General features: G+C 42.6%; 5 protein-coding genes, 3 non-coding genes and 2 pseudogenes across 8 annotated transcripts; 4 read left to right on the top strand and 6 right to left on the bottom strand.

Moving 5' to 3' along the window:
- Positions 1–42,275: 42,275 nt before the first annotated feature.
- Positions 42,276–56,934, bottom strand: LOC126415877 (ubiquitin-conjugating enzyme E2-17 kDa). The gene is made up of 6 exons (XM_050083463.1): positions 56,595–56,934; positions 55,945–56,008; positions 55,060–55,091; positions 51,396–51,473; positions 43,641–43,746; positions 42,276–43,541 (listed from the first exon to the last, which is right to left on the bottom strand). Exons 1-6 carry the CDS (start codon positions 56,616–56,618, stop codon positions 43,402–43,404), a joined length of 444 nt encoding a protein of 147 aa, XP_049939420.1. The 5' UTR covers positions 56,619–56,934; the 3' UTR covers positions 42,276–43,401.
- An 83,805-nt stretch (positions 56,935–140,739) lies between these two features.
- On the bottom strand, positions 140,740–140,857 carry LOC126426825 (5S ribosomal RNA; annotated as a pseudogene).
- Positions 140,858–153,586: 12,729 nt separating this feature from the next.
- LOC126455489 (L-lactate dehydrogenase-like) lies at positions 153,587–154,513 on the bottom strand (annotated as a pseudogene).
- Positions 154,514–167,606: 13,093 nt separating this feature from the next.
- On the bottom strand, positions 167,607–205,140 carry LOC126455479 (serine/arginine repetitive matrix protein 1-like). Its single transcript, XM_050091234.1, has 2 exons — positions 205,044–205,140; positions 167,607–168,160 (listed from the first exon to the last, which is right to left on the bottom strand). The coding sequence occupies exons 1-2, from the start codon at positions 205,138–205,140 to the stop codon at positions 167,607–167,609; spliced, it is 651 nt and encodes a 216-aa protein (XP_049947191.1).
- A 504-nt stretch (positions 205,141–205,644) lies between these two features.
- Trnas-cga (transfer RNA serine (anticodon CGA)) lies at positions 205,645–205,718 on the bottom strand. Its single transcript has one exon. It is a non-coding gene; the product is annotated as a tRNA-Ser (tRNA).
- Positions 205,719–278,694: 72,976 nt separating this feature from the next.
- LOC126455468 (uncharacterized) lies at positions 278,695–827,745 on the top strand. Its single transcript, XM_050091224.1, has 8 exons — positions 278,695–279,169; positions 737,598–737,723; positions 757,148–757,475; positions 774,878–775,056; positions 789,240–789,617; positions 817,281–817,379; positions 817,612–818,457; positions 825,599–827,745. Exons 1-8 carry the CDS (start codon positions 279,125–279,127, stop codon positions 826,112–826,114), a joined length of 2,517 nt encoding a protein of 838 aa, XP_049947181.1. The 5' UTR covers positions 278,695–279,124; the 3' UTR covers positions 826,115–827,745.
- On the top strand, positions 421,125–421,199 carry Trnap-cgg (transfer RNA proline (anticodon CGG)). Its single transcript has one exon. It is a non-coding gene; the product is annotated as a tRNA-Pro (tRNA).
- Positions 827,746–900,740: 72,995 nt separating the features above from the next.
- On the bottom strand, positions 900,741–995,668 carry LOC126455459 (polycystic kidney disease 2-like 1 protein). Its single transcript, XM_050091212.1, has 12 exons — positions 995,552–995,668; positions 955,687–955,811; positions 955,336–955,560; positions 955,022–955,250; positions 933,089–933,319; positions 932,905–932,994; positions 929,905–929,958; positions 906,208–906,633; positions 901,906–902,058; positions 901,611–901,819; positions 901,392–901,522; positions 900,741–900,793 (listed from the first exon to the last, which is right to left on the bottom strand). The coding sequence occupies exons 1-12, from the start codon at positions 995,666–995,668 to the stop codon at positions 900,741–900,743; spliced, it is 2,043 nt and encodes a 680-aa protein (XP_049947169.1).
- Positions 995,669–1,076,966: 81,298 nt separating this feature from the next.
- LOC126415861 (uncharacterized) lies at positions 1,076,967–1,153,222 on the top strand. Its single transcript, XM_050083462.1, has 9 exons — positions 1,076,967–1,077,093; positions 1,099,847–1,099,941; positions 1,101,578–1,101,717; positions 1,101,803–1,101,878; positions 1,111,401–1,111,556; positions 1,129,991–1,130,197; positions 1,130,276–1,131,047; positions 1,146,660–1,146,879; positions 1,146,999–1,153,222. Exons 1-9 carry the CDS (start codon positions 1,077,054–1,077,056, stop codon positions 1,147,057–1,147,059), a joined length of 1,767 nt encoding a protein of 588 aa, XP_049939419.1. The 5' UTR covers positions 1,076,967–1,077,053; the 3' UTR covers positions 1,147,060–1,153,222.
- Positions 1,114,180–1,114,253, top strand: Trnat-ugu (transfer RNA threonine (anticodon UGU)). The gene has a single exon. It is a non-coding gene; the product is annotated as a tRNA-Thr (tRNA).
- Positions 1,153,223–1,153,433: the final 211 nt, after the last annotated feature.

Below are 1,153,433 nucleotides of genomic sequence, written 5' to 3'. Positions count from 1 at the left end.
AACACGATTAAAAAGTGCCGAGAAATAGGCTGTTCTTAACGTTTTTCATAAATTTACGGAGACAATCGGCTTTTGGTTTTCCCAGCCATATACAGGGAGTTCCATTGATAGTGACCGGGCCAAACATCTCACGAAATAAGCAACAAACGAAAAAATTATAAAGAACGAAACTCGTCTAGCTTGAAGGAGGAAGCCGGCCGAAGTGGCCGTGCGGTTAAAGGCGCTGCAGTCTGGAACCGCAAGACTGCTACGGTCGCAGGTTCGAATCCTGCCTCGGGCATGGATGTTTGTGATGTCCTTAGGTTAGTTAGGTTTAACTAGTTCTACGTTCTAGGGGACTAATGACCTCAGCAGTTGAGTCCCATAGTGCTCAGAGCCATTTTTTGAAGGGGGAAACCAGATGGCGCTATGGTTGGCCCGCTAGATGGCGCTGCCATAGGTCAAACGGATAAAAAAAATGGTTCAAATGGCTCTGAGCACTATGGGACTTAACATCTGTGGTCATCAGTCCCCTAGAACTTAGAACTACTTAAACCTAACTAACCTCTGGACATCACACACATCCATGCCCGAGGCAGGATTCGAACCTGCGACCGTAGCGGTCACGCGGTTCCGGACTGAAGCGCCTAGAACCGCACGGCCACACCGGCCGGCTGAAACGGATAGCAACTGCATTTTTTTTAATAGGAACCCCAGTTTTTATTACATATTTGTGTAGTACGTAAAGAAATATGAATGTTTTAGTTGGACCACTTTTTCGCTTTATGATAGATGGCGCTGTAATAGTCACAAACGCATAAGTACGTGGTATCACGTAACATTCCGCCAGTGCGGACGGTATTTCCTTCGTGATACATTACCCGTGTTAAAATGGACCATTTAACAATTACGGAAAATGTCAATATTGTGTTGATGTATGGCTATTGTGATCAAAATGCACAACAAGCGTGTGCTGTGTATGCTGCTCGGTGTCCTGGACGACATCATCCAAGTGTCCGGACCGTTCGCCGGATAGTTACGTTATTTAAGGAAACAGGAAGTGTTCAGCCACATGTTAAACGTTAACCACGACCTCAACAATTGATGATGTCGAAGTAGGTGTTTCAGCTGCTGTCGCGGCTAATCCGCACATCAGTAGCAGACAAACTGCGCGAGAATCGGAAATCTCAAAAACGTCGGTGCTGAGAATGCTACATCAACATCGATTGCACCCGTACCATATTTCTATGTACCAGGAATTGCAAGGCGACGACTTTGAACGTCGTGTACAGTTCTGCCATTGGGCACAAGAGAAATTACGGGACGATGACAGTTTTTTTGCACGCGTTCTATTTAGCGATGAAGCGTCATTCACCAACAGCGGTAACGTAAACCGGCATAATATGCACTATTGGGCAACGGAAAATCCACGATGGCTGCGACAAGTGGTTGATCAGCGACCTTGGCGGGTTAATGTATGGTGGGGCATTATAGGAGGAAGGATAATTGGCCCCCATTTTATCGATGGCAATCTAAATGGTGCAATGTATGCTGATTTCCTACGTAATGTTCTACCGATGTTACTACAAGATGTTTCACTGCATGACAGAATGGCGATGTACTTCCATCATGATGGATGCCCGGCACATAACTCGCGTGCGGTTGAAGCGCTATTGAATAGCATATTTCATGACAGGTGGATTGGTCGTCGAAGCACCATACCATGGCCCGCACGTTCACCGGATATGACGTCCCCGGATTTCTTTCTGTGGGGATAGTTGAAGGATATGTGCTATCGAGATCCACTAACAACGTTTGAAAACATGCGTCACCGTATTGTCAATGCATGTACGAACATTACAGAAGGCGAACTACGCGCTGTTGAGAGGAATGTTGTTACACGTATTGCCAATGCAGTGAGGTTGACGGACATCATTTTGAGCATTTATTGCATTAATGTGGTATTTACAGGTAATCACGCAGTAACAGCATGCGTTCAGAAATGATAAGTTCACAAAGGTACATGAATCTTATTGGAACAACCGAAATAAAATGTTCAAACGTACCTACGTTCTGACTTTTAATTTAAAAAACCTACCTGTTACCAACTGTTCGTCTAAAATTGCGAGCCATATGTTTGTGACTATTACAGCGCCATCTATCACAAAGCGAAAAATGTGGTCCAACTAAAACAGTCATATTTCTTTACATACTACACGAATATGTAATAAAAAATGGGGGTTCCTGTTTAAAAACACGCAGTTGATATCCGTTTGACCTATGGCAGCGCCATCTAGAGGGCCAACCATAGCGCCATCTGGTTTCCCCCTTCAAGCTAGACAAGTTTCGTTCATTGTAGTTTTTCGTTTGACGCTTATTTCGTGAGATATTTGGTCCGCTCACGATCAATGGATCACCCTGTATATACTGCAGTTGCTGCAGTTGTATAAGAAACCTAGATTGAAGGTGTAGCTCAGTAGATAGCATGTTGTTGTTGTGGTCTTCAGTTCAGAGACTGCTTTGATGCAGCTCTCCATGCTACCCTATCCTGTGCAAGCTTCTTCATCTCCCAGTATCTACTGCAACCTCCATCCTACTGAATCTGCTTAGTGTATTCATCTCTTGGTCTCCCTCTACGATTTTTACTCTCCACGCTGCCCTCCAATACTAAATCGGTGATCCCTTGATGCCTCAGAATATGTACTACCAACCGATCCTTTCTTCTAGTCTAGTTGTGCCACAAATTTCTCTTCTCCCCAGTTCTGTTCAATACTTCCTCATTAGTTATGTGGTCTACCCATCTAATCTTCAGCATTCTTCTGTAGCACCACATTTCGAAAGCTTCTAATGGATGTATAAGTCAATCGCAGTTATTCGTGTGTTGCTTCGAATCTCAAAAAATCATTTTTTTCTCGTTCAATTTGAAATACCTTTATCTCTTAATTTTAAAACTCATCACCATTTTTTATGAATGAACGTCTTCTTGTTTCTAATTAGATATTGGACGCGAAATTCTTGTTTCCTTTTCAAATACAAATTCTTAATTATCGATGTTTTATCAAAGACTGTTCATAAAAGTTGTTTAAATTAAGAAAACATAACAATTTAATTTTTAAGGCAAAAATGAAAAACCAGATCCTCTTTATTGGGACTATGTCCATCGTTTTATACCACAGAGGTAGATAAGGATCGTAGAAAAATGAAAAAAAAATCATTTTCACAGCGTCGAGCACATCATACAAATGCTGCATTTTTACATTTGCTACTGTACCATTACAATAAAAGCCCAACAGAAATGGTCTGGAGCGAAGGTGCGGGATTTGGGCCGAGAAGTAACAAGACTGTTAAGCTGCCAGACGTACTGGAACTAACGCACGCGCCTTGGGCTTCTTTGATTCTGTTGTTGATAGGCTCGTTATCAACGTAGCAGGTGACACTTCCAGAACTGAAATGTATTTCTCGGATTCGGGTAAGGAAGGAGCTAAGAGATTACCAGACGACTGATTGTAAGTAAAACCTTCACTAGTTTCAATATTCAACTATACTGTGAAATCCTTCAATAATTTCTTACGTTAAACTCACTTATGCAGAAAAATTACCCTTTGGTTAAGTCAGGAATTTTCATCATTCTTGATTTTAATTACAGTAGTACGTTAGCCAAAAATAACAACGTGCTGCGATTTTCGTCTAGTCGTGTGAGATTTGCAGTGTATTATTTATTAGTAATTTAATTTGTGGAAAGGAATCGTATGTTGATTTCATTAAATTTTATCTGGTTTCGGAATTATGAGATTTCTAGTATAAGTTACGCGTGGTAATGACATTAGAAATACAGCGAGTATAGAAGTGCTCGAGATGATCTGATTGGCTGTTTAACATACTGGCCAATAGGAATTCAGCATTTCCCACGCATTTGAGTAGGGCTTTGTGCCTCTGATCTGAGTCAAGATAGTCGATCGGGAGCCGTCTTTTGGTTAACGCCTATGTTAAATCGCGTAGATCAAATTTGCGCCAAAAGCAAGAAATCCGAGCGCTTTATTGGTTCTCGTATAGTTGATGAAAATCAACTACAGTATTGAGTATTTTGAGAAAGTACGAGTTTTGTGATTTATTTTAGGAGGTACCGTGTGTGAGCACTTTAAGTCGTAAATAAACTCTGCGTGGCGTGTTTCGTACAAATTACGAGGGATTATGGCGAACACTTCTGTACAGGAAGACTACTGAACGACTGACTGTGTTAAATCCCAAATAGTCATGGGCCGGTGACTGTTTAGGACGTTTAAAATATAGGGCGGGACTAAATACGAGGGTTGTCCAGAAAGTAAGTTCCGATCGGTCGCGAAATGGAAACCACAGTGAAAACCAGAAAGATTAATTTGCAACAGTTAGGCACATCTTCCACCTACTTCTCTACATAGTCGCCGCTCCAATTTCGAGTTTGTCATAGTGTTGTATCATCTTTCCAATATCCTCGTCATAGCCGGCCGCGGTGGTCTAGCGGTTCTAGGCGCTCAGTCCGGAACCGCGCGACTGCTACGGTCGCAGGTTCGAATCCTGCCTCGGGCATGGATGTGTGTGATATCCTTAGGTTAGTTAAGTTTAAGTAGTCCTAAGTTCTAGGGGACTGATGACCACCGATGTTAAGTCCCATAGTGCTCAGAGCCATTTGAACTATTTTCCTCGTCATAGAAAGCAGCCGGCTGTGCTTTCGGCCAGTTATCTGCTCTGGTCTGCAGCTCGTTGTCTGTGAAAAAATTTTGTCTTCATTGCCAGCGGTTCTTGCGAGCAGAGACGAGACTCAGGGGGGGGCCAATTACGGACTGTATTGTGGGTGATCAAACACTTCTCATCGGAAACGCTGCAGGAGCGTCTTCATTGCCCCTGCAGGGTGCAGCCGAGAATTGGCATGAAGAAGGAACTGCTCGACAGTTGTGTTATGTAGGATGCATGACACAGGCGAAATCTCTAACCAGGCCCTCATACTTGGTGGGAGGCGCTATTCCCTATGCATCGCCGGCCGGGGTGACCGAGCGGTTCTAGGCGCTACAGTCTGGAACCGCGCGACCGCTACGGTCGCAGGTTCGAATTCTGCCTCGGGCATGGATATGTGTGATCTCCTTAGGTTAGTTAGGTTTAAGTAGTTCTAAGTTTTAGGGGACTAATGACCTCAGAAGTTAAGTCCCATAGTGAACAGAGCCATTTGAACTCTGTGCATCTTTACGTGCTCACTGTTCACTCAAAACTGAAAAGAGAGCGACGCCACACGATCGACGGGCATATTACAGATACTGCCCAACACATCTGCGCAAAGCTTTACCGGATTTTCCCAGTGGTTTCCATTTCGCGACCGATCGGAACTTACTTTCTGAACAACTCTCGTATCTTTTGGCTGCTTTTGGGTGTGAACTTTTTACAGAGACAGTCAGTGACATTGCATAAATATTGTCGGGATATTACATACAGTCCAAGAAGCTACTCCAGGCGGATGTAAAAATAAATGTGCGCAGCGGAAAATAATAAACGCTCAAATGAAGATTTGGCCCTGGCTGACTACCCGCCTGAAGCAGATCTTAGGATCTCTTAATGGACTTCAACATATAAATTACAACCTAAACACAAATGAATGATTAAGGCAACTAGTACTACTAAATGATAAACGTTGTTCCTGCTTATATATTTATTGTAGATTAAAAAACCTTTATATTACAAAGTTTACATTTCCTAAGTAAAATTACTAGTCAAATGGTTCAAATGGCTCTGAGCACTATGAGACTTAACATCTGAGGTCATCAGTCCCCTAGAACCTAACTAACCTAAAGACATCACACACATCCATGCCCGAGGCAGGATTCGAACCTGCGACTGTAGCGGTCACGCGGTTCCAGACTGAAGCGCCTAGAACCGCACGGCCACACCGGCCGGCTTACTAGTCAAGTGCCCAACTCTGCCCCTTATTATGACTGCGCGATTTAATATCAATAACGCGAAATGACTGACGTCATCTACATACCAAACACTACTAGAAGACACTACTTTCAAAGATGATCTATGGTGGTGTGGAACCTCAGTATAAATAAACTAAAGTGATCACAGCTGTTTAGCTTTCATAGCACTAATAAGCCGAAGCAGTTTGCGATATCACCATATGTACTGCGTCCGGTGCGTCGAAGTTATGGTTCTTGTACTCGTCTGGGACCATGGAAGAACTCCAGCCACAAATAAACCCTTTCAAACACTAGGACGGCAGAAGGTGGTCCTCTGACTAATTTACTCTAATACTGTTTTCTCCTCTCTGTGTTCTACAGACGAGAAACACGAACTCCCAGCCACAAGGACGGAATTCAAATAACGTCTCAACGTAAGTACAAGCAGAGGAAGTGCTCTCAGTTACTGAACGCTGCATACTCAACGACGACTTCCAACCCGGAGGTGAAGTCCAGAATCGTATAGGTTCGCAATAGCGCAACGGCTAACTGTTCTAACTATAAACTCCCCTGAGAGCAAGGACAGCAAGTCCGTCTGTAGCAACAAAGCTGATACCGAGCGACCGTCACACACGGACGCTCACAACGGAAGACCTCGTCTCTCCACCGCTGGCTTTCCAGCGAGGCTCGGCTCCCCACCCTCGTAATTCCGAAAACGAATCGTATTCCCGAAACCACGGAATATTCTCCCTCTCTACAGATTCTTTCGAACGCCGACCAACCATATTTTAGTCTTTTGTCGTCCAGCGCGGAAAGTTTGAGAGGAAAAATCTATACTCGTACAATGGTACGCTTCTGAGTAAAAATCCTTGGAAATAACCCAGCCTGCGTGATTTCCGAGGTGCCGTTTCTTCGTTCCTCTCACCTGCGTCCAAGCTTTTCAGAATTCGGAAGTATAATCCCTCCCGTCCGGCTACAAAATCCCGACCAGTGACGACTCTATTGTGCCCCAGGGCTCAGGTGTCCCAACGTCCGTCTTGCTGCTTCCTGTGTTTAAGCAGGACCAACACACCTGTGTGGGCCTTCCACCCAGGGCTTGAGTACCGCCTGCCGTTTCATTTCCACTGTCGCTCCAACCTCTACTAATATGATAATAAAGACACTCCGTTCAAAACGGTTCAAATGGCTCTAAGCACAATGGGACTGAGGTCATCAGTCCCCTAGACTTAGAACTACTAAAATCTAACTAACCTAAGGACATCACACACATCCATGCCCGAGGCAGGATTCGAACCTGCGACCGTAGCACCAGCGCGGTTCCGTACTGAAGCGCCTAGCACCGCTCGGCCACAGCAGCCGGCACAGACACTCCGTCGCCCTTCATGCAATAAGCGTTAACAATTATTTACAAGGTATACGTGATAATGTCAGTCTTCTTTATATATTCATGTATACAATGCACAACCTATAACATGATACCTAATTGTATTTGTAGATCACGGCAAAGTATGAGGATGGGTGCTTGTAAGATGCGAAATTATAGCCACCTTACAGCGGATATGTGAGCCTTGTTCCTTGTTTTAGAGACAGTAAACAACTAAAACAAAATTTCATACATTTTTTTCAAACGAGTCACGCAAGAATCCCGAACACTAGGTATAACTAACTTTTAGCTCCTACCCAGCTTGTGTGACCTTCGGAGGTAGGTATTTAGTCGAATTTTTGTCATCGCTGCTTTTGTGGGCTAAACCAGTATCTACCATCGGGGAGTGAAGGTGCAGATACCCTGAAACCTATCTAGGTATGGTAACGGATTGTTTAGTGGATAGTGAGAGAGCAACCCACCCCGCCGTAAGATCACATTCAGTTAGGATGCAGCCCCATAGTGTCCTTAGAGAAGGGCTGAAACGTAGAGGGGTGTCAGCAGTGTCCAACGTCGTCAAGAACGTAGTTGTGTTGCACACCACACCGTGAAATGTGAACCAGGCCTGGCGAAGCGTGGCACGCGAGCCATTCCCCTCCAGTGGGCGCTTCTCCCTCCAACTCCTCTCGCACTGAGTGGCCACGGCCACGCACCAGCATACGACGCGCTTATTTATCTGCCGTCTAGACTTCTAGAGGGTCAGCTTCTTCCTTCGACCGCATTCTGGAAGCATGTGCTCCCGCACCTCGGCAGGTGCACGTTGCACTCGGCGATTTATTCCGATTCACTGTCCTTAATATTTCTCTACCGTTCAGGTTGTAATTTGGGTGGCTGCTGTGGCTATTACTCTGGTTTCGATTCTGCTTATTACTGTGTCTGTTATAGTTTTTGATAATGTCGAAAAGAAAGAACACTGCAAACCGTTTTTTCCTCTAGGAGAGGGGAATTACGTTTTTTTTGTAGACAATTCTGATAAAAAATCCGAACGTTTAATACGTAAAAAGATCTAATGTTGCTCAACATTCCTCTTCGCTTCACGACAGAACACACAGGTTTTCTCTCATGACAAACGATGAGATTTGGTGGATAAGTTAAAAACAGAGATACAAAAGTTGCCTGAACCATCAAGTGTTATGCATTATGCTCAGTATTCGGAAAAGACCAGAAATGCTTCGGTAATGGCATAATCGTGAAAAAATGTGCAGTAGATACGGCAAAAGCATTTGGTTACGACGACGTTGACATTTAGAATAGCTGCTTTGTAACAAAGTGCTGTGAAAGGTCTGCCGGCCGCTGTGGACGAGCAGTTCTAGGCTCTTCAGTCCGGAACCGCGCTGCTGGTACGGTCGCAGGTTCGAATCCTGCCTCGGGCATGGATGAGTGTGATGTCCTTAGGTTAGTTAGGTTTAAGTAGTTCTAAGTCTAGGGGACTGATGACCTTAGATATTAAGTCCCATAGTGCTTAGAGCCATTTTAACCATTTTTATCGCTGCCTTGGTGTGCATGTTCCCCATATCTTTCACGTAATGGAGAATGTTTGGTCGTGGCTTGGCGAGAGATTTACATGCCTCCACTTGTCAGTTACCTGGACTGATGAACGTCCACATAGAGGTTGTGCAGAGTTGAATGACATAGACATTTCTGTCATCAAGGTTCAGATGAAGTCAACCTGCACACCAAGGCAACGATGAAAATGGTTCAAATGGCTCTGAGCACTATTGGACTTAACATCTGAGGTCATCAGTCCCCTAGACTTAGAACTACTTGAACCTAACTAACCTAAGGACATCACACACATCCATGCCCGAGGCAGGATTCGAACCTGCGATCATAGCAGCAGCGTGGTTTCGGACTAAGGGGCCTAGAACCGCTCGGCCACAGCGGCTGGCTGACCTCAGATGTTAAGTCCCACAGTGCTTAGAGCCATTTGAACCATTTGTAAAAGGTCTACTTCTTGCTATGAGTCACAGCAGGAAACTAAACAACTTAATTGTAAACTGTCGGTCTAGAGTACTGATCTAACAGATCTCAGTCAACAATTAATTTTTATTCACATAATAATAGACTACTTTTCTGTGCTCGAAGAGCTATTTGCTTTAGCTCCGTAGCTAGGAACAACGGCTTTGGAAATTTTTAACGCTCTTAAAAAGTACCCTGTATAATTGGTGGTTTTCAAAAATACTGTGCAATTTGCACTGGAAGTGTACCAGCTACGATCGGTAGCGCAAATAGCTTCGTTGGTCAATTATGAAAAGAGCGGAGTACATTATTTAACTTGTCATCAGAAAATACTGCGTGAGAAAATGTCAGGATGCTGTCCGCGATGAAAAATGTAACGAAAATTACGAAAATAATACGCTGAGGAAATGCACCACTGTTTCATCGGAAGTTTAAGTAATTTTTGGTAGAATATGATGCACTATATGGAGAGAGAGTTCTTCAGTCCGAAAATCGCTTGTTGAGTGCAAAAAACAGGGTTCTCTTTTTTCAGAATTAGCATTTGTAGCAAATGTTACAGATCACTTAAATAATTTGAATTTACGTTTGCTTGTAGGGAGTAAGTAGGGTTCGTAATTCAGGACGACTGACTGTTGTCGCTGGCGATGCCGTGACGGCAGTGCACGTCTAAGTTGAAGGGGGGGGGGGGGGATGGGGCACTAGCTGGAGGGGAATGATTCGCGAGCCACGATTTGCCAGCCCTCCTGTAAACCGTCGTATTTGCCTGCGATATGTGTGTAAATGAACGCCCCATGGGAAGGGGTGGTTTCTTTGGCACCCTTTAAGACACCTCCTGAGGGCTTTCCGTGTCGATTCTGAGCCATGGTATGTTTTCCTCTGTCTCCCATAAGAAATCCGCGATTTCAACACCGGACATCGCAGTGCTAACTGAACTGCAGGGGCCTCAAGAGGATGGTTGAGATGTGGGTAAGTGGGGTGTGACGTCCTTCCCATGATGTGACACATCAACGGTGGCACTGCGCTTAATTGAGGTGAAATTTGGTGCCCATGTGACATCGTTAACCCATCATACACCTCGCATGAACTTCTGAGCTCTGGCCCCTCTTCCACATTTGTAAATACCTGTTTGAAGTGTCGGCGAGCCTCAAAGTGACTTTGCAAGACGTCACGCTTTTGCAGCATTATCGAGGAAGGTTGTTTACGCCTGATTTCACACTTCCGCATCGCAATGGCTGAAAATGACGGGCTTTCAAAAAGTGACCCTTTAATTCTTTCTCAAACTATAGAAGGTCAGAAAAAGAGCACCATTTTCGTTATAGGTTCATTTAATAAGCGCAAAAGCGTCACGGAGATACTCATTCAACTTCTGTGGTAGATTCCGCGAGACAGGCGTTGTGTATCAAAGTGTGTTTCACTATTGAAATTCCTAGAACGTACTGTAGCGTTTATGCCACATCACTTCACAAATTTATTACATTTTGTTGCTGTATTTTAATGCACAATATAGGGAGATTTTGCTACGGAAGGCTAGCGACTAGGTAGGGTCACAAGGCAGACTCATCGAACGCCGCGTCAGCTGGTCACATAGCATGAGAACTGCCGGGTCAGCAACAGTCGTATCGTACTGGAGGAGAGGGAGACAGCAGGGATTCATCTACGACGTTGTGTGCTAAGAAGCTGATCTTGTATTATTTATATTTTCTGTTCACATATTAATATACAGCTCCAAACGTGCTGATGACATTACTTGCACTGAGAATTGGTTAACAACGATTTCAACACTCAATTCATCAGGAAATGATAATTACAAGATTCAGTTACTGTCACCGCTTATTGACGGAAAAGATGGACCAATCACAAGGGCGCTCTGAGAGGGCAGGCGCCAAACTGCTAAGATACCGGTTGCTCACGACTAGTCTATGGCCGTTTTCGGAGGAGGCAGTACGCGTGTAAAATGTGACCTCGCGCTAACACGGAATAATTTATTAGAGTTGCCTCGAATGACGTTCTTGTGCCATCTGGTGGAGACTTTTACTATGTCTTTTGCGATGTTCTAGAAATGATTGCCATCCAGAAACTTTGCCATGAATATTGATAGACTAGCTTTCAGAATCTTTTTCTTGATTTTTTCCCAGAACTCTGTAATTTCAATTTTAATAGCACTGAAATCTTCCTCATCTGTGACTTCGTTATGTATTGTTTACTGCATGCACGTCACAGCCAACGGCCAGCGGAGAAGAAACGTATTTGGGAGAAGAGCTATATCTTTACAAGAGGTAAGCAGTTTGCCCTCAGTTATGCTAGGGATAGTGAGCACGGACATTACTTACTGAAATCCGCCGCGTTTGTTAATCACGGCACATGTTTTTCGTGGAAAGCGTTACTTTCAGGAACCCATTCGGTAGTACTTAAAGGTAACAGTTTGCATCTTCCGGAAATTATACCTGATGTACTCTCATGAATACTTTACAGTACGTTCTTAGAAGAATCGGCCAATACATTGTTTTCCCCTACGGATATCCCTCGGAAAGACAATGAAGGTAAAACTCAAGAGATCTGAACTCACACGGTAGCTTACCAATAACCGTTCATCCTGCAGATTATTCACAACTGGAACAGGAAAGGATGAGGGACAGAGTACATAAAGGTCTAATCACGTACGGTACCGAGCGAGGTTGCGCAGTGGTTAGCACACTGGACTCGCTTTCGGGAGGACGATGGTTCAAACCCGCGTCCGGCCATCCTGATCAAGTTATTCCGTGATCTTCCTAAAACGCTTCAGGCAAATACCGGGATAATTGCATTGAAAGGACACGGCCGATTTCCTTCCCCATCCTTCCCTAATCCGAGCTTGTGTTCCCTCTCTGATGATCTAGTTGTCGACGGGACAAACAATAAACTCACATAGGCTGGTTTGTAGAGCATTATCGTAGATGAAGAAGAGCAGTCTGGGAAGCTCGCGGATTTACCGCCGGAAGTCAGTGCTGATGCAAGTAGGTTTCCCGATAATGCTTTGTCATCCTTTATGAGTGAACAGGTAAAGCATCAGTGCAGTAGGTAGAGATCTGTGATGCAGATGTCTCTCTGTAGTTGTTCCCACGTAGTGTTTAGTGAAGATGGAAAAATATCGAGATTTAAACAGTGATTGAATACTTCGTAAAGACAGGTATGAAAGCAAAGTAAATCCGTGCCGATTTTCAGAACACACTGGGAGACTCTGCTCCGTCAAACGGTTCAAATGGATCTGAGCACTGTGGGACTTAACTGCTTTGATCATCAGTCCCCTAGAACTTAGAACTATTTAAACCTAAATAACCTAAGGACATCACACACATCCATGCCCGAGGCAGGATTCGAACCTGCGACCGTAGCGGTCGCGCGTTTGCAGACTGTAGCGCCTAGAACCGCTCGGCCACACAGACCGGCTCTGGTCCATCATAACCAACTGTTGACAAGTGGACAAACGAATTTAAACTTGGTGGGAACATCCTAGATGATGCTCCGCCCAGTGGTCGGCAAAGATGGGCCACTACCACAGAAATTATTGCAGAAGTGCATAAAAAATCATGTAGGATCGTCGACTGAAAGTACGGGAAATTGCTGAAGCTACAGGGACAACTGAATGAGCATATCACGTTTTAACAGTGGGAGTGTAGATGAGAAAATTATCTACTAATTATCTTAACACAGCAACAGAAATACATCAAATTGGAAATGTCTAAACAAATCACTACTACACCCCAGAGACAAAACGATCAAAGCAGTGGAAACGTGGCGATTCACCACAACAAAAGAAAGCAAGGGCAATGTGTTCCGCCAGAAAGGTCATGGTGTCAGTTTTCTGTAGTGAGAAACAGATTCTGCTGATCGATTCTCTTCCCACTGGTCAAACAATTACAAGCGAGAACTGTGCTACATTCCTGGATCGAATAACGTATTTTACAGATTATAAGACGCGATTATTTCTTCGAAAAATTGCCTTCAAAATTCAGGAGCATCTTATACTCGAAATCAATATAAAAATGGCCAGTGTCTGATTTAAAAGTCCCGCAAGTCTTAAAAATGGCCATATATTTGATGCCGTGAGAAACCTATCTCTATCTGGCAACACTGGATTCAACTGGCTGCAACAGAGTACACCGATGCGACGAACAAGAGTTGGGGGATTCACAAGCTTGCTAACACTGTCTCCCACCTGCCCCACCATCACAAACCCAGAACACTGTACAGCCTATGATGCGTCATTGCAATCCACAGTGCCAGTGAACTTGAATTAAAAGTGATTTGTGTTACCGGTAACTGTACAATATTTTTGATCGTAGCTCGATTTGTATTTGAAAAATTACAGGTATTCATACGATGGGGGCTGTAAATTGAAAGTGATAACATGCAGACGAACATGGAAACCGAGCAGCTGAAATGATAAAATATTCATAAAGTCCTCGAATTTCAAAAACGGTCCGAGATATCGAAACACGATTTTGGCGAATGATAGCGCGCAAACACGAAAGTATATTGCCATATGATTAATACATGTAACTTTCGTTTCTACTCCGGTTTTCAAGTAACTACAATTTTTTTCAATGAAATAATGTAATTGAGGGCCATCGATAGCTAGTGAAACGAGAACTGCTGTGAGTTTTGTAACAATGTAAATGAAGAAGTTACTCGTTTATTTTTATACTGAGAATGGGACATTTCATAAACTATTGACCTGAATCGCACTCAGTTGTTAGTTTAATAATACACTGTTTCACAATTCTGTCGCAATTTCAACTGCATCAGAATGTTAAAGAGATGAATTCTTCTAAGATCTAATGCGTTTCGACAAAAGAAGCAGGTTTTAACATGATAACAATAGAAGCTACGTATTTCTCAAAACTAGTTACAGTCCTTCATGAATCAGTGTCTCCTCAACTATCTTCTTGGTCTGGCTAACAATTCAAAATCAATCCTGTCGTGTAAAATTTTCAGTGGCTTCTTTTGTCAGCATTCCAACCGCAGTGAGCGTAAAATTCTTGCTGTTTATTTGTGACACTACTTTTCACCTAGACCCATATATTCTCAGTCAGATTTAAAGGAGCATAATATGGAGGAAGCCTGATTTTTTGGCCCTGTTTACGGTGTCCTTGAATCCATTTCGATATGTCATCTTCTAGTTTTGGCCATTTTGCATTGAGTCCTGTATTTGCACATTTAGTGTTCCTCATGTTTTTCAGTTCTTCTTTAGTAACCCGCAAATCATGAATGGTCTTTCATGACAGAAATCTGCCAAGGACAGTACTTCTACTTATGGCTTGTATCGGTTAGAAAAATGCACCGATGATGACTGATATCAGTCGAAATCGATTTGCAACAAGATAAATAAATTATGTTTCCGCGACTGGTTGCTACATTCTTTATAATTTTATATTCCACAGTCGCTGCACAGAAAGGAAATCTTGTGGAGCCAAACATTCAGAAATATTCCATTCTAGTTTTTTTTTACTGACGCACAATTTCTTGACAGAACGCTTTACGTAGATTCCATTTTCTCGAGATTGGAAACAGACAGGGTATCCACACACAACTGTCGTTGCCCTGGCAAAACTCCATTAACTAAAATAGTAATTGTTGCCACACCAGACTTATTCGCCTGATTGAGCTCCATCACACTTCCATCTCTTTCTCAATCTCCAAATATTCCGTAAACGAAGAACTAACAGTCGGAGTTGACAAATATCTTGCAGCCTTAGGGGAATCTAATTTTAGAGTGGAATCAAGGCGTTGGAACATCGCTGGACCAAGTGCAATACGGTACATTGAAAACTAAAAATGTCACTGGCGTAAGTCATTTCCATTCCATTCCGAGAATTTTTCAAACTATCCTCATAGATTTGTTTGATGAAATGTTTAGTTCATCACATCGTGACTGAAATGAGCAGTTCCATTCATATTTCTATTAATTTTTCTCGTGTTTCTAGACTGCCAACTGTCAACGAAATTATATCTATACTAATAATAAATCTCTAAAACCGTCTTGTCGATCTGTCTTTGAACACGCTAATCTCGAAAACTACTACACGAATTTTCATGGGGTTTACGCAGGTAATTTGACCATAGTTTGCGGCACCGTACGGGGTCAGTTAATCAAAATCCGATTACGAAAAATCGATATTGTGACCTAAGGTTTTACTAAAACTTTCCTGTCTTGCCTGTCTGCACACGCTAATTTCAAAACCTACTGGAGGGATTTTATGGAGTTTTCACTGGTAACTAAGCGTAGCTAGGGGCACCGTATAAGCTGTATTTCATCAAAATCGGAACACACACACACACACACACACACACATATATATATATATATATATATATATATATATATACGTTCCACTCTTCCGAAATCCCTGTACAGATTTCAACCAAACTTAGTGCACATACCACTTACCGTTTGGAAAAAATCGCTGTCTGGGTAACAACGCCGTGGGGATAAGAAACACCTACTTGTCAGTGGGTAGGTTGGGGGGGGGGGGGGGGGAGGGGTGAAAAAGAAGTGTAGACCATAGTGCGTGAATATTCAGATTTTACTCATCCAGTATCTGAGGACGAGAGCACTTACCGGCTTGCAACAAACTTTACACATAATTTAAAACTTTACGAAGCTTCTTGCTGCTGTCACCCAGCACATAATGACAAAAGGAAAAACGTTTATCGCTTACTACATTTTCACTGTTCATTTTCGCATAATGCATGGCGTTTTGATTTATTACTTCGTTACTACTAACTGTACTTGCGACACATTTTACAGAGAATATTCGCATATACCACTGAATGTATCTGCGAACTTTATCATTATACAACACATAGTTCAGGATATACGACGTCAACAGCACTAAGATGCGTAAAAAACAACCGCACCATGCATAAGGCTTAAATTTATTATTAATAACCCACTGGACCGATCTCGATGAAGGAGATAGTTTGAACCCTGAAGAAGAACATAGGCAACTTTACAAAGTGTGTGGTACAAGATACTTCTTGATTTGAAGAGTACTGCGCGAATTAGGGAAAAATATTTACTGTTTGGAACAGCTATTTACTCCTGACTTTTGGGCTTTATCATAATTGTGAAAATGGTTTTCTTGATTGATATGTGCCACGTGATACGATTCAAAGTAATAAATAAAATGCTTAGTTTCAAACTTTTTCGAAGATTGTTTCGCTTCCAACTCGCACAAAATGACGAAAGGAAAGAAGTTTATCATTTCCTACATTTCCTCTGTTCATGCAGTAAAACTGTTACATCAGCCGCCGGCCGCGGTGGTCTCGCGGTTCTAGGCGCGCAGTCCGGAACCGTGTGACTGCTACGGTCGCAGGTTCGAATCCTGCCTCGGGCATGGATGTGTGTGATGTCCTTAGGTTAGTTAGGTTTAAGTAGTTCTAAGTTCTAGGGGACTGATGACCACAGCTGTTAAATCCCATAGTGCTCAGAGCCATTTGAACCATTTGTTACATCAGCCATGATGTTTAATTTATTACTTCTTTACTGCTAACTGTTTTCACGACTCATTTTGTGGACAGTGTTCTCATACAGTACTGAATATAAGTATTGGACAAAGCTCGTTCTATGCCACTCTGCTTTGTAGCCAGATGTATCCAAGATGGCAGCGATGGCATCATCCAAGATGGCGGCAATAGCGTCAGCTGATGACACAACTATCATTATCCACGCTGGCGGCTTTTGGCGGGAAAGTGACACGCCCCCATCCCCTCCCCCCCCCCCTCCTCCAGAAAAATGGCGAAAAGTTCATATTCCAGCAGGATAATGCATCACACCACAGTTATCTCTACTAACCTAAGAAAATCGCAGTGAAGATAGGTCACTTGAGCTACCTCCATTAACCTTAGTCATCCGACTGCTACTTCTTCCTATGAACTGGAGCCAAGTTTGAATTTTGGCTGTAAATAAAGGTCAATTCGCGAATCGCTACTAAGCTAAGAAAATGACGTGAAAGAAAGGACACTTGGACTAACCTCAGTCAGCCGACCACCACCACTTCCTCCTAAGGATTCGTGGGGAAAGGACTCGACCAGTGCTGGGTACAAGTCTTTATTTCCCATGTACCAGTCTTTATTTAAACAATTTCATGCAACACAGCCATCCAGAGTGTTCACCATGAGTGCCGGACTCCAACTGATTTAGGACACAGTACCACCACCAGAGGGCACTCTCATCTGTGACATAATCCAAGATGGCAGGAAACAGTGTGTTCGCCACGAGGTCCAGACTCAAACTGACCTAGTACACAGAGCCACCACCAGAGGGCGCTGTCGTCCAAGATGGCGGTCATGACGTCAGGTGATGACGCAAGTACCATTAGACCTGTGACATCACAGACACACTGATAGGGTTCCCACCACAAATCAAAGATGGCGGTGGCGGCAAATTCAAAAAGGGCCATGCCCCCTCCCAGGCAGGAAATTCAAATTTTGTCAAATTTTCGTGAGTACAACGCCCACCTCGACTTGGAAGGAAATGGTTAAAGTCTCCACCCCTCCACCATGATCCTCAACCGACTGCCACATTCCCTTACCAACCCATGTTGGCAGGCTAACATGCACTAACATGTACTAATGTGCACAGTGCATGACATCATCCAAGATGACAGCTATGACATCAGTTGATGACGCAAGTGCCACCCCCCGCCCCTGACAATAAGTTTGAATTTTGGAGGGAAATAGGTCAATTGGGTTACCCCCACTAACCTAATTCCCATCCCCTCCCCTAGAAAAACGGTGGGAAGTTCAAATTCCAGCAGAATAATGCATCACACCATGGTTATCTCTACTAACCTAAGAAAATCGAGGGAAAATATGTCACTTGAGCTACCCCCACTAACCTAAGCCATCCAACCGCTACCTCTTCCCAGGAACTGTCGCCAAATTTGAATTTTGTTGGCAGAGAAAGGTCGATTCACGTATCTCTAATAAACTAAGAAAATGGCGTGAGAGAAAGTGCACTTGGACTACTTCCACTAACCTAAGTCTTCCGACCACCACCTCATCCTAGGAACTGGCGCCAAGTTTGAATTTTGGCGAGAAATAGGTCAACTGGGCTACCTCTGCTACACTAAGAAAATGGTGCAAAAGAAAGGAAACTTGGACTACCTCCACTAACCTAAGTCACCTGACCGCCACCTCCTAGGGATTTGTGGGAGAAGGACTCAGCCTGCACTGGGCTGGTGGAGAGAGGAAGGAGTGTACCTTATTTATTTTGGAACAATTTATTTAGGGAGGGAGTGTATTTATTACACTGATACAAAACACACTCTCTGACATGCATGTGGTCACGTCACTCAGCCTACAGACATGTGAACCACTAAAACACTCTGCAAACATGCTTGCTAATCATCTACTGTCGAAATCATACACCAGTCTTTGTTTAAACAATTTGAGCCACTACCACCATCCGGTGTGTTCACCACGAGGTTCAGAGCCCAACTGATCTAGTACACAGCACCACCACCAGAGCACGCTATCATCCCTCTCATCTGTTCGACCACTTTCTCTCTATCGCCATTCTAACGGGACACCTCTGACGCGCGGATACTGACGTCACAGATCGTGCTGTTCCTCTTCTCGTGACATGTGTGTGTGTGTGTGTGTGTGTGTGTGTGTGTGTGTGTGTGTGTGTGCGTGCGTGCGTGTGTGTGTGTGTGTGTGACACATATACGGACGTCACAGATCGTGCTATACAAAAACTGTTCCACCTCTTCTAAATAATTCAGTACACTGATGTGCGGACACGAAATCAACTCTTTAACTCTCCAAATAATTTTCCCCTGAAATTCTAGTAATTTGTCTGTCTGCACAAAGTTGTGGGCAATGCTTCTACATCGGGCTCCGCTGCAGACAATCCCTATGTGTTCCAAAGTCGATCCTCCGCTGCAGACAATCCCTATGTGTTCCAAAGTCGATCCAACGACATCAACAATTACGAATGCAGTGGGCACGGGATAGTCAGGACTGAACCGTACATCAATGGAAACATGTCGCCTTGTCGGCTGTATCACGTTTCTTGTTATACTGTGTATCGTAAGAATAAACCTGATACAAACATTCCACCATGTATTCTTCTGCGTTTGCTGGAATCTCATTGGATTTTGGTTCATATTGAGCGGAAACCAAGCTGTCTTGAATACAGTCCAGTACGATGATCGAGACAGGTTTTAAACAAAGCGTTACGCGCATATCAACTGACAGATAATACGGGACAACAGCTTTACTGGCGCATTTAACTTGTACAACACAGACGAGCCAGCTGGCCCAAGTAAAGATACTACTTCGCTGGGACTGTCAGCCTTAACTGCCAACCATCATTGTCTGTGATTTCGTTGAAACTGCTCGCCGCAGCTGTCGCGCCACTCATTGTGAGTAAAAGGAACACGCACATGAGTACGCAACATGGATGCTAATACCATTCTAGATTTTTTGGTGGACGAGGAAGAAGAGGAGGAGCAAATTATAGTAATGGTTACAACATCTTGCCCTCACAGCATTTTCCGAACACATAAATATGAAGGAATTTATGCTAACTTAGTAACCTGCCACTTGCGAAATGATGAAGAGAGGTTCACTATTTTTTATGCTTAATCTATCTCAGTTCGATTTTGTTTTAAGCCTCGCGAAAGAAGATATAGCAGGAACAGCTTGTAGCCTACCCATGCCTCCTTTATTGTCGCTACTGGCTGCCATGATAAAGTCTTTCCATAAGATTCGAGAGGAGTTGGATTTACAATAAACTTTTTACTTATCTTTTCTCTCGTAGCTGGCTCAGATTCTTCATGTCTAGGGGTCTGATTGTTGAAGCTGAAATTTTCACATTTTAGGTTCTCATGGTCCATTGATCTAAATAAATTTGAAGAATATCTGTGCAGACTGTTTTTTCGATGTTTATTTGCGTCACGTTTTAATATATCACACTGTCTTTAGAATTTTCACATTAACAAAGCCAAAATTACATTGTTTGTCCAAAATACAAAAACATGTCCCATCACATCAGAGGCATGCTTACTACAACTTCACTCGGCAGTAATACCAACATTCCAAATGGTCTGCAAGTTTTCTTGACAAGTGAAATTCTATTAGATCAGATTATTATTTTATAAATGAATCCAGAAATAACATAATAAACAGTACTTGTTTGTGTAATTAATAATAGAAATTTTAAGTATGACAAATATTTTGTAATTTCAAATGTTTCTAAAAAAAATAATTTTCAGAGCTAGTACATACCGATGGTAATAACGAAAATAATGTAATTCCTTTTCATAAATTTTAGCTTGAAATATAACATATTGTGTATAAAATTATATGATTCTTTTCAGAAAAGCAGCTGAAATAATACTGACCTATCAAAGACTCCAAAAATATTTCTGGTATCGACTGCTTCTGTCGAGGAAGAGTAATGCTAGAGGAGGATGTCCCTTTACAAGCTACCAGTGCAGTGCAAACTTCAACAAAAGCTGGTGAAAAAATGGCAGTGGTTTCACGGTAAATAGCGGTATAAACACAAAAATTCATCAACATCAGTTTCAAAAGGTGATTTCCCATTTCTGTGAGCTAAGATAAAATTCTACGAAATTTATATGGAAATAACTCAGTGCTTGTACAGTTTGTTGTTTATTTTTACATTATCTTTGCGTTGTGTTTATATTAATAATTATTTTCCAAAGTGATAACAGTATCACCTACCTGCGGTTCGACGGTTATTAACAGGGTGAAAGTGTACCCATCGTCTCCAACCTATGAAATATCTCATGGTTGTAAAGTTCGTTCCAGCGCAGATGGAAGGGAACAAAAGCTGGAAGGACTGATGGTGGCAGCCTGTGGCACAAGAGATGATTCTGAAGAATATAGAAGTCCCGTAACATAGCTTAACGTTTCTCGCTTTATTAATGAGTTGATGTGGCAGTTCCCTAATATGCGCTGCCTCTCATGAATATCCCCACATCATCTTGGGACTCCTGCTTATCAACGAAGCACTGCAGTAGTTCCTACCATTGTTGGCACTGGTTGTTGACTGAAATCCAATAGGTTTTCCTCGAACAGCGAAATAGGGATTGGCAGTGTGTGTGCCACTAGAGGACAAGGAAGAAATGGCTTGTGGAGTGTTGCTTCCAGTTTCATCAGTATTTTGTCCGTCTCCATCAGATGACAGTCCTTCAATATTTGTTGGGTATTCTAGCGGAACGCTACAAAAAGAGGATCACTTCCTTTCTACATCGCTCAAGAAATTTAATCTGTCCAACAAACGTCATTTTTGGATGAACTTCATGCTGCAGAACCTGTTTGCAAATTTTTCTTTTCGAAATGTTTTCCAGTAGTTTTCTTTTATGTCTTTCCACCTCTTCTTACAATGGTTACCTAAAACAGAAAGATAATTATTTAGTTGTTTAATTATTAGAATATACATTATTTATGTTTCATATATTAACAGTAATTATGGTTTGTGTTACAGGTTTATAGCTACAGGGGAGAGTTTCGTGTCCCTTTAGTATGGTTTTCGGATATCACCAAACTACGTAAGCATCATAGTTCGTGAAACGTATTTGCTATGTGCAGATACTTTGCATCTGGCTTCCTCCTTCCTCCGTCTCGAGACTTCGAGAATCTTTCCCGAAAAGTGCAAAAAAATTGTACACTCTTTGGGGTTTTCCTAACTGTTGTGCTGCTGTTGATGGGAGGTATAAGGATACGATGTTCTGGAAAAAGTGGTTCTCTTTTCTGGAATTATAAAGGCTACTTCTCCGTAGTACTTTTGGTATTGGTTGACGCGAACTGTAATTTCGTTGGGATTGACGTCTGTTCATATACGAAGGAAGAAAACATGGCATATTTAATAAGTCGTCAGTGCGAAAAATGATCATGAACGGTGACGTATTTCCAGCAGCTAAAGAGCTTCCATTAAAATCAAGTTGCCACTTGTTATTGTTGGCAACTAGGCATTCCGTTCGCGAAAACATATTCTCAACCATTACACTCGTTCGGCTGCCCAGCAAGATAAATCAAAAGCTGCCTTCAACTATAAACTGCCACGAGTGCACGCTGAGCTTCTGGAAATACTTTTGGACTTAAGTGTCAGGTATTTCGGGTGTTTTACGCAAATGTGAATCCTCAACTAACTCGTTAATCAATCTCCATAGGGATGCCTATTCAGAAAAAAGAGGACGACTCTTTTAAGAACTTAACCATGACGTGATTTTATCACAAAACATTAATCCTTTGCATCGAACAGGGGGATCCTACCAAGCTGAAGGGTTTTAGGTCCTAGAAAAATTCAAAAATTACTTCTGTGCACCTACAAACCAATGATTACAACCAAGAAAAGAACTAAAGCTCAAATAAAGGAAATAAGTAATTGTTGCTACTCATAATTGCTATTGTTGCAATAATTTGGCGACAGGAAGAAGGAAGGTATTGTTCTAACGTCATTGTTGTGAAATTACGTGTCACAGCAAGAAAAAGACATAAATAAATAAATGTGTATATGCAAAAAGAACTTACCATTTTTTTTTGCACTGCTTCTCCAATCTTCATCCACACCTGATCCTTTGCCCACCACATTTCTGAAATCTGTATAGTTATGAACATACGGCATGTGCCTGCTCTCATACCTTCCTTCGACATTGCGCGTCTTTGCTTATTGCAGTTGTTAAAGACCCGGCACTCGCGGCCCAACTGTCAGACAGCCTCTGCAACAATGGAGCCGCGGCAGTCGCGATAGCGTTACGACCGTTGACTGGGGGCCAACGAGATACACAGGCCCTACAACAAACTTGTGACGTTACGCTAGTCAGCTTGTACGCCACACTTCGTGAACGCTTGGCCCGTGCAGGGCCCACGGGAAATCAATATTTAATTGAAAAGGTGCCCAATAAAGATTTTAATTTTGTCGTATACTTTCGAGACCTTCCCAGAATTTAAACACCCAGTCAAGAATAACTAAACTCGTCTCAAGTAGTTACTCGCTCCCCGTCGGAGACGGTTGCTGGTACTCGTAGGACCTGTAGCGTCACGAGCTTTCTCGTGGACCTCGCATTGACTGCCGAGCAGTTACATCGACATAATTATGGTCCTTTGCTTTGCCTACGAACAGCATTCAACTGCCCACAGTCACTACGGCCAGCACTCACAGCGAAATAATAAGTTAACCTGCAGTTTTGTGAGCAACTGCAGTTTAGGTGTAAAAAGAGACTTGCAGTGGAACAATATGGCTTCGAATGTCATTTAATTTTTAAGCAGAATGAAGTAATATACGACAAAACTCCAGCAATACTGCAAGCTTCTTAGGGCACCAGACGCAAAGCGTAACAGGATCTCGTTCTTAGCCGACATAGTACTGTAACTAAAAACAAGAGTGATGAAAATTCCTAATTTAAACACAGGGCATTTTTTCTGCCCGAGCTGTGTGTGACTCAAAAGCGTATTGCAATGATTTCTCTCTATAGTTACATATTGAAGCCATTGAACGTATTACAGTCATTCGTCTGATAATCTCTGAACTCCTTACATATCCGAATCCGAGAAATACACTTCAGTACGATAACTGTCATCTGCGACGTTGATAACGAGTCGATCAACAAACATAATTCACGAAGCCATCCAAGTGCCACATTTTCTCCTCTTCTTTCATAACATGCTGTTCTGCCACCTGCCAGAGATCGGCAGTGATGTGTGACAACGCTTCGTGCATTAGTTCCTGTCACGTGTGGCAGCTTAAATGTCTTGTTACTTCTCCCGACAAATCCTTTAACTTGGCTCCAGATCAGTTCTGCTGGGTTCGTATAGCAGTGGTACGGTGGCAACTGTAAAAATGCAGCATTTATTGTTTTCTATGTTTCTACGGCACTTATCATGCTGGCTCGTGCAAGACATCTATGGTGCAAAACAATGGACAGTCCGAGAAAAGATTATTTGAGTTTTCATTTTCATCCTAAAATTTGTTCTCTTAATTGAAATGCTCTTTCCACAATTTTTTTTATAAAATATCAATAATTCTTCTTTTTCTTGTGTCTTCACAACCCTGTGTGGGTCTTTGCTTTATTAACATTTTCCTTCCATTCTGCCTTCTCGTTTACTTTCCTTTTCCATCCTCTAATTCCTAGGGCTTTGATGTTTTATTCCACACTGTACAGCCATCACTTACGTCGTCTTCCTTTTAAACTTCTTCCTGTCAGTTTCCACTGGAAGACCTTCTTTGTAGTTCCTATGTCCTTCATCCTTAGGACATGTCCCAGCCGGGCTATTGTTTTACTTTTAATTAGCCTTACAATATCAGCTCCTTGTATGAGATGACCCAACTCATAACTGGTCCTTGATCTTCAGACAACATCATTATTTTGAACCTCTCCATAAATTTTCCGTAATATTCTTCATTCAAATGCTCGGAGTTGTTGTTCATCAGTGCTGGTTAACGTCCATGCTTCACATCCAATGTAACCATTAGCCTAATCAGAACCTTGCATACAGCCATTCTGAGCTGTCAGTTTAACATCCTAGATGTCATTAGAGTTATTTAAATGTATGATAACATCTACTACTACCCAAAATTCGCGCTTTTATTGCAGTGGACATGGATTTTACTTTATTACTATTAACTCTTAGATATTCAAAACCCTCTACATGCTGAAAATTAAAACTTGGCGCTGGCAAGTCATCCTTATTGTTGTCCCCTGTTCTATGGAATTTTATATATTTAGTTTTGGATTCGTTGCGCGGCTTCTTTCAGTTCCACTACTACTCTCTCCAGTGACATCTCGTCTACTAACAACTGCAGCATCCATCAGCATATGTAGACAATTGTGTGTTTCCTATATCTATGTGTTCAAATATTTGTAGTTGATGTATAACTCCTTTATTGATACTGAAACAGTTGCTTAATTCCCCATCCACTCTCACAATTGCCTTATAAACTGCCAAGGTTGCATTAATAACCGAAATAAGGATACATCAAAAAAAGTTTTGCATCACCTCAGTTCCGAGATTTCCGGAACGTGTACAGAAAATTGGAATAAAGATCGACATAAACACAATTTCCGCCCTTTTTATTGCTCATTAAAGCCACACATTGCATGTTTTACAACCATACAGCGAGACCTTCAGAGGTGGTGGTCCAGATTGCCGTACACACTACTACCTCTAATACCCAGTAGCACGTCGTCTTGCATTAATGCTTGCCCGTACTCGTCGTAGCATACTATCCAGAAGTTCATCACGGCACTGATTGTCCAGATTGTCCCACTCCTCAAAGGCGATTCTGCATAGATCCCTCAGAGTGGTCGGTGGGTCACGTCGTCCATAAACAGCCCTTTTCAATCTATCCCAGGCATGTTCGATAGTGTTAATGTCTGGAGAACATGCTGGCCATTCTAGTCGAGTGACGTCGTTATCCTGAAGGAAGTCTTTCACAAGATGTGCACGATGGGGGCGCGAATTGACGTCCATGAAGACAAGTGCCTCGGCAATATGCTGCCAATATGGTCGCACTATCTGTCAGAGGATGGCATTTACGTATCGTATAGTAGTTACGGCGCCTTCCATGACCACCAGCGGCATAAATCAGCCCCACATAATGCCACCCCAAAACAGCAGGGAACCTCCACCTTGCTGCACTCGCTGGACAGTGTGTCTAAGGCGTTCAGCCTGACCGGGTTGCCTCCACACACGTCTCCGACGAGTGTCTGGTTGAAGGCATATGAGACACTCATCGGTAAAGAGAATATGATGCCAATCCTGAGTGGTCCATTCAACATGTTGTTGGGCCCATCCGTATCGCACTGCATGGTATCGTGGTTGCAAAGATGAACCTTGCCATGGACGTCGGGTGTGAAGTTGCGCATCATGCAGCCCATAGTGCACAGTTTGAGTCATATCACGACGTCCTGTGGCTACACTAACAGCATCATTGAACATAGTGGCATTGCTGTCAGGGTTCCTCCGAGCCATAATGGGTAGGTATCGGTCATCCACTGCAGTAACACCCTTTGGGCGGCCTGAGCGAGGCATGTCATCGACAGTTCCTCTCTCTCTCTATATCTCCTCCACATCCGAACAACATCGCTTTGTTTCACTCCGAGATGCCTGGACACTTCCCCAGTTGAGAGCCCTTCCTGGCACAAAGTAACAATTCGCACGCGATCGAACCGCAGTATTGACCATCTAGACATGGTTGTACTATGGACAACACGAGTCGTGTACTTCTTTCCTGGTGGAATGACTGGAACTGATCGGCTGTCGGACCCCCTCCATCTAATAGGCGCTGCTCAAGCATGGTTGTTTGGGCGGGTTGAGTGACATTTCTGAACAGCCAAAAGGACTGTGTCTATGATACAATATGCACAGTCAACGTCTATCTTCAGGAGTTTTGGGAACTAGGGTGATGCAAAACTTTTTTTGATGTGTGTAATTGGATGGTATGTCAAACAGTTTTATATCTTATAACACCTCTTCCCTATTTAGACTATCGAAGACCTGCTTGAAATCCACATAGATATTGTTGAATTCTATATTATATTGACATGCTTTTTCCTGTATGTGTCCCTGTACAAATATTTTGTCCACAGTTGATCTTTCAGGTCAAAAACCACACTGGTTATCACCCAGTATATCTTCCACATATGGGACTGATCTACTGCATAGGATTCTGGAAAAAATCTTACAGGCCACATTCAATAGAGTGATTTCTCAGTAGATAGAGCTACATGCCTTTGTCACCTTTCTTATGTATGGGCTGGATTACACCTATGGTCATCTCTTCTGCAATTGCTTCCCCCAGCATTCTTCATGAATATTGTTCACGTATCCTTTCACAGGCTTTGTGCAGCTGATAGTAAAAGCTGTCCACCAAGTCCTCATCTGATCCTTCTGCTGAGGTGTATATGTTTACAAAAGTCTTATGATGGAGTCTTCCTTTTATTCTCAAGGTACATATTCTGTCATTATATGGCATAAAGGCAAGGATAAATTTGCACATATTTTTGCTACAATGAACCGAACAACATGATCTACTTGACTATCAGCTTTACCACAGTAATACAAAGTAAATTCTGCTTCTGTACCTCTCCTTGCCTTTCCCTCTGATCTATTTGAGGGAAATTAATTTCAGTCCATAATTCAACAATCTTTGGTTACACTTTTCACTACTCCTGACTGCAGCATGGCACATACACTATGTGATCAAAAGTATCCGAGCACCCACAGAACATACGTTTTTCATATTAGGTGCATTGTACTGCCACCTACTCCGTATCAGCGACCTCTGTAGTCATTAGACATCATGAGAGACTAGAATGGTGTGCTCCACAGAACTCACGGACTTCAAACGTGGTCAGGTGATTGGGTGTCACTTGTGTCATACGTCTGTACACGAGATTTCCACACTCCTAAACATCACTAGGTCCACTGTTTACAATGTGATAGTGAAGTGGTAACGTGAAGGGACACGTACAGCACAAAATCGTACATGCTGACCTCATCTGTTAACTGATAGAGACCGTCAACAGTTGAAGAGGGTCGTAGCGTGTAATAGGCAGACATCTATCCAGACCATCACACAGAAAATCCAATCTGCGTCAGGATCCACTGCCAGTACTATGACAGTTTGGCAGGTGGTGAGAAAACTTGGATTTCATAATCGAGCGGCTGTTCATAAGCCACACATCACGTTGGTAAATGTCAAATGACGCCTCACTTGGTGGAAGGAGCATAAATACTGGACGATTGAACACAGGAAATACGTTGTGTGGAGTGACGGATCACGGTACACAATGTGGCATCCGATGGCACGGTGTGGGTATGGCGAATGCCCGGTGAACGTCATCTGCCAGTGTGTGTAGTGCCAACAGTAAAATTCGGAAGCGATGGTGTTACGGTATGGTCGTGTTTTTCGTTGAGGGGGCTTGCATCCCTTGTTGTTTTGCGTGGCACTATCACAGCAAAGGCCTACACTGATTTTTTAAGCACCTTTTTGCTTCTCACTGCTGAAGAGTAATTCGGGGATGGCGACTGCATCTTTCAACACGATAAAGCACCTGTTCATAATGCACGGCCTGCAGCGGAGTGCTTACACGATAATAACATCCCTGCAATGGACTGACCTACCCAGAGTCCTGACCTGAATCCTATAGAACATCTTTGGGATGTTTTGGAAAGCCGACTTTCTGACAGGCCTCACCGGCCGAAATCGATACCTCTCCTCAGGGGAGCACTCCATGAAGTATGGGCTGCCATTCCCCAAGAAACCTGCCAGCACCTGATTGTACGTATGCCTGCGAGAGTGGAAGCTGTCATCAAGTCTCAGGGTGGACCAACACCATATTGAATTACAGCATTACCGATGGAGGGCGCAACGAACTTGTTAGTCTTTTCAGCCAGGTGTCTGCATACTTTCGGCCACGTAGTATACACGGTGGTCCATTGATAGCGACCGGGCCAAATATCTCACGAAGTAAGCATCAAACAAAAAAACTACAAACAACGAAACTCGTCTAGCTTGAAGGGGGAAACCAGATGGCGCTATGGTTAGCCAACTAGATAGCGCTGCCATAGGTCAAACGGATATCAACTGCGTTTTTTTAAAATAGGAACCCCCATTTTTATTACATATTCGTGTAGTACGTAAAGAAATATGAATGTTTTAGTTGGACCACTTTTTTCACTTCGTTACAGATGGCGCTGTAATAGTCACAAACGTATAGGCACGTGGTATCACGTTACATTCCCCCAGTGCGGACAATATTTGCTTCGTGATACATTACTCGTGTTAAAATGGACCGTTTACCAATTACGGAAGAGGTCTATATCGTGTTGATGTATGGCTATTGTGATCAAAATGGCCAACGGGCGTGTGCTATGTATGCTGCTCGGTATTCTGGACGACATCATCCAAGTGTCCGGGCCGTTCGCCGGATAGTTACGTTATTTAAGGAAACAGGAAGTGTTCAGCCACATGTTAAACGTCAACCACGACCTCAACAATTGATGATATCCAAGTAGGTGTTTTAGGTGCTGTCGCGGCAAATCCGCACATCAGTAGCAGACAAATTGCGCGAGAATCGGGAATCTCAAAAACGTCGGTGCTGAGAAGCTACATCAACACCGACTGCACCCGTACCATATGTCTATGCACCAGGAATTGCATGGCGACGACTTTGAACGTCGTGTATAGTTTTGCCACTGGGCACAAGGGAAATTACGGGACGATGACAGATTTTTTGCACGCTTTCTATTTAGCGACGAAGCGTCATTCACCAACAGCGGTAACGTAAACCGGCATAATATGCACTACGTTCTGAATTTTAATTTAAAAAACCTACCTGTAACCAACTGTTCGTCTAAAATTGTGAACCATGTGTTTGTGACTACTACAGCGCCATCTATCACAAAGCGAAAAAAGTGGTCCAACTAAAACATTCATATTTCTTTACGTACTACACGAATATGTAATAAAAAATGGGGGATCCTATTTTTAAAAAAGCAGTTGACATCAGTTTGACCTATGGCAGCGCCATCTAGCGGGCCAACCATAGCGCCATCTGCCTTCCCCCTTCAAGCTAGACAAGTTTCGTTCTTTGTAGTTTTTCGTTTGACGCTTATTTCGTGAGATATTTGGCCCGGTCACGATCAATGGACCACCCTGTATATTCCATGTTTCAAATTTAAGAGTCCTATTCATATCCTTGTTCCTTAGCTTATTTCGTTTTCAGAACAGCAGTTCGTCTTTCTCTGTTAGGTTATTCGCAACAGTCGAATTAAGTCGAGTGATGTCGAGGGAACTAGATTAGGAAATGAGACACTTAAAGTAGTAAAGGAGTTTTGCTATTTGGGGAGCAAAATAACTGATGATGGTCGAAGTAGAGAGGACATAAAATGTAGACTGGCAATGGCAAGGAAAGCGTTTCTGAAGAAGAGAAATTTGTTAACATCGAGTATAGATTAAGTGTCAGGAAGTCATTTCTGAAAGTATTCGTATGGAGTGTAGCCATGTATGGAAGTAAAACATGGACGATAAATAGTTTGGACAAGAAGAGAATAGAAGCTTTCGAAATGTGGTGCTACAGAAGAATGCTGAAGATTAGATGGGTAGATCATGTAACTAATGAGGAAGTATTGAATAGGATTGGGGAGAAGAGAAGTTTGTGGCACAACTTGACCAGAAGACGGGATCGGTTGGTAGGACATGTTCTGAGGCATCAAGGGATCACCAATTTAGTATTGGAGGGCAGAGTGGAGGGTAAACATCTTAGAGGGAGACCAAGAGATGACTACACTAAGCAGATTCAGAAGGATGTAGGTTGCAGTAGGTACTGGGAGATGAAGAAGCCTGCACAGGATAGATTAGCATGGAGAGCTGCATCGAACCAGTCTCAAGACTGAAGACCATAACAACAACAACAAGTTTCTTTGAAGGCAGGGGTGTTAAGACATGTGCTCAATCTCCTATTCTTAGGAGGACTATTTCTCCCAGTCTCGTCTGCCCTGCCCTGTTTCCTAATGGAGATGGGCAAGCAATCTTCCACAGGGTTGTTCATGATCCCGGGGTTCGCCAACTAGGAGATGAGAAACAGGATTGAATGGGAGAGGCTATGTGACTTTATCTTGCCTGAAGTCGTGTTTTACGCTTCACTACCCCATTTGAACCCCAAAAATCGATAGTCAGGAATTTATATTTGCAATGAAAGCTTGAAAAGTGCATGCAACATATAATTAGAAACAAGATGTGCATTTCTCATAAAAAAAGTATGGTTTGTTAGGTGTTAGTAAGCAAGCATTTGATGAATTTTATATTTAAAATATGTAGGTATTCCAATCTGAAAGAAAGAAAGAATACCAATGCGATGCTTGAACTGTGGTGTATATGTTATCGGAAAACTTCAAAGCCGATTTTTTCTGTGAACTCGTGAGGAACACAGATAACGCTTTGTTGCTCTCCACAGGAATTCCACCTGCGTGTTTCACTAAGGAACAGGAAGCAGTTAGCGATTTTCACACAACAGTACTTATTAACAGCGCGACTATCAGAACACAACAGTACCGAGGCTGTGACTGTACACGACTCTTTTAAATAAAAACGTAGCTGGCTGTTGACACATTCGAGTACGAAATCTCATTTGCCGTAACATAATAACAAGATATTTAATACTTACGTAGGACCTTCTCCGAAGATCGTACCAACATCAACGTACATCTCTTCGGCAGCTGACCAATCATCGCGTTTGTGTTTGCTTACATCAGGTTTATTCATGGGATGAACAAGGCACACACCGGGTGCAGTATGACGTCATCCAGGCGAACGACTGTCCGAAACTTGCACCACGCCACGGATGTAGGACATTCGCCAGTGTCTCCATGGGACCTGTGGCAAAAATCGAAGGCACCACAACAGCAGTGGATTACGTGTGAACATTATTGTGGAACACCCGCACCCCTTCATGCTCGATGTCTTTTCCGATGGCGTTTGAACATTACTGCCAGAGTCACAGCGCCAAAATCGTGCGTTAGCTGTTTGTGGAGTGTAATAGTGAATTCACATTTGTGTTTTGGCCATCCAGTTCGCCTGTTCTGGACCCGAAGGAAAACATCTTGGACGCCACCTCCAGCTCTGCGCACGCAAATAACCAGTTCGTAATTTAAGGGTATTGTGTGACCTGTGCATAGGCATTTGATGCCACGTACCTCCAGATACCTACTAACAAGGGAAACTCCCCATCGGACCCCCTCAGATTTAGTGGTAAGATTGCCCAGTGGATAGCCCGTCAGAAGCTGAACACAGATGAAGCTGGAAAACAGGAAGAAAGTGTACTTAACTGTGAAAAAAGCAGCAAAATAGAAACGGTGACCGGTCCAAGTTGAGCGCCGAGCCAACATGAGTGGCAGTGGTACCAAGGTTATATGGTCATGGTGTTGGACTGCGAAAGAGGAGATCCGTGTTCTTTTTTTTACGAAATTACGAACTATCCGCCCGGTCATTGACGTGTCTGTTCGCTGTATTCAGATTTGTCTCTGTCGTGGTTAGTTGGTTGACTGATTTGACAAAAGGGGACCAAACAACGAGGTCATCGGTCCCATCGTATTAAGGAACGATGGCGAGGGAAGCCGGCCGTGCACTTTCAAAGGAACCGTTTGCCTGAACCGATTTAGGGCAATAACGGGAAACCTAAATCAAGATGGTCGGACGCGGGTTTGAACCGTCGTCCTCCCGAATGTGAGTCCAGTGTGCTAACCAAAGCGCCACCTCGCTCGGTGTGTTGTGGTCTAACGTCCGTTTGCAACAGTGAGGTGTAAGGAAGGAGCATACCCGTTTATTTGTTGTCATTTTTGAGAGAGGTCTCTGCAGCATCTCGTCTACTCTCACTATTACTCACATTTAGTAGCGACGGTAATATAATCTTACGGTATAACTCATATTCTATAATCAATGTATAGCTTGACAACTGTCATTGACTCGCACGTCGCCAAAGTGGCGTCAAAGAAAAAGGACTTGCAATACGGCGACCGAACTTCCCCGCAAGGGGCCTCCCGGCCAACAATGCCATACGATCATTTCATTTCACCGTGACATAAAAGGGCACGAGGGAGATTTGAACACGGATTTCCCACTTTATTGTCCAGCCCCGTTACCACACAACCACGACGCTGTGGCTCTTGCAATTTGCTCGATGTTGCCCATCTTTAACTTGGACTGTTTCTATTTTTTCACGGCTCAGTAAACCTTCTTTCTGTTTTCATGCTTAATGTGTGTTCAGTTTTTGACGAGTTATCCGCTGTGTCATTTTGCCACTAAATCTGAGGGGATGGGAGTGTGCGATGGAGAGTTTCTCCTGTAAGGGTGTGTCTGTCGAACCCACGCCACGAAGATTCACTGCTGTATTGCGTTAGAAAGGTGGACCAAGAAGTTACTAATCAGGTAGTCATAATGTTTTGGCTCGTCCGTGTACATACTTCTAACTTGGCGTCTAGTCTCGTGCCGTGACTGTTTGCTGATGCATTAATCCCCTGACCAGCGGAGGGCACTCGCACGGACGGCTCCGTACTCAGCGAGGCCACACCTATTGAGCGTTAAGGCTATCGCCGGCGGAAAAAGCATTTATGGATGTGTAGCACTATTTCCGACTCATCCCACTTTTAAGTTTCGATGTCACAATAAATGTTGAAATATTGTTTGTTAAAAGCTACATCTTCTGTGTAGGCTTAAAATATGTCTACATGCGAGAGGTAAACCTTAAAAATCACACTGAAATTGACCGAAAAAATAATAAACGATCTACGAGTGGTCCAAGACAGTCCCCGCATCTCAAGTTTGACACCCGAGAGACGGGTAACGAGAAAATCTCGGATTGATTTCGCGCACTGGAAAGGTTTTCGGCAACTCAGTAATGGCACGCACAAGCAATTGAAAGTAGAAAAGTGTAAGACTCAATTTTGGGACTGCTCTGTAAAGGGTCGCATCCGTCTTCGTGGTATCATTACGCCATGAGCACCTCAGGCTAGAGAGAATGGCTTCATTCTACAGAAAACCGTATGACAGACAAACAAACCAACCTAAAAGATACACCAGTTGAGAGGGTCAACGGTAATTTGATCTTGCTCAGTACCGTGACGGCCAAAGCAGTCTGAACTTCACGGTTAAGTAGATTCACGGGTAATCGTTTGTAACAAACTAAGCATTAGAATTCTGAAATGAATAGAATGTTATATGCCTGGATGGGAGGGGCTGGGCGCAATTTTCATTTAGTGCTCTTTATTCTAAATCTCCATTTTATCAACTTCAACTTTTAAAAGACGCTAGTTGACAATGTAAAGAGCCTTATCAGATTATTCGAGCGAATAATCTTTCTTTTCTAACAAAACGTTAAGGTATAATGTTTGTTCTTGGGACAAAATCGCGACGTGCAATGTCCAAAGCTACTTCACTCACGCTTCCTAGCAAAATTAGCACGTACAGTGAGTCCAAAAAGTATTCGTCTAGCTGCATATCTTTTAAAAAACAAAGTCTGTGTAACATGAAAAGAAATGTATACAAAATCTAAAGAGCCAGTCATGTAAGAAGTACCCTGGCAAGTCATTTTTGTTGAAAAGTAAGGAAAGAAATACATCCAAATCGACAGTAAGGTCAAGAAAATAGAAAATAAAATACAAGAGCTCTTTCATAAAGTATTCGTCCACCATCTCAACATGCCGAAATTCTGCGCGCAGTGATGAAACTATAATGCTGACTCATGGCGCACACGAGTCAATCGTGCGCGGCCCCACACTATCGCCTGTTGTGGTTCTGAACGGCGCCTATGATAAGAGTACAATTAGAGCCATGGGCCATAAGGGTGGTGAGACGACGCTGTTCGAAAGGAAACTTATTCTGCGCTTACATAATGAGTGCAAATCTTCTTACGAGATTGTTAAAGTAGCCTGTAGACTTAGATCGACAGTTCAGTCGATAATAGATCGATATTGCGCAACAAAATCATTAAGACACCAACCACATACCGGACACCCTCACACTTTGACTGATGCAGACGTGAGATTTATCATGAGGGAAATGAAGAGGAAACCTAAAACGAGCGCTCCTAAGTTTGCTGGGGAGTTAAGAGTCTAGGGGAAAGAAGGAATGTGCCAACACAATCAGAAATACTTTCTAAACGTATGGGTATCACGGCCGGGTAGCGCGCAAGAAATTTTGGGTCAGTGAACACAATCGAAAGAAACGTCATTTTGCGAAGGAACATAAATTCAAAAAGGAAGACTTCCGGAATTGAGTAACATTTTCTGATGAGAGTAAATATAACGTATTCGGGTCGGATGGCAGGCGAATGGTGAGGCGTAAGAAGAATGCGGAGATGTTGCCACGCCATCTTGGGTCAACGGTTAAACACAGTGGCGGCTCCCTGATGGTGTGGTGCTGTGTAAGTGCTGCAGGTGTTGGAAAATTACATTTCATAGAAGGTACAATGGGTCACCATATGTATATCAACATTTTAAAGGACAAGCTGAATCTTAGAGCCGAAAAATTAGGTCTGCAAGGAAATTACGTTTTTCAACAAGATAACGACTAGACTTGGCCACTGTTTCTATGTTTCGATACAGTGTATCGATACGTGGAACTGTTTCAGTGTTTCGGAACGACTACGGTTCACTGTTTCAAAACAGTGGTGTTTCATTCCACCCCTGTCTCCGATAACTGGACCAGATTCGGTCTCGAGCCAGACACAGAAACTGTATCATTGTTTCAAAATAAGGCTGTTTCAGTCCACCAGTGCTTGGAACGGACTAATTCTATTGAAACAGTGATGTTTCATTCCCCCGTGTCGGACGAGATTCCGGCTCGGCACAGGTACTGAAACACATTTAACATACCACTTCATGAAACACTTTCAAGAGTGTCAAAATCTTTTTGACAAGCAATAGCATGAAGCTTAAGATATCCGAAAATAAAGCTTCGTTTCTAGCTGACTGTCATATTCCGAAATGGCGTAACATCTGCTTTATAAACACTAACCAAGCAATAAAACAACGCATACTATTCACATTCAAAATAATAAATATGTGAAATACGTGGGCAATACATACCCACATGTTTCTCATCTACGTACCCGATACAGTAGGGAAGCTAATTTCTTCCAAAAGCCGCCTCCGATTGGATTGACGTCATCTACGTGTAACTCATTGTTACAGCCAGAGGTTTCTCTGAATATTTCGGACTTGAGTGCTAGCTACCTGTGAAGAATATACTGAAATGTCTCTCTGGTTACAATGTAGCAATCCATTTTTTCCCATTCCTCTTCAGTCTTTGTTGGAGGTGATGAAATTCTCCAAGCTGCGCACATTTAATCCAGTACTCGCTTAGTTTTCGTTTGTTTCTTCGTCTCATGAGGTATTAGTTTTCCAAAACAATAAAACTGACCAGCAGCTGCCAAAGAATCGATGTTATTTGATGCGAGGGGGTTGGATTCGTTGATCAGCCATATTCCTGCTATGTTTGCAGCAGCAGTCTGACGAATACTTTTCTGGAGGATTGCCAAACTCAAGTGTATGTGTCTTCTGATCAGTGCAATTCAACAAACTGTGGATTATACGAATATCTTTCATTCGGTACAACGACGAGCACACAAGGGAATTCAACACATCGGTAACCCACACTGGAAGACCGAAACTGTTTTGTCTCGTCTTGCCGCATTGCATGGAGAGCTCATGTAAAATTACTCCCTGCAAAATGAATTGCCATCGTTTGAAGTTTCCTCTGGTTACAAGACAAGTTGTCCCTTTCAGTGCGACGGATTCACTGCACATTCTTTTACATCACTTCAAGTATCTGCTAAATCTACACTTTCTTACTGACGGCTCAACCTCACCAGTCAAGATCGTTTGGCATCTGTCGTCCGTGAGGATATGATACAAAGCAAAGTACAAGAGAAAACATACTAGTTACTGGCTCACATCTCTGTACAGTGTGACCCTCGAAACTTGCACCATGACTTCAACGCCGCGAAATGTACGTAATCAATAAAGGAAGTTTTTAATACCAGAACGCATCTTTTCATTGCGTCATTATTGGCTCTATCTGATTTCTTGCGACATCATAACTGTTGGTAAATTCAAGCATTCAACAAGTTCATCTATAGTCATTGTTTGTATTAACATGCCATGTGGTACTTTCGCATTTAGTTGGGCAACTTATATGAATTACCAGAGAGCCTATTAACACGAGATAACTCTGGCGACAACAACGATGCAAGTTTACCAACATCTGACACAACAGGGTATCTGAGAAACATTTAATCAACCTTATATACAAGCACTGCAACAACCGGTCGAAAGTAGCGTGCTCCTAAAATGGCATAAAACATCTTTCTATGTGCCTAAAATGGAGGCTTAGGTGCAACAACATACAAGGCATAATTTACTACTAAATATCATCCATAAAATACTTGGAAATGGCCTAAGACCAAAATTGTATAATCATTCGTGAAATAAAGAGAATAGCAGCCGATGCCATAGCGTAATCAGTCAAAAAATTTCATCAGAGCTGCTGATCCTATCACACTGAAAATTTCTATGGATAAAATTTTACATTCGAATTCCAAAACTATTCGCACTTTTATACTGTAGGCCTATTACTTGCATGTTGATGGTATTCAATAACATTGCATAAATAGCAAATGACTTTCAACATTGTTTAGCTTTTCATCATTGTTTCCTAAAATATTTTCTATTCTTTCCGCTACATCCTACAAAATGAGTGGCAAAATTGGCCTCCACTTTCCCACCTCAAACAGAGCACAAAACAGTCATGAAAAATGAAACAGTAAGATACGTCAACAGACTCAAGTTCATGATTTGTACATGAGCCTTGGCCAGAGGTGTTTACGTAGAGTTGTTTGGTTAAATTCACTAAACTCTTGCCATTCAACTGTTACTTGCTGAATAACTATCCACCTTCCAAGGTGAAGTATGTAGCAGTTCAGTTAAGGGTGGGCATACTTTTCTGATCCAATAGCCAAATAATTGACACCTAAAAAGGTTGTATTTAGATTAATTCCAAAATTAATGTGTAAAAGATATATCTACAGCAACACTTTTCACTCTAGGTTGACATTTTCCATTTCACATTGTGGAATGTAACACTGAATAAAATGTATATATAAATTTCTACAAGACATCTCTTCTAAATTGAACTATCACCACAAATTGTTGCAAGTGTTTCTCCAAACCAACATTTGGCCTACAAAATCTGTAGGATATTTCACTGTCCCTGAAAAGGACGTACTAATCCAAAAAACTACAAACAAAATAGTTTGTAAGCATTTTAGTAGAAAAGTGCCATTGCATTGTAAAAATATTTGCCTGCTGCCAAAATATATCTTGCATGTCCCTGACAAGGAAATTAATTTTCAAAACATGGACTGAGCCTCAAACGTACAAGTAATCCCTATTTTGCACCTGAATGGGAGCCTATACACAAAAACAGTTCAGTTACAAAAAACAAACGCTATTCTCAGCCCCCTGACCTCAACGGAATTGGTGTAGAATGATTTACAATATGTAAGAAAAATGCAGTTATCGGACGAGGAACTGCCAACATGTTTCACTATCTAATATTCTTTTATAACAAATTCTTACATAAATATGTATTTCAGTATTGGAGGTTTAAGACAAGTGTTAAAGAAGCATCAGCATGTATTATACAATTTAATCAGAACACAGCATACCAGAAAGTATTGTGATTAGAGTGCCAATACCAAAATACTATGGGATCCAGTATTACAGCCAAGAGTTTTGATGGGTCGATGAGGTATTGCATGTTCAGCAAGGCACAACCAATAGGTAACATTCCTACTGAATTTCTTAAGTCGATAAGTGACAGTCTTACAATTATTGAAATTAATGAGTAAATTCTATGAGTCCAGACACTGTCTACACGTTTTCAGAAGAATATTATCCACACAATCCCGAACAATACAAGGATATGCAGAATCATTTTGAAAGCTGAAGCATCCAATTTACTAATTAGAGTATACAGAAGATTAGAAAACTGAGAATCTACAAAATAACGAAACAAGGATATAGTGAGAATACTTTGGTAAGCACAATCATTCCTCACCAAAAGGAGACTACTGGAATCCAACATGGACCATTAACTTAAGAAATTTGAGAATTAACATCTGTTCACCGTTCTATGGAAGTGATTCACTGCCTGTCAGAAAACTGAACACAGTATTATTACGACAAACATAAATCCACCATCTATCCAGATGAATGTGTTGCTAGCTACCTGCCTTCTTTACTTTGAAGTTGACTAGCCATTAAATTCAAAAGTTTAATATTAATCCCATAGGTTTCTTTCTTTCATTTTGAAATGTTCTCAGTTCTCTCGTCTTGTGTCTTTTGCAAAATATACACAGAAAAATTACGAAATCTGAAGACTAGAAGGGTATCACTCCATTTACCAACAATACTACAGACTCAACAATGACTATCAAACTCTGTGGTCATTACACTAAACACCCAGCAATACTTTCAAATAAAAAGTGACAAATATGCAGAAGAGTGTAACTGCAGCTGTGCTCAAAAGTTTGATGTGCACATTACAACAGGATTTAACAGAATGGACTCTTAAGATTCACATTCACACACAAGAATGAGAAACTGTCAAACCTGCCTTACCACAATTACAGAAAATGTTACTGGACTCAATGTAAATTCAGAAGACATGCAACACAAGTGAGATCTATATCTAGCAGTAAAATAATCTAATTTGCGTGGGGAGCGGGGGTGCATCATTACTTGTATTTTTAATCTCTAAGCAATCAGCATGGTTAGAAACATTCTTGAAAGACCACCATCTTTGCCTTCAGTAGCTAGTGAAACTGCAATTTCAGACAGTCATCAAAAGGGCACCCGGATTTGAAGTCTAGCAGATACACCCACAATCCTGAAATAATCTCCTTAATCTGCACAATTGTACTGAACATACTCATGGTGAACGATGTCAAATTAATCCCAAATATAAACTGCCCTTACACAACATCCATGCACAAGTTACGATGAGCAATCAAAACTTTCCTAGTGTGTTGTGAGAAAGACTACTCAGAAACAAACTTCTGTAACACTGTTGACACCTCCCTCTTCATAATCTTTCCAAGATATTTAGACTAAAATTGATACCTGCCAAACATATCCATGGGCAAAGACAAATGGAAAACAAGCGCACAATGAAAATCATAATGGACAACACTCAATACATAGTATGCTGAAGTGAAGACCACAGTATACTATTAACTGGATATCTAATATTTTAGTGGAAGAAAAATTAAAATGACTTGCAAATAGCAGTTTCATTAAGACATAGCACTACCTCAGATCATGGAAAGACAAGGAAAGAAATTAGTCACCCTTTTCTAAGAGAAGGTCACAGTATATACCTGGAGTGATATAAGGAAACCATGTAAAACCTAAATATGTGTGGTTTAAGAGGGATTTGAACAATCCTCCTCACAAATGCAAGTCCAGTGGAAAATTGTTGGAGGATTCAGCTAAATTCAGTGAACACACTGGACACTCAAGTGAATAATACATGCTGGAATATCGGCTGCATGCATTGCATGTACTTAACCAAAAAAATGTATGCATCAATATTTCACAATAAGCTATGCATATTTAAATTCTAATGAGGAGCAAAGTTTAGATTCAGCTGATTTAGTAGTCTGCTGAACCTTTATAATCATTTTTAATGTGTTAAGGCAATCCTAGCAGTGTGCACTCTTCCATAGAAGAAATTCACTTAAAAAAATATCTGCCTGGACTAATTGCTTAATAGATATTTGGCAAATTTTTGCCCAATTAGAACTACTGCTGCATCAAGTCATCATCATGGAAAATAACTGATTTTCTCCCCCCCCCCAGTCTCATTTGAATACATAGTAAGGAACATAATCTTCCCTCCCCCCCCCCCCCCCCCCCGATAATTTTATTTTACTACAGTGCACAAAGTAAACAACTGCCATTATGCACCATTCGGAGGAAAAATCTACGTCAATGCAGGCTGAGTACCACATAACTACCTACATTGTCATATTTTTAAGTAACATGTAAGCAAGGTCAAGCAAAGCTGAGAACATATTACCAGTCAATTCAGCTTTAACCACATCAATTTATTTTGTACAAATTTTGATCATGACAGCATAATACTACAAAGGAAAGTGTTGAGAAATAGGATTTATCTACAAGAAATATTTAACTGCAGACAAAAATTTACCTTGATTTCAAGTAGTCTTACAACTGTGTAATAGATTATACTGAACTACATCTGTTACAGTCCCGAGTCTGATATTAAAAAGTAAGTCAAAATATTGTGCAGGTTGGAATTGTTCTGACAAAAACATGATGTCTTGAACCCTTTCAATTAGATCTCACCCACACTATAACAGTGGGAATTTGAAGCTTAAGCTCAAAACACCTACGTCAACTTTACACAAGGTGTTATGAGCAGAACTACTATTGCCTGGCATATTTTCACTAGCAGGCAGTACAACACACAAATGAGTTTCTTTTCTTGAGACTGCAAACACCTAGATGTATCTTTCTTATCAAAGAAGTGTCAGTAATAGTCTACAGCAATAAATACTCTGAAGACTTAGCCAATGACGGTCCTTTAATTTCATGTGTAAAAATTGCTGCTCAAGGTAGTTTGCTCGCTGAGAAGCAACTTTCAGTGTTCTAGTGGAGAGTTTCACACTTGGTATGTCCTATCTGTTCTCCAGTCGATTGTCAGTATCACGTGAAAGCTTAAAATAACTTTAGGTCTAAAGTTTCACTCATTTTATTGTGTTTCCTTGTGTGTAATTTTTGCACTGTACAATGCCAAGCAAAAATATATAACTAACTGAAAAGAATGCATTTGCATTTGTTATTGTACAATGAATGGATCACACCCACTTTCAAAACATCAGGAACCAATAAATATTAAAATGCAATTTTCTTTAGCTTCAGGCTTTTTCAGTCAAGTTTACCACTATCACCTCTGAAGACAACATGCAACAACATATCTCAGCACTTCACACATGAACACTACCAATAAAAATGAATAGGGGACAGGATGAAAAACTCAATCCTTTGAACATTGTACTATTACAATAAGCTCTGTTAAATTAATTTACCATAAGCCACAGCCTATGATGCATTATGCATCATTTGCCTACTCCAGGGTATGCCCCAAGTTCCAGTCCACTGAGGTTTGATAAATACAGAAATTTCATTATCTAGTTACAAATAGTTAGCTATTGTCAACAACAGCCAGTTACTGAACAAAATTTACTTGATGCCGACACGTAAAAGCCTATATTCTAAATGAAATTTCTGCAAAATGTTAATCATGCTACTCTTACAGCAACGCACCTCTCATTTCGATCAATGCAAAGTGGAGGGTGCTGAGGTCTTCTGGTATGCAATTTAATACTAGGTTTACAAATGAACAATCTTTACTGATATATACATACAAAACTTGCCGAATTAATTACAGTTTCATTTCGAAATCACAATTTACATCAGAACATCAATATAAACAAAACTTATTTATTAAAAGTGGTGCACTATCTAGTAGCATCCACTGCAGAGCTCACATGTATCTGAAAGTTATTTTAAAAGAATACTATGGAGCAAGGAAAAATAAGTGACTAAAAACCAATACTAAGCAGGATGCATCATCAAAACATATCAGAAAAAAAGGTTTTAAAGTGTAATAAATAGTAATGTTCTCAAAATCTATCCCTGATAAATAATTTAACTAATTAATGTTCAATGTTTATTAACAAGATCATAAGTTTCATACATGTCCACTTTAGATGGAGTATGGAGAAAATGTACAATGAGAAAAATTAATATGGGCTCCACATTTGATGTTAAAAGTAATCAAAACCTGGTGCCTTCTTCGCATTCTGCACCACACATTGTTATTTTTCTTGTTCTTTGAAGATCACAGCACTAGTAGCTCCCACCTTAAGTTAGGATTAGAATGGGAGGGCAATGCTATGATAAGTAAATTAAGATGGAACCATGAGACAGCAATGATCAAGTAAACTGGATACAAGATAATGGCAGCAAAATATTTTTACTAACTATATCTGACTTGCATACACAATAAGGGCATACCAAAAGGTGACAGAAGGACAGAGGAACTTCCTGTGACCGGGCATAAAGTAAGTTCCAACATACAATTCCCAAGCCTTTCCTGCCTTGACTGATCAAGTCTCTCGAAATATTTCAACAACATATCACATTTTAAAAAGAAGTAAATCATAGCTAAGTCTAACACCACAAAATAAATCAGGCATTCTTCTTCATTAAAACCACAGAAGTTTAAGTGAAAATTATTCAGTAGGACCAATTGCATTTCCCTTTCTTATTTCTCAAAAAGTAAAAGCTGTGGAGCTTTCTGCTGAAATGCTAGCAACGGTCAGAATCAAAACACCAGTGTCAGGAAGTCCCTTAAGTTGCTTGAAATCTTTTGTTGTTTCATGTTCTATTGTTTTTTGGAAATTAACCGACAGCTGATTTTGGTGAGCCGGGCCGCTGCTGGTGTTGAGAGCATCACATAGCATATTTCCGCGTCCACTCTCTTGCCAGTTCATTATATTTTTCCCTATCTGTTTTGTATATCCTAGCTATCTCTGGCACTAGTGGATCATCTGGATTAGGATCACACAAAAGAGAGCATATGGACAGTAAAACTGAAAAAGAAAGGACATACAGAATCAGAAAAAAATCACTATGTCTAGCCTTCTAATTAATTTTAATACAAATAATTCATATATATTAAGCAAGCTTACCTTTTGATATAGTAAGCGCTGGGGACCACTGCGATCTCAAAATGTCCAAACAGATACTGCCATTGCTATTTATATTAGGGTGATATATTCTTGTCGTAAATGCAACCTACAACAGACAATTATTTATGTAAAAGCTTATTTTCCTGCATTCACAAAATTTAGCTTCCATTTCAGTACTGAAAAGATTCACATCTTTCTGGGATACATAGATTTACGATTAATCAAAATCTGGAATCTACTTTTTGTTAACTGACAGCCTGATTAACAAAGTAGTGAGACATCACTAAAGATGCACATGGAAATTGACTAAACCGATGTAAATGTCAAGCCTACTTACATTTCACAAAAAGCTTGTTTAAACAGTATCAAACAAATATCTAAAAAGTCTAAAAATTCAAATTAATATGTTCACTAATGTACAGCCGTACATTATGTTACTGCTCACCACCTACAAAATTTTATGTACAGTCTGCAATCAAGAAGAATGCACTTGCAGGAATGAGACTGGGAGTAATGTGGTCCAAACATGTATATGCTGTTCGAAAAACCATTTTCATGAATGTGGTGATGGCGACGTAGTTAACACTGACGAAGAGGTTCTAGCAATGTAATCATATTAAATTTGCAAACTTTTTCAGTACTAAGTTGGCATGGTGGTCTAGTGCTCAAGTGTGAGCCTGGAGTCTTTACAGCCACAGAAGTGAATCTCACTCAAGATGAATTTTTCAGTCTGCATTTACAGTGGTCTTCATCTACATGATGTGATGATACGACACGAACAACGTGTGGTTCAGATTCCACATGAAACTGTAGGTCTTTTCCCTGGTATCATTACTACAGTATGTTATGAGCACCAAAGTCGTAAAAGTGGCATCCAATTATGATAACTTGGAAACATGTGCCTTAACATTTCTTTCAGGCTCCTTGTCAGCCAAGGAATATTAATTTGCTTTCTTCAGTGCAATGATACTATCCAAAATATTATTTGTCAAACTGTTCATGTGTCCATTGGATTAATACTGCTATTGGGCATCCAATTACTGAAATGTTTCTCATGACACATGTTTCACTTAAGTCAATTAAAGCATCACCAACACTAATTTTTTCTTAAATTAATGGCTTGTAATGTGGATGTGACTCATGCATTGTTTCCTCACTGTCCAACTCCCCAAAACCATTCTTTTTAACAGCCTACTATAATTACTACATGACAAGTTACACAGCCCAATTTTTATACACACAAGAGTATTTCAACTAACAGCATATTCTAACATCTAACAGTACAAAGCCCCCCCCCCCCCCCATGTTATTTTTGGACTTACTGTGAACACAAAACGATCATTTCAACAGCAAGCACCAGGAACAAATGCTAGTTATTTTTTAACACTTTCTCAAACCTGTTGCACCTAACAGAAAACTGTTCTTTTTAATGCAGCATCTTAATAATGCCCAACATAAACACCACCTGCTAACAATTGCCTCATTAATTGTACAATATGAATGTACCGACTCACAATTATTTCAAGAAGAATAACAATTTTAATCCAATTTCAAAAAATTGCAAAATGATTTTAAGCAAGACAACTCTGAAAACTCTGAGGTATTTCAATAACAGTTCCATAACACTTCAAAATTATATAGCATGGTGCACATTGTCTGGAGAAATGAAAATCAAGACTTCACGGAACACACACTAAAAGTTTACATAATAAACACCATATTGTGAAAAATACTGCACGAATGCAATACAGAATTACTCAAAATTTTAAGTGTCTGGTTTCAGAGACATTAACCTGCAGTTTAAAAGAAATTTATATGGAGCTTTGCAGGGCCAATTTGTATGTACAACGAATTCCAAAGCTACACTTCGTCAACAGTTTGGACCGTTATCCATACACTTGGGATGCAGGAAAGTGAAGGTCATCTCATACTTTCAATATGACAGTTTAGTAGTTCAGATAGCCTTACATCAGCAAAAACTTCCGACTTCGAAGGACATTACTAAATGGTGGAGATGCAGCAGTGGTTTTAGTATAATCATGATCAATTCTCTTTACAAGAACTTTGTGGAAGAAAGGGTGAAAGCAGAAAGGGACAAACTTCAAAACTACTTAACTTTGCATCAAGCAGACGTTTGCATTATTGTGAAAAGAAAAGTCGCTACTCGCCATATAGCGGAGATGCTGAGTCGCACAGGCACAATAAGAAGACCGTCACAAATATAGGTTTTGGCCAGTAAGGCCTTCATCAAAATTAAACACACACACACACACACACACACACACACACACACACACACACACACACACACACACACACACACACACTTAAATGAAGGCCTTACTGGCCAAAAGCTATATTTGTGACAGTTTTTATTGTGCTATCTTCAACTCAGCATATCTGTCTGCTATATGGCGAGGAGCAACTTTCCTTTTCACAATACTGTTACATTCTATCCTGTATTTTCCTTGTTTAACCATTTGCATTACTAATGATATAGAACAGGCAAAATAGTTTCAGGGAACCAGACACTTTACAGGCACTGGCACAAGTCTATGAAAAAAAAATAAAAAAAAAAAAAATCAAGTAACTGGTGCTTATTTTCTACAGAACCATAAACCTCAATCAAAAGCTTTTTTTTCTTCACAGCAACAAAGGCTTGTGCTGTATTTACATTTTATGTCTTTCACTGGCCCAATTCACTCATTTTGTAATGAGACTTAGGTTTGAATCTGGTTCAGTAGTTCAGTCTCTCAGGTCTCAGCTTTCTTTCAACTGAAACCACACTTCCTCCTGTGTTTACCTTTGTCAATTTCTCTGAATTTATAATGTCTTTTTTAAAATTATCTACACTTTTCTTTGTGATTGCTGTCGTTACTGATCCCATTACATTGCCAATTCTAATTAGAATCTAGTCTCCCGCATCTCCTTGGTACATATTTGTTGAATCATGTTTTGATTACATCTCAAACACTTCTAAGAACTGCCTTTGGGATAGTTTTTCACTCCCTCAACTACGTGTGTTAGCTTATGAAACAGTAACCTATTAAAGTTTTAAATGGAAAACCACATAATGCCATTCATGGCAAATACACATGCTGAAGCATTATTACATACTGTTTCTGATCAAAAATCAATGAACAAGCATCATCGCGTGATTATGTGGATTACTGTGAAGCAAAAATCATGAACTGTATTGTCAAACAACTGAGCAGGTTCTTTCGGGTTACCTCAGGCAAATGGTGTTGAAACTTGCATTATTACTCATTTGACTTTGTGGTAGGAGGCGGTAGTGCACGATGTCTAAAAATCAATGAGTGAGCATTACACCCCCCCCCCCACGCGTGCACACACACACACACACACACACACACACACACACACACACACACACACACACACACCCTTTTCAGTCTTGGGAACCCCAAACACGTTTATTGTGATGACACCCTCAGTTTCAGCAGTGTATTTGTACATGCCCATTACATTATGACATTTCAAAGTTGTGCTTCATTGTCGATTTCATTACAGACTGCTGGGCAACTTTCCTTCCCCTCTTTCTTCAAAAGTCAATGGTCTTGCAAACTAATTTTGCGATCATACATTTCATACCTAAAACACCTGTAGAAATCTAATAGCAAGAGCCAACTGAAACGTCAATATCACGAAATTTTGCAACTGATTAGGGGATTGTTCATAAACTTACGTTCCGACACTGGCAAGGATTTGAGCCTTCCAAAGGTTACATCCAGATGATTGTGGCCGACTGATATAGTATTACCACTACATATCTCACCGACACCTTTTCATGATACACCACATTCATCACAGGAGACACGTCCCTATCTTAATAACTGCCCCCTATCACTGCAATGCATCCACCAAACTGTGTTTGGTCAACGTGTCTCCCCCACAATCACACCACTAATCCACCTGTGAACGTAGTCATGAATTACATGCTGTCAGATGCATCACAGAGGGTGTGGTGGGGGGGGGGGGGGGAGGGGGAGGATTGGGGCTGTTACCACACACGATGGAGCAGTTCCATGACAGCTTAGTACATCATGAGCAACTAGTACACTAACAAATTGCTTTGCAACCCCACACAACCATACGGCTGAATACCCATGGAGAATAAAATTAAATATCTTTCACTTTTTCTACTTCAGTGGCTCGTGCTCGAGTACCCAGGGCACACATCTTCATGACTGTTTTGTAACACTTATACCACTCTTAAATCCAAGTTTTACTCCTACTTGTCTCATGAATAGCAATTTGACATTTCTAAAACTTTGCTGCATTTTGTTCTGGTCTTGTACGAAAAATTCTCTTAGCAACTTTTAAAGAAACTACATAATTGCAGATACTACCAAAACACATGCAACTTCTATGAGCTGACAACATAATATCCCACAGGGCTGAACCTCCATAACTACTGCAGACATAAATAATAGATTTCAGCTTCATCCACAGTGTGGATGAAGTCCAACAGGCATTACATTCACTGATCAAAAATGATAGTGCACTGAGAATGGCTAATTTCTAGTTGAAATCTAGATCTGCCAATAAAATTTAAAAAGGACAACCAATAGCTCAAATCTATTATTTACAAGTCAATATAACAGTAACCGAGTGCAACAGCTTTCTGAATGGAAGGTAACCTGACTTCAGATGTTACACCACGAAGAAGAACATCACAATCTACAACACATGAAATTACAGCATTCCCATTACATTCTGCATTTGCAACATGTTTCCGTTACGTTATTTGTTCAGAAAATGGTTTTACACGAGTGTTTTGGCTCTAGCCGTGTAAACATTTGTATACATGTATCAAATGAAAGAGGCTTTATTTTGTATAAACTGTTCCCACATCTCAACAGAGATAAAAGTGTTAATTTCTTATTAACACACACTGATGCTTTTACAAGTGACATCACTGGCCCTATTTTTATTAATCTTAAGTTTGTAGCGAATGTATAGGTTATACTTCATACAGAAAAAAAGGTCCTGGCAGTTGGAACCACTTGCCAATTTTCAACTTAAGCACGAAAGGCTACTGGCATTACCAAAGCTGTACGAACACCAAGATGCTGCCATCATGGCATAAAAAAAAAATTTGTTCTGCACGACTGGCTTTGGTAACCATACAAAGCAGCTGGGCCAGGTTCACTTTTACTCTCATGCATGCGAACTGTAGGGTGGAAGGTTACACAAGTCTTTCGAAGTTGTTGAAGTCACTGAATGTGTAACAGAAATAGGCTATTTTTAATGAAAGTTGTGGTAACCAACTTTTAGCACAGTTCGAGCTCTAGGTTACAATGGGAGGTCATAATTGGATTTTGAGTACATGCTTTTAAACGCTGCACTCCACTATGTATCACTGACAAAAAGCAAACTGAAGTGGAAGAGAGATTTTCAAATTTGTGATAGGGCTGAAAGCATTTGTGCTTGAATGTTCTGTAGGGGACCAAACTTTTTGTTTTTTTAAGTTAAAGTGTTTGACAGACATTAAAAGGGCAAATACAAACTCAGTGTGTCCGTATGTCAACTCAAGATGAGAGACCTACCTTTAAACTTAGACCAGTCATGAAGGAAACTGGGCACATTCAATTAAAATGTAAAAATTTTAAGCATAATCTGGTGGATCTTCCTGATGTAGACATGCCTTATACAGTCAGGACAAGATCATTTTTACTTTTTCCAACCAATAGGTCATTATGCTGAATTAATTTACAAGTTAGTGCTGGAGTGTCCTACATGCCACTTCTGCTACAACTTGTCATTTTCCTAGATTTCAATGTGTATTGCTAAACAACAAAATTACACATGCTTAACTTTGATTGTAACAGGGGAAGTCTACAGTGTTTCGGGACATTTAACTCACTGTCAGTGGGAACATTTATTCAAGTATATGAAAGTGGTGAGGAAATTTGGGCAGATTTTATCTTTCTGTATTTCATTAGAATTGTATTGAACTATTTCACGTTTATCATAATTACAACATATTTTCTTTCTCTTCAATCTCCACATTTAAAGATACTAACAGATAAAATTTAAATTTAGGGTTTGTTTCAATGTGTCTTTCAGAACAGCACAATTACCCGAGACAATCCTTACATTCAGTCGTACACTTTACTTTCCTACCTTACATTCGCAATTCACAATTCACTATCCAGCAGTGCTTCATTCAACAAAACTTAACATACACAGATATGAAGTTGATCATTGCATCAGGGACTGTGTGACGATGCAATGAAGTGTGGTTACACTGTGTCAGAAGGGTGCAGAATTTCATGGAATATGACTGCTTTATTGTGTCCGTAACTTGAGGGGGAATATGGGATTCTTTAATTTTTTGTTTTAAATCTGACCTTGTACCTTTCTGAACCTAAGAAACTTCAATGTCTAATTCTTCTGGCACAAATTATCAAATTTAACCATTTTATGAACAGCAGGAAAGGGAACTAAAACTCACAACAGAGACTAAAAACAATGTTACCGGAAGGACTTGCCTAACAAATGTCAAACCATTGGTACTGCACATGGTTACTGGGTTCTAGATGAAGCAGAAAATATACATAGCAAGAAAAAATTAATGTAGTAGATAGCAGCTTATGTCTGTTCATACAGATCTCTGTTACCAGTATGTGGTTTATTTGTCAACATAGCTGATAATGTGATCAAACTAATCCCTATTAAAATGAGGCTTAGCACTTTCTTCCACTGATCCATCAAGCTGTGACAGATGCAACAGCTTACATTCCTACAGAATTTTTTATCAGATGGTGTATTTCAAAATATTTATGACGTACAAACACATACCATGCACTACTGCTTGAAGAGTAATTTTCGTCCCTTCCCACGGTTTGCTTTATCCCATTAATTTGCTGAAGTTTGGGAAATGCGAATCAGTGGTAGAACATGTGGCAGAACTAAATTTTTTTTACGATGCCCACTACTTACAACTGTACCTGTAAACTATGTCCATTTGGTACCTTATACAATCAGTCCAAGCCTATTACAGTACCTTCATACTACTCTGAAAAATGTCGAGTTCAAAAGGATCAAACGCTAAAACTATAAAACCCATTTACATAAATCCATCCTATATTACTGCATTTTCCACGTATCTTGACAAGTGCACACTTTTCAGTGTATGTAACAACCAAAACCCTTAAGGTATTTGCATTAAATTAAGAGCCTGAACTGGTATTCTCAAATTACAGATCTAAATCCAAAAGCCCTGCAACTATTGTGATATAGTAACATTTTTTAGATAAAAATGTCCAAAAGTTGACTTTTTGTTCAAAAATTATGTGGCAAGTAGTACACAGAAGTCTAAGGATAATAAGTGTTTTCCACTGAATCCCATTGCAGACAAACAGTTGAGCACATTGACAATGGCCTCACAGTACTTTTGCTACCTTAGTAAGCTTGTTGTCAACTATAGTAACTTTCATAAGAAGCCCAAGTGACTTACATCAACCTTCATGTGGCACAAAAAGGCGTGAGATGTTTAGCCATAAGAATCTTTAAGCTTCTACTCCTTCATTTCAGGCATTTCTGAGATAATACAAGCAACTTCAAGCACAAACAAATCTTGTGTGACAACTAGCCCATAGAACAATTTTTGAATGTATAATGTATATATGTGTTTTTCAATTGTCTATCGGACGCAGAAATAACTAGCTATGGTTATTAGCAAGTTTAACTACAAAATTATGACGGGTTTATGTAAAACCCATCTCTTACCTTCGGAGGTTTAAATGGATAATCTGTAGGAAAATGAATTGTTAGGAAGAATACACCTCCCTGGTACGGGCTGTCTGGCTGTAACAAATATAAAAATTTGAGTGTACACAATTTTACCCAGAAGAGATGGATTAAACATAGTTAACATTCCATAATTTAATTCTTCGCTAGTACATTAACAAAACTGAAAATCTTAACTAGAACATTATTCTGTACAGTGAAACCTCTGTATAACGTTCCTCCATATAACATTTTCCTCTTTGTTACATCTGTTTTTTTCGGTCCCGGCTAAAAGCCCATATAAACAATGTTAAATTTTCCTCTTTACTGTGTTTCCTCTATATTACAATTTCCTCCATGTAACGCTCATATTTTTGGAACCCTGGTCAATTATTTACCTCTTTATAACGTTTAAATGACTGGATGTAGACACATCGTTTTCCGTTCTGTGGATTCACAGTTTGCACCGGCTCGGAAAGCCCACACTCAGCGTATTTCATATGTCAGTGGCAGAACCTGGCCACATGACATGTGACGCACATTCTGCTTGCAATCTTTTTGGCACAATTTACTTTCACCCATCCACCTACTGGGCCCCATGTTTTAATTACAAAAAACAAATCATTTGATACATTGATCATTTGCAATGAATATCACATTACAGTGTTGTGAAAATTTAAAATGTCACCTATGGCACCATTTGTCAAAGCTGATTAATGGTATCCAAATCTTCAGTAACGCCCTATAATTATTATTTGGAAGCCTTCCTCTTTATAGTGTTTTCCTTTATACAGTGTTCAGAGTTTGTGGTCCCTTGAAAAACGTTATATAGAGGTTTCACTGTATATCAAAAGGAAAATTACAGAATTTTCAGGTAGTAACACTGGCCAGTACTTGCCTTCACACAGATGTCAGAGGGCCATGAAAGTACACATTATCCCATCTTCAGGCACATTACTCCTTTCACTTACACTTGAAGGAGGAGTAAATATCCTTGCAATGAGATGGGAGACTGATGCTGAATGCCATGAAACCCTTGTGACGTTTGTGTAGATAATAACAGGGTAACCTTACCATGGGTCCCTGGTCACCCAGGAATTAATGTTAAACATAGGTTGTCAGAATGAAATTTTCACTCTGCATCAGCACGTGCACTGATATGTAAGATAGAGCACTACACCACAAAAGGCAAAGGTCCCGAGATTAAGTCTCTGTCCGGTACCAGTTTTAATCTGCCACGAAGCTGCAAGCATATGTTGGCTAGGGCTGGGGCAATGACCATTTGCTGGACTGGAATGTGATTAACTATAACAAACTGTAACAGGAGGTAGATTGAAATCATAGATCTAATGACAGCTCATGGTAAATATCATGGGTATAAGCAGAAAAATAGCCCTTACACGCAGACTATGTGACCTGGGTAAGAAATTGCACGACACTTAATGTTCTAATACTAAACACTGAAAACCAACAGAAAAAAACATTGTGTCAGTGACTCCAGCAGAAACTGTGCCTACCAGATCTACCAAAGCAACTTACTACCCTTCAAAGGTACCAGTTGGCTCTTTTAGAATAAGAAGGGGGGGAGAGGGAGGGAGGGAGCGCACCCAACCACAAATTGTTTCAGTGTGGGCATCAGGAGAGCTGGGATTACCGTTCAGTCTATCAATGGGATGCATACACTACCAGTAAATATGTACTATATGCGCAAACTAAGTTGACACTCGGTGCAGTGGCTGATGAGAGCAACTGTAAATGAGGAATGGCGTATCAAGTTAGTGTGTGTATTATCCTAAACTGTATCAGGTACCAGTAATTCAAAGCAAATCCCTGTCCATTCAATAATAAAATTATCTCTTTGGCTACTAGAAAAAAGTGACAGCAGGGATAAAACAAAAGTGATGTAAGTTCGAGATGTAAATCTAAGGTTTTTCTTAGTAGCATTTGTTTTGGAAACTGGAAAAGAATCTTGATTGGAACACTGCATTAGTATCTGACTATAAATTGAAAGGCCTGTCACAAGATATTCTCCTGAACTCATCTTACTGATCATCATGATACTATTAAACCATTTTATTACTGCTGTACTTTGGGGTTTGCAAATTTGTGGCCTCTAGAAAACAGTCAAGGACGGGATTTGACTCCCCCAAAATAGGTCATACACAAGTTAATAAATTTCGTAACAACACAGCTGCTTGTCAAGCAAGATTACTTATCAAATCAGACATTATAGCTGAGTTGATCCGTTTCCGTGTTATAATCTGCAACAGTTTTTTATGCCACTTCCATCCACCAATGGAAATGATTCGTAAATATGAAAACTGTTTCATATTCTGATTCTACACTGAACTAGTTTGCAGTCATTTCAAATGAAATGAAGGCAGGGACATTTCTCATATTAAGACCATGACGAAGCATTGCTGTGTTTAAACCAACATATCACAAGGTCCTTAAACACCATTTAACCACATCTTTAGTAATATGAAATGACACCAAATTTATGATCTACAAACAAAATGCGTAGTAAAACTTAATGTTTGCGAACAGTTCCACCAGTTTTGGTTCAGTCACTGATGCAAAGCTGTTCACATGTAACAGCCCTAGAATGGCTTGCCAACTGCCAGATTGGAACTAGCAGCTTCTTTCACATTGCTGTTTTACATCTATTCCATTATGAAAATTAATTACTGGTGGCAAATGCCAGTGAACCCAACAAAACCTGGGACTAAAGAAAAGTTTCAAGATATCAGCATTTATTTCTTCTCAACTGAAGAGAACTCTCCCTCCCTACCCCCTTTTCTGATTTATATTCCAGTGAAATTACTTTGAAAAGGCTATTGCACAGAGTTTCAAATTCTAAGTCTTATTCTGAAAAGAATATCTACAAAATAATGTTCTAACCATGTTTTCTTTTCCCACTTCAAACCAGTTCAAGTGATAAATGGGTCTTCGTATGGAAGGAAAATTTAGTATTGTGAGAAACACACTTTACTAGTAAATCACAAAAACTAAATGAATTTTTACTGTATCTGGCACAGACTTGTTGGTACATAGACAAGAGAAAATTTTTATCATAATTGTACACAACTGGAAGTTTAAATTGAAGTTTTGCACCACTGATTTTGGAACAGCACCCACAGTAAACTGATATGAGCAGGGTAAAAATTACAGTCACTAACAGGTGACTAGTGTGCATTTGCAAACGGGTGTACTAGCACCAAATCATGCTTCAATATCAATGTATTTTCAATTATACTACAATAACCACCACAGATAATTTTTTCACTCTTACTCCTGCATCACTTGACAATATTTTCTATGAAATATTTTGATGAAAGTGTTCAATGATTTCCAGAATAACGAATGCTTCATTACATCTTGGCACACCATTCTGATAAACAGCCTCGTGTGGCAGCTCACAACAGGAAGTATTACACGAGAAGTTTTCAGCTTTAAAAAGTTACACAGTTACAAACTGAAAGTAGTAATTTTTGGTACCTAGATTCTTACAAGATTAATTGTTGCATCCATTCAGAGAGAGGAAATCTACTAGCTCCCTCCTCATTCATATTTCACTACTCTTAAACCCATGTCACAATGGATGCTTTGGTCAAACATTTACTTGCAGAACAGTCAGTAGAAAGAACATAGATGATGTACTTACTGGTCCCATTATTGTGGCCTGCCAGTGGAACACTGCAAAAGAAACGATCAACATAAGAATCAGAAACTAAGAATTTAATCAGTAAACCACAGGCTATGTAAGTTCATGCATGAAAAACTCTACTAAGGTTCCTCAATGTTTAACATCTATTCAAATGTGAGCAGAACATTACTTCTGTCTGCTTTTTCCAAATGTTACACAAAATAATAATACCAACTAATCTGAAGAATTAGGCCTACACATTGCTAGGGAAAGTAACCCTCACAAAATTAACTTTGAATGCCTTTACAACTGTGTTGTAACTTAAAATGCAGGTATTGTAATGTCACTGTCTAAGGGAGTAGCAAATAATTTAAATTCAGAAGGAGTGAACTTTTTTTTTCTCCGGGTCCTTAGTTCAGAGAACAAGACACTAAAGTGGTTCATATTTATCCAGTTATTTCAAATAATCATTACACTTAAGCTGTGTATTATCAAAAAGTACTAACTGTCCCATTTGTAAAGACGAATTTTGTGGTACGTCATTTTAGAAAGAAAAAACTCAAAATATAAAAGCTATTTAATTAGCTCTTTCCACAACACTTAAAATTTCGGTATTTTCAAGTGATTATCAGAGTAAGCAACTGTCACTGCACGATATGTCAACTTCTCTGATAGATTTGAGAGTATCACTGCTACAACAAAGACATACAGAATTGGGGGATGTTTGACATTACTTGCGAAAATTAATTTTCAACGCTATCGTTCACCCGCCTACACATTTTAGATACCGCACATTTTGTAAGACAGCTTTTGATTTCTTTCATCACATTTAAATTAGCCAATTTTTAAGTAAATACTGTAATCAAGTAATAAATTATGTCTAATATACAGACAAAAACTTACAATCATCGCCCACAGGTCCTGCTGAGCATTGTGCTGGAGGATCTCTACCCAGGTCTTGCAGTTCCTGAAACAAGGGCAAGGGCCGTGCATGTCAAATTATGAAGCCCATGTATAGTTAAAAATAACTAACTGCATGTTATTTGTCACAGTTTATTCTGAATGGCAGGTGCCCAAATTCACAATACTACACGAAGACATACTAAACCAAGTCTCGTATCAGATCACAGCAGCGTATACTGTAAAACCCTGGAACACCAAACCTTCAAATCACCTCCCACGTTGTTCAATCGTCCAGCTCTACAACCAAGTACTGTCTTACTTTACTGTACGACCTACCGAAAAGTACACTTCCTGGTTGGTCAAGAAGCACTTGCAAGGCACGCCGATTTCTACTATGATCTTAATCAGAAACTTCGTATAATATCAACTTCAGGCACTCACATGAGTGCACAATCTACGCTGTTCACAATGATAACTGCACCACTTTTGTCACCTGCCATCACTACCACAACGTGCTTTACGAATTTCGAAGTATATGAGGTTCACATTGTAGGCACAAAATCGTTACTGTAGTAACACACGTCCGCAGCGCGTAAACTAGTTGTTTATAACTTATGAACAGTACACATGTGCATACATAGATTATTTACCTTATTAATTCGTTTTAACGCCATTTGACGGGCTGTGTATTATATATTTCTGGTTTGAAACCAGACAATGAAACCGCTAGCCAAAGACCTTTGATTGGGTAAGTAAGATGGCTGCTTTCTAATTCTAACGCGATGATACACAGCTAGTCAAGCTGAATCCTGCACTTTCACAGAAGTGACACAAAATCACCGATTAACCACTGAAAACAACGCACACCAACAACGTCAATTAATATGATTTATATATTGATAACCACTGCTCCGAAACGATAAGACATTTCTCCTCTTTCATATGTTCAACAACTCAGCAATGATAGTGCTTCCTTTCCGCTTGAGACTTCACGTCTGTCCGGCACCACATTCGAAGCTTCACTACAAGAGGGCAGTGATGTTTATACCGACCAGATAGTTCTGCTGCCGCCCGACAGAGTACACTTTATAAAGAGTGTCTTTGACAGAAGACTAGTTACGATTTAGGAAGCACTTCAGAACTTTTAGTTAGTTAGGTTCTTAGATAATTCTTAAATTATGTTGAGTTCACATTGCACTATGCATTTTATAACAGTGCAAGCAATTTTAATGTCAATTTATGAGGAGTGGAATCTCTCTCTACCTCACACGCACATTCGTTTCAAGCAATATTCTCTTCCTCCTTCCAAATACCTGTAAATTCTATGAATCCACATTAATTTAATGAAGTTAATTTCTTAGAAAATTTCACCTGGTTACACACAGGATCAGCGGTAACGATATAAGTCCACAAAAAGTAACTTCGAAGCTCCTACAATTGATTGAAATTCCTTATGAACAATACTTTCAGTACCCACAAATGTATTATTATATTAATATATACTATATTCTTTCTTTACCCCTGCATTCTTTCAACGTATGCCGTGCATTATCGTACGATTTGCCAAACTACTTTTGTCCGTCTCGCATTTCGACGACTAAAAATGAGGAAGCTATACACTGGATTTGTTACTGTAATATAATGAACGTTAGACATTTTTATCTGATAGCACATGCGTTTTCTATAGTGCTGTAAAGAGAACAAAATTTTTTACAGTTATATTTTGTTATATATTTAACGAAGATCACCGAAATGAGAGCAGGTCGGTGCGAAATCTATAGATCTCATGTAGTACCGCATGTCATTCTAGAAAATACAATGCTTAGCTTTTGCATTCGCTTGACCGGAAGGAACAGATCAACGAAGAAATCATTGTCACTGCCACTTCCCATAGTCAATTACGTCCATCTCTCATTTGTTATTTGAGACCAAAATGTATCACTTCTGAGGTGTAATTTACGTAGTTCGTGGGACGGAAAATTTACCTTTGCTAACCTAAGTCACACAGTTACCTAAAGTAATCATTGTACTGTACAGCATTAACAATATTTTTTTCTACAGTTATGTCCTTTCACTTTTCCTTTGTCTAAAACTGAAGTGGTGGATTGCCCCATAACTCTTTTACCGTCTACCTCCTTCACCCGCTCGTCAGTCTTCCAAAAAGGCACTTCACCTGAAAAACAATTAGCACTCGTTCATTGTCTCCAGATTATCGGGCATTTAACATCCCACTGAAACAAAGATTGAGTTCTCCCATCTTCCTGTTGTCGCTGTAGCAATGTTACATATTACTGTCCAGCATCACGACCACCTGCTTCCATTTAAAAGGTGTGCATTAGGCACAGGATGTTGCTAAGGTCTGCGGCTCGAAGAATTGGTCTGATGCAGGTCTCCACGCTAGGCTATGCTGTGCAAGCCTACAGCGTAATATCATTTTCGTAAAGGTCCTGTGTCTCGTTTTGATTTTAATTGAATGCGCTGTTAGACGTATTTAATGAGAGAGAGTTTGGGGCATGTGTTGAATATATTCGTCTATGCCAGGAATTCTCGAACTTTTATCCTGACGGAACATTTTAACAATACTTTGACAGAACACCGCTTTTATTTTGAAGGATAATAAAATTTTTAAAAATGACAGAAACTTGGTTTATTCAGTGAATTCCTCAATCTTAAAACGTAATTAATAACACGGAAATCACAAAAACATTAAAAAAATAATTAGTTTCGACAAAAAGTCGCGGAACACAGTTTGGGAAACCCTGCTCTATACAAGATAGTTATTATTCTGTCTTTAACTACTTGTTCAGGTGTGGTGTTTGTTATTCACAAGTATGCTACTCTTTCTGTTTTATGTCATGTCCTTGCTTTTAACTGTAGACTTTTCTTAAGTGTCTCTTGCATTATTGAAAGAGCAAGTCTGCAAAGAAGGTAGTCGGAGATTCTACCCTACCGTCAACAGGGGCAACTTTGTCACTTCAATCAATTACTGCGATATCTGACTTGTACAGAAATGCTTCAAAAGCATCATAAACCATTAATCTCGATTTCTAATTTCACAGTTTTCACTGCATGACAAATTATTTAAAAAACGAGATATACGTTAAAATAATTGCAAACAGCAATGACAAAGTTCCCTCAGAAACGGGACAAATTTGTCAACTGTGTTAAAACAATGTAAATCACCAACAAATGCCGGAGAAAATAATATTTAAAGTATGAAAACTCTTTATTGGAAAGATATGTACATCTAGATGCTCACAACATTAAAACAGGCAACTTTAAATCTATATGCTTTAGACAACAAAGAAAATTTTGAAATTTTCATCAAAAAAGTCAATTTTGTTTTCAAATTTCATCGTAGGGAAGGTCAATAACACACATTGCCTTCTTCCTCATCACTGCCCAATACTGTCTGGAGCCTTGATGTTGCCCGCATCTCGTGGTCGTGCGGTAGCGTTCTCGCTTCCCACGCACGGGTTCCCGGGTTCGATTCCCGGCGGGGTCAGGGATTTTCTCTGCTTCGTGATGGCTGGGTGTTGTGTGCTGTCCTTCGAGGGGATTGATGACCATAGATGTTAAGTCCCATAGTGCTCAGAGCCATTCGAACCATAGCCTTGATGTCTTTGAATACAGACACTTTCTTTTCATGTTTCAAAGAGGAGTATTATACCTTTCAACTGATTTTCCATTGGCTATTTTGTTATTAACCACTTGAGAGACAGCAAGTTGCACAGTAATATCGTTATATTTCTGATACTTGCGACCTCTCAGCATGGTCTCAAAACATATTGATATGAAAATCTGAAAGATTCATTTTCTTTAGATAAGTATGGACAATGACGAGAACAGTACAAAATTCCAGGCTGACGAAGTTGTCCCGTTTTCACTGAAATTCGTGGTGCAACCAAGGAGCACTAGAGTTCAACGTGCCGTCGACAGCGCGGCCATTAGAGACAGAGCACAAACTCGGATTGCGAAAGGATAGGGAAGGAAATCGGCCGTGTAATTTTCAAAGTAACCATCCAGGCATTTGGTTGGAACGGTTTAGCAAACTACCGGAAAACATGAATACCGATAGCCGGACAGGGATTTGAACCGTAGTCCCGAATGTGAGTCCAGCGAGCTAAGTAACTGCTACTCCACCTCGCTCGCTGGGTACAACCATAGTGAAAAGAAACCATGTGCTGTAAAGTTGCTAGGCGTTATTACATTGACCGGTCAAAAGTCGTGGGAAGGCACAGGATGTGGTGTTGATGGGTCGACTGTTGAAGCCTTTGAGGTGCGTTTGTTCCCTTGCAATCCAAATAGAAATGGATTCCTGACCTCCCAAATTCAAATCGACGACAGTCTGACTAGCAGCTGACCGACGATCGCCCTGGTATGGCTCTGCGGAGGTGACATGACCTCTGCTCGTTAAACACTTGTGATCGTCTTATGTGGAAGTTTACGCGAATGGAAGTATTGTCTCTGCGATTCTGAGGATCCACTCTAAAAGCCTTGATATCGAAATTACAAATTCTTGTGTAATTTCCGATCTCCAACGCATGACCGTGGGTCTTGCGCCGATTATCGTCTCACGTTCCAAATCTGCTAACGGGCGGTGTCCTGCCACGTTCACAGCTGTGTGTGACGTTCTTCTTCAGGTCCCAACATACGCCGCATCTGACCGCAACATTCGGATGTCATACACGACATAACTTACAATGGAACAAGCTTTCCGCGTCTTTTGGCCACCTAAATGCAACATAGCCTATTTACTTCTAAAAGTGATTTTGAAAGACAGTTTTGTGTGTGCTATAAAGCAAAACAAGTAGTTTTTACTCAGTTGAATGAGCAGGGCGAGATACTTTCGTAGACTAAAACAAAAAAAAACTCTTCCAAGACGAAAGCATCCACACCCACGTCACAATCCCAGAAACGTCCAAAATGATCATTGTTAAATGTATGCGTGCGATGTGGCTCTACTGGTTAGTTCAGAATCTTGGTAGAGCACCAATTAGTTTCATGTCCATGGATCATTTGCACGATAAGTCGTAATGATGTGTAACGAGTAATTTTACATTGAAATAAATTTGTTACATGCTGATAATTTGCAATTTTTTATGTACATAAATACACAGATGTGAGTTAATGTTTCCTACCTACAACCTTTTACACATTACAATAGTAGAAACTCCTATAGGGAGTATAGGGGGTCGCCGAGGGGAAATTTATTTCGCTTTGTTTTCAAATTTTACTTTGCATCGTATCACAGAGTAAGTAATCAAAAATTTTTGGTTGCAGCATTGTGCGTTTGTGCACCCCTATCTGTGCTAAAGACAACCTTAACGTGGATTAATGAATGCCATTTTTAATGATATTGTACTTATGTACATCATCCTTCGTTTTGAACTGCAGTGAATTATTTACAACAAACTTCACGAGGAAATAAATGTACTGATAAGCAGTAGTCAAAATGCCTAACTCCTTAAACAAATAACTATAAGAAGATCTTGAGCGAGCACCACGTCTTATTCTTACAGGATGTTTTTTCAGCAACGAAGACTTCCTTTCATTAAAATGAGTTACTCCAAAACATTGTTTCATTGGACATTCGACATTATAGTACGAAAACATGAAAAGTACGTCAACTTAATGATATGTCTCTCCTTAAGATTTGCAGTGATTTGAGGTGCCGGCCGAAGTGGCCGCGCGGTTAAAGGCGCTGCAGTCTGGAACCGCAAGACCGCTACGGTCGCAGGTTCGAATCCTGCCTCGGGCATGGATGTTTGTGATGTCCTTAGGTTAGTTAGGTTTAACTAGTTCTGAGTTCTAGGGGACTAATGACCTCAGCAGTTGAGTCCCATAGTGCTCAGAGCCATTTTTTTGATTTGAGGTGCAAATGTGACTGAACTATATTGTTTTAGGAGTTCTAAAACGTGCTTTTTCCAATTTAAATCGTAATCAATATGGGCACCAAGAAATTTTGAAGTTTGCACCCTATTTATTATTTCCGCATCATATGCTACACTTATCATTGCTGTGGTATCTCTAAATGTGCAGAACTGAATATGTTGTGTCTTCTTCAAATTGAGGGTGAGCCTATTAGCAGAAATCCCGTCAATGGTACTTTTAAGAATATTGTTTACCATTTCTTCTGTTGCTGTATGTATGCTAGTATTGATTCAATACTAGTGTCACCCGCAAAAAGAACTAATTCTGCTTTTTGTCTATTAGTAGGAACCGTTTATCTGTATTGTGAAGAGCAATAGCGGACAAATATAACCGTTTTCAAAAACCGGGAAAATAGTCTCATGCGGCAAAGTCGTCCCAGTTGACGGTAATTTGTCACTTATACGTTTTGTTTGATTGGAGACGCTGATTTTTATTATACGCAGAAGAAAGATTCTGTGACTCTGAAGACTGCTGCATTTGACGAGTGGTCCTGAGGAAGAAGGCCTAGCATTCCTTGCATAGTTCTTTCAACAAATGACACGACCACAGCGTAGGTTAACATATACCCTCTACAGCAACGTACGGCAGGGATATAATAACTTAGAAAAATTAATTGGATTATGAAAAAAGAAACAAACAGCTCTGTGACTGGTGTCCTGGCGAAACCTGAAAGTTGTTGGATGTAAGGGGCTGTGATGATGCAAGTGGACTGGAGTGTTAAGTCTGCGTAGAAAATGATTTGAAGTGCTGATGACGAAAGGTGGTGAAACGTGGTGTCTGGCGGGTCACAGTCTGCTCCGTTCGAATGGCAAGAAGGAGGCCACCACACTTAACGTCCCCATCTGACTGACTCGTCACTATCAACATGCCACACACTATTGGAGCCTGCGGAAGGGTTGTCTCGTGATTTGGAATTGGCGCCAACACCTCTCCTAACTGTTCTCGACAAACTGCGGCGGCGAAAATCTTTACCAAATTCGGAATTGGAAGCAGCTAACTCCGGGACTGACAAGAGTTCCAAAGCACCTACGTGGATTACTGACCTCAGCGACGGAAGCGGGTTTCATATTGTGAAATGTGCCCGACGTAACAGAACAGGGCGGATTCCAGGATGCAGAATGAATATGCAGACAAGATGAGAAATCGTACATCTGTAATGAACAAATGGTGTCAAGTAGTTTGCTAGGGGACTTGACCTCTATTCCTGACAGTACTGTAGCCAACGTTAAACGCTTCTTCGGTTTTTTTTAGGGAACTAGTGTTACACTTTAACCCTTAGGAAAGTAGTTAGAGCTGACTTAAACTACTTTAGCATCAGTGCTAAGATCAGAGTTGCATCGAGATGACTCTATGCCCCTGGTAGAACTCCCATCCCTCTGCCATCTATCCCACACTTTCTCTATACACAGGTTTATCAAATTTTATAATTTTGTGCCTCGGTTTAATAAAAACGAAGTATTACTGAAAAATATTGCTTAAAAGAATTATACTGGTGAAAAATAATGCATACAAAAAATTAAAAGCATCATTGTAGTAAATAAGTTACAAACTGAATAAACTATCTAAAAATGGAAAGTAAAACAAAATCTATATTTTATTGTCTATAGTAGTTGCTCTACATTGATGTATGATAACAAACAGCTTTTATTTGTCCCTCATACATTGTTAATAGTGCCTAAATTATTAGTGAAAAATAAAAGAAAAAGACCGTAATTAATAACTGAGAAAATGACCTTTCTAGGAATTGTTTTCCTATGTGACTGAAGTCAAATTTAGCAGCTATGCCAAATTCTGTCGACAAGGTAGCTAAATCCGACGGTCTGCTTTCACTCATACTCGACCTTAAGTAGTTTCTTATAACAGTTAATTTGCTGAAACTACATTCGCAAGATGCTGCAGTCACTGGGACTGTCATAAATATCCTCAACTCTAGTTTGGTGTCTCCATAAGCATATCTTAAGCTCTTCCTCGAAGAAACCTTCAAAATATACAAATGGGAAGCCGTGTAAATGCTCTTCATCATCTCTTTCACCTGGAACTTGAATGCAGCTATATTGTTAACTAGCTCCGCTGACCATTATCCCTGCTATACACTGACAGGAAAAAAGTCGCAGCACCAAAAAAAAGAAATGATGTAGAGTAATGAAAATTCGACGGCACATCTGGCTAGGTAACATATTTCAGTAGTGATTAACATTGCAAGATCAGAGGTTAATACAAGCATGCGGAATATCAATTTGTGTGATGGAGTTCCATACCTGCTACGCGTCACTGGTCACTACAAGGGAGGTTAATGCTGCTCGTGGATGACGCTAGAGTTGTCGTCCCATGATGTCCTATATGTGATCGTTTGGAGACAGATATGGTAATCGAGCAGGCCAAGACAACATGTCGACACCCTGTATAGCATGTAGGATTACAACAGCGTTACGTGGTCGAGGGTTATCCTGTTGGAAAACACCCCCTGAAATGGTGTTCATGAATGGCAACGCAGCATGTCGAATCACCAGATGAACGTACACATTTTCAGTTATGGAGCGTGGGATAACAACGAGAGTACTCCTGTTGTCATGTGAAATCGCACCCCTGATCATAACTCCAGCTGTAGAACTAGTGTGTCTAGCAAACACACGGGTTGGTTGTAAGTCCTCAATGGCGGCCTTCTAACCAAGAGACGGCCATCACTGGCACCATATTTCAACAGAAATCACAACAGATCTTCACCCTTCCCTCCAATGAGCTCTCACTCGACACCACTGAAGTCGCAAATGACGGTGGTTAGTGGTCAGTAGAATGCAAACTATAGGGCATCGGGCTCGGAGCTGTCCTTGAAGTAACCGATTTGTCGTTATGTCACTGTGGTGCGAACTGTTGCTAAAATTGCTGCTGCAGATGCTGTGTGTTGCACCAGAGTCATACGCCAAACACATCTACATCTACATCTACATGAATACTCTGCAATTCACATTTAAGTGCTTGGCAGAGGGTTCATCGAACCACAATCATACTATCTCTCTACCATTCCACTCCCTAACACCTAAACCTTTCTGTTCGAGATCTGATTTCTCTTTTTTATTTTGATTATCATTCCTACCTATGTAGGTTGGGCTCAACAAAATATTTTCGCATTCGGAAGAGAAAATTGGTGACTGAAATTTCGTAAATAGATCTCGCCGCGACGAAAAACGTCTTTGCTTTAATGACTTCCATCTCAACTCGCGTATCATATCTGCCACACTCTCCCCCCTATTACGTGATAATACAAAACGAGCTGCACTTTTTTGCACCCTTTCGATGTACTCCGTCAATCCCACCCGGTAAGAATCCCACACCGCGCAGCAATGTTCTAACAGAGGACGAACGAGTGTAGTGTAAGCTGTCTCTTTAGTGGACTTGCTGCATCATCTAAATGTCCTGCCAATGAAACGCAACCTTTGGCTCGCCTTCCGCACAATATTATCTATGTGGTCTTTCCAACTGAAGTTGTTCGTAATTTTTACACCCAGGTACTTAGTTGAATTGACAGGCTTGAGAATTGTACTATTTATCGAGTAATCGAATTCCAACGGATTTCTTTTGGAACTCATGTGGACCACCTCACACTTTTCGTTATTTAGCGTCAACTGCCACCTGCCACACCATACAGCAATCTTTTCTAAATCGCTTTGCAACTGATACTGATCCTCGGACGACCTTACTAGACGGTAAATTACAGCATCATCTGCGAACAACCTAAGAGAACTGCTCAGATTGTCACCCAGGTCATTTATACAGATCAGGAACAGCAGAGGTCCCAGGACGCTTCCCTGGGGAACGCTGATATCACTTCAGTTTTACTCGATGATTTTCCGTCTATTACTACGAACTGCGACCTTCCTGACAGGAAATCACGAATCCAGTCGCACAACTGAGACGACACCCCACAGGCCCGCAGCTTGATTAGAAGTCGCTTGTGAGGAACGGTGTCAAAAGCTTTCCGGAAATCAAGAAATACGGAATCAACTTGAGATCCCCTGTCGATAGCGGCCATTACTTCGTGCGAATAAAGAGCTAGCTGCGTTGCAGAAGAACGATGTTTTCTGAAACCATGCTGATTACGTATCAATAGATCGTTCCCTTCGAGGTGATTCATAATGTTTGAATACAGTATATGCTCTTACTGATCGATAGTGCCATGTGGTGCCGTCTGGAGCCCATTCTTTTTGTGACAGTACATTCCCATGACCACGGCTGCCAGAAGTCATGTGTAGTGGCTATATTCCTGCCAAGTCTTTCAGTAATATCGCAGAAGGAACATCTAGCTTCTCGTAGCCCTGTTACCCGACCTTTTTCATACTCAGTTTGGTGTTGATAATGGCGTCTTTGTCGCCTTAAAGACAGTCTTGACTAACATCAACTCACCACGTTCAGTCTGAAAGGTAACTGACATTCACGATCGTTACAAAGTGTATTTGAAGCAAACGTGATTTGCATCCTCATAGTGGCGCTGTAGCACCACTCTTATGCGACTGGAGCGAAATTTGAAGAGACAGCTTTCAGATCTACTAACACACCTTCCAACTTTCGTTTATGTCTTGGTGTTGCGATTTTTTTCCCAACATGCTATTGGCCCCAAAAATCTGTTGCAAAGTTTACATGATACGGTAAAAAGGTTTTATTTAAAGCGTTTCCTAACTGGAAATAGTGTGTTATGTGTGAGACTTGTTCTCCACTTTATTTATTGTTCTATAAAATATTTTGGAGCACTGTAGTTCAAACAGTTTCTCAGCACAGATAAAGGGTGCCGCTAATTCAGTCATCTTTCCAGCCATCTTCCTCACCCCTCTCAATCTTTTAACAAGAGAACTGTATTGGATGGATGTAGAATCGTAAATTTCTTTCTCTCTGTATTTTTGCACTCCTTTTTCGCTTAGGTATTAAATATTCTTCAGCAGACCAGAGATCAAACTCGATGCTACATCAAGCAAAGCAATCGCTCCTTGCAGCAATTCAATCTTATTAGAACATCAGACCTTACCTTTGAGAATCATAAAGATTCATAATCAATTTCTCTGAGATGGATTGTAGCACGTGTTCAAGTTTGAGTGGTGCATTTGTCTCTATTGGTAACACCTTACGTGTCTTCTGAAGAGTTGTCACGCTGGACACCTACGAGACTATCTTGTATTGCAGGGTGGTTCAAAAATGGCTCTGAGCACTATGGGACTTAGCATCTGTGGTCATCAGTCCCCTAGAACTTAGAACTACTTAAACCTAACTAACCTAAGGACATCACACACATCCACGCCCGAGGCAGGATTCGAACCTGCGACCGTAGCGGTCACGCGGTTCCAGACTGAAGCGCCTAGAACCGCATGGCCACACCGTCCGGCGTATTGCAGGGTGTCTTGAGATTCCTTTTAATACAATCGATAAAGCGGAGCACTTCAAAGTAGAGCTGTTGATGTACTTAATAAACTTATATAGTTTTCCAAAATAGTGACCTTAAGAACCGAGTTTTCCAAAATAGTGACCTTAAGAACCGACACTTAACGCGGGATATGCGCCAACTAGATTTAGGCCGGGTGCTGCTGCACAAGACACAAATTCAACAAGGTTTTTTTTTATATATATGTGACTGAACGCTTTCTTATTTTCCTGCCATTATTGAAACCTTGACCACGATAGCTCTGAATGATCAAACCATCATTTCTCAGCTTCTGCATTTTTAATCTTTCAGATAAGCCCCTTCCAGCTCTCTGATGACTTATGATTAAATCAACAAAAATTTCTTCCACTGAACATTCTCCATTGTCAAAGTAGACATACTTAATGATTTCACTCTCCTGTTATCAGTGCACTGTGTCTGTAGTGTTATCAAACTTAATACCAAATTTCTTAGCACTTTTTATGTTTCTCATTATTTCAGGTCGAACTCTATTTCCCAAGCTTTCTCTAACCTCGTACTGAATTTTACGAAAAAAATGACGTGAAACATGATTTCGACTTCCAACATTTTCTAGGCGATCAAACTCACAATTACACCGCAGTTGTTCTCATTGATACAGAATCGGAATCTCCTCTTAGAAGTAATTTGTTCCTGGCGCTATGGAGAACGATGTTTATATAGATAAAGAACAGCAGACGGCCTATAACACTACCTCGAGGAACGCTAGAAATCACTTCTGTTTTACTCGATGACTTTCCGTCGACTACTACGAACTGCGGCCTCTCTGACAGGAAATCATGAATCCAGTTGCACAACTGAGACGATACTCCATATATACGCAGTCTGATTGTAAGCTATTTTTGAGGAATGATGACAAAAGCCTTCTGGACATCTAAAAATATAGAATCAGTTTCAATACTCTGTCGATGGCAATAACTGTTTAGTGTGAATGAGAACTGCTTTTGTTTCACGAGAACGATATTTTCTGGGTGAGATGCTTCATTTTATATTGAATGAAGAGTTATCGAAGTCACTTCTTGCGTCCCCCGAGTAATGTGTTAGGGCTCTTGCCGTTCATGTATTATATCAGTGAACTAGCAGACAATGTTAGTTGTAACCTCACGCATTTCGCAGATATGCAGTTATGTATAATGTAGTACTCCTCCAAGAAAACGATTTATTCACAAACAGTCAATAAATCGTTTTCTTGGAGGTAATTCACAATGTTTGAAAACAGTATATGTTCCAAAATCCTACTACAAATCGACGTTAGTGGTCTGTAATGCAACTGATCGCTCCTATTTCCTTTCCTGAATGCTGGTGCGATCTGTGCAAGTTTTCATTATTTAAGTAGGGATCTTTCGTCGGGCGAGCGGTTGTCCTTGATTGCTAAGAATGGAGCCACTGTATCAGCACATTCTGAAAGGAACCTGCTTGGTATAAAATCCAGATCGAAGGTCTTGCCTTTATTAAGTGATTTAAGATACGTCACTGCACTGAATGTGTCTAAAATACCTTTGAGAATATTACGTCACTTTTTTGTTTTAGCTAGTTTGTTCCTTTGGAGGTCGGCATCAATACGGGGTGCCTCAAACATTTTGGTCAAATTGAAATTGGTGGTAATGGGTCCACAACCGATTATACTGAGATAGGGGACCAGTGGTCGGAAACGGTAATTTATTGTGTTTTGGACATACATGGCGTACACTGCATGACAACAACGAAGCTCCTAGTAATTGTTTAAAGTGACAACCACCAGTCTCAGCGCATGTATTGCACTGGCGGATGCAGTTCTGCCGCACTCTCGCAAACATCCAGGATGTTTGTTGCACACTGGAACAGCCAGCAGGTGAGAAACAGCGTACACTACTGACCACCAAACAGTCAAACAGTACTGTACAGAACTTAGCTCATAGCTCGTGTTTCGTAGGACGACCCGCGTAGTAGCGTGTGCCGTACGCATACCGCTATCCCTGGCGTCAGTTGTCCGTTGCATCAGAGAGCTTGTGACGTGTCCATGGTGACGTGTAGTACTGTGTGCAGTGCATGGCACTTAGCAAAGACGGAACGGTACTCGTCACGAGAGTTGGCAAACAGGTAGTACGAATTTACAGAGAACACTGACCCAACAGGCGACATCCTAAATGGAAGAAGTTTATCTCTGTGGATACCAGCTTACGAGAGACTGGGTCGTTCACGCCACAAAGAGTCGATCACGGTTCCCTGCAAAGACAAGTACGAACACCAGACTTTGTGGAGATGGTGTTGCATCGTGTGGCCGACTACCTGGCAGTAAGCACCCATCAACTTCCCCGTGAAACGCACACTTCGAAGGATACAGTGTGGAGAGCACTGTTGGAACAGGTATTACATCCCTATCACAAAGAATATCTGCAAGCACTGGGACCAACGAATTCTGAGCTGCGCTTTCACTTCTGTCAATGGATTACTCACTGCAATGTTGTAGTGCCGAACCTCGTACAGTTTGTTTTGATCACGGATGAGACTTCATTCATCCGTGATGGTGTTTTCAAAAGCCGCAACAGTCATGTCTGGAGTTAGGACAATCCCCATACCACCAACACCGGTAGCCATGAGCAACGATTCTCTGTCAACGTATGGGTGGGCATTGTCCAAGGTCATCTAACAGGACACTCTTTTCCACCTCCGCGTTTGACTGGTCAGTGTTAACTGGTGTCCCTGCGATATGTGCTGCCACAGTTCTTGGGGACTGTACCCCTTGTTCATCGCGAAAAGATGTGGTTTCAACGCTACCGTGCATCAGCGCACTCCGATGTTAATGTCCGCGAGCGCCTGAACAACATGTACAATCATCGTTGGGTTGGAAGGAGAGGTCCTGTCCCATGGCCAGCGTGATTGCCGGATCTAACACCTTTGGACCTTTTCCTCTGGGATTACTTCAAGGCGTTGGTGCATGAAACCCCGTAGAAATGGATGACGACCTGCCTGCTAGGATCCAGGCTGACTGTCTCCTGGTACAAAAGACATCAGGAAGCTTGGAGAGAGTGCGGCAGAACTGCATGCGACGCTGCCATGCATGCACTGAGACTGGCGGTCGTCACTTTGAACAGTTGCTATGAGGTACGCTGTTGTTATGCGGTGTAGCTGTGTTTGTCCATAGCACAATATGAGTATGCATTTCCGACCATTGGTTCCCTATCTCAATACAATCGGCTGTGGATCTACTGTCACCTGCTTAAGTTTGACCCAAACGGTTTGAGACGCCTGTAGAAGTACCAAGGCTCGACTGTCAGTCACAGCGGAAACGACTGTCCGATGAGATTTGATACAAGAACTACATAAGTTTATCGTTTAGAACAGTGGTTAGCAAAGAAACTTGAGACTTTCGGTGCTTTAGCATATGTCAGCGTTTTATTCACGCTATAATAACAACAGAATGTCTAATACAAACGTAAGACCGACTTACAGTGGTTTTACGACACCAGATGCTTGAGCAATGCAGCCGATGATCAATCGCAGAGTAAGTGTTTGTTAAACAGAACATTAATATAGACACCACGACTAAGATCTTCCGTCAAGTCGTTAATCAGCCGCAAAAGGCTACTTTTTGAATCATTTTTATTTACACAGCAGATCGTACCAAACGAACCTTGGGAGAACCAGAAATACTATCTTGAAGGACAAGTAAATTAATGTCTCCTCTACTGTTTTCGCTTCCTTCTTCCACCGTTCTGTCTCACTTCAGTCGAGATTCAGCAGAAATGGACAAAAATCTGAAGCCTTCCGGCTAATAGCATATTAGTTTCGGCACCTACTCGATGGCATTTGAGATCTCTAATAGCCTAACGAAGTAGCAGTGAGAACTCCACAGTTGAACGTAAGTTAGATGTGCCAGCAGCTGTGTGAACGAAGCACAGTGTTGCCACACGGGTCATGTTTGCAATAGACCATAGACGTCTATTCATCCGCTGACGCTCAGTGGAACGCAATAACAAACCACACAACGCAAAATAAACTAACATCAGCTTCGTTATGTTGGATTAATTGGTTGTAAAAACAGTGGTCTCACCTAGCAGCCCAAAAAAGTATGATAGTGGTCGTTCACTGCCTATTATCAGTAGCACTCGTCACAACAGGCAGGTCTGCTTCCTTCCAGAAAGAACACCCAAGTGCCAGAATCGCTCTCTTGAGCTCTTCACTCAAAAAGTCCCAGTCTCCAGTTAACTCCTGTAGTGTTTTGCTACTGTCTGCTTTTCCATTGGCTGAAGGCCATCCTCACCAAAAATTCATCATTCTTATATTCTACAGACATCATTTGAGTCAATTTGATCACTCCCCTGACTAAACTAAAGCATTATAACAATATTTAAATAAAGAAATATCATACATATTCGGTCACACTCAAATCATACACAATAATTGCAAATAAAGGGTTTTCCATAAATAAACAAGCTAGTGTTATTGTGCAAGTACACTCACATTAAATGACAGAGATTTGTTGTTAAATATTATTTAAATAATTATTCATGCCTTCTTGACAGAAGCGTCTTTTGGTTCTCTTTTCAACTGTAGTGACCGCTAACACATGCGACTGTCCAGTTTTAAATTAGCACAATTTTTAATAGCACTTGCAATCAACATTTAAATAAAGTTACTGACAAAATAGTAAACTGTTCATTATATAACTATACAAATATAACAATATGTAGAGTATTCATATTTTAACCATTTGCTGTGTTAGTGTACAGAATATGATGTTCTAACAAACCATTTGCATAGTAAAAGAGATATAAAAGACGTCATAAGTCAATAAATAAAATAGATACAGATGAATGGCTTTGTGAGATAATAGCTATCATGCAGTGCTATCATCTGAGATACCGTTTGTTGAAATCATGAAGCGTTTAAAAGTTGTTAATTCAGAGGTTCATTGTGAAAATGTTTATTCGCTGTGAAATATCAACTTCTGTAGATTTAAAGATATTGAAACATTGTTGTGTCATTGAATGTATCTCATTTTTTTTCTGAGATCGCAGATGTATTCAGATTTGCTTTAATACTTGACTGTGAGTTATTATAAATGCTGTAAGAAGCCATTTTTCAGCTTCTTTGACAACCCGCCAGTTCTTGGAGTATCGTTTGTCCTCTTACGCGTCAAAATTTAGTGAGGTGATAATTAAATCGACACCCTAGCTTCAAACAGGCTTTGATGTACATCATTGGGGACATGTTGAGAATGTGTGCTCCGACCGGGACTCGAACCCGCGATATCCTGCTTACATGGCAGACGCTTTATTCATCTGATTGTGAGCCACCGAGGGCACAGAGGATAGTGCTCCTGCACGAAATTATCCCTTGCACGCTCCCCGTGAGACACACATTCCCAACATGTCCACACCACTACATTCGTAGTGCGCCTAGTAGATGTTTGCCCATCACACTCATTACTCGTGGCAGATCAATCTACCAAGTCCCGTACGAGTTGGGGCATAGCACGTGCATTCGCATAAGAAGGTCAATGGCTGGGTGGCCATATTTTAACTATATATGAAGGTAGTATCTGTTCCCCTGCAGACACACTATCCTCTGTGCCCTCGGTGGCTCAGATGGATAGAGCGTCTGCCATGTAAGCAGGCGATCCCGGGTTCGAGTCCCGGTAGGGGGCACACATTTGCAACATGTCCACAATGGTGTATATCAACGCCTGTTTGCAGCTAGGGTGTCGATTTAATTATGATTTCATTCTAGAGAAGCTGCACGGTCATCAATGGTATCTGTTCTTTCGGGAACAGATACTACCTTCATATATAGTCAAAATTTCCACACTGGTATTTCTCCCATTTCTGGCAAAGCCTTTATACCCGTACCCCGGCTCGTCAGCGACGGTCGCTGCCTCTGGACCTACCGAGCCCTGATATGCTAGTGTTCAGTCGTACAACAATTTCATCTTACGTCGTGTCAATACTAGGAGGCCGATTAGCTCACCTACATATGCCTACATATAGTGTATGTTACTTCTGACTCTGTAGCTGAGCGGACAGCAAGTGTGAATGTCATGTGGAGGACCCAGGTGCTAGAACAGAAACTGAAGCGCTGGATGTTTGTATACCTATAACCTGTATGGTGAAGTGACATGCAAAAGTAAAAAAAGAAGAAAATAAACAAATTTTATGTAGTTTGACAGAAAAGAGATGTGCAGCATGTTTTCTATCTCGACAAATATTATCTACTAATTTACATCTGGTATTAAACTTTGGCTACCTGGTGAACTGTACCCTGATGTTCACCATCTAGACAGTTAAAAACACTGTGGTGGACTGAACTGTAAAAGATTTCGAGTGCAGCTTGACCATAAAGCCACATGAAAAAATGTGGTAAAGAACTATCCAGTATCATTTTCAGAGAGGGAAGTGGTACAAAAAGAAATAACTCAAATGTTGGAGTATGGAGGGACAGAATGGACTAGAAATGAGTAAATCAACTGTAACGTCCCTTAGCAAAAGACATATTTTGTAGTAAAGAGAAAATATTGTGCATCGTATTCTGTTATTGTATGGAATTATGTATTTTTTTTATTATTATTTATTTTAGATAATATCTGTGCCGGCGAGTACTGAAACCGCACAGACGATAAATATCATACACAGATGAAAAACATCACTAGTATGAATAATACAGCATGAACATTAATTTCTTTGTCTTCCTCTTGGAGTTACGGGAGTAAGATAGCCTGTGTCGCAGTTGTACATGCTAACGTAGTCTTCTTTTGTCATGGTTAATCGATGTACGCCATTACGTACTCATTTTTAAAAAAGGTGTGTATTGTAGATAAGTTAACATATTTGAATGTTTTGAATAGAGTTATTTAATGAAACCTTGCATTATTATTTGTAGTAGCTTGCTTAAATTATTATCCCATCCTTTTAAAACATTTTCAGTTATTTAAATATTATCCGTGGTGCAGAGCTGCGCTACGAACGAACAAGCCGCTGCCGCGGCGCATTCAAACTGCATTAAAAGAAATCGATCATACCGCAAAGAAGCGGGAAGGTAATAGTGAAATAAAATCATCTCTTTCAGCTTCCGGACTTGCAGAGCAGAGCAGCAGATTTTATGATGTGTTTTGCAGGTTGACGCGGGCTGCTGATAATATATTGCTAACAGTACAAAAGAGATAATTTACCTTCGTAACATAATAGGAATTTTGTTGTGCTTAGTTCTGGTCTGGCAAACCTTATAGTGAAAACGTATTTTTCTCCGACAATAGTCTCATGTTCTTGTGCTAGTCGTGGTAATTATTGGTGTTTTACGCTTAACAAAAATCCACTGCAAAATGTTGAACAATCTTTGCGAACTGTAACATCAGTATTTCATAACAAAGTAATTTTCATTTTCAATAACTATAAAGTAGGGAAGATATGTTGATTTTTTATAGTGAGTTACAGTAACCAAAAATATTCCTTTAATAGAAAGCCAGATACAGAACAATAAGAACCCAATATATTCTGTTTTGTTAAAAATTAATAATTATAAAGAAATTCTTGGCACAGCATTACTAAAAGGTATTTCACGGCTCTTTTCGTATATGCGTTATTACGCGAGCAATGACAAAAACAAAACCAAAATAAATAGAAAAGAGTATATATATATTTACGACAAAAACGCGAAACAACCTTTTATTTGTAGTTCCGAAAAAGGATGGTAGTGTACATCTGGTTCTAGATCCCCATAAGCTGAACAAAATAGTACAGAGGGAGAGTGACAAAACAGTTTGGATCGATGAGCTTTCGCAAAGATATCATGGAGCGAAACTTTTGTCGTCACTGAATATTACACGTGGTTACTGGAACCTGCAGTTAGCACTGGAATCATTGAAGTACTCCACGTTCTTGCGAAGAGGGTTGTACTACCAGTTCTGTGTAGCGCTTTTTGGTTTAAATATCTCCGTACTTTCTTGAGGGCGTTGCATAAGGTACTGGGCCCTGAAATCATACAATCACTATCAATTTATGATGATGTCTTACTGTAGGCTGCATCAACTTGGGGGCAGCTTGCTAGTGTCTATGCAGGATGCTGGGATAAAGTTAACACTCAGTGAGACTGAAGGCGTGAAATTAAATTTCTGTGCCATAGCAATAGTAGAAGTATAGTCGCGGAAAAAGGTAAATTAAGTGCTATAAAGATCCCAAGCATAAAAAGTAGTCGTGGACCATGTTTAGGATGTTTAGCTTCTATAGGAACTCCGTATGTTCACAAGCATTTAACTATCCGCTTTTAAACCAACTTCTTGAGAGAAATGGCATATGGGCCAAGATGACAGAATGTACCCCCCCCCCCCCCTCCGCCCACCCTGAATACAATGGAACAGCCCCATAAAGCAACAGAAGTTATCCACAAGGTCATTTGTGTATGTCTGTCAAGAACTTCAACAAATTACTGCAGTAGCTCAATCGCATATTGCTGTCCAAAAACCTGAGACGGTTGATAGAGATTATTTGTCTTTCTTGCTTTTTCTCAGAAGTCTTTAAACTATGTCTAGACTTTATCATACATTATATCAAATAATAATCCATGTTTGTAGACTACCATTAGAAGTTGCCTACGCAACATGAGGAAGAATTAGCAAGCACATGATGAACTTTGATTTCAGAACTGGTGTTAGACAAGTGGGTGGTCTATCCCTAATTCTCTTCAGCTGCCAGCTGGAGAAAGTTATTCATGCATAGATGAAGATGACTCTGGACTAAGAGTCCGCGACAAAAAGGACAAGTTAGTAGTCAACTGCCTAAGCTTTCCAGGTGATCTCATACTTTTAGAACACATAGTAGAAGACGCCACTTGCCACTCTCACCCCCTGAGCCATATAGGAGCTGAAACTGTTACTTAGTCTCCTTGTGAAAATTTGTATTTATTTTCCAAGATCGCTATGTTAACACATTAGTGGATTACTAATTTTGGAAATATAAATCGCCATATTGAGAACTATAAGAGAAAAGATGCTGAGTTTTCAGGACTAAGGCAATAAAAAATTTCTGTAAATACACTCCTGGAAATTGAAATAAGAACACCGTGAATTCATTGTCCCAGGAAGGGGAAACTTTATTGACACATTCCTGGGGTCAGATACATCACATGATCACACTGACAGAACCACAGGCACATAGACACAGGCAACAGAGCATGCACAATGTCGGCACTAGTACAGTGTATATCCACCTTTCGCAGCCATGCAGGCTGCTATTCTCCCATGGAGACGATCGTAGAGATGCTGGATGTAGTCCTGTGGAACGGCTTGCCATGCCATTTCCACCTGGCGCCTCAGTTGGACCAGCGTTCGTGCTGGACGTGCAGACCGCGTGAGACGACGCTTCATCCAGTCCCAAACATGCTCAATGGGGGACAGATCCGGAGATCTTGCTGGCCAGGGTAGTTGACTTACACCTTCTAGAGCACGTTGGGTGGCACGGGATACATGCGGACGTGCATTGTCCTGTTGGAACAGCAAGTTCCCTTGCCGGTCTAGGAATGGTAGAACGATGGGTTCGATGACGGTTTGGATGTACCGTGCACTATTCAGTGTCCCCTCGACGATCACCAGTGGTGTACGGCCAGTGTAGGAGATCGCTCCCCACACCATGATGCCGGGTGTTGGCCCTGTGTGCCTCGGTCGTATGCAGTCCTGATTGTGGCGCTCACCTGCACGGCGCCAAACACGCATACGACCATCCTTGGCACCAAGGCAGAAGCGACTCTCATCGCTGAAGACGACACGTCTCCATTCGTCCCTCCATTCACGCCTGGCGCGACACCACTGGAGGCGGGCTGCACGATGTTGGGGCGTGAGCGGAAGACGGCCTAACGGTGTGCGGGACCGTAGCCCAGCTTCATGGAGACGGTTGCGAATGGTCCTCGCCGATACCCCAGGAGCAACAGTGTCCCTAATTTGCTGGGAAGTGGCGGTGCGGTCCCCTACGGCACTGCGTAGGATCCTACGGTCTTGGCGTGCATCCGTTCGTCGCTGCGGTCCGGTCCCAGGTCGACGGGCACGTGCACCTTCCGCCGACCACTGGCGACAACATCGATGTACTGTGGAGACCTCACACCCCACGTGTTGAGCAATTCGGCGGTACGTCCACCCGGCCTCCCGCATGCCCACTATACGCCCTCGCTCAAAGTCCGTCAACTGCACATACGGTTCACGTCCACGCTGTCGCGGCATGCTACCAGTGTTAAAGACTGCGATGGAGCTCCGTATGCCACGGCAAACTGGCTGACACTGACGGCGGCGGTGCACAAATGCTGCGCAGCTAGCGCCATTCGACGGCCAACACGGCGGTTCCTGGTGTGTCCGCTGTGCCGTGCGTGTGATCATTGCTTGTACAGCCCTCTCGCAGTGTCCGGAGCAAGTATGGTGGGTCTGACACACCGGTGTCAATGTGTTCTTTTTTCCATTTCCAGGAGTGTAGTTCAGACATGAGAATATGAGAAACTTTTACGTCATCCTTGGCTAAAGGAAATGGTGGGTGTGGTCAGGGTGGAGGCTACAATATACAACGACAGAATGGATCGTCTGTTTGATCCTGTAAAAGACTATTTAAGTGTTTGAAACTCTCACACAAACACATTTTGCAATGTGCTTCACTGTACTCTGTGCTAGTCACATCCGTATGTTGTCAGGTAACAAATAACTCGCACAACATGCGATGTGTGGTGTTTAACAACGTTCTGCAGTTTGTCTCACAGAGTACTAGGAATATCCCAAAAATTGACTGGTGCACAAATAACCTTTCCTAGCACTCAAAAGGGAGAACAACTGATAAACTATGTATTGTCTGCATATATCTTTAATTATCTACCTGTAAACTACGTGCAGATTCCTAACACTGACTCCAACAAAGACGAGCAGAGAAGCGCTGTATTAAAGCGGGAGAAACATGTTTTTCCCAATCCAGGACATCGTTCTCCACAATACTGTCAGATAAGTACATCGCCGAATTAGGACTGGTATCCACAAAACAATGTTATCTCACAAGTTTTAAGAGAAAGATTAAACGTATTGCACGGACTTAAGTCATTCCTCATTAAAGCACTAATGCCTTTAAGCGGAGTTAATGTGTTGTGTGTATGAAACAGATAATTGGAAATGCACGAAATCGAAAACAAAACACCAAAACTGGAGTATGGGCAAAGACACCTGCCTCAAAGGATGAATATAAACTGAATTTGTAAAAAGAAGACGCTGTCGCAGTTGTGCAAGAGAGGTTTACATGTTGCTTTAAACGCAGTGTATGGCGAAATCTGGCTGTGACAGGGGAGTATAAAATATCTGCATTTACAGTGTACAGCAATGGAAATTGGTCACATTTCAGAGTACTATAAATCTCTGTTATCATTTGGATCTGCTTAAACAGAATGGTTATGTTCTGTCAAATTGTAGCGGTCTGGATGTTGGGTTTCTGGCAACAGAAAAGCCATTTGTAGAGTTTAAAACCGCCTAATAACATCGTTTAATGGACACTCATTTGCAAAAATTTTTAACGTTAAGTTATAAACAGAAATTCAGCGATAATGTGTATCAAAAGAGTTGCCAATGTACACACAGGTAGGTGTGGAGAGTTTTAAGAAGAGTGTTACGCTGGACGGAAAAGGCAAAATTAAACTCCCCGAATGCTCTCGCCTAGAAGAACTGCTGGAAGGAACAGCCATAAAATACGTATTTTACTAGAAGAAAATTAGATATATGCTAGAATTCGTGAATATTCCTCCTTTGTATTTGTCAGATTACTGGCTGGAGAAGATGTAGATGCAAATTATAAATTAAAAATTAAGCTGGATGCTACTGAAACTTCTCCAAAAAAAAAAGAACTATTTTCTGTGCCTAAAGTACGTGCATGAAATAATAAAGTTTTTGGACGAGAATATATTACGGTTTCTAATTTGCTGCCCTACCAAAAATCCAAAAAAGTCTCATATGATGATATACATATGTGGGATGTGGGTAGTTACATGATTTTGGAAAGTACTTGAAACTAGATAGCTGAAAGCGTAGTGACCCCTGATATTACTTAGAGATCGCATATTTCCGATTTTCTTTTATTTTTCGTATATATGGCACATTAACTGTGCTTGGGGGCTTATGACTCCAGTATGAAAACTGCAGAACGCCACGCCTAGATAGAGATTTTTTCTGTATGCAGAGGCTCCCTATTGGAATATAACGGCAGACTGCTAAGGAGCGCTTTCGAATTACCGTTACAAGCTGTTTTTCCATTAGTTTTAAGCTCTGCAAACGGTTACTCTGTTGTTATCGCAAGAACTTTACTTGCAGCTGGTATCTATAGGGATAGAATTCCACAGCATTTAGAATATGGTTTAAAGGGTACAAGAGAATCTCATAACTGGGAACAGAATGGATCGTGTGTTTTGACCCTGTGCAAGACTCCTTAAGTGTATTAAACACCATCGAACAGTACTGAGGATGTTGTCGATTCTACTCTGTGCCAACTGCTTCCAAATCGTGTCACTGAACGAATAACTTACAGAACAATCACTGTGTGGTGTTTAGCAACGTTTCTGTTGTTTGTCTGCTAGCGTACAGGTAGACCGTTAACTGTATTCTGTCTGCATACGGGTTTAATGAACTACTCTGACTCCTACAAATACGACACAGAAACGGTGTATTAATACAGGGGGAGACACTGTTCTCCACAGTACTGCCAGAGGCACAGTCTCTCCGTCATGATTCGGTATTCCTGTCACACACAGATCGCGGAATTTATCTTTAAATTATTCCGTTACGTTATTATTCGTCGCCGTTTTGCGTAATATGCTATGACATCATTAATTTATATGTCACACGTGGAGTTCACATCCTATCCTGCCTCACGAAACTACATTATATATCTACATTAACGGTTTGAAACGGTCTCTATGGTTCTTCACCGCCATTACAGCAGTCATAGGAATCATAGGAACCAGCCTGCTTCGGTAGTTCTATAAAGTTTCTTAGGTGGACCGTAATGTTCGCTCGGAGATGACATCTCACATGGAACTGAAGATTGAAGTTTATATTGCCGAAACTAGTAATTCACTTTTGTGCTGACATAGCTATCTTGACAAATAAATAAACATTTTCATAGGAAGACTACCGTACAAATTCTAGATTGCCTCCTGCACAACTAAAGGTAAGCTGAAGGTCGTCATGAATAAAACAGAGTTCACCACAAACATCAGGGATGCGCATAATATGATACCATTGGCGTCAACCCATTAATGCAGAGGACTAACTACTTTAAATAGTTTTGAGAATACAGAACCCCGAAAATCAATGGAAATCTAGTCATGAACAGTAGGCACACCAAAGTGGAGAAAGCCTACTAACTCTTTAAGAGCATTTATAGATCTGAATCTTTTTCCTTCAAACCTAAAGCTCCGAAACTACATCACCTTTGTGAGACGTTCAGTGCTGTACGCTTTACAATGCCTGAAAGTGGTCACAAACTGGTAACTCAGGAAGCTAGAACTAAACGATAGAAAGATTCTTATAAATGTCATAGACGTTGTATCCACAGGCTGAGACAAAATTTGCACTCTATCAACAGGAATGAAAAAGAGGAAAATCATCTACTACATTCAGAATGGACAAATGGATACTTAATTCAAGGATCTTTAGTACTATCTCTAGAGGGTACGCGACTAAAGCCAAATGGACAAGACTAATTAAGAAAGTGAACCAGAAATTGGCCATAACAGCATTCAGGACAGAGTTCAGTACAGAATGCTCTTGGGATCATCAATTTCTCTCCAGCCACCAACAGCAGTAAAAGTGTGCCCAGGATATGGAGTGAAACGGACTGACAGAACAGAAAGCACCCATAGCGCCAGGATGAGGGAGTACTGCAACGAGAGTTAAGCTCACCAGCATTAGAACCCTCCGTGGTCTATTGCAGGCCTAAATGGGCTATAATATGGTAATAAACTTAAAATCTCCAAGATCTCTGTTGATTTGACTGTGGTACATTGTAAAACATCATTAAAAACTTAAGGTATGATGTTATGATTTGCTGAACAAATGATAAGAAGAAACAGCACAGGAATTTAAAAAATATCTCAGGAAATACAGGAAAGATGATAGGGACATTTTACTGTAGACAATCTACCTACAGGTTGGTCCATTGAAGTCGAATCACCATTCTAAAATAAAATAAGTTTGATAAATAGAAATTCAAAGTCAAAAAGTATTTTGTAGGAGATGGGGACAGTGGCAGTCATTTTGAAAGTCACCATCTTGGATACAACTCGTACGTTTCAGATCAGAAGGGAGTCATCTGATATATCAAACAAATATCTGTTTACAGGTTTGTGTTTACAAATGCACTGCCAAATGGAAAGTGTGTTTATGTAGTCTGTGTAAACATCTTTACTCATAATGTGCTTCAAAACCGTGTATCCACTACTGTAAAGAGTAAGTTATTTTTCGATTTGTCTTAATTTCGTAACTTTATACTCACAATGTGCCACTTTTTGATATACCGTGTAATCTTACCAAGAGTATAATTAAACTAAATACGAAAAAAATTAACGTAGGCTGTCAGAACTCCTGGAAACGAGCCCCCCAGAACTCGAAATGCATCTTGCATTGAAATAAAGTCACAATTGTGACTGAAGACGATTGTTCTTTATTTTGTGAAATCAATACATTCACGGAAGAAACACTGAAAACAGTGAATAAAATTAATCTATATTTGCCTAAGCAGACACTGAGGACAGTGTATGCACTTAAAAATACGAAACTTAACATAACCAAACTGTCTCACAACATCAAATTGAACAAAGAATATGTATTCTAAAGGTTTAATTACACACCATGTCGACATCACGAAAAAATATCATTAACAAGCAGCCAAAATAGTTACAAGGAAATCTGAGAAAGCCTGGTATGGACAGGAATTAAGCTACAGCACAAGGAGTAAGAAGAACTTAATTGTCACTTTTACGACCTGCATCTTGAGTTAACCAACGTGCTACATCCATTAGAAATAAATTATGTAGCTGAAAATACAACAATCTTATGTACCAAAGTTAGAGCTGCTGTAGCTGATAAACATACAAAAAATAACTTGAAACCCTTAAAAACAAGTATCACAGTGCTAATAATAATGTAACTTCTAAAACACAGAATTTATGTGAATTTTTGTGAAACATTAGTTTCACAAACACAAAACAAACCATGTTGAACAAAGGTCTTAAGTACTATAACACATCAATGTTCTACATCTACATCTACATCCATACTCCGCAAGTCACCTGACGGTGTGTGGCGGAGGGTACCTCGAGTACCTCTATCTGTTCTCCCTTCTATTCCAGTCTCGTACTGTTCGTGGAAAGGATTGTCGGTATGCCTCTGTGCGTGCTCTAATCTCTCTGATTTTATCCTCATGGTCTCTTCGCGAGATATACGTAGGAGGGAGCAATATACTGCTTGAATCCTCGGTGAAGGTATGTTCTAGAAACTTCAACAAAAGCCCGTACCAAGCTACTGAGTGTCTCTCTTGCAAGTCTTCCACTGGAGTTTATCTATCATCTCCGTAACGCTTTCGTGATTACTAAATGATCCTGTAACGAAGCGCGCTGCTCCCCGTTGGATCTTCTCTATCTCTTCTATCAACCCTATCTGGTACGGATTCCACACTGGTGAGCAGTATTCAAGCAGTGGGCGAACAAGTCTACTGCAACCTACTTCCTTTGTTTTCGGATTGCATTTCCTTAGGATTCTTCCAATGAATCTCAGTCTGGCATCTGCTTTACCGATTATCAACTTTATATGATCGTTCCATTTTGAATCACTCCTAATGCCTACTCCCAGATAATTTATGGAATTAACTGTTTCCAGTTGCTAACCTGATACATTGTAGCTAAATGATAAGGAATCTTTCGTTCTACGTTTTCGCAGCGCATTACACTTGTGTACATTGAGATTCAATTGCCATTCCCTGCACCATGCGTCAATTCGCTACATATCCTCCTGCATTTCAGTACAATTTTCCATTGTTGCAACCTGTCGATATACCACAGCATCATCCGCAAAAAGCCTCAGTGAACTTCCGATGTTATCCACCAGGTCATTTATGTATGTATACTGTGAACAGCAACGGTCCTACGACACTCCCCTGCGGCACGCCTGAAATCGCTCTTACCTCGGAAGACTTCTCTCCATTGAGAATGACATGCTGCGTTCTGTTATCTAGGAACTCTTCAATCCAATCACACAATTGGTCTGATAGTCCATATGCTCTTACTTTGTACATTAAATGACTGTGGGTAACTGTATCGAACGCCTTGCGGAAGTCAAGAAACACGGCATCTACCTGGGAACCCGTGTCTATGGCCCTCTGTTCAATCACTGTTACTTAAGAAACCTTGCAATAAATACAAAGAAAGTTGCAAATATGGCCAGCTTGAATAATAATGAGCTAGTTGTCTTAGCAAATAACATTAATGAAGTTATTCAGCAAGAACAGAAAAAAGTAAATTAGTGTTCCAGTAACTCCAATACAGTCTTTGAAGAAAACAAAATGTAAAAACAGTTTAAAAATAAACAAAATGAACATCATGCTATCGCTGTTAAGGTGGATAAAGGAAACTCCACTGTTGTCCTTTACAGGAATGGTTATATTGGTAAAACTCTTAATTTTTTCCCAGGAAACAAAATTACTTCATTCAACAATGACCCAACCATAAAATTCCAGAAAAAACAAAGAAAATACTTACCCTACTCATTGTACCATGACAGAACCACAAAATTCCAAAAAAATTAAAGGAAATGCTTGCCCTATCTGACTTCCTCGTATCTGATTAGCAAGTGAAAAGCTGCACATTAATGAACCCCACTGCCTCCAAACTCAGTGCACAATCAAAGATCCACTAACCTAAATCTCTAATTAGACCAACTGTTAACTCCAAGAATACACCAGCATATAAACTTCCCCACTATTAAATAACATCCTCAGAGAATTTTACGCTTTTAAATCACATGCTCAATATAAAAATACGCATGAGTTAACTGCAATCATTAAATATTTTAAAACCCCAGAGAAGCTAGATTTGCTTCATCTGACATTGTTAATATAGTCACAAGTGTATATGTCAAAGAGACAATCGAAATTCATGAAAACTTAATGAAAAACTAAAAACTGACCGTACCAGAAATTTCTGAGTTGATCGATCTGCTTGTACTGGTACTATCCCATAACTACTTTTCATTTAATAATAAAACATACCAATAGAAATACAGCTTACCTGTATGTAACAACAAGCCAAGCCTCCCAGCTGACATACACATCAACCACCTAGAAAACAAATTTTTAAAGAAAAAATATACTTGGTGAAAATATTGTTTATTGTAGAAGACATGCAGATGACACACTATTCCTGCTTGACAGTACAAAAGAAGAACTTCTTACATTATTCAGTTCATTCCATAATAAAATTAAATTCACAGCTGAACATGAAACAATTAAATCCATAAATTTCTTAGACCACACAACTGTTCATGAACAGCAAGAACACTTACAGGAACCAACCTACACTGATGTCTCACTACACAAATCAACAGACCATTCAGCCACACACAAGGATGTGGCATTTAGATCCATGTTGAACAGGACACACACATTACCTTTGAAACCCAAAGAATTAACACAAGACATTGCTATGATTAAAGCAAATGCAATAAATAATGAGTATTCAGAAAAACCAATTGTCAAACTATCCATCAAAATATAGGCCAAGATCAGTAATAGAAGCACTACAAGAATAACAACTGACACATACATACCTTCACAAGCGTTCCCTATTTAGGCATAGCCCTATAAAATGTTGTTAACTTGTTTAGAAAAACCAGTATTAGAAAAACCAGTATTCCTTCTCCACAAACAACAAAGTTGGACACCATTTACCACATACAATAAACAAAAACACCCCACCATCAAAGCATAGTGGACTATATAAATTGCAGTGTAACAGTCGCTCTGCATTCTACATTGGTAAAAGAGGAAGAACCTTCCACTCATGGTACAAGGAGCACACTGATGCTTTTAGGCTTAACCATTTTGACAAGTCCATAATAGCTAATCGCATATATGTTAAGAGACACTGAGTAAGTGACATCCACAACAGCCTAACTTCACCCCAGACAGAAAACTGTAGTAAAAAACTTGATCTATCGGAACAAGTAGAAATAATTTTACAGAAAGACAAATCTTCTGAAAACATATTGAATGAACAGAGTTCAGCAACCACAGTTCTATCAGTAATTTTCAAAGTTTATTTTTTCCAAAAGAAACAAATATATATACAGTCACATTAAACATATTAACAAATATTTGTTTTGTGAATAACATCTCCATATAATTAATAGTATAATAGCTTTTTATCTTCCTCGAAATAATAATACCTGTGTATTTGTAGAAATGCAGCTTTTTTACTTTTGAAATTCTTTGAATTGTTTTAACTTGTGTTTACAATTGTGCTGAAGAATGTAAAGTATGTATACTCGAATGTACATAAACATTTTTCTCACAGTGCGCTTCAAAACCACGTACCACTACTGGAAACAGAAAGCAATTTTTCGACTTGTCTTAGTTTTGTAAATTTATATTGACAATGTGCTGTTTTATAATATACCACTGTAATCTTATCAGGACCAGAATTAACCTAAATCTGCAAAAAAAACTATATAGACTGTCAAAGCACCTGAAGATGAGCCCCCAGGGCTCGAAATAGATCCTGCATTGAAATAAAATAACTATTGTGACTGAAGGAGGTTATTCTTTAATTTATCAAAGTAATACAATTACGAAGAAATACTGACAACAACAGATAAATTTAAGACACAAAGAAAACGATATTTCCCGTCATTTGATGGCAGTTTATTCATTCTGACTGAAGTTTCTTCGTTACAGGTGACGTGAAGGCTGATGGTGTTAACACAGTCCGATCATCCCGATATTAGAAGAGAGGATCAGCCGCGTTATCGCATAGGATTTCGTTAAAAATCGCTCAGACTTACCAACAATCACACACAATGTGGTGATGAAAACTCTTGAGAAATTCTATGAAACTAGTCGCAGAAAAACTTAAAGCCGAACGACTGAAAATGGCTACGGATGAAACAACATCAACAGCTGTGCTGGCATCGTTCAGTAAGAGTACATGTCGCAGTACTCACCACATCACGCAGGAAATTGGGGTCGTCAATAGTGAGAAATGGCATCTTTACTAAAATGCAAATGGTACAACATCCCACTTACGACGATCCATACCGACGAGTTCAGTTTCCCGAATGGCTGATACGCTAGCTGAACTAAAACCGTTGTTTCCTATGTGACGTACATTTTACGGATGAAGCTATTTTATGTGTGTACGGAAACGTAAATAAACAGAATCACAAACACAGGTCAGAAGTCAACCTTCTCTAAATAGATCCATCAAAGATACTCGGTGCATCAAAACTGATGGATTGATGTATTTTTGGGTCCTTCTTCATTAACAACTTTCTTTCAACACGATGGTGCTCCATCTCATTAGAGGCTAGCAGTACATGAATGAATATCAAGTTTTCCCGGATGTGGATATGTCGCAGTAGTCCAGTGAAATGGTTGCGAAGGTTCCCGGATTTAATTCCATTACATTTCTTTCTGTTAGCCATGTGAAAGCAATTTCGTTTGCGGTGAAAGTCAGAAATCTTACAAACTTCGGGAAACTGATTGTTGATGCCTGTGCTTCCATTCTCTTGCCTCCGCTGGTTCAAGTCCATGAGCGACAAGTGAAGCGGCTAAAAACAATCGTACAAAGTGGCTGGACAACAGGGCGAGCATATCCAGTAGCTTCACTGTACATCGTCTTTATTTGCCTTTTCTGTACAGTATGACATAGCTCAAGAATGAATAAAACTATGTACACTCAAAAAGACACCATTATTTTTCTCGTGTAATTCTCTGATTCGTACGTCATATGCACACCTTCCCCATTTCAAAATTACGAATTACACCCAAGATGGCCGTCATGGTGGTAACAGTGTCAAAGGTTTTCCCCCCTCTGTCGTCTCATAATACTTGATTTTAAATTTTCTTTTTATCCATCTCCTTTTGTTTTAGAAAGATACTTCCACATCTATGAGCCAGGCCATATACCCTGACTGACAGAAAATGTGAAGCATCGGGAAGAAAAGGAGGAAGCGAAATGAACCTTCACGGGTTGGGAGCGTATGTGATGTTATTTCAAAGATTACAAAACCGAGTCAAATTTACAAGGAACTTTGCAGTATGAACATACTTATCAGCATGACGTTGCTCACCTTCTGGCCTGGATGGATCACTGATTCGTTCGGGAAAGGTGTCATAAAAGCGTTGAATTCTGTCCTGAGGTAAGCTGGCCCACAGCTGTCGTATCTACGATTTTGCAGTGCCTGTGCTATTGCAAGTTATTAGGTAATGATCCTTAGGAACAGGCACTGTGGGGACTGCAGCGGTTATGAAATACATGTAATGTATTCGCAGTTGCGAATATGGACCACCAGCTGTGTAATGGAATGATAACAGTGAAAGTTTGTGCTGGAGCGGGAGTCGAACTTGAATTTTCCGCTTATCGCGAGCGGCAGCCTTACCATTAGGCTAACCTAGCACGATTCACGGCCGGACTCAAACTTCCATATGTCATCGTTCTTGCGTCACAGCTTGTATTGGTACTCACATTATGTACGGAGTGATTCAGGAGGAACGTCACATAATTCGTGAGGTGATTCTACATACGAAAATAAATCGAAAGGGTCCTATGAAAATGTGTCCGATTTTCGATCTTTACGGAATTGGAGTAGGTTGAAGACTACAAACCTGCATGAACAAATATGAAGATAAGTGTGAATGTTACTTAGCGAAATGCGATGTAGGTGCTGTGGTGGACAAAATAAGGTCGGGACGGATGACTGATTCATCCTACAAGAGGTCTGGGTTTTCTCCAGCGGATAGCAGCAGTGTGACGTCGCACCGAGGCAACAGCTGCAAGTATATCCAGTGTACAATCGCGGGTTGGACCAGTGAGTAGTCGTGAGGTCATCTGTGTGTGTCCAGCTTGAGTGTTGTTTAACTGAGCAAGTCCATTGTGTCTGTAAATACCAGCATGTCGCATACATTCTCTCACGCAAAATACGCACACATGTTTGTTTAAGGGTACTGTACAGACAGTACCCGTTGTGCTGTGGCAGAATACTAGAGACGTTTCCCTGATTGACAAACCCCCTACAGCCAGGGCAAATCTGGAACACTACCCAGTGTACACATAACATCAGAACGTGAGGCCGTCTAGTCAGCTGAGGAAAGGGAAGACACTGTACAACCTCCACCACTACACGGTGCAGTAGCCGTCAGCTCGTTATTCCACAAACTCGAGAGTGGTGTACGTTACATTCCGAGGGCTTGTACTCATTCCATGTGCAGCCCGTGCAACATCTCCATCAAGGTGACTCAGCAAGCAGACAACACTTTTATAAATGGTTAGTTGTATGCAGAGACGTCACTTCATTTACAGACGAGATAACGTTACAGTGGTATCATGAACACCCACAATTTTCACACATGAGCGATGATGGTGATGTTTGGTCTGTGGGGTGCTCAACCGTCATCAGCGCCCATACACATTCCCAATCTGTACACAGTCCAAGCGAGCCACTTTCATGAATGATGATGGAATGATGACAACACAAACACCCAGTCCCTGGGCAGATAAAATCCCCAACACGGCCGAAATCGAGCCCGGGACCACGTGATCCAGAGGCAGCAACGCTAGCCACTAGACCAGGAGCTGCGGACTGCGTGAGCGTTGAAGAACCTCCCTGACATGAGGGAAACAGGATTCCAAGTAAGGTTCTCTGTGAACGTTGGGTGTGATATTATTGATGAGCTGGTGATAGTGCATGTATGTTTTCCTGTCAAATCGCATGATAACCTCAGCATACACACATTGCCTGATAGAAGACGTACCTGCACTTTTGGAAGACTTAACATTAGAGCAACGACGGCAAATGTACTTGCAACATGATGGATCACCGATTCACTGTTCCAGACAACTATCCCAGTTTCTGAATAACACGTTCCTTCAGGGGTGGATTGGCTCTGGCGGACTCATTAACCTGTCTGTCAGGTTACCCGACCTAAACCCGTTAGTCTTCTGTTTATGGGGCTAGTTAAACGGGGGTGCGTACCCTACGAAAGTGGATACACGTGAAGAGCTTGTTGCTACCGTCACCGACGATGTTGCCCGCGCTAAAGCCCGCCGATATGATGTTCGATGTGCAACGCAAAACACCCTCCAATACGTTGACAAGTGTACTGAGATGGGTGGGGGACTTTTTAAACACCACTTGTAGGAGAGATCAGTGACCTGTCCTAGCATTATTCTATCACAGCGCCTACATAGGCATGTTGGCAAGTCATATTCACACTTGTTGTCATAATCGTTCATGGATGTGTGTAGTCTTCAAACCGCTCCAGTTCCGTAACGATAGAAAGTCGGACACATGTCCATTCGACTTTTTCGTTTTATTTTCACATGTAGAATCGCTTCACAACTTATGCGACGTTCTTCCTGAATCACCTTGTATATTCCTGTAATGGGGAGACATAATAACTGAAAGTCGCTTGTCCAGCGTCGGTGGTTAAACGCATGTCCGAATGAGTTTTGCATCCTACTTCTGAACAACACAGGTACTGCAATATCGTATCGCATCACAACTGAAACAGTTGAAAACAAATAAGCAGCCAGCCACGGAATTTCTGGAAAGCGTTCGATACACTGCGCCACTGTAGTCTGTCAACGAAGGTCCGCTCATACGGAATAGGTTCCCAGATGTATAACTGGCTCGAAGACTTTTTAAATAATAGAACTCAGTACGATGTCCTCGATGGCGAGTGCCCACCAGAGACAAGGGTATCGTCAGGTATGTCCCAGGGAAGTGTGATAGGACCTCTCTTATTCTTTACATACATAAATGATCTGACGGACAGGGGGAGCAGCAACCTGCGACTTTTTGCTGATGATGCTGCGGTGTACGTAAGGGTATCATCGTTGAGTGACTGTAGGAGGATATAAGATACCTTAGAGAAAATTTCTGGTTGGTGTGATGAATGGCAGCTTGCTCTAAATGTAGAAAACTCTAAGTTAACCTATATGAATAGAAAATACAATCTCGTGATCTTCAAATACAGCATTAGTAATTTACTGCTGCACACAGTGATATCGATTAAACATCGAAGCGTAACGTTGCAAAGCGATATGAACTGGAACGAGCAGGGAAGGCGAATGGTCGATTCTGGTTTATTGGGAGGATTTTAGGAAAGTGCTGTTCATCTTTAAAAGAGATTGGGTTAGAACACTAATGTGATTCATTCTTGAGTACTCGTCGAGTGTTTGGGATCGCCTACGATTTCGAATTAAAAGAAGACATTGAATTAGTTGAGAGGCGGGACGCCAGATTTGTTTCCGGTAGGTTCCTTCTACACGCTAGTCTTACGGAGATGCTTTGCGAACCCAAATGGAAATCCTTGGAAGGAAGGTGACGTTCGTTTCGTGGAACACTACCGAGAAAATTTAGAGAACCAGCATCTGAGGTGTTTGTAGAACGATTCTATTGCCACCAGTGTACATTCGCTTAAGGACCACTAAGAAAAGATAAGAGAATTTAGGGGTCGTGCGGGGGCATATAACAGTTGTATTTCCCTCGCTCTGTTTGCGAGTGGAGCAGGAAAAGAAACGACTACTAGTGGTACAAGTTAGAAGGCACCATCTGCTATACACCATACGGTAACTTGCGGAGTACGCATGTAGACTGTAGATGTAGATGTAGGCGTAGAATATTCACTTAAAGACTCCTAGGAAGTTATTAGTATACGAGGCGCAAGGCCTTTAATTTAGTGAGAGAATATAATTATGTTTTTAATTCAGTTAACAACAGTTTAAATCTACTGAGTGAACTTATCTGAAAGTGCGCCCTTTTATCTTCGGTGGCTTTGCATAGAGTGCAGTTTTCAAATCACATCGTGAAGCTGAGGCAAATATTTATATTTTGTTTCAACATTTGGTGTTTTTGGGTTTTGCTTAACGGTGCCAGCAGCAGCAGAACAGTTTTTCATGCAGTTTGATGCTAAATCTGGGGCGCCAGCTACGATCTTTATACCGGTAACTTAAATTTTCCAGCGGTTTTTATTTTCGGTCCTTTATTGGGGTGGTGCACCCGAGGCAGACTGTTATGAGCTATGTTATTACCGACCTCAGTGCTAAATTCAAGTACCATTCTTAAGTAACGGAGCTACCACAGTATTTAGTTAGAGGTGGCCGTTATCCTCCATAGACCTACATGGTCCGGATAGCAGAAACAAGTATTTCAAGAATTATCCCGTAAGTATGCAGGGCTATAATACATGTTCGATGATTTTAAGGAGGTTCCTGTAAAATAGTGGCATTTCAAACTGTTAATAATTGGCAACCAATGTTGTACAATCGCAATAAAGTCATGAGATGCTCAACTGACTCTTTTATTAGAACATGTTACGCGTTTCAGGATTTCACCCATCTTCAGACATCACAAACTTCAAATCCTTCCTAACCAACAAAGTGTGCAGCCTTGACAACTCAAAGAAAGTGTCGAATAATATTTGACTATAACTGCGACACAAGTAGTCTTGAAGTAGAGCTGCACGGCTGGTTGGTTACGAAAGAGTTGAAGTTTGTGATGTCTGAAGATGGGTGTAACCCCGAAACGCGTAACATGTTCTAATAAAAGAGTCAATTGAACATCTCATGATTTCACTGCGATTGTACAGCATTGGTTGCCAATTATAAACATGAAAATGATCGCAGGCCTCAGGCGGGATTTTATGTCCCGTATATCATTTCAAAATGTTGCATATCGCCGGCCGGAGTGGCCGAGCGGTTACAGGCGCTACAGTCTGGAACCGCACGACCGCTACGGTCACAGATTCGAATCCTGCCTCGGGCATGGACGTGTGTGATGTCCTTAGGTTAGTTGGGTTTAAGTAGTTCTAAGTTCTAGGGGACTTATGACAACAGCAGTTGAGTCCCATAGTGCTCAGAGCCATTTGAACCATTTTTTGTTGCATATCACATGCGAACCCTGTATACATTGTAAACAATAACGGCCCCATACGCCTTGCTCAGGGCCTCCCCGAAGGTCCTTTTACATCTGACGATTTCACCCTGGACGATTCTAAAATGCTGCGAAGATTTATTATACAGGGTAAAGGGTGGTGACACGAGGAAACTTCCGGTGCTGTGCGATCCTGCGTTTATGTTGTTCCGTATGACTATGGAAACTGAAGATAATGAAGTCCTCTACCGGTTCATAATCTACTCCAGTCATGTGGCACCAAGCTTAGCCGCGGAACATAACCTTTCCATTTAACGGATCGGCATCGATAGTGTCACATGACTTGACTCTGTGAGACCCATATAGGAGGTGCGACATTGATAAAGCAATGTGAGTCCCCCACCCCCTTCCACTACCACCTCCTTCTCCTTTCTGGAAAATGCTGATGATGCAAACTTCTTCTAACACCCTACTGCAACCAGTTGCCTTTGCGGTGAGAACCATCAAAGAAACGTGTGTTGCCTACCTCGACTATGGAGGTGTGTTTTATCATGGGCGAGGCAAATGTCGTCAGACGGCATTCCAAGACGTTTCATCTCCTTCGCGCGCCTCTATTTGTGCTGTGTGTCACCACAAGAGTGACATACGAGACAAGAATGCGTCCCTGTCATCAATGTAGGTCTGTGCGTGATCCAGAGGAACAGCTATCGCCGGAAACTCTCGCAACACGTTGCGGATTGCATGCACGTTGTGTTCTAAGCGGTACTCTGTTAAGAACATGCAAAACCGTTGCACTTGAATTACCCAAATTAGAAATAAACTCGTAGATCACAAATAATGAAAATACGTGTTGTTTTGTTTTGTTGAGTAGCTTATTATAATTTTTAGCAGTCATATTAGCAGTATTAGCTTCGTGGAGTGTGGATAATACTGCTACTTTGTCAATCTGATAGTGATACCTAAGAGTTGTGGGTCCATTTTCCAACGGGGCGATTGTAGTGATGAAATGAAAAATAAACTCAGCAAGACTCTAGCAAGCAAGTGTAGACTAGACGAAAAGACAACAAATAAGGGACGGAAAGATAACATTGATGAAAAGCCATTAGAGCTGTTAATAGACAATAAATTTAGCTTGTTACGAAGAAGGGTAGAGTCTTGTGATTTACGACCATAGAAACATAACGTGATAGTTAGATGAGACATGTCATCCTAATTGAAAAAGAAAATAAGTCTTAAAAAGCAAGTAACTCATAGATACAGTAATTTCAGCTAACTCAATAGCTACAGTAACTTTATTTCATGTGGTCTAGATAAATACATTGTGTTGTTAATTTTGGTACGTTGGATACAGTGCTTTCATATATCGTTACAACGCGGAAGCACTGTAACAATTATGTACGAAAAGGCGGAAGTACTGTAACAAACTTGTATGAAAAGGACGCGTTCAGAATCACGGTTTGAGGAGGGCGTCGAGGTGCCCGGTTCTTAATTGAGCTAAAAATATGGGGTAAGAAGTGTTTTTGGTTTAGCCCTGACCAGCGGCCATTTGCATAGCCATTCGAACATGTCTTACTGGACCTATGTTACAACGTATTAAGCAACGTTTGAACGACAAATCGGAGCTGGTGCTCAGACAAACTGTACGATCTGAGTAATTCCTTTCGCAAAAGATTTTATTTGGGCTCAAATTAACGCTCAGCTAACGGCACCATGTGTATGTGCACCGTTCGCATTTTATGTGCAAATAAAGTCCCCCTCATTCGGATATAACATGCGAAAACAGTCACCCTTAAATAACTCCAGACTGGAGAGAGACTGATGGTTCAGATTTGGTCTACCAGTGTATCAGACCTTGGTGTAACGTAAGGTTTAACCGTTTGAAAAAATCTGTCTTCGTTTAGATGTTCCGTGCAAAAAAAAAAAAAAAAAAAAAAAAGTTCTTCTTGGATGTCTTTTAAGCTTGCCACGTTTATACTTTTAACTAGTACGAGTCGATCTAAGCTTTGAACTAAGTTAAATAAGTGTACAAAGTCAAAGCGAATTTTTTTTTTATTCAGTAATCTTTAACCGTTGTCGAGATACGATGGTTTAAAATCGAACTAAATGTAGCACGTTAAATTCATTCAGACGTCATCTGAATGCGCGAAAACGGGTTAAAATGAATCAAATTAAAAAAATGGATTCTTGCAATAAAAGTGAAAACTGTCCTTCAAAAAAATCTAGCTTCATACGGATTTTACTTGCAAAAAACACGTTTTTTGTCAGATTTTTACGCGCGCCACTTCTATGTCTCAAAACTGTGCAAATCGGGTCAAATTTTGTAAGAAGGTAGACAAATAAATGTGATTAATGGTCGTGCTGTTGTTTTGTGACATCATTATAGCTTACCACGATGTAACGGTCTGAAGTTGCACATAAAATGCTCGAAAAATTCGGTTTTACGGAATCGCATGTGCTGAGACGGTTTAAAGTGATACAGATGATAATAAAAAACTATATTCTTACGGTAACCATAAACAGTGTTTGCGAAAATCTTTCATCGTTCGGATTTTACGTGCGAAAAATTACACGTTTGCATGTGCAACTGTGTTTTGTAGAAAAGAGTTGCGTTTTAAGTGCTGCATCTGGATACAGCAAAAAACTGGTTATTACAGTTGATTTTCGTTTCGTTGTTTATATGTTACAGATTTTATTCACCAATCATCGAAAAATCTTTGGACGTGCAAAACAATAAATATGCACAGCGCTGTACATAATGATTTACTGTCTGACCGATCAATTAAAGCTTTATCGATGATCACGCAGGATATTAAACTAATCCGAAAATTGCTATAAAAAATTGTCAGGAAAAAAGTGGCGTTATTTCTAACCAGTAGAAAGTATTCTAGTGCGTTCTTCAAAAACCACTATGCTATCTTGTAGAAAATTTACTTTCAGACAAACCAAGCTTAAGTTCGTCAATTTTCGTGAAGGAGTGAAAATTTGATACTATGCTGTCGTGCATAAATAGTTTCGCAGTTGTTCTTCTAATTCCAGCTAATCACACTCATACTTAATTCCGATTTATTGCGACATTTCGTGCCAAAATTATTCACATGAGTTGTCCCAGTGGCGGTTTGTTAATTTCCAATTTTTATTATTGCAAACTTTAAAACGAACAACGATAAGAATTTTAAGATAAGAGATAACAACAAGATGTATGCTTTTCATTTGTTGCGCAGATCGTCCAGCTTGCGATATAGTAACCTTTTAAGTAAATTTATCTACATAATATAAATTATTTACATACATTATTGTCATAAACTTCGAACAGTATTTCATATTTCGTTGGGTATTGTAACTATGTTTGCTGTTATTTTGTGCACTGTATTAAGTATTTATGCTTGTTTTCCATAAATCTACGTATACGGTGCCATGTGTACATGAATAAAATGTGTGTAACAACAAAGCAAGAAATTAAAAAACAATAAAAAACAAAACTTTTAAAAAATTTAAAAATTTAAAAAATCGAAAACTAAAAAATAAAAAAAATTCCACGGGCATGTGAAAAAAATAAAACTATACAAGATTAGTCGTCGCCGGCGTCAACAAAAGTCTAAATACACTCCTGGAAATGGAAAAAAGAACACATTGACACCGGCGTGTCAGACCCACCATACTTGCTCCGGACACTGCGAGAGGGCTGTACAAGCAATGATCACACGCACGGCACAGCGGACACACCAGGAACCGCGGTGTTGGCCGTCGAATGGCGATAGCTGCGCAGCATTTGTGCACCGCCGCCGTCAGTGTCAGCCAGTTTGCCGTGACATACGGAGCTCCATCGCAGTCTTTAACACTGGTAGCATGCCACGACAGCGTGGACGTGAACCGTATGTGCATTTGACGGACTTTGAGCGAGGGCGTATAGTGGGCATGCGGGAGGCGGGGTGGACGTACCGCCGAATTGCTCAACACGTGGGGCGTGAGGTCTCCACAGTACATCGATGTTGTCGCCAGTGGTCGGCGGAAGGTGCACGTGCCCGTCGACCTGGGACCGGACCGCAGCGACGCGCGGATGCACGCCAAGACCGTAGGATCCTACGCAGTGCCGTAGGGGACCGCACCGCCACTTCCCAGCAAATTAGGGACACTGTTGCTCCTGGGGTATCGGCGAGGACCATTCGCAACCGTCTCCATGAAGCTGGGCTACGGTCCCGCACACCGTTAGGCCGTCTTCCGCTCACGCCCCAACATCGTGCAGCCCGCCTCCAGTGGTATCGCGACAGGCGTGAATGGAGGGACGAATGGAGACTGTCGTCTTCAGCGATGAGAGTCGCTTCTGCCTTGGTGCCAATGATGGTCGTATGCGTGTTTGGCGCCGTGCAGGTGAGCGCCACAATCAGGACTGCATACGACCGAGGCACACAGGGCCAACACCCGGCATCATGGTGTGGGGAGCGATCTCCTACACTGGCCGTACACCACTGGTGATCGTCGAGGGGACACTGAATAGTGCACGGTACATCCAAACCGTCATCGAACCCATCGTTCTACCATTCCTAGACCGGTCAGGGAACTTGCTGTTCCAACAGGTCAATGCACGTCCCGTGCCACCCAACGTGCTCTAGAAAGTGTAAGTCAACTACCCTGGCCAGCAAGATCTCCGGATCTGTCCCCCATTGAGCATGTTTGGGACTGGATGAAGCGTCGTCTCACGCGGTCTGCACGTCCAGCACGAATGCTGGTCCAACTGAGGCGCCAGGTGGAAATGGCATGGCAAGCCGTTCCACAGGACTACATCCAGCATCTCTACGATCGTCTCCATGGGAGAATAGCAGCCTGCATTGCTGCGAAAGGTGGATATACACTGTACTAGTGCCGACATTGTGCATGCTCTGTTGCCTGTGTCTATGTGCCTGTGGTTCTGTCAGTGTGATCATGTGATGTATCTGACCCCAGGAATGTGTCAATAAAGTTTCCCCTTCCTGGGACAATGAATTCACGGTGTTCTTATTTCAATTTCCAGGAGTGTAGGTTGCCAAACTGTGGTGGTCTGATTTTAAAATTATGGCAACCACCTCCACTAGGACCTTGCCTAGTACGGCGGTGTGGGTCTCCCGCATCGTTCCCCTACGCTCTGTCACGGAATATGGGACTCCATCGTCATCATCATCATCATCAGAGTAAAAGTTGAGAACCAGAATAAAAAATTCTCCTAACACAGCACAAAAAAGGTGAATATATGCTGAGCAGAGTTAGGGATGTGAAAGAAGGAAACTACCTTTTCCACTCATCTGACAGCTTCAAAGATATTTAAATCAAAACGTCTTGACATACTCACGCTTTTTTAGAAGTTACGCTAATTCCCGAGCGCAGTCAGCTTTCTTAACTGCAAGGTGTCTGCATATCTGCATCTTGCAATTTATCGGATAAAGTCGCTCATCATGTACTCAGAATCCAGAAAATTTTTCAGCCGTAGTAAATAATGTATAATGTCACATGGCTGAAGAGCATACCTGGTTTGGAACTTAAATAGTGGCAACTATTTATTCACAATCGATACAAAAGATTTACATATTTGCACCTGTTACTGTCCTTCAAAGTAGTCACCAGCGTTGTGTAGAACCTGTTGCCAGAGATGCAGAAGGCGTAGTATACCGTTAACAGAGCCTGTTCTGTTGATGATGCGAATGGAGCGGTCTACTGCCTATCGAATCTCTGGAACAGTTCTGAAGCGAATGTCACGAAGTGGTTCCTTCATCTTCGTAATCAAACCAAAGTCACAAGTACTTAAGTCCGGGGAGTATGGTGGATGGTGCAGTATGTCCCAGTCCCATCGACCGAACAGAGCAGCCACAGCTTGCGCTGTATGCGCCCGCGCATTGTCGTGCAAATTGCACAGAAAGTGTCGCCGCTCCTTTCGGAAAGCTCGTCGTAGATGATGCTCCAGAGCCGCAATTTGCACGATAATGCGCGGGCGCATACAGCGCAAGCTGTGGCTGCTCTGTTCGGTCGATTGGACTGGGACGTACTGTACCATCCACCATACTCCCCGGACTTAAGTCCTTGTGACTTTGATTTGATTCCGAAGATGAAGGAACCGCTTCGTGGCATTCGCTTCAGAACTGTTCCAGAGAATCGATGGGCGGTAGACCGCTCCATTCGCACCATCAACAGAACAGCCTCTGCTAACGGTATACTACGCCTTTCACATCGCTGGCAACGGGTTCTACACAACGCTGGTGACTACTTTGAAGGACAGTAACAGGTGCAAATATGTACCTCTTTTGTATCGGCTGTGAATAAATAGTTGCCACTACTTAAGTTCCAACCCTCGTACGTACAATACTACAAAACGTTTTTCTGCGATGTTAAAAAGCTAAAACAATCTTTTTGTTTCTGTGTGTGTGGGGGGGGGGGGGGGGGGGGAGTTGATTTTTCCCACGAGGTGACCATTTATTCCCCAAACCTACCCTCTTAGATGTACGGTAAGGGGTGCAAGAATGGGCTTCTAGGGAGAGGGTTGCATATACAGTAGGGAGTATCCCAGAGTGAGGGCGTATCTACAATAAGAACTGTCGCGGAGTAGGTGTTGCATTCACCCTAAACTCTAATGACACGTTCTCTCATATTGCACGACATGACAAATTCCATGTTGGATGACGTGGTGGCATGTCACATCATGTATCATGTTACTTTACTTGATACGATGCGTTATATTACGTGATATGGGTACTAATTTTAACAAGTAAAAAAGCGCGAATATTTCAAGATATTTTGATTTAAATGTCATTGAAGTTGCCAGGTAAGTCGAAAAGTTAGTTCCCCTAATTTAAATCCCTAACTGCGCTCAGGACATACTCGCCTTTTGTTGTGCTATAGTAGCAGCATTTTTCAGTCCGGTATTTGAAAAAAATTTACAATTAATCTAAAAGTTTAAAAAATAAAAAACTACTTTTACACTCAATTTTTCCGTTTTCGTCGTTCCTTAGTTGCTTTAAATCATCTGGTTGTTATATATTCCGTCTATGCAACAAAATGAAAGGCAGCTCGTTTTTTGCTACACGCGTTTCACTTTTTTATTTATGAAGCATCTTTAGTAACCTGTATACGTGTTTCTTTTCACATCTATAATAAACGTATTTTGCGGTAGTTACTATATGTTACTATGTGACATTTTGTCATATTTTCTCGTGTTTTACAGATTAGAAACAATTTTTGTGGCACAAATTTCGCGAGATTGAATTATTGTTTGGTGTTACGATTTTTAGTGTTGGTTCTGGAGTTGTGTTCACTCGGTCCCCATGCTCCAGCTGGCCAATTTCCACCGATTTTACACCCAAATTTATTACATCACTTGCACTTTTCATTTTGTATTTAACATGTATGTGTTCTCAGTGTGTAGTGTTGCCAACTGATGCTGTGTGTTTCTCTCTCGATTTTTATTTGTGTTGTGTGTGTGCTTCCAAAACTAGGTATAAAGAACAAATAAAAAGCTGGAAGTATGAAAACAGGCATTCTATCTTTGCGGAATACCTGATAAAACATGATCGTCAATCATCCAACAAGACATGAAAAGTATTAGAGTGAACACTCACAACAAAAAACTCCTGAAATTACAAGAACACTTGTAAGTAGGCTGTTTATGTTTTCTCTATGTAAGTAGGCTGTTTATGTTTTCTTGTTGGCAACGTTACGTAGCGCTCAATATGAAAATCACTGGCTGTGCTGTGTGCAGTCTGTGGCTGCTTTGCATTGTTGTAATACTCGCCATTGTAGTGTTAGGCAGCTGGCTGTGAACAACGCGTAGCGTTGCGCAGTTGGAGGTGAGCCGCCAGCAGTGGTGGATGTGGGGAGAGAGATGGCGAAGATTTGTAATTTGTCATGAACTGCTATATTTATATATGATGATATCAAGGTAAATACATTGTTTGTTCTCTATTAATATCTTTCATTTGCTAACTATCCCTATCAGTAGTTAGTGCCTTCCATAGTTTGAATCTTTTATTTAGCTGGCAGTAGTGGCGCTCGCTGTATTGCAGTAGCTTGAGCAGCGAAGATTTTTGTGAGGTAAGTGATTTGTGAAAGGTATAGTTTAATGTTAGTCAGGGCCATTCTTTTGCAGGGAATTTTGAAAGTCAGATTGCGTTGCGCTAACAAAATATTGTGTGTCAGGTTAAGCACAGCCATATATAAATTGTTCAAAGGGGACGTTTCATATGTCGACCCTTAGCCGAGGATACCTCACTGGAATCTTCTGATTTTTTTTCTTGTAGTTTGTGTAATTGGTGTAGCTATTGTTTATTGGTAGCGCGTAATCATAGAGAGAATTTCCTTTGTAGTTGTAGCCTTTCATTGTTGTACAGTAAAACAGTTGTGGCATGCATGTAGATTTGCACCAAGTATTTCGCAGCTGCGCTGGCAATTAAGTAGACATTATTTCCATTGCTATGTTATTTTATTTTGCTCTTCAAATTGTGCTTTTCTGTGTTATCGTGTGAAATATTGTGACAATTATGGCGTGTGAAAAACGTAATACTAGGCTCCAAAGTAAACTGAGAAATGACAGTGAAGACGAAGGCAGTGTGTTAGCGCCGCAGAGTAATGAATTAACTAATGTTCAAAGTAGTAATTTGGTAATTGCGCATAGGGAAATGGAGCGGGCGGCAAACAATGGTGTAGACAGTGAAACAGGTAGTGAACAGGGAAGCGTTATCGATCGATTGGTCGGCAACAGCTCGCCTCAGGAATCGGGAATGACAGAACACAATATCGCAAATACTGTAGACTCAGGTTTTGGGTCATCACCGTTTTTTCAAATAAGTCAAGACACATTTTCTGCTTGTCAAAATGTGAATGTTGCCGGTGCAAATGCACTGCCGAAAAGCGTAGAGAAACAGATTCCAGACACTAATACATTATTATTGCAATTAATGCAACAAATGGAACAAAATCAGAGACAAATGGGACAAAATCTTAAAAAGTTAGACACAGTGGAACAAAATCTTAAAAAGTTAGACACAATGGAACAACACCAGAGACAAACACAGCAACAGTTAGACGCAATGGAACAAAATCTTCACACCACGCTTGAACAAACACGTGAAGATTTAACTACTGAGTTACATAACATTGAATCGAAATGTCAAAAAGTCTGTAATGACGTAAAAACACAAATTTGTGAGCATTTTCAACCTATTTTTTCGCGGCATGAAAATGCATTACAGAATCACGAAGCAGCCATAAAAGAACTGCAAACCATTGTTCATGAAAATCATGAGACCTTGTGGGCTAAAATTGACTCAGTTGCATCTACCGATTCGGTTACGCAGCTTGCAAAAACTCAGGAAAACTTTAAGGACACAGTAGATATTCTGAAACTTGGTTCAGAAAAACACACTGAAGAAATAAGTACACTATCGGAGAAAGTAGCCGAACTTTCGGATCAGGTCACTAACTTATCTACAAAGGTAGATGATGATCTGAATGACACAAGACCCGTAGCCTTCACTGACACAGAAGAGTATGAACAAATCAGAAAATTCAAACAAAATCAGAATCAAATTAATACACAACACCAAAGAGAAATCCGGGAAGTACAAGATCAGCTGACACAGTTAATACAAGAATTACGTATTTCAGAGGATACTCGCGCCCCAATACGGGAAGAGGGACACAGAAATACGGAACAGCCACAAAATAATAACACAGGGCATTTCGGAAGTTATGAAAGAAATTGGCAATGTGCACCGAATTTTGAGGTGGAACGGCCGACACGACCTAACAATGACCGATATGCGACTCGCCGACATGATGATTTTGACTATAAGCTGTTCATTACTACACGTAAATTCAAAACATTTAAGAATTCTGGCAACGACATTCATCCACAAGCATGGCTCCATCAATTCTCGCATTGTTTTCCTCCCAACTGGTCGTTAGAACACAGATTAGAATTTATGTGTGGCTACTTGGAGAATGAACCAGCTGTAAGAATGCGATCGGTAATTCACGATTGCCACAGTGAAGGAGAGTTTTACCATGCCTTCCTCTCAGCATATTTGTCTCAAGCCACACAAGACCGTGTAAAACATAGCATCATAATGATGAAACGTTTCGAACAATCTGAATTTTCCAGTCTTATGAAATATTTTGAAGACATGTTGCATAAGAATCAATATCTTTCAAACCCATACAGCCCCTCAGAACTCATCCGCATTTGCTTAATCAAATTGCCTGAACATTTACGACACATTATTTTAGCAGGACGTTGCAAAGACGACATTGAAGCATTTCAGGGACTGTTACAAGAACTGGAAATTGACACATACCGTCGCGGGATGCGAAAACAGGAAAACAATCACTACAGGTCACATCCGTCACAATTCTGTGACGACAGAAATGATAACTGGACGCGACAAGGCTATTATCACAACACAAATCGTGACCAAAACAGACACCACCCGTATGACAACCGTTGGCAGAGTAGTAATAGTTACAGAGAAAGATCGCATTTCCGTAGTAATGACTATCACAGAGACAATCAGAGAAACAGACAATATGGGAACCAAAACAAGTATTATCAAGGGAGGCAGAATAACTTCAGACGCAACAGTTCGGCGCAGAGTTACGATTCAGGGAGAAATTCTCCACCACATGACCGACAAACAAGAAACTATGTAAACTACCGACAAAACGACAGACGTGGATTTCGTCAGAACTGGCGGGATTCTAACAGAGCTGGGCCCTCTCGGCAAGGCGAATTTGTAGAAGTTAGGTCTCCTAATCCCAATAACAACGCGCGCCAACAAAGAGACAGACAATGACTCGCGCCGCAGGCACCCACGTGCGCCAGCTGGCTCAGAGAAAAATAATATAGACACTAACCTTGAGAAAAATTCCAGTATTCTTTGCCGACGTATACCGCATGACAATTGCATTCAAGTTCAAACTCTGAGTACTATGAAGAGTAAAGGTTTACACCAGGTTTCACATATAAAACCGTTTATTGAAAGATAATCTGCTTTTTAACTTTGTCTTTGCCATAAAACTTTTCAATTGACGCTACTAGTACGCTTTGTCAGACTTAGAATCTGTTAACATACAACAATGTTTGAAGTTAAATATCCAATCAAGAACCAAGAGAACTTATTTCAACAGAAATTATGAATGCATTGTTATAGTGAACAGACGACACAATGTTGTTATTTGTACATTCTTGCCTGTTAGTTGCACGATTATGTAACGTCTATAAGGCTCACATACTTAAAACATATACTGGTACTGCTAATGAGATTCTAATGCAACATTTTGGTTTACTTGAAAATACATTCTGGGTTTAAAGTACTTTCTGTGAGATACCAGACGACACAGTGGTTAGTTTATGTGACAACTACACGGTTTTATCACGACGCTACTAATGAGTGAAAATTTACAATGTTGCTTTTGCAGTGTTTCTGTTTTATATCTGCACAGTTTTCTGTTTTATTCTGGAAAGTAAAACAGGTTTTAGTAGTAACTTTTGTAGTATAGCTACAATGAGACTGCCTTTTCCATAGCACAACAATACGTTACTGTACAGTACTTTCTTCATCACGGCAATAAGCGTAATAACTAAGACATTTATACGCAAAGCATTTCACTTTTGTGTATCATGAGGCAAGTACATTGACTTCTGCAGAACTTAGCTTTCGGAGGACGATAACTACGACACTTCCACAGAGATTATGTTGCAACAAGACGCACATTTAGCGCTACAGTACACGTATTTGAGTGATTAATTTTGTACTTAAAACATTTATTTTTAAAGATTTTTTGAATTACAAAGAAAGTTTTCCGTGATACATTTCATTCCATTGCTGTAATCTGTAACACCTGAGGGTATAATTACATTAATCCTCAGGGGGGTACACGCTTACTTTGTGTACCATGTGTGGGGCAACCACAAGGAACCCTAGCTAATATGGTATTTGCTTATACAACTTTACACATCGGTACCATATTTCTCAAACACACAAATTACACAGCTATCTGATCGTTTAACTGAGAGAGACAAACATTTATTTTACTACATCAGTGACACATGTTTACGCAATTACACAGTTGGATAACTTCACACTTATGAAACTGTATTTTGTCTGTACTTTGTAAACTGTTCATATTTTTTCGGAACCATTCTGATACTATGAGAGCTTTGAATGATGTATTTGGTATGAGATCATGATTTTTAAAGTACGTTTGAGGTAGATGACACTATTGAAATGAGCAGAGAATTTTCTTTAGGTTTTGAAATTATTGGAGGAAGCTACGACGATTTTGAGATTTGACTGAGGTGTTATGATGTTATTTTTACGACGACGATGTGTATTATGCTGCTGAGGTATGTTTATGATAAATAAGCTGATGCTATATGAGGAATCTGATTATGCTATGCAGTTATTATGATGAAATATTGAAGACGTGTTGATGAATATGAATATGTATATGTGTAATAAGGTAAGGAATAAGGAGTAGGGGTTAGGGACTCTGATTTATGAAAAGGTTGTTGGAAACCAAGAATCGTACTTTAAGAGTTACGAAATGTGTGTGTATATGCGTGAATGTATTACAATGCAGACGAAAATTTTCTGGACTCTGTTATATTTACAGGATTTTGTTTCTACACATTTGCAACGCTAATTCTTGACCTGTGAAATATTTTTATGTGAGACTGTCACTGTAGCGGAAACTGCTGTCGTAAACATTTCCGTAAGAAAGTTAAGTGGCCACCTGCACGTAATGCGTCGCGGGCACCCACCTGGGCGACAGCCGCCCGAAAAAAAGCCATTAGCCTTACAGCGGCACAGGTAAAAAAAAAAAAAAAAAAAAACATAAGGGGGGGCCATTATACTCGCTATTGACATTTCCTTCTCGAAAGCATACTGTGGAGCTCGTAATTTATGATATTTACTGAAATGCTTATAAACTGATGGGAAATATTCTTACATCTGCAAACCTGATTATGACAAGTGTCTTTCTATGAGAGTTGAGAGAATTTCTACTAACTTATGAAATGTCACATGACTACTGAATGATATTTTTATGCTTTGCTTTTCATAGTTGCTTATTTCATTTGATATCTGGTTTCCAGCTGTGTTGCAGCATTGCTTTTATAAAATGAAATGCATTTGCTAATGTGAACACTTTCTGTCAACAGCTCTATTAAATAATTATTTTATGATCCACATTCTTTAAAAAAGGAGCACTTGGAAAGGAAAGAACAATAAGAAGGAACTAGTAACAGTAACACATAATTTTCTTTTCAAGTACATGGTAGTATTTTTTTTACAATAAGTTGTTGTGGTGCACCACTTTAATTACTTAGACATTAAGATGTGATTATACATTTGCCTTATCTGCATTGTTATCTTTAGTGTACTATTTTTTCTGCTTGAGCTATGTCATGTTTAGATATAAGCTGCTGTTTGCCAGGCATAGTGCTACTGAACTTTAATTTGTGTTACTCTGCTAAGCCATATTTATTTTTTGTTTGCTGCATTGCCTCATATTAGTTGTAATGTTGAATTGCTTGGTAATTTAGATTTACTGTAGCTTGCTTTGCGATTTTCCATTTTTTTTATTGCTGTTTATATTAATTGTTTTATGTGCTGCTGCATTGCCTCATTCCTTAGTTTAGTATCTGAGCTCAGTAGATTTAAGTTAGCTTCAGAGGGGGTAGACTATATAAGAACCTAACTATGGAGAATAGGGAAAGAATGCTTTGAAAGTTATATGAAAACGATTTGGGCCTAAATGAGTATTGCACAATGAGCCATATTTCTTTTGAAAGAAATATGGTTAGAATACAGAAAACAGGTTTAGGTAGGATTTTCTTGGAAATAAATGTTGAGGTGAGAAATGTGTGAACATATAAATACAGAAAGCATGCTTAGATAGAATTTTTTTGGTGGAAACAAAGGATGAAATAAGAGGAAAGATATATGAAGTTTTGGGTTGGACTGCAGTACCAAATGTTACACTGAAAACGAACCCTGTCCTTTCCTATTGGTGTTATCCCATTACGTGTTTGTGTACCCTTGTGTATTTGTTTTCTTCCTGTCTCTGTGTAGTTTCATAGAATTTTTTCTTCTTTTAATATTAAGCTACATTCACTATGATGAGGAATACTGTTATCCTCGAATATAATTGGCATTAATAATATGTTATTTACTTTGTAAAGATGTTAGACATTATTAATTCTGTTCTGTTCAATGCTCATGTGTGAAGTTGATGTTTCAAAAGTTATTGTGATCCTTTATGTATGTACTCATGTCATAATTCCACTGATGTATATGTTTATTTCTATTCTTTTGTAAAGCCTGTGTTACTACAAATGTTATCTGTATTGTTATGTTCTTTAATGATGTATTTTGTACCTTTGTTATTGTATTCTCATGTTATAATATTGTAATTGAGACCACTTCATCAAATTAAGTAACTTGTAAGTTACATTTCACTGCACACGTTTCTGTTGGTCATAGTATATGGACAATATGCGAGAAGTAGGGACTGTTAGTGTTTGCACGTGTGTTAATAATTCAGCAAGGGACTGGATAACAGCATTGCTGGTTCTAAGGACAATTCCAAAAACTTTGTGAGTGCACAAGTGGTGGTTTATGGACTTGCTATATTCTCCGCAAGACTCTTTGATGGTGAGTGTGCACCTGCACAATCGCAACAGATGGCTGCTGGCCATCTCTACAAGGACTACAGTGGGTCTGCACCTCTGGTGGCCCACCAATACCACAGTCTCTACCAGGACTACAGTGGGTCTGCTCTGTGATGACCTACCTACCAATATTCTTCAAAACTTCGAATGACTCTGCTGTGGGTTTGCTCTGTTGTGACCCATTACTTGTCTGCATGTCGAGAGTCAGCACTGTCTTTCCGTTGGAAGGACAACACTACTTCTTCAAGACTGCATGGAAATCCACTACTTCCGTGTGCATTTTCTTCTACTGCTCAGACTTTGAGAAAAACACTATATTTTACCGTAATGAATGATCAGGAATTTTAGCTTTTGACCAACATTGTATCAATAAGTGTGTGCATTTGATTTCTTTGTTATTGTAATTATGAAAAATTTTATCAAATCATTATTGGCCACTGCCCAAAAAAAAATTTGTAAAATTTTTTTGTGGGGAGCATGGGGGCTATGTAAGTAGGCTGTTTATGTTTTCTCTATGTAAGTAGGCTGTTTATGTTTTCTTATTGGCAACGTTACGTAGCGCTCAATATGAAAATCACTGGCTGTGCTGTGTGCAGTCTGTGGCTGCTTTGCATTGTTGTAATACTCGCCATTGTAGTGTTAGGCAGCTGGCTGTGAACAACGCGTAGCGTTGCGCAGTTGGAGGTGAGCCGCCAGCAGTGGTGGATGTGGGGAGAGAGATGGCGAAGATTTGTAATTTGTCATGAACTGCTATATTTATATATGATGATATCAAGGTAAATACATTGTTTGTTCTCTATTAATATCTTTCATTTGCTAACTATCCCTATCAGTAGTTAGTGCCTTCCATAGTTTGAATCTTTTATTTAGCTGGCAGTAGTGGCGCTCGCTGTATTGCAGTAGCTTGAGCAGCGAAGATTTTTGTGAGGTAAGTGATTTGTGAAAGGTATAGTTTAATGTTAGTCAGGGCCATTCTTTTGCAGGGAATTTTGAAAGTCAGATTGTGTTGCGCTAACAAAATATTGTGTGTCAGGTTAAGCACAGCCATATATAAATTGTTCAAAGGGGACGTTTCATAACTTTAAAATACAGAGAGCCTTTGCAATGAAAAAGAAAGTGATTAAGGAGAAAATCAATATAAGTGATAGCACACTGATCATGTTAACCACTAAAACAATAACAAATAGAAACCTGGAACATAACCAGAGCAAATAATTAATGAATCTTACTCTCTTCCCCCCCCCCCCCTCTATCTCTATCACACCCACACACTTTTTCGAATAGTATCAGGTATTTGACAGCACTTTTGCTATTCTATTGAATTGTTTATTTTGTTCGTGTGGTCTTCAGAAAAAAGCTGAGTCAGCACCTCGATGAGCTCAGTAAACCGAAAAGTCTTTTGAATTATCCATCACAGATCCTGTCATAATATTGTACAGTAAGATTCGTTAGACTAAAATAGTTTACTACACAATGACAGTTGTTCGTTACTAAATTTTATACCATTCCCTCCTGGGTAATCAATATATATTTCTTGACTTCGTATTATAAATTATTTAAGTGGTGTGAGTTGACTGATTTTTTAAATCTTTGGATTTTAGTTGTCTGTTTAATCTCATTCGACAATTGATTGTACTAGCTACAGACACTATAGTCATAGAAAAGAAGAAATTACACCTACAGATCCCCTTAAACGTGCAAGCTGAGGAACTTTTACCCCACACATAAACAGCGAACTTTGGAGATGAGAATGTAATAAGTTTGTTTACTTTACTTACTTTTACAGACCAATGCTTTTGGTCGTTATATTCTGGAGCAACTCTTCACTGAGATAAGACGTGTTAACGGTACGAAAGTAATGTGGATGATAAGTGGTTTCCACTCTATGACCTCTAGTAGACAGCTCTCTAAATCAGTTGGATATACTGACATCTAGGGTTGCCAGATTAAACTGACAAAATTACCCAACATTTCGTGGTGAAAAGATTTGCTGAGTTGGGGGTTGACGCTGAACGCAATAAAATACCGAGTACACATTAAAAAATTATGTTTATTAGTGCTATTTACAGCTTTCAACACATTTTTGTTACGTTTAATACTTTGGCAAAAGTCGTCGCATGTAGCGGAATTCAAATTACAACTAACGCGTAATTCTGCTTTCGCCATATCGACACTCAATTTGTTTCTAGCGTCAGACCACAGACGATTTATCTGACTGAAGACTCTTGCATTGCTACAGGAAACCACCATTATGCTTTAGATATTTTTTATGTTAGACGTTCCTTCTCCATTTAAAAGTGTTTTCCAGAAAAGCTATTTTGTGGATGTAGAAGCACGATTTTGTAAATGTTGCAAAGATTCGTTTAGAATTCGGATCTCTTCGTATAAACTGTTTAAATGAGTGATAAAAGCAACTGTAAAATTATGACTCATATGTCGGGACCGAACACTGAACACGTGTCCGAAATACGCAACAGTTCGGTAAAAACCGACACCTGGCGTTCCAGCTCACAACAGCTTCACAGTACATTTACTCCATCATGAAGTTTGTTGTCAACAACCACTCATGTTGGAAAAGAACACTAACATGCATAAATGTTGTGTTAGAGAGAGAAATGACGTACACAACCCATCACTCTGTCTTAATGTAGAGCAGACAGGGGTGACGTCTCAGCCATATCTTTGATCTCTTACGTATTTATAGTGATGTCAAGCACGTAGGTTGGTGGTTATGTGATTGGGCCATTGTGTGAATGTAGATAGTGTTAACCATGAATCATACAAGAAATATTTATCTAAAAGATATCCATGTAAATGTTCAGCTTGTTATCATATAACCATCTGAGGAAGTTTATAACATGAACAATGAAACATTTGACGATAGTAAAAGAAGCGAGTAAAGAACAGATCATTAAAAAAAAAACAAAAAAAAAACAGATGTTAGAAAGTCTTACACATGGAAGTGTGAGTAAAGTAATTAGTTATACGTAAGAGTATGAGAGGAAAGGTAGTGGAATATATTATGCAAAAAAATGTGCTCATTGGTGGAACATCGGTTCTGTCTAATATGTCGTGACAGTTGTAAGTGGGACGACGACGAGCGTCAGAATCACATGCTAATGAATGTGGACCGCAACCGCTGACGTGTCGTCGGCGAGCTTCGGAGAACAGCCACAAGAGTGCTCTCCTAGCATCAGACAAAGCTTACACACGGGTGGATGTTTGATACTACTTCCAGGAAGACGGACCGGAGGTATTTCCTTTGTGTTTCACTTTCATATTTCCATTTCACGCTTTTCATATAAAAACTCTTTGACATAGAAGAAAAAATAATATTTATAACTTTTCATATCGTGCAAATATTAAAAACCTTGCGCACAATATGTCTAAGCCCGACAAAGCGATATTAACGAAACAAACGTGACGTGACTTAACCTGACCCTGTCCCTGCCATTTCGCAGTTATATTCTCGTCATCAAAGATTCACAATGGACCAAAATCAATAACACAGTGACCCCTATCTCAGCAAACATGACTTGTATATCACGTGAAACTTCTCTGGTTGACGTCTTCTATTTCCATCGGAAATCACATTAATAGCATTTCCCCAAACGGTTAAAAACTTTGCAATATTTCTTTCATTTACTTTGGTGATTTCTGCGGGCGATTCTCGCCCATCAGCCCGCTACAATTGACAAAGCGACATTAACGGAATAACACAAAGTGACTTAACCTAATCCTGTTCCTGCCATTCCGCAGTAATTTACAATCCTTAAATAATGTTCGTAACTGAAATATATTTCCCGCGAGGCAGTGTTAGCAAAATTTTTCAAGGTAGTGACTTTTAACTTGCAATTACTCGTTCTACTGCAGGAAATCGCAGGTCTGCTATTCTGATCGTGTTTTACTAAGCACAGCCACGTTTCTATAGGGGTAATATCAACATTTCTAAATTTACCACTTACGCAAACGTTATGAAATGCGAGAGTCACGGTTACCAGGGAAACACTAGCCCCAACTGAAACCGTAAAGTTAATCCCTTACCTCTGTAATCCATTGTCAAATCTGTTATCTCATCCTTCTAACCGTTATTGATTTTCAGATGCTCTTGCGCGCTGCTAGTCGAGCGTCTTTCTTGTTCGGGATATAACACGATCTCACAAACAGCCACGTGAAACCCTCAGTTTCTTTCCTCATACAGGGTGAACCAGGGCTCTACCGACCAACTTTCAGAAGTGGTAGTATGAAAAAAAAAAAAAAAAAAAAAACAAGCTAATGTTTACTGAACATTTTTTCCTTGTTCTGCTTCATATTACCTTGTCACAAAATATGGAAAGCAAAGAGCTTGCAGTAAAATAGATTTGTTTCAGAGAACAGAAGATGGTTCAAATGGCTCTGAGCACTATGGGACTTAACATCTGAGGTCATCAGTCCCCTAGAACTTAAACTACTGGCCATTAAAATTGCTACACCACGAAGATGACGTGCCACAGACGCGAAATTTAACCGACAGGAAGAAGATGCTGTGATATACAAAATGATTAGCTTTTCAGAGCATTCACACAAGATTGGCGCCGGTGACGACACCTACAACGTGCTGACATCAGGAAAGTTTCCAACCGATTTCTCATATACAAACAGCAGTTGACCGGCGTTCCCTGGTGAAAGGTTGTTGTGATGCCTCGTGTAAGGAGGAGAAATGCGTACCATCACGTTTCCGACTTTGATCAAGGTCGGATTGTAGCCTGTCGCGATTGCGGTTTATCGTATCGCGATATTGCTGCTCGCGTTGGTCGAGATCCAATGACTGTTAGAAGAATATGGAATCGGTGGGTTCAAGAGGGTAATACGGAACGGCGTGCTGGATCCCAACGGCCTCGTATCACTAGCAGTCGAGATGACAGGCATCTTATCCGCATGGCTGTAACAGATCGTGCAGCCACGTCTCGATCCCTGAGTCAACAGATGGGGACGTTTGCAAGACGACAACCATCTGCACGAACAGTTCGACGACGTTTGCAGCAGCATGGACTATCAGCTCGGAGACCATGGCTGCGGTTACCCTCGACGCTGCATCACAGACAGGAGCGCCTGCGATGGTGTGCTCAAAGACGAACCTGGGTGCACGAATGGCAATATGTCATTTTTTCGAATGAATCCAGGTTCTGTTTACAGCACCATGATGGTCGCATCCGTGTTTGGCGACATCGCGGTGAACGCACATTGGAAGCGTGTATTCGTCATCGCCATACTGGCGTATCACCCGCCGTGATGGTATGGGGTGCCATTGGTTACACGTCTCGGTCACCTCTTGTTCGCATTGACGGCACTCTGAACAGTGGACATTACATTTCAGATGTGTTACGACCCGTGGGTCTACACTTCATTCGATCCCTGCGAAACCCTACATTTGAGCAGGATAATGCACGATCGCATGTTGCAGGTCCTGTACGGGCCTTTCTGGATACAGAAAATGTTCGACTGCTGCCCTGGTCAGCACATTCTCCAGATCTCTCACCAATTGAAAACGTGTGGCCAATGGTGACCGAGCAACTGGCTCGTCTCAATACGACAGTTACTACTCTTGATGAACTGTGGTATCGTGTTGAAGCTGCATGGGCAGCTGTACCTCTACACGCCATCCAAGCTCTGTTTGACTCAATTCCCAGGCGTATCAAGGCCGTTATTACGGCCAGTGGTGGTTGTTCTGGGTACTTATTTCTTTGCGTGAAAATGTAATCACATGTCAGTTCTAGTATAATGTGTTTGTCCAATGAATACCCGTTTATCATTTGCATTTCTTCTTGGTGTAGCAATTTTAATGGCCAGTAATGTAGAACTACTTCAACCTGACTAACGTAAGGACATCACACACATCCATGCGCGAGGCAGGACTCGAACCTGCGACGGTAGCGGTCGCGCGGTTCCAGACTGAAGTGCCTAGAACTGCTCGGTCAACCGGCCGGCGAACAGAAGATGAACAAATGCTCGTAGCTCTTAAGCTACGTATTTTCGATGCCACGTTTACTATGAATTTTATTCTTGTTGTGGTCAATGCTGCCATCTCTGAAAGTTTGTCGGTGGAGTTCTGGTTCACCCTGTATAAGGAAAGACGCTGCGTGTTTCGCATTCAGAAATCTTATTTGGATGCTGGTTGTTTGTGAGAAGATAGTGTTACATTTTGTTCAAGAAGAGGATCGACCACCACCGTATTAGGTCATCTGAAAATCTATGACGGTTAGAAGCAGCACATAACAGACTTGACAATGGACCGGAAAGATAAGGAATTAACATTACAACTTCAGGTGGGAATAGTGATTCCCTGGTAAGCGTTATTCTCGAACTATAATTATACAGGTTGTGGAAAAATGAAAGTGGCCCGGAGAACAGAGTTACAGGAAACAAACACAGCAGATGAAAGGAAATACAGCACTAACATGACTGTAGCAGATGTTGGAAGTGACCATCATTCATCTCTTAACACTTTTGGGCCCTAGTCAGAAAGTGGCTGAAGGCGGATCGAAGCTTGATTGCTTGAATTGCTGCAATTTCAGCCGAAAGGTTCTGCTGTAATTCCTGAAGACCATGCGGGTTGTTGCGATACACCTTAAATTTGAGATCTCCCCACACAAAGTAATCACACACTGACAGAACAGGTGACCTGGATGGCAAGCTAGGGCCGCGACCAGGTTGGCCTCAGCTAACAACCCTGTCAAGCGTGTAGACTGTGTAAATGTGCTCAAGGTTCGGCTGGCTGTATGGGCAGTTGCTCCATCCTGTTCTCGCTTCCCACGCCCGGGTTCCCGGGTTCGATTCCCGGCGGGGTCAGGGATTTTCTCTGCCTCGTGATGACTGGGTGTTGTGTGATGTCCTTAGGTTAGTTAGGTTTAAGTAGTTCTAAGTTCTAGGGGACTGATGACCATAGATGTTAAGTACCATAGTGCTCAGAGCCATTTGAACCATCCATCCTGTTGGAAGTAACTGTAGGTTCTTTCCTCCTCCGTTAATGCTGCCACAAATGGTTTCCATTCGTCCGGGCCACATTTATTTGCATCTCACTGTAGTTCTGTATCTCCAATGTTTTACTGTTTAAACAGCAATGATCTGCGCTGATTTCCAGTAGCACGGCACTACTTTCCGTAAGTATGAGCTAGGAAAGAAGCTAATGCCGCAGCGTACTCAGTATAAAACCTAACTAGAATTTCATCCGGCCTGGTGCGATGTGCGCCTTAAGTAGTCTCAGTTGTTTTTAAGTTCGTAGGGATGATAATCCGATTCAGATTTTCAATGTGGCGGTTTTTTTCCCCCTTTCGAGCCTGACGCGAAAAACTGCCGCACCATGGGAGCGGTATCTTGGGTGTCAGCGATGCTTAGAGCTGGCGTCCGGAAGTATTTCCGTTTGTTGTTCTACTGCACTGAATGCTGTTTTTTCCCGTCTGCTAGGCTTACTTAGCGGTTAGAAACTTTCCCATAGCGTCGAGTATTTTCCCTGTACGATTTTCGTTGGAAGCACGCTAAAGCATCAATATCTGAATACCGATCAACCGAAACAGGTCTTAACCGAAAATGTTCATGTCGGCAAATTTAAATGCTATTCTGCTGCCGCTGTGCTGGCCATTTAGAGGGACTCCCTCCTCCATGTCAACCGTCATTGTTATTGATTTTCCTTTATGGCAGGCCATGCTGTTCTTACGCTATTCCTATTGACGACTAAACGTAAAATCATTCTTCTTATTGTTTCGAATAAAGATAAAATAATAGATTAGTTGAAGAAAGGCGCTATTGGGTCGAGTTTAGCCCGTGGATATGGGGCTGCAAAACAAAATTATACGACATTGAAGAGTCCAGTAGCACCATTAGAGACAATACGAGTGTGGTTGACACTGAAGATGGAAGCTAGCACAGCAAACCGATGAAAATTGCAGAAAAAACAGGATTTAGACACTGCACAAAGCTCGGATTAAGAGCTTTCCTTCGGTCGAGTCTATCGTTGTGCCTGAAGAGCCACCAAAGGACCATCCAGTGAGGCTGAGGAAGCGTTTCGCTGCTCTGTGGCGACAGTGAAGTGTTCAAAACACCAAGAAGAATGTGATGCTGTCGTATTGTTGTCTCTTAAAACGTTTTCCTGATTTAGAGGCCAGAAAAATAGTGTGAGCTCTGATGGAAAAATAAATTTCACGCGTCTTTTCTTAAAATGGAGGCCTAATTTACTGAAAATTTTGAACTTTTCAAACTAAACTATGAAGTGATCCGTGTGTTATTTGTAAGATGTCTGCTACAAAACACACTGTCTGAGCCGGCCGGTGTGGCCGAGCGGTTCTAGGCGCTTCAGTCTGGAACCGGGCGACCGCTACGGTGGCAGGTTCGAATCCTGCCTCGGGCATGGATGTGTGTGATGTCCTCAGGTTAGTTATGTTTAAGTAGTTCCAAGTTCTAGGTGACTGATGGCCTCAGATGTTAAGTCCCATAGTGCTCAGAGCCATTTGAACCATTTGAACACTGTCTGACAGAAGAATGAAGCACCCGGAAGACATGGTCGGATTTCATTGTAACTTCGTACAAGTACACATTATCGACGGGTATGTAAATGATTCGAATTGCAATTCTGGGTGACGGGCACCAGTGTGCATTAATACTGCTTGTGTTTAGTGTCGATACCAGGCCCGGTATATTGCATAAAGAGCGTGAACGGGGGAATGGGGTCAGATGTTTAACGTTGACTATATGAAGGAAACAGACATGCCGATTCACGTGAGTCAGCGTTATCAACACGTGACAGAGTTCGAAAAGGGGCTCATTGTGGATCTGCATTTGACAGTCATGTGAAGTTGGCACCCGACTTTCGAGAAATATACATTTTTTTCAGAGTTCTTGATAGGTCTCTGTACGAAATTTGAATAGTTCTGCAGAGTTTCGCGAAGAAAACATTAGTAATCGGGGAAATTTTAATACTGTATAAAAAAATTAATTGCTAAATTTGCGAAAAAACAGTAATCACAACTTTGAATATCTCCCCAAGACCTGTACAGAAAATCCTAATGACATTTTTGAGCAAATAATAGTTTATGAGATAATTGCGATAATGCGGGACGCATTTTCAGTCGTGTGAAGCCGGCACCCGGTTTTCGAGAAATATACTTTTTTTTTTTCAGTGTTCTTGATAGGTATGCCGTAGTTCTACAGTTCTCTGTACAAAATGTGAATAGTTGTGCGGAATTCCGCGAAGAAAACATTAGTAATTGGGAAAGTTTTAACTAACATTGCATAAAAAATTAATTGCTAAATTTGTGAAAAAAATTAGTAATCACAATTTTGAATAGCTCCCCAAGACTTGTACAGAAAATCCCAATGACTTTTTTGTGCAGATGATAGTTTATGAGATAACTGCGATAATGAGGGACGCATTTTCACAGTCATGTGAAGCTGACAGCCGGTTTTCGAGAAGTATACGTTTTTTCTAGAGTTCTCTGTGCAAATTTTGAATAGTTATGGAGAACTTCGCGAAAAAAATACACTTCTGAATAGCAGACTAGTTGTGAAGTTGGCACCCGACTTCCGAGAAGTAGACTTTTTTTCAGCGTTCTTGTGAATATGCTACAGTTATAGAGTTTTCTGTACCGAGTTTCGCGAAGAAAACTCTCGTAGAGGTGTGTTGTCCAAGGCGCGACAGTGACTTGCGGCGGCGACGGACCCCCCGCTGTGAAATGGGTCGCCTGCTCACTCAGGTATACGGCGACGCGACAGAATTTCGTCCGCAGTCGCCGGTGTTTCCCTAGGCGCTGCCCAGGCATAGCTACGACACCAGCGGCAACGGGATGGCGAGAAGCGCTATCGGATTGAATCTGACTCTCAGCTACTTACAAGGGAACCTCCCCATCGCACACCCCTCATATTTAGTTATAAGTTGGCACAGTGGATAGGCCTTGAAAAACTGAACACAGATCAATCGAGAAAACAGGAAGAAATTGTGTGGAACTATGAAAAAATAAGCAAAATATACAAACAGAGTACAAGATAAGCAACATAAAGGGTTCTGTGAGGACAGGAGCGCCGTGGTCCCGTGGTGAGCGTGAGCCCCTGTGGAACGAGGGGCCCTTGACTTGGTTCAAGTCTTACCTCGAGTGAAAAGTTTACTTTCTTTATTTTCGCAAAGTTATGATCTGTCCGTTCGTTCATTGACGTCTCTGTTCACTGTAATAAGATTAGTGTCTGTGTTTTGCGACCGCACCGCAAAATCGTGCGATTCCTAGACAGGAAAACACGTCTGATATATTCTATACGACACTGGTGACGGCATGACAGGAATATGTTGTCGACCCACCTCATTTGTACACTTGGCGAATTTGTAAAAAGATTCTTTTACCTTGCCCGATTTAGGTTTTCTTGTGGATGTGATAATCACTCCCAAAAAAGTGATGAAAACATAAGAGTTTGTCACATAAACTGCAACAAATGAAAGCAACAGTTTCACACTCGCACAGTTTTCCCTGTGCTCTGTCAAAACATATGTTTTAACGTTTTCAAATTTTTCCGTGTGTAGACCGTCAAATCCTGTATATGTCCAAGCAAATCTGAACATGTCCTGGAATTTTGGAGAGCGAAGTTGATTATGCGTGAGTGCCTGAACTCTGGTAATTTACACACGATCACGTAAACAATACTGCTCTGTGTACTTGTGCAGCTTCGCAAAATAATTGTCAGAAAATAAAAAAATTGACATCTCACTCGAGGGAAGACTTGAACCAACGACCTCTCGTTCCGCAGTTGCTCACGCTAACCACGAGACCTCGGCGCTCTTGAGCTGATATTAACCTTGATGTTTCCTATCTTCGGCATGGACTACTCAGTTTGTATATTTTTCTTGTTTTTTTCATAGTTCCACACAACTTCTTCCTGTTTTCTCGATTGATCTGTGTTCAGTTTTTCAAGGCCTATCCACTGAGCCAACTTATAACTAAATCTGAGGGGGGTGCGATGGGGAGGTTCCATTGTTAGATATTTTACTACAAGATGAAAATGACACGGTAAAATTATCGTGGCGCTTCAATTGAATGAAGGAGAAGAAGAAGATTAATAGTATTTTTGCGGCACATGGCAGTGAATGTTGTCGTAACATCTTGAATAACAGGCATCTTGTAAACGACGACACCAAAAATTCAGAATTTAGTTTAGGTTAGTTCGCGTGTATTTTGCAGTTTGCAGAAAAAAGTGCAACCCGTTGAAGTAACCCATCAGCGCAGCTGAAAAACACGCAGTTACGCTCATTTTCTTCTGTAATACACAAATTTTTGGCGTAACATTATTAAAATAATTTTTCTCTTTGTCATAGTTCTAATAATTTAACAACTCGCAACGATTTAACACATCATTTATTATTAAGAACGGACGTTTTCATGTGGTAATTGAACCCCTTCCTGCTACATTACGTCACATTTATCCTTTAAGATAAAAACAGTGAAACGTTTGGAAAATAGCCACTTATTCACACTCATTTAAGTAATAGCTTCTGCATTGTACTGAATCACTGCGACAAAAGCCCTTATTTACTCCCCCACCATCGACAGCTTTACAGCAAGGAAGAGAGAGAGAACTTAATATATACTGTATGCATTAAAATTGCAAGCTGCTTTTAAGAAACTTACAAGATGCAGTAAAAAATTAAAGAACACTTCAATTTTATTTTAAAAGGAAATACATCACGCCCATAAGATCATCGTTCTCAAATAGTATCAGCCTGTTCTGACACTTTTAAACTTCTTATTTTTGACTCTCATATCCACCAGTTAAATCCTAAATTCCATATGCTTTTGTGACTCAACTAAAATAGTGTGGTGGGATGTTCTCATAGCCATACCCATGCGCAGTAGAAATAAATCTATATATCCCTTCGTAGACGCCTCTAGGTATTTTATTTTCAATTTTGCGGATGCTTTCTCCTTTTGAGCCTGTCTTTTTCTTCGAGCAGGAGATACATCTTGTCCTCAACGCACATTTTCTTGCTGTTATACTACCTACCGTTTTAAGTTTACTTTAGTGTTGTTTTATTTCATATCACTATGAACACTAGTGCAACATGTTTTCATAACTGATAGGTTCTCCGAACACCAGCTATCGTCAGCCACTTCATTTACATATACATGGATACTCTGCAAATCATATTTAAGTGCCTGGCAGAGGGTTCATCGAACCACCTTCGCAATTCTCTATTATTCCAGTCTCGTATAGCGCGCGGAAAGAATCAGCACCTATATCTTTCCGTATGAGCTCTGATTTCCCTTATTTTATCGTGGTGATTGTTCCTCCCTATGTAGGTCGGTGTCAACAAAATATTTTCAAAATCGAAGGAGAAAGTTGATGATTGGAATTTCGTGAGAAGATTCCGTCGCAACGAAAAACGCCTTTCTTTTAATGATTTCCAGCCAAAATCCTGTATTATTTCTGTGACACTCTCTTCCATATTTCGCGATGATAAAAAACGTGCTGCCTTTATTTTAATTTTTCGATGTATTCCGTTAGTCCTATCTGGTAAAGATCGCACATCGCGCAGCAGTATTCTAAAAGAGGACGGACAACCGTAGTGTAGGTAGTCTCCCTAGTAGGTCTGTTACATTTTGTAAGTGTCCTGCCAATAAAACGCAGTTGAAGTCGCCGCCGACAATATAATTCTCCTGACGTCCTCGAAATGGCGGTGACACATCCTCTGTGTCAAAGGCTGTGCGTTTGTGTCTCTTTGTTCAGCCAGATGGTGCGTAAACATTCGTCAAACGGACATTCCCTACAGTCAGGACAACACCACGAGTCGATGGTAAGTTTTCCATATCTTCCGCCACTATTCCTTCTCGTGCCACCGCTGGCGTCGTAATCTGTTAAACGATAGACGTCATAGCCATAAAACTCAACTGGGTCATCGTTTCGTACCTCCTGCAGAAAATCTATGTCGACGTCCGCTGCCCGCAGCATATCTTGTAGCAATCGGATCTTCTCTGGGGTGCAAATACCATTGATGTTAACTGTACCAATACGGTAGACGCATGACATCTTATCGGTTGTGCACTGCCCTACGAATCGGCTGTCTACGGAGCTTTCTTCCTGGACAGGGACCACACAAAGTGGCCTTATTGGCTACCAAGGCCGAAGTTGCCTCCCGACTCGTTGTCGGTGGGAGTCAATAACTGAACGTCGACCCCCTGCGTATCATCAGTTTGTGTCCATTTCTTGTGCCCAATCTCCTAAAGCATTGGTGAGGACTCTCGCTGTTCACAGGCATTCATCTCTGTGGACAGCCGTCTCTTCTTTCGCTTCTTCGACCGCTGTTTCCGTGGTGGAGCCTCCACGTCTGCTGAGGGATGCTGTTCAGTGGGATCCTCTTGCGGATCCGCTTCCATACCTGAATATGGGATCGACTGGAGCGTGGTAGCACCTCGGCTGCGCAGCTGCTGCGGGGCGTCTGTCTGATGGTGTGACGAGGTCATTTGCGCCGTCAGTGACGTGGGATCGGGAGCGATACTCGCAGACTCTACGGGCAACGGCCTCTCATGCGCGTCGCTCACGTCGCTCCCTAACGCTTCCACATACGTAACAGACAGCGATGTCATCTGCTGTGGCGGGTGCTGGGTGTCCTGAGGAAGCTGTACGAGACGTCGCTGAATACAGTCAGTTCGGACATGGCCTTCCTGCCCGCAGCCAGAGCAGGTTTTCGGTTGACCATCCTATGTAACGGTTGCTCGACAGCCACCTATTGTCACAGAAGATGGTATGTGCTTCCGGAGTTCAATTCTTATTTGGCGCACTCCGTTGAGTATGGGATACGTCTCGAAGCTGATCCATTCTCCGCACCACGATTAAGGACCGTGCCATGGACACGAAGTGCTGCGATAACCATGTCCGCAGGAACTTCAAGCGGAAGTTCGAATACACGTACCGTTCTCATTCCGAGACCGGCATGATCAACAGAAACCACGTCCACGTTCCAGTCGGTGTGGCAAAACCGATAACCGTCGACGAATGAGTCTGTCGCACGGTGCCTCGTCTACGAGTTTTACGTACACGATGCTGGCCGCTACTGATAGGCGAATTCCTATCAGCTCCCGGGGATCTAGTTTCACCACTTCGAGCGTGAAACGTTCGATTTCGTTTGCTTTTGGTCACGCGTATTGTACGTCGAACGTGAACTTGATAGTCGCCTTCCGGTAAGAATGAGCCATCGCGATCTGTAGTAATCAAATGGCTCAAATGGCTCTGAGCACCATGGGACTTAACATCTATGGTCATCAGTCCCCTAGAACTTAGAACTACTTAAACCTAACTAACCTAAGGACAGCACACAACACCCAGCCATCACGAGGCAGAGAAAATCCCTGACCCCGCCGGGAATCGAACCCGGGAACCCGGGCGTGCTGTAGTAATCAATGCACCGCTATGCGAAGCCTCACGGATGTAAACAAAGCTCGCGCTAAACGGGGCGCGGCCGGTGCGCTAGGCACGTCCGAGCCACTTCAACGTGGAAGGCGGACTGACCACTGAATCACGACGCGTCACTCTTCGAGCTTCTTCTATATTGCACTCCTTGTCCTTGCACCGTTTAGTGTTTCTATTTTGCTTTTTTTTCGCAGTTCAGTACACTTTCTTCCTGTTTTCATACTTGATCTGTGTTCAGTTTTTGACGGGCTGCCCACTTTGAATCCTCTTACCACTTAATCTCAGCGGGGAGCGATGGGTAGTTTCCCTTGTTGGTACAAATGAAAGCAGTCACCGGTCGTAACGCAGAAGAGGAATGAAAGAGAGCAATTTTCAAGGGAAGGGGTTTCTCATATACACCTACATATCCCCCTCTCTCCCTCACTTCTTCCACTTGCCATATATGGCATCCTTGGTGGGAATGATCTCTGAAGTCGAAGTGCTTTGTAATTATGAGACTAGAGTTTATTCGGGAGAACTGTAAACTGTAACCGATCAGCACATATGTAAGTACTGTGATTCGTGTGAACTGTAAATGATCAGAGAACTGTGTAAGAACTGTGGTACTTAGACTTGGAATTGTATTTGAACTGTTTTTTGAAATGCAACTGAACTATGGAATTTTTTTGGAAATTTGTGGTAAAGTCTTATGGGACCAAACTGCTGAGGTCATCGGTCCCTTAGCTTACACACTACTTTATCTAACTTAAACTAACTTACGCTAAAGACAACACACACCATGCCCGATGGAGGACCCGAACCTCCGACTTGGAGGAGTCGCGCGGACCGTGAGAAGGCGCCTCTGACCGCGCGGCTACCCCGCGCGGCGAACTATGATAATAGATGCCACAAAATCAACTTTTCCTTTAGATGAAAGTAGAATCGGTGTAAATCAGGAATAGGAAGTGCTGAAGTGCTACGAGAATAAAAGTTAACGCTATGTGCGCGGTCCATGGGATTACGTTATAAATCATCACTTCAAGATTCTTAGTGCTACGAGAAGGCGCAGCATGCAGAGCAGCGTGAAGCAACCACAGACAACAGGTGCGGCGCAGCAAGCAGCGGTCGGCGGAGTTAACAGCGCAGGGAGCGTCCGACCTGCCAGCTTCAGCGCGGACCTGCAGCCAGCTGTGCAGCCAATAGCTACGAGAATCAGCGGCAGTACGTCGAGGAAGGAAAGTAGTGTTAAGTGTTGCGCCTGCATAGGGCAGTCTATGATTTGTAACTGGAACATTACTATTAGCAAAATGTCTGGGGAAAGGAAGTAAGATACACTCTCAGAGGTAGAGAAGGAGTATTAGTGACGATCCGGTGGGTCAGATACAAATAACTTTAGGGAATTCAGATATGGGTTTAATCATCCGTCAAATTTAGCCACAAATAATCCAAGCGAAAATGTAAATTCAAAGTTTGGCGATGAATCTTAAATAGTAAATTCAACAACCAATAATCTCATTGAGAATTCTGAAGTAGCCATGAATGATTTCACTGGGAACGTAGAGTTACCTAACAATGAAGACAGTGAAAATATAGATTTAGTGGGAAACAATGATAACGTAAACCCAGAATGTTTGGTACCCAGTCAAAATGAAATCATAAATTGGAATGACGATGCCAGAGTGGCGTCGACTTTACTAATGAGCCAACAGATAAGTTACTCACATTAAGTCATGGTACAGCATCAGCTGAGATTTTGCCAACTCAGATTGATAATGAAGATATAAGATCTATGTTAAAATTAATTTTGCAAGAACAAAAAGAGGCACAAAAAGAAAATAAGAAGGAATTAAGAATACCTCTAAATAGAGTAGATAAGAGGTTAAAAGAAGTCAACGTAGAAATAGCTCAAATTAACGCTATATTCGATGCTTTGGAACAAAATGTTACAAATCTTGAAGCTAAAACTGAGTGATGTAGTAAAGAAATAGATTATGAAACAAAATAATGAGGTAAGAAATTAGAACTGTGTAGGACAGGAATGAATCAAAAGGTTGACCATGAAATCAACAATTAAATAAGGATCTGCAGGATCAAAATGGGGCAATAAATCAATAATTAATGACTTTAGTTATGTAACACAAGAGCGAAGCAAAGCTAGCAAAGCATGTAATGATAATCATAAAATACTACTGAATAATTTACAGTCCATCAAAACTGACTTTGAAATACCTAATTGTAACATTTCACATGTAGAATCCTCTTGTAAAGGCAACACAAGTGCGATTCAGGTTACATTGAGACAAACAGAGCAAAAAATACTTCCCGGAATGCAAGACAAAATAGAAAATGAAGTTAAAAAAATAGAAATTTGGTGCGAACAAGAAAGAAAGGAAGGTGTTGCTCATGTAAGTGAGATAGCAAATGTCGCTAAGTCGTGTAAATTCTGTCAGTTCTCTAATAAGGGAGCTATTCATTCGGTAACCTTCTTTAGGTAGTTTGCTGGCATCATTCCTGAAAACATGACAGAACAACAAAAAACAAAATTCTTGGTCAGTGGGTTAGAAGGGGAACCAGTATCATGGGGAACGAAGGTCAGTAACATATGCACGGGTAAAACATAAAGAATTCGTTCAAGCATTTTTGAATCAATACTGACCTTGCAGCACACAAAACAGAGTGAGATATTGCAAATTTGTGGTAAGATCCTATGGGACCAAACTGCTGAGATCATCGGCCCCTAAGCTTACACACTAATTAATCTAACTTAAACTATGATAATTAATTGAAACTCTCAGCTGTCGACAGGTGTTGTTGCTATGCCTCCATGGGGACAGCTGAAAATGTGTGCCCGACAGGAACTCGAACCCGGAATCTCCTGCTTACATGGCAGACGCTCTATCCATCTGAGCCACCGAGGAAACTGATCAATAGCACGACTGCAGGGACTTATCCCTTGCACCTGTCGGCAGCTGAGGATTTCGATTAATTGTCATTTGTTCTAGAGAAGCTGCACGGTCATCAATAATACCTGTTCTTTCGAGAACAGTTACTATCTTCATATATAACTTAAACTATCTTACGCTAAGGACAACACACTCACCCATGCCCCAGGGAGGACTCGAACCTTCGACGGGGAAGAGCCGCGTGAACCGTGACAAGGCGCCCAAGACCGCGCGGCTACCTCGCGCGGCACAGAGCGAGAGGTGAAGTACTTTTGCAAAAATGTTTGATTGTGAAAAAGTCATTATACCACAAATGAATATGAGTAAAGTACTAGAAGGTCCCTGCCAGCGTTCAGTGGCGTCAAGATATCAATAAACACAGACTTTACAGCCAGTTTCTGTTATAGGCTGCTAACAAAAAATGGTGAAATGTATACTGCATTCGTCTATGGGAGACAAAATTATAAGATCAGTTCTAAGAAGCATCATATGGTGTTAAATTACATGGTTCAATTTGAGAAAGTTGTGAATGAAGAGCCTCATTCTGCGACAGTAATACCGCAACAACGATCATTATATTAAATTTCAATCAGCGACATGAAAACATATTATGATTGCTAAAACCCCAGGGGGCAATAACTTTCTTTGTATCGCTAGGTAATTGACGATTACCAGGTCCCTGAGTTAACTGGTACTATATACTGGTACTATAAGCATGCTTCATTTTCTTTTCCTGCTGTTAGCTCTTCCTCTTCAGAATAAACATCTGCATAGTATGAGTGAAAACAGACATTTGACGGAATATATGTCAACAGGCTAGACTATACGAAGTATAGAATTACAGATACACCGGCAAGAGAACACAGTATATGGTTCCAACAGGACACTAGTACCATATTAATCCACATAACAGAAAACATATTATGAAGAACATAGTGGAACAAGTTTTGAATATTTACTACAACAATAAACAAACCATGCCTGAAAATATTTTAAGAATAGGAAAGCAAGACGATGGCTATTATATATAACACAGGTGAAATAACGCTTAAGAATAAGCTGAATGCTGCAGAAGATGAGGACGATGCTAAATCAAGTAAGTGAATATGACTAAGTTCATAGAAGCAATTCTTGTGTCAAAAAGTAATGGAAATAACTAATATTGTTTTTAAATGATTTACAGATTGTGTCCAATGGACATATCGTTATTCTATAGTAGGAACTGAGACGGGGAAGTGGTTCACGTAGTAATTAATGATGATACACTGATAGACTAGGAACAGTCCTGCCAAAGAGGTTTTGTGGTAAATGGAGAGTTATGTTTATTACGCGACAGAAAAATCGAAAAGTCGGCCAATTATGTACATAGAGAAAGTAGAAGAATGGTTACTAGGCGACAGGAGAGTGGGCCAATTATTTATTAAGAGTAAGAGAGGAGAGGCAAATGGTGACGTGTAAATCGGCCATTAAGTAGTATTTATGTGCAAAGTTGTTTCCCCAATTATTTTATGAAGTACAAGGGAGAAGACATATTGTCGACGTACGACACAACACTGACAAGGATTGAATAGAAGGTCACGTAGTATGAAGCACAGAGAGTAATGACACACGCTGGTTTCAGATATGAAAGGAAGGTAAAATAAAGGTCTAGTTAAGAATAAGGTAATTAGCGCCTATATATTATATAGTGACATAAAGCTCTCATATGAAAGTCAGTATAAAATATACAGTACGGTTTGCAGTAACAGTGACACTCAAATGTAGAAGGAATGATACCTCATACTGTGGACGAAGCAACGATTTGGTAAACGAACGAATGTGCAGTACGCTTCAAGCAAGACTCTAAAAGGTTCTGTCAGTGTTATCTGTGAATCGCAATTATAAGCCACCATATGCCCATCTGCAAGATTTTAAGAAAACGGCGCGAGTCATTACGAAGCGGGCCAGTAGTAACAGATGTTGTGAGCAAGCACCGATCTCTTATAAAGAGTGCGAAGGGCAATGCCCCAGCTGTATGTAAACAGTGGATACAGCTGTGACCAAAACAAAAACGATGATAAACCACTCTCGTCGGATTAAACAGTGTCGTTGTTTACATAAACACAAAACATTACGTGTTATATATTTATATTGTGATAGTGCATGAAAATATGTTTACTTAAAATTTGTTTCAACTTATAAAGAAACTAATTTAAGTAATTTTGAATTGTTCCATGGTATCGTACAGGGGCTGTACGCTGAGTTTGGAGATGGGAGAATTGACTGACAGTTGTTGAACTTGTAAGTAGCCTGTTTGTATGTTGGCAGCGCTATAGACTGTTTTAATATGGCTGACAGCGACGGACTAGCAGTTAGCGAGTGGATAGGGAAGTGTATGGACATGATTTTCTTAATGGAGACTCTATGTTGGTAGGACATGCCATGTAAAGTGAGATGAAATGATATGTTTATAAGAAAATATGCAAGGAAATGTAAGATAATGGATGTATGATTGATAACGTTTGGGCGGTGGAATTATTGGCAACTATATAATTTTTGGAACTGGATGTCACATGAATAAGGTAAAATTTTCTAAATACATTGTTTGCTCTTCAACAAAATCTTTGTTTTACTAACCTATGCCATCTAGTTGTTAATCTATAGCAGTTAGAATCTTTTTATCTAGCTGGCTTTAGCTACTGTTTGCTGCAATTGCTGTAGTTCGTGTTATGAACATATTCTGTGAGGTAAGTGACTTATTGAAAAGAATGGGGTTTGAACTATCGGGATTCGTGATTGAAATGAGTTTAGGCAATTAACAGAGTTGGAGGTAGTTTCATATTTCTTTAATCTCATGTTTTTTTTGGATTTGTATATTGTTAGAATTTCTTGCAATTCGGGGCCATTATTTTGTGTTACATATTGGAAGTCATATTAAGTCGGGTGATGCTGAGGGAATTAGATTAGGAAATGAGACACTTAAAGTAGTAAAGGAGTTTTGCTATTTGGGGAGCAAAATAACTGATGATGGTCGAAGTAGAGAGGATATAAAATGTAGACTTGCAATGGCGAGGAAAGCGTTTCTGAAGAAGAGAAATTTGTTAACATCGAGTATAGATTTAAGTGTGAGGGAGTCATTTCTGAAAGTATTTGTATGGAGTGTAGCCATGTATGGAAGTGGAACATCGACAATAAATAGTTTGGACAAGAAGAGAATAGAAGCTTTGGAAATGTGGTGCTACAGAAGAATGCTGAAGATTAGATGGGTAGATCACATAACTGATGAGGAAGTATTGAATAGGATTGGGGAGAAGAGAAGTTTGTGGCACAACTTGACTAGAAGAAGGGATCGGTTGGTAGGACATGTTCTGAGGCATCAAGGGATCACCAATTTAGTATTGGAGGGCAGCGTGGAGGGTAAAAATCGTAGAGGGAGACCAAGAGATGAATACACTAAGCAGATTCAGAAGGATGTAGGTTGCGGTAGGTACTGGGAGATGAAGAGGCTTGTACAGGATAGAATAGCATGGAGAGCTGCATCAAACCAGTCTCAGGACTGAAGATCACAACAACAACATTGGAAGTCATGTTATCAGTGTGTAGCAGTCTGATTGCGTTGGGCTTTCATATCGTTGGTAATAAATTAATAGGTTAAGCTTAAGTTGTCTTTGTCAGGGAAAATTCTGTAGGTCAGTGATTAATAAAAAAGAATAATTAAAGAGGTAGTTTCAAACTTAACACCAGTTGGCAACTCTGGAGTTTCTCAACGCAAGACCACACTAAAGACAACAGAATCATCAATATAGGTTGCTGTTGGTGACTGCTCGCGTATGTTCTGTTAAAAGGTGTGAGTGTAATGTTCTTCCCCCTTGACGTATTTCAGAAATATGTCGATGTTGTGGTTGTTTCAATTGTAACCATGTGAATTGGACGTCTTTATGACGCATTCGACTCTAAATACGTGCGGAAAGGGCATGGCGCCGACGTAATAGGTGTAAAGAATGTTTCATCACATTGAAAGGACGGCAATGCGTCGATAGTAGTTGTGTAGTAGTGTAACTTTTTATGACAGGCAGTTGGTCAATTTAAAGAACGGTTGTTTGTCAAAAGTTAGTAACAAAGTAAATTTACTCACGAGAAATAATTTGTTTAATTTAATGGACGGCAATGCGCCGATAATTACTTAATAGCTGTATAAAATTTTGTGATTGAAACTTGGCTAGAAGATAGTGGACTGTTGTAGAGTATTATAGCAGAAATGATAGATTGTAAGTTAACAAATCACTACTAACCACATAAAGGTGCAGAATAATCATACTTTGAAAAACGTTGCTACTAAAAGAATAATGTAATTAGTACAGAAAGTGTAACTAAAGATTACTGATTTTGGGATATAAGGTGAATTGGACGTCTTTAAGACGCATTCAACTCCAAATACGCGCGGAAAGGCATGGTGCCGACGTAATTGTGAGGAAAAGTGTAAAGTGTAAAGAATGTTTCATCGCATTGAAAGGACGGCAATGCGTCGATAGTAGTTGTGTAGTAGTGCAACTTTTTATGACAGACAGTTGGTCAATTTAAAGAAAGAAAAAAATATTAATATTAGGAAAACTAAACATGATTGGCTGAGGGTAACAATTAGTTTTCTCTAGCCACAAAATACTTCAGTACATGATTGAATAAGTTAATTAATAATACGAGAATGAAAAAATACAAAATAGAATCAGTTTTTGAAAAACGATAACAAATTACAAGTATAGTAGAATGGCATGGCTCTTGAGAGATGATAGATGAAACATTTATAGAAATTTGAGTAAAAGTTTGCTTGTATCCAAAATTGATAGCTGCCTGCGAGAACATCCAAATTTTTGGAAATCTCAGAAGGACGGCGATGTGTAATATTTCTGACTTTACGGTCATCTCATTCAGCTACAGGAAGATCTTCTTACAGCAGTTGAGAAGGCTGCAGTGGGGAAATGTCGTAATGTGGCGTAAGGTACAAGTGACAGACGGCTTATTCGGTACGGCAATCGTAAGAAAGGCCGCGTAAATTATGATCCTTCTCCGTGATTGGCTGCTGCGTTCGGAAGTAGCGCCCCAGGACGATAAACATGTTATTAATATTATTGAATATCATTGCCTTCCATATAAAAGCACCCCTCAATAGAGGTTATCATTGCATTATTTCAAAAATGTTAGTTACCAGCAGAATAATAAACAATTGCCAAACGAAAAGGCATACACTTCGGAATTTGCGAGCTTCTTCAAAAAATTAAAGCGACTCACCTGATTATCGTCTTTGTAAGGATTGTGAAGGACAAACGCGTTCATCACACTTACGTCCAACATGCGGAATAATGACGTCCTTCGTTGGAAGAGGCTTCGACGACCAGCGATATTTTATTTCAACTATATATATTTGTAGCAGAATTCTGCCTTCATCACTTTAATCACTTGTTTCATTGAAGGATTTTATAGGTGGCAAAAAAATCGTCTTCCCTTTCGCACCGATCCTATTCTGAAGTATATTCGCCTTCAGTTTCGTTGTCACTATCTAGTCCAACATCACTTCCTAAACTGTCCTCAAACCATTTTAAAACAGTATGCTCAAAGTCAAGGTCCGTAACATGAACAGGAGATGAAGACTAGGCTATTGAATCCATAACTCAAAATCCCCAGTGCGGTCTCAGAGACCGCTAGCACGAAAGAAGCAATAATAACCTAGACTCACTTCACATTAAAGTGGCTACTGACAAAGGAAACCACTGCAGCTTCGGAAAAGAACAACTAAATAACGTTGTAATCTATTGACACACCCCAAACCGTTAGCAACAGAGTAACGATAAACGCTGGCGGTCTGTGAGACCGCACCTGGGACGTTAATGGTTGAGGTGCTTCTTACTTTTTGAATGGCTTTTAGTGTTTTGAACACCAGAAACCGTACCTCCATTACAGCATCTGCACCGCACCCTGTACGAATCGCTATAACGCACCAGCCAATTACGGATCTCTGGTATATTTTGTCTTTTTCGTCGAAATTGTTGCAATCTATGCACAGGACGTTCGGTTTTACAGGTTTCGCCTCTCTTTAGACGCTTTTTTTTCAAATTCACTTGGGTTTAATCCAAATTCACCATCACTTCCCAACCGCCGAGCCGAACGCGCAGCAGAGCAGCAGCAGCACTTGTCTGATAGACAGTAAATTAATTTAGTCTTTGTTTTTTTGTTCACGTGCTTCTGCAAAGCAGTGAACTGTACATGTGTATTTTACTGTGTATACTAGTGATTAGAAAATTAAACGTAGTTTTTGTTTTTGCGTAAATCTTGTGACTATCCTTGTGTAGAGCGGCTTCCTAGTACACATTTTCAGGGTAGAGAAATTTATTTCTGTTTTATAGCTTGCCGTCTCAGAGTTCAGTGAGAAATCTGCACACCAACTTGTGTATTTTCAAACTCAGTAGCGCCATTTGAGACCACATATCTATTTTATACACCATACGATATGGCTAGGGACTGTGCTTACTGTAAGCGGACACAATGAGAGTTGGCTGCTGTTCGTAAACAGCTGGAAGCCGCCTTGGCTACCGTCGACAAGCTTCTAGCTAATGCTATACGTTGCGGTGACGTCGGGGCGCCAGTGACGAGACCTACGACACCTTTGGTGCCTCTGGAATCTCCTGGTGGCCCGGACGTCGCTGCGGCAACACCTGACCGGTCCGTCCTCACTCAGAGTGGGTGGCAGACAATGGTGGGTTCGCGTGTCACTGGGCGGAAGGCTAAAGTGGGAGTAGGCCGTGCGGCTGGCTCCCTACGTCTTAGCATCAGGTACGAGGTGCTTCCCAGTGTTAATGATAAATCTGAGCCAGCAAGGGATGCCTCTCCTGTTGGGCTAGCGGTCGATTTTCCTGCCCAGTCCGGACAAGTACAGAGGGTGGGTATGCTAGTCATTGGGAGCTCTAATGTTAGGCGGGCGATGGAGCCCCTCAGGAAGATAGCAGGCAAGGCAGGAAAGAATTCCAAAGTGCATTTAATATCCAGAATGAGATTTTCACTCTGCAGCGGAGTGTGCGCTGATATGAAACTTCCTGGCAGATTAAAACTGTGTGCCCGACCGAGACTCGAACTCGGTTCTGCAAGGTTCGCAGGAGAGCTTCTGTAAAGTTTGGAAGGTAGGAGACGAGATACTGGCAGAAGTAAAGCTGTGAGTACCGGGCGTGAGTCGTGCTTCGGCAGCTCAGATGGTAGAGCACTTGCCCGCGAAAGGCAAAGGTCCCGAGTTCGAGTCTCGGTCGGGCACACAGTTTTAATCTGCCAGGAAGTTTCATATCAGCGCACACTCCGCTGCAGAGTGAAAATCTCATTCTGGAAACATCCCCCAGGCTGTGGCTAAGCCATGTCTCCGCTATATCCTTTCTTTCAGGAGTGCTAGTTCTGCAAGGTTCGCAGGAGAGCTTCTGTAAAGTTTGGAAGGTAGGAGACGAGATACTGGCAGAAGTAAAGCTGTGAGTACCGGGCGTGAGTCGTGCTTCGGTGGCTCAGATGGTAGAGCACTTGCCCGCGAAAGGCAAAGGTCCCGAGTTCGAGTCTCGGTCGGGCACACAGTTTTAATCTGCCAGGAAGTTTCTGCATTTAGTATGTTTGCCGGGAGGTCGCATCCGTGATGTGGAGGAGGCCCTGCCGGCGGCTATCGAGCGCACTGGGTGCAGCCGGCTGCATGTACTGGCACTTGCTGACACGAATGACGCGTGCCGCTTGGGTTCTGAGGCCATCTTCGGATCCTTTCGGCGGTTGGCTAATTTGGTGAAGGCAACTAGCAAAGCACGCGGAGTGCAGGCTAAGCTGTCTATTTGTAGCATCGTACCCAGAGGTGATCGCGGTCCTCTGGTTTGGAGCAGAGTGGAAGGTCTTAACCAGAGGCTCAGACGACTCTGCGATGGTATCGGATGCGAATTTCTCGATCTCCGCTATCGGATGCAAAATTGTAGGTTTTTCCCTTAATAGGTCTGGCGTGCACTACACGCAGGAAGCGGCTACTAGGGTAGCAGAGTACGTGTGGCGTGCACGTGGAGCATTTTTTTGGGTTAGAGTGCCCGATTTGTCTGTTAAATCAGCCACAGCGACCTCAGAGAATCTGGGTCCTGAAAAGATTAATATGATTTAGTATGCTGCAGGAGCATCCAAGGAAAGGTCTCAGAATTAATATCGCTTATTGAAGTTTATAATGTACAGATAGTATCGGGAACAGAAAGCTGGTTGAAGCCAGACGTCAATGACCATGAAACCCTAAGTTCAGACTGGAACGTTTATCTTAAGCATAGGTTAGTCGTCGCCAATGGTGGCGGCGTGTTTATTTCGGTAAAAAAATCGATAAAATCTAGCGAGATTATCACGGATTCCGAATGTGAATTAATCTGGGTGAAACTGAGTATCAAAGAACGGTCAAAACTGGTGATAGGATGTTTTTGTAGACCACCTGGGTCAGGATCTGTAGTTGTAGAGCGCTTCAGACAGAGCTTGCAGAATATCATTAGTAATTTTCCTGATCATGCCGTTGTAATCGGGGGTGACTTCAACTTGCCAGGTATAGATTGCGAGTGTTATGCCATCAAAACTGGTGCCATAGATAGAGAATCGTGTGGCATTGTTCTGGATGTCTTGTCCGAAAATTACTTTGAGCAGACACAGAACCAACTCGTGATGGAAACGGCTTAGACCTCCTGGCAACAAACAGACCTGAACTTATCGAATCAGTTAACGTAAAGGAAGGTATCAGTGATCATAAGGCTGTGACAGCATCTATGACGACAGGTCCTACAAGGAATGTTAAAAAAGGTAGGAAGATATATTTGTTCAGCAAGGGTGACATGATACAAATTTTAGAATATCTCAGCAGTCAGCATCATATGTTCAGTGATGAGGACGAAGATGTGGAGAACAAATGGAAAAAATTCCAAAGCATCGTTCAATATGGCCTAGACCAGGGGTTCCCAACAAAATTTTCTCGAGGATCCCCTCATCGAGCATGATTGGTACCTTGTCATATCACAGTATCAAGTGCCTAAAAAAGCAAGAATCTTTTTATACGTTTTCTATTTTTGGTACTTAGAAAAAACATTGACATATTCATTATTGAAAAAACATTGAGCTTAAAACTTTTTCAATTTAGCCATAATTGTTACTGTTAAATTTTTGATTCTTGCTCAAAACCTTTGTCTTCAAATCTGGGTGTGTAGTATAACAAATTCCTTTAAAAAATAAAAATTGAGTATGAACTGAAAATGACAGGAAAAAATTAAAACTGGGTGTATTGGTCTTTCAAGTGTACTACACTTGAGATTGCACTGAGCAAAATAAGAAAACACTAATTTTATACAAGGTATTACTTATTTGAAAAAATACAGTTACAATAGAGTGCTCCATCAGTGTACAGTTATTTTTAATTTTCAGGTCTTAATGAGATGAGATCAATCTGACCTTTGAGTCCATTATTTCTGAAATATTAGGTTCCAAACTTGAAAATTTCATCCTGAAATCCGACCGCAAAAATGGCTCTGAGCAGTATGCGACTTAACTTCTGAGGTCATCAGTCACCTAGAACTTAGAACTAATTAAACCTAACTAACCTAAGGACATCACACACATCCATGCCCGAGGCAGGATTCGAACCTGCGACCGTAGCGGTCGCTCGGTTCCAGACTGTAGCGCCTAGAACCGCACTGCCACTCCGGCCGGCTAAATCCGACCGCATGTCGAGCCGATTCCTATATTTGTTTTTTATGAAACACATGGAAGAAAATGCTTGCTCACACCAATATGTGGTTGCAAATGGAAGGATCTTTTTCATTGCCTTATCTCCAAGTTTCTTGTAGTCCTTGCATGCTGATGCCCAGAAGTCTGTAATTTTATCACCGATTAAAATGTTTATCATCGTACCACAGCTGGACAGACCCACAAGTTAATCTTGCTCTTCTTCAGCGAGGCCTTGGATTTAGTCTATTTCTTCACAGCTGAAGGGATTTCGAATCCATTTGTCGTCAGGTTCAGGGAAATACTCTCTAAAAGTGGTGGCTAGGCTGCGTAGATGCTCGGCTACATTTATCTTGATCTGGTCAGGCAAACTCTCCTCTGATGACTCCAAGAATTCTTTTAAAGTAGAAAAGTTAGTTAGTGACTCGTTTTCTACCCTTGACGCCTAGATCTGACACTTTTTGACCGTAGCACTAATCTTATCCTCAACTTTGAACATGTCTTATAAACTCAAGTTTAACACATTCAAGTGTTCAAACACATCAGCTAAGTACGCAAAGCAAAGCCAAGAGAAGTTAGTGAGAAAATCCACGTACTTTGTGTCAAGAAGAAGACACGAACCTCGTCTCTATGTTCAAAAAATCTTGACAAGATCCTACCTCGAGAAAGCCATCTTACTTCCGTATGAACAAGAAGTTGCTCATGCTTACTGCCGATCTCTTTACACAACAAAGAAAATTATCTGGGTTGCAGATGTCGAGTTTTAATGTAGTTGATGATTTGAACTACTTCGTTAAGTATCTTTTACAAAGGTTCAGGCAATATTTTGGTTACTAAGGTTTCACGATGTTTCGAGTTTTAATGTAGTTGATGATTTGAACTACTTCGTTAAATATCTTTTACAAAGGTTCAGGAAATCTTTTGGCTGCTAAGGCTTCACGATGGATACAACAGTGAATCCATTTCACCTCAGGGGCTACAGCTTTGATACGAGCTAGAAGTCCTGTTTTTTTGCCAGCCATTGACTTTGCTCCATCCGTCGACAAGTGTCTGTGCTTTCATCCAATTGTAGAGCGTACATGTCACTCATGCAAAGTCTAGCCAGCAATATGTCTTCGATGTTAACTGCCGTATCAGTAATTCGTCTTTGAACAGTATTATTTTAGAGTGGGACACGCAAAGTACTCGTACTATTGCTGATGGCACTATAAGTTCCTCAGCAATTGTGTGGTTTCTCCCACATTTGGCAACAAGCTGAGCCACCTCGTAAGACGCAAGGGTTGCATTTTCCTTTACATTTCCACCACAGTGTTTTGCAATTGTTTTACGAGATGTTTTCAACTCTCCTAATTTACTTTTGAAAAAATCTGATGACTTACTTTTGTACTCTGGGTACTTTGTTTCAAGATGGCGCCGGAGTTTTGCTGGTTTCATACATTCATTCACAAGGCTTTCATAGCAAATTACCAAATTACACATTGAGGTTTAGGCTGTTGGTCATTTGCTCCAGTGAACGTAAAAACGATTTCCAAGTAATCAGAGTTATATTTTCTAATTTTTCCAGTAAGCTTAACACTGATCTTAGAAGGTTTAGGTTCAAGGGACGCCGACGATTTAGGTTCATTGACACTGACAACTTCGGTTCGAGAGGCAGTGACTTACTTGCTTGAACATCAAATGCATTATCTTCCTCTTCATCTGTAGGCCTTTCTCGTTTTAATGAACCACTTTTTAACCAACGGTCCATTTTTAACTACGCGAATTGTAGCTTCCGCGAAAAACAACGCTTTACAAACACTACTGTTTTAATACAGAATATTGAATATGTAAACAACAAGGTCTGTGAAAGCACTGGCAATAAATTAACAATGGCCGACTGTCGCCTGAAATGCGAGTTTCTGTGTAAAGTGACTGTCAGTTGTCAGCTGCAAAGAGGCAGCACGCGCAGTCTAGCGGCATACAGCAGAACTATTTGTCTCTATCTAATTCTAGTTTTGCGCTAGAGTGTGCTAGTGTCAGTTGGCTCTAGGAAGACGCTAGACGCAGAAGTTAGCGTTTGCTAAAGCTCTGCTCATACAGGAAGCGGCCAAAACAAAAAATCTGTTATCGTACTAAATATATTTAATATATATTTTATTCTAATAGCATCTTGCGGATTCCTCTGGCATAGCTCACGGACCCCTGGGGGTCCGCGGACCACCTGTTGGGAACCACTAGCCTAGACAAATATGTTCCGAGTAAGGTTTTAAGGGATGGGAAAGATCCACCATGGTTTAATAGCCGTGTTAGAAAAGCGTTACGTAAACAAAGTGCACTTCATCTCAGACTCAAGAGAAGTAACAACATACTAACAAACAAAAGCAGAACGATGCGAAAATGAGCGTAAGGAGAGCAATGAGAGAAGCGTTAAATGATTTTGAAAGTAAGACGTTGTCAACCGACCTGAGTAAAAACCGTCAGAGATTTTGGTCGTATGTAAAATCAGTAAGTGGGTCAAAATCATCTATTCATTCTCTCAGCGACCACACCGGCTCCGAAACGGAAGATAACAGAGAGAAGGTCAAAATACTGAATTCGGTCTTCCCAAGTTGTTTCACCGCGGAAGATCGTAACACTGTCCCTCCTTTCAATGGCAGATATTGAGATAACCGATCGAGGAATTGAAAATCAGCTACAATCGCTTAGTAGTGGAAAGGCTTCATGACCAGACGAGATACCTACAAGATTCTATAACGATTATGCGAAAGAACTTGCTCCCCTTCTAACAGCAATTTCTCGTAGATCGCTTGAGCAACGAAAGGTGCCTAATGACTGGAACAAGGAACAGGTCATTTCAGTTTTTAAGAAAGGCCGTCAGACAGATCGACTCATTTATAGACCTATATCGTTGGCGTCAATCTGTTGCAGAATTATGGAACATGTTTTATGTTCAAGAATTATGACGTTCTTGGAAAATGAACAGCTCCTCTATAAAAATAAACATGGATTCGGCAAACAGAGATGCTGCGAAACTCAGCTCGCTCTGTTCCTCCATGAGATCCACAGCGCAATGGACAACGGCGCTCAGGTTGATGCCGTGTTCCTTGATTTCAGTAAGGCATTTGACACCTTTCCACATTGCCGTTCAATGAACAAAATACGAGCTAACGGAGTATCGGAGCAGACCTGCGATTGGATTCAAGACTTTCTTGCAGATAGATCTCAACACGTCGCCCTTAACGGAACTAAATCGACAGATGTAAAGGTAATATTCGAAGTACCACAGGGAATTGTGATAGGACCGTTGCTGTTCACGATATATATAAATGATGTAGTAGAAAGCGTCGGATGCTCTTTAAGGCTATTCGCAGATGATGCAGTTGTTCATACCAAAGTAGCAACGCCAGAAGATAGTAAGAATTTGCAGAACGACCTGCAGAGAATTGATGAATGGTGCAGACTCTGGTAGTTGACCCTGAACGTAAATAAATGTAACATATTGCACATACATAGGAAAAGAAATCCACTACTGTACAGCTACACTATTGATGACAAACAGCTGGAGACAGCGTCTGTCGTAAAATATCTAGGCGTAATTATCCAGAGCGACCTTAAGTGGAATGACTATATAAAATAGATAGTGGGAAAAGCAGACTCCAGACTCAGATTCATGGGAAGAATCTTAAGGAAATGTAACTCATTCACGAAAGAAGTGGCTTATAAGGTGCTTGTTCGCCCGATTCTTGAGTATTGTTCATCTATCTGGGATCCCTATCTGGTAGGACTGATAGAGGAGATAGAGAAGATCCAACGAAGAGCGGCGTGTTTCGTCACGGGATCGTTTAGCTGGCGAGACAGCGTTACGGAGATGCTAAGCGAACTCCACTGGTAGACGTTATAAGAGAGACATTGTGCATCACAGAAAGATTTACTATTGAAATTTCGGGACAGCGCTTTTCAGGAGAAGTCAGACAACATATTACTTTCCCCCATATACATCTCGCGTATTGACAACGAGGAGAAAATTCGAGAAATTGGAGCCAATACAGAGGTTTACCGACAATCATTCTTCCCACGCACTATTCGCGAGTGGTATAGGGTTGGAGGGATCAGATAGCGGTACCGAAAGTACAATTCACCACACACCATTAGTTGGCTTGTGGAGTATGATGTAGATGTAGATGTTTGTATACACTCACAGCAACACGCAGTAACATGAAACACAGAAACTGAATAGTAAGTGAATGCAGCAGAACGTACTGCGGCTGTGAATCACTTATTGTTGAGAGTATCGTTTGTTGAAGCCGTAACCATGCCGCCTCTTACAGTGTCATTCTAAAGCCGTGGTTCGCAACCTGGGTGTTGCTACCCCCAAGGAGTAGAATGAAATTTTCTGAGGTGTAAAAAACAATTCACGAAATTAAATTTTTTTTAAATGATCATTACTATTACCACAATTTTCTAATACTCTAAAGCTGAGTTATCAATAATTAATTTTTTCCAATTAGTAATATTAGTGCGGTGGAGGTTATAGGTTCCTCACATAGACCACCCACTACACACACATGTTGCGCATTGTCTAGTGAGACATACTCGTATACATAACAAAAGCTGAAGATCTCAAGAAAAAGTCTTCTCCAAGCTGCAGATAGTAACTGCAGTAGTCAACAAATTGCTTGATTACTCGCTTCGAGACATAAAAGAATTAATAAACAGCACGACACAGCAGTAACTACATAAGTGGTGCTGTAGTGCTGTACACATAGTTATTATTATTATTATTAGAATGGTTAGACACAAAGCATTAACAGGCAGCAATCAAGTGATTTACAAACAGTAAGTAAAGTGACGTGTCTGATCCTGTCCGATTTTAAATGGGGTTGCGGTGTGCAGGTCAAGCAACTGCCGCAATGGAGAGGAGTAATGCAGGGGAAGTATGTTTTGCAACCTACCCTCAATTTGGATAGTTGTGGGTAGCACTTGCGATGCACCACGAATTCCTTCGTCATTCATTCTAATACACACACACACACACACACACACACACACACACACACACACACACACACACACATGCACAAACTAAATATCATTCATCTTTCGATCGTTTTAAAAATAAAATTGTTCCAAGAAGGGACCGGGGAGGGGAGAGGGGAGGAAGGAGGGAGAGAGTACTAATGTCTGACTGTCTGACTGCACTTATCACTGTTCTGAAGTTATTATTACTAAGACAGTTGTTTGTATTTAATAATTCCACTAGGGATTCCAGAATATTGTAGGATTAATTGTTTTATGATTGTATGAAAATATTCTTTGAAATGATGTTTATCTGTCTATTTCTGAATCTTAAAAATCCGAACTGAGTGCAAAACGCTATACAAAACAAGGTGACTCGTTATTGTTAGCTTTTTCATTTTTTCCCCAAGGTCAAGTTTTCAATCCTCATTCTCGACTTCAGTTGTTAAGCCATAGTCTACGACTCAGCGCCAAGCCTTTCTGGCTGAAGTTGTTGATTGACAGAGACGGCATAGTCGTTAATCGTGATGATGATGTTGGGTTGTGGAGCATTCAACATCGTGGTCATCAGCGCCAGTACAAGTTCCAAATCTTTCCATTTCCAATATTGGCACTTCCTGAATGATGATAAGGACAACACAAACACTCACTCGGCTTGGAACCGAACCTGGGACTCCGTTATGTAGAGGCAGCAACGCTATCCACTGCTAGCTGCGGACATTGTCCTTAATCATGAATCCGTAACACCTGAGGCGCATTTAATTAAATATGCAAGATGAATTAATTATTTCACCAGCAAATGTGTATGTGTTGCTAAAAACTTAGGCCTTAGGCAAAATTCTCGTGTGTTTGCGTACGATATTTGCTTTTGCCTCATACCTCGTACAAACGTGAAATTCTCGTATGCGTACGAGAATTCTCGTACATATCACAACCCTGCTCTGAGATGAGGACATTGGCGTAGGTGTGGAATTCGTGGCCTGCCGCATCAAACCAACATTTCCGCTGCTACCGAGTAAGAATTACCGCACGATACTCCGCTTCGCCAGGGGACTTCACTGGCTTGTTTTTGCCCCTCCAGCGGCGTGCTACACTACTGTGGCGCGGGAAATTCAGCATGCGCCAGGACAGTAAACATGTATCTGCAAGCAAACAAAAATTAATTTGTTAATTTCGTTTTGTCGAGATATAATTAAAACTGTGCCTTGAAAGGATAATAGAAGATGAACATCAATGAAAGCAATACGTGGATAATCGAATGTAGTCGAATTAAAGCAGGTGATGCTGAGAAATTTGATTAGGAAACGAGATGCTCAAAGTACTAGATGAGTTTTGCTATTTGCACTCTGTCTTCAGGTCACAAGTGGCCGATCGGAACCATCGGACCGCCGTGTCATCCTCAATGGAGGATTCGGATAGGAGGGGCGTGTGGTCAGCACACCGCTCCCTCGGTCGTTATGATGGTTTTCTTTGACCGGGGCCGCTACTATTCGATCGAGTAGCTCCTCAATTGACATCACGAGGCTGAGTGCACCCCGAAAAAAGGCAACAGCGCATGGCGGCCCGGACGGTCACCCATCCAAGTGCCGGCCACGCCCGACAGCGCTTAACTTCGGTGATCTGACGTGAACCGGTGTTTCCACTGCGGCAAAGCCGTTGCCGTTTGTTATGTGGGCAGCAAAATAACTTAATGATGGTCGAGGTAGGGAGAATATAAGTGTAGACTGGCAATGGCAAGAAAAGGATTTCTGGAGAAGAAAAATTTGTTAACATCAAGTACAGATTTAAGTGCCAGGAAGTCTTTTTTGAAAGTATTTGCATGGAATGTAGCCATGAATGGAAATGAAACGTGGACGCTAAACAGTTTAGACAAGAAGAGAATAGCAGTTTTTGAAATGTGATGCTACAGAAGAATGCTGAAGATTAGCTGGGTAGATCACGTAACAAATAATGAGCTACCTAACAGAATTGGGGTGAAGAGAAATTTGTGGCACAACCTGACTAGAAGAAGGAATCTGTTGGTAGGACAGATTCCGCGGCATCAATTTAGTATTGGAGGGAAAAAGCGTGGGCCGTAAAAATCGTAGAGGGGCACCAAGAGATGAATACAGTAAGTAGATTCAGAAGGATTTTCGGAGATGAAGAGGCTTGCACAGGATAGGGTAGCATGGAGAGCTGCATCAAACCAGTCTTTGAACTGAAGACCACAACAACAATTAAAACTTTATGAGTACCTTCATATACAAACCTTCAGCCGTGAGGTAATATGCGGCAGACCTTTTGAGGAGAATCTCAGACAGCAAACTCCTACCCTTATCAGACAGCGGCGCGATGATTAGCGGGGTAGTCTTGTGAGGCAGTGCATTGCGAGACCCAGAACTGCTGTCTCATCCTTCCGCGTCACGCCTTCGTTAGTTTCCTTTAATTTGTCTCGGTCAGGTGAGCGTGGAAACGGCGTTCGCGGTACTCGGTTGGCTAACGCAACATGTTGCAGCTCGCGAAATTCTCTCGCTCAAGGCGGAGGCTTCCGAAATTAAACATTACATCATACAATCATAAATATTCCTGTCGATTACTAGATTATAAGCTCACCGGTCGAAGTATTAGTGTCCACCCAATTACAAGAGCACACTGTTCGCTTTGGAGCGCTTTAATAGTTATATTGTAGTCTGATTAAAATTACTTGATAGTTGACTTCTGTCACCTGCAGCTACAGTGTTGCCACATCGGCTGCTGGCTACCGCTCGGTTATAAATGGCGACATAAGAAACACGACCGCTCACTTCAAAAATGAACTGACAATGCGGCAGACGGCGGGTTTTCAAGCCCTAACCACAAGCTCGTGATATGCAACGTATCCGAGAAAAGAGTGATCGACAGTCTGCGGCAGAACTAAAATCACGGTCTCTTTGCTCACGGCCTTTTAAGGCTAATCTCTACGAGCAAACCCAAGAAAGAAAAATTTCATAATGTGTTTGTTTGTTCAGCCACATTTCGCAGCAAAACTTCAGTTTCAGCAGTAAAACGAGCAGTAATTTCTCGCTATCATTGTTTACCAGAAATTATCCTCACACTGGCGACACGGGATACCACGTTACCGACCGATGAGCAGTCCAGCTTGGCATTTGGTTGTAGATTACTGGCGACACAAGCAGATAATCAAGAAAGAAAAATAAGATCTTATGAAAAAGTCGATACGATGATGGAAATGACGCGTCAAAGTAATGGAAATAAAAGATTGCATTTAAACAAATTATTGGTATAAAATTATAATGGAAGTCTTTTGATTAGGTTTAGAAAAATAAAAAAAATTGACTGTATTTGGTAAGATTCAAACTTTCGACCTTCTACACATCAACTTAATACGCTCAGCATTACGCTATGCCTTTACATTGCAGCAGTCTCTTGCATTTATAACTCACGTGTTCCAGTCGCGACGATTAATTAACAGTCCTTAAAAATTCGGCCTCACGCAGTGTCGTGCGAAACTTATCTAATGTAAGCCGATGCCTGCCTCTGTGATCGTAAATGACGCTGAATCGCGCCATGTGCGGAAGTATCGAGTAGTGTTTGTTTAGTGCGTGTGTGAAACGTGTGTATTTCGTTGGCATCGTTTTGCGTGTGTCTGTGTGTGTGTGTGTGTGTGTGTGTGTGTGTGTGTGTTTGGTGTGTTTATCATATGTAATGAAATACGAAATAAAAGGGCCAGGCACAGCATTCGGGATCCAAACATATCAAGAAAAAAAGAGTGACAAGGTACTGAAAGTAAACTAATTGTTGTGGTAGTTTGACAACGGCGAACGGTTCCGGCGTAACGTTGAGCGTTCCGACTGGAGAAAACCAGCTACAGCTACAGCTACAGCTATCAAGTAATCTTAATCGGACTATAGTACTAGACGGCCATGTGATTAAAAACCGTCTGCTAGAAACGTCTTACACATTATGTATCAATACACAAGCTGCGGGTCACTCGTGTGGCTGAAATACTATTTACGGGTGGTGGGCAACAATATGGAAGCACTACAAACAACACAACAGTTTAGAAAAATCATTGACATAAAAAACAGCTTATAGTCGTCCAGAAACGTATAAATACAGGTCCAGTAATGTTATTGAGGGAATCTAATACGTCCTGCAAACTAGTAGCAAGTTCAGGTAACGATGGTGGAGGTATTTAGCTGTCATGAACACTTCTTTCCAAAATATACCACGAATGCTCAATAATCCTGAGATCTGGTGATTGTTATGGCCAGGGAAGATACGACAATTTACCCCGGACCACAGGAAACCAATCCGGGACGATGTGAACTGTGTAAACAGAGACACTGTCATCTTGGAACACAGCATAACCATTGGCGATCAAACATTGTGTCATGGGATGGATCTGATCATCCAATATGCTCACATAATCTGTGACAGTAATGCGACTTTGCTGAATAACCGTGGGACCCAAAGAAAACTACGTACGATATGGCTGCCCAAATCATCGTCAATATCCCTCTATGTTTCACGCTTGGCAGTACTGTCTGCATCGTAGGCATGGGGCCGTGTGCGCCAAATGTAGACTTGGCCAGAAGTTGCAAATAGTGTGAAACAAAACTCATCTGCCCAAATGACTTTCTTCTATTGTTCCGTGGTCCAGGTTTTATGGCTTCGGCACCACATTTCCTTTGTATGGGCATTTGGATCACAGATATGTGGTTCTGGAATTCTAGCAATTCCTTAGTTATGGAGCTACCTCAGTGTTGTTCCAGTGCTGAAGGGTTTGGTGAGTGCGATATTGAGTTGGGTGCATTGGCTGTTCAAGCCGTCGCCCTCTTAAATGGTCCAAATGGCTCTGAGCACTATGGGACTTCACTGACTGAGGTCATCAGTCCCCAAGAACTTAGAACTACTTGAACCTAACTAACCTAAGAGCATCACACACATCCATGCCCGAGGCAGGATTCGAACCTGCGACCGTAACAGTCACGCGGTTCCGGACTGAAGCGCCCAGAACCGCTCGGCCACTCCGGCCGGCCGTCGCCCTCTTATTTTTTGTCACAATTCTCTTCAGTGATCGTCTGTCACGATCACTCAACCAACACTTTTCTGCGCTTTGTGACTTAGTAGATGATGTTTTACCGCTTTTCCTGTAAATCCGCCATAAGGTGACTCTTGAAGCACCAAACATTTCGGTTCCATTGGTTACGGAAGCAGCAACTATAAGAGCACCAACAGTTTTACCACGTGCGAATTCACTTAACTCTCACATGATCCACTCACAACAACACAGAACACTGTTCTGACCACGGCTGACACTTGCAATGTATTGAGGACATTTCACAGGTGCCGTTCGTGGCCAAACAGAACAGCGCCACCTGTAGGTTTGGCCGTCATCCGCATTTATTTTCAAGCATGCATTACTCGCGGTTTTCCCATATTTTTGTCCAATCTCTGTTTTCCATGCTCTCATCTGTTAGAGAAGCCTTATCTTTGGTCGAGTAGTGAGAACGCAAGTCTTCTAGCTGTCTTTGAGCGCGGAGCCTCGTCAGGCAATCAGGTTGCTTGGTGCAGAGTTTGAAGTTCGAATAGGTCATGAGGAGACACGCATGCCTTGGAACGCCTAGAGATTTTAACATTGTTCTGTCTACTGTTGCCGGCCGCGGTGGTCTAGCGGTTCTAGGCGCGCAGTCTGGAACCGCGCGACTGCTACGGTCGCAGGTTCGAATCCTGCCTCGGGCATCGATGTGTGTGATGTCCTTAGGTTAGTTAGGTTTAAGTAGTTCTAAGTTCTAGGGGACTGATGACCACAGTAGTTAAGTCCCATAGTGCTCAGAGCCATTTGAACCATTCTTTTGTCTACTGTTCAGAAATTTTGTCTTGTGTGCAGTGTTACTAAGAAGGACATTTCTAAGCTGCAGCGTTCAGGATTTTTCGGGAGAGCGTTGCTTGATGGCATTGCATCAGCGAAATTCTGTATTTGATGATTTTCAGGTTTCCGAATGTGTTTTCAAGTGAGCGAAGTCTGCCCTTTGTTCGGTACACGTCTTTGTCTGAGTTAGTGAGGATTAATCCTTCTTTCTCTTCAGTTATCTGCATTTATCAATAGCTTTTCATTTGAATTTCCCCCTATGTTCTGAAATCATACAGGGTTAATTTTCTGCTTTTGTGTATGTGTGGTATTGTTCCCTGGAGAACATTAGTTAAACATGTGACACCTACCCCATACTCAGTTTACTTGCACTGCACTTCCTGGAAAGTCTATTACGGTAGCTGGGCTCCTAAAAGCCGTTTCTCTGTGTTTTCATAAGATGCTTGCAAGTTTTTGTCGAAATTGCGTAATTTTTTATTTCGTCAGTCTTAGTTGCTTTGATGTACAGTTTTTGCTGCAGACGTTACTGGTTTTGGGCTGACACACACCTTGTTATTAACAGTAACTAGTCGCACAATATGGTACCAAAAGGCCGCGAATAGTTTATGTACAGAAAGTGAAACTGTGGCCGGCCGAAGTGGCCGTGCGGTTAAAGGCGCTACAGTCTGGAACCGCAAGACCGCTACGGTCGCAGGTTCGAATCCTGCCTCGGGCATGGATGTTTGTGATGTCCTTAGGTTAGTTAGGTTTAACTAGTTCTAAGTTCTAGGGGACTAATGACCTCAGCAGTTGAGTCCCATAGTGCTCAGAGCCATTTGAACCATTTTGAAACTGTGGGCAACAAGTACTCTCACTGATATAAGCCTATGTGTCTAGAATTGCACCCGTTGGTAGTGTCAGTCAGGTGCAACAGTAGTCACATGGGCTAATATCAATGAGAGTACACATCTAGCCTAGTCAAATATAGCATGTTAATTCTCAACCAGTTCACGTTTGCTACAAAGTTCTGAAGTACAAATGTCGCCTATTCAAGCATTTAAGTCACAGTGGAACGGGATGCACAATTAGTTATAATATATTTTTCTAAATGTTCTGTTGCCAAGCACAGTCTGTCTCACAATATGTTTTTATAAACAGAGAACGATCGCAAGTCAACGGTGCACATTTATATAGAGGGACTGTGTTAGGCGGTTCTACAGTTTCACCATTAAATAAGCAAGACAAAATAACAAGATTTGAGTATCCAGGGTTCTTATTCAGTACTGGAAACTAAATTACCCACTTCACTTGGTATAACAGTGGACTGCCGAACTGCATCTTCTATTACTCCCACAGCCTCTTGGACAGGTACACTTAAAGCATCCAGCATCATAATACAGTCAGGAATCCAACTGAAGTGATTCACGTTGTATGAAACTGAACTGAGCACTGCAAAACTGTTCTGTGCTGACAAGGATTCACTCACGATCACTGCAGGATCAGAAGAAAGGGCCTCCATCACTGACTTACTGTAAAAAATCGCAACTTCAGTCCACATTGCCCACCTTGTTGTCATTGGATCCGGAGGCAGAGGTACATCAGTAAGCTGCTTCTTGTAGCGTTGTACACGATAAGGACATTTCAAGAAAACCTGTTTCGTTGCTGATATCAGTGTATTTACTTCGGGGAACTGATGTCTAACTGCCTCTGCCACTCATTGCAATGCATGAGCCGTGCATGTAACATGCGCAAAGTTTGGATAAAATAAATTTAACTATTTCCCCGCTTTCAACATCTATGGAGCCGTGTACATCAATCTGACTCTCTCTTCTTTTACGCCATGTTGCCATAGTACTCTAAGTCCATCATTAATGACTCAGGCCGTTGTTCACTATTTATTGCATCCAGAGGTTTACTATAAATTAAATAGGGTTTAGAAGCAGCCTCAGAGTCCAACTTGCCCATGGTTAGATTAGCTATGAAATGACTTAAGCATCTGTTGTCCCATCAGCAGAGATCCACATCGCACATTTTTCAGTGTCAGCCCTTACTTTCTCTAATATGTCAACCTGCTAAGAATCCAGATGATTCCTCCTGAGAGTGGACTCGACAGGAATGTTGCGGTTGCAGTACTTCAGCAAGGAAATGGTTACATTGAGATACCTGAAGTTTGTTCCAGGATTGTGTTTCCTGCAAGCAATGCAGAACACAGTTCATGTAAAATTCACTATTAGATTATGTAAGCTGTTCCTGCAACTGTATAAGTAGAACCTGTTTCTTTGAAAAAATCCGTTGTTTGTTTCTAATATGTAGACTGCTTCGTAAATGTTGTTCACCTCAAGATTTCATCGTACATCTTATATGGTTCGCATGTTTGGCGGTGGACTATCTTACCATCAGTGGTTAAAGCACTGCCAATAGAAATCCGTGTTTTCAGCTTTGGTGAGAATGAAAGCGCAACCGGTGCCTTGGTTAACTTAAAGGCAACTGACAGTTGCATAGTATGCAGCATTTGAGAACAAGAAAGGAAAGTGTTTAAAACGAGTCACTGCTGTTCGCAACGAACTTATGCAGTGTGGTTTTTAGTGCATTGGCGCTGGCGACAGTATGAGAAACAGAACAACAAAACTAATTTCTTTTCCTTTCTTGCCGGCCGGAGTGGACAAGCGGTTCTAGGCGCTACAGTCTGGAACCGCGCGACCGCTACGGTCGCAGGTTCGAATCCTGCCTCGGCCATGGATGTGTGTGATGTCCTTAGGTTAGTTAGGTTTAAGTAGTTCTAACTTCTATAGGACTGATGACCTCAGAAGTAAAGTCCCAAAGTGCTCAGAGCCATTTGAACCATTTTTCCTTTCTTGCTAAGTAACGAAAATACATGGGACTCACGAAAATGTATGATAATTCTGCAATAATATTAAAATTTTTAAGAAATTATGTAGTACAGTGGGAAATACGTATTATACCTCAAAATTTGTAATTTAAAACTTTGAAATAAGTGTCCTTTCAGTGTGATTCGTTGACATTTTAGTTTTTCTTTTAACTACATGTAATGGAGAAGAATACCGGGATGTAATTACAAAAAATCCGGGATCTAATCAGGACATAAATGGTCAGCTTGCTTTAGGGATAGACCAACTGCAACATTACCTACGCCCAGCAACTAGACCATTTATGTCATGACTTAAGCACAAATCGGCAACCTGCAGGTGTTCAGTTAGTTAGTTAGTTAGTTTCATGTTCCATGTATCATTTTCAGCGAAAATTCGTAATGACGTGGAACTTCTTATTTTTCAACAAAAGAAACCGGGTGTAACACAATAAATGTGTAATAATACAGCGAAGGTGGCTTTTATTAATCATGAACATTGTCAGCAGTGGTGTTCAACATGATCAACATTATCTTGACGGAGTCGTGCGCAGAACGCAGCGCGACATGCGGAATCAGATTAAAATGAATTCGAATACAAGAAGGAAGAATGTTTCTATGAACTACATGAATAACAAAAACGTAGAAAAAAGTTGAACTTTGTGAAAAAATGTCTTACGTTTCTTTTGGAATGACATTCGTCGTAATCCATACACGAGGAGTGTTCAAAAAGTAAATGAATTTGTGGAATTTTCTATGGAATTTTATTTATACTTCATTGTTGTGGTTTCAAAATAGTTTCCTTTAGATATTATACATGTTCGACAGCACTTTCGTAATCCTCAAAACACTTCTTGAACTCGACCTTTGTGATAACTTTCAGGTCTCTTAGCGATCCGTTTGTAATCTCTGTGTGCTTGCAAAGTGCTGGTCCTTTACGGTTTTCTTTCTTTCTGAGAACAGAAATAGTCACGTGAGACCATTTCTGGCGAATATGGAGGCTGTTGCTTCATTACAGTATTGTTTTTGGCCAAATACCTACACCTTAGTGTGACCAATATTGTGATGCAAAAGCCATGAATTGCTTCGCCAAAAATCCACCATTTTTCTTCGTATTGCTTCACCCGAAACGGCGTTGAAATAGTAAGTAGTACTCCTTGTGACTGACCTTGCGGCAAGAACTCATGGTACACTGTGCTATTAAAACTGAAGAACACAGCACTTGCCGAGCGTTTTCCGGTCTTGGCGATCCAGAATTCTTCTACTGCGACTTTTGAGCCTAAGTTTCGGCGTCATATCCGTAAAATCGTGTTTCACCACCTGTTATGACACGTTTCAACTGTTCCGCAACGTTGTTAACTTCATCTACAGACTCCTCAGTAACTTCCATTGCTGCAGTTTTAGTTCGAAGTAAACAATTTTGAAACAAATTTTGCTATCACACGTTTCATAGTCAAAAAATAAAAAAAGTCATGGCGTGAAACAGTTGATAAGGCAACATCATCAGCGATTTCTCTGACTGCGATCTGGCGATTGTTTATAATCATTTCTTTCACTTTTTCCACGATTTCGTCTGTGGACGCTATTCTGGGGCATCTACGTCTTCGCGGACTTCTCGCAAACGTCTATAACACTCGCAAATTCGTGTTTTCCTCATATCAGACGCACGAAATGCAATATTTAACATTTGTAAAATTTTGCTCCGCTTTATTCCGTCCTTACAAGAAAACTGAATACTTATCTTCTGATCAACTCTAATACAAAATAAATAATTGCCGACACTATCAAAACAAATGTAGCCTTTTAGACAGCTGACAACAGACTAAATATCTGGTATGTCTAACACCGTGTAGATATTTCTCACGCATTCCTACCAATCCAACAACGCAGAAATTGCGGGAATCGATCGTATTTGACCCGAGAAATAACATAATTTTCGTTGCTTTTTGAACACACCTCGTATGTACTAACTTTGTTTGAAAATTTTGTAGGTGTTCCGCAGTTACGTTTAGAAGTCACGTCATTCCATCGTCCTACCTCCTCACCTGTAACTAAGACTGTAAGGAGCGTCCTACTCGCATAGAACTTTTATTTATTTTTTCAAGCTGAAAGTCACGAGTGCACAAGATACACGAAGGATATGAGCGTGTAGTGATAACTGAAAATTGACTTACGCATACACGTCACCAGATTTATGCTTACCTGTCACCACTTTTATGACCTCTCGCAAACAGTAGTGCCAATTTTGTTACGCCCCTGCCCCCAGAGAATCCCATTCTTTGCTAGTAACGAGTATGGTCTGAAGCTAGGCAAAAATTTCTCCATGCGAAAGGAGCCATTAAAGTTTGTATCACTGACAGTGCTGTTATTATACCTAGGTCAGAAGAACAAAGTGGCTGACAGCTATTTCTCAGTCATCAGTCTTCTGACTGGTTTGGTTCTGTGCAACACAGATTCCTCTCTTACACCAAACTCTTCATCTCAGGAGTACCAGTTGTGCTATAATTCCTCAATTATTTGTTGGGTGTATTTCAGTCTCTGTCTTCCCCTGCAGCTTTTATCTTCTACAGTTCCATTTACACTCCGCAACAAAATTAAAGTATCGCTTTTTGGAAACCCTGTAATTCCCATCGTTTGCGACACTTACGTTTGAAATTTATCTCAAATGTGCGTACAACTTTTCTGTGCAAAGGTGCAAAAGGTTGGTGCCCTGCGACGTCACCCTCGGGTTTGACAACGCTTCAAACAGGAAGATGTCGATTCTTGCGAAAAAAGGCCACAACTCAGAAGTTCATGTGACGTGTAAGGTGCGTTAATTATGTCACATAGGCACCAAATATCACCGCAGTTCTGTTCAATGCCACGTTTTTGTCACACGATCGGAAGGCCGCTACATCTCCTCTTACCCATATTTAACTTGTTCTTTTGACGCCTCTGCAATGGAGGTCAGAACCGTGACGCCCAGCTTTGAAATCGCACGGTTTTCTGATGAGGTGGCGAGGACACCATTACAGACACAGTCACGAAAAGGCCGCAGGGGTGGCATACAGGGCGTCAATGAAACCACCCCCTTCCTTGGGTCATTGATTCCCACACATTTCGTGGTTGAAAACGACAATTTGCAGAGTGATGAGCAACTGGAGGATATTCTTGACAACCTCAGACGTTTTCACCCTTCTCGCAGCACGTTGTGGAGTTGCATCCACATCGAGTGTGATTGCAGCCATTTGGTGTGCAGCACCACCGCAATTTTTGCTCTCGTGTACAGGCGGTACCTCTAGGGACCATTCAAAACCATTCGACGAAACCAGCTAAGGGTGCTTACGATCTTCCAGCACTCCTTTTTTGTGCCCCCCTGTGTTGTGATCACGGTGGGATGCGACACTGACACATGCGAGCATAAAACAGCAAGACCCACCCCCACCCTACCTCCCAGTTCGGCAGAAGTCACGGTAGTAACCGCTCATCGTTATTGGGAATTTTAAAAAAGCATCTGCACAGATAGAACGCGTGACGAGAGTACTAGGCGGCTTCAGGCAGGCTACACTACTGCTCTTTCGCGGCTACAATGCCGCTCTTGCGCCTGATAGTAGGCCATCCGGAATGGGGAGTGTAAAAGGGGTTGCCGGCCTGCAGGCGCCTAGGACGGCGTCATGGGTTCTGGCTGTACAGAAGTGATCCTTTAATTCTGTTTCGCAGTGTAGTACCATGGAAGTTATTCGTTGGTGTCTTAACACATGTCCTATCACCCTGACCCTTCTTCCTGCCAGTGTTTTCACGTTCCTTTGAATGGTGATTCTGTAGCGAACATTTCTATTCCTCATCTTTTTAGTCTACTTAATTTTCAACACCCCTCTACAGCATCGCTTCTCAAACTCTTCGACTTTTTTCTTTCCGGTTTTCTCACAGCTAGTAGTTTACAAAAGAGATAGTGTAGCAACAACCTACCAGAGTACGAACTTGGTCGCGCTTCTACTAAGTTCGCCATTGTCAAATCGCTGTACGGGTGGCAAGTACGGCCGTTAACATGACAGTCGTGATTCGTTTTCACCGTACCTTTTTGCTTCCATGTGCTTTTTTTCTTCGGAATATGGACAAGAACATCTGCAGCTAATTGCAAAAATGAGCAGCAAAGAAAAAGTAAGGCTATTAATTTCTTACTCTGTGCTAAAAAGCAGACTCTACTCAGAGGAATATGCGAAAGCGAGCAGATGCAGTAACACTGCACCGCCGTCTTATACAAGAGCCCAGTGGAGTTGGTTTGCCGTTGCTTTCCGCCGATCTGTCGTAAACTATCACTGGTGTAACTGCATCGTGTGGATGGCTTTGATGGGTGCTTGTACAGAGTAATGCTGGATACATGTTGTCACGTACGAATGGACGGGAGAGGGTGAAACTCGCTACTCCTCTCGAAAATCGTTAAGAGTTTCGTATACCCTCATTTCATGAGAGGCTGTAGAGAGGTTGGGACTAAATCCAGGAAACTGGCATAACCACTGGTGATGAGGAATTTCACGCCGCCACCTCTCCTCCCCTAGTCAGCCAAATAGGGGCAATGAAAATTTAATCACCACCTGGATTCGAACCAGCTTACCTCCGAGTCGAGCACGACCGCACAGGCGCGCGTTACCGACAGCTGCTACATTTTTTTCTTTTTTTTTTTTTTGCTTGGCAAGAGGTTTTCTAGTATTCTTTATTTATCATTAATTTATAACTATCCATTTTCTTACAATGTACTTTATATTTTTTACAGTAAATAATCTTTGTAACATATTTTTGTAAACACTTAAAACCTGAGACATTACTTGATAATTTTGCAATTTTGCCTCATTGATATCTCAGGTGCGGCTTAATGAAATGCCGTGGTACAAAAATTATCAAACAGCGTTTCAAATTAAAGGAAAAAGTGCAGAAATTGGTATTCTTCTGAAAGGATTATGTTGTATCTAGTCACACGTTAACTAAATATGAGAGTCTAAGACAAAAGCCTGTGCGACACTTTCACAAGAGAATAAAAATACAACAAAATTCAGAGTACTGCGTTGGGAGCACGCCCGCATGAGCAGACCCCCGCTTGTACACACATTAGTAGCACATTATTAAAAACATAATCTGAAGTACACACACACACGCATATATGATACAAATGGACTATTCTTACATATATTTACATATATAAAAATTCTGCAATAGTAAAGTGTAGAATGATGATAAACAGGTGCAGATAACAGTTATCATTCAACATCTGAGTTTTAAAATTCTCTCGAGAAAAGGACATAGGTCAATAATTGTAACAATAAAAATTTACAAATCAAATATTTTTCAAACGAAATATGGCGAAGGAAGAAGATTTGGCAAATTTTGTTTAGTAGTTACTATCTTCTCAGTATAAACGATGTAACAGTTCATACTGACAGATCGTGCGATAAATACTTTGATGTTGCGTGTTTGTCGGCAGTCATCAACCTTACCACAAATATTTAAGAGCATTTTTGTCGATCCGTTTATCTCTGAATTTCAGATCGTCTTGCAGGCCTCATGTATATATGTTCATGTACTTATAATAATGCTTCATTAGCTTGAAAAGTGTGTCGGCATATATCCTGTTGGATTACTTTTAAAAAAAAATTAGTGTCTAATGCAAAGATTACCGTTATGCCAGTTTGATCTTCACAAATTAAATCAGCATATTTATTTAACATTGAGGAGTTCTTTTACTACGTGTGTAGCTCCATTTTCTCCCAACATAGATGGCCATGAGAGAAACAGGCCCTTTTTAACACTGTGATAACAACTGACCACTGTTGACACAATGTGAATAACATGGATATTGGGAAAATGCTTTGTGCTAAAGCTAAAACACTCAACCCAGTCGCCCACGATGTATGGCCCTTTAATTTTCTGACCTCTGAACTACTTGTTGGTGAAGTTATTCGCGGTCTTCTTTATCAGCTACTGCCCCCCACATCTAGATTTCTATCTAGCTACCTGGCTCCTACCACATTCACGCCGGACGTGACAGCCAAACTGGTGTCACCATGCTCTCCAATCATCCACCCATGACAGCTTGTGGGAGCAACATTTAATTTCTGTGGCACCGGGAACCGGAAACGAGATGACTCTAAGCTTGTACGAGAGCCATTGTCACGATTCTTTGGAGGGCTATTCAGATTCCAAGCAACATAAGTTAGGATATCAACTGATTTAGTAACAATGAGCAAAATGGTATTTGGACTGTGCTTCACCAAGTTCTGAATCATTCCTTTGAACCTAGTAGTGTTTCTATGAACCAAGTCCAACCATAATTCTCCTTCCTTCTGAGAGGTCGCAGAATTCACTATGTACAGCCTTGACCCTGCAACTATAGCACAATCAATGCTAGTAACAATCTTCCCTGTCTTCATAAACGTAAAGTTCGTGTTGAAAATCCACCGTTTCACTCTTCAGTTCGACAGCAACCACATGTGGTAGTGGAACTTCACTTGCATCATGCTGTGTCAGTATAATGAAGGCACACAGCATTCCAACCTGGCCGGTTCCCACCACCACGACCTTGTTGCCGGATGTTCCCTGTGGCTCCGCAGCTTCGCTCAAGAGAGCACTTGCAATTTCAGCCATTCCGAAAACTTCCTGTCCTCTGTTTTCGCTGCTACAGTCTCCAATGCTATGCACCCGTTCACAATTCCTCTTCATATTCGAACCATGTCTGTAACGGAGTTCGTTGTCCTGTACGAGACGCGATCTATGGCCAGTCGTACAAAGCTACGGAAGCGAGTATTCAGTAACACAAGTTAACGGAAAATCTACGACAGTATTTAGTACTAAATTACGCAGCTGTCGCTGCCGCGGCAGAAATCAACTCTACGCATCTCTGACTGTAAATCACGTTATAAAATTGACTGGATTTTCTATCGATGCTTGGCAGAACATGATAATAATAATAATAATAATAATACGAGTACAGTATTAAATAGTGTAATACCTCCTAATGTTTTGCAAAATTATATTTATATAGTCATGAACCGTCTTTGGGCTTCTTAGGCCATCTTCAGGTGACAACTAAGTGCTGTTACACAGGTAAAAATGATGTGCGATTTACATAGACGTTATCTGTGCCGAAGATAAAAATGTGACGTAAAGCGTAATTCTTCACTTTCTCGGCGATCTATTCACGTCCTGAGGTGCTGGGTATTCTGCCGGATATCAGTGTTGTTCATGCACGATATTTCGGCAACGTGACTCGTTGTCTTTATGGGGTGATATCTTAAAGTCGTGCATGCACGACGCTGATATCCGGCAGAATACCCGACACTTCAAGACGTCACGATGCACAGTGTTTACCTATGTAAACATTAAATATTTGTCACACAGAAATAATTACATTAACAAAAAAGGGGGGAGGACAAATTTTTATATGAGATACATTTAATAACTGATGAGAAATGAGATGAATTTACTGTTTGAATCTAGTATTTGTGATCAAAACTTAGTTTAATAAAAGAGAAAACAGAAACTGAACTGTTTAAATTACTGAGTGCTTTAATTCTCAGATGACATTCTGTCTCCAGTGTTTCCAGTAGTATCACCTTTGTGCTTTCTCAACAGAACGTAAAACTTCGCTTTCTACATCCTATAAACGATTTTCTGTTAAAAAATGATCAGCAAAGATTGAACACTTCTTCCTTAATTTCCAGCTTCTCTCTTGTTCAGGTAACTTAATTTTACATTCTGTTAAGAAAAGCAGAACAATGACCCTACCGGAAATATTGGAAATCAACGAACACATGACACAGAATGCCAGCTTAGTATTAAATGGTGAGACTAAATTTCCTCTTTCTCCTTTGTTACATTAAACTGTTGTCACAAATACTATATTCAGGTTGCAGATTCCTAATTCATCTTATTTCTCATCAAATATTAAGCGTATCACCACACACAAAAATTGTTCTCCCTTTTTTATAGTTAAAATTTAATGTCTCCTTTCTCAAATACTCCACGTCATATTTGTATCTTCTGTGCAAGTAATATCTGTGTAAGTCGAACATCATTTTAGTCTATGTTTGCGACATTCAGTTGTTACCTGAATATGGCTTAAGAAACCGAATGTGGGTCAGTGAGCAAATAAACAATTACTCAGATAATTAGGAAGTGCTTCTTATTTAATATTATTAATAATTTGTCTTGATAGATAGGTACAGCTGGACAGATGTATTAATGTGTCATTAATGTAATGTATAGACTGCAGTTTTAATTTATAATCAGTTACATCCAATGTATATTTCACTCGTAGCCCGAGGTCTAACGTCTTAAGCAGTTAGTAGCTTAGATCTTAGTTTTGAGCCATCTGTAACCTGAAGTTTACTTTTGTCATATGCGCGGTTCAGTACAGACAAGCACATGGATTAATTTTTACACAATTTTTACACAATACTTTGTTTGTATGATTAGCTCACGTAGTTGACACAATGGTGTACAAATGATATTCCTGTATACATTGACACTTATAGCTAACTGTTTAGTATTATTAGGGAAATGTAAATAGTGCGGTTTTATTTCATAATCAGTCACACCCAATTTATGTTTCAGCCATAGCCCGAGGTCTAAGTTTTCTGTTATTGGCAGCATGTCGTCTGTAGCCCAAGGTCTACATCGTGATACACGCATATCTTATTGATCTGTAATGTAGGTCTATTCTCTAATATAATTCCCAACATCCCTTGTTTCTACAAACATTTTGTGTTATACAGGGCGTCTCTCGTACGAGTCGTCAGACGTATATTCTCTGGTTTTTCGGCAGTCCTGTTTCCGCAACATGTAGCTGGTGTCAGCCAAACAAATGCTGCTCATCAAGTCTTTCATGCGACCCCAGCGCCGACAGAAAGCGTACTTAGGTTGGTTTCCGGTTACAAACAAAATGACTCTTAAATCAGAATTTTACGTGCCATTCGATAGAGCGCTCCAAGGTTACTCTAACGCATTATTCATTTTGTCGATACGTATTAACAGGAGCAGCGAAACACGAGGAATAATCAGTACTCCAGCAGCAACCGATCAGCGCAGTCATCACGAGCCAGGGCAGTGCTATCGCAGCTGGAGTACTCGTTATTCCTCTTGTTTTGCTGTTCCTCTTAATACGTATCGATAAAACGACGCTTTCCATAGACGCTGGGCGTCACACGAAAGACGTGATGAGGAATATTTGTTCACTTGAGTTGAATTACACGATGCAAAAACAAAACTCCAAATAGCTGCCGAAACGCCAGAGAAAATGCGCCTTATTACCCTTCGGAGAGACACCCTGCGTATGCAATAGTTTGACCTCATTGTTTTGGAGCAATCCATTACTAACGTACAACAAAAATGTTTTATTGTGATTATTACATAAATGCTCATTTATGCATCCAATGAGATTATATATTATGTTTGCTGACTTGCATTTTATTGGTGGTAAAGATGCCAGTTTTTATTGTAGCGTAAATACACTACTGGCCATTAAAATTGCTACACCACGAAGATGACGTGCTACAGACGCGAAATTTAACCGACAGGAAGACGATGCTGTAATACGCGAATGATTAGCTTTTCAGAGCATTCACTCAAGGTTGGCGCCGGTGGCGACACCTACAAAGTGCTGACATGAGGAAAGTTTCCAACCGATTTCTCATACACAAACAGCAGTTGACCGGCGTTGCCTGGTGAAACGTTGTTGTGATGCCTCGTGTAAGGAGGAGAAACGCGTACTATCAAGTTTCCGGATTGTAGCCTATCGCGATTGCGGTTTATCGTATCGCGACATTGCTGCTCGCGTTGGTCGAGATCCAATGACTGTTAGCAGAATATGGAATCGGTGGGTTCAGGAGGGTAATACGGAACGCCTTGCTGGATCCCAACGGCCTCGTATCACTAGCAGTCGAGATGACAGGCATCCTATCCGCATGGCTGTAGTGGATCGTGCAGCCACGTCTCGATCCCTGACTCAACAGATGGGGACGTTTGCAAGACAACAACCATCTGCACCAACAGTTCGACGACGTTTGCAGCAGCATGAACTATCAGCTCGGAGACCATGGCTGCGGTTACCCTTGACACTGTATCACAGACAGGAGCGCCTGCGATGGTGTACTCAAAGACGAACCTGGGTGCACGAATGGCTAAACGTCATTTCTTCGGATGAATCCAGGTCTGTTTACAGCATCATGATGGTCGCATCCGTGTTTGGCGACATCGCGGTGAACGCACATTGGAAGCGTGTATTCGTCATCGCCATACGAGCGTATCACCCGGCGTGATGGTATGGGATGCCATTGGTTACACGTCTCGATCATCTCTTGTTCACATTGACGGCACTTTGAACAGTGGACGTTACATTTCAGATGTGTTACGACCCGTGGCTCTACCCTTCATTCGATCCCTGCGAAACCCTACATTTCAGCAAGATAATGCAGGACCACATGTTGCAGGTCCTGTACGGGCCTTTCTGGATGCAGAAAATGTTTTACTGCTGCCGTGGCCAGCACATTCTACAGATCTCTCACCAGCTGAAATCGTCTGGTCAATGGTGGCCGAGCAACTGGCTGGTCACAATACGCCAGTCACTACTCTTGATGAACTGTGGTATCGTGTTGAAGCTGCATGGGCAGCTGTACCTGTACACGGCATCCAAGCTCTGTTTGACTCAGTGCCCAAGCGTATCAAGGCTGTTATTACGGCCAGAGGTGGTTGTTCTGGGTACTGATTTCTCAGGATCTAAGCACCCAAATTGCGTGAAAATGTAATCACATTTCAGTTCTAGTGTAATATATTTGTCCAATGAATGCCCGTTTATCATCTGCATTTCTTCTTGGTGTAGCAATTTTAATGGCCATTAGTGTATGTAATCTGGACTTTATCTTCACTGAATGATAAGCTCATTTATCGTAATTACTATTCACAAATGTTTTACAGAGCTTCTTATGTTTTTACTAAAAATGGTTCAAATGGCTCTGAGCACTATGGGACTCAACTGCTGTGGTCATCAGTCCCCTAGAACCTAGAACTACTTGAACCTAACTAACCTAAGGACAGCACACACATCCATGCCCGAGGCAGGATTCGAACCTGCGACCGCAGCAGTCGCACGGTTCCGGACTGCGCGCCTAGAACCGCGAGTATGTTTTTACTCTGTGATACTAAACTCTTCAGACATCTGAGGTTATATAGCCCTGAGATGCCAGTTGCAGGCTTTCACAAAAATAAATGAAGTGTTGTGATGGCCCTCAACTACTTACCCTCAGACTCAGAGTTAAAATATTAAAAGTTTTGGCTGGTTTCGTTGTCTAGGGGCTGGGATACGTAGTTGCCGCATTACAGGCCTAACACTGCTGAGTCTACAGTATACAATATGAATATAGACATGAATCGAATGGTCGAAGGTTCCTATCACTCAGAAATTCCAAATTATTGAATGAAATATTGCAATCACATAAAATCTGCAGATGCTATTCTTAACGACTTTAAATGATGAGTAAGATAGTAGACGTACCTATAATAATGCCGTTTATTACTGCAAAACACTTATTGGTGTCGATGGTCCAGCAAGTAAATAAAATATAAGTTGAATAACAGGGAAACAAAAGATTCCTACTTCACGTAATTAGTTATGAACAACAACATAGCTCGCGAGATATTCACTTCTAAACGCATATCACGTCTTCACTGCAGAAGCCACTGAAATCTCACAAGTGCACAAGTCGGCACTACGAAATATTTCTATCTCCCGCGAACACGCGCAAACCGCTCCACAGTCTCCAAGTCTCTCCTGCGACCGTGCGTTTGTCGCGCCGTCCTCTCCAGACTCTCCCGTGTCCTCTCCCGTACCATCCCTCGCGGCGCACTGTTCAGAACTCTTTCACCATGTCCCGTGCGACTGCTTTTGGAACGATCGCTGTGATTGGCTAGAGCGCTCCCGCCCTGTCTCCAAGCCAACGCACACTCACAAACATAATGAAACACATTCGAAATACTGGATTTACATTTAAATAACTCGAAATTAAATAAATATTCCTAAGTCTGGACGATAAACACGCTCTAAAACACGTTATTAAATACATAAACAAATTAAGTAAACATATATCAAAGGAATAGTGTAATCCCTGACACAGTACTCGTTAAAGCCTGTGCTATGGTAAGTGAGCGGGATTCACCTTATGAGAAAGGATTTTCGCATAGATATCTACCGTGTGTACCTGAATGGTGGCAAATCAGACTTACATCCACTCTCTAATAACAATGATCCGTCAAGTAAGTACGGAATGCAATTACACGTCAGGATGGATCAAAAGCAAACAAGAAGATGCTACCAATTAGACAATAATACGGTCGCCAGCCTAATTAGGCATTAACTGAGTTTCTTCCCTGTACAAGTTGGTATATATTCATGCAAAACAACAGGCTGTAGCACTGCATAATATAGTAGAATTTTAGAACCAGAAAATCTATTGAACTGATAGTTTCACGTTCTGTACTGATATGGAAATTCATGAATACATAACACTACTAAAAAACTTTTTACTGTCTATTAATCTGATTAAAATCGGGCATAGGTTACCCTAGAAATTGTACTTTCATGCCACACACACAAAATTTCAATTTTGATAAAGATAAAACACTGATAAATTTTGACTTTTGTATGGCGAGGCACAGAGCACACATACCATCACAGCTATGGCTCTTGACGTATCGGCACTTTAATTCTTCTTAGCGTAGCAATACTTTTCCATTTAGTGCCTATGGAATTTTGCCATGCTGTGTGGGCGTTGGAACGGCATACCCGAGGCTCAGTGAAGCTATGTCTTCCAGGAGAGCCCCCTCGCTCCAGAAGGTGTTGCTCAAACCAATGCCAAAATCCAACTACAACTGCTGAGCCCGTTGTGCCGCGCAGTGCCCGCGCGCATTTTCCCGCGCTCGCCTGCCATCCACCTTTTACCGCTCCCTGACAGACAGGGTATTCACCCGAGGTTTTGCATTCTACATATCCTAACACATTGCCTACGTGTGGACCAGACGCACAGTTACAATTTTAAACATCTTACAACAGTTTCAACATTTGTTACATTTCAATTCTATTAGAATATTACATGACATTTGACATAAACATTAATATTCACATTGAAACTTATTTACAGTTTTCTTAACATAATGGCATGAAACAAAAAGAAATGAAATCAGAACCACTATTACACAAGTTAATCGTAAAATCAGATGAAAAGAATTACTTACATGTACAAAAGTACAGAGTCATTGTTGTTACAATAGGAATAAAAGGTAGGATAGTAGCCTAATGTCTCTGTGCTTTCTAAAACACAGTAAATATTTAACCAATTTCTTCATGAATAGTATATACCGGATATAAACGAAGACATAATTGAATAAATATATTTATAAGCATGCTGCTACCGTTTTCCGTGTAACTGTGGAGTACTTAAGGCCTTACGCGACCGATAGTAATAGGCCACTTTGACCCGCAGTATCTCATTTACTATTCAAGTTACTGCCTGAAATTTATACGAATTTAGATTTACACTAATAGCTTTGTAAAGACACGTCGATCAAAAAAATCGGATGAACCGTTTAGATTTTGGAAATTCGTTGCTGAGTGTTACTTGTGTAATTTGTCATCAGATACTAAACTTTAAACTAATAAAGATATTGAAAATCTGATTACACCTTCAGAATTGTCGTGCAAATTATGGTAATATACATGTTTCTTTTTGAGGTATCGTGATTCATCTGGCTACTAGTCATTTCTATGCAAAATGTGAAATGGCTGCATTAAGGTTTCACAAAGTCCACCATATTTGGCACTACCGGCATGTCTCCTTCATCGACACAGCGTCACCATGGAATTCCCAGCCATGCGGTGCCTGGACCCTGGCTAATGTTCAGCACCATGTGGCTGCCAACGAGCCGTGGACCACCGAGCGTGGCCACGCCAACTCCAAACTTAGAATATTTTCAGGGCGCCATAACTCGCCCGTTACCTCACACAGTCGACTGTTAACTGTCAGTAGCATGTATACAATTTGCCAGTGTTTTTCCAGATATTACCAAATTAAAGTTATTTTACATTCCCAAGTTTGTCACCATTTCATTTACTATGCTGATGTGTCGCTATGAGTAATATGCATTTTTGATCCATCAGATGTATAATTTTGTTAAGTACTGTATATGACGTTGATATTCAGAGGTGGTTCTTATGTTTCGATCTTTTCATCTCTGTATGCTACAGCTATTTTTTCTGTTTGTTCAATCTTGTGATGATGGTTGAAGTAACCAGAACTGGTCCAGAATAAATTTAAGTATCCGGGTGTTCCACAGTCCATGTAGCACTCCTCTAGAGATTGTAGAAGGGGCTTAGCAGATCAACTTTTTTACATAGGAGCCCATGTCTGCAAACGTCATCCAACGTCGCTACTGTACGTCAAATTTATAGGCGCCAGCGCCAGTAAATGTACATGCATACAGGGTGATTCTCATGTTAAAAGCTTTCTAGGATGATAGGGGAGAATAAAGGTATCAATTTGAGGTAAGGGTTCCTTTGCCGGAAGCGAAAGAGTCGAAAGTTATAAGCCAAAACCGTTCTGATACCTCAGACAGTGGAATACATGTACTGAAACTGTAGTTGCTAAGATTGTAAGGTAGGAAACTTTCGAAGGTGGTAGTATGAACTAAAACAAGGAAGAAATGTCCAGTAAACATGGGTTCTAAAATGTATACCTGAGGGGCTTATGAGCACTTTTCCATCTTCTATGTTGTCAAACACATCTTCTCTATTGAACAAGCGCTCACAGTTCTTACGATAAGCGCTTTAGAGCCCATGTTTACTGGACTTTTTCCCTTGTTTTGGTGTATAGTACTCTATGATCTTAGCGACAACATCACCAGTACATGTATTCCACTATCAGAGGTATCAGAACGGTTTTCGCTTATAACTTTCGACGCGTTTGTTTCCGGTACAGGGGCCCTTGCCTTAAAGTGATATATTTATCCTTTTACATCACCCTAGAAAGTTTTTAACATAATCACGGAATCACTCTGTATGTACTTATATTTACTGGGCCGGCGCCTATAACTTTGATGTTCTGTAGCGTCGTTGGATGACGTTTCTGGAAATGTCTCTGTAAGTCCTTCTTCATACAGATGGTTGTGGGACCTAGGCTGTTCAGTATAAAATATCGAAGCGAAACACCTAAAATTACAACTGTTGTTTTATTTGAGAAACCAGTTTCAGCGCTAAATTTTGCTATATTCAGGTCCCATCACCGACGTGTAGGAAGAACCTCATCTCTGGTCCAGTCAAAACAGGCACCAGCATTCAATGACTTGTATCCGTAGATTTCTACTTAACACACCAATCCCTTCGATCGTCACTTGCCGGACATGCGTTACAATGTAAAACGTGATCCACCAAGTTCCTTCTGCAACCTCTAGGGGTATGTAAAATGATTTATGAAACACCTTGTATACAGCTGGCGGCAAAAAATGTTTTTCTTTGAATACTTATTAGTAGTAAATCACCTTGTTGTTGTGATAAGGAATAAATCGCGGATAGGACTCCCTCACGCCTGATCCTGCCCGGAGCATGTGGATTGCTGCCGAGGACTCATCCTTGGCGACCACATGGAAGATCAGAGATTAAATTAGATTCATTTTTCGTTCCATAGACCAAAAAAATGAGATGATTCTCGTGGGTGTGGAACATATCAGAAAGTATAAGGTAAAAAGCATAAAACCTTTGAATATAATACTTGCTACACTGGTCATTTGTCAGGAGATTGTCAAAACAGGTGAATACATTACAGTAAACTGGAACCGCTAATATTTACAGAACTAATACGTTGTCAGAATGAAACACTGTTATGCACTTTTAATAAATTTATCATACACAGAATACCTAATCATGTCTGTTGTGACAAAGTGCTGTCAGAACTGAAATCTAACATACTTTTACATAAGCTGATTTAACAGTCCCTGTTAAGGATTCATCTATAGAGTAGGAGTTGCCTATTAAGAAGTCTTTCAGACTCTGCTTAAACCGTGTTTTATCTAAAACCAAGTTTTTTAATGGTTGCTAGAAATTCATTGAAAATGTATGTTCCTGGATATTGGACCTCTTTTTCGACCAAGGTAAGTGATTTTAGGTCTTTATGTATATTGTGCTTATTCCTAGTATTGATACTATGTATTAAGCTATTGGTTGGAAATAGAGATATATTACTTGCAACAAATTTCGTTGAGGAATAAATATACTGAGAAACAGTGGTTAGAATACAAAGTTTCTTGAAAAGGTTTCTACATGATGTTCCTGAATTTACACCACAAATGATTACTATTATACGCCTTTGCACGTTAAAAACTTTTGCTCGGTTTGATGAATTACCCCAGAATATGATCCCGTATGGCATAATAGAATGAAAGTAAGCAAAATATGCAAGTTTTTTTTATATTTATATCTCCTACATCTGACATCATTCTCACTGCGAATACATCCTTGTTTGTGTGCTTAAGTAATTCTGTGACATGCCCATCCCAACTGAACCAATTATTGAGTTGCAATCCCAGAAATTTAACGCTGTCGAACTCATCGATCTGCATTTCTCCATATGTTATACACATGAAGGAAGGAAAGCTCTTACAGGTTCTGAACTGCATATAGTGGGTCTTATCAAAGTGTAATGACAGATAATTAGCTTTAAACCATTTATTAATGTCAGTGAAATTTTGATTAGCAGCTATTTCTAAATTTGTACTTGACTTGCTACTTACTGCAATGTTTGTATCTGCAAACAAAACAAACTAAGCATCTGGCAATATAACAGCCAAGAGGTTATTAATATACCACAAGAAATAGTAACGGACCCAAGATGGAACCTTCAGGAACACCACATGTAGTTATTTCCCAGTCAGATGAAACTGCTTAGTGGCCAGGTATTTCGCAACAACACCCTTTGTTTCCTGTTAGTTAGATAAGACTCAAACCTTTTCGCAGCATTGCGGGTAACACCATAATATTCTAATTTACTTAAGAGAATACTGTGGTTCACACAGTCAAAGGCATTTGACAGGTCACAGAAACTGGCAGTAGCCTATAATTTATTATCTAATGAATTAAGTACATTCTCACTGTAAGTGTAAATACCTTTCTCTATAACAGGACCCATAAGAAAACTGATCTATGAATTGAACCATATATTATTTGGGGTCAGTTACTTAAGGAGACGCTTGGGCATAAACTTTTCAAACATTTTGAGAAAGCTGGGAAAAGTGAAATTGGTCGAGAATTTGATGGCATCTCTTTATTCCTCTTCTTGTAAAGAGGCTTACCTTCACCGTATTTTAGCCTATCTGGAAATGTTCTGCTCATAAGAGATTGATTACACAAATAACTTAAGGTAGAACTCAACTCGCTTGAGAACTCTCTGATTAACTTCGTTGATCTAATAAGTTCTCTCTTCAGTTTGTAGAAGTGTACGTAACATGAATTGTCAAATACCTTGTATACAGCTGGTGTCACAAAGCATTTCCTCTACTACACTACTGGCCATTAAAACTGCTACACCAAGAAGAAATGCAGATGATAAACTGGTATTCATTGGACAAATATATTATTCTAGAACTGACATGTGATTACATTTTCACGCAATTTGGGTGCGTAGATCCTGAGAAATCAGTACCCAGAACAACCACCTCTGGCCGTAATAACGGCCTTGATACTCCTGGGCATTGAGTCAGACGGAGCTTGGATGGCGTGTACAGCTACAGCTGTCCCATGCAGCTTCAACACGATACCACAGTTCATCGAGAGTAGTGACTGGCGTATTGTGACGAGCCAGTTACTCGGCCACCATTGATCAGACGTTTTCAGTTGGTGAAAGATGGAGAATGTGCTGGCCAGGGCAGCAGTCGAACATTTTCTGTATCCAGAAAGGCCCGTACAGGACCTGCAACATGCGGTTGTGCATTATCCTGCTGAAATATAGGCTTTCGCGGGGACCGAATGAAGGGTAGAGCCACGGGTCGTAACACATCTGAAATGTAACGTCCACTGTTCAAAGTGCCGTCAATGTGAACAAGAGGTGACCGAGATGTGTAACCAATGGCATCCCATACCATCACGCCGGGTGATACGCCAGTATGGCGATGACGAATACACGCTTCCAATGTGTGTTCAGCGCGATGTCGCCAAACACGGATGCGACCATCATGATGCTGTAAACAGAACCTGGATTCATCCGAAAAAATGACGTTTTGCCATTCGTGCACCCAGATTCGTCGTTGAGTACCCCATCGCAGGCATTCATGTCTGTGACGCAGCGTCAAGGGTAAACGCAGCCATGGTCGCCGAGCTGTTTAGTACATGCTGCTGCAAACGTCGTCGAACTGTTCGTGCAGATGGTTGTTGTCTTGCAGACGTCCCCATTTGTTCACTCAGGGATCGAGACGTGGCTGCACGATCCGTTACAGCCATGCGGATAAGATGCCTGTCATCTCGACTGCTAGTGATACGAGGCCGTTGGAATCCAGCACGGCGTTCCGTATTACCGTCCTGAACCCACCGATTCCATATTCTGCTAATAGTCATTGGATCTCGACCAACGCGAGCAGCAATGTCGCGATACGATAAACTGCAATCGCGATAGGCTACAATCCGACCTTTATCAAAGTCGGGAACGTGATGGTACGCATTTCTCCTCCTTACACGAGGCATCACAACAACGTTTCACCAGGCAACGCCGGTCAGCTGCTGTTTGTGTATGAGAAATCGGTTGGAAACGTTCCTCATGTCAGCACGTTGTAGGTGTCGCCACCGGCGCCAACCTTGTGTGAATGCTCTGAAAAGCTAATCATTTGCATATCACAGCATCTTCTTCCTGTCGGTTAAATTTCGCGCCTGTAGCACGTCATCTTCGTGGCGTAGAAATTTTAATGGCCAGTAGTGCCAGTTTCAAGTACTTAGGATGCATATTCTCACACGATGGCAACATAGTGAAAGAACTGGAAGCGAGGTGTCGCAAAGCTAATGCAGTGAGCGCTCAGCTACGATCTACTCTCTTTTGCAAGAAGGAAGTCAGTACGAAGACTAAGTTATCTGTGCACCGTTCAATCTTTCGACCAACTTTGTTGTATGGGAGCGAAAGCTGGGTGGATTCAGGTTACCTTATCAATAAGGTTGAGGTTACGGATACGAAAGTAGCTAGGATGGTTGCAGGTACTAGTAGATGGGAACTATGGCAGGAGGGTGTCCACAATGAGGAAATCAAAGAAAAACTAAGAATGAACTCTATAGATGTAGCAGTCAGGGCGAAGAGGCTTAGATGGTGGGGTCATGTTACACGCATGGGGAAGCAAGGTTATCCAAGAGTGTCATAGGTGCAGCAGTAGAGGGTAGAGGAGTCGGGGTAGACCAAGAGAAGGTACCTGGATTCGGTTTAGAATGATTTTGAAGTAATAGGCTTAACATCAGAAGAGGCACCAATGTTAGCACTGAATAAGGGATCTTGGAGGAATTTTATAAGGGGGCTATGCTCTAGATTGAACGATAAAGGCATAATCAGTCTTAAATGATGATGATGAGTAGTGTAGTAAATCACTTTGTTCTTGTGATCAGGAGTAAATCGCGGAGCGAACTCTTACGCCTCATCTTGCCTGGAGCACGTGGATTGCGGCCGAGGACTCATCCTTGGCGACCACGTGGAACAGACGAACGTTCGTCGGTTAGCGTAGTGGCCTGTGCGAAGTCTCTCGAGTGCTTCGGATAGAGTCCTGTCGACTTGGGTCGCACCCTTGACTGACTGGCTTGTAGAAGGAAATGTTTCTTCCTCTCGGGCGCGAAGGTCGGCGGCCGTCGAGGGGTAGGTGGCGGCGCACCGGCACCACCCGTCGGTCTGCGGGGTGGCGGTGAGGGGCGGGGGAATCGACCCACGGGGGGCGCGGCGTAGCGTAGCGCCGAGCGCCAAGCCCGGACGTCAGTGTTTTTGGGTCGCGCGGCGCGGCGCGGCAGTGTGCGGCCTGGCGTGGCGTCTCGGTCGGCTTCGCAGCAGCGGCCGCGGCGCAGCACGGCGAGCCGCGCTAGAGGTAGGCCAGCAGGCGCGCCGGCTCGCCCGCTCAGTGGTTCGCGGACGCTCGGCGCCGAAGCACGCCGCCGACACCCACGCTGCGCGGCGTCGCCTCCGACTCTCCGTGGAGCAGCCGCGATGTACCCCGTCGGCGACGCAGCGCGTCTCGTCGCTGTCAGTGCTACGTTTAAACTCCTTCACCGTCTTCTTGTGCTACAAGACACGACTTCACTGCTTCCTTCTGCGATTTAGGTAATGGTTGTGCCGGTGTCGAAGGTAACAGTGCTGCTCCGTTGTCATTAAACGCTAATACACAATTCGATGCACCACGCTTCCGAGGTACCACCCCACCACGATATTAATGCACTTCGCTTCCTGTGTCAGTTACTGGAAAGACACTGTGACCGTACAGTAAGCAAGTACAGTGGTGACTAAAGAAAACGCAGGGCACTGTGAAGATTTCCAGACAGGCATGGACATATTATCAAGCGTTCCAGCGTGTTCTCGTGAAACATCATGACAAGCACTTAATCCTACCTTATCGCCCCTACTCCCAGGTGCAGTAATATCATGGTAGACTAATAATTTCGTTGCAACGTCAACTCAATATTATCTCTTCATTCAATGTATACAAACATTCGCTATTTTTAGCAGATAAAAAATTCTCCCTGAGTACTTTGGTGAGCCGATCACGCTGTTTCAATCCATGATAGCTGTGCATCACGAGCACAGTAATGATACCTCAGAAATTACGTGGTGGTGTCTGATCCATCTTTATGATATAAATTGAAGCTTATGAATCTTGTACGTGGCGTGTCAGGCCTGGTGTAACTTTCCCAAGCGCGCTGAGAGCTGATGTTACAGAGTGTCCATTGTAAACTTTTACTCGCATGGATTACGATTTTACTAGCGTGGATTACGACCAGACAGTGGTTTTTGGAGGTAGTGGCTCCTCAGTCGCACGCTCTTTAGGATTAAATCATATATTAGGATTTACGTAATAGTATCCTATAACCGACGTCGTGTGTCAAACGTGTTAACGTCCTCGTTATCGGGTCTATCAACAATGGAAGCGGATGGGTGTCATTGATACAATACCAGCTGTGCTACCAGAAATGTTGATACTTCGTATAAGTTAACAGTTACCATGGAAACCTTGGTCGTCCAAGGATTTTTAATGGTATCAAAGTATCTGATTCCTCTTTACACTTGAGAGTGACAGATCCTCCGCCAGCAATCAGAGTGACGTGTGAAAAAACTCGGCGACGTCTGGGTGTAGTCTGATGCTACTCTCAGTCTGACGAGCTGAGGTGTTCCATCAGCGTGTGACGATTACAGCAGAGCGATATTCGTTGAATCGGCCCTGCACGTGGCGGCTGTAGTGCGGTGGCGGTCAGTGAGGACGATAGTGCTGGTGAGACTCTGGTTGCCTCCAGTCGCCTTCCAGCCGCTCCAGTGCCGCCGGGCAGGTGTTCTGCGGAACGCCGAGGGTCTGATGAGCTACCTCAGCGCGCTCTGCGGCGGATGCCGGTCCTGGGTGAGTACACGCTGTCCCTGCCTGCCGCTGTCCCAACACAGCGGCGCTACGCTACAGACGTGTGAATGTTCTTAGACTCAAGTAGGACTCTTGCAAAAAAAAGGCCTTTCATTGAATGTTTATGGCTAATTAAATGTGATTCTTTGCTGTGTACAGATGTGCCACACGTATTAAAAATTTTAATAGAAAAAATATTACACTACTGGTCATTAAAATTGCTACACCACGAAGTTGACGTGCTACAGACGCGAAATTTAACCGACAGGAAGAAGATGCTGTGATATGCAAATGATTAGCTTGTCAGAGCATTCACTCAAGGTTGGCGCCGGTGGCAACACCTACAACGTGCTGACATGAGGAAAGTTTCCAACCGATTTCTCATACACAAACAGCGGTTGAGCTGCGTTTCCTGGTGAAAGGTTGTTGTGATGCCTCGTGTAAGGAGGAGAAACGCGTACCATCATGTTTCCGACTTCTACTATCAAGTTTCCGGATTGTAGCCTATCGCGATTGCGGTTTATTGTATCGCGACACTGCTGCTCGCGTTGGTCGAGATCCAATGACTGTTAGCAGAACATCGAATCGGTGGGTTCAGGAGGGTAATACGGAACGCCGTTCTGGATCCCAACGGCCTCGTATCACTAGCAGTCGAGATGACAAGCATCATATCCGCATGGCTGTAACGGATCGTGCAGCCACGTCTTGATCCCTGAGTCAACAGATGGGGACGTCTGCAAGACAACAACCATCTGCACGAACAGTTCGACGACGTTTGTAGCAGCGTGGACTATCAGTCCGGAGACCATGGCTGCGGCTACCCTTGGCGCTGCCTCACAGACAGGAGTGCCTGCGATGGTGTACTCAACGCGCGAAACTGGGTGTACGAATGGCAAAACGTCATTTTTTCGGATGAATCCAGGTTCTGCTTACAGCGTCATGATGGTCGCATCCGTGTTTGGCGACATCGCGGTGAACGCACATTGGAAGCGTGTATTCGTCATCGCCATACTGGCGTATCACCCGGCGTGATGGTATGGGTTACACGTCTCGGTCACCTCTTGTTCACATTGACGGCACTTTGAACAGTGGACGTTACATTTCAGATGTGTTACGACCCGTGGCTCTACCCTTCATTCGATCCCTGCGAAACCCTACATTTCAGCAGGATAATGCACGACCGCATGTTGCAGGTCCTGTACGGGCCTTTCTGGATACAGAAAATGTTCGACTGCTGCCCTGGCCAGCACGTTCTCCAGATCTCTCACCAATTGAAAACGTCTGGTCAAGGGTGGCCGAGCAACTGGCTCGTCACAATACGCCATTCACTACTCTTGATGAACTGTGGTATCGTGTTGAAGCTGCATGGGCAGCTGTAGCTGTACACGCCATCCAAGCTCCGTTTGACTCAATGCCCAGGAGTATCAAGGCCGTTATTACGGCCAGATGTGGTTGTTCTGGGTACTGATTTCTCAGGATCTACGCACCCAAATTGCGTGAAAATGTAATCACATGTCAGTTCTAGAATAATTTATTTGTCCAATGAATACCCGTTTATCATCTGCATTTCTTTTTGGTGTAGCAATTTTAATGGCCAGAGTGTATATTTTACTTACCTTTTGTTCGACTCCACTGCAGACCAGTTGATTTCAATATTCATGCTGGTTCCAAGTTGTTCGTAATACCCGCAACTGGAACTGATGACTTTTAGTTTTTCTATTAATTATTTTCTTCTCTTTTCGTCTGGCACAGTGTTTTTTGGCTTTTAATTATACAGGCTGAATGTGAATAAGAAACATAATCCATGGATAACAAACTACACGAAATAGTTCTCCAAATGTAAGCTTCACAAAATTTTTACCTATGGGTATAGGTCAGCCCAACGACATAAAAACAGGTTTGACACACAAAAATAAACTTGTCACAGCTCAGGACTGGCCAAATACAATACTGGTAAGACCAAAAATGGGCACATGTCACGATTTTTACCTGAACGTGCTTTTTAAGGATTAGATCATTAATAAAAATTCAACGCAGACGATACTCTAACATCCCTCATGTTTGCAGATGACATGGTGTACTAATTTACATCTGTGGCTGATTTCGGTTGACAGTCACAGGACACACAATGTAAAATGAAAGTTAAATTGCAAATATAATTTAAATAACAATAAAATCGATATTTTCTAATCTAAACATAATCTGTATGTATTATTTCTGGAAAATAAAGTTAAAAAAGCTCATTACGGATGCCATTGCTGTGGTGAAACGTTTTTTGGTGTTAAAATAATAATTATGTGTACAAGAATTGCTTTGTGGGTTGAAGAAACGTACAGGGTAAATAACCTAAAACTTGCACCTCAGATATTGCGGAAATGGGAAGTGCTATTGGTGCATGGGTACTCAGGGGCTCGTATTGTTAGCCAATAAACAGATTATAATAATAATTAGAAAATCTAGTTTTTGTGCAAGCATACACATTTTCAAACGGAACAAGGCCTACTGACGTTAAAAAACTAAAAATCAGAACGTCCGTGGTGTTTATTGCAGGAGTGTATTGCGATTCTTTTACGAAATATCGTATTTTGAAGAGTCTCCACACCGACACTTGTTTGTGCTATTCATCCTGCGTTGATGCTAGGTACAATGTTGTGGCGTTTGCTTACAGTGTGCATGTGTTGTTCTTGAGTGCAGTGCGACTGGCTAGTCAGTGTGTGGCAGTTCAAGCAGTAGGTCTTGACTGGACGATGGATTTACCAGCGTAGAACAAGCCGATATGCTCATGGTGTATGGAGAGTGAAGTAACAATGCAGTTCGTTCTTGTACGGTGTATGCGGCAAGATATCGCAATAGATTTCAACCGCCTCTGCACTTATTTATCAACCTCTTCAAGCATTTACGCGAAAGTGGTGATGTAAACACCTAGACAGCATAATAGAAGGAAACGGGAGACGACAGAAGAAGGGGAAATTAAAGTTCTTGCTGCTGTTGCAGTTGATCCGCACGTTAGAACACGCACCAACTAATGAGAAAGTGGCATGAGACCTATGCATTCTCCATGGACATCGATTCCAGTCCAATCATATCTGTATCCATGACGAGCTGCATGGAAACGATTATGATAATCGTGTTAATTTCTGTGCATGGGCATTAAGACAGGATACTCCAGATCTATCACCTATCTTCGATAATGATCGAAGCAGTCGAAATGAATTAAAATTTGTGCTGCGGCCGGGACACGAACCCGGGTCTTCTTGCTTGCTAGGTAGGACTGCTAACCATTACACCAGCGCAGTACAATGGTCAATATTGCTGCACTAACTACTTAAGCCGAGGGCCCTCCTCAACACAAACTTCAATTCATTTTTCCATTACATATTGTCATTACTGCCAGGGCTCTCCGATATTGGCAAGCACCCCAGCATTGGACGTAATGGGACGTCCTTGTACCATTGGTGATCTTATAGGCCTTATAATTAAATGTTTCCCAGTGACATTTAAGTCTCTTTTTATTATCTACGATAATGATCGAAGCAGACGAAATGAATTAAATTTACGAGTCCCGGCCGCAGCACAAATTTTAATTCATTTCATCTGCTTCGACCGTTATCGTAGATAATAAAAAGAGACTTAAATGTACCAGGGAAACATTTAATTATAACATCACGTATCTTGTTTAGATATGAAGCCGCATTTACCAATCATGACTAGGTAAACCACCAGACATGCACAATTGGACTGTTGACAATTCTAATTTGTTTCGTCAGGTGGAACGTCAGCATCCATGGAGTGTAAACGTGTGGTGTGGGATAGTGAACCATAAGCTCATTGGCCTGTTTTTCGTAGATCGAACACTGGTGCGCACAAGTATTGCAGCCTCCTAACAGACCATTTCCACTGATGCTAGAAGAAGTTCCTCTGCAGACTAGAAGGAACCTGTGGTACCAACATGACGGCTGTCCAGCCCATAGTACACGAAGTACTACAGCATGTTTTCGCGAATTGTTTCGGAATCGTTGGATTGGACGCAGAGGACCTGAACCTTGGTCGGCTCATTCCCCGGATTTGACACCTGAAGACTTTTTTATGCAGGGAAAACTGAAACAATCTGTCTACAAGGACATGCCAACTACACCCGATGACGTGCAACGGAGTTTTACTGCAACCTGCTCCGACATCTCTGCTCAAATGCTAGCACCCTGTGCAGCATTCGTTCCATACTAGACTGGAAGCGTTTACTGCCGCTGCCGGTGGTCGTTTTGAACCCAACCTGTGATGGTCAATTCTCTCGTTACTGGTTAGAATCCACATAATTAGAATATGCAGTTGTGCTGTTCTTTAGTGTGTGCTGTCGCGGGTATTGCACAAGTGTCGGCGTGGAACTTTTCAAAATACGGTATCCTGTAAACGACTCACACTAGATCCTACAACGTATACCACTGACATTCTAATTTATCCTACCTTGGGTTTGTTAATATCAATAGACACTACTCCATTTAAAACGCAGTATGTCTGTACAAAAATGTACTTTCTAAGTTTCATTACGATACGTTTCTTGGCTACCAATAGAAGCTCCTGACCGCCAATCTATTCTGTGAAAACCTTACATCAATAGCATTTTCCATTTCCACAATATTTGCGCTAAAAATTTTAGGTTATTTACCCTGTACGTTTCAATTATTGTTTTATTTTAACACCCAAACGCGTTTCACCACAGTAATGGCATCCGCTATGAGCTTTTTTTTACTTTATTTTCCAGAAATAATACATACAGATTATGTTTAGATTAGAAAATATGGACTTTATTGTTATTTAAATTACATTTGCAATTTAACTTTCATTTTAGATTGCCTGTCCTGCGGCTGTCAACCGAAATCAACCACAGATCTAAATTATTACATCATGTCAGCTGCAAACATGAGGGATGTTAAGAGTATCGTATGCGTTAAATTTTTATTAATGATCTAATCCTTAAAAGGTATGTTCAGGTACAAATCGTGGTATGTGCCCATTTTTGGTCTTACCATTGTTGTATTTGGCCAGTCCTGAGCTGTGACAAGTTTGTGTTTGTGTGCCAAACCTGTTTTTATGTCGTTGGGCTGAACTATACACATAGGTAAAAATTTTGCGAAGCTTACATATGGAGAACTATTTCGTGTAGTTTGTTATTCGTGGATTATGTTTCTTATTTTGACAGTGTTTATTCACATTTTCTCCTGCTCATCTGTAAATAATGCGTTTTGCTATGTTTTTATGGCTTGGACAAACGTTTCACTTCACAAATTTACGTTTGCCACGCGCTTCCGACTGTCGTTTGTTTACTGTTTTGTTTTGGTTTGACGTCCCCGAACTTTGAGTCTGCTCCTTTTGTTTTCGTTCTGCGTGTTTGTGTGTGTGTGTGTGTGTGTGTTCGTGTGCATGTGTTTATTTTGTGTCGTCCGATATTTCATTTAGTGTGTTCAAAAGTGTTTTGCTGCATAGAACTGTTTGATCATTGATAACTTTTTCGCCCTGTGTAATTGCTTTTTGAATGTGGTAATTTTCTTCTATTGTTGAAAACTGGAACATATGATTACAGTGTTTTAGGATTTGGAGGTGTGTTACAATGCCACTGGCGTGGTGGTTAATTTTGATGAGGTGGTATGCAAGTATTTTACCCTGAGATTTCTGCATATTTGTCCGATGTATACTAAAACACAGTCTTTGTAGGTTAGCTGGTATATATATATATATATATATATATATATATATATATATATATATATATATATATATATATATATGCTTTTTTGAATTTATCTGTGGTGGTGCTGGGTATTTTTGATCTTTTCTGCATAATGTTGTTCCTTTTATACACAACATGTATGCCGCAACTAATCTTCACAACTAATACAGTCTAACTCCAGAGTTCAGCAATGTCTTCCTCACGATACAGCTAACGCCAAAGATGATGTACCAATCATAGAGATATATCTAAGGAGTGAGCATTCTCCACTACACATGTTACCAACATCAAACTGGGCTAATCACTTGATTTTGGGATGATGCTGCTTGTCTAAAATTTGCGGTAATAGAGAAACTTGAATATTACATGTATTTGCCTTGTTTTGCCTTGTTTCACTTTCAGTAAGAGTTATAGTAGAATATTGATGTTGCTACGGATGTAAAGATAAGTATTTGAAACAAGGACTAGTTACTTTTTATAAGTGTGTACAATGAATGTATAATTTAAATGTCATACTGATATGAGGCACTTCATATATGGAAAAATGTCGAGACGTGGTATTATAATGTCTTGTACTGGAGAGATAATTTTTGCCTTTTTTTGGCTGTGTGCTTACGAGACAGATGCTAGATAAAATTGAAAGTATGTTACAGTACATAAACTGCCTGTCAGTGCATACATATTGATACTACGTTCAAATGCAGATAAAATTGACATTTGGCAGTCTGATTAATTTCCTTCAATTTATGCATCTTCTCAGACCCTTGCGTGTATTTCAATATTTCTACATAAGACAGTTTCCTATACAGTGACATTGTAACGTAATTTATTAGAACAGATATGACAACCTGAATCAGTGCAATAGAAAACATAAAAAGTATTGTTGGTTACGACTTCTTTTATTACTCCAAAATTCGAGCACTGATCTGGTACGTTTTATTTTTTTTGTGCTTATCGTATGGTTTTACTTTTCTGATGAGATGGCGAAAAAATATTATAGATTTTTTATTTGTATATAAAAATCAGAAGGGTAAACAAAGAAAAACAGAAAATTATAATAGGTGGTGCAAATCGCTTTCCATATCTGCTGTAACAGTTTCACAGTTCCAGAGGCGTTGTTTTTTCGTGACGCTTCGGCTCCGTCTACCTTGTCATTGTAACGTAAATAATTAGAGCAGAGATTCGAAAATATGAATAAGTGCTATAGAAAACGTAAAAAAATATTGTTGATTGTCATTTCTTATCCCGATGTCGAAAAAACGTAAATAATGTGGACTCTGAGCTATGATACTGTGGCGAAAAAGCACAATACCACTGCTCTTCACATCTTCAAGCCAATTCGGTATCTGATGTCAAACTGTTAAGATGTCTCTGAAACGCATACACGAGGTTTCATTGCAATTCTGAAGATAATTTATCCGCAGAAGCGATGTAACAACACTAAAAATACGCTAAGCGCTATACAGGCTAATATGCGCCGTCCCAAAACCACGTGACTTGAGCTGCAGGAGATTTTGCGGACAGAATTCTCGTTCTCCAAATCCGAATGCTCAGTCCTTAGCTGTTTATACTTTATGGTACCAATCAGCGATAACTGTACAATGCAAAGATTTGACATTGAGTGTTTGTAAAAATTAAACTTTTTAAATAACTGATTTAGAATTTTTCGTATGTTAACAATATGTATTCAGATTTACATAAATAAAATTTAAATAACGTTCTAAGACATTGTCTTTTTATATTGTGATCAGAAAAACTGAAAAAACATTAGTAGCACCAGATTTAGAAGTGACAGAAACACACGTACAAGTGCCCTTACACAAATACTATCTCAAAAAAAGATAAAAAAAGAAAAAAAATGAATACTGGTAAAACTGGGCCTCATCTTACGAAAATGATAAAATGAGTTGATCGATTAGCCGCCTGATTTCGATATACATCTCACGAATCTAGCGTAGGCTTGCCCATTCCAATTTTGCAAACGTTGTCTGCGTCTGTAGTTTACTAAAGGGCAGATGAATTTCTCCAAACAAAGTAACAAATCTTTGAGTGGCGAGGGGAGGGACGAATCACTGTCTGCTTCCATCATATTACGAGGTTCCCATTGGATCTTGCACGAGATGAACGGTTATTTGCGTTGTCTTTCGCAGATATCAAGAATCCCCATCTGCAAACAAATTACACATCACAAGAAGCAATATTCTGGTTCTTCCGGTTATGCAGTTTTCTTAGAGCCTTTGTACAATCGTCTACAGTGTCTTACTAAAATAGATATCACCTCGAAATGTGTCATAATATATCCAGTTTCTGCCAGTTGAGAAATTCATCCTGTGTCTTGTTAGAATAAACATTATTTTTGTTTTTTCTTCCCCGACTTTATCAAATTTTCACCCCTTTAGGTATACTTTCAAAGCGTGAGGAGATGCAGTGGTTAAGATACTGGATGAAAATCTCTGAAGAATGAAGTTCATACTTCCATCGATCATTCAGACTAAAGTTTTCACAGGTTTTTCAGTAGCACTTTAGTTCACGTAGGGGTAGGGGTGGGGGGAAGGTCTTCAGACAACAGTTTGATTTTCGCGTTTTGGAGGAGAAACTGTTACATGTAATTAAGTTGGGGAGGGGGGGGGGGGCTACTGCAGAAGAGGAAATACTCTCATCCTGTTTCGAGCAACATATTTCTAGCAAAATACTCTTGCACTATGCACCCACAATCAACGCAGTTATGAGCTGTCATGATGGCGTACCTGACTGCTATGGAAGATCCTCCTCGTCTTCGCTCGAATACTTTAAAACATTGCGATAAAACTCCTTCCCAAGTAGCTGACGAGATTGGACAGTCCCTTATTTAGTACCAGAGTAGGACTTCTTAGTTACGAAGTTGTAGCCAGCAGCAAGATTTGGTCATCAGTAGCCTTTCAGGAAGTATGGATCTTACTGAACTTGCCGCCAAGCTTACGAGCGGAGCTGATTTTTCCATAGTACAGTACTCGTAGCGTAAACTTCGCCAGTGTCAACTGCGTGTTTAATTTCTATTTCTATTTCTATTTCTATTTCTTGGAAAGGCCTTGAGAAAACCAGGAGCGATTTCTTACCATGTCCCCCGTACAATCTGAGGCGTGCGGTTTGTCTCTAATTACCTCGGCGTCGACGGGACGTTAAACCGCAATTTTCTTCCTTCCTAGCTAAAAATGGAACTTCAGATACACAAGGCATTTTACAAGGCCAGCCACAATAAAACATCTGACTTTCGGAGGCATAGCAGTGAGGCCACGTTCGCCGAAAACCGACCCATTCGAAGAGATTGGTGTCGCTTGACGTACAGCTCTAAGAGGAGTACACGGCTGATCTACGAGCAGTAGTACGTGTTAGGCGCACTCACACCTACTCTCACCTTATTGGAACTTGTGGACAGTGTAACGTCGTAACTGGAGAGCACATGTGTGACATATAAGTGGATCCGCTGTTCTTCGTGTCTTCTACAAATTTGTGTTAGTTCTATTTTGTCAGATAACGACATTATTTGAAAACCACGTCTGTTATGTGACACAGAATGTTGATGTTACACAGAGCAACCAGTCGTAATTTGGTTTTATTGTACTTTATTAAAAAGGCGTTGTGAGCTGCTAAAGAAAAACTCTCTCAACAAGAAACACGGAAAACAACATGAAGATATTACACTTAGCAGATAAGGCAGCCACTATGAGTGTGTTAGATCAAATTGAGATAAACACACACAAAAGCAATTTCCGTTTCCACGTCACCAGCGAGAACATTGAGTTGGCAGCCCTCCTTTTCTAAAAGGTTTCCAGAAGTTACTTCCCACACTCGACTATAAATAACGATTCTCCACCAACCCGCAGGGCAAACTACTTACGATGTATCTATCTTTGGTATAGTAAATAAGTTTTATGGTACTAAATATTAAAAAACTAGTAATGTATTTGACAGCGATATTCAGACAGCACATGTGGTTTCACACTTTTACTTCACAGCACTTATTTCTGTGCTATTTTGTAAAGTAGATTGTTAATGCGGTAAATCCCCAAATGCTATTTTTTTCTCTGTTAAGTACGTTATGTCTAGTCTGAAATACTATCTCAATCCAACTTAGCTGCAATATATGCCTCCTTATCTTGAGGTGCCAGGTATTTTGTGCATTATCACTACATCACAGCAATTCTGGCGCTTATGTACCTTGTAGCTATCCTGTATGGGTTTTCATCTGATGCGAGTCAAGATCTCTTGTGTCGTTGCTTTATGAACTAGAATACTAATGAAAATCGCACTATGTGTATGTGAAAACACGAAGAACAACATATTTGTTATTCATTCGGGAAAGGCGATAAAAACAAAATTTTCTGGGTTCACTTCAGGTAAGTTTCATTCCAACACGGGCTTATAGCTAAACCAACATTGTTATGCTCTTGAAACTATAAATTTTTGTTTTTTCCAAGGCAACTTTTCTTTAAACAAATGTCCACGTACTTTGATAAAAGTATGCAACCACCTGAAGATGAATGTACAGGGTGTCACAAAAAGGTACGGCCAAACTTTCATGAAACATTCCTCACACACAAATAAAGAAAAGATTTTATGTGGACATGTGTCCGGAAACGCTTAATTTCCATGTTAGAGCTCATTTTAGTTTCGCCAGTACGTACTGTACTTCCTCGATTCACCGCCGGTTGGCCCAATTGAAGGAAGGTAATGTTGCCTTCGGTGCTTGTATTGACATGCGACTCATTGCTCTACAATACTAGCATCAAGCACATCAGTACGTAGCATCAACTGGTTAGTGTTCATCACGAACGTGGTTTTGCAGTCAGTGCAATGTTTACAAATGCGGAGTTGGCAGATGCCCATTTGATGTATGGATTAGCACGGGGCAATAGCCGTGGCGCGGTACGTTTGTATGGAGACAGATTTCCAGAACGAAGGTGTCCCGACAGGAAGACGTTCGAAGAAATTGATCGGCGTCTTAGGGAGCACGGAACATTCCAGCCTAAGACTCGCGACTGGGGAAGACCTAGAACAACGAGGACACCTGCAATGGACGAGGCAATTCTTCGTGCAGTTGACGATAACCCTAATGTCAGCGTCAGAGAAGTTGCTGCTGTACAAGTTAACGTTGACCACGTCACTGTATGGAGAGTGCTACGGGAGAACCAGTTGTTTCCGTACCATGTACAGCGTGTGCAGGCACTATCAGCAGCTGATTGGCCACCACGGGTACACTTCTGCGAATGGTTCATCCAGCAATGTGTCAATCCTAATTCCAGTGCATATGTTCTCTTTCCGGACGAGGCTTCATTCCAACGTGATCAAAATGTAAATTTTCACAGTCAACATGTGTGGGCTGACGAGAAACCGCACGCAATTGTGCAATCACGTCATCAACACAGTTTTTCTGTGAACGTTTGGGCAGGCATTGTTGGTGATGTTTTGATTGGGCCCCATGTTCTTCCACCTACGCTCAATGGAGCACGTTATCATGATTTCATACGGGATACTCTACCTGTGCTGCTAGAACATGTGCCTTTACAAGTACGACACAACATGTGGTTCATGCACGATGGAGCTCCTGCACATTTCAGTCGAAGTGTTCGTACGCTTCTCAACAACAGATTCGGTGACCGATGGATTGGTAGAGGCGGACCAATTCCATGGCCTCCACGCTCTCCTGACCTCAACCCTCTTGACTTTCATTTATGTGGGCATTTGAAAGCTCTTGTCTACGCAACCCCGGTACCAAATGTAGAGACTCTTCGTGCTCGTATTGTGGACGGCTGTGATACAATACGCCATTCTCGAGGGCTGCATCAGCGCATCAGGGATTCCATGCGACGGAGGGTGGATGCATGTAACCTCGCTAACGGAGGACACTTTGAATATTTCCTGTAACAAAGTGTTTGAAGTCACGCTGGTATGTTCTGTTGCTGTGTGTTTCCATTCCATGATTAATGTGATTTGAAGAGAAGTAATAAAATGAGCTCTAACATGGAAAGTAAGCGTTTCCGGACACATGTCCACATAACATCTTTTCTTTCTTTGTGTGTGAGGAATGTTTCCTGAAAGTTTTGCCGTACCTTTTTGTAACACCCTGTATAATTAGAAACCAGTAATGATGCTTTTTGAATAAAGTACTACAAAACCAAATTGCGCTTTGTTGCTCTTATATATTATCAACATTATGCTTTTTGTTAGTTGTTGAGCGAAAGGATAGGCAGTTAATATGCCTACCACCCGAATGAATACCGCAACTGTCTGTAAATTAGTCTGCAGCTGCCGGTATTGACGGGCCGCGGCTCGTTAATTCTACTTGTGGATCCGAAATGGAATTGGTTCACCACGGTCCCACGCCCTTCCGTTCTCTCCTTCGTTCGCTACACCACCCTCTCCTCCTCTACCCTCACCACACTGTAAACTGTGTACTTGGTCATTCCACAATTACAACTTGACACGTTAATCTCCATTATTCCTATCAGTGACTGTGTAGAGGCTTACTTGTCGAAGACGGTAAGATTGCATCGTGCGAATTACTAGTTGAATAATCGGCTACATGTCCTCGCGTCAATATGTGCACAAACGCTTCAGACCAAATATTCGTCACATGATACAATAAGTCTCGTTGTTGTATTTATCATGGAACATGGCACTCACAAACGACAAAAAATTCATCTGCAATATAACGTGAAGTGCAATAATTTTAAGTAAATATACAAGCAGGATATGGTAATGTGGATGAAAGCTTTCCTCTAAGTAAATGTGTTGCATCTTGCCTATGTATGACATATACAGGGTGGTCGAAAATTCCCGTTACAGACTTCTAGGACTTGTAGCGGGGAGTGAGTACATCGTATTTTGAATAGGAACCCGTGTCCGGAAACGTCATCCAACGAGACTACAGAGCGTCAAAGTTATAGGTACGTGCGTCTGTAAATGTACGTATACACGGGGTGATTCCGTGATGATGTCACAGACTTTCTAGGATGATGGAGACCGATAAATACATTAATTTGAAGACAGGATCCCTGTACCGGAAACGAACGAGTGGAAAGTTATAAACGAGAAAACTTCTGATAGCTCTGACAGTTGAATACATGTACCGGTTCTTGCGTTGCGAAGAGTGTAGGGCTGGTAACTTTCAGTGGTGGTAGTGTGGACAAAAACGGGAAAAAATGTCCAATAAACGTGGGCACTAAAGTGCGTACCTTAACACCTATGAACACTTGCACAATAGAGGAGATGTGTTTCACATTAGCGAAGATGAACGAACGGTCATAGCTCCTCAGGTATTCAATTTTGAGCCCACGTTTATTGGACATTTTTCTCGTTTTTTTCCACACTACCACCACTGAAAGTTACCAGCTCTACACTCTTCGCAACGCAAGAACCGGTACATGTATTCAACTGTCTGAGGTATCACTACGGTTTTCGTTTATAACTTTCGACTCTTTCGTTTCCGGTACAGGGATCCATACTTCAAATTAATACATTCATTGTTCTCCATCATCCTAGAAAGTCTGTAACATCATCATGGAATCATCCCACGTCTACGTACATTTACAGAGCGCCCAGGCGTATAACTTTGACGCTCTATACTCTCGTTGGATGACGTTTCCGGACATGGGTTCCTATTCAAAATACGATGTACTCACTTCCCTCTACAAGTCCTAGAAGTCTGTAACGGGAATTACCGACCACCCTGTATACGAAGTACAATATACACTTTAAGGAAGAAGAATCCGACCCACCACGAAGGAATGATCCGAATGGAACGGAAGTCGGTAGATATGACGTACATGTATTGGCAAACAAATAGTTACAATTTCAGGAATACTGGACGATTTAATCAAGACAAAAAGCTTCTCAAATTGAGCAAGTCAATAAAGCGTTGATCCACCTTTGCCCCTCGTGAAAGCAGTTATTCGGCTGGGCACTGATTGTTAGAGTTGTTGGATGTTATCCTTGAGGATATCGTGCCAAATTCTGTCCAAGTGGCGCATTAGATCGCCAGAATCTTGAGATGGTCGGAGGACCTGCCCATAATGTTCTAAACGTTCTCGATTTCGGAAAGGATCCGGCGACCTTGCTGGCCATGAAAGGCAAGTGAATGAGGCGTAGAATATCGTCGATGTACCGCAGTGCTGTGAGGATGCCACGGATGATAAACCAAAGGCGTCCTGCTATGAAAAGAAGTGACACCCCAGACCATCACTACTGGTTGTCGGATCATATGGCGGGCGACAGTCAGGCTGGTATCCCACCGCTGCCTGAGGCATACATGTCTTCGGACTGGAATCTCATTGATTGGGAGTAGAATTGTCTTCAGTGATGTAGCCCTCTTCGAATTGAAACCCAGTCGTAATATGACACTAAAGAAATAATTAAAAACTAATTTCATCTACATCTCCATTAATACTCCGCAAGCCACCCAACGGTGTGTGGCGGAGGGCACTTCCTTTCCTGTTCCAGTCGCGTATGGTTCGCGGGAAGAACGACTGCCGGAAAGCCTCCGTGCGCGCTCGAATCTCTCTAATTTTGCATTCGTGATCTCCTCGGGAGGTATAAGTAGGGGGAAGCGATATATTCGATACCTCATCCAGAAAACGCACTCTCTCGAAACCTGGACAGCAAGCTACACCTCGATGCAGAGCGCCTCTCTTGCAGAGTCTGCCACTTCAGTTTGCTAAACATCTCCGTAACGCTATCACGCTTTCCAAATAACCCTGTGACGAAACGCGCCGCTCTTCTTTGGATCTTCTCTATCTCCTCTGTCAACCCGACCTGGTACGGATCCCACACTGATGAGCAATACTCAAGTAGTAGTACCGAGCGGGGTGGCGCAGTGATTAGACACTGGACTCGCATTCGGGAGGACGACGGTTCAATCCCACGTCCGGCCATCCTGATTTAGGTTTTCCGTGATTTCCCTAAATCACTGTAGGCAAATGCCGGGATGGTTCCTCTGAAAGGGCACGGCCGACTTCCTTCCCTAATCCGATGAGACCGATGACCACGCTGTCTGGTCTCCTTCCCCAAACCAACCAACCAACCAATACTCAAGTATAGGTCGAACGAGTGTTTTGTAAGCCACCTCCTTTGCTGATGGACTACATTTCCTAAGGACTCTCCCAATGAATCTCAACCTGGTACCCGCCTTACCAACAATTAACTTTATATGATCATTCCACTTCAAATCGTTCCGCACGCACACTCCCAGATATTTTACAGAAGTAACTGCTACCAGTGTTTGTTCCGCTACCATATAATCATACAATAAAGGATCCTTCTTTCTATGTATTCGCAATACATCACATTTGTCTATGTTAAGGGTCAGTTGCCACTCCCTGTACCAAGTGCCTATCCGCTGCAGATCTACCTGCATTTCGCTGCAATTTTCTAATGCTGTAACTTCTCTGTATACTGCTGCACCATCCGCGAAAAGCCGCTTGGAACTTCCGACACTATCTACTAGGTCATTTATATATATTGTGAAAAGCAATGGTCCCATAACACTCCCCTGTGGCACGCCAGATGCTACTTTAACGTCTGTAGACGTCTCTCCATTGAGAACAGCATGCTGTGTTCTGTTTGCTAAAAACTCTTCAATCCAGCCACATAGCTGGTCTGATATTCCCTAGGCTCTTACTTTGTTTATCAGGCGACAGTGCGGAACTGTATCGAACGCCTTCCGGGAGTCAAGGAACAAGAGTCTTGTTACACACTGAATCAAAGGCGCTCTAAATGAGTTTGTACATTCATCCAGCCTTTGATACTAGAAACGAGGCTTAGATGCAGGCGAACAGATTTCCTTGAACTTGCTAAATTTTGTCTCTTGCTGGAATATGATAAAAACTGATTCAGATGGCCTGAAGAGCATCGCCGACCAGTTCCACGCCCTCAAAAGTCTGAAAATGCGTTTACTTTATAACAGTTCCATTAAGATTTTCTAACGGTGCAAAAAGGTGCCTATCTATTTCTCTCTCCCTCTCTGTCCTTGTAGTTGTGTGTGTGTGTGTGTGTGAGTGTGTGTGTGTGTGTGTGAGTGAGTGAGTGAGTGCAGTTTTATGTACGCATGTGTTTACACTCTGCCTCGCCTAATTAATGTCACAAAGATAACAGTAAACCACGCAAATAGCTGTTCGCTGGAGCGTTTATTTGACGTGAGATCACGGGAGACAGTGAAACAGCACGCTTAGCACTTAGCAAGGCGGCGTTCCGGTATAGCGCAAAACATGTTGTCTGAAGGAACAGCGATCAAATCTCGCTTGGGACATCCCCGCGAATAATGTTTTCTCGGTTCACGTACTCCCGCTAAGGAGAACGTAGGAAAATTCTAATTTTCATCGTGGGCGTAAGTAACTTAGTGCTAACTGTTTTGTTTAAGATTATTATGAGCCGTAAGGACATCCCACAAATGTAGAAGTGTACGATAATTACGCAGCAACTCTAGATGCAATTTTATTTACTGCAATGCACCGCTTCAACTCATAGATATTATCGGGTTTCTGCGAATAATTATACGGTTAATGACTGGAGGTTTTGTGGCCACATACAGCAGTACGATTTTTGCGGTGGCTATGTTGTTCAGAACTACGATGCTATATTCCTTCGGAAATGCAGGCATATATGTCCGAGGGAACACTTCTGAACGACATAGGCACTGCAGTATCGTATTTATTCGCCAACAACCGGTAACTGACTTTCAAGCAAAATGTCTCCCCTGTACGGGAGTCCATATAATGAATGTAGAGTAGAGTTTGTAGACGCATGGTTGATGACACATGGAAGTTACGGTCTAGCCGTGAGCCATATTCAGACAGCCTAATGGTAAGGCGACCACTCGAGATAAACGAGAAACCCGGGTTGGAGGCCAAGCCCGGCACAAATTTTCATTGTTGTCATTCCGCATAGTTTCATATTGGCAACTGCGAACACATGTCATCTACATACAGGAGTTGTTACTGACGTATGTAATAACCAACATATTTGCTAGGAAATGATGTTAAATCTGCAACAAACACGATGAACCAACGGCCGTATGTCATTACACACCTCAAAAATAATTATTCAAGCGCCGGCCGAAGTGCCCGCGCGGTTCTGGCGCTGCAGTCTGGAACCGCGAGACCGCTACGGTCGCAGGTTCGAATCCTGCCTCGGGCATGGATGTGTGTGATGTCCTTAGGTTAGTTAGGTTTAATTAGTTCTAAGTTCTAGGGGACTAATGACCTCAGCAGTTGAGTCCCATAGTGCTCAGAGCCAATTATTCAAGAGGGTAACTGGTTCTTGGACTGGACATCATTAAAAGAGAGGCGTTTTTCGTTGCGATGTAATCGTCTCACGAAATTCCTATCACCAACTTTCTCCTCTGAATGCGAAAATATTTTGTTGACACCGACCTTCATAGGGAGAAACGATCACCACGATAAAATAAGGGAAATCAGAACTCGTACGGAAAGATGTAGGTGTTCGTTCTTTCCTCGCGCTGTACGAGATTGGAATAATAGAGAATTGTGAAGGTGGTTCGATGAACCCTCTGCCAGAAACTTAAATGTGATTTCAGTGTCCGTGTAGATGTAAATAGATGACGTAAGTTCAAATTTCGCGCCAGTCGCATAAGAGTGGCGCTAGTAGCGCCACTATGAGGATGGGAATCAGGTTTGCTTTAAATACCCGCTGTAAGGGTCGTGAGCGTTGGTTACCTTTGAAAGGCAACGAAGGCGCCATTATCAACACCTCACTGAGTTTGAAAGAGGTCGTGTAGTAGTGCTACGAGAAGCTGGATGATCCTTCTGCGATACTGCAGGAAGACTTGGCCGGAATGTAACCACTGTACATGATTGCTGGCAGCGGTGGTCACGAGAATATACGGTCGCAAGAAGATCGGACTCTGGACGGCCACGTGGCACTAACGAGAGGGAAGTCCATCGTGTTCGGCGTACGACTCTGGCGCATCGTGCTGCGTATGACGGAGCAGTCTGAACAGCACGAACTATTACAAATCGGTCACCTCAAGGACAACTCCGAGCCAGACGCCCTGTAGCGTGCGTTCCACTGACCCCAAACCATTGCCATTTGCGCCTTCAGTAGTGTGAAGCGAGAGCTCATTGGAGGATGGGGTGGAGATTTGCTGCGTTTTCTGATGAAAGCTGGTTCTGCATCGGTTCCAGCGATCGACGTGTGCTGAGCGCCAGCAACCAAACCGTCTGCGTGTTAGTGACACTGGACCTTCATCTGGAGTTCTGGTCTGCGGTGCGTTTTCTATGACATCAGGAGCACTCTCACGGTTATCCTGCGCCCCTCCACTGCAAATTGTTTCGACCTGTTGTGCTGCCATTCATGAACAGCGTTCCAGGGGCTGTTTTCCCTCTCGATAACGCTCATCCACATACCGTCCGCCCCCACTAGCTGAGTGGTAGGCGGCACGGTAGCTCAGCGTGTTCGGTCAGAGGGTTAGCTGCCCTCTGTAATAAAAAAATCTGAGTGAATGGATCAATAACGAACTTCAACGTGCGTCAGGGGACGTCCGCCACGAACAATTTGAACGAACCGTAAAGAACAAAATGAGATTTAAAAAAAAAAGTGGTCAGCGCGACAGGATGTCAATCCTAAGAGCCTGGGTTCGGTTCCTGGGTGGGTCGCAGATTTTTCTCCGCTCAGGGAGTGGCTGTTATGTTGTCCTAATCATCATCATTTCATCTCCATCGACGCGCAAGTCGCCGAAGTGGCGTCAAATCTAAAGACGCCCTAGTAAAACGACATTTTTTTTTACTAATGATAATTAAAGACGCAAAAAAATCATTTAAGGAGGCAAATAACAAAACAAGATGGGAACGGGTCCCAGATTGCTGTGCTACATAGTCTTGTAAAAGGGACCCATGTTCTCCGGTGGCTTGTTGCAAAATAATAATGCAATTGTGATTTATTTGGTTTGTTGCCACCATTACATTTGTTCCTGTGAAAATTCTTCTAAAGCATTGAAAAGGCCTGAAAACTGCAGTTACTAAAATGGTCAATATAAAACACAGAGTAATGCAACAGCCCTCAGATACAAAGGTACTGTGGTGTTTTTGACGTCGCTACGGGAACAGCTCAGTATCGCGTCGTTGCGTCCCTATTCCACTGAATCCAATAAACTCATGCATGAAGTACATATCGGCCATTTCTTCATCAGTAAACTTATCGGTATTGCGATGTCTCATTGTTAACGTACAATTAACACTGCAGTAAAAGTAAACGCGAGACGTGAGTGGAGCTTTGTTGAATGCAAGCTCAGAGACGAAGAATAAAGCTGCCATTAGTGTTGTCAGCAACAAGTAGGCGTACAGCGAGTGGACAGAACAAGTTTGTTAAACAAGACACACAACGCATATCGTCTACACTTGCCCTGTTGTGTATTTTAAGGTCAGTACCGTTCTGAGTTAAATGGAGGATAAGAAATCTCAGGAAACGCGGTTACGCTGTCGTGAGCCAACTGAGAACGCAGATACTATACACGAAAATGCTCGGGAAATATTTCCGAACAATCTCAAAAGTTTTGTCGATGCAGTTCGGGTTCACCCTGAAGTCATCGTTGCTCGGCTGCAAGAACTATAAAAATCTAGTATCAGAGATTGATAAATAATAATAACGATGGCATTTCAGAAGAACGAACAGACAAGAATATTGCCCGTAAATGTATTCTTCTGACGGGTTCCTGTGCTGGACAAATCTCGGTGATTCCAACGGCAACCAATCAGTGTCAAGTTATTGGCAACAGTGTTTTCCGCTGCACGCCGTACCGTAGTCTGTCCTTCACGGTTGAAACTTTAGCTTTGTGTCCGCATAAAAGGAGGACAGCTGACGGCTGCTTGTGGTTTCCATTTTGTGTCAGCGTAACAAAAGGACAAAGACAAATGAAGGTTCAGACGGATTCGTAATCGAAGACCGGAACACTTCTCGATTCAGGGACACTGAAATTTGAAAGTGCCGTTGGGCTCACCAATTGAGAATAACCAACGGAACACTTAAATATATGGGTAACGTAAGACGGCGCATTACCACAATTATGACGCAACAGACGTGAATGTGTTTTAAAATCATAGCTTTGAAAAATATAATCTTGAGGAATCCGCCTTGAACAAAATACAACTGTTTTTTCCGCTCTGTTTAGCTATGCATGTTTCAGTGATGCGACACTATCATCATTGGGTTTCATTTTTTTCTTAATAATATGTTTGGTAGTTCATGACGCTTTTTGTACAGGGGAGATAGTATTTGTACATGGTTTCATCTGCAACTTTGTTATTGGCGCTAGCGATTTTCACAGTTCTACGGACTGTGACAAAATGTGGAAACACTAAAAACATGACACATTACCACCCCTACTACGATGTAAAAAAATCGTTGGAGTTCAAAACAACTTCCAGTCGTTCTGGAATGGATAAATACAGGTCCTGTATAGTTTTCAAGGGAATCTTATGCCATTCTTCCTGTGAAGTAAAGGCAAGTCGAGGTAACGATAGTGAAGATGGGTAGCGTTTACATAACCTGCTCTCCAAAGTAGACCGCAAATGCTTAATACACACCTACAAAAAAAAAAAAAAAAAAAAAAAAAAGGTTTGCATCACCTCGGTTCCTACAAATCTCAAAAAAAGTTTTGCATCACCTCGGTTCCGAGAGTACAGAATACTGGAATAGAAATCAACATAAAAATCATTTCCTCCCTTATCCACACATGTCGTTATCCTGAAGGAAGTCATTCACAAGAGGTGCATGATGGGGGGCACAAATTGTCGTCCATGAAGACGAATGCCTCACCAATATGCTGCCGATATGGTTGCACTATCGGTCGGAGGATGGCATTCGCGTATCATACAGCCGTTACGACGCCTTCCATGACCACCAACAGCGTATGTCGGCCCCACGTAATGCCACGCCAAAAAAGCAGGGAATCTCCACCGTGCTGCACTCGCTGGGCAGTGTGTCTAAGGCGTTCAGCCTGATCGGGTTGCCTCCAAACACGTCTCCGACGACTGTCTGGTTGAAGGCATATGCGACACTCATCGGTGAAGAGAACGTGATGTCAATTCTGAGCGGTCCATTCGGCATGTTGTTGGGCCGATCTGTGCCGCGCTGCGTGGTGTCGTGGTTGCAAAGATGGACCTCGCCATGAACGTCAGGAGTGAAGCTGTGCATCATGCAGCTTATTGCGAGCAGTTTGAGCCGTAACACGACGTCCAGTGGCTGCACGAAAAGCATTATTCAACATGGTCATGGTTCCTCCGAGCCATAATCCGTAGGTAGTGGTCATCCACTGCAGTAGTAGCCCTTGGGCGGCCTGAGTGAGGCATGTCATCGACAGTTCCTGTCTCTCTGTATCTCCTCCATGTCCGAACAACATCGTTTTGTTTCACTCCAAGACGCCTGGACACTTCTCTTGTTGAGAGCCCTTCCTGGCACAAAGTAACAACGCGGACGCGATCGAACCGCGGTATTGACCGTCCAGGCATGGTTGAACTACAGACAACACAAGCCGTGTACCTCCTTCCTGGTGGGATGACTGGAACTGATCGGCTGTCGGACCTCGTCCGTCTAATAGGCGCTGCTCATGCATGGGAACTGGGGTGATGCAAAGCTTTTTTTGTTACGTGTAATATTGAGGTCTGGTGACTAGAGACCACGGGCGATGCGAAAATTCATCCTCGTGCTCACAAAACTTGTCCTGGACGATGAGATCTGTGTGAACAGGCTCTCTGTCGTCTTGAAACACATCACAAATTAGGAACACACATTGTAGCATGAGATGGACCTGGTCAGCCACAATGTACACATAATCCCTGGCAGGAATGCGACGCTGCAAAGTAACCATAGTGCTCATGGAATACCACTCATCCGACCAAATGACATTCTTTCATTGTTCCATACACCACGTTTTATGACTTCGGCGGTACGTTTTCCTGTTGCGGGTATTTTCCTGCTTTTCCTGTATGCTGTATAAATCTTCATCATGGTGCCTCTTGGTTCAAATTGCTCTAAGAACTATGGGACTGAACACCTGAGTTCATCAATCCCCTAGACTTAGAACTACTTAAACCTACCTAACCTAAGGACATCGCACGCATCTATGCCCGAGGCAGGATTCGAACCTGCGACCGTAGCAGCAGCGCGGTTCCGGAACAAATGTAATGGTGGCAACAAACCAAATAAGTCGCAACTACATTATTACTCTGCAAGAAGCCACCGGAGACCACAGTACCTTTTACTAGTGTATATAGCACAACATTCTGGGACCTGTTCCCATACTGTTTTGTTATTTGCCCGCTTAAATGATTTTTTGAGTCTTTAATTATCATTAGTGTTAGTGACAGATGTGCAAAAGATAAAGCTGTCATTCTGTGATTCCAAGTATAATACCAGGCCCAATTTTGCTAAATTACATTAGTCAGAATAATTTCCTAATTAATTTGAAGCATTTCAAGTAACAAGTTCTTCTAAAGCTCAGTTCAGGAAACTAACAGTAATTATTTCATATCCCAGTTACATTGTTGACATGTAAACGGTTGCAGTTACTATAGTACTGATAAAGTTTGGAAAACAACCAATAAAAACCCTTAAAGTATTCATGAAGCTAATTTAAAGAAAATGGTAGGAACATCAGCACTGCTTTAGTTTCCAGGTAACTAACACGTTTATTTATGGTATTGTTTATTTAGCTATTTTTGCAGTTTTAATCATCCAGAAGGCTTATTTCAGTCGAGACTCTCATTGTAACACAAAGTTTAGACCAAAACCAACTTTTGTGCACTATTCAATTAATTTCAGATGTAAAATTCTAATTGTATATTATCGAAATTATTTATTTCATAATGCAAAACTTTAGTAACCATTTTTGCAAAGCTGTATGAGCACTGAGCCTAAAGCCAGTTTAAGTCAGTCTGTTCCGAGATTTCGAGCTTGGAACCCGTCCCACGCGGGATTAGCCGTGTGGTCTGAGGCGCTGCAATCATGGACTGTGCGGCTGGTCCCGGCGGAGGTTCGAGTCCTCCCTCGGGCATGAGTGTGTTTGTCCTTGGGATCATTTAGGTTAAGTAGTGTGTAAGCTTAGGGACTGATGACCTTAACAGTCAAGTTCCATAAGATTTCACACACATTTGAACATTTTTTGGAACCCGTGTCAGTCAAAACAGCTATAATGTACTTGTACATTAATGCGTTTAACTTAATATGGAATCGGACTGTGAATTCGAACTATTAATAACATATGCGGATTAACTTGAATATGAAAGAGAGTTAGTGTTTAGATTCCGAGTGTGGAACCCATGTCAACTTGAACCGTAATAATGTAATGGTGCAATGGTGTGTTGTCGGGAATAAGAAGGCGGGTAGTGATGTAGAACCTTAACAATGACTGCTGATTAACTTTAATATAAAAGTGCCACGTATATTGTTCATCTGAGTGAGACTGTTATTGGTTGGTTAGGTTATACTGCACGTTGACTATTGTCATAAAATTAAAAGGTCCACTCAATGCATGCCTGATAAATGAGACTTAACTGCGTAATTAAGACTCGGACTGGCCATAACTAATACAGTGAAGGGCGTGGGGTCTGACGTTTATGGAAGAGCCTAGAACCGCTCGGCCACAGCGGTCGGCGATGCCTCTTGAAACACCAAATATTTAAGCTCACTTGGTTACGAGAAAAGCCACTGTACGAGCACCAACAATTGGCCCACGTTCGACTTCACTTGGCTCCAACGTAATGCACCCACGACTATGCAGAACACTGTTCCCACCACGAATAATAATACTTGCAACGTATTGAGACCATTGCACAAGTGCCGATTGTTGTCAGATACAACAGCGCCACCAGCAGGCTTGGCAAGAATATGCATTTATATTCAAGTATGCATTTCTCGTGGTGTTTTGTATTTTTGTCCAACCCTGTATTTCCAGCATGCACTATTTCACTATTCAAGATACGTTCATGTGCTGTTAAGAATGAAGTGCAAGGCACTGTGGTGGCGTAAGATCACCGAAGCATATACGAGTACATTTGTTGAAATAATCAGCAAGCAGTTGAACAAAAGAAATTTTATTTCCGTTACCGGATTCAGGCACTTAGTGCTCTTCTTCAGACGGTTATAATTACGGCATTGTTTTCGAGTGACAAAAATATGATGTCATGCGGCCTTCAGAAATCTTTTCGCATGAATCACCAGAGTACAAATGACAGCTCCGCCAACGCACTGTCCTTTTACGATACCCTGTCTACGTGATACTACCGCCATCTGTAAACGTGCACATCGCTATACCGTGACTTTCGTCACCGCAGTGTACGATGCCACTACCTCCGGAAACCTGACAACGACCTGTCGAATCCATGCCACGAAGACCGATCGCTATTGTACTGCGTTCCAAAGGCGGACCAATGCGTTCTTAAATCAGTAGTCACAAGTTTTGCTCTCATCAGTGTACCTAGATCTACTGTTGCTGACTATTCTCTCACTGAGACCAGAGAATGTGACTCTTTAGTTTCTCCCAGCACATTTGTTGACAGAACAGGTCGTGGGGGTAAGTACACGAGTGAACTGTTTTGTCAATTCTGAGTATGTTTCGACAGTCATAATTCGACACTCACCTCACATGTTTTCTTTGTTGTTTTGTTGTTGTGGTCTTCAGTCCAGAGACTGGTTTGATGCAGCTCTCCAAGCTACTCTATCCTGTGCATGTTTCTTCATCTCCAAGTAACTACTGCAGCCTGCATCCTTCTGAACGTGATTAGTGTATTCATCTCTTGGTCTCCCTTTACGATTTCTACCCTCCACGCCGCCCTCCAATACTAAACTGGTGATCCCTTGATGCCTCAGAACATGTCCCACCAACCGATCCCTTCTTCTAGTCAAGTTGTGCCACAAACTCCTCTTCTCTCCAATTCTGTTCAGTACCTCCTCATTAGCTACGTCATGTACCATCTCATCTTCAGCATTCTTCTGCAGCACAACATTTAGAAAGCTTCTATTCTCTTCCTGACACTTAAATCTATACTCGAAGTTAACAAATTTCTCTTCCTTGCCATTGCCAGTCTACATTTTATATCCTCTCTACCTCGACGATCATCAGTTATTTTCCTCCCCAAATAGCAAAGCTCATCTACTACTTTAAGTGTCTCGTTTCCTAATCTAATTCGATCAGTATCGCCTGATTTAATTCGACAGCATTCCATTATCGTCGTTTTGCTTTTGTTGATGCTCATCTTATATCCTCCTTTCAAGACACTGTCCTTTCCGTTCAACTGCCCTTCCAGGTCCTTTGCTGTCTCCAACAGAATTACAATGCCATCGGCAAACCTCAAAGTTTTTATTTCTTCTCCATGGATTCTAATTCTTACTCGAAACTTTTCTTTTGTTTCCTTTACTGCTTACTCAGTATACAGACTGAATAACGTCGGGGATAGGCTACAACCCTGTCTCCCCAACCACTGCTTCCCTTCCATGCCTCTCGACTCTTGTAACTGCCATCTGGTTTCTGTACAAATTGTAAATAGCCTTTCGCTCCCTGTTCAAAATGACTCGGAGCACTATAGGATTTAACATCTAAGGTCATCAGTCCCCTAGGCATAGAACTACTTAAACCTAATTAACATAAGGACATCACACACATCCATGCCTGACGCAGGATTCGAACCTGCGACCGTAGCAGGAGCGCGGTTCCGGACTGAAGCGCCTAGAACCGCTCGGCCACAACAGCCGGGTTCGCTCCCTGTGTTTTACCCCTGCCAACCTCAGAATTTGAAAGAGAGTATTCCAGTCAACATTATCAAAAGCTTTCTCTAAATCTACAAACGCTAGAAACGTAAGTTTTCTTTTCCTTAATCTATCTTCTAATACAAGTCGTAGGGTGAGTATTGCCTCACGTGTTCCAACATTTCTACGGAATCCAAACTGTTCTTCCCCGAGGTCGGCTTCTACCAGACTTATTAACTGATAGTTCAGTAATTTTCACATGTGTCAGCACCTGCTTTTGTTTATAACTTGGAAAACCTGCAGTAAACAGGAAGTGGTTAGTATAAACTCCATATATAGGGAGAAGGAGAAGATTTGATGCCAAAATTGCGGCTTTGAGATGGTTCAAACGGCTCTGATTACTATGGGACTTCTGAGGTCATCAGTCCCCTAGATCTTAGAACTACTTAAACCTAACTAACCTAAGGACATCACACACATCCATTCTCGAGGCAGGATTCGAACCTGCGACCGTAGCGGTAGCGCAGTTCCAGACTGTAGCGCCTAGAACCGCTCGACCACTCCGGCCGGCGCGGCTTTAAGAGCAGAGAAATTACGTAACATGTAAACCGGCTAAGAAATTTCCTGTGATGCATCATTTTACATCACACAATAATGAGACGACTTAGCAACTTTTATTAACTACACACATTCATTATAATCCCACTTCTGTAAAGAATTGCACTCACGCCACCTTCTGTCGCAATATGAATGAAACTGATACGGAATATAAAAACCAGCTGCTGTTTTTTTACCAAGTAGTGTTAAAGAAATGTTAATAATAATCACTGTCTTTGCTGATATTTAAACCCATTGAAACAAGCGTTAGACAGAATCTTTCTATTCCTCTCTGTCGTTAATGTTCTTTTGTCACTCTAGTCAAGTAGTGATAGCTGATACATATGGACACTTAACTTACATCTACGTTATTTCCTTTTCTAATTGTGTGCTTTTAAATTAAGGTTTACAGTAGGGAACTTCTGACGTAATATTTCAGGATTACTTCTCGACTAAACTCGCTAATGAAACGCAACTTTTCCCGAAGTCTCTAATTTTTTTCTTCTTCACTTGAAGCAAGTAAGTCAGGAACTTCGAAATTTTCGACCCGTCTGCAAGTTTACTTGATGGACAGCTCAAAGAGATAACTTGGCATTAACTCGCCGAAAAAGGTCTACGTTCTCATATACGCCGGATACAATTTATTCCGTGTATCATGGCACATAGTTTCCTGGAATGCTGCTTTTCAAAGGTCTTCATTCACTATTAAATAAAACGACAGACGGTAAAGATAAAGTGGATGTGTTCCTCGTGTCTCTTCGAGTCACCTCTCGGTTGCGCTACACTCTCTTAAACAAGAAGCCTATTTTTTAATCTCTATTGATATTATTATATCATCTATACTACTTTTCTTTTACAGTCTTTCAACAGTCGCTGTAAAGATGCAGTGGTGCGCTGCCTAAGTAATATCAGGGAAACTTAATTGGCCGTGGCATGTCACTGAACTAATTTATACTATTTCGAGATTTAAGACTAAAGCACATGCTGTGTAATGAGTTTTTAGTTTTCAAGGGTTGTGTTCAAACCAACAACTTGTTATCATTTCACTGCACACACCAAATACGTTCTGGAATCAGGAGAGACGTTTACATTGCTAACTTTATACATTCTCACACTCCGATGTGGTTACAAATAATCTGTGCAACCTAATAATTTTAGCTCCCACCTATGGGAACTCTCTATTGTAAAATCGAGGTTTGTCCGACAGCTCGTGATGGTAGGACAAGTACCTGTGATATAAAGTTCATGCTCAACTGTCTGTAAATGGTTAAGAAACGTACCTATTTTTACGGATACTACGTGCTTACCTGTTGTGTAAATGTTGTTTTAGACTGTGTTGTCAGTGTCAATGAATGTAACAAGTAAATTTTTAAAATTATAACAGCAGTTTATGTACTGAATTCTCGTTCTTCCGTGATATATACGTCTGTTACTGGAGTGACGACATCAGCTCGGATTTTTACAGTATTCCTCAGTGCTTGGTGTTAAATGAAATGAAGAGTCTCGGCTCCAACAGAGCTTGCGTATAATTTTTACTTCTGATATTTTTGAACTGTGGCCGAAAAGAAAGGCCGTCAGGCTTGTCTTAAAATTGTTAAACACTCTAGTTTCGAGCATGAGTTACAACACTCTCTTGGTTTTAATTACAGGGCTTTTCGTTATTTGTAGAAATGTTCTGAAACAGTGTTCGTTTCCATTTCCATCTCCTTTTTTCGGAAAATATGCATACTGTTTTTCTATGCGTATATTTTACTTCACTCAATATAACACTGAAGAGCCAAAGAAAGTGGTACACGTTCGTAATATCGTGTAGGGCCCCCGCGAGCACGAAGAAGTGCCGTAACACGGCGTGGCATTGGCTCGACTAATTTCTGAAGTAGTGCTGGAGGGAATTGCCACTATGAATCCCGCAGGACTGTCCATAAACCCGTAAGAGTACGAGGGGGTGGAGATCTCTTCTGAACAGCACGCTGCAAGGCATCCCAGAGGTGTTCAATAATGTTCATGTCTACGGAGTTTGGCGGCCGGCGGAAGGGTTTAAACTCAGAAGAGTGTTCCTGGAGCCACTCTGTAACAATTCTGAACGTGCGGGGTGTCGCACCGTCCTGTTGGAATTGTACAAGTCTGTCGGAATGTTTGGACATGAATGGATGCGGGTCATCAGGCAAGATGCTTACGTACGTGTCACCTGTCAGAGTCGTATTTAGACGTATAAGGGGTCCCATATCACTCCAACTGCACACGCCCCACAGCATTACGGTGCCTCCACCAGCTTGAACAGTCCTGTGCTGACATGCATGGTCCATGGATTCATGAGGTTGTCTCCATGTCCGTACACTCCCATCCGCTCGATACAATTTGAAACGAGACTCTTCCGACCAGGCAACTTGTTTCCAGTCATCAACAGTCCAATTTCGGTATCGACCGGTCTAGGCGAGGAGTAAAGCTTTGTGTCGTACAATCATCAAGGGTACACGAGTGGGCCTTCAGCTCCGAAACCCCATATCGATGAAGTTTCGCTGAATGGTTCGCACAATGACACTTGTTGATACCCAACACTGAAATGTGCAGCAATTTGCGGAAGGGTTGCACTTTTGTCACGTTGAACGATTCTCTTCAGTCGTCGTTGGTCCCATTCTTGCAGGATCTTTTTCCGGCAGTAACGATGTCGAAGATTTGATATTTTACCGGATTCCTGATATTCAAGATACACTCGTAAAATGGTCATACTGGAAAATCCCCCAATTCATCGTTACCTCTGAGACGGTGTGTCCCATCGCTCATGCGCTGACTATAACATCACGTTCAAACTCAGTTAAATCTTGATAACCTGCCATTGTAGCAGCAGTAACTGATGTAACAACTGCGCCAGACACTTGTGGTCTTATATAGGCGTTGGCAACCGCAGTACCGTATTCTACCTGTTTACATACCTCTGTATTTGAATTCGCATGTCTATATGAGTTTCTTTGGCGCTTCAGTTTATATTAAATTTAAAATCAAAATGGGATGAAAAATTCAACTGAGTTAACGTATGACTGCTACTAGTATCTCATAACCCTCCCGGCTAGCCGCGCGGTCTAACGCGCTGCTTCCCAAGCGAGAAGGCGTGCCGATCCCCGGCACGAATCAGCCCGGCGGATTTGTGCCGAGGTCCGGTGTGCCGGCCAGCCTGTGGATGGTTTTTAAGACGGTTTTCCATCTGCCTCGGCGAATGCGGGCTGGTTCACCTTATTCCGCCTCAGTTATACTGTGTCGGCTATTGCTGCGCAAACACTGTCTCCACGTACGCGTACACCACGCAAACATTGGGGTTACAATCGTCTGGTATGAGACGTTCCCCGGGCTGGAAGGGGGGGGGGGGGGGTCCATTGGGGGACGATCCGGAGAATAACCCTGGCGGATTCGGCCTGTTGTAGGGTTGTGAACCACTGAGGGACGAAGCCTCTCCGTCGTTTGTAAGTCTCCGGTTCAATACACAATACGCACACAATACACAAGTATCTCCCATCGTTGCCCAGCATTATGTATTGTTTCTGTAGCAGCAATTCGGTATTCAAGCCATCGACGAGTCCAGTATCTGCTTCGCCATTTTCTCCGCTCTTCTTCGACAATCGCTAACAGAGTTAATGCAGCTATTTTACGGGCGGATATTTTCGTAAAGAAACTTTGTGGTTTGCGAGCTAAATAAAGCTGACAACGGCCGCTCGAGAGAGCTGAGAGCGTAAATCACATTAACCCTTTCAGTTTCGAAATACTGAAACTTATCTTTTTTGAATTATTTTCGTCTGTTATTAGGTTATTAGGCATACATTGAAACAGGACAATGTGAAAATGAAGTGTTACTTACATTAATTGAATAGATACGGGATGGTTACAAACGGAGCGACTGCGCAGACCACACTTCCATCTGAGTCTGTGAGGTTCCTTCTTTCTGCTACAGTGTACACAGTGCCTTGAGGTGTCATGTATTGGTAGAGGCTGTTGTTCGTTTTACAACTGGAACAAGAGTTTTACATTTTTTTGCTAATGGTTCGGATGATATTCTTGGGCGTCCAGGACTTTCTGATTACTCTGGAAAACTATTTGTTGTAGCAGGTAATGGTACTTGAATTACGCAACCATTACGGCAACTCACCTGAACCTCTCGATACCAGTAATATTCTACTGTGTTTCTGTAAAGTAGCTGACATATTTCTGAGACAACATTCAGATTTGATTTCATTAATGTAGAAGTACTTTGATTCATCGATATGTTTATATTGCAATGATATTATTCTTGTGTGTATTCTTTCTTTTGTCACTATGATCTTTGACGTACTTGTAACTCCGATTTTTGGGCGCGTAAGCGATTGTTAGTTAGTTAGAGAGTTAGTGTCGGACCTTGAAAGAGACAAGTCTTGGACATCATGTTGGAAAGACGCACATTGTAGTTAGCTTATAAAATGTGAGGAAGATGTTTTCAAGTATGTTTTGTATTGTGAAGTGATGTTTTGTGTGTTTCGTGATATTGCAACAAAAGCAATAAAAAGGAAATGTAACTTAAATTCGGAGTGCTGGTTATTTTTTTACATCACCATTGTGCTAACTTTCAAAGGTTTAATCTTCAAGAATGGTTTGTGAAACACATCTATAAAACTTTTGAATATGGCAGAATAAAACCTAGGCCTCTTTGCATCCGAGTTTGGAATCATCACCACCTAGATTTTCGACGATTGAGCCATTGTTTTACAACGAGACCAGCGTGCGAAACACGAAAAGATGAGTGCCTAGTTTAATCATTATTACATGAAATGACTTTATTAACTGTGCTCTAATGACACCTGCCACATGATAACCTTGTTGTTGCCCGAAAATGCAGTATTTAGCAGCGTGAGCAACACCACAGTCATTATTAAATTTTGACCTTTGTTGTGGTAGGGTTGTTAGAAGCATACTATCCCCATATCAAGATCACTGCCTTCAGATAACACATCACGTCTCCTTTCACTGCTGTTATGAATCTCTGAATCGGCATTAGGAGAAATCCCTTCCAAAAGGCACGTCAGAATTTCCTCTTTCTTTTTATCTGCGAGAGTAAGGTTCAAATGGCTCTGAGCACTATGGGACTCAACTGCTGAGGTCATTAGTCCCCTAGAACTTAGAACTAGTTAAATCTAACTAACCTAAGGACATCACAAACATCCATGCCCGAGGCAGGATTCGAACCTGCGACCGTAGCGGTCTTGCGATTCCAGGCCTCAGCGCCTTTAACCGCACGGCCACTTCGGCCGGCTCTGAAAGAGTACGTCGTGTGAAACTAAGAATACAACAACCTGGTACAGCCAGTCATGTTGCCCGTAGAACTGCAGTGGTTTCAGAAAGAACCACCACAATAATTACGAAAACAACTGCATAAATTTAATTATTGTCGCAATGTACAGGGTGTAAATTTGAACATGACAGTTTTTTATACCTAATCCATGCGTAAAACATGCCTTATAGAGTAATTCAATCACAATTTGCAAAACAGACAGTTATACATTCAATATAGAAATGGCTCCTACGTTTGTTCGGCTAACTGCTAGCAAGGGAAATTCCCCACCGCATCCCTCCCCCCCCCCCCCTCAGATTTAATGGTAAGATGGTCCAGTGGATAGTCTGCCAAAAACTGAACACACATCAAGCATGAAAACAGGAACAAGGTGTACTGAACTGTGAAAAAGAAGCAAAATCGAAACAGTGAACGGTCCAAGCTGAAAATGTGCAACATCGAGCGAATACGAATAACCAATTCGTCGTGGTTATGTGATCACGATATTAGACTATGAAGGGGGAGATCCGTGTTCAACTCTCCCCTGTGCCCCATTTATTTGAATTTTTTTCGCAAACTTATGAATTGACCGTCCAGTCACTGATGTGTCTGTTCGTTGCAATCAAATTTGTGTCTGTATCGTGGTGTAACGTACGCCTGCAACAGCGAGGTGCAAGAAAGGAACCTCCAGGCGTACGTTTCTCCTACTATTCTACACAAGTGTCACACGTTATGAGTCTTGCGTTCCGTTTTGGAAGTTTTGACTCTTGAATTCCTTTGTTGTAACGTAGTTCACACCCATTTATTTGTTATGTTCATTTTTGTGAGAGGTTTATACAGCATCTCGCCTACTCTCTCTATTCATCATATTTAGTACTAATATGTTCTTACTACATGACTCATATGCTGTGACCAATTAGTATGACAGCTGCCAAGACTACAGAAAGAGAACAAACATTTCAGTGCCCAGACGAACTGTTGATAATTTTGTGAAAAAAAATAAATTAAAAAAATTGCACTAGAGAGTTTCGAATACTCTATCTAAATCTGAGGAGGCTGCGACGGGGGGGGGGGGGGGGGGGGGGGGGGGAGGGGGAGGTGGGCTTCCCTTGTAAGAATTGAAACATATGAAGTAGTTCAAGCTGCAGCTACTAGATGGCAGCACTTGGATTTGTCAAGTGTGGCTACAGATGTAGCATAGTGTGCTTATGCCACGAAATGAAAAAATCCTATGTGACTTTAACAAAACAACATCATTTGAAAGCGTTAACCAGCTCATCCCGTGTGCCGACGACGCTCTCTACCCCGAAACCGGATGCCCCGTCTGCGTCCACGTCAAGGTTAGCTGCCTCGCCCCGTGGGAGGATGCGTTTAAAGCCGTGTTAGTGAAACTAGTAGAAGCCGAGCTCAGGGAAGATCAGTTTGGATTCCGTAGAAATACTGGAACACGTGAGGCAATACTGACCTTACGACTTATCTTAGAAGAAAGATTAAGGAAAGGAAAACCTACATTTCTAGCATTTGTAGACTTAGAGAAAGCTTTTGGCAATGTTGACTGGAATACTCTCTTTCAAACTCTAAAGGTGGCAGGGAGTGAAAGGCTATTTATAATTTGTATAGAAACCAGATGGCAGTTATAAGAGTCGAGGGACATGAAAGGGAAGCAGTTGTTGGGAAGGGAGTAAGACAGGGTTGTAGCCTCTCCCCGATGTTATTCAATCTGTATATTGAGCAAGCAGTAAAGGAAACAAAAGAAAAGTTCGGAGTAGGTATTAAAATCCATGGAGAAGAAATAAAAACTTTGAGGTTCGCCGATGACATTGTAATTCTGTCAGAGACAGCAAAGGACTTGGAAGAACAGTTGAATGGAATGGATAGCGTCTTGAAAGGAGGATATAAGATGAACATCAACGAAAGCAAAACAAGGATAATGGAATGTAGTCGAATTAAGTCGGGTGATGCTGAGGGAATTAGATTAGGAAATGAGACACTTAAAGTAGTAGATGAGTTTTGCTATTTGGGGAGCAAAATAACTGATGATGGTCGAAGTAGAGAGGATATAAAATGTAGACTGGCGATGGCAAGGAAAGCATTTCTGAAGAAGAGAAATTTGTTAACATCGAGTATAGATTTAAGTGTCAGGAAGTCGTTTCTGAAAGTATTTGTATGGAGTGTGGCCATGTATGGAAGTGAAACATGGACGATAAATAGTTCGGACAGGAAGAGAATAGAAGCTTTCGAAATGTGGTGCTACAGAAGAATGCTGAAGATTAGATGGGTAGATCACATAACTAATGAGGAGGTATTGAATAGGATTGGGGAGAAGAGAAGTTTGTGGCACAACTTGACCAGAAGAAGGGATCGGTTGGTAGGACATGTTCTGAGGCATCAAGGGATCACCAATTTAGTACTGGAGGGCAGCGTGGAGGGTAAAAATCGTAGAGGGAGACCAAGAGATGAATACACTAAGCAGATTCAGAAGGATGTAAGTTGCAGTAGGTACTGGGAGATGAAGAAGCGTGCACAGGATAGAGTAGCGCGGAGAGCTGCATCAAACCAGTCTCAGGACTGAAGACCACAACAACAACAACATAGTGAAACATCTACACTCATGCTCATAAATTAAGGATAATGTTGCTACATGGTGAAACAACGCTCTGGTGGGCGGTTATCGGGTTTAAATCACCTGCGGTCGTCGCAAGGTGGCGCTGGCGGCAGTCCACATACGCAGAGGTGTGTTGGTGCATATCAGAGTACGGTGCAGCGAATAATTGTGCAGACGTTTTCAGGCGTGACTGTGTGTTGAAAATGGCTCAAAGAACACATACTGATGACGTTTTGAGGGTTAGAATACCAGGGCGACTGGAGGCTGGTCAGACACAGCAGGTCGTAGCACTGGCCCTCCGCCTGCCACAAAGTGTGATCTCAGTATTATGGCAACGATTCCAGCAGACAGGAAACGTGTCCAGGCTCTACAGTACGGGACGTCCACAGTGTACAACACCACAAGAAGACCGATATCTGACCATCAGTGCCCGCAGACGGCCACGGAGTGCTGCAGGTAGCCTTGCTCGGGACGTTACCGCAGCCACTGGAACAGTTGTCGCCAGACACACAGTCTACAGGCGACTGAACAGACATAGTTTATTCACCCAGAGACCTACAAGGTGCATTCCACTGACCCCTAGTCACAAGAGAGCCTGTAAAGCCTGGTGTCAAGAACACAGTACATGGTCATTGGAACAGTGGTCCCAGGATATGTTCACGGGCGAGTCCAGGTACAGTCTGAACAGTGGTTCTCGCCGGGTTTTCATCTGGCGTGAACCAGGAACTAGATACCAACCCCTTAATGTCCTTGAAAGGGACCTGTATGGAGGTCGTGGTTTGATGGTGTGCGGTGGGATTATGATTGGTGCACGTACACCCCTGCATGTCTTTGACAGAGGAACTATAACAGGTCAGGTGTATCGGGACGTCATTTTGCACCAGTATGTCCGCCTTTTCAGGGGTGCAGTTGGTCTCACCTTCCTCCTGATGGATTACAACGCACGTCCCCACCGCGCTGTGATCGTGGAGGAGCGAATGGAGTGCCTGCTTGTTCTCCAGACCTAAATCCCATCGATCACGTCTGGGATGCTCTCGGTCGACGTATCGCTACACGTCTCCAAACCCATAGGACACTTCAGGAGCTCCGACAGGCACTGGTCAAAGAATGGGAGGCTATACCCCAGCAGCTGCTCGACCAGCTGATCCAAAGTATGCCAACCCGTCGTGCGGCATGTGTACGTGTGCATGGTGATCATATGCCATATTGATGTAGGGGTACATGCGCAGGAAACAGAGGCGTTTTGTAGCACATGTTTTTCGGGACGGTTTTCTCAACTTATCACCAACACCGTGGATTTACAGATCTGTGTCGTGTGTGTTCCTTATTTTCCTATGCTATTAGCACCAGTTTCGTGTAGTACCACATTGTGTGGTACCACTTTCTGCAATTACCCTTATTTTATGAGCAAGAGTGATGGAAAAGTCTTACTTTATAACATCATTTATCACAATTACGCACTACTTAATAGAAATGTGCCAGACTTATCACTCCATCCCCATACTGCGTTGCGCGAATCAAGAAGTCGTGTTCTGCCTGTCAAAAAACTGAAGTGGCGTCACACTCAAACGCTGGATGCCGCGCCGTTCCAGAAGGGACGAGACCGGCGCGCCACAGGGCGGCAGCCGGTGTGCCGCCGCCGCCTGCCGTGTCCGGCGTTCCGTCATTGTGCCGGCAGCGGACAATGCGGCTTCCGGCCCGCGGCGCGGACTTTTAGAATAAAACTCGGCTTGCGCAAGAGGCTGTGCCGCAACCGCCACGTGAGAACTCGCGGCTAAAAAGCGGCCCGCCGGCTGGCGCTAATTTCTCCCGCGCGGAAGCGCGCCTGCGACCGCTCCTGCAGTTGCGTCAGCCGCCCCGTCCACTGCTGCTCCCGAGGCCGGCTTCCCGCATCCTGCGCGCGTACCTCTCGCCTCCCGTTTGCGCTGTTACGACTTCCCCCAGCGCTGCGCACGACGCGCGCTCGCGGGGCGTGGGTGGCGGAACAGGAAAACGCGGCGTAAAAATAGTTCCACATTCGCTGCATCCTGAAACCGTAACGGAGCTCTTACCCTGGCGGAAATGGGGAGTGCTCTTCTTCCTCTTCTTCTTCGGCTCGTCCCCTATCTCCGCGAGATCAGCATGCTATTTCGGTTTCGGCAATGTTGAAACTTCCTGGCAGATTAAAACAGTGTGTCGGACCGAGACTCGAACTCGGAACCTTTGCCTTTCGCGGGCAAGTGCTCTACCACTGAGCTACCCAACCAAGCACGACTCACGCCCGTCCTCACAGCTTTACTTTGGCAATGTTACTGGTAGTTGGCAGGGATGGGAAAAACCCACCGGTAAAAACCGATACCGGTATTTCAGTTCTCCATAAGCGGTTTCTTCGGTATTTATTTGGTCTCTGTTTTAACAAATTATTGGTTTTACTGATAACTGGATAGAAAGCGGCATACCAATTTGCCACAGCTCTAGAGCTCAAATTTTTGGTTTTTAATAAAACATTTTTTACCAATGAGTAATGCATATTTTTAAATTTCCATTGCTTTAAAATATTGGGCTATTACACAAAACGGAAGAAATGATCAGTGCTATTTTAATAAAAATGCCAACAGTTGGGAACTACCAACAAAAACGTAAGAGTCGGTACAGAATTTCTGAGACAATAATGAACCTGTTGCCGTATGGCGTGGCCTATCAGATCAGTGGTAGTCATCCTGCTCCCTAGCGCCATTAATGACCATTCCAGCTTTCGTGGAAGGCAGTAGGCGGTAGAGAATTTAAAAAACATTTTCATTACATTTACCTAAAATTTTGACAAAGTCATATGTTTCTGAGTGGGGTCCACCTTTAGCAAAACACTGCAGTTGCAGCATCATCAGTGTGTTTTTTTATTGTTATGGCTGTTAAACATAAGGAATGTTCTTTACTGTTTAAATACATACAAATATTGGTTTCTAAATCGTAATTACCTGTAAACCCACTGCTGATGCTGCAACTGCAGTGAAACATGTCTGGGACAAAACAAAATAGTGTTTTGCTAAAGGCGGACCCCACTTAAAGACATATGTTACTGTTAAAGCAAACACAGACAAAAGAGCTTCAACATCAAGATGATGATTTTGACAAACTATTTGGCATATAATTATTGTTATTATAATTATTATTATATGCTTTAACTTCCTGAAACTCTGCTTTCTAAATTTAATACACGGGCGGACTGTTAGATAATTTTACTGCTAACAGAGATACAGAAATGGGTGATAGGTAATGAAGGTGTACTATCCCTGTATTAGACGATACACGTGTACGTCCTGAGCGCAAGACTTGCCCCCACCTGGTCTATACGTTAGTTTCTCACCGTCGCCCTCCGACATCGGTTGTATTGCAAAATGGCATGAATCCCTAGTCTGGAAGTATTTTACGAAGTGCGGTAACAGTCAATTACAATGCTCCATTAGCTTTAAAAGATAAAAAAACGGAAGGAGGCAACATAAGGAGAATGCATACACAGTGACCTTTGGGTGGGAAGGTGAATTTGACTGATATACATATACACTACTGGCCATTAAAATTGCTACACCAAGAAGAAATGTAGATGATAAACGGGTATTCATTCACCAAATGTATTATACTAGAACTGACATGTGATCACATTTGGAAGCAATTTGGGTGCATAGATCCTGCGAAATCAGTGCCCAGAACAACCACCTCTGGCCGTAATAACGGCCTTGATACGCCTGGGCATTGAGTCAAACAGAGTTTGGATGGCGTGTACAGGTACAGCTGCCCATGCAGCTTCAACACGATACCACAGTTCATCAAGAGTAGTGACTGGCGTATTGTGACGAGCCAGTTGCTCGGCCATCCTTGATCAGACGTTTTCAATTGGTGAGAGATTTGGAGAATGTGCTGGTCAGGGCAGCAGTCGAACATTTTCTGTATCCAGAAAGGCCCGTACAGGACCTGCAACATGCGGTCGTGCATTATCCTGCTGAAATGTAGGGTTTCGCAGGGATCGAATGAAGGGTAGAGCCACGGGTCGTAACACATCTGAAATGTAACGTCCACTGTTCAAAGTGCCGTCAATGCGAACAAGAGGTGACCGAGACGGGTGATACGCCAGTATGGCGATGACGAATACACGCTTCCAATGTGCGTCCACCGCGATGTACCCAAACATGGATGCGACCATCATGATGCTGTAAAGAGAACCTGGATTCATCCGAAAAAATGACGTTTCGCCATTCGTGCACCCAGGTTCGTCGTTGAGTACACCATCGCAGGCGCTCCTGTCTGTGGTGCAGCGTTAAAGGTAACCGCAGCCATGGTCTCCGAGCTGGTATTCCATGCTGCTGCAAACGTCGTCGAACTGTTCGTGCAGATGGTTGTTGTCTTGCAAACGTCCCCATCTGTTGAGTCAGGAATCGAGGCGTGGCTGCACGATCCGTTACAGCCATGCGGATAAGATGCCTGTCATCTCGACTGCTAGTGATACGAGGCCGTTGGGATTCAGCACGGCGTTCCGTATTACCCTCCTGAACCAACCGATTCCATATTCTGTTAACAGTCTTTGGATCTCGACCAACGTGAGCAGCAATGTCGCGATACGATAAACCGCAATCGCGATAGGTTACAATCCGACCTCTATCAAAGTCGGAAACGTGATGGTACGCATTTCTCCTCCTTATACGAGGCATCACAACAACGTTTCACCAGGCAACGCCGGTCAACTGCTGTTCGTGTATGAGAAATCGGTTGGAAACTTTCCTCATGTCAGCACGTTGTAGGTGTCGCCACCGCCGCCAAGCTTTTGTGAATGCTCTGAAAAGCTAATCATTTGCATATCACAGCATCTTATTCCTGTCGGTTAAATTGCGCGTCTGTAGCACGTCATCTTCATGGTGTAGCAATTTTAATGGCCAGTAGTGTAATTTTATTGACGTGATATAAACTTGGAACCCTAAATTTTGTGTCTGCTTCTGGATGAAAACTTGTATCATAAAAATAGAGACGCAGAAAAGTCATCGACTTGTGATATTTTGTTCTCTCTATCGCTCTCGTCTGCTTCAACTTCGCGTCTTTCCCGGCGACAGTGAAACCTCATATGATCGAGATCTCCTACTCCTTCACTTTCATTAGAATTGTTCAGTCTTTGTTCGAATTCCAAAAAATAGCAGCAATAAAAAATCGGAAACCGGTCACTTCAGAAACCGATTATATTGATAGATTTTAACAGTCAGGTTGAACTGAATACTGAAAAAACGTTATAACCGAAAATCGGTTATTTCAAGTTTAACCACTATCCCTAGCCCGGAGAGGGGGGAGGGGGAGAGGGGGGGAGGGGGGGTTATATAGACAGACAGGCAGTCTTACGAAGTACTTTCGAACACATTTTCTGAAAATTGTCTTGAGCAGGTAGTTCGGCAGCCCACCTGCAATGGAAATATCTCACTCCCTGTAGCTACAAATTCAGTCAAGATGGCTCGGAGGGTATTTCTGCTAGGAAGAGCAGATAGGCAGTTGTAGGTACCTCACTTGGACATCACTTAGTTCCAGTAAGAGGAATTATTGGCAAAGCTTAAGCAGATTGTAAATCGTGTTCTGGAGAGTTTTGAGCCTAGTAAGTGGATTAAGGATGGAAAGGTCCCACCATGGCTTGAAAACGATATTCGGAAAATGCTGAGGAAGCAGAGGCTGTTGTACTCTCGGTTCAAAAGAGAACGCACAAATGATAAAAAGAAAAGGTTAGTAGAGATTAGTGCGTCTGTGAAAAGATCTATGCGTGAAGCACAGAATTACCTCCGTCATAGCAAAAGATCTGGCGGGGAACCCGAGTAAATCCTGGACGTATGTAAAGCGCGTCTAAGGCTTCCGTCCAGTATTCTGTCGACCACTCTGACGTGGCAGTTGAAGAGAGCAAAACAAAATCCGAAGTTTTAAATTTCTAGTTCAAGAAATCGGCCATGCATGTGAATCGTATAAACATGGCCATCGGACAGACTCCCGTATGGATGACATAGTAATAAGCATCCCTGGCGTAGAGAAACAACTGAGAGATTTGAAAGCAAATAATCACCTGGTCCGGATGGAGTCCCAGTTCGGTTTTACAAAGAGTACTCTTCGACATTAGTCCCTTACCAGCTTGCACTTATTGCGAATCTCTTGCCCGGCGCAAGGCTTATGTCCAAGAACCAGCATGGTTTTAGAAAGCATTGCTCGTGCGAAACTCAGCTTGCCCTTTTCTCACGTGATACAATGCGAACTATGGATGAAGGGCAACAGCACATTCCATACTTCTAGATTTCTGGAAAGCATTTGACACGGTGCCTCATTGCACGCTGCAAAGGAGCATATGGAATAGGTTCCCAGATATGAGAGTGTTTCGAATACTTCTTAAGTGTTAGAACACAGTATGTTGTCCCCGACGGCAGTATTAGTGTTCATCGCAGGCAAGAGAATCGTCAGGAGTACCCCAGGGAAGTGTAATGGGACAGCTGTTGTTCTCTATATACATAAATTATTTGTCGGGAAGGGCAGGTAGCAATCTGCTGACGATGTTGTGTTATACGGCAAGGTGTTGAAGTTGAGTAACTGTAGGAGGATACAAAATTACTTAGACACAGTTTCTAGTTGGTGCGGTGGATGTCAGCTAGCTCTAAAAGTCGAAAGATGTAAGTTAATGCGGATGAGTAGTTGTATCGAAAATGGTTCAAATGTCTCTGAGTACTATGGGATTTAACATCTGAGGTCATCAGTCCCCTAGAACTTAGAATTACTTAAACCTAACTAACCTAAGGACATCACACACATCCATGCCCGAGGCAGGATTCGAACCTGCGACCGTAGCCGTCTCGCGGTTCCAGACTGAAGGGCCTAGAACCGCTCGGCCACACCGGCCGGCCAGTTATGCTGAATTAGGGCTCATACGCGGACATATAGAGAGTCGTTTCTCCCTCGCTCTGTTTGCGAGTGGAACAGGAAAGGAAATGACTACTAGTGGTGCAAGGTACCCTCCGCCAAGCGCCTACGGTGACTTGCGGAGTACTGATGTAAATGTAAGTGCAGAGGTAATAGATGGTGGGCAGATGCCGTTCATGACGCTACCACTTCCTCCTGGGGTGTAACTTGTACATCTCTACGGCCTGCGTATAGAGCGAATTTAGTGTTCAAGACTGAGAGGGAGAGCCGACTAAGGATTTCCCGTCCCATGCATAGCTTGTCGTAAACACCATAACACAAAAGGCTGCGTCTGGAGTGGTGGCGTGACCGAGAAGCTTGGACTGCTGTTAAATGGCGTCGAACTGTGATCAGCGACGAATCGCGATTCTGCACTACCCCGAATGTCCATCGTTGCCGAGTAAGGCGGCGACCTGGAGAGACGTCACATTCTTCCAATGTTTTCGAGAGGCACAGAGGTGTTACTTCTGGCGTCATTGTATGGGGAGGCATCGGGTATGACTTCAGCTCACGGCTAGTGGAGACTGAGGGAAATCTGACGGCACAAAGATACGCCTCGGACGTCCTACGTCCTCATGTTTTTCCTCTCATGCGACAGTATGGCGAAGCCTGTTTTCAACAGGAAAATGCTCGTCCGCGAATGCTTATGTGTCTATAAAGTTTCTTCGTGATGTTGAAGTACTCCTGCCGCCAGCAAGATCCCTAGATTTGTCCCCAAAGGGATCAGATCGGACGTCCACTACGTCCCAGTGCCAGAATACAGGATATCAAAGACCAGTTACGTAACTTACGAACCAGCTCGTCTCAGGAGAGGGTACAAAGGCTTTACGACACTCTTCCCAACGGAATCAGTGCATTCATCCGGTTCAAATGGTTCAAATGGCTCTAAGCACTAAGGGACTTAACATCTGAGGTCATCAGTCCCTAGATTTAGAACTACTTAAACTTAACTAACCTAAGGATATCACACACATTCATGCCCCAGGCAGCATTGGAACCTGCGACTGGAGCAGCAGCGCGGTTCCGGACTGAAGCGCCTAGAACCGCTCGGCTCATCCGGTTCAAAGAGGGTGCATTGTCACACTGATAAGTGGCCTCATTCTGCCAAGTTCATTGTAAATTTGAATCAATTTGATATTCACTGAAATAATATCACATACCCTCTCAGCCCATGATGTGTAATTCTCACCTTCTCTTCTGGACGCACCACTTTATTTGACTGGCAATGTATATCTGTAACATGTAAAAATTTTTAGAATCTTTTCAACTCTTTTCAGCAAAAATGTTATGGCAGCCCCTGCCCCTGCTGTTTGAATGTTTGTGTGTAAATCACGCGGAGGGTAGCAAAGAAGTAGTTTTTGAGTCATAGGCTGACATAAACTAGCCAGGCCACTGCCGCGAACTACTCAACGACGCCGAAATCATAGTAGTAACATGTGCCCAGAATACTACCCACGCCGGCTGGAGTGGCCGTGCGGTTCTAGGCGCTACAGTTGGAACCGAGCGACCGCTACGGTCGCAGGTTCGAATCCTGCCTCAGGCGTGGATGTGTGTGATGTCCTTAGGTTAGTTAGATTTAAGTAGTTCTAAGTTCTAGGCGACTGATGACCTCAGAAGTTAAGCCGCATAGTGCTCAGAGACATTTGAACCAATACTACCCATGAACAAAGACGAAATCGTGTCAAATAACAACAGGAACAGAGATCCAGAATCCAAGTCTAGGGTGAGAACGCGAGATAGCCTGTTGTAATTGAGGATCTGCCTTCAGAGGCTTCAACATCAAGATACCAACGGACAACCAACAGCCGCGCCCGTCATTTGTTTCCTGTAGCGGACCAGCTGGCGCCTGCATGTGAGTGCAACTAAAGTCATCCTCTTACCCGCCGCCGTCTATAGTTCGTGATTGGCTGAAATCGAGCCACGTGATATTTTGCGCCATATTGGGCCTTTAAGTTGTTTTTGTAATATAGGAAGTATTGTGTATTTCCGCAAGCTGCGTGATAATTAATGCCACATTACTGTGCTTTCAGATGTAGTTTCCAAGCTCAGAAGGGAGCTCCTCCTGAAAGGAGAGCTGTAGCAAGAAAAAGAATCTGGATGATTAAAATCGGCGTAACTAACTGGCAGCGCCGGCCGTTGTGGCCGATCGGTTCTAGGCGCTGCGCCGGCCGAAGTGGTCGTGCGGTTAAAGGCGCTGCAGTCTGGAACCGCAAGACCGCTACGGTCGCAGGTTCGAATCCTGCCTCGGGCATGGATGTTTGTGATGTCCTTAGGTTAGTTAGGTTTAACTAGTTCTAAGTTCTAGGGGACTAATGACCTCAGCAGTTGAGTCCCATAGTGCTCAGAGCCATTTTTCTAGGCGCTGCAGTCTGGAACCGCGCGACCGCTACGGTCGCAGGTTCGAATCCTGCCTCGGGCATGGATGTGTGTGTTAGTTAGGTTTAAGTAGTTCTAAGTTATATGGGACTGATGACCTAAGTCCCATAGTGCTCAGAGCCATTTTTGAACTGGCAGCCTACAAGGAAAGCTCAGCTGTGTGCAGCAAGTACAATTTTTATGCATCAACGAAAATTATCTGATCTGAGATTCAACAACAAGTATATCACGTACCAAAGACCTGCCGCGTCTTTACCCGAACAAATTCATGATGAACATTGCTGCATAATGTTGTTAGATTAAATTCTTGACACATTGATGATTTTCCTAAGGAGCAGTTGTTTGAAGCGTACAAAAAACAAGACATGTAACTGAGCCAACAAAACTTGTTCTCATCTCGATTTGTAGTTAATGTGAAATTCTTAACCCACACTTTTTCATTTTTTTTATTTCCGTGTAGTCTATCATTACAGGAAAAACAAATGAATTGTAATAGGACAATAAAAGCATAAGAGTCATATAAATCTGATCGGAATGATCTAGCCGATTGTTTAATTTATCGCTCTTTTATAGCTGTTTCTATATTACAGTAAACAACCTCAGACGAAAATCCTATGCACGCTACGTGTGTTTAAAACCATTGTCATGCATGAAACGAACTAACTTTTACACCACCCACACACACACACACACACACACACACACACACACACACACACACACACACCTCATATACGGTATATACAAAGCTAAACTGCTTTCGAGCAGTTTGACAGATGGAAAAATGTATTACTGAAGCAAGTTGTACACATTCAGCGTTATCAATGATGTGCGCAAATTTTTGTTGTTCCACAGATGAACATATTTCTTTACTTGTAAAGATAACTCTAACGGGCAATATACCTGAGCCTGCTTCTTCAACAGACACAGATAAGTATGCTATAGCAGTTCATCTGTATGCAGCAGCCGGATAGGGGCAATATGGTGGGCACCGGGAAGTTGCCCATACTAGAGCTTTATACTGAGGTGACAAAAGTCATAGGATACTTCCTCACATTGTATCGAACCTCCTTTTTCCCGGCGTACTGCAGTAACTTTACGTGGGATGGCCTCAACAAGTCGTTCGAACTCCTCTGCAGAAATATTGAGCCATACTGAATGTGTACCCCTCTGTAATTGCGAAAGTGTTGCCGGTGCAGGGTTTTGTTATGAACGGACCTCTCGATTATCTCCCGTAAATGTTCTACGGGATTCATGTAGGGTATGTGAATGGCCAAAGCATTCTACCGAAATGTCAAGAATGTTCTTCAAACCAGTCGCGAAAACTGCGGCCTGGTGACATGTTTGGGAGCATGAAGTCCATGAGTCGCAGTAAATAGGCTCCAAGTAGCCGAACACAGCCACGGCCAGCCAATGATCGTTTCAGTTGGACCAGAATGTAAACACGGCTCACACCATTATGGAGCCACCACCAACTTACACAGTGGCTTTATGGAGTCTGTGTCACACTCGAACCTTGCCAAAAGCTTTTACCAACAGAAATCGGGACTCATCTGACCTGGCAACGGTTTTCCAGTCGTCTAGGGTTCAACTGGCATAGTCACGAGCCCAGGAGAGGCGCTGCGGCGATGCCGTGCTGTTACTAAATGATATGGCCTCGGTCGTCTACTGCCGCAGCCAATTAACGCCAAATTTCGCAGCACTGTCCTAACGGATGCGTTTGTTGTACATCCCACATTGAGTTCTGTGGTTATTTTACGCAGTATTGCTTGTCTGTTAACAACTCTTGTGTTGTCCGTGGTGAGAGGTAATGCTTGAAATCTAGGACTCTCAGCACACTCTTGACACTGTGGATCTCGGAATATTAAATTCCCCAAATGGAGTGTCCCTTGCCTCTAGTTCCATCTAGTCTTCCGCTTTCAAAGACTGTTAATTCACGTCGTGCGGCCATAATCACGTCGGACACCTGTCCACATGAACCACCTGAATAGAAATTACGGCTCCGCCATTGCACTGCCCTATTATAGCTTGCGTACGCGATACTATCCCCATCTGTAAATGTGCTTATCGCTATCCTGTGGCTTCTGTCACCTCAGTGTGTGTGACAGATGGGAACGTATATTACTGAAGCTAGTTGTGCACGTTAGTGTTAAGTTATCGATTATATGTGCAACGTTCTGTTGTTATGCAGCTGGATATTTTTTTTATTTTTGAAGATAATTCCAATAGACAATATGTGAGGTACCTGAGCCTACTTCTTTAATGAAAATGGCTAAATATACTGTTGTGGTCAATCTGTAGGCAGCAGCGCGATAGGCCCAATATGGCGGCCGACGGCAAATTGACCATACTAGAGCTTTGTATGTAACTTGCTTGGCGCGACGTCTGGAAAGGCGGGATGTTAGAGCAGTTGCAGGGAGATGTAGCGAATTCATTCGCACAGTTCCGTGAGCGCGAAACGACGAAGGCTGATGATCTAAGCGACTTTGACAGAGGGCAGATTGTAATCGCACGGTGGCTGGGAACTTTGACGGGAAGTGTGACGATTACAGCGAAGCTCGTTACATGTGCACGTCATTACGATATCTGAGAAGTGCACTGATATATAGTGGGAGGAGGGGTGGAAGGGGTAAAGGGGAGGGGAAAGGGGAAAGCGTTCTTCACCCAAGAGCTTCGCCTGTGTAAGCACGTAGAGCAGAGCAGGGAGTAATCTGTGGCGCAGCTGATATCGGAGTAATCTTTCAAGAATTGACATATTGCCATATTTTCTGTTTCCCGTCTTTCCTTAGTTGCTTTAAATTCGAGGAGGTATGTTCCGTCTATGCAACTGATTAAAGGCAGTTTGTTTATTGCCATACGCGTTTTGCTTCTTTTATGTGTGAACCATTCGGATCGCCTCCCCACGCCACTCACGCACATACACACACACACACACACACACACACACACACACACAAATATATATTAAAAAACGAATCGCCCTCTCAGAAAGTATGGTATAGTTACACACAGCAAAATACATACACACACAAATATCCACATATACAAAAAAAAATGATATATTTACACACAGCAAAATACAGACACAATAGCACACAGAAACATCCACTTAAAAAAATTACCCCCTCAAGAAAGAATGACTCAATTACGCACAGGAAATGCACACACACACACACACACACACACACACACACACACGTACACACACGCAACAAATGAAAAATATCAAACCATACACACACAACACAAACAAAAAGCGACGGATAAATACACAAAAACAGCTGGCAACACTACACACCGAAAACACTCATGTTGTTCAAAAAATGAAAAACTGCGAGCGATATATGCGATGTGACAAATGTGGGTGAAAGAATGCCAGAAATCGGCCAGCTGGAGCATGCAAACTAACGAATACATCTCTAGGACCACACGCAAGAGTTAATAGAACTGGAAATCGTAAGAAACATCGAACTATAATTACACACTACGAAATTTGTGTTGTTTCTAACCCAAAAAACAAGAGAAAAACACGACAAAATGTAATGTAGCAACATACTGTATCTACCACATAGTACGTTTATTGTATGCATAAAGAGATACATGTATTACAGGCCACTGAAGATGCTTCACAAATAAAAGAAACGAAACGCGTATGGCAATAAACTAATTGCCTTCAGTTAGTTGCATAGACGGAACATACCTCCACGGAACCACACAACCTTATAAACTTTATGTATTACGAGGGTCACTCCAAAAGAAATGCACACTACTTTTTTTAAATCCATCTTTTATTCTACATGTTTGATAGTTTTACAGTGTGTAGATACATCCTTTAGGAACAATGTTTTCATTTCTCCACATAATTTCCATCCTTCTCAACTGCCTTACGCCATCTTGGAACCAGCGCCTGTATACTCGCACGGTAAAATTCTGAACCAACTTGTTGGAGCCACTGTTTGGCAGCGTGCACAAGGGAGTCATCATCTTCAAACCTTGTTCCCAACATAGCGTGAAAATTCGTTCACTGTGATGCGTCTGTCAGCAGTCACCAATTCGTTAACTCTCTGCACATTGTCTGGAGTGTGTGCAGTACGAGGCCTGCCGCTGCGAGGACAATCCTCAATATTGCCGTGCCCGCTTTCATCACGTAACCTGCTTGCCCACCGACAACTGTACTGCGATCGACAGCAGCATCTCCACACACCTTTTTCAACCTCTTGTGGATGTTTCCCACCGTCTCGTTTTCACAGCACAGGAATTCTATGACAGTACGTTGCTTCTGACGAACGTCAAGTGTAGCAGCCATCTTGAAGACATGCTGTGACGGCGCCACTCATGGGAACAGGTTGAACTAAGTTTGAAAACAAGCGGGAGGGATGTATATACACACTGTAAGACTTTCACACATGCAGTATGAAAACTGTATTTTTACAAAAATAGTGATCATTTCTTTTGGAGTGACGCTCGTATTTTACTAAGTCAAACTCGCTTAAAAATTACAATGTTCATATTACAGGATTTGACAGATGATTGCCATCTTCAGATACGATTAATCCAGTAACAGCTTCGTAATATTATAACTGGATTGTTAGACATGGTGGTTGTAATTAAACTTTCACTACTTGACCCGCTGCAAACAGAAAACTGTTTACTGTATAAGTACCCAACTTACAGGGATGTCGAGACTGTGCATTGTAAGATTTGCGTTATTAGTAGTCTTTGTGTCATGACATTCCGTAAGGTGCCGGTACTGCTACGGCGACGTAGGGCTGGAACACAACCATCAGTGTGCATGGGTCTGGAACGGACGAGCAGGGTTTTACTCGCAAAACTGTTTCATCAAAACAACAGCAGCAGTGCTGCTGCTCTTCAAGAGTATTGACACTTTAAAGAAATATCTACATCTAAATCCATACTCCGCAAGCCACCTGACGGTGTGTGGTGGAGGGTTCCTTGAGTATGGAGAGGTCCTCTTTTCGCACCGAGGTTGAAGAGCATGATTCGTAAGTTCGGATTAACTGTCGATTTGGAAATTGCTCCTCGGAGGGGCAGACGGCCAACTGGATCCAAAAATTTTGAATAAGTTACTGTTGCCGTGGCTGAGAATGTGCTGTCTCCAAGCTGTGCACAAGATATGTCACGACAGTTGAACTTTTCATGGTCCACCGTTCGAAAAGCGCTACGAACAGTTGTGAAATGCTATCCATGCAAACTTCCAGGCTGCCGTGCATGCAGATGGTCGTCACATTGTGCAACGTTTGTCACCTGGAACGTAAACATTGTACGCGGTTAACGTGTGTTATGCCCACATGTGGAAATTAAAATGTTTTTCTTTAAATGGTTTACTCATTATTTCTCTTCTGCATGTTAAAAATGCTCCCACAAAGTTTCATTATGCTACAATCAGCCGATTTTCATGGGGGCCCTCTCGAGTAGCGAAATTTTAATATCACGACGAAGCTGTCAGTGGATTAATCACATCTAAAGATGGTAATTTATTGCCGAAACCGATAGTGTGAACATTGTAATTATTAAGCGATTCTGACTTAATGAATTATTATATAAATAAGCATCAGAGTAAAACAACAGAGAAAGAACAAGTGTCTTGGACAACAAAACGTCTCATAGTTTATTGTAAGTCGTGCTCGGAAGCGGAAACCCATGTATGTGTGTATGTAGGTGAGTAATAGTTCACCTAACGACATCATCTATTACTATTTCAACGGTCACGGGAGTAATTTTAGTGGACTGTAGAAAAGCGTAAATGAGTCCTCTGGTCTGACGAATAACACTTCCTGTTGCATCACTTCGGTGTTTGTGTAACATAGGTCGAGTTCCGGGAATAAGTCCGCTGGACACTTTCACTGCGAAATGTACACGTGCGGGTGACAACAGCACAATGAGGTCGTGGAGTGATTGGAGCATTGAAGCTGTGGGGCTTGTCATTGACACGACTATTCACTTTATGGTTGTTTTCTTACCTACGAAACAGGCACAATTTCCAACTTGATAATTAGCTTTGTGAAATGCTCGGTCCCTGAAAAAAGTATGACTACCTATTTAATAAGGTAGTGGGCTTCACTTGGCATCAAAAACAACTTGAATCTTCTCGCGTATCTACACACATAGATCACAAAAACTGGTCTCTTACATTATTCACTGACAAAAGGCAAGGAATACTCCTAATATCGCGTCGGACCTCCTTTTGCCCTGAAAAGTGCAGCAATTCGACATGGCATAGACTCAACGAATTCGTTGGAAGTCCCCTTCAGAAACATTGAGCTATGCTGCCTGTATAACCGTCCATAATTGCGAAAGAATTGCCAGTGCAGGATGTTGTGCACGAACTGACCTTTCGATTATGTCCCATAGATGTTCGATGGGATTTTTGTCGAGTGATCTGGATGGCCAAATCGTTCACTCGGATTGGAGGAATGTTCTTCAAACCAGTCACGAACGGTTGTAGCCTGTAGACAAGGCGCACTGTCATCCATAAAAATTCTCTCGTTGTTTAGAAACACGAAGTCCACGAATGGCTGCAAATGGTCTCCAAGAAGCCTATCGTAACTATTTCCCGTCAATGATCCGTTCAGTTGGTCCAGAGAACCAAGACCATTCCATGTAAATACAGCTCGCACGATTATGGAGCCACCACCAGCTTGTACAGCCCGCACATGGCGAGAGTTTCTACGGCTTGTCTTTGGTCTTGCCAAATCCTATCTTGGCCAGCAAAGTCACAGGATCTTTCTTCAATTGAGAACGTTTGGAGCGTCCAAGCAGCTCAGGATTTTGATCGTCACACCCCCGACCATCATTCCTGGATGTCGGGGCGTGTGACGGGAGGCAGTAGGTTGATACCCCACCGCTGTCTGAGCCGTCTACAGATGTATCTCCTCTGGTCGTCTGGGCCCAGTTCATGCAGAACTCATCACTGAAGATAATTCTACTCCAGTCAATGAGATTCCAGGCCAAAGACGTTGACTGGAGACGACCCGGATACCGATGAGATGCTAACCTGTCTGTCGCCCGCCATATGGACTGACAAACAAGAGTGATGGTCTGCGGTGTCATTTCTTTTCGTAGCAAGACCCCTGTGTTTGCCATCTGCGGTATACTTACAACACCACGGTAGGTGGACGGTATTTTACGCTCCGTTTTGTTGCCCTTCATTGGAAGCCATCCTAGACTTACAGTTCAGCAAGATAATTCCCACCCGCACAAAGTGAGACCTTCTACTGCTTGCCTTCTTGCTTGTCAAGCCCTACTTTGGCCAGCAAGGTCGCCGGAACTCTCCCCAATTGAGAACGTTTGGGGCATTATAGGTAGGGCCTTCCAAACAGCTCAGGATTTTGACGATCTAACGCTCCAATTGGACATAATTTGGCACGATATCCGTCAGGAGGAAATCTAACGACTGTGTCAATCAACGCCAAGCCGAATATCTGCTTGCATAAACGCCAAAGGTGAACCAATGTGTTACTGAATTGCTCAGTTTATGAAGCTCTTTCTCTTGAATGAATCATCCAATTTTCTGAAATTGTATTCATTGGTTTTTTTGTACATGTACATCACATCTACCGAGTTCCATCCCATTCGGATCATCCTCAAGGTATTCAACAAAAGAATTTTCCAAAAAATGCAGGTAATCCTGTCCCATCATTTGGTCTTCTAAAATGACTGGGCTAATCAACAAGTTATCGATTATGCCGCAGAAAGAATTAATCCAAAAATGAACTTGAAAATTGGTTTCCACAGTAGCGTGTGGATTTTCATGCGATCATCAATGATTATTACGTGTGTTGTTGATTCCATTCCTTGAAAAAGTGGCTTCATCAGTTAATAGCATTAATCGAAGCAAATGACAATTGTCTTTTAACCAGTGACAGAACTGAAGTCGTGGGGCATTGTTGCCAATGTGAAGATTGTGGACACGCCGGATGTGAAATGGGTACAAGTTTTTCACATGTTATGTTCCCCATACATGTGTTCGTACGGAAAGTCGGCTTGTGTTGTTTGACACATGCAGAAAGTCGTCGTGTGCTGGTAGGAGCACTACGCTGCACCATTTCAACAATGTGTCGCTGTTCCTGCACAGGCGATTGAACTACACTTCAGAAGGAAAATAGGAACTTGGAAGAATACCTGTTTCACACGATGTGCTATAAACTTTGGTGCACACTCTACGATCAGGAATTCGACGCGTCGATAAGCGCCGACGGTATTCTTAGACAGCAGCAGGGGCATTACCATCACAGAAGCAGCAAACATACACCGTATCTGCATATTCTTCATTAGTGTAGATGAGTGGAATTTTTTGCCAGCGCGTGCACAAACACAGTTCATCGATGCTTCTCGTTGATATACTCTCAATACCTTGCACTACCTCATTCAATTGTGCATTTAACGGGCTATTTTAATAGAAGAATGGCATCCGTAGCAAAGAGGTTGAAAGCAGCAAGGTAGGCTTGGCTCTGGTGAAACGTCAAACAGGTTGAGTGGGTAAGATGCATATGTGCGCGCCACTAGCACAAAAACAAATGTACATTAAATGTGTTCTATCTAGGAAACCATTCGGAATAGGGCATACGTCCTCGTGAAGCTTCCTGCTTCAAATAATCGGTCCTGTCATATCCCAGAATACTGACCATTCCTTCTGGGACACACTGCATACTCACACCATCAGGAGAAAAGTAATTAGGTTGATGTTGAAGTGGTCATCCTCAGATCTGACGTCAGGTGACAACTGTACTCATAACTCTGACGCCTTTGTGTCTGGGACAACACGAAGAAGACCCTGAAGACGATAGTTAGCCATCGTGCACAATTATCAAATGACCATAGATAAAGAGGGATATTTATCAATCACATGTAGCCACAGGTAAAGGTAAATAGTTTCTAGGAGTTCCTGTGCATCATAAGGGCAGGACTACGATCTTCGCTTGTAGCGTAACGCGCAGCGCGCCACCTTGCAAGACCGGAAAGTGAGCGACCACCGGATCGAATCCCTGTGACGGACCGACGACCGTGACTGAGTGAGCTTTTTAGAGGGTTTCCCACGCTCGTTTAGGCAAATGCAGCTCTCCACTTTCCGCCTCAGAGAATACGACACACAAACAGCTAAAATACGACCACGCCGAGAACAAAGTTTACAGAGAGGCGGCCCACATTTCTGCCCCTCCGTGGGTAACTGACGACTATCACGACACAAAGGCATCCGGTCGCGAAGTAATATTAATAAAATAAATTTGCCGAAACTTGAGTACAGAGGATCCCGAAATTAGACGAGGTAAAAGCTAACGAAAATAAGAAGATAAAGGCGATAAACATTCAGATATTTCTGTAAATGTACTTGCCTTTTACTTGAAATATAGCCCACCTCTGCAGTATTGGCACATTAGAATCCTGATACTGGAAGAATTTTTCAACTCCAGTGTTTCGCCGGTAAAGGAATGAAGTTCATGATCACCAGCCTTCGTTTCGATGCCCTTTATTAAATTGTAAACTTCTCCACAGCGCCTCAAAGAGTGAGCACAGATGAGGCTATTGATGGTCATCCGTCTATTGAATGTGTAACACCTCCGTTTTTATCCTGACCTGATCTGATCGAATAGCAGCCCAATATTTATTATTAACATGACCGTGAACCTAATGGGGCTGGTAATCGGAACTGACTGCTATGGAATTGTTACTTTCCATTTCGTCCTGTTCAATACTATAATACTGAATGTATGGTAATAAGGAACACCAACACAGTTTTACTATATACGAACTTATATTCTTCTCAAAACACAAAAAAAGGAGACAGCCACTGCCTTTGTCATACATATCTAATTACGGCTAATATCAGCACAGGCTTTCTTCATTTGCCATTATCGTCACATGCTAATACATCACTGCATCCAACACTGCAATTCAAGGTTAGGCCGGCGCGGTAGACGAGAAATTAAATATCGGCACTAGTAACGTCACTGATCACTTTCATAATGATACTTCATCACTTACCCGATATTTATTTATTATTTGGGGGTCTAACTACGGCGATGGTGACACCCTCCTCGGTTAAAAACCCTGTATTCCAATAATGGCCTCCACACTCACACCATTCCCGCCAACCACTCTGGCGCATCTCGACACTCGCTCTCACAACACGTCACAATCGATTGTTCGCCCTATCGACCTGTGCCGAGTGCCGAAGGACCCCTTACAAATGGGAAGGTCGAGCCCGGAGGACATCTTCGTACTATTTGAGAGCAATAAGTTATATTCCACCATCGTTTTACCCGCTCCCTTCTCTCATCATCATATTTTTTTCTTTTACAGCCTCGTGATGACTGGGTGTTGTGTGATGTCCTTAGGTTAGTTAGGTTTAAGTAGTTCTAAGTTCTAGGGGACTGATGACCACAGATGTTAAGTCCCATAGTGCTCAGAGCCATTTTCTTTTACAGCACATGTGTGGCCAATCAGTTGCCCTTACACTCTACAGATACACTTGGACACGCAACTCTCGTCCGCAGCTCGTGGTCGTGTGGTAGCGTTCTCGCTTCCCACGCCCGGGTTCCCGGGTTCGATTCCCGGCGGGGTCAGGGATTTGCTCTGCCTCGTGATGACTGGGTGTTGTGTGATGTCCTTAGGTTAGTTAGGTTTAAGCAGTTCTAAGTTCTAGGGGACTGATGACCATTGATGTTAAGTCCCATAGTGCTCAGAGCCATTTGAACGCAACTCTCATATACCGAGGGCAAACGGGTCATTGTGCGCGAGGGAGGAAAATCCTCTCCCATTGGGCGGCTAAAGCTACCACACGGAATCTCTCAGCCAAAATTACTGTAAGCCTCTGTCCTCTCCTTACGCGAAATAACTGCATATCTACATCCACAGCTGCATCTACACTCAGGAACGTTGAAAACAGCGCAGCGAGAGAGACGAAAGCAAAAACGCGAAACTTAGCAAATAGGTACACTGAGATCCGATATTTGTTTTATTTTTTTATTTATTTGTTGCAAAATTAAAGACCTGTTACGTGGTGTTTTAAAACAAGTCGTACATCTCACAGTTTTCGTTTGTCGTCTTTTTCGTAGATTTTTTGATTTGTTTTTATCTACAACATCTGACAAAGAATAATACTTTTTTTAAAATAACAATAATTTAAGATTGAAATATAAGTAAAATTTTATTGTTTTAAGAAAAATGCAAAAAAATGATGCGACAGGGGAGAGATTTATTAGTGCCATCGCCGATTGTGACTGGCGGTGAATGCCTTGGAACGGTTTCTTCTCGCTGTTGATCACCAGTCGCAACAAAAAGTATAGTTAGTAGTAGAGCAGTAACGCTAATCCTGTGCATTAACATTAGGTGCTCATCTGTGTACAAAATTGGAAGCTTTCTTGGCTAGATCACAGCACCTGCCGTCTTCCTATGCCTCTTCTTCTCCCTCTTCGTGTCACTATTTTCGCTGCCACTGCGGGTGTCATTGTCCACTATCTGGAGATTGTTGTTACGTTCATATAGACATGTGTGTTATGTCGTGTCCGCAGGTATTCTTCGTGTGTTGCTTTTAAAATACTGTTTGTCAATGTATTTGTTCAAATGTGTGTGAAATCTTATGGGACTTAACTGTTATGGTCATCAGTCCCTAAGCTTACACACTACTTAACCTAAATTATCCTAAGGACAAACACACACAGCCATGCCCGAGGGAGTCTCGAACCTCCGCCGGGACCAGCTGCACAGTCCATGACTGCAGCGCCTAAGACCGCTCGGCTAATCCCGCGCGGCGTCAATGCATTTAGTTGTGCCCATTGTCCTCCGACTCTTATTACTGCTTATGTGTGTATGTCTGTTTCTGTATAGGCTAAGTGCAGTACGTGTTTATTGTTCGCGTACTGCCCGCAGACGAAGACAGTGTCTTCCGGGGAACCTTCCTCCCCGCATGTGCATGTGGGTGTGTGTCTCAGACTCGTGCGGTTTAAGTGCGTGGGTTAAGGTCCGTGTCCAGTTAAGAAATGTACCATACCGCGGCTGAGATCAACATGTTTCATTCTCAACCGCTCCCTTAGGTTAGGGAGTAAGTCGTGCGTTCTACGTCCCTTATCACTTACATCCCACTCACCTTGCCATGAATAAAAACTCAACCTTTTAAGGTGACATGTCGTCTGTATCGGTACACCCTGTCCAGCCTCCTCATCTTTAACCAATACCTCCCAGCTCTGTATTTGATCGTGATAACTATGGGACGTATTCCGAGCATCACACATAGTGCATCCCCTGACGTGTTTGCCGAAGACTCCAGACAGCCGAAGTAGGACGCTTCTCTACCCTTGTCTGATTGATGCATTGCTGATGACCAGATTCAGTCTATGCCAAGTTCTAGCTGCGAACAGAGCACTGATCTGAAGAGCGTACAGTGGTATCTGCTTATGACTGGCAGAGGTAATCTATATTGTTTCGAATTTAGTCTCACCAGGCTATGTAGTATTTCTTCCGCTTTATCTGTTGGTAGCGTGAAAATTCAATTTCTCATCTGTGTGTACCCCTAGATAGAGGGTAACATGTGCTCGTTTTATGTTTGTGTTCTCTGTTTTAACTGAAGTTTTTTTTTTTTTTTTTTTTTTTTTTTTTTTGAGGGATCCTTTCAATAATATGTGTGTTGTTTTGTTTTCGGTTATTTTGAGTTTGTTGTTATGACGTCATCGTGTAACTGTTTGTAGTATTCCATAAGCTTCTTCTTCTAGCTGGGACCTATTGTTTGCAGTGACTGCAACTAATAGGTCATCTGCGAAGGCGGCAATTTCGTCTGACCTGATATCCCCTTCTGGAAGTTGTAGGAGGAGTTCGATTGTTGTATCCCAGAAGATGGGGCCGCAGATCGACTCTTGAGGACAGCCTTTGGTAATTTTTTAAAATTACTTTCTACTGTCCATCTGCCATTCGACTACTTTGTCTGTACAGTAGTCTAGGAAACAATTGTACAGTGAGGCAGTACCTCCGGATGCCTTAACCTCTGAAACACTGCGGGCCACCAGAGGTTACCGAATGCCCAGTCAGTGTCTGTCATTATTGCCATGGCGTTATTTCTGTGTTGTAGTATTAACTACGTGTAGAGCATGGTTGATGGCGTCATATATGGTTCTGAAGCCGAATTGGTGGAGGCTCATGCCCCTGAGAGCTCTGTGGGTTTGCAAGCGCTTACACAGTAGCTTCTCCTGAGTCTTTGCTAAGGTATTTATTAGGCATATTGGCTTGTAAGTCTTTGGATCTGAAGGACACCGTCTGCTGATTTCTTAATAATGAGTGCTTTGCAGATTTTCCATACTGCAGGTACCCTGTCCAGCCGTAAGGCACCGTTCAGTGACGTGACGTTTTTTCATGTTGAGGGCCTGTCTCATAATCAGCACGCCTGTATTCTGTTCGTTAGACAACAATGCGGAACTATACCGAAAGCGTTCCGGAAGTTAAAGAAGATGCCATCAACGTGGGGCCCGGTATGTGCCGCTTCCTGTGCCTCGTGAACAGCCAGACAGATCTGGCTATCACACGAGTCCACGTCAACTCCTACAGAGGGGATTTTGTGTCCACAGGAACGTCATAACACGCGAGGATAATACGTGTTCTAAAATTTTACAACAGACTGTCGTGTAGGCCTATAGTAGTGGGTGTCTGCTGGATAACCTTTCTTTAAAACGAGAATGACATGTCCATTTTACAAACACTAGGAAAGCTTCACTTCTTACTAATTTTGCCTCGGTAGAAACATCTTAGCAATTGCTGAATTTATAAAAGGTCCTACTTGCTACTATACAGCATACTGTTCTTTAAATCAGTAAGTTGGTAAGCGTGCTACAAACAGCGTGCAGAATGACCTGTAGATGGCAGCATAGTGCAGATGCACACATACCGCCGCAGTATCACTATAAAGATGGCCGCCCCACTTGCGACTTGCACCAGGGAAGAACAGCGTTCTGTTATTTAGTTTTTGCGTAGTGAACGTGTGAAACGTATTGAAATTCATCGACGAATGAAGGTTCAGTACGGTGATGCATGTTTGTCACAGCAGCAAGTCTACGAATGGATTAGAAAGTTCACCAATGGTGTGACTTCAGTGGAATATGCTCCTCGTTCAGGTCAGGCACAACGAGTTCTGACTCCACAGAACATTGCAGTAGTTGAAGACATAGTGAAGGAAAACCGCCGAGTGACACTGAATGACATTGCAGCATGTTTACAGATTATTCATGGGTCAGCACACCACATTGTGCATGATGTGCTCCAGTTTCACAAACTGTCTGCAAGATGGGTGCCACGACAGCTGACTCCTGAAATGAGAGAACGACGTGTTGATGCTTGTGAAGAACTTCTTCGTCGCTTTGAACGAGAAGGTGATGGCTTCCTTGCAAGAATCGTTACTGGGGACGAAACCTGGGTTCACTTCCACCAACCCGAAACGAAGTGAGCGAGGAACGAATGGCGCCATTCCTCATCACCAAAACCAAAGAAGTTTCGAACAGAACCATCAGCAGGGAAGGTTATGCTAAGTCTCTTTTGGGGCGAAAAAGGCGTCATTTTGGAGCATTACATGCCTAGAGGGACCACTGTCACCAGTGCATCATACACATATCTCCTAAAAACTCCTCTGCGGCCTGCAGTCAAATCAAAGCGACGTGGATTGCTGTCAGCAGGTGTCCTTTTGCAACATGACAATGCAAGGCCCCACACTGCCCGTACAACAGTTGCAACAATCACAGACATGCATTTTGAGTGTCTTCCTCATCCACCATTCTCACCAGACCTTGCCTCAAGTGATTTTCATATGTTTGGACCACTCGAAGACGCAATGGGAGGAAAGAAGTTCCGTTCTGATGAAGAGGTACGCCACGCGGTGCATGAGTGGTTGCGCCGACTACCAGAAGAATTTTTTTCTAATGGAATTTATGCACTTTGTAAGCGCTGGAGGACTTGCATTGAGCATGGGGGAGATTACGTTGAAAAGTGATACAGCTTTGTACCACTTCTGCACAATAAATGATATTTAAAAAAATATTTAAGGTTTTCATTTGACTCACCCTCGTACAAAATAACTTTTACACATAACTTTTAAGATCATATGCACCAAACCCATCTGTAATTCTGTAAGTTGCATTAGTAATGCGTCATTAAATATAGAAGCAATATCCTGTACATATGTTAATGGAAGATAATAACAGAACTCTAACTAGTACTTCTTTTACAGAACACTAAGCATTTCATCTCCTTCGCTCCACTTCACAATTTTTTTAATGTTCCTCTAGCTTCGTTCCCGTTACTCTGTTTTATTTACTGTCGAAGCTCCGAGAAATTCAGTGGCGTTTTGGGTTAAAAATTCTCCAACGATACTTTGGCCACTGTGGAAACTTGTGCGATCACACAAGCTGACATGTGCCCGGTCTTGCTACGGCTCTTGAATACCGGTTTGCCATTTTATTTTTTTGCGTGCGCCCTGTCGTGTCAGGCGATCCACAAGCTGCAACCTGCGCCTGTCGCCCATACGCGAAGCGGCTGCGGATCGTTTACGTCCTTGTGCGGTCGTGCCGCCCACCTGACAGCGGGTCGCCAGCGTAGCCGTCACCTGTCTCTCGCGAACAACGTGACTGAAGTTGCTGTGGGCCCCGCGCTGCTCATGCGCTGGAAAGGAGAGCAGGCTGGGATTTAATACCCAGTTGTGAACAAGGTCACAAAATGAAGAAGAAGAAGGTACAATGAAATATGTGAAAAATTTATAGTCGAACTACGAAAGCTCACCGGACATCCTTAAAAAACGGACTGATCTCCTTGGAGGGCTGCAGATCACGGGTGTCTAACCCGTGACCCAAAGCAGCTATCAGTGTTGCCAAAGAAGTGAGCATCAATTACACGCTCAGTAAAAAAAAAAAAAAAAAAAGTTATGTTAAATTTGATATCTGCAAATTTAAACTTACTCCACAAGATAGTGTGGTGTGCGGCACAAAAGTAATAGTCTTCTTCCAGTGAGTGGTACGTAAGCTAAAGGGCTGGACACGCCTGCTGTAGGTGGTACAGAATTGGTACCAGGTGATCATGTCAACCCTTGCCTCAAACATAGGCATTCGACAGAATGACAGAAAGGAGCTATCGGGTTTGGACGTTTTAAATTATGGGGTTTTCCGGTCTGGTTTGAGAATATCAGACAACAGACAAATAATAGTAGAAAAAAATGGTTCAAATGGCTCTGAGCACTATAGCACTCAACTGCTGAGGTCATTAGTCCCCTAGAACTTACAACTAGTTAAACCTAACTAACCTAAGGACATCACAAACATCCATGCCCGAGGCAGGATTCGAACCCGCGACCGTAGCGGTCTTGCGGTTCCAGACTGCAGCGCCTTTAACCGCACGGCCACTTCGGCCGGCAATAATAGTAGATAATGATAATAGTATGTGATGAGGGTATAAATTTCTAATGGTGCTTAATACAAACTGCTGCGCTTGTGTCAGTCCTAGTTGAGGAAAAGGGAAATTTTATCAAAATTCAATGAAGGTGCAGTTGGGCGATGAAATCTGGGGCCGCTGGCAGTGTGTGGTAACAGACGACAGACAGCAGGCCAGGCAAGGTAAACATGGCACTCGCGGGCGAGGAGCTGCGACGGCGGTATTGCACGCACAATTTGTTTTGTATGGAGCAACTATGAGGCAGGAAACTGCAGCGTTGATTTAAGTTATTGCGATGTATGAGGAGGGGCACTAGGCCAGAGCCAGGAGGGCAATTTGTAGGTGGCTGACGGGTGGGAATTTATCCCTGCCATAGTTTCTGTCTCTCTCTGACACTACTTCAGAAGCGAGGGGAAAACCAGCGTACATAGATGGGCAATTTTAGCTAGAGACAGAGTGTGCCAGGACAGTCGAGCGTCGGGACAGACCTCTGCTGGTCTACGCTTATAGGGCCAGTCTGGCAGCAATGTCATAAGTATTTGGCATGAACTTGTACTTTGAAACTTCCTGGCAGATTAAAACTGTGTGCCCGACCGAGACTCGAACTCGAGACCTTTGCCTTTCGCGGGTAAGTGCTCTACCATCTGAGCTACCGAAGCACGACTCACGCCCGGTACTCACAGCTTTACTTCTGCCAGTATCTCGTCTCCTACCTTCCAAACTTTACAGAAGCTCTCCTGCGAACCTTGCAGAACTAGCACTCCTGAAAGAAAGGATATAGCGGAGACATGGCTTAGCCACAGCCTGGGGGATGTTTCCAGAATGAGATTTTCACTCTGCAGCGGAGTGTGCGCTGATATGAAACTTCGTGGCAGATTAAAATTGTGTGCCCGACCGAGACTCGAACTCGGGACCTTTGCCTTTCGCGGGCAAGTACTCTACCATCTGAGCTACCGAAGCACGACTAACGCCCGGTCGGTCGGGCACACAGTTTTAATCTGCCAGGAAGTTTCATATCAGCGCACACTCCGCTGCAGAGTGAAAATCTCATTCTGGAAACATCCCCCAGGCTGTGGCTAAGCCATGTCTCCGCAATAGCCTTTCTTTCAGGAGTGCTAGTTCTGCAAGGTTCGCAGGAGAGCTTCTGTAAAGTTTGGAAGGTAGGAGACGAGACACTGGCAGAAGTAAAGCTGTGAGGACCGGGCGTGAGTCGTGCTTCGGTAGCTCAGATGGTTGAGCACTTGCCCGCGAAAGGCAAAGGTCCCGAGTTCGAGTCTCGGTCGGGCACACAGTTTTAATCCGCCAGGAAGTTTCATATCAGCGCACACTCCGCTGCAGAATGAAAATCTCATTCTGGAAACTTGTACTTTGTTTCTATGTACTTGTTTGGGCTATGTTCCACCCCCAGGGACACAACACTGGGAGGGATGGAACGGCAGCCTGGAACTTGGAGATCGCATGGTCTGCCTGAAAGAGAGCAGTGACAGCTTTCTGTAGTGGGTCCACGAGGGGCTCGGTTCAAATCCAGTCTACGGGCCACGTTTACTTCCCACCTATCGTACCGGTGCCTGGGCGAAGTGTACGCTGCGTGAGTCGCAGCAGCGCTGCAGCAGCGCCAGAGACGGTGGCGGGTGTTGCCATCCGGCAAGCACCACTAGCGGCAAGTTGTGGTACAGCGTCCAGGAGGGTGCGGGTTCGAGTTCGGTCCTGTCCTGAGGGCAGAGGTTGCCTGAGGGCTATGGGTGACCAGTACATCCACCTTCGTCCCATGGTCAGACAGAGCAGGGCAAACGGGGCGGAGGGTGGCGAGGACCAGGGACTGTAGCAGTCTCCAGAATCGTGGACAGCTACATGGCGCAAGACGGTATGCATCGGCGGGAGGTGACCAGGGAGCACTAGGCCGATTTCCAGCTGAGCGGCCTTGATGGCAGCAGCAGCAGCGTCGGCATACCAGGAGTTGCCGAGCCGGCTGGACTCGTGGGACGGCGCTGCGGGCGGCATGCCGACACCACACTGCACCTATTGAATACTGTAAATTAGCTTAATAAAGAAATGCTACCGAATACCACTGTATCACTCTGCACTGCCCCTTGACGCTCTTGAACTTGCTCGACCTCCTGACGAATTACGGTGCGGTGGGTTCCGGCTTCAGCTCGGCCATCTGGAGTCCTGGGTTCGACCCCCCGACCCCGCAGCAAAACTTTGGGTGCTTGACAATGGCTTTTTGCATAAGGTCTGTTCATTGTAAGTTTGACGATGAGTGACTCTTCTGAAAATATTCCTTTATCGGACTTTGTAGATTGAATAATTCCAAATCATTGGCTCATGCTATACCATTCATAAGATTTGTAACATGGAACGTTTAGCCATGCCAAGATGCTGTTTAATTGGAGCAATAGCTTGCAACATAAATGAAACACAAGATTAAATACGAGGGTTGGAAATTTAATAGTGGCAACTATTTATTTACAGTTCGTACAAAATAAATACGTGTTTCAAAGTTTTAATTACCTTCGCAGTAGTCACCAGCATTGTGTATAACCCGTTGCCAGCGATGTGGAAGTCGTAGGATACTCTTAGCAGTGCCACTTGTGTTGACAGTTCGAGCTGCGCAGTCTATTGTTCGACGAATTTGTAGTAGTTCTGAAGCGAATGTCGTGAAGCGTTTCCTTCAGTTTTGAAATCGAATTGAACTCATGAGGACTTAAGTTAGGGGAGTGCAGTAGGTGGTATAGCACTTAGCAGCCCCATCAGTCAAACAAATCAGTAACAGCTTGCACTGTACGTGTTTGACCATTGTCCTGCAAAATGATGGTCAGGTCCTGCAGAAAGTATCATCACTTCTATCTCTATGCTGTTCATTTTTGGGAAACAACCTACAACCAACTTAGAGACAGAAGTGATGATACTTTCTGCAGGACCTGACCATCATTTTGCAGGACAATGGTCAAACACGTACAGTGCAAGCTGTTACTGATTTGTTTGACTGATGGGGCTGCTAAGTGCTATACCACCTAATGCACTCCCATCACTTAAGCCCTCGTAAGTTCAACTGGATTTCTAAACTGAAGGAAACACTTCACGACATTCGCTTCGGAACTGCTACAAATTCGTCGGGCAATAGACGGCACCGCTAGAACTGTAAACACTACTGGCACTGCTAAGAGTATCCTACGACTTCCACGTCGCTGGCAACGGGTTATACACAATGATGGTGACTACTTTAAAGGTCAGTAAAACTTTGAAACAAATATCTATTTCGTACGACCTGTAAATAAATAGTTGCCACTATTAAAGTTCCAACCCTCGTAGTATCACTGTATTCCCAAAACATTACACTAAATTAAATTACATACGCTTACATTAACTCTGTTGCTGTGTGTAACTAGGAGTACACCTAGTGAGATTGCGTCTCAATAAAACAATAATAGTAATAATGGCGGTGTGCCAAATAATTATCTGCAGCGATGGCAAATATGCGTCCGATCTGGACCGGTACAAGAACAAAAAAGGTGCCGTCTTCTCGGAAAGACAACTGAACTGCGTAATTATTCTAATGTTTCAGCGATTGCACGCCGCAATCGATACAACCGCTTATACTAATTAATATCTAAAGTAATTCTTCATTTATACTCTCAACTTATATCTACGTTTTTGCAATGTATCAACGATCATACTGCAAATGTGCCTTTAAAACTTGAGCATAAGCAAACCGTGAATGAAGTTAACAAATTTGTTGTTGTATCAACAGGAGCTGTTCAACGTGTTTACAAGGACTGGTAGAGCGTAAGAGCACTGGTTGGAAAAAGATCCTATCCCACAAGAACCAGAGACGTTGTCATGCCTTGTGAAAGACAATCGGCTTCAAACGCGACAAAAATTGCTAATGTCAGCGAATTCATGTCCATCTCAACCAGTTATCGAGCGAACATTGGGAAGTGAACTGGTCGCAGTGGACGCTTGAAGCCGGGTACCTCATGAAACACCGTTGCTCACAGTAGCACAAAAAATTACACGCCTTCAGTGGGCCAAAAATAGAAACTGGGCGGTCGCTGACTGAGGCGTATAGTGTGGTATGACGAGTCGCTAGTTTCCTTCTTTTCCAATATCTCAAGGCGTCGAGAGCACAAACGATGCAATGAAGCGTTTAACCTGCTGTGTGTGCGGTAGGTAAAGCAGGAGGCGATAGTGTGAAGTTTCTGGTGTGTTTTTCGTACCATGTTGTGGGCCAATTCATTTAGGTTACCGCGAACGATAATGTTTATTCCAACGTTCTCGGTGAACAAGTATTATTCTTTCTTTTACATCTTCATAATGAGTATGCTGTGGACACTTCCGTCTTCCAAGCCTGTTCGCACGGCTGCACGCAAACGGTCCGTGTTTGATGAAGGCTCAGTAACCCTATTGCATCCAAAATTTCAAGGGCTACTTGGAACCTTGGTTGCAACGTTGCAGTCATTACCTCTCCAATTTCGTAACTTTCCCTGATGTAATGATCAATGAATGGCTTCGTCTGAAGCAAAAAAAAAAAGCGACGTACCACGAAGGAATTATCCGAATTGGACGGATATTGGCAGATGTGATGTACATGTACAGACAAACAAAGATTACAATTTCAGGAAAAAAATTGTTGATTTACTCAAGAGAAAAAGCTTCACAAACTAAACAATTTAATAACGTGTTGGTCCACCTCTGGCCCTTATGCAAGCAGTTATTCGACTTCGCATTGCCGGCCGGGGTGGCCGAGCGGTTAAAGGCGCTACAGTCTGGAACAGCGCGACCGCTACGGTCGCAGGTTCGAATCCTGCCTCGGGCATGGATGTGTGTGATGTCCTTAGGTTAGTTAGGTTTAAGTAGTTATAAGTTCTAGGGGACTTATGACCACAGAAGTTGAGTCCCATAGTGCTCAGAGCCATTCTTTTTTTTTTTTTTTTTTTTTTTTTGACTTCGCTTTGATTGACAGAGTTGTTGGATGGCATCCTGAGGTATACCGTGACAAACTCTGTCCAATTGGAGAGTTAGGTCGTCAAAATCCCGAGACGGTTGGAGGGCCCTGCCTATAATGCTCCAAACGTTCTCAATTGAGGAGAGATCCCGCGATCTTGCTGTCCAATGTACGGTTTGACAAGCAGTAGAAACCCTCGCCTTGTGCAGGCGGACATCATCTGGCTCAAATGTAAGCCCAGAATGGCTTGTCGTGAAGGGCAACAAAAAAGGGAGGGGGAGTAGAATGTCGACGACCTACTACTGTGCTGCACGGATGGCGTGGATGAGAACGAAAGTTGTCCTCCAATGAAGTAAAATGGTGCCCGAAACCACCATTCCTAGTTGTGGGGTCGCATGGCGGGCTATATTCAGGTTGGTATCCCACCACTGTCCGGAATGTCTCCACTCACGTCTTCGCTGGTCACCTGTGCTCAGTTAGAAGCGGGACTCATCACTAAAGACAGTTCTACTCAAGTTTTCACTGAGAATATGGCAGTTCCATGTGAGCCCAAATCATCAATCACAAGTCCAACGAGGGAGTTAATGAACTGGTGTACAGAATCGGAACGATGAGACGCTTTAACAGCGGCCTACAGAAATTTCGTGAGGTGACACCTAAGGTCGTTTTGAATGCTCTTTTCTGGGCTGAGAATACTTCTTGTGATAGCCGAGCGGTCTAAGGCGCTGCAGTCATGGACTCTGCGGATGGTCCCGGCGGAGGTTCGAGTCCTCCCTCGGGCATGGGTATGTGTGTTTGTCCTTAGGATAATTTAGGTTAAGTAGTGTGTAAGCTTAGGGACTGATGACCTTAGCAGTTAAGTCCCATAAGATTTGACACACACACACACTTCTTGTGAATGCACCAAGTTTCCCCAAAACGTAATGGCATAAGATGTAATAAAATGTCAGCACTGAAAGTAAACACGTTTTCGTTTTGCAGTGTCAGAGACAGTGAAGATTTTTCTCATGGTGAAGACAGCAACAGTTAGTTGCTGCACAAGACAGTCAATGTGATGTTTACAAGAAAGCTTTCTATTTATCTTCGGACCCAAGAATTTAAAGTGTTCAATCTCACTGTTAATTCGATCACCTCGTGACAACAAGATTTCGCTTCTGCGAGAGTCCAGTACCAGAAACTGAATTTACTCTGTTCAGTTGCCACTAAGCATGAATCAGTTTTCTGCATGCCACGAGCTAATATCCTGCACAAGCGTAACTGCTAAATTATTTACAGAGGATTCCACGTCTTTCAGCTACAGACAGAAATTTTTTTCTGAATTGCCTGTCATTTTTAGTAGAAGATCGTTGGTACGTTCAATGCTGGTCGTTAAGGTCGTAACACCAGGAAGGGTAAAAAAAAACGAAATTTTACTTATTGTGCGTACAATGTAGCGTACAAAAACTACTTGATTAAGTTTGTAGGTAATTTAGAGGCACACAGGGTACGAAAGTTAGTATAGAGGACTACCAAGTTTGCCGGAGTGGCCGAGCGGTTAAAGTCGCTACAGTCTGGAACCGCACAGCCGTTACGGTCGCAGGTTCGAATCCTGCCTCGGGCATGGATGTGTGTGATGTCCTTAGGTTAGTTAGGTTCAAGTAGTTCTAAGTTCTAGGGGACTTATGACCGCAGCAGTTGAGTCCCATAGTGCTCAGAGCCATTTGAACCATTTTTGAACTACCAAGTTTGTCAGCAACACTGGCTGGCCGTTGACTCCATCTGAACCTTGATTACAGAAATGTCTATGTCATTCAACGCTGCACCACCTCTACGCGAACGTTCATCAGTCCGGGTAGCTGACAAGTGGTGGCGTGCCAGCCTCTCAGCAAGCCATGACCAGACGTTCTCATTACGCGAAAGATATGGGGAACCTGCACACCAAGGCAACGATAGAACGATATCAAGGCAGGCCAGGACAGGATGGGCATCACGCGGTCTTGCGTTATCATGTTGACATAAAATGTCACGGACATCTCGAAGATAAGACACATCATTGATCCTTATATATCAGAACTGTAACGGCTGCTGTCCGAATTAACGACTATGCGAGCAAGAGGTCATCGCACTGAATATTCAGTGGCATCTCACGTCACTGTGCAATGTGCTGGGCGCGTATGACAATAGCAAATGCAACCTGGCAATCTCCTTTATCATCTGGGCCTCCACACACGGAAACGTCCATCACGATGCTGTATGCTGAACTAGGACTCGTCTGAAAAGACGAGGTGGTGCCATATCTACATCCAGTGTTGTTGGGACCTCGACTATCGGCGGGCTTCCCGCTACTGGAGCGGCAAGGGAAGCTGCTACATTAGTCGCCGTGCCGACAGTCCGTGATGCCCCAGGTATTGTCCATGTGGATACTTGTCTTGCTGCAGACAGGCCTGTTTCGAGACTCAGAGTACGTGTCAAGGCCGTAGGATCCTGTACAGTCGAGTGAACAATGTCTGTCCTCGGCGGGTTCTAGTCATGTGTAACTATTGTGATCCTTCATGGCATTGAATACGGCCTTCTCAATCCATTGATTCCATATTTGCAGGACAATCGTAGGGTCGTGGAATAACTATAGACATTATGAGTAGGCCGCAATTTAACCACTGTCGAATACCGACACGTTATAGTAGAAATTTCTCCTTCTTAAGTGAGACATAACCTATTACTTCACAAAATACCAACATTCATTATATTACGAGAACACAGGACTTGAGACATCTATAGGCATTACATACAACAAATAAATGGTAAAGGCTGAAAATTTATGCCGGACTGGGACTTGGACCCGGATGTTCCGCTTTTCAAGAACGGTTGCCTTAGCCGCTTCGGCCATCCGGGCACACTTCCCGTCCAACCAATTCTCGACGTGTCACGCGCAAGTAGCGCCCCCACCCGTTAGTTCCACTACTCGTAGCAGTAGAGCCACCACCCCTTAGTTCCACTACTGGTAGCATTCGCTAAGCAGCGCAGCTGTTCGGAAGACATGGTGCAACTGCTTTGAAAGTACTTACAGCCGTCCTTACTCACAAATATACGAGCGAGGACGTTCTAGTTATTATCACTCGGGATGCACCCCATCTCGTGAACCCCTGCAGGGCTTAACGAATGCTACTAGCAATGGGACTAATGAATGAGGGCGCCAATTGTGCGTGACAGGTTGAGAATTTGGGTTGGACACGTCTCACAGAACAGACCCCCCCCCCCTCCACGCACACACACACACTTACATACATACATACACATAAATACAAACACACACTGAAGCGCCAAAGAAACTGTAATACGCGTGCCTATTCAATTACAGACTTACGTAAGGAGGCAGAATACGGCGCTGCGGTTGGCAACGCCTATGTAAGACAGCAAGTGTCTGGCGCAGTAGTTAGATCGGATACTGCTGCTACAATGGCAAGTTATCAAGATTTAAGTGAGTTTGAATGTGATGTTATAGCCGGCGCATGAGCGAAGGGACACAGCGTCTCCGACGTAGCGATGAAGTGGGGATTTTACAGTACGACCATTTCACGAGTGTATCTTGAATATCAGGAATCCGGCAAAATATCAAATCTCCGACATCGCTAGGGCCGGAGAAGGATCCTGCAAAAATGGGACCAACGACGACTGAAGAGAATCGTTCAACGTGACAAAAGTGCAACCCTTCCGCAAATTGCAGCAGATTTCAATGCTGGGCCATCAACAAGTGTCAGTGTGCGAACCATTCAGCGAAATTTCATCGATATGGGCTTTCGGAGCTGAAGCCCCACTCGTGTATCCTCGATGATGGCACGGCCCAAAGCTTTACTCCTTGCTTAGGCCCGTCAATACCGACTGTTGATGACTGGAAACAAGTTGCCTGGTTGAACGAGTCTCGTTTCAAACTGTATCGAGCGGATGGGTGTGTATGGGTATGGAAACAATCTCATGAATCCATGGACCCTGCATGTCAGCAAAGGACTGTTCAAGCTGGTGGAGGCTCCGTAATGGTGTGGGGCGTGTGCTGTTGGAGTGATATGTGACCCCTGATACGTCTAGGTACGATTCTGACAGGTGACACGTACTTAAGCATCCTGTCTGATCACCTGCACCCATTCATGTCCATTGTGCATTCCGACGGACTTCGGCATTTCCAGCAGGACAATGCGACATCCCACATGTCAAGAATTGCTACGTAGTGGCTCCAGGAACACTCTTCTGAGTTTAGATACTTCCGCTGGCCAGCAAACTCCCCACACAAGAACATTATTAAGCATATCTGGGATGCCTTGCAACGTGCTGTTCAGAAGAGTTCTCCATCCCCTCGTACTTTTACGTATTTATGGGCAGCCCGGCGGGATTCAGTGTGTAAATTCCCTCCAGCACTATTTCAGACACTTGTCGAGTCCATGCCACGTCGTGTTGCTGCACTTCTGCGTGTTCGCAGGAGCCCTACACGATATTAGGCAGCTGTAACAAATTCTTTGCCTCGCCAGTGATGGGCGATAGCGCCCCTAGGTATTTTCAGGGCAGATGCACAATGTCTTCTGAACCCCTGCGGGACTTAAGTGAATGAATGCTCCGAGCAGTGGGGCTAATGGATGGGGGCGCTACTTGAGCGTGACAGCTTGAGAATTTGGGTTGGACGGGAATTGGGTCCAGATGGCCGACGTCATCGCCGGCACGGTAACTCAGCCTGTTTGGTCAGAGGGCTGGCTACCCTCTGTAATAAAGAAAAACTCTGAGTGAGATGTTCAACGATCAACTTGAACAGGTGTCACCTGATGCCTGCCCACACCATATGCCGAGAACAATAACGGTCAAAATGGGGGGAAAAAAAGTTTTGAAGGCTAGTGTTCTAGAGAAGTGGAGCACCTGGGATCGAATACCAGTCTGGCACAATTTTTCAACGTTCACCATCGATTTTTACAATGCCTGTGGGGAGCTGAAGTCCTAATTTCTCATAATATAAATTATTTACGGCCGCTGCTACTTTACACTGTCTTTCGGAGATCATGTCCCAATTTGAAGGTCGTCGTGAACTAGTATTTGTTCCTCCAGCTTCATTATGGAAATCCTATTTTATTATTTATTTCCGTATAATCCAATCATTGCCAACATTGTTTATTCAACATTAAAAGCCAGTCATTCGTACGTAAATGTGTTCCTAGAGCAAAGAAACTAGAGAAAGAGCGTCATTAAAATTCGTTCTGGCGCAAATAACATGGTCACATGTGTCGTTATTTTCGCTCTTTTACACATGTGTGAGACAGTCCAAGATAAAAGGTCGATATTTTCTTTTTGCCACTCGTTCGAATGCTTCATTCTCAAAAATGTGTTCTTGCTGCGCAGAACAAGGAATAAAATAGAGGTAAATGATTTTTTTCATGAAACAAATCCAGCTCTCTGCTCAGAAGTCCAGTAGAACCTAAAACTGACGGTCTAGCAGTCGGAAAAATCTTACAGCAACAACAAACGGATTATTCTTTATTTGTTGTCATCACATAATATTGTCTAAGAATTGTAAATTCCTGTACTTTCTAGATCATTGTGTGTATAAATGCGATTATGTCGCAGCCTTTAAAAATAAAGATAACCGAGAGCTGAAGGATAAACTCCTCATGAAAAGATAGTATTCGTTACAAAGGAATAAGGGGCAGTCAAATGAAACCGTGACAGATACAAAAAATTAAGTAAACTGTTTATTATTTAAAGTGTAATCGCCATAACAGTTAATGTATTTATCCTAACGTGATGAAAGACGAACAATGCCTTCATGGAAAAGTGTTTCTGGTTGCCCATGGAACCACGATTGCACACAGGCGTGGACCAGTTCGTCCTAAGCAAAAACCAACGGCCACGAAAGACGATCTACAGGGCTCCAAAAATATGAAAATTACGTGGGGATTGATTCGGGCTACATGTAGGATGTGTAAAGGTTTTCCAACAAAACTTCTGCAGCTTAGTCGAAACAACCTTGGCAACATAAGCGCTGGCATTTTTTTAGCAGGTTGTTTCAACTGCGCAGCAGAAGTTTCGCTTGGAAGCCCTTACTCATCCTCCACAGAGTCCCAATCCATCTCATTGCGATTTCCATTATTTTTGACCCCTGAAAAAAAATTCGTGGCCGTCGATTTGCTTTGGACGAAGAGTTGCACGCCAGGGGACAATCATGGTCTCACAGGCAACCGCAAACATTTTTACGTGAAGGCATTGACCGTTTGTGCCTGAGTGGGATAAATGTGTTGACAGTTATGGTGATTACTTTTGAAATTATAAACAGTTTTATTACTTTTCCCCAACTGTCACGTTTTCATATGAATGCAGCTTATAGTATTATAAACATGATGAGTTGTACTTACCAGCAGAATGAAGCACAACGCTGCCTTAGCATGCCTCCCAGCGAACACTTCGTCATGCAAGGTTGCATAAGTCGTAGGCGTCTCGTTGGCGCTGGCTCGATATTGTTGCTTGATATCCAATGTTCTATACCCTTCCGTTGTCCAAACAGAAAACTTAACTGTGTCGTATAATTTCGCTTTTATGCATAGCATAGGTGTTATGCAGAAACATCTAAGCTTAATTTCTAGTCGACAAGACGGTCATTAAAAACATAGCACCAATTCCTTTTGAGGTGTATTTATTTATTAGTTGTTTCTTTATTCTAACCAGGTTAAGGCCTTAAAACCTCCTCTTACATCGGAGCTGGAGCAATGCCAACCAAAAAGTTTACAAAAACATTCTCAATTTCTATGCATACTTATAGTTCAGTCATATACATCTGAGAAATTGTTATGTGGAAATTATAATTACCAATACAAATAAGAGCAGTAAATAATAATTATAATAATTGGAATAAGTAGAAATAATAATAAAGGATATTAAGAATAACAATAGTATTAATTAGTGCAGCACATTTGAAACCATGTTTAGTATTATCAGAAACGAAAGGATTAATGAAAGAGGGAAAAATCGAAAGGACAGTGATAATGGGTACTAAGAAAGAACTGATTTTCAATAGAGGACTCGGTGCCAAGGGGGTGGGGGGCAGGAAAGTGGTGGGGCAGGGGGGGTTCACAAGAGTGAGCCTGCAAGCAAGTATATGGAAGAGACAGCTGTTATGATAGAAGGTGGACCGGCCGGTGTGGCAGAGAGGTTCTAGGCGCTTCGGTCTGCAACCGCGCGACCGCTACGGTCGCAGGTTCGAATCCTGTCTCGGGCATGGATGTGTGTGATGTTCTTTGGTTAGTTAGGTTAAAGTAGTTCTAAGTTCTAGGGGACTGATGACCTCAGATGTTAAGTCCCATAGTGCTCAGAGCCATTTGAACCATTTGATAGAAGGCGGACCATTGGATATCTTTTGAAATGTGAAAGGAATTTAATTTCTCTGATATTTTGTGGTACATCGTTCCGAAGTTGGGTTCACGATACAGAAAATAATTTAGAGAACATGTCAGCTTTATACATTAGTGTGGGGAGGACTTTCTTGAGTGTGAGTATTTATGCTGTGCTGTTCAAATAGTAGCGTAAGAGCTGAAAGATGCATAAAAGCGAGTGCAAGGATTGAGGAGACGAAACATAGGGTATGATATCTCTACACGTATCGGCACGTACCCACAATAATTGTTCCCGGGCAGGAGTGACATGGTGGAAATATGGAATTACAAATGTACCGCACACAAAGATTCGTCGGCAGTTCAAACGGGCGTGAGCTCCCATATAAAGTCCTTGGAGAATCTTGTATGGGAACTATTAGTGATACTACGAGTTTATTTTCAAGCTCAAGACGAAATACCTTTATTCTTTAGTGAATGAAGTGGCGATGACGTCTTATAGATTGCAGTTGTTTGTTCAGTTCAGTCTAATTAATAGTCCAGAATTATCCCCAAGTTCTTTTCAAAAGAAGGAAAAGAGTTTTTGCAGTTTAGGTCTTGGGTTGGAAAGGATTATCAGAACTCAGGGGTGACAAGTCTTTTGGGAGCGACTAAGTTTGCTTGCGTATTAGATGGGTTAAGTTTCAAACCGATGTTCTGCGCTCGCTCTGATAAGAAGAAAAATAGGGGAAATAAGCGGCTACGGATTGTTTACGGAACATGGAGAGATTTAACAGAACAGAAGAATCAAGATGTCAGGCGGGGCTTTGAACCTCAAACTACAGAATACGAGAGCAGCGTCCCAACCGCTGCGTTATACTGCACAGTAATGGAAATGAAATTTTTGTCTTTTTCACCCTTGACTTAATCAGCCGCTACTACCGTTAATGGCATTTCTAGGCATTTTCTGATGAAATGCTTGTCGGGCAAACTTTTAAGTGCAAATTAATTGTTGAATTTCAAACTGTGTGCGAACTGCAGCAGACTGGGAGAAACGAGGTCAACTATAGAATTTCAGACAGGGAAATTCTAACAAAATTAGGCTAATAACGATGAGCAGAGCACATTTTTCTGGTATTTTGCGTCGATACCATGGTATCATAAAAATACCTTGCTGGCGCAATCACTTGATGAAAGAAACAGAAATTTTGTAGTTCAGTGTACGACCTCAAAAGATATCTTGTAATGTAGTAAGGGAAAAACTTTTTCTTGCAATTCCTGTTAAAAGAAAAGTATTTTCGCTATTTCAACATAAAACTACAAATAACTTTCCTGTTCAGAAATTGTCTCAAAGAACACATTTGTCTATGTTAAGATTCCTGTAATTGATGAATTCTTGGTTTTCTTGCGGCACCAATTTAGAGTAAAATTTCAAGCTTTCTGTTCTAACCTCCACTCGATGTTCGCAATGCTAGCCGTGCCCAGTGGAATGACTTTTTACAAAGCTTCCTGTCGCAGATTCTTTGACACTAATCGTAAAGTTTCAGGCAGATATCACTGCTTTGTTTCGGCACGCTCTATCCTCAACCTATTTCATGTTCAACCAACAATATTTTGAACAGACTCACTGCGTCGTCACTGACAGCCTTTGTCTTCCTTAGTGATCAACCTTTCTGTGGAGGATTTCGAGGAGAGAAGACTTGGATTTGCTGCCCTTAAACCAACTGTATTTTGGAGGCATGTGACCGATATTTTCATAGTGTAGCGTCATGAAGGAAATAAATTGACAGAGTTTCTTCACCACCTCGGTACACTATGAAAATAGAGAAAGATGATTGTCTGCCTTTCTTGGATGTCTTGGTTAGACGAAACAGTGATGGCTTACTAGGGCATTCAGTTTGTAGTAAGCCCACTCATACTGATTTGTATTTGCAAGCCTCAAGTTGTCATCATCCGTCGTAAACAATGAGCGTGCTGAAAACACTCGTACTCAGAGTTCACACTGTCTCAGGCCTAGATAGTTAGCCTAAAAAGCTGGCACATCTAAAGACAGCGTTCAGAAGAAATGGATATTCCACCCGGCAGATTAACAGGGCACAGTCGGTTAAAACTAAGGATCAGGAAGTGGATAAAGAGGAGAACATGCCAGCTTAATCCTTAGCTTCTCTTCCTTTTGTGGGAAGAATTTAGTTTAAAATGGAAAAATCCTCCGTAAATTTCAGAGGAAACTGATTTTTTGTCCAACATCTAAGGTTGCAGACCTTTTGAGAGCAGTGAAGGACGACTTGTTACTTCGGAAGGCCAGAATTTGCAAAATATCTTGTAAATTCGGCATGTCTTACACAGGACAGACCCCATCTATTGTGAAAGAACGTTGCACTGAAATCAACATTGCACTCGCCTTTTGCAACCAAGCAAGCCTGCTATTGCCGAACACCGCATTTCTATTGGGCATTCAATGGAGTATGACAGAACTATGACTCCGACCACAGAACATGTTTTTGGGACTCCCTTTATTAAAGAATTCGTGGAAATACACCTGGTGGAAAAGTTGCTGAACTGTGATAGCGGCTACCAGTTGGACAGAGCATGGAACCCAGTCATGTCCACTATTTGTACTAATCGAAGACGGCTGAGTGCACCAACAGCCGAGACGAGTGGTAATGCGGAAGAGTTCCGCCATTCCACCACCGAGCGCGATGTCGCTGGGAAGTTTTGGTCGTCTGTCAGTTTGATTTTGATGCATGCATTGAATACTCGCAGCGCGCTATATATTGCGGAACGGAGCAAGTCTTTGTCATTCTTCGATGGTTCACCTGAAGATTATTGGCATGCGTCCAGTTGGAATATCGTGGTATGTATTAGGTGACGAACGGCTGAAAGCCCGAAATTTGTTTGGACTGCAAATAACTCGGCGACTTTTTCTGCTGTCTGTATAGCGTCTTTACAAGAAACAACGGTTTCGTACTCCTCTAACAAATGCCCAAAATAATTTGCTCCTCTTCCCTGTAGCGTTTTCGTGGACTTAGGATAACACGAAATATCTCTGCAGTCGGCATCAGGTGACATGCTTCTTACCTATGATTTCTCATTCCACTTCTTGTTAAATGGCGCTATTGGTACTCTTATTTCTCTTTTGCAAAAAGTATCAAGGGAATATTAGTTTTGTCAGTGTTTTGCCCAATTTGTCGCCAAGGAAATATTTATTTGCAGCACATCAAGCCAACATGACAAAATGAGAGTGGCATAAACTGGAGATCACACTCAATTTGTTCTATAATTTTTAAACACAAATATTATTATTACTATTCCAAAAATTACACATGTAAAAAATTAAACTGTAAAAATATGTTTATTTAAATAATAAATTGTAAGTTAAAGTTTTTCTTTAGTACAACATTAAAAACATATACTTGACCACACCTATCAGCCAACAAAATATTGGTTGCTTCTTTCAACGATCGTTCTGCTGATCACCGCGATGCATATTCTTTGTGCTACCATCGACTCGTCACAACGAAGTAAATAATTTGTTCGACAAAAATGTTCAGTTAGGAAAATTATATTTAACAATACTAATTTCATATCGTCTCACTATTTGAAATTTTGAAGATGATGTCGTCCGGTATCCATAAAATCCCAGGTGATATGAAGTTAACCACTTAATTCGTCCCTGAAAGTTTTCTCAAGATGCACATTCAGAGAAAGTACACTAGTACACCCGATATGTTGCCACTTGTTGTTGACAGCGAAATTTATTGATTGTAGAGTATGAAAAACATCAGATCTAAAATTCAAAAGCAGCCATGCTTCACCAAATTATTATAAAGGAAAAGGACGACAAACATTCTGTAGTGATTATGAATATAAGCACCACAAAAATATTAAATGTATTCAGTATTTTTTTATTTAGTCGGAATTGCTAATTATTACAAAAATGGCCACCATTGCCGGTCATTTCCATCGTAATATGTGATACGAATATTCGCAACATGTCGGGTCCGAACCGCATTTAATAAAACACGAAAAAATTGTAACTGACGGCAATTTTATTCACACTTCCTACGTACAAAACGTTTCGTTCGAGACTATAGGAAATATCTGTACAAGCTCGAATAACAGCTACGATCATTAACACAAATTTACCAAAATACAAGGACATTCCAATTCACTATATAAATGCACCTTCACTTTCGGTTTATGATATTCTGCACTAAAACGTATTTTTATTTTGGTAAACCTGAGTTCGTCACTGGGAGAACTATACTCTTTAGTTTTGAACGAAACTTTTTGCGAGTACCCATACTCTATCCGTCGATGTCTGTATCTTGGTAAAACCGGTACTGTGAGCATTTTTGCAATTGTTGTTGATGTTAACTAAATAAAAAAAGGATCGTGTGCCTTCAATTGACATTATGTCAGACCATATTAAATGCATTACAAAAATAGTTTGTTGTTTTTAGTCCTTCACGGATAAAACAGAAAATCGGTATTATTTGTGCCTTATCTAATCAATTGCAATCCTCGGAAAACAGTCCCGTATGAACTCAGCATTTAATAAAAGTGTACTATAAAAAGATTCTCGAAAGATAAGACTGAGCCAGCAGATATGGTTTGTATATAATACTGAAAACTTTCACTGGCTTCAAAAGACCTGTGTATAAATTATCTGATCCAGTGTATTTCGGATTCATCTTTAACGCGAAAAGAATATGCAAAAAAGAGTTATATCACAGGGAAGTGAACGTAGACATTAGACTCACGTTATCGGGAAAGTTACTGAAGATCATGAAAATTTGGTGGGAGACATTTGCCACACAGGACTTCAAATTTTTTCCTCGAAAAACCCGTTACTTTTAATATCTGGCACAAAAATAATGTCCATTTTTCTTCCTCAGTGACAAGACAATACAGCATATGCACATATTCAAAGCTGATTACCTTCAACAGAAATAGGGATAACATTTGTATTACGCGATATGTGCACTCAAAATGACGTATGTTGCCAACATAACAGACTTAAATGCCGGGTGTTTCATAATTACTGTTACATGATTCTAGGGGTTCTGGAGGGAACTTAGTAGATAAGGTTTTAACAAGGAAGCAATGTCAGGAAACTCACCTATTGGGTGTAAAATTAGTTTTAAGAATGGATAACTTTCAAATCTTCGATGTCACGCTGCGCTCACTGCGGAGACAACGAGGTCTGACCTATGTGCTCCACAGGAGCCTATGGCATGGGCAGTGTTTCGAGTACTCGTCGTCGGCTCTTGTACGAGCGGAAGGTCGTCTTCTATAACGGTTAGAATGTGATGCGCCCGTGGAGCGCCACAGTCAATTCTCCTAGTTGCGAACATACCAGTTTCTCGCAGCCGTTGTTGTAGTGGAAAGAAAATAGTATGTGACGTCATAATTACAACATGAACGAAGCCCTCTTCTCTGAGTGCTAACCGTGAAGCGGAAGATTTGAAAGTGATCTGATCTTCAAACTTATTTTATATCCCAACTGTACATTTGCGGACATGGGTTCCTTATCAAAACTTTATCTAGCAAGTCCTCTCTACAACTCCTACAAGCCTTTAACAGGAACTGTTAAACACTCTGCACAAACAAAAAAGAAACAAAGTATATTTCTCCTCAGTGGTGATCGAAATATTCCGTGGTGCTTATATCACAAATCTAATTTTTTGCCTTCAGCGTCATGAAACCTGGCTGTACTTTGCTTCGCTTCAAATTATAGTCCCTGGTGAAGCCTGTCTTGTTCAGTAATTTAGTTTCCTTGCTAACATTTTCTGACTTAATCCGTGCTTGCCTCCATGAATCACGCAGTCTGCTATGGCTCGAAGCAGCAATTTTAGCATAATGGCCCTCAGCCAAGAATCAGCCCACGTTGTAGTTGCTATCGTAATACTTGTCTCTCGCTCTAAGTCTAGTGACACTGGACAGTTATGAATCATGCTTTTCCATCGACACAAAGAAAGAAATGTCTTCTGATTCAGCGGTTACCTAGACTTGTATGAAGTATATTGTGTCAGATCGTTTACCTCGGTCGCTCGGCGCTCTCATGACCATAATTCCACACATCAGGAGCCGCCTCATGCGATAAAATTCCTTGCCTTCATGTGATTTGCTGCGTCCTCGCATAGGCAACTACACCAGTGCACTGTATGACGAAACTAAACGTTGTGCATCTCAGTCCACCAAAAACAGCAAAGATATTTCAGAAGACTCTCAACCAATGTGTCAAGAAGGCAATCGTTATTTAGTATGAAAACTGCATTGCATAGTTAACACGCTACTATATGTTCTGATTGTTCACAATACCACTAAGAACATGCAAAATGACTTTCAAATCGTTAGTCTTTCCACGTGTTTCATTTTATGTACCATATCTTCTCTTCTGTTAGGATTTTCACCTCCACGCCCTCCCTCCTTCTCCCCCCCCCCACCCCCCCCCCCCCCCCCACCGTTCCGCATCAACCGTAATCTGTTTTGCATAGCCTATTCAGTGACTACCACTATTGCTTTTCTCCTACGCTACTGCATCGAATATGCAGTGCGGAAGTCAATGCGAGATGATTTTAATAGTTTCCACAATGAAACATTGTCTCAAAATATGGTAGAAAACCCTAAGAGATTCTGATCGTATGTAAAGTACACCAGTGGCAAAAAACAGTCAATACCGTCACTGCGCGATAGTGATGGAAATGTTACCGATGATGGTACCACAAAAGCGGAGTTACTAAATACAGTTTTCCGTAATTCCTTCACGAAAGAGGACGAAGAAAATATTCCAGAATTCGAAACCAGAACAGCTGTTAGCATGAGTGACATAAAATTAGATATCACTTAAGAAAGGCAAAGTCTTCCGGTCCAGATGGTATACCAGTCAGGTTCTTTTCAGAGTATGCAGACACAATAGCGCATTTCTTAGCAATCATATACAACCGCTCACTTGACGAAAGGTCTTTTCCTAAAGACTGGAGAGTAGCACAGGTCACACCAATACACCAGAAAGGAAATAGGAGTAACCTATTGAATTACAGACCCATATCACTAACCTCAATTTGCAGTAGGATTTTGGAGCATATACTGTACTGGAACATTATGAATCACCTTGAAGAAAATTACTTATTGATACATAACCAACACGGATTCAGAAAATATCGTTCTTGTGTAACGCAGCTAGTTCTTTATTCCCATGAAGTAATGAGTGCTTTCGACAAGGGATCTCAGATCGATTCCATATTCCTAGATTTCCAGAAGGCTTTTGATACCGTTCCTCACAAGCGACTATTAATCAAATTGCGTGCATATGGAGTATCGTCTCAGTTGCTTGACTGGATTCGTGATTTCCTTTCAGAGAGGTCACAGTTAGTAGTGATAGACGGTAAATCATCGAGTAGAACAGAAGTGATATCTGGCGTTTCGCAAGGTAGTGTCATAGGCCCTCTGCTGTTCCTGGTTTACGTAAATGATCTAGGTGATACTCTGAGCAGCCCCCTTAGATTGTTTGCAGATGACGCTGTAATTTACCGTCTAGTAAAATCATCAGATGAGCAATTCCAATTACAAAATGATCTAGAGAGGATTTCTGTTTGGTGCGAAAAGTGGCAATTGGCACTAAACAAAGAAAAGTGCGAGGTCATCCACTTGGGTACTGAAAGAAATCCGATAAATTTTGGGTATATGATAAATCGCACAAATCTAAGGGCTGTCAATTCGACTCAGTACCTAGGAATTACTATTACGAGCAACTTAAATTAGAAAGACCACATAGGCAATATTGTGGGGAAGGCGAAACAAAGACTGCGCTTTGTTGGCAGAACACTTAAAAGGTGCGACAAACCCACTAAAGAGACAGCCTACATTACACTTGTCCGTCCTCTGCTGGAATATTGCTGCGCGGTGTGGGATCCTTACCAGGTAGGATTGACGGAGGACATCGAAAAAGTGCAAAGCAGGGCAGCTTATTTCGTGTTATCGCGCAATAGGGGTGAGAGTGTCACTGATTTGATACGCGATTTGGGGTGGCAGTCACTGAAACAAAGGCGATTTTCTTTGCGGCGAGATCTGTTTACGAAATTTCAAGCACCAACTTTCTCTTCCTAATGTGAAAATATTTTGTTGACTGCCACCTCCGTAGGGAGAAATGATCATCATAATAAAACAAAAGAAATCAGAGCTCGAACGGAAAGATTTAGATGTTCCTTTTTCCCACGGGCCATTCGAGAGTGGAATGATAGAGAAGTATTATAAAAATTGTTCGTTGAACCCTCTGCCAGGCACTTAAGTGTGAATTGTAGAGTAACCATGTAGATGTAGATGTAGATCGACTTCATTCCTTCCCCCGACCGGTCTTCTATTTTGATGTGTTCCCAAGACTTCTTTTCTGTCCTATTTCTTTTGTACCCCTCCATTTCATGCCTTACCTAGTTTGTAATTTTTAACAATTCAATTACAACTGCGCTACTGTAACTGGTCATAGTCTATTTTATTTTCATCTCCACTACATTTTTCGCAAGTATAAACCTATATTATCTGGTAAATTTATGTCAGTTAATAAAAGGCGGACAGGGATGGACAAAAATATGGGAACACAAAAAACACAACACTTTACCATGCCTAATACGGTGCAGCAAAACCGTCGGCAGTCACAACAGCTTCCAATCGCCTCGAAATGGATAGAAACACGTCCTCTATGGTTTTAAAGGGAATCTTAGACCGTTCTTGCTGCAAAGTAGTGGCAAATTGAGGTAGCGATGATGAAGGTGGATAGCGGTCACGCACGCTTCTCTCCAAACTAGACCACAAAGGCTCAATAATATTGAGATCTGGTGACCGTGGTGGCCAGGAGAGGGTGACAGTTCATCCTCGTGCTCACAAAACCAGTCCTGGACGATGCGAGCTGTGTGAAAGACAGCATCACCACTGGTGAACAAATACAGTACTGAAGTTTTGACCCGATCAGCCAAAATGATCACAGAATCATCGGCAGTAATGCCACAGTGCAGAGTACCCATGGGGCCCATGGACTACCACGACATGGCTGCCCAAATCATCACCTAACCCCTGCCATGTTTCACTCTTGGGACGTAAAATGGGCCAGATCTTGCCATGTTTGGGTTGTAAAATGGGTCAGGTCTTGGAAACTGTTTGAAACAAGACTCATCCGACCAAATTACTTTTTTCCATTGTTCCACAGTCCACGTTTTGTGGCTTCGGTACCACGTTTTCTACTACGTACATTAGCACCACTAAAATGTAGTTTTGGAATTCAAGCTCGCCCTGCAATTTCCTGTTTCTGGAGCTTCCTTTCGTGTTGTTTTGGTGCTGCAAGTGTTCGCGAGTGCGGCACTCAGTTCTGCGGGGACTGTCGTAGCTGTCGTCCTTCTACTTCTCGTCAAAGCCCTGTTCAAAGATCGCCTGCCAGGATCATTCAACACAAACTTTCGTCCGCGCTGTGACTCAGCCGATTATCTTTAAACTGCTCCATAAGCACACACCTAAATATGTTATTGATGTGGCTCTTTACAGCGATTGTTCTCAACTTGTATAGTCGTATAGTAATGGATCTTTCTACCTATTTATGTGTAATACATTAGATTTCTTTATGTTGACGCCAAACTGCCGATCCCCGCACCAAGTGCCCAAGTGCGTATCCTCTGCAATTATATATATATATATATATATATATATATATATATATATATATATATCCATCTTGGTAGAACCAAAGACAACGTGGAGATATCTTGTTTAGCATTCGCGGACGACTTGGCCATACTTGCAGATGATGAAGAAATCGCCACCAAACAAATAGAGATCCTTAAGGAATGCGCGGATAAAGTAGGTTTACAAATTTCGTTTCGAAAGACAGAATTTTTCTGTACGAAATTCCATATACACAGTTTGAACACAAAATATGGAAAAATAAATAGAGTAAAACATTTTAAATACCTAGGTGAAATTTTGGAGCCAACCGGAGGAGAGAAAGTTGCACAGAAGATCAGACAACAGAAAATGAAGAGAGCATATGGTATGACACATGAAATATACAATAAAAAATGCATCTCCTCGAACACAAAAATCAGACACTACTGCGCAGTAGTTAAGCCAGCAGCACTATATGCTAGTGAAACGCTCACACTCCACACAAAATGTGATTTAGAAAAAATACTAAAAGAAGAACGCAAAATTATGAGAAAGATTTTAGGTCCAAAATTAACAGAAGAAGGTTACCGGATACAATCAAGAAGAACCACAGAAACTATATCAAACCTGGCAGCAGACATAAGAAGGCGAAGATTAAAATTTTATGGACATGTCACTAGACTTCCCCCCACACGACTCACCAACAGAATTCTCACTTACATAGAAAAAGTCAAATCAACAACACCATGGATTAGCCAAGTAAAATTAGATTTACAAAAAGCAAATATTGAACTTAAAGATGTCAAAGATAGAAAAACTTTTAGAAATAAGGTGGAAAAGTGGATTGTATTGTCGGAGAAGGAAGCACTAAAGAGACCAGGAACAAAATGGACAGAAGAAAGAAAAAGAAAACATGGAGAACGAATGAAAGAAGTATGGAAGAAACGACGTCAGAAAGCTTTGCGTGATCCTTCTGGGTCCATTCGCGATAAATAAATAAATAAATATATATATATATATATATATATATATATATATATATATATATATAGGGTGTTTCAAAAATGACCGGTATATATGAAACGGCAATACAAACTAAACGAGCAGCGATAGAAATACACCGTTTGTTGCAATATGCTTGGGACAACAGTACATTTTCAGGCAGACAAACTTTCGAAATTACAGTAGTTACAATTGTCAACAACAGATGGCGCTGCGGTCAGGGAAACTCTATAGTACGATATTTTCCACATATTCACCATGCGTAGCAATAATATGGCGTAGTCTCTGAATGAAATTACCCGAAACCTTTGACAACGTGTCTGGCGGAATGACTTCACATGCAGATGAGATGTACTGCTTCAGCTGTTCAATTGTTTCTGGATTCTGGCGGTACACCTGGTCTTTCAAGTGTCCCCACAGAAAGAAGTCACAGGGGTTCATGTCTGGCGAATAGGGAGGCCAATCCACGCCGCCTCCTGTATGTTTCGGATAGCCCAAAGCAATCACACGATCATCGAAATATTCATTCAGGAAATTAAAGACGTCGGCCGTGCGATGTGGCCGGGCACCATCTTGCATAAACCACGAGGTGTTCGCAGTGTCGTCTAAGGCAGTTTGTACCGCCACAAATTCACGAAGAATGTCCAGATAGCGTGATGCAGTAATCGTTTCGGATCTGAAAAATGGGCCAATGATTCCTTTGGAAGAAATGGCGGCCCAGACCAGTACTTTTTGAGGATGCAGGGACGATGGGACTGCAACATGGGGCTTTTCGGTTCCCCATATGCGCCAGTTCTGTTTATTGACGAAGCCGTCCAGGTAAAAATAAGCTTCGTCAGTAAACCAAATGCTGCCCACATGCATATCACCGTCATCAATCCTGTGCACTATATCGTTAGCGAATGTCTCTCTTGCAGCAATTGTAGCGGCGCTGAGGGGTTGCCGCGTTTGAATTTTGTATGGATAGAGGTGTAAACTCTGGCGCATGAGACGATACGTGGACGTTGGCGTCATTTGGACCGCAGCTGCAACACGGCGAACGGAAACCCGAGGCCGCTGTTGGATCACCTGCTGCACTAGCTGCGCGTTGCCCTCTGTGGTTGCCGTACGCGGTCGCCCTACCTTTCCAGCACGTTCATCCGTCACGTTTCCAGTCCGTTGAAATTTTTCAAACAGATCCTTTATTGTATCGCTTTTCGGTCCTTTGGTTACATTAAACCTCCGTTGAAAACTTCGTCTTGTTGCAACAACACTGTGTTCTAGGCGGTGGAATTCCAACACCAGAAAAATCCTCTGTTCTAAGGAATAAACCATGTTGTCCACAGCACACTTGCACGTTGTGAACAGCACACGCTTACAGCAGAAAGACGACGTACAGAATGGCGCACCCACAGACTGCGTTGTCGTCTATATCTTTCACATCACTTGCAGCGCCATCTGTTGTTGAAAATTGTAGCTACTGTAATTTCGAAAGTTTGTCCGCCTGAAAATGTACTGTTGTCCCAAGCATATTGCAACAAACGGTGTATTTCTATCGCTGCTCGTTTAGTTTTTATTGCCGTTTCAAATATACCGGTCATTTTTGAAACACCCTGTATATATATATATATATATATATATATATAGAGAGAGAGAGAGAGAGAGAGAGAGAGAGAGAGAGAGAGAGAGAGAGAGAGAGAGAAAGAGAGAGAGAGATAGATACTGTGAAAAGTATTGATGCTATAACACTCCCTTGCGATTCGATTGCGGTAGCGTTCTCGCTTCCCACGCCCGGGTTCCCGGGTTCGATTCCCGGCGGGGTCAGGGATTTTCTCTGCCTCGTGATGGCTGGGTGTTGTGTGCTGTTCTTAGGTTAGTTAGGTTTAAGTAGTTCTAAGTTCTGGGGGACTGATGACCATAGATGTTGAGTCCCATAGTGCTCAGAGCCATTTTTTTGCGATTCGACCGAAGTTACTTTTGCCTCTGAACGGTTCTCCCCGCTTCTGCCACTCTGAGATATGACTTAGAGTGTTCGGCGCGCAACCTACCTAATAAGTACAGCGACAAAGCTGTCTGACATCGTCATTGATTCAGTATTAAGCTGGCGCGAACGAGGTGTTGCCTGACGCGAGCGAAATTCGGTGGACGGGATGTCACACACAATTTAGTGCTACCTGCGCTGCGGGTAGCCTACCACACAGGCGACTCTGGGTACGAAACTGTCACGTGTGTGTCACCCGGCGAATGCAGCTATGATATCGGATACTTATCGATGCTGCTCGTGCAGTATCTCATTACAATGCCTTTGCTCGATTGCACTGTCATTTTAGTTCCTTAACATAACAATTTAGCCCACACTCGTCTGGACAGTGTAGGCTACAAACTTTTTTTGACAAAACTGGACGTGTTTGACAGAAATTGTTACCCGCAATGCCTATTTTTACAAAAATATTTATTTCTAAACGACCGGTTTCGGTTAGTGTCGCCCATGTTCAGATCGTACGACGTACGTATGGGGTAACCTGTGCTAATGCAACTATCAGTTCATTGTCACATACAAGAAATATGACAGTGAAATAATAGTTCCAATCAGACAGATTGCTCTAACTACGACATATGATCTGAGGAAGCGAAACATTACCCAAAATCGGTAGTTCTTAAATTATAAACAGTCCTCGACAAACAGAAGACAAGCTTTTTTTATGTCATATCTTGACTGGTTCTATGCAATTCACCATCTTTCCCTACCTTGTGTTTAACTTTTCAACTCTAACTAACGTCTACAACCGATAACCTACTCAATCCTTATTGTTTATTGTAGTTTTCGTGAGCCCTTGCTGTTTTTCCTCTATGCTGCTCCTACCATTGCCAAGTTAACTGTTGCGGTCTAAAGCGTCCTTAATCGATATAAAAAGTTGCTGAAGAATATACACTCATGCTCATAAATTAAGTATAATGCTGATACATGGTGAAACAATGCTCTGGTGGCCGGTTTGCGGGTTTAAATCATCTCGGGGTGGTATGACCATGAGGTGCATTTGACCTGTGGTCGTCGCACGGTGCATGTCAGAGGACGGTGCAGCGAGTAAGTGTGCAGACGTTTTCAGGCGTGCTAATGGTGACTACTGTGTGTTGAAAATGGCTCAAACAACACATATTGATGATGTTATGATGGGTAGAATACTAGGGCGACTGGAGGCTGGTCAAACACAGCAGGTCGTAGCACGGGCCCTCCGTGTGCCACAAAGTATCATCTCACGATTCTGGCAACGATTCCAGCAGACAGGAAACGTGACCAGGCGCTACATTACGGGATGTCCACAGTGTACAACACCACAAGAAGACCCATATCTGACCATCAGAGCCCACAGACGGCCACGGAGTACTGCAGGTGGCCTTCCTTGGGACCTTACCGCAGCCACTGGAACAGTTGTCTCCAGACAAACAGTCTACAGACGATTGAACAGACATGGTTTATTCGCCCGAAGACCTTGAAGATGCATTCCATTGACCCTGGTCACAGGAGAGCCCGTAAAGGCTTGTGTCAAGAACACAGTACATGGTCTTTGGAACAGTGGTCCCAGATTATGTTCACGGACGAGTCCAGGTATAGTCTGAACAGTGTTTCTCGCCGGGTTTTCATCTGGCCTGAACCAGGAACCAGATACCAAGCCCTTAATGTCCTTGAAACAGACCTGTATGGAGGTCGTGCTTTGATGGTGTGGGGTGGGATTATGATTGGTTCAAAATGGCTCTGAGCACTATGGGACTTAACTTCTGAGGTCATCAGTCCCCTAGAACCTAGAACTACTTAAACCTATCTAACCTATGGACATCACACATATCCATGGCCGAGGCAGGATTCGAACCTGCGACCGTAGCGGTCTCGCAGTTCCAGACTGTAGTGCCTAGAACAGCTCGGGCACTCCGGCCGGCATTATGATTGCCGCACGTACACTCCTGCATGTCTTTGAGGAACTGTAACAGGTCAGGTGTATCGGGACTTCATTTTGCACCAGTATGCCCGCCTTTTCAGGGGTGCAGTGGGTCCCACCTTCCTCCTTATGGATGAGAACGCACGGCCCCACCGAGCTGCCATCGTGGAAGAGTACCTTGAAACAGAAGATATCAGGCGAATGGAGTGGACTGCCTATTCTCCAGACCTAAACCCCACCGAGCATGTCTGTAATGTTCTCGGTCGACGTATCGCTGCACGTCTTCAGACCCCTACGACACTTCAGGAGCTCCGACAGGCACTGGCTGTACCCCAGCAGCTGCTCGACCACCTGATCCAGAGTATGCCAACCCGTTGCGCGGCCTGTGTACGTGTGCATGGTAATCATATGCCATATTGATGTTGGGGTACATGAGCAGGAAACAGTGGCGTTTGTAGCACATGTGTTTCGGGACTGTTTTCTCTATTTGTCACCAATACCGTGGACTTACAGATCTGTGTCGTGTGTTTTCCCTATATGCCTATGCTATTAGCACCAGTTTTGTGTAGTGCCACGTTGTGTGGCACCACATTCTGCAATTATCTTTAATTTATGAGCATGAGTGTATTTTGCGATATCCCTATAGTATGCTATTCCCTAACTACCACAAGTGCATCTGATACTACGCGGTCCAGTCACTAGCAATTGCGGTTACATAAAGCGTGTCGGAGGGTGGGGGGGGGGGGGGGCGGCGGACGCGTGGAACAGTGAAGTCGTTGTCATATTGATGGAACGATTTATCTGACGTCCAAAACGGCATCATCATTGGCTTTCAGGCCAAGGGTGGAAGCATTTACGAAACAGCTATGTTTGTAAACTTTCCGCGTGGCGCCATCGGTGAAGTATACTGAACACGGCAAAATGGCGCTCTCCAAAACCGGCGCCGAGGCATCTGTGATGCACCACGGGTCGTAGATGACAGAGGTGAACGACGGCTGCTGAGATGGGCACCGACGAATAGATGTGCAACTGTCTAGTACCTGAATGCCTAGATGAACCAAGAGGCCACCAACAGCATCTCCTCAGCAACTCTATCCTTGGGGACCACGTCTACCCCTACATGCAGTTTGTTTTTCCTCGTCATGGTGGTATCTACCAGCAGAACAATGCAACGTCCCACACAGCTCGCTGTGTACGTGCGTGGTTCAATGACAACAGGGTGATTTTACCGTACTCCTCTGGCCACCAAACTCCCCGGATTTAAACCCAGTGGAGAATCAGTCGGACTATCTTGATCGGGCTGTACGCGCTATGGATCCTCAACCGATAAACCTAGTGCAGCTGGCCACTGCACTGCAGTCGGCATGGCTCCACATCCCTGTCGATGCCTTCCAGAACCTCACTAACTCTCTTCCCGCACGCATCGCAACTGTCCACGCTGCAAAATGTGGTTATTCAGGTTTTTGACAGGTTGTCAAATGGTTCAGATGGCTCTGAGCACTATGGGACTTAACTGCTGAGGTCATCAGTCCCCTAGAACTTAGAACTATTTAAACCTAACTGACCTAAGGACATCATACACATCCATGCCCGAGGCAGGATTCGAACCTGCAACCGTAGCGGTCTCGCGGTTCCAGACTGTAGCGCCTAGAACCGCTCTGCCACCCGAACCGGCTGACAGGTTGTCACATTAATGTTACTGGACAGTGTAAAACTTCACTGTCTCCTCCAAGTTAGTAAATTTTTAACTCTTAAGTACGGGGTGTTCAAAAAGTCTCTCCGCAGTGCCGTATGAATGTTAGCCGCGGGTGCCGTATGATTGTTCGCCTGCATGGGTTACTTCCCTTCAAGTGGACTCTCCCAACATTCCAATGTTTCGTTTATCTCAGTCAGCGCCATTAGTATCGTTGCTGTACGTCGTTACGTGTTGACGTAAACATTTATGTTTAGTTCCTTTGTTCGTTTCTTTCGTTTTTGTCACTGTTAAAATGCTAACCATTGAAGAACGTGTGTTTTTAGTCGAACAAGTGTTCAAATCTGGCAGTAAATACACAGTTTCAGTTAGTCAAACATTTAATTCAGTTTTCCCGGAGAGACCACTCCCACATCGCGATACTGTGCGAGATTTGATTAACAAATTTCGAAGTACGGGTTCAGTGACAGATGCACCGAGAAGTGGTCGTCCTAGCGTTTTTTCTGAGGATAAACTACTCGACATTTCCGATAAAATGTCCATGAGTCCGAACAAGTCAGTAAGAAAATTTGCCCAGGAAATCGATTTTAGTGTCGTAACGGCCCACACGGCTGTAAGGAAATAATTAGAACTTTTCCCATAGTGACAGTCGTGCAAGAACTGAATAATACTTCTCATGGCAAGAGACTGCATTAGTGTCAATGGTTCAAAAATTTCGTTCAACAAAATGGAAAGGATGTGAAAATTTCTAAGTAAAAATGAATATGCAATAAGTTAATGATTTGTATTTCACTGAGTTTCATTTCGGTATATTCACTGCGGCATACGGCACGGGCGGCTAACAATCATACGGCAGTGGGGAGACTTTTTGAACACCCCGTATATTGGACTTTTACGTCAGAGCCCACATCGTTATCATAAATCTGCAACATTTCTGTATACAATAAATAATTCCGTTGACTGTTAGTCGTCCGTTTCTTCTACTGAGTCTTTTCGACGATGCTGTTTAAACAGACGCTCAATAAAATCAGTGAATCGTTGTGTTCTGTACTAGCACCTACACTTGGAAATAATATGTTTCAACATTTATTTTCCATAAGATTAATTTTCAGATAATTGGACTGTGTACTTTTGATTAACACGTTGTTTGTAGCTTTTTCTTCTGCTGAAGCACCAATATATTCTTTCGTAAATATTTTCCGTCAAATATTGTACTCGTGAGATCAAAGCTGTACTTCCGACCTTTAGTGCTCCTCAGAATTAAACACCTTCTTCATACTCATTTAACCAATTAATTATTTATTTATTTAGTGTATAGCATTACATAAAAATGCATCCAGAGGACACTACACGACGTCGGTGAAAGGTCTTCGAGGAGTCCGAGGGCGGTTGATGGGAGCTCTGAACGCCAGATACAGATAATACGTTAAAAAACATTTGCTACGTGCTACGTGCTAATGTCCAGTCTCTTGGCCACGTCAAGTCTTTATGTTGTAGCCACGAAAAAGTCGTTTCGGTCATCAAGGTAGGCTCCTCAACAATGTGCCGGACGGTTTGGTTCACTGTTTCACAATCACAGTTTGGGCTGGACTGCTTAACCCATTTGTGCTGGTTGTATGCTCTACCGAAACTATCTTCCTCTTAGTAAATAAAATAGTTAAGTATCAGTCAAAGAATATTCGTTAGTCTTCATAAAACAATTCAACTTCATTTATTCATATCACAGATGTAGACTGATTGGTCACGTAATGAAATGCATTAACTCATGCCATGAAGTGAGCCGGCCGAAGTGGCCGTGCGGTTAAAGGCGCTGCAGTCTGGAACCGCAAGACCGCTACGGTCGCAGGTTCGAATCCTGCCTCGGGCATGGATGTTTGTGATGTCCTTAGGTTAGCTAGGTTTAACTAGTTCTAAGTTCTAGGGGACTAATGACCTCAGCAGTTGAGTCCCATAGTGCTCAGAGCCATTTGAACCATAAAGTGAGGTTTCTGTCGAGGGAGGCCAAGAGGAAACTAACTACATTTATTAAAGACATAGCGGGGGTCGAAGGAAGCAAGCCCGGACCCCACATAGACAGCGATGGGGTGAGTTGCTTGAGAGTTGCCTGTGAGTGGCGTAGAGCCAAGTTCGAGTCCCTGGTTGAGAATAGAAGAGAAATCTAAGCTCCAGATGAAAGATTGTTTTTTACAAAGGCTGACAACTTAGAAATAAAGTAGAGGGCGATTAAAGTCTTAAGCCTTGTACACACCTAGTGACAAAATCCCGCGAAATTATATACAAACTATTCGATACACTCTACCGCGACTGTGCTTATACAAAGACGCGCTTCCACATCTTCAAAATCAGTTACACTACATTAAAGGCCAAATGTTAAAAGAAATGGGTTAATAACTGAGATCAAGCGGGAAAGACAATATAAACAACAACAATTATGGTAGAAAATTATTTATTATAACATGTGATATTAAAATGCGGATGAGGGAATATTAATTTACTGAATATCTACACATACATATAGTTTTTAATCAAAATGATACATTTTAATCAAAATGAAACTTACATATGTATACTTATATAAGCAGTATTTCTCATTGCAGTACTGATGAAAGTCAGTGAACCATACAGTCAGAAGCAAAACAGAACATTAAGATAATTGGAAGTTTGTAGGTGACTTCCACTGGATTCCACGCCTTGTCGTAGAAACTTTGATGGGTGGTAACCAAACCAGTTCGATTTCTTCGGAGAAGAACACTTTTTTTTTTTTTAGTCGCATAGCTCCATGGTTCTCTCCCGTATTGGGATTTTAAATTGTGTAGTTTTTTCCATATATTGTGACCGTTTGGTATTTTTAGACGAAATACTCCATAGCATGCCTTCTTTGCTTCTGTTTTTGTAGTTTTCTGCTGATACATCTCAAAGACACGGGAGGACCTCAAGATCTTAAATTATTTTCAATGTTACCTGAATGGCAACCAAATAGAAACGGACTCTGGTAACGTGCAGACCACCATCAGCCGAGTAAGATTGTCGCACGTTCCTTGTTTGTCTGTGGAACCTGAGACATGCGACTTTAGTACCGTGACAGTCGCTGAACAAGATAAACATGCTGCGGAACAGCTCTGATATTGTCCCGCGACTCGTGTTCCTTGACTTGACAGTTATGCCGTTAAGCGTTCACGTTTATCTAGAATGCCATGTATCTGCGTACCCCACACACACAAAATTTCAGTTATTTTCCGGGATCGTAGACAACACTGTCCCACAAATAAAGTAATTCCAAACCCGCAGTCCTACCAAGTTTTCAGGAGATTTCCTTGCTCATCAAGTGAACGCCGCAACGGAGAGTCATCTACCTAACAAGTTACCAAATGGGATTACCTCTGCGCACAGCCAGCCTGCTGGGATAGTTGGCTGAAAACAACGAAGTTCTACAACGACGTCGGAAGGAAATACGTAACAAAAAACTTTTAAAAATGCGTCAGAGCTTACTACATTCTGCTGAACTAATGGCGCTCGACGTTCCACATCTACATCTACACCTACAAGACTCTTCTGCAGTTCACACTTAAGTGCCTGGCAGAGAATTCATCAAACAGCCTCCGGACTATTTCTCAACGGTTCCATTCTCTGCGTGGTAAAAATGAACTCTTACATATTTCTGTACGAGCTTTGACAGTTCTTATTTCATTACGATGGTCATTTCTCTCTATGTAAGCTGGCGTGAATAAAATATTTTCGGACTCATGGGAGAAAGCTGGTGATTGAAATTTCCTGAAAACATCTCGTCGCAACGATAAATGCCTTTGTTTTAATGATTAACACCCCCAACTCGCTTATCATATACGTGACATTCTTTCCCTATTTCTTGTTAATGCAAAACGAACTGGCCTTTTTTGCGCTTTTTCGATGTTCTCTATCAATTCTGCCTCGTAAGGATCCCATACTGCACAGCAGAGGACCGAGAAGCATAGTGTAGGCAGTCTCTCCACAACACCTACTGGATCTAAGTGTTCCCCCAGTAAAACGCAGTCTTTGGTTTACTTTACCCAATACATCGTCTATGCGATAGTTACAATTTAAGTTGTTCGTAATTGTACTTCCTAAGTATTTAGTGGTATTGATAGCCTTTAGATGCGTGTGATTTATCGTGCAACCGGATTCTATAGTAACCGCGTGGATGACACTTTTCCTCATTTAGAGTAAACTGTCACTTTTCGCACCATACAGACATCTAATCTAATCATTTTGCAATTTCTTTCAATCTTTTAATGACTTTACTAGGCGTTAAATAACACCATCATCAGCAAACAATATAAGAGGGCTGCTCAGGTTGTCTCCTAAATTGATTAAACAGATTAGAAACGGCAGAGGGCTCGTAACACGTCCTCGGGAAACGCCGGGTATCACTTCTGTTTTACTCGATGACTTTCCCTCAATTACTATGTACTTACACATTTCTGACAACAAATCACGAATCCAGTAGCACAACTTAGATTATATTCCACAAGCATGCAATTCGATTACAAGTCTCTTGTGAGGAACGCTGCCAAAAGCCTTCAGGAAGCCTAAAAACATGGAATCCATTTGAGACCCCCTGTCGATAGCACTCATCACTTCCTGTGAATAAAGAGTTGGTTCTGTTTCAAAAGAACGATATTTCCTCAATCCGTTGCAGTCATGGACTGTGCGGCTGATCCCGCCGGAGGTTCGAGTCCTCCCTCGGGCATGGGTGTGTGTGTTTGTCCTTAGGATAATTTAAGTTAAGTAGTGTGTAAGCTTAGGGACTGATGAACTTAGCAGTTAAGTCCCATAAGATTTCACACACATTTGAACATTCAATCCGTGCTATGTGTCAATAGACCATTTTCTTGGAGGTAATTCATGATGTTAGAATACAATATGTGTTCCAAAATCCTACTGCAAAACGATAGCAGTTGTATGGGTCTGTAATTCATCGGATTACTCCTATGTCCTTTCCTGAGTATTGCTGTGATCTGTGCAACTTTCCAGTCATTAGGGTAAATGAGTTGTTTCGAACTGCACTGTTCGAATGATCTTTCATAACTGGAATTCCACAGTCGGTATTGCACAGGCAATGGTATATAGTTCGAAGGACACCATAATAAGTTAGTGATCAGAGTCACATCGAAATCTCGTTTCATTGTCTAGAGAGGAACACTGGTAATCCTAGAGGTAGTAATAGTAGTTAGTAGTAGTTTTCTTTATATGTAGATATCCTTTGGAAAGATACCGGGCATATTTTAGTATTACAATTTAAGAACAACATAAATAAAGTAATTCGCTCATACAAACGTTTACGGACTTCCAGGTCTAGAATGATAAGGATATGACACCTCGCACTAGACAATGTTCTGCTTTTCAAAGAAATGAAATTCAACATTAGCGTTCCACTGACAGCGAGGGATTTTTACGAGGGGCGTTCAATAAGCAATGCATTCCATTTTTTTCTGAAATCGAATTGGTTTTATTCAGGATTCCAATACACTATATTATTCCCCACTCTTTTGGCTACAAAATACTGTTTTTCAGTGCAATCTCCGTTCAATGCGACGGCCTTATACCGCTTTACTGGAAGGGCCTGCATGCCCGCACGGTACCATTCTAATGGTCGACACCACAGCCAAAGTTTTGCTGCATCAATAAACCAAACTCCTCGCCATCCGCGTACTGCTTCCGGCGGAGGGCATCTTCAATTGTGCCAAACACATGGAAATCGGAAGGTGCGAGATCCGGGCTGTAGGGCAGGTGAGGAAAACACTCGAGTGAAGTTTTGTGAGCTGCTCTCGGGTGCGCAGACTTGCATGAGGCGCTGCGTTGTCATGGAGAAGGAGAAGTTCGTTTGCATTTATGTGGCGATCACCTCAATTGAGAGTGTCTGCACTTCCATCATTGCAGGAGTGCCTACGCAGAAGTCACAGCTGTGTGCGGCAGGCCGGCACGCGGGATATAGGAGAGGTTTGCGCGACCTTGTTGTGATAACAGACAACGACCAGCCGTGTTTTTGTTCACTGCCAGGACTCTGTAGACATTGTGCGAAAGCCTTGAAATATCTGCGATGCTCTGGTTTTCCACTAGAAGAAACTCAGTGACAGCTCTCTGCTTGGAGCGCATCTCCGTTCCAGACGCCATTTTGAAGGCAGCGTACAGCACAGCCACCTACCGCAACTAAATGAAACTGTAGACTATAGAGGCTGAAACGATAATATCCCACGATGTCCCACAACAAATGCCGCGTTTTTTTCAACCGAAACTGGCCAATAAAAAAAAGTGTTTCATTACTTACTGAACGTAGCTCGTACACTACTGGCCATTAAATTTGCTACACCAAGAAGAAATGCAGATAACAAATAGGTATTCATTGGACAAATATATTATACTAGAACTGACATGTGATTACATTTTCGCGCAATTTGGGTGCATACATCCTGAGAAATCAGTACCCAGAACAATCACCGCTGGCCGTAATAACGGCCTTGATACGCCTGGGCATTGAGTCAATCAGAGCTTGGGCTTGGATGGCGTGTACAGGTACAGCTGCCCATGCAGCTTCAACACGATACCACAGTTCATCAAGAGTAGTGACTGGCGTATTGTGACGAGCCAGTTGCTCGGCCACCACTGACCAGACGTTTTCAGTTGGTGAGAGATCTGGAGAATGTGCTGGCCAGGGCAGCAGCCGAACATTTTCCGTATCCAGAAAGGCCCGTACAGGATCTGCAACATGTGGTCGTGCATTATCCTGCTGAAATGTAGGGTTTCGCAGGGATCGAATGTAGGGTAGAGCCACGGGTCGTAACACATCTGAAATGTAACGTCCACTGTTCAAAGTGCCGTCAATGCGAACAAGAGGTGACCGAGACGTGTAACCAATTGCACCCCATACCATCACGCCGGGTAATACGCCAGTATGGCGATGACGAATACACACTTCCAAAGTGCGTTCACCGCGATCTCGTCAAACACGGATCCGACCATCATGATGCTGTAAACAGAACCTGGATTCATCCGAAAAAATGACGTTTTGCCATTCGTGCACCCAGGTTCGTCGTTGAGTACACCATCGCAGGCACTCCTCTATGTGATGCAGCCCCAAGGGTAACCGCAGCCATGGTCTCCGAGCTGATAGTCCATGCCGCTGCAAGCGTCGTCGAATTGTTCTTGCAAACGTCGCCATCTGTTGACTCAGGGATCGAGACGTGGCTGCACGATCCGTTACAGCCATGCGGTTAAGATGCCTGTCATCTCGACTGCTAGTGATACGAGGGCGTTGGGATCCAGCACGGCGTTCCGTATTATCCTCCTGAACCCACTGATTCCATATTCTGCTAACAGTCATTGGATCTCGACCAACGAGAGCAGCAATGTTGCGATACAATAAACCGCAATCGCGGTAGGCTACGATCCGACCTTTATCAAAGTCGGAAACGTGATGGTACGCATTTCTCTGCCTTACACGAGGCATCACAACAACGTTTCACCAGGCAACGCCGGTCAACTGCTGTTTGTGTATGAGAAATCGGTTGGGAACTCTCTTCATGTCAGCACGTTGTAGATGTCGCCACCGGCGCCAACCTTGTGTGAATGCTCCGAAAAGCTAATCAATTGCATATCACAGCATCTTCTTCCTGTCGGTTAAATTTCGCGTCTGTCGCACGTCATCTTCGTGGTGTAGCAATTTTAATGGCCAGTAGTGTATTATCAATAGGACAGCGTAATTATACTGTCAGTTATATTAAGGTATTCTATGAGGCTATAGATACCGAATAACACTGTGCGATAATGATCATTAGAAAGGATAAGGTAAATTAAAAAGAGCTACCCAATAGATGAGAAAGGGAGAAAAACATTCAGATTTGAGGGAACTGGGGATCGAACATAGCAAAATGAGAATGGGGAGGGGGGAGGGGAAGAAGATGGTCGACAGAGAAGGCGGAAGAAAGGCCAGCGAAGCTTCCGGGCGCGGTGGAAAGAGACCGACTAATTATGAAGACTAATGAACGCCCACGGAGAAAGCACGCCGGAAGTAAAGAAGACTGGGATCACCCAACCAAAGAGGCTTCTTAACGGCAAACGAATGCTACAGACAGGAATTTATTGACCGCATCGGGAAGAAGAATTGCGGAATCTGTTCCGCCGAACAGTGAAAGCTTCGATGACTTGGAAAAGAAAGGCTGGCAATACTCAGAGAACTGCTGGTCATAAACTAAGGACGAAATGCTTCACTCATCGAATTACAATCTGATACTTCCGTGCTGGTAAAAGGGTAGCCTCTTCGTGAAACTGGCTTAGTATATAGCGCCAGTCACTATTTTATTATATCCACTACACGCTCCAGTGACCGTGCCACCAATATCACGTAAATTCTAACCTTGTCGTGATTAGTGAAGTGCATAAACGACTTTTTGCAACAAGGAGTCAAATAATGAACAAATTATTTGTCGTCTTGATGGGGGTAGAAGAACAATGAGAATGTTATATACTGCTGATGGTAGCATGCGCACTATTCACACTACTCGCTCAAATAGTTTCATTGTAAAATAAATAAAGATTGCTTCTCAACATTTGGAGAAGGACATTGTAAACGTTCAAAAATCTGCTCCTATGAGATGTTCTTTATTGTAGCGCCTAGTTTCTAAGGCGAGATCATCACAACTCGACCTACACCTACACAGAAACATATAAATTATCATTATTGCAAAGGTTGTATAAATAATCTCACACATTCATATAATTAATTAAATTTCAAGCATATGTTGTATCATATGTTGCGTAACGATCTACATCTACATGTATGATTACTCTACTATTCACAATAAAGTGCCTGGCAGAGGGTTCAATGAACCTCCTTCAAGCTGTCTCTCTACCGTTCCACTCTCGAACGGCACGCGGAAAAAAAGAGCACTTAAATTTTTCTGTGCGAACCCTGATTTCTCTTATTATATCGTGACGATTATTTCTCCCTATTTAGGTGGGTGCCAACAGAATGTTTTCGCAATCGGAGGAGAAAACTGGTGATTGAAATTTCATGAGAAGATCCCGTCGCAACGAAAAACGCCTTTGTTTTAATGATTGCCACTCCAAATCACGTATCATGTCTGTGACACTATGTCCTCTATTTCGCGATAATACAAAACGAACTGCCCTTCTTTGTACTTTTTCGATGTCATCCGTCAGTCCCACCTGATGCGGATCCCACACCGCACAGCAATACTTCAGAATAGGGCGGACAAGCGTGGCGTAAGCAGTCTCTTTAGTAGACCTGTTGCACCTTCTAAGTGTTCTGCCAATCGCAGTCTTTGGTTTGCTCTACCCACAATATTATCTATGTGATCGTTCCAATTTAAGTTATTTGTAATTGTAATCCCTAAGTACTTAGCTTAATTTACAGCCTTCGGATTTCTGTGACTTATCGCGTAATCGAAATTTAGCCGATTTCTTTTAGCACTCATGTGAATAACTTCACACTTTTCCTTATTCAGCGTCAATTGCCACTTTTCGCACCATACAGATATTTTATCTAAATCATTTTGCAAGTCGTTTTAACCATCTGATGACATTACAAGACGGTAAATGACAGCATCATCTGCAAACAATCTAAGACAGCTACTCAGATTGTCTGCTATGTAGTTAATATAGATCAGGAACAACAGAGGGCCTATAACACTTCCTTGGGGAACGCCGGGTATTATTTCTGTTTTACTCGATGACTTTCCGTCCATTACTACGAACTGTGACATTTCTGACAGGAAATCACGAATCCAGTTGCGCAACTGAGGCGATACTCCGTAGGCGCGCAGTTTGGTTAGAAGACGCTTGTGAGGAATTGTGTCGAAAGCCTTCTGGAAATCTAAAAATATGGAACTAATTTGACATCCCCTGTCGATAGCACTTATTACTTCGTGAGTATAAAGGGCTAGTTGTGTTTCACAAGAACGATATTTTCTGAAACCGTGCTGACTATGCGTCAATAAATCGTTTCCTTCGAGGTACTTCATAATGTTCGAATACAGTATATGTTCCAAACCCTACTACAAATCGACGTTAGTGATATAGGCCTGTAACGATCGTCTGTATTCAAATGTATAACACGTTTCATTTTCAGTTTTTTAGCTACCGTCCGCTGGCAGGTGATGCTCGATTGTTATGTTCAGTTTTTTTAGACCTATATGGCAATATCTCCCTTTTACAGTATCCTTTTCTATGTCCTGTACCTCTTACACAGATGTAACAGGCATGTGCCTGTGGCTAATCTTCTTGCTACAATCGATCACCCAGATTTCTTTGACTTAGTTAAACGATTATCGCTGGACTCCTTGTGTAACACGTACCAGCTGATCGAACGTTTAGTTTTGTAGGAACTCTGACTAGCATCCATAAAAGTTTGACAAATCTGTTGCTGTAATGTCGTTTGCAGCTGAGGCGTCTACAGCGCAGACATCTAACAGACAGAACAAGGTTGTATATTGCCAACAGTATGATTTTTTATTCGTTTTGTCTCCTAGGACTCTGCTCATTTTTCAGTGTTCGCTTCAAATTTAGAGAGATTCTTTGTACAGCCTTTCAGTCTTTCTTAACTTACATGTGTCTGTATATGAATAAGTCACCTGAGGACGATAATTTGAGAGGTATTAATCACGAGAGTTAAGAGTATACCCTTGCAGCAATGTTTTTGTGTAAATGATTCTATTCTTAAAATATTTAGAATTTTAAGAGGATTGCTTACAAAAATGTTTTTAAATATTTGTAACATATCATGAAGGTAATCCCGGGATCACAGGATAAAATATGCCTATGAACATATGTCCTGCGGTATTGACAATATTCGGCCCCAATATCAATCTATGATTACTGCCACAAGATGTTTCGGGGCAACGTTATCCCATTTTAAGCGCTAAAAACAAAGAAACCAGATAAAACAGTCTTCCTTATACCGACAGACACATAAGGGTTATATACGTCCTGAGTTACAACCTGTCTTAAAAAATTTAGGCCTCGTAACAACTTGAAAACAAGCTGCACACCTGCATTGTCAACTCAGGCGTAGAATTGTATACGTAGAAGCGTAGCGTGGACATTCGAAACTACGGAGAAGAAAGAACTGGATGCATCAACAATATTAGCTATGAGTTCACACTAAATGTGTGTCAAGCTTCAGTAAAATCTTCTCTTTTCCGTGGCCCAGAAACACAGATTACTTACAGAAAATATCTAAAGCATCTTGTAAGTTACAATCATCTATGCACCGAGAAGATCCCTTGACTGAAGAGGTGAGACTTGTGTTTTGGAAGTGGGGGTTACCAACCAGCAATGAAGACAAAATTTTATTTTTGTTCGTCAGTCCTAAGGTTGGTTTGGCGCAGTTCTCAAATCCTGCCGCTTTCCGCATTACTCGCCATTTCAGCATAAGCACTGCTTTCCATATAATCCTAGTTCTGTCAAACTTCGTAACTATAGCGCTTACCCGGGGCATGGTGCCATTTACTAGATGTCTATATAACAAACTTCCACGAGCAACAAACATTTGATTTTCAATATTTTATACAGTTACTGGCCGAATTCGAAAACTTAAAAAGTTGTCATAATAAACTCATTAACAGCTACAATCTTATGCTAAAGGTTTAACGCAGTAAGTTAACATCTAGAAACTGTGTATATGTCTTGAGAAGCATAACTCACATCATGAAAATTACCAGGACTATACTCATCCAATATTTGAGATTGAGAACATTTAGTAACTTGCCACAAACTTTACACATCATTTCAAACATTTACGAAACATTTTCTCGCTGACACTTCCACCACAACGATTAAAAGGAAAAAGTTTATCGCTTACTATATTTACGCCGTTCATCCAGTAAAAGTGCAGCGTCAGGCATGACATTTTAATTTGTTACTTCTTTGCTAGAAACTCTAGTCGCAACACAATTTGCGAGCAGTACTGACATACACACATCAAAAGAAGTTTTGCATCGCCCCGGTTCCCAGAACTCCTGAAAATAGACGTTGACTGTGGATACTGTATCACAGTCACTGTCCCTTTGATTGTTCAGAGATGTCTCTAAACCCGCCCAAAGATGTAAACAACCATGTACGGGCAGCGCCTATTAGACGGAGGGGGTCCGACAACCGATCAGTTCCAGTCATTCCACCAAGCAGGAGGTACACGGTTCGTGTTGTCTGTAGTTCAACCGTGCCTAGAAGGTCAATACCGCGGTTCGATCGCGTCCACGTTGTTACTTTGTGCCAGGAAGGGCTCTCAACAAGTGAAGTGTCCACGCGTGTCGGAGAGAACCAATGCGATGTTGTTTGGACATGGAGGAGCTACAGAGAGGCAAGAACTGTCGATGACATGCCTCGCTCAGCCCATCCAAGGACTACTACTGCAGTGGATGACCGCTACCTACGGATTATGGCTCGGAGGAATCCTGACAGCAACGCCACCATGTTGAATAACGCTTTTGGTGTAGCCACAGGACGTCGTGTTACGACTCAAACTGTGCGCAACTTCACTCAAGACGTCCATGGCAAGTTCCATCTTTGCAACCACGACACCATGCAGCGCGGTACAGATGGGCCAAACAACAAGCCGAATGGACCGCTCAGGATTAGCATCACATTCTCTTCACCGATGAGTGTCGCATATGCCTTCAACTAGACAATCGTCGGAGACGTGTTTGGAGGCAACCCGGTCAGGCTGAACGCCTTAGACACACTATCCAGCGAGTACAGCAAGGTAGAGGTTCCCTGCTGTTTTGCGGTGACATTATGTGAGGACGACGTACACCGCTGTTGGTCATGGAAGGCTCTGTAACGGCTGTACAATACGTGAATGCCATCCTCCGACCGATAGTGCAACCATATCGGCAGCATACTGGCGAGCCATTCGTCTTCATGGACGACAATTGGCGCCCCCATCGTGCGCATCTTGTGAATGACTTCCTTCAGGATAACCACATCGCTCGACTTGAGTGGCCAGCAGGTTCTCCAGACATGAACCCTATCGATCATGCCTGGGATAGATTGGACAGGGCTGTTTATGGACGACGTGACACACCAACCACTCTGAGGGATCTACCCTGAATCGCCATTGAGGAGTGGGACAATCTGGACCAACAGTGCCTTGATGAAATTGTGGATAGTATGCCACGACGAATACAGGCATGCATCAATGCAAGAGGACGTGCTACTGGGTATTAGAGGTACCAGTGTGTACAGCAATCTGGACCACCACCTCTGAAGGTCTCGATGTATGGTGGTACAACATGCAGTGTGTGGTTTTCATGAGCAATAAAAAGGGTGGTAATGATGTTTATGTTGATCTCTGTTCCATTTTTCTATACAGGTTCCAGAACTCTCGGAAACGATGGGATGCTAAACTTTTTTTGATGTGTGTATATCACTGACTGCACCTTCAAAATTGCTTCACAGTGCGACACATAGTTCGAGAGGTACGACATTTTATACATGGAAATTATTTCTTTAAAGAAGGCTTTACTGATTGCGTACTAAGCGATGTGAAGTCGAATTTTAAGAAGTATCAAAGCAGCTTTGGTAGCTCAGGAAATATCGCTTCTGTTCGACAGCATGGCGTCGTCTTGTCCACGAAGGTCCACAGTGTTTCGAAAGAGGAATTCGAAAATACAACTTAGACAGCCGGGCGGCTAGGGAGAGATAGACAGCCGAGCAACCAATTCCCTCCATTTACTGCCAGATGCGGTGATTAGGTCTGCAACTCAAGAAATGGACTCTACTGTCACCAATGTAGACAAAATCGTAAGAATAACTGAGGAACACAACTATACTCGTTGGTATAGGATGATGGCCTATGATGGTGATGGTTGAATCAGGGGGCATTCAGTTCAGCGGGAAATTAGAAATAGTGTATAGCTTGATATTTTTCATATGTACAGAGCATTTGCACATGTGAAAGTTCTTATATGTTCTAGAAAAAAAAGCCTTCAAATCAACTAGGGGTGGAACGCCGAACATTTGAATTTCTAGTCTGACATTTACTGGTGTGCAAAAATACACACGAGGAGTAGAATGAAGTAAACGATTTAAATTTAAGGTTTACCGCATCACATTCAATGATCATCATGTTCTACTGGTATCTTTAGCTGAATTAAGAGCGTCTCCTCACTCTGGTGTTGGAGCGACAAAACATCTGACGTATTTCACTCGCAGTGGTTAGCACACTGGACTCACATTCGGGAGGACGACTGTTCAATCCCGCGCCCGGTCATCTTGATTTAGGTTTTCCGTGATTTCCCTAAATCGCTCCAGGAAAATGCCGGGATGGTTCCTTTGAAAGGGCACGGCCGACTTCCTTCCCTGTCCTTCCCCAATCCGATGAGACCGATGACCTTGCTGTTCGGTCTCTATCCCCCAAAACAACCCAACCCAACGTATTTCATTGCCTTTGACCCAAATTCAGTTATTCATTTATGTTTACTACCGAAGAGGTTCATGGGATAACTAAGGAACCATCATAAGCCATATATGTCTTGCGGTCGACGTCTCTTGGTATCTGGTAAATGTAGGAAGAAACCTTTCTTGCTGTGCTGTGAAGACCACACAAATACTCTGATACTAATGAGTAGGGCATACTCTTGAACCATGTTGTACGAAATGGAGAAACTCTGGTCTGTACAATTTCCCTCTCTGTTCGTCGCGTAGGAAAAACATCGATTATTGACAATTAGCCATGGGACCTCAAAGGTTCAGTCTTGTTGGTAATTCAATGCAGTCTCGAAAACGAAAGCTGGAGCGTGATCGTCAACTGTAAGTGCGTTAACGTTTTTCAATAGATCGCTCTGCCAGCCGATTATCGCTTTAGGAGAGAGCTTCGTTTTCTATGTGCACTTGATAATTCATGCAAAGCAGACGTGATGACTTCGTCTATTTCGGATATCATAAGCAGGCTCCGTTAGTAGTGGCTGTTGTTGATCCCTGCAGCACTTATTATGCCTATGGTACTGGAGAAAGCAAAGCCACAGCCTTCCTTCACCAAGCGGATTGAGTTATATTTGATCACGACGTGTGATTACTTCTAGCAACAACAGATGAAGTCTTCTGTCTGGAGCGGATACTTTTCATTTCCCAATTAGCTGTTTGGGCTAGCATTTGATCGTGAATCTCATTTTAGTGAACTAGAAGTGTTACTTAAGAAAATAACAAGCCTGATGAAGACGATCAGTAAGTCATCAGATTTAGACAAGATATTTGTATGGGGTGAAAAGTGGAAACTGACTCGAAATAATGAAAAGCATGAAGTCATCCACACGAGTAATAAAAGTAATCCGCTACATTTCGGTTACACGATAAATCGCACAAATCTAAAGCCTGTAAATTCGACTAAATACTTAAGGATTAAAATTACGAATAACTTAAGCTGGAACGGTCACAAAGATAATGTTCTGAGTAAATCAAACCAGAGATACTATTTACGGCAGGACAATGAAAAAAATGCGAGAGGTCTACGAAAGAGACTGTCTACATTACACTTGTGGGTCCTTTTCTCGAATAATACTGTCCATGTGGGATTTGCATCGGATATGATCGACGGACGACATCGAAAAAGTTCAGAGAAGACAGCTCGTTTTGTGCTACCGCGAAACAGGGAAAAAGCGCCTCGTATATGATACGTGAATTAGGGTGAAATCATTAAAACAAAGGAGTTTTTCATTGCGGCAGGATTTTCTCATGAAATTTTAATCGCCGACTTTCTCCTCAGAGTGTGAAAACATTCTGTTAGCGCCCACCTATGTAGGCAGGAGTGATCATCACAATAAAATCGAAGCTCGCGCATAAAGATTTAAGCGTTCGTTTTTCCCGCGCGTGGTTCGAGAGTAGAACGGCAGAGAAATAGCTTCAAACTGGTTCGATGAGCCCCCAGCCAGGCACTTATTTGTGAACTGCAGAGTAATCATGTAGATGTAGACCACTAGTGTCGTACACCATGCTGTGGCTATATACCCATGAAACGTTTATTCAGGGTTACTCTGACTGGACTGAGATTTGTTCTTACACATGGCTTAAAAGTGTACCACAGAAGTCAGTATGGACAGAACACTGGTGGTATAAACACGACATTAAATGACTATCTGCTGAAAAGAACTCGCTTCCATGAATCTTTACTTGGGAAAAAACTACAGTTAATCATCTCATATGTACAGCATCTAACTGATTCTGAATACACTAATGGCCATTAAAATTGCTACACCACGAAGATGACGTGCTACAGAGGCGAAATTTAACCGACGGGAAGAAGACGCTGTGATATGCAAATGATTAGCTTTTCAGAGCATTCACACAAGGTTGGCGCCGGTGGCGACATCTACAACGTGCTGACATGAAGAGAGTTCCCAACCGATTTCTCATACACAAACAGCAGTTGACCGGCGTTGCCTGGTGAAACGTTGTTGTGATGCCTCGTGTAAGGCAGAGAAATGCGTACAATCACGTTTCCGACTTTGATAAAGGTCGGATCGTAGCCTACCGCGATTGCGGTTTATTGTATCGCAACATTGCTGCTCGCGTTGGTCGAGATCCAATGACTGTTAGCAGAATATGGAATCAGTGGGTTCAGGAGGATAATACGGAACGCCGTGCTGGATCCCAACGCCCTCGTATCACTAGCAGTCGAGATGACAGGCATCTTAACCGCATGGCTGTAACGGATCGTGCAGCCACGTCTCGATCCCTGAGTCAACAGATGGCGACGTTTGCAAGAACAGTTCGACGACGCTTGCAGCGGCATGGACTATCAGCTCGGAGACCATGGCTGCGGTTACCCTTGGCGCTGCATCACATAGAGGAGTGCCTGCGATGGTGTACTCAACGACTAACCTGGGTGCACGAATGGCAAAACGTCATTTTTTCGGATGAATCCAGGTTCTGCTTACAGAATCATGATGGTTGCATCCGTGTTTGGCGACATCGCGGTGAACGCACATTGGAAGCGTGTATTCGTCGTCGCCATACTGGCGTATTACCCGGCGTGATGGTATGGGGTGCAATTGGTTACACGTCTCGGTCACCACTTGTTCGCATTGACGGCACTTTGAACAGTGGACGTTACATTTCAGATGTGTTACGACCCGTGGCTCTACCCCTCATTCGATCCCTGCGAAACCCTACATTTCAGCAGGATAATGCACGACCGCATGTTGCAGGTCCTGTACGGGTCCTTCTGGATATATAAAATGTTCGACTGGTGCCCTGGCCAGCACATTCTCCAGATCTCTCACCAACTGAAAACTTCTGGTCAATGGTGGCCGAGCAAACTGGCTCATAACAATACGCCAGTCACTACAATTGATGAACTGTGTGATGAACTGTGGTAACGTGTTGAAGCTGCATGGGCAGCTGTACCTGTACACGCCATCCAAGCTCTGTTTGACTCAATGCGTGGGCGTATCAAGGCCGTTATTACGGCCAGAGGTGGTTGTTCTGGGTACTGATTTCTCAGGATCTATGCACCCAAATTGCGTGAAAATATAATCACATGTCAGTTCTAGTATAATATACAGGGTGTTACAAAAAGGTACGGCCAAACTTTCAGGAAATATTCCTCACACACAAATAAAGAAAAGATGTTATGTGGACATGTGTCCGGAAACGCTTCATTTCCATGTTAGAGCACATTTTAGTTTCGTCAGTATGTACCGTACTTCCTCGATTCACCGCCAGTTGGCCCAATTTAAGGAAGGTAATGTTGACTTCGGTGCCTGTGTTGACATGCGATGCATTGCTCTACAGTACTAGCATCAAGCACATCAGTACGTGGCATCAACAGGTTAGCTTTCATCACGAACGTGGTTTTGCAGTCAGTGCAATGTTTACAAATGCGGAGTTCGCAGATGCCCATTTGATGTATGGATTAGCATGGGGCAATAGCCGTGGCGCGGTACGTTTGTATCGAGACAGATTTCCAGAACGAAGGTGTCCCGACAGGAAGACGTTCGAAGCAATTGATCGGCGTCTTAGGGAGCACGGAACATTCCAGCCTATGACTCGCGACTGGGGAAGACCTAGCACGACGAGGACACCTGCAATGGACAGGCAATTCTTCGTGCAGTTGACGATAATCCTAACGTCAGCGTCAGAGAAGTTGCTGCTGTACAAGGTAACGTTGACCACGTCACTGTATGGAGAGTGCTACGGGAGAACCAGTTGTTTCCGTACCATGTACGGCGTGTGCAGGCACTATCAGCAGCTGATTGGCCTCCACGGGTACACTTCTGCGAATGATTCATCCAACAATGCGTCAATCCTCATTTCAAGTGCAAATGTTCTCTTTCCAACGTGATCAAATTGTAAATTTTCACAATCAACATGTGTGGGCTGACCAGAATCCGCACGCAGTTGTGCAATCACGTCATCAACACAGATTTTCTGTGAACGTTTGGGCAGGCATTGTTGGTGATGTCTTGATTGGGCCCCATGTTCTTCCACCTACGCTCAATGGAGCACGTTATCATGATTTCATACGGGGAACTCTACCTGAGCAGCTAGAACATGTGCCTTTACAAGTACGACACAACATGTGGTTCATGCACGATGGAGCTCCTGCATATTTCAGTCGAAGTGTTCGTACGCTTCTCAACAACAGATTCGGTGACCGATGGATTGGCAGAGGCGGACCAATTCCATGGCCTCCACGCTCTCCTGACCTCAACCCTCTTGACTTTCATTTTTGGGGGCATTTGAAAGCTCTTGTCTACGCAACCCCGGTACCAAATGTAGAGACTCTTCGTGCTCGTATTGTGGACGGCTGTGATACAATACGCCATTCTCCAGGGCTGCATCAGGGATTCCATGCGACGGAGGGTGGATGCATGTATCCTCGCTAACGGAGGACATTTTGAACATTTCCTGTAACAAAGTGTTTGAAGTCACGCTGGTACGTTCTGTTGCTGTGTGTTTCCATTCCGTGATTAATGTGATTTGAAGAGACGTAATAAAATGAGCTCCAACATGAAAAGGAAGCGTTTCCGGACACATGTCCACATAACATATTTTCTTTCTTTGTGCGTGAGGAATGTTTCCTGAAAGCTTGGCCGTACCTTTTTGTAACACCCTGTATTTGGCCAATGAATACCCTTTTCTGATCTGCATTTCTTCTTGGTGTAGCAAATTTAATAGCCAGTACTGTATATTCTTACAAACTACATCTGGTATTTGTTTTCGGATGCAAACACGAATAGCTTTCAAGGTTTTCAATACGCGAATATGCTACGCATAGTTATACGTGCGAGAAATACGATTCTTTCAAATTCACTACGCAACAATGAAATATTTGCCCTTATGCTTTATTGTACGTTAATCTTACTTGAAATTTGAGCGTTTTAAAGTTGAATGGCAAGTCAGCTGAAGTGAGTGAAAGTGAAGTTCGTAGTATGAATACTGACTTTCCTTGCTCCTTCCGCTTAACATTTCCGCTTCTACGGTGTTGTTTAGAAGTGGCTGAACAAGGTCATTTTTGTTGCTAAACTTGTTCGCCCACGCCATCATTCTTTGTTTACGTATTTTCTCTCTATTAGCGGATAGACTTGTTCGGTGAGTCCTCCCTCTGTGTTTACTACGTTGCAAACAGAAAATACCTGATTTCCTGCAATAATGTGGATTTATTAGTCCAAAACTTTAAAGTAAAATTACATACATGTGGGATAAATTCAAAGCATTTGGATCAATTCCTGTGGGGTTTAGTAATCGCTGCCTGATCAGTCGACAATATTACAGTTTTTTGGTTGTTTAGTTACCTGATTGGTCCTCATTTGCTTCCTTAATAAATCGTCGAGTTTTTGGTCCAGTCATTTCTGCAAAAGAAACTGTCTTGAGGTCTTGAGTATTTTTTTTTTCACAAAAATCATCACCAGTGTCTTGAAATTACTTTATACTTATACGTGTTTATGATTATTTTAAACAATTGGTTTCATGCACTCGTTAACGTTCTTGCAAATGAAAGAACCATTTCTAACCTAAAAAGTTAACGCTGGCATCACAACCTCAAAGAATTGTTAACGATATTTGTGTGCACAAACACATTTTTTGTTTACTATTAGCACCTACATTCTACTCACGTTGCATTAAAAATGAAAGAAAGCGTCAAAGAGAGTGACTGTCAGCACATTCTATTGCCATAGAGATGAACAATAACCAATAATTACCAAGGAACTTATGGGAACATACCTCAGAGTAACATTGATAGCTTCGAAAATAACTCTTACATCTACTTGGATACAACTGGCGGAAAGCTCTCGAGTTTCCAGTTGGGTGGCGGTATTATAAAACTGCGATGTTGCAACGAGTGACATACTCTTTTTCTTCTGACGAGGACACCGAGAAAGTCTACATTCACACATGCTTGGATATAGTGTCATGTTTCTTTGTTCAAAAGAATACGCCACAACTATAGCATACAGCTACTGAAAGACCAGTAGAGTCCCCAGACTGCAGAGTTTTTATCAAACTTGTATGCTACAAAGTAAAAAAAAAGTCCAAAAAATGTTATTTGAACAGTGATATTATTCTCCAGAACTTCTTATTGTGAGCAGTAAAATTACCAAAAACATTGACTTGCTTGCAACGTGTATCCTTGTACGCAAAATAAAAACGTTGGATTCGTTAGTGATAATCTTGAACAGCTAGTAACTTAATAGCACAGAGTCCCAGTGCATTTATAAGTAAACAAACACAGTTTCTCTCTTTTTCTCCTTTTGTTTAATTAAGCGCATGTCGTTACGGCCTACTACAAACTTACTTTCACGATTCACATGTGCTCTGCCTGGGTGCTGTCTTCCGCTGGAACTTAAAAAGCGCGCCGCCGACGGATGTTCTGCAGCTGGTCTAGAGTAGTACTCCAGCTGGCCGCGGCAGGAAGTGGTGGCGCGGTGGTCGCAGAACAGTCGGCGCACGCTCAGAGCTGAGTCAGACACGACGGCGAGCAGTATGGCGACATGTCGCTTCGTGCGTAAACAGTGAGTGTAGGCACTTGTCTCATCGTGGCGGGATAAATATTGTCTGACTGGCTAAAGTGTTCTTCTACACGTCGTTCAAGATCGTACAGCTTACAGGACGTCTCATTTAAAGAGCAGAAACAGTGCTATTTCTTCACAGTGAGCATTTGACAGATTATCACCTTTGCTTGCCGTTTACAGTTATGTGTTAGCTTATCAATGAGAAAGGACAGAGCTTTGTGACTCGTGGAAAAGGCGTGAATATTCTATTGCGACTGAGAGGAGACGAAATGAGCGGGTCTGCAGTGCCCTGGCGTGGAAAATTCCGACTGATACCGTGTTAGCTGAACCGTAGCGAGAAGATTTGGATTATGTGGAGTGTTAAGACCAGCAAGACGAAGAATTCTCAAGGATGAGCCGTGGGTACTACGTACCCTGTGCGCCGTTCCTCTACTTGGTAAGTACGAACTCAAAATACCATCCTTTCTGTATTGCAATAAGAACAAATCATCCAGAAGAAACAGATGGCTTTGCAAGTGAATATGTATTATTTTGGTACTTTACGAAGATGATTGAGCGTATTAAGTGACAAAGAACGAAATAATTGGATATTTTCGCACTGTTGTTGCAGGTTTTTACTTGTACCATTGTTAAGTCAAATGCTAGGTGCACATTGGTTTTTTAATGTTTCTCTTGTGGTATGTTACGTTCCGTGCATTTTCGTGGATTTCTTTGGCTGGAGAAGATAAAATTTTATTTCTATCAAAAGTGTACTCAAACTGTTGGTATTACGCGTTACATCCCACCCGGTTTTAGAGGCGCTGTTTTCAAAAAACTATCTAGATATTATATTATTGACTAATTTACTGATTGAAGTGTAGGGACTAGTGTAGCAGGGGATACAACCCGTGTAATATTGTAGAGGAAATGTTTTTCATCAACAAATGCCAGAGGACAGGAGGTATCTTCATGTCGAACAGCTTTTTCTGTTTGAAACTGAGATAAGAATCAGTGGAGGATTTGCCGATGGGGTGGGAGTATATACAGAAATCGTACGTACACTGTATCGATGCGCAGAAGTTGGCTTTGTGTGTTTTCTCAGTTTTGTGTCATTTTAATTGTTAACGGGCAGAAGTGCCCTGTTGATTAAGGAGTTCATAATGGGTGCCTTGTTCTCCGTAACAATATCAGCCGGCCAGCAGATGTTTGGTTGGATACCGAAAGTACTAAAGCCATGATATGTGGTGTACAGCCAGCTGAAGATATTGTCTGATGTGTGTAGTGTATGCGTGCGCCGCTATTGAGTTGTTTGTCGCCTGGTGCGAATCGCAGCTGCAAGGCGGTGCGACCTTGCGCAGTCAGCTGTTTGGCGCATCTCCAGGGCACCGCCCGCCACATATGCAAGACCCTTCTCGCTTTCCTTCCTGTGACTTCTTTTCTGCCTGACGTGCTTGTAGCAGTTAAGCGACCTCAAATGGCAGCGAGTTATTCCTTGTGAAATGTACGGCACCGCGAGATAAATTGTCACAAGTAAAGAAATACTATTTAACTTGAAACGAAACTTCAGCGAGTAATGATTAATTACCACTTTTATAACCAGTAATCGTGTACAGGCAGTGAAAGAGTCTGTTAATGTACTATCTTATACTGCATAACTGTTATAGTACGTACGAGTTCTTGTATGCCTTCATACATTAAATTTTCTAATCCTTTTTGCATGGTGCATGCACTAGTAGACCAGCATATGAAAGGGCTATAGGCTACAGCTAGGTTCCTCACAAGATGCCTAGTGGTTTTACCGAGCTGTTTTTCATCAAATAGTACGCATTTTTTATTCAACTTTCTGCAGTCGAAACTTGTTCTCGCTTTTTCTACCTCTGAATTTGTGTGGTATTTCTGTTTCGTGAAAATTATTGCTTCCAGGTGTGATTGCAGGCCCACTGTCGAACGCCACTGCATATTTTCTGAATGCCATTGTTGTACATTTGACTGCTTTTAGAGCTACTTGCCGATGTTACGAGCGTGTAGCAATCTTGTCGAAATGGAAGCAACCATCTGTGGTTTTCTACATTGCAACGTTCAGGCTTATCACACCTACCAAAAATATTTTAACGAGTAAAACGCCCAGTTGTTAAGCATCTACCTTTCGTTTTTGATTTTTACTTATTTAGGACTACTGTGAAACAACCGAACACAAACATATATTCCATATAATCAACCATCGTCAACTGGAGTATAGGACCTTATGTTCAGGATTAAACAAGAAACCAAACTTTCATTTTTTTCGTTTATTCCTTTTTAATTTTTGTTTACTGTAGTAAACACGTTCATGCTTTACAATTAGTCATGGTAACATTAAGTTGAATCTTAATAAAAGATAAATAAGTTGTGCATTGCCCACAAGCATGCAAGGTATCAAATAAAAACTAATAACAATTAATGACTTAGCATTGCAAAATTCACATAAATGAGACGTGTTCTTTGAAAATATATAGGAAGATTTAGTAGTCCTTCCTTTGGAATTAAATTCGTAGTTCCGAAGCCTGTATTTACTGTGTGTCCATTCAACCATTTGATTTTGCAGATAATGCGCTTGGTAACTATCAGCCGAGGTTACTTTGCAAATAAAACTCCAGGTGTGTAATACTCATTGCGATTTATTATGTATTTCGAAAATCCTCATTTCGAATGCCATGTTTCCATGGCAAGGTTCTTCCTCGATCGAATTTGGCCGTAAAGGAATTCGCTAACCAGGTTCGTGCGATATGAATCCGTCTTAATGTTACAAGTCACAGACTTCCAGGTTAAATGCGATTTTTGAAGAGAATCTGATCATTTCGTGGTACCGGTACTTGCTAATTCATTTAGTCTAATAAATTCTGTTAGACGTCTGCGTTCTGTAACTGCTGGTATATAACAGTTATTGCCACACCCAGCTGTCAAACTCGCTTTCTCTTATCTTGCAAAGTTCTCTGCTTGATATAAGTTATGAGAAGAGGCACGAAATTGGAATCTGTTGAAGAACCTACGTGGGGAGTGTCTGCCACAACGTAACCGCAAATCATCAGCTTTTTCAGTTCGTGGGTGAATATTGTACGTGTTACCTACTTAGAAAACAAAGGAAGACCATTTATAACTCCGCCTGATCGTGACTTGAACTCTTATTAAATGCAATACTAATTCCCGTAACTCGACGCTTATTGTGTGTTTATCGCGAGGGCAGGTTCTCCTTAACGAATTTTCGAAAATAGTTTCGCTCTGGTGTTGCAAGAGTTCATTCTACGTCAGTCGGAGCCTTCAGTATTCCTCTGTGCCACAAAATTATTTCCACGCATTAAAGTAATTAAAAACTGCACTAGACGCTCGGCAACTGTCTTAGCGCCGCAAGTTTACTTCATTAAGGACTGATGTGTGTGTGTGTGTGTGTGTGTGTGTGTGTGTGTGTGTGTGTGTGTGTGTGTCGATAGGTGCAGTCATAACGCCTCCCAGTAACCGACCTTCTGCAGTGTGTGTGTTTTGCTGCTGAAGTTGCTATCATTCCTGCCACTTTACATGTCAGCAGTTTGCCCACCTTCTTGTTGCGTTCATTCTCCTGACGAAACTGTCGACTTCCTGTTGTTAAAAAAAGACATTACTCTCCTCTAATTTTCCCCTACGCTTTTTCATTCCCCAAGATTATTTAATGACAAATAATAGCTTGAATATTGGTTAATCTGTCATGATGTGACTAAGCTGCAGGATGCAGCTGGACCATAAATTGTTTTGAGTCGCGACATAATTTACTGGTGGACTTACAGCTTCCCGCCATTGTTTCGGACAGTAAACCGCGAGATACACAGTATTTAGCCTCTGATAAGTCCTCTGGCTTCCAGTCGAGTATCGGTGTTGCAGTACCGCTACCTTTCGATGAGTATCACACCCATTATTTTGTGGTTAACTTTTCGTCAGCAGTTTTTCTGCAAGTCCTGGTCCAAGATTTCGGTTTTATTTTTGGTTGTGAAAATTTAAACGAAATAGATGCAACAAATTATCCTGATCGGTGAGAAATCTTTGCCCCAGTTTTAAATAACTGTGGGATTTTTACAGTTTCTATTGTTTTCACTCAACTATTCGATCAAATTAGATTTATGTGCAGTTGAATGCTTTGTGACGCTAGTAAATTCCAGGCTACATATCCCAAGTAACATCTCATAACATGTGGAAGCATGGGCATATCCGGAGGGGGGTAACTACACCTACCCGCCTTTTTAAAATAAAATATAAAGAAAAATAGCCTCCCAGACCGAACTTTCTCTCCCTGCCAAGCCACACAGACAGGCGTATCGGTTCAGCATCAGCCTGAAGAAAAGTGTAGTATGTAAATAATACTAATAGCTAGTGCACCCAGAGTCATTCACCACGAAACTAATGAGTAGCACCCCTTCCACCCCAATTCAGATATTGGGACCGCTCTTGTGAGTTTAAGATTTTCTCAGTAATTGTTGTTTTTTTGTCTAATTCTGTTGGCTTTCATTTATGTGAGCATACACGACGATTTTAGACAGTAACGTTTATACTTTGCACTTTCTTTACGCCCGAGTACTGGTGCATTTTTAAATAATAATGAAACGTGGTGCTGCAGAAAAGTGTTGAAGATTAGACGTGTTGATCGGATAACTAATGAAAATGTACTAAATCTGAGAAAATGTTACGGCACAACTTGGTTAAAAGATGAGATCGGTTGATAGGACACGAGGAAGGAATCGTCAGTTTGGTAAATGAGGAAAGTAATGGTGGTGATGAGGTGGAGGGGTCATTAAAGTCGCAGAGGGATTACAGTAAGCAGGTTCAAGTGGATATACTCTGCATCAATTAATGTAGAGTGAAGAGATCTGCATACGATGGACTAACGTGAAAAGCTGCATCGAACCAATCTTCGGACGGAATACCTCAACAACGATAACACACTTATTCCACGTTAGCATCACCGTACATTTCAACTGTACTACTGTTTGTAAAATCGTACGTGCCCTGTTCGGAAATAAACTGTGAATTACTTTTTCGAAGCAAGTAAGGCATGAAACTTAACGAGCAAGCTACCAGCAACGGAAAACGAACATGAGTCACTTAAAGATGGGTGAAATACAGGGTGATCTTTACATGGTTACGAAAATTTATTTCTAAGGAACTATGGTAGATACAACATAGGTAGATTATTTTGTGCCCTGTCTGTTGCTCGTAGAACATCTAGATTCAACGTCATATGCACTTTATCTCCATATCTTTGGCGTCAACGCCTCTGCATTATCTCGTATTCGTGCCATAATAGTTTGTACATCAGCAGCTAGTGAACGGAACACTTTATCCTTAACGTAATCCCATAAAAAATGCTTGAAGGGTTATGCCCGGCGAGCGTGGTAGTAATGTTATTGACTTAGGAGTTAAGCTACAGTTTGCAACAGACCACATAGGTATGTTTCGCATAGTTCCTTAGAAAAAATATTTGTGATCAGGGCAAGACTTTATGCTCACCCTGTATTTCTTTGGGCGTTGAAACCAGCATTTCTTAAAGGTCAGTTACTGCATGCGTGAATACTGGATTTCAGCCGGTGTCGGAGAAGCTGTAAAATGAACTACGACATAGTCTGTTCAAGACAATGATTTCATTTGACAGCGAGATTATTTTGAAGCGATCAGCTACTTTGTTAGAGAATAAATAAGTAGTTTTTCCTAGTTTCGAAGGTAATTGCTTTGTTTGCTTGTAGGACACTCAGTAAATACAATGCCTGAACGTCCTTCTATGTAAATGCGACAACTGGAAAAGATCTAGCTGATCTAATTGTAAATATGGCGTACTTTGTGCAGTGCTATGTTGTCGGCTGTGCCTAGAAAAATGCGTCCGTTGTCTAAGCTGAAACAAAACAAGCCTGTTCGCTTGAGTAGGTTGGCCGCCCTTCCTCGCGCTGCCAGCTAAGCGTAGCCGCTTTTCTCCGACACTTTTCCTGTGTTCCGAAACTGCCGTTGGTAATGAGCTTCGCGGTTTCCCAGTGAAACTGCAGGGCGCTCTCGGATGCGACATCTGGCTTGGCGAGCTACGGTACTTGGCGCATTGTGTATTGTCACGTGCCGTATATGTAATAAAACCAGCTTTTTTTTTTCAAAAATTATGTATCTCTATTTTTCCACCTTAGTTGCATATTCTTACTACAGTATGACTAATTTCGATCAAGCTCGATTATCCTCAAATCTAAAAACTAAGTAAAACTGAAAGTTTACTTTGTTCTTATACCTGAAGATGACCGAGTGTGATTGAAATAGTCATAGCGTAAAAAAAGATGGGAAAAATCACAGCTGAATTCTACCACGGTGAATATGTCGGCTCTAGTGACCAATTTAGTTTTTTATGTATGTTACAATTTACGTATGTGTACGAAACACGGAAGTGACTAGCTTGGACATAATTTGTGAATCTCCTGCGTAATCTCGTACTGCTTTAAGCAGGTTTAGGAACAAATTGGGGAAAAGGGGTGGGGGGGATTTGTTACAGACACAATGTGTCAGAGAACAATTTTCCTTTTAGTTCTTCTTTCATTTTCAGAAAGAAATTGTAGCTGCAGTGGTTCGTGTCAGCCGAGTGTGGTAGCATTTAGCACTGCCAACACTGTGTGTGCCATTTTTGTTTCGCGTCACACGACTTGTCTTTTTTGTAAAGAAGGGGTAATTTAATGGGTAATTATACAGCTGGCGTAGTTTGGTCACAAATGAGGACGTCCATAGATAACGTCAATAGGTATTTCCAGACTATTTTAGGTGCGATAAGATGCTAGGAAGTTTTCTGACTGCACGATTAACTTGACACACTACACATTCGCAGGAAAGAGGATAGGAAATAGTTTTAGAAAAATACAGGTTAGTTCGACACTCCGCGAAGGTCATAGACAGCGAGTACTTCGCTTAGACTGCTATGTTTTAGTGGAAAAAACTGACTGCGACCTTGTTGAAGAGTCCACCCCACCGTGCGCCCGACGTGATTCAGCGGGGCTACGGTAAACTGTATAGCCGGACGCCGGTTTGAACCTCACACTCCCGGAACAGTACGTCTAGATGTTGTGCAAGCGAAGGGTATTTAGATCAGCAATAATGACTGCCAGTTGGCTTACATCGTATTTCCGTATGTAGCGAAAGGAAAACTGGCTTCTTGGTACCCATACTATCGGAATTTTAACAGTAAACCGTCCCACGACAGTGCCCAACGCTTCTGTTACAGTGTCTGGCACTGCGATAGGATGATCAACACCGTGACCTTCTCGCGCCTACTAAACGAACACGTCACGCTGCGCGTTGTTACCTTGTGTAACTCCCCCTAGCGTCATGTGGCAAGTATCTCAGTTTGTCAGACGATACTCAAGAAACGGTTGAAAGAGGGTAGCCTGCTGTTCGTGATTGAATTGCCTTACAATTCTTCCAGTGAATCTCTGGGTGCCATCTCTTTCCTACAGTTTGTTAAATGTAGTCATATTGTAAACCGCTCCAGACGCACACTGCTAGATATTTAACGATTGCGACTCTCCATGGATTTATCGTCAGTCGAAATTTAAGGGCTCTTCGTGATCGTTTACGCAAAGTAGCGCGATACTGCCAATCACTGCATCATGCACGCCTTCTTGCTTTTCGCTACATGTTTCTGGCGTTGCGAATTCCCTGCGCGTTCGCAGCTCGTGGTCTTGGGGTTAGCGTTGCTGCCTCTGGATCACTTCGTCTCCGGTTCGAGTCCCGGCCGCGTTGGGGACTTTCTCTGCACGGGGGCTGGGTGCCTGTGCTGTCCTCGTGATCTCATCATCGTCATTCGTGCTGTAGCTAGATTGGACTGTGTACAAAATTGGACTGTGTACAAAATTGGACTGTGTACAAAATTGGACTGTGTACAAAATTGGACTGTGTACAAAATTGGACTGTGTACAAAATTGGACTGTGTACAAAATTGGACTGTGTACAAAATTGGACTGTGTACAAAATTGGACTGTGTAAACACTGGGACTTTGTACGGGCGCTGATGACCGCCCCACAAACCAACCATCATCGTAATTCTCTGCGTACAAACAGCTTCATGTTCCATGTCATATATACACATTCCTGTATTTTAATCACAGTCCCATCTGGCAAGAAGAAACTTTTGATGTATTAAACACCTTGTCTGACGAAATTTCACAAAAGGTCTATAAAGAATTCTTACAGGAAAATGACCAATAGTAGAACACATAGACGTAGCTAGGTCGCACCTGTCCGTTGAGGAGGAAAGTGCGACGATTATCATGAACCTGACAACAGCCCTTAATTTAGTACTAGTATAGAATTAGATTTAAGGTGGGAAGCATATTTCATTTGGAAGTTATCTTTTAAGAAGACTGCAGTGAGAGATAAAGTCTTGTGGGCCAGCCCAGTGTCTGCGGCACGCCCACTGAGATTAGCTGGGTGGGCATCAGCCGATAAATTGTGCTAGGCTTGTATATCCACTGGCACAACCTGTAACGCTGTAGGCAGGAGATGTAATTCTTAGAAATTAACCAAATTATAAATTATTTTTACTTGTATCATGATTTCTGTTGGAAGTGTAATATCGCTGCAGTTGTCATTTATACTAATAGGACCCACAAATTAGCATCGGAAGTGGGTTTATTGTAGATTTGATCAAGTAAAGAATTCTTTTAAAAAAGGTATTACATGAAGTATTTCACCAGGAGCAGCAAGTGAAAGCAATTTGATGACAAACGTGACGTATAAGACATCACTAAGAAAGGAGGAAAGGGTAGAGAAATTAAAAGAAACATGAGACAGAAGAGCCATTTATGAAGATATTAATATGTTAAAGTTCTTATGACTCTAAGAGTACTTTTGAGTACGACATAATGAGGACATGTCGTTTCCTTTGTATTTATTTCATTTTCCGTACTCTTGTTCCAAGAGCCAGCAGTCTCCAATCGTGCAGCGAGACAAAAAAAAAAAAAAAACATAAAAAAAAAATCAATGCATGCTGATTAGTTAAACATTGATCTCACCTTCACTACATATTAGATAAATTATTCTCTTTCATTTAACTATTATGTTCTTATTTCTCACGGGGTATTTCCTTTTGAAATTGTGTCTCAACTTATCATTTTTCAGTTGAGAGTTAAGGTGCCTTGCAGTTCAGTATGGGATGTTGTGCGATGTAAGTTATGCTCCAGTTGTATAGCGCAACTTAACCAAGTGTCCGTTTGGACACAGACTTTTTCGTATTCTTTAAACGGAACTACGAGTGGTTGATGTGCGCAAACGGCTTTTTGTTGCTTTGCAACGTACTCTGTGTTGGAATGGATATACCAACGATTTTAAATCTAATACTTGACATTATACTGAACAAAAATTGCATATTTCAGTGAGCTCATGTTGGAACGGTTCCTGTTACAAATGCACTTCTTTATGCAGCTTGATTACAGTTATAAACTAAAAACTCCTTACAGCTGCACTTTTTTTCCATATCCTCCGATATTCTCATGTTAGCAAACACGTTCCTAATATCTTGTTATTTGGCGTTACTATCTTAGCTGTTATTGCACGTGACAGGTGTGCTGGTATGCAGAAGCTCTTATCATTTCCTGTTCTGCTCGAAATACATACTCTTATCCCAACTCACCCAATCCACCGACACCTGTTATCCAATCAGGAAAAGCAGTCGCGCGTCACTGCTAGAGAGAACTTCCGTGTATCTTTTTGTCGAACCCAGCCTTGATCTTTCAGTATGATAGTCTCCACTCACATACTGATAACAGTGATCGGGAACAATGTGATTTGATGGTACTAAAAAAAAAATACACAAGCCATAACGATACTGAACAGTGTAAAAGGAAAAGAAGCCTTCAGTAAAAAGTAATCAGGTTTTATTCAACGTTAATCGTTTACTCGACAGTTAAATCTTTGTAGACAATGATGCTAATCCGTAGCAGTGAGGGAGTGTGTCATGATTACTTGGCAACACCTTTGTGGTTAATTGCAGTGTTTGAAAAACTAGACTCTTGTTAAGTAGCGTTCAGGTTCAAACGCCGTCTGCCATCCTAAACTAGATGTTTTTGTTTTCTAGTACCACGTGATGCAAACGCTAGTGTAATTCATTTCGATGAGGCCACGCCCATTGGCCGTATTCTCCTACAGTACTAAGTCGATTCTCTCTCTCACATGCAGAGTAATAACAAAGTCTGAAAAGCTTGTAAGGCTGTTTAAGAGGAGGTGGTGCTGAGAAATAACTGTTAAGAAGAAATTTCGATATGTTGGACTGTTTCTGGGTTAATAAGCGTTGAAGTTAGCCAGTCATGCCGTTAAGCCACAAATTCATGTGACCCACCAGAGATGGGATAGCCGAACGTGTTCTGCTTTTGGTTTCCTAAAAGCAAACAAGAGAGCGATGCAAAAATTGGACACGGGCCATAGTAAGGACGTAACCAGAGCGAAAGGCTGAGCAGTCTCGTGCGCTATCATTTACACTATGAGATCAACTGACATTAATTGTATCTGCTGACCGCGTGAATTTGCGCGCGAAGCGATCTGATTGGCTAAATTCAGTGCTAATTAATATGGAAACAACGCAACACACAGAATTTTTTTCTTATCACTTATTTCTCAGCACAACCTAACCTGCTGTACCCTTACAAGCTTTTCGGGGTGTTTCCTACCACCCTCTATACTAATGAGTATACTGTTTCAGACTGAATTCAGTGGTGGCTCTTAACCACACATTTGCAAGCGACTGGAACGGTGTGAATTTCCTAGAGATTTAGCACGTTGACTTCAGCAATCAACAACTCACTCGCAGAGAAGTAATAGATGAAATCCGCAACAGTGGCTTACTGAAGAATGCAAGTTCTCTAACCGTGAGGTGTCACTAAGTTTAGGAACTGTCAGTAAATCATTTGCCATGGACCAGAATGAATTTTCACTCTGCAATGGAGAGTGCGCTGGTTTGAAACTTACGTCCTGCGAGGTTAAAACTGTGTCCCGGACTGGGACTCGAACCTGGGGCGTTTAGTAGGTAAATTAGGTAGGTAGACTAGAGTTTATATTTAATTTCACTGATTACAGTGAATGCTTACGCACTCACAAAACCAGTGCTGGACGGTGAGAGCTGTGTGAATAGTGACCCGTCGTCTTGGAACACCGCAACGCTATTGGGGAACAAAAAATCGTACGATGGGATGGATCTGATCAGCCAAAATGGCCACACAATCCTTCACAGCAATGTGACGTAGCAGAGTAGCCGTGGGGCGCTTGGGATACCAAGCTATGGCTGCCCAAATCATCACTGAACCTCCGCCACGTTACACTCTTGGGACGTGAACTCGGCTAGAAGTTGCAGACTTTGTGAAACAAGACTCATCCGACCAAATGACTTTCTTCCATGTCTCCGAGCTTTGTGGCTTCGGCACCACGATTTCCTGTTAAGGGCATGTGAATCACTGATAGTGGTTTTGGAATTGTGGCTCACCTTGCAGTTTGTGGAGCTTCCTTCTCGTTGTTTTGACGCGGACAGGCTACAAGTTTCGGAATTCAGTACTGCAATGATTTTTGCAGCTGTGATCCCCTTATTTTTCCCCACTATCCTCTTCAATGGCCGCCTGTCACGATCACACTTTCGTCCGCATTGTGACTTAGCCTATTTTTTTCGCTTCCCCTGTATGCGGTATAAACCTTGCATACCGTGACGTCTTGAAACACCAAACACTTCGGGTACTTTGGTTATGGAAGCACCCACCAAACGAACTACAACAATTTTGCCCCGTGCGTATTCAGGTATCTTCGACATAATGCGCTCGCAATTACACAGAACACTTTTCTGACTACGACGGACATTTTGTAGCTCGTCTATTCGCTGACTAGGGAGTGATGGAATAAGCGGCTTCGGGTGGTTTACTGACTAGGGTTGTTCCCTAACAGATCACTCACCTGCTCATCTTCTGTCACAGCCGTCGGACTTTGTCTCCTATTACAAGTGTTTCATCGCCTAGTAATGAATTAAACAAGAAGGGACGGTAGGGAAGCTAAAAACCAATGAAAGTTAGTAGATTCTGGTAATGAAACCATCAATTCAGAAATAAACACAGAAATGCGGGGTAGCTCTGTCACAAGTCCCCTAAAGGTATCTCATACATGTAAGAGCGATTTGGCGAGCATTTGACTTCCTGTAGGCCAAGTTAGAAGTCACAAATTGTTCCATAACTAGTTACACGTACAGAGAGAGTGTGGAAAGTATACCAGATTTAAACACAATAAAAAAATTAGCCAGCCGTGGGTAATGAATGCTATGACAGAAAACAAGTGTCTGGCAGTAAAGCTTAACTCGCTACGACATGTGGATTTGTAGTGCTGATACCTCATGGTGCAGATCTCACGATAGCACAGTCACACCACAGAAGTTGCGCCGCTCTCCGTGACATAAACCATGACGAACATATCGCGGATGGCTAGACGCAAGGTTATCCGCAGAGTATTGGAATGCAAAACCTGAAGCAAAATGGCGTAACTTCCGCACAATAACTCTCACGATGTAATTTTATTCAGAAACTGCAAACGAATGGTGCCAGAGGGGGGCGCTGTGTGCTTTTGGTAACCGCGGGTAGCGCACAGTTACGTGCGTCCGCGAGTAACAAATAGTTTCCCGCAGCCAACATAACAGGAATTGGAGGCGTAGTTCACGTAGCCTCGACCAGACGGGGCAGCACCGTCCTATGATGCCCAGGTTAGGACACCTGTTTGGGGCCATACGTACCTGACGCACGGCCATCTCTTGCGTCAGGAGGATCCCCCCCTGTGTCAGTGTGGGTCCCGGCTGACGGTCGGCCACATTTTGCTGGAGTGTCCTCGACTGCGCACACTCCGGCAATCTTTTAATCTCCCGGGCACTTTGGCTTAGGTTTTATCTGACGATGCCTCCAGGGCTGATGACGTTTTAAATTTTATCCGTGGTAGTCCGTTTTATGGTTCGATTTAGGGAGGTCCTGCACCTTTCCCTTTCTGTGTCTTTTGTCCTTGTGTCTGTTGCTGTTCTGGTGAGCCGTGAGATGGTTGACTCTTTCCCATTTTTGTTCTCGTGGTCAGTCAACCAGTCTCCGGCCATCTTCCTTTCTTCTGTTTCTTTCTGTCTGGTGTGCCTCTGTCCTGTTGTTGTTTGTAGTGTTTGTTGCTGCATTTGTGTTCTTTTAGCGCCTGGGGGGACGTCTCCTCCCCCTTCGGTTTTTACCTGCTCCGTCGATTTTGGGCTCGCCTGATTTTGGAATGGGGGACTGATGACCTTCGCTGTTTAGTCCCCCTTAAACATCCAACAACCACCACCACCACCACCACCACCACCTGTTTGGGTACTAATTGTCAGAACGAGGGACGGAACTGTTATCCTCCGCCACCGCACGGCATTAGCTTAAATTTTAACCAACAGCTGGCCCTCCATATAGACGAGATATCGGTGGTCTGCTGGCGTAGGGATGTTAATATGAGTTGCATAAAAAGCGGAATTAAGTGTGGAAAATTATTAATTAATGAACTGACTGGTCTAAGCTGACTGTCCAATTCCTCGGAATTTTATCAGGAGTCCGATTCTGTGAACGAAATTAAACAATTTCATTTCGCTCTCTTATTTGTGGTAGGGACTGGTTTGGCCAGTAGCTGTGGCCTCACCATGTGCGATATCCATGCTTATATAAATCACTGCGTTACAACTTGCAAGGTACTGAGGGCATTTCACAGGTGCCGATCGCAGTCAGATATGCCAGCATCACCTGCAGGCTTTGCTGGAATCTATATTTACGGTCAAGCATGCACTTCTCTTGTGGTGTTTCCATGTTTATGTCCAAACCACCTCAATCTTGCATGTGCATGTGGGACTAGCAGGGAGTAACAAACGTTGTTACGTAGTACCCACTGCCACGCACTGTAGAGTACGGGATCGACGAGAGCCTCCAGCCTACATTGACACAGGCGCCCAGTGGGCCAGAATCCTGAAAAGGTGGCCACAAATAAAGGAAAAAAAGTTCGGAGTTCAGAAGTATCGTTTTATCGGTCGGTTCTCAGGTTGTTCGCAGATGATGCTGTAGTTTACCGTCTAGTTAGATCATCCGAAGACCAGTATCAGTTGCAAAGCGATTTAGAAAAGATTGCTGTATGGTGTGGCAGGTGGCAGTTGACGCTAAATAACGAAAAGTGTGAGGTGATCCACATGAGTTCCAAAAGAAATCCGTTGGAATTCGATTACTCGATAAATAGTACAATTCTTAAGGCTGTCAATTCAACTAAGTACCTGGGTGTTAAAATTACGAACAACTTCAGTTGGAAAGACCACATAGACAATATTGTGGGGAAGGCGAGCCAAAGGTTGCGTTTTATTGGCAGGACACATAGAAGATGCAACAAGTCCGCTAAAGAGACAGCTTACACTACACTCGTTCGTCCTCTGTTAGAATATTGCTGCGCGGTGTGGGATCCTTACCAGGTGGGATTGACGGAGGACATCGAAAGAGTGCAAAAAAGGGCAGCTCGTTTTGTATTATCACGTAATAGGGGAGAGAGTGTGCCAGGTATGATACGCGAGTTGGGATGGTAGTCATTACAGCAAAGACGTCGCGGCGAGATCTATTTACGAAATTTCAGCCACCAACTTTCTCTTCCGAATGCGAAAATATTTTGTTGAGCCCAACCTACATAGGTAGGAACGATCATCAAAATAAAATAAGAGAAATCAGAGCTCGAACAGAAAGGTTTAGGTGTTCGTTTTTCCCGCGCGCTGTTCGGGAGTGTAATGGTAGAGAGATAGTACGATTTTGGTTCGATGAACCCTCTGCTAAGCACTTAAATGTGAATTGTAAAGTAATGATGTAGATGTGGAGTGATGCTGGTACTATTGAATCCTGATCTTAGAATCGGCCAGCTGTTTCTTACAAAGGAAGTTGGAAAATACCGTTATTTACACTAAGAAAATAGAATTGAAAATTTTAGTAAAATGCGAATAAAGAACATATGTAGACATAATCATACAATCTCTATTTCTATTGACTGCTAATAAACTGTTACAAAATAAAAATATAACTACTACAGTTTTACCAATCAGTCGACTGTCGGAAGGTGCACAGGAATCAACAAACAAGTTAGTAGGCAATTTAGCCTAAGAATAGTCCATAAGTCTTCTCGCGTGAAAAATATGGAGGACGTGTTCCGGAATCTTCGTTGAAACAACCGATCTTAATATTTCTTCTTTGCGGAAACAATCTCCGAGAAGAGTGGAAACTTTGTTTCGGAATCTGTTGCCCTCTTGGTATCTTCTGCAGAGCATCACGGGGAATCAGATGCTAAGGATGATGAAGAGGATACAGGTGTCGGTCAGGAAGAAGGTGGCGGAGGAAATGAAGAACAAGACTCACAAGAAGATTTTTGAGTCATTTGTCTTCTGACTGGTTTGATGCGGCCCGCCACGAATTCTTCTCCTGTGCCAAACATTTATTTGTTGGGTGTATTCCAATCCCTGTCCTCCTTTATAGTTTTTACCTTCTACACTCCCTCGAGCTCTATGCAAGTTATTCCCTGATTTCTTAACATGTTTTATCATCCTGTCCCTTCTTTTTGGCAGTGTTTCCCATATATTTCTTTCCGGTTCTGCGGAGAACCACCTCATTCTTTACCTTATCACTCCGCACAATTTTCAACATTCTTTGTAGCACGACACTTGAAATGATTCGATTTTCTTCTCTTCCGGTTTTCCCACAGCTCATATTTCACTACCAAACAATACTGTGGTCCAAACGTACATTTTCAGAAATTTCTTCTTCAAATCAAGGCCAAATCGTACTAGTAGACTTCTCTCGGCCAGGAAAGCTCTTTTTGCCAGTGCTACGTTGCCTTTTATGGCCTGCTTGCTCCATCCGTCATGGATTGTTTTGCTGCCTATAAAGCAGAATTCCAACTTCGTCATCCCCAATTGTGAGGTTAAGTTTGTCGATGTTCTCATTTCTGCTACTTCTCATTACTTTTTTCCTCGGTTTTCTCTCAATCCATATTCTGTACCCATTATTATAATGTTCATTCCATTCAACAGATCCTGTAATTCTTAATTTCCCCTCAGCAAAAATATTAAGACGACTTATAAGACGTTCAGTTTTTGGAACTAATATATATGTTTTCTGTAATGTAAACAGTAGTAGAGGCAGTTTTGTAATAAAGTTCAGAATTAAAATTATAAATGTTATTGAAAACGTTTTTTGTGCACCTGTTTTTTTTCAGGTTCTTTTCGCCATATTGGATCCCTTATTTCGAATTTGGAAATTTTGATATAAAAATTATCAGAAGAGTCAGAAAGCCTATTGTACCCCTTTTTGGCCATATTCGAGCATATTTTGAACTTTTGACAAGGTTTTCAAGATTCTGACACTCTTGGCAGCGCTCTATTAAGACAGCACCTGCACCAGCGAATGCAGATGTGATTCGCCGGCATTGACAGCCATCAGACCCCCCGTTTTGGCCGTCTGGCGCGCGCCGTTGGCCCCTGACCGCAGCCGCCGGCTTAACCAGCTCAAGTGGGTCCTGGCGGACACCATTGTGTGTCGCTGCGGGCGCATTCATCCGATCCCAGCCTCGCCTCGACCCCTATTTCTCTCGGAATTGTCTGCGGATCTCGCGCGCCGGCTGCCTTCACACGGCTCTGCAGCTGGGAGCGCGGCCAGGACTTGGCTTCTCAACTGCAGCCTGCCTTGGCAGTGCCTTTTGTTTCTCGTGGCCCACTTTTGAATGCGGCGGTGTTTGGGTGCGTTGCCAAGCCCACCAGGAGGAGATGAGAGTCACTCGAGCGGTATCTGCGTGCGCCTTTCTATTCGGTCAAAAGTCAAATTAAAACACCAATCTGCGCTAGTCACGCGTACTTTCTTCTAGGACGCGTTTTCAGGGCGTAGATCCTCATCTCGTCGTGGGTCAGTGGATTAAATGACTTTTTTTCTGGGTATGGAAAGGTGTCTGCTTACACTTCCTTTCGAAGAAGTTCCAGCTAAAAGAACACTGAGGTCCGTTATATACAGTACTGGGCAAAAGTACCCCGACACCGGTATGTAATGCGGAACTGACCGGTAGACGTCACGAGACGAGGATCCGCCAGTATAAAACGAAACAGGGAGTACTGTGTTGTGAGAGAGAACCAGCAACAATGAGACGGTCAAAACAGATCAGCGCCTTCGAACGTGGACTAGTCATTTTATGTCACCTCAGTAACAAATCAGTTCGGGACATTTCATTCCTTATTAAGCTGGCCTGCTGCTATGGTCGAGCGGTTCTAGGAGCTTCAGTCCGGAACCACACGGCTGCTACGGTTGCAGGTTCGAATCCTGCCTCGGGCATGGATGTGTATGTCCTTAGGTTAGTTAGATTTAAGTAGTTGTAAGTCTAGGGGACTGATGACCTCAGATGTTAAGTCGCATAGTGCTTAGAGCCATTTGAACCATTTTGAACCTTATAAAGCTGCCCAAGTTGACAGTTGGCGATGCGATTGTGGAGACGCGAAAGAACAACCACAGCTAGTAGTCCAAGACCAGGAACACCTCATGTACTGACTGATAGGGACCGTCGATCGTTGCGAAGGACGGCTGTAAAAAGTCGCATGAAGTCAGCGGAAGGAACCATTCGTGAGTTCCAGAGGGTTTTCAACAACCCAGCTAGCACAATCGCTGTGCGGAGGGAGTTGAAAGGAATAGGTTGCAATGGTCGAGTGGCGCCTCATTATCTACGAATGTCTGTAGTCACTGATACGGTACCCTTGACGTGGTGTAAAGAGCGACGCCAGTGGACAGTGGATGATTGGAAACGGATGATTTGGAGTGATTAATCACGCTATACACTGTGGCAATCTGTCGAGGGATTTGTGTGTGGCGAATACCAGGAGAACGTCACCTTGCCACCATATGTAGTGCCAACATTGAAGTACGGAGGACGTGGTGTTACAGCAAGAGATTTTTGTCGTGTAAGATTATGATCCCCTTATTGCCCTTAAGAAAACTGTAAATGCGGAAGGATATGAACACATTTACTTGCGTTGTGTAATGTGTACAGAACAAAAACTGTTCAGAGACGATAACTGATTGTATCAGCGTGACATTGCACCATGTCATAAAACAGCATCTGTAAAGCAATAGTTTGTAGGTGATAACATTCCTGAAATAGACGGGCCTGCACGGAGTCCCGACCTGAATCGAATGGGACTCCTTTGGAATGAGTTCCAATGTCGAATTCGCTCCAGACCCTAGCACCCAATATCTAGTTTCGGACCTTGGGGAACAATAGGCTGTCATTCCTCCACAGACCTTGAGACACGTCATTGACACTGTCACCAAGGGGTTCAAGCAGTTATAAACGCAGAGTGTGAGCACACGCCATATTGATGTCGGATAATATGTGTTAGGACACTTGTGATCAGATAGTGTACATACATTTGTGTTACCGAATAGCGTGTTTGTATTAATACAAAAGTGACTATGCAATGATCCTCAGCTTTAGTTTTGGTCGAAATGAATTGTAAGCTAGAAATCTTTGAATATCCGCGATAAAATTTTTCATGCCATTGATAAACAGTAAGTCTCGAAACGCATCGTGGGATAGAATGAGAGTGAATGAAGCAGATATTGGTTTAATTTGTCTTTTGTGTCACAAACAGTCCCAGTTCCCAAATTACATTCCAACATGGACACTATACATGGTCTGTTCAAAAAATTCCGGAACTTTGTCCACAGAATTATTCTACGCTTGCTTTTTACTTATTGTGCATGGTCTCCTTTGCAATACTGTATTCCACGATTGCTCCCAAAGCCCTTTTCACTTCCGGAAAAAATCTTGGTACGCCTGTTGCTGGACCACGCGAAGCGCCGTCTGCGAATTCTCTTTTATCTGATCTATCGCAGCAAATCTTCGTCCTTTCAACGGGGTTTTCAACTTTGGAAATAAAGTCTACAATGGCCAGGTACGGAGGATAAGGAAGCACAGTGATTTCGTTTTTTGCCCAATAGTCACCTCAACAGGGATGAATGTGCTGGTGTATTTTCGTGATGCAAGAGACATGATTTTACTCGCCAAATTTCAGGCCATTTCCTTCTCACATTTTTTCGCAGGCGTCGCAAGATATCTCGACAGTATCATCGAGTAACAGCTTGTCCCTGCGGCACGAATTCGTGATAAACAACTCATTCACCATGTCAAAGAAAACTACCAGCATAGCTCAGACGTTTGACTTGACGATCTTTTTTTTTTTTCTTGGAGAACCTTTCCGGGCCATTGTGAAGACTGAACGTTGGCCTCACCGTCATAACAGTTGGCTCACGTCTCATGACTAGTTATGATTTATCTTAAGAACCATCTGGTCCTCATTTGCGCGATCCGAAAGCTCTTCACAGATCGTGAGGCAAAGTTTTTTTTTTTTTTACCCGCTATGGGACTTAACATCTGAGGTCATCAGTCCCCTAGACTTAGAACTACTGAAACCTAACTAACCTAAGGATGTCACACACATCCATGCCCGAGGCAGGATTCGAACCTGCGACCACAGCAGCAGCGCGTTTCCGGACTGAAGCGCCTAGAACCGCTCGGCCACAGCGGCTGGCAGTTCTTTCTGGTCTTGACTCATTATCCCTGGGACGGCGTTTCCGGCAACACGATGCATTCCAAGATGCTGTGTCAGGATTTCATGTCGTGATCCAACTGAAATGTTAACATTCTTCTGCACTCTCTCTGACAGTCAGTCTACGATTGGCAGGCACAACTTCGTTGACGTTCCTGATATGAGCGTTATCGGTAGACGTCGAAAGGCGTCCTGAATGAGTGCCAACTTCCGTCCGGCCATTTTTAAACTGTGTGAACTTTCGTTACACTTATTTGCAAAGGTTTGTAAGTAGGCTTTAGCCGAATAATTGGCGTATATCTGCAAACGCCTGTTAGGCGCCATTCTCAGCACGCAGTTGTTCTAAAGTCTCTAAAACTACTGCTCTGTGTTTGAAGATAGACCGTTTGCGTAGGTTAACTTGTACCAATAGCTATACACAAAGAGAATACACCGGATGCAAAACATGATAATGCTGGGCACTAAAGAGCTGTGAATGTTGTAGTTAGCGTCATCATTACAAGCGAAAAATCCACCCAGTATGTGAATTACAGAATGGCTTCATGTTTGTTCACAGCTGAGAAGTGGCTTATTGTTTTACATATTCAAAAATGAATCTGCTCTCGAAGCAGAGCGTTCGCAGCAGATTGTTCAGCTTGTCGACATTCGCCCTATGTTTCTAGCCACAGAGAAAATGTCAATACAGATTGACAAATAAAAGTCTGTTGTATCCTCTCTGCTGTATATAATAAGGAAATAATATGGCGGTGTTTTCGCGCAGCTATAGTTGCCTCGTTTCGCACGTAATTTATTCCCCTCGCCCAGTCACAGTCAGGTAGTGAACCGGTTGTTATCGGAGAGCATGGGATGGTGGGGGGTTGGGGGGGGTGGGGGGGGAAGACTGGAAATTTAACCCCCTCGAGCCTGGCGCGAACTGTATTGCCTTACCCGCTGCGGAGCTTGCGGTTCCTTTCCACACCCTGCCTCGCCGCTTAATTTCAAGCAGCTTCTCAAGAAACTCTTAACAATATTATTTTACTCATTTTCTTTGCACTGTTATAGGCTGTTACTGAGGGAGTCTTTTTTTTCATGTGGGCGGTGTAGGTGAACGTGATGGATGAATAACGTGTACCAGTGTTTCGTTAAGTGCACTGGTTCACCAGAAAATTTGGAGTGAATGTCGCTCTAGCGAAGCAGTGTGTATCTGTGTGTGTGTGAGGGGGACATGTCACGTTTCCCCTCAGGAATAAATACTGTTTGTTTCGACTGCACTATTCAAAAGGAAATTGGAGAAGAAAAGCAATTGTTGCTCTGACGCTTTTCTCCCTTACCCGAATTCCGCGCCGAGAGCGGTGACACAATATTTAAGGTACTGCAGACATATTAGGGTAGGGGCAGGTGTCTAATTCTCGTTCAGCAATTTAGATTTGGATTTTACTGAATCTACTACCGCGAAGGAGACAGCCAGTTCCCTTCACCATTCGTTGTCAGGAGAAAGATTATTACGCACAATTGGCCAGCCGGTGAGGCCGTGCGGTTCTAGGCCCTTCAGTCTGGAACCGCGTGACCGCTACGGTCGCAGGTTCGAATCCTGTCTCGGGCATGGATGTGTGTGATGTCCTTAGGTTAGTTAGGTTTAAGTAGTTATAAGTTCTAGGGGACTGATAACCACAGCTGTTAAGTCCCGTAGTGCTCAGAGCCATTTGAACCATTTTTGAACAGACTGTTGATGACTGGAAACAAGTTGCCCGGTCGGACGAGTCTCGTTTCAAACTGTATCGAGCGGATGGGCGTGTACGGGTATGGAAACAATCTCATGAATCCATGGACCCTGCATGTCAGCAAAGAACTGTTCAAGCTGGTGGAGGCTCTGTAATGGTGTGGGGCGTGTGCTGTTGGAGTGATATGTGACCCCTGATACGTCTAGGTACGATTCTGACAGGCGACACGTACGTAAGCATCCGGTCTGATCACCTGCATCCATTCATGTCCATTGTGCATTCCGACGGACTTCGGCATTTCCAGCAGAACAATGCGACATGCCACACGTCAAGAATTGCTACGTAGTGGCGGTTCTAGGCGCTTCAGTTCGGAATCGCGCTGCTGCTACGGTCTCAGGTTCGAATCCTGCCTCGGACATGAATGTGTGTGATGTCCTTAGATTAGTTAGGCTTAAGTAGTTCTAAGTCTAGGGGACTGATGACCTCGGATGTTAAGTCCCATAGTGCTCAGAGCCATTGGAACCATTACGCACAATTAGTCGAAAATCATTGATTTATTTAACGCGCGTTTCGGGAGCACATTATGTAAATATCAAGCTCCGCGCAAAACAAACACAAACCGTTACTTCGCATTATTGCACATACTAACGTTCGTTCATGTATGAAAATCGTTCTATATTGTCATGTAGTATTACGTACTCTAAAATTAATATGCCATTACGCACAACCAAAAATAGGAAGCAAGCACCGTGCATTGTCAAACCTGTAAGACGTGACATTAAACCTAAGTCGTCCTTCCTATGATATTCGTATCTAGTTCAAAGATTCTGTCTTATGTACTGTTTATTTAAGTCTTAGTTAATATGCAATCTAGCAACAGACTCTGCTGGAGAAATGTCTAGTAAGTATGTTTTGGCTTGTGAAGTGTCTTTGAAGGCCCAGTTGTCGCAGTGAAAATTAGTGCTAACTGGAGCTATCCTTGGTTCTGACATCACAGTTCTGGGCTGACTTAACACAGCGTGCTGCAGGAGGACCTGCAGTGTAATATGGACCCCGAACCACACTGCACTTAACTATTTATCACATAATACTAGACTAGCGAGGGTAAAATGGCCCCTTTGAGAGAACAACAGCTGCTTCTCGTGAAAGCGACTCTGGCATCCCAGTACTGCACAACCAGGCTTTTATCTGGCGAAACCTGGCAGACGTTGCTGAAACTCAGGTTGCTTATCTGGGCAAAGCCCGTGGATGCCAACAGCTGCAGGCTTCTTTCGACATTCTTGTACTTACCGTTCACCAAGTGGACACAGGAACAAGTCACGTTTTATTCAAGGCTATAACCACTTCGTCTTCCTTTAAGACGTCTATTACAGTACACGATTAATCTACGTGTGGTTTGTGTGTTGTTCGTCTTTGGTTGCTTAGTGGCCGCACTTCTACCAGATGCGTTTCTAGTATGCACGTTCTCCGCTACCGCCAAAATACCGAATCAGACTTTATAACGTCGGTGACTTCTATTAACGATACATGTTTTCATATACCATTAAAAGCTCCTATTAAATAAAATTTTATTCTGGTGCAGCTAGCGACGTCGTAGTGCGATTATCAAGCAGATTTGGATTTAGTGCATTATAAGAGCATACAGTTTTTTTTTTTAAATCAAGAAAGAGTATTTATTACACCATAATCGCCTTACATAGGTAAGCCCTTCTTTCACTGTTCGAAGTTGTGTAAACAACGTGTAGATGATAACAGTCCATATCAAATACATAAATACCACTGAGAAAGCAAGTGAATATACAGATACCAGCATAATAGGCATCAGAACCAGTATTACGTGTCAATATCTGCATCGGCTAGTTATACTTGATCGGGAATTATCTGTCGTTGAGACACACTTATATTTTAAATGACTTTAGTTCGAGCCCCCAATAATAACGTAGTTCCCAAATCCACTACTCCCATGGGTATATTTACCTAGTAGTCATTTGTTGTCAAGGGCTACAGTCGTTGGGTTCATATGTTGAGAAAGAAGTACGAGTAATTTTGGTTTACTATTCTGTACGTAAACAATAACACGAGATTTCTACCATTTATATACTTACTGCCATCGTGAGCCCGTGTTGCCATCTTTACCCAAGGCGAAAGCAATACCACTCCACTTTAGAACATCTGAAACTGGTTCAAATAGCTCTGAGCACTGTGGGACTTAACTTCTGAGGTCATCAGTCCCCTAGAACTTAGAACTACTTAAACCTAACTAACCTAAGTACATCACACACATCCATGCCCGAGGCAGGATTCGAACCTGCGACCGTAGCGGTCGCGCGGTTCCAGACTGTAGCGCCTAGAACCGCTCGACCACAGCGGCCGGTTATCTGTAACTGTTGGTAGCTGTTACGATTGTAGTAACTGAATAGTACTGTTAATTAAGCCCAAACATCCACGATAGCAGGAAAGCGTTTCCCTGCTATAGTTGCTGTGATTAGGAATGTAGTAACTGAATGATGTTTTTAATGCAGCCCAAACATCCACGGTAGCAGAAAAGTGTTTCCGTGATGTAGTTCCTAAAAGGTAGGCATTGCACGCTATGTTTATTAAATACTTGCCTGACGGAAAGGTGCTATAACACAAGGGTGGCAAAAACAATAACAAATGACATATATTAAGAGTGTGTTACAAAATAGTACTTTGCTGTGGTACAATTTGATGTGTGACACTTGTGGTCGTCAACCTAATACAGTGATAACTAAATATTAAGTGGGCGCATAAGTTTGTACAGATTTTCCACAGGTTTAATAAACACAATAGGTACACATAACAGAGGCTTTAGACATAAAATACATTGTCCTTCACTGTTTACAACAGTCTGTCGACGCTGAGATAGCTTTTCAATTCCGCGACTGCAGAAATCATGTGGTTCTGAGGCGAAGAACTCGTAGAGCCATCTTCGGAGCGCATTTTCATTTGGAAAAGAAGTTCCTCCAAGACATGTTAGTAAAGCTGGAGTTTCTAAAAGAGAAATCGAATATGAAAACTTGAACCGCGCGAAGAAAGCTGATAAAATAAAAATAAGTAAAAATGTCAGTTTGATGAGTGACATAATTTCAAACAGTGTGCGTATATGTAATATCAAAACTAACTTTTATTAGGTAGAATTTAGGTTTTGACGAACCATGCAGTTTTCATATGAAGCAGTCTATTTGGAATACATCGTTTGGTCGCAATCAATCTCGAATTTATGAAAAGTGTAATGACTAAAATATGACAATTATATAATCGTGTTACATAGCCAAGCGCTTCATTTACTACTCAGTGATTTAAACCACAGGTCCATAATAACAATGTGGGCCAGTGTCGCTTACGTAATTAACAATGTGGGAGCAAGTAGCACTATAAACACCCGCGTAATAGACATCAGTCATTGTGCTGTATGTCTGTATCAGTACCGGCTACTTGTACTTCCTCAAGAATTATATGTTGCAACGCACGACATCGTCCACCGCTATAACACAAGTGAGCGGGAGGCCAGGGCTGCGTATCGTACACAGGAATTTACGTAACGTGTAGCATGGAATCGCAAAGTTTTAAACATGGCTGCTTGGTTCAGTGACCGTTTAAAATTAAAATTGAAACAAATGAGCCCACGGTCACAATTTTTTAGTCTTATTAACAAGGTTTCAATACTTCGTCTAAGAGTGCCTTCATCAGAATTGAGACATTTAATTAAGGTGGTCTATAACATAATTACAAATACAAGGCCACCACGCTGGTGAAGGGTGTTTTCATATTTCGGACGATATATCTGTGCTACTAAGTTCGCGTTCATTGCGTTTGCAGCGGCTGCCTTGAGTGGCAGGTGCTCATAAAGCGACCAGAAGCCGGTCAGCTACGGCCGCCAGGAATTCGGTCAGCGACGTGCAGAAAAAAACGCGAGCCTCGGTAAACTTTCACCCTCTGCCCGCGTCCAGTTAGAAAGTCGCCACCGCTGCTGCAACCGCATATCTTTTGCAGCTCCCGTTGTCGTCTGGAATCGAGTGGGTGCACAGTTCGCACAAATGACTCAAGGGCGTTCGGTTTATGCCCATTGCATCTCGTTCTGCTTTACCAACAGTGAAGCTCCTGTGTTTGTTTCATCTCGTTTCTGCGTCCGTCTTCAGTACCAGGCATCTGACCACCTTGAGTGATTCCTGCTATCGCTTGATTGTAATGTAAACAAAGGCTTTTTTTAGGAGATATGTTTACGGGTACCCAATCGGGTCCAGGAAACCATTATACTGCACAGTATTTCTACAACTATCGTCAGTGGGTCCTGTTTTTTGACTGTGGGGAGCGTGGGTCCTGCGTCGCTATAAACTGCTTACGTTTCATAAGAAACCAGTCAGCCGCCCCGATGTCGCGGTGCAACTCAGAACCGAAATTCCTACCACTTGTCCTTTTCATTAAATATTCATCTCCGACCAATGCTTCCTGCAAGTACTCAGTCTAGCCTCTTCTGCACCTGTATAATTATAATCCTAAAGTTTTGGTACACCCTGCGCATCAAACTCTTACTTTGAAAGAATCATGCAAGGTATGACGTAATTTCCCGCTTGGACTATTATTTATTTATTCAGAATCGCGATTTCGGGTATTGTGTCATTCTCAAGGGTCAGGTAATTACGAAGTGCATCAAAGTATGAGGGTGGTTTGGTAAGTACGGTAAAAAAGCAAGAAAAATGTTTGTTTGCTAGACAATTAACCGTACTTCTCGACATAGTCTCGTTTGAGGGATATACACTAGCTCCGCGATCCTCTAGTTTTTTTTTTCACCCTATCGGAAAAATGGTTTCTGTCAAACTCTGCAAAGTACTCGTTGAGTGCAACTATCAGTGATTCACGCGATGAAAATTTCTTCCCAGCAATCCAAAGTTTCAAGTTAGGAAACAGGAACAAGTCACTCGGATATATTGATAGTTTTTACTTATGGACCGTCTGACAGCAACTGAATAAAACACAATTTTAGTGCCATACGCGTTTCGCCTTCATTTTCTGCAAGGCATCATCAGTGGCAAGTTGCGTGGACAATTTCCTACATAATACGTTCCTGTTCCATTTTTGGTGTTGTTCTTCTTATAAATGCCAATTTGAGGGGTTTTTCCCTCACATTTCGCTGTGAAATGTCCTCTACTCTCACGGGGAAGCTTGTAATATCACTAAGAAGTAGCGTGCCAATGAAGGATTTCAGCTTCTCTTGGGCCAAAAAAATTTTTTTTTGTTCTTGTATTGGCAAACATCAGTTTGATCTTGTTCTGTAATAGTATTCACTAGTTCCTCAGGAAAAAAATCCTCGAACGCCTAGGGTGGTATCTTATTTGCTAGACGTTATGAACGTATTTTTTGTTGCTCTTACCTGGTTCCTTAGGTTTCTACTCGTTGGTTCACAGTTATGCCAGTTAAATTTGTATTGTTTTTGTATGCTTTCCGCTTAGCTTGTGGAGATAAATCGGCGATATTAGCTTCATCCCTTCTGGTTATAAATTCTAAAGTACTGCTACATCTTGTTCAGTATAGCGATTGTTCAGTGCATTTTCTTCAATGTTTTCTTCATCTGTTATTTCATATACATAGGGTGGAATAATCTCCAGTTTTAAATCATCATCATATTCACTCACTTCATTGTTCTCCAGTTCTCCTAAAACTTCAACTGTAAATCCACACGAAGTGTTTTTATCCAATTGAAATCGTAAAATGTGAAAGGAAATACATCATTCTATTACCTACCCTGGAGAAACACTCATACAGCGTAAAGATAGCAAATCACAACGATGTAAATGCTAATTTCTGTATATGTGTGCAAATAGGCACACCTACAAAGGAGTGATAGTGTAACATGCCATTGTCCCATTATTGGGACGTTTAAAATAAATTGATACTGCACTTACTTCGGGAAACCTAAAATACACTGAATGTTGCTTGGACATCCGTGCCGGCCGGTGTGTTGGAGCGGTTGTAGGCATTTCAGTCTGGAACCGCGCTGCTGTTACGGTCGGAGGTTCGAATCCTGCCTCGGGCATGGATGTGTGTGATGTCCTTAGGTTAGTTAGGTTTAAGTAGTTCTAAGTTCTAGGGGACTGATGACCTCAGAAGTTAAGTCCCATAGTGCTCAGAGCCATTACAACCAAATACTTCCAGAAACGACTTCCTGACACTTAAATCAATACTCGATGTTAACAAATTTCTCTTCTTCAGAAACGATTTCCTTGCCGTTGCCAGTCTACATTTTATATCCTCTCTACTTCGACCATCATCAGTTATTTTGCTCCCCAAATAGCAAAACTCCTTTACTACTTTAAGCGTCTCATTTCCTAATCTAATTCCCGCAGCATCACCCGATTTAATTCGACTACATTCCATTATCCTCGTTTTGCTTTCGTTGATGTTCATCTTATATCCTCCTTTCAAGACTCTGTCCATTCCGTTCAACTGCTCGTCCAAGTCCTTTGCTGTCTCTGACAGAATTACAATGTCATCGGCAAACCTCAAAGTTTTTATTTCTTCTCCATGGATTTTAATACCTACTCCGAACTTTTCTTTCGTCTCCTCTACTGCTCGCTCAATATACAGATTGAATAGCAACAGGGAGACGCTACAACTCTGTCTCACTCCCTTCCCAATCACTGCTTCTCTTTCATGTCCCTCGACTCTAATAACTGCCATCTGTACAAATTGTAAATAGCTTTTCGCTCCCTGTATTTTACCCCTGCCACCTTTAGAATTTGAAAGAGGGTATTCCAGTCAACATTGTCAACTTCCTTTCTAAAATACTGAGGGACTGTTGACGTGCGTCAACAGTAAATAATGTTATAATCTTATCGTGTAAGAAACTGACGTCTTGCGTTTCAGCCTGAGTCACCGCGCTGATGTGGACGAGCAGGCTGCGCGTTTATGTCGGAAGTGGGTAAATCGCCCGCAGTTCCAGGAAGTATTAAGTGAAACGGCGCTGTTCGCGGCATCTTAATCCTGCAATTGAATGCGGTAATACGTCCGCGGCGGAGTCGCTTGACGGTTTTGAACAGCAAAGCGGAAAAAGAGCCTCCCCAGCTGTGGCCCGCGGACTGCTGGCTGCAGCTGTCTCCTACAGCCAGCAGGTAGCGGCGATAAGGCACGGCTGGGGCACTCGTCCACTGATAACCTCGCCTCGGCCGCAGCGCGCTCGCCACTCCATTGGGGCAGTAGCCGTGCTGACACGTTACGAAAGAAAACAGCTACTACCGTGGCCGTCCGCAGAAATTTATCAGAGAGCGTTTAATTAATATTGTGTTTATACTGGTTGCTGGTGAGGAGGAAAGTTAGTTATTAGTATTGTATTAATGACCTCATTCATTAGCAGCTATATCACAGTCGCTCACGAAAGCTATAATTAAGCTTTACTTGTTTAATCCGAATCGGACGATGACTCTCCTTGTCCGCAGTCTCGATGATTCGAAGCGATCTGCAATCCTGTGTAAATAAAATGTCTTGGTTTTCTTGCGTTGCGTAGTCAGCCGGGAAACCTCAGATCAAGCGGAAAGTTTGCTTTGATAGAGTTTAATTATCCGATGAAATAATTGAGCTGTTGGATCTAATAATTGTAGGTTCGTTTCCAGTTCATCGGAAGTTCCCTTCTGATTACCAACGAAACGACACCTCTGTGCAAATTTCCAATTAGAGAATACATATATAATGAAATTCCTTACACGCCTTTGATGTAAATGCTCACTATATAACTTATTGAGTAGCATGCAATATATTTTCAATCTCTTTCTTCCAGTAATCGTGGTAGCAAAATTACAGTTATTCAGTGCGGCTATTCGGCGCGGAGTAGATCCTAGAAGTCCTCTCAACACACTAGAGAGAATATTACAAAGAGTAATTATGCGCTCATGGAATAATAATAGTACTGTACTACTTTGCGCATCGATTCTGCGAGTATATAGATAGTCAAGTAGGAAACGTAATTCACTTATAGAATTGTGCAGGGATAATTAGTAGAATATAAAGAGATATTACAAGCGGATGCAGTATTGAGAACGTGTTATGCCCAGAGAACGAATTTCTCCATACATTATCCAAATCTTATCACAAAAAAACAGTAATCCATTCAGTATTTATTGGAAGCGATATTATTTTGACACATGAAAGGTAGGCATGTTTCATTAGTTAGGAAATATTCAGTGAAGATATTTAGATTCACATACCCGTTAAGCTGACGTTGCACATTAAAAATCTCGGTTCGAATTCTGGTGGTGGCCGTGTTGTGAACCACGACGTATCCTAACAGGCGTTGCACTGCGACCGGAGCTCACGTATCGTGCAGACGTATAGAACAGATAGCGGCTCTAAACATTACAGTACTTGCGCAGTGTTTATTGCCTGCACACCTATCTATCATTTGGAGAACAGACGTGCAAGTGTACGATGAATGTTGCAATCACAGAAGAATTTCTCTAAGCAAGTCCGACGTTATCTGTATGACATCGTTTCAGGACCTTGTGTTGGAAGAGGAGATGCAGAAGATGAACTTCATCGTCGGTGGCCTCCCAGGTCTCCAGATCTCACAACTTGTGACTTTTACCCGTGTCTTTATCTCCCTCCCCCCATGCCTGACACTGTATTATAATTAGATTATGCCTGACATCATATTGTAGAAGCTGTGAATTCAATTTCGAGAGACCAGCTGCTTCGTGTTCCTTTAGTTCGGAAGCTTAAATGTTTGAAATCCTCTTCCTTCTTTATGAATACCCCCCTCTTTCGTTTCTATAATTTGCAGATGAAGCCATCCCAAAGGAATACTGTGCGAGTGTATCATATGTTTTATGCAACGCCCAGTGACAGCGCAAGGCGCCGGTTTGTTTCCATTAAAAACAGAATAATTTAAAGCGGAATTTTACGCGCCCATTCGATAGAGCGGTCCCAAGTTACTCTTGTGCAATATCCGTTTTATCAGTGTGTATTAACAGAAACAGTAAAACAAAGAATAACCAGTACTCGAGCAGTAATTCCCGTGTCGCACTGCCACGCACTGTCTGGTATTGTCATGTAGCAGCGCTACTCAGTCGCTGCTGGAATACTGGTTATTTTTATTTTACTGTTAATACATACTGACAAAGCGGATATTGCGTAAGACTAATCTGGGACAGCTGTAACGGATGTGTGTGCCTAATTCCGCTTTAAAAGTTATTTTTTTTGTAACAGAAACAAAACGAAGCTCTCCGCTGACACCGGGTTTTGCATGAAACATGATTTACACTATTTGTCTGTGATGATTTCAGCTGCATACTGCGGAAACGAAACTACAAATATGTAACGACCGTCGAAACACACGAGGCAATATATATATATATATATATATATATATATATATATATATATATATATATATATATATATATATAGTGTGTTCACTCTTATTATTTGGACTTACCGTGGGTCCAGATGACATGAGACCCATTTTTCCTGATACGGCTCTGAGCACTAACTTCAGACGTCATCAGTCCCGTAGAACTTAGAACTACTTCAAACTAACTAACCTAAGGACATCACACACATCCATGCCCGAGGCAGGATTCGAACCGGCGACCGTAGCAGTCGCGCGGTTCCAGACTGAAGCGCCTAGAACCACTCGGCCACTGCGGCCGACTTTCCTGATATGTTTCAGTATCCACCTACTGAATTTTTTTCGCCTCTTAAGTTGACAAATTCATTATTGATAATCGTGTACGCACATGAATCGCTTTCAGTAACGAACCTGCCTGACACCTTTTATATTTCTTTCTTTTTTTTTTTTTAACTTTTGGATAATTTATTTCGGAGGGGAGAGGGTGCAAGATACAGGGTGAACAAAAAGTCAGTATAAATTTGAAAACTTAATAAACCACGGAATAATGAAGATAGGGAGGTAAAAATTGACACACATGCTTGGAATGCCATGGGGTGTTATTAGAACAAAAAAAAAACAAAGTTCACAAAATGTCCGACAGATGGCGCTGGACAGCAAAACTGCTACCGTGACGGGTGAGAGGTACGCCGATATGGTACACAATCGCATCATCTCCAGCCTGGCTGATAAACACCTACTGGAATGTACGATGTTCATGCAGGATGGCGCTCCACTCCATATTGCTAGACGTGTGAAAGATCTCTTGCGCGCGTCGTTTGGTGGTGATCATGTGCTCAGCCAGCACTTTCGTCATGCTTAGCCTCGCCGGTCCCCAGACCTCAGTCCGTGCGATTATTGGCTTTGGGGTTACCTGAAGTCGCAAGTGTATCGTGATCGACCGACATCTCTAGGGAAGATGAAAGGCAACATCCGACCCCAAAGCCTCACCATAACTCCGGACATGCTTTACAGTGCTGTTCACAACATTATTCCTCGACTACAGCTATTGTTGAGGAATTATGGTGGCCATGTTGAGCATTTCCTGTAAAGAACATCATCTTTGCTTTGTCTTACTTTGTTACGCTAATTATTGCTATTCTGATCGGATGAAGCGCCATCTGTCGGACATTTTTGAACGGTTGCATTTTTTTTTTGTTCTAATAAAACCCCATGTCATTCCAAGTATGTGTGTCAATTTGTACCTCTATCTACATTATTCCGTGATTTATTCAGTTTTCAAATTTATACTGACTTTTTGATCACCTGGTATTAATTCCCCTAACAACACTCAACAACTCGACATGACAGATACCTACTTTTTCATCCAAATACTAACTATTTTAGTGATCTAACTGTGAGTACTGTATCGGATCGAACCGCAGAGACTACCGCAAGCCGTTTCGGCCAAGCAGCAGACGGCTCGATTGCATCCATAATACTGCCGGGAATTCTGATGCGTGAAAAAGAGCAGTTCGTGCAGGTGATACGAGAGAAGCCGCTGGGAACGGGATTGGAGCCGTGTTCTGGGAAGGGCTGCCTGGCTGCATCGCGGACCGCTGTGGGGTAACCAGAGCACGGCCGGTCCCTGCACGCACCTGCCGCCGCCCGCAGCGCTTCCGCAACGCAATCTGGCCACTGGCGTCTCTGTATGTAGTGGTTCTGCGTCCGCAGGTGCGTGCTCACCCACGCACAGTGCAAACTAGCCATGCGTCGAAAAATCAACGAACACTACATCATAAGTCTATGGTCGAGGGTAGACTCGAATACAAATTCCACAGAGGGGCGATATATATTAAGCTACCGCTTCTGTTTTGCTCTTTTCTGCTGATGGGTAAGCCTGCGAGCCGAACGTATAAGTGAAAAATTTTGCACAACGGATTTTATAACGCTAATTTGTCGCCCTGACACTTATACTCTCTCCAGAAGGGTAAGCTTATCCTTTGCTCTATATGTGACGTTAACTAGTCGTATGAAAATCTGGTTGGTTTATAGCCATATCCTCAGTATATGCTAGAATGTTCAGGTGTGCTGACCTACAAACATTGCCTCCACCAGATGGTTGCAAACATGAAATACACAAATAAGGAGATAATAAAATGAGAAAGGAAAGTACTAGCTATGAAATGATACACTCAGTAGTGTTAAATTCTTTACTCTTCTGCAATTTACTCTATACAAGAGTACACAGTACCAGCAACATTTTAGTTGTGCCTATTCACTTTTGGTAATCGCTCTGTCTGGCACTGTCCTGTGACATATTCGCGGTCGTTAATTCAAGCGCGGAATACTGACATCAGCTATGGCAATTGCAATTATATTTAGAACTACACTCGCTTCTAGCAACGTGAAGCCTCAGCATAGAACGAAAAAGACACGTGATCAGCAGTTCACTTTACTTCCCTAACCGCCGTTGCGAATATACGACCACTACAGTGATCTAACACTTATCGCTGCAAAGGTTCTCGCCTCAGCGAGATAACATAAATTCTACCTCACCAAAAGCTTCCGTAGGCACCTCCACGGCTGCCGTGGAACACCAGACGATCCTCAGGCTCTCGCTACAAGTACTCTGTCGCAGTAACGAGGTCGCACATCTCGCCAGGACCAACCTCTCTCCTCGACGCCCCAGGAACAAGTGTTTCTCAGTCGCTACGCTTTTTCGTAGCTCCTGTTCTTTTTTCTTCCCCCTTTTAATGTGCGTGGCCAATCATGTTGCTGGAAGGCGTTCGTTTCCGAGCGCCGACCAATCTCATTTTTGCAACCGACCGAAGCTTCTAAAAGTTTCCAGACTGTTCCAGAAGCTTCCGCTCCGGCCGTTGGGAAAACCACCTACACGCCGCCACGCCTTTTGTGAGCGAGCCCCTGTGTCTTCTTCTAGTCCTCGGCCACGTGGCTGCCGCTAAGCCGCGGTCCACCCGCCTGGTGTTTCCAGGAGCTTACGTTAGCTGTTGTCTTCAGCTCTCAGGCCTGCCTGCCACGCTTTTGTCTTTCCCGTTCTCCTGCCAGCCTCCGGTCTCCCTCCGCTTCACTATCGCCCAACGTGCAGATATTCTGCTACAAATTAAGATCCCTAGCCGATGTCAGTATCGTTAATGGTTTCCTGTCTCGATGTTTATACTATTAAAGGGTCTTCTTTCCGGAGTGGTAGTTGTAATGTGGCTCAAAATGATCCCACCTTACAATATATATATAAGATTACATTTAGGCAAGCTTTCGGAGCCAGTGGCTCCTTCAGACAGAAGGGTTGAAGGAGAAGGCTGAAGGAAAAGGACTGAAGAGGCGCAGGAAAAGGGGTAGACTTCGGGGAAGTCACCCAGAACTGCGGGTCAGGGGATCCTTACCGAACGGAAGTCCTTCCTTCTCATCCCGTCCGGGAAGTGTCCCCCGACACGCGGTTCTGGGTGATTTTCCCGAAATCTGCGCCTTTTCCAAGACCTCTCCAGTCCTTTTCCTTCACCCCTTTTCCTTCCCCTTCAACCCTTTTGCCTGAAGGAGGAGCCACTGGCTCCGAAAGCTTGCCTAATTGTAATCGTTTATGCGTGTGTTCCTCCGTCTCTTGGTGAGTAGATTTTTTGGCGACTGTGCTGCGGTAAAAGTAAAACTGTGGTTTAAAACTGGATGATGGCGAATTCCAGCTGCTAGTTGTCGACGGCGATCCAATAGGAATATATGGACGTAATAAAAATACACTGACAGAGAAAATCGAAACACCAAGATGGAGATCTGCGACATAAACGAAACTTGGTACCCGCCTTTCTACATCTCGTACATAACAGCTCTTCAAATTTCGCTCTAATCGCATAGTGTGGCACTACTAGCGCGTATGTGAGAATGCAAATAAAATTTGTCTTGAATGCACTCCTTAACGATCGTGAGCCTTAGTTACCTTTGGTATTGGACTTGTTGTTATTCAAGAATGCTTTTTTATTTTTTATTCCACAAAAACAGTACCAAAAATGGCTATCTTACAATGAAATGAGATAAATTAGGTGACTGATAATAGCAGTCACAAATTGCAGCATTCAAAGAGTAGGTTATGATATTCAATCTTTAGCAGTAGCACAGTTTAGCACCTTCACTGTCACCTTCAACTGGTGGCAGTTCATCATGCATATTTTCTTCTTCTGCAGCTTGAAGTTCCTCATCATCATTTCCCAGACCCGAATTAATCATTCAGTAAATCCTTGATGTGTGTTTCTTCCAGGGTAAATGATATGGACAGAAGAGCAGTCCCGAACAGCGACATCGCAAAATCCGTCACTGCCTTGTTATTTTTGTCAGCTCCTGCCTTCTAAACGCATCCTTAGGGGTTAAAGATTTTCCTTTATAACAGGCACCAGATATTTGTCGTCATATTCTTGTATCTGCTGTACTACTGATTTATTTTTCATGTGTGACTTGCAGGTGAGGTTAGGGTCGGGAACGTGACCCAACCCATCCCCTCTCCACGAGGAATCCAGTTCCTAACCTATACCCAGTCTGTTGAAGACAATTCGGAGCATGTTACATTTCTTATTGTGATTCTGATGCTTAAGTGTTTTCTCGGATTCATTTACCATATACATCTTGTATTCAATATGTTAATCGCTCCCAATATTGTTAAAAATGTAACTTGTATATTTGCCCATTAACCAAATCACTGCGTTATTTTTTGCCTGAGGGTAGTAACTTTCTTCTGGTCTGAAGAAAGTGGTAGTCGGTAAATTATTTCTCCCTGGTCCACCTCCAGTTGATAATCCGATCTCCACGTGTGTAACGATGAGGTACACTATCAACGACAACACTTCAGTGAGTTTGAACATGGTCGTGTAATGGGGCTACGAGAAGCTGGATGTTCATTCTGCGATATTGCAGATAGACTTTGCGTGAATGTAGCCATTGTATTTGATGGCTGGTAGCTGTGGTCGCGAGAATGTTCCGTCGCAAGAAGACTGGGCTCCGGACGGTCCACGTGCCACTACCTAGAGAGGGAAGACTATCATGTTCAGCGTACGGCTGTGACAGATCTTTCCGCATTTGCAGCAGCAATTTCAGCAGCATTTGGCCCACAGTGACACAAAGAACCGTTACAAATCGGTTACTTGAAGGACAGCTCCGAGCCACACGCCCTGTATCGTGCATTCCATGGACACCAAACCACCGCCATTTGCGACTTCAGTGGTGTCAAGTGAGAGCTCACTGGAGAGCGGAGTAGACGTCTGTTGTGTTTCCTGATGAAAGCACGTTCTGCCTCGGTGGCAGTGATGGCCGTGTGTTGTTTAGGAGTATGCCAGTTTAGGGCCTGCAGCCAACCTGTCTGCTTGCTACACACACTAAACCGAGACCCGTAGTTATGATCTGGGTTACGATTTCGTAAAACAGCAGGAGCAATATCGAATTGTGTAAGCAATATCGTATCCCACGCTTCCTGACTGCAAAATTGTACCTCGAGCTGATGGTTCGACGTGTTGTGCTGCCATTCATGAACAGCAGTCCAGGGGATGTCCTCCATACGCGATAACTCTCGGCCACATTCCGTTGCTGTAACCCAAGCTCTACAGTATGTTGACGTTTTGTGTTTGTGGTATCGATAGCTCCGATGCCACAGTGTAGGCTAAAGTTCTTAGGTTGGCACGAAGACACCGACACCGAAGAGAGCGCCCTCTAGCCGGCGCTGTACAGCTCTACGAGCGCTGCTCCACATTCTCCCCATTTGTTCGCGAGCTGACTACCAACCAACATTGGTTCATCTTCATAGTGGGCGAGCCACTACAGATTTTGCCTGTGTTAGTTTTGATACATCCGGTTTCGCACCTACGTGCTCATCTTTACCAAAAGTTACGTGTATGTCATTGACTAATATTCTCTATTAAATGTACTTTTACGTTAAAAGCAGTACCGAGATTTTTACCTCATCTGCTCCTACTCGGTTCCTACATTCGGCCTACCCTTCAGTTTACAGGAGCGCCGCCTTCCAGGCGGGATACAAAAATCTTGGCCTGCTCGATCACGAGATCTTTCTCCAATCGAGCACCAAGTGCAACAGACATGGAATTCTGTCCCACAAACTGACACCTGGCGCCTGTACAGCACAGTTCATGCACTTTTGCATGATTTCATTCAACATTTGGTGTTTACACCGGTTACTAATGTACCATTTCGCATACGCGATGGCTTATCCACGCTTACATTAACCTGTCGAATTATTCTTTGGTGTTGCTGTTCTTTTTACATCGCTGGAGTACACTTACTATCAGGCAGGGGGGGGGGGGCAAATGGTTATACATTTTCTTTTGTCGTGGGATAAATTGTGTAAGAACCGTTGCTGTTCTTTTAACATCAGATCAGCTGTATGATTGGAAAGAGAACACAACATGGGTTTCTCAAAGGAGAAAAGTCTCCAGACGAAAAAGTAATTTCGGGCGTGCCGCATGACTGCTATTAGACCATTACTTTTCACAGCGTATATATGAATGATATAGTAGAACGTCGGAAGTTGCGTGAGACTTTTCCCGGTTGATACCGTTGTATACAGAGAAGTCGCAACTCTGAAACAGCAGAGGGAGAGTTCAAATTCCTGTCGAGTGTTTGATGTGGGCGGAAGCCGATGTTTTCTCGGGATGCAGGATATCACGCAGTTGACGTACTGTGACTAATGGGGAGTTAAGAGAAGCGCCTGCGCGCACTGTGCCAGCCAGTCGTCGCAACGAGAAACAGATGTCTGCGTTCACCCAGTAGTGGAAGCGGTCTGGCAAAGATTTACGCGACCAGCTTCTTTCAGCTGAAATTGTTTGTAAAGATTACGCAGCCGAAATGTCTTTAGCCAAGATGCTCTTGTTCTTCCGAGGCGTAATCCGAACTCAGACCCCTGCTGTTGCCAGTATGCCACCTTTAAGCCCACGGCTTCCCCATAGTATGGTGCTCCAGTTTGTTAGGCGATCGCTATTCCTATCGAAGGGGCGTCATCTGAGCGACTGCGTGTTCGGCAGCCTGGCATCTGTTAACCGAAACTGGTGAGACGCATCAATGAACGGAGAGGCATTTGCGCAAATTGTACCTACTATTTGGAGGTGAGAGACGAACTAAATTGACAAGTACTCGTATTTCGATTCTTATTCTTTTTGATCGCTCTGCTTGATGAGTCCTTAGTGAACTTTCTTAATGTCGCGTTGTTTCACTTCGAGAAGCGTCCAAAACCTCGATCTACAAACACACTGTGCAGCTCAGTGTGCAGTCTCTGGTGAAGGGTACTTCCAGATGTGCACGCCGGCTGCAGAGAGCGCTGAAGGCTGAGTCCACGATCCTTCACCAGGCTAATTATTAATTTGTTCTCAGAGCTAACATATTAACGATTTTATTTGACTTAATAAACATGAGCAACACATTCCGTCATGTAAGTAAGAGGCTTCCAGACATTTGTGAGTTGCATGTTTAATTTGGCCTTCGTTTAAGTCAAATTGAAATTAGCTTCATTGAAGGATTTTTTGAATACTAAAGCTCGGAAACTATATTTTCACTAAACATATTCGTTATTTTTTAAATTGTGTAAATGATTATATGTTTCATTGTTGTATATGTGATGATAAATTGTGTTACAAAATGTGTTCTTTTGCGAATATTAGAACTAAAGAAAGTGCTGCTCCGACGAGAAGAAGTTGGCACAGGAGAGGAATTCTTGGCGGATCGCTTTAAACCAGTCAGAAGGCTGATGACAAAAAAAAAAATTAACATTTCAATCCCAAGGTATTGGATAACTAAAGGGGTTTCAGTACTGAACGTCAGGTACAAGGAATTCCATAGGCTGTTCAGTAGAGTTGTAGAGCATCTCGAGTCAAGCCTTGGAAACTGTCAGGCTGGTTTCCGTAAAGGTGGGAACTGTAACTAGCAGATTTTTGGACTCAAAAGGATATTACAACATCGTCACAGGAAAGGTAAAACCGCTGTAGTGATCGTCGTGGACATAACAAAAGCTTCCGATTCTGTAGGCAAATTGATACGGAACACTTTGAAAGGTAAAACTGCTATTCAAGTACCGAAGCTCTATGTAGGGAAGCACCGAAATAGAGTCGAGAGTTCGTCAAGGAGAAGGGTTGTAACCGATTGTGTTCAACTTGTTGCTGGATGAAATAATCAAACAGTGGAAACAACTGGACAGAACCGTGGCTATTGAAGGCGTAAAAATCCTGTACAAAGTAGAACACAGCATCTCAGTACACTGCGTAGCCTTTGCCGATGATGCGATTGCTGCGTGCGAACGAAACGCGCCGCTCTTTGTTGGATATTCTCTATCTTTTCTACCAGTCCTACCTGGTATGGATCCCAGACAGGCGAACAATACTCAAAAATCGGTAGAACAAGAGCCTTATAAGCCACTTCTTTCGTGAATGGGCTACATTTTATTAAGATTCTTCCTACGAATCTTAGTCTGGCATCTGCTTTTCCCATTCTTTGTTTTATGTGGTCATTCCACTTAAGGTCGCTCTGGATAGTTACTCGTAGATATTTTACGGTAGATACAGTTTCCAGCGGTTTGTCATCAATAGTGTATCATAACGCTGAAGCAAGTATATTTTATGAATTAACAAGCATTGAATGTCGATGTTTCCATTTTTAGATTTCATTTGCGATCAGCATCGGAAATAAAACCTAAAAAGAGGACGTATTCGTTCCATGTGCCACACGAGACCATTACGAACTCGTTAAACAAAATGAAAAGTCATTCATTTCTTGCGTTTACATTGCTATACTCCTCGCACGACGTGTCCCACAAACATCTGCAGTCATTCAGTTTCTCCAGAAACCTGTCAAAATTTTGTTTGCCTCACACCATGTCATGTGTATTAGAACTGCACTTAATCCCGCGCGCACTGACAAAAGACGAACTCGGGAGGCCGGTACAGTCCACAAGCGCGAGTGACCGGATGCCGGTTGTCGGAGGATGGTGCCCGCCCGACAACCCGGCAAGGAATGTTCGTCGGTCGGCCAAAACGCCAACACTAGTGCTGTTTGTCGGTCGGTGCGTGTGTTGGGCCCTTTATTCGCACTCGGTTGGCGCCGCTAAGGACTGAGCGCAGCGCTCAGCCGTATTACCGTGATGAACAGCGCATTCACGCCGCGGCAAACTGTCGTGAGCGTACGCGCTGCAGTCAGTGTTGTTCTGTCCACAGCTGCACTCGCTAATTGCGTGTCGCAGGTGAACACTGGCGGGCTTGTTAGGCACACGCTGTGCACACGTCCTGTGCCAGTGACTGTGCGCCGCCGGCATACCGTTGTCTGGCCGCGCCGCTACCCAGCCCTGGAGCGTGAAGCGAAGGCGCCCACCAGCACCGCTGCTGCTGCTGCTGCTGCTGCTGCTCTCTGTCCCAGAGATCTCCGCTTTTGAAGATAAATCGTCAGGTAGGCATACTAGTTGTTGCCGGTGCATTTCTGTACAGTGTGTGTGTGTGTGTGTGTGTGTGATTTCATATCATCTGCGAAATATTAATGGGCCCTATAAATGCACCGACCGACCGACAAACTGGACATGTCTAGGCGTTTTGATCGACCGAGTCACGAATTTTCCATGTCGGGATGTCGTGCTGATACGACCACATGACAGCGGAGTCCCCGACCCCCACCACCACTCCATTCAACTTTTTTTTTCAGTGTGTAGCAATATCGAGGCAGCCGCCCTACAAAAGTATATATAATTTTTTGCGCTGCGCGCGGGATTAAATACTGTTGTGAGGCGGATGAAACTTTTACAAAGCTTCTAAAGAAACGTACAGACTGGAGACGTTTTCGAGGCCTGTCGTGCGCGAAGTATAGCAATAGACATTCAAGGAATGGAGCACTTGTTTCATTTTGAACAAATCCTTAACGACTTACGTGGCATATAGAACGAGTTCAATGGAATGGACAGTGTCTTGAAAGGAGGATGTAAGATGAACATCAACAAAAGCACAACGAGGATAATGGAATGCAGTCGAGTAAACACGGGTGATGCCGAGGGAATTAGATTAGGAAATGAGAAACTTAAAGTAGTTAAGGAGTTTTGCTATTTGGGGAGCAAAATAACTGACGATGGTCGAAGTAGAGAGGATATAAAATGTAGACTGGCAATGGCAAGGAAAGCGTTTCTGAAGAAGAGAAATATGTTAACATCGAGTATTGATTTAAGTGCCAGGAAGTCGTTTCTGAAAGTATTTGTATGGAATGTAGCCATGTATGGAAGTGAAACATGGTCGATAAGTAGTTTGGACAAGAAGAGAATAGAAGCTCTCGAAATTTGGTGCTACAGAAGAATGCTGAAGATTAGGTGGGTAGATCACATAACTAATGAGGAAGTATTGAAAAGAATTGGGGAGAAGAGGAGTTTGTGGCACAACTTGACTAGAAGAAGGGATCGGTTGGTAGGACATGTACTGAGGCATCAAGGGATCAGCAATTTAGTTATGGAGGGCAGCGTGGAGGGTAAAAATCGTAGAGGGAGACCAAGACATGACTACACTAAGGAGGCTCAGAAGGATGTAGGCTGCAGTACGTACTGGGAAATGAAGCAGCTTGCACAGGATAGAGTAGCGTGGAGAGCTGCATCAAACCAGTCTCAGGACTGAAGACAACAACAACAACAGCAACAACAACAACAACATAGAACGAGTAAAAGATGTATATTATATGAATAAAAGTCCGTCGACCTGTATTTCGGTTTTTAGATTTTTATTTCCGATAATCATCGGAAATGAAATCTAAAAACCGAAATACCGACAGATTAGGTCTTAATTTCATAAAAAACAAAGACCAAGCCTACAGCCAAACCTTCTGCTATGAAGAGCAAAGTGTGGGACTTTCTTTTTTTTTTTTCAGTCCTAATAGTTGCTAAATGCCTCATTCCTTATATACCTGTTGTATGTATTAGATGTATTCTCATTTGAAATAAGTTTCTTAAACTTACAGGGGCATCTTTTATGCTACATAGATATATAAATTAATAAAGTTTACATGTACAGCTTTCGTTGTATTTATTTTGCTTTACCATGCTGTATTTCTGCAAGCAGCTATAAATCACGTTGCAAGTTTCAGGAATAATTTTACATAATAATTGTAGGGATACATCACTGAATTTGAGGTTCTCTTAACTTTTGCCGACGGCTAGAAACCGCAATATAGCGAACGGCCTCTCCTCGCAGCTTACAGCCTCTGACTATATTCGTTTTCGTTAAGAATACTTTGATGATTTCGGCAGCTCCGAAAAACATGTTTCATGCGTTCCCACATAATTATGAAAATCATGGGCTCGCAGCTGCTTAAGTGACAGAGCGTGGGTTACTTCTTTTTTTCGCATTAGCCACTTCCTTGCACACAGTTTGACCTCTCTTTTTTTTATATCTAAAACAGCCAAGGCAAATATGTTTCTGTTTCTGTGTAAACCGAGCAGGATCTCGTAGAAGATAAGTTCAGTGAACTAAAGACAGACAAATCAGAGCAAAAGGGCGGCGGTGTAATCGCTAAGCACAGTCGGTCGGGACGTGTGTAGGATGCCACGGCATTCCTCGGTCGGTCGGCCGGCCGATAAATTGTCGCCTGTGAAGGGACCTTTAATTGGCGCTGGCGCAAGTTTGTCGTGCATTGCCGGTGGCATATAGCAACACTGTGTTTTCAGAATGTCTTGCACTCTGCACAATGCGTACGTACTTTCGAAACTTCCTGGCAGGTTATAACTGGGATTCGAAACCTTATCCATACCACAGCTTTGAAACTGAGAGGGGGCGGATCATGCGTCGTGCCTGGATAACTCAGAAGACAAGAGTATTGGCTGCGAAGGGTGACGTTAACGGTTCGCAGTTGTAATCCGCCAGGATGTCTCAAAATTGGACTCACTCCGCTGCAGAATGAAACACTCATTCTGGAAACAATGCCCTAGGCTGTGGATAAGACACTTATAAGCAATACACTCTCTTGCAGCAGTGCTGGACCCACGAAGTACTCAGGGCACAGCGTGTATGCGTAGTTCAGGAGGTAGAAGAGAAATGTTTCATATCTTGTAGATTATGAGGAATTACTATCCGTGACATTACTCCTTTCCGCTGATCTTTATCTTTCTGGTACTCATTACGGTAACAGTCCCGGTCGATTAGAGGGTCTATCGGACAGAATTGAACAGAGGAGAATGTTCGCACTGTAGCATTAGTCTCACTGTAAGATCAAGGCATCTCCTATAGTGTAACTCCTCGCTTTCTAAATAGAATCAATATCCTGAATGTGTTGTTTCACATGAACAAGCAGTGAAAGTAATGAGATAATAAAAAGTTGCTATCCTCTTTCTCTGAAGAGCAAGTCTTCGATTCTCAGTCCAATTGCATCTAGACGCATCAGTAAAGATACCCAGTAAATTGCTTCACAAAAATATCCACAAAATATCTCCTCGTTCTCTGCACGTTGCGAAGGAAAAAGTGTCAGGTGTCGTCATAAGTCATAAAATTGTACTCTTACATATGTGAAAAGGAACGGAGTTCAAAGTCCCGCTTTGTTTTTCGTGTCGTCGGTAATAAACGCAAATGGTTGGTTAGTTCCTTCGAAGATACAGCCAGTTTCCTTCTCCCCTCACTTTCGTCTCCATTTCACGCATCTGCGTGCATGTCGATCGCCGTTCGTAGTGTCGGCTACGTCTGTGACGTTAAAATCAAGCTCTTCTTTCTCGTCCCCGGATTGAGGAATCACAGTTTCGTTCTTCCCCACCTGTGAACCGGCAGATACCTGTCAGTATTTTGATACCTGTCAGTATTTTGTATCTACTTGTATCGTTTGCAGGTATGCGCTTTAAATTTGCGAATTGTTTGACGAATTAAATGGCGGGATCGTAATGTTTGGTGTCGAGGAGCACTTTCCCCGCTTGTCAGAATATATTCTGACGATGCAGAACCGTGCCTAGATTGATAGTGAAGGTAAGTGCTCGCATGCAGGTATGTCTCCATGACAGATATTACATATTCTTTACCTATGCGTGAATAATTATTTATGGAACGTTTCGTCGATCTCTACTGAACTTAGTTGCAGCTCTCGTTCTGCCTTCTGAAGATACAATTCCGGTGTCCCACGTTATCTGAGGACTTGTAAACATCATTTGTTTGATCGGTAAACCCTACTGAGTAGGATAATATTAAGAGTCTGTTACCCCAAGAGGAAGTGGTGACGTGAGTGAGTGTTCCTGCAACGACTGTTACATTTCAGGAACGGTACGTTGTCTCATTTGTCGTGTTGGCGTGCTGTTGCTTCTTGTAGTGGAATAAAAAAAATTACCTCGTCTGATAGAAGGTGTGCCTTTCGGCCACCGGTGAGGGCAGAAATACTAGCTGCCCCGTTTCATTTCATAAAAACGCTTCTAGACGAAGATAGCACCTCCAGTATAAATCTAGCTTTGAGAGACAGCCGTACTCAAATACGTCTATGTACCACTACTCATTTGACCATGCCAAGCGACCTGTGACAGTGCTTCGAACTGCCGTGTGACACCTGGTTCGCAAGCTTGCTCACGTAGATTTGCGGCTTTTCAACTCCGGCGCCTGATTCTGGACATTACCAAACGTTGTTGCCACTCTGATCTGCTAAGTAATGCGATGTAGTGTTGTCCCTATAGCCACTCCTACAATCCCAGGTGGCCGATGGTGTCATTTTGTGAAACACTTTGTTGACGTCGGCAGTTACCTGCCTCACGTATGAACGTAGACTATGGGTATAATGGCCCGTCGAAATCTGGGCTTTGTGGGTCTGGATACGGTGCCCAATAGGAGTGGAGTCGGCCAAATGCAGGGATCCTGTGTAGCATTGCCTGTCACATTACAGTACAAGGCCAAACTATTTTACGGTTCTGGCGTATCACCGAGAACCTCTTACATGTATCCTGTCGTTACTGCCTTCCAGACCTTTGTAATATTGTCAAGGAAGTTCGAAAAAACACTTTTAAAAGCTATGTGCCAGCTCATAAGGTGTATTCGCTTAGCCCAGCTAACTATCCATGGTAAGAAATGACAGTCATTTCAGTCATTAGCGCAGTTTGGAAGTCGATGCAGTGCAGAATAATTAGGGTCGCTAATTTCTGTGTGTAAGTAACGAGTATCTTTGGAATTTCACTTGTTAACTCTGCGATAATTCTTACTGCGCTAAGAAAATTTCCCCCCTATCATGAGAAGTACGAAGGCATAGCAAAGGTTGGGTTCCATTATAAAGTGTAAGGTTTTCTATGAGGCACTAGGACTCATTCTCAGATTGAAGGAAACTGAGACAGTATTTTTTCCACTGAGGCAGTCTCTCTTTGATATTCAGATTGAGTTAATGGCTGATTCACTTCTCAGGCTGTTCCAGCCATAAATTCGATGAGCAGTGTCACTTTTTATCTGGAGTATCAGCGTCTTCGCCGCGTCTTCAGTACCGAACACATTGGAAAGCACATGCAAAGGACTTAACAAGGAATAACCAATGTGGGGATCTGTATCTTACGTTATTTACTAGCTCTGATTTTAAAAGGTCTTCGTCGTCGTGATATTGGCTTCGATGGACAGAAGAGAAATTTAATCTTGTTGAGTTTATTGTAGATATTTCAGCGACGTGATGGTGTGTCATGTGTAAACGAACATTCGAAATCCACAACATAAACTTTTTGTTGAATTCTTCTGGATTAACTACAGCATATTTTCATTATTCTTTATGTATTACTCTTACATGATCAGGAAAGTAGTAGGGTGACGCACTTCAATTTTGAGCTTTCACTGTGACTCATACATTGCCATCCTGAAGCGTGTTTTCCCGCAGTAATTACAGCAACATGAAATAAACGAAATTGCTCGCTTTACTAGCGTACTGTCTCCTCTAGAATATTAGTGAGACTCTGTTTTTCGACCTTGGACTGTGTTCGTAGGCTGTCACCTTTCATCAGAACCGATCAAGTCGTTAGCAGCTGACGAGCAGTTAATTACAAGCACGTATGTCCTTGCCTCCACTGGAAGGCAAAAAGGCAGAGCTTTTGCGCAGCTTCGTGGAAGGCGACGTGCAGAAGCGTCTTCAGACGTGAAGTAAGCTAATGCAGCCCTGAGTGGTGTCAGATGCGTCATACTACGAAAGCCACTGCTGGTTGAACGTAAGTAAAATTCTTAAGTACACGTATTTGCAGCATCTTCCCTAATTCTCGTAGACGTCATTTTCCAGTGGGATGCAAGAGCAAGACTGTACTAAACTGCTCGTTCACTGCAGCTGAATTTTTCAGTGAAACATGTCACAGAGTAAGGGCATCACTGATGAGGCAAGAACTCAATAAAGCGGCAATTCTTCGATTCTGTGTGGCATGAACCCCACAAGTCCTCGGTGGGTTTCCGGACGTATGTGGCTCCTTATGGCTACGCTCAGGTTACGTGTTCCTCGTAAATAACAGGCCAGAGGTTAGTGGACTCGGAGGTAGCGGCCAGTAGCTTTCCGTATGTGTTCCTTCGAGTTCACATCAAGCGAACTGGGTAGTCAGTACATCAGTGTGAGTTCACTATCATTTTGCTCAAACCACTGTTGCACTATTTTGGCCTCATGCCCGTGACAGCTATCCCGCTGGAAGGTGTCGTCACCATCGCAGAAGACATCAAGCGTGCAGCGAAGCAGGATCCGAAGTTACATTTGCATACTTCACAGCTGTCTCGGTGAATTTTATTACCGCCACTGGTCCAGTGGAAGCCCAGGTGAATGTCCCTTATAGCATAATATTGCCCCACTGGACTACTCTCTGCATTCGTGATTGACAATGTCATTGGATCAACATGGGTACAGGTAGGAGTCGCCTACTGTGAAGCACAATTTTCAACAATTTTTACTGAACGGTGTACTCGCACTCACTTATGTCTTCACAAGAATTGTAATCTTTCGTCAGATCTGCCATACATCGCCGCCTATTCTGTTGTACACGTTTGGACGTCCAAGTACTCGCCACCTTCTCGTGGTTTCATCGTCCTTCAACCACTTTCCAGAGAGGCTCACGGCAGCCGACCAGTTTCTCAGTTCCCGAGATGACCTTTCCTAGGGGCCAGGCATAACAATCAGCCCTTCGCCAAAGTTGCTTACGCCAGTGGTTTCTCCCATTTGTGATCCAGAGGGTGAGGGCGCAACATAATGCCTCAGTAATACGTCAGGACAAGTAGTTTCTTTCTACGTTTCTTGTGTGTTTATGCAGACACATTCGTGTCGGCGCCAATAAACGCGAGCGTCAGCATGTCGTTGTAAGGGGCTCAGTGAAAGTTGAGATGATTTCACGATGAAAGTTGAAGCGAAAGTACGAGAAGTCGGAAATGTGACGAAAATGGAATTAGTTGTGGTGCGAGAGGAAGTGCGTGTTTGCGTGTCTGTCTCTGCTGAAATACGCGCCGTGGAAGCAGCTGTTTGTAACGGAAACAGCTGTACACGCTACTCCATTGCGCCCAACTTTCTTCCGACTGCCGCTACATATTTCAGCTCTATGTGCTATTTCTGTGAGTTACAATTTCTTAACAACGTATATTACACGCATGAAGAAGCAGATACCCCTCAGATGATGTCTCAAGGTGGTGAAAGCATCTTCGGGTGAGAAAACCAGACGTGTGTAATTCATAACAAACAAACAAATTACTTCTTTTTGCAAACACGTACGAGAAAGTAATCTTTATGACGCCTTTTATTTTGTAATTCCTATACTTCTGTTTGTGTTTAAAGTGAAACCTTGTCACTTGGACATTAATTTCGTGGCATCCGTCTTCGCATACTGAGCGAGGGGCCCCTCACACATTCAATAATATTGTTAAATCGTCAATATAGTGACGGTCTGAGGGCGCGTATTAACGTATTTTCAGTACTAGAAATATGACGAGCAGTATTGTTGGCCCTAAAATTAATCTCAATATTGTCAATACGTAGTGGACATTTGAGGTCAAATATTGACAGTTTCACAATATTCCCTATTCGTATGTTGACAGAGCTTTATGAACTAACCACACGGTTTTAGAGTGTGCTGTTTATTTTCAATTCGCCTTTGAGCATATCATACCTCAGATTCAATTTTTGAATTAGTCTTCTAACACAAAATAATTTTAATAGGCCTACGCAAGAGTAATATACGACTCCGCGATAGTTAGCGGAGAATTCTCTATAATACTGCTTACTTTATTAATTTTAAAATACGTTATATGCTGGTGGATTACATAATAGTTCGAAAAACGCTTCCTCTTCAAAACAAATGAAATGAAATGATCGTATGGCAATGTTGGCCGGGAGGTCCCATGCGGGGGAGTTCGGCCGCCGTATTGCAAGTCCTTTTTCGTTGACGCCACTTCGGCGACTTGTGAGTCAATGAAGATGAAATGATGATGAACACACAACACCCAGTCATCACGAGGCAGAGAAAAATCCCTGACCCCGCCGGGAATCGAACCCGGGACCCCGTGCGCGGGAAGCGAGAACGCTACCGCAAGACCACGAGCTGCGGACTCATTAAAACAAATTCGTTATATATGTGCAACGACTAGCCGGAGGTATGCGAAACGCTTTACAGTTTCAGCAAATTGTCAGAAAATGTAAGATGGTGTTTTATTGTAATCGGCTGAGCTTCTCTTCGCAAGGCAGACATAAAATTGCTTCACAGGTTACCGTTGCATTTTAATTATTGTGTTTTCTGATGTAGCAGAACTAAACTTCAAGCATCCGAATGGCCTTCCTGTCGTCAGAAATTTCGAAGTTACCTCAATATCTCGTCGACTGCGATTGCCTCTCTCATTACCGTACTTTGCTTCTCTATTTTATCTTGAATCAACTTTAATAACTTTTACGATGCAAGACTAATTGGAAAATAATTTACCATGGCTTTCGTGTCTATGGTCTGATGTCAGTCAATAAATTAACATATGACCAGTCGCTTCTTTTTTATCACATTCTCGGACACATCTCCTCTTTCTCGTCGTTTCCTCTTGCTTGCAAGCTGTAATTAATATAACTGCAGCACACGCTTTCTTTTGGGTGTTCGGCCTTGTAAAACCGTGTTGCCAATTGACAATTTTTGCCCCTATTTTCTATGACGTGAGGTTGCTTCATTATCTTGACGGTTTGAAAAACTAGTATTGTCAACAAATGTTGAACATGTGCAGCCCTCATAAGACACTGGGCTTGCGTTCTGGAGGATGACAATTCAAGCCCCATTCTGGCCTTACAGAGTTAACTTTCCCCTGGTTTCCCCAAGGCGCTCAACACAAATGACAGAGTGACTTCTTTGAAACGGATACGACCGATTTCCGTACCCATCCTGCCTTATTCCGGACGTTTGCTTCGTCCTTAATAACATAAAGTCGACGGGAGGTTAAACTCTATTTTTACTCTTGCTCTAAAAAGCACTGGGTATTTCCGTACTGATTTTCTCGTCAGCTGCATTTGTTCACATTATTTGCAATCGATTGCGAATTCTTTATGGCTTAATCTTTAGGTACTTGGGTACAGTTACCGAAATGAAATATCTGCATGTGCATACATTCTCTGCAAGCCACCGTACGACGTGTGGCGGAGGATACCTCTAACACTAGTAGTCATTTCATTTCCTGTTTCACTCGCTAGTAGAAAGAGGAAAGATTACTGTGTACAATATGCCTGCGTGGGAGCCCTAATTTCTGTTCTCTTCGTGGTTCTTAAGCGAAATGTATGTTGGCGGCAGTAGAATCGTTCTGCCCTCAACTTCGAATGGCGGTTTTATAAATTTTCTCAGTAGTGTTCCTCTGAAAGAGCGTCGCCTTCCCTCCAGGGGTTCCCATCTGAGTTAGCGAAGCATCTCCGTAATACTTCAGTGTTTAGCGAACGTAATAAATCTAGCTTCCCACATCTGAATTGCTTCGATGTCTTCCTCTAGTCCGACGGCGGATCAGAAAAACTTGAGCTGTACTCAAGAATAGTTAGCACCAGTGTTCTATACGCGGTCTCCATTACAGATCAACCTCACTTCCATAAAATTCTGTCAGTAAACCGACGTCGACCATTCGTCTTTACTAGTGCAATCTCTATATGCTTGTGCCATTTCGTATCGCTTTGGAACGTTACGTATGGATATTTAATCGATTTGACTGTGTCAAGTAGCACACCACTGATGTATTCGAACAACACGGGATTTTTTCTCCTGCTCATCTGCATTAACTTACATTTTTCTACTTTTAGAGCTAGCTGTAATTCATCAAACCAGATAGAAATTTTGTGTAAGTCTTCTTGTATCTTCCTAAAGACACTTAACTTCGACACCTCCCCGTACACGACAGCATCATCAGCAAACAGCCGCAGATTGCTGTTCAACTTGTCCATCAGATCCTTTATGTACACACAGAATAATACCTGTCCTTATCAAACTTCGCTGAGGCACTCCTGACGGCACTTGGTGCCTGATGAACCCTCGCCGTCGAGGACAACATACTGGGTTCAACATACTGGGTTCAACATACTGGGTTCAACATACTGGGTTCAACATACTGGGTTCTACATACTGGGTTCTACATACTGGGTTCAACATACTGGGTTGGTTCAACATACTGGGTTCTATTACTTAAGAAGTCTTCGGGCCGCTCACATATCTAGGAACCTATTCCAAATGCTAGTATCTCTGTTAAGTTTGCAGTACGGCACCATCTCAAACGCTTTTCGGAAATCTAGGAACATTTTTGCCCTTCATCCATAGTTCGCACGGTATCATGCGAGAAAACGGTTAACAGAGTTTCGCGGGAACGATGCTTTCTAAAACCGTACTGGCTCGTGGACAGAAGCTTTTCCTTCTGAAAGAACTTTATTATATTCGAACTGAGAATATGTTCAATGATTCTGCAGGAGAACCGTTGTTAAGGACATTGGTTTGTAATTTTGCGGGTCCGTTCTTTTACCTTTCTTAAGTACTGTGGTCACATGCGCTTTTTTCCAGTCGCGTGGTACATTGTTTTGGGCGAGAGATTAGCTATAAATGCAAGCTTAGTGAGGGTTCAGTGCCACAGAGTACTCTTCGTAAAACCGATTTTGCATTCCAGGCGGTCTTGGCGACTTAAAAGACGGCCGTCGTTAATACTGCCGTGCCCGTACAGCCACTGTTTGTTGCGGCGAGCGTTCCTCAGTTTCCCTGCAGACTGAGCTCACAACTCACTCGTTAGGTGGCAAGACGGACGAAGTTCCCTCCCCTCCCCTCTCCTCCCTCTACACGTCCCTGGCAACTTGTTCTCGGGAAGCTGCGAGCGGCAGGAAGCGTCCGTCTGCGGCGAGAGGCCGTTTCCTCCCCTATTCCGCCCTCGTCGTCGTCGTCGCTTGGCAGGGAAACAAGGCCTCGCTACTGTCTCCCCTGTTTACACACCTTTACGGTGTGTCGAGTACTCCGCTGCTGGTGATGGTGCTTAACGCCTTCCTCCATCCGGCCAAGGTCCGGCGCGTCTTCCCGCCTGTAGCGCCTACCTTCCGGTATCTCTCGGCCTCGGGCGTAGACGTTTGCCATGTCTACAGAGTGCAAAGCGGGATGTAACTAAGAGGCACGTGGGACGCTTCGTCCAAGATGTCTCCCGTGAGAACACTTTATCGAAAAGTAGAAGAGCCTCCAGAGAATCGGCGATTGGGGCAGGGGTTTGCTTGTTGACTCTGAACGTAAATAAATGTAATGGCGAAGAGACTCGCCATTGTTCGATTATGCTGTTGACGAAAAATCGCCATAAACGAAATGCGGAATGACCACATAAACTAAAGAAATAGTGAGAGAGAATGTGCACCTTCAGGGAATGCAGTTCGTCCACGAAACAAGAGGCCTACAAAACTCTTCGAGCGATTCCTGAGGTAGAGCGACACACACACACACACACACACACACACACACACACACACACACACACACACACACACACAATTTCCTCACGTGATCGTTTGGTGGATGCGTGTTTACTGTAGAATTTCCGAGACCGTACGATCCAAGAAGAACTGGGTGGCACGCTATTTTCTTTTACATACGTCTCCCGAAACGAATACGATAATAAAATCAGGTAAATAAGTGCTCGTATAGAGATTCACTGACAATCATACCACCCACATACAAACATCAAAAAAGGTTTGCGGCCCCTCGGTTCCGAGGATTTCGAAACCTGTACCGAAAATTTGAATACGAGGTGTGGCTAGAAAAAAACCGGACTAGTACTGGTGAAACAATAAAACGAATGCAATAAGGCTGAAAGTCGCGTGGCCTGTCACGTGACTCTCGCTCCGCCTACTGCTCGAGTTTCATCTGCCTCCTGCACTCAGTCTGCCCGTGGCGTCTGTTTTAAGTAGTTGACGTTTTGTATGTGCGTCGGAAAATGTTGAGTGTACAGAAAGAACAGCGTGTTAACATAAAATTTTGTTTCAAACTAGGAAAATCTGCAAGTGAAACGTTTGTAATGTTACAACAAGTGTACGGCGATGATTGTTTATCGCGAACACACGTGTTTGAGTGGTTTAAACGATTTAAAGATGGCCGCGAAGACACCAGTGATGACACTCGCACTGGCAGACCATTGTCAGCAAAAACTGATGCAAACATTGAAAAAATCGGTAAACTTGTTCGACAAGATCGCCATTTAACAATCAGAGCAGTGTCTGAGTTAACAGGAGTTGACAAGGAAAGTGTTAGGCAGATTCTTCATGAAAGTTTCAACATGAACAAAGTGTGTTCAAAAATGGTTCCAAAGTGTCTCACAATTGAACAGAAGGAACGCCGAAGAATGATTTGTTCTGACATCCTGGAAAACATTGAAAGTGATCCCACCTTCTTACAAAATGTTATTACTTGCGATGAATCGTGGTTTTTTACTTACGATCCCGAAACTAAACGCCAATCGATGCATTGGAAAACTCCTGGTTCTCCACGACAAAAAAAGCACGAATGTCAAAATCGAAATTCAAGGCAATGATTTTTTTTTTTTTTTTTTTTTTTTTTTTTTTTTTACATCAAAGGGATTGTGCACATTGATTGGGTACCAGAGGGACAAACAGTGAATCAGCATTACTACATTAGCGTACTGGCTTCCCTTCGTGAGCGAGTACGGAGAAAACGGAACGATTTGTGGAGAAAAAAGTCATGGATCCTTCACCAAGACAATGCCCCCAGCTCACAGTGCGTTGTCAGTGAAGACGTTTTTGGCAAAACACAACATTCCCATCTTAGATCATCCACCCTACTCACCTGATTTGGCCCCCTGTGACTTTTTTCTTTTCCCTAAAGTCAAGTCAGCTTTGAAAGGAACTAGATTTGAGACTGTTGAAGCAGTAAAAGAAAAAGCGACGGAAGTAATGTATGGACTTACCGAAAATGATCTGCTGCATTGCTATGAACAGTGGAAAATTCGTATGGAGCGGTGTAGAGACCGAGGAGGAGAGTACATTGAAGGAGATAACATGAAATTGTAAATAATTGTAAATAAATGTTTTTTCCAGCATCAGTCCGGTTTTTTCTAGCCGCACCTCGTAGACATCATTTCCGCCCTTTTTATTGCCCATGAAAACCACACATTGCATGTTGCACCACCACACAGCGAGACCTTCCGAGGTGGTGGTCCAGATTGCTGTACACACCGGTACCTCTAATATCCAGTAGCACGTCCTTTTGCATTGATGCATGCCTGTATTCTTCGTGGCATACTATCGACAAGTTCATCAAGGCACTGTTGGTCCAGATTGTCTCACTACTCAACGCCGATTCGGCGTAGATCGTTCAGAGTGATTGGTGGGTCATATCGTCCATAAACAGCCCTTTTCAATCTATCCCAGGCATGTTCGGTAGAGTTCATGTCTGGAGAACATGCTGGCCACTCTAGTCGAGCGATGTCGTTATCCTGAAGTGTACGAAGGGGCGCGAATTGTCGCCCACCAATATGCTGCCGATAAGGCTGCACTATCGGTCCGAGAATGGCATTCACGTATTGTACAGCCGTTGCGGCGTCTTCCATTACTACCAGCGGAGTACGTCGGCCCCACATAATGCCACCCCAACACATCAGGGAACCTCCACTCGCTCACCCAGGAAAGAATGGGATGAGTGATTCATATTCATAACAGCGCGTCTTACCACGAGACGCGTTTGAATGATCTCTTGTTCAGTGTCTAAGAGAGGAACTTCGGTATCGCGAAGAAACAAAATATCTGAAGAGGTTGAAAAATCGGCCAACCAATTGCAAATAAAGATTTATTAGCCCTTGATCATGGTTTCGATGTTTGTAGAAATATCGTCTTCAGAAGTAGTGGCCTTATTACGTCACCTGATGGCACAATAAGGTAGATGAAGCCGAGCGGCTCTTGTCGTAAACAAAATTGATAAATTAAGAATTATTGCAAGCCAAGGCTTTTGATAGCGCCAGATTACCTATATCGTACCTACGCCAGAGACTAACGCCTTAGTCTCTGGCAGAAGGGACGATATAGGTAATCTGGCGCTATCAAAAGCCTTGGCTTGCAATAATTCTTGTTTTATCAATTTTATTTGTGACAAGAGCCTCTCGGCTTCATCTAAAATATTATGCCACCATGTGATGGAAGGCCATTACTTTCGAAGAAGATATTTTTACAAATATCGATATCGTGGTCAAGGGCGAATAAACTTTCATTTGCAACTGGTTGGCTGATTTTTCAACCTCTTCAGATTGACACATTTGCTGTTTCGAAGCCATGTTTAAGATTTGAAACAAAATATCGATATAATAGCACCAAAAGCACAAACATTTCAAAGTCGTGGCTTATTGCTATTTTCCCATGGCTTAATTACCCTAACTGAACAACAACGTACTTCTACTGACCTGATAATGTTGCAGAGGTATTTAAATATAAGTCTTCAGAGTCTAGGTGTAGTAGTTTAAAGAAATGATCAAACCAAAGTAGAACAGAGTAATATGCAATCCGACTAAAGCCACTTTTTCATTTTCAACGTTTCTACAGTGAAACATTCTAATACCGAACGCCAGAGTAATTTGAGTTTCAAACGATGGTATTGGTATGTCAGTGTCATTATCTGGCGTTTGCCAAACATATTTTAGCATAGGCTTGTACTTCAGTACAGAAAGTTGACTATATAGCACAGAGTGAGGCCTGATGATGAAATGACGATTGTGTACTTCTGGTACGTAGTACGTCGTGACTTTGCATATAATATTTTGACATCCATGGATTAAGTCGCCTCATGATAAAGATACACACTACGTACTCACTAGCAGATAACCGCACACTCCAAAAGATGGTCTGCTACTGCAGTTGTATTGTTGTTATAACTCTAGAGAAGTGCTTATTAATTGAGTTACAGTGTGCCAACGTGAATGGCGCTAATAGAGAAACACGTGTGTTTTGAATGCGAATGGCTCGTATAACTGTTTTCGGGGTGAGCGGTTTATTTTCAAAGTACTTATTAGTGCGGTTCTGAGAGTTACCTTGGGAGTGGACTGGCAGTTCTTAAACGATCTACACGTGGTAATCGAACCATCCGCAGATACTGTTTTCATCTAGTTTGTCTCCTACACTACCCACGTACTCGTTTGACGGGCAGATTGACAAGACATCAAATTTAGCATCCTCAGGTATGCTGCATACTTTCAACCTCCCAAATACGGTAACTTTTTATTACTTGTCATTGACGTCGTCTTTTAACCATTTTGTATAGATACACAATGTCACATTGCACGCCGTATACAGTTTCTGTGATCTAGTTCGCGTTTCACCACAGCAGAGAGGATTCTATTCTGGCTACCAGTCGTTATCTGAGGATGCCCACCCGTATCGTGGGAGTGTTCAAAGTTTCTGTCCTAGTGCTCTTGTGCTATTAGTGTACACGGTTCCTCGAGCTGTGATCCTCAGTAAGAGCACGACGCGACGGCGCGGCGGTCGGAAAAGCTGGCCAGAGGAGGATCTTCGGGGAGAGTCGCGTGTGCCGGCGGCAGTTGGTAGCCAGCCGCTGTCCCACTGGAACACTTGCCAGGACTGGTTCCTGCTCTCAGGGCACCGACTAGTCCCAGGCGCGGGTTGCAGGCGCGTACCGCAGCGCACACTGGAAGCGTTCTGAACTTCGAAGTCGGAAAGTGAATCGCGACATGTCTTACTGAAGTCAGTTAAATCGCTATTGAAACACAGTGGCACTGACTTACCGAATCAGCCAGCTCCTCTGGACTCTTTCTTCAGCATCGCCACTTAGCGATGTTGTGCAGCGACTTAGGGTGCGTTTTCGCGGGCCATGTTTTACTACAGTGTATGGCCGCAATAGTGTTGCCGCCAGCTTTGGTGGTATTTGGCTGCAATACACGGTAAAACTGCTGATGGAGCAGGCAGCTTAAAGTAGCTGCCGACGTACTGCCTAGGACCGTAGGTGCCATTGATGTCCACGGAGGATGGAGAGTATTTCGGATCGGCGTGGCAGATTACCTCTGTACTTGTCTATAAAATGTCAAAAACAGCCTGCCTGCCTGCCTGCCTCTCTCTCTCTCTCTCTCTCTCTCTCTCTCTCTCTCTCTCTCTCTCTCTCTCTCTCTCTCTCCCCCTCTCCCTCTGTGTGTGTGTGTGTGTGTGTGTGTGTGTGTGTGTGTGTGTGTGTGTGTGTGTGTTTTCCTTCCTCTCATGTCGATTGCGCTACAGTGCCAATGCACACAATGCGAGCGGTGAAACATTACTGTTTCGCTTCAGTTTGAGGGATGGCGCGCGTATGTAGAGTCACTCCATTTGTTTGTTTGCCACAGGAATACAGAAGTGAAAAAACGAGACGACCTTGACTACAATAAATGTGGTTACGTACATTCTGCGACCAGAGCTATCGAGCACAGAAAGTGATAACACTAAGACTCCAATCTGCAAAGGACGTTCTCGCTGCTGCCGTCACAAATGCAATAATGACGCATAATTTTATTCTTCGAGGCTCATAAGACTTCTAAAATTTCTAAAGGTTCATCACGTGTTTTTCCGTTGTCACCTCGCCAGTTGTCTTTTTTTGTATTACTATCTGTATGTAAATTACATTTCATGTCCCATAAGCCAGATCGCAGATGTATCGCATGCTTGGCCGGCCGCGGTGGCCGAGCGGTTCTAGGAGCTTCAGTCCGTAACAAGGCGGCTGCTACGGTCGCAGGTTCGAATCCTGCGTCGTGCATGGGTGTGTGTGATGTCCTTAGGTTAGTTAGGTTTAAGTAGCTCTTAAGTTCAGGCAACCGATGACCTCAGCTGTTAAGTCCCATAGTGCTTAGAGCCATTTGAACCATTATTATCGCATCCTTATTTCTATCAATGTACTAGTGAACCTCAATAAAGTTATAACATAAACACCTGATTCTTGTTAACAGAATCTTCCGTCGGTTCTTGGCAGAACAACATTATAATAAATGAAAAGCACCAGTTTACTTTTGTAGAACAAAAGCAAACTGGTGCTTTTCATTTATAACCTGATTCTTATTTGTGAATACTTTAATGAATTTCTTGCGGCATATCGATGAGAGGTGAATGAATCCTTTTTTACGAACCATCAGTAGTCGAAAAAGGAAGAGCGATAACCAATTTGGTTGTCACTTGTATGCAGATTTTCATACTGGTATTCGCCTTAAGTATTCGTAGAAAAATTGCTATTAAATGATAACACTCCAAAATGCGTTTCAGCTTTTCAGTATAACTTCACAAGTTTAAGTTTCGGAAGCAGTTCGTTTACTTAAAGAATGGATTCACTAAACGGATTTGACTCATTTTTATCTAACATGTAAATGCACGAGATCCGAATACACTGCCACTAGCTCGCTTACGTCCATTTCGCTGCCGTAGTTTTTCCTCTGTGAACACTTTTGGTTTGGTAATACATTTCACAAACATTGCTGGGCAATAATGACCGGTGATCTTGGTGAACATTTTGTAGCAATTTTTAGGGCCAGCACGTTGCCGGACAACATTGCTGTACTATATTATTTGTAATGTGAAATTTTTATGCCCCGTGTAAACGTATCTTTAGCCACTGAAATTACATCAGTGAAGGTATTGGGAGGCGCGGATTCACCGACCATCATCCCCACCCCACCCACAACTCACACTGGCCCAAAGAAAAAAAGTGTTTGTATTTTTCCCTACACACTTCTCCAAATTTCTCCGTTAAGTTTCGGGAAATAAAGTAGCATGTAAACTAAGAGCATCTACAATGGTAAGGAATTAGAGAAAATGCAGACTGTGGCTGTATTCTTGACCGAAGCCGCTACTGTTGGGTCGAGTAGCTCCTCAGTTGGCATCACGAGGCTGAGTGCACCCCGAAAAATGGCAGCAGCGCATGGCGGCCTGGATGGTCACCCATCCAAGTGCCGACCACGCCCGACAGCGCCTAACTTAGATCTCACGGGAACCGGTGTATCCATTGCGGCAAGGCCGTTGCCTAGACTGCGGTTAACACAGGATTTTTTTTTTTTTTTTTTGCAACCTGGATGGCCTTGCTTCCTCACCACTTGCGGAGAAAATTCCTACCAGATACACAGCGCCCGCTCGCAAGATGATGATCCCTTCTCCCTACAACAAATGTCAAATGGTTGGAGTGTCTACAGTTTCAGCCGGAAAACCATAGGAATATTTGTGGCTCGTTGCATTATTCACCTACAAAAGTCGTTGTGAATTGAGTAGGGCAAGACAAAAAGGTGGAAAACCATTCGATGAGAAAAGAAGTAACAAAGACTGACATCGCCAATGTTGGAGGAAATGACTGAAAGAAACACCATTTTACTCATTTACACTCCAGCACGGTCATGGTCTGCTTATCTGTGTCCATTATCACAAGTCAAATACTGATAACGCTTAAATGCACATCTCGACTTCGTGAAATGTGCATTTTGACGTTAATGGTGAGCGTTTGTTGCTGTCAGAGTTCTTAAATAATGTGCATGAGACACGTACTTCCTAAATTTTCGGACAGATTCATTCTGGAAACATCCTTGAGACTGTGACCAAACCGTGTTGCGCAATATCCTTTCTTCCCGGAGTGCTGGTCCTGCAAGTTTCGCTGGAGAGCTCCGAAATTTGGAAGGTAGACGACGAAGTGCTAGCGGAAGTAAAACTGTGAGGATAGGTCGTGAGTCGTACTTACGTAGCTTAGTTGGTAGAGCACCCGCCCATGAAAGGCAAAGGTCCCGAGTTCGAGTCTCGGTCCGGCACACAGTTTTAATCTGACAGAAAGTTTGAATTATTATTTTATTATAACCTTTTATATACTTCATTATTAAAATCGGGGCATCTGTGATACGTCGAAAGTTAATGGTACCAGCAGATTACATTAAGCGGATCGAGAGACTGTAATAACTTTACAGTGAATCTTTCATCTGCACAACAACACACGTCTTCTTGCAGTGAATAACAATGAAGCCATATTTCTGTAGGTACGAAATGAAAGTAGACTACCTGGCTCACCCACAGATAGCCCCCTCGACATTTTTGCTTAGTTTAACGCGCAGCGCGCCAATTTAAAAGAAACGGGTGTGAGACAGGGGCACGGATGGAATCAGCTCGCCGATTTAGCATCCATCACTCAGGCACACCTAGGAGTCCTTTGTAGTTTTTAGGCTTTTTCCCCATGCTTGTTTAGCAAATACTGGACAGTTCAGAATCCCTTCTCAGAAACGCGAACAGTTAAACCAAAATGAAACATAATTTCGTTTCCACGATTCACTGACACAGGAGGGCGGATTTCCTCCCTTTAGTTAACTGACGACGGGGACGGATATGCTACCATAAAAGTTACATAAACTGCTAGACCATAAAACGGCACACTCCACTAGTCGAATCCCATCACCACGAGACTGTAGCTAGGGAGAGAAGGCTAAGGAGAACAGGGAGGACGAGGAGGAGAAGTGTTACGATTCTTAACTCAGAGTCGCCTGCGGTGGTGCATTGTAGGTCTTAAATCCACCTTTCTGTGCACTTTGACATTATACCCCATCTGTAAAAGCTACCAGCTTTCTCGAGCTTTGCAGTAGAAATGGGAACTGTCGGTCGTGACCCACGTTTTACGAATGCACCGTCACTGTAAGAGCATTGCTGCCCGTTAGTCATTTCCAGCAACCGCCGGTAAGCGCTTCTAGCAAGCGCATAAACCAGGAACCCGCGATTTGTGCTGCTACTGCTGCTGCATCGTGCTGCGGATTAGCCGCCAGGTACTGTCGTAATATACGCCTGCAAGCCTGTCAGTGCCAGTAAAATTGGCATTATACCAACCGACATTCCTCCACTACTGTCACGAAATGCACAAAACACCTCCTGAGATGCGGTATCTTATCAGTTTTATCTAGAGATGTAGTCATGGAGAGCAGCGAAAAACATTCAGGTAAAATACAGAGCATTTCGGAATGCACTTGACTCGCAGAATTTTTCTCCACAAAGCGTGCGCTGCTGCTTTGAATTCTACAGGCATTTCTCATAATTAATGTTAAAGATTTTGGTTCCTAACGCAGCGTTCCTGTGTTCCTCAGGTCTCGGCCTCTAAATTCCTTGTTTATAACCGTATTTATTCACATTTTAGAACGCACTGCTACACCCAACAGTCTCATAAATTTATACGAAACTAATGTATTGTAAGACAATGCTATGTAGTATCCATTTCAGTTTTGCTTAAATTTATGAAATAAATATTGAGAACTTATTTTCTTTATTGATGAATTTTTTTTATCTGTTTATTATTTCCGGCCCTGTCGACCAAGAAATCGTATCGCTGGTGCGAGTCTATGTCCCAGCGCTTGTGTTAGAAGTTACTCTACCTTTTGTTATTCCTATTCTGGGTTGCGATGAGTTAGTGAGCGGTACGTATTCTGGTTGCTCTTGGAATTCCTGTTACTATAAGCCAAAACGCTTGCATTGTCAATTCAGGACTTGAATTTTGAGTATACGAATATGTACAGGGAACACATGCCAAGTCATTAAATAAATAAAAGTAAAGAGTATATATCGACACTACACATATCTCTAGGGGACGTGTTCAGCAAGACACGCAGTAGAGGTTTCATGGAGTATAGATTGTTGTAGAGAATACCGCTAAGATTGCAACGTTAGAGTCGCTCCGACATACGCACCCGGATGACATAGATGAACAGCGAAGGGCAGTCTTGAGCAGACACTGTTAATTATCCGGAATTATGTCGGGGAGGGGCGGGGCAGGTGATTACACTTCCTTTATAGAGCGAATGTTTAGTTACTCTGCGAATGAATGCACCCAGAGAGGTGCCGAAGAAACATTTCTGGCCATTATAAGAAGCCAGTGTCTGGCAACCTAACGCCGCCTTTCCAGAACGCTTCAGATGGACACGGTTAGGCTGCTTAAGAAGAGCAGAGCAATCGGTGCAGTCAGCGGTTTTCTTCGAACCAGAGATTTTAAATAAGCGTCACAGCAAGGGCTCTACCTCACTGGTCCGCTGGTCGTGGTCTCGCGGTCGCGTTCTCGATTCACGGGCACGGGGTCCTGAGTTCGATTCCGGCGGGGTCAGGGATTTTCACCTGTCTGGAGATGACTGAGTGTCCTCATCATTTCATCATCATTCATGGAAGTGGCGAGATTGGGCTGAGCAAAGGTTTGGAATTTGTACGGGCTCTGATAATCGCACAGTTGAGAGCCCCTCAAACCCATCATCATCATCTATCTCACTGGGACCAAATTTGTTTTGCCATAAATAAGCGTTTCCGCGATTGGGACGGGCGATCTCCAGTTCACGTGGTTCTACTATTTATATACCATGTTAAAGCAATTGAAGCGCTACACGCATTAGCAGGTCGATAAAAATACGTTTTCTTCTATCCATTACAAATGATTGAAGAAAGCCTGCGATTTTTACTGTGGATTTGTTAAAAAAAAACTTCTACATGTAGCGATTTTCTTTAGATTTACAGTTTGGACGACATGTTTCGGGAAATGATTACAATTTTTCAGTGCGTTTTTCGTGTGCTGTGCCATCTATTGTTGATGTTGACGTGTGAGATTCTATGTTGTTCTGTTGTCTTTACTGCAGTATATAAAATGTGTAATTTCTAATTAATGATGAGTTGGTGGCGAATTTGGAAAGAATTTTTACTAACGATTTCCTCGTGGTCCCCTTGCACAGAAACTCCAAATTAAACTTCACACATATGTCACAATATGCAATGAAAACAGCAAACTTACCAAAACAAAAATTAAACCTTTCGTGGTTGATGGGATACACACATTAATGAACCAGATCATTATGGCCACTTGCTTAATAGCTTGTTTGTCCGTCTTTGGAACGAAATACATCGCTGGTTCTGAGTGTAAGGTATCCGACAATTTGGTGTTAGGTTTTTGGAGGTATGTGGCATTAGACGTCTACGCCAGGTGATGTAATTAGCGTAAATAACGGGCCGCTGATTTGCGTATGCGATGCTGCCGCCCGATAGCGACCCAGATGCGTTCAATAGGATTTACATCAGGCGAATTTGGTTGCCGAGACGTCAACGTGAGTTCACTATAATACCCCTCAAACCACTGTAGCACCGTTCTGGCTCCGGGAGACGGACAGTTATACTGCTGAAAGACATCGCCTTCGGGGAAGACATCATCAAACACGAAGGTATGCAGATGGTTCGCTGCTTTAAGCGTTTCTTCGATTACTACCACAGGTCCCATGCTAGCGCAGGAGCATGTGTCCCATTGCATAATCCTGCTCCTACCAGCCTGCGTCCGTGGCGCGCTGCACATTTCGAGCCGCCATTCGCCCCGGTGACGGCATTTGAGGGGACGACCCTCGACGTACAGTAACAAAAATGTTATTAACCCGAAGAGCCGACACGTTTCCACAATCGAATCCCGATGATCTCGTGCCCACTGCAATCGTAACTAACGGTGTCGTTGGGTTAACATGTGAACTCGAAGGGGTGGCGTGCTGCGGAGCTCAATGTTCAACAATGTACGATGAACAGTGGGCCCCGAAACACTTGTGCGTGCACCATCATTGTGCTCTTTCGGCAGAGATGCTACAGATCACATCATCTATCCTACTTTACAGAGCAGACAAGCCTCCGAACCCCACTTTCTGTGAAGAGTCGTGGACTTCCAACCACTTAGCGCCCAGTGGTAGTTTCACTGTCGTCCTACCTCTTTCCGTAGATGCTAACGACATGTGAAAATTCGACCAGCTTTGCCGGTTTCGAGAGACTCGTTCAAAGGCTCTGCGTGATAATAATGTGCCCTTTGTCAGAGCCGCTTATCTCAATGGATTTCCCCAATTGCAGCCCATATCTTCGCTAGGGTGATCCCCGCCTGTGTCGGCTCCGCTTATACTTTTCTGTTACCGCGGCACGTGTCTTCAACACCGCCAGGCGGCATCCAACGTTGCGGTGAGCAGTAGTCATAATGCTTCGGCTTACCAGTGTGTGTCCCACTAAAGTAATAGGCAGTTACGAGCGTAGGGGCGACTTTATCTCATATCAGTGGAGTGCTAGCATCTAGCGAAAGGCTTTCGGAACTTGGAGAAAACTACTACGGACGATGGAGTGGATATATAGCAGGCTGTTAGCGGTCATTTGATGCGGCGTGTGTTTATAGCGTGCCGGTTTCACGAAAATCAGATCAGATCACAATCTTCTTAACTCCAAGAATGTCTGAAATAACTGATTTTCTTTCTTGCACATCTTAAATATTGTTTTGAAACACTACTACACACCGTATTAATTCTACTGATTTGTACATAATTTGTATATAATGGGGCATATGTGCCCAGAAAATTTCAGAGAATGCAGAAAGCATTACTGTGTGATCCGTCAAAGCAATCTTCAGAATTGGAATAATTCATGTCTTTCTCAGGAGAATAAAAGTTTTGGGTGTACTGATTTGTCATATTTTTTCCATAATTTCTATCCTGGCAAAATAATTCTGAATTTAAGAATTCAAGCCTGAAAATCCTAGATGCACACGAAAACATCAATCTAGTTAGTTTCGTGAGACACAGGTATCCCGAAGTCAGTTTTTGATCTTTTATTTTTCGAATACAGGCAAAATAAATTTTAAGCATGAAAGAGTTAAACAGAAATTTTCACAGTCAACAGAGATTACACTCTAAGTGATCTATGTATGATATTTTGTTCTTTCGTACGCCGGCTAAATAAATGGTATAAAATGGATACAGATCTGTTGGAAGACATGGAGATACAGTCCCATAAAAATTATGAAGACAAAATATTAAATGGAAGAACTAGTAAGTGAATCAGTGAATTTCTTCAGAAGATCCGATAGTATACGGTATTCATGTAAAAATAGTGATACATATAAATAACTACAAATGGTTCAAATGGCTCTGAGCACTATGGGACTTAACTTCTGAGGTCATCAGTCCCCTAGAACTTAGAACTACTTAAACCTAACTAACCTAGGGACATCACACACATCCATGCCTGAGGCAGGATTCGAACCTGCGACCGTAGCAGTCGCGCGGCTCCGGACTGCGCGCCTAGAACCGCTAGACCACCGCGGCCGGCGCGACCACCCGTGATAAGCTAGAATTGCTGGCTCGAGTCCCAGTCCGTCACAAATTTTCACGTGTCAGCAATAGGTGATATCTTCATTCCTAATGCAGTTAATCTCAGGAAGATTGCGCAACTGCAAATAAAATTCATATGTTTGTAACTGGCTTTTTTGTATGTTCGCTGTTTTAATTGTGTTTTGTGCACAGAAAATCGTGTCAGTGAGAAGTTCTGCTCAAGGGGACCACAAGTAAACTGTTAAGACAACAGATGAATGTAGCACCTCACTCGTCGAAGTTCGCAGCTCGTGGTCTACTTCTACATGCATACTCCGCAAGCCACCTCACGGTGTGTGGCGGAGGGTACCCTAAGTATCTCTATCGGTTCTCCCTTCTATTCCAGTCTCGTATTGTTCGCGGAAAGAAACATTGTCGGTATGCCTCTGTGTAGGCTCTAATCTCTGGTTTTATCCTCATGGTCTCTTCGCGAGATATACGTAGGAGGGAGCAATATACCGCTTGACTCCTCGGTGAAGGTATGTTCTCGGAACTTCAACAAAAGCCCGTACCGAGCTACTGAGCGTATCTCTTGCAGAGTTTTCCACTGGAGTCTATCTGTCACCTCCATAACGCTTTCGCGATTACTAAATGATCCTGTAACGAAGCGCGCTGCTCCCCGTTGGATCTTCTCTCTCTCTCTCTCTCTCTCTCTCTCTCTCTCTCTCTCTCTCTCTCCTATCAACCCTATCTAGTACGAATCCCACACCGGTGAGCAGTATTCAAGCAGTGGGCGACAAGTGTACTGTAACCCACTTCCTTTGTTTTCGGACTGCATTTCCTTAGGATTCTTCCAATGAATCTCAGTCTGGCATCTGCTTTACCGACCATTAATTTTATATGGTCATTCCATTTAAAATCACTCGTAATGCCTACTCCCAGATAATTTATGGAATTAACTGCTTCCATTTGCTGACCTGCTATATTGTAGCTAAATGATAAAGGATATTTCTGTCTATGTATTCGCAGCACATTACACTTGTCTACAATGAGATTCAATTGCCATTCCCTGCACCGTGCGTCAATTCGTTGCAGATCCCCCTGCTTTTCAGTACAATTTTACATTGTTACAACCTATCGATATACCGCAGCATCATCCGCAAAAAGCCTCAGTGAACTTCCGATGTTATCCACAAGGTCATTTATAGTGGTTAGCGTTGCTACCTCTGAGTCACGGGGTCTCGGGTTCGATTCCGGGCCAGGTTGAGGATTTTCTCTTCCCGAGGACTGGATGTTTGTGTTGTACTCCTCATTTCATCATCATCATTCGTGACAGTGGCTAGATTGGACTGTGAAAAGAAACTGGACTGTGAATAAATTGGGTCTTTGTACGGGCGCTGATGACCACGCAGTTGAGCGCCCTACAAACCAATAATAATAATAATAATAATAATAATAATAATAATAATCAGCAGCAGCACTCGTCGAAAACGTCAGGAATAAATGGCATAGCACGCGGAAGAAGCGCTTGCAAATGGGAATCATTGCCCGAAACGCACCGTACAAAGTGTAGATAAAAAAGCGTGACAGGTGGCGAAACGTAAATTTTATAAACAAACTCATCGGTAAAAGACGGAAGAGGAACAGTGCATTCTACTAAACGCATCGAGATGCCTTCAGAATCAATTCACGCGTGTGATTTGTGTGTTGTGGTGGAGCAGCCGCCGCCGTAGCCAGGCCAGTGGGTTAGTGGTGTGGCCGCGAGCGCCGACGGCAGAGCCAGTGAAAGTAGCGGCTGAGGTGTGTGTGTGTGTGTCTGTGTGTGTGTGTCTGTGTGTGTGTGTGTGTGTGTGTGTCTGTTGGACGCGTGAAATCTGCCGCGCACACCGCCTCGGCTTGCGTCACGGCCCACCCGCGCGCGACACAATTAGCGCCCTCTTGTTCCCAGAATGACGCATTGCACGGTACCGATGCCGAGCAGTCGCTATCTCATTTCGTTCGTATTCAATGCTCACTTCTTTTTTTTTTACGAACGCATCTGTGCTCCTTTAAATCAGATTATTATAGGCTACCTTTGGCAGAAAATTGAGATTGCACAACGAAATTGTAGCGATTACACTTAGCCTGGATCGTGGTTTTAACAGAACTGAACTGGAGGAAGAGGAGGAGACTAGTGTTCAATGTCCCATCAACAACGAGGTCATTAGTGACAGAGCACAAGCTCAAGTTAGGGAAGCACGGGGAAGGAACCATCCCGGCATTTGCCTGAAGAGATTTAGGGAAATCACGGAAAACCTAAATCAGGATGGCCAGACGCGGGTTTGAACCGTCGTCCTCCCGAATGCGAGTCCACTCGGCTAACCACTGGGCCACCTCATTAGATAGTACTGAACTGCAATGGCGTGTGAGTATTTACTAGTTAATATTATCTGAACCACGTACGATTAGTGTGTGGCATTATTTTGTTCGTTCCGACTGGAGCCAAACAAAGACTGATTGAACTGTAAATTACAGGAAACGAGCTATCAAAATTCGTTGCTACAGTAAATCAAATATTGCATCTTACGAAATTAAAGCCGCCCCGCTCGTTTTTCTGTCTGTATGTGAAGGTTAATATCACGAACTACTGCAGAAAGTCTGATACGATTCACTGACAGTGATTCACGAGAAAGGTTTGTGTATATAATTGTATTACCGCTACGCTACACAATTAGTGCCTCCCGTGCGAAGCTGGGGCAGGGTGTTAGTGAGGTATAATTTGCAAGCCACTGGAAGATATTTAAAATATTTCGTTCGGTTTGCCGTCTCAGTTACTCATTTATTTTCTCAATAAGCCTGGATTTGATGTCACGCAGTTCTCGATTTCTGGATGGTTTAAGGATTAAGAACACAGCTTCAGTTGGGATACGAAAGATACTTACGCCTCTATGTAGATCTTAAAATGACCGGCTTTGATCTAAACTGTTCGTATCATAAAAATGAATGTGGAACTGAGAAGGTAGCCGGCCGGTGTGGCCGAGCGGTTCTAGGTGCTTCAGTCTGGAACCGCGCAATCTCTACGGTCGCAGGTTCGAATCATGCCCCGGACAAGGACGTGTGTGATGTCCTTAGGTTAGTTAGGTTTAAGTAGTTCTAAGTTCTAGGGGACTGATGACCTCAGAAGTCAAGTCCCATAGTGCCCAGAACCATTTGAACAGGCAACAACACGATAAATTTTAAACATCAACACAGTTGCGAACTCGCAGAAAATGTGAAAACAACGAGGTATTGATCTCCGATAAAAAGAACAAAGGAATAAAATTGTTTCGGAATTGATCCATAAAATTGTTGCCTAAGACGGAGTAGATCATTATCAGCCTAAAGCTGTGTCCTTAATCCTGAAACCATCCAGAAATAGAGAACTGCCTGACAGAACACAGTAAGAATAATCTTTGCGAGTAACGGAAACGATTAGGAAAACGAATTAATGGTTCCTAGGAAAGTAGTTTCTAGGATGTCATGGTGTGACTCATGTGTATTCGCAACACAGCCAAATGGACTATCTGACTAAAAAAAAAACAACCTGTGTTCTTCGTAAAACGAAACCACCTACGTGAAGGCTGATTGGTGATTGAAGGGAACGCGAAACTATGTTCCATGTATTACTTTTTGTGAGAATTTACCTCATGACGTCAGTTTTCAACAAAATACGTATGCGTTATAATTTTCTGTGCCACTTTGCTTTTCTTTAAACATGTCGTCATACTTAAATACGTTTTAATCTTTGACTCTCAAATAGTTGGTGGCTCCCAAAATAGCTGGCCAGAGTTATCAGGAACATCAAAGTCATGATACTGACGCGGAGCAGACAACACGGAGCGAGACTTTGCAGTAGTTATGGCATTGGACTCGCACACGGGAACCTGGGGCTCAAATACCTCTCAGGTGACCTGTTATGAAGCCGTCGTACAACTGTATACGAATCAATGCTAAAATTATTACGCACCGGCTGTTGAAAGTGTGTGGTACATTTAACACAATTAATTACATTATAACAATATCAAGAGAGCTAATCTCCTTAATTTTCATGAGTTAATGATTCACATTCGTTATTGTCAATGGACGCAAACATTGCAAAACATGTGCAGGATTGTTTTTAGGATTTGCTACGACTTGACACACAAACGCTCAAAAAGTTTAAAGTCGACGGCTATCTGTAATATATACGTAAAAATACAGTGCAGTCTTTGATAGGTGCGGGCAGTTGACTTAATAAATTGAGCTTGGTGAGAGCGAAACCATGGCATGTACACGGAAGTGTCTCATATGCTTGATAGCGTATATTTTCTGCTTGCTTAGTATTTTTGCCTGTGACTAATGCCACATTAATTTTATGGTATATAATACTACAGGACAATGTAGGTAGTTCTACATTATATGTGTGCTAGTGCGTGTATTAATGCGAGATAATGATTTGTTTCCTAGTTTTATAGTACTTCATAACGGAAGGGAGTAGTTGCGAAACATTTTCTGTTGAATAAAACACACTTGAGACAACTGGTGCGTAATAAGTCTGGTACCGCGCGCCGCGGAATTTGAATCCGCGCCAGACGTCATGGACGTCGAAGACCCCTAGAGGTCTCTGCACCATCGCGCCGTAAGCTGTGGCGGGGCGCGCCTCCTGGCCCGATTTTGGTGTGAGGGCGCCACAGTTGAACACGTGGTCCCAGCGGCCAATAGCGGCGGCCCCGATAGAATACTTACGCGCCTGCCTCGCGCTCAGCCAGCAGTCTGTTCCGGTCGCCGTTACAACAATAAGCAGCATACCTGTCAGGCCATCTATAAGTAGGTTTTTGTTTCCCTAAAGTGCTTAAGACAAATGCTGGTTCGGTTTCTAGGAAACGACGCAGGCTATTGCCTTCTCGGTCCTTGCTGTATCTGGGAATGTACCCTACTCCCACCCCTCCCCGACCCCCGTCAGTAATGACCGCGTCAACTACGGAACCATAAATCCTCTGATTCTCCTTTTGAAAGCTGATTTTGTCCAGGCAAACACTGACTTTTGAATATGGAAGTTAAAACATACGGTAGAACACTGTGTGCCTTGGTGTGTGCGTGTAAGCTTCAGCAGATAAACGTCCTTATTAGTTTCCCTGTTCCTATGTGTATTCGCAGGACTCCGCGCCGAGAAACTGCTGGAAGTGCTTGAAAGGGATCAGTCCGCCCCCGTAGACAGTGCGCTTGCCCTCAGCGCAGAGACCAGACAAGAGACGGTAATCGACAAGACATAACTCTGGCGAAACAATGGGTGACATGAATATATGGTAATTAGAATTCATAAAGATGCGTGTCCTGCCTGCATGCAGCCTGGAGGTCGTACGCGGCGCGAGATGCTATCGGCGGCCTTTGTTGCTGGAACGGCCGGCCACGCGGCCTGTCGCTCGCCTACTTGGCGTGGGAGAAGTCCAGCCGGCCGGACGCCCACGTACACAGTACATAAGTCTTGCCGCCGCACCGCGGGCTGCCCTCTCGTCTACTGTGCACACCGGACCTCGGCGTGCTGCACCTCCGTAGTCACTGTGCCCGCATTCATTCCCGGGAGTTTTCCCTCAATGAGGGCGGAGACTTGACAACTTGGATACAAGGTGTCCTAGAAGGAATGGTCAGATTTCTGGGCTATGACAGGAGGAACGATCATTTGAAGCTGAAGGCTTCGCAGGGACATGTGCCCTATTCCGAATGGTTTCGGAGATAGAACACATTTAATGTAGATCGTAACTCATTTTCTTTACTAGTCAATTCATTCTCAGGTTTACAAATATACAGCCACAAGCATACTCCGCAAGCACCGTACGATGCAAGGCAGAGGGTACCAGTATCACTACTACTCATTTCCTTTCGTGTTCCACTCGCAAATAGGACTAGGGAGACACGGCTGTCTATATGCCTCCGTATGAACACGTGAGGCAATACTGACCCTCCGACTTATCTTAGAAGCTAGATTAAGAAAAGGCAAACGTACGTTTCTAGCATTTGTAGACGTAGAGAAAGCTTTCGACAATGTTGACTGGAATACTCTCTTTCAAATTCTGAAGGTGGCAGGGGTAAAATACGGGCAGCGAAAGGCTGTTTACAATTTGTACAGAAACCAGATGGCAGTTACAAGAGTCGAGGGGCGTGAAAGGGAAGCAGTGGTTGGGAAGTGAGTGAGACAGGTTTGTAGCCCCTCCCCAATGTTATTCAATCTGTATATTGAGATTGAGGAAACAAAAGAAAAATTTGGAATAGGTATTAAAATCCATGGAGAAGAAATAAAAACGTTGCGATTTGCCAATGACATTGTAATTCTGTCAGAGACAGCAAAGGACCTGGAAGAGCAGCTGAACGGAATGGACAGTGTCTTGAAAGGAGGATATCAGATGAACATCAACAAAAGCAAAACGAGGATAATGGAATGTAGTCGAATTAAATCAGGTGATGCTGAGGGAATTAGCTTTGGAAGTGAGACACTTATAGTAGTAAATGAGTTTTGCTATTTGGGGAGCAAAATAACTGATGATGGTCGAAGTAGCGGAGATATAAAATGTAGACTGGCAATGACAAGGAAAGCATTTCTGAAGAAGAGAAATTTATTGACATCGAGTATAGATTTAAGTGTCAGGAAGTCGTTTCTGAAAGTATTTGTATGGAGTGTAGCCATGTATGGAAGTGAAGCGTGGACGATAAATAGTTTGGACAATTTCGAAATGTGGTGTTACAGAAGAATGCTGAAGATTAGATGGGTAGATCACATAACTAATGAGGAGGTATTGAATAGAATTGGGGAGAAGAGGAGTTTGTGGCACAACTTGACTAGAAGAAGGGATCGGTTAGTAGAACATGTTCTGAGGCATGAAGGGATCACAAATTTAGTATCGGAGGGCAGCGTGGAGGTAAAAATCGTAGAGGGAGATCAAGAGATGAATACACTAAGCAGATTCAGATGGATGTAGGCTGCAGTAGGTACTGGGAGATTAAGAGGCTTGCACAGGATAGAGTAGCATGGAGAGCTGCATCAAACCAGTCTCAGGACTGAAGACTACAACAACATGAGCCCCGATGTCTCGTATCTTATCTACGTGGTTCGTAAGCTCAGTGTTTGTTGGCGCCAGTAGAATCGTTCGGCAAACACCTTCAGATTTTCTAAATTTTCTCAATATGTATCTCGAAAAGACTACTGTTTTCCCTCCAGCGATTCCCTTTTGAGTTCCCGAAGCATCTCCGTAACACTTAGGTGTTGTTCGCACCTACCGGTAACAAATCTAGCAGCCCTTCTCTGAATTGTTTCGATGTTTTCCTACAATCCGATCTGGTACGGATCCCAAACACTCGAGCAGTACTCAAGAATAGGTCGCACCAGCGTCCTACCTGCGGTCTCCTTTACAGGTGAACCGCTTTTTGCTGAAATTCGCCCAGTAAACCCAAGTCGACGATTCGCCTTCCCTACCGCAGTTGTCTCATGCTCGTTTCACCTCATATCACTTTGCAGGGTTGCCTCCAGATATTTAAACGACTTGACCTTGACAAGCAGGACACTAGTAATACTATATCTGAACGTTACAAGTTTGATCTTCCTACTCATCCGCATTAACTTACATTTTTCCATATTGGTCACACCACCTGGGAATTTTGTCAAGTCGTCTTCCACCTTCCTACAGTCGCTCAACTTCGATACCTTACCGTACACCGTGGCATCATCAACTAACAACCTCAGGTTGCTGCCAACCCTGCCCGCCAAATGGCTTACGTATATAGAGAACAGCAGCGATCCTATCAAACTTTCCTGGGGCACTCCTGACTATACCCTTGTCTCTGAAGAACACTGGCTGTCGAGGTCAGCATACTGGGTTTTATTATTTAAGAATCCTTCAAGCCACTCACATATCTGTGAACTTGTTCCATATGCTCGTACCTTCGTGATCAGCCTCCAGTGTGACACCGTGTCAAATGCTTTCCGGAAAAACTTAAATGAGCGTTTGGCATTGTTGGCCGGGAGGCCCCATACGTGGAAGTTGCCCTTCATCCATAGTTCTCAGTTTATCATGTGAGAAAAGGTAAGCTGAATTTCGCACGAGCGTTGCTTTCTTAAATTGGGCTGATTCGCGGACATAAACTTCTCGGTCCCAAGACAGTTCATTACATTCGAAATGAGAATATGTTCAACGATTCTGTAGCAAACCAGTGTTAGGAATACTGGTTTGCAATTTTTCAGATTCAGTCTTGTACCCTTCCTATATGCGGAAGATACCTGTTAGTCACTGTTAATATTCCAACATGCGTTTTACAATTTTTCATTTCAAAAATACATATTTTTAACACATTCCTCTCTGAGCATTATCGCACACGTCACATTACGGTTCACAATAAATGTTCGACTACCCACCGTCAACTTCAGTGCATTTGTTCACTGTTGGAAGAACATGTTGTGTTGCTTGTCTGAATGCCTGTACACGTTCCCTAAAGAGGGCAACAGCGTCCATGATGCGACCAAGCACATCATCTCGCGTATTCACCTTTCGTTTACCTCACACCTCATCCAACCCCATAAACAAAAATCTAATGCGTAAGGTCTGGTGATCTTGGTGCCCAGTTAACTGTACTACAATGATAATCGCTGTTGGAACAGGAAGCTAACTAACATCTGGTAAAATGTGGAGTACATTGCAGTCCTCGCAGCCAAAGGGACATCCTCAAGGTGCTCAACAAACGAATTAAAAAAAATGTTTCCACTGTAGCGTGTAGATTTTCCTGCAGCCATCAATGATAATTACGTGTGTTGTTGATTCCATTGCGTGTAGACGTAGCTTCATGGCTTCATGGGTGAACACTATTAATGGAAACGATTGTCATTTAACCAGTGACAAATTCAAGTCGATGTGAATATTATGGACACAGTATGTGAAATAGGCACAACTCTTTCGCATGTAATGTACGCCTTACACTTGTTTGTCGGACAGAAAGTGCAGAAAGTCACCGTGTACTGGTAATAGGTCTACGCTGCACCATTTGAACGTGTTGCTGGCCTTGCACAGGATGTTAAACTACACATTCAGTAGAAGAAATGGGAACCGGAAGAATACCAGTTTCTCGCAGTGTGCTGAAAGCGCTGGTAAACTCTCCACGACCAGAAATTCGACGTTTTGGGAAGCGCAAACTGTATTTTTCGACAGCAGCAGCAGCGGCGCTGCCATTGCAGAAGCCGTAAACATACACCATATTTGCATATTCTTCATTTGTGTAGATACGTGGCATTTAAGCCAGCACGTGTAGAAACACAGTTAACTAATTCTCCTTCACATACTCAAAATCCCTCACACTACACTCAAAACACGCCGTGGGCAGTTGCAAGCTAACAGGGTTAGTTTAATGGCTGAAAGACATCCCGAACAAAGAGGTTGGAAAGCAATGAGGTAATCTAGTCCGGAATCAAACGTTAAAGAGGCTGGGTGGGTAAGACACATACGTGCGCGCCACCGGCCCAAAAACAAATGTACATTAGGTGTGTTCTATGTCAGAAAACATTTAGAATAGCTTTTTGGTTCAGATGAGCGCTCCTGTCATATCCCGGAATAATGACCATTCCTTCAGGGATATCTAGTATAAGGTGTAGACGAAGAACCTCGTAATGTCAGAGGAGGGTGAAGGTAGGGCACATACACTCCAAAAACATTTTCCCCGTGGCGGGACCTGATGTTCTTACAAGTTGTATAGCCTTTGGGCCGGACCTGTCCAGGAAACGATTGTCCTTACCTTCGTTTCTCCTTCAGCGGCGCACACTTTACTGCTTGGATTAATTCTGCTTTTGTATTTATTACAGGACTTGTCTTTTCGCTAGTACTACGTCATACTCCACCTTCGAGCTTCGTATTCAGAGAATTCCGCGCTATTAACTGAGGACGTCGCTGAAAGCTGTAGTCTGAAAATCACGCTAGCGGCATGCAGTAATGAAGTTCCAGTAACGCAGTTACCGACGAAAATTGGGCGTATACGAGGTCCGCGCAACATAATATCCGACGCTGTTTTTACCTGTTATTAATGAGCTGTATACAACAGTAATGAGAACGCTGCAGCAGTTCTCATATTTAGCCGGAAATATTGGATTTAGCGGACAGATTCCGTTCCTGAGCTCAAAAGTCGCTTAATATCAGTTCTGCTAATTTGGCTCGGGATACGTGACGTTAATAGGGGCCTGACATAAAAATGTCGGAGTATCGGAACTTACCCAGTACGTAACGGCCTACTGCGCATAAAATTTGTAATCTGGCTTCGTTTTTGGTCCCAAATTTTCTGCGCCTTTGGACGCGGAAAAAAATCCAGAGAATAATTAGCCATAATCAATAAGTACCACTCCACATTTCACGAAACATTCACTAAATAAAGAGAGAATTTGCATAGCTCTGTAATTAAGGAAAAGTAAGTCATCACTGATTCTCTCTTGGCGTAAAAAAAAATAGTGAATTCCTAAATACAAAAATAGCCACCTATATTCTTCCAGAACAGAATACGTTAACTGCACCTTGTAATAAACTATCCTGCAAAAGAAATCCATTCAGTGTCAGTGTTAAATTTCAAATTATATCATTTGGCCTGGTGACATGACGCAATAAAATACTTACATGATTCAAAAATGATAAAAAACAGAGACTACCGTTTGCAAAGTTTACTTCAAGTCTTCATTTAATTGAGCAACAGCATGTGTAACGTCCTTGCTGCCCTGTTTGTTTTCTCGGTTTCGCCCATTACGCGTCGTCTTCCCCTGGTTGGAGCAGCTGTTATAATTTTCTCAAAAACAATTAATAAAATGATTTTCTCGAGCTTGTAACCCTTATTCCATCACTATGCAAACATTTTTACATTAACATAGCTTTTTTTTATTTTGAATTAATATTGTAGGAGGAGACACACAAATCCTAATGCGCAGTGAATATAGTCCGACCGTTACAACGCGCAGAAGTGATTCCATTTTTGTGTCTGTACTACTGTTATGTCCTAGAAAGTGATTTGCCCAGTCACCTCCTATATAGCGAAAATTTTCATTTGTTGGAATGAATTCTAGGTATCTGTCAATGCGGATAAATGGAAGAGAGAGAACTCGACATTATCCGGTCTGAAGATATGCCCCGAATATCTGGATTACGTCGCGTCGTTGAAATATTTACAGTAATATTAAGAAGCGATACGAAATGGAATTAAGCGAGTGGAAGACTTGGATTTCTTAAAAGGGTTCTCGTGAAGTGCGGGGGATTTGCCAAGCAAATTGCATGTGAGGCACTAGCGTGACAACTGTTGTTCCAGCGACTGGAATCCTTTCCAAGTAGACATCGTAAGAGTTCGGAGATGATATTTATTTAATTATTTGTCTATTCTGAGTGTCCATGACTTAGATAATACAAAATAATAAAAAGAATACCAGAACTCTGCCACGCTCTGCTGATTTTTTGTTAGATGGGCCTTAAGCTCCAGAATTCCGCTGTCTTGAATGCCTTACCACTTGCTCCATATAGATCTTCTACGGTACGAGGATCGTAGAGGTTTCAGCAAACCAGTAGATGTCACGGGCCCTCACAGTCATGAAGCCCCACTTGTTCGCTTTACCTCGTGACCTCAGTCTGTTTAGCGCCTTCCATGTATCATACAGCAGATGGAAATCCTGAAATCTCACAGCAGCTTCGTCTTTGACGTTCACGCTAATGCATTCACTTAATGAAATTCGCCATAGCTGTGTTGGGCGCGTTCCAGGTGTTGATGAAATTGCTCTTGTTATGTACGTGAAGCTCCTCCTAGTCCTCAGCCTAGGTTTTTGTGGTTCGTGGCCGGGCAGGGGGTGTGTAGGGCCGATTCCTGCGTCTCCATTTCTGCTACTGTTCTCCCGTGGATGTCAGGTGGCCAAGTACCCTTACTTTGATAAAATTTTGGTGACACTCATTTCACGCAACCTGTTCGGCGTGTGTGGAATCTCACCAGACTGGTTCCGCGTATTCTGCTGCAGCGAAGCATAGTGCCAGGGCAGATGCAAGGAGCACGTTTGGCTATGAGCTCCAGGTGGTGCCAGTAACTTTAGGGGATGATGATCATGATGACGATCCGGGCAGACTTTTGGCTTTCTTTCTGGGCAGTGAACTCTGAAAGTGAGGCTACAATCCAACTTTACTTCCAGGGACTAGAACCGTAACAGGTCGGTATAGTATGTAACAGAGATGCGCAGAGGACTTACATGGGAACGTTTGGAAGAAAGACAACTTAGTTAACACCAGTCCTAATTCGGTACATTCAGAGAATCGATATGCTTGAAAATAGTGCGACCATTCTGTTGTCGCCATCGTAAATCTCGCATACGAATTATGAGAATAAGGTAAGAAAGATAACGTGCATGCAGACAGTTATGGACACCTTTCCAACACTCGGTATGTGGGTGGAATAGGAGAAAAAATCGTTAATATTTGTACGATGTACTTGTACACTCCGCCACAGTACTACATCCGTGAAGAATCCATCCATACCACATCCTTCTGTGTATGGTGAAGGTTACTTAGTGTACCGCCGTCACCCCTCCCCCCCTCCCTCCCCCCCCTCACCCCGCACCAGTCGCGAGTGCTGCGAGGGAAGAACGGTTGCTAGGAAACCTGTGACGAAAAGCGCTGCTCTTCTTTGTATCTTCCGTTATTTCCCCTATTAATATTTTCTGGTACGGGTCCCAGACTGACGAGCAGTATTCGAGTATTCGTCTAACGAGTGTTTCGTACGTTCTTCCTACGTTGAACGGCTTCTTTTCCAGAGAATTCTTCCAACAAATTTGTTTGCCATTTGTCTCACCTGCTACTCCTAAATATTTTTTTTTTATGTGCCTGAATCTAGTGGTTGTTCTACAGTCGTGTAATCATAGAGTAATAGATCTTTCGGCTTGTTCATGCACAATACGTTACATCCTTTTAAGTTGGGGTCAATTACTAATTCGTGCACCAAACGTAAACTCTGTACAGGCCTACCCGAATTTCGCTAAAATTTTCTAACTGTGCGACTTCTCTGCGTATACCACTTCATCATATGCTAAAAGGCTCGTGTAACATCGGTATCTGCTAGGTCGTATTTATGTAGGGTGAAAAACGAATTTACTTTTACGTCTGTTGCTTTCTCTCCGTTAAGAGTGATGTGTTGTATTGAATCATTCTGTTTGCTAGGAACTCCTCAATCTAATCACAAAGCTGTTCTCATATTCCGCACACTCGTATTTTGTTCATTAGGCGGCAGTGCGGATTTATAAAGCAAACTTTGCAGACGTCAACCGGAGCGCCGGTGTTTACGTGTACTGCTTTCTGGATCTCGTGGACAAAGAACTGAGCTGTTTTTGAACACAACCATTGTATGCGACCGTAGTGATGCCCACAGAAGAGATTTTCAGTCTGCAGAATTGTCGTAATACCAAAGCATAAAACGTGTTCTAAAATGAAATTTTTATGAAAGTTAAAGGATGGACTCTCAGAGATAATTTACAAAGCATATTACAGGAGAAGAACTATATATGTATTGCATAAACAGGGCCAGTTTAAGGCCTAAGCGGCCACTTGGCGTCGTGCTGAGAGAGAAGCCAGAGGCATTTGATCATTGAGATGGACCTCGGATCAATGAAGACCTGTCATGTGGGTGGATGAATCACGTTTCTTGTTACATGAGGTCAATGACTGAGTCCGCCGGGACCAGCCGCACAGTCCATGACTGCAGCGCCTGAGACCGCTCGGTCTGGAGGGTTATTTACTTCTTCAGACTTCAGATGTCATTTTCACCGATGCTGCAGGATAATAGTATTTAAATTATACACGAATGTTAAATTACCAGTTATTTTAAGTGTGTTCGGTAAATGTAGATTATTTATTAAAGTTGATGAACACAAAGGTACCCTCTCTGTTGAGTATATCACAGTCATAGTACCATTTTTCCACTGGGTGTATCATGATTAATAACGAAAACAATTTCGACGGTCACTAGGTTCAGATTTATTAATGAATGAACGGCACCTAACATGGGGGAGGAAGGCAAGGGAGGGGGGGGCGCCAAATCATACATCGCTTAAATAAAAAATGGAGAGGTGGCGCCAAATTATATGTCAGATTGTGTTGAAAGATGTTTTCGAACCGGCCCTGTGTATAAATGACAAAACAGATCAAGGAGACATCAAGCAGAAACAACATTTTAACATAATGGGGAAAGACATTATTTAAACAAGGAATCGATTATAAAGCAATAGAAAAGAGATACAGGTCGATCGAGAAGAAGATGGCTTCAGTGAAGATGGAATAGACTTTAAGTTAAGGAGAAATCTTACAACCGATTGACGTCAACGATGTAGGCCTATAGTTGGGTGCGTCTTTTCGACGACACTTTGCAATTACAAACAACACTTCACTCCTCTAGCGACCTACAGTACTATTGCAGTACGAAGATCTTTTGCATACTCCGTCTCATACATGGAACGACTCTCCTAACGCTTGCTAGCAACGGGAGAATCACCCAAGACGGCCAGCCACCATTGTGTAGAGCGCAGCGTGGGTTGATGCACATCCGCCCTCTGACGACCTCGAGCGAGGAAGAGAGTAACACATTGTTTGGCGGCGTGATGAGGAAGAGTTTACAGCCAGAGGCGTCGATGCGCCGCGGACAATGGGTGCGGAGAGTTAGGACCTCGTTAGCGGATTGCCGTCGGGTGGGCGTGGCGGGCGTCGCCGTGTGGAGAGCAGAGGACCCAAGGCCGTCTGCGGCGCCCACGCCACGCACTGTCTCCAGACTGCGCTTCCCGCGTCGCGTTCGCCTCGCGACGGACGCGCCGAGCCGCAAGGTCTGGGCCGCTGCCAACAAAAACTGCTGCCAGCCGGCGTTACTCACCGCCACACATCATCACTCAGGGGGCGGCGCCCAACCTTGGCGGCCCTTACGTAACAAGAATGTGCTTCTGTTCCTCTCGTTCGCTTCCGCGTCCCCAATACGTAATTTTGCCACGTTCTTCTGGTACGGACTTGAGCGATCGCGTTTCATTTCGGTACAAGTTGCCGGGCCAAGCTGCTGGAGTATGTAAGTGATAAGAGCGACACCCTCGTGTGACTGTGGTGCCGAAACGGGTACACCGGATCACGTGGTCTATGAGTGTCCCCGTTTCGACGACGTTGCCGCTGAGTTAAGAAATTCATTGCCAAATACAGACACCTTCCATCTTATTAGCGATCCAATCACCTTCACTATCGTTGATAAATTGGCCAGCGAGGTATCCGCCAAGGTCCTGAGAGAATATCGTTGGGAGATTCACTCAACTGTGATTACTTCACTCTTTCAGAAACACAGTAACCGAGAACACACAGTGTTACCGTTAGGTACAGTTTGAAAGACTGAGCGCAAGGTCTCTGTTTCTCAGGCAGTTGTATGCAGAATGATGGGCAACTGTTACTTGCATATAAGCGCAGAGGTTATTGGTGTAACTAATAGATTGGATAGTTGGGTGCCTTGGACTGTCTCCAAGAACATAAACTGAAGATCGTTACCCGAGACAAGTAAAAGTTTTGTCCTGATTTCAGTTTGTACCGAAATCGCCCAAGTTGCGACGATGGCGGTGACAAATTGAACAGAATACGGTAACAAACCGCCCCGTCCATTTAGTGTATCTGCAAATCACCCTTGGCAGTGACCTGGTTCTAGAGATACTGTAGCGATAATGGGGTCGCCGGATGGCCGGGTCTCACGCAGGAGGTAGCGGCAGCCTCCAGTGCTGCCAACCCCCTCCCCCCCCTCTCTACCCATCCTCCCCTCCGCCTCCCTCCCCCACTACCGAGCAAGCTCTATGCTGTGTATACTCCCCCCAGGCACCATCAGTGCTCCACCTGTGTCGCTATGCACTTACCATTAGTCCCGTTTCTAGGACACTTGTATCGCTTACGTCATTCATCATGTGTTCGTTTCTGTGTCATCTTCTTTTCTGTAAGTGTATTTATTTTTCAATCACTTTTGACATATTTCGACTTCCTTATTAATGTATCTTCATCCGTAACTGTGATTATTGAAATGTGACAAGTTTCCATTTTGCTTGTGTACCTTCTGCGTCCCGACTAATTCCATGCACCTTATATTTATCGTCATTTCCCTTCAAATTATTCTTGGTCAGTTTCAATATAGTGCACTTCGAGCCATTACCCTCTTCGCCATAGTTTTCACTACTTTGTCTTTTCAGGAAAAGATTTTTCTCCGAAAAGTATCTGCTACAAAAAATCAATTTGCACGTTACTTTAACTCCGGTCGATATGACGCTTTACTTCGCCAGTACGTACGCTGCCATGAGTTTGGCAAAAATGGTGTTTTGCGTAACTAACTGATGATGTCCGAATCTCTCTTCTAACATTTCAGAAATAAGCAAGGTTTCATTTTTCTATCGTTCGTAGCAAAAGACCGTTCAGTTTACTTTTTACCTTTATTTTTCATAATAAAAGGTGCAGTGTTTTCCGTAGTAGTAAAGGTAAATTCGGCGTGAACTGAGTCAACATAATGTGTCTGCATTTTAAATTGCGATTGTGAATCCTTAGCTTGTGAATGACAAAGATTGGGAAATGGATGATGACATGGTAAATTACGTTAATTTTGATTGATTTAGAAAAGTTACTTTACAAAAGTACTCGTCATTATAATAAAAAATTGCAAAGAAATGAAAAACTCTGAAAATACTTCAAAGTTCTTTAACAGTGCAATGTTTAAAGAATTATTACGAAATATATACTGAGTGGCAGTATAAATTTGAAAACTGAACAAATCACGGAATAATGTAGATAGAGAGGTACAAATTGACACACATGCTTGGAGTGACATGGGGTTTTATTAGAACCAAAAAATACAACAGTTCAAAAAACGTCCGACAGATGGCGCTTCATCTGGTCAGAATAGCAATAATTAGCATAACAAAGTAAGACAAAGCAAAAATGTTGTTCTTTACAGGAAATACTCAATATGTCCACCATCATTCCTCAAAAATAGCTGTAGTCGAGGAATAATGTTGTGAACTGCACTGTAAAGCATGTCCGGCGTTATGGTGAGGCATTGGCGTCGGATGTTGCCTTTCAGCATCCCTAGAGATGTCGGTCGATCACGGTACACTTGCGACTTCAGGTAACCCCAAAGCCAATAATCGCACGGGCTGAGGTTTGGGGACCTGGGAGGCCAAGCATGACGAAAGTGGCGGCTGAGCACACGATCATCACCAAACGACGCGCACAAGAGATCTTTCACGCGTCTAGCAATATGGGGTGGTTCTAATAAAACCCCATGTCATTCCAAGTAAGTGTGTCAATTTTTACCTCTCTATCTACATTATTCCGTGGTTTTCAAATTTATACTGACTTTTTGATCACCCGGTATCTTCATCATAGATTACAAAACGTTATATTAATCTGTCTCAAATGATTGCTAGTCTTACCTAATTAAGAAGAGGGGAAAGTTCTTTGTTGGATACTAAATTGTTGTAATGGTGTGCAGGTAGCAGCTCACGCACAATTAAAGCAACGAAAATTAATTATTGTCCTAGTGTGAAGTCTTCATCAATCAATCAAAAAAATCTTTCTTTCTTGCAGTAAAGATAACAAAAAAGTATTTTGAAATCAGTTTTCTGAATTGAGATAAATTTTCATCATTGTTGCAATGCCGCTTTCTCGGTGTGCGTCACTTCACGATTTACACTTCGCGGACTGACTGTCTTTGCGACCAGCATCCGTGAGGAGCGGCCGATGCAAAGATGCTATTGCAGACCCGCCGTGTCGCAGATGAAATTGCACGCTGGCCGAGAAACGAATCAGTCGCGACCGCCGCCTGTGTATCCAGGTTAGAAGGGAAGATGATAGTGAACAAATATCACTCATTTCAAACTTTCTATGTTTCTGTCCATTGTCCGATTTCCTGCTCAACTGACTTGCCATAGTTTTTCGGAGCGGTGGACATGTTCGGAGCTGTGGACGTGTGGTAGGTGAAGTGTCTACTGCCGTAACGAAGAGAGGAGAAGCCTTGCCGACGGTCTGGGCCCCTCGGCTGTAGGCTGCCAGGGAAAGGCGAGCCGCAGCGCTAGGTAACCCGAGCGCCCGCCGAAGGCAGTGCCCGCCGCAGGACCACAACCCGACACCCACGCCGAGGACAAGCCGGCCGGTCACGGCACGCGGATTACTGGCCGCTCTGCTCCTGTCTAGCTGGCGGTCCTACCTGCTGCAAGGGTGCCTTACCCAGTACCAATACATAGTGTCCAGCCGAAACCTTTCCTTATTTCCAAATGCAATAATATCAGGCAAGTTCAATAAGTAATGCAATGCTTTTTTTTTCTGAAAGCAGATTCATTTTATGCAGGATTCGAGGACACCGTGTTGTTTCCCCCACTCTTTTTGGCCACAAAACCGTATTTTTCACCATAATCTCCGTTCAGTGCGACGGGCTCTTCATAGTCTTCAGCTAAGCGCCGAGCAACCCAGCGGACACACACACACACACACACACACACACACACACACACACACACACACACACACACACCTTCCTTTGAGTACCCCAACTGGTCGACGAGTGAGACAGCACTACCAACAGAGATGTCCAGGTGTCCGATTGTGATCCGTCGATCACCTCGAGTGAGAGTGTCTGCACGTTCCAACATTACAGGACTCACAGCTGCGTGCGGTCGGCCGGCACGCGGGATATCCGGACAGGTTTGCTCGACCTTGGTGCAATAATGACAGATGTCCCGCCCAACGACTCACCATGATTCTGTTCAGTACCAGGTTTCCGCATACATCCTGCAAGCGCCTATGAATATCTGCGATGCTCTGGTTTCCCGCCAAAGGAAATTCAGTGACAACTTCTTGCTTGTAAAGCATCTCTGTTACAGATAGCATTTTGAAGGCTACTTATAGCACCGCCACATATCGGAACTTCTTGAAACTATGGGAGCTGAAGCGGGAATACGTATACAACTACGTCGCACAGCAAATTTCGCATTTGCTTCAACCGAAACTGGCCGAGGAAAAAAAAAAGGATGCATTACTTTTTGAACGCCCCTCGTAGATAATTGGAGTTTGCGGCATCACACAAAATAACTCAAAGTTCTGTCCGCCCCCGGTAGCTGAATGGTCAGCGTGACGGAATGTCAATCCTCTGGGCCCGGGTTCGATTCCCGGCTGGGTAGGGGAATTTTCTCCGCCCAGGGACTGGGTGTTGTGCTGTCCTAATCATCATCCTTTCATCCTCCATCGACTGCAGGTCGCCGAAGTGGCGTCAAATTGAAAGACCAGCATCCGGCGACCGGTTTGCCCGAAGGGGGGCCCTAGCCATACGATTAAATAAAACTCAAAGTTTTGTACAAAAAATTAATACGCCTCTACAAAGGCTCATTTCATAACCCGTAAAATGTCACGACATTACTCTGTCTCAATCCACATGAACACAAGCATGTCTGGAGCGATGGAAGCTATTGCATCAACAGTTCTTATGCGGAGATCGCCAAGACGACGTAGAGATGAGACGTACACTAAGTCTTCTACATAACACTATAGGAAGAAATCCAGAAGGCTTATGTCCGGAGATCGCAGTGACCACTAGGTCCATCACGTCCCACACATCGCCGTAGAAATATTCGGTCCAGGAAGTCACGAACGCGTAAACTCGAGTACAGTGGTGTACCATCCTACTTGAAGATCTCATTTGGTTCAAGCGGAAGAAGCTGAGGGCCTGCCTTTCATTAGCACGCTATACACATTAACCTTTTCGCCGTCTCTGGCATATCCCCGGGAACTGTGTGGGTTTTCCGAGCCCCAGAAGCGAATGTTGTGCCGATTACCCTTTCCACATGTGTTAAATGTTACTTCGTCAAAGAAAATGACATTTGCTGGATAGTTGTTTAATTCGATCGGGCCCAACACCTTAGCAGCAAATTCGTGGCGAAGCTGCAAGACGTTCCCCTTCAATCCTCAGACAATTTAAACTGCAAGCGTGCAAGCGAAGTCGTTACGTAGCACCTTGTGAGCTATTGAGCAAGGGATGTTAAGCTCACGTAATGCTCGGCGATTTGGGTGTTCTTGTTTTCTTTTCCTTTTTCCTCCTCTACCATTTCATCAGACGTGCATTTTATGCCAGAGCCTGTCGATCCCCAGTGGCTAGAGACTTCAACTACTTTGCATAATGTCGCAAGCTCCAACTATGTATGAGATCCAGTTTTTTGGTTTTAATTACTTTCGGGAATCAGGGAGGTATCACATGTACACCCTGTACTACACTACTTGGGTGAAACGTTGGATGAATGATCTCTAAAGTTGTGGTGAATCGCACCGAGCAGACCATCTACTTAGCTAGATGGTAATTTTTTGGATGTCTTCTTCGGGGATTGGATTGAATCATAGTGACACCGTGAGCTAGACCCAATATGTGATAACGATGTGACATGTAGCGTCATGCTTGCAAAACATAGAGATAAAACGAAATTCTGTCTTTTAAAGTTCTTGACAGAGTAAAACCATCTACCAGACCATGATTCGAACACAGGACCTTCGCTTTTGCGGGCGATGCTCATACTGACTGAGGGATCCAGGCACGACTCCTGACCGGCCATCACATCCTTACTTTCGCCAGTTATCTTTGTAAATATGTTGGGAACAGCAGCGATAGCAGTGAACTAGTAATAAAATATTACATAGAACAGTCCTGATAGCATAATGAACTTTTATTCGTAAGTGAATAGGTGCGGGCGCGCGTCTCTGTGATTTTATCTACATGGTCTTTCCGCGAGGTATACGTAGGAGGAAGCAATATTATCTGACTCTTCTAGGAAAGTACGCTTTGGGAATTTCAGCAGTTCACCATACCGGGATGCAGTAAGCTTCTCTTGCCTTGGCTGCCACTGGCGTTGATGAACATCTCCGAGACGCCTTCGCCCTTACTAACTGTACCTGTAATGTGGGTCTTGTCTATATCCTCTAGCAATCCTATCTGTTGCGGATCGCAGGTTGACGAACAATATTCGAGACCTCCTTTATGGCCGAGTTCTTTCTGTCTTTATGATGTGGACTAGTACTTACTACATTCTTGACGACAATCTGATCCAATAACAAGAGAAAAATACAAAGTTTCGCCGATAAAATGGGGGCGGGTGATGTTCGGTCGAAGAAACTGTTGGAAGATAAAAGGTGCTGCGATTGCAGCTAGAACTAAAAGAGCAAACTTATGTTACTCGCAAAGTTGTCAAATGGTAGCGCGTTTCTGTTCATTGCGTGGGAACGAAACAACTGGAAGACCGGGACAAGTAGTATGTAACTTCTTTCTTTCAATCGTAGACCAGCACTGATAAGGTACACTGCTCATGACATAAACAATCCCTACATTAAACACAATATCCCGCAAGGTAGTTAATTCTGTGTAACAACATTGACAAGACCCATTGTTTCGTTCACATTAGCTGGAGAGAGAAGGCAGTAGTATTATTTCTGTCATAAATTCAAAAGTAATCGGGAAGGCTCTCTTGTATTCTGCTCCTCTTACTCATGATTGAAACCAAAATTGAAGTATGTACTGTCGATTTGACGTAGTGTCCTTCAACACTTGTCATCCTCCAGGAGTGTGAACTTTATGCGTGTCATAAAATGACATACTTTGTGCGTCATGGTGGGGTAGGTATTCACGTTCACCTTTGTAATCGACACACTGCGCGAGGAGGGGCGAATAGTCAACGTGAGAGAACTGTAGGCCCGCATGGCACTTCCGCGTGTAGTGTATGTTTTATTGTTTCTAGTGAAACGTTTGTGGCTGAGTCAGTAAGCTAAGACGTAAACGCTGGATCAGCTCACCACACTGCATCATGGGTGTAGGGAATTCCTGGAATTCCCGAGTCTCTTGATAGAGCGGGACTGCGGTTATCTCCGTAACAGCCCCCCTTGCCTCGCTCTATCTAGCTGTCCTGTGACACACACACACACACACACACACACACACACAAAGCGCTCTAGCTCTCGTCCTCGCTATTCAGTCTGTAAGATTCTACGGGTAAAGTATTGTCTTCCTCTGTTGCGACGTCTTCGTGGGTTAGCTATTTCATAACGAGCTACGTGTTGTGATGTAGGGCGTGTCATTTGCACAAAAGTTACACCGTACTGCAACAGGGCCACGTGTTCTTACTTATTAGCCATTTACAGGTACGTAACTGACTGCTTACTTCTGTAAAGCATTCGTCTACGCTTGTCGAGGATAAAAACTTTCCTTTGCAAATTTTTGCTTTCTCTGACACACTTATTTCCCCTGGATACTTCAGTCCTTATAGATTCAAAATAAATTTTGATTAAGGAAAGTCATTAAAATGAAAGTGAGAAATTGACTAGAAAGGGAGACGCAGGAATTCCGCAACAGTCGGTTGGGAAGTGTGCAGGTATTAGTGCTTTACTGTTTTCTTTGGTCAGTGAACTGATGACTCGATTAAGACTCATCGAAAGTAGGTTGACGGGAAGGGATCCTTGTTAACGAATCCTTTGACGCGGCCTAAGTCTGTGACACAGTCTTTCTAGCGCTCCTATGGGATGTTTATAGTTCTCGGACGCTGGTAGTATTTTCCAAGAAGCACAGCAAGAATAGAGGGGACACGAGTAGAAAGTTCTCTCTCAAATAACTGTTGCGCGTCGCTCATCAAGAAGTCAGATACTTTCGTATAACCTGATTAACTGCGTCGTATCTTTAGATCTCAGTGATTGCTTGAAATCTGTGTCATAAACATACACACTACGCCTTGCTGCGAACGCACGCTCTGTCCGAACCTCTTGGTCATGGTATCTAATTGGACGCCGCTAACAGTAGCAGAAGGGGGACTGCCAGCGTAGGCCGTTAATAGTACAGTCAGACTTTATTCTGCGTGGGCACATTCTGCCGAGTGTCGAGTGTGCAAAAAGTGATCTGGTCTAAAGGCTTGCTTTCACTGTCTGAAAGTACGTTGCTCATTGGATAAATTTCACTGGGATAATTCCCTCTGACATATGTGCTCAGTAACAAATAGGTTACATACGTGCGTTTGAGGCTATTTCTGACTCTGTAAGTGTCCTTCTGTTATCCAATACACTGACTGTACTTTTTTGTGTATAGCTTTCGTGTGACTACTCTGATGTTCTTTATGCCACCGAATCACAGCCAGTTTTCCGGCAGCTGTATATTCCTCCTCACCCAAACGTTGTAGTGTAAGGCATTTGAATCAGGTTTGTTCACGGTGAAGTGGATGTTTTTGTTCGTCAGTCAACTAAAACAAATTTATGATCGTTTGCGCAAAATTCGTATTATTTAGGAAAGCGCAGCTAGAGCAATTCGTTACCGATTCCATAGAGTCTATTAAAGAAAGAATCGAAGAAATGTTTCAGCAAATATCGACAAATGGCAGTTTCTTAGTGTCCCAACTGAGAATTCTTCCATAAGACATTTGTACTCCAACGAAGTGAAGGGATGCAATATTCTCGTTATAGCGCAAGTTTCAGTTCACGTAGCATACAAAAAACCGGCTTTGTTCGATAAGTTTTTTGTTGTATCTTCGCCAGGTTTCTATTTTAAGTCACCAGCTTTTCTACTGGTTTTATTTTATCTTGCATCTCTTACAGTGTTATTTTTAATCAATGCGTCTCTACTGCACCCAAGGCACAGGTGTTTCGTATCTAATCTTTGTCAGTCACTTCGTCTTGTCACTTAAGGCTGTACCATTAGGTATCAAGTTAGCCATTCATCCATTGATGTCTTCCTAACATGTCCTTTTCTGATAAATTGCCACGCATATTGTTTTTAGTCTGTTCAACAGCATATTATACTTCCATCTGGCTGCTTAATATTTAACTTCGTTCTATAGCACTACGTTTCAAACGCTTCGTTATCTCTCCTTTGGGTGTTTGTACCATATCATATGTAGTGAAAAACACTTAACACACATGAAGTAACCTGTGTTTTCAAATTAAATTTTCACGGCTACGCCAGTTAAATAACAAGTATTACTTCATTCCATGTACATTTTATTACTAATTAAAACGTCTCGCTAAATTAGTACTAAATTCCTCATAGCTTGAAGCAACACTTGTTTTGTCCGGTGTAGCTATTGTGAAAACTTACTTTTTTTTTTTTACGGGTTCACTGCTATCAAATATGACAGCAGATTTTTCATCTGTAATCTGTTTGACAGCCTTCCGCGCTAGATAAAATTCTGTAAAATTCTGGCTGTCGAGAAGCAGCCATTTCAACCACAAACGCGGCTGGGTACGCCTTAGGAACACTGCGAGCGGGAGAAGCGAGGCTCAAATACCCCTACGGCTCTCACGTTTGCCTTTCCGCGTTCCCCTAATCACTCAACGTAAATGCCGGAATGGTTCCTTTGAATAGGACACTAGCGATTCTCATCCTGTCCTGTCCGAGCTAATGATTCTTCTCTAATGAAGTCGTTGTTGACAATACGTTCCATCAGACAATAGTCATTTTTCTAGTACCGATTTTCTGAAAATCTAAGAACGTAGGATCCACTTAATTCCTTCGAATACTTCCTTACAAGATATAGCCTCGGTACTGTCGCTTTTCGCTCGAGTCACTGCAGTTACAGTTCGGGAGCGAATTTTCAGACGTGCATTGCCGCCCTGTGGACACTTCCGGCTCTCGACGTAACTAGCGCACTTCCTGGTCCCATCACGCGGGAAGTGAGAAGCAACGTGCTTTCACCGCCTCGGCGCGTCATCGGGCACTGACGAAACAGTAGCGATGGATCTCGCTCGCTGCTACAAATAGCAAAACACTACTGTCTCGGTAGTGAGGGGGACCCTACATCCTCTCTTTGTATCGTATCGTTCTAGACAGTGAGCGCATTCACAAATACGAGTAATAACGACGTTACAAAGTTTCTTGGGAACGACTCGCAGCATCACTAAGTTATTCAGGGTAGTTAATTTTTAGTGTGCGTTTCGGCAGCTCAGTGATGAAGTGTGAGACTATGGATCCAAACGTCAAGGGTTCGATCTCCGATCAACCATAGGATTTATACGATATTGTAGTGCCTTTGTTATTACGTATTGCGATGTAAAGTTCCTTCGGACACGCATGCTTGTCCTAAGGAACAGGCACTGCGGCGACTACAGCCGTTATCAAATACAAGAAATGTATTTGCAGATGTGAATATGTACAACCATCTGTCGTATAATGTAATGATGACAATGAAAATTTGTGCCGGACTGGGATTCAAATCTGGATTTTCCGCTTATCGCGAGCCGTCACCTTACCATTTGGCTATCCGAACACGTCTCACAGCGAAGCCAAAACTTCCATATATCGTCAACCATGTGTCAACAGCCTGCACGCGTACATCCACCGTGTGTATAGCCGTACAGGAGAGCCATTTTACTTGAAAGTCACGTGCCCGGTGTTGGCGGATAAATACGACATTGCAGTGCATGTGTTGTTACGAATTACGATGCAAAGTTCCTTCGGACATGCATGCATCATATTTATATATTTATCCCCCAATACTAAAAGGTATCAGATAGATTATATAATGGTAAGACAGAGATATAGGAACCAGGTTTTAAATTGTAAGACATTTCCAGGGGCAGATGTGGACTCTGACCACAATCTATTGGTTATGACCTGTAGATTAAAACTGAAGAAACTGCAAAAAGGTGGGAATTTAAGGAGATGGGAACTGGATAAACTAAAAGAACCAGAGGTTGTACAGAGATTCAGGGAGAGCATAAGGGAGCAATTGACAGGAATGGGGGAAATAAATACAGTAGAAGAAGAATGGGTAGCTTTGAGGGATGAAGTAGTGAAGGCAGCAGAGGATCAAGTAGCTAAAAAGACGAGGGCTAGTAGAAATCATTGGGTAACAGAAGAGATACTGAATTTAATTGATGAAAGGAGAAAATATAAAAATGCAGTAAGTGAAACAGGCAAAAAGGAATACAAACGTCTCAAAAATGAGATCGACAGGAAGTGCAAAATGGCTAAGCAGGGATGGCTAGAGGACAAATGTAAGGATGTAGAGGCCTATCTCACTAGTGGTAAGATAGATACCGCCTACAGGAAAATTAGAGAGACCTTTGGAGATAAGAGAACGACTTGTATGAATATCAAGAGCTCAGATGGAAACCCAGTTCTAAGCAAAGAAGGGAAAGCAGAAAGGTGGAAGGAGTATATAGAGGGTCTATACAAGGGCGATGTACTTGAGGACAATATTATGGAAATGGAAGAGGATGTAGATGAAGATGAAATAGGAGATATGATACTGCGTGAAGAGTTTGACGGAGCACTGAAAGACCTGAGTCGAAACAAGGCCCCCGGAGTAGACAGTATTCCACTGGAACTACTGACGGCCGTGGGAGAGCCAGTCTTTACAAAACTCTACCATCTGGTGAGCAAGATGTATGAAACAGGCGAAATACCCTCAGACTTCAAGAAGAATATAATAATTCCAATCCCAAAGAAAGCAGGTGTTGACAGATGTGAAAATTACCGAACTATCAGCTTAATAAGTCACAGCTGCAAAATACTAACACGAATTCTTTACAGACGAATGGAAAAACTAGTAGAAGCCAACCTCGGGGAAGATCAGTTTGGATTCCGTAGAAACACTGGAACACGTGAGGCAATACTGACCTTAAGACTTATCTTAGAAGAAAGATTAAGGAAAGGCAAACCTACGTTTGTAGCATTTGTAGACTTAGAGAAAGCTTTTGACAATGTTGACTGGAATACTGTCTTTCAAATTCTAAAGGTGGCAGGGGTAAAATACAGGGAGCGAAAGGCTATTTACAATTTGTACAGAAACCAGATGGCAGTTATAAGAGTCGAGGGGCATGAAAGGGAAGCAGTGGTTGGGAAAGGAGTGAGACAGGGTTGTAGCCTCTCCCCGATGTTGTTCAGTCTGTATATTGAGCAAGCAGTAAAGGAAACAAAAGAAAAATTCGGAGTAGGTATTAAAATTCATGGAGAAGAAATAAAAACTTTGAGGTTCGCCGATGACATTGTAATTCTGTCAGAGACAGCAAACGACTTGGAAGAGCAGTTGAATGGAATGGAAAGGAGGATATAAGATGAACATCAACAAAAGCAAAACAAGGATAATGGAATGTAGTCTAATTAAGTCGGGTGATGCTGAGAGAATTAGATTAGGAAATGAGGCACTTAAAGTAGTAAAGGAGTTTTGCTATTTGGGGAGCAAAATAACTGATGATGGTCGAAGTAGAGAGGATATAAAATGTAGATTGGCAATGGCAAGGAAAGCGTTTCTGAAGAAGAGAAATTTGTTAACATACAATATTGATTTAAGTGTCAGGAAGTCATTTCTGAAAGTATTTGTATGGAGTGTAGCCATGTATGGAAGTGAAACATGGACGGTAAATAGTTTGGACAAGAAGAGACTAGAAGCTTTCGAAATGTGGTGCTACAGAAGAATGCTGAAGATTAGATGGGTAGATCACATAACTAATGAGGAAGTATTGAATAGGATTGGGGAGAAGAGAAGTTTGTGGCACAACTTGACCAGAAGAAGGGATCGGTTGGTAGGACATGTTCTGAGGCATGAAGGGATCACCAATTTAGTATTGGAGGGCAGCGTGGAGGGTAAAAATCGTAGAGGGAGACCAAGAGATGAATACACTAAGCAGATTCAGAAGGATGTAGGTTGCAGTAGGTACTGGGAGATGAAAAAGCTTGCACAGGATAGAGTAGCATGGAGAGCTGCATCAAACCAGTCTCAGGACTGAAGACCACAACAACAACAACAACAACAACAACAACAACAACATCCCCCAATACCAGGCAAGCGGCTTTCAAGTAAAATGTTTCCCCTGTTCGGGAATATACATGATGGATATTCGTGTACAGATTGTAGACATATGCTGGATGACATACGGAAGTTTCGGTTGGCCGCAAGCCGTGCTAGGGTAGCTAAATGGTAAGGCGACCACTCGCGATAATAGCGAAATCCGGGTTCGGATCCCGGTCCGGCATAAATTTTCATTGTCATTACAGTATACAGCTGATGGTTGCAACTGCGAAAACGTTTCTTGCATAGGATTTTTATGCCACTTTTCATTTTTTTCATCTCTGGTAATGTTTGTTAATTTGAAAAATGTTGAGTTACCCCATAGTTCTGAGACCTCAATAAGCTATACGTCCCGCTATAACTGGCACGGTAAGTCAGTTCAAAGATTGTGGAAGACAAGAATGTACCGCCACCCGCAGGTCCTCCCATGCCTAGTGAAGCACTGTGATGTTCAAACCAACCTACGGGTTGACGATAGTTTTATCTTTCACACCAGTACATAGTGGCAAGTCACGGTACGTCTTTTTAAATGTCCTGCATAACTTAAAAGGACCACAGGAGCGTGCGATGGCAACCGGTCGCCCTGTCATGCTCTGCCATACGGCATCATGCGGATGCCGTATGGAGACGGGCACGGGGCTAGTACACCGCTCCCCCGGCCGTTTTCGACGTTACACAACTTTGAATCCCTGCTTTCCATGCAAGTACCTCCTCAGCTGCCATCGTGCGTTTGAATGGTCCACTTTCCAGTCCTACTCCCAACGAAAAATTGCTGTCACTGCCGGGAACTGAATCCGGATAGTCCGCGTGGCAGACAGACGCATTGGCCAGTCAGTTACGGAGGTGGGAAAAAGTACTGCGTAGTCAGCTAAGCACAATATATGGTCAGCTAGGTTGTTTTCAACACAACATTACCAGGCGTGCTCGTTTCGTAAGTTTATCCTTCTCCCATTTTTCGACCATCGCCGGGAACCTATAGATCAACGTCACATCCGTACTACGATGCAAGGTGATTATTGCTACACATTTACGGCAGTACTAGAGATTAAAGACACAGCAATTATCAGAAAAGAATAAATCTTAATGTCTGGTTAGGAACTTTCGGTCAGCCACCTTGCAGCTTCAGAAATCAGTGTGCAATAGAACGCAACATAACACACTTTCGGCGAACAGTAAGGGGTAACGACGTCTTACAATGCAGGAGCACCGTGTGTTATATGCGGTCGCAGGGTGGACAGAATGCGCTTTAGCCGCGGGAAGTCGCCTGCGCACCGCAGCGCGGAGTAGCATTAGCATATAATGTCGCCGTGGGTGGCTGGTCGCCGTCTCCTTGTTCTCAGCCCGCCGAGATCCGGCGGGGAAACTGCAAACCCATCCCTGTCTGCACCGAAGTCCGCCTCCGGCAGTTCTCTCTGGTTCACTGAAGTTGAATCGTACTCCACTCTATAATACCCCGAAGAATAACAAAAACTGTCTGCTGATAACAATGGGACGTAAGTTAAGCTTAAAACGCTCACTCGAAAAACGTCCCTCAGTTGCAACAATCCTGTTTGCATAGCACTATCATTTTTCAGCGGTAGTGCGTGCATGGGCGATGTTAGCGCATTTGTTGGCGGACACATCGTGCACTGTAAACGCATAGAACGCACCATCTCTGACATCATGCAGGCACCAGCGTGAAGGGAATGCCGCGAGTGTTTCGATGCGGGGAGGGGGGGGGGGTGGAGGCAATTGCCGCCACCATAGTGCTAACGACCTGTTGATGACACGGGCTGCATACAGTTGTAACAGCGGATACACCGCTCACAGAGAAGTGGAACGCACATCAAGAGCCATTTGACAAACCACACATCCGGAACCCAACTCCACACATTGGGGTAAAATAAAACAGCCATTCTGCCTCCTCATACATATACCTCTGCTCATCGCATGTCACACAGGAAAGAGGTTACTATTCGCGCAGGGGCGCAGGTACATGAGCCCGAAGCACGGAAAAAAATTCGTTCGGGCTGTCTAGTTGCAGTACTTTTGGATACGTCCATAGGCAGCATGAAAGTGTACAGTATGTCGAAAACCATTGGGTCTGTGTGTCCCCTTGCCAACAGCGAACTTAGAGCTGTTGAAGTTATTCACGTGTAGGAAACATTTACAGGGGATGAAATGCGGCCGTGATGAGTCACTCGCCGGAATATGAACCTATTGTCTGATAATGTACGTCCATTTGTTCAGCTGGAGCACATCTCAGGCAGTCCATTTCCCCGTTGCTCCCAAATACCTCAGAACAGGTTGAGCACTCCACGGATATGATAGTGTGCTTCCGTAAACCATTTTACCTCAATCCTGTTACGAATTCTTGAGCCGTCTTCGACCGAGACGAGTAAGTCTTGAACTCAGTTGCGCCCACTTTCGGAGAGTTGTGGGCGAAGTTCGAGCGATTATGTAGTAAATCTTTACAACGTCGGTGTTTCGTACAGTTTTCATGGGTGTTTTGCTCCTGCTACTATTACTATATTATTATTATTATTATTATTATTATTATTAATTTTGCTCACAATGGCGACTGTGTTGAGGGATATAGTGAGGTCTGCTACAGGTTACAATTTTCTCAGTAGTAGTCCTGGTGATTTGAATGTCTTTACAGTACCCAACGCATGGTACGGGCCGTTACGAACAGTATTATATCTTATATATCAATGCCTGCACTATACCTACCCCGGGTTTCAGAACAGAGCGCTCTTCAAGCTATGTGACATCGAACCCACAGCCCCAGTGACGAAAGGTATGACATTTGTTATAACATTCTACTCCTCTCAATGCTCACACCCTTACATTTCAGTTACTTCTGAGCCGCCTTGTCGTTACTGTTACCATCACGTGGTTATGTCATGTTAACCGGGGACCTAGAAACGACCGAGAGGCTCCGTCCCCGCCGCAGCCGCAGTGGTCCACAACCCCACGACGACTACCGCAGTCCACTTCACCCATCCGCCGCCCCACACCGAACCCAGGGCTATTTATGCGGTTCGGCCCCCGGTGGACACCCCCCCCCCCCCCTCCACCCGCCCCCCGCAGGGAACGTCTCACACCAGACGAGTGTAACCCCTATGTTTCCGTGGTCGAGTAATGGTGGTGTACGCATACGTGGAGAACTTGTTTGCGCAGCAATCGCCGACATAGTTACCATCACATGGTACTGATACATCGATAAAGCGGCCGATTCTTGTGTCTGGCTGACATACAACAGTTTCAGGATTGTTGGCTGCTAGAGTTCGGCGTGTATGCACTCGAATTTCCCGATCGTACATGATAGTGTTACGTCCAATTTTCGTGACCACAGTCGATTTGATCGTTCGATTTGTTGGAGAGATCTCTTCCTCATATAGCGCTGGATATTTGCCAATAAAGGTATGAGCAAACCTTATTGTCCTCCTTTATGTATTCACTTTCCGCCGAAGTAGGATAGTTTCATACATTGTGGCCTGCGATGGGAGAGTATCCACAGTCGATATTTATCGTCTGAAGTCATTTTCCTTGTAACTTTTTTGTAGTTCTTCCTCAAAGTTTGATATTGTGCCGACGCTAGTATACTTTGATTCTCATTCTTTCCCTTTAGCTCCAGAAGCGTCTGATCACTATCAATATTGAAATCCTACAGGTGCCTCTTGTACTGACCATGAGGATACTTTTGTGTAAAGGTTTGTTTGAAAGTTTTCTAAATGTCCAATCTGCTTTAGCTTTGCAAATATATGGCAGATCAGCACATTCTAAACTCTGTGAGAACTTTTTTAGCGTGGGCAATAATTCGTCCGTGTCCACTTGCCATCGCAAACTGTATTATTATTACTACTATTAATTTTTGTGAATTATGTTGGAGAGATTTACAGAGGTTGTCTGCCTTTTTCTGATTATTTAAGAACATACTCATTTTTAAGCAATCGTCACTGGCCTTATCTAACTTGGGGTGTGAAAATGGAGTCGCTGAAGTTTAGCTGAGTGATAGAGGTTTGTAACTAAGACCTTCCAGAATATCAGTGAATTTCTACCAACGTCGTAGCTTTGTCACATCGTCAGCGATCGTTTGGATGCGTACTATAAGAAAGCTGGTTTAGAAAATACGAGCGGCTTGGGCATTCGCGGTTGACTAAAAAATCGCAAAATATTTGCGGGGTTAGTGTCGATAATGTGTTGTTGGTGCCGTTGGACAGGTAAGGTGTATTTCGTCAAGGGTTTCTTACCAGTCTCCCCAACTCACAATCAAGTGACACGTGCAGTGCTGGGGCGATGCCTGTTTCTGCGGTGTAAGTACGTTACCTGTTTTTGTGTGTCATTATATATCATAAAGCTTTCAGTGATACTGGATAACGTGGTAAGAGAGCACTACGTTCTCCTCTAATAGAAGACACTAACAGCAGCGAAGGCACCTCTTTTTACATGGTAGTGTTAATTGGGAAAGACCTTTTGTTATGTGCATTGTTACGATTATTTACCTAAAATGGGAATGGTTCATTCAGAAATGCTCTCTTACCTGAATGCGTCAACAAGCTCTTTTTTTTTTCATTTGTATTGCATAAGCACTGGTTTCTTACGATCCGTTAGAATAATTCTGTTTTCTCCAGTATTCAGTAACCATTCACTTAATTTACTCACAAGCTGCAACAATTAAAATATTTCATACATCGCCTTTATTCATCCAATTACGTCTTATTGTTGCTGAACAAGGCATACTCCGTTATGACATTCTTCAGCCGGCCGCTTTGACCGAGCGGTTCTAGGCGCTTCAGTCCGGAACCGCGCTGCTGCAACGGTCGCAGGTTCGAATCCTGCCTCGGGCATGGATGTGTGTGATGTCCTTAGGTCAGTTAGGTTTAAGTAGTTCTAAGTCTAGGGGACTGATGACCTCAGATATTAAATCCCATAGTGCTTAGAGCCATTTGAATCATTTGAAATGACATTCTTCCTTACGGACACGTAAAGTTACTAAAAATGACAGATGTTGTGAATATACACGTGTGTAACAAGTTTATGATACTACTACGACGGCTGAGTGACATAAAACACCATTACTGAACTCTTAAAACTGATATTCCCGTCGCTAATGTACGCTAGTGCAGGGGCGAAATCCTCGGACATAGTGTGTCAGCGAAACTAACTTCTTCGGACTTCTTAACGTTGTTCAAGAGAGATTCTTCACGTAGTACGCCACATTCATAAATTTATTGGAGGGCAATATTGTTAACATTTTAGGCAAGGGGGATTACTCTGTATGATGTGCCCGGGTTTGTCCCTCCTATTTCCTTTCGTTGTCATAATCACCCATAACTAACGGAAAAGTAACACTATATTACACGATCACTGAACATAGACATAAGAGTAGGTCTATACTTCACGGACTACTTTAAATAAATAAACGGAAACATGCAATGAGGTGACAAAAGTCACTATCGCGTACACAGGGTATAAAAGGGCAGACCATTGACGGAGCTCTCATTTGTAATCAGGTGATCCACATGAAAAGGTTTCTGACGTAATTTTGGCCGCATGACGGGAATTAAGACTTTGAACACTGGATAGTAGTTCGAACTAGACGCACGGGACATTCCATTTCGGAAATCGTTTGGGGATTCACTGTCCCGAGATCCACAATTTCGAGAATCTGCCGTGAATACCAAATTTCACCCAGACAACGCAGTGCCAACTTCCTGAACGATCGAGAGTAAGGCGTTTCCGTAGAGTTGTCAGTGCTAACAGACGGGCAACTCTGCGTGAAATAACCGCTTGAATCAATGTGGGACGTACGACGAACGTATCCATGAGGAGAGTGCGGCGGAATTTGGCGTTGGTGGGCTGTGACAGCAGACGTCCGACACGAGTGGCTTTAGTAACAGCACGATATCGCCTGCAGAACCTCTCCTGGGGTTGCGACCCTCGGCGACTGGAAAACCGTGGCCTCATTAGATGAGTCCTGATACCTGTTGGTAAGAGCTGATGGTTAGGGTTCGTGTGTGGCGCAGACCCCCAATAAGCAATGGATCCAACAGTCAAATGTTCAAATGTCTGTGAATTCCAAAGGGGACAAACTGCTGAGGTCATCGGCCCGTAGATTTACGCACTTCTTAAAGTAACTTAAACTAGCTCATGCTAAGAACAACACCACACACACACACACACACACACACACACACACACACACACACAAACATATGTCCAAGGGAGGACTCGAACCTCCGGCGGTAGAGGCCGCGCTACACCAAACACACACACACACACACACACACACACACGTCCAAGGGAGGACTCGAACCTCCGGCGGTAGACCCCGCTCTATCCATGACATGGCTCCACTAACCGAGCGGCCACAACTGTCAACAAGGGCTGTGCAAGCTGGTGATGGCTCCATAATGGTATTGGCTGTGTTTACGTGGAAAGGAACCGATCTTTGGCTGGAAATGGGTTTGTTCGGCTTCGGCTCCTGGAGTTAATGTTCCCAAACAACGATGGAATTTTTATGGATGACAGTGCGCCCTGTCATCGGGCCACAGTTTTCGCGGTTGATTTGAAGATTCTGGACAGTCCCAGCGAGTGATTTGGCCACCCAGATCCCCCTAAATGAATTCTATCGAATATTTGACATAATAGAGGAGTCAGTTACAGCGCAACAGCCCACACCGGCAACACTTTCGCAATTATGGATGGGTATACAGGCAGTATGGCTCAATATTTCTGCAGGAGGCTCCCGACGACTTTTTGAGTCCATGCCACGTGAAGCTGCTCTACTACACCAGGTGAAAGGAGGTCCGACACGATATTAGGAAGTATCCCTTGACTCTCGTCACATCAATGTGTTTCAGTATTCTCCAAGAACACCCAAAGTTCGGGAAAGAAAGGTAAATATTTAAATTCCCAGTGAGCATAAAACGTGAGTAAAGGTGAAGCACAAGCTGCTTTTGGACAAGAGTGGGGAAGGAGATTATGGTGACTTACGCAGTAAAGCAGGTCTACTGTTGGAAATTTTCCAGACGCTGTGCTTGTTCGTAGGACAGTCTGGAATCAAAATGAATACAGTTACGCATATTCCAAAGTATACCAAAGAGTGAGCGGTCCCTAGTGGTCTGGGCTGAAGCGACCGCTGACTTGTGTGGGGCTGCCTGGTGTTGAACGTGCCGCAAACAGCGCCGATCCATTTGCGGCCACCCACCCGTGTGCATCAGGGAAATGAGCACTAGAAGCGAGTGGGAAGCACGGAGCCAAGAAGAAATTTTCCGTTTCACTTGTCTCTAACGCAGCGTGGGCAGAGCTGCACCCAGTAAAACTAATGGATGGCCGTATATATCAGTAGCAGGTTTGAGAAATGGACTGTCATTAAAATGTCAGAAAGCTGTGCACTCAGATTTTATTCATGCTCTGAGGCAATGCGTGGCTTGAGGAATACCACGTTCATAGAACTATCTGCATTTGTGTCGTCTTTTTTTCTAATTCAAGGTTTGCGTAATTACTAGATTTTGTTTGTGATCGTACTATTTGTTTTTCTCTCTTATTACACACCATGGCAAGTTTTCGAAATAAATACGTTTTAGTTTTTATTTCCAGAAGAACAGCCGGCATGTGTGGCCGAGCGATTCTAGGCGCTTCAGTCTCAGGTTCGAATCCTGCCTCGGGCGTAGATGTGTGTGATGTCCTTAGGTTAGTTAGGTTTAACTAGTTCTAAGTTCTAGGGGACTGATGACCTCAGAAGTTAAGTCCCATAGTGCTCAGAGCCATTTGAACCAGATGAACACCACTTTCTCTAGCACTTTTTTCTTGTTTTCTTGTCCTCTTCCTCCTCGCCCGAACCTCCGTCCCCCGCTCTTTTATTCTAGTGTGAAATAAGATTGACGTGACTAAAGACTTGCATGCTAAAATGAAACTTGCTAAAATTAATCAAAGACGCACGTGAAATGCTGTCACTGGTGACGGTTGATGCGTAAGTTCTGATAAATGGCGTTCACCATGCCGCTTTTTAAGCTCCAAATTAAATTTTGGTGCAGAGTTAGATTTGAATTAATAAGTGTGTAGTGGGTTGAAATAAAAGTTTAGTTTCTGAATGCGAGAGGAAGACACAAACTCTAGAAGCCCAGAGACGGGTACAATGTCAGTTTCGAACATTCCATAACTAAATTACCATAGATTTGCTCACCAAAGCTTACAATTTCAGAAACTAGCCCTCATTCCCTGGAAAATGTCACTGTGTGAATGAAGTTCCGAGCCAGAATTCCATACAGATGAAGCGATAGAGCGAGATACAAAACCCCGTCGTGACATGCGTATTTTCGCCGAACGCTCCAAGAGAACCTCTTCGTTTTTGTTTCTCGTATTCCATGAATACGTTACAGAACACTGAAACACAAAATGTACATAAATTTGAAAATGAATGTTGATCATGGAATGTTAGCGTTTAACACAATATATCAAACGTGTTGACGTTAATGACACCGACGGACCCGTATTTCGTGTTTGTTTAAAAACCTAAAATGTTACGGTACGGTACTGCACACTTTTCTTTATTCGAAATTTGTTCTCCATGATGACTGATGCAACGACTTGAAAAGCTCCTCTTTGCAGAGACAAGGATTATCCCGTATGAAGTTGCGAATAATATACTGCATTTTCAGGTATTATTCACTACAAAAAGTAAGACGTCTTTAACTTCCATTAGAATCAAATATTCGCTGTAAAGGACGCTGGAATTTGGCTTCAGCTTACATTTACGTTGCCGTGAAGCAACTGGTTCAGTTCATACAAGACTGCACCACTTTCCATTCCGTATCAAATAGCGATAAGTGAGGCATCTTCATAATAACTTCTGTCATGCTTGAAAATATTTAAAATCTTTGGAATATTACGCTATTATTTAGGATGTCACACACTTCATGAAGTCCTTTTGTTAAAATACACAGATTGCCAGTAACACAATTACTACAGTAGTAGCCGGCCGGAGTGGCCGAGCGGTTCTAGGCGCTACAGTGTGAAACCGTGCGACCGCTACGGTCGCAGGTTCGAATCCTGCCTCGGGCATGGATGTGTGTGATGTCCTTAGGTTAGTTAGGTTTAAGTAGTTCTAAGTTCTAGGGGACTAATGACCTCAGAAGTTAAATCCCATAGTGCTCAGAGCCATTTGAACTACAGTAGTATGATAATTGTTTATTGCCTTCATATGTCGACTAAACGAATTGATGTGTCGCGTCGTTAGAAGACATTCACAACTATCCTTCGTGGAGGAACTTTGAAGACAAAGCGCAATTAGCAACGGGTTTTTGTTTATTCTTCACGAGTTGTATTCAAGACGCCTGCAACAGCTTATGTTAGAAGCAGGATTATCTCAAAATACTATTTATATGGTCTCAGAGTACATTCCATTCTCTGTCGTTCATCTCTTAATTGCCAACAAGGAAAAATGTTTCTTGGCGAAGTTAACAGTCCTCTCCGTGTGGAGGAAACGTTTACAAAAAGCAAATAACTGCAGTAAATGCCATTTGCATTTCCTAGAGTTACATGTGACATCATTATGACTTGCCAACACAAGAACGTCTACAAAGAACACAGTGCGCAACTTACGCAAGGAATCACGCCATGAAACTGCACATTATTATTCTACAGTTTTTGCATTATTCAGTTGTGAGATTAAGTTCTGGCGAGAGACCGGTATCTCTTCTTACACAAGTACTAAAATGATGCTGTGAAGAATGTAATTTAAAGCAGCATTTGTTGAGGTCGACTGTTCCTACAGTGCGCAGTGAATCACTTAAAATGACAATATGATTCCGATACTGTAGGACAAATTGCGCTTACACATAAGCATCTGTTGGATACCTGCTACAGTTGTCCGAACGACTCTACAATAGTGACTGCAAAATTAGATTTCACTGAGGGTTGCTGTATTTTATCCTGCTCGAAAAGTATGTGGATACTTACCACGTGACGTTTTATCCTATCGGTGTAAATCCGCAGCACTTTGGCACTTGGAAGAGATGTGTGTCAAGTGCTAGCAGGAAGCAGTGAAGATACCATCGGTATATGGTCTAAAAAGGAACAATAGAGTGAATGAAAGGTAGCAACCACACGCCGTATTATTAAGGAAGATATTAATCCAGAACAGAATTCTGTTCACGCAGTGCTTGCCTTCATTGGGGCACCACATTGCACATCACATTCTTCACTCCTATGTACAACTTCTACTGTACTTTTGCAAAGCAAATATGCTGCAACTGATGGTAAAATATAGTGACAAACTAAAACATCGAACTAAAGCAGCATGAAATGCACACCTCAGAACGCAGTTTAAACAAGAATAAGCATGTGTAGCCCCGTGGTCGTATCCAGGATGTCCCGTGTTCTGAATTTTTGGCTGACAGTGTTGACATCTATTTGTCCCACATTATGCAAATTCAAATAGATGTGCAAGGCAGCCCATGGGGAACGTGATATATGTGTCATTGTATTTCAACAGAGGATGTTGCATGTATGTACAGTTGTGTGTAAATTCTTGCTTCAGAATGGCTGAGAAAATTTTCCACGTTCCACACACAGATCAATCTTCACGGTGATGTTGCTTTCGTAACCTCTGCCCACACGAGAAACCTTGGAAGATAATCGCCTAATAACAGGCGGAAAACGTGTTAATTGCCTGCATACTGAATTGTTCAGTAGAATGACAAGCTGTAACATTTTTTCTAAGTATGCGAATAAACACTACAGTAGTTGGTAGAGATATTTTTATATTGACCTTCAAAACACTTTTGAGTTTGAGCTTACAGGATTTGTGAAGGACGGGAAAATGTATATCCTATTTTGTTCAGTGGAGCTTTCAGGTTTATATTGATGTTACGTGACACGTATTTTTTGTGTGCCTGCTGAAGTATTGTTCACTTAGTGGATGTGTACTGCATGATGCTAATGCGTTTTATATAGGGGCAGCGATGTTTCGTAACTGGAAAGCATATCGACCATTGATCCCAAGTGCAGATTTCCATCTCTGTTGAAATCGAGGTGTGCTGGAAATAACTGCATTCTCACCAAAACAAGTTTTCAGGAGAATGATTTCCACTTTCTACAAAGACACTCCCCGACGCACGGTCTGCGGTAAATATGACGGAGAAGGGTTCATTTAATTAAAGCAGTGGTGTCTAGTTCGTTAGCCGGTCGCGGGAAAGCGTATGCAACACGTGCTCGGGTAGCGTGAGAGAGCGTATCTGCCGGACAGACGCGGAACACGGCTGCGTCCACAGAAACGACGACTGGCTGGCACGCAGTCCTAGGGACCCGACTGTCGTTCCGCTTTCGTGCTCCGACACTTTCGACGGCAGTCCCACACCTGGTCGTGTGACCGGCGCGCTCTTCAACCCCTGGAAAGCTCCGTTTACACGATCGACTTTCTTGTTACAATCGACTACTCGAGACAAATGCGTCTACTGCAGCGCCCCTGGCGTTCTGTTTCCGTTCTGAGTCTTGTCTGTTTCCGTTCTGAGTCTTGTCTGTTTCCGTTCTGAGTCTTGTCTGTTTCCGTTCTGAGTCTTGTCTGTTTCCGTTCTGAGTCTTGTCTGTTTCCGTTCTGAGTCTTGTCTGTTTCCGTTCTGAGTCTTGTCTGTTTCCGTTCTGAGTCTTGTCTGTTTCCGTTCTGAGTCTTGTCTGTTTCCGTTCTGAGTCTTGTCTGTTTCGAGTGGTCATTTTCGTTTACACGTCAGCGCCAAAATCACGTGTGTCACGACAGCTGTCTTGTTGTGCAGTTTGTCACGTGAGCGGTGAAAGTGGCGTTATGAGGGACGATATTTTTTTTTTAAAAAAATCTAAATATAGTAACAATGTAAGAACAAGCAACAACACAGTTTACGAATGACCAAAGAAAAATTCATCGTGAAAGTCCCTGTCAAAGGTCGTGTAGTAAAATCTCTACACTCCTTAGAACTGAAAGTGTAGGAAAAATGTCGTGCAAACAATTCAAAACGTGTACATTTATTTGCTCGAGAAAATATACACTTTTGAGGATATTAAAACCGTATCTATAACGCAGTAAATAGCGCCTTTTTACTTTATCCTTTCTTTATAGCTTCTGTTCTTGTTAAGTGCCGAATTTTACCGAAAATTATTTTTCTCGTCAGATAATTCTACGCGAAGTAACGCGACTCCGATGAGGGTATATAAGCACTGACATGTAGACAAGGGATTAGTGTGACATTCGTTCCGTTCCTCGGTGCGTGCGGCAAATGCGGAAACGTGAACTACGACGACATTACCACCAAATGCGTCCAAAAAGGACCATCGCGCTTCTGTATTTTTCTTAACTTCCAAAGGACAAAAGCCGGTAGAAATCCATCGGAGAACGAGTAATGTGTACGGGGCAGCATTTCTGTCGAAAAGCATCGTTGCAGAAAACTGCGACAGGGGGTGCTGCTGTTTAATAAATAAATGTCGTGTGACTAGGGCCTCCCGTCGGGTAGACCGTTCGCCTGGTGCAAGTCTTTCGATATGACGCCACTTCGGCGACTTGCACGTCGATGGGGATGAAATGATGATTAGGACAACACCCAGTCCCTGAGTGGAGAAAATCTCCGACCCACCCGGGAATCGAACCCAGGCCCTTAGGATTGACATTCTGTCGCGCTGACCACGCAGCTACCGGGGGCGGACTGCTGTTTAATGATAACGCGGGTCTCCATATCGCGAACGTCGTAACACAAAAGTTACGCCAACTCAAGTGCGAGACACTCCAGCACCTTCCCTGTAGTCCCATAAGATTATTATGCCTGAGGTCCCTTATAAAACACCTTGAAGAGTAGACAGTTCCAATCGGACGAGGATGTGGAGCAGGCAGTTACGGACTTTCTCACGCAGAGGGACACGGTGTTTATCAAACGGGTGTCCTCAGTCTGGTGGGTCGTTGATCAAAGAGATTTCGCGCGAGTGGCGAAAAGGTTCTGGACTGTACGGCCTTTCACCAGAAACTTTTTGTCGCCTCTACGGTTTGGTTTTAGAATTGTGGATTCTCTAGCAGGAAAAACGTCAGGACCTCGTGGAACCTTTTCACAGTACATATTAAGAAGACACAATAGCACAAAACATATTTCTATAATAGTAGTTAGCTGAGCCAGAACTGGTTTTCCGATATTAGCAATCGCCGTCACAGTCGCCTGTTTCTGCGCATGCACATAGTGTTGCACACACAGAAATTTAGAATTCCGCACTCTGCACAGTCTGTAGAACATTGACGCCATACACACACTCACGAAGTGGTTGGCTGCTGATTTACTAGCAGGCACGAAAGTCGCACACACTTCGAGTGGCCAGATAGTCGCTCATGTAAAAACCCGCCAGCGTAACCGAGAGCGCTAACGCGCTGCTTACTGGACTCGGGTAGGCGCGCCGGCCCCGGTTCGAATCCGCCTAGATTTGGTTTTTAGGCGGTTTTCCACATTCCACTAGGTGAATACCAGGCTGGTCCCCACGTTCCGCTTCAGTTACACGGCTCTCAGAGATCTGAACACATTCGCACTATTCCATGGATTACAGAAGATGCAGACAGTTAGGGTACACAAATTCCTTCCCAGGGGGTATGGGGTGGCGACAGGAAGGGCATCCGGCCACCTCTTCAGATTAACATGCCACATCCGATTAACCAGCAGACCCCGCAAGTCGGAATAAATGCTTGGAAAGAGAGTCGCTCAGGCGTGGATCCAAGATTCCGTTCTGGTTGGGGTTATGCGTAGTTCCTGATTTAGGATAATTTTCAAAATGTTTCGTCTTTGGCGTGTCTGTTGAGGAGGGAGGGGGGGGGGGGGTGCGATGAGAGTGACGCCTGAACGCCCTCCAGAGTTTCTTGCTCGTGTCTAGTATGTAAGTTACCTTGGCTGTGCGTTCCCCATGTCAACAGTTTCTGCTTCCCTCTCCACACCCATCCCTACGAGCATAACTTGAGATTACTTCAAGTTTTAGTATTGCACACATGCCAAGGATTTTAATTATTTCAGAAACTTCAAAATATATGAAATATATTAATATAATGATTGATTTCCATCAGCACTTCGTCCATCGCTATAGCGTAACTTAAAGGAATCTGAAATTCAGAAAAGTACATCATTTCAAGAGAAACTCTTCCGAAATTTGAGACATTACGTGGATATTGCAATTCTTTCAAGGATTTTAATAGAAGCCTTCACAACTTCGCCGACGTCATAATTTACACGACACAAAATCGAAATGTGGATACAGTTTTATCAGTATTTAACGTAGCACAACGATTTTGAACATAGGTCTGCACACTGTGACTAATGGAAGTGTGTAAATTTGGGGATGGTCTTTGCTTCTATCTTTTGGAAAATATTTATCTTTTTTCCATGCCATTATCAAGTTTTTTGTTATTTAATAAACATTATACTCGATAAGTTGGCTAAAAATAAATTAGTAAATTTACCCTCGCCTTGGATCCGCGCCTTTTTCTTGTGTCAGCCGCCTATCAGTGGCTAGTGAGATGGCTGTAGCGTCCCTAACGTTTTAATCCTGTACTGAGTCTCGCCTGTCGAGAGTTTATGTTTATACGTTGGCGTCAAATTTGCGTGTGTTCTGAATGCTGCCTGCTGTAAAGATTGGCTCCTGAACGATGACATTGGGTTTAAGAGGGATCGCCCTTAAAAAAAAAAAGAGTCGTAGGTATGCAACAGCATTAAGGAAATGGTAGTGACAACAGAGTTTATGAATAAACAAAGCAAAATTAAGAGTCGATGTTCCTGACAAAGACAGTATGCTATATTCTTCACAATGCTTATAACTGAAAGAATGGGAGAAGTATCGTCCAAACATTTCAAAAAAATCAACACTTTCTTGCTCGAGAAATATGTACGTTACGAACACGTAAGCAGTACTTAGAAGGCAGTAAGCAACCCCTTTTTTAAATCGTATTTGCCTCTTCTTGCTTTCTGAGTGCCGAATGTTGAAAATTATTCTTCAAGTACAACAGACACCAGTTTTTCACTGTCGGAGGAGTTTTTATTAAAAATCTTTCATTTATTTACGTTCTTCCTTACGCACACTATAGGCTTTATCTTTGACCACGTATTGTATAAAGGAAAGTTTTCAGATATTTTGTATCTCTTGTGGGAGAATGTTAGTGGGAAAAATATGAAATCCTCATGCAGCTTCTGCAACGTATCACGAAAACAAAGGAAACAAGAAAATGAAGATTAAGAAGACGTATAAGCATCAAATCCCGCACTACAGCACGATAGATCGCGGCGAGTACAGATTAACTTCCACAGTTAGCAGACGGAGCCCGGGTCCGCTGCCTTCGCCTGTGAATAGTCTTCAGCTTCCTCAGTATTTTGGAACTCTGCTGTCGGCGCTGTCAGTTGTTTACTGACGTCCCTGGCCCACTAGCGACATGGTCGGCGGCTGGTTTACACGTTGGCCTGTGACGCACACCCACCGCGAGACACCGGAAAGCCGTTCGTGTGTAACGGGCTTTACGGGGATTGCCTCCGCCAGGTCAGCGGCTGCGGGAGTTTTCATTACGACGCGACGTGGCGTGCTCTCCGACGGCTTCCGGGAAGGCAGTGCTCTGAAGAGCTCAGCCCTGCCCCGCAACTCTTCTACGCTGGCAGTGAAGTCGATACTAGCGGCATTGTTCGCGCAGTCCCTTTTGTCGCCACTGTACTTCCTCTAGTCCTCTCTCTCTCTCTCTCTCTCTCTCTCTCTCTCTCTCTCTGTGTGTGTGTGTGTGTGTGTGTGTGTGTGTGTGTGTACGTACGCACAAGCCATTTTATCTCTTTTTTTTTCTTCGTTCGTCCTTACGGCCGTGTAGAAGGCAACGGCCTGCTACCATTCAAAACAGTTCATCGCCTCCAACCTGTTGCCTCCGTAGGCCTTCCATTTGATCTCATTCCTGAAATAAATTCCTTTCTTAAGTATTACACGACGAAAGGACACACACAGAAATACCATTGTAATCAGAGTAATCAGTTAAATTTCTGTAGTTTCTGTTCACTGTTACCCAGATTAAACTGGTTATTGGCTGTCACATTTAAAGTTTCTAGCACCGGGCAAGATTATACGCTGCTTCTACGAGGTGCAACAATAAAGTGATGTGATGTGAAAAAAATATTGCTTACCGTTTTAGTCAAATTTAGCGTTATATTCTTCAAAGTAGTTCCCTTCTGATTACACACACTTTTTCCAGCGCTTCTGCCATTGATGGTAATATTTCAGGAACTCATCTTCTGAAATATCCTCCAAGACCCTCGTCACAGCTTTTTGGACAGGTTGTGTTGTTTGAAAATGGTGTCCCTTGACCGCCGTCTTGACTCATGGAAATAGAAAAAAGTCACACGGAGCGATATCTGGTGAATAAGGTGGCTGTGGTAGTACTGAAATTTGTTTTGAGGTTAAAAATTGCAGCCGCGCGGGATTAATTAGGGGGAAGCAATATATTCGATACCTCATCCAGAAACGCATCCCATCGAAACCTGGACAGCAAGCTACACCGAGATGCAGACCGCCTCTCTTGCAGAGTCTGCCACTTGAGTTTGCTAAACATGTCCGTAACACTGTCACGCTTACCAAATAACCCTGTGACGGAACGCGCCGCTCTTCTTTGGATCTTCTCTATCTCCTGTCAACCCGGCCTAGTACGGATCCCACACCGATGAGCAATGATCAAGTATAGGTCGAACGATTGTTTTGTAAGCCACCTCCTTTGTTGATGGACTACATTTTCTAAGGACTCTCCCAATGAATCTAAACCCGGTACCCGCCTTACCAACAATTAATTTTATATGATCATTCCACTTCAAATCGTTCCGCACGCATACTCCCAGATATTTTACAGAAGTAACTGCTGTCATATAATCATACAATAAAGGATCCTTCTTTCTATGTATTCGCAATACATTACATTTGTCTATGTTAAGGGTCAGTTGCCACTCTCTGCATCAAGTGCCTATCCGCTGCAGATCTTCCTGCATTTCGCTGTAATTTTCTAATGCTGGAACTTCTCTGTATACTACAGCATCATCCGCGAAAAACCGCATGGGACTTCCGATACTATCTACTAGGTCATTTATATATATTTTGAAAAGCAATGGTCCCATAACACTCCCCAGTGGCACGCCGGAGGTTACTTTGTCTGTGGACGCCTTCCATTGAGAACAACATGGTGTGTTCTGTTTGCTAAAAACTCTGCAATCCAGCCACACAGCTGCTCTGATATTCCGTAGGCTCTTACTTTATTAAGCGACAGTGCGAAACTCTATCGAACGCCTTCCGGAAGTCAAGGAAAATGTCATCTACCTGGGAGCCTGTATCTAATATTTTCTGGGTCTCATGAACAAATACAGCGAGTTGGGTCTCACACGATCGCTGTTTCTAGAATCTATGCTGATTCCTACTGAGTAGATCCTGGTTTTCCAGAAATGACATGATACACGAGCAAAAAACATGTTCTATAATTCTACAACAGATCGATGTCAGAGATATGGGCCTATAGTTATGCGCATCTGCTCGACGACAACTCGGCTGCTGTACTGCTCCTAGCTGCTTTCTGGTAATGACTAATTCTGACTCAAGGTACTGATTGCGACTGATTTGTTCCTTTGCACTAGTCCCTTACGTATTGATTTTTCAGTGACTGCTGGATGAGTTTCTCTAACAGCATTGCCTTCCCCTGACGCTATCGAAGGTCTTTCAAATGAACGAATTCCTTCCAGATCCTTGCGGAAGTTTCTCGAACACTCTGGCTGTAGGTTCCTCTTTGCTATTCACGTTGGCGCCTGTGGGTGTTGCCCTCGCTAGACCTTACCGCGCTGGCGTGGCGTCAGCAGTTTTGTCAAGTTTTACTACGTACGGAGTGCTAGCTCCTTCCAAGACGCCCACCTGGCATCACGCTTTGTACTTAGTCTGAAATTAGAGCTTTCTGCCCTTTCTTTGTAGTTATACCACATTTTATATTTAAAAAAATTTGATAGACGTGACACTAAACAAAAGTGAGCTACGCTCTTTTCCAGGTGTAAGTATACAGTGTGATTCAGCTATGGCTTTTATACAACCCACAACGCCTTCCAAAACCACGCACAACATATTCATATTCTCTCGCTGGCTACGCGCAGACTATTAGCCGTACAGATAAAGTAAACGGGACCTTTTTGTAAGAGTTTAGTGAAAGTAACGGGACCTTTTTGTAAGAGTTTAGTGAAGGTAAATTTCGTGCTGGGGTACGTTATCGCAAGAGACCGTAGTTTTCGAATTGTTGTTGTTGTTGTGGTGGTCTTCGTTCCAGAGATTCCTTTGATGCAGGTCTCCATGCTACTGTATCCTGTGCAAGCTTCATCATCTCCCAGTACCTGCTGCAACCTACATCCTTCCGAATATGTTCAGTGTATTCATCTCTTGGTCTCCCTCTACGATTTTTACCCTCCACACTGCCCTCCAACACTAAATTGGTGATCCCTTGATGCCTTAGAATATGCCCTACCAACCGATTCCTTCTTCTAGTCGAGTTGTGCCACAAATTTATCTTCTCAATTCTATTCAATACCTCATTAGTTATGTGATCTACCCATCTAATCTTCAGCATTCTTCTGTAGCACCACATTTCGAAAGCTTCTATTCTCTTCTTGTCCAAACTACTTATCGACCATGTTCCACTTCCATACATGGCTACACTCCATACAAATACTTTCAGAAACGACTTCCTGACACTTCAATCTATACTCGATGTTAAGAAATTCCTCTTCTTCAGAAACGCTTTCCTTGCCATTGCCAGTCTACATTTTATATCCCCTCTACTTCGACCACCATCAGTTATTTTGCTCCCCAAATAGCAAAACTCCCTTACTACTTTAAGTGTTTCATTTCCTAATCTAATTCCCGCAGCATCACCCGATTTAATTCGACTACATTCCATTATCCTCGTTTTGCTTTCGTTGATGTTCATTATTCAAGAAAAATGCGTCTGAAGGTAACTTTTATACGGTTTTCTTAGAAAGTTACCTTCAAACACATTTTTGTTGAATAATACGAAAACTGTGGGTTTCAGCAAAAACAGATCGCCGTACAAAATTGAAATACATTAAATTTTATACCGCAAGATCCTCTCGATTGTTTCTGTAGGATTAATGGTTAGTGTGTAGCGAGGGAGAGAATACGAAAATTTCGTGGGTAGTTTTGAAGGTGTTGCAGGTTGCATAAAACCCATAGGCAGGGGCAGCCCCTGTATAGCCCTGTGGTACTTCGCAGCAATTAAGTCTCTTCACTAATCGTCCCCGCCCAGCATCCTCACTGCCAAAGCACTCGTGATCTCTTTCCACTGACTTTATTTCGTTCGCTTTTCCCGGAGATTTCAGTTTCGGTAGCGACCCGACGAGTTCTTCCATCGGAGGCTGTTATCCGTGTCGCCTCGTTCCCGCGGCGCGGAGAAAAACGCGTTCTGCACGGCGGGAGAGGTGTCGTCGTTTCACGGTGGACGCGCCGTAATTTGTCGCTCTGCTGGAGACGCGGTGTGCGCCCGCGGCGCGGGCTGACAGCCGGTACCGCCGCCCGGAGAGATTGACGGCGGCCTCCAGGAATAGGAGAGGCCCGCACCGCACCGCATTCAATCTGGTAACGGTGCGCTGCGCCGGCCGCCGGATGTGCAGTGCCTCGGCTTCCCGTGCCGCGGGCCGTTACCGCGGCGGGCGCTTCTGCCGACGCGCGAGCGGACGCCGCCGCTTTCAAGTCGCCGGCCGTGGCGGAAAGCCGTTCGGGAAAGTCGTTCCAGGACTCCTCACGCAACTCCTGACAGTTTCTGCTCGCCGTGGCCGCCTATACTGGACTTCACGAAGGATGGGAGGGTGCGCGGTATAGGTTCTGTTGAGGTGGAAAAAATTGACATGCTCACTATGCGCTCTATGTCCGTCTCGCGCGACGCGGTTCAGTACCCTGCCTTGTGGCGTTACTTGTATTCGATGGTATTAGCTGGAAACCAGAGACTGCAGTCAAACTTTAGAAAGTTTATACAGGGTGGTCCATTGATCGTGACGGGGCTAAATATCTCACGAAATAAGCTTCAAACGAAAAAACTACCAAGAACGAAACTAGGCTAGCTTGAAGGGGGAAACCAGATGGCACTATGGTTGGCCCGCTAGATGGCGCTGCCATACTTCAAACGGATATCAGCTGCGGCTTTTTTAAATAGGAACCGCCATTTTTTACTACATATTCGTGCAGTACGTAAAGAAATACGAATGTTTTACTTGGACCACTTCTTTCGCTTTGTGATAGATGGCGCTGCAATAGCCGCAAACGTGTAAAGTACGTGGTATCACGCAACATTCCACCAATGCGGACGGTATTTACTTCGTGATACATTACCCGTGTTAAAATGGACCGTTTACCAATTGCGGAAAAGGTCAATAGCGTGTTGATGTATGGCTATTGTGATCAACATCCATCCAAGTGTCCGGACCGTTCGCCGGACAGTTACGTTATTTAAGGAAACAGAAAGTGTTCAGCCACATGTGAAACGTCAACTACGATCTGCAACAAATGATGATGCCCAAGTAGGTATTTTAGCTGCTGTCGCGGCTAATCCGCACATCAGTAGCAGACAAAATGCGCGAGAATCGGGAATCTCAAAAACGTCGGTGTTGAGAATGCTACATCAACATCGATTGCACCCGTACCATATTTCTATGCACCAGGAATTGCATGGCGACGACTTTGAACGTCGTGTACAGTTCTGCCACTGGGCACAAGAGAAATTACGGGACGATGACAGATTTTTTTACACGCGTTCTATTTAGCGACGAAGCGTCATTCACCAACAGCGGTAACGTAAACCGGCACAATATGCACTATTGGGCAACGGAAAATCCACGATGGCTGCAACAAGTGGAATATCAACGACCTTGGTGGGTTAATGTATGGTGCGGCATTATAGGAGGAATGATAATTGGCCCCCATTTTATCGATGCCAATCTAAATGGTGCAATGTATGGTGATTTCCTACGTAACGTTATACCGATGTTTCTACACTGCATGACAGAATGGCGATGTTCTTCGTACATGATGCATGTCCGGCACATAGCTCGCTTGCGGTTGAAGCGGTATTGAATAGCATATTTCATGACAGGTGGACTGGTCGTCGAAGCACGCACGTTCACCGGATCTGACGTCCCCGGATTTCTTTCTGTGGGGAAAGTTGAAGGATATTTGGTATCGTGATCCACCGACAACGCCTGACAACATGCGTCAGCGCATTGTCAATGCATGTGCGAACATTACGGAAGGCAAACTACTCGCTGTTGAGAGGAATGTCGTTACATGTATTGCCAAATGCACTGAGGTTGACGGATATCATTTTGAGCATTTATTGCATTAATGTGGTATTTACAGGTAATCACGCTGTAACAGCATGCATTCTCAGAAATAGGATCACAAAGGTACATGTATCACATTGGACCAACCCACATAAAATGTTCAAACGTACCTACGTTCTGTATTTTAATTAAAAAAACCTACCTGTTATCAATTGTTCGTCTAAAATTGTGAGCCATATTTTTGTGACTATTACAGCGCCATCTATCGCAAAGCGAAAAAAGTGGTCCAACTAAAACATTCATATTTTGTTTACGTACTACACGAATATGTAATAAGAAATGGGCGTTCCTATTTAAAAAAACGCAGTTGACATCCGTTTGACCTATGTTAGAGCCGTCTAGCGGGCCAACCATAGCGCCATCTGGTTTCCCCCTTCAAGCTAGACAAGTTCCGTTCTTTGTAGTTTTTTCGTTTGACGCTTATTTCGTGAGATATTTGGCCCGGTCACGATCAATGGACCACCCTGTATATGCAGACTGAAGTGACGAATGAAAATTTGTATCAAGGCCAGGATTCGATCCCAGATATCGTGCTCACCAGACAGACGCTCTGACCACTACGTCACCCCAGCACAGTGGCTCAGCATAACTGCAGGGAATACCATAGCTCACCTCCCTCCTCAATCAAAATACCAATTCACGCGTCAGCCCACCGGATATTCTCCGTAAGCTCTAACAGGATTGCAGTGTGTCCCCAGCTTTATTGGAATAGCTCCGCAGCATCGAACGACGACTCCCCAGCTTTGACAAGACACAGGGGATCTTGCCCTAAACCCAGGCAAAAGCGCTTTAATCAAATGAAACTGTGTATATTTCCAGCGACCTTCTCAAGTCTCAAACATCTGTGGTGTGCTAGGATATTTCGTGCTGTTGTGCAAAGCCACCGTGCGAGTATGGCGTACTGGTCAGCGCGTCTGCGTAGTGAGTAGTAGACCGGGGTTCGAATCCTCACCTTCGTACAAATTTTCATCACTTCAGTCTGTATATATTAAGTCATAAATGTTTGAGACTTGAAAAGGTGCGTGGTACCATACAGTTTCATTCGATTTACTAGGTTTGTCAAGTTTTTGACACTGTGTGTCACTCTTTTACGTGTTTCTCAACGTAGAACATGAATGATGTGTTTCCGAGAACTTTCGATGACTGCATATTTGACAAGACGGCGAACGTTGTTCGTTCTCGGTGTTTGGCCGCACATGTCTAGAGGAAAAGTTGTATTGCAATTAATGTCACTCTATCGTGTGTTTACCCAAGTATGGAAACTGTGATAAAGGACAAATAGAAAATAGCAGTGGAAATGACCAAAATGGTAGAGGTGTTGCGTCTTTAACAGGCATGCATTATGCAGGAAGACATTAAGAAAAAAATATTCGACGTACAACATGTAAGCGGGGAACAATAAAATACAGAAAATCAAGCTCCCCTCTTCTTCCACGGAAGATGTACATGTTCCCACGTTAAGGTGTTTTAAAGAACTGTCTCAGAGGACCAAGTTCAAGTGAATAAATTTTCATATACTTGCCTTCTTTTTTAATGTGAGGGCAAAATTTCAATGTTGTTATAAGTTTGACTGTCCATTCGGGGAAAGTTGATGTGATCATTAGGCTCCGAGTGTTACATTTCCTTCAGCGCATTTTCGTGAGCATATTCCTCTCTCAATTTCAACCATTCCTTGTACCAGCTTATTTGTTTCCTTTTTCTTTTTTAAACACAGTGCTGAAGCCAATTCAAGAAACGCTTTATCTCCATTTGCAGCCATTAGCACTAATCTCAATATATCTCATGACACGAACAGCATATGCTTGAAAACTTGGTACGTGTATGGGCGAGTTTGACAAACCCGTGGACACAAAAGAGAGAATTTGACGAACTAGTTCGATCGTGTAGCTAATGTGGGGCCTGGGTATTCGGCTCGGTATTCACCCAGTGGGATGTGGGAAACACGTAAGAAGAACATCCCGACTGGCCGACACACCGATCCTCATCGTTAATTCGCCGGGCCTCAATGGATGTCAATAAAAATAAAAAATAATCATCAAGTTACACTCCATTTAGAGACTTGCACGCAGCGACCGTTATTTTTGATTTGTAAATATTGGATTTCAGCTATCAGTCGTCCTTTGGAATATTTATTGGCAGAATTAGATTTCGGCTAGCAACTAGCGATTCTCAATGCACTACCCTTTATGCCTGTTGGTCTGGCTTTGTACACAGTTCATGAACTGTGTACAAAGCCAGACATACAGGCATTACATGCATTGACCAATAAAGAGGATAGTGCATTGAGAATGGCTAGTTGCTAGCCGAAATCTAGATCTGCCGATAAATATTCCAAAGGACGACTGATAGCTGAAATCTATTATTTACAAAATAAAAAATAATATTGTTCTGAGAAATTTTATTGCATCGCGAAGCGAATAATGTGTATCGAAGTCCTTACGAGAAACTGAGATTGTGCCATTAACCAATTCCATTGCAAGGTGCACCAGAGATGAACAATCATGAAAAAATTTCATAATTGTCTTCCCAAATGTCTTCTCCGGGAGATTTTGGGAGCGAAGGTAACTAAAAACAGTTATAGCACCGACGAAGTATTTAGTAATGTTTCGTTTTCACGCTGAAATATTGTAATTGCAGTACCTAATTTGTTTATCCTGCATGGCTGCTTAGCAGTAGTTTCTGAATTCGGCTGAGGATCAATCCAGTATATCTGAGGGTCCATTGTGCGCTCATTCTACCGTCGGAATTGCCAATATTTGATTCTTTTGTGCAAGCTGATACGGTTCGCTGAACCTCATTCTGACGCTGTATTGAGCACCGGTTTTTCATTTGTAGATTGATCCAACGCTTCCTGTGTGGCCTGCGAAGAGGATGCAGTACCGTTCTGTGTGTGTGTGTGTGTGTGTGTGTGTGTGTGTGTGTGTGTGTAACGAGCTGCCGTGGTTGGCTGCAGCAAGAGTTCTCGGAACTCCTGGAGCGGTGGCCGTACCGGGAATGGCTGGCCTGGATGACCACGTAACAGCTCGTGGAAAGATTGGGGAAACTATTTGCCCAGTGCAAGAGGCTACTCATGTGTCTGTCTTCGCTGTGAAGAATGAAATGTTGGGTGCGGGATGCGATGCAAAACTCTGGAACAACGCTTTGCATTAATGTCTCGGGATGATGGGTTGCTTTTATTGAGGATACTTCTAAAAGAAACCTTGCGCCAGAGTTCTACATCTGTATTCTGCAAACTACTGCGAAGTGCATGGCAGAGGATACTTCCTTCTTTACTGCGTATTAAAATTTTTTCCCGTTCCATCGAGTGCCGGAAATAATGACCGCTTAAATGTCTCTGTGCGTGCTATCATCAATCTGAATTTGCCGTTGCGGTCTCCACAGCAACGATACGTAATATTATTTCTTGTAACGTTCCACGTAGTATATCAATTAGATTCCTTTCGAAGGATGCTGATGCGTTAGCTCCATACTTAACAATCATATACAACCGTTCGCTCGACGAAAGATCCGTACCCAAAGCCTGGAAAGTTGCACAGGTCACACCAATATTCAAAGAAGGTAGTAGCAGTAAGATACTAAATTACGGGCCCATATCGTTAACGTCGATATGCAGAAGGATTTTAGAACATATATTGTGTTCGAACATTATGAATCACCTCGAAGAAAACTGTCTATTGACACACAGTCAACATGGGTTTAGAAAACATCTTTAGTGTGAAACATAACTAGCTCTTTATTCACATGAAGTGTTGAGTGCTATTGATAAGGGATTTCAGATCGATTCCGTATTTCTGGATTTCCGGAAGGCTTTTGACAGTGTACCACACAAGCGGCTCGTAGTGAAATTGCGTGTTTATGGAATATCGTCTCAGTTATGTAACTGGATTTGTAATTTCCTGTGAGAGAGGTCACAGTTCGTAGTAATTGACGGAAAGTCATCGAGTAAAACAGAAGTGATTTCTGGCGTTCCCCAAGGTAGTGTTATGCGCCCTTTGCTGTTCCTTATCTATATTAAAGAATTTGGAGATAATCTGAGCAGCCGTCTTCGGTTGTTTGCAGATGACGCTGTTGTTTATCGACCAATAAAGTCATCAGAAGACCAAACAAACTGCAAAACGATTTAGAAAAGGTATCTGAATGGTGCGAAAAGTGGCAGTTGGCCCTAAATAACGTAAAGCGTGAGGTCATCCACATGAGTGCTTAAGGGAACTCGTTAAACTTCGGTTACACGATAAATCAGTCTAATGTAAAAGCCTTAAATTGAACTAAATACGTAGGTATTACAATAACGAACAACTTAAATTGAAAGGAACACAGAAAATGTTGTGGGGAAGGCTAGCCAAAGACTGCGTTTTATTGGCAGGACACTTAGAAAATGTAACAGACCTACTAAGGAGACTGCCTACACTACGCTTGTCCGTCCTCTTTTAGAATACTGCTGCGCGGTGTGGGATCCTTACCAGGTAGGACTGACGGAGTACATCGAAAAAGTTCAACGAAAGGCAGCACGTTTTGTATTATCGCGAAATGTGGGAGAGAGTGTCACAGAAATGATCAAGGTTTTGGGCTGGAAATCATTAAAAGAAAGGCGGTTTTCGTTGCGACGGAATCTTCTCACGAAATTCCAATCGCCAACTTTCTACTCCGAATGCGAAAATATTTTGTTGACACCGACCTACATAGGGAGGAACGATCACCACGATAAAGTAATGGAAATCGGAGCTCGTACGGAAAGATATAGGTGTTCGTTCTTTCCGCGCGCTATACGAGATTGTAATAATAGAATATTATGAAGGTGGTTCGATGAACCCTCTGCCAGGCACTTAAATGTGATTTGCAGAGTATCCATGTAGATGTAGATGTAATCTTTTGCGAGGCAGTTCTTATCTATCTTAAAACGTTTGCCAGTTCAAGTTATTCAGCTTCTGTGACGCTTTCCTGTTGGTCACACACACACCTGTGGCCATTAGTGCTAATCTGCTTTTCGTACTTTCAAATTCCCTGTTCGTCCTATTTGGTACAGATCTGAGACACTTCGGCACTATTCCAGGATGGGTCGCATGAGTGCTTTATAAGCAATTTGCTTTGTTGACTCGGCGCATTTTCCCACTATCCTACGAATGAAACGATGGCTGCCACTACCTTGCCCACGAATGTGGCGTCCTCTCACGGGACGTGAAAACATTCGTTGGCTAGAAGGCGGTGACGCTACGGCGTGGAATTTCACGTTCCAGTACACTGCGTGGCGTGAAAGGATGAATCGGCCATGTGAGGTTCCTTCGTGGAGACGAACGTGGCCAATAAGATGCAGCATCGGTCTCACGTCGCAAGCAGAAAGTAGGAGATGCCATATTGTATTAAGTCATGGAACTGAACTCTGTATTCGGTACTTTGTATATAAGTTGCCGTTCGAAGACGGTACAGTCCAGAATCGGTATGTCAGACAGGATTGAGGCAATCATCCCTCAGACGCACCAGGTTGAAGATATCCGTCTGGTAAAACATCGTGCCCTCCTGAGGGAAATAGTCCGTAAGTGCCTGCAGCACATCCTCGTCCGACAGAAATCCTCGACCCGTCATTGCTTTTTTTAAGCTGGCGAAGGCGCGCTTCTCGCATGGCGAGAGATCAGAAATATTCGGCAGGTGCTCGAGTTGCTTTCACTTGAGATGACGTAAATTCCGCGTTGCGACATTTGCAATATGGGGACGTGCGTTATGATGAAGCAGCAGCACACGTTGTCGGACCTTTCTCCTTAATTCGATATAAATTAATCTTCCTCCGATGTATGTCGACCGATCTTTGTCCTTAGGCAGCCAAGAAAATAACAGTACGTTGGTCCTGTTTGGACTCATTTCATAAGAACATCACCAAAGTTCGCGTTTACGCCTTCACCGTACGCACGTCGGGAAGACGCGAAATACCACACTAATTCCTTGCTTGCACGTCGGTGCTTATACATCCGCATCGGAGTTGCTATACGTTCTAGGCACGCTGCAGCAACTCAAACGGAAGCTTTCTGATCGCGCCTGGTATTATAGCGTATGTAGTACGAACATAAGCTGTTTCAGAGCAGCAGACAATTGAGAACCCCTCGAAAACATGTCGGTTTTGGTGCGATCTGTTGTAATAAAATGACGGGAAATGACCCATCGATAGGTGAAGGCTTCTCCTAGTTGATGGTCTTCGTATTATATTTGGAATCTATGAATGTAAGTCGTTTCAGTGCTGTGCTTTGTCAAAGGCACGTCGTTTTTGGTACAGTTTGTTCCGGTGTCAAATATGTGGTTATATTCCGTGGACATGTGTAAAAGTTGTGGCATGTAACTTACACTGTATTGTTTTATTCAGAACGTAGCGTAATTGATAGCGCCGTCAACTAGTAAAGAGGATGCACGTTCGCGTCTGGCCACCTATTTTTCACCTTAAGTTTGCTAAAAGATTGTACTGCTTTATTACTAATTTAATAGGGTTCACAATAGTTGCTGTTAATCATTATGTATAATGTATTTGCTGCAACTGTTATTGCATAGATCGGAGAGTGCATGTTTTCCCAATGGCCAGAAATCATGACGTGTATATCAGAAAGTAAACAGAAATTGCTCACTGTAAGATTTTGTTCTTATGAAATTTTGTGGAAAAGATACATATGATACGGTCCACAAAGCCGGCCGGTGTGGCCGAGCGGTTCAAGGCGCTACAGACTGGAACCGCGCGACCGCTACGGGCACAGGTTCGAATCTTGCCTCGGACATGGATGTGTGTGATGTCCTTAGGTTAGTTAGGTTTAAGTAGTTCTAAGTTCTAGGGGACTGATGACCTCAGATGTTAAGTCCCATAGTGCTCAGAGCCATTTGAACCAATTTGAACAGTCCACAAAACCAAGCGATATTATGTTTGTATCTTTCCGGTAAATATCTCCTTCAATTATGGCGAGTAGCTTCGAACGTCATATCACATTGATGGTAGTCAATACGACGTCGACATATTGATATAGCATGTGGAAAGACACATTAAAAACTACAATTCAACTATATTCAATTTAAGACTGAAATTGTGATGGAAATTCAGTTGAATTAACGAACAACGACTACTAGCACGTCTGCTGTGCAGCCATCGACGAGTTTAGCGTCGTCTTCGCAGTTTCCTCCGTCCTGCGATTGTCGCTAAGGAGTTAAGGCAACTATTCTACGTGCATTCGTTTCCGTAAAAAAGATTAGCGCGCCACATGCAGTCGACAGATGCTGCTATAGCATGTAGCAACCGCGGCAGACACCATGTGTGGTGTGCTTCACGATCTGAAACACGCCCCGTGAGAGAACGGTATATGTCAACTGCGAGCTCTTACACGCAGGTGTGTGTGTGTGTGAGTTGAGTGATTCCAATAATATGTAACTCGGTACCTTTTAGTCGTAATTTATGACGTTACAATGAAATGAATACCCCTAGCTGCATACAGGCGTTGATATAAGTCAACAGGGACAGTTGAAAATGTGTGCCCCGACCGGGAGTCGAATCCGGGATCTCCTGCTTAAATGGCAGACGCTCTATCCATCTGAGCCACCGAGGACACAGAAGATAGTACGACTGCAGGGACTTACCTCTGGCACGCTTCGCGTGAGACCCACAATCCCAACTTATTGTCCCGCAATATATATATGGCTCAGCGGCCATTTGACCATCTTCTGTGCGGATGCACAAACAATGCCTGAACTCTTACGGGAATCCGCAAAAAGCCGCGAGTAATGAGTATAATGGGCAGGGGCATGGTCACCTACAGTGACATGTCCGAAAGAACAGATACAATCTTCATATACAGAGTGAAGCAAAATTTGCGCATTCGGGCTTCGCAGCACGACTCCTCACATGCCAGCGATAAAAAAAAAATATCGCTCAAAATTTCGTCCAGCGAGTACATCCGGCAGAAAAAGGACGTTAAAGAGTGGCTATCTGTCAACACTATAACCACATGTACAGTAACTACCTCTGTCAACTTTCAGTGCTTGCGCTGTACGGTTGGTGTAGTGTATAGTGTTTTGGGTTAACATGCAGGAGGTCGAGGGTTCGACCCTGGGTTCATGAATATGATTTTAATTTGGTAAATGTAGTCCATATGGTGCGGAATCTGTCATCTTAATCGTCAACAGCGATTGCAGCGGGTCCTCTGGAAAACATTTGCACTAACATACTACAATGGTAGAAATGGAACATGGTCAGCTTTGAAAGAAGCCCATTCTACGTGGTGGGCTCGAATTTATTCCACCACTTCATCTACTAGATGCGAAACGTATTTTCTTTGTACCTTGCTCTATTGGTCGCATGGGTTAGTACCAACTATTATTCTTGCCTCGTTGCAGTCCATTACATTTCTTTATGGCCTAACGTTATCAGCGGGACTAGCAATATGCTTTGCAAATAAGGTCCAAACTCGATTACTATTTCTATGTGTTATCATTATGGTTCCATTAATTGTTTCAACTGTCTATTTCTTATTTGTCTAACCACATTTCTGTTGTGTTCAGCATTAAAAAATGTTGTAAATGTAGGATACATGTGACATAAGAAACGGTATATATTACAGTATGAAATATCAGAATGAAATTAGCAAATAAAAAGAATGCTCCGCAACCCAGGGTTGAACCCTCGACCTCCTGCATGCTAACCCAAAACTCTATCCACTGCACGAACTGCACAGAGCAAGTAAAATGTGCTGTCAGAGGTAGTTACCATTGATGTGGTTACAGTGTTGCCAGATTGCCACTCTTTAACATCCTTTTTCTGCCAGATGTACTCGCCGGACGAAATCTTGAGACAGACTTTTTTTATCGCTGGGATGTGAGGAGTTGCGCTGTGAAGCCCGAGTGCGCGAATTTCGCTTCACGCTATATATATATATATATATATATATATATATATATATATATATATATATATAACTTTCTTGCGGTTTGTGAAGCTAATAGTTTTCTAACAGTTTTACATTACTGATAATTACAAGCAAGATGGCAGTCTCTGTACCATTTTGAAATGTTATCGATATCTGACGGAATATTTGTGCATCTCTTTTCAGACAGCACTGCACTGTAGATAATTGTATCATCTGCAGAAGTGTGAGGCTATTATTAATATTGCCTTCTAAATCATTGATATACAACATGAAAAGCGACGATCCCAAAGCACGTTCCTGCGACACACCTGAAGTTACATGAACAGCAGTTTTCCCACTATCGACAGCTTTATCTGAAAAGCAACTTGGTGATACGCTTATCAAGACATAGGATGCGAACACACAGTCAGATGAAATAAAACTAGACACGTAATGACCTACTCTCCATAAATCTGTTTGATAATAGAACTTCGCTGACGAAATACGTGTAGTGTTGTTGATGCAGTCGTTTTTTTTTTGTTAGTGACGTTAGGGATGGAGGTATGGTGTAGTTCAAGAAGACCCAGTCGATGAGGGCATCACTAGTGAGGAAAAGTGGGCCATTTGCTTAAGGGGAGCAAAATGTATCGGATGTGTCTTTGGCAGAACTTTACTAGCGTTTCCCGAAAGTGTTCCGCGAAAAACATCCATTTGTAACAACAGTGGTCTTGCAATCACTGCGCTAAAAGAGGAGTATATTTCAAGTCCAGCTTTTTTCATTTCACATTGGTGCTTCAAATATATCTTATCCATTTATGTTGTTTGTTTTGACTCGTGGGGTATTCAAGTCATCTAAACGATGAAAGGTTATGCATTTATACTGTATTGTTCGAGTGATCTGAGGCTCCTTGTCCGAATATGCTGGACGTCTAGTAGTTTCACATGTTACGCGATACCTAATCTTTAATGACCCCTGTTTTGTTTTTAATAAACTTCTGCTCCAAGAGATTACCAGTGCAGACTTGGTGAAAGAAGAGTGCATGCAATAACTCAATTTTAGCACTGCGTGAAATTTGAAATGTTTTGTCTCCCATTGTGCTTCACGTCATTCTACCTATCGCTTTTAAAACGTGTATTGTTGAGCAACGGAGAAATTTCCTCAGCTACATTCGTGGTACTAATGTCGCCTTTGCTGAGATTACTCCAACGCTACTGTCACAGGTTTGAATCCTGCCTCGGCCATGGATGTGTGTGATGTCCTTAGGTTAGTTAGGTTTAAGTAGTTCTAAGTTCTAGGGGACTGATGACCTCAGAAGTTAAGTCCCATAGTGCTCAGAGCCATTTGAACCATTTGAGATTACTACGTTTCGTACAAAGTACTAGATCCAAATGTACTGCGTTCGTGGTCTACTTCACAGGTCTCGCATGTTTCCCATTCGTCTAAATATTACGCGGAGCTCATAGACCACGATAGTGACATTCGAATTTTCCTATTCGGTGCAGATTAGCACTGTGCCCCATCCACTCTCCTGTGTATTATCGTCTGTCTTAAGACCTGCAAACCATCGAAATATGATTCAGTAGAAAAATTCGCGCCAGCTAACGAGTCCCGCGAAAACGTATAGTACGTTGGTGATCGCTGCATGTTAAGTCGAGATGGAAGTTAGAGTACAAAGCAGATCGCAGAACTGGAGACGATAACCGAATGCAGAATTCCGCTTAGCTGTTAGTGATGGGGAAGCAGATGGGCTGCAAATGTAGAACGCGATTCGTTGGAGGTATTTAGTAGACGTTTGGGATGAAGGGGAGGTCGATGCGTTGTTCGCGGCGGTCCACCTGCGGAGGCTGCGCTGCCGTGTATTGATTGCCTGCGCCCGTCCTCCCGAGGGGTGGGTCCAGGCTAGGAGGGCCTACCCGAAGAAGCAGCGTGCTGTGCTGCCCTCTCCTGATACGTATTCCTACTATCAAAGTGGTTACCTGCCAACCTTTGGAAGCAGTATCGTTCAAGCGTACTTATTAACCCTCAGGTTGGTCTGAACTTTTACAATGCCATACTAGGTTTAATCCAATTGCATAACGTATGCCTTTTCCCTTCTCTGACCTCTGGACACACATAAACAGCCTGTTAGCCGGCCGCTGTGGCCTAACGTTTCTAGGCACTTCAGTCCGGAAGCTCGCTGCTGCTATGGTCGCAGGTTAGAATCCTGCCTCGATCATGGAGGTGTGTGATGCCCTTAGGTTAGTTAGGTTTAAGTAGTTCTAAGCGCTAGGGGACTGATGATCTCAGATGTTAAGTCCCTTCGTGCTTAGAGACATTTGAACCATTTGAAACACCCTGTTATTGGGGGACCTGTAGTTCTACTTCCACATAGATACTCCGCAAGCTACCATATAGAGCATGGCGAAGGGTACCTTGTACTACTACTACTAGTGATTCTCTTTCCTGTACCTTTCGCAAACAGAGCGATGGAGAAACGAATGTCAGTACACCTCCGTACGAACCCTAATTTCTCTTACCTTGTCTTCGGGGTCCTTACGCGGAAAGTACGTAGGTGGCAGTAGAAACGTTCCGCATTCAGCCTCAAATACCGGTCCGGTTCTCTAAATTTTCTCAGTAGTGTTTCGCGAAAAGAACGACTTCCCTCGATGAATTCACATTGAATTCACGGAACATTTCCATAATGTTCTCTGAGGAGGAGGAGCAGCAAGAAAGAACCAAACGTGCACCACGAAGGAATTATCCATATTAGACGGAAACCGGTGGAGGCGATGTACATCTACAAACAAATGATTACAATTTGAGAAAAAATTGGATTATTTATTCAAGAGAGAGAGTTTCACAAAATGTGCTAGTCAGTAACTCGTTGGTCCCCTCATGCCCTTGCGCAAGCAGTTATTCGGCTTGGCATTGATTAGTGAAGTTGTTGGATGTCCTCCGGAGGGATATCGTGCCAAATTGTCCAGTTGGCGGATTAGAACGTCAGAGTCATGGGCTTGTTGGTGGGCCTTGCCTATAATGCCCCAAACGTTCTCAATGTCGGAGAGATCCGGTGACCTCGCTGGCAAGGTAGGGTTTGACAAGCACTATGATAAGTAGTAGAAACTCTGGCTGTGTGCAGACGTGCATCATCTTGCTGAAATGTAAGCTCAGGATGGCATGTCATGGATGGCAGCAGAACGGAGCGAAAAATATCGTAGACGTACTGCTGTTCTGTAAGGGCGCCGCGGATGACAACCAAAGGTGTCCTGCCGTGAAAGGAAATGTCACCCGCAGACAATAATTTCTGGTACGTGTATGGATATGGTGTCTGTTCTTTCGGACATGTCCGAAAGAACAGACACCATTGATGAACTGCAGGCGTCTAGAACGAAATTAGAATCAATTTAATAACTTCATCTACTGATGGACATTGATATATATCAACGGGGACAGGTCAAAATCTGTGCCCAGACCGGGACTCGAACCCGGAATCTCCTGCTTACATGGCAGACCCTCTATCCATCTGAACCACCGAGGGCACAGAGGATAGCGCAACTGCAGGGACTATATATATCAACGCCTGTCAGCAGCTAAAGTTATTAAATTAATTCTAATTTCGTTCTAGACGGCTGCAAGTCATCAATGGTGTCTGTTCTTTGGGACATGTCCGAAAGAACACACACCATATCCATATACGTAAATAGTTCTGGCAATACTGGCCATGGCCTCCTTCTTCTGTGCGGAGGCACACACATCCCACGAACTCTTACGGGACTTGGTAAGGTCTTCCACGAGCAATGACTGTGTTGGGGTGGGACACTACCAATGTAGTGTGTGGACATACATGGCTAGAATGTGGGTCTCGCGGGAGGCGTGCGCGAGATTGTCCCTGCAGTCGCAGCATCCTCTGTGCCCTTGGTGGCTTAGATGGATAGAGCGTCTGCCATGTAAGCAGGAGATCCCAGGTTCGAGTCCCGGTCGGGCCACATTTTTTACCTGTCCCCCTTGATACATATATCAACGCCTGTCAGCAGGTGATGGTATTAATATATAATTCTAATAATTCATTGTTGGTGAGCCTTATTGTGGTGGACGACAGTCAGTCCCACCGCTGTCTGGGGCGTCTCCAGACACATCTTCGGCCTGAGATCTCATTGATTGGAGTAGAATTGTCTTTAGTGATGAGACCCGCTTCGAAGATGTGTTTGCAGACGCCTTTGTGGGATAACAACCCGACTCTTGCCCACCCTACGACCGCCGGCCGAAGTGGCCGAGCGGTTCTAGGTGCTACAGTCTGGAACTGTGCGACCGCTACGGTCGCAGGTTCGAATCCTGCCTCGGGCATGGATGTGTGTGATGTCCTTAGGTTAGTTAGGTTTAAGTAGTTCTAAGTTCTAGGGGACTGATGACCTCACAAGTTAAGTCCCATAGTGCTCAGAGCCATTTTTGAACTGCCCTACGACCCGACAACCAGGAATGATGGTCTGGGGTGCCATTTGCTTTCATAGCAGGACCCCTTTCGCTGTCATCAGCGGTATCGTTACAGCACGTCGGTACGTCGACTGTATTCTACGGCTCGTTTTGTTTCCCCTTCGTGGCAAGCCATGCTGGGCTTACATTTCAGTAAGATAATGTCCGCCCGCACATGGCGAGAGTTTCTTATGCTTGTGATCGTGCTTGTCAAACGCTACCATGGCCAGCAAGTTCGCCGATCTCTGCCCAATTGAGAACATTTGGAGCATTATCGGTAGGGCTCTCGAACCAGCTCGGGATTTTGATGATCTGACTCACCAGTTACGCAGAATTTGCCACGAATCCCCCAGGAGGAAATCGAACAACTTTGTCAGTCAATGCCAGGCCGAATAACTGCTTGCATAAGGGTCAGAGGTGGACCATCGCGCTATTGACTTGTTCAGTTTGCGAAGTTCTCTCTCTTGAATAAATCGTCGGATGCTTCTGAATCATTTGTTTGTCGGAGCATGTTCATTACATCTATCAATTTCCGCTCCATTCCTTCAAGGTGAGCCGCCGTCTTTTTTGTCTTAGTGTACTTGAGTGTTGATCGAACCTACCGGAAACAAACCTAGCACCATGCCTCTTACGTGCTTCGGGATCCCAAACACCCGAACAGTACTCAAGAACGGGTTGCACTGGCTTTCTATCCGCGGTCTCCCTTATAGGTGAACCACACTTTACTAAATTTCTCCCAATAAAGAGGAGTGGTCCATTCGCCTTCCCTCCTATCATCCTTCAGTGCTTGTCTCATTTCATATTGCTTTGAACGTTAAGCTTAGATATTTAATCGACGTTAAGCAGAAAATGACTAATACTCTGTTTGAACGTTACGGTATTGTTTCATCTATTAATCTGCATTAAATTTTTCCACGTTTAGAACAAGCAGCCATGCATCACACCAAACAGAAATTTGTCACCAACGGCGACTATTTGTCGTACCCCACAGCGTCATCAGTAAACAGTCTCTGATTGCTGCTTACTCTATACGTCAGATCATTTTTGTATATAGATAAGTCTTATCATACTTCCCTGAGGTATTCCTAAGGATACCATTATCTCTGATGAACATTCGCCGTCGAGCGATCATGCTGGATTCGAACCATACACGTATTCGGGAACCTATTCCGTCTGCTCGGATCTCCGTTAACAGCCTGAAGTGGAGCATTTTCTCAAACACTTTCCTGAAATCTAGGAATATTGAATTTATGTGGCTACCCCCCATCCATGGTTAGGAGGATATCGTATGTGAAAACGGCAAGCATCATTTCGCTCACAACTATACTTCGTAAATCCGTGCTGATCTGTAGCCGGAAAATTTTCAGCCTCAAGGAAATTAAACTTTGACTACGCTCAAGAATTTAGCGAGGACTACGAAAGAAAGTGTTAATATCACACACAAAACTCATTGACAGTGGTAGCAGAACAAAATTCCTGGGATCGACCGAGGATAGAATCTAGGAACTACACACACACACACACACACACACACACACACACACACACACACACACAAGTACATACAGAACGACACAAGAATACATGAAACAGACATAAAAATTAATATAAGTGTAAAAAATTGTATATTTCTAAATAGTTCGGTAACTGAAATCAGCTGACAAAAATCACTATAATTTCCTATTGAAATATGTATAATTAAATTATTTTATTTATATTATAGACCACTGATGATGCCTAGCATGAATTGGCGAAATAGATTTGGTAGACACAAGTGCAACATTCAGTTGTAAAAGAAGATACTTCATTATATGCATGATAAGAGTAACTGAAGCAACAATTGAGGACAACTGGCTGCACACATTAACAAGTTGTAGCTACTTCAGCAGTCAACACCAGATACTAACAGGCTCTCGCTGCTTGCAAACTGTCCCACTCGTATTTCTCAGTTTCGTGTCGTCCCACCTCCACTGACAATTTACGAAGTACCATTACACATCGGCTTTCTGGAAAGCGTATGTATTCGTAATACGAGTAAGCGTTTATCTACGGCCTTCAATAATTGTCTGTTGACCAACAAATCACTTTTGAAGCGATTTCTTTTTCCCTGAAACACAGTTTCTCTCTTCCCTGTACGAAGTTACAAAGATTGAACAGCACTAACATATTTTAGGACTAAAAACGGTAAGCTGTGTAATATTTAGGAGAAATACAGAAAGACTGAACACACGAAGGAACTATGAATATAGTAGCGCTCAAAAGGGAATCAAGGTACTTCGGCTGAACATAGACTACGAACTTACTTCTAGGGAAATTCTATTTAATTGCGGGTAAAGGGTGCAGAGTAATTGTTCTTAGTCAGGAAATGCTAAGGGGCAAGGTTAAAATATCCTGCACGCACATGTAACGTTAATTACAGTACCTATTCTTTCGGTTCTAAGTTAATCAGCCTCGAAACTCTGTACTTGGCTACCTGAAATGGAGTTACACAAACTGCTTTAAATATCCCATTTACTCTTAAAAAGCAGCATAGTGCACCTTTAAGGCCATTGAGAGCAACAAGTGGAACTGTAATCCACTGGAAAGCAAAAATAAAATAAAAGCAATAAAAATTACAGAAATTAGCGTAAGGGCGTAAGGTCACAGGTATGGAAATTTATATTGTCACTCAAAAACGAGATTTGTTTTATAACCACAGATCTCGAATACATTTTTCTCTCAACGTAATTATATGTTCATAACAAGCATTCAGAAAGAAATACCGTACCTTGGTGGGATGTCATGTTCAGATAGTTCATTAGTAACCGCGTCGATGTCCATAGGTAAAGACAGTTTGATGGTCCACCCTGATTTCACTTTTTGACCTCCACAAAACATGTTACACTGATTGTTTCATCATAAGTAACTAATTAGGAATATTAAGTAAAATTTGCTGGCTACGAATTACGCTTGTCCGCATAATTAATTACGAAATTTAAAGATCAAGAATTGCCCGTCTCAATTTGTTATGGAAGCGTTTTCCTCTCAGTTGTGGTTTCACGAGTGTTCCTTAGTACCGTTAACATACTTATTCTTCCGATTAATTTTCTCCCTTGAAACTAGCACTGACATAGAAAATACCTACTCTTTTTTTCCATGTTTGCTTTCAGTTAGTGTGCCACAGTTGTACTTTCAGTACTGGTCGTTCGAGAAAACGATAGTGTAATGCGTTCGGATGTACAACATATTTATTCTTTCTGCGAGTCAACTACTCAGTAGGATTTTATATTGGTATGTTTTCTTTTTGTTTGTGTCTCATATCGTATGTAACACTGTTGCGTCAATAAATATATTATTAATTTAATTCTTTCTGTTTCAGGTAAGCTCCCTTGTACGCTCTTGTTCGCCGTGCCGTAAGTACTGAGACCCACGACGAGTTTCACTACTGTTTAATATCTATCCTCTGCGACATTATGTCTTTGAATCAGAAGTTACCGCGTCTGATCCTTTTAATTCAAGGCGGGTCATCATTGACACAAAACAGCCAACGAGATGGCACACTGGACTGGCATTTGGGCGTAGCAGAATTCAAATCCCTGACATTCCTTGATTCCTTCAGCAAATAACTAGGGACAGTGCGTGCCATAAGCTCACGGCTGATGCCTCGTCTCATCAACCTCCGCGCTTAGGTCCTAATCACCAGGGCGTCGACGGGTCGTTTAACAACTTGTGACCGTCTAAGGAGTAAAGAAATAAGAAGCTGTAGTTTCTCTTGACGCAGATACTTAAGTCGGATATCTTTCTAGAAATTTTTGACAGTACTGGGCTATGTGCCCCTGTCTTCACGCCCGCCCACTGAGGCGTCAGTCTGATGCTACCGTAGTTCGACGCAGCCCATAGTGGCTTGCCTTTTATGTATTCTGTTTTACAAATATTGTGAGTAAAGCTTTATCGCTTGATTTTTAGTTTAATACGTGACATGCCAATTTGAGAGTTTTATTTCTGATGAAGGCACTCATAGCAATGCCGAAACCTGGGTCAAAAGACTTATTTTTTGCGACCAGGGGCTGCTGTTGCTGTTAATTTTAATCAGAAAAGATACCGAATTCGCATAAGTGCCAAAACTGGAGTTGTAGGGAGAGGAAATTGTCTTCCATGGCTACTGCAGCCTGTTTAGATGATGATGATGATCATCATCATCATATTGATTGCGACAGCAATTCAAGTAATTGTTATACAGATCTAGTGAGCGATTTTTACAATTTGTGTAATGAAAGTAGGACTATTTAGGAGAACACTCGATGCTGTTACTTCATTTAGAAATAACAGTTCATTGCTTCAGATGTCTACTATACGGACTTCGCCTTTCACAAACCCGTTGGTATAAAACCAGTTAACCCCCCATTCTTTAAACATTCGAAATCCCATGTGTAAAACAAATTAAAATTTTTGATTACTTCACGAATGAATTGATGTACTAAATATTTGACGTTAAACATGTAAGCAAGAAATGTTTGAAACTGTGTTTAAAGTTTGTTGGAAGTCGCCCAGTGCTGGCATGAAATACTGGATGAATGTAGTCTGAGTAATTTGTGCTCCGTTGTAAGAAAATCTGATTTTTCACCTGTCTCATTGTTTATGGCGTTTTACGCCCTGAACTGTGTGTCGTACAGTTGTGTATAACTTTACAGGGACATTCAGTGCTGCATGTGAATAATGTCTGCAAAGTGTGTCGCGGACAGAGTAGTTAATAAAGAACTAATAAGTTAACATCACTCTTTATGCGTCAGTTTTACTGCTATGAACTTACTTGCACCATAAAAAAATATCTGTATGGTGCGAAAATTGGCAATTGACCCTAAGTAATGAAAACTGTGAGCTCATCCACATGAGTGCTAAAAGGAATGCGTTAAACTTCGGTTACACGATAAATCAGTCTAATCTAAATCCTTTAAATTCAACTTAATACCTATGAATTACAGTTAAGAGCAGCTTAAATTGGAAAGAACACACAGAAGATGCTGAGGGGAAGGCAAACCAAAGATTGCGTTTTATTTGCAGATGCAACAGATTTACTCAAAGAGACTGCCTACACTACGGTTGTCCGTCCTCTTTTGGAATGCTGCTGCCCGGTCTGGGATTCTTGCCAGATAGGAGTAACGGAGTACATCGAGTAGGTTCGAAGACGAGCAGCACGTTTTGTATTATCGTGAAATAGGGGAGAGTGTGTCACGGACATTATACAAGATTTGGGATGGACGTAATTAAAACTAAGGCGTTTCTCGCTGCAGCAGAACATTCTCACAAGATTTCAATAAGCAACTTTCTCCACAGAGTGCGAAAATATTTTGGTGAGGCCGGCGTACATTTGGAGGAACGATCATCACAATAAAATAAGGGAAATCAGAGCTCGCACGGAAAGATATACGTGTTCGTTACCCCCCCCCCCCCCCCCGCGCGCGCTATTCGAGATTGTTGTAATAGAGAATTATTGTGAAGGTGGTTCGATGAACCCTGTGCCAGGCACTGAAGTGTGATATGCAGAGTATCCATGTAGATGTAGATCATTTTGTGGGGTTGTCAGCGATAAACAGTTTCGTAAAGGTAGTGTAAAGTTTGTTGGAAGTCACAGAGTGCTGTCATACTCAAATACTGGACGAATATAGTCTGGGTATTTGGGCGCTGTTGAGACACACACACACACACACACACACACATACACATACACATACACATCTCCTAACCGTAATACTTGCCTTACTGTGTTAAACCTTTAACATAAAATTGTGCCTCTTGATGAGCAGATCATAAGAGTATTTTAAATTTTCACATCAGGTCAGTAATTGTATGAAATATTGTAAATCAGTTTTATGTTGCCACTGGAAGCCGTTACTGAGGCAACTTTCCACTGGGTTTTTCTACGATGAATCATGGACCGGGGTGGACGTTTAGTAATATAGGTCGTTGAGGGTGCCTGGATATACTTAAGCGATAACACACCCAGAAAATTCCCGCGCCCGGGTTCCCGGGTTCGATCCCCGGCGGGTTCAGGGATTTTCTCTGCCTCGTGATGACTGGGTGTTGTGTGATGTCCTTAGGTTAGTTAGGTTTAAGTAGTTCTAAGTTTTAGGAGACTGATGACCATAGATGTTAAGTCCCATAGTGCTCAGAGGCATTTGAACCATTTTTGAACACCCAGAAAAAAAAATCAGCAAACGTTAGGCCAGCATATTTTGTGGAAAATACTGTAAATGGCGCTTTGTCAGCAACGGGTATAGGGAAACGATTCGCTGAGGACTGCTCCCGGCTGCTGTCATAAAATATTGATGCTGCGTGTGGCCGTCCAGTCAACGTCAAATAGACCAGCTGAAAGAGGTCGTGACTGGCGTGGCTTCCGTGACTGACGGAAAGCGGTGGCGCCGTGTACAGCGGTTATGGAAGTTTCGCAATGGTGGAGTGCACTGGCTTCTCACATTAGCTAAATAGTTGCCTCAGTAAGTAGTACACTGTGGGTTGCAAAGTTCAGGAATACAACTGCGAGGACTACACAAATATATTGTTTAAGTTTTGTCAGAATCGCAATTTATTTATGAAATAACACCACTTTCGCCATACGACGTGGGCATATGATGTCCATTTTTATTCCACGAACAGCTGTTCTCAAGCAGTTCGGCAGTACCGTGACTAAATTACAACATGAACATTCACACGTATTTCCAGTATGAAATTAGAGCAGCAACAGCTACTTCGGTAACAATTTTTTTTATTGTAATTTTCTCGCAGTAGCGTTTTATTAAGATGGCAACTAGTTTCGAACCATCGAGTTGCCCTGGCTTGAAAAGCAACTTGATAGATCGGAACTAGTCGCCAACTTAATAAAACACAACTGTGACGGAATTGCAATAGAAAAAATTAACCTTTTCGCACTATAGGAGCCATATTAAACTGAAGTGCCATAGACACACACCTTAAGTCATACCAACGTGCCATAATATTTGACACTGTAGCAGTTCAGAGCTGTACATTCTTCCTGTAAATAAACGAAATCACATAACGAAACCGATCGTGAATAGAACTGGACGACAGCAGTCGTCAGACAATAATTTTGTCATTTCACGGATAGGCTGAATTTAAAAAAAATGTTTGGAAAATGTAGAACGGTAATTTACCTAGAACTGCTGACTGCAATGATTCACAGTGAATCAGTTATGAAAGAGAAACGGCAGGTGCGTGTAAGTATTATTAAAGTTATTCTGTCGCTCAGTTTCACACAAGAAGCCCAAATCTTTCCACATTTCGTGCCATGTAACATGTTTCTCATCAGTCGTTATAATGATGTACATGAAAAAAAAGTGTGATGCATGTGTTGTTCTAATCTAAAAGTGTCAGAATAATTGAATGGGTGAAATATTTCTTACATCTCAGAAAGCCGTGTCCAGCAAAGTTCTGTAGTTTTTAAACTAACCTTCGGATTGTCAGTTCTTTTACTTCATGTAAGCCATTGATACCTGTCACTTTCATAATCGAAAATAATAGCAAATGCTTAGAAAATTTTGTGCGTTTTATGTGCTTTGTAAGAAGTTGTGAGTTTAATAACTGAAAGCACAGAATATTTGAAAGTCAACCAAAGATCGCGTTTATTTGCGCAACATTTACAGAATGCAGCAGGTCTACTAAGAGAGCGTCCCACACAACGCTTGTCCGTCGTCTTCTTGAGCACTGATTCGCGGTATGGGATACGCATCAGATAGAATTGACGGAGGACATAGAAAAAGTTCAAAGAAGGGCAGCTCGTTTTTTATCATCCCGAAATGGGAGGAGTTAGTGTCACGGATATGATTCGCGAGATGGGGTTGGCTAACTAAAACGAAGCCATTTTTCGCGCGGGAGGATCTTCTTACGAAATTTCAGTCACCAACTTTCTCCTTCGAATGCGAAAGCATGTTGTTGGCAGCCGCCTACACATGGAGAAACGATCATCATACTAAAATGAGAGAAATCAGAGCTAGCACGGGAACATTTAAGTATCTGTTCTTCCAGCGCGCTGTCCGAGAGTGGAACAATAGAGAAATGGCTTGAAGGTGGTTCGATGAACCTTCTGCCGGGCACTTAATTGTGAGTGACATGTTTCCAGATGCTGTACTACGACAAGCCCATAAGTATCTGATATACAGAACGATGACTTTTAATTTTTAAATTTTAATTTTGGCTTAGAACGTTCTTAGTCACATTGTCATCGACTGTAAACGCAGTTTTGAAATGCTCCCCGGTTGGTAATGGAACTAATGCCACACACTTTGTCCAGACATGCTGTCCGCCATGCGATATATTGGAAAATTTGTGATATCGACTTGCTGTAGCGCTGTGTAACGAGTAGGTGGCGGCGTGGCGTCACGTTCTCAAAGTCGTGCATTTCAGAATGCTCGATAGACCGCGGACCGGCGTTTTAATGACCTCACTTGCAGGTGTTGCCGACTCACGCTTCTAATCTGCTCATATGAAAGCCTCAGCAATTGGCACCTGCGTGCAGCTTGCGTTCGGTCACGAAGTGAAACTAATTTGCTTCGCATTATGACTTTAACCCGATCATTACCGGCTCCATACGCTCAGATCAGGGAAAAAGAAACACGCCTACCTGCTGTTTTGCGCGACTTTACCCGGGTGTAGTCGCACTCGTGAGTCACACAGGCCACGCCCAGGGTCACTGTCTCGTGACGTGATCGCCACTGTCGGGTCAAAAGTGATGTAACACCTTCTTGAGGCATGCACTTGAATATTTCCTCTTCTTTCAGTGTAGCAGAGTACTACGGGATGGTACGAACAAGATAGACAAAAACAAGACCGTTCATCTTCGCCTTGATGTGGAGTGGCAGTGTTAACATACGGTACTCCACCCTGTTCACAAGTCGAAGTTGAAAGTTTACCCACTGAAACGCCGCGTGAACACGAGCAGACTCCATTTTGCCTATTTTTTATTCACGTTATTGTATCCTTGAGCAAACTAAAGCTATTTCGGTACCGGTACTACTCTTTTTCACTCTTCCTGCTACGACTCGGCGTCCCGAAGCATAGTTCGCTCTGTTCTTTAGGTTATGCTTCTCAGTTAGAAGCAAACACTACAGCACACATGATCTGCACAGTGGCCTTGCATGGGATACGTTATTTGCATCTCTAGTCCACAGGTAACTGAACGGTTTGTGGCCGTAGGTACGTCGACTACCATTGTAGTTTCCCCACCCTTTCCTTTGTTCTATCAAACGCAGCGTCTCTTGTGCCGTCTGCCACTGGTTTTCGATGAGTGTTGCCGTAATACTACATATCCTGTACTATTCTTACCTAGTAATGGCTCAGCATGACGAGGCTTGTATTAGTTGATTCGCTCAATGGCGAATTAAATTTTCTTAAGAGTTCTTCTAATGAACCTCAACATGGCATTTCCTTTTCTTACCACTAGTTTTAAATGATAGTTCCGCGTGACGTGGTACCGCATACATCCTCTTCGATATTTTACGGTTGTTGCTGTTCTCATCGTATGGTCACGAATCGTGTAGTTGAACAGAAATAGGTCCTTTTGTCTGTAGTTTAGGTTGAGTATCGACTGCAGGTCCCTTTATCGGTATCTAGTTACCGTCCTCAGTAGATCCTCCTGTGTTTAGCCATGATTAGTGGCGCTAGAAAAACATGTGCTGCTATGGGTCGCTGTCGTCCCTGTTGTTGTTGTTATTGTTGTTATTGTTGTTGTTGTTATTGTTGTTGTGGTCTTCAGTCCTGAGACTAGTTTGATGCAGCTCTCCATGCTACTCTATCCTGTGCAAGCTTCATCATCTCCCAGTACCTACTGCAACCTACATCCTTCTGAATCTGCTTAGTGTATTGATCTCTTGGTCTCCCTCTACGATTTTTACCCTCCACGCTGCCCTCCAATGCTAAATTTGTGATCCCTTGATGCCTCAAAACATGTCCTACCAACCGATTCCTTCTTCTAGTCAAGTTGTGCCACAAACTTCTCTTCTCCCCAATCCTATTCAATACCTCCTCATTAGTTACGTGATCTACCCACCTTATCTTCAGAATTCTTCTGTAGCACCACATTTCGAAAGCTTCTATTCTCTTCTTGTCCAAACTGGTTATCGTCCGTGTTTCACTTCCATACATGGCTACACTCCATACAAATACTTCCAGAAACGACTTCCTGACACTTAAATCAATACTCGATGTTAACAAATTTCTCTTCTTCAGAAACGATTTCCTTGCCATTGCCAGTCTACATTTTATATCCTCTCTACTTAGACCATCATCAGTTATTTTACTCCCTAAATAGCAAAACTCCTTTACTACTTTAAGTGTCTCATTTCCTAATCTAATCCCCTCAGCATCACCCGATTTAATTTGACTACATTCCATTATCCTCGTTTTGTTTTTGTTGATGTTCATCATATATCCTCCTTTCAAGACACTGTCCATTTCGTTCAACTGCTCTTCCAAGTCCTTTGCTGTCTCTGACAGAATTACAATGTTGTCGTCCCTAACAGGATTAAAAACGCAGTTGCGATTCTCGGCTATTTCTCTCGGTATTCCCGTAAAGACGAACGTATCAGACATGAATTGCCCAGTAACCAATCCACTCTTCGCAGTCCGAAGGTGTGTTCGTCGTTGAGACTGACCAACTTGAGGTATGAAATTCGCAAGCATATTTTTCTTTCTTATTTCAGAAACATGGCCCTTTTCTTGCGCTATTCTGATAGTTGTGCTTCGCTTAAGTGGAACTCTAGTACCATTTGTAATGATTATTATATTGTGTACTGGCAGGCCTTGGTACATAGTTTGTGTCGATGTCGGAAAAGTGCTTTAAGGCATAATACCTCATTGTTCTGTAAAGTGCAATAAATAAAAGGCGACGATTCTACGGGTAAGACGGTCTTCATCGGCAGTCTTGGAATCCTGCAGCGACCGTTGAAGTCGCTCGAAACGATTTTATTGTAGTTTTCTCCTGTCGCGGAAGCAGTCACTTGCATATGTTTTGCTCTAAATCTAGATGTCAATATTTAGTTCCGTACGAAGTGATGGGTACAGGGATAGTTGCTGTAGTCAGTTGAGTGGAGATACAGAGAAGGTACTGTGGATGGAAAAATCTCAACATCAACAGCCACGTGTAATGTATTCAGATGTTTGCCCCTGTCTGAGTTACTGGTGCACCCACAGAGGGCGAATCCAGGCTCGATGCACACGGAGATGCAGTGTTCCAACCCAGGACCGCAGAACCAGTCTGAAGTCCCCCTGCAAACTGGCGGGAATTCCACTGAATGCCTTGAAACTCGTCTGACAGCTGCTGCAGGCAAATCGCTAATGGCGGAACAGAATCCTGGTGACGGCTTCATCAATCACGCTGTACTTACCGATAGCATTGGAGGAGAAATTCCCCGACCGGTAGATGTCGTTAGAACGTTACACAAGTTGCATCCGTCAGTAATCTGGGCGCTTAAAGAAAACGAAAGAAAATATTTTAGCCAGGTATTGTACTCTGCTGTCAATGACGTAATAGGGCAGAGCTGACTGGCCAAGTATGAGATTTGACGCCTGTGGAGGTGTATTGAAGAGGCGCGTACGAGAATCAGTGTGCCAATGTGGTTACTTGAGTGGGAAACAGTGTAGCATTTTATCCATCCTCAGAAACTGTAGTCGTATATCAAGAAGTAATAAATAACCAGTTGCATAAAAGAAATTTAATTCCTTTACCCGTTTGGGCACTGGTTACACCTATCGCATTATTTGCGAATGTCAGTAACAATGTGCATACAGCAAAATGCTATGTTCATGTGGTTCATAGTGTCTGTAAAACGTTCGTGTAAAGAAGCGAAAAAAGGGCAGAAATCAAGCCAGAACAGGAGCTGATCAGGTAATAATTAGCTGATCAGCTCCTATTCTTCACTTCTGTATCGGAATTTTGTACAGACTCTATGAGCCACTATGCTGTATGAATCTTATTATTGAGACTCGTCTGCAGCGCCTCTCACGGGTTCGTGACCAGATTGGTTGGACCCTAAACATTGGAAAATATTGGCCTGGTCAGATGAGTTCCGATTTCAGTTGGTAGGAGTTGACGTATGGTTCGAGTATGGCAGCGACCCCACGAAACCCTGGACGCAAGTTGTCGGCGAGTCGCTATGCGGACTGGTGATGGTTCCATAATGGTGTGGGCTGTGTTTACATAGAATAGTCTGGGTCCTCTCGTCGCACTCTACCGGTCATTGAGTGGAAATGTTTATGTCTGGCTACTTGGAGACCATTTGCACAAATTCATGGGCTTAGTCTTCCCAACAACGATGAAATTTTTTTACACTACTGGCCATTAAAATTGCTACACCACGAAGATGACGTGCTGCAGACGCGAAATTTAACCGACAGGTAGAAGATGCTGTGATATGCAAATGATTAGCTTTTCAGAGGAATCACACAAGGTTGGCGCCGGTGGCGACACCTACAACGTGCTGACACGAGGAAAGTTTCCAACCGATTTCTCATACAGAAACAGCAGTTCACCGGCGTTGCCTGGTGAAACGTTGTTGTGATGCCTCGTGTAAGGAGGAGAAATGCGTACCATCACGTTTCGGACTTTGATAAAGGTCGGATTTTAGCCTATCGCGATTGCAGTTTATCGCATCGCGACATTTCTGTTCGCGTTGGTCGGCATCCAATGACTGTCAGCAGAATATGGAATCGGTGGGTTCAGGAGGGTAATACGGAACGCCGTGCTGGATCCCAACGGCTTCGTATCACTAGCAGTCGAGATGACAGTCATCTTATCCACATGGCTGTAACTGATAGTTCAGTCACGTCTCGATCCCTGAGTCAACAGATGGGGACGTTAGCAAGACAACCATCTGCACTAACAGTCCGACGGCGTTTGCAGCAGCATGGACTATCAGCTCGGAGACCATGGCTGCGGTTACACTTGACGCTGCATCACAGACAGAAGCGCCTGCGTTGGTGTACTCAACGACGAACCTGGGTGCACGAATGGCAAAACGTAATTTTTTCGTATGAATCCAGGTTCTGTTTACAGCATCATGATGGTCGCATCCGTGTTTGACGACATCGCGGTGAACGCACATTGGAAGCGTGTATTCGTCATCGCCATACTGACGTATCACCCGGCGTGATGGTCTGCGGTGCCATTGGTAAACGTCTGGGTCACCTCTTGTTCGCATTGACGGCACTTTGAACAGTGGACGTTACATTTCACATGTGTTACGACCCGTGGCTCTACCCTTCATTCGATCCCTGCGAAACCCTACATTTGAGCAGGATAATGCACGACTGCATGTTGCAGGTCCTGTACGGGCCTTTCTGGATACAGAAAGGGTTCGACTGCTGCCCTGGCCAGCACATTCTCCGGATCTCTCACCAATTAAAAACGTCTGGTCAATGGTGGGCGAGCAACTGGCTCGTCATAATAAGCCAGTCACTACTCTCGATGAACTGTGGTATCGTGTTGAATCTGCTTGGGCAGCTGTACCTGTACACGCCATCCAAGCTCTGTTTGACTCAATGCCCAGGCGTATCAAGGCCGTTATTACGGCCAGAGGTGGTTGTTCTGGGTACTGACATATCAGGATCTATGCACCCATATTGCGTGAAAATGTTGTCTCATGTCAGTTCTAGTTAGGGTTGCGATTTGTGCTTTTACCAGTGGGGGGGGGGGATGTCTTCGGGGGTTATTAGAATTATATATGTTGCCAGCTTGGACCGTGGCGTTACGCATGGTTAAACAGCTATTTATAAATAGATGTTAATGCCGAAACTCACTATTCACGCATATGCGCTATCAGAAAAGCCATCCCTTGTTATATCTTTAAAAGTACATTATAGGTAAAGCTTATTTACAAAATCCTCTACATACAGGTATATGAGGGGAATTCAAAAAGTAGATTCACATTTGTGAAAAGCTGTACTTATTCTGATGAAAACTGAAACACATTAATAGTATTAATAGTAAGACTTACTAAAACCTTTCAGTATTCGGCGCCACAAATTTAAATTATATGTAAAGTTTTACTCCAGTGCTTGGGAAATAAACATCCCAGGTTGGGGCGCATAAACTAAAACCAGAGGAGGGGATGGTCTGATGCAGAGGGGGGAAATCCCCCCTTCCCCTCCTGCGAATCGCACTCTGGTTCTAGTATAATATATTTGTCCAATGAATACCCGTTTATCATCTGCATTTCTTCTTGGTGTAGCAATTTTAATGACCAGTAATGTATATGAAAATGAGCCCTGTTAGATCATACTGGAGAGTTCGAGCGAATTGTTTGGGCACCCATTGAACGGTTATGGGACGTAATAGAGAGGTCGATTCGTGCACGAAATCCTGCACCGGCAATACTTACACAAATATGGACGGCTATAAATGCAGCATGGCTCAATGTTTCTACAGAGGACTTCCAACGACTTGTTGAGACCGTTCCACGGGGAATTGAACTACGCCAGGCAGGTGGTGGTCTGGCAGAATGTTAGGAAGTATCCAGTGACTTTTGTCAGCTCGGTGTATATTAATTTTGGATGTTACACAATTATATTTTTGTGACTGTTGATAAATTATCGTGCAGCTTAACGACAGTATTTCAGTCTGGTACGTAGTCCTCATTAACTCTAGAAACAAAATATATTGTTAATTACGGGACAGCAACTCACGGGATTCATGTGTGGCTGCGTACGTCTGCACAGTGTATGAGGCTGCGACTTCTCATCTCTCTCCACGTGTCTCTTCCTCCTCTCCTCAACACGTGATCTGCAACGTGTTCTGCGCCAGGGTGAAAGGGTGGGGCGACAACTGTGGAACGTGCAGTCCTCAAAGCGGGCTGCTGGCATCAGTTACACGTGCGGGTAGCGGCGACGGCGACGGCGGCGGCGGCGCGTGTTTCGCCTGCGGCTGCACGTGCATGCCGCAGCCTGCCACGTGGATCTCTCTCTGTCCCTGCAGGCTCTCCTTGACGGTGACGGATAGGGCTGCCGCGCGGACGGACGGACGGCGGCCATTACTAGTTTCCGGCCAGCCTGTTGTCGGGGCTTAGGCACGGGTGCACCCAAGTGGAAACGGCGCATGCGTAGAATACTGATGCAACTTGTGTTAAACAGGAAGGCGTTGCATGCGTTTATCTTGTTTTAATTGAAATGCGGGGGAAATGGTAGTTTTGTGTGTTTGTAGTCGGTGTTTTCCTTTCGTGCTCGCTCTCTTAGCCAAGGTTACTAACGCAAATATGTGCCCCTAACACACTCAATATTTATTGCACAGTATCTGATATCGGTGTTGCCGGTTTCTTCAATATGTTGAAGAAGACTGCAGATCTTGAACACTGCAGATTGAAACTTCCTGGCAGATTAAAACTGTGTGCCGGATCGAGACTCGAACTTTTGCCTTTCGCGGGCAAGTGCTCTACAATCTGAGCTACCCAGGCACGACTCACGCCCCGTCCTCACAGCTTTAATTCCGCCAATACCTCGTCTCCTACCTTCCAAAGCTGTGAGGACGGGCCGGCCCGGGTGGCCGTGCGGTTCTAGGCGCTTCAGTCTGGAACCGCGTGACCGTTACGGTCGCAGGTTCGAATCCAGCCTCGGGCATGGATGTGTGTGATGTCCTTAGGTTAGTTAGGTTTAAGTAGTTCTAAGTTCAAGGGGACTGATGACCACAGATGTTAAGTCCCATAGTGCTCAGAGCCATTTGAACCATTGTTGTGAGGACGGGGCGTGAGTCGTGCTTGGGTAGCTCAGTTGGTAGAGCACTTGCCCGCGGAAGGCAAAGGTCCCGAGTTCGAGTCTCGGTCCGGCACACAGTTTTAATCTGCCAGGAAGTTTCATATCAGCGCACACTCCGCTGTAGAGTGAAAATTTCCTTCTAGAGACTGCAGATTGTCACTCGTTCATTGGATGAATTCCCGTAAAGAACTGAAAAATATAATTGAAAAGTGGGCTGGAAGCTGTATATGAAAGCACTATGTGGTACTTCGACGAAATGAAGTTCCTGATTGACCAGGAAATGCACCGTAATTCGTTTTCCGCAACATCGGAGGTAAGTAAATATCATGGTATCATTAGAGTAGGCAGAGAAGTTCGTTGTACTGGTAGCAGTTGTCAGAATTGACAAATAAAACAAGGTCAGGTGTCCAGCAAGCATAAGTATTTTTTCTGGCAGTACACACACGTAAGATAATGTAAGCTTTCAGTAAGCACAATTATTTTATTTCATTTGCAACAGTAGTTAGGGCAGAGAAAAGCGTAGAAAACAGTACATGAATACGATAAAGTATACTGTTCTCTTTTTTAAATTGTAGTAGCCTTTTTTGTTGGTTTCGAAGATGCGATGCAAGAGCCTCTGGTCCACACAAACAGTCACAGAAGGCTTGTCTGACATCGTTCGTCCATTCTTCACGATTACTGTGTGTGTGTGTGTGTGTGTGTGTGTGTGTGTGTGTGTGTGTGTGTGTTGCAAGGCAAACAACTCGGTAGCAATACGTCGCAGGCATGTTTGCTGTGAAGGCAGAGTTTTAATTACCGCGTTCCTGGCATAAATATCGCGTGCATTCTTGGTCTTGCGCTTTCGCTCACTGTATCGACACAGTATTATTGTCCCAGTAATACTGAACGTGTGAGGGCCACTGTGAAGCGGCTATATTCTTTGTACGGGTAGATTTATTGTAAATCGTTTGTATTCGTTAGACTCGTACCAATTCGCGACTCCCTAAAACGTTTCGTATCAGACTCGACTGCCGTATTCCACTAGTACGTCTCAGCGGGCCGAGTCGATGAAGTAACGAAACGGCTCACCCATTTCTGACCGACCCGGGAAGAGCTTGTGCCGACGCGGAGTAACGCTTAGGTTTTCCATTTCGTTGCTCTTCATGCCTTCCTGTACTCCTGTGAATTTGCTCTCGCCATGCTCTTGGTCAGCAAACATAAATAGCGTAATAATAGTTAGTTTGTACATTTCACACGTCAATAATTTTTCAAAAGTTGAATCTCATTTCTTACCTGTGTCCTATAAATACAAACAGTGTTGATACCGTAATCCTAACATGATTTTATTTAATTTGTAGTCGTAATTCACCTGTTTGATTCAACAAATAATAGACGTTTCATAAAGAAGTGAAGTATTTGCTGAAAGTGATTTGCGCAACATTAAATTTGGTGCTGTCAATGAAACGTTTCGTTAGATTCAGTAATTTTCAGGTGGATATAATTGAATGTGGGATAAAAATACGTATTTTGAACCAGCGACCAATAACCTACCTATTCACCCATTGGTTCCGTGGCGCTAGAAATGTTAACGTATGCTTAATTATTTATACGCAACATCCTAAATGGATGGTAAAACTTAATATACTCACATTAAGAAATTTAAACAGTGTCTCCAGCTTGAAACTTTTTTTTATGAAAAGGTCTGTATTTACAACACGATTGCTATACTCAGCTTGACGCCTTGCACATGAGTTGCCCATAGTAACTACATTGCTTTATACGGTGAGAGACAACAGAAATAGCCAGTTAGTATTTACAATTAAACTAACGCGGGATTGACCCTTCTTAATGAACATAAAAGATTATGTTGGTAATGATCACCGTTGACTTCTATTCAGCGCTGTGCTCGATTTATCAAATTGTGAGAGACGCGAATCAGCTCTGCCTGGGGGATAGCAGCAACTGTGTTTCCAGTATCCTGCTGTAGCTCCTCCAGTGTGTGAGGATTATTTGAGTACACGTGATCCTTCAATTTTACCCGCATGAAAAATCACAAGGAGAGAGATTAGGTGATCGAGATGTCCAGGAGGTTGCACTGCCTCTGCTGACTGTCCTCTCCGAAATACCTCATGCATTCTTGACAAAGTTGTCAAGGCGGTATGTGCTGCTGCTCCGTCTTGCTGAAAGGATCCATGCAGTTGCTCATCTTGTGTCTGTTGGTCCACATAATGTATTAAACAGTTTCGCGACGTAACAGTTTCTCATTGACGTGTTTGAGAAACCGCCGTGTTACATTGTGGGCAATCAGATTCTGCGCATGAAGCACCAGTCTTGAGGCGATGCAGCGGCTGTTCAAAGCAGTAATAGCGATTAATGGGGTGTGTTCTGTGAGCTCACAAAGCCTGACAGGATGAACCAGGCCTCAACTTAAGAAATGAAAAACTGAGGTTTCAAAAGTCGTGATTCCACTTAGAATCCAACGGCAGAACTCAACACATGAAAGTTCCTGTGGACGCCTTCAGTCATGTCCAGCAGTAAATCTGTAAGGTTATAGATGTAGATGCTTCTCGACAATATTTCGACACGAAGATCTGTTGCGTTCCACTTGCACGGATTGAGATTCCGTTGGATATGATTTCCAGGTTTTCCTCCACTCGACAATATTTCCTGTTGGTCGAACTCATTTCGGACAGTTGCGGCTTTTGTTCGCTACGGAGATCGTTTTGCGCCATTTTGCCACTGACTTTTACATTGCAGACATGGCTGAAGATTTTGCCAAAAATCCTGCAGTCTTAAACTGTAGTGCAAACAGTTCCACGCTCGTTTTTCACGAATTCGCTTGACAATCGAAAATGAACGGACACAGTTTTATCCCGCGTGCCATTTTGTTTTGCATTCAGCTGGTCACTAAACAAATCTGCTGCTCTCTCACTCACTCAAACTTAATGGCACAGTAGAAATGTAATACCCGCCTGGTCAAGGAGATTGAAACATTAGGTTTTGTTATACTTTAATAATAAATGTTCGTAAATTTGTATTCGAAATGTAGTCTACTCAGTTTTCGACGTAAATTTGATTCTGGAGCATGAAATCACGTAGTATTCAAGAACTTCTACGTTGTGATTACTCAGGTAGACCTGCAGTACTTCTTGTTAGAAACTTTTGCAGCAGGTAGAACGAGAATGATGTACCGCTGAGGAGGTCGCTCTGAAAAGTGTCGGAGCGCGGTTAACAGTTTCCAACCTCCCAAGTCTGCCCACTTTGCGGATGACTCGCCAGAGCGGGACGCTGTTATCCTTTTGTATCTGCTTGCTACCGTCAACGATCCGCTAACTCCTGTACCGACAGCGACCGACCGCCTTTTGTGCTTTCTGAACGTAGTCTGAACTTGGACAAGATCCTAGAGATTCCGACTGTGTATGCCGTCATAGTCTCATCAGCATAATGATGTAATGCTTTCCCGATTATGTATTTTAAGTTACGTCAAGTTTCCTTTATTTCCTTCAGTCACCTTCTTTACGTATTCTGGGAAGTGTGTCTTCCGTGTCTAGTGGAGAGATCTATCGGGTGAGGATCTGGTCCTTAGAAATCATGATTTTCAAAGGTCGCGTTACATTTTAACTAATACCGGAGACATACGACGAATAATACGGTACTCCAGAAATTCCGAATTCTACTGCCACTCGAGATTCCGCATCCAACTTCCATAGTAATTGCCTTCCTTTGACACAACACTTCAAGCTGGAGTAAAAACTCCAGAACTATTCGGTTGGGATGTTAAACAGTTTCCTTGGAAGGAAAAAAAACTTTATTTTCTGTGAGCTTGCACGTTGCACTTCGATTAGACTCGTGTATTTATTGCATGAAGCGTGTCGTCTTCATGATACGGACTGTGTGCTTACTTCGATCGTGTAAAACGTCAAAGACGTGAAGCAATTACGTTTTGATTTTTTAAAAATGTTACGTCTCATTTTTAACACTGAAAGCCAATATTTTGTAAAGCGAAAGATGTAGCATGTAGAGAAGAAAATAAAATTGTAAGTCGCAGCTAACTAAAAGCTTAATTATATATCCAGTTATGTTTTCACTAATTTCTAGTTTCATGAAAACCCCATCCTGACGACAATAAAACCATACCGAAACTAAACGTGTTTGGGGACGACATGAGGAAAAATCTTTTGCTTCATGCGAAGCAAACAAGACAAAAGAAGTAACACGTACGGGAATACACAATATCAGGTGTTAGGTTTCCTGATTTTGACGCAAAAACTCGTAGTTTCTCGGATTGTGCGTTACTATTTCGAAGGAATATATATCGTAACACGTAGACTAGCCTGATAGTGTTTCTACCATTTGCAATGTAAGTAGCTTAAAGAAAAACGTAAGAAAAGCACCGTGTGGTACTGCATTCTTACAGATGCTACACTCATTAGCTTTATCAATTTAGACTAAGTTTACTACGAACACAAAGTAGTGGCTAATGACTGAGAAACATGTTTTCGAAGAATAAAATGTTTTGCGGTAATGTAAGTCTAAAGAATGATCTTTTTCTTGGAATATGTTTGCGTTAGTCAACAGAACTTAGTAATTTACATACTTGATTTTATATGAAACCTGTGACTGTTACAAAACATATGACAGAAGTAGCATACTGTCTTAAAGTTATCACTCACACTTCTCAATTAATAATACCATCCACCTTAGCATGAGGGACTAAAAGCTCTTAAAACGTGCCGTGGAATAAATAAATAGGAGTGCCAGTATGCAGAACATCGTAAGACAATTGGAATTTATTTACAGTTCTTCAGAGCCAGGCGAACAGAATTACACGTAACGTGAGGACAGTGAAAATGATTAATCACTAGTGAGTCAATACAGGTCACAGTCGTTGTCTGAGAATGGCCGCGCTCGCAGAAAAGAACTGTTACGTCGATTATCTTGGGTGCTTTTCCGCGAATCCTGTTAAGCGGAAATCGCCTTATCGCCCACTAAGATAACCGGCCGTCTTTGGAGAGACGCGTTGGTCCTAAAGTTTTTAGTCTACTTCCGCTGGCAAAAAGCGACGCTTTTCCGCGAAAAGAGGATAACGAAACAATACGATGAGGTTGCTCCAGTATGTCATCCCATTATAGATCGGATAGCTAGTTCCAATTAATGTCTTGTCGTATCTCGAGCGATGCCAAACGCGCGGAAAGCTGCTGAAAATAAAGGACTAAAGCAAGAGCAAACGACACCTTTCTATCGTGTCCTCCGTTACTGGCTTTCATTTTTTACCCTTTTTTATGGCATTGTATCGAAAAAATTTCGTTAGCGATCACGTTCGACCATTTTCTTTTTTCTTTTCTTTAGATTCATGATATCGTATATTACTGGGTGGAGAAAGAAAATAAGAAATGGCACGTTTTGTGGTACTCGTGGTGGCTACAACTGGATAACTGAATCATCAGGCGCTAAAAATGGTATGGCCATTTTCATGTTTTGTGACGTGCTCGTGACTTAGATATGGCGCTCAGCTCTTTCCGTCGACAGACATTGCAGCTACTTTGACACTTTCTTCGTAGCTGTTGGTTTTTGAATGACATGTAACGTGCTGCAGTGTGTGTGTGTGTGTGTGTGTGTGTGTGTGTGTGTGTGAATAACTGTTTACGAACGAACTACGGTCGTAGTGCATACCTTATTTACGTGTTTGTAAAGTTTACACTGAGAGAGAATTGTCTCAGTAGAAACGGCACTGAGCTCGTGTTCAGATTGACCAATATTGAAATCCCTCTTCGGCTGCCTTGCTTCTGTTTCCTGGGATTTCCGTAAACGGCTCCAGGCGAGTGATGGGTGATACCGTTTATAAGGCAGCGATAAATTTCTTTAGCCCGATTTTGTGGGAACTCTGTCGACGAAGCCATTGAAACTAACTTCTCAAACGTGTTCCACGATGAAATGAGATGGGATGCCCTTTCAGTCGCATAAATTTGATTCTTTTTCACCAGTAACACGAATACTGCCTCTTTTTGACATCAGTCTTCTGACTCGTTTGACTGCTGTCCGCCACGAATTCCTCTCCTGTGCTAACCTCTTCATCTCAGAGTAGCACTTGCAACCTACGTCCTCAATTATTTGCTGGATGTATTCCAGTCTCTGTCTTCCTGTACGGTTTTTGCCTTCTACAGCTCCCTCTCGTACCATGGAAGTCCCTTCTCCTTATCAGTGTTTTCCACATACTCCTTTCCTCTCCGATACTGCGCAGAATCTCTTCATTCCTTACCTTACCAGTCAACCTAATTTTAACATTCGTCAGTAGCATCACATCTCAAATTGACGTTAAAACGTATATATCTCTTAAAGTACTACAGTTAAAATGTTAAAACTTGAGAACATAGTGTACGATATTCTGTGCTGCTTTTGTTTGATCATTTACTTTGACATTCATTTATATGAATTTCAATTTTTTTTATTACTGGTGTACATATAATGTACCTTTTCTCATATACTAATCAAGCATTAAAGTTGAAACTTTACATCTTACACCTGCATAAAAGGTTGGTAAATGGTGCGCAACGGATTTTTGTTTAAGCTCATACTTACTTTCAAATTGATTTGTCAGTTTTATGTTAAAAGCAGCTGCTCAATATTGCCCATGAAGTAAAGGAGAACTTTTACACACAAGAAGTAGTACTGCACAGGATTATTCAGTTCGTGATTTTGAAGAATTGTGCTAAATATCAAGACGTTAGCTTTTAAAGTTGCTGAAAGGTAAATCTAAAAAAAAAAAACTCTCTTCGGAAAATCTGATTTAAAATTTTTATTTCAGTTTTTACCAATAACGGTTTTTACCAATACCAGTTATCATATTCGTAACCATAATCCTCGTTATTTTCCCTTGCCTCCTTTTCGTAGCTAACTTTCGCGTATTCCCTTCTGCTGCTTTGGCTTTGTCAAGTCATGCTTCATCGGTGCTTCTGAGTATTTTCAGTGTGAATGAACGTGGATGGAAGCCTAATCTGTCGAGGCACTTATTAAACACAGTAGGCATCACATGGAGCATTAATACTGTTTTTGGACAACGCATCCTTATAAGATGTTTGTAGGGCTCATTTACATTTTGTATTTTCCCTCGTATGCATTTTTTCGGCGGTAAAGGGTTGGCGAGGTATCTGAAACTTCGTTTTATGACATTTAAAACAGCAGGCGGCAAACCATGATTATGGGTTTACGGTTTTCCTCTGGCTTCCGCGTTACTATATTTGCACCACGATATGTCTCAGAGATAGTGCTGAGGTTTCTAGTCTGTGAAAAGTTACTGAAAGAACATCGCTCACAACTACTTGCTGCATTGTTTTCACATTATTTACATAGCCCCTGACGGTTTTTTAATGATGTATTTGTAATGTGAGAATTTCTTCGCCTGAAACTGTGGTAGCACTTCCCAGTGGCTTTCCATTTTCTAGTTTCTTGGCCTCCATTCCTTTCACAGCCTTCTAGATACATCTGCAGTTTGTTTAGAGTGTGTAATCGAAAAATGAATACAAGAATAGTCTAGCTTAGAGAAGGTGTGGATCACAGCACGGAAACACGGGGCATGTCAGGCGCAAACGGTTAAAGAATTAAAAAAAAAAGTTTGTCGGCAGAATTCGATTAAAACTTTGAGATTTCGTTCTTAAAGTATCAATCTTATAAATTAAGAAATTAAAAAAGATTCCAGTTTTTTCTCTATTTTGCCCTGCATCTTGTAACACCTCCATTTTATCCCGACCTGATCTGATCGAATAGCAGCCCAGTATTTACTATTAACATGACCGTGAACCTAATGGGGCTGGTAATCGGAGTTGGCTGCTACGGAAGTTGTTACTTTCCAGTTCGTCCTGTTCAATACTATAATACTGAATACATGGTAATAAGAAACACCAACACAGTTTTACTAATCACGAACTTATATTCTTCTCAAAACACAAAAAGAAGACGGCCACTGCCTTCGTCATACGTATCTAATTACGGCTAATCTCAGCACAGGCTTTCTTCATTTGCAATTATCGTCACACGCTAATCCATCACTGCATCCAACACTGCAATCCAAGGTTAGGCCGGCGCGGTAGACGCGAAACTAAATATCGGCACTAGTAACGTCACTGATCACTCTTATAAAGATACTTCATCACTTTCGCCGGTATTTATTTTATTATTTAGGGGTCTAACCACGACGATGGTGACACCATTCTCGATTAAAAACCCTGTATTCCAATAATGGCCTCTACACACACACACACACACACACACACACACACACACACACACACACACACACACACACACACACACTATTCCCACCAACCACTCTGGCGCATCTCGACTCGCTCTCGCAACACGTCACAATCGATTGTTCGCCCTATCGACCTGTGCCGAGTGCAAAGTTATAGTAAGGGCTTATGGACGCCTTACAATCTGCTCTTAAGCTTGTTGCTATGCGTACGCAGAATTTGCACTGGCGAATGTTCGCTAGGGGACAGTCTGCTACGCGTAATGGTTCCATGCTTGGCGACATTTCTGTGGCTGGCAGTTCCTGTTGGAGGCCTCCAAGTAACCGATATTAGCAGCGCGCAGAAGCGCTGTCGCAGATGGGGCACCCTCCTGCTGAGACTTGCAGCTTCCCACGGCGCTTTCACTGCATCTAAAAATACCGGCCACTTGGATTGTGAATTGGACAGGCCCGGCCAGCAGGAAGGGCAGCGTTCTGGAAGATGGCGCTCCGTGTACCGGCCCGCGAACGACGAGACCGCAGGGTACTTACCTGAATTAAGCCTTCCTCCCCCTCTAGCTCCGAGCAAAAACTGTCAGCGAGATGGCAGGGAGAAAGTGCACGCTGAATGGGTACTTCATTTCCGTACTCTGGTGCCACTGCAATCGAAGAGAGGCCACTTGCTCTTCGCTGGAGTTTTTCTGTCTGACCAGTAAATGCAGTGCACTGAAGCCATTTACTGGGAGAGTTGGCGTTCTGTAACTGCGGTTTTTCCGCCACCATCGAGTCGTGCTAGGGCCGAGTTTGAATAATGACAAGAGAAAGGCTTTGATGCAGTGAGAGTAAAGTATTCAGTGCCTGTAATACATTTTTGTGGGTATTTAAAACTATTTTTTCATGGTAAAGACGTAGAGGTAAAAAGAATCAAGTTCGGGAAAAAGCACAAGAAAATAATCTGGGAGACCCGTCAGAAGACAAACAATGGCAATTTTGGCACTGATCGAACTTTAAGTAAACCAAACATCCATGCAGCCAAGTGGGTACCGAGAACATAAAAATTTTCTCTCGCTAATTTCATGATTGTTGTGGTTCTGCGCATGTTTGAAAACAAATAATTGTGCAGGAAGGCTCCAACCACAGTACGTCTCCTGCAACATTGCTACTGTGGCAGAAGAGTCATTAAGTTTAGCGTTGTATGTGACAGTAGTTCCGCTAGTCGCGTTTCCAAGTGTATTGTAACCTGGGCCTAGATAAAAGCTTTGCAGTAACAGTTGCAGATATTACAACAATGAAACAAAATTACTGTTCCAAGATGGCCGCCGAGTAAGTGACGCCAGAAACTATTTCCAGAAAGTTAAGTGATTTAGACAGGAATATAATTTAGTTTAACGCCGCTAACAAATTAAATACGTGCGTTACTGTATCGTTTAGTCTTGCCGTTGAAGGTTTGACTTTTCTTTGCGTATTTTTTCAGAAAACACGAAAAGATCGTAACTTCGCGAAGTCGCGCTTAGGCTTAAATTTTGTAAACGTGTTTGTTTCTTGTTTCACGGTAATTTAACTAGTTTCTCGGTAACAAATAAGTAAACTACCGTAAATAGCGTATAACTTCATTGTTTTAAAACAGATTTCAGAAAAACAGCGTAATGTTATATCAGAAACATCCTTATATACTTTTGTTTATAGGCCTAATTCTCGTAACGTTTTTGGAGAATCAAACTTAAAGTATCTCGTTTAATTGTATTTTTTTTCATTCCATCGAGTGAAATATATAATAAATAGTGTATACCTTCATTGTTTTAATACAGATCTTAGAAAAACAGCGGAATTTTAAATCAGAAACTTGCTTATATACATTTGTGAATAGGCTTAATTCTTGTAACGTCTTTTTTTGATTTTCGGTAATTTAATTGATTTATTCTAGCTAAAGTATTATTTTTGCCATGAGTGAGAAGTGCCTGACTTGCCTTAGAATTGTTAGTTCCGGGGTTTGGTGTGATGGATGCAGTAGTTTTTTTCACTGGGGGGACTGCAGTGGCGTGGGTGTCGAGGAAGTGGATCAGGCCCATCAGTGGTTATGTAGGATTTGCAGCAGAGATAGGAAGATAGTGGAACAGGAGGGGAAAATTGCTGCCCTTCAGGCTGAGCTAGATCAGGCTAGGGAAGATCTGGACAGGTTAAGGTGGGAGAAGGACAAAGAGAGGTGGGAAGTGGCAACAGGTAACAGAAGGAACAGGCCTAGAACTAAGTCTGACAGTTTTGTGGTGAATGTCAAAAATAAGTTTGACCTGTTGCTTCAGTTAGAAACTGATGAGCCTTAAACAGAAGTAGGTGTAGACAGGACACAACAAACTTACAATAGGAAATTGAAAAAGAATGTAGGAAAGTCATCGAAAAGGAAGAAAGTTTTGTTGTTAGGCAGTTCTCATGCCAGAGGTGTAGGCCAACTTCTGCAGGAGGAATTACGACCAGAATACCAGGTCACAAATTTTTTTCAAACCAAGTGCTAGTCTGGATCAGGTGACAGAGGATTTAGGTTCACTCTATAATGGATTTACCAGGGAAGACACCGTGGTTATTGTGGGAGGGCCAGGGAACAGCATCGACAGAGATCCTGGGTACAGTATAGAGTGTGACCTGGTAAAGATTGCGTCGGCATCGAGACACACCAATGTGGAATTTGTATCTGTCCTGAGACGCCATGACCGGCCTCATTTGAACTCTTCTGTTGGGAGAGTTAATTTGGAGTTGAAACGGCTTCTTGGGTCGGGCGCGGGGGCTCATATTGGTGTGATTCCTGTTGATTGTCTCAGTAGGTGGGACTATACCAGGCACGGCCTACATCTCAACAGGAAAGGGAAGGGGAAACTGGCTGGGGTAATAGCAGGAAATTTAAGGGTGTTGGAGCAGCACCTTTTTAGGATAGGTAAGACAGAAAGATGTCAAGTTCTACGAGAGGTCAGGATTGAAACAAATCTTCAGTTTAGGAAAGCAATTAAACAGCACAATTCTAGAACATTGGATCACCAATCACAGCTGTCAATTATAAATTTTCACCAATCACCAGAAATTTTATCTCCACCAAGTTGTATCTCAGTCCTAGGTAATTGCATTGATGAATTAAAGTCACCCAACCCAGTTGACGTAATCTGCCTCTCTGAACACCATGTGACCACTGATATAGGAACTAGGCCTAAGCACAATGAGAAACTCAGACAGGAGAGTACTGCAAATGTTAGAATAAGGAAAGGTTCTCATAAAAGTATAATTAAAAATAATGTAAGTATATTTCATCAAAATATTGGGAGTTTAAAGAATAAAGTAGATGAGCTTCTGGTTTGTTTAGAAGATTTAGAAGTTGAGGATGAAATAGATATACTATGCCTGTCTGAGCATCACATTGTTACTTATATGGATAAGGTAAATGTAAGTGGATATAAGCTCTCTGCACATGTAATGAGAGAAAATATGGAGAAAGGAGGAGTTGCCATATATGTCAAAAGTTATCATTGTGCAAAAAGTATAGAAACAAAAAAGTTTTGTGTAGAGAAACATATAGAAGCATGTGCCTGTGAGCTTAAATTAAATAAAGGCACATTTATAATTGTAACTGTATATAGGTCACCATCGGGAAATTTTCATCTAGTTCTGAAAAATTTGGACTCCTTGTCGTGCTATCTGTCAGACGGGGGAAGCAAATTATTATTTGTGGGGACTTCAATGTAGATTCTCTGAAAGAGGGTAATAGGAAAAATGACCTTGAAGTATTACTCGGTTCTTTCAATTTGACACCCGTTATTGATTTTCCTACTTGGGTGGTAAAGGATAGCAGCTCACTGATAGATAACTTCTTTATAGACCAAGATAAGTTTAACCAGATAAATGCTCAGCCTGTTGAGAATGGTCTTTCTGATCATGGTGCACAGCTTGTTACAATATATGACATAGCTCCATTCAGCAATACTAAACAGTCCTCCAAAGTAGTACGTTCAGTCAACGATTTAACAATTGCAAATTTCAGGGAAAGCCTACAGCAGTTAGACTGGGATGAGGTGTACCGTGAACCTGATGCCAATTTAAAATATAATTTATTTCATGACATTTTTGTAAATGCATTTGAAAACTGCTTCCCCAAGAAAATAGTTAAATATACTCGTAAGAAACCTTATAACAAACCATGGCTTACTAAGGGTATAAAAATATCTTGTAACCGGAAAAGGGAAATGTATCTGACAGCAAGAAAGAGTAGTGATCCAGACACTATCAAACATTATAAAAACTACTGTGTTATATTAAGAAAAGTTATTAAAAAATCCAGAAGTATGTGTATCATGACTGAAATCAGCAACTCTGATAATAAAATTAAAACAATTTGGAATATTATTAAAAGAGAAACAGGCCAACCAAGAGCACAAGAAGACAGCATTACCATCAAACTGAATGAAAACTTTACAGACAAAAAGTCAGAAGTTGAAAATATTTTTAATAATCATTTTCTAAATGCTGTGGATATAGTAGGATCCAGGTGTTCATTAGAAGATGCTAGGATGTTAATGGAAGAGGCCATACCTATGCAGTTTGATACAATTGAAATCTCACCCACTTCTCCCTCTGAAATTAGGAAAATAATTAACTTGCTTAAAAGCAAAAACTCACATGGAATTGATGGCATTTCCAGCAAAATACTAAAAGCTTATTCTCAGCCACCTGTGTAATAGCTCTCTAGAACAGGGCATTTTTCCTGATAGACTGAAATATGCTATTGTTATACCTTTGCATAAAAAGGGGGATAGATCTGATGTCAACAATTACTGTCCAATCTCCCTTCTAACAGCTTTATCCAAAATTTTTGAGAAAGTAATGTATTCAAGAGTAGCTTCACATATCTGTAAAAATGAAGTACTAACAAAATGTCAGTTTGGTTTCCAGAAAGGTTTTTCAACAGAAAATGCCATATATGCCTTCACCAATCAAATTTTGAATGATCTGAATAACCGAACACCACCCATTGGGATTTTTTGTGATCTCTCAAAGGCTTTTGATTGTGTAAATCATGAAATTCTGCTAGACAAGCTCAAATATTGTGGCATGAGTGGGACAGTGCACAAATGGTTCAGTTCGTACCTAACTGGACGAGTGCAGAAAGTTGAAATAAGCAGTTCTCATAATATGCAAAGATGAGCACATTCCTCAAACTGGGGAACTATCAAGAATGGGGTTCCACAAGGGTCAGTCTTGGGTCCTTTGTTGTTCTTAATATATATTAATGACTTGCCATTCTATATTCATGAAGAGGCAAAGTTAGTTCTCTTTGCCGATGATACAAGTATAGAAATCACACCTGACAAACAAGAATTAACTGATGAAATTGCCAATACTGTCTTTCAGAAAATTACTAAGTGGTTCCTTGTAAACGGACACTCACTGAATTTTGATAAGACACCGTACATACAGTTCCGTACAGTGAATGGTATAGACCTTAATCAGAAGCATATAGCTAAGGTAGAATATTCAAAATTTTTAGGTGTGTCCATTGATGAGAGATTAAATTGGAAGAAACACATTGATGATCTGCCGAAACGTTTGAGTTCAGCTACTTATGCAATAAGGGTCATTGCAAATTTTGGTGATAAACATCTTCGTAAATTAGCTTACTACGCCTATTTTCACTCATTGCTTTCATATGGTATCATATTTTGGGGTAATTCATCACTGAAGAATAAAGTATTTATTGCACAAAAGCGTGTAATCAGAATAATAGCTGGAGTCCACCCAAGATCATCCTGCAGACATTTATTTAAGGATCTAGGGATATTCACAGTAGCTTCTCAGTGTATATACTCTCTTATGAAATTTATTATTAACAACCAAACCCAATTCAAAAGTAATAGCAGTGTGCATAACTACAATACTAGAAGAAAGGATGATCTTCACTATTCAAGATTAAATCTAACTTTGGCACAGAAAGGGGTGAATTATACTGCCACTAAAGTCTTTGGTCACTTACCAAATAGTATCAAAAGTCTGGCAGATAACCAACAAGTCTTTAGGAAGAAATTAAAAGAATTTCTGAATGACAACTCCTTCTACTCCATAGAGGAATTTTTAGATATAAATTAAGAAAAAAAATTATAAAAAAAACACAAAAAAATAAAAAGTATTACATTAACTTATGTTGTTAAATTAACTTAATTATGTCATGTATTGGAAAATTTGACTCGTTCCACATCATTACAAAATATCGTATTCATGATCCATGGAACTAGTATTAATCTAATGTAATCTAATCTAAAAGAGATCTCAAGGAAATTTTGAAAACGTGCTCTCGCTTGAACTATAGTTGACTTAATAGGATAAATGCAGTAAATGGTTAACTAGATACTAGAGCAGATCACCATACAGAAGGCCAATATTGAGTCTGCAAGCTGTTTCTTAACGATAGTACGGTACTTGCAGTCTCTTATTTTGAGAATCTTATCCTTTTAGAAATATCTGCTTCTGCACATTATTCTGCCAACTGCATCAAACGCCAGTGCACTTTGTCTGTGTGTGTTTTAAGAAATGCTTCTGTAAGTAGTTTTAAATTAGAAAATGGTGGCGAATGTGCGGCTAGTGACAATTGCGTGCTACGTTGGGTTCTCTTGCAGTGCTTCCCAACATTTCCGAGACCGTTACCCCTGATACTAGCTAATTATCCCCACCCTCCACTCCTAGACGCGCGGGCGCACACACACACACACACACACACACACACACACACACACACACACACACACACACACACACACACACACACACACAGAGAGAGAGAGAGAGAGAGAGAGAGAGAGAGAGAGAGAGAGAGAGAGAGAGAGAATAGCCCCGACATAACCAACACTAGTTCCTAATTAAACTTTAGAATGACAAAGAATTTTCTTTGAACAATTTTATTTTCGAAATAAACAAAGATAAATAATATTAGTCTATGTGTTACATTAAACCATGAACTAACTAGTCAGTGACACAATAGGTACTGCTTATTTTTATGACTCAGTTTTATGGTGATTTAAGTAATTCTCGGTGCATTACGAATGAAACCCACAACGCCTACTCAGAAAAGAAATACACCAACTATCCACTGGTCTATTGCAGGAACTACCAGCAACTCGGAGAACGTATTTCTACGAGATATTTAACCACATGCCACCTGTATGTCTCAGTTTACTACCATAGATGCGTGTCACAAAGTACATTGTATGTGTTTAGTGGATGGACTATGTGAGGAAGATGATGTTCCCTTCATTCGTTCACAAGCTATAATCTCCTTAACTTCATGCAAGGCGTTAATGCTAGTATTAAAGAAAGTAATTACTAGTAACTAGTATTTTAGGAGATAGTAATAATAGTAATAATCTTTTATAAATAATTTAGTTTCGTGACGGAAACACAGTTGGACAGTTGTGTTTTTACCACTCAGAAAATTAAATTTTATCCCTCAGGAGGTAATTACTCCAGGTCGGGAACTACTCGCCTGCACTAACATTCCAAGTGCTGGATTAGATGGACTAGACTATCGCCGGGCGTGAAACGGAAAACCGTTAGTAGATAAACAGTCTAACATTTCTTAGACACTATTATTGTTTGCTGGCTGCTTACATCAGCTGTCGTATTCCTCAACTAAAAAAACTTTCAAAAATTCCTTGCCCTAATTTGGTGATTATCTTCAGATACGAAGCAAAGTACGGTTCGTATATACAAAATAGTGATTTTCAACCGGAACTGTCGCTACAGGTTGATGTTTTTGACGGCGTTTGTTTTGAAAGGTGAAGCACTACCTTTTTGATTAAATGTTACCATTGTTGTCTTACTATATTTAATACAACGAATCTTTCCTTTATAATCGTCTGATAGAAGTGCATGACATGACTGGAGCTTGACTAGTACCGTGAGGTCGCTGGATCCAATCCAATAGTGCAGTTGGCGTTCTCTGGAATGCGCTTTCCCTTCTCACCCTTGGAACTCCAGGCTGTCTTCCGTTATTCCTAGTGAGAGTATTTTGCTGTGCTGTCCACAATAATCAACTTGACAATTTGATCAGCATTATAACAGCTTGCGTGAACGGAAAATAGCCCTATTTTTTAAGAGCAATGTTGTTTTCGGATCCGGGGCCAACTTTGCTTCGAATGTGTACCCAAAGTCATCGCAAATAAATGCAGAGAGACTGGCATTGTGTTATACAGACGCTGTGGATTTGACTGAAAAAGACCGATCTCGCTATTACAAATTTTCACCGAAACTGTATGAATTACGTTAACGATCTCTCCCTGAACGAGAAACAAACTACATCAGATCATGTTTGTGTACGGAATTCTTATCGGTATTTCCTCTTTCATATGCTCGCATGTTAGAATAGTTCTGAATTTCAGTTATCACTGAATGTAAGTATAAAATAAGAGTTCTGTTTTTAAATGTTTTCGAGTGACTACTGATGGAGGCGTTACGGCCCAAGTTACCTACGCTTCAGTTGATGTGTTTTGATGTGTCGCCTATCATCAAAGCGCTAAACTCAAAAGACCACAAAAAGGTAAAGGCTCCCGAAAATGAGCTGCGTTAAACAACCTATGAAATCGAATTAAACAGTTTTGGTGTATATTGATTCTCGTGAAAAGAAAGTTTTCCCATTTCTAAAACATATGTCGACCGGAACCGTTTCACGTGTGGCTGAACGTGTTTGATAAATAATGAGTTTCTCATCCAGTCCCATCCTGCACAAGGGGAAAACAACTCATCAACTTCGTATGCGTTATAGTTTGTTTCCTTGTCCTTGTGGTCTCCTTTTCAATTATTCAACGTACGAGTAAACGACAGAAATGACTGTTTCAAATTCTGGCTCACAAAACCAGGTAACTATTCCAGTTTTAGACCATTGACCTAGTAATGTTATTTAAATCGGTTTTTTAACGTTCTGGCAGCAAATTTCAGAATTCCTTCAACCTTCGGTTTGACTATCTTGAAAAGAAACCTACTCTACTACTCTGCTAACAGATTTGTTGCACAATAATTATTCTACGCACGTTTTTCTTTGTTTTTAGTTTCCGTACCCCCAAAATTCTTTCAGTATGCCTAATTATGCGATTTGCTTCCCTGAAAGTTTTGTGTTTCTATATTGCTTCTGAGAAATTACTCGCTGTTATTGATGCCAGTAGTGCATAATTTGTTAGAACTGAAAAATAGTTTGTCACCGTTTATGTGCCTTTTATTACTTTATTTTCTGCATGTTACACAGTTTTTAGTCGCGTTTCGTACAGTATTTTGTTGGGATGTCTTGAGGTACGTCATGATTTTGTTCCTTTGTTAACAGACTCTGTGATAATGGAGCTTCAGTGTTCTCACTGTCGTTAGCAAAATATTTTCATAATGCATTGCTTATATTTTAGGCTTATCATTAGTTTGCGTATCTGAAAGTAGGCATATAGGCATTAAGGCGTACTTTTGCTAGAATCCTCAATGTAGGCTTCCCTCGCCACCTTCGCCCCTCCCCCTCCCCCGCCTCCTTCTCCCCCGCCGTCCCGAGATCTTCCCGCCCCTTTTTAACTGTTTCATCCCATCTGACTCATCCACTTCCTTTCCGTGCTGCTTTCCTTCTCGTCTCTCCTTTCCATTACCACCTCGCCCCCCTACACTGGTCCTTTCCCGATAATTCTATGGGTTCCTCAGGTGCTACTGTTTGTATGATTACTGTTTATTTTATGAAATTACTTCTGCATGTGATCATGCAGTTGTGTGTCCCTGTGTGCATGACGTAAACTGGTCCATTTTTAATTCAAAAGTGTAAAAAATGATTAGGCTTGTGGATATCTTTTAATAACATGGTTTTTAAGCGTTGTTTGAACATTAGTTTGCGGTTAATGCTCATTTGGCGAATTTGTCATAGTTATGCCACGGAATAGCAATGATGTATTGGCTACAATGTAGCAGTGCTGCGTGGTAATTCTATGACGACATGCTGCGTGGTAATTCTATGACGACCTATTGACATTTTCAGTGCTTATGGCACGTAGATGTTACCTTCTCTGAATCTATATGTCAGACATACAAACTTACAAAGCATATTCATGTGACATGTATGTTAAGTAATGGTATTGTATACTGCTTGTTTCTTAAGACCGTCGATTGCTATGGAAACAACCTTTACAGAAATACAAGAATCAGAGCCTAGCTTTCCTATAGCTTCCAACTCGAACAGTATTATTCGTTAACGAGCTTTAGTTGGGACCAAACGTATACGTAAGCACTTTGTTTCACTGCTGTTTTGACGGACATTTTACTTGGCAAAAATCGGTATGTACTGGTTGTGATACGCTATCCATTTATGCTTTGCACTCGTATTTAACGTAAACATGTGTTTGGATACATCGTAATTACTAGGTTGATTTGAGAATGGGCTTAGCTCGAAACCAGTTACCGGCTATAACAAACATCCATTTTAATTTCAACTTGGGGTGTCTCTTTTCGCATCAGAAAATATTTCGTTTCAATAGACCGAAGAGTCACCGCATCTGATATCTGTGACTGTTCCACGTAAGCTTAATTATTTTAACTTACAGTTAGGGTCTGCTCAAAGTACGTCTCACTGTTTTGGTGCATAGTGTGTCCTTGCAGGCGAGAACTTAGAACTTGCACAAATTTGTGCATGAAGAAAGGAATCTGTGACAAGGGCAAGGCTTTATAGAACAGGATTGCGATGTCACGGGAAGCCTTTCACCCTCAGCATGAGCTCCTTGAAATCACTTGAGGTATTTATGATAACTGAGATAAATACGTGACTGGAATGCCTTCAGAACTTCTCAAGGACGCGCTGGCGTGAATCGTTTCGGCGCCACGTTCCTTTAGGCATCAGTGGGCTTCTCATGAAGACCCGAAAGCGATTTGCTGTTATTCACAGTGCACTACGAGAAGCGTTTTTAATTTTAAGAAAACCTTTTGACATTGTAGACATCTTCCTTTAGCTTTACTGAACAAAAAACCTGTACGTCGCGCTTCCTTAGGATACATTTAGATTATGTCACCTGCACTATTGAACAAAGAAATGCGACTGTGTTAAGCGGATAGCAAGAAGAAACGAATAATTCGCGTTTCTGCGTTGTTAACGTTTTGTATTTACGTAACAGCAACGGTAATTACGGCCGACTGCATTTAAGTTGCGTCAAGCTCGATAACATTTCAGCATCACGACTCGCCATCAGTACGAGTTGTTATGAGTCTCTTGTAACTGACGTAAGTGAAGGTGCAGTCTAATCTGCAGTTAAATATTTCGCGCAGTTGCTAATTCTCTCTCTTTACTTACCTATCTACCCGTATCTCCCTCCTTCCTAACACCCGTGCCTCCAATCTTTCATGCATGATGCATGCATGATGATGATGATGATGTGATCGCTGTAAGCTTGTTGACACCAGTGCCTACCAATTTAAATTGTATATTACACCACTGTAGATGGTCACTAAGTGACCGAAAATCGATTTTGCGGTTAATAAAACAAAAAAAATACGACCAATGCTGTCTCTCCTTCCAACTTATGGAAGTGATAATCTCCTCCTGGGACTTCACTACATGTATCTGGTCGTGGTGCACAGGACACTCCATGGAGTCGCCAATCAACTTCCATAAGTGCTGTCCAGTTAGAATAAAAAATTGTAATCTAACTGAACACTGTAAATAAATGACGCTGTCCTTGGAATTAAATGAAAATTTGACACCCGACATTAATAAATCACTATAGCGATGCAATTTGCATCACTTTATCGGAGACTACAATATCAACAAATTCTTCACATTATATTCCACTCAGACAAAATTCCTTTTTAGTGTGTGAACGATAGATACCATGATTCATAGGGCTCGATTGTATATAATTAGTTCCTGTAGCGTTCTGTCAAAGTCAGCATGTAAGCCTCTCGCAAATGCGTAATCTAACGGAGAGTGTTAAGTTTTCCCAGTTGCTATTGTTGCTGGTTCTTACATTTTTGTTAGTAACGTCCGACTAATCGTGTCTTAACATAAGAACAGGAAGTAGACTGCTTATCATGTGGACTTTTGTAGTGACGAACACAGTGTCTGTCAGATAACAGCCGTGAGGAGACAAGCGGTGGACCCGACACGCGTCCGCAGTTGGTTCTGCCGCGCTGAGCGGACACAGTAATTGAGACTCGGTTTCAACATGCTTTCGCAGGCGCAACTCCGCCTAGAAAGTCGCGGTTTCTCCTTTTCCTCGCTGTGCGCATTCCGAAGACGTGCATTAATGCTTCACGACTATAAGCGAGCACTTACTGCAACAAAAATGCCGACTAAACTGCAGCCCAGCGGATTTGCGGCAACCCGCAGCGTTGGAAGGCGTGAGATGCGCCAACCCATACTGGCACGCATCCGACGGGGCCGAAGACGCTTTCGGAAGAAAGCGTCGCCGAGTATTTCTTGCTCTGGTGTGCCGTGAAACCGCTTCAATTGCTCAGAAATAACCGTGTAACTCTACCGTCGCCTCTCTTAAGTAGCCAAGTCGAATCTTTTTTCATGAACGACATTTAGTGAAAAAGCTGCCCTACTGTACTCATCATCATGCAACCCGGTTTCTCCGGTTTCTAGTTGTGAGCATGTTGAAATCGCCCGCACAGGTGTTTCCGACATCGGAAGAGAGCTCTGTGTGTATGACGCCACTGGCCCAGCCCAACTTGCTGCTTATTAATTATTCCGAAGATCTGAATGTTGAGCCAGCCATAATTCCATTCCTGGGATTAAAACAACTGGAAACGCTAAACGCGCGGCCAAGATATTGTCTTATATGTTGTTTTCTAGGCTAACTGAAATAGATCTTGGGTTCGTACCGAATTGCATAGATCTTGTAAATCATTTCGCTACACTTACGTTACGGTTAATTGAAGCAAGATGATTTACAAATAATATGGTCCACATCACTAGTTGCTTTCCGCCCGCACTGCTTGACTTTCGATAATACTTTGCCGATCGCCAGTACATAGGGAGTTAGCTACTTTTTAAGTTCTAGTACCCGTGCAGTTCAGAAGTCAGTCGGTCATCAAGCAGATATTGGGATTGAACTTTGCAGTAGACATGGTCTCACCACGAGTTGATTGCAGTGCCCTTGTAGACATAGTCTTACCAGGAGTACATTGTCGTTTAATGCTTGTCATCCGTCCCGTTACTATGCCAGGTGACGCAGTCTTAGTACACTAATCACGCTTTTAGGAGGAGCGATTTCGTAATCCCCATTCGGGCATCTAGATTTAAGTTTTTGCTCTTAGTTCCGTAAATCGTTTATGCAAATGGCGATATGGTTCCTTCGAAGAGGGCGCTGCCGATTTCCATCCCATTCTTATCCAGTTTGAGGTATTGCTCCTTACTGCGCCATGACTACGTAATTTTCATTTGTTCAATAGGTCTGTCCTTTTTGCAATGTCAGTGATGGTTGCTCTCCTTTCCCTAAGTTGCACAGTTCAAGGGTGGTACAGACTGCTCGGCAGTTACGCACCAATTGTTGCCCGCCACTAGCAGGTATTTACCTAACACGTCTTAACCAAATCTAAATGGCTTTCGTACAATACAAAACGCAGCTACAACAGCTACGAAACGGAAGGTGACAATTTGCGGGCGACAATGAGCAGTGTAGTACTCGGGGCCAGTTTATCGCACGCCACCCGAAATACTCTTCTTCACCTCACCAATAATCGCTTCCAAAGTCTTCCCCCCTGTCTTCTTCCAATTTCTCTTCATTGAAGCACCCTTTTTGTTGATCTTTCACTGTCCGTTCCTAGAACATGTGCCAATCATGGTGCTGTTCTGCTCTTTTATCTGTCCCCTTGTATCATATAGTGAGTTCGGCAATTATTCTATAACTCCGTGTGCCATCTCTTTCAATCGTCCTATAGATTTTTCGGAAGATTCTTTCCTTAAATATTCGAAGTTGTCGTTTTCAGGATTTATTAGCGTCCATGCCTCACAAGCATAGGTGACACGATACCTGATCCTTACCTTGAGGTTATCCTCGAAGACATTAATTGCCCTAGAGGATTTCTTCGTGTATGCCAAGATCACTTCTCTTCATGAATTTCTGTTGGCCAGTTGTTTCGGTTTTTCGTCAGTAAGGAAACATAATATTCTTTGTGAGCCCATTGTTCATTCTAAGTAAATGACTATGAAGTTGTAACGGCCGAATGTATCTGTGATCTTTTTATGTTTCTTGTTAATTTCCTTGGATTTAATCATCGTCCACATTCCATTTTAACTTATCGGTCCTGGAATTTTCCTCATTTTTTCTCCCGTTGGTGGAGAAACCTACATAAGCATGAGCTTGCTAAGAAACAAAAATAACCGCCGAGAGCCTGTGGAGGTTGTCATTCACCCTTCTTGTCATGTTTGTGTATTTGGTCTTAAATTCATTAATCACAACTTCTCCTGATTGTGATGCCTCTTTCAGATCCGTCACCAGTTTCTCTAGTACGAGTTTGTCCTACGTTCTTAATGGTATCGTCATCCACACTTCGTTGAACGCTTACGCTGCTTTCGTACGAACTATTGTCATAGATGAAAGTCGATGAAGTTAGCTAGTAAGTCAATTATTTACGTGTTCCTTAGATCATATGGCGGCATTATTTTATCGAGATGATGTGGAACGAGTCAGTTTACAGTATATGTATACGTGATTAGGGTTGACATTAATAATTAACGAAGATACTATTTTTTCGTTCTGGTCATAGTACTGCACTCAAAGTTTTTCAGGCTACCAGATTTTGAATAGAAATTCATCCGTGGAAGAGACGGAACTGTCTAGGAGAAATGATTTTAGGTTAGATTTAAAACTTGCTTTTTCACCCGTCAGATTTTTTTGTTATTGGGAAAATGACTAAACACTTGTGTTGCTGCATAATGACCTCCTTTGTGAGCCAGCGACAGCCGTAATAACGCGTAATATCATTTTTCACCCTCAAGTGTTTAGTATGTGGAAATCACTATTCTTCTCAAATTGTGATAGATTATTTATGACGAATATGTTTTGCGATGATGCAGTTAAAATGCCTAACGACTTTAAGAGGTATCTACTTGACGACCGCAGATGAACACCACGTATTATTTTTACAAGTGCGAGATTCAAATCGTAGGGTGACGAACTTCATTGAGAAAGAGTGATACACTGTCGTACTTTCAGCCTGTAATGATTGTTGCTCAAGCAGCGGCCGGGAAAGGATCACCACTACAGCTGCAAATTGCCTGCTTAGCAGCTGTAGTTGTGTAGCGGTTCGCTGTAATTGCTTGCCGCTATGTGTTCGCGAGTTGCGTCCCGTGTACGCTCGACGCGTGCTGGTACAGTGGCAGTGGAGGAGATGGCGGGCGCCGGCGGCTGCTATCTGCAGGCGGCATCAGCTGCACGGGTCGTGAGGGACGCGTTATGCGCAGCCTGGAGGTGGAGTCCGTGGGGGCGGGCGCGATCGGCAGCTCGGCCGGGCGCGCTAATTGGATCTGGGACGTGCCATCGCAGCGCGCCTTCGCCGGTTCACAGACCGCGCGGCGGGCGTCGTGCCAGTGTCGGCTGCGCGTCTCTAGTGGTCTCCGCTGAAAGGCTGCCACATTCTGATAATACACCAGGACACACAAGACCTAGTTTAGGAAACCAGGACATAGGACAGTTAATATGCAGACAAGATGACTAGAACTCTATAAACAACATCGCAAACGAAGTATAGCGAGCACTGTATGCAGCATACAAACAGGAGAGACCATATGCTAGAATAAGACAGGCTCCACGTCGCACAAGTCAGCAGTACATACCAAACGATACTCACAAGCACAGACATGGAGTCCCTAAATTTGTGATCCCTTGATGCTTCAAAACATGTCCTACCAACCGATCCCTTCTTCTAGTCAAGTTGTGCCACAAACTCCTCTTCTCCCCAATTCTATTCAATATCTCCTCATTAGTTACGTGATCTACCCATATAATCCTCAGCATTCTTCTGTAGCACCACATTTCGAAAGCTTCTATTCTCTTCCTGTCTAAACTTTTTGTCATCCAGATTCCACTTCCATATATGGCTACACTCCATACAAATACTTCCAGAAACGACTTCCTGACACTGAAATTTATACTCGATGTTAACTAATTTCTCTTCTTCAGAAACGCTTTCCTTGCCATTGCCAGTCTGCATTTTATATCCTCTCTACTTCGACCATCATCAGTTATTGTGCTCCCCGAAGACTACTTCGTCTCATTTCCTAATCTAATTCCCTCAGCATCACCCGACTTAATTCGACTACATTCCATTACCCTCGTTTTGCTTTTTTTGTTGTTCATCTTATATCGCTCTTCCAAGACATTGTCCATTCCGTTCAACTGCTCTTCCAAGTCCTTTGCTGTCTCTGACAGAATTACAATGTCATCGGCGAACTGTAAAGTTTTTAAATTTGAACATCTCGGGTATCCGACCGGGTAGCGTCGTAATTTCTCTTCAATATTTCGGCAGACGTACACGCTGCCATCTTCAGGTGGTTCCTGACGAATGCTATGCTGTTCCTCTCGGCGCCCTATATATACTATCCGTTACCCCCTCCACTGTTCCTCTCCTGGTGTCTGGTGTAAAGTTTTTGTTTCTTCTCCATGGATTTTAATACCTACTCCGAATTTTTCTTTTGTTTCCTTTATACTGCTTGCTCAATGTACAGATTGAATAACATTGGGGAGAGGCTACAACCCTGCCTCACCCCTTTTCCAACCGCTGGTTCCCTTTCATGCATATCAACTCTTATAACTGCCATTTGTAGTGTCATGTTCGTGTTAGAGACAAAGAGAACGGAGAGTGTGAAACCTGTTGCTGGTAATCACAAAGCACCACCAGGTGCTTACCGTTGTGTGGGCCAAATACCCGTTGAGTTGCTGTCCTGATACGGCGCGTCATGACTTACGGGATGAATCAGCGCCGAGGCGGCCGAGCTTGCAGCTGTGCCCACTGCAGGCAGGAGCGGGGCTGTCAACTGTACTCCACTCGGCTGCGGTCGCTAATTACGGGAAGTAAGCACGGGCTGGGCAGGGCTATCCGCGGCTTTGCGCAATTCTCAGGCAGGCAGGCAGGCAGCGAGCGCTGGCGGTGCATTGCGTCAAGCAGGAAACTGCCGCCTCCATAGCGCCCGCCCACCGTGGGCGGTTAGCGAGCGGCTGCGAATGGGCGCGGAACCACGCGCGTCAGCGCCGGTGGCGAAGGAAAGCGGCAAACGTCAGGTGCGCACACGTCCTGGCGATCACAGTCGCAGCGTCCCCTACGTCACTTGCTTTTATAGCTCTTACATAAAGAGATATATTTCGTAAAGCTCTATGCTCGTAAGTATTTAAAAACAAGTTCAACAAACAGGAAGTGCAAATAAATATTACATTTTGTGAATAAAACCATGTAGATTGCTTAATAAGTGTCTTTATTTATAGCGATGTTTCGTCTGCTGCTATTATAAGATCTATAATTAAGATTGTTGTTGTTGTTGTTGTGGTGGTGGTCTTCAGTCCAGAGACTGGTTTGATGCAGCTCTCCATGCTACTCTATCCTGTGCAAGCTTCTTCATCTCCCAGTACCTACTGCAACCTACGTCCTTCTGAATCTGTTTTGTGTATTCATCTCTTGGTCTTCGTCTACGATTTTTACCCTCCACGCTGTCCTCCAGTACTAAATTGGTGATCCCTTGATGCCTCGGAATATGCCCTACCAACCGATCCCTTCTTATAGTCAAGTTGTGCCACAAACTCCTCTTCTCTCCAGTTCTATTCAATTCCTCCTCGTTAGTTATGTGATCTACCCATCTAATCTTCAGCAATCTTCTGTAACACCACATTTCGAAAGCTTCTATTCTTTTCTTGTCCAAACTATTTAATGTCCACGTTTCACTTCCATACATGGCTACACTCCATACAAATACTTTCCGAAATGAATTCCTGACACTTAAATCTATACTTGATGTTAACAAATTTCTTTTCTTCAGAAACGCTTTCCTTGCCATTGCCAGTCTACATTTTATATCCTCTCTACTTCGACCATCGCCAGTTATTTTCCTCCCTAAATTATATTAGTTGGACAGTCACAAAATTAGCTTTTCAATCCGTCCATATATCTACACCTATATTCCTCGACACACCATTCGGTGTGTGGCAGAGAGTACTTTATGTACCACTGTGAGTTTCCCCATTTCCTGTTCCAGTCGCGAAAGTTTCACGGGAACAAAGATTGCTGGTAACCCTCTGTGTGTCCTCGAATTTCTCTTAAGTTATTTTTATCATCTTTCCGCGACATAGGTGTAAGAGGAAGGAGTTTTTGGTCGCATCTCCTAGGAAGGCACGCTCTCGAAACTTTGAACGGTAAACCACACAGTGGTACAGAACAGCTCCCATGAAGCGTCTGCCACTGGAGATAGTTGAGCATCGCGGTGATGCTTTCCCGCTTGGTGTTCGAACCTGTAACGAAACTCGCTGCTCGTCTTTGGATCTTTCGCTTTCCGTTGCGGCTTCCATACTGATGAGCGGCACTCATGCTTTGTTAGAGCGAGGGTTCTGCGAACTAGTTCCCTTCAAAATTTTTTGGAACACATTTATAGAACGGACTACATCCCCTGAGTTTATTGCAATGAATCTGTCTGGCATCGGCCTTACTCGCGATTCATTTTATGTGATACTTCCATTTTATATCTCTCCATACGCATACTCATAGACATTTTATGAAGGGAACTTTTCCCAGTGATTGTTCGGCAGTCGTGTAGTCATGAAGAAATGGGTCTTTCTGTATATTTACACGCAGTATGTTATATTTATGCTGAAGTCAATTGCCACTTTCTGCACCAAGCGTCTTTTTTCTGCAGGTCTTCATGGATTTCGCTACAGTTTTTTGTCGTCGTAAAGCAGAACCATCTGGGAAAAGCCTCATGGGTCTCGAGATGTTCTCTAGTACATCATTTATACATATGCGGTGAAAAGTAATGGACCTATAACACACTCTTGGGGCACTCCCAGAGTTACTTTTTCGTCTGAAGAATTCCCTCCCTTTAGAACGGAATTCACCAAAATTTTAGAACAAATGTTTGTTAACTCTTGTTTAATCTGTATTCATGATGTTGTGATTATAAAAGTTGTATTTGTTCTACAATTTCGCTTGTCCGATAAATAAAAATTGTGCCATATTAACTAAAATTTCGTGCAACAACAAAAAAAAAAGAAACTGAAACCAAACTTCGTCCGAACAGGCATTGGAAGGCCCAACGGTACCGACCGGCCGCCGTATCATCCTCAGCCCACAGGCGTCACTGAATGCGGATACAGAGGAGCATGTGGTCAGCACACTGCTCTCCCGGCCGGGCCGCATGTCTGTTTACGAGACCGGAGCCGCTACTTCTCAATCAAGTAGCTCCTCAGTTTGCCTCACAAGGACTGAGTGCATCCCGCTTGCCAACAGCGCTCGGCAGACCGGATGGTCACTCGTCCAACTGCTAGCCCAGCCCGACAGCGCTTAACTTCGGTAACCTGACGAGAACCGGTGTCACCACTGCGGCAAGGCTGTTGGCAAAATTTCGTGCAACAATGTACTAAAATGTCTGGCCTCGTAAAAAAATGATAAAGAACAAAACAACCTAATTATTGTTTAAAATATTTTATAAGGCAGCTCCATCTTGCGAAAGGATGACTTGACTTGATCCACTGTTCATTGCGTAAAAATCGGCAGCTCCACCTGTGACCCAGTCGCCGACGGAGAGCACGCCACGGTCAGCATACGTCATACCAGCAGTTCTCGGAAAACGCTAAAAAGCAGCTACGGCTAAATTCACTCTGTTCTTTCAAATTTATTTGTAGAGATACGTTTTTGTGGATAAAAATTTCTGGGTCCTCCAGTATGTTTAAGGCATGTTCTTCTGGGGCTCTGTGCAACAGTTAAATGCATTCACGTACCTGATCTTTTTCTGCCTTTTTAAGTGCGTCGTCAGTACGCTACCGCTCCCACCGTTAGAGTGTTTACTTTTAGGGTTGCGTACCACAATCGTTGAAAATGAAACCCTCATTAGGATCACGCATCAACTTGAAATTTGCATCACATATTACGGTCAATGGTCCCGTGGCGATGTAAAACATTGAAGTGTCTAAGTCAAAACAAGCAAAAAATACAATTCGTATCACATATTTCGATACTCGTAAACACACTCATCAAAAATTATATGGCACTTCCTGATGACCCAGAAGCTTGAAATTTGGCAAGAAGGACGGTTTTGCAGTATAGGTAAAGAAAAAAAAGGTAATCCGTTTCGCTAATTAGCGTAGCATGTTACTATAACGTCAGACTTAATGACACCGTTGAAAAACAATAGAAAACGCGAAATTATACAAAAAAATTTAGTTTAAAATTTTATATTAAAACATCTCAAAAGTTACATATATGTGGTGTCTGTTCTCTCGGACATGTTGCAAACAACAGACACCATTTTGATCCTGCAGCCACTATGAACAAAAAGACAGGGGGGGACTTAAAAGACATTAGCTGCCAGTGGTCATCTGTTTATATAACAGGGCAAATTGGAAATTCGTGCCGGACGAGATTCGAACCCGTGTCTCCTGCTTACCAGGCAGATGCGCTATCGGGCGTAATGGTCAGCTCATCTGCTTATTAAGCAGGAGACCCGTATACGAATCCCGGTCCGGTAGAAATATTCAACTTGGCCGCCTCATACAAATAAATGCCCAGAGGCAGCTTATGTCTTTAATTCCTTCATGTCTTGATTCTCGAAAGTCTTGGAATTCCTGGAATCGATTTCATATCAGTAGCGATGCTGATAATAAGTAAAGTTTGTACGGAACTCTCAGATCGCTAGTCATGCTTGCACTTGGCCAATTTTTTAATCTGATGTATATTGATAATGTAAGGCGGAAGCATCTCGCTCTTTATATTCTTTTGATCCTAATTACGGCAGTATGTACGGTTTTTTTCACAAAATATTCACAATCATCGCGGGCTCCTACGACATTTAGTTCTTTTATTTTATTAATAAATTCCTCTTTATTCACAACCTTCAAATCAAGTGTCTTTCAGTCCTTTATAACAGCTTCCATAGCAAAATTAGAACTGTGGTGTCAAACAGTATACAATTCATCTTACGTAATTGCTGCCAAGTAGTAAAAAAATTAAATTGTGAATAGTACAATGTACCAAACACTGTCAATCTTTGTATGCGTATGCAGTTGGGTTGCAACATTGTGTGTCGAACCAACTTCCTCGTAAGGAAGAGCCCACAGATCGTCGGATAGCGAATTCCGTAGGGAAACCAAATTCCAATTTGGCGTCGTGGTAATAGTGGAAACAATCGGCTAATTCATTTGAAGATGTTGTGCTGCGTTATATACTACATCGGTGCTGTCTAGAGTACTTCTTGACAGATGCAGACTTTGGCTGAACAGAGAGAAACGTACTTTTCGTGTGATAGAGCAGCTGGGCGGACTGAAATAGTGGTGGCAAGGTCTATTCGTGTTCTCCCTTGGCGGGTCCAGAGGGGCTGCGGCGCGCTGATCACGTAGTGTGCCGTTGAGGAACGCTAGGCGGGTCGGGACAGGCCGCGACCCGCAGCTTCCGAAATAGACGCCCAGGCGTCCGGCCGGACCACACTGTTCTACCACTGCTGCACTGGGCACCTCTCCGCCGACAGCGAACCCGTGCTCTGGTGTTCGGTGATAGTAGCTGTTCCGCAGGAAATTCCGAAAGCACATAACATTACATATATATTCAAAAATGTCGCTGATGTTTGATAGAAATCAAATAGGTAACTACACATGATTGTTTCTTTTATTGTTTGGCACTATCCTTATCTACCACACCAATATCTTCTGGTTGTTTGGGACCACAAGAGATGTCCTGCATGCCATCTTCCTACAAGTAACGCATTCGCTTTATTAATTTTTGTCCGCACGTAGTATATTGTAGTAGTATTTGACTTATTTTTTCGGCGGGGGGGGGGGGGGGGGGGGTAGGAAACTCGATGGAGAAAAGTTGTTCGTCACATAAACGGCGTATTAAATTTCTTCCCAATACTTGCTCAAATGTTTTACACTACTGGCCATTAAAATTGCTACACAAAGAAGAAATGCAGATGATAAACGGGTATTCATTGGACAAATATACTAGAACTGACATTTGATTACATTTTCACGCAATTTGGGTGCATAGATCCTGAGAAATTAGCACCCAGAACAACCACCTCTGGCCGTAATAACGGCCTTGATAGGCCAGGGCATTGAGTCAAACAGGGCTTGGATGGCGTGTACAGGTACAGATGCCGATGCAGCTTCAACACGATAGTTCATCAAGAGTAGTGACTGGCGGATTGTGACGAGCCAGTTGCTCTGCCACCATTGACCAGATGTTTTCAGTTGGTGAGAGATCTGGAGAATGTGCTGCCCAGGGCAACAGTCGAACATTTTCTATATCCAGAAAGGCCTGTACAGGATCTGCAACATGCGGTCGTGCGTTATGCTGCTGATATGTAAGGTTTCGCAGGGATCGAATGAAGGGTAGAGCCACGGGCCGTACGTAACACATCTGAAATGTAATGTCCACTGTTCAAAGTGCCGTCAATGCGAACAACAGGTTACCGAGACGTGTAACCAATAGCACCCCATACCATCAAGCCGGGTAATACGCCAGTATGGCGATGACGAATGCACGCTTCCAATGTGCGTTCACCGCAATGTCGCCAAACACGGATGCGACCATCATGATGCTGTAAACAGAACCTGGATTCATCCGAAAAAATGACGTTTTGGCATTCGTGCACCCAGGTTTGTCGTTGAGTACACCATCGCAGACGCTCCTGTCTGTGATGCAGCGTCAAGGGTAACCGCAGCCATGGTCTCCGAGCTGATATTCCATGCTGCTGCAAACGTCGTCGAACTGTTCGTGCAGATGGTTGTTGTCTTGCAAACGTCCCCATCTGTTGACTCAGGGATCGAGACGTAGCTGCACGATCCGTTACAGCCATGCGGATGAGATACCGGTCATCTCGACCCACCGATTCCATATTCTGCTAACAGTCATTGGATCTTGACCAACGCGAGCAGCAGTGTCGCGATACGATAAACCGCAATAGCGATAGTCTACAATCCGACCTTTATCAAAGTCGGAAACGTGATGTTACGCATTTCTCCTCCTTACACGAGGCACCACAACAACGTTTCACGAGGCAACGCCGGTCAACTGCTGTTTGTGTATGAGAAATCGGTTGGAAATGTTCCTCATGTCAGCACGTTGTAGGTGTCGCCACCGTGGCCAACATTGTGTGAATGAATGCCCTGAAAAGCTAATCATTTGCATATCACACCATCTTCTTCCTGTCGGTTAAATTTCGCGTCTGTAGCACGTCATCTTCGTTGTGTGGCAATTTTAGTGGCCAGTAGTGTATTATTGCGATGTATTGTAGATAAATTACAAATAAGTACCAGCCCTCTAATGAGTGTTCCCTGAGTTCAGTGCAGTATTTTATTACCATGCGCGCTATTACACACGCACATATCTTGAAACCTTTGACCATAAGTCTGGTGGTAATGTTTAAACAAAGGAAACAGCCTCGTTGTCAAGTTCAGAGTATTTCTCAGATTTCGGGTCTAATATTTCCGTGATGGTAGGGCAGTTCGCAGCTTAGTCTACGTAATGCCGCATATGGAATTTGTGCGTCAGTTGTGCAACGATGCTGTTATGTAACGATGCTGGTCCCGCGAACATCCTCACATGTGCAGACGTGGTTACGGACGTCCACGTAGCACCGACGCCCGCCAGGATACCGTATTGTGAGGACATCAGTGGCAGATCGTACAGCTACCACAGCACAGATAAGCGGGTTTGTGAGCCCAGACATGTCGACACTAACTGTTACGAACCGGTTATTAGCACTGGGACTACGGGCACGGACATTCACTCTCACCACATCATCCAAGTGCACGGCTCGACCGGTGCCGCAAGAGGATCACGTGGAAGTTGAAAGAGCGCGCCTGCTCTTGAGCGCTGAAAGCAGGTTCTGCCTGCATGCAAGTGATGGTCGTCTCCATGTACGACGTAGACCGCGTGAGTGCGGTCTCGTAGAGTGCATTGCTACAAGACATACTAGCCTCATCTCACCCCAGACCTTATGGTCTAGTGTGCGGTAAGCTAAAACATTAGTTCCCCTTTGATGTTTATGGAGGGGGACGCTAAGCAGCGCTTGGTTCATGTAGGATTTTCTTAGACCTGTTCTTTTGCTATTCTTGCAACAGCAAGGTGACCTGTCATTCCAACAGGATAATACTCGCCCACACACTGCCCGCGAAACTCTACGTGCTCTGCCGTGCTTGCAACAGCCTCACAGGCTAGCACGATCTCCAGACGTGTTTCCAGTCGAACAGGTGTACGATATGGTGGTACGAGAAGTGACTCATGCGACACGTTAGCCAACAACTCTTCAAGAGCTACGTGAACAGTTAGAGCAGGTGTGCCATAACTTACCCAATGATAGTATTCGTCATCTGTACGATCGACTGGACGCCGAGTCAGCGCCTGCATTGCCGCATATGTGTTTCAGCGTGGGTCGATACCTGAACCGCAGAAGTGTTACTGCTATTAATTTCTAAATGTAATCAATTCATGTACGCCATATGAACTGTTGCGAGAATAAATCTTGAGTGAACTGGAAACGTGTAAAATGGTGTACTAACTTTTTCCCGGCAATGTATTTCAGTTTCAGTACTCGAGGAAGACATTTAGCTGTAGCACATCTTTAATTCATGTACGTAACCTGCAAGTTAAACCGAACCTGCAGAGTCAACGAACTGGATGGGTTGCGTCTGCAGAGTAAAAGGGGTAAATATGACGTTTCCGCAGCTGCCGTGGGCAACAGCCGGTGGTCCGCTAGGCAGGCGGCCGGTCGGCACCCCGCCTGCGATCCTCGGGAGGCAACGGTGCCATCTGCGGACTCTTGGTCGTTACGCCCGGCGCTCGTACTTTCTTCTTTGCTGTCAGAGCACAAATCCTGCTCTCTGCGCTGACGCAGCCTTGTTAAGCATTAATTGTGCCGGAGCCGGGCTGCCCCTCGACTTCCGCATTCCCGCCATGCTCGTTTCCGGCAAGCAGGCAGCTATTGTGCGGCTGCCCTGTGACCGGCGAGCTCAGCCGCCTGCTTTGTGAATGAATCTCCTTTTCCTGTTTTTCAGAACTTGCCTTCTCTTCCGGAACCCACGTTGTTTTGCATGAAGCTGTTATTTTTGTCACTAGTTACATGCGTCGATAAAAGAATGGCTAAATGTATCGATAAAAGTATGGCAGAGATAATTTAGAGAATTTCGCTTGAAGAAATGTATCATAAACACTGGTCAGCCAGAACATTATAACCAAATACCTAATAACCGGTACCTTCAGTTTTGGCACGGGTAACAGCGGCATGGAAGCAATGGGGCCTGGCTAGGTCGCTGGAGTGAGTTGATACGTCATCGGCACACACGTCACCTAATTCCCACAAATTCCGGGGAGGAGGCCGATGAGCTCTGACGCCACATTGTCACATCCCAGATGTATTTGATCGGGTTCAGATATGGCAAATTGGACGGGCTAGCACATCAATTGGAACTCGCCACTGTGTTCCTCGAACCACTCAGTCACACTCCTGGCCTTGTGACGTGGTGCTTTATCTTGTTGAAAACTGCCACTGCCGTCGCGAAACACGGTGACCGTGAAGGGGTGTACGTAGTCTGCAAACACTGTAGTATACTTGTAATTTAAAAATTTAAAAACAGGGATATGTAAAAAATATACGGCAGTCTGCTAATGTAATCGTATTCTTAATGATTCAGTAGTAGCGGCTGAAAACACTTCTCTGAAAATGACTCACAAAAATGTTCTTAATATTGCAGTATCTTCTAAGTTAGCCCGACACAGATCAGTAATCAATAAACTAGCTCAGTTCTCAGGGTAGTTACGTAAACGTCGATAGTTAATTGTCCTTTCCGTCTTTACCCAACACCACAGATATTATTCCAGGCTCGTGAGAAGTCGTGTGCTAATTGCACCAGAGAATATTTCACAAGTCTGTTCGATGTAAACTACTACAATATGTAACATAATATCGTGGTTTTGCCTCGATTCCCCAATAGAAGATAACAAGAGTAGCATCTACAAATGAACTCCTATAATGGAACTGGAATCCTGTGACCAGACCTTTTCTGCCTGGGATGTTATCTCGTTCTATAAAGAAAAGCTGTAAGTAAAAATTGCTAAATTATTGTCAGCGGCCGCCGGGCTCGTAGGATCTTCAAGAAAGTTAATTGTCCTAACCGACGGCACGTCTCGTAGATGAGCTAAAAGAAAAATGTTAAAGATTTTCTAAGATGTCGCCTAACAATGAAAATTGTTTTTTGAGGCCCGTATCTACCTAGGACAGCCCAGGTATCAGATTACAAATTGATTGACCGCATACACAAATTCTTTTGACAAAATAACCATTATATTTTTCTGGTATTAAGTGCAACTTACATTATCAGCTGGTACAGCAAGATGAGCTTTACACAAGAACGTCCTCTTAGGTCCGAATCCAAGGAGATAAGCGAATGATAAAGGAAAGATGTTTCATGCATAGAAGCGCAAGATTCCATGGAATAACATATCCATTGTAGTTCTATCTCTTCTTCCTTAGCGTAACTTGTCGGTTCTTTATAAAATTTATCGTATTATTTAGTTTACATTTTTTTAACCCAAGACCGCTACGGTCGCAGGTTCGAATCCTGCCTCGGGCATGGATGTGTGTGTTCTCCTTAGGTTAGTTAGGTTGAAGTAGTTCTAAGTCTAGGGGACTGATGACCTCAGAAGTTAAGTCCCATAGTGCTCAGAGCCATTTTGAGCTTGACGCAATCTGATCGAACCAGGCTTCTCAATGGACAAGAAGACACTTGACTATTCAAATTGCATTTCCGATCACTACAAACAAGTCGCAGGACCAGGATTGTATTTACCAAATACCGTCTTTACCCACGGACAGTTATATATAGCATTTCCAAGGGTAACTAAATCAACTAAAATTTTTGAATCTCTGGAAGAAAAAAAAAATGAAGTTCACGAAGATTACATTCTTGTGTCAAATATCGTTTACTCCAAGGTAATGTAATGCTCGGTAAAGAATTCTGTTCAAAATAATGTGCATAGAAATGTGTATATAAGGATGTATGACAAATTCATGATAATTATTTCACTTCGTTCGGTTCATTTTTAAAAATGTTTTGTCTTCATTCCCACAACTTTCCCTTATCCCAGCGACGACTCTTATTCCAAATACAGACAATTTAAAACTATGGAAGTACAAAAGTTTCGCACGAGACCCGCGGTCCATAGATAAAACAGTTGTTTACATGGATATTGTAATGTTACTGCCGACGCAAGGCTGTACAACTGAAAATAATTCTTTATTGTACCCTGAAAACTCGAAATTAGGTCTGTAAATCGTGCGACATAAATGAAAAGAAACCAGACGAGTGTGAGTAGGACTCTGGTTGTGAGGGTACCGTACGAACTGTACCGTACGAAATGTACTTGGAGGGCTCATCTACATGTTTTGATGAGTGAGTGTGGGAGTATCAAAGTATGTGACGTAAATCGCCGTATCTTATGATTACATTCACTTCCAAGCTTAAATTTCATACATCGCCAAGGGACCGTAGTCCCTACAATTTGACATAAATTTCAACTTGATACCTGTCCCGTTCCTGAGAAAAATGGGTCTTGACGGGCGTACAGATGGACGTAAGGACAGCGTAATGATCCTATAAGGATTCCGTTTTTACCGATTGAGCTACTGAACCATAAAAATCAAGAATTGTAATTTCTCTCGGTATTTTAACTAATTACTGTTGACAGCGTTCGCATTAGATGTAATTTTCCGCAAAATATCTACGGATACCAGAATTACCTTTTCATGACGTACCTCTGTTTGAGCCATTGCAGTAATTAGGTAGCAAGAGAAATTTCTCCAGTAAGGGAGTTGGGTTGTTTGGGGGGAAGAGACCAAACAGCGAGGTCATCGGTCTCGTCGGATCAGGGAAAGACGGCGATGGAAGTCGGCCGCGCCCTTTCAAAGGAACCATCCCGGCATTTGCCAAGAGCGATTTAGGGAAATCACGGAAAACCTTAATCAGGATGGCCGGACGCGGGATTGAACCGTCTTCCTCCAGAATGCGAGTCCAGTGTGCTAACAACTGCGCCACCTCGCTCGGTTCTCCACTAAGCATTTGCTGAAAAGTGTGATGGTATCTACTGTAAAATCTGAAGAGAAGCCTACAGAATAAGACTGCTCCAAGTCATGTTTGCAAAATATTACGTACCAAATAATACAGATATTGGTGGTGGTGCCCCAGCTTATTCTGTACATAACACCTTTTCTACGGAATGGGACATTTATTACATGATAAGGGATGATATTTTTTTTAGCATATAATCCATATGGCCAGTTATGAGCTACCTGACTGAGAAGTAGCGGCACCTGTCTCGAAAACTGACAACGGCCAGGAGAACGGTGCGCTGACCACACGCCCCTGCATATACGCATTCAGTGAAGCCTATCGCCTGCGGATGACACGACGGTTGGTCGTTGCAGCTGGGTAGATTGCCCAGACATCCAGCTTTCCCCGGAGAGTCCCGTTTTTAACGTAAATATCCTAGTGTCCCAAGAAAATAGTCGGGACACAGAATTGTTCCGGTTTTGAATCGAGAAACAAAATATGTGCAGTAACATATCTAAGTATTAGAGAAAAACAAGTTTCCTAGAAGTAGAACGGTATAAAAATATATTTTTTCACAAAAAAATGGTTCAAATGGCACTAAGCACTATGGGGACTTAACATCTGAGGTCAACAGTACTCTAGACGTAGAAGTACTTAAAACTAACCAACCTAAGGACATTACACACATCCATGCCAGGGGCAGGATTCTAACCTGCGACCACAGCAACAGCGCGGTTCCCGACTGAATATATTTTCACAATATATAGAACTATCACATTTGGTTTAACTAGTCTTATGCCTAAAGAAATAGTACGAGATACGTTCAAAACGAAAGCAGGTATTACGTACCTCCCGCCTAACTTTCCGACCTTCCACTGTATGGTCTTAAGAGACTAGTAAAACGGAAACAAAAGAAAGTATAACGGAGACTCACGTAAACCATTTCTTCTAGCGGGACTGCAGCTATATGGAACTCAGTTTTGTGAAGAATGTGAGCGATGCAAAGTGTTAGCAGTGCTTATTGATTGTTTGCGCGCTTGCCCTAAGAGTCTGTGGTCAAACTAAATCTTAAATTTTAGTAAGAAATATATAATTTGTATCTGATTACTGGTTAGTAATATTACATAGTTTTCAGGATTAACAAACTGTACCTAAGTACATAGTGACTAAATATTGCGGAAAACATATGCGGGTTGTTAAAATCAAAAAGTATACATCAGTCTTTTTTTTATTTTCGAAGAAAATAATTTTAATTATTTGTAATCTACCTGCCTTAGGCTCTCCATCGCTGTTAGTTACCTGCTTGGCAGCATTCAACAGATCTTCAAAGTACTCCTTCCAAATCTTTTTGAGCTCATGCATTTCCTCCACAACTCTTCCATTATTATCCATGATCCTCAGGCACTCGCTTCTGTCATTCCTCTTATTTCTTACCATGGTGTAAAGTACTTTTTTGTTCCCTTCACTGTCCTCTTCTAACATTCTTGTCCATTTTTCCATCCACTTCTTCTTCTCCGCCCTTACTATGGTCTGTGCCGCTTTCTTGCTTTCCTTATATTTTACCCTAGCTTCCTCTGTTCGGGTCTGGAACCATTCTCTGAAGGCTTTGTTCTTTCGAAGTACTGCCTCTTTACATATGTTGTTCCACCATGGGGTTTCCCTACTTCTCCTCTTTGTGCTAGTTCTTCCGCACACAGTCTCAGCTGCCTCAACTAGAGCCCTCTTAAAATCGCCCCATTCTTCTTCCACTGTTCTCTGATCTTCCTTTGGCAGCTTCTTCCTGATCAGTGTCTGGTACTGGGTCCTCCGTTCATCCTCTTTCAGCATCCATGTCTTCAACCTTTTCTCCTGTATATCTGTTGCCCTCGTATCTTTTTTCTCTCTTAGGGTGGCTACCAACAGCCGATGGTCGCTGTCTAAGGCCTCAGATGGTATGACCTTAACATCTGTGAGGCTGCAGACGATTATAATAGTGGGGAAATTGATGATCTAACTTGGAATGAAGTGGAAGAAGCCATAAAGAGGATGAAAGGGGGCAAGGCACCAGGTTGGGACGAAGTAACAGTGGATATGATACGAGCAGCAGGAGAAGTAGGAACCCAGTGGCTATACAGAGTGCTGAGGGTGGTGTGGAAGGAGAACAGAATTCCTGAGGATTGGAAGAAAGGAATTATAGTCCCGATCTTCAAGAAAGGGGATAAAAGGAGATGTGAGAACTACAGAGGAATCACCCTGCTATGCCACTGTGGAAAAATCTATGAAAAGATGCTGGAGAAGAGAATAAGAAGCAGTATTGAAAGTAGACTGCAAGAGGAGCAGTACGGTTTCAGACCGGGAAGATCAACAACGGACCTCATATTTGCGGTAAGGCAACTGCAGGAAAGGCACTATGAGTACGGGAAGGACTTAATCATGGCCTTTTTGGATATTGAGAAGGCGTATGATAGTATCTGTAGGGACAAGCTCTGGGATGTGCTGAACGCAAAAGGGATAGATGAAGAGATTACACGAAAAGTCAGAAAAATGTATGAGGGAAGTGAGAGTTGTGTGAAAGTGGGGAGGGAACGTACTGCATGGTTCAAGCTGGAAAATGGGCTGCGACAGGGAAGTGCACTTTCGCCTTTATTGTTTATTATTGTTATGGATGAAATCCTACAGCAAGTATCAGATGCAATTGGAGATCATAAAATGAAAGCAGTGCTTTTTGCCGATGACCTGATGTTATGGGGAAATTGCGTGAAGGAGGTGCAAGAGCAGTTAGATGCATGGGAGGCAACGGCAGCACAATATGGAATGCATTTCTCTGCAAAGAAAAGTGAAATAATCGTCACAACAAGGAAGAAGAATAGGCCAAATGTGGATATAACTTGTGGAGGGGAAAAACTACAAGTGGTAGAGAACTTCAAGTACCTGGGAAGCGTGATTGAAAGTAAGGGGGGAAACGCAATGGAAATAAATGAAAGATGCAGAAAAGCAGGGCAGTTCTACAAATGCATTAGGGGGCTTATTTGGAGCAAGGAGGTGCCACAGAAATCCAAGGGAATTATATACCGAACCTACTTTGTCCCCATATTGACATACGGAAGTGAGACATGGGTAATGCACAAAAGCGACAAAAGTAGAATACAGGCTAGTGAAATGAAGTTCCAGAGGAGCAGGTTGGGTGTAACAAGACGAGACAGATTGCGAAATTTGTATGTGAGGGAAAGACTAAAGGAGGAACCAGTACAGGACAGGATAGAAAAATCAAGACTGCAGTGGTATGGACACATGAAGAGAATGGATGAGGGACGAATTCCAAAGAGGATGTTTGATCTGCAACTGGAGGGGAAGAGGCCCAGAGGAAGACCAAGAGATAGATGGGTGAAGGGAGTGAAGGAATGTGTGATGAGAAGAGGAGAGAACTGGACGAAGGTGGAAGAGGGGGAATGGTGGAAAGACAGAACACGGTGGAGAGGCTTGTGTTCCCGACAGACCCAGCCAGTGGCTGGAAACTGTCCAAGATGATGTAATCTACCTACATTTTGCTTTCCAATTCTCAGAATGAAGATACGTTCTTCCTATGGGTATTTCAGCTACTGCATCGTCATAGGCCTGTTAATCGATTTCAGAATATCAAGTTAACTGATAGCCAAGGTAAGCGTAACTGTAGTAATGTGGTTAGTTACAAATACAAGTATCCCGGTGTTTTCCCTTGGAAATATGCTCGGCCTACAGTTGAGCACTGTGACACGGGGTTTGGTGTTTAAGAGGTGGCTCCAAAATTGAAGCCTATGGGTTTCAGTTTTTCTCTACTTGTGGTATTGTTTGAATTACCTAGTACTACTTTTTGCATTCTTCTTAAGTTTTATTTAGGTGAGATGGTTGTAACATCTTTAGTTCAATAAGATTTAGGCTTTAAGATGTCATGATCTATAAGGTGATACTCACAAGTAAAGAAAACCGCTCCCCGAGTTTGAAATGACACATCAGCGAATATTGCGCCTAGGGGATGGGCAGAAATTCTTGGTTGTATGCGTGTAGACGGCGTCAGAGCCACAGACGTTGCTGCCAAGTGCCATCAGATCACTCTGCATGTAAGGGTTTCAGTGCGAAAAGCATAAATACAGAAAAGATGCGTATGTTTTGGAGGGAGGGCGGTGGGAAGGATAAGGCCTACGAACAACCCAACAAAAAGAGGATAGGGAACGTAAAGAATAAGGGTATCCTTCATCAAACAACCAGAGATGCATATAGTGTTACAGATGCTGGCAATAGGCCCTGTAAGCCCAGACAAAGGTTTAAGTGTGGCGAGCAGCTGTTGTATTTAATTTTGTATGTCAGTTGGTGTGTGGGCGCTGTTGTAGCGGAGCGGGAGTGGGAGGCGAAAAGACACTCGTGGTGGAGACAGGCGGCAGCTGCGAGGCGGCGAAGCGCTGCCGGGCGTCTGTTGCGGTCGGCCAGAGCCTTGTGATGAGGGCGTGGCGTGGCGTGGCGTGGCGTGGCGTGGGCCGCTAACACGGCCGCCTGATTGTGGAAATGGACTGCGGCCTGTCCTGTGACAGCAGGCGACATTTGACGCTCCCTAACTCATTTGTCATTCGCGTCTCATTATCCCATCCAGACTCAAGAAAGAAAATAGAAAAAAATGGATTTAACATCCGGCTATCGTCGAAGACATAAGAGGGAGAGCTATAATTTGGAATGCAGTCTCTTGATAAACTACCAGGGTAGTAAATATTATATTAAAATGTTTTATGTTTTGTATGTTAGACTTTCTGATATGTTCCACTCTCAGAGAACCATGTCATGTTTTTGGGTCTATGGAACGAAACTCAATTTAATCTAAAGTCAGTTCCACCGTCTGTAAAAGCGTTAAAAGACGCCTTTGTTAGTAAATGAAGCTGTGAGCTGTGCGTTAAAGGATTATCGCCAGTGGATAAACACGTAGCGTTCGAGAAGGCAGGAGAAACCGTTTGGAAAGCTGGGCGTAAATGTTTACGCGGCCGCGCGTGCGCGCACGCCATGTGCCGCGTGCTACCGGTTCGTGGCCTTTGCAGCCGTGACGGCTCGACACAGTGACATCCGCTGTGTGTGTTTTACTGCTGAGAGCGGGCTTTCCCTGCGCCGTACTGCCGGGCTCACCTTACTGCCGTGTGTGTGTGTGGCTGGGACATTTCACTCTTTCCGCGCTCCCAAAGGTCGTTCTGCGGGCGCAGAACGCGCCGCTGTCTGGGACCGCAAGAGGCGGGTGACTCACCGACTAGCGGCGGCTGCCGAGGCGGCGTGGCGTGAGCGGGCCCACGTCCGCAGCGTAGCCGCGCCGTCGCTAATGAGCCCGGCGTAGACTGCACATTCAACTGGGGCCTGACTGCCTTCGTGGGGCAGCGGTGCCCGCTCCCTCACAGCACGGTCCGAATGACGTGACCACTGACGAAGCGGGAAAACAAAACAGATGCAACAAACTCGTTGATGTTGTTGTGGTCTTCAGTCAAGAGACTGGTTTGATGCAGCTCTCCATGCTACTCCATCCTGTGCAAGCTTCTTCATCTCCCAGTACCTACTGCATCCTACATTCTTCTGAATATGTTTAGTGTACTCATCTCTTGGTCTCCTCTTACGATTTTTACCCTCCACGCTGCCCTCCAGTAGCAAATTGGAGATCCCTTGACGCTTCAGAATGTGCCCTACCAACCGATCTCTTCTTCTAGCCAAGTTGTGCCACAAATTTCTCTTCTCTCCAATTCTATTCAGTACCTTCTCATTAGTTATGTGATCTACCCATCTAATCTTCAGCATTCTTCTGTAGCACCACATTTCGAAAGCTTCTACTCCCTTCTTGTCTAAACTATCTGTCGTCCATGTTTCACTTCCATACATGGCTACACTCCATACAATTACTTTCAGAAACGACTTCCTGACACTTAAATCTATACTCGATTTTAACAAATTTCTCTTCTTCAGAAACGCTTTTCTTGCCATTGCCAGTCTACATTTTATATCCTCTCTACTTCCACCATCAGTTATTTTGCTCCCCAAATAGTAAAACTCCTTTACTACCTCAAGTTTCTCATTTCTTAATCTCATTCCCGCAGCATCACCCGATTTAATTCGACTACATTCCATTATCCTCGTTTTGCTTTTGTTGTTGTTCATCTTATATCCTCCTTTCGAGACACTGTACATTCCGTTCAACTGCTCTTCCAGGTCCTTTGCTGTCTCTGACAGAATTACAATGTCATCGGCGAACCTCAAAGTTTTTATTTCTTCTCCATGGATTTTAATTCCTACTCCGAATTTTTCTTTTGTTTACTTCAATGCTTGCGTAATATACAGATTGAATGACATCGGGGAGAGGCTACAACCCTGTCTCACTCCCTTCCCAGCCAATGCTTCTATTTCGTGCACCTCGACTCTTATAACTGCCATCTGGTTTCTGTACAAATTGTAAATAGCATTTCGCTCCATGTATTTTACCCCTGCCACCTTCAGAATTTGAAAGAGAGTATTCCAGTCAACATTGTCAAAAGCTTTCTCTAAGTCGACAAATGCTAGAAACTTAGGTTTGCCTTTACTTAATCTATTTTCAAAGCTAAGTCGTAGGGTCAGTATTGCCTACGTGTTCCAAATTTCTACGGAAACCAAACTGATCTTCCCCGAGGTCGGCTTCTACCAGTTTTGCCATTCGTCTGGAAAGAATTCGTGTTACTATTTTGCAGCCGTTACTTATTAAACTGATAGTTCGGTAATTTTCACATTTATCAACACCTGCTTTCTTTGGGATTGCAATTATTAAATTCTTCTTGAAGTCTGAAGGTATTTCGCCTACCTCATACATCGTGCTCACCACATGGTAGAGTTTTGTTAGGCCTGGCTCTCCCAAGGCTGTCAGTCGGTGTTCAGGGATATGAGAGGAACGTCGATGAGTTTCACACTACTGGCGCATCTACAGAATTCAGTAAATTAATAGTAACGCATGTATTACATGAAATTGTGCCAACGAGTCTGGGTAACTACTGACTTCCGTAGTTCATAGGAAGATCTTGCTTTAGACAGCGTAAACCGCACTAGTCAAAAAGTAAAAATTGGATGGAGCGTAACCACAGTATCAAATATAACACTGAAACCCTGAAAAGATAAATAATTTTTTATAAAAACTCGTTATGAATCATGTAGCTACTAGAACGGACTTACGTATGTATGGGCACGAAGAAAGTAACTAGGAGTTACCATCAAATCATGGAGAAAACGAGTGCGGTGAACGAGCCTATCGGACAGCAGTGAACAGTAACTGCGCTATACAGCTTGTCTGCGACAAGAAGCCGCGTACTGATCCGATGTGAATGAACAGTTGATTATAAGTGTCAAGCGATGAAGCCAGTTTTGACTCGTATGTGGCCATTATCTACGTAACGAAGGATAATGAAAATTTAATTATTTTTCATTAAAATTTACACTACGGTGCAAAAAGAGAGAACCAGATCTGCAACTGAAATTGCTGTTTCTTTAGTCGATGACCGATTTCGGGTTACGTCCATTCTGAAACCAAGCAATGTTTGTCAAGAAAAATGTCCATTTGACTCCTGCTCAGCATCTCCCCACGGGACAGCGCTTAGAGCGCGGCGGTAGGGCCGGCAGCTGGCTGCCCGCGGCTTTTTCAGGGCAGTCGCCAAACCCGCTTGTCCAGGGGACCCGACGCAGTCCAGTTGATTAACGGGAAGCGTGCACGGACAAAGGGGAGGATGCGACGGCCGGCCGCGCAACTGGGCCGCCACGGAAGCGACGCGATGCGATGCGATGCGACGCGACGCGACGCGACGCGACGCGACGCACTAGTCATGGGGCGACCGAAAGCGCGCGTCATCCGACAGCTTCCCGCGACGCGGTGCCGGCGCCCAGCTACATTTCACCCGTAATTCTCTCGACCCAATGTCGGGCGACTGTCGGAATGACAACAAACACCAAGACTACAGTGCAGGTGCCTACAGTGGAAGCGGAAGCCCGGTACGGACAGACGCGTTGACGGACCAAACTTGTTTCCTTACAGTCCGGTATCTCAACCCGACAGCACATGGTGAGGGCGATTATTGATTGTTTCAACCTCATACGTAGTTCTATGTATTAACCGGGGGCCTAGAAACAACGGAGTGGCTGCGTCCTCGCCGCAGCCGCAGTGGTCCACAACCCCACGACGACTACCGTAGGAGTGGACTAGTCCACTCCACCCCTCCCACACCAAACCACTCTTTCAGAGTTATTGGGCGGTTCGGCCCCTGGTGCCCCCCCCCCCCCCCCCCAGGGAACGTCTCATCACACCAGACGAGTGTAACCCCTATGTTTGCGTGGTAGATTAATGGTGGTGTACGCGTACGTGGAGAACTTGTTTGCGCAGCAATCGCCGACGTAGTGTAGCTGAGGCGGAATAAGGGGAACCAGCCCGCATTCGCCGAAGCAGATGGAAAACCGCCTAAAAACCATCCACAGACTGGCCGGCTCACCGGACCTCGACACGAGTCCGCCGGGAAGATTCGTGCCGGAGACCAGGCGCTCCTTCCCAATCCGGAAGGCCGTGCGTTAGACCGCATGGCTAACCGGACGGGCTTATTCATAGTTACTAATTAACAGTTCGTTAATAACAATAGCCAATATTAATGTGAAAATGTTGTTCAGCAAAGCTAATTGTAATCAAGGGTGGTAAATTTTTCTTCGGAAGTGTTGCGTCCTCAGAAGTTAAAATCTTTTTGAGTCCATACCATGGAGTTGCTGCACTACACGGGGCGATGTTAGGAGTCGCCTCAGTGTCTCTTTAGTCGCCTCAGCGTTTTGTGAAGACACAGACTGTGTATAGAAAGACATTGATGGTTGCAATCTCTAAAGAAGCATTCGCAAGAAGTACGGCTATCTACTTTCGCGATACTCTTCCTGCTCGCGTCTACTGAACGAAGATTTTATTTATTGTGGGACCATTGTCTCTCAGCCTCCAAACTGCAACAGATATTCGCTGTGTAGGAGTCCGACGCCGCTTGGCACACATCACGCCGGCTGAGCAAGTAGAGCATCCCATCCCGTCGCATCCAAGGCCAGGCCAAGCGCCGGCGGCTGGGATGATGCTCGGGCTTTCCCGGATGCAAATAAGAGGACCTGCCTTCTTATTTCCTGCCACCCTCGGCCAACTGCGGTTTCCAGCCACCGGCAGCCACTCGGACGCGGACCGTAATTTGTGCCATGGAAACCGTAACAAAAGCGCCCGTCGCGGGCTTTCTACGCGCCGCGACACGATCCGGTGGACAAGTAAGATAAGGGCTGCAGGGGAGAGAGAGAGAGAGAGAGAGAGAGAGTCACTGTCGCCGTCTTCCAGGTCATCTCTGTTTGCCGTCTGCGGTTTGCGGGTGGGCAGCTACGCAGGAAAGTTCTCTGCTGAAACACTTTCCGCGTCAAAAACTTGTAATTTCACGCTCTCTAGTGAACACACAATAAAATGCGATCTGTGTCGAGCAGTGCAGCTTGATAATGTGGTCAGGAACATTTGAATTATGCGTCCTGTGTTGTGTGACTTTAACAATGTAACGATTTGACAATTATTTACAGCTGAAATTGATATTGCTGCAGACCTGTGTAGAGACTTTCTCAGTTATTATAGTACGCATTGATGCATTATGGAGAGCATGTCTTAGTTTCATATACTTCTGCACAATCAAAATTATTGATTTAAAGTCTTCTGTGTTTATTTTAAATCAGTCCCAGCCATCGTTCACAGAAATTTTTTATTTAAGTTGAATTCGCATTTCGACTTCTGGGACGTCATCTTCAGGTTTGAAGGGCATTCAGCCACTTTTAGCCATTAAACAGTATCAATAAACCATATATCTAACTAGTAGAAAACAGTTTTGAATCGCTTTTCTTGCTATGATTATTCTTCCAGTGCACATGCGAAGTAAATAGAATGGGTTGAAGTACGTTATTTTTGTCATGTGCTGTAACGCCCACCAATGCATAACTCGTGTAGCACTTGTTACCAAATACCATGACGTCATGTAAACAATACACACAATTGTTTCCCGATGTTCAGGGTGAACCAGAACTCCATAGACCAACTTTCGGAGGCGGCGGACCGAAAGAACAACATCGGCTCTAAAATGCATACCTTGAAAGCTATGAGCATTCGTTCAGTAGAAGAGATGTTTCACAGTAGCGAAGATGAATTTTTGTTTTCCTTCACCATGCATACGTCGAGACGAGCCTGATAAAGGAGTTGCTTACCAGACTGTAATTACATAAAACCATTATTATGGCACAATAGCTGCTGGGAGGTCGCCCTTCTACATATTTTCTGTTAAAGTAAACGTTCGAAATTTGAAGTAGGCGTATAGAAGGAATTATACAGCAATAATGGTTAGGTTATTTTGTGAATACTCACTGTCGATTAAATACAGATAGGAATATTTTGTCATTACTGTTGTAAGCTTCATATAAAAATTAATCTATGAATCAAAACAATGAGAACAAACGAACACTAATCATTAATGTTATTCGTTACCCGAAGGACAAAGATTTCCTCTAATGAATGTTTCTGACAAACATGTCATTCTTGCGCATGCATTGGTTACCTTGAAAAACTGCTCCAAAGAAACGTCTGCATCAGTAACATTTGTTTGCAAACAAGTTTTCATCTCCATAATAAAGTATTCCAGATAATTTCCCGTACATTTATAAATATTCTGATCTCATTCCCTAAAACTCAGCTGCTCGAAACTATGCCTCAGATAAGAATGCCCCATTGTTGTAAAACTGACGCAATCAAGCGCACCACAGATTATATTCAATACAAAGCGCGCTCGTGCATTTTTTGTCCCGGTACAGTGCAGGAGAATTACTTGCAATGGCAGATAACATATTAAAACCTTACGCAGTAATCACAGTTTTCATACTACTACACTTCTGTAGGTATGTGTGTCGGAAAAATATCTGCACCAACCTTGCTTTCGATTCCTGGTCCAGCACCCAGCTGTAATCTGACGGGAGGTTTCATCAGAACGTACGCGCCGCAGCACACTGAGAAATTTATCCTATTCGGACATTAAAAAACCTAAGCAATTACTCTGACTCTGGTCCCATTATTTATCATTCACATCCTTGTTACATTATATTGCGGGGTGCAAATGAATGCCTCCGTATGAGACCTAATCTCTCTTGTCATTTTTTAATTTATTTTTTATTTGTTTGCAATAAAGAACGGAAACGGTGGAATGTTTTAAAGAAAGTCTGAAATATGGGGTCTAGACATTTACCAGTCCGCGTTTTGTGACAGTCTTTCATTGAACAAGTCTCATTTATTTTCGCTGAAGATCTCTGTAATACTTCAGTGTGATCGTAGACTACCATCTAAGGGTGGGCATTCAGCATTCTCTCAGAGGCCGCCACCCTCCCTCCATTTCAACTCTGTCGCACTTTCTTTGCACTTGTTTGTCTTGGTGATCATCTTTTCCCTACATGTGTTCATCTCGCCTTGTCTTTTTGGGGTGGACATTCTAGTGTGTTGCAGAGTGGCTGGCTCATCCTCTTTTATTATTGTGATCAACCAGCCCAGACCATCTGATTTATAGTTTTAATACCTTCTTCTACTTTTCCTTGTTGTGTATGTTTTCCCCGTTTTTTGTTCGTTCCGTTAGTTTTCTTTTTAGGTGTGGTTCCCTATTCCTTTTGCCCTTCTTACTTTCTCAAACGTAGTTTGGGTGTTTTTGTACCTTAAGCCTTGCTTACTTCAGGAGAAATGGACTAATGACCCTGTAGTTTGATCCCTTTATACCCCAAACCAACCAAGCAACTTCAGTGTGCACTAAAGCGACTGATCACAACACTAACAGCTCGTCTCTACCTCTTGTTTAAACCATACTTCGTGAGGAGCTTGAGACTCCCAAACAGTGTTCAAGAATTGGATGCAAGGAAATATTGACTGTGTCACCTTTCTAGACATGCTACACTTTCTCAGAATTGTTGCAAAAAAGTGTTTCCAATTGGATCAGACTACGGTAGTTACTTGGAATTTCCTTGCAAACATTGTCACAGGAAGTGATAAAAACCACTGGTAGACATCGTAATTTGATTTATAAGCACAGCTATACACTGTTCAAATGTTACAGTAACAACAACAGTCTCGTCCAGGCCGAACCTCATAGCTGTTCCTCGAATTCGAATCTTCCTCCTCGTTTTTCAGTTCTCCTCCTCGTTTTTCAGTTCTCCTCCTCGTTTTTCAGTTCTCCTCCTCGTTTTTCAGTTGTCCTCCTCGTTTTTCAGTTGTCCTCGTTTTTCAGTTGTCCTCCTCGTTTTTCAGTTCTTTCCAGTAAGGAAAGCAGGCAGAGAAATAGTGTGCAAGAAGAAACTCCAGCGCAGTTTTGCAAGGAGTAACCTTCGTGGGAGTTATTAGAATTTTTCCTATTAATCTTAGATTTGCATTTGCGACAGATTTACATGATCATTCCACTCTCAGTCGCTACAGACGATAATACCTATATACGTGAAACTTCCTGGCAGATTAAAGCTGTGTGCCGGACCGAGACTCGAACTCCGGGCCTTTGCCTTTCGCGGGGAAGTGTTCTGCAGACTGAGCTACCCAAGCACGACTCACGGACGGTCGTCAGAACTTTAATTCTGCCAGTATCTTATCTCCTACCTTACAGACTTCACACTCCACTGCAGAGTGAAAATTTCATTCTGGGAACATCCCCCAGGCTGTGGCTAAGCCTTGTCTCCGCAATATCCTTTCTTCTAGGAGTGCTAGTTCTGCAAGGTTCGCAGGAGAGATTCTGTGAAGTTTGAAAGGTTAGAGACGAGGTACTGGCAGAAGTAAAGCTGTGAGGACGGGGCGTGAGTCGTGCTTGGGTAGCTCAGTTGGTAGAGCACTTACCCGCGAAAGGCAAAGGTCTCGAGTTCGAGTCTCGGTCCGTCACGCAGTTTTAATCCCTCAGGAAGTTCCATATCAGCGCACACTCCGCTGCAGACTGAAAATTTCATCTTCTAAACCTAGATACGTGTTTCTGGTCTTCTCATTTGGTCCTGTCCGCTCGTAAGTCCTCCTTATCTTGTCAAATATGTCGTAACTTCGTTGAGTGACGATCAACATGTCTTCCAGGGTTTTTCAACAATCTGCTAATGCCAATACGTATAACGGCGCCCTCTGCGAATAGTGACACCGACGTCACCCGTTGAGTCATCAATATACGTCTCGAATGGCAACGGTTCCTTCTTACTTCCTAGAGGGGCGCCCGGCGCCACCTTTCACTTCCAGTGACGTCCCGCTAGTGAGGACGACGTATTTGGGTCTGACTGCTTGCGTAGCTGATGCAATATACCGTAAGCTTGAGAGAATGAAGAACATCATACGCTTTACACAGTTCATAAATCTGAGCGCCGCTGTATACAGCCATATTACATGAAAGTTGTAAACGAATACGAGGGCAAGGAGAAATTTCCTTTGCCTGGATTGAAGAATATGTTTTTGAGATAAAAAGTCACAATGTAATCGAATTTCAGGGCGGTGCACTTCCTCCACCATTTTCCCCGTCAGCAGCTTCCATCTATGAAGTGAGACTGTTGAAGGCCTGTAGGATACCCATATACGGATCCCATAATCTCTTCATTAGATTAAAAAAAAAAGACAGCCACACATTTCTTTTTGCAGGAGAGCTGGTGTAGGTCAGAGAGCCAACAGCATTTTGTACTTCAAATATCACGGTTTTCGCATTGCTGAAACATCTTCCATTTTCCTTATGAGAGATTGCGTATTCCTCACTTTTACTATCCTTGTACATTCCAAGGTTTGAGTGATTCGTTCTTACCATGTAGAAGACATGTTTGATATTCGCATTGTTATTGTTCTACACATTGCAAGGTCATCAGGAAGGAGAAACCATTTTGCATCCAAGAAAACACTAGTCCCAATCTTTTTCGGCACCTGAAGACAGCTTCGCTATTATTGGTGTCGGACCACCGGCTTTCGCTAAGCAAAGTGATAGTTGGCTCATTTTTACGATAAATGTGGCACCAATGTCTCATCTGCAGTAACACATCGACGCATAAAATCTGTGGGATTCTTTTTAAAACGGTTCAAACGTAGTTGAGAATTTACCTTTTTTTCCAATTCCTTTTGGTCAGTGTTCTAGAACTGAGGCGTTCACTGGAACGGCGACGTACTAAAATCCAAATCAGTCAGTGGGTCTTACATATTATGCCATCGCGTCATATATTCTGAAACCGCAATATTTGCTTTATATTTGGCTGAAATTTAGTCCATGTACGAGAGTTAGAAATTAATAGAAACACTATTTAAAACGTTTGACGCTGTATATCTCGGTCTCAGCATATTTAAGTTAAGTCGTTTTTCCAGAGAACGCCTCATAGCACCACGATAGGCCCCCCTGATAGTTTATTCTTTGTATTTGCATCGGTCATGGCAGTGTTACTATGTCACGTGAATCATCCCCAAGCCACGTTTAAGTCGATCATTTCTTACTTGTTGGATCTGAACAAGTCGACTCCTTATGACCCATCACCAACATTGGGTAAATTTCCGTTGACAAGAAACATTTCAGAAATAAATTTCCTTTTAGCGGCACGGTATTAAAGTTTATCGATTTGAAGTACACACACCGAGGACTAATACCTTCATAAGTCACGTAACTAAATCTGTTCCTCGTATCAATTTAACACTTCGTAAATGTTATTGTTCAGCGTGTACCAATGTTACAAAACCTTTTTATTGGTATGAAGGCCATTCCTACGGCAGGACGATACTTTCCTCCTTGCCCGCAAAGGCCGTTCTGAATTTTACACGGCCGTAGCTGGCTGATTCTGTCAGGGTTCCTAGCAGAGCTGTGGTGCGTGGAAGAACAACGTAAACCGAGCAACGACTTGCTGTTTGGACAACTGTGAAAGTAAATCAAAACGGTAGAGGTTAGCTTGTCAAACACGATGGCAAAACAGCAGAGAGCAGAAACAAAATTCCTTGTATCACCCTGAGGTAGGTGGCAAACTGTTGTTCTAGCTGAGAGACCCGTCAGTAACCTAGGTGACAACTACTTTTTAGTAACAAATTACAAATGGGCTTCTTGTTGCTGGCCCAATCAACGTTTTGTACTAGTCTCTCCGTACTTTGCTAGATAAAAACGACCAGTGTGGAAGTCGCTTTTTTGTGTTGTTGTAGTTGGAGGACAGACCATTGTTTGTCCGTTGTCGCTTTTTTGTGTTGTTGTAGTTGGAGGACAGACCATTGTTTGTCCGTTTGGAGAGTAACATAAAGCAAATTATATGCTGGCAGTACTGCGTGTGTCCATGTAAACCTTAATCTTTTTTTATCCTTCATTCTCTCTTTCTTTAACTCTTTTGGAAAGTGAACAGGAAAAACCAATAGGTAGATTGTAAGCATTAATTGCGTCTTGAAGCATTCACGAAGTGGGACGTAGTATGTATCATTCGTCATCATATATTTCGTAATGCTTATTGTACTTACCAGGCAAGATGATTCCTGCATTTTCGCCGATTATTTCATTTTTCAACTAAATTTGCTGGGTGAGAAATGCTGCAGGTGAAGAGGACTCTGGGTAGGATAAAGAGTTATAATTTATCAATGTCGACAGAGAGTGACTAGATGATCAAGTGGCATCACTGAAGCGAGTTTCGTTAAACGTGACCGAGCGAGGTCGTGCACCGGTAAGGCACTGTAGCGTATTCCGGAGCACGGCGGCTCAATCCCTTTCCGGCTATGCAGATGTAGCTTCCCGTATTTTCCATAACTCGCTTGCGTGAAATGCCTTGAAAAGGACACCACCGATTTCCCTCCTCGTTTTTTTTTCCAAAAATCTGAGCTTCTGTCTTCTCATCGTCGACGGCACGTGAAACCCTATTTTTTCTTGCTTCTCCCGCGGATGGCACGTAAATCGGCAAGATCGTAAGACGCCATGCGGCCTTAGGCTTGCGAGTACGCTTTCTCACCACCGCATTTACTGGTGTGTTCACAGAAGAAAATGTCAGTAGGAAGTGAGAGGAATATTGTGGATGTCATTTAATGGTCTGGACGCTGCGACACAGCTGGCAGACGCGAGCCCACGTCACGTGCGCAGCTGTAGGAGTCCCCTATGAAAGCGCTGTGACAACTCGATTTCGTTGTGAACTTTCACCGAGAGAGCTTCTGCCCGGTCGGGTCACCCAACATCTGGTTAGGCATCTGTATGCGAGAAAGCAAATTTCGAACAACTCTCCATTGGCACAGTCCGACATTCCACGTAACATTTGTATTCTTTTGTAAGTTCATGCGTGCAGTGTTTTCTCTTGCACTTGAGGAAGGATTTTAGAGAGTAAACTTGCCTATTGTGCGACACTCGCCGAAGTCCACTAGTACCATAGCCGCTTCGGATTTCATGGTAGAGGTGCGTAATAGTTCCAGCTATGAAAAAAAGTTGTAATTATTGAATCATTTCAGGAGTATTCAGTGTCGCACGAGCTGCCTTAGGGTAGCTCAGTTAACGGCTTATTTCATAATAACTTACTAGATTATTAAAAAAAAATTTTCTCACTTTGTGCAAAGCTGTTGAAGTAATTCGCCGTGGTTCACAGTTTCTAACTTTCAAAGTGTGGCACAGTAATGTGAAAAGAGGCGGAATCACGAGGGTCGTTGGGTAAGTACTGCAATAATTTTTTTTTTCCTGCAAGCAGGTTTGTTTCACTCAGGACTCCAATACATACTAAGATTGCCCACTCTTTTTGGCTACAAAAGCCTATTTTTCCACATAATCTCCGTTCAGTGTGACGGTCGGCTGGTTGGTTTGGGGGAGAGGACCGAACGGTGAGGTCATCGGTCCCATAGGATTAGGAAAGGACGGGGAAGGAAGTCGGCCGTGCTTTTTCAAAGGAACCATTCCGGCATTTGCGTGAAGCGATTTAGGGAAATCACGGAAAATCTTAATCAGGATGGCCGGACGCGCCTTTGAACTGTCTTCCTCCCGAACCACTGCGCCACCTCGCTCGGTCAATGCGACGGCGTTAACGCCCCCTTCCGAGAAGTCTATACGCCCGCATGGTACCACTCTACTGGTCCACGGCGGACCAACGTCTTGCTGCATCAGTAACCTCCCCATCATCCACGTACTGCTTCCCGTGGAGTGCATTCTTCATTGGGCCAAACAGATGGAAGTCGGAAGGTACGCGATCAGGGCTGTAGGGTGAATGAGGAAGAACTATACAATGAAGTTTTGTGAGCCCTCACTTAGGTGAGGCCCTGCGACGTCAGGGAGAATGCGGGATTCGTTTGCATTTTTGTGGCGAGGAACATGATGAAGTCGTTTCTTCAGTTTCTTGAGGATAGCCCAACATGCCTCAGTGTTGATCATTATACCAGGAGGGGAAACATACAGAATAACCTCCCCTGAATTCAGAAGACCGTCGCCAAGGCGTTACCACTGAGGGTATGGCTTTGAACTTTTTATTCGGAAGAAGGGTGGTAAGACACCACTCCACGGATTGCTGTTTTGTTTCCGGTTCGGAGTGTGAACCTACGTTTCATCGCCTGTGACTGTGTTCGACAAAAAATTGTCACGATCAACCTCGTAACGCGCAAGTAATTCCACGCAGATGGTCCTTTGTTGCTCCTTTAGGCGGCGTTGAACCGAGTGCGCATGCACTCTTGGAGTACCCCAACTGGTGGGCGAATGTGTCAGTGCTACCAACAGATACGTTTGATTGTGATCTGTCGATCACGTCGAATGAATGTTTCCGCATGTTCCAACAGTGCAGTAGTTGCAGGTGTTTCTGGCCTACCGGCACGCGGGAGATTGGAAAAGTTTGCGCTACCTTGTTGCGATGATGAAAGACGCCTCGCCCAACCACTCACTGTGATTTGTTCATTTGCAGGTCTCTGTAGAACGCTTAAGAATTCTCCGATGCTCTGGTTTTGCACCAAAAGAAATTCGGTGGCAGCTTCCTGCTTGGCATGCACCTCTGTTGCAGGCACTATGTTGAAAGCTACGTATAGAGCCACCACCAAACTATAAGGGCGGAAGCAGGAATATTACGCGATGTCCCACAAAAAGTTCCGTATTTGCTCAACCAAAATTGATCGAGAAAAAGGTGTGTTGCTGTACTTATTGAACATCTTTCGAATTTAACTCTTCACTCAATACATTGTTATATCTCAAGTTTTCGATATTTCATTGAAAATCAACGTACGTTTAAAATACCACAGCAGGAAAAACCACCATGTAAGCGTAGCGTTCTGTGGTATTGTGCTAATTTGTGGAAACAAAAATGCGTAGCCGGCCGCGTTGGCCATGCGGTTCTAGCCGCTGCAGTCCGGAACCGCGGGACTGCTACGGTCGCAGGTTCGAACTCTGCCTCGGGCATGGATGTGTGTGATGTCCTTAGGTTAGTTAGGTTTAAGTAGTTCTAAGTTCTAGGGGACTGATGACCTAAGATGTTAAGTCCCATAGTGCTCAGAGCCATTTGAACCAAAAATGCGTAACACTGCCAGCTTTTCAACTGAAATGATAGGATGTGATGAGCAGAGTTATCTTTCTTTATTCACTGAATGCCGCTGCTGTAAAATTACGTATGTGCGCAATTCTTTTCCGAGTTGAGTAAAATGCAACGTATTTACATTATTTACTTCACAGCAGCTACTCCTCTTGCACTCCATGTTTGTCTTAACAAATGATAGACTATAGTCTTTCAAATTTAAAGTACAAAGTTCTTCTCAAATTCAGTTCGACTTCAGGAAAAAACCACAGCGGACGTCGGAACGCCATATGAGGAAGTGTTGCGTTACAACGCGGTCCGATCGATAGGTTACGACCAAAGCCGTATGCAATCTTTATTATAAGAGACAGCGTTTTATTTTTCACAGTGTAAACGTAAGAAAGTAAGCAGTCGTCAATCGGATAATCGTTTTGAAAACCACAACGGTTCTTCACAGTGTAAGCTCAGTCTCTGACAAAAAATTTTCCATAAATTGTATCAGACTTCTTGAAAATATTTAAAGATTGCCATGATAACCTGGATAAGCTGTTACCTGAAACTTCCTGGCAGATTAAAACTGTGTGCCGGATAGAGACTCGAAGTTCGGAACGTCGCCATTCGCGGGCAAGTACTATACCATCTGAGCTACCGAAGTACGACTCACGACCCATTCTCACAGCTTTACTTTCGCTAGTAACTAGTCTTCTACCTTCTAAACTCCACAGAAGTTCTCCTGGGAAACCAGCAAGACTAGCACTCCTGGAAGAAAGGACATTGCTGAGCCATGGCTTAGCCACAGCCTAGGGGATGTTTCTACAATGAAATTCTCACTCTGCAGCGTAGTGCGCGCTGATATGAAACTTCCTGGCAGATTAAAACAGGAAACATCCCCCGGACATTGGTTAAGCCATGTCTCCGCAATATCCTTCCTTACAGGAGTGCTAGTCTTGCTGGTTACCCAGGAGAAATTTCGCTCTGAAAGCTGCTACTTGAATAAACACCATCTATTGACTCTGTTGATGTAACACTGGTCCCTGTAGGTCGCCTTTGTATTGGGGACTTGATGATGATTGGATGATCATCGACAGTAGCAATCAGTAAAAGGTTTGTATTCAAATAGCAGCTTATCGTGGTAATCAGCACGTTCTTCCGTGCTTCACATTATACTACCTGCCTTCAAGCGTCCACTTTTGAGTGTCTCGTAATGAACCGCTGTGTTACTACTAGGCATTAGTGGAACATCCCGAATGCAGTTTTTTCATTTTGCAATTTTGAAATAAGGTGCCTTTACATAAAAATTGTTAATTTTGTCTTATTAATCAAGCAACAGGACTTACTGGTATTCATGATTCTTTAACAGCGTCTCGAAGCGGCGTTGGTTATTTTGCGCCATAGGGCGAGGGCAGTCCCTCTCCCTCTCCCTCCCCCTCCCCCCCCCCCCACCCTCGTGTCTCGTGTGTGTTTTTTCCTGCATTTTCCCGTATTGTGTAGTTCACTTACGTTGGGATTTGACGTTTATGTTGTTGATGTTTTTTTTCTTGATATGAAATAGATTGTACTTGTAGTTACATGTAAAAGAAGAGACTTTCAGGACGACATCGCTTCTACAACACACTGCCGCCATCTTAATATCGTACCAAATAGATCCAGTTTCATTCTCATTGTACATTATAACGATGCGATGCTACTTGTTGAATAGCTATCGCCGACCACCGGGTTAAGGGCACTTGTGGTGATAGTGCATGTTCCCCTGGTTTTCAGTGTGCGGGACCCTTTTCTTTCACCTTGTTGCTACTGGCTGGTATGCACGACAGCGTCGTGCGGGCTGCGGGCGCGATAGCATGACCCAGGTGGATGCGTCTGTACAGCTCAAGGTAGGCAGCAATTTGACAGCCGCTCTCTAGCGACTCGGAGCGCGCCTGTCACAGCCACGGGAAAGCAGAAGCCTGGTAAGGTGTTGCTTACCCTACTTTTGCGCGCAGTGTTACTACGGGTGTGTGATTAATCCGAACGATGGATAGGAAACATCGATCAAAACCGGCTAATCTTGCGAGCAGAGTGAAATGTTGTGGTTAGATAATTCACTAGGAAAACTATTGGAGTATCTTAAGCTTAAAAGCGACTTGCTGTACGAAAACCACCGCTCTGCACCACTCTTAACTAGCACGAATTCTAAAAATGAAGGTAGAACTAAGACAAAATTCAGCCTACAAGAAAGAGTTCTTAGATATGGATTGTGTTGACAATAAACTCTGGGAAAAACCAGAGTCTGGGTTTACAATATTGCAAAATCACTTGCAAACTCTGTGGGAAAGCGTATGTTGCTTAGTAAAGCGGAGCTGCGGCAATGAGGTTACCGAAACATTAGAGAATCTGGTTACCAGACTTGACGGATTCAACAAATACTGAACATAGTGTAACAGAAAACCACGTATACGTTGTAGTTCGTGATGTTTTAAGTACTACTAAGGAAAACAAAGATCATCCTACTTCAAATACTGGAAACAATGCCAGCTTAATTTTACATGACCAAACTAATTTTCCTTTTCCCATCTCTCTGTCAAATTAAGCTTGTTATACAACAAATAGTTGATTACATTTGTAAATTCAATTTTACCTTTAATCTGTTTCTGAATACAGCGATGTCTATATAAAAAGTTTAGATTTCAATTAAAGTTAAATGTAAGTATTTTTGATTGGCGAAATAATGCAATACTGCCCTTCGTAAACACAGTAAATGTTGTCATCTTTGGCATCTTTTCTTATCTTCTGTAATAGTAACATCTGCGTAAGTCGCACGTCATTTTATCTGGTTCGCGACATACTGTTGTCACTTCACGGTGACCTAAGAAGCCGAAAGGTGTGATACGTGACCAAATAAGGGTATTTTGCAGAAAATTAGGATAAACGTTTCTTACTTGATACTAATGTATTACTTGGTAATGTAGGCTGGCAATGGCAAGGAAAGCGTTTCTGAAGAAGAGAAATTTGTTAACATCCAGTATTGATTTAAGTGTCAGGAAGTCATTTCTGAAAGTATTCGTATGGAGTGTAGCCATGTATGGAAGTGAAACATGGACGATAAATAGTTTGGACAAGAAGAGAATAGAAGCTTTCGAAATGTGGTGCTACAGAAGAATGCTGAAGATCAGATGGGTAGATCACATAACTAATGAGGAAGTATTGAATAGGATTGGGGAGAAGAGAAGTTTGTGGCACAACTTGACTAGAAGAAGGGATCGTTTGGTAGGACATGTTCTGAGGCATCGAGGGATCACCAATTTAGTATTGGAGGGCAGCGTGGAGGGTAAAAATCGTAGAGGGAGACCAAGAGATGAATACACTAAGCAGATTCAGAAGGATGTAGGTTGCAGTAGGTACTGGGAGATGAAAAAGCTTGCACAGGATAGAGTAGCATGGAGAGCTGCATCAAACCAGTCTCAGGACTGAAGACCACAACAACAACAACAACTTGGTAATTTAAGTGATGATCCATGACTGGACATTGGAGGTCCGCATTGTAATTTAGTCTTTGTTCACCACCATTCGGAATAGGTCGTGGTATACAGCCTGAAACTAACTTCTTACTTTTCCACCGTGTTAGGTGGAGTGCGTAAGACGCAAAACTCTCTTTCAGAGGAGTGTTGGGCAACACAGATTTAGGTTTTCCTAAGTTTTCCTGAATGCTGGGTTGGATCTTCCGAAGTGGACACGAACACTCCTCAGTCATCATCCTATCCGAGCTTGTTCTTTCAATAACGACGTTCCTTCTTAAATTTCAGGGAAATTAGATTCTTCTCGAGCATCCACATCTGCAACGTAATGAAATAATTGATACTTCTATTACTCTGGGCCTCTCATGATACTTCAACCCACGAACGAATTAAAGTTTTCTCTTTGTCTTCAGCCTTTACGTTGATAACGCTGTCCAAGTATTGGCAATGTCTTGCAATTTGGAAACACTGAGAAATAAGGAGTGTAGGCCTGCAGGTCCACATTTCAGAGGCGTTTAGTTTTCTTTGTGGTCATGTGCATTTTTCTTACCTTGCTCCGTACACAAGAACTGCGACGGCAGTGGCTTTAAAATGGCTGTAGTTCCGTCTAAACGCTTAGCTGGTGACCTTTCAAAGCGGATTGTTTTATCAATTGTGCAACTTCCTGTTCAGTAGCACAATAACTACTACTAGCCCCTGTTTCAAATAAGCTACAAGTGTGTTCTTCTCCTTCTCATAGATACGCTATCAAATGTGACATCTTTGATAGCTGCAGCTGGGAATTATGTCCATCTTCAGACCAATCCATGAACAATTTCCTCAAAAACAATTCTGGATACCCGAAATCGAAACCGGGCATTAGCAAACAATTTTATCATTGAGACGATAGCGGTGCGTAAACTCATTAATTTGGTGCAAAAATGGTTCAGTTACTGTGGTTAACCCTCGAAAATTCTAAGATGGCGGCGGTCTTTCCAAGCTGGCGGATTTTCCTCTAAGTGTTTTTTTTTTTTAAGGGGGTTTTTGGTCTGGGCATTGTCCTAAACGTTTCTGCCAAGTTTCAGCTTCTAGTATAAAGCCTAATTTGAGTGGACTTACAGGACAGACATCAGAACGGCAGACTGACTTAAGTAGCTCAGTCGGTAGAGCACTTAGTCGCAAAGGCAAAGATCCCAGTTTAAGTCCCGGTACGGCACACAGTTTTCATCTGTCATGAAGCTTCAAATCAGTACAAGCACTCAACCGCAGAGTTAAAATTCATTCTGGAAGCAGGCTTTACGTTATTTTATAGACTACGGACGTGTTGGACGTATGCATAAGAAGGCACCAAATGCTTGGCAGAAGATCGAAACACGTGGCACTCAGCCACTGTCAGACACAGGTGATGTAAAAATAAAATAGCTTAGCATACTTTGCTTACTTTTATTCCAAGATATCATACGGGCTCATTTGTTGGGGGAACCCATCAAGCCATGTTTCAGAGTATAAAAGCGTGTAATAAAATTATTTGCGGTGTGAACTCGAGAGCTTCCTGCAGGACCTTTTTAAGGAACTGGGAGTACTAACTACCGCCTCACAGTATATTTATTCGTTAAAGAAATTTATCATTAAAAGTATCTCTTTCTCAAACTAACAGTTCAATTCATCGTATCAATATCTGAAATCAGAATAATACTCACAAAGATTTAAAGTGACTTAGTTTGCTTCAGAAACGCGTCCGTTATTCAGGAACACACATTTTAAATAACGTCGAGTTTCTTGGCAGAACCGACTGATGTGTGTATGTTATTAATAATATCAAATAATTGAAGTACTGCGTTCATTCTGACTTCTGCACAAATTCGTGTAGTAATGCGATCAATATAAATAAGTTATAAAATGTTGGGGATGTATGGTGATAATAACAAACAGTTATCATATGCACCTCAGTCTATTTAACACTTCCATGTTTTTTGACAATTTTGTTATTACTTTTAAAATAATAATAAGTTAAGATTTTTTGACTGACTCTACATTCATGAGGACCATTTCAGTTCGAGTTCGCATATGTGGAAGCTACATTATCATATATTTCTTTCCTTGTTAATATTTGTTTTTTTGCATATTCTACGTCCTAGTGGATCTCCTCAGTGCGAATGTATTGGAACGAAAAGTACGTCACAACTACACTTATCTAATGTTATAGACAGTAGAAACATACGTATTGCAGTTTAAAATAACTGGTTGCGACCATAAACATATCTACCTTGTAGGAAATTATGGTAATGTGGCACTTCAACGTAGCGGTTCTCGTTGGCAACACGACTGGTAGGGAAGTGAAAACGGTGACTTAGCAAGGGGTGGACACATATTGCGGAAACACCACGAGAATTGCGTACTTGAACGTAAATGCAGAAGCTTGTCCAGCCTGCAAGTTTCGATGTTGTGTCCACGAATAGCTGGCTTGTGTGCAAGTGTCAGTTGTCAGTGTTCTGTGTAGCTATGCACGCATTTGTAGCTGTGCGTGCATTGTGTCGGGGCTAAGTGAACTCGAACGTGGGCACATTGTGGGTGCCTCCGCAACCAACGGGGTTGAAATGTTTGGTGTTTCAAGAGACGCCGTATCGAAGATTCACTCTGCAGACTGGGAAATCGAGAAACATCATCCGCTAAGTCACAACGCAGACGAAAATGTGCGGTTGATCGTGATGGACGGCCATAGAAGAGGATTGTCACGAAAAATGCTGCATAACTGAATACCTCACTCTGAAAGCCTGTCAGCACCAAAACAGGAAGGGAGCTCAATAAGTCGGGCATTGCAGGGCGAGCTGGAATTCCAAGCCATAAAGCCTGGACTGCGGAACAATTCGCTTGGACGAATCTTGTTTCACTTCTGACCAATTATACGTCCCAAGAACGGGAGAAGGCGGGTGGGCTTGCTTATAATTTTGGCAGCTATATCGAGGTATTCGATGTGCCCCTTGGGTACTCTAAAGGTCGCACTGTTGCCAAGGATTACATTCGTATTTTGGCCGATCAGGTCCATCCCATTGTACGATGTTCGTTCTCCGACGGTGATGCTATGTTCCAAGACGCCAGGGCCCCTTTTCACACAGCTCGCATCACCCAGAACTGGTTTTTGAGCACAGGATAAATTGTAACCTCTGCCCTTGCCACCAAAGTAACCAGATGGCGGTATTATTGAGCCTTCGTGGTCTGCATTGGAGAGAAAGTTGCGTGATCACTTTGCATCTCCATCATTGTTAACTGAACTTGCCACTATTTTACTGGAAGAATGGTATAAGATTGTTTTTAAAACCACGCAACACCAGTATTTATCCGTTCCGAAACAACGAAGTAGTTTCGAATGCCAGCGAGTTTCCTTTACCGATTACGCATGGTAATGTGTTTTGGTTTTCGTGTTTCCATTTTTTGTCCAGTCCTGTAGATGCGTGGGTTTTCTTCGTTGGTGGGCCTTCTTTAAGAGTGGGCTGTTGCACTAACAAGCAGTAGGTGGTTGCACCCGTCCCCCTCCCCCCACGTAGATTGGGACTGCGATGCCGGCCGCGTCCTCGAGCCACGCAGGCCAGCGGAAGTGCGTGCGTGCCTACGCATCAGTGCCATCGCACGCACCCTGGCCTCGCAACACCTGCAGGCGCAAGTCAGCGGCAAGGTACGGCAGACCTGCAGATTCGCTCGCATCGTGCTACTGCGGATTATTACAATAACAGTTCATAAGGAAATTAACGTGATTGTTTCAAGACTTAAAAATTATGCGTAGGGGGAGTACTTTACAACGACAACAATAATTACAAAATGTCGTTTCGCGTGGCTCTCAACTATTTTTGAGAGGGGCGTAGTGTCTGAACACATTTCGTAAAAGAAAACTGTGAATAGTTTCTACTGAACACGGTACGGCCGCCTCGATCGTCGTGTTGACCTTGTAAATCGTCGTACTCATCACAAGCTGAAGACGAGATGGCTCCAAAAACCAGCGGAACCTCTTAAGTCACGCTACGGGCCAAGATGAGAATCCACGTGCTCTTGGCGCGCGACACAAATTACGCAGCAAATTGCTACGGAGATTAACTGGGAAACATATTGGCGGACCCCAGATCAGTTTTCGGCATTGATGTAGTAAATAATTTTCGTCAGGGCTAGATTTGTCTCGCGAGGCGGGGTTAAATCTGTCAGTGATCTGTAGCCATCTAACTTCATTCAGAGATTCCTAGATCTGACAACGGGACTCGGAAACTTAGGACTGGTCGCAATCAATAAACCACATACAACTGGTTGCTAACAACATCCACCGGAGACCTCCACAAAGACAAAATAGGATAACAACTCGAAGTCCATAGGTCAAAAGCCTACATGTACGACTACATACATACTCCACAAGGCACCATAAGCTGCACTGCGGAGGGGACCTTGTGCCACTACTTGTTGTTTCCAGTCGTATCCCACTTGCAAATGGAGCGAGGGAGAAACGACTGCCTGTATGCCTCCGTACGAGCCCTAATTTCTCGTATCTTACCTTTGTGGCCCTCGCGCGCGATGTACTGTTGGCGTGAACATAATCGTTCGGCAGTCAGCCTCAGATATAGGTGCTGTAAATTTTCTCACTAGTTTTCCGAGAAGAGAGCGTCTCTCCTTCCGGGGTTCCCATTTGAGTTCACGAAGCATCTCCGTAATACTTGCGTGTAGATCGAACCTACCGGTAACAAACCTAGCAACACGCCTCTGATCTGCTTTTATGTCTTCCTTTAATCCGACCTGGTACGGATCCCAAACACTCGAACAGTACTCAAGACTAGGTCACACTTTTGTTCTGGATGTGGTCTCCTGTATAGATAAGCTGGTCATTCTGAAAATTCTCCCACTAAACGAAATGGACCATACTTTAGCCGGCCGGTGTGGCCGTGCGGTTAAAGGCGCTTCAGTCTGGAACCACGTGACCGCTACGGTCGCAGGTTCGAATCCTGCCTCGGGCATGGATGTGTGTGATGTCCTTAGGTTAGTTAGGTTTAATTAGTTCTACGTTCTAGGGGACTGATGACCACAGATGTTAAGTCCCATAGTGCTCAGAGCCATTTGAACCATACTTTACATACCCGTTCCATTTCGTATCGCTTTGCAACGTTGTACTATGATGTTTTATAGACCTGACAGTGTCAAGCAGCACTCAAGTGTGTTTAGACATAACAAGATTGTTCTTCGTACTCATCAGCATTAGCTTTGTACATTTGGAGCAAGCTGCTATTCATAACGCCAACTAGACGTTTTGACTAACAAAGTCATCCTGTATTCTCCTACAGTCACTCGACGACATCATCCCGAACACCACAGCGTCATCAGCAAACAGCCGTAAATTGCTGCTCACGCCAGAGAGTAAGAGCAGTCCTATCATACTTCTCTGGAGCACTCCTCAAGATACCCTTGTGTGTGATGAACATTCGCCATCCAGGACAACGTACCGACTTCTGTTACCTAAGAAGTCCTCCACTCACTGATATATGTGTAAAACTATTCTGTATACTCGGAGCACAACACTGCAAATATCCACGGAACAAATGCAAGCTGTTGACTTCAATTGGACCTTTCCGAGCCGTCCTTTTAACTAAACCACGCCCCCAGCTAGCTACTGGCTGCACGACGTGATACGAAGCCCCTTCCTACTCAACCTTGCACGCTCACTAAGCTGAATCACTTCTCCAGATAACCGGACAGTAACTAGTCAGAATTACAATATGCCCACGCACGGACACGCAGATGTAAAAATCTTTCATGCTGCCCGTATTGGGAAAAGAAAAGCTTTCTCGAATGTCGAAGGATCACAAACTTCGGACTTCATGAAAGTTAAATAATCGAAACACTACTTCTTACCAAGGCGGCCACAACTTATCGCCGACATCTAGGAAGACTGCCGGCAGAATCTTCGATTGCACGAGATGCCAAAAGTCCCGAGAAACGCTATAAACATTAAGGCTGTAAAAACAGTCTGATTCGACAACAGAAAGCAAGCATTCTCGTTCGTCATTTCTTCTTCCAAGTAGTAGCACTCGTAGTACCCCTTCCTGTGTGTACTTCTCGCTAGTTTTATTCCACCAAGTAGCGGAACTACGTCTGTCATCTTGGGAAAGCCACGGTCCGTACGCCGACCTGGTAGGCTCCGATCAAAACAAACCGTAAACGGATTAGGGGGGACCAGCCCATCGGCTGTGTACTGGACGAAGTCCAACTTCATCCGATGCCCGCTCTTGCATCCCTGACTGTCAAGAGTACGATCCCAGGGCGTATGTGGGAATGATATGTTACACCGTCATTACCTAATTGGCTCACTTGAAGCTTGTCTAACCGCTGTTTGTGTTCCCAGCTACGATGCCTCTACTTACTACCAAGTCATGATGACAACGATGCTCAACAGGGCAGCGTGTATGTGAAGGGCGTGCACTTTAAACGATGACTTATTTTATATACTACGCACATGAGCATGAAATCTTAATCAGGAGATGAAACTAAGCCAGAAACTGATCCGGATAATGGTGGTGGTGGTAACTTAAACCATTAGCCCATGATAAGCATTTTGTTAGAAACGTAATGTGAAGTTAATTCTAAAGGCAATTAGCATCTTCAGTTTATCTTTCCTTGGTGAAGTACGCAGTTATATAAAACATGTTAAAAGACATAACTTTTTCACATGTTAAAATTACTTATTTATGAAGGTCAAGACTGCTGTTTCGGCCTTAGATAATTTTCAAGTTCAAAAATTTCCTTATTTGGAACATGGAAATTAAAAAGTCAGACAGTGAACGTTATTTAATCAAAAGTCTCTGGACACTATCTTGGTGGATCTTGATGTCTTCTGGGAACACTTTCAGTGAAGTGTCTGTGGATGAATTGCAGCCTATTCTTTCTCAAGAGCCGAGATCAGACAAGCTGGGGTCTGGAGCAAAATGGACGGTGCAACCCATTCCATTGGGTTCCGGTGGGACTGTGGGCAGGTCAGTTCATTTCAGGAATGCTATTGTTTACAAACTATTGCCTCACAGAAGCTGGTTCGTTATAGGGTGCGTTGTTGTACTGATATAAGCAATTATTGTGTCATCTACATCATAATTATAGTGTGTGGCGGAGGGTACTTTCGGTACCACTGTCTGATCCCTCCAACCCTGTTCCGCTCAAGAATAGTGCGCAGGAAGAATGATTGTCGCTAAGCCACTGTATTGGCTCTAATTTCTCGAATTTTCTCCTTGTGGTCAATATGCGAGATGTATGTGGGGGGAAGTAATATGTTGTCTGACTCCTCCTGAAAAGTGCTGTCCCAAAATTTCAATAATAAATCTCTCCGTGAAGCACAACGCCTGTCTTCTAACGTCTGCCAGTGGAGTTTGTTTAGCATCTCCGTAAGCTCTCTTGCCAGCTAAACGATCCCGTGACGAAACGCACCGCTCTTCGTTGGATCTTATCTATCTCCTCTATCAGTCCTACCTGATACGAATCGCAGATCCCTCCGAAATGTTCCTCTACTGTACGCAGCACACAATGCTGTAAAGTGTGTTCATATCCTTCTGCATTCAGCGTTTCTTTAAGCGCAGCTAAGAAGAGACATCCTAACCACTAAAGACTCTCCCTTATGATAACACTACCTCCTCCGTACTTCAGCGTTGGTTCTGCACAAAATGGCAGGTAATGTGATAGCTGCAGTTACAGCAAAACGGGCAACCAGCTCTGCCCGTGTGTCTGTACTCGTACACCAAATGCCTCATTTCTCCGCATGAAAAGAAGTCCATAATAGTGAGGTAACCACTCTGAAACAATAGTCAACCCACGGCAGTTTGACCACTGTCCCCCAACATCACTAGCGTCAAAACTTTCAGCGAGCCATAGGGGGGAAACAGTGCCCACGTGAAATTGGTGTCACTTAAAAAAAGCTGTACTGAACATGACAGCTTCTGACGACGTACAGTGTATCTATCCTCGTATTTAAGGTTCCGTACTACAACCAATAAAAACTGAACGCTTACAGTACCACTTTCTTGTTCGTCTGTCCTTATGTCTGTCAGTCTGGTCGACTCTTTCAAGCCCTTTTTCTAGAAATGAGTGGACTCATCAAATTGAAATCCATGGCACAGACTGAGGTCTACGGTCCCTTACCGATGTAAGAAAGTGGAACTTCTAAATCATTGCAATCAGAAGATTCGGCCATATAGATCGCTTATTTTGATACTTGCAAGCGCATTCATCAAAGCCTGTAGGGCACTTTCCGTTGGTCTAGAATCATGAAATTTGCCAATAAGCAAGGTTTCACTGTACAAGTAAAGGAAAAACTCAGAAATTAATTCGCAATTAATTCGCATACGAAAAAAATATTACTTTTGTCATTTATTATGCGACTTGAAATTTAAAACAATCTAGAAAGTCTTGGAATCCGTGGGACCATTATCTTGGTTTTATCAATTTCGATAACCGGCAAAAATCGTCGAGATCCTCGATTTTCGGGATGGATGAACTGTCTATAAATAAGTTCGAAATTTTCTGGAAGATTAAAACTGTGTGCCGGACCGAGATTCAAACTCGGGACCTTTGCCTTTCGCGGGCAAGTGCTCTACCATCTGAGCCATCCAAGCACGACTCACGACCCGTCCTAAGAACTTCAATTCCACCCGTACCTCGTCTCCTACCTTCCAAACTTCACAGAAGCTCTCCTGCAGACCTTGCACTCCTGGAAAAAAGGATAATGCGGAGATATGGCTTAGCCACAGCCTGGGGGATGTTTCCAGAATGAAATTTTCACTCAGCAGCGGAGTTTGCGCTGATATGAAACTTCCTGGCAGACTAAAACTGTGTGCAGGACCGAGACTCGAAATCTGCCAGGAAGTTTCATATCAGCGCACACTCCAATGCAGAGTGCAGATTTCATACTGGAAACATCCCGCAGGCTGTGGCTAAGCCATGTCTCCGCAATATCCTTTCTTCCTGCAATTTCTGCGGGAAACCACCTGTGATGTTTGGAAGGTAGGAGACGAGGTACGTGTGGAATTGAAGTTCTTAGGACGGGTCGTGAGTCGTGCTTGGATGGCTCAGATGGTAAAGCACTTGCCCGCGAAGGGCAAACGTCCCGAGTTTGAATCTCGGTCCGGCACACAGTTTTAATCTGCCAGGAAGTTTCATATCAGTGCACACTCCGCTGCAGAGTGAAAATTTCATTGTGGATAATTAATTTTGTACGGAACCCTCAGTGCGCGAGCTCTACCCGCTTCTAGCTAATATTTAATTTTTGATCCGATAATGGCTCTGTTGTACGCGATTTAGGCAAATTCTGTGTGTGAATGCTAAGAAGGATCACTAGTCTCTGTAAGGCTTTCTTAAGATCCTGTCTTGACGTCGTCTGCACAAAAAGCAGCCAACTACTGCACATATTCACGGTTTGATAGTCAAACGCTGATATTACAAATCACGGACTTCATAAATAATTAATTTTAACAGTCGAAGGCGGTAGTGCGACATCTTCTAAACAATGTATTCGTTTTCTTCAGTCAGAGATTGTCGTGGGCACTATTCCACCTGACAGCTTACAATTTTGAGAACTTGCTACACTTCGGCACAAGGGAGAAGGAGTAATCTTGTTCTTCAATGAAATAAATTCATAAATATGTAAAGAGTAATTCTGAACAGAGCCTTAAGATGTGTGTCAATTGTCTCTGTAAATTTGTACCTTCGGCAGCCGTATAATTAAGAGGCACTGGAGTGCTTGTTGTAAATGCTCGCTCTTTATTTTGTTGCAGGTAAGTGGCTGGTGGATGCGCGTCCTTGCCGCCGATTTCACAAGCGCTCTCTCTCCCCGCGGGCGGCACGCAAGCGGCGTGCGGCCTGCATGCGTAGCGTCCTTCGCCCGCCGGCGCTGGCAAGTACTGACTGTGTCATCACCACTACCCGCCTAACCGGCTACCCGCCCCGGCGTCTGCTGGGTTTTATTGCGCCGCGGGACCCACTCGTTACGCTAATAAGCTGCTGCTCGTGGTGTGAAACGCAAAGCCACGTAAGCACCTACATTCTTCTGTTGCGTGCTTTTTCACTTGATAAGTCCCTATTTAGATCCAAGGGCTTCCATTACCTCCAATACATTTAATTATAGCTAATATACGAGGACTGTTTCTTAGAAAAAAAGCATTTCTTCCAATCACCCGGCCCCGCCCCCCTCTCTCTCTCCCTCCCCCCTCTCTCCCTCCCCCCTCTCTCCCTCCCCCCCTCTCCCTCCCCCCTCTCTCCCTCCCCCTCTCTCCCTCCCCCTCTCTCCCTCCCCCCTCTCTCCCTCCCCCCTCTCTCCCTCCCCCCTCTCTCTCCATCCCCCCTCTCTCTCCCTCCCCCCTCTCTCTCCCTCCCCCCTCTCTCTCCCTCCCCCCTCTCTCTCCCTCCCCCCTCTCTCTCCCTCCCCCCTCTCTCTCCCTCCCCCCTCTCTCTCCCTCCCCCTCTCTCTCCCTCCCCCCTCTCTCTCCCTCCCCCCTCTCTCTCCCTCCCCCCTCTCTCTCCCTCCCCCCTCTCTCTCCCTCCCCCCTCTCTCTCCCTCCCCCCTCTCTCTCCCTCCCCCCTCTCTCTCCCTCCCCCCTCTCTCTCCCTCCCCCTCTCTCTCCCTCCCCCCTCTCTCTCACTCCCCCCTCACTCTCACTCCCCCCTCACTCTCACTCCCCCCTCTCTCTCACTCCCCCCTCTCTCTCCCTCCCCCCTCTCTCTCCCTCCCCCCTCTCTCTCCCTCCCCCCTCTCTCTCCCTCCCCCCTCTCTCTCCCTCCCCCCTCTCTCTCCCTCCCCCCTCTCTCTCCCTCCCCCCTCTCTCTCCCTCCCACCCTCTCTCCCTCCCCACCCTCTCTCCCTCCCCCCCCTCGCTCCCTCCCCCCCTCGCTCCCTCCGCCCCTCGCTCCCTCCGCCGTAATCCCCCGCCCCCTCCCCCCTCCCTTTTGTATTGTGATTTCCCATCGATCTTTACAGCTCTCTGTCACTGAAGAGTTCTTTTGAAAAGACACGGCCCTATTCCTTAGAATTTTTTCCAGCAGACCTAATTCTAACACTGTAATTTCTCTACTGTCTCCGTGACAGCCTGCTAGCTAGTATCGCTCCAATAAAGTACGTATTCTGGGTTGTTTAGCTGCATGGATCTTTAGCCACCTTCAGAACTGGGACTCCAGAGGAAGATTGCTGCAGTGAGGCCGAAACGATGTGTATGAAGGCAAATGAAAAAAATAAAGCATCTTAACAACATAAGCCGGCCGGTGTGGCCGTGTGGTTCTAGGCACTTCAGTCTGGAACCGCGCGACTGCTACGGTAGCAGGTTCGAATCCTGCCTCAGGCGTGGATGTGTGTGATGTCCTTAGGTTAGTTAGGTTTAAGTAGTTCTAAGTTCTAGGGGACTGATGACCACGCATTTAAGTCCCATAGTGCTCAGAGCCATTTGAACCATTTTTAGAAATTAAGGCGAGAATGAAGGCTTGCGACGGGAGCTGAAATACAGCATTGTTTTTGTCGTAGCTGTGAGTGGCAAGTTAAGAAAAATACGCAGTATTCGCTTCAGCGTCAAAACTCTAGTACCAGTGTGAAGCGAAGCTGGTCTCATTAAGAATAGGCGTAATGTAGACTTGTCAAAGACAGCCGTCCTTTCACTGTAGACATAACATTATTTGTTTAAAAAGGAAAGGAAGCTGCATTCCGATATCTTGAACTAATAGTAAAGTCAGCATAAGTAATAAGCGACTGAGGATCAAAGCAGACTGAGTACGACGACAGATCATCAATCGTGTTGCTGTGTGACGGACAAGTGCCGTTCTGCTTTATTGTCGAGAAGTACCAGACAGACGGCTGGTATACTGTAGTAAATGTCACCGAATGCTGAGCGAAAAAACAACAACGATCCCACTATGTCAGTAAATTTGTGACTCGATAGCTTTTCGGCTGCCTGTCGGGGACGTCTGCAGCTTACGCCATCGTTAAAATGATCGTGACGCCCATTTCGAAACGCCTGCCATTTGTGCAACGTTATTGCGAAAGCTGGTGAACGCCTACTGCCGTTTACGACGCAGTCAGAGTAATATAATTCGATGAGTCGTAAAGCCCAGTGCGGATGCGCCGAGCAGTGGAAGGCGCGAACGTCAGATAGAGGGGCACCACGAGGAGAGAGTTACACCTTCCGTCGACGTTACTGTCACACGGTGCTAGCTCGCCTTGCTAAACAGGATGAGTCGCCTAATACCTGCACCACAAATAGAGCGGAAATGGAAAGTGCTATTGATGTGCGATTTTCACAGACTGGATTGGTAGTTAGGGGCTAGTATTCTTAGCCAATAAACAGATTGTAATAAAACTCAGGAAGTGTATTTCTTGTGCAAACATACACTTTTCTAGATGGAACAGTGACTATTGACGTAAAAACAAAAAGTAGAGTAAATTAGAATATTAGTAATAGGTTTGTTTATGAATAACTCATCTGCTACCAGTCACGATTTACTTCATTTCATTTTTCGCACGACGCGTTTCGGGGAATGATTCCCATTTTCAAGTGCGTTTTTTGTGTTTATTATATCATTCCTATGTGATGTTGTCGATGTGTGAGGTTCTGCTTCATTTCGTTGACTTTACTGCAATATGTAAGAAAACACGCGATTTTGTGCAATTCTTCTAAATTTCGCTATGTTTCTCAGTTGTACTCTGCTCCTTTGGAGATAATTAGTAGTGAATGAGAAATGAATGATAGAAAAACTTCTCCAAAATCACTTTCCTCGTGCTTTTACAAGCTCTTTGATTCCTGGGAGATGTTTCGCCATTCGTTTCAACTGATAAACCCTCTCTCTAGATATCGTGCTGGTAATAACATGTTTAAACCCAAGTCAAGCTAGTATCTTCAGAAATGTAGCTACCTGGGTAATAAAATCATTCGCCATTGACCACAACCCTTCCTTCTCCTCTTAAGAACACTCTGTTTGTAAACAAACCTGGTTCATCTTCAAAACAATACGCAAAAGTGTTGCTAACTATCCAGTGTGATTTTACGGTCTCCAGGCCAGGACAGCTGTGGGCTCAATGTTTGCGCCAGCGATGTGAGAAAACGGGATTTATTCGGTACTTACATATCCTTCACGGAAACGCTTTTGCCTCTAGAACACTTCAGAGTTTTTTCATTGCCACGATTACATGGGCTTCCGTCGGAGTCTCACATCTTGATTTTTGCATCAGAAAACACGTTTCGATGTTTACTCGCTCTTCACTATCTTATGTACACCAAAGGTTAGTGCCCTGCATGAAGGTAGCAGGATGCGAACAGCCTGCCATAGATTTCCTTAGCTAAATGGGAGTGGTCTGGTTGCACGCTACAACTCTTTACAGGGCAGTATGTCTAAAACGGAATAACTGGACAACATTTGAGAAACAATAAAAATAATTTATCAGATAATGTAAATCAACATACATGGTGTCCCAGGAGTAATGATCCGTGTTCAGCAGCATGACAGGAATGATCATTCGATGCAGAGAAGCCTAGTAAACATCGGCTGTAAAATGCATACCTTACGAACTATGAGCCCTTCGTCCTCTCCGATACTGTGAAACAAATCTTTTCTATTGGATAAGTTCTCAGAGAGAAGGTATGCATTTTAGAGCCCATATTTACTTGACAATTGTTTTTTTTTTTCGGTCCATACTACCTCGATCTGAAATATGGGAAGCAGACACCTTGCAGTAGAAGAGATTTTGGAGCCCATGTTTAATGGACTTTATTTGCTTCGAATGATCGTTCCTGTCATATCCCTGAGTATTGACCGTTCCTCCAGGGACAACCTATATACTCAGCTTTGGCTTCCGGGGAAGGCGTGGCACTGATATAAAATCTGCACCTAAGCTAAACTGACACAGTAGATGATCATTTAAATATTATATCTGAAGTTCAGTATGGAGAGTGTATAAGTTCACTCTCGCAGTAAACAGACACTTTGAGTGATGGTAGACACTCGGCGTAAACTGTCCGACGGATAGACTTGTTGACACTGCGGGTAACTTTTAGGCAACTGCAAAACTGAGGAACTGCTGGAACTGCGCAGTAACCACGTGTTTTTAAAATCACGTTCTCGCCTATGAATGTCATCCTGTGAGCCATTTAGCGGATGCAGAGAAATAGTTCCAGATTTCAGCGCTCCCTATTGGTGGCAGACGTAACTTCTGGCGGATGAGTGGCCTACTTCAATGTCATGAGAGGAGACTTGAGATAATTACTGGTATGAACGCCATCGAGGAGGCGAGGCCATGATGTTATTGCCTGTTGTGGGGCGTTCTCTGTAGGTAACGCTGTGTACAGTTTCTGGCGGAGGCACAGCACAGTGAATAAAATTTCGACATCGAATTCCGTTATTAGATATCGGCGCCGATTAACTCGTGGCAACTTAAAAAAAAAAAAATTCAGATGTGTGTGAAATCTTATGGGACTTAACTGCTAAGGCCATCAGCCTCTAAGCTGACACACTACTTAACCTAAATTATCCTAACGACAAACACACACACACCCATGCCCGAGGGAGGACTCGAACCTCCGCCGGGACCAGCTGCACAGTCTATAACTGCAGCGCCTTAGACCGCTCGGCTAATCCCACACGGCTCGTGGCAACTTAAAATCACCAGTACACCTTTTCTGATAGTGATGCCATCAAGACAAATAAAAGCGCTCCCACAGAGAGATTATGCTGCAGATTCGCAAACTGACTCCGGTAAGTACAGAGACCTCGATGACCTAGTGGGTGGGCGTCGCTACCGCTGGTACGCTACTTGCGCCCTGCTGTGCAAACGGCCGCAGCCGACGCCCTGTTGCGCAAGGCCGCAGTCTGCGCAGACAGGCTGGCTGGTCAGGCGGCTGTGACTAACGCCGGCCCTCCGGGCGATCAGAAGCCGCAATCTGTCGGTGCCGCGTCTGAGCCGGCACGGGAACTCACGTGGGCGTTGCAACGCGTCGGTGTGACAGCGAACAACATGCTCAGTGCAGGGCCTTGCGAGACGACCCACATCATTTTTCTGTAGCTACATTTATGTCAACCTTCGCTTCTGTGTAGATTACCAGTCACAGAGCAGCAGTAGTTCCCCGGTAAAGTCACAAGACATGTGTTGAGATCGGTTATTTACATCGACACACGAGTGATGTATGTGCTCATATTACTAACGAAGTTCTATCTTGGAGAACACAGTCTGGTCAGAAGTATGTGAACACCTGTTAAAAAGGATACCCCATGCTCAGACACTGAAGACAACGCGAAAGTCTACCGACCGCAGTGTCATCCTCATTCATCAACGAATAGAGTATGGAGGGGCATGGAGTCAGCACACCGCACCCTCCGGCCTTTGCCGACGTTCCAACTTTGCAGCCGCTACCTCTCAATCAGGCAGCTCCTCAAATGGAATCGCGAGGCTGAGTGCACCCCGGTCCAGTCCTCCAACCAAGGAAAAATCCTTGGCAGTACCGGGAATCGAAACCGTATCAACGACGGCTTCAAATGTTCTTGGGAAATATTCAACGAAGCGCCTGAATGTCTGTAGAGGAATGGCAGGCGATTCTTCCTCAAGAGCCACAAGCAGGGGAGGCCGTGAGGCTATACGCTCTGGTCTGGAACCAAAAGGACGTTCTAACTCGCGTCCTAACTCACCCCAAAGGTGTCCCTTTGGGTTCACATCTGGGCTCTGGGCAGCCAGTCCATTTCAGGAATGTTATTCTCCACAAACCATTGCTTCACATATCCTGCTATATGACAGGATGCATTGTCATACTGATGCAGTCAATCGTCTCCGAACTGTTATTTTGCTGTAAAATGTGTTCATATCATCCTGCATTTTTGTCTTACGCACAATAAGGGTACCACACTAGCTGGACTGCTGGTAGTACTTTGGAACTCAGGAGTGATCCATTCCATTGTTTTCACGTGGTTGTTTTTTACAACCACCCTTCGTAATGCTCTAAAATCCCTGTCCTACATTACATGTGCTCTGCCTTGTCTTATTTTAACTATAATTGTTTCCCGTTTCCACTTCACAATCTTACCACCAACAGTCGACTGGGTGGCTTTAGAGGGGTTGGAATGTCCCTGACGGATTTGTTACCCAGATGCCATCCGGTTGTAGTTAACGTTCGAAGTCAATGAGATCTCCTTACCGACACATTCTGCCGTCACCGCTTATCTACTAACAACAAAATACTCTCAACTTCCTTTTATACTGGAGGGCCCGCTTCTGATGACATTTACGCAATTACGTAAGGGTGTCAGGATACTTACGAAGAGATAGTGTATTAATGTGCGACGGTTTTTCAACATTCCAATTTTTACTTCCACGATGATGAGTTATATCATTCAGTGCCAGTGGACAAGCAGTTTACCCGGAGTCGCGGTCTTGCGCTCTGCCGGAAAATGTGTACCTATTCTGTTACGAAACACGCGAGATCCAAGTACTGGTTGCCTTTGAAGTAACAGCTCATTTGACTCTACACACATCTGCATTTGTTGCTTCCACTGCATAAAACACTTTCGTAAGTCGTTTTCCATGAAGCATCACAGTATCCTAGCCCGTTTGTACTTTCCGGCGGAGTGCAATAACACAACTGTAGTAAATCGCTCGTTTGCTGTCATCAGATTGATAGACTTTATTGAAGCTTGTCGTAGCTTGAGAATACAGTTCAAAGACGTAAACAGTTCCGCAATAATGTGCGACGACACATAGTTTCTTAGTAATACCAGCAGTCCAGTTACCTTTACGTTGAGGTAATACTTTGGGAAATAATGTATGTAGTTTCTCCATCGGACTGCAATAAGAAGACTACGGCTTGTAATGAAATCTTTTAAAGTCTTCTTTGAAACAGTTTTATGCATCAGTACTGATTTCTAATATCCAGAATTACGTGAAAATCAGTCTCATTGTCTACAAACATTTTCATCGACAAGCGAAGAGCACAAACAGGTTGTCTTTTGCAAGATGAGAAAGTGAGTGCCACATACTGCTTAGTGTTGTCCTGCATTTAACTCTCTCATTCATACAGTGATAAGCAAAAAGTCTGATCACGTCAGAAATACCAGTGGGGTTGTAATTTTTGTGATTTTATTGCGTCTCCATTAAGTCGCATAGTGGAAGTAATAATAATCACACATATAGAAAACTCTTTCAATCAAGAAACAATGCAGCGTTACAGAAATCGTTCTATTGAGTCGATCCACGAGTTCTTGCACTTACGAAAAGAAAAAAATTACAAGGACATTGTTTACTGTTTGTAGCTGTCATTCATTATTTTTAAATATTGTGTTCGTAACATGCTTCGCTTTTGCAAGCCGAAGTACATTCCTCCGTTATCTAAGCTAAGCAAGTATAAAGAAATGAAGTTTACGAAATAGTCTTCCTTTGATTTTAATGCCTTACGCAACGAAGGAGGTAAGTCGAAATATTTCTGAAAATGCTCTCGGAAAAAGCATGAAAGAAAATTCGTTTTATAAATGGAAATGCATTTTTCTTGCTGCATTTTCGTATTTGTTTACATTCAACAAGAGTTTCGTCTTTTGTATCAAAGGCATCTTAGTGGATTTAATTACAAATAATACAGTTCTATTTTTACATGTGATACTTGAAGACTGAAAATTTACACCATAATTTTTACATGAAAAAAATGTTAACTTAGTCCTTTGTCCTGCAAGAAAAAACAGATGAATGAACGTTGTTCCAGCTGGTTCAGTGACAGCTAAATTGATGCGAGTGATTGCCCAAACTTATTGTTCAAAGACTGTTTTGTAGTAATGGATCGTGTTCTGTCGTTAACCTGATAGAGGCGGCTCGGTGAAGATTGATTACACTAGCTGATTGTTCGATAACATTCACAACGGTTAAAGCAGCAAATAGTGTGTTGTACAAGAATTATTGAGCAGTAAAACTAATAACTGCTGTTCAAAGAGCTCAGAATTACACATTTGTTATGTTGAAATTTGGCTGTTTTCGTGCAGTCATCTGACCACACGGTATTCCCCTACACAAGGGTTAGCAACTTAGCCAACGATGATTTTACAGCTAACTTTTGCGAAACCTCGTTCCGTACGTTACTGATTCCCGACCCCCCAACAAGAATGATTCTCGTAGCATAATACCGACACAAAAGGGTACGTCGAACTCAAACACACAGAGCTTTCGAGGCGAAGCGTGACAGGCAATTTTTTATGCGGGTGATTGTAATACGCCCTCATTTCTGAAATGCATTGCCGGTATTATGCACCGTCTGTCGCAGCATCGCGCAACTCATTAGCTTTCCACGCTGTTTCACAATGGAGGGGCGGCTGTTAACGGCGGTGCAGTCTTCGACTGAATTACCGCGACGTAAGCTTTATTCTCGCGGTGACGAAGTACTGCACAGAAAATCAGCGGCGGGGCGAGCGCTTGAGTAAAACCCGTTGCTCTTTGCAAAACACAGTTACGCCTTACGTCATATCCTGCCAGGTGGTCTATTGCACGTTCTCTTAAGCCCAGTCCGCACGAAGCGTAGGAGCTGGCCAATATGTGGTTAGCCCACTATAGTGACCGCTGGTGATCGTATCGGAGGTAGCGCTCAGCACCTCTCGTTCGCCTGTTGCTTCATTCGGCAATATATATGTGTGTGTGTGTGTGTGTGTGTGTGTGTGTGTGTGTGTGTGTGTGTGTGTGTGTGTGTTTTTTTTTTAAGTTAACGGTAGCGACGTAATTCCCCACACAGAGCTACAGATCTTGATGCTGAAAGCACTACTACTCGCTGCGGCGAGATGCGGATTCCCAGTAACAAGCGCGGATACGGAAATTCTTGATTGTATGGTTGACCATTTCCAGGCCAGTCAGAGTTATTGCTCAAAGTCTTCGATAGCTCAAAAGCTTTCCCTCTCCTCCGTGACTGCGGTCGTCATTAATTGTGAGCTTAAAAATTTTGATTGCGTCTTCGCACTTTCGAAAACCCGCTGGTATTGAAATATGCGCATTTCAGTGCTTATTTCCATCTTTTCAGCTGAACGCCATTTTCTTATAGGTCTGTTGTAGTTAGCTTCATTGTATCAGCATTCATGTATAATATGCACAAGGAAGTGAACCCATGACACACTGTCTGCTCGACCTTGGTCGTGTACTACGATCTGCCGCGCGGGATTAGCCGAGCGGTCCAAGACGCTGCAGTCACGGACTGTGCGGCTGGTTCTGGCGGACGTTCGAGTCCTCCCTCGGGCATGGGTGTGTGTGTGTGTTCGTCCTTTGGATAGTTTAGGTTAAGTAGTGTGTAAGCTTAGGTACCGATGACCTTAGCAGTTAAGTCCCATAAGATTTCACACACATTTGACCATTTTTTTTGTACTACGATCTGATTAAGATCGCCATATCTAAAAACGTTTAACCCAAGTAAACGCAGTATTGAATAGCTACGAGAGTCACTCCAAAAGTAGTACACTGTTTTTGTAAAAATACTGTTTTCATCCTGCATGTGTGAAAGTTTTACAGTGTGCAGATACATCCTTCGCGCTTGTTTTCAAACTTAGTTCAACCTGTTCCCGTGTGTGGCGCCGTCACAGCATGTCTTCAAGATGGCTGCTACACTTGACGTGCGTCAGAAGCAACGTGCTGTCATAGAATCCCTGTGCTGTGATAACGAGACAGTGGAAAACATCCATAAGAGGTTGAGAAAGGTGTATGGAGATGCTGCTGTCGATCGCAGTACAGTTAGTCGGTGGGCAAGCAGGTTACGTGATGAAAGCGGGCACGGCAATATTGAGGATTGTCCTCGCAGCGGCAGGCCTCGTACTGCACACACTCCAAACAGTGTGCAGAGAGTTAACGAATTGGTGACTTCTTACAGACGCTTCAGTGAACGAATTGTCACGCTACGTTGGGATAGGGTAAGGAAGTGTTTGCAGAATACTGAAAGTGTTGGCGTTAAAAACCGTTTGTACCAGATGGGTTCCCAGTATGTTGACACTGGCTTACAAAGAAACAAGAAAAACGGTATGCAGCGAATTTTTGGAACAGTACGAGAATGGTGGAGATGAATTTCTTGGAAGAATTGTGACAAGTGATGAAACATGGCTCCATCATTTTTCACCAGTGACGAAGAGGCACTCAGTGGAGTGGCATCCTGCAAATTCATTCAAGAAAAAAAAATTCAAAACAAACACCATCTGCTGGAAAAGTTACGGCTACTGTGTTTTTCCATTCCGAAGGACTCTTGCTTGTGGACATCATACCAAGTGGAACCACCATAAATTCTGATGCATATGTGACGACACTGAAGAAACTTCAAGCTCGACTGAGTCGTGCTCGACCACATCGGCAAAAGCAGCATGTTTTGCTGTTGCACGACAATGCACGGCCACATGTCAGTCAAAAAACCAGGGAAGCGATCACAAAACTCGGATGGGCAACACTGAAAGACCCGCCTTACAGTCCTGACCTGACTTCATGTGACTATCATCTCTTTGGGAATCTGAAAGACTCTCTTCGTGGAACAAGGTTTGAAGATGATGACTCCCCTGTGCACGCTGCCAAACAGTGGCTCCAACAGGTTGGTCCAGAATTTTAACGTGCGGGTATACAGGCGCTGGTTCCAAGATGGCATAAGGCAGTTGAGAGGCATGGAAATTATATGGAGAAATGAAAATATTGTTCCTATGGGATGTATCTACACACTGTAAAACTTTCAAACATGTAGAATAAAACATGGATTTAAAAAAAAATAGTGTTCATTTACATGGTAGTAAAATGAAAAGACGGCGGAAGACTTACAATTTTTATAGCTCATCAAACAATCGAAAAAATGTCTGAGACAAAGTGGTGAAAGAAGAACAGAAGAAGGGTAGCAGAAGTGATCTACAAAACTGCCGTTCAGGATCCTTAGATACGATATTGGAGTGCATGTGTCGACCGCGAGTGGTCGCCTTTCCATTTGGCTATCCTTGCACTACTCGTGACCAGACACAAATGTCCATATGTCGTCAACTATGCCTCTACGACCTATATTTGTACATCCATCATGTATACTCGCTTACATGTCAGATACTGTATATCATATTTATCTCTCGACACAGGGCAAGCGAGTTTCAAGTATAACGTGTGACCTGTACGAGAATATAGGTAATGGATATACGAGTACAGGTTGTAGACGCATGGTTGACGTCATGTGGAAGTCTCAGTGGATAGTGTAGTCGAATTGCGCGACTGCCGCACTGGGAGTTTCCCCCCTTGCGTTGTTGAGCGGGGAGAGCAGCTTCTGTGGAGGGAGACTGGTTGTGGAGCGGCGACCGATAGCCATCAGTGCTTCCTGCGGCTGTCGGTGACTCGCCTGGACGCTCCGGACAACGTCTCTGCGAGTGAGCCTAGAGCTGGCTGCGGTCCGTATTTAGAAACCTGAGCCGTGGACGCGACCGCAGCCCGTCTAGAGAGCGGCCGTTGCCCTCTGCACTCGGCGGCGATTAGCTACACGCTGTGGTCCAGCCGGCCCAGGACGGCGGGGATGGGGGCATTGTGACAGGTCACAGCCCTACGAGATGTAACACCCCAAGAAACCCGAAAACCCAAATAAGAATGACACGATAATTTAAAGTAGGGAACAGTGTTATCCTGACAGGTACGACAACTTCGACAATAATACACTGCTGGCCACCGTAAATGCAACACCCTGAAGGAAGCATCCGAATCAAGTGAAATTTACACCATGGGTTTGCAGCGATGAGATATGCAACTGATTAGAATTTCAGCGCAGATGCACATCACGCGCGCCTGTGGCGCCACCTCATAGCGCCATTTAAGGCTTGGCGATTTCGACGAGTGTACGTTCGGCACGTGTGTTTACCTTGTGGTTGTTTCACAAGATGATCAGTTATGCCTCGTAGACAACAGCGAACATCATTTGATCAAGTATCAGAGTTCGACAGAGGAAGGATAGTGGCTTACCGAGATTGTGGATTATCATACAGAGAAATCTCTAGTCGTGTTGGACGAAACCAAACAACTGTAATGCGGATATGTGACCGTTGGATGCAGGAGGGTACGACGGACCGACGTGGTCGATCGCATTCACCTCGGTGCACCACTTCACGTGCTGATAGGCAGATTGTGCGCATGGCAGTGACGGATCGCTCAGTGACATCCCGAACCATAGCACAGCACATTGCGTCTGTAACGCATCATTCAGTGTCTGCGCGTACCATTCGACGCCGTTTACAGCAGAGTGGTCTGTCCGCAAGACGTCCATTGCTTCGTCTACCATTGACGCAGAACCACAGACGTCTCCGTCGCCAATGGTGTGATGGCAGACGGATGTGGACGGCAGAATGGAATGACGTTGTCTTTACTGACGAGGCACGCTTCTGTCTGCAGCACCGCGATGGTCGGATTCGAGTGTGGAGACACCGTGGAGAGAGGATGCTGGACAGCTGCATTATGCACCGCCACACTGGTCTTGCACCGGGTATTATGGTATGGGGCGGTATTGGATATTACTCTCGCACGCCTCTAGTACGCATTGCTGGTACTTTAATTAGCCGGCGCTACATATCCGAGGTGCTGGAGCCAGTTGTCCTTACTTACCTTCAGGGCTCGGCCACAGCCATATTTCAACAGGATAATGCGCGACCACACGTGGCACGCATTGTCCAAAGGTTCTTCGTCAATAACCAGATTGAATTGCTTCCCTGGCCGGCTCGCTCTCCGGATCTTTCGCCGATAGAAAACATGTGGTCCATAGTTGCTCAACGAGTGACCCAGATTACATCCCCAGCTACCACACCAGATGATCTTTGGCAACGTGTGGAAGCTGCTTGGGCTGCTGTACCCCAGGAACACATCCAACGTCTCTTTGACTCAATGCCGAGACGTGTGATCTCCAACATGGCGGCTACTCTGGCTACTGATTCTGGCAGGAACCACATGTCACAGACGTCTGTAAACGTAATCATTTGATACTTGGTCAACATGTTAGCTACAAAATAAATTTTGTTGTGCTACCTCTTGTCTTTCTTGGTGTTGCATTTACGGTGGCCAGCAGTGTATAACACCTTAAAGTTTTGATGAACGGGCAACGGCCTTGCCGCAAGGGTTCCCGTGAGATCACCGAAGTTAAGCGCTGTCGGGCGTGGTCGGCACTTGGATGGATGACCATCCAGGCCGTCATGCACTGTTGCCATTTTTCGGGGTGCACTCAGCCTCGTCATGCCAATTGAGGAGCTACTCGACTGAACAATAGTGGCTTCGGTCAAGAATACCATCATAACGACCGGGAGAGTGATGTGCTGACCCCACGCCCCTCGTATCCGCATCCTCCACCGAGGATGACACGGCGGTCGGATGGTCCCGGTAGGCCACTCGTGGCCTGAAGACGGAGTGTTAGTGGGTGTTAAAGTTTTGATGAACACCAATTTCAATAATTACTGAGTATGTCATGATATAAAGGTAGGAAGAAAGAAAGAAAGAAAGGTTATTTTTAATTAGCTATCAATCATCTCAGTAATAACTGTAAATCAGTACGACAAAAGTCCCAAGTGAGAGATAACATTTATTGTGAAAGAGAGTTGTAAACGCTGCGAAAAGGAAATTCAATGCATCTACAATGCTCGATCATGGAATAAGTTAGTCGCTTGCTAGCTTGCTTGCTATCAAGTCGAGAGAGAGCACCGTTTGTTATAGTACTACAAGTGGAACGCTACGAGATTCTTCCTTTTTTTTAAAAAAAATATTGTGTGATAGAGATGCGCGGACTTTGTTCTTAGTTATTCTGACTTGAGAACTTGAAGTGATATTCTGATAGTGTACGACGAGTTAATGAACTTCAGATATTGGAGATCTTACTGTTGGACTCAACCTTCATCAAAGTGAGCAGTTACAACGAAGAATGGACATAGTATCGAAGACTGCAATACCTGATTAGCCTGCAGCAGGAAACATTAATAAGACCACACGAAGATAATACAAATACGCCGATTGTAAAAGTTGTCGTAATTGTCACGATCACCAAACTGAAAAGAATCGTAATTGGTCTGATCCATCGGTGTGCGTGTGGTGTGATGATTATGAACTAATTGCTAAGAAGGAACAATAAAATTGTTCGTCAGTAATGGAAATCTCGCGTGTTGGCTCCATCATTAACTGAATTGTGTGATAGTTTATGATCAAAATTAATTAACTGTGAACGTTTTAATTGAAAGAGTGACTTGATGAACATTGAGCATTGAAAGGAGTGTTTTGCCGAAATAATATCCGCGCGAAAGCAAGACAGCATTATAGATTATCTCTGGATTTGCGTCGTGCCGTAGTGAACAATTCTGCCTAGCAACGTAACAGCTACTACTGATACTGAACCGCAAATGAATTTTTCCTCGCTTCAGTGGTGTGAAACGACGCCGGTGATGAATGATTCACTCAATACTGCAATAACAAACTAACCGGGCATAGCAAATCATCATAAAACCATAATAGACAATTAAAATCAGCAGTTCGCATCGCTGAGAAGACAGTGCGGACTCGCAAACGGACTTTCATACATTACGCGAAGACCAATTTTCTTTAGAGATTTTCAGGTGCTGATCCACGTTATCCGACGGGGACAACCATCACTGCGCGTCGCGTCTCCATTCCACCGACCGAGCTGTAGCAGTAGCGGCTCAACATCAACAGCGTCAACAAAAAGGGGAGAGGGGACGTCACGTCATTCTAGACCCGGTGTCATTCACGTTCCTACGGCTACCGTACTCTTTACAAGTTTTGGCTTTTGTAGAAACTTTTACACCCTTCTTGTTTTCCTCATGGACCTAAGAGTACATTCTTAGTCACAACTGAAGGAAACTTTACGAATTTTTTGCCGTTAAACATGGTAGTGGATTTCTATTACTTTGTTTATGGAGCATTACTGTTCCTGCCAAAGATAGACGCCCAGCTTTGTATCCATGCAAAAAATTTCAACAAATTATAGGCGTACTAAACACTTTATTGATTTCCATTCATAGTGCTCTGTGTATTTCGTTTTGCGTTCACGAATCGAGAAGTCGGCTCCACTTCTACGTTTTACGCCATGAAATGTGGTGAACGTGTATGTGACAGAGTGGAGGTACGGACAGTAAAGAAATGTGGTATCGGAGATCATTCACATGTAGAATATGAAGCGTGAATTTGACCCGTTACGATACATCACTATTCGCTGGAACAATTGCACCGACTCTGTGACATTAGGAAAAGTTAAAAGATCCAGAATATTGTGTTGATTACTAGTAGTTACATTTAGCGAAAAACATGTTTCAACGTTTCGCTGATGGAATCAGTGACGTACAGTGTCGGTTACAAGCTCTAAGTGATTCCAGGAAGAGGCAAAGGTGGAAATGTAATCGCATCATCTCTCCGCCGAATTTGTGTATGCTATTATTGTTTAATATTACTATTTACTTGTGAACAAATCATTCGCAAAATGCACACAGGTTTGGCAACAGTTGCGTGACACTGTTGCCTTAGCAGAGAAGCGTTTCACAGTGATTGCTTTGCATGTCGTTGTGCACAAAAAGAAAATTCGCCTGGCGCTCTGTTTTCGCTGTTCGTGTCTAAAGTTCACTAGTGTCACATATCGATGGAGGCACCTGCAGAATTTGCTTTACACAACACCGCCAATCAGCCTTCACAACGTGAATCACGTACAGAAATATACGGGCCATTTGCTGTTGACCTCTAGGGCAACCGATGTTGCTTAAATGAGTTACTTTTTTGCTCTAACTCCGTAACGAGTCTGCCGCGCGGAATGGATAGTTAGCGTGCTCCACTCATATGCAACTTGTTCGCAAGTTCGACCTCCACAAATATCCACGGATCATTTCTTTAAAATACATTCGTTTCTCTCTCTCTCTCTCTCTCTCTCTCTCTCTCTCTCTCACACACACACACACACACACACACACACACACACACACACACAAAGTGAAAATAAATCCAGTGCAAGATAACTCGGGTGCTTTCGCAGTTGTGGCCACTTCCATTGGGCAACCACTGTCCCACCCACCTTATGAAAAATTTTTACATCTTAACTGACTTCTCATATCTTTTTCTCCTGTAACTGACTGGGACGCGAACCCATACCCTCCCCTTGGACAGCAATGCTGTGATCGTCTGAACTATGCAGACACGACTCACAGCCGGGCTTTAAAGTTCCCATTCTGTCGCTGCTTCGCTCCCGAATCATCGCGAGCTAAAGGCAAGGTTCCGGGTTCGAATCCCATTCCAACGTATAGTATTAATGATGATAAGTTTAACGTTCATTTCTGCTCAGCTGTTTGTTATAGTTAGTGTACCATACGTAAGAGGTATAGCACTGATCTATAGAGACGGGGAAGAGATAGATACGAACGAGACTCGCACGGTATAGTGTTGACGACTGTTGATCTGGTACACTGGCTAGTTTTGTACGATATGTGGTTTTTCACGTCAATAGAGTCGAGTGTTCGGCCAGTTTCCCACTCTGCATTAGAAACAGCACACACAGTTACTGTTCGTGCTTAGATACACACTGCATTCTTCCTCGTGTTAAAATGGTGTTGTCGTGGCCAAGGGGTCATCCGAACGTAATTTACAAACAGCTACCAGATTGGCGACATGGAGATACTTGTTGTACGCGTGACCTGTAGGTAAAGTGAAAATACTTCTTGGGAAAAAAGGTAAAAACCAGTTTAGTTATAGTCACAGTGGCTGTTCTCAGGAAAACGAGACAGTGACCGGATGGAAAACTTAACAGTATTCGTATATCATCTTATTAACTGCGTTTTTACTTCACCAGTGTATGTTTCGAAGCACAGTTTCATCTTCGTGGTTTCAGCTGATATGTAAATGACCTTCTTGCGATGTCACCAAGAAGAAACACGTTTATGTGGAAGTTGAAGTGCACTTTTAATTGCAGTTTGCGAAGTTGTACTAAAATATACAGAAATTGACCCAGGAATGTATGTAGTTTTTTTTTTTTAGACTTACAGTATACTTGCTCATTTTGCCGGTTGCGTTGTATGACAAAAGTCATGGGCTAGCGATTTGCACATAACACAGATGGCGGTAGTATCGCGTACACAAGGTATAAAAGGATGGTCCATTTGCGGAGCAGTCGTTTGTACTCAAGTGACTCGTGATTATGGCCACAGAACGGGAATTAACAGATTTCTAACGCGGAATGGTAGTTGGAGATAGACGCATGGGACATGCCGTTTCGGAAATCGTTAGGGAATTCAATATTCCTAGATGGACAGAGTCAAGAGAGTGCCGAGAATATCAGATTTCAGGCATTACCTCTAACGGACAACGCAGTGGCCGACGGCCTTCTCTTAACGACCGAGAGCAGCTGTGTTTTTGCGTAGCTTTGTCATGCTAACCGACAAGCAACACTGCGTGAAATTACCGCAGAAATCATGTGGGACGTTGCGGACGTATCCGTAACGAGAAGAATTGGCGATACATCTGAGGCATTGCTAGGGAAACATTATGTCGAGGCGTAAAGTGCTTTCTTTAGCTACTGGATATAATCGCAGTGAACGGGAGAATATCTGCTAGCCCTCAGGCGTCGATTGGTTTTTATCGACGTGAATTGTCTCGGCAGGTCCATGACTAAAAAGTGCAAGGACGTAAGTGGATCACATGCGCGGTCTTGCAGTAGCTGGGACGGGACTCTATTGTTCTGGCGGGGACTGCTGTGAAAGTTGCAGTGGCGGCTTGATCACGCTCCCGGTGCGTCACGACCACGACCGCCAGGACCACGACCACGCCGGTTGCTGACTCAGTGCAGGCTTGCATCGCGCCGTCCTTGCCCGCTCCTGTCCGTAAAACAAAATCAAGCCCATCTTGTTTTCTCTCATGCACGGACGAAACGGTTATTAGCATGCAGCATAGTGGTTAGCTCTTTGGGATTGCCCCTGTCAGATTAAGGTTTCATCATATCGAGTAGCTGACACGGTAGTTCCTGGAGAAGTCTCCAAAGCTATTGCACAAACAGGCCTTTATCGTGAGGTACCTGACAAACGTCGTCTTACACCACCGTTAGTTCATCCAGGCGCTGCTAGTGGGCTGGTCTTGAATGTGCCAGTCGAATTCAGCCACACAGTTTTTACAGGCGGCCATAATTGCATGGTTGTGAGACATACGTCGTCGATCTAAATGACCCATCCATTATTCTCCCAAACACATTCAGATGAGTTAATCACTGCCTATCTAGGTTTCCTTTTTGCCAGAGTAAGTTTCGACACCTGTACCTCATCTTTAGTGTGTGTCATTTCATTTCAGAAAAGTACTGTACAAACTTCAGCGTCGTTTCGTATTTAGGCCTAAAAACTATACCATGTGTATTTTATTTTGTTGTGGTTGCTAACGTGGCAGGGCATTAATTTTAAAGATAGGATTGTACATGTTAGCCTGCTTTCATCCGATTTACGGCTTCATAGCATTTTTTTATTCATTCAAGGAGTTACACTTTTCGCGTACTTTACCAAAGATTAACGTTAGGAAGTGTTCTATGATTATTTTCCGTCACACTGCACAGCCTTGATGTGTTTCTTTGTGGGTTGAAATTATACATAGTATTTTTCACAACTTTTTCATTTCTCTGGACAAAGAAACATTTTTCCTATCACTCTGCAGATGACGTGTTGTCATGCTGTCAAGCCAGAAATTGCGTAAAATCAGGTCAAATTGTGGTACAGTCCAGTTCATAAAATTAATAGACCTTCAGGCCAGCAACCACAACAAAATAAAATGCACTTATTGTAGTCTTCACGCCTAAAATGAAAAGCCAATCAAAAATTTGTATAATATTTTGCAGAACTAAAACGAGACCCACTGAAGATTACACGTTTCGAAAGATGTTTGGGTACAGAACATGGAAGGTAAACTTATTTTTACAGAAAGCAGAGTTTAAAAACTAAATTTAATTCGAAAACTCGTAAAAATGGTAACAGGATCTTCCAACTTCGGCAGCTGCCAGCTAATTGTGAACACTATTTCGTCCATGATAAGGCGCAGTAACATCCTAGAAATCGAGAGTTTGATAGTGTACTTGTAATCCACGGCAAGGGTGGCGTGATGGCCTAACAGTGGAACATAGCAATTCTCAGTGGCTCGGAATCACCGGGTGGGCCAAAGCATTCCATGAAAATAAACTCCTTTTAAACCCAGCACTGTGTTCAGAATGAAATTTTCACTCTTCAGCGGAGTGTGCGCTGATAGGAAACTTCCCGACAGATTAAACCTGAGCGAGTTCTGGATCGAGTCGGGGTCTCGGGACCTTCGTCTTTCGCGGGCAAATGCTCTTTTGGCTTAGTTGCCCAAGCATGACATAGGACAAGTCATCACACCTTTACTTCTGATACTATCTCATCTCCTATCTTCCAGACTTCACAGAAGCTCTCCTGTATATCTTACATAACAGGATACTGCGGTGGTATGGTTCACTGGGCATGTTTTCAGAATGAAATTTTCACTCTACAGTGGAGTGTGCCTGGAGTGTGCGCTGATACGAAACTTCCTGGGAGATTTGCACAGAAAGCAAACGTCCATGACAGGTATGCTGTTATTGAAACTTCCTGGCACATTAAAACTGTGTGCCGGACCGAGACTCGAACTCGGGAGCTTTGCCTTTCGCGGGCGAGTGCTCTACCATCTGAGCTACCCGAGCACGACTCACGACCCGTCTTCACAGCTTCGATTCTGCGAGTACCTCATCTCCTACCTTCCGAACTTCATAGAAGCTCGTCTGCGAAACTAGCAGAATTGAAGCTGTGAAGACGGGTCGTGAGTCGTGCTTGGGTAGCTCACAAGGTAGAGCACTTGTCCGCGAAAGGCAAAGGTCCCGAGTTCGGGTCTCGGTCCGGCACACAGTTTTAATCTGTCAGGAAGTTTCATATCAACGCACACTCCGCTGCAGAGTGTGGATGCTGTTATTGGTTTGTTATTCGATGAGCATTGTGGTTTTCTTGTTCTCTCAGGCACCTTCTCAACATAGGAATAAAACTTAACTGATTATGCTGCAAGGGTTTGGTGCGGTAGGAAGCTGCAAGAGGCACTGGTAGCGTGGCGTCTATTCCTCCGTGCGTCGCGACGCTCTTTCCCACACTGACTGCTAGAGTGAGACGCCATCACTCTTTCGACGCGGGAGTTTTTCTGTCTCCAGCAGGAGGGAGGTCCCGGCGAATCAGTGCCACAGCGATCTGTTAACTTACCCTCTCGCCAGCTGCCACACAGAGGGCCACATTCCAACTGCTGCGCCTTGAATTCTGTTTACACAGTGTTGTCGGTCCACAGGAAGTCGAGCTATTTATGTGGCCTTAAGTTTACCTGATCCGGAGAATACGGTGACGCTTCCATATACGTGTCTCAGGCCTATCTTGAGCACCGGGATTCTCAGATGAGTCTGTCTAGATGCGTCACTGCCTGTGGAAATTTCTTGGTTTAGTACAGTGATAGCTGTTCAGTCAAGGAGCTTAACTTTGACAGTCTAGGACTACCTGATTTCTTGATATTAAGATTTAAAAAAGTATTTAGTATCACAAAGAAATTTGGATGGGGATTCTTGTGATTGTAAAGGCCACAGTTTGCAGTGGAATCCGCACAGTGTTGAAAGACTGAGAATTTCACCACTGTCGCCAGCGAAGCGTTACTAAGGCGTAACTTTCTTTCTCCTCGTTTTCTTACTTTTTTTATAGCAATTAACTGTATGAATTGAGACACCTTGCTTTCGGTATCTGAATAATATGTTGTTCACATTGCTGTAGGAAACGCTACACTTGGGTTCATTGCCTGTTTGAGAAGAGAGAGAAACAGTTCATAAAGTGCGCGAAAATTTCTACTACAGCATTTTAAGATTGAGGTATCAACTTTTTTTTACCGCACCAAAAAACGCTACTGAAAAGACGGTAGCCAGTCTATATTACTGAGTTTTCCGTCCATTTCACTGTCTCGGTTTTGCCAAGAGCAAGCCACTATGACTACCATGAACTCGAAACTTTTAGTAAAAGTTAAATAGCCCTAGCCTCAATGCTGGATTCAAATTCCTGTTCACCCAGCTTGACAGAGTTAGCAAATGCTGCGAGTGGTTCTGCAATAAGTTGTGTTCTTTAAAATTACACTGTGTATTCCAGCACACATTGGTCATAGTTTCTTGATGAATCAGGACAGTTACTTTCGTTTCAGTGAAAGTACCAAATGACTTAGGCATTGTTTCAGTACGATATCCCACTATAGATACTAATCTAACAGTCATAGAAAGCGCTATTGGTCTTCAGTTTCTTTACGCTATTTGCATAATATTGAAGACAGCGCAAAGTGTCATCTATGCAATGCAAGAGCGCACGAAGTAAGGGCACAGGAACACCGCTATTGGGTATAAATAATGGAAAAACATTCCAGATAGTATCGGAGTAGAGGAATACTTAAAGGACATAGGAGTAGTTGTGCGGCCAACTGACACAGTCACACTGAGCACATGTGGGATGCCATCGGGCGAGATATGCACTCGTTTGACTACTTTTCGACAAATCTCCTTGAGTTTCGGTCACTTGTGGCTGCCGTCATGAATGAGAAAAAGGACGGTACACCTTACTAAGTAAAATGTGTCTAGCTCCGTGTATTTAAGCACGCAGTATCGTACTGAAGCCGATTACTAGCGGTGACTCACACTAGAGTAGCGTGCCTTCTGAAAAATCGACTAATGATTTAAACAACAGAGTATTTACCAGACGAAACATAGTCTTGCGTGCCAACGTGTTGAAATGGTTGAACAGCTTATTCGACTGCGCTGCGGTGAACGAAGAACTGGAGGGTCGGGTGACGCTGTATTTCTCAGCGTGCTGTCAGGACGCGTGCAGAGATAATATTTTAAAGCTCGTTCAAAAGCGGCTTTTGGCCGGAATGCTCGTTACGAAACGCGACGACGGCCTGGGATGGCTTCGCTTTCGTAAGCACTGACTGCAGGGCTATCTTGCTAGATCCACGTGGACACGAAGTCTGTCAGCATCCCAGTATCTATCTATCTATCTATCAATCACTTAGGAATAGTGATGCCCCAGCAATCTATGTTCATAATTAAATTATCGGTCGCTGGAAAGCCACCACTGTATTATAGATCACTTCATTTTAGTCCCAAATTATGGAGTATATACGGGCTCGTGCGTGTAGAACGCATTGAAGAAACTAGAAGTGCACAGTAGCTTTTTCTGTAACTTCTTTACCCATATATTAGCTGAACACAAACTGCGCCGACCACGGGTCCCTTATACCAAAATACTTCGAGAATATCCCTGAACAACCTACGAAATTTTGTCTGTGGAGTTGGGGTTCCGCTTGCAGTAATGATCAAACAAGTACAACAACGAGTACGATGGCGGAGACGGCAAAAATTTCGTTTTCCTGGCGTCCTCTCTCTTTCGTGGCAGGGTCCGTGCTCTGTGAACCATTAGCTGTCTACCACTACCTTATATACCGTGGTGCCAATCCTGACGCTGCCTCCTTATCTTAAACTAGCAAAGTAAACAACACGACCATCATTTCTTTGAGAGTAAAGTACGTCTACTGCTCCGTTTCTTCGAAATTCACCCTTTCGGAATTTGAAACGTGGAATCAGCGAAACATTTTCCCGCATCGGTGTGAAAAATATGCTAGGTCAGTACTCGTTTGTCAGGTGCTCTGCTACTACAGCATTCTTGCATTTTTGTGCTCTAGGCTTGTAACGTAGAGCTATTTGTGGCACGGTGATCCGGAGAACGATGATTCAAATCCGCGTTCAGCTCTCCAGTTCCAGGTTTTTCATAATTTCCCTAAATCGCTCCAGGCAACTGCCTGGATGCTTCCTTTGAAAGAATACAGCCGATTTCTTACTTGATCCTTGAAATATTCCGAGCCTGTGCTCCGTCTGTAATGACGTCTATGTCGACGGGATGTTAGGGTCCTAACCATTTCTTTCCTTCTTTCTTTTAGATCTTTGAAGCAGCTGAACTGACCAGCTATAAAGATGCATTTAGTTTGTCGTGGAATTCAAATGATGATGTGGATTAATATCTTTGACGACCTCACACATCTTTCACCAGATTCTTTCGTATTCTACATTGGTATTTGTCACTACTTCGCACAATCCTCTACAGCGCTAAATACACTGCTACCATTCGCGTAAATCTGTTCTTTCCAATATACTAGGCTCTTAAAGAAAATCTGTAGAATTCTTTAGAAAGTAATTGCAGTAGTCCACGGCTGTTTTTCAGCTTTGAATTGTCCTCTTACTTAATTCGTTACCGGCATGTCCTTGCCCCCTGCCAGAAAATAATTAATAAAAGTTCTTGCATAAAGATTGTCTTCGAAAATTTGTGTACTTACACTGATTTGTTCTGTTGTTGTTGGTGACATTCCAAGTAAGACCTATTTGTCTCTGCAGAAAGGTCTGTATTAGTTCGTTCCAGCGCTCAAAACGGCTCTCTATGCCATTTTCTTTGACGATGCGCAGAAACGCCGTTGTTTTTATCTTCCAGCGGAGCCCAAAAGTAAGTTTATAGTTCGTCCAGTAGTACAGAGTTGACCAATTTTGAGGAAGCTTATCGAATTGTAAGGATCACCGTACGAGTTTTCTTGTCTGTTCCGACTCTCTTAGTGCACTGCAAGCGCTTCACCAAATGTACCCGGTAGACCCGCTGATTCAGCTCATCCATGGCTATTTACAGCGGCTCCAACGCCGTGGCACGGAGGTGATCTTTTGCTGGGTACATGGCCACGTTTGGATACAGGGTAACGACATGGCTGATAAAGCTGCCAAGGAAGCATGTTGGGATGGTGCCGTCCATCAATGTCCCATCCCGTTGCACGCCATTATCTCATTTTCTGACAGATGCATCATGCGTCAGTGGGAGACTGAATGGTTGCAGGTGTCGGACAACAAACTGCGGTCGCTCAAACCGGCCACAAAAGCTTGGCGGACTTCGTGTCAGCCTGGCCGCTGGAAGGAGGTTCTGCTTACCAGACTGCGCATCGGGCATAGCCCTCCCACACATGGGAGATCCACCTTTCTGTGAAGTTTGTGGCATGCTGCTTTCAGTTCAGCATATTGTGGCCATGTGTGGCTTGTATACTGATATTAGGGCAGCCCTTGGTCTCGCTGTAGATCTGCCCACCGTCCTCGCTGATACCGATACCAGTGTTAACAGAGTGGGGAAATTTTGTGAACTATCAGGCCTCATCCCTAAACTGGTAGGGAAGGGCGGCAGACTTCAGTACGTTATAAACTGCTCTGCATGTGGGGACAGCCTTCGTCCCCACCCTTGAGATTTCATGTTGACTTTTCGTCAGAGCGCTGATGACCGTGATGTCGAGCGCCCCCTCAACCCAACTCATCATCATCATCATCACCACCGCCACATTGTAAGGACGCAGCTCGGGGTAAAAAATCAGTCACACACCAACAGACTGAAAGAAATCTCAATTATATTTTGTTCTACTTCGTTTATTCCTTTTGGATTTTCTGATTACGCTGCGATAAGTTTTGGGTATAGAACGCTTACCGACGGTCTCCAAGCACTCGCCAAATGCAAAACCCAGCCGTACGATCGCCATAGGGTGTAGCACGATTCATCACTCCAAATCACTATCTTTTCATGTATCAATTGTCCAGCAGCGTCACCCTTTCTACTGCCCATTGACCTCATACATGACCGAGCGAAGTGGCACAGTGGTTAAACCCGGGACTCGCATTCGGGAGGACGACGGTTCAATCCCGCGTCCGCCCATCCTGATTTAGGTTTTCCGTGATTTCCCTAAATCGCTCCAGGCAAATGCCGGGATGGTTCCTTTCAAAGGGCACGGCCGACTTCCTTCCCCGTCCTTCCCTAATTCGATGAGACCGATGACCTCGCTGTCTGGTCTCCTTCCCCAAAACAACCCAACCCTGACCTCATACATGTATGTCTCGTGAGGTGCTGCTCGATCATTGGGCCCCATTCTTTTTAATTCCGTACGCACAGCCATTATTTTGGCTCGTGCAGCACTCGGAAAAGCAGGAGTGATTATCTCCGGTGGTTTCATGTTTTACAGCCCCCCACGGCTGTGTTACATGGTCCCTGTCCAGTAAATGAGGTCTGCTCGATCTTGTTTTAACTGTGTTTGTACCTTCAGGTTCCTATTTTACAGTCACATCACCAACATGCGACTTGGCCAGTTTTTGGAGGGCTGAAATGCCCCTGTCGTATTTGTTACCCAGGTGACATCAAACGGTTAGTTCACAGTTGGAGTCACTCAGCTCTGTTGACCGGCCCATTCTGCTTTTGCTGCGTGCTTACTGCCAACACAATACCCCTCGCATACTTTTGTACTAGGGGTCCACCTTTCGTGACTTACGTAAGATTGTCCCAGTAACGTCTCCTGGCAAAACACATATGTTGTAAAAAAATAATTGAACTGGATGATTGTAATTTTATTTCTGCATGAACAATAATTGCGTGAAGTTATGTAATAAAGAGAAACCATTGTGTCATGTTTTATACTTGTATAGTATTATGTATAGATTTTTTTAAAGATAATACCTGTGTCGGCGAGTACTGGAACCGCCACAGACGATGCTTATTAAATATCAAAAAAATATGTAAATCTATTAAACCGAGTATAAATAGTAGTAACCGAGCATTAATTTCTCTGTCGTCCTTTTGGAGTTATGTGAGCAGGCAGGGCCTGTGACGCAATATTGTATGCTTGTGTAGCATGCTTTTGTTAAGATACAGTGCAGGACGCCATTAGGCATTGATTTGTAAAGGTATGTAAGAATTTAATCTGTCTAAATGTTTTGAATAGAGTTACTTAGTGACTTGGATTATGATTTGTAATAAGCTTGCCCGGTATTTTATCCCATCCTTTTAAGACATTTTCAGCTATTTCAATATTATTCGTCATGCAGAGCTGCGCTACGAACGAACGAGCCGCTGCCGCGGCGCATTCAAACTGCATTAAATGAAAGCAATCATACCGCAAAGAAGCGGACAGCTAATAGTGAACTAAAATTATTTCTTTCAGCTTTCGGGATTGCAGGGCAGCAGATTTTATGATGTGTTTTACAGGTGGACGCAGGCTGCGGATGATGTTAATAATATAACAGTGCAAAAAGATAATAAAAGAAATCTTGCTGTGCGTAGTTCTAGTCTGGCAAACATTATAGTAAAAACATTTTTCTCTAATAATAGTCTTATGTTAGTCGTGGTACTTGTTGGTGTTTTAATGTTAACAAAAATCCACTGCAAAATTTTGATGTTGAACAAACATTGCGTTCTGTAACATCAGTATTGATAACGAAATAATTTTCAGTACCCTTTTCAATAACCGTAATGTAAGAAAGGTATGTTGAGCTTTATAGCCAGTTACAGTAACAAAACAATGTTTCTTTTATAGAAAGCCAGATACAGAATAATAACATAATATACGCTCCTGGAAATTGAAATAAGAACACCGTGAATTCATTGTCCCAGGAAGGGGAAACTTTATTGACACATTCCTGGGGTCAGATACATCACATGATCACACTGACAGAACCACAGGCACATAGACACAGGCAACAGAGCATGCACAATGTCGGCACTAGTACAGTGTATATCCACCTTTCGCAGCAACGCAGGCTGCTATTCTCCCATGGAGACGATCGTAGAGATGCTGGATGTAGTCCTGTGGAACGGCTTGCCATGCCATTTCCACCTGGCGCCTCAGTTGGACCAGCGTTCGTGCTGGACGTGCAGACCGCGTGAGACGACGCTTCATCCAGTCCCAAACATGCTCAATGGGGGACAGATCCGGAGATCTTGCTGGCCCGGGTAGTTGACTTACACCTTCTAGAGCACGTTGTGTGGCGCGGGATACATGCGGACGTGCACTGTCCTGTTGGAACAGCAAGTTCCCTTGCCGGTCTAGGAATGGTAGAACGATGGGTTCGATGACGGTTTGGATGTACCGTGCACTATTCAGTGTCCCCTCGACGATCACCAGTGGTGTACGGCCAGTGTAGGAGATCGCTCCCCACACCATGATGCCGGGTGTTGGCACTGTGTGCCTCGGTCGTATGCAGTCCTGATTGTGGCGCTCACCTGCACGGCGCCAAACACGCATACGACCATCATTGGCACCAAGGCAGAAGCGACTCTCATCGCTGAAGACGACACGTCTCCATTCGTCCCTCCATTCACGCCTGTCGCGACACCACTGGAGGCGGGCTGCACGATGTTGGGGCGTGAGCGGAAGACGGCCTAACGGTGTGCGGGACCGTAGCCCAGCTTCATGGAGACGGTTGCGAATGGTCCTCGCCGATACCCCAGGAGCAGCAGTGTCCCTAATTTGCTGGGAAGTGGCGGTGCGGTCCCCTACGGCACTGCGTAGGATCCTACGGTCTTGGCGTGCATCCGTGCGTCGCTGCGGTCCGGTCCCAGGTCGACGGGCACGTGCACCTTCCGCCGACCACTGGCGACAACATCGATGTACTGTGGAGACCTCACGCCCCACGTGTTGAGCAATTCGGCGGTACGTCCACCCGGCCTCCCGCATGCCCGCTATACGCCCTCGCTCAAAGTCCGTCAACTGCACATACGGTTCACGTCCACGCTGTCGCGGCATGCTACCAGTGTTAAAGACTGCGATGGAGCTCCGTATGCCACGGCAAACTGGCTGACACTGACGGCGGCGGTGCACAAATGCTGCGCAGCTAGCGCCATTCGACGGCCAACACCGCGGTTCCTGGTGTGTCCGCTGTGCCGTGCGTGTGATCATTGCTTGTACAGCCCTCTCGCAGTGTCCGGAGCAAGTATGGTGGGTCTGACACACCGGTGTCAATGTGTTCTTTTTTCCATTTCCAGGAGTGTATTTTGTTTTGTTGAAAATTAATGATCCAAAGAAAGTCACAGAACAGCATCCCAAAAAAGTATTTCAGGGCTCTTTTCGTAACAACATATTTTATCTCATCCATTTATCAATATGTTAGTTGTTACTCGAGCAATAACAAAGAAAGCGAAATCCCGAAACTCTGGATGCGATAGTGTACGTGCTGCTAATAAACGAATCGGTTTTTCTTTTTCTTCCTTCAGTTTACTCCCTCCCGCCTCTCTCTTTCGTCCTACGAGAGTTGTGCTAAAAGGCTTCTAAGAAATAGTTAACAGGCAATTATTCGCACGCAGGTTGTAAATGGAAGATTTAACTTATAATTAAAAATAGCCATATCAGGACTGCCTTCAGCAACGGCCCAGAAAAACGGTAGTAAAACGTCGATTCGCAGTACCGTCGTGACTAAAGGTATTTCTATATCTCTGTGCGAAAGGTGTATATTACCTTTATGCAGGCGATAGAACCTTGTTTTAAACTGGTGCTAAAGCTGACGGCTGCTGTTCGGTTGAACATCCTACAACCCGTCGTCACGCAGCGCGTTTGGAGCAAGGATGTCTGCCGAATGTAACTTCTGGGCGAGGCAAGCGAGCGATTCTGTTGCTAGTTTTCACGTGCCACTATGCCTTCTCGTTGCTTATTACTATTTCCATTCTCCATTTCGCTTCAGCAACAGTTGCAAGCCAGCTTTCGTTGCTCTCTAAATGCAGCCGCTAACCGACTACAATGCACCACTACGCAAGCACGTAGGCTTTAGCGATTCACAACGCTTTCTATGGAGACCACGCTTCTATTGTCGATTTGCTGAACTTTAACTCGGCGACACGACACGGCGCGAATGGAAATCACTTGACGGGTTTCTCCTCACGCGAGGAGTGGTGTTGCTTTCTTAAGTGGATCATTGTTCGCATGTCGGGATTTCTGTCGGGAGCTGAAAGGATGTTAGTCTAAGAGCGCTACTACTAGTGATTTTTATTTATTGTCCTTTGTGAGGTCCATGATTTAAGTAAAAGGGCATTAATTTAGGGGGAGGACAGTTGATATAGCACTGATCAGGCGTACTGACTAAGGTTAACACAGTTACCGACTTAAAACGAACTTCATTTGTTGTACAGTGTGAGCATCAAGTCTTCCTGTGATTACAAAAAATTATTTCTAAGCAACTACGCTAGATGAAGCTGTGTTTTTTTGCAAAGTGTAGCTTAACTCGTGCAGTTCTTTTGGGTACATTTCTGACAGCATCTGATTTCTTGTATGTCTCTCCTATTACTGTTAGCGTAATTCAAGAGTGTTGCTGTCGCAATGATGTCTTTCCAGGAGAAAGCGCAATCTTTCAATTGCTTCACGAATTAAATCCACCTGTCACAGTTCCGCCACAGTTCCGAAGTGCCTATTGTCGATATCCGCCAAATTTGAAGAACGTCAAAAAGAGCTTCAAAGGGAAGTTTAAATAGAATAGCAGTATTGGTGAAATGGCAGGAAGCGCTAGACTTGGAGTGTGACGACATCGTGGACACCGTTCGTACAGCATGTCAGCGCAGTCCTTGGATATCGCCGCGTCTTGTTTCAGAACAGACATACCTCTGAACACTGTTGTGAACATTTTACTCCACAAGCTGCATTCACACCCATGTAAAGTGTGACTCATGTAAACTTTACAGCCAGATGATAGGCCCAGGCGTGTTGGATATTCTAGGAACATATTGTAACGAATCGATGTAGACAATGACGACCATAATAAAGCTTTTTTTTCTGACGAAGCGACTTTCCACATCTCGGCAAGGTAAACAGGGGGGATCGGAGAGCCCACGTATTGTGGTACAGCAGGTAAGAGAGAGCCAGGAAGTGAATGATGCACAACGCAAATACTGGACTGGTTTCTTTCCTTTTTCTTATTCAATGTACCATTACGGCAGCTGATAACCGGGGACGTTGGGAATTCAAATTGCACTTCAGGTAGAGGAATATCAACCACGGGTAGCGTTTCAATGAGACGGTACACCACACACGGGTAGCGTTTCAATGAGACGGTACACCACACACAGGGTTATGTTTTCACCAGTTCTTGAGAGACAACTTTCCAGACAGATGGGTGTATAGAGACGGCACATCATCACGCCACCATGTTGACCACACATAGCACCTCTTGACTTTGTTGTGGTGTTACCCTAAGGATAAAGTGTTCAATTCACAAGTTATTGATGTGAAAGTTCTTACGGTAAGAATACGAAATGCTGTAGAGGCGGTGACGGAAGAGATGTTGGCAAAGACATGGAGAGAAATTGAGTATTTCCTAGACGTTCTAGAAGCAACAACTGGAGCACATATGGAAGTGTATCCATGAAAAATTGTATGTCACTTGCAACAAACCGTATAGCAGTATCTGGCATAGTCCCTTAGAAATAGTTTTTTTGTAATCCTTTTCAGCCTCCAGTCACCAAAAGAGGCACTGACTCTGGAAACATATCTGCAGGAGAGGAGATACTCTGATGATAACTTACTGAGAAGTCGAAACCAATCATGGTACTTTCTGCATGGCCTTGGCGTAACAAACACCACAAAAGAATTTCTGTGGATCGGGCCTTTGCTGTGTGCTGTTTTCCGTTTTATCTGACATTTGATAGATCCATGAATGATGACGCCAATGTAATCAACCAGTCAATATACTCTGCCTGCCTAACAACAGTGAAGCTCCAGAAAGGGAGGACTAAGAACTTGCCAGAAAGAACCCGCTTGTCAGTATGAAGTCGCAACTACCCTGGCCTGGATATATGTACTGATTAGGTTGGGAAGGGTGCCATGGAGCCGTTGTAGCATCTCGTGAGACAAACTAACCCATAACTGTCGTAACTGGTACTTGGTTTGCTGGATACTGGCACTGGGACGCGCTTTTACACACACACACACACACACACACACACACACACACACACACACACACGCACACACACGCACACGCACACACTGCCGGGCAGAGATGTTGGGATATTGTTGGCCACGAGAGTACTTCAGCATCACACAGAAATCTCATATATACGTGTGAAATTTGTGGACGAGCGTTGCCCTGTTGGAAAATAGCACCACAGTACTCTTGCTTGAGAGATACCACTGTGCCGTCAGGATTCCCTCAGTGATTACAAGCTGTGACCTGAAATCATACCCCATGCCCCCCTCTCCCACACCATGACGCCAGAAATAACGCCATTGTCTCCAGCTGCACCCACATGAGCCAGATAACTAGCCAAGCGCTGGTCGCCCTCTACAACCTCCTCCTCCCCCCCTCCCTCCGCCCCCACCCCACACACACAATCTTCCCTCTATTACCAAATGACGATTCTTTGAAGTAGCAGATTGTGTCCTATCAATCGATTCCTTCTTTCAGCCAAGTTGTGCCATAAATTTCTATTTTTTTTTCTTATTTCGATTCCGTATCTCATTAGTTACTCGATGTAAACAGCCAACCTTTGGCATTCTTCTGTAGCACAACATCTGCAAAAACTTCTTGTCTTGTCTGAACTGCTTATTGTCAACGTTTCACTTCGATGCAAGGCTACACTCCAGACAAATATCTACAGGAAGGTTTCCTAACACTTAGAACTATTAAGGACATATAATATAGCTACTCTGCTATGTGTATTATTCTTATTTGAAGTACAGGCCTATTTCGCCTATGCAGCCGTCATCAGGTTATATTTTCAAGTCTTGACTTGAAAAACACTTTATTCCGCAGCAGGCACAGAAGATTGCAAGTTACTTAAATCTGTTTGATGTAAATTGGAGGAGGAGAGGTGAGAAAGGAAGGGGAAGGAACTGATTATATCAGCTGCATCGGGTCTTCATGCGGAATCAGTGGCAACGAGCAAAAATGTGTGCCACACCGAGACTCGAACACGGGATCTCCTACTTACAAGGCAGTTTCGTAAACCACAGCGTCACCCGTACAGAATGTTTTTCGGAAATGCGCGAACTATTTCGGCACACTTCCCGGTGACCCACACTCCCCCATTGCCACCTATCCGCATCTCCATCCATATCGTCCTTGCTTGCTAATTTCCGAAGGAGTGGACATAACGCATTCATATAAACTAAACCTATATGCTGTTAACACAGAATTGCTTTTTTTGCTGTAGCCAGTATGCAATTAATATCCTCTATACTTCAGTCATAGTTAGTAGTTCTGCTGCCTAAATGAGAGAACTGATCTGCGTTTTTAGGGTCTCATCTTCCTGTTTTCCTCGCTTTATATACATGTACGTATTAATTTACATAAGTTAGTTTTGTATTAAATACTTGGTTTCGATGCTGGCTGAATTGTGAACGTATCAGGGAAGAAAAAAGCAAGCAGTTAAGACTTTAATGCGTGCCGCCGATGTATCTACTACCGAGACACATTGCCGTAAAGGCAGAGCAATAGACACAGACACACGCGCTGTGGGTGGGTGCGCGTCGCTCGGTGCACGCTACCCGGAGAGCTCTGGGACACGGGCGGGACCTCTGTCCCGGTTCTCACGCGCGGCTGGGTGGCGCACAGCTGTTTCCGCTGGTAACGGTACCTACCCGGCACCCGCGGCTCCGGGTTCGACGGCGCGACGCAGTGTCATTGCGGGGAGACACTTGTGTTCTGCATCTGAATTCAGAATAGCCCGGCATTGTTAGCACCGCTCCCTTACAACCCAGAAATCTTCGCGGATGTACGCAGGGAGGATGGAGGAACTTTTCGATGTTCCCTGCAAGTTCCTGTCACCAATGCCGCCATGAGAATGAAACAGAGTGCTTCGCGTTACTAGGTAATCCACTTGTCCATCGGTATAAACGGATACTGTTAATGTAAATAGTATACTGCTGGCCGTTAAAACTGGTACACAGGAAGCTGGCATACATCCAACTACAAATCGGATTCAAAGAGTGTTACATGGTAGGATATCCATATTATAAGCCGCAGTGCAACCGCAGCTTAGTTAGGCGTAATGTCGTCTACATTACTTGTATAAGGAAGGATTATACACAATGAGTTTCTTATGCACGAATCGCCTTTGGACCTTGACTCCTCATGAGAGCAGGTAGTGCTACGCCTCATCTTATTGAGACAGTCCATTTTCGTTTCGCGATATTGCCTTTCACGGCGTCCAGGATTCCACGACTGTCATGCGAAATGGGTTCAAATGGTTCAAATGGTTCAAATGGCTGTGAGCACTATGGGACTTAACTTCTGAGGTCATCAGTCCCCTAGAACTTAGAACTACTTAAACCTAACGAACCTAAGGACATCACACACATCCATGCCGGAGGCAGGATTCGAACCTGCGACCTTAGCAGTCGCGCGGTTCCAAACTGTAGCGCCTAGAACCGCTCGGCCACTCCGGCCTGCCGCGAAATTGGAAATGGTGGGTTCAGAAGGGCCCTACTCATCGCCATGCGGGATAATTTCGGCCCCAAGCGCCTGGCGCCCGAGAGGACACAAACATTGTTAGCTCGGCCCAGGATCGTATTGCCTCGTCAGTTGAGTCAGGTAACGGGTGTGTTTGCAACACAACAAGAACAGTACTGCAAGGCCTCAAGCTTCACCGACTGTCAACAGGCGACCATTATTGCGTCGTCTGATGACGCGGCAACAGTGTTTCGCCCGACGACAACCCTGGGCTAAGGAGTGGTTCGGCGTCGTCTTTCAGGATGAGTCCCGGTTCTGTGGACAGCCTAGCAATCGATGTATCCGTGTGTGGAGGCTCAGAGGTGGTCGAACGTTGCCATATTGCTTTCATCGTAGTCACACGGGTCCAACACCTAGTGTGACGGTACGGCATTCCATTGGGTACAAAGGACAATTATGTCTGGTTCACATAGCCGGTAATTCGGACTGCAAACGTAACATTCCTGACGTGTCAAGGGTTGTGGCTATGCCCGGTGTTCGGGGTCTCCGTGACATACCAACTGATGAATATGGCGAGCGGGTTGAAGGGGATGTAGGTTGCAATTGTTGTTCGGAGCGGATAGCATCGGGAGGTGGTACATCAATCAGTCTTCGGACTGAACACAACAACAACACAAGACCGAATTTGACCGTACTGTCCTGACCTACTTCGATATAGACGGTGCTAAATTGTTGCCATGGACAGTATGTTCATCCAATGAAGACACCTGGTCAGGCGTTGCCTAAAGACTGGTACACCACCAATAGTCAGTCAGTAACACTGATATTTAGTTCAAGCAGCGTAGTAAGAGGTACCTATACAGAATTGTCATGAACAGTCTGAGCTTCTAAGGGTGCTGCAGGGTAGGTTGTGTTGTTAAAAAATTGGGAAGAAAAAAATTCGATACGTCGCGCTGTTCCCGATTTAGTGAGCATTGAAGTTACCCAATCAGCGCGCGCAAATCCAATTAGCCTGCTTGGGACGCTGTTACGATTGATTTGTTTAGCTGAAAATGAATATAAATTTTTAAAATGCCGGGAAACCATTGGATGTTAGGGAGTTAGAACCACGCTACTGATCAGTGCCCAATCTTTGTATCGCTCTGTTGTTCGCTTTGAGTGAATCAAACGAAGAACACGTTTGACGACTCCTTTTATGCAGGCTGCTCGAATCGGTGCTGGGAAAGGTCTAATTGGCTAACTTCAGTGTTGATTAAATCGGAAACGCCGCAACGTATCGATTTTTTTTTCTTATCAGTCATTTCTCAGCACATCCTACCATGCAGTACTCTTACAAGCTCTTCAGACTGTTTCTGGCCACCCTGCAACTTTGTCATTGAATCACAGTTCGACTCGATACCCAGCCGAACAGGAGCCATTGTTTCTGCAGTGGCGGCAGCTCTAAAAACCGAATTTCGCGCACTGTATACCCCCAAAAAACTTAGAAATTGAATCCGTTATTCTTCCTATTCTATTGTATATTCAAATCTCACTGAAAATTTCGTTATATGGTAATATTCCCAGTGCTGCAATAGTAAGTTAGCTGTTGATTGATACGTCCATGTTGCTGCTAAATATCTAAAATGAAATTAGATGAAGTAACGTGGCAAACTGACTCCACCGCTGGAAAATACACCCATTTCGTCTAAGGACTGCGAAGACAACTTAAAAGAAATTAGGGCTCTTATGGTGGGATATAGACTGTCGTTTTTCCCTCGCTCCATTTGCGACTGGAATCGGAGAGGAAATGACTATTAGTGACACAAGATATCCTCCGCCACGTATAATACGGTAGCTTGCGGAGTATGGAAGTATGCGTGTAGATGCAGAAGTCCGAAAGTTCTTCTGTTACCTGCGCGAATGTTGTTTCTCAACCAATATGTTATTTTACTTGGCCGTTGTGAGACACACGCGGTGATGTTACGATAGACCAAGTACAGTGGTGACTAAGGAAAATACGTGGTAGTGTCAATGCTTCCACGTCAGTCTGCATATACTATCAACACTGATTACGCGCTGACAAGCTGGCCGAAGCATCCTCAATGCCAGGTGCAGTAATATTGTGGTCCGATTACTACGTTTCGTATTTAAAACTTTTTAGTAAAACAACCCTTCCGTCATATTCAGTCTGAGCGAAATTTTGTGTATTATCCGGCATACGATGTTCATTGACGAATCTTGCACTCTGCGAACGGAGCTTGCTATATCCACGGTACCCCAAATGCGCTTTTCTAGACCACTTAACGTTCTAGCCCACGTGCAGACAAAACTCGGCGTTCGTGTTTATTGACTTCAGATGCAATCTTCTGCAGTCACGTCGGCAGCTGCGGCCTGGCACGGAGGCGTTCCGTTAACTCGCGCAGTCGGCGGCTGTTAGCACGCCACGCCAAGAGGTCGTTGGTTCAGGCCCAAGCTAGGCCGTCGCCCCCTCGGTGTCCGTATAGAGTGGGAACTGTCTTTCTGTGCTGTGAGTGCCTTATTAGCATCAAATCATGTTTCTTTTACCCTGGCAGCAGAGGTGCGCTACTTGATCAGTGTCACGAGCTGAAAATTTTCAGCGGTAGTATTTCACCTCAGACTCCAATGAGGAAAAGATGTTGAAGTAGGTAGCGCATGACTTCTAACAGCAGTAGTGTAGATATTTTTGTATTCGAGTTCCCCTGTCAGTTATAAGGTATTAAATGCTTTACACACACACACACACACACACACACACACACACACACACACACACACAAACACACACACACACACACACAGAGAGAGAGAGAGAGAGAGAGAGAGAGAGAGAGAGAGAGAGAACAATTTCTCGCAAACACGTCGCGCTCGGCTTAAAATGTGGTGAGGAACTGACAACGGAGTTACAACTTCTCTTCTCTTGTCCAAGAGCAATAATTTAGCGGTAGTAATTACACACATCTACATAGACTGCTGTCGCTTAGAAGCTTTATCGGGCAGTATGTGACACCAGAGTTGCCATTGGCAATTAACACGCACTCAAGAGTTTGAGTCTTCTGAAAGTAATTGATTTTCCGGCACATTCACAATAATTTCAGACGAAGTGACCTGTTTTGGTTGGCATCGACCATCCTCAGATCTTAAAACGCATGCTGTGGGTCAATTACCCGACTGTGGAAACCACATTGTCAATCAATTTCCAAAACAATCAATCACTGTGCGTTTCCAAGTGGGCTAAAATTCCGTTCTTTCCGAAGCGAGTGTATTTTGTCGGATATTTCTCCGCTCTGGAGGGAAGAGTATTCTGGGATGCACGAGAAGTTGCTTCGCCGCCGGCAGCGACGTCTGTTTTCCGAGAAGAGATTACCGGCGCAGCGACAGCGCATAGCCACCTCTTACGTAAGCTGAGCCCCGGCGGCTGCTGCTGCTGTTGCTCGGAAACTCCCCGTCGCGGAAGATGTCAGACACAGCGTGTCTATTACCTTTTGTCAACTATCTTACATCTTAGTGAAAAGACGTTGATCCGTGCAAGAGAGCAGACAATACTTTCATTTGCTCCGCCCTCATAAAGCAGTTACATACTGGTCACTTTTTATTGCCATTTCGTTAACGATTAATCTCAATTTGCCCTAAACGACCTGGGAGAACCGCGGAAAAAGCTAAATCTGAATAGCCGAACGGGGATTTGAACCGTCGTCTTCCCAAATAAGAGTCCAATGTTTGTTACCACCTTGTCATCTAAGCTTGGTCGGTCATCTAGTCGCTTTCATTTGAGGTAGAACACATGGTATTCATCCCTTTGACAAGCTCTTTGGATAAAAGTCACCAGGCGTGCCGAAACTGAGAAATTTCATGAGCGTGTATTTGGCGGAAAGGGTGCCAACTGCATGCATAGGGAGTGAACTTTTAATATTCAGCTTGTCCACGGAAGTGCCACAATGCACTGGCTGTCTCGTTGAACGTGTAACAAGACGTACACCGTCCGTCCAAAAAGTTACAGGACAGATTTTATTCATGGGATATAAGCGATGTCACCGCAGTAACTGCGTTGCTATCTGGAAACAAAAGCTGTGCATTTTTGACCAGTTAGTTCTGAGCAGGCAGAGTTAAGCAGTGGCCTTAGTCTGTCTAAGTTGTTGTGTCATAAATCGCAATGGAGCAACATCTTTAAATTAGATGTTCAAGACATTCTCAAGAATGTTGCGAAGAAGACAAGTGTGTGCGAAGTTTGTCCCGCACGCCTTGGCTCCCGAACAAAAGACAATTGACGCCTCCCGCGACTTGACTGAAAAGCAAACACGGACAATTCTTTTCTGGAAAAAATCACGGTTGACGAGACATGGTCTTGTCAACACGAAGCTACCACATAATACCAAAGTGCGGAAATTCCCATGGACAGTGAACGATTTGACGACATAACACACAGTCAAGCCATTGTGGCGCTCGAGTTGAACTTCATCGCAACACGGACGTCTATGACATCTTCAACTTTTGTAGTCCTGTCTTCCTCAGTTGCAAGTAATATTACGGTATATTGATAATTTTTACCTATGGACCGTCTGACACTCGAAACATTAAAAGGCGAAACGCGTATGGCACTAAAATTGTGTTTTATTCAGTTGCTGTCAGACGGTCCATAAGTGAAAATTATCAATATACCGTAACATCTATGACAGTTTCTCTTGGTTGTATGAAGGTTCCGTGCATTTCACTGGATTTGGTGGACACTACGCAGAACACTCGAAGCATTAAAAGCAATATTTTAAGGTTTCTTATTTTTATTAACCTAGTTCCGAAATTTTTTGGACCGAGGGGGTATGTGACCGACTGGCCAAACGGCGATGGTGGGTTACTGGTGTTCCAGTTGTCACCCTGTGAATAGTGGGCCCGGTTTCGCAGTTGGTTCGCCACGTTAATGTTTTTCCAGTTTGTAGATATTGGTAAGCTTCCCGGTGTCTGAGAATTGGAAAACCGATGATGAAGTTCCCGGAACACACACGTTTCATGGGTCGTTGCTAAAATTTTCTCTCCTACAACTAGGTAGACCCCTGCAGGCACCAACATTCTTCCTTCTGGGCTTGTTATTCCTACGGAAGGTACGGAATCCAGTTAATTTTGGCGTGCTGCGTACGATTCCGTTCATTGTACGTGAAAACGTTTGTGGATGGCTTGTTGCGTTCGGGGCCTGAGGATGACACCATGTGGTGTCGAAACTGGTAGCATGTTTGAAAAAGAATAAATGACGTTAGATTCAAATATAGCCGCTGGTTTTGTCATCATTATTAAATTTATTCGTTCCCGTCCCACTTCCAAATTGATACTTAAACTCATGGACCGACATACGTCACGCAGATGTTCAGTGAGAGGGAAATTAGATAGTGAGGCGTGTTACAACTAAGAGATCGTTGACATGTTTGCGTCAGTTCGTCTAGTGTGATTATCTCCTAAGGACACCACAACCATCTACAGATTACTTGCAGAGTGCTTGTGAGAAATGGTCAGTGATACGCCACCAAATTTTCATATGGCACCTATGAAGCGCCTTTGGTAGGTCGTGAACGCGTACGAATGATCGTCTGCGTCGAAGTTGCGTGTAAACTATCGAATAGGGAGATTGTCTTAGATTAATTTCCGTGCCAATTGACCATCCACAGTCATTTGTTCGTCGTGTAAGACGTGCTACGTCTTCTTTTGTCACCTAGTCAAATGTCATTTGGCCAGTGTCCGACATGTTTCATTTTGCGTAATATGCAGTTCTCAATTTCGAGTGTGTTTCTTCGCATAGCCATTTTCCATAGAAACTTACATAAGAAATCTTTTTTTCCGTTGTTAAGCATGCTGCATTAAAAAAAAAAAAAATATTCTCCATTTCCTGGTGACCAAAATCACAAGTTCGGAAGATTACATCCCAACCTATATTAACATATCCAACACAGAAGTTTAAAAAATATGTATCATTTGATAAATGACAATCATTTCGACCACCTAATGATCGTCTCCAAATTCATAAATAAAAATTAAGAACTGTTTATTTATTTCGGGACACAAAAGAATTAATCACGTTTAGCTGCTACTTTGCATTGGTTGACATCTGTGGGGAAAGTTGAAAATTTGTGCTGGGCCGGGATTCGAACCAGGCTGTGCTGCTCGCTAGGCGGATACACTTAGCAATTTGTGCGGGGCCGGGATTCGAACCAGGGTGTCCTGCTCGCTAGGCGGATAAACTTGACTACTGAGCCAACGTACGCAGTGGTCATCGCAACTGCACGGACTGCCCGAGTGCGCCTCACGTCAGACCCTAATGCTCAACTTATCCACATACTACTGACGTAGAGCTCATGCGCATTGTCCTAATTACTCGCGACCCTTCGCCGATTCCCGTAAGAATTCCGCTGAAAGGATCACACTGGCCAGCCTCGCTTTGCCTATACATGCCGGGCCTGTCCTTTGGGACATCAAAAGAACAGACGCCACGTGTATGTTTATTTGTTTGGTTCATTTCGATACTTTAGGATGACGGTTAACTTGTTCAGTGCGTCTTCTTTCTTTCCTGTATCCCTATCATTCTCTCGCTGCTCCTGGTTCTCCCTGCTTGCGTCATATTAATTTCGATTCTGGTATGAGTCCACCTATGACCGTCCACTGTACTCCTATAGCTGCATCTACCGTGATGGTTTTTTCGCTTATTGCGGTGTTTTGCGATACCCCCTGGCTTCTTTCATCCAGTTGCTCCCCGTTTAGCATATTGCACTCCGTATCTTCTTGACCAACGTGTGATCTTCCATCTTCATATATTCCTGGCAAATACGTCCTGTCTTCCGTACCATGCTTGAAACTGGCACAACACTCTTACACAGCGTCTGCCTTGAAGCTAGCTCTTATTTAAGTAGATACGATGGAATGAAAATATTTAAAATGTTAAGTTTTAAAATTATATGCAATGAATCACGAGGTGTGAAAAGTGAAAACTTGCTATTAGACAGGTATAATTTTAAGAATTTCATGTTTTTAATAATTTCAACCCATGTAATCTACTTACATACTTATTAGTATTTTATTATTTATAGGTCTGAAAAGGTCATTGAGAGATGGAAACCAATTACCATTTGACAATTTGCGACAAAGAACGTTATACAGGGTGTTACAAAAAGGTACGGCCAAGCTTTCAGGAAACATTCCTCACACATAAAGAAAGAAAATGTTATGTGGACATGTGTCCGGAAACGCTTACTTTCCATGTTAGAGCTCATTTTATTACTTCTCTTCAAATCACATTAATCATGGAATGGAAACACACAGCAACAGAACGTACCAATGTGACTCCAAACAGTTTGTTACAGGAAATGTTCAAAATGTCCTCCGTTAGCGAGGATACGTGCATCCACCCTCCGTCGCATGGGATCCCTGATGCGCTGATGCAGCCCTGGAGAATGGCGTATTGTATCAGAGCCGTTCACAATACGAGCACGAAGAGTCTCTACATTTGGTACCGGGGTTGCGTAGACAAGAGCTTTCAAATGCCCCCATAAATGAAAGTCAAGAGGGTTGAGGTCAGGAGAGCGTGGAGGCCATGGAATTGGTCCGCCTCTACCAATCCATCGGTCACCGAATCTGTTGTTGAGAAGCGTACGAACACTTCGACTGAAATATGCAGGAGCTCCATCGTGCATGAACCACATGTTGTGTCGTACTTGTAAAGGCACATGTTCTAGCAGCACAGGTAGAGTGTCCCGTATGAAATCATGATAACGTGCTCCATTGAGCGTAGGTGAACGAAACTAAAATGAGCTCTAACATGGAAATTAAGCGTTTCAGGACACATGTCCACATAACATCTTTTCTTTATTTGTGTGTCAGGAATGTTTCCTGAAAGTTTGGCCGTACCTTTTTGTAACACCCTGTACATGATCGAAATAAAATTTAACAGTAATTGTATATCCAATGGTGAATAACGATCTCAGTTTGCAGTGCGCGTAAGATAGGAAAAAAAATTCGTAGTTGGCTGGATGTCAACATCTGACCAGCGTCTTATTCCGCTGTGCATGGGAACTGGGTACAGTGTCCTCGCGACCGCCTTGCGTCAGAGGATGGCCGTGCGTGCCAGAAATTCATTTGCTGGAGGCCAGCCAGCGGTCCGCAAAATTCGCCCGGGCGTCGACTGCCGCTGCCTGCCGTATCGTGACCGGCTGGGGCGGCGGGGCGCTCCGTCCCTGGTACGGGACCAGCCGCCACCCCGCCACCCCCGCTATCGACTGGCTGCGACGGCCGCTCGCTCGGCGCCCACCCGCGCCGCACTGCGTTGGCTGTATCGCTATTCCCGCCACCCGGCACCGCCGTGCGTGCGTCCCCAGGCCGGCGGCAATCGCTCGGCACACGCGGCTCTGACCTCCAGCACTGCGGGTCAGGTTGGCTCGGAACGCGGAAGGTACCCACTACGTCGCTGCCTCATCTGCGCTCCGAAATTTGCTTTAAAAGGGAAGTAGCCGAATTTCGCAGCGGGGTTCAGACCACGAGAAGCACAGACCGGTATTACCTACGAGGGCTGTCCACAAAGTAAAGGACGTTTCGAAATTTAAAAAAAAACTAACCATACGGAAAACCAAATTTACAGTGTGTATTTTAAAGTTACACCCTTACTGGGAAGGGAAGCAGTGGTTGGGAAGGGAGTGAGACAGGGTTGTAGCCTCTCCCCGATGTTATTCAATCTGTATATTGAGCAAGCAGTAAAGGAAACAAAAGAAAAATTCGGAGTAGGTATTAAAATCCATGGAGAAGAAATGAAAACTTTGAGGTTCACCGATGACATTGTAATTCTGTCAGAGACAGCAAAGGACTTGGAAGAGCAGTTGAACGGAATGGACAGTGTCTTGAAGGGAGGATGTAAGATGAACATCAACAAAAGCAAAACGAGGATAATGGAATGTAATCGAATTAAGTCGAGTGATGCTGAGGGAATTAGATCAGGAAATGAGACACTTAAAGTAGTAAAGGAGTTTTGCTATTTGGGGAGCAAAATAACTGATGATGGTCGAAGTAGAGAAGATATAAAATGTAGACTGGCAATGGCAAGGAAAGCGTTTCTGAAGAAGAGAAATTTGTTAACATCGAGTGTTGATTTAAGTGTCAGGAAGTCGTTTCTGAAAGTACTTGTATGGAGTGTAGCCATGTATGGAAGAAAAAACATGGACGATAAATAGTTTGGACAAGAAGAGAATAGAAGCTTTCGAAACGTGGTGCTACAGAAGAATGCTGAAGATTAGGTGGGTAGATCACATAACTAATGACGAGGTATTGAATATAATTGGGGAGAAGAGGACTTTGTTGCACAACTTGACCAGAAGAAGGGACCGGTTGGTAGGACATATTCTGAGGCATCAAGGGATCACCAATTTAGTATTGGAGGGCAGCGTGGAGGGTAAAAATCGTAGAGGGAGACCAAGAGATGAATACACTAAGCAGATTCAGAAGGATGTAGGCTGCAGTACGTACTGGGGCATGAAGAAGCTTGCACAGGATAGAGTTGCATGGAGAGCTGCATCAAACCAGTCTCAGGACTGAAGACAACAACAACAACAACAACAACAACAACAACAACCGTTAATGGATTTTTCTACACAATCGCCATTCAAAATAAGGCAATTATCATATTGTGGCATACGTTTATCAATACCATCTGCGTAGAAATCTGCCACCTGCCACCTGCCATTGAATCTACTGGATTATACCGTCAGGCAGTTTGGTGTCAGTGCGCACAGAATAACACGGCCAGTAGCTTTGCGGTCGGCAGTCCTCATGTGGTGGATTCGTATCCCGCCTGGGAGGCGGCGCGTGGGTTGGAACGGGGAAAGGTAATACAAGTCGGTACTGCAAGAACGTGTGTTACTGGTGCAAAAAGCAAGGTGATAACAAGGTGATAAACGATTACGTAACTTTGTACGTAGGTACGATGCTGAAGCGAAATGTCCTAGCTGGCTGCACCTGATCAAATGGGCTGAAGCAGTCGCTGAGCTCGTAGACCTCGACAGCACCGGCTAGAGGGCGCTGTCGTCGGTGTCTCTCGTAGTGCCAACTTAAACTATTCCGTGGCGTCGTTGTTATCGATACCACATTGTGGGTTACGGGCAGGTGCTGTAGGGGAAACGCTGAGAACTTTTTTTTTTTTTTTTTTTTTTTTTTTTTTTTTTTTTTTTTTTTTTTTTTTTTGCAAATATCCACACCCAGACTTCCGCGGTGACCAGTCATAAAGATCTAATGTCACCTCTGCTTTGGTTATCTAGAAGGAATTCCGCTGAAATTGCAACAAAGCGATTTATTTTTGCCAGTTTTTTTTTAACGATTTGGGACTTTCAGAGAAGCGTCATGAGTGGCGAATTTTAAGTAAAACCTACACATCTTTATTAAAATTTCCTCCTTTTGTCAAAACACAGCAGAGTTTATACAGTCTTACTTCACTACAGGAGGAAGCAAGGTCAACAGCTTATCAAAAAGTACATCGCCGATACAAAAATAAACATGTGATGTCTTCATTTGTGTTGTTCCAAAAACCCATAGCACTTCTCGTTTCGCCACCTATCGATGGCTCTTAAAACTTACATTGTTTCATCGAAAAAAGTCTGTAGTTAGTGGAATAACACAACATATAATGAATTTTCGCATAAAAACCATATGGCACAACACTCCTCATTGTGTGCTATTATTAGCCATAATCTCTCTTCGATATTTCAGATCGTCTTTGAAATACGAGGAGTGTTATCGATATTTCACTATGGCTTTTCGTTGGCGCGACACAGTCGCAAATGAGTGTGCTACGGCAGATAGATTTTCTCGAGATTAGTGACCGACAGAGACCTCCACCCAAGTCTATAGAAAAATAGTAATGTTAACTAAATCTCAACCGCAGTAATATGTAATACGCACCAAATACAATCATGGCCACCTCTATTTTTCATTGCAAACTTTTTGAATTTCGCGCGCTGTTACTTCCTTGTAAATATCACAATAACCATGACCATCAAAGAAATGATGGGCACATCATCATGAACCTGACATATGAAGCTACAAATAACGCCAAAATAATTCTTTTTTTTTACCGAATAGTTTCTGTAAAGTTGGAGAAAGATTCCATGGCTTGCTCCTCGATTCTGTCATCGCCGATCGGCGGAAAGGGGGCAACACTTGTCGGCTCCCCCTTCTGACCAAACGAAGTCGCCCAACGCTTTGGAATAAAACTGTTCATTGTGCATAGGCCACCGTATCCTCCGTGGTCTCTACCAAAGCGTTGTGTAGCGAGCCACGTCTTCATTGCTGGAAAGTGGCGGTGGTCGCTCGGCTCCAAATCCAGGCCCACGGTGGATTATCAAACACCTCCCTGGAGCTCTCTGGTACGAATGGCTTTGTGGGAACGTTTCTTGCCGTTAAAAAGCAAAACCCCGACGCTTGTCTGTATTGCCCGCCGTAACTTTGTCAGTGTTAGACAATACCTCTCTGAGTTAACCGTTGTGCCACGTCAAGGAAATCAACGAGTATCACTCCCTTACAATCGCAAAACACAGTAGCCATGCTCTGTCTTAATGTCAGCTTTTGCATTCTTTTCCTTGGATTATTGTGACAAATTTTGTGTTCACATTCCATCCACTGCCTTTTTGTTTCGCAATTGACATGCTTCACCCAAGTCCCGTTCCCAATTACGATACCACCGTTAACTTTGTTGCCCTTTTCGTGTAATCTTCGAGGAAGCTTAGTGCCGCTGCCAGTGTGTATTTTTTGTGGTCTTCCGTTAGGATTTCAGTAACTCCACCAAGCATCTCCGCCACAATTTCATGCAGCAGACTCCGTGAAATTTGGGGAAAACGTTGGTAAAGTGTCGTAGTCGTGGAACGACGATTTTCAGGAATTTCGTCTGTAATTTTCATCGCCAACTCGTCAGTCAAAAAGCTAGGCCTACCTTTGCTGTCTTCATCGTGAACATTGGTACGGCCGTTTTTAAAATCAGAGCACCATTGCCCCACTCGGCTTGCACACTATACCTTTCCCGTACACATCACAAAGATCGCGAAAAATATCAGTTGCTTTGCAATTTTTTTCCAACAAAACCCTAACTACAGAACACACTTCACAAGGAGAGGGATTTTTCAATGCGTTTTAATACGTCACAGAAAGCAAGGTAGGAGACAGACCGAACGCTACCACCGCTGGATGCGAACTGAGTGTAGGAACGCTATGGCTCCAACATAGACTATAGCCTAGCCCACCGCTGAGATAGACCGAAACTTTCTGGATAGCTCTCGTATTGGTCCCACTCTATCTTACTCTGATACGTGAAGGAAGCACATTACTGTTCACTCCACAGAGAGAACTTTAAACACTGCCTACTAAATTGGTCACTGACTAGCGGCAGCTACGTGCCACATCAAAATAGTGCACATTGCTATCTCGCAGTCTGAGCACGGAATGTGTCAGTACTACAGGTGAAGGTCTTAACGGCTAATTGGGTTCTTAGGCAGCAGTTACTGCGGTATTACGAACACTAAAAAGAACTGCCAACTTCACAAAAACTTCACACATTTTGTCACTCAGAACTGGACTTAAAGACTAGCAAGAAAACTCTGATAGAAATTGTTCCGTTAATGGGATTTGGTTTCGAAAATACGCCACCGTAGTTTCAAATTTTTTACGAAGAAGTGAGGCATCAGAAATAAAACAACTAGCGGCATATTCAGGCATCGGAAATAAACTAGCGGCATATTCAGACGACACGTGATTATCCCATACGCATTCTTTCGCAATAAGGAACGTTATTGAAACGTAGCCTTAGTTATCTAGATGTTTTGCAACCTTGACAGTATTGCACTTGTGCATACATCGTACCTGGGGAGGCCACCTATGTTTGTTAGGATTGCGTGTGCGCGTGCGCGTGTGTGTGCGTGTGTAATGCGACGCGACATTGTACGGACAATATTTTACAGAATGACCCAAAAGTCAGTTAACATTTGGAAATACACTAATTCACAGAATAATGTGGGTAGAGAGGTAAAAATTGACGCACGTGCCTGAAAGAACATGAAGTTTTATTGAAACCAAAAAGTGTGCAGAAACTGGTCACAGATGGCGGCGGACGCCAATAAGTCAGTGATGACGCACGAGAATTGTGCGAGGTGCGCCATATGTTAGAGAAATGCATCATCCCTAGCCTGGCTGACAACCGCCCGCTGGTAGGTACGATACTTACCGCAGGATGGCGCTCCGCCACACATTGCTACAGGTGGAAGGGATCCCTTGTGCACATCGTTTGGTGAGAATCGTATGCTGAGCGGCCCCTTCCGTCATGCCTGGCCTCCCCAGTACTCAGATCTCAATCCGTGTGATTATCGGTTGTGGTGTTATCTGAAGTTGCAGGTCTACCGCTATCGTGCGACCTCGTTAGAGACGCTAATAGACAATATCCGAAGGCAGTTTCTCACCGTACCTATAGTGGTGTTCACAAAATTGCCCCTCGACCACAGGTATTGTTCGTGAATGAAGGCCGACACGTTGAACATTTGTGAGGAAGAACGTAGTCTTTGCTAAAAATAAATTACGCTAATTTTTGCTTTTGTATCGTATGGGGGCATCTTTTAGTCATTTTGCGCACTTTTTCGGTTTCAGTAAATACATTTCAAACATGCCTTTCAATTTCTACCCCTCTATATACAATATTTCGGGGTGCACTCAGCCTCGTGATGCCAATTGAGGAGCTACTCGACCGAATAGTAGCGGCTCCGGTCAAAGAAAACCATCATAACGACTGGGAGAGCGGTGTGCTGACCACACGCCCCTCCTATCCGCATCCTCCACTGAGGATGACAAGGCGGTCGGATGGTCCCGATAGGCCACTCGTGGCCTGAAGACGGAGTGCTTTATATACAATATTCCGTGAAGTGTTACAGTTTCAGATGTTAGCGGTCTTTTGAGTCACTCTGTAGAAACAAGGAAATTCGTCCCCTGGTTGCAATGGCCCCCCACTTGATGATACATTTTCGTGGTACGGTCATTTCTAGCACTGAAACTGAACTATGTACTGTTTTCCAAATGGGTCAGACATCTTGGTGTACAGCGGGCAAGGCTTCAGTTAGAGGAAACGAATTGTTGCCCTGCATTGTATTTTCTCCACTGCCAATCTCTTAAAGGGGTTGTAGGATGCGCCAGTGGATTTCACCCTGTATTCATCTGAATAACGTTCGTGTAAAGGATGCACTTGGTACAGATGATAACCTTGCCTTTATCACAGACAGGCAACATCTCAGCTAATCAGGGAGCACTGTTAACAGCAAAGACGACGTTTCTATCGCTCTTGACATTAATAATAAGTCAACAAAGGGACAAGTTGTTGTGTGAGAAACTGTTCTACACGAAGTACGTATATTTCGTAGTACACTAGCACGAGGAAGAAGAACAGAAATAACCAGCGATTTTGATCCAGTTCGGTAACGGGAGCTTCTGTATGAGGCTTTTGTGTGCTCTTTTTTCCGTTCCCCGTTCTCACAGTGTTCAAGCTGAGTGCGGCCCAGACCTACTCCCACGGGCTGCGCCTTGTTCTTACATGACGTTTCTGTGCCACACAGTTTTAATGTCAGATTTCTAATGCGTTTCTCTTTGTCATAGTGAGACGTGAAAAATCCAAGCAGCGCTAGAATTTTACTGGGCGGTGTTCATTTCATCGTATTCTGCGAGAGGCCCTTTAGACAATTACTTGGTGGTTTGCTGAGTTAATAATTTCTTTCTTTGATCACACGTCACATTCTGAATATTTTTGCTAATCACGATACTTCAGTTTCGAAGCAAGGCCTTTTATCTGAATCTGAAGGGACTTCGAGAAAAGGCTAAATAGCGTAATGTCCTATTGTTCAGTACGAACAGACAGCACAATCGAAATAATTATGGCACTCCTGGCGTACTTTGGACTCCATATGAGTAATCAGTTTTTAGTTGTAAAGAGATAGGAAGACAGGAGGATATGTATAGGGAAATATCACGCAATAACTTCATCAACCCTTTTACCATGGAGCCTCGCAGAAGCGGCTTATAATAATCATACTGTAAAGGATTTGACGTCTTTTGTTGATCATAATTTATTGACAGTCTTTGCTAAGGTTGACTCTCTCTCTCTCTCTCTCTCTCTCTCTCTCTCTCTCTCTCTCTCTCTCTCTGTGTGTGTGTGTGTGTGTGTGTGTGTGTGTGTGTGTGTGTGTGTGTGTGTGTGTGAGAGAGAGAGAAATCTTATGGGACTTAACTGCTAAGGTCATCAGTCCCTAAGCTTACGTACTACTTCACCTAAATTATCCTAAGGACAAACACACACACCCATGCCCGAGGGAGGACTCGAACCTCCGCCGGGATCAGCCGCACAGTCCATGACTGCAGCGCCCTAGACCGCTCGGCTAATGCTGCGCGGCTAAGGTTGACTGTGACCTAGTGCGTTTCCGTACATGAGTGCACATTCCAGACGAGAGCACAGCTGTTGTGAATACTTCAGCTGTTCCCACGAGTCACAATAGGTACGCAGGTTAACGACTTGTACTTCTGAGTCATGCTGAGACGGCTTTCCAACACATTGGCTAAGTCAGTCAAGACGCACGCCTTCCATTTTACGAGAACGAGCTGAGAAGTAATGTTTCCGAATTTTTATGTGAAATCTCTTAAGGCTTGTTAAATAAAACTAATTTTGTTACTATTCTACATCTTTATTCTTCATGTCTACATGTTTGTACCCATGTGCAAGAATGCTTTAGAAAGTGAGGTTAATACATGCGCTTCGCCTTGAAAAGAGCATTTGGACTGTCTATTTCTGTCCGTTTCATTCTCTCTTTCGGCTAATTGATACATACTTTCATCTGCGCTGCATGCAGAGCTTCTTGTTTTCACATAAACATTTGATAGTAGCATTTTTGTACAATTTTTTTGTGCAAAACCTTTCTGTAATCAGTCGCGATTTTTATTATTTATCATTAGTTCCTGGACTTACGTAAGTTATACTTCTGCCTGTAGCATATGTGAGAAATGTCAAACCTGTGGTTCAATAGCCACGTTAAACGGTAGACATTCCATACGCCCCATCTCCCCTGCTTCCGAACTTCTTTCTCCTCTACAAATCATTTACTGGGGTGAGTCAGTTCACAAGTCAAGGTTAGACAAGGACATACCACCTCCATCATGTCCATTTCGGAAGTCAAACATAGAGGAGATAAATGATTTGCTTACGCGTGATTTCTCCAGCGGTGGATATTTTGAAGTCGACAGTGATTAGTCTAGCGGATTGGGACGTTAAACTCTGCGGCCCCTTGGTACTATTCTAGAGGAGTGCACTATTTGATGGCAGTGCATTTGATCTATTCCCTTCTCCCAACATCGTCAGCTGCAGGACTGATGCAGCAATACTGTACGTATGGAGTCAACAGTCGGCTGGAGTAAGTGATTGTACTCTTCCCTCCTCCTCCCCCACTCGCAAACCTACCACCCCCGCCCCGCCACAACATTCCTGAAATCTTGGTTGTGATGGAGACTGATTTGTGGCGTAGCCTCGTGTCTAGCTTAGGCTGAAAGGTGCAAATTGGCTAAGAGTTGGAGAACGTAACGAACGTGAATGGCCATTAAAGGATGTAGTAATAGACTGACCCGTAGCGTACCCTAATGTTCACAATCACGGCATATTTAATGGACTCTGCCACATTTAACGCACTTTGCGTCATAAAAACCAAAACTGCAAGGTAAACTCATAAAACGTGCGTTAGACAATGCGTAAGTTTCCAAAGAGTATTTTGACGCATATTATGTACGTTTATCGTAAATAAGCTGCGAAGAATGCAAGGGGAAGGAGAGGGCGTCCGTTACGTAACGTTTACCCAGCAGTCACCTGTATCTGACAAGGGAAGAAGTAGTGCTATTGTTCGTGAAGGAAGAAAAAAGTTTCCAGTTGGGCCGTTGAACGTTCTAGTCGGGATCTGCTAGACGGTCCTTTCTTTTTACGACTATAGCCTATAAGTTTGAAACGACTTTCGCAGGACCAGGTTTTAATTAACAGAACAGTGGCTTCGTCACAATCTTTCTGTACGTATTAGAGGTTTTCCACACGCTGTCTATTAAGATCTGTCTGTTGGTGATGGAGCTTCTGTGCTTGCTGGACAGGTGATGGACTTCCAAACGCACCACGTTTTGGAATTATCGACACGCTTCAGTTGTCACTTCCGCTGGTCGTCCCTGTCATTAACCTTGTAATTGGCGGAGAAAGCGAGAGAGAGAGAGAGAGAGAGAGATGGATTCGAATTCCGCGTCAGACCAGTAGCGCTGCTTCATGCTCTGCATCCCCGGGTCATTAAAAGCTCGGCGTTTATCGTGAAAGCTCCTGGTCACGCCACGCCTGTGACTGAACTGAGCTACTCAACTCTGCAGTATAAACTCGTTTTCGGCGGGCGGCAGCTTCCCTTCGCGGCAGCAGCTAGTGAAAGGCCGCACCACTGACAATGGAAACCATGGAGTAGGCGCGGCGAGGCGCTGCGGACAGTAGCGGTCGCAGCTTTTTCTGCCGCTGGAGAACAGCGATTGCGGCGTGCTGGAGAACAGCCATTGCGGCCTTCTGCCATGCTGCGGGCCACGTAATCTGTAAGTATGGGGCCCTGGCCCCGCCGCCATATCAGATGTGACCGCCCCTACGGGTAATGACGGGGGACGCGGCGAGAATGGTGAGTAGCTGGCTGCCACCTCGTCTCTCAGCTGATTCAGTTCGGGGATCAGAGACGTGTTACTGTGCTGCGCGCCTTGGCGATTTCTCTTACGTCGCGTGCTACGGACGTTGCGAAAGCGTAATTTCGTGAGGGCTAGGGTGGTCGTACAGCTGTACACAATTTTGACACAGCTTCAGGTGTCCGCATGTGCAACTTACAATTCGCTTCGAGACTCTCCAGGAAACTTTCACCGCAGAACAACCTTTTTGATACGAAGTGCCTTCGGAAAGCGACTTTGCAGCAGACAGAAACTAGTATGTAATAATGGCGGTAACTACATCGCAGATAGGTGTTTAGTGAGTTTTGTACCAAGCAGTTACTCGACCAGCTGAGTAAGTTTCTTGAAGAAGACTAGTTTCTTTGCTTCAGCCCGTTGCTCGTGTTCTCGCAGTCCTTCCTTTTTCGAGAATAAAACTGTACATGAAAGGCAATGTCCTCACTCACTCACTCACTCCGACTCCTCATCGCCCAGCCCAAACCACTAAGGATAGAAACTTCAAATTTGCAGAGGTGTTTGGTCCTAAACTCTAGGCGTCGTGTAAGAAGAGATTTTTTCGATATTCCACCCAAAAGGGGGTGAAATTGGGAATGGAAAGTTTTTTTAATACGTCGCTAGTAAGGCAGTTTTGTAGCTAGACCTACGAAAATTGGTATTTGGTTTCTCGGGCAGAAATAAAGCAATACATGTGTAAGCATGTTTGGAAACTTAATCCCTATGGGGGTGAAATACTGCATTGGTGCATTATGTTGGCGAAAGAGCATTTTATTGCATGCCAAACTTGGCCTTTGTCAGCCAACGTAAGTTTCAAACGATCCAACGACGAAAGCATAATACGGTCTGCCTTTTTCCAAGTAATCTAGGATTATTCCTCGGGAATCCCGAAAGTTGCTGACACCATATCAGTTGACAAAATGGTCTCTGCCATCTTCGTTTCACTGTCACTACGCTTCGTCCATTGTTATGTTTCACTCTGGTGTCTAATGATGTGGAGAAATGAAGAATAAATATGCTAAACATTAACAACGTCTGTTTTATGTAAAAATCTGAAATTTTCACATAAAAAATTCGGAGCCATTACTTTTCAATACGTTCTCGTAGATAGACATAGCCATGTGGTCAAAATAAAACTTGTCCATAAATTGTGCTGCAAACACCAATCATAACATTATGCCACTGATGACAATTTTTGGAGAAGGGCGAAATCACAGAATGGACCATAGAATATAAACTCCCATATAAACGGCCTTGTCGTAGCTGAAACAATTTTTGAATGATGTGGATTCATTACTCTATTATATATACAATATGTTATGACATGACGGTCTTGAATTTCTTACAGGCACAGCTAATTGGAGTTGCGATTTTGATCGAACTACCTGCACTCTGATTTTTTTTTTTTCTCTTGAGTAATGTTTTCCGATGTTAGAGATCGTTTCGGATATGTATATGTAGACTTTCCTAGCGTATTCTGCTGACAGAAAGCTCTTGGGTCTTCTGGCGGAAGGCAGTGTCAAGATAGCGCAACGTTTCGGCGCGTGTGATACTCATCTTCTTTTAGCTTTGAAACCGATACTGATTAACAAAACAATGCAGAAAAGCGACTGACTGCGTTTTGATCGTTGCCTTCGTTATTAATTATAGCTTAGAGAGAAGTTAACGGAAAATACATAAAATTGGTTGTGTTTAAAGTGCGGGAAGCAAACTTCTTACAGCGTATACAGCTTAATACGTTTGTATAAAATCTGTTGCTGCAGAAACACGTTGAGGTGCTGACTAATTAGATTAATTAATATTCTGTGCAATTTTTTGAAGCAAATGAGCACTATGGGACTTAACTTCTGAGGTCATCAGTCCCCTAGAGCTTAGAACTACTTAAACCCAACTAACCTAAGGACATCACACACACCCATGCCCGCGGCAGGATTCGAACCTGCGACCGTAGCGCATGTTTCTCTATCTGCATATCATATAACGATCGCGCTAGTCACCACAGCAATGTTTTAACTATATTAGCTTGCGGGTGAATACGCGAAGCTTTCATGCAATTGCCCAACAAAGAGACGTACGTTAAATGCTGGAAAGCTGCATGTAAAACGTGACGCGAATAACCGTGAGGAAGTTAAAGCGTCGACGTCTTTTAACTCCGAGGACGGCAAGCACACGAATACTGCAGACAATTGCTATTTGAAAACGCGGAGGATCGTTTGTCGGCAACATCAGTGCGCGTTGCAGAGTTGTGGAATGCTGGCTTTCGTAAACCGCTTTCATCTGCAGAGTGTACGTTTCGGCCGAATTCAGTAGCGGTTATTTGCAACGGTACTTCCAGTACAGACTGGAATACAGCAGTCCTCTTATTCGTGGCCTTATCCCTTGCTTGTAACGGGTAGACGTGTTATTACGGATTTGGCAGTGCTCGTGGTAGTGAGTGGCCAGATGTGCTTCCTGAAACACCGCACACACACAAATGTACGCACATATGTTCAAAAAAGATTGAAGATTGATATATATTTTTTGTGTGTGTTCCGCAACTGTGCTGCATTTTGTGTACGTGTATGTGTTTAACTTGGGCAATAAAGTTTGTTTCCTCCAACTTTCCGTATAAACCTGCCTCAAGCCTTATTATATTCCCAGAATTTCATGACAATGGAGAATGTTGATGAATGTTTGCATCATACTTTGTAGCATTTCTGAAACGTCAGGAGCATGAGTTGTAAGTTTTTGTCACGATTCATAACCTAGTTGCAGCGTGGAAGACATGGTGAGTTACGGGTTTTTTGTATAAATATTGTAAGGGGCGATCAAAAAGTTTTCGTTTGAGGGCGTTGCTGCAGCGTATATGCAATACAGGCAACGACGATGCGGGTATATAATCACCGCCACGTAGGCAAGGCATTAGTGTAGCATTCATGTCTTTTCGACATACGTACCGTAAGTGCAGGAACTCTAACTATGGCGATGTTGCTACCGAATGCGTCCAAACAGGACTAACGTGCTGTTGTTATTTTTCTTGGCTGCCGAAGGATAAACACCTGTAGGCAGCATGCCTGTCGAAACCCACCGTTGCGGAAAACTGCGACTACGGGTGCTGCTGCTGCTTCATGATAATCCGCGTCCGCATATCGCGAATGTCGTAATGCAGAAGTTAACAGCAATTCAAATGGGTGGCTTTCGAGCACCCGCCCTATAGTCCCATGCTATTATCACGCCTTGAAGAGCCGACGATTTCTGTCGGACGAGGATGTGCGGCAGACAGTTGGAGAATTTACAGACTCCTTCACGCAGCAGGAGACGGTGTTCCAGGGGCTGACGAGGGAATATTCCACGATGTCCCAATTCTGCAATTTTTCAACCGAAATTGGTCGAGGGAAAAAAAGTATTTCATTACTTATTGAACGCCCCCTCCCGTTACGTCCTGCTGAATGCGCAAATTTATGCTACAAACGCTCAAGCATGCTTGTCAAGCACGCAGTGGCACGTACAACTTTGCTACCTTTAGGCGACATGAAGCCCTTGGCCAGCCAGCTCTGCAGCCTTGGACGCCGGCGCAGGCTGTTACGAACTGCCACCTCCTCCCCCCCCCCCCCCCCCTTCACCTGTATCGACGAACGACCTGGTAGGTCCCGCTGCCAGCTGTTCCGCAGATGGGTGACGCTGTGCGCAGTACCAGTCTCTCCCTTGCGGTCACCTGTGACCTTCTGCCGCGAGCGCTACCGATTCGGTGCTCTAGTTCTTTCTCTGGCGTCCGTTCGATAAATTCAAACATATACAGCGTGTTACAAAAAGGTACGGCCAAACTTTCAGTAAACATTCCTCACACACAAATAAAGAAAATATGTTGTATGGACATGTGCCCGGAAACGCTTAATTTCCATGTTAGAGCTCATTTTAGTTTCGTCAGTATGTACTGTACTTCCTCGATTCACCGCCAGTTGGCCCAATTGAAGGAAGGTAATGTTGACTTCGGTGTTTGTGTCGACATGCGACTCATTGCTCTACAGTATTAGCATCAAGCACATCAGTACGTAGCATCAACAGGTTAGCGTTCATCACGAACGTGGTTTTACAGTCAGTGAAATGTTTACAAATGCGGGGTTGGCAGATGCCCATTTGATGTTTGGATTAGCAAGGGGCAATAGCCGTGGTGCGGTACGTTTGTATCGAGACATTTCCAGAACGAAGGTGTCCCGACAGGAAGACGTTCGAAGCAATTGATCGGCGTCTTAGGGAGCACGGAACATTCCAGCCTATGACTCGCGACTGGGGAAGACCCAGAACGACGAGGACACCTGCAATGGACGAGGCAATTCTTCGTGCAGTTGACGATAACCCTAATGTCAGAGTCAGAGAAGTTGCTGCTGTACAAGGTAACGTTGACCACGTCACTGTATGGAGAGTGCTACGGGAGAACCAGTTGTTTCCGTACCATGTACAGCGTGTGCAGGCACTATCAGCAGCTGATTGGCCTCCATGGGTACACTTCTGCGAATGGTTCATCCAACAATGTGTCAGTCCCCATTTCAGTGCAAATGTTCTCTTTACGGATGAGGCTTCATTCCATCGTGATCAAATTGTAAATTTTCACAGTCAACATGTGTGGGCTGACGAGAATCCGCACGCAATTGTGCAATCACGTCATCAACACAGATTTTCTGTGAACGTTTGGGCAGGCATTGTTGGTGATGTCTTGATTGGGCCCCATGTTCTTCCACCAACGCTCAATGGAGCACGTTATCATGATTTCATACGAGATACTCTACCTGTGCTGCTAGAACATGTGCCTTCACAAGTACGACACAACATGTGGTTCATGCACGATGGAGCTCCTGCACATTTCAGTCGAAGTGTTCGTACGCTTCTCAACAACAGATTCGGTGACCGATGGATTGATAGAGGCGGACCAATTCCATGGCCTGCACGCTCCCCTGACCTCAACCCTCTTGCTTTTCATTTATGGGGGCATTTGAAAGCTCTTGTCTATGCAACCCCGGTACCAAATGTAGAGACTCTTCGTGCTCGTATTGTGGACGGCTGTGATACAATACGCCATTATCCAGGGCTGCATCAGCACATCAGGGATTCCATGCGACGGAGGGTGGATGCACGTATCCTCGCTAACGGAGGACATTTTGAACATTTCCTGTAACAAAGTGTTTGAAGTCACTCTGGTACGTTCTGTTGCTGTGTGTTTCCATTCCATGATTAATGTGATTTGAAAAGAAGTAATAAAATGAGCTCTAACATGGAAAGTAAGCGTTTCCTCTCACATGTCCCCATAACATACACTCCTGGAAATGGAAAAAAGAACACATTGACACCAGTGTGTCAGACCCACCATACTTGCTCCGGACACTGCGAGAGGGCTGTACAAGCAATGATCACACGCACGGCACAGCGGACACACCAGGAACCGCGGTGTTGGCCGTCGAATGGCGCTAGCTGCGCAGCATTTGTGCACCGCCGCCGTCAGTGTCAGCCAGTTTGCCGTGGCATACGGAGCTCCATCGCAGTCTTTAACACTGGTAGCATGCCGCGACAGCGTGGACGTGAACCGTATGTGCAGTTGACGGACTTTGAGCGAGGGCGTATAGTGGGCATGCAGGAGGCCGGGTGGACGTACCGCCGAATTGCTCAACACGTGGGGCGTGAGGTCTCCACAGTACATCGATGTTGTCGCCAGTGGTCGGCGGAAGGTGCACGTGCCCGTCGACCTGGGACCGGACCGCAGCGACGCACAGATGCACGCCAAGACCGTAGGATCCTACGCAGTGCCGTAGGGCACCGCACCGCCACTTCCCAGCAAACTAGGGACACTGTTGCTCCTGGGGTATCGGCGAGGACCATTCGCAACCGTCTCCATGAAGCTGGGCTACGGTCCCGCACACTGTTAGGCCGTCTTCCGCTCACGCCCCAACATCGTGCAGCCCGCCTCCAGTGGTGTCGCGACAGGCGTGAATGGAGGGACGAATGGAGACGTGTCGTCTTCAGCGATGAGAGTCGCTTCTGCCTTGGTGCCAATGATGGTCGTATGCGTGTTTGGCGCCGTGCAGGTGAGCGCCACAATCAGGACTGCATACGACCGAGGCACACAGGGCCAACACCTGACATCATGGTGTGGGGAGCGATCTCCTACACTGGCTGTACACCACTGGTGATCGTCGAGGGGACACTGAATAGTGCACGGTACATCCAAACCATCATCGAACCCATCGTTCTACCATTCCTAGACCGGCAAGGGAACTTGCTGTTCCAACAGGACAATGCACGTCTGCATGTATCCCGTGCCACCCAACGTGCTCTAAAAGGTGTAAGTCAACTACCCTGGCCAGCAAGATCTCCGGATCTGTCCCCCATTGAGCATGTTTGGGACTGGATGAAGCGTCGTCTCACGCGGTCTGCACGTCCAGCACGAACGCTGGTCCAACTGAGGCGCCAGGTGGAAATGGCATGGCAAGCCGTTCCACAGGACTACATCCAGCATCTCTACGATCATCTCCATGGGAGAATAGCAGCCTGCATTGCTGCGAAAGGTGGATATACACTGTACTAGTGCCGACATTGTGCATGCTCTGTTGCCTGTGTCTATGTGCCTGTGGTTCTGTCAGTGTGATCATGTGATGTATCTGACCCCAGGAATGTGTCAATAAAGTTTCCCCTTCCTGGGACAATGAATTCACGGTGTTCGTATTTCAATTTCCAGGAGTGTATTTTCTTTCTTTGTGTGTGAAGAATGTTTCCTGAAAGTTTGGCCGTACCTTTTTGTAACACCCTGTATTTCATCCGTGACTGACCTCCATTATTCCTAATACATTCAAATTGCATAATTTTTCTTAGTTAAGTTGTTCATCTTCTTTCTTTTGTTGTTTCTCCTTGTTATTCCGGCGTCTTCAGTTGTCTCAAGCACCCACTTTTCAGATTCGGCCACTCTCATGGAATCAATTGCCAGCAGTGATTGTCTCGTATTAAACCCAGAGTATATTCCTAGAGACTCTAAAGCATCACAGCTGCTAACTGCCCTCCTCCCCACATTAAAACAAAGTACAGGCATAATAAATTTCTACAGTGACAAAATAGGAGGAACTGGAACTACAGAAAATTTTATAGGGGAAACAACTCTCGATAACCAAGTACTGATTAAGAAAAAAAATCGAAGCACCAAAAAATAATTAATGTAGAATGATGAAATTTCGGAAACACATTTGACTAGGTAACATAGCCAAGTGCTTACCATTGCAGGATCACGGGTTGACGTAAGAGCAAGGTAAGTAATTGTAAATGTGAGATGCTGGTATATTAATAGCCGGTGTAAGCGCCAGAATATCGAATACAAGCATGCAAACGTACGTGTATTGTGTTGTACAGGTGCCACAAGTCAGTTTGTGGGTGGAGTTCCACGCCTGTTGCCATTTAGTCGGTCAGTACAAGGACGGTTAATGCTGTTTGTGGATGATAGTGAAGTTGTCGTCCGATGATGCCCCATATGTACTCCACTGCAGACAGATTTGGTGATGGAGCAAGCCAAGGGACATGCCGATATTCTGTAGAGCATGTGGAGTTATAACAGCGGAATGTGAGCGAGAGTTATCCCGTTGGAAAAAAAAAAAAACTGAAATGCTGGTCATCACTAGCACCACCACAGATCGAATCACCAGATTGACGCAAAAAAATTTTCAGTCAGGGTGCTTGGGGTAACCAAGAGAGTACTCCTGCTGCCATAAGAAATCGCACCCCAGACCGTAACTCTAGATGTAGGTAGGCCCAGTGTGTCTAGCACGCAGAAAGGTTGTTTGCAGACCCTTCAGCTGGCATCCTCCTATCCAGCACACGGCCATCGCTGACACCGAGGCAGAACCAGCTTTCATCAGAAAACACAACACACGTCTGTCCTGCGTCAAGTGAGCTCTCGCTTGACACCACTGGCGTCGCAGATGGCGGTGATTTGCTGTCAGTGAAATGCACGGTACATGGCGTCTGGCTCGGAGCTGTCCTTGAAGTAACCAATTTGTAACAGTTCGTTGTGTCACTGTGGTGCCAACTGCTGCTCAAATTGCTGCTGCAGATGCAGTACGATGTACCAGAGCCGTAAACGATGCTGTTCCTCTCGTTACTGCCACGAGGCCGTCAGAATCCCGGTCTTCTTGCGACCGTACATTCTCGTGACCATCGCTGCCAGCTATCACGTATAGTGGCTATATTCATGATTCATGCCAAGTCTCTGTGCAATTTCGCAGAAGGAACGTTCAGCTTCACATAGGTCTATCTCACGACCTCGTTCATACTCAGTGAGTCGCGTGGGATTAGTCGAGCGGTCTAAGGCTCTGCAGTCATGGACTGTGCGAATGGTCACGGCGGAGGTTCGAGTCCTCCCCCGGGCATGGGTGTGTGTGTTTGTCCTTAGAATAATTTAGGTTAAGTAGACTGATGACCTTAGCAGTTAAGTCCCACAAGATTTCACACACATACTTAGTGAGGTGTAGCTAATGGCGTTATTGTCACCTTTAAGCCATTCTTGACTGATATCAACTCACCATGTCTAATCTCAAAGGTAACTAAGACTCACGACAGTTACAGCTTGTATTTAAAGCAAACCTGATGTACATTTTCATAGAGGCGCTACAAACGCAACTCTCATGCGACTGGCGCGAACAAACTTTCGTGTATGTCGGAAAACTCCTTAGTGGTATTCTAATCTTTCCTTCGTCAGTGTTGAAACGTGGAACTGCCGGCCGGTGTGGCCGTGCGGTTAAAGGCGCTTCAGTCTGGAACCGCGTGACCGCTACGGTCGCAGGTTCGAATCCTGCCTCGGGCATGGATGTGTGTGATGTCCTTAGGTTAGTTAGGTTTAATTAGTTCTAAGTTCTAGGCGACTGATGACCTCAGAAGTTAAGTCGCATAGTGCTCAGAACCATTTGAACCAACCAAGCGTGGAACTTCGGGAAAGCAGGAAAAGGTGTGCAAATGGTTCAAATGGCTCTGAGCACTATGAGACTTAACATCTGAGGTCATCAGTCCCCTAGAACTTAGAACTAATTAAACCTAACTAACCTAAGGACATCACACACATCCATGCGCGAGGCAGGATTCGAACCTGCGACCGTAGCAGTCGCGAGGCTCCAGACTGTAGCGCCTAGAACCGATCGGCCACTCCGGCTGGCCAGGAAAAGGTGTGGACGGGGCCTAATCAGTTACTGTTGATTGCACAGTAAACACACATACTTTAAGGAAATAATTTTTTAAGACAATCATTTTTTAAAAACTTGACTGTAACACAAGCTACACTGATGGCCGAAGGCCTTATTAAGAAAGAATTCAAATTATTTGTTGGCGGAAGGCCACGAGCAATACTTCAGAACAATAAACGGCTGAAGGCCTGAATTAAAAATAAGGAAGACAATTACACCTTCAAAATACCAAAAATAATTTTTAAAACAATGATTAAAAAACTTGACTAACACAAGCTACACTGGCGGCTGAAGGCCTTATTAAGAAGAATTCTAATCATTTGTCGTCTGAAGGCCACAAGCAGTAGAATAATTTAAACAAAATATTATTTTTAAGCGATTGACACAATCAGACCAAATAAGAAGGGAGTGATCCACAGACAGTACTCCAAGGATCGACCTGAGAAAAGTCCCTACAGCTGCGTAAGCGGTGAGACAGGCAGCCAAGAGTGATGCTCATTTAACATAGTGGCAATTCAAACTAGGGACACCTAGAACGCCGACCAGCACACTCGCAAAATCCACCTAAGATGCGATAACCAATACCACGATAGAATAACAGTTAACATCGTCAAATGACAAGCATTCAATTACACAAGTTGACTCCACCAAATCCTAGTATGCAGACAGGGTTAAGACCAAACTGCCTATTCAAAATCTGACTAGATGCACATGGAACCGCAAAAGACAATTCCACAAACAACCCAAACAGTGCTTAAACAGTCACTATACAGCAACAAGACCAATTGCACGTTGACATGAACGTTAAGAATACAGTAACGGTCGAAAGACCAGATACACGTCGTCCAATGAGACGACCGGCCGAACGACCAACCTTTGGTCGTTGCCAATCAAGTCAGGCAAGGGAAACGTCGGAGTATAAAAGCGCCAACCGACAGCTTGATGGCATGAGGTCACACACACACACACACACACACACACACACACACACACACACACACACACACACACGAGAAAGTTGCACTACTCGACTAAAACGATCCATTTAACTTAAATTCGCTGAATCCTGACCTCGACGTGACCGTGCACTCTGGCGACCACATCCTTCCATCGGGCAGTGCTTTTACCGCCAGTTCTCTCGGCGATTACTGGCGCTGTCGGACCTCACTGCTGTCCCGTCCCAACTGAACTGCGCCCTCCCCCCCCCCCCCCCCGCCCCCCACCAAACACACGACGACCCGGAAATACTAGAGGTCGCTCCAAAGATAGTACGACAGTACTCGCTATCGATAAACGCCGCTGCTGCCACTCACGGACAGACAAAGCGAGCAAACGTAGTGGCGCCAGTGAACGCACTAAGAAAACGAGAGGTCACAATCCGAATACACGACGGCAACCTGTCAAAGGCACAAACGCGAGTCGGAGCACGGCTCAAGTGTATATACAAGGGAAACGTAAGAGCGTGGCAGAGTATATCTTCTAACACGGCTGAGAACTTCAAAAACAGTTTTATGTTTCTCGAACAGAAATTTAAAGATAACACTGACGTGTGGAAGGGAGCGTAAATAAGGGTGTGGACGTAGACGGAAATATCTTTAAGATTATTTTGAAACAACTTCCTGATGACAAAATCAGTTATTTTAACCATTTTCTTAAAAAGCTCTTAAGATCAATTTAAGATGGAAAACAAAAGTACGATTTTTTGGAGCAGATTCTCAGAAAATTAACTCAAGTGCAAGTTTAGTACGTCAGCACTTGGAAAATTCTTCTTGCAGAAACGCATTTCTCTTACTACTTTACATTTATCTTCGAAGTTACTGGTGATGAAAATGGCGTGGTTCTAATTATGCATTACATATGCCTTAGAAGTGGAGCGTAAAGGTAATTACTAGTTTGATGTGTGACGTGGGATGCAGGTACAGTTTTCTGCTACTCACACCTCTGTAGTGTCTTCTGTTTCAGGATACCTTAATCCGATAAACCTACTCACTTCTCGTGCTACCGGTCGAGATACATGTCGGGCATGCGATTACAGTATTAGCCATTTGCCTTTTTTTGGCGTTCATTTTCTACCGAAAATATTCTCGGAACGAAATGTATTCGCACTGTCGCGTCCGACTGTACGAATTATAGTTTGCAGATTGTGGAACCTAAATTTCAGATTAGGCCTATATCGAGCAGTGGATGTCAAATGATATTATGACGATACCGTTACACATCTGGAGACTCTCGCTCTTGTTAGTTTGACTCCTTCGTAAATCTGTTGGTATTTAAAACCATGTGGCCGCCACAACGATCCTAACACCCACGATACCAGTGCGGGTGTTTAAATCTGGGCTGAATACAGTCTTGTGAAACACGTTCGTTTCAGGTGGTCATCAGCGGACGCTGGTGCTACTCTTGGCACTTCAGATCAGGGCCGGAGAATTGAAGCGTTCCAGACGCTGCGTTGTTTATTTTGACGGGGGGACTGGGCTTTTAATCCGGAGTCTGTTGTGCCTTCCAATCCCGTAATTGCCCTTCGCAGTAGCCAAGCGGACAAAACATCCGTACCGAAAGGGGATTGGCGCAGCGGACCTGAACGTCTCCTGGCGTAGTCGCTCCGATTGTTAACAACTTGCTGCTCTTCTAGCTCGGCAGCCGCGTTGCCGATGTGCTCCAGAAGCGCCGGTGCAAGTCACCGCCTGGTAACTCCACACTTCGCACTCTGATGCTGTCTGCCTCTGCGCTAACTCCTCCTGCAAACTGGGCGTTTGTTCGGAGCTGACAGTTTGCGCGAAGAATAAAACAAGCGCCTTCTGTAGTCCACTCCGTTGAAATAGCTCTAACAAGGAGTTTCTCTGTATATAGCTCGCAATATTGCGAATCTTCTTCTTCTTAACAACCTGTTTCACCCTACCTCGTTGTACACACAACGGCGCAGAAGCTGATGAAAGAACCTCAATTCCCAGTACTTCTTTCGCCGCTAATTCGCTGTCTGGGTGTTCCCTGTCGGCGGTCTCGTTCATTCAGTACACGTCGTGACGAAAGACAGCTCAAGGGGAAAACCGTCTGGAAAAGGATCGATCGATGAAGTGAACGGCTTATTTTTCGCCCTGATGTAAATGTGGTAATCGCTGTACCACGACGTCGCACAACCGCCACCGACACAAAGTTGATATTGAGGAGACTGCCAGGCGTCAGAGATTTTCTTAACTTCACTCTACTGTAGGAGTGTCTTAGTAAAAAATAAATATATTAAAACTTCATTCATGATGCGGAATTTTTCACGCATCTCATTGTTAATGACTTCGTATCCTCTGCCGCTATGTGCCATACAGAGATATAATTTTGTAGTTACATTTAGCGGCAAATGTGGATACTGCCTGCAAAATGTTTTGCGAATGGAGTTAGTAGGACAGAAGTAATAAATTTAAAAGTCATGGGGATTGTGGCAGTTTTTCACGCATCTCGATGTCCATGAATACATATCCTCTGAAGTATGTCTGGTACCATGATATAATGCTGTAGATGCATATTAGTAGCACAGAAGTAATCAATTTAAATGTCATGCATGACGGGCCAGTGTTTCATACTTCACATTATTTATGATGTCACATCTCATGAACTATGATAGGTAGGTGGTTCTTCCCCCGACAGCGATTGTTGCCTAACTAACGGATGTGTGTACCTTGTTTAGTTGAAATCGGTCCAGTGCTTTAGGAGATACGACACGCACACACTCCCGAATTTCACACTCAGGTTGTCTGATGACTTTAATGCATTGCGTAATAAGTACTTGGCTGAGTTTACAGCACGCTTTTATAGGAAAAAGGGCTACTTATCGAGTGCGCATGCTACCGTGACTTTCACGTCTCAACACGCCATAGAGCTTTTTTCTTTTTCTTTTTTTTAACATTCAGATAAACAAGATAAATGTTCAAATGGTTTAGCATAGAAAAAGCAAGTGTATAATAGGAAATTTCTTTGCAGTATCGATGTAAGTATCAGGGAAGTAATTACTCCCGCGGGGTTTATTTATTATTGATTTGTTACTTTATTTACATATGCTGTGCAGTACTTATTGAACACGATCCCCTGTGTTTCTACAACGGGTGGTATGTTCTTACTCACGTGTGGTAGCTATGTTAGGTTACTTCCTCCTTTTATTATCTAATGGCTAGATTCCAGCGGGAATGTTTATGTACAGGAGTAAGGTATACGTCAAGAAAATGCAGATATCACTGAGAAAATTTAGATGTGTCGTTCAAAATAAAATGAAGCGCAAATTAAAAAAAAAATATATATATATATAAAATAAAATACTTGCTATTACGAAATATCTCAAACAGAATGCGAGAAGTTTTGTGTGACAACTTAAACTGGTCACTGCTAGTCGACATAGCGTATAGTCCATCATACTAAGTGGGCTTTTCAAAACTAGGATAGGCAGGGATTTTGTCCCGAATCTTGTACTACAAGCTAGAGTCTAGTACTGCCTACTTTCCTCAACTATTGTGCTGCGGTCCACACCAGGGGACCTTCTATCTCTCTCGGCAGATAGGCCAATCTTCCTCATCCGAGTAGTATGCTAATGAAGCGAAGCTGACCTCAACCCGTGAAATGTGGTTGAGAAGCACAATGTTTTACGAGGCTAAAACATCGTTGTTGGTCTACAGCGACTGTGGTTCAAATTTAAAGCGTATCTCGGATCGTCTACCTTGCGTTATGCGTCCTACTACAGCATTTCCAATTTTGCTACGGATAGTTCTTTTTTTCATAAAATTCGAAGTGAAGACTGCACCCAGGTTCCATCTCGAACAATGTCATATTTGCTCTGCAACGTACTGTGTTAGTCTGGTTTACTTAAAGCTAAATGAAAACAACAGAACGCATGTTTACACAGTTAACTCGAGTTAAATACGAGGGTCATTTCAACAGTCCGGCACGTTGCGCATGCGCGACAGTACGTTAGCGTCATCCAAGTTGAAATTCATGTCAGAGGCGAGCAAGACTTCAGGCGTGACGGTGCATTCGCTGGTTCACGTGGTTGTATCGTAATTGTTTCAAAATAGAAGCTCAAACAGGAGTCAGATCGGATTACACTTAGTGAACAGCGTTCGTACATAGAAATCGAATCCCCAAAGAGGAAAAGAACAAACGGAAATTTGCAACGCTTTGAGAAAGGTGTATGGGACTAGTATAATCGATCGTAGCATAGTATCACGGCGGTCTGCTCGTTTCCGTGAAAGTCGGTTAAGGACTGAGGACTCCCAAGAAGTGCAAGGCCACCAACTGCACCACACTACACCTCTCAGGTTATTGTTAATGACGTTTCGAAAGAGGAAGGGCGAAAAACGTACGAAGAAATTGCATATGGGGCCAAAATGTCTGTCACTTCAATTTACGCAATCATAACTGAAAAGTTAAATGAGAAAAGTTGATGCCAGTTCGGTTCCTCAAGATCTGAGTGAAGAGCAGAAATAGATCGCTAAAGAATCACAGAACACCTGCTTCAACGTTGTCGAACAGAAGAAGAGATTCTGAAAAGGGTTAATGCACTTACTGAAACCTAGATACGAGATGTTGAGCCAGGCGTCAGTGATCACAATGTAAAAGCGCCGGCAATCCACGCCCGAAAATATCCCACCACCACCAACAATCAACGCTAAAACTGACAATGATCTTTGCGTATGACATGAATGGAGTCACAGCTATAGAGTGCGCCAGGGTACGTTCTAACAGCCGCGTACTAAAGCTGTTTCTGCAAAATGTTTTGCGCCAGAAAATTCGACATGGGAAGCCTGAAATACTTGCAGCTGGTGTTCTCATTTTGTACGATAATGCAAGACCACATATTGCCCTACCAGTGAGAGAAACTCTCGATAAATATAGATGGAAAATACTACCCCATCCACCGTACAGCCCTGATATGAGCCTACCAGACTTTGATTAGTTTCTCAAATAGAAGGAACAACTCGGGAAACGTGTTGATACAATTGATGTGAGACGGGTAATCAACCATCTCAGCAATGAAAGTGCCCTATCCGGAATACAGAAGTTGCCATAAGCCTGTCATAAGAAAGAGTGGAGTTTATGCTGAAGGCATGTATAGGAATTTTGTAAAATGAATTATTTTCGTCAGTTCAGTCTCACAGAACTTTTGGAATGACCCTCGTGTTACTAAGTGTTCGACAGTGAGCAATCAAAATTGTTGTTGTTGTTGATGTTGTTGTTGTCTTCAGTCCTGAGACTGGTTTGATGCAGCTCTCCATGCTACTCTACCCTATGCAAGCTTCTTCATCTCCTAGTACCTACTGCAGCCTACATCCTTCTGAATCTGCTTGGTGTATTCATCTCTTCGTCTCCCTCTACGATTTTTACCCTCCACGCTGCCCTCCAATACTAAATCGGTGATCCCTTGATGCCTCAGAACATGTCCTACCAACCGATCCCTTCTTCTAGTCAAGTTGTGCCACAAACTCATCTTCTCCCCAATGCTATTCAATACCTCCTCATTAGTTATGTGATCTACCCATCTAATCTTCACCATTCTTCTGTAGCACCACATTTCGAAAGCTTCTATTCTCTTCCTGTTCGAACTATTTATCGTCCATGTTTCACTTCCATACATGGCTACACTCCATACAAATACTTTCAGAAACGACTTCCTGACACATAATCTATACTCGATGTTAACAAATTTCTCTTCTTCAGAAACGCTTTCCTTGCCATTGCCAGTCTGCATTTTATATCCTCTCTACTTCGACCATCATCACATATTTTGCTCCCCAAATAGCAAAACTCCTTTACTACTGTAAGCGTCTCATTTCCTAATCTAATTCCCTCAGCATCACCCGACTTAATTAGACTACATTCCATTATCCTTGTTTTGCTTTTGTTGATGTTCATCTTATATCCTCCTTTCAAGACACTGTCCATTCCATTCAACTGCTCTTCCACGTCCTTTGCTGTCTGTGACAGAATTACAAAGTCATCGGCGAACCTCAAAGTTTTTATTTCTTCTCCATGGACTTTAATACCTACTACGAATTTTTCTTTTGTTTCCTTTACTGCTTGCTCAATATACAGATTGAATAAAATCGGAGACAGGCTACAACCCTGCCTCACTCCCTTCCCAACCGCTGCTTCCCTTTCATGCCCCTCGACTCTATAACTGCCATCTGGTTTCTGTACAAATTGAAAATAGCCTTTCGCTCCCTGTATTTTACCCCTGCCACCTATCAAAATTATGATTAAAAAATCTGTGGAAGAAGACAAGCCCATGTACATTTGTCTCTTGAAGCTACTGTATAGATAGTACAGAGCTTGTAAAACTCAAATGTACGCAGTGGACTGCTTTGGTTCGTGCGGCTGCTACCGACCAACCGAGCTGGCTAGACGGTCTAGTCTGGGTGACGTCACACAGTAGCTGGCGCGTATCGCTGTGGCAGCTGTACGGTACGGCGCCCTTCACCTCGCGTGACCTCTGGAGGCGGCGGCCGGATAGCGTTGCTCCGCCGTTAAAAACAATGGCCACTGGGTCTGGAGAAACGTGTTGCTACTGAGCGCGCTGGAGCAGACCATTTCAAATGCAGTTCCAGCATAGCGTGCAGGGTTCTCCTGCTGTTCAATCTTCACTGTGTGACTCGCGCCTGAGTGCGTGTACAGGGTGGGGCAGGAAATTAGCCGAAATTTTAAGTTGGCACTGCGGAGAGTGAGGGGACAGTAGAGGAGTGGGGATTTGCTCCATGGTCACAGTGGCAGTGGACGTTCACGTTGGTACCGCTGTTAACTGCAAACATGGCGTTGTCGAACGAACAAAGTGCTTTTGTTGTCGAAACCTATTTTTCCGAACACCAGTCAACAGTCGGAGTACAGTGTGTTATGCGTACTCGATGCCGAATCCTCCCCTCGAAACATTGTTCCCGACCGTAAATCGATTTTGTTATGGGTAGAGAAATTTCGTCGATGTGGCAGTGTTATGAAAAAGGGAGTTGGAGCACGGAGGACTGTTAGAATACCTGAAAACATTGAGCGTGTAAGGAAGTTTGTGTTGCAGTACCCTAAATGTTTTGCTCGCAAGCATGCGTCGTCACTTGCACTGTCTAGCCGCTCTGTGCGCGGATTTTCTGTGGAGATCTTCAGTTTCATCCGTATAAAATGGTGAAGGCTCAAGAACTGTCGCAACAGGACCGGCAAAATCGATGACAAGCTTGTGAAGACTTGATTGAAGAAGTTCCTCAAGACGCACTGATTTTCTTCAGTGATGAGGTACACAGTCAAATTTCTAGATATGTTAATAAACAGAATATGCGTTGTACGAGTTGTTTGAATCTTTGAGAAATTCATGAGACACATCTCCACAGTGATAAGGTCACAGTTCGGTGTGGAGTCAGTGCTGAGGAAATCATTGGACATTTTTTTCTTTAGGAGAACGACCATGCTGTTCTCGTCAATAGTGGACGGTATGTGAACATGATCCAAAACATTTTTGAACCATAGCTTCAACAATTTCATCTGAGACTCGTTTCGTTTCAGCAGGGTGGTGCCACGGTCCACACTGTTCGACATTCGATGAGTGTTTGAGGGAAATCTTTGCCGGTCGTTTGATCTCACGGTACGGCGACATTCCATTCCCGCACATTTTGGGATTATCTCAAAGCTGAAGTTTACAAATACCGCCCAAGGATCCAACGAGCCTTCAAGGATGCTGTACGTCTTGAAATAGGTCGTATTCCACAGCAAATGCTTAATAGACAGATGCCGAAATTCAGAAATCGGCTGCAGCTGTGTATTGACAACGAAGAACGCCACTTGCCGGATTTGATGTTCAAAACTTAATAAAGTACAGTTGCAAGTTTAATTTTATTGAGGTAATAAATAAATGCTTTGTAGTGTTTTTAGTTTTTCTTGTATTAATTTTTACAGTTACGGATAATTCCCTGCTGCACTCTGTATAACAACATTGTTCGCTCGTTGTTTCCTTCCACTCAGTGGCTGGCCTCTATGCGACATTTCTTTGCAATTGTTATCCCAGTACGTTTGCACACTGATTACGACACTGAACTCACGTTCGAGAGGAGTAGAATCCCATACGGGTCGGCCCATGTGATTTAATTTTGCTGAAATGCTCTTAAGCTCTTGTAGTCGAATATCACTATGATTCCTTCAATATGGCTAGGCCGGCTTCATCACCCATTTCGAAATGAGCTGGTGCCACATCTATGATGATGTCGACAAGAGGTTGAATTTCAGTCTTCCTTGCATAAGCATACATACAAGGTGACCAGACAGTCTCTTTACACCTAAGCTAAATGCATGTAACAGTGTAATATGGGTGTTGTGTACTGTCCTTAGATTAGTTAGGTTTAAGTAGTTCTAAGTTCTAGGGGACTGATGACCATAGATGTTAAGTCCCATAGTGCTCAGAGCCAGAGTAATATGGTAAGCGATTTAAGATTCGAGCCTCCCATCTTGATCGTTGATATGAAAACAGTGGTCACGCGAATTCCAGCCTGACTGTTGCATAACTGCCATGCGATTGCCCGGGGAGGAGAATAAAGTTTGTGCATTGACCAGTCCATTTTTCGTCTTCCGTGTGTGGTGAAGAACGAAGGCGACTTCACTTTGGAGGAGCGCTTAGTGAAGAGTGTGCTGGTCCATCGACGAAAGCCCAACAACGAGGATATGACACAGGCGATGGAAAGGTTTCGTGAACAGTTCGAGTTCGGTAAGGAGCTACCAAGTCGTCACCAATTGTGTGATTGGATTGAGGAGTTCCTAGATAACAGGACGCAGCATGTCATTCTCAATGGAGAGAAGTCTTCCGAAGTAAGAGTGATTTCAGGTGTGCCGCAGGGGAGTGTCATAGGACCGTTGCTATTCACAATATACATAAATGACCTTGTGGATGACATCGGAAGTTCACTGAGGCTTTTTTTCGGATGATGCTGTGGTGTATCGAGAGGTTGTAACAATGGAAAATTGTACTGAAATGCAAGAGGATCTGCAGCGAATTGACGCATGGTGCAGGGAATGGCAATTGAATCTCAATGTAGACAAGTGTAATGTGCTGCGAATACACAGAAAGATAGATCCTTTATCATTTAGCTACAAAATAGCAGGTCAGCAACTGGAAGCAGTTAATACCATAAATTATCTGGGCGTACGCATTAGGAGTGATTTAAAATGGAATGATCATATAATGTTGATCGTCGGTAAAGCAGACGCCAGACTGAGATTCATTGGAAGAATCCTAAGGAAATGCAATCCGAAAACAAAGGAAGTAGGTTACAGTACGCTTGTTCGCCCACTGCTTGAATACTGCTCAGCAGTGTGGGATCCGTACCAGATAGGGTTGATAGAAGATATAGAGAAGATCCAACGGAGAGCAGCGCGCTTCGTTACAGGATCATTTAGTAATCGCGAAAGCGTTACGGAGATGATAGATAAACTCCAGTGGAAGACCCTGCAGGAGAGACGCTCAGTAGCTCGGTACGGGCTTTTGTCAAAGTTTCGAGAACATACATTCACCGAAGAGTCAAGCAGTATATTGCTCCCTCCTACGTATATCTCGCGAAGAGACCACGAGGATAAAATGAGAGAGATTAGAGCCCACACAGAGGCATACCGACAATCCTCCTTTCCACGAACAATAGGAGACTGGAATAGAAGTGAGAACCGATAGAGGTACTCAAGGTACCGTCCGCCACACACCGTCAGGTGGCTTGCGGAGTATGCATGTAGATGTAGATGTAGACTTTGATCACGTGGTAGAAGAAAGTTTTTCAACTGGGAAGTGTTTCGGATACCCCCGCTGTGGTCGTCCATTAATCCGAATCGGCACATGTGCTGCAATTGGTGCGCCAGCGATGCGTTCAACCAATAAATCGAAGAGGAAAGCTTGCCACGTAACTTGTAATTAAAAGAAGAGTAATGAAACATCACATGAAAATGCACTCAGGCGCGCAAGCATTCCGAACATTGGCCATCTGTGAACCTACGGACGGTGACTTAAACCACCGGAGGCGTATCAAACTCTGCATGGATAATGGTGGTGCACATACGAACATGTTGGACTGAGTACTTGTTCGTAAAATTTCATGAGATTTTTGGGCAGTCACTTGGTGTCGTTCGTTATGCGTTCACGAATATCGGAATTTTTGAAGAAGTGTGTACTACCCTCAGACCATTTCAACCAGTGACACTGATGCAACCTCTCAAGACGCTTGGCATATCCAATGTTGATTCGACTTTATACGTATTCTGTCAACTCGAGCAGTATTTCACTGGAAGTCATGGAATTTCCCAGTACTCCTATCAATAAGCGTATTCTTTTTATTTATCTTTACTGAACCTATACAAACTCTTACATGGTTGCTTCCAGGTGTCACAGGATTTGGTTGGTTCCTGTTAGATTACTTAACTCTTTCATCAAAGAGTCTTCTAGAGTCCGTTCATGAATCTGCCAGTCTTCTACGTATTTAATAAGTTCCAGAATACAGAATTCAGCAAATTAAGCCTTATCCATATAGAATACTTAGTCTGTTTTACAACATTCTTGAAGGATAAAAACACGTACCAGGAAGTTCATTGTCTCATGAAATTGTTGAACGTGTTCAGTTCCCGTGGAATCATTGTATAAATTGCTTTACCTGGCAACAGAACTCATCAGAGCGTCCCATAACAAAATTTCTTGCTCTCATTGTTCGTGTGTGTGATCATTGCACGAAACTTGTATTTGGTCAGTGCTATCCCTCTTCAGTCATCGCGAACGGTGAGGATGAAAGCAGTTACAAAGTTTTGCCACGTGCTCTGTATACAGAATTCTCTGTCCGTCCGTTACTACCTTCCGAGAGTGTAGAACTAAAATACTGAGTTTGGAGGAACGTGTTGTGTCGAAACGAACTTTATTAATAATGCCCACGCTGAAGTCGGCCGGGTTGGCCGAGCGGTTCTAGGCGCTTCAGTGTGGAACCGCGTGACCGCTATGGTCGCAGGTTCGAATCCTGCCTCGGGCATGGATGTGTGTGACGTCCTTAGGGTAGTTAGGTTTGAGTAGTTCTAAGTTCTAGGGGACTGATGACCTCATAAGTTAAGTCCCGTAGTGCTCAGAGCCATTTGAACCCACGCTGAGTGTCTTCTGAGGATAAAGGGCTTTTTGAGTAGGCAGGCGAACGCCGACTCTGTTTTGATCTTAAACCAGAAAATTTCACATTCCAAGAATCGAAGAATCTTCCAGTTACAACGTTATAGGATGTAACGATGCATCTTTTTGTGAACTCATATCATCTACACAGGCATTACTACATATTGCCATTTTAACTTGACGTCCTCTTGACCAGGGAACGTAAAAACCATAGTGACAGAGCTACCTTAGTAAACAAGGTAGTCCGAAAGAAACACACTGGCAGTTCTGTCGTTAACTCTGTATCATTACTTAGCGTACGAAAAAAAAGATATGTAAGTCGTTACGTTATTCGTGTTTGCTGTCTCATGATCATCTGTCTTGGGAAACAGGAAACATGCGATAGTACCGTCAAATTATATTGTCATTAATGTCCGGGCACTTGGAGTAAATTACGCGTCTCGAAAAACTGTGACGTACAGGTGTTGTTCTTCGAAGAATTTCCAGTACGTTCTCGTACGCACTTCCAGGTATTTTCTTCTGTTCACACTGGATTTTGGTAAAAGTCTTGTAGTAGCTATGTGTGTGTGTGTGTGTGTGTGTGTGTGTGTGTGTGTGTGTGTGTGTGTGTTTATATCAGCCACGCCAGATGTAACCCAGTAGATGATCAGTTGAACCGAGGTCAAAGCACTGTGGACAGTCGTTTAAGTTCAATTCACCCCCCTTTCACCGAGCGAGGTGGCGCAGTGGCTAGCACACTGGACTCGCATTCGGGAGGACGACGGTTCAATCCCGCGTCCGGCCATCCTGATTTAGGTTTTCCGTGATTTCCCTAAATCGCTCGAGGCAAATGCCGGGATGGTTCCTTTGAAGAGGGCACGGCCGACTTCCTTCCCCGTCCTTCCCTAATTCGACGAGACCGATGACCTCGCTGTCTGGTTTCCTCCCCCAAACAACCCAACCCAACCCTCACCCCCCTTTCGTCGAAACACTCGCCCACAGTCTTCGCTTTCCGACCGGGATAACGTTCTTGATAATACAGAAACGATCCTGTCCACGAGGGAATTCGACCAATACTGATGCCTTAATCTATAGATGCTTAGAGAATTACGATGAGGTTAATAGGATATGTACGTTAGTGAGAGACCAAAGTGGCTCCACTTACGACCAACATGAAAGCGATATGAAATTTGCTTCGCCAGCGTGAACAGGGACCTGCACAGTACAGAGCCCTGTTCCCTCAGTGAGTTCGGGCAATGTCCGGCGCCCTCGAAGCGGAAGCTTCCAGCGATACGCTCCGCCGGCAAAACCGCAGAATTGGCCTGGTACCATCTCAGCAGAAAAATCCAGGAGCGGAGGTCAATTTTCGGTGAGTGTAAAACATCCATTTCTTCCGCTATTTTACCGCCACGCCATATTAAACATAACGAAATGATTCACATCTCTTTACCGCTAAACATTTCCTGAGAACCAGCACGAATGGTCACTTGTATCGTGTGCGAAAATCCTAAATTGGCGAGGTGTAACGCTGATTCCCTTAAATCAGCAATTGGAGAACATGCTGACAAGTGGTAATTGCAGTCTTTAACACTGAAGTCTTTTTACATCTCGTTCCCGACAATTAGCTTTATTCAAGATGATTATGGCGATAACCGTCATCGAAATCTTGGGTTCCTCTTCAAGTTTGACGTATCTTATCCACGGAGAAGAGACTGTATGTTTAGCAGTGAAAGTTGTCTCATGGGTCGCCCTGTGATCGTGTACCTGTTTTTAGTGCCTTAAAAGCAGTTAAAAAAAATGGCTCTGAGCACTATGGGACTTAACTTCTGAGGTCATCAGTCCCCTAAAACTTAGAACTACTTAAACCTAACTAACCTAAGGACATCACACACATCCATGCCCGAGGCAGGATTCGAACCTACGACCGTAGCGGTTGCGCGGCTCCAACTGTAGCGCCTAGAACCGCTCGTCCACTCGGGCCGGCATTAAAAGCAGTCTCAACTTCGCGTTATGCAGCATGGAAGATAGCTGGGAGTAAGGACGGGAATAACGAACCGGTTAAAACCGATACCGTTATTTTAGTTCTGAATAACTGATATTTTTCGGTATTTGTTTGGTCCCGGTTATTACAGATTTTTGTTTCATCTATAACCAGGTAAAGATCCGCTATAGCAGTTCGTCATAGCAGTGATGCAAAAATTTTTTGTTTTCAATTAAGTCTTTTTTAAAAAAAGAATAAAGTTTATTCGTAAAATTTCCATTGCTTATTATTATAGAGTTTGGGGAAAGCGATCAGAGCTGTTGTAATAACAACGACAGAAACGAGAAACAAACGCATGGCATAAGAATCGGTACAGCATTGCTGAGACAGTATTTTACGTACTGTCCTTTGCTACCTAGAACCAGTGATTCTCTCGTGTTTTTTTTTAATATATTGTAGAACGAAAGTTTATGAACGTATTGGACAATGAATATTGGTCAGTGCATTAATTTAATACTGAAATTTTAACTGTTGCCATGTAAAAGTAAAAAGTGTCCAAACTGATCGAAGACTAAGGGTGTATTGCGGGTTCATAGTATCCAACGAGGCCATTGACTACTAGTCAGCAAGTTAATATTAAGAAAACAGTCTTAATCGCGTTTTTTATTTATTTAGTGCCGACCGGTTTCAGCCCATCGCAGGGGCCATCTTCAGGGCGCACATATGGTCGATTGCTGGTGGTGTCAAGTCTAACAAGGTGTGGCAGAATACTCACACACCTTATTCACTCCCAAATTTTCTGTCATTCGCTGCATTGAATTTAGAGTTGTTCGCGACAGCTCGACAGTTTCTTCAATGGACTGCATGTTTTCAACATTTTCATGTGTTCGGGCCGTGGAAGGACAGCTAGAACTATGTGACTCTTCAGTTTCTCCCGGCGTATTTGTTGCTCTAACAGTCCACGGGTATACTGCCAGTTCACAGTGTCCAACGGGCACAATATTTCGACGATCAGGCACGTCGCCATCGTCAGCGCACCTGACGACGGCGACGTGTCTGATCGTCGAAATATTGTGCCCGTTGGACACTGTGAACTGGCAGTATACCTGTGGACTGTTCGAGCAACTAGAACTATGTTTGTCGTCAGTTGAAATCCCACAATTTTTGAAATGACAAAACGTCTCTCACACTTAAGTCCCCCCCCCCCCCCCCTAGAATCGTCCTTGTACGCCTTTTTTAACATTTCAAGAGTTTCTTTTCCACTTTTTCCGAGCAAAAAGTAAAATTTCACTGCCGCACGCTGTTCACGATGATCAGCCATTAAAAAAACAATATCAAAAAACGACGCAGCTCGGCTTACTGACTCTGGAATGTTCGCTCTGTGCGCTCCTAGCGGCAAAACGCGATACTACAAAAGCTATGCCCACCAAAAATTAGTTCGGTTTCTTTTGGGTACCCCTCGAATTTGTCGTAGTTTAAGTTTGGTGGGAAGTTAGAAGTGATATCCGCAGTGTTAGCTACTCTGACATTTGCTGTATTCCCGTTATATCTCGATAAAAAGAATAAGTTTAAGTACCTGACTTGAGCTTCATGTGAAACTGTCATACTTTTTTATGTAGGTCATAACAAAGTCTCGTCAGTTTCACTGGGTGCCTGCTGACTCTCGCGGCAGACGCTCCTACGGCTCCAGCCTTCGAGATACCAGCAGATGCGCCTTACCCCCAGAACGTAAACTCCCCTGTGTACCCTTGGGCTTCCATTATTCAGAGGCCGCCGCTGTACAGATGCGACTTAAGGGAGTGAAAGCGCCACATTTCTGCTCCGCCATGTGGGATAGCCATGCTTTCCCCAGTGGACACGGCGCTGGAAACAGAGCACCGGAACTACAGCCACTTGGCCTTTTCAAACGCAACACGGCGCACTGGAGGAGCCATATAGTTACGTCAGCGCCGCCAAGTTTCGCTGCAGAGCCCGCAAAAATTTTCTCTGCGCGCCAAGCAGGTGCGTGTCACGGCTGGAATGTCGCTGAGCGAGTTGAGCTGCAACGCTCTTTTATTTCTTTCACCCACTCTACGCCTTTCGTTGTTTGGGCACCTGCTGCGGCGAGCGGTGTCTATATAGGGCGTTCACAATATCCCCCGAGGTGACACGAGAGCCGCGACTCCATATAAGCCGAGCTGTCTGCAGTGCGGTGTAAGACCTCTACAGCCGCTGGCCATGGACTACATGGCTCTGGTTCGTCAAGGCAGCGATCACCGGCCCGTCAGCCGATTACTTAACTCCCACACCTTACTGCACTTACGTAGAACTCTCCCGTCGTCGTCCCCCATCACCACCACCTTGATAATACCTACTACTTACAAGAGTCTAGCGAATCTGGCTGTTTTTGCGTTGACCAGTAATCTCTGCATCAGGTTGTTCGTTTAGCATCGTTTTCTTACAGATTAACTTTCCTTGAACATATTCATATGTGTGAAATGAATTCCCAGTTGCGAATAAGGACTATCATCAGCTGTAGAAGGGAACGACGACAATGAAATTTGTGCGGGACAGAGACTCGAAAACGGATTTCCTGCTTATGGCGAGCGGTCTCCTTACCATTTCGCTATCCGTGCACGACTCACAGCCAAACCCAAACTTCCAAATGTCGTCAACCATGCGTCTACGACTTGTACTCGCACATCTACTACGTATATTCCCGTACAGGTCAGACGTAGTACCTTGAAAGTCGCTTGCCCAATATCGGCAGATAAATAGGATTTTGCAGTGCCTATGATATTCTGATTACGATGCCTTGATCCTTTGGATCCTGTCCAACGGAACTTTGCATCGTAATCGGTATAACACCGGCACTGCAATATCGTCGTATCTTCACTTGTGCAGTTGTTTTGTGTTTGGTTACGTATAATATTATGATATGTTGATAATTATTGGTTTGGCACCGTCGAATCACAGCTGAATAAAACATTTTTGTGCCATGTGCGTGTCGCCTTTATTCTTTGTAAGAAATATGCCACTGAGGATGTCTTGCATAGAATTTTGATATACAAGCCAGGAATCAAGCAAAAGCAAGTTGTTTCGACAAGCTATTGGTCAAAAGCAGTGCTCATGCCATAGTTTTAATTCTCTTACACCCTTTTTTCCACTCTTGCTTGCTTTGATGTAAATATTCAGAAATAACAGTAGGGGTCAGAGCACCTCCAGCTTCTTGCAGCACAATAAATAACTTTCCAGTCAATTTACCACCCAGATTAACAGTTGGCATAATTATATATGAAAGGATTAAGGCACTGATGTTTGTTGATCTTGCGAACCGCTGTGGCCGAGGGGTTCTAAGCGCTTCAGTCCGGAACCGCGCTGCTGCTACGGTCGCAAGTTCGAATCCTGCCTCGGGCATGGATGTGTGTGATGTCCTTAGGTTAGTTGGGTTTATGTAGTTCTTAGTCTAGGGGACTGATGACCTCAGATGTTAAGTCCCATAGCGCTCAGAGCCATTAGTTGATCTTGATACAACTTTCTTGGTACCTCTAATTTCCAGGGTTCCTTCATATGCACTTCATCAAATCCTGATTGTCGGCATTGAAAACAAATTCCTTACTGAATCATGGGATAAATGTGTTTACCTACCTTCCACAGTTTGCTATGCATTGTCAAGTTGACGTTTTGAAATTTCATTATCTTATGTCTTCCAATTCCGTATCAATGTTTGAAGTTATGCACCAATCCACTGCCTCTCTTGAAATCATTGTAACCTATTTCATGTGCAGTTTGATATAAACAATGTAGTAGGTCACTATCAGGCACATCCTGTAAATTGTTTCGAGCATCCTCGAAACACGCAAATACCAGTTTTTGTAATAAGTGCATCTATCCTCCCTTGAATATCCATAGTTTTCTATTCACAACATGGTCGTATTACTGTGGATTTACTTGAAATCTGTTCATAATTGTTTTTTTACCATGCTGTGGATGATCTTCCATGTATATAATTGTGTTTAGTATCTGCTTCTTGAGCAATGATTGGGCTTTACTGTTTTTCACTGGAGACAGGATTCGTGGCTCTATGTCCAACAAGGATGGCAAACTACATGGCTAAACACCTGTTTCAATACGTCATTTCCCTCAATCACTTCAGGCAAATGCTGGGATAGTTCCTTTGAAAGGGCAGAGCTGAATTCCTTCCCAATCCTTCCCTAACCCGATGGCCTCACTGTTTGGTCCTTTCCCCCAAATCAACCAACCAACCAACTGTTTCCATATCACTTTCACTTATTCAGCAGGTATCATCATCATTATATTCCACGTATACATTTCTGCACAGTCAAGCATGTATGACACCACACTTTCCAGTGACTCATCTTGCAGGAATGCTAATATTTCATCTGCGAAACGCTTATGACACAAGAAATTTGTTTTATTCAATTGTTATTAAAAATCCCGAAGTATTAATTATAACAAACCGCAGTAACTTTTCTTGACGCGGAATTACAGACAGGGCGGTGTATTTACACAGGTTTTATGCCCAAAAGTGTCCTGAGACGCCAGTGATGTAATTAGTAAATAGAATCAGTGGGTACGTAATAAATAAATGACGATGAAGGGTATCGTGAAGCGAAAGGTACCGCACTTTCCTGTCGATGACGTGACACGCCGATTAACCGGGTTGCCGTGCGGCAGTTGCGAGGTTATCCTGTCCGCCAACGCTGAAGGCCGTTAGTGGCTGGAAAAGGCCCACAAGCTGCCTCCTCCAGCAGCCAGCCGACGTCTGCTAACGCAATCACCCCGCTTACAGTTCCTACAGTAACATACCTTGCTGCCTAAACCGTGTAAATTCCACCTGGTTTTATTATTTCATCAGGAGCATGACTGTGTAAGATAGGGCGGAAACGAGAAAATTTGGAAAAAACGATAGATTTGCTGGATAGTGATGTAAAGAGAGATAAGAAACTTCCAGGTTTCTGGAAGGACTCTGATCGTGGACTCGATGGATCCAAGGATTGTCGCACGCTCATCAGGTTGAACCAGTGTCTTGAAGTTCAGCAACGCTAGCAGATTGTTGTCTGAATGGCGCCGGAACGAAATCCAGCGATACTTGGGCTACATTTCCACTTGGTGTGATGAATCGAAGTTCTCTTCAACGTTAATGAATCCGAAATAGTACCTGTAACGAAGAGTAAGAACCAGATAGCATCCGATTACAAGATTTGTGGTGTATGAACATCGGGAGAACTTCACACCATTGAAATATATAGGGTTAATACTAATAAGCCATGTGGAACAGATCAAATCTGTAATAGGTGAGGCGAAGGGAAGACTTAGATTTATTACTAGGGAGCAGTTGTAAAAAAAAAAAAAAAAAAAAAAAAAAAAAAAAAAAAAAAAAAAAAAAAAAAAAAGGAACATAAAAATGCTTGTGTTGCCAAACCTCGAGTTGTGGTCCAACGTGTGGAGTGCTTCTTAGCAAGTAGGTACGAAAGCAGACATCGAATGAACTGTCTTACACCAAGCTAGGGTACATAAAAAGTGTGACAGATTGTCAGGGAATTTCAGTTGTGATATTTGGAAGAGATACTATGTTCTTCGCGCGAAACCCTGTTAAGAGTACTTTTAGAGAAGCGTTATTCGAGAAATACGGTGCGACATTTCCGTTTCCTCCATCGTGTGTCTCATTAGATTAAGAGACCTTAAAGCAGGGTATCAACGCTTATAGGTAGTCATTTATCCTTCGCGTTTCAGTACGCAATGCGATAAAACGTATTCAACAGGGGAAAACAAGCTTTTAGCTACCAGCATGTGTTACTGATTACTGTTCAGGAGGGTGGTTGTATCGTAGCTTACACTGTTTACTATAGAGATACAAAATCAACATAATTTAAACACGAAAATATGAGTTGTGAGACAGGATTGTGTGCGTAATTCTTATGTATAAGAAGGAAATGTAAAAGACAGCACTTCTGTGCTGCAAGAGGAAGGAAAAAAAGTTTGAAGAACTGCGTAGCATGATCTTACATTTGTTCTCATTGCCTCCTCTTCCCAAAATAGAGATAAAACTAAGGCTTTGATTCGAACCTCGAACATCTGATGTTGCGCCCTTATGGTCAGACATAAAGTGCTCCACAATTCACCTCTTCAAAGATGCTTGAAAACGCTTTTGAAGTGACGTCACTACTTTTTATAGTAAATGCTATTTGAACCGCCGGCAAAGTAACATTTTCTTGACCTTAGACCGGCATTAGCACAGTGTTACATAGCGAACACGTGGGAGACCGAGTATTCGTAGCGTAATGTTGTACTGCTGAGGCGTAAAGTAGCGTGCCCCGTGTGGACGCAGGGTGAGAGCTTCGCGCCGTGACGCGTGTGGGCGGGGTAAGCTGCGCCACGCATGGGCGGCTGCGACTGCGGCGTCCACGGGCAAGGCCGGGCCACGCCCCTGTGCGACCCTCCCAGACTGCTGGCTGTCACGGGCCGCTAAATATACCGCGCCGCTGCGTTACGCGTGGGAGGAACCGGTCACAAGCGAGCAGCGTGGGTGCCCCTCTCTCCAGCCTCGTGTTCCCCTTGGTTCCAAGCGAGAAAGGCTACTCCCCAGACTACAGTCTTCATATTAACACACGACGACGACCGTGCGACGGGGGAGGAGGAGGCGACTAAGAAGAAGAAGGCGACCGAGTAGTCAAAGGTGGAGGAGGAGGAGGAGGAGGAGGAGGAGGAGGTGGTGGTGGTGGTGGTGGTGGTGGTGGTTATGGAGGAGATGACGATGTTGATGGGATGGTGGTGATGGGATGGTGGTGATGGGATGGTGGTGATGGGATGGTGGTGATGGGATGGTGATGATGGGATGAAGGCGGTGGTGGTGATGGGTTGATGATGATTATGGGATGATTTGATATTATGATGATGATGGTGACGGTGGAGGTGGCGGCATAAGAAGAGGAGATAACTATGAATGGCTGCTGCTTGCTTCTGTGTCAGTATCACTGTTTTTCATAGAACCAGAACAACTCTTATTTACAAAAGCTTCTGTAAATTACGAGACAACCAACACTGTCTCAGAGAAACAAGCTGGCACCGAAATTGTGTTGTTACCACAGTAGTACTTGAAAAATATAACATATACAAATCAGAGGCGCTACAACCCACATGCGTCTTCTGAGCATGGGAGTGACATTTTTTCCCGAGCAGAAAACGAGCCCCGATCTTGTGATTATAACTGCAACTGTAATATCTAATTGGGCAGTCGAAGTTCGTACCCAGAACCGAACCAAATATTGTAAGCCACTTACCTTCCCCCCCCCCCCCCCCCCCTTTTTTTTTTTTTTTTTTTTTTTTTTTTTTTTTTTTTTTTCTTCCGAACAACAGAATCTGAGTTCTCCATTTTAAAATAGAGCAGAGCTCTACATGTGGTCGTATTTCTGAACAAATTTCGCTGATACGATGATACGATTTAATTCCTGTGAGCTTTATTTAACGATATTTGTGCTGGGTGTGCGACATCGTCGCTGTTGATCACTTGTATCTCGTTGTCGTAGCAGTAAATTCACCACTCGTTTCCTCTTTCGCATGAATGTTCCGTCACCATCAGTCAGTTCAAGAAGCTCCTTGCAGTATCAATTTGATGCTCTTTCAGCTCTTAAGTCGTCAATCGAGGAAGTAGTTTTGCTGTGCCTCATAGCTTCGTGAACTTCTCGGTCGGTATCTCATGACACGAACAGATCTAGATTTCAGCATCTTCAGTGAGTTGTCCGTCCGTTAAACAAATATTGGCTACCACCAGACCCTTAATTTTCTGACTTTTGGGATCACCTACAACTGACCGACCACAGCTTGTGAACCTTTCCTCCATTTTCACACGGAATTTCACATTACAGCGTTATTGCTGTAGGTCATTAAAAAAATGGCTGCGAACGTCATGCCTGTCACTTAAATAACAATAGCTAGCAAAACAAATGGAATACCAAAATACGTGAAACAATTTGATTGCGCGGAGTAGATTATTCGGAAAGAGTAGATCTTCGTTGTCGCGTGTAAAGAAAAAGATAATAAAAGAAATTTAAGACCTTGTGCAATTCCACTGAGCGAATCGGTGCAGACGTCTCTTGTGTAATGACCAGTTGGAAGACTTAATTTTTCCGCATTTCTTGCATCCTAAATCAATCATAATTTGGTCTACATACCTGAGTCTTGATCTTCTATTAATTCACTCTGCATTTACATACCTCTCTGTTACTGTCTCGAGGAGTCCCTCATGTCTCATTAGCTGACCAATACGTTGCACTCTACCTTTGACAACTGCTTTCCACAGTCTTCTTTTCTCAACCACTCCTTTTAAGGACCTCTTCACTTATAGAGATGTCAGTCCACATTATTTTTAGGAAGCGTGTACAACATCAGATCTGGATAGGATTTGTTTTCCTCAGCCCAAAGAGTCCAGAATTGTCAGCCATAGCATGCCACACCACAAACATAAGCTTTGAGAAACTTTTTCCCGTCTTCAAGGCTGGGGTAAAATACAGGGAGCGAAAAGCTATTTACAATTTGTACAGAAACCAGATGGCAGTTATAAGAGTCGAGGGACATCAAAGGGAAGCAGTGGTTGGGAAGGGAGTGAGACAGGGTTGTAGCCTCTCCCCGATGTTATTCAATCTGTATATTGAGCAAGCAGTAAAGGAAACAAAAGACAAATTCGGAGAAGAAATAAAAACTTTGAGGTTTGCCGATGACATTGCAATTCTGTCAGAGACAGCAAAGGACTTGGAAGAGCAGTTGAACGGAATGGATAGTGTCTTGAAAGGAGGATATAAGATGAACATCAACAAAAGCAAAACGAGGATAATGGAATGTAGTCGAATTAAGTCGGGTGATGTTGAGGGAATGTAGATTGGCAATGGCAAGGAAAGCATTTCTGAAGAAGAGAAATTTCTTAACATCGAGTATAGATTTAAATGTCAGGAAGTCGTTTCTGAAAGTATTTGTATGGAGTGTAGCCATGTATGGAAGTGAAACATGGACGATAAATAGTTTGGACAAGAAGAGAATAGAAGCTTTCGAAATGTGATGCTACAGAAGAATGCTGAAGATTAGGTGGATAGATCACATAACTAATGAGGAGGTATTGAATAGGATTGGTGAGAAGAGAAGTTTGTGGCACAACTTGTCTAGAAGAAGGGATCGGTTGGTAGGACTTGTTCTGAGGCATCAAGGGATCACCAGATTAGTATTGGAGGGCAGCGTGGAGGGTAAAAATCGTAGAGGGAGACCAAGAGACGAATACACTAAGCAGATTCAGAAGGATGTAGGTTGCAGTAGGTACTGGGAGATGAAGAAGGTTGCACAGGATAGAGTAGCATGGAGAGCTGCATCAAACCAGTCTCAGGACTGAAGACCACAACAACAACAAGGCTGGTGCTTTTTGAAGTTAAGCTATTCTTCAGGTTTTTGCTTGAGCAATTCTACTTCTGACTTCTGTTTTGCTCTCTCCATCGCTACTGATCTTGCTTCCTAAATAAGTGAATTAGTCAACTTGCTCAAGTAGCTCACTACCTACGTATATTCGAATTAGGCTTTCTCGTGATTATGACAAGCCGTCGTTTTTGATTTGGGCTTGTTTATTTGTGCGAAGACACTGGACTGGTATTCGCGAGGACATTTCTTCGTTGCCAGTTCAGCCACTCTGGTATAGGTTCTCCATGGTTTCGCTAAATCGCTTAGGGCGATTATTGGGACGGTTCCACTGAAAGGGCCAGATTTCCTTCTCCAATCTGGGCTTGTGTTTCGTCTCTAAAGACTTCATCGTCGTCGGGACGTTAAACCCTGATCCGCCGTCCTCCTCCTTCGTGTTGGTCATTTTTTAAGTGCACAACTGAATTTGGGTAACGTGAGCAGAACTCGCCGATGCCTCGGTAGAAAGCGTTGATATCTGGCGGGAACAGTGCTACTCAGAAAACGCCTGGCAGTTTGGTGAGGAAGCGGTGTTAGTCCGGACCGCAGCTTGCGGTTTTGGCGAAGGTCACGCGAGGACGGGTTGCTCCTAACAGGACGCGCATCGCTGCACTGCGCCCGGGCCGGTCCGTGAGCCGTCACGGGGCGCCGCGCCAAACGCCTGCCTCACACACGGACCTCCACGACGGCTGCACCGAGAATCCACCTGCGCTCAACGCCCCTTGTGACCTGTGAGCAACCATCCCGACACTTTCGGTTCGCATTCCCGTCTATCTTGACCATCCCAAAGAGCTTTTTATCCAGAAGCAAAATAAGAAAATGTATCAAGTAAATTTTGTTTAGTTATCTAGAGGATTAGCATAACTCCCTTTCTCGTAACTTCGTTCGCTACGAAGATATGAGCAACATTGTGTCCTTTTTAAAGAGTAGCATTTCTTTTATTTTTAAAACCGGTAATACACTTACACTCCTCAAGATTTGTTCAAATGCGAATCACAGTGTACTATTTACGTAAACATGATGTTATTAAAAACTCCACCGCGCGACCGCTACGGTCGCAGGTTCGAATCCTGCCTCGGGCGTGGATGTGCGTGATGTCCTTAGGTTAGTTACGTTTAAGTAGTTCTAAGTTCTAGGGGACTGATGGCCGCAGCAGTTAAGTCCCATAGTGCTCAGAGCCATTTGAACATTTTAAAAACTCTAGACGATATTGATTTTGACTGTCTTGTACTAGTGCACACTGGCAGTACCTGGGGCAAGGGGCGTGCATTAATTACATGAGGAGTTTTGTTCAAAATTTGGACACCCCCTTTCCTTTATGGTGAGGTTTCTCCCGTAGTTGGGTAAAAATATGAAAAAATGAGTATTATTTGTTTTAAACATTAACACACTTTAGTGAAACCATGTTCTGTTTATGAAATGTAGGAAATACGCGATTAAGAACACTTTAGTTCATACATACTACACCTGACTAATATTAGGACCGACGGAACGAAGGGCCGACAGACACAGACAAGGGCAAAAAGGCTCCACTAAAGTAGCATTAACTGTTTTGATACATCCATAAAATATTAACCTTTTGTTGGTATGTTTTATACGTTAAATGTCATTGAAATTTTACTTACTTTGCAGATGAAAGAAAACTTTGTTTGTATCTTCTGTTGAGCCGTATAATTACATAGTTTTTGGATCTGGTCAATTATTTGATCACGAAGAGAAAGGGGATCAGTGCTGTCAGCTGCAGTGGGACGTTACGCGGAATCAGCGGCGACGAGCGAAAATTTGTACCGCACCGGGATTCGATCCAGGGATCTCCTACTTACTAGGCAGGTGCGGTAACCACTGCGCCATCCGGGACACAAGAGTCCTCGCATCTGCGCGGACTACCTCAGCATGCCTCACGACCCATCCACATTCCCACCGAGCGCCACATATCCGCAGTCCCTGTTCATTGACTCAGCTGTTCCCTACTCTGAGATTCCCACAGGTGGTCGGACGTACTTGTGCATCCGCACTGGAGAAGGTGGATCCGTCGGGTTAGCCGAGAGCACTAACGCGCTGCTTCCTGGACTCGGGTAGGCGCGCCGGCCCCAGATCGAATCCGCCCGGCGGCTTAACGACGGAGGCCGGTGTGCCGGCCAACATGGATGTGGTTTTTAGGCGGTTTTCCATAGCCCACTAGGTGACTACCGGGCTGGTCCCCACGTTCCGCCTCGGTTACACGGCTCGCAGACATCTGAACACATTCGCTCTTTTCCATGGATTGCACTAGTCGCAGACAGTTGAGGTACACTAATTCCGTCCCGGGGGGTACGGGGTGACGGTAGGAAGGGCATCCGGCCACCCCTTAACTTAACCTTGCCAATTGCGATTAACCATGCCGACCCTGCGTCATTGCGGGGAAAAAGGCACCAGTAAAAGAAAAACAGAAAGAAAGAATGAAGGAGGTCGATCCATTGTCCAGCTAGGCGTATGAAATTACATGAATGCGTGGTGTCTGTTGTTTCGGACATGTCCGAAAGAAGACACACCATCCATTCATATAAGTTCAGCTTGGGTTTCTTCCACGAACGATTAACTTCTTGCTCGCGCGTGTGTTTAGACTGGTCAGCATGCCGCTTAACATGCGCATTGGCGCGGCAGAGAACTCCTCGAATGAAATCTTACACTTCCGCGGCACTTGTTTCAAACTGGGGAAGCGCGGGCATGCGCACGTGTAAAGAGTTCAATTCAGTTCAGAAAGACCTTAAAGATTGGGCGACAGTATGGGGAAGCCGCACGAACTGGACAAGGCGCCTCAGACCGCGCGGCTACGTTAGCGGACGTCCGTTAATTACGTAAATCAAAAACTGGGTCGAGGGGTCCGGCAAAATCTCACCAAATCACATTAAAAGGCAATTAAAATCTCACATCAACTTTTTCATTCACAGAATATACATTATTTTAACAGATAACGTTTTGTTTTACATAATAACATTATTGTACTAGTGTTCCGATAACTTACGTAGTCCGTACAGGAGTAGCATTACTACCTCTCTTCCTTGGTTGACCTTGTACTCACGCAAACATTCAACTGTGAAGACGCTTGACTGAGTGATGGATGCGCATTTTTCCTGTGTATCCATTTGTTCACTGCCGACACCAGCAAGTGAAAGAGTGACGTCACCCCAGGTAACGTCGCACTGCGTGCCAGTATAGGAGAATCAAAGTCAATTTTGTGTTAACTTTTTAATAATCTCGTTTCTACACAGGGCCCTAAATGTGACACTATGGTACTTTCTTGAACATGTCTTGAGGAAAGGATTACCGAATAAAAAACAGGATGCTGTTAAAAAAACACGCAGTGCTGTTCATGTCTTCGTAAAGAACACAGTTAGAAAAAAGGCGATCATGCTGGTAATGTTCCCCGGTAGCTATTTTTTTATTTTCATTCTGGACAAAAATGTATTTCAGGTGGCCAAGAAGGCGGGACACTCCATATCTGAAGAGCGTATTTCCAAAGTGAAGTACTCCAAGGAAAATATATTTTCGAGAGACAAACATTCTAAATAGTCTGCTCATGTGGCTGTACTTTTTGTGTTCTAAATACGAACATAACGGAGAGAGAAATCCTGGTTCTTAGGATGTGATAGAAAACATCATTTGGGATTGTGAGTTAAATATACTATGGAGTAAAACAGCAGGGTTTGTTCGGTTGTTGGTAGGGATCTGCATGGATAAGAGAGATGCTACTCGCATCCACAAGAGTCGTATCCCGTCCACACCTCGAAATCATCTATCGGCATCCGCCGATATTAGTATGTTGTAGAGCATTTTAATCTAGTCGTTAGGCTGGAATTATGACGGTGGACGTGGCTCTGCTTGACTTTTCGTCTGCAGAAGTCGGAGTTCGCAATTTGAGTCCATTTTCTGAAGACAGAGGTCGATAACGACAAGTTATTTCTAATACGTCCCTAAGTTACATCTTCCTTTCGTAATTACAGCATTAGACATCCGTCGTCCGCGAGATTTGCATGGAGTGAATCAATCCTAGAAATATTGGAAGTTATAAAATGTATTGTTTTAACGAAATAAGTGACCTTTTCGGTACCGAGAAACCAGCCATGCGGGCTACTGTTGCTTTGTATTCGCGCACCACTTCGTCCTGCGTCTAATATCAATTCTACGGTAGTGTAGGTTTTTAAATGCACAAACAGTGCTCGTCAGTGACTCGTTATCGTAACCTTACAAAGCTTTCCAGGAAAAATGATCAAATATACTTCAGAAAGTAGGTGAAACGGAGCTATCACCACCTTTCAACACTCGCAAAAATAATTCTCCGTAGCTGCTGCTGTCTCTATGTGTTAAATGTTGTAACCATGCGCACAGTAAGTCTGTGTGTAATTCTGAGCTCTTGGGAGCGTCGAAAACAAATATCATTGATATTTTTGATGACACGAACGCCGATTGTAGGTCAAATAATGATAGATGTAGTTCCTCCGAACTTCTCTGCAAAGGGACCCGGCAAGAGGCACGTATTCTCCGCAACAATACCGGCAGTAGAAGTCTTCTGGAGTGACGGAGATTTTTATGGCGACTTTAAAAAAAAGCAAGTGGCCATGAATATTCAAGAGAGTGACATGGCAAGAGACGGCTATCCGGAGTCGGCGGCGTTTACGACCGAGACGGTACCCAGACAGCGGGGTCGTACATTACACAGTAATTACTGTGAGGGAGGGCTGAGCGCAAATGTTGCAGTTGACAAGCTTTTCACATGACGCAATGTGTGTCGCTGTGGGACAATGGTCCCCGGAAGCAAGAGTTACCGGCATGGCGCCTCCCTAAGTGGAGTAGATTATTATTTTATTATTCGCCACCAGATACATGGAGTTTCGTTTTTGCATTTTGTAGCTGGAATCTGCCCAAACAAATAGTGCCCAACATGTCTTTCGTGTAACTCTGTGTCGACGGTTTGTTTCCCGTTGCAAAGAAAATGATTTTTAAAGCGGAGTTTTACGTGCCCATTCGATAGACCGGTCTCAGATTAGTGTAGTGCGATATTCGTTTTATCGATATGTCTCAACAGGGACTGCAAAATACTGCTCCCGCCTGACATCCAGCGCTACTGATTCACGGTTGGACTGCGGTTTATTCTCGGTGTTTTACTGTCCCTGTCAACACATGTCGATAAAACGAATATTGGGCCAGACTGATTCGGGAACGCTCTATCGTATGGGACGTACAATTCCCATTTAAAAATAATTTTGTTTTCAACGGGAGACAAAGGGAAGCATTCCGTGCCGCCCGCTGTGGCCGAGAGGTTCTAGGCGCTTCAGTCCGGAACCGCGCTGCTGCTACGGTCGCTGGTTCGAATCCGGCCTCGGGAATGGATGTGTGTGATGTCCTTAGGTTAGTTAGGTTTAAGTAGTTCTAAGTTCTAGGGGACTGATGACCTCAGATGTTAAGTCCCATAGTGGTCAGAGCCATTTGAACCATTTTTGAACGCATTCCGTCGACACTGGGCGTCGCGTAAAAGACGTGATAAGCACTATTTGTGTGGACTGACTCCAGCTATACAAGGTGACAACGAAATTATAAATATCTGCCGAAACCCCAGAGAAAACGAACCTGATTGCTCTCAGGAGACACGCGCCAGTATAAATACCTCATGCTCTTTCGCGCCTTTTTTATTTATTTTTATTATTTTGAGTTGAATCCGAAAGTAGCAAACTAAATATTTGTGCTGTGCAGAAAAAACACTTTTTCTTGCTGCACTCTATTTTATTTCTCCCAGGCGCCTTTCGCCTTTTTCACGTAAAGTCGTCATCAGTGGGATAGTTTTTCTCGTTTTTGAGTGGCATCTCGTCCTCTCATGTTGTCAAGTGCTGGCGGTCGCACTACACCTCTATTTACGAAACGTAAGAATGTTTTTATGTTCCGAACGTCTTTCTTGCCACTTTTTATCTTGTTTGTCCTTATTGTTGCGATGCACTGCCAGTCTTCCGTCACTATAATAATTGTAAATATTTGATCGGAAACTGTGATTTCAAGACGTAACTACTGTGAGTTCACTGTGTCTCAGGCTGATAGTGCATCTCAACAATAAGGGAAAACAATGCAAAAGTGGGAAGAAAAAAAAAAGGTTCGGAGCATAAAAACATGCTTATACAGAGGGTCCAAAACAATGTATCCACTGTTTAAAAGTCCAGAACTTGCAAACTAATTGACGGAGTTGTCTCATTTTTCGTGAAAGTGTAGCTTGAAGTCCAACTTAAAGATATCACTGTAGGTGTTCGAAATGGTCACCATTAACATCCACACACAAACGATGCAGCCGAACTGCAGCACGAACTACTGACTGCAACGTGTTCAGTTGGCTATTTGCACATGAAAGTACGATGGATTCTCGAAGTTCATCCAATGTGCGTGGCTTTTGTCGATAAACGACGTCCTTCTGTGTTCCCCACAGCTAAAAGTCCAGAGGAGTTAGGTCTGGGGAAAGTGGTGGATACTCCACAGCACCTCTACGGCCTATGCATCTTCCTGGTAGATTTTCGTCGAGATACGCCCTAACACGATTTTGGTAGTGGCCTGGGGCACCATCTTGTTGAGAGTAAACTCTTCCCTCTCCATACAAGTCTCAGATGGCAGGTAAAATGGATGTCTGAAGCTTCTGAAGGTACACCTCACCGGTAACTGTGCAACGAAGAACAAAACACTATCTGGCGACTGTCATCTGACAAAACAAAACAACACAATGTAACACTTGTGTGGCGATTGCCGGAACTACAAACTATTACACTACCAAATATGAGGCAACTCCGTCAATCAGTTTACCAGTTATGGACTTTTAAACAGTGGATGCATTTTATTGGACCCCTCTGTAGATGACTGCGAAAAGTCTGAGGTTATTAGTAGTATTGTCTGCGAGATTGTTTGTGTCCAACAGGAACAGTAAGTGTCAAATCACCCTTCCTGTCAAAATATCTTCAATCCAATCACAAATTTCGCTTGATAACTCCAAACGATTGTTCTTTTGATAATAAGCGTAGCTGTGATACTGACAAATGTTTTTCGGAAATCGAGCAATACGGCATGTACCTGAATGCTTCGATTCACGGCTTTCCGGAGTTGGTGTGAATTCCATGTGCTCGGAGTTTTTGAAGTCCATGCCGTCCACATTGGCGATGTGTCCGCTCACACAGACATCGCTGGTGGGGCCGAAGGAAGGCGCGTCGTCCAGTGAGGGCGATTATCGCAGAAACGGTCGAAATGTGAAAGGGCGCTTGGGCGTGGCCGCGAACTAAGGGACGCCGGGTCATCCGCCTCTTTCCGGATAGCAGTGGCGGAAGGCAGCGGCGGGGACCTCCGTCTGGGCGTCGAGTCACCGCGGGAGCCACCTCCGCGGTCTTGGCAGGCTTCTTGCGGCGCACGATGGGCGGATAAGCGGCTCTAGCTAGGCCCATGTTTGTGTTCGGAAATACTGTAAACGCGACGTGTGGGCTGGAGCAATGTGCTGCGCACCTGGAGTGCACGACTCGCAAAATTAGAGTAAAAACAACAAAAAACACTCTCTCCCAGATGTATAACAAGTTTTTTTCTCTTGAAAGTGAGGCGAGCTTAATAACGTGACTACTTTGTCTTCTTACTGCGTTAGGGTAAATAGGCATGTTTTTTTACATGTTACTACAGTAAGTCCATTCCCTTATGACAAATAATGGACTGTATTCTAGTTTTACATACATTTTAATCTAAAAATTAATCTTACTTATTACAGTGGTCTCACCACAGCATCATCAGCAAACAGCCGCACATTGCTATCCACACCATCCAAAAGATCATTTATGTAGATATAAAACAACAGCGGACCTACCACACTTCCCTGGGGCACTCCATATGATACCCTCACCTCCAATGAACACTCACCATCGAGGACAACGTACTGGGTTCTATTACTTAAGAAGTCTTCGAGCCACTCACATATTTGGGAACCAATCCCATATGCTCGTACCTTATTTAGGAGTCTGCAGTGGGGCACCGAGTCAAATGCTTTTCGGAAATCAAGGAGTATGGCATCCGTCTGATACCCTTCATCCATGGTAGCTAATGACATCAACGTCGACGTGACTTCTTTCTTTCAGTGTGCGCTGTGAGAGGTTTATTCTGATGGACACAGGTTACATACTAGAAAGCAGTGCCAAGCCCTTGAGGGAAGACCTCAGTGTTTTGTTCGTGGTTTTGACGTATGAGTGATCGGAGAGGAGTTGGTGCCAGATGGGGGCCTGCTGCGGCATCTCTGCGTTTATTTTTGCTTCGCGCGATAACACGGTAAGTGAGGAGGCGGCATCCGCCGGCCGCAAGGCCCCCGTAATGTCGGGCCGTTCTGGGGCAAGGAGCGCCGTAATTGGCGGCGGCGAGATGAGATTTTCCGAGGCGGCGACTTTCCGCTTATCCCGCGCGTTCTCCATTAGCGCGCCGCTCCGTAGTTAAAGGCGGCAGGCGTGCCACACATCGATCAACGCGGCTCCTGGGAGCTGTCGGCGGTCACCTCACCCCCGGTCTATCGGAAATCACGGCGCAGTCGCTTGTTGAACTCGCTTAATATTCTGACCGCATTACTCCTCCAGCAGCTCTTTACTTTCTACTTCAGTGCAGCTACGGCTTAAATCCTGCCCTTTACAAGCTCACAGAAAGTGCCGATCCTCGCTCCACGTTCGAGCCTTTCTGTTTTCATTTTACTCCCTTACGAATGTTACGATGCGTAGTGGCTGTATCATGGGACGGACGTCGCTGATGTTTTCGTATCAATTTATTTCTTCAGATTATGGTTACGCACTGGCCATAAATTTTTTTTCTTCGTGTACGTCTTCCTTTCTTTAATCCAGTCTCCGTAAGTACGTGTTATTTCCAAAATACCGGTATGCCAAGAATCATTTATATTGAGAATGGTGATGGAACCGGTCATGATACTAAAATGTAGACTTTCATGGACGGAAATGTCATGTCCATTATAATTATTCGGGCAGTTGTGCCGTGATCGGTTGACGAATTCTGTGTCAATTCCCAACGTCTCGTCCCCATCTTCGTTTCAAAACGTTTGGAAGAGCACAAGGGCAATTTTAGAAGAGGAGAAACGGAACGATCAGCTGTTGCGGAGCATGCTTTCCAGCCAGGTAACCACCATATTCGTTTCGAGGAGACGCAATTACTAGCGGTCACAAGCGGATATTACGAAAGGCTCTACAGGGAGGAAATCGAAATCGCCAAACACCCTACTAATCTCAGTCGAAAGGAGGAGGGCGTGAAATAAAATGGTATATGGATGCTGGTGTTGAAGAAGATGTGTACCACCCGTCCACCACTGGATGATGGCAACGGCGATCGACGGCAGCGGCCAGCGGCCAATTGCACTGATGTTTTGAAAACACGTGACGTCACGCCTCGGTGCGGGAGCGCGCAGACACGGAATTTAGCGGCAGTCAGTAGCGAGCCAGTGGGTGTGTTGGACCTTTCCTCGCGCTACAGACCCCTTTGAAGATGTCCTCCGCAGACGGGGACGATACGTTGGGAGTTGACACAGAATTCATCAACCGACCACGGCATAACAGCCCGGATAATTATAATGGACATGGAACCGGTCATGACCGCTTGAAGTATCTGTCCCGACACTGGAGAAAAGAGAAACTTGGAAATTACGGGAAAAGTTAGGGAGGCTGTTCGGGCTTAGTTCTGGATCCCCCTTGTGCATCCAGCGGATTATTGCTTACAACTCCGCTTCGTCCAGAAAATATTTTTCGGTATCGGTGGTAGCAAACCAGCATATGAAAGATAACATTCCTGAATGTGTCTAACGGCCCGAGCTCGAGAAAAGTGCCAGATGTATTTGATTGTTAACTGAAAATGTTTGCAGAACCTCTGTTCGAGTTCCTTGCAGTGTCACAGAGCTCTGCTGAGGTATCATGGACTCTAGTTCCCAAAACTGATTTTCTTGCTCACCAAAACATAAACGCTTTTCGGGACGATCGTTCACTTTCGCCAGTCACATGAGGAATATAATTTGCTGCACAGTGCCGGCGTGTTCTCTGCAATAAATATTTGGCCCATTGTAACTACATGCCTAACTCGAACTCGCATTTCTGTCCGTTAAGTTAAATGTTTCACCATTTGAGCGCGCCTCACTGAGTTGTTTAAAGCTACAGGCAGCCTCAGTTGCTGCATCAGCGGACACTAGCGAGTGACAGATTCGGCAATGGGTGGTGGACGACTTTCTTGGAGTCCATGGCGTACCATTCATACAAGTATAATTACTTTTTATCAGTAACAGTCTCGTGCCCTTTGTGCAGCTATGTCTTTTTCGATGTAACTGTCGTTTTAGGAGAGACTTCTCTCCACAACTGGAGACGTCTTACACTTGAAACTGCAAATTGATAATGCAGTTGTTCGCCATATTAAACTCCAAATAGATCTATCCTTGGCTCTGTTATCAAGTCACGAAGGTCTCGCATACAGAACTAGAAGAGACTGCGGGGCCACCAAACAAGAATACAAGGTGGACCAAAGCCACAGGACATAATTTTTCGAATATATTTTGTGCTGATCGCACAGATTTGGAAAAAATTCGTTTCGAAAGCGCTGGGAGCTGCTGCTGAGATAAATCTGTATTAACTACTGGTTCCGATGATGTGATATTCTCTATTTTACTATTGAAGGCAGTGAGAGCAAGAGGAATTTTATTCGATGTCATATTAAGAACGTAGCAATATACGCGTTGTTCGATATAACTTCGAGAGCCGCAGAAATCGGTATTTACTATGGAGTTACTTTATCAACAGCTGTTAGCGATTGTGATATATGACTTTTCAATTGTAATTTTTCGACTGGCACATCGCCTACCCGAACTAACCTTTCGACGTGCTGCAAGGATAATTGATTAAGCGGTATTCCGACTTCGTATTGATGCATGGTCCGTAATGTGCTAGTGAGCATATTTAGTTGGTTCAGCAGCGCTCACCGTTGCTACAGACAATGGAGCTCGGTGACGTCAGCGCAGGCGCCAGCAGCAGCCAGCCGTGCCGCGTGATGTCGTCATTCTGTGACGTGGTCTGTGCAGCATCTGTCCTGCATCTGAGCGCTTGCGCTACGAATCGCTGTGTGTTCGCCGGTCTCGTACATTTACAGCCTTCGCGCCTGCTTCCAACGCAAGGCAGTTTCTGTTGTATCGAGATAAAGGCATTCTTCTCCAAGTGTTGATCTGTTGCCTGGTGTTGGCAGTCCACATAGAAATTTTGTCTTGTCCATCAATACTTAGAGAAAGCGACTAGATTCTGAAAATAACGTCTACAATTTCGTAGTTGTGAGATCCTTCCACATCTTCAGAAAACTGTTTTACTGTAATGTGTCAGCTGCAGAGGACTAAGTCTTTAAGAGTTTTACTTTGCTGTATTATGAAGCTTCAACCTTCGTGCAGTTTCGCGGTGCACAAAGTAGTCATTCCAACAGACGTTGAGTGTGAGCGTTTACGGGACCACATATCAAAATAGAACATTAAATTTAAATTTGCTGTTCGATTCTGAAATAAAGCTGATCTCCACTTAGTTCCTATAATTTTTTCTTTACTTGGGTGTAAACCGTAACACTCACTCACTTCAGTTATTCCGTATAATAGTTCTTGAAGATCTTCCACCTAACCTGCTGACGCTGAAGAACCTTCAACGTACTTTATAATATCAAAATACGCACACATAGCAAGAATCTCTTATTTCGTGTTTCTGAAAGTGCTTGCGGAATCATATCTGAATATAAATTTAAAATCAAGGGGAACCAAATGCAAGCCAGTGTTACTCCCCGTTGACTAGTGACACATTTAAGTTGGCTCTTCCAACTTCGACATTTGCTGATTCATTCCAATACAAGATTTTGATAGTAGGTACGGTTTTTGACGCGGACACATTTCTCCTTCAGTATATGCGCCAATTATCGAAAATCGCCTCGTTTTCATTGCAGCACCTGCAAATGCTCATATCGCTGGAGAAGAGTCAGCAGGGAGAAGAGGCATAAGGTTAATGACTTGATGTATAACACAGGGAAACGCGTTACCTTGTTCTTTCCCACTGAATTTGCAGAAAACCTTCCCTTTCATGTAGTAAACGGGTGTTTCGAGTTCACTTCTTGTTTTTTTTACTTCCTGGTTTAGGATCGCAAAGCGTAAAAAGGATTGTTGAATGTTCCACATGTGAGCTATGAGTGAGCGACAGTGTCTGACGTGTGTGGTGATGTAATTGCACCTTCTCATCGTTTACGAGCAGGAATGTCGTACATCTTAGTCAACAAACGTAGATCGTAAATTTTGTGGCCAGCGACTGTCTTCGAAGGCAGTTCAACAATAAGACAGGCGCCGATGTGACTTTCAGATGACTTATGAGTAAATCATCCATGGGTTACATTTCCCTCTTATAAGCGGCTTCTGTGGGAGCTTCCCGATTCGGAATCACAGAAAGAACAAGTTACGGAGTGTTAATTTGATCAAAGGGTTGGCTCGTTCGTTGCTTTGGTATTTCACTGTTTACCAGGACAGCGTCCATTCACCTGCAAACAAACCAAAAATTAGTGACATAGCTTAATTTTTCTTATGCGGTATTTAAAACTTTGTGACTACCCCTAGTACAGTGGCTGGTGGAGTGTATGTTTATCTTGTCTCCATCGCAGTCGTAATGAATAAGAAACTGTACTTTACATTTCATTGACACATATGGACAGATGTCGAGTTTACTCCAGTTTCGCGTGCCATCCGTTACGTATGGATCTCGAGATAATTCGTGTTTTCTAGACGATGCCTGCTGATGTCATCTCCTGTGATGCATTTTAATTACTTCGTCTGTTTAGTTGTTTACACTAGTATTCATTGCATGAATCCTGATTTCCTTCATATACTTTATGCTTATTAGCATTTTCATTTCATTTTGATACTTCAAGTAGTTACTTCGTCTGTCTTGGAGTTCCTCCTGCTTTTAGAGATGGCGTATTCAGAAGGCGAAAGTAATCAAACGAATCTGAAATACTTTGGGAGATTTTTGACGACTGTTGTTCAAATAAGATATAGAAGACTGTGTGAATGAATGTGTTGATGGTTCTGACGACGCGTCCAGTCGGCTGGTCCGGCGAGGTTCGAGTTCCCCCTCGGGCATGGGTGTGCGTGTTTATCCTTAGGATAATTTAGGTTAAGTAGTGTGTAAGCTTAGGGACTGATGACCTTAGCAGTTAAGTCCCATGAGATTTCACACACATTTGAACATTTTTGAACGCGTCCAGTGACATAATCAGACCCGTAAAGAATCGTAAGGTGACAGTGTTTTCAAATGATTCCGACAATAACACTGAATGTGATTCTGTTTTTGCGATTGATTTGTTTTGTCATAATGTTAACCCTTTCGAGACTACGCCTGATTCTTAGTCAAGGTCTGGCTACACCAAAAAGTCTGCTAGCTAGAATCTAACGCTACTGTTAAACACGTGTATTTCTCTGAATAGGTGCCCATAGCTCTTAAGGTATGCTTTTCAAGGCTAGAAGATTTTTTCCTTGTTTTGGTCCATACTACCTCATCTCAAAATACTGAAAGCGAAAAGCATGCAGTAGAACAGATATGTTTCGCAGTATCGAGGACCAAGAGGTGCTCGTCATAGGTCTTCCGGTATGCATTTTAGAGACAATGTTTAGTAGGTTTTTTGCTTGGAATGATTGCTCCTCTCTTATCGCTGAATATCGAGCATTTACCCTGTACAGTAAAATGTCTACCACGAATTGGGCGACGTCCCTGAAATGAATACAACGCCCAACAATATGTCCGACGTTCCAGTTTGTCCACAGTAACAGTCACTGTGGAGTCGACGTCCTATTCTGTTGAGATACGTGCGGTAAGCTTAATGTCCTATAAGAAAGTGGATCATACTTATCGGGGGTGGAACATGTTTCAAATGAAGCCTTTCGCGCATACTGGGGAAGAACACGCATACGCATGGTCCTGTTGTTCCTGCGTCGCAGTCTTCCTACCGTTGTCTCATATTTCGATCCTAAGGGCCCGGGTTCGATTCCCGGCTGGGTTGGAGATTTTCTCCGCTCAGGGACTGGGTGTTGTGTTGCCCTAATCATCATCATTTCATCCCCATTGACGCGCAAGTCGCCGAAGTGTCGTCAAATCGAAAGACTTGCACCCGGCGAACGGTTTACCGGACGGAAGGCCGTAGTCATACGATCATACGACGTAACCATTCTCTCATTATGCACGAACGGATTTCCTGCTTGGCAATTGACATTTTTCTGCGTCGTCTGTTCGTGACCAGCATTGCGCTCCTGCGTCTCTGAATACCGGTTCTCGAGAACAGTGACAACACCTAGATGTACCCGATACGGGTCGTCAGGAGCCGAGGTGAGATGGAGGCCACGTTGGATGCCGCGGGCGGCTGCGGATCCGCGCAGCTCGCGGCTGCGGCTGCTCATGTCGCACTGTAAACTGAGAACGAGTTTAGAAAGCGGGGCGCGACGCGGGGAGACCCGTATCACCGACTCGCCGATCCGGGACGCCAAGTCATCCGGAGCAGGCCATCATCCGCGCCGCTCCAATTGATTGCTGCCCTGCACTTCCGCTGGCACCACCTGCCGCTTATTACCTTACACCTAATTTGTGCCCCCTCTTAACTACCGCCCAGTGATGCTGGAGCCAGCCGAAACGCGAGCGGGCCAAATTTCCGGTCGTTACTTCGAAATCAGCTTGCCCCGTACTCCTTCCATTCACTGCGGAAACGTTATATCCTTGCTGCCCGAGGGCTGTGTGTAGAAACGACGGAGAGATCCAGTACACACTACTGTTTGTGAAAACTGAACACACATAAGGAATATAGTATGAATCACTCCAAAATCGTACGATATGCGGAACCGTAGAGCCATAATTAGTGATATATTTGTTTAAAATTTTGTATTTGTGGGGATCCACAGCCTCCAGATACTTAATAACCGTAAACATGGTCCGCAGTAGGCTGTAATGGGATTTTTATTTAATCGTGCGATTAGCTAGTTTTGACCAAGTGCCTCTGCCAAGCACGTTTTTGTAACATATGTATTTCATGTCATTTTCAAATCACTCTTAATTACGAGTAAAAAGTAGCCATATTCCGTCATTTTACGAAATGATTCACACTACAATGCTACCTTTAACAATGTATTCTGAACTTCGCTCTATGTACGACAGTTTGGTTAGTTGCCATGTTGTTGTGCGTAGAGCGAAGTTCAGAATGCGTTCTTAAAGGTGTCACTGTAGTGTCGATCCTTTCGTAAAATGACGGAATATGGCTACTTTTTACTTGTAAATAGGAGCGATTTGAAAATAACATGATATGCAGATCTTACAAATGTGCTTGACAATGGCGCTTAGTCGAAGTTAGTTAATCGCATTATGGCCTACTATGGACCATGTTTACGTTTGTTTGTATAATTGTTTGTTTGTATAATTGTTTGTTTGTATAATTGTTTGTTTGTGTAATTGTTTGTTTAATTGTTTGTTTGTGTAATTGTTTGTTTGTTTAATTGTTTGTTTGTGTAATTGTTTGTTTGTTTAATTGTTTGTTTGTGTAATTGTTTGTTTGTGTAATTGTTTGTTTGTGTAATTGTTTGTTTGTTTAATTGTTTGTTTGTATAATTGTCTGTTTGTATAATTGTCTGTTTGTATAATTGTCTGTTTGTATAATTGTCTGTTTGTATAATTGTCTGTTTGTATAATTGTCTGTTTGTATAATTGTCTGTTTGTATAATTGTCTGTTTGTATAATTGTCTGTTTGTATAATTGTCTGTTTGTATAATTGTCTGTTTGTATAATTGTCTGTTTGTATAATTGTCTGTTTGTATAATTGTCTGTTTGTATAATTGTCTGTTTGTATAATTGTCTGTTTGTATAATTGTCTGTTTGTATAATTGTCTGTTTGTATAATTGTCTGTTTGTATAATTGTCTGTTTGTATAATTGTCTGTTTGTATAATTGTCTGTTTTTGCTGCGTTCTTTTTAATGACACACCATTTGATTCCTTAAGGTGGGTCTTGAACTGGCCACTTCGCCACTATGTTCGGTTTAGTTGTCTGAGTGTGGTTGATTACAACTCTCTCCAGCAACCATCTCCGCGCACACGTTCCGCCATGTGGAGACGCGCCTATTATTATTATTATTATTATTATTATTATTATTGCAGAGACAAGCTGTGCGCCCAAACAGGTCATTGACAAGCCACGCTCAGTCGGTGCAGAGCCTTCAAAGGAAGTGGAGATTTGCAACCAAATGCCATGATGTCTCGTCGACGTCAAAGGACACAGTATCTGCATGCGCGTGAGTTCGAACGGAGCAGGATGATTGGTCTCCGGGAAAAGTTTGTCGTACCGTGACACTGCAGCTCGTACAGGGCACGTTTCTTTGACAGTGATGCATGTGTCGGACCAGTGGATAGGAGAGGGTCGTACACAGTGACGAGAGGATAGCGGACCTCAAAATCACAGTGCGGGCTGACCGCCGTGTTGTCCGCGTGGCAGTAATCGATAGAACAGTTTCGTCCACTGCGTTGGCTCGAAGTTGCAGCACTACAATGGGAGTGTGTGTGTGTGTGTGTGTGTGTGTGTGTGTGTGTGTGTGTGTGTGTGTGTGAGAGAGAGAGAGAGAGAGAGAGAGAGAGAGAGAGAGAGAGAGAGAGAGAGAGTCTGTCTGGACGGTTTGACGCTTTCTGGTGAAGTCTGGACTGGTGGCATGCATACCATTGTTCAGATACCATTAACGCCTCAGAGTGTTATGGGACACGTGAATGCCGTCACTGGCGTGCTGAGTCGCAAAATTTAGATTTTTCGGCCGAGTCCCACTTCAGTTTGTCCTACAGTGACTGAATCACACGTGGTAGACGCCACGGTGGTCACCAAGGCCGGACACCAGGGGCAAGATTTGTATACAGTGCTTATTAGAGTTAGTAGCGAAAACTGACAGGGTTGAAACTGTAAGAGGAAAAGGGGGAAAGAGGGGCGCTCGAGTATTAACTCATGTGGATGGAAACGAATTCTCGAACCGGTCCTGGTGATGACAGGTATCCGGAAGACTGCGTTGCTGAGCGGCCAAACGCCAGATGCGATGGTTGGGGCAGCATTGGCTATAAGATGCGATCTCGCCTAAGTACTGATGGAAATATGTATAGCAGCCGCTACATGAGGTACCTCTTAGAGCCCAAGGCAATACCCGTTCTTTAGGCAGCGCCACGTGTCATATTTCAGCAATATAATGCCCGGCCACATATGAAGAGGAATGTGCAAGCCTTCTTCAAAGACAACTTGTACCACTGCATCCCTGGCCTTCGCCTCACGTGTCACCCACGGAACCTGTATGGAATATGATCGGTCGGCAGTTTGTTCGTTGTGGTCCTCCTGCAACTACTGTCGATGCTATGTGGACGCACCTAAAAACAGCATGGCAACGTGTTCCCCAGCATCATATGCAGGTCCTCTGATACCCTACCACGACGTCTGGAGGCTGTGACTACAGTAGGTGACGGTTTCACCCTGTACTGTATTCTCAAGGTCAAATTGCATGTACAGTTCGGAAATTCTAAGCATTTGTGTATTGTCGTGTCCCTAATCTCTGGAATAAATTTCATTGTAATCAAGTCTCCACCTTGATGTTGCACTTTTCGCATATCTTAGTGTATTCTGTGGAAGTGATGCCCCCACAGCTCCTACATATTTGATACAGGTCTTATATTAAAACCTCAGAGCTGCTGCTAAGGGTTATTCTTTACTACCACTGTAGATCACCCTGACGTATCGTAAAATTATTCGCAGCGGCCTAAAATTGCACGCAACAGTCGATAAGTCGCGAAATTTTCTCAAGGGATCTATTCGTGTAGTAGCACTCCATATACTGACAAACTCCACACGACAAGGTGCCACCTGATTTGCCTGATTGACAGCTCATGAGGAGTATTTTGCTCACATTTCGACAAATACCCTCGTCGTCGTTGCCATTATGGGTCTATAGCAGTTGCCCTAGATGTGTTCGTTGCTTGAATGGACTCCAACAGGACTGGAGGTATGATTGATAGCGAAATATTGTATACAGAATGAAGTTGTTATTGGACTAGAAGCTCGAAACATGCAGTCATATTCACGATGCCAAGTTGAGACAGACACACAGGCAGAGAGAGAGAGAGAGAGAGAGAGACGGAGTGATATTAAAACCGATTAGATCGTTCCGGGTAGAATTTGAGTCACAGCAGCGTAAGGAAATGTTACCGCGGTGAGAGGAACGGAGTGATCTCATAGGCGAGGGCAAGTGAAACGCCGCTTTGAAGTGTATGAGTGAGTGGTCTTGGCGCGCAGCTGCGCTACTCCGCTTTGGCCCGGTACTGTGGTAGCGAGGGCACCGCTCGGAAGGGCCAGTCCCTCGTCCCTGCAGCGGCACAATGACGTGCAATCGCCGGGACCGCCTCGCATGGCAGCTGTTGCCGCACAGTCAGCGTACGCAACACGCGGCGCTGCCGTCACGCAAAGTTCCCCGCAAACGACCACGTGAATGAGCCCTCTTTCATGTTCAGTAGGCAGTTTTTGTTACCACAAACGTTCCTGGAGGCCCCAATGGAAGTTCAAAGTCAAGCAGCCGCCGGTTTCCTTAATGTAAATTCCAGAGCACGCTGCTGGTCATCATGCAGCTGGTAATGTATACATTCATTTACTTGGGTCGCCTTTTAAGTTTTTACAAAAATTACGAAGGAAACATGTTTTGGCACAAATCGTTTTGTTGCCTCTCAAAATACTACATTTCAAAATTTATAAATATTTCGTACGTTTAGCAAAGTGGCCCTGCGGTCTTAGGCGCCATGTCACGGATTGCGCGGCCTCTCCCGCCGGAGGTTCGAGTCCTATGTCGGGCATCGGTGTGTGTGTGTGTGTGTGTGTGTGTGTGTGTGTGTGTGTGTGTGTGTGTGTGTGTGTTGTCGTTAGCATAAGTTAGTTTAAGTTAATTTAAGTAGTGTGTAAGTCTAGGTACCGATGACTTCAGCAGTTTGGCCCCTGTGATGCTGGTATCTGAAAAATACAATTTTGGAATGATCCAGCAGGTTCTTGTTGCGAAGAAAATCACTGTCCACACATTTTTTGTTTGGCATGAGAGAACGAAATGAAGTATGCAACTATCTCTCTCCATGTATTTTGCTGACAGTTTTCCTTGCGGTGGTCGGACACACGTGTGAGGGGGTGGTAAACATAAAATAAGCTTCGTACGAAACCCGACTGTGTTGCCTAAAACAAAATGCCTCCCTTTCCTAAAATTGTGGTATCGATAGCTACAATGCCACGGCTTAGGTACAAGTTCTTAGGTTGGCACTACGACACCGACCACAGCGCCCTCTAGCCGGCGCTGTACAGCTCTACGAGCGCCGCTGCAGATTCTACCCAGTTGATTCTGAGTAGACGACCAAGCAAGTTAGATTCTCCTTCATAGGGGGCTAGCCATTACAGACTTGGTTACCTCAGTTACTTCAATGATAGTTTGTCCACTACTCGTAGCTGTTAGCGTTGATACCTGTACGGCATCGCACCTACGTGCTCAACTCAGCCAAAGTTAAGTAAGCCTAATGTAATCCTAATTCTGACTATAGTAAACTTGTAAAATCTACCAGCAGTACCGAAACATTTCACCTTTTCGTGCTCCTACTCACTTCCTACATTCGGCCTACCCTTCAGTTCACAGGAGCACACCCATGCGCCGCTTTCCAGGCGATATTTTTTTTTTTTTTAAAAAAGCAACTTTATACACTGCTGTTTCCAAAGAGAAAATACTGATATTGTTATGCTAGAGAAAGCGTTCTGTCGCTTCAACACTGTAAGTTCTTCAGTTTCAAGTGAAAAAGTTGGCTTTAAAAGGTTAATAGTTAATACCATTTACTTCGTTTATTGAGTTCGTAGGTATCACATTACCTAACAGTGGCTAGGCCCAAATATAATCACGTTAGCAGCTAAATTCAGTTCAGCTTTCACACTGAAGACTGACATTGTCGTGTTACTTTTAAACAGCTCGCCAGAAAACACCGACTAAAAATGACGACACTAATTTGTCCCGGATTTCGTGTCTAATTACGCGTACCCTCCCCGAGTGAACGGATTATTCACTCACTCATTTTCTCCCTACCATTCCACGGAAGACTTGAAAACTCATATTTTATCAACATCTGCAAACTGTTTATATTTTTCTGATGTGTGTCGAGGACACTGCCGATTTCCCTCCCCATCCTCCCTTAATCCGAACTTTTGCTCCTTCTGTAATGACTTCGTTGTCGACGGGACGTCAAACACTAGTCTCCTCCTGTTGTGAATCGACAGTTTACGGCTGCTTCACGCGAAATCTGCACGTCCTCTCGCATCAAAACAATGCCCCCTGCAGGAAAAGGCGCGCTCGGCTTGGAATGTTCCCGATAACCACGTCATACCACAGTCGAAGTAGTGTCCCGTACAAAGTAGTAGGCTGTAAATCCGATGAATATGCGATGGTTTCACATGCTGAGAGACAGATGGCATTGACATCATTATCAATGTTTCGACGTTTTAGCTTGCTTCTCCAGATCTCATCGACGACTTGTGACGAATTCTGGGGCGTCATTCAGCATTAACAGTTCTTTCATCCTGCAAAACGGTAATCTCGACAAGTCCATTGCGTCCAAAGAAACAAGCTATAATCCTCTGGGAAGTGTTTCGCGAGCGAAACATTTCTGACGTTTTCAGCTGATCGTGAACACCCAAACAGTTCATTGCTGCTTAGTTTCTAACTCGTATCGCCATATCCATGTTTCGTCTCCTATTAAGCAGTGTGCGAATTTTGCATTCCTCGATCGAATTTTGCATTCCTCGGTCGAATTTTTTTCTTTTTTTTTTTTTGTTCATTTCCTTGCACCAAATTGTGCAGAATCCATCGGGGCAACTGATGTTTCACAGCTAAAGAATGTACTGCAGTGTACGATACGCCAAAGGATACTCTTCGGGAAATTTTTTTTATGTTCTCGGTATAGCCAGACCTCGTAAGCTGTCCGTATAGCGTAATGCCAAAAGCAATAGTTTGTTAGGTGATTCTATCAGTCACGGACTGTCTCAAAGCAACGGATTGATGTATGTTATAAAATAGTTTAGTACAATGGCCACCAGGTTTTTAGGTTTCTCAGTTCCGTTTGGAAGGACATAAAGATTCTATCTTTCATCATCTTAAAAGCGCAACCTTCAAATAAATAACAATAGACCCTACACGGTTCCCTTCTATTGCTTAACTGTCAGAGTTCTTTCACCGTGCAGACTGGGGTGCCACGTTCAGGTGTGAGACGCGCAAAGAACCTCGCTCCATCAGCCCCATGTCATACCTCCAGAAAGTAGTTCAAAAAATATGTGTGAAATCTTATGGGACTTAACTGCTAAGGTCATCAGTCCCTAAGCTTACACACTACTTAACCTAAATTCTCCGAAGGACAGACACATACACCCATGCCCGAGGGAGGACTCGAACCTCCGCCGGGACCAGCCGCACAGTCAGAAAGTAGTTCGAGAGCTAGCGTAGAATGCACATCAAACGGTTTTACTTACTCTCCCTAACGGTCTATAAAGTCTCTTCACTGCAGTCAGGAGAGGCTATAAAGTGCTAACACAGAATATAAAGAACCAAATAGCAAAGAGAAACCTTCAGATAGTTACACTTCCCTAAAGACTTTCTTGCAGCAACGTTGTTTTACGCAGAAGAAATCAAAAAATTAGACATAGTCAACATTTCTTTAACTAAAAGTCCAGAAGAGGTTCCAACGGAGTGGGACGCACATCAAATTGCTGCACGCAGAAGATTGTGGCGTCGTCTTACTCAGACGGTCGCAGCCACTATTAAACACGAAATTAGTGTCTTCTCCTGCTGCCGTTAGCTGCGTGATGCTATACGCTTGAAGTAATTATTTAATAATAATAATAATAAAACAGTACAGCACTTTTCTGGTGTGGCAGGTACATTTTTCAGTGTAGATTAGAGGGACCAAATGGAAAGTAAGTCGTTGTACGGAGTATGTTTTACGATTTCATAATCAGAGGTAACGATCAAGTTTGAGCTTCGCGTCTGCGTCGTAAATCCGAGCTATTTTTGCCAGACACTTACTGCAGACGTACTCGTATCGGACACATGGAGAGCGTTCAGATAACAACGAACACCTGCCGGCCTATTCGGGCTTGACTTTGCCGTGTGTTTGGCATACTGGAGATTTCCGATGTTGCTAGCTTGCTAGCTGGATGGACTATTATGCTGGCAGACGCAGAAAACGTTCTCTCTCGCTACAAATGCATGTACTGAAGGGTATCACATGTAGAATACGACAGTAAACGTATGGCTCTTCAGCTGAGCATTCAACCGCCGTGTCACGACACTTGGTGTGTCGCGAATACATGTCAGATGTGTCGCCAGATTTTTAATGTCTTCCAATCTCCCGCAGATAAAATATCAAGAACATTAAGAAAACTGCCGTAAAATCGTTTCTTGGAGTAGCTCAGTTTGTAAGACGTTGCACATCATTATACTTCATTATACGGATAATAATAAAAAAAATATTGTATGTACTTTGTGTTCGCTTTTTTGCATTAGGAAAACAGTCACGTGTAGGAGTGTCGTGAAACTTTGAAACGTAAGATGGTTTGCCCCCAAAGAAAGAACGAAGGAAAGAAAGAAAAGGTTGAGAAACGCGGCCTTAGATCAAAAGCCCATACCGTAGAAATCACCAATAACGCTTTATATCCGTTTGGAAGGTCGAAATTTATACTGAAAAGTTCGCCATGACCATTGAATCGTGCGCCTTTGATATCTTCATTTCTTTAGTAGTGATTCGTTATTTGGTGTTAAGAAATTAAAAAATCTACACAGAGTTGGTTGCGCAATGATTAAGCACTTGGCTCGTATTGCCCATGCAGCTTTCTTGATCTAGGTTTTCTTCCTCGTCCAGTCGAATGGGTGGCTCAGCAATTGAGGCAGCTGGCTCGTATTCCCCGTGCAATTTTCCTGAGGTAGGTTTCTTTCCTCATTCAGCCAGACGTACTGCTCATCTCTAACGTCGTTTATGTCGACAGTATGTTAGGCGGTAACCTTTCCCTCTTCTTTGTGAGGAATGTTACGGAGAGTTAGTTCTCAACGACACAACGCTTCAGTATTGCGAAATCAACCACTGTTCGAGCATCGCACCGGCTTTTCCCTCTCTTTGACACAAATGTTACTGATTTACGAGCCCGTAATCAAGTTTCGAATAAAACGCGGGAGACTTTGCTCAACGAACAATACGTGATTGTCCTTTGTTTCAATTTTCAAGAACCCTGTCAGGGTATTATACGGAGACGTAAGAGTCTTTGATTGCAGTTAGGAACAAGAACACCATACCTGCATACTGTCTGTCCGGAATTTTCCCAGACTGATTTGGTGTGTAAGCGACGTCATTGCAGTTAGTAAAAGCTGTAAACAGCAGATGTGCAATCGAGAAGAGGCAGTAGTATGCCAACGTTGTTGTGCTGTCACAGATCGCAGTGGAGCAACGAACTGAACATCTCTAAACTGTTCAGGCATTCTCTAGAACGTTAAGAAGAGAAAAGTGCGTGGGTTGTTTGTCTCGCACAGGTAGACTCCCTAACAGAAACTGAGACGCGTGGACGCCAGCCGCGACGTGACTGAAAAGAAAAACGCGTACATTTTTTTTCTGGAAAAACATCAGTGCTGGCGAGTCGTGGCCTTACCAATACGAACATACCACAGAACGACAAAAGTGCTGAAATTCACATGAGGAGTCAGCGCTTTGACGACGTAACAGACATCATTCAAGACAGTGTGAAGCCCGAGTTGAACATCATCCTAAAGGAGGACTTCTCAGACGGTTCCACATAGTTAAATGAAAACTCTGTGCGTTGTAATCAAGCTTTTTTTGGGATGGGTGAGTGTGTAGAGCACCTAAGTGATTTTTTAAAATCCAATCTAGAAATTTTTGAGCTGCAGGGACCTCTACCTCCTCGAGATTTTTAAAAGCGTGTGCTGTTAGGTGGTCTATATCAGAAACAGAACCGAATTTTCATTATTAACAACACTAGGCCCTGATTTGCTACAGCATTTATGCACGTAGCCTGTAGCTACGACGTTTTTTTCTTTTTTTTTTCTTTACTGATCTAATGTTGGGTGGGCTGTTCGAGATCTAGCTCGCTGTAAAACTCAGTTACTTTCAGCCAAATCAAAGCAAACTTGCAAGTGGGGCAAAGGGATTTAAAATTGGGAAAATATGGGCGAGAATTACCAGTTTCAGAGTTTGCCTTACGCCCTTACAGCCAAGAGCGCCTCCCGAAAAAGTTACTCGGAACTTGAAGATCAGAGCTATTTCTAATTTTTTGCGCGGTCGGTATACCTCCGAGCAAAAATAAGAAGACGTAGTGTTGTGTAACATGGTGAAGTCGACAATTACGCCAACATGTAAAGTGGTGTACTGCGCGGATTCACGACTTCGACGGTTTAAATATATAGGGAGGTTTCATTGAGGACGTTTTGTAAATATATTAAGCACTGCACACGGTCGCCGCAGAGGATAATCATAATAAGAAGGCAGCAACCTCAGTGACCTGTCCGAGATGATAGGTTCTGCTATCTCCGAGGGAGTCTGTTATCTCATTTCTGCCGTTATCAATCGGGACCAGTCGTGTTGTTGGGATGCCTGTCGGCGCTGTTATTTCGAAATCTGTCTTATCTTCAGCGTGTTCTACACACACACACACACACACACACACACACACACACACACACACACACACACACACACACACAAGCGCGCGCACGCGCGTCTGACTCACGAGTTCAGTTCAGAAGGCACCAAACCTTTTATTTCCACAGACAGCGACTTTAACTGGAAATGTATGTCAAAAACGTTCTTATCAATAGTCACATTGTATAATCCGCTTTATGTCCCCATTACTTGGAGAACTGGTAATCCTCTCACATTCGTAGCGATCACTGAGTCATCTCACTTATTCTTGTGCTCAGGCTTCTTATGTTAACGCTTCATGCTATGCTAGATAATGCTGCAAGGGAAAAAACGTATTATTAGCCGGCCGTTGTGGCCGTGCGGTTCTAGGCGCTTCAGTCTGGAACCGCATGACCGCTACGATCGCAGGTTCGAATCCTGCCTCGGGCATGGATGTGTGTGATGTCCTTAGGTTAGTTAGGTTGAAGTAGTTCTAAGTTCTAGGGGACTGATGACCACAGATGTTAAATCCCATAGTGCTCAAAGCCATTTGAACCAATTTTTTTTTTTTTTTTTGATAAAACGTATTAGTTGGTGTATCTCTCTCGAATCAGTTCCGATTCGCTGTTGCCTTTTTGTGTGAGACTGCTTTTCAGTATGATCGTACCCGATTTAAGGTAATTAAAGCACCTACAGAAACAAATTTTACTTGCGTATCAACATAGTTTGTAAGCTCCATATATAAGAGCAAAGATTACAAATACTTTGCGAGTTACTGCAGTTGTGAATGTAGTGGACTTTAAACCAGGAGAAGTGGGTCTTGAAACCTGGTTCCGGTCATGCACGTAGGTTTTCCTTGGTTTCCCTAAGTCTCTTTAAGGCGAATGTTTCCTTCACCATCCTTGCCGCACCTGTGCGGATGCTCCGTACCTGATGACTTTGAATCGATGGAGGACTAAATCCTAATCTCCTCCCTTTACTTACGAGAGAAGAAGATTCCATTCTGGTTGAGGTTTTCCGCGCTTCCCCTAAATGACTTCAGACGATAGTCGAGATGGTTCCTGTAATTAAAATAATTCATTACCAATTCTCTTCTTATTATTTGTATTGCTTCTTTGATATAGTCTTCTTTATCTGCTGGATGATTTATGTGTAAATATTTTTTTTTCTCTTCTTCCCCTGCAAGTTCTCTCCTCCTCTCTATCGCGTTGTATGCACAAAGTTAGTTCTTTTTCCTGGTCCACTTCAGCTGCAACTAACGGCTACTGTCCTGATGGTTTTTTTGTGACTTCTACTTTAATCAGCAGTTCCACCTAATTTCATCTTTTATGGCAAGTTTTCGTAATATCAAAAGCGATCGTGTCTTCGCCCTTCTCCCCACTTCACGTCCAAAAATGTAAGTATCCTTCTTTCCACTTCTCTCCCTTGTACAGTTAATTTGAAATCTCGTTCCTCGTTCTTTTTCCATTTCTTTTTCGATCTGCCTCTCTTTACAAGGATCACCCTTTTACCCTGCGTTGGATGCGTACGCTTGTGTTGAAGGTAGACGCGCTACTGGTAGTTGTCATGTATCTAGAATAAGGAAAACAATTTTTAAATGATTCCTTCATTTATTTGACAAAAAGGTTAATTACAGGCTATACTTTCGATAGTTCGCGGGCTCTGCGGAATATAAAGGACTTCCTTTCATGACCGCTGGGCTGACTCTGAGCATGTTACACAAATCTTCTACATTTCAAACACCACTTCCTCGTGATTTTCTCTCTTCCTCTTCCCCTTCCACACGCGTAACACCTTCCTGTGGAGCCTGATGGCTTCTCAAGATCGACTCTCTCCTTTTCCTCAACACCGAGTAACAGTCAGCCCCTTCTCGTTATTTCAATATGAACTTGGGGAATAGAGCATACTTATTGTACCTAAAATTTAAACATTTTTTCAAGCGTATCCCCCCCCCCCACACACACACATTCAAGCGTATCTCCCCCCCCCCCCCCCCCCACACACACACACACAAACCACCTTCGTGACAACTGAGAACAACTGGTTGTTTCCTCATAACTCACCTTCGACGAAATGAATCCAGTTTCCTCAGCATTCACATCTTTTTACTGATTCGTTGTCGTGGTCGCTTGCCATCACGTCATCAATTTCCTGATCACTTTTATCAGAACACATATCCAGCTCCTCATCTTCCTTCTCAAGCCACTGCATAACAAAATTCGTATCTTTTGTCATTTCCGGCTTCCGACGTTTTGAAGTTTTAACTGTTACGTATATAGGCGTGCAATTGACGAATGTCAGTCCAACTTGCTTTTGCAGAAATAATTTGTTTCTTACAAACTGTAGACGGGAAAGTAAGTGTGCTGCTTCACCAACAGTAACGTGCACCTGCTGAAAGATGCTGACTCCGAAAATCAGCGAACAGTGTTGCAAATGTACGAAAAATATCGCTAGGGGACACCTGTCCCCGACGCACTTAATGTACGCCAAGTTTTTCTAAACGTCCACAAGGTGGCGCTATTAAAACGTGACATAGTTTTTTTTAAATGTCATTTTTTTCACTTTTATCACAATTACAGATAAGAAATTGTTCATTTACATTGAGCATGTAAAAGAACAGTGCGGTGAAAAGTGCAAAATTAACGTGGAAATTTTCGCTGGATGATATTTGTACGATTGTCGTTCCGGCCTAACTTGAAAACAATGCCATGAATCATTTCATTCAACTTCTGGTAGTCAGTCATCTTCAGATAAGACTGCATATAATTAGATGGTTGGCAGAATTTCGTAGTGACCGTGCTTCCTTCAACGATAAATTTCGTGAAGATCGGCTCAAATAGGTTGTTGTTAAAAAGGAGCTGCAACGGCCGTATACAGCATCGTAACAGGAGACGAACCTTGGGGTATATTTGCACGAGCCTGAGAGCAAACAGTAACGAATCATCTGGGTGTTTAAAAGGTAAGTCGACACCAACAAAATTGGTTCGTTCGCGATGCCACGAAAATGATCGCTTGTTTCTTTGACTACAATGGACATGTAGCATCCATTGCCTTAGAACACCTAAGAACAGTTAATGCTGAATAGTACACAACCATTTGTTTACCACAAGTCATCGACGAAATCGGTTAAAACAACCGAAAACGTCTCATTAGTCTTCATCATGACAGCACCTGTTCTTACACATCAACTAACAGATTTTTCGAGGAGAAAAAAATTGAGTAAATGTCTCACTGTCGCTGTTAATCTGATTTGTCGCTTAACGATTGCATTTTGTTCCTTTGTGAGAAAAAAAAATTGTTGACACTGATTTTGATTACATCAAGATATGCTGCTGAAACCCTCCAGAAACCATGCTTTTTTTTACCAATATCATAACGGAAAAATGTGTCGAATATTGTTTCAAAAGCTTGCAAAAATCTCGTATTTTAAAGACACACATTTTTAGTATCTTCGTATCGAATCGTTAAAAAAAAAGTTTTGTATTTCAATGGTTCTAGAAAGATGTAAGAGAGGTCCCTTGTACCTGCATGTATTACACAAAGCTGTTATGGTCTCTCATGACATTAAGATTTTTTCATTGGCGACCGTTACCTTCATTGGTAAGGTGACAGAGAGATGCCACAAACTGCAAATGTGCATTCCAATACCTGGTGTAGTTAATCCCTGTGATGCCATCAGTATCAACATGTGCTATGGAGAAACCGTTCTGTGGCCATTTCTTTAAACGGCTGGGTTTTTTGTGTCTGTTTCTACATCTACATCTACATATGCATCTATATCTGTACTGCGCAGTGTTTGTGGCGGAGAGTATTTTGTGTACCACTTTCACTTCCACCTTTTCCTGTTCCATTGCCGAATTGTTCGCGGGAAGAAAGATTGTTAGTAAGCCTTCGTGTGAGCTCTAGTATCTATAATTTTACATTCTTAATCTTCAGCGAATTATACGTAAGAGGTAGCAATATATTGGGAACGAACTCTCTCGGAACTTTAACCGTAAAGCACACTGTGGTGCAGAACGCCTCTTACGCAAAGTCCGCCACTGGAGTTGGCCGAGCATCGCCGTCACACTTGCACGCTTGCTAAATGAGCCAGTAACGAAACGCACAGCTCTTCTTTGGATCTTCTCTTATTTTCTGAAGCAATCCTCTCTGGTACGGATCCCAGACTGACGAGTCCAAGTACTGAAGCTGAGCTGGAATCATTGCGCTAGCAGTTACCTTCCCGGTGACGTGCCCGTGCCTGAGGTGAGAAGGGAAAGGTACTGCGAGACCGGGCAACCGGCATTCCGTTCGCCTCTCGCGACCTTGTAAGTCGGCGGGACGTAGGCGTAAGCCACTAAATTTGCCACCGCACCGCAGCGCCCTGGGGCGCGCGGTAGATCGGATCGTGACGTCACATTACGTGACGTCACGTGACGCGGCCGGGTCACGGCTGCTGATTCGCGCCGCCGTAGCGGATCTCCGGTACCATTAGCGCAAGTGGCTGAATAACTCTCCGCCGTCGTTGCCAGTTGCTACCATGTCGTGTCTGAGAACATGGGAGTCGCCGATTCCATTTTCATATCAACATGAGGTATGATGATGATCATATTACTATTTTTTCTACCGTGATCCAAGCGAGGCCAACTAAAAATACAGACTGTGGCGCGTACGTGACAGCATCCGACACTACAGGTCTTACCTGCGCCAACAAACGTCTCCGGCGGCGCGAGAGTAACAATCTCAAATGAATTTAATAATTCAGACGAGTTTAAATGCATGGAAGCTCTCGACAGACCGCGACCAAGTTAAGACCTGTAGTGGGTACTTTCCAATTACATATTGATCTTCCCGTGAGCTCTGCACGGAGCCTAGCGTTCGCAAAGTGTGGCGGACAAGGCGGCTTCTGTGGCGTCGCAACTTCGTTGCAGGGCCTGTATTTCTCGTGGACACCGACGTAGAGGGACATCTCATTTGCGCGAAAATTTCGTTACTACTCACTTGCTTTGCTGTGGAGAAAACGTCTCATCTCGAAATTTTCGTCACACTTCGAAATTGAAAATAACGTGTGGAAACTAGGTCTAGGCTGTCTTACGGTGGATCAGTGAAGCAGCAGTTTGTGACTGTTAAATTTGTATTAAGACAAAGTACACATATGAATGCATGGAAGGTAGTAGACGAGGTACTGGCAGAAATAAAGCTGTGAGGACGGGGCGTGAGTCGTGCTTGGGTAGCTCAGTTGGTAGAGCACTTGCCCGCGAAAGGCAAAGGTCCCAAGTTCGAGTCTCGGTCCGGCACACATTTTTAATCTGCCAGGAATTTTCGAAGTACAGATAGTGTTGAGGATCAGTGGACAGAGTTCAGAATCATCGTACAGTATGCATTAGATGAGTATGTGCCAAGCAAGATCGTAAGAGATGGAAAAGAGCCACTGTGGTACAAGCGAGTTAGAAAACTGCTACGGAAGCAAAGGGAACTTCACAGCAAACATAAACATAGCCAAAGCGCTGCAAACAAACAAAAATTACACGAAGCGAAATGTAGTGTGAGGAGGGCTATGCGAGAGTCGTTCAACGAATTCGAAAGTAAAGTTCTGTGTACTGACTTGGCAGAAAATACTAAGAAATTTTGGTCTTCTGTCAAAGCAGTTGGTGGATCAAAACAAAATGTCTAGACACTCTGTGACCAAAGTAGTACTGAAAGAGAGGAGGACAGGCTAAAGGCCGAAATACTAAATGTCTTTTTCCAAAGCTGTTTCACATAGGAAGACTGCACTGTAGTTCCTTCTCTAGATTGTCGCACAGATGGACAAAATGGTAGATGTCGAAATAGATGACAGAGGGATAGAAAAACAATTAAAATCGCTCAAATTAGGAAAGGCCGCTGGACCTGATGGGATACCAGTTCGATTTTACACAGAGTACGCGAAGGAATTTGCCTCCTTCGTGCAGCGGTGTACCGTAGGTCTCTAGAAGAGCGTAGCGTTCCAAAATATTGGAAAAGGGCACAGGTCATCCCCGTTTTCAAGAACGGACGTCGACCAGATGTGCAGAACTATAGACTTATATCTCTAACGTCGATTACTCGTAGAATTTTGGAACACGTATTATGTTCGAGTATAATGACTTTTCTGTAGACTAGAAATCTTCTCTCTAGGAAAGAGCATGGGTTTCGAAAAAGACGATCGTGTGAAACCCAACTCGCGCTATTCATCCGCGAGACTCAGAGGGCCATAGAGACGGGTTCCCAGATAGATGCCGTGTTTCTTGACTTCAGCAAGGCGTTTGATACAGTTCCCCACGGTCGTTTAATGAACAAAGTAAGAGCATATGGACTATCAGACCAATTGCGTGATTGGATTGAAGATTTCCTAGATAACAGAAAGCAGCATGTCATTCTCAATGAAGAGAAGTCTTCCGAAGTAAGAATGTCGTAGGACCGTTGCTGTTCACAATATACGTAAACGACCTTGTGGATAACATCGGAAGTTCACTGAGGCTGTTCGCGGATGAAGCTGTAGTATATCGAGAGGTTGTAACAATGGAAAATTGTACTAAAATGCGGGAGGAAGTGCAACGAATTGACGCATGGTGCAGGGAATGGCAATTGAATCTCAATGTAGACAAGTGTTATGTGCTGCGAATACGTAGAAAGAAAGATCCTTTATCATTTAGCTACAATATAGCAGGTCAGCAACTAGAATTCCATAAATTATCTGGGAGTAGGCATTAGGAGTGATTTAAAATGGAATGACCATATAAAATTAATCGTCGGTAAAGCAGATGCCAGACTGAAATTCATTGTAAGAATCCTAAGGAAATGCAGTCCGAAAACAATGGAAATAGGTTACAGTAGACTTGTTCGCCCACTGCTTGAATACTGCTCACCGCTGTGGGATCCGTACCAGATAGGGTTGATAGAAGAGAGAGAGAAGATCCAACTGAGAGCAGCGCGCTTCGTTACAGGATCATTTAGTAATCGAAGCGTTACGGAGATGATAAACTCCAGTGGAAGACTCTGCAAGTGAGACGCTCAGTATCTCGGTACGGGCTTTTGTTGGAGTTTTGAGAACATACCTTCACCGAGGAGTCAAGCAGTATGTTGCTCCCTACTACGTATATCTCGCGAAGAGACCATGAGGGTAAAATCAGAGAGATAGAGCCCACACAGAGGCATACCGACAATCTTTCTTTCCACGAACAATACGAGACTGGAATAGAAGGGAGAGCCGATAGAGGTACTCAAGGTACCCTCCACCACACGCCGCCAGGTGGCTTGCGGAGTGTGGATGTAGATGTAGATGCATGAAATCGCAGTTACTTGTGAGCCTATGATCGAAACATGCTTACGGCGTACGGAGAAGATTACATTTGGTAAGAACTATTACGAAGTCGCTGCATAAAATGGACCGACCACTTAATTCACGTAGCGGTAGAAGAAAACAATGGACTGATACTCGAAGATTTGGCGAGGCGCAGCTTCTCTGCTAACCGAGCGAGGTGGCGCAGTGGTTAGCACACTGGACTCGCATTCGGGAGGACGACGGTTCAATCCCGTCTCCAGCCATCCTGATTTAGGTTTTCCGTGATTTCCCTAAATCGTTTCAGGCAAATGCCGGGATGGTTCCTTTGAAAGGGCACGGCCGATTTCCTTCCCCATCCTTCCCTAACACGAGCTTGCGCTCCGTCTCTAATGACCTCGTTGTCGACGGGACGTTAAAACAACACTCACCTCACCTCACCTAACCTACTCTGCTAAGGCAGTAGTTGTGGTGACACCCGAGCCTTCCGTCCTGAGTAGGCGTATTTTGTTTCTGGCTCGTCTTGAATGAACTGAGGAATATGGAACAGTTGAAAGATGACCTATACGAATCGATACACATTTATTTATTCCGTATGTTTGCGATGCGAAGATTGTCATTGAACTTAGTAAGGCACTCTGCAAATAAGGTAGCGCATCGCATCGGAAGCTTTGCTTCCAACATATCTAGAATTTGTCATTGCGAAAAAGTCACCTGCGTGGCACGCAGAAACAGCATTGACAAAGTCTATTAAGGAAGAGAGCACGGGAGCACAGTATTACTAGTGCGAGTTACCCACTCCCACACACTATCTTGCGATGTATTGCGGTGCGTGCACGCAGACATGGTTCAGATTATTTGCAGACAGGCAAAGAACACGTTAGCTCAATTAAACCACGCTTGTTGACAGACTGCATTGTTCAGACATTTGGGGTACAGATGGTTTTGCTCAAGAAAGAGCTAGTCGCTATGGCTTGTCTAATACTTTGCGAGCTAAAAAAATCTCATTTTAAAACATCTAAAACTGGACGCCTATGTTCAAATTCCGGGGAGGCACACAAGAATAACGTTCCAACTTTCCTATATCGCAACCAGACCTGTGTACATATTCGACGCAGGCCGGTTGCTAAATTACTTGCCCACTCGCCGTCTTTGCTGACACAGGGTCGTTCGGATCAGCAGGGAGGGGTCGCTTTCCAGCTGCAGTGGCCAGCGAGAGCCAACGCTCAGCCTGTTCCGCGAGGCGGTTTGCAGGCCTTGTGGGCGTCGCTCGTGGGCGATCCGCTTGTTGTCTGCCTCTGCGGACGGAGGAACGAGTTTCCCATGTCGGCTGAATCCCACGGCCAGTCTGCAGTTACCCACAATCTTAAATCGGTTATCACCTTACCTGCTTACCATGCAAACGTTTATAGGGACGTTGAGAGCGCATTCGGATCCGATCTCTAATGTACTTTGATTCTCTAATGGCACTGCCAAGGTTTAAATTAAAAGAAGTGAGCGATTAACTGCCCCTTATCGTTAATCTATGTTACTTTTCGCTGTAAATAACGTGTCATGTTGTTCATATATGCGTACCAACCGAGATTACTAGCATGGGACTCGCGTTCCAGAGGACAACAGTTCTAAACCACACACCCAACCATCCATCTTTAGATTGTCCTTTTTGTTTCCATGAATTATTGTAGGCAAATACTGGGGTAGTTGCTTTGAAATGTAGAGGGCCGATTTCGTTTCCGATACTTCCTTGATCCGAGCTTTTACTCCGTCTTTAACGAACTCGTCGTCTTTAACGAACTCGTCGCCGACGGGACCTGGAATTCTAGTCTTATATATTTCTGTACCTACCAGTAATTCAGCCCCCTCTCATCCTTCCTCACCCCCCAACACCCAGCATTCCGTAAAGAATTCAAGAGCTAGATTTTGATGCATCTCAGAGTTTCTCCGATCATACGTGCTGAACTATGAGTCGTACAATGATGTAATTGTACGGGTACATTCAGTGGTCTAAATGGATACTGTGTGCAAAATATGTTGGGAGTAGAGGTAGTAGTAAAGAAATAATCAATTAAAATGTCATGCCGGATGCTTAAGTTTTGCAACATGAACAATGGGAGTGTGGCAAGCGGTGAACTTTCTTCCCTTTCATTGTGTGTGTGTGTGTGTGTGTGTGTGTGTGTGTGTGTGTGTGTGTGTCGCTAAGAGCTGCTCTTCTCAAATATTGGATGAATATAATCTGGGTAATTTGCGCGCAGAGAGTTACGCTACTTCAAGACATAGGCCCTATGTACAGTTTCTAACTGCAATACTTGCATTACTGCGTTAAAATTTTGAGCACCAGTGGTTACTGCATCACACCACCACTAATTTTTTTTTTAAGTGTCAGAGCTTTTCGCATGTAACCACCGATATTATTTTAAGACAAAGACATCTACTTGTATGCTAAGGTACGTCTACGAATGTAGTACATTGTAGCAGTCGCTTATTAAGAAACTTGCTGACAGATTAAAACTGTGTGCCGGACCGAGACTCGAACTCGGGACCTTTGCCTTTCGCGGGCAAGTGCTCTACCAACTGAGCTACCCTAGCACGACTGACGACCCGTCCTCACAGCTTCAATTCTGCCAGGACCTCGTCTCCTACCTTACTACTCGGCGCGGAGATAGCGCTACGCGATTTAAGGAGCTTGTGGCATTTTTCCCTTCTCTCTCTCTCTCTCTCTCTCTCTCTCTCTCTCTCTCTCTCTCTCTCTCTCTCTCTCCCTCTCCCTCTCCCCCCCCTCCCTCAGTAGTAGTAGTAGTAGTAGTAGTAGTAGTAAACCATATTGAGGTCATTGACAGTGAAAGTAACCTGAAGTTACTGTTACATAAATTTGACTTTGTACTATTGCTTTTATGGTGGTGGTAACCATGTAACCATATTGAGGACATCGTAGACAGTGAAAGTAGATATACCTGAAGTTACTATTACGTAAATTTAACTCTGTACTACTGCTTTTATGAGGGGTTTCGAAATGAAACCACAGGGGCAGTATGTACTTTTGATATAGATTTATTACATTTTTTGGTCCACTTTTGCATGTTTAGGGCTATATTTTGTGCGTTATGAGGTCATTGGAGTTTCGACATATGGGATTCTGACCAGGAAAAATGTGAAATTGCTTTCAAATATATCACTTGAAATGACGAGAGGTTAAAGTTGTATGTACCAGTGGTTCCACAAGAAAATCTCCTTAAAACAATGGATTGTTTACTTTCTGGCAATTTCGTCTTGTACTCGTTGCTTACTTTGATAATAAAGATCAATTTTGTGAAAAAGTTTAAAATAATATTTTTTTCGCTTTGTTGGGGACTCCGAGGGGTTAAATCTGTAAAGCAGGGCTATAGCTCTCAATCAGTAAGTTACGCTTTGCTTTCGGTCAGCAACTATGCGAAATATCGAAATCCAAATTTTTGTTGCCTCTGGAAGCAGTTAGATAGGCAACCTGTCAAATAGGAGTGTGAAGCATCACAGCCGTTCAGTGTGCAGGTTCTGCGTGCCCCTCGTCAGACGGTGGACAGCCACTGGAAACCAGATGCCTGGGAAGTTCTGTGAAGTATCGGCGGGGAAAAATAAAGTGGGCGGTGGTCCCAGAAATCAGGAACAAGGTGAGAGAAGAATGGTGCATGCTGAAGGAAAGGAGCAATTAATTACTCTGCCACCTTCGTGCAGTAAAAGAATGGGGCGTCATTCGCGTGTACATGTTGAACAAAGAACAAGCAACATCGCCCCGCGACCTTGAACAGTCGCATGTCTTCCCATGTTCCATCGCTGGCGCTTCTTCTCCGGTCACGTCACTCAACTCGACGTGGCGTGGCCTTGTGTTGCCAGCCAAACAGACACGCTTCCCTCAGAGCAGGTCTTCCGAAACGCTACCGGCTCCTAGGCGATAGTTAAATGAGCATTTTACGCTGTTAGATTCCGTCTGGAACGAGAGTGGAGTGACTTGATGAGGGGCTACTGCGTAAAATTTTTCGATGCTTGCGGCCGTGGTTTGATTGTTACATGTGGTTTCGAGGGACTTCCGCCCTCCATCTCTTGGTCAGCTCTTACATGTCAGCGCTGCTGCCTAACGAGTCTCCAGTACTAAGTACTGGAGAAATGTCTGGCAGGCGGATGAGTTTGTTCAGCGCCAAGGGAGCCTTTTATGACTTTGACAATAATTTAAATAATGCAACAACGTATGCCATAATGCATTATTGTCTACTTTGAACGACACTGAGGCAACACAAATCATGAGATAGTGATTTGCACATATACAATGGCGGTAGTAACGCGTAAACAAGGTGTAAAAGTGCAGTGCGTTGGCGGAGCTGTTATTTCTACTTCAGTGATTCATATGAAAAAGTTCCAGCCTTGGTTATGGCCGCCCGACGGAAATTGGCAGACTTTGAACATGGAATGGTAGCTGCAGCTAGAAGCATTGGGCATTCCATTTCGTAAATCGTTAGGGAATTCAATATTCCGAGATTGTCAAGAGAGTGCTGAGAATACCGAATTTCGGGCATTACCTCTCACCACGGACAGTGCAGATGCCGGCGGCCTTCACTTAATGACCAAGAGCAGCGGGATTTGTGTAAAGTTGTCAGTGGTAAGAGACAAGCAACTTGCATGAAATAACGGCGGAAATCAATGTGGGACTTGCGACGAACGTATCCGTTAGGATAGTGCGGCGAAATTTGGTGTTAATGGGCTGTGACAGCAGAAGACCGACGAGAGTGCCTTTACTAACAGCACGACATCACCTGCAACGCCTCTCCTGCGCGCGTAACCACATCGATTGGACCGAAGACGACTGTTTGTAAGAGGAGATGGTAGGGATCGAGTGTGGCGCAGACCCTACGAGACCATTGACTCAAGTTGTCAACAAGACACTATGCGAGATGGTGTGGCCGTGTTTACATGGAATGGACTGGGAGCTCTGGTCTAGCTGAAGGAATCATGGACTGGAAATGGCTTGGTTCGGCTACTTGAAAACCATTTTCAGCCATTAATGGAATTCATGTGCCCAAACAACTTTTATCGATGACAATGCGCCATGCCACTGGGCCATAGTTGTTCGCGGCTGGCTTGAAGACCATTCTGGACGATTGGAGCGAATGATTTGGCCACCCAGGTCACCTGAATGAATCCCATCCAACATTTATGGGGCATAATCCAGAGATCAGCTCGTGCACCGGCAATACTTTCACAATTATCGACGGCTATAGAGGCAGCATCGCTCAATATTTCTGCAGGGGACTTCCAGTGACTTGTTGAGTCCATGCCACGTCGCGTTGCTGCACGACGTCGGGCAAAAGGAGGTCCGACACGATGTCAGGAGGTATCTCACGGTTTTTGTCACCTCATTGTATAGCAACAACGTATCGGTAGTGTGATTTCGCCCTGCAAACCGGGGAAACTCTACTCTTTAGGAAGTAATGAGTGTGTGTTTCAATTGAATCGACCGCACATCGACTTCTGTGCTCTGTGTGTGGATTCTTGTTTAATCCTGTATACCTGGTCCGTAGCATTACTTTCCATGTTCTTTCCGTATGGTAAAATGAACCACAATTCTGACTGAAGGATTTGAACAACTGAACTGCATCCTGACCACTTCACCACGTGCGGGGTGAGAAAAAAGTCATGTGAAGGTAGTTTCGTCTTAAACACAGTATCATCAGCTGCAATTTATAGCTACCCTATGGGGAACGAAAAAGTCACACTGAGTTCAGTCTAATTGGGATTGTTGATATTAGGACTCGACTGTAGTTTCGGTGCGCTACCCGTCCAGTATATGCAGCTGATTATTCCTCTGTATTCTACTGTCCTTTGTATGGCACTACTCCACTTCCACTAAAATAATAAGTGGGTGCCTTGTGCACTGGAGGGATGTGTGAGGTCATCAGTGCCGTCGTTTCGTGGTAACATTTTGCATTTTCTGATCTCTCTCTCTCCTTTCGTTTTAGGCAACCTAGTCTTAAGGTTCTTATGGAGAGTATTTAGTACATCTGAAATGACGGGAAAAGTTCGAAATGAATAACATGATTATGGCAAGCGTTGGCCGTGGCCTTGCAGGTGACATTCCAGGGCGTTCTTGTTCTGTTATGCACTTAGAGCGTTAAGTCCGAAATAAGTTGCCTGAGAGTGCAAATCGTGGCCACTGGAGAAAAGAAACATGTGCTGTTTTTGCAGTAAGGGTTATATTAAGATGGTACCTAAGGTTTCGTGGACATCACTCATTTTGCTGATTCGGCTCTTAGAATTCCTGGCTGGCAGACTGCCCTTGGTCGGAAGGACAAACGGTTTTGTGTCTGGTTCGGACGGAGAGTTGTTTCGCTACATGCCCGTTGAGCCGATTAAGGTTAACAGCGCCGGTCCATCTGGTTCGTCAACATGCCGTGCACTCTGACTTCTGTTAAATAACACGTCCACGTGTCAGTTCCCCTGTTTGTGATGCTGTTCACTGGGATTACGTCGATACGGTTTGGTTTGCTTGTCCATGTAAGTCTGTGGTCGAGTTTAGCCAGACTACAAAACTTTAAGAGAAACTTCAACTGTAGTTATTGTTTCCACGGGCACTTAATGATTTTGCCGACGCGGTGTTCTCACTTCTCTCCGGCTGTTACATCAATTCCTTATTCAGTAGTCCATGTGGTCGGATCTTTCTTCACGAAATAGGTTCTTGCCTTCTCAAGGACTTTGCTGTGTTACAACCCTCGGTCTTTCAGTGTTTTGTTGTGTAAAGATACGACCCAAGATCCTGCGTCACTCATGGACTGTAAATGTACAGTCTCAATATGGCGCGCGCTGTATTGTTAGGACTGCTCTGATAATTTAATTTGAAATATTGTAGTTCCTATCTTTCTTATGAGATATTTATTTATACACTACGTGTCCCCGCGATTCCCCCCCCCCCCCCCCCCCTTCATCAGCAGGTTGAAAGTATCTTTCACATACCTGTTGTAAATGGATATAACTGTGTGATTCTGTGCAACGGCTCACAAGGTGGGCAGAGAATTAAATCTCGGTCGTATTTTATTTCAAGCAAGTTAGAGGCATGTATCGCTATCGCATGTAAGGAAACAGAGTTGGGGTGTGTAGCGTGTTTCTCACATGAGGTAAACGTCAGAAACACTTCGTAATACTGTCATAGACGCATGGATGGTGTGTGACCTTGTATTGTACTGCATGAAATTGCCACATGTCTTTTAATTGGTTATTACTGTGTTGTTGCACAAGCTCGTATCGTTTCTCCAGAGACCTTAGTCATCAATAATATATTCTCCTTCCACATTTACAACAGTCTGCCGACGCTGGGGTAAGATTTCGATTTCGACTGTAGAAATAACGTGGTTTTGAGGTGACGAACTCGTGGAACCACGTTCGGAGCACATTTTCATCGGGAGAGGAGGTTCCTTGAAGGTGTTTCGACACAGAGTTGAAAGGGTGAAAAATTGAGGATGCAAGATCATGTGAATAAGGTGGGTACGGAATGTCTTCCTAACCCAACTCCTATATAGTGTTGTTGTTGTTGATTTTTTTTTTCTGTCAGTCTAGTAGAATGTGAGAGGGCGTTATCGTGGAGTAGGATCACTTCACTCAGTCTACCTGGCCGTTGTTCATGGATTGCATCTGCAAAACGTCTCAGTTGCTGACAATAAATGTCATCAGTCATGGTTACACCTCGGTGAAGCAATTCCAGTTCACTGTACCGTCGCTGTTCCACTACATGCATAACATTGTCTTTTATGGATGCGCGCAGGTTTGTACGGGGAGTTGCCGCTTTTAGCATAAAGACACTAGTAACAGTACAGGATAGGAATGGTCGGTGTTGTTCACGAACCAGTTGAGGAGCAAACAGAGATCCAACAGACGGCCACCCGCTGTCTTAGAGCTTGCCTTACCCATCTTCCTGATTTTTGAATCTTCCCCATTGCTTGAAGATACCACACGACTGTGGAATGATCACAGGCCACCACATTTGCCAGTTAACGAGCTCAGTGACGTGAATCTTCATGGATTAGTGCGTTTAAACGATCATCAAACCGCAAAGGTCTTCCTGAACGCGGAGAGTCACTAACATCAAAACAATCCTCCTCAAAACGAGAAAACCATTTTCTTGCCGTGCTATGTCGTACGGCATTATCCTCATACACGGCACAAATGTTTCTGGCAGGCACCGCTGCTGTCACCCCTCCTATGGAACTCAAACAGAAAAATGCTGTATGTGGGAAGCGTTCAGATTTCTCCACTTGGCACTCAATTTTCTAGCGTCCACAGCTCCACTCACTATCTCCAAATGACAGTGTGTAAACTGAAATAGCGACAGTGAACTACAAATAAAAAACGGCAATCGACAAATAAACTCATAGCAAGCGGAATATCAACAAGCAAAACAAAAACGCTACGAACTTCGCCACCAACCTAATACATACAATTTCCATGTTTAAAACATAGAAATATGTGTCCTACTGAAGTATTACTGTAGGAATTGCGGATTTCGTACAGTTCAGCGTTTATCACATGACTAGCGATCAGTAAGTGGCGCGCTCTACACCACGTGTAATGTCATCGCAACTGTAAAGGCCAGTGTCTGCTCTTGTAACATGCTGTATCTGTGTAACAATTCTTATTGTTTCCTTGGAGGACTTTATTCCGTATTTTCTACTGTTAGACTTAAGCTTCTTAGCTCGTCAAGTACGTTTACAATTTTGTCAAGTAACATATGTAAGTGCCAGTTTTATCCCATATACACAGTTTCAGAATTGTAAAGTATTAAGTTTATCATTAGACGTTTATCTTATATTTAAAACATTATAGGCGACTTTCTTCCTGAAGAAGATACCTGTAGTGGTGCTGAAACCTGGTCAAGGTTTTTGCAGTAAACTTTCGCAGGGAGTTGGCTATATACTTTATGTATTGCAAATTTATCTACGATTGCTGCTGTCAATCATTTTTTTAAATTGTGGGAACTCCACTATCGTTTGTTGCGAGTTCAGGTAGCCCAGTGAGTGCAGACGTGCTTCATCAGAAAGAGAAGAGCGTTTCAGGATCGTCCTCTCCATCACGGACAGACTGCAATAGCGAGCTGTTGCGCTAACGCTGTCCAACGGTATCTGACTTGGTCAGTCGACGCACTAATGTTGCTTTGCAACGCCCCAGTTCGAGTTTGTGCATAGTCCCGCGAGCAGGTGCTACTGACAATCCAGAGTGAAGTACTAAATGGCACAACGATTTTCTCTTACTTCCTTCCAAGACCCCTCAGCTAATATCTCTCTCTCTCTCTCTCTCTCTCTCTCTCTCTCTCTCTCTCTCTATGAAATGGAAATGTAGGATCATACTTACCAAACATAATGCAAATGATTGTGTTGAATAATTCAGACAGTGTCATAAAGATAGAAAATTTTACAGACTGCGGAAAAGAAACTACAAAGCAAGTCCGACGGGGTTCAATTTTAGGTCCGCCCCACGTTCAACAAGCAAAATTGGTACTTTTTGCAGACCTTACTAGTGTTACAATAAATCGCATGAGAGAGAGAGAGAGAGAGAGAGAGAGAGAGAGAGAGAGAGAGAGAGAGAGAGAGAGAGAGAGAGAGAGAGAACGCATCCGATGATATTTTCCAAGAATTATTGTTTCTCTGAAAATAGACTCCACCTAAATTTTAAGGAAAAACGCTACATCCAGTTCTGTACAACGAAGAGAGTCATACCAACAATTCACGTAGCACATTAGCATGTGTGAGCAAGTCGTGTAGAACCCTCCAAATTTTTGGGTGTACAGATTGGTGAACTGGAGGAAGGCTATTACTGAGCTTGTCAAACAATTAAGTTCAGCTGCTTTTGCTGTTCCTGTCATAACTAATCTTGAAAGCAAGCATATCAACCTTCTGACATATTTTGCGTATTTCCATTCAACAATGACTTACGTAATAATTTTCTGGATTAAATCATCACTTAAAGTATTCACAAAAGCCAGCAGTAAGAATAAAGTGTAGTGTTCAACCACGGACATAATGTAGGTGTCACTTAAAGAACCCAGACATTTTTATATCTTAACTACGACGTTACAGACGTTACTATACATATATTTCCAATGAAATGCGCCATAAATAATCCATCACAATGTGAGAACAGTGATGCCCACACCAATAGTAGTAGAGGGGGAAAATGACCTTCATTACCCATTGTGAAAGCTGTCAGTGGCCCAGAAGAGCGTTCAATATGAAGCAACACAATTTTTTGTCCATTCGTCCAATAACGTAAAATGCAAGCAAGTTTTAAATCTAATTGTAATCATGTCTCCTAGACAACTCCTTCTGTTTCATTGACGGATTGCTTCTTAAAAACTAATAGCCAGTGAAAAAGGTTTCATGACTAGCACTAGCATGACTAACACTAATGATGTATACATATCCTCTAATCTGACTGGTTCCACAACATTTCGGTAAAAGAATCGTTCAAACGGTCTGTGGTAACTGACTACCTAACTAACTACTGTAGATAGTTATGTTCGCTGATGGGATAGTTATTTTCCATGTGTGAAGTAATCTTCTTTACTTTTGGATACACAGAATTCTGTTAGGATTCCTAGAAACTCGCATCCAGCCAAGCAGAGTGTTAACGTTCTTAATGACACGCCCAATAACTGATGCTTGCAAAGGGTGCCCCACAAAGGAAGCAACTTTGAATGTGCCCCCCCCCCCCCCCCCCCCCCCCGCGCTCCCCCAGCCAGCTCTGTTCTAGCACATTGGTAGCACTCAATGTTGCACGCTTCTCATCTGTTTTCCTTGTGGAATAGATCCCATTGGGTACTTGCAAAGCAAGGAGCGGACAATAATTTCACTAAGAAAATAATGTTAAGTGATAAGGCCGACTTCGTGTTGAATAGCTTTGTGAACTAACAAAATTGCAGGATTTCGACCACAAAAGACCCTCAAGTAATTATGGAGGAAGCATTAAATCAACGACGAATGATTGTATGATTTGCAATTCGGGTTGAGGGCGAATGGGCCACACTTCTTCGAAGATGGCTCCGGAAACCTTGTAACTGGGAACGCCGATCGGTACTACAATATATTACGAGAGTTTGTGTGTTCCGGACCGGATCGTGTGAATGCTGAAGAGGTACGGTTTCAGCAAGACGGCACAGTCAGTTACCCATCGATAGCCACAAGGGACTTTCTACGAAGGAGGGTGATCTCTCGCAACTTTGACCTGAAATCGGCACAGAAATCTTGTGATATGACACCTTAAGATTTCTTTTTGTGGCCGTTTTTGAGATCTTGTGTGTGCTCTGACCTACCACGAATACTTCAAGAGCTCAGTGTCGAGATCGACCATGTATTTTCAGGCCTAGAGGTTGAAGTGCACCGAAAAGTTACGGAAAATAATTCGATTTCGTCTGCACATTTGAAAGCTGTTACGTACAAAAATGTGTGTGAAATCTTATGGAACTTAACTGCTAAGGTCATCAGTCCCTAAGCTTACACACTATTTAACCTAAATTATCCTAAGGACAAAAACACACACCCATGCCCGAGGGAGGACTCGAACCTCCGCCGGTACCAGCCGCACAGTCCATGACTGCAGCGCCCGAGACTGCTCGGCTAATCCCGCGCGGCGAAAAGCTGCGTTCTATATCGGACAAACTTTATATGCAGAAATCTCTCAACAGAATCAGCAAGTAGCACAAAAAATTTTGCAGTCAAAGTTAACCAACGCATAGTCAGTGCCCAAATTGATTTTGACAGAGCATTGATATAATACGACTAACCTTCGTCAAGTCAGCTTCTATTAAGACAATTCGTGTACTCCCGCTCCTAAGAAGTTCTTGCTCATTTGTTCGTATTCTTCTATTCCTACAGTCAACAACAACTGGCTTTTCTAGCGACCTCGCTGGCTTGCAATGTTCGGAATACTTAGCTCCGCGTGACGCAGCGCCAGTGACGTCGAACACACACACACACACACACACACACACACACACACACACACACACACACACACACACGCGCGTTCTCTCTCTCTCTCTCTCTCTCTCTCTCTCTCTCTCTCTCTCTCTGTATGTGTGTGTGTATATGTGTGTGTGTGTGTGTGCTGACGTGAATATAAGCAACACCTCTGGTGTGCCAGCTGCTAGATCGTCACGAGTCTCTGACGTCATTACCATTGCGTAACACGCGTCGAGACCACGCCCCGCCCAGCGCGACAAGAGAAAGGTCACGATCGAGATGGAGGGGATAAGCAGACCTCTTAACGGCTGGCGAGCGCAACTCCCAGCCAGGTCGCTGCCACGTTAATTACTGCCGTCAAGTTTTATTTTCCGCGCTTTGTTTGCTCTACAGCGCTGTTTGCCCAAGTGTGCTTCCGTGCGTCGTGGCAGGTCACGCTACCATCTCCACAGTACTGAGCTCCGCCCAAAAGGAAGCGCAGCCGATGGACGAGCCAGCAACTACTTCTTCTGAAGTGGTCTTCTTACATTCTTCTTCGTTACTAACGTTGAATCGGTTTGCCTGTGCGGGTTATTGGTATTCTTATTTATGTTGTATAAAATAAAAAAAACATATATTTTCCGTTCGTTGTGTTGCACCATGCTGTGTCATCCAGAATTGTAATTCTACACGGGAATTGGTAATAGTTGACACGTGTAACATATTGTCACGCGTAAAATTTCTTGATCGAGACGATTTGAACTTCATTTAAAGTACTGCCGAATTAACACGTTTCTGTTTCCTCTGTTGCAGGTGAGTCCCTGATGACGATGCTTTGGGGATCTGAAGCGTGAGTACTGTGGAGAAGACTGCACGACGGGTTGGGCGATGTGTTTCGGCCTGGGATATCATCTAAAATAGTTCTGAATTACTACAATGTTTCTATATTGACAAACCACTCGATAAAGAGGCCGCTCCGCTCATGTTGAATCGCGAATTGGCCGCTTGTTTGAAAAGCGGCGCACTGCTCAGGTATTGGAGTGGTGTAGTGACTCAGCTGACCCATTTACCGAAGTTTGTGGCACAGCCAGACGTTGGTAGTATAGAAGCTGGTTGGTGGGAACTTGAGTTAACAAGTCCCTTTGGAGTTTCAGAAATCTTAATTCCACAGTTACGGACTTCTTTTGAAATGACAAGACAGTCAAAGAATTTCACAACCCGGAATAGTAATTGCCTTTTGCTCGTAGTCCGTCGGAAAAGACGATACACATCTTACCTGCAGCCACCCTTGAAAATAACTACAAGAAGCGTTACGTCAAAAGAAACTCTCTGAAAAAGGCGTTCAGAAGATGTTTTATTAAAAACATTAATAAATTATCGTATTATCCGAAGGTATTGGACCAAGTGGTGATACACTGATCAGACTTACTTTTCAATCCTTTCGTGAGTCTCTATTCAGTCTCGAGCCGATAACAAAAATATTTTCATCTGTAGCGAGTGTTAAACATGAAATAAGCACAGTTTGTGTGAAAAATATTCTACACAAAAAATGTTCACCTACAGCATACATAAAATGTGAAACAAAATTTGTGTGGGAAACATTCTACATCGTGGTCACATATTGATGGTGTCGACAGGCATCATGACGGATGTACCGATTTCCATGTCACCCGAAATTGGCTATCGACAGCTTTCAAACTGATACCTTGACCGATTCTTTCCTTCTTGTGGAGGGTTAAGCTCCCCAGTTTATGAACGATATGCATGATGAGAGTGCTGCCTGAATGTGCTGTACACCATTCTTGAACACAAATGGAATTTATTGGGCTGTTCTGTTTAAACGTGGCCAATACCCCTTGAAATTTCTCAGTACTAAAGTGTAGTCAATTTTGAGGAGCTCCAAACTTTCATCGGATCAGTGTCTCTGCATTATGAGAAAGCCATTACGGTTGTTTCACTCATGTTGTGGACTGTTGCAAGAATTACCACTTCGCATGTTCAGTCATGTAGAGAAAGATTACGGATCTCGCACATCTACGTTTTCCAGTGTATTATACTGTTTATGAAAATTCATTTTCGTGTGTGTGTGTGAAATCTCATCAGATTCAGTAAGTGATATAGGATAAATGAGTTTCAGACTCGCTTACTTTATCCAACACGGCCTCACTCCCCCCCCCCCCCCCCAATCCTACACACACACACACACACACACACACACACACACACACACACACACACACACACACACACACACACCGTTTCGACATGCTGTTTCGACCTTTGTTGCATGTGGGTCAGCAGACTTGGAAGATAATGGGCTCATGTTACGAATTTAATCTCACTAAGTGCGGAAGAGAGGTGGCCGCTTTCGGACGCACAGGCTTGTCGCCGCAATACGTGTATCTGCCATGGCACGCTCGGCATGCTGATGGCTATCCACACGCAAAGTGGGTCTAGCGGGACACTCACATGGGGCGTGGTGGGCAGTGTCCACCAAAAGTAATTTGGTTTTGTACATCCACTGCTGAGCGCCAAGGCAAAATCAACAAAACGTCATATTGCATCAGCCATCAATAGTTCACTATTTATCGTACCCTTTTAAGTAAAAAATCCTCAAGAACACTACATTCGGCGCAGTTCATTACTTTTCGTACCAGATTTAAGATATACAGAGGCATAATTTATGCTCGTTAAGAAATAGAGTAATAAGTTAAAAAAAATTAAGAGTCAATTGAAACACACAAACCGTACATAGTTGTTCAACTGTTTGTATAACTCGTAGCATTTCGAGCGCTTCAGTACTGACTTCTTATCTAGGACAATGAGCCACAGATATCTTGATAATTCGTCCGTATTCTGTTCTATTGTGGAAACTCTAAAAGTGAAGCTTTTGTACGTATTAATCCTCAACACTTTTATTTCTTCGATCTCCATGCTCATTTTATATACACGTGCCAAATTGCTCGCGTTGGAAGAATCACAGTGAGAATCCGTGAAAACAATGGTGAAGAAGGACAGTTTGCGAAATATTTGCGTTAACTTTCCTTGGCACAATTAGAACTAAAATGGAGTTACTTCCGTCAAATTTTGGATTTAACTCCAACATGTTGAACATACTCGCATTTTATAAGTTCAGCGCTCTCTTCTGTAACACCACAAAGCTTTTCAATTGGACACTAACTCGGGTTTTGAAAATAATATGTAAAATAATATCTTAAAACAATAGGTTAAAAGAATGTCTTTAAGATAACTGTTTAAAACTTCAAACACGAAACACATTATTAACAAAATCATTTGTGATTGGTTAAAATCCGCGCGGGATTAGCTGAGCGTTCTAAGGCGCTGCAGTCATGGACTATGTGGCTGGTCCCGGCGGACGTTCGAGTCCTCCCTCGGGCATGGGTGTGTGTGTTTGTCCTTAGGATAACTTAGGTTGAGTAGTGTGTAAGCTGAGGGACTGATAACCTTAGCAGTTAAGTCCCATAAGATTTCACACACATTTGAAGGTTTTTTGATTGTTTAAAATGTCGATTTGCTTTCACACTTTCAGTGAAAAACTACACTGGTGTCCAAAATTGAAGCAAAAAACCGCTATTTCCACGTCCTGCGTCTAATTCACGATACAACCATACAAACTGTGAACGGATGTCCGTACGATCGTGTTCTATACTCAAGATGGTATTCGGGTCAACGGACAACCACGCCAACGATGACGTCAGGGCACCTATCAGACGGGTTAGTATTTGCTCGTTAGTCCCACATCCACAATCGTTGTGTACACAGTCACAGACAGTACAGTATGGCACAGAGAAGACTCTCTGCGGTGGAGAACCAAAGGAAGAATGGAGGCAGCCATTCGCAAACTCATGTGGCCCGATGGCTTAATGTGAGACGTTCTGTTGCTTCTCGGATGTGGTGACAATTTATATAGACCGATACCGTATCCCGAAGACCAGACCAGGGCCGACCACGTGTTGCATCATCAGAAAGAGAGGACCGTTATTTGGCTGTAAGGGCACGACGGTGCCGCCTTAGTACTGCACGGCAACTGGCATCTGACCTCGCAGCATCCACTGGACGTGTTGGGTTGAGGCAAACGATGTACAGAAGGCTTCGGCAGAGTGGCCCTCATTGTCTGAGATGTGCTGTATGTGTACCTCTGGCACGTTCTCACAGAAGGGAACGTCGACAGTGGAGTCGTCAACATGCCCCCTGGTCGAGCGGACAGTGGGCCAATGTTCCTTTCACAGACGAGTCCCGATTGGTCTTGGAGAGAGAGAGAGAGAGAGAGAGAGAGAGAGAGAATGAGAATTCCTAAGGGACCAAAGTGCTGAGGTCATCGGTTCCCAGACTTACACACTACCTTAATTAACTTATGCTAAGAACACCACACACACCCATGCCCGAGGGAGGACTCGAACCTCCGACACTAGGGGCCGCGCAATCCGTGACTTGTCGCCTCAAACCGCGCAGCTTGAAACGTGACTCACGGCAGATTCACATCTAGAGGGAACGTGTAACACTATTTCAGGACCCAAACATTGTGGAAGGAGACTGTTATGGAGGAGCATCCCTAATGACGTTGGCAAGGGTTATGTTGACCATTCGAACACCTCTTTATGAAGTTGTACCGGTGAATCGGCAAGGTTTAATTGCTGTCAGGTACCGTGACGAGATCCGGGGGACCTCATCTACGGTTGTTGCAAGGTGGTGTGGGCGTGTACTTTGTAGTGATGGACTGTAATGCTTGACTCATGGAGCACAGGTGGCTGATGTTTTCCTGGGAACGGAAGTTATGTACCCATGTCGTGGCCTGCTCGCTCTCCCTACGAGAATCCCATATACCACGTCTGGGATGCCCTAGGGAGACGGGGTGCATCGCGTCAGCATCCACCAAACATTCTTTAAGACTTGTGAGCAGCTCTGCAGGAAGAATGGGCATTATTGCCTCGATGTAAGATTGATGACATCCCGCTACGGTCGCAGGTTCGAATCCTGCCTCGAGCATGGATGTGTGTGATGTCCTTAGGTTAGTTAGGTTTAATTATTTCTAAGTTCTAGGTGACTGATGGCCTCAGAAGTTAAGTCGCATAGTGCTCAGAGCCATTTGAACCATTTTTTGGTGACATCCACAGCATGCTCCGTCGTTGTCAGGCATGCATTGCTGCCAGAGGTGGTCACTCTCCATACTGAACACATTAAACAGTTGTCGGAATGTGTGTGTGCAAATCCGTTAAGTTAAGAAAAACGAAGAACATTTTTGTCTGCCGTTATGCAAGTTGCAGTTGTTTACTCTACTAACACCTGTTTATAATGTTTTGTGGCAAAATAAATGCAACTTCGAAAAAATTGCTATTTGTTGCTTTAATTTTGGACACCAGTGTATTTGCCTTTGTAGTTACCATTTGCTAACTGATCCTATGAATAGCTACTTACGCTAAGGTTTTCCGTAATCCTAATAAGAAAGATATAGATTAATTTCCTCAGTATTTGTCAGTTGTATTAGAGAAAAAAACGTTTGTTAGAAGCATTAACACGCAGTAAATGTTTGCACGTGAAAGTCCGTAGATAAGATTGAACTTCTTGACAGTGGCAGAAAAAAAATTAAAAAAAAATTCCAGTCTGCACAAGAGATCGTAGGCGCAGTTAATATAGTGACGACAGATTAAGCAGATGCTCAAATCAGTAAGCAGCGATCTTAGTGCAGGAGTCTCCAAGCATCTTTTAATATTTTCAGCTGATTGTAACATTTATTTTACATTTTTGAGAAAGTTCTATCGGTGTAACGTTTGAGAATTTAATATTATTTCTGATCAATATCAGAGCAGTTATTGACGGTGTAAGAAAAATGAAGAATTGCCTCTAAAATGACGAGTATGTTCGCGATATGCTGGAGGATGTTTTTATCGCGTAAAGGCCAAGGTCAGCTTCAGCTACTGACAGGCACGCGAATAAAGTACTTGCTTTCAAGAACTGATGTTCTATCGCAGCCGATTCGTTAGAAACCAAACATTCTGTTCTGTTGGCGAATACTATTCCAAGTAAAGCAATTTTCGTAATGTGATAACGTGTTAACGCCATAAAATAGCATGTACTAAAGACGATTACTTCCATTATTGCCTCGCTGAGATGGAATATGATTATGCGTCATGTTTAACACACATAAATGGCTTTTCATTTCTAGCCTCCGAAAAAGGAAAAAGCCATCTTACCCCCATCTATAATTTTGCATCCAGCTGAAGGTGACAGACGTGTTCGCTTGTTGTGCATTTTGTAAACTATACTAGCCATCTAAGGTATTTTTGCGATTGGGGTCCTCTAAGATTGCAATGTTTTCTCGGCACTTAATGTTCCATCCTTGTAAAATGCAGTTCACTTATTTATAGTGATTACTTCCAGTTATCAGCAATGTTGTTTCTGAATTCATAGCAACTGTACTTCCGCACTGACTCCACAGTCATACCAGGCACCTTAGTTATCGATATTATGACAGTGCTAGTACATTATAGACTGAACTAGATATAATTGTAGTTCTGCTTACCTCTCTTGCATACCAGTTACGGCTTAGTTTTGTAGGAAATATCAACCATCTGTTTAACTTAATAATTTACGCCTGTAAAGTAGAGACAGGAACACACGAACGTAGTATACTATATACTGAATTTTACGATATATCAAACGATCAGTTACTTCAGTTTTTGTAGCTATGCAACATGCGTTAACTACATTTTAAAGCTGTTAATCTAGACACCTTTTTAGGAACAATCAATATGTCCCTTTTTTTAAGATACTTTAAATGTCTGCTCTTAAAATATGCTATTTGGCAACAGTGCGTCTCTTCAGTAATCGATAAGAGTGGGGACAAAATAAATTAACGTATCACTCAAGTGTTAGAAGAGTCATCGCTGCCGACTTACAATCTGTCACAAAAATTGTCATTGCAACACGTTTTTGTTGGCGGATTAACAGTATAAATCCTTTACATTGTCAGTACGATGTGTAGACGTTAATTTCAAAACTAGGCTCACTTGACACTCTCTCTAGGTTTATACTTGTTTTCTAGTTCCCCTCGCGACGTTAGCGTATCTATTCTCATGGCAGAGACTAGACACATTTAGAATGTGATGTTCTCTCCCCAGTAGGCAGTCTGTGCTCTTTTGCAGACAAGTATGTATATCAGTGTCATTTCCATCACACACAAGGTGTTTCTGAAATTGCTGTCAGGAAGGTAGCAACATATCACTTGGAAAGTAATGTATTTCATCCTGTTCGCTTACCATTAAACGATACCCTGTCGTCCTATACTTGGCAACAACCACCGTATATCAATTGAAGAATGGCCTATTTATGCGTCGTTACATCTATCTAGCTTGTGAATGACATGAAATATGAAGAATGATCCACACAGTGTCAGGGGAGGGGAGAAATACTGTACTGTCAGCCCAAGTGCGGTGTTGAAGGAAGTGATTTCGTACAAAGAAAAATATGTCGCTCTTTCTGACCTTACTTAGTTATGCTTTCGTTAATTATCTTGTGGCTGGCCAGATGACCAAGCGTTGTCAAATAAGTGTAGGTTTGACAGGTTCGTAGCTGATAAGGAATATTCGTAGCTGATAAGAATCACAGATAATTTCCAGTTAAACTAAATTGCGAGGAAATGTTTCTGGTAAAAACTTATTGTTGACAGGCTCTCTTCCTCGGTTTCAACAAGAAGAAGAAATGCGGATACGATTATTATGATTATTATTATTATTATTATTACTATTATTTGTTCTGGCAGATAGAACTCAGAGCAGCATTGAAGCGAAAATCAGCCGAATCATATGTAACAGCAGAATCCTTCTGCCAACGACGGAAATATATAAATGAATCAGTGTTCACCGAAACATGTGGTTTCCTCATTCACTAACGAGTTACAAATATGTCACGAAAACTACGGAATAAATTATTTTACTTTTGAAATGTGGTGACCGGAACGCATGTAACACTGATCCTCGAATAATAGTAGTTACAGCGTTAATCATTCTCCCAGTACCTTTCAGTTTCCTATAAATATAACTTGTTATTTAATTGTATTTTAGCAAATCATCGCGAGTTCAGTTTGTTACCCCACAGATTGAGCGACGCGGTGCTGTGGTTTAAAGGCGCTGGACTAGGATTCTGAGGCAACAGCGTTCCAATTTGCGGCCGTGGTAACAGATACAGATTAGCAAGGGCTCTGTATACTGAATTCTAGGATGGTTCGTTTTACATGACCATGGTCCGTTTCGGACTCCCGTCGTTAGCACAATACCCCTGGCATTCTCAGTGATTCTGTAGCTTAATGTAAAAGGGTTCTGGGTATAAAGCGGAGTCCTGTTGCAAAACAATTGTCACTGGAAGAAAAAAAAAAAAAACGTACGTTTCGACCACGTCTGCAGTGTCCTTAGTCTGGCTTTTATTAATTTATGAGAACTTTTATTTTAACTTATTCTGGACGCGGAAACCTAAGCACTTGCAGCCTCTAACTTACTATCCTTCTTTTATATGAGCTCTCGTCGGCGCAGTGTTATGTTACTGCGATGCACTCAACCATTCGAAAGAACACTCCACGCTCTGAAAAAGAAATTGTATGCTAGACATATTTAGACGTTAAATTTCTCACCATCATTCGAAATATAATTGCAACAAAAGCCCGCACTCCAAAGAAAAATATTTGCACACCCATATTTCTCGTTTACTGATTGCACAGTTAGGCGTAAGTGTTTGCATGCAGACTTATTCATACAATTATCAAGAGTTTCGCGTCGAGGTGACTGTTTTAACTGCCGCTAACTCACAAGGTTTCTCGACGCATCCGAGTATTGGCTATCTGCCGCATGTGTCTTTTTTATTTCTCGCCGAGCACTCGACAGCAAAGCCATTACGCCGGTGATGGACGAATTCTGCTTAAATGGCGGGTGTGTGCTCGGAGCTGGTCCACTGACGCTGTCCAGATTTAAATCGCGAATCTGCCGTTCCCCCACTTGTCTGAGAGCACAAGGAGCTGCCTGTGCGTTCCCTACAGCGCCTGGGGACTTTTCTTTTTTGCGTACTCGTCGCGAACACGTGCTGCAGAGGCGTACGACGTCTTCCAGCGCACTTCGCTGCTGTCGGCACTGCAGTCCTGCCGTTACGCACATCTAGAGGCCGATGGGGCTCGCGGTTCTACCGGTAAACTCTGTTACTGTCCATATGCAGATTCCTCTTTTCGCACTGTTTTCCGTACTACCGTACTTAATCGCATGATTGTAGGAAATGTGTAACGGCCGCTACTGTTCACTACACTTACAAGGTGCACCGTAATTAATACGCACACTCTGCAATGACATAAATAGTTTTTTTTATCTTCGTTAACTAAATTTGATACGGGCGACATTTTTGATGCGTCGCTTATCCAAACAATATTTTGCAATTCTTCACATATATTGCACGATGCCTCATTCACGGAAATTGTGTACATAGCGAACTTCCAAGGCGTTCCTCTTTGTCTTTCCTCCTGTGCCCATCCCCAATTCTCCGATCATCGCTCTTTCTGCGTTGCGCACAGCTCGCCTACATTTTGCGTAAGGACCACGAATACAAGAGAAATTAGAGCTCGCACGGAGACACACAGACAATCGTGTTTCCCTCGCTGTATTTGCGTGGGGAATAGAAAAAAAATTACTAATCGTAATAAAGCGTACACTATGTCACTGACCGTAAGGTGGCTTTCATAGTATGTGTATAGATGTAGATGCAGCTCCCTACTTTTCCGGCAGCCACACCCTCACCCCCATGATAAATAATTCCAGTTGTATCAGAGTTGGATTGGTTACGCAATAGGCCCTTCTCCTACCGTTCTGCTGCAGGTGATATCGTTCGTTAAGCACATTTTGGAAGTAGCAGTTGTAACAGGACGCTTTTCTGATGGTAAGAAAACAGCCCGCCTGCATAATTCCTCGGATTGTCTTAGAACAAATACTGACCTCTCCGCGGAGATGAACGTAGCTACCATTCATGCAAAGAAAAAGGGTCCTGTACCTTCAGTCTAATATACACAATTGACTTGCTTTTCACGTGGATCATGGAGAAATTCACCTACTACATACTTGTCTGCTGACATGAAAATCTGTCTCGTATCCGAAGACTGATCAAGCAGTCGCTCACATACCAAATAATATTCTGAGAACACCGTTCGTAATTACACCGCTAGATATCGTAAGATGCCTATGTTTCTGGTTTGCTCTGTAGCACGCAGGAGAAATCTATACAACTTATAAAATTTTCCATCGCGTGAAGGCTAAGGTCAGCAAATACTGCAGAGCTTTTAATGTACTTTTTGTTAATAGACAGATTCACGAGGAAGATCTGTGTGTGTGATTTATTACCTTTGCGCTAGACAAGTCGTTCTACCGTAGACAGTGCTACCTGTGCGACGCTGGAATGGATCGCTAGTAGCTAAATGGACAAGAGAATCTGTGTTGTTAACACCGTGAAAAATAGAAATTGGAAACCGGATGGTAAAACCTTTCTGTAGTGTCTGCTGCAACAGTTCTTCCAAGTTCCAGGTTTAATACAGATCTCATTCGGTTCGCCTTTGTAAATGTGAGACCTCGTCCAAGGTACTGTAGGGCCGCTCATTTTGTAAGAACTAAAGAGGGTAAAAAATGTTTAACAGTCTTTAGACCGCCTGTTACACTCCACGAGTAAAAAAGTGCATTGATTGTGCACTCCACAGCTGCAGCTACTTGCCCGGTTGGCACTTGATACGTGAATGGGATCCCTTTTCATCATTCAGCTCTCACTGCCACGCTCTAGAGAAATGCCACTTGCCACTTCCGACCGTTACACCGATATATTTCTGGTGTGTGTGTGTGTGTGTGTGTGTGTGTGTGTGTGTGTGTGTGTGTTAGCCATCGAGTTTCAGTACATGGGAAAAAGTGAAACGATTTAAAGCCTCTTGAGGAGTGAGTTACGGGGTCCTTTCGGGCCCTTCATTCGTGAGAAATTATGTTAGAAATTAAAAGCGAGATCCGAGTGCCCATGCTCATGCCGTTTTTTGTCCGTCAACGAACGCCGTATAGATCTGCGTTTGTAGCAAGTCTTGTTACCTGTAACCAAGCTTTGCTGTACACCATGTAAACTATTTTGACAATTTCTGTAAAAATGTTGTTTCCTAAACTATTTCTTTTGTATTTTTGGGTAATGCAGTGAGATGTTTCAGAAGCATTAACCGAAAAGTTATTTTCATAACACGAAACTAAGAGTTTGTGCTCGAAAAAAGCCACAGATAAGTTGCTGTTGGATACACAGTCAAATAAGATACGAGGGTGAGTCAAATGAAAACCTTAAGTATTTTTTTAAATATTATTTATTATGCAGAAGTGGTACAAAGCTGTATCACTTTTCAACACAATCTCCCCCACCCTCAATGCAAGTCCTCCAGCGCTTACAAAGCGCATAAATTCCTTTAGAAAAAAATTCTTTTGGTAGTCCGCGCAACCACTCATGCACCGCGTGGCGTACCTCTTCATCAGAACGGAACTTATTTCCTCCCATTGCTTCTTTGAGTGATCCATACATATGGAAATCACTTGGGGCAAGGTCTGGTGAGTATGGTGGATGAGGAAGACACTCAAAATGCAGGTCTGTGATTGTTGCAACTGTTGTACGGGCAGTGTGGGGCCTTGCATTGTCATGTTGCAAAAGGACACGTGCTGACAGCAATCCACGGTGCATTGATTTGATAGCAGGCCGCAGATGATTTTTTAGGAGATCTATCTATGATGCACTGGTGACAGTGGTCCCTCTAGACATGTAATGCTCAAAAATGACGCCTTTTTCGTCCCAAAAGAGAGTCAACATAACCTTCCCTGCTGATGGTTCAGTTCGAAACTTCTTTGGTTTTGGTGATGAGGAATGGCGCCATTCCTTGCTCGCTCTCTTCGCTTCCGGTTGGTGGAATTGCACCCAGGTTTCATCCCCAGTAACGATTCTTGCAAGGAAGCCATCACCTCCTCCTTCAAAGCGCCGAAGTACTTCTTCAGAAGCATCAACACGTCGTTCTCTTATTTCAGGAGTCAGCTGTCGTGGCACCCATCTTGCAGACACTTTGTGAAACTGAAGCACATCATGCACAATGTGGTGTGCTGACCCATGACTAATCTGTAAACATTCTGCAATGTCATTCAGTGTCACTCGGCGGTTTTCCTTCACTATGGCTTCAACTGCTGCAATGTTCTGTGGAGTCAGAACTCGTTGTGCCTGACCTGGACGAGGAGCATCTTCCACTGAAGTCACACCATTGGTGAACTTTCTAATCCATTCGTAGACTTGCTGCTGGTACAAACATACATCACCTTACTGAACCTTCATTCGTCGATGAATTTCAATAGGTTTCACACCTTCACCACGCAGAAACCGAATACCAGAACGCTGTTATTCCCTGACGCAAGTCGCAAGTGGAGCGGCCATCTTTATACTGATACTGCGACTGTATGTGTGCATCTGAACTATGCTGCCACTTACAGGCCATTCTGCATGCTGTTCGTAGCACGCTTACCAACTTACAGGATAACAGCGCGAAATTTCGATTTGTTATTACAAATTTAAGCTTTTCATTTGACTCACCCTTGTAGTTATCCATTACAAAGAACTTTATATGATAGGCAGATAGACTCCTTCTCAGACGTACAGGAATACCTTTTCGATAATCAACCATCAGTTTAGATACCGTGAGACTAACCCCAGGCTGCATCTCCACAGCCCTGCAGTGTGTTGGTGCCAGCAGTTAACCATTTAAGAGGTTTTAAACAACGTGCCGTTCTTCGAACTGTTGTATGTGTTTAGATTCATGTGATTAGTTACGTTTAACAGAACTTTGAAGCTAATCTGCCGTTCAGCTGTTCTGAGAGTTTCATTTTTGACACATAAATGCTTATAAAAGCTGCTCGCATTAATTTTGTTTTATTTATTCAAATTTTTTTGCCGGACGACTTTCGGCATTATCGCTCATCAACTGCGACTAGAGCATGTTTGTAGTTCTTATTATAGCCTATTACGTACAACTTTTTGTAAGCTGATACAAGAAACAACCTGGTGCAAAGTGGTTCTAACTCCTGCAAGATTCCGTAATCGGACAAATCCAGTACGATCAGTTAAAGCGTGCGTTGTCGGATAACTGTACGACACGTCCGTTATTACTGATACGTGTGTTATCGCTTTATCTGCTCACCTGTGTCATTATCACTACAGCGAACGCGCAAGCTGACGCGGTGCGTTGCAGCTAAGCGCTTTCACGAATGATGATAACACAAGCAGAAGATTGCAGAATGACTTCTTTTTAATCGCTTCCCAGTCCCTCTTGTACCGAGACATTGCTATTCGCTGCTGCAATGCCTTCACTAGTATTGTAAGCTGCAACGTTGTAACTATCAACCTTATACTAAACTGAACGTAAGAATTACAATAAGGAAGTGCTATAGAAGCAAACAAGTTCAACGTTATACGGGATGATGAGGCGGTCCTATAGACGTGATGGCTCGCCATTACTTCTGGTGCAGCGTAATGGCCTATCTAAATTGTAGCATAACTACTCATAAAGGGGTTATATGCGGTAGTAGACTGACATGACGTGAAATTTGTTGCCTTGCTGTACAGTTTACGTTTTGATTTTGTTTCTCTGAATAGGCACGTAAAACAATAGACAGTTCCATTGTGGCCATGTTGGCTAAGTGTAGGAACCGTGACTGCTTGGAATACTTATTTGCAATTTCCTGCTACCAGTCAGATTTATTTGATGTTTAATTTAACGTATTGCAACGCATTTCAAGAATGTTTTGCTTATATTTTGGCATACCGATAATGCTTAAAGATAAAATGTCTAAATTGACCAAGATCTGTTTTTGTTCTCCGTTCTCTTGCTGCAGCCGCTATTGGAGAGGGTGCCGGCAGTGGAAGAACCGAAATCAACGCGCATAGTTATCTTTCTGCTGGTATGGAACTAAGCCTCGTTGTTGCGATCGATGCCACTGCCTGTGCGGGATGCAGACAGTTTTGCATCAGTTGTTGGCATGATAATCAAGTGTTATACTTTTGTATGTGTCGGTTGTTTGCTCACAATTTTGACGTGGCAAAGTTGCATCTGCGTCTTTGCTACACTGATAGAGCTGTTACTTAAAATTACACTATTGAACTGCTTAGTTAACACTGTTCTTGACGTATTCTCTCTTCACAAACAATACGTCTAACACTATTTTGATGTATTTCCTCTGCACAAACGTTTCTCCATAGCTGTAAACAGTATATCTTACGAACAATATGGCGGCTTTGCAGCGTATTCAGAAGTTTAGACTATCGTTTCTTTCCAGCGATGTTGACGATACTGACAGTCTGGTAGTTTCTAAATTCGATTATCAAATTAAAAATATTATCACAGTTCTTAGTGTATCGAACGAAAATTTCCACTTCTTCCATGATATCGTTTCTTCTAGATTTTTCAATTTTAAACAAAATTTCAAGGTTGTTTTTGGTTTTCAAAGGGTAGTTCAAATGGCTCTAAGCACTATGGGAGTTAACATCTGAGGTCATTAGTCCCCTAGAACTTAGAACTACTTAAACCTAACTAACCTAAGAACGTCACACACGTCCATCCCCGAGGCAGGATTCGAACCTACGACTGTAGCGGTCGCGCGGTTCCAGACTGAAGCGCCTAGAACCGTTCGGCCACAACGGCCGGCCTTCAAAGGGTGCCCTGTTGCATTAATGTGTGTTGGTACTGCTGGTCTGTAAAATTTCTGTAGTTTGTAGCACTGTATATGTCCTTTAAATGGCGTTCTGAAATTACTGTCTGGCCTATATTGAATTTGTTGCGTTGGTTGCAGGTAATTTTGTAAATGCCAGACGCTTCGGTATCTTTATCTGATGACTTTATATTGTGAATAGGCTCCTACTTAGGTTGGTGGTTGTGCTAAAGCTCATTCTCACATCTGTGTTTTTGAATATCGTAGCTAATTTTTCAGGCATTATACTAAGATGTGGAATTTTTACATAATTCTGTGCTGGGGTGCTGTCAGTTTTGAGTGTAATTCGTTGTTGCTTGTTACATTTGTTTATTATCTTTTGTGATATTGTGTTAATGATTGAAGAATCATATCCACTGTTCATTAGAATACATTTTATGGTTTCTGTTTCTTGGAGTTCTGTACATTCTATGGATCTATATTCAGTTTTTCGGTGGAGTTGGGATGAGTAGGAGAGTATAGTATGTCGGTGTCTTCACCAGTAGGTTATTTGTGAACTTTGAAGGCATAAACTATTTGTGTTTTGATGTCTAGAAAAGGTATGGTTTTGTTCTCTTCACATTCGAGGATGAACTGGATATTTTCATGCAGGCTACTGAATACACTGAAGAGGGTTGTCACTTCATCACTTGTTACATCAAATATGATAAGGGTGTCATCCACATACCTTGTACAGAATTTAACTTTGCTTTTGATATTATCTTTTACTTTCAGTATTCTGTCTTCTGAACAGTTGATCAATATTTTCAGCTTTTAGGCCACGAAGATGGCTTCTCTTTGCAAGCCCTGGGTCTTGCTTGTGAATTTTGTTGTTGAAACAGAAGTAATTATGTGAGATACTAAATTAGGTCATCTATAAACTCCATTATTTTTAGTATGCTCATTTTCTTATTTTTCAGTATTTTCTTTCTTATTGTTTCAGCTGTTTCATCTACAAGTATACTGGTGTATAAAATTGCGATGTCTACCGATAAAAATTTTAGCTTGAGGCAGTGGAGCCGGGCAATTCATAAGTTCATAGTTGTTATTTACTGTTGTTGAAGCTTTTTTTTCGGGTTGCAGTTTTATACAGGAACATGGGCGTGATAGACGAAGGTATAGTGTGACCATATAAAAGTTGTGTTAATGTTAACATTCGGAACATAGAGGTAGGAGTGAAAGAACGCCAGAGAGGACAGTGATAGTGCCCGTTGAAAAAGGAGGGCTAAGTATTGTTTTACTTGTAGGTAAATCGGACGATTTTGTGCCACACTGCCTGTCGCCGATTAGTTCGAAAAAGACAGGTGACTATCATGAAGAGATGAACGGTGTAGTTTTGCAGAAGTGGTAGAGACATCGGTTATGCTTGAGGTTCCTGTTTGGCAGAGTGCGCTGCAAGTACTCAGGGGCCTGGTGCCAACCGAGGCCCACGAGAAATACAAGCCGTGGCCCGTACGTCACAGCACGTGACACTGCCGGTCTTAAGAGTCCAAGCAGCCGTCTTCGGCAGGGAGCGAGTAACTATTTCAGATGAATTTAATAATTTTTGTCCGCCTGCTTAGCTGAGTGGTAACGTGTTTGCCTACCACGCATCGGTCCAGGGTTCGATTCCCGGCCGGGTTGGAGATTTGATCCGCCCGTTGACTGTTGTCATCATCATCATCATCATCTCATTATCACCGACGCGCAAGTCGCCCAGTCTGGCATCACCTGAAACAAGACTTGCACCCGGCGGTCGAATTTCCGCGTAAATGCCAGGCGAAATCGCATTTAAATGCGTGTAGGCTCTTTCAATTTCATATTGATTTCCCCTTGGGCCCTGCACGGAGCCGAGTGTTCGCAAGGTGTGGTAGGTTGAAATGGTTCAAATGGCTCTAAGCACTATGAGACTTAACTGCTAAGGTCATCAGTCCCCTAGAACTCAGAACTACTTACACCTAACTAACCCAAGGACATCAGACACATCCATGCCCGAGGCAGGTTTCGAACGTGCGACTGTAGCAGTCGCGCGGTTCCAGACTGTAGCGCCTAGAACCGCTCGGTCACAGCGGCCAGCCAAAGTGTAGTAGGCAAACCGAGTAGTGTGACGTCACAAGTTCGTTACAGGACCGTATTTCACGGGGGTCCCGCTGCCAACGCAGCGACGTCACGATCCACTTCATCGAACGTGTGCTTTTTTCCCCTCCAGTATGAAGCTATACAACTTGGACCACAGTAAAGTCGGTTCCTCCGGCGTGTCGGTGTACAGAAGCAGAGGCGCACAGTGGGGGCGCGTTTCCGCGGCCGACGACCGCACGCGCTGTGCGGCGCGCACTCGCTGGACAGCGCTTCCTGTATGGCTGGCGGCATACAGGCGGCCCTTGTTGGCGGCGGCGGCGGCGGCGGCGGCATTCCTGGGCGTGGGCGGCGCTTCCAAATACAGGCGGCCGGCCCGGCCCGGCTGCATACGGCGAGCGGCTCTGCCGCCTAACCGGGTACACCCCACCTCATAGACAGGGGCGCCGACGGAGCCGGTACGCCTACTGTGTCTACATCTGTACTCTTGCTAGGATCAACACTCTGAGCTACAGATTACCTATGACAGTAGCAGAGGGGCCTCCACTAGCCAAAGTGGCCGAGCGGTTCTAGGCGCTACAGTCTGGAACCGCGCGCCCGCTGCGGTCGCAGGTTCGAATCCTGCCTCGGGCATGGATGTGTGTGATGTCCGTAGGTTAGTTAGGTTTAAGTAGTTCTAAGTTCTAGGGGACTCATGACGTCAGAAGTTAAGTCCCGTAGTGCTCAGAGCCATTTGAACCATTTGAGGGGCCTCCATAGCTACGCAGCGCTTTTTCTTTGGACGGTAGGTTGATTTTATTCACAATTCTAATACACCGTATTACTCCCCATTCTGTTTGTCTACCAAAACGTATTTGTCAACATAACCTCCGTTCAGTGCGACGACCGTACGCTGCGTTACCCACATGGTACCACTCTACTGGTCGGCGTTGGATCCAACGTCTTGCTGCTTGGGTCATATCGCTGGTGCAGAAGCAACGAAAAAAAGCATGCCAAATTTAAAAGATCGCAAAATCTCCAAGACTGGCAAAGTTTTGCAGAAGTTCGAAATATAGCGCGTAGTTCAATGTCCGATGCTTTTAATAATTTCCACAACGAAATTCTTTCTTGAAATCTGGCAGAAAACGCAAAGAGATACTGGTCATACATAAAGCACACCAGTGGCAAGACGCAATCAATACCTTCACTGCGCGATAACAACGGTGAAGTCACTGGTGACAGTGCCACCAAAGCAGAGTTATTAAACACGGTTTTCCGAAACTCCTTCACCAAAGAAGACGAAGTAAATATTCCTGAATTCCAATCAAGTACAACTGCCAAGATAAGAAACATAGAAGCAGATTTCCTCGGTATAAGAATGCAGCTTACATCACTTGATAGAGGCAAGGCCTCCGGTCCAGATTTATACCAGTCAGTTTCCTCTCAGAGTGTTGTTGTTGTGGTCTTCAGTCCTGAGACTGGTTTCATTCAGCTCTACATGCTACTCTATCCTGAGCAAGCTTCATCATCTCCCAGTACGTGCTGCAGCCTAAATCCTTCTGAATCTGCTTAGTGTATTCATCTCTTGGTCTCCCTCTGCGATTTTTACCCTCCACGCTGCCATCCAATACTAAATTGGTGATCCCTTGATGCCTCAGAACATGTCCTACCAACCGATCCCTTCTTCTAGTCAAGTTGTGCCACAAACTCCTCCCCAATTCTGTTCAATACCTCCTCATCAGTTACGTGATCTACCCATCTAATCTTCAGCATTCTTCTGTAGCACCACATTTCGAAAGCTTCTATTCTCTTCTTGTCTAAACTATTTATCGTCCATGTTTCACTTCCATACATGGCCACACTCCATACAAATACTTCCAGAAACGACTTCCCGACACTTAAATCTATACTGGATGTTAACAAATTTCTCTTCTTCAGTAACGCTTTCCTTGCCATTGCCAGTCTACATTTTATATCCTTTCTACTTCGACCAACATCAGTTATTTTGCTCCCCTAATAGCAAAACTCCTTTACTACTTTAAGTGTCTCATTTCCTGATCTAATTCCCTCAGCATCACCCGACTTAATTCGACTACATTCCATTATCCTCATTTTGCTTTTGTTGATGTTCATCTTATATCCTCCTCTCAAGACACTGTCCATTCCGTTCAACTGCTCTTCCAAGTCCTTTGCTGTCTCTGGCAGAATTACAATGTCATCGCCGAACCTCAAAGTTTTTATTTCTTCTCCATGGATTTTAATACCTACTCCGAATTTTTCTTTTGTTTCCTTCATTGCTTGCTCAATATACAGATTGAATAACATCGGGGAGAGGCTACAACCCTGTCTCACTCCCTTCCCAACCACTGCTTCCCTTTCATGTCCCTCGACTCTTATAACTGCCATCTGGTTTCTGTACCAATTGTAAGTAGCCTTTCACTCCCTGTATTTTACCCCTGCCACCTCCAGAATTTGAAAGAGATTATTCCAGTCAACATTGTCAAAAGCTTTCTCTAAGTCTACAAACGTAGGTTTGCCTTTTCTTAATCTAACTTCTAAAATAAGTCCTAAGGTCACAGTATGCTGATAAAATAGCTCCATATTTAGCAGTTATATACAACCACTCGCTCACAGAAAGATTCGTAACTAAAAACTGGAAAATTGATCAAGGCACACCAATACCCAAAAAGTGAAGTAGGACTAATCCGCTGAATTACAGGCCTATATCACTAACGTCGATTTTCAGTAGGGTTTTGGAACATATACTGTATTCGAACATTATGAAGTATCTCGGAGAAAACGATTTATTGACACATAGTCAGCACGGATTCAGAAATTATCGTTCTTGTGAAACACAACTAGCTCTTTATAGTCATGAAGTAATAAGAGCTATCGGCAGGGGATGTCAAATTGATTCCATATTTTCAGAGTTCCAGAAGGCTTTCGACACCGTTCCTCACAAGCGTCTTCTAACCAAACTGCGTGCCTACGGAGTATCGCCTCAGTTGTGCGACTGCATTCGTGATTTCCTGCCAGAAAGGCCACAGTTCCTAGTAATAGCCGGAAAGTCATCGAGTAAAACAGAGAAGTAATATCCGGTGTTCCCCAAGGAAGTGTTATAGGCCCTCTATTGTTCCTGATCTATATTAACGACATAGGAGACAATCTGAGTAGCCCTCTTAGATTGTTTGCAGATGATGCTGTCATTTACTGTCTATTATAGTCATCACATGACCAAAACGACTTGCAAAAGATTTAGACAAGATATCTGTATGGTGTGAAAAGTGGCCTTTGACCCTGAATAAAGAAAAGTGTGAAGTTAGTCACATGATTACCAAAAGAAATACACTAAATTTCGATTACACGGTAAGTCACACAAATCTGAAGGCTGTAAAGTCAGCTAAATACTCAGGAATTACAATTACAAATAACATAAATTGGAACGATCACATCGATATTATTGTGGGTAGAGCAAACCAAAGACTGCGACTCATTGGCAGAACACTTGGAAGGTGCAACAGGTCTACTAAAGAGACTGCTTACACCACGCTTGTCCGCCCTATTCTGGAGTATTGCTGTGTGGTGTGGGTTCCGCATCAGGTGGGACTGACGGATGACATCGAAAAAGTACAAAGAAGGGCAGCTCGTTTTGTATTATCGCGAAATAGGGGAGATAGTGTCACAGACATGATACGTGATTTGGAGTGGCAATCATTAAAACAAAGGCGTTTTTCGTTGCGACGGGATCTTCTCATGAAATTTCAATCACCAGTTTTCTCCTCCGATTGCGAAAACATTCTGTTGGCACCCACCTAAATAGGGAGAAATAATCGTCACGATATAATAAGAGAAATCAGGGTTCGCACAGAAAAATTTAAGTGCTCTTTTTTTCCGCGTGCCGTTCGAGAGTGGAACGGTAGAGAGACAGCTTGAAGGTGGTTCATTGAACCCTCTGCCAGGCACTTTATTGTTAATAGCAGAGTAATCACGTAGATGTAGATGCAGATCAATAACCTCCCCACCATCCATGCACTGCTTGGTCGCAAGGTGCGAGATCCGAGTACACACCGCTGAGTACCCCAGTTGCTGGACAAGTATGTCAGCACTACTAACGAGACGTCCATTTGTGCAGCCATATATTTGTGATCTATCCGTCACCTCGAGTGAGTGTGTCCGCACGTTCCAACATTGCGGGAGTCACAGCCAGTCGGGAGATGGGAAAGGTTTTGCGCGACGTTGTTGAGATGATGACAGACGCCTCGCCCGACGACTCGCAGTGCTTTTGTTCACTGCCAGGTCTCCTTAGACTCTCAGCAAGCCCCTTTGAATATCTGCGATGCTCTGCTACAGGGGCTGAAGCGGGAATATCCCACGTTGCCCAACAACAGATTCCGCATATTTTTACCGTAACTGGCCGAGAAAAAAATGTGTTACATTTACATATAGAACGCAACTTCTAATAACTTACCATTGCGCTTCCTTCTGCTAAAAACTATGTTTTGCTCCAGTGCGTGGGCACATCGACTCCGCACCGCTGGTGGCACCGTATCAGTTGAGGCACTGTGTGTAGTGTTCGGGATATACCCAATAGACATGACGGTTATCAAGCGCCGAAAACGGGCAGACCACTCACGGTGACACGCCTCCCCGCAAACCCTGGGAGGGCTCAAAACCTGGAGAGTGAATCCACGGCAAAGGGAATGGGACAACAGGTAAAAGGCCCGCGGGGTATATGCATTCTTCCGCGACATGAGCGAGCGGCTGAGGATGAAATCTGTTAATCCCAGCCACGCATCCTTTGTTTCTTAACTGGCTACGGGCCGTACATGTAGCTTTTGCTGCGTGTAAAACGAGGCTGTTTGTGCCTGTGTCGACAGGGGGACTCAAGATCGCATACTTCTACACTACGATCGTTGGTCGCAGGAAAGACGACTGGCACACTCACACGACGACTTAACACAGTCACTTGCAGACCAGACTTTTGCAGAGAGAATATCGAGGGCGCTGTCTGACGAGTACAGGCGGCAACTGTGACAGCGCAGAAAATAATAGCGAGACAGACAACAGTAGTTGTAGCAGATCAGACGACAGCGGCAGAGACGATGATGGGCAAACGTAGAATACTGCCACAGTGGCTTGTCAAATACATAAAACAGAGTACTTGACAAGCCAGTGTGGACCCTTTGTTTTATACATAGATTGTGTTCTTATTATGGTTAGACGATCCATTCACAGTAATGTCAGTTCCTGAAGATCCGAAGATGACAGCTAGAAACCGATCATTGAGTAAGTAAAAACATTTCAACAAGCAATCTTGGCTGCAGACAGTCTTATTTGTTACTAAAGATCAGATCGCATGGATGGGGAATCTAGAAGTAAACGTTAATTAGTCTAATGGGGGAGGGGGGGGGGACGGTGTCATTTATTGACAATTTGATAGTGGCTTATTCACCACTTTAACTGATATTATAGTTCTGTTTCTGACTGTTGCATAAACGCTGATGTCCGTGATTCAAACTCTGGGCGCGCACTAAAAGGACTGAGATGTTCTTGTTGTCCTAATGAGGCAAGATGTTAACAGTAGTCCCACGCAAGCAGTCTGCCTGTGCGAATGAACAAGTTATAGTATGCCTCCCAGGGCCGCGGTGTTGGCGGGTTCACTCGAGTGTGTCAGTGGCTTTCCACATATGTAACCGCATCATCAGCCACAGAGGATGACTACTGGTGCCAAATGCCAAGACTAATGCGAACGATGTTACCGAACAAATGACCATTGATCCTTCAAATAAAAAGTATTGCCTGTTCAAAATTATCCCATCGAGCAGTTTGTCATTTTTCTGTCCCACTTTATGTGGACGGGTTCATTCCTTCTTTAAAATCGCATGGCCAGTTCCCGGTTTCATCTTTGTTATCTAGTCTGGAAGCCCCACAGTCATTGCGGGTTCAGCATTTCTATTTATGCGAAGGCTACGACGATTTTTCAAATTCTATAGATGTCTCTGTGATGTGTAGGATTAAATGTAATCAAACAAAATCTAGAAAGCAAGATATAGTTTTAATCCGACGTTGCATAAGTCGATGGAGCTTCCTACGAAGGTTACGACAAGTGGAAAAAGACTGAGAAGGTAGTTATGACTGGGTGCATGTAGAGAAGCCCCTCTTGAGGATACTTCGCTTTGATGCGCCCACCAGTCTCTGGATTGGGCAAAAGAAAGCCATTGTCTCAGTTTCTTATTTGTTTGATAACCACGTGGATCGTTCTTCATTCTCGTTTTCACCCGTGCATGGCCTGATTGGGATGCCCAAGTTGTTGGAACTGTGTGACAAGATCCCTTTGAAACATTGACAGCTAAGGCAACGGTGTTTCATACTTTCGCCCTTTTAAGTCAAACATTTAAAAAAGTGTGAAATTATCAGTGGGGGGGGGGGGGGAGGGGGGTGATGAATAGAGCGTAAAAATGTGTGTTCAACCCTAGGATGATGTCCATTGCTATAGTTCTCGAAACGTAACAAATTGTTATGCTTGGATAATCGTCGAGAAGTTCGAAAATACACTGCCGGCAAAAAAATAGTACACCCTTTCCAGGTTTCCAATCCATTCAAGATTTATAGTTGTACAGTGCATGTGGAGTATGTGAAAGGATTACATTTACATATCAATAGCACAAGCAGTTTTGAGGTACCAGGTATCGCCACATGGTGAAACACACATATTAGCACGTGGTGCAGTCTCCATTGGCGGCAACGCAAATTCTGACTCTGACATCCAGTCAATCATACAGATGGCGAATACCGTCCTGGGATACTTTATGCCATGCCTGCTCGACCTGTTCACGTAGTTCTCCAAGAGCTGTTGGTTGACGAGTCGCACGAGTCACTTCTCGTCCCATCATATCCCACACGTGTTCGATTGGAGACAAGGTCGGATAACGTGTTGACTAGGAGCATTTAGTTTCACGGCAGTGTGTGGATGAGCATTATCCTGTTGGAAGAACACATCACCTTCCTGTTGCAAGGACGACAATAGAATGGGTCTGACAACATCCAGCATGTACCGAGCGTTGGTTAGTGTGACCTCCAGAAGGACCAAAGGTGAAAGAGAGTTGTAGCTCATCGCAACCCAGAGCACAAGGCCTGGGATGGGCCAGTGTGTCTTGGACGAACGCACTCTACGAGACAGCGTTCATCAGGTCTACGTCTTAGGCGCAAACGACCATCACATCCGTGCGGACAGAATCTGCTTTCATCGCTGAGCACCACGCCACGCCATTCCATCTTCCAAGTGACACTCTGACGGCACCAGTTGCGCCATGCACTTAGATGCTGTGGACCCATAGTCCCCCTGCTAATAAACGATTTGTGTTTGGACATCTGGGCTCACATGTCCCCTTTCCCGCACTGTGGTAGCTGTTCGATCTTCCACTGCTGCCCTAGCAATACCACGATCGTGGCGGGCGTCTCTGCTGTGTGGATGCCCAGAACCTTGTCTACGCTTGCGAGAATGCTCACGTGACCACTGATACCAGCATCGTTGCACAATTGACGCAGCACGTCCAACTCGTATTCCAGTTCTTCGAAAGGACCATCCCGCCACTCGTCACAATTCGACCCTTTCTAACTCTCCCACTGGCTGTACCAAGCACGGATGCATGGTTGCCTGCTTGCTGCACACATTTGCACCAGACTGAGTCTTCGGACTCTGAGCATTCTCTGTTAAAGGGTATATACAGATAGCGCTCTGGTTGCTATGACACTACTCTGTTTGTTGGCGGAGACGTTGAAACCATTAGTACATCTACTACCCCTCTGGTGGCATATGCCGTCATCGGACCAAAGTCGACATCCTCTTTCTAGGTGCACCATTTTTTCCGGCTTTGTACTTCTTGTTTCACGAAAAATATTACTTTTTCGAAAGTGTTGGCAGCAGCACTGTTGCCCAGGTCGGCGATGTTGCAGACTGATGGCCCGTCCTTGGCGCGACACCTGAGGGTCTTGCGTAACTGCCGCAGCCAGTGAGAAAAACCAGGCAAGGGCGACCGTCGGCTCCGATTCTCAACGCCGCCCCTTCCTGCTGTTCGTTTTGTGCCGTGCAGAAATTTTCGTTTGTTTTTTGGATTGTTTCCTGTCACGGCCGCGTCATCGCTCACTTCTCTCAGAACTTGCGCCACGTGCCGTGCTTACACAGCGTCACTACAAAAAATGTTTCGTTATCTTTAGTCCCGAAACACCACACAAGCAACTTCAGAGTTTGAAATGCCCCAGTTAAAATTCATTTGGAAAGCACCGTGGCTCCAGCGTATTCGGCAGTGCCATATTTGATTTTTCGGTGATCGCAACTGTGAGCATAAAGAAATCGTTCATCGTGTGAGAATGTGCATCTTCAGCTCTCAGTGCGTGCATTCGATCTCGCTAAGTTCGCTCCAGCCACCAGGTGTTAGAGAGACGACTGTTGTTCCAGTGCCAGATCTCAAGTAGAGATTAATCTCCGAAACCGAAGAAACTATTATATTATTATCATAATCGAAAATAGTAGATACACACGACGAAATTTCAAATCAAAAGTATTTTTAGTCTCTGCGGATTACTGTCTTTCCGTAGTGTCATATTTACATTTCATAACATGCGCTCCGTGTCCTCGAATTTTGATTGTACTGGACTGTGTTGAATATATGAAAATCTGAAACTGCGCCATGGTGTGGATGCAACTTACGCTATTGTTCGCTGACAGGGTGGACTCAAGTTGTTTCTATGGTCGGAGGAAGTCAAGGTCATACTACGCACAATAGGTCCATTTTTTGCAACGCAGTGTTCTATGCGAACTGATCTTGCGATTCATCGCACTACAAACTATTTTAACTGCATTCGTATTTCTCAGACTGAAGTAAAACTTTATGCCAAGTTTGTCTTCTTACTACAGTTACTACCCCCTCTGAAACACTACTTTCGTGACTTACGTTCTGTTCTCTTACTAGTCCAGAATGTTTACTTCGCAAATTTTTGTGTTACTTGTAGTATTTTCAGTTAGAATGTGAGGATGGATCTTTGAAGATTTGCTGCACGGAAGGACCTTCACTACTCAAATATTGGTTTTCTAGAATGTCTGCGTGTCATTCACTACTTGTAAACTTCGAAATCATTCAGTTTATATTATTTTTTACGGCTTGGCTAAAACTATTCCTAGTGCGTGTGTGACTGCGTGCTCTCTTTTGAGTGCTGACAGAGGCTGCTTACGTAGTTTCGGTTCATTTTACGTGATGCTTCAGTTCTCAGACATTGAAAACTACTGCTATCATTTGTTAGCTCTACAACTGCCGATCTTTCAGCGTCCACAGACGTCTGTTCAAGGAGTGTATTTCACTGAATCCTTCTGACCGTCCTGTAGCCGACGGGCTTGCAAAACTCTATAAATTTACATCCGTTTCTCTTTTTTATATCGTGTCAGTTTTGTTGTTGTTGCCGCCGCTGCCGATGACGACGCCACTTCGACCAACGTGATCGTTACCACAGACCTCCCAAGGTGGCGCAGTGGTTAAGCACTGAACCCACATTCTGGAAAATCCGTTTATTTTATGTTTTTATTTTAAAAATTTCTGGCTTTCGGTACAAGCTTCGACAGCCATCTCAGCAGTAGAAAGACGATACGACAGTGTGCTTCCTTTACGATATTCATTACGGTCAAGCCGTACCCTGGTACGAAGCTACATAGACTTAACCTTGGCCGGCCGCTGTGGCCGAGCGGTTCTAGGTGCTTTAGTCCGGAACCGCGCGACTGCTACGGTCGAAGGTTCGAATCCTGCCTCGTGCATGGATGTGTGTGACGTCCTTAGGTTAGTTAGGTTTAAGTAGCTCTATGTCTAGATAACTGCTGACCTCAGATGTTAAGTCCCATAGTGCTCAGAGCCATTTGAACCATTTACATTTAATCTTGTGTGACACCATGCGGATGATTTTCATGTTAGTCACGACGATTAGAGGATAAAGCAAACACAACCGGGAATGGAATTCAGAACCCTTCGGTTAGCAATGTGCCGCGCTCACCCCACAGCTGTCGAAGCGGACGAAAATAGGGTTTCAGATCACCGTCTGGCCATTCGGACTGGGGCTTCTCCGATTTCCTTTCCGTCCTAACGCAAATTGAGTTTGTGTTCCGCCTCTGATGACCTCATCATCGACAGGACGTCGATCCCGTATCTTCCTTCGTCACCTTCCGTACTGTCTATTTCCTTAGGCTAATGGTCCTCAGTATACTTTCGACCTTCTTGCTTTTATTTCAGCTTCCGTTTCATCTCTGACCAATTCGTGGGGCTTGCACTGTGCGCTTCGTAGATATCGTTCTGATACACGAGATAACGTAGATTTTTCTTACACTCTAGCTTCTGAGGAGACGGAAGCGCTGCTGCCTGTCAGTTGTGAGCACGCAGATCGCCTGAGGCGGCGCGGCTGTTGTAGCGTGGCGTCCCGAGGCGATGGCGGAGACCGCATGTCGCGGTTTTTGCTCTGCTGTCCCGTATTTAAAAAGACCTCCCGGCCACGACGCCATCTGCCCGTTTCGCGCGGCCCAGCGGCAGATGGCCCTCTGTCGTTGTGTTATTTTCTGATCGCTGCTGTGTTCGAAGAGCACCTTGAGGCACGCCATCGCTCGTATTGCTTAAGCCGAGAACTTTGTTCCCAGGGCAGATACAGACGCGCGTGTTTCATTTTCTTTCAGCCTTTTTTATATCACTTCCAATTGTTCTGCACGAAGTATCATTGTTCCCGTTGCTTACAAATTTCAACCGTCATGACATGCGAGAATTGTGATGTTGTGTATCTTGTAGAGCCTAAGCGGGGTGCACTGCAACATAGTGATATCACACAGTGTTTGAGTTACTGAATTACATTCGTGAGGAAGGAATTCAGTACGTATTCCAGGCATTCTGATTTCTTTGGATTTTCAACAGTCACTTCAGGCGAATTTCTGGATGATTCCTTAGATAGTTCAGACGCCTGCTTATTTTGTACTATAGTTGAACTAATGCTCCTTTGGTAATGATCTGGAGATACGTGAGACTGAGTGCTATTCGGAAAGTAAGGTCCGATCAGTCGCGAAATAGAAACCATTGTGAAAAACCAAAAATGTTTTATTTGCAACAGTTAGCTACACCTTACAGTTACCTCACTACATTGTCGAAGCTCCGGCATTTGTCGTAGCATTGTACCAACCTTCTAATACCCTCGTCATAAAAGGCAGCCTCCTGTGCTTTCCGCCAACTCTCTACGTTGGTGTACGGCTCGTTCCCTATGCCAGAATGTTATCTTCATAGCCAACGGTTCACATGAGCAGAGATGAACCTCAGGGGGAACCAACCACGGTCTGTATTGTGAGAAGCACTTCGCGTCGAATACACTGCAGCAGCATCTTTATTGGCCCTGCATTATGCGGGCGAGAATTGTCATGAAGGAAACGTATGACACTCATGTTACGCAGCCTGCATGACATCAGGCGAGATAGTTGGTGTTGGGAGTGCCTAAATTGTTTGCGACACCCCTAATTGATTTCGGCTCCCCGAACAGTGTTCGGTTTTTACTGCAGAGCTTTACGCTGTTCTCCAGGCTGTCCACTACTTCCGTCGCCATCAGCGGGTACAGTATATTATATGCTCTCATTCGCTAAGCGCTCTCCTCAGCCTCCAAGCTCTCTACCCTGTCCATCCTCTGGTCCCCCGGATTCAGGACTGCCTCCACTTGCTCCACTTAGGGGAAGTCTCTGTGGCGTTCTTCTGGATCCCAGGTATCTGTGGAAACGAGGCGGCCGATATAGCGGCCAAGGCTGCAGTCTCTCTTCTTCAGCCTGCTGTTCGCATGGTTCCCTTCGCCGATCTACGGAGTGTTTTACGTCGTCGTGTTGCTCTTTTATGGCACGCACATTGGTTGACACTTCCCCATGATAAATTGCGGGACGTGAAAGCTCTTCCCTGTGCTTGGACCTCTTCCTCCCGAACTCGTCGTCAGGAGGAGGTAATTTTAACTAGACTCCGGATAGGGCACTGTCTTTTTAGCCATCGACATCTTTTAAGTGGCGATCCTCCCCCGTTTTGTCCCCACTGCTCTCAACTGTGGACGGTGAGACACCTTTTACTTGAGTGCCCCTATTTTACTCCGCTACGCGCCCGTCTACAGCTGTCGCCTGATATACCTTCCATTTTAGCAGATGACACGCGCTCAGCCGTTCGCGTCCTCTAGTTTATTAGTGTCCGTGAGATGACGTCGGCCATTTGAAGCTCTTCTTGGGGAAAACAACCGCCTATAGTGGTTCTCTAGGCTTTTCTTCTGTCTTTTAGTTTCCCCACTTTTTGAGTTTCGCCCCCATTGCTGCTGATTTCCAGTTTGGTTTATTATTATTATTATTATTATTATTAGTATTATAATACCACCTTTCCCTAAGCCAGAGACCGGGCGCTAATGACCGTAGCAGCTTTGCGCCCTGAAACCATAACAAACAAACAAACAAAATCTGACGAGGTTTCTGACCAGACCTTCATACTTGGCGGGAGACACTATTGTATAGGCTTTACGTGCTCACTGTGCACTCAGAAAGAGCAATGTGAAGCATTCTAGAGACACTGGCCAACACACCTGTGCAAAGCTACATCGGGCTTTCAGTGCGGTCTCCATTTCCTGGCCGATCAGTCCTTACTTTCCAAATAGCACTCGTACAGTGGCTTTCGGGAGTTGTAACTGGTTGTTTAAGGTGGTTGGTGGTGATGTTACTTCTCTAATGTTGTCATGGTACTCGGGTACCGTTACCAGAAAGAACCTGTCACTCAGCAGTAGTGTGTGCACTGTAAAGAAATTACCTCTTAGTCTAAAATTGCGTTTCCGGCCGGGAATCGAGCAGCGATTTTTCACTTGGGCCATCTCGTACGTCTTGATGTATCTGAACACTCCACTCGGCCTGGGGAAATTTCAGTCTGTCTGTGCAGCTTAAGATGGGCACATCTTTCCTCTTTGCGGCAGACATCATCAAATAGCATTTATGGTGTCGTGTATGTTATCCAATCATGGAAACGAGGTTCATAGTATGAGTACAGTATTTTATTGGTCCGTATCGAGTTCCGAGTGTCACGTTCTTTTATTTCGGTGGACTATTTCATTCATTTCTCGATACTGCCTATGAGAAGACAGCGAACAGTCACAACTGACCGAAAAGGCGAAGTAGACTTTCTCTCCGAAGAATGACGAATTTCTCCCGTCTTTCGTTCATTTTATGGTTGAGACAACAGAGATATCGGAAATAATTTCTAGAAAATACGAATAATTTCTGGAAAATATGCTCATCTGTTCCGTAAATACCTTTTTAAGGATGGATCAAAGAGAGAGGTATTATAGAAAAGTTACATATTTTTGTTAGCGTTTTCTGTAGCCATCACGAGAGCGTCATAGAAATACTCTATATGCCGTGGGAGATGCTACAGAAAGTCGTGTGATCCACGACGAGCGAGCGAATGGATTTTCGTCTACACCGCATTGCGTTAATATACCTGGCGCGTAAGCTGACCAATACATTTGCGTTATCTTCACAGTCTGTGTAGTTTACACGCTAGACACAAGTACTACCCAGTTACGGCCCAGGCGATTGTCCACTGTTTCGCTCCTCGGGTAACGTAGGCTCCAATCTTAAAATTTCGAGATCATACATTCCAAAGCGAGTCAATAAGGAACGGCAAAATAATAGCTATTCGGACTTTCAGGGACGGATTAGTAACAGTCATTCTTCCCGCGCGCCATCCGCAAATCGTAACTAGAAAATAAAATGATCATTATCATGTGTGTCTGCTGTCGCTGCTAAAGTCGTTTCGTAGTCAATAAATTGTGATTGCTTTCTTCGATTATTAGAACCGTTTATGCTACTTGAGGAAAGGCTTTTTCATGCCCCTGTGCGCGTTTCACTCGGTACGGCAAAGATGTGAATGAGAGAATTGAAAAAAAAAGTGCCTTAAATAAAAGAAGCGGAATGCTGTTTGCGAAGCAAGTGAAACACCTTTATTTCGTCGCAAAGGCAGTCCATGTACAGAAAAAATGTTCTCATAATGATAGCAGTAATCTATATACAACAGTATTGTAGGTAGCCGAATCTAAAGGGGTAGGCGCAGTAAGGTAGAATGCCTCACATCTGACCTCAGAACCACTCAGTGAGTCCCTAGGTTAGGTGGTGAACTGCATTCTATGCGTTACGTATATATTTACTTTCGGCGGACCCAAAGTATTGCAAGAGCTACAGTTGGTGTTAAGTATCAAAACCAGTAACTAACCGAGGTGCAGACCCATAGATGAGCTTTATTTCGTCGTTGTCATAAATAATCCCAATGACCATATAACGGGGTGTGCATAAGCTCTTGAGAACGAATCCACTACACTTACCTGCGCTTCGATACACTACTGCAGCGACTTTGAGCACGTTTGGTTGGTACGACGGCGGAACAAGCAGCGGCAGAAACCAGTTCCATTGGCGGGGCTGCCTATTGTTACCTGCAGCCAGATGAGCGTATTTCCGGCGACGGGACGGCCAGGTCAGTTTCCAGCGGCGCTGAATGAGGGGCGTTGCCGGCGCCGTCGCCGTTGGCTGCTGCTGTTCGGCCTGGGAAACCCGCGCGGTTGCTGGGCGACGCGGGAGCTGGCTGGCTGGCTGGCTGGCGGGCGATTATTGTCGAGTCACACCTTGACCGTGCGGCGGCTTCTGGGGAACGCCTGATCCGCTACGGCTGCTGGTTTGTTGCTTCAACTCCTGAAAGCGGACATTCACGAGGTACATCGCCTTGCCGGCCCAGTATGTGCAACGGTCCGTGACTGGCGTGACGTGCTGCGGCACACAGACGGCTCTTGCACGGAATTGCTCGATAGAGTTGCCTCTGCAAGGGTTAAACCTCTAAGAATGACAACTATTCGTTTACAACTTACACAAAATAGATACGTATTTCCAAGTTTTACTGCCCTTCAAAGTAGTAACCAGCATTGTTTATAACCCGTTGCCAGCGATATTGAAGTCGTAGGATTACGCTTAGCAGCGCCAGTTGTGGATAATACGAGAGGAGCGGTCTGCTCTCCGACGAATATCTGTAACAGGTATGAAGCGAATGCCAGGAACTGCTTACCGCAATTCAGGAATCAAGCTGAAGTCACAAGGTCTTATGTCCACGGAGTGTGGTGGACCAAATCAGTCACAACTTGCGCCGTATGCGACCGACCATTGTCCAGCAAAACAATGAGCAGGTCCTGCAGAAAATGTCACCGCTTCCTTCTCGAAGCTCTTCGTTTTCGGAACTCAGCCTGCGACCAGAGAATGCAGGGTTTGTACTTACTGGAAGACCTCCCCCCACCCCTCCCCCGATTATTTTGCAGGACAATGCTCGGAGCATGTGGGCAAGTTGTGACTGATTTGTTTGATCAATGAAGCTCACCACACTCCCCAGGTTTAAGTACTTATGACTTCAACTTGATTTCTAAATGAAGGAAACACTTCATGGCAATCGCTTCAGAACTGTTAGAGATTCGTCGGACCATAGACTGCTTCACTCTGACAATGAGCGCAACTGGTGCTGCTGAGCTTCTTATGACCTCCAGTTCGCAGAGAACGGGCTGTACACAATGCTGATGAATACCTTAAAGAACAGTAAAACTTAGAAATATGTCTGTTGTGTGTAAGTTGTAAATAAATAGTTGCCACTATTAAAGTTCCAATCCTCGTACATAATAGCTAAGTAATCAGTCCCTAATGACACTCTGTAAATTAGAGTGTGTGCGTGTTGTTAGGTGTCAAACGTGTGATTCAGGTTCATGTTGCTTCAGGACCACATTCTGCTGAAAATTTCGCGTGGCCCAGCAGCGTGGTGCAAGTTTTTAAATTGGAAGCCACGTTGGTGACATTCATGTCCCTAACCTACCTCACTTACACTACCCGGGAGAGAGAAACGTGGAATCCTAACCACAAGTCGTTCCAGACGAATCTTCGTCATTGAGCGGTGAAGGGTTGCATAGCCCGAGGTATAGGTTCGGTTGTGAAAGGTTATAACTTCGTTGTGGGTTCAATGAATATAATGTGACACTGCCAACAGTGTTCGTAACGGATCCTCACAGAACTGTGCCGATATTATGAGTCGGAAAGTCTCATCGTCCAAAGTAACGCTGAAGGCAAATGATTCACAAGGCATGTGTGTTACGTAAGACGATTAGACTTGGTGAGTCACGATATCGGTACAGTTATGTGAGACTCTGTTACGAAGACTGTTGACAGCGTCATGCGATGATCATTAAGAGAAACCAGTCGTGAGATAATAAGTGTACCATAACACAGTTTTGGTGGTTCTTCTTAACATTAGTGTGAGAATAGGCTAACTTTCGGTACGGTACGTGTGCCTCAGTATGGTATATGCGATCGCAGCGTGCTCCATGTGCTGCCTGGCAAGTCACACAGTTTGTTCAGGAAAGACGCAAGTGCAAAATTGATACGTTAGCTCTGTTAAAACGCACAATATTCTGTCATGTCTGTACGATATTCATGTCGTAAGTCAAAAAGTTAAGTTACATGACCAATCAGTAGGAAATAAGCTTATAAAAGTTCCTTCACAAATTACGTGATACACATTTACGCTAGCCTTGCTTATATGATAAAAATTATTTCATCATTCTCACTTTGTAGTAAAATCCTGAGGTCGTTCTTACATGATCACTGTTTCCATTCAGTAGCAGAATCTCTAGAACATGTGAAATACAAGACTTTAAACAAGGAAGTGCTAAATATATTAATGCAGGTAGTGCAAGTTCTCGTAGAGATACAGGGAATCGAACAAATACACTCGTGAGGAGGAGCAGACTTACATTTTTGTCTCATCGATTATTGTAGAATGTAAAAAACAACCACCATCCGGACAGGCCTTGAAGGCCCAACGATACCGATCGACCGCCGTGTCATCCTAAGACCTTACGCGTCACCGGCTGCGGATACGGAGGACCATGTGGTCATCACACCGCTCTCCCTGCCATTGTCAGTTTTCGTGACGATGTCGCTGCTTCTGAATCAGTAGCTCCTCAATTGGCTTCACAAGCGCTGAATGCACACCGTTTGCCAACAGCGTTCGGCAGATCGGGCGGTGACACATCCAAATGCTAGGCAAGCCCGACAGTGTTTAACTTCGGTGATCTGACGGCAACCGGTGTTACCATTGCGGCAAGGCCGTTGGCCATGGTAGAATATACTTCTATTAATTTAATAAGTCTCAGAACCTTACAGCAAACGCGGAGATGAGTAAAAAAACTCGACTGTAGTCAGAAACGAACCAGCTACACATCACTTCGTAATTCAAGTGCTAAAGACATTGTGTCGTCCGCCCACCAAACCTTATCATGACTACTTCCTTACTCTGCGCCTGTACTCGTTATGCTACCCTGAACTCCCATAATACATGCCTTTCTCTTGCGCGTAACTACTGTGTGGAGCCTTTAATGGCAGATATGATGAAAGGGACAGCTGCTGCTCCCCATATAGTGGGGATGCTGAATCCCAGAAAGGCACAACAAGAAAGATTGTCGAAAGGCAGCTGGACCCTGTGTGGAGGGGGGGGGGGGTGGTCTACTTTGACAAAGCCCTTGTTGGCCGAAAGCTAACTTTCCAACAGTCTTCTTGTTCAAATGGTTCAGAGCACTATGGGACTCAACTGCTGAGGTCATTAGTCCCCTAGAACTTAGAACTAGTTAAACCTAACTAACCTAAGGACATCACAAACATCCATGCCCGAGGCAGGATTCGAACCTGCGACCGTAGCGGTCTTGCGGTTCCAGACTGCAGCGCCTTTAACCGCACGGCCACTTCGGCCGGCCTTCTTGTTGTGCCTTTCTGCGACTCAGCATCTCCGCTATATGATGAGTAGCAACTACTATCCTTTTCGTTATATTGTTACATTCTATTCTGGATTTTCCATTGTTGGATATGCTGTTAACTGACACTTAATTGTAACAAATAGTACCAAGAAAAAGTGTTTTTTTTATTTTTTTTAATGACTCTTCAGTATGCCTTGCCTTGAGCCGGCATAGTCTTATAATACACAGGTAACAGTTCGAAAATTCTTTAACCACCAATACGACTTTTCACTGCTCTTTATTGTACTGATAAGCGACGGGTTTACAAGAGAACCTGAATTTACCGGTGCTTTAAAACTGCATTTATTCATTTATAATATAAAAACCACGAAAATGGGCCTCAGCTGAAAGCCCATAAGGCGGCTCCGAACTCTGCACTGGAAAGAGATGACTTGCATGTGAGTGAGGTGGCGTCCTCTCATGTTATTGGTCTACGTTAATCTGCATGTTCGGGATATACAGGGTGGTCGGAAATTCCCGTTACAAACTTCTAGGACTTGTAGAGGGGAGTGAGTAGATAATATTTTGAATAGGAACCCATGTCCAGAAACGTCATCCGACGAAGCCGCAGAGCGTTGAAGTTACAGACGGTGGCGCCTTTTAATTTATGTATGTACAGTATGATTCCGTGATGATGATACAAACTTTCTAGAATGATGGAAAAGGATAAATGTACGAATATGAAGGAAGGATCCCTCTATTGGAAACGAACGAGTCGAAAGTTATAAGCGAAATTCGTTCTGATACATCTGATTGTGGAATACATGTACTGGTACTGTTGCTAAGATTTTATGGTAGGCAACTTCCAGAGTTGGTAGTATGGACCAAAACAAGAAAAAAATGTGCATTCAACATGGGCTCTAAAATGCACGCCTGAGGAGCTATGGGAGCACTTCTTCAATAGAAGAGACCCGTTTCACAGTAGTGAATACGTGCTCGCAGATCCTTAGGTATGCATTTAGAGCCCATGTTGACTGCACTTTTTTTCCCCGTTTTGGTCCATACTACCAACTTTGGAAGTTGCCTACCATAAAATCTTAGCAACAACAGTACCAGTACATGTATTGCACAATCAGATGAATCAGAACGGATTCGCTTAAAACTTTCGACTCGTTCGTTTCCAGTAGAGGGATCCTTACTTCATGTTCGTACATTTATCCTTTTCCATCATTCTAGAAAGTTTGTAACACTATCACGGAATCATCTTGTACATACATAAATTAAAAGCGCTGCCGTCTGTAACTTTAACGCTCTGTGGCTTCGTCGGATGACGTTTCTGGACATGGGTTCCTATTCAAAATATTATCTACTCACTCCCCTCTACAAGTCCTAGATGTTTGTAACGGGAATTTCCGACCACCCTGTATGTCATACTTGACATTGCTCTCCATGTTCGGAAAGACTCTCCGACACACTTTTTTCCGCGCTATGACGTCAGAAATGTGCGGTCCTTGTGACGACGGCTTTAGACGGTGTTCGACGACAGCCCACGGCGATCGTTATCCGCCTAGCGCTTCTGTGGTCAGCGGTCGGTCAGTGGAGCCTCACGTATGAGGCGGGTAAGTGTGTCAGGCGAGAGGGCGGCTGGCTGTACTGCAGCCCGGCGCAGACTTCCGCGTCAGGCGCCGCCTCTGACTCACCCAACAGCGCGGCGGACGTGTTTTTGCCGCGGACAGCTGCCGCCGCAGCATGTAAGCTGCGCCTCGTGCAGTAGCGCGGCTCGGCGGCCGGTCACCTCACGGTCGCTGCGGCTAGCACAGCTACTGTGTGTCCAGTATTTGCTGATCACTTAAGGCTAGTTCTCACTAGGCCACTAATTCAGTCACGTTGCGAGTGATCTAGTAACTAAACGCTTGTGAATAACATTGTTTAATCAAGTAGTTTACTAGGCCGAATCCAGTTACTGGGATTGAAACCTGTCAAGTAGCTTCCTCCGTGGAACTACTTCGTCATGATTGATAGACCACTGTGGTTAGAGGTATGCGAAAAGACGAGAAATGCTAGCCGCATCCTCGCGTTCGCTAGTCCCCTTAACCGTAGAGGTCGATCATGGCCACATTTTAATAAACGTAGCCTGTCGTATTCGTAATACCTTCCAAAAGCTGCTGTTTTGTGAGGTAATTACTAAAACTTACTGTGTGAATTATTTTGTCTAACATTTCCACGGCATCGGGAAGTCTTATGAAGGTGTTGCAAGTTATCGTCGCATATTGCATGTTGTCATATGTTTGTAATGTAGATTATTGATCGACAGTACATTAATTCCCCGTAATATTAAATTATGTTAACTACTTACACTTCTCAACATAAGTGTTAAATGTGCACTTGCAGATATAGTTACGAGAAATGTTGACAAGCTGACTGATTGTCATACAATACTTTATTTATGTCGTATGTGAAATACAAACAGGATTCAGAACATGAAGTGGAGGCTTCGAACTTCGGAGTGTTGCATGTTGCTTTGTGCCAGCTTCCAGTAACTGCATAACACAAACCAATCAGGAATTTTCCAGGCATAAGGCAGCTGCTGGTGAGACGGAAATCGCACCTGCATCTAATTGTGCCGAAACACGGGAAGAACGCCATACTCCCTGCAAGTCAAGAGCACGTGTAACCTACCCAAGACAGAATGGCATTCCACCTGATATAGTGAAACTGAATCCGAATGGGTTACAGTAGTGATTTAAACAATAATTATTACTGTCACACACAGTCCAAGCCGGCCGCGGCGACAGAGCGGTTCTAGGCGCTTCAGTCGGGAACTGCGCGACTGCTACGGTCGCAGGTTCGAATCCTGTCTCGGGCATCGATGTGTGTGATGTCCTTACGTTGGTTAGGTTTAAGTAGTTCTGCGTTCTAGACGCACATCGTAATATTGACATCATTTAGTCCTTCACCATAAGGTAATTATTACTGCAGAAATCTGCAATAACCCTCAGGTATTCAGCTTAGCATGCACTTGTATCTGCAAAGTGATAATTACTAAAAATATCCGCATCCATGCAGACCTGTAACTATATTGTGATGGATGGGGCACAGTGGCGTAATGGGAAGTTGTTCTCACCCTCTTAAAGGAGGCAGTGCACAGTGGGTCAATAAATTTCAACCTTTTCTACATGCAGACCCACTCCATCATGCGCGGCTGCAAGAAAAAAAAAACTGCTAACAACAATGAATTGGTGATATATAAATAAATATTAAATTTTTTAGCCACTGGGAAATGTGTAACACGCTTTTTCCAGTATCATGTATTAGTATCCTGGCTGAATGAGTGATGTCTGGAAGGAAACAAAAGAAAATCTGACTCAACACATTCGTCTCGTACAGTAAACGTACGGGCGCTGATGATAGCGATGCTGAGCTTCCTTAGGATGCAACAACAACAACAACAGCAACAACAACTGACTCACGATGGTTCAAATGGCTCTGAGAACTATGGGACTCAACATCTTAGGTCATAAGTCCCCTAGAACTTAGAACTACGTAAACCTAACTAACCTAAGGACATCACACACACCCATGCCCGAGGCAGGATTCGAACCTGCGACCGTAGCAGTCCCGCGGTTCCGGACTGCAGCGCCAGAACCGCATGGCCACCGCGGCCGGCAACTGACTCACGATAAGCGCGCTGTTGGCCGTGTGTGAACACCGTCAGTTTAGTAGAAGGCATTAGTAATCTATCTTCATTCAACTCCGTGTTCGAAGTTCAAAATGGTTGAAATGGCTCTGAGCACTATGGGACTTAACTTCTGAGGTCATCAGCCCCCTAGAACTTAGAACTACTTAAACCTAACTAACCTAAGGACATCACACAGATCCATGCCCGAGGCAGGATTCGAACCTGCGACGGTAGCGGTCGCGCGGCTCCAGACTGTAGCGCCTAGAACTACTCGGCCACCCCGGCCGGCCGTGTTCGGGGTCATCTATGCATTGTATTCAGAGGAATGACAATACTACGATTAAGTTTTTACTGCTTATCTACAAGCAAAGTGCTTGTGACTCTACAGTTGAATCCGGTTTCCGAAAGATTTCTGACATTGTTCTTCACAAACGATTTATAATCTAACTGTACGTCCCTGGAGTACGGTCTGCTGTGCGACTGGGTTTGTAATTACGTATCAGAAAGATCTCAGTTCGTAATAAATGACGGAAGTCGTCTAGTGACACCAAAGTTGGACCTGGGGTTCCCCGAGGAAGTGTTGCAGGGCCTCTAGTGTTCTTAATCCATAGAGGCGTTTTAGGAGACAGTTAAGTAGCTGATACTCGCAACGGACGCGGCCACACTGAGCGAAAAAAGCAAGATTGAGGGTAACGTCCCGTCGACATCGTCATTGGAGCGGAGCCCAAGCCCGGATTGTGTCAGTAATGCGGAAAGAAGTCGGCCGTGCACCTTCAAAGGAACCATCCCGGCATTTGCCTGGAGCGGGTTTAGGAAAATCAAGGAAAACCTAAATCTTAATGGCCGGACGCAACGATGCGAGTCCAGGGTGCTGACAACTGCATCAGCTCCCTGTAGTGTTCATCCCTCGACGGCAGCGCCTTATCTCTCGCTTTGGTGGATGGCGTACAGATACGTGTTTCGAGACGTCGCTTTGGTCAGCCACGCTCCGTGCATGTGGCACGTGGCGCGCGCCAGGTGGCGGGCGGTGGGCGTGTCCCAGGTCCGCCGCATCGCGTCCCGGGCGCGCTCAGCGGTGCTTGCAGCGCCGTAGTACGCGCGCCGCCCTGCGATCAATACCGACACAGCTGACGCGGGGCTCGGCTGTTCTGTGCTCACCACTGCGCGAGCGGGGCAGCGTGTCTGCCAGCTCTGCCACTGGGTCTGTGCACCGTATAGACCGCCCCAGTATTTCATTCTAGAAAGAACAAGGCCGGTATCACACAGTCGTATTTCTTTGTCAAAATTGATATGTCAAATATTTATGTCAAAGAAATTTGATGGCGTAATGGGGTACTTCGTCAAATCTCGCCTGTCGCCAAATAAATACACTACTGGCCATTAAAATTGCTGCACCACGAAGGTGACGTGCTACAGACGCGAAATTTAACCGACAGGAAGAAGATGCTGTGATATGCAAATGATTACCTTTCCAGAGCACTCACACAAGGCTGACGCCGGTGGCGACACCTACAACGTGCTGACATGAGGAAAGTTTCCAACCGATTTCTCATACACAAACAGCAGTTCACCGAAGTTGCCTGGTGAAACGATGTTGTGAAGCCTCGTGTAAGGAGGAGAAATGCGTACCATTACGTCTTCAACTTTGATAAAGGTCGGATTGTAGCCTATCGCGATTGCGGTTTATCGTATCGCGACATTGCTGCTCGCGTTGGTCGAGATCCAAATACTGTTGGTAGAATATATAATCGGTGGGTTCAGGAGGGTAATACGGAACGCCGTGCTGGATCCCAACGGCCTCGTATCACTAGCAGTCGAGATGACAGGCATCTTACCCGCATGGCTGTAACGGATCGTGCAGCCACGTCTCCACCCCTGAGTCAACAGATAGGGACGTTTGCAAGACGACAAACATCTGCACGAACAGTTCGACGACGCTTGCAGCAGCATGGACTATCATCTCGGAGACCGTGGCTGCGGTTACCCTTGACACTGCATCACAGACAGGAGCGCCTGCGATGGTGTGCTCAACGATGAACCTGGGTGCACGAATGGCAAAACGTCATTTTTTCGGATGAATCCATTTTCTGTTTACAGCATCATGATGATCGCATCCGTGTTTGGCGACATCGCGGTGAACGCACATTGGAAGCGTGTATTCGTCATCGCCATACTGGCGTATCACCCGGCGTGATGGTATGGGGTGCCATTGGTTACAGGGCTTGGTCACCTCTTGTTCGCATTGACGGCACTTTGAACAGTGGGAGTTACATTTCAGATGTGTTACGACCCGTGGCTCTACCCTTCATTCGATCCCTGCGAAACCCTACGTTTCAGCAGGATAATGCACGACAGCATGTTGCAGGTCCTGTACGAGCCTTTCTGGGTACAGAAAATGTTCGACTGCTGCCCTGGCCAGCACATTCTCGAGATCTCTCACCAATTGAAAACGTCTGGTCAATGGTGGCCGAGCAAGTGGCTCGTCACAATACGCCAGTCACTACTGTTGATGAACTGTGGTAACGTGTTGAAGCTGCGTGGGCAGCTGTACCTGTACACGCCATCCAAGTTCTGTTTGACTCAACCAGGCGTATCAAGACCGTTATTACGGCCAAAAAGGTGGTTGTTCTGGGTACTGATTTCTGAGGATCTATGCACCCAAACTGCGTGAAAATGTAATCAATTAACTAGTTTAATATATTTGTCCAATGCATACCCGTTTATCATCTGCATTTCTTCTTGGTGTAGCAATGTTAATGGCCAGTAGTGTAATATCAGATTTAGGGCCTCGCCGTAGATTTGATCATAGAAGCCTTCTGTTCACTGCAATGTGAAATGTAACCGCTTGGAGCGCTGGCGTCGCTATAGTTATTCGATGCCCTGTAGTGTGTTTGTAAACATGGATTAAAAGATAGTGTGTTCTTTCGATTATTTTTTGTAATAAACTTGCTTCGACTAGGGTGGAGGGTGAGCAAGGGGCACAGTGAATGCTATTAATTGTGTGTTGATGGGCAGGTGGAATACGCTGCGGGCGACTTCATGTCCACAATCAAAGCTACAGCCATCCACCTCTACATCTGGAAACATCCAGGCAGTTTTACAGGAAGGCGGAATAGAGGACATGGTCACACTCTAAAATTAAAAAAAAATCTTAGCTACTACTTCCTCTATTTTTTTTAACTATCGATGACACAAGTTAAAAAGCGCTTCATCTGTTTAGTACTTTTTGTTAATTTTGTAGTTGTCGGAACACTAATTCCATTAATTAAATTATTCAAAAATAAAAATAGTTCTCATGGCCCATATAGTGTACTAAACATTTATTTACCTTCACGTTTCCCCCTTCAGTGCTTTATAAATCGCTTCACAAGTTTCTTGAATTATATTGGTTAATGTGCAATTTTATATTCGAGTGCTGTGTTGTAAACTAGAGTAGTTCTCCCCTGTATCGAGAAATCGCAGTTCGCCTGTCTCCTGCACATATAGCATTTCTCAAGAGATTATTCCTTTTTTGTAATACGAGAAACCACTGTAATGAGCAAATACTGAAATACACTCTCATCCATTCGTAAATAATTTATATGTTACGCCTTGACTTCCTCCACTTGCAGCTCTCGTAACAAATTTTGTTGAATGCTTTCATCACCTCGACGTAGTACCTATGGCTCCTTCCAAGTATGTTTCCTTTTTTCCACCGCTTTGCTTCCAAATACACACCCAATGCAACTGTGATACCAGCAACTGCAGCGCATGATAACAAGTTGTCCGCCATCTTGAAATTTGGCGAAAAATATGACGACAGTGTAATACCCCCTCCTTATCGCCACGTCGAAGATCTTTGTAAAAATAAATATTTCTTTGCCAAAGAAATACGATAGTGTAATTCCGGCCTAAGAAAAAGTGGTCTCCAGGGCAATGTACGTAACCAAGACAACAGTTTCTCGGCTGGGCACCGGAGGAGGTGTATACATGTAAGTCTGGAAGATCCACCTACCCAGCAGTGAATGATGGATAGATGACAATGATGAAGGAAAGTCGTTTCTAACGTCTGAAATTGCAATAGAATAACAATAGCGTACCAGCCCAAGACCTAGGGCGCACATAGTGAAAACTGCGGTTCAGATGCCCATCTAGCAACCCAGTTGTCAGTTTTATGTAATTTTCCCCAATCGTTTAAGGCAAATAATGGAATCGTTCCTGTGAAAAACACATCGTTGATTTCCTTCCACGCCCTTCTCCAACGTGTGTTTTACGTTTCTAATGATTTCAGCATCGAGGGGCACTGAAGCCTAATCTTCCTTCCTTCGTTTACTTTTTTTAGGCCAAAATACACTAGCGTACTACCCTTAGAGAACAAAATTTTTCAACATTTTTCCAATGTATGATGCCTGGAGCGCAAATCTGAGGTATCAAAATATCCATCGATCGCTGCCGTAGCCTCGCCACTGGACTCAAAATATCTTACAGCCATGAACGTTTATACGTAAATACAGAGTGCACTGAACGTCTCCAACAAAGTACTCCAAAATCTTTTAGTTTCCCCACTGATTGCTGAACACTGTTCCTTCACGAAGGAAGTTTCTTTTCCTGAAATTTAGATCTCTTCCAAAACATGTTTTCATTCTGCAGATCCAGTATACTTTGCAAGTGTTCCCTATTATTGTTTATCCCTTCGCTCGGTGCAATATCCCGCGGTGTGTGAGACTGTGAAACCTATCAGAGTAGTGGACTTACCCAGCCCTCCGTCGGACACCCATTAAGACTCCATGTTAATCGTAAATTCTGCAACGTAATGGCTTTCCTGAAATGCCCCACCATAAAATCACAAGGTGGGAAACTGCAATCAGTAGAATAAATCACGGAACTGGAGGGAGCTACGTGCTTCTCCAAATAAAAATGCAAATGAAACATAACAGAATATTATATTATCAATTACAGAGTATGGGTATCAACATTCTATGAAAAACAAAGTTAATTGTTGTCAGCAGTTAACAAGATAGGCAGTCGGAGGGGTGGCTATCATGTCCTGGCTACAGATTTAAATCCTTAATCGAATACAACCCAACGATTAATTTAGAGACTCCAATGGTCGATTGAATACCACATCAAACGATACTAAGGCATGAACCGGGTTTAGCGGAGCTGTGGAAACGGTACGCTTTCGATCTAAACATTAACCCCATCTAGTGAGCCTTACTAGTGTATACGCCCACCAATCTGCTGTGGCGGTAAGTCGGAGTACTGTAGTCGTAGTGGAGAATCAGAATCTCACTCGTCAGGACTCGGACACCTCCAGGCGCCACCACACCTGGAACCAGCGACCTATCTCCATCCACAATCAAACAAAGAGTGTCTCTTTTTCTTCCACCTGCTCTCGACATGGCAGTTTGCGCCAGTCTGACTACAAACGCCAATCAGGAAAAATATTACTCTTTTCTGCTAGTAGCGTATCAGTGCAACGTTTTTACAGATTCCCAACCCGGAACGTCGTCAGTCATGGGCCAATTAGAGCACATATTTCTCCCTCTCTCTCTCTCTCTCTCTCTCTCTCTCTCTCTCTCTCTCTTTCCTCAGCGATCACAGGCCCTGTAGACCGCGCGCTGCATCAACGATCTGCTTCCACCGCCTTCTGTCTCTCGCAGCTTCTCTCCACCCTGCGGAAATTCCTAATGCTGCGATGTCCTTCTCTGTGCCATCTTTCCACCTTGTACGAGGTCAGCCCAATGGTCTTGTTGCCTGGAGAGTTCCTTCAAATGATTTCTTGGTGATTCTGTTGCTTTCCGTTTTGACCACATGTCCAGCCCATTTCAGTCTCCTACTTCTTAATTTCTGGATGATAGTGGGTTGCTTCATTAACTGATAAATTTCATTCTTCTTTCGAATTCTCCATACGCCATTCTCCAACACAGGTCCCCAGATTTTTCTCATTCTTTCAAAAACATATTCCTCGCTAGTTAAATTTCCCGAGGCCAAACAAATGTGACGTGACATCTGCGAGGTCTCTGTTCTCACTGTGGATTGCCCCAACATTCCAAGAATTGTACTTTTCCGTCAAAAACTGTGTAGCAGTTAATATAGCGTCCTTCAGAGTAACAAACTGACAAGCGCGCAAAAATGGTCCTCCAATACCCTATTTGGTAACTCGGAGGACGGTCCAGTATAAATAGTTGTTGTCTTCAGCCCTGTGACTGGTTGGATGCAGCTCTCCATGCTACTCTATCCTGTGCAAGCTTCTTCATCTCCCAGTACGTACTGCAGCCTCCATCCTTCTGAATCTGCTTAGTGTATTCATCTCTTGGTCTCCCTCTACGATATTTACCCTCCACGCTGCCCTCCAACGCTAAATTTGTGATCCCTTGATGCCTCAGAACATGTCCTACCAACCGGTCCCTTCTTCTTGTCAAGTTGTGCCACAAACTCCTCTTCTCCCCAATTCTATTCAATACCTCCTCATTAGTTATGTGATCTACCCACCTAATCTTCAGCATTCTTCTGTAGCACCACATTTCGAAGCTTCTATTCTCTTCTTGTCCAAACTATTTATCGACCATGTTTTACTTCCATACATGGCTACACTCCATACAAATCCTTTCAGAAACGACTTCCTGACACTTAAATCTATACTCGATGTTAACAAATCTCTCTTCTTCAGAAACGCTTTCCTTGCCATTGCCAGTCTATATTTTATATCCTCTCTACTTTGACCATCATCAGTTATATAACCTGTTAGTATAAATAGTAATGGCCTTCAAAGATAGAAAAGTAGCTCCCCCGCCGCCCTCGCCTGAGTTCATAACCTGGCCTGAGTTTTGCCGGTGCAGACAGAAAGTTGAAAGAATTCACAGTTTATCGCACTTCTGAGCCCTGCATTGCACAGGTATTGTGTAGTGTCCACAGATATTACACGAGTCGAGTTGAGAGGAGTGACTGTGCAGAGATTCGCTGTCGCTCTGTGTCAGGAGAGCTAGAGGGCGGCGCTGTGTGCGCTGCCACTCAGGTCGGCGCCAAATGCGGGCAAGTAATTGAGCCACTTGGCTCAATAGGCGCTGCCCTGCGGACACCGCTCCACGCATGAGCGGCGGCGACGCTGGCGCCACACTGCTCTACAGTGTGCGCCCGCCGGCTGCTGCTTGCTTATACGAGGCTCACTCCAAAAGAAATGCACACTATTTTTGTAAAAATACAGTTTTCATTCTGCTTGCGTGAAAGTTTTACATTGTGTAGATACTTTCTTTCTGCTTGTTTTCAAACTTAATTCAACCTGTTCCCGTGAGTGGTGCCGTCACAGCATGTCTTCAAGATGGCTGCTATACTTGACGTTCATCAGAAGCAACGTGCTGTCGTAGAATTCCTGTGCTGTGAAAACGAGACAGTGGGAAACATCCACAAGAGGTTGAAAAAGGTGTAAGGAGATGCTGCTGTCGATCGCAGTACAGTTAGTCGGTGGGCAAGCAGGTTACGTGATGAAAGCGGGCACGGCAATATTGAGGATTGTCCTCGCAGCGGCAGGCCTCGAATTGCACACACTTCAGACAATATGCGGAGAGTTAACGAATTGGTGACTGCTGGCAGACGCATCACAGTGATGAATTGTCACGCTACGTTGGGATAGGGGAAGGAAGTGTTTGCAGAATACTGAAAGTGTTGACGTTAAAAAAGGTTTGTGCCAGGTGGGTTCCAGAATGCTGACAGTGGCTCACAAAGAAACAAGAAAAACGGTATGCGGTGAACTTTTGGAACAGTACGAGAATGGTGGAGACGAATTTCTTGGAAGAATTGTGACAATGATGAAACATGGCTCCATCATTTTTCACCCGAGACGAAGAGCCAATCAATGGAGTGGCATCATGCAAATTCACCCAAGAAAAAAAATTCAAAACCACACCTTCTGCTGGAAAAGTTATGGCTACGGTGTTTTTCGATTCTGAAGGACTCTTGCTTGTGGACATCATGCCAGGTGGAACCACCATAAATTCTGATGCATACGTGACGACACTGAATAAACTTCAAGCTCGACTGAGTCGTGTTCGACCGCATCGGCAAAACCAGGATGTTTTGCTGTTGTACGACAATGCACGGCCACGTATCAGTCAAAAAACCATGGAAGCGATCACAAAACTCTGATGGACAACACTGAAACACCCTCCTTACAGTCCTGACTGGCTCTATGTGACTATCATCTCTTTGGAAAATGAAAGACTCTCTTCGTGGAACAAGGTTTGAAGATGATGACTCCCTTGTGCACGCTGCCAAACAGTGGCTTCAACAGGTTGGTCCAGAGTTTTACCGTGCGGGTATACAGGCGCTGGTTCCAAGATGGCGTATGGCAGTTGAGAGGGATGCAAATTATGTTGAGAAATGAAAATATTGTTCCTAAAGGATGTATCTACACACTGTAAAACTTTCAAACATGTAGAATAAAAGATGGATTTAAAAAAAAATAGTGTGCATTTCTTTTGGAGTGACCTTCGTACACTAGGGCCGCTCTTACATGTTGTTGACGTTGTACGAGGTGTTCACGAAAGAAAACATGTATTCGGCATTATTGTAAAATACAAACACGCTCAGTCACGTGTATTTAATGTTAACGTTGTTAACACTTTCCGTCAGTTGGCAAGCATCAGACCTCTGCTCAGCCCGTCTCGGATACCATTCGGTATTACCTTGAAGGCCACGTCGTCGCTGCCTTAAATATTGTCTCACGATGGTCTGCTGACAAATGTCTTCGTATCTGCAAGAATACGCCTCCCTACATACACTTTAACCTGGTTTCTGGTCTCCCTCTGCTATTTTTACCCTCTCCCTACTCTCGCCCAACTTAAAATGTGAAGAAGGGAAAGTTGATTGGTCGAAATGATTTACATGGAAACTGGAGCACCAGTGTGTATGTCTAACAGAGCTTGAAGTTGAAAGCAAATAGAACTCTGTCGCTAATAGCTCGTAGTCGACGGCTCGTTGAACTGTTAATCTTCCTTCATTTATCATTCACTCCTGGTTAAAGACCTCTTCCAGCCTTCTCCATACATTGCCGTTGTCGGCTTTGTCTCCCTTACTTTCGGTCTTCAATTCATGTTAAGTTAGGTGGCCTCTAGATCTTTTCTACCAGGAATAGTCAATACAGAAGCGTTTTAGACTACCTATTGCTGCCGCTCGCTCTATTCTCAGCCATCTACATTACATACTTACTTCGCAAGCCACCATACGATGCATAGTGGAAGGTACCTTGTATCACTACTAGTCATTCCCTTTCCTGTTCCACTCGCAAATAGAGCGAGGGAAAAACGGCTATCTATATGCCTCCTCTTATCGAGTCGTAGAGAGTCTTACGTGATATGTACGTAGCTGGCAGCAGAATTGATAGCAGTCTGTCGCAAATGCCGGGTCTCTAAACTTTCTCTTAGCGTTTCACGAAAAGAACGTCTTCCTCCCTCAGCGGAGTCCCATTAGAGTTTACAGAGGATTTCCGTAACGTATCGAACCTACCGGTAACCAATAACAGCACAGTCCTGAATTTCTTCTGTCTCCTTGAATCCGACGTGATGAGCATCTCAGACACTCTAGCATTACTTCAGAATGAGTCCCACAACTGTTTTGTACGCTGTCTCCTGTATATTGGGGCTACACTTCCCTACAATTCGCCCATCAAACGCAAGTCGACCAATCGCTTTTCCTGTACCCGACCTTACGTTTTCAATACATGTTACTTCGCAACATAATGCATAGATCTTTAATCTACATCAGTGTGTGAAGTATATACCACTAATACTGTATCCGAACATTTTTTCCTACTCGTGTGCATTAGCCTACAATTATTTCCACATTTAGAGCAAGCCGCCATTCATCACATCAAAGAAGTATTCTAAGTCACCCTGTATCCCAGATTGCTGTTCACACTAGCCGTCAGATCTCTTATGTGTATAGAGAACAAGAGTGGTGCTATCGCATTTCCCTGCGGCACTCTTGGCGATAAGGAAATTTGGAAATTTATGATGTTTTATGGGACCAAACTGCTGAATTCATCGGTCCTTAAGCTTACGCACGACTAAATCAAACTTACGCTAAGGTCAAAACACACACACACACACACACACACACACACACACACACACACACACACACACACACGCGAGGGAGAATTCGAACCTCCGACGGGGGGAACCGCCCGGGCCGTGACAAGTCGCCCCAGACCGCGCGGCCCTGGTGATACCTTTATCTCTGTTGAACACTCGCCGTTCCAGTTAAACTAAATGGTTTCTGTTTCTTGAGAAGCCTTTCAACCACTCTCACACTGAATCTGAGAACCTATGCCGTTCACCTGCCAAACACATGCTTATCCTTAGTCCTTACTGTACATGCTAATTGGTCCGATCCTGCCTTTTTTGCTGGAAACTACAGTGCAAAGCCCAGGAAGAGAAAGGAAGGGGGAGGGGTTGTAGGAATACCACAATTGCTTAATTAAGCCGGCCACTCAAAAGGATGCAAGAATGTGAAAGTGACTAGAGGATATAAACAAGCCCACAATGGGAGACGAAAGAAGCACTCATATTCCCGAACTTCAATTTCCGATAAATTAAAAATATAAACGAAACTCCCATTTTCAGGATCCACTAACTACCAAGAAAAATCTAAAACATCGCTTAACCGTGCCACACGAAATAAAAAAAAGTACAGAAATAAATGAAAAAGTTTCCTCTCGACCAGTTGTTTTTCACCCATTTTCACCTTATTCGATTTAAACGATTTCTAACAAAACTTAAAAGAACACTGTAACCTGAAAAATTGTTTATAGTCGCCAAAATCAAACATTCCGGGCCTTCGCGCAAAAACATTTACCTTGGCGACAGTTGTAAGCTGCTAGTTGGCAGTCCGACACGAACGCCCCATCGCCTCACCAATATTTATTACGTCGAGGAGCCGTTAAACAGCAGAGCTGACCTCTAATTAAAGCAATATGTGAAGCTCTAGTAGCGGTATAATGACGTTATTATTTAAGTGTATTGGAACTGAAAATCGAAACCTTATGGTATTGCCGCAGAGTAATATGAAGACTGTGCAGTAATGTACACTGTCTTATTTCCAAGGTACTACTTATAGGGTATTAGCATGTCTATGTTGACCTCGGACTGAGTACACATATTTACAGCGTCATTCGCGCATATTTTGTGTCAGTTCTCGTACACATTTTCCAGATGATCGTAAGGACACGTCTTTAATAAATTGCTCGTCCACTACTTCTAAGTCGTTAGAAAAAGTTTCAACTTGTCACAACGTTAGAATATAGTTGAAAGTAAAAAAAGAATGCCACGATTATACGCCACAACAAATAATTCCTTGAAAATAATTATTGTGCAGCATAATCACACTAATTTCAAAACGGAAACCGGTTTCGGGTATCATCTTCTGTCAGATCATAAAACAGATTCCGTGATTGAGTGATCTGAGGGTCGCCGGTGACGACCGATACGTTTGGTTTTGACGGCAGTGTGCTTGTGCCGGGCAGTAAACTATTCTCAAAACAGTCAGTCACTGCGCGTCTCCAGTTCGACATAAACATTTTTTTTTCTAAATAGTTCTTTGGTAGTTTCGACCTATCTTTATTTAAGTGTCGGCATTCGTGACTGCATATTTTAAGAGCAAAAAAGAAAACCATATATAATTTGAGAGCCGGTCATAAAAGTATTCGAAGAATTAAACGAAAAGAACAACTACTTACCTAACCATAGGTAGAGCTACAGAGATAAACTAAAATATGAATGACAAGGCAGACAGAAATTTTTAACATGTACACAGAATTGCAAGAATGAAGACCACTACATAAGTATTCGAGAGAAAATCCTGAGTGACTTAATTAAACTTACGCATCCACTGAGCTCCGTGCTCAAAATGTTTACTTCTATCAATGTCTATTATGCTCACAATTCTTTGGCATTCACTCAACTTTCTCAGATAACAGAAGTGAGTGACGGCTTGTTTCGGGGCCGTTAGTGGAAACACAAAAGTACAGGTCTCATGGAGTGTACCTAGGGCGAGCTTTTCGACCGTATCTGGATCAATACTGAGCACAACTGCCAAGTCCAACTATACCACGAAATCCATAAACGGAACGCAAGGGGCACGTGACACTAGGTGGTGACATGAGAAATATCTTGGGCACTGTAGGCAGAGGACGCACACTACAGTTAAAAATCGCAAGAAAACAATGACATACCCGTCAACTTCGTTCATATCCGTACAATCAGCTGCACAGAAATGCGCGCAGCTTGTAATCAACCAGTGGCCGTGTTCTTTATCTACCGGCCTGTCTTTAGCCAGAGACGAACTTTTAACGAGGTTTCACCACGAAGCCTTGACACGGTCATCCGCTTCTGGCAGCTAGCGAACTTCCGCGGGAAATTAATTGCAGAAATTCGCGGCATTGATCGGGGCGAGATGGGTATCTGCTGCTTGTTACAGCTAGTCCGGATAATTCTGCTCGCCTTGCGCTGCTGGAAGTAGATTACAGTTGAAGGTGATTCGTTGCCGCAGATCCTGTGTTATTTCTAACGAATCACTGACGCGATCAGTTGTTTCAGGTCGTGCTCTATGCGTCTATCTCCGTTACTAGCGGTACTGGCAATTACCAGCCGTTGTACACGATTCCTTGCTCAGCCTTTGATCTGCGCTGTCATCATTGGATCTTTTAATATTATTAGATGTAAATGCTTTTCACAATACTGAAAGTCACATAGTGATGTTGCGTCAAATTGTAATCAAAAGTGGCAGGGAAGACCAGCATGTCACAACTAAAATACACAATTAGAACATAAACTGATCACTTGACACTACAGTCAGTGTATGCCAGGACATCAGCACATGTATGTACTAATTGTGTGGTATTTTATCTGTGACATGCTGGCATTCCTTCTCACTGTTTATTAAAATTTGGCACAACATCACTGTGTGACTTTCATCATTGTGAAACGCTTGTACATATAATAGTGTTACAATCTCGGATGATGACAGTGCAGATCTGTCGAAACCGGTAACAGTAATAAGAAGACTTACTAGTGATCTTGGCCAACTTGATTCTTCAAGATTAATATAGAATTTATAAACATCATTTGCCTCACGTAGTGCACCCACTGCATACCTACTTAGTACTAGACGTCTATGGTAGTAAAATGGACTCGCATACACTCATATATTTAATTAAAGATCTTGTTCAAAAGTCTTTTCCGATTTATAGGTAGTTTCTGCAGTTGGCCAGAATTTGCCTAATTATTCACTTCGCCACATTAAACGACGTAATTGAGAACACAACAGTAACTACATAATTACTGTACAGCTGTAGGGCCTACACAGTATTATTATTAGTGACACTGGTCGCACACAAGGCAATGACAGCTTGAAGTCTTCAAAGTTCTGCTAGTTCAGAGACAAGGAATCCAGCAATTAAGTGATATACAAGCAACAAGTATTGTGTATCAGTTTTAGCTTATTTGATTCTAAATGGGGGTGCAGGGTGTGGGTGAAGCAAATATCACTAGGGAGAGGAGTGGTGCAGAGAAAGCATGCTTTGTAACAAATGGTTACGTTCAGTATGGGCAACTTTCTTGTCTGGAGGGAGATGTAGATAGCACTCGCATTGCACTGAAAAGTCTTATTAGAAATAAGCAGTATCAGTCGTCTGATGACGCATTAATTTATGATTTAATAAAACAGCTACAAAAATTAAATATCAGTTATCTTTAGTAATTTTAAAAATGGAAGTGTTCAAAGAAAATTCATTTCGTTGTAAACTTCAGCGTGGTGGTGGTGGTTGTGGTTTTGGTAGGGTGGGGGAGGAGGTTACTAGTAGATAATATTTGATTGCACTCGGGGTAATGGTCTCCGAAATAAGGATAGAAATTGAAGCGATGAATTAAAATTAGTGCCATGACCGGGACTTGAACCCATGACTTCTGCTTAATAGGTAGATGTGCTGACTACTACATCACCATAGCATTGGGGCTACCACAGCTGCAGGGACTAAACTCCAGCCCACACCTTCAGCCCACTTTGCCCTTCTTAAATCGTCGGTATTGCTGAGGCTCCCAGATTTTGGAATGGCACCCTAGGATTTCCCCATTACGTACAAAGCTGGGTTGCTACTCCAGCATCGGAGAGCCTCGGCAATACTGACGATTTAAGAAGGGCACAGTGTGCTGAAGTTTGTTTGGGAGGACACTGGAGTAGAGTAGTCCGTCCAGCTGCAGTGCTACAGTAGTGTGGTTAGCACACCTGCCTACTAAGCAGAAGACCCGTGTTCAAGTCATTGCTTAAGATTTTATCCTTATCGAAGATAAAGTTCAGACGCATAAGTCTTCAGGAAAACGTAATACCATCACATCAGTAGGTCTCAGAAATATTGACAACCACTACTACAGAATCCGGCTCACGACTAGACCCGTACACTGATGTCACGAAGTCACTTCTTGCCGCGCGGGGTAGCCGTGCGGTCTCAGGCGCCTTGTCAGGGTCCGCGCGGCTGCCCCCGTCGGAGGTTCGAGTGCTCCTTCGGGCAGGGGTGTATGTGTTGTCCATAGCATAAGTTAGTATAAGTTAGATTAAGTAGTGTGTAGGCTTAGAAGTTTGGTCCCATAAGATCTTACCATAAATTTTCATCACTTCTTCGTTCCTTGCCGGCCAAATTCTGCTCATATAAACCACTGCTTCCTCCATCAGGATCCGAACTTGCTGCTCCCAAACGGAGAGTTACGACGTTGACAATCTCCGCTGCGGAGAAAGGTTTCGAGTGAGGGTTAGAGGAGGGGAGCTGTCCCTACAACACCCCACCCGCACCCGCACAGGAAGGAAATTTCGCAAACAGAGCTCTTATTCTGCTCCACCAGGCAAACATGAACTCGGCATCAGCTTGAAGAAATGCAGAACATGTAATGAATAACGACTGGAGCTGTTTGGGGGTGAAATTTCAAAACTATGTCCTCATTCACCGCGAAGCCAGCTTACGTTTCTCCCCATCCCCTCCCAGCTCAGGTCCTGGGAAAGTAGTCGGTATGGAGCTTCTTACATGGTTGGTTAGTCAACAAGATTTCCCGTGCTTGTCTGATACTTTTGGTGTTCTCGCTTCACAAAGAGAGTGGAAAGAAACCTCAGTTTTGCTGCTGCAACAATAAATGAAAGTCCAGAACCCGCATGCAGAGGCCGGTGAATGTCGCTCTAGGACCTTGCTAAGCTTTACCGGCGCGTAGCGATTTTGCGGTTACGGCCTTGGAAGGCCGGCGGCCTCTTAAGTAACGGCTCGTTGGAGGTCACACACATACCCACCTCAGCGTGCCGGTGTGCGCTTCATAGAGCGCCGTTTCATTACAGGCTCTGAAGTCAGATCCGGCATCCTTTATTCCTTCTGTAGGAGCCGTAACTATTGCACAGGGTCTGTCGAAAAGATTCAGCCGATTTCACGCTATTATATCTTTGGCATCAGCGAAAATAGAAACTTGGGATAAATTCTAGCTTGTGTTTCGAAACTAAACTCGAATCGCTTATGTCTAAAAGGGGACAACTCACGATTGACACTTTATTCAGAAGGAAGAAAAAACATTCCACAATCTTCTTTATCCCTTTTTCATAGCAGAATTTCTTTCTGCCATATGAAATAGCTCATTTTCTAGAATCTATAAGGCTAATATTAGCTGTTTTGAAAAACATTTGTAGATGCTATGGTGATTTTCGTCGCCTGGTGTTCTCCTCTTATAGCAATAAACGAGGAAGCAAATATATTTAAGGCACTTTTTTAAATTACATGAAAGTAAGAACTTACAATTAATTCTTGACAGTATATCGAGGGCAGTAAATGTAATGTTTTGAGCTCACTGTTACACAGAAACATCCATTATTACCGAACATTATAATGTTACGACGTAAATTTAAATGCTAATCAAATAACTTACTGCTTCTCACTGCTTTTGAACGTTAACTACTCAATGTATTCACTTTATGTATAAGCTTTACAGCTAATTGTTCTCAAAACTGCCCTAAGTTCATGCCAAAATGGATACGAAAAGTTTTATAAAAGATGATTGGCCACCTGTTCACAAAATGGTCTTTCGTTTACACAAATATGAATGTGGAACATGTTACAAGATATGATTGGTTGTAGTCACTTTACAGTTATTTTCATTCACTTTTTCGCAAGTCACGCCTTCAGCTGATTATGCAAGACTTGATACTGTGGATATATAATATACTTCAGGAGTTCCTCAATATCATATTTCTTCTTCTTGTTTATGGGAACTTTCCCATCATATGCCTTCCTTTGAGAGTGCCCGATGTTCTATATCGTAAATTACATCCTGATTTCCACCAAGTAAAGCTATGGACTTAGTGTCCTCCGATATAGAGCTTAGCAACTAATTGCTCTTTCTTTTCCGAATAGTACTCATAGTGTAGAAACTATTGGGGGCAAATGATACATTGTCTTATTTTCTATCCTCTCTTCCCATTTTTTCAGCCGAGATGACGAGCCTTTTTTTTTATAAAGGAATACATCGTGTTCTAAAATCCACTATTTGCTTGTTTTTGCTGCATAAACCTTAGAGTGAGCACGGCGGCTGCGTTCGGTGACAGTGGACACCTACTGATCTGGAATAAGCACTCGGTGGCACATTCGTTTCTTTTGACGACACTTAAACAGCAGTCAGATGGTAGACAAGAATGATCTGCAGTGGGGAAAAAGAGGTAGATTTCGTCAAATCTACAACGGTCTGCAGAGAGCAATTACATTCTTATAGCCATATTATTGCGACTGTGGCCTCAATATGCATCGCTGAACTAATGGACTTACCTTCTGTTTTTGGGGCCAAAGTTGTCAGTGTAATAGTATAGAAGAGTGCACACTTTATTCGGACCTTCCGTGCCTTAGACTTAATGATAACAAAAAAATATACCTTCATCTGTTTCATATTATGTATCTCAAAATTAAAAACCCACAGCATACAAAAAGTAATCGAGCTTATTTTCCTCTAGTTTTCTTGATTTTTCATCATAATTTGAAACCTCGAACTCTGAGCTGCTCATGTTAATGTTTTCTGTGGGATATGGTTCAAATGGCTCTGAGCACTATGGGACTCAACTGCTGTGGTCATAAGTCCCCTAGAACTTAGAACTACTTAAACCTAACTAACCTAAGGACAGCACACAACACCCAGCCATCACGAGGCAGAGAAAATCCCTGACCCCGCCGGGAATCGAACCCGGGAACCCGGGCGTGGGAAGCGAGAACGCTACCGCACGACCACGAGATGCGGGCTTTCTGTGGGATAGTTCATCAAAGTCTACCGATTGGTTCAGAATAATTTCAGGCCTGCCACAGGTTTATTTCTGAAGCGTGAGAACTCACGAGTTTCACCGAAACAATTGCAGAATAAATTCACCCTCTACAAGCGGCAAGGCAATGACGTTACCCCGCTTTAGTTCCCACCGAGGCTTCTGTGTCGCACGACACTGAAACCAACAAAATCTGCGTTTACTGTGGTTGAGAAGTTGACCACTTTTAGTACCAAGTGATTCAATTTTACCTTGACGCCAGTTGTAAGCCGCCAGTTCATGTTGCCTGCAGGATTGTCCTCGGTGTAGCTATTACGCCCATAATATCTCGTCACACACGGGCAGATTTAGAACGGGCGGCGAATATTTCCCGCGTATTTTGGCAAGCACGCTGCTAGCGCTGCCTGTGTGTTAGTCGAGACACGACCTCCAGGCCATAACCTGTAGTTCTCGGAACCGCCGATCCCGCTTCCCTAGTTGGCAACGCACGAGAGGATTTCTGCTACGGGTCGCGTTCAGATCGTCAGTCAGTTTTTCCGTAGTTTCCACGTGACAGCAAATTTTAATTACTTCAAATATGGTGGAGGGGGTGGATCAAGGACCGCGACAAAAATCTTAGGAAACTGTACCGCGAAAGAATCACGTACCCCAGCATTTCTGCTGCAAACCTTGTTGTGAATTACAATTCCTCCAAACTCCTCCCCGTGGCTAAATATGTAAACGTGGTGGACGATTTTCGTTCTGATGAAATGTTTTCACGCGTTACTTGCCTTGTTTCTGTAGCATGATGTCCACAGTTCGTAAAAATTACATTAAAGTACAGGATGCTGTGCCAGATGCTCTACACAGTGGTTGTCAAACTCCTTTGCTCTAGAGACTATACACCGATAAGCCAAAACAGTATGTCCACTGCACACCGCGACATTCGATGCAGCCTGGTGGCGATACGGGAACGTGACGCGGTAACTTAAGTGTGTAAGCGGAGCAGATACGAACGAGACATAATTCTAGCGAAGATATGGGCTGCTAATAGGGAAATCCATTGGGATAAGGGACTTCGACAAAGGGCAGAATATTATTAGGCAGAGCCTGTAAAAAAGTATCTTGAAAACGGCGAAGCTGGTCGAATGTTCACCTCCTACTTTCGTAAGCATCTATAGAAAGAGGTATGAGGACAGTGAAACTGCCACAAGGCGCTAAGTGGTTGGACGTCCACGACTTCGCAGAACGCGGGGATCGGAGGCCTGTCTGCTCCGTAAAGTAGGGTAGATGGTGATCTGTGGCATCCCTGCCGAAAGAGCACAAAGCTGGTGCACGCACAAGTGTTTTGGAGCACACCGTTCATCGTACGTTACCGAACATGGAGCCCCGCAGCAGACCACCCATGTATGTTCACATGTTGACCCAACGACATAATAAATTACGATTGCGGTTGGCACCGGACCGTCGTGATTTGTTCGTCAATGGAAACGTGTCGGCTCTTCGGGTCAATCACTCTTGTTTCGCTACACTATGTCGATGGTCATCTCCACAAACGTAGTTATCGAGGTGAACAGCGGCTCGAAACATGCAGCACGCCACCGTCACAGGCTGGTGGTAGCAGAATTATGCGATGGGAGACATTCTCCTGCGCTTGCATGGGATCTGTGGTAGCAATCGAACGAAGACACGCTGACAGCTCCGAACCACCTGCATCTCTTCATGCTTGATGTCTTCCCCGACGGCGATGTCATCTTTCAGCATAATAACTGTCCGTGTCTCGGAGCCATACCCGTGCTACAGTGGAGCATTATAGTGAACTCAAGTCGATGTCTCGGCGTCCAAATTTGCCTGATGTAAATCGTATAGAACCCATCTGGCTCGATATCGGGCCCCATCACAGCTTACACAAATCAGCGCTCCGTTATTTACGCAAAATACATGACCTGTGCGTAAACATCTAATGCCACATGGCTCCCCAAAACTAGTAGAAAACTCGGATACCTGATACGAAGAATCAGTGATGTATTTCATTCCAAAGACGGACAGGCTAATAAGAAGGTGGTCGTAACGTTTAGGCTCATCAGTGTACTAACAACGTGCCGCGTCACCTTGGACGGCATATGCAGCGATCTTATTATTAATTGGTAACGCCCCCAGCAGACTAGCTATAGTAATGGCGCGATAAGTTGTCCGCCGCACCCCAAGTATTGATCGTCACAAGTCGGCACCACTCGGAACACTTAGTTTTCTTTTTCAGATTGCTGCCGCTCTGAGACTCCAAAGTTGCGACACTAATTTCCTGACGAATTGTTGTGTGTTCTGTCTGAACAGATGGTTAATTGATTAATAACTCTAATTTTACTTACATTTAAAGGCATAATGCAATATGAGTCACGATCACAGATGCTTACTGAATGTTCCCAATGCCTTTTTCTATTATTTATTGCACTGTTTTACAACAGCTTTAATTTAATTTCATATTCTCTGCTGGAAATAAGTACCCCATTTGAAGATGACCGTCTATGTAATCTGCATTTACAAATCCATGTTACATCCTGGTCAAAAGTCGTACAATGCCAGCTGATGGGTGCGAGTCGCAAAGGCTGCTGAGATTTCAATAGTGGAAGACAAACACTGAAACCTTCCCCTCTCACATCCTCTATTCCACAACGGCGCTCTACTTTCCCCCTATGCCCCTGAAGTTATATAGAGAAACTTCACGTAGCTCACGCCCGAATGCACCAAATTCAATTAAAATTAAGCACATACTAAAATATTAATGTCCTTGTAAAAACCTTTGTCTGGTACTGAGCTGGAAAACTACGCTGTTCATAAGTTCTTAACGTTAGTTGACGTTTTTGGTTTCGGCTGTTGGCTGCTAATGCATATTGTTATAAAAAACGGCTGAGAACCGTGGGCCGTAGTTTGACGACCATTGCTCTGCACCAACTATTGTGTGCCAACAAAAATTAATGTACGCACGTAAAAGTGCGTCGAAATGACTCTTGCATTTGTCCGGTTCAGTATCTCTGATACTCTGAATCAGCTCGATATGGTTGGGCTGTTGCCTTTTGGAAATCAATTTTAACTACTTTTCTTTCGAGAAATATATGTGTACATGATGTAGAATCCAGCTTCATCACAACGAAATGAAGCAGTTCAAAATGCGAAAATACAGTGTAGTAAAATGTCTATAAAAAGGCGCAGAGCACGGCGTACTTTCGTTGAGACAGTCACATATGCCGAACTCTGTTTCTTCTGGCCTACAGACTGCAGTTCGCCACTAGCATTGGAGGATGAATCTTCGACAATGCCAGCCACTTGTGTTGGCGAAACTCCAGAAAAGTCGTAAAACAAATGTCTTCCGGAGAACCAAAGAGAAAAAGCAAGAGGCAGTTGGTGAACAAGTGGCCACGAAAGCCTCAGTTGTTGTGAAATAATATCTTAGTGCTTACTCGGATTAGGTGAAAACTTGTTTCCGCCTGTTCCCGTTTTCGGCAGTACCGGCGTAGGAGTGCGTATACAGCCACTGTCGGTGACCTATGTAATCGATGTATTTGGCTGGTTTTCGCGAATACGGTAGTACGTACAGTTTCTTACTCTCCAGCGTCAGGAAGCGTGTATGAATGAGAAACGTCGACTGCAGTGAGGCATTTTCCATTTCCTGACTGGACACGGCTCTTATCCAGTGCATTCACACCATGTGCACACACATACGAGAATTTACACAGTTCGATCCGAGGCGAAACAGCATGGAAATGAGACGACAGTACGGCGTACTCGATCTTGAAGGACCAGAACCTAAAGTTCACACATGAACGCCGAAATAGCCGGCCGGAGTGGCCGTGCGGTTCTAGGCGCTGCAGTCTGGAGCCGGGCGACCGCTACGATCGCAGGTTCGAATCGTGCCTCGGGCATAGATGTGTATGATGTTCTTAGGTTAGTTAGGTTTAATTAGTTGTAAGTTCTAGGCGACTGATGTCCTGAAGTTAAGTCGCATAGTGATCAGAGCCATTTTTTGAACGTCGAAATAGACCTGACGCAAGGCATGAACGAACGAACTACCCGACCGGCACTTCAGAGGAAGATGGGGAAACTGATCCAAGCAATAATATAGATGACGGCGACGGCTACAGTAGCTTCACTGACGAAAATCACTTAGTCTATCGACTGTGAGGAGTTATGGAACCTAGAGTCACGTAAATGCTATAACGTAGAAGTACGTACATTAGTTAAGCAACAATATCGCCCAACCGCGAGTGCGTGGTTCGATGTCCTTCCGAGGTATCCACACGCCCTCTCCAGGACCTTTGGTACCAGGAATCCACTCTCACCTGTAATATACCCTGTCATCTGTAAACTTCCTTCTGTTTCGAGAGATAATTTGTAAACCTCAAGTTTCCAGTAGATACCATAAGCATTTCGTTTCAACAGCAACTGGACGGGAAAACGAAACAACACTACGCCCAAAAGATTAATATGTGGTCCTCCTCAATGTTTCTGGGCATTGCGCACATTGCGTCGGGAACCAAGAGATCCTCAACGTCATCAATGAGGACGTTTCGGGTTTGGGCACTGGCGTAACTGCGAAGGGGCTAGGGTGAAACTACGACCCCTAATGCAAGCAACAAGTGCGAAAAAACACGTAATTCTATTAAAAATATCTTCTGTAGTAAATCTCTCGATAAAATTCAGAGCCATACAGCAAAAGATCGCGTGGTTTACACATTATCACTTATCGAAGGCTTACTTTGATACCTTAAACCGTTTGTAGTTATTAGGGGTATGCCCTTCACGCTTTTGTATGGTGAGGGGAAACTGCAAGTACTTTTTGCGTGCTCGGAAGGATTTCAGTTTTTGCTGTTGTTATAACTTCCTTGCACGCTGCGTGGTTCTTCAGTGAATACTGGAGGGAGAAAAGGATGTCGTTCATGAACAGAGAATTCAGATATTAATTTATTCTACATCTGATATCAAAGAGTAAAAATGATACGTAACGTTGTTGTTGTAGTAGCAGCGTCAGTTGCTAACAATAGCTGTGGACATAAACGGATAACGCAGGTTTACTAATTAGTCTTCAGTACAATAACTGTTCACTAGACCACGAGCCCTGGCCACTATGAAAGTCTGCAAATGTCATTCATCTGGCAAACACACAGGACAGGCTCAGGGCATAAATGTTCGAACTTACGTACACCAGCCGCTGGGCCAGCGTGCATCGGTGGCGGCAGTGAGAAACGCTGCGGCGTATTTGAAAGTGCGGCCGGGGCTCTAAAGGCGTCCCACGTTACAAAATATTAATTAATCCCGGCAGTACCGCAACACTGGACTTCATCACAGACAAAAATCTGCTGTTATCGCTCGCCGCTGCTTCATTCGGTTCTTTCGGCGCCATCGGCTCCCTCAGGTTCGTGCGATGCGTCATGTGACTGGCGGAGCGGGCTGCAGAATTGCGGGGATCACTGACGTGTCAATCTGCTCCCGCTCCAGCAGTGGCGTCTGCGTGGGACGTGAGTCATACGGGGAGGGTGCGTGGCCGCCATCCCGCCTGCCAGTCTGTCTGCCGCCTCCACGCCTACCATTGTTCTACAGCCTCCTCGCTGGCTGACGTCTGGTGCCGCATCGCGAGATGATACATTGCCTTGCGGTACCTCCCACATCCAGCGCATCCTGCTTCACTTTCTAATCTGGCGGGGAGTAAGTGTCACTACTCAGACAAATTAAACAAAAGTTTGCATTTACTTCAAATGTTCAGATGTGTGTGAAAGGTTACGGGACTTAACTGCTAAGGTCATCATTCTCTAAGCTTACTCACTACTTAACCTAAATCACCCTAGGGACAAACACATACACCGATGCCCGAGGGAGGACTCGAACCTTCGCCGGGACCAGCCACACTGTTTCCCTGACTGCAGCGCCTGAGACCGCTAGGCTAATCCCGCGTGGCTTTGCATTCACTAAAATACTCTTAAGACAAAAGACGCACCACGAAAGAATTATCCGAGTGGGACGGAAATCGGTCAATGAGATGTACTCGCAAGTACAGAGAAACGATAATTAAACAAAAAAATTGATGAAATAGTCAAGAGAAACAGCTTTACCAATTGAGCAAGTCAGTACCGCGTTGGGTCCACTTCTCGCCCTCGTGCAAGCAGTTATTCGGCTTAGCATTGATTAATAGCGTTGTTGGTCGTCCCTCTGACGGATATCGTGCCAAATTATGTCCAATTGGCGCGTTAGATCGTCAGAATCGCAACGTGGTTTGAGAGCCCAACCAGTAAAGCTACGAACATTTTCAGTCGTTGGGAGATTCGGCGCGCTTGCTGGCGGAGGTACTGTTTGCCAAGCACGAAGACAAGGTGTAGAAATTGTGGTGTGCGGCCGGGAATTATCTTGCTGAAATGTAAGCCCAGTATGGCTTGCCTTGAAGGGCAACAAAACGGGGCGTAGAATATCGTATAAAAGACCCCCTTCCTGTAATTATGGTTTTCTGCCTGGCTGCTGTGTCATTCATCATTAAGAACACAAGAAAGCAGCTTGATCTCTAGTCTCTTTGTGTATGTCTGAGAATTGTTAGCTGACAGGTAAAATTCGTCTTACTACCCGCAGAGTCTTACTTCGTCCATTGTATATACTCGTAGCAAATGTCCTATTAAGCTGGTCGACAGACAGAGCCTGGCGGACACCCTTTGCCTAAAGTCTCCCTTATTGAGTGTTCAGAATACGTATCACACAGTCGTATAAGACGATTTTCTTATGCAGTTAAATAGCGGATAGTCTTGAGAACAATTACCAAACGCCTCAACAATATCGTCTTTATAGTGGTTGGTTGTTTTGGGGAAGGAGACCAGACAGCGTGGTCATCGGTCTCATCGGTTTAGGGAAGGAAGTCGGCCGTGCCCTTTCAGAGGAACCATCCCGGCATTTGCCTGGAGTGATTTAGGGAAATCACGGAAAACCTAAATCAGGATGGCCGGACGCGGGATTGAACCGTCGTCTTCCCGAACGTCTTTATAGTGATCATGCCTTGGTGTTTTTATTGGTGACTGAAGGTGTCACTGTATTTATATTCTCTTCTACAGGTAGAGACTCGTGTCCCAATGTAATGTTTTATGTTGTTGTGCACTAATCTTTCTAGTATCTTACATAGTGCCTTCCAATAAATGTGAGCCACATTAAAGAATATGTTTCTCTCGTTCCTGCTTAGTGTCAGTGTTTCACGGCACTCATTTGTGTTCTGTTTATTGCTCGTTGCCGAAACAATTTCAAGAATTTCGATGTCATCGTTGCCCGTTCCGCAAAGGCCTTTCTTTAGAAAAGACGACTGTTGTAGCAGCAAGAGCGAGAAAGCCGCGTTATTACTTGACACGCAGCGGGCTGTAACGAGACGTGGCCTCTGAAAGGGGGCCGGCGGACACGCTATTAATGTGAGCAGTGTGATTTTCACGGACCAGGGGGCAGCGCAGCTGCGCAGAGACGTAACGGGGAGAAAGTCCGTGTACGTGCGGATCCTTCTTCTGCGGATAAGCCTTCCTAGTCACGGTTGCAGGATGCTGAAGTATGCACACGCATTTGTTGACTTGGTCTCTGGGAAGCAGACCGAGCGAAGTGAGCACTGGTTAAGGACTTGATTTCGCATTATGAAAGGTTCGAGGTTCAAATCTCATACGGACCGTGCTGATTAAGGTTCTCCATCGTTTTTGACGAATGTGTCATTCCTTCACCAGGACCACCAACATTTACTTTCCCGGTGCAGTAATGAGATTGAGAACCCGCCGGTTCAATTCCCCGTCCTGCCATCCAGATTTACATTTCCCGTGATTTCCCTGAAGGCGCCGGGATGATTCGTTTGAAACGGCACGTCTGATCTCCTTCCCCAATCCTAGCTGGTGCTGCATCTCATCGTCGGCGGGACGACAAACCCGTATCTTCCTTCCCAAGTGAACGAGTACTGTAGTTGACAGAACGTTTAACTATTCCTTTTGTCAGGGAAAACAGCGTGTGTTGGCTGTTACTACATGCGGAGTTTATAAGCGTTTTTGAAAAATCGACAACACCTTTGAAACGCAAGATGGTCGCGAGTAACTGCAAACCCATTAAATTTATCTCGGAGAAGAAGCACACTTCTCCTGTTTCAAAAGACAAAATAATCTTCCCAATTTTTTCATGATACGAAGACAACAGGAAATTTAACTTGGAAAAATTGCTAACTTCATTACCCCTTCTTAACACCTGTAAGTATCTACCTTTTAATCTCTAGACGTATTTAATTATATTGACTGTCATGGCTCATTTCGTAGAGTACTACTCCGGCACAAAAGAAACAACAACGCCGAGGTGACAAGTAATGGGAAAGCGAGCCCGCCCGTTCAGCCGTGCGGTCTAACGCACGGCTTTCCGGATTGGAAGGAGCGCCTGGTCCCCGGCACGAATCCGCCCGGCGAGGTCCTGTTAGCCGGACAGTCTGTGGATGGTTTTTAGGTGGTTTTCCATCCGCGTCGGCGAATGCTGGCTGGTTCCCCTTATTCCGCCTCAGCTACACTATGTCGGCGATTGCTGCGCAAACAAGTGGGTGTGTGGGGGGGGGGGGGGGGGGGTGTCCACAGGGTGCCGAACCGCACAATAACCATGAAAGAGTGGTTCGGTGTCGGGGGGCTGATGGGTGAAGTGGACTGCGGTAATCGCCGTGGTGTTGTGGACCACTGCGGCGGGGACGGAGCCTCTCCATCGTCTCTAGGCCCCCAGTTAACTTACTATACAAACAATACAATAGCGAGTTGCACATACTCAGGTGGCAGTAGTATCACGTACAGAGGGTATAAAAGGGCAGTGCATTGGCGGAGCTGCCATTTGTACTCAAGTGATTCATGTGGAAAGGTTTCCGACGTGATTATGGCCGCATGACAGAAATTAACAGACTTTGAACGCGGAATGGTAGTTCGAGATAGAAGCATGGGACTTTCCGTTTCGGATATCGTTAGGGAAATCAATATTCCGCGAGATTTACAGTGTCAAGATGATGCCGTGAATACTTAATTTCAGGCATTACCTCTTAGAAAGGATAACGCAGTGGCCATCGGTCTTCACTTAACGACCGAGAGCAGCGATGTTTGCGTAGAGTTTCCAGTGCTAACAGACAAGCAACACTACGTGTAATAAACGCAGAAATCAGCGCAGCACGTACGACGAACGTGTCTTTTAGAACAGTGTGGCGAAATTTGGCGTTAATGGGCTATGGCAGCAGACGACCGACACGAGTGCCTTTGCTAATAACACGACATCGCCTGCAGCGCCTCTCGTGGACTCGTGACCATATCTGTGGGACCGTAGATGACTGGAAAACCGTGGCCTGGTCAGAGGAATTCCGATATCAGGTGGTGAAAGCAGATGGTAGGGTTCAGTAGGGTGCAGACCCCACCAAGTGAGGGATTCAAGTTGTCAACGAGGCACTGTGCAAGGTAGTGGTGGCTCCATAATGATGTGGGCTTTGTCTACATGAAATGGACTGGGTCCTCTTGTCCAGCAGAACCGATCATTGACTGGAAATGGTTTATGTTCGACTACGTAGAGACCATTTGCAGTCACGGACTTCATGTTCCCAAGAACAATGGAATTGTTTATGGATGAAAGTGAGAACACACTGGACATTTCGAACGAATGATTTGGTCACCCACATCGCCAGACATGAATGCCATCGAACATTTATGCAACATAACCGAGAGGTGCGTTCGTGCACAAAATCCTGCATCAGCCACTCTTGCGCAGTTACGGACGGCTATAGAGGTAGCATGGACCAGTATTTCTGCAACGGACTTCGAACTTTTTATTGAGTCCATGCCACGTCGAGGTTCTGCCCTACGCCAGGCAAAAGGTGGTTCGACTTTATACTAGGAATTAGTTCATGACTCTTTTGACTTCAATATATTTGTCGTGGCGTATCAGTCTGCGGCTCCTTTCGAATTCTAAATGTGTCCTAATGCTGTGACGAATTTCAGCTTCCTCGAGCAACTCGGCGGTAGTGAACGAGCATTTTACTCAAAACCGGTGCTCGCGCTCTGCTAGAAAGTTTCATGTACGAAGTCTAAAATAGAAAAGAAAAAAAAAAACCAAACGCTGTAAATAATTGTCAGCTTAAAAGTAGGCACCATTTGAGTCCAAACATGCTTGTAGTCGTTACTTCTACGACTAAAAGTGTTTCATCCAGATGTATCTGTGAGGCAGCTCAGGATCACGTCCGTTTTTGCCTTCCGATAGAGCGAAATTTGTATTTGACAAAAGTCAGCCTAAGTCAATGTTGACCACTACTGCAATGTTACAAAAACTTAGCAACGGCAACATCAGTCTATTATTAACAAACAAGAATAATGAACAGAGTTGTAATCTGTCCCCATTTTTATGATACTGTTCTTTAGTCGACAACAAGCTTTGGGAACCAAATTTTCAGAAGCCGCCAAAGTTTAGTGAAATAAAGCACTCCTATGGTTTGGCTATTGAAGTCTTCTCTGAAGATCGGTTACTGATAACAGATATTATTCAGAACAGTGCATGTTAGAAAGAAGCAAATCTGAAATAGGGCGATGGGGGGGGGGGGGCCTTAGTGGAGAAGAAACTATGATATCTGTCAAATAGTTAGAAATAATATTTCTGCTGTATCATAAAATTTTACTTACCTCGCCTAAAAGACTCATCTGGAACAGAGAACCTGTTTTGTGACGAACGTGATAAACAACGAGAAAAAGTCCTAAGTGAGGTCTGTGCTATAATAATGGATGCTGAAAGCGTGGATCGAAATTGGATGGAGGTTACGGAAATGAAATTTCTCAAAGTTGTTTCTTGAGAATGTTAACCACATTCGCCTTAAATAAACAAGTCATTATGATAAAATTATATAGATTGAAACTACGAAAACATGAGCTCCATAATACTGAGGTATTTGGTAAGACCAAGGTATATGTAAAGGCGGCCTCAACGTAACTATAGGCTTGCCAAGCGTGTATGTGCAAGTGTTTTGCGCAAGTATGCATAGATCCCCTTCATACAGTCAGGCTTCTGCAAGCTTCGATATGTGCTCTGAATATGAGGAGCTCTGAAAACCACAATTTGCTTGGTTTGGCGGGCATTTTCATTGTGATGCGAACAAAAACAAGAAATAACGAAGGAGGAAGTATGGTGTGTGGTATAAAGACTGGTTAATGAAACGAAGAACATATTCTCGCAATAAGTTACAGTGCGAGTTGAAGATATATCCACACGGCTGGTACAATTATGTCAGGATCAAAGGAGAAACGTACTTGAGCCTCCCGTCAATCATAAAGTCATTGATTGAAAATCAGGATACAATCCAGAGATGTAACGATAAACTAAAGGCAGACAGCAATTTTACAATTTCTTCTAAGCCTGTAAATCGTCAAATACATGTTCACACTAATCTTAAATAGACAAGTGTTGAGCTATGTGCATCTCTTTCTGCAACAAGTTAATAAATACCTTAAGTTTTTCCGTCCTTTAATTGGTTCTAAGAGAATTTATAATAACGAAATGTCAGTACTGTGACTGGGTCGTTTGTTTCGTATTTCGTTAAAAGTATAAAATATGTAACACCTTACTTCGCCTTAGCATGAAGGCTCACTAAATACGGCTAGCTTCGGTACACTCGAAGGAACTCTTTCAGCAATTTCCAGTTACTGTTTTGCTTCACCTCGCTCTACACAGCGCCGATAGTAAGATTTCTTCACGAGAGATGTTTGCTTGTACAGGTCTGCACATTTTCGGTACACTCATTAAGCGTGTGCACGTTGGCGTTCTTGCGTGAACTTGCGTAATTGAAAATCGTTCAAGCCACAAGTAGCTTGAACAGTCCAAATACTTCCACAAAATTACTCTTACAGACAAGCACGCTTGCACAGAGCGCTTGACCATGCATGCTAGTGAGGCTTGCAGTTACGTGTTTGACCACGTTACATTAATGCACGAGATGAGACATGTAGACTATACTCCGGGGAGCGGGGGATGACGACAACAAAGCTCGCGTTCGGGGCGGTGAGCAGGTCATCAATTATCCGTTAACAGCGGAAGCAAAATGACGGTAAGAAGTGGAGTGACCTGGTCCGACTCGTAACGGTCTTCCGTGTGAAAGGACAGAGCGATTGCATCTGGCGGAAGCGGAGAAAGCGCCGCCCTCACTTGTCACGACGAGATATGAGTAACTCGGCTCGCGGTCTCCGCGGCTATAATCGGCCGTAGACAGCCGTGCGCGGTTCACGGATCACGGAGCAGGGCAGCCGCAGGGAAAGTCGGCAGTGAGTTACGCGTGCGGCGCCGGAAACACACAACAGAATCACTGTGCCGGATGCACCGCGAAAGTGAGCCGGCATCCGCCCCGTGGGCTGCTGCGCCGACGACGTTACGTTCCGTGTTCCTCGACACGCCGGCTGTCCGCGAGTGGCGACCGCCTTGTCCGGAGCCCACACCCATGTTTAAAAAGTCCTTGGAAACGCTTTTATGTAAATGAGAAGTAGCGCTTGACGGCGCGTTTCGGCGCGGGCCCGCCCGTTGCCGGCGCGCCGTAAGGCACGGAGGCTCGCACTGGGGCGTATCGCTTTCCAGTCGGGCGTGCCGCGGCAGTCCTCACTCGGGGAAGTGAAGCGTCTCTTACAGCCTCTCCTTCCCAAGTAGCTCTTTCCGCCTTCCCGTGGTGCCAGACGTCAAGCTCGGCATTCTGCCTTGCGTCAAAAGGGAGAGCTGCGACCCAACCCGATGCGAAAGCGAAGGGTGCGTGGCACAGGGGGAGCTGTGTCGAGGGACCGAACACCAGTCCCTTTCTGTTCGCAGGGCACAGACCAGCAGGTGCTCTGCATGCCGGCGACCTCGTTTGTCGGCGTGGGATCACGGCGCGAGTCGGCAAGGGTGCTTCGCCGCGCCCCTGGGTAACCGGGGCGTGTTCTGCCAAACCCAGGTGGTGGTGACATCGCCTGGGCCAGGTTAGATGGGCCCAGACCGCCGAACGACTGGGGGACCGACCCACCACCTGAGTAGGAGTGGGTCCTCGGCCTTCGGGTGGAAACTTGGGCTAGTAGGCGGCGAAGGGCGAGGGGTGCATCCGCCTCTCCGGAGTGCGGGGTGCACTTGCCGAGGAGCGTCGGGTGAAATCGTCGACGACGAGGCCTTCGATGGGGACCAGTGCGCTGGCAACGGCGCGTTGAACCCTGCAGCTCTGGAGTGCCCTTGACCTAGGGGCGAGGTCGGTGGGCGAGCTGCAATAGTCCCCCCCCATGCCAGAGGAGCCGGTCCGGGGCAAGAGACGGGCTCCCACCTTTTTATCACTCGTTACCAAGATGGCTGAAACCGAAGCGAGTGATACGAGTGCGCCTTTACGGGCTTCTATGATGTCTGTACCCTCACCACAGGACGGGATGGGACAGGCAGATGATGATGAGAGCGTAGTACAAAGACACGCAAGAATTACCATGCTCTTAGAGCAAAATGTAAAGAATGGTAAAATTAGTCAAGCGGCTCTTAATACGATCAGAAATGAGCTATCGGCATGGGCCATAGCTCATGCAAGACTGGAAGGCCGCGTATTGGAATTAACAAAAGAAAATGAAAGACTAAGAAAACAACCTAGTAAGACTTGGGCGGCTGTGGCTGCACAGGCGCCAGCTAAACAGACCTCAACAAGGGACACAATAGAAAAAGTCGTTAAACGGTCAGACACGGCAGTCTTCTTGAGGACCCTGCCTGGCCAAGATACGAGCGTTAAGAAAATACAGGAGCTGCTAACTAAAACTGTAGACCCAGTGAAGGATAAGATCAAAATCAAAAGAGTAAAACCCAGTAGAAACTCAGTTATTGTGGAAGTCGCTAGTGAGGAGGACAAGGAGAAACTCTTAAACAATCAAAAACTAAATGCAGTTGTTAAGTGCGAACCCCCCAGAAAAAGAAACCCTTTAATAATATTATACGATGTGCCCACGATCATGACTAATGAGGAGCTTCATGAAACAGTTAGATCACAGAATTTTGAAGATATCAATGAGCAAGAATTTAAAAATTCTTTTAAGCTGAAGTTCAAAACAGGACCTCGAGATCGCGATGTGGTACATCACGTGGCCGAGGTCTCGGCACAATTATGGAAAAAAATAAGATCAATGGGCAGATTATATGTAGGCTTTCATGCCATTAACACAAGGGATTATATCGTGGTACCTCGCTGCCACAACTGCGGCGACCTGGACCACATTCTGAGGCACTGTACCAGGGGGTCGGCCTGCTCCAGATGCGGTGAAAGTGGTCACAACCGTAAGGAATGCAGAACGACAGGGGTCTGCATTCCGTGTAAAAATCGGGGGAAGAAATCCTGTGGTGCCACGGGACGGAACTGCCCCACTTACCGGATGCTTGAACAACGCCTGATCTCAAGAATCGACTATGGCTGAGCAGAGCACAGCTAACAGGATGCTCAAACACAAGTCCCCGAGTAAGAGAAGGAGGGATGCTGTGAGAGCTAATAAATTTAAAGAATTTCTAAGGTCGCTTTCGGGCACCTTATGCATCACAACAGTTGAGAAGGAAATACAAACAGATCCCTTTATGGTGGACAGAGGCATACAAACCGATCCTCCGGACAGAAACACAGCTCCCCCTCCCCTAAATCGGGGAGAAAGGCCGAACAACAACATCCAACGGCAGAAGCATCCTGTAGTGGTAGCGGCCTCCCGGGCCCCCACACAAAAAGTTGAACAAACTAAAAAACCTCTTCAAGAAAGTACAGTCACCAGCACCAACCCAACTGAGGCAGAAACTCCAGTAATCAGGCTACCGCCTGTAGATCCGATCAGGGTGTATCCCAATTTAGAATTCACCATGCAATTGGCAAGATTGGAGCAGCCGGCTATCCTGACCACTGCCTTACGACATGTGGTCCGGGTAGGACACGAAGACGGAAGAAAGGTCACCTTCTCGGTAATGGAGGCTGTGGACAGGATACAATTAAAGTCAGTGAATCTTCCCACCGACTTCGGGGCCCTGCGGGACTTACTTAAGAAAGTGTTCGACAGACGTGGGGAGAAATTTGACTTGAATGACATCTATACTCAATCAGTCCTAGCTCATGGGCGAATCGCCTTTGATTGGAGCAAGACATGGCCTGATGACAGATTACATACTTACTTCCCATAATGACAAAACTAACTGTTGGACAGTTGAATACGCATAACAGCAGACTCGTGATGCAGGAGCTCCGAAGAGAGGTGGAGGAGAAGAGGCTTGACGTACTCTGCTTGCAGGAGCCGTACTCTCAAGCTGGAAAACTCTCATTTGCAGCCGCTACATGGCAGATAGCTTGTAACGGGGAAGCCCCCAAAGCGGCAATTATCATTACCAATCAGTCCATACGAGCAACAACACTTGAACAATTTTCCACCACTCATTGCAACGTCGTGGAGGTACAGGCTCCCATGGGAATTATAACTTTTATAAACATGTATTTCCAATACGGGGATAATATCGAACAACATCTGGATCACCTGACCAGAGTAGCCACGGCGTTGCGAGGTCGCAAGCTGATAATAACAGCAGATATAAATGCAAAATCCCCCCTGTGGTACAGTGGCACAAGAGATGAAAATGGAGAAAAAGTAGAGGAAATGATTATGGCTCTGCAACTTGTGGTTGCAAATAGACCTGGCAACCCTCCCACTTATGCAGCGGGAGGGGGGCGCGGCACTAATATAGATGTAACGTTAGTTACACCAAATTCTGCTAACATCATTCAGAATTGGGAAGTAAAGGAGAATGCGACAACAAGCGACCATAATCTAATAATGTTCAGCTTAGGAAACGGAGGCTGTCACTGGGCCACAGGGTGGGAGTTGCAACTGAACTTCAGGAGAGCGGACTGGGAGAGACTAGCGAGAGAGTGCGACATACCTCCATTGCCTGAAGGTGAAGCACGACAGGACCTGGACATAGACAAGCGGGCCGAAGAACTGGTAGACGCAATAACCAGAGCGGTCAAGGCAGCTGTTCCAACCAGGAGGAGAGCCATGGCGGCCTCCCCGTCACCATGGTCGGCTGAACTTCAGGAAATGCGTCAGTCTGTCAGAAGGCTGAGGAGGCACTACCAGCGCAGTGTCGTCTGGTGGGAAAAACAGCGATGGTTACAGCTATACCGGGAGGCAAAAGACGAATTTCAAAAAGAACTAAAAGAAGTCAGGCTACGTAGCTGGGAAAGGTTTGTGATGGACCAGCTGGCCATGGACCCATGGGGAATACCCTATAAATTAGTGAGGGAAAAGATCCGGTCCCCAATGATGTTATCAACAGTTAGACGCGGGGATGGGATGACAGAGTCTTGGCAGGAGACTGCTGAGGTTCTTCTCCGGTCCCTGCTGCCTGATGACGATGAGGCCAGCGACACAGAGGGACAGTCCCAGCTACGAAACCAAGATATGGACAGAGTTGATAACGACAGAGCGGTCTACCCCTTCTCTGAGGAGGAGGTGGCTGGCCATATTAAAGCAATGAAAACTGGAAAAGCCCCCGGCCCAGACGGCATTGTGGCGGAGGTGGTGCAGTTCCTGGCACCTCAACTGGTGGCACCATTAACCCAGTTATACAATGAATGCCTAAGACAAGAAAAATTTCCGAAAATCTGGAAAGAGGCAAATGTTGTTATAATAAAAAAGGGACCCAACAAGGACCCAGCGGATGTTAAGTCGTATAGGCCAATTTGCCTATTGAACATCCTTGGGAAATTATTTGAGAAACTGCTAGCTGACAGATTGACTGCACACCGAGTGCTGTGTGGGATGAGTGGCAGGCAGTTCGGCTTCAGGCCGGGCAGATCGGCAACTGATGCGATCGCTCTGGCGGCCGAGGTCTGCGACTCTACCCCATACAAGTACGTTGTTGGCATCATGGTTGACATCAGTGGCGCCTTTGACAACCTGTGGTGGCCTTCGCTCTTCTCCTGCTTGCGTGAGAAAGAGTGTCCAGGGTCGCTATATGGTTGCCTGAGGAGCTATTGTGAAGGGCGGGAGGTCTGGCTATCATCCCCTAGCGGCAGAGTAGGAAAATCCATAACTAAAGGATGTCCCCAGGGCTCCGTACTAGGTCCCCTGTTCTGGGACATCCATATGGAACCACTTTTGGACAAATTAGAACAGAGTGAAGATGTGCTAGAGGTGATAGCCTACGCGGATGACCTCCTCTTGCTGGTCGGCGGCCGAAGCCGCGAAGACATCGAACCAAAAATAGACAGAGCGATGACCGAATTACAACTGTGGTGCACAAATACTAAGATGACGATCTCACCGACCAAATCGACTTACTTATTACTGAAAGGACAGCTGGCGAGGAACCCTACAGTCAGAATAGGAGGCTCACCAGTAATAAGACGACAAGAGACTCGCTACCTAGGCGTCATCATCGATGAAAGGTGGAACTTTGGAAAGCACATTGAGTCCGTATCCCAAAAAGCATTACAATTATTAAACAATCTCATATCAATCGGTCATAAACGATTTCATCTTCCACCTCACCTAATCAAGTTGTATCATAACAGTATATTAGCATCAGTAGTGGGTTACGGATCGGGAGTCTGGGCACATAGGCTCACAAGGGTGATGCCTGCCATGACAGTGAGAAGAGTACAGAGAAACATGCTTTTAAGATCCATAGGGGCGTATAGAACTTCTCCAGGAAGTGCACTCTTAGTAATAATGGGGCTCTGTCCTTTAGATATCAAAATTCGTGAACAAGCGGCTTGGTACTGGGTCAAAAAGGGGAACAACGTGAAAACAGAAAACATCATGGGAATACCGGTAATAGATAAGAAAGAAATACGTAGAAAGGGCGAGGAACTATGGCAAAGGTCTTGGGAAACAGATGAAACAGGCAGAAGAACCTTTGAGTTCTTGCCAGACGTAAAAGAAAGGTTGGGGATAAAGTACTTTGAGCCAACGCGGGGTTTAATACACTTTCTCACTGGTCATGGGCCCTACCCGACATACTTGTGTCGGTTTGGGAAAAAGGCTACACCCGAGTGTGACTGTGGTGCTTCGGAGGGCACTCCCGACCATGTGGTTTATGAGTGCCCCCTTTTCGATGATGTAGCAATGACGCTGAGACAACAACTTCCGCACAATAATACATACGACCTATTAAGACAAAAAGAAACTTTCGAAACTTTAAACAAATTGGCAGACGAGGTTTCACGGAAAGTATTAACGGCATATCTGAGTGATTTACACGTTTAGGACATTTACCAAATGTGTCCCACTAGGGGATACATGAGGGTAGTTCACGATTAGTGACATTTTACCGAACGCGACAATTACCCTCATCCTATACCGCCTGTACGTGGACTGGTCGACCTCATGAGTTGCAATCCGCCACGTGCAGGACTAGGGGGATGGGGGGTTCCCGAATGAAGACCAAAGCACCGGAATTGACGTAGGTTAGTAATAGTTGTAGCTTTAGATATAGATACTAAGTTAGGAACCTGCAGCGACAAACAGTCCTGGCCAGCCCAGTGTCAGGGGCACGCTCATCGGGATTAGCTCGATGAGCAAGGCCACAGTAGTAGGTTTATATTTATGCTGACACACCTGTAACGCTGCAGGCAGTTAGAAATTAACCAGTAGGAAATATTAAGTAAGTAGATTTTAGCTGTAGTCTGCCCATTATCTTATTCTGTCTGTAGCTTCAATAACTAACATAGCGTAATATACAATAACATTGTGAATTAGCTGCTGAATATGTTTTATATATATAGATTAGCTACGACCCACTAATCACTAAGGTAGTGGGTTCTTTTGTATAAATATTAATGATGAATAAAGAGATTTTTTTTTTTTTTTTTTTAACCGCATTTTGGTGTTCGTGTTACTCATTTTATGACGTGCATGATTTCCTGCGTGGGTTCTTCAGTCGGGAGGGGGAGGCAAGTGCTACCAATTTCAATAGGACCGTGCTAAGCAAACCTTTATACTCAAGCTGACCACGATAAGTGGGCAGTTAGGAACCAAATGAAAATTTCCCAGGTGCGACTAGGGCTCGTATCCTGAGGGTTCCGTACGAACTTAATTATGTATACACACAGTTCTTCCATTTCGGGATTCGAGGATCTCGATCGTTTTTGCCTGCTATCGACATTAATACTGGTAACATATCGATCCCAGGGATTCCAAGATTTTCGAGAATTTTTTTTTAAAATTTCAATTATATGAATGTGATATAAAGCCATGCAGGAGGCAAACGACAACGATATAATAATAATAATAATAATAATAATAATAATAATAATAATAATCTCTCCATTCATGCTGATTGGGTCTTAATGGTAAAAAGTAAGACATTAGGCAAGGAATGACTGTATTGCTCATGTGACACGTTTCGGAGTTTATCTGTCATCGAATATCCAGGTGCGTTTGTTGCATATAGATGTGCCGTTTCAAGTTGAGTGAGTAGACTGCGAATGTTGGTTTCCCATACAACTTGAGACGCCGTGACTACGTGCAGTAATCGCTCCTGGATATCTAATGGTAGATAAATTCCGAAACGCGTCATATGAGTAATAAAAAATTCCTCGCCTGATGTTTTACCAATGCCACCGAGTCAGCCAGGATGCAAAACTACTGATTGTGTTAGATTCAAGTTTGGCGTCGCATAACAAATAACAGAAGAAATTTTTTTCGTGTTATATGATTACAAATTAACAATTTTGGGATTTTTTTCTTTTCTTGTGAAGACTTACTTCTTACCAGATTTCGTCATTGTAGGACAACGGGAAGCACGCCTTAGGTTTTTATAAGTGAGTTTGCGAGCATCAACATATGTGAAATAAATGGCCGTACATTTTGATTGGATTGACTTAAAATCTAACGTTTATTGTACCGCCAAGGGACCATAGACCTTAGTATGTCACATAAATTTCAACTTTATATGTCTGTCCATTCCTAAGAAAGAGTGGTATTAAGAGACGAGCGAAGAGGCAGACTCAGATAATAAACTGTAATTTTTTGTATATAATTACAAATTTACAGTTTGATTGTACTGTGAAAGCTTCCTTTTTGCCAAGTTTCGTGATTCTAGGCCAACGGGAAGTACACTGAAGATTTTGATGAGTGAGTTTGGGAGTATTAAAATAAGTGACATAAATGGCCGTATCGTTTGATTGCAGTAACCTAGAAGCTTCCATTTCTTTACACCACCAATGCACCATAGACCTCGGTATGTGACATAAATTTAAACTTGATATGTCTACCCTTCCGTGAGAAACAAATACTTTTAAACAGTCGGATGGACAGACACACAGACAAAAAAGTGATCCTGTAAGGGTTCCATTTCTATAATTTATGCACAGAACCATAAAAACTGGGCAAAACATTAATTCTAGTACTCACAAAGTGCTTCGCAGCTACTACAGCATTGGAAGTGGAAATTGGAGAACATTTGTTATTTATTTCAAAGTGAAATTGATAACGAAAGTGAAGAAAGGAAATAAAACTTTTTTTCTGATGTGGTTAAAAGGAAACTCAGATACTCAGCAAAACTTAGTACATGGCTTTGCAAAAGTCTGCACAAAAGAAGGGAATCCGCTACTTGAAAAACTTCTGTAGTATTTTAAATGTGCTCCGTACCAAAATAAACTGTGGAAAAACTTTGCAGAAAGGCGAATTCCGTTGTCAAAAAAATATTACAACAATGAGAAAGTAGAAGCTCAACATCAGCAGTCATTTGTACGACGAGACATTAAAATCTGGTCTTCCTTCCTTCCTTATCTGCAAAAAGCGGTCATAAGTCTCTGACGTATCAAACAGTGAAATTTTTAATTTTTTTGTGTGTACATGGGAACTTCAGAAAGTAATTATGCATTTAGTCCCACGACAAGACCGTTGCGCGACATGAGAGGCGCATTGTTAGAAAAGAGTACGTATTCCGGATTTCCTGCAGCACAGTTCAGCTGCAGTACGAGTAACAAATGCAGTACACTGTGCGCTTGTAATAACGCAGCAACTGGAAACATACTCTAAAGTGGAAGTGCACGCAACACTGCGATATGCACTGATCAGCCAGAGCATTATGAGTTCCGACCTGCTGTCGATATAAACGCGTCCAGGCTATAGCAGCATCATCTGGCGAAGAATGACTGCTAGTCAGACACGCGCATGGTACATGTCAGTGAACGTGCCGTCCGCGTGTAGAATGGGGAGGGTGCGCGATCTATCTGAATTTGAACGAGGGCAGACTGTGATGGCCCGGAGACTCGCTACGAGCATTTCGTAAACTCCACGACTTGTCGGGTGTTCGAAGAGTGCTGTGGTGAGTGTCTTCAACACGTGTCGAAACCGAGGTGAAATCATGTCCAGACGTCGTGGGGTTGGGCAGCCACCCCTCGTTACATATTTCGGACATCGTAGGCTGGGCAGATTGGTAAAATAGGACAGGTGGCGAACTGTAGCGGAACTAACATCAGAATTAATCCTCGGCAGAGTTCAAGTGTGTCTCAACACACAGTGCACCGGCCGGCCGGAGTGGCCGAGCGGTTCTAGGCGCTACAGTGTCGAACCGCGCGACTGCTATGGTCGCAGGTTCGAATCCTGTCTCGGGCATGGATGTGTGTGATGTCCTTAGGTTAGTTAGGTTTAAGTAGCTCTAAGTTCTAGGGGACTGATGACCTCAGAAGTTAAGTCCCATTGTGCTCAGAGCCATTTTTGAACACAGTGCACGGAACACTGCTAATGATGGGCTTGTACAGCCGACTACCGATGCAAGTGGCAGTGTTAACACCACGACATTGGCAACTACGACTGAACTTGGACACGTGACCGTAAAACCATGTGCTAAACTAGTAAAGGTGAACTTCGTGGTCAACATGACCCTCTTCCGCTTGTCTTAGAGTGGATGATAATCTACATTTACCGCGGTACTCTGCCAATCACAGTTAAGGGCCTGGCAGAGGGGGGAGTTATTAAAATCTCTCCTCAGAGAAGAGTGAGGTAAAACAAGTTATTCAAGTCTGCGAAACAATGGCTTCAATGGATCGTCGTCGTAGCAACGACCAGTGGGTAGTAAGGGAGGAAGGTGTGCGGAATCCTGACTGAAATGAGTTACTCGGTTGTGCCTAGAAGCGAGAGCGAGATCCAAAGACACAAGAAAGCAGAGGGATCTATGGCGTTCAGAAAATAATGATATTGTTATGTATGTTGTAAACACTTGCAGAACACAAGGACAAACTACCGTTTGAAATTTCCATTATCATCCAGAAGAAATGACTGTTGGCAGAATAGAAGGCGGACGCAAAAGGCACAAAATAGACGCTATAACAATTCGGCTAGTTTACTGCATGAAATAACAACAGTAAATAATAATAATAATAAATAATAATAATAATAATAAATAATAATAATAATATACATGGATGATCTAAAACTACTGGCAGCAACAAATCAACAACTCAACCAATTACTAAAGGTAACAGAAGTATTCAGCAATGATATAAATACGGCTTTTGCTACAGACAAATGTAAGGAAAATAGCATAGTCAAGGGAAAACACACTAAACAAGGAGATTACATATTGGATAACCACAGTGACTGCATAGAAGCGATGGAAAAAACAGACGCCTATAAATATCTAGTATACAGACAAAAAAATAGGAATAGATGATCAAATATTAAAGAAGAACTAAAAGAAAAATATAGACAAAGACTAACAAAAATACTGAAAACAGAATTGACAGGAAGGAACAAGACAAAAGCTATAAATACTTACGCTATACCAGTATTGACCTACTCATTTGGAGTAGTGAAATGGAGTAACACAGACCTAGAAGCACTCAAACACGATCACAATGCCACAAATATAGAATACATCACATACATTCAGCAACAGAAAGATTCACATTAAGCAGAAAGGAAGGGGGAAGGGGATTCATCGACATAAAAAACCTACATTATGGATAGGTAGACAATTTAAGAAAATTCTTTCTAGAACGAGCAGAAACTAGCAAAATACACAAAGCCATCACTCATATAAATACATCGGCTACACCACTGCAATTTCATAACCACTTCTACAGCCCTTTAGATCACATAACATCAACAGATACGAAGAAAGTAAATTGGAAGGGGAAGGCACTACATGGCAAGCACCCGTATCGTCTAACACAGCCACACATCGATCAAGACGCATCCAACACGTGGCTAAGAAAAGGTAATATATACAGTGAGACGGAAGGATTCATGATTGCAATACAGGATCAAACAATAAACACCAGATATTACAGCAAGCATATTATTAAAGATCCCAATACCACAACAGATAAATGCAGACTTTGTAAACAACAAATAGAAACAGTAGATCACATCAAAAGCGGATGTACAATACTAGCAAATACAGAATACACCAGAAGACACGGCAATGTAGCAAAAATAATACATCAACAACTTGCCATACAACATAAACTAATAAAACAACACGTTCCCACATACAAATATGCACCACAAAATGTACTGGAGATTGATGAATACAAATTATACTGGAACAGAACCATTATAACAGATAAAACAACACCACATAACAAACCTGACATCATACTCACCAATAAAAAGGAGAAATTAACACAACTAATCGAAATATCCATACCCAATACAACAAATATACAGAAGAAAACAGGAGAAAAAATTGAAAAATACGCCCAACTGGTTGAGGAAGTCAAGGACATGTGGCACCAGGATAAAGTTGACATTATACCAATTACACTATCAACTACAGGAGTCATACCACGCAATATCCACCAGTAGATCAACGCAATACAGCTATATCCAAACGTATATATACAACTACAGAAATCTGTAATTATTGATACATGTTCAATTACCCGAAAGTTCCTAAATGCAGTGTAACATATACCGTACAGTTAAAAGGAAGTCACGCTTGATCAAGGTCCGCGTCACTTCCCATTTTTAACCAGACGTAACGTCTGAGAAAGGAAAGAAATAATAATAATATACAGACGGGATTTTCTCCTTGTGAGTCTTTTCCTGGCATGCGCTTTGATGGTGTGATAATTTTAGCAGAGTTGAGGAGACTAATACCGTGGCCGCTGTTACACAACACGTCGCCGGTCCGGATTCTTAAGGCTGCACCGTCTGCTGCACGCAGCTCCCTCACGTTGTCCACACGTGCTACGTATTATAACAGCTTGCAGCCATGCAGCGCAGAAGCCACCCCGTATCGCCTTTTCCCCAGCTGCTCAGTGCGTTTGAGCTCTTACTAATAGGCAATACTTACGCGGGAATGCGTAGGTTAAGAAAATCTCGCATTTAGTATAGACCAAAATAATCTTTTCGCATAAACTCTTGCATATCTCCATCGGTGTGCTTAGAGGGTTACTTTCCTTGACGTTATCATCAGTTTATATATTTCGATTTTAATTGTGAAGTCTTCAGAAACGAGAAATTGACAGACATCCATCAGCAAAGTACAGGGAGAATATACAGGAGAGTTATTCGAAAATTCTCTTGTGCCTCTTTTACTTCGTGACACTTTAACTCACAGTTTTGTTTGGAATTGATTACCCATCTGGGACATTCTCACCGTCGAGCGACGGAGGGCTAAATTTCTTTTTTTCGCTGAACATTTCTGTTTGGATTTTGTGCAATATGTGGGCGAAGTGGAAGCTTCTTTACGAAACGTCTGGACTCGAAACCAAGAGCACTTAATTACATTATTAATCTATACCATGGGAATTGCAGGAACGTGCTTTCTTTCGCTAGTCTACTTCAACAGTGTAATTCCTAAGAATCTAGTAACCTTCACATTGAGTGGCTGAAAATTTTGCACAAATATGATAGTTTCTCTTTCGCTTGCTTATTTTCAATTAACGCCAGAGACTGACTAGTACGCGTAGCCTGAGACTAAATTACACCCATCCAGAACTAAATTTTTCGTGGATTTGCTGACTCGCAAGGTGGATAGTATTTCACGCTTGTATTAGACATTCTCTTTATTATTTCACTCACGAGTGGAGCTTAGTGAAAATGACTGACATTATTTCCATGCGTTCCTTCATTTATATCTTTGTACTGACTTTAAACGACTCTTTCAAGCACCAGACAGTAGAATACTTTACAACCAAGCTCTTTAAATCAATTCCGAAACACTCGTTTTGACTAAATTAACTGGTTTAAAATGTAGCAAGTAGCAACAAAGAACTAGATCTCTTGATCTCTTCCATCGCCCACCTTAGGATTCCAGACATTCAAGCAGTATTCTCGACTAGATAAAGTATGAAATTGTGGAAGCACTACATACTCCCGTAATCTCCCAAAAAATCAAGCCGCCTCATTAGTTCTACCTGTAACTGTTTCTGAATGTTAGTCAGATATTTATTACATCTGACTCATCATTGCTGATGTAATAGGTTGCTACCGGACGTTTGCCTTCTCAGAAAGTGTGAATAGTAACGCCTTCAGATCAAAGAAAACAAAATTATGTTTTGTTAAATCACATGATTCATTTCGGATCCTGTGGGTTCATTATCAGGTGCAAATCTCTTATTACATAATTTACTTCTGCTCTTGCGCGAATTAATGGAAAATGTATGTTCCCCTTATGAGAAGGTTAGATAACAAATTTAGAAATTCGCCAATCATAACGGAACATACGTGGAAACACTGAGATTACTCGGACGGCCGCGGTGGTCTAGCGGGCGGTTCTAGGCGCTTCAGTCCGGAACCGCGCGACTGCTACGATCGCAGGTTCGAATCCTGCCTCGGGCATGGATGTGTGTGATGACCTTAGGTTAGTTAGGTTTAAGTAGTTCTAAGTCCTAGGGGACTGATGACCTCAGAAGTTAAGTCCCATAGTGTTCAGAGCCATTTTTTGAGATTACTCGTATATTTAGAAATGTATCATCTAACCTTTTTACATCACATCACTCAGGACCAGGCTTAAGTAATTTATTAAACGATTTGCACTTGATGATGGACCCACAGGGTCTGAAATGTATCGTATGATTTAATGAAATCAACTTTTTTGTACTGACTTTTTTGTGACTGAAGGCGTTTTATTCATACTTTCTGTGTACTGAATACTGCTACGTCCACAAATGCAAAAAAAATGGATAAAGCTGGAGCGTTTGTTTTCTGTTTACGCACTGTGCCTTGGTCCAACGTAACTGGTTTTATTCGTCAAGAATTTCTCGAATGAGTCATGTGTTTGACACTTTATTCAGAGTGCATTTAACTTTACCAGTAAGTACTTTAGTACAGTGGCGACGATTAACAGGATTCGTAAGGATCTGGATTGTTCGATTATGCATACTGTTTAATTACACAGAGAATGGAGAGAGAAAACTATGTTGCACACGAACGGTAATTACTGAATGCGTTATTATTTTCGGCCAAAATTTTCTTAGGAAAAACCTGTTCAATAAAATGAATGTATCAACAGACGTAAAGCTCAGGCACTGCAAAATATTTATGAGAAATGCGTAACTATATGTTGCTGATACAATAATACTACGAAGCCACAATGCATGTCAACTAGAGAAAGAGCAGAGAGCATTACTGAGCTCTGAAAGTAATGGAAGACATAGAAATGCACTGGAGCGTGAGGACGATCTAGGAGAAACCAGACTGAAAAATACATGATTTGCGGGATGTGTGATCAAGATGAATAATTGTGGATACAGATACCAAAATAGTAGGGGAAACAAATGGAAGGTCAAGAGTAAAGATAGAAACTAATCAGATTTTCGTAGCTGCGTAAATTCCGTGTTCATTGGTTGTTGAGGTAAGAAAGGATTGACGGCCTTTCAGATATGGTCAGCACTGGGGTAAAGGTGGAAGGCAAGGAAAACAAGTAAATTAAATACACACCGATCAATGTACCAGAGGTTAACGTCAGAGGAGGATACGGGAAAGGGATATAGTGTCATCAGTGGAGCAGACAAGACAAGACAAGACAGTACTGAAGATCTCTCTTGAACAATGGCAGGGGAGAAGGGAAAGGAAGAATAAGTTTTGGGAGAATAAGAAGAAAATGCAATTCATCAAGGGACTACTTGTGGTCCTGCAAAGACCGTAATGAAAGAAGGAGAAAAACCTGTATATGGAAGCTTACAGTAACCTGTATGTATTGGCCCACTAAAATAGTAGCGGAAGGAAGGCACTGTGAGTGAACTGCGGCACTGTCGGACTGTGTGTGTGTGTGTGTGTGTGTGTGTGTGTGTGTGTGTGTCTGGAAAGATCGACTTGCTGGTCGCCCTGTGTGCGCAGCTGGCGCAGTGTTACGGGAGAGGCTGGCGGGAGTCGTTTTAAAATGCAGATGGGCGGCCCACGCTGGAGTCTTCGGCAGAAAAACCGGTGTGACACCCGCGCTAGCAGGCAGCGTCCGTGCCTACGTTCACAACACTTTCTGATCGCAGCCTCCACACCAACTTTCGCCGAAGTTGTTGTTCTCCCGGCTGCGTAAATCTCGTGTTCACCGGTCTTCCGTTACTTTCTCTTGTTGTGGTTCTAATGCAGTGGAAATATTGGCAAATGGCAAATGGCTCTGAGCACTATGCGACTTAACTTCTGAGGTCATCAGTCGCCTAGAACTTAGAACTAATTAAACCTAACTAACCTAAGGACATCACACACATCCATGCCCGAGGCAGGATTCGAACCTGCGACCGTAGCGGTCACGCGGTTCCAGACTGAAGCGCCTAGAACCGCACGGCCACACCGGCCGGCGGAAATATTGGGATTTAAGGTAAGCCAGATCTTTCTTTGCAGACCGAAAACATATGATTCGACGTCGAGTTTAGTACATCGGATCATACATATGATGTAATATCTTTCTCGGTGACAGCGCTGCTTTGTTACGTCCTTACTATGCCACTTGCAGTTTGTGCTGCACGGTGAACTCTCCAGCAGGCAAACATCCTTCAGGTTATTTACTCGTTTATGAACAAAACCCCTTTTGATGCTTTAACATTGATATTATTTTGTTTCGTGGGACCTGTTAAGTCCCAAATATCCATACGGCTTTCATCTGTTAGTTATTTATTCCAATAGAAGTTAATTTCCTTGCAGGTATATTTTTCATTTTATTTTGATGTTTACGTCACGTACATGGGTAGGATAAAAAGGTAGTGGCAACTTTGTTATAATTCATACCAGACTTCACATACAGCCGTCCGCCTTATTACATGTCTCTACATAATCGCACCGCATCTCGATCACCTTCCCCCTCACAGATGAAAGGCATCGTACAGCACTAGCGTGTCCATCGCTGTTGATGCCTCTCGAGGACCGCCCTGTAGCACGGATGATAACTCTCAGCGATTCACATACAGGAAGGAGCTCTGTTGTCATGTTGTCCAGGGGGGGGGGGGGGCAAGGCGGCCGATCTTGAATGGCATCCCTCCCATCCGAAACACTTTCACCCATCTCGTCACCGTACGATATGGGCAATGCTGCATCACCACACGCCTCACGCAGTCCCTGAAATCACTGTTGTGCGCTCTGACCACTTGCAGTTTCAGTATCGATCCACGCATGTTCTTCATGTCTCGTAAACATGCTGTCAGGGCTCTTGAACTGGCCTCCCGCACTTCTAGACAGTACTCACAGCAACTGATTACAACACAGCTGTTGCGGCTCAATGCACTACTTTGACTGACCTTTTGCTATCATTCACAGACAGCGCGCGTGCAAATGGATGGATGCACATCCTTCACGTCAAGGCAGCGTTACCAATACTGTTTATCCAACTCTAGTACGTACAGTTGATTTCAAGACAATGTTGTCTCATCTTCAGAGATCTGTCTGGCGTGCTTCATGAACCGAATGCTACCATCAAGGGAGGTGCGTATAATACACTACTTCCGCAACAGTTTGATAATTTGTTCAAACACTAATGAACTTAAAGGAAAACAATCATTGTACCAATAAGGGGAGGATGTAAAAAAAAAATCGAAAACAGCCTATATTAGTGCCGAATCGAAAGTACAGCTGTACAAATCGCAACTAATATAGAAACACATGACCAGAAGCTGCAATGGCGGTTTGTAAGTACTGTTTGAAATGACGGCCACGATGTGTGTGGCGAAGTAATGTTAAACACGATCCAACATGTCTATATTTCTTTATGTAATATCACAAGCATGTTGTATTCTGCATTGAGGCAGTTAGTTGATTAATGACAGTACCTGTGACAAGTCCTAGTTAAGTCGAACTAATTACTGTGATTTGGATGTGGGACGGTAATGTTTCCCGCTGCGATAAATTTACTTATCGTTCTAAAGGGTTAGTTCAGTCAAAAATGTATTTCTACTTGTTCTCGAGGCGGAAATTAAAAAGAAGTTGTAAAATCATTTACAGATTATCTATATTATAATTCTTAATTTGTTTAGTCTTCGTAAATTTGTCCTATAATTATACTTTTGGAAACATTTAAACAATATTGAGTAGATTTTACACTGTAGGTAGATTCCTTCTTGTATTTAATGAATAAATGTGATAAATAAGTAAAGGGCTGGATCATCAGCTAATAATTCCATAACAATTTAATACAAAGCGTCTTTCCTTTAGTAGGCACGGGTGTTACATCCATTTGTTTACAAAGCAGGTCACGTTGGTCACAGAACAAACATATTCTGTTAATGCTTTTTTAACAGCGTCGGAACATTGCATTCAAATATTCGATAAAAAGTATGCCGCAGAGTTCATATTCAAATGAAAGCAGCGACGTCTTTGGCAGTTCTCGCGAGCTCAGGTGTTTCCACTTTAAAGGCGAACGATTGGTTTCTGTCGCGAACAATGCACGTTGCATTGGCAGCTGGTTAACGAGTAGAGGCCCACGCAGATGCATGCACGCGACTCCGTAAAAGTGAGTAGAAGCTTCTCATTTTATGGCAACGGTAGACTTTCTCGCGAGATTCCCATTATCTGCCAGGGAAAGGCAGCAATGTCCGGTAGGAAACAACATCCTCTATTCTTTAAAGACAATTTACTCCCCATACGGGGAGTCTTATATGCGAAAGTGAATCGAGTTGCTCCGAGATTTTGCAGGTGCAACAGTTTATGATGAATTCCGAAACGTGCTCTCCTTCTTGACATTTTTCCGATGTTTTCATGGCTCTGCAGATCTGTTTTATTTCAACTTTGTTGCCTGATGCCCTTCCAGTTGCCACCGTCACCAGTTAACCTGTCGGAGAAATGGAAAAGCTAAAAGGTGGAAGGAGTAAATAGAGGGTATATGCAAGGGAGATGAAGGTATTATTAAAGAAATGTAAGAGGATGTTGATAGAGATGAAATGGTAGATTGATACTGCGAGAATAATTTGATACAGCACTAAAAGACGGAACAACTCCCCAAGAGTAGACGACATTCCGTCGGAACTACTGAAAGGCAAAGCTACACTTATAGTATTTGTAAACTTAGAGATAGCTTTTGACAATGTGTCTGCACAGGCGAGCAGTGCAATGATGACAAAATCGCGTACATCGCGGAATGTGGGGAGGACGTCTCTGTAGTAGCGAAAGGGTTAACGCGGCTATGGTGGCTTCGCTTCATAAACTGCGCACTCCCCCCTAAACGTAAGTTTGCGAACTATACTATGGCGCTGCTTCTCTTAGCGCGTACAACTGGCACCGCAGCAATCTCCCGCGTCTGGGCGGGCATGTGCGAACCGCCAAGATAAAAGAATTGAACTATAGTGTCTTAAGACCTGCACTGTTTACATACAGGAGCACTTGCATTTTCATTTGTAAGCCATTTTCATGTTAATTCGTTCAAGCGTGCATCTTGAATATGAGAGCCGTCTCATCAGTATTTGAAATTGTAGTTAATGTGTGGGGTGGGGGGGGGGGGAGGTGACATTGCCCTGTGTTGGCTATATTGAGTCACGCGCTGCGCTGAAGAGGCCGCGTAGAGGCGTGTAGGGTACAGCAGAGAGGAGCAGCTGTACGTAGCCTTGGCAGGTGGCGCGCGGTAGGTGGGGGCGGGCCGCGTTTCCAGCTGAGTGGCGGCTGGTCACGGCGCGCCCTGTTTTGTGAGGCGGACACAGCCACTGCGGCCCTGCCCTTCCTCTGCTGTGTAGCTGTAGCGGAGCTGCTTGCCGGTAGCCGCTCTAACTGCGGCCGCCGATGCCACTTCTGCCCACCACCTGCCGTCTAGCAGCTGCCGGTCCGTAGACAGCACCGGCGAGATACAAACGCACCTGCTGGACGCCGGCAACACTCCCCCCCCCCTCCTCTCGTATTGGCTCATTGTACCTGGGTCACAATAACACAGTGATTTGAAAACCGGCGGCCAGCACGTATTTGATAAAGCAAATCTTCTTGCACACCATGAAATGCACTTCAAAAGTGTCATTTGCCACATCGGATTTCGGGAACGCAGCCCACCATCAGTGGCAAGTAATGTTCACATCTACGTCAAACAGTGTGTGTGCGCTAATTATAAAACTTACAAGTGATTAAAAACGACGGCGATCTCCGCTCTAAAAAGACAGATTTACACGGTATAAAATGGAAGTAGGCACTCACCATTACAGCTATGCGGAGGACCTGGGATCGATTCCCGGTAGTGCCAGGGATTTGCTTTTCCTTGGTGGTAGGACTGGAACGGGGTGCACTTAGCCTCCAAAAGCCACTACAGGAGCTACCTGGCCGAGTATTAGTGGCTCCAGGTTACGAAAACAAAGACCGGGAGAGTGGTAGGCTGGCTATACGCACTTCCATATCGCATCAAATAATGTCATCGATAGAGGATGACATGGCAGTCGGTCGGTACCGCTGGGCCCGCCAGGGCCTGTGGACAAAGCTTAGGTTTACTCACCATTATCCGTATTTGACGTAATTCGACGATTGTGAACACAGGTCTGCAGGCTATATCTGCGAGAGCGTGTAAATGGAGGAGGAGGAAATGCTGCTCCTTTCAGTTTTTTCTGCCAACCATCAGGAACGTCAGTCTTTCTGTGTCTGTGTTCTTAGTTCAGGCCTTTCCCCTTTTCGTTTTGCCTTGCTCACCTTCTGGTGCTTTATCGGTTCTGTTTCTAGATTATCTAACTGTGTCGGAATTGTTGTTGCAGTAGTTTTGGTCGGCCGGTGGATGATTCTGTGTCTCTTTCTGGTTAGAACGTTATGGTCGCAAATCCATCCTCGTCCGTAAACCTCCACGAAAGCAACCGAAAAGTGTGTTAACCGGAGATTATAGCTCCATGTAAACCCTTGCTATTTTCGAGGTACTTTAGTTTTCATTCTACTTCTCTTTCCTCCGCAAGTGAGATGCCGATGTTTGTAAATAGCTATATATATATATATATATATATATATATATATATATAAACGCATGTAGTAATAGCCTGTCTTTGAGTGTAGTGGCGAGGGCCGGGGGGAAGAGGGGGGGGGGGGGTCAAATGATCGATCCATCGTATCCGCGCGTTGTTGTGGTGTTACATGACAGTCATAATTAGGGGTGGGCGAAGTCACTTGACTGTTACAAATTGCAAGTGATTGAGAAGTCAAACTATTCGTAATAAAAAGTTATCGGTATCCGATTGTGACTTCAGTCGCAAATAGATTACGCGCCATTGTTTTACGGTATTCATACTATTGTGGAATTCACATGCTATTTCCACTTTCCTCAAGGACAGTACAAGTCACAAATAACGACTAAAAGTACTAGCATTATAACAATTATCGATGAGCCTTCAAGATTCTCTCATCTAGACGTAATGAAAATTTAGAAATTTGTGGTAAGGACTATGGGACCAAACTGCTGAGGTCATCGGTCCCTAGGCTTACACACTAATTAATGTAACTTAACATAACTTACGCTAAGGACAACACACTCACCCATGCCCGAGGGAGGACTCGAACCTCCGACGAGGGAGCCGCGCAAACCGTGACAAGACGCCTTAGACCACGCGGCTACACCGCGCGGCCTAGACGTAATGTATAGTTAGGGCAGCCAGTAATCAAGAATGGAAACTGCGTCTGGAAAATCCCTAGGGCGATAAATAGCAGTGTTAGTCACAGTGTACAAGTAGTAATATTTCCGATAACGGAAGAAATTAGGCGAGGGAACTCTTCATACTTGCAATAAACAATTTCATTTAAGCTCAAAAAATGGTTCAAAATGGCTCTGAGCACTATGGGAGGTCATCATTCCCCTAGAACTTAGAATTACTTAAACCTAATTAAGGACATCACACACATCCATACCCGATGCAGGATTCGAACCTGCGACCGTAGCGGTCGCGCGGTTCCAGACTGAAGCGCCTAGAACCGCTCGGCCAATGATGTTCTGAATTCTCTCTCTATCGAGTGAGATAGAAAATGTAGTTCACAGGCAGCTTTGAGCATGTCAAAGCGCTTAGTATCAGTATTCTGAACGTGAACTCGTATTATACTGTGTGGCAATTTGTGTTATTAATTATGATTGTCAACCATCTCTCCTAAATTTTTGTTGTTTATGTTACTGAAAACGATGACGTGAGGTCGTGACACGGTCATGAATAACAGCAAGAACATTTTAACGTTGGTGGATTGCGGAAGGATTGAGATTGTGAATTCGTAAAATGTGATTTAAAACAACTGAAAACACCGTTGGCCGAAATGTTGCATTCACCGAAATAGCTGTTACGGCCAAGTCACAGTTTAGCCGAGCCCCATTCAGGACTGTTGTAGTGCAGTAGACAGGCAGACACAACGAGCAGAGCCGCCCTACCATACCCCCCCCCTTCCCCCTCTCCTGCCACCCTTCTCTCTTGACACAAAGCTTAACGAGACCCGACCGCCGTCCGGGGACTGCCCCTGTGAGTCAGCAAGGCTGCCGACCTTGCGGGCTGGCGGTAACAACCAGCCTCACCTCGACTGGAGAGAGAGAGAGAGAGAGAGAGAGAGAGAGAGAGAGAGGGTGAAGAAGGGGGGGAGGCGGACTGTGCTTCGCCGCAGTACTTAGCGAAACTCACATTGCATTCACAGAAGCGTCCCCACACACAGGCCTTCTGTGAAATTTTTACAACTTTCTGCCATTCCCCACGAGGTAGCTGATGTTACTGACGTTCTGAGGCTGTTAGTGGCCGACCTACTGGTAAGCCAGCTGAAGCACGTCGCTGAAAAATTGTTGCGTAATGTTGAAGACTCCGTACAGAATCTGGAAAGTGACTAAACAATAGAGAATGTGATAGGGGGAAAATATGCGAAATTGTTTCATTAAGCCATTTGTGATCAGTTATTGCAATATATGTCAACATTCGTATATCCAGGACTACAGAGCTGGAAAGGCCCTGTAAACTAATAATTTACACCAGACCGGCATTATTGGGAGGAGCGTTAGGAAGTGGAGGTTTCTATTTATTTCGTCTATAAACAAGGGCACCACGACTGCGAATGATAAACACAAAAACTCTTTTCCGTCGATCATTTATTTTTAATTCGCCGTTGATTTTGTGTGCCACCTCGAATTGGAAGTCAGGAGTCTTCGCATTGTGTTAGCGTGTACTAAATGATTGCTTCCAGTGAAATTGTTTATTTTCTTTTCTAGCTTATTTCGGGAACTAGCTTCAGGCATTATTTTTTTCACCAATTTTGAAATCAAAGCTAAGCGAGTTTAATTTTTAAATAAAATATCAAGCTATATTCTCGTTGATTCATCTCCTTTCGTGCTACGTACATCCCATTAGACCACTCACATGTTGTAAAATTAGTCAGGGCGTTAGGGAAGCTAAAAGTTGCAATAATATTGTTCTTTGCCAGAAAACGACTATACTATTCCTCTGGTTTTTATTAAGGACATCGAGCAATTGCTGAAGTACTGACATGACAACATCCCACTCCAAGCGGTGCGTCAGAAAAACTTTCATTGCGATAATTAGCTTGTCTGCCCTCTGCCATTTCTGGCAGTCTGAGTGATAGATGCACTAGTGTTCCTTGTTTTTGCATCGTAACGTCATAGCTATATGCTGCCGATATACGTTTTGCGTAGTGTCGTTACTCCCGCCCATGAGAGAAGAGTGATTAGAACGTATGTGTATAATAAAAAAAATTGTTGAATGATTTTAAAGTATTTTATCCAGCCAGACGTTCGTTCTTTTGCTGTTTTCTTCTTCTGCCAGAAGATTAGTTTTAAGCTCGTCTTCATGTTAACCACTGCAATCGACATCCTTTTGAACCTATTTACTGTAGGCGATTGTTAGTCTACCTCCATACTTTTCACCCCACCCCCCCACCCCCTACCACACACACACACACACACACACACACACACACACACACACACACACACACACACACACACACACACCTCCAAATTAACTAGACAGATTTTCACTCCCAAAACCTCCGCCTGCCGTATATGCGATACAGACTATTTCTTTTGCACTTATTTCGTGTTGTACTCGTGGTTCCTTGTAACTTACTTGAAGAGAATGCTGGTATTATTTTTTTTCTTCAAGACAACATCTGATGAACCGTTTCCTTAGACTTTCTTCTAATGACCACACTGTCAACAGGGTCAATCAAAGCAAACACACGTAACAGAAATTGCGATGGGACGTTCTTGTGTGTGTGTGTGTGTGTGTGTGTGTGTGTGTGTGTGTGTGTGTGTGTGTGTGTGTGTGTGTATGTGTGTCTAAATGGAAGTTCTTCGTATCTCATGAAATTTCGTTAGCTGTGATGAACGCGTCATTCAACACAGAACATGTCACGTGACTCAGACAGTGCCGAAAATCCCTGGCAGTTGTGTCGCGTGGCTGTATCGACCGCTTCTCGGCGGCCGATGCTTGCGTCACTACCAAATGCCCTTCAGTGGTGGAGCACGTTTTCGCATCCGTCTAGCTTCCGACGGAGATAATGTCAGTTGGTACTGTTTGCACTCTCGCCTCCATTTGCAACATCATTTGCTTTCAGATTTTGATGAAAACAAATTCCGCATTACAACGTGTGCCTATGCACTGAAGTAGCTATTACCATTAGCTTTCTTGTACGTCAGGTCTTCATTTGTGCTCTTTCATTTTCTTGCTAAGCGATATTTATTTAAGAAACTGTGGCTTTGCGATAGTAGTTTCTTCTATGGATGCTACTCGGTGACAAGTGTCAGTCTTGGAGAGGAGTGGACGCAGAGCATTTAGGTGAACTTTTCTGTAGAGAACAGGGTTTACGCTCTTGTATTGTAATCTGGCTGGAGACTGGCTGTCTCCTGTACAGGAATCAACATGGATACCACAACATCCATCTGTCAAACCCCACTCACTCTTTTCGTCCACAGAACACGCAGACGGTAGATTCCCGCGCCCGGATTCACGCCTTGTTGCTTGACTTCCGGAACGCGTTGGCATAGTTCCTCTCGATCGCGTGATAGACAAAATAAGAGCGTACCGAATGTCTGACCAGCGGTGTCACTGTATTGAAAAATTCCTGTACTTTGTTCATCACAAGGCGTGATGTAAACAAACGCAAATGCGATGACTGATCAGCAGCAGCAGCAAGCTCACGTACACTGGTGGTGATACACTCTTTAAGTAGGTCCTACCTATGTAGTAGGTATGTTATTGTTAAGTTACGGTAAATCGTTTTTAATAACATTCTAATGTGTTAACAGCCGTCGACGTTTTTCTTAATAACGCTTTAACTATGTAGTTTTCATTTCAAAAATCGTGTACAGTCGCGGTCTTCCCTTCCTGATCCGTAGAACACAGTTAAAAAGTGTCGAGAAACAGATTGTTCTTAATGTTTTACACACGTTTACAGGAATGATCGGTTTTGAAGTTTTCCGAGAAACTGCATTTAATACAGTTACGTCGTTCCTAAAAAATGGGATGCGTTGAAGAACGTTAATGTGGTACAACCCATCGATAAGCTGCTCAAATCACTATGGTCTTTCGTTTTCGTTCAATTTGGAAGAAAGAAAGTTGTCGTCAGCGTCACGATTACTGAACTGAACAGAAGTTAGGCCCTAATCTTGAATGACATATCGGTGTGCGCGTGTTAATTAATTACAGAAAGAACAATAAGATCTGAGTCAAAAAGATAAATCTTACGTGTCGCCTAAGTCTTTAAACATTTTAAGTGACTAGGTGAGTACATGAATAATGAACAGTGAACAGTGAAGAGTGATTAGTTTAAACCAGTAATAAAGCGTATTAAAAATATAAAAAAAAATAACTCCAACATAAGTTATCTCTGGAATTATGTCGGACCGTTGTTAATAACTGGACTTAGCAACGGCATAGTAGACAGCAAATTTTTCATCCTCACTATGTGTGATGTAAGAAACGACCGTAATGATGAAATCAAGAATTAAGATTTTACTTAATCACGGAACTAACCGGGCATAAAAAATAAAAATAAACGATTGCAATTTACCAGTTCGCACAAACTGAGAAGACTGTTGCGGACAGATAACAGAAGTGTTATTACGAGAGTTACAGGTGCTGTTCCACGTCACACCGACCGGGGACGAACATAGTTACGAGTCGCGTTTCTTCCTGGCGAGTGTAGGAGAAGGGAAGGGACGTCACAGCTTCCAACAAGTTCTTGAGTTCATGTCACGAAGAGTTGCTGAACTATGCCGGGCAAAAGGAGGTCCGACACGATATTGGGAGATGACGTTTTTCACCTCAGTGTAGAATGGCCTTTACTTTCATACGGCCAATAATGTCAAAACAGTTGTAGGCACTGGTTCGGAAAATGCGTTGTTACATCTGTAAGCTACTTCTATGTTGCAGCTGTCGTGTAGTACTGCGTAGAAATCATAACCATGATAGCTATTACAGAACGTACAACTTAACTTTTGGAAATAACCACATTTACATGGCATGATAGGTCTGACACATGGTTACGAAAAGATATGATGTGAATCTTGTTATAGCAATACTGATGTTACATGGTGCAGTGAATCTTGATAACAAATGCTCATCCTCATCTTTGTGGGGTTACAAAAGCCGCATAATGGCGTTGATTGGTCTGCATTTGGATGTAGGCTCTTAATGGTGTGAGCAGGAGGCACAGCAGTAGCTGCCACTGCCGTTGGTGGGAAAATATAAACGAGAACGCCTTTGGAGTGACATAAGCGGATTGGGGGAGATTATATGTCGTTCCTTTGGCAGGTGCTCACCTCGCTGCGAGGTAGAAGCTGAAGCTGACGGAGTGCATCGTTAACCTGTCCCAGGCCGTTGTAGAGGAAACGAGATACGGCGACAACTGGCTTGGCTGTGAGTGGCTTTGCGGTCCGACGTGTGTGTACACACACACACACACACACACACACACACACACACACACACACACACACACACACACATCCCGCGCGCGCGCGAGAGCACGTTGCGGCAACGTGCGCCTGCAGGGCGTTATCGAGGAGTGTCGCTGACAACTAGGAACGCACCTGGCTTCCATCACATCCCCGCGCATGACTGGAAATGCGCCAGATGCATCTGGAACAGGGGTACGGTCAAGCAGTGTGCAAGATTCGGCAAGGTTATCACTGCAGTAATAGAAATACAGGGTGCATCAAAAAGAATTATCCGATTAAAAAAAATCGTAACCATTATGTTATTTGAGATACGAGCGTGAACAAGGTACTGTTAGACAGAGCAAACTCTCGAGATTTACCTGCTTCCTGCTAAGTAGCAACAGTGAGCGCCCACTTCAGTTCTAGTAAAAATGGTGTCGGGGCAACAGAAAGCGTTTTGTGTTCTACGTTTCGCGCAGTGCGGGTCAGTAATAACTGTTCAGCATGACTTTCGTACTAGTTATTGTGTGGATCCTCCTACAGCACAGAGCATTAGACGATGGCGTCAGCAATACCGACGAACAGGTTGTTTGTGTAAAGGCAAATCGCCCGGCCGTCCCCGAGTGTCTGACACAGACATCGAACGCATTTACCATAATTTCACAAGGAGTCCGCAGCAATCCGTTCTCCGTGCAGTTAGACATCTCAACATGCCCCTGATGTCCGTCTGGCGACTGTTGCGTCGACGTTTACACATGAAACCATACAAAATTAAGCTACTGCAAGCTCTTCGTGAAGGTGACAAACAAGATCGTGTGGAGTTCTGTAATGTGGTCCTTGACAAGATGGAGGATGACAGTTTTCTTCCACACTTACAGTGTGTAGTGACCAGGCAACATTGCATTTAAATCGAAAGGTAAATCGTCATAATGTGAGAATACGCGGTACGGAACAACCAGATGAAGTTGTATAACATGAGAGGGACTTTCCAAAATGTAATGTGTTTTGTGCAGTTTCACGGGAAAAGGCGTAGGGTCCATTTTTCTTTGCCGAGAGCATTGTTACTGGAAGCACATATACTCGATATGCTTGAGAACTTTTTTTCCCCGATAGTTGGAGACTGATTCGAACGACTTCATTTACCAACAGGGTGGGGCACCGCCACACTGGCATCTGGTAAGTGCGATAATTTTTAAACCAAAGGATTACTGAACGATGACTCGGTCGTACTGGGCCAAATGATTCACCCTTACATTACTAACCTCTATAAATGACTGTGTTTGTGTGCATCCTTTACCAACAATAATGAATGAACTGAGACATCGCGTAACAGCAGCTGTGGAAGCTGTAACTCAAGACATGCTGGATGCAGTGTGGGAACAATTTGACATACGCCGTGCATCTCAAGGGTGGCGCATTGAACACTATGAAAAAGGCATAGAAAGGAACTTTTTGAGTTTCACGTTCATCAAAAAACAAAATATATGTTGTTCATTAGTTTCAGAAATATAGACGTGTGCCAAATCGGACCATTCTTTTTGATGCACCCTGTACTTTGACTTCTATTGAAGTCAAGAGATGGACATTGATTTAAATAGACGCGGAAAGTTAAAAATTTGTGCTGGACCAGGTTCGTTCGAATCCAGGTCTCCTGCTTACTTGGCAAGGAAGATGTAACATGAACATCAACAAAAATTAAACAGTTATAATGTAGTAGAGTTAAATCAAGTGATGCTTTTATTCCGATCTCGATGAAATTTTACACCATTTACCTGCAAAAAAAAGGGGAGGATCACTATATACGTAAGATTTCGCAGTCTGTCTTGCAACATACAGCATGTATGCAATGTATAAAGGGGAAAGATTGTTACAAAAAAATCCCTAGAAGTTCTTGACCGATTTACTCCAAATTTATACATTCAGATGAAACGTTGAAGAAAGTTAATCAATAACTAAGTACCTAAGAAACGAAATATATTGTAGTGAACTGACAGTAATTTGTATCGCGAGATTAAATTAAAGCGGCAATACTCGTCTTGGCGTCACTAGAAACATGATTGCAAACTATTAGTTACTGATTAATTGCCGTTGCTACACGTGACATTTACCCTGAAAGATATTTTACTCCGCGTTTCACTGTTATTTCTATTATAATAACCCACAGTGCCACTCAAACGCTTAGGCAGGCTGTGGATGTAGGTTCAACAAAAGTCACTACATCGCGGGCTGGTCAAAAAATCCAACAGAATCAGAGATGTCCCTGACTTTGACGTAAACTGTTCGAACAGTTCGAGTCGTGATCTAACACAGCTGTACCTCCAAACAGTGAAATCTGAGCTGAAACAATAGAAGAAATTCTCAGCAACACAATGAGATACTTACCGCAAAATGCAACGACAGATGGCGAAACTAATCATGTTTCCGTAGAGGTAAACACTTCCTCATTCGTCGCATTCTGATGACACTCGGTGATTCCAGTATTTCCTTCGACTTAAAGTAATTCCAGTTTCCCATGCGGCTTTGAATCCCTATGAATCTCAACAAGACTCGGGGCCAATCACTTTTTGTGGCAGATATTAAACACGCGGGGCAACGCCGCGCACTGCAGCCAATATTTCATATGCACGTGTATGTAAACACTGTGAGCAGCAATACTTTCAATTCCCTAGCGAATAGAGTTCACGTCAATAAAAATACTTTCTTTCGATTATTCACAATATCCAAATCACATTGGAGTGACACATTGGTAGAAAGATTACCGTGTTCCGCATACCGCGATTTACTTCGTCTCACACCAGACGAGTACTCCCCAATGTTTGCGTGGTAAAGTAATTATGGTATACGCGTACGTGGACAGAGTGTTTGCGCAGCAATCGCCGACACAGAATAACTGAGGCGGAATGAGGGGAACCAGCCCGCATTCGCCGAGGCAGATGGAAAACCGCCTTAAAAACCATCCACAAAATGGCCGACTCACCGGACCTCCACACTAATCCGCCTATAAATGCATTGAATATTTTGTTTTCACTGAATCTGTTAACATTTTGACTCTACTCTTTGAGACGCCAGATTGTTGCCGTTGCTACTTCACAGCTGTTTGCGATGCATTTATCTTGAGTTCTTTGCTGTTGTGCCCTACCTCAGTTTGTTTTTTTATGTTGTTCGCAGCTCTTCGTAACTGTGTTCCCTTTCTGTTTAATGCATCCTGTGCAGTGTACTTATTCACACTAAGGCATAGTTGAGTCTGTATTCCTCCACGTACAATCGCAGTCGTTAGTATTTAAATCTTTTGTTGGGACTGGGATCATGGAAATAACATTCACTACACAGAGAAAAAGCAAGTGTTACAGGGCTATAAAACCGTTATTTAGTGAAATGTGCGTGCGCTTGCTTCAATCATTTAAAGGAAGCGCGCAAGAACGTAAATGAGGTGCAAGAAAGGTGCATTCAGCGGGACTTCCGATGCCTCAACACTGCGCCTAGATGCGTAACGTCAGACTTCTCCGCGCCACTCTCTTGCGTTGCGTGCAACATAACTTTCCCCTGCCGGCTGAAGAGCACCCGTAAACTACCCAGGCTTAAAACTCTGTTGTTCTCATTCTGACGTAGTAATTGGAGATGCTTCAGTTATCATCGACGTCAAGATGTGTAATTTACGCTGCCACCATCCCTTTTAATTTTCGTGTCACCCCAGTAACGGAAAAAAAGTAACGGCACCCTGATTTTCGTCTCACATTTGAATAAGGGGACAGCACGTTGAAGGTCTGAGGTATGTTGTTTTTTACTTACTGATGTCAGTATAGAAGAAACAGCTAGACGTTGTACATATTGACCCATATTCAATTTCTGTGAAAGTCATTGCACGAACATAGTTCCTTTGACTCCAAACCAACCAACGTTGTATTTTTATGTGGGACAGTACAGGGTTCCACATCCTCAAAGAGGAAAACCGTTGTCTGTATTAATCAAATTCTCTGCCGCCTTATTGTCTATTACCTATTTGTAAACACAGTTCTAAAAATCGGTAGTACTGGCAACAGTCTCATCAAATTTCACCCCGTATCCTTGGTTTAGGCAGTGTTCTGGTACTGACAATTTTTCCGGTCGTTGTAGCCTCGTATGATACATGTTCCATGTATGTGCCCTAAACTGTGCGAATCGAACGACTGATGTAAGCCTTCTCACGCTGACACAGGATTTTATACGTATGTGCCAGGCTTCCTAAGACTAAAATCATTTTTAACAGAGCCGAGTAGTGCCGTATTCTTAAAGATGGTCAGAACAAATTCTTAACGTTAGAACTCCCTAAATTCTTCTAATCTTAAACGATATGCCTCCAGCAAAAAACATAAAGACTATAGTTCTGTGCTCTCCCTGATGCGCTTCCGGGAATGGTCCAAACTCCACACACAGCCCTACGAATGTGTTATCGGAGTATCAATTTCCCGACATAGTCATCAAATAATCAGGTTCGTGGATTAAACTCCGCGTCGGAAATGGCGTATGCTCTGCGTACCAAGTACGCCATTGTGTTGCTATGGTGTAAGGCAACTTTTCGCATGCACACACCGATCGGTGTGTATGTGGGGGGGGGGGGGGGGGGGGAGACTAGGTACCAGAGTACCATCTCGTTTTTGTGATGGTCTCAAAAGATTTTTGTACCATTCCAGCCGTCTTCATCCCAGCATTAAATTCACCATGGAGAACGGAAGTGATGGGAGGCAGTCCTTTTTTGGACGTCGTGACTTAGGGGGAAAATCGGCGAAATATCCAATCACGTTGAATTTAGGACCCGACAGCAAACCCTAGGATCCTATCAAGAATTATTACGCCGGGGAAACCTGCGATGTGTATTCCATGTTTTGGTGATTACATACCGTAGCTTGTTTATTTCTGTGAAGGTTTTTCGCAGAAGTAAAGATAATTGAGATAACAAACTGAATTCTTACTCTGTAAGAAACCACAAGGGACTAGGAGCCTCTTACACGTAAACACTCAGAAAATATTTTTGAAGAATCTGGATCGCCCTGCTGATGTATGGGTAGTGTACGTTACGGAGAGTAATGTACACATGCGCTGTTTTTGTGTGTTGGCAGGTAGAGAAAATGCATAGAACAGCGGCGCGTTTCCTCACAGAAACGTTTGGTAGGCTCGAGAGCATAGTGGAGGTGCTCGTCAATCCCCAGTTACCGTTGTGTGTCCCGCGGAAGTTTATTGTTGAGTTTAGGAGAGCGTGCGTTCCGAATCAGGCAAAATTATTGCCTCCTCGCGAAATAATCTCGACTGTACTTTCGAACTCAAACGGAGGCTTGCCGACAGCCGTTCTTCCCACGCCGCTTCAGAAATACAGCAGGGCAAGGGGGGCGGGGCAGTGATAGTGGTGTAGGAAATACCCACCGCCACACACCGTAAAGTGGCTTGCGGATTGTAGATGTAGTGTCTGAGACGTGATTCGTGTCAGGTTACGGTCGCAGTGGGAGGCCGGCCCGTGTTAGCTGCGGCTGTACGGTACGGCTGCTGTCGACCTCGGGCTACTTGCGCTGCCTGCAGGGTCAGTGGCGGGCTGTGCGGCGGACCGCTGTTCCGGTGCAAGCGCTGCTTGACCCACGCTTACGAGCTGCCGTCGCTACCGCTGCTGCTGTCCGCGCTGCACCAGCCCAGTCCGGCTGCACAAAACGTTCCCAGTCTAGCTCAAGCTCAGGAGTCGTCGGCAATGAGGAGTGGCGACGTTTCGACGCTTGGGTGTTACACCCATCATCAGGCAACTTTCTCGCAACAGCTTGATTGATAATTTTTGGTATATTACGAACTGTATCGCCTTGTGTTGGTTCAAGAAAGAAAGGTGACCAAACGGAAACTCTTCAGTAGTGCGGCAAAAATTAGTGTAATTATCAGACGTTCCAAACAAGAGCCAGAAAAAATAGTTAGGTTTCCAAACCACGCGAAGCGTTTACAACTGAAGTTCCTTCCCATAAATGCTAAAATTCATGGTTATATCTATTTCTATATGATTGTAAGTGTCTTACGGCCTCCGAGAGATGCGTGTTAGCGGAATAGTAGAAGGAAAAGAGAGGAAGATGTTAGTCGGTACATTGGGTGCAAATTGTAAAAACGGATCTACATTAGAAATGTAAAAAACAATTATATTAAATGTGGTAATGCAGGGTTTCTCGGTGAGTTTGTGATGAAACTGACTCGGGCTATAAGCCAAGTCGTAGCGGCGTGTTGTCGAAGCATTTCGACAAGTCTTCGCCCGAAGATGATGTGTAGGAAACTCGTCGAAACGTTGCGACCCAAGCCGCCACGACTCGACTGATAAGCCAAATAGATTTCATCAAAGAAATGTATGTCCTTAAAGCTCAACTGTGCCGTAGCACATTGTGTTTGTAAAAGAAAATAAGTTACAAACACAGTGTACAGTTCAGCTTTAAGGCCATATCAGCACATCGGACCAGAAATTGTTCGCCCGCACATAAATCATTTTAAGCATCATTTAATAGGGTATAATAAAGCCCCTGGACTTGCGCCTGGGTTCGGTTAGCAAGTGAATCCATCAAGGTTGTGCAGTTACGTTGAACCCAGGCTTAGTCACTCGCTGAGGCTCTGGTTGCGCAGTTCCACCAAATTGCGGAGATGCTGATGTCGGAGTTTTATCCGCTATTTCAACGTCCCACAGATTTTCTATGGGATTCAAGTCAGGTGATTTCGCAGGGCATTCCAGATGTATCAGGGTGGGGGAGAGTTCAGAAAACTAGTCACATATTCTTCCTTCTCGATGACCTTGGTGCTGTTGCCGTCTTTATATGCCTGTGTGAGCAATGGCCACTTGCGCCGTGACAGACGCCAATTGTTCATTGCAAGCAGTTCCCATCGCGATGTCCTCCCGCTAACAGGTTGGAAAGGACCTTAATTCATTGCCTGCGGCATTTATTATTAGATTTGGAAGCGGCTGTGATTCATAAGCCGTGAAACGCGTCTCCGGTCCTTCTGTCAGGATATGGCCTTGGGAACGATGCATCTTTTTTGTCACTCTGTCATGTTTACGCCCAATGTCCGCATGAAACATCAGAGTGTTGCTGATCGCTGCTGCCTCACTCTCACGTAGATGTCGTGTATGCGTGGTTGAGAACTTGACTCTTTTGCTGCGCTACCTGTAGGGGCTTAACAATTCATCTGTGCTTGCGCATTGGGGTGACTTCGTGAGCGGTGAACGTAAGAAAAATGAATGATTACATGTGGGCGAAACGCTTCTTCAACATGGTATAAAGACTCTGAACTGAAAACAAGAATATCCTGGAGTATAATCGTCAAACAATATTTAGGGGAAAATAGCCAGTAGACGCGTAACACCGAGACATCTTTGTTATAGGAGCAGTGACTGGGATTTTTCGAGTCGAGAAACGAACAATTGGTGCTAGATGGTGTAATAGGTGCAGTGACTTTCGGAATTTTCGAGTCTGCACAAAGTCTCTAGGTCGGACGACTTGTCTGCGTAGAGGTTTCACTTTCACATAAACTTAAACAATTTAAGCAGCTCACGCCACTGCAGCACCTAAAGGCGTGAAACACGCTAACAACGCGAGCTTTTCATCAAAGACTCCGCGGCCGCTAGTTGCTCTCTATTAGTCAAATCCGAATCAAAATCCCTACGGTATTTCCTGAGATTAGCCCGTACATATGCACAAAAGCGAGCAGGCGAACTGTCAGAGGGACTTACCAGCAGTAGACAGAAGAATCTGCGAATGTTTCTTCAATGTGACTGACAATTTCTGGCTGAAATCTGTTACCTCCGTCGGCAGTTTGCTCCACTGCTGATTACCCACGGCTTCTACGCAGTGTACGCGTTGAAAGTCTGTTAACAGCAAATGACCACTTGCGAGCGTGTACACGGCAGACTTCTCAGCATCGACTGCTCACCCTAGTAAAATTAGAAGCTCATGGTAAACAAATACTTCAAGCGAAGGAACCCAAAGCAGCGCATGGGATGGTTTTGAGCTTTCACGTTTTGAATAACATGTAGTTGTATCAGAAATTTAAACACCTAGGACAAATGGCTCTGAGCACTATGAGACTTAACAGCTGTGGTCATCAGTCCCCTAGAACTTAGAACTACTTAAACCGAACTAACATAAGGACATCACACACATCCATGCCCGAGGCAGGATTCGTACATGCGACCGTAGCGGTCACGCGGTTCCAGACTGAAGCGCCTAGAACCGTACGGCCATACCGGCCGGCTACACCTTGGACAAATACGTGTGTTTACTAACAATACTCGTACCGTTGCGCAGTAACCATCACAGTGCTAAGAAATAATGTCTTTGTTGTTCTAAGTTTAGAGTGCTGTGTTCGAAATTGTGTAATCTTACAGCCCTCCTAACATCACACAACCATTCACGACTCATCGATGGAGAGTAGTTACAGGGGACCTTTAAATCTTCATTACCTTCACATCTACATACACTGATCAGTCAGAACGTTATGACCACCTACCTACTATCGATATTAACCCGTCCAGGCGACAGCAGCGTCACCTGGCGAGGAATGAGTGCTAGTCAGACACACGTATGGTGCACATAGAATCAGTGTGGTGCTTCCGTGTATAGAACGGGGAAGGCGCGCGATCTAAGTCTGACCGCGGGCAGATTGTGATGGCCCGGATGCTCGGCACGAGCAACTGCAGGACTTGTCAAGTTTTCAACGAGTGCTGTGGTGAATGTCAACAACACATAGCGTCCAGACGTCTTGGGGCTGGGCAGCCGCCCCTCATTACAGACGTCGTACGTCGTAGAGTGGGCAGACTGGTAAAACCGGAGAGGCGGCGAACTGTACCGGAACAAACATCAGACTTCAATGCTGGACAGAAGACGCGTGCGTATAAACACACGGTGCACTGAACACTGCTAATGATGGGACTCCGCAGCCAACGACCCATGCAAGTGCCAATGTTATCACCACGGCATCGGCAACGACGATTGAAATGCTCACATGACCATCGGCACTGGACGTTGGTGCAGTGACAGAGCCTTGCATGGTCTGATGAATCCCGATACCTTCTTCATCATGCCGATTGGAAGGTGCGAGTCCGTCGCCTACCAGGGGAATAGCTCCTCGACACCTTTACTGCGGGACAGAGACAGGCCGGCGGCTGCCATATTTTGCTCTGGGGAACGTTCACATGGACATCCATGGGTCCAGTGGAGCTCGTGCAAGCCACCCCGAGGGCCAAGGAGTATCGACACTTCTTGCAGACCACATATACCCTTCATGACGATCATGTTCCCCGAGAGCAGTGGCATTTTCCAACTAGATAATGCGCCATGTGACAAGGCCAGAAGTGTGATGGAGTGGCTTGAGGAATACAGTGGCGAGTTCCAATTAATGTGCTGACCCCCCAACTTGCCAGATCTGAACCTGATCGAGCACATCTGGGATATGATTGAACCTGGAGTCAGAGCTCATCGCCTCCCTCCCCAGAATTTACGGAGTTATGTGACTTGCGTATGAAGACGTGGTTTCAACTCCCTCCAGCAACCTACCAAGGCCTCATTGCTTCCACGTCACGATGCTTCGCCGCTGTTATCCGTACCAAAGATGGACATACCGGCTATTAGGTAGGTGGTCATAATGCTCCGGCTGCTAAGTGTAGGCCTATATATACTCTCCAAGCAACAGCACAGTTCATGGTGGAAGGTAATTCATGCGAACTTTAGCGGTCTGATAACACCTCAAAGGGCTGGAGATATATTCTAGAGCTCGTCCCAGTAGCGTCAGGTGTGCGATTTTCTTTACAGATGAACCTCGCATTCTCATAACACAAGCAACGGATCTTTTAGTTTTCACCCATAATACTGTTTTCACAACTTCGTCCCGTTCCATACCGTTTCGTAGTATTATTCTTGGAACTTCAAACGATATGACATAATCCGTAAGTTTAGCACTAAACTTCGTCCTCTTGTCCGTCTCGGTAGCTGCGCGCAGATTGTTGACCAAAGGCGTCCGGCTTCGCTTCCCGGTCGGGTCGGAGGTTTTCTCTGCTTGGGGATTGGATGGTGTGCTGCACTAACGTTCCTATCTTCATAATTCATCCTTCAGTGATGAGACGGCTGTGAATTATAGAAATTTTCTCATCGACCGCACACGCTGCGGATAATCCAGTAGGTGCTCGGTATAATGCATGTAACAGAGTTTTTAGGTACTTACAAGCGATTTACTGTGTCGTAGGCAAACAAAGCAAATCGTTTATAAGTACCTAGAACCACTGTTACATGCATTACACAGAGCACCTACTGGGTTATCTACGCCACGTATTTTCCATGACAAGAAAACTTACTACTTAGCAGTAAACTTGTTGTTCTTTTCATTCTGCCATTGTGACTTTGGTAGACTTGTGATTTCTACGTCCAAACTTCGCTGCTTTATTCAATTTGTAGAACTGGTAAGTTCTCTCTAAAATATGTTGCTTTTAATGAATACACTGTACGTTATTGTAATTTGTTCCTTTTTAAGTAAATGATGTACGCCTTCTTTGATGCAGAGTACAAGTGTACCTCAATTTACGATACTACATTCCTCAACTTTCACTATATTCATTTTTCAGAATGGAATTGCTTTAGTCGAATGACAGCGGCTACTACAGATTTCACAGCTCGTGCAAGATATCAACTCACGTCTCCGGAAAAATGGCGCCAACTGACGTTGCAATCCATTACGAAATTAATCCCCCAAATGATAACGCCATTTCCGGAGGCGTGGCTGAGCTTGGATAACAGCAGCAAAGTACAGTACCGCAAATTACGTACGCCTGAGGACTTCACCCGCTCTTCCATCGTGCAAAAGCTGATAGACTGTGGATGGTGGGGTATCTGCATTAAAAACTGCAGTGGACGCACAAACCGCCTGTAAAACAGCCATATTTTTTTATGTCATGGGCTGCCGCTCTTTAACGGCGTCGTCGTAAGCGTTGTGATGACCTCGCAGGCGCGGAACTACCTCGTCATTTGCTTTGCGTGTGTCCGCACGAGTGTCAGCGGCACTAACCGCTTTAGTAACGATGTCGTTGCGGCCAGACGCAACTACGTGCATTCTGACGGCGATGTCGGACGTCAGTTGCGAAGAGCGCAAGACAACAATGAATGTTGTGCAGCAATCGACACAGCCGACTGTCATCGCCATGAAGTGTGCTCTGTAACCGGCAATCACTGCCGATGTTTCAGTATAAACGAAACATTTGTTTCGCAGTAAACAGCATATCTGTAGAGAAAACACTTTTTAAAAATGGTTCAAATGGCTCTGAGCACTATGCGACTTAACTTCTGAGGTCATCAGTCGCCTAGAACTTTGAACTAATTAAACCTAATTAACCTAAGGACATCACACACATCCATGCCCCAGGCAGGATTCGAACCTTCGACCGTAGCGGTCGCTCGGCTCCAGACTGTAGCGCCCAGAACCGCACGGCCACTCCGGCCGGCAAAACACTTTTTATTCGAGCCTTCTGACTCGTTTGTTACTGCAGTGAACGATATTACCCTAGGACACACTTGGAAGCGTAGTACGACGTGAGTACAAAGGCGTAATGCAGAATCGGAAGCTACTCGATTTTGAATGGGACCAGTTACTTGGATGGCGATTAATAGGAGAGAGTTTGTAAAAGATCTTCAGAGTTTTGCTTGCGTGATCAAAGTATCCATGGCGTCGGTGATTAGCAAGAGTCGTAATGGCACTTCGTGAGTGAAGAATTACGTACGATGAAAACATACGCTATTGGAGAGGGAACCGAGAATCGCACATTTCTTTTGCAGTACTGACACCACCGAACGATGTGTAATAAAACTAAATGAATTCGAACTGAATCTGGGTGTGGTGTCATATGCACGTATGGCATTCTCTTCGGTGTAACGACATAGTAAAACGATTCATACTCGTACGTTAGAAATGCTTGTCACTAGTTTCTCTGAAACAGTACTTCGCAAGGCTTAAGTCTCGTTGTCTAATGTGGAATATTGTGTAATCTCGAAGGCTGTTGTAGCCTCAGAATCAAAACTCACTAAAAAAGTCTGTGTGTGTTGCGAATTCCGTTTCATCCCTCAGTGGCATTAAGTGAGATATAAAGATCGGTAACGAACCGTCGTTATAATTGTAAGTTGAAAACTAACAATGTCTTGCTCCCAATAATTCTTTAATTTGTTCATCTGGCTGTTGAAGAGATACAGTAAAACAGTCTTACAGTTAAAACCACCAATGGAAAGTAATTTTCAGCGATTCAGTGTAGATTATGTGTACATATTCATTTCATTCGTTCAAGATGGCTGCGTATGGATTTCCGGTCTTACTGAGACGCTTCGTTGCCCTACCTAACGCCGTCCTAGAATCTCTCTCTTCTTGTGAACGGACGAGTGATAATTTGTACTTGGAACACTGATAATCAAGAGCATCTATGTTCTTTAGTAGTCATGTCCCTAGCTATGATGATGTCATAAGGTGATGTGAAGTGAGACGTTCGAAACGTTCACAGTGAATTTGTGTCCCCTATAAGGGGAACAGCTACAGTTCCTTTCTCCCTAAATCCCCCTTGTATACAATAGCCGAGACTGGACAGGACTGTCTGAAGGCAATTACAAGGGACTCCGTGACAGACTCTAGACGACTTCTCAGAGATAGCATTGTCAGCTTGTGCACACAGGCCAAATCAACACAAATGGCGGGTCTGACGACAAACGGACGTGCGTCACGAAGATGAAAGTTCACGTAAGCCTCAAACTACACGCTGACTACCGGTTTTTATTTAGTTATCCCTGCTCTTTTTTCTTTAATTATCCCTTATCTTGCATGACTATTGGTTTGTTTCTCATGTCTCGCGATTCATCCATGTTATTTTATTCTGTGCGTCGAACATTAAAAGTGACGCGATCTCAGCGCCCGCTACAACTATTTTGAGGTCTGAAACAACAGTAGTACGCTCTGATTAACTGAAGTGATGATTACGTTTAGTCTCACATGTGGAAAAGTGGTGTTGAATGAAACGCAATATCGTGGGGAACAAGCACTTCGTAGGAACCAGTCTACCACCATTCTTACTTGACACATCGCTACGGAAATTACAACGGTGTTTATGTTAATGTGTTTATAGTGCTGGAAGCTGTCCAGTGCCAGTGGTTTTCACATTATGCTTCGTCTTGTTTATTATCTAGCTGTGGTGGACAAGTACTTCTATTCTAGACTCCTGACATGTTAGGCAATGGTAACCAATATTTGTATGTTCGCAGGAAGTTCGTGAGACAGAAAAGGAAATAAATGCACAACATATGCATAAACTGTACTCGTGTGTATCTTCATCTGCAAAACAGTAGTAACCATCCAGGGACAATAGTGGTGTTTAGACCATTACAAATACCTAGGGCTGTATTTGAACATGATGCGAACTGTTCGAACAGTTTGTCTCAGTTCGCGAAATCTCTGGCTCTGTTCAATCTTTTGATCGACATGCGATTTAGTGACTTTAGTTAGGACAATCACAACGACCTGTCGTAGCCTTAGCGTTAAAATGCACTGTGTATTTTAACAATAAAAATAACTGTCAAACACGCATGTCCTGTAGTGTGCAGGTTATGCATAACAACGGAAACTAATAAAATATTGCAATCGCGATTCTGTGTAATTCTCGAGTATTCGAGAGGGGTTTGACGGCACTATCGTGAAGAGGGTCATTCCGCTGTAATTTTTTTCGCGATAAAAATTACAGTCGCTTTATTACGATACAGCTCGTTTGTTTGGCATTTAATTCTTGATTAGTTACCTTGACTGTTTCATGTGAATGTTGCCATCTTGTTTGCATACGGATTAAAATATGGTAAAATTTTTATCTGTTATTCAAATATGACAACAGGGAATGAATTGCTCGTTTTCAACCTACTTGGTAAATCATTACTGCCTCTCTTAGTCAAATAAAATATTATAATTGGTTCAGTCAAGCAACATTTTTTAGAGAACGACAGTTTCATCTCTTTTTATCTTTGCTTAAAAATCGCCATAAATGTTTCTTATATCCATACATATTTTATAAGAATGCATATTGTAAATTTGTCCAAAGGCAATAGGAGTTCGTTCAATGGTAGGATTTAATGTTTCCTCCACTGTTTCACGAAATTGTTAAATTTATGCAGAGCCCATAGCTTACTGTTGTGGCTAGTTCGTTGTTTCTTGCGTATCCCATGCATTCGGCCGCGCGAGTCAAATGTCACATGACTTTTCGAACAAGCTCGATACTGTATCGAGCGCTGCGGCTTATCGGGAAATACCGAGCCCGTTGGAACACAAGTATCGTTTGCCCAGCCCTACAAATATCTGTCAGTAAATATCTGAAGCAGCCTCACATGTGTCCTAACCGAAGTAGAATAGAAAAGGAAATAGAAGAACTGATATGGAAAGCTGAGAGAGATACGGCATGGCATTTAAAACACGAGGTTCAGAAATGCCCAGATCTTAGAGAGCAAGAGCTCGAGGATAATGTTTGATAGCTACGAATTTTTTTGCAAGGACAGTATGAGAATTTGGTCTCGTGTCATGGGTACAGTTGCTTCACTTTCAGTTCTTATGTGAGACGTGACTTGATTTTCGTGTTGAATTCATTGTGCGTGTAATACCTCTCTGATTGTATCTATTATTATTATTATTATTATTATTATTATTATTATTATTATTATTATTATTCTCTTTGTATAGTTTTGATTGCTCGTTTGACCCTTTTCTTGATAGTGTCGATATCACTAACGGAGTCTTGAAAGGGGAGCCCCTAGTATTATTCCGTATTAGGCGGGAAGCAGTGTCCAATTTTATTTCTGATTCCGCAGTTAGAGTGACAACGATGAATTCCATAAATGCATACCATGTGTGTACTTCTCTGAAAGTATCTACAGATGTTTACAGGAAGAGTTTCCACGATTTTTAATTAAGAAAAAAAGGGGCTATTGGAATACTCGCCGACAGTCGATGAGTGTTGTGTAGTGGGTGGAAATGACGTAGCAGAAAACGAATTGTTTGTTACACGTCTTTGTACCTTCATGTAGACAAAATATTACGAGCATGCTGTCGCCTGCCCACGATCAGGAGGCACTGGGACGACAAGTCCGGGAAGCGAACGACTACTTCCGGCGCCGGGTTTTCTCCCTACGGCAGCACCCCCCCCCCCCTCCGTCTCCTTCTTCCCCCCCCTTCTCCACCCCCCTCCACACCTGCCCCATTTCTCCCACGCAGTCACCTGCCGTGTAACTCCTCCCACTACCTCATCAGCTGCCACCTGTGACTGCCGAAGAAAGGTTCTCTTATTAACTCGAACGTGGCGTCCCTATCGGGTTTCGAATATCTCGCCAGAGACGTGAGTACTGCAGCGCCTCATTGGGAGGATGGGGCGTCAACAATAGCAGTCAACAAATCGCAGAGAACTTTGGTTTTGCTCTATCTATGACACACACAAAGTATTGTTTTAGTTTAATACAACAAATAATTTGCCTTAAAAAGGATTTCCTTTAGATGAATCATAATATCCTTCTAGAAAAACTGAGGTTATGCGGAACTGATGTGTCCAACCAGTGGATAATTTCGCACACAACCAGAAGAATGCAGAGATCTGTACTTCATAATTCAGCCAATACAATCAGGCGGAGGACCTGCTGACAGCGTAGATATCAGTTACGCGGTCCCACAAGGCTCCGTCTTATGCCCACTATTGTTTCTCGTATATATAAACGACTTCCTGTCTAATATATAATAAACAAAATCTTCTTTTCGCAGATGATACTAATAGTATGTTAAGCAAACCGAACATAAATACAACAACAGATGAGATAGTGAATACCGTTTTTCAAAGTATTGCTAACTGGTTTTCTGCAAATGGTCTCACCCTCACTTTCGAAAAGACACAACTTACTCATTACTGCACGTCTTCAAGTAATACGCCAATGGTAAATGTAAAGTGTCAACTAGAGTGGAAAAGTCAAAATTTATAGATGTCCGTATTGATCATTTAGACGGGAAAAATCACTTTTTAACTCCTAAAATAACGCAGTTAAGACAAATTTCCACTTCAAATAACTGAAAATCTTGGGGAGAGACAAATTAATAAGCTTAAATATTTTGCGAATCTTCATTCAGTTATGTCATATACACTACTGGTCATTACAATTGCTACACCAAGAAGAAATGCAGATGATCAACGGGTATTCATTGGACAAATATATTGTACTAGAACTGACATGTGATACATTTTCACGCCATTTGGGTGCATAGATCCTGAGAAATCAGTACTTAGAACAACCACCTCTGGTCGTAATAACGGCCTTGATACGCCTGGGCATTGAGTCAAACAGAGCTTGGATGACGTGCACAGGTACAGCTGCCCATGTAGCTTCAACACGATATCACAGTTCATCAAGAGTAGTGACTGGCGTATTGTGACGAGCCAGTTGCTCGGCCACCATTGACCAGACGTTTTCAATTAGTGAGAGATCTGGAGAATGTGCTGTTCAGGGCAGCAGTGGAACATTTCCTGTATCCAGAAAGGCCCGTACAGGACCTGCAACATGCGGCCGTGCATTATCCTCCTGAAATGTAGGGTATCGCAAGGATCGAATTCAGGGTAGAACCACGGGTCGTAACACATCTGAAATGTAACTTCCACTGTTCAAAGTGTCGTCAGTGCTAACAAGAGGTGACCGAGACGTGTAACCAATGGCACCCCATACCAACTCGCCAGGTGATACGCTAGTATGGCGATGACGAATAGACGCTTCCAGTGTGCGTTCTCCGTGATGTCGCCAAACACGGATGCGACCATCATGTTGCTGTAAACAGAACCTGGATTCATCCGAAAAAATGACGTTTTGCCATTCGTGCACCCAGGTTCGTCGTTGAGTACACCATCGTAGGCGCTCCTGTCTGTGATGCAGCGTCAAGGGTAACCGCAGCCTTCGTCTCCGAGCTGTTAGTCCCTGCTGCTGCAAACGTCGTCGAACTGTTCGTGCAATTGGTTGTTGTTTTGCAAACGTCCCCATCTGTTGACTCAGGGATCGAGACGTGGCTGCACGATCCGTTACAGCCATGCGGATAAGATGCGTGTCATCTCGACTGCTAGTGATACGAGGCCGTTGGGATCCAGCACGGCGTTCCGTATTACCCTCCTGAACCCACCGATTACATGTTCTGCTAACAGTCATTGGATTTCGTCCAACGCGAGCAGCAATGTCGCGATACGATAAACGGCAATCGCGATAGGCTACAATCCGACCTTTATGAAAGTCGGAAACGTGATGGTACGCATTTCTCCTCCTTATACGAGGCATCACAACAACGTTTCAACAGGCAACGCTGGTCAACTGGTGTCTGTGTATGAGAAATCGGTTGGAAACTTTCCTCATGTCAGCACGTTGAAGGTGTCGCCCCCGGCGCCAACCTTGTGCGAATGCTCTGAAAAGCTAATCATTTACATATCACAGCATCTTCTTCCTGTCGGTTAAATTTCGCGTCTGTAGCACGTCATCTTCGTGGTGTAGCAATTTTAATGGCCACTAGTGTACATATATAATTCCACGTTAAGTACGCTATAGTACGTTCGATTACTGAAGAACTACATAAAGAGCACATAACGACAGAAGACTATACATAGGACACAAACAGCATACCTACGATCAAAAATTAATCTGAAGCGAAATATGAAAATTTGTACCAACGCGAGGATTCGAACCCGGATCTCTTGCTCGCTAGGCAGATGTGCTAACCACTACGCTACCATGACACAGTGGCTTTGCACAACTGCACAGACTACCGCGTGCCTCCCTCCTCAATCCAAATTCGCATTGACGCCTCAGCCCACTTCCGGTATTCCCCTTAAACTCGAACAGCGTTGCAGAGGCTCTCCAACTGTACTTGAATGGCACCCCAGCATCGGACGAACTGTTACGGGGAATACTAAGCGGGCTGAGGCGTAAATGCGAATTTTGAGTTGAGGAGGGACGCGCGCTAGGGTAGTCGTTGTAGCTTTACAAAGTGCCAAGAAGGCGTAATGGTCAGCGCAGCTGCCTAGTGAGCGGGAGACTCAGGTTCGAGTCCTGACCTTGGTACAGATTTTCATTCGTCTCTTCAGACAGCACATACACTTCGTAGATGTCTGAAGTTTGAAAAGGTCCGTGGAACGATATTGTTTCATATGATTAAAGATGAAATGGTCTTCTCGATTGTAGCGAAGTACCGGTACTCGGTGATATAGTAAGATGTGGTGCGCTGTGCTGGCATACCTCGTACATTCATCTGCAAAAGGCGGAATGCTAGCTAGACATTTCGCGATTCGCTAGCTTCAAGCTGACACTCTGAAGCCCTTGAGCTTGAAGCACGTCGAATTCATCTGCCTCCATCCGTCCCGATATGAATGCGGCGGCGTTCATTTAGCAGAGAGCCTGCCTGCTCGCCCAGTTCCTCTTTTTTTTTTTTCCTCTCTCCTCTCTCCCACATCCTCCCCTCCCCTCCCCGCCCATCTCCCTGTTCGGCGCCTCTGCGCCTCTTTGACGCTTGCTCCTCGCCGCAGCCTGTTTAGCTGCGAGGACTCTTAAGATGATTACAAGCAGCGGAACTAGCACGTTTTCTGTAAATACTATCATCGGAGTTCTCTCATAGCGTTGCGCTATCGCGTTGGATGGTTAGGCACCAGTCTTCCGCTGTTCTGTTCCGGTACGGCGAAAAGGACTGTACGCTGTCATCTGTCCTCAGTCAATGTATAAAAAAGGCAAGTCATAAATCATTGCCTGTAACACGCATCATGTAACATCCAGATAAATAGTCATATGGTTTAAACTATCCTCTCACAAAAACAGTATTACACAATGACTTTCTTTTCATCATCATTTAAGACTGATTATGCCTTTCAGCGTTCAGTCTGGAGCATAGTCCCCCTTATAAAATTCCTCCATGATCCCCCATTCAGTGCTAACATTGGTGCCTCTTCTGATGTTAAGCCTATTACTTCAAAATCATTCTTAACCGAATCCAGGTACCTTCTCCTTGGTCTACCCGGACTCCTCCTACCCTCTACTGCTGAACCCACGAGTCTCTTGGGTAACCTTGCTTCTCCCATGCGTGTAACATGACCCCACCATCTAAGCCTGTTCGCCCTGATTGCTACATCTATAGAGTTCAATCCCGGTTTTTCTTTGATTTCCTCATTGTGGACACCCTCCTGCCACTGTTCCCATCTACTAGTACTTGCAATCATCCTAGCTACTTTCATATCCGTAACCTCAACCTTATTGATAAGGTAACCTGAATCCACACAGCTTTCGCTCCCATACAACAAAGTTGGTCGAAAGATTGAACGGTGCACAGATAACTTAGTCTTGGTACGGACTTCCTTCTTGCAGAAGAGAGTAGATCGTAGCTGAGCGCTCACTGCGTTAGCTTTGCTACACCTCACTTCCAGTTCTTTCACTATGTTGCCATCCTGTGAGAATATGCATCCTAAGTACTTGAAACCGTCCACCTGTTCTAACTTTGTTCCTCCTATATGGCACTGAATCCGTTTATATCTCTTTCCCAATGACATTACTTTCGTTTTGGAGATGCTAATCTTCATACCATAGTCCTTACATTTCTGATCTAGCTCTGAAATATTACTTTGCAAAGTTTCAATCGAACCTGCCATCACAACTAAGTCATCCGCATATGCGATACTGCTTATTTTGTGTTCACATATCTTAGTCTCACCCAGCCAGTCTATTGTTTTCAAATAATATGAACAACAGTGGAGAACTCAATTTACCGTCAAGTCTAACTGCTGCCTGACTATCTATATAAAGACCTTTAATTGCTTGCAAAAGGTTGCCTCTCGTAGAAAAGACAATAACTTCCTCCTAGGAACACGGTCATATGCCTCTTCTAGATCTATAAAGCATAGATACAATTCCCTGCTCCACTCGTAAGACTTCTCCATTATTTGCCATAAGCTAAAGATCTAGTCCTGACAACCTCTAAGAGGCCTAAACCCACACTGATTTTCATCCAATTTGTCCTCAACTGATACTCGAGCTTTCAACAATACCTGAGAAGATTTTACCCACAACGCTGATTAAAGAGATACCTCTGTAGTTTTTACAATCTTTTCTGTTTCCATGTTTCTTTTCGACGCATTGAAAACCCTGTTCCATAGTATCGTAGCACGTCGCTAGAGAAGGCAAGAATGTCACAGAGCGTTGATAACTTGGAGTATCGTGCGGTAATTCGTTTTCAGCAACAGCGGAAGTGTTAAAGCTGTGTTTAATCAGACGGTCTTCTGGACTGGCGTGACATAAACTGTCTGATTATAAAAGTATCGAGACACCTAGTAGTGGACATAAATATCGACTGTCTCCACCGTTCGCACGATGCTTCGGCCTGGAGTCTCATTGACTGGAGAATAATTGTGTGAGTGATGAGTCCTGCTTCGAACTGAGACCCGATAACCAACGAAGACCTGTGTGGAGACGCCCCCCAGACAGCGGTCGGATATCAACTTGGATGTCGCCCGCCATACGACCCGAGACAGCCAGGTTTGAGGTGCCATTTCGTTTCATAGCAGGACTCCTTCGGTTGTTACCCGCGGCATCCTTGCAACACAGCGGTACGTCGACGACATTTTACGCCGCGTTCCGTTGCCCTTCAGGGCAAGCCATCCTTGGCTTATATTTCACCAAGCAAATGCACGCCTGTACAAGGCGAGAATATCTACTGCTTGTCTTCCTGCTTGCCAAACTCTAACTAGGCCAGCAAGTTCGCCTGATTCCTTTCCAACTGAGAAAATTTGGAGCATTATGGGCAAGGTGCCCCGCAACCAGCATGGGTGTTTGACGACCTAACGCGATTTGGACAGAATTTGGCGCGATATGCCTCAGGAGAACATTCAGAAACTCATTCAATGCTAAGCCGAATATCTGCTTGCATAAGGACCATATATGGACTAACGAGTTGTTGGCTTGCTCAATTTGTGAAGCACTTTCTCTTGACTAAATCATCCTGATGCTCTAAAATTGTAATCATTTGTTTGTCTGCATGTACATCACATCTGCCGCTTTTCGCTCCATTCGGATAATTCCTTCGTGACACGTAGCTCGTTAGTTTATTCTTCGAGTTTATTAAAGAACTGGATCACAACGTTAGAAGCGCTGAGAACCAAGTGGTTTGCTGCAGGTTTTCCTGAACTTCACAGCAGAACTCTGTAACTACACAGAAAAGTTTATAGTGCATGCAATATGAAACATCTGCCAGTGCACGAAACGCGTAGCAAGAAAGAAAAAAAATGGTTCAAATGGCTCTGAGCACTATGGGACTTAACATCTGAGGTCATCAGTCCCCTAGAACTACTTAAACCTAACTAAGCTAAAGACATCACACACATCCATGCCCGAGGCAGGATTCGAACCTGCGACCGTAGCAGCAGCGCGGTTCCAGACTGAAGCGCCTAGAACCATTCGGCCACACCGGCCGGCCGCTTAGCAAGACGTTAAATTAAAGCAAAATAAATACTGTGGCTGGTAGGAATACGAAAGAGATAATATACAGGGTGATTCAAAAAGAATACCACAACTTTAGGAATTTAAAACTCTGCAACGACAAAAGGCAGAGCTAAGCACTATCTGTTGGCGAATTAAGGGAGCTACAAAGTTTCATTTAGTTGTACATTTGTTCGCTTGAGGCGCTGTTGACTAGGCGTCAGCGTCAGTTGATGCTAAGATGGCGACCGCTCAACAGAAAGCTTTTTGTGTTATTGAGTACGGCAGAAATGAATCGACGACAGTTGTTCAGCGTGCATTTCGTACAAAGTATGGTGTTAAACCTCCTGATAGGTGGTGTATTAAACGTTGGTATAAACAGTTTACAGAGAATGGGTGTTTGTACAAATGGAAAAGTTCTGGACGGCCGAGAACGAGCCGAAAATGTAGCACGCATCCAGCAAGCATTTGTTCGCAGCCCAGGAAAATCGACTCGCAGAGCTAGCAGAGAGCTGCAAATTCCACAATCAACTGTATGGAGAGTCCTACGAAAAAGGTTAGTTATGAAACCTGAACGTCAACTACCCGAGGCGATGGATCGGCCGCCAGGCAGCCCGTGACAGAGCACTTCATCACTGGCCTCCAAGAAGCCCTGATCTTACCCCCTGCGATTTTTTCTTATGGGGGTATGTTAAGGATATGGTGTTTCGGCCACCTCTCCCAGCCACCATTGATGATTTGAAACGAGAAATGACAGCAGCTATCCAAACTGTTACGCTTGATATGCTACAGAGAGTGTGGAACGAGTTGGAGTATCGGGTTGATATTGCTCGAGTGTCTGGAGGGGGCCATATTGAACATCTCTGAACTTGTTCATGAGTGTAAAAAAACCTTTTTAAATACTCTTTGTAATGATGTACAACAGAAGGTTATATTATGTTTCTTTAATTAAATACACATTTTTAAAGTTGTGGTATTCTTTTTGAATCACCCTGTATTCATGCTAACACTTAGCCAGTATGGACAACTGTGTTATTTAGTGAGGCGAGCATAGACAGGCGCAGGGGCATTAAATGCGGGCCTCCGAGGTGATCCTCGAAGTTGGCCGTCGGGAGGAAGACGTCCCAAAGTTTGCCGGGCGCGATGACAGCGCCCCGCCGCATTGCTTATGCAGGACCCCGACCCGACTTCCTGCGCCGGCGCGGCTGCGGCTAATGAACTTGGCGGATACACGCGCGCCTCTTGTCAGCGCCGCACAAAAGACCCACACCCGTCAGCCCTCAGGGAGAACAGCAGCTGCCCATTGTCATTTGTCCCGTGTGTCTGTTTACGTACTGTCCGTAAAGTAGTAGTGGTGCTGTCTGTATCTAACCTACTTATTCATATAGTGTTGAACATCCTCAAAGCACTTGCAAAATAATCAGTTAACTCGTAGAGTCACGTAAGTGAGCAATACTGTCGGCTGTGCTTTCTACTTGCTACTTTGCGCACATACAAGTGGTACTCTAGTTTTTTTTGCACTTAACTAAACTGGTCTGGTGTGTTAGCAAGGCAATGATTCGTTCACAGTTTCTATGAGGGTTTCAGACAGGGATGCGTCCAACAGACGGCAACCCCCCCGTCCAACGCAACGCTTTCAACATAGCGTAAGAAACAGCAATGCTTTCAATGTAATATAAGAAACAGCAGTTGTGTTTTCGTCCTTCATTCTGAGCAACTATAGATTTAAAGCCGGTCTGAGTAGGTAACAGCTACCCTTAGAATACTCGAAAACGACGAAGCAGAAGACCGTTTTAACAACAGTAGCGATAACAGGGGTACCTGACGGACCGGCAACTTTGGACTTTCTCCACGTTTACAGAATTTCAAGACCAACGCCGAGACATCGATTTCCTAAAGTAGTACGACGCATTGCTCAAAAACACTCCAAAAAAAAAAAAGGCTCTGACGATGAGCTTTCCCAGCGCTGTCAAGTACAAAACATTTCAATCGTGTTCACATATTCACCGATAGCTGAGTGCGTAGCGTCTTGTAATCGTGAAGTTACTGGTTCGATTCTTGTTACCATCTATATTTATTATCAAATGAAAATGCTAATTAACAAATATTGAATCATAATTTTTAGTAAAAATATCTTTTTATTTTTAATTACTGGTTGTATGAAAACATATTAAAATTAGATACAGACATGTGTAACCGATATTGTGAAATGAGGAAAAATAATTTACGTCAGTATTACTGTTCGCTCTAGAAATAAAGAGCGTTGGATTCTCTATTTAAATGTTTCGCATTTTTACACAAAATTTTAATCTGTTGGGATTACTTGCATGCTATTAGTAATTAAAAACACATTTTTTTTATTAAGAATTATGATTCAATATTTTTAATTAACATTTTCATTTTTAATAAAAATTTAACGCAAGAAAAGTAAAAAAAAAAAAATAGCTGCTAGCGTCACTACAAGCCGTGCGCTTAACTTAATCGTGAAATCTCTGGTATACACAAATTAATTGCGTCGTGTTGAATTAGGGAACTGACACCCTAGCGCTGAACTTCAACTCCTATAAGTATGAAAGATACTAGAAAGGGTCAGTTTGCAAGAGCGCCTTAATTGTTCTTAAAGGTTGGCAAAACGTGAATCACGGACTTCTGACTAATTATGAAAAGTTAAAACTGTTCTGGGCTGATAATCGAACCCGAATTCCAACATTTTGCAGACAGCGCCACCAGTTGTTTCATCTGGACACGCACACCGCACAGGCCCAACGCTTCAGTTAGTTACGTGCTCCTCCCCTTTCTTCCGAAACATTGCAAACGATTCCCCCAGCATCGCTAGTCTAGCGACTCGGAGAGAATAGATGCAGAGGGTACTCTGGCTTATCCACGTCTTGAAGGTTGTTGAGAATTCGTTGTTTTACTCTGAGCAGAGTATGTAATGTCCTTAGGTTAGCTGGGTTTAAGTAGTTCTAAGTTATAGGGGACAGATGACCTCAACTGTTAAGTCCCATAGTGCTCAGAGCGATTTGAACCATGGTTCGGAAACGACAAGAGTAGAAAGTTGTTAGCGAAAATAGTTCTGATATCTCTGGCAATGGAGTACATATACCACTGTCCCGGTACCGTCGTTGCTAAGATTGTAGGGTAGGCATTTTTCAGAGGTCATAGTATGGACAAAAACAGAAAAAGAAGCGTTCTAAACATGGGCTCTAAATTGCATACCTTAAGATCTGTAAGCACTTGTTCATCTTCGCTACTTTGAAGCATCTCTTCTACTGAACAACTGCTCTTAAGAGCCCATATTTACGAAGCTTTTTCCCATACTAGCACCTCCGAAAGTTCCCTACCTTAAAATCGAAGATAATTCCTCTGCCATTGATATCAGAACGATTTTCGGTGATAACGATTCGGTTTTCCTGGCCCGACGTCACTCACCTCAAACAGATACATTTACCCGTTTCCATCATCCCTGAAAGTTTTTATCATCATCACAGAATCACACTGTATTTCAGAACTTACCACGTGACAGTATTTTAGTACTGAAACTGCACCATTGGTCTACACATACTTGTGTTACATGAGTTATGTGTTACATACATATTTTTTGAAGTGTGAATATTTTGTAATTTATTAGTCAGATTCGTACGATTATTTCGTTGTTTGGCCAGCAAAAGTGTCTGAAAAGTATCTATATAATGCTGACAATAATGAATGTTCAGTCTGTTGTCAGCTGTCAAGAAGGTTACATGTCTTTCGGTAGAATCGGCGATTATTTATTTTGTATAAATATGGATCAGAGAATCAGTTTTATATATTGATGTGAGAACGGAATAAAGCGCACCAAAATTTTAGAAATGTCAAATACAGTATTACCTTTTGTGAATCTCTTACGTTAAAAACAAGGATTTACGTGTAACGCAAGCGTTTCGAAAAAGGCCGCGAAGACGTTGAAATAAAGCTCGCCGTGGACGCCCCAACCCATCATCAGCCGATGAAGTCATAGAAATAGTGAAAGAAACGTTAGTCAACGACAGCCGGATCGCAATCAGAGAAGCGGCTGACGCTATTTTCGCATATCAACTGTCACATGAATTTTTTTTTTTATGTTTTGGGTATGAAACGCATGACAGCAAAATTTGTTCCAAAACTGTTGAATTACGAACAAAAACTGCGAGGAATGCAAGTAGCTGAGCGGCCGCTAGATGAAGTTATCAAGGATGCAGAATTACTGAATCGTTTCATAACACGATACGAGACAAGGTTTTGCCGGTATGTCTTCGAAACTAAGGCTCCATCGTACCAGCGGAAACATTCTGGACCGCCAAGACTGGAGAAAACTCTACAAGTGCAGCCAGATGAGAAGGTGTGTTCTTCGATTTTACCAGCATGATGAGTTCTTGCTACATAGATGAACGATCAGTATGGAGTACTGCTTAAAAGATCAACGCCGTTTGCGTGAAGCAATCTGGAAAAAAAGCCCGGATTTGCGGCGAAACAATTCGTGGCTGTTGCACCACGATAATGCACATGCAAGTTTTTTTTGTAAATTCTTAGCCAGAAACAATTTTCTAATGATGTTCCAGCTTCCATATTCGTCAGAAATGTTCTCAAGTGCTTTTTTTCTGTCCGAAAGGTACAGAAAATCTTAAAGGGGAATGAGATTAAAAAGACATCACTGAGAGAGCCAGAAGTTATCACAGAAATAAAGTGTTCGGTATTTTGGAAAAAGCTTTCGTATAAATTTGTGATGTGTCCTTAAGGATATTTTGTATGGGATAACGTTTATGTACGCGGTTAAATAAAATTGCTTTCAAAAAACTAAAAAAAACCGGGGCGCCTACATAACACAGAGCATAGTATCTTGTATGGCTTTTTGTTCTGTTTCTGCAGGGCAGTGTCGGGTTGCGGCGCGGCCTTGCTGCCTTTTGCGAGTAGATAGCTGTGCTGACGAGAGCCGTTTCTGTTCATGTTGCAGGTTCCGGACAGCGGGGGCATGGACTGCATGCCGCTCCAGCCGGCGCATGCGCACCAACCGCATCGGCCGCCGGGGCCATTCCAGTACCTCATGCACGAGCAGGCCAAGTCGCTCGTCGCACTACAGGTATGCTTGCTTACCACCGATCTACTGATGTTCCGCGTTTACCTGAGCATAATTACTTACGAAATGAAAAATGGGTACAATGGTGTTTCGGTCAAGAAACCAAATTATTTTTAATAGAGCATTACCGTCATCACTCTAGTACTGGTCATATGAGTAAACACTAATTACATTTTTTACAAATTCTAGCATTAACGTGTGGCACAATATGGTGGAAGTTCAGCTTGTTAAACAAATGTGTGCACGTCATCTTCCTCACATAGCCCCCACTACACTTATGCTCATAAATTAAGGCTAATTTCAGAATGTGGTGCCACACAACATGGCACTACACAAAACTGGCGCTAATAGCATAGGCACATAGGGAACGCACACGACACAGATCTGTAACTCCACGGCATTGATGATAAGCTGAGAATACCGTCCCGAAACACATGTGCTACAAAACGCTACTGTTTCCTGCGCATGTACCCCGACGTCAATATGGGATATGTTCGCCAAGCACACGTACACAGGCCGCACAACGGGTTGACATACTGTGGATGAGTTAGCCGAGCAGCTGCTGGGGTATAGCCTCCCATTCTTGCACCTGTGCCTGTCGGAGCTCCTGAAGTGTCATAGGCGTTTGAAGACGTGCAGCGATACGTCGACTGAGAACATCCCAGACGTGCTCGATGGGGTTTAGGTCTGGAGAACATGTAGGCCACGCCATTCGCCTGATATCTTCTGTTTCAATGTACTCCTCCAAGATGGCAGCTCATTGGGGCCGTGCGTTATCATCCATCAGGAGGAAGTTGGGACCCACTGTACCCCTGAAAAGGCGGACATACTGGTGCCAAATGACGTCCCGATACACCTGACCTGTTACAGTTCCTCTGTCAAAGACATGCAGGGGTGTACGTGCACTAATCATAATCTCACCCCACACCATCAAACCACGACCTCCATACAGGCCCCTTTCAAGGACATTAAGGGGTTGGTATCTGGTTCCTGGTTCACGCCAGATGAAAATCGGCGAGAATCACTGTTCAGTCTATACCTGGACTCCTCCGTGAACATAAAGTGGAACCACTGTTCAAATGACTATGTACTGTGTTCTTGACACTAGGCTTTAGGGCTCTCCTGTGACCAGGGTTCAGTGGAATGCACCTTGCAGGTCTCCGGACGAATAATTGGTAGCCCTGTGCCTGCTATACGGACGTCTGAGTCACAGCTCTCGTACAAGATAAGTAATTTAAGTAGTCGTAAACTGTTTTTAACACTTTAAACTAATTTATTACGTTAATTATAGTGCTCTTCAAGCGTACCATTAAAGGTTTTTGTCTTACTCGCGTATTTTCACAGTAATCACGTAAAGTTCGTTTTGTTTACATGTCGCGGCCAAGCCGAACTTTTGAGCTTTCAGATTAAACTTCATACCGCAATTTTAAGTGCATTTACTGACAGTTTAGTGTGCTAAATACGTTTGCTGCCCCTTTATATCTGTAGAGTATCGTCATCTCTTAAGTAATTTCCAGTAATAAACTTCTGAACCACTGTTTACATTGTCGCGAGTAGGCCTAATTCTTCGTACACGTATTTTCATTGTTTTCCGGTAACTTAATTGTCTTTCTGTCACTAAAATCGATTTGTACCATGAGTGTAAAGTGCCTGACGTGCCGTAAAATCGTTAGCTCCGGGGTCTGGTGTGATAGATGTAGTAACTTTTTTCATTGGGGCGATTGTAGTGGCGTGGGAATTGGGAAAATGAGCGAGACTCATCAGTGGTTCTGTAGGCTACGCAGTAGAGATAGAAAGATTGTGGAACAGGAGGGGAAAATTGCTGCCCTTCAGGCTGAGTTAGATGAGGCTAGGCGAGAACTGGGCAGGTTAAGGGGGGAGAAGGGTAAACGGGGGTGGGAAGTGGCAACAGGCATAAGGAACAGGCCAAGAAATTCTTCTGACAGCTTTGTTATTAATGTACAAAATAGGTTTGACCTGTTGCCTCAGTCAGAAACTGATGAGCCTCTCACAGAAGTAGATGTAGACAGGGCTCAACAAGCTTTCAGCAGCAAATTGAATAAGAATGTAGGGAAGTCTGCAAAGAGAAAGAAAGTCTTGTTGCTAGGTAGTTCGCATGCTAGGGGTGTGGGCCAACTTCTGCAGGATGAATTAGGGTCAGAATACCAGGTCACAAGTTTTTTCAAACCTAGTCCTGGACTGGGGCAGGTTACAGAGGATTTAGGTTCACTATGTAGAGGCTTTACTAAGGAAGATACCGTGGTTATTGTGGGTGGGCCGGGCAACAGTGTTGACAGAGATCCGGGGTACAGCATAGAGTGTGACCTGGCAAAGATTGCATCAACATCGAGTCATACCAGTGTTGGGTTTGTGTCGGTTCTGGAGCGCCACGACCGGCCTCATTTGAGCTCTTCTGTCAGGAGAGTTAATTTGGAGTTGGAACGGCTACTTGGATCTGGTGCAGGGTCACACATTGGTGTGGTTCCTGTTGATTCATTCTGTAAGTGGGACTATACTAGACATGGCCTACACCTCAACAAGAAAGGGAAGGGTAAACTGGCTGGGCTGATAGCAGGAAATTTAAAGGGGAGAGGAACTACATCTCATGGTGGAAACTCTTTAGTGTAAGATAAGTGTCCAGTGCGAAACTCAGCCAGGTAAGTAGTAAAGATGTTAAAAAAGTTCAAGATACTCACAAAAGTAAAGTGAAAAATAATGTTAGTACATTCCATCAAAATATTGGGGGATTGAAGAATAAAATTGGTGAGCTTCTGCTTTGTTTAGAAGATATAGAAACTGAGAATGTAATAGATGTACTATGCCTGTCAGAGCATCACATTGTCACTGATATGCAAAAGGTTAGCATCAATGGGTACAAATTAGCTGCACATGTAAGTAGAGATAATATGATGAGAGGAGGAGTTGCCATATGTCAAAAGCTTCCACGTGTAAAAAATTTAGAAACTAAAAAATTTTGTATAGAGCAACATATGGAAGCATGTGCCACTGAACTAAAACTAAATGATGGCACTTTCATAATTGTAACAGTGTATAGATCCCCCTCAGGGAATTTCCAGCTATTTCTAGAAAACTTGGATGCTTTGTTGTGCTATCTGTCAGACAGGGGGAAGCAAATTATTTGTGTGGATTTCAGTGTTGATTCCCTGAAAGAGTGTAATAGGAAGAATGACCTTGTAGTATTACTCAGTTCTTTCAGTTTGAGCTCCGTCATTGATTTTCCTACTCGGATAACAAAGAACAGCAGGACATTGATAGATAACTTTTTTATAGACCAAGATAAGTTTAAGGACATAAATGCTTATCCTGTTGAGAATGGTCTTTCAGATCATGGTGCACAGCTATTTACAGTACATGACATAGCTCCATGCAGTATATCAAATCAGAATTTCAAAGCAGTGCGTTCAATTAACAATATAAATATTGCAAACCTTGGGGAAAGCCTAAAGCAGCTAGACTGGGATGAAGTGTATAAGGAACCCGATGCAAACTTGAAATATAACTTATTTCACGATACAATTTTAAGGGTATTTGAAAATTGTTTTCCCAAGAAAATAGTTAAACATAATTCCAAGAAAACATACAAAAAACCTTGGCTAACTAAAGGAATAAGAATATCTTGCAACCGTAAAGGAGAACTGTATCTAACAGCAAGAGAGAGTACTGACCCAGAAATTGTTCAATATTGCCGGCCGAAGTGGCCGTGCGGTTAAAGGCGCTGCAGTCTGGAACCGCAAGACCGCTACGGTCACAGGTTCGAATCCTGCCTCGGGCATGGATGTTTGTAATGTCCTTAGGTTAGTTAGGTTTAACTAGTTCTAAGTTCTAGGGGACTAATGACCTCAGCAGTTGAGTCCCATAGTGCTCAGAGCCATTTTTTGTTCAATATTATAAAAACTATTGTGCGGTACTAAGAAAAGTTATTAAAAAGTCCAGAAGCATGTGTATCATGTCTGAGATCAGTAACTCTGATAATAACATTAAAGCAATTTGGAATATTATTGAAAGGGAAACAGGGCAACCAAGAGCACAGGAAGACTTTAGTGCCATAAAACTGAATGACAAGTGTACTAACAAACAATCAGAAATTCAAAAGATTTTCAATAATCATTTTTAAATGTTGTGGAGAAAATAGGATCTAGATCTTCACTAGAAGAGGCAAGGCTTCTAATAGAAGAGGCCATACCTGTGCAGTTTGAAACAACTGTATTTCCACCAACCTCTCCCTCTGAAATCAGTAAAATAATAAACTCACTGAAAACTAAAGGATCTTACGGAATTGATGGCATTTCCAGCAAGGTACTTAAAGCTTGTTCCCCACAGATAAGTAGGATTCTCAGCCATGTATGTAATAGCTCTTTGGAGCAGGGTGTTTTCCCTGATAGACTGAAATATGCCATTGTAAAACCATTGCATAAAAAGGGGGATAGTCGGATGTCAACAACTATTGCCCAATCTCTCTTCTGACAGCTCTATCAAAATTTTTTGAGAAAGTAATGTATTAAAGTGTAGCCTCCCATATTTGTCAAAATAAAGTACTAACAAAATGTCAGTTTGGTTTTCAGAAAGGCTTTTCAACAGAAAATGCTATATACGCTTTCACTGATCAAATATTAAATGCTCTGAATAACTGGACGTCATCGATTGGTATTTTTTGTGATCTCTCAAAGGCCTTTGATTGTGTAAATCATGGAATTCTTTTGGATAAGCTAAATCATTATGGTTTGAGGGGTGCAGTGTACAAATGGTTTAATTCATACTTAACTGGAAGAATGCAGAAAGTTAAAATAAGTGGTTCATGTAATGTTAAAACAACAGCTGATTCCTGCAACTGGGGGGCTATCAAGTACAGGGTCCCACAGGGTTCGGTCTTAGGTCCTTTACTATTCTTGATATACATTAATAACTTACCATTCCACATTGATGAAGATGCAAAGTTAGTTCTTTTTGCTGATGATACAAGTATAGTAATAACACCCAAAAACCAAGAACTAAGTGGTGTAATTGTAAATGATGTTTTTCACAAAATTATTAAGTGGTTCTCAGCAAACGGACTCTCTTTAAATTTTGATAAAACACAGCAAATGGCACAACTCGAGTAATAATATAGACTTTGAACAGAAGTCTGTAGCTAAGGTAGAATTTAAAAATTTTTGGGTGTGTCCATTGATGAGAAGTTAAACTGGAAGCAACACATTGATGGTCTGCTGAAACGTCCGAGTTCAGCTACATATGCTATAAGGGTTATTGCAAATTTTGGTGATAAGAATCTCAGTAAATTAGCTTACTATGCCTACTTTCATTCACTGCTTTCGTATGGCATCATATTGGGGGTAATTCATAGTTGAGTAGAAAAGTATTCATTGCTCAAAAGCGTATAATCAGAATAATTGCTGGAGCCCACCCACGGTCATCTTGCAGACATCTATTTAAGGATCTAGGGATCCTCACAGTATATATATTCACTTATGAAATTTGTTGTTAATAATCCAACCCAGTTCAAAAGTAATAGCAGTGTGCATAGCTATAACACCAGGGGAAAGGATGATCTTCACTATGCATGGTTAAATCTGACTTTGGCACAGAAAGGGGTAAATTATGCTGTCACAAAAGTCTTTGGTCACCTACCAAACAGCATCAAAAGCCTGACAGATAGCCAACCAACATTTAAAAATAAATTAAAAGAATTTCTAGATGACAACTCCTTCTACTCATTGACTGAATTTTTAGATATAAATTAAGGGAGGGGAAAAAAACAACTTAAACATTAGTGTCATGCAATATTTTGTGTAATGTAATATCTTGTACAGACATCTTTTATTAACCTGACACGTTCCACATCGTTACGAAGTGTCGTATTCATGATCTATGAACAAGTATTAATCTAATCTAATCTAAACCATGTCTGTTCAGTCTTCTGTAGACTGTGTGCCTGGAGATAACCGTACGAGTACCTGAGCAAGGCTACCTGCAGTACTCCGTGGCCGTCTGCGGGCACTGATGTTGAGATACCAGTCTTCTTATGGTGTTTTACACTGTGGACGTCCCGTACTGCAGCGCTTGGACACGTTTCCTGTCTGCTGGAATCGTTGCCACAATCTTGAGATCACACTATGTGGCACACGGACGGCCCATGCTACGACCTGCTGTGTTTGACCATCCTCCAGTCGCCCTAGTATTCGACCCTCATAACTTCATCATTATGTGTTCTTTGAGCCATTTTCAACATACAGTCACCATCAGCACGTCTGAAAACGTCTGCACACTTACTCGCTGCACACCACTCTGACATGCACCAACACACCCCTGGTTCAAATGGCTCTGAGCATTATGCGACTTCTGAGGTCATCAGTCGCCTAGAACTTAGAACTAATTAAACCTAAGTAACCTAAGGACATCACACACATCCATGCCCGATGCAGGATTCGAACCTGCGACCATAGCGGTCACGCGGTTCCAGACTGAAGCGCCTTTAACCGCACGGCCACACCGGCCGGCCAAACACACCTCTGCGTATGTGGACTGATGCCAGCGCCACCGTGCGACTACCGCAGGTCAAAAGCACCGCATGGTCATACCTCGTGGTGATTTAAACCTGCAAACCGCCCACCAGAGCGTTGTTTCACCATGTATCAGCATTATCCTTAATTTATGACCATGAGTTCAGATACAGTCGCTGAGGTGACAAGCCGTAGGAAGCCTCCTAATATCGTGTCGGTCCTCCTTTTCACGGTGTAGTCCAGCAGCTCGACGTGGCATGGACTCAAAAAGTCGTTGGAAGTCCCTTGCAGAAATATTGAGCAGTGCTGCCTCTACAGCCGTCCGTAAATGGGAAAGTGTCGCCATTGCAGGATTTTGTGCAGGAACTGACCTCTCGACTATGTCCCGTAAATGCTCTGTGGAATTCGTGTCGGGCGACCTCCGTGGCCAAAATATTCGCTCGAACTATTCAGATTGGTCTTCAAACCACTCGCGAACATTGGTGACCCGGGTACATGGCGCAATATCAGGGGAACACGAAGTCCATGAATGGCTGCAGATGGCCACTATGTAGCCCAACATAACTATTTCCAGTTAGTGATCGGTTCAATTGGGCCACAGGTCCCGGCCCATTCCATTTAAACACAACTCACATCTTTATCGAGGCACCACCGGCTTGAACAGCCCTCTGTTGACAATTTGGGTTCATGGCTTCGGCGGGTCTTCGGCCCGCTGGAACCCTACAATCGGCTCTTACCAACTGAATTCGGGAATCATCTGCACAGGCCACGGTTTTCCTGTCGGCTACGCACCAACCGATATGGTCACGAACCCGGTAGAGGTGCTGCAGACGATGTCGTGCTGTTAGCAAAGGTACTCGTGTCGATCGTCTGCTGCCATGCATAGCCCAATGACACCAAATGACTGTCCTAACGGATACATTCGTCGTACGTCCCACATTCAACCTGCGTTTATTTCATTTTGTGTTCCTTATCTGTTAGCACTGACAATTCTAAGCAAACGCCGTGCTATCGGTCGTTAAGTGAAGGCTGTCGGCCATTGCGTTGTCCGTGGCGAGAGGTAATGCCTGAAATGGGGTATTCTCGACATATTCTTGACACTGTGGATCTCGGGTTATTGAATTACTTAAATTTACGGAATGGAATGTCCCATGCGTCTAGCTCCAACTACCATTCCGCGTTCAAAGCCTTTTTAATTCCCGTCAGGTGGCCATAATCACGTCGGAAACCTTTCCACGTGAATCGCGTCAGTACAAATGACACCTCTGCTAATTCACTGCCCTTTTATACCGTGTAATGCGATACTACCGCGATATCTGTCTATGCATATTGCTATCCCATGACTTTTGTCACCTCAGTGCACTTTGACTGTGTGCGATGACAGAGAAACTGAAACACATGGATCACATTTGCTTAAATACCTCATGAAAATGTCTTCTCCGGCTTGTAAGTCAATTCCCTCAATAGCACAGTACGAGGTGCGGCTAGAAAAAAACCGGACTGATGCTGGAAAAAACATTTATTTACAATTATTTACAATTTCATGTTATCTCCTTCAATGTGCTCTCCTCCTCGGTTTCTACACCGCTCCATACGAATTTTCCACTGTTCATAGCAATGCTGCAGATCATTTTCGGTAAGTCCATACATTACTTCCGTCGCTTTTTCTTTTACTGCTTCAACAGTCTCAAATCTAGTTCCTTTCAAAGCTGACTTGACTTTAGGGAAAAGAAAAAAGTCACAGGGGGCCAAATCAGGTGAGTAGGGTGGATGATCTAAGATGGGAATGTTGTGTTTTGCCAAAAACGTCTTCACTGACAGCGCACTGTGAGCTGGGGCATTGTCTTGGTGAAGGATCCATGACTTTTTTTCTCCACAAATTGTTCCGTTTTCTCCGTACTCGCTCACGTAGGGTAGCCAGGACGCTAATGTAGTAATACTGATTCACTGTTTGTCCCTCTGGTACCCAATCAATGTGCACAATCCCTTTGATGTCAAAAAAAAAAAAACAATCATCCTTGCCTTGAATTTCGATTTTGACATTCGTGCTTTTTTTTGTCGTGGAGAACCAGGAGTTTTCCAATGCATCGATTGGCGTTTAGTTTCGGGATCGTAAGTAAAAAACCACGATTCATCGCAAGTAATAACATTTTGTAAGAAGGTGGGATCACTTTCAATGTTTTCCAGGATGTCAGAACAAATCATTCTTCGGCGTTCCTTCTGTTCAATTGTGAGACACTTTGGAACCATTTTTGAACACACTTTGTTCATGTTGAAACTTTCATGAAGAATCTGCCTAACACTTTCCTTGTCAACTCCTGTTAACTCAGACACTGCTCTGATTGTTAAATGGCGATCTTGTCGAACAAGTTTACCGATTTTTTCAATGTTTGCATCAGTTTTTCCTGACAATGGTCTGCCAGTGCGAGTGTCATCACTGGTGTCTTCGCGGCCATCTTTAAATCGTTTAAACCACTCAAACACGTGTGTTCGCGATAAACAATCATCGCCGTACACTTTTTGTAACATTACAAACGTTTCACTTGCAGATTTTCCTAGTTTGAAACAAAATTTGATGTTAACACGCTGTTCTTTCTGTACACTCAACATTTTACGACGCACAGACAAAACGTCAACTACTTAAAACAGACGCCACGGGCAGACTGAGTGCAGGAGGCAGATGAAACTCGAGCAGTAGGCGGAGCGAGAGTCACGTGACAGGCCACGCGACTTTCAGCCTTATTGCATTCGTTTTATTGTTTCACCAGTACTAGTCCGGTTTTTTTCTAGCCACACCTCGTATATGCTCCAGTTTACGAACTAGTTGATAGTACAACAGAACACCAGATATGTATGACCACTAAACTGTTGTTATATCTACACACTATTATTATTATTATTATTATTATTATTATTATTATTAGACACCGGCCAGACTCTATGCATTAGCAACCTGAAATGGTCTAGTTTCTGGCGGTTCAGAAACAAGTAATTAGGTGATTTGGAAAGAGTAGATCTGCTTCTAATTTGCTTGATTTTAAATGAGGGTCTAGCAAGTGCCGCGAGGTAGAGGCTTGGTGCACGGAAACATGTTTTGTAAGAAGTGTCTGCTGTCAATGTAGACAGCTTTCTTGTATGCAAAGGTTTGTAGGAAGCACTCGCGATGCGCTGAAAATTGCTTCACCATTCTAGAAAAAAAGTTATTAGAAATAAGCAGTATCACTTGTCTCATTCGCTCATTAGGTCGTGGTTTAAGGAAACCTTTACAAGAACTAAATATTAATTAAAATGACGAGGGTAATCCCAAAAGTAAGGTCTATGTTTTTTATAAGTACAGAACTCTGTTTGTGTAGCAGTTGGTCAGCTTATGAAGAGTGCTTCACGCGCTTTATGTAAACATGAGCACACCGCGCTTGAGGTGCTCAGGGCAGCCGTTGAGAATGGAGCTCCCGTTGGATGTTACCGCCAAGTGCGAATTGCGCGCAGTTATTCCGTTTTTGAACGCAAAGGGCACTGCGCCAATTGAAATCCATCGCCAATTGACGGAAGTATATGGTGAGTCGTGCATGGACTTCAAAAATGTTCGTAAGTGGTGTAGAGTGTTTGCAGCTGGTCGGACTGAAATTCACGACGAACAAAGGAGCGGGGGGACCGTCAATTTCTGAGGAGACTGTGTTGAAGGTTGAGCAAATGAGCAAAGCATGCGTGAAGATCGGCGGATCACTCTGGATGATCTCTGCACGTTGGTTCCTGAGGTTTCCCGAAGCACTGGTCACAGAATTTTAACGGATACATTGAACTACCGGAAGGTGTGCGCAAGATGGGTGCCACGCATTCGGACTGAGGACCATATGCGGCAACGAGCTGATGCTTCCCGAGCATTCCTTCACCGCCTGGCAGACGAACGGGACAGCTTTCTGGACTCAATTCTCAGGGGTGACGAAACCTGAGCATACCACTTTACACCTGAGACGAAGCAACAATCATGCCAGTTCATAACTTTTTGAACAGCACGGCGGCGAGCTGGTGTGACATGAGCATACAAAAACTGCCACGGCGTCTACAAAAATCCACCGACAGAAATGGTGATTATTTAGAAAAATAGCTAAATGTTCAAGCGTCAAACTGATGTAAACGAGTGTAGAAATAAACAGGTGTATGTACTTACAAAAAAAAAAAAAATAGGAGACCTTACTTTTGGGATTACCTTCGTAGTTATTTAAGATATAGAACTGTTAACAAAAAATCTTATTCGTTGTAAAGCTAGGCGCTAATGTTGACGACGTTGGGGAAGAGAGGGGTGGGTGCAAGTTAATACCTAGTTGCACTCACGGATTAAGTGTAGCAACCACTGCTATAGCATAAACGCTAAGCATCGTGGGGTGCGTGCGCAGTAGCGAGATGCGACGCTTACGTAGGAGCCGGCCCTGCAACCACTCAGTAATCGCCACTGCCCTAACGTAGTGCGTTCTCGTTGCGTTTTTGAGTGTACACGGCATTGTTTAATGGATGTGACTGCTTGCAGTGATAGTCCTGCAACCATGTAAAAAAAGTAAAGTCTGTGACACACGCCCGTGAATGGACTTTCGCCCTCGCTGTAGATAACAGAGCAGGCTTTCTTCTCTGCGGTCCTGGGAGGCACTTTTACCCCCGCAAAATATCCATGATACTCTTTTGATAGCACGCTGAGTGGCCGGTGGCTTGCCCCGTCCTGGAGGGACTGGAACGACGAAAAGTCCTCGCCCCTAATACGGGATTGGACGTAGATCTTTCAGGACCGGAAACATGTGCTCTGCAAGCTAAACTACCACAGCCTCCTGCAACCCTGTAGCCATACTATAATTTGAGGCACTGAGAAACGTACAGGCTCAAAACAGACACAAAGTTTTGAGAAAGAGAGATGTTTATGAGAATCAGGCCAACCACCAGTGTCAAGTTTGCTTTGTTTTTGTAACTAAGTATCAACATCCTATATTTCCTATGAAAAAATAATATCCCACCTTCATGTTATGGAATGTTAATTAATATTTCCGATTATTATTCATGATAATTCTCAAAAACTTCATAGACAGGCTAGTTGATAGTACAGGATGAGCGAGAAGTCGCTGTACCCCTGTAACCCCTGTTGTTGTTGTTGTTGTTGTTGTTGTTGTGGTCTTCAGTGCTGAGACTGGTTTGATGCAGCTGTCCATGCTACTCTATCCTGTGCAAGCTTCTTCATCTCCCAGTACCTACTGCAATCTACATCCTTCTGAATCTGCTTAGTGTATTCATCTCTTGGCCTCCCTCTACGATTTTTACCCTCCACGCTGCCCTCCAGTACTAAATTGGTGATCCCTTGATGCCTCAGAACATGTCCTACCAATCGATCCCGTCTTCTGGTCAAGTTGTACCACAAACTTCTCTTCTCCCCAATCCTATTCAATACTTCCTCATTAGTTATGTGATCTACCCATCTAATCTTCAACATTCTTCTGTAGCACCAAATTTCGAATGCTTCTATTCTCTTCTTGTCCAAACTATTTATCGTCCATGTTTCACTTCCATACATGGCTACACTCCATACAAATGCTTTCAGAAATGACTTCCTGACACTTAAATCTATACTAGATGTTAACAAATTTCTCTTCTTCAGAAAAGCTTTCCTTGCCATTGCCAGTCTACATTTTATATCCTCTCTACTTCGACCATCATCAGTTATTTTGCTCCCCAAATAGCAAAACTCCTTTACTACTTTAAGCGTCTCACTTCCTAATCCAATTCCCTCAGCATCACCCAACTTAATTCGACTACATTCCATTATCCTCGTTTTGCTTTTGTTGATGTTCATCTTATATCCTCCTTTCAAGACACTGTCCATTCCGTTCAACTGATCTTCCACGTCCTTTGCTGTCTCTGACAGAATTACAAAGTCATCGGCGAACCTCAAAGTTTTTATTTCTTCTCCATGGACTTTAATATCTACTCCGAATTTTTCTTTTGTTTCCTTTACTGCTTGCTCAATATACAGATTGAACAACATCGGGGAGAGGCTACAACCCTGTCTTACTCCCTTCCCAACCACTGCTTCCCTTTCATGTCCCTCGACTCTTATAACTGCCATCTGGTTTCTGTACAAATTGTAAATAGCCTTTCGCTCCCTGTATTTTACCCCTGCCACCTTTAGAATTTGAAAGAGAATATTCCAGTCAACATTGTCAAAAGCTTTCTCTAAGTCTACAAATGCTAGAAACGTAGGTTTGCCTTTCCTTAATCTTTCTTCTAAGATAATTCGTAAGGTCAGTATTGCCTCACGTGTTCCAGTGTTTCTACGGAATCCAAACTGATCTTCCCCGAGGTTGGCTTCTACTAGTTTTTCCATTCGTCTGTAAAGAATTCGTGTTAGTATTTTGCAGCTGTGACTTATTAAGCTGATAGTTCGGTAATTTTCTCATCTGTCAACACCGGCTTTCTTTGGGATTGGAATTATTATATTCTTCTTGAAGTCTGTGGGTATTTCGCCTGTTTCATACATCTTGCTCACCAGATGGTAGAGTTTTGTCAGGACTGGCTCTCCCACGGCCGTCAGTAGTTCCAATGGAATATTGTCTACTCCGGGGGCCTTGTTTCGACTCAGGTCTTTCAGTGCTCTGTCAAACTCTTCACGCAGTATCGTATCTCCCATTTCATCTTCATCTGTTTACTACGAAAATGATGTTATGCAGGTTGGTAGCTACGTTACTTCTTATCAATTGTTGGAGTCATTTGTTGGCATTCATGTTTGCTTGTTTTCGCAGTCGCAGTCTAGTTTTAATCTGTTGCCATGGCAGATCTGAGCGGTCATAGTTAAAACCACTGAGGAGCGCTTAGTGACAAGTGTGTGGTTGCGTGAATGACGACATATAGGGTAGACAGTGACACACATAATGAGAGAATTCCTGAAAAGATTTAATAAGGCTCCATCGCGAAGGGCAACACTTCTGGATTGGGAAAGACGTGCTCTTGCTTTTGGCAGTGTTAAAGACAGGCCGCGGAGTGGAAGGAAGAAGACACAAGACGAAACAAGCGCCAGAGTCACTTCTTCGATTGTTCAGTTTCCTATGAAATCGACACGTAAAAGTGCTTCGGAAATCGGTATAACGAGAACAACATGCAAGATCACAGGAAAAAAAAGAACTTACCGGATATAGACCGGAATGAGTGCGGTTTAGTACGCCGTGCTTTGTGTACTGAATTTCCATATGCAGTAAACCGTGCCAAGGTTATGTTTCGAGATGAAATTTCTATTTATCGCAGCTCACCTACTGGAAATATTGTCGGTTGTGCCAAAGAAAATCCTCATTACACAGTCGAGTTAGAAAGGAATCCACCTCACGTAGTGGCATGGGCAGCGATGACATCACATCTACTTTGAAGGAATTGTGAATGGCGCAAATTATTTACACATGCTGGAAACATAGTTTATACCACAGCTTGAGGAAAGAGGCTTCACAGAACGCGTATGGTAGCAACGATGATGACGATGATGTTTGGTTTGTGGGGCGCTCAACTGTGCGGTTATCAGCGCCCCTACAAATTCCCAACCTTTTCTCAGTGCAAACTCTCCACTTTCATGAATGATGATGAAATGATTAGGACAACACAAACATCCAGTCATCTCGAGGCAGGTGAAAATCCCTGACCCCACCGGGAATCAAACCCGGGACTCGTGAAGTGAGAAGGCGACCACCAGACCACGAGCTGTGGACGGTAGCAACGAGGTGGGGAGCCTCCTCTCTACTCTGTTGCAGTGCGTGACTTCTTAAATGAACACTTTCCAGTTCGGTGGATAGGTCCTGGTTAATCAGCAACGTCACCTCCCTGACCTCATCTACACCTGACATCCATTATGGGGAATCATTAAGGTGCATGTATCTTCACGTCCTTAAGCTACAAACGAAGAACTGGGCAATGCTGTTGAGGATGCATTTGGCACTTAAACATCGGACATGCTCGAAAATATATCTAAAAGAACGTGGATGCTTACGGAAATGTGTTCACAGCAATATGAGGAACATAAAAAATATTGGTCACTTAATACGTAAGTAATTACTTGTGCTAAAGCTAATCAAATCAATTAGCATTTGATACTAGAGGGTACAGTAGTTGCTGTAGCTCGAATGCAACCGTCAATTCTAGGGCAGGATGTGAATCGTAACCACGTTAAATGGCGCGCCACGAAGTCGCAGATGGTGGCTGTTGGGGTTTGCCTTGCTGCGAGGAGGCGGCAAGCACGTGCTGCAGAGCAAGTGTCCGGTGGCTGCACAGGTGTTGCTTCGCGAAGCCTCGGGCTATTTACGATATGCTGCCTCAGTGTGACGGCTGACCAGCTTACACGGCCGGCGCGGAGGTCGCGCTAAGACCGAAGCCTGCCAAGCTCGTGCCCAGAGGCGTCAAGAATGCTGTCACAGCGCGTTCCTCGCAGCGCCTCGTCCGGAACGCGTCCAACACTGCTGCCCGAGTACCGCAAGTACTGCTGCATACCGCGGTATGGCCTTACAGTCCAAACGGATCAAACCATTCTCCTCTTCTTTATAGTCTATTCAGCAAACTCGACAAACTTCTCGTAAAGTGGGTCCACAGCATCTATAAAATCCTTAAGTGACGTCATTTTCCGCTTTAAGGACATCCGCTGTCGTTTTAAGACAAGAAGACATGACGTAAAATAAAAATTATGAGACTAAGGAATAAGCTAATTATCTTCGACTAATTATGAATACTACAGCATCATAGCAAAAGGAAGACGACGACTAAGACACTCACAAGTCATTAAATGACGCATCATCGGCGCTTCAAACGAAACATTGGTACAGACATCTGGCAGAAAACCCAAAGAGATTCTGGCCATATTCAAAGTACACCAAGGCACAGTCTATACCTTCACTGCGCGATAGGAGCGATAATGTTTCCGAGTGCCACTAAAGTGGAGTTACAAAACACGTTTTACCGAAATTCCAGAAGGGTTTCGACACTGTCTCAGTTGTGTCACTGGATTCGTGATTTTCTGTCAGGAAGGTCACAATTCGTAGTTACTGGCGGAGAGTCATTGACCAAAACAAAAGTTATTTCTGGCGTTCCCCACGTATATTTTAGGCCCCCTGCTCTTCCTAATTTATATAAACGATTCAGGAGACAATCTGAGCAAAGGAATCCGCTAAATTTCGATTACACGATTAAACACACAAATCTAAAGGCTGTCAAATACTGAAGGCTTACAGTTACTAATAACTTAAATTGGAACCATCACATAGATCATGTTGTGGGAAAAGCGAATAAAAGACGGCGTATTATTCACAGAACAGAGACTGCTTACACAATGCTTTTCCGTCCTCTTCCGGAGTATCGCCACCCATTATGGCATCCACATCAGTTAGGATCGACGGAGAACATCGAAAAGTCCAAAGACGCAAAATAGGGGAGAGAGCGTCACGGATATGATACACGAGTTGAGGTTTCAGTAGCAAAGCTGTTTTTCATTGCGGCAAGATCTTTTCACGACATTTCGATCACCAACTTTTTCCTCCGAATGCGAAATATTTTGTTGGCACCCACCTAAATACGGAGAAATGACCATCGTAAAAGAATAAAAGAAATCAGAGCTCGCACAAAAAGATTTAAATGTTGGTCCTTTTCGATGCGCTGTTAGGAGTGGAACGATAGAAGAATAGCTTGAAGGTGTCTCGATGAATTCTCAGCGAGTAGTCACGTAGATATACATGAAAGACCTTTATTAGACCCGTTTCCGAATACGCTGCGCTGGTAAGGATGGTCAACCAAAATCAAGCAAAAAGATTGTTCAGCACTGAAAGACGAATGCTGAACAGACTAAGCACTATTACACTGACGACGGAAATACTGAACGATAGTATCTTTAATTTCAGTTTTGTGAGAGTTAGTATACTTACTCGCCATATACAGTATCACAGTGTGTGAGGAAAACATACCAAGAACACAACGAAATTTAACTAGAAAAGGGACCAGCCAGCAATATCAAGCATCTCTTGTAAGAAAACCCATGATGAACAAACTAGGAAGTAGCTGTCAGATCTACTGTCCGCGAAATAATCCCAGGTCAGCTTTTAGTTTGGTTTCCCTCCCCTGTAAGCTGAATGTTGGGATTATAATTTATCCCTTCAAACCAAAACCAAAATTGTACCAGAAAAAAAGCGAAACTGCACTACATTAAAATTGTTCTTTCTCTTGATCAGAAAATAATTGGTTCCAAAACAGAAAAAATGAAATCATGGGTTGAAACGAGCATAACCTCTCTCATCAACTCATTTTCTCCCTTCAGGATTGAGTATGAAAGATACCAAAAAGAGTTTAATTATGACAACGTAAATAACATAAATTAGGTGTCATATTACTCGCGTTGTTCATAACAACCGTTAACTCAATCACTCTACCAACAAGGGCGACACATCCCTACAAGGAGCTTGCCGTTCATGCGGGATTGTAATTAGGAAATTGCTACTGTTCATGAAATAAAAACAAAATGAGTAACGGCATCGTCATTGTTGTTTCTTCAAACGCGTTTTGAATGCTTACACCTTCATTTCCTGATGATCGGTGCATTACTCGCAATTTCAATGTACATTACGAGCTTACATTGCGGGATGAATATAGAGACAACATACATATATGAATTGAATTGTTTGTATAAACATTAACGAACAAATATATAAAATGATGATTCTTCGGATTGATATTTTGGCCTTGACTACCAGCTATTCGTAATTTCAATCACTGTAAGTACGCTTAAAAGTTATTTTTCTTTAAAGAAGTCTAATTTTATATGGGTGAAAAAAATGGTTCAAATGGCTCTGAGCACTATGGGATTTAACTTCTGAGGTCATCAGTCCCCTAGAACTGAGAACTACTTAAACCTAACTAACCTCAGGACGTCACACTTACCAATGCCCCGGTTCCAGACTGTAGCACCTAGAACCGCTCGGCCACAACGGCCGGCTGTATGGGTGAGTTACGAAGATGTAAAACATTGTGGATGTTCACTATCGTTGATTCGCAGTGTGAAATGGTAGTTAGTTCCCTTCGACTTACAACGCACCGTATTTCTGTACCTGTGCAATGATTGGACTGTTTTTGTTTCGTGTTTGCATGCCCTACAGTAAAACAAACGCACATCTCGGTAGGCAGCTTCGTTACTAGAATGAATTATTCGCTCTGCAGCGAAGTGTGCGCTGATAAGAAACTTCCTGGGGGATTAGAACTGTCTACCGGATTGGCCCCGTACCTAGTATCTTTGCCTTTCGCGAGCAAGCTTTCTGCAGATTGAACTCCCCCAAGCAACACTAAAGACCCGTCCTCATAGCTTTGCTTCCACCAGTACCTCACCTCCTAGCTTCTAAACGTGTTAGTATCCCGGTCCGGTCCACAGTTTTTGTCTGACAGGAAGTTTCATATCTGCACACAATCTGTACCAGAGTGAAAAATCATTCTGGAAGCATCCTCCAAGCTATGGCTAAGCCATGTCTCAGCAATACCGTTTGTTTCAGGTGTGTTACTCCTACAAGTTACACAGGAGAGTTTCTGTGAAGTTTGGAAAGTAGGAGATGGGATAATGGCGGAAGTAAAGCTGTGAGAAAGGACCGTGAGTCGTCCTTGGATAGCTCATTTGGTAGACAATTTGCCCATGAAAGGCAGAGGTCGTGGGTCGAGTCGCATTTAGTCTGCCAGAAAGTTTCAGCTGTGCTATTGTTTATCGTGTGTGGCTTGAGTGCGATATTATGATAACAAGTGACACATGAAAACTACTTGTATATGCAGTGAAAAGAAGGGTAAGGCAGACTACTGGCTACATTCAGAAAAATAAATCATGTAATCCACTGATCTACCAAAAACTGAGTGTATAAGCCCTCTAAACGTCTCCATGAAGAAAATAAAAATGACTTGTAGTATTATTATTTATTGTCCGCAGCTCATGGTATGTTAGTTAGCGTCACTTCCTCTAGATTGTGTGGTCTTGGGTTCAATTCACTTCCAGGTCAGAGATTTCGACTCTGCATGCCCTCTATTCTCCTTCTCTTTTCCCCCTTTCTTCTCCCCTTCTCCACTATTCTGCCTCTCCCCCCTTCTTCACCCTCTTACCCCCCTTCTTCACCCTCTTACCCCCCTTCTTCACCCTCTTACCCCCCTTCTTCACCCTCTTACCCACCTTCTCCCCCTCACCCACCTTCTCCCCCTCACCCACCTTCTCCCCCTCACCCACCTTCTCCCCCTCACCCACCTTCTCCCCCTCACCCACCTTCTCCCCCTCACCCACCTTCTCCCACAACTTTCTACACCTTCTCCCACCTCTTTCTACACCTTCTCCCACCTCTTTCTACACCTTCTCCCACCTCTTTCTACACCTTCTCCCACCTCTTTCTACACCTTCTCCCACCTCTTTCTACACCTTCTCCCACCTCTTTCTACACCTTCTCCCACCCCTTTCTACACCTTCTCCCACCCCTTTCCACACCTTCTCGACCCTCTCTCTGTGCCTCCTCTTCACCCCCATTTCGCCTATTGTTTCCTCCATGTCTCTCTTCTCTTTTATGCTTGTCTCTCACTTGTTTCTTCCCCCTTACTCGCTTCTCTCTTTCTCTCCTCATTTCTTCTGTTCTCTCTTACCTCCCTTCTTTCCTCATATACTCACTCTCTCTCCAAACCCTTCCCCACACATACTGATGACATATATTACATTTTAAATTTTAGATCACCTTACTGATGTGAAACGTTGATTTAGCGTACCCTTGCAATGCCTTTGATGTGTCCTGCCTTCAAATACTCGTTTCCTAGTTGTTTAACTAGACACAAACTGTGTCAGTATTAACGACATCCTCGTGTGCCTGCCAGCCCGCCCCTAGTGACGTCCTGCTGTTGCCGCAGGAGCTGCAGAATGAGGTGGGCGCGCTGCTGGAGTTCCGGGACCTGGTCATGGAGACGTTCCCGCACCTGCGGCAGAAGCTGGCGGCCAGCGAGCGCGGCGGCTCCTCGTCGTCGTGCTGCACCAGCACCGCCTCCTCCACGGCGGCCACGCTGCCGCCGGCGCACCTCCACCAGCTGCACCACGCCGCCGCCTCCGCCTCCAACGCCGCCTCCGCCAGCCCCTCCGGCGCCGCCTCCCGGCACCGCCCGCCGGCTGCAGACTGGGAACCGGGCGTGCGCGTGCGTCGCAAGCTGCTGCACGGCGCCGCGCACCACAAGGAGATCACAGGTAACTGCCTGCTCACTGTAGCGTTAATTTTAATTCTCAAATATACGAGGGTTGTAACTTAAATATTGGCAACTACTTATCCATAACCGATACAAAAGAGTTACATGTTTGAACCTGTTACTGTACTTGAAAGTAGTCGCCAGCGATGTGGATGGCGTAGTATACCGTTAGTAGAGCCTGTTGTGTTGATGGTGCGAATGGAGCGGTCTAAAGTTATGGTGATTCTCGCGTACGACTGTGATGGTGTTATGCTAACTCATTAAGTTCCTCCACGGCAGACCGTCAATGCACAGTATTACTATTCGTTTTTGGAGCACCACCAGCGACCAGTTTTGCGAAAGAAGCGGCGGCACTTTCTATGCAACTCACCCATCATTTTGCACGACAATGCGCGGGCACATACACGCCAAGCTGTGACTGCTCTTTTCGGTCGATGGAACTGGGAAGTACTGTACCATCCACCTTACTCCCCGGATTTAAGCCCTTCTGACTTTGATTTGATTCCGAAGATGAAGGAACCACTTCGTGGCATTCGCTTCAGAATTGTTCAAGAGAACCGACAGGCAGTAGACCGTTCCATTCGCACCATCAACAGGACAGGCTCTGCTAACGGTATACTACGCCTTCCACATCGCTGGCAACGGGGTCCACATAACGCTGGTGACAACTTTGAAGGACAGAAACAGGTGCAAACATGTAACTCTTTTTGTATCGTTTGTGAATAAATAGTTGCCACTATTTTTAAGCTCCAACCATCGTATATGCTTCAAGCGGTGGTCGGAGGCGTGTTCCGTGAGTAACATTTCGTCTCCCAATCTTGACACATCCTCAGAGGCTAGAAAGAGTTTCAGTTCATTTTCCAACTCGGCAAAATCTAAAATCAACTAACGAAGCCTTTGTAACCTCTAAATCTGTCTGCAGTATTAGGAGACGAAGCTTTAGGCACAAAACGTGCTTTACACCGAGGCCTTACGCTCGTATAATGAAAATCGCCGAGGACGTAAATACCGACCACGAAACCGTCCATTCTATGAACACAACTTAGTTTGTTGTTAGTCTTCGTGAAAGGAGAGGTAGATTGTAATACTATTATACTTTGCCTGCTGAAAGAGGAAATTGGGTTTCTGAGTGCTTGCCTGAAGGACACTGAATGTATTATGCAGACACTGTAGAAACAGACATTGTATAAATCATTGGTATACAAATATATGCCTCGACAGGCAAAAATAACGAAATTAAAAAGCCGTCCTACCCTGTGTAGGAATCACAAAAGTGCGAGGATAGGTGATACGGACAACTTTACGGATGGTAGTTTGGAATGGTACTGGACGCTTGCTCGGATAGCCGAAATATTTAAGATGACCTTTCGCGATAACCGGAAATGCCGGTTCGTGTCCCAGTCCGGCACAACTTTTTATACAGCCGACGTAAATACGTGTTCGCAGTTCGCGAATCCACTTCCTAACACCTAATTAAATAGTCGCCCACCGCTTTTATAGTCAGAAACGTTTCTTCGCTATTATAACTGAAGTAAGATTATGGTGCGCACATTGTTTCACACACTCTGCAGTCGTAACGTGACCACCAGACTGCTTCTTTAACGGTCGAGCCGCAGCAGTTGCAAGAGCGATTCGATGACGCGACAGTTGACTGCCGAGATGTTCGAGTGACAGTAGATTCGTTGCGTTGCATGCAGTCAACAGCCAGCTTCCACTACCAGGCGCTCCGGTGGGCACTTCGGGGAAATAGTACCTTTAAGGCCAATTTCAGTGAGATTCTTGTGGGTCTGCGAAAAACGTTGTCACATACTATCATTCATAGCTCTGTAAGCACAAAATTAGTATGAGAACGAGATCGAAAGACCCTAAAACAGTGTGCAGTATTGCCATGTAGGCGTACTCGGACAACTTACTCGGCATCAGATAAGCCAGATAGTGTGTGGAATGGATTTCGTTGCTAACGAGATGGAGGTGTAATGTAGGTGGAACCAGAATTATTGGACCCTTTTCGTGTACCGAATACGGCAGCAAGGCCCTGAACTGTCTACATGGGATTAATGATTTCGCAGGTAATTGTGCAAGTACCTGACACATTCTCAATTTTAAGTCATGAATTTATCAGATCTGAGGTACTATGAAGTCATAGTGTCTAATATGGGGTCTCCATTGAATCAGAATACAAACGTCTCAAAAATGAGATCGACAGGAAGTGCAAAATGGCTAAGCAGGGATGGCTAGAGGACAAATGTAAGGATGTAGAGGCCTATCTCACTAGGGGTAAGATAGATACTGCCTACAGGAAAATTAAAGAGACCTTTGGAGATAAGAGAACGACTTGTATGAATATCAAGAGCTCAGATGGAAACCCAGGTCTAAGCAAAGAAGGGAAAGCAGAAAGGTGGAAGGAGTATATAGAGGGTCTATACAAGGGCGATGTACTTGAGGACAATATTATGGAAATGGAAGAGGATGTAGATGAAGATGAAATGGGAGATGTGATACTGCGTAAAGAGTTTGACAGAGCACTGAAAGACCTGAGTCGAAACAAGGCCCCCGGAGTAGACAACATTCCATTGGAACTACTGACGGCCTTGGGAGAGCCAGTCCTGACAAAACTCTACCATCTGGTGAGCAAGATGTATGAAACAGGCGAAATACCCTCAGACTTCAAGAAGAATATAATAATTCCAATCCCAAAGAAAGCAGGTGTTGACAGATGTGAAAATTACCGAACTATTAGTTTAATAAGTCACAGCTGCAAAATACTAACACGAATTCTTTACAGACGAATGGAAAAACTAGTAGCAGCCAACCTCGGGGAAGATCAGTTTGGATTCCGTAGAAACACTGGAACACGTGAGGCAATACTGACCTTACGACTTATCTTAGAAGAAAGATTAAGGAAAGGCAAACCTACGTTTCTAGCATTTGTAGACTTAGAGAAAGCTTTTGACAATGTTGACTGGAATACTCTCTTTCAAATTCTGAAGGTGGCAGGGGTAAAATACAGGGAGCGAAAGGCTATTTACAATTTGTACAGAAACCAGATGGCAGTTATAAGAGTCGAGGGACATGAAAGGGAAGCAGTGGTTGGGAAGGGAGTAAGACAGGGTTGTAGCCTCTCCCCGATGTTGTTCAATCTGTATATTGAGCAAGCAGTAAAGGAAACAAAAGAAAAATTCGGAGTAGGTATTAAAATTCATGGAGAAGAAATAAAAACTTTGAGGTTCGCCGATGACATTGTAATTCTGTCAGAGACACCAAAGATCTTGGAAGAGCAGTTGAACAGAATGGACAGTGTCTTGAAAGGAGGATATAAGATGAACATCAACAAAAGCAAAACAAGGATAATGGAATGTAGTCTAATTAAGTCGGGCGATGCTGAGGGAATTAGATTAGGAAATGAGGCACTTAAAGTAGTAAAGGACTTTTGCTATTTGGGGAGCAAAATAACTGATGATGGTCGAAGTAGAGAGGATATAAAATGTAGGCTGGCAATGGCAAGGAAAGCGTTTCTGAAGAAGAGAAATTTGTTAACATCCAGTATTGATTTAAGTGTCAGGAAGTCATTTCTGAAAGTATTCGTATGGAGTGTAGCCATGTATGGAAGTGAAACATGGACGATAAATAGTTCGGACAGGAAGAGAATAGAAGCTTTCGAAATGTGGTGCTACAGAAGAATGCTGAAGATTAGATGGTAGATCACATAACTAATGAGGAAGTATTGAATAGGATTGGGGAGAAGAGAAGTTTGTGGCACAACTTGACCAGAAGAAGGGATCGGTTGGTAGGACATGTTCTGAGGCATCAAGGGATCACCAATTTAGTATTGGAGGCCAGCGTGGAGGGTAAAAATCGTAGAGGGAGACCAAGAGATGAATACACTAAGCAGATTCAGAAGGATGTAGGTTGCAGTAGGTACTGTGAGATGAAAAAGCTTGCACAGGATAGAGTAGCATGGAGAGCTGCATCAAACCAGTCTCAGGACTGAAGACCACAACAACAACATTGAATCAGAAGTGGAGGGAAGGAAATCAAGTTGTACATAGGCAAATGGAATGACATACAGCAGTCACTCACTCTTACGAAGACTGTGTAAAATATAAGCACTGTTCCGTTTGTGTTTAAGATTCTGTATCCCAGTCTGTAGAAACGGAATATTTATAGGGTCACTTTGTTGTCAGTTTGATCTGCCTGTCCGTTAAGGCCACTTTTTCTCAGGAATGGGCAGAGATATCAAGTTTGAAGTTTGTCATATACTGAGGTCTACATACGGTCCCTACGTGATAAAATTTTTTTTTTAAGTTTCTAAGTCAGTACAATGAAAAGAGACTGCAAAATATATGACATATTTTCATACTCGCAAACTCACTCATCAAAACCTGTAGGTCAACTTCCTGTATACATAATTATGTATGGAGCCCCCAGAACGCGAGTTGCACTCGCGTTTGTCCAGTTTTTTTTCATTTTTGGCAAGATTCATGTGTGTCGTATCATCGCAAACGTCACCTATTTAGCAGTGTCAATAACTATTCCTGCTTGAAGGACACTAACTGTTCAGTGTGAGCTTTCAAGAGAACTCGTGCGCTGCTTATTGTAGCGAGGTGTGGGAGACAGTTTAGCTGTCCACAAGTTCCTGACATGTGCTGCAGTTTTGACGATTTAACAGGTCAGGCAAATTATAGTCCTGCTGCAGCAATCCTTTACGCATTACCGTAGCATGTTAATTAGGCGGAGGAAAGAACATTTCTTGCTGAAAATGGTTTTTCCCGTCACGCAAAAGCGCTGAACATAATCGCATGGTCTCCTGGGACTGTAAGCACTTCTTGGTATCCGGCGACTTACGTAACTGTGTTAGTACTCTGAGAACTTGCCAACGATAACATATAGAAAACGTGACGGCTGTCACCGCGACCACTGCTTCACCAGAATTATTTCCTGGGCGCATTGTTTGGTGCCGTGACACCGCACGGGGTCGTTTCAGACGCACGAATCATGGATTCGATGTAGAAGTAAACTTTTTCTCGCACCTCCATCATAATATGGAAAGACTGGAAGCGAACTGCGGCTAAGGTGGCTTTCTTGTTTATGCTTCACAGGCTTGATAATTTAGTAATGTTCCAAGATACACCTGGATACGGAAGAAACATTTCTCGTGACGTACTATACTCCGTTCAGCGTGAGAATAAACCTGATGTAAAGAAACACAAACGCGATGATTGGTCAGAAGCCGTAGCAAACGCACACGTGTTGTCAGGCTCTTGGAAGTAGGTCATACTTACGTATTAGGTATATTGTTACTAACTAACGTTAAATAAAACTTTAAAATATTCAAATGTATTAACAGCCATCAACGTTTTTCGTAATCACGCTAAAGCTGTGTAGTTTTTATTTCAAAAATCGTGTACAGTCACAGCCTCTGCACTGTTGTGCTCTGATTGTCGCGCTGTCAATGCGCAGTATGAAAATGGCTGAGGCTGCTTGCTCTTCCATAGTGAAACGCGCGTGTGGAACACGGTTAAAAAGTGCCGAAAAATAGTTGGTTCTTAATATTTTTCATAAATTTACAGAGATAATCGGTTTTGAAGTTCTGCGAACAACTGTATTAGAAACTCTGCAGACACATTCGACGTATAGCGGAATCCGTAGCATGGTAGATTAGAAACAAGGACACGTGCATTATGTAATGTCCCATCTGCAGTTTATGGTTCGCTGATTCTGATCTCGCCTGAATAATTTTTTTCTCGTTCAATTTGAAATACTTACATCCCATAATTGTAAAATTTATCATTATTTTTATGAATAATGCACGTCTCCTTGTTTCTAATTACATACTACACACGAAATTCCTGTTTTCAGTTCAAATATAGGTTCATAATTATCGATATTTTATGAAAGACTGTTACTAAAAGTTGCTTAAATTACGAAAACGTAACTGTTTAATTCTTCAAGGCAAAAATGAAAAACCAGGTACTCTTTATTTGGACATGGCTCCCGATGCATCGGATTACGACTGAATACATGAACACCTTGTAACGGAGTTCACGAGGATCAAAGCTGCAAGTATGCTCTTGAGCACAAACATATTACAATTATTGTTTCACAGAGCCTCCACCGTTCGTTTGAAGGCACGCTTTAGCACTTCTCCTCATCAATGTCGTTACACGTTCAAAAATCCCAGGAGTGTTCCGATTGCATCGACAACTGTCCACATTGCATTCCCAGGGTTCAGCGACACTATCAGCAGGGCTAGAATAATATAAATATTCCCACACAAAACAATCCAACGGATTGAAGTCAGCGGACGTAAGAGGCCATGCTGTTGGCGATCCACGGCCGAAACACCTGGTGTCGAAGATGCGCGCCACGTATCCCAGTACAACTACGTGGAAGTGTGCCGGTGCATCACGCATGTACCTCATAAGCATCCTTTCACCGTAAGGAACATCATGCAGATTGTCGATTCTTTTGTGTTTCAGTAAGTCAGCAGGATAGGAAATGTGGCCGTACCACGAAAGACAGCTGCCCAGACTCTAACGGAAAATCTTCCCTAATATGCTGTCTCAGTGGTAAGGTGCGAGTTCCCATAAACTCGAACCTGTGTACTATGGATGTTCTTAATACTGCCTGGGGTAAAGCATGCTTTGTCTGTAAATAACACATTAACGAGAGACCTGTTTACCATTCGCACACTGCATAAGGGTCTATTGGTAGAAGGCAATACGGACTAGAAAGACTGGTGCCGACAGGGTTTGCACCCTTTGATCATGATACGGGTGCACCTGTTCCTCTTGTTATATGCTCCATTTGGTGGTGGGCGAAACGTGTTCATCAGCAGCAATCATTTTCGTACTTACGCCGGCCATTGCGTCCACTTGCTGTAATACACGCTCCTTCGTGGTGTCGACACTGTTCCTTGTCTACCTGCCCGTTCATGCTGGGTTTAAATGAACAGGTCTCGCGCAGATGCTGATGGGATGTAGTGAACACTCTGCTGTCTGGCTGTTTCCTCTGAGGATATGCTTTGTCTTACAACCATGCTGCATCTTGTGTACCGACTTTAGCAGACCATCACAGGGAATGGATATCAGCCATTTCCTCACTTGAAAATGTGTCTGGAAATGCTTGAAATACTACACGTACACATTGCATTTGCCTTTCACTGTGGGAGCAGTCACCTGGAACATACATACATGAATGGCGTTTTAACATTGTCATAACTGCACTTACGCGTGCGTCGTATCGGGGAAACCCTTGGTTTCCGGACGTGTATTTGGATTGGATTGGATTGTTTGGGGGAAGAGACCAAACTGCGAGGTCATCGGTCTCATCGGACTAGGGAAGGATGGGGACGTGTATTAGATCTGTACCTATAATAGTCCCAAACCCTGTATGTTCATCTAGTGGTGCTCACTTTCAAAGTAAGGTCCATTTGCGTCCGCATATCACTGGATTCGTTCCTTCAAGTGCTCAAGGCCTTTCTGTATATCTATCTCCGTGAGCTGCGTGGGATCTCCGCCGATTTAGCATTGTAACGGATCGGAAGAACATATTTGCAGTAAACTGCTCATCTGCTGCCATTGAGTAGATCGATTTTGATATTTCGTACAGCCGTAGGACATGATTCAAGGTAATACGCCATGATGAGATAGTTTCCCAGTAATGCGAGGAGTCTCATTTTGTATTCAGGCAATACATTCTCGTACAGCCGTTCATTATGGAGCGATCGCCTCTAATGGGTGACTGGTACCAGCGTACGTTTCCTTCGCGAGTTACACGTGCCACTCTATTCTGGACTGAGACCATTTCGCATGTAGGGTCTTTTGCCATCGACCGACGACCACTTCTCCGTGCCCCACCTAATGCGCCGTGGGCTGTCAGTATGGAGGAACGTGATCCTCCCATCTCTCCCCCATCTTTAGTGTCGGCCCTAAAAATAGCTGTTGCTAGTCGTTTTCAGAGTAGCTCCTCACCAGGCTGACTGGACACCTTTTCGTTTCATCCACCAAGGGAGAAATTTTTGGTAGTACGAGGAGTCGAACCCGAGCTCAGAGTGTGACAGGCAAACATGTTGGTCACTCAGCCCCTAAGATTGGAAATCGCTTCTTATTACTTGACTAACTGATTATGCGGTGTCACGTGGTTATTTTTGTGTCACCCCCTACACAACGTGTTGGGGTGAAGTGTCATGGCGAATGTAACCAAACACTCAATAACTCCTTAGTCGCTAATATTAATCATATTTTGTTTCCCGCCTCAGCAGCTTCCTACGTTGACATAAGTCTTACCCTCTATGTTTTTGTAAGTAGTATGTGGTTTGAGCACAAAGTTTGTTGTTGTTGGACACATTCCACACTTAGGTTTTACATATTATTGCTTTCCCACACACACCTCTATGGATGTCATCAGGACTGTCACCATTCAGCTTAGCAGTCCGTAATACTATGGACAGAATACAAATATTTATCAGTCCCCTAGGAGTGATACACTATGTGATCAAAAGTATTCGGACACCTGGCTGAAAATGACTTAAAAGTTCGTGGCGCCCTCCATTGGTAATGCTGGAATTCAGTATGGTGTTGGCCCACCCTTAGCCTTGATGACAGCTTCCACTCTCGCAAGCATACGTTCAATTAGGTGCTGGGAGGTTTCTTGGGGAATGGCAGCCCTTTCTTCACGGAGTGCTGCTTTGAGAGAGGTATCGATGTCGGTCGGTGAGTCCTGGCACGAAGTCGGCGTTCCAAAACATCCCAAAGGTGTTCTACAGGATTCAGATCAGGACACTGTGCAGGCCAGTCCGTTACAGGGCTGTTATTTTCGTGTAGCCACTCCGCTACGGGCTGCGCATTATGATTAGGTGCTCGATCGGGTTGAAAGATGCAATCGCCATCCCCGAATTGCTTTTCGGCAGTGGGAAGCAAGAAGATGCTTAAAACATCAGTGGAGGCCTGTGCTGTGATAGTGCCACGCAAAACAACAAGGGGTGCCAGCCCCCTCCATGAAAAACACGACCACACCATAACACCACCGCCTCCGAATTTTACTGTTGGCACTACACACGCTGGCAGATGACGTTCACCGGGCATTCGCCATACCGATACCCTGCCGTCGGATCGCCACATTCCGTACCGAGATTCGTCACTCCATACAACGTTTTTCCACTGTTCAATCGTCCAGTGTTTACGCTTCTTGCACCAAGCGAGGCGTTGTTTGGCATTTACTGGCACGATGTGTGGCTTATGAGCAGCCGCTCGACCATGAAATCCAAGTATTCTCACCTCCCGCCTAACTGTCATAGTACTTGCAGTGGATCCTGATGCAGTTTGGAATTCCTGTGTGATGGTCTGGATAGGTGTCTGTCTATTACACATTACGACCCTCTTCAACTGTCGGCGGTCTCTGTCAGTCAACAGACGAGGTCGGCCTAAACACCTAAAGTTTGTTCGTGGGTGCGTCAGTCTAAAGAAGACAACAAACCAAGACAGTCTCGGCCTTGCCCCATTTTGTCTGATGACATCAGAGAGAGAGAGAGAGAGAGAGAGGGGGGGGGGGAGTATGTTATTTTGGAGGCTCGCCGAATGATGGATTACATTCCATCCAAATTTGGCATTTCCGTGTGGTCTATGCAGACAAACCTGCATGAAGACCTGAAAATGTGAAAAGTCTCCTCCAGGTGGGTGCCACGAATGCTGACGTACGGCTTTCTGCCAAGCAATGTTGTCGCGTTATTATGGCAGGAATGGGACTGTCCTTTCATCGATTGTGACCTGAAAGGAAGCGCGAGTCAGTTAAATGAAGAAACACAGAGTCACCGCCTCAAAAAAGAAAAGAAAAAAAAAATCGCGTTGTCGCCAGGGCTGAAAAAAAGATGGTAGTAATGTTCTGGGACATAGCGTTCCAAAGGGCACTGTGGTGAGAGGTGCATCCTGAAAAGATGTTTCGAAGTACAACAGGGTGTATATGTCCCAGGACAGCAAAGATATCCCGGAAAAATCCGAAAACTTTTTTCATCCGGGGAAATACCCGCGAATTTTTTACGATTCCTCAGAAATTTTTCATTATTTTAGTTTTCAGTTAAATTTCTGTAATTTTTACTGGTAAGAACTGATACTCTAACAAAGAATTTGATTTTAGCCCGCTACTGCAGAATAATATTGCAACAATAAAACACAAGCGAGGGAATAACACGAAAATGAAACTCTAGTTGCAAAGAAAACGCACTATGTACAAGAAGAAAACACATTGCTTACACGAGCAAAATGCTGACACAGCAAAATGTGCCAAACGCTTTAGGACGAAGACTACGCAATACTTCGTAACAATAAAACTTCTTTTGATGAGCGTGATGTCACAACTGTTCACATTTTTAAGTGGTCGCGGGAAAATATTGCGAGTTGTGGTTTGAGAAGCGTTACTTTCAAACCAGAATTTCCTTTACGCAAGACGAATTTTATTACGTGTGAGAATGTGCGACGAATTTCTTAAATCGTGGAGCGTTTGACTCTTTCAAAATTTAACGCTCGGTGGAACAGTCACTTAGGCCCAGAAGACCAATCGTTTATGCCATCATTTAAAATTTTACTGTCACATTTGTCTTTGGAAATGCTAAAGGGGAACACACCGAAAAAAATACGCACCTTAAAGATTAGTTTCTCATATTTATTTTAGTTCTTTCATAGATTACAAATTGTACGACAATGATAGCAAAAATATAATTATTCTTAAAATAAAGTGCAAGATGAGATCTGGAGCAAAATAGGCTTTCCTGTGGAAAAATCGAAGTGCTCGACAGAACATGTATTCAGCCAGATAACCCAGGAAATGTTGGACCAAACTGCTGACGTCCACGGTCCCTAGACTTACACACTATTTACACTAACTCACGCTAAGGACAAAACACACACACACACACACACACACACACACACACACACACACACGAGCCCGACGGAAGTCTCGAACACCCGGCGGGAGGGACATAGCGCCTCAAACCGCGCGGTCACACCGCGCGGCGTGTTCTTGTCAAAAATATTCAGCTGTTGCAGTTTAAGTTGTGCTCTTAAAATCCTGCTCATCCACTCGCTCAGAAAAAAACAGCAAAAAATTTTTGTCGATCAGAATTAGATCTGAAATTTTCTTAATGAAAAATATCATCCAGTGGTTGTATTTCGCAAAGCAAGAATACGCATTATCGCACCATATTTTCCCGATTTCGAAGTTCACTGCCAGGCCTTTCGGAGCGCTACTACGGTTTCTTGTTTCCGTATCGTAGCAGGGCGATCCACTTCTTGTATGTCGGTGTTCTGTGTTCGGAAACTACCGTGCTGTATTTGGTGAATTCGTATTTGTACTGCCGTAATATTAAAATATGCAGTATACATCTTGCCGCGCATTTAAGATCTTTCCAAAATGTGTTACTGTTTGTTGGGGGTGCCTGGAAATTCTACGCCGGTGATGAGCACACTTACCGTTCAAAGAATTGATACGTTTTACAGCTCCTGGGAAAGGATGTCACTTATAACTGAAAGAAATGTACTTTTACCCGGGGTACATCTACATCTACATTGATACTCCGCAAGCCACCCAACGGTGTGTGGCGGAGGGCACCTTACGTGCCACTGTCATTACCTCCCTTTCCTGTTCCAGTCGCGTATGGTTCGCGGGAAGAACGACTGTCTGAAAGCCTCCGTGCGCGCTCTAATCTCTCTGATTTTACATTCGTGATCTCCTCGGGAAGTATAAGTAGGGGGAAGCAATATATTCGATACCTCATCCAGAAACGCATCCTCTCGAAACCTGGCGAGCAAGCTACACCGCGATGCAGAGCGCCTCTCTTGCAGAGTCTGCCACTTGAGTTTATTAAACATCTCCGTAACGCTATCACGGTTACCAAATAACCCAGTGACGAAACGCGCCGCTCTTCTTTGGATCTTCTCTATCTCCTCCGTCAACCCGACCTGGTACGGATCCCACACTGATGAGCAATACTCAAGTATAGGTCGAACGAGTGCTTTGTAAGCCACCTCCTTTGTTGATGGACTACATTTTCTAAGCACTCTCCCAATGAATCTCAACCTGGTACCCGCCTTACCAACAATTAGTTTTATATGATCATTCCACTTCAAATCGTTCCGTACGCTTACTCCCAGATATTTTACAGAAGTAACTGCTACCAGTGTTTGTTCCGCTATCATATAATCATACAATAAAGGATCCTTCTTTCTATGTATTCGCAATACATTACATTTGTCTATGTTAAGGGTCAGTTGCCACTCCCTGCACCAAGTGCCTATCCGCTGCAGATCTTCCTGTATTTCGCTACAATTTTCTAATGCAGCAACTTCTCTGTATACTACAGCATCATCCGCGAAAAGCCGCATGGAACTTCCGACACTATCTACTAAGTCATTTATATATATTGTGAAAAGCAATGGTCCCATAACACTCCCCTGTGGCACGCCAGAGGTTACTTTAACGTCTGTAGACGTCTCTCCATTGATAACAACATGCTGTGTTCTGTTTGCCAAAAACTCCTCAATCCAGCCACACAGCTGGTCTGATATTCCGTAGGCTCTTACTTTGCTTATCAGGCGACAGTGCGGAACTGTATCGAACGCCTTCCGGAAGTCAAGAAAAATAGCATCTACCTGGGAGCCTGTATCTAATATTTTCTGGGTCTCATGAACAAATAAGGCGAGTTGGGTCTCACACGATCGCTGTTTCCGGAATCCATGTTGATTCCTACATAGTAGATTCTGGGTTTCCAGAAATGACATGATACGCGAGCAAAAAACATGTTCTAAAATTCTACAAGAGATCGACGTAAGAGATATAGGTCTATAGTTTTGCGCATCTGCTCGACGACCCTTCTTGAAGACTGGGACTATCTGTGCTCTTTTCCAATCATTTGGAACCCTCCGTTCCTCTAGAGACTTGCGGTACACGGCTGTTAGAAGGGGGGCAAGTTCTTTCGCGTACTCTGTGTAGAATCGAATTGGTATCCCGTCAGGTCCAGTGGACTTTCCTCTATTGAGTGGTTCCAGTTGCTTTTCTATTCCTTGGACACTTATTTCGATGTCAGCCATTTTTTCGTTTGTGCGAGGATTTAGAGAAGGAACTGCAGTGCGGTCTTCCTCTGTGAAACAGCTTTGGAAAAAGGTGTTTAGTATTTCAGCTTTACGCGTGTCATCCTCTGTTTCAATGCCATCATCATCCCGTAGTGTCTGGATATGCTGTTTCGAGCCACTTACTGATTTAACGTAAGACCAGAACTTCCTAGGATTTTCTGTCAAGTCGGTACATAGAATTTTACTTTCGAATTCAATGAAAGTGCGTTTTCACCCCGAAGAAGTGCGGTTTCACCCCGAAAAAGTGTATTTTTAATGGGGAAATCCGGGAATGTTTTATTCTTGTCCACGTGTACAACCTGTAGATGCTCCTTTCAGCACTGCGTATAAAACGGCCGGAAAAGACTGCCTGTGTGTCCTTTCACCAAGGCAAAGCGTCAGCAAGTCGGGCGAACGCGACGCTGCGGTTTATTCATAACAACTTCGAAATGATTTCTTATGCTCCACGCTCACTCTGCCTGGTTCCTAGCGACTTTCGACTGTTTTCAACGATCAAAGACATTCTCCGTGGTCACACATTCACTACCTGTGCCGCCACTGAATCAGCGGTTTTTCCAGTGGTCAAACAAGTCTCCTAAAGCAGCATTCATAGCGACCATGGAATAATGGCGTCGACGTTGTAAAAAATGTGTGCTGCTGCAGGGAGATTACATCAAGAAGTGAAGCAAATATCACAGTTTTCGCGTAATTATTCTGCGAGGAAAAAGAAGAGGTGTTATATTTTGAATTCACCTCGTAGATGTAAAATGTTCACTGGCACTTCCCGACCACTTCTAGGCGTCGCTTAATTTTCACCAGGTCTGAGACGACGAGAGTTCACCGAACTCGATGGATTTACTAACAAGGTGAACTGCTTATCACCTACCGCAGTAAACTGATGGAGGAATTTCGAACAAGAAAACATGAAGACTAAGTGCCTCTGAGCGGAGAAAGATACTTTAGAAGCGAGCCAGAAATTTTTAATTTTGCTCGGTCTACCGTCTTTCACGCGAAGCAGATGACTGGATCATAGGCAACACGCATTGCATACGCGCGCCGCAAATGCTTACGCCGTGCCGCCTCTGAGAGTGTGTATATCTATGGAATAAGCATATCCTACTGCGCATGTTCTCAACATCAAACCGGGCTAGTCACGTGATTTTGGGACGATGCTGCTTGTCTACAATTTGCGGCAATAGCGAAGCTTAAAGATTATACTTACTAAAGATTATACCTATTTGCCTTGTTTTATATACATTTGTTTTATGTATGTTGTTGCATGTTTGATTATTGAAGATTACGTATATTCACCTTGTATTATATGCGTTGTTGCACTTTTGAGTATTAGAGTAACATCTATGATACAGTATTATCTTTACTACGAATGTAAAGAAGTATGTGAAAGGAGTACCTGTTACTTTTCATGCATAACTGTAAATGTCAAATTGATATGAGGCGCTTTATATATTGAAAAAATCGGGGCACGGGATTATAGTATTGTGTTGCTGAGATAATTTTTGCGACTTCATGACTAAGTGTTTACGAGACAAGTGCTTCATAAATTTGCAAGTGTGTTTGAGTAAACTGCCAGTCAGTGTATGCATATTGGTGCCATGTTCATATACAGACAAAATTTATACGTGATGGGTAATTTCCTCCAATTTATGAGGGTTCTCAAACCCTTGTGTGTATGTAGTATTTTTGCGAGAAACAGTTTCTTATACAGTGTCATTGTAAAGTACTTAATGAGAACAGAGATTCCACAATATGAACAAGTGCAATAGAAAACTAAAAAAAACTATTGCTGGCTTTACTTCCTATCTCTCTACCGAAAAAAGTAAATAAACTATAAAATGAGTTATGATACTGTGGCGAAAAAGCACAAAATGAATCGCTCTTCACATCTTTCAGCTAACTTCAGTTCCTGCTATGAAATTGTTAAAATCACTATTAAACGCGTAATCAAAGTTTCACGGTGGTTCAGAAGGTGATACAACCGTAGCAGCGAAGTACTAAGACTCAAAATATGGTAAGCGCTACACGGATTAAAATGCGCCGTCCCAAAATCACGTGACCTGAGATGCAGATGTTGCGGACAGAACTGTTGTTCTACACATCCGAATGCTCACTGCGTAAGTATTCATACTCTGGGTATAACCAGTACAAAAGAACACCTAGAGAGAAGTGTTAGTGAACATTTTGTCCCCAACAAATGTTTCCTATGACGTGATCTATCAGCGCTAGACGTTTGCGCAAAGACTTTGAAACATCATGCATATTCAGAGTTCCGTCAAATTGCTCAAGAGGTATCGTGGAAAACACACACACACACACACACACACACACACACACACACACACACACACGCGACGAGTCAAAACATTATGACCACCTGCTTAGTAGCTCGTTGGACCATCTTTGTAACGCAACATATCATTGATTCTACAGTTCATCGGCAGATTTGTGGAGCTGTGTGGCACCAGGTGGCACCAGGTCTCTACGCACAAGTGACGTAATTCCTGTAAATAACTGTCCTCTGTCCGCAGCTGGTGGCTAGCGTTGCTGCCTCTGGATGCGGGGTCTCGGGTTCGATTCCCGGCCGGGTTTGGAATTTTCTCTGCCGGGGGACTGGGTCTTCGTGTTGTCCTAATCATTTCATCATCTTCATCATTCGTGACAGCGGCTAGATTAAGCTGTGAAAAACATTGGAGTGTGTAAAAATTGGGACTTTGTACGGGCGCTGATGAATGCGCAGTTAAGGGCCCCACAAACCAATCATCATCATCAACTGGCCTCAGATTTGTTCACAGGGTCTGCGTAATAATACACACATAAAAAAAAAACTTTTGCATCATCTTGGTTCCGAGAGTTCCGGAACCTGTACAGAAAACTGGGATAGAGATCAACTTAAACATCATTTCCGCCCTTTTTATTGTTCATGAAAACCATACATTACATATTGTACCACCATACAGTGAGAGTTCAGAGGTGGTGGTCCAGATTGCTGTACACACTGGTACCTCTAATGCCCAGCAGCACGTCATCTAGCATTGATGGATGCCTGTATTGGTCGTGGCATACTATCCACAAGTTCATCAAGACACGGTTGGTCCAGATTGTCCCACTCAAGGGCGAATCGGCGTAGATCCCTCAGAGTAGTTGATGGGTCATGTCATCCATAAACAGCCCCTTTCAATCTGTCCCAGGCATGCTCGACAGGCTGACATGGAGAACATGCCGGCCACTCTAGTCGAGCGATGTCGTTGTCCTGAAGGAAGTCATTCACAAAATGTACACGATGAAGGTGCGAATTGTCGTCCATGAAGACGAATGCCTCGCCATTATGCTGCCGATATGGTTGCACTATCGGTCGAAAGATGGCATTCACGTATCGTACAGCAGTTACGGCGCATCCATGACCACAAGCAGCGCACGTCGGCCCCACATAATGCCACCCCGAAACAGCAGGGAACCCCCACCTTGCTGCACTTGCTGGACAGTGTGTCTAAGGCGTTCAGCCTGACCGGGTTGACTCCAAACACGTCTCCCACGATTGTCTGGTTGAAGGCATATGCGACACTCATCGGCGAACACAACGTAATGCCAATCCTGAACGGTCCATTCGGTGTGTTTTAGGGTCCATCTGTACCGCGTTGCATGGTGTCGTGGTTGCAAAGACGGACCTCGCCATGGACGTCGGGAGTGAAGTTGCGCATCATGCAGCCTATTACGCTCAGTTTGAGTCGTAACACGACCTCCTATGACTGCACGAAAAGCATTGTTCAACACGGTGGCGTTGCTGTCAGGGTTCCTCCTTTGACAAAGTCGCTTATCTCAGTGGATTTCTCCATATGCAGCCAATATCTTCCGTCTCTGCTCGACTTAAATACTTCCTTACCGCGTCACATGCACATAACGTCACCAGGCGGCATCCAACGCCGCGGTGGGCAGTGATCGTAATGTTTCGGCTTATCACTGTGGGTGTACAATACTACTCTGATTTCGTATTTGTACGTGCTTTATGTTAGTGTGAATGAGCGTATGTGCGCGTGAATGAAGTCACCTGTCATAGAAAAGGGAAGACGGAAGACTTACTTGGAACTGAATTGGTTCGGTAAAACGGTACGGTAAAATTTCACACTTTGGTTATTATTATTATTATTATTGGTAGTTGTAGTAGTAGTAGTAGTAGTAGTAGTAAAAAAACTCTCTCTCTCTCTCTCTCTCTCTCTCCTCTCCTCTCCTCTCTCTCTCTCTCCTTATTTGCACAAATGTCACGGTTGCTATGGGGTTGTAGGAGGCAGCGACGGAGCGTCGAGCGGCGCGACGCATCGGAAGCAGCCCAAGAGCGGCGACGGCAGCGGCACGAGCAGTGCGGGCAGCAGCGCCGTACAGGACTCTGGCTTCGGCACCGAGACCTCCTCCAGCAAGGCCGCCTCCGCAACCACCGTGCTCCCTCCCGCTCACCACCACCAGGTAACCCAGCCGCATGCTGCCACACTCTCGCTAAAACTGCCTGTCACTTCACGCTTTGCGCCTTGCAAGTGAAGTACGATTGCGCTGCCGAAGTTCTTTGATCATGGTTGTTGTTGTTGTTGTTGTTGTTGTTGTGGTCTTCAGTTCTGAGACTGGTTTGATGCAGCTCTCCATGCTACTCTATCCTGTACAACCTTCATCATCTCCCAGTACCTACTGCAGCCTACATCTTTCTGAATCTGCGTAGTGTATTCATCTCTTGGTCTCCCTCTACGATTTTTACCCTCCACGCTGCCCTCCAGTACTAAATTGGTGATCCCTTGATGCCTCAGAACATGTCCTACCAACCGATCCCTTCTTCTAGTCAAGTTGTGTCACAAACTCCTCTTCTCCCCAATTCTATTCAATACCTTCTCGTTATTTATGTGATCTACCCATCTAATCTTCAGCATTCTTCTGTAGCACCACATTACGAAAGCTTCTATTCTCTTCTTGTCCAAACTATTTATCGCCCTGTTTCACTTCCATACATGGCTACACTCCATAAAAATACTTTCAGAAACGACTTCCTGACACTTAAATCTATACTAGATGTTAACAAATTTCTCTTCTTCAGAAACCTTTTCCTTGCCATTGCCAGTCTCCATTTTATATCCTCTCTACTTCGACCATCATCAGTTATTTTGCTCCCCAAATAGCAAAACTCATCTACTACTGTAAGTGTCTCATTTCCTAATCTAATTTCCTCAGCATCACCCTACTTAATTCGACTACATTCCATTATCCTTGTTTTGCTTTTGTTGATGTTCATCTTATACCCTCCTTTCAAGACACTGTCCATTCCGTTCAACTGCTCTTCCAAGTCCTTTGCTGTCTCTGACAGAATTACAATGTCATCGGTGAACCTTAAAGTTTTTATGTCTTCTCCATGGATTTTAATACCTACTCCGAATTTTTCTTTTGTTTCCTTTACTGCTTGCTCAATATACAGACTGAATAACATCGGGGATAGGCTACAGCCCTGTCTCACTCCCTTCTCAACCACTGCTTCCCTTTCATACCCCTCGACCCTTATAACTGCCATCCGGATTCTGTACAAATTGTAAATAGCCTTTCGCTCCCTGTATTTTACCCCTGCCACCTTCAGAACTTGAAGAGAGTATTCCAATCAACATTGTCAAAAGCTTTCTCTAAGTCTACAAATGCTAGAAACGTAGGTTTGCCTTTCCTTAATCTTTCTTCTAAGATAAGTCGTAGGGTCAGTATTGCCTCACGTGTTCCAACATTTCTATGGAATGCAAACTGATCTTCCCCGAGGTCGGCTTCTACCAGTTTTTCCATTCGTCTGTAAAGAATTCGCGTTAGTATTTTGTAGCTGTGACTTCTTTAACTGATAGTTGGGTAATTTTCACATCTGTCAACACCTGCTTTCTTTGGGATTGGAATTATTATATTTTTCTTGAAGTCTGAGGGAATTTCCCCTGTCTCATACATATTGCTCACCAGATGGTAGTGTTTTGTCAGGACTGGCTCTCCCAAGGCTGTCAGTAGTTCTAATGGAATGTTGTCTACTCCGGGGGCCTTGTTTCGACTCAGGTCTTTCAGTGCTCTGTCAAACTCTTCACGCAGTATCATATCTCCCATTTCATCTTCATCTACCTCCTCTTACATTTCCATAATATTGTCCTCAAGAACATATACGATGTGTATCAGAAACGTAATGAGACTGACAACACTGAGAGCGATCTGGCAACACTGTGTTGTTCTACTTGTGTTGTGACTGAGCGAGGTGGCGCAGTGGCTAGCACACTGGACTCGCATTCGGGAGGACGACGGTTCAATCCCGCGTCCGGCCATCTTGATTTAGGTTTTCCGTGATTTCCCTAAATCGCTCCAGACAAATGCCAGGATGGTTCCTTGAAAGGGCACGGCCGACTTCCTTCCCCCTCCTTCCATAATCCGATGTAATGTATTGCGAATACATAGAAAGAAGGATCCTTTATTGTATGATTATATGATAGCGGAACAAACACTGGTAGCAGTTACTTCTGTAAAATATCTGGGAGTATGCGTGCGGAACGATTTGAAGTGGAATGATCATATAAAATTAATTGTTGGTAAGGCGGGTACCAGGTTGAGATTCTTTGGGAGAGTCCTTAGAAAATGTAGTCCATCAACAAAGGAGGTGGCTTACAAAACACTCGTTCGACCTATACTTGAGTATTGCTCATCAGTGTGGGATCCGTACCAGGTCGGGTTGACGGAGGAGATAGAGAAGATCTAAAGAAGAGCGGCGCGTTTCGACACAGGGTTATTTGGTAAGCCTGATAGCGTTACGGAGATGTTTAGCAAACCCAAGTGGCAGTCTCTACAAGAGAGGCGCTCTGCATCGCGGTGTAGCTTGCTGTCCAGGTTTCGAGAGGGTGCGTTTCGGATGAGGTATCGAATATGTTGCTTCCCCCTACTTACACCTCCCGAGGAGATCACGAATGTAAAATTAGAGAGATTCGAGCGCGCACGGAGGCTTTCCGGCAGTCGTTCTTCACGCGGACTATACGCGACTGGAACAGAAAAGGGAGGTAATGACAGTGGCACGTAAAGTGCCCTTCGCCACACACCGTTGGGTGGCTTGCGGAGTATAAATGTAGATGTAGATGAGACCGATGACCTCGCTGTCTGGTCTCCTCCTCCAAACAACCCAACCCAAACCCTCTACCTATGTAGACTAATGGTACGTGGCCTCCAGATACTCAGTCCGAGTTTCAGCTCTGTACAGTCATCACGTGATCATTGAGACCGGCGTCATTGTTGTTGTGTTTTAGTTGCGTGTTACGAAAATGGAACGGCAGAATTTAGAGCAACGTTATGTCTTAACGTTTTGTGTTAAACTTGGGGAAACCTTGAGTGTGACCTTTTGAAAAGTTGAAACAGATATGTGGGCAGCACTCCTTACCAAGAGCGCAAGTTTTTAGCTGGCACAGACCGTTTTTGGAAGGCCGAGAACACATTGAAGATGAACCTCGCTCAGTGTGACCTTCAACTTCAAAAACCGACGAGAAGGTAGAACGTGTGCCTGGCCTTGTGAGATCGGACCTACGCTTAACAATAAGGATGATGGCTGACCTGTTGAACTCTTTCACCGTCAAATTTTGACCGTGGATTTGCGCGTGCGAAAGAGTTGTGCCAAAATGGTGCCGAAAAACCTCACAACTGAGCAGATGGACAGTCGAAGAAGTGTGCCCAGAATTGAAAAAATGTTGTAAATCAACATCATTTTGTGACTCCGGAGAACATTCAAAATAATGTGAACGACTTGTTAACGAACCTACCAGTTGAAGACTTTCAGCGCTGCTGTAAAGACTGGGAACGACGACTCCGCCGATGTATAGCTCCCAAAGGCAACTACTTTGACTGTTCAAATCCCTGTCCGGCCATCCAGATTTAGATTTTCCGTAATTATCCTAAATTCCTCCGGGCAAATGCCGAAATGGTTCCTTTGAAAGGGCACGGCTGGTATCCTTCCCCATACTTCGGTAACCCGAGCTTCTGCTCCGTCTCTAATGACATCACAGTCAACGGGACGCAAAACCCTAATCCCCTCCTCCGACAAACGTCAAGTAAGAAGCGGTTTTAATCAGAGTATCATCACCCTGCATCTACAGCGGTGTCACTCATGGTACTATCATTTTGAAGGACATCACCTCTCATTTTTGGAGCGTTACGAGGATGATTGAAATACCAGTGCCTATAAACTAACAGTGGATTTCACTAAAATCTTAATCTTTACTAGCATATTCCCCGTAGAGCTCGATGTAGTATAAACAACATTTTCTAGCTTATTTCATCATTTAAGAGATACAATTCCTCGATTTTACCAAAGGTTTAACTTGTTGTTGTTGACGTTGTTGTTGTTGTTATTGTTGTCTCTAGCCCAAATACTGGTTTGATGAAGCTCTCCCTGCTACTCTATCTTGTGCAAGCCTCTTCATGTCCGACTAGCTACTGCAGCCCACATATTTCTGAATCTGCCTACGTACTCATCCCTTGGTCTCCCTCTACGACTTCTACTACCCACGCTCCCCTCCAATACTAAACTGGTGGTCCCTTGATGTCTCAGAATGTGTCCTATCAACAGATCTCTTCTTCTGGTCAAGTTGTGCCACAGATTCCTTGTCTCCCCAATTACACTACTGGCCATTAAAATTGCTACACCAAGAAGAAATGCAGATTATAAACGGGTATTCATTGGACAAATATATTATACTAGAACTGACATGTGATTACATTTTCACGCCATTTGGGTGCATAGATCCTGAGAAATCAGTACCCAGAACAACCATCTCTGGCCGTAATAACGGCCTTGATACGCCTGGGCATTGAGTCAAACAGAAATTGGATGGCGTGTACAGGTACAGCTGCCCATGCAGCTTCAACACGATATCACAGTTCATCAAGAGTAGTGACTGGCGTATTGTGATGAGCCAGTTGCTCGGCCACCATTGACCAGACGTTTTCAATTGGTGAGAGATCTGGAGAATATGCTGGCCAGGGCAGCAGTGGAACATTTCCTGTATCCAGAATGGCCCGTACAGGACCTGCAACATGCGGTCGTGCATTATCCAGCAGAAATGCAGGGTTTCGCAGGGATCGAATGAAGGGTAGAGCCACGGGTCGTAACACATCTGAAATGTAACGTCCACTGTTCAAAGTGCCGTCAATGCGAGCAAGAGGTGACCGAGACGTGTAACCAATGGCACTCCATACCATCACGCCGGGTGATACGCCAGTATGGCGATGACGAATACACGTTTCCAATGTGCGTTCCCTGTGATGTCGCCAAACACGGTTGCGACCATAACGATGCTGTAAACAGAACCTGGATTCATCCGAAAAAATGATGTTTTGCCACTCGTGCACCCAGGTTTGTCGTTGAGTACACCATCGCATGCACTCCTGTCTGTGAGGCAGCGTCAAGGGTAACCGCAGCCATGGTCTCCGAGCTGATAGTCCATGCTGCTGCAAACGTCGTCGAACTGTTCGTGCAGATGGTTGTTGTCTTGCAAACGTCCCCATCTGTTGACTCAGGGATGGAGACGTGGCTGCACGGGCCGTTACAGCCATGCGTATAAGATGCCTGTCATCTCGACTACTAGTGATACGAGGCCGTTGGGATCCAGCACGGCGTTCCGTAGTACCCCCCTGAACCCACCGATTCCATATTCTGCTAACAGTCATTGGATCTCGACCAACGCGAGCAGCAATGTCGCGATACGATAAACCGCAATAGCGATAGTCTACAATCCGACCTTTATCAAAGTCGGAAACGTGATGGTACGCATTTCTCCTCCTTACACGAGGCATCACAACAACGTTTCACCAGACAACGCCAGTCAACTGCTGTTTGTGTATGAGAAATCGGTTGGAAACATTCCTCATGTCAGCACGTTGTAGGTGTCGCCACCGGCGCCAACCTTGTGTGAATGCTCTGAAAAGCTAATCATTTGCATATCGCAGTATCTTCTTCCTGTCGATTAAATTTCGCGTCATCTTCGCAGTGTAGCAATTTTAATGGCCAGTAGTGTATATTCTGTACCTTCTCATTAATTACGTGATCGATCCATCTAGTCTTCAAAATTGTTCTGTAGCACCACATTGCAAAAGCTTCTAGTCTCTTCTTGTTTAAACTGTTTATCGTCCATGTTTTACTTCCACACATGGCTACACTCCAGACAAATACCCATCGTCAGTTTTACTGCCCAAACAGCAAAATCATCTACTACTTTAATTGTTTCATTTCTTAATCTAATTCCCTTAGCAGTCGACTACATTTCATTATCTTTGTTTCGCTTTTGTTGATGTTCATCTTGTATTCTCCTTTCAAGATACTGTCCTTTCCGTTCAAAATCTCTTCCATGTCCTTTGCTTTCTGTGACAGAAATACAATGTCATCGGCGAACCTCAACGTTTTTATTTTTTCTTCCTGAATTTTAATTCTTACTTCAAACTTTTCTTTTGTTTCCTTTACTGCTTGCTCAGTTTACTGATTGAATAACATGGGCTATAGACTACAGCCCTGTCTCACTCCCTTCTCAACCACTGCTTCCCTTTCATGCCTTTCGACCCATGCCGTCTGGTTTCTGTACAAGCTGTAAATAGTGGTTCGCTCCATGTATTTTATCCTTGCTCTCTTCAGAATTTCAAACAGCGTATTGCAGTCAACACTGCCAAAAGCTTCTCTAAGTCTACAAATGCTGTCAATGTAGGTTTGCCTTTCCTTAACCTATTTTCTAAGCCGTAGGTTCAGTATTGCCTCACGTGTTCAGTATTGCCTCACGTGTTCAGTATTGCATCACGTGTTCCTACATTTCTCCGAAATCGAAACTGATCTCCCCCGAACTCTGCTTTTACCAGTTTTTCCATTCTTCTTTTCCATTCTTTAATTTAGAAGATGTATTTACAATTTTATGCGTAATATTACGACGGCTGACCTGATCGTCTTCCTCAGGTCTCACGAGCGATGAATTTAGAGGTACTTCGGTTACTCCAGACCGACAGTTATCACTATCGTTTCATGTCGTCGTCGTCGTCGTCGTCGTCGTCGTCATGTTCATGCGCTGCTGGAAAAAGGCTCTTCCATACTTACTCACTCTTATGAATCCGAATGTTTCCTGGTTGTTGCCTGGTGTCGTTTACCTACCTCGTCACCCAGGTAGTCTCGTATCGTGGAACGCATGCAGATAAGTTCCTTCCCTGAATTTATCTAGACAATAGAGTTTGCCCCATTACTTCTGTTCCAGTTTTGTAACAACTGCGACAGCATCGCAGATTCATGTCTTTACCGTCGCCGTCTTACTTCTGTTCCACTCCCTTATTGTCATCTAAAATTGCTCCTATCCGTTATCCGATGTTAACTGAATGGTTTGCACACTTACGATACCTATGTCATTGCCGTAGATTAGAAGCATCTGTACGTAATGGTAAAAGCTTTTCTTTTCAGGCACACTGGAAACTTAAATTCTGAATGCTGTGTTCTACTCTCCCAGTGAAATGCAACGGAGATTTTTTTTCCTTTTGTTTGTTTATTGCTGTATCAATCGATTGTGAGTACGCTAATTGATTAGCTTTCATATTCGCTTGAATAAATTTTGTTTCAGCTATTACTAATGACTCATTTCCTGTATACCACCAGTTAGTCTTTCGTAATGAGTTACCCAGTTAACCTGTTACTTTGTAACTGTATCCCTTTTTCTCCTTTCCTTTTCTGCGTTTCATTTTATTAAATTTTTTGTTTTAACCTTCTTGACATCAATAAATTTCCTATAAAGTGTTTATCCATACTCATTATTTGCTCCTGTAACGTCGTTTACAATATGCAGGTGGCAAACTATGTAGTGTCGATTTCGAAGACCAGTTTGTTTTTTGCACACTAAAAGTCTAATGACTCTTTAAGCCACGTTAGAATTTTGTTAAAACATCTTACATACTGCCGAGGAGAGGCTGCTGGTACAATATACTGATGTATTGGTTAAGACGTAGGACTTAAATTTGCGGGGTTCAGTTCCCCATCCAACCTTTCAGATTTAGTTTTTCTATGGTTGCCGTAAGTCGGTGAAGGTGGAACGCAGGATGGTTTATTTGTAAGGGCAGGGACGACTTCTTTTCCCGTTCTTGTACGGTCCGAGCTTGTGCCCCGTGTCTAATGAGCTCGTTGTTGATGTGAAGTGAAACCCTAACTTTCTTTCCTTTTAATGAACTGGTTAGCTTTTGGCGTCGTCTAGTCTTCTTTCGTGTTATCGCGTCTGGTCAGAAATACGTGAAGACTATTCAGGAAGTGTGCTGCAGACTAGGTTACGTCACCTATTGCGTAGAGCACACAGGTAACGTTCACATTCCAGTTAAACAGTAACCGAGAACGGATGGGACACCCAATGGAACTCATGGACTTCGGATATAATCGGGCCACTGGGTACCACTGGCCACTGGCATAAGAGATAACGATCTTCATGAAACCTTTGCGGGACGATTATTTCCGGAATTACCGCGAAGAAAACCGCCCAACATTAACTGGAGGATCCCAGAATGTAACTTTCGGAAAAGCCCATGCGTTGAGAGAACTTTTCTGAGAACATAAGTAATTCCCAATTACACAGCTGGTTTTTAGGTACATCTGTTGCGCTTTTGCAATACATTTTCTGTAAATTTTTCGGCCTTACCATCTGCAGTTCGTCGTCCTTCTTTACATTGTGCTTTTGTGCTGCGCTTTCTCTTTATTGTTCGTGATTTTTAAATTTAATTACTTTTCCCCTTCCGCGTGCTTGTACCTGCGAATGTTCTTTTCCGAGAAGTTTACTGCGTACTGGACTACGTTTCCGACACACAACGCCAGACATACCGAGTTCTCCTCAAAGTCCCTCCAGGTTAAACTAGAATTCCTATTAGAACAGACGAGTCAGTCAGTGCTGGAAGTTTGAGTAACGGAAAGTGCGTCAGACATTCGTTATCAGCAAGTTGCTTGCACGTTCCACAGATATCGAGAACTAGAGGAAACTTGTGTGTAACTATACTGTTCCCTTTTAGAAGCGTACTAGCTTTACCTGCACAGTAGATTTTAATAAGTTATGTTCCAGCGTCTTTCAGTTCCATCTGAAACGAAGACAGAAGTTATGAAGATTTATTTTTGTAGTATCGTAATTGTGGATGTTCCTGTGGTTTCAGATGGCAATAGTCCGCAGCTCGTAATCTAGTGGCTAGCGTTGCTGTCTGTGGATCACGGGGTACCCGGTTCGATTCCCGGCCGGGTTGGGAATTTTCTCTGCCCCGGGGACTGGGTGTTTGTTCTCATCATCATTTCAGCATCATCATCAAATGGCAATACATACGACAATTGCCTCCTTGTTTATCTGACTTGTACTGCACAGTCCCTTCCTCTTCCACGCATCCCTTCCTTTGAGCTTCCTGGAAAACGTACGCTATAATCTCTTGTTTCGAAATTTGTTACCCGTATCTGTTCTGGTTGCCAATACGGGGAGTAGTAGTCCAATGTCTTGACCCTATTTCTGCTTTGCAATAATTCACTATCGGAGGCTTCTAATTATAAAATAAAATTGTATTAATTTTAATCTCCAAACACATTTAGACACCTTGTCTGACCTTTGTTTAAGAACATGATTTTTTTTTTCTCAAGACGGAAAGTGTCACTTACAGGATAAATACCGTGTTCCCGAGAGACTTTGTCGTGACTATTTATAGCTTCTCTTGCCTTCTTTAATGTAAGTTATCCAGAACTAGAGCAATTGAGACTTCCTGACGAGAAAGGTAAAAATGTGTGCTGGACTGGGGCTCTTCGGATCCGGAACCTTGCCTTTTGCGGGTAATGATTGATGATTGTACCGAACGAGCTACCCAGGCAGGACTCAATCCACTGCAGAGTAAGATGTACACACTGAAAACAGTCCCCAAGGCTGTGAATAATCTATTTGTTAGCAGTATCCATGTTATCGATAGTACTAGTTCAGCAAAGTGAAATGTGGAAGATAGGAGAGGGGTACGAGGTGGGTCGTGAGTCGGAGTTGGTGACAGCTCTGCTGACTTACCCTAGTGCGGTGCTGGAATGTGTTGATATTTCTTCGGAGTCTAAGACACTTCAGGTAGTTTATTGCTTTCACCTTTGATGGTTTCGCCAACTCAAAGCCAAACTAACGTCTTCCAACCTAACACAGATCTCGTCGGAAGGATGAGCAAACCAACTTGAAACTGGTAAAAGTGAAACGAATTATCATAAAAAAGTGACTAGTTGCAGTTTTTTCACCCTTTCAACATACGTTAAAAATAACTCGTTTTAAAACGTATCGTAGACTGCAGCACGCTGCGCTGCATTGCTAGACAGGAAACAATTTCTTCGTGTCCCAGCAAGAACCCTAGGTTCCACAGAAATGTGTCTCCGCAGAAGTGTCACTCCACACAAGTGTTCAAACCCTCTTGAGTGGTCCTCGATAGCCCAGTCGGTAAGAGCACTACCCACGAAAGGCACGATTCCAGGCTCCAGCCCCTGTCTGGCAAGCAGTTTTAATCTTCCAAGAATTTCCAGAACAACACAACCTCCTCTGCAGAGAGAATAAGTCTTTCTGCAAGGCAGTCTAACGCCGATTCCATGTTTGTAATAAGGGTTGTGCGAATCGTAACAAAAGGTTTCCAAATGTGCTCTTCTGATGTCTTTTCTGACATTAGGAGTCTTGTAGATTTGCTAGATTTGTGGCCCTGTCCGTCCATGGTATATCCAGGAGTCTCCCTTAGCTCTCTAGTGTGCTGTCAAGAGTAACGAAGAACCTTGAAGGCCTCTATAAAAGGGAGTCAAATGGAAATTAGACAAATGGAAAAAAGTAAGTAACCTGTTTATTATTTGATAAGTAAGGGCCGTAACTATTAATACATGTATCATACTGAGAGACAATACGGTCAGTGCCTTTAAGGAATAATGTTGACCTACATATGATTGTACCCAGGGATGCACATCGACGGCTACGAATTTCTTCCTTTACGGCTCAAAAATATGGAAACCTCATGGGGAGAGATAAAGACTGTATGAAGGACGTGTAAGGGCTTCCTAGCGAAACTTCTGCAGTCTAGTCCAAACAAGTTTGCCGGCCGGAGTGGCCGTGCTGTTCTGGGCGCTACAGTCTGGAACCGAGCGACCGCTACGGTCGCAGGTTCGAATCCTGCCTCGGGCATGGATGTGTGTGATGTCCTTAGGTTAGTTAGGTTTAATTAGTTCTAAGTTCTAGCCGACTGATGACCTAAGAAGTTAAGTCGCATAGTGCTCAGAACCAGAGCCAAACAAGTTTGGCAAAATGAGGGCCCGTACACATGTTGCTGAGGGTGTTTGGACGAGGCTGTAGAAGTTTCGTTGGAAAAGCGTTATACTTCCTCCGTACAGTCTCCATCTCTCACCACACGATTTCTTCATTTTTGGAACCCACAAGAGAGACATTCCTGGCCGTAGAATTGGTTCGGACGAAGAGATGCTCTCATGAGTCCGTAGGCAACCGCAAACATTTTTCTACGAAGGGGTTGACCGCCTTGTCTCACAGTGTAATAAATGTATTAACAGCTACAGCGATTACTTTTGTATTAATAAACTGTTTACAAACTTTTTTCGATCTGTCTCGTTTTCGCTTGACTGCTTTTTATACGAGTTGCGTTTAGAGCTTCACTTAGAATACGGTACTGCTATCTCTCATACAATGAGCTGACAAAAGTCACGGGATACCTCGTAATATCGTGTTGGACCTCCTGTTGTCCGGCGTGGGGCAGCAACGAGCGTGGTATGGACTCAGCAACTCACTGGAAACCCACTGCAGAAATTTTGAGTCAAACTGCCTCTGTAACCGCCCATAATTGCGAAAGTGTTGCCGGTGCAGGATTTTGTGCACAAACTGACCTCTCGATTTGTCGCATACATGATCGATGGGATACATATCGGGCGATCTGGGTGGCCAAATCATTCGCTCGAATTGTCCATAATGATCTCTAAATCAGTAACGAACAGTTAATGGCGCGGTAACGTGGGACATTGTCATCCATAAGAATTGCATCGTTGTTTGGGAACATAAAGTACATGAATGGCTGCAACTGGTCTCAAAGTAGCCGACACAACCATTTCCAGTCAGTAATCAGTTCATTCCACGTAAGCACAGCCCACACCATTATGGAGCATCACCAATTTGCACAGTGCCTTGCTGATAAATTAGGTCCATGGGTTCGTGGGGTTTGGGCCACATTCGAACCTTACCAGGAGCTCTTACCAACTGAAATCGGGACTCATCTGACTAGGGCACGGTTTTGCAGTCGTCAGGGGTTCAGTCGATATGTTCACAAACCCAGGAGAAGCGCTGCTGGCGATGTCGTACTGTTAGTAAAGGTACTAGCGTCTGTTGTCTGCTGCCGTAGTCCATTAACGCCAAATTTCGCCGCAGGGTCCTAACAGATTGCTTCGTCGTACGTCCCACTTTGGTTTCTGCGGTTATTTCACGCAGCGTTGCTTGTCTTGTGGCAATGACAACTCTACGCCAACGCTGTTCTGCAGGTCGTTAACTGAAGGTCGTCGGTGACTGTGTTGTCCGTGGTGAGAGGTAATGTCCCAAATTTGGCGTTCTCGGCACGCTCTTGACACTGTGGGTCTCGAAATATTGAAGTCCCAAACGATTTCCGAAATGAAGTGACGCATGCGTTCAGATGCAGCTACCATTTCGGTTCGAAGTCTGTTATTCACGTCGTGCGCTCATAATTACGTCGGAAACCTTTGCACGTGAACCGCTCGAGTACAAATGACAGCTCCTTCAATTCTCTGCACTTTCATGGCTTGCGTACGCAACGCTACCGCCGTCTGTATATATGCATCTCACTATCCTACGACTTTCTTCACGTCACTGCATACTGTTCTACACTACTGGCCATTAAAATTACTACACCAAGAAGAAATGCAGATGATAAACGGGTATTCATTGGACAAATATATTATACTAGAACTGACATGTGATTACATTTTCACCCAATTTGGGTCCATAGATACTGAGAAATCAGTACTCAGAACAACTACCTATGGCCGTAGTAACGGCCATGATACGCCTCGGCATTGAGTTAAACAGAGCTTGGATGGTGTGTACAGGTACAGCTGCCCATGCAGGTTCAACACGATACCACAGTTGATCAAGAGTAGTGACTGGCGTATTGTGACGAGCCAGTTGCTCGGCCACCGTTGACCAGACGTTTTCAGTTGGTGAGAGATCTGGAGAATGTGGTGGCCAGGGCAGCAGTCGAACATTTTCTGTAGCCAGAAAGCCCCGTACAGAACCTGTAACATACGAACATGCGGTCGTGCTTTATTCTTCTGAAATATAGGATTTTGCAGGGATCGAATGAAGGGTAGAGCCACGGGTCGTAACACATCAGAAATGTAACGTCCACTGTTCAAAGTGCCGTCAATGCGAACGAGAGGTGACCGAGACGTGTAACCAATGGCACCCCATACCATCACGCTGGGTGAAAAATCAGTATGGCGATGACGAATACTCGCTTCCAATGTGATTCAGCGTGATGTCCCCAAACACGGATGCGACCATCATGATGCTGTAAACAGAACCTGAATTCATCCGAAAAAATGACGTTTTGCCATTCGAGCACCTAGGTTCGTCGTTGAGTACACCATCGCAGGCGCTCATGTCTGTGATGCAGCGTCCAGGGTAACCGCAACCATGGTCTCCGAGCTGACAGTCCATGCTGCTGCAAATGTCGTCGAACTGTTCGTGCAGATGGTTGTTGTCTTGCAAACGTCGCCATCTGTTGACTCAGGGATCGAGACGTGGCTGCACGATCTGTTACAGTCATCCGGATAAGGTGCCTGTCATCTCGAGTGCTAGTGATACGAGGCCGTTGGGATCCAGCACGGCGTTCCGTATTACCCTCCTGAACCCACCGATTCCATATTCTGCTAACAGTCATTTGGTCTCGACCAACGCGAGTAGCAATGTCGCGATACGGTAAACCGCAATCGCGATAGGCTACCTTTATCAAAGTCGGAAACGTGATGGTACACATTTCTCCTCCTTACACGAGGCATCAAAACAACGTTTCACCAGGCAACGCCGGTCAACTGCTGTTTGTGTATAAGAAATCTGTTGGAAACTTTCCTCATGCCTGCACGTTGTAGGTGTCACCACCGGCGCCAACCTTTTCTGAACGCTCTTAAAAGCTAATCATTTGCATATCACATCATCTTCTTCCTGTCGGTTAAATTTCGCGTGTGTAGCACGTCTTCTTCGTGGTGTATCAATTTTAATGGCCTGTAGTGTAGTTAGGTCAGGTATACTTCGCTTTTCAAACAATTACCATTTCTGTCTTGCGGTCATGTAGCTCAGGAGTGGGGCGAGCTTGCGCAGGACGGAATGTAGTGAAAGTTTCCGTGTGGAGCGGCGTGCCAGCGAGGCGCGAACTTGGGGCGGTAAGAGCTGGCCGCGCCAGTGATTCAGCGTCGGCGTTATCAGCGGACCGTCACGTCGCCTCTCTCCCTCCTTTCCTCTCCAGCCCCTCCCTAGCCTGCTGTGCGGCGGGCCCTCGGCGCCCGCGGCCGGCGGCCTCCGCAGACGCAGACAGCCCGCCCGCTGAGCCGCGATGCGCTATGTCCGCAGGCCAGCTCGTCGTCGGTGGTGGTGGACGAGGCGGAGGACGAGCTCTGGAACCTGCTGGACGTGATCCAGCGCAAGGGCACGCGCCTGCGCGACGAGGTGGCGCAGCTGCAGCAGCGCCTCGCGGGCTCCGCCGCCCCCGCGCCTTCCGCCCCCGCGCCTTCTGCCCCCGCCGCCGAGCAGCCACAGCAGCAGGTGCGGCCGCCCCCGCCACCGACCCCTCGTCCGCGGAGGCCGCTGGGCGCTCTGGATGCGATCCTCAGCGCGCCCTCCACGGTCCCCAGGGCGCGCCCCGACGCGCGCAAGGTGGCCGCCATCCTGCGAGAGCTGGACCCCGTGGAGCTGCAGAGGCACCTGCTCACCACCACCGCGCACAACCAGGTCGGTACCAACTCTCCGTCTTTCTCATCAGCACGGATTCTGTTCGATAACACCTCCAAATAGCCGCTGAAGCAATATCTATTTGCCCCATTTGTTTTTAATTTTCAGATTACACTCGCGATGAATTTCTTAAATGACATCTTCAACATTTTGTTACGAGGGTCACTCCAAAAGAAATGCACACTATTTTCGTAAAAATACAGTTTTAATTCTGCATGTGTGAAAGTTTTATAGTGTCTAGATACATCCTTCCCGCTTGTTTTCAAAAGTGGTTCAACCTGTTCCCGCGAGTGGCACCATCACAGCATGTCTTCAAGATGGCTGTGTAGTGTTGGCAGAAGAGCCAACCACGTGTTACTAGAGGAGGCCGAAATGCACACGTTTTAGCTCACGCAGGCTGCCGTGAGGACGGAAGGACTATACTGACGTTAGGTAATATTATCTGTTCAGATTATAGTAACTGAATATGGCGCCTTGCTAGGTCGTAGCAAATGACGTAGCTTAAGGCTATGCTAAGCGATCGTCTCTGCAAATGAGAGCGTATGTAGTCAGTGAACCATCGCTAGCAAAGTCGGCTGTACAACTGGGGCGAGTGCTAGAGTGTCTCTAGACTAGACCTGCCGTGTGGCGGCGCTCGGTCTGCAATCACTGACAGTGGCGACACGCAGGTCCGACCTATACTAACGGACCGCGGCCGATTTAAATGCTACCACCTAGCAAGTGTGGTGTCTGGCGATGACACCACAGGCTGCTACACTTGATGTTCGTCAGAAGCAACGTGCTGTCATCGAATTCCTGCGCTGTGAAAAGGAGACAATGGGAAACATTCACAAGGGGTTGAAAAATGTGTATGGAGATGCTGCTGTCGATCGCAGTACAGTTAGTCGGTGGGCAAGCAGGTTACGTGATGAAAGCGGGCACGGCTATATTGAGGATTGTCCTCGCAGCGGCGGGCCTCGCACTGCACACACTCCAGACAATGTGCAGAGAGTTAACGAATTGGTGACTGCTGACAGACGAATCACAGTGAACGAATTGTCACGCTACGTTGGGATAGGGGAAGAAGAACTGTTTGCAGAATACTGAAAGTGTTGGCGTTAAAAAAGGTTTGTACCAGACGGGTTCCCAGGATGTTGACAGTGGCTCACAAAGAAACAAGAAAAACGGTATGCAGCGAACACTACGAGAATGGTGGAGATGAATTTCTTGGAAGAATTGTGACAGGTGATGAAACATGGCTCCATCATTTTTCACCAGAGACGAAGAGGCAATCAATGGAGTGGCATCATGCAAATTCACCCAAGGAAAAAAAGTTCAAAACTACACCTTCTACTGCAAAAGTTATGGCTACGGTCTTTCTCGATTCCGAAGGACTCTTGCTTGTGGACATCATGCCAAGTGGAACCACCTTAAATTCTGATGCATATATGACGACACTGAAGAAACTTCAAGCTCGACTGAGTCGTGTTCGACCACATCGGCAAAAGCAGGATGTTTTGCTGTTGCACGACAATGCACGACCACATGTCAGTCAAAAAAACCATGGAAGCGATCACAAAACTCTGATGGACAACACTGAAACACCCTCCTTACAGTCCTGACTGGCTCTATGTGACTATCATCTCTTTGGGAAACTGAATGACTCTCTTCGTGGAACAAGGTTTGAAGATGATGACTACCTTGTGCACGCTGCCATACAGTGGCTCCAACAGGTTGGTCCGGAATTTTACCGTGCGGTTATACAGGCGCTGGTTCCAACATGGCGTAAGGCAGTCGAGAGGGATGGAAATTATGTGACGAAATGAAAATATTGTTCCTATGGGATGTATCTACACACTGTAAAACTTTCAAACATGTAGAATAAAAGATTATTTTTTTTTAAAGTGTGCACATCTTTTGGGTGTAATGGTTCAAATGGCTCTGAGCACTGTGGGACTTAACTGCTGAGGTCATCAGTCCCCTAGAACTTAGAACTACTTAAACCTAACTAACCTAAGGACATCACGCACATCCATGCCCGAGGCAGGATTCGAATCTGCGACCGTAGCTGTCGCGCGGTTCCAGACTGTAGAGCCTAGAACCGCTCGGCCACCCCGGCCGGCCATTTCTTTTGGAGTGAACCTCTTAAAATGAAACTATGTGGACCAGAGTCCTTTCAAGTCTCCAACAAGTCTATATGCAGACTGAGGTGACGAATGAAAATTTGTACCAGTGTCAGGAATCGAAACTGGATTTCCTGCTTACTAGGCAGACGCGCTAACCCCTACACCACTCTGGCACAGTGGCGTTGCGCAACTGCATGGACTACCGAAGCGCGCTTCCCTCTTTAGTGAAAATTTCTGTTCACGTGTGAGCCACTGGTGTTATCCATGAACTGGAATAGCATTTCAGAGGCTCTCCAATTGTATTGGAATAACACCTCAGCATCGAGCAAATTGGGTATCCTGCCCAAAACCGAGGCATAGGTACCTGCTTGTATACATGTTTCAGACTCGAAAAGGTCTCTGGAATCGTAAAATTTTATTTGATTAAATTACCTGTGCCTGGGTTTCAGGCAGGATCCCTCGTTTAGTTCGATGCTGAGTCGCTATTCGAATACAGTTATAGGTCCTTTGCAACGCCATTTGGGCTCATGGGAAATACCACTACGCTCAGGCGTGAATGGGAATTTGCATTGAGGAGGGAATCGTGCTGGGATAGTCCGTGCAGTCGTCCAAAGCCACTGTGCCACGGTGGCGTAGTGGTTAGCGCATCTGACTAGTGACCACGAGACCCGGATTCGAACTGTGGCCTTGGTACAAATTTTCATTCGTCGCTTCAGTCTGCATATACACAACTTCGTATTATTTGTTACAATTTTCGTGGTTAGGACCTAAAGCAATTTTCAAGTGGGTAGCTGCAATCAACTCAGGGCCTATACACTGAAGTTGGATATTCCACTGATATCAGGCATACGAGGTCTGGCAAAAAACGGGACTGATTTTGTAATGGACAAACAGCGCGGGCATCAAGATGAAAGGCTACTCTGCAGAGCCATGTGACATCTCCTCTCAAAACCTGCGCAGCTCCGGAAGGTAGAGTGCAAGGGGGGGGGGGGGGGGGGGGGGGAGGGGACGGCAGACGCTATTCACACGGTCGGCTTACTCAGAATTGATGATATGTACGTGTCCAGCAGCTTATTTCGAGCACTGACACGCCAGTGACATCGCAGGGACAACATTTAAACATTTCACTCGCAGCAGTTCGAGCTGTCCTCTTAGGTTCCTGCCTAACCACATTTTCGGAAATCGCAGCATACTCGGAAATAAACAGCCGAATATTTGTGACAAGTAAGAATATGAATTTTATTGTTTCTCGTAGCTGTCTTCTTAGGTTGCTGCCTAACCACACGCTCGGAAGTGGCGACATATTGGGAAAAAAAGGCAAACATTAGTGACAAACAGGAATACAAATCTAACTGCGGGTCGTTTCACTCTGAGTAATTTCATATTTCGTTTTCGAGGCACAAAATCGAAGCAGCTCATTCCTGAGTGTGTGCTCTTATATGTACGGTTGTAGGCGCTACAGCCTGGAACCGCGCGACCGCAGATTCGAATCCTGCCTCGGGCATGGATGTGTGTGATGTTCTTAGGTTAGTTAGGTTTACGTAGTTCTAAGTTCTAGGGGACTGATGACCACAGATGTTAAGTCCCATAGTGCTCAGAGCCATTTGAACCATTTTTTCTTATAGGTAAATAACATCGAATATTGCAGAAGATATTTGGATTGCATGCATAACAAAGCCTCAGCTTTATTAAAAATGCTAAGATGAAAAAAACTGAATAGAGTACGACACAAATCTACGACCTTAACCACTACGTTACACCAAAGACACACGCCTTTCAACGTTAGTGCTGTTCGTCTTACTATCTCTTGGAGGCTTTTATCGGCAATGTGTCATTGACATTTAATTATGGGAAACTGTACCAAGGGTGAAATTTTTGTGATAAATCGTCAGTGGCCCGTTGCTTTGAAACTGCATACTGCATGTTTTATACGACTTAACCAGTATACCGTTTGTAAGATCGATTTGCACGTCATTCTGAAGTCACTGCTCACAGCTGCTTTTAGGGGGAAGTGTGGGTGTAGGTGGAGAACGTGAGCCGCGCAGACTTTAACGTTTGCTCTTTCTCCTGCCGGCCCCTCAGTCGGAAGCTGGCCTTGTTTGTGTCCTACTGTGTATGCGCAGCCCGTCAAAATAATTTTGTTGAGAGCTCCAGATAAATATGAAATTTTGAGTGAAGCTTGGAAAGCTGTCGCACAGAGGCCTATTCTTTATTGAAACAAGGGAACGGTGATGAACGTCTTTCATGCGCTCATGTTTTTTGAGTAGTTCAAGCGTTTCGGACAGGGACGAGAAGGGTTTGAAGAAAAGTCACATTTAGGGCGCCCTCAAAATCAACAACGTACGAAAACAATTGGCGTTTTAATCCGAAAAGAATTACATTTGAGTATTCGTGTGGCTGCTGATATTGTAAGAATTGACAAAGAAACAGTTCGACATATTTAGATGAACATTTTCAAATCAGTAAAGTTTGTTCGAAAATGTTGCCCAAGAACCTGATGCCTGGCAAGTCGTTTTTGGCTTAGCAGGGGACCCCTGTGTTGGAACATCCCTCTACTCATCAGATTTTGCTTCTTGTGACTTCATTCTGTTCTCGAAAGTGAAATTTGCGCTACAAGAAATAATATTTGAGATAGTTGAAGTCGTGAAAGAAAAAGCGATGGAGACTATGAACATGCTTTCTATCAACATCATAATTCACAGTGGCAAAATTCTGGAAGGAAAAGTCCAGCACAGCAGATAGAAATAATTGAAGTCTGATCACCAAACCCACGAGACAATCAACGACGGGAATGCAGTACAGGTAAACATCAAGAAGCTACAGGTTGGACAGAATATTCTGGTTAAATTTCATCCTGTATCATCAAACACGGATTTGAGCAGTGGGAAATTGGCGTGGAGCGGTGTAAGGATCTTGGAGGGGAGTATTTTGAAGGGAAGAATACAAATGGTTGGTTCAAATGGCTCTGAGCACTATGGGACTTAACATCTGTGGTCATCAGTCCCCTAGAACTTAAGCCTAACTAACCTAAGGACAGCACACAACACCCAGTGCCGGCCGCGGTGGTCTAGCGGTTCTAGGCGCTCAGTCCGGAACCGCGCGACTGCTACGGTCGCAGGTTCGAATCCTGCCTCGGGCATGGATGTGTGTGATGTCCTTAGGTTAGGTTAGGTTTAAGTAGTTCTAAGTTCTAGGGGACCGATGACCACAGATGTTAAGTCCCATAGTGCTCAGAGCCATTTGAACCAACACCCAGTCATCACGAGGCAGGAAGAATACAAAAGATATGATGAAGGAATGGTAAAGAATGTCGTGACCCTAACCCAGGTGCTTTTGCCAGTCCTCGTATGTGTTTCACATTAGATCTGTGAAAAATGTGGATTGAGAAATAACAAAAGTTATTCATGCTCTGTGAAAAAAGTAGATCTTGGAAATTATTTAAATCCGTTGAAGCTGGTCCCCTCCTGTTTTTTGGCAGTACAGTGCTCGTTACTAACATTTGCAGAAACCACGAATGTAGTTTCAAGAGATTTGCATACCGGTACAGGCAGGGTTCCGCACGGGGGCTGAGGGCGGCCGCTTTCGGCACACGGGGAGCGAACCAGACTCGAATCGAACTAACGACGAGGGCTGGTGGATCGTGCAGCGTGGTTGCGGTATTTAGGCGGTTCCTACATTCAGCTAGGTAAACATATTTGTAGTACCCACGTCTGGCCTCAGGTACACACTATGCAAACGCTTACGCTGCTTTCACAGTGACACCGATAATGGTAGTCAGACGACGTCGCCCGATTAGATGGGCAGACAGTTTGGTCACAGTGCACCCGATCTCCTCCCCCAGTTCTTGGCGGGATCAAGGAGGTTATGTTAGGTTACAGTCTATTCTGTGTATGAAGTAAGTTGTGATTCGAGAAGAGTGCTGCAATGCTGCTTTCGCTATTAAAAAAATACCGAGTGCATTTGAATGAGTTATACCTGTCTCGAAATAACGTGACGAGTACTGTAAACCCGATCAGTTATTGGAATTATCAGACAAGTTTTACGAGTATGTGAGATGAAGGGACATACTTTGTAACATACTTGAGATTATTCGTGGTGACCTTGAAAAGCAAAATTACGAACAACCTGTTTTGCTGAATTTATTTGAAGTACGCAGACCTACGACAGTTAACCTTCAATGATTGTCACTCAGCACACGGATGGAAGATAAAGTTCAGAATAAGATACTCAGAACATCTAAAGCACTGAAAAGCGCAGAAACATTCAACACGTTTGCAAACCACCTCATCAGCAGGCCAGTAAGTAGTAATAATAAGTTCGAGTCTCGGTCCGGCACACAGTTTTAATCTGCCAGGAAGTTTCATATCAGCGCACACTCCGCTGCAGAGTGAAAATCTCATTCTAGTAACAATAATAATAATAATTTGTAACAGCTAAGGCCCAACTACAACAACCCAAAAAAGATCCGGTACAGTAATTTCAAGCTTAAAATACGCCACTCGACTCATTTCAACAAAGTTTTTTGACGTTGTAATAGGCGCCTAAAATTTCCGATAGCAATTTGTCTAATTGTGGTTTCCAAAGAAGCAGCGATTTCAGTCAGTAGATTCCGATTATATCCCGATTGTGATATTTTTCTTCCTTGGGCTCCCACAAACTCCTTCTTAGGCTAACCTTACCAGTTTCTCTCAGTCCATATTTCTCATCGTGTCGGTCGATATGACAAAACTTATTCGAATTTCACCGACTGTTGTCCGAAGTCTGTACGTTCGGGCGATGAGATCTGCTGCAATGTTACCGCGCACATACTGGCGTACTCATTTGGAAACACCGGCCTTCTTTCGCCGATGGCCGTCGTCGACGGAATCCGCCAATATCGATGCCACTGAAGCCACAGCCTTGGGAAACGTTACCAAAATTGACCATGAAATCTACTGTAGATCCAGGAGATGGAGTACATAGGTTCCTTCCTGAGGAGGAGGGGTCGTGGCCTCAGGAAGGGCAGCCAGCTACCAAATGCGGAAGAAGCAGCGTGAATGTACTACGAAACAGACACGCTTTGTGTCGGTTGAACGTCTGCCTTTAGTGTTTATATTGGTTTTAGCTAACCACTTGAAAATGACATAGATCCAAATCGCAGTCGTGGAGACTGTTGCAAAGAATACAGGCAATGCAATATTTATTTGGATATACACCAGTATGGCTCAGCGGTAAAGTGCGAGACTTTAGTCCTAAAATCTCAAGTTCAGTCCCCGTCATTCCTAGAATTGTTACGTCACTTGCCACTTTTTTTACTTGTGGCAGTGTTTGTTAATGTGAGATAATGCCAAGTTGCCTCGTAGTTTGAAATAGAATTGTTACGTCACTTGCCACTTTTTTTACTTGTGGCAGTGTTTGTTAATGTGAGAAAATGCCAAGTTGCCTCGTAGTTTGAAATCCACGTTTAGGTAGGTCCCACCCTCGCCACCCCCCTCCCCCCCACCCGCCCGTGTAACTGACTGGGTAGGTCAGGTCAGAGATAGAAGTCTCAGAGAAGCAAAGGCATACCTCTTCCATTACGACCATGCGTAGTTAAGCACTTAAGTGTTCAAACCAGCCTTGGGTTTTATGACTTTGCTTACAGGGATGCTAACTAGAAACCTTAAAGACCGTTCAGCTTTTTACTGTATGTATCATCAGTTACTAGAATTTCATTTGACACTACTTTCAAAGAGATAGTAAATTCCAGCTAATTTATTAATTACGAAGATACTAGTAATTGCTATCTAAATATTAACACACTATTAAGATATCAGTCTTTTTCTTAATCACACTTGACTGCAAGTTGTATGGAGTCCAGCACCGGCATATTCTTTCTCGAATTTGGAAGTTCATTGCAGCTAACTTCTGGTGTTTTTAAAAAGTTTCCACTGATACTTAACTTTTTGTACTACTCTAAAGTTACCTCAGTGACTCTACGAAGCACATAGGCTGCAACAAATACAAGTGTCCAGTCTTCTGTAATATTTTCAGTAATGCATGTCTTCTTTCTTATAAAGCCTTGTGTTGGAATTTGTGAGACAAATCTTGCCGTTCTCTCCGTAATGTAGCTTCATAAGTATGTTCTAGACAGAGTAACAGTACTTCAGAATTATCTTCGAGTAACCTTCCTCGCATTTGAGTTTCACTTTCTACGAATTCTTTGTCTCAACATTGAGAAATCGAAGTATCGTCTGTGGACCAACTAAATCGTTTGAATGCCATTTTGCTCTTCGCATATCCTATTAGTGCCACCTCTGAAAGTCGACCACGAACTGCCATTCCTCCTTCAGACATGTGTAACGCCACTTTCGCTTCTGCTGTCACCCTATTGAGGACGCGGTTAGATTTCTGTTTGCCTGAAAGGCAGCAGTTTAGTCGCATATCTGATCCAGTACTCAATCGGCACGTGTTTCGTTTATTGAGTGGCAGAGTATAAAGTCATCAAACGCTTTGTGGGAGCCGAGAAACATAAGATCCTGAACACCGCTGTTCGCTGTTTACATTCACACCCTTGTAACTCAGGGCGAACTGTATTCTCCACTCCCGCGTTTTGTGGAACGTACAAGATTATCGAGAAAGTTCAATACGTTGGCGTAGCTATAATTTTCCTGTAAACTAGAACGAACTGCGTGCTTTAGAAACGCCGACAGTTCAGCGGACGTCATTAAACGACTGATAGCGTAGTGACCAGTTACGTCACCTTATCGATATAGAACATGTGTATCTTATCGGGTTCAGTAGCCTTGTCTGTATAAATTAACTTCAATAGCTTTCCTACACTTCACTCGCTCTTTCTGTATCAGCCACAAATGCCCTCGCGGCGACGATAATCGCAGGGTCTGCAAACCGATTGGGTTACACCAATATTTACGTTGTCCGTTTGTGGGAAGGCAAACGTGAGCCCCTTTGATTTCAGCGTGGCACAGTTAACACGTTATTGGTCTCATCTTCAGTTATCGTTCCTCCGATATTAATGGCATCATCGTCGTAAGGGGGGGGGGGGGAGGGGGGGGGGGGAGCAAGAGACAGGGCTACCTTAGGGCAGTTCCTCTGCATCCTCTTACTATTCATGAGTTCACAAACTTCGACCATTCACGCAGCACGTAATATCTTCAGGGACATAGCACTGCACTTGTGGTGCCTAACATCATACACAATCACACGAAACATTATCCAACTATTATAAATAAGTAAGAAGTCATCGTCTGGCCCGTAATCAATGGCTGGCTTTGGATACAGTGGAAGAGAGAGAGGAAGGGAGGATGGGTAGGTAATCTAGCACTGCTTTTCTTGCAAAATCGTAGTGGACACAGTTTGCTGTTGCCTTCCTCCTACCGATCATGGAAGTAGAAATTGAGTTTCAGAACCTTGCGGTTATTCTAAAAAGTGCTCGAGCAAAATAGCGCGGTATTGTATTCATATTGCAAAGAATGAGTATTAAAGAAAAGTGGAAAAAGGCTGAAACGTTGTCAATACAATAGTCGTCAACACACAGTCCGCTCCTCTCAAATACCACCAAGTGGGGTGGGTACCTAGCGTTTCCATCCGGCGGATGGGTCGCTGTCAACAATGTGAAATATCCTGACTCCAAGATGGGCCGCGCTGAGGTTTGGAACTTAATTTGCGAATCTAGCGCATTTACTGATGACAAAAAACGTACTGTGCCACTTGTGTCCCAGTAGCTCGAGTACATCCACTAAATCAACATTAATATTACTTTCATTTACTTGTAATAATAATTGTTTTGTAAATTTAATCTCAGATTATTTTAAGGAATTCCTCTATGTGTTCCGCACATCCAGCCTAAAGTTTGCTTCAAAGAAATTTTGAAACATAAAAAGTATTTCGATTACTTATTTGCTACTCTCTGCAGAAAATACCGGGGAGTAAGTAAGGTTCAATCTTAAGCATTTAACTTCCGTTTTTTTCGCTCCCGAGAACGAATATGAAGAACTTTACTGTTTCTTTGGTTTCCTGTCTTAGTTGCGTTCGCATTTGAGTAAACGCTGACTAGTTTCGAACATGTTTATTCATTTTCAGATCATTACCTTAGCCCGTGTCGGTGTTTCTCCTCACAGCAAACGCTTTGGCTTCAGTTCGATGCTGACACAAGTCTTAGATTATTTTTCTTCTTCTTCGTTTTGTCGAATAACGCCGACATACGCTAAAGTAATGCCTGAAAGTGAACAAATACGTTCGAAACTCAAGTGTGAAGGCAACTAAGAGAATATTGAAGAAATAGAAATATTAAATGAAATTCCTCGTCCTTCTGCCAACGCTGTGTTGGAATTCCACGAATATTATACGTGCATTAAACACTCACAACTTACCGAGATTGGTCGAGCTTGGATTCAAGGCGTGTACATTACGCTTGGTGACTTCCAAATATGCTGAGTATGATTTAGCTTCAACTCTTACTTACAAGTTCGTGGCGCCCTCCATCGGTAATGCTGGAATTCAGTATGGTGTTGCCCACCCTTAGCCTTGATGACAGCTTCCATTCTCGCAGGCATACGTTCAATTAGGTGCTGGAAGGTTTCTTGGGAAATGGCAGCCCTTTCTTCACGGAGTACTGCACTGAGGAGAGGTATCGATGTCGGTCGGTGAGGCCTGGCACGAAGTCGGCTTTCCTAAACATCCTAAACGTGTTCTGTGGGATCAGGTCAGGTATCTCTCCAGGTCAGTCCATTACAGGGATGTTATTGTCGTGTAAGCACTCCGCCACAGGCCGTGCATTATGAACAGGTGCTCGATCGTGTTGAAAGATGCAATCGCCACCCCCGAATTGCTCTTCAACAGTGAGTAGCAAGAAGGTGCTTAAATCATCAATGGAGGCCTGTGCTGTAGTAGTGCCAAGCAAAACAAGAAGGGGTGCAAGCCCCCTCCGTGAAAAACACGACCACACCATAACACCACCGCCTCAGAATTTTACTGGTGGCACTACACACGCTGGCAGACGACGTTCACGGGGCATTCGCCATACCCACTCCCTGCCATCGGATGGCCACATCGTGTGCCGTGATTCGTCAGTCCATACAAAGTTTTTCCACTGTTCAGTCGGCCAATGTTTACGCTCCTTACACCAAGCGAGGCGTCGTTTGGCATTTACCGGCGTGATGTGTGGCTTATGAGCAGCAGCTCGATCATAAAATCCAAGTTTTCCCACCTCCCGCCTTACTGTCATAGTACTTGCAGTGGATCCTGATGCAATTTGGAATTCCTGTGTGATGGTCTGGATAGATAACTTCCTATTACACATTACGACCCTCTTCAACTATCGGCGGTCTCTATCAGTCAACAGACGAAGTCAGTCTGTGCGCTTTTGTGCTGTACGTGTCCCTTCACGTTTCCACTTCACTATCACATCGGAAACAGTGGACCTAGGGATGTTTAGGTATGTATAAATCTCGCGCACAGACGTATGACACAAGTGACACCCAATCACCTGACTACGTTGGAAGTCCGCGTCAGTTCCGCGGAGCGACCCATTCTGCTCTCTCACGACGTCTAAAGATTCCTGAGGTCGCTGACATGGAGTACCTGGCAGTAGGTGGCAGCGGAATGCACTTAAAATGAAAAACGTATGTTTTGGGGGCGAACGAATACTTTTGATCACATAGTGTAGCAATGCGGTATTCAACTGAAGCATAAATGTCTTGAGTTACAGTTTCCACACCTGCTGTTATGGGGTGTCTCAGTTCATTCATTGTTGTTGGTAACGGAGACACATAAAGAGTCTTTTATAATCCCCCACACAAGAAATAATTACATAGTCAGGTCCGGTGACTTTGGAGGCCAGTAATGTAAGGCTGAATCATTTGGTCCAGTGCGACCGATCGATCGTTGAGTAATCCTTTTGATTAAAAAATTCCCCCACTTCCAGATGCCAGTGTGGCGGTGCCCCATCCTGTTGGTAAATCAAGTCGTTCGAATCAGACTCCAACGGTGGGAAAAGAAAGTTAAAGCTCTCAAGCATATCGAGATATGGTTTCTGTAATAGTGTTCTCGACAAAGAAAAATGGACCATACACATTTTCCCATGATACTGCACAAAACAATAAAGTTTGGAGAGTCCCTCTCACGTTGTACGAATTCCTGTAGTTGTTCCGTACCCTGTATTCTGACATAATGACAGTTCACCTTTCCGTCTAAATGGAATGTTGCCTCGTCGCTAAACATAAAGCGTGGAAGAAAACGTAGAACACAAAACGCTTTCTGTTGTCCCGACACCGTTTTTACGAGAACTGAAGTGGGCGCACACTGCTGCTACCTAGCGGGGACCGTGTAATACTCGAGAGTTTGCTCTTTCCAACTTTACGTTGTTCACGCACATATCTCAAATAACATAATACTTACGATTTTTTAAAAATCGGATTATTCTTTTTGATACACCCTGTGTAGTGTATAGTGCGGAAGGTAACTGAAAGAAATAACCAATGAGACGAACAGAAATGACACTTTCATTCATAAATTATAATTACACAGAAGTCGCCGTGATGGATGATGGTCCCCTGGACACTGTTCTTAATAGGGTATGTGGGGTCGCCACGGACGGCGTGCATGCTCAGCCGTGTACTCCCGAACTGGCTACAAGTATGGTTCGGAGTTCGTGTCGTAGGGCGTTTCATTCCTCCACCAGTGCGGCTGACAATTGCAGAGTGGTCGTTGGTGCGTGTGGGCGTACTGCAACACGTCTCCCTCACGTGATCGATGGTATGTGAGGCGGGGGCGGGGAGGTGGGGGTGAGGTGGGGTGCACACCAGTCCATTCGCAGGATATCCTCTCGTTCAAGGCGCTGTTCTATGCGGCCGCGCATTGTCAGTCATAAAAATGAAATCAGAGCCGTATGGACCCCCGAAACGACGCAAATGGGGTAGTAATAGTGTCACAACAACATTAACTGGCGAGTGTATCGTGTTCAAAGATTTTGATGTCAATTCGCATACGCAAAATCGTGCCTTCCCACACCATAACACCTGGACTGCCAAAATAGTCATGTTAGACAGTGTTCCTGGATGCTGTAAGAGTTCCCATGTGGATACGTCCTTGGTAGTCCAGATGTTGTGGTATGGTGAGGCATATCGTTTCATGGGAGCAAATCTTTTAACCAGTCAAAGCTATTGTGAAACGTACTCCTTCACCATGTGCGTCTTTTCAGAAGTACAATCGGCCATGCCTTTATTTTTATGGATGACAACACGCGACCGCATCGAACAGCGCAGGTGGAGCAGCTCATGGAACGAGACGGTATTCGACCTCAGCGCTGAACACTTAACACAATGGCGGGGGGAGGGGGCGGGACTCTTGATTGTCTTGACATCACCAGAACTCAGTCTTATCAAGCAAATTCGTAGTGTTACAGAAAGGGCTATGGGTTGTGCATGTCTTGGACACTGCTCCTACCACAGACTGTGAGCTTCAGACTGCTACTGTATGGTATCGTGAAGCTAAATAGCTTCCAATGTGTCTGGAAGTCGACAAATCGACGGCTTAATCAGGGTAAATGCGTGTGCTACAAGCTACAGATGAAGAGTGTCTAATTCTGTTTTTGGTTGGTGAACATAAGAAAACAACATTGCTGTGACCATACGTTGAGTTAGCAATAAAAAATTGTCTGCACGGCCACGCTGACCGATTCAGCGTCTCCAGACGGTCTGTAAGCTTTTTTGGTATTCTCGCTACAGCCAAATATTTCTTACGCTTATAAATACTCATTTAGTCCGTGATGGACAGCACAGGGGAAAAAAGCTAAAAATTAAATTTTAAATTAGGTTGCATGAATAGAACTAAAAGTAATGTGTGCATTAATGGTAACACAAATCATACATACACATTCCGTAAGCTAACTCGTGCCCCATTATTTCGATAAAATAATCGTTCAAACGAAATATGAAACATGTAACTAACTGTGACTGAAAGTGAAACATAAATACGTTTCTACCCACATCATTAATTCATTTATTCGACGCGTTTCATTGGCTCACATCACCACTTCATATGGAAAATTACTTACTATTCGTGCTATTCACTAGCGACTGGTAGTACGCAATTTTCCATTTTGCATTTGCTTCGTGAGCCTTTGATAGGTGTAAGTGTCTGCCACAGAAAACTGTTTCATTTATATGTTCTTGTGATTGCCGTAAAATATTTCTCCATAAGACTGCCAAGTTCCAAAATGACCCCACCTTTGTTTTTGAGAGGGGGTAAAAAAGAAACCCCCGCAGTCATTTTTTACAGCAATTTCATTCTGCTTCAATAGAATTTTCACGTCTTTAGTTTAAGAGTTCCAATATCAGTGAATAAATGTTGTGTAAGCGTTTGTGCAAATCAGTATTGGAGCAGCAGTTTACACACTATCGTTGTTCATAAAGTTTCAGTCACGAAGGATTTTAAGTTGTTGGGTGCTGAATCTGTGCTACAGCATAGATGCTGCAACGTAGAGTTTTTCGCTGCATCCTTGACAACATTTCTGCGCACTGGAACATTGTTACAAAATAGGTGAACGTCTGAACAGTTTTCCTTGTCTTTCCTCTTCACGTAGTCTCGGAGTTGATGTGGAAGTGAACCATAAAAGATGAAATTGCGGTGGTATTCCTTTTCTTGAAGAAATTCTGAAACATGGTTCTTGTAATTGTCGTGTAAGGTTGGGGGTGTTTCGTCTAGATTACATAACTCTACTGACTGCTTTTATGAAGAGGACCATAACAAAGAATCGTTGCAAAACAAGCATGGTTATCGGGAGTATCGTGACGACAGAAGACATGAAACTGCGGTGAAGTATCAGTCAAAGAATCATCAACGTAGTTGGATGGAACCATGGCCCGTGTTTTATAATGACCGATGGATGCCCAAGTTGGCCATTTCGTTAGAAGTAGATGTGATTATACCGGATAGTAAAATAATTTCAAAACAATCACTGTGGTCTCCAACGTAACAGAAATTTCTTTCTTTCCAAACACAATCATTTATTTGTCATTGCTTACGCGGTTCAGTGTCTTGACTATCATCAGAATATCAGTCCCGCTTGAATGAGACGGTCACTTAATATCACATTTGTTGTAGAATTCTCGGCTTGGATGTCAGCGGCTTTTCTGTTCCGTCTGCTGTAGGCAATTCCTTATCGTTGGTCGTTACCGGTTAGTTGCTAGTATACAGTACCCAATAATAATCGCTTAGTTTTATAATCTTGGTTATCAGAGATCTTTGGCTGGTTTTCTTAATGCCACGATTTTCACGATAGTGATTATATTCGAACCAAATAACACAACTTAAATTGCTACGGGTGAATTTATAATCTTTCTTGGTGCAAATATTTAGATTTTTTCGAATGTCACGGTTTCCTAGGTTCTGATTCGGCTGGGACATAATATCTCAGCGTAAATTGCCGCGAGTGAAACTAACTTCATTCGAGGGCCCCACACGAGCGACGGATCGCAACGATCCGTCTCCTGTGCATGCGATCGCTTCGTAGATAGCACGTGTCTGGGCAAATGGCAGCGATCGGTTACTGATCGTTGATCGCATGGAAATCCCAGACAACTGATGGATCGCATGCGATTCGTATATGCAGTACGTCTGCCTGGCTGGCTAGAAATGATTAACTTGTTTTGTGTGGTTGTGTACTTTCGTTTTGTTTCGTTTCGCCCTCGTTGAGTAATAACTTTAGTTAAATTTATAGCTTTTCAGGGAGCACGAACCACTCTGAGAAGTGAAACTATGATCACATTTGCCTTTTTATTAAGAAGTAATACTAAATACACATCCGATTTTGAAGTGAATAGCATTTTGTGACTTCTGCTGTAGAACTGGAATTGTGGGAACTTCACGAAGCTTTTAACTTCTAAACAGAATGGTGTACCGTAGTAATAAGAGGCCATTTTAATTTAAATGTTCAGGACAAATCTGATGTACAGCCTTTGTCATTTCATACTGTCTAACTCTCCCTCATACAATTTATAACAAGAGCATTCTATAGAAAAATCGAGGTTTCAAAACCAATTTTGTACATACTTTCAGTTAAGCTAATGGATGAAAAAGAAATTGAGGACTAATAAATGAAAAACGAACTGTATTAGCACGCTTGAAAGATGCACACAACTCACTTGACGTCAGTGAGAAATGTAATATATTCTGTAATGTAACCTATAGTTCCCAATACAAGAAACGCCGCAAACACGACACGTTACCATGGTTAATATGGTGCAGGAAACCCGTTGGCATTGAAAACAGCTTCCACTCGTCTCGGAATGGATAGATAATCAGGTTCTGTATGGTTTTCGAGGAAACGTTATACAATTCTTCGACGAAAATAGTGGCAGGGTCACGTAACGAAGATGGAGGTAGGTAACGGTCATGCATCCTTCTCTCCAAAGCAGACCACAAAGCCTCAATAATATTGCGATCTGGTGAATGTCGTGTTCAGGGAAGATGCGACAATTCACCCTCCTCGCAAAACCAGTCCCGGACGATGCGACCTGTGCGAATAGATGCCTCAACATCTTGGAACACAGATGTACTGCGGGGTGGACCGGTTCAGTCGGAATAGTCACATGATCCTTGACAGTGGGGCGATCTTGCAGAGTACCCAAGGGGTCCATGGAATACCACGGCATGGCTGTCCAAATCATCACCGAACTCCTGCCATATTTCACCATTGGGACGCAAGTCGGCAAGAAGTTGGAAACAATGTGAGACAAGACTCATCCGTTGCTCCATAGTCCAGATCTTGTGGCTTGTGCACCACGGTTTCCTGTTACAGGCATTTGCATCACTGACATGCTGTTCTAGAATTCCAGCTCGCCGTGCAATACCCTGCTTATGAAGCTCCCTTCGTGTTTTTTTGGTGCTGACTGGGTTCACGAGTGCGGCATTACGTTCTGCAGCGACTTCTGCAGCTTTCGTCCTCACACTCCTCTTGAATGGCCGTCCGTCACGATCGTCAGAGTACACTTTCGTTCGCGTTGTTATCTACTGGAAGATGTTATCCCGCTATCCATGTATGTAGTATAAATCATCGATGCGGCGTGTGGCTCTTGAAACGAACAACACAGGTTCTCTTGGCCACGGAAGCACCCACCATACGAAAAATTTTTCGAAGTTCGACTTCACTTAACTCCGGCATAATGTACTCACAACTACACAGAACGTGTTTCTCACAACTGACATTGGCAACATGTAGAGGACATTGCACAGGTGTCGTTCGTGGTCAAATAAAACAGCGTAACCTGCAGGCTTGGCTAGCACCTGGATTTATAGCGGTGTTTCCATGTGCTCGTCCAACCTCTGTATTACTATCTGTATTACTATCTGTACTGTACTTTGCCTACGTTTTTGTTGTTCGTCTTCTTTTTCGGTTGACCGTAGTTAGAACATAATGTGTGACTAAGTTTAGAAGTGCTTGGAAGACAATGCTTAGGCGGCGGATGTATACGCTGCTACCTTCTACATCTACATTTATACTCCGCAAGCCACCCAACGGTGTGTGGCGGAGGGCACTTGGCATGCCACTGTCATTACCTCCCTTTCCTGTTCCAGTCGCGTATGGTTCGCGGGAAGAACGACTGCCGGAAAACCTCCGTGCGCGCTCGAATCTCTCTAATTTTACATTCGTGATCTCCTCGGGAGGTATAAGTAGGGGGAAGCAATATATTCGATACCTCATCCAGAAACGCACCCTCTCGAAACCTGGACGGCAAGCTACACCGCGATGCGCAGCGCCTCTCTTGCAGAGTCTGCCACTTGAGTTTGCTAAACATCTCCGTAACGCTATCACGCTTACCAAATAACCCTGTGACGAAACGCGCCGCTCTTCTTTGGATCTTCTCCTCCGTCAATCCGACCTGGTACGGGTCCCACACTGATGAGCAATAATCAAGTATACGTCAAACGAGTGTTCTGTAAGCCACTGTTCTGTAAGCCACCTCTTTTGTTGATGGACTACATTTTCTAAGGACTCTCCCAATGAATCTCAACCTGGTACCCGCCTTACCAACAATTAATTTTATATGATCATTCCACTTCAAATCGTTCTGTACGCATACTCCCAGATATTTCACAGAAGTAACTGCTACCAGTGTTTGTTCCGCTATCATATAATAATACAATAAAGGATCCTTCTTTCTATGTATGCGCAATACATTACATTTGTTATGGTAAAGGTCAGTTGCCACTCCCTGCACAAAGTGCCCATCCGCTGCAGATCTTCCTGCATTTCGCTGCAATTTTCTAATGCTGCAACTTCTCTGTATACTACTGCATCATCCGCGAAAAGCCGCATGGAACTTCCGACACTATCCACTAGGTCATTTATATATATATATTGTGAAACGCAATGGTCCCATAACACTCCCCTGTGGCACGCCAGAGGTTAGTTTAACGTCTGTGGACGTCTCTCCATTGAGAACAACATGCTGTGTTCTGTTTGCTAAAAACTCTTCAATCCAGCCACACAGCTGGTCTGATATTCCGTAGGCTCTTACTTTTATCAGGCGACAGTGTGGAACTGTATCGAACGCCTCCCGGAAGTCAAGGAAAATGGCATCTACCTGGGAGCCTCCATCTAATATTTTCTGGGTCTCATGAACAAATAAAGCGAGTTGGGTCTCACACGATCGCTGTTTCCGGAATCCATGTTGATTCCTACAGAGTAGATTCTGGGTTTCCAGAAATGACATGGTACGCGAGCAAAAAACATGTTCTAAAATTCTACAAAAGATCGATGTCAGAGATATAGGCCTATAGTTTTGCGCATGTGCTCGACGACCCTTCTTGAAAACTGGAACTACCTGTGCTCTTTTCCAATTATTCGCAACCTTCCTTTCCTCTAGAGACTTGCGGTACTCGTCTGTTAAAGGGAGGGGGGGCGGCGGGGCGGCAAGTTCTTTCGCGTACTCTGTGTAGAATCGAATTGGTATCTCGTCAGGTCCAGTGTACTTTCCTCTGTTGAGTGATTTCAGTTGCTTTTCTATTCCTTGGACACTTATTTCGATGTCAGCCATTTTTTCGTTCATGCGAGGATTTAGAGAAGGTCTTCCTCTGTGAAACAGCTTTGGAAAAAGGTGTTGAGTATTTGAGCTTTACGCGTGTCATCCTCTGTTTCAATGTCATTATCATCCCAGAGTGTCTGGATATGCTGTTTCGATCCACTTACTGATTTAACGTAAGACCAGAACTTCCTAGGATTTTCTGTCAAGTCGGTATATAGAAATTTACTTTCGAATTCACTGAACGCTTCACGCATAGCCCTCCTTACGCTAACTTTGACATCGTTTAGCTTCTGTTTGTCTGAGAGGTTTTGGCTGCGTTTAAACTTAGAGTGAAGCTCTCTTTGCTTTCGCAGTAGTTTCCTAACTTTGTTGTTGAACCACGGTGGGTTTTTCCCGTCCCTCACAGTTTTACTCGGCACGTACCTGTCTTGCGGGTTTATCGTCGGAACTGTTACGTGTTGGGCAGGCACGTGGGCTGGGAAGAGCAGCGCCACACTTGTGAATTGGCCGTGTCGGAAAGCGAGGCTGGAGGCTCGCGAGCCGCCGATTTCTCCGCAGGCCAGAACAGGCGCCGGCGCAGCCGTGCCAACCGCCGTCGTCCGGCGCGGCCGCGCGCAGTCTTGCTGCCGCACTCTTCGCCGTGCTTCCTGGATGAACCAAATCACTCTCTCGGCCCCCTCTTTACATCACCTCCTCCTTGTTATTCGCTTCCATTTCTCGTTGCCGTAGCTGGAAACCAAATACTCATGAAGTAAGCAAAATTTTTCAGAGCCCAAAAGCGTGTAATAAGAGTGATTTGTTGTTCGAACTCAAAAACGTCCTACACAGGCCTGTTCAAGGAACTGCAGATGCAAACTCCACTAGTCTCCAAAAGTTAAACATAATCACGGTAATAGAACTCCATCAAAAAATATTTGGCGTACAGTGGTGCCCGAAACATAATGTTAGAAAAGTTCTTACAGCTAACATACACGTTTATAAGAAAGTAACACAATTGGGAAATTTATTCCACAACAAATGAAGCTGTTAAAAGGGAATGGGGCTACCCCTAACAGTCACACATGCCGCACAGCGACGTGACACGCTCTCTGCGAGATGGTTCGAGAGATCTCTTATCAGTCGATCCCATTCCTCAGCCACAGATCTGGAAATGTCCGCGGTGGACACTGACGGGATGCTATTAGCCTCCCTAATGCATCAGAGGCACGTTCTATAGGATTCATATCCGAGGATCTCACTGGCCAGTCCGTGCGAGAGATACCTTCACCTTTAAGAAATTGACCCACTAGAGCAACTCAATGCAGATGGGGGTTATCATCCGTAAAGAGAGAGTCTGGACCAACTGCACCTCTGAAAAGGAAAACATGTGGTAGCAGTGCCTCAATCTGTACCCCTGAGCTTTTAAGTATTCCTCTGACCACCAACGAAGATGGGCAGCTCCGTGCACCATTGCAACACAATGCCTCCCCACACCATGATGCCATCACCACCACACCGGTCTCTTTCCACAATTTGCCTGAGGTTGTATCAGCTAACGTGTTCTCTCCAGAGTACTGTGCGACGTCAGTCATTTTGCAAACGGAAGTGTGATTCCTCTGTGAAGGGCGCATACTTCCATTCATTCCTGGTCCAATATTGATGTTGCCTTCTCAGTGCTGTAGTTAGTGGGATGCACACAGCCCGATGTCTATCAAACAGTGCTTTTGTTTTCAGCAGCCAATGCACAGTTGTCAGGAAACAGCTGCAAGCTTTTCTGCCAACTGTCTTGCACATGTACTCCTATTTCGATGGGAAGTTACGGCTTGATATCGGCCCTGCTGTGTGGTAGTTATTCTCGGTTGACCTTATACTGGCCTATGACAAACATCTGTTTCTCAAAACCATCGCCAAAGCCTTGAAATGACACTTTGTGTGCACATCCAAGAATACTGAGACTTCAGTCAGTGTCGTACCTGCTTCCAGGCAGCTGAGTATTCCACCTTTTCAAAATAAGGCCAAAAGGTCCTCCTTGTGGTATTATTAAATTGTCAACTTAACCAAGAGATTACACACTCCTTGCTATGGACAGACAAGAACAGATAGAAATGAGAGGTCTCGTGCACTGTTTGTGTTTATAACCTGGTTAAGCCACTATTCACAGCCCACAGTATTACTTTCCTACACAGAATGAACAAATGGGTTCATTTGTAAATATTTATGGTGATGTTGGTTGACTCCTAACCATTACTCTTTCCATTTGCATGCCTTTGTGATAATGCTTAACTTTTGGATACTAGTGTTCCTCTTCCCAATATAATTATTGCTTAATGAAATTTGTCATATATAATATTACTTTTTCAAAACACCAGCTCAGTTCATAGAATAAATACTAGAAATAAAGATAATCTTAATAAAGATTCAAAGTCACTTACTTTGGTCCGTTATTCAGGAATACACATTTTCTGTAGGTTGCCAGCATCTGTTTCTAAAATTATGTTTAAGAAGAACCTAAAGGGTTTATTGGTGGCCTGCTCCATTCCCTCCACTGATGCCTTTATTAGTAAAAGCAACTGATGTATGTATGTTGTTAATAACAGCAAATAATGTGGGTAAGCTATTACATAAAATCTGACCTCTGCAAATTTTCAGTGCAGTAATGAAATAAATGAAAATATGTGTCATAATATGATTTTCTCCATTTACATGTTTTGCGATTACTTTGTTATTACCACTTAAATGAAAGTATGTTCAAGAATTTTTTTACTTTTTCTACTTCCATGAGGACCATTTGATTTACGATATATGAAAGAGACATTAGCGTCTCCCTTTTATTTGTAAATATGTATTATGTATTCTCATTTTATGACATGTTTTACATTCTTGAGAGGATCTCCTCATTATGGATTTATGGAACAAAAAGAAATGTAACCTAATAACTACAAAATCTTGTGCATCCCATGCTGTCATCAAGCCATTTCACAAAAGGAGGTAAAAAATTAATAATGATTACCAAACCATTGTGTTGTTGGCATTAGTTAAAAAAATCTAGATTAAAACGGAATACAAATAATTTTCAAATACAGAGATGTCTTTCCTATCAGCCTTCAGTTATTTATTAGTATAATTCTTCATTTTCTCCGAAGCAGTGACCTGCTGTTTCAGAAGTTCTCATTGGAGCCAACTACAGTCCCCTGAATCTAGATTTTGTCAATAGTCATCTATATGGCGGCACTGACAGATCCTTATGTTCCGGTCATGTTGTTACATCCTCTTTACTGTCAAAGCTTCTCAATCATTGACTGGTTCTTCAGTTTCCTTTATCCTCCCATTATCGATTTGCACCTCTGGACTGTAGTAGCATGTCATACGGGTGATGTGGATGATGTGTCTGTGTGATTTTCTCTTGTTGATGAAGGGTCATAATCTTAGACTTTGTATGTAACATCTGACAAGTGATGAAGGATACGACATAGCTCAAAGTAGTGCTTTAGTAATTTTTATGATAGTTACACTTTCCATACAGGAGTAGAAATCCATACCAAGTCTCCCGGTCTGTACCTCACTTACTACAGCACTCGTAGTCTTTACCCTGGGCATCCAGGGTCTGTATATGAACCAACTAACTTGCTTCTTCAGCTCCACTGTTGAGGTGTTTCACACCATCAACCTGAGTGTCGTCTGTTTGAAGCAGGAATAGTGTATACATTGTTGTTTTGGCCTCATAACTGTGGAGTAGGAAGAATGGTGTGAAGCATGTAGCATCTTACTTCACTTTCTTGTGTGCAGATGCCATGATGGGAAGTACTGTATCCCAGTCTCTCTGTTCTGTATCACCATACATTGAGACTGTGTCTGCTAAAGACTTATTAAAGTGTACTGTGAGGCCATTCATTTGTGGGTGGTAGGCAGCTGTCATCTTGTGGACAATATTACAACATGAAATTCTGTGACACTGATCTTGAATGGAAAACTTTCCCACAATCAGAGATCATCACGTGTGGTCTTCCGTGCTTCAAAATTATTTCTTCTGCAAGTAACTTGACAGTGTTTGGAGCTCTGTAGTTGGCACAGCATTGATCATCCATTGATTCTCATTTGTTGGCTTCAGGAAGCACACAAAGAGGTCCAGTTTGGTGGAAGGGTGGTGCTGCAGGCAGGATTTGTACCCAAGGCCCTGGAGGTAAATGAGGCACTTACTTCCATCACTGGTATTCCTCACAGTGGCTTTCATAGTGTCAAATGGATTGGTGGGCACCTGACCAGTGATACCTGTGTCTGATTATGCCTAAAGCCTTCATGAATCCCAGGTGACCAGATGTTGGAGAGTCATGGAAATACTTCAAGGTAGATTGCCATAGATTAGTGGGGATGATGAGCAACCATTTCCACCCCATTGGATCATAGTTCCTCTTATAAAGAGATCCATTTATTAATTGGATTTCTCCTTTGATCGGTTCCTCCTCTTTCAAGGCTTATTTGGTTTTCAACAGTGCCAGACCTTTCCTTGGTTCAGCAGCAATGTCATTTGATGTGGAGATGATGGAGAATTTGTCCATTCCGCTGTTTTCTACTAAAGAATTTTATGAAAGCCAGTTGACATCCTTGTGTTTGTGTCTGTTTTGTATATCATGGTGACACTGTACTCCTCAAGCCTCAGTTTCCATATCACCAATCAACCTGACAGGTCCTACAAGCTAGTCATCCAGAATAGAGAATGATCGTTCCTCACGATGGTGAATGGTTTGCCAAATAAATACAGCCAGAAATTGTTGACATTCCAAACAATTGCAAGATACTCATGTCGTCGTAGAGTAGTTCATCTTGGATCTCGGAGTACTTTGCTCTGGAAGTGTAAGCTATTACCTTTCCAGCCCCCCTTCCTGAATTTGTATCACAACTGCCCCTATTTCAAAGCCACTAGTTCTGTCTTGGCATTCTTGTTGTACAGTGCTAGTGCCTCTTTAAAGACAAGGAAAGATCTGTGTTGCACCTCTTCTCAGGAAAGTTTGGCACCTCCTTGCATTAGTTCTTGCAAGGGATGTGCCTTCATGCAGAAGCCCTTTATGAATTGCTTGTAATACAAGCACACTCTGACAAAACTTCTAACATCAGGAATGTGCTAAGGAGTCAGAAAATCGGTGACTTTTCTTACTTTCTGAGGATCAGGATGGACTCCATTGTCATTTACTAGGTGCCTCAAAATATTTCTTTCTTGGACAACAAAAAGGCACTACTTTGAATTCTGGCTGAGGCCTGCAGTCTGGACATGATACAACATGGTTATCAGGCAGCTTAGATGTTCTCCAAATGTCTTTGATAAAATGAGTGTCATTCAGAAGGCAGAGACACATTGACCATTTAGGACATTGGAGCAGGTTTCCATCATATGATCGAAGGTGGCTGGAGTGTTCTGCAGTTCATGTAGCATAATTTTACTCTCAATAGAGGCTTTCAGGAGTTTCTGCCTCAGATTGCCAGTAGCCTATCTGCATGTCTAAAGTTGAGACATACTGGGCCCTTTCAAGCACTCTAGGGTCTCATCGGAGGAGAGGATCAAGACTTCTCCAAAGTTCCAGTGATCTCATCTTGTAGCATTTTTTCCACTTCCTCCTAGATTGTGTGTTGTTCAGCCAATGGCACAGTATATGAGGGCTGCTAATGATGCACAGTGTTGATATGTTTTGCCATGGGTCACTTGGTCTGTCTTTTCTCCTCTCCAGATATGGAAACTTGAAAAATTGATGCAGTATGCCTATCACGCACTGACATTGTTAGTTGATTATGTCAGGTCCTGTGGGCAGTTCAATAGTAGCTTCCTGCCCTACATTGTATGTAGTAGTAACATGTTGCACCTGACAAAACCTTTGCACAGTTTAACAGAGCATCTCAATTGATGACAGAAACTAGTCTCATTGAAGACCATGGGATAACATTGTCTTCCATGGCAAACCACCACCCAGAGCAATGCTTGTTATGTGTGTTTGCTGGAATAGCTTCATCAATTTGGAGCACTCTGTCACTGCATGCTGTGCCCCATCTAAGAATAAATTCCATTAATTCAATGCAGTAGGTGATAGTTATTGTTGCAATTCATGTTTCTATCAGCTGTACATATTTTCCATTTGCAATGTTAAGCACTGTCACTTTCATATCATAGGACATAGCCTGTTTTAGCTGGCAATGTTACAGAAAAATAAGCCCATGAGTGTGACTAGTAACTTGACAGGTTGGCTGTCAGTGACGACATCAGTGAAATTTCCTGCCATCTTGGTAAATCCTGTCCATGGAGGATTTTCATCTGCAGCAGCCTTGCCTAGTTTTCCTGCATTTGACAGCAAGGTGAGTACCAGGTACCTCTGTATGGCACTGGATGGCGTGTTGAGCAGAGACCTCATTCAGGGGTTTGGAGATGAGTTACAACCTACAAGTTGACTATATTGTCTGAAGTTGACTATGTCTGATCATCTGCAGGATGTTGTACTTGGTGGTGTTGTGTGTTTGTGCCTGTGCTGCTTGGATGCTGTGTTTTGACAGCAGTGTCATGGGTCTCAGTTGGTCGAGTCCATTCTTCAAGGAATTTCAACTGATGGTGGAGACTGTTACCAAAGATCAATAAACCTCTTCTTTGACATAATCTATTACCTTATTCCACATGAGTTCAACATTCATTGCTGTTCTGTCTTGTGTAATCAGTCTGATATTTCTGGCTGCCATACACTGCTGTATCTCTTCTCTTACTCTGTGGCATGAGAGAGAGACCGAATGAGTATGGTCTTTCACGACTGCTATAGGGAAACACATTTGGCAGTTGGTCATATCGCTTTCATCCAACTATTTTCTGTTGCGTTTCCTCAATTTGCTGGAATCACTTGATGAATTATGATGTCACTGTGACGTCATTTACAAGAACAACTTGGAATCTGGCTTCTGTCATTCCCTTCATCAAATATGAGGTTTTGTCGGCTTCTGTTGAAGTTGAATTTATTGTATGATAGAGATCCAGAACATTCTGTATGTTCAGCTGTGTTGTTTGTTCATGACTTCGGGCTCTACACCCAGTTTTTCTTCTGCTAAGTGGACTCGCTGCTGGTGTTGCCGAAAATTTTCTTCACTTTGTGCTGGGCTTTGTCCCAGCTATTGAGCTTCTCTTCATTGTTCTCAAAGCACTGCTGGGCTGCCATCCAAGTAAAGCAATTCTTTTGCCAGATGTATCATGTCATCCCACTTGCTGTGTTGCCTAATTGGAGCCAAGGTGATGTAAATGTTTTGAAATATCTGACGTCTCCACCAAATGGTCTCTTGTCATAATCAGAATCAAATCCAAATCCGAAAGCAGGGTTGTCAGTGGAATAAAACACTTAGCACTGAAAGCACACATATTAAGATCACCAACATAAAGCTAGAACAAAACTGATTTCCTGGACAATGTGTGCAGCTATTTTTACAAACATCAAATACTCCACAATGCTAGTATTTATACGTACATGAAATATTCCTGAATATACAAGTACTGCAAAGCTACGATATTCGGGAACCTCCCAGAACTGATAAATACTAAATGAGAAGTAATTGTTGGTTGTCGGGTTTGAACTGCAGCATGCCAGCCAGAGATGCTAATCACTACACTGCACACACACCACAATTCATGGCAATATTGTGCAGATAATACTAATAAAGCATACAAGCAGTTATTCCTCCCAGACTCGATCCATGAGTGGTGGAAAGGAACATGAAAACTTCTTACTCTAAAAAGTACCCTTTACCATGTAATTCAGTGATTCACAAATTGTCACTGGATATGTAATTGTACTGATAGAGTTATTACTCAAGATGAGTATTTTGTTCTACCATATGATTTTTAAGCCATATGGTAAGTATTGTTTATGCTGAAATGTGATTTAAAGTTCTGAAACTTCCTGAAGTCTTTACTTCTGAACTTTGGATCCATAACTTTTATTGTAATAGATCAGATACTGTCCTACCATACCAACTGTTCATTGTCCTGCAGGCAGAGATATGCTATGTTGTTGATTGTGTATCACTTTGTTTCACAATATGGGATTTGTTTGTTATCCTCAAACTGAATCCAGCAGCAATTTGTCATTGTTATTCTTTATGTGTCACATTTTGTTTTTCATGCAGCGTGTCACACTGTATATTGGCCTCATATTGCGCTCTCTCTCTCTCTCTCTCTCTCTCTCTCTCTCTCTCTCTCTCTCTCTCTCTCTCCCTCCCCCTCTCCCCCCTCCCTCTCCCCCTCCCTCTCTCCCCCCTCCCTCTCTCCCCCCTCCCTCTCTCCCCCTCTGCCTCTCTCCCCCTCTGCCTCTCTCCCCCTCTGCCTCTCTCCCCCTCTGCCTCTCTCCCCCTCTGCCTCTCTCCCCCTCTGCCTCTCCCCCTCATATAAATTTTGAGTGAATGATTATAACTGAAAGTCAAACTTTGATACTGATGTCATGACATATGTTTTTAATTAGTTTTTACTTAGAAATCTTTATAAAAGAAACTTTGTGGTTAGGCCACAGCTATTTTACTTGCGAGAATAGTGTGTATGAAAAAATTACTTTTTTTTTCAGGCTTTGCAGAATCGACTAGAGAAGACAGCAAAGCTGCACACTAGTCTCCTGGAGCAGCTGGATAAAGTGAAAGATGAAAATGATGATCTACGATTTCAGGTAATGTTGTAATGATTGAAAGAATTTGTCACTTACTTTGAATATAATGCAGTAAACATACAGTCATTCATTACTAAAATTTTGTGTCATATTTGTTACATCACATGACTCTTCTCGTTGCCAGTGATTCATTTCAAAAGAAACAGGTGTTCAGTTTACAAACAATGGAACAACTGTAATGTAGAACCCAAATACATTGTGTTTAAGGGATATTGTTTTCTTTCTTTGACAGCTTGCAGAAAAGAGTATAGAGCTGGAGGGAACCAAGGCACGCATGCGAGTATTACAGCAACGGCAAGGCAAGGCAGCTGAAACAAACACTGCAGCAGTGTCAACAGAAACAGATGATGAGCAGCCTCCTCTACTTCCCCCAGAGGAAACGTGCAATCCAATCCTGCCTCTACTAGCATTGCCAGTAGCTGGTTCAGATGACCACAACCACCAGCACCACAGCAGTAGTACTGAGTCAGCACACGATCACACTGAACAGCGCCGTGTGCAGTCATCTAATTCTCCCCGTCGCAGGCCTAGCAAGATACCTTTACTGGGAACTAAATCATACTGTGCACCCAGACCGCCATCTGGGAAGACAGGTGCTATCACGGCAGCACATTCTAATAAGAGCAGAGATTCTCTGTCAGCTAAATCTGGCCGGGAAACTTCATGGAAAAGCAAGGCTGATGGTGCCTCTCTGAGTGGAAGCAAGAGCAGAGAACCTATTTCTGTGGTTAGGAACTCTTCTCTTTCAGCGAGAAACAATAGTAGAGAATCACTAAATGGTAGTAAATCTAGAGATTCCATTCTGAGCAAATCTCGTAGTGACTCAGTAAATGGGCGAAAAGTATCGGCCGTGGAAGTGACAATGGTTTCTACTAGGTCGAGAGATGGTCATAGTCAAAATAGTTTCTCATCAAATGCATCTAATACTAATAAGCGAGATTCTCTTTCTGGAAAAAGCAGAGAAGCTTCTTTCTCATCATCCAGTGGTTGGAAAGGAACTCAGCATCCAGTGAGGAGGGCCAGTAGTGCAAGCATCACAAGAGGCAACGTGATTGATCAAGCTGATCGTAACTCTAAGGTACGACCGACTAAGCTTTCGTTTTGGAGCAACTGGTTGAAAATTCTTGACAATGGTCCTTCTTAGAATATAGTTAAATTGGCACAATATGACATCAGTAGCTTTGTCGCACAGTGTTAATCAGACAGTTGAATATGATGACATATATTAGTGTGTTTTTGAGAGTTTCTTAATCATTTGAGTAGAATGAGAAGGAATGGAAGTATAGTTCCTCGTAAGTGGCTGATTTGATTTTTCAGATTTTTCTATACTAGGAAGAACAGCATATCAGAAGCACTGTTTGACTGATCTCAAGGAAACTTAGAATTTTTGTTACTTCTAATGATTTGTTCATTAATAAATCTCATAAAATTGTATGTTTTTATGTATGAGTAACTCTGTCTGTAAAAATGCTCGTTTGTAGAATTGAAGCTTGTGTGTAACTTACAATCATTGTATGTGTTTCCTGCAAATACAGTACATCCCTCATATATAACATACTTTGTAATTTAGATTGTATGTAATAATTATTTTCTGTTTGCTATATGTATATGCAATGTTTGAGCATGCACGCATTTAAAATTGTTTCCTAGCTCTTTATATTTATTTTTGAGCTGTTTCTTTCTGAGCACACAGTAATTTTGGCTTTTCTCTTTTTTTTATTTTGTTACAGTAAACTCACATTCCAATAACAAGAATGCCTTTCAATAAAAGAAAATAATCCACAGTTCTTATTATTTCACTTTTTCCATCTGTATCTCTCTTGGTGATGGTGGTGTTGGTGACGGTTGGCGAATTATGTATGTTTGCTGTGCCATTGTGAATAAAACTTTGAGAAGATGTAACCTGCTCCTCCACTACAAACATCAAAGGCCCTCTTATTGAGGTATTATTTGTCAGCTGTACAGTGAAAAAGTGTGATAGGAGACTAAGTAATACTTGTCTAACTTAAGTTACCTGTGGTAATGAAAACCAATCAGTTGTCAGGATTTCTGAAAATTTTAAGCTAAATCTGAATTGCATGTTTGTATGAAACTTTGTAGTCTACATTTATTGTAATCTGGAAATGGTTTCAAAGTAAAGGGGGTCCATATGAGATACTGGATTCTTTAAATATCCTGCCATTGTAGGGAAGCAAGAAACATAAGTACTAAATAATACCCCTCATTCCATTCTTTTGTCTCTCATTCTTGCATGGATTACATTCAGCATCTGACTGACATTTGTTGGAGAGTACAGTGTTATTAAGTTTTCAAAAGTGTATTTAAATATGTTATTTGGCAATTAATTCAATGCAGTCATCTTTGGTAGCTTAACTTCCAGGCAGTAACTTTGTGTACTACACTTACAATACATATTCATGCATTCTTGCATGTGAATAAAGAAATGTAGTGTACAGATATTTGATTTGTGCTACCCACTAAATTTTGTTACAAAGCTTGTTATCCATTTACCTTGTGACTAAATTATTAAATGTAAAATGCCTAGACCTATCAGATACATGGAGAGCATTCTTAGATTGCAAAGTGTTCTTCTTTGGAAAATAATTTGGGTTACATATAGAACTTATTTTTAAATATGATGCAACAAGACTGTGAAGTATCCCCAACAACATCTGTATTTTTTTCCTGTAACACCATTTCATATTTGAGGTATTGAAATCAAGACATCAATTTTAGTGACAGTAATTTGGTTGGTTTTGTAGAATAGGTTTCAGTGGAATATATTCGTGTGTTTTCCACTATTACGTTAGTCTACCACAGCAATATTTGTTTAGGTACTCCTGCAGAAACTGTTCAGTCCTCATGAATGCTGATTATACTGAGTGTAAGAATGTTAAAGTTAATCACAGCAATGAGCTGAGTAAATTGTTTGAAGAAACATAACTGAATATTTGGAATATGACATTGTTATGCAGCACATCTTGTGGCAGAGATGAGTAGTTGGAACATGATAAATGAGTTTTATTATTTTGCCTGTGTAAAAAAACCTAATATATGAAATGAAACATTTATGTCCCCCAAATACAGTAATAAAAGTAAGGATGACACATTTTCTAGATAAAACAGATTTGTTCTCATTAATACTAATCCCTTAAAAAACTGTAAATCTTTTGATTTTCAAAAGCAAGATTGCTATTGCTTTTGGTCAATTGGAACTTTGTTTGCTTTGTATAATTTTTTTAGTCCCATCAGAATGGGCAAAGGTGGAAGAAACTTCAGCATCTAGGGTGATATGTAATGAGTACATACTGTAGTTAAAACAGATTTCAGGTTCTGTGACAAAATGAGTTTTCTGTACGAATTATCCATAATTCAGTTTTGATGCAGTTACTTTGTCTTGTAGGGAGATTATTATTTTTGTCATAATTTCCACTTTATAATGTTCCAGAACATGCCAAAAGTAAACGAATGTAGAGGTAATGTCGAGCTCTGGACTAGACATTTGTTGTTTGCTGTTGCTATCCAGGGATTGGGCTCCTTTTTTTTTAAAAAAAAAAAAAAAGATAATTATCCTTCTGGTATTTAAAGAAACAGAAACACTTTAAACTTTTGGCAGCATGACCAAAAATTCCGTGAATTGATAGTAATAATGCAAATAACTGACAGAACAACTTTTCTTATCTGTTTTTTGAAGAGTTATTCAGCAATAACTCTAGCATAGCAACTGTAAATTAGCTATGAATTGTAAATTCTTTATACAAATAGTCCAGCATGATGGCTGTGTGTATTTGAGGATATTTTGTGTTCATTTTGATATTATTTTTCTGCACTCGCCAGCATGCTTATGATGCTGTTATCAATGCCCCCCCCCCCTCCCCCCCCCCCCCCACCACACACACACACACACACACACACACACACACACACACACACACACACACACACTCTCTCTCTCTCTCTCTCTCTCTCTCTCTCTCTCTCTCTCTCTCTCTATGTATATAACCGTCACATGCTCTTCAGTTCCTGCTACATCCAATGCCATCATATGTTAAATTCATATTATGTAGCCTGGTCAGTTTGATTTATTGTAATTGTTTACTATTAAAAAAATTATGTATGTGTAGCTCATTTTGAAACCCACTTCTGACAGCAAAGCTCATAAGTATGAATGTTAATATTTCATTTTGACACGAAAAGGATGGATTGCTACTCACCACATGGAGGTCATGTAGAGTCATGGACATATACAATGAAAAGACTACTAAACTTTTTTCTGTTTCTGAAGAAATCCTTTCTTGTCCAAAAATTCAAAGTTTAGTAATATTTTTATTGTGTCTATCTGTGACGCACAACTCCTCTTTGTGGTGAGTAGCAGTCTATCGTTTCACACTGTTGTTATTCCATTCTGAACTTTGCATTGTTCGATATTATACTGTGGTCACATGTGAAAAACTTCTCACTTGTCAGCACTTCTCTTTCAATCATTTATCAGTCAAAGAGCATGGAAAACCTTGCATTATAATGTCTGTTTGCCTGTTTTTCCTTTTGTATATATGTAACTTGCGTTGGTGGTGGCAACAGAAGTGATAACATACTGTAAAATTTCTGTTTGATTAAAAGAAATGATGTTTATTTTTAGGGGGAATATTTCAAAAGTTATTGAACTCCTTTCTACAACGTCTACCAGAATGTTACACTGGTTTGGAATAAATAGTGCATTTTTTGCTGGTATCCATTTTGATATGTGGAAAGGGGTTTGTACAGTGTAATATTGATGGACATTTCATAATTATTTTCAAATAAAGAAAGACTAGGACAGGACACTTTTTTTCTTACAGAATGTCATAGCAAATGCTTGTCCTTTCAGAGTGAAGTTGATGTAAATGGTCCGATTTTTGCAACATTTAATTTCACACTTCCATAATTTCGAGTGGTGTCAGTGCTAATAAGCTCCCACTGAGAGTAAAGCAGATATCATGATCTCTCCTCATGTCCCTGTTACATGTTTCGTCAGAGCTGATTTTCAATTTCTTGTTATTTTCTTACTTCAACATTGCTTGTATCATTTTTACTGTCATGAGTGTGTCATACTCGCTATGATATTAAAATAAGTATTTTTGCTGAGCCATACCCATAATACTATGAAATAATGGAATGCAAATTAAAACTATACCTAGCAGTTTCTTAATCATTTGGCTTTAAAGATAATCTGGAGTAACTGATTACATGTGAAGTAATGAATGAACACATAATGACTTATGTATGAATAATTGTATTAAATACAAACCTTTTTTTAATACGTGCTGCAGTAGATCCTAAAACTTTTTGCATTTAGGGCCTCTGCTAATACCCTCCTCATCCTCCAATTCAATGTAAAGCCTTTTTTTCCAGCCTGGATCGACTTCACAATTTGCTGTTCTCTTTGTGACTTAAAAAAATTAATATAGCTTAACTCCACTCTGTTGAAACACAAATTTTGAATGCATGTGTGAAATTGCTATTAATATAATAAGACAGTTGAAGAAGACATAAATTTGAAAAAGCACTTCCAAAATGGTTTTTTCAGAGTCACAGATGAGAATTATCGGGGTATTTCAAAATGAAAACTGCTTCTACATTTTTAACATATTTTTATTTTTTGTGAAAAAATTCAGATGATGTTGTTATGAAAATTCTCACTTCAAAACAATGAAAAAGAATGAGGATGAGCAGCCACTCAGCTCCAAGTGAAAGATGTAGGAACGCCCCCACCCCCTCCCTCCAGACTTCCACTGTGTTTGGGAGCCATGTGTCCCATCTGTGATCTATAGGTGGTGTAAATGTATTTAGTTTCCAGATGCTGATGCAAGAGCTGTTGAATCAGGAGTAAAAACATAAAAATTCTGAATTTAGTAGTTTCTAGCATTTGTATTCTTAGTTTGTCTTTCCTGACACTAGACAGTATGACAGTACTAGACAGTACTAGACAGTATGAAGGTGACCAGGCACATATCCATGCCTATCTTCTGGGGAGGCAAGGTAGTTATATATTGATTCTCCCACAGTCCCTCTCCCTATTTCTCGAAGTACTTAGTACTCAACTTCCCAAAAATTGCCGTTTGGAGAAACACAACACTTGAAAAGCATTCATCTGAAATTTTCAGGAGGACATGTGTCACATAGCTGGTCTAAGCAATACAACAGCAACAAACTCTCATAAAATGACTACATTGTAATTTATAAGATACAAAATTGAAGTGTGCCCTTGGTGTTATCAGTATTTTATTCAGCACTACAGCTGTGTACTCATATCTGCAGGCTACGTATGTGTGAGTGTATAAGTGACAAGAATACTAGTCTTTCAGTCTTTCCACCTACATTCTGGAAGTCACTTGTTTTACTATTTTTTCTTACTGTAGGGTCTTTCCCTTTCTGGCTTGCTTCACACAACTTTCCGTTATTTCCCAGTTCTGTTTGTGGGCTCTCAGACTGAGTCAGGTTTGTTGTTTTCAGCCAATATGGTCAGCATCACCAGTTGCTTTGGAGAGAAAACTGCAGCATATATTGCATACCAGAGACCAAAAGTGCACTGATGATAGTGCGAAGTATTTTTAACAAAATAGAAAAAAAACTTGCAAATTATTCTAATTGCAAGCTAAAAGGGATGTGTAGGGGTGCAGGGTAGAAGTGAAAGAATGCAGTCAAAGTATGAGTGATACACTTATTTTTCATGTGTCTTTTCAGTTGTGATTGTGCCCTCCAGCTGGCATTTTTTGTTCATAGTTGTTTTATTTTCATGCAAGCTGCTTCTGTAAATGCTATCAGTCTTTCTAGCTGATATAATTGGATAGATAAAAAATCTGCTCATGAAGCAGCTGCAGTAGAAGATACACACAGAAGTTACAGAAATCTGCAAGCTTTCAGAGCCAGTGGCTCCTTTTTCTGGCAGAAGGGTGGAAGGGAAAGGAAGGGAATGAAGAAAAAGAACTTAACAGTTTTAGGAAGCGGGGAGAGTTACAGAAAAGTTACCCAGAATTCTGGGTCATGGAAGGCTTACTGGACAGGGTGAGAAGGGGCTCTGGATGATTTTTACATAACTCTCCCTGTGTTATAAACCTCACCAGTTCTTTTCCTTCATATCTCTTCCCTTTCCTTTGACTCTTCTGCCAGGATAAGAAGCCACTGGTTGTAAAAGCTTGCACATTTCTATCACTTTAATATTTGTTTTCTCCTGCTGCTGCTTGGTGAATAGATTTTTTGTCTAGGTCTAGCCAATTACATTATATTTTCAAAAATTGGTTATTTTTGTTGATGTATTATCCCTGTAGTTGATTAATATTTTTTCACAACTGATGAGCGCTAAGAACATCTGTTTATGCCCACAACTGGACTCTTACTATAGTTCTCCTATTAATTTGTCTCAGCAAAACAAGTTTTAATGCAGCACAACAGAGTTTATGTTATAAGACAACCTGTAAATGATAGAATGTTACAGTTCATGTAAAATTTTTAGTACTGAACATTCATAGCTTTTTAACTAGTAGAGTTTCCACTTGATAGAAATCTAATTCCAAGACCTTGTAGGAAATTTCATTAAGCATTTATTCAATGCTCCAAGTGAAATAATGATAAGAAATGTTATATTTGTTATCTTTGGTGGCTGGAAGTGCTGTGACAATATAATGCTCCTGATTTTATAGCAGATATTTTTTATGCTTAATGTAATGCATAGTATGAAAGAAATGATGGTGTCGACTGTTTTGCACATGATATTTTCACGCTTTCCACATACATTTTAGAGAATAAATTTCACATGCTTTAGCATAAGCTATATCACCCTTGTTCTTGCGTGACAGAATCTTATGCTTCAGGAACCAACTTGCACTTACTAATAATAGAACAATGTAGATATGCTGATATAGTATTTTAAATTTTGCTGTGGGTCTGTAGATGATCACTGGCTTCAAGGAACTTGATTGAAATAAAATAATGTCTTTAAGTGCTTACATAATATAACTAAGGGACTTCATGAGTACAGCAACCAGTAAGACTTGCTTAGTTTTCTAACTTCTCTAACTGCGACCACTTACATTTATTTTGGAACGGGAATTATCTTGTGAATAATTGTAATAGGGACACACATGGTTAAAATAACTTTAACTGTTTCAACCCATCAAACTTATGCATCATGTTTGCAATCTGTGACATTTGTTTGCTTACTTTCTTGTGTCTGCTGACAGGTTTTAACAGCATCTGATAGTCTAGAGCCAAAACAGTGTTCTTCCGCAACAGGAGAGACACATGGCAGTCACCATGATGATCATCATGATGCAGATTCATTTTCGGATTCCCTCAACCATTTTCCTGACCAAGAAGTGGAACTTTCACCAAAAACAAGTGATGAGATTGATTTCAAAAGTTTGACATCTCAACTTAACTTACAAAGCCAAGATGTAAACAGTGACAGTAACATTATTGTTGATGGCAACTCCTCCTCCTCTGAATTTTTTGACAGTATCAATGACTCTGAAAGTGTGTTGAATAATGAAATTGTATCTAGCAAAAATGTACACGTCCAAGACCATCACCTGCATACTTCATCACGATGTGAAGGATTGACAGAGTGTGATTCATTGGAGAACAGGGCACCTGAAATGATGATAGAAGCATTTCATACACCAACAAAATTTTTGTCAAAAGTAATTTCTACACGAAACTTTTGTATCACACCAGGAGGTCAACATACTGAATACTGAAATTAATTTGAATTGTTTTCCTTTCTGATCTTCTAATGGTGAGACACTGTTTCATTCTATTTACAACCATGAACTACTGTGTGAAAAGACATTAACAGTTAATGTGCAGCATATGTCTATTACAAATGAAATTTTAACCACAGATTAGTAGGAATATGGTGGTTAAGAATGCTGTTTGCATGATAGAATGCTGAAAGTATGTGGGGATGCCATCTCTAATTAGTACTGCTTATGGTTACTTATGTAAAATTTTCTAAAAATACATCTGTTGTATTTATGGAATGGATGTTCTGAATTGGATGTTAGTAATTTGGTGACATAATATGGTGCTCTTTTGTAATCAATATTTTAATGGAGCATTTAATTGCATTTGCTGGTGTTTAGACTTTGCTTTTGTAAGATAATTTCCAAATCTTTGATGTAGTTTGACTTTTGGCTTTTGTTATGAAACCAAGCAAAGCATAAGCTTTTTGCCTTTGCTGACTGTAGTTATCCTAAAAAGAATCTTCACACTTTTTTGTCTTAAGTGAGATGAAGAATAGGCCAGATGCGCAGTACAGAAATTTGCAGAGAACAGGAAGAAAGTCACTCGGTATCCTCCTCCTCCCTTTTAGGAAACACTATCATTATTCCTTAGTTTCATTTGTAATGTGTTTCATGGGACCCCATGCATGAATTAAACATGTTTTGTATACTGGCTACATAATTCCATGTATCTGTATTCTGAATCCAAACAAAACATTGTTTTTAACATGTAAATAATTGAGGAGAGAAAAACATAAGATGAAGAGCTTTCTATTTATGAAAAATATGCCAATATCCTTTCTAGAAAAGAAATACACTGTCAGCTGCTAAATTTATTTGCTCTTTTGTATTGTTCTCTACTCATTTTACCCAAGACAAATTAATTAAAAAAACACAGATGTCTAAGGTGAACTGTTGGTTATTAATTTGATTTTCATTCTCCTACAAAGTTTATTTATATTTTGAGGAATGTTAGCCAGGCTGAGGTCATGTGAGTTGTAGTGTTGTATCTGATATTGAAGAGATGCACCAAACATCTATAAACACGAGTAAAATTTTCAGTGTTTCCAGTCACATCATTTTGACTGGTTAAAATTGCTGTTACTGGCACAGTACTCCACATATATAGGTGAGGAAGCAACATCTGGAATCTTTCCAAGAGGAGCCAGAATGATGCCTGCACCTGCTGTGGAAGATACCAGTTATTGCTGTATCATCTATATGAGTGGAACATTGTGCTAGTCATTGTGGTCATTAGTGTTACTCCTGATTATGGCCCAGACAACTGTAGAAGTCAAGTATTTATTTTGAAATGACTTGGCTATAAGCCCAAGGGGATTTTTTTCAGACAAACAACCACGAAAGATTATGACAACACAAATCATTAAAACTGTGAGCTATGAACTGAACATAATGTTTTGTATTAACTCATTTATTTATGAATATTAGAGCATTTCATATGACTGGTAGTTCATACTTCAAGCAATGTGTGCTGTGGTAATGAGGCTGAGATAAGGAAAAAGGAGCAAATTCATACATTAATACCAGTGGGAGAATAGAGGGAGGAAGTTTGTGTGTGTGTGGGAGGGGGATGAGTCAAAGTTAAGTGGCTGGTAAGTAGAGCAGTAGCTCTCACCCCCCCCCCCACCCCCCCACCCCCACCCACCCAACCCACACCTCTACCTTGCTCCTCTTCCATTTCGAAGTATTTATAACGTAGCATGCTAGATAGGTGTTCCGTAGGTTCAGAGAATTCCAGCCTGGCAGCACTCAGTTTTTCAAAAACAGTAGCAGTTCTGAAAACTATTTATTGTGGATGTTCCAATGCTAATATAATTACAGGAGTATCTTTTTGCAACTGTTAGTGCATCTTTTCTTTTTATTACAGCTGTTATATTGGTGTTAAAATATACAGCTGTAAACCATGCTAAGATATCTGTTTTTACAATATTTAGTGTGTTTTCTTTACACACCTGACTTATTAAATCTGGCATATTTGTTACACAAAATCAATTACTTTCAAGTCCCATCCTGGAGAACTAAGTATATATGGGGACACTGTTAGAAGCAGTCATCAACAACAAAATGCACATATAATGTTGTAATGAAAAAATAATTTCCCATCTTCAAATAAATTCATGTATACATCTGGTGCTTTATATGTCTGGTGCTTACTTTTTATCATTTTGAAAATTGTTTTCCCATGAACTGGGAAGAAGAGAATATGCCACTTTGGATATGTTTGCACTGCTTCTCTCTCTCTCTCTCTCTCTCTCTCTCTCTCTCTCTCTCATTCCCTCCCCATCCCTCTAACACACTTCCTTTCTGAATAGGTATGGTCTCTAATCACTGAATTGTAAGTACACACGTATTTGCCATAAAACTAGATGAGTACTTATTTTGTTGTTGATTTTTATGGAGATTTCAAGGTATCTCAATAAGATGGCTGTTGGGTTCTCTCATTTTCCTGTGTTTAAACATTGTTAGGACATCTTCCAATTATATTCCAGTCTTACGTTCAACATTGAAGGAAATGATAGATTGTTACTTAGTATAAAGATGACACTTTAAGCTGCAGACAGGGACAATTAAATGACACTTACTAAGCTTTCAGCCACAGCCTTCATTGGAAAAAGAGAAAGTGAAAGCTTATGTGTGTCTATTAATCGCGCCTGTCTGCAACTTAACGTGTCATTTTCATGATAAGTAGCAATCTATCTTTTCCTACATTGTTGATATTCCTAACTGGCATTTCCATTGTTTGATTTTTGCCAACATTATGTTCACTATTTTTGCTTTGATGGTTAATAGCACCCTCTCAATGGCACATTAACTGAAATACGTATTCAAAGGAGCTAGTTGTGATAGGCAAGTGACTGTAAAAACAGTTAACAAAAACATTTCCTCTGTAGTTTTGAGTACATATTAGTTTCAGTCTGACCCTGTATTTCCAGACACTGCATGCATTTAAGGTATGTTTTGTTAGTTGTGCTAGATCATTTATGAACCAGGTTCTTAACACTGAATACACACAAGGCACTAATAAACAAGAGCCTTGGAGAAAGTTGCTAAATATACTTACACCTGCATGTTAAATCTCAGAAAACTGAATTAGAAATATGTTATTGTTGCTGTTGGAACTCTTTCATATCAGTATACTTGAAATTACAATATTGAGAGATATGTTTCAGTTTCCTGATTTTTTTGCGTGCATATATATGAGAGAGAGAGTGTGTGTGTGTGTGTGTGTGTGTGTGTGTGTGTGTGTGTGTGTGTTCAAACTTTCGTTGTGAGTTGGAACCAGTCTTTTCTTTGTCTGCTCCTTACTGAATTAAAACCTATGAAATGCTACTGAATTGCTTTAGACAGAAATTTTGTACTTTAGTATAGTACTCTGTTGTTATTTTTATTATTTCAGATTGTCATTCATGGATAATTGTGGTAATGTTTTTAACAGTATTTGTTAAAAGATTTATACTCCTTGTTCAGACAAGACTGAACTGCAAAAAAATTTAGTATCATTAGATGGCTGTAGCAGCTGTTCACAGTATGAATGAGAAAAAATTATTGATGTGTGTGTATTTTTGGAATTCAGTGTAAAAATCGTACGATTTTGTGAGACTACCAACTGAGAAACAAGGAACAAAAGAAAAAACAACAGTTTTTGTCAAAAGTTTCAGTAGTGTTTCAGAAAATCATTGTTCCAATTTTTCTTAAGATGAGAGTGAAAATAAAATCATTCAACTAACACTTTCAATATGGTATGCAGTGTTTGTAATGGATACTGGATTGGATAAAATATGAAAATACTAGTTTCTTTTTTAGATTTGACTTCATCTGGAGCCTGTAAGTGCTCAGTGAACATACTTATTTCGAGTGGTAAAAGGAGGCACAGTAATGAAATGCAACTTGGGATTATTGTAGCAGATTTTGGTCACTGAGTAACCATCTTCAACACAGTGCATAAAGTTAACACATTTTAGTCATTATTTGGCATAGTCTTTCTTGTACTATACACATCAGAAGTTGAAATTGAACTCTTTGGTTGAAGATTGTCACTCAGTGACTGAAATGTAGATCTGCTACAGTAATCATGAGTTGCAACTGATTGCTGTATCTTCTTTCACCAGTTGATATTAGTTTTTAACAAGTTATTTAAATCATGATTGTAAAGCAATAAATTGTTGTATCTAAGCATACCTTTAGTAGAGTTTGTTTTCGTGTGTTGTGACATACTATCCCATTTTTGGTCGAAGAGTAGAGTGAGAGTGCTTATTTGTTGCTGCTATAGCCATCATAATTTAAACATTTGTGTTTGGTAAATGAATCAAAGAATACATTTTTACCTTCAAGTATGCAGCATTCTTATGATCTATTAAAAGCAGCAGCTACCTTTACAACGAGACAAGGATTAATAGTAATATACTGTGGTAGTATCAGTACCCCCCACCCCCCCCCCCCCCCCCCCCCCAAACCTCCTTTCCTACACATACCATTTCCACCTCGAGAACAAAATATTACCAAAGGACATTGTTTTATTAGTAGTAATAACAGCTTATAAAACATGGTCTCCCCCAGTGTAGTTAAATGTTGACTGAGTGACTGACAGGATCCAAAAGTATTACATATGTATCTTCCCAAAGCTCATTAACATGAGTATATGCTGTATCTTTAGTCTCTTTTTTTATTTATATAAATTTTTTTCTTCTATGTTGTCCTCTATTTGTGGAAGTTGGTACGATTTATTATAAACATGGACTGTGCTGTTTGAGTATGGCTCCAAGAACTATATTCTGTACATCCCATTACAAAGATTATAGCTGGCAAAGAACTCGTATTTTTTTCTAAAATTAGCTGATAGTCTGTGTTTTTTAAGCAAGTGATATGTACTATTACATTTAGAAAGATTGTCTACTCTTCATGTCACTGAAGATAACATGACATATAAGATAAGAAATGCCAAAAATGTATCTTTGTAGTAGATAAAGATTTGTATATCCCTTATCTCCAAGCTTCAGAGAAGGTGATGGACTTGAACTTAGACTTGGCTCGACTTTTTCTGGCTTTCAGTTGTTAGAACAACTGGTTGTAAAGCTCTGATGCTGCAATGAATGTTATCTGCATGTAAGAATTAGGTTTCAGATTTTTATATCCGAAATACTCAAAAGTGGAATTTCACATCTGAATAGTTGTAGTTTTTGTATAACTCCAGGAATAGCGCAGCAATAATATGAAAATTCATTCCATTGGTGCTCAGGACAGTCTTGAGTGAATGTGTCTTGTATTATTGTTTACATGAATTCTGGTTATGAGCTTAAGTGGTTGCTTGGCATCTTGAGAGCTTGGCAAAGTATTTGTGGATTGTAATTATGTGTTGTTATACATGTGATATATTATACATTATACAATCACATACATTATAATGTTGTGTATATTTTTTATGTTTTGTGTATCATATGAACAGTGTAAATACTAAAAGTGTGTAAATTATTACCAATTGAACAAATAAATGTACTGAGTATTAGCATTCCTAAATGTGTCTGTCATTACTCATCCTTAATATTCATTCTGAAAGAGGAGATTTCCTGAAGTTTATCATGTGTTGTATAGGGTATTAGTTCTGCTTGTCTGCTGTAATCATAATTGTGTCTTTGAAGTGAAAAAAATGGAGAAGCAAACTCAAATACTATATTCCACTCAATCGTACACAATTTGGAAAGTTCAGCAGAGTTAAACCCAGTTAATGGTATCTGTTATGAGTAGGACAGTCTACATAGCAGATAATTTTCATCTAAGGAAAACTTCTTTTATCAGGTAATAATATGAATGCACACTCTTAAGGAAGAATTAGAAGAAGAAGAAGAAGAAGAAGAAGAAGAAGAAGAAGCATAATGAATTAATTACCCAGTTGGGATGGAAGATGGTGGATGACATGTACATACAAAGACAAACAAATTATTACAATTTCAGTAAAATTGGATGATTTACCACCTCTGGCCCTTACTCAAGTAGTTACTCAAATTGGCATTGATTGATAGAATTGTTGGATGTCCTGCTGAGGGATATTGTGCCAGATTCTGTCCAATTGCTACAAATCCCAAGCTGGTTGGATGGCCCACCTCTAATGCTCCACATGTTCTCAATCGGGGAGAAATATGATGACTGTGCTGGCAAAGGCAGGGTTTGAAAAGCACGAAAACAAGCAGTAGAAACTCTCACTATGTGTGGGCGAATGTTATCTTGCTTAAATGTAAGCCCAGGATGGCTTGCAAGGGCAGCAAATGGGGCAGAGAATATCGCCGACATACCACTGTGTTGTGAGGATGCTGTAGATAACAACCAAAGGGGTTCTGCTGAGAAAAGAAACGGCACCCTTGACCATCACTCCTGGTTGCTGGGCCATATGATGGACGACGGTACAGTTGGTATCCCACTGCTGTCTGGGGCATCTTGAGCCACATGCTTCGAATTGAGCCATGATGACCAGTAAAGGTGTGTCTAGAGATGCTCTGACAACAGTTGGATACCTACCGTACTGTTGCCAGTGGTATGGCCCGACATGGTCTGGTGTAACACTACGTTTCATAGCAGGACCACAGCAGTTGTCATTTGTGGCACCCTTACAGCACTGTGGTATGTCGACTATATTCTGCGCCCTGTTTTGATGCCCTTCATTTCAAGCCATCCAGGGCTTACACTTCAACAAAATAATACCTACCTGCACGCAGTGAGAGTTTCTACTGCTTGTCTTCATTCTTGTTGAACCTTACCTTAGCTATCGAGGTCACCAAATCTCTCCTCAACTGAGCATGTTTGGAGCAATAGGGGCAGGACCCCCAACCAGCTCAGGATTTTGACAGCCTAATGCACCAATTGGGCAGAATCCGGCACACTATGCCTCAGGAGGATATCCAATAACTCTATCAATAAGTGCCAAGCTGAATAACAGCTTGCATAAAAGACAGAGGTGGAGGAATGCATTATTGACTTGCTCAATTTGTGAAGTGCTCTTCCTCTTGAATAAATTGTTCAATTTTTCTGAAATTGTAAATGATTTGTTTATCTGTACACGTACATCGCAGCTACAAATTTCTGTCCCATTAGGATAATTCCTTCACAGTCCATTGTTTTTATCATTCAAGAAACTAAATACATGTCCTTAATCCTGTACTCTTATGTCATATGATGTTCAGGATTCTTAAATTTAGAAAACGCAAGACATAAGCACACAAGCAAATCTCTGGCAATGTTCTTAGTATTATACATAATTACTCGTATTACAAGAAGTCAGTACTACAGAAAGCACACAGATAAACATTATACAGATCAATATTTACAACCATATCCATAATGGGCCTTCAATCTGTGACACTTCAGTTACATCCTGCTCACCTTAGTGGTTTGGTTTCACTGAACTGCCAGTGCAATTCGTATCATTTTAAATTATTGTGGTTTAAAAGCTGCTGTGGTGGTGGTGGTGGTGGTGGTGGTGGTGGCAACAACAGTGATGACGATGACTGTAATGATTTATGGTTAAGTCATATCATGTGAGAGTAATATAATGAAGGTGAAGTCGTGCTGCTTTTAATGTACTGTTTTTTGAGAGGTGAGAATTTTAAGTAAATAGAAACAAGAGTAATTACAATAGTTAAGGCTGAAAAGCAAAGTTAATACCAATACTGTTGTGGTTAATACATCTTTGAGAAAGAATATACGTAATTGAATGAGCACTTGCTTCCTCTTTATATGTGTGAAAACAGAATTTCAATATCTTAAATGATTCCAGAATATTATTACCTGAATCAGCCTCTATATTACAAGTAGAGGCTGGATGCCAGTGGTGGTGCCTTATTTAATGCTGTAAAAAAATTGCTGTAATATCTGGTGAAGTTATTAAAAGATGCAAAATAGTGTGAGTGAAGATTAAGTTTCAAAAGTGGAGCAAAGGTGGTAATTGGATAGTTTTGTAGACTATCATCTCAGGAGCTGTGGTGGCAGGATACTTGGACAGTACTGCTGGTAAATTTGCTGATCATCTGTTACAATAAGGAAAAATTTCAGTTCTCCATCTGTATAATGGGAGAGGAACATGATTAAAACAAATGCTAGGACAAGATACTGTATGAGATTTTTTTCAACTATCTTTCTCAAAACTAATTGAGCACTGAGCTAGATAACAATACCATGAGGGCAACATCTTACCAAGAGATATAAATGTTTCTATTCATTCACCATAAAGTAGCAAAACAGTGAACATAAAGCTCTTAAAGCATTGATAACTACAGGTGGTAGGAAATACAGGAAAACATATATGATTAGCATCCATGTCAAGCATTCATTCTTCATGATGAAGATATGGAGTATCAGTGGAAGAACTTGAAAACCATCCGCCAACATGCTTTACACAGGTATTTCGATGTTTCTGAGGATGAAAATCTTGTTTATGTGAATCAGCATGCATTCCACCAACAGTGATCTAGTGAATATAAACTTACTCTTTTTAAAAGTGAAACCATATTTTGTTTAGACAGTTAGTAAGATTATATATAAATGCAATTGTGGGTGTTGTGACACTCTCAAGTAACAGCTCACTATGCAATATGTCAATACTTATTCATTCCGTTAAGAGGACATTATCCTTGTATCAGTCATATTTACATATTTACAAGAACACAGGATTTTTCATTATTGTAATGATTCCTATCAAATTCATATCAATAGCCAGCTGTGGTGGCCGAGTGGTTATAGGTGCTTCAGTCCAGAACCGTGCTGCTGCTACGGTCGCAGGTTCAAATCCTGCCTCGGGGATGGATGTGTGTGTTGTCCTTAGGTTAGTTAGGTTTAAGTAGTTCTAAGTCTAGGGGTCTGATGACCTCAGATGTTAAGTCACATAGCGCTTAGAGCCATTTGAAACATTTGAAATCATATCAATACTGTGCCTGCACCTAGTATGAAATTTGACAGCAGTAGTAAGCAACAGAAAATAAAGATTTTTAGAGTGCAAAAGGGAGACATACATCAATTAAGAGAGAAGTCAAGCAAAGTGGTTTAAACTTCGAACACTAGATCTATTACTTCACCTCACATGTTGTTTCTGATGGTATGAATCTCTTTCGTTTGGTTAGAGAACTTTTGAATGTATTTGAGTCTCTCTCTCTCTCTCTCTCTCTCTCTCTCTCTCTCTCTCTCTCTCTCTCTCTCTCTCTCTCTCTCTCTCTCTCTCTCTGTCTCTGTCTCTGTCTCTCATTCTCACTCTCTCCCTTCCCCCTTGCAGCATTTGCCTGCTTTATTTCTTCATTGACAGTCTTTGATGTCAACATATTGCATTGTTAAACTGCCTGAAAAATGGGAGGTGGAAGTTCAACACTGACTCCTGTAAATGATGTAGCTGACAGTCGCAGAATTGCGTTTCACAGTTTTTTACTTTCACTGTTCACAACCCCCCAATATTATACAATTTTATGGCCAGCTCACTACTGGTAAATGTTCATTAGCCCCATTAACAGTTTGCAGGCAGCATCAGCATACTACTATAATAGTTTGCTGTTGAACATCTGTGATCAGTAAAAACCTAACCACACAGTTCACAGTTGTTGCAGAATAATACAATATTTGTGACACTACTTTTCGAATGATTTAAACAGACATTTTCATTAATTGTTCTAACACACGTCCTGTTTGTGTTACATTTATTCCACTGTTAAGTTGATGCATTGTTGTTAATCTAATCAGCACATGTTTCACGTCTGAAAATCGGCTGTGGACTGACTTTCTTGGGGCCAAACATCGGTACTTTATATATCCTCACAATAATGGGCACTGGAACTATACATTGCTTGATGTTTACATTACAGAAATTACAATTCAAACATAACTCATTCAGTTAACTGAATACATCAAAAAATTCCTCCTTTTTTAATAGTTCCTTCTACCACAAAGGTTAGGCTGAATTATTTGTTTAAATAATGAAACTAACAGATATAGTTATACAAACAATACTTTTAACAAACCTGGTAATTGTTTTGGAATTACTGATGTGTTTTCGAATGGAGCCAAATAAATACTTTAAGACTCCTAGTAGCTCTTCTTTCAAATTTTTATAATTAGTATGGAATTTATATTTGTTTATTATTCAACAATAGAATCTAAGTCACAAAACAGTTACTAATTTCCCCCCCTATAATGATCTGTAGCAAAAGATATTAACTAGGAGTGGTCAAAATTAGGAAATTAATTACATACATAAAACTAAGCCCAAAATTAGACCTGGCGCTATATTCCTTAAGACTGAGGACCAACCTTCCTCTTCTATGGAAATGCAGATTATACTCAGGCATGTTAATAGTAATTACGCAAAAATGAAAATAAAATGAATTTAAGGAGGCAGATGGCAAAATGAGAGGAAGTAAAGAGATCACAGCTTGCTTCGTCACACCCTGCTATGGTGCTGTGATGCGAGGATTTGAGTGTGTACAGGGACTACAGATCTCTATAAGATAAACTGAGTGGAAGGAACCTTTTGCAGCTCTTACAAAAATTTATTGAGTAAAAATGTATTGAATGTGGGGATATTTGGCTGTTTTTGTGGCTGTCTGAATGATGTGCCATCTGCTTGCTTACTCCACTCTCTCTTGAGGATGCATTAACTCCTCCAGGTACTGCTTGCCTCAGTGATACTAATACATGGCTTTCAATCTTTCACATATGTCATTATACAGTGTGACATTCTACCTAGGCGTGTATGAACTATACTGTCATGGTAATGATCACCTCGAAAAACTTTCTACATCTGGACTTCAGAAGAGTAATTAAAGTTCATTTTGTAGTACTTGGAGAAGTAAGCACAATACTTGTGCTGATATCAGTAGCATCCAATGGAATGAATCTTGTGCTAAACATCTTAACTGATTACTCTGTATTAGCTTGGATTTCTTTTCCAAAGTAATAATGGTTTTAAATTAATAATGCAGTTAGACATCTGCTTATTTATATCAAATAACATTTTGTAAATTATCTAGAAAGTGAGTGTAAGACTATCAGGGTATTAAATGAGGTCTCCATAAGATGTGTGGTTGTATGCCTTATGTGGTGTATATACAATTGATCTGAAAGGTATGATTTTCTGGGGAATGTGAGTCATTAACTTTTTAAGACTAAAGGTATCTCTAGAAGGTGGCTGTGTGACTATGAAACAGCTGAAAATCTCTTACTTTTTCTGATTTGTATAGTTTATTATCTCTAAAAGAATACAGGAAGCAACTTCTTTTTCTGTCAGTGCCAATCTCAGAACATTATAATATGTGTCAAATTAGACAGCATTATTTTTTATTCATTTAGTTGCATCGAGGTAAACACACTCAAGACTATTAGCAAAGATAGTGTATGTAACTAATTCCACTTTCCTTCTGCGTCTGTGGGATGCAGTGACTTATAATAAATCTGTGAGTGAATATTAAATACACCTATCACAAGCTACAACCACAAATATTTTCAAATAGACACTGGTATACTACGTATCAAACTAATAACCTAGAGAAGCACACTATATTTTGGTTTAGAAAATACTATTTGTAGCCTTTGCAACTTGGATGTTCCTTCCTTAAGAGGTAAGAAGGGAGCAGGAGGTCACTAAAGTCATATCATTGAATATCCTGAATTAATTCAATGGCCTGGTTTCTTTGCAAAGTATTACTGGAGGTAAATTATGAGGCTGTATGTAAACTGTTTTGTAGTCATCCCTCATATATTATCAACAAATAATATTAAGATGAAAATGTTCTGGGAAATGAGTGTAAGCATTAAAAAATATACGTATTTCCTACCTATCCCAACAATGTTCTCTTTCTTCCCTCTCTACCAAAAGGAGAGTAAAGTATTTTCTAATTTTAAAGTCTTTCTATCAGCAGTACAAGGAATTTCACCCCCTTATGGTATGCATTTGCCAGCCATTCTGCTCTCTATAATTTAACTGTTTTCTTGACTAACTTTTCCTACTATAGTTTGGCTATGTTACAGTATTTAAAAAATCATCTGTTTTCAGTACCTCAAGACTTACACTTTTTGGAATGTTACATAGATTTTTTAGTTTTTAGTGATGATACATTCAATCCTCTGCTCAGTATTTTCATGTGATTGTTGTTTTGTTTTTACAGTGGCAATTGACAATACTGCAAAAGAAGTAATTTATGGGTTTCAAGATTTTGGCAGCCACTTCAATTAATTTTCAAAACACATAGTGAGTCATCTAAGCTGTAAACCTCAATTACAGAATTTTTGGGACCGTTTGTGATGATATAATACTTTTTCACCCAGATAAATTATAAGGAACACATCCTAAATGACAAATGCAAGCGCTATTCAGAAAGTTACTTCCAGCTTGCCATGAAACGGAAGCCACTGTGAAAATTTGATGAAGCTTTGCACAGATGTGTTGAGTACATCTGTCGATCATGTCACATCACTCTTTTCAGTTCTGAGAATCTAAACATGCCTAGAAAATAGTGTCTCCCACCAAGTACAAGGTCCTGGTGAGAAATATTTCCTGAAGTTACGCAGCCACATAGCATAACTGTCATGCATTTTGCTCTTCAAGAAAATTCTCAGCCACATTCTGCAGGGGCAAAGAAGATGCTCCTGCAGCATTTTTGATGGGAAGTGTTTGATCACCCATAATACAGCCTGTAAATGGCTCCCCCTGAATTTCATCCCTGCTCACATGAACCTCTGGCTGTGAAGACAACATTTTGGATTTTCACAGTGGTTTCCATTTCGTGGCTGGTTGGAAGTTACTTTCCGAATCTTTTTTTCCAAATAGAACAATAGTAATTTCTCACGGATCTGTAACATTGGGATTTTACACTTGGTAATACTGAAAGTAATTTCAGAGTATTATTTTATTTAGAATTTCTCCATTTTGAACATCAAACTGATCCTTGTCTTATAAAAAACTTCATTAGTTCATACTCAAAAAAGGATATTCATCATGTTAGTATAAGGAGTAGTCTAATAGAAAGAGGGAAGAGATGAACTGCAGCTGTAAATTATGTCTGTGTAGTTCACATGTGTCTACTGCTGATTATTTCACTAACGAAGAGCTATAAGGTATACTACTTGTCTATAAGGAATGCAGGAGAAATGTGAATAGCACAGTAGAGCTGTAATGTACACATGTACTCTGATCAGCCAGAACATTATGACCACTGACTTACTATTGACATAAACTCCTCCGGGTGATAGCAGTGTCACATGATGAGGAATGACTGCTAGTCAGACACACACCAGGTACATGTAGTATCAGTGAGCATGCTGTCCATATGTAGAATGGTGAAGGCTCATGATCTGAGTTTCACCAAGGGCAGATTGTGATGGCCCGGAGGCTTGGCACGAGCACTGCAGAACTTCACAACTTGTCGGGCGTTCAAGAAGTGCTGTGGTGAGTGTCTTCAATGTGTGGCAGAACCAAGGTGAAACCATGTCCAGATGCAGTGGGGTTGGATAGCCATCCCTCGTTGTAGATGTTGGACATCATAGGCTGGGCAGACTGGTAAAACAGGACAGGCAGTGAACTTTGGTGGAACTAATGTCAGACTTTAAAGCTGGGCAGAGTACAAGTATACCTGAACACAGAGTAAGTTGAACACTCATAACAATAGGTCTCCACAGTCGATGACCTATGCGTGTGCCAATGTTAACACCACAGCATAGGCAACTACGACTGAAATGGGTATGTGACCCCTGACACTGGACATTGGTACTGTGGCAGAGTGCTCCATGGTCTGATGAATCCTGATACCTCCTTCTTCATGCCAAAGAGAGGGTGCGAATCAGTCGTCTTTCGTGGGAACAACTCCTTGACACCTGTACTGCAGGACAGAGACAAGCTGGTGATGGCTCCATTATACTCTGGGGAACATTCACATGTGCATCCATGGGTCCAGTGGAGCTCTTCAAAGCACCGTGATAGCCAAGGAGTATCGTATACCGGTTGAAGACCACATACACCCCTTCGTGGCAGTGGCATTTTTCAACAAGATAATTCTCTATGTCATAAGGTCAGGAGTATGGTGGAGTGGTTCAAGGAACAATGATGAGTTCCAGTTGATGTGTTGACACCCCAACTAACCAGATCTGAATCTGATCGAACACATGTGGGAGGTGATTTGAACATGGCATCAGAGTTCATAGTCTCCCCCCCCCCCCCCTCCAGAATTTATGAGAATCAGGTGACTTGTGTCTACAGATGTGGTGCCAACACCCTCTAGTGACCTACCAAGGCCTCATTGCTTCCATGCCACTATGTGTCACCACTGTTATCTGTGCCGAAGGTGGTCATACCAGCTATTAGGTACATGGTCATAATGTTCTGGCTGATCAGTGTAGCCTAACAGGGTGTGTCTGAGGTTGATGGTGATTGTGGAAATGTCAAAAAAAAAAAATATATTGTTGAAACGACAATCAGAGTCTTTGGTAAGGGTAAATGGTATTCTGCGACAAGAAGATCTAAAGAAATTACCGAGCGGGGTGGTGCAGTGGTTAGCACACTGGACTCGCATTCGGGAGGACGATGGTTAAAACCCGCCTCCAGCCATCCTGATTTAGGTTTTCCGTGATTTCCCTAAATTGTTTCAGGCAAATGCCGGGATGGTTCCTTTGAAAGGGCACAGCCGACTTCCTTCCCCATCCTTCCCTAATCCGAGCTTGTGCTCCATCTCTAATGACCTCGTTGTCGACGGGACATTAAACTTTAATCTCCTCCTCCTCTAAGGAAATTAATGTCTAAAAGATTTTGCTTAAAATCTACTTGGGAACTTTAGTTACATATTATTATGGCAGCCCAAGTAGCTTTTACTGGATACAGCTCTATGCTTCAGAGGGACAAAGGTACCTGACAGTATTTTTCATCATATCCACAAAGTTTCTATAAACAACGGTCAGAAAATTCTACCAGTAGTACAGTTCCTCAGTGTTAGAAATTTGCTCCTCTGTTATGGAGCCTTTTGAGAACCACTGTGTGAATGTCCTCACCGGTGGAAATTTTGTGACTTAATCAATACCTCGATTGCTTGGATATAGCCGTCAGTAATCAATGTCATTGGTCTTCCTTCCTGATCAGCATCGCCGCATGTGTACAGCCTTGGTCAGATTGTTGAAACCATTTCATTGAGGCTGAATAGAACACTGTACTTGGTCCATACATCACCAGAATTCTACTGAGAGTCTATGAACAGTTTACTGACAAGAATACTACCGTCCAGTGTACTTCAGCTTTGGAGTACATTTCCAGTTGCCGCAGCTTTTCACACTCTTGTAACTTACTTTTCGAAGTCTCATCCTACGCAGTGTATGCTGAGGTGGTGACAAAAATTAAACATAAAATCTCTTATCTGATAGGTTTCTGATTAGAGAACGTTAAGATACCTTGGAGATTTTTGCTTGTGGTGTGCTGTTCCTTTGTAGGAGAAACAAGTGACGGGCAACAATTGCTTTCATTTTTCAAAAATATGTTCATTAGTAGAAGACATGCAATTGGACATACAGTGTGTAAGGTAATTCCAGCATGATGAAGCTACTCCACATTTTACCATATGCCTGAGCCAACATCTCAACCACACTTCCCATAATCAGTGGATTGGTTGTGATCTGAATATTAGAACAGCCCTGTCCTAAAAATATTAATTTTTTGTTTGTATTGGGGGACATTTGAAAACACACAATGTATGAACTCTTTTGCTTCAACTGGCCACTTTTGTCTAACCCCGAAGAAATGCCAGAGGGAGCACTTGTCCCTCCTGGCATCTGGGATCACACTTTTTATTTATTACTTAATTATGATGCATTTCTAAAAATGATTGCCCGTGATCGTAATAAATCATGGGGATATGTTGCTGAGTGTGACTGGAAATACTGTATTCCGTGTAATAGTAACATAAATATATTTATTTGCTTGTCATGCTGTTATTGGCAAATTGTCATTTCTTTTTACGGTGATTTAATTGTCACCCTACAATGAAGACAGTTTCAGACCTTTGTGGAACAATATCAAACTAAGTCCCTAAACTTTTTCGTGTCGCTTATTTGTAAACACCCTTTTGAACTGCAGGAAATTACCTGTCCAAAACCTTGATGCCTGAACGCAGCCACCACTTTCCTAGACACTCCTCTCCTTCCTCACCAGCATAACATAAAATAGGACACAGTATACCTGGTCAGTTCACAGAAAGGGCACTACCTACGTCCTCATCCAACTTAATCTGAGCATTAGTCAGGACCACACATTTTCTCTGCATACAGCCTAGACTTGTGGCAGCTTGCTGTGACTACACCAAAATTTATATGCCAGAGTAATTGTAGTAGATGCTGAAAGATATTTCACCTATGGGCCCAAAAACACCAGTCAATGGTAAAATGCTTCATTTCCTGCTCTAGAAGTGAAAAATCAAATAGTATGAAATTTCCATCAAGTCTGAAGAAAGGTGATCTCCAGAAGTTCAATATCTTGTAATACACAGGCTGGACTGCTCAAGGACATGTCAAATGGTGACATGAGTGCTGTCTCATCCACAAAAAAAAATTTCTGTTTCATGTCTTCCAAAAGTTGAATTATGTGTAACAAGACTGAAGATACAAACTATAGATTTGCCAGCTTGTGCCATAAGCCATTGAGAAAGGTTCTTCTATGGTCAATTATTGGCAGGAAAAAGGGTGTACTAACTGACGGTGCTATAGATACATGAAATACCCATGATATATCTGCCATTTAGGACTACAAGATGTATCACACACTATCGCAACATATGAAACCATTGGACTAAAGACTGTAGTAATGCTGTTTAAAAAGATCTTATAGTCTGTTGTAACACTGAAAGAAACAGCTTCCTGACTTAAACACTTGTAGATACTAAGGGTACTTAATAAATGATACACTTATTGCAAAGATAAGACTCTTTATTGGTTTGCATATTATCACATGTACATCACACTGGCTATTCTCCACAACACACTCTGATCCCTGCTCTATGACAGGTAGTGATGTACTCTCTGCTGGAGAGCTCAGTCTTTCCGGTGTTAGTCATTTGCGATGTTGCCAGTGGATAAGTGTGGAGTGACTTGTGAACTGAGATCGCCACACCATACTCTTACAAAGGAAAAAGAAAAAAGAAAAAAAAATAGCTTGCTTTGTAATGTTAGCTGGCTCGATATATAACTTCACTTTTTGTCTGTAATGAGTATCTGTTGTGACTAGATGCTGGTGGGTCAGCTGGTGTTGGAGATGACTGCTGCCTCTGGGTTGACAGTGGCTGATCAGTTTCCAGGTTGGATGGTACTGCTCTGGGTGACATCTGGTGCCAGCAGCTGCAGTGAGGCTAGTGTTCTCTGTCCAGTAGTGGCCTGCATTTTGGTAGCATCTTCTGCACGTAGGTAAGCTTGTAGTAGTCAGTGGACACTACTGTGTCTACCCATTTAACAAAGAGGATGAATGTCCTATCAGCTCATCTTGTAACTACGGACAAAAGTAGCCTTTTTTCTGTGCCACATAGTTCCACTCAGTTGCATGACCTTCATTTGCCTCCAGAGGCCTGGATTGCAGCTGAAAAATTCTCCTTATGAACACAGAGGTTTGACATACACCAGCTCCACTGAGGTGGCCTGAGGGCCTTTTCTGACACAATACACAATTGCAACAGCACTTGGAGTGTGGCAATCCACAAATCCATCATGTGGCACATTATAATAGCTTTCAAGAAATGGTGTAGATGCTCCACAAAGTCTTTTGCAACTGCATGTCATGGTGGCTTTTTGTAATGTGTATCCCATGCAGTCAGGCCATTGCACATAATATTTGTGCTTCTCACTGCTGACCCTGGTCAGAAATAACTCACTGGGGACAGCCAAAACATACAATCCAAATGCAGGTAAAAGTTCATGCCACAGTCTTGGCAGCTTGTTATTCCAATGGGAATACCGCTGGCCACCTAGTTTCTGTTGATCACCATGAGGCAGTACCAATAGCTATGTGTGAGACCAGAAGTGGTCCTACCAAGTCCATGTGGATGTATGAGAATTGTGTCTCTGGGATGTCAAAACTTCTGAGAAGAAATCATATGTGCCATGTCATTTTACACTTCCAGAGGGTAATGTGGGTCCAAGTTGTTGGACACAGTCCTACTGTATACTAGACAATACAAAATGCCAAGTTACAAGTACCCTCATAGCTTGGGATGTGTCTGAGTAGAGAATTGAAAACCCATTGTTAATTGCAAAATAAAATTTATTTGGTTTATTTGAACTGAGGAATAGCTATATCATGGCTGCAAAACACTAAAGTCAGTGGCCAATAGGCTATATATATATAGAAGGCATGACCTTCTACCAAGAATCGTATCTAACAGCTTTATAGACTGCTAAAATTTCTGTGTAAAATTGTGGCCAAGAGTGGTACTTCTCTGTGACATTCTTGGAGAAGAAACCCAAAGGCTACAAACGCTCCTTTACATTCTGTTGTAGCACAGTGCAAATGGGATATCAGTGATCGGATGTGCAAGGGGGTGCATGTGGCTTGTCTGATGCACATAAAAAACTGCTGCCTCTAGTTTGTTAATTCAAGTAACAGGCATGAAACCATGGCTTATGGGGCCAGCAAGGATGGTATGGAATGGTGCCTGGGCCTCAGCTGTTGGGGTAAAAAATGATGGCAGAAGTTCATCAGCCCAAGGTAACGATGTACTTCACACACACAGTTTCTGGAGCTAGGAAATACGTAAGTGTGATGATGTGCTCAGCTGGTGGATACATACCAGTCATGGAAGCAATAAAATCCCAGAAATATCACTTCATTATCACCAATAACGGATTTAGCCAGATTTATGAGGATTATTCAGTCTTTAAACCTTTGGAAAACTAGGGGTAGATGAATACTTATCGAGTACAGTAGCACAGTAAAGTCTTTACTATGCACTTCATGACTATCTAGCCTTCATATTGTCCAACCTACTTAAATTATATCATAATAATACTTCTGCATGATAAATTGGGGTTTAATTCATTGTGAGTACTGCATTTTTTTTTATTTTTTATTTTTTTTTTAAAGCTTTAGCAAGCAAGTGCTGGCTACAATGCTGCGTGGCCTTTTTATGCGTCTTTCATGCTTCTAGCACATCTGAAATAACATCTATCACAGTTATAAGGTACATACTGTACTGTTAATACTGAATAAATTACTGGAACCCTCTTCAACAAAATATTTAGAACCCCCTTTCAGCACTCGCAAACAACAATAAACACACATAGAGAGCAGCTTTGTTGACAAACCTGTGTTCTTTGTTTCTTCAGCTGCATATCAGATTCCCAAAGTATGTGCATTGTTAAACTGTTGTTTTGTGCACTTGTTTGTGTTTTAATTAAGAGTCCAAAATGAAAGAAAATCTTGCTGTGACTGTGGATCAGAAATTATGTGCTGTAATGTGACTGGATTCTAGGGCAGCACCAAAACTATTGCTCTGAACTTAGGGGTAGGGAAAAGCACAATTGGAACCTGGAAGAAAAATGGACAGAAACTGAAAATTGGTGTGCTTCCAAAGCTAGTGGAAGTGGACTAAAACTAAGGAAGACAATTTTGAAAGGTAAGCATAAAGAAGTTGAGGAAGTTTTATTTTTGTGCCATGAACATTTAAGAGGAAAAGGTCTGTCCATTGATGGGCCAATAATGCAAGAAAAAGCACTCCAGTTTCAGCAGCAAATACAAAAAGAAGACTTAGAATTTACTGCCGGTGATGGATGGTTGAATCAGCAGAAAAAACAATTCAGTATTCGCCAGATTACAATTGTCGGGGAGTCTTTATCCACTGACAAAAAGGCTGGGCCATTGTCTTAAGATTCTCTTTCAATGTTAATTGATGAGGAGGAAATTTCTGGAGGACAGTTGTACCAATGCAGTGAGCGTGGTTTAAATTACAAGGTGCTCCCTACAAAAATGCTTGCTTCAAAAAAGGAAACTGTGCCACATGCTTGCTTCAAAAAAGGAAACTGTGCCACCCAGATATAAGAATAGGAAGGAGGTACCACATTGGCTTGCAGTGATGCAACAGTCACCCACGAGCTTAGGCTTACATTAATAGGGAAATCATGAAAAACTAAGAGTTTTAAAAATCCTGAAAAATAAGGAATTACTGTTCTTGTATTACACTAATCAAAAGAAAGTGTGGATGAAATCACAAATCTTTAAAACCTGGTTCCAAAATGAATTCTTATGATCTGCAGAGAGGTATTTGAAAGATGGCAATTAACTGAGGAAACCTCTGCTGCTTCTAGATAACATGTCTTCACATTATGCCAGTGACAAGCTCACAGATGAAGGTATCAGAGCATTATTTTTACCACCAAATGTGACAGCTCTTTGTCACCTGGTGGACCAGGACATCCTTGAAATGCTACAGAAGAAGTATCGCCATAGTCTCCTCTGTTTGTTGTTATTTGCAATTTGATAATAATGAAGCCTTTGTAATCATTCTGAAGAGCATTGAATTGCTAGATGTCATAAGATGATTGGATGAAGTGTAGAAAGAGATTATGAACATAATACCTGTAATGTCCTGGAAAATTCTTTTGGACCATGAAGGTGGACATTTTAATTTTGAATCCATTTGTGAAACTGAAGTCAAAGATGAAAATGATGATATCATTGTGTTGCTCAAAAAATACTGGGCTGTGAGGATGTCAGTCCAGAATACACCACAGAGTGGATGGCAAATGATGTAGTTTATGAACTAACCAACAACAATATTGTGGAAGTGGTGATTCAGGGGAAGTAAAACAAGAGGATGAGGCAAACTTAGATGACAGGCAAAATCTCATCTCACATTCAGAAGGGTTCAAGATGATTGACGCAGTGTTGCAGTACATTAGTGAGAAGGAGGAAGCAATGCCTGTTGTTGTAATCTGTCTGGGTAAGTAGAGGTGTATTGCACCACAGAAGAGGGCTAAAGGAGGAAAAAAGTCACCTATCGAAGACTATTTTTAAACCTCCAATTTGTAAGTTTCATCTTTTTTGTTAGGTCTGGTTTTTTACATGTGGGTAATCATACAGTCATAGTTCACACTACAGATCAATTTGTTTCCTGTAATACTTTTTGAAGGATGCAATATGTACAGTACAAAACAAACGCATAGCTAACTGGTATTATATAAGAAGTCGGAGAATGTTGGCAAAATTGGTTTTGAGTATAAAAGAAGAATGTTTTGAAAGGTATGACTGGGGTTGAAAAAAAGAACTTACAGAAGTTCGGCCTAACTGGCGTTTTTATTATCTGGATTAACCTTTTTCCACATTAGTCCAGATAGTTGAGAGTCTACTGTATTTAGCCACATAGCATCACCCAGATGGTGTGTTATTTCAGCAAGCCAGCTCCCTGCCATCTTCAGGCATTCCTGATGACTGGCTGTGATCTGCCGTGCACTGCCTTTATATCCAATTACCACCATTAGCGGCCTTTCGTCAGCCTTATGGACCTAGTTCAGTGATGAGGAAAGCCAGACCTTATTTGTTCAAGTGCATATGCCAACACTGGAAGCAGGATGAGGACGAAATAGAAGACATGTTTGACGAAAACAGTAAAGGTCAATATGGACAGTGATGATGAGAGATCAAAATAGCTTGTTGGGAAGATGTAGGCAGGGAAAAGTTGTTGGAGATTATGGACTAGGACAACAGAATGAAGGAGGAGATAAACTGATAGGGTTTTGTGAGAATCTTGGCTTTTGTATTGCCAACAACTGGGCCACAAATCATAAACAAAGACTGTATATTTATCAAAAAGTGCTGGTGATAAAGCCAGGAACCAGAGAGATTATGTTTTAACCAATCAAAGATTTAAAAATAGGATCAGGGTGTCTAACTTCACTGGAGTAGATGCCAATACAGATCACAACTTGCTTGTAGCAGACATAAGAAATATTCTGAAATGTGTTAAAAAAGAAACAACTTGTAAAGAAGAGGAATCTGGCAAAACTGAAAAACGAAGATGCTGAGCTCTTTACAAATAGTGTGGAGGGAAACTTGGGAAGGGTGAGACTGGGTCTGGATATAACAGAAAAATGGGTTACTACCAGCACAAAATGCTAGAAACTTTAGAGATAGAAGTTGGTAAAGTGAAAAAAAAGGAGAAATGCGAAGGAATGGGTCACACAGGAATACTTTATTAGATAAAATGGATGAGTGGACAAAATGGAAAAGTAACTCTTCATAAGAAGGATATTGGCAATATAGAAAACTGAACAATGAACTGAGGAGACTACTGACAAAGCAAAAGAAGATTAGATGAAAGAGCAATGTGAGGAAACAGAACAGTTAGAAACGCAAGGAAAAATAGATCAAATGTTCAGAGATGCAAAGTATATAGCAATGAAAGAATGGTGAAAAATTAGCAAGAAAGGAATGCTAAGCAAGCACCAAAAAGTAACAATGACTACTGAAAGAAACAAAGATGTATGGAAGGCATACATAGGAAATATACACTCCTGGAAATGGAAAAAAGAACACATTGACACCGGTGTGTCAGACCCACCATACTTGCTCCGGACACTGCGAGAGGGCTGTACAAGCAATGATCACACGCACGGCACAGCGGACACACCAGGAACCGCGGTGTTGGCTGTCGAATGGCGCTAGCTGCGCAGCATTTGTGCACCGCCGACATCAGTGTCAGCCAGTTTGCCGTGGCATACGGAGCTCCATCGCAGTCTTTAATACTGGTAGCATGCCGCGACAGCGTGGACGTGAACCGTATGTGCAGTTGACGGACTTTGAGCGAGGGCGTATAGTGGGCATGCGGGAGGCCGGGTGGACGTACCGCCGAATTGCTCAACACGTGGGGCGTGAGGTCTCCACAGTACATCGATGTTGTCGCCAGTGGTCGGCGGAAGGTGCACGTGCCCGTCGACCTGGGACCGGACCGCAGCGACGCACGGATGCACGCCAAGACCGTAGGATCCTACGCAGTGCCGTAGGGGACCGCACCGCCACTTCCCAGCAAATTAGGGACACTGTTGTTCCTGGGGTATCGGCGAGGACCATTCGCAACCGTCTCCATGAAGCTGGGCTACAGTCCCGCACACCGTGAGGCCGTCTTCCGCTCACGCCCCAACATCGTGCAGCCCGCCTCCAGTGGTGTCGCGACAGGCGTGAATGGAGGGACGAATGGAGACGTGTCGTCTTCAGCGATGAGAGTCGCTTCTGCCTTGGTGCCAATGATGGTCGTACGCGTGTTTGGCGCCGTGCAGGTGAGCGCCACAATCAGGACTGCATACGACCGAGGCACACAGGGCCAACACCCGGCATCATGGTGTGGGGAGCGATCTCCTACACTGGCCGTACACCACTGGTGATCGTCGAGGGGACATTGAATAGTGCACGGTACATCCAAACCGTCATCGAACCCATCGTTCTACCATTCCTAGACCGGCAAGGGAACTTGCTGTTCCAACAGGACAATGCACGTCCGCATGTATCCCGTGCCACCCAACGTGCTCTAGAAGGTGTAAGTTAACTACCCTGGCCAGCAAGATCTCCGGATCTGTCCCCCATTGAGCATGTTTGGGACTGGATGAAGCGTCGTCTCACGCGGTCTGCACGTCCAGCACGAACGCTGGTCCAACTGAGGCGCCAGGTGGAAATGGCATGGCAAGCCGTTCCACAGGACTACATCCAGCATCTCTACGATCGTCTCCATGGGAGAATAGCAGCCTGCATTGCTGCAAAAGGTGGATATACACTGTACTAGTGCCGACATTGTGCATGCTCTGTTTCCTGTGTCTATGTGCCTGTGGTTCTGTCAGTGTGATCATGTGATGTATCTGACCCCAGGAATGTGTCAATAAAGTTTCCCCTTCCTGGGACAATGAATTCACGGTGTTCTTATTTCAATTTCCAGGAGTGTATATAACTAGCTGCTGCCCACTGCACATCAGTAGTTTTGTTATGATGTTTTGTAGTGAGTAAGTAAGCTATTATATGTGCAATAATATCAGCTGCCCTCATGAGTCTGCCTGTTCAGGTAAGCATAGCTTGTGACATGCGCCACACCCCCAACTGCATCAACACATGATGACATAGCCAGTGCCGCATCACTGGTGAGCGGAGGGGCATGTGCGTACTACATACAATGTGTGCATTATGTAACAAATTTAATTACTTTTTAATATGGTTTATGTTTGTTGATGTAAAAAAATCTTATTCCATTCCTTACTTCACCTTCTTAATAGCCAATTTTTTTACTACTGTTATTGTTCTTCCTGAGGGTTCAAGTTATCTCCATACCAAACTTGATTGAAACCAGTTCAGCAATTTAGTCGTGAAAATGGAACCGACAGAGTTACTTCCCATTTAATAATATTGGTATGGAAGTATGGATAAACACATTGAGGTTTGTCTGTGCATTGTATTCCAGCTATTACCCAGCTGTGCATGTCTGTTTTCATGACCCACGGCTAATTTGCTGCAAATAATAATTTATAGCTGCGATCCTGCAGTCAAATAGTCTACACATTGGCTAGAACTGCAAATTAATAAAATACACAGAAATACAGAAAGTGAAACGATTAATTTAATAACAAGGGTTCTGTTCTAATGCCTGTAATTGATATAGATGACAGAGAATTATGTTAAATAATGTTTATTCTAGAAAGGACATCTCAAATAAATGGGAAGTGGTCCTACAATACACAGTTAAAACGCATACAGAAAATACCCTTATCAAATGCGTAAGTTATTTTGAGATTGATAGAGAATGGTAGCAAAATCCATAAAGTACGTAGTCATCAAAGACTCATAAAAACTAAGTCCACCTCATGATCACAACACATAAAAGATTCGACTGTTCAAGACAGTTCAGAGTTCAACATGATGATTCACAAATTAACACGTGTGATATGGAGAATAGTGACTCATATTCTGTCTATTCTCAGTTCTGTAAATCAAACAGAATAAATTACAAGTCCTATTCTGGAGCACATACAGAATTCTCAAAATATGAAGACCTCTCAAAAGTCATAGGATTGTAGTGGCCATTTCCCACCCAAGTCATTTTATTTGAAGAAATTTCGGGGACTTGCACATCAATAATGATAAAAGAATATTGAGACCAACACATGCACACCAAGTCCTGAGTGGAGAAATTCTGACCCAGCTCTGATTCAAACCTGGACCCCAAAATGAAGGGTCAGCAGTGCTAACCACAACACCATGAGCTATTGATTCATGTCACAAGTTTTGTTACAATGAGTGATGGTGACAGCACAAATCCAAAATTGGACTTTCTAAAATTATTAAATAGCATTAAAGTGGTGTAGAAAGAACATGTTGTTGTCGTTGTGGTCTTCAGTCCTGAGACTGGTTTGATGCAGCTCTCCAATCTTCTCTATCCCGTGCAAGCTTCTTCATCTCCCAGTACCTACTGCAACCTACATCCTTCTGAATCTGCTTGGTGTATTCCTCTCTTGGTCTCCCTCTACGATTTTTATCCTCCATTCTGCCCTCCAATGCTAAATTTGTGATCCCTTTATGCCTCAGAACATGTCCTACCAACCGTTCCCTTCTTCTTGTCAAGTTGTCCACAAACTCCTCTTCTCCCCAATTCTGTTCAATATCTCCTCATTAGTTATGTGATCTACCCATCTAATCTTCAGCATTCTTCTGTAGCACCACATTTCGAAAGTTTCTATTCTCTTCTTGTTCGAAATATTTATTGTCCATGTTTCACTTCCATACATGGCTACACTCCGTACAAATACTCTCAGGAACGACTTCCTGACACTTAAATGTATCCTCGATGTTAACAAATTTCTCTTCTTCAGAAACGCTTTCCTTGCCATTGACAGTCTACATTTTATATCCTCTCGCCTTCGACCATCATCAGTTATTTTGCTCCCCAAATAGCAAAACTCCTTTACTACTTTAAGTGTCCCATTCCCTATTCTAATTCCCTCAGCACCATCTGAGTCAACTCGACTGCATTCCAGTATCCTTGTTTTGCTTTTGTTGATGTTCATCATATATCCTCCTTTCAAGACACTGCCCATTCCGTTCAACCGTTCTTCCAAAACCTTTGCTGTCTCTGACATAATTACAATGTCATCGGTGAACCTCAAAGTTTTTATTTCTTCTCCATGGATTTTGATACCTACTCTGAATTTTTCTTTTGTTTCCTTTACTGCTTGCTCAATATACAGACTGAATAACATCGAGGAGAGGCTACAACCCTGTCTCACTCCCTTCCCAACTACTGCTTCCCTTTCATGTCCCTAGACTCTTATAACTGCCATCTGGTTTCTGTACAAATTATAAATAGCCTTTCGCTCCTTGTATTTTACCCCTGCCACCTTCAGAATTTGAAAGAGAGTATTCCAGTCAACATTGTCAAAAGCTTTCTCTAAGTCTACAAATGCCAGAAATGTAGGTTTGTCTTTCCTTAATCTATCTTCTAAGATAAGTCGTAGGGTCAGTATTGCCTCACATGTTCCAATATTTCTACGGAATCCAAACTGATCTTCCTCGAGATCGGCTTCTACCAGTTTTTCCATTCGTCTGTAAAGAATTCGTGTTAGTATTTTGCAGCTGTGACTTATTAAACTGATAGTTCGGTAATTTTCACATCTGTCAACACCTGCTTTCTTTGGGATTGGAATTATTATATTCTTCTTGAAGTCTGAGGGTATTTCACATGTCTCATACATCTTGCTCACCAGATGGTAGAGTTTTGTCAGGACTGGCTCTCCCAAGGCTGTCAGTAGTTCTAATGGAATGTTGTCTACTCCTGGGGCCTTGTTTCACCTCAGGTCTTTCAGTGCTCTGTCAAACTCTTCATGCAATATCATATCTCCCATTTCATCTTCATCTACATCCCCTTCCATTTCCATAATATTGTCCTCAAGTACATCACCCTTGTATAGACCCTCTATGTACTCCTTCCACCTTTCTGCTCTCCCTTCTTTGATTAGAACTGGGTTTCCATTTGAGCCCTTGATATTCATACAAGTGGTTCTCTTTTCTCCAAAGGTATCTTTAATTTTCCTGTAGAGAGTATCTATCTTACCCCTAGAGAGATAAGCCTCTACATCCTTACATTTGTCCTCTAGCCATCCCTGCTTAGCCATTTTGTACTTCCTGTCAATCTCATTGTTGAGACGTTTGTATTAATTTTTGTGAGCTTCATTTACTACATTATTGTATTTTCTCCTTTCATCAATTAAATTCAATATTTCTTCTGTTACCCATGGATTTCTACCAGCCCTCGTCTTTTTACCTACTTGATCCTCTGCTGCCTTCACAATTTCATCCCTCAAAGCTACCCTTTCTTATTCTACTGTATTTCTTTCCCCCATTTCTGTCAATTGTTCATTTGCTCACCCTGAAACTCGGTACAACCTCTGGTTTAGTCAGTTTATCCAGGTCCCATATCCTTAAATTCCCACCTTTTTGCAGTTTCTTCAGTTTTAATCTACAGTTCATAACTAATAGATTGTGGTCAGAGTCCATATCTGCCCCTGGAAATGTCTTACAATTTAAAACCTGGTTCCTAAATCTCTGTCTTACCATTATATAATCTATCAGATACCTTTTAGTATCTCCAGGGTTCTTCCATGTATACAACCTTCTTTCATGATTCTTGAACCAATTGTTAGCAATGATTAAGTTATGACCTGTGCAAAATTCTACCAGGCGGCTTCCTCTTTCATTTCTTACCCCCAATCCATATTCACCTACTATGTTTCTTTCTCTCCCTTTTCCTACTACTGAATTCCAGTCACCCATGACTATTAAATTTTCATCTCACTTCACTATCTGAATAATTTCTTTTATCTCATCATACATTTCATCAATTTCTTTGTCATCTGTAGAGCTAATTGGCATATAAACTTGTACTACTGTAGTAGGCGTGGACTTTGTGTCTATCTTGGTCACAATAATGTGTTCACTATGCTTTTTGTAGTAGCTTACCCTTACTCCTATTTTTTTATTCATTATTAAACCTACTCCTGCATTATCCCTATTTGGTTTTGTATTTATAACCCTGTAATCACATGACCAGAAGTCTCGTTCCTCCTGCCACTGAACTTCACTAATTCCCACTATATCTAACTTTAACTTATCCATTTCCCTTTTTAAATTTTCTAACCTACCTGCCTGATTAAGGGCTCTGACATTCCACACTCCGATCCATAGAATGCCAGTTTTCTTTTTCCTGATAACGACATCCTCTTGAGTAGTCCCCACCCAGAGATCCAAATGGGGGACTATTTTACCTCTGGAATATTTTACCCAAGAGGATGCCAACATCATTTAACCATACAGTAAAGCTACATGCCCTCGGGAAAAATTACGGCTGTAGTTTGCCCTTGCTTTCAGCCGTTCACAGTTCCAGCACAGCAAAGCCATTTTGGTTAGTGTTACAAGGCCAGATCAGTCAATCATCCAGACTGTTGCCCCTGCAACTACTGAAAAGGCTGCTGCCCCTCTTCAGGACCCACATGTTGGCTGGTCTCTCAACAGATACCCCTTCATTGCGGTTGCACCTACGGTATGGTTATCTGTATTGCTGAGGCTCGCAAGCCTCCTCACCAATGGCAAGATCCATGGTTCATGGGGGGGACGAGAAAGAACATAAATTATTTAAAGTTTGGTGCAGTGTAAATATTATATATGTACATGTAAAAACATCAGCTCCCTTCACATGTCTGCACATTACCCACGGCTGTGCTTGCTTATCATTATCAAATGCCACCTCACTAAAATCCTCCCACATTTTACAAGCAAAGGCACAATGTCTCTCTGTTTCCCATACAGCATTTAAATGACGTCATCGTCATGAGCCTTTAGACATCTCAGAAGCTATAAGAGATGCCTGACGCTAAGCGGCTGAAATGTGATGGGTTTGTGACTGATATTGGTATGGAAGTATGGCTAAACATGTTGAGGATTGTACAAACATTATATTCATTATGCTGAATCATACTCTGTAGAATACATCAAACAACATAAGAGTTTTCACAAATATTATAAAAGTCAAACAGTAAATAGATTTCTCAAAGAATAATTATTCACGTTGTATTCTTTGAATCAACAAATATCTTGTACTACTCACTTTCTAAAGTAACCTGTGTTCTTCCTATCACAATCAGTTCAGCGATTTAGTCATGAAAGCATAAGAGACAGAGCTACTTTTGCATTTATAATATTAATATGGACTCCATGGCTGATCATGAAGAATTAGTCTTAGAGGATGAACAAGAAGGTGATGAAAATCACTGGGGATCAATAATAGAAAAATGAAAGGCGGAGAAAGTGATTCAGGTTCTTAAGGAAAGGAAAGTGATGAGTTGTGATCAAATATCATCTGAGGTACTGGAGACCTTAGACAAGATGCTATAACTACAATAACAAATCTGATAAACAGAATATATAACACAAGTATCTGGCATGAAGCTCTCTATAAAACCACGATTGTTCCCTCACCAAGGAAATGCAATGCCAATCAGTGTAAAGATTATAGTGCAATTAGGTTTATATACCATGTTATCACAGTTTTGAGCAGAATAGTGGTGAGAAGAATAGAAAGGAAAATGGAGGAGAAGATCAGTTCATAGTTAGATAAGGAAGAGGGACCCTTCAGTCTGGCACCGCGCGACCGCTACATTCGCACGTTCAAATCCTGCCTCGGGCATGGATGTGTGTGATGTCCATAGGTTAGTCAGATTTAAGTAGTTCTAAGTTCTAGGGGACTGATGATTTCAACTAAGTCCCATAGTGCTCACAGTCATTCTGAAGAGGGACCAGAGATGCAACTGGTTGTCTGAGGATGATCGCAGCAAGTTTTTTGGAAGTGAACAGAGAACTGTATGTTTGTTGCATTGACGGGAAAAAGCATTTGACAGAACTGACTGGGGCATGCTGCTTAAGATTCTGAAAGATACTGGTATAGAGTGGACAGATAAGGGAGAGAAAGTGGTAGTATGAGAAGAAGAAACTGAAACTGAAGAGGTGGATAGTGGATGAGGTGAGAGACAGGGTTGCTGTATGTCACCAGCACTTTTCAATAGGTGTGCTGGAAAGCTGGCCAATGAAGCCTTGGAAAAATCAAAAAGGCTTGTATTGGGAGGAGAAAGCATAAAAATCATTATGTACACTGATGATTTGATTGTGCTAGTAGAAATGGATGATGATGGTGATGATGATAAGGTTTTGAGGGCACATGACTGCAAGATCTTTAGTGCCCATAATAAAATGTAATGAGACAAGTACGAAGGAATATCATAAAATTGCTAACATGAAAACTGGGAACAAAAACGTAAAGGAAGTCCTGAAAATCTTAAACACACATACAAAAAGCGATGAAAATCACTTTGTCAAATCCAACACAAGGCAAATGAGGGAAAAAGCAGTGAAAGGAATCAAAAGAAGACAGCAGATACCTACAGCTGGCTGATCACAGGAAGAAAAGGGTGTCAACCAGCCATTCTGCAACACACTAACACCTCCAGCCTAAAAGCTTAGGTCAGAGTCCAGACATATCACAAAATTTTAAGCTTCACCAAACTCGTCTCATCATCAGAGAAAGTAGAGGGCAGATACCCACCTAAATTTGCTTCTGCACATTTGTCATGAAATAAAATGCACTCAGTTAAAATTTGGCATACACTGACTTTTACACCACAGGTGTCACAGAAAGGAGGGTCCTCTCGCTGGAGTAAAAAGCCACACATGAGGGGACAGTTCTCAATGTGGAGGCTGGTTAGGCCCACCTCATTGCCTCAGATCAATCGACATGCGGATCCCCAAGGCCAGACAGTTGGCTTCAATAACCACAGCTTATTGTCTATGACTGCCTGCCACTTCTCCTCCCGTAACTGCAGGGATCTATGAGGGCAGCCTGTGAGGGAATGCCACATTCTGTAATGGTATGTTCCCAGTAGAACTCCTTCACAGCTTTGTCAGCCTGCTCATTACCCCAAATTCCCATACGCCTGGCACCCAGCAGAGAGATACCTTCTTCCCCTGCTGCTTTGGGCACCACAGTTGGTTCACAGCTACACAAATTTCTCTGCTGAGTACATGTGCCGTAATGATTGGAGGGCACTAAGGGAATTGGAGTAGATGAGAAACTGTTTGCACTGAAGAGTCCTCACCTGGTCTAGTGCCTTCAGAAATGCATGGAGCTTTGCAGAAAATACAGTACGGGTATTGGGAAGGTGAATCCTGAAGACTTGGTCAGGGAAGACACTGGAACAACCAAAGGCGTCGCCTTGTTAGGACCCACCTGTATACACAATGATAAAACTGTGATATCTTGCTAAAATGTTGAAAAAACAAGAGACTGAAACATAAAACTGGGAGTGCAATTTTTCATAAAATTTGTCAAATCTTAAGTAATCCTGGGCCCCTCTAGGAGCTACGGTGGAGATATGCTCCAACCTTGGTGTAAAGCGTTAAAACCAGCTCATCCACCTCTAACAGGAGACCCTCCACACAAATCCCATAGGGCCTAATCACTAGTTGCCGATTATGAAATAGCCTTACCAACTGAGTCTGAGCAGTGGCAGGATACACAGGTGTATATGGTGTGGGGGGTGTTTTATATAGCTGGCGCACAATGAGCAGCTGTCACCTGTTGTGAAGCAGAAGCTTCAGTGCAGAGGCACTGTAGTGATGCTTGTTCGGAACACCCCAATGGCTAGCCAGATTCCTTCATGGTGCACCTAGTCCAACATTTTTAAATAAGATGGTCTTGCACACCCATACACTGTACACCCATAATCAAGCTGAGATCACACATTTCTTGGAAAGATCTTTCATGAGCAGCAACATGTACGCTGCATATTTTTGTATTACGAAAGTAAAAATTCTAATTCTACCAAACACTGCATATTACTTTCCGAAGCATTGAAATTGAGATTGCGATGTGATTTTGTAAGCCAGTCCTACCTCATTCACTTGATATGCCAGCCGATGACACCGGATATTCAGAGCACAGGACATGTGATGTACTGTAGTCAGCCAATAGCAATATCACTGTTAAGTAGCGCGTACACACAAATATATGAAAAGTTAATTGTTTAAATTAATATACATAGTGTCGCAACAAGAAAAGCACAGCTTTCACATATAATATTGGTCTTGAAGATTAATAAGCTGAAAGAGAGGCTAAGCTTTCACACATTACGTTGATTTTTTTGTGCGTGTTACACTTTAAGATACATCATACAAGTGTGCCAGTAAAATTTTTAATAACGACATAAATATCTGATCTGGTCTCAAAATTTTTCTTAATCGTCATCCTCAAAGAGTTGAATTTTAAATGAGAGTTGAACGCTCTGTGATTTAAGAAATTCATCGTACATTCTTGCACATAGTTCATCTTGCGTAAAAGGAAAGCAATGCTTTTCAAACAGCCATTCGCAATATTTTCCCCTGACCTGTTAAAAATAGGTTTGTTTCAGCAGTTGTCAGAGAGCACCAGATAACAGGCGTCACCTCACTTGCACAGCTACGATGACGCAGGAAGCACTTATGTTCGTCACCTGTAAAACATTGCAAGATGGTACATAATGTCGTAGGAGAAACAAGACGAAGGAGGATACTCCAAGAGCATCAGAATTTCGTGAACCATACTACGATTCATAATTCAGCTTAAAGTGCACATTCGTGTATTCAGATTCGGATGTAAATTTTTTTTGGAGTACCAGTACTGTATTATCTTATGTTTGGTTCTTCATTATGGCATAATGCCACATTTGCTAGAAGATGAAAACACACACTTTTGATATGCAGCGAACAGTGGAAACTAGCCAATAGTGTGGAATTAAACACTTCGTTTTAAATAAATTGACTGCCTCAGAGGAAAAGATAAATAAAAGCCAAATATCCTTAGCAAACCAACAAAATTAACTTCAGTGTTCTGCAGGGTGATTAATGCTTGACTGTCAGAATGGTGGAAATAAAATCTGAAAATAACAACACATTTTAGCCTTCCATAACCATGTGAAGGTATTTTAATTCACTTGATAGCTCCCGGCCACAGAAAACCGTTTTGTTTTCATTTGACATGAGAGAAATAAACGATGAGGAAACAGTGAAATCACTAAGCGTAAACATGGGGCACGTGGAGACTATCCTCTTTCCCACTACAACTCAGACTGCTCTGTGCATCAGCTCCGGAGCAGCAATATTTCCGAACTGCGGCAATACTAGATAGTGGTGACTCCCTGGCCCCCTCCAGTGTGTTTGAGGTAGGACGCCAAAAATTTTACAAAATCGTCTTTTCAAAAATATGTTCATTTTGTAGGGCACAGCTTCCTGAAGAGTCTGATATATAAAACATATGTGTTCGAAGAAATGTAAGACGTGTTATTTGGTCTCAAGTGTGCCAAAGTGCAATGCCACGTCTCTTCACACAGCATTTTTATATCGCACGTCACTGTATTTCGCTCTGTGGAATTCAAACATGTAATTTTTTATAATGGATGCCATCAAACTATATTCAGGGCAGTGGAAATTAAAAGTCCTGTGGTGACTCTCCTGCTTCCAGTTGGCCAGTTTGGCATCCAGCTCCTCTTTTCCTTTTTTTTTTTTTTTTTTTTTAAAAAAAAAGGGGGAAAAGACCCTCATAATTAATATTGGATTGGATTATTTGTAACTAGGAGAACAAGAACTCTTCAGAAAATTTGCACTCTTCATTGCCTATTACCTCATAACTTGCTTTCTTGTGTGACATAAAGTGAAATACAGAATACACAAAACCCGTAAAGACGGGAGACAAGCAAGACAGTACAACTGGTGAAGAGTTCTCGGGCTTCCAGCCGGGTGGCGGTGTCTTCAAACTGCGACATTTCGACGAGTGACATACTCATCATCTTCTGGCGAAGTGCCGAGACTTTGCGGATGCTGGTCCCTTTATATCTGCGGTGTGCCCCCCACCACCTGGCTGCGGGAGGCTGGGTCCAGTGGAGCCGGCGGGCGGGCTGGAGGGGGAAGCGGGTGCGCTGTTCGTGTCTCCATCAGAGCATTCTGATCGCGTCTCGTGAGCTGGACGGTTCTTGTTGCGATCCTGGCGTATTGCGGCTAATGCTGGATTCCAGGCCGCGCTCAGTTGATAGCCTTCGTCCCTGTTCGCAAGATTCTCGTGGACCCGTATTTCTATTGATTCTGTAATGACACTATCCCAATAGCTCCCGGCTCGGCACAGCACCCTGGTGTTTTTGAAATCAAACGTGTGGTTTTCTTTAATGCTATGTTCAGCTATAGCAGATTTCTCTATCTGTCCAAGTCGAACATGCCTGATGTGTTCCTCGCACCTTTTAGAGATGCAGTGCTGCGTTTGAGCAATGTACTGCACACCACATTCGCAGGCAATGTTGTATATACCAGGTGTGTTTAGTTTGAGTGGGTCTTTAGCTGAGCCCAGCAGCTCTTTCGTCTTCGGCGGTGGTCGGAAGACGGTATTTATTTTTGATTTTCTTAATAGCCTCCCGATTTTGGCTGACGTGGGCCCCAAATATGGAAGAAAGGCGAGTCTCTTGTTAACTTCCTCTTCCTCTTCCTGAAATTTGTCAGCCTGTCTCCTCTTGAAGGCCCTGCCAATCTGTGTTTCACTGTACCCGTTTTTCCGAAATACCTCTCTTAGGTGGTGTAATTCGTCTGAGAGGCTTTCTTTGTCACAAATGACATGCGCCCTATGTACCAAGGTGGTCAGTACTGACTGGTGTTGCGCTGGATGGTGGCAGCTGTTTGCATGGAGGTACAGGTCTGTGTGCGTCTTTTTTCTATATACTGAATGGCCCAGCGTGCCATCTGCTTTCTTCCTGATCAGTATGTCCAGGAATGGAATACAGCCATTCTCTTCTACTTCCATCGTGAAGGTGATAATCTCATGTATGCCGTTTAGGTGGTCCAAAAACTCCTCCAGTGCCTGCCTGCCATGCTGCCAAATCACGAAAGTGTCGTCCACATAGCGGAAGAAGTGCCTGGGTTTACGGTGAGCAGTTTGTAGTGCCACCTCCTCAAAGTGTTCCATATAAAGATTCGCGATCCCTGGAGCAAGGGGAGATCCCATGGCCACTCCATCCACTTGTTCATAATGCTCTCCATTGCACTTGAAGTAGGTGGTCGTTAAGTGCATATTCAAAGAGCTTCACTGTTTCAGGCTCGAAGTGCTGATTATGGAGCGCCAAGGGGTCTTGTAGCGGTACTTTCGTGAACAAGGAGGTGTCGACTGCAGCATGTGTAACTGATCTTGTACCAACAAGTTGTATGTTGCAATTTGCTCACATAGCTGTTGCAGTTGTTCAGGTGAAAATTTATGTCGTGAAGCAGTCTGCTGTGAAATGAAATGATCGTATGGCATTGTTGGCCGGGAGACCCCATGTGGGGTGTTCGGCCGCCGAAATTACAAGTCCTTTTTAGCTGTCGCCACTTCGGCGACTTGCGAGTCAATGATGATGAAATGATGAGGAAAGACACACAACACTCAGTCATCATGAGGCCAAGAAAATCCCTGACCCCTCCGGGAATCGAACCTGGGACCCCTTGCGTGGGAAGCGAGAACGCTACTGCAAGACCACGAGCTGCGGACAAGTCTGCTGTGTATCACTGAGTAAGATGGGGTCGAAATCAGAATCAGTATCTATCAAAGGGTAACCTGGCGTACAAGACAAGGTCGGTGGCACAGTAGTGACGTAACAGTTCGAGTATAAGAGATCGTATGTGCGATCGCGAATGTGAAACTCAGTACTCAGCAGCGATGGAGTGAGAACACGTTCACTGCTGTATGAAGCATTGATATGGCTGAAATTGTCTTCTCTGGTGGGTGAACAAGTTGCGGGTGTGATCAAGTAATGAACGGCCAGGCGGTAAGCGTGCGTAGTGTCGGCGAGTTGTTGACAAGATGCAGGTGCGGTAGCCATGGCGGGATCGTATGTCGCGCAGCTGTTTGTCTTGGCTGTGTCGAGGTCAGTGATCCAGCAGGCGGCGGCCGTGACATCGCTGTCGGTAGCGGTCAGGCAGAGTCGGTGCGGCTCGGGTGCTGCGTAGAGGGAGGCGTGGCACGTCTAGTGTTGCACTGAGAAACAGCCAGCATTGTTGTCGGTGCAATTGGTGTATTGTCATTGATCGGTAGGATGTCCTTGATGAAATTGTTCCTGTGATGTTGGTGATGGGTGCTGAATTAAAGCGGCTTTCGCTCTGGTGTACTTGTCACTCAAATTGTCACACATAATGTCCGTAATTATATAATGATAATCCTTCAGATGCCTGAAGAGTACGAGGTATTTTTCACTTTTGTCAGTGATGCCATAAGAGGAGAATATATACTCCGTGGCCATGACCACATTGGAAGTTGGTCTGAGAGAAATGTTGGTAGTTGAATGCTGCAAATGAGGGACAAGTGTGGAGAAGTGGCAGAAAAGTTGGCGTGATCATTCGAACTCTCGAATACGGGCTGTGCGGAAACTGGGTCGAACGAATTTGCACATGGTGCAGAAGACGTAGTAGCCATGACGGGAGTTTGTGAATTCGACCAGGCATGTGATTTAGCCATAGTTCAGAGTTCTTATGAACTGGGATTTGCAACATAGTCCCCGTTTGTTGCAGTCGATTGTTTGCCATGATTGTCCGGTGTCAAAGCACTGTACTGACGAATGACACTGTAATAATTATCACACAAAAGCAAGTCAAAATTGTCCAAATTAATCGACGAAGGAGCACTGGACTGTCCAGAAGTGAAATTACCGACACGTTGGGCGGGTTTCGACAGACGACGTGTGTGCCTTGGTTGCATTGTCGATGTGTGACAAGGTGACAAAAGTTAGCAAAAAGCACGATTCACACAAGAATCGAGAATTTACACACTAATTACACTTCCTGTACACTGCATTCAGGTGCAGCGTGATGCAAAGTCGATGGACGTAGAAATCCGACAAAGGGTTCCTGCATTGTTTGTCCATGGCGATGTTCCAGTACGCATTTCTGGCGTCATAAGCGGCGTTCATGAGCGTCGGGGTCACCAGTATGGGGATCGAGACGTTACGTACGGTAATATCGAACCCAACATAAAGTATTCACTCATTTGTAATGAATTAAATTTATTTTGATCATGTCGGTACAAACACATCCACTCGAATACAGAGTTCAGAACACACTGAGTCACAGTTTTCAAAGAAGTTCATTCTCAAAGATGAGGCGGTGGACGCTTGCAGTCGATAACCACCACAAGGTACTATCCAGACCAAGCTAACAAACAGGAAGCAGTTATGAAAGAATGATATTTTAATAAAATCTACAATTCTAGTAGCAAAGTACATATCCTATTGACGTATAATGACTTTTATAGACATACTGAGGAGATAAAAACATTACTTAATCTAATCTTTCAAAACACACACACACACACACTGAACACAAATAACTGCAGTATCTTCTTTTTCTAAACAGCTGTGAAATTTACTTTCCACGGGGTGTTATCTTTCTCTTTTTTTACGCTCCAATCGTTCCAGAACAGTATTTATCTTTTTGCCAAGTCTATCAATAAACTGTTCCATGTTTGCTACTCGCATCTTCAACCTGCAAAATTCAAATGTTATCTTACGCTATATGTCTAGCTGGAGACAAAAGAAAAAATGTTTGGCCATTAATTTTATGTGTACTGGAAGTTGATAGTACATAAAACAGAAGAAGAATGCCTGTATGCTAGTTTAAAGAATTACTGGATCGGTCACTAATGGAATGTAAATACTTCTGAAGGATTGCCTAACATCTAGAATTAAATTATCATGTGCTAAGATAAGAGAACTTTGTTTTATTTATTCGATATGTGGAAAATGCAAATGAGGTTAAAAGAATAAAGCAAAAATGATCAAGAATAACATTATCAGGGAACAAATGAAAAATGTTAAATTGATTGTGAGGCAGATTATAAAAGGATACTTTTGAGTTGGGGCAGAAAGCACAGGAACTAATAGCCCAAGATGAAGATCAAAAAAGGTCCATAAAGAGTTGCCAATTTCTATGAAAATGATTCCATATACAAAATTAAACTACATTAAATTTCCTATAAATGAGGTCCTATTAATTTTATTTCTAGGACTAATAGTTTCCACATTGAACGGAAGGAAAAATTGTAGACTATTAAAAATGAACAAATATTAAAGGTGTGTACTATGTATAAGTGCATTAGACCTGTATTATGACATAAAATGTGTTCATGGAGTGTAACAAGGTGGAGGGGGTGCGGAAAGTAGAAGAGGAAGGGAAGTTAGGTCACTGGATTGTGGTCACGCACTTCTCTCCATCAAATGTCTGCAAAATAAAGGAAGATATAGTGCCCCTTGGTGCAGGGTGGGGTGGCTGTGAGACAGGATTGTGTGAGCCGGTGTTGCAGGCGAGTTGGGTGCTCAGATGGCTCTAGAGAAAGGCAGCTGTAAATGTAACAAGTACTTTTATTGCTGCATCTGTTCTGCTTGATTCAACAGATCAGCAGCTGGCTCGCAGTTGAATTCCACTAGGCTAGCTACCTGCATGCCCCACTATGCTGACATGTACTACACCGGACAGGCAGCCTTATTATGTCCACCAACTGCACGGTATCTGTGCCAGCAGTGTCTTTTCAACTATGGCATGCCTGCTACGGTCCTGGCAACACATTTGATACCTGTCACATGGAGATGCCCACCCATTGATGGTGGGTGTTGTGTCTGGCATGCATGGGTGCAACATGGAGCCCCCTGGGCAGGAGCCAGCCATGCTGCTAGAGATGACCTGGGATGGCCAGCTGGTCATGCCACTCAGTCCAGGGAGGGACTTAGTGTGTAGCACTGATGCACTGCTATGGCCTTGATGTGGTGACTTCTTCAGGCAAGTTCTTGTGACATTTTGTGCAGCACAATCCCATCATCCTGGTTCGGCTGTGAGAGACAGAATATTTCTATTACAAAAATGACCAGTGCTTACAGTCAGCAGTAAGAGTCACAATCTTAAGACACATTGCCTTGTCCTTTCTGCATTAATCTGTGCAACACTGCTGAGTTTAGTGTTTCAGCAAGCTAACCTATCTCACAACATTACACTGGCCATGTTGAATTATTTCAGTGACAACATCCCATGTCTGCACGGTGTCAGCACTGATGCAATACAACACTTATGATCACACTAATATGCCCATTTTAGAACGTTACCCATAGGTCAGATACTCCCATCCAATCTCATTTGCTATGCTTCTTATGCTATTTGCTTATGAGTCTACTTATCACACTTGCTTTATGCTTCTGGCAATTTTACCTTTTCAAACTTTAAAAAACACATTTCTCTCCAATACTACAATATTCCTCATGCTCTTTCTAAATGTTACTACCACCTTGGAATCTCTCCTCATATTTCTTAATCTCACAACATCTCTCAAGGATCCCTTGCCTTGCTCATTATTTCAAACACTATGAAACATATTTCCTGCTAGGCTTCTTGCCATGCACACACAACTTCTAACTCTCTGTTGTACACTTACAAATTACACTCTTTTTTCTTAATAAATTATCCTTAACACATCACCTTTAACAATACATGGTCTGGCACTATTAAATTGTTACATCTGGCATACTTTCTGTCTATCTGGTGATATTGTAACCCTCTATTGAGGGACAACTTTCAGAACTTTGTCCTTGCGACAACAGTTACCCTTTCCCTTAGGCTCATGTTGTACCCTTCACCCACATCATACTCATTGTATACACAAGACTGTGACTGTGCTGTAAACAGATCACTGTACACATCGGCTGCTTGCCCTGCAAGGCTGTGACCCAGTACTTGCACCCACACTACATTCTGAATCTCTGGCATACACTCTTTGACAGATTCAGCCCTGTTGACTTGGCTGTCTGCTCTATGAACTCTTTATTTTCCCCCATTCTCCCTGCTTCTGAGGAAATATACATGCCTGTACCACCTCCTGCCACAACATCTGCAACATGACTATCAACAGCTTCTTTAGTATCTAAAACAACAACATTGCCTGCAGTTCCACTCTGCACTATGGAAAAATCACCAGCACATGGAATTCCCTGTGTTTCCAGCCCAGGCTCTCCAGCCTCAACACAACACCCATTATCACCCAATGGGCAGATACTACTGCACTTAAATCACCCATTTTGCTGTCCCCATACTTAATCACTCTGGTACTGTCCACACTCAATCCTGCTACCTCAGACTCCACAACTCCACATAATACTAGAGCTGATACTTCCACGTTACTCTTCTTAACATCACTGTATTATTATTCTCAGGAATTTGTACATCACTGATTCCTTTAAATATCTTAATTTACCCACTAAAATATTGTTCACCCAGTTGCCAAGAAGAAATAAAGAGAAAAAGAAAGTCTACACTCATCCCACCTATTGTTGAAAAAACTGCACCCATGCAGCACTTGAGTCATCTTCTTCACCCATGGATGGTGGTTGTACATGTTGCTACTCCCCCAACTGTTGCCAAATGGCATGGTGATGAGCTTGAAGATCCCACTTCTGACACCAAACTATAGTGCCCCATGGTGCAAGGTGGGGGGGCTATGAGACAGGATGGTGCAAGGAGGTGTTGGAGGCAGGTGGCTCCAGAGAAAGCCAGCTGCAAACATAACAGTTCTTTCATTGACACATCTGTGCTGCTTGATTAATGGGTCAGTAGCCAGCTGGCCACTGAATTCCGCTGGGCTGGCTCTCTGCATGCCCCGCTATGCTGACACAGTACTCCACTACACCAGTGGCCTCATCACATAAACAGGCCATGCAGTGTCCATGCCAGTGGCATGTTCTTGATGATGCCATTTCTGCTTCAGTACTGGGTGAAGCATGGTTGTGTCATGGCAGGGGATTCCCATCACGTGCAGATGCTCATCTGGTGAGGACAGGTGGCAGCTAGTGTGCGCAGGGTGTGACCCACTGCCCACTGGCATGAGTCAGGTGTGCTGCTAGAGATGATCTGGGATGGCCAGCTGTGCCGTGGCACTAAGTATGGGTAGGGCTTAGTGCATAGAGTTGTTGTCCTGCTGTGGCTTCAGACAAATTGGGGTGAAACAGGCACTGTGTAATTGTAAGAGGTGCAGAGGTGAGCAAGTATGATGAGGCTTATCCCAGTTCACTGCTACCAGTGCCTGAAGTTCATAACACATCTGTGCTTGACATACAAAGGACTGAACCATAATTTGAGAGTGAAATTAAAAATGAAAATAACTTCTCTAAAGTTCATCAGTGTATGCTTCAGCATATTAATTTTAACATAGTAAGGTCCCAGAATGATGAAATGAATATGTTACACAAAATATATGATCTTAAGAAAAATATAAGTGGCATTGAATAATAAGGCTACAATGCTGAAATTGTTCATAATATGCAAATGTACGTCACAATTAAAAAGTTACAAGTCTCAAGTTGATGAGAGCAATATTTTGGTCAAAATTGGCATTTTTACAAAAAATTGATCCCAGACTCAGAAAGATGAAAATTCATATGTAGCCTTAGTTTCATATAAAAACATTAACTATGTGACATCAAAAAGCTACCTCTACTAGCTTTCAAGTTATTTACTAAAATCCAGATCTGGAGCAAAAATGTCCTTATTCATGATAGATTATGTGTCATTTACATTTGTAATAGAAGGTTCTAATTACAGCACTTTATTACAATAATGCAATAATACAGCTGCACCAAGTTTCAAAACTGTATTGTAAGCCATCATAATTACAAGGAATCTTAAAGAGACAGATCAGAGGTCATGTTCTACTGTTGGCAAGGCTTAACTCGAGTTGAGCTAAAACCTTCTCAATAACTAAAGTAATCTTAACTCCATTTATATAAAAATTAAGAAGACTGTAAACGGTTGAATGATAGAGCTATTAATTAACACTTGTCTGAGGAAGGAGCCATTTAGATACTGCTGCCTGTGCCTGGGGTGGTTGACAGCAGATGTTTTATTTGGTGGTCCGCTGTACCTGTATATAAATACAGCCAGCAAGGCAGGAGGAAATACGCTTCACAATGAGATATTAATCTGTCCACATTGGTCAAATGCCTGTGTGCACTGTGCATTGGATGACATCAGAGTTGGTTAGCTACCAAAAGCATCTTCAGTAAAAGTAGGAAGTGAACTTATGAGGCCAGTACACTATCCTGGATCACTTGGATTTCACAGAGGTAACTGTATGTGTGCCACTTGAACATTGACAAAACCGTGTGCCAAGTAGCAAGTTTATTTTCCACTTTGAAGGCAAGCAGTTAACTTTGGTAATTAGAAGTCAGGGTGATAGACCATTTTACTTGGAACTTCCTGTAGAGGTCACCTCTGAACTGTTAATTGTTAATAGTACTATTTCTGATGGGGATGTTATTATTATTATTTTTTGAAACTTTATTATATTTTGTATGTGTGAACTTTTACAGAATATGTCAATCCGTTAGAACTCAAAACTTTTATTTATAATAATAGTTCCCAATTCTGCTGAGTAAATAGCAAGTAGGAACATTTTCTTTCAGTGAGTACAAAGAGTAATGTGGACTTGTAGACTGGAAATTATGGTCAGTATGTTCTCCATTGCTTTCTGGATGACCGCAGAAAGAGTTTTCAGGATTTTTTGTAAACAGCAAAGGTAGGCGTAAAGCATGCACAGACAATTTAAGTGTCTTTCCGTAAGGACATAGGAAAAGTATAGACCATAACAAAAGCATTGACCATTAGGACATTTACCTGCCACCCCACAATGCAACTTCTGATTGCAGGTCCATGTGGCATTCTCATCTGGCACAGCCCCATCCTCCTGGTTGGGCTGTGAGACTCAGAATATTTCTATTACAGAAATGACTATTACATGCACTCGGTAGCCATGCACTTGTTGTGTGCATGTGCCACCACCACTACCAATCAGGTATCCTAAAACACCAATGCCACTGTGTGTGTGAAAAACCAGCCTTGACCCTTGCTGCACTAGCCTGTGCAGTACTGCTGAGTAAATAGCAATTAGGGACATTTTCTTTCACTGTGTGCAAAGAGTAATGTGGACTTGCAGACCGGAAATTATGTTCAGGATGTTCTCCATTGCTTTCTGGCTGATTACAGAAAGTTTTCAGGCTTGGTAAACAGCAAAGGTAGGTGTAAAGCATGCACAGATAACATTGCACTAGCCATGTTGAATTATTATAATGACAACATCCCATGCCCCCCTGCTGTCAGCACTGCTGTAATACACAGCTCAGTTTCACACTAATATTCAATGATTTCCTAATCTATCTACCCCACCATTTCACAAGAAGCATTTGCAGGTTATTTCATGAAATTATACCAACTGACAATAGTATGTGATATGAATGACTGGTGATGCACTCCGCAGATGTGCCCAGGGCTGTTTATTTTCCACAAAGTGGATTAACGTTAGACAGAATGCAAATGTGAGTCACTAATAATACCGACACATGAAATGCATTTGAACAGAAATCACATGTCTCTGCAAACTATTATGCACTGCTAAAGAGAAAACTGATTCTTAGCCATCCTGTATGATCGCTATGACATTCTTCCAGGAAAAATAACTTCCCCCACTGTGACTGCTGCTCACTTTTCAGTTTACAGACAGACTACACCTCCTCGGCATATCCTGGCCAGTACTCTTATGTGAGTAGGCAAGATAATTTCATTAAGACCATATTTATATAGTGGAGTTATTTTCAGTTAATCGAGTACTTATTTGCAGTTGTTAAGTGAGCTATTATGTAAAAATATTCAACAGCTGGAGCTGCCATCTCTCTACCATGCTGAAGAACCTGTCCCCAGAGTTAAAAGCTGTCAATATATATTCCACAATGTTTATTTCATTGTCTCCACTATCATCAGCTGTAATACTTTTCACAGTGTGAGGGGTATCAAATGCATCACTCCTGCCTCAACTCTTTCAAATCTGAAGAGGCTGATATTTTAAATTAGCTCACTCTGTAACTGAAGTGGGTCACCTAGGTGTTATGGAATCCGAGGCATTTGAACATAAGTCAAGATGCATTACAGCAGATTACTGTTTAGACTTGAACATGATCAGTCATATTCCATCAGAAATATTCACGTCGGCTTTGGAAGATGTGCTGTGGATGTGTGGTAAGTTGTTCCACTCAGTGCATCCCGCTCTAAAAGTGCCAGTGGTTCCAGACTGGAAGAGATTTCTTTCATCTAAGAGTAACAAATTAATGGCGAGAGAAGTCCAGTAACTTTCTAGTCATTCATTAATTCACAAACAAATGACTACAACACAATTACACAGCTTTACAATATGCTATCAACAACAGACAGCTGCAAGGTACTACATTTACCAATACAGACCCTTTCTCACCAACACTACATAGGTCACTGAACATCTCACTTAAAAATTAAACACTTCTCAGCCATCACTTACAGGAATGTATTTTACATAAAAGCTCACTTAACAATGCAAATAAGTATCAATTTAATAAACTGAAAATAACTTCACTGTATACATATGTGCTCAGTGAAGTTCTAGGGAAATGTAATCTGTCTGTAAACTGACAAGTAAGCAGGAACTCATGTTGGGGAAGTTGTCTTTTCCTGAAGAAAGCTACAGCTGCTGTATGGATTGACTAAGACTGAGGCTCCAGCAGTGTAGAACACTGCACAAAGATTTATGCAAATTATGTCCAAAAGCATTTCTTGCATTAGTTCTGTTACTAAATTGTGGAGATATTGATATGTACGATTGTAGGACTGCAATATCTGTGACTTGATTAAAGATGGCAGTGCATTCTGAGCTGTGTCTGGGTATGGATGTGATTTTATATCATCACTCCTGTCTCATTACTGGTACATTCCTACCACCTCATAGTGAATTCTACCAAAGCGATGACCCCGGGTACAACTGTGACACACAATACCTTGATTTTCATCACAAACGGCCTATGCTCACTAACAATGCAGCCATATTTTGCTGGATTCTCAATACCACAAGCTCCATGCACCTCCACATCTGATTAATCTCATGTGAAATGCACTGACAATATAATTACTGTGCTCAAAACCACTCAATTATAGAATGGGAGTGGGCCAGAACATTAAATGATACACCAACCACCGAATCAACAATCATCAAGCCATGACAACGGCCAAAGACAGACAACCTACAGCCAGATTTTTGCACAAGATTACCCTGTGAATTCACATTCCAATGCAGTGAATCAGTAACTGTGTCTAATAATTTTAAAGTTCACAAAACTACCACACCCTGCCACAACAAGTGTTTTTCTGGAACATTTGCACATTCCACATCTTTATTGTCATGAAGTCCTGAGTGCTATCGACATGGGATGTCAAACTGATTCCAAATTTTTGGATTTCCAGAAGGCTTTTGACACTGTTACTCACAAGCGACTTCTAATCAGACTGTGTTCCTATGAAGTATTGTCTCAGCTGTATGACTGCATTTGTGATTCCCTGTCCCAAAAGTTGCAGTACATAGCAATTGATGGAAAATTATTGAGTGAAAGGGAACTGACATCTAGCATTCCCCAAGGAAGTGTTATAAGCACTCACTGTTCCTGAACTACATTAAGAGACAATCTGAACAACCCACTTAGATTGTTTGGATGATGTCTTATTAAGTTATCAAATTATTAAAACAAATTTCAAAACAATCTAAACAATATATCTGTATGGTGTAAAAAGTGGCAGTTGATTCTAAATAATGAAAAGTGTGAAGCCATCCACATGAGTACTAAAAGAGATCCACTAAATTTCAGTTACAGGATAAAACGCACAAACCTAAAGGCTGTAAATTCAACTAAATACAATTAAAATTACTTAAACTGAAATGAGCACATAGATAATGTTGTGGGGAAAGCAAATCAAAGACTGTGATTTATTGACAGTACACTTACATAACGCAAAAGGTCTTCTAAAGAGACTGCTTATACCACACTTGTCCGCCCTCCTCTGGAGTATTGCTGCACAGTGTGGGATTCACATCAGACAGGATTGACAGAGGACATCAAAAAAGAAAGACAGCTCATTTTATACTATCATGAAAGTAGGGGAGAGAGTGCCACAGATATGATATGCAAACTGGGATAGATTTCGTTAAAACAGAGGCATTTTTCATTGCAGTAAGATCTTTCCTGAAATTTCATTCACCAATTTTTTCCTCAGATTGTGGAAATATTTTGTTGGTGCCAACCTAGATAGAGATGAATGATAATAATAATAATAATAATAATAATAATAATCTTTATTAGTTGCTTTACTGTAGACAGAAACTTGGATAAGGAATTTCTTGTCTGACATTAGAACACCCTGGTGCACAGTGGGACTTTGCATGAGGTACAGCGAGGCAGATATATAAAACAAACAATGGCAAATCTAGGCTGGAATAATGACATAATGTCTGAGACAGTAAAGAAGAATAATAATAATAAAGAGAGAGAGAGAGAGAGAGAGAGAGAGAGAGAGAGAGAGAGAGAGAGAGAGAGAAATCAGATCTCATTTTTCCTGTTCACTATTTGAGAGGCAGACAGTAAAGAAAGAGCTTGAAGGTGTTTCTGTGATCCCTCTGCCAGGCACTTAATTGTAAAATTGCAGAAATTAACAACTCCAGCAATAAAATCAAATCAATATGGAATGTTGTTAGAAGGGAGACAGGAAAAGTAACCACTGGGGTAGGTAGTGTTACTGTTAAAGATAATGAGACCATCTTAACCAACAGTACACAGGTAGCCAATGTATTTAACAATCACTTCTTAAGTGTAGGAGAAAAAATTGGTAGAAATAGTTCAAAAGAAAAAGCCACGCAGTACATGGAAGAGTCAGTTTTGAAAAACTTTAGTCAGATTAAGTTTCATCTAACAACCTCTTGTGAAATAAGGAAAATTATTAAATCTTTGAAAAATAAATGTTCTGTTGGAGTAGATGACATCTCTAACAAGTTAGAGCTGATGTTTTGAGTCACATATGTAATGCATCACTGAGTTGGGGTATTTTTCCAGACAGGTTAAAATATGCCATTGTCAGGCCTCTCTAAAAAAATGGAGAAACCACAGATGTCAATAATTACCAGCCATTACAGCATTTTCAAAAATCTTTGAGAAAGTAATGTACTCAAGAGTGGTTAGCCATCTCAACAGTAATGGGATGTTTAGTAAATCACAGTTCGGATTTCAGAAATGCTGTTCCACTGAGACAGCAATATACAATTTCACTGTCCACATAATAGAGTCTTTAAATAGTAAAATGTCACCAGTAGGAATATTCTGTGACCTATCCAAAGCATTTGATTGTGTGAACTGTGACATTATGTTAGAGATATTACAATTCTATGGTATAAATGGTACAGCATATGAGTGGTTTAAGTCATATCTACAGAACAGGAAGCAAAAAGTCTCTTTATATGCTTCAAGTGATTCGAAGGAGTTTGCCACTTCATCTAACTGGGGTGGAATTACATTAGGTGTTCCACAAGGTTCGATCATGAGTCCCCTCCTGTTCTTGATATATGTGAATGACCTCCATTCTTATGTGAAACAAGATGCTGAACTGACACTGCTTGCTGTTGATACAAGCATAATTATTAATCCAGCAAAAGAAAGTCCAATAGAAAATGATATAAATAAGGTCTTTCGAGAAGTTATTAATTGGTTTTCTGCGCATGGGCTTGCTCTGAACTTTGGAAAAACACAGTACATCCAATTTTCTGCTGCAAAAAGTATAATTCCTTCAATAAACATAACACATCAAAAGAAGTCAGTAGCTAGGGTAGAGCACATTAAGTTTTTGGGTGTACATATAGATGAGAATCTTAATTGGAAAAGTCATATTTTGGATCTCCTACAGCGACTAGGTTCAGCAACTTTTTCAATCAGAATAATTGGCAGTTTGGAGGATGTGGAAATTAGTAAGCTAACATACTTTGCATACTTCCACTCTCTGATGTCATACGGAATAACATTCTGGGGTGACTCAACATTTAGACAAAAAATATTCACTGCTTAAAAGAAAGAGGTTAGAATAATGTGTGGGATTCAGAGTCACACATCTTGTATGCATCTGTTTAAAAGGTTAGGAATTCTTACAACCATTTCACAGTACATTTACTCAGTAATGAAATTTTTTCTCAACAACATGGACCAGTTTAAAATCAACAGTGACATTCATGACTACAATACCAGAAAAAAGAAAGACCTACACTATCCTTTCTTAAACTATCTTTGGCACAGAAAGGGGTAAAATATGCTGCTATAAAACTTTTTGATAAATTACCGGATGAAATAAAATGTCTGACAGACAGCAGTAATTGTTTCAAAAACATAACTAATGAACTAACTGAGTAATCATGCAGATGTAGATGTAGATCCAATCCCCAAACAATCAGTTACTGTTCACATCAGTGTGTACTGACCCGTCAAGTGGAACTAGTCACTAACTGTGGTATGTTTCACAAATTGTCCGTGCGTCCCACAGCATGTAATGTGTCTGAACTTACTTCCACCCACATCACACCTGCTGACACAGACTGTTGAGTGTGATGATATGATTCCAAATTCATTACCTCAGCACAGTTTCCTGTGGTTTCAAAATTGAACTGGCCAACTGTGATTACACTATCCTTTGGACCCTTGCATTCACACAACTTGTGTAGAACAGAACAACTGGCACTATGGTTTGCCACTGCTTAGTGTATGTTCAGTTGCAACAACAACACCAAATATGTCACACTCTTCAGTAATCTCATGGAACATACTGACTTAATCAGTGAAGTCATCTTGTCACCACCCACCAAAAATAAATACAATACAGCTAATACAGTTCTGTTACAAAGATTATCAAAAACAACAGAGCAACAATTATAACAAGCCCTGTATGGTGAAATGCTGTCTGTGGATGTATTTGGGCCCTTTATCAGAATACTTGTACCATCAGCAAACATAACAATTATTACAAATCTTCCGAAGTCTTCAGAAAATTGATTAGTTACACCATAACTGAGTATATGACATCATGTATTACTTTATCTGTAGAGAATTCTTTAGGACACTAAATTGAGCAGTTTTTAAAAGCTTATTAGAAGAAAAGTTGATCAGTAGCCTTTTATACGATATCTTATCAAACATTTCAGGAACAAGAGAAGGAGAGACAATAGAAGGAGGGACATTGGTCTATTATGAGAGGTCATTTGATTACCTTCAAGTTCATGAATGGGTGTTACTACTGCCTATTTCAGTCTTTCAGGAAATGCAATTAACTCATCCTCACAATCTCTATAAGACAGTTAGTGATAGTTGTGGATTGTGTTATATCCCTAGATTAATTATTTAAACCTGGTTCTTGAAACTTTGTAATTATGCTTTTCTGGATAGTTTGAATCTATCTTCATTTGTCTGCCAGTTCAGTTTCTTCAGCATTTCTTTGACACTCTCCCATGGATCAAACAAACCTGTGACCATTCATGCTGCCCTTCTCTGTTCATGTTCAGTATCCACTGTCAGTTCTATTTAATAGGGGATAGTTTACTATTATCAGATTAAAAAAACTATAATTGTCAATGGAATTTGTAAGTTTTTAGTCTACTGACTTGAGTTTTTGTTGGAATTGTATTTGATCTTTAGTTAACATTCCAAAAGTTTCAAGATTGACCTGTCTTTATTAGTTGCTTTACTGTAAGCAGAAACTTGAATAAGGAATTTCTTGTCTGACATTAGAACACCCTGGTGTACAGTGGGACTTTGCATGAGGCACAGCGAGGCAGATATATTAAACAAACAATGGCAAATCTAGGCTGGAATAATGACAATATTATGAAAAGGACAGTTGCTACTCACCATTTAGCAGAGATGTTATTCATCATAAAAAGACTGTCAAACAAAGCTTTTGGTTAAACAGGCCTTCATCAGAATACACACACACACACACATATGGTCACAGTCTCTGGCTGCCAAGGCCAGACTGCACGCAGCAGCGCATGATGAGAGAAGCAAACACGATGGTGGGGTAAGGACGAGGCTGGGGAGAGGAGTGGAAGGAATAGTAGGGTAAAGTGCTGCTTGTGGGACCATACAGGGATGAGGTGGGGAGAGGGTAGGGCAGCTACGTGTAGTCAGGAGGATAATGGAAGGGAGGGGGAGGGGGTGGAGGCAGCAGAAAAGAAGAGAAGTAAAAAGACTGTGGTGTGTTGGTGGAATAGAGGACTGTGTAGTGCTGTAACGGGAACAGCAAAGAAGACAGGTAGATAAAGGAAACTAATAATGAGTAATGAAGGTTGAGGTCAGGAGGGTTGTGGGAATCTAGGATATATTGTAGGGAGAGTTCCCGCGTGCACAATTCAGAAAAGCTAGTGTTGGTGGGAAGCATCCATACGGTACAGGCTGTGGAGCGGTCATTGAAATGAAAAACATTGTGTTGGGCAGCTTGCTCAGCAACTGGATGGTCCAGCTGTTTCTTGGGCACAGTTTGTCGGTGCAGACAGCTTATTGCTTGTCATATCCACAAAGAACGCAGCACAGTGGTTGCAGCTTAGCTTTTAGATCACATGGCTGCTATGCAGGTATTCCTACCTTCGATTAGGTAGGTGCTTGTGACTGGACTGGAGTAGGTGGTGGTGGGAGGACATGTCTTGAGTCTAGGTCTATTACGGGGATATGAGATACGAGGCAAGGGGTTTGGAACAGGGGTTGTGTAGGGATGAACAACAATATTGTGTAGGTTTGCTGGGTTGCAAAATACCACTGTGGGAGGAGTGGAGAGGATAGTGGGTAGAACATTCTTCATTTCGGGACATGACGAGAGGTAGTCAAAACTCTGGCAGAGAATGTGATTCATTTTCTCCAGTCCTGAATGGTAATGAGTCATGAGGGGAATGCTCTTCTGTGGCCAGACAGTGTGACTTTGGGAGGTGGTAGGTGACTGGAGAGATTAGGTACGGGAGATCTGTTTTTATACAAGGCTGGGGGCACACTTTCAGTCTGTGAAGGCCTCAGTGAAACCCTTGGGGTATTTTATGAGGGACTGCTCATCACTACAGAAGCAACAGCCACAGGTGCCCAGGCTGTATAAAAGGGACTTCTTGGTATGGAATGGGTGGCAGCTGTCGAAGTGGAGGTATTGCTGGTGGTTGGTAGGTTTGATATGAATGGAGGTATCTTTGAGGTGGAGGCCAACATTGAGAGAGGTGGCTTGCTGGGTTGAGGAAGATCAGATGAAGCGATTGGGGGATAAGCTGTTTAGATTCTGGAGGAATGTGTATAGGGTGTCATCCTCAGTCCAGATCACAAAGATGTTGTCAATGAATGTTAACCAGTTGAGGTATTTGAGATTCTGGGTGGTTAGAAAGGATTCCTCTACATGGCCCATGAATAGGTTGCCATAAGATGGTGCCATGCAGGTGCCCATAGCCATGCCCCAGATTTGTTTGTAGGTGATGCCTTCAAAGGAGAAGTAATTGTGGGTGGGGATATAGTTGGTCATGGCAACTAGGAAGGATATTGTAGGTTTGGAATCCATTGGGCATTTTGAAAGGTGGTGTTCAGCAGTGGTGAGGCCATGGGCAATATGAATATTAGTATAATGCAAGGTGGCAGTGATGAGCAGGGCACCATGCAGTAAAGGAACAGGAACTATGGAGATTTGGTGGAGCAAATGGTTTGTATCTTTCTGGCCATGGACAATATGAATATTAGTATGAAGGTTAGTATGAAGGGAGATGGCAGTGACAAGCAGGGCACCATGTGGTAAAGGAACAGGAACTCTGGAGATTTGGTGGAGGAAATGGTTCATATCTTTTGTAGATAATAGGGTGAAGGTATTTGTCTATGAGAATGGAGATTCTCTCAGTGCAGGCATAATGGGGGCATCCTGGGTGGTTGGGTTTATGGACTTAAGGAAGCATGTAGAAGGAAGGAATGCAGGGAGTGTTAGGGGTGAGGAGAGGGATGGACTCTGGGGAGAAGTTCTGGGGTGGGCCTAAGGATTTGAGGAGATACTGGAGAGCCTGCTGGATTTCTGGAATGGGGTCACTGTGGTAGGATTTTTAGGTGGATGAATCTGAAAGCTGGCAGAGTCCTTCTGCCAGGTGATGGTTCACAATAACAGTGGTGGAGCCTTTGTCAGCAGGTAGGATTATAAGGTCAGGATCAGATTTTAGGTGGTGGTTTGCTGTTCTTTCTGTGGATGTAAGGTTACCTTGCAGGTTGAGGGATTTGGGGAAAGATGGTGATGCAAGGTTTGAGATTAAGAAATTCTGGAAAGTTAGCAGGGGGTGATTTAGGGGCAGTGGGGGTGGATCACAGCTGGATGGAGGAGTAAACTGAGTCAGGCAGGCTCAACATTTATCTTTGGTTGAATCTGATTGGTAGGGTTAATGGCAAAAAAAGTGTCTCCACTATAGGGGCCAGGAGAACAAGAGATGGTCTTTAACGAATATTGCACAATTGGATTTGGGATTGAGGCAGAACATTTGTTTTGGTGTATTTTTGCCAATTTTTTGGATGTATTTCTACATTATTTTCATATTTTTATGCATTTTTATCTTCCACCACAAATCCTTGCTCCTTCCATCTGGATCAATCCAGAAAAGTTTCCTTATCCTTAGCCAGGACCCAGTCCCACATACTGTTCCTGTGTTGTTGCTTGGCTTTTGGAATCTCCCAAATAACCTTAGAATCAAATTACCCATCTCCAGTTGCAACTCCTCCTTCCACAATGACCTCCATCTGTTCATATCCCCAGTCCTTAACCCACACCAACAAAAACCTGCAAAACCACATCAATTAGGGTCAAATCTTTTTGCAGTACCTGCTCTCCATCCACAAAATTCTCCTGCTATGCAATCCCAAATTCCTGGATTTCACATCACACATGAAAACCCTTGCCCTCCAGGAACTAGACCAGCATGCACAATGCCATCTCAAAAAACTCTCCACCCCGTTCACTTCCTACTCCTGCCTAGTTCTACCACTATCTACAACCTATACAACAATCTCCAAACCTCCCCTGCATCCCCTCATAGTTGACAAACCCTGCTTTCACAATTAATAAAATTTTCCAGGCTATTATGCCATGGTCGAATGGATTTCACCTTAAAACCCAAGGTTTCGTCCCCTTCTGTGGAGGACAATTTCAAGGGGGATCGTAGCATCTTTGAATGTCCAATTTACATCCTGGCTTGCTACAGACAGCAGCAAAATTCTCTTTCTGCATGGTTCCATGCAGAGGTGTGACATCACATTTTGAATATGCGAGCGCAATTGGCCATTGTCGACTGCTGTCATCCCCTGTTGCTATCACCCCATGGTGGATGACTGCTATACATCTTCTTCAGCAATGGAATCCAGGTGAGATTCAATTTCATGCACTACTCCTTCATACTGAAATTCCTTGGATGTTTTATAGTCTCTACGGCCTCTCTGTATAGCCTTTCATGGTATCGGATTGTGTCTGCCAGAACTTGAGGCCTATCAAAATGAATATGGTGGCCTGCTGGCTGCAAAGCATGTTCTACAACAGCTGATCTGTCAATATCCTTTCTCCTGCAATTGCCCTTGTGCTCTTCTAGTTGTTTATTGACTGATCTTTTTGTAGTACCCACATACACCTCCCCACAACTACATGGAATCCTATAAATTCCTGCGTTTTCCAGTGGTTGGCGAGCATCATTGGCTGATTTTAGGTGTGTTTGTAGATTACTGTGAAGTTCGACTTTTTCAAGATTTTTTCCTTTGCGGTCAGTAACGTCCTTAATGAAAGGCAGGAAAACTTTTGATTTCACTGGCACTTGAGCATCACTAATTTTTACATGGTCTCAATGCTCTCTTTACCTCAGTGAACAAATAACCATACTTGACCAATGCATTCATGCGATGTTTTAATTCTGCATCAAGCAGCCCTAGTTTACAGATTTTCCTTGTTCTATCTGCCAATGTGTTTATGATGCCTCACTTTTGTTGTTGGTGGTGATCCAAATTCCAGTGTAGGTAATGGTCTGTGTGTTTGGGTTTTCGGTAAACCATGTGACAACACTACCACCTTCTTTCTTGAAAACTAGTAGATAAAGAAAATTTTAATATGTGAGTATGAAAAATAGATACTATCAGTGATACAGGCCTACCTTCATGTGGATCTTACCTATGATCCTCTGTGGAGACGAAGATGACCTGGCTTTTTCTTTCAGTCACTACATACCCTTCTTTGCTCCAGTGATCTATAATAAACTGCTGCCAGAAACAGTGCAAATTATTTTGCATAATGTATGTACAGTCTTACTGGTATCTCATCTGCTTTTCCACTACTAATAAATTTTTTGGCTTTTCTGTTCCGCTATCATTTACCTCAATATCTGCCATTTTAGCATTAGTGTGTTGATTGAAAGGAGGGACCATATTACAATCTTCCACAGTGAAACAGTGTCAAAAGACTGAATTTAATGTTTCCGCCTTCTCTCTGCATCCATTTTTGTACCAGCATGGACTGAATGGATGATTTTGAATCACTTACAGATTTTACTTAAAACTGAAACCTCTTTTTAGTCAGATTTGTTGGCAAAATGTTTCTTTCTAATTCACGGAACCCTTCTCTTGTTGCTCTTCTTATTTCATTTTTGCTTCATTCAGCTTTTGTTTGTCAGCTAAGTTTGGGCTTTTCTTAAATCTGTCATGAAGACTGCTCCCTGCCGCCGTTGGATAAGCAGCTGCAGCAGCAATTTGTATACCCCTAGCTTACTTATTTGTTATATAGTTTAATTCTTAATTTCTTTGTGTGTTTTTGGGTACTTGCATTGTTTAATTCATAAATTTTGGGCATATTATAATATTTGAGAGTTGTAGCATCGCGCTTTAGTACCTGAATAGTGTAAATTTGCGTAGTCCCCTGTCTTCTGTTTTTGTTTTGAACGGCCAGTGTCGGTTGGTCACAGCCAGTGCGCTCCCTGCCGCCGTTGGATAAGCAGCTGCAGCAGTAAGTCGTATACCCCTAGCTTACTTATTTGTTACATAGTTTAATTCTTAATTTCTTTGCATGTTTTTGGGTACTTGCATTGTTTAATTCATAAATTTTGGGGCATATTATAGTATTTGAGAGATGTAGCATCGCGCTTTAGTGTTTACTTCGTAGATCTTACTTAAATTTCGTGTGAGTTTCGTATAGGAGGTGCGAGTTTTAGTTACTGTAATCGTAAATTCAGGCAGATTGTAGCGCAGTCATTAGGCATTTGTACAGGTTGGTTCATACATTCTTTGCCTCTGTACTTCCGCCTCGACTGACATCTCTGCCCAAACTGTTTGCCTTTGCAAATGTCTGCTTGTGTCTGTATATGTGTGGATGGATATGTGTGTGTGCGCGAGTGTATACCTGTCCTTTTTTCCCCCTAAGGCAAGTCTTTCCGGTCGCAGGATTGGAATGACTCCTTACCCTCTCCCTCAAAACCCACATCCTTTCGTCTTTCCCTCTCCTTCCCTCTTTCCTGATGAAGCAACCGTTCGTTGCAAAAGCTTGAATTTTGTGTGTGTGTTTGTGTTTGTTTGTGTTTCTATCAACATGCCAACGCTTTCGTTTGGTGAGTTACATCATCTTTGTTTTTAGATATAAAACTAAATAATTTTATCAATAACTAATCTGTATCTAGGATTTTGTTACTATTCTTTTTGGTTTCAACCATTTTTCTGTTCTTAATAGTGTGTGGGCATTATTACCTTTAATAAGTGATACTAAGTCTTGGACTTCACCATAGAGGCTCCTGATGTCTGCTAATATCATATTAACCTTCACTATTTGTGATCTGCAAGGACTAACTTTTTCTGAGTGTAATGTGGTCAATTGGTCTGTGACTTTTGCAGCTAATTCATCACTGATCACAATGAGGCAGTTACATGAACCTAAAAATCTCTCAAGTACACTCCACACATAATTCTGCTACCCTAGTACTGCTTCTTGCATCCCTCATCTATTGCGGGATACCCTACAGTTCTCCACCCAACAGCGGAGGTTGAAAAATTTGCATTCACTGTCATTGCAATATCATCTTAGCCTCTGGCTTAGATCTCACACTCTGCTCCAAACCAGTGGACTACAATCGACTCAGGGTGTAATGCTAAAAATAATGTGCTTAGCTTGCACTCCCTGTGTCATGCTGTCTTTGGCAAATCAGCCAATCACAGAAAGGAACTGAGAATGGCCTCAGAACTCAACTGGCATGTGTCATTCTTTTTGACATGAGCCATGATTTGCAGCCAGTTGCACCCAGGCACATTGATAGCCACCAGCAGAGTCTCCTCTAGGTCTCTGTCAATGACACCACCCAAGATATTATGTTGTGTTCTCCACAAAAAAAAAAAAAAAAAAATTTCAATCCAGCCACAAATCTCTCTTGATACCTCTATGATCATATCTTCAATAAGTGTACATGTGGTACTGAGTCAGATGCCTCACAGAAGTCAAGGAACATAGCATTTATCAGACTCCCTTGATGCATGGCTTTCAGGATGTCATGGGAGAAAAGTGAGAGTTGGGTTTCATATGATTTGTATTTTTGGAATTCATGCTGGTTGTCGTAGAGATAATTCTGTTCAACATAGGCTTCTTTGTTACATTTGAGCTCAGAATATGTTCTAAGATTCAACAGAAAATGGATGCCAAGGATACTGGATGGATTTTTATGTATCATTTCTGCTACCCTCCTTGTAAATAGGAGTGATTTCTGCTTTCTTCCCACAAGGCTCTTCAGCATATTATGATTAAAATATGGGCTAACTTAGATACAAATGTGGCATAGAATATGATAGGAATTAGATTGGGCTCTGGAGCTTTGATCAGTTTCATTGGACACTAAATTGTTTATCACTCATCTTTACATTGGTGCAAGAATCTTCTTGGCTCCTGTCACTCTGCCTGGGTGAATTACTTTCAACTTTCACTATACTAATCTGGTGTTCCACAACAATTGGCTTTGTGTGTTGTTACTTGGTGCCACCAACAGTTGACGCAGCTGTTTCTGTTCCAACAAGTTGGCTACTCTTTTGTGAATAATACCCAACTGTTCTTGATGATGCTTTAATTGAACTCATAGTTCTGTATTCTCTTGACCTAATAATACTTTCTGTTGTACCACTTCCTTTATTTTGTTGGTAATGGAAGTTACCTTCAGTTTCATCATATGTAAGAGATTCAAGATTTTGTATTTACTCTCTTCTTGTGCTGGAGTACCTAAAGCGTCCGTGTCCTTGGAGGTTCCCACTGACTGTCCTGTCACAGTGCAACTAATCACTCTCCTAGCTAAGTCTACTAATAGTTTATGATGGCAAAGAAAGTCTGCCCCTATAATTTGCACTGGTTCATCCCCTATAACAAAGTTGTATTTGCACTGGGGTCCGAAATCTATTGTCAAATGTCTTACTTCACAATGATGGAAAGGTGTGTCATTAATAGCACATAGAAAGGTCTCTTTTGAATTACAGTCCAGACAAGCTTGCCTGATTGCAGTGTGCTAATTGCTGACCTAGAGTCCACCAGGAACCTGTGGCCTAGCTCTCAAACCCACACAAAAATTCTGGGATCCACAGGCATAGAGAGTAAGATTATTTGGTTGCAGTAATTTTCAGGTTTGCAGCCAGATCCCATCAACATTCTGCCACAATATTTCAGCCCAGAGGCATCCAGCCATCTTGAGGTGAGTAGAAAAAGTACTGAGGAGACCTGATGCAGTCATGGTATTTATAGCAAATTCCGCACATGTGAATCGTACTGATGGTTTACGGCGCATATGTTAGGTGATGACATGCGCGAGGCAGCCAAGTTGTGTGTGCTGCCCTCAGTGGTGAAGACAGAACAAAATAATCATTGAGTATTGACTGAGCATGTCAATTCTATTGTGATCACATCATTTTAATAATAAGATTCCAATTTTTATCAAGCTGAAATCCGTTGTCACGATTCATTAAATTATCAGCAAGATGTATTTCCATGGATTATTCAATTAAAGTCCTAGAAGCTGGACACCGGTGCTGTTATTGTATTCCATTGAATGTCCCATGGAAAGGCAATGTTCTGCCAATGCTAATTTTAAAGGTTGCTGCAGACAGGTGTGTCTTTCATGTTCTTTACAGTGTTCCTGGACCGTTCGTGTCGTCTGACCTATGTATGCAGAGCTACACTCACACGGCATTTTATAAACACCCACCTTGTAAATCATATTTAACAGATCTAACTAAGGCCCTATTCTTTGCTGGTGGATGGAAGATGACATTAATTTCATTCTTCCTAAGCAGTCTGCCTATTTTGGAAGAAACGTTCCCAGCATTTGGAAGGAAAGCAGTTGATTTATAGTCATCATCAGTCTCCTCAGAGCATTGCTTCCTGTTATTATAATTGTGTATGGCCTTCTGTATTTGACATGAAGTATAGCCATTCTCTTTAAAAACCTTTTCCATATGCATTAATTCTTCATGAAGGTTATCAGCATCTGAAATTACATGCGCCCAATGAATTGAAGTACTGAGAATACCGGTGGTTAATGTGGGGTGATGGCAGCTGGACACCTGAAGATATAGATCTATATGTGTGGGTTTTCTGTACACCGAATGTCCCAAAGACCCATCATTCTTATGGCATACTAACATGTCTACAAAGGGTAAAGTTCCATCTTTCTCAATCTCCATATTAAACTTGATGTTCTCATGTAAAGAGTTTAAATGAGAAAGAAATTTTTCCAGTTCTTGTCTGCCATGAGGCCATACAACGAAAATATCATCTACATATCACCAGAAAACTGTAGGCTTTAAGACAGCAGACTCAGGAGTGTGAGTGTGGCTCTGCATATATAGGTCAGATGACACAAACGGTCCAGGAATGCTGTAAAGAACACGAAAGACACATCCATCTGCAGCAACCTTTAAACTCAGCAGTGGCAGAACATTGAATTTCCATGGGACATTCAACTGAATACAATAATACCAAAATTTTAGCACTGGTGTCCAGTTTCTGGGACTCTGTAATTAAAGAATCCATGGAAATACATCTTGCTGATAATTTAATGACTCATGACAACAGCTTTCAGCATGATAAAATTTGGAACCCTATTATTAAAATGGTGTGGCCACAATGGAACTGACATGCTCAGTCAATACTCAGCAATTAGTTTGTTCTTACTTTCCCCTGAAGGCAGCACACACAACCTGGCTGCCTCGTGCATGTCATCACTTAACGCATGCGCCATAAACTATCAGTATGATTCGCATGCACGGAAATTGTTATAAATACCATTACTGCATCAGGTCTCCTCAGTACTTTGTCTACTCACCTGAGGGTGGCCGGTCATCTCTGGGCCAGAGTATCATGGCAGAATGTTGGGATCCGGCTGCAAACCCAAAAATTACTGGAAGAAGAAATACACTGGGACAATTTCAGAAGTCACAAGATTATTTTGGTCAATTGCCTCTTGCGGCCTGTTGACTTCATGGCTTACACTGTCCAATGTTCTTATAGTAGGCTGTTGTTGGTATTTGAAATTACATGGTGAAATACATTTGCGTGCCATTGAACTGAACTTCTTGTGATACCAAAGTATTTGTCACAGAAATAAGTTGCTCGTATGTATTGTGTTATTGTGGTTCCATCATGAGGCTGATGGCCTCAAGATACATGCTGTATTTGTGAGAGGTCGGCACCTTCCACGACAGTTTGGTGAATTGCCATTACCCATCATCACTGTGGGTCCCACAGTCATGCCTTGCCTTGACAGCCTTGGACGAGGCCATAAGTGTTCATGTTTCACCAGGTCGTCCACATCCTTCTTGCTGTACAAACATAGCTGACTCTGTAACATAGAAAAAATATTTGATGCACAAGCCATATCCTTACGTAGCTGAGATAATGCATGGATTCTGTCAGCCAGGTTCAATTTGACTTTTATTGGTTCCTGCTCTCTTGAAATAAGTGGGCTTTTAGTGTAGGTGGAAGTTTTAGTAGCCACACTCTCCATAAGGTGACACTGGAAAAGATGCCAGATGATATAGCTTGCTGAAGGTGTCACCAAAGTTCTGTTTCCGATTTCTTCTTTGTACCAGTCCTGTTTATGATTTCTTCTTTCTACCAGTCCTTTCACATTTGATATTCAGATATCTTTGAAAAATGTAACAATAAAGCCTTTCTTGTCACATCAAGCTTGTTTGATGTTGGTCTTCTTAAGTTGCCGATCCTAAGATTGATTTGCAGCAGCTCTCCATTCAGTGCGATTGTCGGCCAGCCTTTGTCTACTTGGGAAGCAGAATAACATCAGATGGTCGTAGTAGGAAAGATGTAATAAGTAGAATAAATCAGGCAAAGATTGCATTCTATAAAAGGAAAGGACTCCTCACATCAAATATGATAAGTCTGTCGTTAAGGAAGCGGTTAATAAAGACCTTTGTTGGGAGTGTGCTTCTCTACGGCAGCGAAACCTGGACACTTGGAGAGGACGAAAGAAGAAGGATTGAAGGATTCGAAATGTGGTGTCTGCGAAGGATGTTAAAAATTCCATGGACGGCCAGGATGACAAATGAAGAAGTCCTGCAGAGAGCGGAGGAAGTTCCAGTTCTTTGGAAGACGGTCAAGAAGAGGAGAGATATATGGATGGGACACATTCCGAGACATGAAAGTCTTCTCCACACTATAACGGAAGGCCTTGCGGGGGGCAAAAGGGCAAGAGGCAGACCTAGAAGAAAGTACATAAGCCAGATAATGCAGGACCTAGGATGCGGAAGTTTCACGGAATTGAAGAGGCTGGCCGACAATCAATTGATGTTGGTGGAGAGGCAATAATATCGCTATTGAGCTGAGAATATTCTGCCAAATTGCCCAGCACTGATATAAACTTTTGAGTATCATATGTTATTCCGTAACTTTGTTGAATTAATTTGGTAATTTGAAACCGTGTCTGAGGATCATTGGACTGGAACACTGGTAATTTAGAAATGTTTCCTGGTCTCAGTGGCTTGTCGCTGATCACTGTCGGAAGGCCAGGTTCAGATGGCAAAAGTTCTTGGCACACTTGTGACATAGTAGTGCACCCTGTGCACATCTCACTCCCCTGTGTGGTTATAACCAGCATGGAAGTGAATTTGAAGCATCCATCACTTGCCTCGAATGGTCATGATGTATGCCGATGCAAGCAGAAATGTTAGGTTGAGTTCCACCAAAGTGGAATCCGACATGGTGGAGTCTTGTAATAAAAGAATCTGAAGTTGAAAGTGTTTTACATGCAACATCTTGTACAAGGTTTGAGTCACAATTTGACATGTTTGCTCCCACACTACACAAGAGTCACTGTCAGGTTTGTGTGCTACAACCTCCATATTCTGTGTAGTCTGTAGGTACATAATCCTGTAATCCTTCAGTTTTCTTTGTCCTATGCTGATGGGATGAGAATGGTGTGCAATTCACCATTTATGTTTGCATCCTGAGTGTCAACTTCCGCTATTCGCTAGTGCTATAAGTTATCCATTGCAGGCCAATGTTAGGTGTTGTGCATTTTTTATTGTGAAGTATCTGCTGACTCGGGGTCGCCACTATAGTTACTGATATCTTAGTGGACCAGAACTAATGATGGTCAGACACAATGATGGACAATAACTACTTTACTGAATGCTGCTTCACACAACATAGGACACATACAAACACATTGCACTACCAGAGCACACTAACTCCTTTGTCCCAAAAAACCCACCCTTCTCAGTCTGTTGTGGGGTAAAGTTTGTTTCTTCTCTCTATCACTTCTGACTGGTTTGATTATCTTCAACTTTTGATGCTATTGTTCCTGTTGTTGCTACACATGTCACTGCCATGATTTTACAACCCAAACAGTTATTTAGTTCTTTACTCTGTTACTTTACTTTTTCGTCAGTAACATGGTGAATTGTTCAGATAAATTTACCATATTGAACAGTTTTCCTTAACACAACAATTAAAAAAATATTATAGTTCACATGACTTAACCACTGTTTTCACTACACTATAGAAGAAAAAAAATCTGCTTGCTTTCTTCTCTTCTTTCCTTTTATCTTGATAATTTCTTACCACTACACGAGTATATGATTTCTCAAGCATTTTCCTGTGTTCCAGATTTTTCTCCTGTCTTATTCTCTTACATTCTTCATCAAACCAGCAATTCCTCAGTTGTTTTCCTTCTTCCTGTAGCACTTATACTGCTGCCTTATTGACTGCATCCCTGCAAGTGTTCTATTCCTGATCCAGATTATCACTTACACTAGGGGTGTATAATGCAAGATTCTCAGCAACCTTCTCAGAGTACATTGTAGATATGTCTTCATTTTTTAGCATTGATACCATATACTTACTTTGAGGTGTTCCTTTGACTTTTCTTGCATTGGCTTGAGCTCTTAGTTTCACAATTACAAGGTAGTGGTCTGAATCTACATTAATGCCTCTGTAAGTACATACAACTAGTAAGTTTGAGAAATGCCTGCCATCAATAATTACATGATCAGTTTTGTTGAAGGTAAGCTGATCAGGGCTACACCATGTTGCTTTAGAATTTTTTTGTGTGGGAACATAGTGATACCTACAGCCATGTCATGTGACAGTGCAAACTGAATGACTCTGTGGCATGCGGGCTGTGCTTTCATATTGCTGGGAGGTAATGGTCTTCTTTGCCAGTCTGTGCATTGAGCTCTCCAATAATTATTTTAGTGTCATACACAAGGCATCTGTCATAAGTCCTCTCGAGGTTCTCAAAGAAGGTGTCTTTATCCTGGTCATCTGATACTTCTGTGGGTGCATGTGCATTGATCAATGAGTAGTTTCAGAATCGGGTCTTCAATCTCATATATGAGATTCTAGATGTTATTTCAGTGAATCCACTCACTAGATGTTTAAATTTTTTTCAGCATTGTCCATTCCCACAATTTTGAATTTCTTGCTTAAAATTTGGTTTTTGTGATGGTTGGAAGTATGAAACTTAAAAGCAAATTAATGTGGCTACCCTGACATTTTCAATGTGTCCCAGCTCCAATCACGATGTTAAAAAAATAACCTAATTTTGTGGCTGCATTTCAGTTCTGATAATTCATGATCTCAATTGAGGGTTGTAAATCAGATTTGTTGTATTTCTTCCATCTAAAATAACTTCTGGATCCAGTTTTCATATGTCATGCAATTTTTGTTGAGTTAATCAGATAAATAATCAGATAACAATACAGCGGAGATACTGAGTCGCGATAGGTACAACAAAAAGATTCACACAATTATAGCTTTCAGTCATTAAGGCCTTTGTCAGCAGTAGACACATATATACACACCACACACACTCACGCAAACACTACTTGCACACAAGTCTGCAGTCTCAGAGAGCTGAAACTACACTGCGAGCAGCAGCACCAGTCCATGATGGGAGCGGCGACTGAGAGGGGGTAAGGAGGAGGCTGGGGCAGGAATGGAAAGGGATAGTATGGCAAGAGTGGCAGACAGTGAAGTGTTGCAGTTTAGACAAAGGGCAAGAGAGAAGGTGTGGAGGGGGGAGGGGGTAAGTAGGGGAAAGGAGAGAAATAAAAAGAAATTAAAAGACTGGGTGTGGCAGTGAAATGACGGCTGTGTAGAGCTGGAATGGGAACAGTGACTAACGAAAGTTGAGGCCAGGAGGGTAATGGGAACATAGGATGTATCACAGGGAAAGATCCCAACTGCGCAATTCAGAAAAGCTGGTGTTGGTGGGAAGGATCCATATGGTACAGGCTGTGAAGCAGTCACTGAGATGAGGGATATCATGTTTGGTAGCGTGTTAAGCAACAGGGTGGTCCACTTGTTTATTGGCCACAGTTTGTCATGCCTACATTCCATCCTGGATTTTCCATTGTTCAATTTGAAATAATCAGATAAACAACATAGCTGAAACAGTCAGAATACTTTTAAAATATGTTTATTGTATCACAACACTGATAAACTTACACTGGTTTTGTGCCTAAAACATAATGTAGGACTGATATAAAAACTGAAGCAATACTAACTCAATTTGGCTACTGCTGCGGCTGCTTATATAGTTTTCGGCAATTGCAAACTTACATTATATGTTGGTTCAATCAAACTTATTTCATTTTACAATCAAGATTTCAATGCTTTTACAAAACAAGTAATAGAACTTGGTTTTACAATTCACTGCATCATTATCATGTTGAAATATTATAATTTCATATCAAAATTATGTGCAATGCATATCTATAAGAAAGTCTTAATCATTATCATTAGTTAATTTACAAATACAGTTTGGTTTTAGTTCCTGACATAACTCCTTTGTCTTTACAGTTGGCTTTGTTGTAATTACCCTCAGTTTTCTATGTACAAAATTCATGAATGATAAATTGGACTTTTGTTTGCTTTATTTTTGACAATTTTTACTTTGTAGTTCAGTATCTTTATAAATTATTTACAGTTCTTCTTAACTGATAACAATTCATCATAAGTTGACTTATTCTCATCAATACAGTACTCAAAGTCTTGCATTTATGTAACTTCTTGTAAACTTCACACTGTTGTTATGGTCAGAATCGTAGTTTTCATTAAGTGTTGTCCTATTCTGTAACATGCCTCAAGAGGATTGGATGTTTGTGTTGTCCTCATCATTTCATCATCATTCAAGAAAGTGGTGGGATTGGGCTGAGCAAAGGTTGGAAATTTGTATGGATGCTGATAACCGCACAGTTGAGTGCCCCACAAACCAAACATCATCATCATCTTCATCATCATCATCATTCTGTAACATTACAGGCTCCAGGCATATGCATTCAGTGTACCTTGTTTTCCTTTCTGTCTCTTACTACCATTTCCCTAGTGAGCTCCATTATTTGCAATACATATAAACTGCTAATTATTAACTCACTGTTTCAGTTTTGGTTTCAATGCAGGATATCACCTCGAACTTTTTATTAGAGGGACGGGATTACCACCCTGAGTTCACTCTGACCTTGTCTTCCCTTGTACAGGTTGTGTAGCAATTCCATCACATGCCACTCACAGTCAAGTGGATGAGTAGTGTTGGACTGAGTACTGAAGGATCTCTTACTTCCTGCAGAGGAGACAGAGTCCACAGGAGAGGATAGTACTTGTGGTACCTCTGGTATGACTCTCTGGAGACCTTCCAACATGTTCACAGCAGTTTCCAACTGCTTGAGTGAGTCCCATAGCCATTAATTCAGTTTCTGAATGTTAGTACAGAAGTACTTTCTGCCTTATCATTAGTTTCACATAAATTATAAAGAAGGTATTTTGTATAAAAAATTATATTTTTTGAACTACACAGTGTATCTGCTTGCTGTGGCACTACCAAGCCACCTGCTCTGATACAAATATCCAGTCAATGTGGTGTCTCAAAGTTATCTGCATCTACTGAAGAAAGGGACAGACTGCTCTTGGTAGGAGCACACATATATAGTCACAAAGTCCCTCCCAAGGAGCAGGTTACACTTGACATGTTGACCCGCCCAACTACAAAAATATTATTGAGCCACGTCATGAATCAACATGTTGTGCCTGGCTTTTGTGCACACTTATCTTTGGCTAGAGTGTGTCTGTAGGTAGCTTCTAAGAGGTCACTGGCAAGGAGGCAGATGGTGCCTAGCTGGCAAACTCGTGGCGCATGCGGAGCACCTGATGGTCTGCGATTGGTGGCTGTGCTTTCGATGACAGGCATGTTTGACGCATTCCGCCATAGCAGGTGGTATCACAGGAAATCTTTTCCACTGCGGCCTAAGAACTGGTACTACAAACTGCCCTCTGTTCCAAACTTCTATGCTACTTGCTGCCACAGAACTGCAAGCTGCATGTTTATGTCTCTCCATTAATACCCAATGAGGAGCTTTGAAGTGGTTGCTTGTGTTAAGCATTTCAGCAGAGCTGTTGTAACTGCGCTAATGACACATTACACCAGCTGAGTGTCTTGCAAGGTGTGCTGACAAGGGTAATGCTCATTAACTGGACAGACCTCTGAGAGACACCGATACCCACTAATTGTCATCTTGCTACTTAAATCATTTGATTTTTCTGACAAGGTTTAGCCTCCCATAGTAAAACTTCCTTCTAATTACATGCTTGTTGTTTATTGCATTGGTCCTTTGGTGGGACAAGTGGATAAGGCGTGTGATCAAAAATGGTTCAAATGGCTCTGAGCACTGTGGGACATATCTGAGGTCATCAGTCCACTAGACTTAGAACTACTTAAACCTAACTAACCTAAGGACATCAACACATATCCATGCCCGAGGGAGGATTCGAACCTGCGACCTTAGCAGCAGTGCGGTTCTGGACTGAAGCGCCTAGAACCGCTCGGCCAAAGGATGTGTGATCTTACATTTAGTAAATATTGCTATTGTGAACAACATAAAGTTTTGGTGTGACTTTTGAAACTCCATGTGGGTTCTTGTGGCTATCCTTACGGAGTTGGTCCAGCCTGGGCTCTCTAAGTATTGATGGGATTGTGTATTGAAGACTGATAGTATGGGTCTTGCAATCAAAAATTTTCTACTTCTTGTAAATCAAGCAATATTTTAGTAACTTATTGCATCTCTCTGCTATATCCCTTAGTACCAGAAAGATTTTACTTGTCATTTCTTACATTGTAAAACAGAATGGTACTGAAGGAAGTGGGCAGCTAATCCCTAAATCCAATTCCCACAGTGTGAAATTCAGCTATTTGTTGCCACACCATGTTTCGTGTGTTACTTTTATTGTGTTTGTAATAATACTCTTGTGTATGTTTTACACTGAGTTAATTCTTATTACTTGGTAATGTTCTTGTGGAGTGTCATGGGTTCTACTGCCATGCAAAAACCACTTGCAATACCAGAAGGCTGTTTGGAATTTCTTTTTATAGATGTTGTATTCATCTTTTTTCCAAATGTTATTTAAATTGATTTAAATGCTGTAGGATGCGCCCAGTTAAAGTTCAGTTGGGTGTTACTGTGAGTTTGTGTACACTGTTTCATGCAGTGCTAAAATCTTTTCAGAGTTGTATGATTTTATTTAAAGCCTGTACAATTCAGATTACATAATTTTGCTCTCAAATGCTCGCTGATGTGCAGAACATTTGCACTGCTCTCAGTTCAGAAATTGGTAACTATACTCTTTGGTTTCTGAGGACCATCCTTTTAAGTTTGCTGATTTATGTGAAATCTTGATACATTGTAATTCAAATGTGCATTAATGATTTATGTTCAATCCCGATTTCCCCAGGACCGTCCTAGTAGAAGCCTGTTTAGGCATCTCAGTTATACTAGATGCCACTAAGAATGGTAAAAATGACAGAAGAATAAGTACATCAAGTTCACAACATACTTCCACTGGCAGATAAGCCTTCCCATTTTACCAATTAAGCATAAATCTAATACTAGCAGCAAATCAAACTGATGTTACAAATGGGTCAACTCATGAGTGCTAATGTAATCTTGGTATCAGTCATTAAACTTGATGATGAACTGCTGTGAAAACGGTTATCAGCCAAAAAGACTTATATGGTGTGCATTGATGTTTGCTAATAACACTAGGATGCAAGGAAAACATGATAACTGCACCATTGACTCCACAGTAAATTCAAAACATCATAGGAAGGACCGTTGACAGTGTTCGCATAGATTATATGTCAATGAGATTACTTTGTCAAAGGCCAATCCCAGTATTCCACAAAACAGTGAATTTGGGGATTTGTGCCTTTTTGTTGTGGATGGGTATTTTGCTTGTGGAAGGCAGGTTAATGAATGTGGATGTACTGCAGGATTAGTAACTTTCTTTTATCATACCAGGTAAGCATCATTTGACACAAATAAAGAGAGGACATTGAATTCTCTCGCATTATGTACTCAGAAATTAAATTTCTGAACAGAGGAGTGAGAGGCCTATATGTGAACAAATGTATACAGGTAGTGAAACTTACAAAGGTTGTTTTCTTCACTGAACTACATGCTAGCAAATATTAAGACCATATTAATTATTTTTCGATGGTACACCAACATAACATTAACACATGAAAGAAAGTGAATGCCTTTAAATTAAATTTATGGCAGAAACTTCCAGTAATTTTTTGCTGTCAGTAGCAGATACTCTAGGTCTGAACATTTTGTTAGCAGACAGCCCACAGTTCCAAACAAAAGCCATAAAAAAGAAGTTAGATAACTGAATCTTCTATTGGTTTTCATTAGAACAACATTATAATAAACAAAAAGCACTAGTTTGCTTTTGTTCTACAGTATAACATTTATTGTGTTAAAAGGTTTTCAGTTTACAAGGGCACCTTCAGATATTTACTGAGGATGGCTTTGTAAGCTGAAAACTTGTTAACAGAATAAAAGTAATACTGTAGAACAAAGCAAACTAGGACTTTTCATTTATCAAGCTAGATAAAATTCAGCTTTGTCCGAGCCCTCCAAAAAAGTTCTCAATGTTGTCAACTCTATTAAAAACTAGCTTGCTTTTCTTGTGTAGATGTATGGCATGCATTGACTTTTTTGTTTTTTCTTTTTTTTTAAATCAAATTTTTATGTTGCTCACAAAATGAAACTTTTCATAGAAACTTAGTCTTTTCCAAATGCTCAACGGGCGCTCAAAAAGTTTTGCACAGTCCTCTCTATTTTTTTTACTTTTTGCAGGAGGAGAATGAAATTTTTTGTGAACATACTTGGAACATTTAGCTATATATTGAGCCTAATCCATGAAGCCTCCATAATCTGTGACGCATCTGACCCAACACTCTTTCCATGATGTAAATGCACTTTGGTAAAATTCTGGGGATTGACTTTTACACCATTGCTTGACACAGGAAATGAGGTCTTTCTCACTATCAAACATTTTATCTTGCAGGTGGACCTGCAGAGGTAAAAATCAGATGTAGGGAGGATGAGGGGTTGAATTTCCAAAAACACTGAAACACATACATTTTTTATTTCTAACCAAGAAGTCAAATACTAGTTTTCATAGATGTAACTTTAAAATGCTTTAGTAGGTCTTTAATAATGATTTATTTTCAAAAAACTTTCACCCACAATTTTACACCCTTAGTGGTTGAATTTCCAGAAAACTGAACACATGTTTTTCTTTTTATTTATCACTGAGAAACCAAATACCAGTTCTAGCTTAAAATTGCCTTAATAGCAACATATTTTCAAAAAGCCTCTCATTCCCCCCCCCCCCCCCCTATCCCCCTGTCCGCCTCCCCCCTCCCTCATTTGGAGTGCAATTTTGAATAATCCCTTCTTAAATGATACCTACAGTATAAGACCCACACCCTCTCCAGATTTCAAGTTTCTATCCTTGGCTAGGCAATGATGAATCAGTGACTCATTCAGGTCCTATTTCACCCATAGTGAAACATACATTTTTTTTGTCCCTAACAAAGAAGCCAACACCAATTTTCAAAGATTTAGCTTCAAAAATGCTTTTGCAATGAAATACTTTCATAAAATGTTTCACCCCCTATTTCCCTCCCATAAAGGTTGAATTTTCAAAAACAGTGACACACAATTTTTTATTTCTATCAGATAAGCTAAATATAATATTTTATAGCTTCAGTTTAAACAATGCTTGCATAATGAAATATTTCCATAAAAACTTTCATCCCTAATTTCACCACCATAGGGATTGAATTTCCAAAAACAGTGAAACACATTTTTTTTCTAACTGAGACCCAAATTCGAATTTTCATAGATTTCACTTTAACAATGCTTTCATAATGAAATTCTTACATAAAAAATCTCATCCTCAATTTCAACCCCTTAGGGACTGAATTTCCAAAAACACTGAAACACATATCTTTTCATTTGTAACTGAGAAGTCAAATACCAATGTTCATAGATGTACGAGGGCAGTTCAATAAGTAATGCAACACATTCTTTTTCTGAAACAGGGGTTGTTTTATTCAGCATTGAAATACACCAGGTTATTCCCCAATCTTTTAGCAACAGAACACTATTTTTCAACGTAATCTCCATTCAATGCTACGGCCTTACGCCACCTTGAAATGAGGGCCTGTATGCCTGCACGGTACCATTCCACTGGTCGATGTCGGAGCCAACGTCGTACTGCATCAATAACTTCTTCATCATCCGCGTAGTGCCTCCCACGGATTGCGTCCTTCATTGGGCCAAACATATGGAAATCCGACGGTGCGAGATCGGGGCTGTAGGGTGCATGAGGAAGAACAGTCCACTGAAGTTTTGTGAGCTCCTCTCGGGTGCGAAGACTTGTGTGAGGTCTTGTGTTGTCATGAAGAAGGAGAAGTTCGTTCAGATTTTTGTGCCTACGAACACACTGAAGTCGTTTCTTCAATTTCTGAAGAGTAGCACAATACACTTCAGATTTGATCGTTTGACCATGGGGAAGGACATTGAACAGAATAACCCCTTCAGCATCCCAGAAGACTGTAACCATGACTTTACCGGCTGAGGGTATGGATTTAAACTTTTTCTTGGTAGGGGAATGGGTGTGGCGCCACTCCATTGATTGCCGTTTTGTTTCAGGTTCGAAGTCATGAACCCATGTTTCATCGCCTGTAACAATCTTTGACAAGAAATTGTCACCCTCAGCCACATGACGAGCAAGCAATTCTGCACAGATGGTTCTCCTTTGCTCTTTATGGTGTTCGGTTAGACAACGAGGGACCCAGTGGGAACAAACCTTTGAATATCCCAACTGGTGAACAATTGTGACAGCACTACCAACAGAGATGTCAAGTTGAGCACTGAGTTGTTTGATGATGATCCGTCGATCATCTCGAACGAGTGTGTTCGCACGCTCCGCCACTGCAGGAGTCACAGCTGTGCACGGCCGGCCCGCACGCGGGAGATCAGACAGTCTTGCTTGACCTTGCGGCGATGATGACACACGCTTTGCCCAATGACTCACCGTGCTTTTGTCCACGGCCAGATCACCGTAGACATTCTGCAAGCGCCTATGAATATCTGAGATGCCCTGGTTTTCCGCCAAAAGAAACTCGATCACTGCCCGTTGTTTGCAACGCACATCTGTTACAGACGCCATTTTAACAGCTCCGTACAGCGCTGCCACTTGTCGGAAGTCAATGAAACTATACGAGACGAAGCGGGAATGTTTGAAAATATCCCACAAGAAATTTCCGGTTTTTTCAACCAAAATTGGCCGAGAAAAAAAATTTGTTGCATTACTTATTGAACTGCCCTCGTAGGTTTAAAAATATTTTAGTAGTTCTTTATAATGGTGTTCTCAAAAAAGCTTTCAACCACTATTTCACCCACAATGGGTGGAATACTGAAAAATCTCTTCTTAAACTATGTCTACAGTATAAAATCAACACCCGCTGCAGATTTCAAGTTTCTGTCCTTAGTGATTTGGGCAAGCGATGATGAGTCACTGAACGAGTAAGTCAGTTAATCAGGACACTGCCTGTTATAGATAAAGATAAATGTTCAAGTAGTTATGATGAAATCAGCAGAAAAATAATGAAATGTTGTTCAGCTGAATTTAATAATGTATTGAACAATGGATAGTCTGGTCAGGCCCTAGTACCTGGAGACAGTAGCCATGTGTGTGTAAATTGTTGCTGGGTGAATGTGCAAGAGTCCTACTTCTGAGGAAAAACTCTGTCTGGAAGCTTGAATATTTATAGTATTCTTAAATTTGTGCTCATCTGTGGGGCAATGCCTTCTCTATATGGTGGGTAATAATGTATTGAATTACTTGTGAAATGAATATTTTCACTGTGTTAATTTCCCAGATAGACTTAAACATACTGTTTCACATCACTTCAGAGGAAAACAGATAAAATATTGGTAAAGAGTTACTGATTCACCAGATTACTGTAAGTATTCTCAAAATTTTTTTACAATATTACGTACAACAGATTTTATAAACATCCAATACAGGAAAAAACACTCTGTAGCAAATAGTTCAGATTTCAACTGATTGGGATATATTTACCTTGACAGATGATATACTACAATGAATAAACCAGAAATTACTACCATTAGAAATATTTTGTACTTGACTAACACCTCTTATTGAACTGTGATATCCCAACGGAAAAGTTAAAATATTATGGAGTAGTGGACACAACAGGCTTATGGTTTTTATCTTATCTTAGTGACGGAAAGCAATGTGTGCCAGTTACATCAAACACGTAACAATAAGCACTCAGAATTTGAAGAAATCAGTGATGGTGTACCAGACAGTTTGGTTTAGAGTCTGCTGTTGTTTTTGATATACATAAATGATCTTTCACTTGCAGTTTCAGGAGGTGCAGATTTTGTTCTTTTTGCAGATGATATTCACATAGGAATAGGAATAAACAATAGTACCAATGCATTTATTGGAAAGGCAGCTCATGAAATATACAAGAAATGTTAACAGGTAGTTCTACGCAAATGGATTATTATCATTAAATTTTGACAAGACTCAGAACAAATAGTTCAGTAATTTTCAAATCACTCCATGCACTATAAAACAGGTTTTGTCAAACAATGAAATACAGGACGTAGAAAGGGTAATGTTGTTGGGATTGTAGATAGATCACAACTTTAACTGGGAAACCCACTTCCTGTAATAAATGAAGTGCCTGAGATCAGCTATGTTTGCACTGTGCATGATCACTGGTGATGGGATTTTAAGATGCAAATTTTGGTCAAAAAGGGGGAAAATGTTCCGAAAATACATACAAAAAGGTGAAAAAAGGCACTGATAAAATTACATTATTTGGGTTTAAGCCAACTACATTAATGTTCTTTGTCTCAGTTACAATGTTACATTATAATGGATTACATACATCACTTCAATATTTTTCACGCTACGTCACTGGCACTTTAAGCTCAATAACTCCTTAGATATGGAGAAACTTCACTCACATCCACAAAAAGTAATGGAGCATATCTTGTCAGTACCCATAAAGGAATTTCAGTAAAAGTTGCAAATGTTTATCTTTAGCAAATCCATCAAGGAAGTCCCTAATGCTCATTAACTTCTCCCTTTGTTCCTCCTCCTCCAACCTTCTTCTTCCAAACTCTGAATCACATCAGGCAAATATTTGGTCATACAATGCAAAAATTTTCAAATCTAGGTCTTTATTGTTGACTAATTGTTGGGGCTGCTTGATGGCTTCTGTGTCCATTGAGTCCAGGGCGCAACTATAGTATTTGATTTTATCAAAGTTTTCGCACAAGAAAATTGCAAATCTTATCCAAGAACCACAACTCACGATGAAAAGAAACTGTGTAATGTGGAGCCATGACATTTCACAATCAGTATATAGGAAATTAAATTCATCCCAGCACTGTCTGCCTCCATAGCTGAGTGGTCAGCATGGCTGAATGCAATGTAAGGGGCCCACGTTTACTCCCTGCTGCATAAGAAATTTTCTCTGCTCATGGAGTGGGTGTTGTGTTGTCTTCATCCTTACATCATCTTCATGACACGCAAGTCGTCAAAAAGACTTGCACCAGGCAACTGGTCTGCCCAATGGGAGACCCTCATCACATAACATTTTATTTCATTTCATGCCAGCACTAACTGAATTTAGGTTTCAACTGTTGCATTATCACAGCTTAAATTTTACTTAATTTCACAGCTGCAGGTTGACCATTGTTACTGAGGTTGACTATTACTGCTGAGGTTGGCCATTGTTGCTTGGGGTATGAATAATTACTAGTGCATTCCACAAATTAGATTTCAATATTTATTGGCCATTGTTGAATAGTGATTAGACAAAAATCTTAAAATCTTATGCAAGAAGAGAAAAAAAATATTCAAAATGCAGATGAAAATGGGTGAGAGGGGGAGGATAGGTGCTTATGCATGGAATAGATGTAGTAAGCTCACAAAAAGGTGCAAAAAGATGCAATAAACTGTGCTTATTTTGCCTTATTTCATGTCCCCAAATGCATCCATTGACCTGTCCAAAAAAAGCCATATTTTTAGGAACATATTGAATTTTAAAATCCTTTCTTTAATTATTACTGCTATAGCTGACTTAAAAATGAAGAAACTACTTTATTCTGCATACTTCCACTCATAATCAGGCATGGAATCATTTTCTGGTATTTTGACACAAATATATGCATAATATATCATCACCAACATATCTCTTCTTCCAAAAAAATAATGAAAAGCATTTATAAGACAAAGGCCAAAAGTAACACCGACAAAGACTTCGTAGGGCTACCATTATTACAGAACAGATACATGGATGCACATGTGTTCAGCAACCTACCAAAGCACATTAAATGTAATGTAGATAATGTGGTCAAGTTTAAGAGTGAATTGAAGAGCTTTCTGTTTGGCAACTCCTTCTGCTCCATTGAAAAGAATCTTTGCAGGAACTCTTAAATTTAATATCTTAGCTTAGTTCATAATTAGGAATTATCACTGTAATACAGTGATCTAAAGTTATTTTACTGTGTAGCACTTAAATTAAATAAATGAAGTAAAATGTACATCTTTGATTTCTTTCCACATCCCGGAGACCATTCAATTAAACAACAGCTTGTTGTCACTTAACAATTTAGTTAAAATAACTGCAAAAACATAAATGGAATATAGTGTTGTTACATTTCTTAGGCAACATACTTACTCTTCAAATTCATCAACAGACACACCAGAATCTTCTTCTGGTTCCACATCTGTAAACCAATATGGTAATATGTTAATATTACGGTACATGAGATTTAACATAAATGAATGTCTCTAATACTAATGTCTGTATTAAGTTAAATATTATTTGAGGCTTGGAAAATTTTAAAAATTGAATCAAAAATATTGGAAAACTTTAGAAATTCTCAATTAGGTACAAATAAATCACACCAGAATGGTACTTTATTATAGAGAAATTCTCTGATTCAAAGTCAAAAATGCCTCTTTCATAAACTCATGGAAGCAAACCTCTCACAGAAATATATCAAACTATCAATTTTTGTAGCAAAATTAACAAGTGCTTGAATAATACAGTAAATGGTACATTGTATTTTACAGACTGACAATTATTGGGGATAACTGATGAGGTCAAACTTCATACAATTTGAAGGGCGTACCATACAAATTTGAATAGCTGTATGATGTTCGAATAATTTAAAATAATTTCAAACACATTTTACCCAGTAATGAATTACTTGCTCAATGATACTTTTATTTTGATTTTCAAATTGAATTTTATTTAGCTACTGGGAATTACCAAACTGCCCCTATGACTAGGCCTTAATTAAAATCTGAGTCATAACCAACCTTCGTCTTCCTTGTCCACCCATCCCATATCACGTAACATTCTGTGTGTGTCATGTTCAGTTACTATTCTTTCTCCTGTGATGTCGTATTTTGCAAAAAACATTTCTATCTCCAAATCTGTAAATTTGCACCTTTAACAAAAACGAATGAAGCAAAAGTCAGAAATGAGATAAGTTACTGGAATTAACGCAGATTGTAATGTTATTTTAACACACTCACTCTCGTAAAATTTCTCTAATATCATTATATGTGAGCTTCTTCTCTTTGTCCTTAGACTTTGGCTCATATGTGCTGTATATGCCAAACTTCTCCATCACATTTTTAAAGTGTCTTTTCAAAAAGTCAGTCAAATGTAAATCATCATCCATAACAGCTATCTCAGCTTTTACTTCTGAATATGAATATACAATAATTGCAATAAACATATTCTGAAAATATAAGGCATTTGCTTCACAATTACATTCACCATGGCTGTTGAAACACTTATTCTTATAATTTTTTAAAGTAGCCTTACCAATAATATGAGGAAAACAAATACTACATATGCAATATAGTATATAGGAGCAAAAAACCAATCAGCTTTCTGAATTGATTCATAAATATTATATCCCACAATAGTCCGCAAAAGAGTCACCACAGATATTCCAATTCCTCTGAAGTCCCTTGCCTGAAAGATAAATAAATATTTGTTTTAATAGGACATCCACATATTAGTGAAAGAGTCACCAACATTTGTATCATTAGCCTATACTACTTGCTTCATTTCATAAATGGTCATTGCTGATAATTTGTGTCAATAAAGAAAAGTGAGAATAATTTTTTTACTTCTCTCTCTCTCTCTCTCTCTCTCTCTCTCTCTCTCTCTCTCTCTCTCTCTCCCCGACATGTTAAAAATTGGTCCAAGAAGCATGCTCAGTTGGCATACCGAGCGAGGTGGCGCAGTGGTTAGCACACTGGACTCGCCTTCGGGAGGACGATGGTTCAATCCCGTCTCCGGCCATCCTGATTTAGGTTTTCCGTGATTTCCCTAAATCGTTTCAGGCAAATGCCGGGATGGTTCCTTTGAAAGGGCACGGCCGATTTCCTTCCCAATCCTTCCCTAACCCAAGCTTGCGCTCCGTCTCTAATGACCTCGTTGTCGACGGGACGTTAAACACTACCCACCACCACCAGTTGGCATAATGCACTGTCCATCAAAGGCAGTGATTCAGTTTCAAATACCTTTCCATCAGACAGTTTTAACTTGTCACATATTCTCATATACTCAGGTGACATACATTCCGCATAGAGTAAAAAGCATTTATTGCAACTTCTCTGTGATTGCCATACACTGTATTACACACACAATTAAAATTAAAAACAGTTCAAGGAAACAGCTGCATTACTTCTAGTACAAAAATATTGTGCTCAGAAATAATTCCTCCAAACCATTTCTGAACTGTAATCGTCGTCATCATCATCATCTTCTCCACCTCCACTCACCGGCAGAGTCGGCTTGGAATGCATGCCTCTCCGTCAAATGGTTCAAATGGCTCTGAGCACTATGGGACTCAACTGCTGAGGTCATCAGTCCCCTAGAACTTAGAACTAGTTAAACCTAACTAACCTAAGGACATCACAAACATCCATGTCCGAGGCAGGATTCGAACCTGCAACCATAGCGGTCTTGCGGTTCCAGACTGCAACGCCTTTAACCGCACGGCCACTTCAGCCGGTCCTCTCCGTTACTTCTGGTATCCAACAACCTCTCTGCCGTCACTGCGGCCCAGTCTTTTCCTCAGTTCTGAATGCTTTCTCCCACTCCTCTTTGCCACTTGTTCCTTGGAATTACCATTTATCTCTTATCTTTTTTTTTTTCCTTCTTGTGCATCTTACTAGGCACCATCTCCTTCATGCTCTTCACATACCCATACCATTTCAATCTTTTTTTCTGACTTAGCTTGTAGCGTGTTTTATTTTTGTGTTATTTTCCTAACACTTTCATTTCCCTTCTTTCTCATGTATTTCTTTCTTCCAACAGCTATCCAACTTCTCAAAAAACTTAATTTCAGTTTCATGCACTTTACTCGTTTTCCCTTGGCCTCATGGAGGTCCTATACACACTCTAAAAAGTGTCAGTAAATTGGGGTGTCTGGTGTGGACGTGGTAAACCCAGCAATAAATGGCTACCACCAACCTGACCAAGGGCAGAGTTGTCCACCCGGTGGCAGAATATGCGGCTGCAGAGCTCAACATTTCAATGGCTGCTTCACAACCATGCCATGTGCATCCTTCTACCCACATCAGCTCTTCTGAACTATGCAGATGGGCATTTTCATTGCAACAGAGCTCTCATTCCTGTAACCCTCATAATTGCAGTCTCCATTAGCCCTCTGCTCCATCTGTCTCCCCCATCAGAACCCTACTTCACTCACCCTGTATCCACACTCTCATCCCAGTGTCTCTTCTTCCTCTGTCTGTCACCCCCTCCGAATACAGGATTTGTGTGTGTGTGTGTGTGTGTGTGTGTGTGTGTGTGTGTAAGTGCACCTGGCAAACTTATTGTGTGAATGTATGAAAAATCTCTCATAAAAACAAGACAAGTATATTCATGAAAAATGGAGCAGATAGATTTCCCATATCAAATGTACCAGTTACACATACTTTTTGTTCAATATATCCATCATGAAGAAATCCTCAAGGATGGTGAACATGTCAACACATGGGAATATATAATACACAAATATTTTTTCAAAAAAAGAAGAGATGTGCTATTGTTTATTCCACTGATACTAAATGAAATGGTTCCTATGAATATAGAAAAAGTCAAAAGATCTGAAACAATTTTCATTTAAGAGATAGTAAAAAACTTGCCCCAAATGTGTAGACATACACCATTGGACATAAAAACTTGACCAGCAGCTGTCTGTACAAGGTTTATGCCTGCACCGATCATGACATGGGATAAATAATGTGTCCACATTGATAATACTCTAAGTCCACCAATCTACACAATCTGGCATCATTATAGGCTGTGGCAATTCCTGGAGGAAGTCTTGTCTTTTGTTTCAGTTGTTATGCTGCATATACACTCATAGTCTAGCAGTAAACAGCATCTTGCAGTCAAAACTGCTTGTTGCCTAAATGTTTATAGCACCTTCCATCTGAACGCTACCATTCTGAGTGTAACGGTAGCACAGCTATAATATATTTTACTTTCTGACAAGTCAGTAATGACAGTTCTGTCCCATAACATTTTGTGGCAGATCTCTTAGCAGACTGTCTGCCTTCGAATGCCACATGCATTAGACCCCTCCAGGACCCAATTGGTGGCAGCTGGCAGTGGCTGCTCAGAGGAGCTGCACTCCTCACCCTGTGTCAAAAGCATCATCTACTGTTCATTGCTTTGGAGAGTATAAAATACTTTACTGTTGTTGAGTGATGCTCCACAAAAAAAAAACCTACAGTATGATTTGCATTTCAAGCTCAATGGCAATGGAGGCAGACGACCCATTTTTATATGATGAATAATGTATTACATGAATATACAGTGCTTGAGTATGGCTCAAAATTAATTTTCTAGTTTGTTATTCAATCAGAATAGCTCACTACATTGTTTACTGTTATTATTAATGCTTTACATCTCACTTATTTCTCTTTTAGAAGTGATGCTTCATGCAATTTTTTGTCAGGAATTTGTGTGCTTTTGTGAAGCCACAGTGAGTAAATGTAGAGTAATGAGTTTTACTGTTGTTGTTTGATTTCTTATGCTAAATGTATGTGATAAACTGTCTGAATACTTCACAGTGCATTCTCTATGTGATGCAGGCACACTGCACATTTTTAGGTCCATGTATGGATTCATGGAGAACTTAACATTGATCAAAAATGATATTTAAGGTACTGAATTATATTTGAACCAACAAAAATGACTATTTTTGAAGCTACCCAGGGTGGACGAAAGTTGCTAATGCTGGTGTCAACAAGCATCTACAAGGGCGCCTAATTGCTATTAAACAGATTTAGCACAAAGTAAGTATATTCATTTCATAACCATTCCCCTGATTTGGGTCCTATGAGATGAACAAAACAAATTCATGTTGTTGATGGTTTAATCATAGTTCTTCGGAGACGTGTATAGTGACAAAGCTTGGTATTTGCGAAACAGACATCTGTGACTGTTATAACCAGGAATAACACAATAACTTCTTCAGTCTGGTTTATTAAATCACAAATCACTTTTTAACAATTATGTTAGCCAAGCGTCTACCCAGGCTCACACTCAGAAGTAATGCATAGTTAAAGTTTGGTTATACCAATGTCCAAATGTGCATGGTGGGGTGCATGTCCCGTAATTATTCCCAAGTCCAGTGAAGTTCAGTCTCCCCAAGTGAAGTCACAAGATTTCCGCCGAGCAGCCAGGTAACCTCGAGTGGTGCGGCGAGTCATCCACAAGCAGCTGGAACACGGCGTACTGCACTTCCCAATGAGAACTGTCGTTTGCGGCAGCGGCCATGTTTATATAAGGCTTGCTAGTTAATGGAGCCGTCGGCTGGGGTCGCTGTTTTTCCAGGGAAAACCAATCGCAGTGTTTCCTGGCATAGCCAATTGCTGTGTGCTGACAAACGCGCCCGCGCGAAGGCAGCCAGCAATGGTAGCTGTGAGCCGCCCGGAGAAGTGCGGCCAGTGATGTATTTCTCAGCCACGTAAGCAAGCGTGCATATGAAGATGGCCAACGATGGAAGCAGCGGGCCGCCCAGAGAAGTGCGGCTAGCGATGTATTTGGCGGCTGCGTACTGGAGCGCGTTGTTCGGTGTTTGTTAGAAGTGGTGTATACCACACCCCTTCCCCCGTGGGAAGCGTGGAAACATTGGCTGCGAATGAACGCCATGTCCATGGCGTCCTCCTCCTCTGAAACCTCGGCGTTGGCAGTGAGACTGGGTACAGGAGCATACAGGCAAAAACGCCCTGGCCGGGGGCGAAGGTTATAGCGCGTGGACCGCAGCAGCAGAGGAGGCAGTGCAGGAGGAACCAGTGGCATGTCTTCATCGGCATCCGGAGTGACCTGGGGGTGGCGATTGGGGGAGACCTCTGAGTCCCCGGCTGGCTGTGGCTGGGTCTGGTCCATGTCCGGGAAAAGAAGCTCTGGCTGGGAGGCGTCGTCCGTGAGCCGACCGGGGGCCAACTGCAAGGACCACCCTGGCGTGTCCTCCTCTGGTTGGCGTGGGGAATCAGGGGAAGCAGGGGACGGGAGGAGAATATGCTGAGGGGGGAGGAGAAAAATGATTGGGAAGGCAGGCGAGGGCGAAGCTGATTGGCATGTCGAAGAACCTCCCGGTCGGGAAGTTGAACCCGGAAGACTTTCCTGCCCCTGCCCTGGATGATGGTGGCCTGAATCCTGGCTGGTTGTCGGCTGAATCCCTTCGCCCACACCAGAGTACCTGGGCGGAAATGAGAAGCAGACAGCGACGGAGCCAACCGAGGTGTCGGCAGAAGCAGATTCAAGAGGGTCTGGGGCTGCCGTCCGTGAAGAAGTTCTGCCAGGCTTTTATCTCCGATGGGTGTGGACCTGTAACTGCTCAAGAAAAAAGTAAGAGATGCATCGGGGGAGTGATCCTGGAGGTGTTTCTTCATCTGCGTTTTGAAGGTGCAGACCATCCTCTCTGCCTCACCGTTAGATTGAGGATGGAAGGGGGGCGTCGGAATGTGGCGAATGCCATGCCGGGCACAGAAAACCCGAAAATCCTCACTGCGGAACTGCAGACCATTATCCGAGATGAGAACCTCTGGCAGACCTTCAATGGCAAATATTTTTTCTAAGGCTGCAATAGTGGTGGAGGTGGAAACGGAGTTGCAGCGGAAAATATATGGAAACATGGAATATGCATCGACGACAATAAAAAAATATGGCATTAAACACCGGCCCAGCAAAATCAACGTGCACCGATTCCAAAGGGTGAGCACATGGTGGCCAAGAGGCAAAGGAATGTCGTCGAGCTGCCTGCTGGCGTTGGCAGGAGGGACACGCCTGCGTGAGGCGTTCAATCTCCTGAGTCATAGTGGGCCAGAATGTGAACCGGCGAGCCAAAAGCTTTGTCTGGGATATCCCCCAATGACCTTGGTGTAACAGGTGCAGAACGTGCTGACGTAAAGACTGCGGAATGACGACCCGTGGATGTCCGTCGTCCGAAAGAAGTAGAAGGACCCCGTCAACCAACTGAAGCTGATGGCGGACAGTAAAGAACTCACGAAACGCCGCAGAAGCCGTGGGAGGCGGTCGTTCGGGCCATACATTACGCACGTGACAACAGACTTGTCGGAACACCTCGTCGTTACTGGTCGCGTCCGCTACCTGAGAGCTGGTAATGGGAAACGCCTCTACTGCGGCCTGTGCTTCTTTGTCTACGTGAAAACACAGAATTTCCTCTTTGTAGAAATCGAAATCCGGTCCCCATGGAAGGCGGGAGAGGGCATCAGCATTGGCATGCTCGGTTCTGTTGCGAAAGTGGATTTCATACTGGTATCATGCCAAAAACAAAGCCCAGCGCTGAAGACGGTGAGCAGTCCGGTCAGGGATCTTTGCTGCAGGATTGAATAATGATATGAGGGGTTTATGATCCATAATGAGGTGAAACTTGTACCATACACAAAAACATGGAACTTCTTTAAGGCGAAGATGATGGCCAGTGCCTCTTTTTCAATTTGGGAATACCGGCGTTGCGTATCGGTTAATGTTTGCAATGCATAGGCCACAGGGTGCTCTGACCCATCGGCCTCCCTGTGAGCCAGGACCGCCCCGATGCCTGTATCCGAGGCATCCGTTGCAATGACGATATGCTTAGTAGGGTCAAAACGTTCGAGGCACGGGGCCTGCAGCAATTGGGATTTCAACCTGTGGAAGGCGCGGTCGCATGCCGGCGTCCACTCGAAAGGAACCCCTTTTTTGCATAACTGAGACAAGGGGGCAGTTGCCATCGCAGCTGCGGGTAAGAATTTTCGGTAATATGAAATCTTCCGCAGAAAGGAACAAACTTGTGTCAGCGTTGTAGGTCGTGGCAGCTTGATTATGGCTTCTATATGTTTCTCTAACGGACGAACGCCTGAACAGGAAATGACGTGGCCCAGGTACTCAATTTCAGGTTGGAAAAAACAACTTTTTTTTTCCCTACATTTTAGGCCAGCCTCCCGTAAGACATGGAATAAAGATTGCAGGTTGTGAAGGTGTTCCTCCATCATACGACCCGTCACCACGATGTCGTCCAAATAGTTAATGCATCCATCCACTTTAAGGACTAATTGTTCCAAAAACCGCTGGAAAATAGCGGGGGCACTGACTATCCCAAACATAAGGCGTTTCAGGTGATATAACCCGTGCGATGTGTTGAGGGTCAGGAAGTGCTGAGATGCGGCATCAAGTGGGAGTTGTAGGTATGCTTCAGCGAGGTCTATTTTCGAGAAGAATTTTACACCCTTCAATTTGGACAGCAACTCCTCCGGCTTTGGAATAGGATATGTCTCGATCTCTGATTGGGCGTTAACTGTTACTTTAAAGTCTCCGCAGAGACGGAGCTGCCCTGATGGCTTCCGAACAACCACGAGGGGAGTAGCCCACTGACTAGAAGGAATAGGCTCAAGAACGCCACTTGCCGTGAGGCGGTCCAACTCCTTCTTCACTTGATCTCTGAGAGCTAAAGGAACGGCACGGGCCCGAAAATACTGAGGCTGTGCATTCCGTTTCAGTGTGATGTGTGCCTCAAAATTCTTCGCAGAACCAAGGCCGGGGGTGAACAGGTCTGCATAATCCTGGCAAAGCCTGTCCAGATCCGAGTACGGAACCTCGTCCGACACCAAATTCACAGAATCGTAGATTGAAAAACCAAATTTCCGAAAGGCGTCCAGCCCAAATAAATTCTCAGAGGAATCCCTGTTAATGACTAAGAGGGTGACCTGGTGGGTGACATTCTGGCATGTCGTCGGCAAGTCGACTTGACTGCGGACTGGAATGGAATGTTTACCATACGCCATGAGGCGTCGCTGCGTGTTGTGCAAGGGAGGCGCGCCAAGTATCAAATATGTGGCGTAATTTAGAATGCTCACGGCTGTGCCAGTGTCGACCTGTAATTGAATCGGTGTTTCTGCAATCAGGACTTCAATAAAAAGCCTATTGGTGGTCTCCTGATGATCAATAGCGGCAGTCAGACTAACATCCATCAGAAGATCCGAAGGTTGCTGCGGCCGGCGGGACTTTCGACACACAGAAGCTAAATGGCCCTCGGAAGAACATTTGTAGCAAAAGGCCCATCGATCAGGACAGTCATCTCGTTGATGTTTTTTAAAACAATCAGGACACGATGGCAAACGTTTTGGCACCCACGACCGGTTTGAGCGGTTGGAGCGAGGTGGCGGATGGTGCTACTGAGTGGACCGGCGGCCTGCCCGCACTATCGCTATTTCAGAATCATCACTCGGGTGGGCCTTAGCCGCCGGCTCTGATGTGTTTACATTGACGGCTGCAATGTCGACCCATGGTTCTAGTTTCTTGCCTGCTGCATGGGTCACCTCGAAGCTTTGTGCCAAGTCCAGGACTTTATCCAATGAGGGGTCGACGAGCTGAAGGGCCTCATGTTGGAACTCCCTGTCTGGTGTACCCCTGATTATCATGTCCCAGATCATTTCTTCGGCGTAGGAGTCCTTATTTTTAGAGGTAACAAAGTGACGTCATCGCCCCAAGCCTTGCAATTCCGCTGCCCACTCTTGATGTGTCTGATTCGGCTGTTTCTTGCATTGGTAAAAGGCGACTCGAGATGAAATAACATGGGTATGGCGCTGGTAATATTTAGTGAGCAACGAGCGAATCTCGGCAAAAGTCAGCTCCGAAGGTTTTGATAAGGGGGCCAGTTTGCACAAGAGCCGATAAATCTCAGGTTTAGACCAAGACAAAAACAAAGATTTCATGAGGCCAACGTCAGTTACCTTGAAAGTATGGAAATGTTCCAGCAATCGGGATTTGTAGGCTTCCCAGTCCTCTAACGTTTCTTCAAAAGAAGGAAACGGCAGTACTTGCTGCGCGGCTTGCGTCTGCATGAACCCTTGTATAAGTGGCTGGAGGGTGTTGAGCAGCAGCCTGTGGTTCTCGTCCTGCTGCTGGAGAAGTTTCTTGAGAAGCTCTTCCAATGTCTCCTGGCACGTGCTTGTCGCCATTTTATTGTTTTATAACCAGGAATAACACAATAACCTCTTCAGTCTGGTTTATTAAATCACAAATCACTTTTTAACAATTATGTTAGCCAAGCGTCTACCCAGGCTCACACTCAGAAGTAATGCATAATTAAAGTTTGGTTATACCAATGTCCAAATGTGCATGGTGGGGTGCACATCCCGTAATTATTCCCAAGTCCAGTGAAGTTCAGTCTCTCCAAGTGAAGTCGCAAGATTTCCGCCGAGCAGCCAGGTAACCTCGAGTGGTGCGGCGAGTCATCCACAAGCAGCTGGAACACGGCATACTGCACTTCCCGATGAGAACTGTCGTTTGCGGCGGCGGCCGGGTTTATATAAGGCTTGCTAGTTAATGGAGCTGTCGGCTGGGGTCGCTGTTTTTCCAGGGAAAACTAATCGCAATGTTTCCTGGCATAGCCAATTGATGTGTGCTGACAAACGTGCGCGCGCGCTAAGGCGGCCAGCGATGGTAGCTGCGAGCCGCCCGGAGAAGTGCGGCCAGCGATGTATTTCTCGGCCACGTATAGGAGCGTGCATGTGAAGACGGCCACCGGTGGAAGCAGCAGGCCACCCAGAGAAGTGCGGCCAGCGATGTATTTGGCGGCCGCGTACTGGAGTGCATTGTTTGGTGTTTGTTAGAAGTGGTGTATACCACAGTGACCATTAACACAGCTTTCTGAGTTGAGCTTGTGAGAACACTTAATGTGTAAAGGTTTTCTGTAGATTTTGTTAAAGAATTTCTCCTAACAGTTCACAGCTCCATTTAATAAAATGGAAAAAGGGGACCTAGAGTGTACTGGTCTGCACTGTGATTTAGAACTAAGAACTCACACCACCCTTGCATCACGGTAGTTGAGGGTAAGCACTGAGCTAATGAGAGGCTGCTGGAAGCCAGACTCCCTCATCACATTGTTGGTCACTGAGCCTCAAACACAACATTAAAGATAAAAATAGCTGTTACTTACCCTGTACCCTGAAGTATGGCATGGAGTCCAAAAATTTAATTTTATGTCTAAGTGTCTCATCTTACATGAGAATTATGTAGCATAAGTGGAAAGAGAGTCCCAAGTGAATTTAGTGGCACAATTCAGAACTACATGCATAAGTAAGAGCACTATCCGAGGATTATCCAATATTTGCAACAATGGTGCTACACCTTAGCTGTGCAAGGGGCAGCTATGTGGCAAAATGCTTGTCATGCTCATCATAGACAGGCAGCATTACCTCCCAATACTTTCTAATGTCACCTTTCAGGCTATCTGTATTTAAGACATTGAATTAGATTTAATCTAAAATTCCTCATTTTTGAAGCTTTCTGCTGTGGAAGGGGGCTGTTAGAGCCAGTGGTAGACAAATTCAGAGGAGGGATATCAAAGCTAGTGATATTAGATTCCACTCATACAGCATAAAGCATATGAAATATTGAGGAATATAATTTTCCATCATGATTACTGTATAATTTCCACAAAACACAAACAAATAAAACACTTACTTTGATAGTTTGCAGTGAAAAGTTATTTCAGTGGAATAAAAAGTAACTGAAGATCAGTCTACACATCACGAATCAGTAAGATATCAAACACTTTGCACCTCACAATTAATTGTGTCTATATGCAGTCTTGTGCAACATACAAACAGAATTTCACAACTACTGCAAGAATGCAGAAGTATGTTGGTGGGAATGGAAGCAAGAAAAAACACAGTTAACCAATTACTCGGTGCTGACCAACAATCAATTCATTTGACGATTCAGAAGAGAAGAAACTTATAGTTATGTTCATTAACATGGACACTAAACAATAAATGTGGGCAATGTGCAATTCTGCATATTCTTCACATATTCAGATCCAGACTTCTAATGTAGCACATTGTCTCATGCTAGATTGGTTGTCCAGATCTGATCATGCAAAATTCCAGCTACAAAAATAGTTGCCACTAATGCAGTTGAGACTTTGCAACATCATAGGCATTGTTTGCCAATTCTGTTGTCATGGTATATATTTGCGAGTGTGGGACTGATTGAGCCTGCTAAATTTGTTTTACTTTTCCTTGTCAGCTTGATGAAATAATCTGAATAATTTCCACTTATGATACCATACTGGGTTAGTAAAGTAAACCCTTTTGAATCCAAAAAGGTTATTTCATGGATAACCTAACCCTACTCTCATCTTACACATTTCATGCTTCTGCCTAAGCTACGATTATGGAAATGAGAGAGTGTTTACTGCAGCAGTGCCTTGTCCGCTTAGTTATAAAGGGCTCACTTTCTAAAATATACATATATCCAATTTTGCTGTAAATGCTGTATCTTATTACTGCCTTTCACTACTACTTTAACTGAGCTGCTAACTGTCACTAGTAAGTGGTGAATCTTAATCCTCCATGTCATATATCTCCTGGCAACCTTACAGGGGTATCTACAGTTGTCTGATACATCACCAACAAAACAAACAAAAGTCTCTGAACAGATCTCAAGCAACTGTCAGTGACAAGATTCTGCACCTCGTTCATCATTTCGCGATCAGACAAGATGGATAAATCACGAAAACATTGAACATGCTTGTTAGTGTGCATTGCCTATGGTAGAGTTTGAAGTGAAAAATGTATGAAAGAGCACAACTGCACATTTGCCGATTTATTCTGTTTTTTTCTTCTTCAGTAGTAATACTTTTAAATTTTTCCTTGTGAATCCAAAATTTGAAGTTTTACTCTGTGGCAGTGATGTATTAGTCCATTATCCATAATGTCTTCATATTTTGGTAGTATTCCTGACATTTTAGCTGTGTTTGACACAAGACTGGATGTAGACACAGTCATCTGAGGTCAACAGTGCATAGTATCTCACCATTTCTTGACATTGTGGACAAAATTGTCTTGTTCACATTTTTGGTTTTGTTAAAATACGCTCTCACTAAAAGTCAAATGGAATAGGTGTGAAACTCATTTGTATTTTTCAATGGTGTAATCTGGTGTTGGTTTGAAGCCATCCCTAAGATTGATGTCTGGTAGTGCGGCTCCACTGAGAGCTGGTAGGAGCACGCTGTGGGAAGCAGTGAGGACATTGTGAGCTAACCATGAACTTCTTTGTATAGCCAGTGCAGTTGAGGCAAGGCAATATTGTTGATGATGTTTAGCACCTCATGATCATTCACTTACTTTCAGCATTACTGCTGAGTGATCCTGCTAAATTCTCATAATATTCTCTTTTCATACTATATATATATATATATATATATATATATATATATATATAGAAAAAACAGGTTCCACAATAAATACTCATAATAGCTTGCACAGTATATATGAGGTGTGATTGGAATGTTTTAAGAATGGGCTTGCAATTGTACAATGGTGGTACTTACATGCTACTGTGATGCATCTCCTTCAAAACAGTCTACTTCTGACTGAACACACTGACTCCCATGATGTTTCCACTTTCGGAAACATTTCTGGAAATTGTTTTCCTGAAGTGTGCTAAGGACACTCTCCTTATTTGCCTGGATGTCTGCAATCGAGTCACATCGCTTCCCTTTCAGTGAAAATTTCAGTTTAGGAAACAGGTAGAAGTCCGCACAGGCCAAATCAGGGGAATATGGCAGTTGAGGAAGCACAGGAATTTTGAATTTGGTCAAAAATTCAACAATGGAGAAGGCACAATGAGCTGGAGCATTGCCATAGTGTAGCAGCCAACTCCTGTCTTTCCACAATGAAGACATTTTCTTCCGCAAACGCTCAAGGACGCATTTATAGTATTCCTGGTTAAGTGTCTGTCCTCCAGGGGTAAATTCATGATGCACAATGCCAGTAGAATAAAAAAAATCACCAACATTGTTTACACCTCCGACCGACTTTGCCGTGCTTTTTTCGGTTGTGATGAACCTGGAGTCTTCCACTGCGAAGACTGCACTTTGGTTTTGGGATCATATCTATATACCCACAATTTGTCACCAGTAATTACCCTATTTAACAAATCTGGGTCATTTTTAGTCTGATTAATCAGTTCTTTTAGTCACTGTTGTCTCTGGTCACTTGACAACACTTTTGGAATGAATTTTGCAGACACTTGATGCATGTCCAGATCTTCAGTTAAAATTGACTGAACTGCATAGAAACGTCATCAGCCATCTCCCTAATTGTAAGTCTACAATCAGGTTGCACTAAGTCATGAACTCTCACAACATTTTCATTCATTTTTGAGGTGGAAGGATGGCCGGATCGTGGTTCATCTTCACAAAATTCACGGCAATTTTTAAATTTGTTGAACCAGACAAAGACATTTGACTGGCTCATACAAATATCTCCAAAAGTTGATTTAATAGTTTGTAAGTCTCAGAAGCTGATTTCCCAGTTTCAAAATAAAATTTTACACAAACTCGTTGCTCCATTTTTACATCAATTTTCAAACAGACGGAATCCAGCAACGAGCCCTAACAGACTTGCACTCAACCAGCTGCCACAATGAACTGAATAAAGGAAACAGAGTTTCCTGTCAGAGAGCTTTCAAGGACAGGGCAATGACTCACTCCCCACCCTCCATGTACCTGCTCACCAAACCAGTAAAAAGTAGCAGATCCATTCTTAAAACTTTCCAATCACACCTTGTACGTATAGAAAATCCAGGATGAAATATAACAATATTACGAAAAGGAAAGTTGCTACTCACCATATAGCAGAGATGCTGAGCAGCAGGTAGGCATAACTAAAAGAATGTCACAAATAAAGCTTTCGGCCAGTTAAGGCCTTAATCAAAAATAGATGACAGATGTACATACACACTCATGCAAATGCAACTCACACACACAAGACTGTAGTCTGAAGCAATGGTTGCCTGAGACTACAGTCTTGTGTGTGTGAGTTGCATTTGCATGAGTGAAGGGCCTCATGTTGGAACTCCCTGTCTGGCGTACCCCTGATTATCATGTCCCAGATCATTTCTTCGGCGTAGGAGTCCTTATTTTTAGAGGTAACAAAGTGACGTCATCGCCCCAAGCCTTGCAATTCCGCTGCCCACTCTTGATGTGTCTGATTCGGCTGTTTCTTGCATTGGTAAAAGGCGACTCGAGATGAAATAACATGGGTATGGCGCTGGTAATATTTAGTGAGCAACGAGCGAATCTCGGCAAAAGTCAGCTCCGAAGGTTTTGATAAGGGGGCCAGTTTGCACAAGAGCCGATAAATCTCAGGTTTAGACCAAGACAAAAACAAAGATTTCATGAGGCCAACGTCAGTTACCTTGAAAGTATGGAAATGTTCCAGCAATCGGGATTTGTAGGCTTCCCAGTCCTCTAACGTTTCTTCAAAAGAAGGAAACGGCAGTACTTGCTGCGCGGCTTGCGTCTGCATGAACCCTTGTATAAGTGGCTGGAGGGTGTTGAGCAGCAGCCTGTGGTTCTCGTCCTGCTGCTGGAGAAGTTTCTTGAGAAGCTCTTCCAATGTCTCCTGGCACGTGCTTGTCGCCATTTTATTGTTTTATAACCAGGAATAACACAATAACCTCTTCAGTCTGGTTTATTAAATCACAAATCACTTTTTAACAATTATGTTAGCCAAGCGTCTACCCAGGCTCACACTCAGAAGTAATGCATAATTAAAGTTTGGTTATACCAATGTCCAAATGTGCATGGTGGGGTGCACATCCCGTAATTATTCCCAAGTCCAGTGAAGTTCAGTCTCTCCAAGTGAAGTCGCAAGATTTCCGCCGAGCAGCCAGGTAACCTCGAGTGGTGCGGCGAGTCATCCACAAGCAGCTGGAACACGGCATACTGCACTTCCCGATGAGAACTGTCGTTTGCGGCGGCGGCCGGGTTTATATAAGGCTTGCTAGTTAATGGAGCTGTCGGCTGGGGTCGCTGTTTTTCCAGGGAAAACTAATCGCAATGTTTCCTGGCATAGCCAATTGATGTGTGCTGACAAACGTGCGCGCGCGCTAAGGCGGCCAGCGATGGTAGCTGCGAGCCGCCCGGAGAAGTGCGGCCAGCGATGTATTTCTCGGCCACGTATAGGAGCGTGCATGTGAAGACGGCCACCGGTGGAAGCAGCAGGCCACCCAGAGAAGTGCGGCCAGCGATGTATTTGGCGGCCGCGTACTGGAGTGCATTGTTTGGTGTTTGTTAGAAGTGGTGTATACCACAGTGACCATTAACACAGCTTTCTGAGTTGAGCTTGTGAGAACACTTAATGTGTAAAGGTTTTCTGTAGATTTTGTTAAAGAATTTCTCCTAACAGTTCACAGCTCCATTTAATAAAATGGAAAAAGGGGACCTAGAGTGTACTGGTCTGCACTGTGATTTAGAACTAAGAACTCACACCACCCTTGCATCACGGTAGTTGAGGGTAAGCACTGAGCTAATGAGAGGCTGCTGGAAGCCAGACTCCCTCATCACATTGTTGGTCACTGAGCCTCAAACACAACATTAAAGATAAAAATAGCTGTTACTTACCCTGTACCCTGAAGTATGGCATGGAGTCCAAAAATTTAATTTTATGTCTAAGTGTCTCATCTTACATGAGAATTATGTAGCATAAGTGGAAAGAGAGTCCCAAGTGAATTTAGTGGCACAATTCAGAACTACATGCATAAGTAAGAGCACTATCCGAGGATTATCCAATATTTGCAACAATGGTGCTACACCTTAGCTGTGCAAGGGGCAGCTATGTGGCAAAATGCTTGTCATGCTCATCATAGACAGGCAGCATTACCTCCCAATACTTTCTAATGTCACCTTTCAGGCTATCTGTATTTAAGACATTGAATTAGATTTAATCTAAAATTCCTCATTTTTGAAGCTTTCTGCTGTGGAAGGGGGCTGTTAGAGCCAGTGGTAGACAAATTCAGAGGAGGGATATCAAAGCTAGTGATATTAGATTCCACTCATACAGCATAAAGCATATGAAATATTGAGGAATATAATTTTCCATCATGATTACTGTATAATTTCCACAAAACACAAACAAATAAAACACTTACTTTGATAGTTTGCAGTGAAAAGTTATTTCAGTGGAATAAAAAGTAACTGAAGATCAGTCTACACATCACGAATCAGTAAGATATCAAACACTTTGCACCTCACAATTAATTGTGTCTATATGCAGTCTTGTGCAACATACAAACAGAATTTCACAACTACTGCAAGAATGCAGAAGTATGTTGGTGGGAATGGAAGCAAGAAAAAACACAGTTAACCAATTACTCGGTGCTGACCAACAATCAATTCATTTGACGATTCAGAAGAGAAGAAACTTATAGTTATGTTCATTAACATGGACACTAAACAATAAATGTGGGCAATGTGCAATTCTGCATATTCTTCACATATTCAGATCCAGACTTCTAATGTAGCACATTGTCTCATGCTAGATTGGTTGTCCAGATCTGATCATGCAAAATTCCAGCTACAAAAATAGTTGCCACTAATGCAGTTGAGACTTTGCAACATCATAGGCATTGTTTGCCAATTCTGTTGTCATGGTATATATTTGCGAGTGTGGGACTGATTGAGCCTGCTAAATTTGTTTTACTTTTCCTTGTCAGCTTGATGAAATAATCTGAATAATTTCCACTTATGATACCATACTGGGTTAGTAAAGTAAACCCTTTTGAATCCAAAAAGGTTATTTCATGGATAACCTAACCCTACTCTCATCTTACACATTTCATGCTTCTGCCTAAGCTACGATTATGGAAATGAGAGAGTGTTTACTGCAGCAGTGCCTTGTCCGCTTAGTTATAAAGGGCTCACTTTCTAAAATATACATATATCCAATTTTGCTGTAAATGCTGTATCTTATTACTGCCTTTCACTACTACTTTAACTGAGCTGCTAACTGTCACTAGTAAGTGGTGAATCTTAATCCTCCATGTCATATATCTCCTGGCAACCTTACAGGGGTATCTACAGTTGTCTGATACATCACCAACAAAACAAACAAAAGTCTCTGAACAGATCTCAAGCAACTGTCAGTGACAAGATTCTGCACCTCGTTCATCATTTCGCGATCAGACAAGATGGATAAATCACGAAAACATTGAACATGCTTGTTAGTGTGCATTGCCTATGGTAGAGTTTGAAGTGAAAAATGTATGAAAGAGCACAACTGCACATTTGCCGATTTATTCTGTTTTTTTCTTCTTCAGTAGTAATACTTTTAAATTTTTCCTTGTGAATCCAAAATTTGAAGTTTTACTCTGTGGCAGTGATGTATTAGTCCATTATCCATAATGTCTTCATATTTTGGTAGTATTCCTGACATTTTAGCTGTGTTTGACACAAGACTGGATGTAGACACAGTCATCTGAGGTCAACAGTGCATAGTATCTCACCATTTCTTGACATTGTGGACAAAATTGTCTTGTTCACATTTTTGGTTTTGTTAAAATACACTCTCACTAAAAGTCAAATGGAATAGGTGTGAAACTCATTTGTATTTTTCAATGGTGTAATCTGGTGTTGGTTTGAAGCCATCCCTAAGATTGATGTCTGGTAGTGCGGCTCCACTGAGAGCTGGTAGGAGCACGCTGTGGGAAGCAGTGAGGACATTGTGAGCTAACCATGAACTTCTTTGTATAGCCAGTGCAGTTGAGGCAAGGCAATATTGTTGATGATGTTTAGCACCTCATGATCATTCACTTACTTTCAGCATTACTGCTGAGTGATCCTGCTAAATTCTCATAATATTCTCTTTTCATACTATATATATATATATATATATATATATATATATATATATATAGAAAAAACAGGTTCCACAATAAATACTCATAATAGCTTGCACAGTATATATGAGGTGTGATTGGAATGTTTTAAGAATGGGCTTGCAATTGTACAATGGTGGTACTTACATGCTACTGTGATGCATCTCCTTCAAAACAGTCTACTTCTGACTGAACACACTGACTCCCATGATGTTTCCACTTTCGGAAACATTTCTGGAAATTGTTTTCCTGAAGTGTGCTAAGGACACTCTCCTTATTTGCCTGGATGTCTGCAATCGAGTCACATCGCTTCCCTTTCAGTGAAAATTTCAGTTTAGGAAACAGGTAGAAGTCCGCACAGGCCAAATCAGGGGAATATGGCAGTTGAGGAAGCACAGGAATTTTGAATTTGGTCAAAAATTCAACAATGGAGAAGGCACAATGAGCTGGAGCATTGCCATAGTGTAGCAGCCAACTCCTGTCTTTCCACAATGAAGACATTTTCTTCCGCAAACGCTCAAGGACGCATTTATAGTATTCCTGGTTAAGTGTCTGTCCTCCAGGGGTAAATTCATGATGCACAATGCCAGTAGAATAAAAAAAATCACCAACATTGTTTACACCTCCGACCGACTTTGCCGTGCTTTTTTCGGTTGTGATGAACCTGGAGTCTTCCACTGCGAAGACTGCACTTTGGTTTTGGGATCATATCTATATACCCACAATTTGTCACCAGTAATTACCCTATTTAACAAATCTGGGTCATTTTTAGTCTGATTAATCAGTTCTTTTAGTCACTGTTGTCTCTGGTCACTTGACAACACTTTTGGAATGAATTTTGCAGACACTTGATGCATGTCCAGATCTTCAGTTAAAATTGACTGAACTGCATAGAAACGTCATCAGCCATCTCCCTAATTGTAAGTCTACAATCAGGTTGCACTAAGTCATGAACTCTCACAACATTTTCATTCATTTTTGAGGTGGAAGGATGGCCGGATCGTGGTTCATCTTCACAAAATTCACGGCAATTTTTAAATTTGTTGAACCAGACAAAGACATTTGACTGGCTCATACAAATATCTCCAAAAGTTGATTTAATAGTTTGTAAGTCTCAGAAGCTGATTTCCCAGTTTCAAAATAAAATTTTACACAAACTCGTTGCTCCATTTTTACATCAATTTTCAAACAGACGGAATCCAGCAGCGAGCCCTAACAGACTTGCACTCAACCAGCTGCCACAATGAACTGAATAAAGGAAACAGAGTTTCCTGTCAGAGAGCTTTCAAGGACAGGGCAATGACTCACTCCCCACCCTCCATGTACCTGCTCACCAAACCAGTAAAAAGTAGCAGATCCATTCTTAAAACTTTCCAATCACACCTTGTACGTATAGAAAATCCAGGATGAAATATAACAATATTACGAAAAGGAAAGTTGCTACTCACCATATAGCAGAGATGCTGAGCAGCAGGTAGGCATAACTAAAAGAATGTCACAAATAAAGCTTTCGGCCAGTTAAGGCCTTAATCAAAAATAGATGACAGATGTACATACACACTCATGCAAATGCAACTCACACACACAAGACTGTAGTCTGAAGCAATGGTTGCCTGAGACTACAGTCATGTGTTTGGAGTTGCGTTTGCTTGAATGTGTGTGTGTGTGTGTGTGTGTGTGTGTGTGTGTGTGTATGTGTGGGTGGGTGGGTGGTCATAGCTGTCATCTATTTTTGATGAAGGCCTTACTGGCTAAAAGCTTTATTTGTGACATTCTTTTTGTTGTGCCTATCTGAGACTCAGCATCTCCGCTGTAAGGTGAGTGGAAACTTTCCTTTTTATAATATTTCTTTTTATAATATTGTTACAGTATATACATAGTGTTATACAATGATCAATAATGTATAATGCAAACACCAGAGCTAAAAATGCAATTTTGTGACATAAACTGTCACACATGAGTAGTTTTAATTCTTGTTAACTTCCTAACATTAATTTCTAATTCTAGTTTCTCTTAATATGGTACATAAAATTTATCACCCACAGGATGAACTTTTGTTCACTGTCGCTCATGTACTCGGTCACACTACAGAATTCTTCTACTATTAGAAACTTTTTTAGGGTTATAGGAAACATCTAAGTTTTGAAGTTTTGTAAGTCTCTCGGTAATGCATGTATTAACTTTATACTGAAGTATTTAGGTTCTTTTTTAAAATCAGAAGTCTATGTGAAACATACCACAATTCTTTTCTGTTCCTTGTATTATGAGGATGAATGGTCTCATTGGTCCCCAGTTTCGTGGGATCTCATAAAGTAGCCACAATTGTCTTCAGTTATACAGTGATGAAAATGTCAAAATATTAAGATCTTTGAAACAGTTTCTACAACCAAATCAAAGATTCTTTTTTAATATAATCTGAATGGCTTTCTTCTCTTAGTACAAATATTTGTTTCATTCCTGTGATGGTTGAGTTCCCCCATACTGTGATTACATATTGCATGTATGATTCAAAAAGTCCATGATAGAGACTGCACAAGAGGTCTTGCAATGCATACTGAGTCAGTTGTTTTATTACAAATATCATTGAGTTTAGCTTGTTGGAAACAATATTTATCTGCTACTTTCAGTTAAGCTTACTGTCTATCGTTATACCTAAAAACATACCTGAAGTTACTTCCTCTAGTTCTCTTTCACCTAGAAAAACTTCTGCGTGTTGTTCTTTTTGTTTAGTGATGAAAACCATGTACATAGTTTTTTTCAGATTAAGAATTAACTCATTACCCATGAGCCACTGTTCTGTATTGTTTTTCTCAAGTGCTTCAGAAGTGTTGGAAAGATTTTGCATAGTCATATCCTCTGCAGACCATATCTTACTTTCATTTCCATATGTTTGTACATTATTTACAAATAAATTCAAGAGGATAGGTCCCATTGCAAAACCATAGTTAATGTTTCTAACTTCTGATCTGTATACATTGATAATGGTTACATATTTGCTCCCGTTGCTGAGATATGATGTTATCCAGTCTGCTGCTTGACCACAAATAGCAGTGTTCTGTACTTTCCTTGGCAGGACTGCATGATTAATTTTGACAAACAACTTGGTTAAGTCAAGATCAAATCCAGAAACTGCCATCCTGTAATCCAAGGCTTGTGCAATAAATTGTGTTAATGAGTTCTTGGTTCTAATCATGGTGTAGACCAGTGCACTCTAGGTTCCCATTTTGTGTGTTCTATAAATTTAAACTCAGTAAGCTGTGTCAGTGATCATAGATGTCTATTTTATGGATATCAAGCTTTGTCACTGCACAAACTTCTCTGAAGAACTTTGAATCAACCGTCAACAACTCAAATTTGTGTGTGTGTGTGTGTGTGTGTGTGTGTGTGTGTGTGTGTGTGTGTGTGTTTTCTTATTTTTCATTATTTAGGACCCACAGATAAGGAGAGTAGCTCCTCTGTGCTTAATCTGTGTGATAGCAATTAGGCAGCCATGTAGGCATTTGCTGACACTATCAGTAGCAACTTCCACTAACTCTGGGTAGCTTCAAAAATGGGCAATTTTGTTGGTTTAAATCTAATTCAATACCTTAAATATCCCTCTTGATCAGTGTTAGGTCCTTCATGAACCCTAATGTGGACCTCAAAATGTGCAGTGTGCCTGTGTTGTTATAGAGCATGCACTGCAAGGTGTTCAGATGGCTTACCATATACATTTACCGTAAAAAATCAAACAATGACAGTAAAATTCATCACAGTTTATTATTGTGGCTTGATGAAAATATATGGATTCCTGATAAAAACTGCATGAAGCATCACTTCTAAAAGGACAATAAATGGCGAATAAAGTGTTAATAGCAGCATTAAACAATGTAGTGAGGTTTTCTGATTGAACTGTGAAATATAAAATTAATTTTAAGCCATAATCATGTCTTGTATATTAATTAAATACACTCTAAGGCATAAAGAAAACAATGCTGCACCATGAGGAAATTATTTGAATGGGCCAGAAATTGGTAGATGTGCTGTACATGTACAGACGAACAAAAATACAATTTCAGAAAAATCGGAAGATTTATCCAAGAGAGAGAACTTCACAAATTGAGCAAAATAGTAATGTGTTGGTGTACCTATAGCTCTTATGCAAGCAGTTATTCTGTTTGGCAATGAGAGATGTCCTCCTGAGGGATGTTGTGCCAAATTCCACCAAAGTAGCGCATTAGATCATCAAAAACCCAAGCTCATCGGAGGGCCCTGCTCATAATGCTTCAATTGTTCTCAGTTGGGGAGAGATTTGGGGACTTTCTTAGCCAAGGTAGGGTTTGGCAAGCATGAAGAAAAACAATAGAAACTTTTGCCATGCACGGGTGGGCATTGTGTTGAAATGTAAGCCCAGGTTGGCTTGCCATGAAGGGGAACAACATGGGGCACAGAATATACTCAGTGTAGCACTGTGCTGTAAAAGTGCCACAGATAATAATCAAAGGGGTCCTGGTATGAAATGAAGTGGTACCCCAGACCATCATTCCTGGTTCTCTGGCCATATGGCAGCTAACAGTCAGGTTAGTATTCAACCGCTGTCTGGTATTTCTCCAGACATTCTTTCCTGGTCATTAGGGCTTTATTTGAAGTGGTACTCATCAATGAAGACAATTGTACTCCAGTCAATGAGATACCAGACCAAAGGTGCCCGACACCACTGCAAATGGGCTTGTTGGTGCACAGAGGTCAACAGCAGTCAGCACAAGGGGTCCTGTGAGCTCAGCCCCAGTTTCTGTGATCCACCTATTAATGCTCTTCAAGGTCACTGAAACACCAGTTGCACATCAGATTGATGACATTGTATTGTATTGTATATTTATTGGTCCTTTGAATCATACACTGTACAGGGTTACATAATGATATAGGACAAGTCAAATAATTTGCAATAAAGTTTAACAGAAAAAGCTGTTGTATGGTTTTCAGTAAATAGCAATATAACTCTAACATATGGGAATAACATTTCACAAATAAATTTTACACGCACACATTTCATACTTTTGGCCTTGATTATACAGACACACACACATATATGTAATAGACCACATATAATACACAGATAAATCTAATGTACACATTTCTTATTGTGGCCTTAATTGTATTAACTATTTAAACTTTTCACGTATTTACATTGTAGATAAAAATTCATCAACACTATAGTAACAATTCTGTAGCAAGTAGTCACTCACTGCAGTTTTGAATTTATGCATGCCAGTTATTGCCTTAATTTCTTTAGGTAGTTTGTTATACAGTTTTTTTCCGGCTTGCAAGGGTCCTTTTTGTTTTAGTGTTGTATGTGAAAACTGCATATGTATATCTTGATTATTTCTTGTGTTGTATGAATGGATATTTTGGTTTTTTGGAGCAATCTTGTTATTTTCATCTATGATTTTCCTTATGTTTCTAGGATATATAGGCATGGTAATGGAATAATATGAAGCTTTTTAAATGAGGGTTTGCATGAAGATCGAGGTGCTAAGCCTTCCATGGCTCTTATAATTCTTTTTTGTGCAATAAAACAGCTTTTGCTGGGTGGTGAATTTCCCCAGCAAATTAAACCATATCTTAGTAATGATTCTGCTTGGGCATAGTACACATTTTTTATGGCTTGCATAGATGTGCATCCAGCAAGAATTTTTATACTATAACAAATGGTATTTAATTTACTACATAGGTGTTGTGTGTGTTTCTGCCATCTTAGGTCATCTTGGATCCAAACTCCCAAAAATTTGGTGCTATTTACAATTTCAAGTCTTTTTCCTAACAGTTCTATGGTTGCAGTTAAAGGCTGTTTATTCTGCACTGTGTGTAGATGCATGGTGTTTGTTTTATGTGTGTTTATTATTAAGTTGTTCATTGCGAACCATTTTGATACATGTGTAGTGCTCTTTTTTATTTCATTTTGGAGCTCTTCTTGGGTCTTTCCTTTGATAAGTATATTTGTATCATTGGCGTATTTAATGTACTTATAGTTAGGGCTGGATGGTTCCAGGTCATTTACAAACAGCAAGAACAGGATTGGTCCCAGTACAGAACCCTGGGGCACACCGTATTTAACACACTGTTTTTCTGATTGATAGGAAGTTAAATTTTTTCCTTCTTTGTACAAGACTTCAACTATTTGGTGTCTGTTTTGTAGATATGACTTTACCCATTCATAGGCTGGGCCTCTGACACCAACATTTTCTAGCTTTCTAAGCAAAAGACCATGTTTAATTATGTCAAATGCTTTTGAAAGATCGAGGAATATTGCTGCTATGTGTTCTTTTTTATCTAATGCATTTAAAGCTTCATTTAAGAAATCGATAATAGCTGTCTCAGTAGATTTACATTTTCGGAAACCATGCTGTGTAGCTGAGAAAAGTTTATTTTTTTTCAATGAAATCTATGAGTCTTTTATAAAAGATTTTTTCAATTATTTTAGAAAAAACAGATAGTAGAGAGACTGGCCTATAATTTGTTATATCTGTTTTTTCACCCTTTTTGAACAATGGCTTCACTTTAGCTACTGTTAGCCTTTCTGGGAAGATTCCCTGAGAAAGTGAACTATTGCATATGTCTACCATGGGCTTAACTACTAAGGGTGCACATTTTTTAATGATTTGGTCTGGTATGTTGTCAGTACCAGAGGAAAATTTTGATTTTAGCTCCCCTACTGTTTTTAGCATTTCCTGTTCATCTGTTGGGTGTAGGAAGAGAGACTTGTTACTAGGGATAGTTTTAATCCGATTTGCAGTGACAGCATTTTGAAAGTTTTGCTTCACTAGAATCTCAGCTGCCTCAGAGAAATATGAGTTAAAATTATTTGCTATCTGCTGGGGATCAGATATTACAGAAGTGTTTTCATTCAGTTTGATATTATCGTATTCTCTCCGTTTTACTCCTGTTTCATGCCTTACAATCTCCCATATGGCTTTCATTTTATTTTGTGCATTTGCTATGAAGGAACTATTTGCCTTTTTTTTTTTTTTTTTTTTTTGCTTCTTTTATGACTTTAGTTAAAATCTTTTTGTAATTCTTAAAATAGGAATCAAATTCTGGGGATGTGGTGTGCTGTCTAGATATTTCATAAAGTAGTCTCTTTTTCTTCACAGATATTTGTATCCCTGTTGTGACCCATTTTATTTTCAGATCCTTTTTTGTGACTGTCTTTTTATGGAGTGGAAAGCAAAGTTCAAAATAATAGGTAAAACTATTTAGGAATTTATTGAACTTATCATTTGTACTTTCACATTCATAGATGTCTTCCCAAGTTTCTTTACGCAGATAGTTAACCAAATGTTGTATATTCTGGTCATTATACTTCCTAGATGTATTAGTTAGACATTCAGTTGAACTAAGCGGTTTTCCTAATCTTATATTAATTTCTTGGGCTGTGTGGTCCCCAAAGCCTGTATTGTGGGTTTGTGTTGTATATTTCAAGGGCACATTTGTAAATATTTGATCAAGGATTGTGGCTGAGGGTTTTGTGATGTGTGTTGGCGTTTCTATAGTAGCCTTTAAATTGAAAGTTGCTAAGAGGTTCAGTAAAGCAGTTTTTTGATTAGACTCACTTGCAAAGTCAATGTTGAAATCCCCACATATAATTAGTTTTCTATTTTTTTGTGTAGTCTTGTGTAAGATATTTTCAAGGTTCTTTAACATAATATTAATATTGCCAGTTGGCGCCCTGTATAGACAAATTGTAGCAATTTTTTTGTCTGTGATTTCAATTCCATTTACCTCAATATCTTTCTCTATGGATAATTTTTCTACATATGGTATACATTTAAAATTTATGCTATTTTTAACATAAATGCAACTACCACCATGTTTATACAATTTATGACAAAATAACTACCCAATACAAAATTTTGAATGCATAGCATATGAAGTTTCTCTTTGTCAAGCCAATGTTCAGTAAAACATAATACAGAGGTGTTTTTCGTGTCACTTTCCAACAAAATTTGAAATTCGTTTACTTTGTTGGATAGGGATTGTACATTTTGATGAAATACTGTCAGGTTTGGAGTTAAACACGAGTTCTGAAACTTACTATCCTTAGTACTTATATTTATATTGGAATTTCTGCCTGGAAGATATTTTTTATTTTCAATTTTCACTTTTGAATTTTCACCCCCTCCACACGGTATCAGTTTCCCTTGTTCTTGATGATTTTACAGATGTCTGTAACCATTTTACTGAAATTCATTGAGCCTAGTCTGTTTAAATGCACGCCATCCTTTCCCAGGCATTTGTCACTTAAAAATTTGTTGGGGTCAACGAATATTGTCCTGAGTTCGTCGCACTGTTCCCTGATAGCACTGTTTATGTTGCTTATATAAGAACTGCTTACTGACCTTCTGTGCAGAATTCCACTTATAACCAGTGTTGAGTTTGTGTAGAATGCTTTGGCTGAAATAATGATGTTTCTCGTTTCACTTACAATTTCTCCCTGATGCTGCTTCGTATTGAATTCATCCCAGAATGAATAAAAACACCTTCGTAATTGGTCTTTGGATCGTTTCCATTTTTAGTTGTAGACTGTTTTGCACTTAACAGATTTTTAAAATGTTTGTTGAGCTGATGAGGTCGGATACCAGGGCGATGAGGTCGGATACCAGGGCAAACATCTATTTCACAGTTTGGTGAAACTACATTTTTTAATATAGAATTGCCAATAACAAAGAACTCCTTTTTGTTACTCTGCTTTTGTGAGGCAATTTCACGTTTCACCCTTGATGAATCTGGGGCTCCCTGAGTATCTCTCTGAAGATTGCTCAGTCTTCTTATTCTGTCATAGCTCTAGGTTGATCAATTCACATCACTACTATTCAAATGTCAAGCAATTTGCCAATTACTCCAACTGGCTGCTTTGAGCCAACTACTTGCCCTGTCTGAAATGCTGACATCTGCATGTATTGTTCATGAACTTGTCTGAAACGCTCAGTTAATGCCCAACTGAGTACATGGAATGAAATTCACAAAGACTTTATGCCCTAGTATTGACAGTCACCTTTTCCTATTCCTAGCAGCTGCATGTTGAAATTGTGCTGCAGCATCACACATTCACTCATCAGCTGCAAGTTTTTATGGTTTTGCTTTTTCCATCAATACTTATATGAATATCAATTTGTGACCAGTTTGCTTTAGCCCTTCATGGTGTATCATTTTTTTGTCTTAGAGTCTACATTACTCATCATACAAAAATGTGTCATCTGTCTCCATTGCTCTCAAGTGTGAAGTGCAAATCATACTGTAGATATTTTTTGTGGATCACCACTCAACAACAGTAAGCATTTTATACTTTCCAAAGCAATGAGTGGTAGCCAATGCCTTTGACACAGGGTCTCGGCTCTGCTATGGCAGCTGCTGCTGGGTGCTGGCAAGTGGGTCCTAGAGAGATCTGACAAGAAATCTGTCACAAAAATATTATTGGACAGAACTGTCATTATTGATGTCTCAGAAAGTGAAATACATTGTACTGAACTTCACCTGCCATTTTCTATGCATTTCCCGGTTTTAAAATTTCCAGTATCACTTGAAGTCCACTTTATTTGCTCCAAGTGTAGTTACTGGCAACTGAAAATAAACAAGTCCATGAGCTAGAGGAAGTTTGCCTTATACCCTCATTTAACTGCTGTTCAATCCTTTCCTCTACAACTGACTAAATGACAGCAAATGTGGTAAGACTTCTGAGCTATTAGCTGCATATCCCTAGTTGGAATTTCAAGCTGCATTAAATCTGGGACCAGTGAATACTGTGTTTCCTAAAACAGCCACACTAATTCCTCTTAACACTGGAAATAACAGGTTCCTATCCAACTCTGTCAATTGTATTAATTTCTCTCTCAATTGGATTTTGGTAGATGGCATAACTGTATACACTTCTTACTTTGGCAACACACATCACATCACATCACCTGCCATTTCTTCTAACACAATTGTGAGTTCTTGAAATTTCCTGATATTATTTCTTCCTGTTGATACTGTTCAATAGCTACTTCTTCTGTTTCTTGCACACTGCCTCCAATTGGAATTATTACCTTTTGTGTCCCAAAGTTATCTAAGCACATAGGAACACACATTTTTCCATTAAAGCTTACTTGGAGGTGATCTAGCTCTTTGTTTCTGGTGAACAAATTGACCAGAAAGATAGTTCCTACAGGCTCTTGGGTGCTATCCAGAGAACTCCCCTGTTCCACCACAAATAGTTTCAGGGGAGTGCACTATCAACACTATGATAAGTGGTTTGGTGTAAACTCGGGGAACAGGACTTTTACCCTGGTAACTCATGCCTTTGCAATGTTATCACAGCCAACTTGTTGCACTGAGTCAACAATTTAAAAAGTTGTGACCTAAAATATACAACTCCCAAAAAGTAGCACAGGAAATCATTCCCAAGAATAACATCAAATCCTGTCCTCTTTTTACTAAGCACTTCTATGACAAATTTATACTCTCCTTCACCAATCTCCATGTTGACATGACATGTTCCCAATGTATAAATAATTTCTGTATTCAATCCACTGATGTGGCAGTGAGGTGGTTTCAATGTTGTTTATTGCCATGGGGATTTATCTGAGTGCCCCCGTCTACTAAAATCATTACCAGTTTTCCTTTTATGTTGCCTTTAACAATCGTGTTTGTTGCCTCTGTTACTCCCTGAAATTTAATGAGAATAATCAATTTTAATGGAAGCACTGAGCAGTGGTAACACCAGTTCCTTTTCCACCTCCTCGATCTCAAACATTATCCACAAATGGTCAAATTCAGCACTTCAGTGACCAATCTCTCTACAGTGAGAATAGCAGGGGGGTCCAAGCCCTATCGGCTGTGAGCACAGGGCATTTACAATGTCTACAATTTGTCTCTGCAGTGAAAATTTTATGGGAGCCATCCCCACAAAACATTTGACTAGACAAAATGGTTAGCTCCTTTTCTCTGCAGTGTCAGGTATACAGCCTCTTGCAAAGATGGGGGTAATGTAAATTTTATTTCCACAGCTCTCACCCCTGCCTTTTCAAGAAGCACATCACTTCTCCCTTTACCTGACAGCACAAAATAGGTATGGCACAAAACTGAGTGGATGCAGTCAGCAAAAGCTTCAAAATCTTCCCTAGTCCACTGACAGAAGTTGGACAGCTTGCCTTGCTAAAAACTTTTTGCCAGTATATCATTAGTTAATCCTTTGGTCAACACACCAAAACTGCTAACACTGTGCAGCAATTCTACTGAGTCTATGTAGGACCTTGCATCTCCAGTTAACTCCAGGTGCATGATATACAACTGAAACCCATCAGGCCAACATTTGGTGGTAAGAAGTTAACAGTGAGAAAACTGCTGAATACAATGGATTACAATACAGGAAAAAGGATTTCTGCACATGTCACGGAATCTTCAATAGTTGCTTGTTCACTTAAATCTACTGGTTGATGAGATAGCAACTCTTGTTTTGCTTGCAATTGTTCCAGTAGTAGTAAGTTCTTAATAGCAAGGGTCACTATCTAATTCAGCAGAAGTAGATCACTACTGCTCATCTATGAAGTACTTTCCCCTTGTGAATGAGTAGTATGCATTTTTTCCCACTAAAGTCAGTGCAAGAGATGCACAGGAAAATTTTAAACATAAACATGAAGATATGTTGTGATTTCTCTCTTGGGCTTGGCACCTAAAACACAGAATTATTGTTTTCTTCTCCAATTCTTGTTGCATCTCCAGCAGTTTGGAGCTATAAAATGGTGCTTTAGCATCACTTACAGTAGCTGTTTCGATGTTGAGATGAGGTTGAATCAATGGGATGCTAACATCCCAGGTAGAAAGATGCAGGCCCTCATAGCTACTACATACTGTGTGCCTGGGTTGGCTTGTCTGTCAGCAGCATGAAGCATGGTGAGGCTACTGGACATGATATTGTGGAATCTGCTGACCCCAATAGCACAGAGATCAGTGGTGGCAGGAAGCAGGCAGATAGTGGTGGACTGCGTACCAACTCATGGCTCTGTCAGTTTCTCCCTGGTCCTATGTAGCTTTTGATGCTTAATTCATGGTAAATGTTGCCACAAAAATTATGGCCTCCCTTATAGGTTGTAAGTGGGGGGATCCCACTAATGGCACTGGTTTGTGCAGGTGCAGAAAGGCTCTGGCCAGAACATATGAGGATATAAGCATCTGAAGGGAGCTCTTTTTAAACAAAAGACTTGATCTGGAAGCATATTCTTCAGTTCAGAGTTGCAAAGTGAGGCCATTAGCTAGCCAAGGTGCTCGAGGAAACATGTCAAAACAAAGTCTGAACAATAAGGAGAGAGAAAATATGGTTCACATCATAGTTAGTTGAAAGCTGGAGCCAGACAGAGTGCCCAATCTTGGACTAATGTTCCAGCAATGGGCTGCAGCCAACACGCAATTTCTCTCCCTCACTCTTTATTAAATATTCGAAGTTTAGCACAGCAACTTGGTCTGTATGTTCTACGAGAACAATCAACCTCTGTTCAAGCAGCTATTCTACTCAGCACATAGGCCACAACAAATTGTACTCAAACATTACAGAGAAAAATTAAGTGAGAAAAAAAATTAGAAATAACAATAAAAATTTGCAGTTCCCTCTTGATTGGCTAGGTGATCTGGACATTAAAAACAATAGTTGAGTTGTGCAAGAGTTGGAGCAGTGGCTTTATTTCAAAGTATGACAGCTGTTTTTATCATAATATTCACACCAACATATGAACCAATCAGCGTAAGTAAATTAGCACTAGCCATAATTTGTTGATGTATTCTTTACAGAAGCTGCTTGATATTGCAGTTTCAGCCTTTTAATGGGTAAGTTGACTTGTTCCACATCCCTGTAGGCTCTCCTTCATTATGGAATGTGAATGACTGACTAAATGAATGGCTGAATGCATTACTGTGTCTCTCAACTCATTAAAATTTCACTTGTGAATCTTGTGATGTGTGACCTCCTTTAATTAAAATTCATAGGTTATGGACGGGGTCAGAAAACTAAACAACCAATATATATATTCATAAAATATTTTTGTGAAAAGTACACTATTGCAGCTTTTATCTTATCTGGTTCTTGTAAACATATGTACTGTTTATTTTTGCAACTTATTGTTTTTGTAAGTGGTGTCATGCAGTGCTGTTGTTTTCACACACTAATTTTATTGATTTTTTTGCCACCTAAGTGATGGGAACCAGAAAGCATGCTGCTTTTGCTTTCACTGATCTTACCTCTAATGAACTTGCCACAAGACTTTCTTACACCTTTATTCATTCACAGTGTTACAATAAAAAGTGCCAACAACCACCTTACAGTATTTAACTGACAGCCACATCTTGCTTTGGAGATGCATGTGTAGGAAGCACATATGTCCAGTGCAGCACAATAAAATTGATGATAACCAAACAATATTGACCCAAAAATGTTGAACTAATGTGATGAGAAATAAAGAGGCAAAATTTGTAGTTTTATTTGTTGTTTTGCAAATATTTTCTTCTGGACCTATCTCAGACATTATGGCTGCAAGTCTGAATGGCATATAATTTCAGAAGAAAAGAGTGTGCTGGGATTCCTGTATAATGATAGCTGAATACTTTTATTTTACAACTTACCTTTGTTCCAAAAAGGCTATATCCCAGTTGGGCATATGCACAAATAGCAATGAAAAACAGTAATCCAAAAGCAGCAAGATCTTTAGCACACTGAAAAGGAAAGATTATATTGTTTTGTTAGCTCAGTAATTAAAAATTACAATATTTATTTATCAGGAAATGGCATGTGAAGGCTTTACAGTACCCGTTTAAGTGCTTCATTGAGTTGAGCTGTTGTATGGGTTATGTTAATATACTTCAATACTTTTATCCAGATGAAGAAAACAAGAAAGGCAGCTACAGCATTACACTGTTTTTCCCATAATGCTATATACTCTAAATTTGAGTATTCAGTTGTATTTTCTATTAATTTTTCCAACACACCTCTTGTGATGACAAGTTTATGCAAGCTGTAGGCAATGGAGATGTATGACAGCTGTATAAAAAAGTGAAATACATTATTAAATACATTATTTAGGCCTACACCAATTCCTTGCATAATGAGGAAGTGAACATGCTTCTTTCTGTTAAAATAATCTAGCAGAAAATGAATCAATTACAGAAGTTTTCTAAATTAAAATATTTCTCTTGTGAAATAATCAGTAAGAGAATATTATAAATACAATGCTACATTTGTATGATTATGGAGATTCAACAATAATGTAGCTCATGAAACTTATGAGTTTTAATGAAGAGCTAGGTAATCAAATAACTAAGTGATCACAGACAACTTATGCAGGTCCTTTCAGTCTCATCAGATATGTCATAGTATTTTTCATACAGTTTCTATTCAAGTGACTTAGATCCATATACCTCAAGTCTATGCATGGAGTAAGATTTTAATTTGTCAGTGGTTTCACTGAGCTATAAATCTGTTTCAGTGTGAACAATCTGGTAGATTAATATAGACAGAAGAGCTAAGTTTTTGCTTTCTAATATTCACAAATGTCTTTGCCAATAGAACAAATAATGCCTGCAACTATAAAATGATGTTTTGTCCTCTGTAGGCGCTGGGTTTATGTAATAATGATAGTGATTTTTGTGTGAATCTCAAAACAGTTTCTCCAGAATAGCTAAGCCAGTTTCTCCCTCTTCCTTCTTCACGTCAAACACCAATGACAGAACAAAATCAAACAGTGGAAAATCCAGCTTGAAATATCAATAATATTATGAAAAGGATAGATTGCTACTCACTGTAAATATATGATACTGAGTTGCAGACAGACACAATGAAAATATTGTTTGACAGTACTGTTGGCAGAATATCACTTTATTCCTTCAGTTGTTTGATTATATGCTATAGTGGCTTAGAGAAGTTTAAACAAAAAGCAATGCAAAATTTTCCATCAGCTGGGGAATTAATAGCTCACGGATGGTACAGATGGTATCAACTGCTCACAGGATTGTGTACATGTGCAGCTAGTCATATAAAAATTGAAAGAAAATTGTATATATATGTTCCTGAGCTATTTAAACAGACAGGACTTGATAAAGGAAAATAAATGTAAACTTTGTAGAAGAGTATAAGTAAAGTACAGCCATCCACAACCTAAAGGTTAGTTTGACCAACACAGTGCTTTACTAGATATAGTCCTGATATAGGTGATATGCCCATAACTTTTTCTAACTTTGAAACTGGCTTATGTAGATAGATATTTAGTTAGCTCCATGTTCTATAGATCATATTCACAGTAAATATTATGATGAGGAACATCTTGGTTGAAAAAATTGATTGCAGAGACAGGGGGCAATAATTTTTGGATGGCTATGTGTTGGTAATTTTCATGTCTATAATAGATTAATTACATACAATCAGGAATTTCTGTATAGTATAGAAGGAGTTGTTATGGAGAAACAATTATAATCTAAATTCAAATACACTACTAGCATCTGTCAGACATTTTCTTTCAATGGGCAGATTATCAGAGAGTTTTATAGCTGTGTATGACTCTGTGTATTATGAGGCTGTGATTAATTCTCATGTTAAATGGGTAGTCTTTCATACAAGGAATATTTTTTGCCTAAGTGAGGAGTTACCCAAGAATACCAACCCAATGGACAGCACTGGATGAAAATCTTTCATTTGCTGATGCCCTGTCCCGTGGTTTCGCAGGGCCGGCATGGCTAGGTGAATTTTAAGGGGTGACTGGATGCTTGTCAACCCGCCACCCCATACCCCCAGGACGGAATTTGTGTACCCCACTGCCTGTGTCTAGTATAATTCATGGAATAGTCTGAATGTCTTCGGATGTCTGAGAGTCGTGCAACTGAGGTGGAACATGGGGAGCAGCCTGGTATTCATCTAGTGGGATGTGGAAAACCACCTAAAAACCACGTCCAGGATGGCCAGCACACCGGCCGACGTCGGTAATCCACTGGGCAGATTCGATCCAGGGCTGGCACACCTACCCGAGTCCAGGAAGCAGCGGATTAGCACTCTCGGCTAACATGGTGGGTGATGAAAATATTCAAAATATATTAAATTAATGACTTGTATGTTCCCAAATTGGGCAATTGTTTTTAATGGAAAAGTAGCTGAACTTAAACATATTGGCAAGTTTACTATATGACTCTTCCAGTTTAAGTTTTGTTCAATATGCACACCCAAGATTATATTTATTATTTTGTATTGGTAAACTACAGGGTGTTTATAAATGAATATCTGGGTTTTAACACTTTATAATATTTTTTGTATTAAACTTACGGTTATAAATGATATGTCAAATGAAAGAGCAACTCACACAGTTTTACCAAGAACCTTATAAATGTTCAATGTGAGCACTATTTGTAGCTCAGCACACATCAAGTCTATAGCTGAGTTCCAAAATGTTGATAAGTGTGTCTTCAGTGATTGTAGCAACAGCTGCTTCTATCCAGTTTCTTAATTCAGGGACATCTGCTGGTAGTGAAGGCACATACACGCGATCCTTGATGAAGCCCCAAAGGAAGAAAATCACATGGCATTCCGTCGGGTGAACGTGGAGGCCACGCAAAGCAAGCCCTGTCATTGGGCTCCTTGCGGCCTATTCAGCGCTTGGGTACAGTGAAGTTGAACCAATCACATACTTCGCTATGCCAGTGCTCACATTGAACATTTATAAGGTTCTTGGTAAAACTGTTTGAGTTGCTTTTTCATTCGACATATCATTTATAACTGTAAGTTTAATGCAATAGATATTATAAAGTGTTAAAACCCCAATATTCATTTATAAACACCCTGTACAGTCATAGAATATGACAAAACTGGATGGGCTGTATGGTGTTTTTCCTTTCTTTTTTTCAAATTTTAAAGTTAGTCCATTTGTGCAAAACTAGCTGAGAACTATAACAAAAACATCATTTACTATATTCCCTGTGGATGCTTCATTGGTCAACTTGACAATAATGTTCACAACTTCTTCCAAAAAGGATTAATTTTTCTTCCTAATTCAAATAAAATGGAGGTCATTACAGTAACATACATATCAAGAACTGTTATAAGACCATGATTGAACACTACGGAATGCCCACTGCATTTGGACCCTGTAATGAATGTCTGCAGAAAATGTTTCAAGAGGGGGGCAAAAAACAATATTGTGAGTTTTGCTATAAAAGATTTGATGAGTTTGAAAATGTGTTATGCACCATGAATTAAATATGAAAATAAATAAGTAGGTCTACACAAAACTTTTTGTATCTCAAAATCCTGCTAGTTATCTATTTGGTTTCGTGTAGATTACTTTGGTACAAAATGATAAATATATTTCAATTGTATATGAAAAGCATATTTTTTATGTTATTAATGAAAATGTGGATGCCATTTTTTTATTCATTGGTCTGAAATCACACCCATATATGATTAAATCCAGGGTAGGTATCCAAGGAAAAAGGTAAGAAAAAAACTAAAAAATATTGTCAAAAACATTTATTCATTCTCCCATAACATTAGGTTGAAATTAAAATTCAGAAATTGTCAAAGTAGTCAGCATTACTGAGAAAATCCTGCAGGATATCAACAAAAATCCTACTACATTAATACCCCTTGAAGAGGACGCTTGGGGGAAATGCTTTAAAAATGGCTTTTCAACTTTGATGTTATCTGTTATACATACCTTTGTTTGGTTAAAAAATTTCATTTCTGTTCAATGGATTTACTGGAATGCTTTCATGATTTATGTTTTTTAGTGTTGGCAGGCATAACCGGAGGTGAAGAAAATGTGTTTTGAAAGCCATATTTTTGGGGTTGATTAGGTAAAGCGTGGCCCAGAGCCAAAATAGGACTAGTCGAATGTAAGAAACCTCCAAAATGCTATCTCAAGTTGGCTGGTAGAATGAACATTTAGTAGGCTAGGACTCCAGCAAGGTAACCCTGTCCCTCCAGCATGTCACTGTTGAGTAGTATGCCAACTGGAATGCAGAATTCATAGCTCTGTGTAGTGCTGTTAACACCTATAGACTATAAGGAGGCCCTAATCTTGGAGAGCACATTCTTTCCACATTGAAAATTCATTCTTTCTTCCTTTTCTTCTAGCGCAGAAAATTGTACTTTTTCCACTAATGTGTCTGTGATTAAGTAAAGATGTACACATCTACAATATAGCGTGGCTGGTTCTTCTGATACACAACAATAGCTCTGTCATGTTAAATTGAATGCAGAACTACCAAGCCATTATGAGTTTTCTTTTTCCACAGACAAATGGCAAATTATTGTTGTGATTCTGCTGAGCATCAAGCTCATTACATTGAGCTCAGAATATATTCTAACATTCTGCAATACACGGATGTCAATGATACAGAATGGTAGTTTTGTGGATCATTTGTGCTACTCTTTCTGTAGGTGGGTGTGACCTGTGTGCTCTTCCAACTACTGGCCACAGGTTTTTGTTCAAGGGATGTATGGTTTATCATGGGTAAAATGGGGGTCCAGATCATTCCAAAATTCTATATAGAATTTCTAAAAGCAAAATTTTACTGTCCAAAGGTGGCCAAACAGACAGTTAAGTTAACCATTTTAAATTCTTAGGACAGAGGGTAGATGTAAGGCCTTATTGCATTCAAGATGATGTGCAGAAAATGAGCTTCTGTCTTTGCAATAACAATGACCTCCACTGTGTTTGATACTACAACATGAGGCTTTGTTCACTTTACTTACTTTCGCTCTATTATCTCATATCATGTTATACAGGGTGCAACAGAAACAACTTACAGAACTTTGATTCACGGGACACTCACTAAGCACTGCTGTAATACCATGCGCTATTATGGGCACTATTCTCTGGAGTTTACTTGGGCTGGAACACTGATCTGTGGAACACTGCATCGCGTTGGTACAGGAGTTTACAAGTTGACCTCCTTCAGTGCATAAACCGGAAAACATGAATCATGTACAGGATGCGATTTTGCATAGTCCTCAATGGTCAGCTTGGCTTTAAGCTGTCGCATCTACATCTACATGGTTACTCTGAAATTCACACTCAAGTGCCTGGCAGAGGGTTCATCAAACCATTTTCATACTACTTCTTTACCACTCCACTCTCGAATAGCACGTGGGAAAAAGGAACACCTAAATCTTTCCGTTAGAGCTCTGATTTCTCTTATTTTATTATGATGATCATTTCGCCCTGTGTAGGTGAGTGTCAACAAAATATTTTCACATTTGGAAGAGAAAGTTAGTGACTGAAATTTCATAAATAGATCTCACCGCAAAGAAAACCGCCTTTGTTTCAGTGACTGCCACCCCAACTCGCTTATCATATCAGTGACACTCTCACCCCTATTGCATGATAACACGAAACGAGCTGCCCTTCTTTGCAATTTTTCAATGTCCTCCATCAATCCTACCTGGTAAGAATCCCATACTGCGCAGCAATACTCCAGCATAAGACGGACAGGTGTAACGTAGGCTGTCTGTTTAGTGGGTTTGTCGCATCTTCTAAGTGTTCTGCCAACAAGGCGCAGTCTTTGTTTCACATTCCCCACAATATTATCTATGTGGTCTTTCTAATTTAAGTTGCTCGTAATTGTAATTCCTAGGTATTTAGTCGAACTGACAGCCCTCAGATCTGTGCGATTTATCGAATACCAAAATTTATCAGATTTCTTTTAGTACCCATGTGGATGAACTCACACTTTTCTTTGTTTAATGCCAATTGCCACTTTTTGCACCATACAGAAATTCTCTCTAGATCATTTTGTAATTGAAACTGATCATCTGATGATTTTACTAGATGGTAAATCACAGCAGCATCTGCAAACAATCTAAGGGGGCTGCTCAGATTATCACCTAGATCATTTATGTAAATCAGGATCAGTAGAGGGCCTATGACACTACCTTGCGGAAAGCCAGGTATCACTTCTGTTCTACTCGATGTTTTACCGTCTATCACTATGAACTGTGACCTCTCTGAGAGGAAATCACTAATCCAGTCCCACAACTGAGACAATACTCCATATGTACGCAATCTGATTAATAGTTGCTTGTGAGGAACGGTATCAAAAGCCTTCTGGAAATCCAGGAATATGGAATCGATCTGAGATCCCTTGTCGACAGCACTCATTACTTCATGGGAATAAAGAGCTAGCTGTGTTGGACAAGAACAATATTTTCTGAATCCATGTTGGTTATGTATCAATAAGTCATTTTCTTCAAGGTGATTCTTAATGTTCGAGTACAATATGTGCTCCAAAATTCCACTGCAAATTGAAGTTAGTGATATGGGTCTGTAATTCAATCGGTTACTCCTATTTCCTTTCTTGAATATTGGTGTGACCTGGGCTACTTTCCAGTCTTTAGGAGCAGACCTTTCGTCAAGTGAGCGGTTGTATATGATTGCTAAGAAAGGCGCTATTGTGTCTGCATACCCTGAAAGGAACATGATTGGTATACCATCTGGACCGGGAGACTTGCCTTTCTTACGTGATTTAAGTTGTTCTGCAACATCTAAGATATCTACTTTTATGTCACTCATGCTAACAGCTGTTCTGGTTTCGAATTCTGGAATATTTACTTTGCCTTCTTTTGTGAAGGAATTACGAAAAACCATATTTAGTAACTCCGCTTTAGTTACACCATCACCGGTAACATTTCCATCGCTATTGCACAGTGACGGTATTGACTGTTTTTTGCCACTGGTGTACTTTACATACGATCAGAATCTCTTTGGGTTACCTACCATATTTTGAGACAATGTTTCATTGTAGAAACTATTAAAAGCATCTCGCATTGACGTCCGCACTAAATTTCGAGCTTCCGTGAAACTTAACCAGTTTTGGGGATTTTGCGTTCTTCTGAATTTGGCATGCTTTTTTTGTTGCTTCTGCAACAGTGTTCTGAGGTGTTTTGTGTACCGTGGTGGATCAGTCCCATCTCTTATTAACTTATGTGGTATGAATCTATCTATTGCTGTCGATACTGTATCTTTGAATTTGACCCATATCTGGTCTACACTTACATAATTAGCTTGAAAGGCATAGAGACTCTCTCTTAGGAACGCATCAAGCAAATGTTTATCTGCTGTTTTAAATAGATATATTTTGCATTTATTTATAGTGGTTTTGGTTGATATGGTTTTGAGCCTTGCTGCAATGACCATGTGTTCACAAATCCCTGTATCCGTCATGACGCTCTCTATTAGATCAGGATTATTTGTGGCTAAGAGGTCAAGTGCATTTTTGCAACCATTTACAATTCGTGAGGGCTCATGAACTAATTGTTCAAAGCAATTCTCAGAGAAAGAATTTAGTACAATTTCGGAAGATGTTTTCTGTTTACCACCGGCTTTGAACATGTATTTTCACCAGGGTAGATTGAAGTCTCCACCAATTATGACTGTAAGAGCGGGGTACTTACTTGTAATGAGATTCAAGTTTTCTTTGAACCGTTCAGCTATTATATCATCTGAGTGGGGGGGGGGGGGGGGTCGGTAGAAGGAGCCAATTATTATTTTTGTATGGCTGTTGAGTATAACCTCCACCAATAGTAATTCGCAGGAACTATCTATTTCAACTTCACTACAAGATAAACTGCAACCAACAGACACAAACACACCACCACCCACTTTATTTAATCTATCCTTCCTGAACATGGTTTGCGACTCTATAAAAATTTGGGCAGAATTTATCTCTAGCTTTATCCAGTTTTCTGTGCCTATAAAGATTTCAGCTTCAGTGCTTTCCATCAGTGCTTGAAGCTCTGGTACTTTTCCAACACAGCTACGACAATTTACGATTACAATACCGACTGGTGCTTGGTCGATTCTCATCGTTTCTTTGCCCTGTACCTTTTGAGACTGGAGCCATTTTTTATCTTTCCCGAAACTGTCTAACCTAAAAAACCGCCCAGTCCATGCCACACAGCCTCTGCTACTCATGTGGCCGCCTTCTGTGTGTACTGGACACCTGACCTATTTAGCGGAACCCAAAACCCCACCACCCTGTGGCGCAAGTCGAGGAATCTGCAGCCTACACGGTCGCAGAACTGTCTGAGCCTCTGATTCAGACCCTCCACTCGGCTCTGTACCAAAGGTCCGCAATCGGTCCTGTCGACAATGCTGCAGATGGTGAGCTCTGCCTTCATCTCGCTAGCAAGACTGGCAGTCTTCACCAACTCAGATAGCCACCAGAAGCCAGAGAGAATCTCTTTAGATCCATAGTGACACACGTCATTAGTGCCAACATGAGCCACTACCTGCAGTTGGCTGTACCCCGTACCCTTCATGGCGTCCGGAAGGACCCTTTCGACATCTTGGATGACTGACTCCCCCCAATATGCACACGGAGTGCACAATGGCTTTGTTCCCGTCCTTAGCTGCCATATTCCTAAGGGGCTCCATCACCCGCCTAACAGTGGAACTTCCAATTACAAGGAATCCCACCCTCTGCACTTGTCTGGACCCCTCAGGAAGACCGTCCACAGGTGAGGCCGCCCTTTCTGGCTCAGAAGTGCTTTCAGCAGTGGGCAGTACCTCAAACCTGTTACAGAGGCATAAGGATACAGCCTTGCAGCCAGCATTACTGTCCGAATTTTTCTGAAAATCAGGGCCATACTGTAAAAGCAAATTCTGAGCGTTACACAGTCATGTTTCAAACATTTCTGTGTCCCATACTACACTTCCTTCCACGGGAGCCCCGAATGAAATGTTTCCCAGCAAAGTCATTTCTGGCTTTGGGAAGATCAAGTGGATTGCTCATTCACCTGACCTGTGCACGCACTCCACCCAGAAGTGAGCAGTCAGACTAATCTGCATTATCAGTTCACGAACTTTGTGTAGGCTGTTGTTCAGGTGCTGAGAATTCTACCTCTGCTGTCCCACTACACGTATTCCATCATGGGACTTGTTGTTGACAACACTGACTCATTCAGAAAAAAACTGCAATATTCATTCAATGAACACTGCACTGAAAAATTAAGTACAAAAAATGATATACACTTGCATAACACTTCCTTAAGCATTGTATGGAAAGGTGTGCACTATTCAGCAGGATTCATTTTCAGTAGGCTGCCAGTAGAACTGAAAACGTTGCATGATAAACCCATAGTACTCAAACCCAAGTTGAAAAGTTTCTTTGTGGTCCCTGCCTTCTGTTCTGTACAGGAGTTCTTCAGAATAAATGAGAACTTTTCTCTGAAATGTGTCATTTATTATGGTACACCTTGTTTTTATGTTTTATTGCTCTTTGTTTATAAATTTTCGTATCAGCATCCTGTAAACTATGTACTAACTCATTGTATGAGCAAGTAGCTTCAGCTCACATGGTCCCACAGAATGTGATAATAAAATAAATTAAGATTCCTTGGTGCCCTGTGGCCTTGTTCGATTTCAATGATTTTAACCATTTCTCAATGCGACTAATATATGTATCACTCATATTTGTCGTGGTGTTAGAATTCAAATAGAGTGTACTCCTGGAGCTTCCTTTGTTAAGGAACATTTGAATGTGGGGACCAGTATGTGTACTTTTGCTTCATTGCTCACAGTTTCACTACCAGTGTGGGTCATGGGCATTTGAACGCTAACATTGATACCACTGACTGCCATTATACAGGGTGTCCCAGCTATCTTGTCCACCCAAAATATCTCTGGAACAATAACAACTATTGGAAAACGACTTTCACCGGTATCAATGTAGGGCCGGGGCCCATGACTGTACATATTTGGGAACATTCTAAAATTAAAGCACATGTGTTTTTAACACAAACTTATGTTTTTTTTAAATGGACCTCCCATATTTTTTCTTCACCAATCCAAGCATGACAAAGCACATACACAATGGCGTTGATTGCATCGTAATATTTCCATTTGTCCCAAGATATTAAGATGCGAAGTTGACGTTTGAAACACCCGACATGGCTGCTAGCGCATGTCCTGAGGCTCACGTGTGAACCCCATGCTGCCCGTAATCACGATGTGATTGACATGCGCAATCACACTTCTATACTTATCAAGAGGTCCGAAACGAATAATACGGTCTGCTGCCATCCTGCATTAACGTCGTACATTCCAGCAGGTATTTATCCCATAGGCTAGGGGTGATGCGGTTCTGTAACATATCTGTGTACCGCAACGTTAGTCACAAAGTTAACTTCGCTTATCGTTAATCCATTACTAAAAAGGTAATGCCATTCAATGTTAAAACTTTACTTTACTGTAGATCTAGCGCAAGTGACAGTTAATCATTCACTCGTAATAGTAAAATTCATGTTGATGGTTTTAGTGAAACGAGCAAGTGGACTAAAAGTTTTACCGTTGTTTAGGTAAAAATGTTTTGATTTGGTAAGTCCAGGTAGGACACAGAAGATGAATGTAAACATGTTTAACCAATTAGTTTTATTATCACATAATTATCAATGTTGTGTTTATCTAATGCATTAAATGACAAATTGTTGCAAACAAATGTTTCTTAACATCACTGGGTAAAATGGCCCTTTCTAGCAACTTCCACTGTGATACCAGCACTACATACTAAACATAGCGTTCACATCTCATGCTCAAAGTGATGCCCATTGGCTTGCATACGTAGGGTCACTCTGCGGATGAAGTATGCCCTACTTCGTGCTACTGTTTCCTCTTTGATGGCTGTACAAGTATCAATAATGCGTTGCTTTATGTCCTCTGGTGTTGTTGTTTCATGTTGGTAAACAGCATCCTTCACTGCTCCCCAAAGACAATAATCCAGCGGTGTAAGGTCCAGAGATCGGGCAGGTCACCTAACTGGGCCACCTCGTCCAATCCACCTACCAGGGAACTTACGGTTCAGAAGTCGTCGTGCTCGTAAGGCGTTATGTGCAGGGCATCCGTCATGCTGATACCACATGACCATTCTCCGGTTCAGAGGTACGGTGTCCAAGAGAACAGGAAGATTGTGTTGTATAAATCTGGAGTATTGTCTGCCATTTTGGATGCCATTTATAAACAAAGGTCCGATAATGGTATCTCCAATAATCCCACACCAAACATTAACTTTCCACGGACGTTGATGCTCTACCTGACACAGCCATTTTGGATTGTCTGCGGACCAATAATGCATATTCCTCATATTGACAATTCCTTTGTTGGAGAATAATGCCTCGTCAGTAAAGAGAACATCTGCAAAAAAATTTGGATTAGTCAGAAGTTTTTGCTGAGCCCACCGACAAAATGTTACCCTATTGCAGAAGTCATTTCCATGAAGATCCTGGTGTAAATGAACATGGTAAGGATGAAATATATGACGTTTAAGAATACGCTGTGCACTTGATTTCGACACACCAACTTCACGTTCAATTTGCCGTGTGCTGATTTGAGGATTCACAGCTATGGTAGCGAGCACAGCAACTTCAGCACGTTCATCTGTGCGTGTTGTAGGACGATATCGAGGTCTTGGAATTAAGCTTCCCGTTTCACGTAGACGAGATGTGAGATGACCAAACATCCAGCGCGAAGGCGATGGCTTGTCAGGGAATTGTCTTCTGTACAGTTGTTCTGCCTGAACAGCATTTCGTCCACCTACAACAGGGTACAGTACAGGTATGTAGAGTAGGGTAGAAAACAGACATATTAACTTAATAATCATAATGTTCGCTAACAGTACTATCAACAAACAAGCAATCTCATAACGTATTTCCCATCAACGTACATTCTCCATAGATCAGCAGCACTTCTACCATATTTTCATGTGTGTACATTATACTGTACAGTATAAGTTCCACAACACAACATTTATTCACAATGTGTACTACCTCCGTGCCGTCACTAGATTACTCTGATGCACAACTACACTGGCAAGCGGTGTACTGCACGCCGAAGCAACAACAAATGGGATGCTCGGAGGGTGGTGGAGTACAGGAGTTTGCATGGGTCGCAAATCATAAACAAGGCGAAGTGGTAACTGTGGCAGTAGTGGGAACTACGTTGGACACTTGACCAGGTAGAGCCAGGCCCTGCGCGACAGGCACAATGGGTCATATAATGCATTAGATAAACCTTATTTTGGGTGTGCAGGATAAATAAGACAACCTGACGGGTGTACACTGATCGGTACTGGTTCATATTGTGTACGTAGATACGTAAACCGTGCAAGAGGGAAACCATTATGTGCTTATGAGAGTTGATGGCAGCAGACCCTATTATTCATTTCGGACCTCTTGATAAGTATGGAGGTGTGATTACACATGTCAATCACATCGCGATTACGGGCAGCATGGGGTTCACGCCTGAGCCTCAGGACGTGCGCTAGCAGCGCATGTCGGGTGTTTCAAGCGTCAACTTCGCGTCTCAATATCTCGGGATGTAATGGGAATATTGCGATGCAATCAACGCCATTGTGTATGTGCTTTGTCATGCTATGGATTGGTGAAGAAAAAATGTGGGAGATCCATTAAAAAAACATAAATTTGTGTTAAAAAAAATATGCTTTCGTTTTAGAATGTTTCCAAATATGTACATTCATGGGCCCCAGCCCTACATTGATACCGGTGAAAGTCGTTTTCCAATAGCTGTTATTGTTCCAGAGATATTTTGGGTGGACAAGATAGCTGGGACACCCTGTATATAACCAGAATTTCTACGCAGCGCTGGATTAGCCGAGCGGTCTGGGGCGCTGCAGTCATGGACTGTGCGGCTGGTCCCGGCGCAGGTTCGAGGCCTCCCTCAGGCATGGGCGTGCATGTTTGTCCTTGGGATAATTTAGGTTAAGTAGTGTGTAAGCTTAGGGACTTATGACCTTAGCAGTTAAGTCCCATAAGATTTCACACACATTTGGACATTTTTTGAATTTCTTCAACTTTTTGAGAGGCCCTTCCACATCTGCATCTACGAGGGTAATTCCAAAAGTAAAGTCTCCTATTTTTTATAAGTACATAGAGGTCTATGTACTTATAAAAAATTTCTACAATGGTTTACATCAGTTTACAGCTTGAACATTTATCTATTTTTCGACATAGTCATCATTTCTGTCAACGCATTTTTGTAGACACTGTGGCAGTTTTTGTATGCCCATGTCATACCAGCTCGCCGCCATGCTGTTCAGAAAGTTATGAACCTCTTCTTTCACCTCGTCGTCGAGCTGAATCGCTTTCCAGCCAAATGTTCTTTTACCCTAGGGAACAGGTGATAGTCACTGGGTCCCAAGTCAGGACTATAGGATGGGTGGGTGATTATGTTGCACTGAAACTGTTGCAGGAGAGCAACGGTTTGCCGAGCGATGTGTGGCGAGCGTTGTCATGGAGAATGTGTACGCCCATGTTCAACATTCCTCTTCTCCGGTTCTGAATTGCCCGTTTGAGTCTCACAGTACCTGTCAGCGTTAATTATAGTCCCAGCGATTCAGCTCCGACAATGAGGTGAAAGAAGAGGTTCATAACTTCCTTAACAGCATGGCGACGAGCTGGTATGACATGGACATACAAAAACTGCCACAGCATCTACAAAAATGCATCGACAGAAATGGTGATTATGTCAAAAAATAGCTAAGTGTTCAAGCTGTAAACTAATGTAAACCATTGTTGAAATAAACAGGTCTATGTACTTATAAAAAAAGTAGGAGACCTTACTTTTTGGCCGCGCGGGATTAGCCGAGCGGTCTCGGGCGCTGCAGTCATGGACTGTGCGGCTGGTCCCGGCGGAGGTTCAAGTCCTCCCTCGGGCATGGGTGTGGGTGTTTGTCCTTAGGATAATTTAGGTCAAGTAGTGTGTAAGCTTAGGGACTGATGACCTTAGCAGTTAAGTCTAATAAGATTTCACACACATTTGAACATTTTTGAACTTATGAGTTTACCCTCGTATATCTACATCTATACTCATCAAGCTACCTTACAGTGTGTGGCGGAGGGTGCTTTGTGTACCACTTCACTTCCCCTTTTCTGTTTCAGATGCATACAGTTGGCGGGAAGAACGATTGCTGGCAAACTTCTTTGTGGGCTCGAATCTCTCTAACTTTATCTTCATGGTCTTTTCATGAGATATACATAGGAGGAACTATTTTGATCCTTCTAGGAGCATACGCTCTCAGAATTTTAACAATAGACCATAGTGTGATGCAGAATGCCTCTCTTGCACTGTCCTCTACTGAAGGTGACTGAGCATCTCTGTGGCACTTTCGCACTTACCAAACAAAACAGCAATAAGTTTTACATTGATGTAAGTACAGCTTAGATGAAAAGAAAATAAACTGCATTACACAGGTACGCAATAGTTATGTCCGAATCACTTCCCAGTTAAGTTTACTTTCATTAGCACTGCGTTCATCACAAACATACAAAAAAACTTTAGGAATTTCAGTAGGGGAGCCTATTGTTGTCAACAACAACTGAAGGAACACAACACAATGAAGAAGGTAGTGCATCCCAGAGTGCCAGCTGGTGTACATGTCCCTGCTCGGCTAGAAAAGCAGCAGTGATGGAATCTGTGTGCTGTGCGCAGTGCTGTTCGCCATGCGCTAAAGCACTATCGTTAATGTTAAACAAGGAAGGGTACGAAATGTTTGCTGACACATTTCTATTTGCTTCTCGTTAATGAGTTTCCAGAGCTAAATTGAATGTAAAAACATATTTTTAAATAAATCATAGTCAGTTTGCGCCCACCCCCAAATATGGTGCCTCTTAGTACGATCGGTGCCCCCCCCCCCCCCCTTCCCTCTCCCTAGGCACTGCAGGGCATTATTTACGCCGCTGCCAGGAACACTGAACTGGGGTATGCCCGAAGTTACGTTTACGCCTGAAAACTTCTCTCCGTTCAGAATGACATTCTGTGTTCTGTTTGCTAGTAACTTTTCAGTCCAGTCACACAACTGGTCTGATATTCTGTACGCTCATATTTTGATTATTAGGTGGCAGTGTGGGACTGTACTGAATGCCTTTCGGAAGTCATGGAACATGGCAGTTATCTGGGTGCCTTTACCTCCTGCTGTTTGGATCTCGTGAACAGGGTGAGCTGGGAACCCATGTTCATTCCTACATAGTAGTTTTTGGTCTCCAGAAATGTCTTAACACGCGACCAAAACATGCTCCAAAATAGCGCAACCCGGGCCATACTTAGGATGTGTGATGCCCCTCTGTAGTAATTTATTTTACGACCCCGGTCCTAAACTTGAGCATTACTATTCGTTTATGGATTACCGGCAAAAGAGCAGCATAATCATTAGTTGAATTCTAAACTTTACTGAAATATTTAAATAACATAAAGCACATGTGCAAGTCAAATATTCAAAAATAACTGTTGCAGGATAGAACACCACGCTGATGTCATGAGAACTATGTCAATACTACTTGAAATATATTTAAATCAAGACCCTAAGCTGTCGACAGGCTTTGATATATGATATACATCAACGGGGACAGTTGAAAAGTTGAAAATGTGAGCCCCGACCGAGACTCAAACCTGGGATCTCTTGCTTACATGGCAGATGCTCTATCCATCTGAGCCACCGAAGGCACAGAGGGTAGTGTGACTGCAGGGATTTATCCCTTGCACACACCCCGTGAGACCCACATTCCCAACTTAATGTCCACGCACTACATTCGTAGTGCCCCTGCCCATTACACTTATTACTTGTGGCAGACAATTTTACCGAGTCCTGTAAGAGTTCAGGCAATGCTTGTGCATCCAGCACAGAAGACGAAGATCAGTGGCCGGTTAGCCTTAACTATATGAAGATGGTATCTGTTCTTTCGAACAGATACCATCTTCATATATCAATATTACTTAGCTTTCTAAAAAGACCCTCAGCTTCACATCTGACTCTACCACTCTCATTTTCTGAAATTGTTGTTAATGCAAAAAAACACAGCTTTATGATCTACACTCAAATTCTTACACGCAACCTAATGTGCACACCATCGTCTTGCAGACAGCGACTTTAGTGTCATACTCGCAGAATCAAAAAATGTTTCCAAGATGTTCCACCTGCCTTTAGAATCTGCAAAGAAATTGTATAAACCTTGAATTAACCCAAAAGACGATATTTCAGCTGTGCAGCATTCTGCAGCTCATGAGCTGGCTAGATTCAGAGAGTAAGCCGAACATGGAATGAAAAAAATTAGAGTTTCGGTCCTGGAGGCCTCCTTGCAGACCTAATATGCACCAGCCCTGTTGGCTGCGTTATCGTATGATGATCTCTGCATTCTGTTTATTGTTTAGAACTAATTTCATCCGCACTTACACAGCTACACTGTTCATTGTTACTGTTTTGAACCGCAACTTCAGCTTTATGTTCGGATCCACGTTTTCACTTTTACCACTGAAATGTGAGTCCAATCGCGGCATTTTCTGTAAAAGTTTACTATCCCTGTGTCTATTTTCTTCAGCTTTCTTTTGATACGCAGCACCACTTAACCTAGATCGTCTATCCATACCGCTATCGTGTATTGAAAAAAAAAAAAAGGAAAAAAGAGAGAGAGAGAGAAGAAAAGAAAAGCTACGAGGTAGTGTGTCGGAAACTGAAGATACAGTAGTCTTCCGCCTAATCACGTGGAAGGTCAAGCTGGACAACAAAAAAACCACTTACACTGAGGTTTTACAAATTCTCTCCTCTCACCCCAGCAGTACCAATAACCAATTTTTACACAAGTATTTTCCTTTCCTTATCTATTCTGAACTCTTTAACTGAAACACAAAGGAACTCACAAAATAAGAGTTTTACAATGCACACACTTTGGCCGTCTGACATCCAACTGAAGAAACAAAAAACACAGGGTTGCCAACTGAGCTGCGCTTTACGTGTCTTCATTGTTGTTTGTGAGCTTGCAAGTATCGTTTTTTGGAGAGTGGCTCCCGCAATTTATTCAATATTATACACTACTGGCCATTAAAATTTCTACACCAAGAAGAAATGCAGATGATAAACGGGTATTCATTGGACAAATATACTATACCAGAACTGACATGTGATTACATTTTCAAGCAATTTGGGTGCATAGATCCTGAGAAATCAGTACCCAGAACAACCACATCTGGCCATAATAACGGCTTTCATACGCCTGGGCATTGAGTCAAACAGAGCTTGGATGGCGTGTACAGATACAGCTGCCCATGCAGCTTCAACACGATACCACGGTTCATCAAGAGTAGTGACTGGCGTTTAGTGACGAGCCAGTTGATCGGCCACCATTGACCAGACGTTTTCAATTGCCATGCCCGAGGGAGGACTCGAACCTCCGCCGGGCAGCCGCACAGTCCATGGCTGCAGCGCCTGAGACCGACCACTCGGCCAATCCGACGCGGCCAAAAAGTAAGGTCTCCGAGCTGATAGTCCATGCTGCTGCAAACGTCGTCGAACTGTTCGTGCAGATGGTTGTCTTGCAAACGTCCCCATCTGTTGACTCAGGGATCGAGACGTGGCTGCACGAGCCGTTACAGCCATGCGGATAAGATGCCTGTCATCTCGACTGCTAGTGATACGAGGCCGTTGGGATCCAGCACGGCGTTCCTTATTACCCTCCTGAACCCACCGATTCCATATTCTGTTAACAGTCATTGGATCTCGACCAACGCGAGCAGCAATGTCGCAATACGATAAACCGCAATCGCGATAGGCTACAATCCGAACTTTATCAAAGTCAGAAACGTGATGGTACACATTTCTCTCCCTTACACGAGGCATCACAACTACGTTTCATCAGGCAACGCCGGTCACCTGCTGTTTGTGTATGAGAAATCGGTTGTAAACTTTCCTCATGTAAGCACGTTGTAGGTGTCGCCACCGGCGTCAACCTTGTGTGATGCTATGAAAAGCTAATCATTTGCATATTACAGCATCTTCTTCCAGTCGGTTAAATTTCGCGTCTGTAGCACGTCATTTTCGTGGTGTGGCAATTTTAATGGCCAGTAGTGTATTTTTTGCTGATATAATGACAAATTACAAATTTTGGGATTTTTACTTTCACTTGTTCTGTGAAAGTTGCTTCTTGACAAATTTCATGACTCTAGGTCAACAGGAAGTAACTTATAGGTTTTGAAGATTGAGTTTGCGAATATCGAATTATATGACATAAATGGTCGTATCTTTTGACTGCATTGACTTAGAAGGTTAAATGTTTCACACCGCCAAGGGACCGTAGACCTTAGTATTGACATAAATTTCAACATGGTATCTCTACTCGTTCCTCAGCAAAATAGGTCCTGACAGACAGACAGGCAAACAGACAGACAACAAAGTGATCCTATTCCGTTTTCACCGATTCACTTACGGAACCCTAAAAAGGTTTATTTCATGTAGTCGAATTAAATCGGGTGATGCTGCAGTAATTAGGTCAGAAAACGAGACACTGAAAATACTAGGCGAATTCTGCTATTTAGGTAGCAAAATAGCTGGCGATGGCAGAAGTAGAGAGGATCTAAAATGCAGACTGGTAATGACAAGAAACCTGTTTCTGAAAAAGAAACTTTGTGGCAAATTAAAGCTGTGTACTGGACGAAGATTCGACCCTGGGACCTTTGCCTTTCGCGGCTAAGAGGCCAAGTACCTTAGCGACTGAAGCATCCTGCCTAGCTCACAGTTTTAATCTGCCAGAGAGCTTCACATTTGTTAGTGGTGAAGTGTCAGGAAGTATTTGCTGAAAATATTTGTTTGGAATGTAACATAAGGAGTGAAAAGTGGACGTAAATAGCACAGGCAAGACGAGAAGAATAAATATTTTGCACAGACGGTGTTGACTAGCTGTTACGAAGAAATTACATAGCTGCACCAATATTTTTTATTGTAGACAATCGATTTCGTCCAACATCAGATCATCTCGGGGTCTCAAAAGCAACTCAACTATGAACCCTCTCACAGCTGCAATATCCTGTAACTTATAAACTGCTCCATTACTAGTATCAACTGTCTATTCGCAACCTTCATGTCTTGTCAGAATCAGAGATGGTTTGACAACCATCTATGGCTGCAAGGTCTATCTCTGATGTTGCCATGACATAGACAGTAAACAACGATAATGGAACAGTCTACAAGTTACATTTGGTGGCGCAACTGAGAAAATGCTTAGCTTAATTGCTTTTGATGTTGCTTTACTGTTCAACAACCAAGTGAGGTACAGCTATGCATTTCATAATGCAGTTTTAAAGAAGATAATGTAAGTTTTTGACCTGTAGTACTGCTACAGAAAAATGCTGAGAATTGGAAGGATAGATCTTATTACGAGGTACGGAATCGAGTTGGGGAGGAAAGAAATTTATGACACTTCACTAAAAGAAGGGAGCGACTAATAGGGCAAATTCTAATGCACAAACAAATACTTAAAGGGTGATTATAATTAAACTTTCATACCGCTGTAGAAATAATACCATTGGTCAGAATGACGCCAAATTGCAACGGAATATTATCGGAGAAGGGGAAAACGTATGGCAGACGAAAAATAAATGGTGACAAAATGCAGTAATAAATGGCACCGTACGCATCATAATTTAGTAGTGCTCGACTGCAAATGACAAATGAATCATACAACAATGCTTTAGGTGTACGTTTGATGTTAAACAAACTGTACTACTCAGTGTGCATGGGTGTACATGTGTGATAGTGTTACTTACGTAAGACCATGCATCACAGCAAGGTCATATCACATCGGATGGGAAAAATCGGTTTTTAATTGTCCTGAGGCCAAAAACCGCATAAAAAGCATCAATCAAAATCAAATCGGATTATTAATTTTCGTGTGACTGACGTAAAAACATGTTCAGTATGTTGTCCACCGTTTTCTGCAAGAAGTTGAAATCGAGAAACAGCATGTTCCACAACTGATCGAAGTGTTACTGTGTCGCGCAATGCGTGCCTTCAATGCAGCTAAGTTTACAATCGGAACACAGAACACATCTTTCAGACAGGCCCACAGCCATAAGTACCACGGATTATGATCAGGTGATCGAAACGGGCAGAGTGTAGGGGAATGGCGGCTGATAATTCTAGAATTTCCGAAATGGCGCTTCAGCAGCTGCTTAACTGGATTTGCAATGTTTGGAGGTGCGCCATCTTGCATAAAATGATCACATCCATGCTGTTGGAGACCTGTAATGACGTGGTTGCACAAAAGACACTCATAGTGCTTTGCTTTCCAGTGCCAGTACATGTAACAGGACCGGAAGCACCTGTCTCTTCGAAAAAATATGGCCCTCTGATAAATGATGCCATAAACCTCCACCACACAGTGACCTTTTCGGGATGAAGTGGTACTGGTTGATTTGCGTGTGGATTTTCCGTTTCCCATATTCGACAGTGCCGTGTATTGACATATCCTACCAGATGGAAGTGGGCTTTGTCTGTCCACAAAATCTTTCACGACCAATCATTGTCCACTTCCATGCGGGCAAGAAATTCTAAAGAAAAGATCTCTCTTGCTGGCAGGTCAACAGGAAGCAACTTGTGCACATGGGTAATTTTGAATGGATAGCAATGAAGGATGTTTCGAAGGATTTTACGCACTGTGCTCACGTTATGTCCAAAGTTCGGGCAATTCGTCGTGCACTACACATTTGCAAACTACCATTCATCTCCTATTGCATAGCTGTGGCCACTCCTTCCACTGACGTCGAATCAATTCGTTTCCTCCCTCTACCAGACTGCACACCAAAAGAATCCATCTTTTCGAATTTCCGAACCATTTTCTCCAGACCCAAGACAGTCATTGGACCAACGCCTTTTTTCAAACCCTTCAGTGTCTGGAACTTCCGCAGAGCGACGTGTGCATAGCCATCATTCTTGTAATACAGCTTTACAAGCAGAGCGCGATCCTGCATTGAGACAGTCACGGCGAACGTCGCAGACACGAAAGTAGGAAAAGCCGTGTACCCTGCGTGTTATACCAACTTCAATGGGTCGTGCGCGTGACAGGTGTTTGCATTTACGTATTCTGACACACAGCGCTATCTATTGGTCAACTTCCTCACTATTTTTTGTCCTCTGCCATACGTTTTCCCCCTTCTCTGATAATATTCCGTTTCAATTTGACGTCATTCTGACCAGTGGTGTTATTTCTAAAACGTTTTGAAAATTTAACTTTAATTATAGTCACCCTGTACTGTGGCAATTGCGAATTGCCAAGCGAAAGGGCCTGGGTTCGATCCCCGGCTGGTCTGAAATTTTCTCCTCTCGGGGACTGGGGGTTGTGTTGTCCTTAAATTCGTATCGTCATAATTGACCTTCCGTTGTTGGGCTGGATGAAAGGGCATCTCCCGAAAGCCAATAAATTGAAAAAAAAAATTGTCAGTCGAGGGATGCATGACGTGTTGAAATTGTAGAGTGAGTGCAGTGAGCGGATTCAAATGGGTGCACAGTCGAGTCGGTATAAAATGAACCCTGACAGCTGACAGCGCTGCTGCCAGATTTCATCTGCCTAGCGCTAACGGCTACAAGTGAAAACAATAGTCGTCTATATAGCTGTGACAACACTGTGGCGTTGCCATAGAGGCGTTCACAAAATCACTTTACGTGATTGGTTGAGGAATGCGCGCGAAGGTGCGGCACCCAGTCCATTGTAATTGTCAGGGATCAACTTGCAACGACTCAACCGTAGGGTGCAGTACCGGCAGTTGCTCAGACACGTATAAGCTTGTCCAGGTTAGACTAGTGTGAAGAGCTGTATCGAATCAGTCTCCGGATTAAAGACCATAACGAGAACATTCAAATTCTGGCATCCATCTTCCCTCCGCCTTGTTTACACTACTTAAGGCAACGTTTGTTAAGCATTAATACATACCAGTAAAATCACCAAATCTATGTAATTCCAGAAGTGAAAGAGGTATTGTAATTTGAAAAACATCATTTCTATCACTTCTTCCATAGTGAAGAAAAGGACAAAAAATATAAATAAAAATTCAAAGCCCATTACAGCGTAATCTAATGGTTCAACATAACGTATTAACTTCATGGTTGTGAAGTCATGAGAGCTCAGGACACCACCCGTCGGCGGGAATTCAAAGAGCAGCCTGAAAACATAGTAAAATACAGTTATCAAATTTTAGTAACAATTGTAATGTGTTAGGAAGGCTTGTGCGGTCTGAAGCCTCTTACTTTATCACGCAGAATAAATTGATGTTTGCGTTATATACGGTAAAATCCAAAAATACAGCTCGGGTTGATCGGTTGATCCATAGATTCTTTTTCAAACTTGCCACAATATTTACTGTCTCATTTGGTACAATAGACAGATCCTGGTAATAGCCTCCTCCGTGATAATTCGAAATAGTTCCCATATAACTGATACCATCTAATTCTTCACTAGAGGTGTATCTCCAGCTGAAAATGCAGAAAATGGAAATTGGGTTAGGAGAACAATGGCAGGTGACGGGCGGGTTATGAGAAATAAGTACAGTGGCAGTAAAAACATGTAAAAGTGTTTTAAAGACAGACATTGTCACCTACGCTGTAGTGTTCCTCGGTCCGAATGGCTCCTTTTCTTCTGCAGCAGAAGAGTACGCATCGTAACAGGTAGAAAAAGTTCTGGTGAATATGGCTGGTACTTCACAAGAATCATTTCGAACCCTTAGCTGCAATAAGAAAAGAAAATCACACATCAGGGTACACCATTGTGGGCCTTGATCTGCTTGAAAAAGAATAACGCTCTTAGACACGCTGTGAATATCATTTCAATTACGTTGGAGTGAAAGTAGCTTATTAAAACAGCATCCTAGTTATTTTAACAATAATACAATCTAATTTCTTTCCTTTATGACGTGTTCACAACAGACAGTCCTCTCAGTCCTGTGGCTTGCGTACCCCATTACTGAAGCACTATGTTTTAAAGTCACAAAAGAGCAATGTTAACTGATGGTCTGCAACAGGCCACACAATGATTACATCCCCTGTTTAATTGTACCGGCACTCACAAATACCTAGTACATGTATTTCACAACAACATGAATACTTTTATACACTGAGACACAGGCGGCCCTAGCGTATCCGTCGCCGGGGTGCGAGCATTACCATGATGCCCTCCCTTCTCCTCCCCACTTTTACTACTCAAAAATTTAGTGCCGTAATTTCGTTTTAGGATTTAGAGAAAACACATATTACTGAATCTTCATTTTTTATCTCACATACAAAACAAAAGCAGTATTGCTTATTCAATTTAAAAAAAGAACAACAACAAAAATCTACAGAAAATCCGCTTTCCGAGCTTTTGTTTTCGCAAAATCCTTGACAATGCCACTGATTTCAACACTGATATCATATTCAACACTAATTAAAGATAAATAGGCTAGTCTACATTGCGATAACGTCGACCTGAGGTAATTATTTTTATATTTTTAATTTAGAAAAAGATCTTTCACTGTGAGGTACTGTGACTGGTTATGTCTGATAAATTCTAAGTGCTGTAGACAAACTCGGAAATACAGGAATTAAACTGTTGGAAAATAAGTAACTTAATATGTCCAATGGAGTTGTGCAATAATCTACGAATAACTGTCAAAGATCTATTTCATTAAACAGATCGTTTTCATCATTTTTTAAACTTGAACATAGTCTCCTTCTTTCTTCTGATTCTAATTTTCTCCAATGACATAAGTTCTGTAGACAGGTGAAAGCTCCGCGATTTTCATTTAAAAGTTCGCAACGTTTGTCAAATTTTGTTATAACGGTGTACACCAAGTAATAGTAAAAATGTCTATTGAAATATGTTTCTGGGTCTACTATTGGCTCATCTGTACCCTTATAGGTAAAATATTTTTTCCTGGGATGGGGACGAGTTGGTGCGGGAAATTTTGTCCCAACTTCAAGCTCTTCAGTTACCATACTTGTTATGAATTACTGATCATTTCTCTGGACGCGGATTCAGTCCGAATTGCGAGTAATTCGTTTCTAGCTTATGGTGTCATCTTGTCCGCTTCTGAAACAACAGAGGTTGATTTTTGCAAAGCTTTGCTGCCCAGTATTAATTTTGGACAGTATGTCGTGCCAGATAACTTTGGAGTAGATTAATTTAAACGACTTTAATTCTGCTATTAAAGATTTGGTCATGTTTCTACTTTCAGTACCTGTATTATCATCAGGGTAAATTTTATACAAAGCATTAGAGATCTTTCCTGGGTTGAAACGAAGTGCTTTCAACGCGTCGACTCTCCTCTCCTATCGGGTAGTGGACTACGGCTTTAAAGTCAAATCAGCAACTTCGCTAATAAGTATTTGCCAATGTGCTGTGGACGCGGCCAAAAGCACACAGATTTCTTGAACTCTAGGGAAAAAAGCTGTTATTTCTAGTGGACTTATAGCGTCATTCACTACTAAATTGAGACTGTTTGCCGCGCAAGATATGTAAAATGCACGTGGGTTAAGGTCTAGTATTCTTTTCTGAAGACCTATATTTTTACCTCTCATATTCGCGGCGGTATCGTAACCCTGACCGCTAGTATCTTGTAAATCAATATTACAAGTCGATAAGAAATCCAACAGAAATGTAGTTAGCGCCTGGCCAGTAGATCATGTGAGAGCAAAAAATCCTTAAAAATGTTCCTTTACATCAGCTTTTTTTGTAAAGTAACTAAGAAAAACGAATCTAAACACTATTGAAATCCGTTCTTCGTGTGCTAGTCGAGTGCGCAATGTAAAATAATAGAAAAATATTTTGATTGTTTTGAGTTAAAAATAACAGTGCTTTTAATTCTTTCCCCCAATTAATAAATAATTCCATTTTGGATTTTATGACCGAGATAATGTTTAATTCAGAACTCACCTTTTTGGAGCGAGCGACGTGGTCGTCTAACACATCATCGAAATTAGTAAAAAAAACACATTCAATCAGTTTTTAAAAAATTCCATTATCAGGCTGGAAATGTTTTTCTGACTTCCCACTTAGCGGTAAACATTGTAGTGCTAAAAAGTAAATTAGATGAATTATTCTTTCTATTATAGTCATCCATCTTATTTTCTCGCGTTCAGTTTCAGACTGGGTCATGGAATCTACAGTCCTTCCTTTAAAACTATCAGTTTTCAAATCCAGGCGTTTTTTGATGCTCAACAGACGTCCTATACTTTTTTCTTGGCGTTCTGTACTTCTAGACAAGTGCTGCCAATCTTTGTAACCCTTTTGTCATGGAAGGCAGTGACATCGACACTAAAAAGTTTATAGTGAAAACAATAAACGGGATCACCTGATATTGAATATACATGGCAGTCTCTTTTAACAGCTGCTTTTTATAGTATTGGCTGGATAGGCAAATTTATTTATCTGTGCTGGTCCATGATCTACTAAACACATCCTGAAGTTATCTGCTATCGCTTGAGGCCATAACCCAGCATCAGTCATGGCATGTAAACTGATCAGCTCTCTAGATGACTCATCACCACTTTCACAGAAATCAGTTCCAACAATTACCGGCGACGGTGAAGAAGTAACTTTGTGATTGTCCTCTTTAACCAGATCTTTCAGATCTTCGGAAGCAGAAGACGGGCCTATTACAGAAATAAAAGCAAATAGATTCGGTAATATACTGTACAGACCCTTGTTGTCACCAAATTGGTGTCTACGTAAGTTATTAAATACAAAAAGGGCACAGCCACACGTAACTCAAAATAATAGTCGGAAGCCAAGAAACGTAGGCATTAAGCAGAATGTAGTCGACTAAATTATAGTGTAACTCACAGGAGTAAAGAAATCTTTCTATGAAACTAGTAACGTTCTTTAAATTCTCTTCTTTCTCCAGTTTTTTTTCTGTTCTGTGCATCAGAAAGCTTCTCTTTCCGATCACTTTCAAACATCTATAAACATTAAATTTTATATGTTCATGCTCCACTGAATATATCCTATATTATCTGCAATATAAACCCGTTTTTCGGTGTGTCATGAGCGTGTCTGTCATGAACATTTGCTGTCGCGCGTGGCTTGTCTGGCGGATTCCAGAGGCAATATTTTGCCTAATTATTGGCCGAATTTCAGAATTTAACATCCTGCCACAATCTACAAATTAACAGCTAAAATGTTGTGTTACAATTTATACGATAAGACAAATATTACAATTAGAAACTGTGTATTTGTGTGAAGCTAACGGCACTCAAAGATTCCAACTATGTAATTCTTCAGGCTTTCCCGGCGATCTAATGACATCTTGGTTTATCGGGTGTTCTGCCGGATATCAGCGTCGTACCAGATGAAGGTAACGAGCTACGTTATCGAAATATCGTGCAAGTACGACACTGATATCCGGCAGAACACCCAACAACCCAAGATGTTATTCCAACTTTGTTCATCCATTACTCAAAAATGATAAAACCTAGCGACTTCCAGCAAAATTCACAATAATTTCAAACCTTCACGAGACTTCTTGTCGGTGACACCCTCCACAAAATGATGGAAGGAAAAAGTTCATCGGTTACTACATTTTGGCTGTTCATGCGATCACACTTCCGCATCTGCCATGACGCCTACATCTATTACTCCTTTGTAACCAATGCTATTCGCAACATATTTTCCATTTAGTATCTACATATATCACTGAACACACCAGCAAAATTATATCACTGTACAGCACATAGTTCAGAGTGTATGAAATGATAGACACTTACACACATCAAAATGTAACTAATGTTTATAATGGCGTGCAGTAAAACTTCAACATCTGCCATGACGTTTCAATTTATTACTTCTTTACTACTAATGCTATTCGCAACACATTTCGTATACAGTATCTACATATATCACTGAATGCACCTGCAACACCATATCACTGCACAGCAAACAGTTCACGAGATCCAACGTCGTAAATAATGAGAATCGTCAAAAACGTGCTTCTGCTAAAAATAGAGGGCAAATTACCCAGCTCTGAAGAAGGAATTTCAGTGCTTTATACCAGTTTATCTTTAAAGCGCCAGAAACAAATTTACTTTAACGACTTTTGAGGCAACAATTATACATGCAAACAAGAGGGAGGCAGATGGAGATATTCTTACGTGGCTTAATGGCTGCCATCTTTAATTTGAGTAATCATGTAAAGTTAATGTTCTGATAAAGCAATTTTAAAGGTAAGAAATCTCATTAAATTGAAATGTACAATGATATATCGAAACGACCACACTTCTTTATCCCTTCAGTTTGAAAATAAACAATAATTATTGGAAGTTACTTTTATATGACACTGCAAGAATGTCGTAACACCACTCACTATGATCTTTTGACCATATAGAGTGACACAAAATTTACATTTAACAAAATGGGCAGGGAACTTCGGATCGGCAAATGACTTTGGGACGATGATTCTACCAAATATTTTTAGCAGAACTATATTGGAACTTTGTCAAACTATGGGGTTGAGTGCAACATTCTGATAAACTGCTGCTGTTTGTTGTGGTCCTCAGTGCAGAGACTGGTCTGTTGCAGCTCTCCATGCTACTCTAGCTTGTGCAAGGCTCTTCATCTCCGAATAACTACAGCAACCTACATCCTTCTGAATCTGCTAAGTGTATTCATTTCTTGGTCTCCCTCTACGATTTTTACTCTCCACGCTTCCCCCCAGTACTAAACTGGTGATTCCTTGATGCCTCAGAACGTGTCCTATCAACCGATCCCTTCTTCTGGTCGAGTTGTGACACAAATCCCTCTTCTCTCCAATCCTATTCAGTACCTCCTCATTAGTTACTTGGTCTACCCACCTAATCTTCAGCATTCTTCTGTACCACCACTTTTCGACAGCTTCTATCCTCTTCTTGTCTAAACTGTTTATCGTCCATGTTTCACTTCCATACATGGCTACCCTCCATGTAAATACTTTCAGAAAAGAATTCCTGACACTTAAATCTATACTCGATGTTACCAAATTTCTCTTCGTCAGAAAGGCTTTCCTTGCCATTGCCAGTGGTCCGCAACATCAGTTATTTTGCTCCCCAATTAGCAAAACTCATTTACTACTTCAAACGTCTCATTTCTTAATCTGATACCCTCAGCATCACCTGAGTTAATTCTACTACCGGTTCGCTTTAGTTGATGTCCATCTTTATTCTCATTTCAAGACACTGTCCATTCCGTTCAGCTGCTCTTCCAGGTTCTTTGCTGTCTCTGACAGGATTACAGTGTCGTCGGAAAACCTCAAAGTTTTTATTTCTTCTACACGGATTTTAATTCCTACTCCATGTTACTCAGGACACGGATATTTTTTTCTTTTTCCCTTGGTATGCTGTGAGAAGATTGTCGCATGACTTGTAAGTGAGTTGCATACCATGTGTCGTCTTCACTTCCGAAGAGTGCCAACTAAACTTTTTCCATTTTGTTTCAGCTCATCTGCCGCTTTCACAGAGGTGAAGTTATTAGTCATGACGTTCTGTAAGGGCGACGCGCCTATAATCTGCTGTCGTGTAAGAGAACTGTTAGCAGTGCCCAAGACAACAGTTTAGAAGGGGACAGGGGGATTTCAAACTGTATAATATGTTATTCTGTAGCTTCCCAATGTCACTGCGTAGGTCTGCATGTCTCCAGTCCATAGAAAACGGAAAGCCGCGCTGTATAAAGTATCTTCCACCTCCGCATACTTCGTATTTCACGTTATTTTTGTCCCAAAGTATCATAATATACTCTAACATCTCGTGAGTAGCGTCGAGGCACGCCCAGAAACTATTTAGTGTCTAAAAACCAGTGTTACTGATATAAAATAGAATTAAAATGCAACTGGCTGAAAAACGACCCACATGGTACTACTGGTACAACAGGCAAATTTTTCATACTTCTAAGTGAGCTAGGAGGATGAAATTTTGGTGCGTTGTACAACTCCACAAATAATGAAAAGTGACGGGAGCGTTTGGTCCTACAATGATTATGGAGGGGGCTACGGCCCTCGAAAAACCATCGTGGGTCAAAAATGACCCACATGGTACTTCTAGTGTTAGGCGATCTTACGATCTGTGACAGTGTAATTATGTGATTCCTTACGCGATTGGAATGAAAAAGCGCCGCAGTTGTTTAAATATTCCACATGCTACATACGATTTCCTCACAAATTCTGTAAATAAACTATATTCCATACGCCAAATTGTATCCTGTAAATTGTTTAAATGGACAATATCCCATACATTGAAATTTCCTAGTAGATCAAAACTGTGTGCCGGACCGAGACTCGAACTCGGGCCCATTGCCTTTCACGTGCAAGTGCTCTACCGACTTTTTTTTTTTTTTAGTGGTGTACTCTAGTCTCTCTTCAGAATAGATTGAACAAGCTAACAGTACATATACAGTCACAATGCAACACTTCTTCAAGGTACAATTTAAACATATACAAATGATTTTTAGTTTAACAAAAATATTAGAAAAACATTAAATACAACAAAATATAACACACTCTGTGTTCTTTTTTTTTGTCGGTGCATGAGAACGTGGATAACGGTGTTGTATCATGTGACGGGTAGGCATGGCACACCCCAACTTTGAGGGGGGTCAAGGAAGACGCTGTGGAGATAACCGGCAAAAGTTTGTCGGTAAGATGGTTTTCGCGTGAGGGTGCTATGCGCAGTCACAACTTTGTATCAGAAGTCGAGGACTGTATGTGGACCACTCTGAAAGAGGTAGTCTAAAGCCTGTCCTCGAAACCAGATGAGTGTATGGTGCTTAGCAAGAGGGTAGTGAAATGTCTGGGCTAACAACAAGAAATTTGGGGTTACCGTCGTTGGCGGGGCACGGAGGTAAAAGCCCACGATTCGTTGGATGAGGAGTCAAACGTTTCGTTTTAGGGGGCACGTAAGACGGTGCTCGTCGGTGTCTTCGAGCTGACAGTCAGGGCAGAGTGGGGAGGTGGCCAGTCCTATGCGATAAAGTCGACTATTAGTCGGGAATTTGCTATAGACTAAAACATACCAAAGTGCAGACACAGATAACGGTAAAAAGGACGCATGCACACGCCCCCAAACCGTTCGCCAGTTAATGTCAGGGTGCTGTAGCACCATGGGGTCGCAAGGGTTGGACAGCGTAAACAAACGATAATAGTCTTTTGTACGGGGAGGACGGGTGACTGGAAGATCGGCCCGAACGTAGCTGAGTTCTATGAAACAATTGGCTACATGGTACAATAATGGAGAAATAGGTGCCACATTGATCAGTGGATCGAGAGAAGGTGGTCGGAGGATACCTAAGAGACTGCGTGTTAAGGACGGGACCGGCCCCCGGCAGTGCCACAACATAGTATGGACAAGGAGTGCAGAAGATCGTGCTAGCACGTTGACGAGTCCGAGGCCACTTTTTGCAGGAGGCAGTGTTAGAGTTTTGTAGCACTTTGAAAAGTGCCCCTGCTGACACGAAATATCCAAAGGCTGATTGGATGCAGCGGCCAAGGTGTAACGGCATTGGTAGGATCTGGGCGACGTGTACCAGTTTAGGGGCGACATACATGTTGTCATAGGACACACGTTGGAGTTGGTTTAAGTTAAGGTGCACTTGACCGCGAACATGGTGCCGAATCGACTGCAAAAGCCGCCGGTAGTCGAGGGCCACTGTGCGGTATGTGGAGCTCGTAAATTCGATACTCAACTAACTGACTGGGAGTGGGGTCGGCACCATAACCGGGAGGCCACGCCCAGTGTGCATCACAGTCGATTTGCGGACATTAAGAATGCTACCCTAAATACGTCCATACTAGTGGATCCATTGGTTGGCGTCATGGAGTTCCGTGGAGGAGCAGATGAGAAAGAGGAGGTCGTCCGCATAAGCCGTGCAGTGAAAGGTGCAGTCACGTAAAGTGAGACGCTGCAGTCTAAAGGTAAGACCAGTGACGAAGGGCTCAAGTGCAATGGCGTATAGTAAAGTAGGCATAGGGCATCCTTGACGCACAGAGCGGCGTATAGGAATCGGTCCTACAAGCCTTCCATTGATTTGTACCATCGAAACCGCGGGAAGTAGTACACGGCGAATGGCATCAACAAAGAGTAATGGGAACCCCATATGTGTCGTCACCATGAGGAGGAATGGGTGTCGAACGCAATGAAAGGCACTCGTGAAATCGTTGGATACCAGTGCTGCACGAAGGCGACAAACTGTCGCCAGCGCGATGAGGTCACGGCATTCTCCTAGGGCTGTTTGTAGGGTGGCCCCATAGCCACGTGCAGTCTGCTCTGGTGAAAGGACCGTAGGTAAGACGGTGCGTATGGGCGCTGCTAAGAAGCGTTCATAGATTTTGTAGTCTGCATTCATTAATGTAAGTGGGCGATATGCAGAGATATGAGACCCTCCCTTCGGCTTAGGCTCAGGTAGAAGAATGCCAGTGACGAATACAGGTGGAATTGGGAAGGACGGAGTAAAGAGTTCCTCAATCATTTCCATCCAGCGAGGAAGCATTAACGTGGTGAACGCCCGGTAAAACTCCACGGGGAGACCATCCGGTCCTGGTGATTTGTTCTTGGCCCCCCAAATGATCGCATCTACCACCTCTTCTGCGGTGATTGCAGACATCATGGACGTTGACTCCACTACGGTGAGGGTCCGATCAGGGGGAGGATGGAGATCATCAGGGATTGGCGTTGCCATCGGTTTGTCGTCATAAAATTGGCGATAATGTTCAGCAAAGACAGACACCACTGCCGCCTATGTTGTGTGGTGAACACCGTCGGAGGTCGTGATGTTGGGGACGAAAAATCGACGTCGACGACGATGGTCGGATGCGGCATGGTTTATGGATGGCGTTTCATCGTGGAGGAGGTCCTGTCGTCGGGAACGCACCACGACCCCATACGTTGGAGAGAGAGAAGACGGGCTTTAGTACGCTGTCGTTCCCTATGGGTTTCAGGTGATGTAGGGAGCGCAACGAGCTCACGGAGGAAGGCGTAGTGAAAATTTGTGGTGTCTCGATGCCGTGCTGCTGCTTCCTTGCCACACTGCATGAAGACCTTTCTGATCGCAGGTTTAGCACATTTGAGCCACCAATGGAACGTGGATGTGTACTGCGGGAGGCGTCGTTCGCAAGACGCCCATGTAGTGGCAATACATTGTCGGCAGTGTGGATCATTAAGGAGGGAGGCATTAAACTTCCCGTAACCTCTGCTGCGCCATACTGACTGTGGGCAAGCCAGGGAGCAAATAACGGCGCAATGGTCCGAAAATGCAAGGGGGCATCTTTCTGCTTGGAAGACGTCGTTGCCAAGGTGGGCAGAGACATAAAACCGGTCCAGTCTACTCTCAGAATGTGCTGTATAATGGGTAAAACCGGGGCTACTGCCATGAATTTTCTCCCAAACGTCCACTAGATGAAAATCTTCGATTAAGGTGAGCAGCGCCGGGCATGGCGAATAACCAGACATTTGGTCCTGCGGATGGAGGACGCAGTTGAAATCGCCTCCCATGATAAGGCGATCATAGCGCCCAGAAAACAGGGGCGCCACGTCATATCCAAAAGAAGTGGACCGCTGCAGACAGTTCTTGGAGCCAGACGGAGCGTAGATATTGATGACGCGCATGTCGAAGATGGTAACAGTCATGCCCCTACCAGAGAGAAGGATTGTCGTGTCCGTGAGTGGGATTCCTTCGCGTATGTAGAAAGCCACTCCACGCCCTGATTGATCACATGTGGGCGTGTATGAGTCGTAGCCGTAGACCGGTGGTAGTGTGGCAATGCGAACTTGCTGAAGAAGGGCGACGTCGACGTCAGAGGCCCGAAGCATGTCACATAAGAGCTGCAGCTTGGGTGCAGTGCTGATCTTGTTTATGTTCAGTATGGCGAACCGGTTCGTTTGTTTCAGTGGTGGTGGATGTGTATCTACCATCACCAAGGGGAGTACGAGGACGGCACCGACTGGAAGACCCGTCCCATCATCTGCGTGCCTCGCTTTTGATGTTAACAGGCAGCCTCGTCCTGGGGAGGCAACTCATCCGGAGGAGGGGGCGTACCTTCCTCAACGTCGTCGGCACATGCTCCTGTGCCGTGGGTCTGTCCAATGTCCACGGGAATGACATCGTGGTGAGAGAGATCTGGAGCTGTCGGCGGGTAGACAGGTGTCTCAACCTGTGCACCGATCGTTTCATTGTGCGTGGCGACCTCCATGGTGATCCCGTCCTGCGAAACGTCTTGTTCATTGTGAAAGCTGTCCGCCAACCTCTGTGTGGAAATGTCGGCTGGTTGGGTGTCCTCTTCGTCGTCTGGGGTGGCGACGCTTTGAGAGCTCGTGGGTGAACGGCGGCGGCGTTTGCGCCTACGTGGCGAGCGTTGTTTGCGCACGTGTTCCTCAGTGTCGGACGACGGCAAGGAGGAGCGTCGAACTGGTTCGAAGGCGTCGGTGGGTACAATGAAATTGTCAAACAGCTGTACTGGTCTCCTCAGCGTCCGGTGCGGTAGCCTGTTCGGCGGCAAGATTGTCAAGTGGGACGTCTGCACCGTCCGTAGGTGAATGGGACGGTGGGACGTGCTGATCGGAGGGACCGGGGCTACGGGCTGGACGAAACTGTAGACGTGGCAAGAGCCGCTGCGTTAAGTGGCTGGTAGGGTGGTCATCATGGGTGTGACGGACGCTTCCGACAACGGGAGCTGCGCGACACGTCGTTGAATGCATTCAGACCATAAATGACCTTCTTTTCCGCAGCCGGAACAGGTGCGAGGTTGGCCGTCGTACATTATAATGGCACGGCAGCCTCCGATACGTAAATAGGAAGGCACGTTTTCCTGCAACTCGATGCGGACCCCAAAACGGGATGGGTTTGAAATGGTACCCATCGTTCGGCGACATGTTCCAGAACTTTGCCATAGGGACGAAGCGCCCCGATGACGACGTCTGCAGGTAGTTCGAACGGCAGTTCGAAGATCCTTATCGTTCGTGTGCCGAGACGGTAACGGGTCCGACGTTGCCGTAGGAATGACAGAAACGCGGTCCACGTTTTGCCTCTTGAAGCACCTTGTCGCACGCCGCGTCGTTGATCATTTTGACGTATACGGTACTGCTAACTATGGACAAAGTGGATACCAATTAGATCCGTTGGCGGTATTTCAACTTCGTCGCGAATAAATCGTTCTACCTCCAGGGCCTTGGGTCGGGCGAAGTCTGAACAAAAGTTGAAACGTAATGTCTTCTTTTGATAGTTGTACGCCATGGTGGTCTAGAAGGAAAACGGCACTTACAGCGGCCGAAGTAAACATAAACACACAGTGATCGCGTCGCAGCACTGCCGGCGGCAGATGCCTGACTGAGCTACCCAAGCATGACTCACGACCCGTCCTCACCGCTGTAATTCGGCCAGTGCCTCGTCTCAGACCTTCCAAACTTCACAGAAGCTTTCCTGTGAGAGCTCGCTCAGTTTTCCTCGGAGCTCGTCGGCAGAGTCCGGAACGTTCCGTAGTTTAACGCACTGCTGCCAACGAATGCGATTTGCAATGTGCAGCACTACAATGAACGGACGCGATAGTGTTAATGGTGATGATAGTGATGATGATGATGATGATGGTGATGACACTGAAATCTAGAGTCCAGAAGAAAGCACTGCCTGCGACTGACTTGTTAATGATTGTATCTGTTCTGAGTATTAAAATAAATTTTTACAAGATTTTCAATGTTAATTCATGTCTCACTCATTGAATAACTGTGTCACATCGTGATTTACTTTTTCTGTATTTCATATTCATTGATATAAAAAAGAACCGCAACTTAATATGAACTTGCACATATACGTTCTTTCAGCAAATGTGTTTACTTTCGTGCTGTTTACACCTCAATAAGCGAGGACTGCGTGCCCGTTGGCACTACTGCGAAGAAACCTTTCCACTGTTATGCGTTGGCTTTTGCTTTCGTTCCTTCTTGCCGCGCTTCCCCCTCATCCCAGGAAACTAGAAAAACTTTACAAGGAGTCGTGGCCCATGACCATGCGTATTATAAGTTTTACTTCTAATTTGCATGGAAATGACACATGCAAAACAAATTGTTACTGAGCAATTCAAAAACTGTTGAATGTAATACTCAAGGAGAATAGATCTAGTCTCCATGGTAATGCATTAGACTCGTTCATTTCCTAAATATGGCGCAGTGTTATCTAAAATTAGCGCTTCTGTTAGTAGATTTTTTTTACTTTTTAGTTACAATTTAAATTTCTAAAATTCTGGCATAAACACAACAGGCCTGTGACTTTCCTATTACTAAAAATTTAAAGTTTTTATTGTAATAATGACATTAATCAATCTTTATTTATTTGCAATTCATAAAAATAGTTAGTTGATAAAGCCTACCTTTGGAATTCATTTTAACTACGTTTCGAATTTTGCACACCAAAGTACATGACAATGAGCACGAGAAAGTCCAATGGAAATAAAATAATGTTTTTCTCATTGATATTAATTTTCGTTTCAATGGCCTTCAGTCACACAAAAATTGACGTAACACTTGCAATCGTATCGCTAAATAAATATGTCATCATTTAAAAAGAGAAGCAGTGTACTCTATAGCTGGTTAGCCGAGAATCCGCCAGGAACAAATTCCATTCCTCGTATTTGTCGTCTCAGTTGGCGTTCGTTACGGCGCTCTGAGCTCACAGTGCATCAACAGTTCAGCGCAGGTGCGTTTCCGGCACTGACAATAGCCCGCCTCTGTATGTAGTATCTACTTTTCTCTGTTCCATACGTGTAGTATTGTGTGGTATTGTGCTATCTACGTACCTACAATTATAAGGGATTGTGAGGAAGAAAGTGACCGTTCGTGTACTCTTATACTCCACCAAGAAAAATATCCAGAAAAGGCGGCTAGACAAGAAAAAGACAAAAGAAGACAAAAGAATCTGGCTTTTAAGGTCTGGCTTATGCCAGACACCAATGATTCAACTAAAACTAAGTGTGCATTTTGCCCGGGAATATCGATGCTAGCTGAAATATCTAATTTGAAAACTCACGCCATTACCAAAAAACATATAAACAACAAACCTAGTTCTAGCGTAAAAACACAAACATTAACATCCCTTGGATTCCAAAAAGGTATAACTCCACAAAATAAAGAAAAAGCACGTGCAGAAATTAAACTTGCTGTTTTTTTTTTTCATAACATTGCATTTTCGGTTGCTAATCACTGGATACCTTTATTAAAAGAAGGTGTGACGGACTCTTAAATTAATTAAGGAAATAGAGCTCAAACGAACTAAAGTAACGGCAGTCGTAAAGAACGTTCTTGAAGAAGATCATAAAGCAGAATTAGCCCAAAATCTACAAAAAATATAGTTTCGGTCATAAAGGACGAGATAACCGACATTTCGACGGTCGAAACTGCTTGCGTTGTGGTAAACTATTTTGATCAAGAAACTCAAAAAATATGTAACACATTTTGGAAGTTGCACAACGTTTTCAAGGAAAGAACCGATGCTGATGATATTCCCACAGGCAGTGCCGAGAGTTTATGCAGATTTATCGATTCATTCACCAGCTATAATGTCCCACTGAAAAATGTTATAGGCTTTGTTTCAGATGGATGTAACCACATGATGAGTGAAAATGACCCGGTAAAAACTAGATTACAACATGATTTTAAAGGAATCACAATAGTGAAATGTGTTTGTCACTCAGCCCATTTGTGTGCCAGCGAAGCATGTAAACATTTACCTGAAAGTGTAGAGCAACTAGCTCGTGATATTTATAACTTTTTTAAACACAGTGATAAACGCCAGTTTGATTTTCGTAACTTCCAGTCGTTTGTTGAAGTGGAGCCCCACAAAATTCTTTAGCCATCTCAGACTAGATGGCTTTCATTGTCAGCAGCGAGCGAGTTTTCAGTAAGATTAATTTGATAAAAACAGACATAAGAAACCGGCTAAGTGTGGAAAGTGTGAACGGGTCACTTCTTGATGCAGAGAGCGTGAAAGGGCTAACACGTATTGGAAACTGTGTCCATTTTGAACCGACAAAAGACATGTATAGCCGTACGACTAGCGAAAAATTATACGGCAAAATAAATAAGAACGATTTCAGTAAGGCTGAGGATGTGGCTGATATTATATCTGGAGACATAAACTAAGACTAGAAAATACAACAAAAATTTTCAAAGTTGAATGCAGATATAGGTTACATGGTGCCACGGTTGAGTAATCTGTGGTGTTCTCGTGGCCTAAGTCGCATCTCTAATAGCAGACCAGGAACGAAAAACGCTTCAACATCACTAAACATTTGCCAAAGCAACTAAGAGGTTTTTCTGGCTAGTGAGAGGGGAGTATATTCCAGGCAGCTAACAACACAGTTATCTAAAGTGCCTTAAAGGTCATCTAACTAATAATAATATATCATGTACCTGTGTAATTTCATAAACTAATAAATTATCACCTAATTGTTATATCTCGTGGTGAAATTATTTATGAATGTGCGTTCTCATTTAACCTCAGTTATAATGCGCTTTCGCGAATCCTTGTTTCTTCCGAGAGTGAAATAAAATTATATCATAGTTGTTAATCGATGTTAAGTAAGCACTCACCGCATTTCACTACGTCTCATCTAACCGCCTCAACACCCGAGACGAGTCATGTGTTCAGAATTTGGGACTTGTAAATATGGCCACCGTAACATTTTATTAGTTTAATTCAAAATTTTTAAATTAACAAATGCCTGCTAAATTCACACTCATTTAATATGTCTTATTTTTGGCTATATGACTTTTTAAAAGGTTGATAAATGTAAGAGGTTTGAAAGTTAAGGTATGAGATTTTTAGTTGTTCTATGGTTGGCAACCCTGACTCGATCTCCACCATATAGCCCTGACTACGCACCATTTGAATTTCACCTGTTTCCAGAACTAAAGGAAAGTGATGAGATGTTGAAAGAAACTGTTATTAGTTGATTTAACGGTCAAGCGGCAGAGTTCTGTGATTCTGGGATCCAAAAGCTGGTGCCACGACTTGACAAATAATTAAATATTCATGGTGACTTTGATGAAAAGTGAAAAAAATTCGTATATTGTAGTTTGTGATGCAATTTACGTTCATAAATAAAGTTTCTCGTAGTCCATTACAAATCGGTTCTTAAGTTAAAAAAGACCTTCGTATTACAACCCCCTATGTGTCATTCACGTAGGGATCTTGAAGACTTGTTGTGGTATCAGTCCTGAGACTGGTTTGATGCAGCTCCACATGCTACTCTATCCTGTGCAAGCTTCTTCATCCCCCAGGACCTACTGCAACCTACATCCTTCTGAATCTGCTTGGTGTATTCATCTCTTGATCTCCCTCTACGATATTTACCCTCCATGCTGCCCTCCAATACTAAATTGGTGATCCCTTGATGCCTCAGAACATGTCCTACCAACCGACCCCTTCTTCTAGTCAAGTTGTGCCACAAACTCCTCTTCTCCCCAATCCTATTCAATACTTCCTCATTAGTTATGTGATCCACCCCTCTAATCTTCAGCATTTTTCTGTAGCACCACGTTTCGAAAGCTTCTATTCTCTTCTTGTCTAAACTATTTATCGTCCATGTTTCACTTCCATACATGGCTACATTCCATACAAATACTTTCAGAAACGACTTCCTGACACTTAAATCTATACTCGATGTTAACAAATTTCTCTTCTTCAGAAACGCTTTCCTTGCCATTGCCAGTCTACATTTTATATCCTCTCTACTTCGACCATCATCAGTTTTTTGCTCCCCAAATAGCAAAACTCCTTTACTACTTTAAGTGTCTCATTGCTTAATCTAATTCCCTGAGCATCACCCAACTTAATTCGACTACATTCCATTATCCTCGTTTTGCTTTTGTTGATGTTCATCTTATATCCTCCTTTCAAGACAATGTCCATTCCGTTCAACTGCTCTTGCTAGTCCTTTGCTGTTTCTAACAGAATTACAATGTCATCGGCGAACCCCAAAGTTTTTATTTCTTCTCCATGGATTTTAATACCTACTCCGAACTTTTCTTTTGTTTCCTTCACTGCTTGCTCAATATAGAGATTGAATAAGATCGGGGAGAGGCTACAACCCTGTCTCACTCCCTTCCCAACCACTGCTTCCCTTTCATGCCCCTCGACTCTTATAACTGCCCTCTGGTTTCTGTACAAATTGTAAACAGCTTTTCGCTCCCTGTATTTTACCCCTGCCACCTTCAGAATTTGAAAGAGAGTATTCCAGTCAACATTGTCAAAAGCTTTCTCTAAGTTTAGAAGTGCTAGAATCGTAGGTTTGCCTTTCCTTAATCTAGCTTCTAAGATAAGTCATAGGAGATAAGATTAGAATGATTACAGCACACACAGAGGGTTTCAGACAAGCGTTCTTCCCGCGCTCCCTATGTGAAAGGAATGGGAAGAGACCATAATAACTGGTACTATGGGATGCAATCTCTGCCATGCACCTCATGATGGTTTGCAGAGTATAGACGTAGATGTAGCTGCCGTGAAACCGTATATCTGCTTACTCACACACAAATTTATCCATGCATCATATAATAGAGACATCTACTTTCACCACATAAATTAACGATTATGTGCTCGTAACCTCACTGGCAAAACATTTATACCGTACACTGAAGTAGCACATTCTGATACTCTAAAATAATTAACCATACTCTGAATAATGTTGTTCGGGAGAGAACCTTAATGTGATGTGTCACTGAAGCTACTTATTTTTGTAATAAATAAGTCAAAGATTACATACGGCATGTTGTTAGCTTCTGACGCTAATCGGTGGTGAAAGGAGGAAAGTGGCGTCACAAAGTTAAAGCTTTTGTAACTTTTGTAGCATGGCGTTTTTCCCTTCATCTCATGTATTCGTGAAACCTGTCTGGTAATTCCAGTAGCTGGGGACAGAGTGTACAGACTGGCCACGTTCTCTCCGCGACAAACATAACTCATTTACACGCATCAGGCACCTTTTAACAGCAACCGCCGCATTGCAGCACTCGTCTCCAAGCGCAGGGACATAGTGGCACCCATCACACCCCAAAAAGTTAAAATTTAAACTACTTCACACACAAAGTAGAATATAACCTAAACTAACCAAACTTCCTGGAGACAGCAAAAACTGGCGAATGAGATCGGACACACTGTTAGCGATTTGTCGGCCGACGATATCGGGCTGCCTCTGGCGACGGCGTCTGACGACCGTTGTCGGCGCCACTGTGAACACAGCCCAAGCGTGTACACTTGTTTGTACGAGATAGATTTTAGGATTTGCTGTTAAGTTTTATTGTGACGCTGTGGAGGCCCACGTCCCTACCGAACTCATCCACCCTCACCACCCTATGCTTCCTCCACAGGCCGTCCTTCTTCTTCATGAATCCCGCAGGCTCTACCGCCCCTTCCTCCGCACCCGTGACTGGGATACACTCATCTGCCACCAGCAATTACGACGACACATCCAGAACCTCCTTACAACAAAGAAATGCCAGGACTGGCGCCAGACATGCATACGCCTCAACTCCACCCCCCCCCCCCCCCCTATCAACTCCTCCAAGTACTGGTCAGCCTTCCAGCACCTTACTGGTAGCCATCCCACCACGCATTACCCTATTCTCCACGACAATCATCCCTTCCCTGACAACCTCAGTAAGGCTAACCCCTTTGCTTCCCACCTATCCGAGGTCTTCTCCATTCCTGACGATCCCCATTTTGATTACTCCCTCTTCCCCACCATCCTTGACCGCACTGATAACTCTGTTCCACCGCTCGCTACTAGTTTCCAGTACTTGGATCAGTTACCCCTCTCATACATCAACACTCCTATCACCACACTCGACATAACACTCGTCCTCCACTCCAAATTCAACACCGCCCCTGGTCATGTTTGCATCACCTACCACTACCTAAAAGAATTCCCTCCCCCCCCCCCCCCTTCCATCCTCCTGGCTGTCCTTGCTACCCTGTACTACTGGGTATTAGCGTTATTGCTCCCGCCTTTAGTTCCGATTGTATTCGTTCTTCTGTCTTCGTCTATGGCGTTACGAAGCCCAGGGTGGGATTATTTACTGAAGATGAATCCTGAGAAAATTAAATGTAACTTGTGCTCGGCAGTGTCGTCGTTTAAAAGTAGTTCACCTTCTTGCTAAAGCAGACTTTTGCCACTTAAGGGTCCAACAGTTAATTTAAGTGAAACTCGTTCAAAACCAGTTTTTATGAATCTGGGCGGTCACGAAGCCATTTCATTTGTAAGGTGGCTATAATTTTGCAACTTACAAGCACTCATCAACACACTTTGCTGTGACTTACAACTTGAATTAGGTATCATTTGATAGGATGTATATCGTATATTTGAATGTTTAAAGAAGACTCACATTGTCACGTACACCTTGTAAATAATCGTTAATGCGTATTGCATGAAAGGTGACAGAGTGTCTTTATTATCGAAACGGTGTAATGAATGATTGCCTATACCAGTAGAGGTTGGAACGCCAGTGGAAAAGAAACGGTAGGCGTAACTCAAGCCCTGGGTGAAAAAGCCCGCACAGGCGAGTTGGTCCTGTTAACACAGGAACTGTCCAAGACGGACGGTCGGGGCACCTGAGCGCTGAAGCGCAATACAGTGGCAGCCAGCCAGTAGTGTAGCGGGGCCAGAAGGATAACTGGATAATGTTTCGGAAACTCTCAAAATCTTGGACGCAGCAGAGAGGAATGAGGAAGCGTTACCTCGAAAATCACGCAGGCTGGGTTATTTCCGAGTTTTACTCTGAGAGGCGTACCATTGTATGTATTCCCAATTATCAGGAATAGGTCTTTCCTTGCAAACTTACCGCGCTGGACAACAAGAGACTAAAATATGGTTGGTGGGCGTTCGGATGAATCTGTAGAGAGGGAGAATATTCAGTAGTTTTGAGAATATGATTCGCTTTCTGCAGTTACGAGGGAGGGGAGCTGTGCTTTTCTGGGAAGCCAGCTGTGGAGAGAAAGTGGGTCTTCCTTTTTGAGCCCCCGTGTTTGACGCTCAGTCAGTATAAGCTTCGTTGGTACAGTTGGACTTGCTGTCTTTGCTCTCAGGAGATTTTATAGTTCGATAGTTAGGTACTGTATGGTTGCGAACTTACACGATTCTGGACTTCGCCTCTGGGTAGGGAGTCGTCGCTGAGTACACACGTCCAGTGATTGAGAGCACTTCTTCTGTCCATACTCCTGTAGAGACGTTATCTGAATTCCGCCCTTGTGGCTGGGAGTTCGCATTTCTTGTCTGTAGAACACGGAAAGGAGTAGGCAGTATTAGATTATACTATCAGAGGACCGTCTTCTGCCGTACTAATGTTTGAAAGAGTTTTTGTGTTGTGGCTGGAGTTCTTCCTCTGTCGCAGACGTGTACGAGAACCATCATTCCAACATACTGGACACAGTACATATGGTGATATTGCTAACTGCTTCGGCATCTTTAGGCTATAAAGCTAAAAAGATGTGGTCACGTAAGTTGTATTTCCACTGAAGTTGCACACCACTAATGATAATCTTTGAAAGTATTGTCTTGGCACGAAGATGATGTCAGTCATCTTGCGTTATTTATATTAGATCGCATAGCCATAAAAAGGGGTAGATTTGGGCAATTTGTTAGGAAATTCATTTGTACCTCTTATGTCTGTTAGATATTGATATATAAACATTTGTAATATATAAAGGGGTTTTAATCTACAATATATGTACAAGAAGAAACAGCATTTATCATTTTGTAGTTACTTGTTCCATTAATCATTCATTTATGTTTATGTTGTAATTCATATGTTACAAGCAAGAAGGAGGAGATAATATCACCATTAAGAGATCCTAAGATCTGCTTCAGGGGGTAGTCAGACAGGGCCAAATCTTCGTTTTTTCAGTATTTTCCATTGTGCACATCCATTTTACACCCACCTGGAGTCCTGCTCTGTGTGACAAACAATAGAAAATTTAACTGTGAGTAAGAAAAGTGAGAATGGGACACTCATAAATGTGAATCATTCACAAGGAGTGCTATACTTCAACGACCACAAGCAGATAAGTGAAAAAAGCTAAATAATAGTGATTCAGCTTTTGACTTGTGAGCTGACTCAAGGTTTTTTGGTAGGTCCATTTCATGTCTTTAATATGTTCATTGTGCTGTTTAGATTAGATTAGATTAGATTAGTTTTTCGTTCCATAGATCCGTGCTGAGGAGATCCTCGTGGATGTGGAACATGTCAATTTATTTTTTTTCTTAAGCTGAAATAACAATACTAATAGTATGAATATATACATCATTTGTTTCTACTAAAAAATTCGTCAATGGAGTAGAAGGAGTTGGCCACTAGTAAGTCTTTCAGGCTCCTTCTAAACTGATCTTTACTTGTAACTAAATTTTTTATGTTTACTGGCAAATTATTGAAGATGAATGTTCCTGAGTAGTAGACCCCTTTTTGAACTAAAGTAAGTGCTTTTAAGTCCCTGTGCAGATCATTTTTGTTCCTGGTATTGTATGTATGAACTGAGCTGTTTGTTGGAAAAAGAGATATATTATTTAGGACAAATTTCATTAATGAGTAAATATGCTAAGAGGCAGTAGTTAGTATACCCAGTTCTTTGAAGAGGTTTCTACAGGACGTCTGTGAATTTACTCCACAAACAATACATATTACACGCTTTTGGACTCTGAAAACTTTTGTTTGACTTGAAGAGTTACCCCAAAATACTATACCATGTGACATTATGGAATGAAAGTAGGCAAAGTATGCAAGCTTTTTCATTTTTATGTCGCCTATGTCTGCTAACACTCGAATTGCAAATACAGATTTGTTAAGGCGTTTCTGCAGTTCTGTGGTGTTCTCTTCCCAACTGAATTTATTATCAAGTTGTAATCCCAGGAATTTAAGACTGTCAACCTCTTCTATCTGCTCTTCTTCGTATTTTATGCATATGCTGGGTGGAAACCTCTTACAGGTTCTGAATTGCATATAGTGAGTCTTTTCGAAGTTTAATGTCAGTGAGTTGGCTTTAAACCATTTATTAATATCCATGAAAAAATCATTAGCAGATCTTTCTAGAACTACACTTGACATATTATTTATTGCAATACTTGTGTCATCTGCAAACAAAACGAACTCTGCTTCTGGCAGTGTAACTGATGAGAGATCATTAATGTACACAAGAAAAAGGAATGGCCCTAAGATGGATCCTTGTGGGACACCACATGTAATTTCTTCCCATTCTGATGATGACTGATGATTTAATTCACTAGTCCCTTGCACTGACGCCCTGTGTTTCCTGTTGTGAGGAATGACTTGAACCATTTTGCAGCACTGCCCGTGACACTATAGAATTCTAATTTACTTAAATGGATGTTGTGGTTCACACAATCAAATGCTTTTGACAAATCACAGAAAATACCTGCTGCTTGCAATTTGTTATTTAATGAATTAAGTACATTTTCACTGTAGGTGTAAATAGCCCTCTCGATATCAGAACCCTTCTGAAATCCAAACTGTGTTCTTGATAATATGTTATTTGTGGTCAGATGGTTGAGCACCTGCCTGTACATTATTTTTTCTAAAATTTTTGAAAATGCTGGCAAAAGTGAAATCGGTCTGTAGTTTGATGGTATCTCTTTATCCCCTTTCTTGAATAGAGGCTTAACATCTGCATATTTTAGCCAGTCAGGAAATGTCCCAGTTATAATTGACTGGCTACACAAGTAACTTAGAATTGTACTAAACTCACAAGAACATGCCTTAATTAACTTTGTTGATATTTCATCATACCCACTAGAATGCTTTGTTTTTAAAGATTTTATTATGGAAGTTATTTCTTTTGGTGAAGTGAGTGATATATTCATGTACTTGAAGCTATTTGTGAAGGCTAGTTTCAGATATTCAAGGGCATTATTTACTGATCCTGAAAGTCCCATTCTATCAGTAACGGATATAAAGTACTTGTTAAATAGATTTGCCACACTATGCCCATTAGTTACTAATGTGTCATCTACCCTTAGTGCTATTTGCTCCTGTTCCTTTCTGGTTCTACCAGTCTGCTCTTTCACTATATCCCATATTGTTTTTATTTTGTTCCCTGACATTGCTATCTTCTTCTCGTAGTGCATTTGTTTAGACATCTGAATTACTTTTTTAATGTTTTACAGTATTCCTTGTATTTAGCTAAATCATAAGCATTGGAGCTATCCTTTTTGTCTTACAGGAAATCTTTATTCCTTGTGTAATCCATGGTTTTATTATAGACTTCTGTTTAATTTGAGTAACTTTTAGAGGAAAACAGTTTTCAAACATGGTACTGACATTGTTCATGAATGTGTTATATTTTTCATTCATGTCATGAGCACTATAAACATCTTTCCAGTTCATATCTTTGAGCAGTTTTCTAAAACACTCAATTTTTGGTTGATTGACTACTCTCCTGTAGTCAGATTTAGCAGTCTTGATAATCTGCTTAGAATTTACATCTAAAACAAGGAGCTGCATGTCATGATCTGATAGTCCGTTTATAACAGGTTTTATGATATGATTTTGTTCCTTTGATTTGTCTATAAAAATGTTATCAATGGCTGTCCTTGAGGGTTTAGTGATCCTAGTTGGAAAGTTTACAGTGTGAGTTAGATTGAAAGACAACATTACTAACTGCAGTGAATGTTTACTGGAAGATTGCATTAGAAAATCTGTATTAAAGTCACCAGCAATCAAAATTTCTTTTTTTCTTCCTGTTAAATAACCCAAAAGAGCTTCTAGATGATCTAAGAACAGATTATAATTTCCTGCAGGTGCTCGGTAAATAGTTATTATTATATAGGTTCTGTTATGTAACTCTACTTCTGTTGCACATGCTTCTGTGACTGTTTGGTGAACATAGTCCAAACAGACAACATACTTGTTTATCTTCCAATGTCTAGAGGTATACAGAATACATCAAAATAGTTGTGAATAAAATGTAAATGACAATTAAAGCACTTGGATGGTTCTACAGTTGTATGTTCAAAATTAATAAAATATGAGCTTCATAAAAAATCTACATGTTTGTAATCAATGCCACAAATAAAAATATTATCAAATTATGGTTCTATTTCTTGTGGACTGGCCTCCAAATATTTCTCCACAATGAAGAATACTGCTGTGTTCAAGTACTTTCTAAGTTTTCTTTTGAAGTCTGGTAATGCTTCCACATGCTTCAGACTCTCACTTAGACTATTTAATAATAAGCATAATACCTTTGTGGGATCTTTATCAGCAAGTTTGTGTCTTGAAATGCTGATATAATAATTATTTTTGTCTCTTGTGTGATAATTGTGCCCTTCTTTGTTTAACATAAGCACACTGTTTATTTTTTAAACATGATCCTCCTATATATGTACATGTAGGGAACCATTATTTTTCAGTATTAATTAAAATTATTTCTGCAGGACAGTCTGGGTAACAGCCATGCAACACATGTTACTGATTTCTTCTGATGCTTTTATAATCTGTTCATGTATGTATATTTGCTGCTGTGGTGCGTATTATTATGCAGTATAACAAATGCGACTGAGTTAAGACCACTGGACTGATAGCAAAATTTTTCAGTTTTGTGTCACTTAATTCCAAGTTTACAAGAATCAATAACTTCTGGCTGCTGCCAATAGGAAGAATTTATAAAAGCCCATTTTTAGGTATAATTCATGCTGGCAAAATGGTGTTAACAGATAAGTGTCCCTACTGTTGTTACCATTCAGTCGCTAAATAAATAATGGATAAAGTACTGTATGCCTAATGGGCATAATTTCTTAATTCAGTGCCTCACTTCCCAGAATGCTACCTCAATAAATTATACCTCATGATATGCCTTTTCAAGAACACATACATTGACAGTTATAAAACCTATCAAAATTAGGTACTACAATATAGGAAAACAAGTTTGGCAAAATCTGTTATGTCAAAGACATAAACATCTATCCTCAGGCGATTGGAAAGTATGGAAGTTACATGAGACGAAAGCAGTGCATTTGATGCAGGAAATACGAAACTGCCAAGATACCTGACAAAGTTTCATACTTTCTGCGATATGATTGGGGCTCTCACACCTCATTTGTGTTTATATTGCAATATTTATACGGTAGACACTATAAGATGATATGATATGTAGGCCTATACGACTACAAAGCACAAATTGTTTCATTGCTTCGAAACAGTGTTTCGAAACATTACATTGTACTGTTTCATTTGTTTAGAAACAGTTAGACGTTTCAGTTTGCCCATCTATACTGCAGGACCTGCTGCTATCACCTGGTTGCCACTCAGGGTTGCCAACCATAGAACTTTTTTCCACGTACATAAACAACTAAAAATCTCGTATTCTGGCTTTCAAACCTTGCACATTTATTAAGCATTTAAAATGTTATAAAACCAAAATTAAGACATATTAAATGAGTGTGAATTTAGCAGGCATTTGTTAATTTAAAATTTTTGATTAAAAGAAATAAAATGTTACGGTGGCCATATTTTCCAGATCCAAATTCTAAACACATAGTGAGATGAGACGTACTGGAACATAGTAACAAGGATTCGCAAAAGAGCATTATACATTGAGGTTATATGAGACTGCACATCAATGCACATCAATAAATAATTTTCCCACGAGATACAACAATTAGATGATAATTTGTTAGTTTATAAAATTACACAGGTACATGATATTATTTAGACGAACTTTAAGGTACTTTGCCGGCCACGGTGGCCGTGCGGTTCTAGGCGATTCAGTCCGGAACAGCGCGACTGCTACGGTCGCAGGTTCGAATCCTGCCTCGGGCATGGATGTGTGTGTGCTGTCCTTAGGTTAGTTAGGTTTAAGTAGTTGTAAGTTCTAGGGGACTGATGACCTCAGAAGGTAAGTCCCATAGTGTTCAGAGCCATTAAGGTACTTTAGTTAACTGTGTTGTTAGCTGACTCGATCATATTCCCCTCTCATTGGTGGGAAAAACCTCTTCGTTGCTTTGGCGAATGTTTGGTGACGTTGAAGCGTTTTTTGTTCCTGCTCTGCCATTAGAGGAGCGACTTAGGCCACGAAACCGCCACAGATCACTCAAGTGTGCCGCCATCTAAACCACATTTGCATACAACTGTGAAATTTTTTGTGGTATTTTCTAGTCTTAGTTTATGTCTCCAAATATAATATCAGGTACGTCCTCAGTCTCACGGACATCGTTCTTATTTATATAGCCGTATAATTTATCCCTAGTCATACGTCTATACATGTCTTTTACAGTTCTAAATTGACTTAGTTTCCAGTACGTGTTGGTCCTTTCACGCTCTCTGCAGCAAGAAGTGTCCCGTTCACGATTTCCACAGTTAGCCGCTTTCTATGTCTGTTTTTATCAAATTAACCTTACTGAAAACTCGCTCTCAGTCAGCATTTGTATGAGGTAGGGGCAGTATGTAATCAGAGCAATCTTTAACAAGTCAGTCACAGGCACTGCATTCTTCTGGACTCTTGATTTCAGTGACATCATCATCATCATTAACATTTTCGCGTCCACCGCTCACTGAACTTCTGTTCATTGTAATGTTGCACACTGCATATCGCATTCGTTGGCAGTAGTGCTTAAAACTACGGAACATTCCGGTCTCTTCCGACGAGCTCTGAGGAAAACTGAGGGAGCTGAGGGAACTAGGAAAAACTGCCTATTAGCTTCTGTCTCGGGTTCTTCGGCCGACGTTCATCTGATGATTTTACTGAGGTTTCGCCAGCACGAGTGGCTGGCATTGGCGGCAGCGAACTCGGCTCCAGTTCACCACCGGCAGTGGAGGGTGAAGCTTTGACAATGCCAGCCACTCGTGCTGGCGAAACGTCAGTAAAATCATCAGATGAACGTCGGCCGAAGAACCCGAGACAGAAGCCAAGCCGGCCGGAGTGGCCGAGCGGTTCTAGGCATTACAGTCTGGAACCGCGCGACCGCTACGGTCGCAGGTTCGAATCCTGCCTCCGGCATGGATGTGTGTGATGTCCTTAGGTTAGTTAGGTTTAAGTAGTTCTAAGTTCTAGGGGACTGATGACCTCAGAAGTTAAGTCCCATAGTGCTCAGAGCCATTTGAACAGAAGCCAATAGGCAGTTTGTCAACAAGTGGCCACGAAAGCCTAAACAATTTTGAACTAGGAAAACTTCAAAAGCTACATTGAGATGAAAAAAAAATCCGCGAACATTCTCAATACGTCTACTTTTCATGTTTCACGCTCAATGTAGCCAAAGTGTAAAGACCCATTTACGCTATAAATTATTACCCACAGTAAAAAATCATGTTATAAAATATCCTATGTCGGAATCTCGTGTTCTCGTAGCTCATACAGCGGGCCACAAATCTCGCATTTGTAGGAGGAACCTCGTACGTTTGACAACCCGGATGCCACTACGGACGCCGATGCTCACGTGTCACGTGGACCGGAACCTGGAAACAAGGCGGGTTTGTCGCATGAAGTCCACAGCCCAGCGCCGGTTTCTGCAGGATTGACCCAACGGCCGTTTCCCACCCTCTCCGTACAAAACTGGAAGCTGTATCCAGTACAGAAGACGAGTATTTCCAGCATTCAATTTACGAGGGGCGTTCAGAAAGTAAGCTCCGATCGGTCGCGAAATGGAAACGACTATGAAAATCCGATAAAGCTTTGCACAGATGTGTTGGGTAGTGTCTCTAGTATAACCCCAGTCAGCATCACGTCGCTCTTCTCATTTCTGAGCTCGCAGTGAGTGCGTAAAGATGTCTAGAAAATAGTGTCTGCCGCCAAGTACGAGGGCCTGGTGAGAAATTTCGCCTGAAGCTATGCAGCTAACATTACATAACTGTCGTGCTGTTTCGTCTTCACGACAATTCTCAGCCGCATTCTGCAGGGGCAATGAAGATGCTCCTGCATCGTTTTCAAATGGAAATGTTAGATTACCCACAATACAGTCCGCAATTGTCTCCCCCTGAGTTTCATCTCTGGTCACATGAACCGCTGTCTTTGAAGACAACATTTTGACACAGACAACGAGGTGTAGGCCAGCGTGGAGAATTGGCGGAAAGCACTGGCGGCTGCCTTCTATGATGAGGCTATTGAAAAGTTGGTACAACGCTATGACAAAAGTCTAAGTCAGAACGGCGACTACGTAGAGAAGTAGCTGAAAGGTGTAGCTAATTGTTACAAGTAAAACATTTCTGATGTTCACTGTGGTTTCAATTTGGTAATCAATCGGAGCTTACTTTCTGAACAGGCCTCGTATATAAAGGAGGGCCCAAATAAATACGAGGGTCACTCCAAAAGAAATGCACACTATTTTTTTTTTTAATCCATCTTATATTCTACATGTTTGAAAGTTTTACAGGGTGCAGATACATCCTTTAGGACAATATTTTCATTCCTCCACATAATTTCCATCCCTCTCAACAGCCTTACTCCACCTTGGAACCAGCGCCTGTATACCCGCACGGTAAAATTCTGGACCAACTTGTTGGAGCCACTGTCATCATCTTCAAACCTTGTTCCACGAAAAGAGTCTTTCAGTTTTCCAAAGAAATGATAGTCACATGGAGCCAGGTCAGGACTGTAAGGCAGGTTTTTCAGTGTTGTCCATCCGAGTTTTGTGATCGCTTCGATGGTGTTTTGACTGTCATGTGGCCGTGCATTGTAGTGCAACAGCAAAACATCCTGCTTTTGCCGATCTGATCGAACACGACTCAGTCGAGCTTGAAGTTTCTTCAGTGTCGTCACATATGCATCAGAATTTATGGTGGTTCCACTTGGCATGATGTACACAAGGAAGAGTCCTTCGGAATCTAAAAACATCGTAGCCATAACTTTTCCAGCAGAAGGTGTGGTTTTCAATTTTTTTTTTTTTTCCTTGGGTGAATTTGCATGATGCCACTCCATTGATTGCCTCTTCGTCTCGGGTAAAAAATGATGGAGCCATGTTTCATCACCTGTCACAATTCTTCCAAGAAATTCATCTCCACCATTCTCGCACTGTTCCAAAAGTTCGCTGCATACCGTTTTTCTTGTTTCTTTGTGAGCCACTGTCAGCATCCTGGGAACCCCCTGGCACAAACCTTTTTTAACGCCAACACTTTCAGTATTCTGCAAACACTTCCTTCCCCTATCCCAACGTAGCGTGACAATTCGTTCACTGTGATGTGTCTGTCAGCAGTCACCAATTCGTTAACTCTCTGCACATTGTCTGGAGTGTGTGCAGTACGAGGCCTGCCGCTGCGAGGACAATCCTCAATATAGCCACATCCGCTTTCATCACGTAACCTGCTTGCCCACCGACTAACTGTACTGCGATCGGCAGCAGTATCTCCATACAGCTTTTTCAATCTCTTGAGGATGTTTCCCACTGTCTCGTTTTCACAGCACAGGAGTTCTATGACAGCACGTTGCTTCTGACGAACGTGAAGTGTAGCAGCCATCTTGGAGACGTGCTGTGACGGAGAGACTCACGAGAACAGGTTGAACTAAGTTTGAAAACAAGCGGGAAGGATGTATCTACACACTGTAAAACTTTCACACAGAATGAAAACTGTATTTTTACAAAAATAGTGTGCATTTCTTTTGGAGTGACCCTCGTATATGCGCCACAGGTGTTTAGAAGCCTGAGAGTACAAATTAATAACTAGCCGGGTGATCGATCGATCGTTCAGCATTCGGCACCCCCGTGGAACCGAAGCCCGGACGCGGTGTACCCCGGTAGAGCCGCCTCTGCAATGAGATGACGAAAGACTTGGGATACCTCTTAATATCGTACCGGCCCTCCTTTCGCTTGACTTAATGGAGCAACTCGACGTGGCATGCACTAAACAACTCGTTGCAAGTCCCCTGTAGAAACATTGATCCGTGCTGCCGCCACAGCCGCCCATAAAAGCCAAAGCGTTGCTGGTGTAGAATGTCGTGCGTCAACTGGCCTCTCGATTGTGTCTCATAAATATTCGATGGGATTCATGTTGGGCGATGTGGCTGGCCAAATCTTTCGCTCGAATTATCCAGAATGTTCTTCAAACCAACCGCGAACAATTGTGGCCCGGTAACATGGCGCACTGTCATCCATAAAAATTCCATCGTTGTTTGGGAACAGTCAATGGTAGGTTCAAATGAACCAGATGACCCAGTCCATTCCATGTAAACACAGCCACACCATTATGGATCCACCAACAGCTTGCACAGTGCCTTGTTGACAACTTGGGTAAATTGAGACTCATCCGAGCAAGCCACAGTTTTCCAGAAGTCTATGGCCCAACTGATATGATCACAAGCCAAGAAGAGGTGCTGTAGGCGATGTCATGCTGTTAGCAAAGGCACTCCCGTCGATCGTCTGCTGACACAGCCCAATAACGCCAAATGTCACCGCACTGTCCCAACGGTTGGATTCGTCGTATGTTCCATATTGATTTCTGCGATTATTTCACGCAGTGCTGCTTGTATGTTAACACCTGACTACTCTTTGTAAGACAAGGTTGTTGTTTATCACCAACACTGTTCAATATATGGTTCAAATGGCTCTGAGCATTATGGGACTTAACTGCTGAGGTCATCAGTCCCCTAGAACTTAGAACCACTTAAACGCAATTAACCTAAGGACATCACACACATCCATGCCCGAGGCAGGATTCGAATCTGCGACCGTATCGGTCGCGCGGTTCCAGACTGTAGCGCCTAGAACCGCTCGGCCACTCCGGCCGGCTGTTCAATATATACCTGGAGGAAATTATTAGTGAAAGTTTTGATGGAAGGAGAGGAGTTTGTATAGGGGGTCGGAGAGTGGAGTGTACAAGATTTGCAGACGACATGGTTGTGATGGCAAAGTGTGTAAGAGAGATGGAACAAATGTTAGATGATATAAACACAAAATTAGAAGAATGCGGAATGAAGATTAACAAGAAGAAAGCGAAAAACATGGTAATTAGAGGAAAGGGGAGAAAATACCGCGTGAAAATAGGGGGAGAGGAAATGGAGCAAGTGAATAACTTCAATTACTTGGGAAGTGTAATAATGGATGATATGTGTTGCTCAACAGAAATTAGGAAAAGAATTGCAATGGCAAAAGAAGGATTCAAGAGGAAACAGAAATTACTTTGTGGACCACTAAACAAAGATCTGAGGCAAAGACTTGCCAAATGTTACATCTGCGGTGTTGCGCTGTTTGGTGCTGAGACCTGGACATTGAGGAAGGAAGATGAAAGAAGATTGGAAGCACTAGAGATGTGGATATGGAGAAGAATTGAAAAAGTGAAATGGGAAGACCGAGTTAGGAATGAAGAAGTATTAAGAAGAGTTGGAGAAGAAAGAAACATGCTGAAAGTCATCAGAAAGAGAAAACGGAACTGGATTGGATATTGTTTGAGGAGGGACTGTTTATTGAAGGAAGAAATAGAAGGAAAGATGGAGGGAAAAAGGGGAAGAGGAAAAAGAAGATATCAGATGCTGGACAGTATCAAAGGAGACAAATATTCAGAAATGAAGAGACTGGTAACAGACAGACAAAAGTGGAAGAAGCTTAACCCTTGACAAGACCTGCCGTAAGGCAGAATACCATACTACTACTACTCTATGCAAACGTCCCTGCTCTCGGTCGCTAAGCAAAAAAAAAAAAAAAAAAACTGCCGAGATCATCAGTCGCTAAGCTTACACACTACTTAACCTAAATTATCCTAAGGACAAACACAGACACCCATGCCCGAGGGAGGACTCAGACCTCCGCCGGGACCAGCCGCACAGCCCGTGACTGCAGCGCCCCTGACCGCTCGGCTAATCCCGTGCGGCTCGTCGCTAAGCGAAGGCCATCGGCAACTGCGAGAGATAATGCCTGAAATTTGGTATTCTCGGCACACTCTTGATACTGTGGATCTCGGAATACTGAATTCTTTAACGATTTCTGAAATGAAATCTCCCAAGCATCTAGCTCCACGTACCTTTCCGCATTCACAGTCTGTTATTCCCGTCATGCGGCCATGAATAGAGTTGCCATCTGTCCCAGTACATCGGGACCATTACCATTATGGGCCTTCTCGTCCCGACAGCCCAGCAAGACCCAGCTTTGTCCTGGTTTTGCGAAATACTGTTATGAGCTTGGCTCAAGTACTGAAGTAACACCACCTGTTACCGCAACATAATAAATGCAGCCCCAGTTAGTTTTATTTGTGTCGACAAATGGTTCAAATGGTTCTGAGCGCTATGGGACTCAACATCTGAGGTCATCAGTCCCCTAGAATTTAGAACTACTTAAACCTAACTAACCTAAGGATATCACCCACGTTCATGCCCGAAGCAGGAATCGAACCTGCGACCGTAGCGGTCACGCGGTTCCAGACTGAAGCGGCTAGAACCCCTCGGCCACATAGGCCGGCTTGTGTCGACAAGTGTATTTTGACAAGGTCGCCTCACAGATGACGTTGCAAGCTGCGTATTCTCTATCAACGATGCAAGCACCTTCTAGATCTAGCGCCATCATTCGATAAAATACCAGACTTCTCCAGTAGTACGGAGCTGGAACTATTTAAGCAGCCCGACGCGGAAGACTCGGGCAGGTCCCATTTCAATAGCGATCTGATAAGACGAGTCTTTCTAAACGTAATACGAACAACGAGTGCAAGTTGGTAATGTTTTAAGTGTTTACTGCAGATCTATAAGCCGTGAAGTATACTTCGATGACTAAAGTGCTACTGTCAACCGTATCGTATAATAAACTTACCTTATCATTGCTGCAAAAAGGTGGGAATTTGAGGAGATGGGACCTGGATAAACTGAAAGAACCAGAGGTTGTAGAGAGCTTCAGGGAGAGCATTAAGGAACGATTGACGAGAATGGGGGAAAGAAATACAGTAGAAGAAGAACGGGTAGATTTGAGAGATGAAATAGTGAAGGTAGCAGAGGATCAAGTAGGTAAAAAGACGAGGGCTAATAGAAATCCTTGGGTAACAGAGGAAATATTGAATTTAATTGATGAAAGGAGAAAATATAAAAATGCAGTTAATGAAGCAGGCAAAAAGGAATACAAACGTCTCAAAAATGAGATCGACAGGAAGTGCAAAATGTCTAAGCAGGGATGGCTAGAGGACAAATGCAAGAATGTAGAGGCGCATATCACTAGGGGTAAGATAGATACTGCCTACAGGAAAATAAAAGAGACCTTTGGAGAAAAGAGAACCACTTGCATGAATATCAAGAGCTCAGATTAAGCCCGGTTCTAAGTAAAGAAGTGAAAGCAGAAAGGTGGAAGGAGTATATAGAGGGTCTATACAAGGGCGATGTTCTTGAGAACAATATTATAGAAATGGAAGAGAATGTAGACGAAGATGAAATAGGAGATATGATACTGCGTGAAGAGTTTGACACAGCTATGAAAGACCTAAGTCAAAACAAGGTCCCGGGAGTAGACAACATTCCATTAGAAATACTGACAGCTTTGAGAGAGCCAGGCCTAACAAAACTCTGCTATCTAGTGAGCAAGATGTATGAGACAGGCGAAATACCCTCAGACTTCAAGAAGAATGTAATAATCCCAATCCCCAAGAAAGCAATTGTTGACAGATGTGAAAACTACCGAACTATCAGTTTAATAAGCCACGGCTGCAAAATACTAACACGAATTCTTTACAGACAGATGGAAAAACTGGTAGAAGCCGCCCTCGGGGAAGATCAGTTTGGATTCCGTAGAAATGTTGGAACATGCGAGGTAGTACTGACCCTACGACTTATCTTAGAAAATAGATTAAGGAAAGGTAAACCTACGTATCTAGCATTTGTAGACTTGGAGAAAGCTTTTGACAATGTTGACTGGAATACTCTCTTTCCAATGCTGAAGGCAGCAGGGGTAAAATACAGGGAGCGAAATGCTATTTACAATTTGTACAGAAACCAGATGGCAGTTATAAGAGTCGAGGGGTATGAAAGGGAAGCAGTGGTTGGGAAGGGAGGGAGACAGGGTTGTAGCCTGTCCCCGATGTTATTCAATCCGCATATTGAGCAAGCAGTGAAGGAAACAAAAGAAAAATTTGGAGTAGGTTCTAAAATCCATGGAGAAGAAATAAAACTTCGAGTTACGCCGATGACATTGTAATTCTGTCAGAGGCAGCAAAGGACCTGGAAGAGCAGCTGAACGGAATGGACAGTGTCTTGAAAGGAGGATATAAGATGAACATCAACAAAACCAAAACGAGAGTAATGGAATGTAGTCGACTTAAATCGGATGATGCTGAGGGAATTGGGAAGAGGAGCTTGTGGCACAAGTTGACTAGAAGAAGGGATCGGTTGGTAGGACATGTTCTGAGACATCGAGGGAATACCAATTTAGTATTGTAGGGCAGCGTGGAGGGTAAAAATCGTAGAGGGAGACCAAGAGATGAATACACTAAGCAGATTAAGAAGGATGTAGGCTGCAGTAGGTACTGGGAGATGAAGAAGCTTGCACAGGATACAGTAGCATGGAGAGCTGCATCAAACCAGTCTCAGGACTGAAGACCACATCAACAACAACTGTGCACGTCGGCCGCAGTTATCCAACACTGTTGTATCACAAATCACAATGGAGCAACATCTCTAAATCAAGTGTTCAAGATATTCTCCATAATGTTTCTAAGAACAGAAATTGGTGTGTAAAGTTTGTCTTGCATTCCTTGACTCCTTGACAAACATGACGACGAGTGGGCGCTTACCGCAACATGATTGAAACGTAAATTGTGGACAACCTTTTCTTGAAAAAAATCTTGGTGGCTGACAGGATTTGAAGTTATAAATACGAACCTACTGCAAAACGATAAAGTGCAGAAATCCACATGAAGGGTTGAACGTCACAAAGAAAGGCTTTACTGGATTATTCCACGATTATGTATGAATAGCCTACGCGTTATACCAAGGGAGGAGGGGAGATTACGTAGAACACACAAAGCATTGAAACCGCATTCTTAGCGTTTCTCTATTATTTTATTAAATCAGTTTCGAAAGTGTTTGATCTGATGGGCTATTATAAAGGCAAATGCATTTTCACTAGTTGCTGGATAAATTACTGAAACCAGTTACCTATAATTCAGATCATTTTTTGGTTAAATAATTGTTTTAAAAAGACAGCAGTTGACTTTAGTCTATGTATACATCTATACTTCGACAGTCGTTTTAGGATGTGTGGTGGTGGGTTAAGCTCGAATTTCTTTGATGTGCGTAGAACGAAGTAAGAAGTTGCCTGACTTCTTGGAAGGTATTTCCTCTGTATTTTATCGATAAATTTTGCATGATGCACGACGCTCCCCTTACACGAGCAACGCCTGCCACTGAAATTTAAATGATCGGAAAAAATTCGATATGAAACTTACCGACCATGTTGCACTCAAAATTTCAAATTGTCTTAGCCACATAGCTTATTGATTGCAACTAGGACTATTGATAAAATATCGAAATATGGATTTTTTTACAAAAAATATTGACCCATATGGGCGATGTTCAATTCACCGACATATCGATATCGAAATGGCAATGTCGAGTGCCGATATTTTTATTTCGTATTATGTTCCCCCCCCCCCTTCCCTCCCCCCCCCCCCCCCCCCCCCCCCCCATGAACCATGAACCTTGCCGCTGGTGGGGAGGCTTGCGTGCCTCAGCGATACAGATGGCCGTACCATAGGTGCAACCACAATGACGGAGTATCTGTTGAGAGGCCAGACAAACGTGTGGATCCTAAAGAGGGGCAGCAGTAGTTGCAGGGGCGACAGTCTGGATGACTGGCTGATCTGGCGTTGTAACATTAACCAAAACGGCCTTGCTGTGCTGGTACTGCGAACGGCTGAAAGCAAGGGGAAACAGCAGCCATAATTTCCCCCGAGGGCATGCAGCTTTACTGTATGGTTATATGATGATGGCGTCCTCTTGGGTAAAATATTCTGGAAGTAAAATAGTCCCCCATTTGGATCTCCAGGCAAGGCCTACTCAGGAGGACATCGTTATCAGGGAAAACAAAACTGGCATTCTATGGGTCGGAGCGTGGAATGTCTGATCCCTTAATCGGGTAGGTAGGTTAGAAAACTTAAAAAGGGAAATAGATAGGTTAAAGTTAGATATGGTGGGGATTAGTGAAGTTAGGTGGCAGGAGGAACAAGACTTCTGGTCAGGTGAATACAGAGTTATAAATACACAATCAAATACGGGTAATGCAGGAGTTGGTTTAGGAACGAATAAAAAAAAAATAGGAGCGCTGCTATGCAACTACGAATAGCACAGTGAACACATTGCTGTAGACAAGATAGACACGAAGCCTTCGCCTACCACATTAGTAAAAGTTTATATGCCAACTAATTCGGCAGATGACGAAGAGATTGAAGAAATGTATGATGAGATAAAAGAAATTATTCATACAGTGGAGGGAGACGAGAATTTAATGGTCATGGGGGACTGGAATTCGATAGTAGGCAAAGAAAGAGAAGGAAAAGTAGTAGGTGAATATGGAATGGGGTAATGAATGAAAGAGGAATCCTCCTGGCAGCATTTTAATCATATCTAACACATGGTTAAAAATCATGAAACAAGGTTGTATACGTGGAAGAGGCCTGGAGACACTGGAAGGTTTCAGATGGATTGTATAATGGTAAGACAGAGATATAGGGACCAGATTTTAAATTGTAAGATATTTCCAGGGGCAGATGTGGACTCTGAACAGTAGATTAATGCTGAAGAAACTGCTAGAAGTTGGGAATTAAAGGAGATGGGATCTGGATAAACTGAAAGAGCCAGAGGTAGAAGAGAGTTTCAGGGAGACCATTAGGGAGCAATTGACAAGAATGGGGGGAAAGAAATACAGTAGAAGAAGAATGGGTAGCTTTGAGAGATGAAATAGTGAAGGCAGCAGAGGATCAAGTAGGTAAAAAGACAAGGGCTAGTAGAAATCCTTGGGTAACAGAAGAGATATTGAATCAAATGACGAAACGAGAAAATATAAAAATGCAGTAAATGAAGTAGACAAAAAGGAGATTGACAGGAAGTGCAAAATGGCTAAATAGAGTTGTAAGGACGTAGAGGCATATATCACTAGGGGTAAAATAGATACTGCTTACAGGAAAAGAGAACCTCTTGTATGAATATCAAGAGCTCTGATGGAAAACCAGTTCTAAGCAAAGAACGAAATCAGAAAGGTGGAAGGAATATATAGAGGGTCTGTACAAGGGCGATGTACTTGAGGACAATATTATGGAAATGGAAGAGGATGTAGATGGAGATGAAATAGGAGATATGATACTGCGTGAAGAGTTTGACAGAGCACTGAAAGACCTAAGTCGAAACAAGGCCGCGAGAGTAGACAACATTCAATTATAACTACTTATGGCCTTGGGAGGGCCAGCCCTGACAAAACTCTACCATCTGCTGGGCAAGATGTATGAGACAGGCGAAATAACCTCAGACTTCAAGAAGAATATAATAATTCCAATCCCAAAGAAAGCAGGTGTTGAGAGATGTGAAAATTACTGAACTATCAGTTTAATGAGCCACGGCTGCAAAATACTAACACGAATTCTTTACAGACGAATGGAAAAACTGGTAGAAGCCGATCTCGGGGGAAGATCAGTTTGGATTCCGTAGAAATGTTGGAACATGTGAGGCAGTACTGACCCTACGACTTATCTTAGAAAATAGATTAAGGAAAGGTAAACCAACGTATCTAGCATTTTTAGACTTAGAGAAAGCTTTTGACAATTTTGACTGGAATACTTTCTTTCAAATTCTGAAGGTGGCAGGGGTAAAATACAAGGAACGAAAGGCTATTTACAATTTGTAGAGAAAGCAGATGGCAGTTATAAAAGTTGAGGGGCATGAAAGGGAAGCAGTGGTTGGGAAGGGAGTGAGACAGGGTTGTAGCCAATCTCCGATGGTTTTCAATCTGTACATTGAGCAAGCAGTAAAGGAAACAAAAGAAAAATTCGGAGTAGGAATTAAAATCCATGGAGAAGAAATAAAAACTATGAGGTTCGCCGATGACATTGTAATTCTGTCGGAGACAGCAAAGGACCTGGAAGAGCAGCTGAACGGAGTGGACAGTGTCTTGAAAGGAGTGTATAAGAGGAACATCAACAAAGCAAAACGACGATAATGGGATGCAGTCGAACAAAATCGGGTGATTCTGAGGGAATTACATTAGGAAATGCGACGCTTAAAGTAGTAAATGAGTTTTGCTATTTGGGGAGCAAAATAACTGAAGATGGTCGAAGTAGAGAGGATATAAATGTAGACTGGCAATGGCAAGGAAAGCGTTTCTGAAGAAGGGAAATTTGTTATCATCGAGTATAGATTTACGTGTCAGGAAGTCGTTTCTGAAAGTATTTGTATGGAGTGTAGCCATGTAAAGATGTGAAACATGGATGATAAATAGTTTAGACAAGAAAAGAATAGAAACTTTCGAAATGTGGTGCTACAGAAGAATGCTGAAGATTAGATGGATAGATCACATAACTAATGAGGAGGTACTGAATGGAATAGGGGAGAAGAGGAATTTGTGGTACAAGTTGACTAGAAAAAGGAATCGGTTGGTAGGACATGTTCTGAGGCATCAAGGGATCACCAATTTAGTACTGGAGGGCAGCGTGGAGGGTTAACACCATAGAGGGAGACGAAGAGATGAGATGAATAAGCTTGCGCAGGGTAGAGTACCATGGAGGGTTGCATAAAAACCAGTCTCTGGACTGAAGACCACAACAACATCATTGTCTTCGCAATTTTCGCTAAATATTTGTAATCGTTCTATTGAAATTGTATTAGAAAGTAATTTTATTTTCAATGTGTGAAGAAGTCTTACTCTTTTTTGAGCGTTCATTACGTCTAATCTTTAACTTTGACCGTGTGAAGCAAGTATACGTGGTACAAAGAAGTCCGACTGCACTGGCGGGATGGGTGAGTGGGTGGCAGTGTGAATGTAATAACAAGATATCCGATGTGAAGAAATAGCATACCAGTTGCGTTTAAAACAGTTTTTGAGACAACTAGTGCGCTATTTCTTCACACTGGCTTTCTTCAAAAATAGTTGCTGAATATGATGATTAAAAATCTGAATGACAAGATTGGTCTTTGCGGTGGGCGTAAACGTGTGAGAGGAATCGCTGATGTAATCGACGCTCGGCGCTACCAACAGAAACTACAACGTTTAACTTCAGCATGTAATTTTGACACGACAACTGCTACTTCGTTGACGCTTCAGAACTGAAAAAAATAGAGAAGTCGACATGAAGTGTTCCGGACAAATCGGATATGTGACGAAACAGATCGACTGCCCCATCGGACACCTTATATTGTGCCACTTACATGCAGTTACCATTGTTAGAAAAGTGTTTATTGCCAAGCGTGAACGTGCATCTTTTTCCTTTCAATCCTTGCTCTAAGATGGATAAGAAGGCAGCTACCACTGATGTACAGAATATCTAATAATAAATCAATACCTAAGTATACAGCTCTAAAAACGACAGTATATTCACAATGTGAAGCCGATATTTGTATAGGTAGGTAAGTAGATATTTTTTCCGTCGACATATCAATATCTTTCTTTGATGAAATGACGGTCGATAATGTCATTAATATAGGTATAACGAATTCCCGATATTTTTAAAAATAGCAACAGTCCTAGTTGGAACTGCCTTTCGCATTTGGTTATACATCATTTTCAAAGGCACTTTTAAAATTCTTCATATTAAAAACTCTGCGTGTACTGAACTATGGGTCCATAGAACCTAGTCATCTGTCGTGAGCAACAGACAGTGCAAACTAATAATTGTTAGTACATTATCGGTATTCATTTTCATTAGTCATAATGTTTCTGTCTTCCATTGATTCTTTTACAAGTTTTACGTGTTCATTGGACCCATCATGTGTTAAGCAGTCTTTGTTATCTGTTCGTTTACTTTGTAGAATGGAGAGCAAAGCTTTGTCAAATTTCGTAAGCATCGTTTTCATGCTGCTCGTCTTTGTTACCACACCGTAGAAGCAGTACACAGTATACTACAGTCACTATAACACAACAGAAAACGCAAGTGACGCATGAAAAGCCCGCATTTACACGAAATACGGGAACGTCATGGGCTTTTAATTACATAGTTATAATCATATAAAATCGTTTCTTCAAACCCTGTCGCGCACAGTCGCCCAAAAAGAGTTTTCATCACACATTAACCGTAGAGATCGGAAAATTACGAAATTGCCCAGAAAATGTTGTTTTGAACATATTTCCCCAGTTAGCTAGGACATTGTTGTTAACTGCCTTGAACTCACATTGCTGCCCTTCGAAAATCAACAGTGTCGTTAATGACGCCTTCAACGACATTTTCCGTATTTACGTCGTTGTGAATATTGTTTCTGAGGAATCCCATAAAATATATATCGCTAAGAAAGTGGAAAAAAAGAATCCTAATCATACTATCGTTGATCGTTTCAACTGACTGGTAACCAAGGTAATGTATGGCAGATTTGAAAGTAATGTATTTTATGCAACATTGTTACCTGTCTGAGGCGTGGCACTCCAAGCACCTTATTTTCGTTTGACACCTTTCTGTCTTGCCCTGCTATTTCCGCTTTCGTTGTGGTAATTATGGAACTCCGGTAGAGGCCTTCAATCATTGGGTTTTCCAGAAACTTGAAATATAAGAATTTCTTGATTAGCAACGATTAGTGAGTATTTGTAGCTACTGATACGTTGAAAGTATTTTCCTTACCCCCCAGAAATGACGCATTGTTGTCACACCATCAAATGTAACTATTCTTGTATTGTTCCCTATTGAAAAAGGAGTCTGTAGAAACAGAAGCGACAGAAGCTCCGTGTAATAGTACGCTGACCGATTCACAGCACCGATCGTCACTAGAAGTAGGAGGTAATTAAAGAACTGTTATTTATTCATAATACATATAAATATAAGCACACCGAACAAAGAATTAGTCACCCCGGGAGGCATCTCGTTAATGCTGTGTAACACCGAACAAGAGAGCCCACAAGTTTCTTGAGTTGGTAGTTCCCAGCGGAAGCGTTTCATTGATGATTAGACCCATAGAAATACCAAGCTGCGATGTTGATTGATACCAAATAGTCCTAGTTTTTTATGGAATTAACATCGTGTGATTTAAATGGCCAGCCGAGGAGCAACAGGGCGCCCAAATGTTCGTCAAACAAGATACGCAACACGTTCAACACTGTGTACATGACCGTTGTCATCCTGGAAGATGGGAATGTCCACAGCATAATCTTCATGAAAATGTAGAAGAAAGGGCAGCACTTGGCCATCGAAAATATTGAAGTAAACATCCTGGTTCATGAAACTTCTTGAGAGATTAAAACTGTGTGCCAGACCGGGACTCGAACTCGGGACCTCTACCTTTCGCTGGCAACTGTTCTAGTTATGCAATGTTCGCAGAAGAGCTTCTGTGAAGTTGGGAAGGTAGGAGGCGAGGTAGTGCCAAAATTGAAGCTGTGAGGACGGGTCGTGCGTCGTGTTTGGGTCCAGTTTTAATTTGTCAGGAGGTTTCATATCAGCGCACACTATGCTGCAGAGTGAAAATTTCATTCCGATTACATCCTGGTTCACGTTCACGGTATTCTAAACGAGTTCACGAAAAACACCATTTTGTTATAGGTGGCGAGAGAGGTCAGCCATGCCCGCACTAGCATGTTGACCACAAAAATTTCTACTTTCACCTCTGCATTTGTTAGTTATTCGAATCATGGAGATCACTGGAGGTGGAATTGTAATGCTGTCCATAAGTCTGGTTGAGATTACCGACTGATATGGGCCCATCAAAAGACAATAGTGGACATAAACATACGAAGAAATCGCGGGTTTAGGGCAGAGGGAAAATGTACGTTGGAAGCGCCGTGGGAAAAAACCCCTGCGCCAGTGTATATGGGTATTAAGGATAGTAGTCTTCTTGCATGCTATCTGTGACAGATCATGCAAGGATAGATTATGTTAGTAGCGGTATCATATAGCTCGATACCAGTGTCATAGCCTGCTGCTTGTCATAAATAGGTCATTGCTCAAAGGTTAGCCGCATTTGGATATTGAAATGAATCGAAGGTAACAAGTGAAAAAATGTGCCAGACCGGGAAACGAATACAGATTTTCCGATTAACGCGAGCGGTCGGCTTCACAATTTCGGATATCCGTGCACACTTTCTATTCGGCCCAAATTCCCAGCCTGTTGCACACCTACCTACGAACCTCTCACTTGACATTTCAGGTTCCCACGGGACATCGGGCTTGGTGTGAATCTTTGTTCGTCTCACCTTATATATCCGGGAGAAGAGACGCCTTATGTGATCTAGCGGCCACACAAATACCATTCAAAGATTTTCATGACACACACACACACACACACACACACACACACACACACACACACACACACAAAGTGCAAAGACCAAAGATCCATTATTTCAGTGCAGATGCACACCAAGCCAAATGTCCTGCGGGAGTCCGAAATGGCGAGTGAAGTGTTCGTGGGCAGGCGACACTGCGCTAGTAGTGTGCAACTTGTTGGGAATTTTGGTGAGATGGGAAGTTTCGAATATCGGTCTGGCACAAATTTTCATTGTCATTGATTTATTTCAATTCCTAATTGCGGCTAATCTAAGCGAAACCTTTGAATAGTATTTGTATGTCCTCTGGATCAAACAAGGTATGTGTTCTTTCGGTAATGCCAAAAGAACAGACGCAACATACATATATCAATAGGGTGTCGACGACCAGTGGTCCTGTCTTTCAGTGCCTATGAACATCATGACCGATCTCATACGGAAATCAGGAACTGTGAGTAAAGGGTTCAGGAGTAGTTTGTAATAGGTTGTAATTTGGGTCGGATGGCAAGTGTGTTTTCTTGGCCGAAATGGTTAAGGTGATTGCTCGACTTAAGCGAGAAATCAAAGTTTGTGTCCCGCTCCCGGACAAATTTTCAAATGTTACCATTGATTCATTGCAATCCCCAAATGCAGCTAACGCCATTAAAACCTTTGGGCAATGTATTGTACGGTCCCTGGATGAAATAAGGTACCTGTCAGAATCTGTGCGGCAGTGTCAATAGCTGCTGCGCCCCCCCCCCCCCCCCACCCGCCCCACACACACACACCACAACTTCCCCCTCCGATGTACTGGGCGCAGCAGAACGCCCAGGTGTGGCTGACTTTGCAGCTTCGTAGCTGCGCTGATGGAGCTCCTTGACCGCATAGTGGCACCACTCTTCTATCGTTGCTGATGGCGATAGGTGGTTATGCGTTGGCGTTTAAACGATCCTCGTGTGGTGGACGACGTACCTGAGCCATGCGAGCCCTACCGTCACTAGTTCGACCTACTCCTTGTCAGTTGCCACCACTGGGAAGCTGTCTTACACGTTCTGTGTTAAGGCCTCCGTGGTGCTTCCAAAACATCACAGAACAACATCAGGCCTGAACTACACCGTCTACACACATCGGGTTAGAAGACTTATTGGACAGTCAGTGCACTCGACATCTTACATTTGAGAAAAGTCTGTTGAATCTTGCGGTCTAGTGGTAAAGTGCGTGTCTGGAAACTGAGAAGCCATGGGATCGAAACTCGGCCGGACTAAGGAAAATTTCAGGCTGCCTGAAGTAGACTTCACGTCTCAACGATGAGGGTAGTCTCCAGGTACAGCATGTAATTCGGATTCCACGTTAAAAAAAATATGGGTCCCTTTCCCCGGTTAAATAAGGATGATAGATAGAAACACACAAGTCGCTGAAGTGGCGTCCAATTGAAAGACTGGCATTTAGTCACTGGATTATTATTATTATTATTTGAAGCATGACTCTTTGGATCACACTACAAGCCTTCAGTCAGCTACTGTCCAGTGGTCTGTGTTGTCGGACCCAATGAAGACGTACTGCTCGATGTACTGCTGTGAACAATGGCATTATGATGGATAGCTGACTCTAGATGTCAACTGCATACAGTTCCCTTCGCAGTGTTTGGTTGAGACGGATTGCATTGACAATGCATGACACTCGTCTCCATTCCCTACTGGTTAAAATCTTTTTGGATCAGTGCTGTGATGTCATCCTACATGGCTGTAAATGGTAGGCAATGCCTTGTGGACTCGTTTGGTAGTCCGCTTTAATACATTAACGTACAGGCCCACTTCATTAACAGTGTGATCAAGGACACGTTTATTCCACAGCTCGTGGTCTAGTGGTTAGGGCTGCTGCCTCTGGATCACTGGGTCCCAGGTTCGATTCCTGGCGGGGATGGGGATTTTCTCTGCCCAGGGACTGGGTGTTTGTGTTGTCCTCATCATTTCATCATCATCATCATTCGTGACAGAGCTTAGTTTGGACTGTGTAAAAATTAAACTGTGTAAAAATTGGGAATTTGTGCTGATGACCATGCAGTTGAGCGCCCCACAAACCAAAACGTCTTGGACTTGTTTAAACACGATATCATTTTTCCGCTGTTCTGTCACGTCTCCACCCATCTTACTCCATTGATTACATACAGCCGACTGGCACATACTCACCGCTTCGTTACCATGACTTACACCAACGTTGGTGGGTCCTATGACTGTCTTGTGTCAGTTATAGCCCATCTACAGCACCCAAAAGCGAACAGTGTGCTCTGTTAAGGGGGTAACTAACATTTTGTCCAGTGAGCTTATTTCTACTATAAAATTTTTATCTACTAAACGAAAATATCTTGTGGTTAATTTGTCCAAGTAAATAACACAGCCACAGGTAATCACAGCTTTTCATACAGTATCATAAATACTAGCAAGGGGAACACTCCCAAAATACTGAACAGATAGTCAGATGGCTACGAAGTCTTTCGCGACGTATTTCTTGAATAAAAATCTCTCGGTGTACATGCCACGTCAATTTTTGCCGTGAACTATTTTTTTTTTCTTTATTGTATTTCAAATCCCCATCGGGGCGGGCTGGCAGCAGCATATGCGCTGCTCTTCAGCCGAAAGACATAGAACAAACAATAGAAGACATTTAAAAATAACAAAGGAGAGAATATGGTGAACATAGATATAAAAAAGGGGGGAACATCATGGAAGGCAATAGACAAAAAAAGGGGCGACTGTAAAATGGAGATTAAAAACTGTTTAAAAGTAGCACACACGAAAGAACACAAGGCACAGTATGACTAGAGCATAAAAAGCATCGACAGATGGCGTAGCACATAACAAACACTGACGGCGAACCTCAAGGCAGTACACAATTAAAATCACACCTCTTGACGCACAGGAGAAACAGCACTAAACACAACACTGACGTGGCACACTGATGATGATCAAAATAAAGGATCTGCCAGGCGCAAGGAGATGAGGGAGACCGGAAGAAGGGAGGGAGGGGAAGAGAGGGGGGAGATGGGTGGGGGCGCGCTGAAGAGGGCCGCGTAGGGAGGGATGTGGGAAGGAAAGAGGCAAGTATGGGGTGCAGGGTCTCAGGGGGGACGGGAAGGAGGAAAATCCGCTCTGGGAGAAGGAGGGGAGAGGAGAAAGGGGGCCCTGGGGAGGGGGGGGGGGGAACAAGGCCAGGTTATAGTTGGAAGGAAGGGTAGATGTCATGGCGAAGTTCGTCATCCGGGAGAGTGAGGCGCTGGAAATTGCCCTGATGAAGGAGATGGATGGTGTGGAGGTGGAGAGAGGGAGGGATACAGCGATAGAGGCGCGGCAACGGGCGGGGGGTGGAGAGGATGGAGGAAACCAGAGGGTGGGGGGGATCAAGCCTGCGGACAATGTAAAGGATGCGAAGATATTGGAGCAACAGGAGGAGGTGGAGGAAGCGGATCAGTTCATACAGGAGCCGTGTGGGGGAAGGAAGGCAGATACTGAAGGCAAGGTGGAGCACATGGCGTTCTAGGATTTGGAAGGCCTTGTAAAAGCGGGTGGGGGCGGAGATCCAGGCAACACTGGCATAACAGAGGATGGGACGGATGAGGGATTTGTAGTTGTGGAGAATGGTAGAAGGATGCAATCCTCATGTCCGGCCAGACAGGAGTTTCAGAAGGCGGAGGCGGGAATGGGCTTTCTGCTGGACGGTCTGGAGATGAGGGGTCCAGGTGAGGTGTCGGTCGAGGGTAAGGCCAAGGTATCTCAGGGTGGGGGTGTGCTGGATGGGACGACCATAAAGGGTGAGGTAGAAATCATGGAGGCGAAAGGAGCGAGTGGTGTGGCCTATGATGATTGCCTGGGTTTCGGAGTGGTTGAGACTGAGGAACCACTGGTTACACCAAGTGGTGAACTGGTTAAGGTGGGTTTGGAGGGTACGTTGGGACCATTGAAGGGTAGGACAGAGAGCCAGGAAGGCGGTGTCATCAACATATGTCGTGAACTAGCGAGGCTCCTACTTTTATATGCAAAGGACGGCTTCTGATTGGCTGGAATACGTCATAGCAACAGCGATATGGCGCGTAGTGAAGTGGTACCCTCTACTTCCATAGATGTAGTTTCTATCCCGCATTGCTTGCAGCGCCATCCCTTGAATCAGGAGGTAAAGTGCGGGAAGTTTTTCTCTGCGATTTTTCTTTATCCAGTGCACTCTTCCAAGTGTTGCTAAGTGCATAGCCGTTGTCTCTGTTAAAGTTATTATCGCTAAGTCTAATTTCGCATGCTTCCCGGATCACAGAGTCCCAGTAATTCGATACGTGGGCTATTACTCTGGTTTCTTCAAATAAAATCTTATGCTTGTTAACCAGGCTATGTTCAGCCACCGCTGATTTTTCCAAATACCTGTATTTCAGGTGGCGCTGGTGCTCGATGCAGCGGTCGGCAACGGTTCTTACAGACTGGCCCACGTAATTCTTGCCGCATTCGCAAGGAATAGTATAAATTCCCGGCACTCTTAAGCCGAGACTATCTTTGACTGGTCTCAACATTTCCTTAATTTTCCTAGCCTTGCCTCTTTAGGACTCTGCCTATCTTGCTTGTTGTAGCACCGCAAAAGGAAGCCGCGCTATGTGTTGGTCCTCTTCTTGTATATGGCCGGCATCGTGTCTTACTTTCTTGGACAATACTGATTTAATTTCACCGGCAGAATAACCATTCCTCTTGAAAACAGTCGTCAAATGGTTAATCTCTGGACCGACGTGGTCCTTGTCGGAAATAGTCCTGGCTCTGTGTACTAAAGTATTCAGCATAGCTCTCTTCTGAGACGGATGATGGAAGCAGATATAAGTCTGTATGCGTTGGCTTCCTGTACACAGAATGGCCCAGTCGTCCATCCGGCTTTCGCTCAACCAACACATCTAAAAACTTCCCGCACTTTACCTCCTGATTCAAGGGATGGCGCTGCAAGCAACGCGGGATAGAAACTACATCTATGGAAGTAGAGGGCACCATTTCACTACGCGCCATATCGTTGTTGCTATGACGTATTCCAGCCAATCAGAAGCCGTCCTTTGCATATAAAAGTAGGAGCCTCGCTAGTTCACGTCAGTCAGTTTTAGCCCTGACGACGACCATGGAGGTAGTGGTCGAAAACTTGGAGTTTTATCCTGAATTGACGTGGCGTGCACACCGAGTGATTTTTATTCAAGATAGTCAGTCAAATACAAACCGTTCCTATGGAATAAAAGTAAACGCAGAGTAGCAGTATTAGATTTAATGTTCTTAACATACGTAAATGAGTGTCTTGAGCACGCCAATTGGTAAAAGGACTCCTGTTGTTCAGTTGTGAATGTTTGAGAATGGCCTAAGAGCCGAAATCGGTCGCGTAAATCATCTTGGTGCAACTACAGCTGCATTTAATAAAACAATAAAAATATGTAAATCATGTGCGGAAGACGATACTGGAAATTTCTAAAATCTAATACATGATGACAGAGTTGATATACAGACCATTGAATCAAAATTGATCACATGAAACACAACTAATTTGATAGCTGAATATATTTGTAATATCTTTACTGCTAACACAAACTCTTAAACTTATAAAAATAAACATTCTGTAATCAAAAACAACTGCTAGTGACAGAAAGAGATATTACTGGTCTTGCACTAAATACACGCCAAATGTAAAATATCTTGCGCCATACGGATAATAAACTAAATTGGTATCAACAACTGGCAGGCTGACAGAAGAGCCATTTCATATTGATCTGCATGCAGGAATGTTATTCATGCTTTAGGCAAAAAATGTTACGTGATTTTGCATTCACTTACTAAAGTTCAGTCTACGAAATAATTTTATGAATACTGCAGCATCGCTAATCGCCACATTTATATGAGAAAATCCATCACTGGAATCATTGTATAAAGCTAATAATTACACGAATAAGAGGGTCTTAAAATAATTTGAAGATTCTACATTTAAATGCCAATGTTTTTACTGTTTAATGGTATTAATGAATAATAACAAAAGTCAAGCTGTTGTGCTCTGTGGAGTACGCTTGCCACAAAATAACATGTAAAACTAACTTCCCCTCGATTTTCCACACTTGTCTGATTTTTCAGGAATAAGGCTTGTATTACGGTGCATTTGTCTTCAAGACGTTGCCTACAGACACAAGTAGGAAATATGGAAAATTAGAAGCCTAAAAAAATTAAAAGTATATTTTAGAATGAATTACATCAGTTAAGTATTCTAATATAGTGGATTGGGGATTTAAGTCTCAATTAATTCTACAGATATCGATATTCCAGCAAAAACTTGCCTTCCTTTCCATTACTGTACATTGATTTGTAAGTTTTTTCAAACATATATTGTAATTTGTTAACAACTTCATAAGCAAATGATAGAATCATGGAAACACTATATATTCCTATATCGTTTCGATAAGCAGAAATGCATATTTTTTTCTACTGGATAGGCAGCTTTTTGTGCTTTCATCTTGAAAGGGAGAGGAGTGTTCCAACAGCCAACTGCGTACGTGATGCTCATCTACTGCATTGTCGCTGGAAGCGGTTCTCCTGACTCCTCCACCAGGAGCTCAAGCACATGGAAGTCACGTGAGTATAAAACTGTGTGGAGTTCGCCACTGGTAAATACAGCTGTACATTTTAGCTTCTTGTGCGTCTTGTGTACCAAATGCCAGACTGTACAATCTCTCCAGGTGCTGGCCCGCCATGATGATGATGAATGTTTAGATTAGATTGGATTCAGTTTTTGTTCCATAGACCCAAAAATGAGATGATTCTCGTGGGTGTGGAACAAGTCAGAAAGTATAACGTAAAAAAGCATGAAACACTTGAATATAATACTCACTAATCTGTTTATTTGTCAGGAGATTGTCAAAATACGTGAATACATGACAGTAAACTAGAACTGCAAATATTTACAGAATTAATACACTGTAAGAATGAAACATAGTTATTCACATTTAATAAATTTATCATAGACAAAATACCTAACCTTGACTGCTGCTGTCAAAATTGAAATCTAACAGACATTTTTACTGAAGCTGGTCGTACAGCTCCTGTTAAGATATTCATCTATAGAGTAGATGGAGTTGCTTATCAAAATGTTTTTCAAACTCTGTCTAAACTGTGTTTTATCTGAAACCAGTTTTTTAATAGTTGCTGGAAATTTATTAAAAATGTGTGTTCCTGCATATTGGACTCCTTTTTGGACCAATGTAAGTGATTTTAGGTCTTTATGTATATTGTTTTTATCCTTGTATTGACACTATGAATTGAGCTATTGGTTGGAAACAGAGATATATTACTTGCAACAAATTTCATTAAGGGATAAATATACTGAGAAACAGTGGTTAGAATACAAAGTTCCTTGAACAGGTTCCTACATAAATTTACACCACAAACGAGTCTTATTACATGCTTTTGCACGCTAAAAACCTTTGCTTGGTTTGATGAGTTACCCTGGAATGCGATCTCCATGTAACATAATTGAATTAAAGTAAGCAAAGTATGCAAGTTTTTTTTATATTTATACCTTCTACATCTGGCATCATCGTCATTGCAAATACAGACTTGTTTAAGTGCTCCAGCTGTTCGGTTATATGCCCTTTCAAACTGAATTTATTATCTAGTTGTAATCCCAGAAATCTAACACATTCATACACATGTTGGAAGGAAATCTCTTGCACGTTCTGAAGTGCATATAGTGGGTCTTTTCGAAGTTAAATGACAGTGAATCAGCAGTAAATCATTTATTAATGTCAGTCAAAATTTGATTAGCATCCATTTCTAAATCTGTACGTGACTTGCTACTTATTGAAATGTTTGGATCATCTGCAAACAAAACAAACTTTCCATCTGGCAATGTAACAGACGAGAGGTCATTAATGTATACAAGCAAAAGCAACATATCCCAGATGGAAACTTGAAAACTCTGCGAAATTAATTCCCACCCAGATGAAGACTGGCTGCTTACTGCACAAGTACTTTGCAACGACGTCCGTTGTTTCCGGTTAATTATGTAAGACTCGCACCATTTCTCAGTACTTCCGGTTACACCATAATATTCTAATTTACTTAAGAGAATGCTGTGATTCACACAATCAAAGGCTTTTGACAGGTCACAGAAAATGCCAGAAGCCTCTAATTTGTTATCTAATGAATTAAGTACATTCTCACTGTAAGTATAAATACCTTTATATCGGAACACTCAATGAACCCAAACTGTGACTTGGAAAACATATTATTTGCAGTCAGATGGTTAAGGAGATACTTGAACACAATCTTTTCAAATATTTTTGGAAACGGCAGCAAGACTGAAACTGGTCAGTAGTTTGATGGTATTTATTTCTCCTCCTTATCGTAAAGGTGGTTAAATTCACCATATTTTAGTCAGTCTGGAAATGTTCTGCTGATAAGAGACTGGCCGGACAAATAACTGAAGACAGAACTCAACTCGCATGAGCACTCTTTGATTAACGTCTTTTGATATTTTAACCATAACCACTACATTTATGATGGATGCTATTTCTCTGGGAGAAGACTAGTCTCAGATACTCGATTGCTATGTTTACCGAACTTGATACCCCAAACTGCCAGTAACAGAAACAAAGCACTTGTTTAACAGGTCTGCAACACTTCCTGTAATTATTACCAATGTCTCATTTAGTTTTAGAACTATCTGTTTCCCTTGCCTTTTGGCCCCATCTATCTCTGTCTTCACTATATTACATCAGGATGAACCTCATTTTTCTGTCAATTTCTGGATATCTCCAGTTTCAATCAGGGGATGTTTGTCTGAACCGTGTACATTAAAATTTGCTTTCTGGCAGCCTGTTTTATCAATGTGAATGTCATTTTCAGCCTGTATCTGAAAATCTTTTATTTCTGTCCTGCCTACTCTAAAAACTGCTGTTCTGTCACTTGTAATCACTGGTTCTTTACCACTTGTGATGATGCCCCCCCCCCCCCTTAAGTTATTTGCTGTTAGCCCAGATAGTTTTCTCTTCCCTTTCCTGTTGAGGCGAAGGCCATGCCTAGAATAGTCCCACCTACTGATAAAGTCAACAGGAACCTCACCAATATGATTCCATACCAGATCCAAGTAGCTGTTCCATCACTAAATTAACCGTCCCTACAGAGGGTTTTAAATGAGGCCATTCATGGACAGACACAAGCCCAACACCAGAATGTCTCATTGCTGAAACTATCTTTACTGCGTCACCATCAATTGAATAATTAGAGTCCCTATCTATGCTGTTGCCCGTCCCATCCACTATTACCATGTTGTCTTCCTTTGTGAAGTCTTTGCAAAGTGAACCTACATCCTTCATCACCTGACTCAAACTTGTAATCTATTCATTCTCCTCAGAGGCTCCATACACGGATACATCCGTAGTGTGTTGTGGGAAGAGCCCCGACTCATCTTAAAAGACGAAGCGGTGCCACTCTATATGTCCACAGCTGTCGTTGAACGCACCATTTTCGGCGCGCCTCCCTGCTGCTGCGCCAGAGAATGCTGCGACAATGGACGCCATGCTGACAGTCCGTGGTGCTCCAGACGCCATCGCTCTGGTCTTGTGGATATTTGTCTTACTGCAAACAAGCTCATTTCCTGAAACAAGGTACGTGATACGGCTGCACAATCCCACACAGCCGCTCGCACAATATGTCTGTTCTCTCGGGAGTTCGTTGCGTGCGGCAATTGACATGTTGCTTAGAGTTGAGTATAGCCCTCTTGAACCCATCGATCTTGTATTCACGCGACAGGCGTGTAATCCAGACCAATGCGAATAGCGAGTTCGAAAAAGTTCAAAGGAGGCCAGATGATATGCGGATCGGGATGGGAATAATTAAAACAAAGGCATTTTTCATTGTGGCTGAATCTTCTCATGAAATTTCAATCATAAATTTTCTCATCCGAATGCGAAAATATTTTGTTAGCATCCATCCATCTACGGAGAAATGATCATCATAATAAGATGGATCAGAACTCGCACAGGAAAGATTTAAGTGTTTGTTTCCCTGCGCACTGTTCGAGAGAGAAGCGGTAGAGAATAGCTAGAAGGTGGTTCGATGAACCCTCTCCCAGGCACCTAAGTGTGAATTGTGGAAGAATCATGTACATGTAGATCAACAAAGAACTACAGCCTCCAAAGACTTCGCTCCTGCCTCTGTCGAATACTAACACGTACTGGTAGATCTTTCTTCTTCTCACATGGAGCCTAAAACCATTTCTCATAAACATTTCTGAGTAAGAAACCAGCAGCGTGATATTTCTATATAAAAATGTTGATGGTGTTACGCAATCCTAAATCGTGCTGGTAGGCTGAAACGTTAATTATTTGCATATCCAGAGATGTAGACCACATGCAGTTCGACGATGTTGCATGCCGCCCTCATTATTTGCAGTTTTAATGGCCGGTAGTGTAGTAGGTTAGTGACGTCCAGAATATGACAAAAGCTAAGAGTTGAAAACAATTTCAGGTAACATAAAAAGAATCTAAGAATCATGTCGTTGTGTAGATCAGAGGCAGACGAAGGCTTCTCGGGGCTTATCTATTGCGAGAAACAACCACCCGTCCCTCCCTCCCTGAAAATCCGACCGCCATCCGATACGAGAAGTGAGTAAAAGTATGGAACAATCAACAATTGCTTTCTGAGCAGACAAACGTGCAAGTATAGGGGGCATAGAACTAACAGCGTAGCAAATGCCACAAAAAGATATGAAAGATAACAAAAGTAAGGTAAAAGGGAATGACCCGGGCAGTAACTGTGGCAGACACAGACTATGTCAGAAAATTCGAATTTTAGTAATTGAAGCCTGTTTGTTTGGGGCGTGCATTAAAGCTGGTGAGAAATCGAGCAAACGACGAAACGCAGAGCTTGAACTGTAGCTATTAGTCGTGAGAAAACCCTCTCTCACATTAACCTTTCAGGTCTGAATTTTTCCCACGAAAACATCTAAAATTTGTTGGAGATGCATGAATATACGAGTAGCTTCTCTGCCATCACTGATCACTCCATTAATTACGAAAAAAATAGCTACAGCTATGCAGGTAGCTACTCTTTATGTAGGAACGAAACAAAAACATCCAGAAGGAACATACTGAGACAAAAATAGAGACAATATAACAGTAATACTTTAATCCACTACAATCAGGAGACGACCCTATCTTGATTGAATCCTTATGTTTTAGTTCTTCTTTCCTTTGTTTTAGGTGGTAACTTGAATAGTCATCTTTCATGTCATTTGGCTCAATCCCTCTCAGTTTCATAACAGTACTGGATATCTGTTCGTCTGTAGGCAATTAATAAACGGTACACTTTACATGAAGGTAAAACTCTTTATGGGTCCGCATAGCAACAACATAGATAACTGTAATCCCATAACCTACTCTTGTACATGGTGTGTCAAAAAGAATTATCCGATTTAAAAAAAATCATATGTAATTATAGACAAGTGCGTGAACAGTGTACTGTTGGAAAAAAGTAAACTCTTGAGTTTTACATGGTTTTCACTAGGTAGCAGCAGTGCGCGCCCACTTCAGTTGTGAAAATGGTGTCGGGACCATAGAAAGCGTTTGGCGTTCTACGTTTTGCGCAGTGCGTGTCAGTAATAACTGTTCAGCGTGGCTTTCGTGGATCCTTCTACAGTACAGAGCATTAGACGAAGGCATGAACAATTCAGAGAAACGGGTTGTTTGCGTAAAGGCAAATCGCCGGACCGTCCCCGATTGTCGCCCGTCTGGCGTGTGTTGCGTCGACGGTTACACATGAAACCACACAAAATTCAGTTGCTGCGAGCTCTTCGTGAAGGTGACAAACAACGACATGTGGAGTTCTGTAATTTCGTTCGTGGCAAGATGGAGGATGACAGTTTTCTCCCATGCTTAGTGTTTAGAGGCGAGGCAAAATTTTGTTTAAATGGAAAGGTGAACCGTCATAATGTGAGAATATGGGGCAAGGAACAGACACTTGAAATTGTACAACATGAGAGGGACTCTCCAAAATTTAATGTGTTTTGTGCAGTTTCACGGGAAAAGGCGTATGGTTCATGTTTCTTTGCCGAGAACATATCTCGATATGCTTGAGAACTTTCTTTTCCCACAGTTGGAGACTGATTCGAAAGACTTGGTTTACCAACAGGATGGGGCACCGCCACACTGGCATCTGGAAGTGGGGGAATTTTTAAATCAAAGGATTACTCAAAGATGGATCGGTCGCACTGGACCAAATGATTCAGCCTTACATTACTGGCCTCCAAGTTCACCGGACCTGGCTGTATGTGATTATTTCTTGTGGCGGTTCAATAAAAGACTATTTATGTGCCTTCGTTACCAACAAAAATGAATGAACTGAGACATCGCTTAACAGCAGCTGTAACTCAAGACATTCTCGCTGCAGTGTGGGAACAATTGAATACCGCATTGACATTTGACGTGCATCTGAAGGGCGGAATATAGAACACCTATGAAAAGGTGTGAAAAAAAAACCATTTTGAGTTTCCGGTTCATTAAAAAACCAAATTCACTGTATATGGTTATTAGTTTCAGAAGTATAGATGTGCAATGGGATGATTGTTCTTGATACACCTTGTATTATCGTGCCGCTAGTTACTGTCCGTAATGCATGCCCAACAACCACACACACTACGATCCGCGCAGCGCGATAGGTACCGATTTACTGTCTGCTGGAGAGCGGGTTCTTTACGGTACTGATCGTCTGCAAAGTTCCTAACGGAGATGTGTGGAGCAATCTGCAAGTTGAGGTAGCTACAACACACTTTCATAAGGCAAAGAAAAAAAAATTAACTTATTTGAGCTACGACATGCCTGCCGCTCGAAACGGAATTGCACTTTCTGTACGTAAGTTTTCTTTAGGGATGAGAAAAACTGACTGGTTAAAAGCGATACCGGCATTTTAGTTCGGAATAGTCAGTATTTGTTTGATCTCGGTTGTAATAGTTTTTTTAATTTTTTTACTAATAACTGGCTAAAAATACCGGTACATCAAATTGCCACAGCATCAGTGCTAAATTTTTTGGTTTTTAAATAAAATCTTTTTTTAAAAAAATGTGTAATGTTTGCTTATAAGATTTCTGATGCTTGGAAATACCGGGTTATTTCAGAAAATGAGAAAAGCTATCACTATATTATTATAACAACATTGTTAGTTAGAAACGATCAACAGACAAGTGACGTAAGAATCGGTACAGCATTGCTGAGACAATAATGTACCTGTTGCCGTGTGGCGTGGTATATTAGACGATGTTCAAGCAAGTGCAGTATCCAACACTTGTCCCCACCTGGTCTATGCGGTAGTTTCTGAATGTAGTCGCCGGATATCGATTGTATAGCAGAATGGCGCCATCCTTAGCCAGGAAGTTTTTTACGGTGTTTGGTAGTAATGAAGGACAATGTTCCATTTGCTTTAAAAGACTGGAAACAGGAGGTGGCACAAGAAACTTACGATATCATACAACGAGAAAAATGCACAATGTTTCCTAGAAGAGAAGGTAAATTAGATATACTCACAATTCCATTGACGTACTATAAACAATAAAAATGAAACAACCAGAACTCGGTTATTTTGAGCAGTTTTAACAGTCAGGTTAACTGCAGGCGAAACAAACCAGTATAGTCAGGAACCAACTCAGCTGTCCCTGATTTCCATCGTGGCTGGATACTGGTGTGCCGGCTGTTGTTGCAAGATGGCTGCTGCCTCTAGGTGGGGGGGGGGGGGGGGGGGGGGGACCGGTCGGTTTCCAGGTGGGCGGCACTGTCTTAGATCCAGAGCCGCCGCTTGTGGTGGAAGCCGGTGTACTGCGACCGGTGGGGCCCGCATTTCGGCGGTATCTTCTACTCTCAGGTACGATGGAGACTGCTGTGTCTACCCCTTTAATACCAGGAGTGTCCTATCATTTCATCCCCAACTGTGTATGCGGCTTGGTAGGGCGGCCCCAGTTATCTGCGTAGCGTGCCGTGTCGGAGTAACTTCTTCGTCTTTGCCAAGTCTTTAAAAACAAAAGTAGCCTGATTTCCATGCCGTGTAGTTCCACACGGTCCCATGGCCTCCATTTATCTATGAAGATGGCGCTGAAATCTTGAGTAGAGCGCGGAGGGGCGGGTTGCTGCTCAAAAAACTATCCTGGTAGATGCAGAGGTTCGCCTACACCAGCTCCCCTGGTAAAGCCTGCAGCACTGCGCAGTCCCAACAGCACTACTTGCAGGGCCTCAGTCCACGAAACCGTTCTGTGGCAGATTATAACGGCTTTCAAGGGAAGTTGTAGGTGCTTCACAATGCCGCTGCGGCGGCTGGTCCCGGCGCAGGTTCGAGTCCTCCCTCGGGCATGGGTGTGTGTGTTTGTCCTTAAGATAATTTAGGTTAAGTAGTGCGTAAGCTTAGGAACTGTTGACCTTAGCAGTTAAGTCCCATAAGATTTCACACTCATTTGAAGAATGCCGCTGCGGCTGCCGGATGTGGTGGAGTCCTTGTCACGTGTATCCCATACAGCAGGGCCACTGCTCGAAATGTTTTTGCCTCCCACTGACGACCCTGATCACTTGCTGCGGACAGCCAAAACGTGAAATTCGACCTCACACGAATACATGCGCCACATCTTCAGCAGTTTGTGTTTCCAGTGTAAATACCTCTGGCCATCTGATGTATTTGTGGATCACCGTGAGACAGCACCAGTAGCTATGTGTGATCAGGAGTGAACCTACCAACTACAGATCTACACGCCTGGAAATAGAAAAAAGAACACATTGACACCGGTGTGTCAGACCCACCATACTTGCTCCGGACACTGCGAGAGGACTGTACAAACAATGATCACACGCACGGCACAGCGGACACACCAGGAACCGCGGTGTTGGCCGTCGAATGGCGCTAGCTGCGCAGCATTTGTGCACCGCCGCCGTCAGTGTCAGCCAGTTTGCCGTGGCATACGGAGCTCCATCGCAGTCTTTAACACTGGTAGCATGCCGCGACAGCGTGGACGTGAACCGTATGTGCAGTTGACGGACTTTGAGCGAGGGCGTATAGTGGGCATGCGGGAGGCCGGGTGGACGTACCGCCGAATTGCTCAACACGTGGGGCGTGAGGTCTCCACAGTACATCGATGTTGTCGCCAGTGGTCGGCGGAAGGTGCACGTGCCCGTCGACCTGGGACCGGACCGCAGCGACGCACGGATGCACGCCAAGACCGTAGGATCCTACGCAGTGCCGTAGGGGACCGCACCGCCACTTCCCAGCAAATTAGGGACACTGTTGCTCCTGGGGTATCGGCGAGGACCATTCGCAACCGTCTCCATGAAGCTGGGCTTCGGTCCCGCACACCGTTAGGCCGTCTTCCGCTCACGCCCCAACATCGTGCAGCCCACCTCCAGTGGTGTCGCGACAGGCGTGAATGGAGGGACGAATGGAGACGTGTCGTCTTCAGCGATGAGAGTCGCTTCTGCCTTGGTGCCAATGATGGTCGTTTACGTGTTTGGCGCCGTGCAGGTGAGCGCCACAATCAGGACTGCATATGACCGAGGCACACAGGGCCAACACCCTGCATCATGGTGTGGGGAGCGATCTCCTACACTGGCCGTACACCAATGGTGATCGTCGAGGGGACACTGAATAGTGCACAGTACATCCAAACCGTCATCGAACCCATCGTTCTACCATTCCTAGACCGGCAAGGGAACTTGCTGTTCCAACAGGACAATGCACGTCCGCATGTATCCCGTGCCACCCAACGTGCTCTAGAAGGTGTAAGTCAACTACACTGGCCAGCAAGATCTCCGGATCTGTCCCCCATTGAGCATGTTTGGGACTGGATGAAGCGTCGTCTCACGCGGTCTGCACGTCCAGCACGAACGCTGGTCCAACTGAGGCGCCAGGTGGAAATGGCATGGCAAGCCGTTCCACAGGACTACATCCAGCATCTCTACGATCGTCTCCATGGGAGAATAGCAGCCTGCATTGCTGCGAAAGGTGGATATACACTGTACTAGTGCCGACATTGTGCATGCTCTGTTGCCTGTATCTATGCGCCTGTGGGTCTGTCAGTGTGATCATGTGATGTATCTGACCCCAGGAATGTGTCAATAAAGTTTCCCCTTCCTGGGACAATGAATTCACGGTGTTCTTATTTCAATTTCCAGGAGTGTATATGTGAGAATCGTGCCTCTTGCGAGGTCGAAACTTCCGAAAGGAACCCGTTCATACCACGTTACTTTGAACTTCTGGCAGGAAATGCAGGCCTTAGTCCTTGTACGGCATCCCTTCTGTACACAGATCACACAAAACGCTGCGTTGGTAGCGCCCTCGTAGTGGAGATTCCCAGGTGGTTTAGTCTGTGTAGACCGTCGTAAACCAGTCGTCACAAAGGGGCAGGGGCATACAGCTGCTGTCGGCCTGCTGACTTGTCGCAATGTATCAGCTCCTCTGTGCCTGGCTGTGGCACGCGATCCAAGTACTTGGCTCTCTTGCCTTTCGGTAGGTCCTTAACTCCTCGTCGTCATTTTGCGCTGCCTCCAGCTCGCCGAAATCCACATACGTGGAAGTGCTTTCCACAACAGCCAAAGTGTCGGCAGTGACATCAATTGCGAAGCTGCGAAATAAAATAAAGTTGTTTGATTTCCACTGGGGGACAATTATTTCATGGCTGCGGAAATGCGAAAGACCCTGGATAACTGTATATGCAGGGTGGTCCATTGATAGTGACCAGGCCAAATATCTCACGAAATAAGCATCAAACGAAAAAACTACAAAGAACCAAACTCGTCTGGCTTGAAGGGGGAAACCAGATGGCGCTATGGTTGGCCCGCTAGATGGTGCTCCCATAGGTCAAAAGGAAATCAACTGCGTTTTTCTTTTAAATAGGAGCCCCCATTTTTATTACATATTCGTGTAGTACGTAGGGAAATATGAATGTTTTAGTTGGACCATTTTTTCCGCTTTGTGGTAGATGGCGCTGTAATAGTCACAAAAGTATAAGTGCGTGGTATCACGTAACATTCCGCCAGTGCGGCCGGTATTTGCTTCGTGATGCATTACCCGTGTTAAAATGGACCGTTTACCAATTGCGGAAAAGGTCGGTATCGTGTTGATGTATGGCTATTGTGATCAAAATGCCCCACGGGCGTGTGCTGCTCGGTATCCTGGACGACATCATCCAAGTGTCCGGACCGTTCGCTGGACAGTTACGTTATTTAAGGAAACAGGAAGTGTTCAGCCACATGTGAAACGTCAACCACGACCTGCAACAAATGATGATGCCAAAGTAAGTGTTTTATCTGCTGTCGCGGCTAAACCGCACATCAGTAGCAGACAAATTGCGCGAGAATCGGGAATCTGATAAACGTCGGTGTTGAAAATGCTACATCAACATCGACTGCACCCGTACCATATTTCTGTGCACCAGGAATTGCATGGCGACGAATTTGAACGTCGTGTACAGTTCTGCCACTGGGCACAAGAGAAATTACTGGACGATGGCAGATTTTTTGCACGCGTTCTATTTAGCGACGAAGCGTCATTCACCAACAGCGGTAACGTAAACCAGCATAATATGCACTATTGGGCAACGGAAAATCCACGATGGCTGCGACAAGTGCAACATCAGCGACCTTGTTGGGTTTATGGTGCGGCATTATGGGAAGTAGGATAATTGGCCCCCATTTTATCGATGGCAATCTAAATGGTGCAATGTATGCTGATTTCCTACGTAATGTTCTACCGATGTTACTGCAAGATGTTTCACTGCATGACAGAATGGCGATGTACTTCCAACATGATGGATGTCAGGTACATAGTTCACGTGCAGTTGAAGCTGTATTGAATAGTATATTTGATGACAGGTGGATTGGTCGTCGAAGCATCATACCATAGCCCGCACGTTCACCGGATCTGACGTCCCCGGATTTCTTTCTGTGGATAAAGTTGAAGGATATTTGCTATCATGATCCACCGACAACGCTTGACAACATGCGTCAGCGCATTGTCAATGTTAGTGCGAACATTACGGAAGGCGAACTACTCGCTGTTGAGAGGAATGTTACACGTATTGCCAAATGCTTTGAGGTTGACGGACATCATTTTGAGCATTTATTGCATTAATGTGGTATTTACAGGTAATCACGCTGTAACAGCATCCGTTCTCAGAAATGATAAGTTCACAAAGGTACATGTATCACACTGGAACAACCGAAATAAAATGCTCATACGTACCTAAGTTCTGTATTTTAATTTAAAAATCTACCTGTTACCAACTGTTCGTCTAAAATTATGAGCCATATGTTTGTGACTATCCTATTTAAAAAAAAACGCTGTTGATATCCGTTTGACCTATGGCAGCGCCATCTAGCGGGTCTACCATAGCGCCATCTGGTTTCCCCCTTGAAGCTAGACAAGTTTCGTTCTTTATAGTTTTTTTGTTTGCCGCTTATTTCGTGAGATATTTGGCCAGGTCACGATCAATGGACCATCCTGTATAGTGAAGGCATGCTCTGCCGCCACGAATCGGAGGTATCCAACTGCGTCATGTGCCACTAAAAATCCTGTATAAAATGGTAGCCACTAGCATTGCGTCTCTGTGTTCTTCTTGGAGAATAAACCCAAAAGCTGCCAGTGGTCATTTACATTCTTTTCTAGCATGGCATCGACAGACAGCATGGAATGAGGGTTTCGAGAAAATCACTAGTGGGGCTATTGGATGTGCAAGGAGGTTGGCTTCAATGGGGCTGATCTGGCAGGCTTCAAATCCTGCCTGTAGTTCGATGAATGATGTAGTAACAGGCGTCGAATCCCGTACTTTGGGGCTGGCAAGGACAGCATGGAATGGCGCCTTGGCCTCAGTGGCTCAGTAATGCATCATTTTTGGGGACAGGTAAGCATCGTAGCTGTTTTTCACGCAGATACTTCATTGCCAAAACCAAATACACCATGGCATCATGAAATATATACCTTGCCTATTTTTTGACATAGTCGCCACCGACATTGAGACATTAGTCGTAGCATGTAATCAGTTTGAATAAACCAGTCTGGTAAAGCTTGGTGCCCTGCGATGCAAGGAATGGTCGCGCATCCTGCTCCAGCTCAGCATTGTTTTCGAAGTGACATCAGGATAATGCGGATTTCAATGCAGGGAAAAGGTGACAGTCTGATGGGGCAAGATTGAGGCTGTAGCCTGGGTTATCCAATCCCTACCATCTGAAGTGATGAATGTGATCATGTGTGAGCCTTGCTGTGTGTGGTTTTGCGTTGTCATCCAAGGGTACATCACCTTCACTTAACGGCCCAGGTCTGTTTCATAGAATAGCAGACCTGAGTTTGGTGGGGTTGTTACAGTAGCGTGCCACATTGATGGTGCCTTGATGGAAGAAATCAAGGACAATCACATCTTTCGCATCCCAGAATACTGTGGCCATAATCTTTTATTTGGAGGTAGTTAGAAATTTTTCCTCAATGGTAAACTGGCTGCTTCCATGTTGTAGAGGTGGCCTTGGTTTCTGGAGTAATGTGGTGCACCCATGTCACATTGCCTGTGATGATTCTGAATGTGGATTCATTTCCCTCTTGTATGTACCACATCAATTGATCAACGCTGATTCCCATTCTTACTCTCTTATGATCCAGGGTCAGGCTCCTCAGCACCAATATTGCAGACACGTTTTAGTAACCCAAATTATCATGAAGCATGTGATGGGCCTGAGCATGGCCAGTAGACTGTGTGGATGCCAAGTCGGACACCCTAACGAACCTTCCAATAACGCCATGTCCTGTACGCTAACAATGTTGTTTTCATTTGTGGCTATGGCTAGACGCTCACTTGGACCTTCATTCTCCACACTCTTCCTTCCATCTCTGAACACGCAACACCAGCGACCAACCATTACAGTGTCCCGGTGTAATGTTAAGCCCTCTCTATACAGCTTAAACGTTTTCGTGGACTTACTTGTTGAAGAATGCTGGTTCTGCTTTCTTGCAGCGTCGATGTTTTCTGCTAGCACCGGACGTTTCTCCGAAGATTTCACTGCTAGGAAGGGGAAATTTTCGCTCTCTCGCTCTCTCTCTCTCTCTCTTCTTATTTAAAAAATACGCTACTCTTGGAATATCATTCAATGCACCAGAACATATTTATTTTCACTTTGTACAAAAAACAGCTAAACTTTATGACGTAAGCTCACACATTATTAAGCACCCAGAATCAGTTAATCACACATTTTTGAACACAATTAATACATAAGCTTTTATCGTGGCTGACTATCCACGTCCAGCCCACGTACTCTCAACAGCAGTTCAACGTCTAATAAACAGTCACTATCTCGAGTCACTCCATTTGTTTTTCAACAATACAAAACTACATTACTCTTTGAAGCCGGCCACGGAGCTTCCGGGCCGTATTTGATTGTTCTTGGCAGGTCGCGCTGAATACGTGCCAGCGCCGACGAATTATCTCCCTTCCAGTTTCGCCTGCACAAACAATAAATGGGTGCAGTATTCCATGCTCATCCTTACGCCCTACTTTAAAATAACGCGTGTTCGAAACGGCTGGAACACAAATGTCTCCGGACGTTCGTAAAATTCTGGGGGCACTACACCATGTGATCAGAAATGACCTCTTCACCATAAACTCGCTGTAGGCATTCAAGGATAACGGACACACTAGTCTTATGTGCCCATTCATACACTTCCATTGGGGACCACACTGTCAGTACACATTCATCTGCCATCATGATGCATACACAAATAACCTCGAGCACGCCAACCTGCTGCTATTCTCTCTTCTTGAGCGCCCTGTGTATTCGTCATTTGCCGGCCGGTGTGGCCGTGCGGTTCTAAGCGCGTCAGTTTGGAACCGCGTGACCGCTACGGCCGCAGGTTCGAATCCTGCCTCGGGCATGGATGTGTGTGATGTCCTTAGGTTAGTTAGGTTTAAGTAGTTCTAAGTTCTAGGGGACTGATGACCTCAGTAGTTAAGTCCTATAGTGCTCAGAGCCATTTGAACCATTTTGTATTCGTCATTTCTCCTCTGCTGACACTCCTTCTGTCATTGCATCACCAACGGGTGTGGATTCATATGGCATTCATATGTGTCACATGGGGAACCATATTCCCTTTTAGAAGCAATGACAAACTTACTTTCAGACTGTCAATTGCAAGTGCGGCAATGCACTCACTCAACTGGAGCATACAAAATCCTAGGAACGACACTTTGTTAGTACCATTGACATATTTAGCTGGATTTTTGAGGATTCCACAATCATCAAACCTTTGGAGAAACATGCGTTGACCTCGTTCGTGTTTGTTTCAGGGTGACGATGCCACCAACACATCATCCACGTAAGCAAATCAGAAGTATAGTCCACGCAAAATTTCACCAATAAAGCGGTGAAAAGTCTTTACTGCATTCTGTAGGTCATGCGGCACATATGGGAATTCAAGTAGTCCAAAGGTCGTAGTTATTGGAGTTTTATGGAGGTCCCCTGTTGCCATAGGTATTTTGTTAGAGGGTTTTACTACGTCCGACGTCGAGAAAATGGTATGCCACACCATGTAACATGCAAAAATCCCCGACAGGGCGAATAGGATACCGGTCGACAATTTTCCGGGCACTGAGTCCTCTAAGTCGCCACAAGGGAGGCAGTCATTCGGTTTCTTTGGAACCCGATGAAGGGGAGAAAACCCAGTTGCTCTCTGACGGTTATTCCATGCCTGCTTCAGTCACTGCAGTACGGAGTTTGTTGGGGGCCAGCTGTCCAGGCTTCGAGAAAACAGTAGTATCTGGCGTCGTCCTGATGTGATGCACTGTTGAGCAGCATGGCGGTGACATCACTGAACTATGTCGCGTGGGTGATGGGAACTCGTTTAGTAGGCGCTGTGTTGTATGGGCTGGCATGCAACCTTCGATGATGTGACGAGGTCCGAAATGGTAGTGTTCGGACATGCAGGCTGAGGTCGCAGGAGGACAGGGAATTTATCTCGATGACAGCTTGGATCACATCTTTGACTGTAAATCGCCACTTGAATGACATTCGTAAACCAGTGTTCAAATTTAAAGCCATGAGCCCACATGTAGCTATGAGTGAACGATTTGAAGTTACTAAGGAGGGGAGGCAACGACGTTAAGATCACTGTTTTACTTCAAACTTTGTACACCTTTAGTAGGCCATTAAAACAACAAAATGGACAAGTTGTAAGGTGCACTACTCTGGCAATTCCGAGATAATCGCAAGAGAAGTTTTACGCGTCTATTACATAACTGATATATCTGTGCGTAGGTAGTGGACGTCTGAGTTTATGTTGGTCCAAGGATTAGTGTTGGAGCTTCGTAAGCCGCGCGTATATGAGACTGTGGTTCGACTTCCACTCAAACCTTCATTTTTGTAGTACAAGTGTAAATAGTGTGATATTCAAAAATTTTGCACCTACACAGTTTGTTCTTGTTACATTGGCAACGTCTCACCGCGACGCCAAATGGGGCTTGCCTCTGTGTCTGCATCTCAAAGCGTCGAGGTCCTCTGCTGTTCTTAATATATATTAATGACTTGCCATTCTATATTCAAGAAGATACAAATCTGGTACTTTTTCCGATGATACAAGTATAGCTATCACACCCAACAGACAAGAATTAACTGGTGAAATTGTAAACGATGTTTTTCAGAAAATCATTAAGTGGTTCTCTGCAAATGGGCTCTCATTAAACTTTGACAAAACACATTATATACAGTTCCACTCAGTAAATGGAATGACACCATTAATAAATATAGCCTTTGATCAGAAATCGGTAGCTAAGGCAGAATATCCAAAATTTCTAGGTGTATGCATTGATGACGGGTTGAACGGGAAAAAACACACTGAGGATTTGCTGAAACGTTTGAGTTCATCTACTTATGCTATTAGGATCATTGCAAATTTTGGCGATATACATCTGAGTAAATTAGCTTACCACGCTTATTTTCATTCTCTGCTTTCGTATGGCATCATATTCTGGGGTAACTCATCATTGAGTAAAAGAGTGCGCATTGAAGGAGCTCATCCAAGATCATCCTGCAGACACTTATTTAAAGAGCTAGAGATCTTCACTGTAGCCTCACAATATATATATTCACTTATGAAATTTGTTATTAACAATCCGAACGAATTCAAAAGTAATAGCAGTGTACATGGCTACAAATTAGGAGAAAGGATGATCTTCACTACTCAAGGTTAAATCTAACTTTGGCTCAGAAGGGGGTAAATTATGAAAATTAAAAGAATTTCTTAATGGCAACTCCTTCTACTCATTAGATGAATTTTTGGATGTAGTAAGTGGGTAATTTCCCCAACCCCCACAAAAAATTAAGTGTAATGTAATATTTTGTGTAATGTAATATCTTGTATAGACACCTTTTATTAACCTGACACGTTTCACATCTTTACGAAGTGTCGTATTCATGATCTGTGGAACAAGTACTAATCTAATCTAATCTAATCTAAAAGTAGTTCCAGGTACGTTACCAGATCGCATGTATATCGGATTTCGCAAATCATGACAGGAACGCATTTTCAAGAAAACTCTATACGCTTTTTTCATTTACTTGTGGATAGTTATAAATATGTTTGCTCTAATAATTAAATTTCATTAAAATGGTATGCAGTCAAAGAACACGAAATTTGCTAAATCTGAGTGCAATACACAAGTTTTTTTAAAAAAATTATATTACCTCTTAAATGTCATATAAATTAAACAGTATGAGCAATGATGAAAAAAATATAGATTAAAAATTATGTTTGAGCAGAAATCGAATCGTCGCCTCGTGCATGTTCGTTTTACATATCTCGAACGCTAATCACTTGGATCACCGTGAACTCTAACGCCAGTCCCCTACGTAGAGATACATTAGTTACGTAATAGACACGTAGAACTTCTCTTCCGATTTTCAAGAAACTGTCAGAGTAGTCCACCTTACTAATTGCACACTATGTTGTTTTAATGGCCTACTAAATGCGTACAAAGTATGAAGTAAATATGTGATCATAACTTCGTGGCCTCCCCTTGCAATCCGCGCGCTGTCGTGGTTGCCACAGCAGGCACCTGGGGAACACACGCAAGTCAGACCCGTTACCCAGAGAAACTGCACATTAGTCGTCCTGTCTGTTATTACTGAACGTCACGATGGTTGATGCTGGCGGATTTACCTGTTGGGCGTGGGAGTCTGCCGTTCGCGTTTCTCGCACAGGAACGCACCTAAGTGCACTGTCGCCAAAACGTCGGTGGTAAAAACGCTGATTCCTGTAAGACAAGGGCGACGAGTGCACGGTGCGTGGTATTGTGCAGTCTCATCGATTGTTGACCTGCCGTGTCAACTAGTCGAGACAATAGGTGATGTAGTCTCGCCTGTCTCTGACGTGCGTTGTAAACGCCTGCAGAGCGGCGCCCTCGGATGTTTCGTTCACTATCTCTGCCAGCTTGCTCAAGTTCGCATCTTGCGCTATCGAGAGCAGCGTGCAATATATCTCCGGCAGGTCAGACGTTCTGCTTGAGGAACCAATCAGTTGTTGCAAACACACTTTTCCAACATCACAAACGAAGAAGGCCCCTGGAGACCTGAGGAGACAACAGATTGATTACATTCTAGTGAAAGCACGTTTTAGGAACCAGATAAAAGACTGCAGGAGCTATCCATCTGCAGACATAGGCAATGATCATAACCTGGTCCTGATGAAAAGTTCACTGAGATTCAAACGTTTGAAGAAGCCAGTAAAACTTAAATGGGAACTAGAAAACTGAAAACTGAGGGACTGGCAAAGCGCTATGCTCATGAAACAGACAACCTAGCTAAGAATTTTCAACGTGGTGGAGTAAATGAAGACTGGGCTCAAATTAAATCTGGTATATACAAAGCAGCAGAAAAGATAGTGGGAATAACTGAACCCAGTAACAAGAGGAAATGGATTACAGCAGATATTATTGAGCTTATAGAAAACAGGAGATTATACAAAAATGCAACTGATGAACAAGGAAAAGCTGAATACAGAAGATAAGGAATTTAGTTAATAGAGAAGCTAGGAAAGCAAAAGAAAATTTTCTTGAAGAAATATGCAGAGAAGTGAAAGAAAATATGCGAAACGGAAGAACTGATTTAGCCTACAGAACAGCAAATCAATTTTTTTAACAAACGTAAAACAGCATTCTCAGGCACAATAGAAAATAAAGAGGGGAAAATGCTGTTCGGTGAAGACATGGTGAAGAAATGGAAAGAATACATACAGGAGTTGTATGCCGAACACCTCTTTCGGAGGAAGTAATAGAAAGAGAAGAGCAAGTAGACAAAGATGACAAGGGAGATGACATTCTGCAAGAATTTGACAGAGCTCTAAAAGAACTACGGGACAACAAAGCAACGGGGATTGATGACATCCCTGCAGAACTAATAAAGAATGCTGGTGACAGTATGAAAATGATGCTGCTTAAACTTATTAGGTCCATCTATAACACAGGCGAGATACCGACAGCCGCGAGGGATTAGCCGAGCGGTCTGGGGCGCTGCAGTCAGAGACTGTGCCGCTGGTCCCGGCGGATGTTCGAGTCTTCCCTCGGGCATGGGTGTGTTTGTTCGTCCTTAGGATAAGTTAGGTTAAGTAGTGTGTGAGCTTAGGGACTGATGACCTTAGCAGTTGAGTCCCATAAGATTTCACACACATTTGAACATTTTTAGATACCGACAGACTTCCAGAAATGTATCATTGTTCCTATACCAAAGAAGGCAGCAGCTACAAAATGCGAACAGTACCAAACTCTAAGCCTAATATCAAATGCATCAAAAATTCTCATAAAAATAGTTATGAAGAGAATTGAAGAGAAGGTGGAGGATATGCTGAGTGAAGATCAGTTTGATTTCAGAAGGGGATTGCGGGCCGCGGTGGCCGAACGGTTCTAGGCGCGTCAGTCCGGAACCGGGCGACTGCTACGGTCGCAGGTTCGAATCCTGCCTCGGGCATGGATGTGTGTGATGTTCTTATGTTAGTTAGGTTTAAGTAGTTCTTAGTTCTAGGGGACTGATGACCTCAGATGTTAAGTCCCGTAGTGCTCAGAGCCATTTGAACCATTTTTTTTTCAGAAGGGGATTGGGAACAAGAGAGGCGATTCTGGCACTGAGACTCGTTACCTAAAAGCAATTACAGAAAAATAAACCAACTTATATTGCCTTTGTAGACATGGAAAAGGCATTTGATAACGTTATCTGGCAAGAGATGTTCAGAGTGCTGAGGAAAAGTGGAATAAAGTACAAGTACATCCGTGTGATACTCAGTTTCTATAAGAATAAGTGGCAGTAATTAGGAACTGTCACCAGCAACAAGAAGCAAATATTAGAAAAGGGCTAAGGCAAGGATGTGCTCTCTCTCCTCTTATATTCAATGCTTACATCCAGGAAGCATTAGACAGCATTAGGCAGCATTAGGCAGAAGATAGACATGCTACGTTATGCAGATGATATTGCTATAGTCACAGAGACAAAAGAAGATCTAGAGGAAGTTTTCAGAACAATGGAAAAAATTCTGTGCAATTAGTATGGAATGAGAATAAACAAGAAAAGACTAAACTAATGGTATGCAGTACAGGAGCAGAATATGAACCTCTGAGAATGAGGATTCGAAGAGAGGAGCTGGAAGTGATAGAGGAATTTACTTACCTGGAATGCAAAATCACAAGAGATGGTAGAAGCCGGAAAGAAATTGCGACCAGAATACAAAAGGCCAAAATTGCATTTAATCGGGTAAGGAACTTACTCACCAGCAACAACATCAGTCTGAAAATAAGGAAACATATCATGAAAGGTTTCGTTTGGAGTGTGGCCCTATAAGGATGTGAAACTTGGACAGTTGGAAGAGAAGAGAGACGACGGCCAGAGGCCCTGGAGATGTGGTGCTATAGAAGGATGATGAAGATCAGCTGGAGAGACAAAGTAACAAATGAAGAGGTGCTTAGAAGAGTGCAGGAAACCAGATCTCTGTGGAGGCACATCCAAACAAGAAGAGACAAACTTGCAGGGCACATCCTACGACACAACAACATCATTGGAACAATAGCAGAAGGAGCTACTGAGGGAAGGAATTGGCGGGAGCGACCAAGAATATCAATAATGCAACAGATCATGAATGACGTTGGATGTAACACATACATGCAAATGAAGAGAGCAATGGCGCTCTGCTGCAAACCAATCTCAAGGTTGAACACTAAAAGAAAGAAGAAGGAGGTCAGACGTAGGAATGTGTCGGAGACGTCCGATACGGCCAGGGTGCGGAAGTGTGACGGCTTCCTGTTGGCAGTTTCCTCCCTGTGCAACAATTTCCTAAGCTCTGCATGTTACGGAGGGAAAGCGTTTTAGTAACTTGTACTTTCCTGTGGCAGGTGGTTCTGTCATAATGTTGCTAACCTAACTGGCGGAGCGACTATCTAATAGTGTCATCACATGTACATATTTGATAGAGTCTTGCGCGATCCCGGTGGTGACAAAATGGTTTTCGACGTGTGAACGAAAGTAACAGACAATGTGCCCAGATGACTGGCGCTTTAAATGCCGCGCGGTTCACCTGCACTGATGGGTCAATCCGGGGGGTGGTGACAGGTAATAAGACTCGCCAGATTTGTGGCTGCTTGGTTGCGCCCGGGGCGCTTGTAGGGTGGTGCTGTCCTCGACGGGCAGCTAGTAAATGACGACAGGGTACCTGGACACATGCTTTCCTAGCTGTGTGACTGCGGCAGCCCTAGCGGTTTCATCATAGGCGATCCCTCTGCTTCTGGCCGTGTTCGTAGCTGCTGCTGGTTTCACTGTTGAGGCGGCCATTTCTTCCACGTGCTGCCGCTGCTGATGGCACGGTAGCTGCGGCTATTGTTGTATCACTTGTTCCTGGTGCTTAGTTGTTGCTGTAGTTGTTCCAGTTGTTCTTGTTCCTGTTGTGACTGCACCATGACACTTGCGTTGGTGTCACCACTTATCATGCACTTAAAAAGCCCTACATCTCACTTTAAGGTGAGACTCTTTCTTGATCTGCACAACAACATATATAACCGTAATCACATAATATGTTACTATCGTCCCGATCGTTAATTTCCATAATGCACGCCCCACAAACGCACACACTCTCATCCTTGAGCGGCAACAGGTAGCGATGTATTGTCTACTGGAGAGCGGGGTCTTTCTGGTCTTGTCCGTTCGCAGCATTGCGAAGGGGTACATGTGGATTTACCTGTGATCTGAGGTAACTACACTTCATTTGATTTCTAAAGTAGTATTTTTTACTTTCTCGCTGCCATATGGTAGGGCTTCACTCTCTTGTATTTTTATAAATTCTTTCAGTTATCGGTAACAACTTATAACAGAAGATACGTGGGACATTCATTAATTAAGGATACAAACTGATATAGGAAAAAAACTGTATGTTTTACAAAACTAGATTCTTACTACTTCTCAACAGAATCCCCAACAACATTAATTCATTTGATTCAACAATGAACTTGTTTTTTAATTATTAATGCAAAGAAGTCTTTCTTTTCTTGTTTGAGCCACTGTTCCACAAATTCTTTGACAGAAATGCTCTGTAAACAATTTGTATTTGGATTTTGCCTTTAACGTCCTGTGTCATATATTTATATTCATGAATCGCACTACACATTTTAAGTAATGAGTAATGCATTATGGCGGCTTAAACCATTTTAACCCTTCAACCGTGAAGCTGGTCCAAGACCGAAACTGGTAGAATTTCGGTTTAAAATAAAAACAGCCAGTTGTTCAAATATGCATTTTACACATTATTAACGGCTGTTGGTACTCATCTTCCAAAAATGTTTAAAACAGTTTTTATCTGTCACCTATTCTCGGCTCATTCCAGTGATGCCAAGTACAAAGCTCCTCCTACAAACTGTTACATTTCTGTGTCAGCTTGACTCCCTAATTATTGAACGTACCTCATATAAACAATATAGTAGAAATTACATAAAAGGAAGGAAGCTCAGAAATTAAAGACGATGAGGCCGTTAGAGATGGAGAATATATACAAATCAAAAAAAGTTTTGCATCCGAGAGTTCCGGAACCTGTACAGAAAAGTGGAATAGAGATCAACGTAAACATCGTTTCCGCCCTTTAAATTGCTAATGAAAACCACACAATGCATGTTGCACCACCATACAGCAAGACCTTCAGAGGTGGTGGTCCAGATTGCTGTACACACCGGTACCTCTGTTACCCAGTAGCACGTCCTCTTGCTTTGTTGCATGCCTACATTCGTCGTGGCATACTATCTACAAGTTCATCAAGACACTGTTGGTCCACATTGTCCCATTCCTCAACGGTTATTCGGCGTAGATCCCTCAGAGTGGTCGGTGGGTCACCTCGTCCATATACAGCCCTTTTCAATCTATCCCAGGCATGTTCGATATGGTTCATGTCTGAAGAACATGGTGGCCACTCTAGTCGAGCGAAGTCGTTAACCTGAAGGAAGTCATTCACAAGACGTGCACGACTGGGGCGCGAATTGTCGTCCATGACGACGAATGCCTCGCTAATATGCTGCCGATATGGTCGCATTATCTGTCGAAGGATGGCATTCGCGTATCGTACAGCCGTTACGGCGCCTTCAATGACCACCAACGATGTACGTCGGCCCCACATAATGCACCCGAAACAGCAGGGAACCTCCACGTTGCTGCACGAAAAGCATAATTCAACATAGTGGCGTTGCTGTCAGGGTTCCTCCGAGCCATAAGCCGTAGGTAGCGGCCATCCACTGCAGTAGTAGCCCTTGGGCGGCCTGAGCGAGGCATGTCATCGACAGTTCCTGTCTCTCTGTATCTTCTCCATGCCCGGGCAACGTCGCTTTGGTTCACTCCGAGATGCCTGGAAACTTCCCTTGTTGAGAGCCCTTCCTGGCACAGAGTAAGAAAGCGGACGCGAACGAACCGCGGTATTGACCGTCTAGGCATGGTTGAACTACAGATAACACGAGCCTAGTACTTCCTTCCTGGTGGAATGACTGGAACTGATCAGCTGTCGGATCCCCTGCATCTACACTACAGGCCAGTAAAATTGCTACACCAAGAAGAAATGCATATGATAAACGGGTTTTCATTGGACAAATATATTATACTAGAACTGACATGTGATTACAATTTCACGCAATTTGGATGCATAGATCCTGAGAAATGGGTACCGAGAACAACCACCTCTGGCCGTAATAACGGCCTTGATACGCCAGGGCATTGAGTCAAACAGAGCTTGGTTGGCGTGTACGGGCACAACTGCCCATGCAACTTCAACACGATACCACAGTTCATCAAGAGTAGTGACTGGCGTATTGTGACGAGTCAGTTGCTCGGCCACCATTGACCAGACGTTTACAATTGGCGAGAGATGTGGAGAATGTGCTGACCAGGGCAGCAGTCGAGCATTTTCTGTATCCAGAAAGGCCCGTACAGGACCTGCAACATGCGGTCGTGCATTATCCTTCTGAAATGTAGAGTTTCGCAGGGATCGAATGAAGGGTAGAGCCACGGGTCGTAACACAATGAAATGTAACGTCCACTGTTCAAAGTGCCGTCAATGCGAACAAGAAGTGACCGAGACGTGTAACCAATGGCATCCCATACCATCACGCCGGGTGATACGCCAGTATGGCGATGACGAATACACGCTTCCAATGTGCGTTCACCGCGATGTCGCCAAACACGGATGCGACCATCGTGATGCTGTAAACAGAACCTGGATTCATCCGAAAAAATGACGTTTCGCCATTCGTCCACCCAGGGTCGTCGTTGAGTACACCATCGCAGGCGCTCCTGTCTGTGCTGCAGCGTCAAGGGTAACCGCAACCATGGTCTCCGAGCTGATAGTCCATGCTGCTGCAAACGTCGTCGAACTGTTCGTGCAGATGGTTGTTGTCCTGCAAACGTCCCCATCTGTTGACTCAGGGATCGAGACGAGGCTGCACGATCCGTTACAGCCATGAGGATAAGATGCCTGTCATCTCGACTGCTAGTGATACGAGGCCGTTGGGAGCCAGCACGGCGTTCCGTATTACCCTCCTGAACCCACCGATTCCATATTCTGCTAACAGTCACTGGATCTCGACCAACACGAGCAGCAGTGTCGCGGTACGATAAACCGTAATCGAGATAGGCTACAATCTGACCTTTATCAAAGTCGTAAACGTGATGGTATGCATTTCTCCTCCTTACACGAGGCATCACAACAACGTTTCACCTGGCAACGGCGGTCAACTGCTGTTTGTGTATGAGAAATCGGTTGGAAACTTTCCTCGTGTCAGCACGTTGTAGGTGTCGCCACCGGCGCCAACCTTGTGTGAATGCTCTGAAAAGCTAATCATTTGCATATATCACAGCATCTTCTTCCTGTCGGTTAAATTTCGCGTCTGTAGCACGTCATCTTCGTGGTGTAGCAATTTTAATAGCCAGTAGTGTAATAGGCACTGGTCATGCATGGTTGTTTACATCTTTGGGCGGGTTTAGTGACATCTCTGAACAGTCAAAGGGACTGTGTCTACGATACAGTATCCACAGTCAACGTCTATCTTTAGGATGTCTGGGAACCGGGGTGATGCAAAACATTTTGTGATATGGGTACTTGGATTGGTAAAGTATAGAGAAGTAAAATGGCAATGTTCTTTTGAAGTGAGCCATGTCGACATTTGCCACTGGCATTTAGGGAAACCATGGAAAGGATAAAGTTGAATTACAGGACGGGGTTGTGAACCACCATCCTCTAAGTACAGCTCAAGTGTCTTACTATTGCGCCACCTCACTTGGTAACTGGTGTAACATGTATGTGGTAAACTAAATAGAGTTTGCAAACGAATGTACCAATGTGTTGAAAAGGATAGTTTATGATCTGATTCTGACAGGGAGTCATGGGCTTTTAAAGAGAAAATCATTCAAGAAATAAAGGTCACTCAGCAAGAATAGGAGAGATGCGTGTTTGGAATTAGTAAGCGAATTAGGAAAATAATCCTCTTGATCAGACAGCAGGGTAGGGAGGAAGATGTAAATAAAAGAGAACTGAAGGGCGTAGTACATGTAGCCAGGTGAATGGTTAATATGGGAAAGAAGGGTTCACGATATTTTAAACTATGCAGGAGAATTATGGATGCAAAAAATTGAAGATTGTAATGCATGAAAAAGTCCACAGGATATCTTTATCCAGAAGAGTAACCAAATGGCTGATGATGTCGGAGGCAACTCATACAGTTGCGTGTAGATTCATATGAAGCTCTGATATATTCCAGATTCATATGTAAGTACTGATTAACTTTGGGCAGTGCAGAAAGTTGTGCCAACACCTTCCTAGTGGGGCAGACAGGCCAGTGTGCTGCCTGCATAAACCTGATGTATGGGCTGGAAAAGGGCTGAAACGACCTGATATAAGCCTCCAGCCCATCGCAGTGGAGCGCTGTATCACCTCGAGCTTCACTATCCTGGCCCCATGATGGGACCAGAAAAGGCGCCTTATCATAATAAAATGTGGCCAAGTGAGTATAAATACTGTCCACTCCAGCCTAACAATGTGTGTCTTCGACTGCTGCCTGCAGGAGGAACTACCTCATTCCAGATGTCAACCCAATGTGGGCCATCCATCCTCTGCTACCCGCTTGGCTGTGCATCGCACCTTGATCTGATGGTGCTGAGGCTTGAACTGGTGTCTTACAATCTGCCCTCGACTGACTACAGGGTATCTCTGGGAGTTCCTCAGTTCAGTGTCTGTGCCCAGGTGCATCTGGCACCCAACCTACTGTGAGCTGTGGTCTGACAGTCACACTTGCACCCTGATGCGCTACTGTGTATTTTGCTAACGCAAGCTCGGCTGCCCAAGATCAACACACACCACCGAAATGCCATCTTCAGCAATTGTATGAGTTTTGACTGAATAATATATGATGTTAGCCGACGGCATTGTCGCAATGGTAACACCAGTTCCCGTCGGATCACTGAAGTTAAGCACTGACGGCCTGGGATAGTGCTTGGATGGATGGCCATCTGGTCTTCCAAGCACTGTAGGCAAGTGAGATGCACTCAGCCCTTGTGAGGCAAACTGAGGAGCTACTTGATTGAGAAGTAGCGGCTCCAGTCTCGTAAATTGACTGGGAGAGCCATGTGCTGATCACATGACCCTCCAACCCGCATCCAGTGGCGCCTGTGGTCTGAGGATGACACGGCGGCAGGTCGGAACAGTTGGGCCTTAATGGCCTGTTAGGGCGGAGTTTAATATATGATTTTGATACTGCTGCAGTTCTGATTCCACGACCACCAAGGCACTGGTTCTTCCCACCTAATGCCCACCTCACCATCCTGAGACACGATCCTGTCATTTACAGTATTAATACCTATCAAACCATCGTGGCACCATAACAATGTGTACACCTCAGTCTAATGATTTTGTCAAATAAAAAAACAATGACTTTATTTAACAGCAGTGAAAGGCGTTATAGTAAATCCATCTTATGACAGCACAATATGTGAATTTTTTCTATTAATCCTTATAAAGCAAGTTTCTTGGCATTTGTTTTGTACTTCTGTTATCTTCTTTTTCGGTTTATACATATGTGGGATACGATGAGAGCACACTGCAACATCAGTTTACTGTTTCTTTTCCTTGTAGGCTAAATGATCGTCTGAGACATTAATTTCACCCTCTGTATCTATGTTTTAGTTTTATGTCTTGCCACACGATGTAATCATGTAAATATAAAAACAGTGGTGATGCATATATCACATTTAACTTATGTCCTAATAAAACAAATACTTACCAAAATGCACAGTCACTACAAATGATAGGTAAATGAAGAATTCTCTGATTGTTGCCTTTACCTCAGCTTCTTTCCCTCGTTTTTTAGCTATTTGCCTTGTTGTCCATAAGTCTGGAAAATGAACAAATAGCAGACAATTTTTAAAGAATCCGTTTTTCTGTAAATCAGTAGCTTAATGTATCAGCAAAAATACACCATCACAGAAAAATTGATGTTACTGTCAAATAATGTTTGTGGTTAACATAAAGTCTCAATGGCTTCATATTACCCTGACAAAAATGTATCTCCCTTTAAATAAATCATACTCTACAATTTAAGTTGATTCAGTTGTGGGTTCTTGGTGACACATTATATGTTTTATAAGATAGTAATTTTTTCTCTTGCTTTACAGAATTTGATTTTCAAATAATGTAGGTTGGGTTGTAAGCCCGTTATCCAGTACACAACTGATTTCAGATGACACACAAGTAAGTCCTTAATCTATCACTGTAAAAGTAATCTCTGTTGACTATTTTAATTATGAAATAGTAACATCTGTAATGCACAACCTCATGGCATTCATTAAGATTACATTTCCTCTATTATTCAACATGCACTGGAACAGAAAACGTGTGTGCAAATAAGTTCTTGTTTAATTGGTTATTTATGAATGATGACATGAAAGTTTAAAACTGTCGCCAGCTTCTCACCTGTGTAGTACTCGATCTCTTTTTTTTATAGACATCTTGCACCAAATCGTCAGTAATGATTGAAAGTCGCCCACTTTGTTTCTTATTATGCACATTCTTATAGTTATTTTTAAAAGGTTTATGCTTTCGGTTTGAAGCTGTGGCATGATATGGACATTTTGTAAATATAGTATTTCATTCCCATATATATCAGTTTGCTAATCATGGAGACAATTTATTTTCTTGTGTAAGTAGTACACTCGACTTCTATTGAAAAAGCTTGATTACTAAAGTGCGCGTCATTTATGACGGCGGCCGAGTTTAGGTTCGTTCTGCGCATCTGACGTCAGAAAACACAGTCATCTAATGAACAGAGAACAACGTTGCCAGAGCTCGACTGCTGTACAGAGCACGGACGAGTGTCTTCAGTTTTCAGTCATAAATGAAGTAACTGAACGAAAGCAATGTCTTGATAGCAGAATTTCTTTTATAGAAAGTTTGGAAAGAGCATTCTTTGTACCAATTGCTTCATATTCTATTAATTAATTAAACCAAACAAGCAATAACCCTCCTAATTCATGCGATAGCAATGAAAGGTGTTTGTATCATTCTCACTAACCGCTTTTTCGCAGTAAAGAACAGCGGTAATGGTTTATTTCCTATTGCACTTCGACGAAACGTGAGTAATTCACAGTCATACCAACCGTGTTTGTTGGTATTTTGCGACCTAGTTTAAAGTCCTTCAGGATGTATGTTAATTGAGGAGTCATGTTAGCGTAATGGGTAAAGTGTTTGGCTGCTGAGCTAACGGTTCCGGGTTCAACTCTTGTTATGTGCGTAATATTTTCTTTATTTAAAAACAATATCGAAGTGTCTTACTTCATGAATATTATTCGTTTAAATGTAATTTTTTGAAATTTCTAGTAACAACAGAAATCAACCATACAGAAAGTATACGCTATGGACTTTTACCTCTGCAAACTCTTCAAACTTTCGTGCTGTGGTTTACATTTAATGCTGCACAATAACTGCATTGAAGATCGAAACAAAATTAAGTCATTTATGGGGGGAAGGTATCAGTCAAGAAGATATGTAAAAATCAAATTTTTGGGTCATATAGTTTTTGTGAAATCGAGTGATAAGTGTGTCAAAGCGGTCGGAACACCATGTGTCTACACAGGCGAGCAGTGCAGTGATGACAAAATCGCGCACAGCGCGGAATGCGGGGAGCACGTGTCTGTAGCAGGAAAGGGTTAATGCGACCGTGTTGGCTTTACTTAAAACTGCACGCTCTCCCCTTAATGTAAGTTTGCTTGGCGCGTGCAGCAATCTCCCACGTCTGGGCGGGCATGCGCGAACCGCCAAGATAAAAGAATTGAACTATAATCGACAAAAAAAATTTTAGTTCCGTCTACAAGAATTTTTATTGGATTTATTGTAACAATAAATTTTATACTACTAGCCATCTTCTACCAAAAAATTAATTAATTACTGAGCAAAAAGATTATCATTAAAATATGGATCTGCCTGAATAACATTCCATCTTCGATTCTTCTGAATTGCAATAATTTTCATAAGTTTTGATTTACAAATAGCATCAATTCTACCAATTCTTATGAAACATCAATAAATAGAAACTGAACAATATCAGTAACCCTGTTTATCTTAGCCCTTTTAGGAGGACTATACCGTGAATGAAATCAAGGAGCTCTTCCATGAGCAGAATAAAGAGTTTTAGTTAACTGTAACATTTGGGGTGCATTCAAAAAGTATGGAGTCAGTCAACTTTACATCGAATAAGAAGTGAATTATAGCAGTTAGTTTTCACCTGAATGTCTGGCAACTATAACCTTATTCTCTATTAACTGAAGAAAAAGAAAGGAGTATTACTGTTAATAACATAAATGAACTATTGAGTTCCAATTAAGGACATGTAAAGATTACAAAATCTGCCAAATTTTTGTATAAGTGATTAAATTTGTTAACATTTCTAATGTTTACATTGTTTGAAAAATATATTTCCTCTATAAAAATAATTTATTTATATTTATAAATACATCAAATATAAGAATATTTCGTTAAAATCTTCAGTGACACACTCTAATTTAGTTTAGTAAGAAAAATAATATAATTTAAATAAATATTCAAAAGATAAATATTAAACGATAAATCTTAAAATTTGAGTCATATTGTCCTTGAATATAACTAATTATATAAGTAAACAAGCAATATAAATCATGACCACATAATAATTCACCTAACCCATAATCAAAAGACTTTGGTGAATAATAACCCATTTTTAAATGTAATTACTTAATAAGCATTTTTGAAAGTAAAGTAATAATCATACAGAACCAGCAAAAGTAACAAAAGACTGTACATTCAAAGAAAATAAATTGTGAAATAAACCAAATTTAGAAATAAGCTAACCTAAATGAGAACCATGAATGAGTATGGTAATAATTAAATACTCTAAATGATAAGGTAACGGAATCATGTGAGTAGTAGGAAAAACTAAGCAAGACAAAAGTCTGCTATAAAAAACAGCTACAAATAATAAACCAATTGTGACAATAGAAATATAATAACCCTCATCACGAAAAGAAAGGCTTCAATAGAAATTATTATCACTGGATGTTGTGCAATAAATGAAATAAAATGAATATGAAGCTATTAAACCAGTAGGAACGAAATTAAAGAAAATTAAACAAGTAATTCATATCAAACAAATCAGTTCAAGAACTTATGCTTTCAATAAAAAAACTCGGTTAAAAAAAGGCATTCCACATAAAGAAAATCTAGAAACATTAAAGCAAACAGAAGATAAAGGCATACAATTCAGAATAGCGCCCATAAAACGAGATCTTGTGAATCCTTTAAATTATGGACTGCTGGGCTGCACAGATTAGATTGGATTACATTGGATTTACTTTCATTCCAATTGATCCGTAGTGAGGAGGTCCTCCAGGATGTAGAACATGTCAGAAAAACAACAATACATGACAAATATTTACAACTCAAACAAATAAGCTAATGTACGATTCCACAGGTCCCAAGTGGAATGATTATCATTTTAAAATAAAAAAGTTTTTTTTAAATTTATTTATAAGGTAATAAATGTGTAGTACAACTACTATAATACTTATTTACAATTAACGCATTACTGCACTGAAGTGGTGCAGAAGTTAGATTTTACTTACACACACACACACACACACTTATTTACAATGAACACATTACTGCACTGAAACTGTGCAGCAGTTATATACATATACTCTTTCCATTTTTATATCCCCTATGTCTGACACAATTCGCATTGCAAATAGAGATTTGCTAAGACGCTTCAGCAGTTTTGTGGTGTGCTCCTCCTAGTTGAATTTATTATCAATTTATTATCAAGCTGTAATCCCAAGAATTTAACACTGTCCACTTCTTCTATCTGCTGAGAGCATCAGAACAAATAAACAAGTCCCACACTTTGTCATTGCAGCAAATACTTGACCAACTGTGAGATCGGCTCATGAGTAGACGGCTTTGTGAACATGGTCACACTGCAATTGTGGTTGTGCACGCAATGACACACCAATCAAATTTCGAGCAGTATGCTGGTCGACCCCACCAAAATGACACAAACAATTCTGCTGCAATGGCAGGTATTGCCACCAAATTTTACCAACGCTCTTTCACGTCAGCCAGCAACTTGTCTGGTCCTCCAATCAGCTTGCGTTTTTCAAAGCGCGCAAGGGAAGACAGAGGCTTGAGAACTGCACCTGAGAAATGCAAAAAACGGCATGTGTATGTGGGCGCCAGACTGACGGCGCTCCCGCTGAGGCAGACGTGTAAATCTGAGAAAGCCGCCCTCACAATGCAACCACCGAGCGCCCAACCGGCGGCCAGCGAATTGTTGTCGGCAGTAAAGCTACTATGTGAGGGGCCAGCGAGTCATCTCTAACATGTGCTGACTGCGTGTAACGTCCATACAGCCAGATAGGATGGCGTAGCGCAGGAGGGTCTCTAGGGACCGCCTTTATCGACGACTCGGTATCCACAGTGTCTGGTAGTTCGGGGAAGAACGTACTGTTTGACCTGCTACGACCTTCGTCAGCGCGCTACTGCCTGCACAGTCACCAGAAGTACCCACAGAGGAAAATATAGGAAAGAAACAAGTGCTATGACCCAAGTAATTTGATGAGAGCAAACGAAATTAGAGCTCTCATTATCCAATCACATGTTACTGTGTGACCTCACACGACCTGCTCCCACTGGGAACATTTCGAGTGGGTGTCAGTCACACCGAAAAAAAGAAAAAAAATGGGAGCCGACAAGTCAATGAGTGAGGGCTTGTCGTCTTTCATGCCCCCCCCCCCCCCCCCTCACAATAGATTATTTTTTTATATGATTGACTCACTCAGATTAGGGATAGTGTGGTATTCACACAAAAAAGAAATCTGAACTAACAGGTTACATACATTACTCTCAAGAATTTGACTTCCTGCCTTTCCATTTCGCGCAGATTGTGTCTCAGATATAAGCCCCAGCTCATGAAGTAGGCTCTTAAATGACTCGATGTTGTCCCACATATTCCTACCAGTAATGGCTGGTAATTACTTGGTAGTTATGAGGAGCAAAATCTAATTATCTCGCTCCCACCATAGGGCACATCTAAGAACTGGTTCCTTTTAATGAGTCATTCAATGAACTTGGTAGAGCTCTTGTATCCCAATGATACAAGAACCGGAAAGATTTATTTCCTGTTTTGTTCACTCCTGCATTTCTTGCAACCAGCATATCCCGAGAAATGCGTCATTGAATTCTTGATATAAACGGCAGGTTGCCACTACTCCACGCGTTCTTTCTGTTGTTGGGCTCTCGATATGTCCACACACAAATTATAATTTTGCCCCCAATGGCCATGATGCAGGCAATGAAAGACTAAAATGCCACAGCCAGATGTTGGGGTGAAGCGGATTTTTATTCTCGCAGAAATTCTGGAATTTTAGCACTGAGTGGAAATGCTTGTAATCAAACGCCAGTTCACTTCTCTGGCTAGTAGTTGATCTAGCTTCAGACGTGTCGAGTACTTTGACCAACAATTGCTGCATCACTGTGGTGGTACTGGAACTCCGCATTGTACCTCCTGTCTGGGCTGCAATTATGCGAGAGATCGGTTTACATCTTGGAGGATGTGTCCTGTGGGCTGTTACCTTGCGCCGACACTGTGCATGCGAGCTTCTATGTGCTGTTCTGATTTCATGTGAATATGAGGTGACATTTTGGAACTCCTGTTACAGTTAAACAAGCCTTTCCTCCATCCTATCGAACCTTTGTGAATTCCCCATAATTGCCTTCTGTCCCTCCATTGTGAGGAAGGTAATAGCGCATGTATTGCTGTTTGCAGTACATCTGACTAGTCTGGCAAGATTATTTGCCATGTTCGCTGTTTTCCTGGCACCTGCTGCTTCTACTCTTGCTACAGCAGCCTCCTTCTTCGCAACTAAAGGAGTGTGTCTCACTTTAATGCTGATCTTCCCTACTTGGGTTATGAACTCATCAATTTTGTTCTGTACATTAATCGTCTCTTGTGTGTGTTCCTTCAAATCTCTTTCCCTCTTCACAGTTCCTTTCTAATGCCTGCACTTCCTGCTCACATTTCCTTTCTGCCTCCTCTCGTTTCCTTTCTGAGTCCTGCATTTCCTGCTCACGTTTCATTGCTACTTCCTCACATTAAGTTTCTAATTCCTGCATTTCCTGCTCACATTTCCTTTGTAATTCGTTCATTTCTTACTAATGTTTCCTTTTTAATTCCTGCATTTCGTACTTTCTATACAGTTTCTGTATGTTTCAGCAACATTCACTCCACTCAGAATTTGAAACAGTAAATTCGGCTCCTGCTTTTCCTGTGTCCCTCATTCTGGTGACACGACATGCATTTCATGTACTGCTCCAACATGGCAGGACCGTCTAATATTCTCTTTCGTTTATGTCATTACTGGTGTGGACACTAACATCAGTATGCATTTCACGTTCGACCGTGTCTTCTTCCTCACTCATACTGTGTATTTCGTCCGAATCATCACAATCTGTAAGTAAATTCTTTCTTTCTACTGTTTTCCCTGCTACATGGGAAAACATACCATCTCATCCTCCGACTCATTTCTATCACTGTCCAGTACGAAGTCAATCATACTACCTCCTTCTGACTGAGACCCACTTTGTAACACTCTCGCCTTACTACGTTTTAACATTCATGCAAAAAAAAAAAAATTCCGTGCATGATATCTAGAAAATAACGTTAAAAAAAGAAAAACTTAAACTTTTCCTGTCTGACAAACATGTCTTTATACAAATTCAGTACAAGTGATTGATATCCCTTCCAAAATTAGACAACAACGCTGTTGGTAACACCAATTATCAGCAGAAAAAAATTAAATGTGGTACAGAAACTAAATAGACTTGAACAAAAAAAAAATAATTAAATGAAAGTGGAAAGAAGACAAGTTAGTAAATTCACACTTACAGCTTATTCTACCACGAAAGTAAAAGGACCAAAAAAATTGCGAAATTTAATGAATTAAAACGACTGACTCTCAGTGTCAACCTGTGAGATCATTGGTAGGGTCGCCATTTTGTGTGAGATGCTAGGGTGGAGAGGTGTAAAGTTCTCCTAATTTCGAAAAAAACTGTATCAGAATACCGAAACACACTTTTGACACCCCCCCCCCCCCCCCCTTGAGCTTCCACTTCTGCCACACAACAAATATAAACCAATGCAGAAAAACTATTTGATCCTGCTAGTGACTGTTCAAGAGTTGGCACTCTTGTCTTAGTTTAATAATAACATGAACCAGGAGAGCTTCTGTAAAGTTTGGAAGGTAGGAGACGAGGTACTGGCGGAAGTGAAGCTGTGAGGACGGGGTGTGAGTCCTGCTTGGGTAGCTCAGTTGGTAGAGCACTTGCCTGCGGAAGGCAAAGGTCCCGAGATCGAGTCTCAGTATGGTACACAGTTTTAATCTGCCAGGAAGTTCCAGTTATTTAAGTTTTTCTTGTTACCTTTCTTATGAAGTGGTTTAACAACTGTACATTTTAATCAGTCTGGAAAAATGTCCTGTACCAGTGATACATTGTATATTTCACTCGGACATTTTTTATTAAGTTATAACAACTTTCCAAAATTATCTTTTAAATTCCATCAACACCTCTTGAGCTTTTTTTTACAGTTTTTATAATTCTGTTAATTTCAGTTAAAGATGATGGTGCTGTTTCCAGTTGCTTAAAGTTTTCAGTAATGAGATTTTTAATATATTCTCTTGCTGCTTCAGCTGAACTATTTTGTCTTATTTTTGCTGCTACATTTAAAAAGTGGTTGTTAAAAGTACTTGCAATGTGTGAATTTTCAGTGACACCATTGTCATTTAGTTTAACTGACATGGTATCGTGTACACTGACTGGCTATTCTATATCCATTTGACAATATGCCATATAGTTTTTATCTTATTATCTGAGCCATTAATTTCGGTTGACATGACATCTTGATATTTTAATGGCTTTCCTTAAAATATTACAATATTTTTTGTAGTATACGAGTTATGTTGGATCTTGACTTTCTCTGACCTATATATAAATTTCCCTGTTCCTCTTACATTAGATTTTAATTCCCTTAGTTATCATGGCCTACTGCTTTTTAGTTCCATTTTCTGGACAAATTCTTAGGAAAACCTCTTTGAAATATTGATACAAATTTATAATGGAATAAATTGAATTTGATATTATGTCGCCTCTTTTAACTTACTCTTAAAACATTGCGTCCTGTTCTCATTAATAAACCACACTCCATTGTATCAACCTCTCACAGGACTGCACGGTTCTATATTCTTTATTTCTATTAATTGTGCAACATGAGCAGATAGTCAATTGACTACTGGGTACACATTAATTCTTTCAGACTGAGCGCTGTCTACAAGAATATTATCAGTCACTGTTGTACTATCTAGTTGCATACGAGTTCAGCGTAGTACCACCAAAAACTGTCACCACTGAGGCGATAATGCAGCTGCTTCTCGTGGGAGCGCTGCTGCTGTTGCTAGTGAAAATGATGATGACCACATGTGGGTTGTATCGGGGGAAGAGTTGGCTCCCGATGTATGGCAAATTCTAGGACAAGCTTCTCCACTCTGTTTGACTGTACTAATCAGTTGTACATTGCTGCACAATCTTTACTTCAATTTACGATGGCAAACTTGATGTCTGACGGTATTCCAACATTGATGTGTTTCGATCCACAAGTGGTCAAATAAAATTTACCTATGAAATGTAACATCGCTGACAGCTAAGTAGATGGGTGAACTCATGGGATTTTTACACCCCTGCCCCTCCCACGCCAGTTGTCTACTAGTCATGAGACCCCACGTCACTGTGGGGTGGCGGGGAGGAATACTATTTAGAATTTACTGGCTGAAAGGAGGTAAAGAACTATTTTTATAAGCAAGCGATCAGTAGCAGTGTGGCAGTGTTCCATAGATAATAAAGTGAGAGTAGTTTACTTCGATTCTTGTAAGCAAAGGTCATTTTACAGTACGCGATTTTTAAAATATGCTATAAAATATGCAATATGGCTCTATGACCCAGAACCCTAAACAGCACATGTTTTGTAATAACTGGAGCATTTAGGGACACTTCATCTATCAGACAATGATTCATGTATAGGATCACAATCATCGAAAACGTTTCAGTATATTGGGACTTTGCAGTATGTATCGCTTTGCTGCACTATGATGCGATACATCTATCAAGTTACAATGAAAGTGTCACTTTAACATATCTACACCGTTAAATTTTCTCCCTAAGGACGTGTTTTTGGGTAGAGAGTAACAACGTGTGTACAAAACAGAGGCAGTTTGCTTATCGTAATATGCAAATATTATAACAGATCTCTGATCACAAACGAAAATAGTCGATCTTGTGGTAAAATAAAAATTGCTTATATTGTTATTTGTCAAAATGTACTAGTCATGCTACTGTTGTATCTTCATTATTCTGCAACAGTAAAAAAATATTCAAAGATCACGTATTGGTACTCCCAAAAATCTTGTTGCAGAGTTGCTTGGTTGTGGCTGATCTGCGAAGCCACTGAATCAATGTAAATGATGCAGTGGATAATGTCAGAAGCTCCATGATGCTGACCACAGATGATGTGGTTCACTATGAGAAGACAACAACGCCAGAAGACTCTAGCGAACTGCAAGAAGACTTGTAGAGGATTGATGATCGGTATAGGAACTGGAGATGACAGTGAATGTATATAAATGTAACTCAGTGCACATAAATAGTCCTAGAAATCCAGTACTGTGCAGTTCCAATATTGACGACAAATCACTAGAAACAGTAGCAATCGTAAAATACCTGGAAGTAGCTATGTGGAGTGACCTAAAGTGGAGTGACTACATAAAACAGAGTGCCACATTGAGGTTCATTCAAGGAATCTTAAGGAATTGTAAGCCATCCATGAAAGAAGCAGCTTACAAAGCACTTATCTGACCGATTTTTTGAGTATTACTCATCCTTTTGCGACCTTAATGAGGCTGGATTAATAGGAGAGGTAGACAAAATCCAAAGTGGAGTAGCATGCATGGAGTCATTACAGAGATGCCAAATAAACTCCAGTGGTAGGCACTGCAAGAGAGGCGTTGGGCATCACAGTAAGGTTTACTGCAGAAAATCAGAGAGTACACTCCAGTCAATATATTGCTTCCTCAGTAATATGTCTCGGAAAATGACCACAACGAGAAAATCCAAAGAATTAGAGCCAATATGGAGGTTTACTGAAACTTATTCTTTCCACATGCCAGTCGCGAACGATCAGGGACAGAAGTTAAATGATTGATGTAGCACAATTTTCATCTTCGGAATGAAATGTAATTAATGGTCTCGTTTATAAAACAGTTTTTTTCGTAATGCCAGTCATGATTTTCTTTTAATTTGTCATTTGTGTGATAAGTTTTGGGAAATTATTCCGAATTTCAAGTGCGTTGTTTACGTATTATTCCATTTATTAGTGATTTTTTCACGTGTTTGGTGTGGCTTTGTTCTGCTGTCTGTACTGTAATATGTGGGACTGGTATTATTGCAGTCATAATGTACGTGGAGCTTCTAATGTTGCCTATTTTAAACAGAAAGACGGGGATGGAAGCACTGATTAGGTAAGGGTATAAGGCAAATCGTTCATTCCCTTTTCTAAGGAATCAGTGAGTTATATAATTATGTAGTTTTAGCATTTCATTTTCTTGTTTTGGTATCAATCTAAATAGTCAGTTTTCTATATGATGAAATGGTACTGTTGCATCGTGATGAGATTGCAAGAGAATCCCCGAGAATATTAGGCCACCCTATAGCAAAACAAAATACTTAAAATGCCTGGGCCGGCCGCGGTGGTCTAACGGTTCTAGGCACTCAGTCCGGAACCGTGGACTGCTACGGTCGCGGGTTCGAATCCTGCCTCGGGCATGGATGTGTGTGATGTCCTTAGGCTAGTTAGGTTTAAGTAGTTCTAAGTTCTAGGGGACTGATGACCACAGATGTTAAGTCCCATAGTGCTCAGAGCCATTTGAACCATTTGAACCAAAATGCCTGGAATACCATTTATAACGCTGAGATGAGAAACCTGCTCTTGAGTTGCATATATGTATGTTCGAATAAATGAAAGTCTTTACTGTTTAGGAAATACCCAATACCTTGTCCACAATAGCAGAGGAAACTGAAGATCATGGTGTCATGATAGTAAACAGAAATGTTTATTTTACTTGTAGCAGTTTTCAGAATTGGCAAAAGAGATCTGGTCGGCCGTTCAATGAGCATATATATTTATATTTTTCTTGCAGCAGTTGTCACACCACTGACTTTAAGACCATGTAAGCTTTCAGGCCGTAATTAGTAAATAGCTGTTTTAGTGAGTTTGCAGTATTTGTCACAGTAGTACAGTAGTTGTAAACTGTAGATGTGTGGGGAAGAAACACAGTACAAAGTGCAAATACAGAGCAAATGATAATTAATTGAAACCCTCAGAAGCCGACAGGTGTTGTTGATATACCTCGATGATGGGGACAGCTGAAAATGTGTGTCCCGAATGAGACTCGGACCCGGAATCTCCTGCTTACATGGCAGACGCTCTATCCATCTGATCCACCGAGGAGACAAATGAATAGCGCGACTGCAGGGACTTATTATCCCTTGCACGGTTCCCGTGAGACCCACATTCCCAACTGTCCACAATCTACATACGGAATGTACCTAACAGATATTTGCCCATCCACTCATTACTCGCGCACACTGAGGTGACGATTCCCGTAAGAGTTCGGGCAACCTGTGCGTATTCGCACAGACGAAGGTCAATGGCCGTGTAGCCATTTAACTATAAATGAAGATTGTAACTGATAATAGAGAGCACTGAAGCTCAAATCGTTATAGGTGATGACGACTGGCTAAACCCGGAGATAAGTTCAGTCGAAATTTTTACAAAGGACATACCGATGTTCAGGAAGGCAGAGTTGGCGGTGGCGTGTTATACGCAGTGCGATGAACAGAAATTACAGTTTTATTCAAAGGCAAGACAAAAGTACACTGAAGTCACTTCGATTTTTGACGCTCCTTTGGACATGTAGTTTATCTTATAGTGAAATTGAAGAAGATAGTTCCTGTAAGTTAATATGGGTTGAAGTTATACTTGAGGACCGGAATAAATTAATAACTGGTTCTTGTTAGTGAGCCCCAACTCAGATGATACAGTCCATGAACAGTTCAAAGAAAACATGTGTCACACTTCCAATAGGTACTGCACTCATAGAATTATAGTTGGCGGTGACTTCAACCTATCCTCGATATTCTCGCGAAAATGCATATTTAAATTCGGTGGTGGCCACTAAATGTCGTCCGAAATCTTACTGAATGCTTTCTTCGAAAATTTTTTGAACAATTAGTTGAAGCGCCCACTCGAACTATAATGAATGACAGACATACTTGATCTCTTCGGAACAATCAGTCCTGAGCAAATAGCATCATGGCGGATACAGGGATTAGTGACCACAGGGTCGTTGTAACAAGACTGAATAACGTAACATCCAAGCCTAACAAACATAAACGCAAAATATATCTATTTAAAAAAGCAGATAAAAATTCACTTGACGCCTTCCTTGGTGGCTTGAACTGGTAGAGGATTAGTACACTTGCTGCAGTTGACAGTGACAAAGAAAATGTACTAAAAATAATTTTTGGCAAAAGTTACATTATAAAATAGCTTATTAGTACAAAAATACCTGCATTGTCTTTATTCGTTCCACTGCGCTTGCTCTCTATCATTTTTCTGTTCCCCACATTTGTGCTTGTTAAGGTACGTTTACACTGGGATACATGTATCGCGACATGTCAATTTGACATGTCGCGATACATCACCTCATACAAAAATTCACGGAACTTGTATGCGGACCCTCGAGCTCATACATGTCGCGTATACATTTTGTATATCGCTTTTTGGCCATATACGCGACATGTATGAGCGACATTTGAAGAACTCGCGCATGCGCAGTACTATCATTTCCTGTCGTCGACTGCCGCTTATTTCGACGATTAGCGCATGCGTAGTACCAGGCTCTTTGGCGGCTGTTTGAGTTTTGAAGGTGCCGACTGTCGTTTCGACGTTAATGTATCTGCATAGAATATCAAAAAGTGCCATATGCAACATTATTCTTCGTGTTTGCGAGGCCATTGTGCAAGTTTTATCCCAAGAAGTGAAGGTAAAAGTTTTATATATATCAGAGTATGTAATACATTATATAATTTTTTCATGCATCTGGCACGTATATCAATGTTTTGCTGTTATTCCGGCGGCCTCGCGTGATAATGTTGACAACGGATGCCGACAATCGTGTGTGAGACGTTGGCATTAGCAATCGCGCGACAATGCAAATGTTTTGTCATGAAATCTTCGTTTTACGAGGAATCCCCAGTGACTAAAAAACGGAGTGTTACTGCCGACTGATCCTCTGGTGGAATCGCTTCCCGAAAGTTTGTGTTGGTTTTGGACACAAGAGATATCAAACCGTGGAAATCCTCCATACTCATCCTAACATAATTTCTAAAATATGTGCCATCCTCTAGCGTTAATTCGCGAGAAACTCTCTGTGCCACCATCTACGCTTCCTCCGCCTTTTCTTCCTATCATCTTCCAAAAGAGCAAGTGTATCAGCATATAAAAATGTGAAAACTTCCAAATCATCGTCGGAAGCTATCGCACAGTGATACATATCAACCAGTGTAAACGCACGCTCATACATGTATGAGGTTGATACTTGTCAACTCATACAAGTCGCGATACATGTCGCAAAGTCGCATATACATGTATCTCATACATGTGCCGATACAAATCGCAGTGTAAACGCACCTTTACGCATATTTAAAAATTTTTGTTTGACATTTCTTTGACGTCGGCCTGACGCATTTCAGTTATCACTTCGCAGCACATCGACATGCACCAACTATCATCCGCCAGTTGTCACCAGCGCTGGTGGGATAATGAACGCCCTACCATAAGACCTCTATACATGCTTTGTGGCCAAAATGGAGCACGTTGCAGAACATGCATTACCTACTCTCCATAGTGGCCACATACCCTATTAACAAACATGCCCCTCCTTTTATGATGTCCAAAGGAGCGTCAAAAATCGAAGTGACTTCAGTGTACTTTTTTCTTGCCTTTGAATAAAACTGTAATTTCTGTTCATCTCATTGCGTATTTCTTTAAGTTACCTTCTGCACTATACTGTAGCAGTTCTTTCTACGTATGGTCCAAGTTTGGTCGAGCTATGTTACTTGGCTTTGACACATCCCCCCAAAAGCGCTTTCATCCTAAAGTTTTGCACACCAGTGTACTTTTAATCATCTATACATTCCATAACATCTTAACCGACTACGAATCTTGAATCCTCCCTATTGTGAACGTGGCAGTATCTCCTATGCTTATTTGAATCATAATTTCTTCGCCTGTTCTAAACACAGTGTTGACAGACAGCTTTTTATATAAGATTTGAGAGAAGCAGGCGTCTGTCTACCTCGTGTTTATACCAATATCCCTTAAGGCTCTAACGCATAATGCATAGATACTCAGGTTTCAGGAAATGAATATTTCAGATATATTACTAACTGCTCGTTGTGTATAGTCCTTGTAATTTGTATGACTTTATGGTGCTTATCTTGCCGCTTGGCAAGCAAAATATACTAAAAAAAGTAAAAAAAAAAATCTACCTTTGATTGACAATCACGACTGTTACGTAAATAGAAGTGTCGTTAGTTGAAAATCTTGTGCACTATTAACTTTCCGTTAAAAGGAATACAGTGGGGAAGACATTATACCTATCCTCATTAGTCACAGAAAATAGTTTCGAGCAAACTACGGACTACAGTGTGTGCCGAAAGTCGCATGAAATACGTACCAAGCAGTCGTAGATACCATTTTTTCTTCGGCTTCTGATTTTCGTCATGCGATATTTCTACATTAACAGCGCCAACCCCCGTTGGTGAGACTTTCTGGTGGCGTTCTTGTCGTCGTTCCATTTTCCTGTCGACCGTGAAGTCAGTCGTGATTATACGTAAATACAAGTGGTATTCGAGGCTTTATTGACGTAGTTCTTTTCTTGAAATATTTCACAAAATAACATTAAACATAACACTGTCTTACATGGAATAAACACCTACTTACATGAAAATATCCAAAGATGATCTAAATCACAAGTTGGCGTAAGTTTCAGGGAAGTATAAACCCATACGCTACATCTTTTTTCTACTTTAACGTCTCATCGATGCTAAATCGGATTGGCAAAAACTGATATTAGTCTACCTCATTACACGATGTTAATACTTGACGGAAATTCACCAATATACAGGTGCGTAGATAGCGCTTGAAAAGTCAACATAAAAACCGTGCAAATAGTAGATAATGTTTTTCACAGCAGTGCGAGAAAGAAACATTTCCGATTCACATTTATTTTCAGTATCACTTGTGGACAAGCAGATGTCCTTATCCAATCGTGAAAGAACGAAACAAAGTTTCGGTACTCGCTTTTACGGTTGTTCAGGCTGTTTGTATATTGTACGGAAAAATTTTAGTGTACTTTTTACCGGTAAACCATTGCTTGCACTTTCTTCCCTTGCAGATTCAGTCTATTCAAAGCAACCTCAGAAGTTACTCATAAACCTAAGACATTACTAATTTACGCTTTCATACTACAAGCGAAACAAAGTGTCATATACAGTGAAATAAAACCGATAACGAGAAAATGAAGAAAATGTAACTAAATCATAGTCACCCAAACCGTATTTTCGAAGGATATTTATATAACGGTATTAATACTTCCGGTCTGAGGAGAACGCTAGTTTCAAGAACCTTTTCACTGAAAACTGTCGCCGATGTCACAACTAATTATTTTATGCTTCTAGAACTAAAAAAGTTTCGTATTTCCATAATCAGAAGGTGTAACTGAAAATATGGCTAGAATTACAAGTACGGCTGAAACAAATGATAAGGCGGAAGTTGAAGCAAAGACAAATGAACAGAGGTTGTCGGCTGCAAAATCCTGGAAGTTATGACGTGTTTTTGGAAACTGTGTAGTCCGTGGTCAGCTTCCAGTGAACCTGCGACGGTTATAGAAGGTAGGAACTCAAAGACCATCTCATTTAGTACTTCTACTAGTCTTTTGTTAGGATGAAAACCCAGGAGACTACCACTACATCAAATCATACACTTATGTAGCATCGAACATGCACCAACAATACAGGCAGAAGGTATCAAATCAGAGAGATATCGAGCAGAACCAAATTTAAACTCTTTCGAAAATAGTTTAGTGTGTGACTCTTATGAGAAACATTTGTAATACTTATGAAGTCTTAAGTTCGCATACAAGCTTATTTGTATTTCGATCGCGGTAAAACTTTAGCAGATGTCCAAAAAAATTGCATGACATAAATGTATGCGACATTAAACTGTAGACAACAAGTATGTCTTATCACTGAAATCATGATACTTTCCATACGTACGATAATAATAAATAAAAAGAAGAAAAACATACGCGAATTTCGGAATGGCAGTTGGTAACACACTGAATACATAAGATGGCGGAATCAATGAGAGAATGGCATTAGATGAAAGTTATCATGACGATACGTCTTTTAGTATATAGATATAGGCGGAATAATGAAATGCGGTAAATTGTGCAGGACATGATACTGAGCAAAACGTGCAGTTCATGTTTAGCTGTGCTGACAGGTACCAACCAAGGGTCCTTTTAGGATGGTTTGTAGGGGAGGGGGAGACGTGGGAGTATGGAGTGTTTTTAAAATTTTCGAAGACGGTTGGCGACTTGTAAGTAAGCATAAAAAAAATTTCCCGTTACGACCCTGTTAAAAACCTACGTACCGATTTTAAATCAATGTCTTGAAAGAACAACACCTGATTATATAGTTTCATTTCCCTTTGAGCTGAGGGACGGGAGTGGGTCGGCCCTCCCTTGTCCCCAGGTATTGGCGCCCTTGGTACAAACCTCAACTACCCCCTCGGAAATCGCTATAAAAAGTGATTCAGCTACACTGTTGACCTCAAATATTTCCAGAGCCGTTGTAATACCGTTTTAACCGAGATTAACAGTAAGAAAGCTGTCACGAAACGGCGTTTACTTTCTTTACATTTTTGTATTAATTACAGAAATACCAGCATCAACTTCACGTTTTCAAATACAACAATGGTAATTTCTGTTGCTAGTATCGTAGTTGTTAAAGAGAGAAATTCAAATGAGTTTCATTCTTCAAATTCCGAGAAACAATTTCGGAGAAATTACAGTATTTAGAACTTAGGAACACGAAACCGACTGCTGTCTTATACGGGAGTTCGTGATTCTATACCAAAATAAGAAATACGTCACATCGTATAAGGAGGAAACGATGTTGCACCGTCACGATCCCCGTATAATACGGGAACAGAGGAAATGTAGCTTTCATTCTGTCTGTTTCGTTCATGTGTCGACTGCTGGTTAGTTAGAAAACATAAGTGGCTTTCACAGAATAGGAGAAACTCCTTTACGGAGACAGCAGAAGAAACGCGAAGACAGCTGTTGAGTTACATTTTTAACCCTTCACTCCCGACGTGTGTGGTTTCACGAACCGCGCTAAAATTTTTGTGCTCGCTCTCCAAGGTCAGTTTCCAAGGTCAGTTCTGGCGGTACGCTCTGTAACCGCTTTACCTCTTTAAATTGCCAACCCTACAACATTTTGTTGTCGGTTGCATTATCGCTTTCTCTGTTTGTTGCTGATTCGCGTTACTGGCACGTTTGGGGTCTCCTAGACCCTCATGAACTACGTATCTGGTTTCTTCAGTACAGTACAAAACGTGTTCGTTGGAATGTGACGGTTTCAAAGGTCTTAAGTTTGATGGAATTGTTAATGAGTGGATGGAGGAAGATGCCAGTGGTATAAGTCAGAAACAGACGAACAAGACGGTGATTTTATAGTAGTCAGTGGCCACAGTTCTGCTGGCGCAGGTAATTCAGAGGAAGAACTTAAGCACACTCGGGATGAGGACCTTTCTGTTTATCTAATAAAATTTTTAAAGTTCTGAGCAGTGATCAACAAAAATCTGCATCACAGCACTGAACGTTAATTTTGCAGACATTCTTTTTGTACCTACCGACCTGGAATTTAGTTTTATGTAACAGTTTGCTTGCTGCAGAGATACTATAATTTTCAGAACGTAAAATTCAGTGTATCAGTTTGTTTATGTGTACTATTTAAAAAACCGCACAAAAGTATCTGATGTTGTTTGATAAAGAGTAAAATACTGCAGGCCTTTTTAGTGCCTTAAAATCAACTAGAAGTATTTAAACAATATTTAATTAATTGTAAAAATAAATGTTATGTAACATAAATTAAAAATTTCAAATGATATGCGTCAGAAAACTTGGTTTAAATGCAGGGGTCCAAGAAAACCCACCTTGCAGTATACATTACAGAAAAGTCACCCCATGAGTTAAGGGTTAACTTTTCTTGCCCCAGTTTCGTGTAATATTGTGTTGCTAATCATCACTTTTAATCTGTCTAATTACAACTGAAAAAAACTTTTTTCGCGCAGTATGCGTTTCACCTTCACTATTTGAAAGACATTACCAGTGCCAAATTTCTCATACGCTGCTCTAAATGTGCTCTTGTTCCGGTTTTAGTGCAGTAATATTTACTGCCATTCGAAATTTGATTTGCACAGTATTATAGCTTTGGCCAGGCTTAGCGGCGTGTGCCTGCAAGCGCGCCGATGCAGCACTCGTGCCTATTACTCGTTTTATGATTGACTCCAGATTTTGAGCTCATATTCTGGTCACATTGTAATACGAACATCGATGTGTCATAGCTTTCAGGAATCATGGAAATGTCTACTTTTATTTAGTGTAAGAATATTGCATCTTAGTTGAAATGGGGGTGACATACGAGGTAATATTTAAGACAAACCGTTCTTTTCTAGCTCTTTTCGGCGGTTGTCAACTTAAAGGACGCATAAAAATCGGAGGGTAATTAGGCAAAAATTTCCTTTCCATAGTTTAAAGACTAGAGGACAAATGTAAGGATGTAGAGGCTTATCTAACTAGGGGTAAGATAGATACTGCCTATAGGAAAATTAAAGAGACCTTTGGAGAAAAGAGAGCCACTTGTATGAATATCAAGAACTCAAATGGAAACCCAGTTCTAAGCAAAGAAGGGAAAGCAGAAAGATGGAAGGAGTATACAGGGTTATTACAAATGATTGAAGCGATTTCACAGCTCTACAATAACTTTATTTTTTGAGATATTTTCACAATGCTTTGCACACACATACAAAAACTCAAAAAGTTTTTTTAGGCATTCACAAATGTTCGATATGTGCCCCTTTAGTGATTCGGCAGACATCAAGCCGATAATCAAGTTCCTCCCACACTCGGCGCAGCATGTCCCCATCAATGAGTTCGAAAGCGTCGTTGATGCGAGCTCGCAGTTCTGGCACGTTTCTTGGTAGAGGAGGTTTAAACACTGAATCTTTCACATAACCCCACAGAAAGAAATTGCATGGGGTTAAGTCGGGAGAGCGTCGAGGCCATGACATGAATTGCTGATCATGATCTCCTCCACGACCGATCTATCGGTTTTCCAATGTCCTGTTAAGAAATGCCGAACATCATGATGGAAGGGCGGTGGAGCACCATCCTGTTGAAAGATGAAAATAGCTCCCTGCTTGCTTTATTCGTCGACTTCCGCGGGCTACGCGTGAAACTTGCCCGCACGCGTTCAACCGTTTCTTCGCTCACTGCAGGCCGACCCGTTGATTTCCCCTTACAGAGGCATCCAGAAGCTTTAAACTGCGCATACCATCGCCGAATGGAGTTAGCAGTTGGTGGATCTTTGTTGAACTTCGTCCTGAAGTGTCGTTGCACTGTTATGACAGACTGATGTGAGTGCATTTCAAGCACGACATACGCTTTCTCGGCTCCTGTCGCCATTTTGTCTCACTGCACTCTCAAGCGCTCTGGCAGCAGAAACCTGAAGTGCGGCTTCAGCCGAACAAAACTTTATGAGTTTTTCTACGTATTTGTAGTGTGTCGTGACCATATGTCAATGAATGGAGCTACAGTGAATTTATGAAATCGCTTCAATCATTTGTAATAGCCCTGTATAGAGGGTCTATACAAGGGCGATGTACTTGAGGACAATATTATGGAAATGGAAGAGGATGTAGATGAAGATGAAATGGGAGATATTATACTGCGTGAAGAGTTTGACAGAGCACTGAAAGATCTGTGTCGAAACAAGGCCCTGGAAGTAGACAGCATTCCATTAGAACTACTGATAGCCTTGGGAGAGCCAGCCCTGACAGAACTCTACCATCTGGTGAGCAAGATGTATGAGACAGGCGAAATACCCTCGGACTTCAAGAAGAATACAATAATTCCAATCCCAAAGAAAGCAGGTGTTGACAGATGTGAAAATTACCGAACTATCAGTTTAATAAGTCACAGGTGAAAATACTAACGCGAATTCTTTACAGACGAATGGAAAAACTGGTAGAAGCCGACCTCGGGGAAGATCGGTTTGGATTTCGTAGAAATATTGGAACACGTGAGGCAATACTGACCCCATGACGTAGCTTAGAAAATACACTCCTGGAAATTGAAATAAGAACACCGTGAATTCATTGCCCCAGGAAGGGGAAACTTTATTGACACATTCCTGGGGTCAGATACATCACATGATCACACTGACAGAACCACAGGCACATAGACACAGGCAACAGAGCATGCACAATGTCGGCACTAGTACAGTGTATATCCACCTTTCGCGGCAATGCAGGCTGCTATTCTCCCATGGAGACGATCGTAGAGATGCTGGATGTAGTCCTGTGGAACGGCTTGCCATGCCATTTCCACCTGGCGCCTCAGTTGGACCAGCGTTCGTGCTGGACGTGCAGACCGCGTGAGACGACGCTTCATCCAGTCCCAAACATGCTCAATGGGGGACAGATCCGGAGATCTTGCTGGCCAGGGTAGTTGACTTACACCTTCTAGAGCACTTTGGGTGGCACGGGATACATGCGGACGTGCATTGTCCTGTTGGAACAGCAAGTTCCCTTGCCGGTCTAGGAATGGTAGAACGATGGGTTCGATGACGGTTTGGATGTACCGTGCACTATTCAGTGTCCCCTCGACGATCACCAGTGGTGTACGGCCAGTGTAGGAGATCGCTCCCCACACCATGATGCCGAGTGTTGGCCCTGTGTGCCTCGGTCGTATGCAGTCCTGATTGTGGCGCTCACCTGCACGGCGCCAAACACGCATACGACCACCATTGGCACCAAGGCAGAAGCGACTCTCATCGCTGAAGACGACACGTCTCCATTCGTCCCTCCATTCACGCCTGTCGCGACACCACTGGAGGCGGACTGCACGATGTTGGGGCGTGAGCGGAAGACGGCGTAACGGTGTGCGGGACCGTAGCCCAGCTTCATGGAGACGGTTGCGAATGGTCCTCGCCGATACCCCAGGAGCAACAGTGTCCCTAATTTGCTGGGAAGTGGCGGTGCGGTCCCCTACGGCACTGTGTAGGATCCTACGGTCTTGGCGTGCATCCGTGCGTCGCTGCGGTCCGGTCCCAGGTCGATGGGCACGTGCACCTTCCGCCGACCACTGGCGACAACATCGATGTACTGTGGAGACCTCACGCCCCACGTGTTGAGCAATTCGGCGGTACGTCCACCCGGCCTCCCGCATGCCCACTATACGCCCTCGCTCAAAGTCCGTCAACTGCACATACGGTTCACGTCCACGCTGTCGCGGCATGCTACCAGTGTTAAAGACTGCGATGGAGCTCCGTATGCCTCGGCAAACTGGCTGACACTGACGGCGGCGGTGCACAAATGCTGCGCAGCTAGCGCCATTCGACAGCCAACACCGCGGTTCCTGGTGTGTCCGCTGTGCCGTGCGTGTGATCATTGCTTGTACAGCCCTCTCGCAGTGTCCGGAGCAAGTATGGTGGGTCTGACACACCGGTGTCAATGTGTTCTTTTTTCCATTTCCAGGAGTGTATTTACTGGCGGTGATATGGAACTGCTTGTGCCCTATTCTTTTTCGGCCTCAAAGTAAGCACGCGCGCTGATCACCATAGACTTTCCACAACTTCGTAAATGATGCATGGTTTCACACAAGTACAAGGCAACTAATTATCTTATGAGCGCTGTCCCGTACGACTACACAACAACGAATGGGAGCACGATTGTTTCTAATACGATGGGAAGCCGAGATGGTAGCACTACAACAACGAACAATGAAATGGAAATACTGTTCGGAGGTCTGGCAACATAGCACACGCGACGCACAGAAACGCAAAAGCAAATAAATTAAAGATTTGATATTAGGGCTTTATGTGGATTTACATGCATAAAAACATAACATCCGTGAAAGGTAACAACAGAGCTTGCGTTTATACTTTCTGTCTTGTATCACCATTAGGGAATTGCAGCAGTCTACGCCCACCGTTATTAGAACATAACGACTAACTGGACAGCAATGACAGTTCGTCTGGAAGTTGAGTGTAGTTATATCTTTACAGTACAAAGGAAATTTTTCTCGTAATTGTAGTCTGCCTTCTATGACTCCTCAAATTTGACACTAGCCAAAAAATAGTCGAAAAAGCGCGCTTTTTCTTAAATATTACCGCATATGCCGCCCCCTATTCAACTTAAATGTGATATTCATACACCAAATAAAAGTAGACATTTCCACGATTCCGGCAAGGTATAACACATCGATGTTCGCCATGTGATGTTACCAGAATATGAGCTCAAAGTCAGGGATCAATCATTATGAAATGGGTAAGGTTCTCCAGCAACTCTTCTCTCTCTCTCTCTCTCTGTCTCTATCTCTCTCTCTCTAACATTCGAAAATGACAACGCCGATCGTCTGTAGTAGCCTAATTCGAGAGTCAGTTGAGCGTCAATAGCGAGATGCCGTGTAGATTTTCGCAATTTTTGTTCTCCTGCAGATGATGCAGTTATCTATAATGAAGTACTATCCGAAAGGAGCTGCAAAACCATTCACTCAAATATTGAAAAGATTTCGTGGTGCAGAGATTGGCAACTTGATCTAAAGGTTCAGAAATGCAAAATTTTGCACCTCACAAAATGAGAAAACGTAGTATCCTAGTCACTGTTGGAGTCGGCTAACTCATACCAATACCTGGGTGTAACACTTTTTAGGAATATGAAAAGGAATGATCACATAGGTTCAGTCTTGCGTAAAGCAGATGGCAGGCTTTTGTTTATTGGTAGAATACTGGGGAAGTGTAATCAGTCGGCAAAGGAGATTTCTTACAAATCACTTGTGCGGCCGGTTCTAGAATTTTGCTCAAGTGCGTGGGACCCGTACCAGATAGGACTAACAGGGGATACTGAAAGGGTAGCACGAATGGTCACAGGTCTCTTTAACCCCTGGGAGAGTGTAGAGTGTCACAGAGCCGGCCGCGGTGCCCGTGCGGTTCTAGGCGCTGCAGTCCGGAACCTCGGGACTGCTACGGTCGCAGGTTCGAATCCTGCCTCGGGCACGGATGTGTGTGATGTCCTTAGGTTAGTTAGGTTTAAGTAGTTCTAAGTTCTAGGGGACTGATGACCTAAGATGTTAAGTCCCATAGTGCTCAGAGCCATTTGAACCATTTTGAAGTGCCACAGAGAACCGAACTGGAAGACTCTTGAACATAGACGTAAACGATCTCGAGGAAGTCTGTTTACAAAGTTTGAAGAACCGGCTTAAATGATGTTTCTAGGAATATTCTACAATCCCCAATGTATCGCTCACGTAGGGATAGTGAGGATAAGATTAAAATACACACATCAAAAGAAGTTATGCATCATCCTGATTCCCAGCACTCCTGAAGATAGACGTTGACTGTGGGTATTGCACAGACACAGTCCCTTTGACTGTTCAGAGTTGTCACTAAACCCACCCAAAGATGTAAACAACCAAGCATGAGCAGCGCCTATTAGACGGAGGGAGTCCGACAGCCGATCAGTTCCAGTCATTCCACCAGGAAGAAGGTACACGGCTCGTGTTGTCTGTAGTTCAACCGTGCCTAGACGGTCAATACCGCCGTTCGATCGCGTCCGCATTGTTACTGTGTGCCAGGAAGGTCTCTCAACAAGGGAAGTGTCCAGGCGTCTCAGAGTGAACCCAAGCGATGTTGTTCGGTCATGGAGGAAATACAGAGAGACAGGGACTGTCGATGGCATGCGTTGCTCAGGCCACCCAAGGACTACTACTGCAGTGGATGACGACTACCTATGGATTACGGCTCGAAGGAACCCTGCCAGCAACGCCACCATGTTGAATAACGCTTTTCGTGCAGCCACAGGACGTCGTGTTATGACTCAAACTGTGTGCAATAGGCTGCATGACGGTAAACTTCACTCCAGACGTCGATGCCGAGCTCCATCTTTGCAACCATGACACCTTGCAGCGCGGTTCTGATGTGCCGAACAACATGCTGAATTGACCGCTCAGGCTTGGCATCATGATTTCTTCACCGATGAGTGTCGCATATGCCTTCAACCAGACAATCGTCGGAGGCGTGTGTGGAGGCACCCCGGTCAGTCTGAACGCCTTAGACACACTGTCCAGCGAGTGCAGCAAGGTGGAGGTTCCCTGATGTTTTGCGGTGGCATTATGTGGGGCCAAAGTAGGCCCTGTAACGTCTGTACGATACGTGAATGCCATCCTCCGACCGATAATGAAACCATATCGGAAGCATATTGGCGAGGCATTCGTTTTCATGGACAATTCGCGCCCACATCGTGCACATCTTGTGAATGACTTCCTTCAGAATAACGACATCGCTCGACTAGAGTGGCCAGCATATTCTCCAGACATGAACCCCATCGAACATGCCTGGGATAGATTGAAAAGGGCTGTTTATGGACGACGTGACCCACCAACCACTCCCACTCTGAGGGATCTACGCCGAATCGCCATTGAGGAGTGGGACAATCTGGACCAACAGTGCCTTGATGAACTTGTGGATAGTATGCCACGACGAATACAGGCATGCATCAATGCAAGAGGACGTGATACTGGGTATTAGAGGTACTGGTGTGTACAGCAATCTGGACCATCACCTCTGAAGGTCTCGCTGTATGGTTGGTACAACATGCAATGAGTGGTTTTCATTTGCAATAAAAAGGGCGGAAAATATGTTTATGATGATCTCTGTTCCAATTTTCTGTACAGGTTCCGGAACTCTCGGAACTGAGGTGATGCAAAATTTTTTTGATGTGTGTCATTACTGCACGCACAGATGCATTCGAATAACCGTTCTTGCCGCGCTCCATCCTGAATGGAACAGGGAGAAACCTTAATAACTGGTTCAGTGGGACGTACCCTCTGCCATGCACCTCACGGTGGTTTGCAGAGTATAGATGTGGATGTAGAGTTATTAGTTTTGGGAGCTGTACTCGAAATAAAAATCTGTATCTTGCGGTATTGATTGTGCAGTTTACTTACTGAGCGTAAGTGTTTGTGGAAGTTGAAACGGAAAAGCAGGAAGAGAGGTTTTCGCTGTGCAATTTGGGTCAGGTTTCCGAACAACTCGTACAAGACGAGTTTCACTGCAGGAAGAATGCGACTGAAAAAGGCAACTGAGTAACGGAGGCAAAGCAAATCCATAATCCACATTGTCTTGAAGACAACGATGATGAAGTGTTGCCCTGTACATGCTAGCTCGTTAGGAAAGATTTACGGGAAGTGAGACATATTCAGTAGCGATGATACCAAGAAATGCAGTAATATCTTACAGAGAAAATCAATCTTTATTAGAAAAAAACCCTAACGTGCAATTCTCGAAGGAAAAATATCAAACAAAACAGCTCTTAATCAAACTAAAAGACTTTGATAAAGACGTTGTAAGGCGGACAGTCTATGAATTTTACGACAATGCCGAGTACCCAACATCAGAAAAACTGAGAAAAAAGTTAATTGAACAAATGAATTTTACTGGATCTGCTAGACCTGTGAAATGGTTGTGAAACGATACAGATTTGAATACAAGCGTCAGAATGACGGTAGATTATCTTTACTTGACCGCAAGGACATAGTGGCTTCCAGAATAAAATTTTTGCGCTCGATGAATTTGCAGGGGACATGCGACCTATATTCCATTTATATGAATATGGTGTCTGAAAGAACAGATACCATTGGTGATCTTGTAGCTCTCGAAGAATGAAATTACAGTGAAATCCAGACCTTTGTAGCTGCTTACAGGCGTTGATGAATATCAACTGGGACAGTTGGAAATTTGTGCCCTGACTAGTAATTTTTTTTTAAAGACATGATTCCACTGCCAAGCTGTCATTTCGAAAAAAAATATGTCCATTCAAGGAAAAATAATCAAGCGAAAGAGATAGGCCTACGAGGTCAATAAGTTCATTCACCAATTATAAATCTGTTTTCTTATAGAAAATAAGATTATTCCGAACTAACTCTGAAGCTTCTATAATAGGAATGAACATTGGTGTATAAATTAGTGATATACGAAAACAAACATACACTGCGCGAGCACGCCGTGAATGCCCAACAGTAACAACCGACCGCCGTGTCATCCTTTTCTTAAAATTTCTTTGGTCTACCAACTTCTTTTTTTTCCTACTTCGTGAGTAAGAAGTCTTAGATACTGACAAGGCAATTAAAAATCTCTGGTGTACTAAAATAAATTACGGCCATCTTCATAAAATTGAAAAAATATTTCTTGAAAACGTAAAGAAGTATACACTTTCAACCTCAGATCATGTATCATACCAATTTTTTTATATTTTATTTGTTATATATTTTTTTCTTGAGATTACATAGGACGCCCTTCAGGCGAAAAATAATGATGTGTAATTACCATCAATAACAAAACATAAAGGGAATCAAAGAAATTAATGAAAACGCTCTCCTGGCAGAACAAACAAAATAGCATCCGCTTCCCACCAACTTTTTTGTAGACGCACTCTGAATCCCAAGGCAGTCAGGCATGTTCCAGACACGTCTTCACGAAGAATATTACATTTTTCCGGTACATTGGACCGAGTTCTTGTATTACACAATCTCACTGAAATCACCTTCTCATACCTGGGACACCCCACCTGCGGGGAGGATCGAAGAAGGCACCACCCAAAAAGTTGGCATAGTACTGACGGTATCGCGGATGGTGCAAGAGAAAAGTAAAGCGATCTTGCAGGAACGTCCAAATATCAATAACATTCTTATCACCTTCATGGAACAAATAATAGATCGAGAGCCCTTTTATCAAGATCACAGCATTGGTCTTCGTACGTGGGAAATATGTCTCATCTGGGAACAGAAATGACTTTGGTGTAATAGCATGGGGAGCAGTACGTAGAAGAAAGGCAAGCATCTTCTGAATCAGCTGCAACGCCTCTGCAGAAGATCTACATATCAGTCGATGTTCGCCCATATCAAGCGTGTGACAACGAGGACACAGCGGCGAATCTGTCATGTTTATGGCATGTAGACTAAGTTGTGTCATGTATTTTCCATTGACGATCAGTTACCAGGTCGCACGAGCGCTCGTCTCGAGGAGGAACGCCAAAGCACGGGCCACGCAATTGTGGGATATCGGCCTTCCACAACATTCTGTGCATGATTTCTCATCATTAGGCGATATACATCACGTGCCTGGTACATCCTGGTATTAGGCAAGTTGGCAAGGACATAACTGTATTCGATGGAAAAGGTCCTGACATGTGAGAGCGAGGAAGAAAATTGGGCTACTGCAACGGGTGTCACTCGAGAGGGAGGGGCCAGTTCGTCAATCACGCTTGCCGATAATCTGGTTCGGCGGCGGGTCCACGATTTAACTATCGTACTTACATAAAGGGTAGCTGTTCTCCCTTGGACGTTGACAAGGCCGAGGCCGCCATCTCGAGGAGGAAGTGTCAGTGTGTCGAAGCGGATTTTGAAGATAAGACCCGCACTTAACAAAGTAGCCGAACGCTGCCTGAAGTCTGTGTGCCACTGTCTTTGGCATCGGTAAAATCTGTGCTAAATGGGGTAGTCGCGAGGCTAGATGAGCGTTAACAAAATCCTCTCGTTGTGACATGTCCAATCCACTCAGCTGGTTGCCACGAACGTTCGTGCGGATAGTGCATGGGGGCTTAATTAAATAAATATGAATGCAAATAATTTTTTTTTTAATTTTTAGTCGCTTTATGTCCGGCTACGAAGTCTCGTAAACGGTTGGCCCTGACTAGTATTTGTACGCAATCTGACTGCATAGAATAACAACAATGAATGAAATGAAAATTTCCGTTAATACAATTAATTAATTAAGTCCCCAGCAACTATAAAACCTACGAAACCAAAACACAAGTCTCATTGTTCTGTGTGTGGAAGTGTGATTCAACGTACACATCTGGCACGGTTCTTCGTCAATAAGGCAAGAAATTTTAAATACCATTTATACTGAAGTAATTAAAAAAAATAGAAATACTATAATTGGGCAAGAAAACCAGAATTACACTCTAATACAAGAACACGAGCCAGATGCTTTGTTGACTGAACCTGTAATGACGCATTATTTAAGACACTGAAATAATGAAAAAACAGGGAATATTTTACCTTCATATATATTGACGAAAAGCACTCTGATCATTACAATATCTCCATTCGAACAACATCTGCTGTCTAGCCCATCAAACAATTGCATAAAACATGGAACAAGCACTCCCTACTACAACATATCAACACCGACTCACTACTACCACATCTCAACAAGCACTCTCCACCACCACTTCTCGACAAGAACTTTTCACTACGACATCTCAGCAAGCACTGACTACTACGAGTTCTCGACAAGCACTGCCAGTGGAGGCGGCTGAATAATACTCTTTGGCGCAATCTCTGGCGCTGTGGCTCAGTGTAGCCACCTTTCAATAGCTTGAAGCAGGCGTTTACATTAAACGAGATTGTGCGCATTATCACGTTTGAAGTTGATCCCAAACATTTTAGCTTGTCCACTGATGGCAAAGGAGCCACGCCCTCTGCTGGAAGACCTCTACCAACGAATAAAACACTAGATTTCGTCAGGTTCATATGGCTGCCCGCAGCAGTCCCGTACTGGTTGATCCATGCCAGTGCCTCTCGCAGTTCATCCCTCGATGGAACCAAGAACACCACATCATCTGCATAGGTGCGGCAGATGAAAGCATTCCCCCTCATCGTTATCCCTGCCAGCCGGCTCCTCAAACCGTGTAACAGTGGCTCAAGGGCGATGGCGAAAAAGAGCATCGACAACAGACACCCTTGACGGACTGACCACATGACATTAATAGGGCCCTCCACACGGCCATTGACGATCACTCGCGACGTGGCACCTCAGAGGAGCCGCAAGACGATGTGTCTTAACATGTGAGGGAAGGCCATCTGTCGGCCTATGTTTTCTAGAAAGTCATGACTCACTCTATCAAAGGCATGTTCGAAGTCCACTGCTACTGTGGCAGGTCCTGGCCGGGGCTATGACGTCACGGTAACAGCTGAGTGCCGTCTGAATGTTACTGTCACCACCAAAGCACGTTTGATCCAGAGAAATGACTTGAGGGATGACGTGCCGAAGGCGGATCACAAGAACCCGTGTAAAAATCTTGAAGTCACGGCCGATAATGTCCAATTCCCCAACCACCCAATGGCTTGGGGACCGTGATAAGCAAGCCTTCTACCAATTCAGGTGGGAGGGCAAAGTCAGTGTTCAGCAGTTCTTCATACATCGCAGTCCAGTGTGAGCCCATGATGTCGTGGAATGTGCAGTAAAATTCCAGTGGAAACTTGTTGGGACCTGGGGCTTTGTTCGCCGCATCCTTATGAAGAGCATCAGCGACGTCGTCAGCCGTAATTGTCGCTGTGAGAATCTCCACAGCAGCCCCGTCAAGGGTACCTGTCAAGGAACAGAGGACATCTGTCGTTACCGCCATGTTCTGGTCCTCTGCTGCATAGAACTGCTTGTAGTGATCGACAAAGGCGTTTACGATGTCATTCTGGGATGTCACTCGACGACCATCTGGCATTTCAAGGGCGTTGACGAGCTTTCTCCGACAGCCCTACTTCTCCCGGACAGTATAATGCTTGTATGGGGGTTCTCCTAGTGCACAATCGTGACATCTTGTGCGTACTATTGTCCCTTCAAGGCGGTGACGCACAAGAGAAATAATCTTCGCCTTATTCTGCTGAATTTCAACCTGTCTTTGAATAGGGGGGCATGGTTTGAGAATTGTGAAATAGTGTTCCATGGTATGTCGTTGTCACAGCATTTTGTCGCGACCATAATTCATCATCGAACGACGTAAAATAGGCTTAGTGCAATCGAGCCACCACTGGAGTGTTGAAGGATACGCTGGAAGGCGTCTCCCACAATTGCTCCACATCGTCTCTACGACCTGTCAGCATTCCAGATCCTTGAGATGGGTGACATTCAGCTTCCACAGACCTCGACCGCGCCACAACTTCTGCCTCTGAAGAGAAATAGTGCAAATGTAGGCGATGTGGTCGGAGAAGGCGATAGGCCATAACTCATGGTCAAGCGTGGCAGTTACGATTCCTTGGGAAACGTAGACACGGTCAAGACGACTTGCTGTATGACTTGTGACGTACGTGTATCCAGATTGATCACCACGTATGCGGTCCCAATTATCAGTGAGGTTCAGTTCATGCATGAGCAGCTTGAGTTCCTAGCATGTGGTGAAATGGGGATGTTGGTCCTTCTGGGATAACACAAAGTCACCGCCAAGAATAATATGGTTGTAGTGGCCTACAAACAAAGGAGCGACCTGTTCTGAATAGAATCGCGACATTTCCCGTCGCTTGGCCGTGCCTGAGGGAGCGTAAACATGGATGATTCGGACACCGTGGAAAATCACAGCAAGACCCCTAGCCGATGGTAGGTAAATCCCGTCGTGTACCTCAACGCCTTCCTTTAAAAGAATAGCTGTCCCACTGCCACTCTCAGCACATGTATTAGGTAAGAAACATAGCCACAGGCATTAGGAAACGTCGCTAGGCGAAATTCCTGCAGAAGGGCCACATCGATGTCCGATGCCCTCAACATTTCACGGAGCAATTGTAGTTTGACAGCGGTGCCAGTGGTGTTGACATTGATGGAGCCAATCCTGTACGCTTGTCGCGGAATTGGGACTACATGGATGTTTATGGAGGCACGAAGAGCGGCAGCGAACAGGAATATTGTCTCAGCAGGCTGCACATCCCCATCCAGCAACCCTCTCGATTAGCAGTGATGGGTTGGAGCAGCACCATTCGCTGCTATCACAACGGTGGGTGTTTCGTCGTCTAGATTGTCCGACCACGCAATGGTGTGTGGATGGTGTGCGTCCAGTGGAGTACCTGTGGAGTCTGAAGGCGGCGTCACGTCGGCGATGAAAGATTGGTGCTGGCGTCAACGTCCATAGGTGCAGCGTCTGGCACATGCAAAGGTGGTTGCACTTCCGATGGGGGACAGACTGGTGCTTCCACCACGAAATCGTTCATTGGGGGAACACCTTGATAGCTGTGATCCTCATCGTTTTGAGACTGCATCCCACAGGTGTCAAACGGGGCGATCCGTCGTTTCGGATGTCTCTTTGGTGACCGTTGCTTGCGCACGTGACCTTCAGTGTCCGAAGACATCTGGGGATCCAGATGGTCAGGCACAAAAGCCTCACTAGGCACAACCACGGAGTCAAGGGCCATCCCCCGCACTAGATATTGCTCACCACTGCACATGATGCGAGGAGGAGGCAAGGGCATCGGTCCTTCCGCAACAGCCTAAGGCATTACTGTAGACGACGATGTGCCAATAGTAGGAGCCAGTTGTGATCGCAGTCGGGGGTCTTATGGAGAACTTCGACAAACGTCAGCGGTAGCGTCGTCTGAGGGGTCGTGACCTGCGGGTCCCCAGGCAATAACTGTGTGATTCTGCGTTGCAGACAGCTGGAACGGAGGTGTTCTTCTTTGTCACATCCCGAGCATGTCTTCGGCTGGCCATCATAAATTATAATTGCACGGCAACCACCAATATATAAGTAGGACGGCATATGTTTGGTTAACTCTTATGTGGATCTGCTGTACTCCATTAAGAACTGGGTATGTAGTGAACTGAACCCAATTTTCGGCTGTATGACTAATCACCTTTCCATATGGGCGGAATACAGATACCACTGCCTATGAAGGCACCTCGAAAGGTAGTTCAAATACACGGATCGTCCGCAGTCAAAGTCCCGCATGTTCCACAGTTACGTCACCGATGTGCTCATCAGAGTGACGGAACTTAAGACCACTTCGAGTTGCACTTAGAATTTTGTCACGTATGTCTTCGTTAACCAATTGCACTGCTCACTATAGACAGGTGGATGCCAACAAGATCGTTGCAATCAATCTTGACTTCATCTCTGATAAACTGTTCGATTTCAAGTGCTTTCGGTAGGGCATATTCATGTGAACAGCTAGTGTCGATTTTCTGTGGGCATAAGTCATTCTCTTTCGAAGGAAATATAGCGCGCTAATACGGCAGAATCACGTTGACAACTCTGCGAGCAAGCTGCGCAGCGAGGACGTAAACAAGACGTCCGTGTCGCTAGCGTGCCGTAAGGTGACAGGACTCGAACATAGGATCTCCTGCTTACATAGCAGACGCTCTGACAGACTGACCCATCGAGGACACAGAGGATAGTGCAACTGCAGGGACTTATCTCTGGCACGCTCCCCATGAGATCCACATTTCCAACTTATGAAATTACAATGAAATCCAGATCATTAGCTGCTTATAGGGGTTGATAAATATCAACAGGGACCGTTGAAAATGTGTACCCCGACCGGGACGCGAACCCGGGATCTCCTGCTTGTTTGGCAGATGCTCTATCCGACTGAGCAATAGGGAACATAGAGGATACTGCGACTGCAGGTACTTATCTCTGGCATGCTCCCTGTGAGACCCACATTTCCAACTTACTGTCCACGCACTATATTGGTAGTGCCCCTGCCCGTTATACTCATTACTCACGGCAGTCAATCTGCCGGTTCCCATCGGAATTCGTGCAAAGTGAGTGTATCCCTACTGAAGAAGATCATTGGCTGGTAAGCCTTATCTGTATGAAGATGGTATCTGCTCTTTCGGACACGTCCAAAAAATAGATACCATTGGTGAATTTGCAGCTCTCGAAGAATTAAATTACAATGAAATCCAGGCCTTTGTAGCTGCTTACAGGCCTTGATGAATATCAACTGGGACAGTTGAAAATGTGTGTCCTGAACGGGACTCGAACCCAGGATCTCCTGCTTACATGTCAGATGATCTATGTGACTGACGTAGTGTGTGGCCAATAAGTTGGAAATGCGGGTCTCACAGGGAACGTGCCAGAAATGAGTCCTTGCAGTCGCACTATCTTCTGTCTGCTCCATGGCTCAGTTGAATAGCGTATTTGCCATATAAGCAGGAGATCCTGGGTTCGCATCCCGATCGGGGCACACATTTTCAACTCTCCCTGTTGGCATTCATCAACGCCTGTAAGCAGCTACAAAGGTCTGGATTTCACTGTAATTTCATTCATCAGTCATATATTCCATTTGGATGAAACTTGGGTTACTCAAACCATTCAATAAAGTGCATCTGTCAGAATTCAACCAAAGTGGGGTCCTTAAGGTACCTGTTGGGAAATGGGCCAGATTGATCGTTGTCCATGTTGGGTCAGTACGAAGACTGGTTTTCTTAAGGAAAGTAAATTAGTTTGCAGATGTAGCAAACCAAACAAGTCAGAAGGTTACTGTTTGGAAGTGAACAAAGCTAAATGGTTCAAATGGCTCTGAGCACTACGTGACTTAACATCTATGGTCATCAGTCCCCTAGAACTTAGAACTACTTAAACCTAACTAACCTAAGGACATCACACAACACCCAGTCATCACGAGGCAGAGAAAATCCCTGACCCCGCCGGGAAGAACAAAGCTAAATTTGACCAATTATCCATTTTAGTTAGCATGCTAATTTGCTTGAAATTCCGATAGTTATATTTTTTACCGTGATATGAATTTTTGTCATGATTTGCGTACATTTACACTTCATACAAACATATAGTACCTGATGTTATCCATAATAACTTTAAACACTGTAGTCTGCAAATAACAAAGTGAATGGCAAGGCTCTTAAAACGTTTTTCAATTGCTTACGAAATGCTGTGACTGACGTAGCCTAAATCATTATTTCACTGCAAAAACGTAATTATATTGCTTTTGACCAAAGGAAAAATTGTTTCTACGAGTAACAAAGGTGCATGTGAATATGAAGTGCGTTGTGACTCATGGTCTGGCAACAGCACACTAACAGCCACCCGCCAATACGCGTGACCAAAGCTATAAAAGGCGGCTGATGGGAACAACCGTTAATAACGCATCACATTTACCGTTGCTTCCATCAGCCACCGCATCAAGTGTCAACTTGATGTTGTTGTTGTTGTGGTCTTCAGTCCTGAGACTGGTTTGATGCAGCTCTCCATGCTACTGTATCCTGTGCAAGCTTCTTCATCTCCCAGTACCTACTGCAACCTACATCCTTCTGAATCTGCTTAGTGTATTCATCTCTTGGTCTCCCTCTACGATTTTTACCCTCCACGCTGCCCTCCAATACTAAATTGGTGATCCCTTGATGCCTCAGAACATGTCCTGTCAACCGATCCCTTCTTCTAGTCAAGTTGTGCCACAAACTTCTCTTCTCCCCAATCCTACTCAATACTTCCTCATTAGTTATGTGATCTACCCATCTAATCTTAAGCATTCTTCTGTAGCAGTCAACTTGATATGCACGTGCAGTAAGAAATTCATATTATTGAGCCACTGGGAATACAAAGTGGCTGAGCCAGCTTGAACATCAACAGCAGCGGATTGTAAACATTTGATGCGCATTATTGGAGACTATGTGATTGGTTCTTACTCCGTTGAAGAATCCTTAACGGGTAGAGTCAGTGGAGGGTACAGTGGCCGATGCGCAATGACCTCTTTTCTTCCAAAAGGCTGGATGAGTTCATTGGTTTGTTTGGAAGGGGAGGCCGACAGTGTTTACCCCGTTTCGTCTGGTCAGCAATTACAGAATCGAAGCGCACGCCCTGCAATCTTTCTCAAACGATTTCTCAGAAACTATACTGTAAAAAAATTTCGTTTTTGGGTTACTTGTAGCTTTATATGTCAACTTCATGATGATGTGCACATCATTCTGTTAATGGTCATAGTAGCATACTGTGCAACATTCGAAAAAGTTTGCAATGAAAACTAGGGGTCGTTATGATTTTACGTTTGTTGAATATTACATACTATGTTGCTGCATATGAAATTTAGCGAACGTATTGAATATTCCTTTAGAAGTGGGTGGTGGTCTCTATCTCTCATCAATCTTAAGAAAATTGATCTGATGTAGCACTCTCATTTGCGATCGCGCACTCCAGCGATAAGGCCTGAGTGAAATATATGTATACAACATTTCTTATATTGAATAGATGTTTTGAGATAGCGGTGGACCAACTCAGGTTTACACCAAACCGAGTTAACCAATTTGAAAGTTTGTGTAAACCAAGTTCAAATCGAATTTGGATGAAAAAACTGAAGTAACATTCAGTACCATTCTCTCTTTCTTATTTGTGCAGATTACGATTAAGTGCAGTGGAGCAACCTGAGCTTCCCTCTTTCCCAATTAGTGACTATATACGTATATACCAATCAGCCAGAACATTATGACCACCTACCTCACAGCTGGTATGTCCACCTTTGGCACGGATAACAGCAGTGATCCATCACGGCGTCAGAGCAAAGAGGCCTTGGTAGGTCGCTAGAGGGAGATAGCATGACATCAGCACACACAAGTCACCTAATTCCCGTAAATTCTGGGGAGGGAGTGATGAGCACTGATGCCACATTCGATCACATCCCAGACATATTTGATCAGGTTCAGATCTGGAAAGTTTGGAGGACAGCACATCAACTGGAACTCGCTACTGTGTTCCTTGAACCACTCTATCAGACTTCTGGCCTTGTGACTTGGTACATGATCTTCTTGAAAAATGCCACTGCCATCAGGAAACATGATTGTCATGAAGGGGTGTACGTGGTCTACAAGCAGTGTAAGATACTCCTTGGCTGTCATAGTGCTTTGCATGACCGCCACTGGACCTATGGATGCTCACATGAATGTTGCCCAGAGCTGCTGCCAGCTTGCCCCCATCCCGCAGTACAGGTATCAAGGAGCTGTTCCCCTGGAAGAAGACGGATTTGTGACCTCCCATCAGCATGATGAAGAAGGTATCAGGATTCATTAGATTATGCAATACTCTGCCACTGCGCCAATGTCCAGTGCCATTGGTCATGTGCTCATCTCAGTTGTAGTGGCCAATGTCATGGTGTTAACATTGGCACATGCATGAGTCATCAGCTGTGGAGGCCCATCATTAGCTATGTATGGTGTACTGTGTGTTCAGACACACCTATACTCTGTCCAACTCTGGTGTTAGTTCCACCACAGTTCGCCACCTGTCTTGTTTTACCAGTCTGCACAGCCTACATCATCTGACATCTGTAATGAGAGGTGCCCACCTAACCCCATGATGTCTGGACCTGGTTTCACCTTGGTTTTACCACGTATTGAAGACGCTCACCACAGCACTCCTCACACACCAGACAAATCGCACAGTGCCTGAAATGCTTGTGCTGAGGCTCTGGGCCATCACAATCTGCACTTGATCAAACTCAGATAGATTGCACGCCTTCCCCATACGGAAAGCTGGCTCACTGATACTACATGCACCGTGCATGTGCCTGACTAGTAGTCATTCCTCGTCAGGCGACGCTGCTATCGCCTGGACGAGTTTATACCTATAGCAGGCCGGTGGTCATAATGTTCTGACTGATCAATGTATAGTCACGAGTGTAATGGAAGTTAAAAAGGGTGCAATTTTTGATATTTAGACTTGAAATTTTGAAAATACTTACGAAAAACCTGCGACATGCTGTGCAGACTTTGATGGTTATTGGGCGATCATAAGGTCGCCAAATTGCTGTTCGTGGTTATGACTGCATAACGCTGTATACACAGCAATATTGGGGATTTTTGTTCGAAATTTTGAGAGTAGACTTATGAAACATCCGAAATTCGCAGGATAAATTTTGACATCCATTATTGGATCGCAAGATAGCCAAAAGCCTGTTCAGGAACATGATTGCATACCGCGCTACAGGCCGCAATCTCGAGTCTTTTGACATGAAATTTTGAAGATGGTAACTCTCCCGGAACTTACTGTAATGATTTTTCGGCGGTCTGACGATCTTAAGGTAGATAAATGCCTCGCCACGAACGATAATAGATTCCACACTACAGGCTGATTCGAAAATACACTCATAAGACACTCTGAATTTTCTATAAGATTTGGATAGTGATTGGATGATATTAAAGTAGTCAAATGCCTTGTCATGTGCATGAACGAGGGCTGTGCTATAGGCTGCGATTCACAAATACACTCATGGAACCCCTGAAATGTGCTGTAAGGATTCTGACGATGATCGGTTGATCTTCAGGTAGGTAGTGAAATACAAGGGCTCGAACATGAATGGTGTTAAGTTACCACTTCATTCTCGTTTCCCAGATCATATTGCAACACACACACACACACACACACACACACACACACACACATATATATATATATATATATATATATATATATATATATATATATATATATATATATATATATATAGGGTGGTCCATTGATCGTGACCGGGCCAAATATCTCACGAAATAAGAGTCTACTGAAAAAACTACAAAGACGAAAATTGTCTAGCTTGAAGGGGGAAACCAGATGGCGCTATGGTTGGCCTGCTAGATGGCGCTGCCATAGGTCAAACGGATGTCAACAGCGTCTTTTTAAAAATAGGAACCCCCATTTTTTTATTACATATTCGTGTAGTACATAAAGAAATATGAATGTTTTCGCTGGACCACTTTTTTCGCTTTGTGATAGATGGCGCTGCAATAGTCACAAACATATGGCTTATTTCCAAATGCATTGAGGTTGACGGACATCATTTTGAGCATTTATTGCATTAATGTGGTATTTACAGGTATTCACGCTGTAACAGCATGCGTTCTCAGAAATGATAAGTTTACAAAGGTACATGTATCACATTGGATCGCTGTATAGGATGTGGAGGTGTAATCAGTTGGCATACAGTTTATCATGATTTGATGCTCCTGGACTTAATACTCTGGGGTAAAGTCAAATATGAAGTCTATTTCAAGGATGGAGGTAAAGATAAGGGGAGATGGCGCTACAGACTTACGATGTACATTGTTTGAAGCAGGCGCCGCCATGTTAGATGTCCCACAACATTAGCAGACTGTTGTTCACATGGATATTGTTTATGATTTTGTTCGTAACTTCTGTCCTGCACACAACACTGTTGTTTTAAATTGTAAATCTACTGTGTTTACACTTATAACAAAGTATCAGGAAGGCTGTTTTAAACGTTCTTCTGATCATAAATACGTGTTTTATCCAGTAATACGATGCGTTTGCACTAGTAAATATAACTTTCTTTTTGTTTATACATTTCAGACAAGCCAAAAGAGAAGTATGTGATGTGAAAAGCATGCTTTTGTAATACATTTAACTCATCTTTTACTGTATTTGTTTAGATATCTGATGCAGATAGAACTCAGAAAACAATGCTCACTTGAGTGGTATTGATTCCTACTGTTGTGGCGTAGCAAGACAGCCACGCCACGGAAGTAGCCGAAAGGCATGCGTTTAGTTCACGCAGGCAAGAGATAGGTCTGTAACAGGATACGTAATGAATGCTATAAAGAAAAGTACGTAGCTTCTGGAATACCTAACTTTAATCCATCCTTGGTACATCGCTATTGACGATATAAGTGAGACTCCATAGATACATGCAATGTTACTAATGGCGCCTTGCTAGGTCGTAGCCATTGACTTAGCTGAAGGCTATTCTAACTATCTGCTCTGCAAATGAGCGAGGCTTCGACAGTGTGCATCGCTAGCTACGTCGTCCATACAACTGGGGCGAGTGCTATCCCGTATCTCAAGACCTGCCTTGTGGTGGCGCTCGGGTGCGATCACACAGCGGCGACACGCGGGTCCGACATGTACTAATGGACCGCGGCCGATTTAAAACTACCACCTAGCAAGTGTGGTGTCTGGCGGTGACACCACACTTACTAGTTACATTTTCAGTTTTCAAATTATAGGCATAATGTGTTTAATGTTAATGTCTGCAAAACACTTACCTATGTTTTCTTTGCTAGCCCATATATGTTTGCAATTACTGAATCTCTTTAACAGTAGCCTATTCGCTTCATTTTCTGGAATATTTCTCGCCAGTTATTCTCTGTCTCAGTTATTCAGGAATAACCAGCTTGAGTTTCCTTTTGAATTTCATTTTGAGGTTTCAAAGCACATGAGCCTACAGCAGTTTTGGTGATAAACCAACAATAATACTAGTATGCCATGCAACTACTGTTTTCATTTATGTATTCATACATGCTTCATTTGGCACAGTGTACTTGTCAGATGCTGTCATGAACATAAGTGTGCATAATAAGAAATATCATGTATACTTATGAAGCATAGATGGGAATAACGATCAAGAAGTGTCAAATTTTAAAATTTTGTTCATAATACAATGTTATAGAGGGATTGAATTACTATAATGTGAATTACTATAAAGATCAAGGAGCTCAGACATCTGTGCTAAAGTTTGATGTACTTGAGAAAACGACTAAGATCCACTTGGTGCTGAGGAAGAACGATCAAGATCCATTTTATATTTAAAGCTTTTCCTTTTACGTTTCATTTTAAAATGTTGTAGCGTGTTTTTACTGGCTTTCCAACAATACTTGCCAGTCACTCACACATTGCAAATGAAATTAGATCTGTTACACTGTTTAATAATAACCCAAAGACCGATATGAAACTGCTCCACATTGTGGATCCAGAGAAAGCAGTTTTTCTTGGTAACTTGCCCTCAAGTTACCAAGATTACGCATGAAGCTATATCTTCAGTGAAATGAAGGCATCAAAAACGTCAGAGAATTAAGATGAACAGTCCAGTCCTTGGGGACACAAGTACAGGGAAAAAAATTTGGGACGTATTTCTGATTTTTCAAAAAGGTTGTAGACCATGAGTCTCGTTACAGATGAATATTCTGAAGTGCTTACGATTTAGATATTTTCAGAATGTTCCATCATAAAAAGCAGTAGTGGAGGAATTCAGTCAAATAGCTCTCTATGGTACACAAAACTGACCTGTTTGAACTTACCAGTGTAAATATTGTTATGCAAAGAAGACCATAGAAAAATCCAGATGAAGGTACATCTCATGATTTTTCCTGTGGCTATAAGGTGTTTATTAATCAGGTATGTCAAACACTATCCTGGGCATTGCACGGAATCAGCAAAAGACATCTTATTACTCTTAAAAATGCACTGGCTACTGCAGTAAAGCACATGTGAACAGCAGAAGAAAGCATAACACTGGATCAAACAAACTTAGAGGAGAAACCGTACCTAAAGCGCATCAACCTATACAGTCACTGAGAGTCTGTTAACAACATCCATGACAGCAAACGGTTCTATTTACCAGAAGAACTTAATATTCGAAAGCTACACCTGTTACATTCAGACAATAATACCCCTGTGTCATAGCAACAGTATCGATCGGTTTTCTGTGACGAATTACGATGTAAGTTTTGCCACAACTTATGACTTATTTAGAGCCAACTATTTGTAAACTTGATTTACAGATAAACAACGAGAAACGTGCAACTCAGGTACAAACTGAATTCGCAGTAACATCTAACGACTTACAATGGACTACATTAGAGGAAAGCAGATTTGTTTTACGAGATTAAATTTTCCGGGCTTTTGAAGTCCAGAAATCCGATTCCTAATACCGCAGCCAATTAAATGTATAAACTCTCTCGTCCTGTTCTAACCTTTAAGGGTTCTGAGTAGAGAAAGAAATTTTTGTCTTCATCAGATGGATATTTTTTACAGTTGCTCGATTCAGTAGATGAACAATTCTAGAGTTTAGCTCGCTCTGCCTGGCAAATTATATACATATGTTGAGCTCAAGAGTGGTGATGCAACTGATATATATATATATTTTTTTTGCAGGTGGAACTTGGATTTCCGCCCCACCAAGTTCTGTCACTCCCTGCAAGTGCTTGAAGTGCAAATTCTCTCCACTTAATTACTAGTGCTCAAGAAGGAGATTAACAAAATGAATGACACAAAGATTATGGCTAATCCCACCACACTGCGACTGGCTGTGCGGCTACCACCTTTCAGGCTACAGAATCCTTTTCTGGTTTGTACAGGTGAAGACTAACTTTTTTCCACTTTGGAAATTCGGCGGACGCTACCAAATTTCCACTGGTAGTAAGACAATTAGATGACCATTGTGCTTTGGATGTACAAGATGTAAACACCTCACCATCCAAGACTAACTACTATGAATGGGTTAAAGCAGAAGTGATCTGGCGAGTGTCAGTATTGCAAGAAGAGCGAATCCGACAGGTTCTCACGCAAGAAGATATTGGAGACAGAAAGCCTTCAGCCTTCACAATATTCGCTGCACTTACAGAGCAAAGTGGACACAGGGACCGTACTGGACAACTTCCTGCATATGCTATGGAGCATTCGTTTACCGCCACCTGTGAAAGCAATCACAGCATCCCAAGCTGATACATCCCTGGACGTGGTTGAGGAACTGGTAGATAAAATCCAGGACGCAATGACGCCAACTCATGTCATTATGGTCACTGCGCAGTGTGTCAGCATGACGCCAACTGTTTCGCATGCAAATTATGGCACTTTGGCGGCCAATGAAGATCTAATGATGCAGCAGATCGGCGAACTGTTATGTTGTCATGACTCAGGCAACGACAGAGACTGAAATTGATACCCCCAACGCTTGCCCATCAGATCATCAACGACCGCTTCTGAACCTGGGCTTGAGCAGCAAAGTATCTGTTGATATCACGGAAAAATCGCTGAGAAAGCACACAGATACACAACGCCCTAAGCTTAACGAAATGTCAGCGGCAGTTGCAACAGGCGCCTCCTCCTACTGCCGATTACTGTTTACCCGTCTGTTTTGTTTCTGATTGGCTGTCCAGCTGGAAGTATTTCATAGAACCTGGATCCGATTTCTGTATTTGCCCACAGACCATATTGCACAGAAGGCTACCACCTGCATAATTCTGCCTGACCACTTTGAACAACTTGGTCATAAAGATGTATGACACTCTGTGGCTAGAATTAGATCTGATTTGCATTGAGCTTTCACATGGGATTTCACCACTGCACACATCGCCAAAGCTGTTATTGCAGCTATTATGAACTACTGCCAGACATCAAGAACATGCGCCTGGTTGATAACATCACTGGCCTAACAGCACCTGGGTTTCACTGAGTTGCAATCGACACACTGCCAAACTGATTCAAGTCATGGACGGAGAGAATGCCACACTGTTGCCAGGATTTCCAGCCCTGACATGACCACTTGGTGCACCTAAGGAGATAATGCACGACACTGTTCATTATATCAAGGCAACCAATGGGCCCTCAAATCTTCTAGATCACGATGTTTGGCTTCACCCCAACTGGTGATCGTAAAGGCAGAGTTTGTATGATCCATGATGGAGTAATGCGCCCATCCAACAATCACTGGTCCTCGCCGTTACATCTAGTTCCGAAGAAGTGTGGTGCATGGCATTTGTGTGGCGATTATAGTGCTCTTAACTCCAGAGCAGTACCAGACAGATATCCTGTGCTATTGCTGCATTGATTACAATGACATGTCGAGTGGTACCAATATCTTCATTCTATTAGACTGTGGTAAGACATACAAGAAGATACCCATGACAGAATAGGATATCCTGAAGACAGCTGTAATAACTCCTTTTGGACTCTTTGAGAGTATGTTTTTGATATTTGGTCTCCAGAACGCCACACAAACCTGGCAAAGGTTTATTGGTTTGGTGTTAGAAGGTCTTTCGTTTTCTTCACCTATCTTGGTGATATTCTGATTTTTTTGGCCTTGTTAGAGCAGCATGGTCAACATTTAACAGAGAGTTCAAATGGCTGGAACGACATTGTGTGGTCCTCAGCACAGCTAAATGTATCTTCAGCCAATCACAAGTGGATTTCCTGGGACAAAGCATATCACCAACATGATCGCTACTGTTACCTGAGAAGGTGGAAGCTATCTTGCAGATCGCACAACCTAGCACTGCCGAGGAATTGCGCTGATTTCTGGACATGGTGAATTTATACTGCCACAACTTGCCGCACTTGGCTAAGTTCCAAGAACCATTAACTGCAGCGGTTTCTTGTCCAAAGAATAAAGGCAACTCGCCCATAACATGGGCTGATGGTATGACCTTGGCATCTGAAGCAGCCAAAAAGTGTGTCACAGACGCTACATTGCTTATTCAACCTGAGCCCCTTATCACTGCTAATTAATGATAATCAGTTATGGATGCGTGATGATGCGTGGCAGCCACTAGTGTGCTTATGAAAGCTGTCACTCTTGCAGCGGAAATGGAGAATGTGTGACGAGAAACTTCTAGCTATATACGAGGCCATTAAATACCTCAGGCGTCAGCTGGAAGCCAGAGACTATCGTCTATACTGAGCACAAACTGTTGATGTAATCCTTTTGTCAGAACAACATGAACTTTCTGCCAAAGCAGCTCAACCAAATTGTGTTCATCTCACAGTTTAGCACTGGTGTTTGACACGTTTCTGATATTAACAATGCGGTGGCCAACCGTCTCTCTAGGGTCGGAAGCATCTCCAGTGCAATTGATTACACTAAGCTTGCCAAAGCACAAAAAATAGATCAGGAACTATAGGAACTACTAACAGTAGTACCATCAGCGTTAGACCTACAGCTAATTGAGATACCCGGAACCGATTTTAATCTTTATTGCGATATGTCCACCTCAAGGTCTCATTCTTTCCTATCAACTAGATTCAGAAGACACACATTCGTGATTTTACACGAATTTTGTCACCATGGCATACAATCAACAACTCATCTGCTGACAGTTCGTTATGTGTTGCGGGGGATGCAAAAAGACTGCTGTGAATGGGCGAGGCGTTGCATTAAATGTCAGCACAGCAAGATTCACCAACACATGTTCACACTCCCATAGGGAACTTCTCAAACACGACTTCCCGCTTCTCCTGTGTTCACATTGACGTCGTAGGGCCGTTACCACCATCCAGTGGCCAAAGCTATTTAGACCATTTCTTTTGCTGGCAAGAAGCTTCGCCAGCAGACAGTATTTTCGCTTCCACAAGGGGGGGAGGGGGGGACGACGACGACGACTGATGCAGCGACCGACCGTCTGACCGTCTGCCGTTTAGTAGTGTTGTGTCATACGCACCGTGTGCGTGTGCTTGCAAATGTTGCACTGTCAAACATTTCGCATCAAGCACCAGAGGCTTTGTGTTTTATATTTGTGTTATGGTTTTGTTTATTCTCAGAGTTATGCTTTCTATGTTTGTGTATCTTCCGTGCCTATCTGTTCGTGCATAGTTATAGTATAACTTGTAGGTACTTTTGCTTCCAGATTAATGTTGAGTTGTTAGCTTGTATTCTCAGAACCTACTATTTTTCTTCGCCGTCTCTCCTGTGACCGCCGGCCTCTGTGACCGAGCGGTTCTAGGCGCTTCAGCCTGGAACCGCGCGACCGCTACGGTCGCAGGTTCGAATCCTGCCTCGGGATGGATCTGTGTGATGTCCTTACGTTAGTTAGGTTTAAGTAGTTCTAAGTTCTAGGGGACTGAAGACCCCGATGTTAAGTCCCATTGTGCTCAGAGCCGTTTGAACCATTTCTCCTGTGACCGCATTCGATAAAGTTTGTCACTGGTTGCACGGGAGATTTTACCGTGTAGCCCAGTTTGCCGTACTGACATATGTGCAGGATTAAATTGTCGAACGACACTCTACCCGTCTTGTACCGACATCTTCGTGTTTCATTTTGTAAAATACTGCCGTCATCGACTCACCAGTATTACGCAGCCTCATGTCATTAATAGATTGACCATCAATATCATCGTATTTTGTATATTTAAATATCATGTAAACCTCAATTAATATTGTAGATATTCGTAATAATCTTTTTTTTAAATTGTGTAGGCTGATGTGCGTTGATACGGTTGCTAAAAGTGTCCGTCGCTGTGTGGGAAGAATGAAACAACAAAAATTGGGTATTCCGATTTTAACTCTTGTCCTGAGAAACATTGGGCTTACAAAACCAGGCATTGAGATCTATGAATCAATAATTCAAATCACATGAAATGAAATTGCTATAATTTCATCTCGGAGCTGCGACTTTGTTCTCATACGCAACATGTTATAATCTTTGCCACAGCATTATCTTTGCGTATTACCTTAATTGTAAACAATCATAGTTGTCTAATGATGCTTGTTTTTAGTTGTAATGTCATTCGGTGAAGTTTATTTTTATTTTTTGGATCATGTGGAAGTGCCATAAATGTGGAAAACCCGTGTACTTTGGTGAGTGGAGCTCTGCATCACACCAATTTTGTACGAAATTTTGTGTGTTTGACAAGTACATAAGCGTCTTCGCGGACCTGTCAGTTATCCTACCTGTCAGACTATGTAACACTCGTACAATTGTGCGTCAGTTGCACAGATTGCTTCTTTGACTCGAATTTATGACTTTTGAATGAAATCATATAAATCTATATTTAAAATAGGTCTTTCTGCCATGGCTGCCGTAAATTCACTACGCCCACGTAATGTTTTCTGCCACTTGCCGTATCGATGTCTTGCCAAAGTAGGCTAGCTGACTGCAGAAAGGAATATGAGTTATGGTGTAGCGGGTCTCCAAAGCAATTTACTATGAATGTACGAATAAAGATGTAAGATAGGTGTTAAACACAGCTGATATTCCTTATCTCAGTTTTGAGTTCTTCTCAACATTTCGGCAGTCATAAGGGCGTTTTAATAACCTCAAAAGTCGTAAATATTTTTAATTACAAGGATAAATACCTTTAATACAGTCCCTTTACATTTATTATTATGTTAAAATTGTTCACTTCCTTATACTGATAGTTATAAGTAGCTTACAGAACGAAAAATGATCAGTAACTGCTCGGTATTACAAAGAAGAATGGTTTCCTCTCACAGTATACAAGCAGTGTTGAGTTTCACGATTTTTGTGACAGTAATGTGAAATTATTTCATAGCTAATTACGTTCGTGCACTCAGATGTTGATGAAATTTCGAGGCCTGTTGACCTTAAACAGTTTCAGTGTCATATGCGTGGATCATGTATTTCATAGCTTTTGCAAGAGGAAAGATGTGATATCGCACTTTGGCACTTCATTTTCTAACAAGTTCCTTTTCTGACGAGTAAATGAATGATTACTAAGTTTAGCTAAAAATGTAGCGTCTTTAGAATACCAATGCTTTTATATTTATTTCGTCATGTTCTATGTCACACAGCTACACTTTCTGGGCAGTTTTGAGAAACTGTATTGAGTACTGTCTTTTAATGCTTCCCTGTAATAGTAGCAGTGAAACTCTTGTAGGGGATTCCTTGGTATGCTCTGCTTGTGTTGAAGACCAAAACCTACGCTTTTGTTTAGTTTGTGATATGTGCATTAGATCTGGTGGCTTTTCTTGTGATTCCTTTTATTTCTTCCTTCATCAAATGGTAATTATTGGGTCAGCATGTCTAGATATCTGGTATTGCCAACACATAAGATTCTATGCTAGCAAGAGCAATTCATAGCCATCAGCACCCCTACCTCCTGCTCATTATTACTGATTTATAGTTAACATCTTGTTATGTCATATTTATTAGTATTATTATTGTTATTATTTGCAGAACATGATTTTGTATGCATTTTCAACTTCTCGAAGCGTAATGAATAGTCCATTAAATTTTGGGCATGAGTTTGTATATTACTATGTGTAGAAGAAAAGACAGCAGACAATTAGGGGAACACTCATACTTTTGGAGTTTAGTCCAAAATTACAATTGTTCAGAAAAGGCTGTCTTCTTTGCCAGCTTTTAGGTGATTATATCTAGTCCTTTTATCTCCCGTGGGAGTAGTCATTAGCCAATTAGTATTCAGTTAATACATTGAAAGTTCTGTACAGACTGTTGTATGCAGTGTAAGAAATGTTGGATCATTTTAGTGCTTGAAAAAATGACCCTATTGTAGAGGAGAAGTAGGGATGACCAATTTGAAACCACCTGGATTTTTGTAAGTGCTTTCTGAGAAGGCACAGGTAATCCAATGTGTGAAAGAAGTGCCGTATTGGTTATTTGTTTGTGGTCCTTGTCATTTAGCAATCGTTGAAGAGATTGAAGGTATTCATAAGAGAGCTACACAGCCTGTGATTCAATCCAGTTCAGTTTATTAGCATAATAATGCAGAATTTGTTGTAGGTGATAGTACATTTATTTATCACACCCATTTATACATTCATTTATCCAGTGATGATATGGATATGTCTTTATAATAAAATAAAAATAAGTAGCTCCAAAATATGCATAAACATAGAATGCAACATGTGTAAGTATGCTTTAAGAGTATAGGACAGGTGGTAGGCAATGACTTTGGTTAAAGAGCCATACGAACATTTGCCTGAAGTGACTTAGGAACCCTTAAATCAGGATGGCCAGACAGGCCAAGCTCCATCCTCCCAAATGTAAGGTCAGCATCTTAACACCAGTTGGTTCCTAATGTTGTACAGTGTTCTTTGATATAGGAAACACTTTTGTGATTAGGCCTATATATAAGTAAATAAAATGTTCTTATGTTCTACATGAAACAACAATCAAAATATAAATTAGCATAATAAGAAATTTTATTATATTTTTGCAAATACAGTAATTTTTAAAATAATCACTTCAGTTCCCTATGATGAAGCAAATGAGCCACTCTGCTTTGAATGCTGAGGCTTCATCTATTTTTTGATACCACAACACTATTGCTAATTAACATTTTTTGAGTTTTTTTAAAATGTGGAATTCTGATAGTTTTGTATTTCCTCTGGTAATGCACTGTATACAATATTTGCCTAATAAATAACACTTTTTTAGTAAATGGTTTTTGTGTTTATTTCTCTGTGAATGTCAAGTCTTTTTCTTGTTCAATCATCATGCACTTGACTGTTCACCAGAAAATTCCTGATGTGTCTTCAGAAACCATATTAGATACATGATAGGGTCACAGTTTTAAATTCCATAAAAAAAGGTCAGGCTCCAGTGCTGAGAGATGGTGGCCATGAGTTTACTGTTGTGAATATGTGTGTTTTCTATTTTGGGAGTAGTACTTTCTCTGAGAGCTAAATATTTTAGTAGTCTTGACTTGGTGCCTCCTCTGTGTTGAGAGTAGCAGTCGATGATTTCCTGTCATGTTGAAAAGGATACTTACATGATTCTCTATGTGTAAGAGCCTTGATTGTTCTTATTGCTCTCTATAGAAGTATAAATGAATGTTTAGCCAGGCTGCTATTTCCCCTTTCCCCACAAAAAACCATTATGCCATAACTTAATATTATACAGGTAAGAGTGGCAAGTGGGCCACAACACTGTTTTAGTATCTTGAATGTCATCCAGTCATGCTCTTAAAAAATTAGTGAAATTAGTGGACCTGTTTTCACAGTCTTACACTGCCCAAGGACTGTTTGGTTGATTCCTCATTTGTTTCTTGTATGGATGAAGTTTTTTTTTTCATTCACAATTAACCTGTTATTCCTAAACCATTTAGTTGCTTCTTTTGTTACTACAGTGACTCTTTCCTGTAAGTCATTCATTCATTTAGCAAACAGATTGGTGTCACTGGCAAACAATATTATATCTGGTGCTGATAAATGGATTGGTATGTCATTTATAAATATTAAGAACAGCATTGCTTCCGGAACAGAGTACTGTGGCTCCCAATATACGAGGCGTGTTTTTTAAACTTCTCTCTATTTTTCAACATAGTTGTGAAGTTTGTTCAAACACGTATCATACCTCTCAACCAATTTTAATACCCTCTTCATAAAAACTTGCTGCCTGCTCCGATAACCAAGAGTTCACTGCCATTTTCACGCCGTCGTCATTGTAATGGTTGCCACTGAGGTGTTGTTTGAGATGGAGGAAGAGATGGTAATTGCTTGGCACAAGACCAGGTGGGTGGTCTAAAACTTCCTAATGAAAACTGTCCAATAAATCACAGGTCTGACCTGCAGTGTGAGGTCTTGCATTGTCATTGTCAGCCTGCCGCATCTTTTGTTTTGAATCGCTTTGCATATCTTTCTCAGGGTTTGGCAGTATGTTTCTGCATTGATAGTGGTTCCTCATTGCATGAAGTCGACCAACAAAATGCCATGCCTATCCCAAAACACCGACGCCGTGATTTTGCGCTGGGACTGAGTCTGTTTGGCCTTCACCTTTACAGGCGAGTGTGTGTGTCTCCATTCCATGCTCTGTTGCTTCAATTCGGGCGTGATATGCGAAACCCATGTTTCATCTCCAGTTGCGATCTGTCTCAAGAAGCCTTCACCTTCTTCATGATAATGAGCCAAGAACTTCATCGCACACTCAAATATTTGATTTTTGTGGTCCTCTGTTAGGAGTTTCGGGACCCAACGGGAGCACAGTTTCCTAAACTTTAGGTGTTCAGAAGCAATGTTGTAAAGCACTGATATTGACACGTCAGGAAATTCGTTTGAGAGACCTGTTATTGTGAAGCACCTGTTCTCACGAATCCTCATTTCAACTGAAGCCACCAAATCGTCTGTAATCAAAGAAGGGCAACCGGAGCGATCCTCATTGTGGACATTGTCACAGCCTTCTTTGAATTCTCGTACCCACTTACGTACTTTGCTTTCACTCATAACAGTATCACCGTACACTTCACAAATGAATTTCTGCAGCAGACAGGTTCCTTGCTGACAAAAACCATATCACTGAGCGAACCTCACAAGTGGTGGGCGAGTTTATAGTCTTAAACGTTTTGAAAGCACAGAACTGTACAGGTTAGCTACAGAGCTGAAACTGAGCACAGTTGTTCCCGAGGCATGCCGGTACATGGCGCGTGCGCTCGTTGCAGTATGCACATGAACTACTAGTGTCTACAACAAAACGGACCTTACTGAAAAAACACTCCACATATGACATAATTTTATGTGATGAGTGAACTACATGTTCAGTTACATTAGTGTAACTACCACCTATGTACAGTGTCACCATACAGTAACCACGTACAGTTGGCAGCACTAGCGGTGGTGTGTGTATATAAAGCATGCCAGATGGACATGGAAAATAGTGCAGTTGTTGTTGTAAAGTGGAAACAGAGTGCTTTATCTGATGTCTGAAAGGCATGATCATAGGCTTTTGGGCCAATGGCGAAAGCATTTCCAAAACAACTAAGTCTGTAAACTGTTGGCATGTTGCCATGGTTAAAGTATACCACACTTTGCAAAATTGTGCTAACCAAAACTGGAACTGAGGCAACTGTGGTGTGCCACGGGCAATAGATCACAGCAATGAACAATAGCTGTGGAGGGATGTACAGGTGAGTAGATGTGCAACTGTAGAGCAACTGACTGCCCAGATGAAGCAAGGGGCTACCAATAGTGTCTTCTCAGTGACTGTTTTTCGAACGACATTGCTTCTTATGAGCCTCTACAGTGGGCATCTGGTTGAAGTACCCATGCTGACTGCTGTTCATCGGTGATAAAGGCTGGAATTTATATGCCAATACCTCAACTGGATGTCCACTGAGTGGTGGCCTTTTCAGATGAATCATGTTTTATGCTCCATCGGACAGATGGTCGTTGGTGTGTACAGCATGAAATGTCTGAAAGCAAATACCCTGTAAAAATTATTGGAAGGGTCCAGGTTGGAGGAGATAGTATTATGCTCTGGGGAATGTTTTTGTGGCATTCTCTGGAAGGTACAATGGATGAGCACAAGTATACATCTATCTGTTGCTACTGTGTCCAACCCTACATGCAGTATGTTTTTCCTCAGAACCATGGCATGTACCAGCAGGACAGTGCAAAGTGTCACACAGCTGGCAGTGTAGATGCATTGTTTGAAGAGCAGCAGGATGAGTTTACCATTCACTCCTGGCCACCAAACTCCTTGGATTTAAACTTGAGAATATGTGTGACAACCTTGATTGGGGTGTTTGTCCCATGGATACCCAGTCGAGAAATCTAGCACAGCTGGCCGTGGCACTGGAGTTGGCGTGGCCTCACGTTTCTTTCAGTACCTTCCAGAACCTCATTGACTCTCTTCATACATGGTTCACTTTGGTTCACACTTTAAAATGTGGTTATTCAGGCTTTTGAAAGGTGGTCACATTAATGTGACTGGACAATGTATATCTGTACATTTTATCTGATCCCATGATATCAACCAAATGGATGGTATTTGAACCAGCTGTGTACCACTCCACAGAACTGTACAGGTTAGCTACAGAGCTGAAATCGAGCACAGCTGTTCCCGAGGCATGCCGGTACATGACGCATGCGCTCGTTTATGGTCAGTGACATCAAATGTGTTACATAGATCTAAGCAGACCACAATTTAATTCATTGTTATCTATTAAATTAATGACCATTTGTAAAAAGTGATAGATGGCTATGTCATTTGACTTATTTTTCTCAAAATCTGTTCTTCATTAACCAGTAATTGGCTTTTTTTTCTGGTATGATTCCTATACTAAACTAAACATAAATGGTATTGGCAAGATGGAAATCTGTGTTTCTTACACTGTTGTTTTATGACTTTGCCTGGAATCTAACCACTGCCCCATGACATTTTATTTTTTATTTTCAGTGTGATTATAGCTTCTTGTACCTTCAATACAGTTGTAGGATAGAGTGAGTCATTTGTGTTGGAACTACATTTATTTTGAACTTTGTTTATTGCTATATTTATGTAATAATTGTTGAATGTCTTGGCTATCTACAGTGGGTCCTTACCTTCAATTCTACTAATAACTTTTTTGTCTATATTCTTATCTACTATGATACTTCCCGGGTTGATTTTATTTTATTACTATTTTTCCTGATATATGAATCATTATCAAGCTTTCCAGCTGCTGTTTTAACTTTCTTATACAGTTTTCTGTAAATTTCACATTTAATTTCAACATGTCAGTCTTATTGACACGCTTGTTTATTTTTTGTTAGTGTCACCTGATTTTCTTATTCCCTGGGGTACCCAAGTGTTTGCATTAATTTTAGTTTAGACCAGTGTATTGAATTGAAATTGGAGCATCCTTATAACATTTCAAGAAATGATCTTTTTTTATCTACATCACAGCCTAATTCCATGGTCTAATTTATATTTTTCAATGTGTGATTAAAAATCCATATGCTGCCATTATTACTAAATTTTCTCTCTCCCTATTTATCACTGATCACTGGATTCTTATTGCATATAATATTTAAACTCAGTGTGACTGCCTTATAGTCAGAGAACTCAGTGTCTGTTATTACAGTGATATACTATCATTTGTTCTCGTTGACATATAATTTGTCAATTGTTGTTTCAGACCCATTTATACATGTAGTGTCTTCATGTACAGTTCCTGTCATAAGACAAGAACCAGTTGATCGGTTGTTCAATACAGATAATTTTATTATTAAAATGTCGAAGAACAGTTGTATCCTGCAGCTGATATTTAAGTTAATTTAGCGGCATTTCGAGGTTTTGCAGGAAAATTACCTGATAATGACACACTCACACACACACACACACACACACACACACACACACACACACACACACACACACCACAAATGATCATTTTAAGTAACTCAAAGATTCACTATCCAAAAATTTTTTCCTCACATTTTTTTATTTAATTTCTTTGGAATGAAGCCATGCTCTTACATATTTGCATGTTCCACCTCTTTTATCATTAATTATGCAAAACTTACTTATCATTTCAAACTCTTGAATCATATTAGTACATGATTGTATCTATTTTAGCCAGTGTTTGTTTATATATGTGACTTCAAAGAGTGCAGAAGAGTGGACAGAATTTCAGGGTACTCTCTTGCTCTTGGGATGGAAACTGCCACCAAAGGTGGATGAATCAGCAATGGTCAGTGGTGTGAGCATGCAGAAGACAGTGGAAACCATTGCATTAAAGATGTGTAAGGTGTATCCACAGGTCACGTGGCCTTTAATTGAAAAAGTGTGATGATGATCCCTCTATTGGCAGAAGGTTCTGAATTAGTCCCCCATTCTGATCTCCAGGAAGGGACTGCCAAGGGGGAGGTGACCATGAGAAAAAGATTGATAACCAATGAAAGGGCAACATTCTATGGTGTGTGAGAAATTTGAATGTGCCAAGGAAGCTGGAAGACATGAAAAGGGAAATGCTAAGGCTCAATCTTAATATAGTGGAGGATAAGGGAAGTGAAATGGAAAGATGATGAGCATTTCTGATCTGATGAATATCAACAGCAGGAGAAACTGATATAACAAGGGCTGACTTCATTATGAGTAAGAAGGTATGGCAAACTGCGCGTTGTTGTGAGCAGTTCAGTGGTAGGGTTGTTCTCAGCTGATTCAACAGCAAATCAATGCTGACAACAATAGTTCAGGTACTTATGCTGAAGTCGCAAGCAGAAGACGATGTGATAGAGAAAGTGTGTGGGACTATTAAATGGATAATTCAGTATCTAAAGGGGGATAAAACTCCAATAGTCTTGGGAGACTGGAATACTATTCTAGAGGAAGGAATAGAAAAGAACATGAGCTTCGTAGTAGGGATGAGAGAGGAGAAAAACTGAGTTCTGCAGTAGATTTCAGTTAGTAATAGCAAGTTCACTGTTAAAAATCACAAAAGCCTGAAGTATATGTGGAAAAAGCCCAGAGACACAAGAAGATTCCAGCTGGATTAAATCATCATCAAACAGAGGTTCTGAAATCAGATGTTCATTTATAAGGCATACCCATGAGCAGAATTAGACCCAGATCACGATTTACTAATGATAAAGAGTAGGCTGAAGTTTAAGAGAATTGTATGGAAGAATCAGTGTACAAGGAAATGGCATACTGAAGTACTAAGAAAGGATGAGATGCATTTGAAGTCTTGAGTTCACCAATCTGTCCACACTGTTGGCAAGCCCAGTTACTGTTTGTACTGAGATTGAACACTCACCCAAGGTCGAGTGGGAGGCCACCTCAGGGTGTGGCAGGCAGCAAAAGACCTCCCAGGGGTTGCACATAAAGCCTCTCCGGTTAGTCTGACAAACAGCTTCCAGGTGCTGTCTGTGTCTGTCACTGTCCCTCAGCCAGATGCAGTTGCTTGTCCTGTTTCAGAGGGAAACTCTCAGCCTGCAAGATCTGGGCGATCAGAAGGTTGGGATTATTGGTAGGTGGGAGCTCTAGTGTAGGCACATTGTGAGGCCCCATAGGAAGATTGCTGCCAAGGAGTGGAAGAAAGCTGATGTGTACTCTGGGTGCATACCGGGTGGAGCCATTCCAGGTGTGGAAACGGTCCTTCCAGATCCCACGAAGAGCACAGGGCGCAGCCATCTGCAGGTGGTGGCTCACTTCAGTACTAATGATGTGTGTTACTTTGGATCAGAGGAGATTCTCTCTGGTTTCAAGCAGCTAACAGAACTGTTAAAGACTGGCTGCCAGTCTTGGTTGTGAGATGAAACCAGGGCTCACAATTTGCAGAGTAGTCAACAGGACCAATTGCGTAACTCTGCTACAGAGCCGAGTAGAGGGTCTGAATCAGAGGCTTAGATGGTTCTGTGACCGTGTAGGCTGCAAAGTCCTTGACTTGCGCCATGGGGTGGTTGGTTTTCAGGTTCCACTGAATTTATCAGGAGTTGACTACAAGTAGGAGGCGGCTGCATGGGTATCAAGGGCTGTGTCGTGTGGACTGGGTGGTTTTTTAGATTAGAGGGTCTCAGGGAAATACAAAAAGGGCTTCAGTCTCAAAGTGTGCCTCGTGAACATAGAAAGAATACAGATACAAAATCATTGGTATAACAGTTGTAAATTGTCATAGTTGTTTTGGGAAAGTACCAGTGCTCCAAGCGCTAATAGAAAGGAGCGATGCTCAAATTGTTATAGGCACTGAAAGTTGGTGGCTAAAGCCAGAGATAAGTTCAGCTGAAAATTTTATGAAGAATTTAACAGTGTTCCGAAAGGATAGGGTAAACACAGTTGATGGTGGCATGTTCATTGATGTTAGAAGTAGTTAATGTTGTAGCGATATTGAAGCAGATAGTTCCCGTGAGTCAGTATAGGCAGAGGTCATTCTTTGCAACCGTAATAAAATAGTAATTCGATCTTTTTACCGACCTCCTGACCCAGATGATACAATTGCTGAAAGATTCAAAGAAAACTTCAGTTTAATTTCAAATATACACCCAACACATACAGTTATAGTTGGTGGTGACTTTAATTTAACTTGCTTTGTTGGCGAAAATACATGTATAAATGTGGAGGTATGCATAAAACATCATCCAAAATTGTGCTAAATGCGTTCTATGAAAATTATTTTGAGCAATTAATTCATGAACCCATGCGAATAGTAAACTGTTGTGAAAACACACTTGAGCTATTAGCAACAAATAATCCTGAGCTAATAATGAGCATCAAACCGGATACAGGATTAGTGAAACTCAGGGCTGTCATAGCGAGATTGAATATTGTAACTCCCAAAACCTCAAAAATAAACTAAAATATACCTATTTTTAAAAAAAAAAAAAAAAAAAAAAAAAAAAACCACACACACACACACACACATCACTTTACACCATCCCGAGAGACAATCTCCTCTCCTTCAAAATTAAGTGTGAGTGTTGATCGGAAGTGGCTTGAGATCAGAGAAATAGTATTGACAGCAATTGAGAGATTTTTATTAAATAAATTAACAAATGATGGAGCTGATCGCCCTTGGTACACAAAATGGGTCAGAACACTGTTGCAGAAACAATGAAAAAAACTTGCCAAATTCAAACGAATGCAAAATCTCCAAGACTGGCAATCTTTTACAGAAGCTTGAAATTTAGCACAGACGTCAATGCAAGATGCTTATAGTAGTTTCCACAATGAAACTTTGTCTCAAAACCTGGCAGAAAATCCAAAGAGATTCTAGTCATATGTAAAGTATGCTAGCGGCAAGACACAGTCAATACCTTCTCTGCATGATGGCAATGGAAATACTATTGACAACAGTGCTGCCAAAGTAGAGTTAATAAACAGAGCATGCCGGAAGATGAAGATGAAGAAGATGAAGTAAATATTCCAGAATTTGTATCGTGAACAGCTGTTAACATGAGTAAATTAGAAGCAAACATCCTTGGAGTAGTGAAGCAAATAAAATCACTTAATAAAAGCAAGTCTTCTGGTCCAGACCGTACACCAAGTAGGTTCCTTTCAGAGTATGCTGATGCAATAGCTCCATACATAACAATCATATACAACTGCTTGCTCGACGGAAGATCTCTACCCAAAGACAGTTCACACCAATATTCAAGAAAGGTAGTAGGCATAATCCACCAAATTACAGGCCCATATCATTAATGTCGATGTACAGCAGGATTTTGTAACATCATGAATTACATCAGAGAGAATGGGTCTGTTGACACACAGTCAGCATGGATTTAGAAAACATCATTCTTGTGAAAAACAATTAGCTCTTTACACACATAAAGTGTTCAGCGCTTTTGACAAGGCTTTTCAAATTGATTCCATATTTCTAGATTTCCAAAAGGATGTTGACACTGTACCACAAAGCAGCATGTAGTGAAATGGCATGCTTTTGGAATATCATCTCAGTTATGTGACTGGATTCGTGATTTCCTGTCAGAGAGGCCACAGTTTGTAGTAACTGACAGAAAGTCCTTGAGTAAAACAGAATTGATTTCTGGCATTACCCAAGGTAGTGTTACAGGCCATCTGCTGTTCCTAATCTATATAAATGATTTAGGAGACAATCTGAACAGCCATCTTTGGTTGTTTGCAGATTATGCTGTTGTTTATTGTCTAGTAAACTCATCTGAAAATCACAATGAATTGCAAAACGATTTAGAAAAGATATCTGAATGGTGCGACAATTGGCAGTTGACCCTAAATAATGAAAATTGTGAGGTCATTCATGTGAGTACTAAAAGGAATCTGTTAAACTTCAGTTACACATTAAATAAGTCAAACCTAAAGGCCGTTCATTCAACTAAATATCTAGGAATTGCTATTATGAACAATTTAAATTGCAAAGAACACACAGAAAATGTTGTGGGGGTAGGCAAACCAAAGACTTCATTTTATTGGCAGAACACTTAGAAAATGTAACAGATCTACTAAAGCTACTGCCTCCACTACACTTGTCCATCCTCTTTTGGAGTACTGCTGCGTAGTCTGAGGGTTCCTACCAGATAGGATTTTCAGGATACATTGAGAAAGTTCAAAGAAGTGCAGCATGTTTTCTATTATGCGAAATAGGGGAGAGAGTGTCACTGACATGATACAGGATTTGGGGTGGACACCATTAAAGCAAAGATGTTTTTTATTGCAGCAGAATCTAAAATTTCAATCATCAATTTTCTCCTTGGAATGTGAAAATATTTTGTTTATGCCGGCTTACATAGGGAGAAATGATCATCATAATAAAATAAAGGAAATCAGAGCTGTCGCAGAAAGATATACGTGTTCGTTTTTCCCACATGCTGTTTGAGATTGGAATAATAGAGAATTGTTGTGAAGATGGTTTGACGAACCCTTTGCCAGGCACTTAAGTGTGACTTACAGTATGTTCGTGTAGATGTAGAAGTTTATCAGACGTGAGGCTATAATGATAAGGAGCAACGCAGTAAGCAGTTCGGTTGACAAGACGTGAACATTTCTAAAAACAGCAATCACGACAAATGTAGGCACAAGAAAAGTAACTTCAAAGAAACCTTGGGTAACAGAAGTAGTACTTCAATTGAGCTATGAAAGAATGATGTACGAAAATGTTCAGGGAAAGACAGGGATGTAGCAGTATAAATCACTTAGGAATGAAATAACTAGGAAGTGCAGGGAAGCCAAGACAAAATAACAGTAGGAAAAAGACAAGAAACAGAAAAAGAGTGCAAGAAACAGAAAGAGAAATATTCGTCAGAAGGACTATTCAGCGTATAGAAAATTCAAAACAATCAGTGTTGAAATTCTAAGAAATGGTGGCTACTGTAAGAGTCCAATGGGGATTCCACTGTTAAATGCAGAGGAAAGAGTGGTTGGGTGGAAAGAGTGCACTGAAGGCCTCTATGATAACAGGAATTGACAGGGAAGAGAGAGGGTGTCCAGTATTAGAGTCAGAATTTGAAGAACTTTGGAAGTCTTAAGATAAAATAGGGTGGAAAGGATAGATACCATTCCATCAGAATTTCTAAAATCATTGGGAGAAATGGCACCAAAACAACGTTGGTATGTAGAATCTATGAGACTGGTGGCATACCATCAGGGTCTCTGAAAAATATCATCCATACACTTCTGAAGATAGCAAGAGCTGATAAGTGCGAGAACTATTGCCCAATCAGCTTAACATCTCATGCATCCATGTTGCTGATGAGAATAATATACAGAAGAACAGAAAAGAAAATTGAGGCTCTCTTAGATGACTGTCAGTTTGGCCTTAGGTAAGTTAAAGGCACCAGAGAAGCAGTCCTGACATTGTGCTTGATGATGGAAGCAAGAGTGAACAAAAATCAAGACACTTTTGCAGCACTTGTTGACCTGCAAGAAATTTATCATCAAAATCGGGGTCAGTGAGTAGATGACATTAAGGAATTCTGCTAACTTGGAAGCAAAACATCCCATGACAGATGAAGCAAGGCAAAAAGACCATACCAGTCCAAGAGAAGACCACTAATATTAAACATAGATCTTAATTTAAGGAAGAAATTTTTGAGAGTATACATTTGGACCTCAGTATATGATAGAGGATCATGGGCAACAGGAAAACTGGAACACTAGGGAATCAAAGCATTTGAAATGTGGTGCTACAGAAAAATATTAAAAATCAGGTGGACTGATAAGGTAAGGAATGAGGAGATTCTCAGCAGAATCAGCAAAGAATGGGACATATGGAAAACACTGACAAGAAAAGGGGACTGGATTATAGGACACATGTTAAGGCTTCGGGGAACAACTTCCATGGTGCTAGAGGGAGCTGTAGAGGGCAAAAACTGTAGAGAAAGAACAGAGATTGGAGTACATCTAACAAATAACTGATGACAGAGGTTGCATTGCTACTCTGAGATAAGAAAGTTGACAAAGGAGAGGAATTTGTGGCAGGCCACATCAAATTAGTTAGAAGACTGATTGAAAAAAAAAAAAAAAACACTTTAATTCCTGTTAAATTATCAGTTAGAGACACAGAACTGACTGCCTAAGCCCTGTACATTTTATTAGGTAACTGTTAACAGATTTTTGTGTGCTGACTTTGGTGCATTATTTACCATTCTGTTTGCACGAAGCTGCTTGGCAATAAAAACTTGCAGAGATAGGTTTATGGAACTATTTTGCTCGTGGATTGAAAGCTAACACTTCCATCACGTATGATACATATTGTGCAAGGCTCAAGGGTTTCCAGAGCTGTATAGGTAATAGCTTTCTCCACACTGCTTCTATGAATGGAACAGGGAAAGAAACACAGGCATTAATAAGGAGAAAACAATGGAATGGAGGCTTTCATTGATAGTAGAATATTGGGCTGGCTCTCAGAACTAGATGAAGAAGTGCATTTTTTGTTCCTTTCAAAAGAACGGCTATGTTTTTCAATATATGAGGTGCGAGTTTCATTTACATCTGTCTCTCTGTCTTCAACAAGATTTTTATGTATTTGGGTAATTTTTCCATCCTTCCTGTGTTTTTCAGTGAGAATGTTTTAAAATTAATTTGCATAGCCTGCAAACAAATCCAAGTTTTACTTTCATCTTCTTTACAACAGACTGCATATGTGCATTACATTGTTTATAGTTTCATCACATTGCCCCTAACGATGTAAATGATATCACAAGGTCCCGAAGCTTACTGCCAATCAAGCAGTTGGATACAGTTGGAGTTTTTCTATTCATAATTTCAATTCTCTTGTATTTATTGATATAAAGAGAGTTAGCAAGGGAAAACACTATCTTCTGACACTATCTGGTATATTGGAAACTGAAAAACTGGTGGACTACTAATGTTACAGTTGTTTTTTGGGCATTTGCTACCCAGCTCAGTAAAGTGGGTCCTATCTGTCGAAGACTCTTTCAGCCAACTAAATGTTTTTGAAGAAATATCATATGATTGTTTCTTCATTGTCAGTCAACAGGGAAGTATTGTGTCATAGACCATTTGGAACGTTAGGAAGACTGAATCTACCTGTTTACCGTAATACACTATCTACAAAAAATTGTGTGAAAAATGAAATTAGTTTCATATGTTTAGTTTTTCCTTAATATGCCCCTATTCTTGAAAAGTACCTTATTTTCCTTCATGAATGCCAGAATGTTTGAGTTGACAGTGTGGTCTGGATGAAGTGTAGTTGTGTCTTGTTGTTAAGTGGGTATACACTGGACTACAAATGCATTTGGTCACCAGTCAGTCCAACTCCTTTTTTTCTATTGTTGCTTTTTTCAACTCTGACAATGATTTGTTAACGTGAAGCTGCACCATCATTCAGATTGTACATTCAACTATACGTCAGTGGAAGGCAAAGGCACACTAGAGTAGAGTCAGCAGAAGAAGATCCCTGACAACTGGCAGCACTGTAAGAGCTTTTCTACTGAAAAGTGCTTATGGTTGCAGATGAAAACAGTAGTCGCCTTTAGAGTTGCAACAACACTGAGGTGTTGCCATAGAGATGTACAAAAAATCATGTGAAGTAATTGGTTAAGGTAGATGCCTGAAGCAGCTGCACCAAGCCCACTGCAACTGTCGGGGATCTTCTTTTGCTGACTTGACCATGCCTCCAATAGGATTATGCACGATAAAACACTATGTTGGTCAGTCTGGCGTTCAAATTCATGACAACTTTATCTTTCTATGTACAATCCTACAATGAATGAACATTGGTGATGGTGATCCAGTTATAAATGGAGGTGGTCAGCACTTGTTTCCACTTATGTGGGACTATTTACTGCCTGAGGTGTTCTTGATAAATAACTAAGAAACTAGTCACAAAATGAAGTGAAATCTAATAGAAGTTCTCTCCGGACCTAGTCCCTCATTCAGTTTGAGTAGCCTAAGTTACTTTTCAACATTCGGAATGTTTATTTCAGCACCTCTCATTTGTGGGTATGTGTGTGTGTGTGTGTGTGTGTGTGTGTGTGTGTGTGTGTGTGTGGTGGCTAAACATACATGTGGTGATGGGATCATTGTGTACACTATTTGGTATGTATTTTTCCAAAGGAAAATTTGTTTAGTGTTTTAGCTGTGACCACGATCTTCTACATTTATTGGATTTGATGTGAATATTAATTCATCCTTATAGAAAAAATGTTAGTGACTGGTTAGCAGCTGTACCAAAGAGATATACTTTCCTACTTTTTCTTTTTGGTGACATTCATTGCTATAACAGCATCATGTGAGTCCTAATGTGTAGGCAGCACTGATGATACAAACCACTTCCCAGGAATGTTGCTGGGATTTTGGGTCTTCTTGGCGCAATATTTCAGTATTATCAGGTACTTACTGACATACTGAGTTACACAGGGAAAATGCTTCTCCTTGTATATGCTGATCATATGGATGTGCTGATCATATGGATGATCAGTATAGTTCTATACCTTTGAATTTGGGCTGTCGTTGAAGATTCTACGATCTTTGTGTCTTAATGAGCCAGATGGTAGAAACATCCAGCAAGTAATTGAAGTTCACAATATGCAACAAGCAGAATTAGTTCTTTTTGTGGATGACGCTAGTATTTAATCAGTCCAAGTATACATACAGCAACAAAAGACATGATAAACATACCATTGAGTGGTTTTCTGTGAATGTTCTTACCCTCAATTTTAAAGTTTAAATATTCAGTTTTACACACCTAGAGGTACTACAACAGTCATAAGTGTAAGGAAATAGTAAATGGGGTGGAAACTTCGAAATTCTTAAGTTTATATGTTGATGAGGATTTAAACTGGAAAAAGCACATTTTGGAACTCCTAAAACAAGGTAGTCAGTCACATTTGCTCTTAAAGTAGTTGCAAATCTTGGGAAGAGACAAATTGGTAAGGTCAAGTATTTAGCATATTTTTATTCAGTAAAGTCATATGGTATAATGTTCTGCAGTAACTCATCTTTAAGAAAAGAGGTCTTCATTGCTCAAAAATATGCTGAAGTGTAATATGTGGTGCTCATCCACAATCGTCTGACAGATACCTGTTTAAGGAATTAGGCTGTTGAGTACTGCTTCACAGTATATTTACTTGCTCATGAAGTTTGTTGTAAATAATCCACTACTCATTCCACATAATTACAATTTGTCCTGCAAATGATACATCGAACATGAAATCAACCAAACTAAAAAAAAAAACTACTGCTGGTTGCTGTTGTCAGTATCAAGTTCCAGCTGAATTTATTTTGGTCTTTGTTAAACCTAATATCTTGTGCTTGTTGATACAAACATTCCATTTCCAGAGAAGTCTAATCAATTTTATGTATGTTCCACATGCTGAAAATTTTCCCTACTTTGTACTTTGTGGTTCAGTGTAAGAGCAACTGCTTTCTCAGGGGGAAGTGAGTTGAGAGAATTTGTTATGAATGCTCTATTATACTCAGTCTTCATATTTGACAGATTTTAATAACCATTTTCTGAGCTATTGATCTTTTGTCTGGTATCTCATGCCTAGAACAAAATAAAAAAAGTATATCTACATATATAATGACATCCAAGCAGTCATTTCCTAAAGCGCCCACTAGACATTTCTAGGGTTATGTGATACATTTCCGCTCTATAACATGGGTTAAGAAATCTACAGCCTAGCTTGCTGAAAAATTGATGAAGCCTTGGGTTTACTCTCTGTGCTGATCTCCAGGCGTAAGAAATCTTTCTGATTCTTTGGAACAGTGCGGCAAGTTGATTGCTTTGCTGAGACACCATAAATGAGATTAGTTTTTTTTCTTCAAATAATTTTCGGGTGTGCAGCCGATTCCCGTCGACATTGTGCCATGATATTTCAGCCCGCAGATGTGCAGCCTCCTTCAGATGAGTAGACAACTACCGAAGAGTCTAGGTGCATTCACGGTATTTATGCTGAATCTCGCATGTGCGAAATGTGCTGGCATCTTTTGGCAAATGTGTCAGGTGATGACATGCATGGGACAGTACATTTGTGTGTACTACCCTCGGTGGTGAAAGTGAAAGATGAATCTAATCATAGAGTATTGAATGACCCTGTCATTTTAGCTCTAAAAATAAATGAGACTTTGGTAACAAGTGCATGTAGTGTTGCACTAGTGTTGTACTTCATTTCTGTTACTAACAGCTTGGGATTATCAGGTTCGGTGAACAGTGGAATGGAGTATCTCGGACCAGTCTTAAAAAAAAAAAATTCCATAAGATGGAAATGACACTCACGTCTCCCAAAGAAGTAGCATCCATCATAAAATTCTTAAAATCTAAGTATTCTAATGGGTGTGACAACATATCAATGAAGTCATATCAATGAAGTTAGTTGAGTTCTGTCTTAAGTTATTTGTGTAATCAGTCTCTTACCAGTGGAACACTTCCAGACTGGCTAAAATATGTTGAAGTTAAGCCTCTTGACAAGAAGGGGGTAAAGAGATACCATCAGACTATCGACCAATTTCACTTTTGCTGTCTTTATCAAAAATATTTGAAAAGGTTGTGTTCAAGTGTCTCCTTAAGCATCTGACTGCAAGTAATATATCGCCAAAGTTACTGTTTGGATTTCTTAAGAGTTCTGATATAGATAAAGCTATTTACACTTACAGTGAGAATGTACTTAATTCATTAGATAATAATAAGTAAATTAGAATATTATGGTGTCACCAGCAGTGCTGCGAAATGATTTGAGTCTTCTCTAACTAACAGGAAACAAAGCGTGTCGCTGTGAAATACCTGTGCAGTAAGCAGTCAGTCTTCATCTGATTGGGAGTTTAATTACATGGGGTGTTCCTCAAGGTTGTGTGTTTGGCCCATTGCTTTTTCTTGTGTATGTTAATGACCTCTCATCTGTTACATTGCCAGTTGCTAGGTTTGTTTTGTTTACAGATGATACAAACATTGCAATAAGTAGCAAGTCAAAGTACAGATTTAAAAATAGCTGCTAATCAAATTTTCAATGACTTTAATAAATGGTTTAAAGCTATTTCACTGTCATTAAACTTTGAAAAGGTGCACCCAATGCAGTTCAGAACTGTATGAGATTTCATTCCAGCATGTGTATATCATATAAAGACATGCAGGCCGAAGAGGTTGACAGTGTTAAATTTCTGGGATTACAACTTGATAACAAATTCAGTTGGCAAGGGCATACCACATAATTGATTAAGCGCCTAAACAAGTCCGTATTTGCAGTGATACCGTCAGATGTAGGAGATGTAAATATATAAAATAACTTGCATAATTTTCTAACTTTCGTTCTATTATGTCATGTGGTATCATATTCTGGGGTAACACATCAAACCGTGCAGAAGTTTTTAGTGTGCAAAAGCATGTAATAAGAACCATTTGTGGTGTAAATTCAAGAACATCGTGTAGAAACCTGTTCAAGAAACTTTGTATTCTAACCACTGCTTCTCAGTATATTTATTCCTTAATGGAATTTGTTGCAAGTAATTATGTATCTATTTCCAGCCAATAGCTCAATACATAGTGTCAATACTAGGAATAAGAACAATCTACATGAAGACCTAAAATCACTTACCTTGGTCCAAAAGGGGGTCCAATATTCAGGAACACACATTTTCAATAAATTGACAACAACCATTAAAAACTTGGTTTCAGATAAAGCACGGTTCAAACAGAGTTTGAAAGACTTTTTCATAGGCAACTCCTTCTACTCTATAGATGAATATCTTAACAGAGACGGTTAGGCCAGCATAAGTAAAAATGTCTGTTAGATTTCAGTTTTGACAGCAGTTGGTAATAACAGTCAAGATTAGGTATTTTGTGTATGATGAACATTGTGCTTAAAATTTTTTCATTGGTCACAACAGTCAAGATTAGGTATTTAATGTATGATGAACGTTGTGCTTAAAAATTTTCATTCTGACAGCATATTAATTCTGTAAATATTAGCTGTTTCAGTTTATTGTATTGTATTCACCTAATTTGACAATCTCCTGACAAATGATCAGAGTATTATATTCAAATGTTTAGGTTTTTTTTATGTTATACTGTCCGCCCCTGGTAGCTGAGTGGTCAGCTTGACGGAATGTCATACCTAACGGTCCGGGTTCGATTCCCGGCTGGGTCAGATATTTTCTCTGCTCAGGGAGTGGGTGTTGTGTTGTCCTTATCATCGTCATTTCATCCCCATTGACCCGCAAGTCGCTGAAGTGGTGTCAACTTCAAAGACTTGCACCAGGCGAATGGTCTACTCAACGGGAGGCCCTAGCCACACGGCATTTCCATTTTTTGTGTTATACTTTCTGACATGTTCCACAGTCACAAGAATCATTTCATTTTTTGGGTCTATGGAACGAAAACTGAGTCTAATCTAACTTAAATCTAATCTAATCTGTGACTGGATAGTTTTAATTATAAGATTCCAATTTTATGCAGTTGAAAGCCGTTGTCGCAGTTTATAAGATTATCGGCAAGATGTATTTCCACCAATTCTTTGATTACTGAATCCCAAAAACTGGAAACTGGATCTAAAATTTTTGTTCTATTGTATTCTATTGATTGTCCCAGTGTTCAGCTACTGCAGATTTTGACAGTTGCCGGAGACGGATGTATCTTTTGTGTCCTGTATAATGCTCCAGGACAGATCGTGTTGTCTGGCTTATATATGTAGCACCACACTCACAGGGTATTTTGTAAACATCCGCTTTTTTCAGTTGTAAGTCATTTTTAACGGATCTAACCAGGGCAAAGCTCTTCGTTGTTGGATAGAAGATAACTTTCATTTTATTTGTCCTAAGCAATCTGCCTATTTTGAAAGACACATTCCCGGCATATGGAAGGAACACATTTGATTTAAAGTCATCATCATTATTTTCAGTTCATTGTTTCTTGTTATTATAGCTGTGCATGACCTCTCTTATTTGGCATGAAGTGTAGCCATTCTCTTTAAAAATCTTCACCAGGTGTTCTAATTCTGCATGGAGGATTTCATTGTGTGATATTACATGCAACTGTACCTTAAGGTATTAAGAACACTGGTAGTTTGTGCAGTGTGATTATAGATCTGTGTGTGTGTGTTTTCTGTACACAGAATGTCCCAATGACTCGTCATTCTTATGGCATACTAGCATGTCTAGAAAGGGTAAGGTCAAGGGTAAAGTCCCATCTTTCTCAATCTCCATCATAAACATAATGGTCTCATGTAATGAATTTAAGTGACAAAGGAATTTCTCTAGTTCTTGTATGGTATGAAGCCACACAACAAAAGTATCAGCTACAAAACGCCAGATAACTGTGGGCTTTGAAAGAGCAGACTCAAGTGCTTTCCCCTCATAGTCCTCCATACAACGTCCTAGAGGTCCTAATTTTTTTATGGAGGACATTGAGGAGAAAACATTTGAGTCTGCTGTTTTAAAGCCCATGGTTATCTGGCATTATGTAGATGATAATTTGGCTGTTTGACCTCATAGCAGACAAGAACTGGATAAATTCAATGTCACTTAAACTCATTACATGAGAACATTAAGATTATGATGGAGACTCAGAAAGATGAGGCTGTACCTTTTCTAGACATGCTGGTACATTGCAAGAATGATGGGTCATTGGGACATTCTGCGTTCAGAAAACCCACACACACAGATCTATACCTCCAGGCATCTAGCTGCCATCACCCTTCACGAACTGCCAGTATTCTCAGTACCTTAATACATCAGGTGCATGTAATATTGGGCAATGAAAACCTCCACGCAGAATTAGAACAGTTGGAGAAGGTTTTTAAAGAGAATGGCTACACTTAACACTAAATAAGGAAGGCCATGCACAACTATAACAACAAGAAGCAATGAACTGAGGACACCGATGACAACTATAAATCAACTGCGTTCCTTCCATATGCTGGGAATGTGTTTTCTAAAATAGGTAGATTGCTTAGGAAAAATAAAATCAATGTTACCTTTCATCTACTAGTGAAGAGCCTGGCCATGGTTGAATCCAGAAGATGACTTACATCTGAAAAAGACGAGCATTTACACAATTCCCTGTGAGTGTGCTGCATATATAGGCCAGACGACACGAACTATCCAGGAGCATTGTACAGAACATGAAAGATACACCCGTCTTCAGCAACTGTCAAAACCAGCAGTAGCAGAACACTGTATTTGCATGTGACACTCAGTGGAATACAATAGAACAAAAATTTTAGCTCCAGTTTCCAGTTTTTGGGATTTAGTAATCAAACAATTGGTGGAAATACGTCTAGCCGATAACCTTATAAATTGCGACATCAGCTTTCAACTGGTTAAAAATTGGATTTCATTAATTGAATTTATCCAGGGTCATTTGATACTCAATAGTTAGATCATGTTTCGCTTCCACCACCGAGGGCAGCACACACAACTCTACTGTCCCACGCGTGCCATCATCTGATGCATGTGCCGAAAGATACCAGCATATTTTGCATGCGTGAGATTTGGCATAAATACTGTGAATGCACCTGGACTCTACAGTAGCTGTCTACTTACCTGAAGGTGGCCAGATGTCTCTAGGCCGAAATATCATGGCAGAATGTTGATGTGTTCCAGCTGCAAACCCAAAAATTATTAGTAGAAGGTCAAGTACTCTGAGAAAATTTCAGAAGTTATGGGATTAGTTTTCTTCAGTACTTTCACCAGTCTCTGAAAAGAAATGAGCTTTCCCAGTCAAGAGATGTTCTTGGTGCATATATGGGTGAAAATTTCCAGCTGTCTGTAATCTGTGCTTTTGATTGCTACTGGTATGACCTGCTCCACTGGCAGTGATTCCTTGTGAAATTCATATTGAGTGCCCATTGGATTAATTTCCCCCTTGTTACACTATTTCTCTTTTATTTGCATGTTAGTTGCGATACACATAAGGTTTAGCGGAAGCTGTTTCTTGCATGATGCTATAAATAGTACTGTGTACTATGTCTTGTTCATAAAAACAATTTCCAATTTTAACAGCTGAACGGAAGCAGTCATTGGGATATGACTGGCATCCAGAGTGCCTGAGATGTGAAGAATGTGGCAAGCGTTTAAATCCGGGTCAGCATGCTGAGGTAAGTTTCTTAAAATAAATTGGGATGTTTTGCACATTGTGATTTCATTTGATTAGTTATGCTTTAGACATTTTATAACTGTATGGCATATGAAACTGATGCATAGAGATAAATAACTTACAACCATTTCCATGTTTTATACAGTTAGTCTCTCAGTGCTTCTCATGTTTATCTTTATAGAGGAACTTCAAAAATAACAACTTGTAAGTTAATACTTAAGTGTAAGATGTAATTTTTTGAGATTGCTGTATGTCTAATTCTTGGTGAACATGCTAAATTAAATATCTTACTTTGCAGTTTGGAATGGTATAAATAATTTCTGAACTGATTTTTCCCAGTAGTTAAGCTGTAAATGTTTCACAAATGAGGCACAGATTCTTCAGAACAAGTTCGCACTCATGGCTCATTTAGCAACAAATTTACACCACAGTTGCAACAATACAAGACATCCAAAAGACTATTCCATTGCTGAAGAAAACAGAATTCTGACAGTGGTCGGAAGGCACTTGCAGTGAACTCTCTGACCATGTACGCGACAGAGAGGAAGTGGGCAGAAAAAGAAAGTGAAGTGGAATGTTGGGGAGTAACAAGGATTAATTTGGCCAGTGTCAGAGATTTAAAAGCATTCAAATTAAAATTCTATGGATAAGCAGAGAATATGTGGGAAATGCATCAAGAAATAAGGTATTGAAACACTATACGAGAATCAGAGTATGAAGAAAATACTGTAGGAAAACGTAGGACTTACAGATTTGATTTCAACAAAATCCTTCTGAGGTAAGAAATTATAAAGGTAAAGGGCAAGTACTGTTGGGAAATCTCTTTGAGAAAATTAGAATGACATAAAAAGCATTACATGCAGTTAATTAAAAGAAATGATGGTTTGTATGCAGATTACGAAGTTTTGAGTCGTGATGTGAATGCTATGTAACATAAACAGATGGGGAAGCGATGAGAGATAGACCAACTGTAATGAGCAGTGATATAGAAGCAGAAAGGGAATGGGGGAACTGTAAAATACAAACATCGTGTGGCAAAGGAGGAGAGAGAGAAAAGTATGAGTCACAAATGAGAGGTTTATTGTTGTCGTGGGATAGTGTTGGCTGTTCTGGGTGAAGAAACTATCAAAAAATTAAAGGAATAAATATTTTGAGTGCTAAACGTAATAGCTTTTATGAGTAAAAAATTACAAGAAAGCTAAAAATGTCATTTAGAAAAATATTCTCTCAGTGACAGTGAGAACACTCAAACACTGTGAAATTAACCTGCGGAAACGTTTTCAATTAGGAACTAAAATACAATGGGTAACTTGAATATTCATGCCAAATAATCAAGACAGTGATAGATAAATGCTGGTGAGTGTAAATAAGCCAGTTCATCACTGTGGTCTGCCCTTATTGTGTAAACTTAATTTTTTTTATTATGACTAAGTTGATTGCCTAATCATTCAGAACCATCTTGACTGTTTTTCACATTTTTGTGAGATTCCTTGTTTTTGCAGGAGGGAAAATGTTATTGGTAAGTGGAAATCCATAAATTTCAGCCCTTTTTGATTAATTATTGGTAGTAATAATTTATGACTTTCTTCACATAATTTTGTTTTTGACATTCCTTATGGTGAACATCTTCTGTTCAGCATAAAGGAGTACCATACTGCCATGTGCCCTGTTATGGAGCTTTATTTGGACCACAACTGTTTGGGCATGGAACTCGTGTGGAATCTCATACAAGTTTTGGAAAGGTAGAGAATCGATCTGGTGGACCAAATCTACCCAGGTAATTTACTACTTATACAGAAAGTTGCAGGAATGCTTCCATTTTGATATTTACAAGAATGTTTTGTAATATTTTTATGTTACAGGTCACACATAGAATCCAAATTGAAAATATTTAATCAATTTTATGATGGAAAAAGTGGTGAAATAAGAAGTAGAGAGGTATGTAGAATAGATATATATTAGGCATTTTAACTGTGTGTCTAAATATTGTTACATAAGCTTTATTTTCTTTGCTGATATTAGCAGTCACAGTGTGTGGTTCCCTTATAGCTTCAGCTGTAGTAGACATGCATCCTTGATGTAGTAGATGTCAACAACTTGTAGAAACTAGGAAAGATACAATTAAAAATAGATGTTGAGTTACATGTTAGGCTTATTCCTTATATCAATAACTGAATGTGAAAATGAAGGGAATTTGTTTTCAGGTGCTGTATTTATACAATCTTCTGATGAACACCTTTTGTCATGATAAATGTTGTGAATTTTATAGGCAGCTTGTGAGCTTCTCCTTGTGTGCCTCTTCACGAGCCTGAGTTTTTCTAATTTTATCTGTCTCATTGTCATTTTGTTATTATGTTCTTTGACTTGTTTGATGGTGTATCCTTAGAATTTGAACAGAAATGCTTTTCATGTTAGACATCAGACAGTGTTCCCATTTTCAGTTTGGATAAATGATTCTGTGTCAAATAACATAACCCTTGTGATTCTTGAGTTTCTCCCGGCGTATTTGATAATCAAAATATCCACGGGTGTACTGCCGGTCTACAGTGTCCTACGGGCACAATATTTCGGCGATCATACATGTCGCCATCATCAGGTGAACTGACGGACTGAGCTCCTGTGAATGTGCCGGCACGGAGATCCGTATGCTATGGATGCTCAGTGGGAACTGGGTTCAGTCGTGGCGGCGGCAGATTTAAATACCCTCCGCCCGCGGCGCGCTCCCTCCGCTGTCTGCACCCTGCACCACGGTCGCGCGATGGAACAGATTGCGACGGCGTCTGAGATAACGTCAGAGTGATGGCTCTGTCCACCGTGGTCGTCACAACTATACGTTTGCTCGATTTACTGTTGCTTAACCCAATCGCTGGTTCCCAAGCCTTGCTAAGATTATAGCCACAGTTACGGTTTATGAGGTCGTCATTGGTGCGAATTTTGATGGCCTCTCTAACAACGCTGTCCCAGTATCTCGACGTCTGTACCAGAATCCTCGTGCGTTCATACTCCATAGCGTGATTTTCTGACAAACAATGCTCAGCGATCGCCGACTTGCTCGGATATATCAGTCGAGTGTGCCTCTGGTGTTCACGGCGTCGATCCTCGACGGTACGCATCGTCTGACCAATATACGACTTGCCACATTGACACGGAATCTGGTACACGCCGGCCTTCCTCAAACCAAGGTCATCTTTGGTGCTCCTCACCAGTGCACGAGTTTTATTCGGAGGACAAAACACAGTTCCGACCCGGTGTTTCTTCAAAATTAGGGTGATTTTCCCCGAGAGTGTGCCTGTATATGGAATAAACGCAGTGCCTACCTCCTCCCTCGTGATTTCATCCATCGTCACAGGTTGTGCTGTAGTGGTTGGGCGGAGAGAACGTTGAATCTGCCACTCTGAGTACCCATTTTTTCGAAATACAGTTCTCAGATGTTCCAATTTCTGGGGTAGATTCTCTGCGTCAGAGATAGTGCGCGCCCTATGTACTAGAGTTTTAAGTACCCCATTCCTCTGTGAAGGGAGGTGGCAGCTGTCTGCGTGCAAATACAGATCAGTGTGCGTTGTCTTCCGATTCACCCCATGACCTAGGGTGTCGTCAGCCCTTCTCTTGACCAAGACGTCAAGGAAAGGTAATTTACCCTCCGTTTCAGTCTCCATAGTGAATTTGATGTTGGGGTGTATGGAGTTTAGATGAAGTCAAGGAGTTTATCCATACCATGTGGCCAGATGACGAACGTGTCGTCCACGTAACGGAAAAAGCAAGTAGGTTTCCATTCGGATGACGACAGGGCTTTCTCCTACAAAGTTCTCCATGTACAAATTTGCTACCACCGGTGAGAGTGGGCTACCCATGGCGACTCCCTCCGTTTGTTCATAGTATTCTCCATTAAAAAGAAAATACGTGGAAGTCAAGACATGCCTAAAAAGTTCAGTGGTCTTCTCGTCAAACTTCTGACTAATCAATTCTAGTGACTCTCACAGGGGTACCCTCGTAAACAAGGAAACGACGTCAAAACTCACCATGATATCTGACTCATCCAACCTGAAGATATCAAGGCGTTTAACAAAATCCATGGAATTACGGATGTGATGAGGGCATTTACCCACATAAGGAATTAATATTCCCGTCAGGTATTTGGCCAAGAAATATGTAGGTGCCCTGATGTTGCTGACAATGGGGCGTAATGGTACCCCCTCTTTGTGAACCTTCGGGAGTCCATATGGTCTAGGCAGTACTGGACCTTGGGATAACAAGGTCGCAGAAATTGTTAGTGCTGTTGAAAGGTTGTAGCTCAACTTCCGCCTGAATCAGCTGAGGAAATATGTCGTGAAACTTGTCGTGCATTGACGAAATCCAAGCCGATGAAGTCAAATATCACCAGTAAAGAGAGGGTGGCCATTCGTGATCTGAGGGAGCAGTCTGAAATTGTTGTCTTACCGGCTGACAAAGGCAATGCTACAGTTGTTGTCTCCCATAAGGACTACACTGATAAGATGCAGAGCCTGCTAAATGACGATTCCTACCGGAAGATCAGCGTTGACACTACAAAGAATGTGGAGAACAAGACGAGGTTGCTTCTCAAGGACGCAGATTTACCGGAGGGTGACACTAAGAGATTGTTACCCCCAAGGTCCGGTAATACCCATGGCCATAGATACTATCATAACCTTATGGTCACTGATATCCTCCTTTGCATTAATTAATTCATAAGTTCTGGCCTGTTTATTGCTAATAGGTCTAAGATGTTACTTTCTCGAGTTGGCTCTGTGACTATCTGTTCAAAGTAATTTTCGTACAAGACATTCAGAATAATGTCACACGAATCCCGTCTCTGACACCAGTTTTAATAGCATGACTCGTACATTCTGTATCTGGCGAGTTGGTCTCTCCCTATTACAACAGCATGAGCAGGAAACTTGTTCACAAAATAATGCAAGTTCTCTCTGAAGTGCTCTGCTGCTACAGGTCCTAATCCAGGTGGTTTATAAGAGTATTTTGACCAGTTTTTTATGTTTACCTTCACTCAGATTAATTCTTCTTTGGAATCCTTGATAACCTCTCCAATGCTATTGAGTTCTTTATTGGAATAAAGTGTCGCTGCTATTGGCGACTAACCTATCCATACAATAAATATTCCATTCTGACTTTAGAATTTCATTCCCATTCACTTCTGGTTTCAACTAATTTGTCTGTTACTAATATTATCTGGGCAGTATAACTTTCAATAAGGAATACTAATTCTGGCACTTTACCATAGATTCTCCTGTATTTTATGAATATTGTGTCAACCTTTTCTATTTCTGATCTGTAGGAACGAGGGTATTTTGAGAAGAATGTGGCTGATGTATCTTAACCACACAGTTCATCTCTGATCTCAAGAGACAATTCCTCTAACCTAAAAAAAAACTCCCATGCTCATGCCACATATGCCAATAGCCTACTAGCTGCTTCCTGATGTGGTGCATGAGAGACCTCTTAAGGGGAACCCACAACTCTCCACCCGATAGCGGAAGTTGAGAAATTTGCAGCCAGTGGTATCGCAGAATCATCTGAGCCTCTGGTTACAAACCTTCCACGTTGCTCCAAATCAGAGGACCATGATTCACCCTGAATACAATGCAACAAATAGCAAGCTTAACCTGCACCATGCATGTGATGTTAACTGTCTTCACAAAATCAGCCATCCACCTGCAGGAACTGAGGATGAACAGAATCCAAGTGACAGACATCATTTGTGCTTGCATGAGCCATGATTTGCAGCCGCTGCAATCATTGAACTCAATAACTGCAAACAGAGACTCCTCCATGTCTCGTAGGAGACCTCTCAACAAACCACCAAGTGCACACTGGCATTCATTCCCGACCTGTGTATATTTCCATGGGGGGCTCCATTATCCTGCTAATGTTGCAGCTCCCAACGACTAGCATACCCGCCCTCTGCACTTGTCTGGAGTAGGTAGGAAAATCACCCACTGGCCCAACAGGACAGGCATCCTGTGTTGGCTTGGAACAGTGGTTACTGCCTTGTAACTTCTGGTAAAGGCTGGCTCACAGTAAGCCAGTACCTTAGTCAAGTAGCAAGTGATTTAGTAACTCCACTTGATGGCTAAATGTCAAGTAAACAAGTGCGCGTTCACATGTGATTTACTGCAGACAACCATGTAGGTGGGGCAACCAAGGTTGTGAGTATTCATCTTTGGTATTAATAACCACTTCAGCTGTATTTAGTCCTTTATTACTGGATCATGCCAGTTTCATGGCACTAAAAGCCACATCTTCAGGTGAACATATGATTAAGACATTGGAACAGAAAAACTCGGAATCGTTTTACCCAATATTCATTGTCCATCAAAACAAAACATCACCAAAAGGTGGTATGTCATAGATTAAAAACTGCCTGATTCCAATGTAGTGTATGGGTCCAAAATGAATCGTACCATAGTGATCACTTCTCCGATCTGTACGGAACTGCGTACAATGGATGCGGACGTGTGCTCTGTCATACTACTGTGCTATAGATCAGAGGCCACAGATGCAGGCCAGTGACAACAGAATCATCCTATTGGGTGCACTGAGTTAGGTTTCCATGGGATCTGAGATAGTAATTGAAGCACCATGACAGCAGTGAACTACATGTACATTATTGCAGACCACCTGCATCCCTTCGAGCTTGAAATCTTCTCCAATGGCAGTGATAGCTTCCAGCAGGATAATTGTCCATTTACAATGACAGAATCATGCTACTGTGGTTTTGAGAAGCATGATAGGGAACTCACATTGATGTCTTCGCCAGCCAATGCCCCCGATCTGTACACATTGTAAAACATTTCAGGCGCCAGCTGCATACCCACAAACCACCATCCTATAACTTTCAGTAATCATGTGACCTGTGTGTAGATATCACGTGCCACCTACCTCTGGTCTAGTAGAATCCATGCCAAGCAGAATTGCTGCTGTATTAAGTTTGAAAAGTGGACCAGAACACTATTTAACAAATGTTTATAATGTTTTGGCTCAACAGTGTATGCTGTCATCAAATCCTGTTTAGATACAATGGGAAATACAGGACAGAATATAACAATAATGAGAAGGAAAGTTGCTTCTCACCATATAGCAGAGATGCTGAGTCGCAGATAGGCACAACAAAAAGACTCACAATTAAAGCTTCCAGCCATTAAGGCCTTCGTCAACACTAGGCACGCACGCACGCACACACACACACACACACACACACACACACACACACACACACACACACACACATGCGCGTGCGCGTAACTCACACACATGACTGCAGTCTCAGGCAACTGAAACAGCACTGCAAGCAGCAGCAGCAGTGGAGTGGCGATTGGGTGGGATGGGGGTAAGGTGGAGGCTGTGGCAGGAGAGGGTGGGGGGGTGGGGGGGAAGGGATAGTATGGCGGAGGTGGCAGACAGTGAAGGGCTGCAGGTCAGACACAGGGTAGGAGAGAGGTGGAGTTGGGTGGGGCGGGAAGTAGCGGAAAAGTAGAGAAATAAAAAGACAGGGTGTGGTGGTGGAATGACGGCTGTTTAGTGCTGGAATGGGAACAGGGAAGGGGCTGGATGGGTGAGGACAGTGACTAACGAAGGTTGAGGCCAGGAGGGTTACAGAAGCGTAGGATGTATTGCAGGGAAAGTTCCCACCTGCGCAATTCATAAAAGCTGGTGTTGTTGAGGAGGATCCAAACAGCACAGGCTGTGAAGCAGTCATTGAAATGAAGGATGTTATGTTTGGCAGTGTGTTAAGTTAGAGGGTGGTCCACTTGTTTCTTAGCCACGGTTTGTTGGTGGCCATTTATGAGGGCAGACAGCTTGTTGGTTGTCATGCCTACATACTATGCAGCACAGTGGTTCCAGCTGAGCTTGTAGACCACATGACTGATTTCACAGGTAGGCCTGCCTGGGATGGGATAGGTGAGGTTAGTGACTGGACTGGAGTAGATGGTGGTTGGAGGATGTATGGGACAGGTCTTGCATCTAGGTATATTACAGACATATAAGGCATGGGAGATTTGTTTTTGTACAAGGTTGGGAGGATAATTATGGTCTCACTGAAGCCTTCACTGACCGTAAAACAAATCTCCCGTGCCTTAGCTTTCCAGTCTCCCACCACCTCACTTTATCCGGCAGGGTTTTGACTACCTCTCGTCATGCCTGGAATGAGAAATGTCCTGCCCATTATCCTTCCCACCTCTCCCACAGTGGCATTCTGCTGTCCAATGAACCTACACAATATACTTGTCCATTCTTACACAACTCCTGCTCCCAATTCCTTACCTAATGGCTCATACCCCTGTAATAGAGCTAGATGCAGGACTTGTCTCATAAATCCTCAAACCACCACCTACTCCAGTCCGGTCACTGGCATCACTTATCCAATCAAATGCAGGGCTACCTATGATAGCAGTCATGTAGTCTACAAGCTAAGCTGCAACCACTGTGCTGCATTCTATGTAGGCATGATAACCAACAAGCTGTCTGTCCTCATGAATGGCCACCAACAAACTGTGGCCAAGAAACAACACCCTCTTGCTGAACATGCGCCAAACATGGCATCCTTCATTTCAGTGACTGCTTCGCAGCCTGTGCCATATGGATCCTCCCAACCAACACCAGTTTTTCTGAATTGCACAGGTGGGAACTTTCCCTGTAATACATTCTACGTTCCTGTAACACTCCTGGCCTCAACCTCCATTAGTGACTGTCCTCACCCATCCAGCCTCTTCCCTGTTCCTATTCCAGCACTACACAGCCGTCATTCCAACACTTCACCTGGTCTTTTTATTTCTCTCCTTTTCCATTACCCCCTCCCCCCCCCCTCCACCCACCTATCCCCTGCCCTCTGTCAGACCTGCAGCACTTCACTGTCTGCCACCCACCATACTACCCCCCCCTTCCCCTCCCCTGCTCAGCCTCCTCCTTACCCCCACCCAGTCGCCACTCCCATCATGCACTGGTGCTGCTGCTCGCAGTGTGGTTTCAGTTTCCTGAGACTGCAGTCGTGTGTGTGAGTTATGTGTGTGTGTGTGTGTGTGTGTGTGTGTGTGTGTGTGTGTGTGTGTCTGCGCGCGCGCGCGTGCACGTATGCATGCGTGAATGTGTGTGTGTTGACACGTATGTGTGTCTAGTGTTGACGAAGGCCTTAATGGCCTAAAGCTTTAATTGTGAAGGTCTTTTTATTGTGCCTATCTGCGACTCAACATCTCAGCTATATAGTGAGTAGCAACTTTTCTTCTTGTACTTGTTACATTTTCCACCCTGTTTAGACACAGTTGCGTGTGCTCTTGTGCCTCCAGAGCTAGTAGCAGTGGCAATGATTGTAGCTGGAGCATATGTTGCTCATCCACAAGAAACAGATGGCTGGAAACTGAGAGTGAAAAGAAGAAAGGCAATAATGCGTATTACTAAGTAGACAGTATTCACATGTGTCTAGTATTGCACCAGTTGTAAGTGAGCTGGTGTGGGGTGTAGCTACTTGCCCGGCTGCTATTCAGTTTACTGGATTGGACCGACTAAACTATTTTACTTACTAACTTTACTAAATGATGTCTTTCAGACACTTTTAGTCACTAAATCACTCATCACATGACTAAATTACTGGCCTACTGTGAACCAGCCATAAGGCATAAAGAAATTGGTGCAAGTTCCCAATTTCACCTTTTGCCTTTTGCCCAGAGACATGCAAACCAACTATCATATACCATTCACTATTGAGTGAAGATGGTTTGGTTAGATGTTGTTTATTCAAAGTTACAACATCAACAACAACTAGGTCACCAGGGGATTCCAACAGCACCAAAAATATTGAAGGTCTTGTGTCTAGTGCCCTGATGTCACCACAGGTGTCAGCAGCAGACAGAAGCCTGTTGACCAGTGCAACGCAGCTTCTAGCTGTTTGTGGTCAGTGGCCAATTCCCCTTCATTCCACACACAGCTTCAAACAGGGCCCCATCTATATCACACTGTGTAACTCACTGTAGCCTAAGAACAAAATCCACAAGGTCTTAAAACAGATTTAAATTTCTCTGCTGACAACAGATGTATCAACAGTTACTTATCACTAGAGACTCGGCTTTCACAAAAGCTACTGTAGGAATAAATACACATGCTGTAAATATAATAAACACTAGTAAATCAGGAAAAAACACACATTATGTTCACTTCCCATCAGAAGCTCATTTAAGAAAAAAAGATACTAAACTGGCTCTGTCGCAGCTGGATGTCCCTTCTGCCTGGATGGCTGACCTCAGACTGCACCATGTCATGAACTCTTGTTTCCAATTACTCACAAGTACTATTATGATTGCCTGTTTTAGCCCCACTAGATGAATTAGATACCTCGACAACAATAGTGGTTTTGTAGCCATTGTGACCAGTAAGACAACAAGAATGAAAAACTTTATCTTAATATAACTCTCTCTCTCTCTCTCTCTCTCTCTCTCTCTCTCTCTCTCTCTCCCCCCCTCTCCCTCTCCCTCCCCCTCCCTCCCTCCCTCCCTCCCTCCCTCTCTCTCTCTCTCTCTCTCTCTCTCTCTCTCTCTCTCTCTCTCTCAGTATCATACCATAGCATAGTGCATAGCATTGTCTATCTTTCACCTGGCAGTGTGACACCCATACTGACAACAGAATATTATATGTACAAGTTAAACAACTCCATTACTCCAGAGACCCACTGAGTTGTTGTTCGAAGAGAGACTAGTTCCGTCGCATTATTGCTATCGAATGTAACAGATGTTCCTTTAAGATATTTTCAAATTAAATTAAATTTTAAATAAAACCATATATGGCTATTTCAGTTAAAATGGGAAGTATTCTGGAAAAAGTGAATGGCAAATAAGCTATGAGAAAACTCTTTAGATGCAAAGATTGATAAATTACAGAAAATATATTAAGTACATTAATACAGAAATGCTGGTTCAGCTGATTTTTTAAATATAATAGATGATGAATGGTTATACTTCCTTTGCCATAGCCCACAGAACTAAATTAACTTTCATTATTCATTGCTAAATTCCAGGTGTGTTCATTCACTGCTGGCACATACAATATAAAATAACTGTTCAAGTTATGTACAGACAAAAGTCTTTACATACAGCCATGAATTATATTTCCAGATCTTTTTTTCCAATCTGTCTGTTGTTTCCTCACATCTTTTGATTAAGACTTTAAAACCATTGTAGCGTAGATCCTGCATATCCTACTGCTAACCAAGCAACTTCTTCATGCCATTGTAGAGTACAGCTGTTTACAAGTCCTTTTGTTTAGGCTTCCTGTGAGCCCAGATTTGGGCTACTTGAGTAATTCTGAACATACACTGAATGTCTGTATGGTATTATTTATTCTGTCCTTGGTCTAAACTCTATTGCACTCATTTGACAATTGTTTTGATAAAAAGCAGATACGAGGACTTCTAACTGTGAAATGTTTACTTTCCCACAGGTAAATGGTCGACTTGTTTTAGAAGGTGCCCTGCGAATACATTGGGGAGTGTTAGGAATGATTCATCTCAAGGAAGATGACGATCAGCGCACTGTTGTAACTATAAGGAAACGTAATTCTTGCCGAAGTGATGGTTTTAATGGAGTTGATTTTGAGGTAATAACATATTTGTGTTTACATTTGTCTGATGACCTGTTTGTTAATGGGGCAGTGACTGGCTTTAAGAATCTATCAGAGTGAAGGTACAGAATGCTTTGTTCCTACAGTAAACCTGCCAGAAGTCTTGCATTCACAAATTTGAAACCAAGCATTTATTAGTACCAGTAAATAGTAAAGTGAATGGGACGTGAAAGGCAATAAGGAAGACGGAGATCTGATACTTTGCAACAGAGCCAAGATATGTGATGTAACAACTCTTTTTTTTTTTTTTTACTGAAACACAGGTTTTTGCATATAGAAGTATTGACTCCCTTATTACTTAAGAATATTCTATAGTTCACTTGAAACGGTCATTCTTGCTAGTAGTATGGTATTCTGCCTTACGGCAGGTCTTGTCATGGGTTAAGCCTCTTCAACTTTTGTCTGTTCATAGCCAGTCTTTTTCATTTCTGAATATTTGTCTCCTTTGATATTGTCCAGCATTTGATTTCTTCTTTTTCCTCTTCCCCTTTTTCCCCTCCACCATTCCTTCTATTTATTTCTTCAATAAACAGTCCCTCCTCAAACAAAGTCCAATCCAGTTCCATTTTCTCTTTCTGATGACTTTCATCATGTTTCTTTCTTCTCCAACTCTTCTTAATACTTCTTCATTCCTTACTCGGTCTTCCCATTTCACGTTTTCCTTATCCACATCTCTGGTGCCTCCAATCTTCTTTCATCTTCCTTCCTCAATGTCCAGGTCTCTGCACCATATAGTGTAATGCTCCAGATGTAACATTTGGCAAGTCTTTTCCTCAGATCTTTGGTTAGTGGTCCACAAAGTAATTTCTGTTTCCTCTTGAATCCTTCTTTTGCCATTGCAATTCTTTTCCTAATTTCTGTTGAGCAATACATATCATCCATTATTACACTTCCCAAGTAATTGAAGTTATTCGTGTGCTCTATTTCCTCTCCCCCTATTTTCATACAGCATTTTCTCCCCTTTCATCCAATTACCATGCCTTTTGTTTTCATCTTGTTAATCTCCATTCCATATTCTTCTGATTTTGTGTTTAGATCATCTAACATTTGTTCCATCTCTCTTGTACTCTCTGCCATCGCAACCATGTCGTCTGCAAATCTTATACACTCACTCTCCAACCCCCTATACAGACTCCTCTCCTTCCATCAAAACTTTCACTAATAATTTCCTCGAGATATATATTGAACAGTGTTTGTGATAAACAACAACCTTGTCTTACACCTCTTCCCAGTTCAATTTCTTCACTCATCAAACCTCCTATTCATGCTCTTGCTCTCTGGTTCCAATATAAATTTCTAATTAGCCGTCTATCTCTCTAGTCAACCCCATGTTTCCTTAGGGTTTCCATCAGTTTGTCCCATCTGACACAGTCAAAAGCCTTCTCAAGATCAATGAACACAACATACACCTTCATTTTCTTCTCCATGTACCTCTCCTCTATCACTCTCAGTAGCCCAATGTCATCTCTAGTTCCCACTCCTCGCATGAAACCAAATTTTTCATATCCTATTACGCAATTCAGCTTTCCATATAGTCTTCTGTTGAGCGTCCTCAGCAAGACTTTGGCTACATGCGATATCAGGCTCACTGTTCTATGTTCCTCACACTTCTTGCTGTTCTTTTTCTTTTCTATAGGCATTAAGATACTTGGCCTTTTTCCTGTCATATATTTCATTATACAATTCAATCAACTCGCTTTTCCCTCCTTTCTCCGGTGACTTTAACAGTTCCACAGGAATCTCACCAATTCCCATTGCCATTCCATTTTTCATCTCCTTCATAGATTCTTCAATCTCACTGGTTAGTATTGCATTTCCTTTGTCATCACCTGCGACTTTATCTTCTTTTTACATCCCAAGGTCTTCTTCACTTCGTCAAATGTCTGCAGCGTATAGCCATTCTATATATTCTTTCATCTTCTCATTGCTTATTCTTGCTAATTAGGATATTTCTTACATGTATTTATAGGCATTGTGGTTCCTCATTTTAGCATTATGGTTGTTTTTTGCCGTGAATTAATGGTATTTTGATTCAAGATGTTTGATTCATATGTTGTTCAAACAAGAATTACCTTTAAAACAAATACTATACCTATTTACACCATTTGAACAGATATATACGAAGACAGTAACTTGTTCTCGAAAGAAGAGTTACCGTTGATGACCGTGCAGCGTTTCCCTGGAATAAATGATGACTATCTGACAACCTCAGCTGCCGACAGGTGTTGCTGTTATACCTCGATGTGGGCAGCTGAAAATGTGTGCCCCGACCGGGACTCGAACCCGGGATCTCCTGCTTACATGGCAGACGCTCTATCCATCTGAGCCACTGAGGACACAGGTGAATAGCACGACTGCAGGGACTTATCCCTTGCACGCTTCCCGTGAGACTCACATTCCCAACTGTCCACAATTCTGTGCTAATGCGCACAGGTTGCCCAAACTCTTACGGGAATCGCCAAAGCGTGCGCGAGTAATGAGTGGGTGGGCAAATGTCTATAAGGTACAATACATATGTAGAATTGTGGACAGTTGGGAATGTGAGTCTCACGGGAAGCGTGCAAGGGATAAGTCCCTGCAGTCGCGCTTTTCACCTGTGTCCTCGGTGGCTTAGATGGATAGAGCGTCTGCCATGTAAGCAGGAGATCCCGGGTTCGAGTCCCGGTCGGGGCACACATTTTCAGCTGTCCACATCGAGGTATAACAGCAACACCTGTCGGCAGCTGAGGTTGTCAGTTAGCCATCATTTATTCCAGGGAAACGCTGCACGGTCATCAACGGTAACTCTTCTTTCGAGAACAAGTTACTGTCTTCATATATATAATGTTAAAGGCTACCCAGCCATTGACCTTCGTCTGTGCTAATGTGCACAGGTTGCCCAAACTTTTACGGGAATCGCCAAAGCGTGCGCGAGTAATGAGTGGGTGGGCAAATGTCTATAAGGTACAATACATATGTAGAATTGTGGACAGTTTGGAATGTGTGTCTCACGGGAAGCGTGCAAGGGATAAGTCCTGGAGTCGCGCTATTCACCTGTGTCCTCGATGGCTCAGATGGATAAGGCGTCTGCCATGTAAGCAGGAGATCCCGGGTTCGAGTCCCGGTCGGGGCACACATTTTCAGCTGTCCACATCGAGGTATAACAGCAACACCTGTCGGCAGCTGAGATTGTCAGTTAGTCATCATTTATTTGAACAGATAGCTATTAATTTTCATTGGGGTTTTAATTTCTTCATCCATAGAAAAGAATGTAGGTGTAAACTGTTGTTATCACATAACGAAATGGAAAATCTAGGATGGAATGTAACAATGTTATGAAAAGGATAGTTGCTAGTCCCCATATAATGCAGATGCTGAGTCACAGATAGGCGGAAGAAAAAGACTGACAGAAAGTGAGCTTTCAGCCAACAAGGTCTTTGTCAAAAATAGACACCACACACACACAGACACACACACACACACACACACACACACACACACACACACACACAGTGAGTAGCTACTATCGTTTTCATAAAATTATAACAGAAATAATGAAATCTCAGTTTCAGTGAGTTGAATTGTTATTAAATGTAATTTTATTGAAATTGTTATCCATAGGATAATTTTCAAATTTTTGGTTTGATGTGTGTGCTTTTTGCTGTCTGATATCCTGCTACTGCCTGCAGCCTGCATTGTCCAGCACTAATGAAAGGCCATAGCGATTAGTTTTTGTAAACAGATTGCTTGTTTTGCAGCAGGTGGAGATTGTATTAATGGGTTGATTTGTTATTAATCCTTTCTGCATTTGAATTTGGTTTGTGTAGCAGAACACAAGTTTGAGATAGAGGTTCACCTACATATAATTTACTTTTAGATTTTTTTCCTGATCATTAAAGTTTTGACATGTTTATGGCTTTAATTAAAGATGAAGGCTGCTGGCTGTGAGCTTCATTGACAAATCAATGAAGTGTGGCTGGATTTCACAATGTGTCGTATAAATCTCCAGTAAGAACAAAGTATAAACTTGGACTTCCATTAAAAGCAGTGGTTCTACTGATGTGTGTTGCTGTCTGCAATTTATTGGACACTGTGCCCTGAATTTCTTGTGGAGGTGTGAACTCAGTAGTGTACTTTATGATCCATCCACTTGCTTGTTGTCATTTTCTTTCTTTTATTAAAAAAATAATTACAGTAAAAACCCCTTTTTACACTTTTCAGCAGACTGACCCAAAAAGTGTAAAATGCAGAAAGTGTAAAATACAGGAAAGCATAGGAAACACTAAAAGTGAAAGTGAAGAAAGTACTGTTACTGTCATTCTCTTTATATTGTTCAAAATATGAAATTAAAACAATTTAAATTATGCCTGTTTAGAAAAATCTGAAGTAATTAATTGTTTTTGTTCTTTCTAACAGCAGTTAACTCTACTCTTTCATGAACCCATATTAAAATGGTATTTTTGTTCTAATGTGAGACTTAATATTGATAATCATTATAAAGTTATGTCAAATAAAACTTGTAACACAGCATTGGTAAAACGCTTAAATTGGCAGTCTTCATAAACAGAGAACAATAGATAAGAAATATACAGCTTGTTGTCAACATCACTTGGTCCTTTGTTATGGAGCATCATGAGGAGGAATGTTTGTGTGTGACTTAAGGTTGTGCCAGCCTAAGACAGCATACCTAGTACAGATTAGCATATTTCATGTGGAAGTAATGACAATTCGTGAAAGCCCATTATAGACACCACTTCAAAAGCAGTGTTCATTTGTATAAATGACTGTGAAATTAATGTGAAGCTATTGTAATACAATCCAATGAGTAGAAGAATGGTTTCTACTAGAGTCACTGGCATCGAATCGTGAATATCATTAAGGCTGTGACTCAGCATACTTTCCAAACCTTCCAAACACTGCGAACCTATAATACAGGTGGCTGTGACCTAACACGCCAACAGTGAAAATGCTGCATTACATGATCAGTAACTCTGTCTATAGCCTGCATTTTCTGCTTCATTCCAAGGCTGACTTTGAACAGGAATGTTGTTGTTGTTGTTGTTGTTGTTGTCTTCTGTCAAGAAACTGGTTTGATGCAGCTCTCCATGCTACTCTATCCTGTGCAAGCTTCTTCATCTCTGAGTAAATACTGCAGCGTACATCCTTCTGAATCTGCTTGGTGTATTCATCTTTAGGTCTCTTTCCAAGATTTTTACCCTCCACACTTCTCTCCAATACTAAATTGGTGATCCCTTGATGCCTCACAGTGTGTCATACCAACTGATCCCATCTTCTACTCAAGTTGTGCCACAAATTCTTCTCCCCAATTCTATTCAGTACCTCCTCATTAGTTATGTGATCTACCCACCTAATCTTCAGCATTCTTCTGTAGCACCACATTTTGAAAGCTTCTATTCTCTTCTTTTCTAAACTATCTATTGTTCATGTTTCACTTCCATACATGGCTACAGTCCATAGAAATACTTGCAGAAAAGACTTTCTGACACTTAACCCTATATTAGATGTTATTGGATTTCCTTTCTTCAGAAATGATTTCCTTCCCATAGCCAGTCTACATTTTATATCCTCTCTTTTCAACCATCATCAGTTATTTTGCCTCCGAAATAACAAAATCATCTACTACTTTAATTGACTCATTTCCTAATCTAATTCCCTCAGGATCACCTGATTTAATTTGACTACATTCCATTATCCTTGTTTTGCTTTTGTTGATGTTCATCTTATATCCTCCTTTCAAGACACTGTCCATTCTGTTCAACTGCTCTTCCAGGTTCTTTACTGTCTTTGATAGAATTACAGTGTCATTGGCAAACCTCAAAGTTTGTATTTCTACTCCATGGATTTTAATTCCTATTCCACATTTTTCTTTTCCTTTACTGTTTGCTCAATATACAGATTGAATAATCAGGGTCAGGCTACAACACTGCCTCACTCCTTTCTCAACCACTGCTTCCCTTTCATGCCTCTCGACTCTTACAACTGCCATCTACTGTCTGTACAAATTGTACCATTAAATAGTCTCTCGTTCCCTGTATTTTACCCCTGCCACCTTCAGAATTTGAAAGACAGTGTTCCAGTCAGCATTGTCAAAAGCTTTCTCTAAGTCTACAAATGCTAGAAACGTAGGTTTGCCTTTCCTTAATCTGTCTTCTAAGACAAGGCATAGGGTGAGTATTGTCTCGTGTGTTCCAACATTTCTACGGAATCCAAACTGATCTTCCTTTAGGTCGGCTTCTACCAGTTTTTCCATTTGTCTGTAAAGAATCTGTGTTAGTATTTTGCAGCCTTGATTTATTAACCTGGTAGTTCAGTAATTTTCACACCTGTCAACACCTGCTTTCTTTGAGATTAGAATTATTATATTCTTCTTGAAGTCTGAGGGTATTTTGTCTGTCTCATACATCTTGCTCAACAGATGGTAGAGTTTTGTCATGGATGGCTCTCCCAAGGCTATCAGTAATTCCAGTGGAATGTTGTCTACTCCCGGGGCCTTGCTTCGACTTAGGTCTTTCAGTCCTCTGTCAAATTCTTCACACAGTATCATATCTCCCATTTCATTTTCATCTATGTTCTCTTCCATTTCCATAATATTGCCCTCAAGTACATCGCCCTTGTATAGACGCTCTATATACTCCTTCCACCTTTCTGCTTTCACTTCTTTGCTTTGCTCAGGACTGGTTTTCTATCTGAACTCCTGATATTCATACAGGTGGTTCTCTTTTCTCCAAAGATCTCCTTAATTTTCCTGTAGGCGGTATCTACGTCACGCCTAGTGATATACGCATGTACATCCTTACATTTGTCATCTAGCCATCCCTGCTTAGTCATTTTGCACTTCTTGTTGATCTCATTTTTCAGATGTTTGTATTCCTTTTCAGCTGCATCATTTACTGCATGTTTATATTTTCTCCTATCATCAGTTAAATTCAATTTCTCTTCTGTTACCCAAGGATTTCTACTAGCCCTATCCTTTTTACCTACTTGATCCTCTGCTGCCTTCACTTTTTCATCTTCAAAGCTACCCATTCTTCGTCTACTGTGCTTCTTTCTCCTGTTCTTGTCAAACGTTCCTTAATGCCCTCTCTGAAACACTCTACAACCTCTGGTTCTTTCAGTTTATCCATGTCCCATCTCCTTAAAACCCTACCTTTTTGCAGTTTCTTCAGTTTTAATCTACAGTTCATAACCAGTAAAGTGTGCTCAGAGTCCACATCTGCCCCTGGAAATGTCTTACAGTTTAAAACCTGGTTCCTAAATCTCTGTCTTACCGTTATATAATCTATCTGGAAGTTTCTAGTGTCTCCAGGCCTCCTCCACGTATACAAGCTTCTTTTATGATTCTTAAATCAAGTGTTACCTATGATTAAATTAAGCTCTGTGCAAAATTGCACCAGGCAGCTTCCTCTTTCATTCCTTACCCCCAGTACATATTCACCTACTACTTTTCCTTCTCTCCCTTTTCGTTCTGTCGAATTCCAGTCCCCCATGACTGTTAAATTTTCATCTTGCTTAACTATCTGAATATGAAGCACTTTTTGCATAAATCTGTATAAAAATCAATGGTAAATGTCATGAAAGCACCAAAGAAAACTTAGAATGCGAGAAATGTTGTCACACAGAATCATTAATGATGGGAAAGTATTGTATTGAGAGAACTGGACTTCTATTGGGAGACCAACAAAAATAAACATAAAAACGGGAAAACAGAAAATGTGCGAATGTAAAAGTGGGGTTTACAAACTAATCAAACAATGGAAAATCTTGCCTGAGACTGCAGTCGTGTGTGTGTGTTGCGTTTGTGCATGTGCACGAACACGTGTGTGTGTGTGTGTGTGTGTGTGTGTGTGTGTGTGTGTGTGTGTGTGCGCGCGTGTGCACGTGTGTGTGTGTGCGCGTTTGCTTGTGTGCGCACGCGTGTGCATGTGTGCACGCATATGTGTGTCTATTGTTAACGAAGGCCAATGGCCGAAAGTTTTGATTGTCAGAGTGTTTTTTGTTGTGCTTATCTGCGACTCAGCATTTCCGCTACATAATGTTGTTTACAAACTAATGTCAGCCGATGAACCCAAGACAGAAGCCAAGAGACAGTTTGTCAACAAGTGGCAATGGATGCCTTAGCAATTTTTTATTGTAAGTCTTACATTGTGAAGAAGTGGCATTCTTGTGTATGGATGTGAGTTAGTACTAAGCAATCTCTTTCATCACAGCATATCATTTATCTTTTCACACATTCAAGCTGAGTAGGTTTGTGATCAACTATATTGAAGTAACTTGTGAAAGTAGTTTAGTAGATTTCTAAAATAGTTACACTCACTTTTCTGATGCAGGTCTTTCCCATACCATGAATCACAAGGGTTGTGATTCCACTGTAAGCCTGTCACTATGTTTTTCCTACTGTTACAAACTTGAAAAAGGCTCTCACATGATGTTGCAAGACTAGAAATTCCACAAGAATGGATCATGTAAACTGTATTGAAATCTCTAACCCATAATGGTGTATTTTCTGAAAAAAGAAATACTTTAAATAAGATGCTGAATCAGGACTTGCTTTATAGATCACTTATCTGACATTGATGATACTCCACTAAATTATCTGATTTATCAAGCCTTCACATTGATCAAAAATATTTATCTTTTGTGATAACTGAGTTCTATGTAATCATTTACAAAAAGTTTCATACAGAATGTGAAATAACCTCTACAAAAAGAACCTCATTGTATGGTACATTGTGTGGCTGTTGAGAGATAATACTGTGCCATTGGGTTAACTTTGCTTTTCATCAGTTGGCCAAATGAGAAATGCTTTATTAGTGAAATAAGTGAAGACACTTTATCAATGTATGAGGTAATATTATGCAAGTATTACATATAAATGCATGAGATAATTCATCTGATATTTTAATTCAATGAGTTATATATAAGAAACTATCAGCCTCAATTGCGGTAATGAAACCAACCTTTACCTAGGTTTCAGCCCAAATAATTGAGCCTTCTTCAGAAGATATACCTGAATCTATAATTTGTCTAAGAGGGCATGGCCTAGAAATAAATCTAAAACAGCCTAGACCGTGTCCTCTTAGAGAAATTATAGATTCAGGTATATCTTCTGAAAAAGGCTCAATTATTTGGGCAGAAACCGAGGTAAAGGTTGGTTTCATTACCACAGTCGAGGCTGATAGTTTCTTATATATCAGATTATCATGATTGCTGACTGTGCTGCAATTTTGAAAGTACAAAAATATCTTGGTTTCATTGCAATGCCTATTAAATATGATACTAGCTGACACTAACCTATTACCAAGTTTTATGACCATGGTTTGTCTGGGGAAACTGAGTATCCTTTGATAGGGCTCCTGAAAACATGTTATGTCCCTTCCCACTGCGTCAAGAATCTTATGGATTTTGTTCATTACTAATGAGCTCATCCTACTGTTTAACTGTAGTAGACTTAACATACTAGGTATACATAGTGTGTACGAAGCACTTTGGTGCAGAGGGAGAGATCAGTGTAGACTCTTCCAGTCCACGTGTTTTCTGACTACACCCTAAACTTCCCTTCTCCTGGTAAAAATGTGTAGAAGTAGGTCACACAGCTCTCTAACATCAGTCCATAGGTTACACAGATGGAGTGTCTGTGGTGCCTGGTGTGGGCTGTGTGACCAGCTGACCAAATAAAAAATCACATTACTGCCTACTGCATTGCTCCATCTTCTAGACTAGTATTTCTCTACATGTGGCTGGTGATCCCCAGGACAGTCACAAAGTCTTGCTTGGAGATGAAGAGGGGGGGTTCCAGATAGCAAGAGGAAGTAGTTGCAATATGGCTGATAACATATGTTTCATGATAATCATTTGCCATGATTTAAATGTCACGTGGAAGTGACAAAGCCTTGGAAAGCACATTGTAAAGTTACGATATTTATTTGTAGTAATGAATATGACTTTAATTTAAACCTATTGAACACTTCAAATATGCAAAGACTTGCGGCAGTGAGAAGTGACAAAGTGTCTACCAAACTCATCCTACATCTGTGGAACGGATCTGGGGCAGCGAGAGACATTAAACCGTGTACAGATTGTATTCATGAGTTCACCTCTGAAAGATTTGTGGGGAGAGGGGAAGGACCACATTAACTTCCAGGTGGAAATGGCATTGCAGGGGCAGCATCTTGTGCCATACTTACAACTTAGTTTTCATGTCGATCATTGGCTGTGATAAAATGACACGGAACTAGAACAGATCATGAAAGCCCATTTAAAAGTTGCTCAGGGTAGCTAGGATTGGCAGCAGTGAGAGGAGGTGCGAAGTACTGCAATTTCTACCAAGCAAATGTAGGATGCTTGAGCTCACCTCAGATTGTAATTGATACATTGTGTGTTGACATTCTCTCTATTTTCATAGCTCAGTGATTTCATTGGGATTCCCACAGAATAGCCATTGCTTGTCGCCTGATTCATTTCTCATTCCTTTTGTATTATTAATTGTGATTGTGTGAAGTCATAATTTTGTTAGTGCTTTATAAAAAGAGTTGAAAAATAGCTTCTAAAATCTAATATAATAATTTGTAATTAAATGTACCAAAAACTACTCTCATAATTAATTAAAAAGAAATGTTGTTTTCTTTTGAAACTGTATGAAAGTAAATAAAACAACCAGACCAGTGCATGTCCGAACAGTAGAGGTCCCATAATACAAAAACATAGGCCTAATAAAAGTCAAATTTATTTTATATAAAAATTACATAATTCTGAATGAATAGCACACAGAATTTTTAATAATAAATACCCTATGTTAATGATGAATAAACGCAAAACCTGAAAACTGTTTTCAGGAACCAATTGATAACTAAATTAACAAGATCCAGCAAAGTAATTTTCAGAAATTGTGCATAAGGAGGAATGTCATAGAACAGCATGTGACTTACTGCTCAACTGTAGCAGCTGAAGAGTCCTATCTAGGTCATAAGGTAGTCTTTGGAATGGTTACCAAAGGCTAAAAGCAAAAGCACTGAACAGACTCGTTATACGAAACATTGCTCATTGAGTGAGTCAACCTTTCACAAAATTACGTTGTGTGTTGCTTATTAAGTGATGTTTGACTTTACTTTGTGCATTTTAATAATAATGCTGATGTAAACATTACAAGATTTATTCTTCCGCATTTCCTGTTGTCTCACTGTTCTTTCTCTCCTGTGATACATAAGCCACATACTCAAAAAGCTTCGAGAAAGTAATGTACTCAAGAGTGGTTAGCCATCTCAGCAGTAATAGGATACTTAGTAAATCACAGTTCAGATTTCAAAAATGCTGTTCCACTGAGACAACAGTATACAATTTCACTGTCCACATAATAGAGTCATTAAATACTAAGATGTCACCAATAGGAATTTTGTGTGACTTGTCCAAAGCATTTGATTGTGTGAAAACCATGACATTATGTTACAGAAATTACAATTCTATGATATAAATGGAATAGCATATGAGTGGTTTGAGTCATACCTACAGAACAGGAAGCAAAAAGTTTCCTTATATGGGTTAAGTGATTTAAATAATTTTGCCACTTCACCTAACTGGGGTGAAATTACATTAGGTGTTCCACAGGGTTCAATCATGGGTCCCCTTCTGTTCTTGATATATGTGAACGACCTCCCTTCCTGTCTGAAACAGGAAGCTGAACTGACACTGTTTGCTGGTGATACAAGCATCATTATTAATCCAGTAAAAGAAATGCCAACTGAAAATGATACAAATAAGGTCTTTGGAAAAGTAATGAATTGGTTTTCTGCAAATGGGCTTGCTCTAAACTTTGAAACAACATACTAAATCCAATTTTCTGCTGCAAAAAGTACAGTTCCTTCAATAAATATAAAACATCAGCAGAAGAAGTAGACAGGGCAGAGCATACTAAGTTTTTGGGTGTACATATAGATGAGAATCTTAATTGGAAAATTCATATTTTTGATCTTCTAAAGTGACAATGTTCAGCAACTTTTGCAATCAGAATAATTGCTGATTTTGAGGATACAGAAATTAGAAAGCTAACATACTTTGCATGCTTTCACTCTCTGATGTGATATGGAATAATATTTTGGGGTAACTCAACATTTAGCCGCGCGGGATTAGCCGAGCGGTCTTGGGCGCTGCAGTTATGGACTGTGCGGCTGGTCTCGGCAGAGGTTCGAGTCCTCCCTCGGGCATGGGTGTGTGTGTTTGTCCTTAGGATGATTTAGGTTAAGTAGTATGTAAGCTTAGGGACTGATGACCTTAGTAGTTAAGTCCCATAAGATTAAAAAAACAAAAAAAACAACATTTAGACAAAAAGTATTCTCTGCTCAAAAGAAAGTGGTTAGAATAATGTGTGGGGTTCATAGTCGCACATCTTGTAGGCATATTTTTAAAATATTGGGAATTCTTACAACAGCCTCACAGTACATTTACTCATTAATGAAATTTGTTCTCAACAACATGGACCAGTTTAAAAACAACAGTGCAGTCATGATTATAATACCAGAATGAAGAAAGACTTACGCTATCCTTTACTCAACCTATTTGTGGTACAGAAAGGGGTAAAATATGCTGCTATAAAAATAAACATACTTGACACTACCAGGATTTTATTGTTTTTAATGATTTTCATTCAAAGGGTGACACCAGCCACATCTGTCGTGGGTGCCACTTAGCCAGGTAAAAGTACGGAATGGTTGTAGGTCCTACTCTACAGTAAAAATACAAGAATTTCATTGAGAAGGGTGGTCCTGTTTATTAATAACAATATGTCAAATAGTGGTTCTATTTTTGACACACAGCTGACCAATTATTTTCTAATTGAAGCCTATTTCTCTTTTTCATTTTCATGTTCACCATTGATGAAAACACTAATTCATGTTGGTACAAAATGGCAAATGGCACTAATAATTTCAAAGCTTCCCTTGCCCGCCATGGATATTCATCTTTTCTCTTCATTCATAAGACGTCAGTCTTTTGCAAATTTAATTCCATTTTAAGCTTGCCGTCAGCAGCAAATCTATAAGTGTTTCTTTCATCTTCATGATATGTTCAGCTATTGTAGTGACATACCCAAACATGGTTTAGTAACCATCTGTGCCCATTGTAAGCTTCAGAGTTCAGTTCTGAAAAGTAACTTAATAGTTTATCTTCAAAATTATGCAAGTTCTGTATCATGCAAGGAATGTGGGAAGTTACTACAACCAACTGCTCCACTACAGTTTCTTCCACAGTTTTCTGAACACTGGGGAAAGGTTCAGACATCTCCTTTATTAAAGATTTTGAGCACAAATGAAGTTTTGCAAGAAATCCTTTGATTTTTAACCTTAGCCATTATAATGCAGTTATAATACCTCCCTTCGAGGCTCTTGTTTAAAATATTTAATTGATTAAAAATATCAATAAGAAATGCTAATTTTAATAGCCAAACAGGATCACAAAAATGACTTGCATAGCCAGATTTAGAATCTTGTAAGGACATTAACAATTCAGCTTTTAGTTCCAGGATTCGTGTCTATATCTTTCCTTTGGAAACCATCCTACACATGTGTGATCAAGGAGACTTTGATGGCGTGAACCCATGTCTTCACAAATGATTCTAAACAGTCAAGTTTGCAATACTTTACCTTTAATACAGTTCACAACTTTGATTCCCTCTTTACGCACACAATTGTAAATCAAACGATAAAACTGTGGCTACCAGAACATGTTGATGAAGAAAGCAGTGTATCCATGAAACATTTGCGATTATTTATCTTAATTTTGTAACGAGATCACTGTTGTTGCCAGTCATAGCTTTAGCACCATCACTAAAAATGGTTATACATTGTGTCCAATCAGTCTCGTAGCTGTGAGTGCTTTCTAAAAACATATCATACAAACAGTAGCCAGTAGTGTTTGTAGGAAGTGCTTTGCAAAATAAAATGTCTCCCTTGTGCACATCTTCAAAGTGTACATATACCATAAACTGCACACAGTCTCAAATATCAATAAATTCATCAAATTGAGAAGCAAAGTGTGAGCTACTCTTTAATTTTTTGACTAATTGTTCCCAAAAGTCACCTTCCATATCATTTATATTGCTTACATTGGTATTATCAGGAAGTGCTATGCTTTCTAGCGTGTTTGCCTGTTGCTTACCTAACATAATTTCAACCATATCCAAGACTGCCTACAAAATAAAATTCTTGGCATCTGTATGTGTCTTCCCTGCTTTAGTGAGTCAGTGTGTGATGCAGTAACTAGCTAATGACATTTTCTCTTTGATACTGGATACCTAAAATCAGTTGAAATATTATTAAATCAGAAAAACAAATAAATGTTCAGTAACTTAATATTTTTATCAACAAATAACAATACTATTTTATTACCTAAATAATAGTAGTTTGCTGCTGGTGAAGGGTTTTCAGTTTCCTTTCGAAGAAATCCAGCAGCTTCCTTGGATTGTTTAGTTGAGAGAATACACACGAACTATGACAGTGTCATACTCTTAAGTGAATTTACTTCGCTGTAAATTATACACTTGGGTTTGTAATGTAAATGGATATATAAAAAATCTACTCACCAAGCAGCGGGAGGAGAACACACAAACACAAGAAGTTTAACTTTTACAAGCTTTTGAAGCCAATGGCTCCTTCTGGCAGGAGAGTTGAAGGGGAAGGAAGAGGGGTGAAGGAAAAGGGCTGGAGAGGGGAGACTTACTAGATGGGATGACAAGGAAAGAGTCTTTCCTTGTCATTCCATATAGTAAGTCTCCCCTGACACACGGTTCTGGGTGATTTTTGGTGCAGTGGAGGTACCTTGTGAGCTGTAAAATATTACAAGCCATAATACTAAGCAAGGACACAGGCATCGGATGCGAGGGGTGCCAAGTGATGCAGACAATTATGCCTGTTGACCACTCTGGCTAGGGTCCCGGAGCGCCTATTGTGCGATCATTTGCAGGCACACAGGAAGATCTTGGGAAGCTAATGTGGCTTCTGAAAAGGTAGATCTATTGATGGCACAATCAATAGATCACTTGGAATTTTTTATGGCTCCAGAAGTAAATACATAACAGCAATCATGAGCGACATCACAGGTGGATTCGACTGTGTATGGTGGCCAGAGATGTTTAAGCATCTCGGGGATCTTCGGTTCATAGATTATTGTTGTGGATGTACTGTTGAATGGTACACAGGGAAACAAGTAGTTAAAAAGATAACAAAAGGCTGCCTGCAAGACACTGCAATGGTCCTGTCTTATCATGCGTAACTGTTGAACCCCTCACATATCTCCTCAGTGGGGAGAATACTGTTAATAGCATAGTGCCATATGCAGGTGACATCTTGGTGGTGGTATTCATGACTTCTCAGGCAAAGCTGAATGGAAGGGTTGTTGGTGTGCTCAGGCAGATGCAGCGATGACGTGTCGCTGATCTCATTTGGACTGAGATTGCAGTACATGTGAGGTGCTTATTTGCTTCCACCACCCTGAGTGGAATGTTTGCGAACCTGCAGTCTTCTATAGTTGTTATTCCCTGTGCAGAAAACAGCACTTAGATTTTGAGTCTGTATTCTTGAGGCTGTGAGAAACTCTTAGGGAGGTACTGTTATTTCAGCAGTAATTAAATTTCCAATCAGTTTGTTTACCTAGGATGCCACCAACTTTTTATTAGCAGCAATTGCATTTCACTTTAGAGTCACAAATGATTTCTATATTTCAACAAATTAATGAACTGCATATTTCCATAATTAGTATCACACTGTTTTCAACTGTATGTCCAAATAACAACACATTGCTAATAAAGTCTTAACTAATGCCGACCGCAGCAGACAACATGCTGTCCTCCGAGGCTTCCCAACCAGCTCTATTGACAAACCATAGATTACTAACAAAGATTTAACTAACACTGTCCATGACAAACAACATGTCTGTCCTCTGACACTGCCAAACCAGCTCTAATTTACACACTATACATTGCAACTAAGCCTTAACTGATATGGTGGCAGACAGGTCTGTCCTCTGACACTGCCAAACTAGCTCTGATCTTACAGCCATAAGTACATCGCCCGCCAACCAATTTAGGCACTATCTGAAGCTTACCGAAGTGCTTTGTCTGCCTTTTCATTTAGCAGTTGTTTCTTATTCTGCTTGTTACTAATATTTGTGAAATAATGGAATGATGGCACACTATTGAGAGATGCTTTAATTTGAAATTCAAGTAAATATAATGTTTAGTTTGTTTAGTATTAATAATAGAAGATTGTCATTTTGGCACGCGACTTCCGAAAGCAGCAGCCAATCATGGGGAAGGTCCAAAATTTAGGTGGTCTTTCTCATGATATCCTTACCTAACAAACCATCAGTACCTCACACCACATTACATTGTCTTGCAAATGCTGCCTTCTCAACTGCTCTAAGAAAGGCTTCATGTTCCTGAATATGATGGCTATAAAGCCAGAAATATTACACCCAACTGCAGACTGTTAATGAAGGTGCAAGCAGATGGAATAGGTTCCCAAGTATGTCAGTGGCTCGAAGACTCCTTAAGTATCAGAACACAGTGTGTTGTTCTTGCAGCGATTATTCTACAGAGACCAGGGTATCATCAGTTGTGCCCCAGAGAAGTGTGATAGGGCACTATTATTTTCTATATACATAAATGATCTGGCAGAAAAGGTGGGCAGCAATCTACGGTTATATGCTGATGATGCTGTGGTGTATAGGAAGGTGTTAAAGATCAAAGTTTCTAAATAGTGTGGTGAATGGTAGCTGGCTCTAAATGTAGAAAAATGTAAGCTAATGTGGGTGAGTAGGAAAAACAAACCCATAATGTTCAGATGCAGCATTAGTGGTGTCCTGCTTGACACAGTTGTGTCATTTAAATATCTGGGTGTAACATTGTGATATGAGACAGAATGAAGATTGTGGTAGGGAAGGCGAATGGTTGACTTCGGTTTATTGGGAGAATTTAAGGAAAGTGTGGTTCACCTGTAAAGCAGACCACATATATTATGCTAGTGCAACCTACTCTTGAGTACTGTTCTAGTACTTAGGATCTGCATCAGGTCGGATTAAAGGAAGACATTGAAGCAATTCAGAGGCAGGCTGCTAGATTTGTTAGTGGCAGATTCAAACAACGCACAAATGCTACATAGGTGCTTCGGGAACTCAAATGCGAATCACTGGATGGAAAGCGACATTGTTTTTGCAAAATGCTCTTGAGGAAATTTAGAGAACTGGTATTTGAAGCTGGCTGCTACCAACATACATTTAACAAAAGGACTATGAAGATAACATAAAAGAAATTAGGGTTCATATGGAGGCATATAGACAGTTGTTTTCCCCCTTGCTCTGTGGAACAGGAAAGGAAACAACTAATAGTGATACAGGGTATCACTACTAGCATGCTTCATACTGAGGCTGACAGGGTATTTACATAGATGTGGACGTAGATGTACAAATAGACCAAACACAGTAGAAAAAGATGTGAGTATCCTAAAAATCGATAAAAACAGACACCACCTCACTTTTCAGGAAAACTACCATACACACAAAGCACAACCACACATGAAACAGCTACTTACTGACCAGATAAATGTTGGAACCAGACGCAATCATTGAACAATTTGTGTGAAAAATGAAAAAAATTATAAAATGAGAAGCCTTGTCTTTTCTCATCTACCCACCCGGAAAACTGTGCATGCTAAACTGCCACTTCTGGGATGGGGAGGTGCACCATTCACGGATCAGATCTGCCTTGCAGATTAATGATAGGGGTTAATATGCTGACCAGGCAGGATGTGGTTTTTAGGCAGTTTCCCACATCCCAAACATACAATAGTGGTGCTATATAGTGTTATGTTTCTCATCAAGAAGTATGTAGTGCTGCAATGCAGTGTGGAATTATGCAAAAAACAATAATGCAAAATTAGGGAACACCTCAAATATGGGCAAGCATATATGTCCTGATGTGATCAAAAATGAGACATAAAATACCATAAGTAAAATAACATCTTTTGTAATGAACTGTTTTTAGAAAATTGGAAGTATCATTCATTATAGGCCACTGATGATGTTTTGTATCAATAAAATGAAACATGTTTAGTGACAAAAATATGCGTTTTCTAGTAGTTACACAGGCGAATTTAAAATAACTTAAACAAATACCACAGAATGGAATATTATGTGAAGTTAATTTAGGATCAGACTGCATTATGACTGTTGCAAACAAGTTAAGAAAACATTGTTTACAGATGCTGAAATCTTAATAAAGATTATGTTCTTGTTTAATTCCACATGTTGTTTTTACCCCCATACTACCTCTCTTTTATGAGAAGTGAATTTTCTAATACGTTTTGCTGTCTCACTTACATTGATTTTGCTGATCATTTTTTGTTATTTTTTATTTCCTTTTGTCTTAGGTGGACTTTGAAAGTTTTGATGATGATATTTACAATCATTTGGCTGATGTGACAGATGAGAACAAAGAACAAGAAACATCTTGTGATGAACTGTCATCCCCTGACAGTAGTAATGCAAATCATGAATTAAAGCATGGTGCTCAAACTTTACCACCAAAACTTGATGTCAAACAAATTGATTGGGATGAGCTTGATGACCTCCTGCAGGTATGCACTTCAGATAAGTTAACAAATTTTGGGTCTAGTGTTGTTTGATTTGTAGTGATAAATTTTTGTTTATTACAGGTGGAGAGGAAAAGAGATGAGTCTGAGAAGATATATCAAACAATGCCAGTCAGTCTCCCAAGTGTTTCTACGCAGTCAAGTGTAGACTTCTCAGATGAAACAACACATGGGAACACATTCTCTACACAGTCCAGTGTTGACACAGTTGACAGCTTCACTAGTGAAGAAACTGGATCCGCAACAGATTCCGCAGGTGTAGACAGCACAGCTGCTACTCGTGGCAGCAACAGCAGCCATACTAACAGTGGTGATGGAGATGCAAATGGAGATCGATCCAGTTTAGATAAGATACCAGCAGACCTTGCAAGTCTGGATAAGTTTCCTAGCCTTGAAAAAAATCTGAACAGGTCTATGAGTGGTCCAGACTGTCTGGAAAGACATTGGGATCAGGGATGTAAAATGGATGCAACCACACCAGTGATTCCTGAAGCAAATAATGATGATGTTTTTAGCAGTTCAGGTGGAGACGCTAAAAATCAGAGTGAAAGTACCCCTGATGTTGTCTTAAGAAGAGCAGCTAAAACAGGATCAACAGCAATCCGGCGCCGTCCGGGAATGCGGTCCCGCACTAAATTGAAGAGAAGGTGCTCAATTAATGGCCACTTCTACAACCGAGAAACAAGCTTTTTCACTCCACCTCATGGCAGCCAAATGAGTGTCTGGGTCACATCTCTTGTTAATACACAGGAAGTTATTAATTTGTTACTCGAGAAATACAAAGTGGACAGCAAGCCAAGTAATTTTGCACTCTTTGTAGTCAGAGATAATGGTGGTAAGTGACATAATTTCTGCAATATTTCTGTTTGCACCACATTACATTAAGAATTACATTTACTTGCATTTAGTGCATTTTCCCACCCAAAACCTGTTGTCATTAGTATTCTAAGAGAGAAAGGATATTGCTTTAAATCTGCATCTTAAGGCTGTGCTGAATCAGTTATGTAGTTTTATTTCTTATTACTATACATCTCTTGTTGAGGTGAGGCTATAGGGACTATTAATGTCACATGGTAGTTTTCTAAAATCCTAAATCAACAGGACTTATTATTTTGGCAATCCATCTGTCTGCCATCTTTAAGAGAGATGCTGCTGCTGCTGCTGCTGCTGCTGACGAATCCTGCTGAAAACTGATGCCGAGGGTGTAAACCATTATCCTGTATAGGACCCTGTACTCAGGGTGTATATGACCCTGGACAACTGGGAGATCCGGGAAAAACTGGAATTTTTTAGAATTCTGGAAATTTTTCATTGTTTTAGTTTTCAGTTAAATTTTTGTAACTTTGACTGCTAAGAACCAACACTCGAACAAAGGATATTACTGTATCTCGTGACTTCAACAACAACAAAACACAGTGCTCATACAAGCGTCTGCTAACAGCAAAATGTGTCAAAGGTCTTAGGAAGACTATGCAATGCTTAATAATAACAAATTGCCTCCAATGAGCGTGACGTCACAACTGTTTACATTAGATCGGCAATTTCAGGGGGGAGGGGCACCAAATTCACATTTTTGAGGGAAACAACCTTGTCTCACAAAGCAGCTAGCATCCAGTGCATGTTGGTTTATCGATTATTCATATGATTTTGAAATGCATCCCTGTTGGTTTTTGAATATTTTTTAACACATTCTAAGCTGATTTCTAAATGAATCATAAGTTGATTTTTGAATGCGTGCATAGTGTATGTGATGTCTCTGCCAGGAGAATCCCTGTTGCATCTAGAAATAAACTTTCCTGCAGATAAAAGTGGACGGGGCTATACAAGCTGAGTGGAATAAAGCCGAGCGGGTGAACCGCAATCGCTGTTTATGTGGTTGAAAGGATTTGCGAATGTTCGGCATTATTATAATTACTAGTGAAATCCATAGATTCAGACTACCAGAGTGGAAATAAATGAATAACAGGAATAACAGGTAAGAAAGATCGTATATTGTCTTCTTGGTGTACCCAAGAAAGTGACATTTTGACAGAAAATTTTTGGCCAGACCGCTACACTCGTAAGGGCCATTCGTACAGTCCCCAGCTAGCAGCTGCTTAAGCTGTATTCAGGGAGTAGCACGGAAAACATGTTGTATGACCACGTAATAATGCCTAACCAGAGAATGAATGCGGCATAACTAAACAGGTGATTGTGGCAGGGTTAGTGAAGTTAACCGGAGAATAAGTTTTGACACTGGAGGAATAGTTGCAGAATTAGTGATGACAAGATTGTTTGTTAGAACGAGGAAGGAGAAGAAACGGGGACATCACACAAAATATGGAAGAATATGACGATTCCACATGTATCTAAAAATTTCATACCACTGCTTTTCAATCTCATGCTTTAGAAGCTGGAGCTTATGAATGAAATGGGAAACGATTTCCTAACATAAAACTTTTTGCTTGTGGGAGGTGTAATAGGAATCTCATATTGGTACTCGGTGAATTATATTCTGTCATGTTATAAAAATGATCATTTGTGTCAAAACAGTCACATTTATTTGGTGTGTGTTACAATTGCTGCTATATTAGGCAGGCCTGTTTCGTGTTATAAAGCCGACAGTGACAAAATACACATAATCAGATTGAGAAACCACACCAGTCTTGGATGCTATTTGTATTAACAGCTTTTCAGTTTTAGACGACGACATTTCGTTTTTTCATGTAGCAAAACATTTGACGAACTTTGATGAGGTAATAGATTCTTTCCCAGAAAGGAAAGCACACCATGTAAAGCTGTAGCAAAATTAGAGAGAAAAAATTCTAGGACTTAAGGATTGAAGAAGTGTGTACTGTCTTGCTTATCTCTTGTCATTACTGATTTTATCTATCCTATATTCAATTTTATGTCACACAAAACAGCAGGTTATTAGCTAATAGACAATAAAGAGTGCAAAAAGAAAAAGAGGGCTAGGATGTCAAACCAGCCAACTGGGAGCAGGAGAGGCACCACAGGACATTTTAATTTCCACTGTCCTGAATATAGTTTGATGGCATCCATTACAAAATATTACACGTTTGAATTCTACAGAGCGAAATACAGTGATGTGTGATGGAAGACTGCTGTGTGAAGAGGCACAGCACTGCACTTTGGCACACTTAAGACCAAATAACGTGTCTTACATTTCCTCGAACACATATCATTTATGTATCAAACTCTTCAGAAAGATGTATGCTAGGAACTGAGCAACTTTTTTGAAAAGTCGATTTTTAAAAATTTTTTGCGTCCTACCTTAAACTCTCGTGGGAGGGGAGGGGGGGAGAGGTTTGTGCCACTATTTATATCGTACTTGACAGTACTCGACACAACTTGGCTGCAGTCCCATGTGACACAGAAATCCAATGAAGTTCCAGCCAATGCGGAAGAATACATAGTGCAATGTTTACATCAGGTTTATTCTTATGATGAACGGATTATAGTATTGCCCCAGTTCAGAAATATCGTAGATATTGGGCTGATGCACAGAGCAGTCTGAGTTGTAGTGGGGAGGCAGGTAGTCTCCACATGACCCGTGTTAACATTTAGTGATTTTTCTGTTTCCTTTTCGTTTATTGCTCTCACATCAAATGAAAACAAAATGGATTTCTGTGGCCGGGAGCTATCAGGTGAATGAAAATACATTCACATAATTACGGAAGGCTATAATACGATATTAGTTTGAGATTTTATTTTATTTGCACCTTTCTGACAGTCAAGTATCGCCTTGCAAAACAATGAAGTTATTTTTGTCAGTTTGCTGAAGAAATGTGGCTTTTATTAATGTTTTCCGCTGAGGCAGTCAATTTATTTGAAACGAAGTGTTTAATTCCACAGTATTGGCTAGTTTGATCTGTTTGCTGCATTGCAAGTGCACATTTTCATCTTCTAGCACATCTTCTAAAGAAAATTTACATCTGACTCTGGACATAAGAATGTGCACTTTAAGCCGAATTATGCATTTTAGTATGGGTCACGAAATTCCGATGCTCTTGAAATATCCTCTAATGTCTTGTTTCTTTTATGACATAATGTAAGATCTTTTAATATTTTACACGTACGAACATACAAGCTTCCTGCGTCATCATGGCTGCACAAGTGCGGTGACGCCCGTTATCTGGCGCTCTCTGGCAACTGTTGAAATGAACCTATTTCTAACAGGTTGTGGGAAAAAATTGTGAATGGTTCTTTGAAAAGCGTTACTTTCAAAGTAAATTTCCTTTTACACAAGATGAACTATGTACAATTAGTTTCTTAAATTACAGAACATTTTACCTCTTTGAGGTAAACCATTTAGAATAATTTCGAGCTCAAAAGATCAGACATTAATGTCATCATTAAAAAGTTTACTGGCACATTTGTGTGATGTATCTTGAAGTGTAACATGCGAAAAAAAGATCAACATTATATGTGAAAGCTTAGCTTCTCTTGCAGCTTATTAATCTTTGAGACCAATATTTTATGTGAAAGGTTTTCTTTTCTTGTAGCAACATTATGTAAACTAATTTAAACCATTAAATTTTCCTGTTTGTTGGTTTGTGCTACTTAACAGTGATGTTGCTATTGGCTGACTACATCACGTGTCCTATGCTCTGTCACTTAACACGGAGAAAGTAAATTTCCACCCGAGAGAAAGTGTATTTTTAACCAGGAAATCCAGGAAAAGTCTGGGAATCTCTTTTCCTTGTCCGCATATAAACCCTGTGTACTGTACAGGGTGCATGCACCACCCATCACTGGTGTTGCTCCTAAGGGTGGGCTTCTGGCACTGTCTGCACTAGACACCAGCAGCAAAAATGTAATGCAGTCAAAAGCTATTCTCAAACATTCAAGGTAGTCTCACCAAAGAACTTTGTGCGTTAATGTGGGATAATACAGGGTTCCTCATTCTGTTAATAGGAAAACCTTTGCCTTGTAGTGATCCATGCCATTCATGGAAGGGCATGTAGGCACGTACTTGAGATACAGAGCTCAGACTAGAGATGTGCGTGATCACAGTTAGTTTGTAAACACATGCTGTGAGAAAGTATTACTCAGCAAGTGTGAGTCTATCTTCTTTAGAGCATTTGTAATTTCCATGGAGCAAGGAGGAATGAAGGAGCTCTGGTACTATGGAAGATTTGCAGCACAAAGGAAGACAGATACAATGTATATAAGCGATTGTTGTTATATACCATTCATAGAATGTTAATGAGAGGCCTTTGAGACAGTAATATTAGTTGGTTTCCAGGTAACAAGTAACCTTTTTCTGAAAGTTTGTGACAGTATACGGAGTTAATTGAAACCTATCTACACTTTATTTAAGTAGAGAAGCAGTGTTGTGTTTTATAGCCACTTCACTTATAGAAATCTGCACAAAGAAAGAAGTTTGATGCCGAGGAAGAACAGGTTACAGCATAGCTGGACCCTGAGGTAAATCATGAGAGTTGCAAGGCTGAATGTCTACACCAGTCTAATAAGGGACTGTTAAGGCGGCAGTGTAAGGTGTAGCTGCGTGGAGTAATAGGTTGGGAACATACATTGCTCAAGCAGTTAAAATGTCACCACATCAAAACATCACCACACTAGCTTAATACAGCTGTCATCAGCCAATAATAAACACTCCAGTCTCTGTTAATTGGCTGTTGCCAGCCTAATTCAGTTGACTCAAAATTAACACTGCCCCAAAAACTGGATGTACCAGCAATTGTCAGGATCTCATCAGATTTCATCCTGTGTCCCTTGTTTAAAGAATACTCTGCTGCCGCCAATTTTCAGGCTCTCATAACCTCTTGTGACTGATTGATTGATTGATTTTTTATTGGTCCAGTTTAATCATATAGCACAAATTGTACAATTGATATTGGACAGGTCAAAGATAAGTTACAATAGTACATAGTATTAGCAAAATAGTAGGCAAATTAAAATTAGGTACCTATTACAATTAATTTTGTTACATATTCAGAAATTCTCTGACAGAATAGGAACAGTGCTTTATTAGAAATGCCTTTAGTTTAGCTTTAAATATTTGATGAGTAGTATTTTTTATTTCCTCTGATATCTTATTGTGTAGTATTACACCAATGTTAATTATGCTCCTCTGATAGGTGGTTGTTCTGTGATATTTTTGATGTATATTTGACTCCCTTCTGGTGCTATAGTTGTGTACATTTTTGTTCTGTAGCAGTTTGCCTGTTTTCAGGAGGTAGTCCCTAGTGAACAAGATAGTTTCATAAATGAATAAACTTGGAACATTTTAGAACACCAAACTCAGTAAAATGGGATTTACAGGACTCCATCTTTTTAAGGCCACAAATTATTCTTAAAGTTCTTTTTTGCATTCTAAAAACCTTTACACTGTGAGTTGAGTATCCCCAGAAAATGATCCCATATCGGAATTAGTGAGTGGAACTGTGCATAGTATGCCTGCAGTACTGTTGTTTCGCTTGTTGTAGACTTTAAAATTCTTAGGCCATAGCACACAGATGATAGTTTTCTACACAAGTTATTTATATGTGTGCCCCACTTTAAGTCTTGCTGAACCCAAAGACCCAAGAATTTTGTGACACTTACATTTTCTAGGGGATCATTTTTTAATTGGGCTTGAATAGACATTTGATTAGTTGGAGGAATTAAATGAAAATCAACACACACCGTTTTTTTCAGTATTTATAATGAGTTTGTTTTTGTGAACCACTCAGAAAGTCTTTTCATAGAACTTTCTGCTGTGGACCGCAAAGTTCCTGGACTGGATCCAGTGAGCAATATGCTGGTGTCATCGGCAAACAGGATAGTTTTTGTCGGACTCATATATTCAACTAAGTCATCCACATAAATCAAGAAGAGTAGTGGACCTAAGATTGAGCCCTGTGGTACACCATATTTTATTGGTAATTCCCTAGAAAGAAGGGAGTTGTTTCTTGTTTTATTCATTTTGTTGAATTCATACTGAAGTGATAATTTCTGCCTGCGGTTTTTTAGGTATGAACACAACCAGCTATGTGCTACACCTCTTACTCCTTGTCTTCTAATTTTTCGAGCAGAATGTTATGGTCCAGGATGTCGAAGGCTTTTGATAGATCTGGAAAAATACCTGCAGCAAATTTATGTTGATCAAGGGATTTTAAAATGCAGTCTAAGAATTCGAAAATTGCTGTCTCTGTAGATTTAGACTTTCTAAAACCATGTTGTTGTACTGTAAGAGGTGCATATTTATTTATGAAACTTAAAAGCCTGTCATAGAAGAGTTTTTCTAGAGTTTTTGAGAAGGAACTTAACTGTGACACGGGTCGGTAGTTTGATATTTTTTCAGAAGAACCTTTTTTTAGCAGTGGTGAAACTTTTGCTGTTTTAAAAATATCTGGAAATACACCAGTTTGTAAAGAGAGGTTGAAAATTTTTGCCAAGGGGTTTGCTATGTGGTGAGCACATGCTTTTAATATGAAATCAGGTACTTCATCAAGACCACTTGACAATGATGCATCTGCTCTAAACTGTGTAATTCACTCAACAATCTTTAGTGCCACCAGCCCAAGTGTGTGAGGACAGTCTTTAATTGTGATACATCTTTTGTACTGGTGTCTTCTATGGGTGGTACAACGAGCCAGTCTTGGAGTGGCACTGGTGGTGAGTAGCCCATGTGCTGTCCATGGTAAAAGGGCCCATGTAGGACTATGGTTTCTAGTCTTGTATCAGTTTTCAGTGAGACTCAGCAGTAACAGTAGCGTCTCTCCTCAAGATGGACCCCTGAAATATCAAGTCATGTTGATTTTAGGATCCGGCAGCAAACCTGGAGGAGACTACCAAGAATTATTAAGCCAGGAAAGCCTATGCAAGCTTTTTAATGATAAAGTTACAATTTGGTAATAATATGGGAAATTTCCTTTTAATGATAGATGTTGCTAGCTTTTGAAAGAAGTTATATTTATTTTCGGGAGCAAACTGCTCGCAAAACAGTACAAAAATATAGTTGGGCTGTTGTAGCAAAAGTGCGAGTTCTGGATATTGAGACAGCCAAGTCCTTAGAGATGGCAGGATGGGCTACCTGATGGAAGTTATATCATCTCTGGATTTGGAGGATACTACAGTCTTCCACACAAAATTTGGTGCATAGGGATTGCTTTTGTGTGTGGGGGGGTGGGGCGGGGGGGGGGGGGGGGGGAGAATTAGTGATGAATCTAACTCAGCCCATGTAGTGTAATCATGTCAGCAGTGGTGGTTTAGGCTTGGTAGCAGTGTTATATCATTCCCATTGGCTGCTAGAAAGAGCATTGTTGGAGCCGTGCTAAATGCAGAGACCTGAGGTCAGTAGGAGCAGCCGTTAGATGAGGTTGGAAATCTAGGGCAGTAGTGATGGCAGTGTAAGTGTAAGTGTCAGTAACTGATGTCTGTGTATGTGAAGTTGGGCCTGGTGGTGAATAGGCTGGCCTCTGTAAGGTTAAATTTGAGTACCCAAATTTAATATGAAAATTGATTCTAGTCATAATATGGAAAAGGCCCAGCCCTGTAAACATTGTGCCATCAATTTTTTAGTTGGGGTTTGATTCCAAACAAGGCTATTAATGGGGTAGGATCTGTCTCCAGGAAAAGCTTCGTCTGATGAATGTGTTCATGAGTGTAAGGTCCTGCAATAATTATTGCTATTGCTTCTTTTTCATTTGTGAATAATTTTGTTATGTTGCCATAAACATCTTTGATGCATAAGTTAATGAATGGACTGGAGGACTGTCGTCGTCGTTGTGTGAGAATGGCTCCCATGGTGTAGTGTGTTTCTGTTTTCCATGGAAGTATGTGGTGAGAAATTATGGCAATTGTAGTGCCACCTTGAGCTGCTGTTTGGTGTGGTCACTTAGAGCAAAAAATAAATTTACCCTTTTTTTTCTGCAGCTGCTTCAGTGATTAAGCAACATCTGAGACACTAGGAATGAAGTGTGCCAAGTAGATAGATAAGTAGATAGATGACGTCACCCAATGATGACTGTAACTCTCTCAAGATTGAAAGCCATAGCAAAATATGTATTTTCTCTACATGCTGGTGGGCATTGAGCTGAATTTTTTTTTATTTTTAAAATTTTTTTAAAGATTACATTTTATTACAGTTGCTTGCTCCATGCTACATTAAACATGCAAATTTTACAAATATCCTTTCTGTGTAGTTCCTGTAATAACGATTTAATTTAAATAATGTGCACAAAATGGTATAGGCTACATTAGTTGTTTCTAAAATCTTTGGAAAACCACTCGAGTTCTTGCTATAGCAAAAGGCAAACACTTACAGCTGTATACTTGAAAAGACATGTTGATTATCACCACTTTATGTAATTCATCATCGAGTGGCAATTGTAAATATGGATCAATAAGTCTCTCTGTGAAAAGTAGTAGGCGCATTTGAGACTCCTAAAAAGAACCTCAGTTGAGGAAGGAGATATGAATTGATCACATACTCAGATTTATTATAGATTCAGAGCCACCATAGAGACATATTCTACCATCACCATTACAAGTGACTGCTAAAACTGTGGCTTTGGCACTGGCAGTAATCAGTTTATGACACAAGGTCCACTAATGAGTCCAATCAGTTGTGATATGTTCCCTAATAGTGTCAGGGACTGTCTTTTTTGTTTTGTTTTGTTTGTGTGTGTGTGTGTGTGTGTGTGTGTGTGTGTGTGTGTGTGTGTGTGTAGAGGGGGGGGGGGGGGGAGACATGCAGGGCTGTTGAGGGAAACAAAGATGTGTGTCCGAAATGAGGATGTCCAACCCACTCCACGAGCAAATAAACTTTTTTGGAAGAGATCTTCCAGAGCTTTCAAAGGTATGGTATCTGATACTGAATTCACATTTTACTGAACTGAGAAATCAAACACAATAAAACAAAGTTCAGAAATATTATTAACAGTATGAGTGAACCATTAAAGGTGCTTTCCTAAGTGAAATCAGTATTGTAAATTTCCTTTTAATAAAAACTTGCTGGTGACTATAGTTTAATAATCTGAGGTGCCAAGCTTCAAATTTTGGCACTCCTTGGTGTTACAAATTTTTTTAAATTTACTGAATATACAGATGAAGCTGAATCCACTTCAAATGTTATTGGCAGTGACTTAATTTGTAAAGCAATGAACAGATAATGTGGATCCCAGATGCTGTTGTAAATAATTGAAACCAAATATTAGTTTGTCCTTTGGTACTTTGTGGCCAACTTTGTGACAAGCAAACATTCCATCATACTGAGTATCAAGTGACATTGGTAATGCTGGAGAAGGTAAACATGATTTAAGATTTGTTGCCCTCTGTTCCTAGCGATGACACAGAAGGCAAAATCTGCCTTTTGTCAACTCTGATGTAGTGACGGGCTGTGTAGAACATTGGAACATATTCAACACAGCAATCTGCAGTTGGGTTGACAGCGTCTGCTGCTGTAGGAATTCTAACCTAACAATAATGACATGTTTCTGTGCAAATTGTGCTGTCAAGAAGCCACAACTCTCTGTGAATGGTAAGGAACTGAGGCAGCTATTGGCTTCAATTTCCATAAAAAGTGTAACATACCAGAAGACCATTGGAGAAAAGAAGCACATTGTTAATCTGATGTTGTTAATTGGAAGGTTATACATTGAAGGCAGACCTACCACTCCTCTGATGCTATAGTAAAGGGAACATGTGCCAACAGAGCATGAAGTGATGACCGTGTTTTCAGTGATAATAAGAACTCCTGATATTGCTTGTTCTTGTAATTGTCACTGCATCATTTATATAGGGTGTTAACTAATATGGGGGAAACCTCTGGGAAGTGTATGGAGGACTTAAAAAGAAGCAAAAACAATTTCACATGCACATATGGCCATTTTTTAAAAATTTTCTTCATTTCAGTCTTTTTGTTTTCAAGTTTCCAGCTTGGTCCTATTGGTTGTCTTCTGATGGCTAAATGAAATGCTCAATATGTCTACCATTAGTGTTGTCAGTAGCTTCTAAATGCCATATCATGGATCGTCATACTTGCTCCTGTATTCCAGGTGTCTCCTGTATCTACTGAAATTGTTCTTGAACACAGTGGACAGAGATTGCCAATATTCGCAGTAGGTCTTGAATAAAATATGTTCTTAAAATGCTGGAAATTTGAAAACAAAATGACAAACAAAGTAAACATGTAACAACAAAAAAGAATCTGTAATGAAAAAATTAAAATAATTGACCATATGTATATATGCATTTTTTTGGTTCTTTTCCCCCAGAGGTTTCCCACATATTAGTTAACACTCTGTATTTGCAGCTGAAGACTGGGCCAAGGATGCATTGAGTCAATTTGGATGTCTTGTCACAACTGTTGCTGGTCTGCAGTATGCAGTTGTTAGCACAATTGGCTTGCATTTGGGAGGGCAGTGGTTCAAACTCGCTTCCGTTGATCCTGATTTAGGCTTTTGATTGACTTCCCTAGCTCACTTAGGGAAAAGCTGGGATGGTTTCTTCAAAAGTGCACGGCTGCTGTCCTCCACTATCCTTTCATAATCTGAGCTTGTGCTCCATCTCTAATGACCTCATTGTCGATGGGACATTAAACACTAATCTCCTCCCGCCCCCTCCTCCTCCTCCTCCTCCTCCCCCTCCTCCTCCTCCAGTGTGCAATTTATGTATGGAACACAATTGTTCACAAACCATTACAAAAATATGGCAAGACCGTCGTAGCACAAATCACTGTTCTCTATATGAAGAGAGCTAAGTTGGTAGCTGTGGATGGTATGCCGTAATGTAGCCAGGCAGTCATAGCACTGCACTGCCCATGATTCCTAAGGAGGAACCATTAGTTTACATTTGGTTCCTCATTGTAGAACTGGGCTGCCATAGCTGTGGCTACAGTTTCGTAATGGAAGTGAATGAAACTTGTATTTTTAGGCAGATTGGCAAATATGAGCAGAGTAACATGTAACAGTGGCAGTAATAACTGAATTAAGCAGACATGTGACTAAGTGCAGTGGCATACAGAGGTGGCATACAATGATGGGACGGTGTTCAACTGATCTCCGGGAGTGTGCAGGATAGTAATGTGACTTCATTTGGATGGCTGCTTCTGGGTTCTTGCTGTCAAAAAGAGAGAATCTCTCTGCCAGGTAGAAGATTATGTTGTCTGGCATGTCATTGCTGAATTCAGATGTACTAGTCTAGGTATTTTAAGTTTAATTGATTTTTATTCAGTATTTGGTCACGACTATTGTTCTTTATTTCAATTGACCAGGTCTTCCATTGTGCATGGCTGCATTGTGGATGATATACAGCTGCCAGACTGTTGCTATAACCATGCACTGTAAATTCTTTAAGTAACCCTGTCTTTTACTTTATATTGTTTTTTATTTAACAATAAATAAATAAGAAAAAACTAAAGGTACCTTACATACTAACTTCCTCCCCCATGAACCATGGACTTTGCCGTTGGTGGGGAGGCTTGCGTGCCTCAACGATACAGATAGCCATACCGTAGGTGCAACCGCAATGGAGGGGTATCTGTTGAGAGGCCAGACAAACATATCATTCCTGAAGAGGGGCAGCAGCCTTTTCAGTAGTTGCAGGGGCAACAGTCTGGATGATTGAATGATCTGGCCTTGTAACACTAACCAAAATGTCCTTGCTGTTCTGGTACTGCGAACAGCTGAAAGCAAGGGGAAACTACAGCCGTAATTTTTCCCGAGGGCATGCAGCTTTACTGTATGATTACATGATGATGGCGTCCTCTTGGGTAAAATATTCCGGAGGTAAAATAGCCCCCCATTTGGATCTCCGGGTGGGGACTACTAAGAGGACGTTGTTATCAGGAGAAAGAAAACTGGTGTTCTACAGATCGGAGCGTGGAATGTCAGATCCCATAATCGGGCAGGTAGGTTAGAAAATTTAAAAAGGGAAATGGATAGGTTAAAGTTAGATATAGTGGGAATTAGTAAAGTTCGGTGGCAGGAGGAACAAGACTTTTGGTCAGGTGAATACAAGGTTATAAATACAAAATCAAATAGGTGTAATGCAGGAGTAGGTTTAATAATGAATAAAAAAATAGGAGTAAGGGTAAGCTACTACGAACAGCATAGCGAACGCATTATTGTGGCCAAGTTAGGCACGAAGTCCACGCCTACTACAATGGTGCAAGTTTATATGCCAACTAGCACTGCAGATGATGAAGAAATTGATGAAATGTATGATGAGATAAAAGAAATTATTCAGGTAGTGGAGGGAGATGAAAATTTAATAGTCATGGGTGACTGGAATTCGAGAGTAGGGAAAGAGAGAGAAGGAAAAGTATTAGGTGAATATGGATTGGGGGAGAGAAATGAAAGAGGAAGCCGCCTGGTAGAATTTTGTGCAGAGCATAACTTAATCATAGCTAACACTTGGTTCAAGAATCATGAAAGAAGGTTGTATACACGGAAGAACCCTGGAGATACTATAAGGTATCAGATAGATTATGTAATGGTAAGACAGAGATTTAGGAACCAGGTTTTAAATTGTAAGACATTTCCAGGGGCAGATGTGGACTCTGACCACAATCTATTGGTTATGAACTGTAGATTAAAACTGAACAAACTGCAAAAAGGTGAGAATTTAAGGAGATGGGACCTGGATAAACTGACTAAACCAGAGGTTGTACAGAGTTTCAGGGAGAGCATAAGGGAACAATTGACAGGAATGGGGGAAAGAAATACAGTAGAAGAGGAATGGGTAGCTTTGAGGGATGAAATAGTGAAGGCAGCAGAGGATCAAATAGGTAAAAAGACGAGGGCTAGTAGAAATCCCTGGGTAACAGAAGAAATATTGAATTTAATTGATGGAAGGAGAAAATATAAAAATGCAGTAAATTAAGCAAGCAGAAAGGAATACAAAAGTCGCAAAAATGATATAGACAGGCAGTGCAAAGTGGCTAAGCAGCGATGGCTAGAGGACAAATGTAAGGATGCAGAGGCTTATCTCTCTAGGGGTAAGATAGATACTGCCTACAGAAAAATTAGAGAGACCTTTGGAGAAAGGAGAACCACTTGCATGAATATCAAGAGCTTTGATGGAAACCCAGTTCTAAGCAAAGAAGGGAAAGCAGAAAGGTGGAAGGAGTATATAGAGGGTCTATACAAGGGCGATGTACTTGAGGACAATATTATGGAAATAGAAGAGGATGTAGATGAAGATGAAATGAGAGATAAGATACTGCGTGAAGAGCTTGACAGAGCACTGAAAAACCTAAGTCGAAACAAGGCCCCCGGAGTAGACAACATTCCATTAGAACTACTGACAGCCTTGGGAGAGCCAGTCCTGACAAAACTCTACCATCTGGTGAGCACGATGTATGAGACAGGCAAAATACCCTCAGACTTCAAGAAGAAAGGAGGTGTTGACAGATGTGAAAATTACCGAACTATCAGTTTAATAAGTCACAGCTGCAAAATACTAACGCGAATTCTTTACAGACGAATGGAAAAACTGATAGAAGCCGACCTCGGGGAAGATCAGTTTGGATTCCATAGAAATGTTGGAACACGTGAGGCAATACTGACCCTACGACTTATCTTAGAAGAAAGATTAAGGAAAGGCAAACCTATGTTTCTAGCATTTGTAGACTTAGAGAAAGCTTTTGACAATGTTGATTGGAATACTCTCTTTCAAATTCTGAAGGTGGCAGGGGTAAAATACAGGGAGTGAAAGGCTATTTACAATTTGTACAGAAACCAGATGGCAGTTATAAGGTTCGAGGGGCATGAAAGGGAAGCAGTGGTTGGGAAGGGAGTGAGACAGGGCTGTAGCCTATCCCCGATGTTATTCAGTCTGTATATTGAGCAAGCAACAAAGGAAACAAAAGAAAAGTTTGGAGTAAGTATTAAAATCCATGGAGAAGAAATAAAAACTCTGAGGTTCGCCGATGACATTGTAATTCTGTCAGGGACAGCAAAGGACTTGGAAGAGCATTTCAATGGAATGGACAGTGTCTTGAAAGGAGGATATAAGATGAACATCAACAAAAGCAAAATGAGGGTAATGGTATGTAGTCGAATTAAGCCAGGTGATGCTGAGGAAATTAGATTAGGAAATGAGACACTTGAAGTAGTAAAGGACTTTTGCTATTTGGGGAGCAAAATAACTGATGATGGTCGAAGTAGAGAGGATATAAAATTTAGGCAAGGAAAGCGTTTCTGAAGAAGAAAAATTTGTTAACATTGAGTATAGATTTAAATGTCAGGAAGTCGTTTCTGAAAGTATTTGTATGGAGTGTAGCCATGTATGGAAGTGAAACGTGGACGATAAATAGTTTGGACAAAAAGAGAATAGAAGCTTTCGAAATGTGGTGCTACAGAAGAATGCTAAAGATTAGATGGGTAGATCACGTAACTAATGAGGAGGTATTGAATAGAATTTGGGAGAAGAGGAGCTTGTGGCACAACTTGACTAGAAGAACGGATCGGTTGGTAGGACATGTTCTGAGACATCGAGGGATCACCAATTTAGTATTGGAGGGCAGTGTGGAGGGTAAAAATTGTAGAGGGAGACCAAGAGATGAATACACTAAGCAGATTCAGAAGGATGTAGGCTGCAGTAGGTACTGGGAGATGAAGAAGCTTGCACAGGATAGAGTAGCATGGAGAGCTGCATCAAACCAGTCTCAGGACTGAAGACCACAACAACAACAACAACAACATACGAAGAGATGCAATATACAGTATATGTCATTGTATCACATACTATATGTTGCATCTCTCAGTATGTAAGGTACCTCTAGTTATTTCTCATTTTGCTATAATAATGTACTGTAAATTCTTTAAGTGTTCGTGTCTTTTACTCTATAAGATATTTCCACTTCACAAAAAATAATAATAAAAAACTTAATGTACCTTACATACTGAGAGATGCAATATACGATACATGTCATTGTGTAACATACTGTATATTGCATATCTCAGTATGTGGGTACCTCTAGTTAGTTCTTATTTATTGCTCGCGAACTAGGAAATTGAAAGATGCAAACTGGTGCATTGTCATGCATTATTGTTGTTTATTATATCATTATTCTGGGTCGCAGTGACTGATTTTATCCAGAAATTGAATCTTTGTAATAATGAAAGAATAATGCTTTAGTTAGTATTTATCAGCTACATTTTGATAAATTTCACATATTTGTTTTTCAGTTTTTTGTGTGTTTGTAAGTTGCTCTGCCAGACTGCAGATATATACTTTTCATATTAGGTGTCTGTAAGGCAAGCAGACCAATGGTATCTGCTATAGGCAGATCAATCCAGGACTTGGAGAGAACTTGTTAGTGAGTCACTTGAACATATTTGCATAACTTTTTTTATGACTTGATAGTATCTCATAATTTTCATGATGTTACACGGATTTAGATATTCCCAGTTAAAGAGCGAAGAAAGGAGGTTGAAAGAGATAATTAGTGATGAAAAATAGTTGAAGAAATTTCTTTTCTTGTCTGTTTAAGAAAGGCGACGTTTGCGTGAAGATGAATACCCTTTGTTAGTACGAGTTATGTTGGGTCCCCATGAAGATGTTGCAAAGCTATTTTTAATGGATAAACAGAATACAGAAGAAATCAGCAATGAAGTGGCTCAGTTTCTAAATCTCAGCATTACAGAATGCCGTGCTATTCTTATGCGTTATCAGGAAGAGGAAGAACGAGAAACAAAACGCATCAAAGCTAAGTAAGAGACACACATTCACCCTAATTTTAAAATTCTTATTGTTGTTAGTGTGCTATTTGACAGCTATGAATCATGTTGATCTATTTATAACTTTTTGAGTACAATTTAAACTTTTTCAGATATCGGGAGATGCGTAGACGAATAAGGCAAAGAATGGATGATCTTAAGGTAAGGTTATGATATTTTGATTTTTCTTTCTTGGTTTGGACTGGGTGGATAGCAGCTGTGAGGAAGATCTGCACATATTCTCCACTTCACTGCAAGTTTATTTTTTCTGTGTAAATTGTTGTTAAAAAGTCAGCAATATAGTAGAACTAAAAGAAGAAATGTACTGTTAGGTGTGCTTGGTCTGAAATAAGTGCTATCTGCAAGCTGAACACTGTGTTAGTTTTGAGTGGCTTGTAACTTCAGTAGAAAATTTGTGAAACCCCTCTGCAACAGAAAGCAATTTCAGCATATAGTGTCATGTTTCCACAGTGCAATAGTTTTGGCTCTGGAAGCTGTTCTGTGTGGTGTATTACTGATTACAATAAGTTTGTATTAGTGTCTGAAGTAACTTGATGAGGTCTGATTATGTTATTTTGTGATAGATCTGCGTGTCTGAAGTGTTATGTAAGTATTATTATGAGATATTGATTAATTACTTGTAATGCTTTATGTAACTTGCATTTGAAGCTGGATTTATATGTAAGGCAGCATTCTACTCAGTTCTGCATATAAGGAGCAAATGTTTATGAATTAACTAATGTAACATAACTAATACCATCTGAGAAGAAAAAAAAAGTAACATTGCTCTGGCAGTTTTAGTTTTATGGGCACATGAGTATTGCTGTAACTGTTTTCTTTGGTTGGTGTCATCTGTGAAAAAGTGGGTAAAAGGCACCATTTTCATGTACAGAAACATTATTTCACTCCCAGATCTGTGATGTAAGTGAATTAATTACCTTACATCCTTCATTTACTTGTGTTGTACTGCCAAAAATGTTTGATGGACACAAAGCAATCAGGAGATTATTTGCCCTTTGCATGAAGTTAAATTTCTCATGATGTGAGGGAAGGAGGTGAGAGTTGTTGGACTCATAAATTATTAGATACACACACTCCTCAGAAAGTCCACAGCTCGTGGTCTAGTGGTGAGCGGTGCTGCCTCTGGATCACGGGGTCTTGGGTCTGATTCCCAGCCGGGTTGGGGGTTTTCCCTGCCCGGGGACTGGGTGTTTGTGTTGTCCTCATCATTTCAGTTGGGACTTTGTACAGATGTTGATGACTGCGTAGTTGAGTGCCCTACAAACAAAACATCGTTGTCATCATCATTATCATCATCATCAACTCCTCAGAAAATAATTATATATCACTGCACAGTGTACAGTGTTTTTCAGTTCACCCCCCCCCCCCCCCCTTTTCCTCTCTTCCCAGAAGTCACTATATCCCTTGTTCTTTCATCAAGTAAGTCTTGGCATTAGGATGCTCCTTGTAACACAGAACATTTGAAAATATTTTCAGCAGTACGAGTCTTACATTTTTCAAACACTTTTTGTGAAACACTACCTCATAATTAAATGCAGATGCTTTCATTTATAAATGAGATTTTGCTTTTAGCATGAACACTTGCAGCACAACAAGGATTGCACTAACAATGGAGTATGTTTTCCTACTTCAGAGCCAACTGAAATTATGTAGCTAGTTAACCTATGACTGTGTAAATGGTGTTTTGTGAGATATATGGCGGAGAACATTTGGAGGAACTGCAGTTTATTATTTCTTAAGTGTCTCCTTTACAAACAAGAAATAAAGACCTGCAAGATTTAATGATTAATAGTGAAAATCTTACATACTCTGCATCGCATGTTAGTACTAAAATCACTTTGTTTATGTGTCAGTTACTACCTTTGTGTTTTGCTTGTGTCTGGTCATGATGCCACATTCTGTTTTTTTAGTGCTTATTTATTTTCTTATACACTTCTTATTTTCTTACACTATTGAAACTAACAAGAAGTTCTTAACACAGTTTGTTATGGATGAGAGTACAGGATACATACACTCATAAAATGGATCTTTTTCACTGTTTCTATGCAGAGTTCATCATGGAATTAGTGCTGTTTGGTCGTTTTGTCACATGTCTTATTTGTATGTCACAAATCTATTTATTTGTAGTGTAAGACGAACAAAAACATGAAGGATTTAAGATATGGTTTTAGGTAAAGACTGTTCTGAGCATTGTGCTGACAAATTTTGGTCTCAAGTAATAATGAGGGAAATGTGTTACACTATTCAAAAAAGTTGCCCAAATAGCTATCTTTGCTTTCATATACATTTGTATCCATACCAGAAAAACATGTGTTTGTCAACAGAGATGATGCAGGAAATTTTGTATTTGAAAAAGACATTTTTATATTTTCTTTTTTAAATTTATTCATTGTAATGACTGGGCAAAAGGATTATCAGACCTAGAGCATTACTTTGATAAATTTACGTGATTAAACCTTTTTAGTTTTTTTTAATACTGTACCATATTGTGTGCAGATAACACCACATGTTTCATCTAACTGTTGTGCTGATGATTGTTCACGTTGCCAGGGGTTGTATGTTCTTGCTACCCTGTGAGATGTTCATGTGCAGCAATCAGATCAGACCACATTTCCAACAAGCTTTTCACCATATTAACAAGAAATAGTTCATCAGGGCTCCAAAAGGGTTTTCATGGTTTAATCTACCATGGATAACTAATGGAAAGAAGTTTGGCAAAAATACTCTTTTTGTGATGAATCATTAACTGAAATTTTACGTCATAGAATATGAGATAATCACACTTTATATTTCAATATAAACTGCACAGTCATCTTTGCCCAAGACTTCTATAGAAGGTGTGTTTCTTGGTACATTAATATGTCACATGCAAATAAATTTATTACATGACTGGAAACCGACTAGACGGCTGCTGAATAGTTTTTAACTTTATGGATTTAGAATTGCACAATATTTTGAATCTTTTTCAGTACTAGTGGAAATATACTCAAATTTATGTTGGAGGCTATGTGAAAGAAAAAGAAATATTATTTGAGACAATATTACATTTTCTTATGAAGAAATACTAATTGAAAATTGGTTAATAACATCATTAATATTGTCATTAATTTCATTCAAAAGCCTCTATTTATTGCAAGTTAGTCTTTTTTATATGTAGTACAATGTTTTATATTGTATGGTCAAAGATGAAACTGCAGATCTCACTGTCATGGGAACTGTCAATTCAGCTTTTTTGTATTTTGGGACAGTAATTCCAGTCATCTAGTAGTGTATAGTTACAAGTCTGTAAGACTTAGCTGAAATACTTAGTTCCTTTCATATAATCATAAGTAATAATTATTTGCATACATTTTTGAGCTGTTTGTGCATTATCTGTTTTTGAGATATATACGGTATTCATATGTTATTGTTATGTTAGGGGCATGTTTTAGACAGGCCATTTGTTAATACTCTGGGCTGTTTGTTAAAAACTCCTGCAGCCATCAGAAGAAATAAACATTTTTGTGTATCTCTTTTTGTTTCAAATGGTGCTGTGTGTGTATATGTCGAGATAGTTAACTCTCCTTTTCTTTTTTCAAAGTAAAACTTTTCGATGTGTAATAAGATACCAGAAAGTCCTAAGTGTAATGCAAAGAATGGAAGGGGTAAATGTAACCACTCACTATATATTGGAGACTGTGAGCAGTTGAGTTGCAAGGCACACTTGCAGAGAGACTTGCCTGAGCACTGGATTTTTACATCTATTTTTGTGTGTGTGTGTGTGTGTGTGTGTGTGTGTGTGTGTGTGTGCGCGCGCGCGTGCATGCGCGTGTGTGTGTGTGTGTCAGAGAAAGAGCATCGTCTGGAAGCTTTCAATTTTATTTATGTCTGCTGCTCAACACTTCAGCGACACAGTGAGTGGTTACCTTTATTTTTAGATGTACCATTCATTTATTTTCTTCCGAGAGAGAGAGGGGGAGAGAGAGAGAGAGAGAGTGCACATGTTGTAATAACAATAAGATAATAGATAAAATTTGTAAAAGGACCATTGTGTGTTACAAATTAGATGCTTGCAGAGGATAATGTAGAGTGTAATGTGCATATATGAAAGCATCATTTTACAGAAATATTTTATTTCACTTAATTTTTGATACTGAAGCATACATGCTGTTGTTGTTTGAAGCATTAAATCATTAATGATAAAAAATTTGAAAATAACTGAAAAGTCTAAGATCTTGTTGAAACTTCAAATTTTTGATTGACCTGTTATGGATACTAACATACATCACATATATTTTAGAGACTTGTAATTTCACTTACAGTGAAAATTTAAATTTTTATATAAAACAGGGATCTTTTGCATTTACCTTGTCTTACAGCATTTCATGGGACAGTGAAAGATTTGGGTGTAGAAACAGTGATTGTGTTTTGTGTGTCACCATACACTCCCCATTACAGTTAAATCATTATGTATATGGTTGAGAAGTACACACATTGAAGTATCACTTGTTACAGAACTGTAATACTGCTGTTGATATATATGGGTGAAGAACTGTTAGTTCAAAAGAATGAAAAAGAGTAAACTTGTTGAAATTCATGAAACAGTTTTTTATGATTGACAAATTAAAGAAAATATGGATATTAATTAAGCTTTAATATACATTTAAAACAGATTACTGTGAGAAGCAAATTTTGCATTTCATTTATAGAGCTAGAAGCGACGTAATAATATTGTCATACTTTTAAATTTTCAGTGTAAGTGAAAACAGTTATTTGTAAATATATCTCAGACAGAAGAAGAAATGTCTGGTTCAGAGCAACATAATACTAAAGTAATTGCATTCTGTACCTTGCAGTTATGTTAACATTTCTAAGAGCATGTTATCTGTTGAGTAACTGACTGATGTAATGACTTAAGTGTGAATGAGATGACTATTTCTCATCTGTTGTTTTGTGTGCTGGATTGTACAGCAGCAGGATCTGTTTGAATTACGATTGTGCTGCTTCACTTGTTTCTGAAATCACACGATTGCATTTAGCATAAAGGAACTGGATAGTGTGTGCTGGAATCATGGACTGAAGTTGTTAATTATATTAATGTAGGAATGAAGGAGTATAAGAGTGTGTGCATGATTTGTAACATTTTACTGTTTTTGTTTTTGTAAGAGGTACAGTACTGATTACTAACAAATATGCAGTACAACAAATTCAGTACATGGAATTGAATCTCTGTTTAATCGTGCAAGTATATTAAGTGTAATACCTTGCGTATGAAGTTTACATTGACAGCTGTCATTTGTTTTGAAATACATGTGCTATTGAAGGAATATTGTGGACTGTTATTAGTGAGTAATCAATTTACAGCCTATTGTGTTCCGTAGCATATGGATTGTGCTTTTGTCTGTAGTATTAGAAAACTGAGTGGTTGCATATAGAATTCTTTGTGCTGTTACTTCAATAAATGTGTGTCATATTTTGAATGAAAATATCTAATCCATTTAATTTGTTCCCTTGGTTAGATATCTTACAACATAGCCTGATAAAATGAAGAGAGAAGAGTTTTTTCCCCAGGGTCTTATTTACAGAGGATAAATAACTTGTTTTTCTCCCTGTAAAATTGTTTCAGTGGTATTTACATTTATGTAAAATGAAGCAAAGGCACCCACTCACCTATAGCTCTGATTGATGTGTCGCACATAGGAACATACAACAGAAAACAGTATTTTCACTAACTTTGGAGCTTTTGCTCTTTCTCTAATGGAAGTACACTCATTCACACACAGACCCATGCAGACATCCAAGCATACACCCACCGCCATTGCGAGACTGCGTGTTTCTATGTACCGCACACCAATCAGGTGAGTGGTTGTTTTTCCTTTATTTTAAGTCCTATTCCATTCAGGAATTTCCATTGAATTTTTGTTTTTGATGTACATAATTGTAAACAATTTTGTCTTTGTGAACTATGAAAGTAATGTGCGTTAATTATTTCGTGTGGTATTTACTAAGATATAGATTGATGTATGTTGTAACCAAATATATCTTGCAATTATCTGTTTTTCTTATAAATCATCTGTCTGCCATTCCATTTCTATGATAGACTTTTCTGTATGAAAGCAAAGCAAGAATTGCACTGCCAGCCAAACTGCAGTTTTCTAAGAAAAATCTAATCATTGTACAAATCTGTTGAGTTACGTATTAAACAAGCAATGTGCCCATGACTGCATAAAAACTTTACCTGCATTTAATTTATCAGTGTACATTTTATACCGCATTGTATAAATATCTTTTCTTGTAGTATTAATTTTGATTTTGCAGTAAAGTTAACAGGAAGTAATGTATATTTTTCTTTATTCATCTTCCTTGTGTGTGTGGGGTCTGTTTTTGATGAAGGCCTTGTTGGCCAAAAGCTCACTTTCTGACAGTCTTTTTGTTGGTCCTGTCTGCGACTCAGCATCTCCACAATTTGATGAGTAGCAACTACCCTTTTCATAATATAATTAAACAGACAGAAACATGAAGATATGGAGAAGCTTTCATCACACTTT

This window comes from Schistocerca serialis, chromosome 1, assembly GCF_023864345.2.
Source record: "Schistocerca serialis cubense isolate TAMUIC-IGC-003099 chromosome 1, iqSchSeri2.2, whole genome shotgun sequence".
Lineage (NCBI taxonomy): Eukaryota > Metazoa > Arthropoda > Insecta > Orthoptera > Acrididae > Schistocerca > Schistocerca serialis.
The sequence above is the reverse complement of the archived record's forward strand: the minus strand, read 5'-3'. Positions and strand labels throughout refer to the sequence as shown.

What these genes read in the sequence shown, in the direction of transcription:
- LOC126415877 (XM_050083463.1), bottom strand. Translation starts at nt 56,618, where the DNA reads ATGGCGTTAAAACGAATTAATAAG. An exon ending in AGGCCACAATAATGGGACCA is followed by an intron (nt 51,474 to 55,059) that starts GTAAGTACATCA and finishes TATTTGTTACAG; the next exon opens with CCAGACAGCCCGTACCAGGG. An exon ending in ATCCATTTAAACCTCCGAAG is followed by an intron (nt 43,747 to 51,395) that starts GTAAGAGATGGG and finishes TGTCTGTTGTAG; the next exon opens with GTTGCATTTACGACAAGAAT.
- LOC126455479 (XM_050091234.1), bottom strand. Translation starts at nt 205,140, where the DNA reads ATGACGGAACGCCGGACACGGCAGGCGGCGGCGGCACACCGGCTGCCG. An exon ending in GGAACGGCGCGGCATCCAGC is followed by an intron (nt 168,161 to 205,043) that starts GTTTGAGTGTGA and finishes TAGCACTGACAG; the next exon opens with CGACGAGACGCGCTGCGTCG.
- LOC126455468 (XM_050091224.1), top strand. Translation starts at nt 279,125, where the DNA reads ATGAGCCGTGGGTACTACGTACCCTGTGCGCCGTTCCTCTACTTG. An exon ending in GTGCGCCGTTCCTCTACTTG is followed by an intron (nt 279,170 to 737,597) that starts GTAAGTACGAAC and finishes TTCATGTTGCAG; the next exon opens with GTTCCGGACAGCGGGGGCAT. An exon ending in CTCCCGCTCACCACCACCAG is followed by an intron (nt 775,057 to 789,239) that starts GTAACCCAGCCG and finishes CTATGTCCGCAG; the next exon opens with GCCAGCTCGTCGTCGGTGGT.
- LOC126455459 (XM_050091212.1), bottom strand. Translation starts at nt 995,668, where the DNA reads ATGATTGAAGGCCTCTACCGGAGTTCCATAATTACCACAACGAAAGCG. An exon ending in TAGATTTGGTGATTTTACTG is followed by an intron (nt 933,320 to 955,021) that starts GTATGTATTAAT and finishes TTTTTTATACAG; the next exon opens with CTGTCATACATCTCCATTGC. An exon ending in TTGTTTTCCTCATATTATTG is followed by an intron (nt 901,820 to 901,905) that starts GTAAGGCTACTT and finishes TTATATTTTCAG; the next exon opens with AATATGTTTATTGCAATTAT.
- LOC126415861 (XM_050083462.1), top strand. Translation starts at nt 1,077,054, where the DNA reads ATGTGGAAGTGCCATAAATGTGGAAAACCCGTGTACTTTG. An exon ending in TGGAAAACCCGTGTACTTTG is followed by an intron (nt 1,077,094 to 1,099,846) that starts GTGAGTGGAGCT and finishes CAATTTTAACAG; the next exon opens with CTGAACGGAAGCAGTCATTG. An exon ending in AGCTTGATGACCTCCTGCAG is followed by an intron (nt 1,130,198 to 1,130,275) that starts GTATGCACTTCA and finishes TGTTTATTACAG; the next exon opens with GTGGAGAGGAAAAGAGATGA.